Below are 1,153,433 nucleotides of genomic sequence, written 5' to 3'. Positions count from 1 at the left end.
TACTTCCTTTTATTCAGGACCCTCGGGGCAGGACTTGTGGAGTTTTTTCATTAGTTCATTTCCTTGCCAAATAGTAATAGTAAAGTGTTCACATTGTGACCATGACATCACATATCAAGCCTATAAAAGGTCCTGACTACAGCACACTGATCCTCTGTGCCATTTTTGTCTTGTTGAAGAATTTAAGAGGTTAAATCTGTACCAACACATAGAGTGTGTTTGAGCATACCATACGGGTGATGGTAATTCCTTTATTTGACGTATTACTTTTTTTGCGATGATTGATTGTGTCACTGAAGAAGTAACGTGGCTCATTGTTTGAGTTTGGTATGTAGCAATGTGGGTGCTGTGGACACAGTAATTAATCTTAGAATCCTAATTTTGTCAAATTTTACAACCTTTTGTGAACTTCAGGCTAAAATGAAACTGTTGGTTCTTCCAAGCATGGAAAAATGGACATGATAAGTGCCCAAACTGTTTGGGACATGAACATTTATGACAGGCACTTACAAAGCCTTGCCCTACCTGGAGCACAATGCTGCTGGCTATTCATCACCTTCTGCTGTTGAATGGCTTCAGTGAGGAGTGAAATGAGCAGCAGGTTTGGCATCAGAGCCTGCTGGGAAGAAAAAGGTAAGCTCCTTCACTGCATTTTAGCAACAGGAACAGAAACAGGCAGAGGAATCTGCTTTTCAGTCCAGTGGAAGAGGAGTGAGTGTCTTTACCATGTTGGAATGCAGAATACAGGAGATGGCAGCAGGTATGGGCCAAATGCAAGTGCAGAGCTCGAGGCGTAGCCTACAGCTGCCTCATATACAGAAACAGTTAACTTTCAGAGGTTCATCTCATTCTCTGAGCTTGAGGTCCACTTTGGGCGAGAGTACCAATAGATTGCCATTTGAGCATCTGGTGATCAGAATATAATGCTGGAGTGTGACTCAACAGCAGTGGCAATTGAGGCTGCACCAGTGAACCTAATGCCGGATCTTCCACTTGTCACAGCTACTCGAATACCTAACCTAACTCATGGTATAGATGTTGAAGTGAGTGACTGGGCTATCACACAATGTATTGACTGCATTAAAGTGCTCTTATGCACACTCAAGAGCACATTAAAGCTGTGACCTGAGGAAAGATCATGTATACTGGCTGCAATGGCAGATGTGGAAGTGCTATAGTTTAAATTAATGCCTCTAGTACAGAAACTAATGGTCTCTTTAGTAGTAGTATAGGCTGATGAAACCCTGCCTGTAAATGTGTGTTATGGAGCTGAATATAAAGGAGCAAACATTGATTATAACCCTAAAACAGGGTTCCTGCAAAGTTGGGTTTCAAAAACCCAATAGCATGGATGGAGTTAAGCAGCATACAGAGGTTAATATTGGTGCCACCATGCAACCCAGAACAATAATTTTAAAAAAAAGTATCAGATCAGAACATGACAATGCATACATGATTCCATTGCATGATTAATCAAATTAGAGTGCTGTGGCCTCGTAGCATCGTATCTGAAAATACTCACTTAGCCAATTAGTTCATTGCTGACCAACCACCCAATACAAGTGTCTGCCCACAAAGGTGCAAGACCCATGCCAGAAGTTCAGCTCAGGTTATTTTTAAAATAATTTTATTTTTAAAACAATCTACCCCATGGAATCCACAGCATCTGTATGCAAGACACCTAAATGTGTGCTTTCTGCCTACTATTGTATATCGTATATTGGTTGTAATGCAAGAGGTAAACAAACATGATAGTTTGTAACCATAGATCTGAAAGATAGATTTCCACATTTAGGGGAAATGGGATACAGGGCATTTCTCTGCTTTCACATCAGCAGAATGACATACCCTTCCCCTTGGTTAGCTTTGGCACATGTTATTCACAAAGGGATTGTGAGTCATAACAGAACCTGTACAACAACAGGGTCTGTGCATACTCCTTTATCTGGATCAGTGGCTGCTAGGCTATTACTATTAGCAGGTGTTTTGCCAGACAAATGTGCAGATAACACAAGTGGAAGTGCTAAAAGGCAATCATGAAAAGAGTCACTTGACTGTCGCAAATCACATGTCCTATGAATCTTCTTGGGAAAAAAAACAACACAGAGGCTTTGGACAAAGTAATGAAATTGTGAGTGGCCACACATCATATATGCTGACTTTCACATGTGTCTGGTTGGGATATTATCTGCAGTTCCAGTACTGAAACTGGATATGTTGCACATGCAGCTTAGAACCTGTCAGCCATATCACAAAGGCAGGTGTCACTAGTAGTGTGTGCACACCCTGAGGCGTTGGTCCAGCACACATTTTTCCTCAGCAAAGAAGGAAATTTTTAACGACAGATGCCTCCCAGCTAGGCTGGAGGAGTGTGTAAAAAAAACTTGGCAGTGAAAGAAATGAACTCTATGTAGCTAGTGTTGCAACATTTTTAGGAACTCCTAAGGGGGGTCACAAACATTGGTGCAGATAGACAACACCATGTTGGTTTACATCAACCACCAAACGGAAACAAAGTTGCAAACAATGTGAAGGTCAGGCAAATAGATTCTGGAAGTGGACACCTGTCTTAAAATATCCTATCCATCTGCAAATTTACAGTTAGTTATTTCAGCTAAGAAAATGCCTACAGAAGAGCAAATGTTGTTCTATTTGTAATGCGACAGACATCTCACTGTCCAGTGCGGCTCACGGACAAGTCAGGGGCAAATATTTTGGTGATGGCCAAGATTCGGTGGTGCTCAATTAGCCAAACCTACGGCTGAATGAATTTCTTCTGCTAGTGCTACTGTGGATGATGTTGCATTACATCCATCAGACTATGTAATCAATGTGCTGCGAGCTCCATTATGTCTTAATATAACTTTTCTTTTCTTTTTCTTTTTATTTTTTTATGAATAGACCTATCGAACCAGACCTGCAGTTCAAACTGTGGCACAATAGACCACGTACCTTGAAATAATGTGTCTGGCACTTGGGCACAACACCATTATGTGTCCAAAGAGTGTAACTCCAGCATATGCAGCATCTACATACCGGTTGTATGACGTCAAGTGGAAGGTTTTCCCAAATTTTGCACTATATGGAAGTGATAGTTAAATGATGGACCAATGATTGTGTGCTTCTGGGACCACCATAAAGTGGTTCTGCTGTCTAAAAACAGGTTCGCCTACTGGGTAAAGGAAGTGCACAAGCATACTTGAATGTAGGTCAAGAGGCATCTTGTTCTGGTAAATGCCATCCGATACACTTTATGGCTACCTCCAGAGTGGCACTAAGAGGAGTGTTACATTTGACTGACATTTGTGTTGCAACAACATGGTGTTCATGTCTACATTGTTCAGATTTTACAGAGATTGTTGATTCACTGCAACATATGTGCTCTATGGTGAATTCAAGTGATCCTTATCCTTAAGTCGTTCTTAAAATCAAAAGAGTACAATATCAGAGCTTGAATGATTTTTATCCTTACTATCTTAAGCTACATTATCGAAACATTGAGTGATTCTTATTCTCAAAAAAGTATGGTACAGCATTTTTTTCTATTTGAGTGCTGTCTGCTATTGTCTGCCAAGGTCATCAGGATGTGACGTGAAACCTTGTGACGATACACAGCCTACACTAGGCCTGAAAGAAACCACCCCAGTGATCAAGAACAAAAGAAAGGTTCCATATGTAACCTTGGTTCTATAAGTGAGCAGAGGACTCCAGGCCACCTGGGTCACTCAGGTTGACAAGAATGGCCAGAAGAGGAGTGTGACATAGTGGAAGCCTTTTCTAACCTTTTGTATGAAGTCATGGTCATGAAGTGACAACTTTGCTATTAGTACTCTTCAAGGAAATTAACAAATATGAAAACTTCAATGAGAGAACGTGAGTAACCTTGATTATGTGTTTTTGAATTGTTTTATATATATATATATATATATATATATATATATATATATATATATATATATATATATATATATATATATATATATATATATATTATATAGGACATTAAAATAATTAACCAGTAGCCATTTTTTATACTTTGTCTTCTGGAGGTTCACTTTTTTAACAGTTTAATCCTGTAAAATTTATGATTGATTCTGCAAAAACTACAGCATCTGCTCAATCAAGGAAAATTTTCTCATCTTGTCTAACATTGCAGCTCGTCTCTGTCTTTCCAGCTCAAAGTTTCCACAGCACCTGTTTTTCAGCCCATCAAGTATTTATGATCCTATCTAATTTTAGCCAGAACTCTTAACTGGCCATGTTTCACAATGCTAGAACGTTTGTTATGATGATGTTCTCTGTCTTAAACCTGTCTCTAAGATACATTTATTTATTTATTTACTTACTTATTTATCATTTGATTTACATCCTATTAAATTACTTCTTGACTGTGGTAACTTCAATCCACAATTAATCTCTCTGGATTTTGTCTCAGTCTTTGTTTGATTCAAATCAAACAATTAATAATCACATTTTTTTGCACATATTTTGCATACATTGTTTAAAGAATAGCCTGATTAGTCACTGAATGCCAGGGTGGTATTTTGAAAACGGTTTTCTCTGGAACAGGAAAAATGAAACCCTTGGAAATGCTGACATTTTTGCAAAATCACTAGGGAGACTAATGCTGGTGCCACACTGTTATTGTCATAATAGAATTTTTGATTAAGCAATATCATTATGTTCCCTTTCTTAAAGCTCAAACACTACAACACCCAAATAAACTTATCTTCCTTACCAGTCACACACCAGTCCCTTTCCTGACCCATGGTAGCATGGCATCATCTGTCCTTAGCCATACATCCCCATAAGAATTGCTTCCTCTGCGCTACAGTAGAGCAATAATTCAGCCAATGCTAATAAGCCAAGCCTGTGGGGACGATGGCAGATGAGCCTGGCATCCAGACAAATTCGCCACTTGACTTTTCTTTCTTGTCGACATGTGCTACACAAGGGATTTTCGGCGGCAAAGGCCCCTTCTCTCTATTTGAATACGATATCTGTTTGAGTGAACACTGCAAGAGTTGGCGTAGGTACAATATCACTTGTTTTTTGCTTGACTGCTCATTTAAGAAGTGTTGAAGTTGTGCAAGTTCCCCAGACAGCTGGGGTGTTAGACAGTGGAGTGCCACTCCATTTGGTCTCTTGCTTTTTCTCTTGCCTTCTTTTGCAGTGTTCCAGGCCAGTGCAATGCTCTGAATCCCAGGCAATGCTGTTCATATCCATAAATATGATGTACATGCATGAAGCCCGCTATACATAGTACGGAAACAATACAGAAGTATTTAACAGGAAAATATTATAAAACAGCATATGAAGATATATGACAGAAGTGCATTTAATAAGGTATATTGATAAGGGATTTTTTTTTCTTTTCTTTTTGACTTCAGTATCATAACAATGCAATTTTATTTATTTTATTTTTTTTAAAGATAGTCCAGCAAAATTTAAAAATCTTGTATTGCATTTAAAGGAAAAACAACTTCATTGTCCTAACCTGTATAGCATAACATTAATAATATGAAACTTTGTTTTAAATTGTTGGCAATACAGTTACAGGAGGGTCCAAATGCCCCACTGCTCCCATAAACCTTGTAGCTCTTTGCATAAACTGAGCTGAATGATATCAAATTATGATGCTATTAAGAAATTCTTCTCCCAACTAAAAGCAGTAATTTACCAAAATTCTCCTTCTAAACAAGTTCTTCGAAAAAGTTTTTTTTATCACCTTTGTAGCCTTTCTTTCAGAAGGGAAAAAAAAAATAAGACAAAATGGTGATGGATGGCTCTGAGACACTGAGCAAGCAGTGGACTCTATCACAGCTGTAAGTGAGGAAGGAGATCCATTTGACAAATACAGTGTCCTGCACATACAGTGTAAAAACTGTCTGACATCTTGACACACTCCTCTGTTGACAGGTTTGGCAGGATGTTGGAAGGTCCAGCAACAGAGCACAGACGAGGAATATCTGTGAGTTTTGATGACTATAAGTCTTACTTTCGCAAAGAAAGAAGAAATTCAAACCTGAGCATGACACTAAGATTAATCTTTATATTATTTCTCAGCAGTGAACACACGCTTATTGTACAATTGTCTCGCCTCAGCACCATCTCCTTCCTGCATGATGCATTTAATTCCACAGTATAACACGGCCATATTGATTATCACAAGTGTACAGCATGTTAGATATACTGCATCAGAGGTCTTTACAAGTGTGTGAGAAAAATAGGATTCAATATACACTTATCTAACCAAGGAGCTCATTTCCATTTCAGGTTAAACCCACCATCAATCTTGTGCCAAACTCTTGCAGCACACTCCTTGTGTATGACTGACATATGAGAGCATGTGAAGAGCAAGCAAATTGATTCAAGCACTTGTCTGAGTCATGACTGTAATTGCTGGCAATAAGCTGTCATTTTCATTGAAGGTTTTTAAAAAGTTTTTTATTTTTTAAATCCATTATTAACATGGTCTTAGCAAGTGTTTAGGCCGTAGTGGAAACAATGAATCTAGCATTCCACAAGCGAACCCTCTCCTGAGTCAGAGGATTTTATTTATTAAGTTTTTTTTTTTGTTGTTGTTAAGTTTTGAAAGTCTGACGTGTTATTTTTGCATGATGTTCCTCTCAGCCTGGGAAATTATTCCCATCAACCGGACTTTGTTTTTACACTTCAAAGGAAATGGTGAAATTTTCTGCTTTGTTTATTTGAAAGGCAGCACTTTTCTTTAACTGTGTTAATTGTCCTGGCCAAAGACGTGTCAATACAGCATGCTGTCGATTTAGAAGTTAACAGGAACTTTAGCATGCTGGCATGCTCTAAATGATTTAGAGGAGGATTTTCCTTCAACGTTTTACACATTACTCTTAATCACACACACTTCAACTTTTTTGGCCCATTTCCCTCCCTCATTTCCTCTGTCTTCAGGCTGACAGTGACGGATAGCAACATTGCTACTATATCTCCACCACTCCAGACAGGAATATTATCACAGGCCTGAAGAAAAGCCTGGAGACTTTTCTGGAGAGCCAGTTTATTTAAGAACAATGGAGCACCTGTCTGGAGCAGAAAAGCCTGTGTGAAAGCGTACGAGAGCAGCATGTGTGGTAGAAATAGGACTGAGAGTTATTCACTTAAAAAAAAAACTTTTAATCAGTTAATATACAAACTGACTGATTAAGGACTCCAGACGAACTAGACAAAAATCAAGCCGTCCAGGGGTGTTTAATAAAATTTTATTAAATAATAAACAGCAGTGTTAGAAAGTGTGTGAGATTTAGTGACATGTAATTAAGCTTCAAGACCAGTACAAAAATATAGTATACGATACCATAAATATAGCACAGTATACTGTTTTTAAAATTACACAACAAGTAATTAAGTACATTTATATCTACAGGTCTGTTGACCTCTCGAGTCTAATTGGCCAGAAGGTGCTGATTCATTTTGTTATACCAGCAGTTCTGACAATAGTGCTGTCTGTAATTCAAATCACACATTTATATTAATGCAGTCATTCTAATATGTTATAGTTTGTATAGTAAAAAACTTATTATGATGAACACTCCATATAATCTAAATCTAATCACAAATAAATTAAAAACCATGTTGTTATTCAACAACAACGACAAAAGACATATAATCATTGATATGGTCAATTTTGTAAGGAAATGTTTATTTAACATATTATGGAAGGAATCTCCAGTGTCAGTGCTTTGCACCATGGGAAAGTCTTCAGGACAGACTTCAGGACGGACTTTGCATTTTATAGTTTTTCTGTGTTTTTTATTTCATTATTTTATTTTATGTTATTTTAACACAAGGAAAGAGAATAAAAGAGAGGTGGAATAACTATTTATAGCTTCTATAATGTATCTGATCACAGGAACTTGTTTCACATACATTCCACAAAATGAAATATAACTATGAATTGATTTTTTTTAATGTAATCGTTGGCAAACACTTCAGGACATGCTGTTATAGAATAGTAATTAACAGTAGTGTTTTATTCATTACATATCCTATCATATCATCTTATTAATTACATGCACCTAAAGTTTCCTACTTTATATATTATTCATGCACTAGTTCTATACTTGTTTTGAAGAATATTGAAAATATTATTAGCAATACAAGGACAATAAAAAGCAATTATAAAAGGAACAATTGAAGCACAAATGAAAGGAAAATACAACATTGGTCTTAGTAAGGTGTTTGAGTACTATGAGCTTTGGTATATGTAGGACAAGTAGACCTTAACCACGGTAGCAAAATGCCTCCCACAGCCACCAGTTTTGCCTTTAATTTGTCATAAGTCTGTACCTATTAATGAAACTAAGCTGCACTTGAAAAATGTGCTTTTATTGAGTATTAAACAAGCTCTCTCCAAACACAAAACTCTACAAATCTGGGAGTCTAAATATGGTTCCATTGATATAATTTAAATTCTTGATAAAAAATATATTCTTACTGTACTGTGTACAGGATATAAACAGGATGTGCACACATAAAACATCAACGTGCACATAAAAACATCACCATAATCATCAACAACAACAACAACAACAACAACAATGTAATTCAATGTAAACATAATGACTATACATGCTATTATATATAAAAGTACAGTATGTCTAAACGTTAACCCATACTTTATGTGACACCTAGTATACTTTAAATCAAGTATACTTAAAATGCAAATATATCAAAATGAATCCGAAAGAACAGCATAGTTGAATATTTAAAATAAAATGTGAATAATATAAACACAAGGAACACTGCTTCCTGGTGGGGGCTTAGCCCTGCTTACCTATTTATACCAGCCAGCGCTGAAAAGTACAACCACTAAAAGACGTCACATTACCAGACAGGTTTTAACCACCAATCACAATAATACAAACTTTGCAGTGTACAACCAAAGTACATGGAAAGCTGCAAGGCATTGCACAGTTCATATCTATATTTTAGAGGTGAATTGATCAGAAAATTCGTGATGAGAATTCAAGAAAAGTGGAGTCAAAGTGTTTGCAGTATTGTGAGACTGAGATGTGTGTGAAGGCCATGAGGTGCAGTACATAACAAAATGATAATGCTGTCCTTTAAAGAGGAATAATGCCACTCATTTTCCTACCATTAGCCTAAATTGGACATTCCAACAGATACTTCAAAATGTCATAGATAATTGAATTTTTGTAAATGTAAAATATATTAATTGAATACATGAATAGGAATAACAGACTTAGCAATTCAATTAAAAAATATAAAAATGCCATACAAGCTTTATCCATATCCTTTTTTTTTTTTTTTTTTTTTTTTGGTAAATTGTACATTTTATATATAGATTCCACCAGAAGAAAATGTGCTGCATCTTTCCTCTGGGACTAGGCATTTGTCAAGTAGACTAGATGAGATAGGGCAGAGGGAGAATATATATTTTCTGCTCTTTTTTCCCCTAAGTGAGTACAAGCCTAAGCTAAAGTTTGATGGCTATGCTTCATTAGGTCATGGAAATGGAGGCCAGCGAGTTCAGTAGCCCTGTTCTGCTAGCATCTGACAGCTGGCCTTGTTTTACATTAACCACATTAATTCAGATGCTCCTGTCAGAGTCAAATGTCATTCTGTTAGAAGGGTCGAGTAGAACCTTGAAGCAAAAACAGCATTTTGGAATGATGGCAGTGAAAGCAGGTTAAATAAATTTAAATTTTCAGAGACAAATACAAAGCAATCAAAATTAAAGTTGACAAATGTAAAATTTTGCAAATGAGTACGATGTATTACAAATATTACTGTAAAGCATTAAAAAAAAAACTTCAATTGCAACTGCAAGAGTGTTGAATGATCAGAAGGGATTTTGAAGTATTTCTGGAAAAACTATACTCAAGTGAGGAATATTCCTCAAATCGATTGGGTTAAACCGACCCTGTGAAGTCAGTGTTAAGAGAATAAGTACAAGTTTAATCATAGGAATCAAAGAATGTTAAGAGAAATATAGATAAAAGTAATCAGTCTCACAAAAACACCATAAAGATAAGATCATATTAATCGGCCCACCAGTGGGCCGTCACGTTGTTATGTGCAAAACTTTAACATGCATTATACCGTTGGAAAGCTAAGATTCTTGTGATTCGAGTGATATAAACTGTTTCAAGATACAATCGCAACAGCAGCTACAATCAACATCTCTGTCAGACCACCAACATACAAATAAACACTTATAAAACTGAGGCAACTCACTTATGAAGCCTCATAGTAGCCCACTGATCCATAACATCCTGACAAAAACAGTCTTGTTACAAGGGAAATGGTCCAAGAAATCCAATTATGTAAAAAGATTTAGTCCAAAACACATTATTACATCAGTAAATACCCACGGACTGTTGCTGCATCATTTCAAATTACCGGCAGATGTGCCTAATCTTTCACATATTCTCCAATATAACTTCGGTTCGTTTGTGAATATCCTTTGTTACTTGAGTTCATAATGACCGCTGGACTCTGCCCTTGTGATTGACATCTCAGTTGAACAAATAGGAGCTTCCCTGTCCTGTCTGTAGCCTTCATTAGCCAATGAGTCCATGCTGAAGGGAAGTGCCTCCCCCCTTTCCTTACTGAAAAGTTTGAGCATGTTGCAACCGATGGTGTGGATGACTGGCTTATTGTATAGCCAATGAAATTCTGAAACATATGATATGCTACTTTAGGGGTGAGTTTCAACACAAAGCGTGCAAAAGTTTTAATTATGACTTTACATATAAATATACATTTTGTAGATTGCTAGAGATGCAGTATGAGAGCTCTTAGTGTCACGTTTCATTAGTGTCCAAAATTATTAGAAAAATCAAGAGTAAAGGTGACATACCCTTAGAAAAACATGTGTAAATTATTAATTTTCTTTGGTATTGTAATCAAATTTGAACTTGGACTAGGAAAGGCTTCATGCTGTGCTCCAATTGTGTTTTCCAGCTAATAGCTTCCAGATGTAGTCATCTGCAGGCATCTGCATGCAAAAAAAATAAATAATAATAATAATAATAATCAGGCAGAATATAACCCTTTTATTTCTGTATGTTCAAACGTATATTACTCAATACCAGTAGCACTTACAGTGAAACTTCAGAGTGACATCTTTCAAAAGAGACCAAAATCATGCATGTGCTCAATGGTTCAAGAACAGCTTTAATTTTACTTTGGCTATGCCGTAGATAGGCCTTTTAGGCTAATTTTATAGGCACTAATGAAAGACAGTTTAATATGATGCTCGTTCTACAATTTAGCTGTCTTTGTGCTGCAATGCTTTTAAAAAAAACCCAGAATCTAATCTAGGTTTCAGATTCATTTTATGTAATCTGAATATATGACTTATTGAGAATCTGAACTACTTCAACACTGTATTGCTGTTATTAGAATAAACTGGCCTTCATAGAAGAATGCATTATGCACTGAATGAATACTGCAATACTTTTGCACTCACGATTTCTTAAACTTAATAAAATGCTTCTTTAAAAATTCAAGTCCTTGAACAAAGAGCATATTGAGGATGTTGTTACACATGTCACCCTGAACTTTAAATGAAGTTTACATTTGAATTACATGACAGGTAAATGCTGGAAAATAATATTTGTGCTGAATATTCAGCAGTGGTTCAGGATGAAATTAATAATGACCTAGCCTCAAACAAAAGAGGTTATCACGCTTGACTTATGCCACAGGCTACCATCTAGGGAAATTTTAGCGTAACTGTGTTATAGGCAATAAAGAGTCGACAACATGCAGTTATTCAGCACACAGTCTGGTGGCTCATTTTGAGTGGTTTTAGATGTACCTTTGTTCCGCTGTGTTTGATACAGCAGGTGTGTTTCCTGTTGCGAGGTTCACACAGATGAGGTAATATCTTTAAGCAGGGTTGACAGGTTTCAGCAAAATTTCACAAAAACTCCAAAATCTCAACAACAACAACAACGAAAAAAAAACCCACAGAAGATCTGAACCTAGCCTAAAACAAATTGGCACTGGAAAAGGGAGAAACATTTTCCTTCTTTTTCTCAGCCTTTGCATAAGTGCATAAGAAACAAAGTCAACATGGTGCACATGCATTTCTGATGTACTATCATTATCCTCTCCATAATCCGCCCTTCCCTTTCTCAATCTTTTAAAATATATCTTACAATAGAAATAGTTCTGTATATTACAGACACACTGTCTGCACTTTTTTGTGGAAATGTATTAAATTTTATTGCCATTATTTCTTATAAAACAAGCTCTCTGTAGTCAGAGTATTTTTAAACAAGCCCAATTTGGTGTGAAGGTAACAGTAGGTAAAGTCAACATCTAATGTACTACGAGTTGTGACAGATGTAAATGTGGTAGAACATATTTTTTCAGAGGCAGGCAGACCAATCCAAAATGTGAATCAAACGGGAACCAAGCAGAGAACAGAAATGGCTCGGTAGCATCAGGTAGACAAACACTGAACAATGCTTCGCACAAGAACAAAGAAACTATACAAACTAATCAACTGGCCAACACAAAACAGGTGCAAGTAATCATGGCACATTAGGAACACAACCAATGATAATACAAGGGAGGATACAAGACATGAACCAAAACAAAACACATGTAGCAAAGTAAACAAACACGTGACAAAAGGAAGTGAACGCCAAGCAAAGCAAGGGGGTAATCTCAGACAGTCCGCTACTTCTGCTCCACTAAAAATGTTCATGGGTCAGTGTGATTCCTGCCCAATGAGCCTCTGTCAGTGCATGTTGCAGTTCCTATTTATGACCACTAGGCACAAATGAATCAGTGGAACATTGGCTTATACACACAGTATCTGTCAAATAACAACATAAAAAAAAATTGTTGGTCACTCAACTGAAATTAGTATTTCAATTGAATTGAAAATCTAAGGAGTAGGGAATGAAGATTTTATGAAGGATTAACATTTGTTGAATGGCTGATAAATAAATGATGGCGCAAGCTATCAATGTCTCTATGTCCTATACTGTTCTTCCAAAGTATTCCTTCAGTGGTGTTTTGATAATGGTGGTGGATTGCACTGTCTAACACATTGCTTCAAAATCTCCCATGTGTTCAGATTGAGATCTTGTGACTGTGAAGGTCAAAGCTTATGATTTACATCATTTTCATACGCATCAATATGCCTCTCGCAGTATAACAGAGCCACCATTTTTTTTCCTTGAACTCATTATCAATGGAAAGCTGCAGCTATATAACATGATACATATAACTTATCAAGAGTTAAAAGAATTTCTGTCACCTCCCATATTAGCCATGAAACCACAAAACTGACAGGCATATCCCCTCAGCACAGTATGCAAAACATGCTGTTTATCATGGTTTTGTCTCACAGGTTTTTTTGTTTTTGTTTTTTTTATGTTTACCCTCAATAAACTGTTTATATTTATCAGCTTTGTCATAAAGTTTTACATAACATTTGCCTATTCATGCATGCAGCATGATAAAATTAGCATTTCATTATTGCCATAATTAGTCAACGAAGAGCAGATCGTTCATCTCAGTGTTAGGACTGATTGCACCAGAGCATTTTTAGCCCTTGAGATGAATGCATATGAAAGTTTCCCTGGTGTTAACAAATGGTTTCCTTCATTAAAATTTAAAGAATGTGTGACAGAATAAAAGACGGTTTTGTACTCTCTGTTTGCGTATTCACTGTCATTATTAGGACACTGGCTTGTAGAGCTTCTATTGAAGATCATGAAAGAACCCATTCTGTATGAGCATATATTTATATCTTATTATTTCTGTACAGAAAATGATTGTAAAGCCCTAATGGTGGTGCACATGCAGTTGGATTTAAAGCTGATGCAGGGCAATTTATTTTGAAGTTGAAGTTCATCCAAATCTTTATTTCTATGACAATGTGTAACTAATTAAATATTGCACAATCATGTTTTCATTATTATGAGTGAGTGCAATTTCATGCATATGGAAAAAACAAAACAATGATTGCTAACTTTAAATGCGAATTCCTAAAAAGGTGCAATTATGAGACCATATTGGTGTGACTGCTGGAAAACGCATCTCAATTACAATTTCCTCTTGCCTGAATGGTCAAAATGATCCTCAACATAGAGAGCTGAATGCTATTTCCTTATGAATATTCTCCACAGTTTTGCCTACTGCCGATGGTAATGGCTCATCACCAGCTTCCTCACTGGCATGGTAACAACCTCCTACCCCCTTGGTGCAGACTGTTTGTAAAATATAAGAAGATTATAAGGGCTGCAGGGATGCAAAAACCCCCTCTGGTTGATATTTGAGGAGTTCATAAACCATTTGAATCAGTGATAAATTCTAGTCGAGCTGCCTGTGCACATATGTGACAACTTGAATTATGTCCCCCTCCTTACAAAGAAAGCTTTGCACTAAACTCAAACATATGGTGTGTTTTTCACTCCACCATCCCAGCCTACAAATGCTATTGGAGTCAAATCATTCCCAGAAGCAGTTACAACTGCAGTGCCCACAAGCTATATATGAAACTCGATTGCTTCCTCCCTGTTTCCAAAGACCACACACCAACGTAAAAACCTGCCATCCCAGGATCTCATCTAAATGTTAGCGTCTTATTCAATTATTAATCCACAGATTTTCTTGAACTTTTAGAAAGGGGTACAGTACTGTTTTTATTAGCTTTTGTAATGGCTGGTGGATAAGCTTGTCCAAGAGCATTGTGATTATTTCCATTTTTATCAAATCGGCTTATTTTCACATACGGATATACTGCGTTCAGGAAGTCACTTTGTACACCACAGAGCGGTAGTGCTTGTCAGCATGTATGAACAGACGTGCTTGCTTACAGAGATAAAGAACAGGAAGTCTCATTCAATGAAGAGTATCCGAAGATCCTTATCCGAGAACTTTAAGAAGACGATTTGAAATCTAATCTCTTTTGATTTTAGTATATACATATGGACAGAAAGTACCTGGGGACGCTATTCAGCTTCTGTGCCCTCAAGAAATCATTGGACTTTGCAGCTGAGGTAGAGTCTTATGAAAATCCTGCAGTAATCCAAGTTTGCTAAAAAAAAAAAAAAAAAAAGAATAAAAACACTCCTTTAACACTTGCAGTAGTCTTAAGGGAAAAATGAGAGAGAGACTGGAAGAATAAAGGTAGAGAGGAGAAAAAAAGGAGAAAATCACTGCAGGGCATGCTGGACAAACGGTTATACTTCCCCTCAGGCAAGGGCCTACATGACAATCCACTAGGTTGTAGATTTGTCATTTGTCATAACATTGAGATGGAAAGAGTCTAGAGCATTATAATGTATTATCATTTTTAAAGGGCATGTTTCAAGGTGCAAGGACACAGGACTTCTCTATTAACTGCGACTAGTCAAGAAGAACCTTGTTCTTATTCAATCATGCAGATTTGAAGAGCGAGCACTTGAGCCCTCAGTTGGCTTGGGATCTCTTGAACTCACAGCAAATCACAAAAAAAACATCTTCATCCTTTTTATAGATATGCATGCATTTTTAATCATTTACTTTTACAGCATTTAGCTGTAAAAGTAAGTTAGTCTTTATCCAACATAGAACAGCGTTTTGTATATAAATAGGCCAGGGTCAAACATGAAATATTATTAGGAGTTAGTAAAGCAATGAAAATAGGTTTGTTATTATTATTATTATTATTATTATTATTATTATTATTATTAGTAGTAGTAGTAGTAGTAGTAGTAGTAGTAGTAATAGTGATTGATTTTGTGACTAGAGAGGAGTTAGAATAGCAATATAAACAGAGTACAAGTTAAGAGTTGTTCTTCATATTATTAGTATTTATTCATTTTTATGAACAACACTGAGACAGAAATTCTTGAATACACTTGAAAACATTATACTTTTATGATTATTTCTGAAATAAATGATTACTATAAGGCACATAATACATTTTTAGATTATATGGAGTATTTAACTTAATTACACGTTCCTGTATAGTCAACAAAGAAAAAAACGTTGTTTTATTTTTAATGAAACCAAATTAACCATGGAGAATTATTTGTCACTTTTGTAATTATCCTTTTACAAACAAATAAACAGCACCAGTGCCAACATCTGGATCAGTCAGACTAAATTATATCAGGATGTTGACTTGCTTGCTAATTTTAACTGGCATTCTTGCTGCTATTAGCAGTTATTTTCTCTGCACCGAATTATCGAAACAGTGTTTAATCTATTCTAGGAATGTTGAAAGTATAACATCTTAACAGAAGGTGTGTTTTTAAGGCTATGTTGTTTTTCATTTCCTTTTTGGTATTAAGATAAAAAGGTCCAACTTTCGGAAACTTCCTGTTAAGATCACCGAATTCATATAAAGTAAATGTATTCGGACAGGTATCTTTACTATTGAAAACCTTTCAGCCTTTTATAGACGCAATCTGACAGGAAATCTTTGAGAGGCAACCAAAGCTAACTGCCCAGAGAGTTCAAGCGTCTGCCCTGGCTGCTGGAAATGCTGAGAACTGCCTTCCTATTAGTCAAACCACACAAGCGTCTATCCCCCTATCCTCCCACATCACCCCCATGACACACACACACACACACACACATACACACGCACACACATATGCACACACATACACACACACACACACACACACACACACACACACACACACACACACACACACACACACACACACACACACACACACACACACACACACACACACACACACACACACACACACACACACAGACCAGGAATGAGCTGCCTGTCAACTCTCAGCATCCCAAACTGTCAAGCAAAGCCTGTTATTTAGCACGCTCCTCCCGGGACACACACACACACACACACACACACACACACACACACACACACACACACACACACACACACACACACACACTCACTCACTCACTCACGACTTTTCAGGCTCTTTTTTGTAAATAGGCTGTAATCTACGATGTTATTGCCTTTTCAAGGATCATAAATCTAAGCATTTAAGTGCCCACTGTGCCCAGCTGATATGTATTATTACAAAGTGAGAGATAAAACACTGGTATTCTTTCCTGGCAAACGCAAGCTCCTTTCATAAAAGGAGTATGCTTAGATAATTTATAAATGATCTTTAATGCCAGTGGAGGCCGGGAAAAGGCTGGTAAAATGATCTAAATACAAGCGAAGAAGGACGCGCAGTCTCTCTAAACTGTCTACAGATGTACAGGATTTGGGGATTTAATAACTCAAATTACATGTTCGCTGAAAAGATCGTACTTTTTTTTTCTACAGAAATGATCATGTTACAGATAAGAGGCTCTATATAAGCGCAAGGAAGCTTAACATATCTCAAGACTGTCACACTGACAATGACATAAAACTGCTTCACAAGCACTTCCCCAGCTCTGCTGCTCTGAGGCACACAGTTCACAACCCCAAATTAGATTTTTTTCAAGGAGAAAATTTATACCAGAACCAGGAAAAGGAAAGGACATGTCTGCCTAAATCTAGCAAAAGTAGTTTTTCAGCTCTCACATATCGGAAGACTCGGACAAGTACGAATAACCGTCAGGTCACGGCATCCTCCCAGTATCTCAAAAGGCAGCATCGTTTGAAGTCTTTCCATCACAAGGTCTTAATGCTTGATGGCAAATATGAGAGAATTGCACTTAAGAAAACAAAATCCTTTGGCTTTCTACAGGAAAGTTAATGCACAAATATCTAGGAAGAAATATGCTGTCCATGAACCTATATTTCATTATAAATGTTTATATTTGAGTTTAAATTGAAACAATGCTAAAATATCTTTGTGATTGGGTTCAGGAACTGGAAAGCATGTGAAGAGGTTTTTGTGCAATATATATTATATGTATAGCTGATAAGTAAAATGTAATAAAATTTAAACATTATATATATATATATATATATATATATATATATATATATATATATATATATATATATATATATATATATATATATATATATAAAGAAAATATATTTTACTTTCCTTTACAAGCAATCAAATGCTGTAAAATGAATCAAGATGACATAGCGAACAGGACATGAGGGTTAAAATCCTCTTTAGGGATAAAAATAAATAAAAATCTGCATTAATTCACAACCAACAAGCTGTGCTTAATGAATAGAGGGAGGTTTAGTCCAAAACAAAATCCACATATGGTTGTGAAGGAGTATATTATTTGATCTGTAGATGGATGATTCCATGATTGAATGCCATTTCTGTCCCGCTGATATTACATTTCTAAATGTAAAATAAAATTTAAGAGACGTTTTAAACACAGGTAAAGTTTCTTTCACAACAACCTCTGGGCATATTTCAGATAAACAACATTAAAACATGACTAAAGCATCCCTACAGCATTTGTTCCTGTCTCATTCCACTATAACTACACTTCAGCCTGCAATATAATCATTAAAGTATTTCAAAAATTTTATTTATTTTGCCTTAATGTGTGATTCTGTTTAATATGTCATGCCTGAAACATCATTTTCCTTGAGTAATCTGTTATCGGTTATGAAAAATATACATTTTAGCGTGCCACAACATTCACTCAACATTCAGCAGTTGTCTGGACACATTCATCAGGATGATTTAAAATAGTCCACAAGTCACATGATCAACAGGAATTTGGATGGTCAGTTTCCTGAAGATCACGTGAAGAAGAAAATTTAGTTCTCGCATTCTTTATTTATGTTCACAGATAATGTGATATTTACTGATGAGGTTACTTTTAACATAGAGCAAGGTTGTGCAAATTGTACATGCATTACATTAAATTATATATATATATAATTTATACATAAATGCATTATGTGTATTTGCTAATTCTGTGTTTTAAAAAAAACTCATTTAATTTAAGAATAAAATGCAACCATTGTCAGCAATGAAACCTTGTAAAAAATGAGATACAGTATTGTTGCCTGAGATGGGTTATCATTTGAATAGTTAAATGCATTTTCTTAGATTCAGTGTTAATAATAACAACAACAACAACAACAACAACAACAATAATAATAATAATAATAATAATAATAATAATAATAATAATAATAATAATAAAGTTAAGGGCTAAATGGCAGCACAATCATGGAATCGCTCAGCTACTACACTGTCGAAACAATAAGAAATGGAACCTTTACACATCCACTTCCTATTGAAAAGTGTGTTGTTTCTGCATTTCAAGTAAACGTAGCAGAAAATTGAGAAAAGCAATTTCTCACATGTTTGCTTGGACCTCCCTCGGCGTGCCCATTTGCAGTCTGAATAATCACAGTATTAATGCTCCTTTAAAAAGACCACTTTGTCTACTAAATAAGGCATCCTGCAAATTTTTTCTCATATGATTGCCCTAATTGCTCAGCCGTTTAATGGCATGCTTTCTCAGCCACGATCACAGTGGAACATCACCATTTCTGCCCTTTAGCATATGACTAAGGAGCTTCTGCGCACTGAGCTTTTAAAGCACCGAATTGGCTGCTGTGGTTCTCCGAGAGGTGAAAAGTCGCATATGCGTGTTCTTTACTCTTGTTTTTCTGGCCTCAAGTGATGAAATACATGCTGTATCCAGCATTAGTGGCTTCCATGGTTGGTATTGACTTTTGGACTAAAAACAGGCAGCTGCAGTGTGATTTATGGTGATGCACCATATTGATCACTTAAGGAGATATTTAGGTATTGGGAAATAAATGTGATGTTCTCATTACGGTGATGGCACGAGGCGCCAGGCTGGTGGGAGGAAGCGGGAGCAGCTCGACTTTAATTAGCACGTCTGTGTACTTGTCTTTTTTCCTGTGCATTCCACCAGGCGCAGTGGGAGACTGTAGGGAAGTTTCAACCCCGAGCGCTGGACTTGGACTTGCATGGATTGTATAAATACTCTTTTTTTTTGTATTGGGGACAGAATAGAAATCTTGCCAGAGATCAGCAGAAAGCTCTTTCTGTGAAATGTGAGCCAGTGATTGAGTCTGAACGTCTGTGGATTGAAAAGCAAGCACAACATGATTCAAAGAATGACTCAATGGCATGAAATACGGCGACAGCAAGTAACAGATTTTGGTGATTGATTGTGTATAAAGCACAGATTTAGATAGGGAATGATTTTATGCTGAAATATGAACAAGCACATGGAGATATGGATAAGTACAGTTGCCAAGTTTGAAATTTTCCTGTCATCATTCACTTTACTTTGCTCTCTGCACATGAAAAGAAGCCAAAAGTGGCGTAGAGTGGCTTTTTCTCTGGCAGGAAGAGTCCTCTCAGAAGTTGTTAATTTATTACGGCATAATTCACAGGCGTGAGTGCGATGTGGCGAAGAATGTCTGGACAGGCTGGAACCTCCTTCATTAGCGCTAAAGTCTTATGTGTGGAAATTACTGACTCAATCAATAAACAAAGCCAACGCGTTGAAATATTTATCAGGGTGCAAATCCATCTTCGCCAATTATCTAAACATCCCTCGTCCCTGTTAAGAGTAATTCAAAGAGCCCTTTATGGATGTTAGTACACCTTATGACTGACAGCGTCCCTTTTCCGTACATAAGTGCTGGCCCATTAGTACCTAAAACTGTCAATAAAAAGGAAGCAAACTCAGACGGTCTCAGTAAGCGTCTCTACATACAGACATGCTCATCCGGACTTTGCTTTACCGAACCGAAATGAGCTTTAAGCATTTGAATGCCACTATAAAACAGAATCAGTTCCTTGTTAACACATGGATAAATACAAATTATGCTATCGGACTTAAAAACATAGAGTGTAATTGAGATTTTTGTGAGTATTGTTTATATTGCTATTAACTGAATTTAAGAAATATGCGTTTCTACTCATTTCTCAAACAGAAAGAATAGCATGTGTGTAGGATTTGGGGGGGGGGGGTTGCCCCCTAGATTAAAAAAAAAAAAAAAAAAAAAGAAGTGTAATTCCTGGTTAATACAAAGAAAACAAAATATAACAAATTTTCAAAAACAAATCCGAGAAATTCACATCTGTTTTCTAGAACTCAAATGAGCTTAAAAGTATTTTTTTTTAAAATAAATATTAGTTCTTGCTTATTTTATGATGAAAATGACATTTTACTAAGCAGTGGATAGAAAATGATGGTTAAAGGAATTTGTCTGGGATGAAACTGAATCATGCACTGTTCAGAAATTCAGCTACAAGATGCATGAATTTCTTTATTTTCTTGTATACCAATTTTTTGTATGCTAACATACTAATATAATCGATTATAAGTACAATACTACCACATAAAAAGAAGATACAGTTTTGTAATACATTTGTGAAGACTTTTGTGATTTAGTTAAACTCTTACAGAGGCCCAGAAGTTTACAGGCTCAGGAAGCGTTTCCGTGATGTATGGCGAAAGGTTGAAAACAGTGTTGAATGGGTTTGGCTGCTACTGTTAGAGATAAACGTAATAAATGTTGCGGTGAATTTCAATTCTGCTGAGAGTTCATCTCCAGCATCTGTTTCTCTGTCAGCACCTTCTGGGTTTAGGAGAGACTGAGTGACAGGAATGATTAGCAGTTCATAACTACTTGTGCTTTAAGAATAAGGAATGAATATGTATAACATTTGAGGTGAAGAAGAAATCAATGAGGAGAATTCCTTTTTTTTGAACACACCATGTACCGTGTTCATGTGTTCTATATATTATCCTGTTTTTTTTTTTTTGGTTTTTTTTTGAACCAGTGGTGAGTGAGTGGCACTAGCTTTTGAGATGCCTAGAAGACATTGTGCCCTGATGGTTGACCTGACATGTCTGACACTTCAGAGAACTGCAAGCTGACCCACTATGGCTGTATTTCCTCCTCATCTTTTTTATTTTATTCCCTTTTATGTATATATATATATATATATATATATATATATATATATATATATATATATATATATATATATATATATATATATATATATATATATATATATATATATATATACTTCCACATCTATTTTCTGAAGACATTTCTTTTACTTTTTTCTTTTTCTGGTTCTTCGAGTTCTCTCCTAAAAGGTCAAACATGAGGTCCTGAACAAGAAAGTGCTTGCATACCTGCCATGTAAAAGTCTATTTTAAAAGACACCTTATAAAATTTTGATGGTCTTATTAAAAGCATCCAGACTCACTCCTTATCTGGAATGCTTGATAATTACTTGTATCAAATATATATTGAGTTAATTACACCCTAAACGATTTTACACTTTTAGAAAGAAAAAAAAAAGGTTCGGTCAGATTTTTTCCTCATAAAGTTTCTATGTAGAACCCTCAGGCAATGAATTCCCCTTTCTAAAAAGATTCCAAGAATTCCAAATTAATTAAGGAAGATTTTATTATTATTATTATTATTATTATTATTATTATTATTAGTAGTAGTAGTAGTAGTAGTAGTAGTATAAGGAAAAGGTCATTATTCTACTATCCAAAGGCTCCTTGAGGATCCTTTATTTCTGTTCAGCGGTGGATTGTGTTATCTTTACTTGGATAATATTAGAAGCATTTTGCACTGAACGTTAAATGCAAATTTCAGCATCAAACTCTGATTTTCAGTCTGTGCATATTAGTAATATTGTCCATCTGATTGGTCCACAGCTGCAGCTGAAGCAGACCAAAGTAAATGAAATGGAGCGTGACATCAGGGCTTTCATCTTATTCTTTCCTTTCCACTGTCTCCTGGAACTAATTCCAGCTGCTATGCTTAAGATGAAATCTGGATGTTATCTAAATATATCAGCAACTCTAACAAGCCACACAATACAATTATCAAACACGAAGAAAAAAAAAAGCATGGATTGGACAGTATAAAGAACGCCTTATCACACACAAAGAGACAGTAATAATAAAAATTGTCCTACACAGTAGCTCTTATGTACAATATAATGTCACAGTAAAACAGACTTTAGACTCAACACTTCAGATTCAACTAATCAGCTAATTAATATAGGCTAAGTGTGAGTTGAAGTAGAGGATACTAGAGTAAAACACACTAATATGTGCAGAACAGTGTGGGGAAAAAGTGTGCAAAAATGTTTACATTAATAGCCAGTTGTAGGTAACTACAGAATGTAATAAATTCATTACGCAATTAACAGCAACTGTGTCTATCATGTCTACTGGTTTTCAGCTCTCAGTGCGTTAATATACTGATATTTGTGTTATATATCTGTTATGTGATTAGTGACTTGATAAAGACATAACTGAAATTAAGAGGCTCTCTTTTCAGCTGTTTTTAATTGTGGCACATTATACATTAGGATACCCTAACCTTATATGTATATATTTTTAGCATATATATTAGTGCTTTAATTTAAACTAGGTGGTACAATATTTCTGTATATTATACATTTCCTTCACATTTATTTGTTATTTTATTTAAGCTAAATTATTATTATCATTATTTTATTAATATATATTATAATGTTTGTGGTGTTGTTGTTTTGATGTTAGTGTTAATATTATTGCGGTTATTATTTTTAGTGTTGCTGTTATTTTTTATTGTTATTGATGTTATTATTATCATTATTCTGTTGTTGTGTTTGTTGTTATTTTGATTTTATTGTTATTATCGTTGTGGTAGCAGTAGTAGTGGTGGGAGTGGCGTAAGACAAGATCAGGGTGCAAACGAATAGAGAAATGGCAAGCAAGACACACGTCTTCTAAATTTGCAGTCGCTAGACAATGAGCCCATGTTGGTGTGATTTAAAGAGAGTCAAACCATTTCTGATGCTCTCTCTCTCTCTCTCTCCATTTCTCAGTGACAGTACTGTAGATTCCCTGTAGTACAATAACGTTCATTATATGACTGGCTCACTAACGTGAAATCTCCTCTGTCAAGCACATTACACATCATCAAATATTCTGATTTGCTAAAATGTCTGCTCATTACGATTGGGCACAAGTGAAAGACAAACACGTGCCTAGTTTCTGTCATGCGCCCCTCTGGGCAGGTGGCTGCTTAGGTACCAGAGTTTGAGGCAGCTTCAGCAGGATATGTGCTCATTACAGAACCTTCTCGTGTTAACATTAGTTTTAACTCACATGACAGTGCTGGACATTGCCTGGAGCAGCACTGAATAAAATATGCTGGTAAGGAATGAGAGCGTCATGAGATTTTAATGATTTTTCATTCACTGCATTCCAGTAAGGATATGCAAATTAAACGGTGGAAAATAATTGGGCCTGGATCTATCATAATCATTGGTTTCACCCTACCATTATCATTATCATCGCTGTAATTCTTACAGTTTATCATCCATTTTCAGACTGACCCCAAATAACTAATGTCACTAACACTAGGGAAAAATCTCTTCCTTCAAATTGGACGGAGCTGTGCAGCTGCATATTATGTTTTAAACAAATGACACTGGCTATTTAAGATAATTAACATATTAAGAGATAATTAAGGGGATAATTACGATAATGAAATAATTATCCATTTCATACAGAACATGTTCTGTGTTTACGTACACAACATGTCAGTTTTCAGCATTGACAAAGTGCCATCTGAGGAGTGTGTGACAGCTCAGTATCTCTGTCTGACAAGGGATCTGACACCCAGTATCTCTCATCTCTCATTATATCATTACTCTTCAGTTACAACGTTTTTGTGTTGCACAGATATTAAATTTAATCATCGTTATCAGTGTCATCGTAGTAATTTAACCTAATGTCACGTTCCATTGTTTGGGCCGCTCATTGTTTTCTCTGCTTCGTTGCTAAGCCAGTTTTTAATTAGTGGAGTGTGTCAAATCATGAACACAAAAACCCATGCCAACAGCTGCATCTGTAAAATCTCCTTTCAGATATAATGGTTCCATCCAGATAGAACGGCTTCATGCAGACTTTCTGACTTTCCAGCTGCCTCGTGTCAAATCAGCTCACATTATTCTACTTTCTGTTTCAAATTAATTCTACAGATACTGCCCGTGTTTAGTTTGATAAGCCCCCGTTCTCCCACTTTCGAGTTGTAGACAGACATGTTAAACGCTCTAGAGCTAGGGGAAATCTGTGATGGATTAGATCACATCAAATAAATGTTTGTTCACCTTAAGCCTAATCATGTTCTGATATACAGCTTTTATCTTCTCCTGCTAAATCTATTGTAGAGAGAGTGATGAGGTCGGACAAAGTTTCACAGACATGTACACTTTTAATATCACTGCCAAAACCAGAATATCTGAACCTAACTGAACTGTAATGCTGGTTTTATTACACTGTAAAACCGGACAAGTTCATTTAACTCAAAACATTTGAGGAAACTAATTACCTCAAAATTTTTAAGTTGATAAATCAATTTCTTTAAGCCAAATAGACTTATATATAACAAAAATGTATTTTAAATGACTAATTTTGAGTTAAGGGTACATGGCTTAAAGAAATTGATTTATCAACTTAAAAATTTTGAGATAATTAGTTTCCTCAAATGTTTTGAGTTGAATTAACTTCCGTTTTTACAGTGTACATATGACAAAATACCCCTTGAGGTAAAAAAAACAACAACATTTATTTAAAAAACAAAACAAAAACAACTTTGCTATGTAATGTTCTAGAGTCCATCAGCCAATCATGTGGCAGAAGTGTGATCTCTAAGCCTGTCACGTGACCCGAGATCCAAAATGGTCGTCATGGTGTTTTGATGAATAATACTTTTATGTTCGTTTCATTCTTTAAAGAAATCGGCTATAGAAGTGTGATCTCTGTGACTGGGCTGGTTTGAGTATTTCAGAAAATTATGATCTCCTGAGATTTTCACACACACAACAGTCTTTAGAGTTTACACAGAATGGAGCAGAATGGAGCAAAAACCATAAAACAGCCTGTGAGCAGAGGGTCTGCAGGCTGAAACAACCTGTTGATAAGAGAGGTCAGAGGGAAAATGACCAGACTGGTTTGAGCTGACAGGAAGTCTATAATATATTAAATAATCACTCTTTATAACGGTGCTGAGCAGAAAAGCATCTCAGAAAGCACAACACAGCAAACCTTGAGGTGCATGAATTACAACTGCAGAAGACCACGTCAGGTTCCATTCCTGTCAGCCAAGAACATGAATCTGAGGCTATCAGGGGCACAGACTCACCCAAATTGGACAGTTGAGGTGTCCAGTGTTTACGAGCCTGTGAAAAAAAATATTGATTAGTGAACATTTTTCTTAACTTTCATCGCAAACAATGTCAAGTTCTCTGGGTGTTCTGAGAACATTATTATTTTATGTTTAGAAACATTCTTACAGTATCACTGTAACATTTTAAGTTGTGGAAAAACGAACACAAATTTTTCCATAACGTTTTTTTTGTTTGTTTGTTTAACTGGGAACACTGTGAGCAACATCGAAACAATATTGTGTACAGATTTGACTTTTTGAAACCTGTTGAATACAAAATGGAACGTTCTGATAATGTTCTCTGTTGATTGAATACATTAGTTATTGCAACTAAGATACGCACACAGGAAATGAAACAAAATCCCAGTGGATACCGCATATATACATATATACATATATATCTTACAGAAGAACAAAAACATCTGTTTTTAATGCACTTTTTTTTTTCTTTTTTTTTACTTTACAAAATATAATTATTTAAAAGAAACATCATAAATAAAAACAGAGGGAAAACTAATTCAACTAGATACAAAGCAGCAGAAGAATTTCATTATGTTAATACGACTCTATAGAAGTAAAACTTACTTAATAGCAGTCGCCCCTTAATGACTGCCAGTGTAAGATATTCGTGAAGCACTGGCTCTTCTTCCAGACAGCATTATGCTCAGCGCCGTTTACCTTCAGGGACATGGAGGAAATGGATTAATAAACTGACCTTAATGTGCTGTTGCTTTCTTTCTTCAGGGGATTCTCCACGAACACAGGGAAGAGTAGGGAGACGAATCCAACAATGCTCAATATGTTGTTTGGCAAAAAAATGAATGTGTTGGATTTAAGCAGCTCAGTCATGGCTGTTTTATGTGGGGTAATTAGGCGTCAAAGTTACTAGTAAGCTGGAAATGTCTTCCCTTAAAAAATATACTGCAAGAACAAGTTTCATCCCATTATGCAATAACATATACGAGACAGCTGACGAGGGTTGAATCTGTGCTACATGTCATCCAGGGTCAGGTCTCTCCCACACGATTGAGTGCACTAAACCCACTGGGCTGGACTTCTATTTTCAAAGGGTTATAGTTTATTCACAGCAGCGCAGTTATGACAACATCATGAACATTACCAGCAAACTAAATTCGGGAGAGTGAGCCTGCATGATGTAATTTGACTGCTAAAGCTGCAGTACTTTATCCTTAAATGTCTGTGAACTCTGATGTCTTACATGTTGCTTAATGATGAAGGAATTATTTGGTGTTAAGACTTTAAATTGCATCTTGTTGCAGAGATCCATAGCTTAACTGGAAAATCATCACATTTGCAAACCCACTCCTAGCTTCACGGTATAGCATTAAAAAAATAAAAAAATAAAAAAATTTTTTAAAGCTACAAACAGCAGAACCACAGCCTTGAAACAAGACCTATTGTCCGGGTAGGTTTTGTTATTCAGTCCCCACACCAGTCATAAGTCTGTGGTGTAAAAAAACCCATAAAATACTAACTATCTATTTTAAATGCGTGGTATAAGATTAATAAAACACTTTGGGACATATTCAACTTCAGGATGTCAACTGCTTTGAGTCTGGCTGCATCACACCACTACATTGTTGATTATTTTCCTATAACAGCATTCCCTGTCATGTTTTATTCTTTCCTTATGTAACCTGATATCATCAAGTCATTGTGTCCTGTATATGTGTATAAATATAATCGCATATTAGCATTTAGGCTTTTGCTAAGTGTTATAAAGTATTACGTATACACAACAATGTGTGTTATAAATCAAATGAATCATATTTTGAAGAACTGGATTGCACACTTGATCTAATATATAAAAATCTATCATTCATAAAGCTTGTGATCCTTTAAGAGTTCATAAAATACAGTGATCTTTAAAATATTATAAAACGCATTGATTCAGACTGATTTCTTTTTGTATCTTCATTTACACACGATTTGCATCCTCAAGTATAAAAATCAAATCACACGTAGGAGCTTTGCGGTTACTGTGTAGCGGGTAGCAGAATGTTGTTATTTTTTTTAGTTGCTAAGTGACTTTTTTCTTCATCTTGGCGCTTAATTGGCTTAGTAGTGCAGTTAGGGTCATATGGTCAGACTGTCTGAACCATAATAAGCCAAAGGTTATAAATATATGTGTTGTTTAAATTTAAATTAGAAGTATGGCACTTTTTCTAGGAAGAAGAAAGTGGAGAGTCGCCACCCCACTGGTTCCCTGCTGCCTTTTGGGCTGCATTACTGTAGGTTTCATTAGGAATCTGGATTGGTGGCCAAAGCCTGTCCTTTGTTCTGTGCTTTCGATGCTGCAAGGCTTCTTATTGTAAGCCTGGGACTTATTAGAACGCCTTTGACCTCATTATCCAATATGGACGCAGCTGTATTTTCATTTTTAATAAAAGCATAACCAAGGGGGAAGGAAAAAGAAGGGGAAAAAAACCCATCTCACCAACAGAGACTATCCTCATACAGATGTGAACGTCTGCACGAGCTTGGAGAGGAAGCACAGTGAGACTCCAGGTGTTCCTGCAGCAGGTGTGTGGAGCATTCAAGGATCGCTTGCTTCCACTCAGCACTATCATCTCCACTTCAAAACAGAGGCTGGATTTCTACTGACCCCCTCCATTGATTACCTCATTAGTGTTATGAAAAGAAGGGAGGAGGGGAAAAAAGCAACACCTGCATTTTTCAGGAAGTGCTGATTTCTTCTCTGTGGAAAACACACGTTTTGCTTCACAGCAGGTGGCTGAATGCATTCAAAACCTGTGCTGAGCAAAAAAGAGATTAGTCAGATTAGTCATTAAGACTAGTAATTAAGAGTGGGTTTTTTTTTCATAAACTGGGGGATATTTGCAGGTGAGGATAGCTAGTTTAAAAATGTAAAAATTGTGTTACCTCTCATATACACAGCTATTTTAGTGGATTTCCTAAAGGTTAAACTGAATGGAAGTCTACAGATTTGTATCCTTCAGCTCATTTTAAGTTATAGAAACAGACATTTGATTAGTTAATCCTCTTCTTAACATTTAACATATGTTCCTATGTAATGTTCCTGTGTTAATCCATGCCAGCAGTCATCTCATCCTGGATAATCCATGTTTCGGATAAATTTGTTCATGCTACAGTGAACGGCTTAACTCGTGATTAAAAAGTCATTTTTATACAGTATGTCATCAATCTGTTTTGTGTTTTAGTCTATTCCGACGAAATTTAAAGCTTGCTTATGGTATGTGTCGTTAGTATAAAAAAATTATTAATGTTAATGAACAAGGCCAACAAACCAAATTTACCTTTATGGTACTTTATATATAATGTATTAGCATCTGATCCAATCAGTCTGTGTATTGTAACTGCCATTAACCAGAACGAATTCAAATAATTTGGTAGATAGTGTGTGTGTGTGTGCTGTGCATGGCAGAGGAAATCACAGCTAGCCTTTTAAAAATATGCAGTTGGTCTTCTTTAATTTTTTTAATTATAGGATTATAACAATTATCGTTCGACCGTGTGCCGAGTGCAGTATTTCACAGCAATCCTGAGTTTTTATTCATGTATAATTTTTTCATGTAATTGAGAGCATAAACACCTCTTTGCTATAAACAAAGAACATTTTACATGACATGATCCCTGAAAATATAGACTAGACCTATTTTTTAATTGTTCGGTTTTTAACAAATCCAAAAAGCAGGAATCAAAAAGGTTCTGTTTGAAAAAAGGCACAGAGTAACAGAATAACACTTTTGGACACAATGTGAAAGATGAAAATTGTGCACCTTTAGCAGTAAACAAACAAACAAACAAGCAAACAAATAAATTCTATGGACTCCTTGGAATATTCTGCCTATTTTTTCCACACTATAAAACTTTATTATTTATAGGCCTATTGTTTTTCGGTTATTCGGGATTGAACCCATTTTATTCAAGTGAGTAATCAAATATGTTCATAACTACATGAACCTAATAATAAATACAATACTTTGATGAAGGTAGTTGTGATTTCCACCATTGTAACAACACAACAACAACAACAAAAATAGTGAAACCCCTGGATATGCTTCATGTCATCTCTGAGGAACATCACTTTGAGAACCACTGCTTGAGTATCACATGGTTATTAATGTATTGTAGTATGAAGTTTCTGTCCATCAATTATGTAGCCTGTGTACATTGGCCTTAAGCCTGGTGTTCATTTGTGGATTTGTATGAATGTATTTAGCTAACTGTAGATACTACAATTCTCTTCCACATGTTTCTGGTCAGTTGGTGGAACCGTTAGGCACTTGACTCACTCAGCTCCTTTAAAACATTTACATTTACATTTATAGCATTTAGCAGACACCCTTATCCAGAGTGACTTACAGAAGCTCAATGGTTGGTTTATATTCTGTCTCACTTGAATAAACACATCTACCAACTGAATAAATGTAAATGTAAATGCAGTTGAAAATGTAACACATCTCAAATATAGTCATGGCAAAAAGTTCTGCTTGTAGATAATAGGATAGTGTTGGAGGTCTTTTGTTATTTCAAGTTTTTCACTGTCTCCTTCTTAAGAAGTTTAGTCTCTCTGGTTTGACAACTGATACAGCAGGAAGCAAAATAAATCCCCCCAATCAATTCATCCCAGTCATCCCGGGACAAACATCAAACACACTGATCGAACATGTCGCTTCAGCCAACGTTATGTGATCAACACTCGCTATTGTATATAGAGTCATCGATTTCTCAAATCACTCCAGGGCTAAGAGAAGACTCCAGTCTCTCCAGCAGCGAGTCTTTAGGAGCAAGCTTACTGTCACATCATATACACATAACCTGTGATTTTCTAAACCTCTTCTTCTGTAAAATAGAGAACGATTGTACATGAACAGCAATAATCAGAATAAGCAACAACAACAAAAAATCCATAGTTTACACAAAACATCAGAACTACGCTATGGGTCTATTGTGGTATTCTTGCTTTTCCCCCCTTTTTTATTACTTCTTATTGCCTTTTTCTCATTTACTTTTCTTGGTAAGACTTTTTATTTGGATAATCCAACACAGACACTGCAAACCATGAAGAAGCTAATCAACTGATTCTCAACTACATATCAAACGATGATGAATTACCTTTAATTAAGATGTAATAGTCAGAGTGAAGCAAATTTTAAATTGTGAATGGCGACAAGTTATTGAACATCAACAATCTGAACATCGACTATCATGAAGTACTGACATGTTGTTTAAAGTTCGTTGATTGGCTGGTTGATAATGGTCAATTGACAGATTTACGAAAGTCTATAGCTCAGGAATTCCCAAACCTTTTGGGCGAACAACCCAAAATGCACACTATAAATTTTCTGTGACCCCAAAGCTGAGCATTTTAATTTCCCTCATTATTTATTTTCATGTTTGGAAATCCATATTTGATGAATCTTTTTGCATATTTTGGCATAAGTTTGCTTTCTTAACTTCAGTTGTTCCATTGAGTCAGAGTCGGGGGATGTTGTTGATGAACTATCGGCGGTAGATGGGCAGAGAATTTTTTTCATTGCTGAACTCCTATATGTGATAACTCCTATGTATGAGTGATGTTTCTATTAAATTATTTTGCGAAACAAAATAATAAAACCAAACGTGAAAAAAGTGACCAAACATGGAGTTGTAACCTGTAGTTTGGGAAACCCTGATATAGATGGTTTGTTGGGTGTTTGTAGAGAGTAATTCCTAACATAAGCTTGAATTCCTTGTAAGTAGTTATAGTTACTGTTATAGTTCATTTACAAGAATTAATATACGACTTCATAATTTTAAGGCACATAATATCTGCATGCATTATATCTGTTTATAAGAACATTTCAGACACTATTGTTGAATCGCACTAGAATGCAGACTCTGCTGAACCATACGTTATAATGAATAATAATAAACTTGTTCTATTTCTACTTCATTGTTTATCAAAGTATGCAACACATTCTAGAGCATTATGGCAGGCCATAGGAGGATTACAATAAATTAAAGGACAGGATCCAAATCAACATATTGTGTTTTGCACTTCCCAGTTTCTTGGTGAGATGACAAGCTTTTATTTTCTTATAATCTTAAGAGAGAGAGAGAGAGAGAGAGAGAGAGAGAGAGAGAGAGAGAGAGAGAGAGAGAGGAATAGAAGGTGGGTGGGGGAATGTCTTACATTATTATAGCTGCCGTAATCTAAGTGATAACAGGATTTTTTTTTTTTTCTTAAACAAAAATCTAAGAAATTCATTCTTAAATTAAAAAAAAAATCCAATTACAAATTGCAATAGCATAAATTGGAATAAATCATTTAAAGATGTGCTGTTATTTAGAACTCTAGCATATGTACATGCACACGGATCTGTTTTATTGTTTCTATTATTTCTATTATTTCTATTGTATAGGTATTTATGGAAATTATTTTCTTTCTTTGATGTTACTCATCCTACTTGTGCTGCTGTGTGAATTTGAATTTCCCCTATGGGGGATCAATAAAGGTATATCTTATCTTATATTATCTTATCTTATCTTACTGGAAAATAATCAGCAGTAGGGTAGAATGGTAATTTTCCTACAACAGCATTCTTGGTTGCATTTGTATTCCTGTAATACAGGCTTTTGCAAGGCATTATAAAAAAAAAAAAAAGAATATTTAAATATGTTATAAATATACCTATAATGCATTAAGAATACAGGATTGAGCAGTGATGTTGCAGTACATCTTATTGGTCACTATGTCCTTGGAAAATGTATGGTACAAAATGTGCACTAGTTGCCTTGCGAGTTGACTATCCCTGCAGGAGAGAATTTACAGCAGGGAGTCATCATTCTTAAGCAGGTGAATGGGGACAAATGCAGTTACTGCCGCTGTTACACACATTATTGGCACAGACTCAGGGGCTTTGGTAGTGTGACACTCGCCAAAAATCAGGAGAGTCCCATAAACTCTGCTGGTGTGATATATATGACAGTAAAGATCTGGAAAGTCATTCACATTGATGATATATTGTGAACCACAGTGGTGCAGAGGAGCAATTGTTCATTGTGGGTTGAAATGACATAGATATCAAAAGCTTACTGTACAGTAAATTTAAGGGTTGTAAAAAAAAAAAAAGGACGTTTTTTTTTTGTGCTTTTTTGTATATGTATACTCAGCAAAAAAAGAAACGTCCCTTTTTCAGGAGACTGCATTTCAAAGATAATTTTGTAAAATCCAAATAAGCTTTACAGATCTTTATTTGAAAGGGTTTCAACAATGTTTTTCATGCTTGTTCAATGAACCATAAACAATTATTGCATATGCACCTGTGGAACAGTCTTTAAGACACGGACAGCTTACAGGCGGTAGGCAATTAATTTCACAGTTACAATAACTTAGGACTTTGTTATCTTTAGTACTTAGTAGAGCACCCTTTTGCTGTTATGACCTCCTGCGAATGAGAAGCAAAGCTTCTGGCAGTGTTCCTGAGGAATCTTAGCCCATTCCTCATGAGCAATGGCCTCCATTTCAGTAATATTCTTGGGTTTGTGTGCTGCAACCATTTTCTTCAAATCCCACCAGAGATTTTCTATGGGGTTCAAGTCAGGTGACTGTGATAGCCCCGTAGAATCTTCCAGAACTTCTTCTGCAACCAAGCATTTGTGGAATTTGAGGTATGCTTGAGATCATTGTCCTGTTGGAAGGTCCAGTGATGCCCAAGCTTCAGCTTCCTCACAGACAGCATGACGTTTTCTCCTAGGATTTCCTGATACTTCAGTGAATCCATCTCGCCTTCCACACGCTGCAGGTTTCCAGTGCCAGAGGATGCAAAGCAGCCCCAGAGCATCACCGAGCCCCCACCATGCTCGACTGTGGACAGAGTGTTCTTTCTTCATCCTTCTTCCTCCAGACATACTGCTCCATGATGCCGTAAAGTTCCAGTTTTGTTTCAGTGCTCCACAGAACAGAATCCCAAAACTTCTGTGGCTTATTTATATGATTTTGAGCAGACTTTTCTTGTGCTTTTGGGTCAGTAGTGGTGTACGCATTGGAGTTCTGGCATGGAAACCTTCTGCGTTTAGTACACCTTACTGTGCTCACTGAAACCTCAGTGCCTGTTGCTACCAAGTCTTGCTGCAGGTATTTTGCAGTCACTCGAGGGTTTTTTAACAACCTGCCTTCTCATGAATCTGCTTGCAGCCGTTGATAGCTTCCTTTTTCTGCCCTGTCCAGGTATTTCATATGTTTTCTACCTCCAGCCAGTTCATGTATTTCATGTGTTCTAGCTCAAGCACACCGGGTGCAACTAATGAAGCGCTTGATTAGTTGCATCAGGTGTAGCTTGAGACAACACCTGTTTTGCATATTTGTGCTGTTGTGAGGGATTCTATTCAGGGGGCTGAAAAACTTTGAAAGTGGAAAAATCATTATAAATTTCAGTTGAATTTGGGGAAACCACTTGAAGCATTTGTTGTGTTGAGCTATTGCAGTTGCTTTTGTTTGATTTGTTCATTACAAACAGCTGAAAGTCTGTAAATTTTGACAATAAACCTGATTTTTAATGAGGGTTGAATAATTTTGTTATAAATATATAGCTTTGATTGCAACTGTATATATATATATATATATATATATATATATATATATATATATATATATATATATATATATATATATATATATATATATACACATATGTATATATGGCTGTAAAGTGAACACAAAGCTCCTGTCCTTTCTCACATCCCAGTAAACAAAAATCTCTTGTGATCAGCATTATTAAAGTCTTACAAAGTTAAACAGCCTTACTATTATTGCCAAAGAATGCACATTTTGCATTTTTTTTTTTTTATAAGTGCACACTACTGACTATCAGGCACAAGCACGGATAATATTGTCAAACTTGCTGAGATGGTGGAATTACCTAACTTGGGAAAAAAAGGTTTCCCTGTCTTCCTCTTCCTCTAATTTCTACAGTGTTCTACAATGGAATATTCTGCAGTAGATTGATAGGACTGACAAACTGCCACCATCATTTTCAAGCGTAATATTACCATACAATCGGTTTTATACTACGCCAATAAATGCCTACATCTGTTTTCATACACGAGACGCCTGCCGTTACGTCATACAGATGGAAGCAGAACGCACCATCTGTTGTGAATGTTCTCCTCATCTACATGTCATATTTGGGCAATGAGAAACGAGTGTGCCTAGCGAGAGCCATCATTAGACCATAAATCTATAACTTCCTGACAGACTAGCCACAGGCCATTATCTCTGCTTTAATTCTTCTCATTGCTGCTACATGCAATGGAGATTTTTTTCCTCTTTAAATAAACACATCATCTTCCCCAATGACGATGAGTGAAGTCTCTAAAGGAGAACTAAAGTTATTCCTTTTCCATTTCTTCATACATTCCCTTTATGAAATGAGCCCGCTCTTGCTTTTTTGTGGCTTACTGTACACATGCTGAAACAATACTGTCCTGCATAAAGGACCATCTGGAAATCAGATCAGGATTTTCTACTTTATTTGAGGTAACAGCAGGCAAGATTCCAAACAAGCTCAACAGGAAGTGATGTTAATGATTCATCCATGAGTTTAACGATCTGGTCCCAAACTGGCACCGGTGAAAAGAGGAGAAAAGCTAGCTGAAAAGGCTTATCTGTAATTTGCTTTCATGAATAAATGTGAGAGTGAACAGGCATCCATGCTTCTTCATTAAAATTTTGGGAACCATTTATTTATTTATTTATTGGGGGGGGAATCATTAATGTGCTCTTTACCAGCGTTTGGCTTTGACATCTTTGCATTGCTCTTATCGTTATCAGGAACAAACTTACAACTGATTAAAGGTTGCATTGTTTGAATTTGTATGATAAAGCTCATTTTATACATCGCTCTATATATTAAGGTCTGCATTTTTTTAACAACTGGGAGCTGAAGTGTTTACTTTGTGGGTTTGTGGTCAGCAGTCATTTGGCAGAGATTAGAGTCTCTCAGAGACTAATAACGCCAAGTTCAGGACTCAGAGGCTATATGATTCACAGCACACAGTAAGATTAATATAAATGGTCCTGCAGCATGTTAGTTAGAATCAAGAGCATGGGTTTGTCTTGGAAGAAGGGGCAGCTGAGAGGAAGGTTTGCCTATATGGTTCATTTTGAAAAAACAACCAGCTTCAACACTGAGAAAAATTTATCTGTCAGAGCTAACTATAATTTGTTTTCATAAAATAAAATGGGGGGGGGGGGGGACCTAAATTGGCAAAAATATGAAGCTTTTAATGGTCTTAACAACAAATCATTGGTTAGAGATTTAGCAAGAATTAAACAAACGCACTCCTGAGACGTCGTGTGCCACCATTTGCTCGTTTACTTTTGCTGCAGTGAACTGTTCGGGCAAAAGCTAGAAACAGGGAAATTCACTTATATAGTCTTCCTGTATGCAAAGGAAAAATCACGATAATTATTAAAATGTTTGATTTAAAATTCAAACTTACTCATGTCTGGGTGTACAAAATTTAAATAAAATAAAAATAAAATGAATTAAAATTAAAAAGCTGTCTGCAAGTTTACCCACATGGCATGAATATTCGATTAAAGAAATAAATGGAAAAGCTATCCCATACTAAGTTACTTCATCTATTTGTTTAATTTTTTAATTTATTGTCCAATTATTTGTTGAGCTTAATATCTTGCCATTTTGGGCGTGGCCTATTGATTAATTTTTTTTTTATTATTTTGCCAAGAGTGTACACATAAACAGAAAGGTTTCAGGATGATAACCATATTACTGTTAGTAACAAATTTCATGACAACAAAGCAAAAATGTGCCTAAATCAATCAGTTTATAGCCAGCTAATATTACAGATAGCTAACTAAAAAGTAGGTTCATGAACACAATTATAGCTATACATTATCCTGGCCAATAAAGATGATCCGATCTATAAGAGAAATGTTTCTTTTTTGACAAAGCATTAAAGAGAAATGAATCATTTCAGAGTCTAATCAAGTTAGCTAGCTAGCTACGTACAGTCATTCCATAACTGTTTCCTTAATTGAACTTCTTTGTTCAAATCAACTTCTAACCTGTGAGAGGTTTGTGCTTGTCTGATTGAAGCATGCGCTGATGCCTAAGGTAGAGGTGTGAATTGGGACTGGGATCCCAAATGACCCAACGGATGTCATTTTTATTGTCATGTGGGAGGGAGCGGGCAGTCAAATAAAAAGCTTTCAGGACAAAAAAGGCCATGTTCATTAACCTTGGAGTGGATTGCTCATGCATGCTCGTTTACTACATTCATTCAGCCCTTCACTTTCAGTAAATGCTTTATCCTGCTCAGGTCACTTTAGTCGAAATTACTAATTGGGGTATATTTTGGGAAATAGAACCGACTAAGTTCATTAGAAAATATCCTTTGGGAGCAGGAGAGTGGGATTAACAAGACAGTCCTGTATATGCCTCTAACCAGTGTTTTCCAACGTAATGACTTCATCTGTAAATTTGGTGACTTTTTAGATCCCTTGAATGAGCCTTTGTTCCAGGACCAATCACTGACCACCACTGTTTGTCTCTGACTAACTCTCTTCTTGCTGATATCTATAAATAATAAAAGCAAATTATTCCATCTGTTTCCTTCATGTCTATTTTTCAATTACTCGCTTCCATTTTGTCTGTGTTTTTGAAGGAATAATATTACTGAAGGAATGATATCCATCCATCCATCCATCCATCCATCTTCTATACCGCTTATCCTTTTCAGGGTCACGGGGGAACCTGGAGCCTATCCCAGGGAGCATCGAGCACAAGGAGGGGTACACCCTGGACAGGGTGCCAATTCATCACAGGGCACAATCACATACACATTCACACACCCATTCATACACTACGGACACTTTAGACATGCCAATCAGCCTACCACGCATGTCTTTGGACTGGGGGAGGAAACCGGAACACCCGGAGGAAACCCCCGCAGCACGGGGAGCACATGCAAACTCTGTACACACAGGGCCACGGTGGGAATCGAACCCCCGACCCTGGAGGTGTGAGGCGAACGTGCTTGAAGGAATGATAGTATTTCATAAATACGAAAATAGTTTGTTTGTGGTGTCATGACCAAAGTTGTTTTTAAAAAAGAAAAGAAATAAGTTATAATCTTTTCTTAAATTCTATTCTGATAAAACTCTATTCCACTATTCTGTGTCTTCAGAAAATCCTCATTTGTCATGTGACATTTTCATTTTGATATGCTAATGATAATGACGAGTCAGTGAAGATGCAGATTAGTCTGTGACATCAAGTGGCGATTTCTAGCGACTTTTTGTGAACGCATTAGCTATTTTCCCCTGAAAAGCCTAAGGGATTAAAACAAACCTACAGGACTGAGGCAACAGTAAGCTCTGCTTTACCCTCCATTAAAAGCCCAAATTTATGTAGAGACATTTTTACCCATTGTGGAAGTTGCTACCATCTTTACCCAAATCTACACCAACACTGCAAAAAAATGACATTTTAGCAAGTGAAAATATCTTGAATATAGACAAATGTATCTAGTATTTCTTATTATAAGATTACAATAAATAAATATAAGATCATTAAACCTATTTCTGGACATTTTTACTAATTTCAAGCTTGTAGATTTCTTATTGTATTGGGAGATAATTTTGCTTCTTTTTAGAAATAAATCTTTAAAACGGGTAAAATTATCTGCTAATAGAACAAGATTACTTCAAGCTTGAAATGAATACAAATGGCATGAAATAGGTTTAATAATCTCATATTTGGTTGATTGTAATTTTATAATAAGAAATACTAGATCACTTTGACTATATTCAAGGTATATCCACTTGCTAAGATGTCGTTTTTGTTTGCAGTGTATCTGCTTAGAACACTTCCCTAGTTATAATGAGTTTATAATGCCTTATTTACATATTAAGCATCATCATTCTCATTGTATGTGAAGGTCAATACATTAATAACTCTAATGCTTATAAATAAAATGAAATCATTTCAGTATCATTAGTTTATAGTCCCTCATGACTTAATGACAAACTTTTCCGATTTATAGGTTTGCCAGTTTACATAATACTAAAAAACCTCAAGGCAGATTGACATGTGTAAACTGAGATACAAAAAAATTTTTTTTTAAATCTTAATTTAAAGGGATGAAGTTAATTTCAAGATAAGATCCCTTGAACAGGTGAAGCTCGTTGTGTGAAAATCTAACCGTCTGTGATAGTTATCAACCAGGATTTGAATATACATGGAAGGGCACGTGCTACACACACACACACACACACACACACACACACACACACACACACACACACACACACATACACTGCTGAAATATGTCTTCTGAGCTTACAGTGAGCTCGAGAATAATCTTCCCAACACAGGCCACCTGCTATGCCACCCCCATGCCTTTTTCATAAATTCATGTTGCCCCCTTCTTTTCTTTCATGGTTCAGCAGATTCCCCCTCTCCTCACAGCTCCGCTCATCGCCGAGGCCCAGATCACCCACACTGAGCGCAATCAAATACTAGAGCCACTATCCAGATGGCCCCGCTCATGTTGGTTTGCAAACTTCTTAGCATGGCTGTTGGCTTTCATCAGGAAGACGGTTCCTGATTAAAACTCAGACTGTCGGAATGCTGAGTTTATGAGAACTGATTAAAATCGCCGAAAAAGTACAATTCTGCCCTACAGCTCGGAATTGTGGGATTGGATATAGCTGCGTATGAAGGGCTGGAAAGAAGGCTTCATTGTATTTCCTTTCCTTTGAGCAGGATGTGTTTTTGTAGTAATTTAGCATACATTAATCCACAAATAATACACTATAATTGTTTGTTCTTTTTGATCATTGCTGTTGTAGTATAAGTACACTTATAGTATAAGGAACCCATGCTGAAAAAAGAAAACAAAACAAAACAAGCAAGACCAGCTTTATCAACTAACTGGGAACAAAATTCATGCTGGTCCACACTGTTGGTCTCTTCTTTTTTTTTTCTTTTTTTTAATTTAATTTTTATTTTCAGCGGGGACATCAGTGCCTACGTGGTTTTTACTTTTCATTTTATTCATTTTCAGCTGCACACCAGGGAATGCACATTCAATTCATTAGCCAAATTTGATTAATTTTTCTCCATATAATGAAACTGCTATTACAGAGGGACGTTAACGTCAGTCGAAGCGTCGGACCTGAGCTAAATTGGCTCAATGCATCCACTAAACGTTGCAAATATTCACTTGGTTTTCAAAGCAGCGCTTCTCATAAAATTATCCAGCAACAACAACAACAACAACAGGGAAAAAATAAAATAAAAATGAAAAGCTGTATTGTCTCAGACATTCAGAATAAATGTTTAGCTTGACCTTTTCTTTTGGACAAGCACACAAGCTCAGGTTTGTTTTTTGTTTTTTTTCTTTCATTCACATAAAGCAGATTAAATTACAAAGGTTTGCTCTGTCAGTACTCAAACGAAGCACAACACATAGACGTGTTTCACAATAAGGGAAAAACAGTGGCTCTGTTATGCTGAGCTGTTTTGCTGGCATGCTTCGGGTCCACATGTCCCCTTAGAGGGAGGAGCCGCAAATCAGTACAAAGTTCTTCTGACTGATCACCGTTATATTATAATGAAACATTTCTATGCTGATGGGAGTGACCTACTCCAGGATGACCCCACCCCCCATCCACAGGGTACGAGGGCTCACTGAAGGGTTTGATGAAGATGACAATTCTGTAAATCATATGCTATATGTGCGCTTCACTCTCAGCAAACCTCAACCCAAATGAACTCTTCTGGGAGATTTTCGAGTGACGTCACCAGCATCACTGTGTAGAATCTGTGCCAAGATATACTGAAGGCTTGTGCTGGCCCAACATGTTACTATGTAATTTAGATCATTTTTTCCTTTAATTTGTTCCCCATCTACAGTGTCCTCCACTAATATTGGCACCCTTGGTAAACATGAGCAAAGAAGGCTGTGAAGAATTGTCTTTATTGTTTAACCATTTGATATTTTGTTCAAAAACATTCACAACAATATTCTGCTCTCGTGGATATCAAACAACTGCAAACAAAACACAGGTTTATCGAAAATATATCTTTGTTAAATATAGTTTTGAAACAATTATTGGCACCCCTATGAATTCATATGAGAATAATATGTTTGAAGTATATACCTATTGATAGATTAAATTTTCTTAGTACACCTAGGTGACTAGGAAAAGGAAATTGTTCAACCATGACTTCCTGTTTCACAGGGGTATAAATATGAGGTAGCACATAGGCCAAATTCTCTTAGTCATTCATAACAGTGGGTAAGACCAAGGAATATAGCTGTGATGTGCAGCAAAAGGTTGTTGAGTTTCACAAAACGTGAAGTGTCTATAAGAAAATAGCACAAGCATTGAAAATGCTCATTTCCACCATCAGGGCAATAATTAAGAAGTTCCAGTCAACTGGAAATGTTATGAATCAACCTGGAATTGGACGTATTTTTATCTTCTCAACGCACTGTGAAGAGGATGGTTCGAGTGGCCAAAAAATCTCCAAGGATCACAGCTGGAGAATTGCAGAAGTTAGTTAGTCTTGGGGTCAGAAAGTCTCCAAAACTACAATCCCAAGTCACCTACATCACTACAAGTTGTTTGGAAGGTTTTAAGAAAAAAGCCTCTACTCGCATCCAAAAACAAACTCGAGCGTCTTCAGTTTGCCAGACACTACTGGAACTTCAAATGGGATCGGCTTCTATGTTCCGATGAAACCAAAATAGAGCTTTTTGGCAATAAACACCAGAGGTGGTTATGACGCACACAGAGAGGTAGCCATATGGAAAAGTACCTCATGCCCACGGTTAAATATGGTGGTGGCTCTTTAATGTTTTGGGGTGGTTTTTCTGCCAGAGGACCTGGACATTTTGTTAGGATACATGGCATCATGGACTCTATCAAATATCAACAGATATTAAATGAAAACCTGACTACCTCTGCCAGAAAGCTGAAAATAGTCTGTGGATAATGCAAAACAAATATCAAAATCAACACAAAAATGGTTTACTGACCACAAAATCAAGGTCCTGCCATGACCATCCCAGTCCCCTGACTTCAAACCCATAGAAAACCTGTGGGGTGAACTGAAGAGGAAAGTCCACCAGCATGGACCTCAAAATTTTAAGGATCTGGAGAGATTCTGTATGGAGGAATGGTCTCAGATCCCTTGCCATGTATTCTCCAACCTCATCAGGCATTATATATTATTATAGAGAAGACTCAGAGCTGTTATCTCGGCAAAGGGAGCTAGCACAAAGTATTGAGTAAAAGGGTGCCAATAATTGTTGCACACCTATATTTAACAAAGGTATATTTTTTGTGTTTGCAATTGTTTGATATCCCTGAGAGTGGAGTATTTTTGTGAATTTTTTAAACAAAAGTTCAAAAGGTTAAACAATAAACACAATTTTTCACAGCCACAATTTTTCTTTGCTCATATTTACCAAGGGTGCTGATATCAGTACAGGGTACTGTATATATAATATTCCTATTATAATGCCCATTCATGAAAGTATCCAATCAGTCAGTCATGTGGCAGCAGCACAAAGCACTAATCGAATAGCTCTGGTAACTCAAACAACCACTCTTTACAACCGTAGTGACCAGAAAAGCATCTCAGAATTCACAAAACATGATAACCCTTGAGGTGAAGGGGTAAGAAAAGTAGAAGACAACATCAGCTTGGAACAGGAATCTGAATGGGCAAAAGCTCACCCAAAATGAAAAGTTGAAGACCAGACAACCTTTTTTTCTTTTCCAGTCTTCTCCCAGTTTCAGTAAGCACTCTAGTCATTGTAGTAATTATTGTGGACATTGTAAAAGTTAAGTGAAGGACACAAAGTTACTAGAGCAACAGGACATTTTGAACAAAGATCCGTCATATCCATTGGTTTCACCTCCCACAGCTATAAAAGCACTTTCCTCGCACAGCAGATGGACTCTTGTTCAAATCTACTGTTTCCCTGGAAACTTTGTGTACTACGCATAACTTTGGCCCTCTCTATATGAATAAAATGTGAAAAAAGAACAAACAAGCAAACAAACTCCTATAATGGGGTACTGTAGAAATGACACTACACACACACACACACACACACACACACACACACACACACACACACACACACAAGATTAACATTTGCCAGAGGACTGATCAGATATGGTGTTTCAACTCAAACCAGATTTATTGGAATATTTTAGGCCAAATGTGTACGCTGAGAGAAAGCAGATGTCTGTGTGTGTTTTGCTTTTTTTTCTGCTGTGCAAATCAGCTTGGATTAACTCTCTTACACTGTTTGGATTCAACTGTTTTCTCCATCACAGTCCAGGCTGCATTTTTCTCTGGGTGCATCATCAGAGCGCAATAATCAGACAATTGTACTCTTATTTATTTATTTATTTATTTATTTTCCCCCAGTTTAACAAAAACTGTCTCTTCTAATTACACAACAAATCCCGAGGGATTTCCTCCAGAGATCGTAATCAGATAATGACGGTGGAAGAAGTTGTGTGTTTATTCACCACTGATTAATCAGGGACCTTTAATTGCTACATCTTCTTTTCAGCAGTGTGTATCCAGATCAGCAACCCCAAATGAAAAAAATGAAACGTTTTGAGATAAAAACATGACAGTGATGAGATAGGGACAGAAATGAGTGACAGGAACATGCTGAAGGATTAAGTGTAGCGGAGAATTTATTATCATTATTATTATTGTTATTATTATTATTATTTTTTTATTATTATTATTATCATTTTAAAACTCTGATCACCAATAAGCCTCGACTTTCAAACAATTGTTACGTCCTTTAGTAAAAAAAAATAAATAAATGGAAAGTAGCTGATATATTTATAATTTCTATTGACTAGAAATATCACATGACGTGTTTACAGATTGCAATACTGGAATACTTCACAAACAATACGTGCGATGATAAATAAAATATTAAGGTCTAGTGTGCATGTCAGAATTTCTGAAGCCAATGAAATGTATCGTGAATTCTGTAAACCGTTAATGACTGGAGTATATATTTGGCACACATTGGCTTCAATTACTGGAAATCACACATAGTTTATTTCTCTTCACATTCAAAAACAACAACAACAAAAAAAAAACAAATTGGTTGCAATATTTATAAAAGTTAGTAAGTAAGTAAGTAAGTACATTTTATTTATATAGCACGTTTAACACAGCAAAGCTGACCAAAGTGCTGAACAGAGTAAGAAAAGTAAACCAGTAAACAGAATAAAAGCAAATAAAGACAGACAATAGAAAAAATCTGATTAAAACGCCTATAAAAAAGGTAAAAAGTCACCTCAGTATGTACTCCGGTTTCCTCCCCCAGTCCAAAGACATGCATGCTAGGCTGATTGGCATGTCGAAGTGTCCGTAGTGTATGAATGGGTGTGTGAGTGTGTATGTGATTGTGCCCTGTGATGGATTGGCACCCTGTCCGGGGTGTACCCCGCCTTGTGCCCCGTGCTCCCTGGGATATTCCCCAGGCTCCCCACGACCCTGTAAGCTTAGAAGACTTCTATAAGCGGTATAGAAAACGGATGGATGGATGGACCTCAGTGTGTTTTGTACATTCAATGGAATATGAAGTGGTTTGACCCTTTATTTCATTTCTAAAATTTTATTTTGTCATCACTTGCAAGCTCAACTGGTACATCTATAAAGGTACGGCTGCGTCATGATGTAAAAAGCAATTCTTCAGATAGATTTATTTACAGTAGTAACTGTTGTAACACGCATCTTTAGTAACAAGGTTGATCCGGCGTCTATCCCTGGAACACTGGGTGCGAGGTGGGAACACACCCTGGATGGGACACCAGTCCATTGCAGGACAGCAGGTACAAACCCATTCTCAATTTAGCCTAACCAGTTCAACTACCAGCATGATTTTTGGAGGTGGGAGAAAGTGGAGAACCCAGAGGAAACGCACACAGACACAGAGACTCCACACCGAGCAGCAGTTCTGACAGCATTGCTTTCTGTAATACAAATCACAAGTTTCTATTATTGAGCTCGTTCTAATACACTGTTGTTTCTATAGAAACCACTCATTCACAAGGGCTTGTATGGCAAATAAATTAAGTATAATAATACATAACATGTCTGATAAACTGACTTTAATAATGTGTTGTTACAGAATTTAACAAAAAGAAAAGCATATACTTGATAAGATTCCTGTAAAGAGATGTTTACTTTTCATTTATGGAAGAAGACTACAGTGTCAGCACTTTTTTAACAGTTACTAAGTTACTTTCCACTTTTCACCAGGAGAAAGTCTTCAGAACTGAACAGTTTGTGTTTACTGGTTTCTCGGTGATATAACAGCTTATTATCTTTAACGCTGATGAGGGAACAATGTTTATAGCTGTTTTAACGTAAGCTATAACTGGAACTAACGTGTCTCATGGACGTTCCACAACATTAACTGTAACTATAAATGGTTAAAAAGCACAGCATGTTGTTCAATAATAAATGAACAATTGCAATTACTGGCAAACTATAATGGTATAAGGGGAATAAAACACTTTGGGACATGCTGTTTTTGGAAAATAATCCACTTTGTGGTGGTAACAGTAACTCCGCTCTGTGTTGGGATCACCCTGACGTTGATTATTTTCCTATAACTCATCCTTGTCATGCTTTATTCCTTACTTAAAGCGTACCTATTAGCCTAACGGTTTTGAAACGTGCCTAATTTTGTTTTAAAGGTCTCATACAATAGATTTACATGCATCCAAGGTCAAAATAACACGTTACTGTGCTCATAATGTAATCTACAGCATTAGCTTTTTTCCTTCCAGTGTCACAAACGACTCGTTCACTGATCCGTTCTAAAGGATTCACTCTAAACTCCTCCTTTCAGAGAGCATACTCTGCTCTGATTGGTCAGATGTCCCAGTCTGTTATGATTGGTTTACCGCTGTCAGCGTTTCAAAAAGGAAATGCCCACTACCATAACGAGCCTCAGCTCAGTCTGTTCGCGATCGGCGGATGAAGACCAGAGGCGGGACTTTCTGTTACAAAGCTACGTAGGTTAGTACAGGAAGTAAAGTCTGGAATCACTAACGAGTTGTTTCAGCTGTTCAGAATCGCTTCCTTCTTTCGGGGATGGCGATAACTCCGTTTGTCGTGCGCTTTGATTTATCAAACAGCTCTATAACACACTATATGAAAGGTAATACTTGAAAAACCATAATAGGTGCACTTTAATGCATCATGGGATCTGACGCAGCTTGTTTTTGTATAGAGATAAAACCGCTGAGCAGGTGGTCAAATGAGCATCAACTCTTTATTCTTCTTATTATTTAAAAACTAAACTATTGTATTTCATTTATTCTTTCTTTCTTTTTTAACAAAACGCAGGCTATCTCATTTTTAGAAATCTTATCACAATACAAGAGAAGAAAAAAAAATCGTAACACAATCATATATTATACCAGTTTGCCATAATGTCATCAGGAACTACTTCAGATGTTCATATCACTATATTATCACAACTTTGTTTGTAATAGAATGGTTTCAAATGACTTTGCTGTTATAAAAACTCTGCTACTGATAAAGAGGAATAGCTAAAGCTTTGCCAAAACACTGTGAGCCGCTCTTTTCATTAAAATGCAGTCCAGCTCGGCACCAGGACACAACGCGCAGGAAATAAACTAAAACAAGCTGCCACTCGGGGCCACTTTGTCCTATCACGCAGTACAGCATTTATTGAAATAAATTTGAATTAAGAACATTCATTCCCAACCTCCCCCCCGAGGATACAGCCGTTCCTTTTTGTTTGGGTTGAGGTGCTTGCTAATACTGCAGGAAGAGCAGCTCAGAAAGATGCAGTGCTACGTTTTATATCCATTGGGGGAATCATGTTTTAGTGAACAAACCTTTACTGGGAATTGGCTTCTAGTAAAGTGAGAGAGAAAAATAGAGGATTAATAAAAATGTCACAAACATTCACTTTCATGTTTGGAGATGTCAATCGGTCTAAATATTTGTGTACAGTTTATACAGAACAGATATATTTAGTTAAGAAATGATTGTGTATCTGTGTGGCTTGCTTTTAGATTATTTTTCTTAATTGCAAATTTGGGCTTCTAGTAACACTGACCATTTATCCATCCTCAGTGAAGATGTTCTAGTTTTTAACATAGCTCTCATACTCTCTCGAATACTGCTACCTTTGTTGTTGTTTTTTATGTGTTTTTTTCCTCTCATGTACACTGAGCTTCAGTTTGATCGAAGCAGACTTCCAAAGGTAAATAAAGTATCCGAGCTATAAATTGAACAAAGACAATTTGGCCTATCGGTTAAATAAAAACATGTACATCTGAGCTTCTTGCATTCAAGTTGTCACTTTGCAGTAATGAAGTCATTTCATCCAGCTCAAAGAAAAACACTGAACGCTTCTCTATGCTTTACGGTCAAATTATACACCACCATCACCAAGAAAATCTCTCTACCTGAGACTAATACAGCAAGCAGTCAGGTGATGACTCACAGCTAGGGCTGTACAGACTAACTGATGCGTCAAATTATACATTCACTAGTCACTGCTGTGGGAAAACTGATGCCAAGTTTGAGACCGTCACTAGGTGAGTTTGGTGAGTTTATAGACAAGTGATTGTCTTGCAGTCAACATGGCTCTCCTGCTCACATCACTGCTGCTGTTGTACAAGAGAACAGGTTCTGCCAATTCACCACCAGTTTGTAAATTCTGAGTTGCGCTTATCTGAGCCTATGTTCCCAAAGACCAATCACTGATCACCATTGTTTCCTCCACAACCAATCACTGATTACCATTGTTTCCCTAACAACCAGTTACTGTTCACCATTATTCTCAACAACCAATCACTGGTCACCATTATTCTCAACAACCAATCACTGATCACCACTGTTTCCCAACAGCTTCTGATTACCATTGTTCTCAACAACCAATCACTGATCACCATTGTTTACCCAACAGCCAAACACTAATCACTCTCATCTTGATGAAATTTCCTTCATGTCTATTGCCCAACTAATCACTACTGCTGCCTCATTTTGTCTGCATTCTTGATAGAAATCACAGTATTTTGTAAATAAATAAATATTTAGTTGTGGAATGGCCAAAGACGACTTCCTTCTTTTTTTTTCTTTCTTTCTTTTCTTTCTTTCTTTCTTTCTTTTTTTTTTTTTACAAGAAATACTTTAGAATCTATTATTTTCTATTCTGATAAAATTATTCTATTCTTCAGAAAAGCTTCATTCCTCATGTAACATGTTCTTTGATATGCAAATAATCATGACGATTCAATGAATATGCAAATTAGCCTTTTGACATAATCTGGTGGTTTCTATGAGTTTCAAGCATGCACTGGCTACCTTCTGCTGAAAAGAGTCTGCAACACTGGTGGGGAATGTCGATTAGTTGGGATGGTGGAAAAACAGTAGCGAGGCAGATCGTAAAGAATGCAGGAAATATTTCAGACTAGACAAAGCCAGTTCTACAGCTCTACTGCAAGTCACTTTTTTTTTTTTAATGGAATGTGATACTTTATAGTTAACTGAAGAGGTGTAGATGAAACTGTCATTTTTTTGCTTCCCTCTCACTCCCACTCCTGAAGGAAGTCTGACCCATTCCACCCAGTCCCAACGTTATTTTTCTTTGTACCTGCACATAATTTCTCATGAACATTGTATTTACAAAACTATAAAAAAAAAAAAGGCAATTTAAACCATAGTGGCCCTGACCAGAATAAAGCACTTACTAATGAGAAATAAATGAATGAAGAAATCCAGATTTACGCCAGATACTCAGAGACATACAAAACCCGTTAATCATTTAATGGCCTTTGTCTCACAAGCTTTACATCGAACCTCCTCTCCCATCCACATGTCACGCTCCCATGCCATATCCATCTTCTATACCGCTTTATCCTTTTCAGGGTCACGGGGAACCTGGAGCCTATCCCAGGGAGCATCGGGCACAAGGCGGGGTACACCCTGGACAGGCTGCCAATCCATCGCAAGGCACAATCACACACCCATTCATACGGACACTTTAGACATGCCAATCATGTCTACCATGCATGTCTTTGGACTGGGGGAGGAAACCCCTGCAGCACAGGGAGAACATGCAAACTCCACACACACAGAGCCACGGTGCGACTCGAACCCCCGACCCTGGAGGTGTGAGGCGAACGTGCTAACCGCTAAGCCACTGTACGCCTCTGCACTAATAGTACTATTAGAGTGGTATACTAAAAGTACAATTTCAAATAGAAACATGAACATATAAACCCTCCCATTTGGAATTTCTGCTAAAGAATAATTCAAGACTTAAAAAAGAAACATACAGTGCAATGCTTTGAGTAAATACTTGCAGTTTTTAATATGCATCCCATCGCCAATTACTTGTGAAAACCTGCGTTAGCCAGTACACATAAACAACAAAAAAATTAATTCCTTACAAGAACGGTTCTGTAGGACTAGTGCTTTATTAAAGCTGATCCTGTATCCAGAAGATATTACATTTTGAAAGAAGAGCTGCATCCTTATGATGACTTGCAGAGAAATAATATAGATGACACATGGAAGTATTAAACTCACATCACAAGATGACCTGTCATGAATGGAGATTTGTCGGAGGAGATATTGCTTATGTAAGATAAGACACTTTGTTATATTGCTGGTTATGACTGTAAGCAGTCGACTAGCAGGTTTTATTTATAAAAAAAAAAAAAAAAAAAAAAAAATTCACTGAAAAATAACTGAAGGAGAAATAAGTATGGTGTTTACATTGATTTTACCGGCACAAACATCTGCATTGGTAGGCAGATGAATATTTGAAACTGATCTAATATAACTTAAATCCCAATCCAAACGCAGCCAACAGCTCCTGAGGCATTATGGACCAGAGCTGTATGACAATTTCTGTCCGAGCATTCATCTGGAATCTTAATGAGAATCAACAACACATACGAGACATTTATTATATTTGTTGCTGCTTCTTTCCATCACGCAACATTCCTGTGCTCAGCAAGGCAAGACATAATCAATGCTCACTTGCATTCAAGGTTAAATCATGTGTCCCACACCTGATCAATTAAAGAAGTGCTGATTCTCTGAGATTTTCCACTCCTGTTCTGTTTTACGATAACGTGATGTATCCCGAATATAAGACGAAACAACACGGAAGAACATCACTGTACAGGATATGAGAGAAAGTGCTTTTTTTTTTTCTCTGCTCTGCTGTTTGATCTGTACCTGTCATACAAGCTTTAGAGTTTAGGGTTATAGGAGGACAGAGCACTGTGACAGACACGATACTGTGTGATGGAAGGAAAACCACAGATGGATCCGAGCAAGAGAGTTTCGGGTCATTGGACAGGAGACATGGATGGCACTAGGAGGTGGTGATTTTTTTTATTTTTTTAAATCAAACGTTTCACAAAGGTTTCCAGCTTTTGGAAAGGAAAGCGATACAGCCGAGTGTTGAGGGGATGTGAACAGTAGATTTCTCATCATTTCTCAATTAGCCTCTCTGATAAGTAAGGAATAAAACATGAAGGGGTGTGCTGTTATAGAAAAAGAATCAATGACAGAATGGTGTGTTGCGGCACATGTTACTATCACCACCTTGAAGTTGACTATTTTTCAATAAGAGCACATCTCGAAGTGCTTTATTCCTCTTATTCCACAGCAATTTGGCAAAGATAAGATTCATTTATTAAAGAAGGCATGGTGGCTTAGTGGTCAGCATGTTTGCCTCGCACCTCTTGGGTTGGGGGTTCGACTCCCACCTCTGCCCTGTGTGCATGGAGCTTGCATGTTCTCCCCGTGCTTCAGGGTTTACTCTGCTTAAGACATGTGTTGTAGGCATTTCCAAATGTGTGATTGTGCCTTGTGATGGGTTGTCCCCAGAGTCCCCTAGGATAGGCTCTAGGCTCCCTGTAACCCTATGTAGGATAAGCAGTACAGAAAATGGATTGATGGACATTGTACTCTTTACTCTAACAAATTAGTTCCTACTACTACTTTTGTTAAACCAGCCTCTGTTTCTTCCTCTCTTGAAATTAATAAGGCAACCCCGTCAAAAAATCCCCCACCAACAACAAGCAACTAAACAAGAAAGAACCACACATGTTAGTCATGTTACCAAGAAACAAACCGTTACCAAGCTCTGACACTGAAGAATCCTTCTAAAAATGCTAAATAGACTTCAGCAGATCAACGATTACATTAAAAAAAAAAGATCCGTTTATGAGGCGCATCCTAAGTTGTAAGTTCGAAATTGATTATAATTAATATAGAGGGTGTCCCAAAAGTCTCCATATATTGGGGAAATTAAGACCTTTTATCAAAATGTAGCTTTATGTACAAAACATCCTATACATGGTTGCCATTTCTTTGTAAACATATACAGAGTTTCCTCTCTCACTCGTGATGAACTTGTTAACATGTCCATTGCAACCTCGCAGCAGCTTCCTGCCCCAGCCATGAGAATGATTACAATATGTTTTAGGCATTGTGTATATATATATATATATATATATATATATATATATATATATATATATATATATATAAAAACTAAGTATGAAAAATTTTGGAAGATATCTTGCTAAAAAGAATTCATTTCCTTGCAAGTCATGCTGCTAGAAAATAAATAAATAAAATATCGACCTTTAATTCAAAAAACTTTAATTCAACAGCGCTGTTAAATAACGTGGTTTTAAACAGGAGTCAGTGTGAAGTGACTTAGTAAAGCTCTTCTTAAATGTTAAATGTGTTGCAAACAGCCTTGAAGACCACTTGAAAAGAGCTTGAAGATAAAAACTCAGTGATAGTTGTCAAAATAATGGAAACACTAATTCATTTTTCAAGCAACGCACTTCTTTTACCATAGACGCAGGCGCACACACACACAGCATTTGAAGTCATGGGAATAAAAAACATCCTATAATAGCCAAAAATTCACATTTATTTATTGTTAAACAAGTGTTGAACTTTACATTATTTGTATGGGCTCCTTACTAACATGTTAATGCAAAGAATGAACCAGTGCTGTAATGTATTCACAAAAGAGTTAAAAAGTATCATTGAGAATAATTTAATAAATAAATATCGGAAATCTATTTCGAAGGATGCGTCTGGAAATCCCGGTGTTTGGCTGTGGACTTGAGTGACTTTCATGCCTGTACAGATTCTCTGAGAATCTTTTAAACAAAGGCAAGAAAAATCCTAATTTCCTCCTAAAGCCCGATGCTTTGGTGCAGCAAACTAATTTTCCTGAATAAGATAGAATTTGATGTCAGCAACCTCTCTAAGCTCTGCGTCCACTCATTTCATCTTAATCCTCCTCCAAACACACCATGATGAATAAACGGTAAGAACAAATCATTTTCTTATAACATGTGCAATGTTTTTTTTCCCAACACAATAGCCTCTTCTGGATGTCTTAATTAAAAGTCTTAATTAAAAATGTTTCCTTCTTATAGTTAAGGTTGCTTTCTTATTATGCACCTGAAATACAACAAAATATAGATTTTTATGCCATTATCCTTGATGGTTTTACTGTACAACCAAGAAAAGATAAGGCCTGGGGTTTGATTGCTAGTGGTTATACAGCACAATCTGATCTTCATTGTAAAAATGGGGCCATATATCCAGACTACTGAATTTCCTAAATAAACAGTCCCATTAGGAATATCTTAGTACACACCTCTGCTTACTTTACGTGCTGGAAACTCCATTTTTGTATATAATACAAAACTGGATTTGACATATGTGACCCTATGTACAACCTCTAACAAACATTGTACGAGCTGAAACAGGAAATACTATTATTTGGTATATTTTTTTTCTCTTTTTTTATGTGAAATCATTCCATTGTTCTGAGTCCGTCGACGTCGGCAGCGCTAAGACTTCGCTTGTCCATCAAATCCCACGTCTGATTGTTCTTACAGTCAACATCGGCGCTGATTTAGACAAGCGGACTCACACTGCAATGCAGCCACACTGGTCTACACGTCTTTGGGGATGTCAGCGAAACAGTGGAGAGCTATGTTTCTGAGGGGAACGTAGTGAAAGACGAAGAGAGATGAAGTATGAACCATGTTCTAAACCCTCCCCTAGTACCGAGTGTCCTTGTGGTAACTGGTGTGGACTGTTTTGCGGGAAAAAAAAAAAAGAACATATTAAAGGCTCGTGATGAGCTGCATCTGTCCTTCCCGTACGTCCACCTCTGGCTCGCACTCCTCTTTAGGGGATTGGGGGATGGGGATTATATAACCGTCACTGCTTCCCCTGCTCATCTGATAGCAGGATTGTAGCTGTTGGCCAGCCCCTAAATCGGGCATGCTCTTGTAGTAGGCGTCCTCGTCCTCGCTGTGTTTGGAGGGCGAGAGTTGCTCTGTCTGGAGGCTGGTCTCGGTTAAGGGCGAGTCTCTCAGGTTCAGCTCTCTGGAGTACAGGGAGTCCGTAGTGGGTGGCTGCAGACTGTGTTTTGTAGCTGTAGGCTCGGTTCTCGCTCTCTCCTGAGTGTAATACAGGAGGGAGTGAGTCCGCTGGGGGATGAGAGGGGCATCCAGGTGGTGCTGGTGGTGGTGATGGTGCAAGCTCAGACTCCCCACCATTAAATGGCTGCTCTCGCTGTCCACAGGCACCAAGGATGTAGTTTCGGCTACAGTGGTTTCATCTTTGCTACTGGTCCCTCCCCTGGCTACATTTCTAGTGGAGATATGAGGCTCGTGCCGCTGTTTTTTGCCGCATGTCCTCAGGTTGCTGTGCACCAGGTCTGAGATAATCATCTTCTCGAAGGCGGCTTCATCTAGGCCGATGCCACCATTGCTGTAGTCCCCGTTCCGAAGCGAGTAGCTATTATTGAAGTTACCATTTAGCGGTAGAGTATCCATTGCACTTGTATCCCTGGCATTATTCATTGAGTGTCCTACAACAACAGAACATGTGAGGAGGGGTGTACATTAGTCACTATTGGCCCTGTAACGATAGAAAAGGTAAAAAAATATATATATATGTATATATAAATATATATATAATGAATGTTGTTTAGGACTGGCTTTAGATTTCAAGCATGACACTTAAATCTAAAGCATTTATTCATGATGTTAGATGCATGATAATTAAGACATCCTAAACAACATAAAATAAATAAATAAATAAAATAGCACAAACGTCACAGACACATTGTAAAGGACACTGCCAAAGTGGAGCCACAGATGGGCAAGTTAGAATATTAACATAATTCATTAGTCTTCCAGCTTGTTTTGGGAGGGGGAGTGAGAATGGTGTTGTGTGGGGAGGTGGGAGGAAATGAGAAAAAGGAAATGAAAAAAGCACATGGCCAAAAAAAGGGACTAAAAAGAAGAAAAACACAGACAGCCAAGTCTCTCACTATGAAGAAGCCAGCAAGCAACCATCCAACAGCACGACAGACGGGCAAGTGGAAATGACTAACTTGAGACAACTCACATCATGTCTGTCTGTTCAGGCTATCTGGCCTAAGAGTAGCTGATGGACAAAAGAAAGAAACAAAACAAAAAAAAAACAAAACAAAACAAAAAAAACCCAAATGATTTTATTGTAAAACATGATGTAATCACTGACAAAATCAACGTGAGCAAGGGTTCAGCAAATTAAATCTGATAGACAATTAAGAGCTTCTCTCCTCATTAAATGTCACCATTCAGTTTGTTTTTGCGAGCTGGACCGTTAAGTCTGCAGCTAATTGAGTGGGTATGTGAGCGTTGTTGCCTTGGGCAGGTAAAGGTCGATCTGAAAAATACAGCTCTGTGTTCTCCTCACAGCTTGCAGTGCCAGATTCAAATGTTTTTTTTCCCCCACCCCTTTTCTGTTTTATTTTTTTTTATTATTATTTTTTTTTATCACAAAGTCTACACTGGGTCAGCAGTTATTGGCATCTCCTCAAATGGAGGTCTTGGAAATCAAAAAGGGAATAAAAGGACAAAGCAGACTATGAGACGAACATTTGTAATGCTTAGAAGGGGTTTGGGATCGAGGGAAAGGGGAATAAAAGGAAACATTTTGGTAAACATTACAGATATGATGTGTGTAAAAACGAACAGAACTATCTAACCGTCTATGAACTACATAACATTCTACATAACAATCAGAAGTTCTACAGAACTGTGTGAAAAAATAAATACACCCCATTGAAATGGTTTATTTATTGCCATATTTGGACAAGCAAACATTTGATCATCTTTGAAACTGTGCCTGTTAAAAAAAACCCCAGTTGATATACTTGAACAAATCCACAAGGAAAATGAGCTTTTTCACCCATTTATTCAACAGAAATATCGATAGATGTGATATTCTTCTGAGGAAAAAGTAAGTGCACTATTGGCCTCAAAAGCTAGTATTGCTCCCTTAAACAGAAATAACTTCTTGTAGGCATTTTGAATAAATGTTGCTGGAATTTTTGACCACTCTGCCATGCAAGATTCTTTCAGTTACAAGATGCTTGAGGGTTTTCTTGCATGTATTGCCCGTTTCAAATCCCCCCACAACATTTCAATGGGATTCAAATCCGGGCTTTGACTAGGCCATTCCATAACCCTCCATTCCTTGGTGGATTTGCGAGTGTGCTAGTGAGCACATTGATCATTATCCTGCTGAAAGCTCCACTTTCGGTTCAACTTCAAATTTCGGACAGATGACCAAACATTATCCTCTTTGATATGATGCAGAATTCATAGTTGAATCAATGAATGCAATGAATGCAAGCTCTCTGGTCCCTGAGGCAGTGAAGCAACCCCAAACAATAACATTTCCACCAGCGTGCTTCACAGTAGGTATGAGGTGCTTCTCCTGAAAAGTTGTCTTTGATCTGCACCAAATATGTCTGCTGTTCCTGTGGCCAAACAACTCTATATTTGATTCGTCTGTTCAGAGCACATTATTCCAAAAGGCCTGGTCTTTGCCTATATGGTCTTGCAAATGCTTTTTCCTGGCACAACTCCCATGCAGGTCAAATTTGTGCAATCTCTTTCTGATTGTAGAAGCACGCACTTTCACACCAACAGTTGCAAGATCCTGTGATGAAATTTTGGGGTTCTTGGAGACTTGTTTTTGCATCAGATGGTCTGCTCTTGGGCTGATTACCTAGGACAACCAGTTCTGGACGAATTGGCAGTCGTTTGAAATCTGCGCCATTTGTAGATGGTGTTCCTTACAGTGGAATGATGTATCTCAAATAATTTGCAGATCTTTTTAAATCCCTTGCCAGGCTCATAGACATCCACAACCTTTTTTTTCTGAAGGCCTCACAGAACCCTTTAGATCTTAATAACAAAGAGAACACCAGACACTAGATATGAGAGGGGTATAAATAAGACCGGTTCCACCTGCACTCCCTAAGCAGGTTCTAATCACTGGCACCCGATCTTCAACACCTGATTCCAATTTTATGCATTTGAAGGTGTGATAAATGTAGGGGTATATTTACTTTTTCTGTTTTTGTATCTGTTTTTTAATTTTTCTTGTTACTTTAAATTGTGAAAATTACTACAAAATGTCCATTTTATGTGTCATTTGATAGAGCGTATCAACGTCATTAATAGGCACTGTTTCAATAAGGATCAAAAGTTTGCTTGTTCAAAACAAAAAAAAAAAGGAAAAAAAAACCCCCAACAATTTCCATGGGGTGTACTTATTTTTTGACATGACTCTATGTGTTTTATTGTGATAATGTTTTTATTATGATTGTCATTGGTAACGGGCAAAAATAATTTGCATGTAGAAAACCTGATTATACGTGGAAATACTATCCGGAATGAAGACATACACAAAGGGAAATTATAGCCGCTGCTAAAGAAAAGCAAAACCATTTTTACCACACAGCTATCCTGATTTAAATTATCTGCAGAAGTTAATAGGAGTGATCCAGATGATATCATCCATTTGTGATAACAATAATAATTTAATGAGGAGTGAAGATAGCATAATGCATCTCTATGACTTAATTCCAATTATGCACAGAAAAGTGCCAAACATTTACTGTAATGACTCTAAGACATTTATTTATAGTTCATTATTTGGATGGAGTGTGTTACAAGTGTCACTGGGGTTAAAAATGCTATTTTTGTAAATAAAGTTATATTTTTCTAATAAATAAATAAATAAATAAGTAAGTAAGTGTTCCTTTCCCTTATGTATGGAGACATTTGGGACACCCTGTGTATAACTGCTCTGACCATGTGACACAGGAATTACTTACATTTAATACAAGCTAATGAATGCGTCAAACATCTATTTAAGTGTTTGGATAAAAATTTTTTTTTAAAAAAGAAAAGAAGATAAATACAATAAATTAATATCATTTAAATCGTTTTAAACATTAAATATTCAAAATGATTTTTTACATTTAAAACATCTGACTGATATGGTTATTTATTTGAATCTATAAGAAACATCCTCTACATGACTGCTCTTTCCTTGCAAACATACACAGAGTCGTCTCTCCCACTCGGGATGAACTTGGTGTTATGCATGTAACTGCATGTCCATCGCAACCATGCGACAGCTTCCTGATCCTGATCCATGATTTCAATACGTTCTTACTTTCTCAAAGGCATTCTTAAAGGCTACTTGGAATAAATAGAACAAAAAATAAGTATGAACAATTTTAGAAGACATTTTGCTAAAAAGTGTAAATTTTTCCTATGTATGGAGACTGGTTACACAAATGACAAGACGTTCATATGTCCTCAATCAAATCTCAATCCTACAGACTTAATAAAACCTCTTGTATTATACGTGTCATCGACATGTGCTATGATTTTTTTTGGGGGGGCAATTTATTGTTTCCAATAACCATTATATGAAATATTTTTAAATATTTGTATTTATCCTATTGTACAGGTCATTAATCCTATCCTATTGTTTTAGTCACTGGTGTTATTAAAACACTTCTAATAGATGCTTGATGCATTAGCTCATGTTAAATTGAAGGATATTAAATGAATGATTATGGCATCCTGTGCCATACAGTCAGATGTGTTATAATCCTTCATCACTAATGTCATATGGTGTACATCTGTACCCTCAGTGACGCAGTGTTACACCAATATCTTTTTCAATTCTACTCCCTAAGGTTACACCTAATCTGCAGTGATGATATAACCAACATATCTTCCACATTTAGCATGTTAAAAATGTTTTCCAGTACCACAGGGACAGTTACAGAGTCATTTGTGGCACACAGTCAGATTTTTGCTAGAAAAAAAAAAATTGCTCCATCACTTGTTTTTCCTTCCTTTTCATGGTATATCTGATTCATAATCATTAGTTTTTAGCTTCTTATTGATATAGATTTATTATTATTATTATTATTATTATTATTATTATTATTATTATAGCTCGGTTCTTACTAAAAGTGTTAAAGATATTCAATTTTATTTGCATACTTCACTCAAATAATGATTCATTGTTTTTCTCCCTCACTCCCTATAAGAGTCAGTCCAGATAATGATCGTATTTCAACTTTTAAAGATTTCTGAACCACTTGCTCACTGAATATAGATGGTCTGAGGCTAAACCAGTGATTGTGCTTTTTTAGAAAAAAATCATGCTGAAAAAAAAAATTACATTTGATAGGCAAAGTTAAGTTTTACTCCCATACTTGTCTCTCTGTAGGTCGCTAGAGGCATGCAGCAAGAGGGAAAAAGCAGAGCAAACAGATATTAAGGTTTCACATCAATTTCCAAAATGTCACAGCACTTGAATGTCACACCCTGGGGCACGCTTGTAAATCACAGTCACATATGCTTTAATTGTGTTTTAGGCTGAAACTAGTGAAACGGACACCAATCAATTTTAACTTGTTTATGCATAATTGGCTTTAATTCCAACAGAATAAATGGGGGGGGGGGGGGGGGGGGGGGGGTGTTGGATAAGGCTTCAAGTTTCCACATCACATTTTTGATGATAAGCTTCAGCTTGCTTCATAATATTCACCTATTACGCACTGAAATGCAATACAATTTATCACACAATCAGAAATCAATATCAATAATTATAGAGGGATTAACTATACTGTGAAAGAAACATATAGAGTATTGCTCTCTATAATAAAATAAAAGGCTGAGTCTTAAAATGAGGAATTGTTCACAATACATCGAAGATGATAGTGAAATGTTTCCAGGGTAATAAACATTTCAGTTCTGTCTAAACAAAATTTTGGTATATGCCTTCCATCTGGAATTCATATATATGTATGTGTGTGTGTGCATATATATATATATATATATATATATATATATATATATATATATATATATATACACACACACACAGACACAATTTTATTTTCTTTAGCGCTTATTACAATGGACATTGTCTCAAAGCAGCCTTACAGAAACACAAACACACACACACACATACATACATATATATATATATATATATATATATATATATATATATATATATATATATATATATATATATATATTATAGAACAGAGAGAGAGAGAGAGAGAGAGAGAGATAGATGCATAAACAATGCACCAGCACAGGAATCAGAGGACAGTAGAGAAGTGCGGTGATTTAGTAAGCGCACCTGGAGAGTTAAAGACGGGAGCCGTAGGAGTGTTACATACGACCGTTTCGGCCAGTAAGGTATTGTACGGGTTGTTAGTGCCTTGGGGTCGTAGAAGAGGGTTTGTTAGTAGATAATTGGCCGTCATTCCTGGATCAGCAAGACAGAGGAGAAGATATAAGTTCAGAGCACATGTACAAGAATATAAGCTCTCGTACTATTTAAGGTTGAATAAAAGCTGGTACATTATCATTCATTTACTATGAAACATCTTATATAATATTTGCAGAATCAATGATTTATTTATTAACTCTTTTATTTGTTATGATGACAGGATAATTATTACTGAAACGCTTGGTTGCCATCATATTATCAATCTAACATGGCGGGACAGCGGTGGCTTGGCAGTTAACGGGTTACAGATCGGAAGGTCAGGGGTTCAAGCTGCCACTGTTGGGCCCTTGAGCAAGGCCCTTAACCCTCTCTGCTCCAGGGGCGCTGTATCATGGCTGACCCTGCGCTCTGACCCCAACTTCCTGACATGCTGGGATACGCGAAGAAAAGAATTTCACTGTGTGAATTTCAAATATGTATATATGACCAATAATCATTATCATTACTACCGCAAGCCAGTTCCATTGTACGAGGAAAAGGATCTACCCGCTTTCAAAATCTTGACATTTATCTGGACAGATGATACCAGTTGGTAAGCATCTCATTTCATGAGTAACTGTGTTCATTTTGGAATTTAATTTTCACTCATGAGACTGACAGTTTAAAAAAAAAAAAAACCTCCTTTCTGAAGTATTTGTTGTCTCAGTCAGTGCAGAGGAACAGAAGCATGAAGAGAGGAAAAGAATGTCAGCCTCTCCTGACTTATGCATGCATGAAGGACTGTTTTAGCATTTTAGAGCAAGCCAAAGCGATGACTGAGGAACACAACCTTACCACTCGGGTCAGCTAGAGTTGAACATCATCTTCTCATCATCATACATTTGTGCCCTGGCTAAATAATAAATGACATTTTTTCTAAGTCCTTCAAATAGCATCCACTAGGTGATTGTACATCTTGATTAATTGATGTGCCTGGGTGTGTGTTAGGAGCAAAGGAGCTTATGAACTTAAAATGTGCACTTCTTCTCTAGGATGTGGTTTTTAGTTTAAACACACACACCGCACAAGGCTACCTTCTTCTAGACCTTACAACATGCACAAATGGGTAACAAATTAAAGGGAAAAAAACTCCTCAGTGGCTCTGTTATGCTCTATGGTCATGCAGCCTTAAAGGGAAGGGTCCTTCCAAATCAACACAGACTTATTCTGACTGATCGTGTTTATCCTATCCTGATGGGAACGGTCTCTAACAGACCTATATGTTCTATCACACGTTAGATTGTTTTCCCTTTAGTTCGTCACCCATCTGTAGTTTAGTACTGATAAACAAAGTGTCCATTAACATTTACTGGCAAAGGAAACATCATAACCTAACATCCCTAGCTCTGAATTAATAAGGGACGTATTAGTTCACAAAAGAGCTTAAGCGACTAAAATGCTTCTAATGTAGCATCAATGGTTTCTGACTAACCTTGGTTGAGGGTTGATGTGCTGTTGATGTCCCCTGAGATAAAGGAGGATTCCGATTGCTTTCTTACAGTGTCGTTCCACATTCTTCTGATTCGGCTCTGTTAGATTAACAAAGACAGCAATTAAGAGTTGGCTCACTTTGTTGGCAGTAAGAGAAAGATATCTCTTTACTCTCTCTCTCTCTCTATAACAAAATCATTTTAACTGACATCCTACCAGTATCATAACCCTGAAATCCAAGAGGTGTTGTTTTACCAAAATCATTCCCCTTTTTCTATTACATATCTCCCAAATTATCTACAAAATATTTCAACTTCAGATACAGTTCGATATTCGGGAGCGTGTACAGAGAAAAAAAAAAAACAAAAAAAACATCATCCGTCAGAATGCTTTAAAAATCAATGCAATTCTTCGTTGCATGCCGTAGTAGAATCATCCTAGGTTACAGATGATATGCGTTTTATGTTATCGTTTCAGCCTGCAATTCACAATCTTGTTTTCTATTCACAATGCGCTTCGTCTCTTCCTGAAACCTAAAGGAAACTGGGTCAGCTTGGTTCTTGTAGGCGCCGTGTACTGAGCTTACCTGAGTGCCGGAGGAGTAGCGTGCACTTGTCCTTGTTGTTGCTGTCTTTGTGGAACTGTGGGAGCTCTCACTTGGCAAGCTGCTGCAACAAGATGTGTGGCGGAGGCATTTGCTGTACTCTCGACGAACCTGCAATTCAAAGTGTCCTTGGGGTTCCCGAATTTGAACTCAACAGCTCTTATACCCAATTTCATCAACCTGGGTCAGTGCATATTACACATGTGCTCTAGATATCATTTAGAGATGTTTTTTAACAGGCAACCTAAGATAATATACTAAATGTACCATTTTAATAAAAAAATAAAAAGCAGATTCTATAAGAAATGAGCAACACTCACTTTTCTCTGAAGCAGACAGTGGAAGATGAAGATAAACATTCCCTGGAAGGTGTTGAATATGGTAAAGAGATAGGCCAACACGACGGATTCGCTATTGATGAATAACAAACCGAAGGTCCAGGTAAGACACAGAAGACACAGCAAGGCAAACGCTCCTAGAACCCAGGACCTGCAAACACAGACACATAACACCAACTGTGAGTCTGCAAGGTGCCGAAAAACGCGAGGCTTTAAAATAGGCACTGATGATGGCTCGAAAGTAAGACATCTAGTAAAACATCAAAGAAAAAAAAAGGAGGGGGGATAAACATATATGGTGCAATAAAGTTTTTAAAAACAGGTCCATATTATTTGACCCGGGGCTGGGAGAAATGGGAAATGTGAGGGAACAAAACCGAGATTTGAATAAATAAGAAATGAATAAATATGCACAAGTATCAATCTGGTTCTCAGTCATATATTAAGATATTTAGAGTGTGGGAATTTGGTGTGTGCCACACTACTACGTGAAGGAACGTCACTTTGAGCTGCATTTAGAAGGAGGAGAGAAGGAATATTGCACTTGAGGACTGCAATCGTATGGCGTTGACAACACGTCTTGGCTAGCTAAGGAACCAAAGAGATAGAGTTAGAGGACAGAAAGGAACTGAAAAAGGAGAAAGGAGGCGTGGTGTGTGAAGATTCAAGGGAACCTTCAGACACCCTTGCTGGCGGATAAGAGCACTGACAAACATGGAGCATGGGCATTTTAAACTGAGGATGAGGGAGCTGGAAGGTCAGAGGCACACTGACGAGAGTGGCAGAGCGATGAAAGGGGAACTACGAGGCTGAGAAAGAAACGTCTAGCTGACGGTCTTACTTGATAAATGGTTTATTATCTTCATAGCTAGAGAGCGTGGTAAGCAGGGAAGAGAGACAAAATCGGGTCAGACAGATCACAGTCCAGTTTAAAAAAGAAAAAAAGATTACAAAATAATAATAATAAAAAAAAAGCAAACTGTGAAGCTGGAAATTGCAAAGACATGAAGCTGGCAGGGTCAGAGGAAAGATGATGATCATTATCGTTTTTTTTTTTTTTTTTTGTATGTTAAAATGATGAGGCTGGAAAGTGTACATTGTGCCAAGCCAATTCACTTACGTAGCATAAGATATTGTACAAATGTGGAACATATGCTTTGAAGTGAGTCAGACAATAGCAGTACTGTAATAAAGATTTACAGTCATAGTGGGCCTTCTTGTGTTACGCCTATACTCCCCTTTTCAACTAAACAGCAATCTAGAAACATTTGATTTATTCAACATGTAATATGTGAGCACAGCTATACAAACAATAACGGTTAAAACAGGTCCATGTGACAAGAGAGGGGTCTAGTGAAATTATATTGGAAACGGGCCCGTGTATATAAATATTCTGCCATGAAACATTTACAGTGGCGCTAACGTTTTATGAGTGGCCGTCGTAGGTTGTGATATATGGTAAGAGCTTACCCAGGCAAATCGGTATTATAGTAGCCATCACAAACGCGATAATTACTGGTATGGGTAAGAGCAGGGTGAGAGAGAGAGAGAGAGAGAGAGAGAGAGAGAGAGAGAGAGAGCAAGAGATATAGACAGAAAGATAAAGAGAGGGGGAGGGGGTAGATGTGGAAAAAACGGGAAGAGAAAAGAAAGGAGATGCCACAGATTAGCTCTCTCCACATGCAGCATGCAAATAGTGCTTCCAATGCCATGTAGGCTACGATCCTTGGCCCTGCAAGCTCAAAAAAAAAAAAAAAAAAGAGTTCTGACTGGGTACAAGCAAAATCAACAAAAACACCGTGTAACATATACGTCTGAGAAATCTGGACCGCATTCATTTTGTTTATTCCTTTGTTTGCTTCTTCTTTTTTTTTTTTTTTCATTATTCCATCACTGTAAAACCTTGTCAGTCACTTCTGATGAAACTCAGCATTTTTTTGTCTGAGCAAACTAGGACGGACCATTTGAAAATGCAGGTCTGTTTAAATGCTACTACTAAACATTAAACTAAATAATAAGCACACTTGCAGGACCAGAGAGTGAACTACGCAGACATATTCCCCTTCCTATTATTCAAACTGGTTCTGTTATTTTCCAAATGAAACACATGGGAATGCTGTTCATTCTCTCTGCTGCACAATGCTACACACACACACGCGCGCGCACACACACACACACATACACACTTTAAGGAGACTTATATAATCACTATCAAAGCACTGGAATCTAAAAATAACACAAAAAACAAAGTATTATTTTCCTTATATATTATTCTGTCAGTGATGTCATCTTTCAGAGATATTCTGGACATAGCTGACATTCCCAAAAAAGGCAGAGAGAATGAATTTCTTCTGTCCTTTCTACTACATACTCTTTCAGAACATGAACTACACAGAAAACAGTTTTGGACTGAGGAAATATCAAAACTCGGAACAGCTTCACTTACTTTATGTTTTCCAACCTGCTGGAGTCTGGTTTCAATGAAGTAGAGTGCTTCACCATTTTGTACATTGTGATGACCAGGAAGATGAGATTAAGCTGTTGGAAAAGATTTAATGCCTGTGTTAATAAATGGAGATAACACTCGGAAATGAAAAGACAGAAATGTTTCATCTGAGGCATTCGCGGAAAACAGCCGGCCCGAGTGAAACTGCTGGAGCCAACTGCTGGGTGATTCTATATTGATAAGGGTGTGAAAGATGAATCAAAATCCAGCACACTGCAAGATAAACAACAAGCACTGTTAAGAGGGAAGTGAAAACAACAGGAGACAAACATTATTTATGTAAATGGAGCCACATACGAAAACGCATGAATGAATGAATGAATGAATAGTATATCTCTGTATGACTCACGCTCTTGTGTTCTCACACTCATGTCCACATACATACACAAAAACGGCTGAGGTTGCACGATCCTTTTAGAATGTGGCATGGCATGCGCTGTGAACGCTGAAAAAACAGCATATCCGTAGCGCCGCTCATGAACACCACCGCTAGCTGGGGCGAAATAAGCTTCAACACGGCAACTTGCTTCTTCGATGCCACACAATTGATTTGTACACTGCGCTCGAACAGCAGCAGAGATAATCAATACACCTCCTCCCTCACTTCAGCAGCTGTTACACAGGAGTCAGTGACAGGACACAAATGCCAATGATAGAATGAAGGAAGGGATAAGATGAGAACAACAAAATAAAATAAAAAAAAACAATGTATGGGCCCCTTTGGCAGATTGCCGTGTTGCTGGTGTGACGTAGTCGTTGGTGGCACTGGCGTGACTCCAGTGTACTGAAATGCCCTTCATGCACTCTCACACTGCCTGGAGTGGTGACATGGATCTGATGAGACAGGTGAAGAGGGAGTGTGTGCATGGGGAGCAAGGCAAGCATACACTCTCGACCCTCTCGGCCAGCACACACCACCAAATCACTTTCCCTGCTGCCCTCCCTGGGGCTTCCGCTACCTTTGTGAGAGCTGTTCTCTCTCTTTCTTCTCTTTCTCCATATAGAAGGCCCTGAGCTGTGCTGTGGAGAAAGCTTTTTACCGCGCTGTGGGAGTCGGCGTGTGTGCCCAGTGAACTCTGCATGAACCGGATGAAATATTAAAGGTGCAGATGGAGCTGTCCGGATGATGCAAACAGCTCACGACGCGTCATGATCCGATGCCTCGAGACCACTCATTACTTCCATGTTCTTCTTTACATAGATCTAATGGCCCTTGGTGTCCCAGAGCAGGCCAACCTCTGGCTGCCTGCACGCTTCCAAAAGCTTCCAGGAACTACCGCTTTTAAAGAGCAATGAAGAAGGAGCACTGTTTTTCAAAGTTAAAAGACCACCCTAGGCCTTTCAAGCTTGATTCAGCAGAAGCGTTGTATTTTTTTCCTCTTTTTTTCCTTCTTCTCTAAAATCAGGCTGCTGCGAGTGTTGCCCGTTGAATAATGAGATTGTCTTTGTGTGCGTTTTCCTTCCCTCCTCCCAAACCGCTTTTCCTACTGACAAGGACAAAGCCAATTTGCTGAGAAACCCTATTTCTATTAGTATAAATGTGCACTGTGTTAATAGAAATAGGGTCATGGGTTTAGGGGGAAACCTTGGTCCCGGCGATTCCCTGGAGAACTCGCAGCCATTGTGCTTCATCTCACACTGTCAACTGGGAAAATGGGCTGCGACAACTCCTTGAGAACCGCGAGTCCTGCTGCTTGAGTCCTCAACAATAAATCAGCTTCGTAAGGGGCACGGGCCTTGTGTTGAAGATGACTGGAACACGGATTCTGGTAATCAGAGCTGTTGCCAACACATACATCAAACCGGCATATGGTTCCTGGCAGAGAAGTGGCTAAATGAGAGTCTCCCACATGCCTCGGCAAAGAGCCCTTTGTAGAGCTTTCAACTCAGGGGGACGTCTAATCTGCAACTTGTTAGTGGAGCGTATTCTTTAGTGGTCGCTGCTCTGCTTTTTTTCTTTTCAGTGCTTGATAACTTTCAGCACGTGTCCTGCCACATGAACCTGAGTTTCCCCCCGCTACTGTAAGACAAGCAGCACTTTCCATTACTGTAATCTCAGCGTTTGACAGCATTTGAGGAGGTCATGTCATCTGCGCATAATGAACCTGGCCTTGGTCAAACATTCCTCCACCTTTGCCACCTCCTGTCTTCATTTTCAGGATGACGAGGTTTGACCCAGGACAAAGATTAGAGAGAGAGAACCAGTAGATAGCAGAACTCTAAAGCCAAACAGCTCATGTAAATACCACCTGCTAGAATCTCGCTCTGCTTTTTCATGCTCTCTTTTTCTATATCCTTCTATTTCTCGGCTCCCCACAGGCCTTTTGCTACTTGTAGGCAGCGAAGTCATAACCAGTAAATAACTGCATGCTTGAACAGCAGCTGTGTCATTATGATACGTCATATATGCCCTTCGCCTGAACGTTCCTCAAAACCAACTATAGAAATGCTGCTGAGAGCGCTGTACCATCAGGGAAAGTTATCACCTACTTTTCGAAAAGGCATGCTAGAGAAAAAAGAAAGAATATCTCTGTGTGCCATTTAATGTTAGGAATTCACTAGCAGGCTGGGCATTTTTTGCAGATAAAATGATACCTTAATGCTCTGTTGTGAAAGTCTCTCTGCATCATGGTACAATTATTCCCACAAAAACATTACTCAGACCTTTCACACTAGCCTTTTACAGTGCTTCTCTCCGACACTGGGGTTACATTGACTGGGTGTGTTGAGACTGAACTGATCTGTGCAGAAATCGAAGCGCTACAATCGGCTGAATCAAGCCAGGGAAATAACAAAGGCGGCCTGGCTTGATGTTTTCACGCCGTGGTGCTTCTTGTCCCAGCATCTGTCACTGGCTTGGAGAAGTCAATTATTGTTTAAACTATGAGGTGTATAATTCTGGCCAGGTCCTTTCCTTTCTCTTATTCCCACTTGGTATGCACTCACATTCCAATGCAGATGCATATGCAAACAGAGGCAAGAATAAGACTGAACATACCATAATGATGAAGGTAACAGGTCCAATAAAACTCCAAATGAAGTGGTTGTCCAATCTCAGCCAGCATCTACACAGAGGAACAGACCATCAGACGTATTAAAAACCTAATTCGGGTTGTGATATATAGCATGTATATATATATATATATATATATATATATATATATATATATATATATATATATATATATATATCATTTATTTTGAAAGCAATGTCATCTCTTGATAAGGATTGATGGGAGGGAAAAAAAGAGAACACTATTCCTCACTAAGACAGCACATTGTCTGGTGTGGATCACATTACGATGTTGTAGGCTTGGCAAGCCAGTGTATACATTACTGTTAAATGCAGCTCAAAGATGGTAATTGTCTGTAAAAGTATCTAGGTGCTCTTGTCTGTGACCTCCGGAGGAAATATTGATTACCTAAATTAGTGCAAACTTACATTGTGCTAATAGAAACCACAGAAGACATTACACACACACACACACACACACACACACACACACACACACACACACATTTGTCTTACTATCCTCACTTGTGAGGACATCCCATTGACATTATTAATGCAGCTTCAAAAGCAGTTTTCCTCATGGGGACCAGCCAAATGTCCCCACAAGGATAGCTATATCTGACCATTTTGACACCCCCCCCCCCCCCCCCCCCCCCCCGGCTCAAGCATAAGCCCTCATTTTCCATATAATTCTCTGTAGAACTGTGTATGAGTTACATTACTACCTTTAGCCATGATTAAGAAATAGCTTAGACATGGCATTGTGACCTGTTTTAGGCACACATTAACACACACATATACAGGAGCCCTTAGTACCTCTAGCCTGAGCTAAAACACTATCATTAATCTGTGTAAAAGCCTTCCCATGCAGCACTTGTCTCTGTTAGAGAGTGTTTTACAAACAAGAGCTCGCTAGAGGCTTTTTGAGCCGATAAAAACCACAGTCACTTCAGGTGTCCTCTTAAAGATTTACTCTGTGTGTGTGTGTGTGTGTGTGTGTTTAAAAAACCATGCTGCAGACTGCGCTCCTTATGTACGAGAAAGCTTAAACACCGGGTTAAAAGCAAATCTCTGCGTTCACTCACGCTTTCTCTGTTCCATAGCTCCCATAATCCACAGCCGCGGACACGCCCACGATGATGGCGGGAAACAGGTAGCCCGAAACGTAGTAATATTTCTTCCGTGAGTATTCGCTCTCGAAGATGTCCACGAGCATAAGATAGAGATGAACTCCCTCCAAACACATCCAAGCAAAAGAGGACAAGAAGAAATAATGCAGGATCCCAGCGATGATCGCACAACCAATCTGTGACACGCACAGACATCACAGCATGAGAAACACGACCTCTACCGTTAAAAAGACACAAAACTTATATTCTGCACTGACATAAACAAGGGCTGAACGGGAAAAAAGTCATTATGTAGAGCTTGTCTCCCGTTCAAATGATTTAAAGGAATATAAATGGAGCTCTAAAACATCACATACGGGCCTATTAACAATACTGCACTAACAGTTTGAATACTTCTGATTCAGAAACCAAATCCATATAAAAAGTGCATACAGTCATGTTGAACAGGGGGGAAAAAAATAAGGACATGACGAAGCAAGTAATCAAACACGCTGACTATGTCTCACTGCTTTCCTGCACTGCCGCTGAAAAAAACGACATTGTTTAAATTTTCTCTTGGAGGAAGAGACATCCTGGTGTGACATGATGTAGGACAGAAATAACTGAGTCACAGAAATCAATGGTTCACCCTCAGAGCCTACCCTGAGTTCTGTCACACTGCGGCCAATTAGGAAGAGGAGCTCGGCAATGAAGAGGTTAATGCAAAGGTTCTTGTGGATGGTGTTTCTGTCACTCTGCAGGCCACGGAAGAAGCAGAATGTGAAGATGCACATGGCCAGGCAGACAAGTGAGACCACAATGCCCACGCGAGTGATGACCGTCAGCAGCAGCTTGTGCTCTCTGCCTGGGCCCTGGAGAAAGACAGGACGGAAGGAGTGGACATATAGGGAGGAGATGAATAAAATGTTTTGCCAAGGCAATGATACATCATGTGTGCCACAACCATCTGTTCTGGCTTCCTAAGAGCTACAAACACAGCCTGTATTGTATATCTGTTCGACAAATAAGAGGGTGAGGGGGTTACCGGACCGTCGATTCCTTCCGATATGATCTTACCAGCATTTCCTGATGAGCCATAAGGACGGCGAAATTTGTTAGATGGCTGCACGAGCATGTTGTGTGGGTTTTGTTCGACTTAACAAGCTTGCAGCCTTGTGTGGACCAGTATCCCATCATGCTCCTTTCCGAGTAATTCCAAAAGGAGCAGTTTGAGTTGAAATAGTGTTGCATCTGACGGGGAAGAAAAAAAAGAAGACAAATGATTGATGTTGTTGGACACATAAATTATAAAGCATTAATTCTCCTTAAGAATCGTCTGGGAAAAAAACAAAAACAAACAAACTGTAAAGCACTCAGTTTGCAGCGCCGTTGCGAAAGAAGTGAGAAATCGAGCGTGGGACCATTGATTATATGAGCTTCTAATAGAGAGTATAATGGTTTTAAGGCATGTCTGTGAAAATCACACAATTACTTTGATAGAGAGGAAAAAAATCAAGCAGAAGCTTCCTCTGGGAGCATTTCTGACCACTTTAAAAGACAAATGATAATTGGTCTTCTGGTAATTTCATCCCACACTGTCTGGCTAATCTGCGAGTTAATTTTCCAATCGGAAAAAAAAAAAAAAGCGGGGGAAATTGTATCATTTAGATCCTAATGTCGACAAACAAATTAGTATTCATTGGGAATTTCGTCAAGACCCCCTAATAATCAACAGTTCATTCTTAGTTAATTTCATGTTCAGTGGCTTTAACAAACTCCTCTCTGACCTCGCAGGGTATTTAAAAACGAGGAAAAGTTTACAATCTCCTTGTTTTATTTTCTTCTCTGTCTGCCTCGTGTGTTTGTTTAGTTCTGGGACTCACATCAATGTGTTCCAGGGTAAAAATCACTGGCTCGGTTATATAGACTCGACTGGATTCCTTGTTGATTGAGGCAGCGATGACATCTGAGTTTACGGCCACGGTGAGGTTGTGGCCGCTCGCCTCGCTGCCCAGTTTGATTGTCGCATTCTCGGTGCTCAGGAACTGGCCCAGGTTTTTATACAGAGCAAACACCAACTTGGCAACACCTGTACATTAAAGAAATGAAAACAACATGAAAGGGGTTAGTCACTGATTTATGAAGATTTAGGTTTCTGCAGCCCAGGTATGTATTATTATTATTATTGATATTATTATTATATGGAGAGCGTCTGCATGTGTACAGAATTCCACTTGGTGCTCTGTAGCCCTATAAATGAAGTGAGAAGCCGTCAGCAGCGAGAGACGCAGAGCTAAAGCTCAGGAACGTTATTTAAAAGAAAGGTGTTTACAGGAGAAGATGTGAGACGAACAGCTTCAGACAGGGCTGCAATATAGGAGCTAAAACTGCTGATATCCAGGAGCTCCCTAGATATGCCGAGTCATGCCCACCGTTCCAGCGTTATTAATACGACTAAAAGTCTTTAGACAGTCTCGCCTAAGGGATGGCGTCAGTGCTGTGTTATAAGTCTGAAATCAATAAGTTGGTGTGCTGTGCTCCTGAAGGAAAAGAAACATATTGCCCTGCGCACACACTACAGAAGCAATGGGTTCAACTGGCATCGGAAAGAAAAAAAAAAACAAACATAAAGTCCAACACCTCTCATAAAGACCAAGTCTCTCGCGCTCTTTTTTTTTTTTTTTTTTTTTAAATACATAACTGATATGTAATAACAAAATAATTAAAACTGACACAATGGAGAGAACACAGCTGTGTGAAATAAACAAACAGAACTGTCCATATGATATGGACATTCAATATGGTCATTCACTGTATAAATTCCACTCAACCCTGTTAAGATTGGCTTCCTGGCTGCGGTCAACATAATGTGACTGCTGAAATACAAGGTTACATCAAAGATTTACACGCACACACACACACACACCTTATCTAATGATAAATGTTTTGTCCAGGCATCTTTGCTTCTCCAGAAAACCCACTTAATTTTTCTGTGATAAGTTTTCTAGATACACATTTATTACACATTTATTTTCAGACCAGTCCGAAATAGGCGACGTTGAAATGGCATGCTTTTGAAGAAGTAATCTTCAAGCAGTAATCTGAACGAAGACACCTGAAACAAGTTACCTATGCCAGGACTGCAGCTGCACATTTGTAGACTGAAACACACTGAAAAATTGTAATAATAATAAAAATAATAATAAAACCCTGACACATGCAGTGGCATTTAACACTGCTCATGCTTTATAAGCATTTCTTTTACCAATGCTGCCTGTGTGTCTGTGTGGCTCTGTGTCTCTCTCTATGTGTGTGTGTGTGTGTATGTATTTTATTTATTTTTTTACCATTCCGGCTGTTCAGTTTAACTGTATTGGCTGTCAGCTGGATAGATATACCACCCTTGCTGCTTTGGGGAAACTTGAAGTCCTGCACCTGGCCATCTGTGCTCAGCACATACACATCCAGGACTAGGTAAAAAGAGAGAGAGAGAAAACAAACAAACAAACAAAAAAAACATTTTGTACTGAGGGTTTCTAATTTATTTGTATCTCACCATGCCTACATTGTACAAAATGTAGCTCAACATGCTTTCATACAAAAAGAGCAACTAAAAGTCACCTGCAAGATGAGTTCAATTAACTAACGAACTTTATTCGGCGCCATCGCCATCAAGGTCTGCCGTTAAAATGGACTAAACAAGCGCGAGGGAATTTTAGCGCATATAATAAAATCAAATATCAAAATTGTGATGATCTCTTTGTATACGCATGTTTGGGAAATTCACTCTCCGAGTGCAAAATACCAGGTACAAACAATTACCCTCTGATTGTAACCACCTACGTCCATTTATCAAGGCTGATAGTAATTACTGACTTCGTGACTGCAGGTGCATTTCATGCCCTTGAAAAGCTACAAAAGTCATTGCTCAAATCATGAGACAGCAACGAACATCAGGCTGCACTGTTTCTGAAAATGTATTCATTCGTTTCAGTGACAGACAAAAAGACTTTGGAAAACATATATTTTTTTAAATGTCTTTTGTGGTAGTCGTGCAATCCTACACCGTCAGAGCTTTGGCCTTGGGTATTTTTTTTTTAAAGTGTAAAGTGGCCTCAGTATCTTAAACACAACAGTACGCTTCACTGTCTGTCGTTCTAAGGTCACATCCCAAATGACCAACTAGCATTTGATTCAATGAAACATGGATTTTTCAGCGCTGCAACAGACACAAGTTGATCCAGATATGACTCGTATTTAGAAACACAAGAGCACGCGCTCCTGAAATGTCTAGACTCGAAATCCCATTGTGGCGAGCAAGCCATATTTTAGATTAGCCACGTTTATTGGCAGTACTCACTTATATTGCTAGCTGGCACTTTCACTATTGCGGGCTCCATTAGATTGTCAGCAAGGACGAAGGCTCCTTCCTCGAGAGTGTCCAGTAACATGGTGGCAGCGTGAGTCTGCTCTGTGATATTCATGCCTCTCCAAGACTTCAGCGCTTCTGGCCGGAGCAGGTTGTCCACGGTATCCACGATCGCCTGCAACCGAAAAAGGAAGCGCCATGTCAGCACTCATGACAATGCGGTTCAAAGCTTTTGCTTTATCCTAGTGCCAGGTAGCCAATGCCCAGAAAAACAAACATGCATGCCTTAACACCATGAACATATTGTTTTTTTTTACCAATTTTTTTTTATAATTGATCTGCATAAAAGCACATTCCTTCCACCATAAGCATAATCAGTAAAAGAAAAGAAAGAGGAGAAAAAAAAAATTGTATAAAATGCTGTTTGTGAGAAACTGGACAGTAATACAGTTTTGAGTGTTTTGGCCCTGTACTTCAGCACAGTCCTTTCAGCACAGTCCTTTCAGCACCATTTTTAAATAAAACGATGACACTGGGTAGTACGTGCTGAATGCCAGGGTTTATTTGGGAGGTATTTACACCCAGTACATACCTTTAATCAAAACATTCCAAAACACCAAAGGGTTCAATGAAGTCGCACACTGCACAAAAAGTGTTCCTGACCACCATGGTGCAGACCGGTCCCGGCCACAGCAATCCAATCCAGCAGCGCTATGTTTCCCGCATGGAAACAAACACTGTAGTTTAATAAATAAATCAGTCATGTATTGACAGAAACCAGCTTTCTGAACGAGCAGCACATCGCAATCTATCCGAATAAATGCTTGACTGCATCAGTAGCACATCTACCCAGCACACGGCATCTCCATCTCCACTAAACAATCAGTCAATCACAGTTTATTTACTATATACTTCTATGAACTTCTTTCCTCTGATGACAATAGTAGCTTTGCTACAAACACACCACCATATTACCTTTAACCCACAGATTATTCTCCAACAAGTCCTGCTCCCTCACCAGTGTATGATGTGTATGATACTGATTCTCGATAAACTACATACTCTGTTACCCTTGTGTCTTAAATTTATTACCACAAACGTTACATCAACATCAAAACTAAGTTTACTTATTTAAATCTACCCTGTAAGGTTGACCCTGCTCCCCTTCGCAGCCCGTCGACAATATGCTATACGCCGCTGTCCAATCTGCATTATTGCAAAAGTTTGGGGACCACTGATTTAATAGAAAATCAGGGAACCTAACTAATTCAGTGCCTAACATAAGATGCCAGTGTTCAATGCTGTGACATAGTCCTGCAGCATATAGTTTTAATATGCTTAAGGCTAGCAGTGATAAGATGTTTTAAGCAGGGGGTACTCACACAAACTGTGGGGGAGAGTCAGGGGATGTCGACCGCACAATACATCAGTAATTATTCAAAAACACCCCAAGCAGACTTATGCACTTCCAGCAAATCCTGGACCTTACAAAACATTAGAACTGCACAAATAACTCAATAGCGCAATGCAAAATAACTTGTTTATTTATCCAGACTGCTCCACAATGCAGGCACGTCTCCCGCGGTCTACTTGGGATTTTGCAATTTGCTATGTGGCTCCAAACTCCTGCTCTTCATCTATCTTTCTTACTCATACCTGCAGGCTCCTGCCGCTAGCTGTTGCTGACACTGGTGTCTGACTACCAACAGCTCGTTACTCCTAGTACCAGGGTTTACAGTTTCCTGCAGCTCTTCACCTCACAAGCGTTTTTTTTTTTGTTCTTTTAGCATCTTTAGTGCCATTATGTCTGCTTGCTTCTTTGGTAAATTTAGCTCTTTTTTATCACTCCAAAAACTCTGTGTTAGCACCACTGATGCGTGACCACGTACGACAGGTGACAAACTGATTAGGATGCGAGTGTGATTTACACCAAGCATCAACGAAATGACCCAATTGTATACACAAACCGTCATTGTATTATACATGAAACCTTATTTTTTAAATATACTCGGAAGTGAAAGATGTCGTAGGATATTTATCTGCACTCAGTCGCCTATTTGATTCTCACCAATCATATAGAAGTCATATGCGACATAACTACGGCATATGGTACAAATCAGTCTGATGCGTATGTCTTAGGGACGGGCGATATGGACTTAAATCTATATCACGATATTTTCCGGTATTTACTGTGATAACGATATCGGTGACGATATTAATATAGTACCGTTCAGCACTGTTTTTAGCTACAAGTGACAGCTGTGTGCAGTCTTGAGAGCCTCAGAAACACAAACATTGATCAAAATGTAAAACTGATTTTTCTGTAACCAAACCAGTTCCAGATTGTGGAGATAGCTCCTCGATTAGCGATGAACTCCTCCTCAGGTTCACGGCCGCTTTCCGCCATGGGTCGCACAGAACTACGTCATCGACTAGGCTTTATCGTTACGATCTCGGGAAGACGAATTCTTATTGTGGGGAGAATTTCTACCCATATAAGATACCGCCCATCCCTAGCATGTCTAGCATCAATTATTCTTCAGTTATGCATTGGAAGTGACCTTACTGACTATTAATGTCTAGTCAGTGTCTAATTCATTTTGCTCTCCCAAACAGCCGTCCTGAGCTTTTCACACAAAACCATTTCAGTGGATTATTAACAACGGAGTAAAAAAGAATAGTTCAGCAAGCGCTGTGCATGAAACCTGCTTGTCAAAGAGGTCAAAACACGATGGCGATAATTGTGCAAGAAAGCAGCCGGGCCACAACTAGGCTAATCACATCCGAGATTGAACACTGCTGTGCTAAATGCCATCTCAGAAGCACTTATGGGACACTGTCCCAAATGGGCCACTACATGGGAAATGGGAAACACGGGAAAGATGCCTGGGCTGAGGAAAATCAAGAGTTCTTTTGCATCATGCTGATGGAAGGATTAGACCAGGGGGTGTGACGAGGTATCACGATGGTACCAATGAGTTGAGAAATCAAGGCAAGATCCCACCAGTTCCTGGGTCATAGTTCCAGGAACCTTTTTATTTCCTGCACCAGAGCTGGTGCTCAGCTGCAGACCAGGAGTTACTGTGATGGAGCTCGCTGTGCTGAATGTCATACAAGCGTCTACTGAAATACCATCTGTGACCATGGCAAAAATAGACTTGAGGTGTGAAACTGAACCTTGTGACTCTGTGACTGCTGCTACAACACTTAAAAAGCTTTTAAAAATTACATTCATGTAAATGTTAGCAGGCTCAAAAAGCTCAACCTCCTGCATGTCTGCTTTTTTGTCTACCATTGTTACATGTTAAAATGAAAATCATTATACAATTTGTTTAATTCCTGTTATTTTACATAATGGCAATGCTCCCCGTAGTGTGGTGAAAAATGCAGAAAAGTAACTTGTCCGGGAAACTGCTCGGCTCTCGCTCTGAAACTCTTTATTTTCTCCAAAGGAGAACCAGCGCCTATGGGGTAGGAAATGTTTTCCTGGCACACATCCATCCCGCCATGCGTACAGTTTATCCACACTTGCACATAAACCATGATAATGCACCATATCTCAAGGCATGTATTGTCACTGAATGGTTGCAGGAGCATAACAGCTTTTTTCTTTCATAGCTTTAGTGGTCTGTTTAACCTCCACATCTCAACCCAATAAAGCATATCTGGGACAAAGTATAAAGGGCTGCTTACTGCAAGATTGCAAAGCCATCCAATTTGCATTAACTGCACAACGAGGTCATTTTTGTGTTTGTTCGAAAGCGTCCATCATCTCTTTATGTGATTCTGAATGCCAAAGAAGCCACAACACACCTATATTGGATGAACTAAATAGGAATTGTACTTCTTTTTTTATTCATAGTTGTCCCATTTCCACAGGATCATAAGTCACTGGATAAAGGGACAATCTTAAACAAAATGGTCAAGTTTACCGCTTGCTGAGAAACCCTGCCAGGCCTGTAATGCTCAATGAGGCTCAGGGCAGGTGCCTCAACGGCAGCCATACACGTTCCATGCCACCATGTTTCACTGCTTAGCTGGTAAGCATTGCACTTCTCTTTCCTAATACAAGGACTCAATACAGGTCAATATTCAGCCAATAAGACATTTTAGCACAACTTACACTGGCCTGGCCTCGGTGTGCATGGGATTAGTGTTATGCTAGTGTTAAATCAGCCCCTTTACTCCACCTTTACAGATGTTCCTTTCATCACAGAGACGCATTCAATTAATTTACGTTGTGAAACCAAGTACCGAATAGTAGGATATCACTGCCCTTTTCCTCCAACCAAGCCCTCCGCGCTTTATTTTTTACTCCCCACGCTGTAGAACGTCTTGAACAGCCTGAATATGATGAAATATTTAATGAAATGTCGTGAATGGAGAATTTGCATCATCCCACCCTGATGGAGAGATTCTGAAGATTGTGGTTTGAAATCTGGAATAACTTGATTTGAATTTGTAATCATTGCAGGAGCTATAATGAAACTTTAAGCCAGGTTAAGTCAATCTTATATCACAGCTAATGTTTTCCTTTAAAAGGCAATGTGCTGGAATAGAAAGCCCAACCAACAAGAACCGTGTCACTGTCCAGTTACATACTGCACTGTAATCATGCCTTAATTCTCTCCCGACACGCTGCTGTACGGTGCACGCTATCAATGTATATATATTGTACTTTGCAAAAAAAGTTCAACCAACCAAAATAATTTGCTGATTTAGCCCGTGTGCTCAGTGCATTTTCCCACTAAAGATCAGATTAGAAACAATGAACAGCCAAGCTGCAAATCAAATGCTGACACATACTGCCATGTACCATAGCAGGATACAAACTGCACTGATTAGTAAGAGCGAATGGTTCCAAGCCACAGTATAGCTGGCATGAGCTTGGAGGGCATTGCTAGATCAAAAATTCATCAAGTGATGGAGAGAATGAGAGGCTACATGGCAGGGAAACATGCCGCTGAGCAGTGGCAGGGAAGGAGGGAGGAGCGGGAGGAGGGACGTGTAAAGAAAAGAAAAAATATATAACTATACCTTCATATATGCCCTGCATGTCCTTTCTCGCTTTTGAACCTTTTTTTTTTTTTTAATTAGAAAGAAGACAAAAAGACCGATGAAAGAAAGAAAAGCGTTAGAAAAACACTGGCCCTCAGACACAAATAACTGTTCCACATGGACTTCAGCAACACTAATGAGCTGCTTCGATTGCTCATTCTCTTATGTGCATTAAGGCCAAATTTGAAAGGTGGTGTCTGGCCAAAAAATAAGAATCAATATACTGCAGACTATTACGCCAGTAGTATGCCAAATTTCTAATGCTTAATGAGGATTTAACCCTCTGAAGTCACAGTTATCGCTGGTAATACCAGAAATAATATTATATTCATTATCTTTCAGTAAAAGCTTGTAGAAACGAGCCGAGAACCAATAAAGAAAGAAAAAAAATCCTGCAGTGAATATGAATTCGGGGTAAAAACCCCGCACTAATGCAATCTGCACAACTTTTGATTTGTCTCGACATCAAGAGAATTGAGAATGGATTTTTAAAAAGAACTCCTCTGATCATTTCAATGACTTTTGAGTACAAACGATATACTGTTGTTTTTCAATTTCCGCACTGCTGTGTTTTCTACGTATCCAGTAATAAGTGCAACAACAGAGGGTAAATGACACGTAGTTGCTGAATCAGCTCCATGTGCCTAAATCTCAAATAGAAAGTACATAAGTTATAAGACAAAGATAAATCCATTTGTACCTTGTTGAAGCTCCGTCCGGTAGAGTCCTTTTCACTTGGCCTCAGCTCCTGCAGCTGGGCATCGAGGATGTCCACCAGCTGCTCCATAAGCCTCATGGTGGAGCTGATGTCGCCGGGGAAGATGGGCCCTTTGGTGTGCTTAGCTAGCTCGTTGGCCAGGTTGGCCGCGTTCTCCCCACTCCGGATCTGAAAGATTGTGCAAATTAGCCGCGCAGCAGGAGCCGAGAAATATCATTCTGCGTCTGCAGGCCTCTCGGCCCTAATTATGACATCTTCACGCTGTGAGGAAATATGCTTCGCTAACAGCACCCACGAGCCATCGCTTAGTAATTAAAAACTGATAACACATCCTGTGCGCATTAGACAGGGTTTATTTTTTTTTTCTTTCCTTTGGAAAAAAAAAAAAAAAAGTTCATTTTGCTGCCGCGTGAGGTGTGGGCAGTCCATTGTGTCTAATGGCAGCCCATTCGAACTTCAGCTTGCAGAGCACATTAGCCCTTTAAGAGCACACATTCAGAAGATGCGTTATCAGATCGAGCAGCGGGGCGCCCTATTGGGTAGCTTGAGGCTACGTTTCTCAATCTAAGCCAATGATAGTAAGAAGTGTGTGCTCAAAATTTGGCACTGGGGACTGTTTTATATTCATGACGGTGAGCTCAGCAAACTCTCTGAGCTATTAGGGATATTTGTATGTTTGGTGTCATGCAGTTGGACTAATACAAACCTTCTGAGCCACTTGATTGACCCAGTGAGAGGTGCAGTTGCTTAGATCAGGGCCTTTTGGGTGCCAGGCCCCGGTGGAGAGGACGCACAGGTAGGAGGCGGTGCCTGAAAATAAAACAATATTTAGACTCGATGTCTTACATACACGTATTCGTTTCTGTGGTATCGCATCTATGCATCGAATTTAGTACACTGCTATTTCATGTTTGTACGGTGCCCACAGTTTTTGTTATAAAACCTCTTTCGAAAACACACAATACTCCCAAATAAAAAAAATAAAAAAAAATTAAAAGAAACCCCATCTTCAAAAGTGTTCTGCTTAATGGTGCTTGTAAATACCTTTAAATTGCGTATGATGGAGCAAACACACTTACCTCTGGTTCCTTTGGGACATGGTCGTTCCACAAGCATGCCCCTCTGTGTCTGAGGCCACAGGATGTCCCTTCGCTCCACGCTGTCACAGAAGCGCTTGGGCAAAGGGAACGACTCCAGGGACGGAGGCGTTGTAGTTCGGGACGGTGCCACTGGGGGTTTAGGGGGCTTGTTGCCGACCCTGGTCCCTGTAGTGTTTATGGTTGTGGTTAGGCCTCTATGCTGTGCTGTTGTTGTTGTCATTGTGGTGGTTGTCATTCGGGGTGGCGCTGGCACAGAGGTGGCATCTGAGATAGGCGGGGCTGAAAGAAAGAAAATAAATTTAGTTCATGATGACCTGTCTTTTTTTTTTTTTTTTAAATACCTTTCAGGTAATGCAAGTTCAACTGCCAGAAAATATCTGATTCTGAATTTAGTTCTAGAAAAAGAGCGATATGGAGACATCAATTTTTTTCATGACCTACATTTTATTCCAGGCACATGGCAGAAGCATTAATGATGGAACAACAATGCTTGTGTCTGCTATTTTCAAGCATCCTCAATTAGCTTTCAACAAAGGAACATGTATTTTTACATCGCAAATCCATTTAGCAGACAAAAAACACTCACTGGGGTTTGAAATGCACACAAAAACACGCACTGGCTACAACTCGTCTTAAATGCTGCACTGGAAAATTAAGGTTTCTGTCACAAAATGAGTTCGGGATTTCTTGCAGTTAAATTTGCATCCTGTCAGGAAAGCGGAAACGTCAATAATGCCATCCCTGCTTTGATAAATGTCAGAGTCTCCTTTGCTGCTGCCAATTCATGAATCACTGTGAATCACTGCCCACATTTCGGAGTTATATAAAACGCAGTTCCTGGGGGGGACCAAAAAAAAAAAAAAAAAAAACGAAGCTAGTTGAAGTACATAAATAGTGTACAATGAGAAAAAAAAACCACAGACCTGTTGAATCGCACTATGTTTAAATCTAAATAAATACTGACCAATATCTCCTACTTCCAGCTGGATGGAAACAGATTAGTCTGGCAGCCTGCTGATAATAGCCCCAGAGAGTGTGAGAGATTCCGGTCCAGTGTGTGTGTGTGTGTGTGTGTGTGAAAGAGCTTTCTCTTTGAGATTGGTCATGACCTACTGTGAATTAGTCTCAACTGACCGGGTGGAGAGTTCTGGTTCGATTCAGACTGCAGAGAACTGCTCCAGACGCTCCACCCCGAAAAGCCTGATGTTTCCCCTGATCAGGTTTTTTTTTCTACGCTCTGCTTGACACACTCGAATGTTCATTACTCCTAATCCATTTTTTCTTCCCGACGCTCAACATGTGTACATTCTCTGCTTGTCGTGCTGGGGGAAATAACACAGTGCTGGATATTCTACTGCCAGTGAAATGTTTCTGCCAGACTCACAGTGCACATCCGCGGGCCGTTTACACGACGACGTTTTCAATCGAAAAGGGAAAACGGTTTATCGTCGACGTGTAAACGTGCCAAAATGAGAAACTGCTAAAACGATGACGTCATGAGTATTACGTGTTCAGTCTATAGGCGTGCGCGCGAGTACTTCAAAACTACGATGGTGGACTAGAGGACTGTGTTTATGCTGACTAAGGTTTTGAATGTAGATTTACTGCATCACTACTACGACCAGCGGAGACGCGTTCGTTACATACGGCAAATTATTAACCCACATCTACGCGGGCGAAAGGTATTCAAAGGTATATGTGTATCCTTACTGCTAATAAAATATAGAAAGCAGACTGACTGCCAGTGTCTCACTATTTGATCTGCATTTGCTTCTAAAAATGAACGAGCTCTGTTAACAGAATTCTGAGCAGGAGCACAAGAAAAACTAAAAGATGTACATTCAATTATATTACATTAGGGAGCCAAACCTACGCTTAACAAGCGTGAGTTTTCACAATTCTTTATGACAATGAATCATTTTCTAAGTCTAACTATTGAGATTCGTTTGAGAAATGTAAACATTATTGTGCTTTTCATCCAGAAAATCCACGTCTCCCCCGTTTACTTGTATTTGTTAATAGGACAGTCTTGCCCGGATCAATACGTCGGACACGGTGACACGTGAATGCTTGCGTGCAGGCGTGTAGCGTTTCTTTACGAAGTGACATCGCCACCTACAGGCCTGGCATGCATAATACAGCGTTTTTAGTCGTTTCCGCCGATCCGTGTGAACGGGGATCGTTTTGACGACGTCGTCGTCTTTTCGAAAGCGCAAAGGAAAAACGTTTCCGTTTTTAGTACATCGTTGTCGTGTAAACGTACCCTAGGCCCTGAGTGCGTGTTGAAAAGCAATGACTGTAAAGAGGACTAGACAGGTACGGATACAAACTCCAGTGCCTATTCTGCTGAACACTAACAACATGGTGACATTTTTTTTTCCCGTTGCCGTGTGCCTCTGATACGTCAAATCTGCAATACAGCATTAACGCAAGCTCTTTCCCAAGAATATGATCAGCCAATATGCACTAAATTCCATCTTTGTCTTTGGAAACAAAAGACTTTGCATCTTTGTGTTGTGTGAGACACGCTATGTTATAAAGAAATTTTAACTAGCTAACTAAAATAATTAACACATCAGCATATAACTGAATCGTCACGTGGCTTTCATTCACACTGACGAGTTCACAGTAGACACTGTTGCTACGTCAACGCATCTGCCATGGTACTCCATTGTGAATCACAAAAACAATTAAGTTCACATTTACTACGAAATAGTTACATTTAAGGCAAAAAGAACTGAACTGTAAACGTCCTTAGCCTTCAGCTCAGATAGCCCTTTTGTCTTCAATCAAATCAAGTGTGTCAGAAAATGAAAACACACGCTTTCCCATTGGGCAAGTAATTACTCGTTCCCTTGTTTTGAGTCGTCGGTAATATTTACACCAACATTAACACCCACACCCACTGTAACACTTGCCAACAGTCTTTGTAAAAGGAATCTTAGTTGAATTCAATTCAGCCAGCTTGGAAAAACAGCATAACCTCCTCCGATCCCCACTGATGGTTATTTAACGTTGTGGAAACGTTCGTAAGACAATAACTCAACTTGACGTCGAAAGACAAAAAGCACAGAAAGGATTAAAAGCAGAAATTTAAAAAAAAAAAAAGAACATTACCCATCTCATCGACTTACTGGAACCTTCACTCTCATATCCAATAAGCGTGCACGACTTACAACGTGAAACGTCTCATGGATGCAAGCTCCAGCTGTATAATATTGTTAAAAGTTTAACTGAATCCTGTGAAACACTGTACTGTAAATATCGCCAAAACATTTGAAAGGAGAGCTCAGGAAACAACACGGCGGTTTTCTAGCTCTCACGCGGCGATTAACAGCAGAACCGCAGTTTGAGGAGAGACTGCATCCGATGACGTTACCGCTATACATCGTGATATCACGTTTGTTTACAGGTAGTTATTTCTCCATCCAAACATTCCACGGCAGGAACACTACTTGAACCGGTATAACAATTCCACGCTGATCCTTGAGCTCATTACAATCCTGCTACGAGCTGAAGGGAAAAGAAAAATACAGCAGGGTCAATGTCACCTTGTCATGTCTGCGAATCTTTGATTATCTAAAAGGAAATGACTATATGATTAGAATTCGAACACGTATAGCGGGGCGGATTTCTTCGCCGTGCCGCCGCCGGTCGAGGTGGTGTTGTGGCCTAGCAATCGAGGCTGTTGTGGAAGGAAAATAACAACCTTTCGAGCTCGCGTTTGTGTGTCACGGCTAATTTCACATGCTGAGTGCGCGATGCAGAAATGACAGTGTTTCATAGGCACCTCCATATAGTTTCGAATTCTGTAATGCTGTTTGCAGACACAGAAACTACCTTAATAACCTCCAGCGTTGTGCAGGTGCTCTGTAATTTGGAACGGCTAAATAGTTTGTTTTCGAGTACACGGCGTTTATTTGTACGTTTCCTCATGCCGTGCCGGTTGTCAGAAACATTCGTTCAATTCAATTCAGTTTTATTTGTATAGCGCTTTCTACAGTGGACCTTGTCTCAAGGCAGCTTTACTGAAACATATAAACACAGGATACAGATTTTAAATGCGCGAGTTTAGCACTACTGAGAAAGCCGGTGGTGACGGTGGCGAGGAAAACCTCCCTAAGATGTTAAGAGGAAGAAACCTTGAGAGGAACCGGACTCATCTGGGTAACAACGGATAGTGTGAAAGTAAAGGGAAGTTCATTATGGTTTTAGTACGGAGACTAAAGGAGACTTGTACGTGCTAACTGCAGTCCTAAGGCCATTGCAGCAACCGTAGTTCCAGCACCACAGCGCGACTGTTCATGTGAACTCGGGGTCCAAAACCATTTCCGTGGTACTTCAAAAACATTATTACTGAACCAAGGTTTGGAATGAAAACGATGTTTTTGTCTTCCTAGATGAATCTGTGCAAAATTCAGAAACCTATTCTCTCTCTCTCGCTTGCTTTTTTAATGGACAGTTTTGAATCTGGAGCATGGTTACACTTCCCTTGACAGCAATCTGTTCAATTCATTTTTAACAAGGGATTTCAAACAGACTCAAATTGGTCCTAAGTGTTAATAAAATTAGTCTATTGGGTAACACTCTCTGCTTCTGACATGCAAGGCTTTTGCACCTCATAGATATCATTGTGCCTATTCGGCCTTTTAATAGGTTTAGGATTCTTGAAATAATATCGTATACGAGGCTATAATTTATTCATACAAATTGCGCAAACTTGGGATTGTCCGTGTCATAGCTGAGTGTGTGCGTGCGTGTGTGTGTGTGTGTGCGTCCGTGTGGTTTTTCCATCACATAACTCGTCACAGTTGGAGGAGTTTCTTTGAAGGGTTATCGGGTTGTGTTGGGTTTGTTAGGCACCGGTAGTGAACTGCTCAAAATTCAAAGAAGCGGATTTGAAATGAAGACCGAGCGTATCGCGTTTCATGTTAAAAATGCATGCCGCGTGTCTCTCCTGTGTTAAGTGAAAATAAAGAAAGGGAAACGCACTCAGAAGCTGCCCACGCGCCTAAACACAGCCGTGTCGAGTATTTTAATCCTCACTGAAAAATACGTATATTTTTAAATAGATGCAGACGATTTGGAGTGCAAACCTTTACCAGACGATTTGGAGTGCAAACCTTTACCAGACGATGTTAGAGCACACGCAGTCTTGTCTCCAATCACACGAAAGACCAAGGTACACAGTGAACTGTGCGAGCATATAAATAAATAAATAAATAAATAAATAAATAAATAAAAACTATGAAAGGTCAAATTGCTTTTTAAAAGTGCTTAACATGTTTAAATGGTCGGCTTCTTAAACGGGCAGAAAATGGACTTTTGGGAAGAGTGAGAAACCTTCGCAGACACTACACTATCCTACTGCTGAAGGTTTTTGTGCAATTCGAGACATTAATCAGGATGTCTGCGTGACTGGTTGATCAATCAATGGTCTGCGCTATTTTTAGCTCGGCTCACGTAGAACCTCGGTAAGAAGTGTAACCGAATTCAGCACGGTACGGATCTTACCTAGGTACTAGGTACAGTGAGTACAGCACGGCTAGCTCGGCAGTGGACGAGCCTTCCGGTGGTCCCAGCGGTCTCATAAATAAATAAATAAATAAATATAAAATGCTACTAATGATAATCAAGCCCACATTTTGGTATGAGATTTCTGTCAGTCTTTTAAACTAGCACTGGATGTTGTATGCTATGGCAGCAATTGTTCACTCGAACCACTGTTCACACAGTACCCTGGATATTAATTCACTCTCTGCTACGACAAGGACCATTTTTCTTAAGCGCAACAGACCAGCAAACCTGAAATTAATATGTCTGTCGAACAGCGAGCCCAAAGGGAGCCTTCAATTAGCTGTCAAGGAAGAGGACAGGAAAGAAATATTAAGGGAAGCAAGCGAAGAGTTATAACAGGTATATTCATAAGCTGCGGGATGACAGACCCTCACTCTGTACCCCTTAAACCCCCTAAAATACGTATAATAAATCCGGAATCGCCGCTGGGTATGGGAGATTCGTTGGGAATATAAAGCCAATAATCTATGACGTGAAAAAGGGGATGTTGTGATGTGTTGTCAGAGCAGAAAGGGAGAGGGATGACTCTGTGAGCTCGCACTGCTAGAGCTCTCAATGTCCGTGCGAGAAATGAAAAGTGACAGCCAGTATATATTCTATATTATGCTTAATGGCCGCGCTCGGATGTGCAGAGCTCGCTTGTTCACATGAGTAATGCGTGGCCTGTTAGCCGCGCCTCGTTGTGTTGAGTAACTGCAGCTAACGGCTGCACGGCTGAAGGAGGGGTGCGGCGAGATCAATGCCTGGACTAATTTGTGAAGAAGATGTACGAATCTGCGGGAATGGCACGGGGGTCCTTGGGCGCGCTGCTGAGTAGATTATGAAGCTCCGAGCCGAAGCCGAGGACGCCTGCTCTGATTAGTGCTTCTTCTACACTACGACGAGTGAGCGTGCTAAACACTGATCTTCATCACGACTGAACCATTGCTCCCAGGTGGTAATCAGCCACTAATGGGGAGTGCAACAGGAAACAAGGAGTCAAAAAAATCACAGCTCAAACAATTACAGGCGTTTCGGAAACGGGGGTGGACTGGGGTGTCAAAAATTAAAGTTCATACTCTGAGAAACTACTTAAAAATCACAGCAGGATGCGTATAATCCTTCAGCAATAATTAAAGGAGCTTAGTTTGTAGCTGTTTAATAGTGCTCCTAGAACTATAATAAACGAGCAATTTCAAACGCACTACACACAAAAAAAAAGGATACACAATATCACCACGTATTAAATCTAATTAGTTGTGTTTTGCGTACGTTTTTACAGCCCTCAAATTAGCTCCGCCCTTACTGTAACAGAGTTACTCAGATCCTCAGAGCTCTGTCCTTCTTTTCATAAACCCACTTTAAGTTCAAAGCTTGGCAGTAAATTTTCTGATACGCCACAGACGTCACTAATCAGATGTAAGGCAGTGTCGTTCTCAGTGGCTTTCCTTTGTAGGGTGTAAACTCTGAAGTTGACTAAGCTGTGTGCGTCTGCCCTCTGAAGGTCTCACGACAAGAACAGTGTTTCCTCTGAATTCTCTGTGCACGTGTCATTCACCCATTCACTCGACCCCCCACGCACCCACTTACCCACCCACTCACTCTCTCACACACCCACTCACTCACTTACCCACCCACCCACTCACTCACTCATACACCCACTCACTGACTCACCCACCCACCCACCCACCCTCCCACTCACTCACCCCCACGCACCCACTTACCCACCCACTCACTCACCCCCACGCACCCACTTACCCACCTACTCACTCTCTCACACACCCATTCATTCCACTGACTCACCCACCCACCCACTCACTCACTCATACACCCATTCACTGACTCACCCACCCACTCACTCACCCCCACGCACCCACTTACCCTCCCACTCACTCACTCACCCACTCACTCACTGACTCACCCACCCACTCACCCATTCATTCACTGACTCACACACCCACTCACTCACTTACCAACCCACCCACTCACTCACTGACTCACCCACCCACTCACTCACTGACTCACCCACCCACTCACTCACCCCCACTTACCCACCCACTCACTCACTCACCCACTCACTTACTGACTCACCCACCCACTCACCCATTCATTCACTGACTCACCCACCCATTCATTCACTGACTCACACACCCACTCACTCACTTACCAACCCACCCACTCACTCACTGACTCACCCACCCACTCACTCACTGACTCACCCACCCACTCACTCACTGACTCACCCACCCACTCACTCACCCCCACGCACCCACTTACCCACCCACTCACTCACTCACCCACTCACTCACTGACTCACCCACCCACTCACCCATTCATTCACTGCCTCACACACCCACTCACTCACTTACCAACCCACCCACTCATTCACTGCCTCACACACCCACTCACTCACTTACCAACCCACCCACTCATTCACTGACTCACCCACCCACTCACTCATTGACTCACCCTCCCACTCACCCATTCATTCACTGCCTCACACACCCACCCACTCACTCACTCACACACCCACTCACTCACTGACTCACCCACCCACTCACCCATTCATTCACTGCCTCACACACCCACTCACTCACTCACACACCCACTCACTCACTGACTCACCCACCCACTCACCTATTCACTCGACCCCCCACACACCCACTTACCCATCCACTCACTCACTTACTGACTCACCCACCCACTCACCTATTCACTCACTGACTCACACACCCACAGACTCACTCACCCATTCCCTCAGTGACTCACACACCCACTCACTTGCCCACCCACTCACTCAATCACCCACTCACTCAAGCACCACTCACTCGCCCACTCGAGCTTTCCTCCTAGTGAGTCACTCTGCCCTGTGACACAGCATGGGCACACGGCAGTTCAAACAGTTGCAGTTGGCTAGCTCAGAGGAAGCATGTGACTGCCTTCAACCTCTCAGGTTGGTAGTTGTGTATGATAAGGGAGCGTTGGCTGGTGGGTGGGAATTTGCCAAGAATAAATTAGGGAGAAAATGAACAAAAAAGGACATCGGCGACTCTTTTCCTAGGTTGACCAGAGGGTGTGTGTGTGTGTGTGTGTGTGTGTGTGTGTGTGTGTGTGTGTGTGTGGTATATGGCTCCCCAGTGTACAACTATTTGGTCATAATTAGAGCACTGGTCGTGCCTGACTGACCAAGCTTTTATTATAACCCAAGACAAGTACGTCTCATTTGGAAGTCAGTGACCTTAAATAAAGAAATTAATCTGCCATACCCACAAAATGCCACATTTCAATTAATTAAATATCCATAATTGTTAAGAAATCTATTAAATACATACTGACTGATAAGTGATTAGCTATATAACCCCAGTTACTACAAGGGCCTTATTTGTAAAAAAATAAATAAATAAATAAAAATAAAACAATAAAAATGAGGTGGGGTGTTCAGCTGACAAATCAGTGACAGGAAACTTCAAAATCAACCACATACAAACTAAACATACAGTGGTGCTTGAAAGTTTGTGAACCCTTTATAAGTTTCTATATTTCTGCATAAATATGACTTAAAACATCAGATTCACAAGTCCTAAAAGTAGACAAAGAGAGCCCAGTTAAAGAAATGAGACAAAAATATTATACTTGGTCATTTATTTATTAAGAAAAATGTTATTTATAAAAAAGATTTCTTAAAAATTTTACATACCTTTGAGTGACAAAAGTCTGATTATTATACAATGAACAAGTATAAATTTTTGTCTCGTTTAATTAAATTTCATTGGGGTTCTCTTTATCTACTTTTAGTACTATTGTGAAAATCTGATGTTTTAGTTCATATTCATGCAGAAATGTAGAAAATTCTAAAAGGTTCACAAACTTTCACACACCACTGTATACAGTACTGTGCAAACGTCTTAGGCGCCCTTCCTTTCGCACAAATTGTATTATAGATGCTTATTTTATGACTTTGGCATTATTAAGTAATTTTATATTTCTAAACATTACTTTTCCAACAACAACAACAACAATAAAACAAATTATTGTTACAGAAAACATTTTTGTATGTCAGTTAAGAAATCAGACAAAAAAAAAAACATAATGAAGGCTGCTAGGTTTTACATGAGAAAAAAAAAAAAGAACAACAAAAGAAGAAAATCTCCAGAAAACCTGTGGAAGATTCTCCAGGGTGCTCAGTAAAACTAATTTCCTTATAAAACTGCACAAAATATACCTGAGACTAATTTTTTTTTAAAGCAAAGTGTTGTCACATGAAATACTGATGTTGTTTAGTTTATTATTGTTTACTGGACTGCAGAGTCCATCCATCCATTTTCTGTACTGCTTATCCTACACAGGGTCATGGGGTGCCTGGAGCCTATCCCAGGGAACTCGGTGCACGAGATGGGGGACACCCTGGATGGGGTAGCAACCCATCACCGGGCACAATCACACACACGTCCACACACACCAGACAATTTGGAAATACCAATCAGCCTACAACACATGTCTTTGGACTGGGGGGAGGAAACCGGAGCACCCAGAGGAAACCCAGAGGTGCAAGGCAATCGTGCTAACCACTAATCCAATGGCCTCTGTAGTATTTTTTTTTAATGTAGAAACATTACATTTCAGTATCTGTGAAGGAATCTTTGCTTTACAGCATTTCTTTGCATGTGCCTAAGACTATATATATATATATATATAGATATATAGACAGTATTGACATTACTGGACTCGTATCATAATAATACGTAGTTGAAACACTGATTCTAGCCATGCACTACAGAAGCCTAACCATCCGTGAAATTGCAGCTCCACTCCGGCACATCAATTAGCAAAGGGTAATATATCAAACTAAAAGTTTGATCATACATTCAAAGATCGTTTTAGCTCTAGGAGAACAGTTAATGATTTAACTACCCCATAAATCACATGACACTGATCTAACCGTAAACCGCCCGCCCCCATCCCCCAGTCCATCTTATTTAGATATTTACCTGAACATAGTGAAGCAATAGTTTAAGGATCGATTCCTCTTTCTGATTCTTGACGTGTAACCAATAGCGTGCGGCAATATATCAGGTGAAAAGACATTAACAGAAACTATGGCTATCATCTCAATTAGGTGATTATCAAGGTTTATGAGCTAATTGCAGAGGCTGTGATAAATAAACACTCATTAGTAAACCTATAAAACTCACGGCAGGCTGGAGTCAAATAGTCTGAAAATTGCTTGTGCACAAATGTACCATAAAATAGACAATTTCTTACTTCACCAGCACTGACTGTAGAATAAATGAAAGGCCATATTTCTCTTGTAGAAAGGAAACGAATATTGTTGGACTCTATTTTAGAGCCTGGCTCAAAGAAATCCCGAACACTCTTCAGAGGAAATTTTCTGCGCTAAAACGCACCATAACTATATCAAAAGTAAGAGTGTGTATGCTCATATACGCAGTAGTAGTTTCATCAGATGGCGGTTTGATAGAACTGTACGGTGTGCTGATTTAAATCAATGTGAGTCTCAGACACAAATCTCCTCAGCCGTGTTTGTCTCCTGGCATGTGGGAGAGAGAGAGAGGAAGAGCTGTTTACTGCTGGTCATGCTGAGGTGAACTATCAGCGGCTGTAGAGACTGCCACCCACATGCTTCAGAGCCCAGTGTGAGCCGGGAGAGACACACACTGAAAACAAACTCGTGTCGGTTTAGTTTAAAGCATTTATTTGCATTCATAAAGCATTACTTCCACCTTAGCGATTTATAGAGATACTGGCATATCAAATGATGACGAGGGTAACGGTAAAGTTGAGGATCCATAACAATGTATACGATCATGTGGCACACACACACACACACACACACACACAAAAGGCGCTTGCTAACGTTTCAGCTAGGAGAGCCATCATATCTCATGTAACATATTATTGGGGTCTGGCTATTTTCTCGATCTGTTTAACTGCGAGATGGTTGCATGTTGTGTTAGTAGGAGAGTTGTACGGTCAGTGCTGGACCTTTTCATTCAGTTACACTTGAATATAGTAAAATGTATTTACTATTTATATATTATTAATTATTATTTATACAGTATATACATTTTCCTATTCTACTGGCAGATAAATTAGCTTTTTTTTATATATATAGAAATAAGCAAGCAAATATGATCTACAAAATGATCTGCCAATATAAGATTATTTCAAGCTTGAAATGAGTAAAAATGTGTGTAGAAATAGGTGTAATAAACTGGTAATAGATTCCCTGTAATCCTATAATAGAAAATGCTAGATATATTTTATATGCAAGATATTTTTACTTGCTGTCATTTTTTTTGCAGTGTATCTACCTAGAACAATCATTCTACCAACTATAGATGTGTGTAACGCAGCAGGCTTCAGGATCTGGAATGAGTAGCCTGTGGGTGAGTGGGTGGGTGGGTGACTGAGTGGGTGGGTGAGTGAGTGAGTGGGTGAGTGAGTGAGTGGGTGGGTGAGTGAGCAGGTGGGTGAGTTAGTGAGAGAGTGGGTGAGTGGTTGGGTGGGTGAGTGGGTGGGTGAGTGAGTGAGTGGGTGGGTGGGTGAGTGGGTGGGTGAGTGAGTGAGTGGGTGGGTGAGTGAGTGGGTGGGTGAGTGAGCAGGTGGGTGAGTTAGTGAGAGAGTGGGTGAGTGGTTGGGTGGGTGAGTGGGTGGGTGAGTGAGTGAGTGGGTGGGTGGGTGAGTGGGTGGGTGAGTGAGTGAGTGGGTGGGTGAGTGAGTGGGTGGGTGAGTGAGCAGGTGGGTGAGTTAGTGAGAGAGTGGGTGAGTGGTTGGGTGGGTGAGTGGGTGGGTGAGTGAGTGAGTGGGTGGGTGGGTGAGTGACTGCGTGGGTGAGTAGTTGGGTGGGTGAGTGGGTGGGTGACAGTGAATGGGTGAGTGAGTGAGTGGGTGACTGAGTGGATGGGTGAGTGAGTGGGTGGGTGGGTGAGTGACTGCGTGTTTGAGTGTGTGGGTGGTTGAGTGGGTGGGTGAGTGAGTGGGTGGGTGACAGTGAGTGGGTGAGTGAGTGAGTGGGTAGGTGAGAGAGTGGGTGGGTGAGTGAGTGGGTGACTGAGCGAGTGGGTGAGTGAGTGGGTGACTGAGCAAGTGGGTGAGTGAGTGGGTGGGTGGGTGGGTGAGTGAGTGAGTGGGTGAGTGGTTGGGTGGGTGGTTGAGTGTGTGGGTGGGTGAGTGAGTGAGTGAGTGGGTGGGTGAGTGAGTGAGTGGGTGGGTGAGTGAGCGGGTGGGTGGTTGGGTGGGTGAGTAAGTGGTTGGGTGGGTGAGTGAGTGGGTGGGTGGGTGAGTGACTGCGTGTTGGGTGGTTGAGTGGGTGGGTGAGTGAGTGGGTGGGTGACAGTGAGTGGGTGAGTGAGTGAGTGGGTAGGTGAGAGAGTGGGTAGGTGAGAGAGCGGGTGGGTGAGTGAGTGGGTGGGTGACTGAGCGAGTGGGTGAGTGGGTGACTGAGCGAGTGGGTGAGTGAGTGGGTGACTGAGTGGATGGGTGAGTGAGTGGGTGGGTGGGTGGGTGGGTGAGTGAGTGAGTGAGTGAGTGAGTGGGTGAGTGGTTGGGTGGGTGGTTGAGTGTGTGGGTGAGTGAGTGGGTGGCTGGGTGACTGAGTGGATGGGTGAGTGAGTGGGTGGGTGGGTGGGTGAGTGAGTGAGTGAGTGAGTGGGTGAGTGGTTGGGTGGGTGAGTGTGTGGGTGGGTGGGTGAGTGGGTGTGTGGGTGGTTGAGTGTGTGGGTGGGTGGTTGAGTGAGTGAGTGGGTGAGTGGGTGAGTGGTTGGGTGAGTGAGTGTGTGCGTGGTTGGGTGGGTGAGTGAGTGGTTGGGTGGGTGGTTGAGTGTGTGGGTGGGTGGGTGGGTGAGTGGTTGGGTGAGTGAGTGTGTGTGTGGGTGTGTGGATGGGTGGTTGAGTGGTTGGGTGAGTGAGTGTGTGGTGGGTGGTTGAGTGTGTGGGTGGGTGAGTGAGTGTGTGGTGGGTGGGTGAGTGAGTGGTTGGGTGGGTGGTTGAGTGTGTGGGTGAGTGAGTGTGTGGTGGGTGGTTGAGTGTGTGGGTGGGTGAGTGAGTGTGTGGTGGGTGGGTGAGTGAGTGGTTGGGTGGGTGGTTGAGTGAGTGTGTGGGTGGGTGGGTGAGTGAGTGGTTGGGTGGGTGGTTGGGTGTGTGGGTGGGTGGGTGGGTGAGTGTGTGTGTGGGTGAGTGGTTGGGTGAGTGAGTGTGTGTGTGGGTGTGTGGATGGGTGGTTGAGTGGTTGGGTGAGTGAGTGTGTGGTGGGTGGTTGAGTGTGTGGGTGGGTGAGTGAGTGTGTGGTGGGTGGGTGAGTGAGTGGGTGAGTGGGTGGTTGGGTGAGTGAGTGTGTGGGTGGGTGGTTGAGTGTGTGGGTGAGTGAGTCAGTTGAAACGTAGCTACATACCTAAAAACATCTGTTTGTTTCGCTAAAGTTAATAAGGATTATTATTTTCATTTTCTTTTTTTAGTTGAACGATGAATTAAATACGTATGAGCTGGACAAAGTGCGTTCAGTGTGATGCAGTAATTTCCAGTGAAACAGGAAATCGGGGTGGGACATATTAAGTGGCCCCTCCCCCTATTTAAATAGCCAATACGGCGATTATCTTACCTCACAGCCCGGGCTAAGCCGTACTTGGCAGTCAGTACCATGGATTTTTATAATGTTGGGGGCGGGACGCTTCAGATTCTAGACAGCATTTGATTGGGCGGAAAATCTGATGAGAAGCTGAAGTGCAGCGTGATGTCATCAAAATGGTTGATCCGTGTTAGTGGTAGCGAGAGACTGTACATTGTGAATGCGTGTATCTTCTCAAGGTGAATTTCTCATTGTTTTGGAGTGCACTAGCTTATAGATGACCTAAAGGCTAACATACTCATACTAAACGCCACAAAAACCTTCAGTCTGATTTCATGGGGACTTAAAAAATGTTTCCATCTTTTGGCATATCAATTCACAGTCACGCAAACATCAGCTACGCAAAAAGACCGCTCAAGACCCTCCCTCTCTCGTCAGTAATCTTTCATTCATTCAAACGATATGGATTCCAGAAACGCTTTATCTTCACGATCATTACCTCAAGTCATTCTAATAATAGCAGTGTGGCACCACTTCGGTTCCTACTCAACTGCAGAATAAAACATCTATAAATACCAAACTTTCTCCTTCGCATCACAACGCAGCAATTATATCTCGGCATGTCTCACACTGGCAAAGACGCAACTTGAAACAATTTGCTCATGAGTGAAGAAGAGGGGGGGGGGGTAGGCTACACAGAGAGTCATCCTTCCCTTCATTATTCAAATCTAACCTAACGTGCATACTGATCGTCGTCCATGGGGAACGAAACCCAGCTGCATGTGCGATTTAGTTACAGTAAACTCCAGCTGCACAGCACACTATAGTCCTCAGTTAAAGACTCCCGTCTGTCATTATGTGTATTGAGGACACGGAATACATTTTAAAAACCCTCGAGTCTGGGTAATCTGTGTAAAGTTGCTTGACCTGCAGATTTCTTTTTTGTAAATAAATCTATCCAGAGTCTCGCTCAGGCCTTAGCATGGACGGTGAGTCGGATCAGTACGCGTTCATCGGAAAAGTCTGTTTGACACGAGGCGTCGTTTCTGCTCTCGGCAGATAAATTACGAACACGCCTCGCTGGCGTGACCTCTGAGACTGAGCTCTTTCTTTCTTATCACTTGAGCAAGTGCACACTGTTTGTTTAAGGGCTGATAGTCAACCGGGACTTTGTGCCATTGGGAGAGATCTATTGTTGCTCCAAGGGTGCTTGTGTACCTGTCCAGACAAGTACGTCTCTACCGATGGCTCCGGCGAGGGCAGATCTTTTTCTCTCTGAGGGATAAGAGCCGGTTACATCGGTCCCTGGAGCCTAACCATGAGGGAAGGAGGGAGCATCGGAAGAAAATCCCCTGAGGCGGACGACTTATGATTTGCTAACGGATCCCGTGACGATGTTTACTGTCCAGCCCAGTAGCTTTACTTCTCCGTGTACGACTTCCAAAAACGCAGATTAGGTCTAAAATTAAAAATCCCTCGCCCACGACGAACGACGTTCAGACCGAGGGATATTAAAGAGATACGAACACACTCAGCTGACTGGTGTTTGTACACGTACATCGTCAGCAGGAAGTGCTTACCTGTGTATATGGATCTCGTTTGGTACACTGATCATGGTCTACACTTGTCGCACTGTTTATGTTTATGTCACACGTATTGTTGTGTATGCTATACAATGATATTCGTACTCGCTTTATCCTGGTCAGGTTCCCGGTGAATCTCAGGAATGATGCAGGATGGAATACTCTCATGATGGGATGCGAGTCCAGAGCAGGACACACACACACACACACACATACCTTGGGGTAATTTAGAGTAGCCAATCAAACTACTGGCATGTTTCGGGAGGAACGAGCCAGAAAAGCCAGCCACACGAACGCCGAGAGAACATGCGGAACAGGAAGCCGAGCTCAGGGTTGAACCCGGAACCCTGCAGCTGTGAGGCATCAGCATGCCACCCGTGTGATAATTCATCGCGCTGTATTTGTGGATTGGAATCGAAATCTGATCGGACTTACCGTGAGCTGGATCGGGTGGTCCGAAGGCCAGGTTGTAGCGCAGGACGTAAAAGTTATTCCACACGTAGAGCTGGTTGTCCCTGGGGTTGTACTCCACGGCGGCGATGTACTGGTACTGGTTGGGGAAGTGAATGTCCACGTACTCACCACGGCCCTGCTTGGTGTTGTACATGTAGTCGATGACGCCTTTGCTGACTTCGCTCTCGTTGTCCTCGTACGTGGACCTGACCACATAGAGCACGCCGCAGATCATAAAGGCGTTAGAGGCCGAGCGCTTGTCGTAGGTCGTTTCCCACGTCGCTTCGAAGCGCAGCGTGTACGGGTTCAGCTGGCTCAGCACCATCATGCCGTTGTTCTGCTCGGTGGCGTAAATCACCCACAGGCCGTTCTCGTCCACGGCCAGGTCGATGTCCGTCTTGCCGCCCCACTTGTACGGAGACGTGTCGTGGTAGTTGGCGTTGTTGATGATGGCCTCGCCGCTCTTGATGCGTGTGCGCAAGTCAAACTTCACAATGTTGCGTGTTCTCTCCTTGTTAAAGAACACCGCGCCGTCGTACACCACGAACCCGGTGCCGTCCACTCGATGGGGAAGTTTGTACGTCAGGGTTTGTCTGGCGTTCTGAATATCGTCAAACGACGAGTACTCGATCAGCGTGTCGGTGCGGTACGGCGTCCAGGGCATGAAATAAACTTTGTCGCCTGCTTGAAGAGGGTCTTTGCACCAGGCGCCAGCTTGCTGCTCCGCCTTGTACAGAAAGGAAGGATCTCCGACAGCTTTCAGAGTTCCAGGACAAACAAAAACTAGTGGCAGAGAAGAGCAGAACAGAGAACAGTCAAGCGTAAGCAAACGCAGGCCAGGTGTATTGCAATTAGAAGGCCAAGTTGCCAGTCTGGCACTACATCAGCTTGATAATTGGGTGGTCTGAGAGGACATGGACAAAAACGCACACACTGGAGTGGCTAAGAAGCTAAAGCTATTCAGCATTTAAATGAAATAAGAGGGAGTTTATTTTAGTGTGACGAATCTGGATCTGAAAGTAATTGAAACTAAGACAGAAAATAAAAGTAGTATTATGTGTCTGAAACCAAAGGCTCCCTGCCGCTCTGGACATACTGTACACCGAAGGGGAATGAGCGATATTACACAGCAACTGAAAGTCAAAGAAAAGAAAGCGACCAACCTGTCCTGTAAATAAACCAAGGTGACTTAAAGACACTTGGTTAAAACAAAAAAATAAATAAATAATAATTTAAAAAAATGACAGGGAGATTTTCAATAGCACCATACAAAATGTCTGCAAATGGGTATACTGAGACATTTGGCATTTCTGTGTCTTTTATGCTATACCTAAGAGAGGCTTTCTTTCTTACTAAATGGTGCAAATGTCACAACCATTAAGATGTAAAGCAGCATTATGTTTCTGAGGTGTTGCAATTTTAGTTCTTCCCTGAACACAGACACAATAATCAAATGTGAAGACAGCAGAAAGTGGCAGGGTTGAGAGAGAGAGAGAGAGAGAGAGAGAGAGAGAGAGAGAGAGAGAGAGAGAGATAAACACTGAGGGAGACAGATAGAGAAAGATGCAGACAGTGATAGTGAGAGACAGACAGACAGATTGACAGATAGACAAGGAGACAGATGGACAAACTGACAGCGAGACAAATTGTTTGAGAGAGACAGAGAGACAGAGGGAGAAAACCAGAGTGTCAGACAGAGAGAAAGCAGAGAGATTGAGACAGACAGACAGACAGACAGATAGTCAAAGAGAGCTAAACAGACTGAGAGACAGGCAGAAACAGACAGAGAGAGTAAGACAGACAAAACAGAAAACGAGAGAGGGAGACTGAGGTAGCGAGACAGAGAGAGAAACAGAGACAGGAAGATAGAGGGAAGAGAACGACAGTTAAGGCAGTGAATTTAATAGGCTAAGAGAAAACCTGTTACCATGGCATGCTATGGGGGGTTGGAAAGCCAGGCAATAAGAGACCGAGCCAAACAGAAAGACAGATAGAGCACCCAAGGGTAAAGGGGAGGAGGGAGGTGGAGGGGGGGGAAACCCCGACAGACTCCAGCCTCTCAGCTAACCCATCACAGCTAACATTTAAGTTGCAAGTGTCTTATCATATCTTTATAATGAGTCCTCCTCCCAATGCTGCAGTTTTACTGACCTTTACTGAATCAAGAGGAATTTTTTTTTTTCTTACAGCCTGCTAGGATCAGAAAGGCAAAAGTGGGGATAGGAAGGTTTTACAACCATATGCCACAAAGAAAAAAAGAAACGAAAAAGGAGCTACAGGGACTTTAGATTGTGTCAGTTATTTACCTTTTTGCTCCACTTCTATTTTAAGCGTGGGAAGAGAGAATGAAAGGGGTGCAAGGGGGGGAAAAAGAGATTAACATGAATTAACTATCATGTCCATGAACACATGCAGTTAACACGTTATGAGATAAAGGACATCATTTACAGACGTACACCTAGTCAGAAAGAGAAAGAGAGTTCATTTAGAGTCACTCACGCAAGATCCCCGACTCCCCTAATTCGAGAAAAAGACCGTGTTAGTAACCGAGTGGTAAAAAAGACGTGCGACGGCATTCGTTCTTATGTGGACAGGATCAGGTTTGTGACGGGAAAACCCATTTCCAAAAGAACTCAAGGAAATGTACAAGTACGAGCATACAGTACAAAGCTATAATGTTCTGTATCTACAATATTTTACCATTTTTTTCTAGTTTAAAATGCACAGATTTTGCTTGAACAAATTAAAAATAATTCAACTCAGTTCTAGGGCTGAGTGATATATCCATACAATACCGATATCGTGATAAAGGATTACACTTTTCTGAGATAACGTTGGAATGATGATGAATGATTTTTTTTTTTTTTTACAAATGAAATGGTTCTGAATGAATGGCATTGATTTGATTTTTTTAAAAAAATGAATCTTTGTCTTTGTACGCATTAAAGAAAAGGATCGTCAAACTCAGTTTAACGTTTTTTTTTTTTTTTAATGTTTATTTTACTGCTGTTTTGCGGACAGTTTGTTAGCTAAATTATATATCCTGATATGCATCGCGTATCGCAGAGATGTCCTCAAGTATCGTGATATGATATTTTTGTCATATCGCCCAGCCCTACTCAATTCTACACGACTTTAATTCATTTCAGAATATGGCACTAGATATTAATTTAGTGAAATTTACATCATAAATCTAACGTTGAAGCACGTCACATTGATTTATTTATTTATTTATTTTTAAATGATCCGTGTGAGTTGAGTTCTTGTGAAAAATCCCCCAATAAACATCAAATCAAACAGAAAAACACAAGCCTCTAAAACATCTAACGGGAAATCTCAAACTATCGGCTTCACACTGCAAAACGACGACATTTCAGCAAGTGAAGGACAAGTGATGTAATATTTCTTTTCATGGGATTATGTGAGATTATATAACAAAAATAGGGTTTAAATGGTCGTGTTCTTTGGGTAGATCATTTAGCTTCTTTCTGGAAATAAAAGCTGAAATCAGCTTTAAAAAATTATTTGCCAATAGAATAAGACAATTCCAAACTTTTTTTTTTTTTTTTATAATCTTTTATGGTTAAATAATGTTATATTTGTTTAAAAGAAATCGAATACAGTTAGAATGCTATTAGTTGAATGTTGAATTTACTTGCTAAGATATCGTTTTTGCAGTGCATTATTTAGTACAATACACTATTTAGTAGGCAATTATATATATCGTATATACTGTGTACACTGTATGTTCACATACACACACACACACACACACACACACACACACACACACACACACACACATATATATATATATATATATATATATATATATATATATATATATATATATACACACACACATACATACACACATCCATATTTGGGCACAGTGGTTGACAGAGTTTGGTCAAAACGTCTTTATTGTATTTTGCATAAGTGTAAAACATTTATCGGAGTAAACCTAAAAAGAAGTAGAAAAAGAATCAGTTCAACTATTCAGTAACGAAATCAAATACATTATTCCAGCTGATATTTTTGGGACAGGACTACTCGAGCTTCCTGTAAAGTCAAACAAACAGTCAAGTGAAATAAACGGACAGTGCTGTGGACTGCAAGTAAATAGAGAAATCTGGAGAAAGAAAAAAAAAAAATCATATTAATGCGTGTGTTACAAGGGGGAAGAAAACACGTGATCTCATCAGAAGATTCAAAGAAAATTGGCACATAAGCAGAAATGAGAAACAGATCATGTGATTTATCATTCATACTAGCACACGTCTAGTCAGTATCTGGCATAATTACAAACTTGGTGATATTTCCACTACATTCTGTTGTGGCTATATATCAAGAGGACAAAGTTGTCCTGATAATTATTAAATAAATAAATAAATACAGCTAGGAGAAATGGGGTTTACTGTCAGACTGGTTTTATTTTTTAGATGTGTTTTGCACTCCTCACTCGAGCTCTTGATGTGTAACAGGCAGTCAACTCCCGCAGACAGTCTCCCGGTAGATGGGACAAGTGAGTTGGATGATAATATAACCATCCAAATGCCTAATGGGCCAAAACAATCTGCACTGGTAATGTAATAGAAAATATCAAAACAGAGTGCGTTTGTTTAATTTGAATTTGCGTGCGTTTTACGCCGGCGCCAGTTCCTTTTCATGGTGCCCGGATTACAGACACCTGGTAGACTTATATGGAATGATATCATCGTCCCAACATGTTATTACTTTGCTACAACATCGAGTGACGTTTACTGTTATTATTATAATAATATTACCAGTTTTGCCAAACTCCATTCTAATCTCAACTCGCACGGGCTTCCTTGCTTTCCGTCAGGGTGAATACAGAATTATTTTATTTTTACTGCCGTTCTCCTGCTCGGCTTCATCACCAGGGACAATGTCGAGCATGCGGACGTTAGACGACTGATTTTTAAAAGGATTGTATTGAAAAAGTTACTGTTGTGTTTACTGCGCATTACTGCAGAAAAAAAAATCCAGCGTCCAGCTGAGTGTTTACGATTGCCGCAGCTCTCTACTGCACGGCTGCTAATATCATTATGCCTCCCCGTCTCTTCTGAAACCTGACATTGGTGGAAATGCTTGTCCTGTCTTTTTTTAGGCTAGCGGTTCTAGACGATTAAATAGTTTATCGCGATATTTTAAAATGGAAAAATGCGAGCAATCGATATCAAACAAGCCTAACACCTAGAGTACAGACACTGCTGGGAGTTCGGTAACCTGTGAATCCATAACAAGCATTAGATTTGATTTAATCATCAGACTGCACAGCTTTTTCGAGGTCATCTGATATTCTTTAGAGCAGTGGTTCTCAAAGCGGGGTCCGAGAAGCATAGCCGAGGGGTCGGGTTTTTTTTTTTTTTTTATATTTGTGTCAATGTTGTTGTAATTATTATTGAATTCTTGTAGCTATCCAAACCTTAATGGCACAGAAACATGTTAAATAAAGCCGACTTGGACTTAATGTGGTCTGCTGTTGGAACGTTTTAGGAGTAAAAACCTTCATACCTACGATAAACAGTCAAATTAGTATTGCTTAATGATAAACCGAATATCTCCATAGTTCATAAATCTGTTGCGAGGGGTCTGTGGAATTTATTTTACAGTTAAAAGAGTCCCTGTCTGCAAAGACTTTGAGAAGAGCGTGTGTATCTGTAAATTTGGATGTTTTTGTGCTGCTCGTCACTAGGCAAAGAATCAGTCTAATTTTACTTTCAAATATCAAGATGAATTAATAATGGTAAATATACTGCTAAAAATCATCTGACTGATGAAGAGCACATGCGACATCTAAAAAATAAAGAGACTGACAAAAAAGTCCTGGTGGTCACGTACACTATATGGACAAAAGTTTGTGGAAACCCGATCCTCACACCTGTACGTCGTTCTTCATCACTCTGTTGGCACAATGTTTGAGCACATGATTGTCTTGAATGTCTTTGTATGCTGTAGCGTTACAATCTCCCTTCACTGGAACTAAGAAGTCCAGACCTGTTCCAGCGTAACAACGCCTCCGCACAAAGCGAGCTCCATGAAGACATGGTCTGCCGAGATTGGAGTGGAAGAACTCGAATGTCCTTCCTGCACAGAGCCCCGACCTCAACCTCACCGGACACTTTTGGGATGAACTGGAAAGCTGACTAAACCCCAAACCTCCTCGCCCGACATCAGTGCCTGACCTCACTAATGCTCGTGGCTGAAAACACAAATCCCCACAGCTACGCTCCGGAATCTAGTGGAAAGCCTTCCCAGAAGAGTGGAGCTTATTATAAGAGCAAAACTGGGCCTCGATCTGAAATGGGATTTCCAGCAAGCACAATACGAGTGTGACGGTCAGGTGTCCACAAACATTTGGCTATGTAATATGTGCAAAGTATTCCTGCAAACTTACTCTACACCAAGACAATTCTGTTACAGTAACAAAAGCAAACATTTAATAAATCAAAGATCTCCCCAAAATGATTTACAAAAAATAATTACAGAAAATAACGGTACAAAACAGCTGCAATTCAATAGCATCTTGGGTACTGATAACATGAACTGAAGAATTACTCTTCCCTTATGAGGGATGTTTCACGTTCACCGTATACACATTTCTAAGCTCAGTTGGTTCTTAGGGAAATTATAAACGAGTAACATGTTAGTACACAAAAGGCTTACTTTCTGCATAAACAAAATGATGGTTCATACTTACTATAAGGGACACATTCATACTGGACCTCAAGGTACTTGTAAGTTCCTGGGCAAGGGTCAGGGAAGACATCCGTTCCCGTAATGACAATACACTGGGTTCGATTATTGCACCTAAGGGAGGAAGGGAAGGAGAGAGAGAGAGAGAGAGAGAGAGAGAGAGAAAGAGTGAGTGAGTTACAAAAAGAGGGGGGAAATATCAGCCAGGGATTTTAGTGTGTGCCTTTAGAGCGCACAGTGCTCGACTGCCAGTAATGCAATTGGTCTTGTTGTGCTCGGGTCAATATGAAACAAACAGCGTCATTCGAGTAAAAGGCCAGTGGATTCAGAAAAGAATGGCTTTGTTTGGGATAAAAAGAACAAGACTGAACATTAGCAGAGGGCAGCGACGCCACAGCAGCCGTCTCAGACCAAATGAACAATCCAATCTAAAAGTGTTCATGATTAAATTAGAAAGATTTTTGTGTGTGCATCACATGCTGATTCGTCCAAGAGAACAACTCTCATAAAGCGTTTTCCGTTCACTTTCGTACGGCGTGTTGTGCGTTTGCTCGCTTTGGTTTGTTAAACAACATTTCACAAAAAGGAAAAACAAAAACATTATAATTAGGGATCTGAGCAGCTTAGTTACAATGTAAATTATGATTGATTAATCTTAGTGCCTGCCGTTTTAAAAGTAGATCCCTCTCTAGAATATTAATGATACAGACTGAATCATGCTGTGTGCTCAGCGGGACTGTCTTGTTTATGATTTTTTTGTTGTTGTTGTTGGACTTGTGTTTAAAAAAAACAACAACAACAACAAAAAAACTTTCAGCATTCCTCTCACCACAGCCCCACTGATGTCTCAGACAGTTACCACAAACCTACACAACCACATTGGGCAGTTCACCGCCCTGATGTGGCTTAGCATTTTATCTGTCGTCTGTAGCCTTTAATCAATATCTCTGTCCATGTGCGAGTGCTTACTATGTCAATTGATCGCTGAAAATCTATCTACAGTACATCGGTTAATGCTGTAGAATTTCTGCACCTCCCTGAAAGTAGACAACATTTCATGAAAGAAAAAAAAAGAAGAAAAAAAAAGAGTGGTTGCTAAAAGGCAAATTGATTCCTAAATCTGAACATGCCTGCGGACTAAAAGGTCCTCAAGCTGTGATGGAAGAAAACGTACATTTCCACACAAAGCAAAAAGGTGGAAGGCAGCTGCTCTGATGTCTTGCTGACTAACTCAGTTGTCTTACAAAGCAGCACTTTGAAATCTACTAAGGTATGTGTAAAAAAAAGAAAAGAAATGGTTTTAGACAGGCGTCGAAGGCAGCGTGCCGGGATGCCGCCGTACGCTAACGATCGCTAACCCTAAAGTCACCAGGTGAGATTAAGAGTGGGCGATAGGATATAAACATCATTTCATGATTTCTATGATACACGTTTGCTCAAAAAAATGCCAGCAATTAAGCAGTGTTGCATAAAAAATGTTATCCTTGTTAATTATTAATTAACATTGTGATGTCATAAAGATTATTCTTTCATTGTGATGTTATAATAATTTTATTGTGATGTCATAATGATTATTCTTTTATTGTGATGTCATAATGATTATTCTTTTATTGTGATGTTATAATTATTATTTTATTGTGATGTCATAAAGATTATTCTTTTATTGTGATGTTATAATTATTATTTTATTGTGATGTCATAATAATTATTCTTTTATTGTGATGTCATAATAATTATTCTTTTATTGTGATGTCATAATAATTATTCTTTTATTGTGATGTTATAATTATTATTTTATTGTGATGTTATAATTATTATTTTATTGTGATGTCATAATGATTATTCTTTTATTGTGATGTCATAATAATTATTCTTTTATTGTGATGTCATAATAATTATTCTTTTATTGTGATGTTATAATTATTCTTTTATTGTGATGTCATAATGATTTTTAACAATTCATCAGATGGTTCCAATCATTTTGCAATGAATATATATATATATATATAAATGATATCTGAAAATATTCACATAATTTATTAGAATAGCGATATGATATTGTCATATCAGCCAGCCCTAGGCGAGCTGGAATAACACATGATGGAGAAAATAGAACGGATTTTCTGTAACTACATCAGGCATTTCTCTACGAATAAGAAATAAAATAAAAAAAACAACTTATAAACTTACAAATAACTTATTTGTCCACAACCTGCTCCGTGTCTCACCAGTGTTTTCTGCCACCGTCTTGAATTATGGGATGTGCAGTATGACGGTAAAGCATCGGCCAGATGACGGCACAGTGAAACACAGCACTCTGAGCGAGGCTCGATGCGTCCCTGACTCTGAATGCAGCCTCAGGAGGCAGGACGCTGTAGTGCTGCATGTCTGAATCACCCTGCTGGCATTTTCCTGACCATTGTTTTCTCTGCACTTGTCCCCCTTTACTCAGCAACTAGCCGGAAAAATAAAGCTTTCCTCGTTTTTTTTCCTTCTTTTTTTTAAACACAAACACGGAGACAACATTATCCGAGATGGATTACTGTACGCAACAGTGCAGTGCTGTTTACGCAGGGCCTCCTGATGCACAGCTGTGCGATTGTGTAGGTCATACTGAAAAGCCAGGACAGTACACAGACAGAAGCCATGGTGTGAAAACTGTCCCTCATATGGATTTTTACTTTATTAACACACCACATGTGTGATAACAGATGAGAGCGCGAGGCCTGTTGCTCATAAAAATGAATTATAGTGCTGCCAGAAGTTGTAACATACACCTTTAGCTGCTGCATTAATGAGCCAGTTGGCTCTTTTTATTTGTGGCACTGTTAATGAGCGTCGTAGAACACGGTGTGTGATATATTTCATTTACTAACACTGTCTATACATTTACATAATGGAATATGAGAACTAAATTATAGCTGTTTATGTTCAAAGGACAGTTTATGTTTCCGTGGAGGAAGGAATGACTTGTAGTGCGTTGCCTGAAACAACAACAACAAAAAAAAAAAGTTGAAAGGTTTTACAAGGACGTTTCTCGCAGTGTGATGTCTTTATAATGCACCGCGATCAAAACTGAAATGCGTCTCATTTGCCGAGTATATAATACGCACTGTATATAATAAACCCGCGCGTTGTGATATCGGCATCTGTTTCTGATTGGTCAGAAGGTGTTGATTAATTTTCTATGAAAGCAGCTCTACTATTCAGATAACAGGTTTATATTAACGTGCTCTTTCTAACACGTTATCGTTTCTATAGTAAAAACATTTAAAAAAAAGTCAAACATCATTGGTGATATGGTGAAGCTTTCTGTAACATTTGTGGAAGGAGTCTCCAGTGTCAGTGCTTTGTTAAAGTCGGAGGTAAAGCTGTTCCTTTAAATTTTTTTTTTTTTTTTTTTTTTTTTGGCTTATTGACTTTTAGAGAGAGGAAAAAGAGGCTGGTGAAGAAAAGATAACAGGAACTGGCTGCACAGTCCTTCCATAACACTAACCTTTAACACTAAGCTATAAACTGTTTAAAAAATCATGATGCGTCATTTTTAATAAATAAAACATTTTTAGCATCGGTAAATATATATATGGTATAAGATGAATAAAACACTCTGGAACTTGCTGCTATAGGAAAATGGTCAACTTCAGGGTGATAACCGTGTCACACCACCCCTCATTGGCCATGACACTGACAGAAATAAGTCGAACTCGACATCAACGGCATCAGCAGGGACACCTCGGTCATCAACAAGTCTAGTCCTGCTTGCTACTGATTTATATACCAGAAATACCCTTAAAATATACTTTAAACATAAAGGAAGCTATTGAAGAGCAAATATTTCAGACATTTAACCTTGATGTGACCTTGACCCTGTTTGGATCCAAAATCTAATCAATTCATCTGCTAGTTACGATGATAATTCCACATAAATCCTACAAACATTCAACCACTCCTGTTGGAGATATTGTGCTAACGAGAGTGTCACATGAACGGACAGATGGATGGACGGACAGATGGACGGGCAGCACGAAAAATGAGAAAAGACTATATAATATACAGTAACGGCAACTGATGGCGTCATTCCAATGAGGGAAGAACACATCTAATACTTCATGGAGTATTCAGAAGCTAATCTTCCTGTATTTGACCTTTAAGGAGAGCTAAGCAACAACTCTGCCTGAGCGTCGCATGAGCACAGCACACCACTGATTAAAATCTCCTTCCGAAACAGACCCATGGCTGACAGCAAAGGTGTTTACAGAGAAGATGAGACTGTCTGACAGATGACACATTTAACACATACACACACAAACTTCTTGTCACTGGGATTTAAAAATGTAAGCATTAAAGAACTGTAGAAATGTGCACTGAACGGTTTCTGCTCCAATCCCCCCCCCCAAATCGTGCTGTTTTATTTATTGTGAGGTTTAGGGAAGTGGCGTATGACAAAAAATAAGATATTACAATTCTCAAAGACATTTCTATGATACACGATGTATCACACTGTATAGCATTGCTCATAAACTGCCAGCACATATAGCAATATCGTAGTGGAGTTATGATACACACGATTCGACTCACAATGCTGACATCATGATTCCGGTTCGATTTCATTCTCAGAATATTTCGTACAAACTCTGAATGAAGAAAAAAATGTGACTGAAGAGTCTTTTTTTAATTTCTGAATCATAAACAAAGTGCATTTCTGTCTGTATAAAGCTGAATACGTCAAAAATGGCGTAATCTTTGTAAAAAATAAATAAATAAATAAATAAATGCACTACAGGCTCACCAAATCGTGAACATTTTGTAAAATTGTTAAATTAAATGTTCTCTCAAAAATGTCTGACTGAATAAACACAGTGTCTGACCTGGAGCAAAATGACTGCCTGAGACATAATGAAGTCCACAGCAGAAATAGAGCTCCAAAGCCGGCTAAAATGCCCGCTTCCACTGTGTTGTGCAAAAGCTACCGAAGAGCTCTTTTTAACCGATAGAGTGTGGTCATGACACCACCGCGTGCCGTGTGTTGGTCGTCGCTATCCGGAGCTATCGGGTTATCAGACGTCACAAGTGCAGATCCCGTAAGCTGGTCACGAAACAATGTGATCACGTGACCAGTGTGTGCTATATTTTATGGGTTGTGCAGATCGGGACCTCTGGGGTTCAAACACTGCAACTGCAATAGATGCATAATAGAAAGCTGATGTGCAGGATGTGAACTGCACACGCACTGTGTCACAATCTACTGTGTACAGTCCTATAATACTGCCTTAAAAAACCGTTCAATGATTTCTATAATGTGCACAGAAATACATTCTATTTTTCTCTATATTACATTAATACTGAAAGGGAGGGAAAACATATTTACGTTCATTTTAAATGTTAATAACTAACACTAAGTAACAAAACCGCAACAGCCAATCTGTTGCTTCCAGTCAGTTTAAAATTAGATTTATTGAATAAATAAATAAATAAATATATTTTTTTTAAATATATATATATATATATATATATATCATGAAATGTCAGAAAAGAAAACAGTGACATCATTTTTCACGTTATTTTCATACTGCCCAAGCATGTGGGCAGGGTTTGGATACAAGTATGTCTTTCATTCATTACGGCATCTGTCAGGGTCACTGTCATCTATCTATACACAAACTATCCATCTACACACACACACACACACACATTTCAGCATTTCGACTTGTCTAATGATCCTGTACACATCTATGCAGTTGTTTAGACGTCAGACAGCAGAGTCGTATAAAACCGCACTGAAAAGCAGTATAATAAGACTACTTTTACACAGTGCATCTCGGTAATGAAATGATTCCTCACTGCACTTCCACACAAGTCTTCAGTGGGCGATAAAAACAGAACACTGAGACACTGGATTGTCTGTACATATGATGATAAACGAAAGGGAAAACTTCCAGGCAGGTGTACTGGCATGATACTATTTGACGTCAACACTACACCATGCTTGGTAGCGTGTATGAGAATGCTGAGCAGACCTCCATTTTGTATGAACATGGTAAAAGGAAAAGATCTAAGTGACTTTGAAAGAGGGTTCATAGTAAATGCTTCAGCAGGAACCGTGACTAGTATGACATCTGCATTTAGACTGTCAGGAAAGGCATCAGTAAATAGGGTTTTGAAATCTTCTTCGGAGGCACAAATCCAGTGAGATGCTACTTTTTAGTGTGATGTATAAAGAGAAACAGAACGGCAGTTCTTCGGATGAATGAGAATGTCAGTGCAGGATGTGATCAGACCTTCAGCAAGAACAGTTTGTCCACAACTACAGCGAGAAGGATATTATAGTAGGGTTACATTGCATTAATTCATCATTAATTCAGTGGTGCAAGAAGCACAGAGATGTGGAAAATAGTCATTCGGAAAGTGATCTTTCACCCAAAAAGCGGACAAGTGCGTGTGTGCTGTACACAGTAAGGCTGCTACCGGTACGGCAAATCAATACACAGTTCTTCTGACTGATCACCTCTATCCTATGATGAAACATTTCTATCCTGATGAATGTGGTTTCTTCTAGCATGGCCCTGCCCCTATGCACAGGGTACGAGGGCTCACGGAATGGTTTGGCGAGGATGAAAATGATGTGAATAGCTTTTAGAGAAATGGTGTTCATCCTTCTAGTGCAGTTGCAGAGATTTGTAGAGACTTGCAGAGTAGTAGAATTTTCCCACAATTGTCAACCCTCTGTAAGCCTGAAGAGGAGAGAAGGTCACTCTAAATGCCACAGCGATTCTCGGTAGTTGAAGCAGTCTGTCTTAGAAAAGAGCCATTTTCTGTGCGACCAATTTTGTGGGTGTGGAAGGCAACAAATCGATGTCGTCGTTACACCTGCAGCTGCTAATTATTGTCATATGCCTGGGCTAATTACAATGAACCAAGATGAAACAACTACAGTTGCAATCAAAAGTATTCAACCCGCATTGCAAATCGGGATTATTGTCAATATTTACAGTCTTTCGGCTGTTTGAAATGAACGAATCAAACAAAAGCAATTCAACACAACGAATGCTTCAAGTGGTGTCCGCAAATTCTACTGAAAACGCAACTTATAACGACTTCTCACACTTTTTTAGTCATTGGCCGTGGTGGACATGGTCAGGGCAAGGAATAAAGCAGGTTATGGAGGAGAGCAATGGCACCTTTGGCAATATGGCATCAATCAGCCTTCCAAATATTGCCCGCCTTTTGAAGAAGCACCAGGTTTCTATGAAACAAATTGACCTGGTGCCTTTTGAGAGAGTTAATGCCCGGGTGAAACGACTGCATGCAGATTATGTTCAGGTACAGCGCTATGTGGTGTAATGTATGATCAGTTTTCACTTTGTGATACTCACAGCACTGTACTACAGACTAACAATGTCAACTTTTCTTTGTAAAACAGCTAAGCAAATGATCTTTTTTTAGAGGGTGATGGAGTTAGATGCTGCTACGGATCATCACAAGTATATTTTGTAGACGAGGCAGGCTTTAATCTGGCAAAAACCAGATGCCGTGGACGTGACCTTATTGGCCATCTAGCAACCATCCAAGTGTCTGGACAACGTGGCGGAAACATCTCGATGTGTGCGGCTGTGTGAAGATGGTGTGGTAGGCTGTAGACCAGCTCTTGGGTCATACAACACTGAACACCAGATAGCTTTTCTAAATGAACTTGAGCAGGCCTGTCAGGGTGAAGATATCAGTTATGTTATTGTGTGGGACAATGTCAGCTTCCATCATGCAGAGCTGGTTTGGGAATGGTTTAAGGCTCATACTCGGTTCACGACTCTATATTTCCCACGATACTCCCCTTTCCTCAACCCAGTTGAGGAATTCTTCTCTGCTTGGACGTGGAAGGTGTATGATCACCATCCCCATGCGCATGTCACCCTCCGTCAAGCCGTGGATAAAGCTTGCAATGACATAACTGCAGAGCAATGTCAAGCCTGGATTCGCCATGCCAGAAGGTTTTTCCCATGGTGCATGAACAACGAGGATCTTCACCGTGATGTTGATGGAAATTGATGACCAAATGTTGAAGACTGGCTTGATGTTGATTAATTTATTTTGTCTCACAATGCAGCCACAGTATTGTTGTAAAAATACTGTAAAATAAAATATTTTTTTCCTGCATAAATGACTTTTGATATTTTACTTGTATAAATGTTTTTATTATGGCGTTGTCAGTTGGGTGGGATAATGTAAAGCTAATATCTACTGTGAGGACTGTATACTGTATAACAGTATTACAGTAACATTCATTCAGAAGCAAGGGTGATTTGAAATGTGTATCTCGCATTGTTTTCTGTTGAATTACCTGATTGTTAAAAGTACTAAACTGAAAAAAGAAAAGCTAATTTGTCTCTCTTTTTTTGTTCTTTCCTCATTGCTATACATTTCACACTGAGTTGATGTTGGCTTATAGTTCTTCAGAGGTGCTTCTGAGAAAAGCCTTAAAACGATGCTCTAAAAACTTGGAACATGCCCCCCCTCCACACAAAAAAACTAAACTAAACAAAACAAAACAAAAACCAGGTGTTCCTAGCGGTTTGTAGGCTGTCTGTCAAACAAGGGCTTAGTTTATGAGAAATACTACGACGTGAAAGTGCACATCTGTCTGTTAAACTGAAACAGCAGCATACTGTATGTTCACTGAGGTTAGGGTGTATCCCTGTATTTTTTAGTAGTCAAGGCAAAAAAAGGCGCATATTTTCCACCGTTGTTCATCACATATGAGAAGTCTAAAACCGACTTGAGGACTTCAAGCTTTCCCTGCAGTAATCAACCACATCTAGTGATTAGAAATCAGGAAAGCATCTCAGTGTGCTTCTTGATTGATTTCACAAACAAGTGTAGGTTTGTTTGTTTTGTTTTGTTTCTTTTGCTTATTTGTTTGCATAAAGAGAGATATGGAACACTTTAAAGGGGCATTATGTAAGATTAGGTCTCTAACAGTTAAGTAGGTGGATTCGGCATTGAATGATTATTTTTTTTTACTCCCACCAATGTTCATGAAGCACAGCTCGCAGGCTCTACCATGGCCTGTAGAGCTGAATGTCTATAAAATGACTGACAGTAGGCACATCCAAACAAAAACAAGCATTCTGGGCCAGAATAAAATTTTCCAAAGCGGGTTTCTTAGCCACTTAATACGCGTGTGCTGAGGCCACAGCTTAAAACTTCATATTTTACCATGTTCTACATATCTTCAGGTTATCTGCACAAGTAAGAAATTGTAAATATTGACTATTGCACCTTTTTAATAGTCACTAAAGTTATAATACTGAAACAGCATTAGTGTGTGTGTGTGTGTGTGTGTGTGTGTGTGTGTGTGTGTACAAGCATTTCTGTCATGTGTTTTCCTGAACACTGCTTAATAGGAGGCAATGATAAAGAAAGGAGATTGATATATACTATATATACACTTAGCTTACTTAGATTTTTAGGTGCTGAGCCTACGTTCGGTCTCAGAGACCTCAATCTACGCTTGGCCGTTCCACCGGTGCTCCCACTGCGACTGCAAGTTTTATCTCCACTCAAATGAAGCATCGGGTTCTAAAAATTAGCCCACATCTTTTATTAATGTGCACTAATCAAGCGTCATGATGGATGATTACGATGTTGGTGGTGATTCATTACTTGGCCAAAAGATATAACAACATGAAAAGTGCAAAACAATGCAATTTCACATCTGGGCTTGTGCAAACCTAAGGAGGCACATCCCTTTGAAAAGTTTCCCCATGTAGATTAGCACCCACTTGAGACGGCTAATTGCCTGCAGCTGAAGGGCCTAATTGAGCCGCTGCAGTTTCAGGCCTATTTTCATACAAATCATGGCACATGTATAATAAGCCGAGCGGAAATACAAACAACCCACGCTGCCTAGACCTACAAAACACATCAAAGGCCATGTCACGCGCAACTTCCTGTTTGCCAGAGCAATGCTAGAAAAGAGGAATTGCAAGGCTCCAGATGTATGTTAGTCAATCTGTTAGTCAATCAATTGGCAAGCGGATACACGAGAAAACGGGATTTTTGTTTGGTTTTTTAAAAGCACGTTTGAAATGATTGTTGAGGATTTTAGAGAGGGAGGGTCTCCGTGCTTGGTTCTAAGAGCGCTTCTATGAGTCAATGCCATGCAGCTAGGAGGCCTGATTATCAATGGAGCAGATGAGAGAGAAAAAGCACGGCTTGTAGAATGCAACGATAGGAAGTTTGAGAGGTGTACTTCGGTCATTTCAACAGACCGAATATTCGACAGGGAAAATGACTGCGTAGTACTAAGATTCCAGAGGAAGGCGGGAGAGGGCTTTGATCTCGCACCGACACTAGCACTGGCTGTAGTAAATGTTTCTGGAGTCTGGTCATTATGTTTAAATGCAATGTGATGAACATAAGTCCATGGTGTGTTGTAAAGTACATTTATGTGAATGGTTTGTACTGCAGAACTTGCTTTGTGGTGTATTCTGCTCAGTTCTTTCCACGGTCACTGTGTGCTGGCAAAGCCATAGTATGTGAAATATATATATATATATATATATATATATATATATATATATATATATATATATATATATATATATAAAGGATATTTCTGGAGGTTTCTCTCGCTGTGTTGTTTGGCAATGATGATGAACTTCGTTTGATGTAAAATGTATGATGAAGAACATTCAATTACACATTTATTGTGTTGTCAGAGGCAACCACTGCTGTTACTTGTATATACTCATCCATCCCTAACATAACTAGCATTTTAGCTATTTGCCAGCAGTCTTAAATTGTTCTGAAACAATTTCCCCTCATTCTAGGGTTATATCTACTACCTGTTTGTGCTATCTCAAATCATATTTTAATATTAAAAACTGGTTTAGCGTCTGTAAATGCTCAGGAGTGTTCACTGCTGTTTTCTTCTTTTCTTTCATTTGAAAAATGTAATACTTTTTTACTGCATAAATGATTTAAATCTGGTGTTATTTTCAGATCATGGCTAAAACACAGAAGATGAGGAAACAATGTCCATTAAGACAGGCTTCACCTCAAACACATTAGTTTATCTTTAATGAATTTAATAAATTCTAATAAAACATAATATAGCCCTGAGAAAAAGAAAAAAAAAAAACTCTCCACCCTCCATTTTTGCCGTCAGGTGGTGGAATGGCAGTCAGCCTTGTCTAAAGTGCTAGAGTCACTTCAATGACGTGTTCAGAATAACATACAGTTACCAAAGTCCCAATTCCAGTTGCGTTTTTCAGCAGAGTTTTACGAATGCGTGATAGACGTAACTTACAATCTGTAATGCCAGCATCCAAACAGAAAGCATGTGCACTCCTTAAACATTCTAGCTGTGTGCAAATTTTATTTGCACTGGTAACAACAGACTTTGTCGCAACGCAGCTTTACAGAAATCCAGAAGCAGATTAGATCCTTATTGTGCAAGGCGGAGGCGACAGTGGCATGGAAAAACTACCTGAGATAAGGGTTTGCGAAATTTTGGGGGAGTTGCAGCTCGATACAAAGGGATGTGAAATACAGGAATAAGTAAGTAAGTAAATTTGTGTTAAAAAAAAAAAAAGATGAAGATGGGGGTGCATTTTTAACGGTATTTTACAGAAAACTGTCCAATCATACAGTGACAAATGAACCCTGTTAATGTAGCGAAGTATTGTTAATAATGAAACCATGCAAAATTAGGGCACAATATGCTTTTCTGTGATATCCTGGATACTGGCTGATATAAAGATTTTATATGTAATGTTTAAAATGATCAAATATTAACATTTTCACCTTATTTGTATTAAAGTAATAAATATCCATCCATCCATTTTCTGTACCGCTTATTGTTACTGGGTCGCAGGGAACCTGGAGCCTATCCCAGGGAGCATGGGGCACAGGGTGGAGCACACCCTGGACGGGCTGCCAATCCATCGCAGGGTACAATCACACACAGATGCACACACTATGAACATGCCAATTTGCCTACCATGCATGTCTTTGGACTGGGGAGGAAACCGGAGTACCCGGAGGAAACCCCCGCAGCAAGGAGAGAACATGCAAACTCCGCACACACACAGGGCGGTGGTGGGAATCGAGCCTATGTGGTGTGGAGGTGTGAGGCAAATGTGTTAACCACTAAGCAACCCTGCGCCCTTCTTTGAGACTCGTGATAATATTTGGCATGTCGCTCAACCCATATGATATACAATAGTAAACTATAGTATTAAAATAATAATAATATTCTAAAAAATAAAAAAAAACAACCTCTATGTGCTATCCATGGAATGATCTTCTCTCTGGAAACTCTGCTGTCATTCACTTTGCTTACTTCCAGAAGCTTGAGTAAGCTTGAAACTGTGATTATAGTTGCTATATATAGTATATATAGTATAGTTACTATAGTTTATAGTATTATAGTAATGTAGGATATCTATAACATAACATATTGTTGGATGTGATATAGTATTGTAGAGTGTGATACAGAACTGTAGAGTGTGATATAGTATTGTAGGTTGTGATATAGTATTGTAGGATGTGATACAGTATTGTAGGGTGTGATATAGTATTGTAGAGTGTGATATAGTATTGTAGAGTGTGATATAGTATTGTAGAGTGTGATATAGTATTGTAGGGTGTGATATAGAACTGTGGGGTGTGATATAGTATTGTAGGATGTGATATAGTATTGTAGAGTGTGATATAGTATTGTAGGATGTGATACAGAACTGTAGGATGTGATATAGTATTGTAGGATGTGATATAGTATTGTAGAGTGTGATATAGTATTGTAGGATGTGATATAGTATTGTAGGGTGTGATATAGTATTGTAGAGTGTGATATAGTATTGTAGGATGTGATATAGTATTGTAGGGTGTGATATAGTATTGTAGAGTGTGATATAGTATTGTAGGATGTGATATAGCATTGTAGGGTGTGATATAGTATTGTAGGGTGTGATATAGTATTGTAGAGTGTGATATAGTATTGTAGGATGTGATATAGCATTGTAGGGTGTGATATAGTATTGTAGGGTGTGATATAGTATTGTAGAGTGTGATATAGTATTGTAGGATGTGATATAGCATTGTAGGGTGTGATATAGTATTGTAGGGTGTGATATAGTATTGTAGAGTGTGATATAGTATTGTAGGATGTGATATAGTATTGTAGGATGTGATATAGTATTGTAGAGTGTGATATAGTATTGTAGGATGTGATATAGTATTGTAGGGTGTGATATAGTATTGTAGAGTGTGATATAGTATTGTAGGATGTGATATAGTATTGTAGGGTGTGATATAGTATTAAAGAGTGTGATATAGTATTGTAGGATGTGATATAGCATTGTAGGGTGTGATATAGTATTGTAGGGTGTGATATAGTATTGTAGAGTGTGATATAGTATTGTAGGATGTGATATAGCATTGTAGGGTGTGATATAGTATTGTAGGGTGTGATATAGTATTGTAGAGTGTGATATAGTATTGTAGGATGTGATATAGCATTGTAGGGTGTGATATAGTATTGTAGGGTGTGATATAGTATTGTAGAGTGTGATATAGTATTGTAGGATGTGATATAGCATTGTAGGGTGTGATATAGTATTGTAGAGTGTGATATAGTATTGTAGGATGTGATATAGCATTGTAGAGTGTGATATAGTATTGTAGGATGTGATATAGTATTGTAGGGTGTGATATAGTATTGTAGAGTGTGATATAGTATTGTAGAGTGTGATATAGTATTGTAGGATGTGATATAGTATTGTAGGGTGTGATATAGTATTGTAGAGTGTGATATAGTATTGTAGGATGTGATATAGCATTGTAGGGTGTGATATAGTATTGTAGAGTGTGATATAGTATTGTAGGATGTGATATAGCATTGTAGGGTGTGATATAGTATTGTAGGGTGTGATATAGTATTGTAGGGTGTGATATAGTATTGTAGGATGTGATATAGCATTGTAGGGTGTGATATAGTATTGTAGGATGTGATATAGTATTGTAGAGTGTGATATAGTATTGTAGGGTGTGATATAGAACTGTGGGGTGTGATATAGTATTGTAGGGTGTGATACAGAACTGTAGGGTGTGATATAGTATTGTAGGATGTGATATAGTATTGTAGGATGTGATATAGAACTGTAGGATGTGATACAGAACTGTAGGGTGTGATATAGTATTGTCGGGTGTGATATAGTATTGTCGGGTGTGATATAGTATTGTAGGATGTGATACAGAACTGTAGGGTGTGATATAGTATTGTAGGATGTGATATAGAACTGTAGGATGTGATACAGAACTGTAGGGTGTGATATAGTATTGTCGGGTGTGATATAGTATTGTAGGATGTGATACAGAACTGTAGGGTGTGATATAGTATTGTAGGGTGTGATATAGAACTGTAGGGTGTGATATAGTATTGTCGGGTGTGATATAGTATTGTAGGATGTGATACAGAACTGTAGGGTGTGATATAGTATTGTCGGGTGTGATATAGTATTGTAGGATGTGATATAGTATTGTAGGGTGTGATATAGTATTGTAGAGTGTGATACAGAACTGTAGGGTGTGATACAGAACTGTAGGGTGTGATATAGTATTGTCGGGTGTGATATAGTATTGTAGGATGTGATATAGTATTGTAGGGTGTGATATAGTATTGTAGAGTGTGATACAGAACTGTAGGGTGTGATACAGAACTGTAGGGTGTGATATAATATTGTAGGATGTGATATAGTATTGTAGAGTGTGATATAGTATTGTAGGGTGTGATATAGAACTGTAGGGTGTGATATAGTATTGTAGGGTGTGATACAGAACTGTAGGGTGTGATAGAGTATTGTCGGGTGTGATATAGTATTGTAGGATGTGATACAGAACTGTATGGTGTGATATAGTATTGTAGGATGTGATATAGAACTGTAGGATGTGATACAGAACTGTAGGGTGTGATATAGTATTGTCGGGTGTGATATAGTATTGTAGGATGTGATACAGAACTGTAGGGTGTGATATAGTATTGTAGGGTGTGATATAGAACTGTAGGGTGTGATATAGTATTGTCGGGTGTGATATAGTATTGTAGGATGTGATATAGTATTGTAGGGTGTGATATAGTATTGTCGGGTGTGATATAGTATTGTCGGGTGTGATATAGTATTGTAGGATGTGATACAGAACTGTCGGGTGTGATATAGTATTGTAGGATGTGATATAGTATTGTAGGGTGTGATATAGTATTGTAGAGTGTGATACAGAACTGTAGGGTGTGATACAGAACTGTAGGGTGTGATACAGTATTGTAGGGTGTGATATAGTATTGTAGAGTGTGATATAGTATTGTAGGGTGTGATACAGAACTGTAGGGTGTGATATAGTATTGTAGGATGTGATATAGTATTGTAGAGTGTGATATAGTATTGTAGGGTGTGATACAGAACTGTAGGGTGTGATACAGTATTGTAGGATGTGATATAGTATTGTAGGGTGTGATATAGTATTATAGGATGTGATATAGTATTGTAGGGTGTGATATAGTATTGTAGAGTGTGATACAGAACTGTAGGGTGTGATATAGTATTGTAGGATGTGATATAGTATTGTAGAGTGTGATATAGTATTGTAGGGTGTGATACAGAACTGTAGGGTGTGATATAGTATTGTCGGGTGTGATATAGTATTGTAGGATGTGATACAGAACTGTAGGGTGTGATATAGTATTGTAGGGTGTGATATAGAACTGTAGGGTGTGATATAGTATTGTCGGGTGTGATATAGTATTGTAGGGTGTGATACAGTATTGTAGGGTGTGATATAGTATTGTCGGGTGTGATATAGTATTGTCGGGTGTGATATAGTATTGTAGGATGTGATACAGAACTGTAGGGTGTGATATAGTATTGTCGGGTGTGATATAGTATTGTAGGATGTGATACAGAACTGTAGGGTGTGATACAGAACTGTAGGGTGTGATACAGTATTGTAGGATGTGATATAGTATTGTAGGGTGTGATATAGTATTATAGGATGTGATATAGTATTGTAGGGTGTGATATAGTATTGTAGAGTGTGATACAGAACTGTAGGGTGTGATATAGTATTGTAGGATGTGATATAGTATTGTAGAGTGTGATATAGTATTGTAGGGTGTGATACAGAACTGTAGGGTGTGATATAGTATTGTCGGGTGTGATATAGTATTGTAGGATGTGATACAGAACTGTAGGGTGTGATATAGTATTGTAGGGTGTGATATAGAACTGTAGGGTGTGATATAGTATTGTCGGGTGTGATATAGTATTGTAGGGTGTGATACAGTATTGTAGGGTGTGATATAGTATTGTCGGGTGTGATATAGTATTGTCGGGTGTGATATAGTATTGTAGGATGTGATACAGAACTGTAGGGTGTGATATAGTATTGTCGGTGTGATATAGTATTGTAGGATGTGATATAGTATTGTAGGGTGTGATACAGAACTGTAGGGTGTGATACAGAACTGTAGGGTGTGATATAGTATTGTAGGATGTGATATAGTATTGTAGGGTGTGATACAGAACTGTAGGGTGTGATACAGTATTGTAGGATGTGATACAGTATTATAGGATGTGATATAGTATTGTAGGGTGTGATATAGTATTATAGGATGTGATAAAGTATTGTAGGATGTGATATAGTATTGTAGGATGTGATATAGTATTGTAGGATGTGATACAGAACTGTAGGGTGTGATATAGTATTGTAGGGTGTGATATAGTATTGTAGGATGTGATACAGAACTGTAGGGTGTGATATAGTATTGTAGGATGTGATATAGTATTGTAGGATGTGATACAGAACTGTAGGGTGTGATATAGTATTGTAGGGTGTGATATAGTATTGTAGAGTGTGATATAGTATTGTAGGGTGTGATATAGTATTGTAGGGTGTGATATAGTATTGTAGAGTGTGATATAGTATTGTAGGATGTGATATAGTATTGTAGAGTGTGATACAGAACTGTAGGGTGTGATATAGTATTGTAGGATGTGATATAGTATTGTAGGATGTGATACAGAACTGTAGGGTGTGATATAGTATTGTAGGGTGTGATACAGAACTGTAGGATGTGATATAGTATTGTAGAGTGTGATATAGTATTGTAGGGTGTGATATAGTATTGTAGGGTGTGATATAGTATTGTAGGATGTGATATAGTATTGTAGAGTGTGATATAGTATTGTAGGATGTGATATAGTATTGTAGAGTGTGATATAGTATTGTAGGATGTGATATAGTATTGTAGAGTGTGATATAGTATTATAGGATGTGATATAGTATTGTAGGGTGTGATATAGTATTGTAGAATGTCATATAGTATTGTAGAATGGATACACAATTGTAGTATGTGATATAGTACTGTAGGATGTCATAATACTGTAGGGAGTGATACAGAATTGTAGGTTGTGATATAGGTATTGTAGGATGTCATAGTATTGTAGAATGTCATATGGTATTGTAGAATGTCATAAGTTATTATAGGAGGTCATATAATATTGTAGCATGTGATATAGTATTTTAGGATCACATAGAGTATTGTAGGATATCATATAGTTTTATAGGATGTCATATAGTGTTGTAGGCTGTGATTTGGTATTGTAGAATGTCATATGGTATTGTAGGAAATCATATAGTATTGTAGGATATCATATAGTACTGTAGGATGTCATATAGTACTGTAGGATGTCATATAGTATTGTAGGATATCATATAGTACTGTAGGATGTCATATAGTACTGTAGGATGTCATATGGTATTATAGGATGTCATATGTTATTGTAGGGTCACATATATTATTGTAGCATATCATATAGTATTGTAGGATGTCATATAGTATTGTAGGATGTCATATGGTATTGTAGGATGTCATACGGTATTGCATGTCAGTCTGTGCATTATGTCCAAAGCACAGAACAGCTTCTTTGCTCTACCCACCTTTGGGACATTATCTTGTAGGCATCAGGGAGGTAGCAGTTGATATTTTCCATCTGGAAGGGGTCAGCATCACAGATCTTGTCATCCGTGCGTCCATAATTAGCACTCTCAATCATGATGACATCACTTCCTGGACAGCGTAGGTCAATTGGGTAGCCCTCGCAGGACAGTTCCCGCCTGACCAAACCAAATGGCAGTGCTCCCCGACTGAAGCCTGGGGAAGAGAGGAAGAGAAGAAGCAGAAAGAATAAATCAAAGACAGAAATATAACTACCCTGACAAGAAGTATCAGGGGGAAATGTGAGGGGAGCAGTGTGTCTTGAGAAACACACTGGACATTATTTCAAAGGCTGCCAAGCTGACGTTAAGACGAATGAGACGTTCCGAGCTACATGAGACATAGTGTCAGTTTGTGGAAAAAAGATCACCGATGGGAAGTCAAAGTAAACAAATCAATATTTAATATCTATGGTAATTAATAAGTATGCTTGATAGTGTACATGCTATCACTATTCAAGCTCTGACATAGTCAATGTTAACTTAAATATATGATAAATATCGGCAATCTAATATATTTTACAATAATTTAGGGGTTTAAACAGATATAGCCAAACAAGCATCAACAATATGAATGGCTAATTCTGACAGCATGATAGTAGACATGTGCATGGCTGAAGAGGGAAAAAAAACATGAAGGCTGTCTGAGCATGGGGAGAAAAAATCAATACTCTGTGTTCTGCAAATGCAAGCAGTGCCAAATAACTGTGCTGAAGGGGGGGGGGTTTGTCCGTGTATGTGTGAGTGTGAGTGTGTGTGTGTGTGTGTGTGTGTGCGTGCGGGTGTGAATCAATCTACTCCCAACAAATCATTTAGAGGACATTTTGCTTTCAGCATTATTCCATGCTAAGTCTAATTTCTTATCTTGAAAAAGAACACTATATTTTGAATTGCACCTAAAACACAGATTCTTATTAATTTTGTGGCAAAAGAAAAGTAAGTCCAGTGAAAATAGTATTTGCTAGAGTTGTTATGTGAAGCAGACACTTTTGATGTTTTACGAAGAAAAAAATAAAAAATACAATTCCAGCGGGACCGTACGCAGAATTCTGGGCGTATCCCTGTGGGCAGCGGGGGACGAGGCGTCTTGAATTTGACAACAGAACTTTAAAAAAAAAAAAAAAGAAACACAGCACAGGAGAATGCCTACAAACAAGCTGCGAGGATCTATGAAGCACAGCGCTTTGCGCTAAACATGCTTCATGCTGTGATTCGTATCAATTCTATTTATAGAACGTTTCTATAGACCAAGAGGACAAAGTCAGTCAAAAAATATCCACAGGGATTTCCGTTCACAGAAACAACAGCCTATTGAATCTCCAGCCACCTCCATGAATATAAATTCAGTTCTTGTCCCTTGCTGAAGCTGACCTGGTAAAACATCTGGCTGCATAAATGCTAAATATACACGCTGCAGACTTTAACATTCAAATTAAGATCGTATTTATCACGGTCGAAACCTTTCGATTGAAGAAATAAAAAGCTGCAACAGTTCTCAAACTAAAAACACGTTCGACGTCAGAAAAATGGAAATTCTGCGTTTTTTTTTTTTTTTTAAATAAATTGCTAGATTTAAAATGAAAAGTCTATATAGGGCACCTATTGTATCAGTGCATTTCTTTTCATTTAGACATGTTGAAATGCACAGGAAATTTTACATTCTCAGTTCAGAAGTTACTGACAGGATGTTAATTATACAACAAAAAAGAGAAGTCGTAACTCCTAAGCACTTTTTTTTTTTTTTTTTCTATCAAGCCATTACCTGCATCACATTTTGACAAGCCAGGATGTTTTCTGCTGTATCAAAAGTGTACTGACAACAAAATGGGTTCAAATGACTTTAAAAAGTCTGCTCGATTGAAATGAGTTTCTGGCTGACTGAAGTCAACAATTAGAGAAGACAGAATGTGTATTGCTGCTCTGTTCTCTTTTTGACTTTGGGCATTCCTTGTGTGACGGTTACATGTTACAACACAGAAAGAGGTGAGAAATGATGGGTATTTACCTCACTTCCAAGCTGTCATGCTGAGATCATTTTTGGAATGAATTCTGGGCAGCGCTTTTGGGTGAAACGCAATTTATTAAAGGCTTTCGGCTTGCCAAAAAGAAAACCCAGGAAGGGATTTGGGACTCGGTATAGTGTTAGTGTTGGTTCGTTTTCAGTTCAAGGCTAAATTTAGACTGAGTAGCTCTCTTGAGGTATAAAAGGTCTATCCAAATCAATGGTAACTTTTAATTTCAGCGCAGTACACACTAGGATTGAAAGCAAAACTTGTTTTCGGTTGCCTCCGTCAGCATTTTTGAAAATGGCCTTTTTCCTCTGGCTTATATTTGAACTCGGCTCAGACTCAATAAAGAGATCACATGACCCATCCAGGAATCAATGGGATTGCAGTATAGTCCATCTGACTGGGCTGCATCAGCTTTGGCCTCGCTACACTGTGCTGGCAGAATGTACGTGGTCTTCCAAGGGGGGAAAAAACATCAGCATGATCAGGCATGCCTTGCCAAAACCACTCATATACTTCATCTGAAGAATCCTGCTAAAACACTTACAGTTTACAGCGCTGTGGTTTTGCTATATGGTACTGGACTTTATTGTCCTGCGCTCAGAGGAAACCAGAACATGTTGAGGGCGTGGGATGGAAAAGAACAGACTGAGTAACGAGTAACGATGCCATTGCTTGGTGACCTGAAATGACAGAGCTGTAATGCTCTTCCTGTTCGTGTGTCTGAAAATGAAACATGGCCTCGGCATGGCCACAAACATGGTCCATACATCATGACTGCAGGTTTTATTTCATAAACAAGTCGTCTTTCAGTTCCTCCTTAAAAACGGCTACTGACTTCATCAATAAGGGAATCCTAAAAAATATAACCAATATCCTGTTTTAACATATAAATATAATGGAATAAAATGTTGCAGCCACTCAAACAGGAGGAAAGGGCTAGTAACATTAACCTGCAGCTCTATGCTACTTATCTTACGTCTTGATTTGATTTTGTGGACCACACGTTTTCTGCGGCGTGTCTATATATATATATATATATATATATATATATATATATATATATATATATATATATATATATATATATATATATAAAAGGTGTCCTAACGTCTTGATTCCAGGCTGCTGTTGCTCTTATGAGATCTGTCTTAGGTTTATGACATGATTTGTCATGTTTTGACACTTTGATTTACTCTCGCAATTCCCTTCTTGGCCCAAAATATCATTTCAAGCTTTCTAGAGACACCTTTTTTTTTTTATGGATACAAGAGATCAAAATAACAAAACAAAATTAGCATATCAAAATTCAATAACCGAGTCAATTGTATATAAAACCAGATTTCTTTCCAGTGAGCCATTTTCCTGTCTGCTATAGTGTCACACAGCATTAGATGCAAACGGAAATGTAGACTGCGACCTGAGATTTACGTCGAAGATTCGTCCGTACGTTTAACCAACGTGTGCGTGGGATTCTATTTCTGAAATGGTGTGAATTGAAGCCAAAATCCTTAGTGTTTAATGTCACCCAATACTTCCTCAATTTGGAGGAATTTCCTTTACTAATAAGTAGCCTAGCATTTAAGAAAGGAACAACTGAGCCTTCGCTAAAAACCCCCAGGCTGCACGGTTACTTCCATTATATCAAACAAGCTGACACGTCAACTATGAAATGAACAATGGTAGTAGAAATTTGAACTGTGGGTAATTATCGGTGCTATACACCAAAAAAAAAAAAAAAGTACACAAAAACATCTCCAGTATGAGTTTAAAGGCTACAGCATAACAGCATAAGGATACAGACTGAGGCTGAAGAACACAGATGTCAGTTTAACAGAAACAGTAATGTTTCTGCATCACACTGTAAGTAAATATACAATTTTATACATTTTAAGGGCATGATGTTCATTGTAAAATCCTTTAAGGGGTAGCTAACAAACAGCGATTAAGCTGTAAGCATTCTTCATTTCTCAGTAATTAAGTCATTTCACTCTTTGTTTTAGCTACATATGGCGCTAAATACAATGCGTTAATGATAACAGAAAGGCTTTGTAAGCCACATCTTCTAGCGACTTGTTTCAAATCTTGAGAGTATTCCCGGGACTTTAGGGCTTATGTGTTGGATGGCTTGGAGTTAACAGAGCCAGCATCCCTGCACAAGTGGGCAGAACAAAATATAAACAAACCATGAATTGCATCACCCTGCCATGCTTACCCATCATCTCAGAGCTTTTGGATTTAAGAGTTTCACCCTATCTGCTTAAAAAAAATGCTATTGCGAGCTACTTGTGGAAGAACACTTCATGACATGGCTTGTGCTGCACTGTTCAGCACTGCAACTATTAATCTCACACAGATAGAATTTGTCCCAAGGCTGTGTCCCAAACTGCATAATGCACACTAAGTGTCAGTGGTGGAAGGGTATTATGCAGGTTCGGACGAAGCCCAAGTATTCACGATTGCTCGGTTTTACAAAAGTATTGTGAGAATAACTGTTTCATCCCCGTCTGCGTCCTCTGTGCATTTTGTAGCCAAACCTGTGTAAAGCTCGACACAATCCAGGAAGCTAAAACTCACATCAGAGGATAAAAGGCACCGCTCATGAGAGCGGAGTGCTCAAATCACACACTCTCATGTGGTACAACCTTATGTATTTTAAAATACAAAAATGATTGGATGACACGACTTTTCAACTGGGTGACAATCCACATTCTATCTGATTATCATAACTCACTCGGAAGCTTCCCACCAAATTACAGAACAAATACATGCCTTACCTGTTCAGTAATGGAGAAGACAAAAAAAACTCTTATCTTATGGTATATCAGAGTCTTTCAGGATGCCACTATCATTTGTTTACACGCTTATGCTCTCTCACTCTCACTCTCTCCTCTCTAATTGGATGTAGCTCCGGCCTGTCACTGTGGAGCTGGACTTCTTTTGTGCCTGAGCTGTGGAACCCAGCTGCTGTATCCACAGATTTCCAACCAGTTCTGACCCGATCCTGATCCTGACCCCCGGCCCTGACTTACTTTTACAGCATTACAATGACAGAATTTCAGGCTGACTCACCACTCAGGAACATCATATTAAACAGAGTTTTGACTCCCTTGACACAAAAATCTTTTCTATTCGTTTTAACAACAGAAATTCTAAGCACTGTAACTTAAATTCATGACCTTATTTTCCTCACAATCCCCAAATGTGTAACTTTCACATAGTAGGTTGCAAAATGTTAGTCATTCACTCCTCCTATTCTCATCAATGACTGACAGCAGCCTCTTCGTGGCAGGTTTTAAATTATACACATTGTTTCTAGGGGCATGAGGCTCACAGCAAGTGGTGGAAATAAGACTGTGGTTCGTGCGCACTTGATTGCTGCTGTGCCACTTTCAGATTGTTTAAAAACTTAAACTGATTAGCATAGGATTGTATTGCAAGCAGCGCTGCAGCAGTGGAAAGAGGCTTTCCTTGCATTTGACTCCTCACTACTATGCCGACAGAATCACCTGATGTCAGCCACTACAAACACAGACCTGTCCAACAACCATACAGAAAAGGTTATAGAAATATCTCAACCGAAAAGAATCTTCTTGTTTCTTTTTTGTGCAGTTGTAAGTAATTTATTTTAAATCCTGGTCGTAAAAATTAACAGATTACCAACATCGCATTATAAAATCCGCTGGCTGTAACTGTTTACCTGCAAACGAATCTATTTAGATAACTTCCATTTATAAATGGTCCTTTTGGATAGATAGCGCTATCATAGGGCTGGGTGATTATATTGATGTAACACCGATATCGTGATAAATGATTACACTTCTCTGAGATATCGTTGGTATGGTGGTGTTTTTTTTTTTTAAACGTTTTTAACAATTACAAATGAAATGGTACTGAATGGATGCTGCTGATATTCTTTGTCTTTGAGAATTAGAGAAACGTATTAAAGTATTATATAAAAGTATAATAAAAGTTATTATTTTTTTAAAAAAAGTTATTATTTTATTAATTTTTTTAAAAGTTTTTTTTAAAGTAATTACTTATTATAAAAAATGTATTTGAGAAATTTATTGTTAAACTGAGTTTTTTGTGGGGTTTTTTTGTTTTTGTTTATCTTACTACTGTTTTGCAGTAGTTTGTTTGTTAGCTAAATTATACATCATGATATGCACTGGGTATCGTAGAAATGTCCTGAAGTATCGTGAAGTAGAAGTATCGTGATGTGATATTTTTTCACATCAACCAGCCCTACTCTATCATCAAGCTTGGACATCATGCCATCTGTATAACTAGCTAGCTATATGAGATAAAACATTTTTTGTTTGTTTTAATTGGTTTGGGCAGGTTTTACTGTGACATACAGAAAGACAGTGATGTTGGGCTGTACTGTTTTCATGCCATGATAATTCCAAGCCCTAATCCAGAGCAAATGAATCTATTTATTTATTATGTGTGTCAGGGCCAACAGGCAGGTCTGGCGGGCGGGCAGGGGACAAAAAGCATTTTCTGAAATGCAAAAACAACCTGACAGCACAAGGCCAAGTGCTGACCACAGAACTGCAGCATTAACAAAAGGTCTGTGGACTTGAGATCCAGTCTTCACCCGTTCTACACTTTATGAGAGAAAAGAGGACAGCTACATAAATTGTTCTCTGTGTTCAGAAGCGATTTACAGTAGGAATTCACCTGGGTCAAACTGTTGGGGAGAAATTGGACTTTTAGTTTGAGCAAAACACAATTCATGCTGACAACTTGATGCGTTTTTCAGTGTATATACTGTATAAGCAAGACTTCTCAAAGTGGAGCCATCGTGTATGTTCCTGTGTGCGGAAAAGACTATAGAATTGCTGGGATCGGTCTGGCCATACTAACCCGACCATGCATTTTGCTCACATATGCCGATTCGAACCTGTTAAAACAAAGCGGCGTGGTGTGCTCACCAGGAGCCTATGAGAGCGTAAGTGAGTGAGCGAGTGAGTGAGCAGCCCTCCTTCTCTTTCCTCTCCTTCTAATTAATCAACAGCCATCAGGATCAGAAGCAGTAAATAATATATTAAAGGGAATGCTCAATTCCATTGCCATAGCAACGGGTACGGCTTTGTGATCTCTGCCCGCCGTCCTGGCCTTGTTGACACCGAGCATTATCAGGCATTCTGGTCAGTCACCACGAGGGTCGCTTTTCAATTCCTTTCAAGCAGATAGGCAGCCAACTCTGAACTCGGGCAAACAGGCCCCACACTGGTGCACAATGGGAGCCTTTCATAGTTGAGGTTTATCAGTCGCCACAATGTACACGACTCCATGAGTATGCTCAATGCCACTTATGGGGGAGAAGGGGGCCATTTTAATCAAGGTTCAAATGCACAAATGACTTCTTGGTCTCCACTTTACTCACAGTGCTCTGCTCTCATGTAAATATTTGTGTAAATACAGGGCACTATTGTGCTGTGGTAATTCAGCTCTGTAAAATGAGCCTTGTGATAACCTGTGTTTTTAATTACAAAGGATTAAAGTAAAGGAGGAAAGCGGTTTGGTTATCGTACTACATTATAGTGACATAAGACATTTTCCTACATCCCTTTGCCGCTACAAATACAGAGAATGTCAGGTTGTAGGCCGAGTTCCATACTAGTGGTTACAGTCCCATAATTCTACTCTAATTCACTTTTCACCTTTGGAGTGACATTGGCCCATTCAGAGCAGTAGCCAGGCAAAAATGCTAATTTGATGACAACGGAGCATGGTCTCTGTGGTGCGATAATATTTTAATCTCCTCAACGAGCCAAATCAATTGGAAAAGTGACCATCTGCCAGGACATAACCATGACTGGAGTGTAGGTAATGAACATACAGGGAGCGATTAAGATCGTCATCATCGGTAGCAGCATCCTGTCGTAATCTCCCCTCACAAGAAAACTGCTGAGGCACCAGATGACAAACGTATGAGAGTCACATCAGCATATGACCTAATAAAAAAATGGGTCTGTTTTGAGAAAGTAGGATACAGAGAAATGAAAGATATTTTTGAAGGAGGCATTTAAATAAATAAACATACAAACAAATATATGATTATTATTATTAGTAGTAGTAGTGGTAGTGGTAGTAGTAGTAGCATTGGAAGTATTAGTATTAGTAGAAGTAGTAGTTGTAGTAGTATTAGTAGTAGTACTAGTAGAAGTAGTAGTGGTGATAGTAGTAGTAGTAGAAGTAGTAGTAGTAGTGGTGGTAGTGGTAGTATTAGTAGTAGTAGTAGCAGCAGTGGTAGTAGTAGTAGTAGTAGTAGTAGTGGTAGTAGCTGTAGTAGTAGCAATGGTAGTAGTAGTACTAGTAGATGTTGTAGTAGTATTAGTAGTAGTGGTAGTATTAGTAGTAGTAGTGATATTGGTAGTAGTAGTAGTAGTAGTAGCATCAATGGAAGTAGTAGTATTAGTAGTAGTAGTAGTAGTAGTGGTGGTGGTGGTAGTAGTAGTAGTGGTATTATTATTAGCAGTAGTAGTAGTAGAAGTAGTAGTGGTATTATTATTATTATTATTAGTAGTAGTAGTAGTAGTAGAGGTAATAGTAGTAGTGGTAGTATTAGTAGTAGTAGTAGTACTGGTAGTGGAAGTATTAGTAGTAGTAGTGGTAGTAGTAGTAGTAGTAGTAGTAGTATTAGTAGTAGTAGTGGTAGTATTAGTAGTAGTAGTGGTAGTATTAGTAGTAGTAGTAGTAGTAGTGGTAGTAGTAGTAGTGGTAGTAGAGGTAGTAGTAGTAGTAGTAGTGGTAGTATTAGTAGTAGTAGTAGTAGTATTAGTAGTAGTAGTAGTAGTAGTATTAGTAGTAGTGGTAGTAGAGGTAGTAGTATTAGTAGTAGTGGTAGTATTAGTAGTATTAGTAGTAGTAGTGGTAGTATTAGTAGTAGTAGTGGTAGTATTAGTAGTAGTAGTGGTAGTATTAGTAGTAGTAGTAGTAGTAGTGGTAGTAGTAGTAGTAGTAGTAGTAGTAGTAGTATTAGTAGTAGTAGTGGTAGTATTAGTAGTAGTAGTAGTAGTAGTAGTAGTAGTATTAGTAGTAGTAGTGGTAGTATTAGTAGTAGTAGTAGTAGTAGTGGTAGTAGTAGTAGTGGTAGTAGAGGTAGTAGTAGTAGTAGTAGTAGTGGTAGTAGTAGTAGTAGTATTAGTAGTAGTAGTGGTAGTATTAGTAGTAGTAGTAGTAGTAGTGGTAGTAGTAGTAGTAGTAGTAGTAGTGGTAGTATTAGTAGTAGTAGTAGTAGTAGTGGTAGTAGTAGTAGTAGTAGTAGTAGTAGTAGTATTAGTAGTAGTAGTGGTAGTATTAGTAGTAGTAGTAGTAGTAGTGGTAGTAGTAGTAGTGGTAGTAGAGGTAGTAGTAGTAGTAGTAGTGGTAGTAGTAGTAGTGGTAGTATTAGTAGTAGTAGTAGTAGTAGTGGTAGTATTAGTAGTAGTAGTGGTAGTATTAGTAGTAGTAGTAGTAGTATTAGTAGTAGTAGTGGTAGTATTAGTAGTAGTAGTAGTGGTAGTAGTAGTAGTGGTAGTAGAGGTAGTAGTAGTAGTAGTAGTGGTAGTAGTAGTAGTGGTAGTAGAGGTAGTAGTAGTAGTAGTAGTGGTAGTAGTAGTAGTGGTAGTATTAGTAGTAGTAGTAGTAGTAGTAGTATTAGTAGTAGTAGTGGTAGTATTAGTAGTAGTAGTAGTGGTAGTAGTAGTAGTGGTAGTATTAGTAGTAGTAGTAGTGGTAGTAGTAGTAGTGGTAGTATTAGTAGTAGTAGTAGTAGTGGTAGTAGTAGTAGTGGTAGTATTAGTAGTAGTGATAGTAGTAGTAGTAAACAACTAACAAAATGCCATAGTATTAATCAAAATCACTGAGGAATGTTGTCTCTAAGCTTTGCTGTGTATTTTTGTATAGAGAGTATAGAGGGATAACTAGATTATTTAAGCATGACAGTGCATTCTTTCCCACTGATGCTCAACAGAAGATGCAGGACACTCATGACCATTGTCAAGCCTCATTAACACAGCTTGGATTGCGCTTTGTCCCGACAGTACAGCGTACAGCTGCTTAGAAATGATCCAGCGTTGCTAGCGCCACTATTATCCTGCTCGTACGGTTGACAAAGCTGCTTGCTGAGGGGATTTCGGAGGGGAGTAGGAAAGCATATCATACCGAATCGGGCCAAAGCAACAGGAAACACAGCTTGAGTCCTCCGTGTCTTTTTACGTTTACCGCTTGCGCTAAATGCTGTGGACGTCTGTGGAAAGCGAAGACGCCCCGAGTCACCTTTCCCCCTGCGGAGCTGATTCCATAATCCAGCAATATCCTTTACAATAGCCGTGTTGTCTTAAGAAGTCAAGGGGGGGGGGAAGAAAGCGATGAGAAAATATTGTGGGTATTAATGCAAATATTCGCTACTGGTGAGAAGGTTTTGCTCTGGTTCAAGTTCAAGTGTGGGTGTGGGGGGGTGCTCCATTAAAGCCTGGCAGTTTAACCTGAGGACACGACCTTCAGCAAAAACATCTGTGGAATTTCTGGGTCAAATCGTAGCATGAAGAATTTATTAAGCAGGAAAGTTGAAGCCATTAAATTTTTCTTCTGCGTGTTGAACCGCACGATCACGATTCAGACATGAACACAATGCAGAGCGCAGACGAAACCAATACATAGCCTGTCTTTTTTCCTTTTCATCTGATCTGGTTATGGACATGCTGCTGCGTATGGGTAACATCCTGTGAGAAGGCATATGCTCTCTGATATGCAGACAGAGGCTGGTGTGGTTCCTGGATTCAAGATTCATTGGTATTCATGGCCACGGTTTGCCCCAGTTCATTTACATCTCTCTCTTCCATAGCAACAGCGGGTGAACTATCAGGAGCATCTTTGATACAGGTGAACAAAAAAAAACCAACAACAATGTATGTCATTTAGCTTTGGACAGATGTTAATAAAAATATATATACCCTGACTTCTACCTCTTTACTGCTGAGGTGAGTTATTTTCTTTTAAAGCCAGCCTTAACCCATCAGAGGATGTTTAGATAGGATCTGCATGCTGTAGCAACCCCCTTCCCCCCCGCCCTCATGCTACGAGTTGCTCCCTTGTGTTCCACGGGAGATACGCCCGAACCCACAAAGACAAATTACTGTGTACATTACCAGCATAATGGGAACAATGTCTATCTACATGAGCATCAAAACAGCCTTATCAGTTTTGACGGAAAGGCATTCCAAAGCTCTGTGTAGGATAAAATTATCAGTGTAATGCAAATACAAAAGCTTGCACAACAACCTGTGCAAACCAAAACAAAGTCGGGGTTTTTTTCCCCAAAAAAAAAAAATAAAACGCACAGAGATCAGTGAAATAAGGACGCATGGTAAACATCAGAGAGGCACTCAGAGTAAACCAGGAGCCTGTGGGTTCTGTGACCTCAATTGATAGCAGGCACTCATACATGGAAATTAGCCTTTAAGCTTTAATTAAACACAATGCACCACATCAAGGTCATAAATTTGTCTTTTACGACGTTATTGACGAGGCATCATCCATCCACAGGCAGATGGTGGCTTTCTCATGCTGTCTCAAATCTGTAAACCCCAGAGGAAGCGTGTGGGGAGACTGCTAAAATACAGTGATAGGCCTGTATAACTGTGCAATGTAATGAAGCTTCTTGATGATGTACTAAAAATAGCGATTCCTGAGATATTCTGGGACTGTTAAGACACTAATAAATGAACGAATATTCACCGACTTCTCATTCGGTTTCTCTTTACCTTACGTGAAAGACCTGCATATTCATCTTTATAATTAGCATGTGATCTTCAGTGCTTCGACATGATCCGAATGCTTCAGTTTCACTTTGGTTAACGGTTTCCAAGGGCGCGTTAATCCATTAGTCTGTCCGACCCTCTCCTCTCCACGCCTGTGCACTCTCCTCAGACAGGTCAGGCTCCGAAGCTTCAACTTTCGTGCTAATACCTAGGGCTGGGGGATATGACAAAAATAATCATATCACGATCCTTCAGGATATCTCTACGATACGTGATGCGTATCACGATATATAATTTAGCTAACAGACTGTCTGCAAAACAGAAGTAAAATAAACATAAATCCGTTAAACTGAGTTTGACGATACTTTCTTTAATGCTTACAAAAATGACGTCAAATCCACGGCGTCCGTTTAGTAGCATTTAATTTGTAATTGTTAAAAACGTTTAAAAAAAAAAAAAATACATTACCATACCGACGATATCTTAGAAAGATGTTTCGTGTAATCATTTATCACGATATCGATATTATATCGATATACCACCCAGCCTTACTAATACCGCCATCGACAGCTTTGTGAGCCGAGTCTCTGCCGTAACACGTCGTGTACCTGCATTGCATTCTGGATCTTTGAGTCCATCGTTCGCTGTCTCCGCCGTATCCGCGTTGGATTTTTACACTGGATTCATAGGGAGAATGAGAAAAGAACTCTCTCCTCGTATGTTTTCTGGAACTAACAACAAAACCTGACCGTTATCATTTATGTTTGAGATTGTTGAGTTTTTGTCTCTGGTTAAATGCCACTGTATCTGTGCTAGCAATGCCCCCCTGTGACACCACCAACCAACAAATTAGCACCAGTATCTCTAATCACAAATATTTAATGTTTCAGAGCAGAATTTTCCTCTAAAAGGTCTCAATTAGGCTTTGTTGTTTTTGTGTTTTTTTTACAGTGACTCGTGTGTGTAAATCGATTACATTTAAAGAGATATCATTCTTTTCTTCCATCTGCATAATGACATCACCAGGGTAAGAATGCTAATGATTGGGAATCTACTATTAAACCATTTTATGCTCCTCCAATCAATAAGTAAGGATTCTACATATATCATCGTAGTTAAGCTTGTATGATTACAGTGTTCCTTCCCAAGCGCGCTCTCTCTCTGTCTCTCCGTCTCTCTCTCTCACTCCATCTTTCTCTTCTGTCACTAAGCACAATGTGCCCTTTCGTGTCAATGCCTCGACGGCACATTATTCAGACATCACTTTCCCTGACCTCCACCTGGCATTTAAACTCCCAGCCAGGCAAGTGTTTGCTCTGACTGGCGTAGTCGAACAAGCTCAATCATTTAAGCAAGCTTTTGACCCCTCTGCAAAGGTCTTGTGGGGGCTTCGTGTAAAAAAATCTGTTTAATTTAAACTATTAAGGAGATACTTCACCCAAACATGACCTCAACTTTGGTCTTTTCTCTTCGTATTAGGCTAGTCATTTGTCTAGATTGAAATATCCATGGCAAAAGGAGCAGCCGCATTATGCAGCAGGAGTAAAGCACTACATTGTGTGGCGCTAACACATTCGTGAGTTTGGGATATTACGGTGTAGCACAGAGTCTTTTTTAGGAACTAAATCTGTTTGACATCAAATTTTTTGCTAACGAGGATCTTGCACATTTCTAGGTGTCTGAACATCATCCGTCTTGGACACTTATCTTGTGTGGTGTTGAATGTTGCAAGGTTCTGTCACACTGAAATGAGCAAAGGTGCTTTTGTGGCACTGTCATGAAAGACATGTAAAAAGCTTTGAAAACTGCAGAACAATGATGGAGATTTGCATTGGAATAAAAGAGCACGCATGGGCCTTCTGAAGACGTTTCTACATGTTTTCAAGATGTCCGTCAGAACATGAATTTTCTAAGCTGAGGTACAAACGTAATAATTATACCGCGGCGCTGTCGGATTCTTGAATCTGATTGGCCAGATGGTGTAGACAGTGACGGGAATGAACTTGCCTCACAGATGTTCCACATTTAACTACAAACAGTTAAAAAACATAACATGTTTATCAATAAATCAGAAATATTAGCAGTCTAATAGAAATAAAACACGCAATCATTTTGAAAAGAATCAACTTCTGAGATGTAATGAGCCTCCTTTTCTCATCGGGGCCCCACCACAACATCCTGCTGGTGATCATTTTCCTGTGATATCGCACCACACCAAGTTTTATCCCTTTTACATATGAAAGAAACTGCATTCGAATCAAACTTCCTTTTTCCATCCTCCATTAATGGCTGACTATTGTGAAGTTTATTGAGTGCACACTGTCCCTGTAAATGCTGTACAATCTCGACCTCTTTTACTGGCATGTCAGAATCAAAGCTTTACAATCTCCAGCTCAGAGAGATAAAATGACTCACCAGGTCAAGCACTCATTCACAGTGTAAGGTCACTGTTTCTCTGCGCGATCAGCAACACACTTGGACAGTTCCAACCCAGAGAAATGTAAAGCCATAGCTCCCTTACATGGTGCACCCACAATCTGTTTTGGAATGTTATAAAATATATCATTTACAGTATGTTGCTGTGTCATTCAAGAGTTACAATACCTCTGGCTAAATATTAGCGGTAAATTGTCATTTTTTATGTTGGAATTGGGAGAAATAACTATAATCAAATGGAACTCCTATAACATAGATTACATAACGTGGCAGTTGAAAGGGAGGTGAGGAACGAAGTGTGGAACCGGCTACCTGCTATTATACCTCCGAGCAGTGTAACTAACTTGACCACGATAAAAATGGACACGTTGAATACGAGTCCTGTTTTTTGGCTGCTCTCGTTCAGGGTCGCCACAGCAGATCACCCGTCCCCATATTTCAATTCTGGTTTGCAAGTTTAACAAAAGATGCCCTTCCTGATGCAACCCTCGCCATTTTCTGGGCTTGGGGCCAGCACTGAGAGTGCACTGGCTGGTGCAACCAGTGGCTGGACGATTTTGGTTCCCTGACCAGGAATCAAACCCGGGCCATGGCGGGGAGAGTGTCACATGCTAGTCACTAGTCCACCGGGGAGCCACATGCATGTTTGTTCTGTACTGACAATCATAAAGCTAATTAATTAACCCCACCTTTCAATACTTAAGATCATTCAACGTAGTAGTGGCAGTAGTAATGATAGTGGTGGTAGTGGAAGTGATAGTAGTGATAGTGAAAGTGGGAGTGGTTGTAGTAGTGGCAGTAGTAATGATAGTGGTGGTAGTGGAAGTGATAGTAGTGATAGTGATAGTGAGAGTGGTTGTAGTAGTGGCAGTAGTAATGATAGTGGTGGTAGTGGAAGTGATAGTAGTGATAGTGAAAGTGGGAGTGGTTGTAGTAGTGGCAGTAGTAATGATAGTGGTGGTAGTGGAAGTGATCGTAGTGATAGTGAAAGTGGGAGTGGTTGTAGTAGTGGCAGTAGTAATGATAGTGGTGGTAGTGGAAGTGATAGTAGTGATAGTGATAGTGAGAGTGGTTGTAGTAGTGGCAGTAGTAATGATAGTGGTGGTAGTGGAAGTGATAGTAGTGATAGTGAAAGTGGGAGTGGTTGTAGTAGTGGCAGTAGTAATGATAGTGGTGGTAGTGGAAGTGATCGTAGTGATAGTGAAAGTGGGAGTGGTTGTAGTAGTGGCAGTAGTAATGATAGTGGTGGTAGTGGAAGTGATAGTAGTGATAGTGATAGTGAGAGTGGTTGTAGTAGTGGCAGTAGTAATGATAGTGGTGGTAGTGGAAGTGATAGTAGTGATAGTGAAAGTGGGAGTGGTTGTAGTAGTGGCAGTAGTAATGATAGTGGTGGTAGTGGAAGTGATAGTAGTGATAGTGAAAGTGGGAGTGGTTGTAGTAGTGGCAGTAGTAATGATAGTGGTGGTAGTGGAAGTGATAGTAGTGATAGTGAAAGTGGGAGTGGTTGTAGTAGTGGCAGTAGTAATGATGGTGGTGGTAGTGGAAGTGATAGTAGTGATAGTGAAAGTGGGAGTGGTTGTAGTAGTGGTAGTAGTAGTAGTAGTAGTAATAGTGATGATGACAGTAGTAGTAGTAGCAGTAGCGATAGTGGTAGTACTAGTAGTGATAGTGGTAATGGCTGTGGTAGTGAAGCTGCATTAATACAGGCATGAACGAGTATATGAATTCTCTGGGTGTTCTGATGTTGTATTAAGCACAGTATTAATTAACTGCATTGATAATTATGTCAAGGTAAAGTGAAAGGTATATATGTGCATATTATTTTTAATCAAGTATTTAAAAAATAACAATAATAATAATAATTCTGAACTTTTCTAAAAGCAGCATTAAGCTCTTGGCCAAATCTGTCACTTACCTATCACGGAAGCTTGTTTGTAAAAATGAAATACTTTAATAGTAGAAGTGAAATTCTAGTCACAGGCTTCCCAGAATCACAAGAAAACAGTAAAGAGGCTGATGTGACCCTAACGTTGCATTTCCTTAATTACTTTAAAACTCCACGATATTAACGCAGCGAACAGGAAACTGCCTCTACTTAACCTCTGACCCTCTAATACACAGCCTGTTTTTTCTCAGAGCACCCAAAGCACCTCCACCACAAACCCATACAGATTCAGACCCTTCCTGGAACCTGCTTTAGAAAAGGCCCACATCTGAGTTGTTTTCACTTGTTCGCCAAAACCTTTCACAATGGCTGGAAGAAATTATCAGATCTTTCGTTTTATTTTTTTTTAAATTGGCTGCATGTTGGGTCTTCAAATGAATCTGGGTTGAAATCGTTTCAGACAGAAACAAAAAACAAAAGCCGATTGAAGATCCTTGTCTTAATGAACAGTGCATCTTTTACATGCCACACTGTCTACCAACAAGGCCTTTTATGGCAATGTTACAGCCAGCCCACATGGTGTGTGAAAAAGTAAAACAAAACAATAAAGGTTTCATGGCTCGCTTCTGATGGGATCTTATCCACAGTAAAAAAATATATATATATACAAATAAAGGAGTGGGTTGCGATAAAACAAATCATCATGTTCTTTGTAGACTTTCTGACCATGTGGTCTTTCCCTATCTCGCATGGTTACGCTGATCACTCGGGGATATGCCTAGACAAGACAAAGACAGTAAAAGAAAAAGGCCAGGAGAGATAAGAGTGGGTATGTGGGTAAATGACTAAAATGGAAACTTGTGTTCTTATCCAGGACATGATTGTCTTCACTCTAATATACTCGAATGAAATCCTGTGTTTTTCTCCACCACCTTTTAAAATGGGTGATTTAATCCCTATCCCTTTCTGAAAGTTTCTTTCCTGTTATGCTAACTGTAAAGAGAAAATTCTCATGACTGTCATGTTGAAGCAGAAACTGATTGCTAGTTGTGGGTGGTATAGCAATACGTACAAGACCAGAATCAATTTTACACACTCTAACTCCACTGAATAAAACAAATTCCGATTTGTTAGGACTTTAGACTTTAACATTAACGTGGCAAACTCTGTGCTTCGGTTGATGGCTTGATGTGATGTCACACAGTACTAGGGTAAAATGGGACTCACGGGGGTAGAGACTAATATGAATGAAGACTCTAACTAAAGGGAAAATACATGGAGAAACTGTAGCTAGCTATGTTGGATAGACAAAAGTTTTTTCCATGCTACTGCTGCTATTTTAATACATTTTTAATTTTCTGCTTTAAACTATGTAGGTTACATAAATGTCAAATTAGCCACTTTGGGGACAGAGAATGTCCATATGGGACATTAGCAAGTTGTCTAACTTTTACTGACTGGCAATAATATGCAACAACCCAGTTACAGAATTTGTGAGGAAACCTCAGTGGCATCAGTTTTTAGGAACCGTAAAAGTAATATCAAACTACAACCCCAATTCCAAAAAAGTTGGGACGCGGCGTGAAATGTAAATAAGAACAGGTTGCAATGATGTGCAACTCTCATAAATCCACGTTATTCACAATAGAACATAAACATATAAAATGTTTACACTGAGGAAATGTACCATTTTAAGAAAGAAAGTAAGCTCGTTTTTGAATTTCATGGCCGCAACACGTGTCAGAAAAGTTGGGACGGGGACAACAAAAGGCTTGAAAAGTAGGTGTTACTAAAACGAAACAGCTGGAGGAACATTTTGCAACTAATTAGGTTAATTGGCAGCAGGTCAGTAACATGATTGGGAATAAAAAGAGCATCTTAGAGAGGCAGAGTCTCTCAGGAATAAAGATGGGATGGAATATGGATGGAAGTATATGTTGCTCTAAAACCTGAATATATCTTTCAGCACTGCTGGTGCTTTTCCAGACGTGCAAGCTGCCCTTTCCATAGGCACTAATGCACCCCATACCATCAGAGATGCAGGCTTTTGAACTGAGCACTTGTATTTTCTCATTTGTAAGTCGCTTTGGATAAAAGCGTCTGCTAAATGAATAAATGTAAATGTAAAAAGCCAGTTGGTCCCTCTCCTCTTTAGTTTAGAGGACTCCGCATCCATGGTTTCCAAAAAGAATTAAAAAATTTCAGTTCGTCTGACCACAGAAGAGTTTTGTATGCATTGCCGCCCGAGATCACGGGCATGCCATATTGACTTTCACCCTTGTCCCTTGCGCACAGAGATTTCTCCAGATTCTCAGAATCTTTTGATGATATTATGCACTGTAGATGATGAGACATTCATAGTCTTCGCAATTTTACGTTGTAGAACATTATTCTGAAACTGTTCCACAAATTGTAGACGCCATTATTATTCGCAGATTGGTGAACCTCTGCCCATCTTTACTTCTGAAAGACTCAGCCTCTCTAACGTTTTTACACCCAGTCATGTTACTGACCTGTTCACAATTAACCTCCAGCTGTTTCTTTTCAGTAACACTTTGTTGCCCCCATCCCAACTTTTTTAAGATGTGACGCTGCCATCAAAAATTACCTTATTTTTTTTCTTAAAATGGTACATTTCCTCAGTTTAATCATTTGATATGTTTTCCTATGTTCTGTTGTGAATAACACATGGGTTTGTGCGATCTGAAAATCCTTGCATTCTGTTCTTATTTACATTTAACACAGTGTCCCAACTTTTTTGCAGTCGGTGTTGTAAGTTCTTTCTTCTCTCAATCAAAAGTAGCAGGAACTTCTAGCAAAAACACGGAAGAGTAACTGTTCCGCCAATAAACTGACCAGAAAGTAAATGTGTTGTCCAGTTCGATGAAATTTTATTTGTATAGCGCTATGGACGTACATAAATACATACATTCAGGATATAAATGTTAAATCTGTCCACGATGAGCAAGCCGGAGGTGAAGTTAGCAAGCAAAAACTCCTTGAGACGTTAACTCCTTGAGAGGAACCCATCCTCATCTGGGTGACAACAGTGCGATTATAAATAATTCCCTTCTACAGCTGTGTACCACATGGTCACAAATTGCAATTGTGTAACCGGGCAATTTATTATAGCTTTCACAAGAAGTCTATTTTGTTGACGTTATCAACTGTTCACTGATGTAGACTTGAGTGCAAAACTGTTCGTGACAATTGCCGTCATGTCAATAAAGCGATCATATCAATCGCAGTCCAAAGCCATGGTTTTTAGGTGGTACCGTCCACAGTAATCTCATGCACCTTTAGGCTGTGCGTGTGGGGCCATCCTCACCGGCAGCCAGTTATTTCCAAGTGATGACAACACCAACCAGAAAGAGGGCATCAGGATGGATCAGGCAGGTCCAGCATGCAGAAGGGGTCATTCTTGGTCTGTGCAGCTGTGTATTTAGGAAGTGTTTATTACAATGATATGATTAGTAGGCTGCTGCATATTTAAGGCTGGCATCGTGAACCTGTTCCTCACTAATCTGCGAGGTCCTGTAATTATTTGGCCCATCTTCTTTGTTGCCTCCAGCACTTTTCACAAAAGTTACAACCATGCGTCCATTACCCCTTACATGGAATATTCTGAGTCGCCTTTAACACAAATGACGACAGAATCTTTCGTTTCAAAAAGTGTCAAGTTTATGTTTAATCGTCTAACGCACAGCGTTATCCGCCGCTGGTCGAGCTGCCAAGAAACCATAAAAGACTAATTACTCTTGGCTAGGTTGTGAGAGTTCGAGCCAGTTTACATTAATCCCCATTTGTTTCTATAACCATAAAACCTGTTTGGCCAACGCTTTCCAGTTCTGACTGCAAGTCCTATTCAGCACGACCTCAAAATAGACAAACCATTAATACAGACCGAATCGATCCAGGGTATCATCACAGCCTCTTGGGGGATACGATCTCAGACATTCCAAGTTATAAGTAGCATGTGTTGGGTCTTGCTTTTTGCTTCTTTTTTTTTTTTTTTTCTTTTTTTTTTTTGCATGACAAACACAAACCAAAAGCTAGACGTGATGGACCTTAATCCATTAAATCCCTCCAGCCCCACCCTTAACGGTAAATCCAATTGAGGTGTTCTGCTGGTTGGGGGATGTAGACGCAGTCGCACCTTTCTGAAGCCAGCTCTCTGTCCCATTGTCCTCTTATCAGCCTTATCAAGGAGGAGTGACTGTTGATGAAAGACCTCTGCTGCATCGAGAACTGATGGCATATTGACCCAGCGGCAGCTTAGCTCTATGGGAAGGCAGATCCCTAGGCCTGATACAAAATCCCTCTGTCACATGAAGGGGAAAGTCGAATGAACACCAAAAAAAAACATCTAATAGGAAAGAAAGAAGACTCACAGAGGCTGTTTACTGTGAAAGGCAGAACAAAAGGACTGCACTCAGAGTCTGTTTTAATAAAAGTGTGTTTACAACTAACTCTAACTAATGAGCAGAGGGAGCAGGACTCCAGACTATTTGCCTCAACTTCATTAAGGCCTTTAAGTCACCCAGATTAAATTTATGCTGATTGGGCTTAGAAAGAAGATTTTCCAGAAACACTGGCAAGCCGAGCGGTTTTACGAGTTGAAATACTTCAGTTGTGCATAGACGGAATTTTACGGTATGTCAGAGGTACAAGGCTTTTAAAGTTGTAAGCTTGCCTGTGCACATTCAGTTACACAGAATGATTTGTTTTCACAGTCAGGCCTAAATTGCAACTTGACTCCCACAAGTAATACAGCATGGCCTGTAACAAATCTACTAAATATGTAGTGGGAAGCAGGGATGGGTGGTGAAAAATCGAACCAGGGCTCAGGTTTTTTTTCTCTCTTGATTCGAGTCTCCAGCAGGAATATTCCCATGTTACATACAAAGCCCACGGGAACGACAAAAGCACATGACATAGTGACACTGTATTTGGCAGTGTGCCCCCCCACCATCACCACCACCATATTTTCATATTTGCCTGCCACCTGAGGAAATACAGGCACAGCCCTGTCAATCCTGGGACTGACACCGAGCCCAGGAAGACCTCCTCTAATTCCATCTGTGCACATACTCATGTATAAGGATATCCGGCACGGAGAGGAGGAGGGAGGGAGGGAGGTAGAAAAAGGAGAGAGACAGAGAGATAGAGGAATGCGACATATACGCTATCGGACATGTTCTACCATTAATCACCATGTATTCTATCACTACAAGGAAGGACAGCCACCTCATCTGCAGATGATCCGCAGCTCTCCTACAGAGAGGATCACGCTGAGGTACTACTGAGGAATATCAGTTTGCAAACTGAAGTCGCCAATACGTTTGGCGAAGCTAAATTATTAACTTGAAATGATATTTAAATACACACCCATCATTTGTTGTTAAGACGGAATAATTATGACGGTCCTAAACCTGTCATCTAAAACACTTCAATAATTCATGGTTGTAAAACTTGTCACTAGACCAGCGATGCTTACAAACCAGAGCTGTAATGCAGGACTGAATAAACAATGCTATAAAAAAAAAAAAAAGAATATATCTGGAAACTAGTGCTGATTTTACATCTTTCACCAAAAAAAAAAAGCGCAGAAATATAGACGACAAATATCTTATAACTACAACGAGTTATAAATCATTAACTGTCATGATTAGCCAATATATATACACTGAGGAAGTGTATTTGCTAAGAGAGACAGGATGCTGAAACAAGGTGAAAATCTTTGCTTAAAAAAAAATAAATAAAAAAAATAAAAAAATTCCATGAATACAAATAAATTACAGGCAAGTCTACAGATAGCAGTCAGCCCTGGAAAATTAAATAAGAAAGATGAGATGCAAAGTTTCTACGGATATGCTGGGGAGGGGGAAATAACCCTGAAGCAATTAATCTTTCAAACCTTCTGCAAAAAAATAAACCATAAACAAACAAACAACAAAAAAAAAACTTGCAGCCATTTATGGCTATGGCAGTAACCCATTTAATTCAATTATAAAATGCATTAAAAAGATATTACAGCTGGGGCGGAGTGTAATGAAGCATGTTTACTTGGGGATAGTGTTTATAATGAACAGTTGTAGAGCTTAGCCCTTTAGTTAGAACAGGACATATGAACAAATACAGAAACACGAGTTATCTCAAATAAGATGGAGCAGTCAGATATCTCACGTTTAATTTCACTGAGAGTAAAAAGCAGCGCTTTTACAATGTTCAATGATAATCAACTGCTGTTCATAAAGAATGTAGATTTCGAAGCTTTTGGAAAGTCCCCTAAAGTTTCGCTGAAAGTCGTTAAAGGCTGCGATGGCACAAGTTTTCTACAACCTGAACTAGATGCAAGTCTCAGGCTAAAAGATCGGCCTCGTATTATACCGGGAGTCCAAAAAGTCTCCGTACACAGGGTGAAATGAACACTTTGTAACAAGATGACTTCCAAAAATTTTCATACTTTGTATATATATATATATATATATATATATATATATATATATATATATATATATATATATATATATATATATATATGACTGTATAAAAAAAATTGTGTGTGTGTATATATATATATATATATATATATATATACACACACACAATTTTTTTTATACAGTCATATATATATATATATATATATATATATATATATATATACAAAGTATGAAAATATATATATATATATATATATATATATAACACAAGGAGAACGTATTGAAATCATTCTTATGGCCAGATCAGGAAGCTGTCGCTAGGTTGTGATGGACTTCAACAGGAAACATGGCGAGGACATCACACACACACACACACACACACACACACACACACACACACACACGACACTGCTGCCAAACTTAGTAACAAATTCAAAAAGACTGGAAGTGTTGTGGACCGACCATGAAGATGGATGTCCAGGAACGTCCACTGACGAAGACAGTGGATGACAGTTCTGGGAAACATACTCCCCTACGTATGGAGACTTTTGGGACACCCTGTATACTGATATTGTGTCGGATTCACTTCCATCCAAGTAATGCGGGCATGATACGGTGAAGGAGGTTCTTACCTTCAGTGCACTGTAGAGCAGCCAGAGCGAACATCAGGCAACGGAGGCTTGGGACACTCCACACTGAGCAGGCCATTGTGCTCGGCTTGGGTGCTCTCCTCATGCTTGCTCGAAACTCGGCGGAGTCACAACAGCGCGCGAAAATTCCTCCCAAAGACGCTCATCTTCAGGCTCTGCACCTGACAAGCATAACAATGTAGAAGAAACATTTCAGGGTGTCTGACAACACACACTCACACACACACACACACACACACATATATATATACAAACCCCTCTGCCATTCTGATCTAATGTCAAATTAAAATAAGGTTTCACTACAAAACCTATAAGTGTGTTCCTCTTCCCAATCTATCCCTCCGTACCGTTGCATGTGCCGGCATGCTGTCCTGTTGTCATTCACAGAAAAGGTAAACACGCCTAGCGAAAGCGCCGCTAAACAGTCAGGCCCAGACTACTCAGACATATATCTGTCTCTTCTTAACTGTTTTCATCCGTGTGCATGTTTACGGCACCTCTTTCGTGCCCTGGTGCTCACCCCTCACAGGGGAGCGCAGTCACTTCTGTAACAAGTCACTTAGGAGCCCATTAAAAGCCTGTGTACACCCCTCACACACTCTAGAGCATGTACCTCTGCATATGCCACTCGAATTATGTATTCACGCTGGCGGACAAAAAAAAAAAAAAAAAAAAAGACACCCTCCTGTTTTTAGCTGCAGTATATGTTATCGAGGATGCCTATTTTTCTTCAGCCCCTCTCAGAGACGACTTACTAACGTGATTTCGCACGTTACTGAAAGACACCGAAAGCACTGAATGGTCGTGCAGCAGGTTGCCGGGAAAGAAAATAAATACATCACCCAGGAGGGCTGATCCCGTAAACTGGCAGATGGGTGTTGGGCTAAATCGACGACAACAGCCCGCTACTTTCATATCTTTGTGTCATGCTGAGAGTGGTTAACATGCTGATCAGTCTGAGACACTGAAGGCGCACACTAAGGCGGTCTGTCTGACTCCCCGCTCTTCTCATTAAACACACTCAAGTCTCTCTTCTCAGCTGGAGGCCTTATCTTGCTAAGCTGTGGCAGAAGACCGCCGATCAACACCTGTTAAGTGCTTCACACAATCGGTGGTGATCGAACCCCAGCCGGAGCGTCACGGGGAGTCCTGCTGCTGCCGTTTGCACGCGTGTTGTCACTTCACAACAGATTACGTCGCGTTCGTACACGTATGGTTTGTGTGCTTTGAAGCGCTACGCTGGGGCATTCTTATACACTTTTCCCCAACGAGAATTCGTGCATCTGATATTAAATGACAGCTTGCACCATGTTGTGTTGACTACGTAGGAAACGAACGCACACAGATGTTTAAACGCTTCGAAAGATGGAAAGCCAGAGGGGCACCAACCCAGAGGCTGCAAACAGCTGTGCACACCATGCAGCTGTGCTATAAAAACCAGAAGACATCATCAGACCTTTAAAAAAGAGGAGGGAATTTCGAAAGGGCATTTGTCGCTCCTGTACAAGAGACTGGAAAGAAGGGCGGTGTTAAAATCCAGGCTGAAAGGACAGTTTGAAATGGTAACGCTTCAACGGGGAAACAAGGCACAGATGTGAAAGAATGCAGCGTTCTTTTGACCAAAACCTCCTTGTTGTCTCTCTCGGGCAAGCATGGGCCACTAGAGAATAAAGAAGGGGGCGGGCCATTCGGGGCAATCAGGCCTGCAATAATGGATTGGAGACATGAGTGTGTGGAGGGGCGCGGAGAGAAAGTGGGAGAAGTTACAATACAAGATTGACAGCTTGCAAGTCTTGCTTGACCTCTGAATTAACTCCCGAGCTTTCAATAAGCTAAAAGAAAGAGGCTTGGTGCTGATTGTCAAAGAATATGACAAGTCTATTAAAAAATATGGCAAAGTGCAAGTCATTCAAAAATGACACAATGCACAGCATAATAAAGCTGAAGATGTTCAATCTTCGCCATACGTAACATTCACTAATCCTAAAAGTTGGGGCAGCAATAATCAGGCTGGGTTTTTTTCCCCCTCACTAGCGGTGAGATATTGGGTCAGTGCTCAGATGACATTAGTGTCCCACTGAGCCAGATATCGGAGAGGAAAATCAATCGATGACCCCTCACAGCCCAGCAGATGTAGCTCAACACATGGTGCTACGGCTATCGGTCCATCTGACCACCGCTGTACCAGAGACCGTCAATTACCACAAAAAAAAAAAACAAAAAAAAAAGAGAAGCACAGCTACAGTGAAATTAACAAAAGAGAAAAAAGGAAAAATATCATGCACCTGGAGAAGGAGGAAACGGAAAACAAATATCTGCCATTTACTGGGTACATATCAACACTTTTCATGCGTCTCAAATCACACGAAATAAATAAATAAATAAATACAACTGCTAGATTTGAACAGACTAATTCATCTGGTGTTGTTCCAAATTTAACACGTGCTAATGAATCTTTCTGGTGTTTTACTAATGCGTCCTGCTGCATATATATCAATTTTACTGCCCAGTCCATTGATCGAATGCAGCGGTCCCTGCTGGTTGAAATGTAATGGGACAGAACAAAGCCCGAACGCCCTGATGGATTTCACACATTAAGTCATCTGCAGTATGTAATAAAAACGTGCACGGCTTGTTTTTCACCCTTGTGTTTCTCGGTGTTTTCAGGTGAGCGTACTGTTGACACGATTCAAACTGCCTTGAAAAATGTCTGGCTCCCTTTTTCACAAACAGACATGCACTTTACACATTTAGCAGAATAATCAAGCTGGCCTTTTCATCGCATCCGAGAACGGGTTGTATCATACTGCCGAGAGCCACAAATGCGTAAGTAACTGCACGGACTAAATGTTCCGTACAGTGGACAAGATCAGCTGAAATGTCTAGTAGACTTTCCTTATTTTTGATACACCTTTCTATTTTGAGATAGAAATGACATGCAAAGCCTAATAATCACCTGAGGAACACAGGGGGAAATCCTATTAAAAACGCTAAGGTACCTGTACCTGTTTCTCTCTGGGGATTAACGCCGACGTGATATGGGAAGGTAACTAAGTTTTAACGCTGCCTTGACATATTGTTAGCGGTAATTTTGATGTTTTAGTGGACGAGAAGTGGATTATCTCCAAATGAAATTTGGAAATGTCATTTCCATTAACTGATAGCGTCACATTCCTCCTTTCAGGTTGCAGACGATAAGGGGGTTCCTGCCACAGCCATTTAACGGTGGCTTTGCTGAGCACGTCTCGGCTGTGGCGTTAATGGGCTGACATTAATACGGCTAGATAAATAAGAAGGATCGGGGGGGGGATTCAGAGGACCACCATTATATAGGTATCTCGCACTGATAGCGGCTGTCACTCGGCATAAAAGGAGTCCTTGACGCTCTATATTTCTCCTTCAGTTGGTGAAGATAGCCAGGAATATATATTTACACAGGAAGAAACTTCCTTCCTTTTGTATCGCATTTGTAACACAATCAAAGAGCAGGCGAAAATAAAGCCTCCTGAAGACCTGCTGAAGCAAAATCTGAGAAACGTCCACCTTTCCAAAGCCGATCAACTCAATTTCAACGAAATACTTCCGTTTTCAATTCACTTTCAACTAGGGATGTCACGAGAACCGACGCTTCGGTACTAACGTTCTTAAAACGTGACGGTACTTATTTTTCTGCGGTAGCCTTCACACCGTTGGTAATAAAGGTACCGGGGTTGCGATTCTTCCAGAACTGAAGGGGGCAGCAAATACGCGTAAGTGTTTTAGTCGGTCCACAAGTGGTAAAGAAGAAGAAGAAGAACGCCTACAAGCGCACGGGAAAAACTACAGAAGATGGCGACGAGTTTAACTCCGCCCGACTCGTTGTGACCAAAGGTGGTAAGAGTCGAATATGGAAATACTTCGCATTCGAGGCGGATGACAACGAACATATAACTGATGCTCTGAAGCCGGTGTGTAACCGATGCTATCGTTCATTTCAAACGAAGCGAGGAAACACCTGGAATTTGGCGAAGCACCTGAAAGACGGTCCTATATTATATATGTTTGAGGCAGCTCCATTGTGGCCGTGAAACCAGCTAACGTTATGCTCCATGTAATGTTTGCGATAGCCGGTTATTTGTTAACGACGCTAACACATTGCAATGTTATAAACTACTTCCTAATGAGCCGCCGTGCATCTCCATTCAGCCCCGTGTCCTGTCAGCTAATGTAGCCTAATGTCACTAATCATTATTCGCATGTTCATGCTTTTAATAAATCTTTCTGGCCTGCCACCATATCAGTGAATTTAAACTAATGCTTGCATTCAGAGTATAGTGTGTGTGTGTGTGTGTGTGTGTGTGTGTGTGTGTTTAGGAGTGCACCGTAGCACTTAGCCTCCACTGTTTTATTAGTCATTATCAGACAGTGTTTGATAACTAAAATATCCCCCTCTCTCTCTCTCTCTCTCTCTCTCTCTCTCTCTCTCTCTCTCTTTGCCAGTATCACCCAGAGGAGGATGTTTTTAATTGAATTTATTTTATTTTCATTTTAAACCACACCGTGGTATCGACTTTAGTATCAAGTATCATGTACTTTTGGTGGTATCGGTACCGACTACTAGATTTTTGGTATCGTGACATCCCTACTCTCAAGCAGTGAAAGGACTGTTCCTGTCAAAACAACAATGCGAAGGGCTGAGGAGAGGAGGAAAAAAAAGTGTGTGCGTTTGTGTGTGTGTGTGTCCTCAGGTGTTCATCTGTCCTGAGACGTTTGCATTACTCCTCCAGCGTCACGCTTCACTGCCTGCCCTCTTACATGTTTATTCTGCCCCGCTCTTCCTCAGACAGTGAGCTAAAAAGTTCTTTAAAATATTCATACACACATAACCGTGTATGGGCGCGCTAACACACTTGATACACACACCTGGCGGTGTGCACATGTGTGATAAACACGTACAAGGTGCGCGTATTAACTGAGCAGAATAGGAAAGCCTTCAAATGAATTGCTCCGGTGGGCAGACGTGTAATGCGTCTCAGAATGCCACAGACGAGCGGCTGTACGAGAGAAAAGCCTTCTCTGTCCCTCTATTAAGCATCAGATAATCAATTATTCACACATCATCGTGAGGCATTATTCAACAGCATGATAAATTTTTTAAGATAGCAGGAGGCAACACAAAACGTAAGAAAGTGGAGCATTTACAATGCGTTGAAGAGATGACATTTTGGTCAGAGGTGTTAAATAAATAAATAAATAAACAAAAGAAAAGAAAAGGTGGTGGTGGTGGGGAAAGGGGGGGGGGGGGGGGGGGGGTTTGATGGCTGTTTAGGGAAACAGTGGTTGATGTGAGCGATGTGTAAACCCCAGACAGGGCATTAAAGTAGTAAGCGATATCCATAGTGCAAATCCTCTATACCCCGTGCTGAATGCAGATAAATTTTTTTTTTTTCTTCTTCCACACGCGAACAAAGAAACGGTGATGTCTTGCTATGCGATGGAGAGCACGCAGTAGACAGCAAATCATTTGAAAATCTGCAGACAAAGACGGAGGGTGTAGGGTGCTCCCTGAGAGAAATCAGTTGTCAGGTCTAAATCTCTCCTGACAACACAACCAGCAGTTAATGCTGCTTGCTAAATCTGACCGTATCGTATTGACCTTTTTCAAAGGCTCCTGAAAAACTCAGAGCCCATTAACTCCCGGGTTCAAACTCAGGACTGCTTCTGTATGCTAAGAAAACACGGCTACCGAGACGTCCCGGTGGGTTTGAATCGGCCGTAATTTAAAGTTAACGCCGCTGTTACTCAGAAGTAGGAACGGTGCTTGAATGTGTCAGGAATGAGTGCTCGGGTAATTCGGGATGGTTAAAAACTCAGATGGGGTTGTTGTTCGGGGAGGGGGGGGGGTTATCAGAGAGAGGGGTTGGCTTCTTTCACCGCAGACCACACATCCTGTACTACTTATCATCACAATGATGCCGAACAGTGACGTGAAGTAGGGGTCGCTTCCAAACAATACGATACAATTTGCAATTCATAAGGCCACAATTTGATATTTGATGGAAACGAATCGGCTACCTTTCTATCCGATTCAGTACCGTCCAATCTATACGTCACCAGCTTTGTTCCGAATCCGGGGTAGGGCCTAACATTAATTAATCGATTAACCATGACGACGTAGACGAGGACTATTCAGAAAGTATCAGAGTTACGGACATATCGCCTTGTTGGCCTGTTAAATTATTAACACATCGGCTGAAAAATACGAATTCTTTTAACACCGCAGTTGCTTGTGATTTTTTTCCCTTTAATAATGGATTCATGATTTATTAAATCGATTTATACGATACACAATATTCAGCACGGTATATACCACAGCTTCGCGAACAATTTCCCGGCAGTGTTGTGTTTTCTTTTTTTTTTTAAACTGTTTGATTATAACTGATTTAATGTCTACAAAAATAGCTTTCAAATGATATATTTATATTTATTTATTTTTTACTAAAAAGGTACTAAAAAATCTAGCCAAAAAAAAAAAAGGGAGCATTTGAAAATGGTAAATATTCCAAATAGTAAAAGAATAAAATGTAATAAAATGAAAATACTGTTCCATAATTCATCAGCGTATCGATATTACATTTACGATACATTACATTTACATTTATTCGTTGAGCGGACGCTTTTATCCAAAGCGACTTACAAATGAGGAAATACAAGCAAAGAGATATATCAAGAGGAGAACAATACAAGTAGTGCTACAGTACAAGATTTATAACTGAGCTCTAGAAAAGCAAAGAGCGCAGAGTAGAGGTGTGTGTTTACTGTTGTGTTTTTTTAAAGAAGGACGATGTGAGCTTGGCATTTTAGGGGTTAGTGACATGCTCACGGAAGAGGTGGGTCTTTACCTGATATGATATCGTCATATCGCCCAGTACTACTTCATACCCTCAGTGTGAAGTGTCTCTCAGACTCTGTTTTAGTCATTTATGTAGTTCAAAAAAAAAAAAAAAAAACAGACTGTTTTTGCTATAAAGAGTTTAAATATCATTCAGTCATGTCCTAAAAATCCTAAATCCTTATTCATCCCTCCTGGGTGCTGTGCTTCCTATGTACCTACACTTATTTACTTTTTAAAAAGGGCAGTAATCTGTACCATTCTCTGTTGCTGGGATTGTAATCTTATATCTTAACCTTTAACCCTGAAATGCTCACATTACAAAATAAAAAAAAAAAATATCGAAGGTACATAATGAACTTTTAAGCTTCCAACCTACGCTATATGTACGTTTCTAGGTACTACAGATACAAACCGTGTACGCTTGAGCATACCGATCCAGCTACGATGAATGGAACGGTTGTTCTCAGAGTGTGCGGCGTACAGTTTATAATTCACCGGCAGCCGAATTGTATCCGCTTGACTAGTGTGTACTATTTTGACAACGAAATCCATTTTAGAAGACTCATAATTCCCAGACTAACACAAACCCGTTCACCTTCTTAGGAGCAATTATACGTGCTGAGGCATGGAGCAGGTCTTAACTATCCTCCTAGGTTTTAAACTTAATCTTTAGGCAACAATGCCAAGAAAAGAGCTTTTAAGTGAGACTTCAGTATAGCGAAAGAATGTGGGTTAGAGGAGCAGACACTGATGGGTCACTCAGTCTTTCAGAGGAGATCCAGTTTCATTGTGTATGGTGATCTCTCTCTCCGAGGTCTTTAGGCTCAGGACGGGGGGAGAAGGAGCTGGAGCAGCATTTCTCCCTGGATCGTTAGCTTCATTAACATGTGTTAACCAACGCTGCCATCGGGGCAATTGAGATGCAAACGATCCCACGCTGGATTTGTGCATGGGCTGACCCAGCCTAGTTTTCCTGGTAACTGTTAGAGAGAAGGGACGGCTATTCATCGCTACTCCGCAGTATGCAATCTTCCGAAATACTACACTACACTGCCGCTTCTTTGTAGGCTAAAAATATCATTTCACGAGAGCCACTTCGCAGCCACCGAAGTCGTGAAATGAGGAAGGCGTTGTTTGCGTGGATGACGAATGATACCGTACGCGGTTTGTAATTCGGTCGTTCGATTTATTTCGGTTTGAACGATGCCCATGAACGCTGTTGATATTAATCAGGCGTGGTCGTTGTAGTGCAGTAAGCTTTATCGTATTTCAGATTCTGTAATACAATCGCCAAAGTGACACGCTTTATTGGGAACCACCCTGACATCTGGTAATACAAAAAAGCTGGGAAACCCGTCTGCTTTGAGAAGTGGAGTCACGCGAGTGACCTGCATTCCAGGGTAATGACCTCCATTCAGCAGACCATCAGTCTAGCCAGGAATTAAAGCGCAGGGACCGCTGAGGCATCGCTCTGAATGGAAATGGATTCCACTCGCAACGCCAACGTCCTTTGCCTCAACAACAACTGGGCCACATACACAATAATCACCCATCACTCTCTTCCCGTTTCTCTTCCCTCTGGCTCTCTGCGTGGCTCTGGTTGGATATTCATGATATTTTGCTTTTTTTTTCTTCTTTTTTTATTCAATGCAATTAAACCAAAGGCTGAACACACACACAGGGGATGAACCTGTCACTGTGTGAAAATTCAAAATTCAGGTAATATTATAATACGTAGAGCCACAATTAGACCCAGGAGCTCTTCCTGTAAAAATCCTATGAATCCTACGACAGGCGAGGATATCCAAATGGATGACAAATTAAACCGAGGGGGAAAAAAAACTATAAAACGTGTCTTACTAAAATGTTGGCCACCACGAGTCGCCATGTGCCTGCCCTGACACAGATTCGGCACCTCTCTCTGAGGAACTGTGTCAAACTGTTCCGAACAGTATTCCCCTCAGCTGGCATATCGAGGATGTTTCTGTCTAACACGTGGCTCAAATTCTCACACAGGCGTTCGGGTGGGTTGAGAGCTGGTCACTGCGAAGGCTTTAGCATATAATGTGCATCATTTTCATGCTCATGATCCGTTCAGGGAGCGCTCATGTCCTGTAGATGGGGGAATTGTCATCTGGAAACAAACCACTGCCGTCGGATAAAAATGTTTCTTTGTAGTCAGTAAAACTTGCTGTTGAATTGGAGTGACGCTTCCCTCTATGGGAACAAGTGGACTAACACCACGCCCAATGCAGGACGCCACAGCAGAACACAGCCACAACATGTCTGTATATTACAGCTTCAGTAACCGATCAGAAAAGTCGATACAATTAACGTAATGAAATAGATGCCAATCAATTATCCATTATCCATTGGCTGAACTGTGTTATGAAGCACGCGACATCACTTCCTTTAAACTACAGACACATTTGAATGAAAAGGTGAAGAATGATACGACAGAGGGAAGAGTACCACCACTTCTAAAATACAGGAACTCTTTACGTTAACACTTCGCATCTGGCCTCGTGATGTAACTTTTTTATGAAGGTTTTTCATGTGTGTAATTTTTTTGATTTGCAATAACATGTTTGAGAGGACGTGAGAAAGCGCGGTCATGATTATTAACTGTTGTGTATTGAGTGGTCTGGCCTTACACGGTATATATCATACATTTACGGTCATATTTATGAAAAGGCAGAACTATCTGTATCGGCCGATATCGCTCCGAATAATCGGTTATCGGTATCGGCCGACATCACTCCGAATAATCGGTTATCGGTATCGGCCGATATCACTCCGAATAATCGGTTATCAGTATCGGCCGATATCACTCTGAATAATCGGTTATCAGTATCGGCCGATATCACTCCCAATAATCGGTTATCGGTATCGCCCGATATCACTCTGAATAATCGGTTATCAGTATCGCCCGATATCACTCTGAATAATCGGTTATCAGTATCGGCCGATATCACTCCGAATAATCGGTTATCAGTATCGGCCGATATCACTCCGAATAATCGGTTATCGTTAACGGCCGATATCACTCCGAATAATCGTTTATCGGCATCAGCTGATATCACTCCGAATAATCGGTTATCGTTAACGGCCGATATCACTCCGGATAATCGGTTATCGGTATCGGCCGATATCACTCTGAATAATCGGTTATCGGCATCGGCCGATATCGCTCCGAATAATCGGTTATCGTTAGCGGCTGATATCGCTCCGGATAATCGGTTATCGTTATCGGCCGATATCACTCTGAATAATCGGTTATCGGCATCGGCTGATATCACTCCGAATAATCGGTTATCGTTAACGGCCGATATCGCGCCGAATAATCGGTTATCGGCATCGGCTGATATCACTCCGGATAATCGGTTATCGTTATCGGCCGATATCACGCCGGATAATCGGTCATCGGCATCGGCTGATATCACTCTGAATAATCGGTTATCGTTAACGGCCGATATCGCGCCGAATAATCGGTTATCGTTAACGGCCGATATCGCTCCGGATAATCGGTTATCGGTATCGGCCGATATCACTCCGAATAATCAGTTATCGTTAACGGCTGATATCGCTCCGGATAATCGGTTATCGTTATCGGCCGATATCACTCCGAATAATCGGTTATCAGTATCGGCTGATATCACTCCCAATAATCGGTTATCGGTATCGGCCGATATCACTCCGAATAATCGGTTATCGGTATCGGCTGATATCACTCCCAATAATCGGTTATCGGTATCGGCCGATATCACTCCGAATAATCGGTTATCAGTATCGGCTGATATCACTCCCAATAATCGGTTATCGGTATCGGCCGATATCACTCCGAATAATCGGTTATCAGTATCGGCTGATATCACTCCCAATAATCGGTTATCGGTATCGGCCGATATCACTCCGAATAATCGGTTATCGGTATCGACCGATATCACTCCGAATAATCGGTTATCGGTATCGACTGATATCACTCTGAATAATCGGTTATCGGTATCGGCCGACATCACTCCGAATAATCGGTTATCGGTATCGGCTGATATCACTCTGAATAATCGGTAATCGGTATCGGCTGATATCACTCTGAATAATCGGTTATCGGTATCGGCTGATATCACTCTGAATAATCGGTTATCAGTATCGGCTGATATCACTCCCAATAATCGGTTATCAGTATCGGCCGATATCACTCCGAATAATCGGTTATCAGTATCGGCCGATATCACTCTGAATAATCGGTTATCGGTATCGGCTGATATCACTCTGAATAATCGGTTCTCGGTATCGGCCGAGAAATTTAGTATCAGTCCATTTTTGAATTTTAATCGATATTTTGGCATTGATAAACAATACACTGTTTACTCTTTTTTAAATCATATACAATGTATATTTAGAAAATGATCACGTCATTATCCTCCCCTTTCGGTTCACATTGGAGTCTATCTGAAAAAGAGTTGATTCACTGATTGAAAACTAAGAGACATCCACAAAGCTTGGGAGTCAGTTCCGCACGCTGACAAAAATGAACTTAGCATTGGCGTGTTGCATTTAGCAAGACAGCCAGCAAATATATATTCTTCCTTTATTTTGAATCTGTCTGGTCTGAATCGAAAAAAAGCAAGGCTTGAAATGCAGATAAGACACACTGATTCAAAAAATAAAAATAAAAGAATAATAATTGTGCAGAACCGGTAGAAAAAATACATCACATCATCTTCCCATGTTAGTTCCGGTGTTGCATTTGGCTGACATAAAGCACTTCATAATATTCAAGCTGTGACAGATTTTCTAATAAATCTCCGTAATGATGTAGTGCAGTTAGTGACCTGTTATTTAAATAAGCCCACTTAACCGTTCTGTAGTAGTAGTAATTGAATAAAATGCTGCAAAGACATATTTTTTTAATTAAATATATTTTTCAAATAATCAACATTATTGATTAATTGAGCAATCAATTATCTACATAACTGTTCGATGCAGCTCTACTGTCCTTGTAGATAAATTATTAACGCGCGTTGTTCATATAAGTTTTTTATTTGTTCATGAAGCGTACTGTTTTCCCAGTCTTGTGTAATTATAATAAACAAAGCAGCGCCTGAGTGAAACTGTATGCTGCGGCATATAGAAGGAGAAGGTGATGCTTTTCCAAGGCTTTGTTTGTCCATGGTTTGTTTGTCCATGGTTGAAATCTAAGACATCAACATCTACTTATGTTATTGAGGACGAGAAGCCATTTTGGAGCAGCAGAATGCATTAAGCTCAGGCAATACAAGATTATCCAATTCTAAGACTAATATGGGTTTAGCTAAGGTAATTGCTTAGATGGAGCCTACAGTTCTTCCCATCTCGAGAAAAAAAAAAAAAAAGAAGAAGAAAGAAAATAAAGAAAAGAAAACACCAGTCGGTCGTGCGTCCAACTGTAAAAACAAACACGAAACATCATCTTACAAAAACACAGACAAGAAGAATCCCAGGTTAACTGTACATCCTGGGCACAATGTCAAAATGTTATTAGCTTCTATAAATAATTATAGACTACGTACGCTACGTACACACAAGGTTTGGGTACAAAGCGGTGTTTCTCTCAGATGCTATCGAACGTGTTTCCATCTCTCCCTTAATTGCACTAAAGTAACCAGACACACAACCGGGGGGACCTCGGGAGCAGGGAGAAACATTCCAGAGAGATCTTATCATGGCGCAACAGAAACAAGGCAGACGGAAATGCGGCTAAGTGGCTCGGCTCGGAGACTGGACTACATCGGCCAGCCCGAGGGCCTGCCGAGCTCGGATTTGGAGCTGTCTCCTGCCAACGCAGGCCAGGCTCGTTGCTAATCAGCTCCGGGTAATGACTGATGAAAACATCATCAGAAACTGGCACTCAGACGCAATGAGCAAAAATATGTCTGGCGCATGGACTTAGGAATGATTTAGGGATAGTATGCACTCCACAAAAAAAAAAAATTAAATAAAAAGAATATTTAAATTGATAAACGAACATTTGCTTATGTATGAACTAGTTTATTTATTTTTTTATATATCATAGTGGTTTACAGTAAACGAGTAAAATAAGGGCCACGTGTCGTTGAAATTTCATTAGACAGACGTGTTTTCAGACGAAGGATTTACATTTTAGCTGTACATGACACGTGAGGTTCAACAACACAAAAATAAATCAATAAAACGATATCTAAACTGTTTTATACTCCTTAAAAAAAAAGAGAAATATTTTTTGGAGGATGATGAAAGAGAGAAAAAAAATTTGGCTTCATCTAGAAAGCTCCTGCTTCAGGAGAGGGTCTTTGTACTGGAAAATGATTGTTCAGTTTATTGTGACAACATCAAAAAATGGTTGAAGCGTTGTGAGCAAAAATTATTTAAAAAAAAAAAAAAAAAAAAAAAACAGTATTCATTAGCCTGACACTACAACTACTTTACTGAAATTATGCAAATAATAGAATTATGGAAGAACATTTCATACCATTTTGTAATTCCGAGAAGAAAATAAATATTGGCTTGAATATTAGCATGAGGATTAAAGGTGGTACAGCAATTCATTTCCTTGCTTTATAAAATATCCAAATATCAAATTTAATAAGGAAACATTGACATAGTCAAATACTATTGTAGACAATTAGTAGTCCATTAAAGAAACATTTCGAATATTAGTTTTTGTTGTATGGGTTGTTATTTAACACATTATCCAGACTTCCTGTGTGCTGTTTCAGGTTGGTTTCATGGCGGTGTCTGAGCTTTACACACCAGCTCATCCCCCTCTTGGACCTACAATTTGGAGAAGCCTTGGATTCTCATCTCCCAAAAATCACTGGGTCGTTTTTTTTTTTTTGCTACTTCGGTAAAAAGCTACACTACACACTTTCTGTGAAATAAGAAAACGCCTTTACTCCTGTGCTGTGGAGGGATATGAATAAAGCAGGTCTACATCACATACCACTGAAAGACTTTGAGGAAACATTGTGAGGTCTTTCAGTGGTACATCGTGGTTAGGTGCTATCAATAACCCAAATTTCAATGGCAAAAATCCATTAGATATATTGAGAAACACAATACACCCCAAGTCGGAAGGCTTAAAGGATTTCAGGACTTACAGGCACCGAATGCTGATTGGAATTCAAAGAGGACGCGATCCCCTTCATCTTTCTCTGGACCGCTGCCGAGTGTCAGACACTCTCAACAGAAACATCACCATCACCAAAGAAAACCCGCCGGACTCTGGAGTAGGGATGTGACGGTGAGGAAATTTTCCCACCGGGTCGTCGACATGTGACAACACCGGTAATACTGGTATCACCGGGGGGCGGGGCCTGTGGGGGGTGTTCCCCCTTGCTTATGAATGAGTGTATCATTGCATATTTCGAATCAGTGGCAATTCGGGGGCAGCGATCACTTGAATGGTGGGTTCATTATTATTCTTAATGCAAAACACAACAACAACAAAACAGCACAATGACACACTCGCTTATATTAAACCCAGAACTTTTGAAACCAAATCTTCCGCCGTCGTCTCGTCAGTCAGCTCGCCTCACTCTCGTCACGTGATAAATGAAATCTGACCCGAGCTGCGACTCGGACCCGTTCGGCTCACGCTGAATTGAGCAGACGCGTTCGGTTTTTAATTGTAGCGTCGTTCTCTAACTGCACTACATGATTTCTCTTACTGTAACAGGGCAAAATGATGGTGAGGGCAGTGTCGCGGTGGGCAAATGATATAATCGGTGTGCAGCCCAAACACCGGGAACACAGACGATCGCAGCAAGCCTAGTCAGGAGTAATATAATTTTTCCCAAATTGATCAGACGCGATATGCTGAAACATTGACCGAAGAATATAAAGGACTAACTGATAGACCAATCACATCACGGAAACTGAGGAGATCCAGTGACAATACAGGGTTTGGTTAATCTCTAAAATGGCCTTGATGGCTTTTTCTCAAAGCTCTGTCCTGATTTACAATTTACCCTTACTTTATTTTTACACCAAATCCATCATGCTCTTTAATTCCACCTCCTAGACATGAGATTTGAGTTGAAACAGAAAACTCACGGTACACTCCGATGGATCGCCCGATAATCACGCTCTACGACTCGATGGGTAGTCTCTAAATTTGGCCGCTCTCACGAACCGATCGCAATTCGATGACGTAGGACGTTAAGCTTTAGCGCTGCGGTCATGTCATCGCCGGTGTGGAATTACGACGAGGTCTCAAGAAACAATGAAAAATTCCACAGTCGCCGCGTATTTGTAAAGGCCTATTAAAATGCTCATTGTAAAATGAATATTTGTCGTGCTTGTTTATTTATTTCTCAATTAAAACAACAATCTACAACATTACTGTAAATAATATCCCCGAGGCAACGTCTGGGGTATTACTTTATCTGAAAAAAAGCGTTAACAGACAGTTTACATATCACTTCCATAAAGCTTGAACGCTCGGGATCGGCCGATCGTGATGATAAGAAACCGATAATCTTTATCGGCTGATCGGAGCATCCCTAATACACATCTCAAATTTACACGATCTAAAATTCATCTAAAAGTAAATAATTCCAGCGTAGTTTCTGCTATGCGGCAAATCCGAGGTTAAAAATAGCTCGCGGCACTTTCGGGAGGGGTGCGAAGTTTTAGTCACCCAAACAAACAGCAGACGGTTTCAGCTGACTCGATCACGTTCGACAGAAGAATGTGACTGCTTTTTAAAGCCTTCAATTCGGCTTCTCTAAACGTCTGACGTTTTTAGTTTGTGCTGCCTCCGCTGTATATGTGCACCAATTAAAAGGCGCGTCTTGGATAAGAAACGCACCCGAGTTCTTGTAGTCGTCCTGTACAAGCTGTGAAACAGCCTGGCTGCTGCGATGGCTTGTCATCTCCTGCCATCATGGTCGCGAAGGTTAATCGCACCTCTCTCTTATTGGACCTCTTACGTTACGAGCAGGGAGGCTTGCGCCTTGGAGTCGACGATGGCCGTGTTAGGCCTACTCTTACTACGCTGGCGCTTGTCAGTTTATGATTAATCCCATACTTGGCAGCAGACGTTCCAGTGGAACTCGAACGGGAGTATGTTTCACGTCGCGGGCGGCAGGCTGATTTAAACGCCTCTGTCTGGAAGACCGCTCTGTCATCTGCGTCCTAGTGCTTTCCTCTTAGAAATTCCTACGAGTAGGCCGGAGTGCTTGGTGCCCTGCCCGGGTCATTCTGCCAGAAGGGCAGGATCTCTTGCCAGGAGAACAACAGCAGGTGCAGAAATGGCAGTTGTCCGGTTCGTGATCACTTACACCGTGGTCAAGATGAGAATCACAGAGAAAACCATTCACTGCAACCCATTTATAGCCTTGCCCTGGACAATGCAGCTTTGTCCGAGCCAGCTTTTTTCTCACGTCTGTGTATGCAAGTCGGGCCGCACGCAGTAAAATACACAAAAACAGAAATCTCATCCTTGCTGCAAATAAAGAGCGGTACACATTAAACGCTGTTTCTGCGGATGGCGAATGGCGGCGAACGCAGAGGTTAATTAGCGTGATAGCATGTGCAACACGTGGAACAGTTCCCTATCCAAACGATCAGGAATGACTTTTCTTTTTAACGTGATTAACTTGGAGAGACATAGTGTTATTGGCTGGAATTAAATTCCTCTATCTCGTGTAAAGTGGCAGTTGTACTGCCTGAGCTGATCGATGGAAATGCCCCTATGATGTTCGCTACAAACTCCTTATCATCTAATCAGAAAGTAACGTGTTATTACTGCGTCCCGTTAGTTCGTTTTAGGCCTTTCAGCTGCATAATAAAGAGGGAAAGAAACGCGTGCTGCCTGAAATTTAAAAGAGCCTTTGAACACATGCTTCGGTTCTCTAAGATCAGTGTCTCATGCACACACAATAAAAACATGCACTGCTTGCTTTGCTCAGGATTGCCCCGAGGCCTCGACAAAGAATGTTTCTTTCACCTAGTGATAGCAGCTTCTGTACTTATCAACACCACGAGAGGTGAATGAAGCCAAACAGAAGGCGCGGGTGTTGGCACAGGTGTCCTGTCCCTGCAGAGTCAAGTGTGTTCAGGGTTGGTAAGATCATCAACATGACTATTAGGGCTAACCGCGAACGCCAGGATCGCCACAAACACCAGATCTTCCACCAAAAGTCAACAGAGAACGGCTAATAAAATGACACATTATAATAACACCGTACAGAGATACTGCTTCCACACGTCACACAAATGTCTCTGAATCACTCAAACGTGCCCGGGTTTGAAATCGGTATTATCCTTTGCAATCTGATTCACAATATTTACGCTGAACAAAGGACTTTCAAGAGAAACGTATTTTTTTAAAGCGCATGACGAGGGTAATATAGACGACGGCGTGCTTGTTTAATGAAAGAAACAGCGCGTGCTCGTGTTCGTATATCTACTCTTTACCCAAGTTCGGTTTAAACCACAATCTGAATTACAGAATAAACTCAAGAACTCCATAAACAAAGGAAAACACAAGTATTCAACCAGCAGGACCGTCCAGACTTTAAGGATTAGATACCATCATTCACCCTGTACATTTTACAAATACTAATACCCCATCCACGGCAGGAAGTGGAGCGAAGCTTCAAAGAAAATGCATTTTTTTTCTGCTAGTAGTGTCCCTATGTATAATTAAATCATTAAAAGCTAAGCAGCGTCTCCTCTACACGTGTTAACTGCGTATAGTGGACTCTCTGCTGCGGTGGGACTAAACCGTTAGACCCAGCTTAGCATGTATTATTAATATCAAGCTCTTCTTTTATTTACATTCAAACGAAGCGTTCTTGCATATAAAACACAGCCTGTAATATATATGCTTCATAAAAGTAAAAATCTAGACAATATAAGCTGCTATTGAGCTGTCAGGGTCCTAAAGCCAAAGATGTAGAGGTTATCGCTACCTGATCTGTGACACGGCTCAGCCTGATTTGCACCGAGCGTACGCTTTTCACTCGGGGTTTGGCGCCACCGGCTTTGCTAGCATCTCGATGCGATCAGACGCGAAGCTAAAAGCGAGTGCGTCGTGTTCAACTGAAATAAAGACTGGGTTCTGACGCTGAGATCCGGATACACAGTATAACAGGCACAACCAAACAACCTGAAAACCGAAGGCGATACTACACGTTCTTCGTTCTTTCATTCGTTGCTTCGTTATATAATACAAACGCATCACATACGCTATACATACGTTTCGATTTGACACTGACGCGACCTTCGACCGTGCCTTATCAGCGCTGATATTAAAATACCGAGGTAAAGAGGCAAACACTCGCATCGTGGACACTTCCGCAAATTCAGATGCCCACACAGTGCGCTTTTTACAAGCAGGATGATTTACATTTTTATTTAGTATTCCCCGGAACTCTTATGTTTAATAAACGCTTGCCAAAAATTTGTCTAAACCCCGTTATTAATATTGGTGTTGCTTCCAAGAAAGTAAGGCCCGTGCCCAATGAGCAGCTCGAACCTTCTCCCACAGCTTGGATTACTCATTTGCAGGAGCCTTATCTACGGAGAGCATGAGCTTTCGGATAAACTGAGGATTAAGCGACGCTGTATGGCAAGGTGAATTTAAATGGACAGGGTCTGCATCGGCAGTGCAAATCAAAACAGTTCGAGACGAGCGCTAAAGAAACAAAGCAGGAGGATCAGCCGGAGCAGCCGTAATGAACAGTCACAGCAGCCACAGAGGGAAAAGTCTTTTTTCCCAGTAAAGCCAGCTCTTGAATGGTGCCAAGCAGAATTTTCTCCAATTACAACATGCGATTTTCTATTCTCTTAGAACTTTTTCCGGCTAGAAATTAATAGACCCGCTAGCAATAATATAAAACTTCAAACGCTGCATGGAGCCTACACTTTCTATCCATCCTAGCTTACTTTTTTCTCACAACTGTCAAGGACAGCGTTGCAGGGGGAAATTACGTTGCAGCCCATCTCACCTCACCGTCCTGAAATAACAGGTCTGTCTCGCTGAAAATGGGGCTTTTAAGTGTGGATGCGATGCGCTGTGGTGAAAGCCGGTAGAGACACAACCCCTTCTCCCTGGCAGCTGTCTGCAAATTCTCACTGCCACCCCAACCCCTCGCTCGCTCGCTCGCACTCTCTCTCTCTTGTTCTCTCTCTCTCATTCTCTCTCTCTCTCTCGCTCTCTCATTCTCTCTCTCTCTCTCTCTCGCTCTCTCATTCTCTCTCTCTTGATCTCTTTCGTCCTCTCTCCCTATCTCTCGTTCACTCTCTCTCTCTCATTCTCTCTCTCTCCCGTTCTCTGTCTCTCCTGTTTTCTCTTTCTCTCTCTCGTTCTCTCTCTCTCTATCATTCGTTCATTCATTCATTCTCTCTCTCTCTCTCTCTCTCTCTCTCTCTCTCTCTGCCTGAGCTGCTGTAGTCTGGCCACAGCCAGTGTTTACTTCAGTGTCTTGCTTCTCTTCTGTGACAGAGCAACTGATTTTTTTTTTTTTTTTTTCTCTCTCCAAATTTTGCTCAGAAGAGATGAGACAGAAAGTTGTCATGATGTCACTGCAAATTCACAGAAGAGAACGTCATGGTGTATTTCATTTGCATTTAAATAAAAATCAGCACGCGAGTCTGAAGATTAATGTGTTTAATCTCTGACTAAAGACAAACTAAAAACATCTATAATAATAATAATAATACTTGGTAGTAGTGGTGGTAGCTGTAGTACATGATATTAATATATATATATATTTTTTAATACATACATTTTGATGATATATTTAATTAAATTTCCCAGCCAGCCGCCTAAACAGAACAACCAGCTGACCGTGACATGGACGTATTTTCTCGAAACACGCTGCTGTTTTATTTCATATCCGTTCTCCACTGGTCTGCTCCTCAAGCTAATTAAAGCAGCAGGGCATCAGCCTCCATTTCTCCCCTGTTTGGGAAGCCACGAGACAAGCTGGCTGGCAAGACAGGAAATGCTTTAAAATACAGTAAAAAGGGCGCTGCCAGGTCCCGAGTGTTCAAACTTAAAATGACTGATTAGCACGTGTAAAAAAAAAAAAAAAAAAAAAAAACAACCCTGCTAAAGCCAACAAAGGCCCCAGTCTTAAGCATGTCCCATAAAATACAATATTTGTGCCTTGTTTATTCTCTTTAAAACCGCGAGTAGTCGTTAGCACAGCATGGATTCAGGACGGCGTGCAAACACATGGCACAGTAAAACTGGGGGAAGAAACGGCCCGATATGAGATTATTACATTGCGCCGTGCGTGGCTCAGCTGTAAGGAAACGCCATTGATTAGGTATAATCGCTTTTTTCTCCACTACTGCGTACAGGCTATTCCCTTTCCTGCTTGATCGCTTGCACCCTCTCTTTACTTGAGCAGTGAAAGGCCAGCGTTGTGGGAGAGTCCGGTGAAACACCACTCATACGCATATTTCATTTCACACGCTCGGACTTTCACCCGCTACTACGTTCACACGCCTACATATGAAGGACGAAGTGAGCTGACGGTGTCTGAATCGGCACCACACACCACACCACGTACAGCTCGTAATCGGCCTGCCAATGCGAATGACAGCGTGGAACGACGTTTTCGTGCCTCGTGAGTGAAGCCACGTCCTTACCGTCAGCCAAAAACACTACGGCTCCTCTTTATGCCTCTTCCTCTTTGTTAGCTTTAAACTGAATATTCGCTTTCAGTGTTCACTAAACGCTTTGGCTCTACATCATATTCGTATTACCGCACTGCTTCTTTTTCATTTATTTCCACCTATCCGTGTGCAGAGAGGGGGGAAAAAAAAAGAAAAAAACACTAGCTCCATGCCCTTGACAGATATAACAACGCAACATTGAAAGAAAACACGCTGTCACAAGTCACATCCAACAACTTCACTGATCTCCTAAAATTTTTCTGCTAGTGAAAACGGTGCAAAACGTTTTGGAAAGCGGTGACACGGGCCTTTCAGCCTTTCAGAAAGAGAAAACAGGCGTTTGTCTGTAGCAGATGGTCACAATGATGTAGTTATTAAACGCATGCAGATTTCGGTTTTGGATCGCTGCGTCCGAACGATATACTCAGACGTCCAAAACTTACAGAGCAGAAAACCTTTCGTTAAAATGGCAGGTGATTTTTCCAACAAATTATACTACTGGTCGGCGCATGTTGAAAGCCATATTTACACAAACTCCAAACCGAACGCGTGCGTACGACTGTGTGTGTGTGTGTGTGTGTGTGTGTTAAATGCCTGCATGACGATTATTTAAGCAACTCATAAATTATTTTAGCTTTCCTCCACACCGTGTGCAGAACATACTGACAGCTCAAAGGGAAAAGGAGAACGCCCGGGCGAGTTTCCCTCTGAAGCGAACAAGATGGGACAGTGTTTTTCACACAGAAACACAAAGAAAGAGAGAAAGTGTAGTGCACGCCTCCTAACCCACCCGCTCCACAGGGCCTGCTAAAACTAAAGGGCACGGGGCTGGAGCGTCTCCTATTGAAACGCGCAGGGGCCACTTTGAAATGCTAATGGTGTGGCTTCAAACAGGCCGCATTCACACGTGCATGAATTCAAAACATTTTTCGGGGAGGCCAGAGCGTGGCTACAAAATGCCAAGCGTAGTGAAATACGAGCGGCACGAAATCTCACATTAAAAAAACGCGAGCGTGGAGTGCCACGCGAGTAAGAACGTATTCGCCATGCTGCAGGAAATTCACTAGTCTATTACTGATTAATAATCGTGCACAGGTTGAATGAAATTAAGTTTGGTTGGGTCCCCCCCCCTTCCCCCAGTTCGCTTTTGCTTAAAAGAAAGTGCACCCGTCTGACTTCGGCTCTCTTCCTTTTACGTAGCAACGCTGAAAGAAAATTACATTTCCCACAAGACAAAAAGAAAAAACCTCAAAAGGTTTTAATGAGAAAAGTTTTGGCCCCCCTGTTTGCCACAGTGCTGAGTGAGAGACAGATATAGACATGCTCACTCAGTATGCTGTCTAGACTAGGGAGAATGAATTTTGGCTTGAAGTCATGCCATGTATCGAACCCTGAGGGTCAACACTGCCAACTTTTAATGCGTTTCACTGATAGTGCATAGTGTAGTGTGTGTGTGTGTGTGTATGAGAGAGAGAGAGAAAGAGAGAGAGAGAGAAAAATCCACAGTACACTGAAACAAGTTGGTCTATAATAATCAATATATTGAAGGGGGGTAAAAACGCGTTTTAATCTCGTGCGTGTGTGTATCTCCTATGATTTGACCCCAGACATGTTTCTCAGCTCAGTCATGTTGCTACTATTTGTAATCAAGTTGAGTAGTTCCGGTTCAGAGTTTAAACCGAAAATAATGCTAATAATAATAATAATAATAATAATAATAATAATAATAATAATAATATGACGTCGAGGCCCTGGGTTTCACAAATAAACTCCAAGCATACGTGTGAACGTTTTACCGAATCCGCCTTAGGGCAGACTTACATCTAATACCGTTACACAACAACAACAAGACGAAGAAGAAAACAAACTATAACAATTATTTAAAGCTAACGTTTTCGAACGAGCGGCTCCAGAAGGAACACGCGCCGCACGCGCACGCGCTAATAGTTTCCATTCATCCTCTCATTACGAGCGCGAGACGGAGCAAATCCATCCACATCTGCTTGTGTTGTGATTATCCGGTCCCCATTAACCACACGACCGTCCGACCCCCTCCTCATCCGGTCACTTTAATCACACCGTGCACAGCCGCACACTATCATTATTACTAGTGTTATATTATCGCTCCTTTTTCACATTTCAAATATTAATAGTTTGTGCTGTGACCCAAACTTCCAACCAGTGTGTGTGTGTGTGTGTGTGTGTGAGAGAGAGAGAGAGAGAGAGAGAGAGAGAGAGGCACAAACGTTCACTTGAACTAAAAAAGTTTGTTCTCAAGCCGAACTCGGAGCCGCAGAAACCGGACGAAGCCATCGCTTCCACCGGGATACAGAGTACACACACGCACGCACACACACACACACACACACACGGACTCTTACCTGTGGGTGAGTTTCAGAAGTGTGTGTCGGAGCGCACAGAGCAGGCAGAAGGAGTTTCTCCGGTAGGAAGAGCAGTGAGGCTGCGGTTCATGCTCCGCTAGCGCCAGTGGGATGAGAGTCTCGGCGTTAGCGGGAAGCCGCTCTCTGTCGGACTCTCCGGTAAAAAGTCTGACTCACTTCTGACTTCCCGCTTTCTCAAAGTCGAGAGAAGGATGCGGACAAGTAGAAGACCGGTTCAGAGGAGAGGAGAGGAAAGGGGAAACCTAACGGCAACCTGTCCTCTTCGGCAACTGTGCTTAAAGAAAACACACAGCAAACGGAAAAAAGACGTGTGTGTGTGTATATATATATATACGTGTGTGTGTGTGTGTGTGTTAAAAAACCACAAACAAAAACAAAAACATAAGCAAAGCCCGGTTTGTGGAGGGAAGCGGCTCCTCCGCGGTGTGAGCCGGAACGGCTTTTATTCGCGGTGAATTCCTGCCGTTCAGCTGCCGAGGTTTCGTCTCGGGAAGAGCAGCTTTCCGAAAAGGTGAGGAAGGCAGAGCTGGCGCGCACGCACACACACACGCGCGCGCACACACGCGCACGCACACACTCATTCACACACGCGCAGATTGGGGCGCGCGCCGGAATGGTGCGCGAGACAGACAAGTTGGCGCGAAAACCTGACGTGGAAACCGGACGGAACCGGATTTTTCTCTGGAGTTTTACACGGGTATAAGTGTACCCAAACACAGCGGAGTGAGACTTTATCCAGAAATGAAAAAACAAAAACAAAAACAAACAGACAATGAGTAGTTAAGGTGAAACAGATGATTTACACCACTGTTAGTGTAGAGTTTTCCAGTCCATTTGACCTGCTAGCATGGGCCTTCATGCTAACATGGTGGTGGTGGAGGTGGTGGTTTGGGGAGGAGGAGGGGGTCTCGATCCCTCTCACAGTAGGCAGTCCACGCTATTCAGCCAATGACCGCCGCCATTTTTCCTGTGTAACCCTAAATATGAGGCAGAAATCGTGTGGATTGCGTTTTCCCTTCTCCCTGTCTCCATTTCTTAACTTGACCTCAATCAGAAACAGAAAAGCCGAAGCCGTTCAGTGTTACGCCGAGCTAAACAGCGAGAGAGAAGCCTAGCTCTCAGTGCTCATCTCATTCAAAACGAACAAAACAGTCCGTTATTCGATTTGTCCGGCACCTCACAATGACCCGGTCTGCCTTAAATAAAAGAGGCCACAGCACAGTCAACTATACTTGCCAGGTCTTTCACTAGACCATCCATGTGCTCCAGACCTGGAGAAAATGGCACCCGAAATGCGGTTGCACCGAAGGCTTTTCTACACCTGGCTTTAATATAGCACGTCTGCTAACTGCTCAGGAGAAATATGAATTTGTGTCACACTTCCCAGGTAAAAGCTGGAGAATGAGACGGGGACGCTGGTGTTTTTCTAAGCATAATTTTACATAATAATCGATGGGTTTTCAGGGAACAAAAGAGAAAACAGATGGAACAAAGGTCACACCATGACAAATATTCATTCTTTCTCCAAGCAGGAGTGATGCATTAGCATTAGCTTAGAAACATATGTGGAGCGTTCTACGACAGATGACCCCAGGAAGGGTTAAATACTGTAAAAGAGATTTTTACTGGGGTCTCTAAGTGAGAATATGTTTGTTATATTATTATATATGTATAAATGTCATCATGTGCATAATGAATCTTCATTAAGTGAATGACAACCACTAGAATAATAAATTACTTTATTATTTAATTAGATATCTACCAAGGTACATAAGACTACAACTTTATAAGACTTTTTTTTAGAACTTATTGAATTATAACTGTTAAATACTCCTTCAGCGACACGGTTAGAAGAACGTTCAGGTGATTGTTTTACTTTGTTTTCCTTCTAATGCTGGTTTCCCAGGTTTATGCAGGATTTAGAGCAACTTTGATTGAATCCAGGTTTAAATCCTCTTGTGGAATATGGCCAGACAGTCAGGCAGTAAACATGGAATAAAAAAAAAGCAATGTCTAAACATTTTCATTACCGTTTACTGGCAACTCTGAAACACGAATGCCCAACATTGTAATCCAACGTTAAGATTATATGTTAATTTAATTTCACCTCCTTTGTTCAAAGTGTTGGTAAGACTGAAAAAAATAACTATTTATTCATTTAAATGTCTAAACACATGTATATGTACTGTATGTACACTTTATATATACAGCGGAGCTATTGTATGTGTGTAACTCTTTATATATGTATATATTTAATTTATATATTTAATAAGAATTTGCTACATCTAAGCCTAAACCTCGCCCTAATGTTAACCTCAGTAACCTAAAAGAAACAGTTTTACCCTTTTAGTACTGAAAGAAAGACTCACATAGCTTCCATATTAAAATGAGTATCCGTAACACCGTTAATCAATATGATTTTTGTAGTAAAATTAGAATGGGTATTTCTATTCTGTAGGGCCTTTTTTCAATAATATTTATAAGATAAAATACTCCTGAAACCTAAAAAGCCTTCTAATAATCCTGAAATATTAGGACTTAAGTGATGCAATATTAGGTGCTATCTGAGTCCATAGTTCTTTGGTGTTGAAAATGAGTGAAGCAGTGTGCTTAGTTAGACCCTCTGTTATAACAGGGTAATGAGGTTTCATATTGACATTTATATTCAAATTTACACTTTTTTTTTTTTTTTAAATAATCATGGCTGAATTTTTTTTATCAATCCTATAGTAATCAATCATTAGGGGGAAAAAAAACTCTAAAACTAAATTATCATAGAGTCAAAGTGAACAAAACAATCTGTCATACTGAATTTGTAAAATATTAAATACTATACTATCCATGTTCACATATAATATAAATACAACTGTTTGGGATCGTTGAGACAGAATCATTATCGCAGGCCTCAGAGGAACTTCACATTCAGCGGCCTTTATGACCACATTGGTTTCTGGATTACGCAAATGTCAAATATCTTGACCGTTAAGAGACAAGACTATGCAAACAAATGCCGTTCCAGAAAATGTCTTCTAGTGCGCCTTATTTTCTTTAACAGATCGTGTGTGTGTGTGTGTGTGTGTGTGTGTGTGTGCGTGCGTGCGTGCGTGTGTGTGTATGTCTCTCTCTCTCTCTCTCTCTCTCTCTCTCTCTCGCTCGCTCTCTAAGTCTCTCTCTTTCTGAAATCAGATATCTGCTAAAGCAAATATCTATGAAACAAATCCAAGCAGCGGTAAATGTTTTAGCAACTGTTATTAAAGTCACTGTAATTAAAACTGGATGTTAAGTCTGAACACGAAAGCTTGATGCAGTGACGGCGACAGCCAAGTGAAAACAGATGTGCTTTAGTTGTATTCAATCAAGAAGAATGATATATGGTGACCCATAATATAAGGCAGCAGCCTGCAACGCCAATTTGCTTTACTTCTAGCTAAGGTAAATCTAGCCTTTTAAAATTGAAACATGAGCATTATAATACTCTGTGACAATAAGAATTAATACAATTCGTTCCATAAGTACTTTTACTATTTAAGACCTTTTCAAATGTACCCACCGGATCTGGGGTATTTTGGAAGCATAATTGGTGTAAAATGAGTATGTGAAACACAAAATAAGAGTCGCAAATGGCTTGGTATATTTCGGGTCATGGGTTGAGAGCTCAAGGCATTGTTACTATTTACTTACACAAAATCAAACCTTGGCAGCTTCACTCAAACATCATGTATTTATGTTTAACATGAAACCACATGTGTGGACTCAACAATGAACTGCACAGACAAATTCAATTTATACGTGCAAACTTTCTATAACCACAATGTGTATTGCACCCATTAAGCCAGTTGCTCATCCTAACGTTTTGTCTAAACAACATAATAGAGCTGTTTAAACATCAAAATATCTTTGTTTAAAACCTTGTGATTTTCATACAACACACTAAAAACCAAAAACACAACTTACGTGAAAATGAGTTTATAAATCCGTCTTAGAAGGAACAAGTTAAACATGAGTATATTATTATGTTCTCATACCTACCCTTAATTATCAAGTGCATTACACATTAGCTTATACCACCTTTAGTGTTTTAATTTAAGATGATTATACAACACTTCCACACAATTTTTAGTTAGACCGATTAATCTTAGGGAGCTGTGAAGGAAAGTATTAGGCCTATAGTCCTTATGTTTCAACATAGGATACAGCATTAGATGATGCTAATAGTTAGCCAGTTCCTGGAATGTGTTAGTGTGGGTTTTGAGATTTCAAAGAGGTCACTCTTATTATCCAACACCTAAAATGGATTAGAATTGAGACAAAAATGGATTTATATTAAAAACTAATAGACTTCTTTAAATATACTGCTGCTAAAAAAAAAAAAAAAAAAAAAAAGGCGCTCCACTCTTGCCATAATGGAGGAGCTAATCAATAATTATATATTAATTAAGGCAAATGTTATAATAAGAGGACGGGAAAAAAAAGAACCACTCCTCAGAGGTCAATAATCTTAAGAAATACATAATTACCTGAATTTTTAATTGAACAGAAAAAAAAAAAAATTCTTTCCTACAGAAGCATAATTGTAATGTAATGTCTGTCCAGCGCTTCATTCTTATTAATTCATATTAATTCTTCTAATTTAAAAGCGACTTCTTTGGACTCGTATTAAAGAGTGCAATTATGAATTCCAAATACATATAACTTATTTCCATAAAGCATTATTGTTATAAATATATTCAGCGGGTGTTCAGCAATGCATAAAATGGCCAAAATGAACACCCAGCTTTAGTTTATTATGCTAATCTTAATTACAATTATTTGACTTTATAGAAATCTGAGTAAGTGGAGCAAAAACATTAATCTTGTGATTGCATTGTTACATTATTTTTCTATTTGCTTTAACAGTTACAGAAAAGGAGGAACATGCTGATTGTATGCTGAGTTTGGTGTATAATGTGTAATAATGTGTATGAATGCCTAATTTTGATTATTTTTTTATTTTTTTTGAAGAAACCTTTTTAACACCTGATGAAGTTTTTCTCCACATAACAAAAATGATCACTTACTGTGTTAACTCATAACTCATCCCCATAGATGAGTATATAATATACATTTGTAATACTGACAGAGCAATTTATGCAGTTAGTACATTTCCACAGCAATATTTGGCATTCAGTCATAGTGCTGATCCACGTTAAAGGCCTTAATCATGCAACACTATTAACCAGTTTTCAATCTATCGCACATGCACTTTTATTGCACTTGTGTTCAGTTTCACACACATTCGAAGAAATCAAAAGCTACCATACCTGATATATGATGTGCACAGATATCTTTTTTTTTTTGGTCAGTGTCTCGACATTATTCCTCCAGGAACCTACGCTTGGTTTAAAAGCAAAAGAATGACAAGTGCCAGAGAAACGTTTGCGTTTCCACAGCAAGAGCGATAACTGGCATTCGATTAATTTGAGATTTGCCCTGAAAAATACCACCTACCAGCAAGCAGTTGTAAACACAGCCAGAGGATATAACTCAAGCAAAAGAGGCTGACCTCTGTATGGTTCGGAGCCCGAAATTCATTTTTGCCACAAAAGACATCCCTGCTGCTCAGGCTTCACACTGACTCCATTAGGAAGATAGGATTATAGGAACAGCTCACTGTGCAGCGGAGCCTTCCTTCAACCGCTCTGATTTTAATGTTAATTCTGCTTTTGTAAAACCACAATGGACACAGTGCACAAGAGATACCCTTGTCAACAAAATCTCAAATGGCTACATGCAGTAACGGAGTCCTCTTTCGAATGGAAATAATCCTCATTTGAGATCGGTGCCCATTTCCCTGTCAAACTTTGTTAACCCGTAGAATCCGCATGAGAAAATAGAGTACGCTTAAGATTGTTTTTTTTTTTTTTTTTACTCTTTTCACGTAAGGTCTATTTCAAACTGCCATATATATTGTTGTTATATGACAGGACACAACATCAAAACCTGAGTATTTAAAAATCAGTGTTGTTTTACAACATAGTAAACGTGCATTCAGGATGTCTGGAAGCAATACAGTTTGCTTGTTCAGTGGCAGTACCTCAGTAAGCTGCCGTAAGGCTACAGTGTATGTTATTTGATTGAATTCGGCCCCTGGAGAGGGCCTGCTTGTTTAGGAGCTGATGCGTGAAACAGCGGGACTCCTGCAACAGAACAACCAGCAGGAACTAAATGTTAACCTGAATAAACAAACTAGGCATCTGGCATTTGGAGCAATTAGCATGCGTTTTTTTTTTTTCCTCCCCTCAAAGGTTGAGGATGTCATTTATAAATGTTAGGATGCAGGAAAAACCTCCTCAGACGCTAATGTGGCTCTCTTGTGTGCGCATAGCTCATGCCAATGCTACTTTGGCTCAAAATAAAAAGAAACCGAGAGGCACAAGTGTGTAGAATAAAGCTGATGATGTCATCAGTCACTTGTCATTCATTGGTTGGAATTCTTCCATATGTAGGGCACCAATCGAGAAGCAGAGCAGATGAACGATCCAATTGCATCACTCTGTAGCCCTTGAGAAATTTCTGAGCGAATCTTAATATTAATGCTCATAGTGCTGAAACCCCCCCCCATCACCACCACCACCACCACCAACCCCAACACACACACACACACACACACACACACACACACAAATGTGAAGTGAAGACAGCCTTTTTTTGAAATGTGCCTTGCCTGGAGTATATTATTCCTCTCTTCACCAAACAGCTTTCAAAATGAAACCACTCACCGAGTTTCACCCATAGATTTGATCGAGGGCACCCGCGCTCCATTATCCGTCAAGCAAATAAAATATTGAAATGAATTTGTAGAGATAATATAGGCAGTGGCACAAAAGCAATGCTGATGCTCTGATAATTTTTCTAGTCATATGTTAAGCATGGATATGAACATCATATCATAATAGTTCTTTTTTTTAACCAATAATTAGTTCAAATTAGCAATTTATCAATGCTTTCTGAGATTATATTCTGATTTGTTGAAAGCCTTGGTTGCATTTTGGAGGGACTGTTTTACAGTAAATAACCCGGTTATAAACAGAAGCCAAGCTCAAGTCATCTGGAAGTCTATATGATTTGAAAAGCTTCAGTCATTTTCCTCGTCATCATCCATCTAACGTAATGGTTCTCGGAGTCTATGAAGCATAGCCAGAGGGTCAGTGCTTTTTTTGTAGTTAGTTACAGTGGTGTAAATCACAACCCACTACTATCAAAGTTATATTTATTATTGAGTTCTGGTAGTTATTAGTCTGTTTGACTGGTCACTTGGATGGAATGGGCTTCCTTCGAACAACAATAACTCAAAAACAAGATGTGTACTAATAATGTCAGCTTGTGCTCAGTTGATGGAAAGTTCAGGAAGAAACAGCTCTATGATGACTCTACAATAAAAGTCTTTGGAATATATATATATATATATATATATATATATATATATATATATATATATATATATATATATATATATATATATAAATTCCAAGAAAAAGACATTTATTGTAGAATAATTTTATTCATTTATTTTTTTATTTAAATGGGACACTGGTTACAAAAACTTTGAGAATGCCTGATTTAGAGAAAGGTTCTGTCCTCTTTCAAATGGCTTCACTTGATATTCTTCAGGTAGTCGCTACATTATTCATCAATACACACAATTAGCTCCAGAGGATGCATCAGTGAATGTGTAGCGGTGAACTAATATGGTATTGCTCTACTGCTAAGATTCATTAATCAAACATTGTGATTACAAGGATGTGACACTGCAACTGATCAGTCATACAAATATATAAATAATAAAATAAAACATATAAATAATATTTGAGTGAGAAATTATTTCAATATCTGTGAGTCTGTGTGACATAAATATTTACTTCCATTCCTACATCCACACAAACTTCTAGAACCACATCTGAATTCTAGTCTTGTTTTGTTTTTTTGTCAAATTGCCCTCCATTTTGTTTCTAGTTCTTGTGTTCGTCTCTGATCCACAGCCGTCGTCGCTCTTTTCGAGGAATCCTTGGGCATGCACGGCAGTGGAACATTATTCTCAGTGGATGATTGTCATAGACACTCAGACAATTAGCGTTGCTTTTATAACAAGCAATGCAGAAAAAAGAACACAATTAAATGAAGGCATATTTTGCAAAGGGGGGGATGTTGAGAGGGACTGAGGCTGGAACATTTGGAGGAGTGTTGCTTTTGTTTTTTGAAAGATCAGGGAATCAAAGCACCCGAGAGTGCCGCACTGTGCTTCCAAGCAGACCAAAAAAAAAAAGCCTACCCAAAGTCATTCTTACAATAAAGTCAGCCCAGGCTAAAAAAAGGTACAGGGAAGATATTCTGCATAAATATGAGAAGTCATGGAAAGCTTGTGTTTTACAAAATAAAAGAGCTATTTTCTGCTTTTTATTTACTCTGGCATAGAGCACATTGCATGGCATCCATATAATTTCTTTTATTTCTTCTTCTTGGTTTTTTTTTTTTGTTTTTTTTTTTGTTTGGTTTTTTTTTTTTTTTTTTTTACAAAAGACACATGTATCAATGCTGTGTTGCTAAACCTACAATTACTTGCTTCTACCGTACACATATCCAGCACCTCCTACCTGCATTGCTCTGTTATATGGCCTCTACGTAAACAGCACTGCTCGTTTTATTTCTCTTTCAGCATGTCTATGGATAGCAAGATTATTTTCCATGCAACAGCAACAGACATGCATTTCTCACTTCTTATAAAGGTACAGTATATTGTCCACGCACTAATCTTCGAACATTGAATGTGGATTGACCCATGAGAAATAACAAGACAGCATGCAGGCAAAACAACAAAAGAGCATCGCCTAAAATACTCTAAAGCAAAAGCATGTGAAATATTTAAATGAAAAGCGTTTGCGTTTTTTTTTTTTTTTTTTCCTAGCGCATAAGCTGATAGAAAACCCTTTCTGTTGGCACCAGACTGTCTGACACAAACTCAAATTGATTCCTAATTGAGTTTGTATGGATTTTGTATCCGGCTTTTGTTGGTTACATTAAGACCTGACTAGTCTCATTTTACTACGGCCTGCGTGGATGAAAGGCAACTGATATAAATGTACGACAGTGACTTGCATTATGAGTATTGAAACCGTTGAAATAAAGGAGACTTTCTTACAATTTAATTGACTATGAAGCACCAATCATTTTTCAGGAAAATAAAATATATATTAGGAGAATATTACAAAACAGCAGCGACGTCATTTGGAGTTCTGCAAGGCAAAATCAGTGCATCTCAAATGCTTCTAAGATGTGTTAGTGTTTGCAAATGACATTTCTGTGCAGCGAGAAAATGGGGACTGGGATTGGAAAAGAAGGGCAAACACAGATGTGTTCTTATCCTAAGGGATGTTGTGAGCTGTAGTGGGAAAAGTGGATTTCTCTGAGGCTGGACTGGGACCAAACTGTGCCTGCACCTGGCAGCAGAGGAAGAATTGGCACCGCTACCCACATACACAGTGAAAGGTCTATGGAAAGGTCTGCCAGGAAGGTAGAGGGCACTGAGAGCTCAGACCACATACACGGCTAGTGTTTTGGAGTCCAACTGCAGTAAGAGCATTACTGCCAGAACGAAATTTAACCTAATGAGATGATGCTGATGTTGTGGCCGATTAACAGAATTGATCCCCAATCTTCTAAGTAATTTTCCTCAATCTCTAACATGTCATTAGGGGTGCACAGTGATATGTCCTTCTCTTAATCATAATCTGCTGTGTAGAGTTAGACTATCTGACTACTGTTGTACACTAAAGCTCCTCTAGCAGGGCATAATAAAGTTGCAGCTCGTTTTAATTTTGGAACATTGCGAAATTTGTGTAGCAAAATGAGTAGCAATGAAGTAGAGGGATAGGAGATCACAGCCAAAGATGATCAGTCAACAAATTGCTTCTTGGTTACATAGAGTATCCAAGAAGAGAACAATCTCAAAAGTAGCCAAGAAGTAAAGCCAGACAAATAACGAATGACTATTCCACCCATAATTTAGACATCTAAAGTTGGAGGAAAAGTGTATAAACGTGTATGAAGTTGAGATGCAATAATTAGAACAGGACTGTAGCATACAGACTGAGAAATGACTAGGCATCTTGTTTATGTAGAGGCGCTAAGGACAGAATAGTCCACAGTGCATGACAAATGATAAGTCTCTTTGATCCACATAAATCAGCTCACCAAGCTGGGAAAGGGTTTTGCACTTGGCATGTTTCACCATGTTCGTTGTGCCACCACTATATCATAGTATAATAATGGCCAGACTAGCAATGACTAATGGCTGCCTTGAGAGAAATGTGACATCATCCCAGTTTGGGAAACACTAAATGGAAAGAACCAGAACCAGACAACAGTTCTAGTAAAGTCAGTCGGACCAGAACACAGTTCAGACAACAACAACCTGCTAGAGTAACTTTTAAAAAGAAAGAGGTTAAATCTAAAATCCTAAAGGGAAGAGTTTTCACAGATTATCATAGACTGTTTATCATAGATAGCTTGTTCAAAAGATTTAAAAAAAGAAGAAGAATGTTTAAAGATTGGACAGACATGTACATATTTATTCTCCACTTCAGGTGCAAAACAGATGTCTCATCTGCTCAGAGTCCAAATCTGGTCTTATTTATAGCCATAAACCAATCACTAATGGTTAAGCATTAAAAGGGAATTGTTGTAGTCATTTAGACATGTAAGCTCTTTATCCGTATGTACCTGCACCTTTACAGATTTTAGTTAATTACCCATGTACTAGCAGAACCCTTAAAGCTAGAACCACCCCACTAGGAAGCCATAAGTTCTTTGAAGAGATAACATACATATATATATATATATATATATATATATATATATATATATATATATATATATATATATATATATATATATATATTTGTGTGTGTGTGTGTGTGTGTGTGTGTGTGTGTGTGTTATCCCTTCAAAGAACTTATGGCTTCCTAGTGGTGTAACAGAAAAGTGCTCACCCTATTGTTAGGATATTGTTGCAACTTCAAATTACAATGAGGCCACAGCCGTCCATGGCTGCTCCTGAGGGACAAGGAGCAGAATTGTTTCTCTTCATGTGAGGAGTGGTATACTCTCTCTACTCTGTCAATGAGAGCAACAGTAGCCAATTGCAGGCATCTGTGAACTCATGTACAGTATGTGGAAGAAGGTAGACAGCACTTTTCTCCGAGTGTGTTACGCTACCCTGTGACGCAGCATGAGTAGTGGCTTTGCATGTCTTGAAGTTAGCATGTGTTAGCTTTCAATGTCTCCTGTTGGTAGCTGTCATTGGTGAGAATTATACCAAGTGGGTGGTGGTGGTGGTGTGTGAGGGGGGTATGGGGGAGAAAGTGGGGAGGAGAAACTTATCTAAAGAACTCACAAGGAACCATTTAATTTGAAGTGATTGTGCTAGCAGCTCTGAGGATATCTTGTCAGGTGGTGGCATGAAAGCCAGCAGAGAAATGTTTGTGAAGGTTGGTGGAGAATGTGAACTTAACGTCACCATCAATGGTGATCCTATGCTTAATCTATGTCATAAAACCATTCTAGAGAGATTCCAGAGAGAATGGAAATCCAACATTGTGCTGCACTGAAAGCAGGACCATGCTGTAACAGGACAACAGAGCAATCAGTTAGTTCACACAACAGGGAGATGTCCAGCAGTTCTAATAATATTTTCAGGCATTTTGTTGCAGAGTAGCAAGTTTGGGAAGCAATAACTGTGAAGATGCAGGTTGGGTGAGTTGGTAATATTCTTGAGTGAGGTTGGGGCCTCCCCAGCTCCCAGCACTGTGGTCTAAACACTTGATTGAAAAGAACTCCAGCGAAGTACTTCCAGCAAGCAGGGTCCCTAAAGTGAGCTGTGTCAACTGAGTGGCAAAAAAGACCAACAGAACCATTAAACACTAGGAGAAACCTGGTCCTGGGATTTATGTGTTAGTTTTTAATCATTTGTTTATTTTAATTTCTGTTCATTAGTATTGATTTTTGAGTGGTTAATGTATACCAATTCAGAGTAAAACATATACCAATTCAGAGTACTTGGCATTTTAAAGTGGCCTTCAGTAAAATATACACAATACAATATAAAACACAGCCAAGGTCTACTGTAGAATTAATAAAATCTCCTTGGCTTATTAGAACGTCCAATTATTTGAATCAAAAAGGAAGGCGAGAGTCGTCAGTGTACTTAATTTAACTGTCTATTCAGAGGGTCAGCTAAGGGGGTGAAAGCAATTTAATACACTCTACAGAGACTTCACATTCATTTTAGAACAGACTGATGTCGTATTTTGTGTTTATTGGTCTCAGGCACTTAAGTGATAAAGCATACAATGCATGGTGGGGTTTTGTGACAAAGAGAAATCGCCGGAAAATTCCGGCCCTATTAATTTATTGAGGCTTAATTAGTTTTTTTTTTCCTCTTCACCACTTGAAAATGACTTGTAAAATAAGATGTTAATCCTGCTGATAAACTGCAAGTAAGAAATGTGGCATTTAGTGGTGAAATACCTAATGTACGGTAAAGTGAAAGCTCAGAACAATTGCGCATGATTGAATCATTTACGTAACGTTTTAACTTTTGATTATATGATAAACAAATGGGTTTTATGCACTATAAGACGTTTATGAGAAGCTAAATGTATACTAAATGAATGCCTGTGTTAAAAGAGCCAGTTGAGTTGAGCTTCCGTTTATAATTCCACTGCTAATGCAGTGTGAAGCAGTTACAGAATGAAATGCTATTGAATGGTTTTTAAATGGTATTACGTTTAAAAAAAACAACAACTTTTTTCCATTCGGACACACTATGATTTAGTATTGCTTTTCATTACAACAGTGAGAAAATGTCGTTATATACTTTAACCATAATTCATCATACACTAGTGTGTAGAATTCTTTTACACGAATGTTACAGCTGTTCCATAAAACAGCGATAGCTCGATATCTTTGTACTCCCATCCTTCAGGAGTGACAGTGACATAGACGGAATACACACCAGCTGCAGTCATAAAAAAAAGGACTTCACATGTCCCAGTGCCCAGTGAGCCCAGCCCAGAGATAAGAGACTGAACTCTACCACTCTAAAGAAGTGTCCTGTCTTTTTCTGGGAGTGAATCCACAAGCAATTCTGCCATTTTTGCTTCACCAACCATGTGACAAGAGGGAAAGATGAGAAAAGGAAGCGATTTGAGAGGCTCTGGAACAGGGCCAGGGTCTGCCATCATAGCTCTACCACTCTTATTTTTCTCACCACCGCTGCTCGGCTAGAGACACATCTGAGAGCAACAAGGCACTAATTACAACCCAATGATCAGAGGCTTGCTGTGACATCTTGTCAACTGACCTCCCTTCAGCTCCTGCTGTCACCGGCTGCATCCACAACGCTGGGGGAGTGGGGACCGTGCTCAGGTGCCAGTGTGTTAATAGTGTGAATATGAATGAACAGCATGCTTCTCTGCTTTTCTCTCTCTCTCTCGCTCTCTCTCTCTTTCTCACACACACACACACATATAATTATATATATATATATATATATATATATATATATATATATATATATATATATATATATATATATATATATATCTGTTCTGTGTGTGTGTGATGGAAGACTGGATCCAATGTTTATGGTGCAAGGTTGTAAACTTTCAAATTCATAACCGTCGACTCAGTTTGTATGAAAACTAGGGGTATACCACAATGCACAATCCGTATCTGTATTTGTATCTGTTTGGTATCTGTATTTGGATTTAAACTCAAAGTGGGTGTGGTCTAAACAGGAAGGAGAAAAAAAGCATAGTCTGTGAGTTCTAGCTCTGACAGTTCCTCAACCTCAGTTATATCATTCGAGTTCATAATTTATCTTAACAACAGATTTGTCTTAACAAAACCTCCCACTTGTGACTTTTTAGTTGCATCATGATGCCAGTCCTCATGCTTATCCTGAGTATCCTGTGAACCTTTTGGGCAAGCATTATTTAATAAATAAATAAATAAATAAACAAAACAATAGTGTACCTTCTATTATTATTTGTGTTGTGTCACAGCACACACTTCATTCCGAACAATGTGTTCGTTTTGGTTATATCCCTAATTGAAAACATTTGAAGGTGATGTTAAAGCTGGAGGAGGTGTTAGTTAGCACTCATATCATTTCTTACAACTTTATTCTTACAAAACTAAATCTAATCTAATCTGCATCCCCATCACATCACCATCTCATTTGGATGACTCTCTGAACATTTTAGTATACAGTCTAACCACTATATTGCTGTCTATACGCAGTGAAATATAATCTATCATTGTTCCCAGTGTGCTGCTTTTTAATAATGCTTCCAATTAGCCATTGCTATTCCAGACATTGCTATTCTTAGGCTGATTGGATTATCTAAACCTCAAGTAGCTTCCAATGGCAATGTAGAGAGCACCCATTAGGTGGCAAAATGTGTACATCATAGTGAACACTCTCTCTCCCATTTAAGATCTTCTTAACTTTGCGATGCTCAGTCCAGATCTCGTCAACATTTCGAGGAGTGTTTTGGTTGGATTTTGTTCTGTTTCATACAAACGAAGTCAAAAGAACACACTGAAAAAAATATATGGAATATGACATGAGTCGGATTTAAGAGAACATATTACGTATATATTTTACATAAAAATATTGAAAGTTTATAATCAAAATGTGATTTCGTTGCTTATACTAAACTTAATGTAAACAAGTTTCTAATGGCTAGATTTATTTATTTTGAGTGAGCGTGAGTAAGTCACATAGTATTAATGTAAACTTAAAGAGTTACATTATGAAATGTTGTGAGGATGCTGGCGCTAACAGGAACTAAAACTGTAGAATGAAATGAACATGCTTAAAATATGTGCAGTAGTATAGAATGTAGCGATAACGTGGCTGTCACAGGATGCCTATAACCTGGGTTTGATTTTCCTTGATTTTTTAAAAAATACATGATCAAATCATGTTGGATGCGCAAAACCAAATTGTGTTAATGTAACTCAGTTCAGTCATGTGGAACCGATGTACACATTTGAATTAAGTAAAGAAAATTTTTGAGCTTTTTTTTTCAGTGCAGATATGAACATTATCCCCTCCTCGAGCCCTAACAGTAATCTCTTTATAACCTTTATAAACTATATTAATTAAAGCATCAAGATCACACAGTTCTATGCTAAAATGTTGAGTCTAAAATCATATTATAGCCTGTATGACTAACCTGATTACAGTAACATTTTGGCGTAATTGTCCATTAAAATTCCAAAAAGACAAAAGTATTAAAAGGTATTTAAAGGTCTTTATAGGCATTCCTATAATAAATATGGCTGAGCAAATTAGTTACTTGATTTGTACTTACAGATTTACCATTAAGAGATCTTACTGCAACTTGGGCAAGTTAACCAAAAACATCACAGCACAAAGGTTGTTATATACCATTGTTATATGGTAGATTGGGCATCACTTTGAGAACTTTCTCTACAGTTAAAATGAACTTTATGGTGCTTTTGGGAAACTTTGCTTTTGGGGGACCATGACCTTTCAGACATACACTGAATTTGAAGATGGATGGTCACAAACATCGAGCACCATTCAGCAATATGTTGGGTAAAATCATAGCAGCCACCATCTTGTGAAAACACAAGTAAAAAGAATAAATGGAGCTATCAATAATACAGTGTATAGTTCTAGCTTATATATCGACTGCATACATACAGATGGGTGGAAGATTAAAGGAAAAGCAACATAAGTGAATTAGAAAGGTGCTGGGCTGTAACAGTCTGCCTTTCAATGCACCTTGGCATAGTCTGGAGCTGTACTGAGGGATGAACATCGTTCTTCCATTGTTCCCAATCCGACGTGATCACATATGCAGCATGCGTCAGGCATTTCTGTCTACACTGGCTACACAAAACGTTTTAATCAAGTAATACTCTGTCAGACTGTAACAAATATTTGTGCTTATTATTATTATTATTATTATTATTATTATTATTATTATTATTATTATTATTATTATTATATTTATTTTAAATAAGACATCCTTTAACTTCAGACCTAAAAATGAGTTGGAAAAAACAAACAAACAGCATTTTAGGCTCGAAATATTGCAAGTATTTTATTTATTTATTTATTTATTTATTTGCAGTAATACCATTTTACTTCTTTGATGTCCTTTGAATATTTTATTTTTTTTAAGAAAAAGTAAAAATAAAGAAAGAAAGAAATAATTTGAATTTGCATATAATGTTGAGTAATAAAACTATCTAAACATTTCAGAATTTATGCATGAGAGGGTTAGTTTGGCATCCATCTGTATATTTAACAACCTTATTGGTATTCTGGATATAAATTTGAAAATGTATTGTAAATTAAAAAAAAGAAAATGTCCATTTAGACTCAGGTGAGTTGTTCATTTTTGCTATAATAAAATCATGTCTAATGTGATTCTAGGCACAGCATATAACTATACAGCAATATATCCTTATATATACACACACACACACACACACACACACACACACACACACACACATGTATATATATATTACAATTAAGCATTTGTATGACTGAGGCCACTTCTGAAGTCATACTACAGAACATTGCAGCAGTGATATGATGCAAAAGGAGGTGACTGTCGATATCAGGGTTATATAAGGGTGGCATGAATGTCAATATTGGATGTTTCCTTTCTACAGAGGCCTGATCAAACATGCAGCATGCTTCCTGTGTTGTTGTTGTTGCAGAATGAGTCAGCAAGATGCAATTGACAAGTAAGTCTTTCTAAACCCTGCCACTTTCCACAACACTTAATCATTTGAAAGACAGGAAACATTGCATACCTTCATTTGTACACAGATAGAATGCATAACATTCATTATAGCCTCTGAGATAGCACTTTCTTTCTTTTCATCCAACCATGTTATTGTTTATTTATTATAGCCCTTACAATATACGTTGTTCCCCAAACCCATAAAATTACAGCATTGTTGAATGCTCAATTCTGATTGGTCAGAAAGTGTTGATTCTATAACATATGATTTTCTATAACCGCACAAGAAGGATAGTAGTTCCAGCAGCAACACATGTGTATACTGTAATTGTTGATGTGGTTAAGTTTTCTGAGGAGATGATTATTGAGCATTTGTGGAAGGAGTCTTTAGTGTCCGTGCTTTGAAACAATTACAGGTAATGCTGTAATTCTTTCGGGCACACGTAGATCTTCAGAAAAAGGACTTTAAGGTTTGCCAGTAACATGACAAGCTGCATTGTTTCGTCTTATTATCTTACTGTTTGGTCTTATTATCATGACCAGCTGCATTGTTTTGTTTTAAGTGAGAAAAAAAAGAGGAGGAGAAGCTGGTGAGGAAAAGACTTTTTATAGCTGTGATATTGTAAGTGATAACAGGATAAATAAATAAATAAGATATCTTATCAGGTAAGTACAGTATCAGCAAATTCAACACATATTTCATACACTGTCTTTTCATAAAGATAAGATTATTAAGCATATTTCTATGTATTCTCATTTAATACTTCATTACTCATTAATTCATTAACTGTCTTAATTTACTGGCAGATAATTGTGCTTATTTCATGTGAATAAGTATAGAAGTAGGTCTAAAGGTTTTACGTTTGTTTTATAGTAATCTCATAATTACTAATAATTACGAAAAATTTTAGATAATGTCTCTTCACTTGCTAAGATATAATTTTTGCATCTATACATAGCAATAAATAGATAAAACGTTACAATATGAGATGACATTTTTTAAAAATTGGCTAACATTGGCAAATTGCTGTGGTATAAGTGTAATAAAACAAACGGGCAAGTTAACCAAAAACATCACAGCACAAAGGTGATTGTTATATGGTAGATTGGGCATCACTTTGAGAACTTTCTCTACAGTTAAAATGAACTTTATGGTGCTTTTGGGAAACTTTGCTTTTGGGGGACCATGACCTTTCAGACATACACTGAATTTGAAGATGGATGGTCACAAACATCGAGCACCATTCAGCAATATGTTGGGTAAAATCATAGCAGCCACCATCTTGTGAAAACACAAGTGAAAAGAATAAATGGAGCTATCAATAATACAGTGTATAGTTCTAGCTTATATATCGACTGCATACATACAGATGGGTGGAAGATTAAAGGAAAAGCAACATAAGTGAATTAGAAAGGTGCTGGGCTGTAACAGTCTGCCTTTCAATGCACCTTGGCATAGTCTGGAGCTGTACTGAGGGATGAACATCGTTCTTCCATTGTTCCCAATCCGATGTGATCACATATGCAGCATGCGTCAGGCATTTCTGTCTACACTTGCTACACAAAACGTTTTAATCAAGTAATACTCTGCCAGACTGTAACAAATATTTGTACTTCTTCTTCTTCTTCTCCTTCTTCTTCTTATTATTATTATTAGTAGTAGCAGTAGTAGTAGTAGTAGTAGTAGCAGCAGCAGCAGCAGCAGTAGTAGTAGTAGCAGCAGCAGCAGCAGTAGTAGTAGTAGTAGTAGCAGCAGCAGTAGTAGTAGTATAAATTAATTACTATTAACTATTTTATTTTATATTTTAAATTAAATAAATAAACCAATGAATAAGATATCTTAGCAAGTAAGTACAGTATCAACAAATTCAAAACATATTTCATAGACTGCCTTTAAATAAAGATAAGATTATAAATCATATTTCTAGAAATTCCTGTTCATAACTAATTAATTAATTAACTGACTTGTTGGCAGATAATTGTGCTTATTTCATGTGAATAAATATGTCTAGAAATAAGCTTAATTATATTACATTTGTTATTTAATAATCTCATAATGAAAAATATTAAATAATGTCTCTTCACTTGTTAAAGTATAAATTTTTGCAACTGTAGGCTACATAACTTTTAAATGGACAAAAGTTTCAATATGTAAATCACCAAAAAGAAAATCCTAACATTGGCAAATTACTGTGGTATAAGAGGAATAGAACACTGCAGGACAGGCTGTTATTGGAATTCAATCAACTTTGTTGTGGTAACTCCATCAATGATTTATTCCTTACTTAGCAAGAAATCTAGTTTTCACAAGCATTGGCAGAAATACATCAGCAGCTGTGTTTATATTACAGTATATTTACACTCCAAATGCTGTGTTTTATCCCATGAGATGTGAATACTGGTACAAATGGTGGAGAGGAATACCAAAATATCACGTTGCAGGATTGATTTAAATTTAATTTATGCAGTAGATTAACATGTAATATGCTAAGTGTAAAAGGAAGTGCACAGCATGCATGGCTGAATGAGTCACAGAGAATTTTCTCAAGACAATGTGGTTAGCATCAGCACTATGTTTCTAGCTACAAAAATCAGAAAATCTTTGCATTTGTTACTCACACTCACGCTTGTTGTGGTACTGCAATAGTATTGCTTTTTGATCAGCAATTGCACTAGATAAATACGTTCATTACTGTCTCTGATACTAAACTGTTAGAAATTTCTATAGCCAATCCTAGGGGGTGCTCAATAACATATAGAAGGGTTTGCACATATACACAACACAAACTCAAACGTCAAGCAACCCCTAGGTTGATGCCATCTTGCTTTCTTTACAATGCAAAGTAGATAAAACACATCTCCTCATAAAGGCAGAATTATCAAGCCATTAACCTCCATTCCACTTCCAATATTATTTCCTGTTTTCGTATTTGCGGAGCACATGATGACACCAATGAACACACTCATTAACCGGCGTCTCTGAGATGTGCGCCTGTAATTATTAGGGGTGCGGATGATTGCGTTGGAATTGAAATGTTTATTCCAGCTGACTGGTCTGACAACATGCAAAGTTGTGCTATATTTCCGTAGTCTTTAAGAACAGAAGTGAGAAGACACCGAGGATAGAGAATGCAGCCATTTGGATCCACGTACTTGATACAACTGTGCTTCAAAGCAGTTTATCCTTCATTTTGAAAAAAAGAAGAAGAAAAAAAAAGCCAGGATGAAATGGGAACCAAGCCAGTGCTGAATGGCAGAAAGAGAGATACTGTATATTGCAATCCAGTGACAATGAGTGTCAGAATGACTTAGCTAAGAAAGGATATACAAGCTATTCAATATGAGGCAGACTTCTTTTCTCTCCCTAGCAACTGAGACAGCACGTGAGAGACAGAGAGAGAGAGACAGAGAGAGAGAGAGAGAGAGAGAGAGAGAGAGAGAGAGAGAGAGAGAGAGAGAGAGAGTAAGCAAATAAGGATTGGCCTTGGATTAGGAAAAAACATTTAAACCAAAGTCACATCTACGATAATGAAAACCAATTGAGTCTAGCCTATAAAAAGGTTTATCCTCCATACTCATACTAGCCTGCAGGGGCAAGAAAATTAACAATCTGGAAAATGGTGTTGGAAATCTATTAATCTGTACTTTTCCTTAAATACCTATCTTTATTTTTAACAAATATCCATTCAGTACATAATGTAAGTGAATTTTAAAGAGACCTCTGACTGGAAACACTGCAAGAAAGAAATCTGCAATCTGCAATCTTTGCTCGCTCTGGCAACCTAATTAGTTTGTGTGTGTTGTTTTTTTTTTGTTTTTTTTTTTTCCTTCCCTGAAAGTTTTTCACGAATTTAACAAAATAATCAAAGTAATCAAGCTTGGCTCAAACAGCAAATAAAACACTATGCCGGAAAGAAGATTGACTTTAAAAAAAAAATTACAAAATTGATTAAAATACAGAATTACATTATGACTATAGACCTAGTTATGTTTAATATTTAGTTGACCATATCATATAATTTACAACATCTTCAACAGACTGATGTGGTATTTATATAGAAAGACTAGTTGCCAAATAAATATGTGGCAGACGTACAAAGATCCCACATTTGCAACTTGGACCAGTTTAACGTTTTTACAATCCATGGAAAAAAGCTGCTATGAATTACATCCATGAAGCTCAACAACCGTGTTTCATCCTCAAAAGTGAGCAATGAATCTCAGTGTCCCTTTCTAAATCTATATTTCTCAGGATAGACTCCAGAAACGGGGGTAAGCGATAAACCTCAAGACATGGCAAATTATACCTTTCAACTTAATTCGACATGCCAAGAGATACACACTGGCACTGCTTTTTCTTATTCTGGATTTTTTTTGCCGTTTAATTTTTTCTAAACCCCTTTAGGCAGTGAAACAACCAGAAACAGCAATATTACAACATTAACAGATTGCTTTCTGAGCGCTGTGGTTTCTCTCCAGGGTGTCTCCATGAATGTCAGTATTAAAGCTACGCTAGAAACTCTAACGATGTGTTTAACTTGATTCTAGATGTACATTTATTGTTAACTGATTTTATACATCCCATTTCTATAAAAGCTCAGAGCAACTTTTAATAACGCTGTCTATGAAGCTTGGAAGCTTGGAATCTGACAAAAGTATTTGAATATGAATTTCATATATCGGAATTATATACATGTCATGCTTTTTTCTGTGGTTTATTTAATGAATGTACATTTTGCCAATGTGTGTGTGTGTGTTTTAACTTAAAATATATCATCATAACCCTAAATATACAATTCTCTAAAATTCAATCTCAAAAATACAGATTTGAAAGTCAATGAGGTAAGTCATCTTGGATTCCCAAGGAAAAGTAGATGCTTTCAGAGTGGACAATCTCATCATTTAGCCAATTTTGCCACAGTCACGGCCATCGAGGTCATGTGAAGCGATGTGGAGTAAAGTTAATTGGAGTCAAAATGGAAGATCCACTGAAATAGTTATATTCAGCTAATCTTGACTGATATCCAGGTAATGATAGCCAACAAGCTAACATTAGCATAGCCTGACTAGCAAGAATGTTACCCAAAAATCAACACACTAAGAACTGAGTGTGAAACATTACAATAGAAAACTAGCTATTTGAGTAGAACTTAAAACTTTTATTTATTGATTTATTTACTTTGTTAGTTTGACCCGAAACATCTACTTTTCCCTGGGAATCTTAGATGCACACCTTTGGCCTAATTTACATCAAATTTATATTTTTGAGATTTTTATTTCTGGTTTATATATATATATATATATATATATATATATATATATATATATATATATATATATATATATATATATAGCTTCATAGGCAAATAACCATTTATTTATCAAACACACCACAAAAAAATAATTGTAGATAATGTGGCGTGAATATGAAATTCATATTCAATTCTTTTGTCAGCTACAAAGCTCCATATTTTTCATTTTATGATCGTTCATGTCTCTTTTTAATATATGTATATATATATATATATATATATATATATATATATATATATATATAATTCAATAACTTTATTTCCATTTATAATCTACAGTAAATCTATATTTAAGTACTATGATTAATGACATAAAGTCCTATAAACATGTAACACAATTGTTATTAGTCATTATAATGTTACTTTACTGTATACAGTAGTAGTGCTGTAGTGCTATAACTGACGATCTGGGTGAAATTATAAAGCACTTTTAGCATTTATTAAGAATCATCAAATTTTGTAAACATGGGGAAAAAAATGTTACTGAACCTGTACATAAAAACAAAGTGATTAAAGTGAATTCAAATGAATGAATCTGTTCTGGAAAAGTAAGATTGCAATGAATGATTTGTTCTTATAAGTAACAAGAACACTTATGCAGCACATTCAGGATATTTCTTTAAAAAAAAAAGAAAAAGAAAAAAAACCCCTCTTTCATATATTTACCACGAATAGTCAAACACATCCACTAGGACTTAATTACAGCATTTTACCAGAGCTTATAAAAATCCATACGGTGCCTTGTTATCCAGTTTGGAAAATGATGAGCACTCAGAAAGCATTGTTTTGACCTTGAAGCCTTATTCTGGACTTCTATCTGAAGAATGAATGGGAGATAGAACCTTATAATACTAATGACATCTTAGGTAGAAAATGTTACCCAATGTTCCTGCCCCAACATGATCCAGGAAGTGTTCCAAGACGTTTTAATTTCACTGAAAGTAGAAACAGAAAAGAAGTAAGTGGATGCAGAGTTTTGCAATTGTCCATCAGTTTTAGACTGAATTTACATAGACAACATGCATGCTGTTTCAAAAGCCTATTTATGTAATTTCATTATTTCATTATTTATTTGCTTACTTACTCGCGTCTAGGTTTACCTTTTGAGAAAAGTGTCTTATGTGAATATACTCTCTCCCACCTTTTTTCAATAAAACAAAAATATAATGTAGAAAAGTAAGAAATAAATGAGTGTAGTGAGTTTTATGACCTGTTTTCAACTATTGATCTTGCACACTCATATCCTTTTTAATTGGATTTATGACCTGGTCTTGGAAATATTCACCTCAGAACTCACTGCCTTCTTGAATAATGTCTTCCTTCTGACAAATAATCAGTTCACTAAAACACACACACACACACACACACACGCACACACGCACACAAAAATGTTTTTTGACATGTGACTTTCAGTTCTGCATTAGTGTCCAGTACCGTGGTATAATCACAGTTACTCTGAGAACATGGCATGAGAATGAGGCAAAACAGAGCCACAGGAGCCTGTGAAGTGAACTGGCCTTTTGGTTTGCTGGAATAAATTGGTACCATATGGTGCGATGACAGGATCGCTCAATCTTCTGTGTACCCGAACAGCACATTAATCATTTTAGGGTGGATATTCTTTCCCTTTCATCGCACAGGAATTTCCAAATAGCCCCCCAAATTAATTCCTTCACACATGCACAAAATTTACATGTAAAATATGTATTCAGATGTGGAAAGCTATTCTAGTGAATAAGTCATTTTTTATGATCCACTTCAACCAAATGAATCCATTTTTTAAATTTATGACATTACAATCTAATTGTTTTTTTTTCTTTTTTTTTTCTTCTTTTCGCTTTTTCTTGCTACAAAAATGAGAACTTAGCAGTGCACTAGTTATGTGTGGTTAATAAAACCATGTGACTTTATGAAACACTGACCACAGAAATGAGACCATAGTGAGGACCAAAAAAAAAATGACCCTGCAGTACTTTGATAAATTAGTCATGTGTGATTTCTTGATAGTGATTTGCATTTATTATTTTTGGTCTGTACTAGCTACATTTTTTTTTGTGTGTGTCTCCACTGAATGAAGGGAATGTGAGGGAGAAAAACGGTAGAGGAGAACCAAGGAGTCGCAGCACCCCCTTCATGCCAGAGGTGTGATGTGTCAGCTTTTCACAATATCTGTACAGCAGAGGCCTGAACTTTTGTTTAAAAAAATAAATAAAATAAATAAATAAATAAATAAATATATATATAAATATGATGATGATGATAATGATTATTATTATTATTATTGACTAATATGTAATATGAATTAGAGATGGCACGATTCCACGTTTTTTCTTTTCTGATTCTGATACTGAAACCTTGAGTATCAGCCTGATACCCATACCATTTCTTTAAAAACTACTAAGCTTTAACTGTGAGGCATTTCACAGTTAAATCCTTTCACACAAAAATCACTTACATTGTAAATATAATAAATATAATGACGCTTAAAGTATAAATATAAAAAATTCAATCCTAACAATAGGGGAAAAAACAGACCCATAATATGTAAACATTTCCAGTTCCTAAAATAAATTCAATTTTCAACTCAAATTCTAATCTTCTTGGCTTTTTCTTATGGGATTTCAAATCCAATATGCTTTCTCCGATATCCGATCCACCATTTTTGGTATCGGCCCAATCCCAGTGCTGGATATCAGATCAATCCCATCTTTAATATAAATAAATCTATAAATATATATGAAACAGTTAAATAATACATTTTTAACAATGTTATATTGTTAGTTCGTATATTTGATCTAATAATTATAAAAGTGTTATATTAACACTGACAAATTCACCTGGATTCCTATGAACACTATGACTAATCCAAGTATATGAATACACATGCATAAAGCTGTAACAGAGGATTCATGCAACTGCTGCTCTGCCTCGTGTCTGAATGACACGGCAGCTGTAAGAATGCATTAGATTCTCTAGCCTGCAATAATAAACCTCTCAAGAGACACGGAGAAAAACTTTAAACTTGTGCTTCCGTCTTCACCACCCGGAAGACATATTGCTCCGATGGAGCTTTTTTAGATTGACAGCCGGCCTTTCTCATGAGAAAAACAGTGTTTGGTTGCAGTGAACTCCGTGCCGCTGAAATATGTTCTCATTATCACAATCAGGTTACACAGCTAGCTGAGCGCATAAGTAAGCTGCTTAGCCTCATTCAGAGCAATATAATCGTCCGTGTTAACTGATGAGCGGTGTTACAACAGTGGCATGCATAAGATATGTAAACTACGTTTGGGATGTCTCAGCCTGAGATATTACACAATGCACACAGAATAAGAATATTGTGGATTTACCCACATCATTGGTTTAGCCCGTCAAATTTCCACAGTCAGCGCTTTTGTTTTAAGCCTTGGTTTTATTTCAGTACCGGTGACTCAACCTACTTTGGTTGACGTGTTGGAAATTGTCTTTTCAGCCAGCTATAACTCAATTCACCAGGTAGTGGGATCGGTGTATGCTGGTGACATTTACCTATTTCAGATGTTTGTGCACAAAAAAACATCATTGATTCTACACGTCTGTGGAGATGAAGGATTATCTTCAGGTTAACAGTTAATCTTAGTGGAGAAAAATGATCACTCTAGGCAACTTCAGTCCTGAAAAAAAGAAATAAATGAATGTATCTCTTTATTCAGCTAATCAACCAAAAGTAGCTCCTAATGTAGAAGAGAGTTAAATAAAAAGCCTGCAACTGATGAATCCTTGATACAAATGAAACAGTTCATTGGTATAAAAGAGGCATTTTTATTTCAGTTTTTTTTTTTCCTCCAACCACAAATGTACAGGAGATTCATGGGCGCCCGGCTCGGGTTCTGAATAAAACATAACTCTTGATAATTGGCTGGGGCAATGTTTTCTTTTCCCCCTTGCCCTCATTGATAATTTTCTCTTGCAGCATCGGCCGGCGTTCGCCGTGAGATCAAAGTCACTGTCACACGCCTCCAGTGGAGAGACGCCAAGCCGTGTCTACCCTGCTAGATTTTATTCCTCAATGCATGATTAAAGAAGGCATACTGAGATGTAGAGAAGACCTAGAGAAATAAGAAGAAGGACTGAAATGTTGACTCGTTTAAATTTTTTTACCTGGTTTCAGTCAAATATCTATAGGCTTTAAAAAAGATTCATATCCAAGGCTAGAAAACCACAGGACAGCAACATGAAGACAAAAAAAAAAAAAAACCCACAGAAATTCTTTCCAAATTCTCCACAGTCTCTTGCCATAGGTGACATTTTGGATTCATGTGTAAGAGCCAATGTTTGAGCCAATTATTTGGACTCCAAAAAATTGTAATGTGAGTAACACACAATATTGATTAGGTCGTCTAACAGAATGCTTTGGTAAATAAGAGTAACATTCGAGATGACAAAACTATAGGGCAGTGAAATGTGAAAACAAACAAACAAACAAACAAATAAATAAATAATAATACTACGAATAAAAATAATAATAATAATACACATGCTAGTATTTATTTATTTACATATTTATTTATGTGTTTGTTTGTCTATTGTTAGTTACTTTGTTTATTATTATTATTATTATTATTATTATTATTATTATTATTATTATTAATTTGGGCTAATATTATTTAAGAATTTTTTTATAAAAGAAAAAACATCAAAAAAGTAAATTAATCTTATATCTTTTATTACATTTATTCACAAATTCATTGTTTTAGCTCAGATATCCAATATATGTTAAAATATTTTTTTAAATTCAGAAAAAGGTGATTCTCCATCCAATTCTCTCTCTCTCTCTCACTCTCTCTCTCTGTAGTTCAGCTTTTCAATTTGTAACCAGAGTGTTCTGAACCAGACAGGCCCATCTTATGGGCTCACTAAAGGGTACACTCTTTGCCTCCCTAGGGTGCAGCAGCACTGGTGCAGAAGAAGTGAACTGCTGAAGACCCCACTGTTTAACAAACATTCCTACTGCGAAGAGAAATTAATAATTCAAAGCCACGGACCAAGGCAGCCTCATTTTAGTGCACTACCAAAGCTTGGTCATCAGTGCGATGCTGATTTATACTGCCCAGTCTTTCTCAAGTTCAGTTCAGATTGATGAAATTAATCCAGTTTGCAGGACGCCTTTACTGCAGTGTGAATGTATTTCTATAATAAACTTGTAGGTGTTGTTCTCTTGTTCCTGTTCAGAATAGCTTTAAGCTAAATATTTAGCATATCCTGATTTTAAAAAAGCGAAAAATTCTTTACAAATGCAATTTCATGGCTTAGGTGCATTTCTGATTTTTTTGCTGTAGACCCATGGTTCTCAAAGTGGGGTCCAGGGAGCCCCAGTAGTCCCAGTAATCCATTAAGCATTGTCCTTTTTTTTTTTTTTTTTTTTTTTTTTTTTTTTAAAATTTGTTATAGTGGTGGAAACCATAGCCCACCATTTTCAAAGCTATTATATTATTGAATTGCTGCAATTATTAATCTCTTTTGAATGGTAACTTCAATTAAATGGATTTAATCCAAACCTCAATAACTTGGCAATTTTAATAAAAAATGTGCTCTGTGAGTGGAAAGTTCAGGAATAAAGAGCTCTATGGATCCAAGAAATTGGCAAAATATTATCAGGTGACATTTAAACTTCTTCAACTGTCCTATTTGGGTGAGCCTGTACCCACTGTAACCTCAAAGTCCTTTTCTTGGCTGACAGGAGTGGGCCTGATGAGCTCTTCTGCTGTTGTAGCCCATTCTCCTCAAGATTCGATGTATTGTGTAATCTGAAATGCTTTTCTGCTCACCACAGTTGTAAAGAGTCATTATTTAGTCATTATCCTCTGACTTTTCACATTAACCAGATGTTTGCACCTGAAAACCTCTCACTCACCGGATGTTTTTTTCCCCCCACACACCATTCTGTGTAATCTCTACAGACTGTTGTGCATGAAAATTCCCAACTTTCTCAGCCTTTCTGGCACCAACAACCATGCCACAGTTAAAGTCATCTGGATGGTTGATGTGAACGTTTACTGAAGCTCGTGACCTGGATCTGCATGATTTTATGCATTGTGCTGCTGAATGGTTGATTAGATAATTGCATGAATAAGCATTTTTTTTAGTTAAAAGGGTTCCTGGCTGCAAAAAAAAAAAAAGGCAAAAACCCCTGCTTTAGCCTATAATAATTTGGCACTCGGGTGACGAACACTCAATAATCACCCAATAATTTAGACTCCAGAGATACACACAATATTATTATGCTTAAAATTTTCACAAATATATTAAATAGCCTGATTATTCCCATGTAAAGAAACAAGTGATTAAGAAATGATGGAGTAAGCAGCATCTCCATCAGGTATGGAAAAATGTGTGAGCACCTTAGCGTGCTCAGTGACAGAGAACAGACAGGACTAGTGGCCCATTTTCCTCATGTCAGACAGCGCCATATGGCAACTGCTCACTTGCGCTTCTTAGTAGCATTCGAAACCGTATTTGTATGCAGGCATAATGGTGATCACCGTTAATTAAAAACACTGGGGGAGCAAGTTCATAGAGTGTACACTACAAAAACATAGTCCCAAAGGCCTTGATGCGTAATGTAAGGCAAGTCCTTGAAGGCATCCAAGTATCAAGGACGGCGAAACTTTCTGACTTGCTGTCAGATCGGACTTTAAATAGCACAAAAACCGAGTTATAGCACTCGCTTGCAAATTTAGCCAGGCTCTTGATAATACTTTGCAGCAAAGCCGCATGTAGATGACAAGAAAACATGTAAATTTGATATGCAAATAGAAAAGTGATCAATGATTGCTCTAGTTTGCAAATTGTTTTACCCCGTGGTAACATTGGCTTAGAAGTTTGATGTACAGGATCTCACAAAAACAATGTAGGAATACGATCAAGCAGTTTCAAAAAAAAAGTTTGAAAAAAAAAATCAATAATTGCTAATCCTTTATGCAGCTCAAATTTGAACCATTTTCTTAGTTTCTGAATTGTGACTCCGAGCAAATATCAAAAATGTATTTAAAAAATGAATGACTGAGACTTTATAGTTGAGAAACATCAATGTACAGATGCATGTCTCTGTTATAATATGCAATATATACATTGGAAAAATTATTTCATAGCAAGTTATAATATCTTGAATATGGGAAAACGTCAGATTATTTAACCTGTTTTAGATTTAGCTTTTACTCATTTCAAGATTTAAATTTACTTATTCTATTGGCTGATAGATTTGCATTCTAGAAATAAATGTTTAAAATGAGAAAATTATCTGCCAATAGAAGAGGACTATTTTAAGCTTGAATTTAAAAAAAAAATAAAAAAATGTTTTGTGTTCTGTTTTTGGTAAGCCTGAAGGGTATGATGGGAAATACTGCTTAAAACTGACTATATTCAAAATATTTTCACATGCTAATTTTGACAGTGTAGGCCAATAATCTTCATCCCATAGGAGCTGAGAAGATGACCTGTCATACCCATAAACAATGACAACTTTTTTTGCATCAGGAAGTTTGTAATCAGGAAGTTAGTATGCCTCCTTTTTGCTTTAATGACAGTGTACACTCGAGCTGGTATGGACTCCACAAGTTTGTACAAAACAGTATCATCCATTTAAAATTTTTTTTTATATTTATCAAATCCATCGGAGTGTCGTCTAAACACATACTTCACTAGAAGGGATTATCCATGAGCAAAATCTGATATTTTGTACAAAGCAATTAATATCACACATTTGCTTACCTATAAATAGGGACCCAGAAATAGTGCAGAATCTTCAATATTATATATTTAAGACATTGGGCGTTTACTTTATTTTTTACTTTTTCTAAAACCTTATGATTATTTCCCAGAAAATTCCCAGTTTTCAGTGTGGTCTCTGACTTTTGCACCCCACTATATTATATTGTAATTTAATAGTCACTACAGCATCATCATCATCATCATCATCATCATCATCATCATCATCATCACAATTCCCCACTGGATAATGTTGGCACTGTGTAGAACCTGCTCATACAAAACGCCATTAAAACTGTTGATGTATGAAATTTTAGGTTAACAGTTTACTATAAGGTTCACAAACACAGGTTCCACCCATTGTTTGAAATCAGTTGACACCCTTTACCATGGAGCATTAAAATTTATTCTAAACTGCAAAACTGTTACTCATCATTGCACTTAAAACTGTTGGCTGGCCTTATCTAGACACCCATAGGATCAGTCACTGGCATATATATATATATATATATATATATATATATATATATATATATATATATATATATATATATATATATATATAAAGCCATTCTGGGGTTTCTCCCATCTCATTCGTGCATTTTTATTATTTTTTAAAGTAGCTGGTATTCACTACGGTCACAGGATCTTATTTTACTAACTGTCCCTAATGCTAGAACTAATCTTGGCAAAAGGGCTTATATGTACTCTGCTCCACTGGCTTGGAATGCCTTACAAGGTCACCTAAAAATGGAAAAACTTGTCCCACAAAGTGTTTTTAAGTCATTGATGAAAGCTTTTGAGACTGATTCCTTGTCCTGTCAATGTTTTTAACTAGTGTTGTTAGGCTTTCGATTGTACATTTTGACTTTTTATTTGTTTTATTTGTCTGTTCGTAACTGAGAAATGACTTGCTGCTGCTTATATTGGCTAGAACGCTCTTGAAAAAGCTTTCCTGGTTAAATAAAGGTTAAATAAAAAAAATTAATAAGGATATATTTAATACTTAACTAATGCTTTCATAATGATGAATTAATATATGCACTAATCCTTAACACATTAGGAAATAATGACGCGTGTACACTAACACCCACCTGAGTGTTATATGACTAACCATTAATAATGCTAATAGTACGGTATTAACATCTTTTTAACTGGTTATGTTCATTAATATCATGGTTAATATCATGTAGTAAAGTGTTACCAATTTTAATATAAAAAGTATTGCTATGGCATGTTTATTGGTCAGCGTCATACATATAAAATCCTATTTACTGTATATTACTCAGAGTTTCATAATAATTCCTACAAAAATGATTATCACTACTAGACATACGTCATAGTTATAAGATTACAGCTGGTATTACGCAGCGATGTCGATGAAAAAATGCAAATAAAAGAAAAGAAAATGTGAAACATGCTAAATCATTGTACCTTGTACTATACTTAAGCATAATTTTACTCAGTAAAAACTTCAGTGCCATAACCCATTTGGTTTCTTCTGACATTTTTGTGCAATTGACCTATTTATATATAAATGATTTAAATAATGCAATAAAATGCACACTGATCTAGATAGATATCACACTCATCTTTGCACAAGAGCAGCCTATTAGCACATAAATTAAACCTACATTAAAATTCAATACTTTTTTTACATTTGCACTAATTGTTCAATTTCATATAAACAAAGTCATACAAAAATGTATAACCTTATAAACTTTAAATATAAATGTAAAAGTTTAAATATAAATGCGAAAAAAAACATACCCAGAAATCCAACTTCATCTCAGTTAAAATAATTTACTTGTGAATATCTGATTCTATTACATGTGAACACTATTAAAATATCACTTTGTCTATCTACTTCTTCTTTTAATTAAGCAAGATTTCATGCTCTTACTTAAGTAGAATTCTAAGTGTAAAGGAAATAAATAACATCCTCATCATCGTCACGAATGCACCAAAAGTCTAGAGTAGAAACACACCTAATTCGAGCTTGGTGATTATCTAGTGAGCTTCATTGGCTGTGTTTATTGAGACGGGTGAAGGTTTATAGTCGCTCATATTCAGGTTTCGTCATTTCTATTGAATACTTGGCTGTAACCCTTCATCCCTGGAGTCCGATACTCATATCTTATGTTCAAAGCATTTAAAAATATTTTAAAGCACAAGATCAACCCTAAACCCAAAACATTTTTTTTTCTATTAAGACCGATCACTCTTCACCGTCTGAATACCATGGACAGCCACGAGGCATCTAAATTTTTAACCAAACCCTTTTGTACTCAAACAAGTTAAATATTAACCACTGCTTCAGATGAGAAAGTTTTCTGTCCTCCTCTTTCTTTTCTACTATTAATTGAGGATTCGCTGTTGCTCGGGCAGCGTGAAATCCTTTTTGACTTCTTTTTCCATTTGCCTGGAGGTTGGATCGGTTTTAAAACATCTCTGCTCAGGAGGACCATGGCTAACAGGTAATCTGTCTAATTACAGCGTTGGAGGGGTGGCCTGGTTAAATATTTACGAACCTCTATAACCTCTATTTCACCCTCCCTGTGTAGGGTTTGCTCCAGAGACTGAGCGCTCTCTCGCTCTCTCTCTCTCTCTCTCTCTCTCTCTCTCTCTCTCGCTCTCTCTCTCTCTCTCTCTCTCTCTCGCTCTCCTTCCTTCCTCTGCCTCCATTAGCTCATGTCTTCATGCCCAGAGGAAGCTGAGCGTGGTGACAGGCAGCGCAGGATTGCTGCTGAGCTCAACGGCTCAATTCTACCTCCAATCTCCCAATATGGCTTCTGCCTCTAAATATTTGCAGCCATGTATAACATGGGGTGACAAAAAAAGGTTCTCCAAAAAAAAAAAGTTCTCCAAAAGTGATTGTAATTTTTAGACCATGTCCTTACAGGAGAATCACACGTACTTTTTTCCATGTGTGATTATGTAAATAATAACTCACATAAAAAATGTGTACAGACGCAATTAACAACAATGTGATCATGTGAAACATGAAATATAATGTCCTAGATGTGAAAAATTAAGCAGTGAAAAGAAATGATCATTTTGAAAGAATATATATATATATATATATATATATATATATATATATATATATATATATATATATATATATATATATATATATATATATATATATAATCACATTCACTTGGATCACATGTAAAATAGTAACGTAACATGTGAAGTTTCTAAACACCACGTGAAAAGTGAAGCTGTGTGAATAAACGAATCCTGTTAAAAAGAAAATTACATGTGAAAAATAATATCACATGCACCTCATGTGAAAAATGTACCAGTGAAAATAAAAGAATTGTGAAAAAAATTGCACGTGAAAGTAAATCCATGTGCACTACATCTGAAATATTAACCTGCATAAGTAACTCAAGTATGATGATGATGATAATAATAATAATAATAATAAGAAGAAGAAGAAGAAGAAGAAGAAGAAGAAGGAGGAGGAGGAGGAGGAGGAGGAGGAGGAGGAGGAGAAGAAGAAGTAGAAGAAGAAGAAGGAGAAGAAGAAGAAGAAGAAGAAGAATGTAAAAAAAAAATCACAGGCTCCATGGGTGAAAAATGTACCAGTGAAAATAAAAGAATCGTGTGAAAGAAATATGTAAATAGCTGAATCAAATGGAAAGCAAAAGCACATGGACTAAAAGCGAAACGCTCTAAAAAAAGTCATCTGTGAAAGTAAATGAACTATTGTAAAAAACAAAAAAATTATAAACAATTTCCAATATAAAAGCACAAGCTGTACAAGTGATTAATTAACCTGTGTAAATAAACAAATTGTGAAAAATAAATGAATCACGTAAAAAAAAAAAAATCACACGAAAATAATAACGTGAAAAACATGTAAAACATAACATGTGACTTTCCTCTGAGATTTGATCTTGGATGTCTGTTTGACCTTGAATTTTTTTGAACTGGTTAAATATAAAATTCATATGTATGAATATGATTATGAACATATCAATCTGAAGATGGTGAATAATAAATTTAAAGCTTAAAACAACATGATATGAAGTAAAAGTTTCAAACAGCAATGATATTCAAATCATGTGAATATAAGCTTGAAATTATTTATCCCCCCCTTTTTTTTTTCTAGTCCTCACTGTGGCTTTTATGTTCCATCCAGGAGAAATTTCATACCACCATGGATTATTCTACTTTTCTGCAATGCAGGACAGCTTACGGAAATATTCGTGCTTTTAATGCCACAGAGTCAGACTGCACAACTTTATCTCAGGGAGGCTGAAATGAGAGATGACCTCCTGCACATGTGGAAATCAATCACGCTGACAGACACACCACTTATTCTTTATTACCCTCGTATCGAAATTATTGCACGGTGCCCTTTATGATTTCCCTTTTAATGTTTACTTGAGGAATATTTTCATTACGATCTGTCTAATCACATTGCTCATCACCAAGGAAGGAAAAATTAGTAGCTAATGTCTTTGTGGCATACCTTGACAGCACTGCAAAGGGAAGCGAGGATGTGAAGACAGCCTTGGTGATGATTATAAGAAAGAATGGCTTTAAAACAAAAGGTGATTAGTTGTGTGAGTTGAAAGGCTGAGACATAATGGAAGTTCAGACATTTTGTCATGTTGCAAAAGATGATGTGACATTTGTTTTCGTGTCTTGTTGATAATTTGTGTTTGTATTTTAGTGCAAAGCTCTTTATGAAGTCTCCAGAAGAACTTTTGGACTCAAAATGTAATACAGTATAGCACGTTTCCTGCAGGTGCCACATCTGTATACGTGGGTTTCAGCTGAAATCCAATAGTTTGGACCTTGCATAGAGAACTAAAAAGAAGAGAAAAACGGTTTTCTGGGCTTGGTGGTGAAAGCCTGTCAGGAAAAATTCTCTCCAAGAGCATATCACCTCCCAAATCCGCTTAGACAAGGGTGCAACAAGCCGGCTGGGGACTCTGTCAATCAAACCCGTAACGTTACCTCTTCTGGGGGTTTGTATTATTTATTTATTTATTTTTTATGGTCACACTCGGGCTTCCACATGAAAACGCGCTCTTTACTGAAGGAGCACATTCACTGTCCTCTACGGTTGGAACGCAGATATTTGTGTTTCAAAGCATTAGTCTCTGCTTTTGTGGTGACTGCATTCTCCTGTGTGTAAAAGGAAAGAGGGGGAAAAATATATATATGAAGATTGGTACTCCTGAAGAATAAATATAGATTTCCTAAGCTTTTGGTGGCCATGATTTGATGAATTTCTATTACTGCAGGTAAATAAACTGAAACGTGGAGAAGGAATTGAAGAACTTTGAACGGATGCTCGTAAAACCCAAGTCATCAGATTCTTTGCTCAAGGTGTGTTATTTTTAATGGTTTCCTCAATTATTCAGAATCCCAATAATGTTCGGGATTAAAATCATTCCTGAACTGAATAAGATATTGGATTAATAATAGATTGCACAGTATAATAGAATTTGAACAATAAATCTGCTTCGATTCTCGCTCATGCCTAGAGCGTTAGAGTCGTACAAAAAATGTGATACTGTAAAATAAAATAAATAAAAAAACGGGTTTTCAACGCAATAAACAATTCACTGTGGTTCATTGTGAAACAAAGTGTGAACGCACGAAGGACACCACTCCACGTCAGGGCCGCTCACTCATAGTCCCTTCCTGCAAATTTCACCTGACCCTTTTGTACGTTTGAGGGCAAGCAGCAGATGGTCAGTTGAAAACTGTTGACAGATTTAAGGACTCATTAGTAATATTCTTTCCAGAAAGTAGAACTTGCTGAGCAGCGCAAAAGAAGCCGAGCATTTGCTTCGCTTGCGATCCTTGGGCACGAAATGAGTTACACAGGGCATCTTGCTGTTCTGGAGCCTCACTTATGCAATTGGGTGGAAGCTACTTCGACTTGACTTGGCATTGTTAACATCTGTAGTTTGATCAGCAACATTAGCCCCCTACAAATCACCACTTGCTCTCCATTACAAGGAGACAAAGCCTGGAGTGTGAGTTCAGAGACGCAAAGCGAAACTAGCTGACACGGGCAGAGTCGAGGCACTAAAGGAGCTGGAATTAAAGCAAGAGCTCTCAAGATTATGGGAGAGATTTGTAGGGTGACTAAGTGTGCTGAAGGGAGAAGGTCAGGTGAAGGGAGAGGACTGTATCCAGAATCAAAGAGGCAGGTTCTCAAAGTACAGCAAGCAGATGTGTACATGTACAATTCAGAAATATGCAGATTCAGAAATAATGGAATACATATATATATATATTTCCATTTACAGAAGTAGATGGAAATATAAATCACCCCATTTCCATTTACAGAAATGAATGGAAATGGGGCAAGAAAAATGGAAGCTGGTAGATTTGAGTACATGGCATGAGTTGTACACAAGTACAAATGTTCATTTTCTGGCCAGTTTTAGTTTTTTTCCCCACTGGATTTATTTCCATTTCATCCAAAACAATTAGCTGTGAACAGTAAAATAAGAGGGAATGACATTTGTAACTGTAGTATCAAGTATCACCACACACACACACTGAAATATTACTAATAACTATTATTATTGTTGTTGTTGTTGCTTTTGCTGCTGTTATTTATTTATTTATTTATTTATCTATCTATTTGTCACCGATGTTAACTGTCCCTCTATGCATCTTTCATGAACAACAACAACAACATGGAAAAAATACCTTTGGTCTCTGCGCAGCTTTACAAATAAATCTCATGAATAATTGATACCAAATTCTGCTTCGTATTATTATTATTTCTTTAACTACACATTGTCTCATTATAAATATTATGACATTTTAAATATTCACTTACACACATTCTAGTGTGTTGATTATGACATTAAAAAAAAAAAAAATTTAAATGATAAAGCTGATTGAAAAACACCCTAGCAAAAACATGCATATATGATTAATGTTTTGAAAAATTGTGTTTAATGGCAGATTAAGCATAGTGATGTGGGGGCTCATCTATTTTCTACATCTCATTATTTCTTCAATGATGGCTGAACAAGTTGTGACTTTATTTGCGCAATCTAAATGGGGTATTGATTCTTTTTTTATTATTTTTATATATTTTTTTTTTATGTGAATGTGTCCTTGCCACAATCCGCTGCACACAGCAAGGGATATGGGTTATCATGACCTCACTGTTATAATGACATTCGCTTGCTTTTAGGAAGCTTTCAAAGAATATGCACGCTGCCTAATGTTATTTCACTACGGTCCTGCCATAAATTCACAAGCAGGAGCATGAGTGGCCTATTCAGTTTCTCTGCAGTGCCATTTAGTAGTTAACATACAGGTATTTCCCTGGAGTGTTTTTTATCTCTGTAGGGCAATGAACACTGAGGGAAGTAACCCACTTCTCTCTGCAAGACTAATAAAAGTTATCAAATAAAACAAAACACAACAAGACGCTGGTCTCTGATGGTCTAGTGCCATCTACTGTTAATATTCACATTATCATGCAGATGCAGCTGCTGAATACAAGGGGCATTAAAACATTACAATTAAATCCTGATATAATTGAAATCGCACAACACTTGTAATTATTGTGGCCTGTCACGATGCTTTAAGCTTTGGTCATAGTCACTAGGTCCTACTAGTCTTTTTCTTCCCCTTTTTTTTGGTGTGTATGTGTGGAGGTGTACAGTGACCTTGAGTGTTAAAGCTTACCATGAGTAGACTTTCTTTCATGCAAAGCACAGTTTTACTTAACAATCTCTTCCTCTCTCCTTCTGTCGGGCCACACATGATTTTATGGAGATGCTGGAGATCCTGATACTTTCTTCTCTCCGGACCTGCCTGATCCGTTCGGATGCCCTAGCTCTGGATGGACCATTACAGAGAAACTGAATAGGCCACTCATGCTCCTGCTTGTAGATGTAGGTGCTCCTGCATCTACTCCAGTTCCAGATGGACACACTCACTGTGGTTGCTGGGGCTACGGTTGCTACTCAGGCCCTGGGACTGTAATTACAACATGCAGTTTTTCACTCAGGTCTCCTTTGAACAGTCGACTAGTTCAACAAACAGACTTCATATTAAACCATAATGAACTTTCTTTTACTTTCACACTCTCCGTTGTCACCCAGATGAGGACGGGTTCCCTTCTGAGTCTGCTTCCTCTCAAGGTTTCTTCCTCTTAACAACTCAGGGAGTTTTTCCTTGCTACCGTCGCCACCGGCTTGCTCAGTAGTGATGAATTCACACATTTAAAATCTGTATCCTGTGTTTATATGTTTCTGTAAAGCTGCCTTGAGACAAGGTCCATTGTAAAAAGCGCTATACAAATAAAATTGAATTGAATTGAATTATCATTCTTATTCGATAGATTACAGCACATTAAGATCCATAAACTTGTTCAGTCCATATACACACATCTTTGAACTCTTGTCCTTTGGGAATCTGAGAAGCATTTGTCTTTTGTCCATCACTCACTCATATCTTGTGTAAAAGAAGGATAAATATTTGGACAGTCTGGTGTCTTAGGATGAATTCATTCAAAGACACTTCCGAATGTCCAAACATGAACTTTTTACGTGTGAATACTCACATGATTCGTGTGTTTGTAGACACTTCACATGTTTATGTCTCACGTTGTTCTGTTTTCACATATGATTTTTATGTGTGATTAATTTATTTTTGCATAGGGCATATGGGGTTTTTCACTTGTGATTTTCTCGCATGACTAATTCTTTTTTTCACACGTCATCACATATTTTTCACACGATGTCACATGCCAGTTCATTTCCCACGTGCGATTTCATGTGCATAACATGTTGAAATGCACCTTCATGTTATTTGTATATTATGCATACGATCACATGGGAAATGCATATGATTTTTTCCGTAAAGGACATTTGCCTCTAAAAGTTCCTGCCTCTAAAAAAAAAGTTATATTCTGGACATGATACATAAAAAAATAAATTAATTAAAAGGTGCAGTGGTGACTCATTGGTATGGCCAGAAGTTTGTGAGTTCAAATCTCAGTACTGCTAGAGAGACACTGCTGGACCCTTGAGCAAACATCCTAAACTCCTTAGCTTTGATTGCAATCTACTTTACACTTAAGTCACTTTGGAAAAAGCAATCTACTAAATAAATAAATGTAAAAAAAATTTAAAAATCTCTTTAGAAAACCTTTTCACTCCTAAACTCCTGAATTCAGAATCTCATAACTTCACTCCTTTTCTATGAGTGTGATTGTACTAAATCTTTCATAGTAGTTTCTGAATAATATGATTTAAGATGAGTACATGAATAAGAAGCTGAGCGTTTAAGGGATTAATGATTAACATATGACCTGAAATTGCTTTATACATTTGAGTTCAAAATCTGAGACTGGTGAAAATACTAGTGAACATTTTTGCATTTTCCCCCTAAACTTAATACAGAATTTTCCATTACAATTGTTCTTATCAGCAACAGCTTGAGTGAAAAGTAAAATATTTACATGAATTTCAGAATTTGAGTATTTGAAATGTCCATTTCTTGGCTTTAATGACAGCACATGCATATCAAATCAGATACTTTTTTTTTAATCTGAACATTTGCTTCCATGGAAGGGATAAGTCTGGAGAAAAATCTGACCTTTTGTACAAATAATTAATGGTCAATACTAAGAATTTGCTTAAATTGAAATAGTGACCCATAAATAGTGCTGAAACTTGAATATAGACTATTCAAGGCATTCCCAGTTTTAAATGGAAAAAAAAACCTACTATCTTACAGTACCTTGACAGGTATCTTAGTATTTGGTGTTTGTCTCTGTTCTTATTACAATTCTAAGAATTAAGAATGAAAAAAATGAATAATTAATTATTTACATAATTTACATTATTACATAATTTTGACATCTCACTTCAGGAGGGTGATAATCAGTTTGATAGTTCAGGTCAGTCCAGTGTATCTGTATCTGTATTGATTAGTTTCTTACCGGCTAAGAGAGAGAGAGAGAGAGAGAAAAGAAAGGAGGAAGTAAGAAAGCTAAAATGGGCAGCCGGAACAAAAAAAAAGAGAGAGAGATTTAAGAAATATTTTTTTGCGTGTTCTGGAATTAATTAAATTACACGACCAATACTACAAAGCCATCTCACAGTTTCTGATCAGTAAGTGGAGGCTTATTTAACAGCTCTGAGCACGGTGTGTATTCTATCAAGTCACTTAGCGGGGGAAAACAGCCATTCATTACTGGCAAAAAACCCCCCCAAAACAAACAAAAAAAACCTTCCTTGTTCTTGAATCTCATAAATTCAGGTGTTGAAAAGTGTCCACTTGTCAATTCTCAAATGTTGAAGGTGTTTAAAAAATACTTCAAGCTTCAAAACAAGGAATCTGAAAGTGTACAATAATCATTAAAGTCAGCTCTGTATTATAGATACAGGAATTCCAGCATAGCAATTGCCATCATATTGTAGATCCATGTATTCATTTGCATGTCATTATCACAGATTAACATACATTAACATACATTTCGGTTTCAGTGGGCAGAACTGGGAAGGTCTTCAATTATTGCGTTCTTATGTCCCCCATTAATATTAGAGTCACTTTTGTGACTGTTGTACAGTTGTACTGTTGTGTCACTTCATAATAAATAAATAAATAAATAAATAAACAGTTTGTGCTGGCAGGACAATGATTCTGATGTTGGACTTGGATTAAAATGATTTGCCAGGAATAACATGGAGAGCTGTATGCCTTGGCAGTGTGCTCCATGCTGTAATGGAATAAACTCTACTTGCAGCAATTCATACCTTACTGCATTACAATAAATAATATTTATGGAGAAAAAACTGTAATAGATTAAAGTAAGTAATTAAACACAGTGGAGCATTATGATATAGGAAAATAGTCAATCAGTTCCTCTCATACCAGAGCAATTTGTCAATGATTACAATTTTTAATGAATTAACGAATGACACGTTGTACTTTGTTTCCATTTGTAGTTACATTTAATGTTACAGTTCCTGTTGTCACTTATCTTATAGTAGTTATATACAGCAGTTAGCTCCAGTCCATTAAGCGGCATTCCAGTAGTGCTGGGACATGTTATTCTTTGTATCACTCTGTGTTCACAACATAAATTCTCAATTCTAGCAAATAGTTTATTACACAGAAACCATTACTACACTTTCTATGGGCTGTGAGTCAGTCTGTGTGTTGGCATGGCAACACCAATGCTCTATCCAGCTGTGGTTTCTTTGGGAACTATTTTCATTGTCAGAGAAAAAATAAACAAAATATGTGGCCCTATTGTCTCTGATATGTCAGTTACTCGTCTTTATAGGAATGTTGTATAAAAGCATTATCACACTCTCAATCGTGCTGCTGTGCTGATTATTAGTCGATATTCGGTATAACAGCACTCTTGCTCATGCGGTCTTACTTAAATAAACAATTATTCCCTCACTAGCCTCTTACTGACACTTTTGACTCCTTCCATAAAGATGTTCAACAAACATCTTCTTATAGAAAGCATCACCATATCAGTGATTATACGTCTGTTAAATAACAAACCCGTTTTTAAATACATTTAGTATTAAGATTTGATTATTTGGCATTGTGTGCAAGTCCCTGTGAATTAGTTGTTGCTATTGAAACTTTAACGGCACTAATGTCATGCCTGCTGTTATAGAAAATTGAATCAACACTTCCAGACCAGTAAGATTTGAGAATTCAACAATTCTGTGATATGAAGTTAAAATGCTAATTTATAAAATCTTTTGACTTATTGATTGATCTAAATGTTTCTCTTTATTGTCATTTATAGGCGTACCTTGAGCAGTGTATTCAAAATTCATCTGCCAAACCGAGGACTCTTATACGCAGCCTTCACCCGTAATGTTCTGCTGGAGATTCCTCAAACCAGACTGGGCTCTTTGCCCTTAACGCCCCCAGACTCTGAAGGTCCATTTTACAATCTCTTTGAACTGTGCTTCTTTGTTGAACTAGCTGAAAACACCCTCTGAACACTATTTGCTCCTTTTTTGGAAAATTAATTCATAAAGACACTGCAAGTAGGAATTTAGAACCTTTAATGTTCTTTCAGATGTAAATTCCCCCACCCCCCATTTAGAAATGTACCGTTAAGTGTTTCTATATCTGTGAGTCGTTCAGTACATAGCTCAAAAGGACATTTTGATAAGGCTGGAAAAGTTTTTTTTGTTTGTTTGTTTGATTTATTTATTTATTTTTTGGCTCAGACTTTGTCATTGTCAAAACAATGCAGTAAAACACAGTACTGTTTTCTTTATATTTCTCTTTTTTTTTTCATCCATTATCTCTCATCTGGTATGTTCTTAAAAAGTAGACTACCAAAAGTATTTCAAGGTTTTTCTGTGGCTTGAAAAGTATTGTATGACATAAAATATTTATATACCAGTGTTATATAACATCAATGATTTCAGATCTTTTCAGCAATTTATTAGAGACTAAACTGTATTGGCTAAAGATGTGACTGACACGCATGTTGTCTGTGATTTTTTTTGTACATTTAAATAAAAATCAGGATTTCAAATTTTTATTTTATTTTTCACTGGAGCTCCCAGAGCTTACTTACCAGGTAAGTAACATCTTATTACACCATTTTACAGAGACCATTGTTTATTAATATTTCAAGTATCACATGTCTATATAAATTACAGTTGCCTTCTTTCTCAGGTATAAAGAGACAGAGTTCTCAAAATGAGAGTGCCAGAGGCATCTCACTTTTGTTTGGCGCCCTGCTATCTCCTCTGAACACTCAGCAGAAGATCAATCTTCATAGTGCAAGCCTCTGCCTGGGGCATAAACATACATGTATTGTATTTATGGAATTAGACATAAGCTTTCAGATGCACTCAGCTGGTTAAGATCGCCACTTTCGATATATTTTCAGCCTCACTGTGCTTTCCTGGTTATAACCCGCTATGTGTGTTATAGGCTATTTGAGTTCAACCGTATAAAGAATTGACAGGGTGACTGTGACTCCAGTGGCTCCAGTGACATGTCTGCTTCTAATCATCGAATCAATTCTGCAGTAAACGTGTCTACCTTGCCAGAAGTGAAAATACATCTTTATAATGAATGAATCTTGTCATAGGGCAGACAGATTTAGTTTTATAAAAGTATTGCCACTGGCTACAATTCATGCCATCCCAGTTCGTAACTATAAAAGATCTGACTAAATGAATGATGAGGTTTGATGCTATTTTGGCAGCTGTTGACAACCGTATTTAGGGTATGAGCTGTGTGGTGGTGAACATATTTCAAATACGTGACCTCACACTTCACCATGCACCAATTCAGTTCCATTTATTAATTTGAGAGATGTAATATTGCAAACATACAGTACATGCACCATACTCACTTTAATATGAAGACTTGTACCCTTTGTTTTACAGTAGACTTTCTCTCAGCTCAAACTAATCTGCCCAATTTTCTCTGACCACTCTCATTAACGTGATTTTCCCACCTGTTAAACTGTGCTCATTGAATAAATGTTTTTTTTTTTTTTTTGCACCATTCTGTGTAAAGTCTAAAGACAGCTGTGTGTGAAAATCTCAGGAGATTAGCAATTTCTGAAATATTCAAAACAGCCCATCTGGCACCAACAACCATGCCATGGTTAAAGTCATAGAGATCACACATTTTCCCCATTCTGATGTTTGATGTGAACAAGTATCTGAAACATTTGACCTGTATCTGCTTGATTTTATGCACTGATCTGCTGCCATGTGACTGGTGTACTCTACAGGTGATCCTCTTAAAGTTTCTGGTGAGTGTACATCTATAGCAATTACGATCAATTCTTTACCAACATATCTAATCATATGTTATACTGTATGTTTTCTGTGGTTATATATTTCATTGTAGATAAAACACAGCATGAGCTTTCCAGACGTGTAAGCATCCAGTCCATAAAAATGACTCATATTATGGATTCAGATGGGACTAAAGACCATTAACCCACCTCTACACGTAAAACTAGGAACACTCAGTTCCCAGGTTGTAGGAACACTCAGACAAGTCTGAAAGCATCTCAAGGTTTCGAAAAGCATATAAAAACCACTTAACTGTTCGGTTATGAATATCGCACTCATTTTGTGGAGAGGAATGATTAAAAAAAGGTTCATTATGCACACCATAATTGAGACCAACATAAGCCAAACAATAGCATTTGGTATAATGAGCCTAACGTTGCTGTGGCTGCTGATGAAATCCCTTGACATAACTGCAGACTCTATGAAAGAAATACTCTGCTATATTTCGGGGATAATACATTCTGTCTGGCTGACTTGATTAGCCTTGGTTTGAAACGCTTTTACCTGTGGGATAGAGGACGTGAAAAGCATAATATATGATCATGAATGCCTTTCGCTTCTTTCGTAGATGCTCTACACTTGTGAAAAAGTCACAGTGCTCAGCGTTTGCATTTGCAGTACTCAAACCTTAAGCACTTCTCTGTCTGTTGATGTTAGAGTCTGTATCAGTACCACAGAGTCTACTGGATATTAAATGTTACTCTTATAGTTACAGTGTAACAGTGATGATATGATGGTATAGATACAATGGTATTATATACAGTGGGGGAAATAAGCATTGAACGAGTCAACATTGTTTTCAGTAAATATATTTTGAATGAAGCTATTCACATGAAATTTTTACCGGACTTTGGTATTAACTCAAGAAATCCGTACATATAAAGAAATCCAAACATTAATGTCCATAAATGAAGTTATGTGTAATAAAGCGGAATGACACAATGAAAAAGTAACTATCTGAAACACCCTAACTGAAATTTATTTAATACTTAGTGGAGAAGCCTTTGTTTGTAATGACAGCTTCAAGACGCTTCCTGTATGAAGAAATTAATGGACCGCAGTATTCAGGTGTGATTTTGGCCCATTCTTCTAAACATATTGTCTTTAAATCTTGTTCAATTGGATTCAAGTCAGGTGATTGACCTTGCCATTCTAACAGCTTGATTTCGTTGTCCTGCTGGAAGGTCCACCTACGTCTCATCTTTATCATCCTTGTGGATGGCAGCAGATTCTTCTCAAGTATCTTCCGGTAAAGGGCTCCATTCAGCGTTCCTTTAATTATATGAAGTTGGCCAGTACCATGCGATGAAAAACAGCCCCACACCATGATGCTTCCACCTCCAAACTTCACTGTTGGTGTAGTGTTTTCAGGGTGATGTGCAGTGCCATTTCTTCTCCAAACATGGTGTGTAGTATGACAGCCAAAAAGTTACACTTTGCTCTCGTCTGACCAGACTACACTCTCCCAGTATTTCATAGGCTTGTCCAAATGAGTTGTAGCAAATTTAAACAAGCTTCATCATGCCTTTTCTTTAGTAGTGGAGTCTTGCGGGGTGATCGTGAGTGCATTGCCTATTGTTTTCTCTGTGACGATGGCACCTGCTGCCTCCAAGTGTTTCTGGAGCTCTTTCCGTGTGGTCCTTGGCTCTTGGGCTACTCTTCTGACTATTCTTCTGGCTCCCTGGTAAGAAATTGTGCGAGGAGCTCCTGAGTGTGGCCGGTTGGTGACAAAGTGATGTTGCTTCCACTTGCAGATAATGGCCCCAATGTTGCTTACAGGAGGATTCAGAAGTTTTGAAATACATCTGTATCTGATTCCATCAATATGTTTCGCAACAATAAGGTTGTGAAGGTCTTGGGAGAGCTCTTTGCTTTTACCCATCATGAGATGTTTATTGTGTGACACCTTGGTAACGAAAAGCCTTTTTATAGACCATCAGTTTACTAACCCAGCTGATATTAATTTGCACAGATAGGGGGTATAATTACTTACGGATTTCAGCTGGTTCCTTGTCTTACCTTGCCTTGGAGAACTGCTTTTTCTTAGTGTGTTCAATACCTTTTTCCTGTGTCATTCCACTTTATTACACATAACTTTATTTATGCACTTTAATGTTGTGAATTCTTTATATTTCCAGATTTCTTCAGTTAATACTGATGTCTGCTGAAAATTTCATGTGAATAACCTCATTGTAAATATATTTACTGAAAAAAATGTTGACGCATCCAATACTATATATATATATATATATATATATATATATATATATATATATATATGTATATATATATACATATATATACATATATATATATATATATATATATACACACACACACACATACACACACACACACACACACATATATATATATATATGTAAAATCTAATAAGTAATTAACTAATCAGCTAAATAAATAAACAAACAAATAAATAAATAATTATGCACTGTGAGCGACTGAGTTGAGCCCTGCGATGGGCTTGTACCCCGTCCATGGTATCCCCTGCTTTGTGCCCTGAGTCCCCCAGGATAGGCTCCAGGCTTCTCGTGACCCTGTGTAGGATAAGCAGTACAGAAAATGGATGGATGAATGGATGATAGTGCACTGTGTTGGCTTGCCAAAAATTATTTATCCATCGATCTATTAATTTTCTCTACCGCTTATCCTACACAGGATTGCGGGGGAGCCTGGAGCCTATCTCAGGGGACTTGGGGCACACAAGGTAGGGGACACCATGGATGGGGTACAAACCCATCGCAGGGCACAATTACACATCCATTCACACACTATGGACTTTCTGTAAATGCCAATCAGCCTACAACACATGTCTTTGGACTTGGGGAGGAAACCCTGAAGCAAAGGGAGAACACGCAAACTCCACGCACACTGGGGGAATCAACCCCTAACCCTGGAGGTGTGAAGAAACCCTGCTAACCATTAAGCCACCATGCCCCCCATATATTTGTAATATTTCTTACGTTTCTAAGAACCAAATAATCAGAATGCAGGCCTACTTATTTACATCTTTATTTAATTTCTTTATTTGCTTGTTTGTCCATATTTAAACTCCACATTCCTCCAGTGCATTCACTGTTTCCTTGCTCATTCCTACCCACATGCACTGAAGATAAGAGAAGAGAAGGTAACCTAGTTTTTACTTTTAAATAGTGTGCATGTTTCTGATAAGCTAAGAGCCATTCACTTAACACTGTAAACAAACAGTTTTACCAATTTCCCTAACAGAATAACTGAATAATTCAATATTTGCACTGCCACAGCGATATGATATTCTCTTTGAACATACAGAACATGGTGTTGGGTCATGTAGTCACCATTCCATGATTTTTATGCTGTAAAAATATACTGAAAAGGGTTAATGACAAATTGAATCCGTGCTCCTGACTGTGTTTTTGTGCCTTATAACTGGTTGTCATGATTGTTATGATTCATTTAACCAGTCATTATATACAGAAACCACATTAATGAAATGCTATTCACTGAACATTTTGCAGAAGAGAGCCCTCTTGCATAGACTGCCTACTTCAGTGAGGTAGAGCTAAATCACATATGCAACATTAACCTGTTCAGACTGTTCAGCTGTGTAATTAATGCTATGTGTGTATTTGTTTCATTAGTTATGGGGGTGATGAAATGGCATTTTAATGTGATTTATACACCATTTCTTCAGTAAGGAGTTATGTTTTAAAAAGCCGTCCTGTATGTTTCTCCTGATACAACAGTGTAACTGTCATCAAATGTGACTGTAGCTACAAAATTATACTGTGTGGTTTAAAGCTGCAATATTTTGTTTAGGGACACCAAAGGTCATATCGTGAATTAAAAATGTGCATTTAATTTAGTGACTCCTTAGCCAACAAAACCGTTAATGCATTTGTTGGCAAGATATGACTGGAATTAGGCTGTTCATAATTTTTCCTATATTCACAAGTGATCTTCAATAAGAGCCCATGTTCACCCCACTTGTCAATCCCTTTTTCTTTTTTCTTTTTCATTTCCATGTGTCTTAGATAAATAATGCATTTTTAAAAGGGGACATTGATTAATAGGGCCTTAAACACTCATTTAAAAGCTTGTTTTTTTGAATGCCAAGGCTAAATTGATCATAAACACTGGTGTAATTTGAGTCAGCAGTATGACATGTTATACGCAAAAAACAACAGCAGAGGGTCCAGACTATAAATGACTCCAATCCCAGAAGGCAATGCTGTATCATCAGCCAGTGGTTGAGGTTTCACCTTATCATTCTATCAAATGTAGTGGGCTTTGAGAGGACAGCAGGGACCTTGTACAAATGACTTCTATCAGCATTCTAAGTTGTTCCAGGCAACTGAGAAACTGAGGCTGGCTTCTGTCAGATATCTATTTACATTTATCATCATATTGTTATTATGAAAATGTCTTTCAATTTATTCTTTGCTTGATAAAAAAAAAAAAAGTTCTGCTGTTAAAATAACAAAATGGTCAGCAGCCATTCATAGCCGTCTGCATGCCTTTTGTTTTCACGTTCACGACCGCAAAGTATTCATGAGAGAACCCATTTAATCCCTCTCAGGTTACAATTACATAAGGCACAAGACATCCATTATGGCCACTATCCTGTCTGCACCGCAAAATGATCTCCATACAAGCAGTCTCTAATGGCGAGCTCTCAGAAGTATGTTTCAAACCATTTAGTGATTTAGAAAGAATCTGAGCAAACAGAAATGATTCACATTCACTACTTTAACTGGTCTGTCTGCTTCACAAGTCGCTCATTTGAAATAGTAAATGTCTTCACCTGGAGGAAAGACATAAAAAAGAAAGGTAGAGCTTCTTACAGCACGTACTGTACATAAATAAAAACTGTGAGAAGTGGCTAATAGAGTTCTATTTATTTCAGCATTTCAGTTGGAGAGCTTCGTCAGGCTTGAGTGTGTTCTTATTTTATTTGAATATTTTTGTAGCTGGTTTTAGACTGATTTCAGAATTTTCAGTCTTTTAAGATGATTACTTGACACACTGTAGAAGATGATAAAATCAACCAAGTAAAATCTTGGCTGAATTCTATATACGCTCCTGGGCAAACAAACAAACAAACAAATAAATAAATATGGGTGAAGCCTAAAATAGCAAAATATTAAGCTTTTAATGGTCTTAACTACAAATCCTTGGCCAGGAAATTAGCAAGAATCAAACAAATAGATAAAGGAATTTAATATTGGAGCGCTTTTCCCTTTGATTTCTTTAAATGTTTAATCCTTGTGGTCCTTGATGGGCTGCATCAGGTGTGGCAGATAACTAAATAATAACTAATCTTTTAAGAAAAAAAAAAAAAAAAAACATCCCAGAAAATATTTTTTGGAAAATTTTGTATACTCATGATTTTACCTTTGCGTACAAGAGGACTACATAAGTGAATTTCCCTGTTTCTATCGTTTGCCCAAACAGTTCAATACAGCAAAAGTAAACGAGCAAATGGTGGCACAGGACGTCTCAGGAGCGCACTTGTTTAATTCTTGCTCATTTCTGACCAATGATTTGTTGTTAAGACCATTAAAAGCTTCATATATTGCCGTTTTTTGTATACAACAGAATGTACAATAACATATTCTATTCATCAGATTATGCAAATTTGAAGATTCTCTATTGTTAGAACTACTTAAAACAATTCTTGTTTTCTGCTTATGCCATCAATCAGAACAATCTGTGCAGAAAACGGGCTTGCATAAATGGAAACACTTATGGAAACAAGTGAGCTTGACATATTAAGGATATTTTATTCTCTCGTTTAGTCTGTTTTCTTTACTTTTCACCATTGACACCAACATATTGGTAGCTGTTCTATGAGTTTTATCGAATCCTATGCCGTCCTCCTATTGGTGACTTTTAGACTTAAATATAAACTTTAGATTTTAATCAAAGATTTAGCCAGAAATTTCTCATCATCTGTCTGTGGTAGCATTGGCACTAAATCGGCTGCTGATGAACATGTCTTAATGTGTTTTCTAACACCGCCAATCTCAACTTTTGGCCCAAGAATTCTTTTAGGAAGTGTGAATGTTGTCTGTGACAGCAAAATCACGCTGAAAATCATGCAAATCCACATTAAACAAACTTATGAATCTTAAACTAAAATAATAAACTACAATAGAATGAATTCTTTTACTCTATAAATATACCATACAGTGGCCTCCACTAATATTGGCACCCTTGCTAAATATGAAGCAAAGAAGGCTGTAAAAATTTGTCTTTATTCTTTAATCTTTCGATCTTTTGTTCAAAAAGTCCACAGAAATACTCTGCTCTCATGGATATCAAGCAATTGCTAACAAAACGCAGGTTTATATTAAAAAAATCTTTGTTAAATATAAGTGTGCAATAATTATTGGTACCCTTTTAGTCAATACTTTGTGTTATCTCCCTTTGCCGAGATAACAGCTCTGAGTCTTCTCCTATAATGCCTGATGAGGTTGGAGAATACATGGCAAGGGATCTGAGAGCGTTCCTCCATACAGAATCTCTCCAGATCCTTCACATTTTGAGGTCCATGCTGGTGGACTTTCCTCTTCAGTTCACTCCACAGGTTTTCTTTGGGTTTGAAGTCAGGGGACTGGGACGGCCATGGCAGGACCTTGATTTTGTGGTCAGTAAACCATTTTTGTGTTGATTTTGATGTATGTTTTGGATCATTGTCCTGCTGGAAGATCCAACCACGGCTCATGTTAATCTTTCTGGCAGAGGCAGTCAGGTTTTCATTTAATATCTGTTGATATTTGATAGAGTCCATGATGCCATGTATCCTAACAAAATGTCCAGTTCCTCTGGCAGAAAAACAGCCACAAAACATTAAAGAGCCACCACCATATTTAACCGTGGGCATGAGGTACTTTTCCATATGGCTACCTCTCTGTGTGCGTCATAACCACCTCTGGTGTTTATTGCCAAAAAGCTCTATCTTGGTTTCATCTGACCATAGAAGCCGATCCCATTTGAAGTTCCAGTAGTGTCTGGCAAACTGAAGACGCTTGAGTTTGTTTTTGGATGAGAGTAGAAGATTTTTTCTTGAAACCTTCCAAACAACTTGTAGTGATGTAGGTGACTTGGGATTGTAGTTTTGGAGACTTTCTGACCCCAAGACTAACTTTTGCAATTCTCCAGCTGTGATCCTTGGAGACTTTTTGTCCAGTTGAACCATCCTCTTCACAGTGCGTTGAGACAGTATAGACACACGTCCTCTTCCAGGTTGATTCATAAAATTTCCAGTTGACTGGAACTTCTTAATTATTGCCCTGATGGTGGAAATGAGCATTTTCAATGCTTGTGCTATTTTCTTATAGACACTTCACGTTTTGTGAAGCTCAACAACCTTTTGCTGCACATCACAGCTATATTCCTTGGTCTTACCCATTGTTTCGAATTGAATGGTTGAACAATTTCCTTTTCCGAGTCACCTAGGTGTACTAAATAAAATGTAAAATATCAGTGTTTTGTTTGTAATTGTTTGATATCCATGAGAGCAGAGTATTTTCTAAATTAATTAAAAAAATTTTTTTTAGTAATTTTTAAAACTAAAGATCAAAAGGTTAAACAATAAAGACAAATTGTCAGAGATTTCTTTGCTCATATTTACCAAGGGCACTGTATTAACTAATGGTGGTGTTTTTTTCTGTTTTATTTGACTCCATATTCTCTTTAATTTTCTCAAATATTTTGTGATATTTTCAAGCATTTCGAATTCCCCAGTTTTTCGTAACATTGACAGAACAACATAGTGTCTCTAATATTTTAGTATGAGATTTTTTTTTTTTTAACATCACACATGTAGACATGCAACTGTGTGTGACACCATGTAATATAATCCACAAGCTTCCTCTGACATACAACTCATTCATGGCTGATCACCCTAATGTGCATTGCCCAAAATTCAGCAAAACAACTTCAGATATAGAAAGAGGTTTTGCTATGCAGGCAAAGCAGGATTTGAGAGAAGTGGAGCTAAAAGAATTTGTCCACTCCCCATGAGGCTGGATCTGTTCAATCGTGTCGCCCTCCAGAAGCAAAGTGGATTAGCTCCTATTCGGACAAGGCAGAATTTTAAAAGTTCCAGATAATTTGTTATAATGAGCATTACGTTTGTGTGGAGTGAAAGGCAGTTAAGGCAGGGGTAAAACAGAAAGGAGTGCATCGCTCGCAAGCATGATGAATAAATTCGATACGCAGCAGGCCTGCATTTTGTCTGAAACTGAACAACCACTCGAGGAGCTGCAGGGCCACCAAATCAGAAACGCAAGGGCTAATCAGAAATGGCATGCATGCTGTGGCTGAACTGCCACCCTGTATGTGTAAAACAGGACACATAGACGGGTGAGGCCGCGAGAGTTCACCTTCACATTCACACTTACACTAGGCTCATTCATTTACTGAATTCCTTTCACACATTTGTGTCACTATCATTAACAAATACACCCTTATTTTTTTGCAAATATTCTCATTTTTTATAATTCACACTTATAGAAGAGAGCATTCTTAATTACAATGGACTTCATAATGATTTACTCATTTCTATATGTAAGGAATAAAAATTGACTGGACATGCTGTTGTAGGGAAATAATCCACGACGGGGTGTGTCGAGCGACGTTACTCTGACCACCACAAAGTTGATTGTTTTTATATAATGCACATCCTTAAGTGTTTAATTCAGCAATTTTCCAACAGTTTATTAACCATTTATAGTTGCATTTAATGTTGTGGAATGTCTGTGAGGCAAGTTAGTTTTATAAGCAGTCATTGCCTCAACAGCCTCTTTTTTTGGTTGCTCTTGAAGTTATTAAAATAAACACACACAAAAACAGCTTCTCATGTTACTGAGAGACTGGAGCACAAAGTCCTCTGTTCTTTCCCATGGTGGAAAACACTGATCCGAAGATATTTGTGTTTCTTTGTTAAATCAAAACACATTTTCTAAATCCATTTATTATTATTATTAGACATAGATGATGTGGAGTATCCGCAATACAAGTCCCTGTGAACAAGCTGTTTCTATAAAAACAGTAATGTAGTAGAATAAGCAAATTCATATAAACCTATTGTTTATGTTACAGCTGGAACTATTGTCCGAGCTGCTGTCATGGAAAATTAAGCCACACCTTGAGATTCAAGAATTCAACAGCGCTGGGTTATAAGTACATATATATAGTATTTTTCACTCAACAGTGGCTCAAAATCAACACTAATATTCTAATAGTCTTAAGGGACCAATGACCAGTGCTAATGGGCCAGTGACCTCTCTTGAGTAAGTCAACAGATTAATTCATTATTACAAAGAAGCAGCTGACAAACGATGGCAACGACAGACGGTTTCTAAGCCAATCACACTCACTGTAGATCACAGATAAACCAAATAATTGCCCAAATGCCTTACCTGCACTGAAGTCCTGTGATTTTAAACTGCTCATGGCTGTCTACAGCATTTGTGGATGAGCACTCATTGGTTAGCATGTTTGTCAGCGGACTCTTTTGCTATGTGGCTACAACTGACACACTCTTAAGGGTCCTTTGTGAATACACAGGGCCAGCATAATAGACACTCCAACATAACAAAGACTGATAATCCTGTCTCTCCCAACTGCTCCCATGTTGCTGGCAGACATTTTAAGGGCAGTTAAGTTGCTGTGAGGCGACACTGAATGAACTGCGGGCGGAGAGAGATACCCAAAAAGCCATTATCTATGGCAAGCGGCGTCAATTCGCATCAATTAGGAGCCGTCCGAAGTGTCAGTGGTGCGGCTTCAAATTAATAATTAAATAAATAACGCCAACCACAAGTGGCTACTATACAGCCTTTTAGTCATCCGAGTCCCCCCTCAGAGCATTGGCACAAAAAGCCCTGAGCCTTCAGCAAGACAATGGAGAGCCATCTCACAAACCTCACACCACTAACTTGGGACAACTACACCACTGTAATAGCCTCTAATTCAGAATTTAACAGGAAAAGGAAGATTTATTACTCTCTCTGTCTCTTTTTTTTTTAGCTGAGAAGTGCAACGCTGGCCAGAAATTTGATCGTAGGCGCTTGTTCAAGGAGCTTGTTCATGGGCTCTTGTCGAATAGGTTCATTTGAGTCAATGTAACTCTTCGATGTTCAGGTTTCTGAATAAAAAAATGGCTCAGTGAATGCTTTACATTACCTAAAATAAAGGAAAACTACTACAACTAGAGGTTTTTTTTTTATTATTATTATTGTACACCACTGAGCCATGAAGCAAACGGAGAATATGACTGAATGGTGTAGACCAAAATTAGGAAGATTCATTGAGAGACATTTGCTTGGAGTAAACCTTTTAATTGAAGTAAAGCTTTTAATTGAAATTAAAGTCCTTTCGATCTTTTTCCAACCCACTTTGTGAGTGCCGTATATGACAAGCCAACAAAAAGACCATTACTGATGTGGAGCATCCACAGCAAATTCCCATCCCTTCACACTGTTTTAATAAAAAGCAGTATCCTCTATTGCCAGCTTAACCTCTCAGTGCCCTGTCTTCCAGTTCTCTACAGAATTATTCAACTAAAAACTGTAAAGGTCTAGTTATAAAGTGTAGTTACGTAAAACTCCTCGCTTAGAAAGGTTTGGATAAGCAACTACCATGACTGAATGGTCATTACCTTTTAAAACTTAACCATTACTGGCTATCAATAAGACAATTAGATGTTATGTTTTGTTTAGTAGTGATGCTTCATATTACTATTTCGGATTAATGCCATGTACTCTGAACAGATGAATTTGGTGCAAAGAGAATAAATGCATACTTCTCTCACTTTCTATTTATCATTCATTCTTTTTACCAGAGGCCAAATAATGGAATTTGCGCCTGTTTTGGGGTGCACGTGTTCAGCATTGAATTTATTTACGATGTTACACTCCACAGTAATGGTTAATGGCTTATATGAAAGTACTACCCCTGGCAAAAATTATGGATAGGCCACACTTGGAGGATGTTCATCCGGCTTTTTTTACTTCGTAGCAAATAAACAAATAACAGCTATGACACCAAACAATTTTTGTTTAATAGCTGAACATTCTGGCTACGTGAAACATACATCAAACAAATTTTAATTAATGGTGTATTTTTTTCCAAATCAACTAGAGGAAAAAAATTATGGAATCGCTCAATGTTGAGGAAAAAAATATGGAATCATGAACAAAAAACAAAATCAAAATCAGTACTTTGCTGCTCCTCCTCAGGCTTTTATGATGGCCTGAATTCTTTGAGGAATGGACTTCACTAATGAAAAACAATATTTTCCATCAAGCTGGGTACGACTTTCTTGAATAGCATTTGACAGATCAGCTTTGCAGGACGGAGCCTTGTCATGGACCAATTTTTTAAATTTCCACCATAAATTTTCAATCAGTTTAAGATCTGAACTGTTTGTTGGCCATGAAGAAAAGCTTCAACAATCTTTGCTCTGTGGCAAGATGCATTACCATCCTCAAAACTGACTTCATCATCACCAAACTTATTTTCTAACGCTGGGATGAGAAAAGTGTCCAAGATTTCAGTGTACACCTTGCATTAACTGCTGAGGTCTCCCCAAGTCCTTGGTGCTTTAACTGACATGCAACCCCATATCTTAAATGAGTGGGGACATTTTATTGTTTACTTCAGGCAGTCATCTTTATATGTTTCATTAGAACGTCACCAGACAAAACTTCCAGCATCATCTCCAATACAGATTCATAATAATAATAATAATAATAATAATAATAATAATAATAATACCTTAGATTTATATAGTGCTTTTCTAGACAGTCAAAGCACTTTACATTGTATGGGGGAATCTTCTCAACCACCACCATTGTGTAGCATCCGCCTGGATGGTGCAATGGCAGCCATAGTACGCCAGAACACCCACCACACACCAGCTTGGGGGAGAAGAGAGGAGAGTGATGTAGCCAATTCAGGAAAGGCAATTATTAGAAGGCCATGATAGATGGAATTTTGCCAGGATACTGGGGTTATACCCCTACACTTTACAAGAAGTGTCCTGGGATTTTTAATGACCAAAGAGAGTCAGGACCTCAAGGTAAAGTCTCAACCGAAAGACGCTGCTGATCTTAAAGTACAGTGTCCGTGTCACTATACTGGGGCATTAGGTCCCACACAGACCGCAGGGTGCGCACCACCTGCTGGCCTCACTAATACCACTTCCAGCAGCAACCTTAGTTTTCTCTAGGAGGTCTCTCATCCAGGTATTAGCCAGGATCAACCCTGCTTAGCTTCACTGGGAAACCAGGTGAGAGCTGCAGGGTGATATGGCTCTGAATGTGATGTTTATCACTGAATATCACTTTCATCCAATCATCCACACGCCATGATTTCGCCATGATCTCTTTAGCCCACTGTAACCTTGTTTTCTTGTGCTTAGGTGTTAGTGCTGATTTTGTTTGGCTTTTCTATACGTAAATCCCATTTCATTCAGCCAATTTCTTACAGTTCTGTCACAAACATTGAGTACAGTTTCCGCCCATTTGTTTTTCATTTGTTTTGTTGTGCATTTTCCATTTTCAAGGCATATTGCTTTTATTTTCTATCCTGACACCTTCCCATTTTGCTTATATTGCACCAAATTTTAGACACAGCTGATTGGGAACAACCAACATCTTTTGCCACACTCTATGTTGGATTTCCTTTCCATTGTTTCAATTGACTCTCTTGCTGGGGCCATGTTTCCTTTCAAATAGTCCAAGGTTAAGGTCTGTAAGCACTCTTTTAACTGCAGATTAATTTGCGTTTTAAGACATTTTGTTTTAGAAATACAAATTACAACGTGATTCCATAATTTGTTCCTCAACATTGAGTGTTTCAATCATTTTTTCCTCTACTTGATTTGGAAAAAAAAAAAAATGCCATTAATTAATATGGCATATTGTTTGAGGTATGTTTTATGAAGCCAGGATGTTCGGCTATTAAACAAAAATTGTTTTGCGTCATATCTGTGCGTTGTTTATTTGCTATGAAGTAAAAATGCGGGGTGAACATCCTCTAAGTGTGGTGATTCCATAATATTTGCCAGGGGTAGTAGACACTCAAGGCTTTAAACATTTGCAGTCTTTCATAAGTATTTCTTTTTTTCTACTTAGCATACTAGGTTTAAATTTTCTATTTTTATTGTGGCTGTTGTATAGTTTTACTATGTTTTGCTATCATAATAGCTTTAGTTTTGCCCAGCAGGGGGCTCACACCCCTCCCCTTTCCCATCACCCTGCTCACCAGCAGCTAAACACAGAGCCATGATACTCTACACACAGAAACCCAACAGTGTCTTGCCTAATCTTCTATCAGACTTGCAGCAATAAAATAATACATTTATTTATACTAATTGAAAATGTCTGATAAGTCTGATAAGTTGAATACACTGGAATACAATGTACTTCAAGGAAGGGTTCAGTATTCTGTTTGCTTTGTCAAGTTTTTTGTTATGTTGGGGTTTTAAAAAAAATATTTTTCAAGTTCAATGTTGAACATTATGTATACATAATATTAAATACAGCTTGTTTGCAATGACTTGATTGCTGGAACATTGCTGGATAATTTACATAACTCGACTGACAATTGTTTTTTGTCTTCCAATGTGTATAGAGACATTTTTTATTGGCAAAACCAATAAAAACCATGCCAGGTTGACATTTCCAGAGATGGTAAATAAAGAGACCAGAGATGGTAAATAAAATGAAAAATCTATGAAAGTCTGTGAAACGCTTCCCTTTCTGAACTAATGTTAACCGTGTAGCTAGTGTTTGGTCTGTTGAGCTGCCTTCAGTTAAATAATTTACATACATTTACAGAGGATCTGCTGCAGAAGGCGAGCTGGTTAATATTTAGAGTTGCTGAACTACAGCCAGTTTTTTCCCCCAGATGTTTACTGCAGTATTTTTTTTTTCCAAGTACACGTTTCAGTCTGCTGAAATATTTTGCTGGGTTTTCATCTGGACCATGGTAGACCAGTTGATAACAGCTTCTGACACTCTTCCTATTTAATTGCACCACATGGTACTATTAGTAATTTTGTTAGATTCCGGGACTTTTGGTCATATTATATCTTCTGCCAATATGGTCTCATGATAACATTTTATATTTACCTTTACTCATCTGACAGACAGTTTTTTTCCAAATAGACTTACAACTTAGCTGAACAGATCAGGGTTAATGGTCTTGCTCAAGGAACCAACACTGGCATCTTGGTGGTAATGAACCTTGTGATCAGTAGTCAAGAGCCCTAACCGTGGAGTCCCCACTGCCTCGTTGCAAACTGCATCAGCCAACTGGCATGAAAATTTACAAACGGTTAAAGTTGGGCGAAGTTAGCAGACATGGCGGTGCTTGCAATTTCATTCATAGGAAATCCAACAAAAGCACTCTTGTTCATTAGAAATCCTCTATGACCTTACCTTGTTCATATTGTCTGCATCACATAATTGTAAGGCGCTTCCTGAGTTCACTAGTCAATAAGGCTGCTAGCTTAGGCTGAGAGTTTGTCCATATCTACACCTGTCTCGTCTATTCTTCCCCTGTTGCTAATCCAAAGTCAGTGCTGAAAGGATAATTGATAGCATTATTTAAGCACTTGAAGAAAGATGACGCCTGCAGTGTGGTGTTTGGAATTGTATACAGAAACATTATAGCCACATGCACTTGCACATACAAAGCAACAACGACTGACACATTATTCTTCTATTTACTTTACTTTCTATATATTTTTAAAGCTGTTTGGAAATCTTATTATTATACTGAAATACTGTGGAAAAAGTCTAAGTCACTTTCCAAACATTAACTTTTCAATGAAAAGAAGAACCAGATGTTCTTTCACTAGATGCTAGGACCTGCGCAGAGCATTACCAAGGCTGTCTTGAATTGCACCTGCAAAGACAGATGCAAACGAGAGCCAAAGTCTTCAGAATAAATATGGCAAGTGTTCAGATTTTCTTAAAAGCTGCATGATAGTGTACACGAGGCTTTCTACACAAAGGGCACACATTCAGGGGTGAAAATGTGTGAAAAACTGTCCTTTAGCCGTTAAATCATTTCATAACATTATTCATTTAATTATATATCCTATTAGGATTTAATTTGTGTAACTAACACAGAAATCCATCACATTTTTCTTGATTTAATGACAAATGTTAAAGATATCAATATAATATTAATCAAGTGATACATATTATTTGAAAACACTTTAAATAACTAATTTTCCTCTGAAAATAAAAGCGTTTTGGTAGTGACCTGGTCAATGTTAGACAAGTCTTTGATATATTTAAATAGCAGGCATATATATATAAATGTGTTTTAAACACATAATTAATTAATATATACAGTATAAGTCATACTTGATCTGTGCTTAGGTTACAGAAGATGATTATTAGTATCTATGTATTTTAATCAATCAGTCTGTATTTGAGATGTACCCAGTGTTGAGTTTATCTGAGCCGTGGAAGGACGGCCGTAGTTTAAGGACAGAAAGATACTGAGAGAAAGTGGCTTCTTATTTAGACCTAACTGGCTGCCAGTACCATTTAGAAACATATGAAGTGGGGTGAACTCGGATAGGATTGTGGATGTTTACTAGAAATCTATTTTTTAATTTTAAGGAAGGTTCTGGGGACTTGAGGGCTTCAATCGTACTGTTTACTGTAAATAGCTAAAATCTTCCATGATAAACAGGCTATAAAACTGGGGGGAAAAAAAACTAATTACAATGGAAAATTTAATGAAAGCTTTAGTAGTTGTTGTTATTATTATTATTATTATTATTATTATTAGTAGTAGTAGTAGTAGTAGTATAAATATAGAGAATAAGGAAATGCATAGTGCATAGTTTTGTATGTAAATGAAAAAGCTCTGTTTTTTTAAACGAAGTCAAAACAGGAAGAGGCACTCGGAGCTTGTTATCTGTGACTCCCTTGTGGGATGCTCTCCTAGGGCACTAGAATCAGTGCAGAATACTAATATATAGTAGGACTTGAGCAGCCTCTACTGGATTCAAAAGGCTCTCAAAAGTTCCCCTTAACGTCTTAGGTTTAGGAGACATGTAGCCCAATATAAGCATCAGCATATGTTTAATCTGTGCACATGCATTCCACTCCAGCACTACTACACTACTTTGATGTCTTATTAACACAGCTGCAAACTAAATATAATGAATCTAACTGTGGACAAAGCTGAAATTCTGCCACCATTATCCCTGTTCTACATTATTTGATTTTTTTTTTTTTTCATCAAAGGAACTTAATTGAGTTCCACTGTACACATTCATTACAGCTGACTAAAAACAAATGAGGCATTTTATGAGGGAAGACACATCGTGGCAAATGTTTTTAGCCAGGCAGAAAAAAAAGTGTGAGAAATTGTTTTCTATTGCACAAATTGATCTAATTTTCAGCACTGGCATCTGCAAACTGCTGACCTGACCTATAAAAGGGCAGCGGAAATGGAATTACAGAAGCACCTCCAAATTCAAAGATTAGAAATTGCGCATGTAGGTGGATCTGATACGAAGGACTAATGGGTTCACCTTTAGGGCCACAGAAACAAATTACGGTAAAGGTCAAATGATGCCATGTTGGTGCTATTTTTATTTGTTTATTTATTTTTAAAAACCAAGATAAGGGTCTTGCTCAGCAAACCTGTCCATCCTGCAAATAATATGTCTATCTAATATAGGTGGGAAAAACTGGAATGTTGCTAGGATTCTCATGCTGCAAGAGACAAAGAAAAAAAAAATTGCAAAAGATGGCTGTGTTATGCAGTCTTCATATTTTGTAACCACTGGTGCAGGTGGTAATATGGCACATAGTGGCTTTGATTAGAATAAAATACATTAACAAGACGTGTGATTATTCAATCAAATCAAGTTCTCTCATTTCCTTTGAAATCTGAGTGTGCACGGTGCAGCACAGTGACATTTTTCTAAATGACATAAAATTTATTTTCATTAATGCATCTCATTAATTAGATTATTAGAGATAGTACCAGAAATGTGTTTTCTGTCTTTTTTGTCACTTTTTAAATTATATGGTGCTATTTTGTTGGCAGAAACGGAGACTTAAACATAAATTACATTGATTTTTATATATATATTATGAATATATATATATATATATATATATATATATATATATATATATATATATATATATATATATATATTAAAAGCCAATCATCTGAGATCCATGAGCTCAAACATACTGATATCAGGTATTTATGCTCTAAGCATAAGTGTCAAAAAGGTCAATGACTAGCAGAGACAGATTGACAGAAAGTAAAGGCCATCTCAGAACTGATCCACTGTCACCAGCATCATGTACATACAAAAGTGACCATATCTATCCTAATATGTATTTTTCAGCTCTGTATGGAGTGGAGACAGACCCCTGATTGAAAGATGGATGTGGGCCTGAGTAACGCTCAACATGGTGGCTATATTATGTAATAAAATAACTAATCACCTTGGTAAATTGATGATGTGAAAAATGCCAGGCTTATCAGATTCTACACTGGCACATTCTGAGATGTAGAACACCACTATATCTATCACAATCCTGACTAATATTTGATTAATATTATGAAATTTCTCATGCATACTAGAAGGACTTATAGTTACACAAACTCAATTTGGGTTGTGTTCCCAGACGGTGACTTAAGCTCAAAAGCTTTATCGATATTTACACAAAGCTTCTCCGGATTCAGACTCGGGTTATCCAGGTGTTTATGTTTATTTTCTTGCACTTGTAGGAGAGAAATACGATGTTGTTGTGTTTTGCTGTGCTGTTTACTGCAATAGGAAGTAACATAAATGCAAGAGACATTTAAGAATAAACAAATAAAAAGGAATAGTACTATTACAATGGTATATAAATGAAAAGACGGCACATATTCAAATAAAAAGTTGTGGTATCGTGTAAACATATTGCACAGTCCTATTTATTATAATTATCATTACTTGGTAGGTTATACAATAGCACTTGATCCAGGACATGCTATTATTTTGCCTGAACTAGAAGTACTGGGGCAGAATGCTGAAGCTTAGGCAGGTATTTTTTGCTTATGACCATTGGAGGTGCTATTCACCTTGGTTGCACAAAAGAAAAGTAATTTGTAGTGTGCAATGCTCAGTATTGTAGTTTGTATATCACAGTCACTGAAAAATGATGCTAACTTATGGAAATATGACAGGATGTAATGATAATTAAACCATGGTAACATGCTGCATACACACATACCATAATAAAGCGCAATACAAAAGAATCAAGCACATCAGAGAGAGATATATTGATCTGCATGCTTTTTCAATAAAGAAAGCTAGGTTAGAGTGATATGTTGGGATTAAGATGTCCATTGCAAAGCTAGGCATAATGTTTATCAATGGTAATGCTAAGAATGAATGGTATTGCCGAGTAGACGATTACACACACGCACATGGTATTTTACATAAAAAGGAACAAATTGAGTGCTTGTCTGCTGTCTGGACTGAGCATTCAGGTCTGAAACACTTCTCACATATTGTGTTTATTCATGTGGCAGACGCGTTTATCCAAAATGACTTGGAAGAGATCAATAAGACCAAACATAGGGGCGTTAAAGGAAATGACTAGTGCTCAAAGACTATTTCCACAATCTGGCAGGTGAAGCAAAAACAGAAAGACGAACAAAAAGAGCCACAGTTTGCATGCAGTCACACAGAAACACACACAGACACTGGGACTAGCACTAGCAATCAGGAGTGCTATAAACACTAATCATGACGTAATCACTCAAACTACAAATGAGACAAATCAAAGACCAACACAAAACAATAATATGTAGATCAATACTGAGGTGAGTGGTGGTGGCTTTGTGGTTAATGCTCTAGGTTGCTGATCGGAAGATCGGGGTTTCAAGCCCCTGCACTGCCAAGCTGCAACTTTTGGGCCCTTGAGCAAGGCCCTTAACCCTCTCTGTTCCAGGGGCATTGTGTCATGGCTGACCCTGCGCTCTGACCCCAACTTCCTGACATGCTGGGATATGTGAAGAAAAGAATTTCACTGTGCATATGTATAAGTGACCAGTAAAGACTCCTTATACTACTATTGCAGACTCACAAGCAAAAAGAGTGAAAATAAGAGGCACCTCTTCAAGCATTCTTAACATGCAAAGAACATGTGTCCTCTTGTTGATTAAAAATAACTCTTGTAATTAATGCTCTAAGATCAGCTCTTAATCTATATAGAAAAATAAGGGGAGGGAAATGTATGCTACTAGTATTGCAGTATATTCAGTGGAGTTTAGCAACACTGTGTGAGGGGCAGAAGTCTCCAAACAGCACTACCTTTCCATGTCAGTTTTTACTCACTGTAATGCTATTCACTTTTTATTCAATGAAAAAAAAAGCATCTTAAGGGCTTTAATATATCCTGAAGCTGCTTGCATTGCTCCTGAGACTGTTGATCCCTGAATCTTAGAGGAAGAGAGTGTAATTACTGCGGGCAAGCAGTGTGATACACTTTCAGGAAGTCTGGCGATCAAGTGTTCCTGTCTTATTGTTCTAAGGCCTGAGGAAGCTCGCCCCTCCCAGGCGTTCATTTTGCTCCCAGAAACCACGTAGGAATAAGCTGTGGGTTAAGAAGTTTCACAGCACTGTATGTCATATTTATTTGTCTACCAGGCATTTACCCAACACAACAGCTCTATTACACTTTCAATATATTTTTCCCCCATGAGTCAATTTTCCTCTGTTTTCATCTCATATATTTAAAAAAAAAAATTATTCCCTGACTATACCACACTGTCAAACTCCCCTTCAGACTTAAAATAATAAAATCATTTTACAGTGCTGAGATTTGCAGCATATATAACTAAACTGAATGGGCCTTTTGGGAGGCGCCTTTACACACTGTGTTACATCTATAATGACTTTATATCGCCTTTGTGTGAACTTTGAGATCTTCATCTTTTCACTTTCTCTGAACTTCACAGTATCAGTTTCTCTGAGAGATTTTTCTGCACAGTACAAAAAAAATGCACATTGTAAAAGAATGTATGCTCCTGAGATAAGATCAGCAGTCTTAGAACACGTAATTCGTACCTTTCTATACAATATACACTCACCGGCTACTTTAATAGGAACACCTCATTTGTAAGTCTGCTAAATGAATAAATGTAAATGTAAATACCTGTACATCAGCTCATTTATGCAATTATCCAGTCCGCCAATCATATGGCAGCAGTAAAATGCATAAAATCATGCAGATACAGGTCAAGAGCTCCAGTTAATGTTCATATCAAATATCCGAATGGGGGAAAGATGTGATCTCAGTGATTTTGACAGTGCCATGGTTGTCGGTCCCAGATTGTTCGAGTATTTCAGAAATTGCTGAGCTCTTTGGCTTTTCATGCACAGCTGTCTCTAGAGATTACGCAGGGTGATGCAAAAAAAAACAAAAACATCCAGTGAGCAGCAGTTCTACAGGAAGAAACTGGGATTCAAGTTAATAAAATAGATAGCTGGGTCAAAAAGATAGAGAAAAGGTAACTGGGTTTCAAGTTAAGAAAGTAGGCAGTGTTCAATAAATTATTCAGACCAAGCAATACTTATACAATGCTTTTTTTGTGTTGCCACTGCTGGCGTCATGGTCTCTGTATCAAGCTTCTCATGAGTGGTTGGCCTTCTACTGCTCGCTGCCTTTTATAGCTGCACACACATTTCTTCCAGAAACATGGATCACACATGCCCAGCATTTAGAAATACATCATTTATTGCTCTAACATTTACACTGTGTTGACCGACACATCCAGTAATTCAAATCTTTTGCTTGGCACCAGCCTGGGCCATTTTCACAAACAATCAAACTTCAACACCATGTAGATAAGGAGTAACTGTTTTAAGAGCTAATAAAAATCAATATATCCAGAGCATTTTGAATGAGCAAGGCAATCCAGATCATAACAGTTCAGTTTATAATTATTTTGTGGTTATTGCAAGCATGTGGTGCAGCAAAATTTCTAGTAGATACATAATTATTAGTATAATTATTAATGGTAGTAGTATAGTAGTAATAGTAGTAGTAGTAGTAGTAGTAGTAGTAGTAGTAGTAGTAGTATCATAAAATATTGCCAGAAGTGGAAAAAAAAGATCATTTTTTTAGTAATCTTTCCAAATCACTTTATAGCTACCAGTCTGATGCCCAGGCTAGACATATTTTTTAACTGTTGCTCAGGCGAAATCATACAGAAGCTGAATGCAATTGGAAGACCAACAAATGCCTATGTATAGCTAGTGTCGCTCTGAGTAACAATAAAGGGAAGAATGCTATCATTTCCACCCAGAGAGTATATCCAATTCTGGTGTTATGGACATCTGGCCATGGACGGCTATGGCATCATAAGGATTCAAATGTGCGATCTCACATTAAAAGATCTTTTTTTTAATGGTAGTACATTAAACCCTTTTATAACAAAGCACTGTTGTGTTCTGAAGTCTGATCGGTCAGACGTGTAGTTAAATCTTTGATAACATCGTGGCTCTGACTGTAGTGCTGGCTGCAAGCAAATCACTAAAATGTGCAAGACAGGGGTGCAGGGACCAGGGTTAGGAACCTGTGGACTGATCCATGTCTCTGTAAAAGTTGTATGAATTTATTTATTTAATGTAATGATAGCCACAGAAATGTTATTTCTTTTTTTTGAATGTTTTATGTAACCTCTGGTTTACCTTTGAGCTTAGTGGTTAGCACGTTTGATTTGCAGCTCTAGGGTTGGGGGTTTGATTCTCGCCTCTGCCCTGTGTGTGCACAGTTTGCATGTTCTCCCCGTGCTTTGGGAGTTTCCTCTGGGTACTCCTGGTTCCTCCACCAGTCCAAAGATGTGCTGTAGGCTGATTGGCATTTAAAAATTGTCCATAGTGTTTGAATGGGTGTGTGTTTGTGTGCGAGTGAGTCCTGCGATGGGTTGGCACCCCATCCAGGGTGTTCCTGGCCTCGTACCCCAAGTCCTTTGGTATAGGCTCCAGGCTCCTCAAAACCCTGTGTAGGATAAACAGTACAGAAAATGGAAGGATGGATGGATGGTTTGCCTTTGATTTTGCTACCTGATACCTTCTCCCTGTTTTTCTACAGCCCTAGCAACAGCAGACTCCTGGTCGTTCCTTCACCTTTGTTACTCTTGTGTTATTTGGTCTCAATTACAGTTTCTACTTGTTCCTTGACCTCCCCCAGTCATAGCCTCACTTCCTGCAACTATCCTAGTTGTAGCCTCTCTTCCTTCACCTGTCCTTATCCTATCTTCTTTTCTTTCACCTGTTGCAGTCATAGCCTGTCTTGCTTCACCAGTCCATGTTCTAGAATATTCTCCTTCACTTGTCTTCCTTCAACTGTCCCAGTCCTAGCCTCCCTTACTTATCCTCTCCCAGTTGTAGCCTGTCTTCCTTTACCTGTCCTGGTACTAGCTTATCTTACTTCACCTGTGCCAATCATAGCCTCACTTCCTTTACCTAGCCTCTTTTACTTAACCTGCCAAGTTGTATCTTTTCTGTCTTCATCTGTCCCAGTCCTAGGCTTTCTTTCTTCACCTGTCTCTTTTTTCACCTATCCAGATTGTAGCCTCTCTTCTTTCACCTATACTAGTCATAGTCAGAGTCAGTGTCCCTCTCAGGCACTCTGCCATCCTCAATGTCAATTTCAGCTGCTGATCATGTGCTAGACTCTGCACCATGCCCTTATTCTCTTCCTGCTCTGGCCCAGGGTCAGTTCCTGCCCATGATTCTGGCACTGCCCTTGGTTTTGTACTAGGCCCCATTCTAGACATTTCAATCAGGCCTCAATCTCAACCTTTTTTTTTGTCTTGGACCCACCTCTTGTTTCTCTTCTGCTTGTGCACATTGTTTGTGTTCTGTTTTACTTTTGGTCTGTCTTCTACTTCCTGTCTTCCTACTGCACCAGCTCCACCCTGACCATTGACAGCAACTGTCTTTTGTGATTTGTCTCAGTAGGTTTGTTTCTGTATAAATCCTTTTTCTGTTTTTGGTTTCTTGCAAGGCTTGTATGAATAAATACTGGAATTCTGACTTGCTTCATTGTAGTTTTCCTAGGTCATAGTTTTCCTAGTCTCTTCACTCTAGGTCTAAGTTGTATATTTGTTCTGGGGTTAAACTTAAAACTGTTTAAGTGCATTACAGCAGTGTCCCTTTACCATGTCTGTGGGAGCTGATTGAGGACTAGGACAGGAAGGGTCAGGTTTGGAGAAACAGGAAACTGATGAAAGGAAATGATGCACGTCACACAGGCACACAGTGCAGTTGGTAAAAAGTGAAGCAGTCTTGAGACACAAATGGAGTTCTTCCTCATCTCACCGCTGAAACTCTTACTTTTAGCAGGTAGGACGCTTTTTTTAAAAAACAGTTCTAAATGAATTTATGCTCTCACATCTCCACAAACATTTTTCAATCAATCAATTCTGTTTGTTTGGGTTTTTCCCCACAAAAGGCTGGCTTTCAACTGTGCTGGATCCATGCAAATCTTCAAAAACTTGTGAACGGTGTCACCAGAATGCAACTTGTACAGCTGACAGTTGTTTCTGCAAGAGAGGTTTTACTGGAGATGGAGCCAATCAGTGCATAGGTGAGTGATTTCATTTATTTCAAGTGCGACTGTATTATATTCCATTCGGTCCTTGGGATAAATTGGGAAAAAAATATATTTCTAGTTGTGAATAAATTATTTTACCCATCATTAAACTTATATGAAAATATAGTTTAAATAAATTATATTGAAGAAAAAGAACATGTAAGAAAATTTACTAAGGGAAAATGCTGGTCTAAGCTGGTTTATGGTAGAATAATGGAGATTTTCAGTGAAGTCTTTTTGTTCCTGGAATCTGACTTTCTAAATTCACAATGACAAATGATTTGTCACTGTGAATAATAAATGAGTTGTTAGGCTTGTCAGTGTCAGTATTACCAGATGTAATTTCTATTGTTTTGTAGCTGATTTTGTTATTTTCATATGCTAGGTTTATTATCAGTATGTAATTGGTTGTTTCCTTCATTTTGTTTAACACTTTGACAACAATTTTCAACAGATGGTGAAAACATATCGTCAAAAATTTACTTGATCCAAATTTATTATAAAATAATGAACTGCAGACGAGCAGACGAGCAGAAAAATGCAAGCTGTATTTTTATAACTTGGTGGTAGGAAAAACTATGCGGCAGTGCAACTTTTTTGTTTGCAAAAAAAGTTTTCTTCCCCAACATTATCATAACAGGCACAATAAATATGGAGTGCTACAGACAAATTTCCAAAGTCACTCATAACCTGGACACAGCTAAGAATATACATCTGGCTCAAAGTGAAAAGTAGAGGGCAAAAGTAAGTAGTGTATATATCACATGCTAGCGAATTAGCACTAAAGGGATTGGGAAAGGGAAACTAGACATACATTGAAAAGTAAAATTCACACTTGTTAACCAGAAAAACTGCCAGCTCTATGCTTGAATAAGCATGTCAAGCAAATGATCAATGGACTAAAATATGTTGCTCTTTGCATTTATCTCAACCAGAAGTGAAGTCCCAGCATTTAAATTATTATTATTATTATTATTATTATTATTATTATTATTATTATTATTATTATTATTGTACATTTTTCTACAGCATGTAACTGGGAAATCACAGTTATCTAGAAAGGATTTTAGCAATCTTCAGGTAGACTGACATCAAACATCAGAATTGGGCAAAAGTGTGACCTCTGTGACTTTTATTGTAGTATGGTTGTTGATGGGTTGTTTTGAGTATTTCAGTATTTCATGATCTCCTGGGAATTTGATCTCCTGGGTAAACCACAGTCTCTGGAATTTACCCAGAATGGTGCCACTGTTAGATAACTGCATGAATGTGTAGCGGTACAGGTGTTCCTAATAAAGTGGACAGTGTGTGTATCTATCTATCTATCTATCTATCTATCTATCTATATATATATATATATATATATATATATATATATATATATATATATATATATATATATATATATACATATATTCAACCCCTAATAAGGGGAGACTAATAAAACATGCATTTTCTATTTTCTACTGTTTTATACTCTATGTAGATGATGATGAGTGTGCAAATGTCACTCACATCTGTGGGGATAATGCCATCTGCACAAACACAATAGGAAGCTATTATTGTACCTGCTTGCCTGGATACATGTCATCAGGAATCGCCAAATTTCAACCTAATGATGGAACCTACTGTAAAGGTGAGACATCACATTCATAATGAATTACAAATTTTTAAATGATAAATATCATACATTCCAGATGTGTGACAACAAACGAGTATGATAAGCATTGTGCTATATGGTTAATATATATATATATATATATATATATATATATATATATATATATATATATATATATATATATATATATATATACACACACACACACATACATACATACATACATTCAATAAAATGTATACTGTATATTACATAAAAAAGGGCAAGGAGTGCAGTATGTATTTTGAAGTAGACTGCATGATTGTGAATTTCAGGGTAGCTTAGTTTTTGGTCTTGATCTGGTGAAAATTTGAGGAAAAAAGTTTCAAGAAGTCAATAAAAAATATTCTCAAAGCTCACTGAAACTGTAAATCTTTAGCCTAAAATAATGTGCTATTGGTTTGTACAGTTATGATACTATAATAGTGGTTCTGCGTATTGTTCATATTGGGCTGTATTCAGAGTTGGTGAGTTAAACTCAAAAGTTACGTCACTATTTTTATATAGGGAAAGAAATCTCATATTCAGACGGGGTTTATGCAGCCACTTAAGTTGACTTTCTGAGCAGTTTTTCAGATTATTAAAACGTAGTTGCAAGATTTTTCTTGAGTAGGAGCGTCCGACCTAGAGTTTCTTAATAGTGTCTAGACCACATCCTTTAAAAACAAGCATGTGCATTCAAGTCCCAAATTGTTAGGGATAAAGAATGTGGAATGGAGAAGCAGATCACATTTCTTTGTTGTCAAATGCAATATTATAAAAGAAAAAATACTTATATGATGATACTCAGAAGATGGCAAGCATTCAATTTAAAATGTGATTGGAGCCTGTTATAGTGCCAATATATTGATATGTGAATTGCCCTAGTTGTAATTAATCATTGGAGCAGTATTAAATCCAGCAGCATTCTTTTACAGTTTAATGCTGGATCAAGTGCTATTTTATAATAGCAATTAAACCAAATTTAACAATATGGCTTCCACCCACATTATTCAGCAGTTATAAAATAGCACCTGATCCAGCACTTCCTATTATTTTGCATATCTCACCATGTCCTCTATGCAGAAAAAATTTATATTGGCCTTCCATAGTTTTTCTAACTTGTGTATTTAAAGCCCTTAATATACATTGCAGAATGACATATTTTGGTTACATTAAACTGTCAGAGAGTGCTGCTGGATTTAATACTGCTCCATGCATGCACCAATATTATGCAAGAAAAATTGGCTAAGGTCCAAGATCAGAACTGAGACACATGTTTGTTTTACTCAAACACCACCCTGGCATGAGCAATTCCTGTGTAACTGTTTGAGTAGTGCGTAAGTCTCTGGATATGCCTGAGGTCTGAATAACAATGTGTAAAATGTGGTAATGAAATGTAATATTTCAGTATTCACGCTTCATGATGCACACATAACTCAACTCTGAATAAGGCCCATGAGGCTAAGTGTTTGTGTTTGTTCAAACATTACTCCTGTGTCTTGTAGATCTTGATGAGTGTATGTCCGGTCAGATTTGTGGGCAATTCTCCAAATGTCACAACACAAATGGCTCTTTCTACTGCTCATGCCAAAGAGATTATACAACATCATCAGGAAATATCCAGTTTCAGGGAGATAATACGACTGAGTGCAAAGGTGACTACAACAAGTATGCTACTGTTTTATTACTTTCATATTTGCTGTTCAAAAACTTACTAAAGGTGTGTTTGATTTCTCAGAGGACCCAAATAAGGACTGTCATCAGGACACAGGATGTATAACAAAGACTGTTAAAACCACAGTTAAAAATGTAAGTATGCCATGATACGTCAATGCACTGTTTAAAACATTCCACCATGATGTACCATAAAGACACAAGTATACAAAAAAAAAGTATTATATATATATATATATATATATATATATATATATATATATATATATATATATGTGTGTGTGTGTGTGTGTGTGTGTGTGTGTGTGTGTGTGTGTATATATATATATATATATATATATATATATATATATATATATATATATATAAACACTATAAAAATTATAAATAAACATTTAAAAAATGCATTAAAAATAAATATTTAAATATGCAGGATAAAGGTTTTTTTAATGCAGTGTAAATACTGAGTATATAACAATATGAAAAAAGTATGAATAAAAAGAAAATAAAAAAAAACATTGGAAATAAATATTGTAAATATGCAAGATAAAGAAAATGCTTAAATGCAGGAAACTGAACAATATGAAAAATTGCAATATTAGGTTTAGTTTGTCACAAGGATAAGAAGGATGAAGATTCCAGCATGTGACATATGAATATGTGTATGTGTGAATGCATACAGATTACCCTACGCATCAGATGTTTTCACACCACCTTTCTGGCTGTGGCTTTTTTTTTTCTTTACTCATTTTCCTCAGTCCTTGGTGGTCACGTTGTGCTCAGGAAATAGTTGCTCATGAAACAGTACAGTCATTATGATCACTGGCTTTCTGGGAAACAGGGCTTGTTTTTCTGGGCAGGAGTGAAGTAATGAGGATTTATTTATAAGCAGCCGTATGATCGTGAATCCTGTGCTAACCCTCCGGATGTTCTAATATCTGTGTATAACAGAGAATGGTGCTCTCTGGTGGCACGACTGAGACGATACCAGCAAAGTAGCACAGTTAAAATCTTGATTGAATCTAATCTAATTTGTTTTGTTGCTCTGTTTTTCCTCCCACCATTTCCCCTACACTCGGAATAATCAATCGTTCCAGCTTTACAGTGACAATATACAAAAGTTCTTCATAACAGACATTTATCCCCATAGTAAAGAACTGAGACGGGAAAAAAACATTATTTTATATGCTGATCTGAAGATATCTTATATCTTATCTGAAAATAATATCCGTATGATTATTCCAGTCTACATCCTACAGAGTTTATGTAATTCTATTTTTTTTTATGCTTAAAAATTTCATTGAGTTAGAGTGCAGTGAAAAATTGACAGTGAGATAATGGTACATCTTAATATCGGAGTTTTCCTTTTATCATAGTTTCTTCTTACAACTTAATATCTTCATGGAGGAGGAAGACAATAACTTATGTATAACACTACAGTGGCATTGATTGTAATGGACTATATTATTGATTGTATTATTTTTTTTATAAGAATTTGTATTAGAACTTGTAAAAAATAAAATAATAATAATAATAATAATAATAATAATAATAATAATAATAATAATAATAATAATAAAGGTAACATGGTTGCACAGTGTAAACAATGCACTGAAACTCTGGCTATGTTAAATTGAGTGATTGAGTGTGTGTATGTGTGTTAATGATGCTCTGAGGTGGAATGGTGTCCCAGTGGAGATGAATTCTCCCACCTTGTGCACAGTGTTACAGAGATAGGGCTCCAGAGCTTGCAATGCACTATGTATATATATATATATCGGAGTAGAAGAAAGTTATTGCTATAACTTACAATGGCATACTGCATTGTTACTAGAGTGATATGTCTGGACCCCCAGACACATTCTGGGAATTAAAGAGGTTAAATATTTAGAAATGTCCAGCACCCTGCTGTTCAATCAGACAATGAAAGCATGACATGCTTTTGTACACGAACACACACTACTGCCAGAATAGAATGACCTTGAAATCAGAAATCATGTCATCCCCTCTTGCTATTCTGTTTTTGCCGACCCTGTCTGTTTGGGCTTTCAGGAGAAAAAAAAAAAACTTCTATGTGGTTCACTTTCTAATTTAGGGGAGTCCCACTGTAATAATGAAATCCAACATTTGCCCTTGCTCTTATTTCACATTACTTAAAGTGTGATTAGACATCAGATGCAGTCAGTGAAGCAAAAATGTGCAATTGCTGTAATTTCGAGTAAATGTTGTCACTGATGAGTAATCGCACTGCCAAATGGTGTTTAAAGCCTCTTAATCTCTCATCTTTGTAGATCATTAACCTGCCAGATCCACAGCAGCAAATGGAGGAGATAAATAACCAAACATCAGGTGACCTTGCTCCAGTCACAATAATCTCTTACATTGATGCCATGGAAGCGTCTGTGTTGCATTTTGCAAATGAGTCTCAGACCGACAGTGCCATAAATGCCACCATCAGGGTAATTTCTACACATTCTCCCCTGAATAGTATTGAAAATGTGCTTAAATAAATATTTGGTGCTCTGTTGAGTCCTTACTAACACTAATAACTCAGCTTAAATATCAGGCTTTATGTATTTATGAAAGTTATTAAAAGTCTGTCTTAAGTAAGCCTAAATATGACCATTTCGTATGTGATCTTTTGTAGAATTTGATTCAAAGCGTGAATAATCTGGTGGAAAAGGAGGAAAAGGTGGCATGGAACAGAATGAAGGAAGATACTAAGGACCATTACATAACTAAGTTACTACATACAGCAGAGCAGGGAGCAGTGGCACTTTCTAAAGCCTACAAACATTCAGCTGAAATGCAAATCAAAACAGCTGACGTAGGTAAGGAAAGAGGCAGAATGTCTTCACCTTTTGGAAAAAAATTCACAGGGTTGAAATTCAAGTGTATGCTTGCCAAGCCAAGTGCACTTGCTCAGAAATATCCCTAGAAAATCCAATTCTCACATATTACATTTTTTCTACTCCTGTGTGATTTAAAAACAGAAATGTGGAGTGTCTACTTGCACCTGGCTGAAACTGTGCAATCACAGTGCACATCGGTTGTTGTTGTTGTTGTTTTAAACAATATTACCAAAGCTAGCTAGCTACCTAAACACATATTTGTGCTAATGTTCTACTAGTTAGGTTAGCTATATGTCACAGCTATTTGGCCTCAGTAGCTAGGGGAGTTCGCTAATTATATACTGTATTACAGCTATTTGGCTTTACTAGCTAAGCTAGCAAAGTTTGCTAACAATCTAGTTAATGTAACCATAATGTTATAATATCCTGTAATGATAACCAAGTACTAACAAGATAGATGACTCATAAACCAGCAAGTTTGAGGTTAACTATTATATTGTATATGTAGCCATGGTCACTAGCAAGCTAACTAACATTAGGCTAAATAGCCCTCATGCTCCCAGATTTCTATTTTTACCTGGGTGCAGTCAGTGGCAAATCATTTGCCAATCAACTGCTTGCTGTTAATTTGATCATCATGCATTTCTTTATTTTACAGAACTGAAACTCTACAAATTTGTCTCCCGGGAAAAACAGAAGTCCAGCATTTCAGCATCAATAGGCGGAGATTCTATTTCACTTAGTCTCAAATATATGAAAGAGGAAAATACAAACAGTAAGAATTCAGAATTTCATCTTTGTTTTTTTTGTTTTTTTTAAACAAAGCTATTGCTAATTCCAATGTTAATCGATATATGATGACAGATGTCAGTATGTGGTATGATATTTTGTGCATTAGGGAGTGTCTCTGTTATATTCCTGCACTACGACAGCATTGGGCCTCTGATGAAGCCCAAATCTGACCCCGGGGTGAACGACTATAGCCGATACGCCGAAGCAGGAGAGATCATAGTAAATTCTCCTGTAATAGCTGCTGCCATAAGTCCACCGGATATTTTCCCCTTGGATTATGTGACCTTCACTCTAAAACACCATGAGGTACTAGCCTATGTTCAGTATGAAGCATGCAAGCAGTAATATGCCTATATAAAATAGGTACACAAACACAATAGTCCTACTATATGATATCGCCATAAGATTTCTATACATGCACAGCTATTATATGTCTTCTTGTATAAAATGATATAAGGTACAAGACTAATATTCAGTATGAGGCATACCTCTATAATCTGTCATTTATAGTCTTAACCTCTACGATAATATACACAGTACTTATGATACTGCTTTTTCCCCTTAAATTAATCTCACTTTTATCTTCTCAATAAGCATATAGACCCTGAAACTGATGAGACCAAATGTGCTTTCTGGGACTATTCACTGAGCAACATGAAAGGTCACTGGTCCATCGAGGGCTGTACGCACTCTCATGTCAACAAGACCCACACAACCTGCTCCTGTAATCATCTGACACACTTTGTCATCCTCATGTCCTCTGGCCGGGCCAATGTGAGTTTGTCAATTGTCAACAAATAAATTCAAGCTGGAGTGTGATGAAATCCCTTTGATATTAATATATCTGTGTAAATAAAATGTATTCATGTGCCTTCACATGCAGCTTTTACCCTATTTTTTTTTATATATAGTATGCATATAAACAGATTTTATTTGTCACAATATATTTGTTACACTTTTAGATTATTTTTCAGTTATTTGTCTTAAGGAATAGCACAGTGACGGCTGATCCATAGGGGAAGGTGGGGCAGAGCCAACCCATACAGTATACTGCGTATCATCCCTTGAACAATTGTTCTGTAATCTTCATAAAGTCCATACAATTTTAATTAAATTTAATTTCTTATTGACTCTTTTGAGTGACCAAGGGTCAAAACATTTTCTATTTGTCACATATAAGCCGATGTCTCTTTTGAACACGTGGCAACACACGCTCTGCCCCATTTAGCTTGGTCGGGTTATTATTGCACCTAGTGGTCAAAATGGGAATTACAACAAGCACTAACTGCCCCAATAAGTGAAGAAGAATCAGTGGATAGGATGGTTAATTAGTGTTTGACCTCTTCTGCATTTCTCTCACACACTATGATAGTGGCGATGGAAACCACACCAGCTGTATCAATCACAGTAGAATTTCTTTAATAAAAAAAAAGCCCATTTGAGCTTACAGTGGGGGAAATAAGTATTGAACGTGTCAACATTTTTTTTCAGTAAATATATTTCCAATGAGGCTATTCACATGAAATTTTCACCAGACTTTAGTATTAACTCAAGAAATCTACACATATAAAGAGATCCAAACATTAAAGTCCATAAATAAAGTTATGTGTAATAAAGAGGAACAACACAGGAAAAAAGTATTGAACACGCTAACCAAAATTTATTTAATACTTCATAGAGAAGCTTTTGTTTGTAATGACAACTTCAAGATGCTTCCTGTATGAAGAAATTATATCTTCCAATAACTGCTATGTCTCCTCAGCTCGCTGCACACTACAACGTACTGAATCGCATCACTCAGCTGGGAATGGTGATCTCCATAATCTGCTTGTTCATGTGCATCTTCACCTTCTGGTTCTTCAGTGAGATTCAGAGCACCAGGACAACCATCCACAAGAACCTATGTTGCAGTCTTTTCATGGCCGAGTTTATCTTTCTAATCGGGATCAATATGTATGCACACAAGGTGAGCTCTCAGAATACTGTAGCTACATGTCTGTAACTTTATAACAGTTAAGATGTTAACACTTTACAACAACAGTACACGCGTAACCATGTGCTAATATCTGCATTAATAATTACTTAAATACGTACTCATTATGAGTTAAGGCATGTACTAATCATGAACTAATGAAAGGCTAACCTTAACTACAAAAATCACTAAACTACTAACTACTAAATGAAATATGCTCTATAAGAAAGAATATGAATTAAATGTGCGTAATTTCAAATTGTTTATATAATTTGCCATATACAGCTGCATACACAAACAATGGGAGGATCAATGTAAATTATGAAAGTAATCCAGTGCCATTCAGTGATGTTTGTGTCTGCAGCTGCATATGGCAAATTATCTAAACAATTTGAGTATGCATATACAAAGTATGCATATTTTATGGATATTCTTTCTTATAGAGTATATGTGATTTAGTTTACCCCTACGCGTTAGTTAATACATTAATTAAAAAAAACATGTACTAACATGTACTTAAGGTGGTTGTTATTCATGCATGAATTCATAAGACTCATGTTGTACTTAAGGTTGGCTCTTCATTAGTTTGTGATTAGTTCATGCCTTAACTCATCATTCATATATATTTTTCATAATTCAATTATTAGTGCATGATTATTCATGTACTTTTACCGTGAAGACTAATTAAATCATGTGGAGGACTGGCTTCAGAAGGTTAAGGTTATGTAGTCCAGATTTCCTATATTCCTTTATTTTGTTTTTTTTTATATTATTTCGTGATCTGGTGTACTGTATATTTCATTTCCAAAACATATTCCATATACTGTACATAACTTTGATGACACAGTGATGCTTTGCTTTTATTAGCACCTCAGTAATTATGTGACTATAGATTTGTAAACAACCTTTTATAAGCATTTATGGTACATTAGGCCCACCAAACTTTTAGAAAAAGTATTTTCTTATAAGCAAATGAAAGATATACAGTTGTGTAACAGACATGTAATGATCTTATTTAGGGCAGTACTAAATGAAAAAAAAGACCTTTAAACAAAATAATAACATTTTGTTACAGGATGATTATTTGTTAGTAATCATCCTGTTCAAAAGTTTACATCCCTGGCTCTTACTGTATCGTGTTACCTTCTTGAGAATCAGTGAACCTTTGCACCTTTTGTAATAGTCGTGTACGAGTCCCTCGGTTGTCGTCAGTCTGAAAAGATGGTTCTGAACATCATATAGCCGCTGTTGGAAACGGGTCAAATATGCAGAAGATGCTGTAAAAGCAAAGAATGTGCAGGACCTGGGGGATTTTTCTGAAGAACAGTGGGTAGTTTAACTGCTCAGGACAAACAAGGGACTCATGAACGACTCTCACAGAACATAAAAACAGTCGTTGATCATCCAGGTAACGACACACGGTATTAAGAATCAAGCTTATGTAAACTTTTGAACAGGATAATTTTGATAAATTCAGGTATTATCTTGTGTTGTGGACTATATGTAAACATCTGTTATGTGGAATAGTTTATTCAGGACAGTACTGAAATAAAAAAACAACATGGGATTTTTATGATCCTCTTATTTTCTTAACAGTATTAAGATTTAGCAGATTCTACACGGGGTATGCAAACTTTTGGGCACAACTGTAGATTTTCCCTCAAAACACCTCTTTGGACCACAGTTTTGTGGTTGAAAATTAACTTTAAAAACCCCACACTTATTGTTGTGATGTTATAAACATGTACATGGTGGTGATGTCAAAGGTGGGTGACCCACTCTGTATGAAATAAGGAAAGCAGGTTATAGGCTAAATAAAAGTAGTTGTTAAGATCTAAGTTGTGTGTAGAGGTAATTTTAGAATATTAGTATGAAAAATGTAACAATATGTACAATATATTTCCTTGTATTTATAGTATAGTATAAGTATAGTATAGTATATGTTTAAGGTTTAGTTTAGAATTGGGAGTGTTGCAAAACAAAAATTCAAAGGGGTCTCAAATTGCCTGAACATTATTGCCTAGGGTTATGCTACAGGATAATCCACATTGTTTCAAAGCAGACTCTTCGTAATGTAAATGATCTTTCCTGATTCAATTGGGATAATATATTATGTATTAATACTTCATTATGAAATCATTAAATAAGTATAACTATATATGTGTGTTTGTGGACCTTATAGCAAAGTATTACACATTAATTGTATATCAATAATGATTGTTGCTTCCATGTTTCAGTTGTTTTGTTCGGTTGTTGCTGGGTTGCTGCATTATTTCTTTCTGGCTGCTTTCGCATGGATGTGCATCGAGGGCATACACCTGTACCTGATTGTTGTCGGCGTCATCTACAACAAAGGCTTCCTACACCGCAACTTTTACATATTCGGTTATGGCAGTCCAGCAGTGGTTGTCACAATCTCTGTAACTCTTGGCTATAAATACTATGGCACAAATTCTGCGTAAGTATACTGCCTTAAACAGGAAATTGAAACACAATTGTAACTTTCATAAGCACAAAATTTATTCCATTCATGAGTATGTAAAGAGATATTTTATAAGATGTATTCATAATACTGTATGTATAACCAAAAAGGCAAACAAATATTTCTGCTTTTGCTTTTCAAAAGATGCTGGCTAAGCACGGAAAGAAATTTCATCTGGAGTTTCATTGGACCTGCATGTTTAATTATTCTGGTGAGTCTTTCTCATCACCTTGAAAAACTTTTTTTTTTTTTCAACAATCAAATAACTTGCAAAGGGAGTAAAATTGGCCGTGCTGTCTGGGTGGGAGGGATGGCATACTCTCTCTCCCCTGTCAATCACAGTGACACTAGCCAATCATGGGCATGTATGAGCTAATGTATAAGAAAGAGGGCAGATATAGCACTTTGCTCTGAGTGTGTTATGTTGATGTATGACACAGCATGAGCCGCAGTTCAAAAAGATGCACTTGGCTGGCTTTATGTGTCACAGAGGAAGCACATGTTAGCCTTCACCCTCCTTTGTTGGTAGATGTGGTATGATAGGCGAGAGCTGGCCGGTGGCTGAGAATTGTGCAGAAAATATAAATAAATAAATAAATAAATAAATAAATAAATAAATAAATAAATACTTGCTTGTTTTTTTTTATGTGCAGGCCTTAGATCAGCTCTTTAAACTCAAGTTGTATTTGTCTAAATTTTGATTTCATTGATGCACTGATCTAGGTGAATTTGTTGGCATTTGCTGTAATCATCTATAAAGTCTATCGTCATACAGCTGTGAAGAAGCCTGAAATCAGTCACTATGAAAATATCAGGTAAAGCATTTATGTCAATATTTGAGAGATTGTAGTTTAAATATTATTACGAACTAGGAATGATAACTTTGTCCGTTGAATTCATTCACTCGAACCCAGGTCTTGTGCTAGAGGAGCTCTTGCTCTCTTATTTGTACTTGGAGCTACATGGACATTTGGCGTGGTGCACATCCTCAATGAGACCACTCTCACAGCCTATCTCTTCACTTTTGCTAATGCCTTCCAAGGGATGTTTATTTTTATCTTCCTCTGTGTTTTGTCTAGAAAGGTAAAGTTTACCTCATTCTATTCAGTCCAAATACTTTACCATTCTTGTTTTAATGCTTGAAATAGTTTGTTGGAAATGCCTTCTTCTTCTTCTTCTTTTAACAGGTTCAAGAAGAGTACTACCGAATGTTCAAGAATGTGCCATGTTGTTTTGAGTGCCTGAGATAAGGAAATCAGATTTTTGGACACTCACCACCATGGAAGCAACTTAAAAAATATTTCATAACTCATAAGTATTTGAGGTTACAAAAATTTGAACCTTTTTGTCACCTACAAAAAAAAAAACAACTATTTTTTATATTTCTATGTAGCAAATGTGATAATCAAACCCATCCATCATACTGAAATTAGTAGTAAAAGTAGCATTATGTGTTAGTAAATAGTAGTTAATCTGTTATTTGTGTGGCAGCACAGGAAAACCCATCGGATGACAGTGACAGTGTGATTGAATTCTGGCAAAAATACTGCTTTTCTGCCTATAACGTCAACTTAACAATTTAATTGTGCCTAGGATATATTCTTGCAGAGAGCCTGTTGGGTAAGGAGCCAGTTTGGAAAAATGATGGTGTAAAAAAAAAAAATTCAGTATGAATAAAGATGTCTAAAGCAACTGTGCTGCAGTCGAAGTTAAATACTTTTTAAGACTTTAAAATGCCATAACTTTACTTGTGATTGAGATACACACAAATATACTTCATTTCAAGAAAAGCTGTAGTTCAGAACTATACATAGTAGAAAATTTCACCATATGAAGGGTTTTCCCAGGCTGCCACATATTTTGTTCACTGTGCACATTGCAAATGGATGTATTTGAATACAGCTTAAAATGTACTTTTGTAAATTTAACAGTAAAAGTACTGCACTCAAAATGTACAAAAACTATTATATACAGTAACTAGTTCATCTGCTCAGTTATTTACTACACAGAGTTTTGTTTACATAATATTTAAAGTTGCTTAAACTAAAGTTGTGTTTCTGCCTGTAAAAGAGTTGTATTCTTTATGTATTGTATAAATCGTTGTTAATGAGTTACTTTGTGAGGTTTGGATATATTTCAGATGTTTTTGTTTTTTAAAAAAGTTTTATTACAGTTTATTCACTATTATCACCACAGACCGAACAAAATGATGCAGAATAGCATTTAAATATGGAAATCTTTGTGGACTTTTTTAACTGGTCACTGTCAGAATTCTAATATGATGTTAAATGAGTGCTTTATTAAAGGCAGGGATTTCCTGGAAGGTAAAACTGTTTAGCCCATAGATGCAAGTGAAGTCAAGTCACTTTCATTTTTAAGCACGTTTAAAGATGTCTACTAAAGTGCCGTAAAATGAAATATTTAGTAATTTCAAACAGCGATGAAATAAAACATGAATAAAATTACATAAACGAATTAATTAATAAAACAATAAAAAGCATCAAGCAAAAGCATTAGTCAAAGCCACAGGAGGAAATGGAAGACTCAATACTACTGACTTTTATAATGACTCAAATGCCTGGGAGAGTAAACATATTTTTAAACTGGAAATGAAAGTTCAGTGCTAATATTAACTATAAATCATAAATGTGTGGTGTGATGCAACTGGCTAAGTGGAGTGATAAAGTTTTTGGACATTTATGATTGAGCTAGACATAAATTATTCCAATAAAATAAGCTAAAAACGTTTCTCCCTTCATTAAACGTTTGTCCATTCACTAATACATATTCTTTGGTTCAATTTTCCAATAATAGAATATTTATAATGGTCATTAAAACTAATTGCTAAAATATAGAGTGGTCAAACAATTTTGACTGGCAGTGCATGATAGCAAGTAAACTATATAACACTAAAGATAATATAGCATTCATGAAAAGTTATTGATAATTTCTTAACACTTGTTTATCCTGAATACGTTCTGGAATGTTCATGAAGTACATTTTGTTTCTTAATGATGGCCAAAAGCTAACTGACTGAGGGACAGCTGTGGTGGCGCAACAGTTAAGCTTCTGTGCTTATGAGTGAAAGATTGAGTTCAAATCTCAGAACAGCGACAAAGTCACTGTTGGGCTCTTGAGCGACTCCTTTAACTGTTCAGTTTTATGTTTATAATAGGTCTCACTAAATGAATAAATGTATATTTAAAAGCTGCATGGTTGTTTGACTTGATTTTTTTTATTATTGACACAATGCATGTTGTGCCTTCCGCTAATATTGGCACCCTTGGTAAATATGAGCAAAGAAGGCTGTGAAAAATTGTCTGTATTGTTTAACCTTTTGATCTTTTGTTTAAAAAATTCACAAAAATACTCTACTCTCAAGGATATCAAACAATTGCAAACAAAACACAGGTTTATCCCCGCCAAAATATCTTTGTTAAATATAGGTGTGCAACAATTATTGGCACTCCTATGAATTCATATGAGAAAAATTTATTTGCATTATATTCCCATTGATCACTTTTTTTTTAGTACACCTAGGTGACTAGGAACAGGAAATTGTTCAACCATGACTTTGTGTTTCACAGGGGTATAAATATGAGGTAACCCATAGGCCAAATTTCCTTAGTAATTCATAACAATGGGTAAGACAAAGGATTATAGCTGTGATGTGCGGCAAAAGGTTGTTGAGCTTCACAAAATGTTAAGTGGCTCTAAGAAAATAGCACAAGCATTGAAAATGCAAATTTTCCACCATCAGGGCAATAATTAAGAAGTTCCAGTCAACTGGAAATGTTATGAATCAACCTGGAATTGGATGGGTGTCTATATTGTCTCAACGCGTTTTGAAGAGGATGGCTCAAGTGACCAAAATATCTCCAAGGATTATAGCTGGAGAATTGCAGAAGTAAATTGCGTCTTTACATTTATGACATTTGGCAGGCGGCCTTATCCAGAGCGACTTACATTTATCTCATTTATGCAACTGAGAAGTTGAGCATTAAGGGCTTTGCTCAAGGGCCCAGTAGTGAAAGCTTGGCAGTGCTGGGATTTGAAATTACAACCTTCTGATCAGTCTTAACCACTGAGCTAATACTGCGTCTTGAGGTTAGAAAGCTTCCAAAACTACAATCCAAAGTCACCTACATCACCACAAATTTTCTGGAAGGGTTTCAAGAAAAAAGCCTCTACTCTCATCCAAAAACAAACTCAAGCGTCTTCAGTTTGCCAGACACTACTGGAACTTCAAATGGGATCGGGTTCAATGGGCAGATGGAACCAAAATAGAGGTTTTTGGCAATAAACACCAGAGGTGGTTTTGGCACACACAGAGAAGTAGCCATATGGAAAAGTACCTCATGCCCACAGTTAAATATGGTGGTGGCTCTTTTAATCAACCTCATCAGGCATTGTAGTAGAAGACTCAGAGCTGTTATCTTGGCAATGGGAGGTAGCCCGTTCATATATATATATACAGTATTTTGTAAATATTTGATTATAACTTTTCATGTGACAACACTGAAGAAATGACACTTTGCTACAATGTAAAGTAGTGAGTGTACAGCTTGTGTAACAGTGTAAATTTGCTGTCCCCTTAAAATAACTCAACACACAGCCATTAATGTCTAAACTGCTGGCAACAAAAGTGAGTAACTGTATTTGCAGGACTTAGTGACATTGTCATTGTGGGCTCACACACTCTGTCCTTTTCCCATTGCCACGGGTCCAGAAAATTGGTTTGCAGCAATTTCACCAACAGTACATTTCCCAACCACAAGCTACACTATGTTAGTCTTACTTCTTAAACCATGTTATGGCTTCAAATTAATTTTCAAGTTTTAAAAATTCAACCAGTCCAGGTGCATGCTTTAGCATGGGTAACATCAAGCAGAAGTTTAGCAGGTCATTTCATTCAAGTCAAGCAGATAAGAAAGGGAGGAGAGGGAGGATTATCGGCCATATATAAGGTTATGCCTAATCAGGTGATTTCACTCCTGGCACTCGCCATGCGGTGGCTTCTCTTCTGTCTCTTTGTGGCCTTGGCTGGTAAATATCTTATAAACATATATGCTTTAAGTTATATCTCTATAAATGGCAGATCACTGATGGCACATTTTAACACATTTGTACAAGAATATTTTAAGTAATGATGGCTGAGTGTGCCATCAAAACTTTACCTATTTGTGGTCCATGTTTCTATGCTGTGAATAGAATAGAATACAGATGTTAAATCGGACTGTTTTGTTTGTATTTGTTGTCAGCAAGTGAGAGCACGAATTATGGTAAGTAGCAATATTCACCATTATTCAAAAATGATTTAATATCTAATTATCTACAACAGAGTTAATTTTTGGCAAAGTTTAAAGCAATGGATTTTCATTCAAATATATTCTTCTTCTCCTTCTTCTTCTTCTTCTTCTTCTTCCTCTTATTATTATTATTATTATTATTATTATTATTATTATTATTATTATTGTTGTTGTTGTTGTTGTTGTTATTGTTATTGTTGTTGTTAATCATACACAATGATCTTATGCAATGTTCTTTGTATACTGTATGTAAGTGGTAAAACTAGGATGTGAGAAGTGAACATAGTGAGAGGTGAATTCTGGCCCATTGTGTGTGGACCATTTCTACAGAACAATGTGGTTGACATGGCCAGTTTGTCTAGCCAGTTTTGCAGCACTTGTTTAGCCATACCCACCACTGTGCTGTGACTGGTCAGTGAGTGAATGAATAACCACTAAAATAAGCATACACAGCAAGGAAGTCAATTCGTATTGACCAAATATAGCTTTAGTGCAGACCAGGGATTATTGTAACCACTTTTTTTTTTTTTTTTTTTTAAACAGACCAAACTAAATTTGATGCAAAAATATTACATTTGTCTGCTGCATACATAAACAATTTACATCTCCCTAAATTTATCCATGTAAATAATTCAGCCACAATGAGAGAACTGTTATAATACACCCCAAACCCTAGGTCAGTTCATGCCCAGTAACATGCTCTGGGTAACAATACGATTAAGAATATAGGAGTAGCATCTTCAGTCTAGTTAAATAACTACATTACATGCTTTGAAAACAGGAGAACAAGTGGTCTTTGGATGGTTAAGGGTTCTAGCTTCTTAAAATTATTCCACTTGACACAGTATTCATTAAAATGACACAGGACCTGTAAGGGTGGCCAGATCAGTGCTGTTCATTTGCAGAACGGCAGACCTGCTTTTATGAAACAATGTAGGACATCCACACAGCAAATGAGTGATGAGCCAATTCTGGCTCACATTTACCACTTTCATGTGCAAACATAATGCTGTAGAACAGCAGCATATCCACAGTATGGTTGTGTGCAGGAGTTACTTAGATGAGCACTGGTTAAATCTGATTGGTGAGCATAATAATGTCCGTCACATGGTGGGTCATACAAAGGTTGTCTGGAATTCTCAGTGAATTTTCTAGGAAGTTTCGTGAGATTAGATGCCTTAATGTGTGTGAAGAGTATGGATGTGTTCCGAATCCTACTCCTTGGTAGGGGAATATGTGAGTCAGTCATCCAAGTGCAACAGTTAGTGGCAGTTCAGTGGTGGTAAGTGGTAGCTCAGTGGTTAAGATGTTGTACTACTGATTAGCAGGTTGTGAGTTCAAATCCCAACCTCTGCTGGCCCCTTGAGCAAGCCATTTAAACCTTAAATGCTCAGTTGTATAAATAATATAAATGTAAGTCTTTCTGGATGAGGGTGTCTGATAACTGTACTTTTCCTTGTACCTGGGGTGTTACAATCAAGGGTAGAGCTTTTGTACCATTTGTGTATAACTTTTATCTGGTAAGGATCATGTGGTGTACCTTTAATTAGCTTTTAGAGTAATGGTCCAATTATGTACCTTAAATTATTTTTATGCTAGGATGAAGGCCACAATCTTTCTTTTCCAGAAAGAAGATGCCTGCTTCAGTGGATGAGGTGGAAGGGCAGATACTTTCAAGTGCCACTTTTATGTAACCCTCCATCTTAACCCAGATAACAATTGCTCAGAATGTACTCAAATGAATACAATAGGCAACGCTTTACACCTGGCACAAGTGTAAATGTGCTTTTTGTATGTTTTGGACAGCAAAATAGTGTAACCAATGGAAGATGGTGGTGAAATGTCCATGCTGGATGTGACAAGTTTCCTTATCAGAGATTATTACTTTTAGGACATTATAGCCATTAACTATTTGCAGAACCCTTGAGGACCCTTTAAAAAGTGTAGGACTTTGATCTTAATATACATGCAGAATGTGTCCTAACCTTCCAGCTGTAAGACAGCAGAGCCAAAATTCTATTGATCTAATATTATTGGTGTATTGGCTAGTTTGGATGAAAAAGCATATTCTGACTTATTAAAAATAGAAGAAAAAACAAACAAACCAACAAACAAACAAACATTATCTTAGTCTTCCTTCTATTTGCAATCATTTCAGAGCCCACCTTGAACCCCCGAAAGACATATGAATATAAATATGAAGGAGTGGTGAATATTGGGCGTGATACACCAGGCCTGGCTGAATCTGGAGTAAAACTACAGTGCAATTTTAAAATCACTGGAGTATCAATACAGACTTTTTTATTTAAGGTATGCTTAATATCATAATAATCTAATCACTTACTTTTTCTATGTAGATTAAATATAAAAATTGTAAATGTCTGGGTTTTTAAAAATTATAAGTTATATGGTATATTTGAACTTAAATATAAAAATATTAACAATTAGCACATTTAGCATAATTAATAAATGTTCTGAATGAGCACAATATTATTTATGCAAATAAAAAATAATATAATTAATTATAAGCAACCAGTCAATGAGAATTTCATTATTATTGCTTATCAGTTCATTTCCTCTGCAGGAGTTATTGTAGTTGATTTTTTTTGTATAAGATTCTTATCACTCTTATGACAGATCTCCAATGTAACTTTTGAAGAGTTTAATGGAATCCCAGGAGTGGACTCATTCAAAGTCTCACCTAATCTTACTAAACATTTGGCAGCTGTACTCACCAAACCCTTCACTTTTGAATACACGAAAGGACAAGTAATTAACATCAAAACAGCGCCTGACGTCTCCAACACTATTGTGAACATAGTGCGAGGTATTCTAAAGTTCCTGCATGTTACAGTTAAAACCACCCAGTGGATTTATGAGCTTGATGAGGTATGAAACATTTCGTATCGTCAGTATTACGTTATTTGACATGTTATTCAATATCACACAACTTTTTTTATGTTTTCTTATTATTTCTTCTCAGGTGGGAATTCATGGTTTCTGTCACAGTGCTTATGTTATTGAAGATAATGCAGCAGCTAAAGAATTATACGTGACTCAAAACATTGACATTAAAAACTGCCAACAAAAAGCAGAAATATATCAAGGAATGGCACTGGGTTACGAAAGTAAATCCAGCAGAGAGGTGTGTATAATTAGTTACCTTAAAGTGAGGCAAAAAATACCAATGAAGTACTTCAGTGAAATCATACACATCCACTTATTAGCTAAAGGAGACACTGCATTGAGTAATACTGTTTTATATATTATAACTATTAAACATATGTCACTTTTCAGAGAGGTGAAAATGTGGTTTCTACTGTGAAATATGAGTATACAGTAAAGTCTATGGGAAGTGGTGGTCTCATTACAAAGGCCTCTGCACTTGAAAGGCACTACTTCTCTCCATTCAATGTGAAGGGTGGAAATTCTAAACTGAAAGCCAAGTAAGTTATATTATGTAGAGTTTCACAACATCATTATCTGCAAAATTTCTGTGTCAACAAGTGTTAAAAATCCTCAATACATGTGAGTTTATCTAATATCATGAGAAGTCTATTATTATACTTATAGACTCACCGGTGAATTTAATAGAAACACTTGTACACCTGCTCATTCATGCATTTATGCAGCTGGCCAAGCATGTGGCAGAGCAATGCATTAAATCATGCAGATACAGGTCAAGAGCTTCTGTTAACACAGGCTCGCTGAAACTGAACAGGTTGGAAAAAGACCAGGCAACGTTCTTCTAGTTGTCAGCTGTCCAGTTTCCATGAGCCTGTGCCCACTTTAGCTTCATATTCTGCTGTTGTAGCCCATCAGTCTTGACATGCTGTGAATGCTGTGAATTCCGAGATGCTTTTCTGCTTTCCATGGTTGTAAAGAGTTTTTATTTGTCATTATGTTGATGCTATTTTCTGTAGCTGTCCTGTTAGCTTGAACCAGTACAAATACAGTACAAATAAACTTATTTCTAAGTATTTTTACTAATTTCAAGTTTTTCTTTTCCCTCGGCAGATTTCAACCGATGGAATAGAACATGCAAATAATAAACAAATAATTGAGAAAAAATGCCTGCAAATAGGGTTAATAGTCTTATAGTTATCATTTAATAATGTCATAATAATACATAGTTGATAAATTTGTCTATATTCAAGATCGTTGTACTTACTGTAATACTATATTCCCATTGATATTTTACTTTTTTTTAGTACACCTAGGTGACTAGGAACAGGAAATTGTTCAACCATGACTTCCTGTTTCACAGGGGTATAAATATGAGGTAGCACATAGGACAAATTTCCTTAGTCATTCATAACAGTGGGTAAGACCAAGGAATATAGCTGTGATGTGCAACAAAAGGTTGTTGAGCTTCACAAAACGTGAAGTGTCTATAAGAAAATAGCACAAGCATTGAAAATGCTCATTTCCACCATCAGGGCAATAATTAAGAAGTTCCAGTCAACTGGAAATGTTATGAATCAACCTGGAAGAGGACGTGTGGCTATATTGTCTCAACGCACTGTGAAGAGGATGGTTCGAGTGGCCAAAAAATCTCCAAGGATCACAGCTGGAGAATTGCAGAAGTTAGTTAGTCTTGGGGTCAGAAAGTCTCTAAAACTACAATCCCAAGTCTCCTACATCACTACAAGTTGTTTACAAGGGTTTCAAGAAAAAAGTCTCTATTCTCATCCAAAAACAAACTCAAGCGTCTTCAGTTTGCCAGACACTACTGGAACTTCAAATGGGATCGGGTTCAATGGGCAGATGAAACCAAAATAGAGCTTTTTGGCAATAAACACCAGAGGTGGTTATGACGCACACAGAGAAGTAGCCATATGGAAAAGTACCCCATGCCCACGGTTAAATATGGTGGTGGCTCTTTAATGTTTTGGGGCTGTTTTTCTGCCAGAGGACCTGGACATTTTGTTAGGATACATGGCATCATGGACTCTATCAAATATGAACAGATATTAAATGAAAACCTGACTGCCTCTGCCAGAAAGCTTAATATGGGACATGGTTGGATCTTCCAGCAGGACAATGATCCAAAACATACATCAAAATCAACACAAATATGGTTTACTGACCACAAAATCAAGGTCCTGCCATGACCATCCCAGTCCCCTGACTTCAAACCCAAAGAAAACCTGTGGAGTGAACTGAAGAGGAGAGTTCATCAGCATGGACGTCGAAATTTTTGAAGGATCTGGAGAGATTCTGTATGGAGGAACGGTCTCAGATCCCTTACCATGTATTCTCCAACCTCATCAGGCATTATAGGAGAAGACTCAGAGCTGTTATCTCGGCAAAGAGAGGTAGCGAAAAGTATTGTCTAAAAGGGTACCAATAATTGTTGCACATCTATATTTAAAAAGTTTATTTTTTATAAGCCTGTGTTTTGTTTGCAATTGTTTGATATCCATGAGAGCAGAATATTTTTGTGAATTTTTTTTTAACAAAAGATCAAAGGTTTAAACAATACAGACAATTTTTCACAGCCTTCTTTGCTCATATTTACCAAGGGTGCCGATATTAGTGGAGGGTATTGTATGTTACAGCAGCTATAAACAGTCATAATAAATTTGTAAAGAAAATAAATAAATAAATTTAATCAATCAATTATTGACTATTAAGTTCAATGATACTTTCTTACATATAAATTATTTAGCATGGAAAAGGGGGGAAATTTTATTTATATATATGCCCAATCAGCTGTTTGTTAGTCTGACCTACACTAGAGTCTGGTATTGTTATAAAATTAATGACACTACACACAATATCTCAAAAAATGTATTGTGGCATAATTGATCAAAATATGGATATTGCAGTCATATTGCTTAACCTTTTTATATATTTTACAACAAGCTTACAAATTTGCAAACTGTGTTTTTCATTTTACAGCTGGAACATTGAGCTACTCAAACAGACCGACATTGTTGGCAAACCTGTGACAGGTCAGGTGAATAGCAGAGGTAATCTGATGTACAAGGCAGAGAAAGGTCTGGGGCCAATGCCAATTCTGATGATCAGTCTAACTAACCCAGCTCCTAAGGTTAGTTTTGCCAATGAGACTTATAGCTCAAGTGTAGAAAATCAGCTCATTTGACTAATTTTAATTCCAATAGATTGCAGACTTGATAAAACGTTTGGCTCAGGCTAACATCTACCAAGTGAACGCTGCCACAAGTGCTGATGTTCTTGAGCTTATTCAACTGCTTCGTGCAACTAGTTATGATGATCTGGAGCTTTTATGGAAACAGCTATCAGGAAATGATGAACACAGGTATTTACTTGCTTTATGTGTAGACCAGGCATGTCAAATACTGGAGTGTCAAGTGGATTAATAACACATCAACAATTCCCCTTAAATATGTTCTTTTATCTCGTTTATATGTTCTTTTATCTTCTTTTATAAATATGTTCTTATATGTTAACTGTAAGAAAACATATATCACCTACAAAACAGATAAATAGACTGCAGTTCCCGACCAAAGAAACACAATTTCAAAAAATAAACTTCATTATAGTCCATGAAGTTATGTATAATAATAATAATAATAATAATAATAATAATAATAATAATAATAATAATAATAATAATACCAAATATAGATATTGTGATTCAGTTACTGCTGTGAAAGCCATAACTTTAGCTACTAATGAATAAATACACGTTATCAGCACATTTTGTTAGTAGCTGCTCTATTTTCCCCTAGTGGAATAAGAGAGACTGGTTATTCTTCAAATCTTTCAGTTCAGTTATGGTCCACAAGATGATTATAATTTATAAAAGAGATTCTACATTAATTTGGTGGACTGGATTAGGACTTTTATTGGACCAGTCATGGCCCACAGACCATATGTTTGACACGTCTGCTGTAGAGGAAGAACCTGAGATTTTTTAAACTGGAAGTTTCTTATGTTCTCCTGACATTCTCATGCTGGTAATTATTAGGAGGTGGTTTCTGGATACAGTTGTTGAGGTGACAGATGGAAGGGTACTCAAATTCCTGAAGAACAGATTCAAAGCTGGAGACATTTCTGCAAATGAGGCTGGCCAGGCAATTCTGGTGGCATTCAACCATCTATCTGCTGAATCTGAATTAGTAGAAATGGCAAAGGTAAAGACTGGATACTTTTATTTCTGATGTTTAATACTAAATAAAATAGAGAGTTTACTGACCTCCCTCATGTCCATCATTCTCCTACAGGAGTTTTTGACCATCCCGTTTAGTAAGTCCCATCTTATGCTATGGAACACCGTGATCCTTTCATACAGTTCTCTGGTATACAGAGTCTGTGATCGTGTGAATCCCTGCCCAGTCCTCACAGTGCAGGTTTGACACTAGCTACTCTATTAAGCCGATTCTTATCAGATTGTCTGCTGGCGTGTGCTAATTATGTTAGCTGTCATTCTCATTTTGCAGCCGCTGCTCGATATGGCCACTAATGGACTCACTAAAGGCATAGATGAAGACATGGTGATTGCTCTGAAGGCCTTGGGAAACGCCGGACATCCATTAAGCCTTAAGACCATAATGAAGTTCCTTCCCGGATTCTCTGTCAAAGCTGATAGCCTCCCCACTAGGGTTCAGAGTGTGGCTGTGCAGTCCCTCCGACACCTTGCTATTAGAGATCCACATAATGTAAGAATCATCACCCTTGTCATTGTTTTTTGATGCCCAGTATCATTACTCTCGATTAGACTCTGGAAGTAGCAGCACTGAAGTTTTACTTTGAAACTAAGTGAAGTCGAATCTGAATCTTACATCATGCAAATTGTAGAAATTTTAATCAGCAACGTTTGATGTGCGTTGCTGCCTTAGAGCTCCAGGGTTCCTCGGTTTGATCCTGAGCTCAGGTGTGTGTAGAGTACTGCCTCCCCATGTCCACTTAGGTTTCCTCAGGGTTCTGGGGTTTCTTCCCACTTCTCAAAAACATACCAGTACTGGCATATTATACAGGGTGTATTCCTGCTTTGTACCCAGCATTCCCAGGATAGGCTCTGGACCCCCATGACCGTGACCAGGATAAAATAGCTACTGAAGATGAATGAATGAATGAATGAATGTTGGATGTAATATAAAATATTTCAGTCCATACAGGATTTCGCTCAGTTTTTTTTTTTTTTTTTTTTTTTTGGTGATTGTTGTGGCCAAAAATGCTTGATTTTGCAGTGGCTTGTTTCAACATTTGTGATACAACTTGTGGAGTTTTTTTGTGCTTTTTTGCGGAAAACTACTTGAATTGGCGAAATTGCAATTGCGAGAAATTCTTTTGCATGGTCTTTTGCAGTGATGGTTGTTGGTAAATGAGACCTTTTATCTGTACTCAAGTTCGACGCATGTGAATCGAAGAAGGTTTTGGCTGAATGCACGCTGTGATGACGTCACATGATGCACCTTGGCCCAAATCTGTGTAAAATCGGTGTTAATTCAGAAAAATTGCAAGATCCTCTGAATATTGTGAAGTTTGCTTGATTTTGCATTCATTTCTGCGATCGCAAAATCCTGGAGGGACTGATACTTTTCATACAAGGAATGCTCTGCTCTCTGAGTGGTGGGGATAGCATTATTCCCATCAGAGCAATAAATAATTTTCACTTCGCAAATCAAACGTATATAATCTTATTAGCATATTTCTAACATGATTAACCCTCAGGTAGATCACCTCTGAAGCATCTCATGATCATGTCCTTTAACCTACAAGAATGAGTTCTGAACAGGGCCCAAGATGACAAGCTTACATTTCATATTCTCTTTTTCAGGTTCAGGACATTGCACTAACCTTAGTTGCACGACGGACTGTTCCTGCTGAAATAAGAATGTTAGCTTCTGTGATCCTCCTGGATACAAAGCCATCTCTAGCGCTGATCTCCACACTGACTGAGCTTTTGCTCCAGGAAACAGACCGCCAAGTCTCAAGCTTCATTTACTCACAACTCAGGGGCATTGCAAGTTCACGCATCCCTGATGATCATTACCTGTAAGATCACTATACTTTTTATTTAGTTTATTAGTAATGTCAATATATTTAGCATTCAGAGAGAAAAAGAAAATATTTCTGAATTCTTTTTTGTAACCATTTCTCACACAGATCAACTGTTTGTAATATCGCAGTAAAAATACTTTCTCGGAAGCTTGGTCGGCTAAGTTATCGATTTAGTAAGGCACTGCATTTCGATTGGTTCAGCGGTAAGTTGGATTAAAATTCAATTCAATTTCTACAATAGCATTTACATGGTTGTAATAGGTTTCCTCAAAATGTTCACCTTAATGTAAAGTTTGAATTGCATTATTGGCAATTTCACAAACTTTAACCTAAAACTAAAACATGCTTAACATGCATATTCCCTGATTTCAGCATGATTATCTATATCTACTGTATGTCTTATTATACCACAGCACTGTTGAATTCTCAGGTCTGATTGGTCAAATAGAAAAATGCTTTTAAAAAACACAATGCATTTTAATGTGTTTCCACTCTAGTAAGTTTTAGGCTTATTAAGGTTTATTAAGGAAATTGACGCGCTGTCACTGATCTGTATATAGAACTGGATAGCTCATAGAATTCTAAACTACCAGCAGTAGGTGAATCCACCGGAAGTGCTCTGGCGGCCATTTTACGATTCCCTACCGACAGAAGGCGCCGACCGTCAACCGACGAAAACTGTCAAGATGACCCGATGTGCTGCTTTTAACTGCAAAACAACGTTCGCTAAAGGATGTGGCAGAAGTGCCCACAGGTTGTAATTTATACAGACCATGTACCTGCACAAATGCGTAATCTTTAACAGTCAACAGTATAAATACAACATCAAAAGTGTATAAAATAACCCCATTTTAAAGCAAAAGGACCCAGTAGTGTTCTTATAGAGATTTCACTCCACGCTATTAGCAACAACCAGCAGCTAAACACTAAACACTAATACTTAAACACTTAAGCACTAAAACACTCACACTTAAACACCAACAGTTCAACACTACTGTAATCTACTGAGGGAAAAGATACAGAAAATAATGTGTGTGTGTGTGTGTGTGTGTGTGTGTGTGTGTGTGTGTGTGTGTGTGTGAGAGAGAGAGAGAGAGAGAGAGAGAGAAAGAGAGAGAGAATAGATTGAAATGGTCCTGGAAGACACATCATCCCCGTTTCAAATTAGTTTATATTTATGCAGTAGTGTGGAGTGGTTTGTGACTTTCTTTGGTTGGGCTGCTTTGGCTCTGAGGATCTGCCCACCCAGAATTCCACCCACCCCCAAAACACACACACACACACACACACACACACACACACACACACACACACACACACACACACAGCAAATATACATTATAACGCACAGCTGTACAAAATACATGATCATTTAACACCCATTGGTATACTAGTATAAATATAAACTTGTTCAAAACGGTGATAATGTGTCTTCCAGGACTGTTTCAATCTATTCTCTCTCTCACTCACACACACACACACACACACACACACACACACACACACACACACACACACACACACACACACACACACACACACACACATTATTTTCTGTATCTTTTCCCTTAGTAGATTACAGTACTGTTGAAGTGTTGGTGTTTTAGTGTTTAGCCACCGGTTGTTACTAAGCTCTCTTTTCTTACCTTTTTGACCTCAAAGCTGATATTCAAACTGTGCGGAGTGACATCTCTATTATAACACTAAAATGAAACACACATCATCCCCGTTGCGAATGAGTTTATACATGTGTGTGTGTGTGTGTGTGTGTGTGTGTGTGTGTGTGTGTGTGTGTGTGTGTGTGGTTAAATATTCTCTGTACACAAATATCCGCTGTATTTTTATATTTGTTTTATGCTTCAGAGCTCCGACCAATGATCTTATAGATCAGTGATTACATCCCATAGTGCGTTCAGAATGTTAGGGAATACAAAGATGGCGGTGTAGTAGCATCGCTGTTGATGACGTCATGAGCTATCCAGTTATATATATATATATATATATATATATATATATATATATATATATATATATATATATATATATATACAGAGAGAGAGAGAGAGAGAGAGAGAGAGAGAGAGAGAGAGAGAGAGAGAGATCAGTATGTGCTGTACATTATAATGACAAATAAATTGATGTGTATATAATGAAACAAGATTTTCAGGCATGTATAACAGGACATGATTGTGAGCTTAAGCCTTCCTCAAAGTTTCTACGTTTCAGATAAAGTGACGGTCTCAAGTGGACAAAACAGTGAAATGAACATATCTTGATATGTTTATTACTACAGTTTAATATATGTTATAGATGCTATTATCCAAAAATCTGAAAAATGATTGACCAGAATTTGCTGTGCCTGTAATGCCTTGCCTTAACTATAAAACCATTATAAAGTATGACGTGTTGCTCATTAATAGATAAAGGTGGTAAATAACTTCAGGATTTGCTGTTATAGGAAAATAACCACTCATAATAATCAGTACCACCACACTACCTGGTGTCGATTATTTTCCTATAACTGCATACCTCATCATGTTGTATTCCTTACTTTAAAAAATCCAGCAGAGTTTATATAAGAGTGTGTTGTGTTTACCTCATTAGATGATCTTTTGACGGGCACATCCAAAGCGCTGTATTTGCTGAAAAATGGTACAAGTGCCTTACCCACAGAAATCATTTCTAATGGAAAGCTTTACTTCATTGGAAGAGTATTTCAGCTTCTTGATGTAATTAATTTACACATTTCTGTGTCATTTAATGAGTCATTCTATTTCATATTGTAAAGGTTGTAATGACTTTATATCCATAATTCACCAGCTTGGTATTCGTGCAGAGGGTCTCACAGAGTTATTCTCACATAGACCTGGCATTTCCAAGGATTTTGGAGTTGCTGATTTTGCAGATATCATGAAAATTGTGAGTAAATTAGTTTGCTTCGTCTTTATGTATGACTGTTCTCAGTGATGTTTCAGAATAAACTGATTCATTTCTCCATTACCATTTAAAGCTTTCAGATTGGCAGTCCCTCCATAAAAAGAAACCTCTCTTATCAGTATTTGTGAGATTCTTTGGGCAAGAGGTCTCATTTTTTGATTTATATCAAGATGTTATTCAAAGAATCCTAAAGGTAAACAATCTACATTACTTATTTTTCATATTAGACTCTTCATATTGAAGAGTAGAAAGCAAGATGTCTTGTATTGCTTATATAAGATGTTTTTTGGTGGAGAATTAAAATGAAATGATTCTTTCTGTGTCTAAGTCTGTGGGCCTTACTGCAAATAAAGACAATAAACTGTGGGATTTGATTCAACAACTACAAAAAGGAATATCATGGCACTGGACAAAACCATTCCTTATGTTTGAAACCAGATTTGTTCAGCCAACTTGTCTTGGCCTCCCAGTTGAAATCAGCAAATATTATTCTATATTAGCAGCTGTTACGGTAAACGGTAATAACTATTCTTATTCTGTGAAGTTGAATATTTAATATTATAAAAGACAACATCAAATAATGACACAGATTGCAATATTGTTTTTATAATTTCAGCAAAAGCTAACATTGACCCACCTCTAAAAGAAAGCTTACAGGAAGTGAGAAATGCAGATATTTTGGTGGAAACAGATGGATTTGCTGGGTATTTTCTTTTTAACTCAATGTTCTTTAAACAATGATTCTACTGTGTGCATTAATTCACAATCATATAAAGACTTCATATCTCGTTTCAGAGTGGCAACGGATTATTTTGTTTTCCATGGGATCAATACAGATCTCTTTCAGTCTGGTGTCCAGCTGAATGGCAAGACAACCGTATCTTTGCCTTGGAAAGCTGGCTTGAAAAAGAATGTGAAAGAGAAGAATTATGAGGTCACTTTTCCCCCATGCAAAAACCACACAGAGTTCTTCACAATCAAGTACGTTTTCCAAGACGTCTTTCTCCAGGGTAGAACAGTGGCTCTCTAGAACAGCTGAGATTTGAATTCTCAACCTGTGGCCAATGTCACAAATCCTTAACCACTGCGGCTCTGTCTTAAACAGATACGACGTATATGCAGTGTCAAGAAATAATGACGATCCATCGATGGCTAAAATGACTCCTATGATACCAGAGCACAGAGATCCTGAGCAAAGTTTCAAGGATGACACAGAATGTTCCAAAGAGTATCAGGTACAGTTTTTATTACAAAACTGGAAAACATACAGGAAAGAAATATTTTCAGTATCAAGTGAATCTGTAACCTGTTTCTGTGGACCAGTTAGAACCATTGGAGATATACCAACCAAAACTGAAGTACTGTGCAGAATTAAGCTCTTATGGAGCTGCAGTGTGCACTGAACTGGAAGCTAAACGGGTCCAAAACCTTAAAGACCATCCTCTTTCCTACTTATTGGGATACACTCAGTTTACATGTCACCTTGAGCCAGGTATTTTATATCACAAAGTGCTTATTTATTTATTTATTTATTTATTTATTTATTTATTTATTTATTTATTTATTTATTACACGAAACGGTTTTTGTGCTTATAGTTAATGCAGTTTTTCTTCATCCAATGTATATTTCAAAAGTCAGGTCTGTTAAGCCTGTAGAAAAGATCAAAATCCAGATCAGTGCTGCGCCTCATAAACACATTTCACAGCAGGGTCAAATGATGACTGTCACTCAGGAAAAATTCAAGGTACTGTAACAATATTTGGTCTTATTTTTGATTCACACAGCATCATTCAACTATTACTAGACCTATTTCTTTGATGCATTTAGGAAACTCAAAACTATAGCTTCATACATGGAATAAGAAAACTTAGGTATGTTTATAAATCTAATCAAATCTAATTTGTAATTTACAAGCAAAGCGATATATCAAGCAGAGAACAATACAAGTAGCGCTACTATATAAGATCTTTTAATTGAGTTCTAGATAAGTAAAGTGCGCAGAGTAGAATTGTAAGAGCCAGAGTAAGGGTTTTTTTTTTATTTATTTTTTATGGGTTAGTTATATGCTCACGGAAGAGATGGGTCTTTAGCTGGTTTTTGAAGATAGTGACAGATTCTGTGGTCCGGATTGAGGTTAGAAGTTCTATGCACCACTGAGGGACAGTTAGTGTGAAGGTTCTGGATAAGGACCTTGAGCCACACTTCATAACACAAATACTTTTGCCCCTTTCACTAGTCACAATAGTAATAATAATAATAATAATAATAATAATAATAATAATAATAATAGATGATCATACTTCCATTTCAGATTTTAATGCATGTTTGTAATGTAGGATACTGATGCCACTCCTGAACCTGTGACCATCGTGAAAGTGCTGGCTCTCAGTCCTAATGTGAAGCCGCTGGGTTATGAGGCCGCTGTGTATTACACACCAGACACACAGAAGGATGATATAGAAGTCATTATATCTGAGGCTGCTGATGAGGCGAACTGGAAAATATGTGTAGATGCGAATATTGACAAGCTTCAAGCAGGGGCAAAGGTAAGAATATAGAAAGCAGTTTATTTTATATGTAGAAAATGTCAATGATGATCTCCACTGAAGTAAATAATCATTTTACCTACAACTAAGCTAAACTAAATCAAACTAAACTAAAAGAAAAGAAAAGAAAATATATTGCGAATATTTTTTTCTGACATACTGTCTCACACTGCCATTTTTACATCAAGTCCGGAGACTGAGAGGATCGTAGCAAAGAAAAACAACATTTCTTTCTGTTGCTTTTCTGTCTTTATGTTTAAGAGCATTGTCTTGTTGCAGAATGCACCCACATTCAATTCTTAAAATCATTTTTCATTATTTTCTAAAATAAAGGAATGTTTCATGTCAGCTTTTCATGTCTGGGAAAACCCATCAGATGTTGTTGTGGCTGAATTTTGGCATACATTATAGCAATGGAAACATGACAAGAAATCAGATTTTAACCAGAATTGGGGTTTTCAGCCTGGGGTTCCTGCTTCTACCATGCTTTAACAACATAAATACATGTCCCTAAAACAGTGCAGAAATGGTTCTTTACTTTATAAATGTGCTTAGGCTTTCTGAAACGATCCAGGATCCAGTTTAACAAACATAGCTGCAAAAATGGCTACAAAAAAAAAAAAAAAAAAAAAAACAGGCATTACAATATGTTAAACAAATTGCAAAATAAATATATAACAGCTGCTTTTAGACCATCAAAACACCGCAATTTTATTCGTGGTAGAGATATATGCATATAAGATGCCGATTTCAGTTCATGTAAGTACAGTTTTCAAAAATGTATATAGTATAAAATGACATTCTGTCATTCATATTAACGCCATACAATAAAATAACTATATAAGTCCTATGACGTGTTAACTAACTCTTTGGAAATTTAAGTATAATGGTAAATATATTTTTAGTAGACAAATCAACGGCAATTCACACTCTGTAATATTTTTTGTCCTATTTGTCCTAAAACTGTATATTTTAGACCCACTTCAGATGGGGAGCTGAGTGTCAGTCATATGAAGTAGCAGTAAAGGTTTCTGCCAAAGAACAATCAAAGCCCACTATAATTGCAGAAATTAACTGGGGAGATGTTCCTGCATTAATCCAAACATTCGGCCAAAGGTATTACTTTCTCTTGAAGTATTATGGATCAATTGCTCTGTAAAATTCTTCACTTCTTTACTATTATAGCACATTTCATGTTTCACTTTTAAATAGTTGCCATTACAAGACCTCTAAGTTCATTAAACTGCTCATACACATTACATGTTTTCACTGAACTCTTCATAGTGTTCGGGAGTACGTCCCAGGTGTGTCCTATGCCTGGGGGTTCAGCCAGAAACATGAGAAAAATTCTGAACGTGAAGTTTCAGCTACGCTTCAGACTTCTGCTCAAGGAGGATTTGATCTTGAAGTCAAAATTCCAGAGGTAAAAGCTTGTCTAGTATAAGCAGTGCTTCTCCCTTACAGTTTGGCCGAATGCTTTTTTGAAAGAATTTCTTCCTACACTAACTTCAGATTTGTTTCTGGTGAATTTCTGCATCTGGTACAAGTTTGATTTATGCCTCAGTTGAATGCCACATTGTCTATGTAGAATAAATGTAAATAGAAATCTATTATCTTTGATGATACATTGGTTTAAAATATTTCCAATCATATCTCATATTGCAGTATGTACAAACATTTACATTCATATTTATATTTAAAAAATTAACAAAATCTTTATATTGTCAAAACTAAAAGCTAACCTTTCTTTCCAATAGCTCACTGTGTCTCGCCAGGGAATCTCCTCTCCATTCGATAATGTAGGAATTGAAAGTGCAACATGTCCTGTATAACCACTATTTTACCTTCCCACTGTATCACACTACACTGATTACATTTCCCATCAAAGCCAGACGTTCCCACTGTCAAGTGGTACCAAATGAAGACTTCTAAGAGAGCTGTTATTGCTAGATCATCTATAAACCAAAATGCACTTATTTAATTTCACGTTATAATTTGAACGACATTTTTATGTAATGTATTAGATGTCTAAATTTTATTCAAATCATGTTCATGTTAAACATGTTTAAACATAAAGGTAATATTAATAGATCAATAGATTCAAATGCTGCACACCTTTTTGTGTATAATAATACAAAGTGTGAATACATTTACATTACAGATACTTTTCTCCCATATTTCTCAGCAATACTGGCAATTGTTTAAAAAAAAAAAAATTAAAAATCCTGAACATCAGGCCTCAAATATCTTCATTAATGGTTTCACAAGGATGCACCTGTTTGCTCAGTGCAGAAAATGTAATGATAAAATAAATCTGTGTGAACAAATCAGTCAGCGTTGGCTCTTCTTATTGAAGTTGAACAATCTCAAAACTGTTTTCATTTATTGTTATCCAGCCCAAAATTCTGTCATTTCCCACTAATGTATTTTTTACGTGACAACAGTCACACACACACACACACACACACACACACACACACACACACACACACACACACACACACACACACACACACACACACACACACACACACACACACACACACACACACACATCCAGGATTTCTTCTCTCACCTGAAGATGTCACTGTCCCCCTGTTTTTAAGTATCACTTGTTTTTAGTGACTAAACAACACATTTATAGCAAACAACTTTAGTTTGTTGCAATATCACTGCTTGTACCATTCAAAGGTGGAGCTAGTGGGGATTTTGCGTTTGAAGCCCCCTTGAAATATTTCATGACAGTGCCAGCTGCTTATATGTGGTTAACATAACATATACAGCACAACTGATTATATTGATTACATGTCATATCACATTGTTTCATATAGTAATGATGCTCATAAATGGCGAACAAAGTAAATCAAAATGTGTCACGTGGTTTGTTTGATCACATATCATTAGTCATCAGCTGCCATGGAGTGAAAAACATGATTAATCAAGCAGGATCATGATAGCTACAGCTAGCTACACGGAATGTAAAAACAAACAAACAAACAAACAAACAAACAATTAAATAAGTAAACTCGGTGTCTTGACACATTAAATGTAACACAATGGCTAATCCAATGTCTTCAAACTCCACACATTTCAATACAAACGCCAATGTTTACGAACTGCATAGCATCATGACAGAAAATTGATACAAGGGACTAGCACTGGACTCTGAGGCAGCTCTGATGGATATCGAGGTGACAGCTGGTGACGATGAGGCTTTAATGCAGGAAGAGGAAAAGAAAGGTCGTTCTGGTTTTGTAAAGTAACATGGAATTTTCCTCTATTACTAACATCTCATGTGTTACACAGATCATTGGTAAATGTCAAGGAATTCTGTAACGTTTTTTAATACTTACTTTTATTCAAACGCAGTTAATTACACCTAGCATGTATGCACCTAGCATGTATGCACCTAGGGGGCAGTGGTAGCTTGGCAGTTAAGGCTCTGGGTTACTAATCGGAAGGTTAGGTGTTCAAGCCCCAGTGCTGCCAAGCTGCCACTGTTGGGCCCCTGAGCAAGATCCTTGACCCTCTGCCCCAGGGGTGCTGTCTCATCTCTGACCCCAGCCTCTTGACATGCAGGGGTATGTGAAGAAAATATTTTCACTGTAGTGTATATGTGACCAATAAAGACTCATTATTGTACTTTTCATTTCCCAGCAGATATTTTATAAGTTCTTGCTGGGAGATAATAATGATATTGATTTTTATCAACTGTTTTCTTAATATTGTACATACATGTACAGTGTCAGGACTTGACAAGCCAGTGACATAATTATATGGTAAATGGTCTGTACATTTATAGTACTTTTTTAACCTTAGCCTTCCTACAAAGTGCTTTACATTGTGTCTCATTCACCCACCCAGACACTCACAGTAGTAGAACTGCCATGCAAGGCGCTGGCTTGCCATTGGGAGCAACTTGGGGTTCAGTATCTTGTCCAAGGACACTCTGGTATGTGGAGTCATGTGGGCCAGGAATAGAACCACCAACCCTATAATTAGTGGACAACCCGCTCTACCACCTGAGCCACAGCCACCCAACGTATAGTATACATATCATCAAAACACCAACTGCAGGAATATATTAAAAAGAATGGTGTTCGTTCCTCCAGTACAGATCCAGAGATCTGAAGCTGCTGCGACAGCTTGTGGTTGCCCAACACCTCACCGAGACATCTTATGGGATTTTTCCCCTTAATTTGTCGCCTGTTTGTGTGTGAGTATATAGTGTTTACCTGAGAATATAAAATGAAAACTGAGAATATAAAATGAGAAAATAATGAATATAAACGAAAATAAATTAATAAAATTTGTATTTCAATGTTTCATTTAATATTCTCAGGGATTTCAGGTGTTGATTGGCTGGACAGTCGAAGATTGGAAAAACATTGCTTGATCTTGCTTCAATCTTCAACTGTTCAGTTTGGGTGAGCCTGTACCTGCTGTAGCCTCATATTCCTGTTCTTAGCTGAAAGAAGTGGAACCCGACGTGCGTTTCTGCTGTTGTAGCCCATCTGCCTCAAGCGCTGACGTTTCGAGGTCTGAGATGCTTTTTTGCTCACCACGGTTGTAAAGTGTGGTTATTTGAGTTACCAAAGCCTTCCTGTTAGCTTGAACCAGTCTGGCCATTCTCCTCTGCTCTTTTCATCAACAAGGCAGTTCGGCCTGCAGAACTGCAGCGTACTAGGTGTATTTTTTCCCCCCACACTCTTCTGTGTAAACTCTAGAGACTATTGTGCATGAAAATACCAGGAGATCGGTAGAATCTGAAATGCTCAAACAAGCGTGGTAACCCCCCCCCCCCCCCCCCCCCCAAAAAAAGAAAATTTGCAACATAATGTCCATTTCTAAATCAGATTATGAGAACCAAAAAGGAATTCCTGTTGGTTTCTGGGTTTGTTTTCTGATGCCCAGTGCTTATGTTTCTTTGTCATTTTCACTGTGATGTTGTCTTGCTCAGCTGTGGCTCTCTACAGACTTTCATCAAAGGGAGGAGTTCCAAAGCACAACATTCACCAAAGTCATGCGTGTTCATCACAAGACATAGTCTAGAGAACTTCTGAATGCACCCAGAAACAAAGATGAACTGGTTATCGATCTATGCATTTCTTTTTTTCTTCTTTATTTTTGAGAAATGTCAGACTGACTCCCATTCCTGTGGGTATCCCCCATCCCTATGGTGTAGCAGTTTGGAAATCGCAGTGGAATGTGGGGTAAGTTATAAACTATTCAATATTTCTCAGTGTGTCCATATCAGATTTTAACTGTATTTACTACAGCTATAAAACTCTACCATATTAAATAACCTGTATTCTTACAGGAGATGGAAATGGAGATGTTTATTTATAATAATATTCCATAGGCATCTTACACTGATCGTACACTGCCATATAAGAGTACAACGTCTGCTCCCAGCTCCTTTTCAAAAAACCCCTTTGTGCTTGTAAATTAGTGTCATACTTTTGAAATGAAAAACAAGCAGCTTCTAATTTCACAGAAGCATGTGCTGACCTCTAAATCAGCAAGAACTCAGAGCATATGCACATCAGTTGTAAATTCTAACCCTTATAAAGGTTTGAACCAAACTGTGTGTAAAGAGGGAGGCAGTAATTCCACAAATCCTCAGTATATCCTGGCAAACATTATAATACCAGGATCAGTTTTCAGACTAAATGAGGTTAAGCAAACATTGTATACACTTCTACACAATCAATATTGCCTACATACACCTGGTTAATAAAGAAATCTAAATTGTAAATTCCAGCAGGCCATGAGAGTTATGCAGCTAAACTTCACTATGTTCTTAATGTGTCACACTTACTGTGTTTACTGGTTTAAAGGTTCTGAAACAGTGTATGGAGCTAAATGCCACCAGGCCTGTTCCATCTTCCCCTCCTGTAGAGGTATCTGTGTACTATGAAAGCTTCTGTCCAGGTTGTAGAACTTTCCTGACCGGTCAACTTTTCCCTACCTGGACAATGCTCGGAGATATCATGAGGGTACATCTAGTGCCCTATGGCAATGCAAAGGTATAATAGAATACATAATCTTCTAAAGGTGTTTCTTTAAACTAACTTTATGAAATGTTTTACTTAAAAAATGTAGCTAAACTGTTTGTTGTTTTGATTTTTTAATGTTGAAATGTCAGGATGTCAGACGTCATGTGACGTCATCACCACGCACATTCAGCCAAAACCCTCTTCAGTTCATGTGCCTAGAATTTGAGTACAGTTTAAAGGTCTCATTTATCAACAAACATCACTGTGAAAGACAACAATTTCATGCAATCGCAATTTCACCAATTCAAGTAGTTTTCTGCAAAAAAGCACAAAAAAGCCACAGCAAAATCAATCATTTTTTGCCACAACAATCACAAAAAAAAACTCTGTGAAATTCTGTATTATTGTATTATGGTATAAACAAGAAAGAATCCTCACTGGACACAGGCTGGCCTGGGCACATTCTCATCTGCAAGGGCAGATTGATTGGTTAATAATATTCTGCAGCACCAATACCTTACACAGAAATATTTGAACTCTCCAGCTTCTGGCTGTTTCTGATGAAAAAAAATAAAATAAAAACAAAACGTGTTTTGTTTCCTACAAAACACAAGGTCATGATGCAAAATACAGACTTGATGTCTAGTGTTTCACACCATGATGAGAACTTTCCATTTGCTTTCAAACAACCAGATCACAGAGTCTGTCTGGCCTATGGTGAATATTGCAATTTTTTGGGGTCACTCTCAGGGGCCAGACACGTCATTTCAAAATTTGTGGTTTGCTGTACCACAGTGACCTGTTAATTTGGAAGCACAGGTCGAGTCTGAAGCGAAGCTCCACGGATGACCAATCAGAATGATTAATAGGGCGAACTGTAGTTTGTTCAGTCGGAACTAGGCTAATATAGCCTACAGGACTGGCTACAATGGGTGTATAAGCTTTTAGGGCAGAGCATGTGCATCTGGCAGACTTCCCAGAGCTGGTATGCCTACCTGAAAATGTTGCAGCCTTAGCCACACAACTTTCACTTAATTTTCACTTTTTATGTTTTTTTTCACTTATTCTTGTTTTTTTTTTCTTTTTCTTTTTTTTTGCCTTTCAACAATTTATCATTCAATATCTTAAAATCGCATAATTATCACGTAGAAAATTCTATAGAACCGTATAATTCCCAGGTCTTGCTGTATTATGCTCCTTTTGTTTCTTAATGCCTGTTGAATTGTTTGATTTTAGGAATTTCCTGAACAGAATTTGTTTTCATGCCAGCACGGCAAGCTGGAATGCCAAGCTAACATGATTGAGGTAATCAGGCAACAAGTTTTCATTAGATAACAATTGCATGTCATGACATTAAGATGCTTATCATCTTGTCAAAACAGGCTTGCATTCTGAATGTCACTGGCCATGCAGCGTTTCCAGTTATTTACTGCATGGAGTCTTCATCAGATGTGATAAATGCAGCTCAGCCTGTGGGTTAAAAAATTATTTCATTATATGTCATTCATTATGCATAATAACATACAAAGCAGCTCAAAAATGATGCATCAACCTAAATGGCTGTAATTTTTCTCTAGTGTCTGCAGTTGTATGCCCCATCTGTGGAATGGGGGACTGTAGAATCGTGTATGAGAGGAGGTCTCGGACATCGTCTCATGCATGAGAACGCCCTGAAGACTCAAGCTCTCAGACCACAACACACCCATGTCCCTTGGGTCACATTCAATGGGGTAAGAGATATAAAACATGATGGAAAACTATTGATTTAACTGATGCCATTTGAATAGTACACCACAATATGGCATCATTCATGCATTTACTATGTATTTACAGTATATGTATAACAAATCATAATAACCAGGTAGACCAATTTTATTTAAATTTTTTCAAAAAAAAGAAAGAAAGAAAGAAAGAAAGAAAAAATCCGTAACCATTGACTTATTTAAAAAAAACATTTCAGTTATACAGGGATGACTGGGAAGATAAGGCAATGTCTACTCTCTTTAACCTCATCTGCAAGTTGTATAAAGTAAGTCAAAAAATTTCTTGCTTCATATGCAATGGGAAATAATGTGGAAATTTAAATGGAGTCGTCATTGACTTTTTTTTTTTTTAATTCTTTTTCTGCTTAAAGGGAATCAAGCCACCTACCTGCACTGGAGCTCCGACGAAACTGGATCAAAGCTTTTGTTACAGCTTTTTTTAATGTGTACCAATGCAGTTGGTTACTCCTTCTAAGCCTAGATAAAGGAAACCTAGGTTAATCTTTACATGTATGATATGAGTTATGTGCTTCTTAAAAAATGTTTACTTCATATTAGAAGTGTTATAGCTTAAAATAACTTAACACAACACTTCCTATTACTTTCTGTTCCATCACAATATTTTACTGAAACATAACTTAGTATAAATGCAACTAATATCCGCATAAGCACAATACATTAAAAAGGAGTGAACTCTATAGAGGCCTGGTTTTGCTTCATAGAAATAATTCTATACTAAACCAATTACGCAAGTCCTGTTATAGAGAAGATTATAATAATTATAACAAATATAATTACAGTAATCAAAAGCTTACTTATAATTATTTATGAAAAAAATGATATGTATACAGAACAAAATGCACTGTTTTTATGCCACTCTTTATATTGAAACCAATCGTCATACAAATGTGACCCCTTCAAGTGAATACTTTTATTAGCTGAAATGTTCGTAGATTGTTGTTAGACTGGACCATTACAGTTTATATTTCAGTCACACAAATGTTAACTCTTAAAAATGCATCAGGCAGGATTTGTCAAAATTGGTCAAGCTCATCTCTCTAAAGATTAAATAGGCAAGTAAGATTTGAATGGTGTTTTTATTTCTTGAACCTGCCCCCCATTCCTGACCATAAAGCTCCAAATCCAGAACCTATGGTGCCTCAAGTAGAGTTAGCATTAGCAATGACATAATTTTCAAGCACACTCTGCCATTTAACTGCTTGAAAGCCAAATTTAACTGCAAAATTCAGCTCTTACTGATTCATGAGAATGGTCACGAGTGGCTTCACTGTCCAGATTTTCTTTGTAATGAGCACTTATGAGCTTGTAGTTACACACTAGGCAATTCAACTGCATGAAAGCTAATTTGGCTCATATTTTATGAGAATGGTCAAGAGTGCTCTGGGGTGAAGGGGCATTGGGGAGTGTTGCTTTCCAGTTCACTGGTACTACTTTTTACCAAGATGGGTGCTGTGAAGTATTAAATTGTTTGGGCACAGCCAATTGCTGGGAGCAAATTAATCAAATACGTTTCTGTTGACCATTTCTCATGAAAAATTCAGTATTCAGAGTCCACCATTTTTTTGACAGATGTGTTGCACAATGTTAGTCTGTATGTATATATTAACCTGTATGTGCTACTGAGACTGGGAAAATGGTGACAAATAATGCCAAAAAAATTTCTAGCAGAAAAATTAGTAACGGAATCTGGCCATCAATTAAAACAAGAAGATAACAACTTGTAGATAAACCAGGAATGGTGGAGTCCCCCCCATATTTGACTCATCATCCTGTGGGCAGGACCAAACCATCAGACTGGCTGTACCCTGCACTAATACTTAATTCTAGACTAGTATGCAAATACGTTTGTACACTACACACTACATACTCAATCTAGTTATTGTACTGTTTTAGGATGGTATCATCTCAAATCAAACACTAAAGTGTGCCAAATGTGCCAAATGTAAATTATATGTGGTTCCTCATATTAGTGTACTGCTTACACTGTAACATTCATTCATTTATATTCTGTAATCGCTTTAACCTTGATCAGGGTTGTGCTGAATCTGGAGCCTATTGTCACGATTGGAAGTTGAGATGGATGCAAGTGCAGAATTTCAACAATTTAATAAAGAACAAAACAACTACAAAAAGACACTATGACATAGAGGCAAAACACTGTGGCAAAGACTAAACATAAACCAAAGAACAAAACACAGCAACAGAGAAAAAGGTCATGAAAGACAAACGTAAGACAAGGAATGCAATGCAAACAGTGGCTATATATATGAGTGCTCGTTAACAGAAACGTGATTCAGGTGTAGGTGGTCATGTGACTAAGATGCAGTGGCTGCTAGGAACTGTAGTTCAGAGTTCCTTCTCTGATACATGACACCTATCCCATTTCAAATTTTCCATGCATCATTGTGATGCCCAGAGTGATGCAAGCCAGCAGGTTAATAAACATCACAAGTCTCAGCTGACCCTCATCTTAATTGTCAGTGAGAGTAGCTGGTTCCAATCAGTTTCTTTCTACAGTGTCCTTCCACCAGATGCTGATGTAACTTTTGGCCAGTAGCAAAGCAGAGCACAATAGGTTAAAGACTCAGAAATTGTGTAATATACGTTACAGTCAACAGTTTGTGGACGCCTGACCAACACACACAATCTTGAATATCTCATTCTAAAACCATGGATATCAATATGGAGTTGCTCCCATCTTTGCTGCTATAAAAGCCTCCACTCTTCAAAGAAGGCTTGCAAATAGATTTTGGAACAGGTCTGTGGAGATTTGTGCACATTCAGACATAAGAGCTTTAGTGAGGTCAGGTGATGTTGGATCAGAAAGCCTGGCATGCAGTGTGTGTTCTTCAACACACACTGCAAAACGTGCAGTGTGCAGTGGCAAACCATGTCTTCATGGACCTCGCTTTGTGCTCAGGTGCATTGTCATGTTAAAACAGGTTTGATCCTCTTAGTTCCAGGGAAGGGAAAACTTAAAGTGAAAGCATACAAAGACATTCTAGACAATTGTGCATTTCCAAGTTTGTGGAAATGGTGTTGGAGAAAATGCACATATGGAAATCGTGGTCAGATGTTCACAAACCTTTGGCCATATAGTGCATGTAGGCTACACATATGCATACTTGTTGTTTTTACAAGCAAATAGGGGAAAATTGCTTCTCAGGGATTGGTCTTGATGTGTAATAATAATGTTACAAGAGCAACACAAAAAAAGTTAACTCAACATTTTAAGAATTTTGTGGACCAAGGAAGAGGGAATATTGAACAGCCATTCACACTATGCGGAAGGCTGTAGTTCACACAGACGTACAGCTTTCTAAAACACTCCAGAAACAATTTAACTAACATTTTATTACACACAAACACATTTATGAAGTTTGAAAGGTTTTGAAGAAAGACCTATTAAACATGAGTGTAATATAATATATAATAGTTTTTTTGTGTTGTTGTTGTTTTCCCCCCAAACTACTACTTAGTTTATACTATGGTGATACTAACTCTGTCACAAACCTGTTTCCTGGACCCTACTTTCATACTAGCAAGCGAGGCAAGTGTTCATTTTCTATGTACATGCATGAAACAGTGCCATCATTTTAGCGACAGCGTGAGAAGCGACAGTTGGATTGAGTTTTTCTAAATGCTATGCAAAATGTGTATTCAAATGTGGTCTGACATTGCTTCATTTCTCCTCTCACTACCTTAGCTCCTATCTGGGAATAGTTCCCATGTACTGTCTAATGAAGATGTATGTAAGATGTATGTATTTTAATCCTGTCATATATAACCTCATCATTAAATGAGACATTATGAAGAAAATTTCAGCGTTAAAGTTACCTCTGTTGAGTGTACGTCGCTAACACAGTTAGCTTACTTTGCTAATCTATGAAGCTTAGTGCGTAACGTAAATTATACAACCAATTTTCACGAATTTATTAGTGCATTATTTAATTGAAAGTGCTCTTCAAATCAAAGTGCTAATCAAAGTGCTCTTCAAATCAAAATAGGTGTTTCAGAGCTCTTTTTTTTATCTGTCTCTGAGGATTTAGGATACCAATACAACAGTATACAGTAAAAGACAATAGTTTGGGAGATATTCACATTAGTTTTATAGTTTTACGACTCATCCTGTACCTGTGTTTGTCTTAATTAAATGCTCCATGAAAACCTTTGAAAGACATTTATTTTAAAATCCTGATGACTGAAAACTGGTTCCCTTTCTGCAAAATGAGCCATTCAGTCATGAAAAATCAAAGCTTTTTTTTTGTTGGGGTAGAATATTTCTGCCTAAGAAAACCGTGTTTGGTTACACTGAATATCTTTAATTATCACACAGACATTACCTTCATATTGTTTTTACCCATAAAAAAAAAACTTTTAAAAGACATTTATTTTGAAATCCTGATCAAAGTTCAAAGAAGACTGCCTTTTGAGTTTGCAATATGAACCGTTCATTAACAAGTGTCAAGACATGTCGCCGTGTTTGTTAATACATAGTTCCTGTTTGTTTTAGTGGTTTAAGTTATTTGGACAGGTGTAGAGTTTTGATGTTTTAATCTTTTATTGTAAATGATTTTTACACTCCTCTTTTAACACAACAGGCTGACCTCAAAGTAAAGGTTTACTCGTGCAGATATCTTTCTATTGGAAGCTGCTTTTTTCAGGGAAATATCTGATGGTGACTAACATTATTAGTAATGGAGGCATGCTTGCTCTTGGTGACTGCATTCAGCAGACCAGAGAGAAGAGACGGACACTGACTAAGACCCATGATTGGCCGCGCAGAGTTATGAAAAATTTCCATATTCATTTATTCATTGTGACCATTTCCATATCGTACTACAAATTGTATGAAGAAGGAACATTTCCTGAAGACACTTAGAAGAAAATAAATATGATAGAATAGAGGGTTTTTTCAGAATAGAACATAATATATTATCATTTGTTTCTTACAGAAAGAAGTCGTCTTTGGTCACGGCACCACAAACTAACATTTTACGGGTTTATAAAACCTAATATCTTCTGTCAACAATAGAACAATAGAAATCAGTGATTGGTCGACTGGAACAATAGTAATCAGTGACTGGTTGACTGGAACAATAATAATCAGTGACTGGTCGACTGGAACAATAGTAATCAGTGATTGGTCGACTGGAACAATAATAATCAGTGACTGGTCGACTGGAACAATAGTAATCAGTGATTGGTCGACTGGAACAACAGTAATCAGTGACTGGTTGACTGGAACAATAGTAATCAGTGACTGGTTGACTGGAACAATAATAATCAGTGACTGGTCGACTGGAACAATAGTAATCAGTGATTGGTCGACTGGAACAATAGTAATCAGTGATTGGTCGACTGGAAGAATAGTAATCAGTGATTGGTCGATTGTTGCTAGGCTTTTTTTTTTAAATGAAGTCACTAAACAGGTTTAAAAAGACCAAATTTAGCAGCACAGTCTCTAAGTTGGCAACACTGGTGCTGTTCTCAGGGACAGAAAGTCGCCAAAAAACATATTTGATTTGCATTTTCAATTAACTTTCCTGATCTTTTGCATATCAAACACATTTACATGTGAAAAATGCAGGTATTTTATTTTTGTTTTTTTAGACTTTCCTGCGGCAGAAAATGTACTAACCGTTACTAAACACTGACATCCAAGACTCCTTCCATAACTGTTAAATAAAACATTTTGTACAGAAAACTTACCATATATACAATTATACCCTTTTTTTGGAGTTACAAGTCCAAGCTATTTGTTTTAACAATAAAAAACATTGACTTCATTAGTGTACTCAGTTTTAAATTACTTTTGTAATTGAATGAAATCTGTGGTTTTACCCCCAGTGGACACTGGGGGTCAAACACAAGACCGTCTGCGTGTAAAGCAGACATGATAACCACTACACTATAGAACCACTTGCTTAAAGCTACTGTTTGAATGTCTATACATTTTTCTGTTAATTAATGAGGGAAACTCTTAAAACATTACGAGGCTAAGTAGTTTATAAGGTTTTGTTGCTCAGCCTTACTGGCAATGAACACACAACCTTAAGCCAAGTTGACACTTTTCAATGTCTGCGGATCGCTGTGCGGGAGGCATGAAGTTGTTGTGGTGTTCACACATTGCTCGGTGACATGGGGTCACACATTACATGATCTGTCACCTGATGACTCAATCTGGTGTCTAAACTGCATTTTGTCACGAAAATGCATATTATTATTGTTGTTGTTGTTGTTGTTGTTGTTGTTTGTTTTTGTTTTTTTTATCTGTCCCTGAGAGTTAAGGACACCAATTTTTGTTGTTGTTGTTTTTGTTTTTTAGATATTCTCATTTGTTTTATAGTTTGTCACTTCTGGGAAAACATGTATTATTATTATTATTATTATTATTATTATTATTATTATTATTATTATTAATCCTGTACCTGTGTTCTTTAATTAAAACCTCTATCAACACCTTTACAAGACCATTTATTTTTGAAATCCTGATGAGTGAAAACTAGTTCCCTCTCTGTAAAATGAGCCATTCATTAACAAAACGTCGTCTTTTTGTTGGGGTAGAATATTTCTGCGTAAGAAAACCGCGTTTGGTTATTTTCAAACTACGATGAATATCTTTAATTGTCACACATGTTGCTTTTCAAAAAATAATTTAAAAAAAAATTATAATAAGAAACTTTGAAAAGACTTTTACTTTGAAATCCTGTCCAGAGTTCACGGAAGACTACCGTTTCCTGTCTGAAAAATGAACCATTCATTAACAAGTGTCAAGACATGTCGCCGGCTGTGTTTGTTAATACATAGTTCTTGTTTGTTTTTGTGGTTTAAGTTATTTGGACAGGTGAATTTGCTGTAGAGTTTTGGAGTTTTAATCTTTTATTGTAAATGATTTTTACACTCCTCTTTTAACACAACAGGCTAGCTAGTCATGATACCTCAAAGTAAAGGTTTACTCGTGCGGATATCTTTCTACTGGAAGCCGCTTTTTTCAGGGAAATATCTGATAGTGACTAACATTGTTAGTAGTGGAGGCATGCTTGCTCTTGGAGACTGCATTCAGCAGACCAGAGAGAAGAGACGGACACCGACTAAGACCCATGATTGGCCGCGCACAGGTATGAACTGACACCACTAATGTAATATTACACATGATTTCATCATCGTTTTTATTTCACTCCGCTGCGTGTGAACACAACGTCGGTGTTTAACAAAGATATCTCACACTTTAATTATCCGTCTTGGGTTAAATGTCCGTGCTGCACAGTGTTGCCAACTCTTTTCAGAGAAAAGTAGCTCGCGCACGCTGGAAGATGTCGCCCTAAGTCACCGGAGGCGTCACAAACTAATTAGCATCTTAATTTATTCGCCCTGCTCATTTGCATAACGCACTACAAATAATGACGCGGTCACGTGCGTGTTTTTGTCGGACGAGGCTGCGAATATGGGCGGAAACAGAATGTGACATCATCATACTTCAGAGCACTGAAGTTTTCATATGTAATTACGTTTGACAGCAGTAAAATGTTTGAAGCAATTAAAAAACAATTTGATGTTTCCATTTGTTAAATATACCGTCTGTTCCTGTTCTCAACGAAACCGCATCTAGTACTTACACAAACTTTGATAACATTTGGAATATAAAATAAACTATAGTCTAATGCAACCAAGTTGAGAAATAGAAATGATTAATTCATTGCTTGGCTGTGTCTTCATGCTTTGCAGTCTGTTAGTTCACCTCCTGATCCAAGTCGTTCTTTTGTCACGTTTTTTAGCCCCGGAAACAGAAACGATTCGTTCACCTTTCGAGTCTTCAGGATTCGAGTCGTTCATTCATCACTTCACAGCCCCGTTGCATTCAGCCTATGGAGCTGTGACTTGAAGAACGAACGACTCGAACCTGAAGACTCGAGAGATGAACTAATCATTTCTGTTTCCTGTACAGAACCTATGGGGATGTTGAAGCACATGCACGGTCAACACAAAATGAACGAATCACTCTCTGAGACATCTCGTTCCCGAGTCATATTAAAGATTCGTTCAAAATGAACCAATCGTTCATGAGCGTCACATCACTAACTCAGGGTAGTAGTCTCACCTACAAGTTCAGGGATTGACATCAAATCAACATGGCTGTGCACAGCATCAGCAGTTAACAAACTAGCACTTTTTACCTTTAAAGGGGTCATGACATGAGAAATCAAATTTTCCTTTATCGTTTTAACACATATGAGGTCATTGTACCATTAAAATATTCTAAAGTTTCATAGCTTAATACGTCCTCCTTGGTACAAAGAGTGCTTATTTAACCAGGCTCCAAAAACGGCTCGTTTGAATGTGATGGGATTTGTGACATCACACGGGCAAATACATTTTCATATGACTGCCCTTATAGCAAGACGTCGACACCTACTTTTACATCATTGCACCGTTGGCCCCGCACGTGTTATGGCAGGGCTTGTTGATAATTAATGATTTTGATTGAGCACATGATTAATGATTGAAAATTAAAGATGTTAGCCAATCATAGCAGTGGGTGGTTACATTGAAGTCTTAAAGGTAAAGGACACAAAAACTAAACATTACAATCAGACAGAGTTAGGAAAAGGTCAGAAATTGCCAAATTTTGTATGTTTTGTGGAAAAAAACAACCTTTTAATAATATTATAAATACATCTCAGATAATAAAATAAAAAAAACATGTCATGACCCCTTTAAATGTGTATACAAGTATTTGCTTTAGATCAATCAACATACAGACATATTTGCTTGTTAAATATATCAAATTGACTATGCAGTTTGCTGTTTTGAGGAGGAAAATATCTAGCACTCAACAAACAACTGTAGTCAGTGGTTAGTCAATGGGAAAACTGGTGATCAGTGATTGGTTGATGGGAACAACATTGATCATGTTATGGAATCTTCTTCAGCAAAAACAAAAACTTCAGAATCTCGAGGTTTTTGATGGCAAATTTTTTTTTAGACTTTTATTACCAGAATAACAAGAGCTGAGTCGTTTTGCAAAGCGACTGCCGGACTCCATCTTGATACACTATTTTGTACAGTTTCATAACAAAGACTCTCTACAGCTCATCCGTCTCTTATTTGATAAGAGTATAAAGGAAGTCTTTTAGCAAACTAACACACACACATTTCTTTGAACATTCGCACATCTTCTCTGACACCGGTGGATTTATCAGTACGAGCATATTCTGTATTTTTCAAACTGCTGCAGTTTGAACAATGGACCACTCCTAAAGATACAGAGGACAAGCTCAGTTGTATTAAAAAAGATACAAACTACGAGTGAGAAATGTGTGCTCAGTGATTTCCCACAAGCTGGAGTTACATCAGTTTGTCCTAGTTTCACCTACATGAATATTCACTTCTTATTTCCTGATTAATAAAATATTCCATGTATTATTACAAGGTAATCATGTTTAAATGCTGATTTAATATTAAGTCACTCTCTCTTCATGATTGAAAGTTATTATTAGGCCTTTGATGGATTAAAACATTTCTTATTACTCTGATTATTTTAACTTTTGATTGGACCTGATGGATTACATAATAGTCATATTTAAATCATAGTCTGATCAGTGAAATTCTTCTATAATCAGTGATTGGTTTTTGAGGGGCTTTTTTAAAATAAGTCATGGAACAGGTCTAAAAAGTTTCTAAGTTGGCAACACTGGTGCTGTTCTCAGGGACAGAAAGTCACCAAAAAAACTGTCATATTTAATTTGCATTTTCAATGAAATTTCCTGATCTTTTGCATACAAAACACATTTACATGTGAAAAATGCAGAAAAAAAAAATTTGTACAGAAAATTGCCATATAAACAATTATACCCTGTTTTTTTTGTTTTGTTTTAGGTGTAAGTCAGTTATTTATTTAATTTAACACTAAAATGCGGTGAATTCATTAGTGTACTCAGTTTTAAATTACTTTTGTAATTGAAAGGAATCTGTGGTTTTAGCCTGTGATCAAGCCTTCCTCTCTTCTCCAGGGCGCATGTTTGCAGTTTTGTTGCTAGGCTTTTTTTTTAAAATGAAGTCACTAAACAGGTTTAAAAGACCAAATTTAGCAGCACAGTCTCTAAGTTGGCAACACTGGTGCTGTTCTCAGGGACAGAAAGTCGCCAAAAAACATATTTGATTTGCATTTTCAATTAACTTTCCTGATCTTTTGCATATCAAACACATTTACATGTGAAAAATGCAGGTATTTTATTTTTGTTTTTTTAGACTTTCCTGCGGCAGAAAATGTACTAACCGTTACTAAACACTGATATCCAAGACTCCTTCCATAACTGTTAAATAAAACATTTTGTATAGAAAACTTACCATATATACAATTATACCCTTTTTTTGGAGTTACAAGTCCAAGCTATTTGTTTTAACAATAAAAAACATTGACTTCATTAGTGTACTCCGTTTTAAATTACTTTTGTAATTGAATGAAATCTGTGGTTTTAGCCTGTGATCAAGCCTTCCTCTGTTCTCCAGGGCGCATGTTTGCAGTTGGATGTACCATGGGACCGTTTCTGCACTACTGGTATCAGTGGTTGGACAGGGTTTATTCGGGGAAAATCGTAAAGACTGTTGCCAAGAAAGTCTTGATAGACCAGCTTGTTGCCTCACCCGTATTTGGCGCATGGTATTTCATAGGTATGGACCAGGCTTTGTGCAAAATCCTTCTATAATGCATGCTATTAATGTACGTTAACATAACCATATTGGTTTCATTCTCAGTCGGATGCACTGATACTCATTCTGCTATTGGGTAACGTTCAAAAAAATGATCCAGTACGAACATTCAATGCCATGTGTTCGTAGGAATGATAATGAGCAGAGGATATGAAATGACAGCAATCTGAATGTACTTCATGATTAATGATGGCAATCGAAGCAAACCAGAATGCAAACTGTTCTTTGTGTAAATATCAAGAGGAAGGACTGAGGCGTCTTTCTGCAATGCAAGTAACCTGATAAAACATCTTAAGGCATCTTTAATAGACCTGAGTGCACAGAGCAGTTAAAAATAAGCCCAAGCTGGTATGAATTGTGCTCACACAAAGGTATTTGTGAGCATGGAGCAGTGAAGTAATCACACTGAGAAACTGTCCAGTGTGAGAGCAGTTTAGTTCTGTGAGCACTCAGACACACACCAGTCCTTTTTCCTGTGTTTTACACTTTGCTCCTGTCTTAATGTGCAGTTCACGGAGCCTCGTGCTCATTTTTAATGACCACACTTACTGATACAAACGCTTTCTATTTAAGGAGACTGTTTAAACGCCATTATTTTGGAAAATATCAAATTCAGCATGAGGAGTTCATTGCTAGCAACCAACATAACTAGAGCTAAATAAAATGTTACATGTTCCTCCAGTTGCTTAATATTAAGTAGATATCAGTATCAAAGAATACCAAAATACATGTTCTCATAGTCTGAATAAATGGTATCAGTGCATCCCTACATGTAGTATCGTGGTCTCCACTGTATTGAAGTCAGTGGTGTTTATGTACCTGTGTATTTCAGGTATGGGCGTGATGGAGGGTCACGGGTGGCGCAAAGGCTGCACTGAGTTTAAAGAGAAATTCTGGGAGTTCTATAGGGTAAGATTAGTACGACTTACCATCTGCTTTCATTTTTATCGTCCAAATTTGATTTCTTTTAAATCTAATGATTGTTGAAAACTTGAAGGAAATGCGTAAACAAGAATGAATAGAGGGTAAATTAATAAATAATAAAGCAATAGAGTGTCAACTTTTGATATACCTAAGTCAGAGACAGACATGATTTAAAAAATACTGTATTGTATTGTACTGTATTAGGCGGACTGGTGTTTCTGGCCGACTGCACAGATTATCAACTTCTACTTCTTACCAGCGAAGTTTCGGGTGTTGTATGTAAATATAATTACACTGGGATGGGACACCTACCTCTCATATCTCAAGCACAGGGTAAGTGTTCTTAAGCCCAAATAAGATAAATTAGTTTTGTTTTTATGTTTATGTACATGCTTGATGCTTTTTGTGTTGTCATCACAAACGTCACATCAAAGTATCAACGTCGCACGAGCAACAGTGAGGTTATACTGAATATCAGCACGGCTGTGATTCGCTATCATATATTCATTATAACCGCACGGTTGCAATATTGCTTTTATACAACAGTTCAGTATAAACAAGAAATTAATATCGTGACATTTCGGACACAATATGGAAAGATGTTCTGTTTATTTTTGCTCCGCTTGCGGAAATAGATCTCGAGGAAGCCATGCTCACTTTATAGCACATCTGCTAGATGGCATTCCCGCTAAAAGTGCTTCCGGTAAAATTGGCATCTCTTCTTCCTTTTCCTTTTCATCTTCATCTGACCAGTTTCATATTTTAAGTCAAAAGTTATATTCCTGAAAAGTATTGTTTGCCATGTCTGCTGATGATGTTGCTAACACTACTGTAGTAACTGTTTCGAACCAGGAAGTGGAATTTTAAGTGGCGAACACAGATGAACGGAGTGATTACACACAGTGAAATGTCCCAGTGCGGTTATAGGAAATATAACTTGAGCGGTCTTGGAACACCGCTCGACCCGTCGAATTAATGGGCAGGAATTGTTGTGTAAAAAGACATTATATATGTTGTATGTGTTGATTTTGTCGTTAATGTATGGAAGCCTTGAAAGGTATAGTGGGGCAAAAAATTTAATTGTGTTCATTTAAGTTACGTTTCCAGTCTTAATTTGACCATTTAACCCACCAAAAAACAAAAGAAATATTTAAAGCTAATTAGCCAACAGTCAGAAGTTTGGACATGCTAGATAAGATATATATTTTTCATCGTCTTAAAAACATTTTTGATGAAGGCTTATGATTGAATCAAAATGTATTTTAATAATAGTTTCTGCTTTAAATGAAACTGTTTCTCTGAAGAATTTTAAATAGAAATAATTTTTTTGCTTTTTTTTTTTTTTAAATAAATTTGCAAAGATTTCAAACAAACTTCTTTCACGTTGTCATTATGGGGTATTGTTTGTAGAATTTTGAGGAAAATAATTAATTTGATCCATTTTGGAATAAGGCTGTAACATAACAAAATGTGGGAAAAGTGAAGTGCTGTGAATACTTTCCGGATGCACTGTAAGTGAATAATTCCATTCCACAGCCTTCATTATTATTCATAGATAATGGAAAATATTACAAAATGAAGAAAATCACGTATAAACATTGAATGGTAGTGTGCATGTACACTCTTTAGTGTTTGCAATTATTTCATCCAGCCACATTTGCCCAAGCAAGCTGCCAGAAACTGCTAATTACTAGCTCTTTGGTCCCATGATTGGTGAGGACCAGATATTAACTAGTCAGCTGCACCTGTTGTAAATCATTTTTCTAGCTGTTTTTGTTGTAAGAGAAAGTTTTTCTTTGAACATTTCAATTATTTTTTATTTTTTTACCATTCAGGGTTTCCATGTTCTTTTTTTCCCAGCATCAATTTTATCAAAATGTTGTCCTCTTTCATTTGGTATTTTTGGTATTTTTTAACAGGAAAGCCAACCAATGGATGAATTGGGGCCAGAGGACTCATCGATGTCTCCTACCTCAGCTACACCACTGGATGATAAACTATAGTCCCACACCAGTTATTACTTAACTCTTTCACTACTTAGACATATAACTGACTTAATCAGTTACTCAAATCAATAATTTGAATCAGTGTGGCAGCTAAATGAGGTCTTATACCTGTACTGAACCTTATCAGGTGTCCTAAAAACATGTCTAGACGTTCACATTCTCAATAGTGAAGGGAATTCTAGCTGTTTTCAGTGTCATTTGGCGCTACTCACCAATAATATACATTCACTGGCCACTTTATTAGGAACTTACTACTAGTGGGTAGAACTCCCTTTGCTGTAAGGTCTTCACTTTGCACAATATGTTGGAAACATTCCTTTGAGATTCTGGTCCATGTTGACATGATTGCATCATATAATTGGTGCAGATTTTTCAGGTGGACATTCATGCTAGGAATCTCCCATTCTACCACATCCAAAAAAGCTGTTTCATTGGACTCAGATCTGCTGACTGGGGAGTCCACTGAAGCACAACAATTTTATGGTCATGTTCCTGAAACCATTTTGAGGCTACTTTTGCTTTGTGATATGATGCATTATCATACTGGAAGCAGCCATTAAAAAATGGGTATATTGTATCCATGAAGGTATGCACATTGTCAGCAACAATACTCGGGCTGTGGCATTCAAATGATTGTTATTAAGGGGCCCGATGTGTTTTAAGAAAACATTCCCAACAACATTACACCACCAACAGCCTAAACTGTTAACAGAAGGCAGGTTGCATCCATAGATTCATGTTGTTGGCACCAAATTCTGACCCTACCATCTACATCTTGCATTAGAAATGAAGATTCTCAGTCCAGTTTCAGTGAGTCTGTACCCACTGTAAATTCATATTCCTGTTCTTGACTGACAGGAGTGGAAGCTGATGTGGTCTTCTGCATTTGTAGACCATCCACATCAAGGTTCAACATGTTATGCATTCTGAGATGCTTTTCATCACGGTTGTAAACAGTGATAATTTGACATACTGTAGCCTTCCTGTCAATTCGAACCAATGTCTGACCTTTCTCAGTAACAAGGTGTTCCATGCCCTGAGAACTGCCATTCCTTCGTTTTTGTACCATTAGGTGGAAACTCTAGAGACTGTTGTGTGTGAAAGCTCGAGAGGCTGTTAGGTTTCATTAGTAAAATAGATTTTAACTTTGTTAAATAAGCAGTACTGTCTTCCAGGCCCAGTGTGGGGCTGTGATGTCATGTATTGTTATATGTCTAAATTGTAACTTCGAATCAAACTGGATGTGGCTGAAGTGCCATTACTGCCAAATGTTTCAGTGATTTGTGCAAATCTTTGCTACTCTGCATTTCTGATAATTATACATTTATTACAAATGACAACAACAGTTGTACTGTTAGTGTTAAATACTATTTTTGAAAATTTGTGTGAAAATGACCCCGTTTACATGGACAGCAATAATCTAATTATTGACCTTAATCTAAGTAAGGTAATAATGTGATTAAGGTGTTTACATGAGTCGCTTTTAGAATACTCCTGTCATGTTCCCGTTTTACATGTTATAGATCATAATTAGATTAAGAGCCCACGTCATTACGTCGCCACGCCGTCCGACTCCCTCCAGAATTTCATGCATCAACATACACTTCGTCTTCTTTATGGTACCGTATACAGTTTTGGGTGTTTTTATTAAAATTTTTTACAAATGCTTCAAGTGCGGTTAATTATTAGTCATGCTATACGTGCAAATAGACGACTGCTTGAAGCCGTGGGCTTCGTCTCAAATCGCATACTTACCTACTGTATAGTAGCCGAGATACATGTATTTTTTCCCACTACCGGCCTACAGTAGGCAAGTATGCAGTTTGGGACACAGCCGAACTCTCTTGTTTGCCGTAAAACGTAAAACTGCCGTGTGTGATCGTGTCCTGTCGCAAAATGCGGTGAAAACTCTCACACGATGCTCAGAATGTGATTAAGGTGTTTACATGTCTGTAATGCACGTCCATAATACGATTAAAACAGGATTAATCCACCTGTCTTAATTCGATTAGAGCTTAATTAGATTATGACCATAATTAGATTAAGGTTGCTGTTTACATGGTAGTTTCTTAATCAAATTATGGTCTTAATTAGATCAAGAGTGGATTATTGTTGTCCATGTAAACGCAGTCAGTGATTTTTTTTTTTGTTTACTTTGATTTTACTCCTTTGCCTTAATTTCTTGCAGACCTACTGTTTTACAAACGTCTCTGCTGCTGTTGCAGTTGTTGTGAGAGGATATATACTGTCTGTCCAATTTATGAACACATTTACACCTCCACTTCATGCAATTATCCAATCAGCCAATCATGTGTCAGCAGCACAAGGCAGAAAATCCTGCCGATACAGATCATGAACTTCAGTTAACTTTCACATCATACATCAGAATGGGGGAAACATGAGATTAGGGTTTGGCGAGTTGTGCATTCTGAGACGCTTTTCTACTCACCCTGGTTGTAAAGAGTAGTTGTTTGAGTGAGTGTAGCCTTCTTGTCAGCTCGAACCAATCCAGCCATTCTCCTCAAACCTCTCTCATTATTAAGCTTATTCTGCCATTTGAACTGCTGCTCACTGGATCACCATTCTCAGTCAAATCTAGATACTGTTGTGCATGAAAATCCCAGGAGATCAGCTGTTAAAGAAATAATCATCTGGTACTAACAACTATGCCACGGTCAAAATCACAGAGATCACATTTTTCCCTCCATACTGATGGTTGATATGAACATGACTGAAGCTTTTGACTTGTATAAGCATGATTTTATGCAGTACAATGCTGCTACCACATGATTGGCTGATTAGATAACTGCATGAATGCGTGCAGGTGTTCCTAATAAAGTGGATGGTGTAAATGCTTTGTGTATTGATGATTTTTTTTTGCCACTGAAAGAATTTTTACACTCCTCTCTTTATCACATGTTGGGAATTAAGTTTATTATTATTATTATTATTATTATTATTATTATTATTATTATTATTACATTTTTCCCCCGCTTGTGATGGGTGGCTGGCTGCTGTTCTTGCTGTTTACTGTAATTGGTTCAGCTGAATAATGGAAACATGCTATGTATGTACAATATATAAACTGACAGATATCTGTCCTGTACTGTTATGTACAAAGTTATCCAAATAGTATTTACTAGAGATGCGCCAATACTAAATTTCTCAGCCAATACCGATAACCGATTATTCGGAGTGATATCGGCCGATACCGATAGTTCTGCCTTTTATACCTTCTTTTAAATTAGTAATAATTAATTCCACAATTCTGAAAAAAATGCAAATAAAAACTTTATTCTCTTTATTTCAACAAGTTGTTTCACAGTAACTGGTCTCATAAACAGAAAACACATTACTCTAATTAACATTAACACATGAACTCAATTCTGAAGATTAAAGTAAGATTTCTTCACTTATTGAATGATATTAATTCATATTAACATTGACTGAATTCTAAAAAAAAAAAAAAAAAACAAGCAAAAAAACCCCTCCAGTTAGTCTCACATTCACTCACCACATACAAAAGCATTTCTACTCCATCATTGACATCAAGCTGGTAATATATAATATCAACTTTTTATATACTAACATTAACTGAATTCTAAAAACCTGTTAGTCTCACATTCACTCTCCACAAACAAAAGCATTTTTACTTCTTCATTGAACATCAAACTGGAAATATAAAATATCAACTTTTTTTGATGATATTAACTCATTAACCTTAACTGGATATGAAATACACTACTCTACAAATATATATATTTTTGTACAATATATATATATATATATATATATATATATATATATATATATATATATATATATATATATATATATATATACTTTTTTTTCAACTCCTCTTCATATTTAAATCTTTCAGCGGTGTTCTGGTTCTGCAGCTTTAATTCAGCTCGTGCAGCGCGGAAGAAAAAAAATCATCTCGACGCCGAAACTCCCGCTTCACTGCTGCAGCATCCGGTGTAAAATTTTAGCAGTGCAGAGATTACAAACTACAGTTTTATCTTCATTCCACACAAGAAATATCATCTTTACACACAGCAGCAAATCAATGTGTTTTCCCGCCTTCTTTTGAGTGACAGGATATAATCGTCACTGATCATCAGATGTTTTTAAACTATTGGCTGATACATCGGTGCATCTCTAGTATTTACCATTACATTAGTTCAGCTCTGGTGTATCATACGTGTTTAAAGTGGTCTACAGTAATAATTTGTTTTTGTTTTTTTAAAAAAAAGGCACTTGATTGAAAAAATGTATTGCAATTTTTTTATTTCACAGAGTTTAAAGCTGAGCTTTAACAGATATTTTACAGATCTGTGTCACTGTAAATGTTTTTGAACAAATAAATCTCAATGTAAATGTGATTTTTAGAACTTGTGTAATTTCCTTAAAATAATTCTTCTGCCATTTATTGAAGTTGTCTAGAGATACATGATAATTTGTTAATTATGATATTGCTCACAACTGTGGAACATTTATAAATTTAGGCAGTTATTAGATTAAGGTTTGAATGATCAGAAATGTGTTTCAGAGATACCAGGTAAACCAAAACTGGTCATCTGAACTGTGTTTAATTACAGTATTTCTCAGGGCATGTTTGGTATCATTTTCATCCACACTTCATGGTGAACGATCTGGTGATATAAATATAATATAGGTTTAGGAAACAACATTTACAATATATGTTGCAATATGTGCTCTCCACACACACAGTCTCTCTCTCTGTCTCTCTCTATCTATATATACAGTATCTCACAAAAGTGAGTACACCCATGACATTTTTGTAAATATTTGATGATATCTTTTCATGTGACAACACTGAAGAAATGACACTTTGCTACAATGTAAAGTAGTGAGTGTGCAGCTTGTGTAACAGTGTCAATTTGCTGTTCCCTGAAAATAACTCAACACACAGCCATTAATGTCTAAACCACTGGCAACAAAAGTGAGTGCACCCCTAAGTGAAAATGTCCAAATTGGGCCCAAAGTGTCAATATTTTGTGTGGCCACCATTATTTTCCTGCCTTAACCCTCTTGATGACAATTGATGAGGTTTTGTTACTCACCATTACCACACAACCTTGATTGGTTTACACTGCAATTCACAGAAGTATGACTCCACTGGGGGCCAAATCCAGGACTTTCTGCATGTAAAGCAGACGTGATGACCACTACAGTATGGAAACAGATGCATCACGCTATTATCTATATTAGCATACATGTTGTAGGATACTGGTCATTAATGAGGAAAAATTGGGATAACCCCCCATTTGTGCTTAATTTAGGAGGTTTTGTTACCCAAGCTGAGTTGGTTTATATTACAATTCACGAAAGTATGGTTCCACTGGGGGTCGAACCCAGGACTTTCTGCGTGTAAAGCAGATGTGATGACCACTACACTATAGAACCAGTTGCGTCAAAGTTCAATCTGAATGTGCATACATGTTGTAGGGTACTGGTCATTAATGCGGAAAATTTGCGAAAACCCATCAGCATTAGACAATTATTGAGGTTTTGTTACTCACCATTACAACCTTATTTGGTTTTTATTGCAATTCACAAATGTGTGGTTCCACTGGGGGTCAAATCCAGGACTTTCTGCATGCAATGCAGATGTGATGACCATTACACTATAGAACCAGATGTTAGAAAGGGTTATCTGAATGTTATCTGCATGTAAAGCAGACTTGATGACCACTACACTGTGGAAACAGATGCATCACGCTATTATCTATATTAGCATACATGTTGTAGGATACTGGTCATTAATGAGGAAAAATTGGCACAACCCCAACTCTGTGGTTAGTTCATGAGGTTTTGTTACCCAAGCCTTCTGGTCATAAACACAAGCTGAGTTGGTTTATATTGCAATTCACAGAAGTGTGGTTCCACTGGGGGTCGAACCCAGGACTTTCTGCGTGTAAAGCAGATGTGATGACCACTACACTATAGAACCAACTGCTTCAAAGTGTTATCTGAATGTGCATACATGTTGTAGGGTACTGGTCATTTATGAGGAAAATTTGGGAAAACCCATCAGGGTGAGACAATTGATGAGGTTTTGTTACTCACCATTACCACACAACCTTGATTGGTTTACACTGCAATTCACAGAAGTATGACTCCACTGGGGGTCAAATCCAGGACTTTCTGCATGTAAAGCAGACGTGATGACCACTACAGTATGGAAACAGATGCATCACGCTATTATCTATATTAGCATACATGTTGTAGGATACTGGTCATTAATGAGGAAAAATTGGGATAACCCCACATTTGTGCTTAATTTAGGAGGTTTTGTTATCCAAGCTTACTGGCCATAAACACAAGCTGAGTTGGTTTATATTGCAATTCACAGAAGTGTGGTTCCACTGGGGGTCGAACCCAGGACTTTCTGCGTGTAGAACCCAGGACTTTCTGCGTGTAAAGCAGATGTGATGACCACTACACTATAGAACCAGTTGTTAGAAAGGGTTATCTGAATGTGCATACATGTTGTAGGGTACTGGACATTTATGAGGAAAATTTGGGAAAACCCATCAGGGTGAGACAATTGATGAGGTTTTGTTACTCACCATTACCACACAACCTTATTTGGTTTATATTGCAACTTACAAATGCATGGTCCCACTGGGGGTCAAATCCAGGACTTTCTGCATGTAAAGCAGACTTGATGACCACTACACTGTGGAAACAGATGCATCACGCTATTATCTATATTAGCATACATGTTGTAGGATACTGGTCATTAATGAGGAAAAATTGGCATAACCCCACATCTGTGGTTAGTTCATGAGGTTTTGTTACCCAAGCTTACTGGCCATAAACACAAGCTGAGTTGGTTTATATTGCAATTCACAGAAGTATGGTTCCACTGGGGGTCAAAACCAGGACTTTCTGCATGTAAAGCAGACTTGATGACCACTACACTGTGGAAACAGATGCATCACGCTATTATCTATATTAGCATACATGTTGTAGGATACTGGTCATTAATGAGGAAAAATTGGCATAACCCCACATCTGTGGTTAGTTCATGAGGTTTTGTTACCCAAGCCTACTGGCCATAAACACAAGCTGAGTTGGTTTCTATTGCAATTCACAGAAGTATGGTTCCACTGGGGGTCGAACCCAGGACTTTCTGCGTGTAAAGCAGATGTGATGACCACTACACTATAGAACCAACTGCTTCAAAGTGTTATCTGAATGTGCATACATGTTGTAGGGTACTGGTCATTTATGAGGAAAATTTGGGAAAACCCATCAGGGTGAGACAATTGATGAGGTTTTGTTACTCACCATTACCACACAACCTTGATTGGTTTACACTGCAATTCACAGAAGTATGACTCCACTGGGGGTCAAATCCAGGACTTTCTGCATGTAAAGCAGACGTGATGACCACTACAGTATGGAAACAGATGCATCACGCTATTATCTATATTAGCATACATGTTGTAGGATACTGGTCATTAATGAGGAAAAATTGGGATAACCCCACATTTGTGCTTAATTTAGGAGGTTTTGTTATCCAAGCTTACTGGCCATAAACACAAGCTGAGTTGGTTTATATTGCAATTCACAGAAGTGTGGTTCCACTGGGGGTCGAACCCAGGACTTTCTGCGTGTAAAGCAGATGTGATGACCACTACACTATAGAACCAGTTGTTAGAAAGGGTTATCTGAATGTGCATACATGTTGTAGGGTACTGGACATTTATGAGGAAAATTTGGGAAAACCCATCAGGGTGAGACAATTGATGAGGTTTTGTTACTCACCATTACCACACAACCTTATTTGGTTTATATTGCAACTTACAAATGCATGGTCCCACTGGGGGTCAAATCCAGGACTTTCTGCATGTAAAGCAGACTTGATGACCACTACACTGTGGAAACAGATGCATCACGCTATTATCTATATTAGCATACATGTTGTAGGATACTGGTCATTAATGAGGAAAAATTGGCATAACCCCACATCTGTGGTTAGTTCATGAGGTTTTGTTACCCAAGCTTACTGGCCATAAACACAAGCTGAGTTGGTTTATATTGCAATTCACAGAAGTATGGTTCCACTGGGGGTCGAAACCAGGACTTTCTGCATGTAAAGCAGAATTGATGACCACTACACTGTGGAAACAGATGCATCACGCTATTATCTATATTAGCATACATGTTGTAGGATACTGGTCATTAATGAGGAAAAATTGGCATAACCCCACATCTGTGGTTAGTTCATGAGGTTTTGTTACCCAAGCCTACTGGCCATAAACACAAGCTGAGTTGGTTTCTATTGCAATTCACAGAAGTGTGGTTCCACTGGGGGTCGAACCCAGGACTTTCTGCGTGTAAAGCAGATGTGATGACCACTACACTATAGAACCAACTGCATCAAAGTGTTATCTGAATGTGCATACATGTTGTAGGGTACTGGTCATTTATGAGGAAAATTTGGGAAAACCCATCAGGGTGAGACAATTGATGAGGTTTTGTTACTCACCATTACCACACAACCTTGATTGGTTTACACTGCAATTCACAGAAGTATGACTCCACTGGGGGTCAAATCCAGGACTTTCTGCATGTAAAGCAGACGTGATGACCACTACAGTATGGAAACAGATGCATCACGCTATTATCTATATTAGCATACATGTTGTAGGATACTGGTCATTAATGAGGAAAAATTGGGATAACCCCACATTTGTGCTTAATTTAGGAGGTTTTGTTATCCAAGCTTACTGGCCATAAACACAAGCTGAGTTGGTTTATATTGCAATTCACAGAAGTGTGGTTCCACTGGGGGTCGAACCCAGGACTTTCTGCGTGTAAAGCAGATGTGATGACCACTACACTATAGAACCAACTGCTTCAAAGTGTTATCTGAATGTGCATACATGTTGTAGGATACTGGTCATTAATGAGGACAAATTGGGATAACCCCACATTTGTGGTTAGTTCATGAGGTTTTGTTACCCAAGCTTACTGGCCATAAACACAAGCTGAGTTAGTTTATATTGCAATTCATGAAATTATGGTTCCACTGGGGGTCGAACCCAGGACTTTCTGCGTGTAAAGCAGATGTGATGACCACTACACTATAGAACCAGTTGCTTCAAAGTGTTATCTGAATGTGCATACATGTTGTAGGGTACTGCTCATTAATGAGGAAAATTTGGGAAAACCCATCTGCATTAGACAATTATTGAGGTTTTGTTACTCACCATTACAACCTTATTAGGTTTCTATTGCAATTCACAAATGTATGGTTCCACTGGGGGTCGAACCCAGGATTTTCTGCATGTAAAGCAGATGTGATGACCACTGCACTATAGAACTACACTAGCATCTCTATGTGCATACATGTTGTAGGATACTGGTCATTAAAGGAACATTTCGGATAAACCAACAGGTTTACACAATTCATGGGGTTTGGTTACTCACCATTACTTTTTTTTAAAAGAATTTTATTGAATTTATACAAAATTTACAATCTTACAAAAAGTCATTGTCAGAAAGGGGGGAGGGGGGAGTACTTACATAGTATGAGCATACATTAATGTGCTCAAGAGCGTCTGAATGCTGTGTTGTAACCGCCCTCACCTCAGGACACAGATGTCCACGGAATATTCGAGTCATCTCCAAATGAATCCATTTTCTGAAAAGCTGTACCAGGTTTTGCTTGTTACCTTGCAGTGACAGACGATTTGCTCTTGTCAAGCTTGGCAATAGGCAAACAGTTCAGTGGAATGATGTCATTTGGAGACTGTCCAACTCAGAAATCCTGGGAGACAGGCAGGCAATGCGAAATAAAATTTGACAGTAGGAAAAAGTGGAATGGACAAAACCTAGATTTTGAAATGTGGCTGGACATGTCCCCCCCATGTATAATGGCTCCTATGCCCATGTGTTATTTTACTAGCTGCTATGAGCAGCTACTGTATTGATGTCTAGGTGATTTGTTGGTACCTCGAATAGTGAAGGCCACAGCAGGGGTCTCAGTGTTTAAGTCCAGGCTGAAAATATGTTAGTTTACTCAAGCTTATCATGAATAGACTTTATTTTATGCAAAGACACGGGATAGTAAGCATACCTAACAATCTCACACTCTCTTTACCTCCCTCGCTCATTCTCCTTCTGTTGAGCCACACATGATTTTATGGAGATGCCAGTAATCCTGACCCTTTCTGCTCTCCGGAGCTGCCTGATCCATCCTGATGCCCTACCTCTGGTTGGAGCATTCATCAACTGGAGGCCACATTCTGCTAATAAGGACGACCAAGCAGTGCAGCCTGGAGATTGCTGAGGACGGTGCCACTTGAAGTACCATGGGAATGGGTTTGGACCTCATTTCCACATGGACATTCTCGCTGTGGTTGCTGGGACTATGGTTGCTGCAATGGTCTTAGGACTGCAATTACCACATACAATTTTGCACTCAAGTCTCCTTTGGTGAACATTGGAGTAGTTCAACATAACAGACTTCATATACAAACCATAATGAACTTTCCTTTACTTTTACACTATCCATTGTTACCCAGATGAGGATGGGTTCCCTTCTGAGTCTGGTTCCTCTCAAGGTTTCTTCCTCATATCATCTCAGGGAGTTTTTCCTCGCCACCGTCACCACCAGCTTTCTCAATAGGGATAAATTCACACACTTAAAATCTGTATCCTGTGTTTATATAAAAGCGATATACAAATAAAATTAATTGAATTGAAGTGAAGAGGCCAAACTCCCTGTAGACATGTGTAAAGTAGTTATTGAATAAAAATTTAAAAAATACTCTATGAGTTGAATAATACAGTAATATAATATAGCATAATATAAATAGGAAACAGTGCAAGTACATATTTTATATTTTACATGTCACATTTTCTGCATATACCAGACTTGGATTAGGTAAAATCACAAAAACTAGGTATGTATGTAACCTATTACGAGATAAGACAATATAATAAGGATACACCTTATGCTTTTAATGTTTTTATGTAATGTTCTTGTTCATACATGTTTGGTGGCTGTGTGTGTTTGTACTGTTCATTAATGAGGAAAATTTGTGAAAAATCCACAGGTTTAGTTACTCACAGTTACTGGCAATAAACACACAACCTTGCTTGGTTTATGTTGCACTTCAAAAATGTATGGTTCCACTGGGTCTCGAACCTCAGACCTTCTGTGTGTAAAGCAGACGTGATAACCTATACAATATGGAAACATTTACAGAAGTGTGAATGTGAAATTACTAGGATACATTTGACCAGCTAATAGGATCCTTTTGATCTTTGCTTTTTGTTTGTTTGTTTGTTTTAAAGAAAACTCTTGACAACTCTAAAATTTGAAGTAGGTCATAGGGTTTTGTTTTTACAACTTAATGAACTTTTATTTCACAGAAGTTAAAGCTGAGCTTTACCAGAGATCCGATCTGTGTCATTGTAAATGTATTTGAACAAATAAGCTCAGCTACATTACTCACCCTTACTGGTGATAAGTGTAAAGCCTTACTTGTTTTTTGTTGTACTTAAAATTCTATTTTTTAAATGTACACTTGTGAGTACTTGATTTGAATTAAGATGTGAGGATTTTATCAGCCTACCCATCATGACCAGTTTACATGACTGAACGTTTATATAAAGACTTAATGGCAGGTTGACAAAAATTAAAGATGTAAAAACTAGTTTCCATATAATTTCTCTGCCAATTAAGTGTTTCAGTTAAGATAATTTTTAAAGCCTTATATTGAAACTGAGTGATTCTTGTAGGGAATTCTATGCAGAAATACATTCAGTTAACACTGTCCATACTCTACAAGGTGGAATATCTGAGTACAGAGAAAGGGAAACCATTAGATTCATCCACATTCTTTAGAAACTTGGTTCACACCCATCACAATGACATGCTGACCTTTTGGAGGTTGGTAAACTGTAAGAAAATCAGTAGAGAGATGAGACCATGGAGTAGTTCCAATTTACCAGCTAGGAAATGTGCATGGAGCTTTGGTCTGAACATTTAACATTGCACACATTGTTTCCACTGAAAGCTTTTTAAACCCCATAAGCAACACATACATTTTTAAATTATTTTAACCAATTGAAACAGATTTTTTTTTAAATAATAATAAAAAAAACATATCCTAAAACAGTCTAATGAGGTTGTAGGATACTGCTCATTGATGAGAGAAATTCTTGAAAATGCTAAAAGGGCAGGTTACTGTAGTTCATCGAACCGGCGATGGAAACATATAAGTTGAATGTGCTTACATGTATTAGGATGCTGTTCATAATAAAAAAGTAAAATTAATTTAAAAACAAAACATTTAAATGAATAATTAAACAATCAATAATAAATAATGAATTATACTCACTACTCATTTCAATGTTGTCTAGAGTGACATGATCATTAGTTAATTATAATATTGCTCTAGACTGCAAGAAAAGTGTATTTTTAAAAAATGATTTCAACCAATTAACCAACAGATAAAAAACATATCCTAGAACAGTCTAATTAGCTATGAGAGTCACTATCCTGTATCATATGGAAGGATACGTGGAGCACGTGGTATGATTCCTGGATAAGATAGGCTCGCTGTTTAGCATATTTAAATAGATTTTTTTTTATGTGATCAGTTATAACTAAACAGTATTTTCATTCAGTGTGTGCAAATTTGCTCTGTGCACACCTCTGCTAATGTCCACATCCTGCTAAGATTGTGCTTGCTGTCCTGCTGACGTGCTGTTTCACTGCTGCAGCTGCAACAACATGGCTAAAATGTTCCGTACCCTTACAGTCTTAATCACTGCATTCAGCATATTACAAGGTAAGCCTGCTGAGCATTTTCATCATTTGGTGTGACTGCTGTACTGGTTTTGAACTAATGTAGAATAATGTATTTTTTTTAATGTAGAAGACTTTTTCAATGATTTTTACATTGTATGTTGGTATTTGTACATTGTACAGCTGTAATTTATGCAGTTTTTTTGTACTGATCATCAGTGATTGTTTTGGTTACACTTGAAAACAGAGGTCCATCTAATTATTCATTTACTGCTATTAAAAACTCTGTTATATAAATCAGATATCATTAGATTTGTCAGTTGCTTCCTAAAATTATGTCCACTGCTTCTTTTCTTTCTTTCTTTTTAAGACTCATGTACACCAAGACTAGCCTAGCATGACGGATAACAACTTAATCCCTCTTGCAATATAAAGTGTACCAATGCAAACAGTGAATAAACAGAGTGAGATCTTATTGATATGCCCCTGTTGTAGAAACCACACCTCTGCTATATAGCTACATCCTGTTAAGAGTGTGTTTTCAGCCAACAAGCTGTTTCATTGCTGCTGCTCTATATCGACTACGTCTGCTTAACAACATGGCTAAAGTGCTACAAGTCATTTCAGTTTTAATCATTGTTTTCAGCATATTTCAAGGTAAGCCTGCTGAGTAATTTTCATCAGTTCATGGGACTGTTATACTGCTTTGGAATTTCACAAACTACGAACCTCATGCCTGAATGGAAATATATCGTCAGTGTAAAAATGTGGAAATGGAAATGTTATATATACTGTCAAACCGCACTGTAAAACCGGACAAGTTCATTTAACTCAAAAAATTTGAGGAAACTAATTACCTCCAAAATTTTAAGTTGATAAATAAATTTCTTTAAGCCAAATACACTTAAATATAACAAGGTTGAGTTAAATTATTGTTATATTTGGCTTAAAGAAACTGATTCATCAACTTAAAAATTCTGAGGTAATTAGTTTCCTCAAATTTTTTGAGTTAAATGAACTTATCCAGTTTTACAGTGTAGTTAATTTGTCAGTATTTCACAATTTTGATTGAACTAAATTGGTTGTAGGTTTAAGAGTACTTTTCACATTAAAAAAAACTTTGCTATCATGTTGGATTGTCAATATTTAAAATTCCTTTCCTTGTAACTTTCCTTGTTGTAAGCAAATGGCATATTGTGGCATGCTGTTGTACAAGGGAAATATAGGAAAGGAATAAGGAATAAAACACAACAGGGTGTGCTGTTATAACAGGATGCAGTACAGGTTTAATGTTTAATGTTGTGGAACGCCCGCAAGACAAGTTAGTTTTTGCAGTCACTTACTTTAGAGTAACCATAAAAAGTCACCCTTCACCAACCTCCAAAATTTCTCTCTCCTGATGTTAATAATAATAAACGACAAAGCTTGTCATGTTAACAAGAAAAGGAAAGAACAGAAAACGCACTGATGCTGGGGACTCTTTCCAGACTTGTTAAATAAACACTTCCTCAGAAGAAAGCTTCACCATGTGAACGATTATACATTTTTCTTTGTTATAAATTACACCACCATTGTTAAATCAGTTATTATTTAGTCTTAGTTTATGTGGAACATTTGTCATACAGCTCCCTGTGAATGAGCTATTACTGTAGAAATGATGATTTGTTCAAATGAACACATTAATATAAACCCAAAAGCTGGCACTATTGTGCCATTATAGGAAATAAATGAACACTTTCTATCAAATATGAGAATTCAACAACACTGTGGTATAAAATTAGCATGTTTAAACGTTACTCACAAGCAATAACTGCTGCATCATTAACTCTAATTTCTGCTCAAGATAATGCTGAACAATGTCTCACAGGTACAGGTACGACTGCTCAACCAACAACAACAGTTCAACAAGGTACGACTGCTCTACGAACAACAACAACAACAACAACAGTTGGAAAAGATGTCACCACTGAAACGCACCATCCATCAAGCACAGCATCTTTGTCCACCCGTGCTACCATTGTGACTAATTCTCAAAGCACAGCTTTGAATGAAACACCTCCAACAAACAGCACATCTCCTCAAACAAGTATCCATCTAACAACCACATCTTCACAGTCACACACATTGTCACATGGCAAGATCACCACCACTGACCAAAACAATACGACTATAGCTGTCAGTAACAGCAGTGGAACCACTGCTTTAAGGACCACCAAACTCACTACTGAAGAACACAATGAGACAGCTGCTTCGACAGGAAAATTGAACACAACCCCAAGTTCAGGTAGTGTATTTAAGCAGGTTTGATAGTAAAACATATTGACTATTGTGGCTACAATACATAATCATGAACTTTATATTTTATATAGCTTCAAGTAATGACAGAGACGACAGCTTGGCAAGAAACCCAGGCCTTGTGGCTATCTTGTGCATTTTCTTCATCACTTTGGCCTTGGTGATTGTGGTTGTGATCGCTAAGATGATCCGCTGCAGTAAAACCTCGCAATTTGAAAGGCTGGATGACGTACCTATGGTGAGGTTCCAACTGCTTATACTCTTTAGTGTCATGTTTTGACTTTCCATTGTCATTGATTACTACCATATGGGCAAACTGATTTTATATATTCTTTCATGAATTCTCTTTTTCACTCCCATCAGAACAAGGTGAACGAGGAAGCACCATTTGCTCAATACCCTCCAAAATAGACAAGACTTTCAAGACTTTCATGGTGTGGGCAACAGGCATGACAGTGTAAATGCAGACTGGAAAATGGGTGGAGTTATGGATAGAGTCCAAAATGTCCTGCTTCATGGAAAACCTGTAGCGCATTGTTAATATGTAGCATAATTACATGTCACACATGTTTCAAGAACTAGAAATGATAAATACTTTAAAAATCTGAATGCTATTATGAATTATTTTAATGTCAGATTAAGTCTGTTTGGTTAATTCACATGATCAAAAGAGGGCGCCACTATTATATGTGGGCTTTGTGTGTCGGTGTGTGTGCGAGAGAGAGAGAGAGCATGGGTGTGTGCATGTGTAAGTGAGTGTGTGGGTTTATCAATTGAGTCATGCTATTTCATTTGGCTTGAATGTTTGCCCACTATACTGTACATTCACTAACTAGACTTTATTTGCTCTTAGAACTATTGTTGGACATGTGTGCAAGGGTTGGTGGAGTTTCAGCATAGCTTTGAGTGCTTTTAGGTACTTTGAGCTTAGTAAGAAGCAATTATTTTAATATAATCAATACAATAACTAGGGAGGAATTGCTGCTACATTTGCAGGGTTCCTGAATTCAGGTTACTGTCTGTGCAGAGTTTCTCATGCTCTCTCTGTGTCTACATGAGCTTCCTCCAGGGGGCTCTGGTTTCTTCCCACCTCTCAAAGACATACCAGTAAGTGGATTGGTGACTCTAAATTGCCCCTAATTGTGAATGTTTGTGTGTGTGCACGGTGCCCTGTGATAGCCTGGCATCCCAGTGTATTCCCAACTCACACATAGTGTTCCTGGAATAGACTCCAGCTCCAATGCAACCCTGATCAGGATAAAGTGCCTTCTGAAGATGAACGAATGAAAGGTTGGACACACTGAGCAATTAAGCATGACATGTACGTTTTGGGACTGATATTCATAATAAAAACACTTAATTTTCTTCTGGACACAATAACACCTTTTAATATATATTCTGATGCACAGAGTGGTGACATTATTTATACAGAAATGTAAACATTAAAAAAACAAAAAAATAATTAAATTAATAAATCAATAGACAACTAAGACTCAACTCAAAGATTGCTTTGCTTCTGTACGCACTCTCCGAAAAAGGGCATTAAACTGAAACTTTCTTTGTTGCTGGAGTGGTACCCTCAATAGTACACCTTTTGCAACTTTATTATGTATATTTTACCTAGAAAGGTGAATATGGAGTACATTTAATTATCTATTCTGAAAAAAAAAAAAAAAAACCTGTTAAATTTACACTATAGAGCACGTGTCCAATTGAAAAATACAATCTGGACTGGCCTGATCCATCCTGATGTCCTACTTCTGTTTGGAGTTCTCGTCACCTGCATATCAGTCGCTGCTAAAGATTACAGTGAGATTACTGTGGATGGTACCATATAGAAACCATAAAGATGGCTGTGGTTGTTCTTCCTTGGATAGACCTAGGAATACAATTGCTAAGAACAAGTCTCCATAATTGAACAGTTAATAACTTCAAATTTGATACAACAGAGTTCAAGTTAAAACTACTGTCTAATGAATTCAGAAATTACTGTGATGTTCATACTCGTGAGTTGCTCATAAGCTCATGCCACTGTTGCACTTTTTGACTATATAGTATATAGCATTGGTCACCAACTCTGTTCCTGGAGATCTACCTTCCTGAAGATTTTAACTCCAACCATAACCGTGCCTACCTGACCATCTAATCATTGGCTGCATCTGAAATCACGTACTACCCTACTACACACTGGGTGAAAAGACATCTACTGTCTCAAGCCAGAGGGCTGATTTAGCCCCCTCGGCCGGAACTATGGAAACTGTGGGTCAGGCCCCTGAGAGCTCATAGATTCTGTTCTCACAAGTGAGGTTGTAGATGCCATGTTGAACGCTAGAGCACCATCCACAAGGAAATTTTGGCCAGCTACTCACCTGTTGATGGAGAATCTGTGGGGCAACATCCTCTAACATTGAGGTTTATGCATGGTGTCAGGCAGCTGAGGCCCATATGCAGACCACGCATACCTTCCAGGAACCTTTCTGTGGTCCTGGCAGGTCTCTTAGGTACCTCGTTTGAGCTCTTAGAGTCAACCTCAGAGAAGCTTCTGACTCTAAAGGTACCTCTTCTGCTGGCCCTGACATCTCTCAAGCAAGTAGGAGATCTACAAGCTCTCCCTTTTGCCCGTTCCTGTCTTGACTTTGCCCCTGGATTAGCCGAGGCCTTCCAATATCCTAGGCCGGATTATATTCCTAAAGTGCCTACATCTGCTGCCCAGCTGGTAGTGTTGCAGGCTTTATGACCTCCTTCTTTCCTCACACCGGAACAAGAAAAATTGCACCTACTGTGTCTATAAGAGCTCTCTGTACTTACGTCCACTGCTCCGGCCTGTGGCATAAAACGGAGCAGCTGCTGGTCTTTTTTTATGCGCTTTTTTGATGCGCTTAATTGCCACATCACCTGATCACGGCAGGCCTATAAATAGGCATGATGTTACACAAGCTTCAGATGCCGGTGCCGCACGAGGGCTCTTCCCACAGCGTGAAGCTCACACAACATCTCATTCAAGGAACAGGGTTACATGCGTAAAGCAGACGTGTTGGATTATATCTACTTCCTTTTACTGCTAATAAAATATAGAACGCAGACTGACTGCCAGTGTCTCACTATTTGGTTTGTATTTGCTGATTTTGTTGCATTTTGGTACAATGATAGTCAATTATTAGTACTTCAAGATGCACTATTTCGACTTTTCTCAGTATTTAATATTTTTTTTAAATGACGAGTTTTGTTAACAGAATTCTGACCTTGAGCACAAGAAAAGCTAAAAGATACGGTTGAAGATAGAAAAATCTTTATGTACTTTTCATGTACATTAAATTATATTACATTAGGGATGTCTCACCATTTATTAATCAAGAAAAATAAGCCAAATCTATGCTGCACAAGCATGAGTTTTCACAATTCCTTATGACAATGAATAATTTTCCAAGTCTAACTATCGAGATAAGTAACTGATGAAAGAGCTTCTTTTGTACTCCACGTAGATTAAATCGTTTGAGAAATGTAAACGTCATTGTGCTTTTTATCCAGAAAAACCACAGCTCCACCGTTTATTTGTATTTGTTTACAAGACAGTCTTGCCCAGATCAATGTCAGACATGTTGACGTGAATGCTTATGTGCGCAGACGTGTAGTGTTTCTTTACAAAGTGACATCGCCAACTACTGGCCTGGCATGCATAATACAGTGTCTTTAGTCGTTTTCAGTGTGAATGGGGATCGTTTTGATAACGTTGTCGTCTGTACACGAATCTTTTCAAAAACGCAAAGGAAAAACTTTTAGTACATCGTTGTTGTGTAAACATACCCACAGTCACTGCTGCAGTCTGTCCCGCTTAAACACATTCAAACAGGTTGACAGTGCGGATTTTTTTGGAACTATTGAGAGCTACATGAACCAGGTGTCTGCGTTGCGGCGTGATCAAAGCGTGTCGCAACTCTCTTTTTCAGTGGCGCTAAGGCGGATGTAGTATGTCTGGGATTGTGTTCATTCTATACACACATACTGAAGAGTACGTACTGTTTCCACGGCCTGCCAAGGTACACGATTTCGGACAGTCATTGCCTTAAAAAGTTCTTGATTAACTAAAGCAGGTGTGCTAGAGTTTGGCTGGAGGTGAAACCTGCAGGAAGGTAGATCTCAAGGAAGAGAGTTTGTGACCACTGGAATACAGTTATAGAAAGAGAAATTATTTATAATCGTATTATGCAGTGTCACCCAGATAACGCTGGGTTTTGAGTCTGGTTCCACTCAAGGTTTCTTCTGGTTTTAAAAAATAAAAAAAAAACAGTGTATATCCATTATTCCTCACACTGACTGTGAGCTATCGTTTGGCAGAATTGAGAGCTGTTAGCCAATAAGACACGAGTATTTCCATGTATTTTCCTGTAAACCCTGTATGACTGATCTCGTCTCCATTCACTGAGGATATAAAATTGCAACACTGCTGTTGGGTCTACAGCCCCAAATACCCAGGCCAGGTTACTCCCGTGTGTACGCCTGTTCTTCCATGCAATTATCCGATCAGCCAATCATGTGGCTGCAGTGTAATTCATAATATCATGTATATACGGGTCAAGAGATTCAGGCAATGTTCACATCATACATTAGGGATCACAAAGTGATCTCAGTGACTTTAACCATGGCATGGTTGTTGTTGCCAGATGGGCTGGTTTGAGTATTTCAGAAACTGCTGATCTCCTGTGATTTTCATGCCCAAAAGCCTCTAAAGTTGACACAGAATGGTGGAAAAAACAAAACAACAACAAAAAAAAACCCCAGTGAGCAGCAGTTCTCCAGACAGAAACAACTTGTTGATGAGAGCTCAGAGGGAAATGGGCAAATTGGTTCGACCTGACAGGAAGGATATAGTAACTCAAGTAACCATTCATTAAAACCACGGTGAGCAGAAAAGCATCCCAGAATGTACAAGACGCCAGACATTGAGGTGGTTGAGTTACAAAGCAGAAGCACATCTGGTTTCAATCCAGTCAGGCAAATATTCTGACGCTACTGTGGGCACAGGCTCACCCTTGAAACTACACATTTGAAAGACTGGTGGAGGAGGAGGAGGAGGAGGATGATGGGGGGGCAGGCACTCTTATAAAACAGTACTGAACTCTACTTTCAAGGAGTGCTTCATTTCATATTATTATAAAGTACCTGATGTGAATACTGTAATGGTGAGCTAATGAGCATAATTTCAAGCTTTCTAAATGACGTAACGTCTAAAAAATAAATAAATAAATAAATAAATAAATAAATAATCAAAGCTACAGAAAATAAACCTGCAGCTGCCACGGAGCGCGTGCACTTTGTTTACATCTGGAGTTACTCATTTCCTGCCACGTGACCGCACCGCGTCATTTGCAGTGAACTTTTGCTTCGGAGTTTGAAGTTTGACAGCGAGGGATCCGCCGCGAATTAAAATGTAGCTCACTCCGTGTGCTTTCCAGCAGGTTAACTAGAAATTATTAACTCTACAAAGACAAAAAAAAAAAAGAAAGAAAATAAACGGACGAAAACAGACGAACTTGTTGCGCAGCTTTCATCAAGACTTTCAACACTGCAGAGAGTCTGAAGACTTAAGTTTTTAAAGTAAGTTTTTTTTTTTAAATTATTATTATTCTCTTGAATAGTTCGGTCTACAGCCCCGAAGAAATGTTACAGACAAATCTTCTTAATCTTACACGCATTTCCTTCCGATCTGAAGTGCCATCAAGCCTGGGGTTGGTGTTAGAAAGTAGCGTCTCATGCTCATTACATTACGACGGCCAACGCTCGTCTCCATTCATTTCTCTTTTAGAGGTTTTGTTATTTAAATCCAGCACCTTCTTTGGTTTGTTCATCTGGGGAACCTTTCAAATGTTCATTGTACAACCTTTCAAAGAAAGGTTCCATGCAGAAACCCTTTGAGAATGCAGGAGCCTATATACAAATTTGCAAAAATCTGTTCTAGTGCAACATCTGGAATGCACGTGGTTCACAACAATGCTGTTATGAAAACTGGGTCTGGGAAATTATGGAATGCTGGAATCGTTACCATCTGAAAACATTCTCATTTGCAAAACTAAATTCTAACACAACCTTTATTAATGCATCCTGCGCATAACATTATTGTTATAAACAAATGTAGTTTTAGCGTTTGGTGAACAGTTAGATACCCACGTGTTAATAGAAGGTATAATGGCAGGCTTTTCAATTACTTGCAAACTACAGCCTCTGTTTGGTGTTTGCGCCAAAATTGAAGCTTGTACCAGGAAAGATTAATTGAATGTTTTCTTCTTTCCCCAAGCCAAATATCAGCACCTTGCCATAATGGAAAAATAATGATGTGACTGTTTAATGGAGGACCATTAAGTGCTTCAGTGAAAGACACTATAAAAGGTTCCAAATCACTGCACTCAATTTAGAAGACTTTGTGAGTTGGGAGCCTGAAACAGGTCAAGCACTTATTCATTCGATGTCTTAATTGAGCCTTGATGAGTACGGCATTGTGTATTCAAGATCTTTCACATTGCGTTGTCAGTCTCACTGGAGTGCTCTGTCTTTCATTATTGTCTGTCTACTGAGGGAAGTGCCTGTCTGCTGCATACTTTTGCTCTTGAATTTCTTTATTTATTTTTTAAACCTGAGCGATTTGGACCCCTATAATCATGTTTGTACAAAACAACATCATCTAATTCACATCACATGTCAGCTTCTGAAGCAGTCATACTGTCTACTGTTATGTGTCAGCTCTCTTTAGTACTTCGTGCAATAGAAGTAGTCTGCGTCAGAGCATCGGACACTTCAAATGAACTCATGAGTGTACTTTGACACACAGAGATACGTGATAACAGTTCAAGGCACTGGTTCTTGCAAATGGTTGATATAATAAAGGATGTATTCATACACTTTTTCTTTGCATCCATAAAATTGTCTTTATTTAATTGTGCTGGGTGTGTTCGATTTGCCTGAATGCTTCTACTCAGAGGATGTTGAAATTTGACCTCTGTCAAGAGACTGAAGCATGGTTAATCCTGTAACCCGTACCCATGCATTTATTTTTCTTATTCCAGACAACATAGAGGGGGAATTCCATGTCAATGTCTTCTCGTCTGACGACAGAGGTAACCCACATCCTATAAGTCTGTAATCCATTTGTGAATCGTGTGAATCATTTCTAATCAAATTAGTCATATCACCCTGAAAGCACAATGATAAAGTGATGATTTAAATAAAATGATCGGCTTGTTTTTGTCGTTTTTTTTTTTTTATTTTTTTTTTTAGTGAAGCGTAAGCTTATTTTATTGTTCATCTAATGATGAACGATAACATAAAAAATAGTGATCATCAAAATTAAGAAATGATAATGATGATCATCATCATGATCATACCTTATGACCCATACAGTCATAAGTGACACAGTGGAATAGATATGCATATGAAGCACGTAGTAGAACTTTGCCCATATAAAAGAACTTTTTACTACCTAAAATCAAACGCCAACTATAAGTGAGGAATTTTTTTTATGGGTGCAAAGAGCTTTCAGGTAAGTATGCATATAGGTCGCTGTAAATGTGGCTGGAGGGAGTCATGCTGTTGTAACGGCTTATCTTACACACATTAAGTACGTACACACAATCACGTTCTCCATACAAACCCAGTACAGAGTACACACACTGATCTGTTAAATTTACTGGATTGTAGGAATTAATTAACCTAAAATTAACCCCATATAAGCAATATGCCACATTTTCAGGAAAGTCAACACTGAATAATTAGCTATTGGAGAAGTGGCAGCTGTTAACTGATGAATTATGCAGTGTAAATCCTTGAGCAGATTCTAAGGTCTGCCTTACAACTTTGTTTTTGTCTTAGTAGCATATTGGGAATATGTCAGCGTGTCAGTAAGCTTAACAGAGCAGATTGGTTCCTGGCCATTTTGAAAGAATATGGTGCCTCTGAAGTCTTGTGAGTAGTAATGAGTCATATGTACGTGATATGAACACGCAGATACAAAAACAGTCTCACTCGTTACACATTGAATATCATTATGTCAAAGGTCACAAGTAAGCAGCCAACACCTACTTGTACTTTATAGGTGTTACGTATTTGGAGTTTTAGATTACCAATTATTTGATTATACAGTTGCGTAAAGAAGTTGGGAAAATGAGGGCTGTGTCAGATGTTCTTTTATTATCACAAGAAACAAAAACAATCAAATAATGTGTGCAATGGCGTTAATATTGATAAATAGTGAAATGATGTTATATCCAAGTTTGGCATTTTTCCTTCCTAAATATTCTCTAATAACTTGTTTGATATTATAACTGCCTATCAGTCATATCCTCCAAACATATTTGGCATTCTATTCCACGCATTCTTTCTAACATATAAAGCCCTCCTGAATTATTGGGCCTCTTCATCAAAAATGAGCCAAAAAAGCTTATCTAGTCAAACAATAGGAAGAATTATTTATCTTGATTCTAACAAAACTAATTCACATTTAAGCTGTTTTTTTTTAAATAAATATAGTGCCAGTCATTTTTAAACCAGAGATTTGTGTCAAAATAAATTGCACTGCTTAAAAATGTGTTTGTTTAAAACATGTGCCTAAATGAAACTATATAGTTTAAAATATTACTTACAGCACGTGTTATTCTTTATATATATTGATTTTTGCTCACATTCATGAAAGCTGTAAATATTTTTGGAGGACATTATTACTGTTATAACTCAAGATGTCGTGCACTTCTTCTATGGTTCAGGTCTTTTTAAGATCTCAGTTTTATCTGGGTTTAAACCCATGTTTCATTTTTAATATTTCATTTCATTATTTCTGTAGATAACTTGCTCGATCGAGAAATTTACTCGTATGCCTTAATGGAGGCAGACTTTTGCCCTCAAATGTGTTTGGTCCTTTGTATATTATTATATAGTATTCATTTTACACTTACACTGTACTGTAACACTGTTGCAGCACGTGAAACATTTTTTCTTCTTCTTTTTGATCATTTTCTAACAAGGATCTCATTGTTATACAACTACAATCTCCGGACAGCGATATAACAGGAATTATAGCACAATACTGGTGAATTCTTGAATCTGAATTGTCTGAAGGTGTGATTCATGTGCTATGACAGTGGCTCTGACAGTAGTGACTGGCTGTAATTCAAATCACAGGTTTATATTAATGTGCTTGTTCTACAGTATTAATGCGATATTGTTTCTATAGTAACAGCTCATTCGCTGGTATTTCTTTGGTGGGCATTGCCCAGTCTGATCATTTTATTAGATTTATTTATTTAACATTTATCAGTGAAGTCTCCAGTGTCTGGGCTTTGTAATGGGAAGTAAGTTTTTTTTTGTCGTGGGAAATCCTGCAGATCAGATGACTTTGCGATTTTTTTTGTTTGTTTGTTTGTTTCTTGATAATGTGATAAGTCTTTTTTTTGTCCTTTTACGAGAAAGAAGAAGTGAGAATGGTGAGAGAACAACTATTTATGGCTGCTATAACAAAAGTGATAACAGGAATTAACATTTCAATCCACAACATTAATTTTAACTATAAACTTAACAACCATGACATTTTATTCATAAATTAAAATTTGTAGTCGTTGCCAAGTCAACGTGATATAAGAGGAACAAAACTTCAGGATGTGCTCTTATGTGAAAATCATTTGGTTACAATAACTCTGCTTTGTGATGGGCCACATCATACCTCTTGTTGTTGATTATTTTCCTACAACAGAAGACCCTGTTGTGTTTCGTTCCTTACATAACGAATCATGAAGGCAGTAGAAATGTGCAAGTGACAGACAGAATAATCAGCATCAGTAATCAGAACCTGAAAAATGTCACTGATGATAATGAATGTAATCACACACACAAGGTCGTAGTTGATAGCAGACGAACAAACAAAACAATCAGATTGATGTAGATTAATGAATTGTTACATTGCATATCTTGTTATTGAATATTTTGTTAATAATCATTACAACTCATCAAACACTGATAAACCCTGCTTGTAATGCATGCTAATTTACTTTGTAATGGCCTTCATTTAGTCTTTAATCAAATCTGATTTGACTGTGACATTTAATGAAGAGATTCCCTGCCGATGCTCCCTGAGGATTGGAGTTCATGACACGAACAGAAGACAGAGAGATGTACTGTAAATGTATCTTGTAATGTTCTTACTGTGTGGTTGAACTGATATGGAGATAGAGAGGTCATGTCAGAGTTATTTGACTTTTATAAATAATCAAACTGTGATTTATCGTCATCAGTGGACTGCTTATTCTGGCCGTGTCCGCTTACGTTGCGTCCATTCATTTTCGTTTAAGGAAAATACATACAAAATAGATTTTTAAAACAACGTGTGGGTTTAGAACAATTAAAAAAAAATTACCAAAAAAAAAAAAAAAAACCCCTCTTGTATTTCTCCTTTAAAGTTGAACGATCTTGAATGACCTGGATGTATATCAGCAATTACTGGGTCGCAAGAGGGTAGATTAAAGACGTCTGTTAGTGCCTGCTTGTTCTGCAAAGATGCATCACTACATGCTTTTTAATAAAAAACATCAACTGAGTGACAGGAAAGGAGGACGAAATGGCAGCTGAAAAAAGCAGCAGATTCTTTAGGTGCTCTAGGGGGAATATTTTAGTCACCCAAAAAATCTTTTATGAAAACAAATGTTGCCAGTGAATAGCATGTAAAATAGCTAGAAGGAATAAAACTGAACTGCTTGAATCCAAGGGTATTTGATTTCTTGAATTTGTGTGGAAAAACAAGCAGAAACAATTCAAAATTAGTCAATATTTTATTTTTAAATATAAGTTATGAAAAATGTATTAATTTCCTGTTTCAGTGTGTAAAAATATGTGTTTCCTGGTCAACATGAGAAATAAATTAATGCAATGTACATGTTTCCAGCCCACACAGTTAGTTATAATTCAAGCCAGCATTATGTCTGTATTTACATATGTACTTCTGTATGTCGGATATTCTGTAGTTTGGTGTCAACAAGATAACAAAACCGGTATAGCTGAGAGTATGTTCTTTATCTTTAGTATTCAGTGTTTAGCGGGGAAGACTAGGAAGGTTCTATCTATTTTAGTTTACTTTTCTTTGTTTGTTCTGTTTTTAATTGCTGAAATTTCTACAATGAATATTTACTGTACAGTCACCCCAAGAATTGTCATCAGAGATAGAAACCTTATGCACAATTACTCAATTTTTGCACACAAACTATGCCAAAATCTAATATTTTTATAATAGATATATCTTATTAGTTACTCTTACTGTTGAGTTTTTAATCGATAGATCATCTATAAGTGAACACAGCATCACAGTTATTGGTACCCTTAAAAACAACAGCTCAAATTAATAATATTAATTCTGATTTTTGGTCATGAAAAGCCAGCCTGCAAGGAAAATCACTCAAGCCTAGTGATTCAAGGTTTATTTGTCACATGAGCTTTTGGAGCATGGACAAAAGTACAACCCCAATTCCGAAAAAGTTGGGACAATATGGAAAATGCTACTTTGACTTGTATTTAAACAAAAAAACTTATAAAAACAAGGTATTTGATGTTCTACCTAATCAACTGCATAGATTTTTGAAGGTGAACGTTTATTTTTAAATTGATGCATGCAACATGTTCCAAAAAAGTTGGGACAGGGGCAATTTAGGACTAATAGCGATGTGACAAGTTGAAATAAGAAGGTGAAGAAGGTGAAACAGGTGAGGAAATCATCTAATCATAGTATATAAGGAGCCTCCAAAAAAGGCCTAGTCCTTCAAGAGCAAGGATGGGTCGAGGCTCACCAATCTGCCAACAGATGTGTCAGTGAATAATCCAACACTTTGAGAGCAACATTCCCCAAAGACAAATCAGTAGGATTTTGGGCATTTCACCTTCTACAGTACACAATATAATTAAAAGATTCAAGGAATCCGGTCAAATCTCGGTGCGTAAAGGGCAAAGCCGAAAACCACTTCTGAAAGCGCGTGATCTCCGATCCCTCAGACGTCACTGTCTTAAAAACCGTCATGAGTCTGTAACGGATATCCTGACATGGGCTCAGGAATACTTTGGTAAACCTTTGTCAGTCAACACCATTCGCCGCTGTATCCACGGATGCAAGTTAAGGCTTTACTACACAAAGCAGAAGCCATACATCAACATTGTCCAGAAACGAAGCCGACTTCTGGAATCGTGTTTCAAATAGTTTTTGGACAAAACAGCCGTCGTGTTCTCCGGGCCAAATAGATAAAGGACCATCCAAGCTGTTATCCGCGTCAGGTTCAAAAGCCAGTGTCTGTCATGCTATGTGGGTGTGTCAGTGTCCATGGCATGGGTAACTTACACATCTGTGAGGGCATCATTAATGCAGAAAGATATGTACACATTTTGCAGCAACATGTGCTGCCACCCAGAGCAGGACAACGCCAAACCACATTCTGCCCCCATTACAAGCACATGGTTGTATAAGCAGAGAGTGCGGGTGTTAGCATGGCCTGCCTGCAGTCCTGACCTGTCTCCGATTGAGAATGTGTGGCACATTATGAAGTGCAAATAAGGCAACGAAGGCCCCGTACAGTTGCACAGTTGAAGAAATTTCTCCATACAGGGTGAATTGAATTTTCAAATGACTCTCTTTGTTGTTGTTGTTGTTGTTGTTGTTTTTGCATTTTCCATACTGTCCCAACTTTTTCAGAATTGGGGTAGTATAGTGAAATGAGATGCAGCAAATAACAATGTGCTACATGTGACATTTATCATGTAACATGGATCTGGTGTTGTGTAGGACATTGAAGATGGCATCATCCATGGATCTGGGTTTAGTGTGCTGAATAGAGAGGAGCAGATAAGGGCTTTCATGAGTCTGTCAAAGCACTTCATCACCACAGAGGTCAGGGCCACTGGGCAGTAATCAATCAGCTCAGCTGGAGTGGATGACTTGGGCACAAGAATGATAAAGGATCACTTGAAACATGTAGGGACAATAGAAGACAAATTGAAAATTTACGCACTGGGACTAGTTGGTCAGCGCAGGTTTTCAGAACCCTTTAGGGGATTCAGCCTGGGCCCACTGCCTTCCTGCCTTTCACTGCACAAATCTCTCCAATAGATAAGCACAATTCTGTTGCATTAGCAGGAATGCTAGCATTAGCCATATTGCTGTAATATCAAAACATGCATAGTAATGGCTAAGTTCGTCAACGAAGGGAGTATGCTGTAGCATTAGAATTTCTCTTCACTGGAACTAAGAGTTCCAAACATGTTCTCGCATGACAATGCTCCTGTACACAAAGCGAGCTCCATTAAGACATAGTTTGCCAAGGCTGGAATGGAAGAACTTGAGTGTCCTTCACAGAGCACTCACCTCAACCATACTGAACGCTTTTGGGATAAACTGGAATGCCGACTGTGCCTCACTTAACATCAGAGCCTGACCTCACTAATGCTCTTGTGCCTGAATCCTACAAAATCCCCACAACCTTGCTTGAAAATATTCTAGCCTTCCCAGAAGAGTGGAGGTGTTTTATAACAGTAAAAGGGTCAATAAATCTGTAAAGGGATGTTCAAAAAGCACATATAGGTGTGATTGCTCATGCGTCCACATACTTTTGGCCAGATAATGTAGTTAAATGTTAACTTTAATTGTTGTGGTACCTTCACAACAGAACCTTCACATCTAACAAGTTAGTTTCTGTTATCACACGTTATATCAGCTATAAACATTAATTCCTTCACCAGTCTGTTCTATAAAAAAAAATAATAATAATAAAAAAATCTCTTTCATTCATTTACTATTAGGCTTAGATTATGCATAGAATATAAGTTCCTGTGAATGAAAAGATTCTAATGAAAAAATAACATACTAACGACTAACGAACAAGCACAGCCAGCAATATTGACTACTGTTGTAGAAAATGTATAAACACCTCCTGCCCAATCAGATTTCAGATTTCAACAGTATAAACATTTTAAGGATCACCATTCAGCAATAAAAATACAACTGATACGCTTTAATCATGGGCCACTCTTTATGACGGCTCTAGGTGTCCTCCCTGCCTCCAAATAAACTCAGTCATGGACGCATGCATGTTGCTTGTGCCTTATTGCTGAGCAGATGGAGGCACAGTCAGCCCTTATTCCCATTCTGTGGTGACTCTTACACAGCGGGCTAGTTTCATAAATTCATGTTGAAGAAAGGCATTAAAGTAGGTCAGACCTGAATATTTAATGCAAATACTGACTTCTTATTTACAAATACAGTGCAATACAGGGGAAACCGTAGCTATTTAACACGACTCTTCTAAGGAGGTGCAAATATTCAGTTGGCATGTACAGAGAATATACACTGAATTAAGGTCTTCCAAAAAGAGTTGCATCCACCAATAACAATGCCTTATTGCACAAGGCTAATACGTTGCAAAACTGGACAAATATGATTTAGCATAAAACTGAATCATCAGTTTTTTGCCAGACTCTGAGGCTGCCTGTTAGTCCTTCATGTCCAAGTGGAAAGCACGCACAAAGTACATAGAGGCAAATCTGTGTGTTCAAATCTGTGTGTGATGAACACTAGGACACTTTGAATGGTCTAAACAACCTGACTTTACCAGATTTTATTCATAGCAAACGTGGTGAAAAACTTATACACCAATGAACCCTAGCTGAATTGTGCATCCCGATAATTGACAGACCTCTGAAGACATGACTGGCATCCTTACCTGACAGGGTTAGTGCTATTATTAAGGCAAGGGGAAGCAAAACCAAATATTAGCGTAACCAAGTATCTGGCTAATCACTTGCTAGCAAAAGTGCTCAGACTTGGGCATAAAAATTGTGCTACTGATACAAATACAAATCACTTTATTAACATAACGGTGTTCAAAATAAACAAATGGTATGTAAATAGTTTTCATATAGTAATCTCTGTCAGTCGCTGCAAGTATTTACTACTGCCACTATAACTTTCGTTAATCTTTTCACTTAGTGTCTGTTAGTTTTGTGAATCAAATGGATATGGTACAGATTGTTTGTTATGAATTTGTTCAAGCTTACTAATCTTATCCATTGCTTGTGGGCTACAATTTGCAAGCTACGTGACAGATTCACAGTGGTGCTGTATAATATGTGAAGTCATATGAAGGTGTGTAACACAAGTACACTATCTATATCTGTATCTGTTTAGTACTCCAGTAAACCGTAGTGCCATGCATTTCACTAAAGCCTTCGATTAGAATCCAGCCCTATCTGTGCACTGCTATCTGTAACTGTTTAGTGCTCCAAATGTTCATATCTGTATGATTTAGATTTAAACCTGAAGTGGGTGTGGCCTAAATCAGACTATTGTGCTATTATTTTCTAACATATATAGTTGGTTCAGTTTCCCAAAATATAAACAAACTAGTAGCTTAATTCTAAGTCCCAGTGACCCTAACTAGGCAGTTACTAAGGATGAATGAATGAATGAATGTTGTAATTGCATGGCTGTAAGTGTATCTTTCACGTTAATAAATGTGAAAGATAATAATTAAATAACAAATAAATTCTTTGTCCCATGAGCTTCATATCTCCACTCACCTCGAAGAAAAAAAACAACCCCCTCAGTCTAGATGCACGCTGACACAACCTGGAAAGAAAGAAAGAAAGAAAGAAAGAAAGAAAGAAAGAAAGAAAGAAAGAAAGAAAGAAAGAAAGAAAGAAAGAAAGAAAGAAAGAAAGAAAGAAAGAAAGAAAGAAAGAAAGAAAGAAAGAAAGAAAGAAAGAAAGAAAGAAAGAAAGAAAGAAAGAAAGAAAGACCTTTCTGCATATTTTAAAAATTACCACATAATAATCTACAGTTAGATTAAAATCAGTGGTGAAATATTTTTGAAAAATGTCATAGAAGATTTTAATAGATTAAAGTGCCCTTCTTTCAGCCATGTTGGATGGGTGTATGAAAAGGTAGCCTAAGTAGACTTTATTGATATTTACAAATGAAAAATAGCCTGATGTAAATTTTCTGATCATGATATGAGATAAAGCAATGTTAATGTGTAATAAACCAGTTTTATGTTAATGTGTAATGAGTCATACATCTTTTAGTAATGTTTATGATGAATAAAGATGGATTATGTCTTAAAATATCATTCCAATATCATCATTTTATCAGTCACCCACGCTGGCTCTTAAAGTTGACCACTAATAATAACTTGTTCTATAATAGTATTATTTCTATTACAACTTTTGTTGTAATCTGATATTTGAAGGTATGGAAAGATCCTCGAGTTTCACGTATGTCCTTCAGGGCGAGTTCCCAGTACGCTTGAACTGAAATGACTGAGTAGCAGTTAATTTCTGTTCCAGTAAATGAAGCGCATGTATATGGCATTTATTCTCAGTCATTGATTAGCCCATTTGATCATACTGACTTGTAGTAAAGAACCTGTTTTGGAATATATCCTCATAAAGCTAACCTTAGTTTTGGTTGACAACAACCATAGTTTGTTCAGATCACTCCTGTAGGCTTACATGTCAACATAGCAGCTGTAACCAAAATATTGTCGCACAGCTTGCTTTGCACATTTGAAAGCTGCATTCTGGTTTCTGATTCAGATGACATAATCCATCAGCTCACTCACAGGGAAAGGAAGCGTGAAACTTACTTCATGATGTGTTACTTAGAAACTACTGCATCTGTAAGTAATGTAATATAAATTTAACACTTTTCTAGTAGTTTGACACCTTTCAGGCCTACAGAGGCGACACAATGTGTAAGAGTAGGTTAGATTGTGAGTGTGTGAGTGTGTGATCACACGTTTTTTGTGAAGGCAGGCTGGGCCTTGATTTTACCGCATAGTCGGTAGAATTGTACTGTTTATTTTGAGATTTGAGCAATACACATAAGATTGATTACAGAACTGTTTAATCATGCAAGTAAGATTCATTTTGTCTGCCTACTGTGTGTTTTAGTCATGCTTACTGATGAAGCTTTATCTTACATTGTCACACTTGATTATGATTATGATTATAATTATATAATAATTATGATAATAATCATGTTGCGTTCGATTATTTATTCGTTTATTTATTCTCATATTGAACCATCGCATTTGTCGCTGCACAGTTCCAGTCTTCTGTAAAGTCCTCATAGGTCAATCACCCAGTCTAAAAAGCTTGTGCCACAAAGCTAGAATTTTTACATAAAATGACCGTGTTATAGCAATTCTGTACAATTTAATTCATGCAAATTATTACAAAGTAGAACCCTTAATATGCTGTTAAGCAAACTATCTAAGGAAGCCGTGAGGAACTCTTTTTTTTTTTTGGCCTGAAGATTCTCCTGCGGCGGAAAACTAACTGACAAAGCGCCGACACTGGAGACTCCTTCCATAAATGTTAAATAAATGTCTCCTTAAATATATCTGCACAATATTAATGATTATATGTTGTTCTTTCTTAAACAGTTTTTATACTATTATTATTTGGCTTTGATTATATGGATATCTGTGAATTGCATATGGATATCTGTGAGTTGTTACTATAGAAACAATAATATATTAGAACGGCCACATTAATATAAACAAATCATTTTTTCAAAATATCATCACAAAGATATTTTGTCACAATTACGGTCAAGTCACCGTTAACACTACACCATACGATCACTCAAAAAAAAAAGATTGGCATTATAGGAAGAACAATAACTTGACGGGAATTTTGTGTTTGGGACAAAGTCCGAATTTCAAGTCCAGAAATCAAGATCTGGTCATCATTTCTGTTTGTATGTCTGTTGACATCCACAGAGGCGGCGTGACTCTCTGGCATTTTGTGAGTTAGTGCCCAAGCCAAGCTATGCCGTGCGCCGAAGGTTCTCGGGGCCGCTACTGCTGCCTCCGCTGTCACGTCGCCACTCCATACTGGACACCAAGAAGCTGCTGGACCTTGAGGCTCTGTACAAATCAGCCTTGGCCAACCTTGAGACACAAAATCTGGATGGTAGTGACCCCAGGTAAGTGATTATCCATGGTACTAGACATACAGTACCTTCTTATGGTTTCAACTTTGAATGGAGGTAAACACTGACATGCTGGCATGGTACGCTTTCTGAGTTTTTTTTTTTCTGCTGTGGCAGACCTTAATGGACATTTCTCTTCATACAATCTGTTTAAATGTAATGTCACGATTACACAAATATGAATACATGTCCAGTATTATTCTATATAGTTATTCCTCTCAGTACTGAGCTCAGTGCCGGAAAGTAGCTGATTGTGATATCAGCCAAGCAGCAGTTGGGTCACGTCCTGCTGCCATCTCTCTCACTGGCAGAGATTATGAGAAATCAGCTCCTTTACTGTGCTTTGGTGCATGCGTCCATATATCACATTACTCAGTGTGGCTGAAGCTTGCTGATACAAAGCAGCCATGCCGGAGTCAAAGGCCAGTGGCATATGCCTGATCAGAACCCACAACAGGAAGCCTGAATTGCTTCTTTTGCAGCTGCTCTCATAACTTCCCCCACTCAAATAAATGTTAATTGCTCGTCATATCAAATGGCAGGAAGATTAAGTGGGAGAAAGGTCAGCAATGTCAGCAAAGGGTAGCTATTCCTCTCAGGTGCTTTTCTTCCACTCACTTACTGTTTAGCTGTTCATGTTTAGTGTTTAATAGCATTAAAATCTATTGCAAGTGCATCAATCCAGACAATTGCAATGTTGCAATGTTTTTTTTTTTTAGTTTTTTTTTTTTTTAGTTGAGTATAAATCCTGACATATGCCTTGAAAGACAAACATTGTATTGTAGTATTGTATATGTAATGCTTTCCTTAATTCTTCATTCTGTTTGTTCTTTATTATTTAAAAACTTTATTACAAAATCATTCTTTTTAAACATTTATTTATTCTGTAATAGTTTTTACATTTATTTATTACATAATAATAATGGAACACTATGTACACACTCACGGTTTCAATTCTTATAGTGGAGCATTGCATCGTTATACTTCTGACACACTAGTGAGGACAGAAGGGTCTATGTAGAACCCTATTTCCTTGTCAGGAGAGTAGAACCTTATTTGGAGGCTAAGACCCATTAAATATCCAGTGAGCTTTTAAAGAAGCCTTAAATAAAACATTAAGTAGAACCATTTAGGGAGCCAAAACCCTTAAAGTCGCAAATAACCCTTAAAAAAAAAAAACACAGTGTAAATATTTTACTTTTAGCTCAAACTTGATCCATATCATTCTTAACTGAAAAAGTAAGGTGCCAGGAAAGGGTCCTTGCGATTCCATGGAAGAATTATTTTTGTTTTCATGAAGAACCTTTTGATTAATGGATCTTTAATCAATCCAGGATGATTATTCAGATTCTTGTGTCAACGAACAAAAAGTCAACCAAAAAAAAGCAAGATATTTATTGTAACTGCACAATGTACAGTAATGTATGTTAAAACGACGTCTATGATCTACATTATTAAGGGGAAAGGGGTCTTTGAATTATTTACACATCCATAAATCTATTTGATCTCTTTCATTTCCTTTATGTCTTCATAGCTGTTTATTTTGAGTTTTTTATTGTCTTTGTCTTTTTTGGGTTGTTTGGTTTTTTTTATTTACTTTTAGCTGGGCTATGTAAAGCACTTTGAATCAGATTTGTGAACAGAATGCGCTACGCAAATGAACTTGCCTTGCCTCGGCTTTTTTTTTAAAGGGTTCTTTAGGGTTTGGTTGAATATTTAATTGTTTGCATCTTCCAAAAAAAGGGTGGGGGGGGGGGGTTGTTCTTGGATAGAGAAAACACTGTGTAGGGTTCTACTGTACATAAAGCTAACTTTAAGGGTTCCTCCCAAACTATACGGATTTCAAATGTGCTGTGTTCTTGATCATAGTTACCACACTAACGTGAACTGAATGTGTCTGTTTTGCACTTTACTTGCTTTGTTTTTCATGAATGTCGAGGAGAGAGAGAGAGAGAGAGAGACAGAGAGAGAGAGGAGAGAGAGAGAGAGAGAGAGAGAGGGGAGAGAGAGAGGTGAGAGAGAGAGAGGAGAGAGAGAGAGAGAGAGAGAGAGAGAGAGAGAGAGAGAGAGAGAGAGAGAGGGGGGGGGGGAGACAGAGAGATAGGAGAGAGAGAGAGAGAGAGAGAGAGAGAGAGAGAGAGAGAGATGAAGAGAGACAGAGAGAGAGGGGGGGGACAGAGAGATAGGAGAGAGAGAGAGAGAGAGAGAGAGAGAGATGAGGAGAAACAGAGAGAGGGGGGGGGACAGAGAGATAGGAGAGAGAGAGAGGGGGGGGGACAGAGAGAGAGAGAGAGAGAGAGAGGGGGGGGGGGGAGACAGAGAGAGGGGGGGGGAGACAGAGAGAGAGGGAGAGAGAGACAGAGAGAGGAGAGAGAGAGATGAGGAGAGACAGAGAGAGAGGGGGGGGACAGAGAGATAGGAGAGAGAGAGAGAGAGAGAGAGAGAGAGAGAGAGTTGTGAGGTTAATACGTGTGCTGATGTAATGCAGGCTGGGCGTTAGTTTGATCAGACTGATTCAGTTTCTCCACTTCTTACTCAGCTGAGCAGATCGGACGTCGCCTTTCAGCTCTGAGCAGAACAGAAGCATGGACTGAGTCAGTTCGGTTAACACGCTGCGCTTTAAGGACATTATAGTACTATAGTAGCCTATCATATATATGAGTGACGATCAGATTCATCGGATCGCACGTAAGATTGAATCAGCGTGGCCTTGATCAACAGGGTGATCGGATTAGCTATTTATTTTTATTTATTTTTTTGGTGTTTTTTTTTTTTTTTTTAAATAGTCGCACTGTGTTTGCAGATCACTTTTGTTTTCGTGCAACTTTTCAGCACCAACGGCGTGTGAACAGCTCCGTCCGTGGCGATCGTCTAACTTCCGGTGTATCAGTAATCTGTAGTAGATCGGATAGTGTGTGTAGTGCAGTGAGGAGAGCATGGAGTGCGCGGCGCTTACTCGGGAAGGCGCCGGTTTCGCCAAACCACCCAAACATTTGTGGAGACAACCGCGGACTCACATTCGCATCAAGCAGCGCTATCACTCCGACAACGAGCGCTACCTGGGTCCCAACAGAACTGTGGACAGTCACCGGCCCGGACTGAAAAAGCCACGAATGTCCTGGCCATCATCTCTACACCAACGGTAAATTCTGCAGTGTCCCATGCTTTACAGTGCTTTACACCAACTCCTGAATGAACCCATGTGGTTTTGTTTCATGATGTCTTATTATAAACATGTAGGCTAGATAAGTCCATAAATCCACCTGCTATTACCCAGTGTAATATTCCTCCATTGCCTCAAATTGCCTGAGAGGTTTGTAGCTAGGTCTGTTCTGTTCTTCTTTCTCATCATGTGGTCATACCATACACCTAGATCCCCCTCAAGACTGAATTAGAACATGTTGAATTAGCAGTATTTTTATTTATTTATTTTAATTTAAAAAAAAAAAAAAAAAAAATTTCAATTCTAAATGGTTCCTTTCGTTGTTGGTCTGGTGTTACCTTCAAGATTCCATCTTCTACGTTTAATATAGATAAACGGACAGTTTTTAAAAATAAATAAATAAATAAATAAATAAAGCTTACTTGAATCTTTCTAGGTAAAACACTCGGTAATACACACAGCATGCCCTGTATTGATAAATGTTTACATAATATTGTTAGCTTTTTCATAACTACTTCGGCTCGATGCTGCGCCGCATGGTGTTGCACGTTATACCACACTTTTTGATATCGTTTATATATATTTTATGGTCGTAAAATGCATTGTACTGCATATCTTACTGTGTGTGGTTGTGTGCGCGTGTGTGTGAGAGCAATACGATTTTCTTTGATTTGAAAACATACAAATTAGCTGTTCAGATGGTGCAACAAAGGAAAGTGCCATTTACTAGGGTTTTTTGTTTGTTTGTTTTTTTGGACTCAAACACTGTGACTGATAACTCAACACTGGGGATTTGTCGGTGATCATAAGAGAGTGAGACAATATTTGAACATTACAAGACAATAGCGCAAAGGAGAGCGAGCATAATAGAAGAAACTCAGCCATTAAGCTTTGCCAGACATTTGATGTTTATCCCCTTGGTAACACTTGCGCCATACAATGTAAAGACAAATTTTCCTTACTTTTGCCATGAAAGAGTTCTGTTTATCTGCACTCCATTAGATGCAGGTTATGCAAATGTGCCTCTTTTGCAAGTATGTGAGGAAAGCTGGCAGTGCTGATTGTTTAGCATTGAGTTTTGAATAGCATTGAATCACAAAGAGCATAAAGGTAGGTGTATGAACATGACTCACAGTGCTCTGTCTTCATTTATTTCTGTACTTTTTGTATTTTTATTTATTAATGCTGAATTCCTATCGTCCCATGCCATTTATATCCCCCACACCAGCTGACTCAGTTCACATAGGCAAGGTATAGAAAATAATTTGAGGTCACTCGGCATATGTATGAGGCATCATCAGCTAGAGCTGGCGTTCTGGTGGCAGGAATATACGGTATACAATATTGGTCTTAGTTAATATTATGGGATGGCTGTATGTCACTGGACGTATATGTACGTGTTCTATTTATACAGCTTGTTTATTTAATTTAATTGATATATTGTTTTTATTCTTTAGTTTGTGAACACTATTCTGCCAGAAATCAAGCTGATAAACAGAGATCCTGGGAATTAGCGTTGCATTAGAGTCGGTCAGTCTCTCCCCACTGTTCCCCTGTCATGTTGGGCAACACAGATCTTTTTAGACCATACAAGTAGAAGCAGGAGCCTCCTGCTGTCATCCATGCTATTACATATTGAGCAGCAACGCCACATGAGGTCCACATGTGAGGCTACTTTTCCAGACAGGCAGGTTGCGCAGATCTCCTGCTATGCCGCAACCCTCTACTCATCCTATCTTGCATTTGTCCACTTTACTGCACTCTTACTGCCAAATATATTGAAGATTAGGTACAGATGATGTTGCTATGGAGCCCATCTGTTTACTAGGAACAGTCAGCGAAAATACAGTCGAGGATGGTCACTAATTATAGTTTGTATTAAGTTTATTGGACCCGAAATATCATCTCCAGGATGGAAATATTGTTCTGTTTATTGTTCTGTTTATAAGAAGCACATGCCTCTAGGCTGTTTCACTAAGCAATATTCAAAGAAAGACTGATAGGTTTTATTAAATCAAGCTGTTGTAACAACAGAAATAAATTAGATGATATGAGATTTATGTAAAAAAAATTATACCAATAATCAGTATTACCGTGCATTACATGGCATTATTCAAAGAATGATGATAACTCTGAAGGCAATAACCTTTTTTAAAAAAATTATATGACTAAAAGGCAATCACAAAAGAAAATTACAGATGTCTTGTTATGTTTTTTTTTTCTTTGTAAAGTGCAGGCAAATTGGATTTGAAAGCAAGTGGTAAACAAGTTTTATGAATTATTAAGGAAATCTGACAAATAATTTTTGATTTCCTGTAATAGGATAACTAGGCTCAAGAAAACTGAGAGCCTATAGTTTAACCTCATGGTCTTTAACCTCAATCTCCAATTTCCTGTCAACTGCACTGTACATATACACATGTCTGTGACGTGAAAATGAAAGAAGCCATAGAGTGATATGAACAATATGTTATTGGGGGGTTTTTTTGGTAATAATACAACATCGGTTATTGTCATCTGATTTTTAATGTGATCACATTTTAAAAGAAAACAGAAAGGGAAGTACAGTTTGGACCTTTAATTTCAAAATTATGCTGGTGCTTATTCGACGTTGTGTACGGCCAAATCTGATCACAAAACGAGCATACGCAAATTCTACCAACTTTTGTCTGTATGATCAGACATCTCCCCTCAGGTTGGAGTGTGTGGAAATTTGAGGATGACATTTTAACAGTCTGAATAATGCTTGATCTGCAGTCCTAAAATCAAAAATCAATATCAATTTCATCATGTAATAGGTAATACACCTTAGTGTCAACATGTAATTTGAGAATGTGATTCAGGTTGCATGGACATAAATCTTTATTAGATCATTTAGTGCTTCAAAGAGAGTATGAGATGTATTTGTGTATAAGAGCTTGGCTGAGGATGTAGATACAGAGCCCTTGGGCAAACAAACTACAAACTTAGGCCGGATATCATTGTGCCATTTTAAAGCACAAATTATAATGCAAAGCTATTCTTTTTTAGCTTCTCAACACAGGAACACAGTGTTCATGAAGCATTGTTGGTAACATGACAAGCTGCATTTTCTTTGTCTAATAAACTTTGATAGTGAGAATGAAGGAGAGGATGCTGAGGAAATACTCAGTTTATAGGGGACTAATAATTGTAATATATAATTATATTAATAATAATAATTGTTCCACAAATTGTAGACGCAGTTTTTCTCAGATTGGTGAACCTCTGCCCATCTTTACTTCTGAAAGACTCTGCCTTTCTAATGACTCTTTTTATACCCAGTCATGTTACAGACCTGTTCCCAATTAACCTCCAGCTGTTTCTTTTCAGTAACACTTAGTTTTCTAGCCTTTTTTCGCCCCGTCCCAACTTTTTTGCCATCAATTTCAAAATGATCCTCTTTTTTTCTTAAAATGGTACATTTCCTCAGTTTAAACATTTGTTATGTTTTCTATGTTCTATTGTGAATAACATATGGGTTTATGAGATTTGCAAATCATTGTATTCTATTCTTATTTACATTTTACACAGCGTCCCAACTTTTTTGGAATTGGGGCCGTATATTAATCTCAGTAAAAAGAAGAGGCAAGCCATCCTTTGAACCATCCTTTCCTACCTTGAAACAGTATAATTCTGTATAATTTCATATAGTCTTTTTGTCCACGTACCTTCTGTACTGCTTTTGAGGATATCAAAAAAGAACATCATGTTCAGCAACCTCGGACACAAGCACCTCTTTCACGACTTCACTATAATGTGTTTATTCCCTGTCGTGTTTACTTTTTCGTTGGATCTGACTTAGGGCTGCACGATTACGGCCAAAATGATAATCCCGATTATTTTTGATCAATATTGAGATCTCGATTATTTATCACAATTATTCATTCATTTTAGGGACAACATATTTTTATTGTACTTTCACATTTAAATAAACAGACCACTGCTTTCACCTCCATGTTGTGCTGCATTCCTGCTAATGTGCAAATCTTTACATCAAATTAGACTGATCCTTAAAGTGCTTCATTTCACAGAAGCAAAATATAAATAAATTTGTACCCAAAATATAAGATAAATAAAAATGCCATTAACCAAATGAAAATATGCATCAAATATAACAATATCCAACTAAATGAAAACAATTCAGGCGAATGCAGAAAAGACAATAACAGTGTTTACAGTAGGAGAGACGCAAGACAGTTTCTTTTAGGATATTACAAAAATTTAGGAGCACAGTTGAAGTTTAGTGGTTTTTTTTGTTTGTTTTTTTTTAAAGATGGTTGTGTTAATGTGCCACAATATAACACACAAGTAGGCATGAGAAAACTTGAGCTTGTCAATTATGACAGAATTTAGGAACATAGTGCGTGATCAATAAAAGATGGCAGTTGTGAGATCGGGAAGTTGAAGCAGATGATGTGCAGTGTTACTCGTCATCATAAAGGCTTCTCTGCAGTATTTCCACACTTGTTCGATTGACTGAGGAGATGAAAAGCAGTGTGAAAGTAACTGTTGCGTGGTGTAGATGCATTTTGGACTTCCTGTAGTTTTTATTCCGATTGTATTATACAACTCTGAACAGGTCACTCATACCGGTGCGAATAAATATTTATTCACAGACGCAAATGCGAGTGAAATGGTCGCACTGTAGAGCCCTGAGTTTATCTGCAAAGTTTTTTCCCGTTCGGCGTGATGAGGTTTAATGTCCCCGACAACCTCTGTAGTGCCATTTAGCATTGTGCTAGCTAGTGTCATGATTTCTCCTCGCGCAAGCACTGGAGCTCGCAGAGAAACTGGCAGTTCGAGGGCTAAATCGCCATCACCATTTTTGCATTACGAAATGACGTCATCCCTGCGCCGCTCTATGTGATTGGCTGTAAGTGTAGGAAGCGCGTGATTTGAGTGGAGAAAACAGCGGAGTTTTCTATGAGCGGAGGACGAACTTTAAACATCAGTATCGCAGTCGATCATGTTCATTTAATCGCGGGCAGTCAAAATCTTAATTGCGATCGAAATCCGATTAATTGTGCAGCCCTAATCTGACTGTATGTCTTTAAATTCTTTCCTGTTACTGGCTCACTTTCACAACATGTGCATAAATTAGGATGCGTTTCATGTAGATTAGATGTATATGAGAGTAATTTGGGGTGTGTAAGTAAGGGTGAATGGACGGGAGTTTGTTTTCACGCAGCTGAAGCGGATTCATCTTTTGCTCTCAAATGCTGCATGCTGTGATGTGCTCTCATTTCTACACAACTACAATGAATAAGGGTCAGTGTGAAGGTGGGCAGATGGACATATGTACAGGTTCCTTAAGCTTGCTGAGAGGAAATGGCTTGCTTGCAGAGCCTAGTCACACGTTTATTAATAGTCTGAGCATACATTATCATGTCTCTTTTAACCTTTAATGGTTAAACCTTTAATCTCACCTTCTTTTTTAATAACTTTAGATAACACTGGGCCAACTTTATTCATTTTAGATGTGGTTCACTCATTTAAAAGTTTATATAGCACGGTGTCAGAGATCTTTTCTAGGTCTTTGTGACTTGCTCAAGCAGGATTTGTTCTGATTTGAGCTTAATCATGCTTCTTATGGCATGAAACCTTTTGAATCATTACTGGCATGTGCTCCTCAAAATAAGTATCAGCTGTACACTATCCCGCCTTTCCGGCAATTTACAGAGCCACATAATGAGTGATATAAAAAAACTATTTTATTATGCAGTTTACATCGTACAATATATTCCACATGTGTGTGTCTATGTATGTGGAAAAAAAATCTCCAGTGTATTGCAGTATCCAGTATATGTAAAGTGAATGAACTCTTTTTATAGACATTTCCCGATTTAGTAAAGGCAACACACACTTGCCTCATTTTCTTTGGTGTATTCTTTAATGTTCCCCATGTTCCACATTTAACAGACTGAGAGAACATTTTGCTCTGTAAACAAGCACAGTCATCTTTAAAGCCCATTTTGATTTTATACATTTTCTACCCTGCTGTTTTTTATTCTATCTTTTTCATGATTTTGGTTGACTTGAGTATTTTCCATAGCTCATTTTAAAAAAGTTGTAAGCAAATAAACACCCCAGCTACACTCACCGGTCATTTTAATAGGAACACTTGTAACCCTGTCATTCGTGCAATTATCCAATCATGTGCCAGCAACTTGTAATGCATAAAATAGACATATAGCTAGATAGATAGATACATACATACATACATGCATACTAACCCCAGGGAAAACATTACAAAAACAGCAGGTATTGAACCACAGATGTGCAGCAAAGTATCTGTGATCAACAGCGCGACCACAGTTGTACAAGCTTCAGAGAGTCAGTTGATGTTGACATCAAACATCAGAATGTGGAAAATATGTGATCTCAGTGACTTTTAACAATGTATTGTGCATTCTGAGATGCTTTTCTGCTCGTCACTGTTGTAAAGAGTGGTTATTTGAGTTCCCACAACCTTAATGTCAACTCAAAACAGTCTGGCCGTTCTCCTCTGACGTCTCTCATCAACCAGGCATTTTCACCCCTAGAATTACCGCTCACTGAATGTTTTGAATGAATTTTGTTTGTTGCATTATTCCGTGCAAAATCAAGCTAAATCAAATCTGTTGTGCATAAAAATCCCAGGAGCTGTATGTGCAGCCTTATTATCCATGTATTCAAGTTTGTGATGTACTGTATTTTGTGTTATTTTAGGACATTGCATAGAGGTGATCACATGAATCCCTGACATCTTTCCTCCCATAAAAGTATTTTCTACGCCTGTAGTAGAGCCATAATAGTATAAGCGAAGGCCACTTTGTTGTAAATCAGAAAGATACACTATTATACTGGCTACTTGCAGACAGATAATACAGAAGAAGAATCTTTCTCTCCAGTGTATCAGATTTCTACTGATCTATGCTGCAATGAAGATAACCATCTGAACATTTTTACCACATCCTCCAGTACAGATAAACACTTCCTTTTCCTCTACTGCGTCTCCTAACATGCCAGCCATTGCCTTGTATTTGAAAAGATACTTCTCATCTATTTCTTTTGTAATGAGTCTTTGATACACGGCCAAGACTTGAATGGAAAAACCAGTGACATAGTCATCTATTACTGTTTGATTTGATAACCGATGAAGCATATTTGAATGAGCCAGCTGCACCCTGCCTTCGAAAGATCAGCTTGTCACTTCTCTCTTACAGCATACATCATGCGGCTTTTCCTATTATCTCATATTACCTTTTAAAATGTGATGGTCTGTCAGAAAATGTTTAAATCATGGTTAGAGTTAGGACATGAGATGACATTGACTGAATGCTGTTTTTAAATGCAGGGTATTTTTTCATGGTGTGATCTGACAGATGAATGTTACCCTATGTGGTTAAATAAGAGTTACCCAGATCATATCAGCTAAGCAGCTAGTTTTGTGGTGTTGTTTCTGTGTAGACTACTCTGGGCTCTGGTGTTGTTCTCTATTAACCATTGCTTGATACCAAGTGATACAAGTGCATTTTGTGCAATTTTTGTAACTCATTGAAGGCACATAGCAAGACCTTCAAGACCACAGTTTTTAATTTTTTTATTTTAATGAGCTTTAAAGATGCATAAGTTAGGTTTCTAATTACTAATTTAAGGTTGATTAACTTAGTTGACTACATTATAAAATTGGTTGACTTTAAGCTCATTTAAATCACGTTATTTGTCATAATTTTAACATACTAAAGGTACAGAATACATCTTGAGGGTTCCACCTGAGTGACAAGTAATGGTACAGTTTAGTATGAAAGTGTAACAGGTGTAGTCATATAGGGTCTTAACCGGTAGAACCCTAACATATTATTTAAGGTTTTTCATGTTTTATTAAAAGGCTTCCAGGAATAGAACCACAATAGTCATTTATACAGTTTTTCTTTTTATCGATCCCCTAATTTTCTGCTGAAAATGACCTATAGGCTAGCATTGTACTGTACTTATTTGCTGATGACTAATATGACTACTATGAATTCTTATTTGTATTTTTATTCTTATATTTAATTATAATAGGGCTGGGTATTGTGACCAATTTGGCTATTTGATTTTTATTTATATGGTTTCGATTCGATTCGATTGGGTTCAATATCCATTAGTTATCAACATTTCATCTAAAATGTTAGTTTTGCAGAGATGGAATCCATGTTTTAATATAAATGCTGGTAACTGAAACCCTCCTACTTGGCAATATTACTGAAATACACATTTACTTTAACAATAGGGCACACACAAATATATTTAATTAATTTTTACTTTTACTTTGAGTAACAAACAATGTAAAATGAAATCATAGATATGTGCATCAGTGCACACAAGGGAAGCACAAACTGCACATTATTGTAAAATAATAAAAACAGTGTAAATGTGCAACAGTGAAACTCATTAGCAACTTGAAATGTTTAAGAAATAAAACCATTTTCAAAATTCAAAACATGAAAGATGGCGACGTGCTCAGGACGAGAGGCGAAGTACAGATAATATCCACATCCTCTCAAGTAAAGCACGCGCATTAAGAATCGATTCAGGGATTTCCCAAATCAATATCATTTCATTATATTGAAGATAGATTAAAATTGGAGAATCGATTTTTTTACCCAGCCCTACATTATAAGTAACGGTAGTAGTAGTAGTCATAGTAGTAATAGTACTAGTACTCATAGTTGTAGTAGTTGTAGTTGTATCTAAAGTTGTATCTATCATTAGCTCAACAACTAAACTATTAGGGTTCAGCAATGCATAATTTCACAAGGTCTCATATATGCCCAAATAAGAATAACATGGGGCAAATTATTTTTAAAAATTCAGAAACAATGAGTTAGGACAGGGGTTCCCAAACTTTTCCAGGGTAAGGCCCCCCAAATAGCATTAACATTTGACCGAGGCCCACATTTTGCAAGATGTCTTTAAAACACATAAAAAAATACAGACTTCTGAATATATCCCCCCTTTTTTATTATTAATAGTTACATCTTACATCTTTACATTACATTACATTAGGAATTAATTGTGTGTGTGTGTGTGTGTGTGTGTGTGTGTGTGTGTGTGTGTGTGTGTGGTTGTGTGAGAGTGAGAAAGAAAAAATCATGTATTTTATTTATCTTTCACACCAAACTGTTGAGCCCCCCCCCCGGGTGCCACCTGGCGGCCCCCACTGTGAAAACCACTGAGTTATGATACAGGAGACCGGTGTTCATCTTCAAATCTGATGTTTATTACGTGCTTGAAGAATCTTCAAATCTTTTTTTTTCTCACAAAGGTTTCACCAGCTCATTCACACAGTGTAGATGCTATCTCATATACAGAAGTGAAGGGAGGGAGAGAGATAAGAAAGAAGCAGACCTAATGCTGGGAGTGCTTTCCCCTCTGACCTTGATGTGTTCAGTAACAGTGGCACATCGTATCAAAACACAAGAATAGAGAAATGCAAACCCCAGTTCCATAAAAGCTGGGATGTTTTCTAAAATGCAATAAAAACCAAAATCTGTGATTTGTTCATTCTTTTGAACCTTTATTTAACTGACAAAAGTACAAAGAAAAGATTTCGAATGTTTTGACCGACCAACTTAATTGTATTTTGTTAATGTAAACAAATTTAAAAAATTTAATGCCTGCAACATACTCCAAAAAAGTTGGGACAGAGATATGTTTACCACTGTGTTACATCACCCTTCCTTTTAATTACACTTTTTAATCATTCGGGAATTGAGAATACTAATTGTTGCAATTTTGCAAGTGGAATTTTTGTCCATTCTTTCTTGATACAAGACTTCAGCTGCTCAACACTCCGTGGTCTCCATCATCTGGTTCTCCTATTCATGATGCGCCATACATTTTCAATAGGAGACAGATCTGGACTGCTGGCAGACCAGTCAAGCACACACACTCTCTGTCTACAAAGCCATGCTGTTGTAGCACGTGCAGAATATGCCTGGCATTGTCCTGCTGAAATAACCATGGACTTCCTGTGAAAAGACGTTGCCTTGATGGCAGCATATGTCTCTCTAAAATCCCAATATTTGCCTCCGTGTCAATGGTACCTTCACACATATGCAAGACACCCATGCCGTGGGCACTGATGCACCCCCATACCATCACAGATGCTAGCTTTTGCACCTCTCGCTGATCTGGTTGGTCTTTTTCATCTTTGGCATGGAGAACTCGACATCCGTTTTTCCCGAAAACAAGCTGAAACATGGACTCATCTGATGTTTCCACTGCCTTTCAGTCCATCTGAGATGAGCTCGGCAGACTGTATTACGTGACAACGGCTTTCCAAAGTACTCCCGAGCCCATGTGGTTATATTTATCACAGTAGCACGATTTCTCGGGCAATGCCTTTCTCAGGAAGGCCGCAGAAAATTCAGCAGTGGTTTCCGGCCTTGTTTTTTACGCAGTGAGATTTTTCCGGATTCCCTGAATCTTTTCACAATATTATGCACTGTAGATGGTGAACCACTTAAATTCTTTTTTTTTTTTTTTTAACTAACTGACAATTCTCTAACAAAGTTTGGCATAGAGTGGTGACCCATCCTTGCTTGCAAAGACTGAGCTTTTAGTGGATGCTCCTTTTATGCCCAATCCTGAAACCCTCCACTGTTACCAACTAACCTTATTATTCTGTAAAAGGAATATTTGAATATTCCATTTAACTTTTATTTTGCCTCTCTCCCAACTTTTTTTGAGCGTGTTGCAGGCATCAAATTCTAAATTTGTTGATATTTACAAAGTAAGTTGGTCAGTGAAAACATTGACTATCTTTTCTTTGTACTTTTGTCAGTTAATTAAACTTCCAAGAGACTTGACAAATCACAGATTTTTGTTTTTATTGCATTTTAGAAAATATCCCAACTTTTCTGGAAATGGGGTTTGTACATCATCTGTCGAAACAGCCTAAGCATCATTAGCATAATATGAAATAGAATGTATGCAAATAATCACAAGATGAGACAAATAATTAAAGGCAAATATTTATTTCACTGTTACACACGCTTGAAGACAGATAGACGGCATTGGTGATTAAATGTTTCTGCAAGTCTGCAATTCTCTACAGAGTTCGAAAAGTAGAAACCCTTTTCGTTCAAAACAACAACAAACTAATCTGTGTCTATGATCAGTCCTTTTGTATAATTTGCAGTTTGATTACTTTTAGTTTAGGCAAGTTGGGGGGGAAAGGATGATTCACTTCATTTGCGTTCATTACACCAGTGACTATAATTCTCATGTGTTGTCTCAAGCACTGATGATGATGTGGCACGGATGTGTCATTGACATGGGTTGAAAACAAGTCTGATGTAGATGCAAAAAATTAAACCTTTATATTGATGCCTTTTATACCATTTATCCGAGCCAACCCTGGGTATAATAATACTAGCAGTAGTAGTAGTAGTAGTAATTGTAGTAGTAGTAATTGTAGTAGTAGCAATAATAGTAATAGTAGTAATGTTTATTTCTGTTTGAGAGCAGTTGGCTGACAAATAACTCTTCAACAAGGACTAAACATTTGACAAATTGTTCAAAAACAGAGGTTTCCTATTGGACACGTCCTACTGGGCAGGGTCTAACATTTTCTACCCCATGTAGTGCATTTCTATAGGACTAAGAAACCATTGAGGATCTGGCTAAAGGAATTAAAGCACGAGATCATTGCACTGGAAATCCTTCCCTCTATCAGGATCAAATAGTTGTAATAACAAGCATATTGGATTGTATGAGACAACGCTGAATATTTATGACATTTTTAACTAGATTGGGAAGCTGATGTCCTTCCTATTCTAATGACATGCGTATGCTTTAGGTCTGCAAATTTCAAGTTATAAGTGTTATGTAAAAGGTAAACCACTGTAAACACTTCCCGTATGCTGTTCGACTGTACTTTCTAATCAATCTAGATTGGTGAATAACACTGCAGTTAACGCAGTACAAGCCTGACCACATGGTGCAGACAGGAATGCTGAAAGCAATCTGTGCATCTCATAGCCTCTGGGAACAGGCAGTAATAATGAATCAACAGCATGCCAGACATCCTGCTTTGTGAAGGAATAGCCCAGGAGACTTATATAAAACACCGGTTTGTGGCAATCCAAATTTAAATTGGCCTTATTTGTCAATCTGATGGTGGGACTTTTAGCTAGCTGTGAGTTTGGATTTGCAAGGGCATGACATGGATGTTTTCTCAATACTGATATATAAAACAACATATTTTTTGCTCTCAGTCTTGCGGTCGAGAGATACAAGCCAGGTTAAGAATACTGGCGTTTCTCACCTTTTCATGGCTTGTAAATGAGCTTGAAATTCCCGTGGTGGGTTTGTCTTGAAGGTGTCGTGTTCTGGTATGATACTGATGATTTGACGCTTTCTCACTTTCTTTCACCTGAAGGTCAGTGCTGAGACACAGTAATATCTGCGTGCTTGGGTAACAAATGAAGAAATAAGGCATAACGTATATATTGAGAAATAAAGCGGTGTTGTAGTTTATATTGCTGGAAATATTCTGACTGTTTGTTCAGAATGATGGTATACCTGGTGTCATGTATATCAGAGAAGGAACTCTGAACTACAGAAGTACAGATACCTTACTGCATCACAGTCACATGACCACCTGAATCACGTCATGTTTATCTGTCTTTGCCGTTGTTTTTGTTGCTGTGTTTATGGTCTTTGTTTCACGGTTATTCTTTGCCTTAGTGTTTTGCTACCTATTCATAGTTCCTGTTTTGTTTTGGTATTAATTAAAATCTAATCTGCACTTGAATCTGTCTCCGCCTTGAAGTCGTGACACCTGGGTCATTATATAGCTAAGAAAATTGTGAATAATTATTTGACAAATGTTATGAGATCAAGCTGATTGGTTAAGACATAGTATATTTATTATGTGCACTTTTAAAAGGTTTAGGAGGTGGACCAAAAAGATTCTGCATTAACTACAAATTAAATATCAAATAATGCAAACACCAATATGAGTAATTTTAGCTCCTCCGATTTCCCCCCCATTTCCCCCCCCCGTAATTTTCTAGATTTTATGTAGCTGTGCACCTGTTCTTGATTAAATAAAACTCAGCCTGAGGAATAAATGTTTATGAATAAATTAAACATTTATCTTAATAAATACAAAAAAAATAAAATTTGTATATGTTATTTCATATAAACATGTTAAACAGAGAGTGTAGAGGGCGATATGTAAATTAGTACGGCTGGGTAAAAAAATATATTTTACAATAATGTGCAGTTTGTGCTTACCTTGTGTGCACTGATGCACATATCTATGATTTCATTTTACATTTTTTGTTATTCAAAGTAAAAGTAAAAAGTAATTAAACATAATTGTGTGCGCCCTATTGTTAAAGTAAATGTGTATTTCAGTAATATAGCCAAGTAGGAGGGTTTCAGTTACCAGCATTTATATTAAAACATGGATTCCATGTCTGCAAAACTAACATTTTAAATGAAATATTTATAACGAATCTATATTGAATCGAATCGACACCATATAAATAAGAATCGAATCGAATCGCCAAATTGGTCGCAATACCCAGCCCTATAAATTAGTTTCACATTCAAGTAGCAACATCACTCAAATAGATTTTAGAAATTATGTTGTTTTGCTCTCATTTTGATGCACTTGTGTTTTAAATTATTTATTTATTTTTTTTAATTAATGTATTTAAACTCATTTTAGATATACAGTGTTCTATTGAATCTTTTTTTTTCAGTGCAATGTAGCCTGTATTCTATATTAACTATAGATACTAAAATATTAAGTTACTCCTGAGGGACTTTTGCCCCATAAGATTATTAAACATTTTATTTTCAATTTACGAAATATTGTAATACTTGGGTTTCTTCAAAATAGTCTGTTATGTAAAAGAACTCCTAAAATAAATTGGATAGAAAATTTATACTATTTGCACTGATCTACACCAAAGCCCCAAACTACAATTCCCATGATCCTCAGCCTACTGACACACAGCACGATCTGTGAAATGACCAATCATGTTCTGTTCACAATATCTGCATATCTAATGGTGCATACCAGTTTCCAATTTGCATACTCCATTTAAATAACCCCGACATTCTTTGTGAAGTCTTGCTTCTGCATTCAGTCAGTGACTAAGCTTTTCTTTTGTTTTTGCTGAACAGCGTTTGCACCCAAACCTGTTTGACAAAGAAATGTAGATGTGGCTCTCATAACAGTCTGATCCATAAGAACAGCAACGTAAGCACTTTAGTATTTAAGTAATATCATGTCTAGCACTTTTCTTCAAACTGTGTCTTACAAACTGGTATATAAAATAATACTGGGCATCTATGTTGGTAGACGTTGGCAATTTGAAGTCAAAATATAATGCTTTACTTGTACTAGAAGCCTCCCTCTTATGTTTTGTTCTGTTCCACCCCTCTTAACTGCCAGAGGCATGTGAGAATCACCTGGATACCTTCTTGTGTGCATGTACATACATGTCAGTACCTTCCCCAAATTGAAGAAGTGACTGTATGGCAGTATCTGATATGAGTTCTGTTACACAGTAGGGTGCTCACCCACCTTCTCCATAACCATCTGTGACCCGCAGGCCTGTGAATACATGGCGAGTGATTCTTGAGAAGTGTACTAACATGCACAGAAGTGTTCTAACATGCAGAAAAGGAGCCAGAGTTCGGTTTCCCTTCATTTCCCGTTATCCCACTGCACTACCTTGCACTTACCTCTACTCTCTCTTTTCCCCACACTAAAGCCGGGAGCACACGGTGCGATTTTTAACAGTGTTTTGCGACTGTTGCTTGTGAGATTGTACGAACATGAGCCCCGCTGTAAGCCGTGTCACACTGTAGGATCTCAGTTGTCATTAATGTCAGACTGTATGCGAAAAACTGACGCACGCACGAAGACTCATACAGAGTATGAGAAGCCACACTACAGGACTGTGCCTCTAATCTTCCGACACGGGCAGAATTTAATCGGGGGGAAATTTGATCGCAACGGCTGTCGGGGAACATGCGATAAAAGACTACAGGTTTTGGCTTAGGATTATAGGAATCTTCTCAAAATTTGTCTCAGACGACCAAATCGTGTCCAAAATCGTACAGTGTGAACCCGGCTTTAGCCATCTATCCAACCAGGAGACCTGTGGCTAAGTTGGATGCACTGTATATCAACCCCGAGAAAACTACACTAGGTTCCAGGATCATTCTTTGCACAGGTCTCAGAAACTAGAAACTTGTATAGCTAAAAGGACCTGCTTTGTGGCATTCCCAAATCATGCACATCCCGGTTCATCAGCTAGACACCCGAATATATTCCTTTGATCACATGGCAGCTTCAGACCCCATCAAGTTTGCCGCTGTGTTCCAGAAAGTCTGTTTGAATTACCAGACTGTGACACGCTTTGTCACAAGCATATTCTCACGAAAGGGGTCTGTCTGTGAGCGGTGTCCCAACGGAGATCGATAGTCACCATGGACACCTGCCTCACAGGATGTTGGCCAGTGTGGTGCCACAAAGCCACGGGAGGCACGTGAAGTCCCAGTGTGAGAGCAGAACACATCAGCCAAAGCATTTAATGCTTATAACAAAGTGAAAAAAGTAGTTGGTCATCAATTGTGTTAAATATCACACTGCCTGTCAAAAGTTCGAAACATCGCTTTTATACCTTTTTGTTAGAGTTTAATCGCTGCAACACAGGTAGAGGATCACAATTAATTAAGGAAAGATTTCAATCTTTGTACCTTAAGGCCCTATTAATTAGTCATGCTCAGATCCTAATTGCATTTTATCCCTTAATTAAAGTCAAATTGTACTTGGAGCATGGATTAATTCAGCTTGTAGATATAGCACTCATCGAGAATCTAAATAGGTCTTTACTCTTCTAATGTTAGAGCAAAAGTTCTCAACTTTTTGTAACTAAAGCCCCCCAAGCCTCCCCTATCATGTGGCATGCCCCCCCCCCCCCCCCAATATATTGGAGGAGACCAGGTATAATGATTATCTATTCTATATAAAATCTATCTATATATAACCTAATCTATAATCTGTTTAGATAGATATATAGATAGATGTTTTGCTTTTGTGTATTTGTACTTTTTAAGAATTACTTTTTATAACCTTTATGACGTTTAAAACGATATAACGGACAGGTGTGGAACATGAATGATCAAAAATGTTTCTGAACACTAGAACTACTTTGAACAAGAGAACTAGGCTGTAATAACGTGGACTATTTTACATGGAAAACACTTTTTTTTTTTTTTGCAAAAATGTCGCTAAAGGGGTCTGAAAAGTCACTAAGTTGGCAACACTGGTCTGCTCTGACAGCTAGATAAAAGGCAGGCAGGCTCCTTTCTTTAAAAATAATAATTTTAAAAAATTGTCTAACATTTCTGCTTCTGAGAATAATTCCTCATATTATTCTTCCAATGTAAAATTACCATATAAGATTTTAACGCAATCCAATACTTGAGGCTGAAATTTTCTCTTATTTTAAACATAAACACTTTGTATTGTTAAGGTGCTTGGTTAGCTGGTAAAATAATCATATCAGACACGGGTAACCTTTTCTAAACATCTTTATTCAAAAAAAAAGACCAATCTTTCCTTGTATATGTCTTCCAAGGTGTTGTTGTTGTTTCTCCACAATGATGAGTGTTATGTCAGTTATCCCCTCACAGCGGCACTGTTTGACTTCAGTCAACACAATGTTCTTTATAGATACTGACATGCTGTTTGTTCAGCCATGGCTTGAGAGGAATTGATTAGAAATTTTGCTCTCAGCAGCAAATTTGTCATGGAACAGATTTAGGTCTGCCTTATTCCTCTGCCTCTGCCTACGGGGTGAGACGTGACTGGTGTAGTGGTACACAAGTCTTCTTGAAAACATTAAACGCTACGTGATTTGTCCTAAACCACACACAAGAGGGCAGTGTTTTCCAATGATTGCCCTAAATGTGTTTTTCATTCGTACATTGCCATAATATATTGAAAAGCGATTGCAAATAAGTCTCAGATCCTGCACCTGTATTCGCTTTTGTTAATTCAAAAGCTACAAAATCCTCAGTTCAAGAAGGCCAACCTTATGGATGAATACAGTAAGTCAGTCAAGTTGAAGTAGTCATAGAACAGTTTTCCTGTAGTTTTAGCAGACAGACTAATAAAAAGAGCCATTCTCATCATAGGTCTCTCATTATATGTCAACAGAGACCACTGAAGGTCACTGAGCATCATGGGCTCTCCTTTTTACCTTAAATAAATATCGTCTGGTTGCCACAGCAGTTTTATTGGCAGAAATACAGACTGTATTTCACAGCAGTCGGGGATGCTGTATCACTAGTTACATGATGAGACTCAATACACTCGTACGTTGATGCTCCTCTGAAAACACTTTAACATTTACATTTCCCTCTTCTTCCAGTTCACTGAAGTTGCATCGCTTCTACTGTTGCTGAAGAATGATTAGGATTATGTATTACTACCATGCACAGATTGACCCTGAGGAAATAGAAACAAATGCTGAAATATTTGGACCGGTGCAACGAACTGTAGCTCAGTTTTCCATTTAGTTTCTCGATCCGTCGCAGGTGAAACATTGCACGGTTACTGACTGAATCTCTGTCATTGTGATGTATAGTGAATAAGAGGCCATGTACAGAGAAAAGAATGTGTTTCTAGAGCAATGACCTTGAGAATCCTGGTTCAGGCTACTGAACTGTAGTACTCATTGCGCTAACCAATCAGCTCACAGAGTTTTCTGTTGCTTCACTAGTCTGTTCATAATACACATTTATTTTGGTCACATTCAGTGAAAAGGCAGTCGTGAGAGTCAAGAGCACATCGCTAATTATGTGGTTTGGAATTTATACAGAGCCCTGAAATTCAAAGTAAAATAGGCCTGGACCTCCTTAAAGGGCAGATCTATGTACATTTTTACAGAATAACTTACTATAGACATGAGAAGAAATTATTAGCATACATTGCACTGTTCCTTGTGTTTCTATATCAGATAGGGGTCCAAGTAGAACCCCCTTAGGAAGCTAATACCTATCCAACAAATATCATTTAAACAGTAATCGTGTATTAACACAATACCTAAGTGATGTGGTTTGTGATCAGAATGATTGTGAAACTCTGACATTGTTATCTAGCGAGTGTGGACATTGTTAATCGGATTAAAATGTTAAGTGGGGGGCTTTTAAATTATGTTACCCAAAAGCCTAAATATATGGCTGTTGTTTCTGATAAGAAATTCATTCGAATTATACTTTGTTCAAAACCAAGGCGTCAGTGAACCATGAAATTGAAATAGCTGAACTTCTTATCTCTTTAGACAGGACAGCATTTGTGTTAATATTCTCCCTCCACAAAATTTGTTCCCTAACGTAAAGTGTGTGTGTGTGTGTGTGCTGCCAAGCCTGAGAGCTGGTGTGTGTTTATGTAAGGCTAGTAATATTCTCTGGTAGCCCCATCTGCTGGTTGGATTTGGCAAGCATTCACCGGACAGCTGTGTCTGAATAGGTAAAGAGGTCAGAAATATGTTTTTGATCACCCCAGTATCCCTGGAGTAGCTTATGTTTATTAAAAACATTTTTTTTTTTTTTTTATGACAAGAAAACACATTATTGATTATCATGCATTACACATTCTGTATGGCTTTTGTATGTTTATTTAAAAAAAAGCATTCAGAGAATTCAAGTCCCAAGCCACATAATGCTCATCAAGCACTATGAATATTAATGACACTGATGGTGTATTAAATATTTAGTACAGTATTAACATGCAGTTTGGGATGCGACCCGAGTATTTGCAACTCTGAGGATATAATTATCTCCTTGTATATGTTTCCTCAATATTAGAGAAATCTTGATAATCAGAATTTTTTTTTTTATTGTGTCATAGTTACTGAGTACTAAATGAAGAGCAAAACATCTTGGTTGCTTTAGTTGGAATCTCACAGCATGCTGCTGTATTGCCTCATGTGTAACTGCAACCGTGCATATCCGGCACTGATAAATGCAAACTACACCTTTTAACCCTAACTAACACTGTAATATACAGCATCGAAAATAAAACTATCAATACCGTATTATCTGTGTTCTCCAGACCACGATAGCACACTACACTAAACATAACTAAATAAATATACACACCAAGCAGATTTTTGAAATAAAAAAAAGTACCTCCAGAAGTACACAAGTACCTCCAGGAGTTCTCTGTCTAAAACAACTGGGACACAATACAAAGTCCACAACAACTATCAATCTGTTTTTCATTCGCAGTATTTTATTCTATTTTTTATATTTTAATTTACTTCCTCCCTCTCTCTCTCTCTCTCTCTCTCTCTCTCTCTCTCTCTCTCTGTCTGTCTCTCTATGTCTTTCTCTCTCTGTGTCTCTGTCCCCTGATTGGCTGCTGGCTCCTGTCTCTCATTCTTTAGTCGCACTTCTTTTATGCCTAAAGCTTTTAATTTACTTCCTCAGACTCTCTCTCTCTCTCTCTCTCTCTCTCTCTCTCTCTCTCTCTCTCTCTCTCTATCTCTCTGTCTCTGTCCCCTGATTGGCTGCTGGCTCCTGCCTGTCACTCTTTAGTCTCACTTCTTTTATGCCTAAAGCTGGGTTGTGATGAAGTTTGACATATGTGATCTTGTATGTCAACATAAATTTTCCGTCGCTCCAAAATTCCAACCCGACTTTCCCGACACAGCTCTGAATTACTACTGTAGGATTGTCAGGGTGACTCACGACATCAGTACTTACATTTTTAACATTAAAAAATACAGTGGGATCCAGAATTATTGGCCCCCTTTATGAAAATGAGCAAAAATTAATTATTTTATTTATTTAAAGAAAGAAAGAAAAAACATGCACTGCGTGATATTCAGAGCTTAAACATATGGCCATCCTGTATAGATTAACTTAAGCTACGGTATTCTTTTCACACTTTCAAATGACAAAATCATCACAGTTAACATTCACTGAACGTTTCAAGCTGCTCTATATTGTTCGTTTTATATTCTTCAGTGAACTGTTCTCTTCTATTCAGATTATATATTTTGATTAAGGTTCAAATCCTGATATTAAAGATGGCTGTTGCAAAACATTGCTGGCAAAAATTCACATTCATGGGATCCACCATCTGTTTATTTTATGAGAATGCTCTTTGGCAGTGGATAAGAAAGGGCATGTATATGTTTGTAACCTTGTATTTATGCCAAAAGGAAACAGGAAATGTTCCAGGCTGAGAGAAATATATGATTGAATAATATACTTTTAACTGTTTTCTTTTTTTTTTTAAAGAAAATTCTGTACTTTAAAAGGTGTACTTTAAAATCAATCATTTTTATGAAGGGTGCCGCTATATAATGCAATGAGGTTGTCTTATTGGATTTGCTACTGACTGATATCATATTTGTAAAGTATATAACTTACTACATAAGGCTTACTATTGGGAAAAAATTGGTACTGGGTCAATAAAACTATACTGGACAAATAAATTACATAGGAGGTTAGAACACAACATCTCATTGTAGATGAGTAAAATGCGTAAATTGATGAAGGCCTCATACATCACTCCATTGTGACTCCACAGCTGCTCTTTTCTTTCCCTTTGTTTCCACTCTGAGTGGAAAAAAAAGACACTGAGTGTCTGTTGCTGGAAAGGCAGACCATAGTCTGGGAGAAAGTGTGTGTTGTGGCCTGAGACAGTCCAGCAGTTTGGAAAGTTCTGTGCTACAGGCCCTGAAGAAATGGGGGAGAGGGTAGTTAATGTTTATATACACACAGACTGAGAAAGGAAATGATTATGCCATGAACTTTTTTCCTTCCCTTTCCTCCAACCATGCAATCCTTTGTGGGCTTCCAGGCCACACCACCCCTTCGCCTTGTCCACCATCTCTCCTCCCAAATTTTCTCTAACCGCAGCCTCCCAACTCATGCAGCGTAAACCTGCAAGTAATTCATCCGGCCATATTTAGTCAAGGGGAGGGAGTGAACTCTTGTAATGTAAATAAAACCGGGAATGGATGGAAGCTGATGAGTTACACTTGTGTCTGTCAAATCTACTCAGCAGCTCCCTTGAGTTAGGTGACATGGCACCTCTGGAGAATGATTAAATCCCTCGTGCGAGCTTGTGCAGGCTTCCTGGGGTTTGTGGGGATAATATCAGGGAATACCAGATAACCATCGAGTTTAGTTCAGCCTGGAGATCAAAGAACCTCAGGACCATGAGCGAGACACAAGAAGAGGACAGCTCTGTAATCACAGCCCAAGCCATCAAGCTGAAGACGAGATCCTCAGGAGGTTCTCCATGTGAATCTCCGACCACAAAACAGTCTCCCCGCAACTCTCCACGCAACTCGCCGCTGCTGTTCAGGAAACTCCTGATGAATCGCAGCATTGTTCTCCAGAGGCGCTTCACTCTAGCCCATACACCCAGGTATTGCCTAACTTTTACTCTCTGAGCAGACAATCTTCACCTTATTCATTTGATTTGAAATATGTAGGGCCTTTGTTTTGATCAGCGTCACATTGCTGGTCTGCTTATGCATATCATGCAACTTTGAGCATCACGAGGAAGCTTGCAGACACAAGGCGCTGTGGTGTTGCTTAGGTAATCTGCTAGTAAAAGCAGAAGACGTGTTTCTGCAGTAAGCTGTTAAGTGGAGCAAAGAAAAGAGCCTTTTGTTTTGTCTTAGGTTCAGATCTTTTCTTCTGCCTTAAGTGATGGATTTCAGTGTTCAGTAAGGACAGAATATCACCAGGCACTGTTTTACCCCTCTTATCTGTATTTGAAAATCTGAAAAGAAAAGATCTACCTTTGTGGATTCCATGAAGCCTCACTGAACTTCTCAGATTAATATTAAGCCTTTTAATATACCAGTTATTTGGGATAGAGAGACTAAGCAGCACTAACCTGGATGTAAATATCATTTTTAGTTAATTAAACACATAATATGCTCAAGCACCTGGTTTTTTAAAAACCCTCAATTTAAAGGCATGCTTCTTTCTTTGAGGCAACTTTTTCCAATTAACAAAAATCATAAAGGTAGCAGCCTATCAATCTGTTTTTAGAGACAGTGTAAGTCTTCTTGGAGTTTACAGATGAGTACAATTGTACAGACGTCTCTCTGATCTTCATATAAACATTTCCATTGCTCGGATGCTCTTAAACTGTTTCCATGGAATCTTACATAAGAGATGTTTTTTTCTTTCACTGAGGTCATGACCGGCAGATTGTCCAGAATACTATATGGAAATTTATAATGCAGCTTGATGAGAAGATGAGAAATGTCTGTCTGCTTAATGCATACTGGGTATATACCACAGTAAGAAGTAACATGATCAGTCATCCTGCTGATATTTTTCCTCATTATGTTTTCCACCAACATCCGCTATCTTGACTCTGTATCTTGAGAGGCTCGTATCTGTTTCGGCCTAGTAGATCTAACTTCTATTGCTGTGGAATTGATGGCTTTAGATAAGACATCATCTTGGACTTGGACAGCCCTTGAATCGTTCTCACACAAATCAACTCCACACAGTTTACTATGCACAAGTGTCCTCATTAGTCAAGAGGGAGACATGGTCAAAAAACGTCTGAAATTAAGAAGAGCCCAAAAATTTAGAGCATTGAGTGTTCCAGCTCCTAGATCTCATTCGAAACTGGTCAGGGGAGCAAAAGAGCTTCAGATCAATCAGATTTTGGTTGTGAATTAACAGAACATAAGTGGATGATTAACATGCTCATTTGAAGGTGAACGAGATGGGCACACAGATTTTTTTTCCTGAGTGTTTGCTCACTCTCTCAGTCATGTGCTCAAAGAATGTCTAGATATCAGTCTGGCATCAAGGGGTGGGGGGGGTGGGGTGGGGGGGTGGGGTGTAAGATCAGATAGATAATTTGTGTTCTGATTCTCCTCTCGAGCACAAACGAAGCAGAAAGTAATGGAAAGATTTGTTTCAACAGGATGAGCAGTGTATCAATATTTTGCCATGCTTTTCTTTAGGTGTTACGAAGAGAAACACTTAGATTACTATACTTGAGTCAGGGTTGGTCGTGATATTACATGGCAGGACTAAAATCTAATACCTATCCATCGTTTAATGATCATAAGATGTTCATGGCAATAAAAAAGAAGCTTTTTTCTTTGAAGGTGAAGACAGATTTAGTTTATCTGGCTCATTTATATCAGCTAGTCCTGGCTCAACCCCTGTTTTTACACCAATGAACAATGATTATAACAATGGAGTAAAATGGAGCTGTGTTCATTTTCGGCGCTTGTTCTGATCAAATTGCAAACGCACCATATGACAAGCACATTTATAGAAATCACGCAACACACTATAGAAAACGTGCCGAACAAGATAAAGAACACAACTCCAGAGACGCACTTAAATAGAGGAAACATGCTAAGTACAGTGCCTCCATTATCAGTGATTAGCTCTAGTGTCAGAAAAGATAAAGAGAGCATTTGCTTCTGGTGCCAGCTAAAAATAAACATGCTTATAGGAACCATGCTCTATGTGTGTTTTAGCAGCTGGCTTATTTCTACTTTGGCCATATAGGAAAGTGTTGCTGTGAGATGAATTGGCGTCTCTATTCCGAGCAAATCGGCAAATCAGTTTCACTACCAGGACGTGACGTTTCTGGCTTGTGTCGCTTGATTTTGAAAAAGTATATGATTTGATATGAAGTGGAAAGAACTAACTTTGTTACTATTCTTACGTCTCCGTTTATGGCATTTGTAATTCGACTACATATAATTAGAAGTTAATACTTGTACTCTCGTGACACATACATGTCCATGAAAACATATATACGTTTTACTCCTTATATTTTCATTCATCCTTTCTAAATATTTAATAGTTTTTGGGTTGCCACTTCTATTAATTATGTGCATGTGCCTTTATAGTTATCTTTTTGGTAAGGAAGGAATACAATATGGCGTTCTGTTATAGGAAAATAATCGGACGGTGTGATGTGAAGCAACCATCTAAAAAGTGAATTATTTTCCTATAACAGAACTTCCCAAAGCTTCATTCATCTTTGCCAACACTCGCAATTTTTATATTTTAATGAATGACGCATTGTACGTTTAATCTTTCTGTTACATTTAATGTTGCCGAACATCTGTGAAACATACCGTATAAACATTTTCATGTGTCAGAAATGACAGCTTTACCTCTGACTGTTACAATGTGCTGACCCTGGAGACTCCTTCCATAAATGTAAAATAAACGTCTACATTACAGAAAGGTTCAGAAGATCACTGATTATATGTTTTTCTTTGTTAAATAACATCATGCTTTTTAATCTGTTTATCACTAGTCTTATTCAGTACGTTTACATGGACAACAATATTCCGATATTAACCAGATCAAGACGATACTCTGATTAAGAAACTACCATGTAAACATGGTACCTTAATCCGACAAAAGTCATACTCGAAGTAAACGCAAATGGAATTAAGACGTGTGGAGTATTCCTGTTTTAGTCGCATTATCGACGTGCGTTACAGACATGTACACACCTTAATCACACTATTAACGTCGTGTAGGAGTTTTCACCGCATTTTGTGACAGGACATGATCACACGCAGCAGTGCTCAACCGTTTGACAGCAAACAAGAGAGCACGGCTGCGTCCCAAACCGCGTACTTACCTGCTATAGAGTAGGTGGAATTCATATATTTTGGCTACTATATAGTAGGTAAGTATGCGGTTTTGGACACATCCCATGGCTTCGAGCAGTTGTCTATTTGCACATATAGCATGACTAATACTTAACTGCACTTGAAGCTTTCGTAAAATTAAAAATGAAACACCCAAAACTGTACACGGTGCCATAACGAAGACGAACTGTATGTCGATACGTGAAATTCTGGAGGGACGTCGGACGGCGTGGCGCGGTGACGTAATGCCGTGTGCCGTTAATCGATCTATGTTCTATAACATGTAAAACGGGAACATGAAATGAATATTCTGAAAGCAACTCATGTAAACACCTTAATCACAATATTGTCTTATTCAGAATAAGGTCAATAATTAGATTACTGCTGTCCATGTCAACGTAGTCAATGAGTCTCTGTGAATTAGGTGCTACTATAGAATCACTAATGTATTAGAATGAGCACATCACTATAACCTTGTGATCTGCCTTGTAGACAGCTCTATTTTCAGAACTGTGCTGTTATGGAAAATTAATCAACAATCTGATTAATCAGATTCGTGAATTTTATAGTGCTGTCTTCAAATACATACCAGTTTACATCGATAGCATGACCGGTCTCCTATGCGCAATTCTCATTTGCTCTTAATTGATTCAAATTACTTGGTTAATTGGAAAAAAAAAATCTGTGCTCAGGAAAATTCATACAAACTCAACTGAACGCTGAGGATGTGTTTGGATTAGTCACAAATTAGTCACCCTAACTGCAGCTTTAACCCTCTTAACTTTTCCTGTGAGCTGAATGAAGCAAAAACATATAACTACAGAACCATCCTGACTTCTTATATCTGTTAACTTTCACTTTGTACTATAGTTATGTACTTTCACTTTTAAATACAGGAGTACCCTTGAGGGTGAACATGTTGACACAAGACCAATTAACCCTACTTCGCCTTTGATATCATTTTCTTGTACTTTTTCCCACTGCTGATTTGGAATGGTGTTTTTTTTAATGTTCCCCTCCTAATGAGACGGTTTGATTTCTAACTGTACATGTGCATGTGTGTCTGGCTTAGTCACTAATTATGATGTATATATGACTCCTTTTCTCCTGAAGAGTTTTGGGAATACAGCTGGGCATCAGATAAAGAAAAAGGCTCGATCTTTTGAGCTCATCAGCAAACCTGTGTTTCTGACTAATAGACCTGCGGTTAGGTTAAACATAAAAACACGTGGCATTTTCCTTGAGAACAGGATGATGCATAGGGTTGAGAAATTCCACTGGAATGAGTAAGATGGAGGTTTATGAGGGTATGGAGATCTTTCCTCACTATGTCAGAGGAAAGCTCTTTGTGCATATCAAAACTGGACTACTGCACTACACTACTCTCAGGCTTCCCAGCCAACTCCATCAAACCCCTCCAGATGATTCAGAATGCAGCTGCACACCTCGTCTTCAACCAGCCCAAAAGGATCCATGTCACACCCCTCTTCATCTCCCTCCACTGCTCGTATCAAATTCAAGGCCTTGATGGTCATGTACAAGACCTTGTCTGGAACAGCACCCTCCTATCTCAACACTCTCCTGAAGGCTTACGTTCCCTCACGCAATCTACGATCCATTAATGACCGATGTTTAGTAGTGCCTACTCAGCGTGGCTCAGGGTCGCTTTCCAGAACCTTCACACTAACTGTCCCTCAGTGGTGGAATGAACTTCCAACCTCAATCTGGACCGCAGAATCTCTCACCATCTTCAAAAAACAGCTATAGACCCACCTCTTCCGTGAACACCTAACCAACCCCTAAAACTCCAACCCCACGTTATCCTAAAAAAATAAATAAATAAAACCTTACTTTGGCACTTACACCTCTACTCTGCACACTTTGCTTTTCTAGAACTCAGTTTAAAGATCTTGTACTGTAGCACTACTTGTATTGTTCTCCTCTTGATATATCGCTTTGCTTGTATTTCCTCATTTGTAAGTCACTTTGGATAAAAGCGTCTGCTCAATGAATAAATATAAACGTAAATGTAATGTTGATTATTTGTTTGGAACTGTAAGAGGGAATAGTCTAGGTTAGCTCACATGATTAATTTTTTTTTTGCACTATTCCTCCTTCAGGTCTCCATCTTTATTCTTTACAAAATGCTTTCAGATTTTTTTTTATCAGGTTTGCTGTTATTTAAAATTCTAAACGAGCCAAAATGTTTCCTGTTGGTTATTGATGTTAAGGTAAGGGTTAGGTGTAGGTTAGGTTGAAGTGTAGGACATGGGTGGAAAATGATGAAATGCATGTACTCTCCTTACAGTACTTGAGTGCATGGTTCATTTTAATGGTCATTTTTGAGTGTTATTAAATCATAGAATGTTTACTTTTACTTGAGGTTTTTTTTTTTTTAAATCACGTATTCAACTTTACGGCGCACGGTGGCTTAGTGGTTAGCACGTTTGCCTCACACCGCCAGGGTCGGGGTTTGATTCCCGCGGCTCTGTGTGTGTGGAGTTTGCATGTTCTCCCCGTGCTGCGGGGGTTTCCTCCCCTAGTCCAAAGACATGCATGGTAGGTTGATTGGCATGTCTAAAGTGTCCGTATGAATGGGTGTGTGATTGTATGCCCTGTGATGGATTTGCACCCTGTCCAGGGTGTACCCCGCCTTGTGCCCGATGTTCCCTGGGATAGGCTCCAGGTTCCCCCATGACCCTGAAAAGGAGTAAGTGGTTGAAGATGGATGGATATTCAACTTTATTACATTCATTTTTGATTACTGTTGAACAAAATGAACCTAGAACATAATGAAGCTTTAATGAAGTTTGTGCCTATTTTATATACTTTAAATATTTTTCAAGACTCAAACCATTTAAAGCAGATTCCTCTCAAAATAGGTGCCCAATGCTTAGTCAGTGGCAGCAATGATTGAGACAGCAGAGACAAATGAGCATCCCTCTTCCAATATATCAGCTATCTTTAGTTTTAAACGCTTCAAAGGAAACAGCACGATACAAGTTATGCCAGCCGAAACCCGTTGAGGTAGCACAGTTCAACATCCAGCCTGCGGAAACACGTACGGCTAAGCCATTAGCTAGTTGAGTGAGCTAGACTAGCTAGCCAGATCATTTTATGTTTTATAGAAGGAGCGCTCTGGATTAAACTTAAGATGTCATTTTTCCATGTCCATTAGCAATTGCTTGTTGTGTTAAATATATCTAAGTGCTGCTACAGACTATAGGTAACGCTCAGGATAATGTTTAAGGGGCGTCTTTGCTAGATGACTAACTATGTAGCTAGAACCATGCGTGAATTAGCATGACCCAGCAAGCTACTGAAACCCCAACAGTATTTTGGCTCACTAGCAAGCTAACGTTAACATTCATTATATGCTGTTCGAGGTGGTGTTCTCTTCAGCATAGCTGAGTGTTAGTTAGCATGGTTAGCTAGCAGAACTGTTTTACAAAAATGGATTCGTCAGATATAGAACAGTTTCCGATGTCAGCTGTGTCAGCTGTAGACATATAAAAAGAAGTCATTTGTAAAGTAATTACCTAGTCGAGTTTCACTAGATTACTTATTTATTCTTATTTGAGTAATTTTCTTGATGACTACATTTACAGTAGCATACTATTAATCATGTCAGTGGAAGGTCCTCATAAGGATTGTGTGGGTGTGTGTGTGTTTGTTTTACTTGTGCCTCGTGGGCATGCGGCGTGCTTCAGTGTGTTAGGCTGGGCCAGTGTAGGCAGGCAGAGAGGAGACACCCAGTGCTGGCTCCAACAAGTCAGAACACACACACACACACACACACACACAAACACAGACACAGTGCGACTGTGCACCATGCTTTAAGCTTACTGTGTTTCTTCAGTTTAGTGACTCTCAAAAATGTGCAACTGGTCCTGGATGAAAAAGAGATTGCCGCCTTTTCTCCTTCCTCTCCCTCCCATTATATAATCCAAAAGGCCTTTACTGTTACCCAACTTTGGATACACAGCCTGACCAAAACAAATATGGAAATTTAGCAGGACCTCGTACCCCTAGCAGACGTCTCCTGGGATCGCACAATTCCCTGCGCTGAGGAAAAAGGTCGACGCTCCGTAAAACTCGTTTTTCGTTTTCCATCCCATCTCTGTCACATGCTCGGGGAAACAAGGAAGAGGATTCTTGACAAGTTTGTGAAGCAAACGGCTCCGAGCTGGGAAAGTTCCATGTGACGGCTGCGAGGCGATGTAAACCTCTGCCTGGATTTGGAGTTAGAAGTATTCCCTAGAATACATAATGAAAAACTGGGAACACAACAGAAAGTGCAACTGAAGCAGTCATTCGGCTCGACTCGGACACGCTACCTGACTGAATCTTCACTTGACCTTATGCGTCTCTCGGGTCAGACGAGCTTTTTTGGGGAGCTTCACAAAATGTGTTTTGATCCATCGAGTGCTGCAAAGCGCACGCTTGTACTCCCTTGGTAATAAACCTCTCCGTGTGGCCATCTGAAAGTCGAAATGATGCACAAAGACCACCGCTCATTCCGCAAAGGTTCTCTGTTTAACTTCAGTTCTGGACGAAGAAGACACTCCTGCATTGGGTATGTTTTCATTTCATGCTTGTGTTCTTTCATTGCGCTGCTTTGTACATTTTTTTTTTTTATTGCTAAGAGCTTACACTCTTGACAAGTTCTCATCCGTTGCAGTTTTAAGTGTCTTCTGTGATTTCTGTCATATTACTCTTGTTAAAGTGGATATGAACGCTCATATGTGAAAACTCATGAGCAGATGCGCTGTTGTTATGGATCTGTTCTACTATTTGTGGAGGGAAAAGGAACGAATCATTCGCTTCTGTGTTGAGTGAACGAACGACTTTGTAACATGAATGAAGTGTGGCACACAATGAAAAGCTACTTTCTCCTTAGATTACTCGTAATTATATATTTAGGGTTTGAGTGAGACACGTGTGTGTACTTATATTGTTTTATATAAGTATAATCAGTTGAATTGTGTATCTGCCTGTTTCATTTGACCCACTTCAACACGGCTGTAAAAAGTGGATGATAATTGATATACAGTTTGTTTGCTTTGTCTGCATGTGTGCCTACTGCTTTATGGGCTGTGTGGAGATCGAGATCAATGCTTGGCTGCTGTCAGCGCCTGTAGTGTTTGTGGGTCTGGGGTTGTATTGGGGGAAGGGTTTGCTTAGGATAATGACATACACACCATGGTCCCACTGGCAGCCTGGCACAGCTGAAAAAAAGCAGTGATGTCAGATTCGGAGAGAATATCCAATGCGCTCATGCTATTTTGACACAAAGCGCCTATGGTGCTGCAGGAAAACGTAAATTTATGCAAAAATGATGCCGAAAAAAACATTTGTATAGGCACTAGAAGAAAAAGAGCTCTGTAGTGTTTTGTCAGATGCGCTATTTAGAGTTCTCTCAGCATCATGGTTACCTTGGTCTCAATCAGCTTATGAAGGGTCTGAGAATTTCCTCTTAAGTTGACTTGGTTACATTAGAAACATACAAAAATGTAACTTGCCCAGAACTGGGATTTCTTCACTACCTCCTGCACTGTTCTTCTGATAGCCAGATTTAGGGATTTGTTTTGTTTGTTTGAGTTCTTTTTCGGGTTATTTGTTATCTCATTGCAGTTCTTACAGGATTAAGACAGCGGAATGGAAATCGACTTATTAGACATTTTCAATCAGTATAAACAAATGAATTCTTCTATCGCTGCAAGTTTGTCATAAGATTAGCCAGGGCACTGTCGGGTTTCTGTTTGTAGAGTATATGTGGTTAGCTGGGTTTAGGGTCCATGGGAAAGGGGAGGGGTGTGAGCCCCCTGCTGGGCAAATAATTCACACCTCTCCAAAATAACACTGATACAGAGATAAAACAGACAACACAATTAAAGCTTTATATATATATATATATATATATATATATATATATATATATATATATATATATATATATATAGTAAAACATGGTATACAACTGCCACAATAAAATTATAATATATAAACCTAGTAAGCTAAGTAAAAAAAAAAAAATTAAATACTTATCACAAACTGCAAATTATTAGAGCCCTGAGTGTCTACTTTTATATGAGCCATTAACCACTAATGTAGAATGGGACATCACTAATAAAATCAATGCTGAATAAGGGCATCCCGAAAGCACTTAGAATGTAGAGTAGACAGCGTGGACACCCCATCTCTCTGTTACTCCTGAAGTAAAACAGGCAAATGTAATAATAAAACTGCCCACAGCCAGCTGGGTTATTCTTAGATGTGGCCTTTTTTAGAGAAAGGCCAACCCACTCTTCCTCTCCGGATCCCGTTTTCTTCTCTAATCTTTTCCAGATGTGCTGATGTCACAGACTTAAACGCATCGAAGCCGGAGTCTTCAAAGTGTATCGACTTGCGCACGACAAGCCTCTGACTTAATTACCCACCCCAGGAGAGAACAGCGATTCCTTCAGAGCTGCCACATTCAGGGTGTCAGTCTTCCACCAAAAAGTGTTCCATACCTAAAATAAACTTTTAACAACTATACAGGCATTCAGGCAGCAGAGAATAAGCTAATATGCGTCAATCATTATTATGGATCATACTTCACACTTAAAGGGATTGACGTTTATATGGCTTGGACATGAGTCAAGAGTTCATAAAGGTTCAGAAGTATTTCCGAACAAACTGTTCAGTGAATATTTTCAAGGTCTTGGTTTGAATTCCCACAGTGATTCACGTCATCCTTGTGGCCCAAGAGAATGAGAAAAAGAGAGAGCGAGACCAATCAAGTTGAGAGATAGCAGTCAGTTGAGAGATAGCAGCCTCTGTTTTCTACTGCACTGTTGTCTGAGTGCTTCGCTCTGTCCTTATAAAGATCTCTGCTGTGTGGTTACTGCTCCATCAGATAAAAACCATCCTGAACATTAGGTTCTACTTTATTTGGATTGTCCCCACTGGATGGTCTACAGATGCTCATATTGTTAACAAACTAAAAGGAGAATTTACAGTGCTTGACAAATATAAATGATGAGTTCTGAAATTTGATTAGGATCAGGTACAGCACTAACACTGGGGGGGGGCATGAAGATTCCTTGATGTCCTGCCTAGAAATTGTCAGTATGCAGTAAATAGTGATGTACTGATTGTTCTATGCTTTCAGACTATTTGAGGCTCGGGTCTTCTGACTAAAATCTATGTTTATGTACAAATTACTATAGTGCTATTCTGAACATACATCGAAAATATTTAGATTTATAATAGAATAAAAATTATCCACAGTTGAAGATTGGGAAAAGACCATGTGAGCCTGTGCCCACTGTAGCCTTAGATTTCTGTACTCTACCAGTAAGGGTGGAATTTGATGTGGTCTTCTTCTATTCAAGGTTCAGTGTGTTGTGTATTCTGACATGCTTTTCTGCTCACCATGGCTGCACACGGTGAGTGTATATTTGAGTTACTGTAGATGTTCTGTCAGCTTGAACCGCTGTGAATAATTGGGTTATTGCATGAATGAGCAGGGGGGAAAATATTGCCCCAAATATCCAAATCTGTATTCAGATTTAAACCTGAACTGGGTAGGGATTTAAATATGAACCCTACCAGAGACATTAGAAAACACTCAGGGGTTATTATTATTATTATTATTATTATTATTATTATTATTATTTTGTTTGCTTATACATGTATGCAATTTTCTATAACTTGGTTCTGTTTCCCACAAGCTAGTAGCCTAATTTAAACCCCTGCATCCCTGACCGGACAGTTACTATGGATGAATGAATGAATGCTGTATGTTCATGTTAATGAACATAGTCTTTCATTGTCCTGTGAGCTTCATATCTGATGCCTACCTGACCCACTGTACACTCTAGTCTCAACCAGATGCCCTGAGGACATACTCTAAGATTAGTGGCCCTTAAGTAATATAGCAGATTTCATAATGTTGTAAAGTATCATATATGTTAGCATACAAATGCATTCCCACATCTCCTCACACGGCAGTGATTGTTATGGATCATACATCATGCTTAAAGAAATTGAGGTTTATACGGGTTGAATCAAGAGCTCGCAAGATTTCAGAAGTGTTTCCAAATGTAGAGCTGACAGACGGAAGACGACACACCATCTGTCTGTTACTCCTGAAGTACAACAGTGCAACAGCAGTATGTGTTCAAGAGACTGAAATGTGTAACAGATAAGTAGACTGTATTCCCGCTTACATATCATTACTTACTATAAAACATGGTCTGATATCATCTGAGAGTTCATACACAAAGACAGATGCATTCTGCCTCGTACATAGTATGTACTGGGGGGGAGGGGGGGGGGGGTTTGGGGGTGCAAGCGAGGCAATTAATAAAACGATAACAGAGTGTGTGACTGGTCCCAAAATATCCTCCAGTGTCTGGAACCGTTCCCAGAGTGGAGGCAGCAGTGTGATTACAGTTGCCTGCGTCAATGCCCCATCCTGGCGCACCGCATGGTTGACCTCCCAATTGATCCCTAATGAGCAAATCCAATGTACATTATATTTATTCTGCTCTCTCTCCCTCTCTCTCTCTCTCTCTCTCTCTCTCGTACAGTTATTAGCATGAATGCTGTATCCATAAATATTTATGTAAAAAAAAAAAAAAAAAAGTCTAATGGAAAGAATTTGTATGTACGTGATATGTTTGTATGGAGTATGTAGTATTGGCTTTTATGACTGACCTCTTCTGGTTGACTTGTGAACTCTGAGATGAGTGGATCTTAATACCCACATTAGTAATGCTGCAGAATTCCTAATGCTGTAAATTATCAAATGTATTTTCATACAGTGTATTCACACGGACCCATGAATAGCCTTGAGACAGCTACTAAATGTCACCACATAAAGGCAGACTAAACTGCAGTACAGAATTTAACTTGCAAGTATTGTTTTCAGAAGATGAGAGAAAACATCTTGTATATATTTTGGCAAGTAACTGGCAGAACTGGATTTCATTTTCTTAAAACACAGAAAATATAGTAAGAAGTAAAAATGCTTTATTTTCAACTACTGGAAGTCTTAGCAGGATTAGCAGTTTCCAAATTCTGGTGTCTGTCCAAAAAACCTTCTCTTTGCAGATTTAATCTATATATCTATCTACAGTTGCTTGGAGAAGTATGCAGAACTGAAACTGATTCAATTTGGGATTATACTGTAGGTCATGAATCTACACAAAATAACCCATAATAGTGAATGTATAGACTGAAAAATTAATTAGAAAATAAAAATAATAAAAATTACGTAAGCATGTAGGGTATAAATAAAGCCAAACATTGCATTTTACCAGAAACGTGTATTGTGTGTGTTGTTGCTTGCAGAATTGTAGGGAAAATACTTTCTGCACTGATTTTCCTGCTGTCTTCAAAAGCCTGGCTATAGCTACAGTTGCAAAATCAAAATTATTTAACCCCCATTGCAGGTTTATTGTCAAAATTTGCAGAGTTTCAGCTGTTTGAAATGAACAAATCAAACAAAAGCAATGGAAATAGTTCAACACAACGAATCCTTCAAGTGGTTTCCCCAAATTCAATATTATTCAACCCCTTCATGGCGAGGGTCTTTAGTACTTAGTAGAGCACCTTTTTGCTGTTATGTCCTGCTACAAAGGAGATGAATAGCTTCTGGCAGCGTTTTTGAGGATTCTTATCCCATTCCTCATGAGCAATGGCCTCCAGTTCAGTAATATCCTTGGGTCTGTGTTCTGCAACCGCCTTCTTCAAATCCCACCAGAGATTTTCTATGGGATTCAAGTCAGGTGACTGTGACGGCCCTGTAGAATCTTTGCGAACTTCTTCTGCAACTAAGCCTTTGTGGAATTTGAGTTATGCTTGGGATTATTGTCCTGTTGGAAGCTCCAATGACGCCCAAGCTTCAGCTTCCTCACAGACGGCATGACGTTTTCTCCTAGGATTTCCTGATACTTCAATAAATCCATCTTGCCTTCCACACGCTGCAGGTTTCCAGTGCCAGTGGATGCAAAGCAGGGGGTTGAATAGTTTTGAAAGTGGAGAAATCATTATAGGTTGCATTTTCAGTTGAATTCGGGGAAACCACTTGAAGCATTCAACTATTTCAATTGATTTTGTTTTATTTGTTCATTGCAACCAGCTGAAATAAACCTTATTTGCAATGGGGGTTGAATCATTTTGATTGCAACTGTATGTAATCTCATACCTTCCTGTAGTCAGGTGTACAGGACGTGACAAATTCCGGACATGAAATTACACCTAGTGAGAAAATGTTTAGGTTTAGGCTATGTCTATGAAATCAAGAACGTAAGCGCTTTCTAAAACGTCTTTTTCAGTTGTTCAGAGATCTCCTGTGCTGTACCCCGATTGTGACTCGTTTAAACAGCACAGCTTTCTGAATCAGTGAAGTATCAGTATTTATGAGGGAGTTTTCAGTGCGATTTTAATTTAGTATTTCTGAAAGTCTACAAAAACATTTTAGCTTTTTAACAATATAACTCGACAATGTTGGGTTAATATTTTTTATTTTATACTAAGGAAGTTTTTATCATTTTTAACATTTATTTAATAGACAGCTTTTGTAATGGCTTTGGTCTGAGTCTGAATTGTTGAGGCTGGATGGATTGGTGATTTTACATTAAATTTAGATCTGCTTTTCCCTGCTACAGGCTGATCCATGCACCCACCCAGGTCTGAGAAAATGATGTTTATATGACACACTAGGTGGCACTATTCCCTTAGTCATGGAAGAGACTTTACAGCCCCATTAATCAGTACAGTCTTGCAGGCTGCTTTTAAATCATTTGTATTGTATATCCTCAGATAAAGCTGTATACGTTTATTTTCACCTTTTCACTCCCTCGGGTTAGTTCACTATTAAACCTAGTGAAGATGTGAAGTAATGTATTCATCTCTAGTGACTCCTGAAGCATCAGAAGTGAGATACAGAAGCATAAATAAGACAAGAACTGATGCACAAATATATGAAATATCTTTGGAAAGCTTAAACATTGCCTACCACTAGGCATAACAAAATTCCAGTTCAGATAAACTATCGGTTACTAAGTTACAGGGTGGCTCAAGTAGACTTTATCATCACATGTACAAGCTCATTGAAATGAAATTCTTTGTATGCAGTAGAAAATAAAGGATGATGAGTGACCAGTGATTAAAAAAAAACTGTACAATATATTGTGCAGGATAAAAATAAATCATATATATACGAAGTATAAAGACAAATAATGGTGGTGGTAGAGAGAGAGAGAGAGAGAGAGAGAGAGAGAGAGAGAGAGGAAAAAAGTTGTACAATAAATGTACTCTGGTCATGTTTACATGAAGTGGGTATTGTGCAATTTTAAGGTATTGCTTGTGTTTTTGTGTTGTCTATATGAATCTGCTCGTTGTCCTGTCTCCAGTGGGTGTTTGGCTTTGAGCCACAGAAGAGAAAAACACCCCTTCAAGTCCCCACTAACACTTCCGACTAAGCAAATATTTATTCTAATTTCAGCAGGGCTCCATTTCAGCCCCAGGGGAACTAAAATCCCATCATGTCATTAAACAGTCAGTCCTGTACACAACTCCTGCGCTCTTTGCCAGTCAATGATTTTGCATGAGCATGAAGGTGACCTGCCTTGGTGTTCGTTTTTTTAATTATTATTTTAATTAAGGTATTGATTTATGATTGATAAAAGTTAAGCAAGCCGGCCATGTCATAAACTAACTTTGTTGAAGCATGTTGTTTAGGCTTTGCGTAGTGTGTGTGTGTGTGTGTGTGTGTGTGTGTGTGTGTGTGTGTGTGTGTTCTCTCTTCTACCCAGTGGTACTTTTTCTTCAAAGAGTTAACACTGGAGACTTTCCAGGAAGGCTGGAGCCTCTCATCCTGTGGGTCCTCCCCCCTGTTTCAGTGCTGTGACCTCACTGTTCAATTGGCACTGTTTCAAGAACGCTAAAACACGTGCACACAGCCTCAAACAGACACACATACACGCTATATCAGGGAGGCAGAGACTCGCAAATGAGTTCAGCTGTCAGCCCGGGGTTGAGTCGCGAGAGGGAAAGACGGGGCCATGGGGGGGGAGAGGATGCTTTGGAATAAGAACTGCAGAAGAAAGCAAGAGATAAAGTGAGATGCAGGAAATAGTGGTAAAATGGCATGAAGATCAAGACCATTACGGATCTACACAATAACACAGGAAGAGTGGTGGCAAAGAGGAAAGCCGGTTCTTTTTTTTCCCCCCTTCTGTCTGGATGGTGTTAGATCTTTCTTTAAAGCTCTGCATATCACCGTGTATATGTAAACCAGTGGGCTGTGCTTTGAGCAAAATAGGCTTACCACAGGAATCATACAAAAAGCCTAATTTCAGGAAGAGAAGGAAAAAACATGTGACACACACAGCTCCGAGACAGCAAGCACAGCTGAAAGAGCTTGGGTGTATCAACCTGCTTTTCTAGAGAAGGGATGAACACTGAAACCAAGAGAGACTTTCAGCGTCAAGGCTTCTGAAGTGACTCAAAGGGAGTTGATTACTCATGCGACTTTGGCTTCTTCGTTTGTGACTTGTCGGAGATGGGAACCATGTGTGGCTTCAAGAGGGCATGGGCACACAAAAGGAAAAGCTAAAGAGTGCAGTCAGAGGACAAATACCCGGCAAGTGCTAGAAAGTGAAATAGAAGGAACTATGAGTTTGCCGACTAACTGTGTCTTTCTCGCTCCTGCTGACAGGGCTTTCAAAGTCCGAAATGGGAATATCTATGGATCCCCATGTGCAGTCAACCGTCCAATCGACATCTTGCAGAAACGCAGGCGGTAAATCTTTTCCCTCTTTTCTTTCAATGAAACCACAGGATAAAAAAAACGCATGTGCAGTTTAACACTGGTGTTAGGTAATATCCGTTCCCGGTTTGAAAGTAACGGTCGCACCACATGCTGTGCCAGTTATGCTTTCTGTGAATGGTGTAACATAGAAGCTGAGCATGTGTAGGACACCTCAGTGCTCCAGCACATAAATATCAGCACAGTATTTTACAGACTGTGCAGCAGGTGAACACAGAAGCCAGATCCCGTTATTTGGAATATTGTTTTGGCCTCTTGGGGTTTTTTTTCCCCCCACACCGGACACATTGTGTCTGTGCATTGATGTTAAAGTTAAATATGAGTGTAATGTGTAGAAAAGTCTGAATCTTGCTAACGGATCCTCCTGATGATGTTCTGCAAAGTATTGGAAGAAATGTCCTTCCTATTAATTACTGAAAAACGTTAAAGTGTTTCAAAGCAGTAGTTTTATTTTTATTTTTTTTGTGATTGGATATGTTATGAGGATTTACTGTATAAGGTAATAAAGACGCTAATAATTTAAGACCTCAGGGACAAGCAGGAAGTGAGACTTATCCTGCTGTTTCTAACCAGATTTTACAACCTTGTGTTGTGTCTTCCCCTCCACAGTTTTAAAGCCCATCTGGTGTGCTGTTTTGGGAATTTGGTCTGTTTTGTTTTCCTCAGACACAAGGTTAGCATGGTCTTGATGAATAGATTTATAGGTTCGATTTTAAACTCAAACCTGGCCAAGAATGTTTGACCATATCTGTGAAACAGAGCGTGGTGCTGGTGTTCTTTTCTCGCAGCATGCACACTATCTCTCCTTTCACTTTTATTAAAGCAGGTGTAAAACATAAGTTAAATGATACTTTTGTTGTCTAGCGCTCAGCTGTGACTCTTGAGATAGGGCTTTAGATTTGTGGCCCAAAGGACAGCCAGATAGGATTACTTCCTCTGAAATAAATAATACTAATACGTGCTGTTTATTACTACCTCGGTTCCCACAATTGATAATAATATATAGTCTGCATAAAGCATTATACAGCCATGAACTTTCACAACCAGCTGTTTGGATAGTATATTTTGTATGAAAAACCCATGTGTCTGTTCTTCTTAAATTACATGACAGGTTATACTTCATTTATGTGAAAGCTGTTTCACCAGGGGAAACAGTTGATTCAGCATAACATGTCTCATAAGGGGTTCTTATGAATACATTTGTGTCATTTCCTGTTGTTGAAGAAGCCTGTGCCCAAGTTGTACAAAAAAATGACACTGAGGGGAGCTGTTTGGGAGCGGATTCCTTAAGAAGCGATTGTATGTTTTCAATGGCAGGAAACGAATGGAACGAGCACCAGGAATTGTCTTTTCATTTGCAGTCTGCGTCCATCCTGATGGAATTTCTTCACGCATACATGCAGGTTTGCTGCAAGCCACTGAAACGAGGCCAAAGCTGTGTGCAAACTATTGTGTCACTACCTTTTGAAAAGAAGAGCTGTTGACTGAAACTGAGCAAGAATCATGGCTTCGATATCAGCTCAAATATTCCACCATAAATATCCAGATGGCTCGTTGGGAGTTGTTTTTAAGTAATCATGAAAACATTGTCTTTGATACTTAGACATTAGTCTCTTATCTTGAGCACATCCAACGCTGCTGTGCTCGTTTATCTCTGATAAGAGTGCAAACTGAGCCACAACTGACGTCAACCCAAGAGCTGTGCATGGTGACACAGGCGTTTGTGGTCACAGCTTCTCTTACCACTTTTCAAAAAAAAAAAAAAAAGTGTGTGTGTGTGTTCAGTGTGTGCGAAATGAGTGAGTGTTATAGGCATTTTTCTGAATCTATCATTTAATACAATCCACTGGTCACAGACTATGTTTGCCTTGAGTTTTACAGCTAAACTAACAAAAGGACGCTTGAGCAAGGTGCAGGATCCTGCAAAAGTTTTGCACACCTTTACTTAATGCGGTTCCTTAATGACAACCGATTTTAAACCTGCATAAAAACTTCTAAAGGCTTATTCCAACAGGCAACAGCAGTCATAAAAATACTCAGTAACACTTTCTACCATGGCTGTATGTAGAATAATATAACATTCATAACATGTTAATGCATTGTTAAGGCATTATACACTTGTTATAATTACTTGTGAAAATACAATACACTTTGCGCAGCCCTTATTATGCAGTATGAATTCTTAATATATGGAATAATATTTCTGACAAATTATTTCATATGTACAATGACCTGCACTTTCTAGAAAATCATCAGGAAAAAAAAATTGCATTGGTTTGATAAACATTTTTTTTGTCTCACTTTACGTATTCTGTAGCTATTTTAAAGGTATTATAAATAGGTGTCAATAAGCTACATTAATATATGAAAAGTATAATGCATTCAGTTGCTCGTTTAAAAAAATCAGGACAGATCTCACTTCAAATGCATTCTAACAATTCATAACACATTGTAACCATTGTTATAAAGTGTAATGCATTTGCATAAGTAATTGTAACGTGGAAAATGCATTAAATGCATTATAAATACTTTCAAATTGAGTCACTCAGCATCAATTTTTGTTGACATAAGGTTGTACAGTGGCACATTCCAGGCTAAGTTACATATAAGTGTTATAACTGTTTCATGTACCGTAATGTACTATTGGTATGTCAGAGTTACATAATGGTGATGCCGAGTGAGATCATATTTGACATAAAGCAAACCTTTTTGCTGTATTTCTGCTTATATGAATTTTATGAAAACCTATGACATTTTATGACAGGTATACGTATACACGTATTTCCTCTCACATTAAATTAGATTGAATTTAGTTTCGAGGTTTGATCTTTTACATCATCTTCATTATGTGTCAGAAATAAACTGAGCCACAAAGTCTGTTTTCATGACATTTAATTAGTAATCCGCCCAGAAAGGATCATAACTCAACCCTTGGTAAATATAAGCAAAGAAGGCTGTGAAAATTTGTCTCTACTATCTATCTATCTATATATATATATATATATATATATATATATATATATATATATATATATATATATATATATATATATATCTTTGTTAAATATATGTGTGCAACAATTATTGGTACCCCTATGAATTCATAAAAGAAACATATATTTGAGATATATTTCCATTGATATTTTACTTTTAATTTTTTAGTACACCTGGGTGACTAGGAAAAGGAAATTGTTCAACCATGACTTCCTGTTTCACAGGGGTATAAATATGAGGTAGCACATTGGCCAAATTTCCTTAGTCATTCATAACAGTGGGTAAGACCAAGGAATATAGCTGTGATGTGCAGCAAAAGGTTGTTGAGCTTCACAAAACGTGAAGTGTCTATAAGAAAATAGCACAAGCATTGAAAATGCTCATTTCCACCATCAGGGCAATAATTAAGAAGTTCCAGTCAACTGGAAATGTTATGAATCAACCTGGAAGAAGACGTGTGGCTATATTGTCTCAACGCACTGTGAAGAGGATGGTTCGAGTGGCCAAAAAATCTCCAAGTATCACAGCTGCAGAATTGCAGAAGTTAGTTAGTCTTGGGGTCAGAAAGTCTCCAAAACTACAATCCGAAGTCACCTACATCACTACAAGTTGTTTGGAAGGGTTTCAAGAAAAAAAAGCCTCTACTCTCATCCAAAAACAAATTCAAGCATCTTCAGTTTGCCAGACACTACTGGAACTTCAAATGGGATCGGGTTCAATGTTCAGATGAAATCAAAATAGAGCTTTTTGGCAATAAACACCAGAGGTGGTTTTGGTGCACACAGAGACGTAGCTATATGGAAAAGTACCTCATGCCCATGTTAAATATGGTGGTGGCTCCTTAATGTTTTGGGTTGTTTTTCTGCCAGAGGACATGGACATTTTGTTAGGATACATGGCATCATGGACTCTATCAAATATCAACAGATATTAAATGAAAACCTGACTGCCTCTGCCAGAAAGCTTAAAATGGGCTGTGGTTGGATCTTCCAGCAGGACAATAATCCAAAACATACATCAAAGTCAAAACAAATATGGTTTACTGACCACAGAATCAAGGTCCTGCCATGGCCATCCCAGTCCCCTGATTTGAAACCCAAAGAAAACCTGTGGGGTGAACTGAAGAAATTTGAAGGATATAGAGAGATTCTGTATGGAGGAACGGTATCAGATCCCTTGCCATGTATTCTCCATCCTCTTCAGGCATTATAGGAGAAGACTCAGAGTTGTTATCTTGGTAAAGATATATATAAATATATAAGACGTTGAAAAATAAAGTCACATACAGATAGGTCACAGTGGAAAAACCAACATAAAGTCGGTTAGTATGGTGTTGCGCCATCATGAGCCACCAAAATAGCTTCAATGCACCTTGCATTTTCAGTAATTCTGTAAAAATTTGATCATCTGTTAGCAGGTTAACATGAGCTTACCTGTCAGGATAACTGTGAGGATTTTTAAGTCATATTTTTAAAAGTTGATCATCTTGGTTCCTGCTTAATGCAGACCAGCTATCTAACATGAGCTAGCCTGACCGGATTACTGAGGGGATTTTAAAGTCATACTCAAAATATTTATCATCTTTACTGGTAATCCTAATTAGATGAGTAAAAGAAACTTGACAGCGTATTTCAGAAAGCCACTTTGATAAAATCATACACCTACTCCTACTCCTACATTTCCCATTTCTGAATGATAATCTTTACTGTTAGTAATGGTATCTCTAAACACGCTCTTTTTATACCATTCTCCTGCTCTGTGAACGGTAACTGTTGTGACTGCTGTATTTTCTGATCCAGTTGTTTCCGATTGTAACTTCTTGACTAGACCCTTAACATGACTGCTCCCTGTAAACTAAGCACTTTTCATGCCTTAAATAGGACTTTAAATAATGGAAAACACCATCAAATTATCATTACAATACACGGCTATGTAAGATGTTAAATTGTATTCTTTCCACTCAGACACCAGAAAACAATGTGCTCAACTATAACCACCTTTGCAGAGGCTTAAGATTACTTGCTAATACTTTCACCTTTCCTTGTAAGTGCTTAATTAAAGGGGGAAGTGGTAGAACCTGCTTCACCCCAGGTCCCAATCACTTGTTTATTGAAATGTGCCTATTAAACCCACATCTGTAGATCAAATCAAAGGCCAGCCCTCTTTGCCTCCCTTCTGCTCTTGACTCTCACCCCAGCCTGTGCATTAAGCCTTCATGGCCAGGCACTTCGCTACTTAATTGCTTTTGCTTGACAAGTGATGCACGTTGTCCAATTGGGATCAATACGGCGTTCCAAATAAAGCCTGGATCTGCTGAGAGCTTAATCGGGCCCAGCAGTGGGGATAGTGGATCCGGGAGAGAGGTTGAGCTCTGCACAAGTCCCTGTGTGTTTTTCATTTTGAAGAGCGCTACCCTCAATTATGCCACGCTCGGCGCAACAGTCTTCTCAGACCACCACTGAAGAGCATATTGATTGCACCATCTCATTACTCTTTTCTTTACCCATGTACCCAATACACAGAGGCTATTTGTGACTTATCCCTGGTAGTGCAATTTATTCTGCCATCCTCAGACTTTTCCCGTAGCACCTACTATATACTCCATTTGGGCTCCTTCTTCTAAACTGAATTCTCTAAATCTGATTCTCTTCCTGCATTTCTGTATTTCACTTTCAATTAGCTGGTAGATGGGTCACACAAAGTCAACAAATATAAATGTTTTGAGGAAACTACATTAGGATCACTAGGATGTCTTTGTATGCTGTAGCATTACAATTTGGAAAAAAAGAAGCGTGATGGCCACACACTGAATTTACAGCTCCAAATAACTTTTTATTGAAAGTGCAACGTTTCGACCGTCAGGTCTTCATCAGGCACAATTACAATTTACCATCACTGGAACTAAAAGGACCAAACGTGTTCCAGCATGACAGTGCCCCTGTGCACAAAGCAAGGTCCATGAAGACATGGTTTGCCAATACTGTAGTGGAAGAACTGAAGGGGCCTGCACAGAGCCCTGATTTCAACCCCACTTAACACCTTTGCCGCTAAATGGGAAAACTCCCACAGCCATGCTCCAAAATCTAGTGGAAAGCCTTCTCTTAAGAGTGTTGGATATTGTAACAGTAAAGGTGCACTCCATCTGCAGTGGGATGTTCAAAATGCACATATGGTGTGATGGTCAGGTGTATACAAACCTTTGGTCATATAGTGTACAGTATAGACTGGAGAATCAAGCAGCAAACGTCTTGGTCCTGACCTCATGTCATATCTGTAATTTGTGTATCTTTTTTGGCAGTGAGGATCAATGTATGAGATGACAGGGAATGCCCAAAGGCTAGTAATGACAGATTTTTGAGGAACACTTACTGACTATGTCCTGTTCCAGACCACCCAGCTGGTTACAGTCCATTACAGTGCCTCTCAATTGCACATGCATTGATGGTAAAACCTGGAATGTTCAGCCATGACACCCTGTTCCCATACATTGGATGCTTGTTGAGACTTGTGTGTTGGAGGGTTAGCTATGTGTTGATTATTAGGATGTAACATACCCATTTGGCCTTGTTCAGCCTCCATGCTTAAAACCAAAAAGAAAGAATGGTTTAAAATGTCTATCGGAATTGAGAGGTTAATATTTACACTTAGAATTGAGCAAATATGTTTGTTTATTTAGTATATTCAATACACATCCTAATAATACATTGATCAACCATAACTTGAAAACCTCTGACAGGTGAAGTGAATAACATTGATTATCTCATTACAATGGAACCTGGTAGGCAGCAGGTGAACAGTCAGTTCTCGAAGTTGATGAGTTGGAATCAGGAGAAATGAGCAAGCGTAAGGATCTGAGCAACTTTGACAAGGGAAAATTTGTTATGGCTAAACAACTGGGTCAGACCACCTCCAAAACAGCAGGTCTTGTGGGGTTTTCCTGGTATGCAGGGGTTAGTACCTACCAAAAGTGGTCTAACGAAGGACAACCAGTGAACCGGTGACGGGGTCATTGGTACCCAAGGTCCGATCCCACAGAAGAGCTACTGTAGCACAAATTGCTGAAAAAGTTCATGCTGGCTCTGATAGAAAGGTGTTAGAACGCACAGTGCATCACAGCTTGCTGTGTATGAGGCTGCCTAGCGGAAGATCGGTCAGAGTGCCCATGCTGACCCCTGTGCAACACTATGCCTACAAAGGGCACGTAAGTATCAGAACTGGACCGTGGAGCAATGGAAGAAGGTGGCTTGGTCTGAGGAATCACATTTTCTGTTACATCATGTGGATGACTGGGTGCGTTAGCATCACTTACCTGGGGAAGAGATGGCACCAGTGTGCACTATGGGGGGAAATGGTAAGCTGGTGGAGGAAGTGTGATACTCTGGGCAAAGTTCTGCTGGGAAACCTTGGGTCCTGGCATTCATGTGGATATTACTTTGACACGTATCACCTACCTAAACATTGTTGCAGACCAAGTTCACCCCTTAATGGCAGTAGTATTCCCTAATGGCAGTGACCAATTTCAGCAGGATAATGTGCCCTGCCACACTGCAAAAAGGGTTCAGGAATGGTTTGAGGAACATGACAAAGAGTTCAAGGTGTTGATTTGGCCTCCAAATTCCCCAGATCTCAATCTGATCGAGCATCTGTGGGATGTGCTGTACAAACAAGTCTGATCCATGGAGGACCCACCTCACAAGTTACAGGACTTAAAGGAGCTGCTGCTAATATCTTGGTGCCAGATACCTCAGCACACCTTCAGAGGTCTTGTGGAGTACATACCTTCATGGCTCAGAGCTTTTTTGGCTGCACATGGGGAACCTACACAATATTAGGCATGTGGTTTTAATGTTATGGCTGATCAGTGTATATTACAATTATACATAACACACCATATTTAAGTATGATTTGATCATAACTAAAAGTGATGTCTTCTCAGCTTGTATATAGTGCTGCTGCTAGAAATGCTTATTGTAAAGACAGAGCAGAGCTTTCACAATGCTTTTGTTTTTTAGATGCAAGTGCAAATTTTGGTGTCTTTTGCACATATTTCTTTGTACAGTGTTTACAGAAAGCAGCAAAGTAGTGCAGGAACTCTAATTCTCATTCTTTTCACCAGTTAAAAAAGATAGGTAGAACTCTTTTTTTTTTTAAGTTAAAAAAAAAAGTAGGTAGAACTATTACAATATGTAAGATACTAAACCACTAAAGTGGTGTATACAAAATGCCAAAAATTCTAACTTCACTCATGGTTGCTCAGGTGCAAAGAAGCTTACTTTAGTATTTCTGGCTGGTTTAAAAGGTAGCTGATGTAACCCGATTGCTAATTGTGGTACTTTGGTAGCATTTATGTTACCTCTACCAAAATATAGTCCAATTATCCAATTCAAATCTGCCAGAAGAAAACATCATAAAAAAAGAGATTCAGAAATGTCTTAACTGAAAACATAATTCTTTCTCGTTGCAGTTGGCAAATTCACCACAGAAGCTATAGCTAATTCTCAGAAGGTAATTATGGGACTGTATGGTACTGTATGGTACTGTATTATGTCTGTGCATGGTTCTTGGTCTACTAAGGCTCACTCACACAAACCACAACCATAAACCTGAGTCTGCACTTTACCCAACACTAATAATATTGGGAGACTGCTTGGGTTCTTGTACTTTTGTTTTTCTAATAACTTCTTTTATGCTAGTCTCTATGACATGTCAAAGCTAGAACACAGACCCCACAGGAAAAATTATACCGTATAGTATATTTGTCTATAGTATGCTGGAAAATGCTTTACACTAACATTTAGCACAGGAAATATGCCTTCAGTAGTGTGACTTCCTGTGATGTGAGGAAAAATTTAGGTTAGGGTTAGATTTAACTGTGTACATAATCCCCACTTAATAATGCTCAAAGTCTAATAGATAAAAGCATATTTGTGACATAGTATGCTTTGGAATATTAATCTCTATAAACTACAGTTATTATTGAAGCTAAAAGGCCTTATGGACTTTGCTACAGGCAAACTGTTTGTTTCCTACATACTGTCCCAAGTCAAGTCCCAAGTTCTACATTTTGAGAATGGACCTAAGGAATGGACCTAAGGAACTAACTTAGGGGTGTCACAGCAATGGGATGAACACAACTTTTATATTTTTTAATTTGTACATAATTTTGCATACTATATAGATATCCACACCCACTTCAGTATTATGGGCTATCTTATGTAGCTTCATGGCATATAATCCCAATTAAGTCCATTTCAGTTTCAGGTTGCAACACCTCAAAATGCTGAAAACTTCATGAGGGTGAATAGTTATGGAAAGACTTTGTATCTCTTTTTTGTCTTGTCAGTTTCTTATCTGACTGGCTGCTCCTGCCTGCATGAGTGAAAGATATTGTCTACTGTGAGACTTTTTTTTAGTTCAAATACATATCTGATTTGCACAACAGTGCTGATCCCTGTAAAAAAAAAAAAAAAAAAAAAAAGATTGCCAGACTTGTCTTCTCTTTTTCACATGTTCTCAGTGACTTCCTCTGGACATAGAACATAATTAATATCCAAATAGTGATTTCAGTAACCAGGTGTTATAATACTATAATCTATATAATTTGTGTTATAATACTTGTGCAATAATCTATGTAACTCAATGCTAATAAATGGATAATTATGGGAGATACATCAGTAGAAACAAATGAAAAAAATATGTAGTAACAAAAAAAAAAAACCTACACCTGAAATAAGAAGTAAACAATTTGCCACAGAACAAAACAATAAGTATTAACCAATTAATTTGTGACTTTACATAACAAAAATTGAGTGTATTATAAAGGCGCTCATTAATTTGCATTAATTTCACAGAATACAGAAACATACCAAGTAATAAATATGAATTAAATTTTGGGCAAAATCATTCCAGTAATAGTTTTTCTTCTTGACTGCCATCATACAGTTCCAAGTCATGAGATTCAAGTCCATGCCTCTGTTGAATTGTGTGGGAAAATAAATTGTTCAAAAAAAATGTAGAATTTCACACTTTAAAAAAAGCTTTCAAAGCAAGTAAGTATGTAAATTTTAATAATGTAACTGTAGCATGAATCAGAAACGAATAAAACTAAATAAGCAGTTAGCATGATCATATCCAAATGTTTACATACGCTACTAAATAAAGGCGTTTGTACTTTTTAAAAGGAAAAAAGAAGATATGTCAGTGGATAGGAAGTTTGTTGAGTCTTGGGGCAGCAACTGCAGAATCTCCATCACATTTTTCTGTTAAGAGAGGAACAGTGAAATGAAGCTGATCAGAAGACCTGAAGTGTCTAGTGATAAAGCAGATTGTCAAAATAAGGGCAAGGCGGAAACTGTAGTGGACTCTCAAATAAAGTAAAGCTAAAATTGGAGTAATATGATCCTGTTCTCTTGACACCATTGACTAATCACGCAGCAGTGTTTTAAAGTAGCTGCAAATGTGCCTGAGAGGACGAAGTGTAAAGCTGAAGAGGTTTCGACATCGGCCTGCTTTATAGTGATCTAAGCAAGATGACACAAACACATCGATCACCTTTTCCGAAAGAAGAAGGAAGAAACTAAAATATCATTTTGTGGGCAATTCTCCAATAAAATAGCTATTTGCTCCCCAAAGAGCTATAAAATTTCCCTTGTACAGCATAAAGTTACTGTGATATGGTGCATAAAGGTTGAGATCATGGCCTGAAAATTTGGACGCTATTATCTTAAAGATACAAAGAGCATTCATAATATTTTAGTGGGGTAAAGATACACTCAGAATGAAATAAATTAACTAGGATAAATACATTATAAATACATGATATTATATTATCAGTTGCAAAGGATATTATCAGTATGTAGTAAGATGCTAGCAAACACACCATGCTAGCACATATACAGTAATGTAGTTAAAGTGTTACAGTGGTGTTTTTTATATAGCTTGTTTCTTCAGGAATAAGGAGAACGATACCTTATTGCCAAATTTTGCACTTGTGTATATGATACTACGCCAAAAATATTTGGAATGATTTATTATATAATATGTACTGACACATTTTGGTTCATAATCATGGAAACTCAAAATAAAAATGAAAAATTTGCCATCCATTTTCTGAGATCCACGAGGCTTGAGTAAGGAGTTTTGTTTCAAGGGAAGATAAATCTGTGGAACTATACTCAACTGTGAGTGGACGGTAGTTTCACAGTGTACAAAGAACTGTGGAAATGCACTCAAGACAATTATCCAATAAGCCAATAAAGTGGCAGTAGCGCAAAGTATAAAATCATTCATATACAAGACAAGAGCTTCAGTTAATGTTCACATCACCAGAATGAGGAAAAAAATGTGATCCCAGCGACTTGGACAGTGGCATGGCTGTTGCTGCCAGAAGGGCTGGTTTGAGTATTTCAGAAACTGCTGATCTCCTGTTATTTTCACACACATCAGTCATTAGAATTTACACAGAATGGTGCAAAAACAAAAGACATCTAGTGAGTGGCAGTTCTGTGGACAGAAAGGCCTTGTTGATGAGAGAGGTCAGAGAAGAATGTCCAGACTGGTTTGAGCTGACAGGAAGTCTCAAATAACCACTCTTTATGACCATGCTGAGCAGCAAAGTATCTGAGAACATGCTTACATATTAAACCCTGAGGTGGTTGGAAGAAGGTTTGAAGATGGGTTGACCCACCTTGGGGAAAACCATGTGTTATAGTAGAACAATTTACGAATAGTTGGTAGTGAATTAAGTGTGAGATTGTTCTCACCTTCATAAGAATGGAATAGAAATCCCAATCGAAATAACAACTACTAGACAAGGCATGGTGGTTTTTGGTTTTGATAAAAAATAGAAGAGGTTATTTTGGATGCACCCGCATGCAGGGATGTATGTATGTGCGATGGGAAGACGTACTGCATTGCAAATAGGGTTATAACCTGCTTCACTTGAGTGACTATAAATAGCCTAAACTGCTGTATAGGTTATTTATAGCCCTCCTTTTAGCCCTCCATGTGACTTTCACTGTTACACCATGTGTCCTTTCACATCAAACCAGAAAGAATTCCTGTAGAAGCGAAAAGGAAATGGTCCTGGTCTGATTTCAGTCCGGCGGCCGCTCTGTCCTATTTCAGTCCCCTGCCACTTTCTCATTGGCTCCGCAGTTGCCATTCACTTTCTTCCTGAGTCAAGTTGCCTAATTCAGATGATCATTCTGATTATGCAATAACCTAAGGTACCACAGGTGGATCCTGCACGAGAGCTAAAGATTTATGTGTGATAGTTAGTTTTGTATTTACCGTCCCATCATTAACGGAAAACAAACACAAAGTGTTTGTGTAATACTTTATAGTATTCAAAGTACTTAATATACATAGAATCAGAATTAATGTCCATGACCCAGGCCTGGTTTGAAGAATGTTTTATATAACATACAGTTGCAATCAAAATTATTCAACCCGCATTGCAAATCAAATTTATTGTCAAAATTTACAGACTTTCAGCTGTTTGCAATGAACAAATCAAACAAAAGCAATTGAAATAGTTCAACACAACGAATGCTTCAAGTGGCTTCCCCAAATTCAACTGAAAATGCAACTTATAATGATTTCTCCCGTTTCAAAATTATTCAACCCCCTGAAGAGAATCCCTCACAACAGCACAAATATGCAAAACAGGTGTTGTCTCAAGCGCACCTGATGCAACTAATCAAGCGCTTCATTAGTTGCACCAGGTGTGCTTGAGCTAGAACACATGAAATACCTGAACTGGGTAGTGGCAGAAAATGGGTAAAATCCCCGGACAGGGCAGAAAAAGGAAGCTATCAACGGCTGCAAGCAGATTCATGAGAAGGCAGGTTGTTAAAAAACCCTCGAGTGACTGCAAAAGACCTGCGGCAAGACTTGGTAGCAACAGGCACTGAGGTTTCAGTGAGCACAGTAAGGCGTACTAAACGCAGAAGGTTTCCATGCCAGAACTCCAATGCGTACACCACTACTGACCCAAAAGCACAAGAAAAGTCTGCTCAAAATCATATAAATAAGCCACAGAAGTTTTGGGATTCTGTTCTGTGGAGCACTGAAACAAAACTGGAACTTTACGGCATGATGGATCAGCAGTATGTCTGGAGGAAGAAGAATGAAGAAAGAACAGTCTGTCCACAGTCGAGCATGGTGGTGGCTCAGTGATGCTCTGGGGCTGCTTTGCATCCTCTGGCACTGGAAACCTGCAGCGTGTGGAAGGCGAGATGGATTCACTGAAGTATCAGGAAATCCTAGGAGAAAACGTCATGCTGTCTGTGAGGAAGGTGAAGCATTGGACCTTCCAACAGGACAATGATCCCAAGCATACCTCAAATTCCACCAAGGCTTGTTTGCAGAAGAAGTCCTGGAAGATTCTACAGGGCCATCACAGTCACCTGACTTGAACCCCATAGAAAATCTCTGGTGGGATTTGAAGAAGGCGGTTGCTGCACACAAACCCGAGAATATTACTGAACTGGAGGTCATTGCTCATGATTGGCTAAGATTCAGGAACGCTGACAGAAGCTATGCTTCTCATTCGCAGGAGGTCATAACGCTCGCCATGAAGGGGTTGAATAATTTTTAAACTGGAGAAGTCATTATAAGTTGCATTTTCAGTTGAATTTGGGGAAACAACTTGAAGCATTTGTTGTGTTGAACTATTTCAATTGTTTTTGTTTGATTTGTTCATTGCAAACAGCTGAAAGTCTGTAAATTTTGACAATATACCTGATTTGCAGTGAAGGTTGAATCATTTGGATTGCAGTTGTAGATGTATCAGGAAGATTGGGCAAAATTTGACCAAGCAGAGGATGGTCATGCAAGTCATTTAGAGAATATTTATACCATGTACTGTATATAAAGCAATTCAAACTTTTGAGCTAATATTTGAACTAATATCTTAACATAGATATTAACATAGTTTCACCATTTTTGTTGCTAGTTATAATGAAAAAATGTGTTGCTATATTTAAAAAAAAAAAATCATTTCCTGTTCATGTTGCACTCAACTTTACAGTATGTGCAGTGCACAATTGTGTTCTAATAATATCTCTGTCTCTTTTTTCTCTGTTGCAGTTTTGATGTGGAGAATGGACCGTCAGTGGGACGAGCACTGGACTCTCAGGCCAGCCCGAGCTCGGGCCTGGTCCTGCAGGGCAATTTCCCCCACAGCCAGCGACGCGAGTCTTTCTTGTACCGGTCCGATTCAGACTTTGACATTTCACCAAAAGCCATGTCCCGAAATTCCTCCACTGCTAGTGAGCTGTGAGTATTATAACTCTGCTTAGTTCTTAGTTGATGCTTCATAGCATGATGAGTTCACATTAGGGAGATTACTATACTATGTATTGAAGTGTTTTTGATAATTGGCTGAAAACAGCTACCTTTAAGCTGAATATTCACATACAGCTATAACTATGTCCTTTAAGGTCATTCTGTTATCCTATTCGTCCTCGTTGTTGACATCATGTTTGACGTCCATGTCTTTTTTGCACAAACATCCAAGTGAGGTCATGAGACTCCTTTTGTTTTGTTTTGTTTTGTTTTGTTTTCTCAAGGGAAGAGGGCTTGAAACAGTGGGAAGTCAGTTGCCTGCCTCGGTGAGATAAGCGTGTGGCAACTCTATTTTCCATTAACAAACTGTTTTTAAAAACGTGCTTTCCCATCTACTGACATCCCCACCGATCACCAAGACCCACTCACACACTCGTTTTCCCAACCCCATGTGGTTCACCAGAAGTCGAGGATATGTAGCCTGATTTTATGTGATGCATGTGCCTTTATTCTGTCCTTATTGTTAAAAGATATTTCCATGTGCATGGATATGAGCTTCAGTTTACATGGCCGATATTTATATATACATAAGGGTTTTTTTTGTTTTTTTTTTAAATTGTTAACTATATAAATAATCACTCACTTACATTATAATATCTGACGAACTAACATTGCACTTTTATGGCCGATGTTATGTATACATAATACATAATATCTTGTAAACTGAAGTGGTTCAGATACCTTACCTGTCACTTCACAATTTGCTACCATACAATCATGCTACCTTAATACTGAATTACTGACTTACTCCGTGTATAGTACGGTTTAGACCATAAACTCACTCTGTCTACATGAACTCAGCAGGACACTATTGTGCATAAATTGTTACCCAAAACAGTATTAAGAACTACCGGCTCTATGAAACAACTGGAACATACTGAGAAATTGGCCTTTGTGCTTATTTACTTTCTCAGAAACCTATAAATGTAAAAACAAAAAAAAAATTCCTCTTATTTCAGACATGAAGACATGATTGTAACACCATTTGCACAGGTTAGTGAAATTGTTTTGTTCTGAATTCACCATTATGTCCAGTGTTTTGTTGGTTTTAGAGCACACAGTACATATACATGTTCCTCTACGTAGGTCCTGGCCAGTTTGCGAACAGTGCGGACCAACTTTGCAGCATTGACTCATCTGCAAGATCGGGGAAGTTGCAAGTAAGAGAGGTTGTCTGGTTTATATTTTTCTGGCATATTTTATTTAATTTTTATTTGATGGTTTTATCCCCTTTCAGCCACTTACAAAATAAAAGGATTTTCATACATTGCACTTACTGCCTTTTTCTTTCTATCTTTCTTTCTTTCTTTCTTTCTTTCTTTCTTTCTTTTTAGACGGCCATCAGGCAGTAATCCTCCCACTGTGTGCAAGCAGGGTGTGCCAGGTCAGTGGCAACGTATTTAGTATGTAGATAGATTGAGACGGAGCTTATATTGTAAACAAGCCTACTAAGTTTGAGTAAAAATATTGCACTGTAATGGACAGCAGTAAATCAATCCAGAGAGAAGAGTGAGCACCATCATGTTGATCAGTAGTTTCTCTTCATGCCTCTTTTCTGTATGTGAACCGAATCACAAACATAAAGAAGGATCAAATTCTAGGTTAGGGGCAGAACAACAGCGATAGGATTCATTATCCCAAAAAATAATAATAAATGACACCCTTTGGAACAATTTAGAAGCAATAAATTTGGATGGCACCTGTAGCTTGAGGATGGTCATACAAACTGACAGCAGTGTATGATTCTCAAATACACCACTTCAAATACAAAATAAATAAATAAATGAATTATGCTCTTACAGAAACATCTTGATTTTTGTATTAACGCTCAAACCACAAATGAATAGAAATAGCTTACTGAGTTATAACCACAGAGCTCAATATGATTCCCATGAACATGTTTAATTGGTATTCGGTTGGAATCCCATTGTGAACTCTAATAGGAATTTCTAGTGCATTATTGTCAACTCAAAATCAGACAAATTTATGGATTTGTTTATGGATTACCCATTGGAATATAGTCTGATTTGATTTCTATAAGGTTCCTGATGGAGTTTTATACAGACACATGCAATGTGAATTTCGTATGGACTTTATAATATAAGTTCAGGCTTTAGTTATGGTATGTTTTATGGTATATTTTATACATATTTTGATAAATTCAGTGATGATTGTGGACATTTCAAGGACAACTTATGCCATAAAATGGGCTTTGTTTCCCCTCATGTGAGTTCCAAATACGTTCTGAGGATTAAGGTGTCTTGCATGACAGGATAAGTTAGAGTACCATGATCTAATATTTTATATTGCCCCATATATGCCCTATGATTTCACATTGCATAACAGTGGTGATGCATGTATTCCCGTTTCCATTGGAAAACCCATGGGACTTTTCATTGGTTGAAGTCCATACTTAGGAATAGTGTTTTTTTTTTTTTTTTTAAATCCTTATGTTCCTAGCTCAATAACTATTCCATTGCAGATGAGGCATACCAGAAGTTGGCCATTGAGACACTGGAAGAACTTGATTGGTGTCTGGACCAATTGGAGACCCTGCAGACACGTCACTCAGTCAGCGAGATGGCCTCCAATAAGGTATCATTTGTCGGTCAATGTTCAACAATATATTCTGTTTTGGGGTTTTTTTTAACCATTGTCATACTAGCCAATTGTTGACATTTGTGAATTAATGTATGTGGAAGAGGGCAGTTAGCACTTTTCTCCTAGTGTGTTACGCTGCCCTGTGATGCTGAAGGAACAGCAGATCAAAAAGATGCGATCTGTAGATGTGTCTAGAAGGAAGCACATGCTAGTCTTCACCCTCCTCGGCTGGTAGCTGTTGTGTGACAGGGAAGTGTTGGCTGGTGGGTGGGAATTGGAAAATGACCTAATTGAGGAGAACATGGGGGAAAATAAAGATAAAAACACTGGAAACTGGAGTTGGAGGTGTATTTTTTGAATGTTGAGTGTAGACACACAGACCTGGTGTTTGGTTTGTTTGTCTTTGAAAAATGACAGTTGCATTGGCTGAAGCCTACACGTACTTGTGCCATATTCGACATGCATGCAAATTCACTCACACTCACTCACTCACTCACTCAATCACTGTCATATCACAGCAAACCACTGACTACATTTCCCATCCTGCACTGTGGCCTACAAATATGGCCGCCATGGACCACAATTCCCAGAACACTCACCTTCATTCTAATCACGCACACCTGCATCCAATTCACAGCACAATCACAACCACAGTTTAAAAAGGACCTTCCTATGCATTCACGCTTTGTGAAGTATATGCTCAGTTGCCTTGTCTCTGTCGTTACCAAGCCTTATATCGTGTCTGTTTATTCTGGAATCTTGACTTTTGCTTACGTTTACGACTTTGTCTCTTTGTCTTGCCTAGTTTGGACTGTTTGCCTGATTGATTGAACCTGGCCTGCCTATGTACCTTGATCTCTGTCTGATCCTTTGAACTTATTGCATTAAAGTAATTAATCTGCACTTGCTTCCGTCTCAGTCTCCATCACGTGACACTCACACACAGACGACCAAGTTGTGTGCCTGGAAATGTGGAGTTAATGTCATGGGAGACCACGAGTCTATGACGCTGCTGTGTGTAGTACTGAAAATGCTATAAATAGCTTGATGCTATAAATAGACAGCCAATATCGTGATCTCCTATTCCTGCATACAGAACAACAGTGCACATATTTCTGCAAATAAAAAAAAAGTGTGGAAATGAATATTATGTACTTGTGTCAAAATAATTATTTCGATTTATTAACTATATAGAATAATAAATAGACTTCTCCTGAGATCCATGGATATGTGTTAAATTCTCATCCACAGTTGAGCTCTATACAAATTCTATATATTTTTCCTTTTGTGTGTTCATCCTGAAATATTTCTCTGCCTAAATATATTAAATACATTATTTCCTGTCAAAAACACACACAAAAAACCCCTTTAGAATTTCACATGTAGCTTGCTGAAGCAGTTCAGGAGTTTTTACTCTTGCTAAACATACTTTATCTTCCAAAACTTCCATTCTCATCCTTTCTGCTTCTCCAGATTCCTTCTTTTTCTCTTATACACCGTCAGGAATAGAGTTACCCTTATATTTATCCTTCTGCCCATTTCATGCACATTACGTATGCAAAGCACACACTCCTCTAGCCCCATGTGCATGCACACACCTCCCTCCGTGCTCACCAGCCAATCAGATTGGCTCAACCTCTGTTGTCAGGAGTAGCTGATTGGAAGTTCTTAACGCATGCTGGAAACTGGGGAGGGGGGTGTAGCTTGTGGAAGCATCATACTCTCTCATCTTTCTGTATGTACACACACACTGAGAGAATACAGTGACCAGCATTGACATGTGTTGCCTCTACGCATATAAGTGGAATCTGTATCATCCTGTTCTGTTTTTTGCTGTGTGGAGCAGCCGGACTTATTCTGCTTGGATTACATGTGCTGGCAGACTACAGTGGAATTCTAAGCTGCGAAAGATATGAGACTGCATGCACTGTTCTATAGAGGACTGTGTCGGATAATGAAATAACACTTTTTTTTCTTTCCACAAGATTTGTTCAGTAGTACTATCTCAGTATGGCTTTATACATGTTCTCGTGCCAGAGCTGCGACTTTCACTCTGGTAAGTGCACTAATGCTCAACTCGGTGGTGCAACCTTTTCCAACGTGAACTGCGAGGTTAGAAATATAAAACGTGCACCACAGTGCTAAGAAGATTTTCATTCTGAGTTGGGATCTCAAAACCATCTGTAACCATATGTCAGGGGCATATGTCATGCATTTATCCAATCAGCCAATTCTGTGGCAGCAGTGCATAAAATCATGAAGATGCAGGTCAAGAGCTTCACTTAATGTTCACATCAAACATCAGAATGGGGGAAGTCATTTTTCTCAGGCGTTTTGGCATGTGGCACAGTGGCAGGACCATGACCTTGTTGGTGCCAGAAGGGCTTGTTTTGAGTAGTTCAGAAACGACTCATCTCCTGGGGTTTTGACACAATGGTCTTTTTACAGAATTTTGTGAAAAACAAAAAACATCCAGTGAGCGACAGTTCTGCAGGCTGAAATGCCTTGTCGATGAGAGACTTTAGAGGAAAAGGGCCAGACTGCTTTGGGCTGGTGGGAAGGCTGCAGTAACTTTTTACAACCATGGTGAGAAGAAAAGCATCTCAGAATGCAAAACACACCAAATCTTAAAGTGGATGGGCTACAACATCAGAAGACCACATCGGGTTCTCCTCATCTTAGAACAGGAATCCAAGGATACAGTGGGCACAGATTTGGATATAGAAATTCATGCTTGTGTGTGTGTGTGTGTGTGTGTGTGTGTGTGTGTGTGTGTGTGTGTTGTGGCCTCACTTGACTTTTCTTTCATAGCACACTTGCCTGATTACATAACCGCGTCTGCAGAGATGCAGAAGGCTCGTTGATTTCATTGAGCAGGTGCTGTCCTCTCAGACGCCCGTACTGTCTGAATGAAGGGTCCTGTCTCCACATAGAGCTGCTGCTATTGTGTACCCGAGTTGCCATGGCAACCACAAAACACTCATATGTGTGTTGTGTGTGTTATGCCTTTTTTTTTTTTTCCTACAGCACCACTGAGTAAGTCTTATCATATCATATCGTAACCACTACATAGTTAAACTGCTGCCAAGTTCAGACCTGAGGGTTGTAAATGTTCACATATATTAAGAATGCATGTCACAGATTCCTCATTCTGTACTGCTAAAATTGTGAGTCTTTTTATTATTATTATTTATTAACGCTTGAGCCATTTAGTCTACATTCAAGCCCAGGTAGTTCTAGGAGGACTGAACCTGGCATAAGTGGCTCTGTGATCAGAACATCAGTAGAATGTTGAAGAGTAAAGGAATGACTAGTTCATGTCTATTTTCTTGGGATCTTTTGGCTCTAGATGTTGCTAGATGGCTACCTACATCCTCTATGTCACACTCCAGCCCTGAGCGGCAGTAACAAAAGCAAAAGCCAGTCTTTTGTTCAAAAACTTCACAGAAATACTCTGCTCCAATGGATATCAAACAATTGCAAACACAACACAGGTTTATCAAAAAAAAAAAAAAACTCTTTGTTAAATATAAGTGTGCAACAATTATTGGCACCCCTGTGAATTCATATGAGAAAAATATATTTGAAGTATTGATCTTTTGCATTTTTTTAGTACACCTGGGTGACTAGGAACAGAAAATTGTTCAACCATGACTTCCTGTTTCACAGTGGTATAAATATGAGGTAACACATAGGCCAAATTTCCATAGCTGTGATGTGTGGCAAAAGGTTGTTGAGCTTCAGAAAATGGGAAGTGTCTATAAGAAAATAACACAAGCATTGAAAATGCTCATTTCCACCATCAGGGCAATAATTAAGAAGTTCCCGTCAACTGCAAATGTTATGAATCAACCTGGAAGAAGACGTGTGTCTATATCATCTCAACGCACTGTGAAGAGGATGGTTCAAGTGGCCAAAAAATCTCCAAGGATCACAGCTGGAGAATTGCAGAAGTTAGCTGCGTCTTGTGGTCAGAAAATCTCCAAAACTACAATCTGAAGTCACCGACATCACTACAAGTTGTTTGGAAGGGTTTCAAGAAAAAAAAGCCTTTACTCGCATCCAAAAACAAACTCAAGCTTCTTCAGTTTGCCAGACACTACTGGAACTTCAAATGGGATCGGGTTCTATGGTCAGATGAAACCAAAATAGAGCTTTTTGGCAATAAACACTAGAGGTGGTTTTTGTGCACACAGAGAGGTAGCCATATGGAAAAGTGCCTAATTCCCACAGTTCAATATGGTATTGGCTCTTTAATGTTTTGGGGCTGAAGTCTAGAAAGCTTAAAATGAGCCATGGTTGGATCTTCCAGCATATATCAAAATCAACACAAAAATGGTTTACTGCCCACAAAATCAAGGTCCTGCCATGGCTGTCCCAGTCCCCTGACTTATCCATAGAAAACCTGTGGAGTGAACTGAAGAGGAAAGTCCACCAGCATGGACCTCAAAATTTAAAGGATCTGGAGAGATTCTGTATGGAGGAACGGTCTCAGATCCCTTACCATGTATTCTCCAACCTCATCAGGCATTATAGGAGAAGACTCAGAGCTGTTATCTCGGCAAAGGGAGATAACACAAAGTATTGACTGAAAGGGTACCAATAGTAGTGGAACACATATATTTAACAAAATATATGTTTGATATCCATGAGAGCAGAGTACTTTTGTGAATTCTTTGAACAAAAAATCAATAGTTTAAACAATACAGACAATCTTTCACAGCCTTCTTTGCTAATATTTGCCCATATTAGTAGAGGGCACTGTACTGTTGTATGAATAGGATTGGTTGTGATCACCACATACAGTATAATCACTGCAAATTTGGTTTCAAAGTTTATCATTCATACAGCTTATAAAATAGCACTTGATCCAGTGCATCCTATTATTTTATATTTTGTTTTGTTTTTGTTATATCGAGAGAAAAGTTATTTGTGGACACAACTTATTGAAGCCATGAGATAATAATCAATGTCATGAAATTGTAACGTGTGCATGGAATGTAGGTTATTTTATCATGCTTTTAATTTGTGTTTTGAGTCATCAAATGAATACTGATGCAAATAATTTGGTTCATTTCACATGCTCTTTTGTAAAGAAAACTTGCCAATGGTTTAAAGGATGACATGCCTGAGTATTCATCTACTATGCTTACAGCTCATGCTAATGAATAATTTTATACATAAAAAATGCAGTCTTCCAGCTAAGCGGTGTCTCATTAACATTATATGTAAAAAATAAATGGATAAAAATTATTATATGTTGTTGTTTTTTTAAAAGGGGGGGGGTAATGGCAAGTTAGCTGATATAAATAGAATAAAGCTCTCAGAGGCATGAGATTATAGGAAAATAATCAACTGCATATGGGCTGTAATGCAGCACCCTGATGTTTATTATTTTCCTGTAACTTCACACCCTATCATATGCCTCACTGCCTTCGTTTGTATTTTGGTGGAATATGAGGACCATACATGTATTTCTTCCTATTTCCTATTAAGTAGTATTATTGCCTCTAGGTACTTCTTTGCTGGGGAGCTATCTTAATTACAGTAATTGTAACTGGGTAAATAATCGATTGTGTGTCCTGTGTGCAGTTTAAAAGAATGCTGAACCGTGAACTTACCCAGCTGTCAGAGACGAGTCGCTCAGGAAATCAAGTGTCAGAGTTCATAGCAAGCACATTTTTAGGTAAGTCTGAGCGTGTCACTGATACACTGATCATCATACATTGCAGTCATTTGTTTGAAAACCTGGGTTTCAAATAATCATCTTACACATTTTGAAAACCACCCAGTCGTTTCTTATTGATTATAGTAGGAATATAAAAGGAAGATTCAACTTAAATATTGGCTGTTGGTAAGACGCAATTCTCTTGAATGTAAATATACTTTTATTGTAATTGTCTTCGGTGTTATGCGTGAATGTTTTTGAATGCATCTATTGCATGAATTGCCTTCGGAATAATAAAACTGGCTGTTTAGATCGGTTCTTGCTATACGTGTAACAATAAGTACTGTAGTATGGAAATCATGTAGATGGGAAAACAAAGGAAAGGCTGGAAACAATCCTAAACACGTTGCCTGGTGTTGCTATGGGGATTGCAGTATTGCCTGTCGGGGTGTATTGTGCGTCAGTGTGGGTTTAAATAATATCGTGACGAACACGACCCACAGTGAAAAGGAAGCATCTGTAAATGATAAACACTAATATTTTGAAGGTACTTTACTGATATTAATATTACCTGCTTTTATGAGGAATCTATGGGACTGTGTTACAGGAAGAGTGAAATAAGTGTGGTGAAAGATGTTCAAAAGTGAATACGTTTTAGTTACTGCTGAATGACTATAAGGAAATATACTGTAGATGTTGATTAAGTACGTGTGCCAGTATAAACGTTATAATGTGTGTAGAGAAATCGCACGATGTGGAGATCCTGTCTCCGCCGCCGAAGGAAAAGGAGAAGAAGCGGCGTCCCATGTCTCAGATCAGTGGCGTGAAGAAGTTGACGCACGGCCCGAGCTTGGCTCCCAGCCGCATACCTCGCTTCGGGGTCAACACCGAGCACGAGAGCCTGCTGGCCAAGGTCAGTCTATTCACACGCACAAAGTTTATGGCCAAACAGTCTCATCTGGGAGACTCTTTTAAAGATAAAGCAATTTGTTTTGTTCAAAGAAAGTAGTACTAAACTGTTTATATATACATACATACATACATATATATATATATATATATATATATATATATATATATATATATATATATATATATATATATATATATATGTGTGTGTGTGTGTGTGTGTGTATATATATATAAATAGCTGTAATATGGTCAGATGTAAAATGCCACGATAGGCTTTCTTGACAGTTTGTTTCCAGTTATGGTTATCTGTAACTGGCATTGTTATTTGATGGTGTAATATTCTACTGTGTCATATGCACAAAAAAAAGGCTAGGTGAGAAATTTTACTATTAAAAAGCTATATTATTATAAATGCTATGACTTGCCAATGACACGTTATTGCCTGAGTCTATAACAGCATCATAAATATATTACATTTGTCATAACATTTGCCATAACATACATGATGACTAGTGTACTATCTTTAACATGTGTATCAAGTGATACAGCAATTATCATTGGGTAGATATAATAACTAGGGATTTATTCATGCCGATTCTAGCACTGGGTATTGGTACGACACCATGCTCATTTTGTTCAGTCTGGCACTCGTAAAAATGATTCGATACCAACATCTGATACCACATGATGCAACTTGCACTCTGCTAAAATATCAAGAGTATACAACACCCTAATACAATACAAGTAGCCAGTTTACTGCTAGCACAAACACAGCCGTAAGCAACACTCACGCTAGGAAATAAAATGTCTACAGACACTGCTAGATAAGTGAAAATAACACCTCATTATCAGTCCTTGACAATGAGGGATTCAGACACAATAATTCATTATTTATCAAATAAAATGTATAGCCATACGAAGACGTAGAAGTGAAGCTGCTCTGCTGTTGATACCCTACTTAGAACCCTACTCCAACCGTACACAGTAACTAATATAGCCAACTAATGCACCTCATTTAAAATCACCAAGATAATGTTATGTTGGTTACTCATTTCGGTATCTGTTTCAACGAAATCAACGAGTACCAAAAAACATGTACTCATATCCGTACTCAGTCTGGTATCGATGCATCCCTAGTAATAATTTTTGTCATCAAATATATGCTAAGTATAGTACGCCATTTACATGAATATATACACGTAACATGAGCTGTCATAATCAATCATTGTGACGGCTATCATGAATATCGGCACTAATATCAACATGACACTGCTTTATCATTGGACATAAACGTCATGGCACGTCACAACTCACAACTCTGCAATGAAACGTTCATGACAGGATTGTGTCATTCTTCTGATGTGTTACAGTTTCATCAAATGGACTTCTTGATCAAACTGATCGTAATAATTTTACCTTTGCTGAAAGAGCCATGAGAAGCTAGCACAAGGTGCATGCATATTGAGAGATTTCATATGAACACAAGCTTTATCATTCTAGGAAATCGAGGACATCAATCGCTGGGGCCTTGATATCTTTAAGATAGCAGAGCATTCAGGGAATCGGCCACTGACGGTGATAATGTACACGATTTTTCAGGTATAAAAACTTGAACCTACCCTGAGTTCCTTGTCTCTGTATATACTGTATACATAGTGACGTACTGTATATCACTGTATGTCATCTTTTTTTTCTAGGAACGAGACCTACTGAAGTGCTTTAAGATCCCAGCAGACACGTTCATCACCTTCATGATGACCCTAGAGGGCCACTACCACACTGATGTCGCCTATCACAATAACATCCATGCTGCTGACGTAGTGCAATCCACACACGTTCTCCTCTCCACACCTGCTTTAGAGGTTCCTTTCTGCTTATATTCTTAAGCAAACTAACGGAGCTGAGATTTTAGTCACGAATAATAATAAGCAATGACCTGTTCTTTATTCCAGGACGTCTTCACTGACCTCGAAATCATGGCTGCTTTGTTCGCTAGTGCCATACATGATGTTGATCATCCTGGAGTGTCAAACCAGTTCCTCATCAACACCAGTACGTTTACGCACAATTATTTCTAAATCCATTATCTATAATCAATTATCTAGCAAGGATCAATTAGAAAATAATCCAAGTAGCTGAATTATAGATAATTCAGTGTGTACCACCTTCATTTGCCGTTCAGTCAGCTTACTCTTTGTTTTCCTTTTCAGACTCTGAGCTGGCTCTGATGTACAACGATGCATCTGTACTGGAGAACCACCACCTGGCCGTGGGATTTAAACTACTACAGGAGGAAAACTGTGACATCTTCCGGAACCTGAGCAAGAAGCAGCGGCAGTCACTTCGCACGATGGTTATCGACATGGTGAGACTCTGATTTGAGATTGAACCTTCAGTGAGTCTAATCTACTGTACATAATGTTATCAAGAGCACAGCTGCATCCGAATATCCCGATTACCCTACTACAGTAGGCGAACAGCAGTACACCAAAGGAGAAGTATGTCCGAATTCTCAGTATTCAAAAAACATCCGTCGAGAAATACCCAGATGACCAACTACTTCTGCCGAGTCCTGCACTATGGATGCTGCGCTATCCCATAAGGCAATGAAGAAGAGCTGTCAGAATCAAAAATGCCAGAAAGCAAAAAATAGTCTGCTCTTTTTACGTTCTAGGTCACATGACAATGCCAACATAGTGGATGTAATGCGTCCATATTGTATTCACGCTACACACTTATACGAGATCAGTATGTACCGTATCGACAGCCGAGCAGTAGGTACTGAATCGAATGCAGTCGGTACTGTCACAGTATGTGATTTCGAACGCAGCCCATAAGTTTCTTTCTATTTGGTCCATCAGCATTTACACTTGATGGCAGAATCAAGTATGTGTGCACCCTTACGACAAAGAAATTTGACCCTTTCATTAGATTGATGTCTCTTCATTATCACGTATATATTATTATAACAAAAACTAGTCAGAGGATAGTGATTATAGTGGATAGTGTATGTTAAGATATAATAATAAAGGTAATTTTAAAAAATGTAAAAAAAGGTTACTAAAACGTATTTAACTTACACCTGGCATATACAAGCTTTTGCTCATTTGAATCAATATTATCAAATGAAATTGTTTATTTATTTCTCACAAGAAGATTAAATTATCTCCCAGTGTAGTAAGACTCGACTGAGTACAATGATCTTCATAACCAGTCATTTTATAGTAATCATACATGGAAAAATAATAAACACATTTGCAAATATTCAAGATGTTTTCACTTGCTAAGATATTATCTAACATATATCTCTCTTGAGTTGAGTGAATGTGATATACATGTGTTTTCCAGTTGGTTTTGCCATATGTTTTGGATTGGTGTTTTATGGCACAAACACCAAACCACATTTTATTATTAACTTCTTGATATTTTCTTGTATATAAGTAAAGTAAATATAAACGGTTTCTTTTTCCCACCTATAAACCATGGAGGGTGTGAACTTTTTTCCCTCCACCATACCTTTCCACTTATTTGAAGCTATGTACTTATTTTATGACTTACTTTAAAACAGGTATTAGCCACAGACATGTCCAAACACATGAATTTCCTAGCAGACCTGAAGACCATGGTTGAGACAAAGAAAGTGACCAGTCTCGGAGTATTGTTGCTGGACAACTACTCGGACAGAATACAGGTCTGAATTACGGTTCTGGTTTTGTAGATTGTTCTAGAGATTCCTTCCAGTGATTTGAATTGCAAGCTCATGTTTCTACCATCCTCTGGCTTTAGGTTCTCCAAAACATGGTCCACTGTGCCGACCTAAGCAACCCTACAAAGCCTCTGGAGATCTACAGGCAGTGGACAGATCGCATCATGGTGGAGTATTTCACCCAGGGTGACCGGGAGCGAGACAAAGGCATGGAGATTAGCCCCATGTGTGACAAACACACTGCTTCAGTGGAGAAGTCTCAGGTACCAAAGCAACATGAGCAGCCAAGTGGTTAATATGTAGGCTGGACTGCAGCTTTATTTTCCGAAACAATGTTTTCGTTTGACAATTTTTGTCAATGTTTTTTCGTCCTTTCGTAAATACTGTGACTGTTATAACAGACAAGAGAAATCTTTCATAAGGAGTGACCTATAGGCAGGTTGATCCACCTTTGATCCGTTCAGGTCAAACTGGTCTAGGCGTCAGACACCGTGGCCACAATTCATGTCTGGCCTTTTTTGTACACTTTTCTGTCCAATACTATTGACTTTTGAGAGCTGCAGTGTGATTGGCTCTCTGACCTTCTGTGTATATACACTTCCATGCATGGAAGCAAGAAATAGTAACTAAATTGAAAAACTAAGTTCATGGCATCGTGTTTTTAAAAGCTATTAGAGAGTTTTGTTTGAAACAGCACTGTGGCTAGTAAAGGGACTTAGCTGTTTGCATTGTCAGTCAGACAACCTCATCTTGTGAGTAGCTGGTTCTTGGCCTTGTTTAATGATGAAAAGTACTAGTGGTCTGAAGAATCAGGTCAGAGTAACCCCTTTAAAAAACATTTTTTGTACAAAAAGAAGGGAGGAATACTAGAAATGATTTCTAATATACAGCTCAGTCTCTCTAATGAATATGAACAGTCATTGTCAATCAAACCTTTATTTAGGTCTTACAGATTGTGACAATGTTGGAATTATGATGTTTAAATATTGAATGATTTTTGTAAATATGAAAAGATCTGGTGACTTAAGTACATGTCTCATTTCTTTTAACACTGCCATATACACATTCAGCTAAGGATCACTATGTGTGAGTTTTAATAATAATAATAATAATAATAATAATACTTAGTAGTAGTAGTAGTAGTGGTAGTTAGTAATACTAATAATTAACTAAGTCAGAAAATATTTTTTGGTATTGCACTGATATCAAAACAAATGTTTTAGACTGAGTGATCTAAAGTGTCTTTGCTAAATGTCTAATCACTGTTTGCCTCCATGTGAAGGTGGGCTTCATTGACTACATCGTGCACCCTCTCTGGGAGACATGGGCTGACCTCGTCCACCCGGACGCACAAGACATCCTGGACACTCTGGAGGACAACCGTGAGTGGTACCAGAGCATGATCCGCCACAGTCCCTCACCCCCGCCTGAGGAACAGGACTCGCATGGTGCCATTGGAGCCTCCACAAGCGAAAAGTTCCAGTTCGAGCTGACGTTGGAGGAGGAGGGGGAGTCAGACTCCGAGAGTCCGCAGGAAGCGGAGCACACCGACCCTGAGAGCTCCGTGACTCGGTGCCGCAGGACGTTGTCTCCTGACACAATGGACAAGGAGGCTGTGAGAGAGCGAGACTAAAGAGACAAAATGTGCATAGCTAGGTGCATGGCACTGCTGTCCTAATGACATGTCTCAGCGATAATTTGCTCCTAAACCTGTGATGAACTTAAGTTTGGCTGTAGCAGACTCCTATTGAGCGATGTGCCCCACACCACCTAATGAGATAACTCCTCATTTCACCTATTAGGCACACATTTCCTGTTTTTCCTGCCAGATAAGCCTTTTAGTCCTAGCTTCTTCAGATGCATTTGTGTCTAGCACACAGGTGGCTGTAATGATCACTCAGTGACTGAAGAGAGATCTGAGGATGGCTCGGCTTCTTCAGGGTCTATTAACAAAGCAAGGAGATCTTCTGAGAAAGAGAGTCTTCCTTCAAAATGATGTACATGTTGTCTATAGAGGAAGTTGTAATATTTATGGGAAGCTAACAGGGTCTAGGAACTTTTTTTTCTTTTCTTTTTTTTTTTGCACCCGTACCATTAGTTTCAGACAAGTAGAAGTTTAGTTTACCTTTTAAATAATTCATTTAGCATTCATTTGTATTTTCAGTATTTTTTTTGTCACTTTGAACAGACAAATTGATCGTGACAAAGTGACAGTCGTGCCAGATATTAGCCTAAGATAAATAATGATGACACTAATAACCTCAGGATATAAATAACGATTTCACTTTAATGTAGCATGGTACCCCTGTATATTACCCAGTGCATCTTTATTATAGACCACTAAAAACCCATTTACACAGATATTCACACTTACACCTCAATATTCACCTTTACATCTTTATGTATCATTAATAATGAATCCGATCTTGCTGTTTTGAAACAGACCATTCAGTGTTAAATCGGTCGAGATGTTAACATTCTGCACACTTGGATAAAGAGGTACTGCTTTGCTCTAACTCAGCATAAAAATAATCAGAGGATCGGTTTATTTTACATTTGTTTTGTGTGAAAATATCAACGGAATGCAAAGCATGTAGATCCCAGTCATGGTGCAAGGTTTTCCGATCTGAATCATTTCAATATGGCTTCAACTAGTTTACGTTATAGCAATGAGGAATCCAAATTGTAAATGTAGCTTTACAATACAGGATATCTGAAAAGTTTTATATGTATATTTCAATGTTTCCAAATGTTTCCTGTGCAAGTAGAAGTTATGGCCTCATTTTACTCTTTAATGCAACTAGTATTACATCAATGATAAATCCATAAATCCTGCATGATTTGCATATTAATCCTTATAATTAACATGCAAAGTCAACTTTTAGTTCTTTTTTTTTTTTTTTTTAGTTGAAACGTCTTTCGTTGACAGGTTAGTCTATTTTCACCTTGGTTCACTGTGTCCTACATGTCCCACAACGTTTTCTGAATGCACTACTTCAATGCTGGATTTCTCATTAATATGAACGTGAATGTCACTGAAAAATGGTGAGTGAAAAAAGAAGCTCTTACGTTTTTTTTTATTCTTAGGAGATAACAGTAAAACCTGATCATTATCCCTTATATTTGATGTCATTGAAAATTCTTTTTCATCCTTAAACTCCACTGTATCTGTGCTAGATGTGTTCTCCTGTGATACCTGAGCAGCAGGCGTCCACTAACTTCTCATGGGAATAACATAAATACAGCATCAACAAACCAATTAGTGTCAGAATCGCTAAGCACATCACAAATGTTTCCATCGAAATATATTTCATGTGTTTCAGGATGGATTTTTCTACAACCCCATTTCCGAAACAGTTGGGACAGTATGGAAAATGCAAAAAAAAATAAAATAAATAATAATAATAATAATCTGAAAATCAATTCACCCTGTACTATATTGAAAACAAATTATTAACACATTATTTGATGTTTGACTTTGTGAATTTAATTTATTTTTTTAAATATATACACTCATTTCAAAAACACTCCAAAAAAGTTGGGACAGTTGACTGTTTACCGCTGTGTAACATCACCTTTTCTTTTAATAACACTTATTAAGCGTTTGGGCGCTGAGTGAAGACACCAATTGGTTAAGTTTAACAAATGGAATTTTTCCCCATTCATCCATTATGCGTTTCTTCAGCTGAGAAACTGTACGGGGCCTTTGTTACCTGTTTTGCACTTCATAATGCGCCACACATTCTCAATCGGAGACAGGTCAGGACTGCAGGCTGGCCACGCTAACACCCGCACTCTCTGCTTATACAACCATGTGCTTGTAATGGGGGCAGAATGTGGTTTGGCGTTGTCCTGCTCTGGGTGGCAGCACATGTTGCTCCAAAATGTGTACATATCTTTCTGCATTAATGATGCCCTCACAGATGTGCAAGTTACCCATGCCATGGACACTGACACACCCACATACCATGACAGAAACTGGCTTTTGGACCTGACGCCGATAACAGCTTGGATGGTCCTTTACCTCTTTGGTCTGGAGAACACGACGGCTGTTTTGTCCAAAAACTATTTGAAATGTTGACTCGTCAGACCACAAAACACAATTCCTCTGTGCTACTGTTCATCTCAGATGAGACCGAGCCCAGAAAAGTCGGTAGTGCTTCTGGACAGTGTTGATGTACGGCTTCTGCTTTGTGTAGTAAAGCCTTAACTTGCATCTGAGGATGCAGCGGCGAATGGTGTTGACTGACAAAGGTTTACCAAAGTATTCCTGAGCCCATGTCAGGATATCCGTTACAGACTCATGACGGTTTTTAAGACATTGATGTCTGAGGGATCGGAGATCACATGCATTCAGAAGTGGTTTTCGGTCTTGCCCTTTACGCACAGAGACTTGACCAGATTCCTTGAATCTTTTAATTATATTGTGCACCATAGAAGGTGAAATGCCCAAAATCCTACAGATTTGTCTTTGGGGAATGTTGCTCTCAAAGTGTTGGATTATTAGCTGATGCATCTGTTGGCAGATTGGCGGACTTCGACCCATCCTTGCTCTTGAAGGACTAGGCCTTACATTTCCATTTCCATTTCCATTTATTCATTTAGCAGACACTTTTATCCAAAGCGACTTACAAATGAGGAAATACAAGCAAAGCGATATATCAAGCAGAGAACAATACAAGTAGTGCTACCATACAAGATCTATTTCTAGAAGAAGCAAAGTGCGCAGAGTAGAGGTGTAAGTGCCAGAATAAGGTTTTGGGGTTTTGTTGGAGCCTTTTTTGGAGGCTCCTTATATATTATGATTAAACGATTGCCTCACCTGTTTCACATCACCTTCTTATTTCAACCTGTCACATTGCTATTAGTCCTAAATTGCCCCTGTCCCAGCATTTTCAGAATTGGGGTTGTATTAATGTTGCTGTTATAAAGTTAATGGCTACATGAAAGATAAACTCTCAAGTCTGGGTGCATAAATATACGTTTCAGTTTCTCATAGAGTGTATATTCTGACCCCGTATAGAATGAACAAGTATAGCTGAGTAGAATATCCAGGGGTACCCATTTCTGATCTTAAATCACCACTTCCACTCACATTTGTGTCGTATGTATTCATTTGACCTAAAGTCCAGTTTTAACAACATTATCTCAAACTTATTACTGACAGCTTGCAAACTGCCACGATTTGCTGCCTCGATTAAGACATGTGAGATATTAGCCTATGATATTGATCTGAGAGTCCTGAGGGGTTTTTTTTTTTCCCTCCAGGAATTTGAACCAGAAATAATTCCAGGACATTTAAAGGGCTAGAGATAAACCAGGATCCAAGACAGCTGACTGAAAACCTTTCCCTGCTGTTCACTGACATAACTTCATTCATGTGACTTTAACAGTGTTTTCCATGAGGGTTTAATCCATATATTTTTGGAATAAACTATAGATGACTAGACATTAATTTAAAAAAAAAACAGACTTATTAAAATATGTAATTACATTATTAGTAGAATTAGTGTTTTGGTGTTTTTGGTCTCTCCTGTATTTCATCACATTAGGTGAATACAGAAATCCCACTTTTCTGTCCTAGAGGAAACACTAAAATTCGGTCAGATGATTTGTGTAGTCCATTTAATGCCACTAAACTGCACTAACATGTGCAGAAATTTCACACACACATGCACAATTGGAGAGCACTCCAATGCCATAATGATCCAGTTTGGTGAAGTTATATGTACAGTAAAAAGGAGCATACCATTTTCATTGTTGTTTATGTTGTTTCATGTCAAATCTTTACTGATACTGATCTGCCACATTTTCTCTTGATTCCCTTTACTGGCAAATCCTGAAATTGCCAAACTTATTTGTTGTGTTAATTTGTTTGATGGCATTGTGTCTTTGGTCTGAAGAATAAGAGTGTTACTTCATGTAAAACGTGTTTTGCCACTCCTGTACCTTTTTCTGTACCTTCATGTGCCACATTCAAAGCCAAAAACTTCAGGTTGTTCTCTAGAACCAACATCAATAAATTAACTTAAGCTGTCTACTTGTGTGTGTGTCTTGTAAGTAGTAAAGGAGGGACAGATTCACAGCAGGACCAGGGTTATTATTCCTATTAAAGGAAAAAGTATCTAAATCAATCAACATGTCAGTAGAACGGGACCACCATGGGACCATGGTGACACTGATATGGTTGTGCCATGCTTCAAGTGTATCAAGTGCAGCAGCATTGGTGGGGTTTTTGAACACCTCAGTGGCGTTGCTGAGGGAGGGGTCTACCAGCCAAAATATCCAGCCAATAGCAGTTCTGAAGTCAAAAACAGATATTGATGAAGGGCTAGGGCAGGGGTCATCAACTCATAGACTGTGTCCAGATGCAGACCCAGCGACGTGTTTCAGTGAATCAAATCGAGCCCTCTGAAAAACGCTGTAGCACAAGTGAATAACCTACGGAAGAAAATGGCCGTAGTTCAGAATTTCTAATGTTTTAAACATGAATCATCACAGCTTTGTAGCAGACCCTCATATGTGGCCAATCACATGCATTTACAGTATGTCAAGAGTTTTCGCAGATTTTAATAGCCTTTTTTTTTTTTTTTTTTTTCATTTACACTCTCTGGTCTGATTAGTGAAATGATGACATGGCTTCTTAGAAGAATAGGAATAGTCGATGACGAAAACAGTGTTTAAAGATGGTTGTGCAGAGAAGTAAAAATACAACCCTCGTCAGCTCAGAGTCCACAGTCAAATGTAGTAACAGGAAGTTTCATATCCGGACCTTTGTAAGCCAAACATTTGATGTAGCTGGACCTTCACAAATTTTAGTTGAATACCCCTGCTCTAGAGTACAATTATCACAAATGGTGAATGAAATATCGTCAGCTATAATCTCTAAATATACAGTGGTGCTTGAACCCTTTAGAATTTGTTTGTGAACCCTTTAGAATTTTCTAGATATCTGCATAAATATGATCTAAAACATCATCAGATTTTCACACGAGTCCTAAAAGTAGATAAAGAGAACCCAATTAAAAAGATGAGGCAGAAATATTATACTTGGTCATTTATTTATTGAGGAACATGATCCAATATTACATATCTGTGACTGACAAAAGTATGTGAACCTTTGTTTTCAGTATGTGGTGTGACCCCCTCGTGCAGCAATAAGTGTGATCAGTCCTGCACATCAGCTTGGAGGAATTTTAGCCCGTTCCACAGTACAGAACAGCTTCAACTCTGGGATGTTACCTAAAGCACTTTTAAGTAGCATTTAAGTGTAGACAGTGTTTAAAAACTTAAGCAACACTCCTGCATCTTGGTGCCAATTTATTGTCACTGAAGATGGTGCACCATCCAAATAATATCTGTCAAGTGGTGGTCCTGCAGGGTACCATTTCACTGATTGATGGGGTAGATGGCGGATGAGACCTCCATAGTTATTAGCCCATAATAGATGGGCTACTTACATACACTCTTAGAAAAAGATAGAGCTAAACTGTACCTTTGCTTGTCGCTGGGGGTGTTAAACACTTTCTCGCAATACACTGGCGAAATGGAAATCAACTTATCTGACATTTTCAATCAGTATAAACAAATAAATTATTTTATCATCGCAAATCTGTTATAAGTTTAGTCAGGATACTGTTGGGTTCCTGTGTGTAGAGTATCATGTCTCCGTGTTTAAATGCAGGGCGATGGGAAAGGCGAGGGGTGTGAGCCCCCTGCTGGACAAACAATTAACACCTCTCCACAATGACACTGCTACAATCAAACGGACAGCACAACTAAAGCTATAATAAAACAGCCGCCCAATAAAATTACAACATGTACACTTGGTAGGTTAGGTTAAATAATATATATACTTATGAAAAACTGCAAATTCAAAAAAAAGCCCTGAGTGTCTTCTTTCATATGAGCCATTAACCACTACTGAGGAGTGTAACATCACAAATAAATTCAGTGCTGAACATGGCATCCCCAAAACAGGCATGAATTCTTTTTTTTTTTTTTTTTTTTGGCCTCTGGTAAAATTAGGTAATATGGATATAGTACAGTGGGGCAAATAAGTACTGAACACGCCAGCATTGTTTTCAGTAAATATATTACTGAAAACAATATATAGAGGTTATTCACATGAAATTTTCAACATACTTTGGTATTAATTAAAGAAATCCGTACATATAAAGAAATCCAAACATTAAAGTCCATAAATGAAGTTATGTGTAATAAAGCAGAATGACACAAGAAAAAAGTGTTGAACACACTAACTGAAATTTATTTAATACTTAGTGGAGAAGCCTTTCTTTGTAATGACAGCTACAATTTCATGTGAATAGCCTCACAGGAAATATATTTACAATGTGGACATGTTCAGTATCCCCCCCCACCCACCCACCCACCCACCCCGGATATGTTTAAAAATGATTTTATAATAACGTACTATATATCAGCACCTATATCAGGACTTCCCAAACTAGGGGCTGTGAACCTATGTGGTCACCTGATTTACAAATGTGGTCATGAGAGAAACTCATAATCACCTCTTTTGTTTCATTCATTTATTTGACAAATGAATATTAAGAATATCGCTCTGTGTATGAAGACAGATTTTGTGCGCTACTATTTTGAAATGTTACTGAGAGTTACAGTCAACCAAGCCACATTTCAATGAAAAGTGTGTGTGCTATTTTAGTCTATTTATCTCTATACTGACACTATGCACTAGTGTAGGAGTTCAGCAATAGAAATTGACTAATTTTTCCCGTCTATTGACATCTTCAGGTTCCCTGAAAACAGTGACTCAGAAGTGAAGAAACCGAACAGAAAATATGCCAAAACATGTTTTGAATATGGATTGACCAGTCCTAAATTATAAAACTGGACTTAAAAAAACAATAAAACTTTAAGATGGTCAATTCTTGAGGTCACAAATAAAAAATGTATAATATCATATACATATTCAATATCATACAATATCATATTATATTGGGGCTCGTTTCTCCAAAAACTTACTTATATGAAAGGTTCACCTGATAACAGTTTAAAACAGATAACTTTTGAAAACAGATTAATTAGATCAGACTGACTATATTAGAGGGGCGCACGGTGGCTTAGTGGTTAGCACGTTCGCCTCACATGTCCCCGGGGTTCAAGTCCCACCGTGGCCGTGTGTGTGGAGTTTGCATGTTCTCCCCATGCTGCGGGGGTTTCCTCCGGTTACTCCGGGTTCCTCCCCCAGTCCAAAGACATGCATGGTAGGCTGATTGGCATGTCTAAAGTGTCCGTAGTGTATGAATGGGTGTATGAATGTGTGTGTGAGTGTGCCCTGCAATGGATTGGCACCAGGGTGTACCCCGCCTTGTGCCCGATGCTCCCTGGGATAGGCTCCAGGTTCCCCACGACCCTGAAAACGATAAGCGGTATAGAAGATGGATGGATGGTTGGATGGATGGATGTTGGATGGATGGATGACTATATTAGGAAACATATAGGTTCAAACATTTATATATATATATATATATATATATATATATATATATATATATATATATATATATATATATAAAATGTCCTGCTTTAAATTTGAATGAAAATATAGTGAAAGTGAAAAAAAAAAGCTGAAAAAAAAGCAATAGAAACCAGCATAGAACTTATAATGGTTTTAATGATCATAATGGGAATTGTATTGGTTTTAATGGAAGCTGTAATGGCCTCTGTGAGTCTTTACTGGTAATTTGTTGTTTTCTATTGGTGGCATGTTATGTCTAGTGGATACCATTAAGGACCGATAATGCTAATAGTTTTAATGGTTAGCTGATAGTTTGTAATGGTATTTGTATTTCAAACCATTAGCATTGCTGTGATGGTTTCTATTGGGGTTTTTTTTCATCAGTAGGAAAATTTTTCAAGAAAAACGCTACCAAATCTCTAAAGCCTCTCTGAAGGACTTTCTAGAAGTGTTTTATTTAATTGATGAATTATGGATTGGCTCGAGCCAGCATGCTACATTATGCATGACGGGCCTGTGAAAATGAAGGCCCAGCTCTTTATGAATATTTTACCGAGTAAGAGCGGTGTGCGCTGTCGCCATTGGTTCCCTGAGCCGTCACTCTCTCTCGCTCAGCGCCTGTAACACCCGCCTCCTGCGTGCGTCACACGCCCGTCAAGTGACGTCAGAGTTTCTGCAGGTGCTCAGAGAAGTGCAGCATTGGCGTAACTGGCGTTTCCAACATCTCTCGCGGTAAGACAACCGTATGATATTTACATGTTTGTGTTGTTTTATGGGCTGCGTCGGTGTACAGCTTTCAGCGTCGCTTTCTCTGACTATTGCTTTGCCTTAACAGCTGAGCAAATACACCGTTTAAAACACAAACAAAACAAAAAAAAGGGAAAGAAAAGAGAGAATAACCTTCATTTGACATGGACCTCGGAGACAAGCATCCTCTATTTATATTAGCATTGGTGGACACATCTGGACGTTAGAATTCATTCCATTGTGTTGCGGGTTTATTTCTCTTTATCATTTTGCATGCGCTTGAATATCCGTGGCATGTAAATAAAAAAGGTTTAAAAAAATAAATAAATAAAAAAGCAATAATGATGATAATAATAATCATCATAATAATAATAATAATAAGTGGCCTCCTTCCTTTTACAGTGTGCGTGTAGCCTAATGTTCAGTTACATAAGATCTGCAGATCACACTTCAGCCATGTTGAACATTTAAAGCCTACATGAATGAAATGATGCAGTGCTGTGGTGGGTTTCATTTTATATGTATCAGACCATGATGATGAGGATAAGGAGGATGAGGATGAGAGGGATGAGGATGAGAGGGATGAGGATGATCACTTGTAAGGGTGACGCGCACCGAGCCGCACTGTCATCATCCACCCAGAGAGCTCCATTTTCACACCTAGCTTTCACTATAAACCGCATTCTTCCTGATGATTATAAGCAATCCTTACGAACACAGCCTGTGTTTCTGCCTGGCAGGCCTCGGTGAGAAACCTCAAGGTGCCGTATAGGCGTCACTGCTTGTTGTACACGGATGTTGGATTGTTAAACGGCTGGGGCAAGATGGATGTTGCTTATGTGTGTCTGTGTCACTGGTTTAAGGAGCTTGGTGCACCATGTAATAATATTTCAAAAATGAGTCTATGACTATTACTTCTGAGCCATAACAATTGATTTCTTGCTTCAAAAACCTTTGTGATGATGATGATGATGATGATGATGATTACTATACAGTTCATTACAGGCTATACAGCATACACCAGTGGAATTTCATCTGTGGGGATTTAGGCTTAATGGCCTTCCCAATGGTCTGATGTGAGCACACCCTGACATTACCCAAAGCTGACCTTAAGCTCACTGTTTTGTCTATAAACCTTATCTGAGGCTTATTAAAGTGCACTGCAGCTTCGTCAAAACGGCTACGGCTCGGCACTGGGGTTTAGCGCTTTCGTGAGCTCCACTGTGACGTTCAGACATCTTCATTCCTAAATGAGGATGTTTTATCTGCAGCAGTTTTGTGGCGCTGATAAAGTATCAGGCTTCCACATCGTGTGCTTCTAAAAGTGAGATTCTATTTTTAGGGCTCTCGGGCTGTTTGTTATCTGCAGAAACGCCAAAGGCACTCGGGGATGCTCTGGTATTATGCAGAGCTCTCCAACTTCCCAACGTGTAGTATGCTGGCTATTTCTGAGTCATATGGGATTCATAAATAAAGGAGGTTTTATATGATGTACTGCATATTTTTGGCAGTTGTAATCAATCACAGGATTAATTAAAGGCATTTAAATAATTCACGACAGATGTCTAGATGTACACTGATCAAAGCAGCCTAAATCTTTAATATTGTGGAGCAATAGATCTTTCCTTATACATTGAATAACAAAGGTTTTGCTATGTCCTACTTAACTCGGGCATCACGTAGATATTCAGAATGAGCACACCTTCATGCTCCACTTTGCTCTCAGTGATCAGGTTTCAAGGAAATAACAGAGTTTAGGGTTGTTGTTTTTCTTCACAGATCCCCAACATGTACTATAGAATTCTCACTAGTGTTAGAAAATACATTAGGATAAACGCCAGGAAGCTGTTCATCAAATCCGTCAAGACAGCATCTACTTCAATTCCTACATTTTCTCCATATGGACTAATAATTAAAGGTAAATCCTACTGCCATAAGTAAAACAGAATTTCTCAGTCCATTAGAAATGTCATTCTCTAGCTCCAGTTTCTAGCATAAGGCTTGTTATTCTATTAAGACCTCATCAAACATTTGGAAGTTAAGGCTGAGTCAGAGCTTGCATCAGATGTCAACTAGTGCAGGAAGCTTTGCTGCAACCTGAATCCTCCTGATTAAAATCAAACACGCTGTGGTTGCACTTATTACACAACATCTAACTAACTAAATAATCGGCACATATTTGTCATTATGATTATTCCATGACTAACATTTTCAGATGAAAATACTTATTAGAAATGTTTACAGTATAATAAAAATATTCCTGCAGGTCGAATCAGGTTTAATGCATTTTCTTGTCTGACTTCACACTCTTGAAAGCTAAAGGAGTTCTATGCTTTGTCCCTCAGAGTGACCCTTAAAGAATCCTACACCAAAGTTCCTTATCCAAGTAAAGAACCCTTAAGCATAGGTGTATTGCGTTTGGAAATACCATTATCAGTTATGTTTATCTTATTACGGCCTACGCTCCGTCATGGGACATCAGTTAGAAACTGTCTCACAATCTCATGCAAACTCATGCTGGACATCCTGTGTGTGATAATGTTACGTAACAACCAACTACCTTAGACATGACTATGGGTGATTTAATATTTTCACACCTAATCTGCAACAGAGCCAGTTAAAGGCTGTTCATAGACTGTGGACAGTAGGCATCATTCAAACAGAGGTCAGTGAAAAGCTATCGCAGGTTCTGTTTTTAGAATTGCACTGGGCAGACAAATGGGGCCTTTGCCAATGGCACTGTTTCAAATATTGATCCAAGATGGCAGGACAAAATCTGACGGATGCCAAGCACTGGCATCTCTTTTAGTCAAGTCTCAAAGAGTAATGTTTCATTGCTTTGCTTGACTGATTTTTGATGGTGAATGACCTGATGACGTGTTGTCGTGCCATATTGGTTCGTTATTAGAGCTGAGGTAGATGATGGAGGTTTCCTTGTTGATCAATAGTATGACATTGTCTTACATTGTACTTGTGGTAAATATTAAAATAGCAGACTTACAGTGACACTGCTTGTGCTGTGTAGTGTGGCGTTAGTAAAATGCATTAAATGTGAATACACTTTTTCAGTGTAACTTGACTAGCTGATTCCATCTTATCAAGACACTTAGCCAAACAAGTCTTAAGGGTTGACTCTTGGACATGGTTTTTAGATTTAACATCTTATAGTACTGAGGAAAGTATTCATTCATACACCATGTACTGCTCTCCTGTTTATTGATGCATTCAGTCTAATGATAAAAGTCTATTTACTATTAAGAAAAGTCTTATAAGATAAACTTCCAACTGTAAGGAATTTTTACTCCAGCTCTACGATGGGCATTTATTTATTATACCCAATGATCATATAAGAATTTCTACAATCTTTAGAGATAGAATCGAAGAAAGTGAATGTTTCCATATCTCTCTTCCCCCCCCCCACAGATGGCCTCTGCTACAGATAACCGTTATGGACAAAAGGAGTCCGCTGACCAGAACTTTGATTATATGTTCAAGATCCTGATCATCGGCAACAGCAGTGTAGGAAAGACCAGCTTTCTGTTTCGCTATGCAGATGATTCCTTCACTCCGGCTTTCGTTAGCACAGTGGGCATTGACTTTAAGGTGAAGACCATCTATAGAAACGACAAGAGGATCAAGCTGCAGATTTGGGTGAGATCTGGTGTCCTTTTCAGAAATTATAATGCCAATGTTGGCGCAATATGATATTCAGTAAGACATAACAGCATGCTCCTTTGACCTGGTATTTAAAAGAGAACAGAATTATAAAATTTAAAAAAAAATACATTGGGTGTATATGTTGATGTATATTTCCATAGGAAAAAGCTATTAAACTGTGTGCATTAATAAGAAAGCAGTGTAGAGAGTGCATCATTAGCATCAGATGAACGGTTGATAGGCAATGTGTTATGTGATGGGTGACGGCCTGTAGCCTGGCAGCAGAGTGAAGGGAAGAGCGTATGATTGGGTGGACATTTATGCATTGAGCTCACAACCAATCAGAAATGCACACAACGCCACTGTCCTGCCTCCTCTGTGCTTCATGCTTCCCATTGTATTGCACTGAGTTTTTTTTTTTTTTAGAGCCCCCTCCCCCAGTGTAATACAGGGTAAACCCAGCAAGGGCCAGCAAAATGGCTCTAGGCATTACACACTACATGCTGCACAGAAATTCCTCTGTAGCTTTACTGCATGCTCTTTTCTACTAAGCATATATTTTTTAAAACCAACATTTGCATGATGCATTGATAAGCAAATAGGGTGTATACCAACAAAAGCTGAAGTATGCTTTTGAGACAGATGGGAAGTGTTTTCGGTTACCACGGCGCTTGTTTATGAGGCACTGAGCTGCAGTATGGTGCTCAGAGCGTCATGGAGACAAGAACCAGTCCTGCTTTTGTTCATTATAGGTCTTCTGGTAACCTAATAGGACCGTGTAGCAGTGTGGGAATTGCAACCCTGTATGGTACTGAATGAGATGCTCTGTAGATAGCCAACCCATTGAATGGTTTTAACCCAATAACTGTTGTTGTGACATACGTGATAACAGGAACTAACTTGTTCGTTGGACGTTACACAACATAAAATATAGCTATTAATTCGCCAGTTTCCTCCCACCACCCCAAAACCATGCATGGGTTAACCCTAACCCTAACCCTGCCATCCCATCGAGTATGTAATCCTACCACAACATGGGATCCAGATTCGCCACAACCTGACCTAGCTTATGATGAAATATTTCTGTTCTGATGGGAGTGGTCTCTTCCAGGATGACTCCGCCTAAATCAACAGGGCACGAGGGCTTGCTGAATGATTAGAGTTAGATGGTTAGAGTGTGATAGCTCAGCCAATGTTCCTATTATCATTAGTTAGCTAGCCATGTTAAGCAAGCATGTGGGCGAATATAGATTTTGAAAGTAGAAGCAAAGCAAGCTCAGTGTTCGTTTTCAGAATATCTCTAGAGCTGAAAGCCCACACTGATGTCCACTCTTGTTCTTCCGTTTGCTTGGTCCCTGATATATTTCCCCCTGTTTTCCCCCCGTTCCACTCTTTTGCAGTTTTTGGCAACAGGGGAACCAAAAACTTGGTTGGCCTTCTCTTTAATTTCATCCATGTCAACAATTCCATTTATTTATTTATTCGAGCTTATTTATAGCCTTACATTTTTTATAGTCTGCAAAATAATTAATAGGAAGGAAGAACCACCTCCTTACAAAAGATTTTCCTTACTGATTATTACAGTCAGACTATAAATTTTAGCTGCTGATTATAGTGTCCAGAACAGTCACATACATCCTTTCTCAGAGCTTGGATTTTAGTGTTATCTATCTGTTTAGCTTCTTAAATGCAGTTTAAGTTTAGAGGTTCTTAAAATCACTTTGAATCCGATTTCAAGTAAAATATAGCAGCATGCAGCGATTGTTGGACCCAAGCACCAAGGCTGCAGCAATGTCTGTTTCATCAGCCATTATGAATGTTATCAATCTTATGGATGTTATACATACATACATACATACATACATACTGGACATATTATAAATGTTGGGCCTCTTTGCACAACGTACCATGGAATTATGCCACACTTCCTGTTGGAACAGTGTGACGTTAATTGATCACCTCGTCATGGCAACTCCATTTAAGATATTGAAAATTCCTTAATAATTTTGCATCTTGCATATCTCTGGCATCATGCTGACCAAATTTGGTTTGAATCTGATGAACCCTGTAGGAGCAGGATACGTGTGGTACCTGACAAAATACCCAAAATTCAAAATGCCTCATTTCCTGTTGGGTGGAGATAATGGATGTGATTGTGAAATTTGTCTGTCTTAAGAAGACCCATATGCCTACCAAGTGCAGTGCATGTAGGTGAAACTGGATCCCCACAGTGAAGAAAATATATCAATCCTAGCATCAGATCATGTACCTATAATTATTTTTATCCAAGTTTTCTTAAACATGGTTTCCTGGATAGGACACAGCAGGGCAGGAGCGCTACAGGACCATCACTACAGCCTACTACAGGGGAGCCATGGGCTTTATCCTCATGTATGATATCACCAACGAAGAGTCTTTCGCTGCTGTACAGGACTGGTGAGTCATTCCCTAAACAAAGCTCTTCTGTTATCTGAAACGGGGAGTTGTAACATAAGTACAGTGGCAGTTCAGTGCTTAAGGTTCTGAGCTAGTGACCAGAAGGTTGAAAGTTCAAATCCCAAGACTGCCAGTGAATTGAGCAAAGCTCTTAAGTTGTACTTTTCTTTGAATAATCGATCTATTGAACCGTAAGTTATTTTTCAAAGACACTTTCCAGCTAATCATTTCAAATCCTTAATGTCAAATCCCTTAAATGTTCACTGTTTCCATATAACAGGTCCACACAGATAAAAACATACTCATGGGATAATGCCCAGGTGCTTTTGGTGGGCAACAAGTGTGACATGGATGATGAAAGGGTGGTGGCTTCTGAGAGGGGACGGCAACTTTCTGAACATCTTGGTGAGTTTATCTTTTCATGATTTAATGCTGCTTTTGAGGCGAAGTTGCAACTTGTAATTCCCTGCCTACAACCAGTCAAACAACCAGCCCCCTACACTAGAAATTTCAACTCAGCAACTTCAGGTTGCCTTCCTTAACTATCAGTTCTATCCTCATTTACAGAGAGGCTTCAAATCTACATGGCCGCGCACACTGTGAACAGTACCACGTCTCTACTTCTAAATGACTTCTAATTTACAGTAGTATTATACAGACACAGCACTTGCTTAAACTTATAACATTGACCACACCGTTTTGAGGAGGTAATTATCAACACTGGAGTTATCAATAATGTTTACTGGCTAGCTTGTTGCTAATGCTACTCACTGTTGTTGGCTGTTGTTTCTGTGCTGCAGTTTCAGTCCAAAATGTTGCATGAATGTTTGAAGTTTACTACAGTAGAACAGAACCAGTAGCCACTCAGGCCTGTAAATGTAAAAGTAGCTTTTTATCAGCTTTATCAGACATGCTTCCATGGAGGCATACATGTTTTTTTTTTTTTCTTTTATCACTTTGTACATCGAATGTGGCAAGTTGGGAAATGACGTTAACTTGCAAATTACCACTTACAGTGGTAATTTACAAAATTACCACTTAGAGTGGATCTAAAAAGTCTACACACCCCTGTTAAAATGGCAGGCTTTTGTGATATAAAAAAAAATTCAACCAAGATAAATAATGCCAGAACCTTTTCTAGCTTTATTGTAAAATTTAAGTGAAAAAAAATTGGGGGAAAATAACTTGGTTGCATAAGTGTGCACACCCTTAAACTAATACTTAGTCGAAGCACCTTTAGATTTTATCATAGCATTCAATCTTTTGTGGTAAGAATCAATCAGTTTGGCACGTCTTGACTTAGCATTGCCCCCAGTAAAAAAGTTATTAACTCTGTCCTCTATGCATGGCCATGCCCCTACATTAATCCAGATATATTTGAAAACGCATAATTTTCTGTACATTTTCGGCTTCCATCCAGACCACAAAAAAGGGAAATTTTGGAAAACTCTCTCCCAAGTGAATCAATTAGAAAACACAGTTTTCGTGTTGTAGTGTTTTTAGTCATGTGATGCAGTCATGTGTCCCTTTCAGCTCAAAACAAACAAGACAGTGGATGATGTTGTACTGCAGTTGTTGTGCCTGATATCCAGTCTGATAGCTTTGTTAAAGATTAATGTCACTTTGTACAACCTTCAGATTGCATTTTTAAATAAACACCTGACGGAAATGACGCAGACCAAAGCGTCTTACGTTTTTACACATGCGCAGTATAGAGATACAGTCAAAAGAAAAAATAAGTAATAACACCATGGAAATTGTTGGCTTTTTTGACATATTTGGACAAGCATTCATTTGATCCCTTTTGAAACAGTGCCTGTTAATAAAGTTGATAGACTCTATTAAATGACACATAAAATTTACATTTTGTAGTCATTTTCTCAATTTAAATTAAGAAAAAAAACAGATCAATCACATAAAATTAAGTACGCCCCTACATCTATCACACCTTCAAATGCATAAAATTAGAATCAGGTGTTGAAGATCGGGTGCCAGTGATGAGAACCTGCTTAGGGAGTGCAGGTGGAACCGGTCTTTATTTATACCCCTCTCATATCTAGTGTCTGGTGTTCCCTGGTGTTCCCAGGTGTGTAGTGTCATCATGCCAAGATCTAAAGAGTTCTGTAAGGCCTCCAGAAAAAAAGGTTGTGGATTCCTATAGGTCTGGCAAGGGATTTAAAAAGATCTCCAAATTATTTGAGATACATCATTCCACTGTAAGGAACACCATCTACAAATGGTGTGGTTTTCAAATGACTGCCAATTAGTCCAGGACTGGACGTTCCAGCAAATTCAGCACAACAGCAGATGGTCTGATGCAAAAAGAAATCTCCAAGAACCCCAAAATTTCATCACAGGATCTGCTAGTAAGTCTTGCAACTGTTGGTGTTGGAGTGCGTGCTTCTACAATCAGAAAGAGATTGCACAAATTTGACCTGCATGGGAGGCGTGTCAGGAAAAAGCCTTTGCAAGACTACAAGTTTATTAATGAGCATATAGACAAAGACCAGGCCTTTTGCAGTAATGTGCTCTGGACAGACGAATCAAAGATAGAGTTGTTTGGCAACAGTAACAGCAGACATGTCTGGTGCAGACCAAAGACAGCTTTTCAGGAGAAGCACCTCATACCAACTGTGAAGCACGCTGGTGGAAATGTTATGGTTTGGGGTTTCTTCACTGCTTCAGGGACTGGACATCTTGCATTCATTGATTCAACTATGAATTCTGCATCATATCAAAGAGTGCTTGAAGATAATGTGAGACCATCTGTCCATAAGTTGAAGTTGAACCGAAAGTGAAGCTTTCAACATTATAATGATGCTAAGCACACTAGCATATCTACCAAAGAATGGCTCAAAAAGAAGATATGGAGGATTATGGAATGGTCTGGTCAAAGCCTAGATTTGAATTCCATTGAAACTTTGTGGGGGGATTTTAAATGGGCAGCACATGCAAGAAAACCCTCAAACATCTTTCAACTGAAAGAATATTGCATGGAAGTGTGGTAAAAAAAAAAAATCCAGCAAGCCTGGTGGACAATCATGTAAAACGCCTACAAGAAGTTATTTCTCCTAAAGGGGTCGATACGGGCTTCTGAGGCCAAGGGTGTACTTACTTTTTCCACAGACGAATATCACATCTATTGATATTTCTGTTGAATAAATGATTGAAAATGATCATTTTCCTTGTGGATTTGTTCAAGTATATCAGCGTCATTAATAGACACTGTTTCAAAGATGATCAAATGTTTGCTCGTCCAAATATGTCAAAAAAGCCAACAATTTCCATGGGGTGTACATATTTTTTCACACGACCGCAAAAATGTTTTTCAGAGTGGATGAGCAATTTACAGAAAACCTTTGAAAACACCAGTGTAGAGCATTTTAAAACGAAAATGCAGTTCTCAGATCTATGCGGATTAACGTGGACCTAGCCCAAGGTACACCAGTTTGAGTAAACTAAGCTAGACCCCATTATGATTGGTTGTTGTCTTTGTTTCTGAGAAAATCATTTGCGTTACAAAGTAAATGTAAAATAAAAAAAATTGTAATCATGGCAATAAAACATTTTTTTTTAAAAGAAAATCAATCGTGCACACTCCATGGGCCTGGGTCAATGGGACATCCAACAGCAATTAATGAAAAAGAAAGGTTAATAAATAAATATTAAATATATCACAAAATAAATGAGTTCATTTGCATGTGTTTGCTACAGGGTTTGAGTTTTTTGAGGCCAGTGCCAAAGACAACATCAACGTAAAGCAGACCTTTGAGCGCCTGGTGGACATCATCTGCGAGAAGATGTCAGAGAGCCTTGATGCCGGAGACCCAGCCGTCACAGGAGCCAAACAGGGTCCACAGCTCACTGAGCAGCCGGCCGCTCCACACCAGGACTGCGCTTGCTAAAAAACAACACACGCAGCCTCTCCAATTACACTGCCCTGCACTACCATACACAGGATAACGGTAAAACAATAAGGGATAAAGGAAAAGAAAATTCAAACTTAGCTCCTTGTAGAATAATTGTGTTATCTTTTGTTTTCTACCCTGGTCCCAGGTCAGTTTGCAAGTGTATTTTTATTTATTTTTCATCTAATAACTCACGACACTATTTTTGATTTTGCTACACCACTGTTTTAGACTTGGAGAGGGAAAGCCACACTTTAATATTTTACGATAAGACTACGATAAGTTTGGCGAAGCACAAATCATTGCGTGTTAGCTTCTTTCCCCCTCTGTGTGAAACTTTTATCCGGCCTTCATGTGCCATCTATTACCTCCCTGTGCTTATTTTTCTTTCCTTCATATTCTGTACCGTCAGTTATTTGCTCTCATGCTCAACTTACGAACAAATACTAGAGGAGAACCTTCTGTATATTTATTCCAAACATGTATATAGACAATGTGCAGTATTTAATACAGGTATAGTAACATATTTAAAAAATATATATATATATATATAAATCTATCATTTTGAAAATGACAAATCAGAGAACTATGAAGAAAATAAGAGGAGTCATGTAATGTTTTTGTGGTAATCCTTTGCATTGCTTGTCACAAACCTCTCTTGCGTATTTGTAGTTCTTAATCATGGTACCTTTAGTCATTGAACTTCTGATATACATAGACATTCCTCAGTGTAAAATGCATGGAAGGAAATGAAGCCATTTAGGCAAATAGTTATAAGATTCCGCACTGTCCGTTGTAGATCCGATCAACCTCTAAATAAATCTTCTCCATGAAAGAAAGTTCACTTAGAAATCACTTTGTGTGCTTATACTCACATTGTTGTAGTGACAGAACTTCTGCTTCTGCCAGTGTGAAGAATCGTAACCACAACTTTAACTGCAGTTGCAAAAACCATACTTATTTCCAACTCGATGCAAGTTTCAGACACGGGAGTCCTTTTTCTGACCTTTTTCCCCCCCTAAAAGTTTCTGTAAACGGCTTGTCCTGGTGCAGGAAGTTTATTCTTACATGTTGTGCTGAAAAGAATATTGATGGAAGGAAGTACAAGAAGAAGAAGAAAAGAAAAAAAAATCTCATGTTGTAAATGTGTTGTTGTCATGTCACATGACTGATAGTCAGGACTGTTACTTATTATAAACGTCGTATTGGCATTACTGAGAATATAAGACGACGATGACGAACAAAACCAGAGCCCCTTATGACATTTTTGTGATTTAAATCAGTTTCCCTACATTCCTAAAATATATGTAATTCCCAGTTTTCTTTCCTTTGCTATGCTGTCTTCCTGACTGTAAATATATTTAAGTCTTTAGTTTTATGTGTGAATTGTGCTGTGACTCTGGGCTCAAAACAAACGACAAAAAAAAAAAAAAAAAAAAAAAAAAGAAGAGATCTGGAAAATTATTTAAAGTATGTGCTTTATCTGCTCTGTGTATGCTTGCTTGTGAATGAATGTGTCACTTTATTACAAAGCAATATGGGAGAAAAAAAATGTTTTGAAGTATTTATTGTTTCATTACACCCTTCTAGAGAGGAATATTAAAGGTTTGGTTAGAAAAAAACAACAACAACAACAACGTAGAGCTTAGTAAATCCTGTAACGTCACACAGATTGACAGGAAATGTGCTTACTATCCGAATTCTAACTCGAATACTTCAAATTCACTGATAGCAGGATGATTCCAATCGATCACATGCACACTAACCCTCAGAGACCAAACTGTGGAGAGGATTTCCATGCAGATGCTTTGTGTGTATATTAAGATAAATGAAGCTATTGAGATGTTGAGCGAATCGTCAGCATTCAGCCGCGCAGTAACGGATTCAGTGCTCCAAAAGACCTGCTTTTCTATTCCGTTTTTTTCGGGGTTGGGTTTGTTTTCAATTCTGCACCGTTTCATTTCAATGCATTGTTGTGTTTTTTCTACTTTTATTTATTTTTTTAAATCTTCCTTTTTTTTCTAATATGGGAATTCTGTGTAAATTTCAAGTATATAAAAAAAATCAACTATTATGCAGTAGAAAACTTAACTCTAAATACAAATAAGGGGCATGGTGTCAAATGTTCAGTGGTGAAGTTTACCAAACCTACTGTCTATGTTGTGGAAATTACTGAAATTAAAAAAATAAATAAATAAAGGTTTGTGCTGTTAAAATATCTCAAGGGCATCAAGTTGCAATGCTGTTTTTAGACTTTTTTCTTTTTTTTACTGCACTAATAAATAAGGACACGGTGTTATATTTACGACATTTGGCAGACGCCCTTCTCCAGAGAAACTTACATTTATCTCATTTATACATCTGAGCAGTTGAGTGTTAAGGGCCTTGATTAAGGGCCCAACAGTGGCAGCTTAGTGGTGCTGGGATTTGACCTCACGACCTTCTGAGCAGTAGTCCAACGAGCTACCCCTGCCCTGACCAGTGTTATAGTGATATGGGGCAGTTACCCAGCAAGCAAAAGGAAGTGCAAGGTGACAGAATACAGAAGGATGAAGTGAAAACAGTGAAGACGATGCAGAAAAGTATTATTTTAGTGTTGTATTGACCAGGTTCTTCTCCGGTGTCCAGGTGTATATATACCCCCTCTGTAAATGCACTGAATGACTACATTGTGTTTTTAATACACCAAGTAGTTAAAAAAAAAAAAAAAAAAAAAAAAACCTTATGCTTCCTATCATCTATTAATCTGGCATACTCTTTAGTAAATTAGTAAACAGTTTTAATCACAGCGAGTTAATCTCTCCAGTGAGTCTGCTTCACGTTTAAAAATATGAATGAAATTTCACTAGAGGGCATCAGAGGACAATGGTGTCCTGCCAAGGATTTAAAAATAGTACATTTCCTTTGGGCCAAAAATGACGTCAGAAGGCCGTCTGGGTCAGCCGTTACCATAGTAACAGATGTGTCCCGCAAGGTCACATGACTTACAAAGTAGGATAATGGGTCTTGGCTGTGAGATGGAATGAGGAAAGAATAACAATGTGTAATGGCCTGAATAAAATGTTCACCTGCAGGAATCAGTTCCCGACCTCTCGGTGCTGCAGTTATTTTCCTGAAGTCTTATATCGGCTAATGATTGACCTCAGTACAGCAGTGCACACCATTAAAGCTTTACTCTGAAGTCAAATCAGTAAAACTGAAACACTTCCATGAAACAGGTTATACATACTGTCAATTGTTGTTTGTTTTTGCTGAATTACAACACACTTTTTTTTCTCCTCTCTTCTTGAACCGAAACATGAGTTTAAAAAGCACAAGAGTATTGCACGCTCACTCCAAATAGCAGTAATATAAAATTAAGCAAACTTTTGTGCTGTGTTTACACCCGCACTGTTTGCCTGCCCCCTACAAGCTGAATTACAACTACAATTTAACATTCTCATCCTTCCTCTTCTCCACTCACAGCCTCACAAGCTGCCTTTTAGGGGAAAATAGAGCTGAGCAGCTATTCTAGCTGTCTTCATTTGCAGTAAAAGGTAAACAGACGGCCGATTCCACAATCAGTCACCTCCGATGTAGATGCCGTTTCTTTCCCACTCACATTACATTTATAAATTTAAACATAAAGTGTCCTTTACAACAACTGTAGCACCCAGCCTGCTCCAAGTACACTTTACCTTTAAATCTAATCATTGCAGTACGTTGTAAATCTCATTATTCCTGCATTCGTGTGAATTCATTTACACCTCATCCTTGAATCATTTTTGTTTCCACAATTCATCTGTTTTATGTTGTGAAACAACGTACATTCCCACAACCTTCACTCGGCGCTGTTACCCAAACACATTCACCCCAGGAATATTTTGTTGTGATGTTCCACAAGTCACATTTTCATCAAGAAGTTGCATCATCTGGATCTCATGGGGAAAAGATACTCAAGTACACTCATTATTTTTTGCTGTAATTTCGATGACAAGAGTGATACTGACTATATTGTGGGGTAATTTAACTTTGAAAGTACAACCATGTTACCCAAATCATTCATTTTTTAAGGTTTTCATGCCATTATCATGGATGTTAGTTAACCACAATTTGTGTATTTGCCAATTCTATGCAAATACAAGGCAAAAAGCAGCCAGTGATGGCCAAGAGACTTATATATATATATAAAAATTTACACACACACCCCCCCCCCCCCCCCCCCGCTTTATATTTCATTCAGTGTTTAATATACTTGAAACATTTTCAAACAATTATAAACTGCACCTCAAACTTCATTTGTAGCAATACTTATATTAACCAGAAGAGGGGGACTAAGCCACTGTTTCTAGATTTTAAAACAACCTGTAATCAAACCTAACTTATTTACTTGCTCAGTTAATTTCTCTGCTCACAGTGTAAACAAATCAGTATCAGTGGCTTAAAATACTCATTTATTTTTGCTTCAATATGCTGCGCCTTTAACTGTCTCTAAATGTCATTATTTTTTACATCATCATGCAGGCAGAGGGGGAAATACTGTTTGGCCTCCCTTCACTATCAAGCTGTTTCACACAAAAACATCAAAAGTACAACGTAGCTGCGGACAATCAAAAATAAAAGCTAACATTTTAGCTTTACGTCTGCTCTTAAACCGATAAAATGGCAAAAAAAAAAAAATTCTATTTCCATTGTCTTACAGTAGTGTTTATGGAGGAAGCGATCAATTTCAAATGACATGTCATCCAGTTCTTTTCTCTATTAACAAAGTAATAACAACAGGTTAACAGAAAAATATTTATTATGTCTACTGCACATAACTTACAGCACTTCTCAGTGTCTGCTGACAAAAAAAAAAAAAGACAAATCAGGAACAAACAAAACCAAAACAAAAGGTCTAAAGAAAAAAAAGTCTGATTTTTCTAACATTGAGGGAAAATGGACGCCATTTTATAGAACTGTTTAACTTGTGATTCCAGGGCATCCGATATTTAAACGATCAGAACATAAGTTTTTCTTGCCACTTGAATTATGAAATTGAGAAAGGAGATCAAAATAAGCTTCTTTGTTTTCACATCAAAGAAGGGGGGGGGGGTTGTTTTTTTTAACAGGATGGTCATTACATAGGATAGGTTTTCGTTTTATAGCAATCGGCACCAAAAAAGAAAATGGTGTGTTAAAATGTGATTCAGTGGATGGGGAAAACAGTTATATAAAGTGTCATGTTATACATCTGGTGAGAAGAAGAAAATGATGAAAGGAAGAAAGAAAGAAAAAAAAGAAAGAAAGGAGGTATTGTGTTTGTGTTCAGTGCTGGTTTTTGACGCCCTGTGGTTTTCCAGGCTTTTTGTCTTGTGGCTGTCCACGGCCAGCACCTTGCATGCCTCTACCCCGGCCACCAAACACACCTGAGAAAAGGGATTATTATTCACCAAAATGTTGGAATGTGAGGACTCCACTTGAACAACAATGTGTAGGCAGTGCTGTTAAAGGAAAATCAACATTTTCTAAATAATACCACATCCCGGAGTGTTTTGTTCGACTTACACCACAGAAAAGTTACAATGATTACAATGTATTCATTAAAGTGCACATATGGTTTTGAAACATGCCTAAGTTTGTTTTAAAGGTTTCATGCAATAGATTTACATGCATCCAAGGTCAAAAAACACTTTAATGTGCTCATAATTTAAACTGCAGCATTACCTGTTCCCCCCCACCAGTGTCACAAACGACTCGTTAAATGATCCGTTCTAAAGGATTCGTTTTAAAGGATTCATTCTAAAGGCTTCGTTCTAAAGGATTCACTCTAAACTCCTCCTTTCAGAGAGCATACTCTGCTCTGATTGGTCAGATGTCCCAGTCTGTTGTGATTGGTCTACCGATCTCAGCGTGTGTCGAAAAGGAAACGCCCACTACCATAACGAGTCTCAGCACAGACTGTATGCGAGCGGCCGATGAAGACCAGAGGCGGGACTTTCTGTTATAAACCTACGTAGGTTAGTACAGGAAGTAAGTCTGGAATCACTAACGAGTCGTTTGAGCTGTTCAGAATCGCTTCCTTCTTTCGGGAGTCAATAACTCCATTTGTCGTGCGCTTTGATTTTTTAAACTTTGCAGACTTTTTACATTCACAATCAGCTCTATAACACACTACATGAAAGGTAATACATGAAAAACCATAATAGGTGCACTTTAATGAATGACACGTCGTGCCTTTTAACCATTTACAGTTACATCTGTAAGACATTAGTTCCTGTTATCAGTTGCGTTACAGAAGCTATAAACAGCCGTTCCCTCACTAGTCTTTTCCAGCTCTCGCTTTTTTTTAAGATAATACGAAAAAAATAATGCAGCTTGTCGTATTACTGAGGATCGTGTGGCGCGTCCACTATGTAAGTCCCTGTGAAAGAGCTGTTGCTATAGAAACGATAACGTATTAAAACAAGTGCATTATTGTAAACCTGTGATTTGAATTTCCGACAGATCTACCGTCAGAGCTCTTACAGAAACCTAATCAACTCTTTTCTGAGCAGATTTGAGAATTTGACACCACTGTGGTATAAGCACAGATAACATCATTAAACGTCATTGCGTGTGACACACGAGCTGCATCTTACCTCGGCCAGCTCCTCCTCCTCTGCCTTTTCCCTGCTGTTTATTCTGCTGCATGCCGCCCCGGCCACGGCCCTTGGACACCACCTCCTCTTTCACCATGTCGATGATTTCGTCGGGGATCCGCAGGTATTTGATCGTGCTTCCTCGGATGTAGCATTCGGGCATCCTCCAGAACTTATCTCCATCCTGCACAAACACACGCGTGTCATTCTTAAAAGTCCAACATTACGCTTCGAGCGAATCGAGTGCATCTCTTATCCGATATTCCTGTACCACCATACTGAGCAGATTATTTACCCGGGAGGTGCAGATGACTTCTCTTAAATTGATGTTCATCCAGTTGTCACAGCTGACCAGATGACCGTTGTACGTCTCCCCGTTCTTCAGCTCCACCAGCTGGAAATGGTAACGGTCATTAGTCGCACAGTGTCTTACTGCCTCTCCTAATTTCCCTACTCTGAACAACTCCTACCAGTTGACAGCTTACCCTGTAAAGCGCAGTCATCTGAACTACAGATTAATTAACGCATGTTTGCATAATCTGTCCATCAGTGCAAAGAGATGACCTCTGACCGACAAGATAAACAGGCAGCACTTCACTGAGCTCGCAGCAAAAGGGTGCAAATATCACTTCTGAGATGTGGAATCGGTACAGGTTCGAAAACTCAGATGAGCAAGTTTATATAAAATATCATGCTGCGGTGCATCTAAGCGATACATCGCCGGTCATCGTTTTCGAAGTCAGCACAATGGGCGGCTGTCGCTCAGGTGGTAGAGCCGGTTGCCCACTAATCGTAGGGTTGGCGGTTCGATTCCCGGCCCACATGACTCCACATGCTGAAGTGTCCTTGGGAAAGACACTGAACGCCAAGTTGCTCCCGATGGCAAGTTAGCGCCTTGCATGGCAGCTCTGCTCCCATTGGTGTGTGAATGGGTGAATGAGACACAGTGTAAAGCGCTTTGGATAAAAGCGCTATATAAATGTGGACCATTTACCACATTCAAAAGACGAAGTGGAAAACTGGATGCCCCCGTGTTCGTACTTTATTAGCTACAAGCTAGGCAGCTAACTCGGATGAGTGATGTATATTTTCTCTCTCAAAAGGTGAACCGTTTGCTCCGTGCTTTAGATTTAACAAACGAACATGTCTGTATGCTGATTAATCGAAAGTTAATACCGTATAAGTTATATACAGTATAACTCATCGAAAGGTAAGAAGTTGACAATGAGTGTAGCTAAGATTATATTTTATTACCCGCTGAGAAATTACAACATTAAACCCGTCATTATATCATTAAACGACACAAAGGGTCTCAGAGTGGTGTCCAGGGACCTCCATGGGATCATGAAGCACATCTATGGAGCCAGTGAGTTTTTTATTTTGTACTTTAGTTAAAGGGATCACTGGCTTATTAAAAATAATAATAATAGCTTGAAAACCCCTGTATTAGACAATTTAAAGGATTGCTACAAGCAAGTTACACATAACTGTTATCTAAGGAATCCCTAAGCGGCCATGCATTCTTTTATTTTTTTATATGGGCATAATAAAAGTTGTTTTCTGGTGATCACAGCCAATTATTACATTTATGCCGCTTATGGCGAAGACGCCAATGTGCTTGCAACACCAGTCCCATTCACAAGGCACGAGATTTTCTCGTGATAAAATGACGTCGTGGGAAAACAACCTTTATGTCATGTCGAGATCACAAAAAAAATTACAATCATGAGCAAACAAGAAAAAAAAAATAAACAATGCATGGCCGCTTAGGGCTTCCGTAGTTATCTGTACACCAGCAGGAGAGACATTGTGTGGATTAAGTGACTGCTCAGAAATGATGATAAACACTGGAATTTTCAGACACATGACAATCCTCTCCGTCCTTACCATAGGGTGGTTCTGTGCTGTTTTCAGTAAAGACAGTGGAAGCTGTAAGAAAGAAAAAACAACAACAGTCTCAGCATGACATTCCTCTTTGATCCAGCTTTAATCACTAATGTCAATACTGCTTTAATCCTTGAGTGCTGTTCAGGTCAAAATGACCAGTTTTACATTTTAACTTAAAGGGGAATCAGACTAAAAGGTAAAGGGCACTTTATGTGCTTATATGCCTGTCTGTGAAAAAGGACAAATTTGTTGCAGTACATCTACCCCTGTATGAGGGATGTTACCAAATGGTAAGTCTTTCCCACACTTCCAGAAACGCCCATTTTACGTCACAGTACTGAAACCCCTGGAATTTATTGAATGCCGTTACCAAATATGAAACGTTATTTGGTATGAACAAATAGATGTGTGGATTGGAACAGCAGGCGCACCGTCAGGCATTTACAGCGTCCGAAGTAACTGCTTTATCAGGGCGTCGGTGGTTTAAGTTAGTTTGTTTACAGTTTGGAAAACAGAACCTGCTAAATTTGTTAGAAAATAGCATCAACTTTTACAAATCCTGTCTGGAAGTCCGGCGCACTTCTCCAATTCTGAACTCAAGTTGCGGTAGCCGGTGTTCTGTCGATTTGTCCTACCTTGTCAAATTTTCCTATTGCAGCACAAAATTATAGTTATATCTCTCTATCCATCCCACCAGATCGAAAAATCCTACTGTGGGCTTCTGTTTCAGAGCTGTGACGACGTAAAATAATTCATTGTAACTTTGACAAAGATTCTTATTAGGCAATGGTAGGATGATTTTACAGTGTAAAATACCCTATCAGACCGTCCTACTGATAAAATAAACAGGAAGGATGACTTTACAGTGTAAAATACCCTATCAGACCGTCCTGTTGATATAAAATAAACAGGAAGGGTGACTTTACAGTGTAAAATACCCTATCAGATTACATGTCCACGCACAAGTAGTAAAAAAAATGACGCCGTATTGACGTGCGCATGCGCAGTAAGCCCTGGTAGGACAGTGACGGGTGGATGAAATGTCAGGACACTGGGATTGAGGAACAGTCAGGGGCAGAATTCAGGTCATGAAAATCTCCACATCCTTGTGGTTTAGGCCACGCCCACCGCGGGTTTAAATGCGGAAACAAATACAGATAGGGATATTTGAAGCACTAAACAGAAAAACACAGCGCTATATCCCAAGAATAAAACATTACAATTGAAGAACTATTAATCGACTGCTTTTTGAAAGAGAAAAAAAAAAAAAAAACAACAACACTCTGTTCCATTAACCCCATCATGTCTTTTTTGCACTCACACCTGCAGCCACCAGACTGTTCCCCAATAACACACACTCAAGGATGCTCATTTTAGAAATGGATTTTGTCTCAGGTCAATATGACTCGTAAACAGTGCATCTTGTGTTAAACAGCGAACAGAATACGCAGGGTTTAATCGCAAAGCCCTCCGCGTTAGATTACTGCCACTAGTTCACTAGCGCTAACGTTAGCTTGCTAAGTATTTGCTAACTCCATGCAAACGTGGAGTTAAGCAGCAAGTTAGCGCACATCTCAGCCACTCCAACAGATTCACAGTTTTAGATTTTACTTAACCATCGGAATCACTTGTTCTGTTTTCGCCGTGCACACTGTAACCCATGATAACCACGTAGCTAGCTAGCTAATCGCGTGTTAGCGAAGCATCTCCGGTGGATCTTGTGAATTTCCCTGAACGTCGTAAATGAATATATTTACTTACCATAGTGGCTTACTGAGAGTATAACCTATTAGTTCTTTTTAGATATAAATGTATATTTATTCGTCCTAGCTGCTAACATCAGCTACTTGCCAAATCCTCGTTATAATATAACGCGGTTTAAACCACATACTGTTCTGCGCCGCTATTTTACTTCCGGGTTATTACCACACATACCGGAAGACAACGAAATAAAAGTCCTGTGTAATAAGAGTTCTTGCGACGCTTCCAAACTCACAGAAATTAATGATTTTTTATGATGCGTTGTTTACTTGAAATAATCTTGATTGCCAAATGCATGAAATTATATGTATTAGTTTATTATTATGATATATATATATATATAAAAGAGATTGTACAGTCAATTTATAAAACAAAAACTTATGAGGGTCCTGGAACAGTTTGGCTTGGAGCTGTTTTACACGTCGCTCTTTTTTTCAGCATCTTTCCTTTCTTCTTCTGGATGGCTTCCTGAATTCTTCCCTTGAATTTCGTTTTTTCTCTTTTTATTTTGGCAAGCTCATTCTTCCTCTTCTCTTCCAAATCAGGGTCCTGTGATTTAAAAACAACTTTATGATTCACAATACAGCCAAAAAAAAAAAATGACGTGTTCTTTCATCGCTAAGCAGTTATCCTGCCACTCCTACACTATTATGCATTAAAATGAGAATTGTCCGTCCATTTCAAATAGATACTTACTTTCCCTTCAAGAATCATTTGCTTCCTTTTGTTGATTTCCTTTTTCTCATCAAAATCTGTTGCTTCCAGTTTCTTCAACAAAAAAAAAGGAAAGAAAATACAACTTCTTATACCCCTGAATGGCTTGGTTTCCCAAAACAAATAATTTAAATCAATAATCAGTCTTACAATCTCACACTGTCGTCTCGTCACGTTGACTTGGGTAAGAATCTTCAGCACCTCTTTCTCTTGAACTGGATACTCCTTCAGCTTGGCCTCTAAACAACCAAAACATCTGTTTTAGTTTAAATTGCTACTAATTACACAGTAAAGAACTGTCCATAGAACACATAGCAGTGATAACAAGTGACCGTTATAAAGAATATAATGAACACGTGAAAGAGCCTTGTACCACTACAAAAGCATTATACTGCATTTCACTGAATTGTCGTTCTTGAACATAATGATGTGCTTTGGTTGTGAACTTACGGATCTGCTCCTCAATAGCACTGATCAAATGAATGTCGTACTGTGTGACCAGTGTAATGGAAACACCATTTCTTCCTGAAATACAATACCAGGAAATTAACCAGGTGTGAATGCAAACAGTTAGAGTAAAGCCATGGCATCAGTGTGAAGAAAGATACCTGCACGTGCAGTTCTGCCTACTCTGTGAATGTAGTTTTTTGGCAACCCGGGGGTATTATGATTGATGACAACCTGCACTGTAGGTATATCCAAGCCCCTTTAGAGAAATTATGAGGAAAAGATCATTTAACAAAAAAATAAATAAAATAAAAAAATAAAAAAATAAAAAATAAAAACACATTAGGAGTGCATACACAGTGTGGCTTGAGTCTAAGGACCTACAGAGAAATGTTCTTCTGTACAGCAGTGATCATACCTGGCAGCTACATCTGTAGCTATGAGGATCTTGAAGATATTGGATTTGAACTTGGCAAGGTTCGCAAAGCGTTGTTTCTATATTACACGAAAGTAATGGTGATAAACATACATGAGGAGAAGAATCCAGAAATTCTGAATATACGTGCACAGTTCGACTGGATAATGCACACGTACCTGTTTCATCATGGAATGCAAGGCGATGGTAGGAAATTTGAACTCCCGAAGCATCATTGTGAGTATTTGGCAATTTCTAAGCAGGAATACAAAAAAAACAAAACAAAATAAAAACGAACCATCAGTCTGTTAAAGGGGAATTAGGTAATATTTGTGAAAAAAGGTATCTAACTGTAAAATGAGAGGAAGTTGAATAAGTTTTGATTGATTTTATTTCCCCTCCTTGCACCCATGTACACAAAGCTCTGCCCACACAACTTATGATGATTAAAAAATGATAACTAAAATTACCATTAGCAAGGACCATCATGACATCAGGTTCACATGCACTCCAAAATTCAACTGCTTTGTAGCCAAGTTACAACATGCAACTTCTCCTCATAATGATTCATGAGGATGTAAATGGGTGTGTCTATAAAATGACTGACAAGAAGCCAATCCAAATACAAACATTCCAGATTGGAAATCAGGTTTAAAAAGTGGGGGGGGGTTGTTTCAGCCATGTAATACACTTGTTCTAAGACAATGGCTTAAAGCATTTTTTTAATCAGTTCTATGTAATTTCCCATATTTTTTTAAATAGTAAGAAATGAAAAATATTGATTACTGCACCTTTAATTACCCATGAGCAGACCCTTATCAGACTAAAAGCTGCTTTGTACTTTTCAAGTTTGTTGAGTGTCACTGTATGATGCTAATAAAGTTTTGGTCAAATTCTGTGAATTACTGTTCTCAATTCTGATTGGTCTGAAGGTGCTGATTCATTTTCCCTAACAGCAGCTCTGATATTAGTTTCAAATTGCAAGCTCCTCCGAATATTGCAGAGTTTATTTGAATTGAATGTGACTCTTAAAAGAAAAAAAAAAAAAAAAAAAATGCAGTGCAAGAGGAATAAAACACTTTAGGACATGCTGTTTTATGAAAACAAGTAATTTAGGTGTGATAAAAGTTACCGTACTTCACATCCAGCTGCATCGCACCACTCCATCACTGATTATTTTTCTATAACGGCATTGTGTTTTATTCCTTACTCACAAAGGACAGCATTCTGCTCGTGGCTTTATTTTTTTCTTTCCGATGCATGCTGTAGGACCATTTGCATCTTTGAGATTTAGGTCCAGAATTCCTGACACTGCCAGAACTCACTTGTCAGATGCTAAATCTCTGATGAACACACCATATTAAGTGATCTAAGACAAATCAATTTTGACTCACAACCAAGTCATTTGCAATATCCTTCTGCAAAAGCTCGATCAAGTTGAAAAATTATACAGCCTTAATTAAGATCATTAATACTACTTGAAGTCTTACTTGCATGTGTTGGTGAAAACCATGATAGACCAGTCATCGTGTTCATCTTGGAATTTTTGGATAAGATTCACCAGGTACGCATCTTTGACTTTCTCGGGCGTTAAGATGTATCGCTGGTCTAGCTCTTCCACTGTTCGCACTCTGGAGAGGAGGGAGGAAATTATCGAGTGTTACAAAAGTCTGTGAGCGGTGCGAGAACGAACGAAACGGCTTCACTAATCTTACATATTAAAGTAGGTTTTTGAATGAGAGATCGACTCAATACTTCAGCCTGTAGCCATAACATAAGAGAGTCTTTGTTTAAAATTCAAATCGTTCAAGTTCTAACTGGAACAGAGCTTAGGAGGGTAAATCTCGCTGCATTAACAAACCATCAGTGCAGTGTATGTTTGTAATAATCTGATGGTCAGTAAATATACACTATATGGCAAAAAGTTTGTGAACACATGACCAGTCACATGTGCTTTTTGAACATTCCATTCCAGATGCAGTGTTCATTCAGCCACAAGAGCATTACTGAGGTCAGGCATTAATAGGTGGAATTAATTATTATTCATTTAAAAGAAGGCATAAAAGACAGAACTATCGGTATCGGGTATCGTTATCAGCCGAGATCACTCTGAATAATTGGTTATCGGCTGAGAAATGTAGTATTGGTGCATCTCTAAAAAATAAAATAAAGTTTTCAACAAGTGCGTTGAGGTGATGCTTCCTTAATAATAATAATAATAAACTTTATTTTATAAAGCGCCTCTAAAAGCAGCTTCTCAAACCGCTGTACACAAGAAAAGCAGTACACAGAAAAATAAAACATAAAAGTTCATAAGAACAACATTAATAAGAAGAAGACGACATCAGCAGTCAAATGCAAGTTTATAAAAGTGTGTCTTAAGTTGAGCTTTAAAAATGCCAAAGGTCTGAGCTTCCCCGAATTCAGGAGGAAGAGAGTTCCAGTAAACAGTAAAGAGAGTTCCTTACTCGGATTTGTGCTCCCAGAAGAAAGGCTTGTTCATAGCAATGCTCTTGAGTTCCTGCAGCGTGTCTGTCAGCGTCGCACTGAAAAGCAGCGTTTGCCGTTTCGCCGGTACAATACTGAGAATAACTTCTAGGTCCTTAGTGAAATCTGTGCAGCCCTGCTCCAGCAAACGATCTGCCTCATCCAGGATCTATTGAGAAAACCACATCCATAGCAACATTTATATTTATTCATTTAGCAGAGTCTTTTATCTAAAGCGACTTACAAATGAGGAAATACAAGCAAAGCGATATATCAAGCGGAGAACAATACAAGTAGTGCTACAGTACAAGATTTATAACTGAGTTCTAGATATCAACATTTAAGTTCTTCTTGATTAGAGAAACCTTATAGATATTAATAAAAGTATCCGGATATGAATGTATGTGCGACAGCTGTTTTCTTACCAGGAATCGGAGTCTCTTCATATCAAACGTGTCCGAACTTCGAATGTGATCTGCTAATCTCCCAGGTGTAGCGACAACAACGTGGGGCTTTTTGGAAAGCTCCAAACCCTGAGTCACCATGTCTTTTAGAAACAGGAGCACAGAGTGATGTACAATTATTGATTGTGTCTGATTTTATTTATTTATTTATTTTTAAAGGGATGTACACAACTGTCTTGCTGTTTATTAAATGTCCAAATCTGGCTTTTCATATTCTTTACGTTAACTGTGTTTAGGTTTAGTTTTCAACCATACCCATTCCTCCAACAATGATACAGTCTCTCAGTCCCAGAGGCTTTCCCAAAGCTCTAAACTGTTCAGCTATCTGATAAGCCAGTTCCCTGAGGAGTCAAGAACGAAACATAAACACAAAGTGTGGCATATAGTGATTGTATTATTTTATACTAGGTTAACAACTTCTTGTGTGACTTTATAGCAAGGATTAATTTAAATGTTAACTGAATAAAGATAATCAACCTTGTAGGCGTTAACACCAAACAGAAGATGCCGTAGGGATCTTCAGATAACTTCTGCAGCACCGGAAGCACAAATGCTGCTGTTTTTCCGCTTCCAGTTTTTGCACAGCCCATACAGTCTCGACCTTTATTTCCAGCATAAAGACAGCAAATTAACACACATATTACTCACTTCACTCATTTTACTCTCATTCACTCACTCACGCACTTACTACTCTTTCACTCACTCCTCATTCACTCACTTTACTCATTTTACTCTCTCACTTTACTCATTCACTCACTCACTCAACTATTTCATTCACTCACTTTACTCTTTCTTTCACTCACTCACTCCTCATTCACTTTACTATTTCATTCACTCACTTACTCCTCACTACCTCACTTTACTCATTCACTCACTCACTACCTCACTTCACTCACTCACTCACTCACTCACTCACTCACTGTTGTGAAAAGCAAAAACACAGAACCCACCTTCCAAAATAGCTGGCATGCAATTTTCTTGCACCGGGGTCGGTCGGGTGATACCCATCTGTTTACACTGATCAACTAGCCACTCGGACAGGCCAAGAGACGCAAACGCTGCCATTCTGAATTAGTCGAAAATTATCACAATAACCTAAACTATTAGGGTGGTTGTTACCAAACGCAAACCCATGAACAGTATAGATATTTCTGCCTTATATTCAAGAGCGCTGTAATCCATATACCCTCGTGGAGCTATCAGTACGGCGCGTCCGTTCTACGTCATAAAACTGCGTCCCGACGCCTAGCGGCATACCACTCTACCGCAGAGAATAGAGAATGACAAAATAAAAGTTAACTTGTTATTAATTTAAGGATATATTCAAGAATTCAGTATTTAAATATATAATATTTGCCACTCTATCCCTTGTTCCCAACGATATTCCAATGTTGTGGTATCATTAACAGCTGTCGGGATGCGTTCCCTCTACTATGATTGATAAATTTAGGGATAGCAGGCTAAAATATACACAGGGCTTACTTGTTGTGAGTAAACAAATCAGCAGTATGAATTTGACAGATGTATGAGCTTTATTTCCCCCAACCTATCCCGATGAGGAAGCGGAGTTATACACAACACCTGTACATCCAGTCTCTTTCTGTTTTGAGATTTATAGGAGTTTATACTGACCAATCACCGGACGAGTTGGGTGCGCACGCTCAGCAAATCCTAAAGCAGGAGGCGGGACTTGTCAGAATAATAATTGGAAATTGTAACGTTAAAGAAGGAATTATAGAGCTAAAAAAAAAAAAAAAAATGTTGTCTATACTTTAACTACCGGCTATGTTTTCATCCAAAAATGTAAGGGAAAAAAAGTTTGTTTGTTGACATTTGGAAATAAATTTCATGGTGAGATATGTGTATCGGATTCTGCGCAGAGTCAAGGCGACTTGAACACTCCCAAAACTTCATAGCATTACGTAGTCATGCGGTTCTGTGTATAGAGAGAGAGAGAGAGAGAGAGAGAGAGAGAGAGAGAGAGAGACTCACACACACACACACACACACACACAGGTGGCTTGTATAAAGCAGGTGATCCGTTTGACTTTGTTTCGGTATTAATGCATAGTACATTTGTCTAATTTGATGATAGACTGATAGACACAGGACTGATAAAGCTCAAGTTTGCATCCATCGTGGACTGAGACACCCTGAAGTCTTGCATCTGATTGTATCTGAAGAGCATCTTCATCTAGAAATATGCGTGCACACTTGATTGGCACGATTTGCAGTCCATGTGCGCAGAGAGGTTGTTTAATCTCTGCATGATGTCCTTTACTGAGCACGGCGGGTTCAAACATGGCGGAGTTGGATGGTGGGGAACTCTCTGCGAGTCGTTCACAGAGCAGGTAACGATGCTTCCCACCAAGTTTACAACAACAAAACACTGACTTTCTCCAGCTAGGTGCCTGTTAAGAGTCTGTGCCCTGTAGCTGTAATGTTATTGCTCTAACACGTCCAATATATCACCTATTGTTTGTTAAGTAGGCTTGGAGCAAATCTAATTACTGACTACTTACACTGAGAATGTTTTTAACAACTAAATGTTTTTAACAAGTTAAACGATTGCTTTTGATTATTTTTTAACAGTTTTATTTTTAATTAAACCAGAATTATGCAGTGTCTTGAGGCGAAAAGGTGTCCTATGCTTATACTTATGCTGCCTTCAAGTGCAGTGGGAATAATTGTGAATACCAGTTCCTGACCTAAAAGTTCAAAAACAAACGTCCCTTCAACTGCTATCTTAGACAGTCATTTAACACCCGAGTTGTTACCATTTTATCATGACTAAATACTGGGTGTCTTACATCATATTCCATTGGTTTCATTATATACTTTATACAATGCATGGGAATATTAAGAAGACGCCAAAATGAATTAAGCTAGCTGTATGTATTGTCGAGTGGGAAACATAAGTAATCGGAAAGAACTTGAAGGAAGCATTAGTTCTGGATTCATCTACAGTTAAGTCTATAAAAAGAATGCTACAACTATACAAACAAGTATCCTGTTGTAATAAATGGTATGTCAAAATTAGGGATGTGACACCAATATTTAAAATAAAATAAAAAATAAGTGCTTATCAATACCAAAACTGATAGAGAAATGAATAATGTACTTTGTGTTAGTCAAAAAGGAGTGGCATGGAAGTTTTTGTTTAGCTCTTTTTTTTATTGGTTACTTCCGTGTGCTGCTAGCAATGAAATACCCGTGTTGAGTTTTACGTTTAAGATGTTATGGTGTTTAAACTGTACCTTTTAATAGAGAGAGTGAGGATGCCCTGAGGAGTGGGAAAAGGGAAAGGAAGCGTATGTGGCTCAGTGCTCGCAGAACTGAAGTACTCTCACGTGTGACCGATTCTCTGCTCCTTTGCTTCACTGTCTTCACATCTACGAATAGCTTTGTGTGATGGCAGTTCACATCACCTTGTGCTCATTTTAACAACCGTACTTGCTGACACTGTGCCACATACTCGGTGTAGCTGTCCTTGCTCTCTCTATTAAAGATGCCGGTTAAAATGCCATAAGACATCTTGCACTACAACAACATACACTAGACCACATAGTACTAGTTCACATAGTACTAGATCACATGGTTTGAAGCCTTTTTTTAATGAGTGTAAGGAAACAAGTAGGTTATGAGATTGATGCCTGATACCAGTATCGGTATTGATGAATCCCTAGTAGGGGTCGACAGAGAGTGGATATTACAGATACCTATAACTAAGGTGGGCAGTACCTGCTGATAACCGATTAATCAACCCATAGGTTTTTTTTTTTTTAAATTCATACTGACTGAAAACAACACTCAAAGTAAAATATTGCTGAAATTTATTACAAAAATAAACAGTACTGATTGTAGCAAGAAAATGTACTGTACCTTTAAATGAAAAATATCATATAAACAATATCATATAAAGATTAATACATATTAATAATATATGCAGCCAAACTGAACCAAAAAGTAACACTTCAAATAAAAAATAAAAATGGAGACCTCCAAAATGAATCCAAAAACACTTCAAATAACACAACAAAATTTGGCAGTGATGGTTTTATTTCGTCTTTATCGAGTGTGGATTTTTGACAATAACCAGTAGTTCCAACAATTGGGTACCGGTGGTGAATAATGGGCAAAAACTCTCCATTGGGCGACCTCCAATTCCAAGTCAAAATAGTAACTGCTGCTCTGGTTAGAATAGTGTTATTGTGTGCTACAGTGTGTCCCCAAGTTTCCATTCATAGGGGACCGTTTTCCAGCACCACATCAGTTGTTCCTTCGTCAGTGGATGTTCGTGGACGTCTCGGTTGGTCCACAACACTTCCGGTCTTTTTGAATTTGTTAATAAGTTTGGTATCAGTGTCGTGAGTGTCGTGAATGTGTGCTTGCCATGTTTCCTGTTAAAGTCCATTGCAATTTCCCGATCCAGCCTTGAGAATGATTTCAATACGTTCTGCTTTTGTCAGACACATTCTTAAAGGTTATCTGGGGGGGAAAAATAAAAAAATTATATATGTGTGTGTGTGTGTGTGTGTGTGTTAATTTCCCCCTATGTATCAAGACTTTTGGGACATTCTCTAGTTAGTTCTGTATTATAGAACTGGTTATTAATAGCACGTGACCATGATTTCATGCTGCATTTAGGAATATGGATTTATTCACTATTATACTACAAGTTTCAGACCTCCTTTTAAGGACTCCTGTTGGTTCTTGCTATGATTTGCTGTACTTTGGTTTCCATATCAAAAGAGGTTATATATTTGTTGCTGTGGGATTACTTCCTGTTTTCCATGATTATTTCCGGTTTGATAATATATTCTGATTTTATGGGTAATGGATACATCATTTATTCATTTTAAGATCAATTCAATTTAATGTGATTATGTAACTACCTTTGCTCACTTCTGATGTACATGTATCTGTTCCTTGGATCATAATGTCTTGTCCTTGCCCATGTCTTTCTTTTATCTTAGCCATGGACAGTAATTATGTGGTCTTATATCTATGTGTCTTCTTGCACGTCCACATCAGTATAAAAAGGTCTGCTGTGTCCAACTTTTTGTCTTGATTACTGAACGCCCATGTCTTTTCTTTTTTTTTTCTTTCTTTTTTTTTTTTTTTTTTGGGGGGGGGGGGGTGTATCCTGGCTCTTGGTCTCCTGATTCTTTAGTCATCTTACTTCTGATGGAACTGGAGCGTTTTGATGTTCATCCAGAAAGATTTCCAGCAATACGTAATATACTTTGGATGAATAATTAAAAAGAAAGCGCAGTTGCAGGTGTCACGTTGGTTGGCGCTTAGAAACTAGAGAGCCTGTTGCTGGGGAGTCGGCACAAACAGAGTAGCGAGAAGCTCTGTTCATGCACGTTCCTATAGAGTGGCTGGTGTCGTGTGTGTGTGTGTGTGTGTGTGTGTGTGTGTGTGTGTGTGTGTGTGTGTGTTCTTGAGTTTGATGGACTACCTTGCCAGAGACTGGGATTCGCGTGCGGTAAGAGATGAAAGACCTAAACTCTTTCTTCTTTTTTTTTGCAGCATGGCCAACAATAAGAACAGCACCCTTCGCTGCACATTCTCAGCTCCCAGTCACAGTAACTCACTTCTTAGGGGGCTTTCTGCACTGCGAGACCAAGGCCAGTTACTGGATGTAGAACTCACAGTCAACAACGAATGCTTCCAGGTGCACAAAGCAGTGCTGGCATCCTGCAGTGACTACTTTAGGTGAGGATTCTTTTGATAAGGAAATGTAAAATGCTAGATATTGTCTTGAGTCACAGTAACTCAACAAAAGGGAATTTGATCTACTTTCCTGGAATGTAATATGCTTCAATCAATAATTAAGGCAGTGAAGCACAAAGCCATGCTTTGCGGGGAAACAATCTGATAAATAAATGTTGACCAAGCAATTTTATGGTGCATGAACCTGTGTATTATAACGGCAGTTGTAATGTTTGTTTGTCATTTGGAGTTTGCTGAAACAGAATATGCTTCAATTATTAATTTAGGAACTTATCGAGCGCTTCCTCTGCTAATGGTTTGAGTCATCAAATTATATGGATACACTCACTTTATTGTGAAATGTTTTGAGTGAAAGTTTTCAGAGGAATACAACTTTGTATTTATTGTAAAACAATGGTGCCACATGATTCATGTTTTTCATTCATTCATTCATTCATTCATTCATTTATTTATTTATTTATTTTAGAGCCATGTTCACTGGTGGGATGAAAGAATCAAACCAAGCAACAATTGAGCTTAAGGGCTTGTCTGCACGTGGCTTAAAACACATCATCGATTTCGCCTATAGCTCGGAGGTCACGCTCGACCTCGACTGCATCCAGGATGTGCTTGGGGCAGCGGTCTTCCTTCAGATGGTGCCAGTTGTGGAGCTCTGTGAAGAGTTCCTGAAATCAGCCATGAGCGTCGAGACTTGTTTGAACATCGGTCAGATGGCTGCCGCCTTCAGCTTGTCCTCTCTGAAGGAATCCGTGGACGCGTTCACGTTCCGTCACTTCCTGCAGATTGCCGAAGAGGAGGATTTCCTGCATATCCCCATGGAACGGCTGGTGTTTTTCCTGCAGAGCAACAAGCTGAAGGGATGTACCGAGATTGATTTGTTCCACGCGGCCATCCGATGGCTTCGGCACGATGACTCGCGCCGTCCTGCAGCGAACGAGGTGCTGCGGCATGTGCGCTTCCCGCTCATGCGCTCCTCTGAGCTGGTGGACCGTGTGCAGACTGTGGACATCATGGTGGAGGATGTGTTGTGCAGGCAGTACCTACTTGAGGCCTTTAATTATCAGATACTTCCTTTTCGCCAGCACGAGATGCAGTCCCCTCGCACCGTCATTCGGTCAGATGTTGTCTCGCTTATTGCTTTCGGTGGCACACCGTACACTGACAATGACCGTACAGTGAGCTCAAAGGTGTACTGCCTGGCTGAAAGCACGGCGAGGCAGTTCAAGGAGCTGACCGACATGGAATCAGGCTGCAGCCACGCCTGTGTTTCCGTTCTCGACAATTTTGTTTACGTGGTGGGGGGCCAGCATCTGCAGTACCGTAGCGGTGAAGGCGCTGTGGACATCTGTTTCCGATACGATCCCCATCTCAACCAGTGGTTGCGCATCAGGCCGATGCAGGAGAGCCGCATTCAGTTCCAGCTCAACGTACTGCAAGGACAGCTGTATGCCACCGGGGGGCGCAACAGATCCGGCAGCCTTTCATCTGTTGAATGTTACTGCCCCAAGAAAAACGAATGGACGTACGTGGATTCGCTAAAGAGAAGGATATGGGGTCACGCAGGGGCAACATGCGGAGATAAACTTTATATCTCCGGGGGATATGGGGTTTCCGTGGAGGATAAGAAGTCTCTTCATTGCTATGATCCAGCCACAGACCAGTGGGATTTCAAATGCCCAATGAATGAGCCACGAGTGCTGCATGCCATGATCAGTGTAAATGAGCGTGTCTATGCTCTTGGAGGAAGAATGGACCACGTGGACCGCTGCTTCGACGTTCTTGCCGTGGAATATTACGTTCCGGAGACGGATCAGTGGACCACGGTTAGTCCGATGCGTGCAGGCCAGTCTGAGGCAGGCTGTTGCTTATTGGACAGAAAGATTTACGTTGTCGGAGGATACAACTGGCATCTGAATAACGTCACGAGCATCGTCCAAGTCTATAACACCGAAATGGACGAGTGGGAGAGGGATCTGCACTTCCCAGAATCCTTCGCTGGAATTGCTTGTACACCTATAATACTGCCACAAACTGCCACACAGAGGTGACTTCCTTAGCTGGAAAATGTGAGGTGATATTACACAAGGCTATTTTTGTTTGTTTGTTTATATATTTAAACCCCCGTTCCTTCAAATAGTTGCATTTTGGTTTGACATGTTCGAGTAGAAATCTGTTGAGTGACTGTAAACCTGCCGAGAGAGCCGAACTCATGATTATAGTTCTCTTTCTGCTGATGTAGGTGTCGAATACTTGGCATATGCACAATTCATCAGCTGTTGTTTTGAAAGCCTAAAGCCTACATGTATTAGCGCTCTAATATGTACATCCCCATCCGTCTCGGATGGGATGGGCAAAACGGGCAGTGTACTTCACAAAAAGAAAGACCTCAACAAAAAGAAGAACCCTTGCAGAACACGCAGTCATGGCTACATTAATGTTTTTCTAGAACTGTCTGAACCGCCAGGAGTACAGAATTTTTTTGAGAGGACTGAGAGCCAAAGACGACTCCCTGATGCTACAGGATTTACATTTAAGGCATTTGGCAGATGCACTTATCCAGAAGGACCTCCATACTGAGCAGTTGAGGGTCTTGCTCAAGGGCCCAGCAGTGGTTGACGGTGTTGGGATTTGAACACGCAACCTTTCAATCAGTAGTCCAGTGTTTTTAACCATTGAGCTACCACTGCCCCTGGTCTTCAACAATACACAATCCCTTGTTCCAGACCTCACTTTAGCGCTCTAGTATTATGTTGTGCATCAGTGAATTGGTCTCATAGTTAGTGTGTTTGGGCTTTTTTTAAAGAACTATTTACAGTAAGGTTTATATAAACACCACTTCCTTAAAATGTATTGTTACTTACTTTGAAATAATATAATACACTTTTGCAGTTGCATGGCAATGTAGTGCAGTGCGTAGTGTTGTCACCTCACAGCTCCAATTTCCCGATTTCAATTACTGTCTGTACGGGTTTCCTCTGGGTTCACCAGTTTCCTCCCAGCTCCTAAAAGCATGACCATGCTAAATTTCCCCGAAGTGTGAATGTGTGCATGGTGCCTTGTGATGGACTGGCATCCCTTCCAGAGTGTATTCTCACCTCATGCCTAGTGGCTCCAGATCCACTGCACTGTGGGTGTTTGCATGTTCTCCCCGTGCTGCGGGGGTTTCCTCCGGGTACTCCGGTTTCCTCCCCCAGTCCAAAGACATGCATGGTAGGCTGATTGGCATGTCTAAAGTGTCCGTAGTGTATGAATGGGTGTGTGAGTGTGTATGTGATTGTGCCCTGCGATGGATTGGCACCCTGTCCAAGGGTGTACCCCGCCTTGTGCCTGATGCTCCCTGGGATAGGCTCCAGGTTCCCCGTGACTCTGAAAAGGATAAAGCGGTAGAAGATGGATGGATGGATGGATGGATGGATGGTTTTGGGTTGCCTTTATAAAATAGACCTGGCAACCCTGTCAAACAGAGCATAAATAATCAAAGAACAGCAGTGGTGGTGAAAGATGCACAAATGCATCAGAGAGAGTGGTTTTCTTTGTGAAAGAAAGTGAAGCGACCTAGTAATTCATGCTGCTGTTTTCACAAATACAACACCCAATTCCAAAAAAGTTGGGACGCTGTGTAAAATGTAAATAATTTGCAAATTTCATAAACCCATATGTTATTCACAATAGAACACATAAAACATATTGAATGTTTAAACTGAGGAAATGTACCATTTTAATGAAACAGCCGTTTCTTTTTACGAACACTTTTCCAGCCTTTGGTTGCACCGTTTTTGCCCCAACTTTTTTGAGACGTGCTGCGGCCATCAAATTCAAAATGACCTTACTTTCTTTCTTAAAATGGCCCTTTTCCTCAGTTTAAACATTCGATATGTATTCTGTGTTCTATTGTGAATGACATACGGCTTTATGAGATTTGTATATCATTCCTTTCTGTTTTTATTTACATTTTACACAGCATCCCCACTTTTTTTGGAATCCGGGTTGTACAAACAGACGGATGAATTAGGAATCGAACAACGTCCTCTTGTGTCCACTGATGCACGCAGCTATCTAATATTTGGACCAATCCCAAAGTGATGTCTGAAACAAAAATCAGTGTTTGGTTCTGTTTCCCAGCTTGCGCCCGTTCAAACATTCTCACTCCGAATATTCCTTCTTGCTTTGACGCCTCTGTTTTTGTTTGAAACATACCGCCGGTTTAAAGGCTTGCAAGACTTCAGAGAGTTGCTTTATAATGATGGTTGATGTACACCATGCAGCGTCTCTGAAAACCTTCTTAATGAAGTGACTTAGTGACTGGTTTATCCTGATTCTCCTTTATAAAGAGAAGTGTTTACTGTTCTCCAAACCCTTTCTGCAAAGACATCGTTAACATAGAAAGCTCTGAAGTAGTTTCTCGACTCGTTAGCACTTCTGGGGATGTATGTACAAATGGAAAATGTGTCCCTTCAGGCTAAATGTGCATTTAATTTACTTAAATCATTTATGTAGATGGTTTATCTTTGATACTTAAATGTGCTAAGCACAATACGACTCCTATCCATCCTTCGAGAACATCCAGTTCCTAGGTGCGATTTACATAATTCTCCTTCGGTCTTTTTTGTAATCTCTTAGAAAGTCCGTAAGCACACCAGATTCATTTCATAATGCACTTTATACCTGACAAACTGAATACAGCACTGCAAAATCCAAGTGCCGACTGCGGTTAGTACTTTCACTGTGATATTATATCTTAATGGAGGAGCTTAATGGATTAACAGAATGTCTCGTCGTAATGCTAGTGCTGAGGGCACTGACCTACGAGATCACAAAGCAAAATCCTGTCATGATGTAAATAAGTGTGTGAGGACCGAGGAAGACCGAATCGGCATGTTTCTCTCTTTATTTGAATGTATAATGATCACCACGGTCTTAAGGACTGCAACAACACTGGCTGCTGCAGAGAAGTATTTTCTAGATTTTGTTTGTTCTGTACAGTTTGTATCGATTAAGGCACATGCTTACATTTGTACACAGTTTGTGGCTTCATGACTTGCTATCTACTGTTAAACACATGGCTCAGGATGTGTATAGGGCACAAGATCTTGGCTACACACACTGCACAAAGGTTTGAAGGCAATCCTAGTAGACTGATTTGAGTTCGAGAAAACATGTGAAGTGAATTTAATATAATGAGAGACTTTTATTTATTTAAGCACTCTTTTGATTTCTCTCTGCTAGTATGTTATTGCACGAGTATTATCTTTTTTGTTTATCACTAGCCATATTCCATTGAAGCACAATACCAGAACGAAGTAGCAAGTTTTCATTGTGAATCTTCTTCGTATTACCCGAACATCGCTCTAAATTAAGTTCGATGCTTCCTGGCTTTGCAGAAAAGTGGGTCCCATTTCCTGGATCTGATCAAGACATGAGTGAATTAGTTGAATTGGTTCTACAAGAATTTGTTTATTTTATTTATTTATTTATTTATTTTAAATGTAGCACCATTTCAGATTTGTTCCACTACTTTTGTTGTTCAGTCCCTCCAGGATTTCGCGATCGCAGAAACGAACGCAAAATCAAGTAAACTCGCCCAATTTTCAGAGGAGCTTGCAATTTTTCAAAACTACCACAGATTTTCCACAGGTTTGTGCCAAGACGCGCCACGTGACTTCATCACAACGCGCACTCAGCCAAAGCCCTCTTCAATTCACAATTTGTGATATTGCTATTTTGGTAATAGTAGTTTTACACACACACACAAAAAAAAAAACACACAAGCACAAAAACTGAACAAATTGCTTTGCAGATTTTGAAAAAAGTCGCCGCAAATTCAAGCATTTTTGGCCACAACCATAACAAAAAAAAAAACCTCTGAGAAATCCTGTATGGACTGAAGGTGCTGATGTTTTTGTTTAATGTAGCGACAAGGACTTGCTGCAAGGAGTTAAATATCAGCGGAAGACACTCCTGTTCATTATGTAAAATTTTCATATCCTGCATTTACTTTTCTTCTCTTGGGTCAATTAAATCCATGTCTTTGTCTCTGTAAATGTGTATGTGTGTTGTATCGTGTGTATATTGTGTACGTACTAAATCGTCACAATCACAATATGCATTCACTTTAAAAGGAACACCTGTACACGGGCCAGTTCATGAAGCAGCAGTGCAGTGCGTAAAATGCTTACAGATACAGGTCAAGAGTTTCAGTTAAGTTCATGTTCATGTCCTGCATCAGAAAAGGGGGGGTTGAATCTGATCTCATGACTTTGATCTGATGTGATCTGCTGCAATTGTAGTCCATCTGCATCGACGTTCAACATGTGCATATTGACCTGAGCATTTTTTTGCTCAGTATAGTAAAGAGTGGCTGTTTGAGTTACTGTAGCCTTTCTGTCAGCTTGAAACAGTCTGGCCATTCCCCTCTCACACGTTTCTCACCAACCAGGTGTTTCCACCCACAGAATTGATGCTCATTGGATGTTTGTTGTCCCCCCGCCCCGCCCCGCCCCCACCCCGCCTGCGCAACTGTAGAGACTGGTGTGGCTGAAAAACCCAGGAGATCAGCAGTTTCTGAAATATTCATCCCGTTTGGCGTCATACCAGCAACAATCCCACAAAAGTCACCTGATTACACCTCTTATTCAAAATCTAATGTTTGATGTGAACGTCACCAAAAGCTGCAACCTATATCTGCATGACTTTACGCATTACATTGCTGTCACGTAATTGCATAAAGGTACATGTGTTCCTAATAAATTGGTCGGTGAGTGCATCTCTCGATTTTGTGCTGCTGTAATCCATTTTAATGTTTGTCAAGAACATCGTCTCAGGCTTTCCTGTTCTTCCTCTGGATACTTCCCATATTGAGCAAGTATTACTCTTAATTAAACACAAAGAATGTAGTTAAAAGCCTCAAATATTATTCCTTTCCCCCATATTTCTGTGTGTACATACCGTATTGCGGTGTTCCATAACGATAGACGTTAGCATGATGTATAATGTGCTTTGTGGTCTGTATTAATGCCATGTCATTCGCAGTGAAAGATGAGCTATGCTTGTATAATGGTTTAAGCTGTTGAATGTACACTCCTCCGTAGAACTTTGATTCTGACTGCCGTCCTTTTTGTTTTAGTTTCTTTGTGAGATCATTTTTACGTTTGTTCCAATTTTGCTGTACCAATTTATAGTGACTTTTACTAATAACATTCTTCATTTAATAAACAAGAAATGGTGAGATTTGTGCCTTACCTCCCATGTCAGTGTGTATTACTTACCAGCCATAACAAGTTTCAAAATGCTGACCAGCAATCGTTCCTGGGTTTCTGAAACGTAGAGGAAACATCATTTTGCTGCTCCTCTATAGGTGCAGTTTGTAATATTTAAAAGTATTTCTAAACCTGTAATCATCCTACAATACATTTTTTTTTTTTAAAGATACCTTTTAGATTAACAGTTAAGTGGATTTGGCTTATTTCTCTTCAGAAATGAGCTCAGCACCAAGATGGACCAGAACGTCTCAGCTCAGCTGTTTTTCCTTAGAAGGTGATTCATGAGGCGTAAGTGATTTCAATAGAAGCCCCAGTCACAAGCAAGTTAATGCAATTTAACAGGAATTTAGAAGGAACAGGATTTTGTGTGAGCGCAAGCCAGAGTCGAAATCCTGGGAAGAAGGAGACGACAGCGTTCCAGCAGGACTTTAATTGGTTATTACTGTTTATTGTGTGAACGAAAGCCAGGAAGTTACTGGGTATGATGCACTGACTAAAATTTTCAGGCTGCTTATTTAAAACATTTGCAAAGTGAATCCGGTTCAAGCTCCTCCAAATATCACAGAGTTTGCTTGATTTTGTATTCATTTCTGCAACTGATGGAAGGAAAGCCTATGTTAATAAAGGACAAAATGTCTGGAGGGGGAAAAAAACAAACAATTAAGAAACGGTGGAGGAAATTCTTTGTCAGGATTGATCCTTTATCAGCACTACCTTTTATAAATCACTTGCACAGTCTGAGAGTGTGGTGTAGGAGGACGCAAAAGGATGAAATATAGACTGTAGACGAACATACTTTCTCCAAGCCAGCCTGCCTCATCTTTTTAAAGTGCTGCATAACGCACTCTGAGGAAGGCACTATCTGCCCTCTTCTGCATGCACAAGATCTTCGATGCCCATGATTGGCTAGTGATAATGTGATAGATAGGGGATACAGAGAGCATGGCCAATTTTGCTTTCTTGATTCCTGTGGCATCGTGATTTTAACGCGCAATCTCTCAATGACTGGGTAAACATTTTTCTGTTGTGCTGTTCAGAAACCCAGATTTCAATATATATTTATGGATTGGTATACCTCACTTCCTGTGCAACCTAGGGTTTTGTTACACAAATTATGGGCTTCCTTGAGGTTCTCCGGTTTTTTCCCCAAAACCATGCCAGTAAGCAGATTGGCTGAGATAAATTGGTCAAGCCGATGGTCAAGGCAACCACAGCAGAAAATGGAGTATGAGGTTTTATGGTAAACTTCAGATGTTTATGAAGCTGGCGCTCCTCTCATGTAGACACTGGAAGTAAGTATACATGCACTCTTATTAACTACTGTAATAATGTATTAGAAGAGAGTGTTTGTTCAATTAAAACCATCCATTTTTAAACATGTATTATGCAAAATAATGAGCATTTCAGTTCTATAATTTGTTATAAATAGATTAAGTTTTGATCCTGGTTTACAGCCCACCCTGCTGAAAAAAAAACCACAAACAATACAAACCATCACAGAAATTCTAATGGTTTTCACTACAAATACCATTACATACCATCAGCTGTTAACCATTACATCCATTACCAAATGGTTTCCATTACATAGTAGGATGTATTAAAGATACCTTAATGGTATCCACTAGACATAACATGCCACCAATAGAAAACAACAGATTACCAGTAGAGACCCAGAAGGACCATTACAGCTTCCATTAAAACCAATACAATTCCTATTAGAACCATTAAAACTAGAGATGCACCGATGTATCGGCCAATAATAGTTTAAAAATATCTGATGATCAGGGACGATTATATCCTGTCAATCAAAAGAGGGTGGGAAAACATATCGATTTTGGGCTGTGTGTAAAGATGATGTATCTTGTGTGGAATGATGACAAAACTGAGGTTTTGTTATCTCTGCACTGCTAAAATTTTACATTGGAAGTGAGCGGCAGTGAAGCGGGAGTTTCGGCATAGTGTCTAATTATTTATTTTTTTGCCTCGCTGCTCGCGCTGAATTAAAGCGGCAGTACACCGCTGAAAGATTTAAATGAAGATGAATTGACAAAGTATATATTGCACAGAAAAATATATTTGTAGAGTAGTATATTTCATATCCAGTTAATGTTAATATATAAAAAGTTGATATTATATATTACCAGTTTGATATTTAATGATGAAGTAGAAATGCTTGTGTTTGTGGAGAGTGAATGTGAGTCTAACAGGAGGTTTTTACAATTCAGCCAATGTTAATATGAATTAATAACATTCAATAAGAAATCTTACTTTAATCTTCAGAATTTAGTTCATGTGTTAATGTTAGAGTAATGCGTTTTCTGTTTATGAGACCAGTTACTGTGATACAACTTGTTGAAATGGAGAAAATAAAGTTTTTATTTGCATTTTTTTCAGAATTGTGGAATTAATTATTATTGATTTAATCACTCTGAATAATCGGCTATTGGTACCAGCCGACATCATTCTGAATAATCCGTATCGGCCAACATCACTCTGAATAATCGGTTATTGCTATCGGCCGACATCACTCTGAATAATCGGTTATTGGTATCGGCCAATATCACTCTGAATAATCGGTTATTGCTATCGGCCGACATCACTCTGAATAATCGGTTATTGCTATCGGCCGACATCACTCTGAATAATCGGTTATTGCTATCGGCCGACATCACTCTGAATAATCGGTTATTGCTATCGGCCGACATCACTCTGAGTAATTGGTTATTGGTATCGGCCGACATCACTCTGAATAATCGGCATCGCTATCGGCCGACATCATTCTGAATAGTCGGTATCGGCCAACAGCACTCTGAATAATTGGCATCGGCCGACATCACTCTGAAAAATCGGTTATTGGTATCGGCCGACAGCACTCTGAATAATCAGTTATTGGTATCGGCCAATATCACTCTGAATAATCGGTTATTGGTATCGGCCGATATCACTCTGAACAATCGGTTATCGGTATCGGCTAATATCACTCTGAATAATCGGTTATTGGTATCGGCCGACAGCACTCTGAATAATCGGTTATTGGTATCGGCCAATATCACTCTGAATAATCGGTTATTGGTATCGGCCAATATCACTCTGAATAATCGGTATCGGCCAATATCACTCTGAATAATCGGTATCGGCCGACATCACTCTGAATAATCGGCATCGGCCGACAGCACTCTGAATAATCGGTATCGGCCGACATCACTCTGAATAATCGGCATCGGCCGACAGCACTCTGAATAATCGGTTATTGGCATCGGCCGACATCACTCTGAATAATCGGCATCGGCCGACATCACTCTGAATAATCGGCATCGGCCGACATCACTCTGAATAATCGGCATCGGCCGACATCACTCTGAATAATCGGCATCGGTATCGGCCGACATCACTCTGAATAATCGGTTATCGGTATCGGCTGACATCACTCTGAATAATTGGCATCGGCCGACATCACTCTGAATAATCGGCATCGGCCGATATCACTCTGAATAATCGGTATCGGCCGACAGCACTCTGAATAATCGGTTATTGGCATCGGCCGATATCACTCTGAATAATCGGTATCGGCCGACATCACTCTGAATAATCGGCATCGGCCGACATCACTCTGAATAATCGGCATCGGCCGACAGCACTCTGAATAATCGGTTATCGTATCGGCCGACATCACTCTGAATAATCGGTTATCGGTATCGGCCGACATCACTCTGAATAATCGGTTATCGTATCGGCCGACATCACTCTGAATAATCGGTTATCGGTATCGGCCGACATCACTCTGAATAATCGGTTATCGGTATCGGCTGACATCACTCTGAATAATCGGCATCGGCCGATATCACTCTGAGTAATCGGTTATCGGCCGACAGCACTCTGAATAATCGGTTATCGTATCGGCCAATATCACTCTGAATAATCGGTTATTGGTATCGGCCAATATCACTCTGAATAATCGGTATCGGCCGACATCACTCTGAATAATCGGTTATCGGTATCGGCCAATATCACTCTGAATAATCGGTTATTGGTATCGGCCAATATCACTCTGAATAATCGGTATCGGCCAATATCACTCTGAATAATCGGTATCGGCCAATATCACTCTGAATAATCGGTATCGGCCAATATCACTCTGAATAATTGGTTATTGGTATTGGCCGACAGCACTCTGAATAATCGGTTATCGGTATCGGCCAATATCACTCTGAATAATGGGTTATCGGTATCGGCCGACAGCACTCTGAATAATCGGTTATCGGTATCGGCCAATATCACTCTGAATAATCGGCTTCGGCCGACAGCACTCTGAATAATCGGTTATTGGCATCGGCCGACATCACTCTGAATAATCGGTATCGGCCGATATCACTCTGAATAATTGGCATCGGCCGACATCACTCTGAATAATCGGCATCGGCCGACATCACTCTGAATAATCGGCATCGGCCGACATCACTCTGAATAATCGGCATCGGCCGACATCACTCTGAATAATCGGTTATCGGTATCGGCCGACAGCACTCTGAATAATCGGTTATCGGTATCGGCCGACATCACTCTGAACAATCGGTTATCGGTATCGGCCAATATCACTCTGAACAATCGGTTATCGGTATCGGCCAATATCACTCTGAACAATCGGTTATCGGTATCGGCCAATATCACTCTGAATAATCGGTATCGGCCGACATCACTCTGAATAATCGGCATCGGCCGACATCACTCTGAATAATCGGCATCGGCCGACAGCACTCTGAATAATCGGTTATCGGTATCGGCCGACATCACTCTGAATAATCGGCATCGGCCGACATCACTCTGAATAATCGGCATCGGCCAACAGCACTCTGAATAATCGGTTATCGGTATCGGCCGATATCACTCTGAACAATCGGTTATCGGTATCGGCCGATATCACTCTGAACAATCGGTTATCGGTATCGGCCAATATCACTCTGAATAATCGGTATCGGCCAATATCACTCTGAATAATCGGCATCGGCCGACAGCACTCTGAATAATCGGCATCGGCCGACAGCACTCTGAATAATCGGTTATCGGTATCGGCCGACATCACTCTGAATACTCGGCATCGACCGACATCACTCTGAATAATCGGTATCGGCCGATATCACTCTGAGTAATCGGTTATCGGTATCGGCCGACATCACTCTGAATAATCGGTATCGGCCAATATAACTCTGAATAATCGGCATCGGCCGATATCACTCTGAGTAATTGGATATCGGTATCGGCCGATATCACTCTGAATAATCGGTTATCGGTATCGGCCGACAGCACTCTGAATAATCGGTTATTGGTATCGGCCAATATCACTCTGAATAATCGGTATCGGCCAATATCACTCTGAATAATCGGCATCGGCCGACAGCACTCTGAATAATCGGTTATCGGTATCGGCCGACATCACTCTGAATAATCGGCATCGGCCGACATCACTCTGAATAATCGGCATCGGCCGACAGCACTCTGAATAATCGGTTATCGGTATCAGCCGATATCACTCTGAACAATCGGTTATCGGTATCGGCCGATATCACTCTGAACAATCGGTTATCGGTATCGGCCAATATCACTCTGAATAATCGGTATCGGCCAATATCACTCTGAATAATCGGCATCGGCCGACAGCACTCTGAATAATCGGCATCGGCCGACAGCACTCTGAATAATCGGTTATCGGTATCGGCCGACATCACTCTGAATACTCGGCATCGACCGACATCACTCTGAATAATCGGTATCGGCCGATATCACTCTGAGTAATCGGTTATCGGTATCGGCCGACATCACTCTGAATAATCGGTATCGGCCAATATAACTCTGAATAATCGGCATCGGCCGATATCACTCTGAGTAATTGGATATCGGTATCGGCCGATATCACTCTGAATAATCGGTTATCGGTATCGGCCGACAGCACTCTGAATAATCGGTTATTGGTATCGGCCAATATCACTCTGAATAATCGGTATCGGCCAATATCACTCTGAATAATCGGCATCGGCCGACATCACTCTGAATAATCGGTATCGGCCGATATCACTCTGAGTAATCGGTTATCGGTATCGGCCGACATCACTCTGAATAATCGGTATCGGCCGATATCACTCTGAATAATCGGCATCAGTATCGGCCGACAGCACTCTGAATAATCGGCATCGGTATCGGCCGACAGCACTCTGAATAATCGGTATCAGCTGAGAAATTTAGTATCGGTGTATCTCTAATTAAAACCATTAGGAAGTTCTTAGTAGAATGTATTAATGACATAGGTCCTTAATGGTATCCGCTAGGCATAACATGCCATCAATAGAAGGCAGCAAATGACCTGTAGAGACCCCCAGGGACCATTACAGTTTCCATTCAAACCAATACAATTCCCATTACAACCATTAAAACCATTATGAAATGGTTTCCATTAAATAGTAGGACGTATTAAAGAGATAGGTCCTTAATGGTATCCACTACACATAAGATCCCAGCAATAGAAGGCAACAAATTACCACTAGAGACCCACAGGAACCATTATAGTTTCCGTTAAAACCAATACGAATTCTATGAGGGTTTCAGTCCATGTTCCCTCTATAGGCCTCAAGGGATTTGTTTAAAATATCTTCAAATCGATGATTTCGGAATGTATATCGGTCTAGTGTCTAGACTCTTGGGCTGCCTACATTTCTGGCGCGTTTGAATGAGCGAGTGACTTCAAAGCCCAAAATCCTCCGCGCGGTGACGAGGCGACGGCGTCGCGCACGTCTGGCGCAAAGGTCTGTTTTGGAGAAGAACGGAAGATGGCGACCTCAAACAATCCGCGAAAATTCAGCGAGAAGATTGCGCTGCACAACCAAAAGCAGGCGGAGGAGACGGCGGCGTTTGAAGAAGTCATGAAGGACCTGAGCATCACTCGAGCCGCACGGGTACGTGCCGAGGTTTTCCTCGCGACGGGTCGTGATTTTTCAGGCGCATCTCCGGTTACACCGACTAGCTGCTGCGCTAACAGCTCTGGCCGTTACGGGGCTGGAAGCACAACACACGACTCCACGACCTTCCGCTCCATTCCGCGTCCACAATAAACCCCGACATTCCCCGCGAGCACGAGCGCTGTTGCGGTAATTGAACGCGTTGAAACGGGTGACACGCGTAGCGCGGACGCGGAGTTGTGCGCGGATGCGGACAAGCGAGTCAGCGCGAGAAAATGGGCTACAGATGTGCTGCACATCTGCACTGCTACTTCCAGCGTGCGCCCTCGCGCACTTCTCTGCAAATCTTCCACGTTTAAAATGCATGACATTTCATTCACATACAACTGATTATTATTTAGATTAGACCCGAGAATAGGTTCCGCTTGGTCTTTGCATAGAGAGATGTGTGTGTATATATATATATATATATATATATATATATATATATATATATATAACTGTTATTCTCACTGATCTTATCTTAATCTTTAGGGGAAAAAAACAAACAAACAATCCTGACTGGCTTTATTTCATGCACACCATAGAGATTGTAACAGCGCCAAAACATTGCCATAAATAGGCAAAACTCCACTGATCTGCTTTTCTCACTATGCATCTGATTCTTTTGACTCCTTGACCATGGATAGTATTTGCGTTCAGTTTTGTTTCATTCATGCTTTCATGCTGTCATTCACTCTGGCACTCATTCATGCGCTTTTATTTTGCACAGCTGCAGTTACAGAAGACCCAGTATTTGCAACTGGGCCAGAATCGTGCTCAGTGCTATGGAGGTTCACTGCCCAATGTCAATCAGATTGGAAATAGCAACACTGACCTGCCTTTTCAGGTGAGCTATTAGAAATTGTATCGGATGCAAAAGACTTTTTTTTATCTTCTCCTTTTTTTGTTCTTTTTTTTTTTTTTTTTTTTTGCTGTTGTAGTCGGTTCCTGCTGTAGTAGGGGTGGTACGGTTTGACATTTTCACAGTATGGGAACCTAATCTAAAAATATCACAATATTCACAGTGTCATTGTATGTGCTAATAACCATTTAAAAACACACAAAAGTGTCGAGTGGTGAAAGCAAATGCATATCTTTGTAAAAAAAATATATATATATATTATCTTTTTGCACATTCTTGTGTTTATACAACAGAATCCAAAATATCAAGTCCCCCTGATTGTTCCTCTTTCTGAGGGATTTCCAGACATATGTAAACACCTTTATATATAAGTAATGGGGTTGGGGGTTCGACTTCCGTCTCCGTCCTGTCTGCATGAAGTTTGCGTGTTCTCCTCGTATTTCAGGGTTTACTCCGGTTTCATCCTCCAGTCCTAAAGACATGTGTTGCAGGCTGATTGGCATCTCTAAATTGTCCGTAGTGTGTGAATGTGTGTGTCCAGGGTGTCTCCCGCCTTGTTCTCTGAGTCCCCTGGGATAGGCTCTAGGCTTCTAGGAAAAGCGGTTCAGATAATGGATGGATGAATGGATGTTTAATTAATGTTGGAGGATTTCTGTAGTACATAATGATCGATTCACATAGAATAAGTGATCTCTGATTAAATCACAGGTGAGTGTCGTCACAATGTACGCATGCTCGTCACACTAAAAGTTGGACTGTTATTCTAAGCACGTGATCATTAGTAGGTCACGTGACAATGACATGTTTATATGTAATATAATGGCTTTTCTTGTAATGTAATGGCTAGGGACTCAAGAACTTGCCTAAAATCCCCCGAACCATCACTTCTCCTTTTAAACATCTAGGCATATATTTTATTATTCTGCATGATAACAGATAAGAGTTCTCCGTGGAATATCCTTATACTGAAGAAAAAACACAAAAGCTCTAATACCTGGCTTGCACTCCGTAAAGCACTCGATGAAGATCATTTTGAGAGCGACTTTTAAAATCCTGTAGATTTTTTTTTTCCTCAATGTTTATCATGTTGTCATTATAAGATGAAAGCGAGAGAGGAAAAACAAGAAAATAAGCAATAAGATTAATGCATTTTAATCCATATTTTTTAAAAGTAAACAATGAGCTAACTGTTCAGTAACACTAAGTTGCGTGACACTGTAGCAACCCTAGCTTCCAGCTTTCACATAACTGGAAATATTCTGATAAGCACTGTTGATCTGTTCTGAGAATATATATATATATAAATGTGTGTGTGTGTGTGTACGTAATCTGTGATGTGCTATAATCTGGGAATCAGATTGTAAATCCAAACCGAATTGAGGCAAAAGTCTTATTTTCATCAGGTTCACACCACCATTTTCTAGTTTACGCACTTATTTTAAACATGTCGCACCCTCCGTAGTGCTTTCCTCATTCAAATATTAGGATCCTACGTTGCCTGCATCATCCATTTATTACTTTGTAATGGCAGCCACCCATTTAAAGACATAGTACACCACATGTAACTCACATCCTACCCTCCAATAATGCCATATAGCAGAGGATGAGAGTTTGAAATCCATCCCACCCTGGGAAGTCTGGCTCTGCGTGTCATTATTGTTCAGATGTGTGGGGGTGTCATCACCGCCTTTGACATTGCTTTTCATTTATGAAACATTAGCAAGACTACAGATGAAACTAACTGTGTTTATGGTGTCATTGCTTTTATGCTTTCATAATGCCGCTCCATCTTCAACTAAATCTCTGCACTGGGGTTTTTATTCACTGGAGCAACTGTATAACTGTATATGTGAATGTGTTGCTAATGTAGATAGATTTCTTCAACTTATCAGATTTCTTTTCAGACCACAGTTTTGGATACTAGTCGAACGACTCGGCACCACGGCTTGGTGGACCGCGTGTATCGGGACAGGAATCGGATCACGTCCCCTCATCGCAGGCCTCTCTCAGTGGATAAACACGGGCGTCAGATATCCTTTTCTTATTGTCTGGTTGGTGCAGTGAAATCCCAGGGCGTCTTTTTCTTTATTCCCTTAATGCCATAGCGCTCGATTTGTGAATATTAGAGGCCGTGTATTCACAATTTTAAGGGTCCTGGCTTAATCCTAAAATTTCAGGGTAGATCGGTGAACTCCTAAGTCATTCAGACCAAATCACAAACAATGCTGTGTCTGCTGCTGGAGATGAACGGGGCCGAGAAATTCATGTTAGATCTGTTTAAAGGGAACAAGCTGTAATGTATCTCACCTATTAATGCGGTACCACCAGAAATCAGAGTTAAGATCACACAACTCTCCTCTACTTGGTCACATGAGCATTGTAGTTACGCAGCAAAGGTGAACTGCAAATATTATCCACAAGTCATGTTTTACACTAAACAATAAATACCCTCTCTACTGCTACTACCAACTCCATCACTGCTACCGATGATGGCTTTTTTCAATATTGGCAATGATTGGTTAATGTAGAGGTCTTCACAATAAGATCGTAAATCAAAGCCCTTTGCGCAACGTCATATGAACTAGTGCATAGAAATAAATAAACAATAACAGTGATATTCTAAATATATGTTTTCTTTGAGATATTTACAAAACATTCTACTTCTTAACAAATATGTAAATCGATGCTTGGATTAAATACAAATCCTGTCATTAATACACACGCGTACAGGCGATGAAGATCAAATATACTTGATGTGGGCGTTCAGATGATTGGGTTTTTTTCGTTTGAGAATTCAGCTGCTTTTTCTTTTTTCCCCTCATCAGCCGATCAGTATTATTATTCATTCACAAAACGGGCCATCATCCTTAGCAGCGAGGACAAGTTGAGGAAATCCATAGTACAAGTTCTCTCAGCTGTTTTCTGAATAGGTTTTAAGGAGAAACTCTCAGTTAGGAACTGTGGAGAACTCTTTGAGGTAAGATCTCATTCTTTGTGAATACAGCCCCAGAGGATTTTTAGCACCACCGTGTCGTGATGTGCAGCGGTGTCACTTCACTGCTCCAGGTTCCTGGGTTTGATCCTGAGCTTAGGTTAGTGTTCGTGCAGAGTTTTGTATGTTCTCGTCATGCTTGCATGGGTTTCCTCCCACCTTCCAAAAACTTGTTTGGAGGTACATTGTCTACTCTAAATTGGCCCAGCTGTGAATAAATGTGTGAAGGTGTGTGTATTGGTGCCCTGTGATGGACTGGCATCCCATCCAGGTCTGAATTGTCCTGAGAGCCTGAGATAAAGCAGTTACTGAAGTCGGACACGTGACGTTTTCGCGGCAGCACGTCTTATTATAAACCACTGATTAAAGGAGCTTGGTCTGAAATGCCAAGTTGAGCCGATGAATCCAAAAACAAAATCCCAGGAGCATGATGAAGTTCTGTGTTTTATTTCTATCGCACTGGTCTTGAATAGTTCCAGCTTCTCAGATGGCCAGTAATCATTGGGAAGTTCAAAGTTATATGTACACTCCAAGGCAAAAATACATTCATGTATTTTTTTTTTTAACTTAGCAACGGATATGAGCACTGAACATATGTTAATACACAGTAGCTTTTATAAACCAACTTGTCATTGTTGTTCCGATCAGTTTGAATGGCCTGGTGCAGATGATAGACAGGTTGTCAGAAAACTGTGTTAAGTCTATTAACATGAAGTGGATCCTAACTTTGAATGATCCTCCCCAGTGTGTATGACTAAAGGAGCTGATTGAATATCATCAATGGAGCCAGTGGTAATTAGACGAGAGTAGTTCAGTACTGGAGATAAAGCCATAGAAACAATCAACAAAAAAAAAAAAAATGGAATAAGGGGGGTCCTTCACGTTAACATTTTCTGTATTTCTGAACTCACTGAAGTACTGATATTGCTAAACACTGATTATTTATTTATTTATTTATTTATTTTCAATGTCCCTTGGTTCTGAATCAAGCTCTTTATCTTTGATTGAAAAGAGACACAACGAAAAGCATAATTGGCCCTTCTATCTGAGTAGGAAATATGGCCTTCTTTACCCTGTCTCCTATCACTTAGTGTGATGCTAGCCAATCAGGGACATCTGTTCATGTAAACAGCATAAAACATTTACCACTCTCCACCACGCGTTTAAAAACAAAACAAAAAAAATCTGTCTGTTTTTTTCTGAGTAACTGTCTGAGTAATCAAGTGATAACCCTCACCTTCCAAGATTAGTAGCTGTCATGCCGACTTGTTTAAATACAAGCCAAAATTGTTGGGTGACGCGGAGAAACATTTTCCTTAACACAGAGACTTACATCGACAGCTGTCCTTACGGCTCAGTGTATCTGTCACCTCCCCCGGATACAAGCTGGAGGAGGTAAGCCACAGTTGGCCATTGAGAATGACAAATGATTATTCAACATACAACTTCTAACCATCCTCATACATTTTTTAATTGTATTTATTTTTTTATTTTTTTACTAATACAGGACCAATTCTGACTCTGCACTACATCAGAGCGCTATGAATCCTGCTCAGCAAGACACTTTTGTTGGAGGATCCCAAGAACTGCAGCCAAAACGAGGTGAAGGTGATGAAAGTTAAACGTAGGCTTGCTTCCTTTTGCTAGGTGAAGGAAACTCAATTCTGTCTTTGTGTCCGTTCTAGTCGTCTTGCTCACGCCCCCAGATACAGAGGAACCCGAAACAGAAATGGAAAAAGACGACCAGACGACATCACTACATCCCAAATCCCATGACGTTCCAGGGATTAAGTGAGCATATGCTATATTGTGTATTATTATCCTCCAGCCATTTTATAATTATTGCAAAGGATTATTTATGTTTAACCCCTGCTCGCTCCGAGCAACATACTGTATATGTTTACGTGTTCTTTATATATTTTGGTTAATGAGCTTAAATGATTTTAGGCCCTCAACAAATCAACAAGAAACATATGTATTAATTTGTGCTCGATTTTTCTAGCATATTCCCTTCCCCCGATCAAGAAGTGAACGCCACATTGATGCCAGCCACACACAGCACAGGTGGCTCCTTGCCCGACCTCACCAACATCCAGTTCCCCCCTCCGCTGCCCACTCCTCTGGATCCGGATGACCCCGTGACCTTCTCGGCCCCCAGCACTTCCAGCAGCACAGGCAATCTGAGTACCAACCTCACCCACCTGGGCATCAGCGCTGCCAGCCATGTTGCTGGCTCCACCTCTGCACCTACTGGTGCTGCCCTTACGCTCAACATTGATGCCCAGCAGCAGCAGCCATGCCCACAGCAGCTCTCACCAACTCTCTCTCCCACCCTCTCACCTCAGATGCCCATTTCTCAGGTAAATTTCAGAATAGATTTGGTTTGTTAAGGAAATTCTTATAAAGGCTGTGATGAATCTCTGTATCTGTATCTCACTTTTAATTAGGGCCGGACGATATGGCTATATAGTATCGATATTGTGATAAATTATGTCACTTTTATCACTGATATTCTCATGTCTTATTTTTATAAGACACTTATAAAACCAATATATCGTGATACATACTGTGTCTCGTATAAACGAGTTGTCTGGCAACCGTGATATGATATTTTTCTCAAATCGCCCACCCTTACTCTCAATATACATATTTGATAATAGCTTGTAAATACTTCCAGCATTGCAGGAATTAAGCAGGTGTCCATCTGTAATGTACTCAAGTCCCGATTAATTATGCTTTGTTAGCTTAAAGCAAATTGAGTGTTTCAGGACTGAAGAAGGTTCTTAGCTATTTGCATGCTGTCAGTCATAGAGAGTGGGTGGAGTAATAAACAGCAAGAAGTGATGGATAAAGGTGCATGTTTTGTTGATGCGAAAAACATTATTGTGGAGCATTAACAGTGAGTATGTTGTGGTTTTTAGTTGGGTTGGGCACCACTTTGTACATCACAGGGATGGACAAAGAATTAGCTAGCTCATTGGGCATGTAACAGCTCCAATGTGATGCCTATGACCTAAGTTACTCGAATCGGTGGGAGAGGCGACTTTACCTTTCACCATGGTTTTAATCTGCTCCTGATAATGTCTCAGGTGATAAAGATTGTTTGCACTTTATAATCGCAGAAAGTCTTTGATGAACATTATAGCTATGAGCTGGGGTGTTCTCTTATCACATGCAACGTTATTTGAGTCTCAATGTGATATTTGCTCGATGAAGTATTGAAAATTAATAGAAATAGTTCCTACATATTTGTGGCTGGGAGCCCAGGGAGCAAAATTGGGAGGGTGGGAGAGATGGCATACTAACTCTTCCCTGTCTATCACAGAGACACTAGCCAATCATGGGAATCTGTGAGCTCATGTATGTAGAAGACGGCAGATAAAAAGGCAGGTTATCATTATATCAACAACCCGCTTGCTCCCCGCCAACTGTGAATGAGAAACTGATAGCCCTATTATGTCATTTACTTGTCCCACGCGCCCGGGCCAGCGATTTGTCCACCCTTACAAAGCAAAAATGTGCCTTCTCAGAGATGCTTTTCCAACCTTTCAGTCTTCAGAAGCCAGTTTTTAAAGGAAACCAGCATTAATCTGACTTTGATAAACTTTTGATTTGATGACTTTCTAACAACTAATAATATAACATGTTGTGTGTAACATGTCAAATGTACAAATATGAAACGTATAAATCTGCCAAATCTGTAATGTTCTGCAGCCAATTGCGATGGACAGCATGTCTCTGGAGCAGCAGCTGTCCCAGTACTCGCTGCTCAGCCTGCTGAGCGATCTGCAGAAGCAGCAGCAGACGCTGCCGCAGAACATCCGCCTTATCCAGCTGCCACCGATCGCCATCAGCTCCGCCTCCAGTCCACCCCTGACCTCCTTGTCCAGCCAATCGCCAACAGCCACAGGCGCACCAGTCAGCTCGGTTAGTATAATCTGACCTTAACTCTTACTAGAAACGTAAACCTCATGTTTGTTCTTTGAGCATGACCATGAGCATGCAGTATTGGGAGGTTCTGATGGTTTATCAATGCATTTAATGTTCAGATGAAAAACTCCAGTAGAGCTAAGAGCACAGTTCAGGTTGTCTGCTGGCGTCAATCTGGAGCATCCTCATTTCTGAGGTGCTTACACATGTGAGCTCTTAGTAGACATGTGATGTCATTCTGAAAGGCCTCTTGCTTTCAGCAGTATCGCAATCAGACTGGCTCTCCGGCCAACCAGTCTCCAACCTCGCCAGTCTCCAACCAGGGCTTCTCGCCTGGAGGCTCGCCTCAAGTAAGGGTGGAATCCCCTCTCACCATGTTTGCTTGTTGTGCTTTTGGCCGCTCACCAATGTCGCAGCTCTCTGTTCTCCCTCCTACACTTCTCTCTGTCTGCATTTCAAACCCCATGCTCATTGCTCAGATGACGCGGTGATTTTTATCTGTGCTATTTATGTATCTTTTATTGTCACTGTTCTGGGCAAAAGGGATGGGTGGGAGATTGGCTTAATATACTGCTACGCTGCATGTCAGGATATATTTTTCTACGGGATATGGTGGCAGCATATTAGTCAGCTAGTCTGGGATATGAAGATGTTTCAGCTGTGTTGCTGTTTATAGATGCATTAACTGTAATGCCAAATTCAGGCTAACAGAATTATATTCCCAGGGGCAATGTACTGGCTATTAGTCTCTATATATAGTGCTGGCAAAGGTTCATACCCAGGCTGTTCATTCTACATTGTTCATTGCTCTGTATATATATTTATCCCCCCCCCTGGTGCAGTGTTTCTCAGCTTGGTCCTGGAGCTATGCAGCCTGCCTATTTTAGGGCACTTATTTGGTGTGAACCAATTTAATCATTTGGTTATTGTTTGTTTGAGTCTAGATGTAGTTAACAAAAAAACCAGCAATTTTAGACAGCTGAACTTTTCAGTTCCCCTCCCCTCCCCTCCCCAAGATTTCACAATGAGTCTGAGCTGATCCGATCTATCCAAAAATCTGAGGTCAAGGTTCTAAAACGAACATTAACCAAATGACTATAACGTATGTATTTTAATCAGAAGACAAAAGTTTGAAATCGAGATTAGTTGCTAAATCCAGATTCGCTGTTATTTTATTGACCAATATGCAGTACAAACGCTACATCATTCAATCTTCCTAATCTTCTAGTAAATGAAATGTAGTGTCTCTCTGCTACTCGTTCATTAAAACGGCTTAACAAGTTGGTCATTTGGAGCCACTTTTCTCTCTCCAGTCAGTGCAGTGGATCTTAAGTATTGTCTAGCTCCGAGCATGCTTTCAAATAAATGTTTCCCATTGGGCTACGTGATTCTGGGTTCTTCGGACGAGGCCGCAGCAAAAACGACAATATTCTTGTCTCGTTATATTCGTTTCATCACAACGAACAAGTTATAAAATGTTCGCTTTTACATTTCATGCCTTGCTTTTAACTGCGTGCTTCCTTGTTGAATGGACAGATAAGATCCTGTTTCAGAGGGCTCTCAGAAGCAGTTTTGACAAAGCATAAAGTTTCCTTTAGTGCTTTTCTTGCTTCAAGGGTGCTTTTACCTGCATTGGTCTGATCTTTTTTTTTTTTTTTTTTTTTGTCCAAATGACCTGCTGTTCAGTTTGTTACTCATCTGACCACAGAAAATGTTGCACTTTAACTGTTTTGCAGTGTTTGTGAAATTTAGGATATTGACTCATACATATTGGCGGGGGGGGGTTTACAGTAGTCCGGTAAATAGACATTCATCTTAAACTATATAATGTTGGTAAACTGTATTTTCTCTAATAGTATGTTCTGATTGTGAGCAGGTAAAACCCTAAAATATGTAAGGACAAGCATACTGCAGGACCAGGGTTGAGAACCACTACACTATAGCATGTTATCTATGTCTGCATTTGCCTGAATAAAACTGTAGTGAAAGAAGAAGTAAAGACAATCAGACTTACGACAATATAGCTTTAAATATCTCAGATCTCGGTTAGTTTATGACATCTGTTTGTAAGCTTTTAGGTTTAGATATGAGCACTGAGCTGTCCGAATCGCATTTCCTAGCATTTCAGTCACTGTCTCGGTCAACAAATTTCTGGCTTCGCCGCACGGCCTGAATGTAACTAGAGGTGAAAAATTATCCACCTTGCTTTGGAAGAGAATAAACACAACCTGATATAAGTTGATAAAATTGATGGTGATCCTTATGTACTCCACCCCCCCTCCCCCCCCCAAACCTATTAAAACTTATACATTGTGTTTTTCTGATATATAGCTGTTCTGAATAACTTAAGCCATCCGACCACTCTTTAACCCCAAACCCCCCCCCCGCCACCCCCCAAAGTCATGCAAAAGCACATTGTAGCGAGAGATAAACAGTAGTCCTGTTACATGTACAAAAGATAATGTTACTACTCATTGAGTAAGTTATAATCTTACAGTTTGGGAGTATCACAAAATGTTTTTTTTTTGTTGTTTGTTTGGGTTTCGTTTTTTTTTTTTTAGAGGAATACAAGTTAAGCATTAGTAAACTGAAGCAGAGCAATCAGGTTTTAAATCATTTGCATCTTTCTTGACTTTTGCTTATTCCTTTCTGACATCTTCCTTTTCTGCTCCATTCTTCATTTTCTTATGCTTTTTTTAATATATATATATATATAGAGTAAGCCAGAACCTTTGATCAAACGCCGGTCTTGTCCGTCATTACTATCATAAATTAAATGAGTTACTCGTAGCCCAAGACTACTGGCACATGCAAAATAGTTGTCTGGCAGGCAGGTTTCTTGATTGGCTAAAAACAGCTGTACTGGTTTGAAAATTTTATTGTGATTTACAGAGCCCAGGAAATTCACACAGGCATTTTAAACAAGTTACATGAGGTGTTCAAGTGCTTAAGAAATCACTTACAGCAGCTTTATCTGTTGACATTTAACTGTTGATGTCTCGTGTTGACCGAGGTGTATGTTTTATCGATGTTAAGCTATGGTTCTTGTATATCTCGGAAGATTGTTTACCATCCACAAATCAGTTCCATCTTCAAAGTCCAGTAACGACATTGGTATTGAAATTATAAACCTTATGTGAGTCGAAGAAGTTGATGTTATAAAGTCAAGGTTTACACAGTAAGAGCACTAGCATAGTCGTAGTCTACTTATATTTGTTAACGTTTTTTGGGGTTTTTTTGCTTTTTGTTTTAAAAAAAACACGCTCACAAAAAATGTGCTACATATGCTAGAGCTCTCATTGTGAAACGGAATTTATGACCTTTCTTTGCCCACATCTAGAGCGATCATTTCAATACCTGTTGCTGTAAATGGAATTACATGAGGTTTTATTTGTTTTGTTTTTTTCTGTGATGTTTACCAACTGTGGAGAGTAAACGATTTGCCAAGATCGTGCTGAGGATAAGTCACTGCTTTTTATCAGATGTCCTCAGCTCGTTTGTGTGGATGTCTTGAGCGAGACATCACGTGCGTCAGCATCTTGCACACTTGTCCTGCTGTGTACACAAACATTGTCATACTAACACACTAACACTGTCCCAGACTGTCTGAAGTAATCGAGTTGTCTCTTGCTATATTTGTAGCACATTCCAATTGTGGGGAGTATTTTTGGAGATTCGTTCTACGAGCACCAGATGGCGTCCAGACAGACCAACGCTCTTTCCCACCAGGTGCCAGATATTCATTCTCTTCCTTGAATTCTTATTTTCTTATTTTCACCTTTTTTGCTGTGCTTGCTAACGCAGAGATGTAATCCTTTTCCTTGACAGGTCATGTTTTTTTGTTTTGTTTGTGTTTTTTAGAACTGTACAGAAAGTATGATTGTGATTCATATATTTTACTGTAAATTCAATACCCTCTGTTACTTTGTAGCTCGAGCAGTTCAACATGAACATGATTGAGAACCCGAGCAGTTCTAACAGCTTGTACAATCCGTGCTCCACGCTCAACTACACACAGGCGGCCATGATGGGTTTAAGTGGGAGCCACGGCAACTTGCAGGACACCCAGCAACTAGGCTACAGTAACCATGGCAACATTCCCAACATTATCCTAACAGGTATATGCTTGCTTGTTTGTTTGTTTGTTTGTTTTCTCCCATTTTATTTTTGTGGAAGTCACAGGGATTGCTATTGGTGGCTATTACACACATCTCTGTTAGCAGCAGGATATTTAAAGTAGGCCAGCTAATGCATGGAAAAACAAACAAAAAAAAGCTACTGCTAGCTACCAAAAAAAAAAAACTACTGCTAGCTACCAAACTTCAAAGCAATCTATATATATATATATATATATATATATATATATATATATATATATATATATATATATATATATATATATATACACAACACAATGAATACACAATGAGTGGTTCCCAAAATTCAATTGAAAATGCAACTTATAATGACTTCTCCAGTCTCAGAATGATTCATCCCCCTGAATAGAATCGCTCACTACAGCACAAATATGCAGAACAGGTGTTCTCTCAAGTGCACCTGATGCAACTAATGAAGGGCTTCATTAGTTGCAGGTGTGCTTGTGCTGGAACACATGAAATACTTGAACCGACTAGGGGTAGAAAACGTATGAAATACCTGGACGGGGCAGAAAAAGGATGCTATCAACGGCTGCACCCAGATTTATGAGAAAGCAGACAAACTCGAAAAAAGCCGCAGCAAAATCAAGCATTTTTGGCTGCAACAATCACAAAAACAGTCCTATATCGTGTATGGACTGATTTACATGCTGACGCTAAACCCCTTCAGTATAAGGGTTCTCGCAGTTCTCCTTATCTATATGATTTGCCATGTTCATTGATATTATTCCTACAATACTACCTTCTATACTTTCCACTGAGGAGCCGTGAATGTTTTCTTGTATTGAGTATTTAATGACCTTTTTTTTAACAAATTCATCTTTAATTCTAATCCTTATTTGTAAATGCTTGTGCGTCATCAGTTTATATGGTGTTATATCGTCTGTTTACGTTTCAAATGACAGTCACAGGCGAGTCGCCACCAAGTCTCTCCAAGGAGCTGAGCAGCTCGCTGGCCGGCGTAGGCGATGTCAGCTTTGACGCGGACTCTCAGTTCCCGCTGGACGAGCTAAAGATCGATCCGCTGACCCTGGATGGGCTACACATGCTTAACGACCCAGACATAGTGCTGGCTGACCCAGCCACCGAGGATACGTTCCGCATGGACCGCCTGTAAAGCAAGCGAACTGAGGAAAAAAATTCAAAAGAAAAGAAATTCTCTGAACAGGAGGAGGCTAGAGACTTTCTCATTGTGCAGCTGCATGGCCACCCGGTTTTATCATTGTGCCCACGGCCCTCGCTGCCCCTCCCCCTCATGGCATCTACAATAGCATGCTGCCAACATCAATGCCAACGTCTGGGGAAAGGAGACACTCAAGCACATTGGTGGACGTGGCATTGCTATATCCATGCTGGCTAGTTTCGTGAGGCGGCTCGTTCTGAACCATGTCCATTGTGCAAGTGTCTCTATACCCCTCCTTAGGCCTACATGTTGATTTGCTTTCTATTTTGTTTCCTTCTTATTGTTGTTTTTGTTTGTTTGTTTGTTCTCATTGTTCTTTTATGTGGGTGATAGTTGCCTTTCTCATGTTTCTGTTTCTGTGTGTGTGTGTGTGTGTGTGTGTGTGTGTGTGTGTATACACAACCTTAATATTGAACTTCCTGACCAAGATAGCCCCCCCCCCCCCCCCCCAAAAAAAAATCATTATTTTTACATACCTTTCAAGATTCCTTTAGTACTTTGTGTTGGTTTGTTTATTTATGTATGTGTTTGTGTTCATGTTCGTATATTTTACAGATGAATTGTTTACGTAAAGATACCATGTGTCTTTTTTTGACTGTGTTTTGTGTGTTTGTGTTAAATCTATATATTTAAAGTTTTAAATTATTTATTATTATTATTATTATTTTCTTTTTTATTTTTATTTAATACTAAGGAGTACTACTCCCCCCATTCTACTTTTTATGGGTTTGGAAGGGCAGCGCCTTTGTGCTACTGTACGTACTTTATTATCGTTAAAACGCTTAACACTAAAACCTAACATCCTCAACAAACGTTTTTCTCTCCACAAACATTAAGGTGCCCGTGTGTGGGGGTGTGTGTATGGGTGTGTGTGTGTGTGTGTGTGTGTGCGCAGGCATTGTTATTTTTTTACACGTTTGCCGATTTATTTTTGCAGGTCTAATTGCGAGTGTCAAAACGGCAGCTTTGCCTCTATTTTTCATATCAGTATTGTAGTGTCTAAAAAGCTACTCACGTGCGTTTTCCTTGTCGCTTATTCAGCTGCGAATTGAAATCGTTAGTGGCGTCTTTGACTTGTGTTCTGCATTAAAAGGCCGTCGTCACGCAGGGCTTGAACGGTTTTAAAAAAAAAAATAAATAAAAAATAAAAATAAAACAACGAAAGCTTCAGAAAGCTACTGAACTCATCACTGTGACCCGACCTGATTTTGCCTTATGAACAAAACAAACAAAAAAAAAAAGCTGTTTTTAAGCCGTCACTGCAACGACGAGTTTTTTTAAATCGTCCCGTCAATGTTTTATTCTCGTATCCTAAATGAGATCTGATCATGCACAATCGGTGGCAGTATTGTGTTTTTATAAATGCAGTTTTTCACTTAAGTACTGTATGGCAAGTAGGTTAAGTGTCAAGCTTAATTGGCTGGTGTGTTTGGTCTGAGCTGCTGGTTGAAAGTAAGGGGAGGGTACTGCTCCTTATTCATTGTGGTGTTACAGCAATGTTGTTTGTGTATATACATATATGTGTATATATATATATTTGTATATTTGTTTCAGTTTTGTCTGACATTCGCGTGATATAAACACATGTTGTGTTCGAAATGAAAAGTTTTAAGGAATCACATCTTTATATTCATGCACACTACAGGAAAACTGTTATTCACTGTTTTATGTCACTTGAAGTGAACGGTTTCATTCCGTTTAAGTGTTATAAACCTGCTTTATGCAGCCTGGACATTAAAGCACTTGGGCTCTGCGCCACACTACTTTTGGTACCAAAATCCTGGTGAACGTAATGCCATTAATTGTTTGTGAACAATTTTATCGGCAGTATTATTTAAAAAAAAATAATAAATATATCTTAGCTTCTTGTATTCAGTAAGAGTTTATTAACAGATCACCAAATTCATTTTTGTTTCGCTATAGCAACAGTGTGGTTATATCTGTTAAATGAATCGAGCCACGAGGCTTGATCTATGTGATATATGCAATGCAGTCCAGAAGTCATTTAGACAGTGACGCATTGTTGTTTTGGTTCATCGTATTAGATTGAAATTGAAAAGAAAAAGACCTGTTACTGCAAAATATCTGCTTTGAATATCCTTACTTTGCTTCGATTCCCGCTTCTACCGCGTGTTACGTGGAGTTTGCATGTTCTCCCCGTGTTTCAGGGGTTTCCTCCAGTTTCCTCCCCCCAGTCCAAAGACATGCTTTGTAGGTTGATTGGTATTTCCAAATTGTCCCTAGTGTGTGAATGGGGGTGTGAGTATGTGCCCTGTGATGGGTTGGCACCCCATCCAGGATGTCCCCCGCCTCGTGCTTCGAGTCCTCTGGGATAGGCTCCCTGAGACCCTGAGTAGGATAAGCTACATGGATGGATGGATGGATGGATAATCTTTTTTAAATGATGGTCCTCATTTTGAAGGACGACTTCACTGCATATTTCTAAAGAAATCTGCACATATTCCTCCCGTTCTCCAGCAGCTACACTTGTTACCGGTTACAGCCTGCATCCAATTACACCTATAAAGCACTTCATGTACAAGTCTTATCTTCTATAAATCAAAATTCAAGACACATATGTTCACAAACAGTTTCTTTTCCCAACAGTAACTAATGTAATTTCTCCTTTCTTTGTGTCAATGTCTGTGATTTTCTGCACACTACTCCTTAAAGAATTACTATGACTTCTCTTTTCAACTGTCCGTTATTATTTATTTTATCATGTATACTTTTTTATGGTTTTACTGTTTGTTTTTTATTCCTTTGATTGCTCTGTAAAGTGACCTTGGGTTTGTGAAAGGGTTTGTGCTATTTATGGCAGGGGTTCGCAAACTTTTATATTCAGGGATGCATTTAACTGTAAATAATAATAACGATAATAATAATAATAATAATAAATTTAAATTTCATGTGCCCCCAGAGTACTGACGATACAATAATAATTTGGTTAGAGTTGTTTTTTTGTTTGTTTTGTTTGTTTGTTTTTATTTCGGAACTTTACACAAATGGAACCCTTTTGTTATTAAAATTGTCGTTTGATTCCAATCACTTGGAGAAAGGTGGGTTTCCAGGACTGTAACAAAATTGGAACACCATGGACCTGCTTTTCACAGACCCAACTTTGGGAACCAATGGTTCCCCGTATACAAATAGTACCGCCCAAAAGATTTCCCCACATACAATGTAAAACGCTTTGAGTGCATAGAAAAGCGCTATATAAATCTTAAGGAATTATTATTATTATTATTATTATTATTATTATTATTAAATGAGGACTAAAAGAACCATCATTTGTCTAGAAACTGGGAGACTTGCCTTCTGCACTCCCACATCAATTTCAGATCCAACATGCCGGGGGTACTGAACCAAAACAAAATGTGTGTCACTGTACATTTTTCTTCCGACTGTATTGTCTTTGGTCTTAGATGTGAACTTTGTAAGGGTTATGACTTTTGTTTTTGTTTTTTTTAAAGAAAAAAATGTGAAATGTACAGATGTGTGATTCCTATGCAAAATAGAGAAATTTATCAAAACTACAAATTGAAATATATCTTATGTGAAATGGTTTCTATAATGTAGGTGTAAAGCTTTTAAAATAAGAGTGCACAGTGTAGGCGAAATATTGGAACAGCTCTAGCAAGCAACAATTTACAGTATGCAGTTACACACAAGGCCACATTTACATTGAATTGCGATAAATTCGTGTTCAACCCCTCGAACCATACCACTCATAATAATTCTTTCCACATATCTCTCGAACAGGTTTTGCTTCGACTGAAGTTTGTTTTATTCCGATTGTTTTCTTTTTCTTCTCTTTTTGTAACACTTCTTGAAAGCGAAATACTGTACATAGAGCTTATCACTAGACTATGACTGCATGTCAAAAACAAGAAATGGATCTTAAGTGAGAGGCGTTTCTTAGCTTGGCTGACTTCATTATAAAATGTGCTGCACATGATAACACTATGGACTTTTTGGCAAGATGCAATGCATGCATTTATCAACAACAACAAACAAACAAACAAAAAAAAGTGTGGTTTCATTTCACATTTTACGTACATGTTGGTTGTTCACCTCTGATTTATGGGGCTCCATGTGAGATGTTGTACATCACACCAAATTACCAATTGCTTGACCAAAGCAGTTTTGTTCTTTCCATATTATAAATGCACTTTCATTTGTGTGCATTCTTCTTTGGCATGCTTGGCTTTTTTTTTTTAATTTAAATCATGATTGTAGCATTTTTTTCACAATTCACACTCTCATGATCACTGTTGCTTAGAGCTTAGCGTGTGCATCTTGACTCTTTCAACACGACGACTCGCTATCAATCACTGAGATATATATCACAACACTGGTCTCTGATATATATGGCAGATTTTGTGCAATCTTGTGTCTTTTTTTGGACCTTTTCTCGATGTGTTGCTTTGCACTTTAACTGTGGCTGTATGGCATTAAAATTGGACTGTTTTATTCTCTGAGAACACTGACTGTTTAGGTCTGTAGATTTAATGATAATATTTTTGGGGTTGTGTTTTTTTTTTTTTTCTTTTCCTTTCAGATGGCTAGCCCCCTTGTATTACTTCATGGCTGTAAAATTCTTTTGAGTGAATTCTCCGCTGCATTGCACGGATAACAGTGAAGGAGAACACTTTTTTGGGAGCAAATATGTAACTTCTCAATGCAAACTATACAAAAAGGGCTCAGTCTTTGTGCTCTGAGATGTGTAAAAATGGGAGATGCAACCAGAATGTATGTTTTATTGATTTATCTATCTTTTGTCTTACAGAGCTGCAGTAGTTTTCCCTCATATATGGTAATAGTAGTTTAACAGGCTGTTCTGGATTTTCTCTTGAACCGTATTTTAACATCAGTTTATTTTGGAAGTATTATTTTTTAAGAACGCAGAGCCCCTTTAAAGGAGCCTCTTTCGACCTCCCCCAATAAGCCTTAAGAGGACTGCTGGGCAGCTGCTATTGTTCTTGTGAATATATAGCCACCGATTTTCCACCGTTCTAGTAATCAAATGAGGAAGTGGTTCTCTAGAATATTAGTTGATCGATATTTTCGAGTAATAGTGTGGCCGATATAAAATAGAGGAATAGAGTAAACATGATCCGCCAAACGTAAGTGCCATCTGCATTTATTTACTCACTAAAGAGCTTTTTATTTAGTCAAATATAGTAGTGTCTGAGCAGATGTAAAAACTAAAGTCGCGACACTAAAACCGCTCATAAGAACGTTAAAGAATACACTTTTTTTTTTTTTAAAAAAGAAAAGAAATAAATCTGCAGTCAGAACAGAAACAGTGCTGTTGATATGCATTTTAAATCCATGTAATGAGAAACCATCATCGGCTGGAGCTTTTTAACCAGCTAGACGTGGAAAACGCTTTGACAGGTGTTTCCAAAAAAATGTCATTATTCATAGGTGTAGAACTCATGTAACTGTATAGACTTTCTGGCGTGGTCCATATTTTGACTCATGTTTGTGGAAAATGGTTGCAGAAGGCCACTTTCTCTCTGTACATAGTCTCAGTGATCGTTTCATGGATGTTTTTTGCGTTCTCAAAGTATGCTAACTATGGATGTGCATGATGTCTCAGCTACATATATCAGATCGTTCTTATTATATCATTTATATTTTGTAATCTGTATTTCTGTATGTGTTTTTAAAATATATACATTCAAACTGCCGTGGTTGTGATTTCAGTGCCACCGTACCATCAATAAGGGTGTGTCTATTTCACAGTTATAAGAGGTGTTATAACAGATAATAATAAGAGGTGAAGCTTTTTACTGTTTAAAAAAAAAAAAAAAACACCGTAAAGAAAATATACATTTACATTGACATTTATTCACTTAGCAGACGCTTTTATCCAAAGCGACTTACAAATGAGAAAAATACAAGCAAAGCGATATATATATGAGAGTGAAAATATCTCGGTATCAAAATTTAAATGTTTATTTCCATTACCGTAATACAGTGTAGATTCGCTGGTACAGTAATGATACACTTCACATTCTGCTTAAATGCAGTCGCTATTGAAGAGCTTCATCTTCATGATGATTAGGTATCGAGGCGTAAACAAAATGCACGACTGCAGATTATGACAGTATAGGCATATGGCTCTGTTTTATACAGCGTTTATGTTATTAGCGTATGTGCAGTTTGATCGAGTCGTCTATGGTATGGGTTCTTAAACGTTTTGTAACTACAGTTCCCTCTTACTGTAAATTCAATTCCATGGACCCGTTCAACACAGATTTATTTCATGAGCATAATTTACATAGGTACAATAATATCTTGTCTATTTATGTGACCTATAGAGCTTCTATTCAATGACCTTTCCTTTGACTGGATACATTAGGACATTATTTGACATTATTTATAGGCCTACTTGTTTTTGAGTTGTTGAGGTTCAGATTAAACTAATTCAATTCAAGGTACCAGTCAAACACTTTAATAACTACAGGAACATAATGTTAAGAATAATAACCTAATGGCAGGGTGTGATTTCCAATGCTGTAACTAAAATAAAAAATCAGGGATCTCCTGGAAATCCTTCACTGACCCATGTGGGTCTCCAAATCCCACTTTAAAAAGCACTGGCTTAGAGGAACCACTGGTCATTGTGAAGGCCTGGAGAAAATGGCTATGAGACTTGGGACGATGACTGAGGTTAAATCTGAAGCTGGATTTGTTGGGCTCTGAATGTGTCAAAATCCTCCGGAATGGTATCTGAAGAGCAAAACATGGATGTTAGAGCTGGAATGATTATTGAATAAAATGTTTGACTGGAGAATCTACTCATCTTTGCTCTAATATATTTCAGAGTGCTGTGAACAAGTATTTGCCCCAACTTTTTTGTGTACATCTCGTACTAAATAGTTTTAGATCTTCAAATGAAATACAGCATAATACAAAGGTAACCTGAGTAAACACACAATACAGGTTATTATTTATCTATTTATTTTTATTGATGCAAAAAAAAAGTTAGCCAACACCTATCACCAATGTGAAAAAGTAATTGCCCTCTTAAACTTAAAATCTGGTTGTGTCAATAACTGCAGCCGAACTCTTCTGATAACTGGAGATCAGTCACTTACATCTAGGACTAGGATTTACTCCTATGTTTTGGATCACTGTCTTGCTGCATAATCTAGTTGCGCTTAAGTTTCAACTTACAGACTGAAGACCGGACATTCTCCTTTAGGATTTTCTGGTAGAGAGCAGAATTCATGTTTCCCTCAATTGCTGCAAGTTGCCCAGGCCCTGAAGCAGCAAAGCATCCCCACACCATCACACTACCACCACCATGCTTGACCATAGGTATGATTTTCTTTTTGTGGTTTGAGGATCATCAAAGTGTGTTTTGGCAAAATTTAGATGAACCTTAACGTTCTTCTGGGTTAGCAGTGGTTTTCGCCTCACCACTCTTCCATGGATGCCGTTTTTGCCCAGTGTCTTTCTCATAGTGGAGTCATGAAGTGTAGCGTCTTTCTGATAGTGGAGTCACCTTTATTGCTGTAAGAGAGGCCTGTAGGTCCTTTGATGTTGTCCTTGGCTCTTTTGTGACTTCTTGGATGAGTCATTGCTGTGCTCTTGGAGGAATTTTGGAAGGTCGGACACTTTTGGGAAGGTTCACTACTGTGTTGAGTTTTTCCATTTGGAGATAATGGCTCTCACTGTGGTTCTTTGGAGTCCCAGAACCTCTGAAATAGCTTTGTAATGCTTCCCAGATTGATGTATTTCAGTTACCTTCTTCCTCATCATTTCTGGAATTTCTTTCAACTTTGGCACAGTGTGTTAGCAAATTCATGCTATTGACAAACTTCTATTTAAGTGTTGATTTGATGAACAGGGTTTGCAGTAATCAGGCCTGGTTGAGTCTAATCCAGCTGAACCCCATTATGAATAGTTTCATAGATTTGGGGAATTAGTAACTATTAACTAAATATAGCAGTCACTAAATACATTTTCACACAGACCCAGTTGGTATTGGATAACATTTTTGCTTCAGTAAATAACATTATCATTTATAATTTTGTCTATCTTAGATTTTGTTTTAATTTCTGAAACTATTTAGTATGAGATATACACAAAAGCATTCACACCACTGTGGGTGTGTGTGCACATATGTGCGTGTGTGTGTGTGTGTGTGTGTGGATGGATAGATGAATGTATACTGTATACTATATATTATTTTAATTTTTTAATTGCTTTCAATCTCCAGGATCTTTTGCCTTTCCTAAGGGTATAAATATAATGGTGCTGGAAAGTTTGTGATTTCCCCAGAGTGGAAGCGGTTCTGTATTGACAAATGGGCTAAAATTCCTCCAAGCTGATGCGCAGGACTGATCAACAGTTACCGGAAACGTTTAGTTGCAGTTACTGCTGTACAAGGGGGTCACACCACATACTGAAAACAAAGACTCAAATACTTTTTCTACTCACAGATATGTAATATTGGATCTTTTTCCTTAATAAATAAATTACCAAGTATAAGCTAATATTTCTGTCTCATTTGTTTAACTGGATTCTCTTTATCTACTTTTAGGACTTGTGTGAAAATCTGATGATGTTTTAGATTATATTTATGCAGATATCTAGAAAATTCTAAAGGGTTCACAAACTTTCAAGCACCACTGTATAGGTTTGAACATGTGAAAGCCTTTGTCATAAATCACAACAAAAAAAATCCAAAGAGGTTTCAACAGAGAATGTAGCTTTTGTACCATAGCAAGGCAGGGGTGGTTCAGTATCACCTGAACCGTGCTTGTTGTCCCCAGTTAATGTACTTAAACATAGTTAACATATTTATCATATTATTTTATGTGGTTAGTTCTATGTTCTTTGAGTTTCTGTATTTTATATAATAATAAGAACATAAACATATATAATCACCATTGCATCGGTAGCGCAGGTTGGCCCAGATGATGTTCTCCTGTGAGAAGCAGAACACTCCAAGTCTGCCTCCTCTCATGGTTGTGTCAATAATAATTCCTGTGTCTGCAACCATCTTTGGGCCTTCATAGAAACGAACCCTGAATGTTTGACACAGAACATACATATAGGATACAGTGGTCTAATTTCAGTTGTGACCATGAGTTAGCTAGAGAATTCGCTTTGTCACTGTTGGTGTACCTGATGTAACCATCATGGGGTCTGTGCTGCAGGAACCAACGATAAGAAGTCTTGTCCTTCCAGCCCACATTTCTTGGATCTTTCCACAGCAGCTTCACCTGGTTGGCAGTGTCACCTGTGTGCCACAGCGAGTTTCGCAGATTCTCTCCTGGCCCTGTGTCGGATTTCACAGCCTACCGACAATTTCATAGTGAAAATAAAGCAACACTAAAAATAAAGCAAGATCCTTGTGGATCCATTTAGACTTTTCATCTGTCTTGGAGATTGACAGGTTCAGCTGTAGTTCCTTGTGGATCTATTTAGACTTTTCTTCAGTCTTAGAGATTGACAGGTTCAGCTGGCATTGACCCTAGAGTACTCAGCTGCCACTATACTGCTAGGAAATATCCTTATTAGTGGTGTGACACAATTCCACGCTGTGTATCTGTATCTGTTGAGTGTTCAAATATTCGTATCAGTATCTGTAATCAGATTTATACCCGAAGTAGGCATGGCGTCAACCAGGTCGTTTTGTTTTATTTTTGTTTTGCTGTTTTAGTAGAGATGAAATTGGTTTCTCTTTTAATCCAGTTCACGTGATTATTATATTTGTTTGTACCTGCTTGTAATATTTTCTAATGAATTTATATGGTTCTAGTTCCCAAATTATAAACACACTACACTATAAAAAAAAAAACATTGGGTTGTTCCTTTAACCAAACCCCTAGGTTACACATACTGGGTAGTTTAATGGGGTTATTTGTTTCATTATTGGGTTAATTTGGTAACAACCCAACATATTCCGATATTCCGGTCTCGTGATTACACGTGGTTACATAAAGTTGACAGACATTAGTTTTGTAATCTTATTAGCTCTGTTGCTGTTGTGCATGTACCAGAATAACCCCACAGACATTACCCAATTATGCTAAAAGAACATCCTTTCAGTTAGGTGCCGTTAATAGCTGTTTAGACATGATGTTATTCACGATAGAGCACGTGTTAATGTTAGGCTAGCTACACTCTGTGGAGACAAACAGGTGATATAAGCTCACAGTTTGCTTTTAGATTAATGCTTTAAGACTACATAGGGAGTCCAGTCTCCTCAAAAATTTCCTTAAAATGCAGCAATAAAATGTTTCTATATTAAATATAGAAATGTGTCTGTATTATTCCTAACTCTTGGTGAAATTAAATATTTTAGCAAATAAAACTGCAATATCATGCTGTTCATTCATTTAATGCAAATTGTATTCAGTGGACAGCACAGCCCGTGTGAAAATCTCCTTGGAGCTTGGAGCTTGTAGACGCCAGTAGACGCTCCAGTATAAGAACTCCATTGACTTACATTTTCTGCAGGATCCTACTGTATGTCAGATTCGGTCCACTGATCTGTAGTGTCTGCCAAGTGGATATTTTGATTTTATATGGGTAAATCAATGTAACCCCATTGTACCTTGAGTTGGATTCCTGGTTCAGCCACGGCTCGGAAAGGATTCGCCTGCCAGTAGATCTGTTCCACCTGCTTCCACATGACTACGTAAAAACTGGAGCTGTCCTGATAGCCAAAGATGAACCCAGCATAGTCATCATCTGTTACTGTATTAACATGAAACGTCCCTTCAAAGTCCACGCCATTGAATGCTGTGTAACCTGCATGCGAGAACAATAGGAGGTTAAATTTGTCTAGAAATTAAGATCAGATTTTCATTGTGAAAGTTTTGTTTGTAGCTCTTTATAAGAATATTACCAACAGCCAGTCCAGGGTCACTGTTCATGGTTTGAATGATCTCTCTTCCCTTTTTGAAAGAAAAAATTTATTACTTGTATCATGATCCGCCCAAATTGAGTGTTTTTAAAGGGCAGAGGTAGCAAATCAAACCTGATTAAGCACCACCCAGTTTGGATCGATCTGTGCATCTCCTTCTGGGTCCAGCACCACAGTCTGGTAGGCTCGGAAGTCAGTAAGGGTGACCTCTGCATTCTCAGGGCACACGTCGATTGTGTCTATGATTGTGTCGTTGTCAAAGTCCTTTTCACAGACGTTTCCAATTCCGTCCCCTGTCATTTATATGGGAAGATATCTTCAGATTATAAAATAACATTTGACTTAAAAGTTAAGGTGTTATAACTGACCATCCCAATCTTCCTGTAACGGGTTGGGGATAAGTCTACAGTTATCTGGTCCTGGAGGAAGGAGGTCAGGAATGCCGTCATTGTCATCATCATCATCACACTCATCCCCTTTGCCATCTTTGTCCGTGTCCAACTGAGAACTGTTTATGACTGCAGGACAGTTGTCTCGTGAGTCCTGATGACCATCTCCATCACTGGGTAAAAAAGCAACAAGCTCTCAGCCAGAGACTGAAACAAATGTATCAGGAACAAAGCCAGAATTTTGTCCAAAACGTTCTTTGTCAGTGTCACAACGATCATCAATCAAATCAAGTCCAGCAATTTGTTCCTACCTGTCTTTGTTGGTGTCACAAGGATCACCAATCAAATCATTATCGACATCCATCTAAAAGTGCAAAAGATGGGATCGTGAGTTTGTCTCTGAGAGAATGTATGTACCAAATAGACTGAAGTAATGTATAGCATGAGAAAAAGACCTGGTCAGGATTGCGAATATAAGGACAGCTGTCACATGCGTCACCAACATTATCACCATCTCGATCAATCTGGTCAGCATTGGGAACCTTCACGCAGTTATCCTTGTCATTTTTTATGCCTGAAGAACACAACAGAATTTCAGCTAAATATCAGGAAAATATTATTTAGAATAATCAAACCCAAGGGATACACTCATGCCAAACTTACCATCACCATCAATGTCATCGTCGCACTCATCACCATTGCCATCACTGTCAGTGTCCTTTTGGTCATTGTTTTTAATTAAGCGACAGTTATCGCAAGCATCTCCATAATCATCTTGATCAGTGTTCTTCTGGTTTACATTTGGCACAAGTACGCAGTTGTCCTAGTGATGCAAAGAGCAGTGTGTTAGTAGAAAGTTTATTAGAAAGCCAGGCTTGTCATGATTTGAACAAAAGTAACTAAATTACCTCTGCATTCAGGATCCCATCTCCATCGGCGTCATCATCACATGCATCTCCAATGCCATCCTTATCAACGTCTTCTTGGCCAGAGTTGGGTACTGTGAGACAGTTATCCTGCAAATCCACTTGCATTGAGTTTGTTGGACTTGGAGTACACATTCAGATATTCTGTGAAACTCTTTATTCTCACCTTAGCACAGTTTCTGTCAGAGCACTGCAATTCTTCATCAGGGAAGCTATCGATATCTGTGTCAGTTCCACATAAGTATCCATTGCCAGCCATACCAACACCACACTAAATACAGAGATTTGGGTTTGTAGTCCAATTAGGACGTTTTTGACAAAGTACAAGACATAGGATTCACCTTCAATACAATTTATAGTGCTTTGTAAGTGCAACATCTTTTGAAGTCCTTACAACACACTCAATATTGCCATCCCGATGGGTGATACACTCAGCACTCGCATGGCAAGGGTTGGCCTGCCCATTCCCACATGCCCTCTCAGGCTTACAGCCCTGTGTCTGGTCTCCAATGAAGCCTAGCTTGCAGCGACTACACCGGAAAGACCCCTGTCACACACGTAGACACATATGAAAAAGGATTGAGAGGGTGGTTTTGGAAAATGCATACTAGAATTTTAAGTATGCATACTTAAAAAATAAATATGCATACTAGAATTTTAAGTATGCATATTTAAAAAATAAATATGCATACTAGAATTTTAAGTATGCATGCCAAAATTTAAATATACATACATAAAAATCAGTGTGCAAAATAAATACAGCATATCCTATAGGCAAAGATTCCATCTACAGTATCTCTTCTGTTTTTAATTAGGCTCCATGGACAACCCTATAAGAGAAGGGTTTACCTTTCAGAAAAGGTTCAGATAGCTAGCTTCAGATAGCTAGTCTATCCAAAGAACCTCGTGGACCCATCGTCTTTTAAAGCCAATATTACCATAAAATGTACTCATGATGATTTATGACTTCTTAAATTCTTTGCCGTTTACTCACCGCTGTGTTCAAGCAGATGGAATTCTCCACACAGCCTCCATTCAAGATTTCACACTCGTTTATGTCTTTGCAAACCTTTAAGGTATGAACAGACAGAAAATTGTGTATTCATCATGGATGTCCAATACATAAACTTAACACACAAAAAAACCTCCAACTTAGTGTGACAAAAATGTTTGGAATTCAAAGTTTGCATAAAGAATGTTCAGACGAAGTGCTAACCTGTTTGTTGGCGATAGCATAGTCAAGTCCAACTCCCTGAACCTGGGGACCTGCATAACCAACAGGACATTGACCACAGCGGAAACCAGGATACGTATTGATGCATCTCACACCCATATGGCATGGTTTCACAGTGCACTACAACCACAAAAAACAAGGTCTTTACAAAAAGTCACAAGCTGTAGCATAGGCATTCTGCTCACATTACGTTTCTTTCTTTATATACAATAAAAATAGTCACTATACGTAGAGCATCACTGTGAATTTTTTTTTTTTTTTTTTTCCTGCCAATTCCCATCCTCTAACCAGGTCTCCCCTATGACAGCTACCAACCAGGGAGGGTGAGGATTCCTCCAAGACACATGAAGCCAATCAGATAGACGTCTTTTCAAACGTCTTTTCAAACTCACACATCTACACTCTTCCACATACATGTGCTCACAGATGCATATGATGGATTAATATCACAATTTCATTGACAGTGGAGAGTATGCCATCCTGCCCACCCAGAGAGTTTTTGCGTCCCAACAAACAGGACCAATGCCCCACCACTATAAATTTCTGAGATGTCACAGAGGAAAAGCCTTGCTGTTGGCTTCCTGTGATGAGCTCTACCTCATCGATGTCTGTGCAATGGGTGCCGTTGCCCTCCATGCCTTGAGGACATGGCCCACATCTGATACCGTTTACCGTCTCGGTACAAGTAACTCCTGGGTGGCAGGGATTGGGATCACAGGATGTACCGCCTGTGCGCATGCCTACAAGAAAAGAAAAGATAATAACCGTGATGTCACATTACATCTGAACACTTTTGAGCTGAAGGAAAACTTTAGACAGTAAAACTATTTGAAAGAAGCAATCAAAAGATTCATAAAAAAGACTTCCCTCATTTGTATGTACAGCAAAAACAAACACAAGCAAAATGTTACTCACCACAGGCTTCACACTCCATAACAGTGTTCTTCAGAAACACAATTTCCTCTATCTACATGAGTAAATAGAGACGAATCAACAATGTATTACTGTAATGTAGCATACGCTATCAGCAGTCAGCATAGAGATATGAATAGCACACAAAGGTGTAACTGATAATGCATTCATTCAGTCATTCCACTTGAGTTGCTTTTTCCTGGTCAAAGTCGCATTAGATCTGAAGCCTAAACTGGGAACACTGGGAGCAAAGCAGGACTACATTTGGAATAGGACACCAGAATCACAGGGTACCATGAGCACATACATTAACACCTAAAGAAATTTGGCATATAAGCAAGTTTTTGGGAGGTGAGAGAAAACCAGAGAACCCAGATAAAACCCACATTGACACCAGGAGAACATGTGAAACTCCACACAGACAATAAACTGGGAATCAAACTGGGCGTCCTGGAGCTATGAGGTGGCAACATCATGCTCTGCACCACCGTTCCAACCTGAAATATGTTATAACAGTTCAAAATGCTTATTCAGGTTTGGTTATCATAGCATAAATACAGCACACATCATTATATAGATGTAAAATAACCGTGTTATTGTTTTTGCACACTAGTTGTGTTATAATAATGTTCATAAAACGTTAACAAAGTCATCATTACAATAGCTCCATATTTACCTTCCCAATCATCAAATGAAAGCGTCCTCGGTTTTAATCACACTTTAATGGCTACAAGCTGTCATGGTGGGAAACTGGATTAACCAATAGGGATCCTTTATTTTTTCATTTCTGTTTGAAAGCTACACTCTGAGGTGATTAAGTGCTGGAGGTTTACTGCAGGACAAGATAAAGAAGAGTAGATCTGGTTTTATAAACTAAGATATCATTTCCCCTGTTACTAGCATGTTTGTTGAATCGTTTGTAGCGAAACTGTCATTAATGTTATTAATATGGCATCATTGGTTGATCCGACTCTTTTACTATTGTTTGGAATCCACCCAAAATGCACGAGGGCATCACTTATTGATTTACTTGTACACCATGGTCTAGCTTATTTACCATATATCCTCAGTCCCATGCCCCTGAAATGAATTCTTGTCTATGTCTGTCACTCCGGAAGGCTTACGTTCCCTCACGCAATCACGACCGACGCTTAGAAGTGCCTTCTCAGTGTGGCTCAAGGTCTCTTTCCAGAACCTTCAAACTATCTGTCCCTCAGTGGTGGAGTGAACTTCCATTCTAAATCCAGACAGCAGAATCTGTCACTATTTTCAAAAAACAGAAAAAGACCCACGTCTTCCATGAGCACCTAACTAACCCCTAAAACTCCAACCCCACATTATCCTTCTTTAAAAAATAAAATAAACTTACTCTGGCTCTTACACCTCTACTCTGCACACTTTGCTTCTCTAGAATTCTATGATAAATCTTGCATGGTAGCACTACTTGTATTGTGTATATCGCTTTTGCTTGTGTTTCCTCATTTGTAAGTCGCTTTGGATAAAAGCATCTACTAAATGAATAAATGTAAATGTAAAAGTAAATGCCACTGATGCTGCACAATGTATTTTAATTGGCTTTTTACCTGTTGCTTAAGCAGTTCCTTAATTTCAGCCAGGGCCTGGTTTGTGCCCTTAATCTGGTTTATTATCTCTTCATCTGTGGGAAAAAAAACCCCCATCAAAACGGATGATTTATTGAAAAATATACTCGAACCTGCCAAAGGTGAAACACAGACTGTATCATAAATCAAAATATACATTGAATAATGAACAAAACAGATCCATAAGGTATTATACAGTATGCTGACTCCTGTTGCAATGAGTTGTCCACCAGGCTTCTGTGAGTATCTTGTGTCAGAAAGCTATCTGAAAGACGACGGTTTGTTGTTAACTTGAGAACGGCCAGATCTTGCTGGGATTCACAAGGATGGTTCATTTGTCATTTCCTGGAGCCAGTGTAACTTTCATTCTGACTGCCTTAAGTGTGTTTATAATGAAAAAAGTAACACTGAAGGACAGTAATGACGACTGCACTGGAATGAATTATGAAGATGGGGTGCAACAGCAAGGGTCATATTTCAGCCAGAAAGAGCATCAGTCAAGCATCGCCTTGACTTCTGCTCCTGCTGTCTGTCAGTACGAAGCTGATCTTGGAACAGAATTTCAGCATATTGCTTTTCCCCAGAGACTATTGTGCCTCTCCTCTGATGGGATGGACATGTGGTGTTTCCATTAACTGCATCGGTGTTTGCGATATGCATTCCTGTCAATAGTTCTGAAGATTGCAAAAGAACTGACTGCTGCTGTAAAATAGCTTAACCGGATGATATCTATGCTGCTATTTTATTTCTATTTTATAGATCTTAATATGACCATGAAAGAATAACAATACTAATATAAATACAGTTGAGTGAAAAGTTTGCACCCCCTGGTTACTGAGTGAAAAATGGTAAAGGAAAAAATTTACCTCTAGTTTATAACTGATCCACAAAGAAGAAATAATTCCAGGAAGTAAAAAATTTTAGGTTTTTTTGGTAAAAAAATAATGTGAAACAGCAGGCAAAAATAACAGAAAGTTCTTTAAACAAAAGTTTTTCCATGACCCTCCTGTCCTCCAAACATGATTTGAATACGACAGTGAACAGATATAGCAGGAAAAACAGGGGAGAATAATATAACTGAGAAATGATAAGATGATCGACGTTGGAGGCAGTTATAAATAAATGTAAACATGGGAATGATGCAAAAGTTTAAACATAATTTGTTTACTATTATTTTTATTAATACTAATATTTACCTATTTATTACTATCATATTACACTTTTTTTTTTTTTTCCAATTGTTGTTACACATCTATGAAAGCACTAAATGACTTATTGCTGGAAAATGATTTTGTCTGAAGGGTGTGCAAAATTTTGCACTCAACTCTACTTCATAAGCCACAATAAAATTATGACAGGTAAAGAAAATCTTTATTCACACAAATATTTAAGATTTTTTAAGATTCGACATAGATCATCTAAATTAAGCATCAAGGACTAAGGGGATCCATGTTCCACTTAGATGATCTGATTTAAGAGGAATGTGTGAATTGAAGCTGCTTACCTTTTGATGCTCCTTGGCTGGACACTACACTCCTTCCTATATTAATAAATCCAGATAATAACAGAATAAGAAATACAGATTTTAACATCTTTGGTCTTCTCATCTAGCAGGTTCAGGCTGTGTGAGTGTGTGCCTGCTTGTGGCTTGCTTCCAGTCCCCTCCTCTGCTTTTATATTTCTCTGGGCCTCTGACATCACTGAAGTCAGGAATATGTTGTTTTTTTCCCCTTCCGTACAGTAAATAGCGTTTATGCCGAGAAGCAATCAATTCCTTCCATATGAAATGGATCTTTTGCCAGGTGGAACGTTTTCCTTTTGGCAAATCATGTTGTGTTCCTCTTTCAGGTAAGTCATAAATGTAGCAGATGAAATTCCCAGATGTGACAAATTCAATGGTATTTTATAAGCAGTTATCCTATACGCTGAAAATATGAACGTTTAAACAAAGACATAGTCTTGCCTTTACTTCAACCCTTCAGCATCACACATGCAGTCCAGTAGTGCTGGTGTGCTTATACCGAGTGCCTTGGTGGTCAGTGATTGCATTCACAGATGTTGATTTGGTTCCAGTTCATCTGAACTTCTGTGTTGCATCCTGACACACTTAACCAGCTTAGAGCGCATTCAGCTCAACTCCCTTTTCCCAGAATAACTATTAGACATGGAAAAACAAATAAGTGACTTGGATTGATGGTGACATTTGTCATGGCATTTAACTGACCCTTTCTAGTTATTTCTCATGTCAGCCAAATTGTAAAATAATCTTTCAATTCACGCGTCTTTTAATTGCTTTTGTGAGACAGATTATAAGTTATAAAGACACTGCCTCTGGCTGTAGCTCAGGTCCCTGGGTGATGAAGAACTATAAATAAATATTTAGGTTTTCAGTCCAGCAATTGGGATATTTTCAAAGAAATCGTGCTGCTGCCTCATCCAAGTGCAATACTTTGTTCAATTATGTGCTTTGTACAGTATGTTATACAGTTTGTGTTTACTGGTTCATAGTTTTGCAAAGTGAGGGCTATGAAATCCATCTGTCCACTGATTTTCTATACTGTTTATCCTGCACATGATCGCAGGGAGCCTATTTCAGGTGACTTGGGGTACAGGGCAGGGGACACCCTGGAAGGGTTGTCAATCCATCACACAAACACACACTATGGACAATTTGGAATTGTCTTTGGACTGGAAGAGGAAACTGGAACACCTGGAGGAAACCCCTGAAGCGCAGGGAGAACATTCAAGCTCTGCACACACAGGGTGGAGGCAGGAATCAAACCGCGAACCCTGGAGGTGCAAGGCAGACATGCTAACCACTAAGTCATACGAACTCATACGAGGCTACGAACTCGTGCTTTTAATGTTAGTTATCATAATTAGTCAGTTAACAGAAAATATAATAGGGGGAAATTTTTCAGAAGGTGGACTGATAAAAGGTGAAGTTGTACCATTTTATTTTATTTGAAGGATTTCATTTAGAGTAGCTTTTTTGTGGCTTTCATTCAGTTGGCTGTTCACATTGCTGCATGTTGACAATCCATAGCGGAGTGTGTTAGGTGTGAGCTGCATGGAGGTTTGATTCGACTAAGCTGGTGGCATTGTGGGTTTTTTTTACTGCAGTAAAATATCATGTTTCATGTTCAGACATTCGACTATTTGTGGTCAGTAGCATACAAACAGCACACCAAAGTACTCAAAGACTACATGTTTTTAATGCGAGATCAAAAGGAGAACCAACAGCAACTATACTGCTGCATTAGTATAACAGTTTCTATCTCCAAGTATGTGTCTATGTGTGAAATGTCAGGGACCTTGGTGTTCTCTTGGTGTTCGTCAACAGCTACATTCACAGTAAGCTCAGAGCCAAAGTACAGCAAACAAGAGTATTGATGATAACTACTATATCGACTTCACGTGACTGGGAGTATGTCCTATACTTGCTTTCAGCTATAAAATATGCTTCCCACATGACAAACTTTGCTGGTAACAAGACCAGTTACTGTAGATTTCAGGATTAGACATTTAGTCCATAATAACACTGCACATAAGCAAAGTGACAGTAAAATTCTCATGTGTACATTCAAATGCAACATCAAGAAAAATGGCTCTGTAACTGATAACATACAATCCCATCCAGGACTACATGCTTCTTTTATGAATATGCCGAAAGACCACTTGTTTCTCAATAGCATGTAATAACACAGAAACAGATGTGATTGGAAAATATATTTACTTCTGAAAATGTTGTACTGTCAAATGCAATATGATATAAAGAGCATCCATGTACAGTGTGCACTCTGCTTCATTCAGAAGCCATGTGTTGATGTAAATGGGAAGGGACAGTTTCACATTTCACTGGGTTTAATAATCCTATGTCTATAAGATAGTTCACCACTGGCAGGAGAATGGAGCTCCACTGGCGGCCTACAATGTACATAATAAATAGAGATATACACTATATATTAACAGAAAGGATGGGAATTATTGGTGAACTATTTACAGAGCCCCTACATAGTATCTGTCATTTAAAAGCACCATTTAAAAACTCACTTTAATCAGTGAACATCAAATTACCTCCTTCAAATTACAATCTTTCCAATAAGGACTATAAACCCAGGTATCAAAAAATGGCCTGAAGGCAGACACTAGTTGTTGTTTTTGTTGTTTGGGGGTTTTTTTGTCTACTTTTATGTCTACTCTGCTTTCTTGGCTTTTCTCTTGCGAGTGCCTTCACTTAATTCCTCCTTGCTTTTGGCTGGAGAGGCAGGGGCAGAGGCTGCAGCCGGGGCAGTGTGGTGGTGATTATGAGCATCTTCAACAGCAAGTGGAGATCCGAAGAGCAGGTGGGACACCCATGACTCGACGAGAGTGAAGGGAGATCCGTGAGAGTGGCGAGCGGTCATAACCACCTACAAAAGAAACAGCGGTCTATGTTACAGTGATGTCTGTGAATCATCATCTCAGTGAAATCTATTAAGATCTATTCAAATAAACCCAGTCCAACTGGAATTTCTATACATGCAGTGAAGGTCACACCTTAGAAGTAGCCATGAAAAGAGTGAAGATACAGATAAGGGTGCTCTTAGACACAGGAAGCCAGTGCACCTCCTGCAGTGTAAACAGAATGGCTCCATACAGACTGGCTTTAGTTGGGCTGCAAATACATATAGAGAGGTATTATTAAGATTACTGACCTCACAAGGATGTGCAACAATGATGTATTGTTATAGTGCAATACATGAAAAGGGATCAGTCTATCTTAAGTGGTCCAAAAATTGTGGTCAAATTTGGTGTTTGACATTCCACTGGTTACAGAGCAAGGGCTAGCAGAAATCTGGGGAAAGGCCTATTTTACACGTGCATTTTGAGAAATGATGAACAGATGTAATATAAGCATAACAACTAATATAAATGAACAGTATTTTACAGTAATTATGTTTATGATTGACATACAATAAATTATGCTAAATTTTTAATACATATGATCTTGGAAACAGTGAAGGATGATCTATCACAGCGTTCTTCTATCTGCTGAGTTTAGCCCCAACCGCCAAATTCACCTAATCCTGAAGACCTTGGTTAGCTTATTCAGGCGTGTTTGATTAGGGTTGGAGTGAAACTCTGCAGGATAATGGACCGCGAGGGCCAGATTTGAAGAAGCAGTCTGATCTATCATGTTGGTACAGGTGTACAGTTGTTATGCGTTGAATAGATTTTATCCAAATATGGAATTATTCTGTTCAGTCTCTGTTTTTTTTTTTGTTGTTTGTTTTTTGTTTTCTTTTGTTTTTTTTCTGTTTTTTACAAATGAACAGTGTCACAGACACAAGTATGATGTTGTTTCTCCTGTGATAAAAGCAGTAAGTGACTACAGCTCAGACGTATCGGACCACTTGTGATGGAATGACCCAAAGACGTTGAAATGTTATAATCACTGTGTCATTTCTCGTCTCAGCGCATGCAATGGTTCTGAGCACGTGTGCTGCATTCATTTTGTTTTCAGCTCGTGACATACGACAGTCCAGGTCCTGTCTCCACCACTCTGCTGTCATCGGTGTGTTTCCCAATTGTGTCCATGTGTTCAATGTTAAGCATGTAATTAGTTTGTCTATTTAAACCCTGATGTCTCTGGCTTTTCAGTGAAAGTCTTATTGTGCAATCACCTAATTATATCCAAGCCTTCTTTTCTTAGTTTCCGTGCTTCCTGGTTTTTACCCTAGCCTATTTTTCCCCCATTTATTTTATAATGGCTATACTTTTTTAATGCTGCCTGCCTGTTCATTGCCTGACCATTGCACATCGAATGCAATGGCCAATAGTATTATCCACCAAATAAATATAGCGTTAACACCTCTTGCATGAGATAAACCTAATAATTAGAGATTTTTTAAATGTATTTAAATGACTTTATAACATAACGCTGTTGAAATCTTGATTCTTCAATTGATGTTTCTATGTTGATTTTCTATAACAGCAGCTCTGACAGTAGTCCCGTCTGCAAATCTCAGTTCATACTATTGCACACATTGTATCACAGCATAATTTCTATAGTACCCACTCATTCACAGGGACTTGTATGGCAGATATGAGGACGTCTGCTGTACGGAGGATATTTATTTAATGTTTATGGAAGGAATCTCGGGGAGAACCTTCAGGACAGGGGACTTTCTGGTTTCTATGTAAAATGTTTCTAGGTGCTATAACATAAGTGATATCAGGAACTCATGGACATTCCACAACTGCTGTGCTATAAGAGGAATAAAACGCTTTGGGAAATGCTGTTATAGGAAACTTCCACCACCATGCCATCGCTGATTATTTTTTATGTCCAGCCATGTTTTATTTCTTACTTAAAGGTCACGTAGCCTACAGAAACTGAGACACAGTACTGAAGAGGAAGCACTCACAATGACATGTTGAGAATTTCATTGGTCTCTGGCCTCCACACTCCACGCAACAGTTGCTCAAAATTTGACATGAGAGCTACTCCAGATCCTACAAGGACATAAACAGAATGAAAACCTGTCAGGTCAAAAGAGGTGCTCTTGCCTTCGACGCTGCTTTCAGAACATGGCCTTTAACTAGATCCCCTTAACTGCTGGAGAGAAAGAGATACTCCCTGTAACAGTGTTTGAGGAGTGTGCCAAGAAGGAAATGACTTCTTCTCGATATCAATATCATAACCATTGACATAAGAGTACATTCACAGTGCAGTGAAATGAATTGCTTTCGTTGATAATGGTTAGCTGCTTTATTGGCCAAGTGACATTTGCTTAAGTTAAGAAATTCTCATTCTCTTTTTTCCCCTACTTCACAACACACACACACACACACACACTCCCACAATTATGTGCAACAGATTTTCAGCTGTTTGCAAAGAAAATAAATAAAAGGCAGAATGGAAAGCACTTCACTTCACTGTGATGTAACTGCACAGGTAAATATTCTAAAATATATTCCCATATTCTAAGCATTTTTTTTTTATCAATAAATGTCAACACTATAACAGCAGTGAATTAATAACTTTCTTGCTTAAAGTCCTGAAATATATTGTGCATATTGCATCAAAATGTTTGATATCCAGCAAGTAAAATATCCCGGCAAATTTTTACAGCCAAATCAGTCTTACAGGTCAAATTAGTACATAAAGCAGCTCTTCTAATGTACTTATTTAAAACTTCACTTACTTACCCTTGACATAACCAGTGATGATCATGATGAAATAGCCATGGTGATAGGCATGATGAGCGTGGTGGACTCCTGCAGCGATTTTGTGAGTACGGACTACTTCCTTCATACCTACTAGCACGAGCTTAATGGGCAGGAATGCGACACATTTGTAGAACAAATTAAGCGGGCAGTAGAAGATAAGATACCTGTAGTATTGTTGGTAGAGAAACAGAAAAAAACAACATTTACATTAAAAAAAAGATTTCTGAGAGCAAATAGTGTAAATGTTTGCTCTAGTTAGATACATGCTTAAATTCATATAGGCAGCACTGTAGCCCGACCATGCAGAACATGCCCTCAACTGAGTCGTATGGCGAGGTAGTGATTGTGGAACTGGGAAAGGGTGTGGGGGGGGACGAGAGCATTGCACAAGACAGCCAGGATTGCCAGTGAAGATGCCTGGGTATAAGAAGTTGAAAACTAGCGAGAAGATGGTAGGGAGCAAAATAGAGAGATAGGAATTTATAAGAAGTTAACTATGAGGAAGGCAAAGCTTCGACCGTGGTCTTTCTCCCGAACTTCATGTATTTCGTAATCAATCCGTATCAATCCAGAGCATATCTCCCAAAAGCACATGGTCAACTGCAAGAACAAAAATCTTAATCTCAATTTTCTAAATAATACTCTGACGTTATTTTAGAAAATGGAGCTTCAGTAATGGGAAAATATAATGTAATACCCAAGTCCTGCACAAGGCCCAGAATATAGCACTTCTTTTAGATAGTTAGCTTGGTATGGTGGATATTACAAAGCGGATTAATTTTAAAGAACCTTGGTTTGTAGTGTTGTCTGGGCCGAGTCTAAGAAAAAAGACTTTTATACCTTTAAAGTTTGAGTGTGATATGTGGAGTCTGACATTTATGTAAAGTTTGTTCAATATAGGGTAGGTCCTGTGCTTCATTTCTGCCTGAACAGGATCTGGTACTTTTGAGCGAATGCATTTCAGAACAAATTTACATTGATCCGGGGCTTTTGCAGTTTTTAAATACAAATAATTCAAGTAATAATACTAAAATCATCTTAATGAAACGATCATTCCATGTCTTTTTTCACTGACAGAGGTATTCATGTTGTTATATTTGTATTATGCTGTTTAAAGGGCATTAGGAACTTGTGTAAGACCCAGTATTGTGAGAAAATTGTTGACTGTGACTTTGAGCACATAGTACAAAGCTGCACACACGGAAATGGGCAGCTGATTAATACTAATGCTATTGGCCTTAAATCTGAATGCTACTGTATTACGTAAAGCTCTCAGAGAACTGTTGTGTCTAAACATCCCCCTCCCTGTCCATTTGATGGATCACCTTTCCCTTGGTGTTCCGGTACCTCATGTTTTACAGATTAAGCACTTTATAGGTCTCTGCTTGGTATTATTCAAACAATAATCTAGGTTCTGGTGTCATACAGTGGTGGTGAAAAAATCTGTGTTGTTGAGCCCCCATGAAAATTGAATGGCATCCAGTTTATTCATGCTACAGTATAGTCCTACATTTAGCATACAGCAAGATGTACTATGCTAGGATGTATCTTAAGCAATCATTTTAATAAAAGACTTTCTTTGAATTTTCATTCAGGGTTCATTCAAGGCTGCATGAAATAGCTACATAGTATAGACAGTGTGGGCCTTTTTACAAGCTCGAAACCTGTGTAAATTTTATGCAAATCAGTCTGGCTAGTGTCTGCACGTGGGCTACAGTCCTACAGAGTATCTGCGTACTGAACCAAAGACTCTTACCATACAGCTGAGGCCAGGATGATGTGGCTGTTATTATGGAAATAGTCGATGGGGCTGTGTCCGAGCATGATGTCTGCTAGGATGTAGCTCCCAAAGCAGTAGAGCATTGCACAGAGCCAGGAGGCCACAGGGCTTCTGCGGGAAACCTCCACTGAGCCTGCAAAACAGAGACTAATATAATTACCCCCATACAGTGTCTTTCTGTTGGTTTAACGGTGGGCCGCAAACCAGACCGGTGGATTTTGGTATTTTCGTACTTGATCCACATACTCAGTGCTTTATCAGATTTACCTGGAATGGAGTTGTGCAATCTGGCCAGATGCAATACATGAACAAAGTATACGAGTAATAACGTCTCTAAATGTGGACACAGCCTTGCATTCTACTAGCATGCCAGTCAAATCAGGGCTTAGTAAATTCAGATAACTGTTTAATCAGTAGAAAGAATCATTAGTGGAATTAGAAATCTAAGTGTCCTTTCTTGCCTACAAAGCTCTATGGACAAACAGATCTTATGGAACAGGTGTGGCTACCAAGCATTTTGAAGGAGAAGTGATCCGATCAAATGGTGACTAAAAATAAACATCAGTCCACGGCAACTCATTCGTGGCAACTGGAAGGCTGGCTTTGACCTCCAGCATGCCCAAAGTGGTGGCATTTGTGCATGAGACTTATCAAACTGTATGAGTCATGTCAAAGCAACTCTTACAATGTAGCAGCACTACATACATTTTCCATTTTTCTTCTATAGACAAATGAACTGCAAACATATGCAGATTATTTCCAAACCTATCAAATGAATATTTTATCCACTGAAGTAGATAATGTCATTGGAGCTCAACTGGTTGCTTCTGTAACTGATTCTAATGCTCAGTTCACAAAAACCTTGGAAATTGCCTATAATACAGGTTGTTTTTATCAAATCTCACAAGCGGCCAAAGACAAGTTTCTGAAAATAGGCTTTCATTTTCAAACATCATCGTAAATGCAATTGTGATTGTACTGGAAACTCCGATAGAGAAAAACAAGGTCTAAAGTTGCTACCACAACGCTGTTGAATTATCGAATCTGATCGGTCAGAATCGATTTTCTATGACAGCACAGCTGTGACAGCAGTGCTGCCTGAAAGACAAATCACAGGTTTATGTTAAAGCACAACTAATTCACAAGGACTTGTACTTCGGACGCTCATAAACATACGATTATATGCATAAACATACTGAAAAAGAGTGTTGATATAGCGAAGCTTTCTGTGAAGAGACGTTTATTTAACATTTATGGAAGGAGTCTCCACTCTCAGCACTTTGTAAGCGGCACGGGTAACCCTGTTCTTTTACGTTTTCGAGGATGGACAGCTTTATGCTTTGTGGTATCTCTGTAACATGAGAAACAGCATTTCTCTTCTTAACTTCAAGAGTGAAAAAACAAGCGAGGCTGGTATGAGGGAATGATGTTTATACCTGCTACGCGATAGCAGGAACTAACATGCATCACAGGTGTTCCACAACGACAAATGCAACTGTAAACAAATAGAAAACGTGTCATTCTTTAATATATACAAAAAATTTACATGTTGGCAAACTGCTGCGATATACTCTAAGAGAGAAAACTCTTATGGATGTGCTTTAATCAGAAAACAATCAAACATTCATTTGGGCCACATCACAATACCCTGTTGTGCTTTATTCCTTACATAACAACACATGAACACAACTGACCACTAACCAAGCAGCAGTATGTTTCTGGGTCATTACTGGTGCACATTTTTTTTATTGACATTATGAGATTTGTTATCAAATGACCACTGTGTTGCAACCGTACATACTACTGTACATAAAAGTTGCGAAGACACATAAGACACATCTTGCATTCTTTCACTTATAATATGAGCACTCAGCTGCTAGGCTATAGAAACATTTTACTAACCGCTGCTTTAATATTTGTTGCTACAGAATAGTCGTCTCTATAGGCTACTCATTTAAACAGGGTAAAAGTTGTGGACTCTTGCTCTCTTGCTGTTGTCTATTTAGGGCAAGTCTATTTTTTCCACCTCTGGTATGTGTGCAGCATCTATCAGATTTCGAGCACGGGGTTGAATCGAGCAGAACTGCTTTGAGCATTAAAAAAGAGCGAAATGTGGAGAAAAGAATAAGTGTGAATGAGGCGCAAATCCGAAACATTATGACGCATGCTTGCTCTAATATTACCCATTAGTCTGGGACACACATGACGCAATAATAATAGGATAATTTAGCAAAACATTACAATCGCACAAGTGTCATGCGGACATAAGTTACATTCCGTTTCTGAACATGGAGAAATAGCCGCAGAAATAAAAGATGAATCTGTCACTTACCCGGCTCATACTTGAGGTAGAGTATGGAGACGATGTAATAGGCCAGATCAAACAGAGGAAACGTGGGAATTTTCGAGAAATATTGGGCAAATTCGCCCAGATTTAAGGCGTCCATTACCTCCATGGTTTCGGATATGGCTCTGATGACAGTATTAGCACATGTACAGAGAGCTGGTTAAAGGCCCGTGGACGGTGTGTCCGCGCAAAGCCTCTGAGAGTGAAAGAGATGTGAGCACATACAGCATCCTATTAATATACTGCAGCTCAACTGCACCCCCAAGCTTACATGAAGACTTCAGGGTGGCATGGAGAGGGAGACTTGAGATGGAGCACTGCGGTGTTCTACTGCCTCTTATGGGTGGCACTGGAAAAGTGTAGGCTGCATAGACTAGGTAAATAACTGAGGAAACTTGTCTAACAGGAACACTGATCTCCAGTTCACCTCCTACAGGATCTACCTTCCGCCAAAGTGAAGGCTACTGCCACACCTGCTCCAACAGATAGTGTTTTAGTGAGGGCCTTTTGCAGATGGACTTGGGATGAACTCAGGTTATATAGCCTAAACACACATACATACATACATACATACATACATACATACATACATACATACATGTATAGATGCATACATACATACATGCATGCAGGTATTCATACATACATACATACATACATACATACATACATGCATGCATGCATGCATTCATTCATTCATACATACATACATACAAATATACATACATACATATATGCATACATTAATAAAAATGCAACCGTGGAAATTTAAATGAATGCACCAAAACCGTTTTGAATATCGTTCTGTAGCATAATTGTGACATTTAAATATGTCAAAATGATTTTTTTTTTAATTCATAAAAAATGTATATACTACAAAATGACGTGCAATTGTAAGAAAATATTTATTTAGAACGAGAGGAGGCGCTATTCGCATTTCAGCTGTCGTTTTTAACATTATTTACGCGTAATATTCGTGCAGTTTGGTCAATTTAGTTGCATTTTCTTGCATTTTGAATTTACATAAAGCTACTCATAAAGCATCCAGTTCTATGTGTAAATGAAAGGTACATTCTACACCAGCCAAAAAATTGTATAGGCTATTTGAGTGAAACATTTGTTTATTTACGCATTGACTTCTGAAACAGAGTGACGGTATGTAGAAGGGCGTGACCGATTTACAGAACAGCCAACAGAGTTTGAGATACTCTACATCCTCAACCGAATCTAAACAAACTTGCAAGTAGCTTAGTGAACTAGCTAACAACTAAAATAGCAAAAACATCACAGATCCTTATGTTTGCCCATTTTTTCTGATTCCAACACATCAACTTCGAGAACTGACTGACTGTTGCTGCCTAATATAGCCCACCCTTTGACAGATGTCACTGTAATGAGATAATCAGTGTTATTCACTTCACCTGTTTTAATGTTATGGCTTATGTGTGTATATTCATCACAATATCCACCCTCACTGAAATGAATAAACTAAAAGGGTATGGTGTTGGGGAAGACACACAGCCACAGGCGAGCCATGTTTGCTACTAACCAGCCACTACTGTAGACCCTGCTGAAATAAAACAATAGAAACCATCACAGAAATTCTAATGGTTTCCACTACAAATAAAATTACAAACCATCATTAGTTTACCATTACAACCATTACCAAATGGTTTCCATTACATAGTAGGACGTATTAAGGATGTAGATCCTTAATGGTATCCACTAGACATAACATGCCACCAATAGAAGGCAACAAATTACACGTAGAGACCCACAGGGACCATAACAGTATCCATTAAAACCAATACAATTCCCATTATAACCATTCAAACCATTACCAAATGGTTTCCATTACATAGTAAGATGTATTAAAGACATAGATCCTTAATGGTATCCACTAGACATAACATACCACCAGTAGAAGGCAACAAATTACCCGGAGAGACCCACAGGGACCATTACAGTTTCCATTAAAACCAATACAATTCCTATTATAACCATTAAAACCATTACCAAATGGTTGCCATTTGTATTTCAGGTTTTTTTCAGCGGGGAAGTCATTAAAAATATATATATTTTTACCATTTTCCCTGAAGTGACAAACTATTAAATTAAAATAAAAATACCTCCCAAACTATTTCTGTAGATTTTTTTTCTACTATCATATTTACAATCATATTTACTATCATATTTACTAAGGGACAGGTGCAACAATCTCTTTTCATTGTTCATTGTTGTTGTTGTTGTTGTTGTTGTTGGAGAATGAAATCATTCCTGACCAGCAGGTGGCGACGGTGAGTTTACAGTCATTGTTCTACATTTTAATGCTGCCAGAAGAAGAAGAGGCTGTCGAGTGGCAAGATGATCGGCGATCTGTTAATTTTCGGGTAAAAAAAAAAAAAAAATTCCTCATACACATTTATCTATCTATGATTTTGAATTTTCAAGCAGGGTTTCTACTTTGTCTAGATTCATAATATAATCTCAGACAGTTTGCTGTAAAATAGCTAGACCGCTCAGCGGTGTTGTTGATTATCAGACTCCCCACGTCACACATCTGATTTGGTTTTCGTTGCTTTTCAGCACGTTGCTAATGAACGCAGGGGCGGTTTTAAACTTTAAACTGTAAGTACACCTGTTAGATGTTGTTTTAATCCTGTGTGTTCTAGTTACTTGATATTCCAGTTAGTGAAGCTTTCACATTCTCGTGTTGCGCTGTGTGTAATGATAGGAAAAGGAAACAGACCCAAACGCACGGATTCGGGGATGATCCGGGCCGATCAACTACAGGTACCAATACATATAGACCCATAACTACTATTTCAGTGGGAGTGAACTATAACCTGTTTATAATGTGCTGTTCCTCACCAGGTGAAAACATCCGGGAGTTTTTACTCAGTCTGCGCTACTTCCGCATTTTTATAGCGCTGTGGAACATCTTCATGATGTTCTGTATGATCCTGTGAGTATCCCCTGTGCTGTTGGGATTTACAAAATATCAGATGAAAAATTACTTATATCAGTACGGAAGCCCTAAGCGGTCATGCATTATTCATTTTTTTTTCTGTTGTTTTCTCGTGATCTCGACATAACAAAAAGGTTTTTTCTCACAATGTCATTTTATCCAGAGAAAATCTCCTGCTTTGTGAATGGGACTGGTGTTACATGCATGTTGGCATCTTCTCCATCATCACTGTAATAATTCCCCGCTGTAGAGATGGACTTTATCTCCGCATTAAGAGAGAGGGGTGTGTGTCCCCTTCTCAAGTGTGGGACACTAATGTGGAAGTCGTCAGTCCTGCAGGGATGAGGTGTTTTTGTAGACCACCACGGAAGTTAGCATCACCCTGATTCCCTCCACAAAAAGCCAATAGGATTTTTCCACTGGCTTTTGGATTATTGCAGAAAATAAATTCTGTGAGCAACAAAAGTTTATGATTCTTACATGTTTCGTTCATTAAGATAAGATTCATAAGATTTTGAAGCCTATACACTCGCCAGAAGGAAAAAGCTAATGTTAGGCTATAAACGATCTACATCACGGTCGCATGACTTCAACGTCACCACCGATACGCTTCCGACAACTCTTTCAATCTTTATTTTTTTTAAAAACAATACAATTGGAAAATATTATAAATTGATAAATCTACAAGTTGGGAAGTCTGAGTTCCGAGTGCAAACACAACGAGGCTGTAGTAGATGAGTTTTCCTGTTCGGCGTGATGACATTTATTGTCCCCAACAACCTCTGTAGTCCCATTTAGCCACGTGTTAGCAACCGTCTTTTTCCAGACATGTAAAAGCTTTTTAAAAAATTCTGAGTGGGGTATTAGTGATGTATTTTATGGCGTAGTATAAAACGTGAACATATCTTGAGCTTATTTCAGGCATTTAACCAAAAAACCCTTTCAAAAACCCCCATTGACTTCGGGACGATAGATGTCCAGTACACAGGAAAATCGAGATCATGAAAAAACAACTTTTGTTATATCGAGATCACGAGAAAATTAAGTCGGATTCTGTAATATGTCATTTTGATATTTGTCATTTTTACCCCCCCTTTCTCTGTTTTGTTCTTTTCGATTTTGTCCTCAGGTTATTCGGATCATAACCCACTACATTCCCAGTCTGGACATTAACATGAAGGACAATCCTCAACACTTTTTCTTTTTCGGTAGTGGGACGCTCAACTCTGGCTTAGCTTTCTCAAGAGTCGTCAGAGCAGGAAATCTGTCAGTCATTTCCTCCATTTTATCAACAAAGCCGGTGTCTTATGGGTCAGCTAAAGCTTATTTGGAAAGTCTTAAGGACTAATGATGACCCTGTTGTCTTTATTAATGTCAAACTGACATATTGCCTAAATTTGCATGTCAGTTGATATGCTTGTGATCGTCAGCAGATACGAAGTGGGGGTTTTTTTGTGAATATCAGCTGCACGTGCATTGGCTGATAAGAGCAGTGCCCTGAAATAAATCATCTGTTTTTCTCAACAAAAAATTTTGTTGAAAAATATTTTCTGTTGAATTAGGGAGCTTCCAGCAAGTTCAATACTACTCTGATTCTTTTATTAAATGAGAAATGATTTAGTACAAATTACTAAATGATATAATTCTATAACTGTTGAAAGAATGGCTGGTGGTTTTACTCAGTTAAGATGCAAAAGTTCTTTGCAAGAAAAACACTGACCTATTAAAAGTGGCTTGCATTACTTTGGCCTTTCTGATCATTTTAAGAAAATGGATAATGAAACTGGTCATGGCTGTGTGTGTGTGTGTGTGCGCGTGTGTGTGCGTACGCAGAGGTTTGAAACCGGACACATTTCATTTTCAGATAACTCCTAATGTAACCACTTTATCCTGGTCAGGGTCGCAGTGGATCCAGAGCCTATCCAGACAACACCAGGAATATAGTGGGAATGTACCATGGATGGGACAACAGTCCATCATAGGGCACCATGCACACAAACACACACACACACACACACACACACACACACATTCACACCTAGGGGAAATTTACCGTATACAGTCCACCACCCGGCACGTTTTTGGGAGGTGGAAGAAAACATGAGAACCTGGAGGAAACCCACATAGACACAGGGAGAACATGTCAAACTCTACAGACATTGATATGAAGAATCCACAGTGTAACCTGGTTATGTTCACTTTAAGGCTGTTTAGTTTAACATATTTTGATGTTATGCACATAAACTACACATATGTTCAAATTATTTCAGTTTAGGAAAATGATGCGTCAATGACAGCACAACTGTCAACAAATAGATGAAGGCAGTGAAGAAATAAATAAATTAATCAAAAATCGGAAGGTAATTTAAGCTTAATTCAGTGTAAACCAAGAAAAAGGGCATGCTTTCTCCAATTTTTTTTTTCTGAAGCCACGTGTCTCAGCATATAGATGTTGTAAAACTGCCTGAAATATATGCCATGTTGATAGTAATTCTGGCTTCATACAGTTATGTGGAAAAAATAAGTCTACTCCATGGAAATTGTTGTTTGAAATAATAATTATTTTCCTTTTTGCATGGCACAATGAACATGTGGTCTAAAGCAAAGTCTATTGGCTTTAATGTAGATTTATAAATATATCCATTCATGAGTTAAGCACAATTTACAACACATTTTCTACATATTCATCTTCTTGGATCCTGTTTGAAGCTCCTAGTAAGCAGGTTCTTGAGTCTGCTAAAAAAAAAGTACAAGATATTACTGACCAAAAAACAATTATATCTACAATATAATGCATGTGTATTATGGGACTGGAGAGGGTACAGTCCCCTCTGAAAGTATTGAAATATAGGTAAATTATTTTTGTTTTTATTATACACCGAACACATTTGGGTTTGAGGTCAAATGATGAGCATGGCATGATGGCTCACAATTTCATCTTACATTTCCTGACATTCACATCTAATGTAATGTGTTAGAACATGGCATTGGGTTTTGTCTGTGACGATTGCATTTATTGTTAAAACAGATAAAGGAACATGAAGATCAGAGAGCTGTCTATGGGAGAAAGGCAAGCCAGTTTGAATCTGAGAAAAGAAGGAAAATCAATCAGAGGCATTGCACAAACATTGGGAATAGCAAATACAACAATTTGGAATGTCCAGAAAAAGAAAGAAACCACTGGTGTACTAACAACCTGCCATCAAACCGGTCAGCCAAAGAAAACAACAGCAGTTGATGACAGAAACATTGTGAGAGCTGTGAAGAAACACAAGTCAGTGAAAAAAAACAACACTCAGTGACTTCACCAACAACCTCCACAGGACGGGGGTGAAGGTATCACAACCCACAATTCAAAGAAGACTTTGAGAGCAAAAATATAGAGGCCCTACCACAAGATGCAAACCAGTCGTCAGCAGTAAGAATCAGAAAGCCAGATTAGAATTCACAAGAAATACAGAGTTGAGCCACAAAGTGATGGAAAGGCCAAAGTGTTTAGAAAGAAAGGGATCTGCTCATGATCCAAACAATCATGCTCATCTGTGAAACATGGTGGAGGTAGTGTCATGGCTTGGGCTTGCATGGCTGCTTCTGGAACAGGATCACTAATCTTTATTGATGATGTAACTCATGATAGTAGCAGCAGAATGATTTCAGAAGTTTATTAAAATAAACTATTAAATCATATGTAAATATTGCCATGTATTTCACTACAGAATGGGCTCATACACAAAATATACCATTATTTAAAGCTCAATAGCATTTGAATGGAATGATGTACAATCACACAACCAACTGTGAAGTGTTCGACTAGGTGTCAGGTATGACGCACACCTTTTAGATTTTTGATATTCATATAAAAGGATAAGCGGTATAGAAGATATATATATATTATTTCATTAATAGGACATCTATTTTTTTAAGAAAACCATTCAACCCAATACGGGTCATTTTGACCCCCTGTACGCATTCGTGAAGGTTTTTTTGGTTCATGCATTAAATATCAAAAATCTAAAAGGTGCGCGTCATACCTGACACCTAGTCGAACACTTTACAGTTGGATGTGTGATTGTACATCATTCCCTTCAAATGCTATTGAGCTTTAAATAATGGTATATTTTGTGTATGAGCCCATTCTGTAGTGAAATACATGGCAATATTTACATATGATTTAATAGTTTATTTTAATAAATATCAGAAATCTAAAAGGTGTGTGTGATACCTGACATTTAGATGAACACTTTACAATTGGGTGCATGACTGTACATCATTCCCTTCAAATGCTATTGAAGTTAGAATCGTGTATAACAATGTCGTATGTAACTTTAGAGACGGTCCCTTAATTTCCGCATATCTGCCAATATCGAACGTCCAACATCAAACCAACTTTATTCCAGTTCTGACTGAAACAGTCATTTGCCTCTGTAGCCGAGGGACATTTCTATTTCTAGAGTCTTTCTTGGGCTGAATCTCAAATACATCTATACTCGGTGTATAAGTGCACTACACGTGGTATGAAATGCATAGTATAGGCAGCTTACCTAGTGCACTATGCGTCGAATTTGGGATTCAGCCTGAAATTTCCCATCAGGCCACGGGAGCTAGATTTATAGCCATTGGTTTAGCCGAGGCAGCTGACAGAGAGCGAGAGCGAGAGAGAGATTCATAGCGACAGGGTTGTGAGAGGTGAAATGTGCTCTTTTGTTAACTTGCGCAACTTTCCCCCAATTTAATTACTGGTGTTCGAGTAAACGGAGATTCAGTGATGGAGTGTACAGTGTTAAATCTCCCACAGCACCTGTAATCAGCGGTAGACTGTTAGACTTCAGTGCACTAGCCGCTGTGCCTAGTCTCACTGTATGACCATGACAACGGCGTCGGTAACGGTAACCGCACAGCAAATCAGAGACCGGCTGCTTCAGGCGACTGACGCTCACTGCAACGTAAGTACCATGAGCCTGTCTTCAGTAGTAAACAATGTCGGCTGTCGCTTTTCATGTTTTGCATGTTTTCAGTTAGATTGTTTTATTTATTTATTTATTTATTCATTTTTGCTGCCAATAAAATATTTGCAGCCTGTCCGGCTCCTGTACTGTAACTGTAGCTACAGCTCAGCTAGCACTTCCGGGTTAGCCACCGTTATGTGCCGAGCGCAACTTGCATCACTACTGTATAACTAACGGGTGAAAACAGTGGAAGTTCTCATCTTAACACATCATATAATAATCGGTATTATGGATGTCAGTCCCCATTTTTAATAATGTATCCATTTATAGCGTCTTACGTAAGTATTCACACCCCTTGAACTTTTCCACACGTTGTAGTGTTACAGCTTGGAACTGAAATAGCCTTAATTGGGATTTTATTTATAGCCCATAACACTGACGATCAATATAGTTTGCAACTATTATTAACAAATAATAATAAAAATAATAATAAAAAAAGTAAGTTACCATAAAAAAACAAATCTCAGAGTTAGTTGAATGGAGCAGCCCTATGTGTAATTGAGGCATCACGTGATCTGAGTATAAATACACCTGCTCCTGGAAGGCCACAGAGTTTGTTAAAGAGGTGGATGTCAGCCCTTTTTGGCCTTTCTGTATTATAAATTGCATGGACTTCCTCACTACAGAATTATTTTTACGAACGCAATCCTACTATTCAAATATTAGGCTTGTTGTTTATGTGTGCAATAATTTTCTGCGTAGTTATTGGTGCCATAGATCTTTTTGTTTCTGAACTTACATTTACATTTATGGCATTTGGCAGATGCCCTTATCCAGAGCGGCTTTATCTCATTTATACAACTGAGCAGTTGAGGGTTAAGGGCCTTGCTCGAGGGCCTAACAGTGACAGCATGGCTGTACTGCATGACTGATCTACCACTGCCCAACTTTTCACTATCTGAACTTGGTTTTTTTTTTTTTTTTTAACTACAGAAGTTTGGATTAGACCCATTAAATTCAAGTGACAGGTCAAACAGTCTGATAACTGTAAGAACTCAATCATAAATGAAAGAGTTTTGATTTGTGGTTTTTGCCAGTTTAATATTATAAAGAAATCACAGACATCCTGGATATATTTCACAGAACCCTGGGAGCTCACTTCGAGAACCAGTGTGTTGGAGAACATACCTAAATAAACAAGCAACAAAATGAATGAATCAGTATGTATAAATTGATGGGTTTGTTTGCACAGTATTAATATTCCACAGAAATATTTCTGTCAGGTTTCTAGGGAGGTCCAGTAGAGTACATATGCAGAAACAAATGCACAAATAACTAAACACTATATTATTAAGGAAAATGACACTAGTCAACATCCACTTGACATTTTAATAGCAAGTTTAATTAAAGACAAAGTAATGTGTATAACAGTGATGCTTAGTGTGGCGTAATAAAAGTCATTAAAAAAAAAAACACTTAATCATGTACAGCATGAAGAAGTAATGATCATCAGCATGTTGTGAGCAGTGCTGACATTTAAAGTAGATTCAAGATTAAGCTTTTGCATACATCACGCACAGATAGCTTAATTACTGGAATCTATGAATTTGCATTTTTGAACAGAAACTTGAAACTGTTTTTTAGACGCTCTTGCAGGTGCACATATGAATGAGTTCATTCAAATAGGGCGAGGTTGCCAGATATCCACAGACTCATTAAGTTCCCCATAAATCAGAAAATATATAACAGAAAAAACACCAAAACTTTTGTACACTTTTGTTAACTTTACGTTTAGCCTCTTGTATCTCCAAATAAAGCCAAAGCACGGAGAGCTACTTTAAAATTATGAAATAATTGCCAAATTTTTTTGTTTGTTTTTTACCTGAAGAACTGAATCTGGAAAAACAAAACCTCGAATAGGTTTGATATGTGGTTTCTGCCACTGCAACAATATGAAGAAATCACGGACCTCCTGGCTATATTGCACGGACCTCTGAGAACCGGTGTGTCAGAGAACATACCTAAACAAAAGCAAACACAAACAGGTCTACAAATAATTTGAATGTGTTCAGTGGAAATTTCAGGAATAAAAAGTCTATGGTTGCAATAAATAGCTCAAATATTATTGTACACATTTAAATATTGAGTATAATTTGTGAACAGTTGGATTGTGTTTGTTGGGGGTTTCAGGAAATTCATCTTGCATTTAACGGGGTCCCTTGCTCCAAACAGCTCCCAATGTGCAGATATACTCTATGGAAATAAAAAGGCTGAACTAGAAGCTTCTTTTTCATAACTTGAGTGGTTTTAACGCTCCATTAAAGTTGCAAATAGATTGTGCGTACCTAATTACAGTCAGAAGTAGGCTTGGTTATTGTTTACATGGTAATTGGTCGCTGTTATTCATGGAAGGCATGTTTTGTGTATATTCTCACAACTTGGCTCAAAATCAAATTCTGTAGATTTCAACATTACCATTTATACAGTTGCATGGTCCAAGGTTGTTTACTCTGCTTCTCAATGCCACTGAAAATTAGCCTGTGTAGCTTGGTGTAATAAATGTGCATGCTAAAAATGAATGTTTTAACGTGAATCCAGTGGTTTCCTTTAACAGATCAGCAACATGGTGGCTGTATTGGATGTGATATCCATCCTAGAGAAGTACCCCATCACAAAGGAAGCACTTGAGGTGAGGAGTGTTTGGGCCTAGGCGTGATATAAGTGCCTGACTTCACCAATGCTGTTGTGGCTGAGTGGAAAATCCCCACAGCCACACTCCTAAATCTAGGGGAAAGCCTTCAGAGAACCATGAAGGTTAATATAACAGCAAAAGTAAATCTGGAATTAGATGTTAAAAAAGCCATAATGTTTGCCGTAATTGTCTTGTCTCTTCATCAGATAAAATGTATTATCTACATGGCAGGTAGAGGTGGGCGATATGGCAAAAATATCATATCGCGATTTTTTTCAGGCAGGATCACAAGCCTCGGTCTTATCACGATTCTCTTTCATGTTGGTTTTTAAGACTATTTTGCACGTTGCTGAACAGTACAGATAAACAAATTCCCCGATTTAAAAAAGGTTTGGCGGTGGATGATGACGTAGAACAAGTTCGCAAGGACGCAAGATCGCATAAGAACACATCACATGAGAAACGGCCACTATGTCCAGATTGTATTCATACTACACATATACTGATCAGTACGTACTGTGTCAGTGGTCAAGCGGTAGGTACTGAATCGAATGCAGTAGGTACTGTCACGGTACGCAACGTCGATACTAACGATCTCTTTGTAAAGGCACCTCATGGAGAGATTTTAATCGTCCACGATTTAATATCATCATATCACACACCCCTAACGGCAGGTCTCCCTCATGTGAAAAAATAACCTCATAATTAATTAATTAATTAACTAACTAACTAACTAACTAACTAACTAATTAATTAATTAATTAATTGACTTTTACTTTTTATTTATTAATAAAAGTCAGTGTGGGTTATGAATGCAGTATTTAAAATTATATCACAGTGCTGTTGGATTTTCGAACCTGAAGGATTTGTGTAGTTCTGGCTGTAATTTAAATAACGGGGTTATATTAATGACCTCATTATAATACATTATCAGTTATTTATCATTTATGGAGCAAGCAGATGTTTGCACTTTGTAAAGAAAGAAAAAAAAACAGCACCTCTGCTTTTGAGTTTATAGCTGTTATAACGTACAGGAACTAACCTGTCTCTTGGACGTCCCACAACATTAAGCATAATGTCGTTCGTTAATAAATTGACAAATCACTGTGGTGCAAGAGTAACACTTCGGTCTGTATCGTTATAGGAAAACACTCTGGGGTGGTAAGCAGTTGCATTGCACCACCATGTTGTTGATTATTTTCCCACAACAGCACACCCCAATATGTTTTATTCCTCACTACATTGGTTTTGGAGAAACTGAGATTGTGTGATTTTTGTTTTTTATAGGAAACCCGGCTTGGGAAGTTGATAAATGACTTGAGGAAGAAGACCAGAGATGAGGATCTGGCAAAGCGTGCAAAGAAGCTTCTGCGTAACTGGCAGAAGCTGATTGACCCACATCAACCAGAAATACTGCCAAAGGAACTTTCAAGCACTTTAAACTCTGTTATGGGATCCAACCGGTCTCAGCCATTGCCTGGTTCTAGATCTCCTCAGAGTGCAACAGATAATGACAAGAAACCTGTTTTACACAGTGTCCGCTCTTCAAGCACTGAAAAGTTCTACCCTATGACACACACTGGTAAGCAAATAGTGGAAAAGAACTTGCCAACATTAAAGGGCACAAAGAGATCTGCACTGTCAACAGCCAGCGGAAGCAGTGGTGGTCCAGATGATCTTCAAATACACTCCAGTGCCATCAAACCTCACTTTAGTTCTCCTGAACTCAATAAAGAACCCACTGCGTCTGCAGTCCTCAGAAAATCAGTATTACAACAGCAGGGACAAAGGGACATAACTGCTGTTGAGAAAGTGAAGCACAAATCACACAGTCACTACACCAACCCGAGTCCTAGATCAGTAAAGCAGTTAGTACCAAGCAAGCAGCCAACATCAATTTCTGCCACTGACTCTGAGGCTCTTTCTGCACTGCCATTACACTCTTCCATCCAAGGTATGCACACTGAGTGTCATCAGTCAAAAGACCCGTCACAGCCGGAGAACGAATCACTCCTAAACAGTGAGAAGACACTCGAACAAACCAATAACCTGCAAAACAAGTCTAAAGCAAGGCCTCAGCCAGGCTTACTCAGCGAGGTTACCAATATGGAAACGGAAAAAGATATCAAACCCTCAGATGGCAAGAGGAGAAAGCCTCAGTTTAGAGACTACTCCATCAATGTGGAAGGACGGTCAACAGATGACATGTGTAAGCCTGCTCGAGTAAAAAATCGTAAATTAACCTTTGATCCCCTCACGCAACAAATCAGACCTTCAGCAGTGAATCAGAGTGAGGAGCAGCACAGTTCAGTGGTGGATGTTAATGAGCCAGCGAACCTGAAGCAAAGCCCTTCTGCATCTTCACCCAATGCTTTGCACAAGATGAACTGGAAAGATATGTCGCAAAATCAAATAGTCAAATATTACCTGAACCTCCAAAACAATTTGTTAAAAACGTCCGGAAGTCAAGTCCCAGGGGCGCACTTTTTTATGACCGAGCATGTGAAATGTGAGGAAGACAACATGAGGGAGGCCAGTAAAACCTATGTCCAGGTGCCAAATGTTTCGGAGTCTAATTTGCCAGGGATAGACCGAGATATCACAACAGATGACGTCCACAAAATAAACAATAAGCACTGGCCTGGGGTTAACGGCTGTTATGACAGCAAAGGCCATTGGTACGGCTGGACCGAATGCATATCTTTAGACACGTATGGAGATGGAAGTAAACTTAATATTTTGCCATATGTTTGCATGGACTAAAAACAGTTCTATAAATAAAATTGCGTCTCTGGATCTCGTATGGTCTTTTACGCCTGTTCCAGATATGTGTTCGTGTAATAACTGCTTTATAATATTTTGTATCTATTTATAACATTTTGTTCTGTTTGTTTTGGATGATAAGAGGAAAATAAAAAAGAGTATAGCAAGAAAGGGGTGTGTGTTTGTTTGTTTTATTTGCTTTATGACAAAGAACAATACCACGAAATATGGTATGCGTTTGGAATTTGTACTGAGCTTTTCTGCTGAAGAATATACAACACTCTAAAAAGATACAACTTGTCGAGAATGTCAAATAGCAACATAAAATTTATATATTTCAGTGTCTGAAGAGCTTCCAGTGTTGTTTGTCCTTATTCAGAATCATTACACTGTGCTTTGGCATTTCTTATACACCCATTATCCGCTTTGTTTGACAGTAGTATAATACGTGCACTTGTTTATCTTCATTCTTTGGAAGTGGCAGAGCAGGAAACACATCGAGACTGCAGTACAAGATTGCAACAAAAGCTGTTTCAGGTTACCAGTTTGTTTTAGGCCATCTTGTACTATACACACCTTTACCTTCACCTTTAATAGGTTCTAATATGAATATGAATTTTGCATTTCATTACATTAAAATGTAAATCTAAACTGAAAATATTAATAAGTTAGAGAATAAAGTCCTCTCTCCATTTAACATACAGGTTATTAGTATTTCCTGCTGGTGAAGTCTCACCTCTCTGGATTCAAACCCGAGCCATCATTTTAAGTGGCCCTGTGCTTTATTGTTGAAGCAGTATGTCTGATGTACATCGCTGAAGAATTCACGTGAAAGTCCTGACCACATCTTTTTCACCTGCTGTTATATCTGTCTAAAGTGACCCACAAAGCAGGCTGTATTTTTGTTCTAGTTCTCTGTGCAAACAGAGTGACAGGGGATCTGACCTGGAAAAAGCTGTGAAATGCAACAATGGATTTAAACAATCAACATGTGTGATTCTAATCCTGGCCTAGTTACACGAAGAAATGATTACTGCCTAGTTGTGATATTCACTGTCTCGATTCACTGTCTTGGTCGAATAAATGGTCACGAATCAAATTGTGATTAAGTTTGTGATTTGTCTCATTTTGGTGTTAATCACACTTTACTAATCATGACTTTACAGAACATACCTGGCAATGACCAGGATAAAGCGGATACTTAAAATGGCTGAGTGAATGGATGAAATAAGGCTAAAAATCTACTGCAGCATCCGTGAAAACGTGTAAAAAAATTCCTTTCATTGCGTGTATGACAGAAAAGTTCTTGAATGTGATGAACTAAATCTTCTGTCACCACTCTTGAATGAAATCACGAGTGGATGGAACCATGTGCAACAGATCGGCATCTTGAATGCGGCATTTTTCTCTCTTAATCAGTCATGCCAATTGGATAATTGTGGTAATATTTAATTTGCTTTTGGTCATAAAACTCGTGTCACCAGACAAAATGATGACTGGATAGTAGTGTTCATTTTGCCAGAGGCAAGAAGTAAACTACCTAAAACTATGTAGACCAAAAAATAAATAAAAAATAAAAGATTTAAGTTAATGTTTTAACACAACCAAGAGATGGGCGTGTCGAAGGCAGCGCTCTCTCTCTTTCTCTCGCCCTCCCTCCTCCCACATTAGGAAGTTGGAGCTCCACGTAAGAAGCTCGTCGCAGTCGCAGCAGCAGCGCCGACACTCGGGCAGGAAGATGGCGGCGGTGGAGCGTCCGCCTGTGAAGGAGGCGGTGCGGATCGCGCTGCTGTGTACATGCTGGTACACGGTCAGCTCCGGCGGCAACGTTATCAATAAAATCATCCTGAACGGATTCCCGTATCCTGTCACCGTTTCGCTTTTCCACATCTTCTCCATCGTGTTGTTTCTTCCGCCGCTGCTGCGCGCTTGGGGCGTCCCGAAATCTGAAGTCCCGGCCACTTATTACCGCTGGTACATTCTTCCCTTGGCGTTTGGTAAATATTTCTCTTCCGTGTCGGCTCACTTCAGTATATGGAAGGTTCCCGTGTCCTACGCTCACACGAGTAAGTATCACGGCCCCGTTTTTTTTCTTGATTGTACCATTGAGCCCACTGGCTAAGTTAGTTAGCATGTAGCTATCGTGACGTCAATTGGAGGCTGTAACTACATTAAGTAACCGTCTCAGATTTGTGCGCTGAATTTAAATTAAAACGAGATTTGGAGTGGATTCGCTTTTATTAGGACGCCATTAATAGCAGTTTTGACTGGGGGTTTCTTTTGGTTGTTTTTTTTTTCCATTTCATTTTATTTTATTTTTATAATTAAAGTGAATGTGTAGCTTTGTAGCTGAACCTCTGTCAGGACAACACGACCGGATCTACAGAGCTATAACGAGAGCACGAGCTAAACATGGAAGAGTTCCGGTACTGCTACGTAGCTTTTTTTTTTTTCTTTTTTTTTTCTTTTTTTTTTTTTTTAATAAAAAGGAAGTTGTTCAGGCCTTATTTTTATTTTTTTCTGAGCGTCAATGAAATTATACATTTAATAAGGAACAGGTTCTTATTATTATATTTATTTTTATTTTTTTGGTCCAGGTTTAAACACCGTGTAACTGCCCAGGTGAAGGAAGGGATTTAAAATAATGAAAGCCCATGTTCTTCAGGCACAAGCTGTTATTAATGAGTCTGCAAGAAAGTCCCACTGTGTTGTATTTATACACCTGTAAGATTTCTGGAGCTCTAAAGAAGGTTAAAATGTCTAGGTTTGGCTGTCAGGTGGCATAAGAAGACTGTTTAAAGTCTACAGTTGATGTGGAGCAGGTAATTTAGAAATAAGATCATGCTTTAAGTCCTCGTTTCTTTATTCCCACAGTAAAAGCCACCATGCCAATATGGGTCGTGCTGTTATCACGGATAATTATGAAGGAGAAGCAAACCACAAAGGCAAGATTTGTACAAAACTTCTCCCTCTCTCTCTCTATCCTCATGAGTAGCTCAAAAAAAGTCAAAGGACATGCATGAAAACAAAATGTCCACTACAGAGGACACAAGTCAATGGGCAGGGTCTCAGGAGGATATATAAGTAACTTTTACAGTCATTGTTTTACATCTAATTTGTTGGAATTTACTTCTCAAGAGGTGCTAAATAAAGCACGGCTTGTGCACCGTATACCAATCCTGTGACATTATGATGTTTTGCATTGTGTTATTTTGTTATTGTCACAAGTTTACACCCAGTTTGTCTTTCGTAGGTCTATGTTTCTCTTGTACCGATCATAGGCGGTGTCCTGTTGGCTACGGTGACTGAGCTCTCATTTGATCTGTCAGGATTAATCAGTGCTCTCGCAGCTACACTTTGCTTCTCTTTACAAAACATATTCTCTAAAAAGGTAAGTTATTCAGTCAACCTGTATGATCAGTCAGTGCACCGAACAGTGTTGCAAGCACTGCTAATATTTGTATGTTTCTTTGTTTATGAATGTTAAATGTTTGTCTAGCATGCAGGATTAATGGTTATCTTTTTTTGTGTTGGTTTTGTTTAAAGTATTCTAGAACTACAGTGAGAGATATGAATAAATACACACTGCATGGTTTATTTATTTTTTTAAAGTACACAAAAAAAATCTCACAAAGTCAACAACAGCCATCCTGCCGGAAAGATTATTCACATGTATATGTAATGTGTCTCAGTTTTGATGTTTGAAAGGAAAGCTTTAGATTTTAATGTTGCTTAAATGTATGCTGCATACTCTATACTACATGAAAATCTGCATAAGTAATCACGTACACCGTGCATGTCTTAGGTTTTGCGTGACACGAGGATACACCACCTCCATCTGCTCAACACTCTTGGCTTCAATGCAGTTTTGTTCATGCTGCCAACGTGGATTTTAGTTGACCTGTCTTCGTTTCTGGTCGATGGAGACTTTGTAAGTAAATGACATTATACGGCCACTTGCGACATTTGACCGCCATCATAAACCACACATTAAGAATAGTTACTACTCTTAAGTTACCACCCCGAAGTTTCCTTAAGCAAAGCAATTTGGCAACAATTATTTTATGTGTATGTTGTTGTTTTTTTTGTTTGTTTGTTTGTTTGTTTTTTTTAATTAAAGAATGACATCATGCTTTTTTGTTTTGTTTGGAAATTTCTAAAAATTCATTCACAAGACCGTATAAATTTACATTTATATTCTAGCGGCCTAACCACTGACCAGCCACTTTTCCATCTTTGTCTTGAAGGTTAATAAGACCTCTGAGCTATCAGAGCTGCTGTTATAGAAAGTTAATCAACAATCGAATTTGTGAATTCAACAGCCCTGTGGAATAAATATTATTACTGTTATTACCGAAATTATTTCATAATGGCAATGAATGCTGGTTATGGGAAAATGGCAAAACATTTGGGGCTCCAAGCATTTAATTTCCCTTCCTCAGTCTCCATCTAGACCTGCCTCTGTGAGTGGGACAAACCAGCAGGATGCACTGAGGGAAGAAAATTTACATTTGCATATTTAGCAGATGCTTTTATCCAAAGTGACTTACAAACGAGGATATACAAGCAAAGCACAATACACGTTGTGCTACCATAACAGATATTTAATTGAGTTCTAGAGGAGCAAAATGCACGATGGGGGGGACCAGGGGACAAGTTAGGGGTTAGTTAAGTGTTCACAGAAGATGTGGGTCTTTAGAAATGTTTTGAAGATAGTGACCGTTTCTGCGGTCCGGATTGAGGTTGGAAGTTCATTCCACCACTGAGGGACATTCAGGTTGAAGGTTCTGGAAAGGGACCTCATGCCTCGGCGTGTAGGCACTACCAGGTGTCGGTTGTTAACTGGTGGCAGGTTGCATGAAGGAACATAAACCTCAAGGAGAGTGTTTACGTAGGGGGGTGCTGTTCCAGACAAAGTGAGCATCAAGACTTGAGTTTGATGAAGGTGGATACAGGAAGCCGGTGCAGGGAGATGAAGTGGGGTGTGACATGGGAAAATTTGTATAACCCTGCAGTGTAATATTTGTGTTATTGTTACAATTCTTTCTTGTTTCTCTATTTTTACATAGACAGAGATTTCCAATTGGAGTGGAACATTGGTGCTGCTCATCATCAGTGGCTTCTGCAACTTTGCACAGAACATGATTGCCTTTAGTGTGTTAAACATAGTCAGTCCTCTCAGCTATGCGGTTGCTAATGCTACGAAGAGGATCATGGTAATCAGTATATCATTACTGATGCTGAGAAACCCTGTTAACTTGTCCAACATCTTGGGGATGATGACTGCCATCCTGGGTGTCTTTCTGTATAACAAGGTAAGAATCTCAGCTGTCAGGTTTTCATACCATGGCAGTGACTGTGAAATTGTGATTTCTTGTAAATTAGCAGACACATACAATCCCTTGCATAAGAATTCACCCCCTTGAACATTTCCCCCATATTGTACTGATACAACCTGAAACGGCAATTTTTTACTGTTGGAGAACAGTGCTTTTCAAGTCTTTGTAGTCTGTCCTTTGACCGAGCCATTCTACACTTTGGCAGTATGCTTATGTTCATTGTCCTGTTGGAAGTTGAGCCTACGCCCAGAAAAATAACAGTCGTTATTCGTCATGTTACAGTACAGTTACATTTTCTTCTTTGCATATCCCAGCTTGTTAGAACGCTAGGGTCAGAGTGCAGGGTCTAGAGCAGAGAGGGTTAACCCTCTCTGCCCCAGGGGCGCTTCAGGCTGACCCTGCACCCTGACCCCAGCTTCTTGACATGCTGGGGTATGCGAAGAAAAGAATTTCACTGTGCATATGTATATGTGACCAATAAAGACTCATTATCATTATCAGAATATGATCTGCAAAAACAAGATTCAGCAGCTGGGCATATGTGAGAGCGTAAGGCTGAACATGCAGTGCATATGCTGTAAATAATAAATACAAAATTAAGTATATGTAGTTTTGATCTAATTGGTTCTTGACTTTTCAGACACCCTGCATGTTTGGGGAGTGTGAATATTGTGCAAGCTGCTGTACTACTACTACTACTACTACTACTGTCTCATTTCCATGAGGCAAAGTTTTCAAGAGATTAGGATTATACTTTATAAAATGGAAATATTCTGAAATGCTCTTGGGGCCAAAATAATCCACTGTTAATCATCACATTTGTGTTTTTTCTTTCTGTTATCCAAACAGGCGAAATATGATGCAAACCAAGACGCAAAGAAGAAACTGCTGCCAGTCTCTTCACAGGACACGATTTCATTTGACAAGCCCCAGTCTAATGGCTCCCTGTCCTTGAAACAAGGCTCAGAATTTCAGTACGGCCGGACCAACGTGCTCAGCGACCACTTTCAGTACAGCAGGCAGGCCTACACAACGAACTATGCCTCCAACCAATATGTCGTCTAAGTGGAGAAACTGATGAATGAACCTGTTTACTGTAAAAGGACACTGTATTTAGTGTGGAACTTGCTTTTTCTGTGCCAGATCCTCCTATTTATTTCACTTTTTTTTTTTTTTTTTTTTTTTTTTTCCTCTCAGTAGTTTACAAAAATTCTCACAAATTGAGTTTGCAAATCGATATATTAGCCTTGGTGTAATACATTTTATAGGCTAAACATAATACTGTTCACCATTCTAGTACTGTCTATGAATTGAAGGTGTTAACGGTTGCTCTCAAAATTCTTTGAAACAGGAAAGGCCTTAGCCATAGGAACTGCTACACACTGGGAAAACATGCATTATCACTGTCCGTAAAGGACGATTTGCTAAATTCCGAAAATTGGAATACTGCTTCTATCTGTAAATATTTTCATGTATTTATTTTTGTAGAAGTTCTGAGTGAGGCATATCATGGAGTCTTTGAATGTGTAAAGCCTGTTAAAGGCATGCTCTTGTTATAGTCGGTACATTCTTGGTCATCAGTGTTTTGCGAGCCAGTTCTAATCATTATATGGACCCATAGTAATTAGTTTTATTTGTGTTTAAATTTTTATTCGGAATTTCATGGGTGATTTTTTTTTTTTTTTTTTTTTTAATGAGGTTTTTTGTTTTTAAATGGTGAGTTGAGCTTTGTAAGTTGAATATGTGCACTTATTTGGTAGAAAGTTGCAATACAATTTTACAATCTTCATTGTTTAAAACTGGTCAGAATTCGTTATTTTTGGAATGGGCAGATCAGTGGGTCTGATGCATAGATCAGTGATGCATAGATTAGGGGGTCTGATACACAAGTATTAAACTCATTCCCAGCATCAATTTTTTTATTTTTTTTATTTTGCATGTTCAAAACATAAGGAATGTTTCTCAGAAATGCGTTTTACATTTTCTCTTTTGGAAACCTTTCATAACATGCTCATCAGAAGCCATTCTTAAGATGTGTTAATTACAAAATATAATGTGTAGTTGAATGTTTTGGGCTCTGAGGTACTGCCTCAAGAGCTGATGCATAAGTGAATTGATTTACATTTTAAGTGGATTAAGTTTAAATCCATTTTAAGTAGCAAATAGTACGCGTATTGGGTAATAGAAATATGTATATTGTAATTGTTTTCTTTCAAAAACTGACTGCAGGATCTACTGTTTTTGTCAGTTGCTTGCCTCAGTCTGCTATGGCCTTGTAATGAAAGGTGTGATGCATAAACTATAGTCTATTAGCTTAATATTTGGGGGGGTTTTTTGTCAATATTTAATTTACAGCTATAATTTAGATTTTTTGCACAATTATTCAGTGTTGGTTTGTACTGTGTCTCCTCCTTAAAGCTTTCAGAATTCGTTTGATCATGTTTTGCAGATGTTTGTTTTTAATCTTAATCGTCAAGGGAAAAGACTCCATTGGGGAAAAAATTCTTGCGTCTGACTGCCGGGAAGTTAGACCCAATTTTAATAAAGAGCATGTAGAATCTTCTCTGCAGCTTAAGAGTAACTGGTCAATTTTCATACGCGAGTGTAGGGGTTTTTGTAATTATTTTTTAACGCAGTCCAAACTGAATAAGAAACTGCAAGAATTTAGCCATTTTAAAGATCTGTGCAACTGATGATTGAACGCTTCATAAAACATAGTGTCTGATGTGGGATTTTATTGTTTTTTTTTTTGGTTTTTTTTTTTAATTAAAGGCTGTAAGAATAATCAAAATGATCTTTCATTTGTTGCAATGCACAAATATTTGGCTTTATTTAGGCCCTTAGTGTTTTTACTTCAGTACTAGGTGCATTTAAAAGTTAGGAGAGTGATAATTTTGAAGGAGATACGGAAAGATGGTGTGCGACCCTAGTGCTAGACATTATTCAGGTGCAGCAAGGCCAGTGTTGCCAAGTCTGGTTTTCCTGGGAATTAGGCTATAATTTCAACATGCTGCAGTTTCATCTTTTTTTTTTTTTTTAATGTAGGCTAATTAGATTAATTGGCAAGAATCTAATTAATTAGCTTGACTAGCCTGTATCAATGTTTTGCAAGCTAAATAGGTCAACATTTGGTGATGTAATGAAATGTATAATGACTTAACAAGTGAAATGGAGTATCGAGAATAAAAAGATATTGTAACTACAGTAAATGCATATAAAATAGAATCTGATTGGTCTGTCTCCTATAGCAGGTCCGATGCTAGTTCCAGTCGTAATTCAAATCACAGGCTTATTAACACGCTTGTTCTAATCCGTTATACTTTCTATAGTAGTAAAAACAAATGTTAAGAAATGTGTATGGTGGATGCCTCACAACAATCCAAGGCTAAAAAGTCATTTCTTCTTTTGGAAGAGTTGTTCAGAACTCTCCAACATGTTTTCAGCAGAATATTTCAGTGCCCCTGAGACTTTTATAAATATAAAATTTGAAGCGGTAGTGTTGTCACATTAGGAGAAATTTCATGCATGCATAATAAGCTTATTATATTAAATAATCATTGAATTTTGACCACCTGGGGCACATTCTGGTTAAAAGAGAGAAAGCTGCGTTTTACTTTATTAACTCAGGATGTTTGAAAATCTGTGAAAAGTGCACTAACACTGAAAGAAAACCATGAAGTGTGTAAATGAGATCAAAACTCCATGGCTGAGTGGCTACTTGTCTAAAAGTTCATGAAGAAAGAGCAAGTGACATTAATGGAAAGTAAACACATTCATTCAGTATGTTATTACCGCAAAGGTAACATGAACCGTAAAGACCATTAAATACAACCACACTCACATTTTTGTTCAACCTACTTCTCGTGTGGGGAGAGGATCAGCTGTCCTATATCTGATATTCAAATACCACTAGAGCTCAGCATGTAATACAAACTCAGTAGCAAGTCCAACTCAGTGCTTTTTTAGCACCATGATTCTGAGATATGAAGTCATACTATCAGATAAAAAAGTCTACACACCCCTCTTAAAATGTCAAATTTCTGTGATGAATGTTTTGTTTTATAAAAATGTACATTTTAAGTAATAAAAAAAAGTAAGTGAAAAACAGCCAAGTTGTTTTTAAATAAGAAAAATAAAAGTTACAACAACCTGGTTACATAAATGTGCACACCCTTTTGTAATTGGGGGTGTGACTGTGTTCAGGATGAACCAATCACATTCAATCGCATGTTCAAAAGTAATTATCATACTGTACAGCTGTCATCAATGAAATTAATGAAGACCAGCTGTTTCTGTAGGATTTTCTTGGTTTCTTGGATCTTGGTTTAATCCGACTGCTGAAGCCCTGGTCCACACAGATCTGTTAGACTCTTACCTAAAAAGACTGAGGTGTGTAATAAAATCAAAAGATGCTTCAATAAAGTATTAGTAGGGGTGTGCACACTTAAGAAACTAGGATATTGTAAGTTGTTTTTATTATTTTTTCCTCTATAAAAGTTTCTGATTGTTTTTCCACTTTATTTGTTTACTTTGCAATTGCACATTAAAGGTGAAAAAAGATCTGAAATGATTGATCTTAGTGTCATTCTTTTAGTTCACAAAAACCTGCCGTTTTAACAGGGGTGTGTAGACTTTTTATATCCAATGTACACAGACAGAGCTGTCAAGACGTTAAACCGTGCAAAATCAAATGTTACTAGTGGAATAGAGGGGAAATGTAAAAATAAATAAATAAACTAAACTAAAATAAATAACTCGCAAGCCAAGTTCCTGTCCAAGGTCGAAAAGACGGCAAACCCAAGGTCTGCTTATGCCAAGTCCCTGTCCGAGGTCGAAGAGGCGACCTCGCAAGGCAAGTTCCTGCCCGAGTTCGAAAAGATGGAAAACCCAAGCTCTGCTCATGCCAAGTCCCTGTCCGAGGTCGAAGAGGCGACCTCCCACGCCAAGTTCCAGTCTGAGATCGAAGATGTGACCATCAACGCCACGTTCCAGTCTGAGACCGACATGACGACCAACCAAGTTATGCTCACGCCAGAGTCTGTTGATACGACCAACCAAGTTTTCCTTATGCCTGAAACCGATGTCAGGACCAACCAGGTTCTGCTCACGCCTGAAGCCGACGTCACGACCAACCAAGTTCTGCTCACGCCCGAGTCTGCTGACAAGGACGACCAAGTTCTGCTTACACCCAAGTCTGCTGACACGGACAGCCAAGTTCTGCTCACGTCTGAGTCTGGATGGCTAAGTTCTGCTCATGTCTGAAGCAGACGTCATGACCGACCAACTTCTCATGCCTGAGACGCTCTGCGTACACCTGAGTCTGCTCACATAGTCAACCAAGTTCAGCCTGCAAAGTTGATGAAGAATGATGCTCAGACTCTCTCAGCATCGCTATACAGCTGAAGATGCCACTCAGCCATCCAGTTCAACTGAGGAATTTTCTCCACCTCCCGTTGCAGCCAAGAGCTCCGTTTTGCTTCCCTACGCTGCCGTGGAAGCCACTACACCAAGGTTCTATGAGGACGTCACTCCGCCACTTTGCTCCGCTGAGGACGTTGCTCCGCCTCCCTGCTCCGCTGAGGACGTAGCTCCACTTCCCTGCTCCACTGACGACATCGCTCCACCTCCCTGCTCCGCTGAGGACGTTGCTCCGTCACCGTGGTCTGCTGAGAACATCGCTCCGCCTTCCTGCTCCGCTAAGGACGTTGCTCCGCCTTCCTACTCCGCTGAGGACGTCGCCCCGCCTCCCTGCTCCGCTGAGGACGTCGCCCCGCCTCCCTGCTCCGCTGAGGACGTCGCTCCGCCTGTTCAGCCGGCGCTGCAGTATTGCAGTGAGCTCGGAAAACCGAAGCACATGCACTTGCACGAGCCAGGTGCGCGAGCGCTTAGCGAAAGCAAGCTTTTCGGTCTTTCATGACAGTGACTTTGTTTAAATTGCATACGTGCTTTTGTTATGGTTATGTTCTGACTCCGCCCCTCTTATGTCATTGGTTGTTTTTGTCATTGGTTGTCTTTACTTCTCGTTTCGGTTCTTGTTATTTGACCTTGTTTCTCGTTTTTCGTTTTGGTTCTAACCTCGCCCCATTTGTGCCTGTTTGTACATCACCTGACCTTTTGCATGTTATTCAACCACGCTTTGGATTAGTGTTTTGGTTTTGTCTGCCCATCTCTCTAATGAAGTCTTTTGTTGCTATTGCATCCGTCCTCAACTCCATCATGTTCTGGAACGTGACAGTTATTATTATTATTATTATTATTATTATTATTATTATTATTATTATTATTATTATTAAACCCTGCTAAAACATTACTCTCCATTAAATGGAAATGGCCTTGCTGATTTCCATCAGATGGAAATTCTCTGGTTACTTTCCCTAATAAGATTTCCCTAATATCTTTAGTAGACAGTTGCCATCAGAATGAAATGAGATCAGAATTTGGTCTAGACATTAGACCGCCAGAAACATATTAAAAACATTAGGAACCAGCAGGGAAATAAAAAGAGAAAGTAAGAGGAAGTAGTTTCTTAGAAAACATTTTTAGGGCATTCTATTTTTATCCAGTTAAGCCCTAACATTAGCTCTGAGGTTAGAGTTTTTGTCTGTAACTGCAAGAGTCTGCAAAAAAAATTCTGCTAACACGAAATTCGTTTCACTATGGAGATTATCTTAGAGCAGCTGTGGGGAAAATAGCATGTGACCTTGGTGCGTAGACACTGAGATACACGAGTAGAGATGTGGCGTGGATGCATGCAGGGAGCTTCAATAAAAATGTAACCTCCATTACGTTTTCTGTGTATCCCTGTATGTAGTTATTTTACAATCTACAATCTAATGAGGCACACACACATGTAATAGAGTGGGAAGGAGATCCAATATGCTTGCTTATGTGATTCAACATGTTATTTTGGCCTCTCTACAAAACATCTGTTTTTATGAGGTTTTTGTTTAATCTACAATGAGCTGTCAGTCCCACAGATCTTCATTCTAAATCTTGAAAAGGGTTATAGAAATAACACAGTGTTTTAAAAGCTTTCACGTCACCGCAAACATTATGGTTCTAATAGTGAGGAACATCTACAAGGTTTTCCTACTTGCAGTTATTTTCAAGGTGGTGTAATTCACTTTTTGGATGGCAGAGGGAGACCAACACCTATATAATCCTTCTGCTGTCTTGTAAAGAGCCCTTGATAGTACATTACAGCTGAAGATATCTTGTTTGCACAAGAATAATGACGGCGTTATATATTGATTGAAATGTTCATATGTGGATGCAGGGTGGCTTAGAACCCTTAACCTCCAGAGCTGGGGGTTCGATTCCTGCCGTGACCCTGTGTGTACGGAGTTTGCATGTTGTCCCGGTGCTGCAGGGGTTTCCTCCGGGTACTTCGGTTTCCTCCTCCAGTCCAAAGACATGTATGGTAGGTTTATTGGCATGTCCAAAGTGTCCATAGTGTATGAATGGGTGTGTGAATGTGTATGTGATTGTGCCCTAGGATGGATTGGCACCCTGTCCAGGGTGTACCCTGTCTTGGGCCCCATGCTCCCTGGGATAGGCCCCAGGCTCCCCATAACCCAGAAGGATAAGCGGTATAGAAAATGTATGGATGGATGGATCTTCATATGTCCTACACTATTGGTACATGTTGGATCAGAAACCATTCCAACATTAGGTGCATTAGTTATGTTACGTTGTTTCATAGTGTAGCAGTCATCACATCTGCTTTTTTACCTGGGTTTGACCGCCAATGTATCCATATATTTGGTGAATTTCCCTCTGGGATGAAAAAGTGATTGATCAATCTAGACAAGATTATTTCGAAGACAATAACAGAATTAGAAAATCTCAAACATGTTTCGGTCAGTTTAATCCTTTCCTAAGGATGCTGGAAAATTAAGTGGATAAGATGATCTACCAGCATGACAAGGTATAAAATTACACCCCCCCCCCACCCCCCCCCCCCCCCCCCAACAGAAAAATAATAGCTTTATAGGAATTGATAAGTAAAGACAATCTGACAGCAAAACTGATGTATACATTACACTTAAAGTGAGGGCTAAACTTGTTGACATGACCAACATGACATGATAAGAATCCATATATTCTCATCTTGCTTTCCTTTTTTCTTTACTGTAAGCGACATTTCCTTTTCACTGAACTGGATGCTACTTTTAAACCTGAGCATTTTTTTTACCAGTGTGTGCGCAGTGAGCACAATATTTAACTAAGGAATTGAAGGAAATTGCTGTAGTGTCACTGTGTGACGTAGTACAGCTTATTGAGGTTAGATAAACCACAGCGTCTCATCTGAATGCGAGCTCAGAGGGCTGTTCCCGACGAGGTTTATTTCAGCATTTTATTTCTAATTTCCATCCTACTCTACATTAATATACTGTTGTCGGGTTTGTATCCTGTCATTTTCTTGAGGAAACCAGCGGCGCTTGTTTAGTGTTGTCTCTCTCTCCTATTTGTACTTTACCTCAGGTCGATACAAGAAATGCCATGGAACCTGTACGGAAATAAAACTCCACTCTAACATACATGGTAAGACAAAGGCATTTGTTGTGTTGCTAAAAGTCTGGATACTTGTATTTGTTTTTTTGTTTGTTGTTGTCGTTGTTGTTGTTGTTGTTTTTCTTCTTCTACATTTTAAGATGGTAATAAAATGAACCAGAGAGATAAATGCGTTTGTTTTGGCCAGAATGTTGAGTTGAGTTTAGCTCAGCTTTCCATTTTGAAATTGGGAAACAATACATTGATATGAAACGTTCATATTTATTTTATATGCTTCAGAGTCATGCATCTGACAAACCCTTTAATCCACAGTGATGTAAAAACTGATTTAAATGATTTAAATACAAGTATACAATTGCCATGTGTTACAAATGCCAATTCCTCCATTTAAGTGGGCATATAGTAGAACGTCAAGACAGCTGGACTTATATATATATATATACTTATAATTATACTATATTGTAATACATTCAATGTTATTATTATTATTATTATTATTATTATTATTATTATTATTATTATTGCTACTAAATGCAACACACATACTGTATATGCAGCAGTGCTTTGTGTAAAATGAGTATCATAGCTAAATTGGTTTCAGTAAATGTGAAAAGAAAAGAAAAAACCCACCATAACAGTTAATATGTTAATATATCATGTTAATATATCAGCTTTGTAATGAATTAGTAACTTGTGGAGTTTAACTGAGACGATAAGACTCGCATTGAGTGGAGACGTAAATAGCAAGAGACACTTTTAGACAAATAAACTGGTGAAGGTTTTGTGTAGAACCTTACATCAGAAAAGGTTAGAATGCTAGGAACCCTTAATTATCCACTGAACGCTTAAGGAATCAGTTAAAGAATCACATGACACAATATTCAACATTTAACATCGCAACACCATGTAAGTGAACTGAGGACGTTCTTTAGCTGAGTCGAATTTATCGTAAGTTCTTGGCTCACTACTGTTTCGCTGAGACTTATGGATTAAATAGTGTGTGCAAGAGCAAGCGAAAGATTACGCTCTACAGTGTTATTTCAAGTCATTACTACTGGTTTAATCTCAAGTGACAAAATAGTGGAAAGCCGTGTTTGCCTATGAGGTAACATGAAGTCAAAATGAAGCAGGATACGTATTTTTGCTACAAACGATAGCTCATATTTTAGAGCCCACATCATGTGGCTCTCCAGACAGTCAAATTGTCATTATATTCTTTTATTTTTCATTCATTCATAGCATTCTTGGCAGACGCCCTTATCCAGAGCAACTTACATTAATCTCATTTTCATACAACTGAGCAATTGAGGGTTAAGGGCCTTGCTCAAGGGCCCTGCGGTGGCAGCTTGGCAGTGCTGGGACTTGAACTCATGACCTTTTGATCAGAAGGCCAACGTATTAACCATTAAGTTACCACTCCTGAAGCAGTACCTTTTTTTTTTGGTATTTAGTAATGTACAGTAGGTAAATCTAGCAATACGAATGTTTATGAAAACGCAGGATTTCCTTTGTCTCTTCTCTTACAAAGAGTCCCTGTAGCAAGGCATGTTGCTGATTGGTTTAATCTCTGACTCCCACTTCTATGGCGAGAGTTGCAGAGAGATGCGTGCACCACTGTAGTTGTAAAGGTGTGTGGTTGGAGGCACATCCTGTCTCTCGCTATTGTTCTGAACCCACTTTCAATTCTTTCATCAACACCAGACTACAAGAGAATGCAAAACCTTGTAAATGCTTCTGACATTTGCGCAAAAAAAGAACAAAACAAAAAATCTCCCACTTAAAACTCAAGTGTTTAGTTTCATTTATTATAGATGGTTATCAGGAAAAGTCCCGGTGTGTTTTTTGTCGTGCATTCGGGGAAGGGAAGCAGTCATCACCCACACTTTGTGCTTTAAGTTTCAATTCTCCTGAGATAAGAGAAATTTGCGTGCAACTTCATCAGGGAATGTAGTTTCATTGATGGTTAAGGCTCTGGGTTACGGATCAGAAGTTCGGGGTTCAATCCTTGTAAGTGAAACACTGTGCCATGGTTTCCAACCATGGTTCTGTAGTGTCCTTAGCAAATCAGTAAATTAACAGTCCTTTCTTAAACCTATGTAGTTATTACTGTTTGTACCTGTACTTCAGGTTTGGGAACCACTTGCTAAATGTTTTCAAGAGGCTCTTACACATGGAAGGGCATCCAAAACATTTAAGTAGTGGTTCACAATCCTGGTACTGAGGCTTTCTTAGTGAATCAGATCATTTACAGTCCCGTCTTACTGTAAGTTGTTAGGAGGGGAAGCATTAATTGTGCGGTTATACTTCAGGAACAAGAACCACGGGAAAACCACTACCTAAATGTTTTGAAGAGGCTCTTCGACATGTTATGTATTTCAGTTAGAAGTTAAAATGTTAGAGTAAAGCAATACATGAAATAAATTAACCAAGTGAACTACTGTTGTTGACAACGATTCCATTTAAACCACATTTTAACCACTTGCTTACATGTTATACCAGGAATAGAAAGTCTGGAAGCATCACGATAAACGTGCAGCTTTGCATGTACAGATTTATAACGCTGCAAGATGGTGTGTTTTTAGTTTCTCAGCAAGAAGCTACAGAGTCACAGTAACAAGCTAGACTGCTAGAGCTAGAGCTGGTATATATATGACCCCTTTTTGAAGGGTTTCTCATCTGTTTCACATAACACCACACCGCACCACCAGCACTCTCAGACACACACCTGGTATGATCATGCCATATGTCTACTCAAATTCATATGGTTTAATGTTTAAAATGAAGTGAAAGTCCCAGATATTCTACATCTCATTTATATATAGTGCCTCCGGAAAGTATTCATTCCGAAGTGATTATTTCTGTTTTTGCCATATTGCAACATCAATTGAAATAAAGCAGTTTGAGGTCCTCAGAATTGTTTTAAAAAAGAAAAGAAAAGAAGCAGTACGGGACTCCCTTTGTTTTAGCCATCTCAATTAGGACTAGAATTGAATTTTTAAGAGCTCACATTAAATGTTAAACATGGCGCACTTGTGTTAATTATAATTCAGCTTGTGTCCTATTGTGTGCTTGCACGATAAATATTTCTGACTCGAAGGCTTCACAGCTAAAATGGCAGATCAGATCAGTCCTGCTGTCATGAAGACTCAGGAACTGCCCTTGAAACTTGGAGATTAAGTTGTTAGGAGGGGGGGATGGAGAAGATTATTCAAAAACCAGCACAGTTTTGAACAAAAAGAAAAAAATATAGCGCATGCCAGACACTACCAAGATCAGACCAAACTCAGTGCTTGGGCAGGAAGGGCAATTGTCAGATAGGTGTTCAAAAGTCCAGCTACAACACAAGGACTGAAATAGATCTATCTGTGAGCTCTGTAAATAAATCTCTCTATGTGAGAGTGACCAGAAAGAAACCTTTTGAGAAAAGCAGTGCTATAAAATCTGAGAACATTTGTACAAAGATGTTGTGGTCTGATGAGACCACAAGCATGTTGGTGGTCTGGAGAGGAATGGACAGCTTGTTGCCAAATATAAGCAAATTATTGAGGAGAACCTCTCCCAGTCAACCAGACATCTGTATTTAGGGGAAAATATATGTTCCAACAGAACAGTGAGCTCAAGCACAGGGCACAAACTACAAAGGAATCACTTGAAAAAGGTGGTATTTGTTTAGAAATTGGCGAGTCAAGCCCAGACTGAAATCCAATTGAAAGTCTGTGGCGTCACCTGAAATCTGCTGTCCTCCAACTCATTTGATTCACATTGAGGAAGGAAAAAAAATCAACATTTTCGAAATCAAAATGTGTAACAATCATAACTCAAATCTGGATCTGCTGCAAAAGGACAATTCACACACTGAGGGGGTGAATACTTTTCAATGAAGCAGTTTTTAGAATTTTTATTTTCAAGTAATTATTTTAAACATTTTATTTCAGTTTATTTCTGGAGAGAAAATCCTATTCTGATATGCTTAAACAGGATTTTTACAATACAGCAAAAAAGGGAAATAATCAATCGGGGGAGGGACGACGACAACGATGACTATCTGGTGCTGAGATCGCAGTTAGAATTTTTGATTACTTTCGTTTATTTGTTGGATCCTTTTTATCCAAAGCAAATTAAAACTGAGACAGGATAGAATCCAAGCATCCTGAGCTGTTAAAGGTTATGGACCTTGCACAAGGAAGCAACAGTGATTCTTTAGGATTTGAACTCACAAATCTTAATTAGTAATTCATCACTGAGCTACCAGTGCCACATAATACAGCGGTAATCTCATAGTGATTTGTCTCACAGCTCTGAATCTGTGTGCGTCAGCTTGCAACATGGTTCCAACCTCAAAGGCTGCTCAGGGGAAATATTTCATTATTGCAAAAGAGGGAAAAGACTTCTTCTAATAACTTATTTTTTATTGAAAAAAACATGGAAGAGAACAAGAAAATATCCAAAGAAAATACATTTTATATATCCTCCCCCCACCCACCTTCAGCATCCAAAAAATCAATTACACAGGTGAGGAAGTTATTGTACAAAGGCTAGGACAGACATATCCGCATATTTTCAAATAGATATATATATGTAAATGTATACACTGATTTTTATATATATATATATATATATATATATATATATATATATATATATATATATATATATATATATCAATCAGTGGAGTGAGAGGTATGAGAAAAGACGACTTAGTGCATTATGTCTCAGTGAATGTAAACCACAAGTGGTTAATTTTATATTCGTTTTTTTATTATATTGTAATTATTATGTTAATAACTAGTTTGATCTGTTCCTTAAATTTTTGCCTTTTTTAATAGGAGGACACTGTAGACTTCAAGGCCCTGAGGGCCAAGTTTCATTCTCAGACAGAAAGGGGCACCTCTAGTGGTGGAGCTTACGCCAGGCCTCACATGGCCGGTCATTTGCCAGCGACGTCAGACAATGGACTGGTCCGAAGCAAACTTCCACCTGCGGCTCCAAAGCCAGTGTTTCCAGTGAACCCCAGCACTGAACTCAAGAGACCTCAAGGAGTGTTTCCCAAACCTCCTCCCTCTCACCGCGTGGGAGCTAAACCACCTGAAGCTAAAGAGGATCCTAAACCGCCTGTCAATGACTCTGAGAACATAAGGAGAGTAAAACTGACAGGGGAACTTCTCCAGAACAAGATGCTGCAACATCTTGAGAAGAAGCCCCAGTCATTACCCAGATTACAACTGCCAAGCCAGAAGAGCGTGTCAGAGGTAGCACCCCTGAGAAAACCCATTCCCAATGTCGGACTACGACCTACAAAGCCAAAACGACCCCCGTCTGTCAGCCTGGATCGTTTCCGTGTAAAAGGTCTTGCCCTTCAACCCACAGTCCATCAAGATACTAAAACACTTGAGGGTAAGTACATTTGATTTGCACTAATCGCACACGGTGACGTGTGTTTGACGTGTCACTGGGGCGAGTGTGAGGGTCAGTATGCATTGATGTTTGTTATAATGATATACTGAGAATATATTGGGGATATGAACAACAGGATAAATAGGAGGTTGGGTGGAGACGCAGCAGGTTGTTTACTGTGTTGTCAATGGAAACACAGACTAGTGACAGGGGGTCTGTTATGCTGTGGGAGGCCATTTTGCTGACAGGGTTTGGGTCCTTTTATCCAACAGGGTACTCTTGAGCAACATGTTATACAGCGCTGTCCAGCACCATCAGCAAAATTAATCAAGGGTTTGTTTGTTTGTTTTTTGGGAGAATGCCATTCATTCCTCTAACATAGTTCCAGCAACTTGTAGAAGTTCCAAGGTTTTGGGAGTTTGTAGTGGCCCAACATTTTACTAAGACACACTGTTATTTTTTTCTTTTCATTTGTCAACTGTATGTATCTAACATCTTGCTGGTTTAACATTTATTTAGATTTTATAATAAATGCAATGCAAAGTATAATGTTACTATGTTAATTAGGAGAAAAGTAATATTTCATCCAACAGTTTTCGTGAAGGTGAAGACCACCCAGTTTGGCTGCTTTTGGGGGAATAAAAACTGGCATGGGGTTGTTTGGGAGTCTTAGAAAGAATTTTGTTGGCTGATGTGGCGACTGCTTTTACTCATTTAAAAGAGTCCTGTCGTGGTAGCGCGCTCATGTACTCATTTAACTATCGGGACAGTTTCTAGCGGTCTACAAACCAGAGTGCAATCCAAACATCTGAGAACACTAGAGAGAACGCTTCTATTTAGCATTCTTTTCTAATTTAATACAACAATTGTCATTACAAATGATATTATTGACAACAACTTGAGTGAAAAGTAGAATCTTTGAAATATTTACATAAATGTACAAAAATAAATTTGTATTTGGTACATCCCCTTTTTGATTTAACGACAGTGTGCACTCGATCTGGCAAGGACTCCACAAGTTTTTACAAAACATAATGATCCATTTGAGATACATTAGAGTGTCGTCAGAACACATTTTTCAATAGAAAAGATTAGACATGAGGAAAATCTGACCTTTTATACAAAGCAGTTAATGAGGTCAATATCACACATTTGCTTACATTTAAAATAAGGACCTAGAAATAGTGCAGAATCTTGAATATTTACTTTCTTTGTTTTAAACATTTCAAAATTCTAAAACCTTCTGTTTATTTCCAATTTTAAAAGAGAGAGAGAGAGAGAGAGAGAGAGAGAGAAAGAATGCCAGATTTTCAGTGTAGTAGTATGAATCAAATGCAAGTCATGAGATTAGCATACTTATTATGATTTTTTATTATTATTTATTTATTTATTTATTTTACATTTGTTTAAAAAAACAACCTTAAATTTTAAATAATAATAATAATAATAATAATAATAATAATAATAATGGCAATGCCATTTCCAATATACTACTATAAATGCAAACTGTAGAATAAATAATAGTAATTTACTGTAGCCATTAATGTAAATATTATGCTGTATGATACTGTAAACAACTAGTGACTGCCAGCAAAACTTACTGCAAATTTCACTGTTAAATCTGTGAAATCTTAATTGAAGTTAATGTAAAAAATGTAAATTAATTCAAAGTTAAACCTATATTGTCAATTTCATTCATGTTGATGTTCATTACTGCAAAATTCTATACAGTAAAATTCTATCTGATTTTAAATGACAAGAATTATACCTGCTTGCACCAACATTTTTTTTCATTATTAGGCCTATTTGTTATATTTTCAGCAGGAAAAACCACAGATGACACCATGAACATCTCCCTAACATAAAAATAAGCCACTAGAACTAGAAACCAAAATAAAGTAGCAGGATGTACCCTTGTGCCATCATACACCTTCTAGCTAACAGTTATTCAAGATACACTAGCAACTCTTTTAACATGTCAGCCGAGCTAGCTAACTGTTAACTTAGTGGACTTAGCTAAATGTTTTGGAAGTTCACTGAAGTAAACAGCACTTAAACAGTTAGCTGTATCTTGCTAATTAGGTTCTACAGCTATATTACTGATGATCACTTTGAGGTGAACGGAGAGTTTTAACACTTGTTTCTGACTGTAATGAAACAATAGATGTAGTTGACTAAGCAAACCAAGATACACAGTGTGTATATGTTTAAAAAAAAAACAAAAAAAAAACTGCTCCCTGTGAAATTACAGCAATTTCTAATTGTATAAGGGCACATGTAATACTGTTTGTTTAGGCAGTTGCTTTTCAATGTTACCATGTAATATATTATAATATATTATTCTAGTTTTTAAACCCCAAACTGCTTCTATGAGATATGATACATTTATGAATCTATTCCCAGAATCATTGGAGAAAACAAATCCCCAAGGACAGACTGAATTTCTATTTCCTATAATTATAAGCACCTAGCTGTTTAATTATTCATATTGTAAATGTATATGTGCAGTATGTATGTTTCTGGATGTTTCCTACATTGTATGTCTTGTATAGATTTTGGGAGAAAGAGAGTCAAGGTGTCTTATTGCATTGAATTTGTCTCAAAGCCTGTCTCATGAATGTCGGTGTTTTTAACAGGGCCACCTCGACCACCAAAAACAACCCTCCTGTCTGCAACACTGCCCATTCCACAGAGGTACGTGCAGTAATGTTCATGATTTTAACTGAACTTTATTTATTCACAAAATGGGGAATTTCAGCCGTGCTGTTTATTATAATAATAGCTATCATTATTGTTATTATTATTATTATTATTTGTAAAAGTACTAGTCGTAGTGTTTCTTTTAATACAAAGGGTAAAACATAATGCCATATGCAGATTATTGCATGATGAGAAACGTGGAAGGATCCTGGGTCCACCAGGAAGCAGATGATTACGAGTGACCATGAGGATTGCTATATCAGTTTGTCACTGTTTATTAAGGAATTAATTCATGCTCTGATCGACCATGAGCATTTCCATTTCTCAATGCTTCTAGAATGTGTGGGTGTGTAAATTCTAGTTACAATGCAAATTTCCTGCTAGTGCACTGGAATTTCCTGAGAATTGCCCAAATAAAAACTCCAGAATTAGAGAACTATTAGTGTGGTGTAATTTGTAAAAATGAAAATAAAAAATGACCAGTATCAAACATTAAAATGAATACCATAGCTTTATAAACAGTGTAAGATCTCAGTGAGATTTGTTAATATGTGATTTTGTTGATTTAGAAACATCGAACCCGAACAGGACACATACGATGACATCGATTTGCCCCCACCTCCACCTCCCCCTCCTAAACCATCTTCCACTGGTAAAAGCAGTTTTATCTCATGCAATCATTTCTCTTACTCCGGAAATGATCACGCTTGTAGAAATGTGCAGCCATTTTGATTATTTTGCGTCATTTTTTTTTTATAAAAGAATAAGGATTTTTGTTAGTGGTACTTGCAAGGTTTTGCTTCCTTACTATTCAGTTAATACATTGAATTACTTTTGGACTTTTTTTGGGGGGAAGTGTGATTAAAACCATCCTGATGACTATGAAAGGAAACAGGGATTCGCAATAAACCCTCTGTTAGCATATGCTGTTCAATAGCCTGTCCACTTTTACATATAAAATATCCTGAATCTATATACATCTTGTGCTGTTACAGAATCATGGACGAGCAGTTTCTCATCTCAGGCTGATGAGGTGGGTGTGTGGCAGAAGTCCCGTTCAGGAATGAATTGATTCATAATTATTAAATAAAATATACTCAGCAAAAATAAGAAGTGGCCCTTTTTCAGGAGACTGTATTTTAAAGATAATTTTGTAAAATCCAAATAAGCTTTACAGATCTTTATTGGAAAGGGTTTAAACTATGTCTTTCATGCTTCAGTGAAACATAAACAATTATTGCTCATGCACCTGTGTTACAGTCCTTAAGACACGAACAGTGTACAGGCGGTAGACAATTAAGGTCACAGTTACAATAACTTAAGGACACTAAAGAGAGCTTTCTACTGACTCTGAAAAACACCAGAAGAAAGATGTCTAGGGTTCCTGCTCACCTGCGTGAACATGCCATAGTCCTGCTGCAGGGAGGCATGAGGACTGCAGTTGTGTTCAGAGCAATAAATTGTAATGTCTGTAATGTATGATGCCTAAGACAGAGCTACAGGGAGACAGTAAGGACAGCTGATTGTCCTTGCAGTGGAAAATTACATGTAAGGTTGAGTCCTCCCAGACATGATCGAGAAGTTGTAAATTCCTCGGTGGAAGAGTGGAGGAACATCTCACAGCAAGAACTGACCAATCTGGTGCAGTCCATGAGGATGAGATGCACTGTAGTACTTAAAGCAGCTTGAGGACACCAGATACCGACTGTTACTTTTAATATTGACCCCCCCCCCCCCCCCCCCCCTTTGTTCAGGGACTCATTATTCCATTTCTGTTCGTGAAATGTCTGTGAAACTTGTTCAGTTGAATGTTTTTATGTTAATACAAATATTTACACATGTTAAGAAATCTGCTGGAAATAAAAGCAGTTGAATGTGAGAGGATGTTTCTTTTTTTTTTTGCTGAGTATATATTATTTTATTATTTTGCTTAACAAATTTCTGAATGTTGCATGTTACAAAACCTACTAAAAGTGTGTTTACTAACCGTGTTCATACTTGTTTTCTAGGAGAGTGATCATAGTGAAATCTATGAGTATATCGAGGAGTAAGTCTCTAATGTGTATTTATAAACAGCGTTAATATGTCAACCATTTTTACTAAGCCAGACAGATCTGTATGACCCCCCCCCCCCCCCCCCCCACACACACACACAAAAAAAAAAAACTGCCATTATACTATATAATACAATGGCTGTTTTGTACGCAGCAGATTTCCGGTCTCAGATTAAATAATCTGTTTCATGTGATCTGCTGTGCTGAATTGCAGTCAGGAGGAGACTGCACAGTCTGCGGTCTCAGAGAAGAAAAAACAAAAGGAACACAAACGACAGCAAGAAGTGGAAAAGAGAGAGCAAAAAGAGAGGCTGAAGAAAGAAAATGAGTACAGAAAAAGATTCAAAGTGAGTTGTTTTTTCAAAATGAGCATAAAATTGTACACTTTAAGCATTATGTTCTTACTGTCATGTGAAAAGTGCACTTTTTTAATATTTGTAGCTATGAGATACATCATTAAAATGTGAATTTTTTTTATTTCACAATAACTGAAACCCACTTTAATGTCGCCCAAACATGACTTGTTTTGAGAGCATTTATATATTTGTTGAGCCTACACATAAGTTATAGGTGTAATGCTAATGATTTCAAATATGAATTGAAACATATATTTATTGAATTCATTTTATTCATTAAAATGACGTATTATGTATATATAATATGATCATATTTGTGTGGCAGAAGAAATCCCTTCATATGCGTTTATTAGGTATTGGATAATGTATGTGAGTCTTACTTTACATAATTTCATCTACACTGAGTTGGCGGTTTATTAGGTATACCTATCAAGTACTTTTTAAATAGATTTTTTAAAAATAAATAAATAAATAACAGCAACAACATTTCAACATGTGAAGTTTTTTCTGAAGCTGCGACACATTTTACACGGATATATATATATATATTTTCTTCAAGCGTAAGATCTTTTTCCATATAACGCTTGCTTCATGTGGCTACTTTTGTTCTCTTACTTTAGCTGACTGGAGAAGTCGAGGTGCTCCACGTAGCTCGGGTGAGGGAGGACTGGCAAGGCGGGAAGAACGATCTGCGTGTGCGGCAGGGAGAGTCTGTGGAGATCGTACGTGTGAAGAACAACCCCGAGGGAAGATGGCTGGCCCGAAACATGAATGGGGAATGTAGGTTTTTATTTCAGTTGCATAATGTAGGCTACACATCAGCAGCTGTAATGGAGTGCCAAGCACTACATCATAAATGCACGCCATAACCTGTGCTCACCAATTCCATATACAGCTACAAAGAAATTGACGTCAGAAATATTCTAAGACTACTATAGCAAAATCAACACAGGAGTTAGTCAATCTCTTATACCACAGCGTGGCATATATTTATTAAGTCCCAAACACCTGCAATTAGATCGATTGCTATGGCTGTTTTCTATCTTAGGCAGTTATTACAAAACTATAATACAGTCCTGTTTACCATATTCTAAAGTGGAAACTCAGACAGAAATGTATCATAATGTATAAAAGCTAAGCATGATTTATGTCTTTTTTGCAGATGGATATGTCAGTAACATATGTGTTGATGTGGACTATGAAGAAATAAAGCGAAAGATTCGCAGTGCTGCTGCTCCTCCTCCCCTTCCTCTTCCTGTCGTTGAGGACGAGGATTTCTACGACGATGTCGGCAAAGACCCACTGAACAGGTAAACGAAGCAAGCGTTAAAAAATGATCTTATTGAAATTCATAGTGTCGAGAGCTTTACTAGAAGGTTGTTGATGCAGCAGAGATTTATGTTTCCCATCTTGTGTATTTTCTTTCTTTTGCAGCAGCCTAAATGTGAGCGGTGGTAAGTTAATTAGTGATTACTGTATATTTAGCCAGTATCATTTAAATACTTTGTGAAACTGATGTTTTTATATATATATATATATATATATATATATATTCTCCTCCCCTCACAGAGGTATATGATGATATTGATCATGGCATACCAGATGATTTCCCCCTGCCCCCTCCGGAGATATGGTACGCACAATAAGTGAAACGTTCAAGTGCTGTTGCTATCCATGTATAATCTTTACACCTTCAATTACCCTACTTTCCCTGTTGTCATTAACCTGCACAGTGTGTGAACAATCATAGAAGCCCATTATCAGTATCTTTTTCATCATTCTGAAGAAGTGAAGAAAATCAGCATTAGTTAATAAAGACTGCCCATGAACTCCCCGTGTATTGACTGTGTCCTGGTTTAATGATGGCTGAATATATTTTCTCATCTCACTTCTTGTTAATAAGTAACTTTATGACCACGGGTCAGAGAAAGACCCTTTGTTTCCTGCGTTGGCATCGTTATCTATGTAAAATCTCAGGTGCAAAATAACTGACTATATCAAATATCACATATTCAATATTGACTACAATATGTTCGAAATCAAAAAGTCAAACAATAAATGTGTTGCTTTGAATGTTTGGTTTTGTTCATAATGTTCTGTCTTGAATTCTTAGCCAAGACCCCAAAAAAAGCAAGAAGCTAGAGAAGGAGGAAAAGGAGTTCAGAAAAAAGTTTAAGGTAAACGTCATTTATTTGTGGTTCCAATCTAAGATCAAGAAGCCTGGCGTTTAAACCGCTTTTACCCCCATGACCCTCAGCAGGAAATAAATTCAGTAACAGATGGTTATGTGCTGTGTTTTGGCATTGACAGTTTGAAGGTCCCATCAAAGTTCTTTGCTGCATGATGGTGGATCCAAACGCCAACATCAAGAAGGGCAGTGGGAAGGACCTGACTGTTGTGCAGGGGGAAATTCTTGATGTCATTCAGCAGACTAATGAGAAGAAAGTACTCTGTCGCAATGAACAGGGCAAATGTACGTGTTGTGCGCCCTCTTGTGAGAAACACTGTAATACCAGAATAATATTATGGTTTTCGTTTATTTTTTTGACATATTCAAAAGATAATCAACATCTTACAATTAACATTAGGTATTCAAATGTATGAAAAGCATTTATACTGTATACACGATATATACTATGATATTACAATTTTTTTTTAATTATCTGTTTTCAGATGGATATGTTCCTAGACATTACCTCCTGCATGAGTATGTTTTATTCTATAATCATTATTATCATTATTACTACAATAAATTATATTATTCATTGTGTAATAATTCTAAATCAGTGTTGTTAAATGATGCTTTTTTTATTTCAGGGAAAATGACATATATGATGATATTGACAACATGACAGGTATGGGAGTGCAAAGAAATGGTTCCCTCAGTCAAAGATTCACGGCTGTAAATGTGATTGCTTCAGACAATTTTTTAAAAAGATGCTTCTATTCGGTCTAATATTATGGACCAGTGCATCCAATCTCCATGCTTTCACTGTAAGAATTACAGCTTGCATGTAATGTTTTTTTTTTTCTGAAAACCTCATGTTAATGCTATATCTTTCATTTTCCCATTTTTATCACAGACATTTATGATAATGATGTCACTGGACCAGCACCACTGTGGTCTTGACGGCCATTAGCTATGCTGTAATGGAGAAGATGGATATAAAAGAGGACCTGATGATACTCGTTCATGCATCTTGAGGACATGAGGACAGGATGGAGGATCAGGAGGCTCATTCAAGAAAATGTTGTACACTGAAGAAATAAATACGTGTTTGTTTGTTTGTTAGTAATCTGATATTTTTACATTCTTACATTTCGTATTACTAATAGAAATTAGCGACCACCTAATACCAGTTGGACTTCAGCTATTAATTGCAGATCATATATTCCCATAAACAAATTGCAAATGCCCTTCTGTTTTTGTTAGTATGTCCTTAGGAAAAACATCCTTTTTTTCACAAGTGATCTTATTAAACAGAAAACTATCACATAAGAACTGACTGTCTCCGTAAGGTTGCTAGGGGCCAACCATTTTTGAAGCAACACTATCTTGAATATAAAAATATACTTTTTTAGAAGAGATAGCAGACATTAATGTGTTAATGGAGGACAAAAGAATTTGACTAATTGTCTTAAGAAATAATACAATTACAATTACATTTAGCAATATTTTCAACCCCACGGATCACAATCAGAAGTTGCTGAAGGCTTTGAATAGTGTAAAAGTACATCAGTAAAATCCAATGCAGTATTTTGAAGAGAAAAAAAAACGGTTCATTTCCTTCTACTTCTTTCTGGATTGCTGGACAGGTGCCTTCTTCCATTAATTGCCATTCGATGTGAGCGATACTGTAGCTGCTTCCTGGGTGGCACTTGGACAAGTGTAAATTTTGGACATTTATCCTCAATAGAAGATAAAGCTCAAGCTTGAGCAATTTTTATCCTCAGTATAAAAAAGTATAAGCATTTTGAGTGATTCTCATCCTCAATAACGCATGACATCAGCACTATTTGCGAGTCTATTATTGTCTGGCAGGGTGCACTACCAGTATGTGGCCTCCACTAGTTCTGCAGTCTACACCAAGCATGGGTATAAATCCAATATGCTGATTCTTTACCACAAAAAAATAAAAAATAAAAAATCATTGTTGGTAATGATTATTCCAAATACCCAATAGACTTGATTTGTAGTTGGCAGTGACAAATCTGTAATAATGTAATGTTATACAGATGTGTACAACATATTCTTTCAAACCCCCACTTATTAGTTGAACCACAGTTACAATCTCCTCTGAAAGTATTGTAACAGCAAGGCCAATTATTTTTGTTTTTGATATATACTGAAGACATTTGGGTTTGAGCTCAAAAGATGATATGAGACAAAGGATCAGAATTTAAGCTTACATTTCCTGATATTTACATCTAGATGTGTTACATTTAGAGCATGGCACTTTGGTGGCAGACCACCCAATCTTTGGTGAGCAAATGTATTGGAACAGATACTCTTGAAGTAAATTAAATAGCACTTAATATTTGGTTGCATATCCCTTGCTTGCAATAACTGCATCAAGCCGGTCACCCACTGACATCACCAAACTGTTGCATTTTTCTTTTGTGATGTCTTGTTGTTTGTTTTTGGGGGGTTTCTCCAAATGCATGCTCAATTGGGTTATGTTCTGGTGCAGACAGACGCTGTAGAGTTCTGAATTCATTCTGCTGCTACCATCATGAGTTACATCATCAATAAAGATTAGTGAGCCTGTTCCAGAAGCAGCCATGCAAGCCCAAGCCATGACACTACCTCCACCGTGCTTGACCAATGAGCTTGTATGTTTTGGATTATGAGCAGATCCTTTCTTTCTCCACACTTTGGCCTTTCCATCACTTTGTTAGAAGTTAATCTTGGTTCCAAGGCCTTTGTGGCGCTGTATTTCTGCAAATTTCAATCTGGCTTTCCAATCTTACTGCTGATGACTGGTTTGCATTTTGTGGTACAGCCTCCATATTTTTTAGACTTATTTTATAAATCTTCGAATGGGGGATTGCGATACCTTCACCCGTGCCCTGTGTAGGTTGTTAGTGATGTCACTGACTGTTGTTTTGGGGTTTTTCTTCACAGCTCTCACAATGTTTCTTCCATCAGCTGCTGTTGTTGTCCTTGGCTGACCTGTTAAATGGCTGGTTGTTAGTTCACCAGTGGTGTCTTTCAGGACATTCCAAATTGTTGACTTGACTATGCCCAATGCATGTGCAATGGCTCTGCCTTTCTCCCATAGACAGCTCTCTGTTCTTCATGTTGGTATATCTGTTTTCATCACAAATGTAGTCTTCGTATGTGAAAACCGGGGCTCAAACCAAGAATATCCATTCAGAGCTATTAATTCTTTAAACAATCAATTTAATAGGGCACACCTGGGTAGCAGGAAACACCTGTCAGTCACATATTCCAGTATTTTTGCTCTCTTGAAAAAGGGGTGGGTTAAAATGAAAGGTGCCATGTCCTAAGTTAACACGTCTAGATGTAAATATCAGGAAATGATATTTACCGCCCCGGCGGTTTCCCTGCATTCATTTCCTGATATTTACATCTAGAGTCACGAAGTGTCACGAATGTTCATCTCATGATAATGCACCTAGCCAGACATTAAAGGACATCATGCACAAATAGCATTGTGCTTTATTGAGGATGGGAATCAGTCAAAACACTCCTTTATTTGCGTCAACGATTTGATTTTGTAAGAAATTACAGGCTGCCTCTCAGCAGATTCCACCCTGAACTGTGTTAGGATAGGTTGTTCCCCAAAAAGGCAGAATTATCAAAGGGACAATTTATCTCAGTCTCAGCAATATGTGTATAATACCACCTAAAGTGACATTCACACAGTTATAGCATGGGAGCAGCAGTGGGACATCAAGAACCATCTCTGAACAAAGGGCTATGTGACCGTAATTAGCATTCAGAAAAACATCTGTCTTGATAATCCTATCACTTGACCATTTGGGGTCACACCTGTAATAACATCCATACTGTGAGAACAGAAAGTGGTCACATCAAATGCTATCTTTAATTTACATGTAGAATGAAACTTCATTTACATTCCATACAGAAAACCTGGTTTGAAACACAGTATGAAATATCTGTGTTGATATCATTCGGGGTTCACTTTGACTCTGACGAACCCGAAGTGCTTCATGTACTTTGTCACTGCCACGTTGTAATAAAGTTATTCTTCTTTGAGTTCTTTGACATCCTCTTCCATTTTTCTTACAATTTGTATGTCTGTGTGAATGTAAATTTGATGCGTTAAATTCTTGACAGTAAACAAGGTTATATTAATTTTCATATTGTTACATACATTTAAGTCTTACATAAATAATATGCGTCATTAGATCTCAATTTGTACAATGTAGGTGATCACCTCTATGTATTGACATTGCAAAATCACCAGTTTTATTTTTAACTTGGTTTAACTACAATGGGCATCTTTGTGTCATGGCACACAACAAATTTTGGTTATACAGCTGGTTATGGAAACCTCAGTATCTCTGCCCAGGATGGTCCTAGCTCATTGGAACAAAAACTGATCTCTAGAGCAAATTACAAGGTACATGAACATATATAAACATTTTGCAGATTCTTGTTCCTTAGACTTAGAACTCCAGAAAGAATACCAGACTTAGAAAGTCCAAATGTAATGCTCAAGATTGCTCACAGTTCCATTTTTAGGGTCAATTTATAATGAGAACTCTTCGCGTCTAAGTCTTATTTTTAGGGGGTACCTAGGTAAGTATAGTGTGCATGCAAGACTTCTCTTTTCTTTTCTTTTTTTCAAACAGGGGCAAGAAAGTGCAAATGTTTAAAATTCCTCTCACATTCGGGTTGAATATCTCTGGTGGGGGACCAGATATGAGTCTGAAATTTTCACACAAATAAGTTCTCTATATAGCATTCTGCTGAAGTTACTTATTGCTTTTATCACAGGAGAAACAACACCACAGCTCTTTTTATTACACTGTTTGTAAAACAAACAGTATTTGTAAAACACCCAACTTAACGCTTTGTTTCCATATTTGGATCAAATGTATTCATGCATAAAAACTGTACACCTGCACCAACATGTTAGCTCAGGCTGTTTTTTTTTTTTTCAAATCTGGCTCTTGTCCTGCAGAGTTTACCTCCAATCCCAAAGTAACAATTTTTACACTAGAAAAGGACTTATTCTTCTGAAAATTTCAGGTTTATAGCTAGTCCCTCAGCAGAGATATTCAACCCAAATCTGAGCAATTTTTTTTTAATTATCACTTTCTCACCCTATAAAAAAAAAACATAAGAGAAGTCTCAAACTTGAAATGTTCTGCATGCACACTATACTTACCATGGTACTCCCTAAAATAATGAAGACTGGGACTCAAACCCTTACCATTATAAACTGACCCTAAAAGTGGAAACGTGAGCAAACCTGAGCAGTACATTTGGACTTTAGTTCTAAGTCTAAGGAACAAGAATGTGCAAAATATGCCCATTGTAGTTAAACTAAGTAAAATAATAAATAAAAAAATTGTGGTTTTTGCAATGCCAATACATGGAGGCAATCACTAAAAAAAAAGAGAGAGAAGAGAATGGTCAAGCAACAACTTTACAATTATTGGACCATTTGAGATCGGGAATTCCCATATAAAAATGACTTTGCAGCTCAGCCATCTCCCAAAATGACTGAAAACGTTGTTTGGTTATCTTTTTATTCCAGGCTGTTTGGGTTAGAGAGAATAATGATTTGAATTCTCTGTTTTTTTGTCCTTTCTCACTGGAGGCGCTGTTTGCTCTCTGATAGGTAATCCACTGTTCTGGTCTGAGGAAACAATTTCCTGTTCAAAGTTCACTATTCACTATATGCTGTGTACTGACTCTTAGCCACAATGGTGTAAAGGTTCAGTTTGATTTTCGATGAAGAACTAAAGCACACGGGAATGTGGCCTTTTTGAACATTTCTCTGTACAGTATATATTTTCCACAGCGACAATAATGAGGTAGTGATAGGTAGCTAGCTGTCACAGGAGCAGTCTGGTGGTTTTTGTTGCTGTATGACCATATAACTTGGTTATAATCATGGAGAATTCATTTGAGTCAGTGGTGAATTTGCTGGAGTCGTACAGAGGAAGAGACAGAGTGGTGAGTGTCTACTGTGCACTTTTAAATAAATCCTTTCTATGCGATGCACGTGCAATAATAATGATAATAATAGGTGCATGTTATAGTGAATGTACAGTGAAGGTGGAATGTACAGTGAAGGTGGAATGTACAGTGAAGGCAGAACATTGTGATCCTGTAATCAGATTAATCATTAATTAATTCAAGCAAAGGTTCTCAACTTTTTGTAACTAAAGCCCCCCCAAGCCTCCCCTATCATATGGCATGCCCCCCCACCCCATATTGGAGGAGACCAGGTATAATGATTATCTATTCTATATAAAATCTATCTATATATAACCTAATGTATAATCTGTTTAGATAGATAGGTTGATAGATTTTTTTTCTTTTGTGTTTTTGTACTTTTTAAATTACTTTTCATAAATTTTATTACTTTATTATTTTTTTAAAAATAACTTATGACTTTTATAAAATGATATAACAGACAGGTGTGGAACATGAATGATCAAAAATGTTTCTGAACACTATAAGTACTTTGAACAAGAGAACTAGGCTGTAATAACGTGCACTATTTTACATGGAAAACATGTTGCATTCCATTCGTCTTGCATTTTAAAAACATTCGCATAAGAATGATGTAAATTGAGACGAAGGGTGTGTCTCGTTATCCATGACATTGTTAAATCTCCAGCTCTCAGACAGTCACTGAACAGAGCAGACGCAGAGAGAGGCGTGAGTACAGCGGGAAAGCAAGACCTCGCGCTTGCAGGACAGTACTGCTGACATTTGGAAAGTCGCTACGGTTTGTCCAAAAAGTCACTAGATTTGTCGCTAGGCACTTTTTTTGGAAAAAAAAAAATAGTCGCTAAGTTGGCAACACTGGTCTGCACTGACAGCTAGATAAAAGGCAGGCTAAGCTCCGCCTCTCCCCAGCAAAAAGAAAATACAGAGGGAGAGGGAACGTGGGGTTTTTCATTTATGCACATCCTATTTGAAAAGCAAACCCAGTACCCAAATCATGCTCTGTCTGTGTTTTTTTTTTCTTTAAAACAATTTGCGCCCACCCTTCCAATCTCTCCGCGCCCCCCTAATTGAGAACCACTGAATTTAAGGTTAAATAAATCTCCATTGCTGCGAGTAGTCCAGGGGATGCACTGGTCTCATTTTCTATACCGTGTTAAACATCTGAGTATCAGTCAATATCCAAAACCGATATGTTATTAATAACTGTATTTCTGGGAAAGTCACAGGTGTGATGCTGACATGCAATAAAATTTGTGTCCTCTGTTCTCATGTAGGGTGGCACGGAGGTGCAGTGGTTAACGTTGCTTCTCACAGCTTCAGGGTTTGAAACTGAGCTCGGGTTATTGTCTCCCCCATCCTTGTGGATTTCCTCTCGGTTCTTCAATTTCCTCCCATTCCATAAAACATGCTAGTAGGTCTAAATTGCCCTTAGATGTGATGATGCCTTGCAATAAATGAATGTTCATGTGTATCATCTGTATTGTTTCGCATTACACGTCCACAAACTGAAAAGCATTATGTTCTCAGCATGTCCTGAGCTCAGGGCATGAGCATTCTTCAGCGAATCACTGAGAAAAAAAAACTGTCCCGTTTGGAGAACACCCAAGTTTTCACCGAGAGACAATTTACTATCTGGAAAATCGTTCAGCAATGGTTTCATTCTTTCTAAACACAAATCTCAGTGGCCTGGAAACCAATAAGTCTTTTTTTTTCCCAGGAAAAGTGTAACATTCTTCACTGGCCATGTCACCCTATCTAAATACACTTGTGTTGTTAATTGATGCATTGCTAATATCTTAGAAACTATACAAAATTGGAGAAGGCCATGAGCATCACCACTACAGCCATGCACATGCCAGTCCATACAGGCATGATGGACCATTTCACAGAGTTTTTTTGTGATTGTTGCGGACAAAAATTGCTTGATTTTGCGGCAACATTTTTCAAAATCTCCTATGCAATTGGGTGGAGACATACTTGAATTGAAATTTCAGTTGCATGAAATTGTTTTGGACAGTCTTTTGCAGTGATGTTTGATGGTAAATGAGATCTTTTAGCTGTACTTATGTTCTATGCACATGAATCGAAGGGGGCATACTACAAGGAAGTATTTAAAAAATGGTTTGCTCTGAAATTTAATTGACACTGTTTTCCCTCACACAAAGGTAGTTGATCAGTGGGCAGGGGTGGTTTGGTGGTTTGGCGGTTAAGGCTCTGGGTTACTGATCGGAAGGTCGGGGGTTCAAGCCCTAGCACTGCCAAGCTGCACTGCTGGGCTCTTGAGCAAGGCCCTTAACCCTCTCTGCTCCAGGGGCACTGTATCATGGCTGACCCTGCACTTCAACCCCAGCTTCCTGACATGCTGGGGTATGCGAAGAAAACATTTTTTCACTGTGCATATATATATGTGACCAATAAAGACTCATTATTATTATCAGTTAAGGCATGTTTGATGTCATGTTTGGTGAAGAGTAGAACACTAACCAGCAGAGCTTTCTGATCACACTACTGTTTTTCTTCATTTTGACCATTTTGTGGCTTAACTTTAATCACTGACTGTAGTCATGTTGGTCATTGAAACCCAAAGAGTTGGACCACGATGTTAAAACTCCAGATGACAACATGTTTTCCACTAACATCTTTGTCACGATTTCTCACCATGGCTTTAGATAAGGACACTTTGCTATGGATCACAGCTGGTTGGTGGCATCATTTCAAGAAAAACAGCCAACTCCTCACAGCTCGGCAAGAGTCTCCTGCTCTTCTCAGCTCAGCTCAGTCACTGCCGGACAGTGCTGCGCTTGTTTGATGACCTTTCTATGGCTGCTTTTTCACGGAGCTACGGTCTAGGATCCACGGTAAAGTTCCTATTCACTTACCAGGGCTTTGCGGGTGATACGGTCTACAATGTAGCTGTAGCGTACTGAAAGAATGGAGAACGTGTTTGAATATTATTTTACGTGCCATTTACAGGAGGAGGACAAGGTGCAGCGGTGCATGTCGGTGCTGATTAACGTTGCAGATCAGCTGTATTATCCGTGTGAACATGTAGCCTGGGCAGCTGATGCAGAGCTCATTAAAGTCAAGTCTGACAAATGGTGGACACTGAGCACCATTCTGTGGGGTCTGTCTTTACTTCTGGGCACTCTCAGGTAAAACAGGAGGAGTTCTGGCTCAAACAGTTGCTTGTGCTTCTTTTTGATATTTGTAGATATCACTGATACTCATAATGTATGTATAACATATAACACTCATTGACCACATCTTTTAATTGCATATATTACACTGTACATAGCAGCGATATTTATCATAACATCAATAATATTTAACATAACTGTAAAAGCCACTCTGCATGAAACTTTTACAAATAAGTTCAAACATTTGCATCCCTCATTGGTCCAGAGTGACAAAAAGACAATGTACTTACAATTTTTTTGTACACAAACGAAGAATTTAAGAAAGTCAAAAGCAGGACAAAAATCCAACACATAAGACAAAATGAACAGTAAAACAATGTGAAAAAATGGAAGGAAGAATGGGGGAGAATTTTACTACTTAAAGTATTCAAAAGCACAGACGTTTGCCTCGCACCTCCGGGGTTGGGGGTTTGATTCCCGGCTCCACCCTGTGTCCACGGAGCTTGCATGTTCTCCCTGTGCTTCGGGGGTTTCCTCTGGTTACTCCAGTGTCCTCCCCAAGTCCAAAGACATGTGTTGTAGGCTGATTGGTATTGTGATCAGGGCCTTGTGCCCCTGAGTTCCCTGGGAGGTTCGCTGAGATTCCCGCGAACCTGTACAGGAAAAGCGGTACAGAAAATGGATGGATGGATGGAAATGGTATGCAGGTTGGAGGCAGTGGTAAAGGCAAAGGGTGTGCATACAAATTATTAAAGAATAATTATACTTGGGGTGGGCAATATGATAATATAAATATCAATTTTTTTTTTTTAAACTATGTACTATTAAACGTTTCTGAGATACACTTTTCTGAAGCAGTTGACTAGATGCTACAATCTTGTACTGAATCTTTAAAATTTCTTTACTGTTAAATAGTTAATTTTTTTTTATAGACGTTAAATAAAAATATAATTTATGTCTTTCTTTTTTTAATGTAAATGCCGGTTTCGCTGGCAGTTTGTTAACACAGCTGTGTATCATGTATCATACAAATGTGAAGTATTGCGATCTGGTATTTTTGTCATTTTGCCCTCCCTTAACTTATCCCAAATTCAGAAAGGAAGATGGAAATATTCAAAGTAATATCATTTTTTTTAATTATAAAAATCATAACTTATGATAGGAAGTTGATATGATTTTATAAAACTCACACAAAACAACTTTTGAGTATTAAGTCATTGTTTTGCCTTCTAGTATTTTCGTTTTGGCCTAAGTGTATGCAAACGTCATCCATTATACTTTATCTTATTGGAATTTATGCTGATGCTTGCACTTGCATCATTGTTAGAAATGAACAGCACTTTGACTTGCTTTTAGATCGCTCAGAATAATCCGGAAATTAAGGAAGAAGGTGCAGAAATGCAGAGAAGCAGGACAAGGGGATAGCAGGTGCGTTTTCATCTTTATTTTTCATATAAACACATTTAAGTTGTTTTACAGTTACAGCATGAACTGCGTTGTGAATAATGACTGCACTTGAGACTGATCCAATTGTTCGATTGTCCTTTTTATTTATTTGTTTATTTATTTATTTTTTAATTAGGGAAAAAACTGCTACCACCACTGCTGAGATTCAAAAGCAGATTTGGGGAGAGTTTCTTAATATTCTTAGCAGCCTGGCAGATCTGAGCAACGCTATTCATTGGATGCCACCTGGATTTCTTTGGGCCGGTCGCTTCCCTGATTGGCTGGTGGGACTAATGGGGACCGCATCCTCCCTGCTTGGCATGCTGCACATGAGTTCCAGCGATTAAAGTGCCAGTGTCTGACATGATGAACTGTTGGGACCTGAATGAATGTCTTTTTTTATTTTTATTTTTTTCATAGAAGCTATATATTTCCATTCAGATTCTTGTTAGGGTTTACATGGAGATGAACGCTTCACAATGATTTCACATAACACACTATAACAGGTACATGACCTGTTCTTACATAATGTATACAGTATATAATTATGTAATTATATAATTAAGAGACAGATTGTACAGTAAAGGAAATATAGCACTTTAAGTAAAGGATGTACACTGAACAAATTGATCAGTTACAATTAAAAACAAACAAAACAAAACAAAAAAATCAATTTATACGTAAATAAAACTGAAATAATTGAGTACTTCTGTATTTTCTTATGGCCTTATTAATTTCTTTTCACAAATAATTGTGTATTTATTTCTATATTTATTTATTTGTTTGTTTATCACTGATTGCTCAATTAGATTGCTTTTCATATTTATTTATTCAGATTGGCTTCGCTGTCTTGCTATAGCTGAATGTGACCTTAACTGTACAGAAAACTGAACAAATACAACAACAACAACAAAATTTAAATAAGTAAATTTAAAAAATACATTTAGGGATTAATATATAAATACAGAACATTTAAGTGAAAATTAATACCGAAATAACATCTCAGTGAGAAGATAAATACAGAAAGGATTTGAGGAAACGCGTGACTACCGAAAAAGGGCAAAAATAACAATTTTTTTTAATGTTAAAACATTTTTAAGTTTAGTTTTTCCCCCCCTCAGTGGTGCAGGGATTGATTGTGCAGTGGATGATTAGTCAGGACTTCAAGGCTCGCGCATGCGCAGTGAGGATTCGTTTAAGACGAGAAGGTTTGGAAATGGAGTTGGACTGTGTTGAGAGTATTGATGGGTTATTTAAATGTCGTCACTTGTAATCCCGCTGTTATCCTGGCGCTGGGGTTACTGGGTTTTACTTCATGATTAAAGAATTGGGCGCAGACGGATAAAAACGGATTTTAAGATGACCCACGTCAACTTTGTTGTACCGGTTAAAAGTTCCAGCTCACTCGGTAAACAAGGTGAGCTTTGTATGATCAGCTGAGATTGTTCCTTAAAGTTATGGGATTTGGACAAAAAAAAAGTCGGTGTACACACACACACACACACACACACACACAGACGGACTGTAGGCGGATATGTTTTGTTTACTACTCTTAACTGAGTTAATATTGCGGGGGTTTCTTGTGAAAATGTAAATAGGAATTGAATTTGGGGAAGACAGAGCTGTGCACTTTGGCCCACACTAGTTAGTGTGTGTGTGTGTGTGTGTGTGTATATATATATATATATATATATATATATATATATATATATATATATATATATATATATATTAGTCTTCTGGGAGACATGTAACTATCTTATTTAAAATCTGAAGGGCAGTACTAAATGAAAAAACTAAATCTTTAATCAAAATGATAATTTTAGATCATCGTGTTCAAAAGTTTACATCCCCCCGGCTCTTAATGTGTCATGTTACCTTCTTGAGAATCGGTGAATGTTTGCACCTATTGTAATAGTTGTGTACGAGTCCCTCAGTTGTCCTCAGTGTGAAAAGTCACTGTTGGAAACTGGTCAAATATGCAGAATATTCTGGAAAATCAAAGAATGTGCAGGACCTGGGGGATTTTTCTGAAGAACAGTGGGCAGTCTAACTGCTCAGGACAAACAAGGGACTTGTGAACAACTATCACAAAATATAAACACAGTCGTTGATCATCCAGGTAACGACACACGGTATTAAGAATCAAGCGTGTGTAAACTTTTGAACAGGGTAATTTTTTAAAATAAACTCCGGTATTATCTTGTCTTGTGGACTATATGTAAACATCTGTTATGTGAAATAGTTTATTCAGGACAGTACTGAAATAAAAACAACATGGGATTTTTATGATCCTCTTATTTTCTTAACAGTATTAAGATTTAGCGGATTCTAAAAGGGGTATGCAAACTTTTGGGCAAAACTGTGTGTGTGTGTATATATATCTCTCAATTTAAGATATGTATTTGATTATTGTTATTATGCAGATGTGATTATAAAGTTAATGCATAACACTTGATTTCCATAAGATCAAAGTTTATATTGATAACATTTATAGGAGGATATTATTAGGGCCACACAGTATGAACAGTAATAGTATATTGATATTGGTACACATTGCAATATTTCTTCATTTATAAAAAAGCTAACTAAACTGGTTATTATATTTTGAGTAAAATGCTCATTTGCATATTGCAGGTTTCTGAGCCTGTGATCATGGCTCACGAACAAATTACTGTGCATCTCTAGGTGTTACTATCAATTCTTGAAGCAAGAACAAAGTTGTCAAAGGCAGGGACACATCTTTATAGCAGATGAAGTGAGTAAGGTCAATAGTTTGTTCTTACTGATAATCTTGAATGCATTTGAGCTAATTTCACCTGTGTATAACAGTATCTTAACGTTTTTTCCTCCCCTGCATCATGGATAAAGGAACCTTTTTCTGCAAAATGGGTGGCTTGTTAGCTGAACCGTGAGAAGCGGAAAACCTTTATCTTTCTCGTCAGTTGTGCTGACCAACCTGGCATGGAGAAGCAGGCAGACATCACACACAACAAGGGTGCATCAACATCATTTAAAGATGAGGTTCTGGAAAGCTCCACACAGGCTGAGGCCCGACCTAAACTGGAGGACCTGGATCTGTTTAACCCAATAGAGCCCCCTCCTCTGGACTGGAGGTCTGACTCTTCCAGTGAAGCATGTTCACTTAGAGATATCGAAGAACCTGGATCTTTCTCCATGGAGACACCTTTAGAAGAATTAAGTGACTATGGGGCTACCAACACAAGCTTTACACCAACAGAAGTTGAGAATCTCACCAGTCAGTTAGCTGAAGAACTCCCAAATCAGGAAGTTGAGGATCTGACAAATCAAAATCTTGAAGATCGCACAAGTAATATGCAGAGAATGAACAAATCCGACGTTCCTGAACCACTGGAGAAGAATTTACAGAAGGTGAGGCAAACTGCACCAGAGAATCTTCGACAACATGACCTAGACCACGCTCACATTCAGGATTTGCTTAATCAGCTTCAGCTCTTTCACCCAACACCCCCATCCAAAGACTCTACTCCAGAACCAGAAAAGTCAACCTTCAGTGCAGACCATGTGACTGAGAACTCTTCATGCTTGGTGCCTGACGTTAGTGCTCATCAAATATGCTCAGAGGGAAGCACAGCATCTGGCCTTCTTTTCACTGTGAGCAATCAGAGGGAGCTTCTACAGCTGCTGGAGGACCCAGAACCTCAAGAACCCCAAGAATTTCAGGAATCTCAGGAAGATCACCCCATTTATACAGAACAGACTACTGAGAGCAACATTTCACAGCTGCCTGCCTGCCAGACAAGGTATATAACAAGAAGTGGTGAGGCAGATGAAATGGTTTCTGTTTCATATGGCTCGGCTATCTGGCACAGCCCCTTTCAGGATGAGTTTATGATGTCCGTCTACTCAGAGGACGAGCTCACGGAAGAGTGGCAGCAGTCTAAATGTGTGTTCTCGGCTGAGCTGGCCTCTCATGGAGCTGATGTGGTAGGTAAAACTTTATTTATTGTACAAAAGCTAAAATCAATTCCATTTAGCCATTGTGTAAACTTTTAATTCTTTATTTATTTGTTTGTTTGTTTGTTTGTTTTTATTCATTAATTTTTTTTATTTAAAAGGATGCTGATGCTGAAGCTCAGGCTTCATATAAAGACGGTACGAGAATTTAATAAATGAATTATATAAGACTTAATTCACTGTAGAAAAATGTGTAGTAGAGAGAATATATATATAATATATATATATTATTTATTTATTTATTTTATTAGTGCCTGGTCCTTGTGATCCTGAGGATCTGCTGGATGGGATCATATTTGGAGCGAAATACCTTGGTTCCACGCAGTTGCAGACAGATAGGAACCCCTCCACTAATGCTCGAATGGCTCAGGCACAAGAAGCTGTAGATCGCATCAAGGTGAAAAATATAATCTGCCATTTAAATGGTATAAGTTCAGTGTTTGTGCTATTTTATGTCCGTTTTTTTTCCTTTGTAGTGCATTCATTGATTCATCTTCCATCCGCTTTTTCCTGGTGAGGGTCATTGTGGCAACTCACCATCAATTGAGGATCAGCTGATCACTCTGCCCCTTTCTTTACCCTGAGTGTTCAAAACATGTAAATATGGTAGTGGCTCTTTAATGCTTTTGGGGCTGATTTTCTGCCAGAGAACCTGGACATTTTGTTAGGATGAATGGCATCATGGTCTCAACAGATATTAAGTGAAAACCTGACTGCCTCTGCCAGAAAGCTTAATATGGGACATGGTTGGATCTTCCAGCAGGACATTGATCCAAAACATACATCAAAATCAACACAAAAATGGTTTACTGACCACAAAATCAAGGCCCTGCCCTGGCCATCCCAGTCCCCTGACTTCAAACCCAAAGAAAACCTGTGGGGGGAACTGAACAGGAGAGTCCACCAGCGTGGAACTTGAAATTTGAAGGATCTGGAGAGATTCTATATGGAGGAATGGACTCAGATCCCTTGCCATGTATTCTCCAACCTCATCAGGCATTATAGGAGAAGACTCAGAGCTGTTATCTTGGCAAAGGGAGGTAGCACACAATATTGACTAAAATAATTGTTGCACACCTATATTTAACAAAGATGGGTTTGTTTGGGGGTATTTTTTGTGAACTTTTTGAACAAAAGATCAAAAGTTTAAACAATAAAGACCATTTTTCACAGCCTTCTTTGCTCATATTTACCAAGGGTGCCAATATTAGTGGAGGGCACTGTACATGCTGCTTGATTGGCATGACACATGACCCCTACTCATATTCTTACAGGGGGTGAGCCTACATTCTGGCTTCATGTTGTCATTTCAGACTGAACCTGACTGCATTATGCATGGCTGACCAACAGGCCTGGCTCCAGGGATCCCAGTAACCCTACTTCTGGCAGAACACACTTTCTTTGTTTTGTCCCTTTAATGGGGGTCTTTAGCATTGCTTTTTGTGACTTGTGTGGCACTGTTCGGTGGAAACATCACTTTATGTGAACTCAATTGCAATTGTGTGTCTGAAACAGGCACCTGAAGGAGAATCTCAGCCAATGACAGAGGTGGACCTTTTTATCTCCACTCAAAGAATCAAAGTGTTGAGTGCAGATACCCAGGTTTGTGACAAAATTATTTTAAGTTAATATGAGGCCACTGTGTATTCTTTTATCATGATTTATCCCCATTGTCAGTCTGTGACATATTTTGAGACATTTATTTTTTTGTATTTGTCCTTAGGAGGCTATGATGGACCATCCTCTGCAGATGATCTCCTATATCGCTGACATTGGAAGTCTTGTGGTGTTGATGGTGCGGAGGAAGCCAGCAGATCATAAAACTGCAGATTCAGCTGTTTGCTCTTCGTCCCTGCCTAAGAAATGCTGGATGATTTGCCATGTGTTCTCCTCTGGCGATGTGGGTTTTCCCATTTCATATGTTAGGACTGTATCTACAAGTAACACTGTATCCTAATTTTCTACACTTAGATGCTCAGTCTAGTGTAAAGAACATTATTGAATTATGTCACTGCTTGTATTTATTTGGTTTAGGCACAGATTATAGCTCAGGCCATTGGCCAAGCATTTGGTGTGGCATATCAGCAGTTTTTGCAAGCAAATGGAATTAAAGCTGGCGAATTCCTACCAGGGGAGTACTGCCTCGGCACACAGGAACTCTATAATGGAGATCTGGTGCACTTTTCACAATCTGAAAATATCAGAGAGGTAAGACAGCTGAGTAAAATGAAACTCTTCTAGTCATCAAAATCTTATTGACATCATAGTCTACATTTCACCAAGAACCAGATAAAATGGCTAGAATCTCAAATGGGAATGGGCTATATTGTAATGACACTGTATTTATTTATTTATTTATTTTACATGTGGAACTTATTTAATTACACTAGAGTTGCCTAAGTCCCTGAATTTTGGTAGATCATCAGGACCAGACTTGGGCACCCCCTGCATTACACAGTCTTTCTTGTCGGTGTCAGTTTTCTTATGTTTGCTAATTGAATATCATTGCTGAATTTCAGTGGTTGAACCATATTGTTTTCTTCCCCTCATTGCTGCTAAGGTTTGCATAATAAAGAAGGTTGGGGAGATCCTGGGTATAGCTGTAGTAGAATCTGGTTGGGGCTCCATCCTGCCCACGGTGGTGGTGGCGAACCTGCTGCACGGCGGTGCAGCCGAGCGCTCGGGGGAGCTGAGCATCGGGGATCGCATCATGTCTGTGAATGGGGCCAGCCTGGTGGGCCTACCCATCACCACATGCCACAACATCATCCGAGTGAGTTCTGAACACAGCGATTTACTCTTTACTTTTGTTCAACTAAAGCAAGATGGCTGTTGCTGAGTCTCTGTATAGAACAGCAAAGATCTACGTACAGAAATGCTTAAGTGGGAGCAATAAAAGGAGTGGTAGATTAGTGGTTAAAATGTTGGCCTACCGATTGGACTCTTATGAAATATGAGAAAAAATTTTTTTTTTTTGATGTAATGTTTATGTTGGGTCCACAATTATAGTGGCGGTATGAGGGTTAATTTGTCTCCTTTACTCAACAGGACTTGAAAAACCAGTCCCAGGTGAAGCTCAGCATAGTCCACTGTCCACCTGTCACCATGGCCATTATTAAGCGACCCGACCCAAAATACCAGCTGGGGTTCAGTGTAGAGGATGGCATTGTATGTTGCATTATTGACAAAATTTACTGCTGTGTAATAAACCACTAAAATGTAACTGATGCCTTTTTTTAAAATATTGATTCTATATTAGATTTGCAGTTTAATGCGTGGAGGCATCGCTGAGAGGGGTGGCATTCGGGTTGGCCATCGCATTATTGAAATCAATGGGCAGAGTGTAGTAGCGACGCCTCATGAGAAAATCATCCACATCCTCACAAATGCAGTAGGAGAGGTGAGCGTACACACTTTTCGGGCTTTGAAAATTGCCATTGACTTAAAAAAAAAAAAAAGAACAACATCCAAACTCATTGGCAAGAAGTAATAATTGTTTGATCTTTTAATAGATTCATTTGAAGACAATGCCAACATCCACCTATCGTCTCTTAACCGGACAAGAGCAGCCTCTGTTCCTCTGAAAAAGATGAACCATGCACAACCTTATCATTGAAAGCAGTTTTTCAACGTAAACACCCTCACAAGTGACAAGACAAGCAATGACTGTTTGTTTGCTATTTACTATCATTCAGTGCATTTCATTTGTATCTTCCAAATCACTGCTGAAAACACAGAGCACTGTTTTACAATTTAAGCCAAGCTTAAAGCAGGATTTTCAGCTACTTAAGAAAGCAGACGAAACGTTTATGAATTGCACAGCATGCACATTTGTATTCCATTGTGCCTTTGTGGAGAAATTTGTGCGAGTGTGTTATTGTACATGAATGTGTTCCACCAAAATTGTTCATATATTTGAATAACTCTGCTTTAGTGAGCTGGTCCCAAGCATCTTCTTTGCTGTATGGGTTGTAGGCTTGCATGCTGTGTTCAGTACTTGTGCCTCAGTGCCTGTAAATATGAATTGAGTGACCTCAAGGTATCTGCTTTTAGCAATAGGATATATATACACATATATATTTTTAAAGCTGCTGTATTAGATTAAAAATGTCTTCTGACTCTGTGTGACTTTTATGAGATGATTTTTAATTTTTCTTAATGAAATAGCCATTACTGAGATTTATCATATGCCCAGCATCTATTTCAGGCGGCTTGCTACCTCAATTTTTAGTTGTAGATCATACATCATTTGTAAGACTACAGTGCTGTGAAAAAGTATTTTAACTGATTTCTTCTGTTTTTGTGTAAATCTCGTACTAAATAGTTTTAGATCTTCAAACGAAATACAACATAAAACAAAGACAACCTGAGTAAACACACAATACAGGGTTTTTTTTTTTTATTGAAGCGCACACAAAAAAACAAACCTATCACCAATGTGAAAAACTGATTGTCTCCTTAAACTTAAAATCTGGTTGTGCCACTTTTAGCCATAACTAAATAACTGCACTCAAACATCCTGATAACGAGATCAGTATGTTTAGTCTAGCTGAATCCATTATAAACGCAGTTTTATATATTTGGGGAATTAGTAACTATGGGGGCAAATGCATTTTCACACAGGCCCAATTGTTATTGGATAACTTTTTTGCTTCAGTAAATAACATTATCATTTAAAAACTGTATTTTGTGTTTACTCAGATTGCCTTTGTTTTATATTAGATTTTGTTTTAATGTCTGAAGCAATTTAGTATATGAGATACACAAAAACAGAAGAAATCAGAATGGGGCAAATACTTTTTCACAGCACTGTACATACATCTCACTAATCCTTCATTTCAATTTTTCAGTGCCACGAAAAATAGGAAGTTTTAATCTTCTCTGAGTGGCTGTGGGTTAGGAAGCGTCTGCTTTCAACATCCTCTTGTTTGAGACCTCTATTAAAGTAGGAGGTCTTTGTTAAATGAGTGCTTGTTGTTATTGTAAACCAGTTGGTGTATGAATAGAATCAGAATTATGTACATGTCACATCAACAAATCGTTTCCAGCTGCAGAACTGGCACTTCATTTCATTTCATTTCATTTATTTATTGCACAGTCCCACCCAATTCTCTCAAGTTTTTGCTAGAAGTTCAATTTTACTTATGGTTTATAATTGACCAGCACAAATAGAAATTACAAACAGTTGGTAAATCTGATCAAAGACAGACAAATTAATCAGAATAAAAATTGTTATAGATATTTTTTAAAAAATACAAATATATCAAAAATAAAAAAGATATTTGGCCTCAAATGAGCCAATTGAACAGCAGTTCTCAATGTACATACTGTATACCAGTGTTTCCCAACTGGTGTGCTGTCTGATGAGAGCAGGGGTACTGTGAAAAATGCTTCAAACATTGCTAAAATGTCTATAAAACATTTAATATATATGATAAAAAATCTGATGTCTGAAATAATAACAAACAGAAATAATAAGACACATACAAAAATAATATATAAAATATAATCATCATTATTATTATTATTATTATTATTATTATTATATAAAATATAATAATAATTGACCCGTCCGCAGCACGTGAACGACAGTGTGCGTAACATATGCGTGTGTTTTTTCCTAATAATTAGCGTGTGACGATGCGTGTGTAGTGAAAATGAATATGGACAGATTTCTTAAACGAAAAGCTCCAGATGCTTCTGGACCATCACCTTCATCCTCATGTAGATAAAGCCTTGTTTATACTTCCGCCTGACTCCGCAGCGCGAGCCTCCACTGACTGCGCGCGCACCTCCCTAACGCACGAGGCGTTTATACTTGACGCGTCCGCCGTTGTAATATTATTTTAAACGAAAGGGGGCGACTCTGAGTAATCGTCCTAAAAACCAACAGGAAGTAGCTGAGAGAAGTAGTAGTTGGTCGGAGCAACCATAGCAACGCTTACAAACATGGCGTCTCGAGTGGAGTTGCTGAATGCTGAGGAGAAATTGTGTGTTTTTTATGTTTGTTTTCAATACACTTCACTAAAACCCACAGCATGAAAAAGAGCTAAGAATCATATAAATCCCAGTAAACCTTGAGATTATCACTTGTCACATTACAACAAAATACAGCTATAAATATGAGAACATGAATGCGGTAGGTAACTTCATCATCATCATCATTATTATTGATGATAACGTCCACTCTGTGTGCGCTCGCATCCATGTTGCCTAGTAACGAACATGCTTGCAGCGGGATCACGTAATTTACCCGGAAACAACTAATTCTAATTTCTGATTGGCTGATAGATGACATTTAACTCTATAACTCGAGACAGACGTGAACTCGGCAGAAAACTTCTTTCTGTTTGCCTGCGCCACGTCTATTCATTGTATATAGCGGGACAAGTTTTCCCTTACTTCTCAGCGTGAGAAATACAAGGTGTAGCGTGTGAACTGGTTGAAATGCGTGTCTCACGGTGAATGCGTGAGACTTGAGAGCGCTGTAAATGTGTGCCAAAAAGTTGCTCAGTGTGTGTTTCAGTCCATATTTAATAGCGACACACTAACATTGTTTTTATTTAGCTTCTACACTGTGCTAAATTGCATTTCAGTTTACATAACGAGTTCGCTCATTCAAACGGAAACAGGAATAGCAACCTTCCTCATTCACTGCGTAGGCTGCCGTAAACTGCCGCTAGCTGTTGTAAACATTAACCAGGATGGGCGGGTATACACGCACAAGTGACATTATGATTGGCTGAAAGGTCAATGTGGTTGCAATGTTTTTCCTTCGAGCCCCTCCTACTCTCCTGTCTCTTCCTTCGGAATCGTTCGTACGAACCGACACCGGCTTCATGTCCCGATGGAGAACAGGAATGTTTCAATGTAATGCACTGTTGAAGCAAAAACAAGAAGGCATTAAGACACCAGAGGTAAATATTTAGCTATTTCTTTATAAGCGGCGGTGAAGGTGAAATACAGAGTACCGCAGACTAACCCGTTTAGCAGGTTCACTATAAAAGTGCACGATCACTTCTAGATTGAACAGACCATAATAATACGTCACTTCAACCTGGTTTATTGAGTTCTTTAATTTGAAGGGAATTAAGCATTAACGTACAAACTCCACTTCCTTCCTTCTTCCTGTTAATATACATGTAACTACATCACTGTGTCACTAAAAAGGTACAATACGATCTTTTAATCGATATATTGACAACATGGCTATATAACTACCACAACAATAGTAACTGTGCATCTATGTAGACTTTACCTGTGTACTAAACCTGTGCTTTTGTACGTGCTGATGAGAGGAGGTTTATTTGCCTTAATTCATTAAGCCAATTACTGTAATTAGGGTTTGTTGTGCTGGGGAGTCCACTGATTGCTTTTGTCTCCTTTGATTAGCTTTGAATTTGCGTTTTAATTGTGTGCTATTGGTTATCCTGGTCATCTAGATACCACCATGGCCATAGGAACCCAGCTCTTACTCCTGCTGTGGAAGAACCTTACCTACCGCAGGAGGAACAAGGTAACCACACATCATCATCATCACTCTTCAAGTTCTCATAATCTCATACGGTTAAATATCATGGTTATGATAAAACGAGCTTCTCCACAGATCCAGCTGATCATAGAGCTGCTTTGGCCACTCTTCCTGTTCTTCATCCTCATCGCTGTCCGTCACTCGCACCCTCCCTACATGCACAGCCAGTGTAAGTGCCACAGTTGTGTGTTTGTTTGAGCCCTGCTCTCCTCATGAAATCATGTAAGCTGATTAGCTGCAGCCGGAGTAGTACAGGGTCGCGTTTGCATTCTGACCTATTTGTTCCTTCATGGTGGTTTTTGGGGACCTTTCTAAAACGCTTAACGCGGCTTAACGTACTAAAACAACCACCAGGGAAAACCATATTTCTCACACATTTTTCTAACTACGGCTAAGACAACGGCAGTGTAATCCTAGCGGAAAGACAATCTTTTTATGTTAAACGTGTTCCTTTCGTAGAAACCGGGTATAATAAAAATGCTTAACGTTGCAAACCCAGATTCAGTGTACACTTTATTGATGATGCATTCTATGTACAGGCAAGCAGATTAACCCAGAAAGTTTCACGTTAAGCGTTTTCCCATAGAAAAGCGCTATAAAGAAAAAGCTTAACATGGTTTAATGGACTATGACAGATATTGGAGAACCAAATTTAGTACATACCGTATTAAGATATTGTATGCTTTTATTAATAAAGTGTGTACTGAATTTGGTCTTTTAATATCACTGTCTTAATATATTAAGCCACGTTAAGCGTTTTCTTTATACCAGGTTTCTATGGGAGGAACATGCTTAATGTAAAAATATTGTCTTTTCACTTGGATTTCGATGTCGTCGTCTTAGCAGTCTTAGAGAAATGTGTGAGAAAAATGGTTTTCCTTGGTCGTTGTTTAAGTACATATCCCATTTTTCGTCCGTTGATTAATATGCTGCCATTCTGCTCAGAGCCTCAGAGATATATTATGAGCCACAAAATGCACATTATTCACATGTTTATGATCTGTTATGATAGTTTGCACTTGGAGCTCATATTCATTATTTACTTACTTATTACCTCCTATATAATGTGCTAGACAGCTAATATAACAATAATTTTCTCTATGGACTAATATTTATGTACCTGATTGTAATAGTGGATTTACAGTCTGTAAAATAAGGAGTAACTCAGTGTCATTAATACTTTCTATGAAAGGAAATTTTTGTGTGTCTGGTTTCAGGTCACTTCCCCAACAAAGCTCTCCCGTCTGCCGGCACTCTAGCATGGGTTCAGGGCATAGTCTGCAACATCAACAATCCGTGCTTCCACTACCCGACTCCAGGGGAGACGCCGGGTGAAGTGGGAAATTTTAATAACTCACTGTCAGTGTATTCTTCTGTTTATATTCTTCAACAGAATTATTTCTTTGCCACTTTGCGTCATATCAAGGTGATTTTTGTATCCTGTCACTTTCAGACTTTCTCGACTATTCGTGGATGGCAGGACCATTCTCACCAACTTTGGCAATCAGACAACCCTCTCAGCCTTAGAGAACTTCTCGCTTGCTGTTCAGAGACTAGGCGAGAGGCAGGAAGCTTGGCCAAGTGGGACCTATTTTTAATATGCTTTAAAAGACACAAATAAATCAATACACTTTAAAGTAAAAGGGCAGAGTGGAGGAGAAATGCTGTTATCATAGGATAAGTTCTCCGGCACTCCGGTTGACTGCTTTTCAGTTAAGGGACTGTAGCAGTAGTCGCTGTGCAAATCTCTGCAAGTCCAGAGCAGAAATGCTTACTGTATTAGTCATTGTTGGTTATTATTAATCTGTGTTCCATGAGCTGTGATTAAAAATAAAAAATAAGCGAACTGACAGTATTATGCATTGCATGTGACTTTGGCGTGAGATTTATTCACTTTTACATGATTGCTCTCTTAAATTTTATGATAAAGATCTGCCAGTGGGAGAGTACCTAAGAGCCAATGAGACATTCTCTTCCTTTTTATGGACCAACTGCAGCCTTCCTGCTTCAGCCGTAGACCAGTTACTGAGAGCACAACTCAACCTCCAGGTGGTAAGACTGTATTCTCCATTCTCTGCTTCTGTTATACACTTCTGACAGCCTCTACAAATAGTATACCGTTCAGTGCGAAGGTTTACACCTCCATTTCCGTTTACTGATATTTTCCCATCAAAACCTGTTACAACATTCTAAGTCTAAGAAATATAGACACAAGTACATGACTATTGAAAAAAGGACTTAAAAAGCTGCAAAAATTTAAGGCAAACAGTAGTTTGAAACTGTAGAACGGCAAGTTGAATAAACATTTACCCCATTGTAAAAAATGTATAGAAACAATTAAATGTTTATTTGATTAGTTATTAACATACAGTAAGACAGTTTCTTTTACTTCTGACGATGAAAACAGAAATAATGAAGCTTGCGTTAAAAAGTCGTGTTGTTTCCATTATTTTGAAGTAAGGGTGTGCAAATATGGGCACGCATTTCTAGAAATGTCCTAAAAATGTAAAAGTATGAACCAAAAAGTGAATTATAAAGTAAGGAGTGTGGAGATGAAATCTTGAAATTGTCAGGCTGCTAAAGTTTCTTCTTCTTGTTCCCTAGGTGTCGCTGGCAGGTGCTGGGATGCGTCTGTCCGATATCGTCTGTAATGCCACGCTCCTGGAACGCTACCTCACAGTGCAAGGAGATTCCTCATTCACCGAGCTGCAGCAGTCCTTGTGTGCTGTTCCCTCGGATTTGCTGCAGCAGGCGGAGCAAATCTTCCTTTCACAACTGAACTTCAGCAGGATATTCACAGTTAGTGTTCTTTCACAAATTTGGCCTAAGAATAGATAAGGTGAAGCGCATTCATACAAAAAAAAAAAAACCAAAGATGTTGACATTCTCATTGCCCACATGTTGCAGAGGCAGAGATTGGATTTAGTGCTTTAAACTACTGCGCTTTGGTGTCTAACCAACTGATTTGCATCTGTCTCTGTCAGAGGGAGCGACTCCACTCCAATGCTGCTGAAGTGCGTCTGCTCAGCCAGGCTGTCTCCTCTGTGGCTCAGGAGTTCACCTCACTTTTGAATGATGTATGCAGCAATCTTTCAGTCTTATAGTTTCCTCCTTTCTATCCTTTCTGTTATTATTAAAGGTATGCTCACACACAAGTCACCAGTCACTGCACTATGAAGTTGCCAGTAGGCATTCCTACTACTGGTTGCCGTAGTAACATTTGTCAGTGGGTGGCACAACTAGCATTCCACTTTTGACACCAGCTCACTTTTCAACAAGCATTCTGGAGGGAGAGCGTTTTTCTATAAAAATTCACCAGTGTTTATAAGAATCGTATCCTACGAGATGAAGGCGAAGCTGTGTGCCATCTTTCTGCGACTGTCTGGGTCCAGAAAAACAATTCACCCGCAGACAGCGTGTCGTGTGCGCTCTACTGTCTTCTTCCATAGTCGCTGCACCGAGTCGCTCCAAATTTGTGTAAAGTTAAACTTTTCTCAACTTTGTCGTGTCGCTGGACACGCCCACATCTAGTCGCCAAGCGGACGTCGCCAGTTCTCATTGAAAATGAATGGTCTCTGGGCTCTTTGTTGCTCTGAGTCGCTGTATGTGTGAACGCACCTTAAGTGTCCGATGCCTAGACGAAACGTGCTTAACGACACCCAGTGAATGTCGATATTTACAGACCAGATGCCCTTTTAGCGCGATGCCATACTAAATGCCACTTTAATCATTGATAATTGTCATAATATTTTCCATTCTTTTGAATATCTCGCTCCAGGTATCTGCTTTATCCAGCTTCACGGAGCTGAATGCAGAACTGAGGCTGTTTTTTCCAGCGAATAGCTCAGTGCTACCTCGTGAGAGTTTCCGAGCTTTCTCCAAGATTATGTGCGGGCATCCCGAAGTGGGCGGTGAGAAGATTCCTTCCTTTAACTGGTATGAAGACCATGACATCAAGTCCTTCTTGGGTAAAGACGGGACAGAGGAAAATGACTTGGGAAATGACAACACTACCAGTGAGTAGGGTTTTAAATTCCTACATAGCATCACTAAATTCATATTCATGACAAAATTTCAGCCTGATTGGAATAATAAGAATGGGTCAAAAATAATCAGAGCATTATAGTCTTATAGTGCAAATAGGATTCTAATAAAATATGATTACCCCAGCTCTAATTGGCTGTGAGAATTTTATCAGTTTGTCTGATTATTTATTTATTTATTTTTTAGCTCCATTCTGTAAAAACGTGATTCAAACCCTTGAGTCGAATCCCCTCTCTCGCATTGTATGGAGAGGCATTAAACCACTTTTCATTGGGAAACTTCTCTACACGCCGGATACTCCTGCTACACAGAGCATCATGAAAGAGGTATTTTTATGTTTGAGCTATTTTCTGCTTTTTTCTTGTCCCCCCCCCCCGATATTTGTTTTGTTGGCTAGTGATTACTAAGGTCCACAAATCTGAGTGTACTACCCCTGTTTCTGTTTCATCATTCCTGGTGCATGTTTCTCAAATTATAAGGTTTCATCTCTCTTTTACCAATCAAAGTTGTCATAATTTACTAAAAAAAAAAGCAAGGATAATGCATAAGGCATTATCAATAAAAAATGTTACCTATTGGATAAACTACAGTATCTTCTGAAAGTATTGGAACAGCAAGGCCAATTATTTTGTTTTGGCTATGCACTGAAGACATTTGGGTTTAAGATTAAAAGATGAACATGGCACTTTGGTGGCAGACCGCCCAATTTTTAGGTAAGCAAAAGTATTGGAACAGATCGTCTCTAGCACATGAATGTCTATACCGATTGCTTTTAAGTTTAGGCACACTATAATGTATACCAGAAGGAAGCATTTTAAATTGATGGAACAGTGGATGAGTACAATGTGCAAGAATCGTTCCAGATTTCTGTAAGACAAACCATTCAAAGCTATCTGATAACCCAGTCTGCTTAATGCTGATAATCTTACTACCTTGGTTGACATTCTGTTGACTGTCAAATGTCATTGACTCATCGAATGACATTCGATGAGTTTCGATGTTTAACATTTACATAACCATACCAACAGCATATAGAGAAGCAAAGTACAGATTAAAGCTATTATTTTATAGTACATGGTCATAAGAGTCCTACTGATATTAAAAGTAGAGAGCTTTTTCGAAATGTGTAACTGTTGCTGGCCATTTCTGCATACTGCGTATGATACTGAGTATCGAAACGCAACTTATTAAGATGCTTGTAACTGCTAGCCCATTCCACCTTTCGCTCTAGTTGGTTGAGGAGCTGAAGGACTAGATCTAAAATCAATTACCGTATTTCTGGTCTGGCATATAAATGGATGCTTCTGTTTGGTATCTGTCTTCGTGTCTTAGTGTGCTGCATATCTAGCGCCCCCCAGTTTGAGAATCACTGATATACTGATATATATTTATATATTTTTTAAACCAGTAAAGGGGTTGAAACTGAAAGAGTAACATCCTGTGATGCTGAGCAGGAAAACAAGGTGTATAAATGTCTATGAGTTCCAGTTTGTGATATGAGTGATATGAGCAGAGCATAAGAAAAGATAAAGAAAGTCCCCTTGGCTAGAGACACCAAAATAGCCTAGTTAGAAAAGTTTAATATTTTATCAGTCTGGTAGTCCTACAAACAGTAACAACACCCGAGGCAAGTTTTTTGATAAATCCAACTTTTTCTGATCATGTCATACATTGACGTGTACATTACCTCAGTGTCCATAAAACAAAACTTAGGCTACGAGCTGAGCTGGAAAAATTGCATGGGTGCAGCCTCGGATAATTAACAGTCCAGCTTACGACCCTGGATGCACATCGATTGCTTGCAATAACTGCATCAAGCCTGCAACTACATCACCAAACATCACCAAACATCACCAAACTGTTTCATTCTTCTTTTGTGATACTTTTCCAGGCTTGCACCACAGCGTCTTTCAGTTGTTTTTTGTTTTGGGGGTTTCTCCCTTTAGTTCCCTCCCGATAATGTCCTTTGTTGAGTTGCCAGTGAGTTTTGGATCATTGTCTTGCTGCATGATAAAGTTCCTCTCAATTAGATTTGGGTGCATTTCTGTGTAAATTGGCAGACAGATTGTTTCTGTAGACTTATGAATTCATTCTGCTGCTACCATCATGAGTTGCGTCATCAGTGAAGATTAGTGATCCTGTTCCAGAAGCAGCCATGCAAGCCCAAGCCATGACACTACCTCCACCATGTTTCACAGATGAGCACGTATGTTTTGGATCATGAGCAGATCCTTTTCTTTCTCCACATTTTGGCCTTTCCATCAGTTTGGTAGAGGTTAATCTTTTGTGGCTCATCTCTGTATTTCTTTGCAAATTCTAATCTGGCTTTCTGATTCTTACTGCTGATGAGTGGTATGTATCTTGTGGTATGTCCTCTATATTTCTGCTCTTGAAATCTTCTTTGAATGGTGGATTGTGATACCATCACCCCTGCCCTGTGGAGGTTATAACTGATTACCGACTGTTGTTTTGGGGTTTTTCTTCACAGCTCTCACAATGTTCCTGTCATCAACTACTGTACACCAGTGGTTTCTTTCTTTTTCAGGACATTCCATATTGTTATATTGGCTATGCCCAATGCTTGCACAATGGCTCTGATTGATTTTCCCTGTGTTTTCAGCTTCAAAACGGCTTGCTTTTCTCCCACAGACAGCTCTCTGCTCTTCATGTTGTTTTATCATTTTTTAACAATAAATGCAGTCTTCACGGGCGAAATCCAGCGATCAAACCAAGAGTAGACATTCAGAGCTATTAATTGATTAAACAATCAATTTAACAGGGCACACCTGAGCAGCAAGAGAAACCCATCAGTCACATGTTCCAGTATTTTTGATCACTTCAAAACAAAAGGTGCCGTGTTTTGAGTTGTTGAACACATCTAGATGTAAATATCAGGAAATGAAATCTGAAATTTTGATCTACTGTTCATCTTTAGATTTCAAACCCGAACATTTTCAGTGTATGGCAAAAACAATAGAATTGGCCTTGCCATTCTAAATCTTTCTTTTATTTAAAAAATGCATCCGACAGCATGATTATATAAAAATATATTGCAGGGTAATTTTATTTTACTCCATAAAGTCCCAACACCAGACTTACACTTTTGCTCATAGTTTCCGTGTAGTTACTGAAGAATTCATAGAAGTTACTGAATAGCTTACTTTAAAATGAATAACTGTGTTAAGGCAATAGATCATTATGTTCATGAATAATATACATTTTTAGTAGTTGATTTGTGTTCCTTATTTATAAGCTCAATAAAGTATAACTACAATGTAACAACGTATACCTGACTTCCAAATCATGATACTGTTTCAAATACTCTTTAAGAATAATTAGTCTCTAAAAGTTGTGGCACATTTGTCAGGTGAACAGGACATTCCAGGACTTTGAGATTCTGGCCGAGGTGCACGCCGCATGGGAGGAAGTGGGACCCAGGCTGAAGCGCTTCATGGAAAGCAGTGTGGAGATCCGTATGCTGCAGGTTCTCTATCAGTATCTGAGCTTTCTTTAGTCTGTCTCAAGTCTGAGGTAGAAGTTCATCCCTACCTCGTACTCTGTTTTCTAAATCGCTCTATTTGTAGACTAGATGTAGAATATCTATTCATAATATCATAGTATCATATGCTGTGTCTGAATTCGTCCCCCCCCCCTCCTTTTTTTTTTCTTAATATAGTGCACTATTTAGGTAATCCATATTGTGGTCTGTCCAAATTTTCTGTGGAGAAAATTATTTTCTCTGGATAATTCACTGTAGAGCTGTGTGCATTACTGGGTTTTTAATCCGCATGCTCACATAGTTAGGATTTACTGTCTGTGATATTTTCTTACATACTTAGTTGATTATATATTTCAGTGCTATGCAAGCATCCAGTATGTTCCCAGGTTAATGCACATGGATTTCTTTGTCCCATTAGCTTCATATCTGATTCCCCTGCTCCCACCAACATGAAAATAAAAAAACGGCCCATTCCCATGACTGTTGTTTTGGGTGTCACAGGATCCCAGACTTAAGTCCACTGCATTAATACCAATTATACACCGAATACCTGCTAATATCCCTAATGCACTGTAACTTTCAAGATAGTGGGAACTTGTGCTGAAGGCTTCAACAACTCGCCATAGTAAGCCTCATAAATGGCAAACTGTACCAAGCTGTATTGCTCCTGATTTTATAATTAAGGATTGTCGAATAGGGTGCCGTTTTGAACATGGCATAGCTTTTCCTTTTCTAAGTGTTTTATTTAAATTTGCACAAAGGACATTGTGAAAGCACAGTCTTTCGTAGTTTAGCTTTATAACACAGCCAGATCTCATGTGTTGCAGGATTTGTTGAATCGACCCGAGGTGGCTGTTGTGGTGAATCTACAACTGAGGAACACTTCTTGGACAGCTTCTCGCATTGCCCAGTTCCTCTCCATGCCTAATCCAGACACTCCTGGGAAAGAAGGAGCGCCCGCCACATGGCTGGACGTGTATCAAGATTTCAATAGCACCATAAGCCTCTTGTCCCAACTCACAAAGGTAACGTGTGTGCAGTAATCACGTTCAGGATATGTGTCAGAATATAATGCTTTTTAAAGTCTTTCATGTGACCAATCTGTGTGGTGGCCTTTTGTAGTGTTTTTCACTGAATAAGCTGGAGGGAGTGGCCACAGAAGGGCAGCTGGTGGAGCGGGCGTTGGAGCTGCTGGAGGATCGGCAGTTCTGGGCTGGAATAGTCTTCCTCCTCCCAGAACCTTCCTCCTCAGATCTTCCTCCCCATGTCAAGTACAAGATCCGCATGGACATAGATGACGTCACACGCACCAGTAAGATCAAAGACAAGTAAGTATGACGCTTGCAGGCGAAACTATCCTTTGTAAACCACTAGTGAATTCAGTGTGGAGCATCCAAAAGTCAGCCACTCCAACAGAAGATAACAGAAAAGAATCTTTCTAATGTATTAAATCATTTGAATGACATTTCTCTCTACTGTCATTTGTTTTTTGATTTCACAATTGTGTTGCGTTGATAAACAATACTTACCGAGTATCACAAGATAACCATGTTTTTCTCAAAAATAAAATATCCTCAAGGTGCCCCAGAGTCAGTCACCACAGTATGATACCTCTTAATGCATGTCTGCTGCTTCAGTAAACAGTGACGATGGTTTGTGGAGTTAAAAATGGTCTTTTTGGGTTCCTGTAGCTGTATTAATGTAAAGCAATAAAACACAACGGGTGTGATATTACTGGAAAAATAATCTTCTTCGAGGTGGTGAGATGCAGCCCAATGTGAAGTGGACCGCACATTTTTATTCCTTTTATGCTACAGTATAAACACATATATTCCCTTTATGCTACAGTAATTTGCCAACGCTAGCGATTTTTCATACTGATTATCTGTGTATGGTAACATTTAATGTCATGGAACATAATGATAATGAGTCTTTATTAATCAAATATATATATGCACAGTGAAATTACTTTCTTCACATACCCCAGCATGTCGGGAAGTTGGGGTCAGAGTGCAGGGTCAGCCATGATACAGTGCCCCTGGAGCAGAGAGGGTTAAGGGTCTTGCTCAAGGGCCCAACAGTGGCAGCTTGGCAGTGCTGGGGCTTGAACCCCTGACCTTCCAATCAGTAACCCAGAGCCTGGGTCATATCTATACTGCCCCTACCTACAAAACAAATTAGTTCCTGTTAGCACTTATGTTCCCTCACCAGACTTTCTTTTGTCCAGAACTGACCCCTGTGGAACGCCAGATGTGAGTTGCTGAGTTTCAGAAATACCTCCCCTCCATGATACCTTGAAGGATCTGTCAGAGAGATAGGATTCCCCCCAGCGCAGAACCATTCCAGTTATGCCCAGGCTGGAGAGAGTTGACAGGAGGATCTGATGGTTCACAGTGTCGAAAGCAGCAGCTTGTCATGCCACTGAGAAACCTCAAAGCCCTCTGTCCTCAAGAGATTCCTATATCAAAAAACAGCTTTAACAGTCAAAAAGTGCTGACACTGCACATTCCTTCACAAACCTGTATGGTAACAGAAATGTGTGATGTGTGTGCTAATCTGAAAACTGTGTTCTGCAGGTTCTGGGATCCTGGTCCAGCGGCAGAACCCTTCAGCGATCTGCGCTACATATGGGGCGGCTTTGTCTATGTACAGGATTTAGTGGAGCAAGCAATAACACGTGTGCTGAGTGGCAAACAACCAACTACAGGAATATATATACAGCAGATGCCCTACCCATGCTTTGTTGATGATGTGTAAGTATCTAAGCAGCTTTATGGTATGTTTCACGATCATATACGTTGCCTACATTATTTTATGTGCACACCATGAGAGGACACACCTGATTAATGTCTGTAGGGCTTCGAGCACCACCAATTGCCCAGAGCATTTGAAGCCACTTTAAACAAATAGGCTAGGTTTATTGTATTGTTAGTCATTTGTCTATTGGTGTTGCGATTTCCAGGGCAACTTGTTAGCATAGCTATTAATTAATGCATAGTTGGCAAAAGAAATGTCTAAACCAAGAGAGCCTTACATAGGATAAACAACAAGAATGGAATTGCAAGGTTCGACAACAATTCACAAAGTGCTTTTGAACTTGAGTGCTCTGGAATGCCAGGCATCATGACCTCTGTTGGTGGGGAGGGGTAACATACAGAGCTGGGGTTTCTAAAAAAAGATGAGAAGCTTTCATAAAGGTGGATATACATAATATATTCATCTCTACTACCTGCTAAAAAGAGGCCAGTAGGTAGATTGGCTCATGGTGTGAATGAGTGTGTGGATGTGTGTGTGCATGGTGCCTACCCCTTCCAGAGGGTACTCCTGCCCCTTGCGCAGTGTTCCCAGGATAGGCTTCATCCCTGACTGGGATAAAGCAGTGACTGAAGATGAATGATTTAATGAACCTACACTCTTTGACCATTTTTGTTACTTGTGATAATGCCGGAGCATCTGTGTTGTTTCCATGCATTAAGTTTTGTTGTCTTTTTTCTAATGATATGCAAACTTTTGCACTCGTTTGCATAATGAAAGAGGTAAATAAAGAAAGAATAAAACATGATAGGGTGTGCTTTTATAGGAAAATAATCAATGACAGGATAGTGTGGTTTAACTCCCAACTGTTTAAAAAAAAAATTCTCTTAAAGTTAATGACAAAAAAAAATCAGCATGTCATGTTACCAAGAAACAGCAAAGCCCCTCCCCCCGTGTCGGAAAACCTAAAGGAACAGCTTTACCTCTGACTGTTACTCAATGCTAAATAAACATCTCCTCACAGAAAACGGAAAGCAACACATTCTGGACATACAAATCAAGAATTCGACAGTACTCCGGTGTAACCTTCCTTCCACTCTGTTTCTTTACAGCTTTCTGCGAGTCTTGAATCGTTCGCTCCCTCTCTTCATGACACTGGCGTGGATATACTCAGTGGCGATGATCATTAAAGGCGTGGTGTTTGAGAAGGAGGCACGACTGAAGGAGACTATGAAGATCATGGGCTTGGGCTCGGGAACACTCTGGCTCAGCTGGTTCATCAGCAGTTACCTGCCTTTTCTCTTCAGCTCTGGCCTTCTCATTATTGCACTCAAGGTGGGGTTGAGATATCAGCACTAGCCATTTAAAGGCATTCTAATCCTAAAACTATAGAAGAAAAAAAATAGGGTGGGTTAAAAAAAGTTTTTAAAAACATACCAAATCAAATTATATTACGAAAAATTGTCTTCATGTAATCAGCTATCAGAATGTAGGTCAAAATATTCAAAAGTTATTTTTATCAGATTATCACATCATTTAAAACTGAAACAAATGACACTTTTAACTCTTCTAGTTATCTTCCAAACAGGTATGAAGAAGTATGAAATTGAAATATAGTTGAATATTCTGGAGTCTTGGTTAAGAAATATAACTTGAAACAGTTGTATTTGATTTTGTTAATTCATGGGTCTCAATCCTGTTGACTGTGAAATAAATTTTAGCACATGTTTATTTTAAATCTGTGGACAGAAGTTCTACTTGTTTTTGAGTTACTGAGGTTTGGGTTTAGCCCATTCTATTTATGTGACCAGTCAAATGAGCTATTTATTATAAGAATTGGAAAAAGCAAAAAAAAAAAAGCTATGCTTCACGAACCCCTAGGGACCCTAGACCCCACTTTGAAAACCACTGGCATAATTGATTAAATAAAAACAGATGTTAGAAATGGACTTTTGGACTCTACTGTAATGGACTTTATGCACCTGTAGAACATGTAGAACATTCTAACATGGTTGTTGTGTCTCTTATGAAAAAGTAGATTGAGCGAATTGATTGTTTTCTTCCTTTCAGTTGGGCGATATCTTGCCCTACAGCGACCCTGCAGTGATCTTCTTCTTCCTGGTCGCCTTTGCTACAGCCACAATCATGTTGTGCTTCCTCATCAGCACGTTCTTCTCTCGTGCCAATCTGGCAGCAGCCTGCGGAGGCCTCATCTACTTCTCTCTCTACCTGCCCTATGTGCTCTGTGTGGCCTGGAGGGAATATCTGACCAGCACACACAGAATCCTAGCAGTGAGTTTAAACCGAGCTATCTCTGTCTTTTAGATATAGACGGACGACTTAAGAATCCATAAATTCATTCTGAAAATCTGTTTACTTTTACCAGAAAGAGATGGTTTTTATTTATTTATTTATTTATTTATTTATTTATTTATTTATTTAATAATATCAATACAGTCGGGTGAGAAATTCAATCAAATTTTGTATAAGTAATGGAGAAAAAGACCACACTGGCTGTGTTTCAATAGGAACAATAACTAAAATGACCTCTGCATTTAAATGCAGAGGAAATACACTCTCTGTACACATTATTAGGAACACATGTACACCTGTACATTCATGCAGTTGTCCAATCAACCAATCATGTGACTGTAGTACAGTGCATAAAATCCTGCTGATACAGGTCAAGTGCTTCAGTTATTGTTCAAATCAAACATCAAAATGGGGGGGGGGGGGGTGATCTCAGTGACTTTGACTTTGCCATAGTTTTTGGTGCTAGTTTGACTGGTTTCAGCTCCAGTGGGATTTTCCCAGACAACAGTCTCCAGAGAAAAACACTAACCATCCACTTGTTGATGAGAGGTCAGATGAGAATGACCAGACTGGTTTGAGCTGATTAAAATGGCTATGGGATCTCAAATAACCACTCTATACAACCATGTTGAGCAGAATAGCATCTCAGAATGCACAACATGCCAAGCTTTGAGGCAGATGGGCTACAACAGCAGAAGACCCCATCGGTTTCGGCTCACCTTAGCCAAGAACAGGAATCCGAGGATACATTGTGTACAGATTCACCGAAACTGGGTAACTGAAGATTGGGAAAAGGCGAAGTGATGTTTTTCCAAACTACATACAGCTATCCAGTTTCTGTGGCATTGTGCTGACTGTAGCTTTATATTCTTGTTCTTGGCTGACAGGAGTGTAATCTGATATGGTCTTCTGCTGGTACAGCCCATCCACTTGTAAAACTAGTCTGACTCATCCAAAATGACTGCTCCCATCCACAGGGCATGACAACACAAATCGCTGAATGATTTGAAGTGGCTCGTGAAAAAAAATCACTTAGTGTTGTGTTTTCCTTTCATTTGTCACCAGTCTGCATATAAAGCATAGCATTTATATTTGTTTTTTGTTGGGTTTTTTTTTTTTTGTGAGGTGGAAAAGGTCATTCTCTAGAATTGTTTTATTTGTCCTGTAGAGCTTCCTCTCTCCAGTAGCCTTTGGATTTGGCTGTGAGTACTTCTCTCAATATGAAGAGCAAGGAGTGGGTATTCAGTGGTTCAATCTTCTGTCCAGTCCTACTGAAGGAGACGAATACAACTTCACTACCTCAATCATAATGCTGTATGTGGATGCCTTCATCTATGGAGTGGCCACTTGGTACATTGAAGCTGTGTTTCCAGGTCAGGAGTAGGGATATTGTTGCGATGATGTATGTGTCAAAGACAAGACGTTGCATTCATAAATACAAATTTTATCTATGTATGTATGACCATTCTGTTGATTGGTTACTTCTTTTCAGGGCAGTATGGAATTCCCAGGCCTTGGTATTTCATCTTCCAGTTAAATTACTGGGGAGGAGTACCACTGGAGGCTGACATGCCCATTCCTCTAGTACCATGTGATCAACCAGACAGTACGAACACATTACAAGCATCATATGCTAAATTCAACTCCATTTAATTTGGGAAAGCTTGTTGATTCGAACTGTTCTTTTACAGATCACATTGAACAGGAACCTTCTCAGCTTGTCCTTGGAGTAGCCATACATGACTTGGTGAAAATTTATAAAAAAGGGGCCAAGCTTGCTGTCAATCATCTGAGCCTCAAGTTCTATGAGGGCCAGATCACGTCATTCCTGGGTCACAACGGAGCTGGCAAGACAACGACGATGTGAGAGGCAGAATTGTGAAGTTCATTCGATATTTTATTTGGAATGTTGTTCGCATCAGATTTCTTATATACAGCCTCTTATCACTAACTTCTCGTGACAGGTCTATTCTGACTGGGCTGTTCCCACCGACTGCTGGTACAGTTTACATAAAGGGCAGAGACATTCGCACGGACATGGACATCATCCGTAGAACTCTGGGAGTGTGTCCACAACACAATGTTCTTTTCCCAATGTAAGAATTAAAATGTGTTATTCGTGGAAGTAAAAATGATATATCCTGGTTTTAATGACTATGCCATACGGTTTATTCTCTAGGCTTACTGTTGAAGAGCACGTGTGGTTCTATGGCCGTCTTAAAGGCATGACCGATGTTGAGGTTAGAGAGGAGATGGCCACCCTGCTGGAGGATGTGGGACTGATGCACAAATGGCACGAGCAGACCAGGAACCTCTCAGGTGCTCTTGTCGATTGAATTCACACCCCGTGTCAGAGTGCAGCAGAAAGCCATGTTTTCGTTTACACAGTGACACTTGCGTTACTCACCTCCTTTTCTTTTTCCAGGCGGCATGCAGAGAAAGCTCTCAGTAGCTATAGCCTTCATAGGAGGTTCTAAAGTCGTTGTCTTGGATGAGCCCACTGCCGGAGTGGACCCTTATGCACGACGTGGGATCTGGGACCTACTACTCAAATACCGCAAAGGTTGTTCCACTCGAGTTCTGTTCCTTTCGCTTTGACTTACAGTATATATGGGAATAGATTGATAAGGAAATCTCGTTACGCTACGTGCTATACTGTATGCCTTGTTACTTTCAGACCGTACCATCATTTTGTCTACACATTACATGGATGAGGCTGATCTCCTGGGTGACCGCATCGCCATCATCTCTCAGGGGAAGCTGTGCTGCTGCGGCTCGCCACTTTTCCTAAAAGCTCGTCTGGGCACGGGATATTACCTCACCGTCGTGAAGAACGAGCGCCAGAGTCTCACACCAAGCAGTTCGAGTGCCGCCAATCTCTCAGCATCTACGCTAATGAAGGTTTGCAGATTTCAGCTCAGAAAATCAGAGCCCTGTGATGTAGGTTTAATCTTTGACTGACACGGTGTTGGTTGTCTGTGTTTTAGGAGAGTGATTCTTCCATGAGTGATGACACTGGACTTGGAAATGAGATCTATGACTCTGGTGGGAACATTGTTCTCTGTTTAGCATTCTGCTGGGACCCAGGACTTTGTAATGTTTGCCCTAGTAATTAGTCAACATGGAGTCGAATACCGATCCGAAAGTCGTTTTCTAGATTTTATTTGGGTTCAGACAAAGTTCAGACAAACGCTAGAATGTAAGCAAAAGCAGAGCAAGAGAATGAGAGAAGAATTGAAAGTCTTAAAATTTGTTGATGGCTAATCCACAAATTATCCATTAACAAATGAATGGCTAGTCAGTGAGCGTTAAGCAAAATTGCTCATTAGAATACAAATTTATAGATTTTTATGCCCTTGCCACTGACCGTCATCTCCACTGACGCTGTTCGAGTTCTACATTAAGATGCGTCTTATATTTTTTTTCTCTGCTCCAGATGTGAGTGGCCTTGTGGCTCTTGCCCAACACCACATTTCGAGGGCTCGGCTAGTGGAAAATGTGGGCAGAGAGGCAGTAATCAACTTCCCCCAAGCTGCCTCGGAGGATGGCACTCTCGCTCTTTTCTTGGCAGAGCTGGAGAAACGTCAGAGCGAGTTTGGCATCGTCAGTTATGGGCTCTCAGATACCACACTAGAGGAGGTGAGGAGCTTAATGCAAAGCACGGCTTGAGTGTTGAATTTATGATGAGATTGTGAAGGAAAGCTGATGCATACATACAGCATTAGTTCTCATCTTGTAACCCAGTGAACTGTTTCTCATAATTGAATTATGCTCCATTATCAGATTCTTTTTCAAAATGTATTTACTTACATGATGTTGGTCCAGCGGAATATAGAGGCAAAGGATTTTTGTGTTTAGTGTTCTAAAGATATGAAACAGGATTAGTAAAACAGAGGCGTAGCATTTACCTCCATATGCACATTTCAGATCTTTCTGAAGGTAGCTGACGAGACGGGAGTAGATGCTGACCCAGAAGGAGGTGAGAGAGAAGCACCTGAGGACAGAGACACAGGTAAACTGAAGCCCTTTCTGTTTGCTGAGATTCACCGTTGTATCAAGTAATGCAGCTCAGGCAAGGATTAGAGAGAAAAAAATCCCTCCTTAAGCAGCAACCAGTGTACAGCTAAGGCAGCTTGTTCTAGCTATGAGCAGAGATTGAACGCTATTTTTCATTTCTCTTTTCTCAATGCTGACAGACAGGAAACAACATTGTAAATCAGGTCCAGGTACAAGCCAGAAAACCTCATAGCTACAGCTGTACCTGTTGCCATAATTGTGCATAATTTGTCTGACGTGGTAATGAGTAGTGATTAACCCCAAGGATCCACTCTCGCACACAGATGCTAATGAAACGGACCCGCTGAGTAGTAATGTTCAGGGTGGCATGACTGTCACAGGCTGGAGGCTGACCTGGCAGCAGCTCCGTGCACTCTTTACCAAAAGGCTAAAGTACGCCCTCCGCAGCCGCCGAGGTTTCACAGCACAGGTACAGAGCTGTTTGGTGCCGCAATTACAAAAAGTTTCAGGAAGTAAGTCTGGAATTACTAACGACTCGTTTCAGCAGTTCAGAATCGGTTCCTTCTTTTGGGAGTCAATAACCCCGTTTGACGTGCGCTTTGACTTTAGAAACTTTGTAGACATTTTTACATTCACAAACAACTACATGAAAGGTAATATTTGAAAAACCATAACAGGTGCACTTTAATGCCCAGTGATGACCTTTAAGCTGAGAAAGACATTACTTTCTAGGTGTGTACATTACTTTACTTTATAGCTCATGCCAGTTCTCCACTTTCTCTTTGTCCGAAGAGCTCAGGGACACTATGTCTGTGATCACATCTGGGAGGCATTTCCTGTCTGACAGTGAACAGATGTTGAACTCAGGTTTCAGCAGTGTCTGGAAGTGAATCTGAATGGTCCTGTACCAGCTCAGACACACACCGCTGACAGGTTCCAAACACCCTCAAAATGGGGATCGGTTGATGATTGGTTTCCTAAAAGCCCTCACAAACAGATAACATGGAATGTCTCCCTATGGTCCACCCAACTCCACCCCCCACCACCCCAAGAAGTGGGGCACAGGTGGGGTTTAAACATGGGGGCATGACAAAAAGAAAGAACGGCTTTTAAAGAGTTGCTCTTTAAAATGTGTTCAATTAATTTGACTTAAGGAACATTGGACTCTTTCTTCTTTTTTCTTTTTTTTTTTGTTTGTTTACATGCTATGCAGCTGACAACTCTAATGTTTACTTGAATAGTTTTAAAATGAGGTACAACATTCTAAAATTGTTTGCGAAATGTGATCTTATGATTTCAGTTAGACATGTCAATTTATTTTATTTAAAGCACTGAAGATAACCACTTTGCTTGGTTATTAAACGTTTCTCAGATTGTGCTACCTGCAGTGTTTGTCCTGGTGGCTCTGCTGTTCAGCCTCATTGTCCCACCCTTTGGAAAGTATCCCCCTCTTGAGCTGCAGCCATGGATGTACGGCGAACAGTACACTTTCTTTAGGTACCCACAATTCCATAGTTAGACTTGCCTTCATTGATGTGCTTCCAGGTCTTTCTCACACTTTTTACTCCTCACAGCAATGATGCCCCAGAGAACCCTGAAATCCAGAATCTCCTTGATTCTCTTCTGGATCCGCCTGGATTCGGGACTAAATGCATGGAGTCAGACAGGTGGGACAGTTCCGTCTCTGCATGGATGAACATACAGTATATTATCTGATGATACGAAAAGGTTTGTGTAACACTCTGTGATCCTGAATGAACAGGGAGCCCCTGTGTGAGGTCAGTGAGGCGGCGACAGTGTTTCTGCGACCCCAGATTTCCTACACCACATGGCAGCTTTTTAACAACGGCAACTGGACAGTTGAGCACCCTTCTCCTGGGTGCGAATGCAGCACTGAGGATGTTCGCAGAATGCTACCTGAATGTCCAGAGGGAGCAGGAGGCTTGCCTCCTCCCCAGGTTATTACACTACTACTGGTCTTACATCTTCATCTGTCCCAGCTCAGACTAAAATTTATTTTAATTGCAAAATCATGTTTTTTTTTTGTTTGTTTTTTTTTAATTAAAAAACCCTTGTTCCTGCACTTGTTGGCCACAGATGAAAAGATTGACAGGTGACCTGCTGCAGAATCTGACTGGCCGTAATATTTCTGACTACCTCATCAAGACTTATCCACAGATTCTGAAAAAAAGGTCTTATCTAAATTCAGATTCAATTTTTTTTTTCTTACTGGAACTTTTTTTCACAGCCCTATATGTGCCTGTTTTTATTTTTTTTATTTTGAATCATCTAGCATGAAGACTAAAAAGTGGGTGAATGAGTTCAGGTGCGTCATTTCAGTGTTCGATTACACACGTAATACAGAATTCATGCATCGAGTAAATATCATCATTTTGAATGAACTGTGTGCAGGTATGGAGGATTCTCTCTGGGCAGTAAAAGGTCACAGGGTCAGACAGACATTCGTCAGCTAGAGCAGTCTGTACAGGCTATCAGAACACGCTATAAAATAGCACAGGTATGCACACTAAAGCACAAAAAGATCGTATGATTTATTATTTCTTCAGTCTTTCACCTAGACATATAATTGAAATGTACTTTGCACAGCATTAGCAGGAAACCAAGGCGATTATTACATTCCTGTGCTAGCAATATATATATATATATATATTTTTTTTTTTTTGCTATGCTTTCTTACAGAACAGCTCATTGGATCAACTTATGGACAGATTACCAGGCCTTCTTACTGGGCTTAGTAGCCAAAACAATGTTAAGGTGAGAGAAACAAAGTTGGAATCTTTGCTCCCAACTCCCAGTAACATCTAGTACAGCTAGCCATGAATCTTTGGTTCTGTTTCTTAGGTGTGGTTTAATAATAAAGGTTGGCATGCCATGGTATCATTTGTGAACATCATGAACAACGCCCTGCTCCGTGCCAGTCTTCCTCCAGGACCAGACAGAGGGAAACATGGAATAACAGCCTATAATCATCCACTTAACCTCACCAAGGAGCAGCTCACCGAGTTGGCCTTGTACGTAGTTCTCTCATAGACTCACTTCAGTTGATTCCTGCAAAGTGATCCTTACTTCCTGTTAATTAGTTACATCTTTACTTTTATTAGCCAGTTTTTTTTGTTTTTTTTCTCGTTTTTATTAGTATGTCTTTTTCTCTCTCCAGAATGACCACCTCAGTCGATGTCCTGGTGTCCATCTGTGTGATGTTCGCTATGTCCTTTGTACCGGCGAGTTTTGTACTGTTTCTGATCGAGGAGAGGGTCAGCAAGTCTAAGCACCTTCAGTTTGTTAGTGGGGTCAAACCCATTCTCTATTGGACTGCAAACTTTGCTTGGGACATGGTCAGTTTCTGTCGAGCTTATCCTACGGTGGTTAATACGATATAATAGAACCTGTTGAATGTATGTCAGCATAGCAAATGCATCCTTTGCATCTCACGTTTTCTTTTTTGAGCAGTTGAACTACACGGTTCCCGCTACCATGGTGGTCCTCATCTTCATAAGCTTCCAACAGCAGTCTTATGTCTCTGAAAAAAACCTTCCTGCACTAGTGCTGCTTCTCTTGCTCTATGGGTAATGCCTAATATAACCGAGCGGTTTGATTGTTTAGCAGTACTTGGTAGTAAATGCAATGGGGCTAGCCTTTAACAAGCACCGTGATGGGAAATTGTACCTATGTAATATTAACGTCAAGACAATGTCACAACTTTATATACATATATAAGTTTATATACTGCAGCACTATTGAAATTTCTATACCAACATGGCTCAGATATTAGTTTCAGCCACAAGATGTATAGTAACGTGATCCTTCTAATACGTTATCGTTTCTATAGTAGCAACTCCCACTCTACATAAATGTTTTATTTAGGATTTATGGAAGGAGTCTCCAGTGTAAAATTGTAACTTTACGTTGTTTGGCACAATAAACTCAACGGGATGGTGGGCTATGCGATTTCTTGCCTTTTAGTTCTTACATAATAAATCTAATAATATTGTAGTACTAATCTTGTGCATTTCTTGCCGTACACTGTAGTTGGTCCATCACTCCCCTGATGTACCCTGCCTCGTTCGTGTTCTCTGTGCCCAGCACAGCTTATGTGGTGCTCACCTCCATCAACCTTTTCATCGGCATCAATGGCAGCATAGCTACCTTCGTCCTTGAGCTCTTTGTTGATGAAGTAATGAAAGTCATGAATTAGTTGCCTTTTTTTTTTGTCCCACAGGTGTACATGGTAGAATTATAATTGATGAAAAGAAAGTAGCAGTTGTGTTTATTCCTGCAGTACAGATGTAAAGTGTCTTGTCCACCATTTCTTACTGATTTGTTCTATTTTCAGCATTTAAATGAGGTCAACAGGATCCTCAAGAAGGTCTTTTTGGTCTTTCCTCACTTCTGTCTGGGTCGAGGGCTTATTGACATGGCGAAAAACCAGGCGATGGCAGATGCTTTCCAGAGGCTTGGTAAATTCCCTATTACAGCAACACCAGAGAACCGAATGAAATTGTTTTGAAATAATTTCCTTGTATGCCCGCATAAGTGGCCTTGACCTCTTTCTGGCAATAAGAGGCAATATCTTTCAGTATGTCAACAATAGTTTTTGTTGTTCACAGGAAACAAGCAGACACTGGAGCCACTGGCATGGGATTTTGTAGGGAAGAACTTGTTTGCGATGGCAGTCGAGGGCATTGTGTTCTTCATTTTCACTGTACTGCTTCAGTACAAGTTCTTCATACACTTCAGGTACATGGGGCTTTTCATTATCTTTATTGAAATATGTCTATAAATTGTTAAGTCAAGGTCCTTTAAAAATACCTTCTTTTTTTTTTTTCCTCCTAGGCTGTGGTCTGAGCCTGACCTGCCACCACTGGGCCCAGAGGATGAGGACGTAGCAAATGAAAGAGAACGTGTGAAAAGCAACAAAACTCAGAAGGATATTCTGACTGTCAGAGACCTGAGCAAGGTTTGTCGGATCCAAATGCCAAAATCAATCGAATCTAATGAATCTTAATCTAGTCTAATTCGCTAAAGGATGACATGAAGTACTGATGTATTTCATATCTAAATGTAAATATTTAGAAAATACAACGTCTACTTTTCTCAGTCATGTAAACTAACTCCATTAAATCCAGAATTCTCTGTTCTCAAATCTCTACAGGTCTATAAGGCAGGCAAGAGGCCAGCAGTGAACCAGCTTTGTCTTAGCATTCCTCGGAAAGAGGTGCGAAGAAATTCAGTCAACATGTGCATAGTATACATTTACGGCATTTTTACCAGATACACTAGCACTCAAAGATTTGAGTATGCTTGCTGACTGACATATTAACTAACGAAAATAATTTTTTGCATTTCACCCATTACAATGATGAAAATATTCATTCTATGCTTATGCTTTCTTATTACAGTGCTTTGGGCTTCTCGGGGTTAACGGGGCTGGGAAGACTTCCACTTTTCGCATGCTGACAGGAGACACCACCATTACCTATGGAGATGCTTTTCTCGACGGTTACAGGTTTGTCACAGTTCCGCTGTCACTGATCATTATAACTGCTCCTAATGACGGTACAGCATTTTTAAAACTCTGTCAAACTGAACCCTCAGTGTACTGAAACACATGGACAGAGTACATCAGCTTATGGGCTACTGTCCTCAGTTTGATGCCATCAATGACCTTTTGACTGGAAGAGAGCACCTAGAGTTCTACGCTCGATTGAGAGGAGTCCCTGAGTCATATGTAGCAAAGGTACTAGAAGTTATAGGTCTTATATGACTGCTGAAATTGATAATCCTGTAGATACACAGTATTTTTAGGGTTTCAAATGAATAAAAGAAGCCTCCAGCCTTTTGATGTGTCAGCCAACATTAATAATTGATCTTTGACCAATAGGTCTCACAGTGGGGAGTGAAAAAACTGGGTTTGACCCAGTACGCTGAGCAAGAAGCAGGAGGATACAGTGGAGGCAATAAACGCAAACTCTCGACCGCCATTTCTCTTATTGGAGCTCCACCAGTTGTTTTTCTGGTCAGCATTTAACACAACAAAGAATCACTATTAAATAGTGATATATACACACAATACAACCCTGTCTTACCTGTCTACAGTTTTATTAAATGTTCGATTCATTCTTGTGCAGGAGTCAGTCGACTTTCTCTGTGAAACTTGCCTGTTTTTGATTCTCAGGATGAGCCCACAACAGGAATGGATCCAAAGGCTAAGCGCTTCTTGTGGAACTGTATCCTCAGCGTCATCAAAGAAGGCCGAGCTGTCGTTCTCACGTCCCACAGGTACAGGGCGTAATTAAAGCACTAACCTTTATGCCTATTAGCTTGATCAAGTTATTTCTTTTGTATAGCATTGATATGCATCCTTTCTCAGTTCTTTTTGTTTATATATACTCAGGGTAGTGATGCCTGTGCACAGTCAGTATCTAAACTTGAACCATCCTGCACTTTTCCCACCTCAAAAGACGCAGTTCTCTACTGGCAAAAGCAGTTCAGTTGCACAAGCAGCACCATGTTGCTTGTCTTGAATTAAGATCTGAGAATCTCAGGGTCCGTGAGGAAGGAGTAGACTTTTCGCTATTGCAGTTTAAGTAACTCAACTGTTTGGTGTTTTTTTTTGAGCAACATTAAAATTTTCTGGGAAAAGTCTAGTTTTGGGATGTATGTTTACATTTTGTTCACTGACAATAGTAAGGTGGACAAGTGGTCTCAGCAATATATGTAGAACCAAATCGATAGCTGTTCAGGCCTTTAATATGTCTACAGTATTTTTCAGATGAAGTGGGTAAAGTATTAAGTACCACGTTAACATCCTTTATTTAAAAAAAATTCCAAATTGAAACAGTCCAGTATTTTTATGCATGTATGTATATGTATGTGTTAATTAATGTATGCTGTATTGCTGTTGTTCTGTGCAGCATGGAGGAGTGTGAAGCTCTCTGCACTCGCATGGCCATCATGGTCAATGGGAGGTTCCAGTGCCTGGGTTCAGTGCAGCACCTCAAGAACAGGTATAAAAAAAAAAGCTACAACAAAAAACAATCATGTACACCTTATCAGGAACAGTTAGAAAAACATCAGATTGGGGCAATGTGCCATTGACCGTAGCATGGCTGTTGATGCCTGGTTTGAGTATTTAAGAAACGCCTGATCTCCTGGCATTTTCCCACACAACAGTCTCGTTTTCACACACAACAGATTTTACCCAGTTTACACACTTGGCGCAAAAAAACAAAGCGATAAACATTGCAAGCAGCAGCTCTGTAGGCCGAAATGCCTTTCTGATGAGAGAGTTCAGAGTAGAATGGTCAGACTGGTCTACATGGACAGCCATGGTAAGGAGAAAAGCGTCTCAGAACATAGCCTTACTATTTGAGTTACTATACCATTGTACCATTTCAGCTATAAAAGTCACCGAAATCACATTTTTTCCAATTCTGATGTTTGATGTGAAAATGACCTGAAGCTCTTAACCTGTATCTGCATGAGTTTATGCATTGCGCTGCTGCCACATGATTGGCTGATTGGATAATTGCACGAATAAGCAGTGTAGAGGTGTTCTTATTAAAGTGGCCAGTAAGTGTGTGTGTCATTGTTCTTGTTTGAACAGAATATATGGACAATAAGGGCTACATTTATGTTGTGTTTGTTGCATTTTTGGACTACTAAAGCCATTCCTAAGAGAGGGAGAGAACAAATAGGAATGGAATAAGGAGAAAGGAAAGTGTAGTGTAGTATAGTATAGTATGTTTGATAGAAACATTACAGTTTATTCTAGACAGTTGCCTTCAACTGGAAGCCAGTCCCTTTTATTTTTTTTACCATGGTCGTCTACAGCGTAATGTAACACACTATCAAGTTGGAGAAAATTCCCAAATGATGGTTATGAATCCAAAACATAGATGTGAACGCGTTTTACAAGAACGTTGAACACGATTCGGTTTTGATGAATAATAAAACGATGCATCATTAAGTGGCATGGTGGTGCAGCAGGTACCTTTACTGCCTCACGGCTCCATGGTCCCTGGTTCAGTCCTGAACTCGGGTTATTCTCGCTGCATGGGCTTTCTGTGCATGTTTTCCCCATGTCCCTTTGGGTTTTCTCTGGCTTCTCTGGTTTCCTCCCACCTCTACACTATATTGCTCCTAGGTTGGTATGAGTATGTGAATGTGTGTGCGTGTGTGTGTGTGCGCATGGAGACCTGTGATGGACTGAGGTCCCATCTAGGGGGTATTTTCACAACCCTGACCAGGATACAGCTGAATTAATGAATGAATGAATGAGTGAGTAATAACGGTGTTGAATTTTTCATGAATATTTGATGCTCTTCACTTTCCTACAGATTTGGCGACGGTTATACAGTTATTCTCCGCTTGCCTGCATCAGCTCCGGATCCCGGCGCCATGGATGCCTACATCAAGAGCTGCTTTCCTGGAATCGAGCTGAAGGAGAGACACCACAATGTCCTGCATTATCAGCTGCCAACTCGCGCCTGCTCCCTCGCTCATGTGTTCAGCGTTCTGTCAAACAGCAGAAAAGAGCTGAGAATAGCGGAATATTCGGTCTCGCAGACAACCCTGGACCAGGTTAGAACTCAGCAGAAATGATTGTATGGATAGATGCGATTACGATTATGATTCCGAACGAAACTAAAAGTGAGATGTTCCTCTCCCACAGGTGTTTGTCAACTTTGCCAAGGAGCAGGTGGACGACGATGACCGACTGAGAGAGGTGGCTATAAACAGAGGATCAGATGCAGCTCGATCCCACACACCTCGGTAATCCATTCTAACTGCCTATCCCTCGCTAACAGCTTTTTTTTAACCTGAAAGATCAGTGTCTCAAGTTACTGCTGCTCAGTCATGTCATGTGTTCTCATCCTCCAGATCCAGTCAGCCAGGAGCTGCAGGATCAACAACTAAAGAGAGCAAATGTAGCGAAACAAAACGGCCTCAGCAAATAGAAATGCAGCCTCTAGTGGATTTCTCAGCGAATGGATTAACATGCACTGAAGAAGAGAATTCTCCGAGTAAAGACCTCACCGAGCTTTTTGTCGTCAAGACATGAACGACCTCTCTGTCTCAGATCTTGATGTTTTGCTTGAGTTTAAAATGTATGTATAATCAGTATTTTGTTTCAGACTAAATTCCATGTACTGAAGATATTAACTACTCTCAGGACCACTCTGTTAAATGATCTGAAAAACTTCTGTATGATGTAATTGCACTTTACTTTGTGTGTGTCTTGTGCAAGTCGGTTTGTTGACAAATCTTATTTATTTGAAGTCTATTATATGATTTTTAGACATTGTTTTTCATAATGACGTGAACATCTGTCAATATTGTGTTATGATCAGAAACTGCTTTCATCACGTCAGCCTTTTTGTATTCATATGTTTCAGTTTTTAAAAGAGTTTAGACAAATTGCACACCTCCGATGCACGTTGGCATAAAAGGAGCTGTGAAACCAAACTGTAAGGTGCACTTACGAATACAGTGTCATTGGAATGTATGCATAAATCATTTTAAGTGGCGGAAAATTGTATATCGCACGTGTAAATGATCTACGCTGAAATGTGCCGTTTCGTCGAGTACATGTAGGGGGGGGAATGCAAACGCGTTAAAGTTCACAACTGTGTGATAATATATGTTAAATAAATGCGCAAGAATCTGTTAATCACTTAAATGACGTGTTTGTGCAAATGAATTTTGACGCAGACCTCATCGGCATCTTGCACATCTGCACATTTTTGCTTTTTGCATGCAGGAATTCAAATACAGCTGCACATTTCAGTATTTGTGTCATTTTACAAGTGCAAAACCATTTTAACGCCATGATATTGCACTTATTATTTATTCCTATATATTTTTAAGAACAATAATACATGTATACGGCATAATGTTTTGTGGGGTGTTTTTTTTTTAATAATATATATATTTCTAGTAAACGTAATTATGCTGATGTATATGCATTATAAGAAAAGAAAAAAGTGAAGAAGAAGAAATAGGGCTGCAGAATATAATGATATAATACTGATATGATAAATGATGTCACAATACACCTTTCTGAGATATTGTAGCTATTGCAAAATCTTTTTATAGTTTCCATTACCATGTACAGTGTTAATTTACTGAACACCGTTCCTGACAAACTTGTATACGTATATCGTGATACATACTGTGAACTGTAGAAAGGATATATTCGTTATATCACCCATCGTTATTTTGAAACCAAACAGAACATGAGATGGAAAATGAATGAGAAGCTCCATAGACAAAGTGGTAGTGTTTACTTTCTATACGCATGCTTTGTTTTGTTTTTCGGTTGTAAAGCCTCACAGGAAGCTTTTTTTTAAATATACCAAGTGGAATCAGATTACTAGTGTCAGCTTATAGTTATAAGCAGAGAAACACTAAAGCATATGATTCAATTCAATTCAGCTTTATTTGTATAGCGCTTTTAACAATAGACACTGTCCCATAGCAGCTTTACAGAAATCTATGTATTCAGGATATAGATTTTAAATGTATAAAATGATCCCTAATGATTAAGCCAGAGGCGACGGTGGCGAGGAAAAACTCGCTGAGATGATATGAGGAAGAAACCTTGAGAGGAACCAGACTCAACAGGGAACCCATCCTCATCTGGGTAACACCGGATTATAAACAATTAAATCCTTTCTATAACTGTGCTCATACTACATGCTCAAATAGTGCAGTTGTGTAACCAGGAAAATTCAGTACAGTTGTTACAAGAAGTCTGTTTTGTTGAACTTCTCCAGTGTTCACTGATGGAGATGAGTGCAAAACTGTTTGTGGCAATTGCAGTCCTAACCATCATAGCATAACTGTTCATATGAATTGAGGTCCAAAGCCTTCTTATGGTTTTCAAGCGGTGCCATCCTCAGCAATCTCAATGATCTGTAGGCTGCAGCATGTGGGGCCATGGGGCCATCCTCAGCAGCAGCACGTGCCTTCCAGTTGATGAGAACTCCAACCAGAAGTAGGGCATCAGGATGGATCCCGCAGGTCCGGAGAGCAGAAGGGGTCAGGATCGCTGGTTTCTCAGGAGTATCATGTGTAGCTCGACAGAAAGAGAGACGGAGAGATTATTAGGTTAGCACGTTCGCTTCACACCTCCAGGGTCGGGGGTTCGAGTCCCGCTGTTGCCCTGTGTGTGCAGAGTTTGCATGTTCTCCCCGTGCTGCGGGGGTTTCCTCCGGTTTCCTCCCTCAGTCCAAAGACATGCATGGTAGGCTGATTGGTGTGTCTAAAGTGTCCATAGTGTGTGAGTGTGTATGTGATTGTGCACTGTAATGGACTGGCACCCTGTCCAGGGTGTACCCTGCCTTGTGTCCAATGCTCCCTGGGATAGGCTCCAGGTTCCCCGTGACCCTGAAAAGGAGTAAGCAGTAGAAGATGGATGGATGGATGGTTAAAGACAATCTACTTTGAATGAGTACAACACTATATGCCTGTGAGCCTTCTAGATCTGCTCCTTTACCTAAGAAAAAACTATACACAAAAGACTTGAGTAAACAAATATGTTTTCAGCCTGGACTTAGATACTGAGACTGTGTCTGAGTCCCGAACAATAATTGAAAGGCTGTTCCATAACTGTTGTTTTTTTTGCAAAAGAAAGCTCTTCCCTCTGCTGTAGCCTGAGGATACTCCAGAAGCATGACTGGGAAATAGACTGGGTGGGTATGTAACATGTTTATTTCAGAGTGATTGTGTGGCTTTTCTGTTTTAAGTGTTCTAGGAAGAGCGGCGATGGAGTGAAGGTTGGGGCAGACTGACAACAGCAGTTATGCTCCGATCACTACGTGCCCAATTGTAATCACTGAGCAATTTTCCTGGCTATTGATGTGGTCACTGTGACCCTGTTAAAGTTTCTTCTTCTTCTCTGTGAGCCAGTAATTCAAGTTAATTGAATGTTTCTCATAAAAGCACTTCAGCACTGTGTGTCATTTGTGTGCTCTCTGCTGTACTAAAGAGACGAGGGAAAATGCTTCACTCTTTAATTGCGATGTTTCTCTGAACATTTTGCTTCGGTACAGAATGAGAATTGTTCTTTGTTTCAAATATGAAAGGTGAGTATTGTGTAGAAAAATATTTATTGCACAAGATATTCTGACTGTGACTGTTAGTGATTTTCAACATTAAGCCAGTTTGTTCAGTTTATGTTTTGGATACTATATATTATTCCTGATGGAGGTGAACTGTGTATGATGGACTCTTGATCACAAGTTTGTCTGCAAAATAAGTAGGTTTTGCTACGTTCTAATATCCGCCATGTCAAAAAAAAAGTTTCCTTTGTTTCCACAGTCAGCCTCCCAAAACTGCACTAATGACTTGCATCAGCTCTTCCAGAAAAGAAAAAAAAGATTTAAAAAGAAGAAACACGCATATATAACCATAACATTTCTACCATGTCAGTGTCAGTGCTGTGCTGAGAATAGACCACCACTCAAAATAAAATGATTGGTTGTGGTCCTATGCTTGTACTTTTTTACTGATGGATGGGCTGACAAAATTGTGCGTAGCACTTTATGGATTACAGTCAATAATTTTATACCTACAACGTAACAAGGTTTACCTGAAGAGCAAATGAGTGCAGGGACAAGACCGGGATACTTAATAAAGTGTATCAGTGAAAAGGAACAACCATAAATCCACCACTGAGCAGATATTATTAGAATGTTGGACTATTCTGAGTACAACACTAACACTGTAGCTTGTGTGTAGCACTATAGTGTGTCAGGCAGAGCAGTGTTGCTCAATGTCACTGTGTTACTGAGTTCAGAATAGTCTGCCATCCCTGCTGAAAAATCCAGCTTAGTGTGACTAAAACACAAGTCAAGCTGGTCAGGCTGGTAGACTAGATAGATCTAGATAATAGGTGCTGGTAGAAAGGAAACCTTCATCCATCTCATTCATCATACATCTTCAGTAACTGCTTTATCCTGGCAAGGGGTGCAAAAATCCCAGGGAAAAAACACTGGGCAAGAGGTGGGAATACACCCTCAGGTATTGTGGGATAGCTGTGGCTCAAGTGGCGGTTTAATTCCTGGCCCACGTACCTGTAAATGCCAAAGTGTTCTTGGGCACGACACTGAACCCCAAGTCCTAACGGCAGGTTAGTGCCTTGCATGTGTATGGTGTGTGAATAGGTGAATGAGAAACAGTGTAAAGCACTTTGTAGAACCGCTAAGGTTAAAAAGGGCTATATAAGTGCAGGCCATTTACCCTGGATGAGCCACCGGTCACACACTCTTAGTCTAGTCAGTCTACCTACTAGTATGTTTGTGTGAGGTCAAATGAAACTGAACAACCTTGAGGAAACTCATGTGGGCAAGGGGAGAACATGCCAAAGTCCTCATACCCTGCTGAAAACAAAACAAAACAATGGAAACCATCACAGAAATTCTACTAGTTTAAACTACAAATTGTATTACAATCCATCACCTAACCATCAAAACCATTACCATTATTAGTCTTTAATGCTATCCACCACACATAACAGGCCACCAACAGATGGCAACAAATTACCAGTAGAGACCAACAGTGACCGTTACAGTTTCCACTAAAATCAGTGCAATTCCCATTATAACCATTAAAACCACAAATCCTATGAAGGTTTCTATTGAGTTTTTTTTTTTTTTTTCCAGCAGGGTAAACAGTGAGCCGAGCTCGGGAGAAAGGAAACAAAGTCTACAAATGCCACACCGTAGACAAGTTACATTTAAGAAAATAACACAACAGCAAGAAAAGCAGAAAATCTCAAACATTCACTGAACAACTCAGTTAAGTGATCAGTAACCTGACCCTGTCCAGGGTGTACCCCGCCTTGTGCCCAATGCTCCCTGGGATAGGCTTCAGGTTCCCTGTGACCCTGAAAAGGATAAGCGGTATACAAGATGGATGGATGGATAAGTAAACTGGTATAAAACTACCAGCTGGTAAAGATGGTCTACCAACCCAGTCTGTGTTCTAGCACTTGGTAGCTGGGTTTTCCCACCAGGAAATGGGTTAAAAATAACAATTAACACAAATTCTGAATGAATAAAGAGCTATAGCATCTGTCTGTACCCAAACAATGTGTTTTAACCAAGTAGCTGGCTACAATAAAGTGGTCAGAAAGTATCAAATAGTTGATACTGTAGCTCTGAGTGAATTGACTGCATTCTGTTTGATCTGGCAACCCGCTTGGCTGGTTTTCTCAGCTAGTTAGCCTTCAAGGCGTCTTGTGAACATAGGATTCAGAATTGACTTCAGTTTAATTTTATTTAATCGTGTCGCTCGAGATGGTTGTGCTTAACAGTAACGCCAACAATGAAGAACACGATATAATGTGAGTAACTGGGTTTGTTATTAATATATCTTGGCCTTGTTGTTGTTGACAACAAGATAGCTAGCACCTAGCAGACGCTAGCTTGGCTAGTAATAAGCTTGGTAGGTAGGTCATCAAGGCGTTATAATGCATATTATTTGTGTAATTGAGGCTTGGGTTAAAAATGTATATATTTAAGAAAAAATAAATCGTGCAAAATATGTGTCTGCTGTTTAAATGACGCCACATTAGAAAGCAGGTAATTAATGAGCTAGTGCTTAGTTATGTTTTTATTGGTAACAATAGTATGAATGATAAATGTCATGCAACCCAGCCAGTTTATTTAATAAGCAAAAAAAAAAAAAACCTAATTAACCTTGTAATTAGAAATCTAAAGAGATCCCCCAGTCTACTGGATCAACTGCTGTTGTCTTTAAATGTGCTTTATAGACCAATTTGACGTGACTGCAGAAGAAAACAGGTCAAGGCGTTTCCTCTGATCTGGCTTGTTTATGACTGAGTGCTTGACTGATGTAACGTTCATTATCTCTAGATATTCTACACTCAGAGCTCATTGTATTGCATGGACGTTTTAATGTACGCTAAGATCATAAATCAAGGTCTATTCTAAGCCCTGGTAAAGAGCTAAAAATACACCCTGATGGCCATGGTCATTTATAAACAAACAAAACCAAGGCAGGTGGCTGTACAAAGCAGGGAGTCAGAAATGCTGCAGATTTCATTATATTATATTCCCACTTGCACGTAAAGTCTCCCCAAGAACATATTATTGTTTACCATATACTTTAATAAATTATTCATTCAGTGTCCTAGTAACTACCAAGACAGCACTGGAACATCTCTATGCATTAATTAAGACTTAAATTTAAAATTTTAATCTCTACACCCTGTTTATAAATCCATGGACCTTTTATATCATCCTTAGTAGAGAAGCACCAATACAAAATTTCTCAGCCAATTCCGATAGCCGATTATTCGGCGCGATATCGGCCGATACCGATGGCCGATTATTCGGTGCGATATCGGCCGATACCGATGGCCGATTATTCGGTGCGATATCGGCCGATACCGATGGCCGATTATTCGGCGCGATATCGGCTGATACCTATGGCCGATTATTCGGCGCGATATCGGCCGATACCGATGGCCGATTATTCGGAATTATATAGGCCGATGCCGATGGCTGATTATTCGGAGTGATATTGGCCAATGCCGATAGCCGATTATTCAGAGTGATATTGGCCGATAACGGTCATACAGAGTGATATCGGTAGATACTGATGACCGATTATTCGGAGTGATATCTGCCGATAGCCGATTATTCGGAGTGATATCGGCTGATACAATAGCCGATTATTCGGAGTGATATCGGCCGATGCCCATGGCCGATTATCCGGAGTGACATCGGCCGATGGCCGATTATTCGGAGCGACATTGGCCGATGGCCGATTATTCGGAGTGACATTGGCCGATGGCCGATTATTCGGAGTGACATTGGCCGATGGCCGATTATTCGGAGTGACATCGGCCGATGGCCGATTATTCGGAGTGACATTGGCTGATGGCCGATTATTCGGAGTGACATTGGCCGATGGCCGATTATTCGGAGTGATATCGGTCGATGCTGATAACCGATTATTCAGAGTGATCTCGGCCGATAGCGATGGCCGACCATTCGGAGTGATCTCGGCCGATAACGATGGCCGATTATTCGGAGTGATATCGGTCGATAACGATCATTCGGAGTGATATCGGTAGATACTGATAACCGATTATTCGGAGTGGTATCGGCCGATAACGATAACCGATTATTCAGGGTATCATAAACAGAAAACGCATTGCTCTAACATTAACACATGAACTGGAACTATATGGAACATGAACTGGAAATATATAATATCAACTTTTTATATATTAACATTAACTGGATATGAAATACACTACTCTACAAATATATTTTTCTGTGCAATATATACGCTTTTGTCGATTCATCTTCATTTAAATCTTTCAGCGGTGTACTGCCGCTTTAATTCAGCGCGAGTAGCGCGGCACAAAAAAATTTGACTCAACAACGAAACTCCCTCTTCACTGCTGCAGCATCTGGTGTACAATTTTATCAGTGCACAGATTACAGAAATTACAAACTGCAGTTTTGTCGTCATTCCACACAAGAGATCTCATCTTTACACACAGCACGAAATCGTGTTTTCCCACCCTCTTTTGATTGACAGGATATAATCGTCCCTGATCATCAGATGTTTTTCTCTGAGGTTTTGATTCTCAGGGAACCTGCTTCAAGAAGGCTGCATGCAAAGACTAGGCTGTGTACTACTTTTTGCACAGAGGTTTCAACAACATTTGTGTGTTTAATTAGTAAGTGATGTGATGCAGTGTTCAGAGAATCTAATCTCAGTTTTTCTACTAAATTTGTTCACTGTATGAGCCGTTATGCTGAGGCTTGATTTCTACTAGTTTGCAGACTATAGTGTACAAATTCTGTTTATTCGTTAAATAATAATGGTTACTTTGTTGCATAGCAACAAGCCACTTGTGGTGAATCTTTTCTGTGGCAATAGAAAAGGCCGATATTACACATAGGTATTGTAGATTTTTTTGTCATTTCTTTGCGTTAGTTCTTGTAAATTGTTGCATAAAATCAGTGGAACGCTTAAGATTACCTATGTTTTATTTGGGACAACCGTCTTGTACTATTGATTAACTTTACAGTACACTTACAGTACATGATAGCTTCACTCGATAAAAGGGCCTGTAATGTAGACTACCGGTCAAAAGTTTAGAGACACTCAACTGAAATGTTTCTCATGATCTTAAAAACCTTTTGATCTGATGGTGTATGATTAAATGTGTGAAATCGGTGTTGTAGACAAAAATATAATTGTGCCGACATATTCATTTCTTTCATTAGAAAACTAACATTTTATTTACGAGAAATATTTTTTTTAAATGGATGACTTTGAGCGAAATATTCCAAAAAGCATAGCTAATAATCTAGCACCTTGAGATATTAATTCTAGACTGATGAAGTCTCTTTTTTTCCTTTTTCTTAGCCTGATTGAAGAGCGCTGCTCCTCGTTGCCCAGCTCTCCTGCCAAACGGGTGTCTCCAGCCAAACGGAAGCAGTTCTTTATAAGCCAGGCCATAAGGAACTCTGACCTTACACCCAAAGCCAAGGGTAAAAAAAGCTTGAGAAGACTGGAGAACAGTAAGTGCTTTTTAAATTATTATTATTATTATTATTATTATTATTATTTTAAATCTCCTTTGGTTTGGCGTATCTTTGCAGTAGAGCAAGCATGTATTACATACATTGAATGTATTACATACATCACTGAATGGCTTCATGACAATACAAGCATACTCATCTGATTATTTGTTCTGAAATCTTTCAAATGATGAAACTATGAGATGTGCTGTGCTCAACTAGAGCCACGATCGATCTTTAAGATTGTACATAGTTTTTCTTTTCTTTTTCAATTTGTTTCAACGAATAAATAGCTCGCTACCTGGATAATCTCCTGGAGCGGGACGAGTGCTCCAAAGATGAGACCGAAGTACACGAGACTGCCTCGCCGTCTATTTTCACTGAAGCATGCACCAATGGACATTATGTGAAGGTACAGCATCCTGTTCCAGTGATTCAATTTCAGTATGTTCTAGTGTCTTTAAAATAGCCTTTCCCCATCTCTCTCAGTACTGGAGTGACTTCATGAACCGCTCAGGAGAGGAGCAGGAGAAACTGTTGGCCCTGCTGGATGAAGAGACAACAAGACAGAGTAACTCTAGCAAGGCCCCAAAAGACCAGAGAGAGTGTGAGGCTTCACTCACTCCTCACCTATTTACATGAATAAACTGTTATGTTGTGGCCAGAGGTAGCTCAGCCGTTGAGGATTTTCGCTAGACCAGCAGAGTTAACGTTTCATTTCTGTGACTGACAGAAAGCCATCGCTGGGCCCTTGAGCAAGGCCCTTAACTTTTTGTTTGGATAAGATCATCTAGCAATTGCATATGTATATGTGTATGTATGTACGTATGTATATTATGTGCTCATATTATTCTTTGCTAACCATTTATCATGGTAATCAGCAATTTTATTTTTTCTCCATCAGTGAACTCTGCCGCTCAGGAATGCTTCCAAAGAATTGATCGGAAGTTGCGTGCAACATTGAAACGCAAACACATTCCCAAAGTGAGTCCTAGTTTTTTCTGTAAATTACACTATACTGTGATTGTTATTAGACAAAAAACAATATCCAGTACACATGTTGTCTGTGCTCATATCATGTACGCTGTATAAACTGTCCCTTTAAAGACTACATTGGAACTTCTGGAGAGTGACCTGCTGACCTTTTTTGAAGCCCACCCGCAATCTATATATGTCGCCAAACTTAGCAACAGGTATGTTTGCCTAATAGCAATGATGGGGTCAGTAATAGTTTCTTGTATTTTATGTAGGAAAATGCAACATTTATTAAGCGTTCAATTCAGTGTTTCATTCATAACATGTTTATACCAGTTTTGAGAGACTGTTGCTTCATGCCATTTGCCAGTACATGGACCTCGCTTCAGCCAGTAAGTCGATCAAACATTTGTGTGTTTCTCCTGCTAGCCTTCTTTCCACTGAGGAACCTTATCTCAGGAACTTAAATCCTGGAACTTTGGAGCTCTAAGTCTTAGCTTACAACTAAGAGTTCTACTAAGACTACATTCTCCAGTCTTATCCAAAAAAGATCCAATGACAAATATGCTTAGAAGATTCTAAAATTTCCTAGGTAAAAGTGTCTTTATAAAATCGCCAACAACTTTATAAACTGGCATAATAAAATGACATGCAATATTTTGCATCGGGGAGTTACAGTCCTGTACGTTTAAGCCTCAGACCCACAACCATAGAAACAATATATGACATTTACTAGTTAATTGTAGTATTACTAAATCAGGAAGAGTAAAAAAAATGTAGCACAATTATACACTCACTGAGCACTTTATTAGGAACACTATGCTAATACTCAGTAGGGCTTCACTTTGCTCTCAAAACAGCCTCGATTCTTCATGGCACGGATTCCACAAGATGTTGGAAAATTTCCTTTGAGATTCTGGTCCATGTTGAAATTCCTGCAGATTTTTCAGCTGCACTTTCATGCTGTGAATCTCCCGCTCTCCCACATCCCAAAGGTGATCTACTGGATTCAGATCCGGTGACTGGGAAGACCACTGAAGAACACTGAACTCACTGTCATGTTCATGAAACCAGTTTGAGACAACATTTGCTTTGTGACGTGGTGCATTATCATGCAGGAAGTAGCCATTAGAAGATGGGAAATTGTGGGCATGAATGGATGCACATGCTCAGCAACAAAACTCAAATAGTTTGTGGTATTCAAGCGATTAACAGGCCCAAAGTGTGCCAAGAAGACATTCCCCACACCATTACACCACCTCCACCAGTCTGGACTGTTGACACAAGGCAGGTTGGGTTCATGGATTCATGCTGTTGGTGCCAAATTCTGACCCTCATGGATTCTATACAGAATTGTGTGTGAAAATCCCAGGAGATCAGCAGTTATAGAAATACTCAAACCAGCCCGTCTGATACCGGCAACCCATGCCACAGTCAAAATCACTGATATCACATTTTCCCCATTCTGATGGCTGATGTGAATGTTACCTGAAGCTTCTGGCCCGTATCTGCTTGATTTGATCCACTGCTGCTGCCAGATGATTGGCTGATTAGATAATTGCATGAAAGAGTAGGTGTACAGGTGTTCCTAATAAAGTTCTCAGTGGGTGTATGATCTGTATCTCTATTTGATTTTTTTTTCTTTCTTTCTTTTTTTTTTTTTTTTTTGGCTCTGACAGTTCCAGATCGCTCCAGTTCATAACTGGGGCTGTTTTTTGTAATCCTGTTGTTACAGGGTTTTTTGTTTTGTTCATGCTTGTGATATTTAGTTGGTTCTAGTTCCCAAAAATGTATATAGACTATGCATTATGTGAATGCATTACGCAGTTCCAAACTTCTTGTTAATGAACGTGGTCTTTCTTTGTCCCGCGAGCTTCATATTCCGTCCCCTCCGAAAGTATTGGAACAGCAAGGCCAATTCTATTTTTTTTTTCTCTATACATTTTGGTTTGAGATCAAAAGATGAATGAGACAGTAGATCAGAATTTCAGCTTTAATGTACTCATATGTACATCTAGATGGGTTAAACAATTTAAATCATGGCATCTTTGTTGGCAGACCCCACTGACATCACCAAACTGTTGCATTTTTCTTTAGCTTCTTTCAGTTGTATGTTTTGTTGTTTTTCTCCCTTCAGTCTCTCCTTCAGGAGGTGAAGAGCTGCTCAACTGGGTTAAGGTCTGGTGATTGACTCGGCCAGTGTAAAACCTTCCACTTTCCCCCTCGATAATGTCCTTTGTTGAGTTGGCAGTGACCCTAACCCTAACCCTTGCTGCATGATAAAGTTCCTCCCAATTAGATTGGGTGCATTTCTGTGTAAATTGGCAGACAGATTATTTCTGTAGAGTTCTGAATTCATTCTGCTGCTACCATCATGAGTTCCATCATCAATAAAGATTAGTGATCCTGTTCCAGAAGCAGCCATGCAAGCCCAAGCCATGATACTACCTCCACCATGTTTCGCAGATGAGCTTGAGTATGTTTTGGATCATGAGCAGATCCTTTCCTTTCTCCACACTTTGGCCTTTCCATCAGTTTGGTAGAGGTTAATCTTGTTTAAAGAAAATTTGTGACTCGTATTTCTTGTGAATTCTAATCTGGCTTTTTGATTCTTACTGCTGATGAGTGGTTTGTATCATGTGGTATGGCCTCTATATTTCTGCTCTTGAAATCTTCTTTGAATGATGGATTGTGATACCTTCACCCCTGCCCTGTGGAGGTTGTTGGTGTCACTAACTGTTGTTTTTGGGTTTTTCTTCACAGCTCTCACACTGACTACGTTTACATGGACAGCAACACACCCACCGCTTCAAGCAGTTGTCTATTAGCACGTATAGCATGACAAATAATTAACTGCACTTAAAGCGTTCGTAAAAAAACAAACAAAACAAAAACCACCCAAAACTGCATACGGTACCATAACGAAGACGAACTGTATGTTGATACGTGAAGTTCTGGAGGGACGTCGGACGGCGTGGCGCGGTGACGTAATGATGCAGGCTGTTAATCTAATTATGTTCTAAAACATTTAAAACGTGTACATGACAGGAGTATTCTAAAAGCGCCTCATGTAAACACCTTAATCACAATATTATCTTACTCAGATTAAGGTCAATAATTAGATTACTGCTGTCCTTGTAAACGTAGTCATAGACAACTGCTTGAAGCGGTGGGTGCGTCCCAAATCGCGTACTTACCGTCTATATAGTAGCCGAGATACATGTATTTTTCCCCACTACAGGCCTATAGTAGGAAAGTATGCGACTTGGGACACAGCCGAACTCTTTTGTTCGCCGTAAAACGTAAAACTGCTGTGTGTGACCATGTCCTGTCGCAAAATGCGGTGAAAACTCTCACACGACGTTCATAATGTGATTAAGGTGTTTACATGTCTGTAATGCACGTCCATAATGCGACTAAAACAGGAGTACTCCACCTGTCTTAATTAGATTATTGCTTACTTCAATTATGACCTTAATTAGATTAAGGTAAGTAAAAATTGCTCTTTACATGGTAGTTTCTTAATTAGAGTATGGTCTTAATCGGATTAAGAGTGGATTATTGTTGTCCATGTAAACGCAACTAGTGTTTCTGTCATCAGCTGCTGTTGTTTCCCTTGGCTGACCCATTCGGTGTCTGTTGCTCAGGACACCAGTGGTTTCTTTCTTTTTCAGGACATTCCAAATTGTTGTATTGGCTATGCCCAATGTTTGTGCAATGGCTCTGATAGATTTTCCCTGTGTTTTCAGCTTCAAAATGGCTTTTCTCCCATAGACAGCTCTCTGCTCTTCATGTTTGTTTAGCTTTTTTTCCTAACAAATGCAGTTTTCACAGGTGAAACCCAGGGCTCAAACCAAGAGTAGACATTCAGAGCTATTAAATCTTTAGACAGTCAATGTAACAGGGCACACCTGGGCAGCAAGAAACACCTATCAGTCATATGTTCATATGTTTTGATCGCTTGAAAAAAATGGGTGGGTTCAAACAAAAGGTGCCACGTTCTAAGTTGTTTAACACATCTAGATGTAAATATGAGGACATGAAAGCTGAAATTCTGATCTATCATCTCCTATTCAGATTTTGATCTCAAACCAAAATGTCTTCAATGTATGCCAGGAAAAATTGACCGAAAGTTAAAAACTTTAAAATTTAAAAACCTCATGCTCACACGACTTTTATTTCGCCCTGGTGCACACGTGTAGTCTCGACCAGCTTTCAAAAAAGAAAAGAAAAAAAACACTGATTAGTCAGCCGCCTGTATTTGTATCCATTTAGAACACATATTTGTTATACAGTAGGTTACGTCCTTACAAAGTAATGATGTATAACTGTCAATATGAGCCCAAAGAGTTGTGTTCTAGGGTTTGAGTTCCTGGTCAGGTTCTGGCACCAGATTTTGTCTTGAGTCGAAAGGCTATTCATGATTGACAATGCATGATTTAATAGACAGAATGATACATTACTAACATGTCTTATATCACAGGCACTGACTGTAATGGCGCACGACAGACAAAGGTTGTGAATAAGCAAGAGGAGTTCCTCCCTCCTTCACCATTGCTCTCAGCTTATTTGGAGCAGAGGAGCTGAGAGGAGGAGAGTATTCCTGCACTGCCACCCAAACTGGCCAATATGAATCGTAGAAGCAGCTTTAAATAAACAGTCTGTGTTCCTCGCCTCTACCAGTGACAAAAGAACGCCTTTGTTTTAGAGAGTGTGTCACTATGTTCTGTAATAGGCTCATGCACTTGCCATTTGGACTTTAAGTAGACTTTTAAACGACGCACAAAAATCCAGTATAAATTCAGAATATTGTCCTGACAGATGTACAGTTTTGTCATAAAGGGCTTTTATTGGTGCTATCATTAAATATTAATGATTGGTTTTTACTACAAAAACAAATCACACACAGTTCATAAAATGATCCTGGTTTTCATGATGCTTTTTAAAAATGTACTAAGCTTTATTTGGTAGTTGGTTCGTTTTTTTTTCTCTTTTTCTCAACCACACTGTTTTGTACATTCTGGCTTATGAAATCTTGTATAAATCTTGCATGAGTAGAAGGAAAAAAAATATTTGCAAATACCCTGCTGATGACATCTTGAAGTATCTCAGATGTATCTGCAGCAGCGACACAGCTGATAGATTTTAGTGTAGTCAAACTTGTCTTCTTACCATAGTGTTTCTGCTTTCTCACAACTATACTGAGGGTATTGTTGAAACTAATCTTGATTAATTTAGAGATTTTTCAGTTTCGAATGTAATGGTCTAGCATACGTACATGTGGCTCAGGCTGTCAAAGTGAAAGGTGTAGAAAAACACTTTTGGCCATGCTAATTGTTAGTGGATAAAAGAGTTGAAATGAACTCAGTAGTACTTGCAGTTTTATTTCATTACTCGCTGTCCATACATAATGTACCGATGGATAACTGCCATTTTTAATGCTTTAATAATTTAATCTTAATCTTATATTTATGCAGACATTCTCATGAAATTATGTATGGTAGAAATGGTGATGTTATCGTAGTCAAAAACTGTGCCATATGTTGTGCTTTATACTTTTGAAATTTTTGTTAAATTATAGTAAATTAGTATTTAAAGTAAATCCTAGAATCCAACAGTTTACAATGCAGAAATTCGAATATAAGTTCTTTGTTTGGTACTGATAATGGTGGACGTCATTGACGTTATAGTTCGAGTTAAGGAAGCCTCCAAGGCGTGTGACGTCAATAAACCCGCATTACTTGTTAATGTTGTTAATGTCCCTGTTGTCACTTGGTCATGAAACTGATAAAAAAAAAAGCCAAACCAATTTGCACTTACAACTATGCCTTACACGTGCATGCCGATTTGTCAGCGATGTGTTTTTTCATGTCATACGTATATAGAGCAAGAGTCGCTGTGGTTTACATTGCGAGGAGAAAGAATGTGGAGAGACCTGACCAATCAGGGCGTTGGTGTTGCAAACCAAATTGTATAGGTGTACGGTTGCTCATTTTCTCAGGCACCAAACCTCATGAATGTGGATTTCTGTACACATTGAACACATTTTTATTCACACAAAGCCAGGTGTTCCATATTTTTCTTTAGATGCAACAACAACAAAAAAAAACTGGGCTTTGGGGCCGTTGTAGAATATCTACACTTGTGTGCTATTGTTATTGTGTATATAATATACTGGATAAACAGTGGGGTTCAAAAGTCTGAGACCACATTGAAAATCTGTTTTTTTCACATTGAATTTTTTTTTTTTTAAATTGGAAATAAACAAAAGGTTTTTTAGAATTTTTTATTATTTAAAACAAAGAATGTAAATGTTCGATATCTTGAGTATTTAATATTCAAGATTCTGCACTATTTCTTGGTCCGTATTTAAATGTAAGTGAATTTATATTGATCATGATAACTTCTTTGTACAGAACATCAAAGATTTTCCTCATGCCTGATCTCTTCTATTAAACGTGTTCAAATGACACTGATGATGGATTTGACCTAAAATGGATCGTAAGGTTTTGCACACACTTGTGTGGAGTCCATGCCAGCTCGAGTGCACACTGTCATTAAAGCAAAAAGAGGACGTACTGAACACAAAGACATTTATGTAAATATTTCAGAGTCCACTTTTTCACTCAAGTTCTTGTCCATAATGTCATTTGTAATGGAAATTGTGGTGTTCAATTAGAAAAGAACACAACAGTAGAAGCATTTTCATTAGTGTTCTCAGATTTTTGGACCCCACTGTATGTATAGGTAGTTAGCATCATTCACTGTAAAACCAAGAATGCTTCAGTGTGCATCTTTAGATGTGTGACAAATAGGAAAATGACTCTTGTTAAGATGATTTCATATGTATATGGCCATTGTGTGATGGGTGCAAGCCATGAATGACTGTCTGTACCTACAGTTGAATAAATACTCGGTCACCTTAGTCTTGAATATTTGGTGTTCGTTGTTATTTACTCTCACAGTAGCCATGTAGTGCTGTCCAAGTTTTACTGATTTATTACAAACTGAAATATTTTAAAGGCCTGAAAGTTTTAATGTTTTTGTAACTACAAACACACACATAATTTCTTGAGCAGTGTCACAGAGGCGGTAGCCGTTACAAAGTAATATCCACTATGAGAAACAGCCGTGTACTGGATCTAGAAGATTTACGTATCCATATTTCTCCACTCCTTTGATGAATGTAGAATAATTAATTTGCTGTTTCATAAATGCTTTGATTTGACATTTTTATCTTTATATATTTAAAATTCCTGGAGATTTTGAGCTTTAAAAATTGTGATATAAATAACAGTCATTATACCACAGCACATTGTTGAACTCTCAAATCAGATTGGTCAGAAGATGTCGATTTATTTACTGTTACAGCAGGCTCTGATTGGTACCTGCTGCGAGGCAAATTAGAGGGTTTTTTTTAATTGAACAAATAGTATTAATATGTCCATGAAACCATCCATTTTCTATACCACTTATTCTACTGGGTCGTGGGGAACTTGGAGCCTATCCTAGGGAGCATCAGGCACATGGTGGGGTACACCCTGGACAGGGTGCCACTCACATACACATTCAAACACCCATTCATACACTACAGACACGCCAATCAGCCTACCATGCATATCTTTGGACTGGAGGAAAAACCCGGAGTACCTGGAGGAAACCCTGCATCATGGGGAGAACATGCAAACTCTGTACACACAGGACACGGCGGGAATCGATCCCCAAACCCTGGAGGTGTGAGGTGAACGTGCTAACCATTAAGCCACTGTCCGCCCGTCATTTTATTTGTATGATGGATGCTGCACAAGGATCTAAGACTAATAATAAATGGATTTTTTTAAACCTTTCCTTTATTGTTATTTGATAAAGTATAAATCCTGCAGTACGGTTCTTCGAAAATTTGATAGATTGAATAAACAATGTCTATGAACTGGGGACTTGTGATGTCCCAGAAAATGATCTGAAACATAATGAGCTCAGTGGCAGTGCCTAAGGTGTCACTTTAGTGGGAAGTAGAGCTCCAAAGCTGGCTAAAATACCTGACTTCCATGGCCTCTTTCTCGAATGCACTGTAGATCTCAGAGGAGCAGGTTGCTGTCATTTGAAAGCTACTGAAGATCTCAGATCTTTTTTTGCAGTTATAACGAGGTTGTTGTGATCTGCGGAAGGCTCTTCACAAGTGGAGATGATTCCTATTTTGGTAATGGCACAGGCTCTCCATGAACGAACACAATCATGTGACCAGTCCACTCTCTCTATATTTTAACTCTATAAATGTCAGTGTCCCCTTGTGACATCAGAGTAGCACACAGCCACTCTCATGGGAATGATGAAAATACAGTATCAACAAACTAGCAGCAGAAACAAACATTGCACACAAGCACTTTCTTTTAGTGCAAATTTTACTATGAAACGTATATCAGTAAAGAAAGTGACATATTAGGTAACAGACCTCTTTTCAGACATAAAAAACATAATGAAGGCTGCTGGGTTTTGCTGCAAGAAAAGAAGCAAAACGACAGAGTCTCCAGAAGAACTATGGCAGATTCTCCAAGACACTCAGCGAAACGTACCAGCTGATTTCCTTATAAAACTGCACAAATTGTAACTTCTTTTTTTTAAAGGCAAAGCTCTGACACACCAAATAATGACTTTCTTTAGTTTATTACTGTTTACTGCTCTTTATAGCATTTTTTAAATTTATTTGGAAACGTTTAATTTGATTCTTTTTGAAGGCATCTTTGCTTTACAGCATTTATTTGCATGTGCCTTTGTCTTTTGTACAGTACTGTATATAAATAGAAACATACAGTATAATGTGTTTCAGGACAGGTAAATATACACTCGCTGAGCACTTCATTATACTTTAGGTACACCTATTCATTCATGCAGTTATCCAATCAGCCAATCGTGTGGCAGCACTACAATACATGAAATCATGCAGATACGGACATACTTTTGACTGTGGCATGGGTTGCCGGTATCAGACGGGCTGGTTTGAGTATTTCTATAACTGCTGACCTCCTGTAATTTTCACATACAACAGTCTCTAGAGTTTACTCTGAATTGAACAAAAAAGAAAAAAGGTCCAGTGAGCGGCAGTTCTGTGGACGGAAACGCCTTTTTGATGAAAGAGGTCAGCGGAGAATGACCAGACTGGTTCTAGCTGACAGAAAGGCTACGGTAACTCAGATAAACATTCTGTATAATTTTGGTGAGCAGAAAAGCATCTCAGAACGCACAACACTTCCAACATTGATGTGGATGGGCTACAATAGCAGAAGACCAAGTCGGGTTCCACTTCTGTCAGACAAGAACAGAAAGCTGAGGCCGCAGTGGACTCAGACTCACCAACACTGGAAAAACATAGCCTGGTCTGATGAATCTCGATTTCTGCTGAGGCACACAGATGATAGGGTCAGAATGAATCCATGGACCCAACCTGCCTTATGTCAACAGTCCAGGCTGGTGGAGGTGGTGTAATGGTGTGGGGAATGTTTTCTTGGCACAGTTTAGGCCTGTTAATACTCAATCAATCATCGCTTGAATACCACAAACTATTTGAGTTTTGTTGCTGAGCATGTGCATCCATTCATGCCCACAATTTCCCATCTTCTAATGGCTACTTCCAGCATGATAATGCACCACGTCACATAGCAAAAGTCGTCTCAAACTGGTTTCATGAACATGACAGTGAGTTCAGTGTTCTTCAGTGGTCTTCCCAGTCACCGGATCTGAATCCAGTAGATCACCTTTGGGATGTGGGAGAGCGGGAGATTCACAGCATGAAAGTGCAGCTGAAAAATCTGCAGGAATGTCAACATGGACCAGAATCTCAAAGGAAAGTTTCCAACATCTTGTGGAATCCATGCCCTGAAGAATTGAGGCTGTTTTGAGAGCAAAGTGAAGCCCTACTGAGTATTAGCATAGTGTTCCTAATAAAGTGCTCAGTGAGTGTATTTTATAATGCTGAATTTTTCATAACACAGGAACGCGTAGGCTACAATCCGCCATCCAGAACGAATCGGTTAAGGAGGAAGAGTGAATCAAACTAAAAGATTCGAATCATTAAAAAGATTCGTTTTGTAACACCCCCCTGCTCTCGTGTCCTTCACAGCGGCTCAAATAAGCGCGCGCTTGGACTTCAGAAAAACACCTCAGAGACTCTAAGACCAGTGTCATGGCGGTACAGCAGTGGCACATCACTTTCCTCACAATATTGTGATTACAATTAGCACTGGTGCCAGTTAGGGATTTTAAAACTAATTCTACAATGAATGATTCAGTTAATTCTACCAATGAGTCTTGTCCTGTCGTGTCTGTGTGTGAGGAGGACATGCTCATCATTCCTGCGGTTCCTTACCTGCTGGACGCCTGGCTCGTGCCGCTGGTCTTCGCCCTCATCATGGTGGTGGGACTGTTTGGAAATTCACTGGTTCTCTTTGTGATTTCTAAACACAAGAAAATGTGGACAGCGACAAATATCTATATAGGTGAGAGTTCTTTATTTCTTTCTTTATAACCTTATTTAACTCTTTCATGCATACATTATTTTTAACACACACACACACACACACACCATTTTTTAAATATCACATATTAAAAAGTAAATGGACATGGTCCATGTGTATGAATGAAAAAAATAATAATTAAACATTATTTTAAAAAGAATGTTAACACTTGGGTCTAAAATAGGCTATTTAAGGTTGAGTACCAAACTTATGGAGAATTTCATATTTGAACAAAATGAAGCAGTATTCTTAGCATGTACAACATTCAAAATGAACATGTACAAAATTCAAAATGAACATGTACAAAATTAACGGGTACAAAATTAAATACATTTGTAAAAAAGTGAAGATGTTTTTTTGGAGTATGGTACAAACATAATTTGGGATTGTGTGTGGAAGGTTTGTGAAGATATGTAAGACATGCTACACTGAGAACAGCAAATAGTCTAGACACGAACAGACATCGGGATAACGGTTTATATTCAATTACGATAATGTTCAAAGAAGTGATTTGGAGGTGCTTTACATCTTACATTTAAAAAAAAGAAGAAGAAGAAAAAAGAACAGGCTTAGAATGACTACTTATACATTTGGATAACCACTGTGCATGAAAGGATTCATTTTTCTATTTAGGCTATTCACAGAGATTTAATGCAACGAGTGTAGATTGTTGTGCTGTTGCTTTTTCCCTTGAACTAAACCTTAGCCTGAATAATAAGATGAAGTTCAATATATTTCCTCTGCAGCGAACCTGGCGATGACCGACATCACCTTTCTGGTTTGCTGTGTGCCTTTCACTGCAGTGCTTTATCCTTTACCAAGCTGGATCTTTGGAAATTTCATGTGTAAATTTGTCAGCTACATCCAACAGGTCGGTTTCTGCCCTCATATGTGTAGTTCAGTTATCCCAAAATAAAATGTTTCGTAAACTGTTTCCTAAATATCCCGGACAGCGCATTGTTGTTGCAAATAATGAACCGGATTGCTTGTACTTACTTTGGGTCTCATGTTCTGCTCTATTTAGCAGTCACTATTCACTGACCCAGGTCATATATTTAAGAATTACTGCAATACAGTTTTAACTACTAAATACACTCACTGCAGAGGTGTTCCTAATAAAGTGACCAGCGAGTGTATTTAGTATTGCACTGCAGTAAATTGTAGTTTAGTAGTAAATGTATTTCATATGTTTATTTCTTGTTGTGTACATCTGTGATAGGTCTCTGCACAGGCCACTTGTGTAACCCTGACAGTGATGAGTGTGGATCGCTGGTATGTCACTGTGTATCCGCTACGCTCCTTGCAGTGTCGCACGCCGAGAGTTGCCACTGTGGTGAATCTGGGAATCTGGATAGGTCTGCAGTTTTCTCCTCACTCAGGACTATTTCACTTACTGCAATCAGTGTAACCCTGAAGGAAAAATCCACCCTGAATAACTTGCATGTTAATCTTTAATATTAACAGGATCTTCAGTGGCAAGATTTGTGTTGTATTGAAATTGTGAGTTTTTTTAGTTTAAACGTCTTTCATCGACATGTTGGTTGGCGGTTTCCTACGTCACTTACAATGTCCTTCGACTGATAGTGGTGCAATGGGATTTAGGCCTTGCTTCATCTCTAGATAAAGATGGCAATGCAGCAGTGCTTTAATCCTTTAGCGTGTCTACTTCTCTCGCCACCTCATCTGTACATTCTGCGCAAACACCTCAGTTTCAAAAGCTTCAACTTTCATGCCAATCCTGACGTCAACGCTATCGTACTTGTCACCACATAGATCGCGAACTAGCCAAGCCCCCCTATAGGAGATCCCACCCCCCGTACTATATAAATGTAACTGTATCTAACAAGCCGAGACTCTGCTGTAACTCGGTGTCATGTAGCTGCATTGCCTTCTGGAACGTTCTAGAGTCCAACATTTGCTGTTTCCACTGTTGTTAAAACATTGCTGAAAAATGGTGAGTAAAGGTACGTTCACACGTACAGTGACTCGCAGCGACAAAGCAACCAGAGACCATTCATTTTTCAATGAGAGCTGGCGACATGAGCGACAGCAACCGTTGGTGTCTAGATGTGGGCGTGTCAAGCGGTGAGACAAAGTAACATTTGCAGCAACTTGGTGCAGCGACTCTCAGTGGAAGTGAAGACAGTAGAGCGCACGAGAGCCGTGAGCTGCCATGTTGCCTGCGAGTTTGAATTGGTTCCTGGACCCAGACAGTCTGGCCCTTGTGCTTCCTCTGCAGATAGATGGCCTCAGTGGCTAAGTCCTCTTTACTTGACCTGTTACCAGTAGACATTTAAAATGACCTGATTGACTGATTTACATTTCTGCTTATCTAGCTGTAAAATCAGTGTGACCTGTGTTGTCTTGTTCAGGATCTTTCTTGGTGTCTCTGCCAGTGCCACTGTACACTAGGACTTTAGCTGGAGAATGGTTTGGTCCTCAGGTATTCTGCGCTGAGATTTTCCCCACAACAGCTCACAAGAAAGCCTTCATCCTGTACAACTTCCTGGCTGTGTATATGCTCCCACTGGTGACAATCTGTGTGTGTTATCTGGTCATGGTGTACCAGATGGGCCGGCCAGCTGTGGAGCCTGTCGACAATAATTATCAGGTAAGATCATTTGTCAAGCCATAATGTTGTGTACATTAAGTGTAGGGTTGCTGTATTACACGTTTTAATGGTATAGTTACATCATTCATCAGGAAGACATGTAGGATCGCATTGCAGATAAAAATCAAATTTAATCAGTGTGTATTATAATATATTTCAGTGTATAGATCTGTTATGCCCACATTTTGCATAGATTTCTATACATTTAGCATCTAGTAACTGAAATGCGCATGATGGCTTGATTAGATAGATTGCATTATGTATTGCTGATGTAATAATTATTCACTCAAGTTTATGTATTTAAAAACAAGCTGCACTGGATGTTTCTCACTTGTAGGCCAAGGGTGCGACACTTACTTTGTATTTTTAAAAAATATATATTTCTGATGTTCCTGAGATGAGTTGCAAAGCACCTGTAAGATTATACTGTAATGTCCTTCAAGACTGCTAATTTCTAAAAAATCTAGGTTTTAAAAGTCTGCCAAATATCTTTTTTTTTTCTGCATATCTGTGACTTATCAGCTCCAGGTTCAGACAGAGCGCAGCGCTGCTATGAGAGCCAAAGTGTCCCGTATGGTGCTGGTGATTGTACAGCTGTTTATTCTGTGCTGGGGTCCCATCCAGCTGTTCATCCTGGCACAGGCATTTAGCCCACACTTCCGTCAGGACTATTACACATACAAAGTGAAGATATGGGCACACTGCATGTCTTATAGCAACTCGTGCATTAATCCCATAGTCTACGCCTTCATGGGTGCCAACTTCCGCAAGGCCTTCAAGAAAGCTTGTCATTGCTGTTTCAAACAGCGGGTAACCGTCGCCCAACAGCCAAACGCAAACGGAAACACTGAGATGCACTATGTGTCATAGTGTATGTGTGGAGAAGGACATTTGACCTTGTGGGGACATTTGGCTGGTCTCCATGAGGGAAACCAACATTTATTTATTTATTTGTTTGTTTGTTTATTTATTTATTTTACAAAGACTGCAGCTTTTATCACAAAAACTAAAAGAGCCAAAAGGTTTAGGTTAAGGATATATTTTTTAGGTTTAAGTGCAGTAGTAATGGGACGTACATCAGATGCCCATTAATGCTGACTTTTTATTACACTAAATTTAAAGTTTAATTCGTAACTTAAAGTACGAATAGGTGCAAGTGAGTCTTTTACCAAGAGGCTACTTTGAAAACGGATGGGTGTATTGAAATTATTTGGCTGTGGAGGAAGAAGACAGCGAAATGCCATTAGACATAATGTATTCTACTTCTCTTGGGTTATTTCAAATAATATGGACTAGTATACAGATATCAACACTTTAAAAAAGTAACTTATTATGTACAGAAAAATAACTGGAAATTTGTGATTTCTGCAGTGATGATTTGCAAATATGGATGTCAAGAATTGGATGTGAAATAAATAATTTGAGACTGTTTATATGTTTTGGTCTGGCTTATTTTCAGAAATCCCTATCCCTAGTAATTAGACTATAGTGTTAACCAGTGAAAGCTGCTGTGTTGACTGTTTTATGCCCATCTTTAGTATGATTTCAGTGTGTATTTATTTTATTTCTGTGCGGAACTAGATCATTTTTATTCGTTTACACTTGTTCATGAACTCGACTGTTTAGATGTTTAGAAAACACGAGTAGCGCATGCTGGTCTTTTCTAATTGGCTTTAAATATACAGTTTATTAGTATTATAAAATCTATGATTTATTAGTCAAATAAATCTTGTCTGTTTCATTTCTCCAACTTTATCTGTTAGGGGTGTTTCTCCCAGCACAGTCCAGCACTGAAGTCTGGATGGTTTCACTCTCCAGTAGGTGGTGCCATAAAACCAACAACCTCTGATGGCAATGAAAAAGTACAATAACAGCACCGAATCACCAACTATAAGTAAAATGAAATAAAGCAATATTAAAGTTGAACTAAAACACACAGAAATAAGCAAACATGTATGAATAAGGAAAAAAATATATAAATAGTTTCTGTTGAATCAAATATATTTCTGTTAAAAAAATAAAAGCAAAACATTTATTTATTTATCCTGATTAAAATATTTGCATTTCTGTGTAAATTATCCCGAGCTTGGGTTACTGTCTGTGTGGAGTTTCTGTGCATGTTCTCTCCATGTCCATTTGGGTTTCCTCGTGCCATTAGGTGGATTGGCTAAGATGAATTGCCCCAAAGTGTGAATGAGAGTGAGAATGTGTGTACATAGTGCTGTGTGATGGACTGGATGTATTCCCTCGTCATGGACAGTATTCCTGGGATTGACATCAGATCCACCATAACCCTGACCAGGAAAACACGGTTACTGATAGTGAGTGAGTGATATCTGATAAACAGTTCTACTCAACACCACTTTTATGTTGTGGTAGTTCATTATTACTCTTCACACACATACATGCACTTTAGCCCTTTACTGCATGGTGTTGCCATATGGAAACAATTAATTTATCTCCAATTTCTACTATTTTCCATTGTAACTGGAAAAGGGGGGGGGGGGGGGGCTTTAACTTTGAGATAACAAAAAAAATGCCATGGCACATGACCAGCACTTCCTTTTCTGCAACCACATGGCATAGTGAAGGTCATCATCAATATTTAGGCAGCTACTTCAAGGAAAAAGGTAACATATATTTTTGTCATTTAAACAAGTTTATATATTTTGAGTATTTTGTAAAATGTTAAAATGTCATTGTTGCCATATGACATCATGTGATAATGGAACTGCGGTAGTCATGAATTGAAAAAGGCCTACACTGCAAAAAAGACACTCGGCTTCTCTAATAGTATATTTCTTTTTTTTTAACATTCAAAGTAAGAAAAACTGTTGTAGTTTCATTGCAACTTATTTTCTACATTTTATGCTCCCAGAAAGAGAATTAAGAATTCAAGAGAAATAATTAAACAGATACTTCACCCAAAACAGAAGATATAACTTTTACGTGCTTACTAGATGAGAACAAACTCTGCAACTTATAGTCTGGAAAATACAGTAAATTAATTTCATACATTTTATGTTATTTTTGACTATATGATACTTTCCACCACTGCACATTGTTGCCATAGGGCAACAATTTACTAACTACGCCTCCCTAAAACTAATTCAAGTAATAAAAATTCATTAGAACATTTTTTTATTTGAAAGTACTAATTCATGAGGGTTAGGGTAGAGGGTTAATGCATATTAATTGTGTTACAAAAAGCCTATACAGATCAGAATCAAGCATTTAGATTCTGCATTTGTTTGCAATATTTGTCAAATTGTGAAATTAATTATTTTTTTAATGAAATTAATGTTGACCTGCCATATATCTAAATGAGAATCAGTAAGCGCCAAAATCATATTGAGCCAAATTCCCATAATTTATCCTACTTTTTAGCAAATATTAAGTAAATGTAATAAAATATATTGATTATATCAGGATTACTTAACAAAATTGACAAGGTTCCTTTCCACTTCAGCACGAATGCTGCTGACAGCAGGAAACATTTAGGGAACGTCACTAAATTCCAGCTCTACTATAAAACGTTAATTATAACCGTGCCACACATCACAGAAAATCTCCAAGCCACTGGTTTGACCCGCAGCACTACGGGTTGCTGTTTTGTATGGGAGACAATTAAACCTTCTTAAATAGCAATTACGCAGACAGTCCTTTTTCCTTCCCGCATTCAACAAAACCTGTCATTCGCAGACGTTCCCTAAGTGATCAAGCTGACAAGGCCGGCCTCGTCTGATTCACAAGTTTGGAATTTGCATCTAAATGCTGTATGTCAACCAATGATTTGACGCAACGGCTGAGGACACACCTCAGATTAGTCAAAGATGCCTCAATACGACCAAATTACCTCGTATGTTCAAATCAAACCGAATTAACCTTGTGTTAGCGTGGTACGTAGAGGTGAAGACGTTAAACTGTAGATCTCAATCTAGTTGAAATATTGACTAGGCGCAAGCGCGTCACGAGCGCCTCGTTTTCACGGGGAAATCAGGAATGTCTCTTCCGGTTCCCAAGAGTGCGAAAAACAAAACGGAAGTTGAATTGGTAAGGGTTTTATTTCAGTTCCTAAATCCGTATACGTGTATTTGCTGGTTTAATAAGCCGTGCTTGTTGCTTTATATATTTATTTCAGTTGTTATATGGTTATTGTTTAACTACTGGTGTGGAACTCGTTTACCCCTAGTAGCATGATCGGTTGCGATGGTTACGTACAAAAAAAAAAAAAAAAAAAAAAAAAAAAAAAAAGGAGAAAAGATGTACACACACACCACGGCAGTGAATAGTGTCTGAACAGTAGTCGGGCTGTTTCGTGAGGTTGTATGGCTTGCTGGTGTACTATTTTAACACACAACGTCTTACTACGATAAGCGGTTTTGGACAGTATATTTATATAGCCCTGCCCTTTTGGCCAGCGCGAACCGGCTGACAAAGCTCTTACTCCGGCTGTATATTAAAATTAAGACCTCGTGTCAACCCTTTATGGAGGAATTCAGGGGCATTTCAGAGGTAAGATATCTTTTAGACTGGAAAAAAAGAACAGTTGAAAGGTGTTTGTTAGCGCAGTTGTAATGTCCGTAGTTAGTAAGTCGCTTATCATTGGTTATTCGGTTGGGGAAGTGGAGTATTGATTGTTGGTGTAGTTTGCACTCTTTTTCACAAAGATTAAAAAGATAAACTTTTCATCCGGTGGGGAGGGAGAAGAAAAGAAACCTAGTGTGAAGTTTTAGATGAGGGAAAAGCTTGACATGGGTAGCATAGACTACCTTGCGTATTTCTTAACATGTATATAGTTCGTGTGATATTAGCTTACAGGGATTACTATAGGCTATAAATGTGTAATATAGAGATAACTGGACGAGATGTCAAGCTGTCCTGTTTCTGTCGTCTATGTATACTTTATATATATATATATATATATATATATATATATATATATATATATATATATATATATATTACAGTCGTAACAATTTGACGTAAGCACAAGAGAATGTCAGGAAGCCCTAAGGTATGTGAGCTCCACGTGGTCTGTCTGCCTACTTCTGGCAATTTTACACACACACACACACTACTTATTGCATGAGTTATATATATATATATATATATATATATATATATATATATATATATATATATATATATGCACACACACACCAATTAGTAAATATATATACATGTACACACCAGTCATAAAATGTGCATTATGTAGTGCCTAAATCTGCGCCCTACCTTGTTTTTTCTTGTGCAATCTTTGCTGTAACTAACTAGGAATGCGTATATAGGAAATGTTTCTTGTTTTGTGTTCATCAGCACTTGTATTTGCCCACTTCCTGCTAAGTTTACACAGCACATCATGGCTTATGGTCTGGAGTAGGTTCAAGCCAGGGGTGGACTTTACCATTAGGCAAAGGTCGGTAATTGCAACGGGTTATGCAAACTAATGGCCCCAAAACGCTGCGTAAACCTTATGTTTAAGAAACGTGGTTTTTTTTTTTTTATTTTAATTTTTTTTTTAAACTTTTTGCTAGTACATTTCTGTTTTTTTTTTCTTCTTAAAATCCATACGCTAAAATGCCGTCAGAGTGCTTACTTCAGGAGAGGCGTGTTGTGGGCTGGGTGTGGTGGTCCGCTCTGGTCCAGAAAGTCCAGTGTCCCTGATTATTGCTATTAATGCTAAATAACATACTGAAAAATTTAATATCGACGTTAAGACTCTTAAATGAGGGCCCCATTCCCCATTTTATTTATTTATTTATTTGTTTGTTTGTCTAGGGCCCCCCAAATCGCTAAATCTGCCCCTGGGTCCAGCAGTGCCTTCCTCAATTCTTTCATAGTTTCAATCAGTATTATTGTTGTTGTTTGTTTTTGTTTCCTGATGAAAAGTCCTCGTCAGAGATATCAGATTTGCCCTGATGTACATCTTTTAGACTTGCTTTTATCATTTCTGATCGCGAATGCGTCACAAATCTCTTATGTGATAACTCCTGAAAATAATTGAGTCAAGATTTGGTGATCTGGTTCACTCAATTCGTCATTTCTACTGCTTTTGACCTAAGCTGCTTTAAATATAGCGATAGAGAGTACCGGTGCAGTGTTGGTGCTATTGTTTGAAAATATGTTTATATGTGCAGTCTTTTGTTCCTGACCAATTGCGAAACAAGGCTCATGTATGTGACTGGATCTCGGTGGATTAGGAGCATGTGGCTAGAGATCAAGTTGAGGTCTTTAAGAGCCAGGGTGCATAATGAAGGCTGTCTAATGAATGGCGTGCCTTGTTAAAAGTGCATACATCTCTCGACCAGGCTTGTTCATGCAGTGATGCGTGGAATGTATTCAGATGTCAGACGTGGCCTTTTTAATAATGGCGACGTGTTTGCCATAAGTCAAACATCAATGGTGCATTTTGTAGTAGCAAGCAAATCGGCATAAATTAATAAGAATGAAATCAAAGAGCGGTTACAACGAAACCTGCAGAATATACAGTACTGTGCGGAAGTCTTAGGCACACAAAAATAATGAAATTAAATGTTTCTCCGTTTTAAAAAAACACTATAAAGAACAGTAATAAATGAAACAAAGGCAATATTTGGTGTGATGACCCTTTGCTTTAAAAAAAAAAAAAAGAGTCTCAGGTAGAATTAGTGCAGTTTTATAAGGAAAATAACTGACGTTTTATTGAGCCTCTTGCAGAACCAGAGCCGGCTCTTCTGGAGACTTTGACTGTCGCACTCGCTTCTTATTTTTGCAACAAAATCCAGCAGACGTCATAATTTTTTTTATCTGAAAAATGTCTCCTAAAAAGTTTTTGTACTGACTCGATAATGTAGGAGTCATAAAATATAAAAATCTCTAACAAAGTTTGTACTAAAATAAAAAATATGGTGCCTAAGACTTTTGCACAGTACTGTAGATATCACAAGTTCCTGGGGTTAGCTTTGTATTTGTAACACGTCTCGTAAGCGGATTTGCAGTTTCTCTGCGTTCTGTCGTTTCATTCTGCCTACACCTGGGCTTTTACATTTTCGGTGGGACGAGCAACCGTCTTTCTCTATTCTTTTTTCTATATTCAAAAAAATTGTTCTTGGGTTTCGGTTTGACTTCGCAGTATCACACTGTACTCCTGATACTGATTTTGTATGTTTGGACATTCTGTCCTCATGCGATCATTTCCTGAGAAACCTGTGGGGATATGAACGTGATTCAAAACAAAAGTGAGAAGTCGATCTGTGAGAGATCCGAGCCGGAGGAAAAATGAGTATCTACAGGGCATTTGAGTGTATAAAAGGTTTTCTGTAATGCACAATAATAACTGAATTGTTATCAGTGTGAATAATTGACTGTCTGCAGCTGTGGGTTAGACTCTCGACAGGTCCAGTTGAGGGGAAACTCCGCAATGTATGAGAATTTTTCCAAATGAAGAATCTTGTTGATTCGCTGTCTGAAAAACTGGCTGAGGGACTTTTGCCTAATCTAACTTTGTTATTCAAATAAAGCCGACGTCTGGGGAAGAAAACTTGCCTACGTAGTATTTGTTTCTTAGCCAAGAGAGTGCCATCACCCCCCGCCCCCCACCCCACACACACACTCTGAAAGACAGGTGGTGTGTGTGTGTGGTTTTACAAAGTGATAAGAATTAGTACATGAGAACAGTAGGTGCTTGGCTTTTTGCCCTGAGGTTCTTTACATCATTCCATCTGTTACGTTCAAGGCCAACTACCTTCAAGCCAATCTGATTTCTGGGTTTTTTTTAAAGGATTGCAAATCCTCAATGAAGCTGGCTGAACAGGTTTCCACTTGGCATGTTACCGGGCATCAGATTTCTGGTCCAGCAGCTCTTGGAGGTGTCAGAGGCTGTGTTTAGACACAACTGTGTGTGTGTGTGTGTGTATATGCTTGCTTGCTTCTGATATATAGCTGATTAACTGAATAACCATTACGAGATGATCTATGTTTGAGACAGAAGGTTAATGCTGATTAAGGTGTGTGCATGATTTACTGCTGCGGTAGGAAGTCAAGTGGCTTGGCTGTGACGAAAATAATCCACACGTTTGAGGGTTTTGGCACGGTATCTCTCTCCTCCTGCCAACAAACAGCGAGGTGGTAAGCAGTGATTTTTTTTGCTCTTCGGGAGCAAAAAATTTCCTTAGGCAAATGCGGTTGCATTCTGCGCTTACAACGCTGTTGATGTATAAAGGAAAAGTCAGGCGGGCTGGAAATTTTATATATATAACATATCTATCTCTGTCTGTATCTCTCTCTCTCTCTCTGTCTATATCTTCCTCTGTCTGTCTCTCTCTCTCTCTCTCTCTCTCTCTCTCTATATATATATATATATATATATATATATATATATATATATATATATATATATATATATATATATATATTTCTTTCTGTCTGTCCCTCTGTATCTCTCGCTGTATCTCTCTCTGTATCTCTCTGTCTATCTCTCTCTCTCTCTTTATCTCTCTCTCTCTCTCTCTGTATCTCTCTCTCTGTGTGTATATGTATATATATATATATATATATATATATATATATATATATATATATATATATATATATATATATATATATATATATATATATAATCTGTCTCTCTCTCTCTCTTTATCTCTCTCTCTGTCTCTGTCTCTCTCTCTATCTCTCTGTATCTCTCTCTGTCTGTATATGTATATGTACATATATATATATATATATATATATATATATATATATATATATATATATATATATATATATATATATATATATATATATATATATATATATCTCTCTATCTCTCTCTCTCTTTATCTCTCTCTCTCACTCTCTCTCTCTGTATCTCTCTGTCTATATCTCTCTCTTTATCTCTCTCTCTCTCTCTCTTTCTCTCTCTCTCTGTATCTCTCTCTGTCTATATCACTCTCTCTCTATTTCTCTCTCTCTCTCTCTCTCTCTCTCTCTCTCTCTCTCTCTCTCTCTCTCTCTCTCTCTCTAGCAACAGTGTAGAACAGTGTCTTCTTTTACCTCATACGTGAAGGAAATGGATTGCTAAAGCATGTGCTTCCTCAATAAACATTCTGGGATATTAGTCTCCGAGCATACATCGTGAAATTATCTTTGAATGAAAAGCATTCATGAAGGATGGTTTTATATTCATATACCACAGCTTTATGCGTTTCCTAGCCTTTCAGACGTATATCAAATCTGCCGTTTTGAGCAGCAATAATTACACGCGACGTCTCCGCCCGCGCTGATGCTAATCTGTGTTTTAGCTGTCTTTCATTACTCTGATTGCAGCGTAGTCTCAGTTTGCAGCTTAAAGTCTGTCGCAAGAGGTTCATTTGCATTGCAACAAGCCGGCAGAACTGGAATTTGAAACGTCAGTATTGTATTGTTTTCACGTCAACCACAGTAACCGTACCTTCCCTCTCAATGAAAGAAGAAAAAAAAAGAGTGAAAACATTATTATTACCCCTCTAGGCTGTGAAAAATGGGTTTATTTCTCTCAGTGTCAAGTTCAATGTTTATAATAATAATACTGCATAATATCACTGTATTCAGATGGGGTTTTTAAATTCCAGTTGAATTGTGCATCTCAATATGCTGATTTGTCTCATTATTCAAACCTTTTTATGAAAGTATTTTGAATAATAAAAAAAGCTACATTTACATGCAGGTGCTTTAAAAAAAAAAACTGATCTTTAAGTGGTTTTCTAATGACTTGGTTGGTTAAGTGAAAGTTTATATTTAGAAAAGGAACTGTACGGGTGCGAGGTATCGCATCGAGAGAGGGGAAAAAACGCTGTAAAAAGATGTTTATATAGTATATTAGTATCTGTTTGATTTAAGCCCATTTCCTTGTAGTACGTGCCCTTACTAGTCGCACATGGAATTAAAATTTTTTTGGTGTGTGTAGTACATGTTTATAGCCAGAAGCTACAGTGTGAGAGATAGCAGCAGATAGATCCCCCCCTGTTTTGGTGCTGCAGATTTGACTTGGCTTTCTTTCTTGCTTTCTTTCATGGGTTTGTACCTTCTACCATCGACACCCATCAACTGAGCGCTTCAGGACAAACTCCAGGGTCCTCCAAAAATGGCCAAAGATGATATCTGTGTAAATTAGATTACTGAATGGATGCATGGCTGGCCACGTGAATCAGATTAGCCTTTATTTTTGCCAGGTTCTGGACTCTGGGGTTGACTCTAGTTATGTGGCGGTAATCCTCTGAATGACTAACTTTATGCTTTTTCACTGGTGGGAATTTCACTTTCCTCAGCGCTAGTGCTTGCGGGAATATGAAGAGCTACTGTGTGCTTTCTGCCACCCGAGCGAAGTGAATGAAAGGGGTTTTTAAATGTTGTTTGATTGTTTTTTTCTTTTTCCCCTTCACGCTTCTGTACTGCTTTGTACTGCTCTGCTGCGGCTGTGCTCGTCATTGTGTCGCTCACGGCTGAGCACGTCCCTCTGGTTAAGCGTGCAGCGAAAAGCCTGTGACGTAGCATCCTGTTCGTAAAAGGAGGGCTGAGTGACTGGTGTAAACAAAGAACAGTCAGCCTTTTGCAAACCAGCCAACACTGTAAACATTCAGTGACTAATTTAGCCCGTGCCACTCGCTCTTTATTTAATGTTCACATGCCATAATTAGAACTTCATTTACAAACTTATTTTTGTCGCCTCTCTGCGGCTTTTCTGAGAAAGGCCGTCTCTGTCCGGGCAAATAGTATTTCTCTGTGCAAGCCTGTGATATTAAATGTGTCCTGCATGCTGGTATTTTTCCATTAATGACATGTCTTGCTAAGTTGTGTGTGCGCGTACACTGTAGTGCAGCTCAGGGGCTGTGGATTTGGGTCTGTATATGTGTGGAATTAGACCCTTAGCACTTTGCTTATCACTTGTCCTGTTTGCTCGGATCTCACAATCTGTGTGTTTTGTGTTTTTCTCGTGTTATGGGAAGACACATTAGCACTATTTCTCAATAGATCCGTTGGCTTAAATTCTGTCCAACATGGCAGGATTACCAAAACAAACCCCCCCCCCCACACACACACACTCCTTCTGAAGAATAAAAATATAGTGCCAAAAAGAGCACTAGTTAGCTTGTGTATGAAGTGTTTAAAACATTCATTTAAATTTGAAGGTTTTTGTGGGTGCTAACTGTTAGCCATGACTGTTTTGGGTCTCAAACAGACTCCTGGAAAAGTAAACTTGCCACGCGTAATTGCACGTCAAGATTAACAAGGATAAAAGATAATAAGATGCTGTTTTTAAAGAACTGTTTTAGATGTACTATAATAGCAGTGTGTACAGGATTTTGCGGAGTGTTTTGTGGTCGTTGCGACTCTAAATGCTTGCTTTTGCTGCGTTTTTTTTGTTGTTGTTGTTGAGAACTACTTGAATTGGCGAAATCGCAGCCGCACGGTCTTTCACAGTGATGTTTGTTGATAAATGAGACCTTTTTAGCTGTACCCGCGTTCGACACGCATGAATTGAAGAGCGATTTGGCTGAACGTGCGCTATAACGTCACATGATGCATCTTGGCCCAAATCTGCGCTAATTTTGTAAAAGTGCAAGCTCCTCCGACTGTTGCTGCGTTTTTGCTTTGATTTTGTGTTCATTTCTACGGTCGCAAAATTTGCTAGATCTTGGCAGGATCGAATATGGATGTGAAACAAAAATAAATCGAACTGAGACATGTGGAGTATTCCTGTTTTAGTCGCATTACAGACATGTACACACCTTAATCACACTATTAACATCATGTGGGAGTTCAATCACCGCATTTTGCGACAGGACACGATCACACACGGCAGCGCTCAAGCGTTTGACGGCAAATGGCTGAGCAGGGCTGTGTCCCAAACTGCGTACTTACTTACTAAATACATGCATTTCGGCTACTATATAGTAGGTAAGTACGTTATTTGGGACGCAGCGCACGGCTTCAAGCAGTCGTCTATTTGCACGTACAGCACGACAAACGATTAACCGCACTCGAAGCTTCCGTAAAATTAAATATGAAAACCCCAAAACTGTATACGGTCCCATAACTGCATGTCGATACGTGAAATTCTGGAGGGACCGTCGGACGGCATGATGTGGGGACGTAATGACGTGTGCCGTTAATCGATCTATAACATGTAAAACGGGAACATGAAAGGAATATCCTAAAAGCGACTCATGTAAACACCTTAATCACAATATTGCCTTATTCAGAATAAGCTCAATAATTAGATTACAGCTGTCCATGTAAACGTAGTCAATAATGCCCAAACTTGGATGAATATTCTCATTATTAAGACATGACCAAAACACGGTTCTGAAAATTGAAGTGACTTTCAGGCTTCAGGTGCAAAATTAATGATTGCCACTGATTGTGTGCTATTGACCTATATATATATATATATATATATATATATATATATATATATATATATATATATATATATCTCACATTTGACATATTTCAGAAATGTAATTTAGCCAGAATGTATACAGTCACAGATATCCTAAAATTTCCTGCTTTTAAAATGATCTCAACAACTAATGTGCAGCAGATAAAACTTGTGTGGCATTGTTTATTTATCTATCCATCTATTTATTTATTTATTTGTTTGTTTGTTTATTTTTATATTCCCCGCCTTCTCGCTTGGAATTTACAATTTTGAAAAAATCGTGATAATTTTTGTTTATGGAAACAGTAAAGAACCTGCAGCATGATAAATACAGGAAAATGAACAATTACACCATTAGAGGTTTAAGTAGAGCATGGGAGGGTGTAATAATGTTACCGGTTGTGTATTCGGAAACTAAATGCCATAGTTTTCATGTGTAGTAAACAGTAAAAAATACAAATATATAAATAAACAAACACAACAGTACATCTTTGATATAAGTTCATCATTTTGCAAAAATTGATTGTGTAACGTCTACATGGCCGACTACATTTTCTTTGTTATTCTGCTGCTGCTTAAGTCCGTTTAATTATCATCACCATTGACATTATTAGTAACATGCTAGACTTTACACTTCACTGTTTACTATTTAATCATTTTAGGCAAAATGTTTATGTTTTTTTTTCTCTCTCTCTCTTTTGACCAAAAATTGGAGGTGTTTTTTTTGTTTCGAAACTATTTTGGTTTCAAAGCGTTCAAAACACTCACGCAAATCATTCCAGATTTATCTCTCTCGTCGTGTGTTCTGTTTTATTGGGTAGGAAACGGTCTGCTGAACCCGGTGTACTCGAGTACGAGTGATGACTCGTACGAGCATGCTCCGATGTCAAATTGCGGCGCTCCGCCGCAGAATGTGTAAAGATTGGGAGGACTGTGTAATACCTATAATTCTAGCGTTAATGAATATCATGGCAGTGTAATATCCAGTCCCTCCAGGATGCCGTGATTTTTGCGATCGCAGAAATTAACGCACAATCAAGCAAATCCCGCAATCTTCAGAAGAGCTTGCAATTTTTCTAAATTACCTCAGATTTTGCGCACATTCTGGCCAGGACGCGTCATGTGACGTCATCGCAAAGCGCTCTTCGATTCACGTGCGTCGAACATGAGTACAGCTGAAAGGTCTCGTTTACCGACGAACATCACTGCGAAGAAACTATTTTGTGGAATCGCAATTTCGCCAATTCAAGTAGTTTTCCGTTTAAAAAAAAAAAAAAAAAAAAAGTACAAAAACTTTTTGAAAGCGATCACCAAAAAAAAACACACCCCGGGACTGAATATTAACTAGAGATGAAATTATTATATCGTGCAAGCTTAGCACGTTGCAAATTTCAGCGATGATGCGATCGTTGCAGTAACGATGGTACAAGAGGATACTCAAGAGGAAAGTCAAGGTGGGAACAAGAACAGCATCAGGATGGATTTTGGAAATTTAAGGACAGGCTGAAGCGCTTCAGTTTAAAATACCTTGTGTTTACAGGCATAATTTGTTATTACAGTCAACAGCATCCATTCACGTCATAAAACACTGGATTCGGTGGACTTCATTCGGAAAACGTCATCCGTTTCAATGCCCTTCTCGTGTTTCAGACCAGTTCTGTCTCTTTATACTGGATTGGTACATATTGTACCTATAAATAATGATAATTTAAAAAAAAAAAAAAACAGACTACAGCGGGTACTTTTAATTTGACATGTGCTGGGGAAAATCAATCTTATTGTTTATTGTTCTTGTGACAGCTTGAACGTAATAGAGCAGATCTCTTAAGGAATGTCGTAACGCCTGTGTATGATGTCTGACCTCTATATAGTTCATGTAGAACTGTTATGATTAATCTATATGGTAGCTAGTATCTGTAGTGCCCTGGTGAAGTTGAATGATTTTATAAAGAGCTCGTTCCCCCTTATATGCCGTGTGGAAGAGGTGAAATAAAAGAGGACTGCGATTGGATGGAGGAGAATTTCTATAATCGTTTTTATTAATGCATGCTCTGTTTCTCTCTCTCTCTTTCTTTCTTTCTTTTCCAGGCTCTGATAGAGCTAGCCGCTCTGCATCAGCGGGAGCTTCTCGTCTCTAAAGCCTGCTTCCGCCTGTAGTGTAGTAGAGGTCCGTGTCTTAATCACCAATCCTCAGGTTTAAGTAGAAGCCGTTTTCTAGGAGTTCTTCGGTGAGGCTGCTTTTCTTTCGACGCGTTCACGTCCGTTCAAATCCAGCGTCTGGAAACCCGATTTTGCGGTGAAGTGGGGCAAAGGAGGCGATATTTCCGAGCGTCCTGTTTGCCTGGAGATGAAGCTGCAGGCAGTTATGGAGAACTTGCACAGGCAACAGAGGGCCAGGCTGCTTATGGAGATGGAGCAGCAACAGCAGGAGACGGGTTCGTTTCAGAGCTCCGCCCCCACAGGCGAGGAGCTGAAGCTAAGCTCCGCCTCAGACACAGAGCGCGCTCAGATAGCGGCTCTGGCTGCCATGAGAGCGGCGGCGGCTGGACTGCAGAGACGGTCGATGGCGGACAGTCCTAGGTCGGAGCACAGCACCGGCGGAGAGGAGGATGAAATCGAAGGAGATGAGGAAGAGGGAGAGGAGCATTACAAAGACATGATGGGGTCTGACGAGGAGGAGCAAATGTACGTATTGTCATAATTGCCGACAGTTACTAAGATGCCAAGCTAAATAAAAATTGGGTGTTTATTACGGGTGTTTTCAAATGTTATCCCCTCCCCACCGTTCCACTCTGGAGGAGGCTTTCAATCAGCAGCGTTCATTCTCCCAGGTTTAAAGGCTGTCCACTTTGGTAGGCATCATAAGGACTGGTGCCTTTTTAAGGTACATAATTCCGCGTAAGCGTTTAATATGGCCTTGGACTTTCAGCAAAAGCAGTCATTCACATAACTCTGTTTTTAAACCATGAAAACACCTTGAATTTATCCACCTATGGAAATTGAGTATTGGATTAGTCATGACCTTTATAAAGAGTACAGGACTCAGCTCGGCTCTTAGGATGTTTTGATTGCATGAGCTGACACATAAGTCTACATTTTTAAATTCATTTTTAGAAAGCAGAAGTGGGACGAGGATGACTTCGAGGGTGAGATGGAGGAAGACTACGATGAGGACATGGCCGAGGAAGGCCTGCAGATGAGCCGCGAGGCCGTCACCCCGGGCCGAGGCATCCTGCTGCTGCCTCATCGTCAGCTCCATCCTCACTCTCAGATGCTGAAGGCCCGATCAGCGCTTGAACCTGAACCGCGGGCCTTGGGTTTGCCAGCTCCGCCCTCTCAAGGCCAGCAACACGGCCAGGACCACACCGACTGGACCTACGAAGAGCAGTTCAGGCAGGTACGATGTGGCAATTTTCTTTTTGCTGAATTTTCAGAAATCTGCCTAAAATTTGAGGAAAATGTTGGAAAGAGATGACGTTTTTATCGTCCTACACAGCCACAATGTCAGCTGAAGTATATTTTAATTATATTACTAGACCCGCCAACTTTTACAGGTTTCATATAGGAGCTCCACAATTTTGCGTAGGTGTTTTGAATTCTCCAATATTAACTGGCACGTGCTCTTTAGTAGATTCATGAGGCAGACACCCTTGCTGTCAGTGGAGAATATTTTCAGTAATATAAAATAAAATGCATCGATGTATGATCGACTTGGCTAACATTAGTCCAGTATATATTTAATAACAGTTAACTATATGGATTACATTTACGGCATTTGCCAAACACCCTTATCCAGAGCGACTTACATTCATCTTGTTATACAGCTGAGCAGTTGAGGGTTAAGGGCCTTGCTTAACCACTGAGTTACCACTGCCCCTATTAGAGTATTACAGATGCCACCAAAAAAAACATATTTTGGGTTTTTGCCAGAAAGAGAAACGAGGCATATTTTCATGTCGGTCATGAACGTGTTTTCTACGTATTATTTTTAAATGTTATTTTGTAAAATGTAAAATATTGTAACTGTTTACTGCGGAATCACCTCAAAGCTGAATTTCTTTCTTTTTTCTTTTCTTTTTTTTTGTGTTTTTTTGCCGATGCCAGCAAGCCGTTTCCTACTGCACAGCTGGAAATATTATTACGCCCTACTGTTCTTTCCTTAAAACTGAAAAGGTGGAAATGCTTCTTTTCCTGTCGATTTTTTTATTTATTTATTTATTTATTTATTTATTTATTTATTTATTTTTAAAGACCATAGGTTCTGGATGATTAAATCATTAATGTAATTTTTTAAAACCGTATATTGCAAACAGGAAAAAAAAAATTCATAGTCTGCAGTGGATTTCACCATTAGAAATGAACAAGAGTACTAACAACCAAATACTAAACCCCGAAATTAAACGTGTCGCCTAGGTTAAGATATGTGGACATTAGTAGGCATGTTCCAGTAGGTCCTTATCCTGAGGCTGATAAAACATACAGTCCCACGTACACACCATGTGTTAAACTGAATATAGAACATGGGGAAACCTTGCACATAGAAAACCTTGCACTTCTGTAACTGCAATTATAATGTCTATAAATTGGCCAGAGAGTTTCATTCTTGGTTTTTATGCAGCTGTTGAAAGACCTCATGGTTCATTGCTTTTATTAGAGGAACTGAAAAGGATTTCTGTGCATTTGCATTCTTAGCATGCCTCAAACCCAGTTAGTGTTTTCTCTATAGCTTATTTACTAGATAGAGATAATCAAAAACGTATTTTGGGCTTACAGCAAGTGCTGAAATCACACGCGTTAAGTGCGTCATTTTAGGATCTGCACTCAGGGCTGGGGCGATATGACAAAAATATCATATCGCAATACCTGAGGACATTGCTGTGATGCACAATGCGTATCACAATATTTAATTTAGCTAATAAACTGTCTGCAAAACTGTAGTAAAATAAATCACTGGCTTCCATTCAGTACTATTTCATTTGTAATTATTAAAAGTGTGTCAAAATATTTTTAAAAATCAGCATACGGACGATATCGCAGAAAACTATATCATGTATTACGATATCGAGATTATATTGATCTATCCCCCAGCCCTAATCTGCACTAATTGTTTTGCCCTTGAATGTAATTTTTGGAGGGTAAAATTTAAGGACCACAAAAAGTTACCGTGTTGTGTTTTATATTAATGGAGGTATATTTGAGTGAATGAGTTTTTCAGGGAGGAACAGAAAAGGGGGGGAAATGCTTTCAGTTAATGCATAAGGAGTTGCTGGTTTTTTGTTTTGGTTTGTTTTCAGTGCTGAAGCGTTCTGTTGTTGTATGACGTGGATTAACTCTCAAAAGACTGGCAGTTGCCCAGTCTAGAGGAACTGCAGTTAAGCTTTTGGAGATAGCGCTCCATATCATGCTGCAACCAGAATGTATGAATCTTGGCGACCGTTAATAGAGTTGCGATGTTCTTGTCCATTACGTTAATGTTACATAATCACATCGGGCTGTTTGTGTAAGCATGTCTGATCGAGGTTACGTTGTGTCTGATGAAGGTTACACTGTTTAAAAAATATATATATTAATGTGTTTTAAATGTGCATTGAACTGTTGTGTGTGTTTGGAGAGGAAAGGGTTAATACACTGAAGGTTATTTTGGGCAGGAGGGTGGAAGCCGTTTGGAATGTGCCTGAGGGAAAGTGATAATCTGTCGCTCTGGACTCAGACTCTACCGCTACTCGCCAGCGGGTCTCTCAGCCCCTGTCAGTTGGAACCCCGCCCAAATGTTCTCTGGCTAGACGTGACAAAATTCAACTTCTCAGATGAGGAAACTTATATCGAGCATGCCCTTAAACAGTACAATCTACATCAGAGCGCTCTTGTCTTTGGCGATCCGGTGAAAGTGCAGATGGGGAAGCGTATCGGCTCTTCCAATGAGCAACTCCGTAATTCAGCAAATCAGACGTTTGCTTTCTGGTAGAACTATCAGGTCTGGCCATGTAGCTGAATGAATAAAAGAAACTGATTTATTAATTAGTAACAAATTTGACCAGCCTGCAGTCAACAAAGATCTGTTGCTGAAGCCTTTTGTGAGCCAAGTTTGGAGGGTCTTGCTCCCCCCCCCTTTCTCCCCAGATATTATGAAACTTCTTATTATATAGATTCTTGAAAGACCACATAAAATCTTCTCAAGTTAAAACTTATTTATGGATTGAAAAGGATTTTAAAAATCTCCAACCTTTTGTGACTGCAATCAGACTAGTGTTAAGTTTCTAGATGGCTGCTTTTTTTTTTGTTTTTTGTTTTTTAAATAAACAATCTACCCATCTTTAAAACAGCAAAGCATACAAAATAAGTAATATAAGGTTGTGCTGTTGTAGGTAAATAGTCCACGCCCCATGATGGTGTATGTGGAGGGCTGTTGCCAGCCTGAAGTGGACCATTTTTTCCTATAAAAGCACATCCCGAAGTGTGTTGTTTCGTTTATGCCGCAGTGACCTCACAACTATTAAAAAATTTTTCTTTTACATTTATCAGTGAATGACACGTTGTGCTTTTTAACAGTTTATAGTTCTGTTTTATGCATTGAATGTTGTGGAAAGCCTGCAAGACAAGTTAGTTCCTGTTATCATTTACTTTGCAGCAGCTACAAAAAAAAAAAAAAAAAGAGATTAAAAAAAAAACAGCTTGTCAAGTTGCAAAAACCAGTCTCTCCCATAGTGGAAATCATATAGACTATTAGCCATATATATATATATATATATATATGTGTGTGTGTGCGTGTGTGTATGTATGTATGTATGTATATATTACTTCTGCAATTCTCCAGCTGTGATCCTTGGAGATTTTTTGGCCACTCGAACCATCCTCTTCACAGTGCATTGAGACGATATAGACTCACGTCCAGTTCCATGTTGATTCATAACATTTCCAGTTGACTGGAACTTCTTAATTATTGCCCTGGTGGAAATGGGCATTTTCAATGCTTGTGCTATTTTCTTATAGACACTTCACGTTTTGTGAAGCTCAACAACCTTTTGCTGCACATCACAGCTATATTCCTTGGTCTTAGAATGACTGAAGGGGTGCTTCTCTATACTCAAACTGATGCTTCCTCGTTTCCTCGCTCCTCCATCCTCCAACCCGTGACCCAGAAATTGATCTACGTCAACCATCTTGAAGGACGTATCAATCCTCTAATTGCACTGCGAGGAATGAAGAGTGAGGAAGCTTCCAGAAGAGCGAGGATACACCGGTGTATCTTATGCGGAAGTGTTTCCTGTCGAAAAACCTGACGCGTATAAATTCCCCTCCTCCTTTACATCTGCCACAGTCTCAAACAAAAGTTTGATGTTGTTTTGGAATTTTGTGTGAAATATAATTAAATAATATGCTTAAAATGAGTATTGTATTTAACTGATCCTTGCATGTTTGGATAGGCAAAGCTGCACAAAAGGTGCACTAATTTATGTATTGTTCATTAATTCATTGTTGAATAACCCAGACATTTCACATACTATCAGTGCATTTTGCTTTATTAAGAATGTTGCTATTAACCAAGCTTCAACAACATAACGGCACATCAAAAACATAAGCATAACGGCAGATCCAGCCAGCGCAGTGAGGTCATCCAGCTGAGCACGGCTTTGAAGTGACGCTTGAAAGAGCGAGGATATTCTGTTTGACTTGCTTCAATTCTTCAATTCTTCTCTCCTCACATCTCATCCATGCATCCTTCTCTCACATCCCAATCGGGGAGGAGCTAAGGTGCAAGGAAAGGAAATGAGGATGCACAAATAAGAAATGAGAATCACACTGGGAATTTGGCCTATATATTTCCTCATTTATATCCCTGTGAAACAGGAAGTCATGGTTGAACAATTTCCTGTTCCTAGTCACCCAGGTGTACTAATCTATTTATTTATATGTGTATGTATGTATGTATGTGTGTGTGTGTGTGTGTGTATGTGTATATATATATATATATATATATATATATATAATTATATATATATATATATATATATATATATATATATATTATATTATATTATATAATATTATATTATATTATATTATATTAGAATATAATATTTATTAATGGGAATATACTTCAAATATATGTTTCTCATATGAATTCATAGGGGTGCCAATATTTATTTATTTATTTTGATAAGCCTGTGTTTTCAATTGGTTGATATCCACGAGAGCAAAGTATTTTTGTGATTTGTTTTATTTAATTTATTTATTTTAAAACAAAAGATCAAAAGGTTAAACAATAGACAATTTTTCACAGCTTTCTTTGCTCATATTTACCAAGGGTGCCAATATTAGTGGAGGACCCTGTATGTATGTGATATATTTAACAGACACACACATACCGTGTATATATGCTGTGTGTGTGTTTTTTTTTTTTTATATATATACACAACACACACACACACATATAATGAGCATATATCCTATAGTCCATTATTTGGTCCCAGTCTCATATTACACAAACTTCCTGAGGCAAAAGAGGAGGCAGAAATGGCCTTTGATGTCTCCTCTGTATTGTAAATATCCCCAGTAGGACAAATGGAGCCCAGATGGACAGTAAGGTAGACATGTCTTTAAAAATTCATCACATCCGTCCACGGTGAGCTCCCATTTAAAGGCTTTCGTATTAAAGATTGATGCTTGAGGTGGATAGGAGAAGGCAGCGCTGACCGACACCATTGCCCTGAATTAGAGATTACACTCTGTGTGTGTTTTCCGGTTCATCTTCATAATGTACTACCGAAAGTAGCGTTGTCGTTGATCTGGCATTTCTGTCTGGCTTGTAGAATATTTGATGGCGCGAATGTGACCAGTGTGAAGTTTTAGGTCTTTGTAAAGCGATAATTCTTCGATCACATTCAAAGTGCGTGTAATTTCAGATCACATTCGGTGATGTGAAAAAAGATGATCTACGCTCTTGTTCTTCACCCTCGTCACTGTGACTCATTCATCGCCATGTATTATTGAGTGCATTTCTCAGAATGAAGAGAAACACTCGGACTTGTGTACAGCATAGCTTTGGAGATGACGCACTACGTACGCAGCTAATGAAGAAATCAAACCCTAATATGTTCAACGTCTATGTTTTAACTGCCTATATACTGAACTTTTTTTAAAATCCTATTTTGACTTTATTTGTATTGTTATTCCTCTCATGGTCCTTTTTAAGGAAGCTGCTTTTACACTTGTGTTGACTGTGTCTAAACCTGTTAGGATTAATAGGCATTGTCGCGGCACAGAACAACCCGGGAAAAGTCCATTTAACTTTTTCCTGTAGTTGAAATCTGGCCAAATTGTACATGCTACCATGAGGAATTGCTCCTTGGCAGCGACTTCGTGTGAAGAATTTTGCAAGCAGCAGTCAGGCTGACGTCAGAGCCACATAACCTACGGCTTTGAAAAACTGCCAGGCTTTCAGTCTCGAGCAGGAGGGGGAAGAGCCGCTGAAACGTAAACAAAGAATGCGCAGAGGCATAGCACAGCAGTTTTCCAGGCTGGCTCTCCCTTTTTTTTCCCCCCTCTTTTTACCTTCACGTTTTTATGCATGACATCCTCTAGTGTAACATCTGTAAGCACAATTAGTAGATGTGGTATCACTAAATTTACACACACAAAAAGATTTGTTTCTTCATACTTTCATGTTGTCAGATTAGATTAGCTTTGTCGAAGTTGACATTTGTATAGAACAATAAGCCTTTTGTCCATTAGGCATGTACTAGTAATTGGTCCTAGAAAATGCTGTGCAAAGTATCTGACACACCTACAGCAGGTAATCAGGGATGGAGGTGAATTCTGTAGTAAGGCAGATCTCCTGTTGGAACTGTTAGTTAACACTTCTACCGTCACTCCGACTGTTTTTGTGGACTCTCCAAAATATTCTCAGTACTACTGTGTTTTATTTTGGAGTGGGGAATTTTGAGAACGACTTTCCCTTAAAATTTCATGTTTATACAAAGCCTTTTTGTATAAGCTGAAGTGTGAGTGACTGCGAGTAAAGGCAGCATGCTGGCCCCGGGGGTCGGGGGTGGGGGGGTGGGGTCTGAAGTATTGAAAGATTATGCTATGCGGCCAAAAATAGATCGCTGTGTCATTTAGTTCTGGTCAGCAGTGCCACGTGTGTACTTCTGATTATCATCGCGTATGATGAAGTTACGAACATGCTAGGAGCGGACGCAGACGTAGTGCAGGTTCTGGTACCGAGGTTGCTGTAACATGATTTTAGAGGGAGTCCAGAGGGAGAGGGTCGCAAACTCCAACCTACATATTTGGAGAGATGTAGGAATTTGAACCACTGGAGTGACGGAAGTCGAAAAAAGGGTAGTAGAAGGTACCTGATGCATTTTGAAAACGTCAGCGGTGTTGTAAGCATCTGATCCCACACCGCAACTAACAATGTCTGACGAAGCTGCCTTAGTACATGCCACTGTGAGATGCATTTGTGCCTCCTAAGGTAAAAAAAACCACACGCGCAAATACAGCTGTAAAGGGGATTATGAAAAGGGATAAATTGGGGGGCTGTCTGAGGTTAAACATTTGCCCATCATCTTGATTGTGCTGTAGAGGAAAGATTGTCATTAGATGTAAATGCGAGCTTTTGTGACATTTGGAGGGGGTTGAAAGGCCATGCCACAAGAGCCTTAGTAAGCCTCGTGTCATTGATTATTAACATGCGAGTTGCTTCTCGGCTTCTTCTTGCTCACCGGGATTCATTAAACTTGCACAGCGGTTAGTGTTTTTTTTCCGTCTAATATAATCTAGTATAATAAAGACTTTTTTGCCTCTGGCGATGAGGAGCCCTGTGAAAAGGGAACTGAAAATGCAGGAGTTTTACTTGGTCTCGGTCTGATTCTCAGCCTAAATGGTTGCATGCTCGCGCTTGCGAGACGTCTCTGTGATGAAATGTGTATGTTTATTTAGGGGTGAGGGGAAAAAAACCGAGCATTACCTTCTTGTTTTTCGGCTCAAATGTATGGAAGCTGTAGAAACTGTGGTCACAATCATCTGTAGGAAATGTAGCTTTCTCAGGCCATACGAATGAGTTCATTTTACACGAGGAAGGGAGTTGTTAGTTTACAAATTCGTTTGTATTTTGTTTGGCCCTTTTTTTGTCTCGTATCTGCTTATTAGGAATTTCATGGAGGTTAATGAGCCGGTCCTCCTCAGTCTGTCCGCCTTTTCTTTTTTTTTCTTTTCTTTTTTTGTGCTGTCTCATTCTCCACTCGGGGCTGCAGATGTACCTCTCTCGGGAAAAGACGCAAAACTGCCACTGTTTAAAACTTCATTTCCTGCCAAGCGGAGAGCTAAAACGGTCTTGTTTAATGTCTGATTTGCAAGATTGCTGAATTGAAAAGTCATTTGAATTATTAAAGGGTGCAGATCTTTGAGTTTCAGGTTTCACTCTGATGCAGCGATACACAAAGTAACATTCGCACCATGCAGGTGTTTGTTACAGCCCTGTCTGTGCTGCTGATTCAGTTGGAGAGAATAAGGCCATGGTTATGGAAGCCAGCACTATTGTTTTCACACAATGGCTCTCCATTTTATCAGCGACGTTTCACAGGGCCTGCCCGCCATTCACTGATAGAGCGCTCATGTTCTTTTATTATGATTCTGGGCCATGTTAAGCAAATTTGTTGTATAAGACTGAAACTGGCTCACCGGTTGACTTCTGCCCTTCCCCCTATGCTGCATATGGCAGATGTGAAATGCCGTTACAGGGTTTCGACATTGGTGTCTTGTATGTCATAAAAGCATGTTGGGGGCCTTCTCTGTGACCATGAAGGGGCGATAGATTCAGTGTTCACTGAATGGCTTTGATTGAAATACATACAGTAAAGTATTTCTATAATTTGTACAATAAAATGCTGTATTCAGACCATGTTCATACATTTTAAGCTATTGTATGCAGCAGTTTTCTGTTAAAACAAAAAAAGAAATAAATTATTGAGCAAGGGGACAAAAATACTCTATAGGATGATGGTGCTGAGCTGCTGTAGTAGTGTTTCACATTCGGTGCCGTGTTAGCGTGTTGGTTCAGATTGGAGAGAGAGATTTATTTGCCAGGTTAACGTCAGGCACAAAAAAGGACTGACTCTATGGTGACTGGCAGGAGCCAACAGCCAATCAGGGGAGAGATTGACACAGCTCGGGAGAGTGAGTTAGAGACAGCAAAGTCCGAATAATAATGTCATTTAAAAAGCCGTTTCGGGACTGATTGACGGATAGGGCATTTATTTTTTTCTGTATTGTTGTGTGTTTTTTTTTTTTTCTCTTGGTTTTTTAAATTTATTTATTTATTTATTTATATCACTACCTATAGTTAGTGCCCTAGTTATTTTGTGTCTATTGTTATCACACAGAGCCATTTCCAATGCAAAAGTGCGCCAACATAGCAAAACCATTTGAGACCACACACACGATTAAAATCACAGTAACAGAAACTCCACATGACATGAAAATTACAGGTGCGGGAAGTGCTAGTGAAGCTACTGCCATGGGGTGGGGAAAATGTTCTGCCTTTAATTAAACCTGCAGATGTTCTCTTCTCCCATAACCTAAAACGGGTCTGTGTATTGCATGGAACATTTTTTTTATACAGAGAAGATAACATAGCAGTATTCTAATACATGCCAAAGAATATTCAAATATAGTTCACCCAAAAATGAACATCGTCAATTACTGACCCTCACGTCGTTCCAAAATTATAAGACTTTCGCTCATCTTCAAAGCACAAAGAAGACATATTTAATGAAACCTAGATTTCTGTGCCTCCATTTACAGCCCAGTAACCAAAATTTTCAAGCTTCAAAAAGTTCTCAGATCTCCGACGTGCGTTCACGAGAGAACCACGACGCATGCGTGTTGATGATGCAAGAGCAGATAAATTTTAAAAAACGCTAGTCTTCCTTTATGTTGAAATCTGCAGACATCTTTGTTACAAAGATTGTTCTATGTGATTCAGTTTGTGTACAGCAAATCGCTTCCTCCGCTGTAAACAGTGCAGAGCGTCTGTGTCCCGTTGTATCGCTAGAACGTCCGCTGTCATGGCAACACAACACGCATGGGTTGTGGTTTTCTCGTGAGCGCACGTCGGAGATTTTTGAATATAGACTTAATTTTAGTCCCCCCCCCACACACACACACTCAAAGCATTCGTATCTTTACATAAAATTGGGATTAAACCACTGGAGTCACATGGGTTACTTTTATGATGCCTTGATGAATTTTTTTTGGAGCTTGAAAATTTTGGTTACTGGACTGTAAACAGAGGGGCAGAAATCTCCCAGGTTTCATGAAAACGATCTTCATTTGTGTTCTGAAGAAGAGCGAAAGTCTTACGGGTTTGGAACGACATGAGGGTGAATAACTGATGAGAGAATTTTCATTTTTGGGGGAACTATCCCTTTAATGCAGTCGGAATTGTGCAAAGAAATGTACCGTACATTTTATTTGGGCAATTCTTTAACACCTTTTAGTTCATATTCTCTGAGGCTACGTGTACATTACATTAATCCGGATAAATTAGAAAACCCGTCTTTTTCTCTACGGTTTGCCCTTCTGTCAACACCGAGACTGCGTTTGTCCAGCAAAAATGGAGCGTTTTTGGAAAAAAAACCCCTATTAATTGGATAAATCTGAGAACGGCGTTGTAGTGTGGACCGAGAAAACGGAGATATTCCAAAACGATGGTGTATTTTTAGTCATGTGACCCATGCAACTCAAAACAAACAAGATGGTGGACGATCTTGCACTGCAGTTGTTGTTGTGCCTTATGTTTTTACGCATGAGCGCTATAGGGATGCAAGTGTTTTTCAGACCTTTCAGCGTGGACGAGCAATTTTTGGGAAAACGTTTGAACGAAAACGCAGTTTTCAGATCTGCGTGGATTGATTGTCGCCTAAATCTGAATGTATTTTGGCTGATGGGTAGATTTACTGAAGCCCTACCAATCATCACAGCCTGAATTAAATTTAGTTACGTCAGGAAATGCAGGTGTAGAGGACATGATGGCGTTCTCTTACATTAATGTTAGTGTAATTAATAGCTAGCCCCTCGTCAATACAAAACATTCTAATACTTAGCTCGCAAAGTTAGCTAGCTAGCTATTGGGATCATCTACTGAACTCAAATGAGTGCTTTTAATAGACATGTTTTATTTGGTTCTTCCGTAGGGATTTATTTGGTTGTCTGAGTGAGAGCATAGAAGAGAGGAAAAATGATAGGCACTCACTCACACACACACACACACACACACACACACACGCACACTGTATAGAATTAGTTTGCTAGCAGATGAAGCGTATTTAAAGCTTTGTATAAAAAGTGTTCTTGCACTGAATGCTGCTCCGTGTGGTTGTCTGTTGACTGTTTTTTTTTTGTTTGTTTTTGTTTTTTTTATCCCCCAAGCATCTGTATTTATTTATTTATTCATTTATTTTTAGAAGCATTACAATATAAAATTTGAAAGCTCTTGTCAGCATATAATATTTTTGCTCTATTAGACTGACACGCTAACATCTGGTTTGCTCTGTGAATTTTTCCATCACGCTGCTGATCCAATTAACGAGAGCGCACATATAAAGACGTTTTCTCTTTTGTGTCCGAGACATGCATTTCCGCTGGGACGTTGGCAGGCCAAATATCCTGTCGTAAAAAACGAGCTCTGTGAAGGGAAGCGTGCAGAACAATGAAAGAGTTGATTGGTTTTCATTTTGCAGCTCTCCGTTAACGAGGCTTTGCTGCTTTGCCGTGGTGTAGATAACGCTGTTCAGGCTGGTCGGTGCATTTCTGCTGTGTTTCAGCTGTGTTTCTGCTCTTTTTACTGTTGAGGCATATATTCGGCATTGTGCAGCGATCGATCGCTGCTGTGTGTTTATCAGCAGCATGAAGGAGCATCAGCTGAAAGAACCTGAGCTACATTTTATTTTTGTTCTTAATCAACAGGCTCCTTTGAGTGTTGTTGTTCTTGAGAACATGGCAGGATGGGTTTATAAATGGTTTTGATGGTGACAACTGCCAAAGCTGATAAGGATCCACTGATGTGTTTTGGCATGCTGGGAAAAGGAAGAACTGTTTGTAAATGAGAAGAAGGAGGCACTGATGGAATTCTATTAGAAAACGAGAGAGTCAGTTAGTCTCTCTCTCGAATGGGAGCTCTTTGAGAAATTTATGATACAGTTCTCCTTAAAAGTGCATGCATCCTGTAATTAAGCCTGTGCTGCGTTAACAGCCCATCCCCCAACCACCACTCAGTCATCCGACTCCTCCTCTCCTCCCTTCCCCCACTTTCCAATAGTCCTCTGGGACTACTTCACCCCAGCCTCCGTCCCTTGAAGTCTTACTCTTCTCGTCTAGTTCCCAAGAGATGTAATAATTAACCTTTCCTATTGCTCCCCGTATAGAAAATAGTGGCCATGTGACTACGAGCACAGCCTGATGGGCACAGAAAGAGCTAACAATGTCTACCATCCTATCTGGCACCATTGATACGTCATTATCTCCACGAAACCGATGCAGAAAACACGTACACGGCTTCATGCAGTAATACCAGATTTTCAGGATATCTGACCTTTTTTTTTTTTTTAATCATCGCCTCATCATGGGTTCGGCGCCGACGTGCATTTTAGAATCAGAAATCTTCATGGATCGTTGCTAGTTTCGAGACGACTAAACTGTTCTCGTGTGCCATTAACGAATGCAGTGGGCCGAGTATAAACGCAACTTTTCATTTACAGATGTCCGTATCTTTCATAGAAAGTGTGGAAATCTTTCATAGAAAGTGTGGAATTGTGTAAACTACAGTGCTCTTTGTACCGTGTGTGTGTGTGTGTGTGTGTGTGTGTGTGTGTGTGTGTGCAGTTTTTTTGTTTGTTTTTTTTTTTCACTGCATAAAGTGAACAACCGTTTGAGAACTGGAGATCATTGGTGTTGTTTTTGCTCAGGAATTGTACCGAGAGCAACTAATGCTACTTGGGTGTGGTGCTGAAATTAATGTTCTGTATCACACAAAATACGATAAAAAAATATCTGACACGCACAAGCACTTAATGTCAACGCCGGAGCTCCACAAACCGGTTACAGGTTTAACTGCACTGAAAACAGCCTTACACTGAATACAAACAAATACAGTGCTCTACAAAAGAGATTCATCTAATCATATTTTCACCAACAATTACTTGAAATTCAAACATTTGTTCACATTTGATCATGGGACAGTTTTATTTATTTATTTATTTATTATTATTATTATTATTATTTTTGTTAATATCGACAGGCCGTTCATAAGAGCTTAATCACAGGTTATGTAGTGAAGTCTGTCTGCTGCACGGCCATCTTGAGAAAGTGTTCTCATCTGCTTGAATTGGAAGATCGAAATATAAGAACGCGGATTGAGAAAATGGCATGTAAAAATCTGATAAAAGTGGCATTTAATACAAAGTGAGATCTTTGGCTCTCGTCATGTGTGAACACCTAAAAAAAAAAAAAAAAAAAAAAAACTTTTCATTTGCTCAGGCTTTCTCTATAACTGCTGGAGCAAAGCAAGCTGTATCTGCGTGTGTGTACGAATCTGATAGGTCAGACATTTTCTGCTAATATCTTAAACTGGTTCTTTTTTACCAGCGTGGCAGAAATTCTGTAATCCAGCCAGCATGTTGAGTTTATGTGCCGGACTCGGTCTACTCGTACCGTCTCCGGCTTCATCTGAGCACGGCTTCGATGTTGAACGGGAGCAGGCACGCCAAGAAACCGAACCCCGAGTTTTGTTGGCTCTTGTTGAAAACATCTACTACTTTATTTATTTATTTATTTATTTATATATATATTTTTTTAAAAATGTAAATAACATTTCACAACCACAAGCCAGATATGCACGGAGGAAAAACTACACCCACCTCAGATTTTCAACCGGTGCGGACTTTAAAACCAAATGAGAGGAATTGGCAATTAGGACCGTCATGTTTCCCCACTGCAACCGTCAATTCCGGGCTCGGATTGGACTAATCAGCCATCTCCCAACCCACTCCCACTTAAACTGATGATACTGTGTGGTCCTCATGGACTTCGATGGACGAACTAGTTTAATGATTTAATTGTTGACGATTTTGTGCCACTTGTACATGTCTAATAAGCAAAGAAGTGTGACAATTATGTAATAAGTGTAACATTCCACCTGGTGGTTTGTTTCTGTGATCGAACATATATATATTTTTTTTATGATTGCAGTTTTATTTAAAAAATTTTTTGCCTTTATTCGTTAATACAGCATTATCAAATTTATAGTTGAAGCCTTAGCTCCTCATTCTTGTTTTGTTTTTTTTGTTTTTTTTTCTACACAGCTTTATGAACTGGACGGCGATCCCAAGAGGAAAGAGTTCCTGGATGATCTGTTCAGCTTCATGCAGAAGAGAGGTACACCATCACCCCTGAAATGAACATTTTAGCAGACACTTATTTAAAACTGATAACAGTATTACATTTCATTAAGATGACTCGAGTCCTGAAAGCTTGCTTTATAAATACGGCATAGCAGCAGTACATGGTCACAAAAAATAAACCGTCCATGAACACTTTCATTTGTTCACCACGTTCAGTCAGAAACATGTTTAAACGGATATTTTGTCTGCCGTGTTGAGGGCCATAGCTATTTGACCCAGCAAATTTTAGAAGTTACCTTTACAAGTTATAGTTACGTTTATACCCCTATATTTCTCTTCCTGTAATGAATGAGAACCCAGCTCAGGTTTCAACCTGATGAAGCAACATTTCTTAAATGACTGCTTTATCGCTGCAGACATTTTTACTGCTTATAGTATGCTGGAGATGATCTTTGGCCTTTGAATATATAGCAAACGGTGTGTGTGTGAACATGAGCTCATGCTCTGGCTTGGCCTTGGATCTATCACATTATCATCTGACCTTTCTAATAAATAGGCTCCAGGATAAAGTAATGTATACCGATATCTTTTCACCTCATATAAGCAGCACTGAAGTTCCCTGTGCATGTGAGTGAATGTTTTATTTGCAAAAAGAACAGGCTTTATTGCCTGTAATGTAACACAGAAAAAGGAACATACGTGCATACATCAGCCATAACATTAAAACCACAGATGGGTGAAGTGCACTGTCAGGAACATTGATTATCTTACTCTAGCACCTGTCAAAGGGTGGGATATATTAGGCAGCAAGTGAGCGACTCTGACAAGGTCCAAGTTGTTATGGCTTGACAACTGGTTCAGACGTTTCCAAAACAGCAGGTCTTGTGGGATGTTCTCCATGCGGTGGTTTGTGCCTACCAAAAGTTGTCCAAGGAAGGACAAGCGGTGAACCGGCGACAGGGTCACGGCTCACAGGGACAAGGCTCACTGATGCACGTCGGGAGCAAAGGCGAAGTTGTACGGTTCAATCCACACAGAATAGCTACTGTAGCGCAAATTCCTGAAAGAGTTCATAAGGTTATGATAGAAAGGTGTCAGAACACACAGTGCATCGCAGCTTGCTGTGTACGGGGCTGTGTAGCTGCAGACCGGTCAGAGAGCCCATGCTGACCCCTGTCCAACACAGAAAGTGTCTACAATGGGCACGTGAGCATCAGAACTGGACCATGGAGCAACGGAAGAAGGTGGCCTGGTCTGATAAATCATATTTTCTTTTACATCATGTGGATGACCGTGTGTGTGTGTGTGTGTGTGTGTGTGTGTGTGTGTGTGTGTGTGTGCGCGCACGTCGCTTACCTGGGGAAGAGATGCACCATGGGAAGATGGCAGAGAAAGTGTGAGGCTCTGGGCAATGTTCTGCTGGGAAACTTTGGGTCCTGGTGTTCTTGTGAATGTTACTTAGGTGACACGTACCACCGAACTAAACATTGCTGCAGTCCAAGTACACCATGGCAATGGTATTCCCTAACAGCAGTGGCCTCTTTCAGCAGGATAATACGTCCTGACACACCGCAAAAAATTTTCATGAATGGCCTCCAAATCTGATTGAACATCTGTGGGATGTCCTGGACAAACAAGTCCGATCCACGGAGGCCCCATCTCGCAACTTGCAGGACATAAAGTGGCTAGCTGCTAACATCTTGGTGCCAGATACCACAGCACACCTTCAGAGGTCTTGTCTAGTCTGTGCCTCGATGGATCAGAGTTTTCTTTTGTTTGTTAGCACAATGGGGACCTACAAAATATTAGGCAGGTAGTTTTAATGTTATGGTTATTGTTATGGGTGTATATACAGTCATTTAATCTAATACTGCCCCCTAGGGACAAGAGGGAAAATGACCCCTCCCCTTCCCCCCTCTTAATTCTCACCCTGTAGTGAGCACACATATTATGCATGTGAATTGGGGTCAAATACAGTTCATCTTAATGGAATTGCAATACTGCCAATACATTGTAAAAACCATGTTCATTATGTTTCTTTGCAGGAACTCCAGTGAACAGGATCCCCATCATGGCCAAGCAGGTGCTGGATCTGTATATGCTCTACCAGCTGGTGACTGAGAAGGGCGGCCTGGTGGAGGTAATCAATAAAAAGTTATGGAGGGAGATCACCAAAGGTCTGAACCTGCCCACCTCAATCACCAGCGCTGCCTTCACTCTCAGAACACAGTGAGTGTGTAATTCTCTGTAGAGGACAATGTTCTTTACGTCACTTCAACTTTGCATACATATTGCATACATTTTTTTTTTTTTTCGTAAGGAATAAAATACTATGGGGCATACTGTTATTGAAAATCAATCAATCAATCAATCAATCAATCAATCAAACATAAGGTTGTGTGGTGCGCCCTGAGGTGAAGTGGAGTTACTCCAAAGTTGACTGTTTTATTCCTCTTGTACCACAGCGTTTACTAATTCTAGCCATTTCTTATTTATTAAAGAATGACACATTGTTTGATTTATCAATTTATAATTGTGAGATGTAATGGAATATCTGCAAAACGCGTCCATTCCTGTTATAATGCCTTGTGATGTTACGAAGAACATCCTGAATTTCCTCTGTCAGAAAAGTTAAAGGAACCACTTCCCTTGACTGATATAAAGTGCTGACACTGGAAACTCCTTCTAAAAATGCTAAACAAACATCTCTTAACGGAAAACTTTACCACATCAACAATTACACACATTTTAGTCCTGTGTAAGCTGTTATTATAGAAACGGTAATGAATAAGAACAAACACATTCGTATAAGCCTGTGATTGAGCTACTGTCCGAGCGGTGCTGTTAGCAGTGTAATCAAAATGACCTTTCATTATATTTTATTACATCACGCCATTCGTCTGCTGCATGAACTGGTGGTGCATGTTGGACCTGAGGTTTATTAGCTGCTCTCTTGGACCTCATATTTCGAACCCTCTCTCTTTCCAGATACATGAAGTACCTTTATCCATATGAATGTGAAAAGCGGGGTCTCAGCAACCCCAACGAGCTCCAGGCTGCCATAGACAGTAACCGGCGGGAGGGGCGACGCCAGCCTTTTGGCGGTTCCCTTTTCACCTACTCGCCCAATGGAGCTCCCACAATGCTCTCCTCCCCAAAGATCTCTCTGCCCAGCATTGGTATGGCTGTGGGAACCAGCACTACCTCACTTTCCTCCGTTCAAAAGGTCAAGAAGGGTAAGAACGGTCTCAAACTCTCAAATTCAGGTGTACCTAATGCTGATGATGTTATGCTTTTGTGAAAAAGTGGCATTGCATTTCTCGAATTTACATCTCCCTAAAGTTTAGATCACTTTGAGACAACATTCAGACGTTGCATTTTGCTGTTTTTAACGTTGGTGAAGTTCAAAGAAATTGTGATTTTAAATACTTACTTACTTATAAACTGTGGTCTATAAATTTCTCAGATTTATTTCTAAAGACCACTGAAGAAATTCTAGCTCAGTACACAGTACATGCATAGACATTTAGTTTCAACCAAAATAAGAGTCTCAAAGCAAGCAGCTGATGAAAAGCCTCTTGGTTTTTAAATCTTTTAAATACATGTTCCTGATGTGCAAGTTCTTCTGACCACTCCCTGTCTGTTTGACCTCACTTGTTGTCCGTCTGCTTTCCCTAGAAGATGATGTCAGTCAGTCTCTGACTGCACAGGGCAGCAGACTACCTGGCAATCTGGCTGCTCAGTCAGTGGCAGCAGCTCAGGCAGTGGCGGTGCAGGCTGCCATGGCCGCTCAGGTCGCTGCACTCGAGCAGCTGAGGGAAAAGCTGGATTCCGGCGAGCCGCCCGAGAAGAAGATGGCGCTGCCCTCAGAGGACCACCAGCGGCTCCTGCAGAGGGCACTGCAGCAGAACCTGCTAGCTATGAGCACCCAGATGCCTATGAACATCCGCATCAACAGTCAAGGTAACAAGGCTTTAGACATTTCTCAAACGGTCACAAGCACCATTATCCTGGCGTCTGAAAAGAGCATGACAGAAGAGTGAACCTCAAGCAGTGCGTGTGAGAATCTGAATAATTCTGCTGTAATTAGCTGATAAATCTGTTCACATTTTCCCTCAAATTATTATTATTATTACAGGGTGTCCCAAATGTCTCCATATATTGGGGAAATTAACACTTTTTAGCAAAATGTAACTGTTTTATAAATAAAATTCTCTACATGATTGCCATTTCTTTGTAAACACGCATGGAATCGTCTGTCCCACTCATTATGAACACGTGTTAACGCATCTGGTGCTTCCCGATCATACCATGAGAATATCAATGCATTCTTGTCAAAGGCATTCTTAAAGGCTGTCTAAAAAAATATAACATAAACTAAATATGACAAAAGACATTTTGCTTAAAAGTGTTAATTTCTGTTATGCATGGAGACTTTTGGGACACTTTGTATATACAGTGAGAGGAAATAAGCTTTCTGACACTTTAAAAAAAAAAAAAAAAATTTTTAAACTTTTTTATTTAATACATTGCATATATTCACTTCAAATTTGCTCACATAGTGTCTGTTGCCGTTGTACGTATGAACAAAAAAATTATGGGAATATTAACAATGAACAAAGATGTGTTTTATTATATTGCTAGATATTGCAATGTAATAGATATTGGGTATCTGTGGCTCAGGTGGTAGAGCGGATTGTCGACTAATCGTAGGGTTAGCGGTTCGATTCCCGGCCCACGTGACTCCACATACCGAAGTGTCCTTGGGCAAGACACTGAATGCCGAGTTTATATATATATATAATATAATGACAGCAAGTCAACTCAAACCTATTTTAAGCAAATAAGGCTGGTTGTTCAATTATGATAATCAGCCATGTAAAAGGAGGATGGGCCGGTCTGTGGAGATGGTAGGCGTACGCTGAGGCGGTTCGAATGGGACAGTTGATATTGCTGGAAGAGTTAGCTAGATGCCCTTAGGAGTCTTGTCAAACCATTTTCTTTTGACCCGAGCTGGATGGATGACACCGAATTGATTTCTCTGTGATTTCTATCCATAGTTTGGCCTTTTCAAAATATGCCGCTTAAAATTCTTGTTTCATTTTCGTCGACATGTGAACTTCTACTTCAGAGAAGTTCTTCATCTTTTTTGCCAGTTTAGTAGCCATTTTGCACTTTTTGCTCTGTGAACTTTGCCGGATAGAAAGAAAATCAGCTTTTGTACATCCGGTGTAAAATGATTTGTTCTGTTTGGCTTACGGAAAGATTTACACACAACTTTACACACCTTTTTGATGAACGAGGCTGAATGTGAGTAGATATGACGTGAATATATGCACCGGGTGCATAAGTATCCAAGTAATTATTTCCCCCTCATTTCATGTTTCATTGTATAAAGGGGAAAATGTGAAGAAGTATCACATGAACCATTTGCTAGACAAAATGCCAGGCTTTCCCCGAATTGACGAGCTGTTACCCTCGAATGGTGTTGAAATTGATCATTTTGGGGGAAACCTTACTATGAATTTTCCAGCAATTATTTGTTGTGGTAAAGTCTTGCTGTAATCTCCAGCCTTTTCATTGAACATCATTTACTACTTCGCATCCTCTTGTAATGAAACAAATCCTTCCTTGACTTTCATTTACTAGTATCATAGTACTGAAATGAGTCATACGAGTCCTTTACTTTTCTCACTTTAGGCTATGACGCATGAGTGTGTTTCTATTCTTAATCTATGCAAATCTATGTAAAGTGCTTTCATGGTAACTGACCTGAAATTTCCCCAAACTGTACAAAGAAATGGATTGGGGGGGGGGGGGGGGGGGGGGACTATTCTCACACTAAACAAATTCCTACACCAAACAAATGTCTGAAATACTGAATAAAGAGTGTGACAAAGAATGAAGTCAAGGTCCTGACCTATTTTTCACCTGAATTCATGCAGCACCACTCTGCTTTGTGGTGGTGGGGAAATCCCCTCTGTGACGGATAGTAGACATAAATAGTATGTTGTAAACTAAAACTAAGTGTTTCAGTTACAGGTGGTTTTACCTGACAAAACTGATAGTAAACGTGAGCTCATATGAGTGTCCTACGCATGTTCTCCTCACATCTACATGGATGTTGTCTGGGTTCTCCGGGTTCCTCCTATGTTCAAAAACCTTCTAGTCGGTGGATTGGGTACATTTTTTATATTGCCTTTAGTTGAATGAGTGTGTGAATGGACTGGTGGCCAATCCAGGGTGTTTTCCCGCCTTGCACCCAGTGTTCCTGGGACAGACTCGCCACTACCCTGACCAGGATAGAGCTATTACTGTCTGACTGTTGATGTATATTGCAGTGTGTAATCAAGGTTCATTTTATTTAAGCCAAAACCGATAATGGATTGTTGATTTTGTCTTGTTTTCTTTCATTTCAGAAAGCAGACAGGATTCTGCAGTCAACCTCACCACGAATGGCCTGAATAGCATCAGTATGTCAGTGGAACTCAACGGGGTCGTCTACACTGGTGCGTGAGGCAGATGCAGCAAATGTTTTGTGTTGAAATTCAGTAGTCAGGCCTGTTTTCTAATTTTTGCACATGAATCTTTTCAAAGTTATATTTGTTGTATTTCAAAGTTATACATATTTATTTTGCAGCCTGGTTTTACTGGCCCTCTTGTAGAGTAAAAAATAGCTCTACTTTGTATTTATTTCCCCCTCAAACAGACCTATGAATACAAGAAGCCCGTTCATTCCTTCACTCGATATATGAGCGAAACGTTTGCTTTTATTTATTTTTAACTGTGTGTACAATGTTGTTGTGCTTGTTTTGTTGCAGGTGTTCTCTTTGCTCAAGCTACTGGTCTACACTCCTCAGGAGCAGCTAACAAAACGGCTGGAGAGCACAGTAACTCTCAGCAGCCTCCTTCCTCTCAGACACCTACCTCGTCCAGCTCCACCAATCCTTCACCCTAAACCCCTCAGAACATCCCCGTCTCAAAGCTAGCTAAAGCCAAAAATCAACCTCATTTTCTAGAGCCTATGCCAAAAAAAATCCCCCACAAACTATCAGGAATAAGTTTCCAGACCACTTGATGTACACTATCTCAGGTTCTCTCTTCTTTTATTCACTCTTTTGTTCAGTAGCCAAAAATGAACTAAAATATTAACGCAACAAAAGAGTTTATGGTTAAAACAGACCTAGAATGACTATATATCATTATATTATACACATACATGCAAAACCTGTGAATAATCTATCTTTTCTGAGTGCAAAATACTTGGAATTAGTAGAGCAGTAGAATCTAGAAATGGTAGCACACTGTTTACACACCTGACTGACAATGAAGCTTGTTGGAAAACAAGAAAAATATTTTATGAATGAAAATTTATTATATATGGTAAAATTGCATCATGTATGATAAAAAAAAACAAACAAACGCAAATAAGGTTCTAAACTATACATGCATGGTCCATGTATATCTAGAGTGCCTTGCCGAACACCTCTTCAACAGTCGTCGTCATCGTCGTACTCCATCCCCCTTGCCCCCCCTAGGTGGCGTGAACAAGAAAAGAGACTCCCTCAAACCCCAACAATGACGACAAATCCATGCAAATTCATGCCTGTTTTCTGATCCCGCATGCCGAGTACCTCACCACTTGGCATTTTGGAAAGAATGTTTGAAACCATTTTCCACTCTTCAGAAACGAAATGCCAATTATTTAAAATTATTAAAATAAGTCGTCTCATGGATTAGACACATTACTTAGCGGGGCGGAAGTTAGTACTGCATTATGAACATCATGGAGGATATATTTTTGCAAACCAGCGTATACATGTTTGAGATTTGAAAGGTGTTTATGTAGTGACCTAGACAAGTTAAGAAATAAATAAATCAATAAAAAGTTTTCAGTAATTCATATTAAATATAGGAAATGCAAATGAGTGTAAAGGATCCCGTCTGCTATTAATCGCTTTGTTTAGCTAATGAGTCAATATTCAGGAAACAGCTCTGTTAGAAGGAACTTATTTGTTCCTCTGAAATTAATATATTATATTTTAAGCAAAACCACAAAGTCCTTGAATACAATGGTGTGTTTCTACAAGATATTTGTTATTGAGACACTTAAGAAACTTGCCAAATTCACATAATATATTCGTTGTTATTATGCAGATTTGTTATGATGAAGAATTCTATATATTTCCATAATTTTCTCACTGAACACAGAAATTCTAAGCACACATCATTTGGCTCTCTTTATCTTGGCTGAAATCATCATAATTGAGAACATACTCCAGTTTGGGGATTATTTTTTTTTCTCATCTCACTTGCACAATAGATGTTAAAAATATCATCCTTAGGCCAGTTGGGTTCAGCGGTTCACTGTCAGTGTGTGACCAGGATGTGGTGTATTTCAATCTGTAGTGTATTTTGCATTCATTTGGCGGACAATTAAACGTCACTGGGCTAGCACTGAAATGAATGTTTTTATCCTATAACGAACAGCTTTGCCCTGAACCTTGGTTACAGCTAATCTTTTTATTGTTGTGAATTGTCGAGTGCATTATACAGACTGATGGAGGTGATGTGTCAATCAGAAAACAATACGTGTACACATTTTCTTCCAGGATTATGCATTATTCTGATTTAAGTGTTGTCATTTTTCACTGGACTTTGGGGGACGTTATCTAGTCATTTATGTGGTTGTGATGCTTTTTGTTGTACTAACTTTAGTGTTACACTATATTCAGGGTCAGGTTGCTTTTTTTTCTATTCAGGTATAAAATGGCATGGCTAGCTTTCTACCACAATGAAATAGGGAAATGTAACGGTTCCTATAAGTAGCGTTTAAGCTTTCAAGACATACTAAAGCTGGAAAAGTTCAGTGGTGGAGAAAATGCCATGTTATACGATGTCCAAAACCTCAAAACAGACAATTTTTTATTTATTTTTTGTCCTTGAGCTTTTGACGGTGTTTTCTCTCACTCTTTTTCAGCCTTAGCTCTGTCGTGTCTAAAACATCGGCTCGTTTCTTCTTTGATGGTAAGTCACTGGCATATAGGTTACTTCAGCATGTGTGCAGGACGAAGGTTTCTATTATTTATTATAAATAAAAAGTTATTCATTACCAGGAAGTCACAACATACCTCATAGCTTTCTAGGCATGTTATTATTAGACTCACTCTATCTACCTCAAACATTCATTTTACTCAGCTTGTGCCCTCGGGCAACACCATGAAATCACAAACCACTTTACACACACAAAAAAACAAACAGGTGTTATTGTATACAGAAGTTTTGTGGTTAGATTTCATTTGTAGCGCCGGTTTGAAATAAATAAAGGTTAAAATCACACTTGATGTACAATCTGTGCATAAATCTTGGAGAGCTTTATGAGGCTTTGTAATGTTTCATAACCACATGTAGATGTCTTGTCTAGGGCATATAGCTCTATAAATTCTAACTTGTGCTTTGTCCTTCCTCTGCTGTACTGTATCTCTGGTTAAGGTGGCAATTAACAGGTAACATGCTGCCTTCTAGTGGATAGAGTGCCCTCCATGCCATGTGATATCATTTATTCTTTTATCAACATAAAAAACTCCCTGTTTCTTGTGTTAATTTACTAAAGCGCTGGGATTTTTGGATTGAACGTGTTCCTGATCCTTTTGAGGGACACATGAGAAAATCTGTCTTGTATTTTGAGCTTGAAAATGTTGGCTATAGCACCATCAATATGTATTAGAGTAGTGTTTTGTTATGTATACTCAACCATTTAGGATCAAGGGTAGGAAGAAGAAGAAAAAAAAAAAGACAGCTATGGTTATTTTACCTTTGCTCCAGTCACCATCTAAAATGAGCTAAAGATAGTGTAACACATAGTGTGATTTAAAAAAAAAAAAAAAAAATTGTAAGAAGGTTTTTTGGGGGGTTTTTTTGTGTTGTTTTGTTTTTTTGGAACATCATTGAAATGTAGAAAAGTACCCAAAACTGAAAGATCACACTGGCAATTATGACTTCACTGTACTGTATATTGCAAAGACAACCAGAACAGCTCACGCTTATTATAGGATGCCTTATGCTTTGACAATTATTATTACTGTTAATTTTTTCTTTCCATAGAATTTAATGTTACACTAAGAGTGTTGTGGTTTTTACAGCTAGACATTGTTTAAAATTTTGGGGGTTTTAAGATTTAAAAAAAACATGGCCATGGTTATATTTTTAAGGTTCCAAGAGCTATGTCCAAAAGGCATAAGATTTTCTAATTGGCCACACTTGTGCAAGCGTGCAGTTTCTTTTCCGGAAAGCTTATCTTGCAACAAGTGCTTTATGTTCTAATGAGATGTGACCATTAGAAATGCTGGATCTGTACCAGCTGTGGAAGAGTTAAATGTATTTTCATACACGTACAACTATTTTTTGTTTTGTTTGTTTGTTTTAAACAAGGCATTTGACATCATCTCAGGAAATACACGTCTACCTCCACATCTATAGATATGTTCATTTTTAGGGATTTTGGTACATTTAGTACACAAAAATATAATTCTACCTTTTATAATGGTGTTACAGAATGTTGCTTGTATCACTGCTAGAGTGTGTGTGTGTGTGTGTGTGTGTGTGTGTGTGTGTGTGTGTGTGTGTGTGTGTGTGTGGAGATAGCTTTTCTTTACGGGAAGAACATTTCTTTTCGTTATTGTTTAATTTTTTTTTTTTAATAAAACCTTAACAATGAAACTTATTCCACTCAAATAAGTTACTCAATACTAGAAGTAGAAGTATGAGCATTGCTGGGAATTGCCTAAATTAATAATTTAAATATGTGTTTAATGTGTTCTTTGAAAATGAGTGGCTTTTTTGCTGTATCTTGAGGGATCGTGTACGACAGCTTCCTGACACCTTTGACTTATTTCTCTTATTTAATCCTAAATGTGTTTGTGTGAATTAATATTATTTGAAATATGAATATAATAAATATATCTTTTTTTTTTTTGCTTCAAAGAATGTCTACAGAAGAGCTGTTTATTTGCTTAACAGATGGAGTTTGAAATTATGCATACATTAGATGGCATCCTGACTGTTTTATTTATATATATATATATATATATATATATATATATATATATATATATATATATATATATATATATATATATATATATATTCATTCTGAATGTGAAAGATTAATATACTGCTTTAACAAAAAAGTTGTTTCAGGTTAAGGCAAAAATAATTTCACAAATGAAATGGATTATTTCTAATAACATCAGATATATGCAGTGCATGTTTGAAGGGTGTTTTTTTGTGCTAAGCTTTGTCTTGCTTGCTATACATTTGTTGCTTTCAGTTGTAAAAGAATTATTGTAGTTTTCCCCTCTTTTTTTGTTTTTGTTTTTAGACGTTTACATTTTTATAACTGTCTTTTGTGTAATAGTTATAACTTCAAAGTTCCAACTGTAAACATATGGAAAATTATAATAAATTCAAATCTGGTTTATCATGCTTCCTGCTGAAGATATTAATACTTTTTAATATCTAGATTTATTAGAAATTAAATTGTTTTTGAGAAATTAAAGTGTAAACACATGTATGCTGTATACCATTTAAAAAGTCACCTTTAGCATTACAGCAATAACTAGAAAACAAATCGTATGCTTCCTGGACCCTGGACAACACTTTGAGATCTATAAAGCTAAAAGTTCCTAACTGAAGGCTATTCCTGCTTTCCAGGCCTGTCTGCTGTAGAAACATGACCTTTTATAAATAAGCTGAGATTAATAATAATAATAATAATAATAATAATAATAATAATAATAATAATAATAATAATAATAATGCTGCATTGAGAGCGCCAGTCCCGTTGCATCATGGGATTGTTTACATCGGTTGCATACTGCAAAATCTCGCCGGAAGCAGTAGGCCCTCCGGGTATTTCTCGCCTACTAGGAAATGAACTACATAATTAAAATTCTTATATTATTTGAGAAATATCATATACATAAAGCAAAGTATATATTAACGGTACCAAATGGTAGACTATTTTCCACTGACTTAAAGATTTTTGTACGACTCTCTAATGTCAGTACAGAACAATCGTAAAGCTGTTAAGACTCGGCTATCTCAGCTGTTAAAAAGGATACTTAATGTATTAGATGTAGGATTGAATTTTGATACAAGATGCAGAAATGTGATTTGACTGTTTTGTAGAGAAGTGCGACTTTGTATTCCCCTATTGTTATTTCTTTAATATATGCGCACACCACGTGATCCGTTTTAAAATAAAGCTTTATTGAAAGATTTCACAACTCGTTACAAAGACTTATTTACATAACATTGTGATACATTATTTACATTTATATACTACATTATAAGTCATTGTCCATTTTTGTAAATATGCATATCAAAGCAATTCGATGCAATTAAATCACACACATGCATTCACATTAATTTACAACATATTTACACCTCACATCTCTACGGAAGCCATAAGCAGCCATGCATTATTACTTTTTTTCTGTTGTTTTCTCGTGATCTCGACATAACAAAAGTTGCTTTCTTGGGATCTCGACTTAATTTTCCTGTGTACTGGACATCAACCATGCAGAAGTCAATGGGGTTTTGAATGTTTTTTGTTGTTGTTAAATGCCTGAAATAAGGTCTGTGCTTAACACAAGCTCAATATATGTTCACGTTTTATACTATGCCATAAAATACATAAGTAATACAGCACTCAGAATTTTTTAAAAAGCTTTTACATGTCTGGGAAAACATGGTTGCTAACACGTAGCTAAATGGGACTACAGAGGTTGTCGCGGACATTAAACGTCATCACGCCGAAGAGGAAAACTCATCTACTACAGCTCGTTGTGTTTATACTCGCACTCGCAACTCAAACTTCCCAACTTGTAGATTTATTAATTTATAAATTCATATTATTTTCCAATTGTATTGTTTTTTAAAAATAAAGATTGAAAGAGTTGTCGGAAGCGTATCGGTGGTGACGGTGAAGTCATGCGTCCGTGATGTAGTTCGTTTATAGCTTAACATTAGCTTTTTACTTCTGCCGAGTGTATAGGCTTCAAAATCTTATGAATCTTATCTTAATGAACGAAACATGTAAGAATCATAAACTTTTGTTGCTCACAGTTTATTTTCTACAATAATCCAAAAGCCAGTGGAAAAATCCTATTGGCTTTTTGTGGAGGGAATCAGGGTGATGCTAACTTCCGTGGTGGTCTACAAAAACACCTCATCCCTGCAGGACTGACGACTTCCACATTAGTGTCCCACACTTGAGAAGGGGACACACCCCTCTCTCTTAATGCGGAGATAAAGTCCATCTCTACAGCGGGGAATTATTACAGTGATGATGGAGAAGATGCCAACATGCATGTAACACCAGTCCCATTCACAAAGCAGGAGATTTTCTCACAATAAAATTACATCGTGAGAATACAACTTTTGTTATGTCGAGATCACGAGAAAACAACAGAAAAAAAGTAAAATGTCTGCACTTATATAGCACTTTTACCCAAAGCGCTGGATCTACACTGTGTCTCATTCACCCATTCACACACACCAATGGTAGCGGAGCTGCCATGCAAGGCGCTAACTTCCCTTGGAAGCAACTCGACATTCAGTGTCTTGCCCAAGGACACTTCGGTATGTGGAGTCATGTGGGCCGGGAATCGAACCGACAACCCGCTCTACCACCTGAGCCACAGCCGCCCCGTACTAAGTACTAAAGCATAGCCGCTGAGGGATTCCGTACATCTCTTCAGAAACTCAATAAAGTGTTGGCGTGTGACGCGCTTCCTGGTTCCGCCCCTACCGGCAGTTTTAAATCGTTAAAGCGGACTGTTGACGCCATGATAATGGCGCCTGGGCCTACATAGACGGGAGAGGGGTTTTTAAGCTTTTCTCTTTAAGCTTCAGTCGGTCACCATTTGTCTGGAATTTAATTAGGTTGAAATACTTCGTTACGGTCCCGTTAAAATGAGACTTCGGTCGAGAATTATTTCTCTTGAGAGCCCGTCGTCTCAGCAGCCCAGCACCCCGCGCCGCCGCCGTCGGCCGGATTTGAGTCGAGCGTCGCGGATCGAGCAGAACCAGTCCCCGTCCCCGGTGAGCCTTACTGAAGAGAAAATAGAGTTTAAAATACTTGACCACTGTGAGGAACTATAGCTTTTTATTTACACATTGGCTTGAGCCTTTCTCCTGCCGTTTCTACAGACAGAGAGCTAGTTATTTTAACGGCACTGCTGTGTTTGTTATTATAGTTAGCTCGGGTAACTTGTTTGCTAATTAGCTAGCTAACAGCGTTTATATTACCCGTATTGGCTTACGAGATAATGCGATACTAAATCTAGGATGTAGCTAATGATTTATATATATATAATTACAGATTTACACTTTTTGTTTAGCGACTACCAAGCATCAGATAAAAGCTTTGCTAACAATGAAAGCCAGCTTCTTGTTAGCTGACCACTGATCTGGGCCTACAGGGCAATAGCGTCTCAACAGCTAATGTGAAATGTCTTGCAAATTGCATGTATTCATTTAGACTGAACTATAGATGGTAGGAGTGACTGTATAGTTAAATGTAGGCAGGTGGAAGAGTTCCCCAAATTGTCTTCCTGATACTTGGAGTAGTAGTATTTGCTACAAAATGGTGATGTTTTCAGTCAACAATATTATTTATACACTCCCTGAGCACTTTAATAGGAGCACCTGTATATCTACTCTTTCATGCAATTATTTAATCAGCCAACCATCTGGCAGCAGCAGTGGATCAAATCATGCAGATACGGGCCAGCAGCTTCAGGTAACGTTCACATCAACCATCAGAATGGGGGTGGGGGGGTGGGATGTAATGTCAGTGATTTTGACTGTGGCATGGGTTGTCAGTATCAGACGGGCTGGTTTGAGTATTTCTATAACTGTTGATCTCCTGGGATTTTTCACGGACAATTCTGTTTATTCCGAGTGGTGCAATAAAGAATCCAGTGAGAGGCAGTCCTGTGGACGGAAACGCCTTTTTGATGAAAGAGGTCAGTGGAGAATGGCCAGACTGGTTCTAGCTGACAGAAAGGCTACGTTACTGCAGATAATCACTCTATACAATTGTGGTGAGCAGAAAAGCATCTCAGAATGCACAACACCTCGGACATTGATGTGGAAGGGCTACAACAGCAGAAGACCAAGTCGGGTTCCACTTCTGTCGGCCAAGAACAGAAAGCTGAGGCTGCAGTGGACTCAGACTCGCCAACACTGGACAGTTGAAGACTGGAAAAACATAGCCTGGTCTGATGAATCTCGATTTCTGTTGAGGCACACTGATGATAGGGTCAGAATTTGGCACCAACAGCATGAATCCACGGACCCAACCTGCCTTGTGTCAACAGTCTAGGTTGGTGGAGGTGGTGTAATGGTGTGGGGAATGTTTTTTTGGCACACTTTGGGACTGTTAATACCAATCATCGCTTGAATACCACAAACTATTTGAGTTTTGTTGCTGACCATGTGCATCCATTCATGCCCACAATTTCCCATCTTCTAATGGCTACTTCCAGCACGATAATGCACCACGTCACAAAGCAAAAGGCGTCTCAAACTGGTTTCATGAACATGACAGTGAGTTCAGTGTTCTTCAGTGGTCTTCCCAGTCACTGGATCTGAATCCAGTAGATCACCTTTGGGATGTGGGAGAGCGGGAGATTCACAGCATGAAAGTGCAGCTGAAAAATCTGCAGGAATTTCAACATGGACCAGAATCTCAAAGGAAAGTTTCCAACATCTTGTGGAATCCATGCCCTGAAGAATTGAGGCTGTTTTGAGAGCAAAGTGAAGCCCTACTGAGTATTAGCATAGTGTTCCTAATAAAGTGCTCTGTGAGCGTATATCTGTCTTTCATAAACAGAATGATGTGTTCTTCTTTAAGTGTAAACATGGTCTTGGATTTGTATAACTTATGTCTGAAAATGACTTGTCATAATATTCTTTTCATCTGTGTGCATGTGATATTGTTTAGGATGTCCAGGTTTTAAAGGATTGCTCCAATTTGTTCTCTGATCCCGTCCCAACTGCAGTGAAGCGCCCACGCTTAAGACATGGAAGGAAAAGGGTTCTACCACTACAGGCGTGTAAAGGTAAAAATGTGTTTAAACATTCAATCACATCATTTGTTTGGAGCCGACTGTGTTATAACTGCCTTCACAGTGCTTTTATTTTTATTTCATTTACCATTATTATTTTTTCTTCTTTCTCTCCTTTTCTTTTTCTTTCTCTCATTCTTGTGGCTCCTTTTGTTGGGTAAAATTTCATCTATGTACACTGCTGTGACTTCTTCTGTTTTTGTGCATCTCATACTAAATAGTTTCAGAAATTATTTCAATCTAAGAAAATGTTTTTTTTTATTTATTTATTTTTCTTAAATGATAGTTATTTATTGAAGCAAAAAGTTATCCAATACCATCTGGGCCTGTATGAAAATGTGTTCACCCCATAGTTACTAATTCCCCAAATCTGTGAAATTGCATTCATAATGGGGTTCAGCTGGCAAGGTGAAAACCACTGCTAACCTAGAAGAACGTTAAGGTTCATCTGAATTTTGCCAAAACACACCTTGATGATCCTCAAACCTTTTGGGAGAATGTTCTGTAGATTGAGGAGTCGAAATTGGAACTGTTTAGAAGACTGGCCCGTTACATCTGGCATAAACCAAACACAGAATTTACTTGCTGTCAAGCATGGTGGTGGCAGTGTGATGGTGTGGGGATGCTTTGCTGCTTCAGGGTCTGGGCAACTTGCAATAATTGAGGGAAACATGAATTCTGCTCTCTACCAGAAAATCCTAAAGGAGAATGTCCGGTCTTCAGTCCGTAAATTGAAACAAGTGCAACTGGATTATGCAGCAGGACAATGATCCAAAACGTAGGAGTAAATCCTAGTCATAGGAGTAAGTGAAAGACTGATCTCCAATTATCAGAAGAGTTTTGTTGCAGTTATTGCTGCTAAAGGTGACACAACCTGATTTTACGTTTAAGGGGGCAATTAGTTTTTCACCTTGTTGATAGGTGTTGGATCACTTTTTTCCTCTCTCTCTCTCTCTCTCTCTCTCTCTCTCTCTCTCTCTCTCTCTCTCTCTCTCTTCAATACGAAAAAAACTATATAGTGTTTACTCAGGCTGCCTTTGTTTTATGTTGTATTTTCTTTGAAGATCTAAAACCATTTAGTACGAGATGTACACAAAAACAGAATAAATCAGGAGCAGTCTCACACCACTGTATATGTACACTGAAAGGAACATTTAGCTGTGGAGTTTGAAACGTGAATTTAATAGACTGTCTTTAATCAGCAGAATCTGACTTCAAGACACCAGTGCAGCATCTCCGAGAAACGCAGTACTCCTCAGTCAACCCTGCTGCACGTAGCCTTTACTCTCCTGTAGTGCGTTTCGTCACGCCTACGAAAGACAGTAAGTAACTAAGCTGTGGTCACGAGCACACATGGTGTTAAACCTTCTATTCACTGCTGACACTGCTTATTAATAGAGTGTAAGTCACTGTTTGCTGAAGGTTGTACCAGTCACTATATAATTTTTTTATTATTATTATTTATTTTTTTTAAAAGAACAGTTTTAGAAATATTTTCATCTGAAGGTATGCAATTAAGGGTAATGTTTTGTGAATAATTTTTTTTTTTGGGGGGGGGTGGATGCAGTTATGCATAAATGTAGTTTTGCTCGACTACAGAACATTTTAAAACTTGTGCTTTAATGTGCACATTTGTGCGCTTTTTGTCTTGGGATGCTGCTAACTGTAGAGATGGATATAATTTTTCAGAAACATACCAATCAAATAAGTCGAGAAAATATTATTCCGTAGTCTGTATCTTCAGATTTTGTTACCTGTATCAGACTGGAAATTCACGTAAATTCTGGGAAACATCTTGGGCACCGTTTTTGTTTTGTTTTTCCTGGAAATGGATGTAGGTGTAATATTTTTTGTATTACTTTTTAATTTTAAAAAGTCAACACTGCAACAAGGAGGGTTTGTTTTTTAAATAAATAAATAAAACGCTGCTAGTTAAGCTGCATTTTGGCCAGTGTCATTAATAAAGCATTTTATTTGCACTTTGTATATCCTGAAGAACTGCATCACACTTTGTCTATTAACAAACCACACCAAACATTCCATCTGTAGTGACTAAAAATCAGTGGAAAAAGACAATAATGCAGAATATCCGCCATCACCATTTCTTTTTCATAGATGAGCGGACAAGGAGAGGTGCAGTGTTCAGCCCTGAACAGTGTGTGTTCGGATACAGTGCCATCAGCTCCCTGTCAGAAGACGAGGAGAATGATGAGGTGTTCAGCCCGTGAGTCACTTTTCCAGCACCAAGGGTTTCATAGTACTCTAATTGTTTTTATGCTTTTCCTGCTTAACTGCTTTCTGATCAGTTTTCAGATGATTGCAAAAGCATTGTGAAATACAGCAGTATCTGCTTTCGTGGTTCATGCACTATTACCCCACAGATTCACATTCATCAAAAACATCCCAAACCAGTCACAACAGTCCAGAGCGGCGTCTACTCTCCGGGATATACCGCCCAAGACGAGAAGTACACCTGCAGCCACCATGGTGCTCGATCTGGTGAGCGTTTCAAATACGCAGTCTTTCACAGGCACCTGTTTATTTATGTGTAAAATCTTTAGGGTGAACATAGTTCTGATCGTGTAACTAGACACTTTTTGCTTTCCTTTCTTAGGATGAAACCCTTGTGTTCAGCTCCCTCAATAGACTCGAGGATGCAGAGTACACGTTTAACACAATCTTTCAGGATCAAGAATACACGGTTATTGAGGCTTTTCTTTTATAACAGCCATGCAGAAATTTCCATGCATGTGCCAGTGTGGTTAGGTGGAAAGGATGCTAAAAAGATTGAACCTTTTGTAGTGTATGCCATGCTTATTTCCAGATTTTCTTTTTCTTTTGCACACAGGTGTATATGGTTCTCAGGCCACATGTGAATGAGTTTCTGCAAGCCATGGTGAAGCATTTTGAGGTAACGTGACTTAATATACCTGCTACAAGCGTTTCAGTATTTCTGAAAGCTAGAAGTGTCTGTCTCCTGCTTGCCTGATATTTGATAGTTGAAATAAAAAACTAGAGAAAGACACCACACGCTTTTTCTGCGAAAAGGTGATGCGGTAACACTTCTACCCCACACTATGTGTTATCAGGTTTCTAACAAACATTTTACGGTGCTGTGAAAAAAGTATTTGCCTGATTTATTCTGTTTTTGTGGATGTCTTGTACTAAATAGTTTTAGATCTTCAAACGAAATACAACACAAAACAAAGGCAACCTGTATAAACACACACTACACTTTTTATTTATTATTTTTACTGAAGGGGAGAAAAGTTATCCCACACTTACTATTTGCCCCCTTAAACTTAAATTCTGGTTGTGCCACCTTTAGCAGCAAAAACTGCAACCGAACTCTTCCGATAACTGGAGATCAGTCTTTCACTTACTTCTACGACTAGGATTTACTCCTATGTTTTGGATCATTGTCTTGCTGCATAATCCAGTTGCACTTGTTTCAATTTACGGACTGAAGACCAGACATTCTCCTTTAGGATTTTCTGGTAGAGAGCAGAATTCATGTTTCCCTCAATTATTGCAAGTTGCCCAGACCCTGAAGCAGCAAAGCATCCCCACACCATCACACTGCCACCACCATGCTTGACCGTAGGCATGATCTTTTTTTTGGAATTCTGTGTTTTGGTTTATGCCAGATGTAACAGGACCCCTGTCTTCCATACCGTTTCACTTCTGACTCCTCAATCCACAGAACATTCTCCCAAAATGTTTGAGGATCATCAAGGTGTGTTTTGGCAAAATTCAGATGAGCCTTAATGATCTAGGTTAGCAGTGGTTTTCACCTTGCCACTTTTCCATGGATGCCATTTTTGCCCAGTGTCTTTCTGATAGTGGAGTCATGAACAGTGACCTTTTATTGATGCAAGAGAGGCCTGTAGGTCCTTTTGTGGTTTCCTGGATGAGTCATTGCTGTGCTCTTGGAGGAATTTTCGAAGGTCGACACTTCTGCTATGGTTCACTACTGTGCCGAGTTTTTCCATTTGGAGATAATGACTCTCACTGTGGTCCTTTGGAGTCTCGGAGCCTTTGAAATAGCTTTGTAACCCTTCCCAGACTGATGTATTTCAGTCACCTTCTTCCTCATCATTTCTGGAATTACTTTTAATTTTGCCACAGTTTGTTACTGGGTAAGACCTTTTAACCAACTTCATGCCGTTGAAAAAGTTCTATTTAAGTGTTGATTTGATGAACAGGGTTTGCAGTAATCAGGCCCGGTTGCGTCTAGTCCAGCTGAACCCCATTATGAATGCAGTTTCATGGGTTTTGGGGAATTATTAACTAGGTGGCAAATACTGTCACACAGGCCCAGTTGGTATTGGATGACTTTTTTGCTTCAATAAATAACATTTAAAATCTCTATTTTATGTTTACTCAGCTTGCCATTGTTTTATCTTTGATTTTGTTTTAATTTCTGAAAGTGTAGTATGAGAGAGACACAAAAATGGAGGAAATCAGCACTTTATGTCTGTTTGAAAGTGTTTCATGTTTCCCCTGTATCTTTTGTAGATGTTTGTTTACACTTCTGCTAAAAAGGAATATGCAGAAATGATGGTGGACATACTGGATCCAAGAAAAAAAATATTCAGGTAAGGTGCTTAATCTTTCTGTGTAAAATTGTATTACTACTGTTGTGGTGATGATGATGATTATTATTATTATTATTATTTAACATACCAAGGAAACAATCAAGTAATTTCCCATTTTTCCCCGGTAAAGACATCGTCTGTATCAGGACGACTGTGCATGCGTTCTTGGACACTATATTAAGGACTTGGAGGTTCTGGAAAGAGATCTTTCAAAAACAGTGATTCTGGACAACGCACCCCACACCTACCCATACCATGTATGAGTGTTTCCACAATCTTTCAATCCCTCCAGGATTTTGCGATTGCAGAATTGAACACAAAATCAAGTAAACTCTGCAATATTCAACAGAGCTTGCGATATTTCTTAAAAGCCAACTCAAAATCAAACATTTATGGTCAGAACAATCACAAAAGAAACTAGGTGAAATCCTCTATGGACTGATCTTTGGTGGTTGTTTTTTTTGAATGTCACAAAAGTGCATACCCCAACATCATTTCACAAAAAGTAATGTGTTTTTCCAGCTAACGAACGCAATACCCATAAAGAGCTGGTGTGGAGACAAAGAGGACAGAGAGCTGCAGAGGCTCATACCTTACTTGGGGAAACTCGCCCAAGCTGTAAGTTCTATCGTTTCGCACTCTTTTCAGAACTTTAGTTAAAAGTGTATAAACTGAACCCAATAAAAAGTATTATGTTTGTAAAACAGTTAAGTGTTTCAAATGGTGTTCATGAATAACCATGTGTACATCATTAATTATCCCAAGAGCAATTAAATTCTTTATTGAACATAAAGATGTATTCAATATCATTACCTTAATTAACTCTTAAATGTTTTTTTATTTTCAGAATGATTTCAGGACTGTGCTCAAGAGGAGGACCGATCATTTTCACAACCTGCTCACTGAAGACTGAAATCCTGTGCCATTTTTATTTGGTGTATATATTTTCATGTAAATAATCGTATAGTGCTCTGGGTGTAATATAGGCTGAATCATTAAAGAATGATAGCCAGTTTTACTATATGTGGCAATCTCACTGAGCCTCATTTGGGGTGATTGCTTATTAAATTATGAACATTTGAGTTTATTCAATTTATTATTAGCTAATTTATTGTTGCTGCTTTTTATGTGACACTTAAATATGGATAATGTATCATTTTCCCAGTTGTACACTGATGCATACATACTTAAAATGTCCTGGATTCTGCCACTTTGCTACATTTCTTCCAAAAAAATAAACTGTTTTTAGCAACTGGATGTTATGTGGTCAACCAATCATTCCAAAGCAGTTATATAACAAACAGACAGAATTATACATATTGCATTACTGCAAACAATATCTGATTCTGTTGGAGTCCAGTGCTTTAAAGGTACTTGCACAGTGAAATGAAGTGCAGCGTTGTGGATTGCTCTTGCCATCAAAACCTTCACTTCTGACACAAATTTATGAGGGTGGATTAAAGCAGCCGAAGGTAGACAAAGGCAAGGTATAGCTCATTAGGACGGACTAAAGTTGCCCCAGATGGACGAGAATCGCAGAAAAAAGGGGACAACAGCAAAGCAGTTGTGGACAAACGCAGAAAAAAGTAAGAATGAATTTTAAAAAAAAAAGGTGTACAAAATTAGAGAACAGTGGAAAGGGGGAGTGACAAGAAGGTGAAGGGCAAGCAAAAAAGCAGTGGCAGACAAGGGAGAACAAACGGTGGACAAAGGCAGAAAAACATCAGAGGGGGGGGGGGGGGGGGGGGTTGATGGACAAAGGTGAAAAAATGGAGGACAAATGACAGGTAAGCAGTAGACTTTGGACAGTGGTGGACAAAGGCAGATAAACTGCTAGACAGACAGCAGACAAAGGCCATTTTGCTGCCTCTGACGAATTTTTCTGACTTTGTCCACTGTTTTTCTGGCTTAGTGTCATTTTTCTACCATTTTGGGTTTGACTGGGCAAAGTGGACAAAGGCTATTTTTCTGCCTTTGCTGCTTGTTTGTGGGCTTTTGTTCATCATTTGCCTGCCATTTTTCTGCCCTTGTCTGCCTTTTTCTCTCTTTCGTCCACCATTCTTCTCTTTCGTTCATCATTTGTCCAATTTTTTTCTGCCCGTGTGTAATTTTTACTGTTTTTCTGCCGATTGTTGTTTGTCCACTCTTTGTCTGCCTTTTTCTGCCATTCTTCCACATCTGACAATCAATTTTTTGTTCTCCATTTGTCTGCAGTTTTTCCACCTTTGCCACTTGTCCATTGTTTTCCCACCTTTTTTCTGCTGTTGGTTCAATTTGTCCTGCATTTGTCCACCATTGCCGACCATTTTTCTACCCCTGTTCACTGTTTGTCTGGATTTGTTTGCCTTTTTTTTTCTTTTTTCTTTTTTTTGGGGGGGGTCTGCCTTTGTCCACTACTTATCAGCCTTTGTTTCACCTGTGTGTACTGTTTTTTTCTCCAGCTATTTGTCTGCCTTTTTTCTGCCATTGGTTCAATATTTGTACTACTTTTGTCTGCCTTTGACCGTCATTTTTCCGCTTTTGTCCACCATTCTTCCAACTGTGTCCACCGTTTTTCGGCGTTGTCTGCAATTTGTCCGTATTTATGCTGCTTTTGTCCACCTTTTGTCCGCTGTGTTTCCGCAGTTTTTCTGCTGTTTGTCCAGTTTTTTCCCACCTTTATCTGCCATTTTTACACCTTTTTGTCCAAGTTTTGACCAAATTCCACTTTGTCTGTTGGCTGTCCATGTTTGCTTGCTGTTTTTCCGCCGTTCTTCTGCCTTTGTCCAGCTTTGTCTGTCATTTTTCTGCCTTCTTTTTTTTTTTTTTTTTTGCCTTTGTCTGCTGTTTTACTTACTTTGTTGGCCATTTTTCCTCCTTTGTCCACTGTTTGTCCCATTTTTCTGCCTTAGTTTGTATTTTCTTGCCATTTTCCACCTTCATCTGCTGTTTTTCCACATCTGTCCGGTTTGCCCACCGTTATGAGAAAGTTTGTCATTATTACGAGCTGTTAAGTCATTATTATGAGAGTTTCTCATTATTATTATGATTATTATTATTATTATTATTATTATTATTATTATTATTATTATTATTAGGCCTTTGATGGATTAAAACATTTCTTATCACTCTGATCTGAACTTTTGATTGGACCTGATGAATCTAATTTAAATCAGTCTGATCAGTGAAATTCCTCTATAATGTTAACGATAATACACACAAGTAACTTCAGAAAATGGAGTGTTTTAAGTCGCATCCAGCAGGTGGACCCGTACATCCGCCTATCACCATTCCCACAACTAGAGAAGAAGCAGCACCGGAAGTTGTATTCTGTAAAGATGGCGGCGTTGGTAGGTGAGTATCGCAAAAGAAGAATCTTTCATGTTTTAGTTTTAATAACAGAGCTGCATTATTTACTCTCTATAGCATGACGAGTCATTAATCATTACCGCCTAATTATTGATTCAATTCGGCTGTTGTTTTGCTCATCTCGTCATTACCTTAGCATCGTGTTCCCTGACCTTGTTGTGTACCACAGCTACAAATGTGACATGTAACATTCCCAAACCTGTGGGTGATTCCCACATGCCTTCCTGCTTCTCATAGGGAATATTGAAATAATGTCATTTTACTATTTGTTTACTCCGGTCTCTCTTCAATAGCAAAACATTTGGGGTCAAAATAACTGAGCTACAAAGCTAAAAACAAGCCATTCCGCGGCATTAGTTCATAGTGGCATCCAGTAATAATGGTGCCTTCAAGGTCTTCTGGAAAGTTCCTACGAGTTCTGAGGTCGTGATTACGACTTGGTGTGTGTTGTTCAAGTGGACGGCGTGAGAACATGCAGAATTATTACGATGTACGCTCACCGTCCACTTTATTAGGAACATAACCGCTCGTTTATGCAGTTATCTAATCAGCCAATCAGGTGGCAGCAGCATGATGCATAAAATCGTGCAGATACAGGTGAAGAGCTTCAGTTAATGTTCACATCAGACATCGGCATGAAGAAAAAGTGTCATCTCTGTGACTTTAACCATGGCATGGTCTTCAGCTGTCCAGTTTGGGTGAATCTGTGCCATGATTTTCTCAGATTCTTGTTCTTGGCTGAGAGTGGAACCTGACGTAGTCTTCTGCTGTTGTAGCTCATTCACTTCAAAGTTTGATGTGTGTTCTGAGATGCTTTTCTGAAAGAGTTTTATTATTATTTGAGTTACTATAGATTTCCTGTCAGCTCAAACTGTTTTCCTCTGACCTCTCTCATCAACAAGGTGTTTCCACGCACAGAAGTGCCACAAACTCGGTGTTTTGTTTTGTTTTGTTTTTTGCAAGGTTCTGTGTAAACTCTGTTGCTTATGAAAATCCCATGAGATCAGCAGTTTCTGAAATACTCAAACCACTGCATCTGGTACCAACAAGCATGCCATGATCAAAATCCCAGAGATCACACTGTTTCCTCATTCTCATGTTTGATGCAAACATTACCTGAAGCTCTTGATCTGTATCTGCATAATTTTTTGCATCGTGATGCTAACACCTGATTGGCTGATTGGATAACTGCATGAATGTGCAGGTGTTCCTAATAAAGTGAATGGATAATTGCAAAATTTCTGACAGTACTTGAAGGCACTGTAATCTAATCTTGGTAAGTAAGAACTGACAAGGTCTGGGTATTTATAATACTGGGTATTATATTAGACTGACAACTGGGTATTTATAATACTCAGTACTTATTCAGTACTGATGTTCTTGCTGTAACTGAGCTGACTCTCTGCAGGCTCCCCCCAAGTTATACAAAAATTCAGATGCATTATGGTAGCCTCAATTTATGTCCTGTGTTTACATTGAAGATCTGTGTCATTTTAACCTTTAACATTTAACACATGCTCATGGCATATCAATAAATTCAGTACCAATTCAGAATGTAGGGTAAGTATGTGATCATTGTATGCATAGTTGTAAAACTGCAGGTGACGTTGTTAATAAGTTTAGTTACTTTGCACCCAAACAATTTAGCAAGATGTTACGGCACAGAGGGATTTTTAAAGTGCTGGCATCCATTTTACTGTTGTTAACAGGCATGTTGCTGTTTTTCAGTTCCTCGCCTTGCCACACTCGGCTCCTTTTCACTAAGGTGAGACATAACAAATGACTTTATTACCTCCATTCAGACTGCTTCGCTAGTTAATGCTCTTGATTTGGCATCATGTTGATATACCTGATAAATGATGTGATATATATTTTTAAAATTAATTTATAAAAATTCTAATTAAACATTGATCTGTTACAGACCCTTTTCTTCATTTGCTGCCCAGAAAACAGTTTTGCTCAAGAACACGAAGGATGCAGAAGCTAGCAGGTATAGGAACGTTGTGGAAATTGTGGATTTACGGACAGCTCCAGAATTATTGGCACCCTTGGTAAAGATGGGTAAAAAGCTTATGGGGGGGAATATCTGCTGATGATTAACTTCATCTCAAATGGAAAATATGAGTGGAAACTTTTTAATTGAAGCAAACTTGGTCTAGGTAAAAAACATATCAAAGATAGGTTGAGTTCATAACCCTTCTGTTTCACTGTGTGCGCTTTTAATGAGGTGACACAGAGGGTACATTTCTATATGGGGAAGATTAGAAAACACTCGTTTGGCATTAATTCAGTTTATTACCTGCTGGGGGAGCTGTGTGGACTGTAACCACCACTGATTTCTGTCCAATTTGCAGCCTGGTTCCATTCAGAGAGAAAAGCACTGCTGTTGCATTGAAACCCACTTCAGCAGTTAGCAGCAAAGGTGAATACGTCATCACCAAGCTCGATGACCTGGTGAACTGGGCACGCAGAGTAAGAATCGTTCGTCTTTGGCTCACTTTCTTGTTTGATTTAACAGGAATGATAGTTTATAATACTTTTATAATACTTTCCTTACCTAGAGTTCCTTGTGGCCCATGACCTTTGGCTTGGCTTGTTGTGCTGTGGAGATGATGCACATGGCAGCACCTCGCTATGACATGGATCGCTTTGGAGTTGTGTTCAGAGCCAGCCCTAGACAGGCTGACGTCATGATCGTCGCTGGAACTCTTACCAACAAGATGGCCCCTGCTTTACGCAAGGTATGATGTGGTGATAAGTACTGTTACATAAGGCTGTATGAACAAGTATACATGCACATTCTACTGTGTGAAAAGGGAAAAATGAAAAAGGGCAGTTTGGCAGAGATCAGCATACATTAAATGATTAGTTTTCCACTCTAATTAAAATTTGCTCCAGATGTTGGTGTATGTTTAGGAAGAGTAATCTAGGAAAATAATGAATTGAATTGAAATATTGAATATGCTGAAAAGGTTTTGCTACTGTGTAGTTATTAATCACTGTACACAATCATAGTAAACTGGTGCATGTCTTAGGTAATTATCAAAATGTAAAACCAGCATTGTAAAATATTTTTAGCTTACGATTTCATTTTATCACCTATCTTTGATGGAATAGAGGGGTGACATTCCTCACTATTATGTTTGTAATTAGTTCCAAGATGTTATCCCATCAGACTGACTGCCATTGCCAGAATGGAGCAATGAACAGCATTGTTGACAATGGCTCCTAGCTTTTTCTGTGCTGATGGATCATGCCAATCGTTCAGGCTCTTAATCCTGAGTAATTTGAAATATGGATATAAACAAATTTATTCATAAATCATTCACAGGAGTATTTACACAAGAAATGTAATTCATGGAAATGCAGTTATTTCAGAAAAAAGTTCATATCCTTAAAGAGCTCCTGAGTTTGTGCAAATTTACACTCACTGAGCGCTTTATTAGGAACACCTGTACACCTATTTATTCATGCAATTATCTAAACAGCCAATCAGTTGGCCGCAGTGCATAAAGTCATGCAGATACGGGCCAGCAGGTTCATATCAACCATCAGAATGGGGGAAAATGTGATGTCAGTGATTTTGACTGTGGCATGGTTAGTGCCAGATGGGCTTGTTTGAGTATTTCTATAACTGCTGATCTCCTTGGATTTTCATACATGTGTAGCGTTTACTCAGAATTGCGCAATAAATAAAAAGAATCCAGTGAGCTGCAGTCCTGTGGACGGAAACACATTGTTGTTGAAAGAGGTGAAAGGAGAATGGCCAGACTGGTTCTAGCTGACAGAAAGGCTACAGACACTCAGATGGTCACTCTGTACAATTGTGGTGAGCAGAAAAGTAACTCAGCAGTACAACAGCAGAAGACCAAGTCGGGTTCCACTTCTGTCGGCCAAGAACAGAAAGCTGAGGCTGCAGTGGACTCAGACTCGCCAACACTGGATGACAGGGAGGTCCTACTCAGTATCAGTATAGTGTTCCTAATAAAGTGGTCTGTGAGTGTACATACATGAGTACGTAGAAAATCAGCATGATTGAAACTTATGTAAATCTTGAGGAATTTTTTTGTTTGTTCTGGCTTGCAAAAATATAAGACCGATAAATGAGGCCCATTGTTCCTTGTTGCATTAAAATATTTCCAGGGACGGTTCTTTCTGAACACCATGTAAAACCTTTTTCATGATTTAACATCATAAATATAGTATTCTTGATTTCATTATTCAAAATGTCACATATGGAACAATCAAATGAGTGTAATACAATTGCCCATGCCACACCACTTACTGATTTGTGTAGGGATGCCACGAGACCATTTTTAATCACTTTTTGTTGCCGTAGGTGTACGATCAGATGCCTGAGCCCAGATATGTCATTTCTATGGGAAGGTAAGGATAAATATTTCTCCCTCAGCTCACCCAATACTAAAATGTAAGGAAAATCTGTTTATTTAACCAAAATATAGCAGCACAGGGTTAGTCTTCTAGTATAATTGGCTAAACTGTAACTTGCGTAAATTAAGGTAAATTATCATGTCTATACAAAACAACACATGCAGCAAATCCAACATGGTCTGAAATGATGTATGTTCATCTATTGATGCAGAAAACCAGCACCACAAATGTGAAGCATATTTTAAAGCTGGACCGGAGCAGAGCAGACTGAATTTTATTGAGCGCCGAGCAAGTTTTTCAGTGATGAGCGCAGTTACGTCATATGTCTTTGATTGCGTGCTTCTGTCCCATTTAAAGCCATTTGCGTGCACCTCCTGTCTAGTGCTGCATTAATTAGGATGCTTTAAAAAGTACAAGTTAGAATACCACCGTTTCCAAACTATGAAACCAGAAAGTTGGGTTCTTATAGATATAATTAATTCATTATCACGAATAAGAAGAAGGATAACAGTAGGAATAGTAGTATAACAACAACAACAACAACAAGAAAATATTTAAACGGTGCATGCTAAGTAATGAATAAAAGATAATGGGGCATGTAGTTATAGTAAAGTTAGCAGTGACATGCTGGTGTGATGTGGATGGCCGTTACTGCTCTGGCTGATTAATATTCTACAGCGGAAAGTTTTTCATTTCACTTACAACACAGCAGTTTGGCTGTGTTTATTTATTAAAGAACACCACATAATACTTTTTATCCATTTATGAGTACATTTAACGTCTACGAAAACATGTTAGTTCCATTATAGTATCTATAAACGGCTATACACCACTTCATTTTTTCATTTCCCTTTTTCTCTCTCTTGAACATAATACAATGGAAAATATTCCGCATAAGGTAACTTAGAAATTTCTAAACGACTGTCCCGTGGTGGAAACAAAGCTTAACCAGAGCAACACGTATACATTGCTTCATAGCAACATATTTCTTCATAAATATCACTTCTGTCTGCCATACAGGTCCGAGTAAATGAGTTGTTTCTATAGAAACAATAACACTATAAAATGAATGTATTCATGTCAACTTGGGATTTGCACACTACTGTCAGAGCAGCTGTAAAAAATTCAGTTTACACCTTCTGGCCAATCAGATTCAAGTATTTAGCACCACTGTGGTGTACAGTGTTTATAATTCTGATTGTTTCACTATACTTTTGTATGTGAAATGAATATAGACATTTTCTTGTCTCTGGGGTAAAAGCAGTCCTTTACACACTTTCTGCCCCACTTACACACACTGCTCCAGTTTACACCCAGTGCATCATCCAGAATAGCTAATGTCTCTGCGCTTATGCATATGAAAGGCGATGTGAAATAAACTTTCATATAATTTTGCAATGTGATATACATCCAGATAGAAGCATTTTTACTCCATAATCGCTGAGGAAGGGAGTGACGTTTATCACTATGGTATTTTAGTGATTGCTTCCAAAGTCAGTGGTAGAATTTTTCTAGGATATGATGCGAGTCTTTTTTATTATTATTATTTTTGCTGTTTCTAGTTGTGCTAATGGTGGAGGATACTATCACTATTCCTACTCGGTGGTCAGAGGCTGTGACAGAATTGTCCCTGTGGACATTTATGTTCCAGGTAAGAGTGTCAAATCATTTTAAGCCTTTTAAGTGAAACATTTCAGTAGAACATACTTTTTGAATTAAATTTTACATTCTTCTGCAATCATGTCTACTTGTATTAAAAATCAAAGTAAGTAATTAACAGTTTAAAACATAACCTGATATATATGTGTGTGTGTGTATCTTTTTTTTCGAAGGCTGTCCTCCAACTGCCGAGGCTCTGCTTTATGGAACTTTGCAGTTACAGAGGAAAATTAAGCGGGAAAAGAAAATAAGAATTTGGTATCGCAAATGAGATGTACTATCATGAGTGATCTGTTGTAAATGTTTTAAATTAACAGTGGTAATTTGTTGTACTTGGAAGGCTGTCAGGAGCTGCTTGTGGTTCAGCTCAATCTCCTCCTCTTTACGGTTACAATAAAGGACTCTCAGTTGTACGCTAATGACCTTCAATGCTTTTCTTAAAACGTGGGTGCAGTCTAAAATCCCAAACAACAGAAAGACATATGACAGCTTGGCCATTACACTCTGCCAAATTAGTTGCACCATCCATGTTGCATGCATTGCTTTCCTATCTCATAACCTGTGAAAGTTGGTGTTTTGCTGAAGGTTATCAGGTGGTGATTTGATATGCACATGTAGTAAAATACTACATGTTTTACACAATTCAGATAAATGATTTTGAAACAAAACTAGGTTCGATCTGATGCTTGTGGAGCATTCTGTCAGTGCACGACCCATAACACAAATGTGACTAATGTTAAATAAACATGAATTAACTTGTATTTTATGGCTGCCCACATAACCAAACACAGTATGTGAATTTTTTTTTTTTTTAAGTAACTTTTAAAATAAAGTCTTCTCCCAATTTGCCAATTCCTACCCAGTAGCCAGCTATCTCTCTCATCACATGCCAATATTTTTATCTTTATTGAAAATACAGAGGAGTTGGAGTACAAACTTTACTAGATGATGTTAAAACACCATCATGCATTTTCTGGGGCTGAATCTCAAATATCCTTCGGTACTATTTGTGAGGGCACTAGGTATTATGTTCAGTTCCATTATGTTATGTCCTATTCAATTCAATTTTATTTGTATAGTGCTTTTTACAATAGACATTGTCTCAAAGCAGCTTTACAGAAATATCAACATGGTATACAGATATTAAAGGTGCGAATTTATCCCAACTGAGCAAGCCACTGAGTGGCGACGGTGGCAAGGAAAAACTCCCTAAGATGTTTTAAGAGGAAGAAACCTTGAGAGGAACCCGACTCGGAAGGGAACCCGTCCTCATCTGGGTAACAACAGTTAGTGTGAAAAAGTTAATTATGGATTTATATGAAGTCTGGATGGCCTTAGGAGCACAAACAAAGTGAATATGAAGCATTTTAAATTTGCCCACACAAGTTCATGGCTTTTACTTGGATCAGAAAAAAAAAGTTAGATCGATCTAGATAGTGAGCAGAAAATGTTACTGAGAGTAAAATAAAAAAAAAAAAATGATGATGAAGCATTAAATTGCTGTTAATGACTGCTTACATTGTTTAAATGGCTGGTCTCTTTAAACGTGCCAGAAAAAGGACACTAATGAATCAGTGAACATTTTTGTACCAATTCCAGCCAGAGTCATTAATCAGTAAGTCTGTGTGACCGTTTGAACAATCAACTTAAATACAGCACGGCTCGCTTGGTGGTGGAAATAGAGGCAACCTGGAGCATGACTGAATCGGGTTGTGTCACTCCGTCCAGGGGAAAAACATTACATTACATTTACATTTATTCACTTAGCAGACGTTTTTTATCCAAATGAGAAAAACATTACATGGGTCTTCTTTGACGTTGCTGCTTTTCACCACCAGTTTCGATGTCCAAATGGGCATGTTTTTCTTCAATTGCTTAAAGGCACTCAGTACCTCAAAACACTGACCCCTTTTTTTTCTCCTCCTTATGAGAAGGAGTAACTGACTGCCTTCAAGATGCTCATTTAATCTGAAAGCCATTTTTGTGATTATAAAGTCAGATTTTAGAACCAGTTTCATGTTCCAGACTAATTGGCAATGACTATATGTAGCTCTGTTAATGTACAGCCTAGAGAGATTATGGACTTCGTGCCAGATTTGTAAACATGCTGCAGACCTATGTAAAATCATGGTATTATTATTATTCGAAGACATAGAATTTATTATTCAGAAATAATACTTTGATGATGATAATAATAATAGTCTTGTGCTTTTATTTGCATGAATATTTATAAACATTTCATGACTCCCACCATAGAATTTCAATTATGCAAAATAATTTGTTCCCCCTATAAAACAGGTAGCATTAAAACAAATTTTTATTAGACATAAAAAGCACAGTAGACAGGTATGTATGCAGGCAGCTTGGGCGTGTAGCTTATTCTTTAAGTATAGTTGGTGTAATCATCTTGTTGAAGGAATAGTATTTGCATTCACTTGGTGGATTGATGTCCATCAGCGTGGTGTTAATATTCTCCTTTTTGAATCCAGCCTCTAGCAGCTGAGGCACCTGCGTTTCCTGAAAAAGAAGCACGCACACTCTTGGTAATTCTCTTGTCCGTGTAGTGTGTAAGATTTAATATGAATTCCCCGGGTACAGAGTACACACCTGGAACATTTTGTCTATGTTGTCATATTTGGACTTGAGCAGCTCGCCCCAGGAGGTGAGATTGCAGTAGGTGAGGACACCACCCGACTTCAGAAGCCTCTTAGCATGGGCCTGGGACATGTTTAAACGAGGAGGGGGGAGAAAGGAAGAATGATAAAAGTGGGAAAATAGCAATATGTCGTCTCATTTGTGTAGTGATTGCTCGTCCATAGGGGGAAATGAAGCAGAGAATGTTAATCTTCGTAAAGTCCTTATTTACAACTCCATACATTTTAAATTCTGCTGAATTGCATCTTTCGAATGAATAATTTCAAGTGTTGCTATTTGACACGTAAGCCAATGTTTCTTCGATTTGCTCACGTTTCTAGAAGTTACCCAATCGTGCGGCCACACGCTCAGCGCCCCATTAAGAGCAATCAAGTTCACTACACCTAGTGGTCAAAAATAGGAACTGCAACGAGCGCTAATAGAGGACCACTGGGACAGAATTCACACTGCCCCATGCTCACTGTATGAACAATTTCAGTGGAGGACGATCAGCACATAGAACACTTAATGGTATGGTTGCTAAATTGAGCTACTTTAAAAACTATTTGCAGCTCCAGAGAATATAATTTTATAGCAAATATTTGGAAATAAAAACTAATACATTTCCACAAACAAGTGCAGACAGTGTGTATGATGTACAGAAGTATTTCTATTGTAAGATATATTGCAAGGATTAGGAGAATGAAAGAGGGATTATGGAGTAGATAATATCTGTACAACAAAAATGCAGGTATATCAATGTGATTTTGTTTCCACAGGTAAAGGAAACATGTCTCCCTTTTTTGGGATACTTTCCAGTTTGTTTGTTTTTGAGTTTTTGAGATGTAGTCGGGCTGTAAATTTTGCTGATACAAACTAGAGCTGCTAGACTGTATACTGAATGACAATGTTGTTAACTCTCAATTGGTACGGGGTTCTCCAAAAATGTACAAGATAGTAGATTATAGCAAATCAAATGTGATAACCTCTTGACTTTTTTTTTTTTGAGGCTGCGTCACTGCCCACCCAAACTCTATGGTAATGAGCCACTGCTGAACTTGTCCATCTTTATAGGTGTCTAGCATACTTTATCACCATACCTTAATGAAGTTAAACTGGTGAGTGTGCCAGGTTTCTTCTGACAAGGGATATGTGTCATAAAGGATTCCTGTAACAAAATGGCATATAAGCACTTCTTTTACTCCAACTATAATTTGATGGATTTCAGGTGGTACACTGTGATTGTCATTTCTCTAACCATCAAAGTGGCCATCAGGGAGGGTGGGAACCACGTCTTCCCACAGGCCTTTAAGAGGAACAATCTGTATGGGTGAACAAAATAAATAAAAAAAAATAATAAAAAAAAGTATTAAAACTATTGTCACTCTGTGATAAAATGAATTAAATGTGCAAAGAATGAATCTTTTGTTTTACCTTGTGTGGTTGAGACTTGGCCCATTCTTGCAACCTCTGGTACACACCATCGTTGCACTCAATGATCCAGTGTTCCTCGATAGGAAAAGATTCAATTTTAGTAGCAGCTATAGCCATGCCAAAGCCAATCTCAAGGACACGTCCACCTACACAGCAGAAAATAAGAAGGGTTACATTAATAGAATAACTTATCATAGGAAATGATCACAATCATTGTATAGCAGTGAAAATTTAATGAATGTTTTCATTGGTAGAGTTGAAAATATTAGATGTGAAATTCAGACTATCGATTTAAAACCAGACAGTTTTATAACACCCTGTAGATGATAATATAACAATATCTGATCAATGATTAGAATGTTTTACTCCCTTTAGAGCGACCGAACTAACTTCATTAATCTCTTCAGCAAAGTCCTACAAATTTACCTAAATGTTTTTTTAAACAGATTTGTCCTGGAGTAATTAAAAATAATCGATTCCTCCCTTAGCACTGGCTATGTACCTAAATCATTTAAACTAGCAGTTACCAAACCCCTGATTAAAAAACCTGACCTTGACCCCTGTCAATTGTCCAGCTATAGGCCAATATCAAATCTCTCCTTCATCTCCAAGATCTTAGAAAAAGTTGCAGCACAGCAGCTATGCTCGTACCTACATAGGAACAACATTCATGAGATGTATCAGTCGGGGTTCAGTCCTCATCACAGCACTGAGACCGCGTTAGTTAAAGTAGTAAACGACCTACTACTGACCTCTGATCAGGGTTGTGTCTCGTTGCTTGTGTTACTTGACCTTAGTGCAGCTTTTGATACTATAGATCACACTATTCTCCTTGACAGATTAGAAAATGTTGTTGGCATCAAGGGAACAGTCCTCTCCTGGCTCAGGTCTTATTTGACCTTTTGTTATCAGTTCATAGATGTAAATGGAGATTTCTCCATGCGTACTGAGGTTAAATCTGGTCTTCCACAAGATTCTGTTTTAGGCCCGCTACTTTTTATTTAATACATGCTACCTCTAGGTCAAATTATTTGTAAACATGGAATTAGCTTCCACTGTTATGCTGATGATACACAGCTGTATGTTTCAGCAAAACCAGAGGACAGACAGCAGCTTAGTGAAGTTGAGGAATATGTAAAGGACATTAGACATTGGATGTTTATTAACTTCATTTTACTTAATTCTGATAAGACAGAAGTACTTGTACTAGGAGAGCATGTAGCTAGAAGTAATCTTTCTGATCACACAGTAACTCTGGATGGACTTTGTTTCATCATGTGCAGAAGTAAAAGACCTTGGTGTGATTATCGACTCCAGTCTTTCATTTGACGCTCATGTAGATAATATTACTAGGATAGCCTTCTTTTATCTCAGAAATATTTCTAAGATAAGAAATATATTGTCACTACAAGATGCAGAAGCATTAGTTCATGCTTTTGTCATCTCTAGACTAGATTATTGTAATGCCTTACTGTCTGGATGTTCCAGTAGGAGCATAAACAAGCTCCAGTTAGTCAAGAATACAGCTGCAAGAGTCCTTACTAGAACCAGAAGTTATGGTTCAAATCACCCCGATCTTATCAACGCTGCATTGGCTCCCAGTAAAATTTCGCATTGATTATAACATATTACTACTAACCTATAAAGCACTAAACGGTCTCGTGCCACAGAACCTGAGCGAACTTTTGGTCTTCTATTATCTGCCACACCTACTTAGATCAAAAGGTGCAGGCTATTTGTTGGTACCTCGAATAGTGAAGGCCACAGCAGGGGGACGAGCTTTCTCTTATAGAGCCCCACAGTTATGGAACAGTCTTCCAATTAGTGTTCCGGACTCAGACACAGTCTCAGTGTTTAAGTCCAGGCTGAAAACATGTTTGTTTACTCAAGCTTACCATGAATTTCTTTTATGCAAAGTAAACAGTCTTATCCATTATGGGATAGTAAGGATACCTAACAATCTCACACTCTCTTTACCTCCCTCTCCTTCTGTCGAGCCACACATGATTTTATGGAGATGCCAGTGATCCTGACCCTTTCTGATCTCCGGACCTGCCTGATGCCCTACTTCTGGATAGAGCTCTCATAATCAGACTTCATGTACAAACCATAATGAACTTTCCTTTACTTTTACACTATCCATTGTTACCCAGATGAGGATGGGTTCCCTCCTGAGTCTGGTTCCTCTCAAGGTTTCTTCCTCATATCATCTCAGGGAGTTTTTCCTTGCCACCGGTGCCACCGGCTCGCTCAACAGGGATAAATTCACACACTTAAAATCTGTATCCTGTGTTTATATGTTTCTGTAAAGCTGTTTTGAAACAATGTCCATTGTTAAAAGTGCTATACAAATAAAATTGAATTGAATTGAATTACTGCTACTTATTGATCACGGGTACTGAATGATATGATTCTATATTGCTAGATTCTAGATTGCTTGACTGTAAGTCCTCAAACCAAGTTAGAAGTGGACATGAGAAACACTACACGAGGGGTAGTGTACCCATGGTATTTCAGAGAAGGATAAAAATAGACACATGAAACAGTAAGCAGCGACCCTACAGCCCCTCAGTCAGGGTTTGAATGTGATTATAGGGTCTGTACTGCAATACTTCACAAAGATGTTATAGAAAACAAAATAGATTACCATTTAATAGTGAAAGTATTTCTACATGTAAATGTTGAACTTTCTCTTTTAGGTTAATTGTGAAAAGTATGAGTATTCATTTGGTAGGTAGAAAACCATTTAAATGTGTGTGATTTTATTTCTTTGATTGCTGATAGGCCTTTTTTTTTTTTTTTTTTAATCGGTATATTGGGTGCCTGTCATTTCCAGCACAGAGTTCTGGGACACCTTAGGACCCCTGATTATTTTATTTATTCTTTGTTACAGTGCTGGAAATGACAACCTATCAAAGTTATTATATTTACAGATATTTTAATAAAATGTTTATACGTATTAGCCTGTTTGGCTGGGCACTTGAATTGAATGGGTTTAATCCAAACCTTAATCTCAAAAACAAGTTGCTTGTGTGTAGTGTAGTATAATATAATATAAGATAAGATAAATAGATAAATAGATAGATAGATAGATAGATAGATAGATAGATAGATAGATAATGTCAGCTTTGTAAGAATGTGTGCTGTCTGCGTAAAGTAATACGCAGAATAAAAACTTCTAAGGCTTCAGTAATATTGCCAAACTATTATTGTACACATGTGAATAAAAAACCTAATATTTGCACAGCTGGATGATGTTTGGAGGTTTGTGAAATGCTTCTGGTTTGAAAGTTTTCAGAGCTACTGTTGAACATATGGAAGCAACCTTTAACCTGTAGGATCGTTCATTTTGATTCAGGCGTTGTGTGTCTCACTGCATAAGTGTGCATGAGGGAAAATTAGGGACAATGTTAGTTCAAACTTGCTTTACATGTTACAGGTCTCATTATGCACAAGCATGTTGTTAGATTGCCAATTTCCAAACTGTATGTCAAGTTTTCAGTGTGTACATGTTATGTGCGTGTTGGTTAAAATAGAATTCCATTATGTGTGGGTTGCATTAACATAATTTTTTTTATTTTTTAATGCATTTACCTTTAGACGCTGCGACGGTTGCGAGAGAGTGCATGTATGGAGTCTCCCAGCGCTCCATGACAGGTTTCCCCAAAATCTCGAGGTGTGTGTCGGACTCATTGTAATCGGCGCTCGCGTCGTTCCAGCCTTGCTTGCAGTTCTCTCCTTTGGAGAAAATCGGCTGTGCGGTGGTCATTGCTACTATTTAATACTATTAGTTGTTGTTGTTTTTTTTGTGGTGGGGGGGAGGAGCAGACGTGATGTGTCCAGGCACGATGGCTGAAAAAGAGAAAGCTGTCTTTGCTTCCAGTCCTATATATTGAAAGAAGTGCTGATTCCGCAGGAGGCTGTACAATAATCTGCACTTTTAACTGGGCCACTGTGATAAGGAGCAAGAAGGAGGCGGTCACATTACTATGACAGCTGGAGCAGCACGTTCACAATGTCAAGAGAACAGCTGTAACTTTCACGTGGAGCCGTGTTACATCGCACTATACGTGATCACTCCAGTTTAGTATCCTTCCGCCGAGGAGTCACTCCGAGACTACGTCCAAACATAGTCTTCCTACAGTACTAAACGTCAGAAATAGACATTTGGCACACTAGAATGACCTCTGGACCTGAGAAAAAGCTGTCTACAAAGTGCAGGCCACAGAATGCTGGTCTTTGAGTGCATATTGAAATAAGGGCAGCGCTTATTGGAGAGTGCTTAAGACCATAAATGGAAATATGGGCGTGTCTTCTGTGGACGGAAGAAGGAAGTCATTGGCAATTTTAGCTAGATGGCTAATATGAACTAGCATGAACAGGAGCATTTCATAGATTGTAAATGATATTCGTAAACAGGGCTGTAACCTGGTTCAGAATTTGACTGAGGTTAACTTTGAGGAAATGTGTCATATTATTAACACAACATATCAAAATGCTACATGTCTAATACATACATTTTTATTGATTTTTTTTTTTCTGTTGTGTTATCCTGTTCTGCTAAGCAGTACAGAAAACAGATGGGTGGATGTTGTTATCTTTGAATATTCTTCCATAAACTGCTCTGACTTAAGTTTAATTTTACTGAGATCAATATCTTTGGTTTATTAGAGAGCCTAAGTTAGCCTACCTGTGGATTTTAGGCTCCAAAATTAGGCAACTTCACAATATCTTATAACTTCTTGCGAAGTTTGCTTTCATTAAATTTACACTGTGTAAAAACACATAGGTAGTGTAATATTCCTTTATAAGAATATAGCCTACTGTTTATTGGGTATATTGATTGAATCTTATGACTTTTGATATGTTTGCTTTGGAGCACAGTGACTTGCTCCTTGCAATCCCGCCATGCACACCATTGTTGTTCAGAGTTCTCCTGATGTTGGACTCATGATCATTAATATTAGCCAATGTGAGAGAAGCCTTTAGTTGCTTAGAAGTTACCCTGGATACTACAGGTTTTATAGCAACATATGCTTCTATCCAGATTCCATCCCATCTTTACTTCTGAGAGACTCTGCCTCTCTAAGATACTCTTTTTATACTTAATCATGTTACTGACCTGTTGCCAATTAACCTAATTAGTTACAAAATGTTCCTCCAGATGTTTCTTTTTACTAACACTTTTCCAGCCTTTTGTTGACCCGTCACAACTTTTTGGAGACGTGTTGCGGCCATCAAATTAAAAATTACTTAATTTTTTTCTTAAAATCGTACATTTCCTCAGTTTAAACATTTTATGTTTTCTATGTTCCATTGTGAATAACATATGGGTTTATGGGATTTGTAAATCATGGGATTCTGTTTTTAATTTACATTTTACACAGCATCCCAACTTTTTTGGAATTGGGGTTGTATGTATGTATGTATGTATGTATGTATGTATGTATGTCCGTGCGTGCCATAGCAGTAAAGGTGCGTCAGAAAACCTTTGTAACTGTGATCATAAAACTACCCAGAAATATTGCGAGAGCATGATCTGAATCCATATATGGGCTTAAAGACACCTTCCAGTCTGCAGACAGACCCTTCTTTAGGTAGCCTGAGATGGATTAAAGCCATTTCTCTTTCAGACATAAGATCTTCAGCCTTGCAGCAGATCAATAGTTTTGAGCAGACAGTTTGTTCTATCCTGTTCTATCCAATCCATCAATTGCTCAGTCTGCCTTGACTCAGAGAGGAACCTAGAAAAGTTGTAAATTATTTGGATAAATCAGAAATCCAGTGTACACTGCAGTGTGAAATACTGAAACCCAAGTGTTCAGCTCTAAAACCAATGCCATCTGTCAGCTGATGTTGAGATTAATTAACCTCTTCTCTTACCATCAGAGATATGAAGCAGAAACAGTTCCTAACCAAACACAGGAACTACTATGCTAAGAAACACTAACTGTGATTTACAGTGGCAGAAGCCACTTAAAAAACAAAAAACAAAACACCAATCAGCCATAACATTAAAACCATTGACAGGTGACGTGAATAACATTGATTATCTCGTTACAGTGGCATCTGTCAAGGTGTGGGAAATATTAGGCAACAAGTGAGCAGTCAGTTCTCGAAGATGATGTGTTGGATGCAGGAAAAATGGGCAAGCGTAAGGATCTGAACAACTTTGATAAGGGCCAAACTCTGATGGCTAGATAACTGGGTCAGAGCATCTCCAAAACAGCAGGTCTTGTGGGATGTTCCTAGTATGCAGTGGTTAGTACTTACCAAAAGTGGTCTAAGGAAGGACAATGGGTGAACGGTGGACAATGTCATGGCACCCAAGGCTTATGGATACATGTAGGGAGTGAAGGCTAGCTCATCTGGTTCAATCCCACAAAAGAGCTATTGTAACAAAAATTGAAAACGTTAATGCTGGCTATGATAGAAACTTGTCAGAACATACAGTGCATCGCAGCTTGCAGTGTATGGAGTTGCGTAGCTTCAGACTGTACAGAGAGCCCATGCTGAGCCCTGTCCACCACCGAAAGCACCTACAATGAGCATGTGAGCATCAGAACTGGACCATGGAGCAATGGAAGAAGGTGGCCTGGTCTGATGAATCACGTTTTCTTTTACATCATGTGGACGGATTTAATAACATAAAGTTATTACGTGATTATTGTGTGTGTCTCTTACCTGGGGAAGAGATGGCACCAGGATTCACTATGGGAAGAAGGCATTTATGTGGATGTTATTTTCACACATACCACCTACCTAAACATTGTTGTTGAAGACCAAGTACACCTACACAATACTGAATGAAACATCCAGATGGACATGCTGACACTAAGCCTATGGGTTTGTTTGTCTCTTCCTACCTCCACCAATGGCTGTCTCAATCCAAGAAAACCTTTATGGACCTCCCCTCCCAAAGGGTTGACTTCATCCTGCAGCAGAGTTGATGCTGTTGTCTCACTGTTTCCATCCAAATCTACACCTCTTATAAACAGTTAAGAGACATGATGTTTTCCCCAGCTTGTGCTGAATGCTATTTTCAAAGACCTTTACCACACTTTATGGAACCATGCATGCTTCCACATTGCTGTTCTAAATAAACTGAAGGTGTATCTTGCTGCCAGGCCCCATTGCTAGCTAACTCACCAACTCATAAATGAACATATGAGTACACGTTCAATTGCATTGTATATGCAATTTACAGTACTACGCACAAGGAACATGTAAAGAAATGCTGTAAAGGAAAGATGCTTTCAGACATAATAAATTGAATGTTTCTACATGAAAAGATATCTACTATGAAAGCAGTAAACTGTAATAAACTAAACCAAGGCAATATTTGGTGCCTTTAAAAATACATCCCAAGTCTCAGGGACACTTTGTGCCATTTTATGAGGAGCTGGCTGGTAAGGTTTTCTAAGCATCTTGGAGAATCTGCCACAGTTCTTCTGAAGACTTCTGAAGAGTGGTTTATTATATGATATATTACTTTCTTTGCTGACATACAAATGTTTTTTTCTGTGTTGTTTATTTTTTGTTGGAAAAGTAATGTTTGGATTTTTTTTTTAAATGAATCCTATAATGCAGAAGTTCTCAGAGACAAAATTTGTATTAAAAAATAGGGTTAAAAATAAATTGTCTGTACATGTGAATGTGTGTGTGATCATACCTTGTGATGGGTTAGTACCCCATCCAGGGTGTTCGCCGCATTGTGCCCCAAGTCCACTGGGATTGGCTCCAGGTTCCCCGGACCCTGTGTAGGATAAGCAATATAGAAAATGGATGGATGGTTGTTTGCAACGGTCTTTTCCTGTGAAAATAAGTAGGTCTTAACTACAACATTTGTTGCAAGATTACTTCTTCAACCACCACAGGGAGTACCATCAGAGTCCTTCTAATGAAGTCTGTCTACTCTGTAGCCATCTTGGCAACACTCCTGGAAAGTTATTTTCAGTCATGCATGGCCAGACCTCTATTTACTTGAATAAGTAGAGGCCCATATACCATAAACAGACCGACAAGATGTTTTTTCAAAAATGAATTTGAAATTGCTGTTGAAGTCTGATAAAGATGGCATAAATAATATGTGACCTGTAACTTAATTAACACGAAAAAAACCACATATTTTTTCAGGTTTGCTCAGACTATTGAGCATACATGTGTCTTCATAACTAATTGTGGAAATTGCCCTATAGCTGCTCATGCATCAATGTAAGAGTCTGATTGGCCAGGCTTTTTCTGTTAATGTCTTTACCAAGAAGGTTATTGTCTCTTTTTACTGGAAGGGTGAGACTCATGTCATACAGCAGCTATATTGAATGTTATGTGCTAGCCCATTCATATTTTAAATAGTGGCTTGTCTCTACTCATACCGTCTTGGTTACCATGCCCTCCTGGGAAATGCTGGAGTTTTAATTGGGAGGTTTAGGAGTGTTCCTCGTGGGCCTGCCATGTATCTTAATCAACACTACACTCTGTGACCAAAAGTTTGTCGACACTTGACTATAACACTCATATGTGCTTTTTGAACATCCCATTCCAGATTTAGTCCGACTTTGCTGTTATAATAACCTCCAATCTTTTCAGATGGTTTTCCACTAGATTTTGGAGCGTGGCTGTGGGGATTTGTGCTCATTCAGTCACAAGAGCATTAGTGAAGTCAGGCTCTGATGTTGGGCAAGGAGGTCTGGGGTGCATTCAGAGTTCCAGTTCATCCTAAAAGTGTTCAGTGGGGTTGAGGTCAGAGGTGTTTTTCAGTGTTATAGATTACAGTCTCACCAACGCTCCTTTCGGAGTTCAGATAAACTACATTATCACATTCCAGTGGTTGAAAACTGATATTGGTAATCTTGAAGTCAAAGTACATAGTGCCAGATAACTGACTTCCACTAATCTCATGTAGTTAAATTATGTAGTAATTTTCAGGCAGTGTAAAATCAGATTCAGTACTTTTTCTTACCGTTTTCTTAACAGTCAAACAAACAAACAACAACAACAACCCAAACCTGACCATTAGTGAGTACAGTAAAAGATAAATGCACTCAAGCTTTGATTCTGTAATGTTTTACTGAGCTTTTCCATCCTGAATTTGCCCTTTACTCTTTTGTATTGCTCTTTCCCCTTAGTTTATTTGTTCCACAGTCCATTATCTTACATCTGTTGTGTATATTAACTCTCACATTACTCTCAATTTTTCATTATAATCTGTGTTTGAATGTGTATACTTTCTTCTACTTTCAGGGCAAGAATTCCTCTAAAAATACTTTATACATTTTTTAAACATTTATTTTACATATATACATTATAATCACAACCATTTGTCTTTACTTTCAGTAGAACAAATCCAAATGATAGTCAATGTTAAATTATGTGTAATGACTAAATATATTTACTGTAGGCACTTAGGACAAGTATGTACAGTATGTACAGTCTTATTCAGACTACAGATTACAAACATTTTGTTTAAAAAAACAAAAAAAACAAAAAACATTGCCTTTCTGCTGGGCTATTATGCAAAGTTGGCATTTTTGGCAAATAAAACTGCAGTCCATTTACATTTTTTTCAAGTGCAAATTGTGAAGGGTGATATCCTAACAGCTCAGAGCCAATATAAATCTTCTTATGTCTGTTATATGGTATAGCACAGTGCACAGATGAACATAATGTGTCAGAAACACATTGAAGGCAAATGGTTTAAAATGGGGGAAAACAGTAAAGGTAGAACATTACAGATTGTAATATTTAAAGCTATCTCTTTAATAATAATAATAATAATAATAATAATAATAATAATAATAATAATAATAATATATTTTAAAGATTCCTAAGAAAACTGATTTAATAAATTGCTATGCCATGGATCTTGCGGGTTTCTTCATTTCAGAATACATTTTTTTCAGCCTGAGCTTTATATCTCTGCCTGTAATTAGAAGTGTCCAGCTTTACCCCTTCACCTTGAAACTCACAACACATACATAGTTTCAACAGGACTGAATAGGGTCAGTGAAAAGGAAAAGGCTTGTTAATATTTTTATTGGCATTGTAATTCACCTTGAACGCAGCAGAGGACTCTAACAATCACAACGTGCTTCTTTATATACAATATCAATGACAAATGATTTGTTTTTTCTTTCATTACTTTTTTTGTAAATGACAAACAAAACAATAGAAGAGAAAATTTTAAATGTTTTCCTTTAAGAATAAGATTAATGATTAAGATTATGCATTAAGATTACATTGATCATATTTGAACTTCATGTTGGTGCACTCTAGTTGTTTTTAAATTCAGATTAAAATGTACTTGTACTCTAGAAATGTTGTATTTTATTCCTTTTTTTTCTTCATTTTTCCTAAGTAATCTTTATATATTTAATTTGGATAATCACCATCATCATCATCATCATCATCATCATGGACTGATGCGACACAACGTGCAAGTGAATGTTATGAAACGTCCGAGAGACAAGAGATACACATACACACACACAAAAATGTAACTGAGACTCCTTCCATAAATGTTATATAAATAAATAAATGTCTCCTAACAAAAAAGCATTACCACATCACAACGATTATAGGAATTACTTTGTTAAACCGTGTTTAAAAAAATATTTTTAAAAATTCTATGTATTATTATCTTAGATTATGTGGAGCTTCTGCCATATAAGTCCATATAACTTAGTAGAATGAGCACATTAATAATAATATCATTCATATCTTTCACAGCTAGAACTACCTGTGGTGTTATATAAAAATGATGCACACCTTCTGACCAATCAGATTCGAGTATTCAACCATGCTATGGTAGTGTATAATGAAAAACTAATCGGCCCAACACAATGCAGAGGACTGTTACAACCATTCTTGTTAACACTTACCTTATAGCAGTTACAATAAACAGTCTCTCACCAGCGTCTTTCTTTTTTCTCTTGAAGTTAATCATGAGAAAAAAACACTTCATGTCATGTTACTGAGAAACCAGAAGGCACAAAGTCCTCTATCCTGAAGACTTTCCTGTGTTTGGAAACTTACTGAGTGTTAAGGCACTGACACTCCTTCAATAAATGTTAAATAAATGTCTCCTTCACCTTATCAACGTTTCCTATATTATACAGAGGCCTAAGAGGCCATGCATTATTATTTTAGTTTGTTTCTCGTGTTCTTGTGATCTCGACTTAATTTGCTCATGGTCTTGACATAACAAAAGTTGTTTTCTCATGATGTAATTTTATCACAAGAAAATCTCACGCCTTGTGAATGGGACTGGTGTCGCATGCACGTTAGCGTCTTCGCCATCGCCATCATAAATTTAATAAGTGGCCGCTGTAGAGATGGACTTACTGAGGTTGAAGACCTGACAGCCTCCTTCTCAAGTGTCGGACACTAACGTGGAAGTTGAAAACAACTTTTGTTATGTTGATATCACGAGAAAATTAAGTCCAGATAATGAGAAAACAAGAAAGAAAAAAATAATAATGCATGGGCTCTTTGAAATTCTGTAGTATTGAACAACACTTAAAAAAAATCCATTTATTATTAGTTTTAGATTAGGCCTGTGTCGAGCATCTGCCATACAAGTCCCTGTGTATGAGCTGTTACTACAGGTGCATCTCAAAAAATTAGAATAGTGTGGAAAAGTTCATTTATTTTACATAATTTAATTTTTAAAAATTGGGAACTTTCATATATTCTAGATTCATTACGAATACATTGAAATATTCAATATTTCAAGCCTTTTTTTGTTTGTTTTAATCTTGATAATTACGGTTTACAGCTCATAGAAATCAAAAATCTAGTATCTCAAAATATTAGAATAATAGACCTCTAAATTCTGTATTCTAATATTGTGAGATACTGGATTTTTGATTTCCATGAGCTGTAAGCCATATTCATTAAGATTAAAACAAAAAAAGGCTTGAAATATTTCATTTTATGTGTATTGAATCTAGAATATATGAAAGATCCACTTTTTTTTAATTAAATTATGGAGAAAAAATGAACTTTTACCACTATACGCAAATATTTTGAGATGCACCTGTAGAGAAACAAACTGAGCGCATGAATATAAACTTGAGATGCACCGATACTAAATTTCTCAGCCGATACCGATAACTGATTATTCGGAGTGATATCGGCCGATACCGATAACCGATTATTCAGAATGATATCGACCGAAACCGATCACCGATTATTCAGAGTGATATTGGCCGATACCGATAACCGATTATTCAGAATGATATCGACCGAAACCGATCACCGATTATTCAGAGTGATATCGGCCGATATGGATAACCGATTATTCAGAGTGATATCGGCTGATACTGATAACTGATTACTCAGAGTGATATCGGCCAATACCGATTATTCAGAGTGATATCGGCTGATACCGATAACCGATTATTCAGAGTGATATTGGCCGATACCGATTATTCCGAGTGATATTGGCCGATAACCGATTATTCGGAGTGATATCGGCCGATGCCGATTATTCGGAGTGATATCGGCCGATGCCGATTATTCAGAGTGATATCGGCCGATACGGATAACCGATTATTCAGAGTGATGTTGGCCGATACCGATTATTCAGAGTGATATCGGCCGATACCGATTATTCAGAGTGATATCGGCCTGTAGTGATACCGATAACCGATTATTCAGAGTGATATCGGTCGATACCAATAACCGATTATTCAGAGTGATGTCGGACGATACCGATAACCGATTATTCAGAGTGACATCGGCCGATACCGATAGCCGATTATTCAGAGTGATATCGGCCGATACCGATAGCCGATTATTCAGAGTGATATCGGTCGATACCGATAGCCGATTATTCAGAGTGATATCGGCCGATACCGATAGCCGATTATTCAGAGTGATATCGGCCGATACCGATAACCGATTATTCAGAGTGATATCGGCCGATACCGATAACCGATTATTCAGAGTGATATCGGCCGATACCAATAGTTCTTCCTTTTATACCTTCTTTTAACTTAATAATTAATTCCACAATTCTGAAGGAAATGCAAATAAAAACTTTATTCTCTTTATTTCAACAAGTTGTTTCACAGTAACTGGTCTCATAAACAGAAAACACATTTAACAATTAACATGAACACATTAACTAAATTCTGAAGTTAATTTCTTGAATGTTATTAATTCATATTAACACTGACTGAATTCTAAAAACCTCCTGTTAGACTCACATTCACTCTCCACAAACACAAGCATTTCTACTTCATCATTAAATATCAAACTGGTAATATATAGGCCTAATATAAACCTTTTTTTGACATTATTAACTCATATTAACATTAACCGCATATTAAACATACTACTCTACAAATATATTTTTCTGTGCAATATATACTACTTTTTTGTCACTCATCTTCACTGAAATCTTCTCAACGGTGTACTAGCCTCAGCGCGAGCAGTGCGGGAGCAGTGCAGGAGTTGTGCGAGTAGCGCCTGGGTGGGGTTCACTGCTGCTCACTTCCGGTGTAAAATTATAGCAGTGCATAAATTACAGAGTTTAGAAACTGTTTTGTCGTCATTCCACATAAGATACAACATCTTTGCACACAGCACGAAAGCGATGTGTTTTCCCGCCCACTTTTGATTGACAGGATATAATCGGCCCTGATCATTGTGTTTTTAAACTATCGTCCGATAGCCCATAGCGTGAAAAATAGCCTATAATATATAATATAAATAGATTTATATTAGAGATGCACCGATGTATCGGCTGATGATCGGGATCGGCCGATACATCGGTGCATCTCTAATATAAACCTAAAGGCTACTTTATGTTACAGCCGGAACTACTGTCAGAGCCGTGAATGAACGGTATGTTCAATGATGTTTCATTCATGAAATAATGAAGCCCACGACATGACCAGTGCGGTTTAACAGAACTGAATACGGTTCAGGTCGCCGTTACTAACGGTTCTGATGACTACAGTTCCCAGCAGCCTTTGCGTCAGCAGCGCTTCCCCTGCAGGGCGGCCCCGTGGCTTCGCGTCAGCGTTGCGCAGGTTGGGTTTGAACCGAAAGCGGAGTGACCTTCCCGGGGTAGGAGCAGAGAGAGGAGGCAGCTGTAGGAGACTGAAGCAGCAGACTAATGTCCGCACTCCAGTCCTCAACTCTCGCTACAGATATGAACAACCTACCTGGAGATGAAATTGGGTAAGACGCCATTTGCTGTTGTTTGTTTGTTGGAATAACATTAAAATATCACTCCTTCTCATCTCCTCGCTAGCAAGCGACCTGCGCAGTGTAGCTTCAGCGATGATACCGCTCGAGCTCGAGCTAGCTTACAGTTACCGTCAACTGTCAGTTCTAAGCTAGCTCAGTTTACCTGTCCGTAAAGCTGACTGACGCGGAGTCCAAATACAAGAGTTTCGACTCGAACTTGTTAAAAGTAGGAGTTTGTTCGGATTTAAGCCGAGTTTAATGCTTTAACGAAGAGCACCTCATTCATAAACTCGGTGTCTTACAAACTCTTTACTTACTAAGCTAATGACGTTAGCGGGTGCTAGCAGGTTAATTAGCGAGGTGGGTTAAATGAGCGAAATATCGACTCGCGTAAAGATCGTGTCAGACGAGTAAACACGGAGTGGTCTAGCACATTATTCTCAGTTAATCCGTGAACTGTGTTACACCAAGGAAGTTGATTTTGTTTGAGTGAAACCTGTAATAATAAAGGTGAGTTTAACGTGTGAGGCGGTGAGTCCGGTTTTGTTGATGGGCCGCAAGTCAAAGTGTGAATGACGAGCTGTTTCTCTGAAGGAGCTGCTGAAAGAGAGAGAGAGAGAGAGAGAGAGAGAGAAGCTGCAGCTCTGTGATAAACCCAGAACAAGTGGCAGCACAGGTCTCTCAAAGTGATATAGCCTCCTAGCTGAATGGAAACGACCTTCTTGCACTTGATGTTGTTTTTTCTTGCATAACTTCACTGAGTTCACTGTCACATCCACTCGTCTTGTAGGAAGCTGTTTGTGGGTGGATTAGACTGGAGTACAACTCAAGGTAAGACTGAGGGGATTTCTATACACATCTGAAACACTTTGAAGCCTTCTGAATTATTCTTACAGTATGATATTTCATCCACACTAGTTAAACTGCTTCTACTAATAGTGTTTTTTCCCCCTCCTTAAATAGTTATGTAGAAGCAGGAACATGGGACGCTTTCACTTTACAAGCTTCTTTGCACAATTCAGATTTATTTATTTATTTATTTATTTATTTTACTCAGATTGGATCCGCGTATCTAGACAGTTCATAACCTGAAGTGACCCGTATCTGTCTTTAACGAGAACTCGGCTGTCCGCTGAAACGCCCTGCATGCATACATCGACGTTTTGGCCAGGTTTTACTCCGATTCTGTCGTTTCCTTCCAGGTTTTTTTTTTTTTTTTTTGCTTGAATCGAATCTGCAAATATGAAACTAGTTTTTGAAACTAATTTTCCTATCTTGTCTGATTTTGCTGTCCTCCATTGTTGTGTCGCTGAGATTGGACGACAACCGTGTGCACGTCGGGGAAAAACCGTGTCGACTTTGCATCCGGGTGTTCTTGTTCGTGTCGCGTTGGCTACATATTTCGTACGAGCGTGATGTAGGTCCACGTTTTTGCATCTACGCAGTCCTGGATAAAAAAAAAAAAAATCTGTGTCACATTAGGGCAGAACCTGGGATTTGTTTCCTCTGCCTGGTAATGTGAGTGTAGCCATAGTGTAGCACGTAAGAACACAATAATGAAATTACGATAGGGTACATGTTTCTAACCGTAGGCTTGGAGTTCGTCGTGTTCGGCACGTTTTATTGTTTTCTCTGCTCCCAACAGTTGAATCATTTGTATTGGAGCAGGGAAAAATACTCAAAACTTGCAGGACAGAAGGTACTCTAGGACCAGGGTTAGAGACCCGCGTTATATTTTATATATATATGTATATATATGTATGTGCTAAGCCATGTAATTCTCCCTGTTCTCATTAAAACATGGGTAATGTGTAGAATAGTGTTCAGTCGTGGCACTGACGGCAAGCTGTGGGATGAGGGGGTCGAGAGAACGTGAATTGTTTGCGGTGTGGGTGTTATTAAAAAGCTACGGAGACCAACATTATCAGCGTGTGAATGATCGCATTGCAAGTAAAGCATTTCTTAAATATTTAAGGACTTGAATTGCCCTAACAGTATATTAAGTGATTCCTCGTATACATCAGTGTTATAAGACTCCCATGAGTGAGCGAGTAAGTGCACACCTGAGTTAACCTGTAGGTACGTGGTGTCTGCGCACCATTCAAAAGCTGTCTCATCTGACTCCTACACCAGCTCTTCTGCTCAGATTTAGTGACCAAAGCTGCATACATTTTGGCCAAATTAAAATTTACTCACACAGAGTAAATATGGATGCACCTCTATAAGGAAGTATGTAGGTATGAGTATGACATTTAATAGATATAGGAAATATATGACTCGCTTTGAGGACCCTAAACGGGCCAAATATTCCCACCAGTATTTCTATATCATTTAATAGTGTTAAATTTAAGCCCTGAAAAGGTCCTGCATGCTCTGACAGAGGTCAAGTTTTGTTTATAGTTCGGGCTTCCTGTTGCTAGCAGTAACGCATTCCTCTCGATTTAAGATGTACACGCCTCGACCATTATAGCCTCACACTAGCTGAAGCAAATGAAGCGAACGCCTCATTCTTTTATATCGTTGCCCGGCAAAACACAGTTTGAGAAACTTTAGTGCTTGTTCTGCAATAACTGAGAAGCGACGCGAGCCAGTGACCCGTTGAAAGTGTTAAAATAAATAAACATAAAACTTATCAGATTGTTATAAACTTAATTCAGCTATTGAAATATTAAGCATTCATTCTATATTATATATTTAATATACATCTATCCACTGTTGCAGTTTGTTATACTGGATATATTTCATTTGTCACACTTTGTAGAATTGTTTGAGTGCAATATTCATTATTTAAATATTTTAAATATTTACTGGCACGCAGTGTATGATGCTGCTGTACTTCTAACTGCTGTTTGTTTTCTTCATTCAACAAGTGCAATAACATACTTTCTGTTTTGTAATATACGTTCAAATTTGTATTTACTTTTGTTTTTTTATTTTGTACTTTCTTATATTATTTTGCACTTTTTCCTCTGGGTTTTTTGTGCTCCACACTTCACTATACATGCTGCTATAATAGAACAATTACATATCTCCTTAAGGATTAATAAAGAATATCTTAAATTATCTAATTGCTCCAATAAGATTTTAGATTTCTGAACTTGCACCCACAGAATCCAAACCGTTGACCTTGTGTTAAAATGGAAATTTAAATAACAAAAGAAGCAGTTTCCTAAAAGAAATACATCATTTGTTTGACACAATTTAATGAAAGTAGGCTTATATCTATAACTGTAGTTTTATATATATATATATATATATATATATATATATATATATATATATATATATATATATATATATATATATATATAAAAACTATAGATAGAATAACTATCAGCAATAGTTCATCTCCACCTTCATCACGTTGACGAAATGTGACTGTACATCACATCAGACCCAACTTTGATGCCCAGCTACAGTATATCGCTAGCTTATTTAGCCATGTACACAGTTTACAAATTGTGCTCAGATGTTTTCAGATAACAAAATGTCCTAGCAACAAAGAATATAATTTATTTGTTAAAGTCAAGGTTGCTGTATTAAACAGTGTGCAGTCTGCCATTACAGCCTATCCGCTTCCTCTTTTTAGAGACTTTACGAAATTACTTCTCCCAATATGGAGAGGTTGTGGACTGCGTCATCATGAAGGACAAAAGCACAAATCAGTCCAGGGGTTTTGGCTTTGTGAAGTTTAAAGATCCAAACTGTGTTCGGACTGTCCTGGATACCAAGCCTCATAACCTTGACGGTAGAAATGTAAGAACAAAGTAGCTTTCTGATGGTGTCTTGACTTCAGTCAAAAATCAGTGTTCATTTATTATAAGAATACATTTCCAATGATACCAAGTAATACTTAAGGCTGAACTAAGTACGTGAAAACTGAAGGGCAGTCGAGGTGTAATTCTCTGCTCCCACAGATTGACCCTAAGCCATGTACTCCAAGAGGAATGCAGCCGGAGAAGACGAGAGCAAAAGATGGCTGGGTAAGTACTGTGATGCTCTGTTGGAAACATGAATGTAATCATTCAGGCCTTTTGTAGTTCACATGTTATGCTGATATTGACAGAATTTAAGTGATGTACTGAAAAATAAACATGCTGTCCAGGATTCTGTAAATATATGCACTACATTTAAATGAAAGTCTCCTACTCCTAGATTCAGAGTATTCGTATTGCTCTGCATTTTAACTGTGGTTATTTTATATGTTTTAGAAAGGAGGTAAAAGTGACAGCAATAAATCCAAGAAGATATTTGTTGGTGGAATTCCACACAACTGCGGTGAACCTGAACTCAGGGACTATTTTAACAGATTTGGAGTGGTAAGATTTAGATTTAGGTGCTTGGATGTCTGTTTTGTGTCATCAGTTTTTTGACCGCAACACAGTCTAATGATAAGAAACAGAACGATCATGATTTTGGTTTTTAGGCCGCTTTTAACTGTAGAGATTAACTCTTGCAGTTGCAGTGCTGTTGAATTTAGATCAGCCTTTGAGCGGTCACTTTGTTCTACCTCTGACTCGCTTGTCATACATTTTCTCCTTGAAGGTCACAGAGGTGGTAATGATCTATGATGCAGAGAAACAGAGACCCCGAGGTAAAAGCTGATCTAGTTCTGTTCCCAATACATCTATCTTCATACTCATGACAAACTATTCTGACCCAAAGAGGGAAAAAAAAAAAAAAAAAGTCCTTCAGCAGAGCTCATTCTGATCTCATTTCTAACTCCCATGTCTCCCATGTCGACTTTGGCCTGTTGCACATCTCCTGCATTTAGAAAAGTCAAATCCCGAGCATATATATGTAGCAGACGTGCATTGTGGCATCATCATTGAATCAGCTTCTGATGCATTTGCTTGTTGTTTAGAACGTCAGTACAGTATTAACCTTCATTTTTTTTAAAAAAAAAAAAAACATTTTGTTCTCCTTGAAAAGCAGCAATTAGTCTTGAGTCTCCCAAATATCAGACACCTCTCTTCCTTAATGTAGGAGAAAGCTGATTATTTCAAATAGTCCAGTTGCTTGAAACCGAATGCAGGTGATATATAAGTGAAGCAGACTCACAGACAGGTGCAGAAAGTGTTTAATTTTCCACAGTGTAACACACTCGCTGGGGTGGTGAAAGGAAGCAGACTCTTCAGGAAACTTGTGAGGACCGTGTATTTCAATGTCAAATAAAATGACACCGAGCACAAGTAATTGGTGTTAAAGATTAAGGATCTTGAAACGAATGCACAATAATAGTTTTGAAGTCTTTCCTGTAATTCACCACCAGTGCAAATTATGTACAATTTAAATGTTTTCAGTGGATCACGTTTTTTTTTTTTTTTTTGCTTCCATGCACATTGTGTTTGGGTGTATTAAGAGTTGTTTCCTCATCTCTTGCTTAGTACAAATGAAAGGGGGGGAAAAACAACCTTGCTTAATCTCAAATCTCTTTGAGGATACATGAATAGTTTGTCATTGGATTTTATAGTTATTTTGAGCTTTGTTTTTATTAACCCTATACAATAAATAGTTGTTTTTTTATGATATGTATCAGATATTCTTATTAACAAGTTTATATATATATGTATATATACACCTATATATAGTAAAATAAGTTCTGTCTTTCTTTTATATACATTCTCCTTGTGAACTGTGATTGTAATTAACTGTGTTTCTTAAGATGTTTTTTTTTTTTCCTTCAGGGGATTGTGTTCACAGTGGCACCACACTGATAAAAGTCAGGAACGATGTGTATAATATGTGTTGCGGTGTCAGACTGGCAGGTGTAGCCAGAGTTCCTACCTAACATTTCGCTGTGAGATTGTAACCCTGCTAAATATATCATTACGCAATTATCTTAAGTCATTTATTTAGGTGTTTGTGTTTCGGCATATTAGGAAGATTTAAGACTCGTTTTTTCTGCATCAAGGCTGTTAACCAGCTGCCTGTTTGCAATGGAAAAACTGAGCGTTCATTTTAAAGGGAATATTTTCGTCGTATTTAAAACGAACTTGCTCCGTTTCGGATCAGGTTCTGTGATGCGTGTCAGAAAGCCTATACTTTCCAGGTGGATTCTACCGTGAAGGAACTCGACAGAAGCTTACAGAACGTGCTTTCCGTTTTAATATGTTCATGAATTTTGATCTTAAGTAGGTGAGTGGCAGGTCAGATGTATATTTAGTGCTCATTTAAACAAAGCTCTCTGTATGGAATCGGAAATCTCGAATTCCCCACCTGGGTCTCCGAGGCTGCTTAATTGGAATCGGGTTAGATCCCAAAGTGGAGGGATCCTCACAACCCCGTTCTGCTGCGCAGTTATTTGATCACTTTTTAAACTAGTTCACACAGTAGTGCTGGTGCTGCAGAAGAACAGCTCACCCGCTGTTTTATATGGTTCATCCTCTGCTTTATCATAAGAATGACCCTGAAAATGGGCTTGTCATTTTGTGCAGTAGTCTCAACTAGATTAATGTCGTTCTGAACTTTTTTTCCCTCGTGAGCAAACAGCGTGTGGCCGCTTTCGACTACATGGCTCATTTAAAAAAAAAAAAAAAAAAAAAAATCTGTAAACTGGTTCAGAAAAGAAAAAGGAACTGAGAAACTTTGGTTACACCTCGTGTAATTCTGGCCATGCACAGACTCGTAGCAGAACCTTACCTTTTTATCTCTGTGGTGCTTTTTATAGCTGTGTTGTAAATTGCTCTTCTCTTCTCTTTGCTTGCCCAAAATACTGTCATTTTGGGAAGGCTTTGAGAAACTATATTTATTCATCATTATTAAGTGTTAATGATTGTTGCTGTCAGCATTTGTTGTACATGTTATACAAGAATATAACAAGGGGACATTCAAGGGGTTTGGATGGAACTGTATGGGAAGTAGAAATGTATATTTTATTTTTTTTAAAAGTGAAAAGTAGAAAAATATCTTCATATTGGATTTTTATTTTAGCTTATTTTTAAAAAAAAAGATTTTAATGTATAAAACAGACTTATCTGGTAATACAGAATATGTCTTGAATCGGAATACATTATCAAATGACAATAGTGGTGAATAATTAAAGCGATTGGTTTGAACCTTTAATGCACATACAGAGAACAATATTAATTCTTTTGCGAGATGAGATTGCAGTTCTTGTTTGGCGACCTTTGCTCGTATCGCAGACTGCAACATAATCCAAACCCCCACAGTGTCACCTTGGTCAACTCCCCTTCCCCTGTTTTTCACCTTGTTCTGTCCCAACACCCTGCTACCTTGATTCACTTTTGGTCGTTGGCTAGGTTTTGGATTTATTACTTTCGAGGCCGAACAATCAGTGGACCAGGCTGTCAACATGCATTTTCACGACATCATGGGCAAAAAAGTGTGTAGTTGTAGTTTTATTTTACCCTAAGTAAGAAACTGAAGCTTGGGTGACCAATAGTGTTTTCTTCCAGAGCCATGAACTCAAATTTAATCCTGATGTAACAGACATACTCAGAAATTAATCTGTGATTTAATCTCCAAGATTTGATACTACAACTGTCATTACAACATTGGCTTAAATGATTAAAAAAAAAACCGAAGTGCTTTTGACCATGAATCACTGACAGTGAATCATACTGTGTACAGGCTCTGCAGTCGCCCAAGGTTTGGTTTACTTGGACCGCTCCTTTGGGTGTTTATGTGCTGGTGATACTGTGTAGAGTTAGTAGAGTTATCCAGGTTTTTTTTTTTGTTGTTGTTGCTTTTTTAACCTGAGAAGTTTTTTTTGTTTTTTTTTGTAGTTATATAGTGTTTAAAATGTAATCAGTTTTCACCTAAAGGACTGGTCAATGTCATTTTTCATCTTTTATTATTTATTTCATTTTTGCCAGGTCACTTACAGTTTGAGTTCTTGACATTATTGCAACAACAAAAAAACACAAAGCAAAATCTCAATTAAGTGACCTCAGTTAGAATCTCCATACTGTGTCAATTTTCTGTCCCCCCCCCCCCCCCCCAAAATATATATTTTTTCATTTTTAGGTTAGCATATGTATTGAGGTTAGATTACTGGATTTCCTGCACTATTATGTAGCACAATATGTGCAAAAATGATTTCACAATGATAAATCTTTAATTACAGTGATAAGTTGGAATCAAGAGTACTGGCTCAGCTTTAACTACATGACTTGTTCATTCAGTCTGCTTACTGGTGGATATGTATTACTCAATAGTCTGAAATTGCCAAGGGCATTTTTCTGACCTGCACTAGTGCCGTGTGCTGATTCAAAGTGACGAACCACTTTCATGAAGACTGCTGTACTTTCTATAAAGGCTCAGTGTTGCTGTCCTACATTTTTTTTTTCCACATGTATCTACTTTCCCCTTGACTCTGTCCTGTTTTCCTGAAGGAAGCAGGTTCTCTAGTATATAGACCGTTGTTCTTGACGTGACATTATTGAAATGGGATTTTGGGGATGTTGTAAAATTAGAAACTGGAACATATCAAACTGTTCTGCAAACCCCAGTTCTGGAGTCGGACGCCACAATTTCAAGTGCTTCCCCTCCCATCATGCTGAGCCCTGAAGCCCGCGGGAGAGGGCCTAGGTAGTTGTGCGGCGGGCCTCAGACTATTCGCTCAAACTGGCACCTAATTAGGTCGACAAAGAGGGAATAAGGAAGGCGGAAAAAGGAGGTCACTGTGTGTTGTACTGCAGAAAGCAACTAAAAAAAAAAAAAAGTCATGCCTTGCTCTTGATTCAAGGTGACCCCAATAACTCAACCCATTTTGGAGCCGGTCTATTTCAGTCTTACCCATTTTACACTAAGGCTGGCACACCTATGGTTGGGTACTGAAAATAAGGAGATAAATTTTCATCTCTGATAATACAGATTGGAAGCATTAGACCTATAAATACACACATAACTTCAGTCTTTTTCAGGTATACGTAGTTTTCAAATCAAAATACGGTACATTATATTTTTCCCCCATGTTTGACACAGTATGAAGATTCATTTCTTATTAGATCTATGACACCATTATTCTCTGCATGACTATTATTTTTTTACAGTTAGATCTAAAATTACTGTTCTCATATCTCTACTTCAAATTGATCTAAATTGAGGTTCTTAAATGCATTAGCAAGGTAAGTCTGGACTTTCTATCATAGTTTTTATCTACTTAAAAGGGATAAGATGCAGCAGAAATGCAAGGAAGGTGTTTCTCAGGTACACTTTATAAAGACTGTTTGGGCTGTATTTTTTTGCAGTTTTTAATTTTTAAAGAAAGTCCTGTGCTTTGTTCACGTGAATTTGTAAAAGCTCTCTTTAAGTCTGCTCCATTCAAACGTACCTTAGAAACATTGCTTCAGCATTATGTAGAATAAGAAGCCTAGGATTCATTTTTCTAACTAATGAACTATTTTGTTACATCTAAGTAAAACTATCTCAGCTGAATTACAGGATTAGTAATTGATGGGGTGAAGAAGGCACATTGGTTATTGATTTCTGCCCTTTCACACCCTTCTGGTCTTGTCCTTTGTCCAGGTTGAAGTGAAAAAGGCTGAGCCTCGGGACAACAAAGCTCCTGGCCCTGGGCAGCTGGGAGCCAATCAGTGGGGACCCAGAGCCATCTTAAGTGCGGCCAATGGCTGGGCCGCACAGCCTGCTCAGAGCTGGCAGCAGAGCTATGGCCCTCAGGGTGAGTGAGGCCGACTAACTTTCCCTCCAGAAACGACATTCTAGTGTGAAAAAAGACACCAGAGGTGCCAACTGCTATCTGAGCCTCAGTTTCCCTTCTTTTTGGCCGCACTGTCTGCCATCTGTTCGAAAACCAAATTGTGTTTGTCCAAAGTAGAAGTGTGACTATTTTCACATTTAAACTGTACAAAGTTTACACAGTTTAAACAGTACTTTTGTAAATGTTTGTCATGTAAAAATACTTCTTGTCTTTCTTCCAGGGGTTTGGGTGTCCACAGGGCAGCCGATAGGTAGGTTCTATTATTTGCTATGATTTATAGACCGGCCTTATTATTTGAGACACTTCCAGCTAACTAGGGAGGTGCTTTCTAATCTTTACATGTCCCTTTATGCTTCAGGGGGATATGGGCCTCCTTTGCCAGCAGGCCGAGGTGCTGCCCAACCTCCCTCGCCCTTTAATGCGTTCCTAGTTACAGCAACCCCACCAGGAGGATTTGGGGCACCTCAGGGATATCCACAACAGGGCTACAGCACACCTCCTCAATTTGGTAAGTCATAAAAACACCTCACTCCGTTTGTTTAAGGGGTCGGTATTGCATGAGAGTGCTTCATGTCTCTGCTGGCTCTGGTTTCCCAGTCATTCATCTTCAGTAAGTGCTTTATCCTGCTCAGGGTTAAGATGGATGTGGAGCCTATCCTGAGAACACTGGGCATGGAATATGCCAGAGGCAGAAATATGCCAGTTCATCGCAGGGCACCACATGCACGCACACACACACACATTTGTTTACAACTTGGAGTGACCAGTTCACCTACGAACTTGTTTTTTGGGATTTATGAGGTGGCAATGCTAGCCGCTGCGCACCACCATAACCCTGGTCCTCTGTTATCTTTTAAAATCTAAATTATTGCAAAGAGGAAATGATTGTAAGGTATTGCTAATGATTGCAAATTGCTAAGGGGGCTTAGTGTTTCTTGTTGCAGTTTGTGATTCCTATTTTGTAAGGTGAGAGTAGAAAGACTTTCTCTTCTCCGCTCTTACTCTTTCATTTAATTGAGCCTTGCGTTTCTTTATTTACATCTCGCGCTTACTTTTGATTCTTTGCAACCCTTTTTAACCTGACAGGGTACAGTTTTGGCACGCCACAAGGTGACCAGTTTGTACCCCAAGGAATGCCTCCGCCTCCTACTACTCCCGGAGCTGGGCCTCTGGGCTTTGCCCCTGCTACCACCCCTACTCAGGACATGAGCAAAGCCCCACCAGCACAGCCTGACTTCTCTTATAGCCAGTACGGTGAGTAAAAAGGGCTCACCTCGGCCTGGCCACCTGCTCTCCTGTTACTGCTGATTGGATCCATTTTCTAAACCACCATAGTTCTAGCCCATTACAATGATCCTCACACAAGCAAGAGCTTGCTCTCTATACCACATGGCTGAACTGGCATGATGGCATCACGCTCAAACAAGCCTGCATACCTGATGATCCTCTAGATGCCACCACAAATATTTATATTAAATAATATTATATATATATATATATACTGATATTAATTGATTAGTCTGTGTGAATTTTGCTGATGTGGAAAGATAATCAGTTTGGGTGTTTGAATTAGATCATCCTGTGTTGCATTGTTGCTTTTTTGGATAACATGAGACACCTCCTTTAATGTCAATAGGCTTAAGGAGGTGTCAATTACTGACACTTGACTTTGTGTATAAACAATTATCATTTTCTTACTGACTTTTCAATGTTGATATACACAGAGTTAAAAAAAAAAAAAAAAAAATGCCAGTCAGAATCTTCATGGAAGATATTTATCATATTTTAGATCATATTTTAAGGAAATTTATATATAACTGAAACAGGTGACCCTTTCTTGTGAGATGCTTTCCCTTTCCTCTTTTTTTTCTAGTGAATGATAATGAATCAGGTAATTATTTGGAGCATTGATTGTAGGAGATTATCATTATTAAATTTTTTTTTTTTTTTTGCACAACGTTTAAGCATCAGCTGCACACAGCTTGATGGTTAGATTGACACCGATTATACTTTATTAAACTTTCATTTTGTAAATTATTTAGCTACCTGTAGGTCAGAAAAGGTGGTTAGACCGCAGCTATAATGTTAACAATGATATACATCCCTCTGTACATAATTGAATTGTTTTTAATATACTGTACACGACTGAATGCTTTTCAGAATGAATCCTGTTTCTCAAAGGCTGACAAGAACATAGCAGAGACTACATTGTGGGATGTGTAGAAGCTCTACATATCACACAATCAAATCAGTGCACTGTGTCTGAGTACATGTGAAATCCCAGATATTAAGTGTTGTGCACCGGCACTGATCTGTACCTCGTTAGCTGCCTGTACCAGAGTCGGTCAGTGCAGCAGCGTTGACCTCACCTGGCTCAGTGTGTCATGCTTATGCTTTGCTTCCATCCATCATTACCATTAGAAGTGACTGCCTTTAAGACTTAACCATTTTAAGGCAGCAAAGGACCAATCCACTCACCTTCTCGATTTAATATCTTTAGCTCTTCAAGTGTCAGAGCAGCGTAATCGTTTTTTTTCCTGTAGAAAAGCAGTACAATTTGTATAAGAAGCTCTCCCCCAGAGCTAGTATCAAAGGTAGGCTCTCTCTGGGTTTAGTCAACCTGGTCTCCTCATCTCCCTGCTAGGCTTGGGTAACTATCCTCAGGACCCCTCTGCCTACGGACCAACGCGTCCTTCTCACAGTTATGGTCAGGATGAGCAGGGATATAGTGCAGGTAGGTGGGAGCTACTGCATTTTACAACCACCCAATAAAACAGCAGATAAATAAAACCGTATACAGACTCATGAGATTTCAGTGATAGTTTATTTATTTTTCTTTTCTTTTTCTACATGCATTTTTACATATGCAAGTTTGTGCACATACTGTATGCATATGTTGTATGTGTATTGTACATACAGTATACATACAGTCCTTTTCTCCATATGGTATACTAAATACAGCTACACGTCATTTGTACAAAAACACTGCACCTCTCTTGTATTTGTAACTTGTATTAAATTGGCTACAAATCTCAATTGGTCAACCTCTTCTTTACTTGTCTGATGTTTTGTGACATAGTAGCTGTAGTTTACTATACAACGACAATGTCCTTCAACTTATTTCTCTTTCTTTGTCTCTGCGTTGCTTTGCTGGCAAAAGGATGATCTAATTATAACAGAACTTGTATATCTGTACGTTTCTGCCTTTTGTGCTACCCTGTCTCGTAGCATTTGTAGCCCACTTGACAAATGTATTTTACAGATGACTGACTGTGTTGGAAGTTGAAAAGAAAATGCTAGCAATTCATAGCTGCTTATCCATTTTTTTCTAATTTGTGGCCCAAAAAAACCCCAAAAAACTGTTCCTGTCTGTCTGATCTGTTTTCATGAATGAACCATCATAAAATGTATCGGGGAAATGGGAAAATTTCTTTGTGCAAGCATTTCTTTTTAACTCTTGTCCCTGAATAGCTTTGCTCTGAATATATTTTCATTACTTTCTTTCCTCTTCTGTTTTCGTAGTGGCTTAGGTAGTTTAGTGTCTTGCTAATACAGTATTTATTTATTTATTTATTTATTTATTTATTTATTATTTTATTTTTTAATATCGGATGTTAAAAAGGGCAGTTCTTCTGAAGGCCAGTCTCTTCAGGAACCTCCATCCTTGTTTTGAATGACTTCTCTGATGTTGTTGATTTATTATTGTATTGTTGTATTTGTTGAAACAGGTTATGGGCAGGATCTGAGCGGCTTTGGACATAGCTTTGCCGACCCTAGCCAGCAGACTGCCTCATATGGTGCCCCTTCCGCACAGCCTACATCAGCGCCGCAGCCCACAGCGACTACTTTTGGTCGTGGGCAAAACCACAACGTCCAGGGCTTCCATCCTTATCGGCGCTGACCATTCCCTTTTGACTTCCTCAATGCAATACAAACCGTCAGGGAATCGATGTTCTGATCACAAATGCCACTGGATTGTGAGCTTGATGAACATTACAAATGTAACTGGAGGGTGTTTGTGTGTATGTGTGGTTGAGTGTGTGTAAGTTATGAACAGGGACTATACTCCTTTATGAGGAGGCCACATTTGTTGTGTGTTTTTTTTTTCTTCTTTCTTTTCTAGTAGGGCAGCGCTATTTAGCAATAGATTTTCTTGATTGGTGAAACATCAGCACAGAACCATGCCAGTCGGCGGAGTGACAGGGTCTCCCATTTCCTCAGCTTTAATTCTATTAGGGCAAAAATATTTTATTTTCAATTTTGTGGACTTTTTGTTTACTATCTGAGCCTTTGACCATTTTATTTAAAACATTGTTCGAAATAGAACGTACAAATATGTATTATAAACCTGAACTGTGCAATTTTTTAAAAGAATTTTGTACTATTAAATGTGCGCTTTTCTTGTTTTTATTTCAGGATGTAGTGGATTCCCTCAGGTGGCTGTTTTAGTGCACTTTGCACTTATGCAAAAAAAGAGAGAAATTTTATTTGAAATAAATGATTTAAAGATACATATCGTTGTCTTTTAATGTTTCAGAATGTATTTTAAAAAGTAATAATAAACAAACAACGGCTAAGTGGGGAAAATATGAAGGTATAATATACAGTCGTCTATGAAAGTATTGGAACAGCAAGGCCATATTAAAGCTGAGAAAAGAGGGAAAATTGATCAGAGCCATTGCACATGTGCTGGGCGTAGTCAGTACAATAATCTGGAATGTTCTGAAAAAGAAAAACCACTGGTGTCCCATAATCATCTTTTGATCTCAAACCCAAACAGCTTCAGTGTTTATAGCAAAACAGACTTGACCTTGCTGTTCCAATACTTTGGGAGGAGTTAATAGAAGGAAAGCTTTCGTATATGTTTAAGTATTAATATTGTTGCAATATCTAACAAATGCCTTACTATTTTAGACCTCTGCTGCCTATATCATAGTGCATTTAAGAAAATTAATTTAGCATGAGCATTGAAAGGCATAGGCATTCAACCATGAATGTTAATTTTAATATATAAATACAACGTGTGTTTATGAAGATCAAAAGGAAATCATTAAATTTTTTAAAATGATTCAAAGATTCTAATATTTTAGAAATGGGTGTCAGGTGCCTCTAACCAGTTCCTCTAGGTAGAGAACATTTATGAGGATTTTTTGGGCCCCAAAACAAACTCCTGCTTCAGCGTTTTACTCCAAGGCTGTGACAGATGTTGTATAAGTCGTCTTTAATGTTCTCCTCATTTTTGTCAGTTCTGTCATTATAACTTAGTGTTTGTGGAGAGCTACATTCACAGTGAGAATTAGACAATCGAAGAACAAGAATATTGATGATAACTTCTATATTGACATAAACACTCACTGAGCCCTTTATTAGGAACACCTTTACACCAATTCATCTAATCAGCCAATAGTGTGGCAGCAGTACAACACATAAAATCATGCAGGTGCGGGGCAGCAGTTTCAGGTAACATTCACATCGACCATCAGAATGAGGAAAAAATGTGATGTCAGTGATTTTGACCGTGGCTTGATTATTGGTGCCAGATGCGCTGGTTTGAGTATTTCTATAACTGCTGATCTCCTGGGATTTTCACGTGCAAGTTTACTCAAAATTGTGCAGTAAAGAAAGAATGAGTGAGCGGCAGTTCTGTGAATGGAAATGCCTTGTTGATGAGAGAGGTCAAAGGAGAATGGCCAGGCTGGTTCTAGGTGATAGAAAGGCTACAGGAACTCAGATAATCACTCTGTACAATTGTGGTGAGCAGAAAAGCATCTCAGAACGCACAACATCTCAAACATTGATGTGGAAGGGCTACAACAGCAGAAGACCAAGTCGGGTTCCACTTCTGTCGGCCAAGAACAGAAAGCTGAGGCTGCAGTGGACTCAGACTCACCAACACTGGACAGTTGAAGACTGGAAAAACATAGCCTGGTCTGATGAATCTCGATTTCTGCTGAGGCACACTGATGATAGGATCAGAATGAATCCATGGAACCAAGCTGTATTGTGTCAACAGTCTAGACTGGTGGAGGTGGTGTAATAGTGTGGGGAATGTTTTCTTGGTACACTTTGGGCCTGTTAACCATCAATCATCGCTTGAATACCACAGACTATTTGAATATTGTTGCTGGCCATGTGCATCACTTCATGCCCACAATTTCCCATGTTCTAATGGCTACTTCCAGCACGATAATGCACCACGTCACAAAGCAAAAGTCATCTCAAACTGGTTTCATGAACATGACAGTGAGTTCAGTGTTCTTCAGTGGTCTTCCCAGTCACCGGATCTGAATCCAGTAGATCACCTTTGGGATGTGGGAGAGCGGGAGATTCACAGCATGAAAGTGCAGCTGAAAAATCTGCAGGAATTGTGTGATGTCAACTTGCGAATCATGTCAACATGGTCCAGAATCTCAAATAAATGTTTTCAACATCTTGTGGAATCTACGGAAGCCCAAAGTGGCCATGCAGTATTAAATTTTTTTTCTGTTGTTTTCTCGTGATCATGACTAAATTTTCCTGTGTACTGGACATCCATCATCCCGAAGTCAATCGGGGTTTTGAATGTTTTTTGTTAAATGCCTGAAATAAGGTCTGTGGTTAACACAAGCTCAAGATATGTTCACGTTTTATACTACGTCATAAATACATCAGTAATACCCCACTCAGGATTTTCAAAAAGCTTTTACATGTCTGGAAAAAGACGGTGGCTAAATGGGAATACAGAGGTTGTCGCGAACATTAAATGTCATCACGCCGAACAGGAAAACTCATCTACTACAGCCTCGTTGTGTTTACACTAACAACTCAAATTTTCCAATAAAGTGGGTTTATCAATTTTTGTATTTTCCAAGTGTATTGCTTTAAAAATAAAAATAAAGATTGAAACAGTTGTCGGAAGCGTATCGGTGGTGACGTTGAAGTCATGCGACCGTGGTGTAGTTCGTTTATAGCTTAAGATTAGCTTTTTGCTTCTGGCGAGTGTAATTAGGCTTCAAAATCTTATGAATCTTATCTTAATGAACGAAACATGTAAGAATCATAAACTTTTGTTGCTCACAGAATTTATTTTCTACAATAATCCAAAAGCCAGTGGAAAAATCTTATTGGATTTTTCCAATATCCTAATCAGGGTGATGCTAACTTCCGTGGTGGTCTACAAAAACACCTCATCCCTGCAGGACTGACGACTTCCACATTAGTGTCCCACACTTGAGAAGGGGACACACCCCTCTCTCTTAATGCGGAGATAAAGTCCATCTCTACAGCGGGGAATTATTACAGTGATGATGGAGAAGATGCCAACATGCATGTAACACCAGTCCCATTCACAAAGCAGGAGATTTTCTCTGGATAAAATGACATTGTGAGAAAACAACTTTTGTTATGTCGAGATCACGAGAAAACAACAGAAAATAATTTAATAATGCATGGCCATGCAGGGCTTCCGTAGACATGTGAAAAAGCAATTTGTAAAGTAATTCTTCACTTAAGCAGTTCTTCACAAGGCTATTTGTTTACTCTTACTTGGGTCTTGACTACTTTTACTTTTAATCAAGTGAATTATTACTACAGTAGCAGCCCTTTTACTCAAATCAGTAGGCTTTGTGCTGATTATTTAATTATTAATTCAAAAATAATAAGCGAACCACATTTCAGTCTTGAAGAAAGTTTCATCTCCGCACCACAAGATGGCGAGCTAATGTTCTGACGTCACACCAAACCGTTTTTTCCCCTCTCTTCCTTTTAGCGCGAGCCAACGTCAACTACTTCCTTTTCCGGTTTCTCTCTCAAGATGGTAGGTGATGTTTTATTTCTGTTTTACTACAATCTAACAGAATCCATCTTAAATTCGGGCAAATTAAAGTCTCTTGTTGTGTTTTTAGTTTACGTGAGCCTCGCTATATTTGTTTTTGACATTATTTGTTGGCGCTGAAGGTTTGGATTTGGTTGATGTGAATAATTTTGCCAGCGCTTAGAGACGCTAATCGCTATATCGAATGTGCGCTAGTCACTCTCTTACTGATCCATCTAACTTTTATACTTTTAAATATGAACTACTTCACTTTCACACGTTACTGTGGCGCGTTTATGCCGTAAATGAGGAGTTTCAAGCCAAAGTTGACGTTAGCTTGTTAGGCCTGTCTTATGTAGCTAACACCTTGTTTAACTGAGGCTTGTATTAAACATGAGGCTTGTTGTGTTAAAGGTGTTGTGTGAATTGTATGTGTTTACAGGCAGACGTAGAGCAGAAGAAGAAGCGTACTTTCAGGAAGTTCACCTACAGAGGAGTGGACCTGGACCAGCTCCTGGACATGTCCTAGTGAGTAACAGGACTTGGACATATTCTGTCACGTTTAGAGAAGGAAAAATCAAGGGCTTCTCTCTCCTTCTGTGCCTGTGTCTATTGTATTAGCTCATACTTAGATTCTTGAGAAACTGTACACTGCTGACTAAATGTTGATGGCTCAAATCACGATTTGGACAAATCCAGAATAAAAAAAGCACTTTACAGGCTCTGTAGTATTCACAAATTAACACAATCATGCAAACCTTCAATATTCAGAGGAGCTTGCAGTTTTTCAACGTTACCGCAGAAGACGCATCATTGTCATGAAGACGTCATCAGCCAAAGCCCTCTTCTACTCACCTGCATATAACATGAGTATAGCTTAAAGGTCTCGTTTACTAACAAACATCACTGTGAAAACAGTTGCACTTTCTCCAAATTAAGTAGTTTTATGTAGAAGGAGGGAAAGAACATGTGAATGTCATTGCAATTTTTTCCAAAGTTGCAGGAAAATTAAGGTTTTTTGGCTAACAACAATACCAAAAAATTGTTGCAAAATCCTGTACAGACTGATTTTAAGTTTTATTACACTCTAAGTCACAATATAACTGCTGCTTAGTTCTGAAGTTTTACATGCGACGTTTAATTGAGGTAAGAACCAGCCACTGGTGTATAACCAAATGGACAGTTGAACAGTTCGTTTGGTCAGACGTTTTGTCTCTGGCTGTAATCACAGGAGGATTAACCGTTATAAGCTAATTGTATATCTGTATTTTATCTCAACTGCTATACACATGTGTAGCTGTGTATCTATATATGTAGTTATGTATGTAGCTACCAAACTCCAGTTAAGACTCCAGCTGTGTTGCTGCTAAACCAGAACATAAAGGTATAAATATAATTGTCTCGGGTTCCTGCCGCAGCTCTCTGCCAAATCTTATTTTTTTTCAATTTGGAACGACTTCTAGAAAAGTCACTCTTTGTTCAGTTTCTCACATTAAACCGTGCATGTGCCTTCTCGTTTAAGAATTCACCAATCCAGCTCCTCATTTTTATGATGCATCAGAGTTAATTGGCTTAAATGTATCTGTTAATTCAGCGAGCAGCTCATGCAGCTGTATGGTGCTCGTCAGAGGAGGAGGTTGAACCGTGGCCTGAGGAGGAAGCAGCAGTCTCTCCTTAAACGCCTGCGCAAGGCCAAGAAGGAGGCGCCACCTATGGAAAAGCCTGAAGTGGTGAAGACCCATCTGCGGGACATGGTCATCCTGCCTGAGATGGTGGGCTCCATGGTCGGCGTGTACAACGGCAAGACCTTCAACCAGGTTGAAATCAAGGTGAGGCTGTGGCAAAGATTGTGTTTTACGCTTAAGTGTAACGTGGATCGAGGCAACTAAACAAGACATGGATGTTTTTTTTTTTTTGTTGTTCTTTTTTAACAATTTGAGGGGAAAATACTTTGCTAAACCCTTCTGTTTCACAGGGGATTGGAGCAGTATTAATCCGTGGTAAATGTTTAGGATTTTAAAATAGCTTTTTTTGTTTTTTTGGTCCTGATTAATGTCTCTTTGTCTTGTTCAGTCGTATGATAATTGATTTTTGTAATGCACAGCTGAAATATGCTGTGTTATGTGGATATAATTGGTTTATTTACAGATCAAAACTTCACCCCTATTATGTTTCGCACCATGATTTATGCCCTTTATTGAAGGATATTCACTTCCAGATGTCCAAGTCTAGTTCTGTTTTGTGCCATTTGGGCAGGCTGTGATCAAACCACGAGGATGTTTTGGTAAAGGGGCACAATGAGTTGATACCAATGAAGAGAGCTAATATAAATGACTGATTTTAATGTCCATGTTTTTTTTCTTCTTCTTTTTTTCTTCTTCTTGCAGCCTGAGATGATTGGTCACTACCTTGGAGAATTCTCCATTACATACAAGCCTGTTAAGCATGGTCGCCCTGGTATTGGAGCCACCCACTCCTCCCGCTTCATTCCTCTGAAGTAAACCATAATTGATGTAAATAAAAGTGACATCCAACACATGGCCTTTGTCTCATTCTTAAGAACAGCTGCTACATATTGAAGCGCTAATTTTCTAAGTTATTTTCTGCTCAATTTAAGCACAGTGGATTTACAAAAGCCATTGGACATTAACATGTCCAGATGAATTTTTTATTTTTTTTTAAATCACAACATAAGAGAAAATGGAGCTTAAAAAAAACTGATATAATCTGGAAATGCTCCATGTCATACTTGGATGGTTGGTATTTGCTTATTACAACCGTAAGACTCCTTTTATTTTGCAATAATATTTGCCCTGGGTAAATATGAACAAAGTAGGCTGAACTTGCAAGCACAACACAGGTTTATCACAAAAACTCTTTGTTAAATATGTGTGCAACAATTATTGGCAACCCTTATGGACTCATGTTTGCTGTATATTCCTATTGATATTTAATTTTTTTTAGTACACCTGGGTGACTAGGAACAGGAAATTGTTCAACCATGACTTCCTGTTTGGCGGGTATAAATATGAGGTAACAAAGGCCAAATTCTCTTAGTCATTCATAACAATGGGTTAGACCAAGGAATATAGCTGTGATGTGTGGCAAAAGGCTGTTGAGCTTCACAAAATGGGAAGTGTCTAAGAAAATAACACAAGCATTGAAAATGCCCATTTCCACCATCAGGGCAATAATTAAGAAGTTCCAGTCAACTGGAAATGTTATGAATCAACCTGGAACAGGACGTGTGTCTATATCATCTCAATGCACTGAAGAGGATGGTTCGAGTGGCCAAAAAATCTCCAAGGATCACAGCTGGAGAATTGCAGAAGTTAGCTGCATCTTAGGGTCAGAAAGTCTCCAAAACTACAATCTGAAGTCATCTATATCACTACAAGTTGTTTGGAAGGGTTTCAAGAAAAAAACCCTCTACTCATCCAAAAACAAACTCGAGCGTCTTCAGTTTGCCAGACACTACTGGAACTTCAAATGGGATCGGCTTCTATGGTCAGATGAAACCAAAATAGAGCTGTTTAACAATAAACACCAGAGATGGTTTTGGCACACACAGAGAGGTAGCCGTATGGAAAAGTACCTCATGCCCACGGTTAAATATGGTGGTGGCTCATTAATGTTTTGGGGCTGAAGGCTAGAAAGCTTAAAATGGGCCGTGATTGGATCTTCCAGTAGGACAATGATCCAAAACATTCATCAAAATCAACACAAAAATGGTTTACTGACCACAAAATCAAGGTCCTGCCCTGGCCGTCCCAGTCCCCTGACCTGAACCCCATAGAAAACCTGTGGGGTGAACTGAAGAGGAGACTCCGCCAGCATGGACCTCGAAATTTGATTGATCTAGAGAGATTCTGTATGGAGGAACGGTCTCAGATCCCTTACCAGGCATTCTCCAACCTCATCAGGCATTATAGGAGACTCAGAGCTGTTATCTTGGCAAAGGGATGTAGCACAAAGTATTGACTAAAAGGGTGCCAGTAATTGTTGCACACCTATATTTAACAAAGATAAATTGTTTTGGATAAACCTGTTTTTTGTTTGCAGTTGTTTGATATCCATGAGAGCAGAGTATTTCTGTGAAAATTTTAGACAAAAGATTAAACAATAAATAAAAAAAATTCACAGCCTCCTTTGCTCATATTTACCAAGGGTGCCAATATTAGTGGAGGGGTTGGGAGCGTTACTTTAAAAAATGTATTCCATTACAATTGCAAATTGTTTAATACAAAATGTAATCAGTAACGTAATCCAAGTATCACAATATGAAAGTAATGTAATATGATTTATTTTTGGATTACTTCAAGGTCACATATGTAAATAAAGTCAAGAGAAAAGCAATATGGTCTAAAATACTTATTTAGAGCTTATTTTAGAGCTTAAAAACATGTTCAATGTTTGGATTTGTTTTAATAAAATAAATAAATTTGTTGCTCATGTGAGTCACAACAGGCAAGTGAGAACCAGAACTATAATTATGCAGCTGTCTATGTTGTGTTATGTCAAAAGCAGGGCTCCAGACTAGAGATCGACCGATATTGATTTTTTTATGACTGATACGATATGTAGAACCAATATTTATTTATTGTTTTATTTCTGTTTTTGACACAATGATAACAACACTGAACTGAACAAACTGTTTTATTTATCACAATGTTGTCAATTTCACTTCCTCCTTGCATACAAAACAACACAAAACAACTCTTATTTCTACAATAAGATATAATAAGGAATACAATAATATTCCTCCGGGTACTCCGGTTTCCTCCCCCAGTCCAAAGACATGCATGGTAGGCTGATTGGCATGTCTAAAGTGTCCGTAGTGTATGAATAAGTGTGTGAATGTGTGTGTGATTGTGCCCTGCGATGGATTGGCACACTGTCCAGGGTGTACCCCGCCTTGTGCTCGATGCTCCCTGGGATAGGCTCCAGGTTCCCCGTGACCCTGAAAAGGATAAAGCGGTAGAAGATGGATGGATGGATGGATGTTACTAAAGTGTCTTTTTTAAAATAAAAGCTTCGATGACTCTGTGAGTTCGTTTCTAATTCTTAGGGCCAAGCTGCTTAAACCACATATCACGCGTTTATGTAACACATCGCATTTGTTCATTAAGGGCAGTTATGTTAAATAAAGTTTATTAATTAAAGCAAAGCAAGTATACTTTGCCTGTGCACACCGTCATTTACTCGTCTCTCCTCGGGTCCTGCGCGCAATTCTCAAAACACCATTTATTGGATCCGATATTATGAAACCGATATCCGATTATGGGAAAATGTTTAAATATCGGGGGGAAATATCGGTAAAGCCGATTATCGGCCGATCTCTACTCCAAACAAAAAACCTATTAAATAATTAAAAAAAAAAAAAAAAAAAAAAAAAAAAAAAAAAAACAGGCACCGATTGCCACATAAGAATGAACCTACATTTAAAATGTTTTAAAACACTTACTTTCAGTCATCCTGTCGTATGTATACGTCTGGCCTCCTTTTACAGCGTCAGCATTTTCATCTACGTTCACTTATAGTGGTGTCTTTTGTGGAGCAGTCTGTGATGACATAGTCACAAGCTTTTTATGTTTTCGACTATCACCCTGTTTTCTCACAGTCTCTTTCCTGAAATGGTTCATTTTGGTAATGAAATCTGTGTTTCCTGCTATTTCTCTGCTCTCTTTGGATAAAAGTCACAAAGCATTTTCTGTGCAATGATCACACCTGAGCATGCAAACTCTTGAATCCAAGAAGTCTTAAAATGCCTTTCTGCACTTTTACTTGGGTGATCATTGATCTCTCTCTCTCATGCTGGAACAACTGGAACCTGCTTTTTAATTAGCAGGTGTGCCATTAGCATTGGCGCTCGACAGAGAAGAGGATCGTTTGAAAAATCTGATATGTTTCGTTTTGACATGTCTTTCTGACACAAAGCTGACCCTCTGCGTATTTTGGCGATCTGGATGAATTTTTCCCCCACTGAAACTTTCATATGTCTCGTTTTATTACTTCAATCGTAGGGTTGGCGGTTTGATTCCCGGCCCACATGACTCCACATGCCGAAGTGTCCTTGGGCAAGACACGGAACCCCACGTTACTCCCGATGGCAAGTTAAGCGCCTTGCATGGCAGCTCTGCTACCATTGGTGTGTGTGAGAGTGTGAATGGGTGAATGAGACACAATGTAAAGCGCTTTGGATAAAAGTGCTATATAAGTGCAGACCACTTACCATTTAGATACGTGTGAATCAAACTAATTTCAATTCAGGAAAGTCTGTAGTTTTCAGAACTATATATACACAGCCATGTGAAAAAATAAGTTGGCTTTTTTGATAAATTTGGACAAACATTTTTTGGACAAACATCCTTTTTGATGCAGTGCCTATTAATGAAGGTGTTACACTCTATCAAATGACATGAAATTGACATTTTGAAGTAATTTTCACAATTTAAATGAACAAAGTAAGAAAAAAGTAAGTGCACCCCGACATTTATCACACCTTCAAATCCATCAAATTAGACTCAGGTGTTGAAGATTGTGGTGTAAGTGGAACCAGTCTTATTTATATCCCTTCCATATCTAGTGTCTGGTGTTATCTTGAAGAATTTTGAAAAGAGGTCAAAAATTCCAGCAAGCCGATGTCAGAGACTGGTGGACAATTATGCAACACGCCTACAAGACGTAATTTCTGCTAAAGGGGGCAATACTGGCTTCTGAGGCCGAGCGTGTACTTACTTTTTCCACAGAAGAATATCAAATCTATTGATATTTCTGTTGAATAAATGATTTAAAAATCTCATTTTCCTTCTGGTTTTGTTCAAGTATATCAACTTTACTAATATGCATTGTTTCAAATGATGATCAAATGTTTGCTCGTCCAAATATGTCAAAAAAAGCCAATAATTTCCATGGGGTGTACTTATTTTTTCACACGACTGTATATCGTAGAAAATATCACATCCTTTCGCCTCACTATTGAATAGCTGTGATGTGCTCTCTTACAATGACAAATCTAGTAGATCTGTCTAAATAGACCATTTCCATTGTGTAATTATGCACATTTTGTGGTCTGTGGGTGAGTTATTAGCCTTATTGAGTCTTGCTGTAGGGTTGACGTCTTGGGTGCAGCTGTCAGCCTTGCTGTTTCTTTGGAGGCGCTGGTTTTGCTAGCGTTTGGTAGAAGTGTCGTTTCTGGTTTGGGTTTGGAGGCAGTGGCTGGCTGCCAAAGGAAAAATTCATGCAACAAAGTATTGACTGTATCAGGGCACTCCATCATCACCATGTGGCTTCCCTCTTCTATGACTTTCAGGAAGCCCAGAAGTAGTATCTGTCAAGACATTGAGTGTAATTATACTGTTATAGACGGTTCATAAATTTCAAGTACCATAGTTTGTTGGTGTGCAGTAGTGTTCTAGATTAAATTTACAATGATCACAGACCAGTAAAATGTTTACCTCTGCCATGCGCTGGTCCTCTTGTATTGACACAAACCTGTCATACACGCCGTGTACCAGGAGGATTGGTGCGGTGAGTTCAGCATGGTACACCTCATCCCCCTCTGGCCAGTACTGCCCATTCATCATCGACCGCAGCACAAAAGATGATACATTGAAGGCGTTTTTCTCCTTCAGAAGTTTCTTTTCCCTCGGGCCCTGATGAGCAAAACCAGCCCTAGAGGAACAAACCGTTAGTCCCGAGAATCTTCGTAGGAATGATGACATGCTTGTGGCTACTATAACAAACAGAAATTGCTTTAAAACATAATCTTACATGAGGAAGCTCCATGATAGGCACGGCGACAACCAGTGGAGTACACACGTTGGCAGATTGAAGACTGAACAGAGGCTGGGTTCCAGGGCTGTAGGCCCACCACCATTAATCATCACCACTTTGTGAACTTGTTCTGGATACTCATGGGCCAGAAAGGTGCAGAAAGACACACTGGAGGGAAAAGGCAAAGACAAATCACTTGCCATTTCCAATGCCAAAGTTAAAAGCAAGACTGAATGAATAAGACAGCACAGAAAGAATCGACCCCTTACCCATATGAATGCCCAATGAGAATATTCCGCCGTTTTGCATATCTCATGAATATGATTCTTACGTCATCAGCAAGAGCGTAAAATGTGTAGGCAGCTGTGATTTGAGGTGCAGAGCTGCCTCCATGGCCAGCTAGGTCTGGTGCGATCACTTCATAACCGAGCTGAGAGAAATAGTCCAGCTGGCCCTCCCATATATCCAAAGAGCCTCCTACTCCATGAATGAAGAACAGTGCCACGTCAGGGTGTGTCTCTTTGCACCGGGTAATCTTGCGTTCACAGTCGATCATCACGGTACGCTTAGGCTTGCACCATACACGCTGTGGCCTCTCATGTGCTACTGCTAAACTGGACTCTACAGCCTGTCCCGAGGCTGTGTTGTTACTGTCCACAACATCCACCTCCACAGCACTCTCGCCGTTTTGGCAGCGCACCAGCTCTGGGTGAGTCGCTTCACTCGTGTTCTCAATGAACAACTGTCCGCTGTGATACACTGTGATTTTCCTCTTACAGCTCACAGTACCCACCTCCCCTGTGTCTGGTTCCTCTATCACAGCTCGCTGAGGTCTAATATGACAAATACGCATCACTCTGCCAGGCTTTACCTCCACAAACTCGAAATGGTCTGCGGGCTCGGATGTTTTAATAGGGACCACGATGTTTGCAGACTTCCCCGATAAACAACAGAGAATTCCATTTATGAAGCCGCTCAGCATAGTGATCACCTGTGGCTGAGAGAATTTCACATGTTGGTATATATACATGTATATGTATATGCCCTTCACTTCTGAAATGAGAAATACATACTGTGTGTTATTTGTATCTATGAATATTCCCATCTAATTATATTCCCTGGTACTATCACAGCATTTTAGAGTTTGTCACTTTTGATCAGTTGCAGTCTGTCCACAGGGTCCCATGTGTTTATATTAGTTGATCAACAAAAGGTCATCTTCATTAAGTTGTCATTCACAACTCCATATAATTTCATTTGTGTTCACAGGATTTTGCAGAATTCTTTGGACTGTTGTGGCCAAAATTACTGGATTTTGCTGCGACTTTTTTCTAAATATGTGATGCAATTTGTGGAGTTTTTTTGTGCTTTTTTGCGGAAAACTACTTGAATTGGTGACATTGCAATTGCACGGCCTTTCTCAGTGATGTTTTTTTAGCTGTACCCATGTTCGACACATATGAATTGAAGAGGGCTTGGACAGAATGCGTGTTGTGATGATGTCACATGACAAATCTGCAGTAATATTGAAACATTGCAAGCTCCTCTGAATACAGCGGAGTTTCCTTGATTTTGCATTAATTTCTGCAACCGGAAAATCACAAAATCTTGGAGAGACTGACTGATTACCTCTTTTGAGTGACCAAGGATTTAAAAAAAAAAGTTAATTAATAGGTTGATCTACTTGTCTTTCTAGATGATGTATAATCATAGGGCAGCATGTGCACCAGGTGATTTTGCACTTAGCTTCCTTACATTTACAGCATTTCACCGAACTTACATTTATCTCATTTATACAACTGAGCAGTTGAGGGTTAAGGGCCTTGCTCAAGGGCCCAACAGTGGCAGCTTGGCAGTGCTGGGATTTGACCTCATGACCTTCAATCAGTAGTCCAAAGTCACAACCACTGAGCAACCACTGAGCTACCACTGCCTCCTTAACACCTAGTGGTCAAAAATGGGAACTAAGACAAGTGCCCATTGGGGAAAGAACCACACTGCCCCATGCTGGGACGTGAAGCTGATCGAGTTGCCAGATTGGGCTAGTTTAAAAAAATACTCAACAGCCATCAAGATATTGTTTTATAGCAAAAAATCAAATAATTCATCTTTTCTAGTGTAGACAGTGTGTCCATGACGTACAGAACTATTCCCATTGTGAGATATATTACAAAGATTCAGAGAGGACAAAGGGGAATTATGTGTGTACACCACTATGACCTTGTTCGTATGCAAAGACAATATGTCTCTTTCTCCGTGCAGAATTTTGGGCTGGTCTCAAGTCTTTTGTGTGCATTTTGAGACGTAGTTGACCTTGGAATTCTGCTGAAATCTGGCAAACCTGTTTAATGATTTTATCTGTCCTGCCTAACCCTGGCGATGTGAAGAACACCTGCTGTATCAAACACAGATGAACAGAGGTACATCTAAAACTGTTCAAAAGTTGCTGCTAGACTGTATGCTGAATGACTGCATGCTGAGTCTCAGCTGCCTGGTATAGGGTTATTCTAAATATTCACTTCAAGTCAAGTGTGATAGCCTCTCAACTGAATTTCACTTATATCTGTGGTCATGATATAAGTATATACTTATATCTGTACTGCTGCTGCTTACAATAATTTCATTATATACTCAAACACGAGTGCCACAACAGAAGAATCCGAGTTGATGATAAGTCACTGAATCTTACGGTTGTTATTTCTACTGTAGCTTTTAAAATGTTAAAATTTTACTTGGTATTTATGACTCTGAAAAATATTATTTATTTTCTAGGTGCTGCCCTTCTTTCTACTCCTGCCCCAGAACGGTTCTTGCACCCTTTTGTTCCAGAGGAATCAAAATACACACTAAAACAACACATAAATCGAGCACTTGGTTATTAATAGATGACTTTTTTAATGCCTATGATTTATAGTCTCTTTTCTCTCATGATAACGAGTCAGGAGCCACCAAAATACCTCTCTGGTTTAGTTTCACACCAAGTGAGGATTTATCATCCCTACATTCATCTAGTGCAAAACTGCATTATTACTTTGAGTGCTAATTAATATCTGAGCACTGCTGCTGCAATTACACAAAAACAAAAAACTGTTTTATATTGTAAGGCTTCTCGTGTGTAGACGAAATATTTATGGAGCTTGACATACACAAAGTATTACTTCTGAACGTCTAACCATTAAATAAACATTTACATAAGTTTTCTACAATTAGATTTGTGGAAGAAATTGGAGGGTTTTAATTACAAGACTACTCGTAAAAGAAAAATATTGCGATATACAAGCTACTTGCATTATTAGATAAATTATTAGATTTAACATGTTTATTTAAATAGCTCAAAACAGTAATTGGTATTAATGAAAGATTTTAAAATCTAAACCTTTATCATTTTCTGGATTTAGGGCCAGGAGCACTTATTCATGTAAGGCATTACATTTTAATGTTAAACTAGTCAGTTTACATACACTAAATACAAAATCTTAATTTGAAATCATAAGACTTTAACTGGAATTCATATTATTTATGAAGTTTCTTACCTAATAAATAACTAAAGCGATGCATAAACAAGTTGTAATAACTGCTCTTCCTCCAGCTGAAGTGTGTTGTGGAAAAACATGGTTGATAATCTGCTGCAGGTAATCCAACAGTGTAATCCAACCTGATGTTGTTCTGTGGAAAGTTGCAAAATTACAGGTGCTTTTCTTCCCTGTGTGAAATTTTTTAAACCATGTCTGTCTGTTGCTCGCTTTTAGCCCAAGTCTGTTTATTTCTTTTCGGGCTACTGATTGTAAATCTCCAGATTAGACAGGGATTACACCTGCAGGCCATCTGCTGCCACAACAAGAGGCATGGAGTTTCTCGCTTCTCTTATTCTACAATAACAATAGCGCCCTCTGCTGGTTGATTAACAGACTGGTCAAATTTACTGTTGGCGCTGCAGAGTGGGATTTGAAAAACAACAAAACAGACAAAAGAAACAGTCACGTACACAAGCGCCTGTACTAAACAAAACGTAACCACTTCGAATGGTCTTATTTATAGCCAAAAACTAATTACTAATGGTTAAGCATTAAAAGATAACTATTATCAATATTCAGGCATGTTAGCTTATATACAGTGTTTATACAATGTGTAAAATATTTCATACACTAACAGAGCACTTTATTAGGAACACTATGCTAATACTCAGTAGGGCTTCACTTTGCTCTAAAAACAGCCTCAATTCTTCATGGCATGGATTCCACAAGATGTTGGAAACTTTCCTTTGAGATTCTGGTCCATGTTGAAATTCCTGCAGATTTTTCAGCTGCACTTTCATGCTGTGAATCTCCCGCTCTCCCACATCCCAAAGGTGATCTACTGGATTCAGATCCGGTGACTGGGAAGACCACTGAAGAACACTGAACTCACTGCCATGTTCATGAAACCAGTTTGAGATGACGTTTGCTTTGTGACGTGGTGCATTATCGTGCTGGAAGTAGCCATTAGAAGATGGTGAATTGTGGGTATGATGCCTGATACATTACCCAGTATTAGTATAGTGTTCCTAATAAAGTGTTTGGTAAGTGTAAGTTTAAATAGCTAATATTTCTTAATAATATATTATTAATAGTAGTTAATAATACTTAAATAGTTTAATTTCAAAATTAGGCATACCCCACAATTAATACTTGACATAGCTTTTCCTGTACAGAGTGATCACGGAGCGTGTTTAACAGGTTTAGAGACACTTGTATATGAATCTTTGATCGCTCCCGCCTGCAGAACATTTCAGGCTCTTTCATATTCTTGATTTTGTGCACATGAACTGCTTCAAATCTAGCCACTTCAGTGTTGTTTGGGGTTATAATCTTGTTAAAAGATCCAACTATTGTCAAGTCTTAACCTCCTGGAAGACTCAATTAGGTTTATGACTAAAATATTCTGGCATTTAGTGACATTAATGACTCTGCTAGTCTTCCTGACAGGTTCTTTTCATTGTATGCATTTCTTTCTCTCTTTTTATCTCTAAACATGCCAGAGGTGTGAATGGCTGAAAAACATTTAGGCCTGATTGGACCACAACACATGAATCCAGCTCTCTGGGAGTGCCTCTTTTACCCAATGAGTTTGTTGCCTAATTGTTTCCAGAACCTTCACGCTATCTGTCTCTCAGTGGTGGAATGAACTTCCAACCTCAATCCGGACCGCAGAATGTCACTATCTTCTAAAAACAGCTAAAGACCCATCTCTTCTGTGAACATGTAACGAACCAATAAAAAAAAAATAAAAAAAAATAAAACACCTTACTCTAGCTCTTACACCTCTATGATATATCGCTTTGTTAGTATTTCCTCATTTTGTAAGTCGCTTTGGATAAAAGAGTCTGCTAACTGAATAAATGTAAACGGTCGAGGTGACTAATAATGGATTTAGAAAATTCATCTTTACAACCCCAGGAATAAACTAAACTGTGCACTTCTGTAACCATGACAACCACACCCTCCCCCCCTTACTTCCTCACCCACCCTATCTAACACAGCTAATAATCTGTGTAATTTTAGATGATGTCCTTAACTCTCACGACCACATGACATCAACCACTGACTAAACAAGCTGTTCAAATCTGCATACAAGTTATATTTACATACAGTGTTGACTACACAGTAGCTCTACTTGCTGGTCTGACTTCAAATGTAAGCTCTACTGCCAACACTCATTGGATTTTTCGAGTGGCAAGAATCACATTCAAACCTCTCAGCATCACATAAACACCTTGACTCCAAACTACACACCTGCACTCCGACTCAGGTGTTTCACCTCAGGCCTGGATCCTCAGTAGTGAAATGTGCCTTAACTTGTATGCATGTATTTCTAGTTGCTCCGAATATGGCTGTCCATCAGAGGACTGAAGGTAGTGTAATCACCATCACTTTTTAAATACTGTTAGAAATAGACGACAGAATACCACTTTTCCAATACTGATACTGAAACTTTGAGTATCAACCGATACTTATCTGATATTTTCTTTAAAAAAATTAAGCTTTAATTTTTTTTCAACTGAAGCACTTCACAGTTTTTTCCATCTGAAAATTACTCGCGTTGGCAAATATAATAAATAAAGTATAAATGTAATCAAATCCTAACAAAAGGAAAATGTTTCCTCTTATATACGATTCACTATTTGATCTAGTTATAATATCAGTTTTCCTTTAAATCATGCATGCCAGTAATTGGTGGAGGCTGTATATGTAAGGGTATATTATGGTCAGTACAGATCTGGTTACAGTCAGTTACATGTAATAAAACACTAGTCACTGTAACCATAAACACCCTTTAACTAATAATGGCTTAAGGTTAGATGCTTTCTCTTGCCAAACCCAAGTACCCTAGCAATACTAGAGTTTATTACACATGTTTTAGCCAACACTATTGGCTTGTTCTGCATTGAACAATCTTTTAATAATACAACAAACACACAACAAAACCTTGCAGTGAAGAGGGGGGAAAAAAGAAGACTTAAAGACAAACTACTGACACCTTAACCTTTCCTCACATGCAGAAATCTCTGAACAGGTGTTCCCTGTTGTATTATTACAAACATACCTTATCTGGGTGTTTTTTTTCATTCATGTTTATTCAAGCACATAAAAGGTAGTAGTGTAGCTCTGATTAGTGCTTGAAGACCAAGCATAGAACCAAAGCATAGAACCAAAGCATGGCACTGCACTCCAACCTATAACAAACCATCTTTACCATTATCTAATTATACCCATCATGTGCAGGGAAAAATACCTGCACTGGTCAAGCACAAAGGGCTTTCAATCATATTTTCAGTGGAACAATGGGTGGAAAAATCCAACTGCCTCAGTATCTGCATAGGGCCTAATCGGATCGATAATGTTAAATATCTGGCCTCACCACCAAATTTATACCTTCAAAAATAGACCTAAATTTGAATTCTTGATAAGTGAGTAATTTTTTTTTTAACATAACCAAGACAGTACTACTGGAACAATTATTTCCAAGCCGTGATCAGTGTGAACCATCAAAATCTTAACAGTGCGATCATGCACAATTAGGCACACGCTAGGAAGATACCACATCACTTACACCAGTACTCCTACAGCTAAATTTGTCCAAAAAAAAAGGGTTTTATTTTCACATGTCTATGAACTGACTTGCCTGTCAGTACAGGAAAAATAAATCCACAGCTGAGCTAGTGGGAATGATTCTTAAACTGGAGTTAAAATTTGCACACACAGACACATTCACGCACAACACTGTGTGATGCAGTCTAACTTTGCCCCACTCTGCCAAATTCCTGCACGTAGAGACTGATGTAACTTCGTGCCAGCACTCAAAGTCTCCCTACCCTACCTGAGCAAATTTCAGTGCAACAGGTCCACAGATTCTGGCAGTGGAAGCTAACAGCAACCCTAAGTGTTTATCACCAGGCTGCAAGGACGCACAATGGGACAGTTTGACAGGAAGCGCTGAATTTAAAAACAAACAAAAACAAAACAAAAATCCCACCATAAAACGGTCTCACTTTTTAAAGCCAGTCTCATGTGCAGACGTCTACAAGAAATGTAGACCATGTATTATTCTTTAATCTGAAAAGGCTGCCATGTTTGTGCCTGTCCCTGTGCTGTTTGGTAACAATCCGTTTTAGGAGTCTTCGTTCATTTCCTGACTGTCGGTCCGTGCAATTTTGCGTGAAGGTGCAGGACTGCCTCCTTCACCCTGTTCTTGCTCCCGTTCCCGCTTCTTGGCTGCGTTCTGCACACAAAAACAATGTATAAAAACAATAGACGGGTTACTTATAACTCATGTAATTGCCATCGCATCATTTGCATGCCACGATGCCAAAAATATTGAATCGAGCAGACTAAAGGGTTCTTTTCTGGGTTCTCTCTGTATAATTCTATACAGTTTCCCTGTCCACAATAGCTTCCAAATAGACCCCTTAAGAAAGTTAGAACCATTAGCGAAAAGAAACCCTGAGAAACCAAAATTGTGGTGCAAAAATCTGAAATGCAATATACAAATGCTATTGCTTTTCATTATCGACGAGCAAAAAACGAGCAGCACTAAAAATAAAACCTTCATTGCATTACTTTTACGCTGCTTGATCCCTTCGGTGGAAAATTAAAATCAACAGGGGATCGCTAAATGCGTATCAGGAAACAGCCCCATTGAACTGCATTTTACCAGGCGGCACTTTCGAGTGTACTTTCATCCGTGAGAGGGAGTTGTAATCAGATGAAGAGGAAAAGGATATGACGCCATCAATGTCCAGGGTGCTTTACCATCCACAGAAAGGGAATGCCTGATAGTTTCTTACAGTCTCATATCGCACCTACTTTCTGCATTAATTGTAATCGTCAAGCCTTTCAGAATTACTACCAAAACATAATACACGTTCATATGACTGAATCAGCAACCATGAGAATGGGGAAAAATGTGATCTCAGTGATTTTGACTTCTTCAGCCAAGAACAGAAAGCTGAGGCTGCAGTGGACTCAGACTCACCAACACTGGACAGTTGAAGACTGGAAAAACATAGCCTGGTCTGATGAATCTCGATTTCTGCTGAAGCACACAGATGATAGGGTCAGAATGAATCCATGAACCCAACCTTGTGTCAACAGTTCAGGCTGGTGGAGGTGGTGTAATGGTGTGGGGAATGTTTCCTTGGCACACTTTGGGCCTGTTAATACTCAATCATCGCTTGAATACCACAGACTATTTGAATATTGTTGATGACCATGAGCATCACTTCATGGCCACAATTCACCATCTTCTAATGGCTACTTCCTGCATGATAATGCACCACGTCACAAAGCAAAAGTCGTCTCAAACTGGTTTCATGAACATGACAGTGAGTTCAGTGTTCTTCAGTGGTCTTCCCAGTCACCGGATCTGAATCCAGTAGATCACATTTGGGATGTGGGAGAGCGGGAGATTCACAGCATGAAAGTGCAGCTGAAAAATCTGCAGGAATGTCAACATGGACCCCAATCTCAAAGGAAAGTTTCCAACATCTTGTGGAATCCATGCCCTGAAGAATCGAGGTTGTTTTGAGAGCAAAGTGAAGCCCTACTGAGTATTAGCATAGTGTTCCTAATAAAGTGCTCTGTGAGTGTATATATTTGCTTTTCTTTGTAGATTTCTAAATGTCACTAATAAAACGCATTACCATTTGTGAATTGCATTTCACATTTTTGCAGCACTGTGATTGCCTTTACTCAGATAGGTTACTTATTTATAAATAGGGATTTGTGGAGTCACACTGCTGGCTGCAAACAGGAAAAAAATATATGCAGAATTGCTCCCCATCCAGAATTAGGCTTTTATCTTTGTGAATTTCATAACAATAATGCTGGGATTAATTCATTAAATTGAATGAGGTGACAAATATCAGGGGGCTAATTATGTTGTGGGGCAGCCGTTCAAATTATGTGTTGCATAATACTGTGCAAAAGTAAAAACATTCTGCTTGTCTCATAATGAATAACAGGAACACCTACAACTTCTTCTGAAGGTTGAACACTGTTATTAAACTCATAGCTGCAGAACTGTGTGGGAAAGAGGACTGCTAACATATCAGTAATAAATGAATTATTATTATTGCTCAAACACAAACACACTAAGATGCACATACCTTTTTGTCCCACTGTTGGTGGAGGTAGCGCAAAAGAATGTTTGTTTTCTCTGTGACAATAACTGTGGAGAGAGGACACATACAGTCATCGATAGATGTTTATCCTCCTTATATGCAATAGCAGGTCATATGAACACTTACTCTGCTCTGATGGATATTCCCGTGTTGGCAAATAAACTGATGGTCTTCTATTCTGTAACAGATTATAAATAATTTCAAAAGGCAACTCACAATTATAAGCAACCCACAACACATCTACTGTGTACTGAGAGGCCTAAAACCACACCATCTGTCACAGTGTGATGCTCACAGTATCACAGCAGGCATTTCACATTTTGAAATGGTTAAAAAGACTACCGATGCTTTGCACACAGAGTCTGCGTGGAATCTACTGAAGTTGCTCTTGTTGTAGACGGGGAGACCTTTCAGGAAATCCGCCTGGGAATGACAGAATGGTTATATGTAGAAAAGGTTTACATTAGGACACACGACATGTGAGGGATTAACATGAACTTGAGAAAAATGGGACATATTTGACATAGTTGAGTCTAGGTTTACGAAATTAAAATTCCCATTAAATGGCTTGAAGAGGCAGAAGTTGCAGTAGGAAAGTCACCATGAAATTAAAACTAACACTTTGTGGCATTTAGTATGATCATGTTGGCCTTGAGGTTATCTATTAACTAGTGTGCTCCAAAACAACGACGAATTTCTCATTAAGAAGATATACGCGTTCAATATTTACAGTCTCGCTCTACCACCAATACGGATCAACAAATTTGATGACATCATTCTGCTTTTCATCAGATTTTCTGTCCAATCAAATGCTCTCTAGAATCTGGTGTCCAACCCCCAATGTTATAAAAAACCCCTTGCCGGAGTTGGCGTTATCGTAAATGTGGGTCGTAAATGTGTCTTTGGCTGTTGGAACTCGCATGTTTTATATTCAGATTTCCAACTGAAAGACGGTTAAGAAGGAAATGGCTTGAATTCATTCACTGACTGGCATTTTTTTTCCTATGATTCCTTCACCAATTTTGGAATGTTCGCTGCGTGGTTTGCGAGCTACCTCCAATTGGCAGACATAGCTGTTCCTACCTTTTACAGGTGAAGGAGGTGGGAAAAATCCTCCACAAGTGAATCCAACTCATCGTCATTGCTTGGGCTCACGTCTATGGTACTAACGGTCAAGCACGGCTTAGCCTGGGCTGTGAGATAAGCTGAACACTATTGACTAAGGGGGAGGAGCCACTCGACATGTCCCGTCCTGACTTCCTCTTTCAATGGAAGTGACATCAACACATCGAATAACGCTGTGCTGCTTCAAGGAACTTCACGGCACTTCACAGGGATTTTGATGTGCTTGACTGATTTATACAACAGCCAATAGCATTCAAGATATGCCACACCCCCTCTGATTCAAAACAAATTTGACAGCAGATTTGCAAACCAGCAAAATACGGAGAGGATTTCTCAGTGCCACCTTCACGCACACCTGTCAACTTTAACGAGGATGACATCGTGGACGAGGAGATGCCGTGCGTTTCTATAGTTCTGCCGTATATGTTTGACAGAAGGGATTTTCACACTGCGCTTAACCCCGGGTCATCGTCGTTCTAAACGCCGCTTTTAACCCCGGGTAGGGGAATGTTTCACACTTGTAATTTAGAATGGGGGTTAGCTCCACTTTTGTCCCGGAGTTATGGAACCCTGCTCTGCTTTTGCGGTGTTAACCTGCATTGCTGTTCCAAACATTTACCGTGTGAAACCATGCAGCGTTACAATGTTACGGCTGGACGATTAGCAGCAGACAACAAGCCAGAAACTGAACAGCGCTTGCCTCGTATCACGTTATTTATCCAATCGTGATTGTTGACGTTGCAAATATGCAAATAAGAACATTCACCCAGGGTTTAGGTATGTACACTGTGAAACATCAACTTACGAATACCAGGATTAATTGTTAACCCCGGGTAAATATGAGTATGAGCGGTGTGGAATGCGAAACAACATAACCCAGGATGCTGTTTACCCGGGGGGTTTACAACGAGCCAGGGTTAACCATTTCAAGTGTGAAAATCCCTAGCGTGTCGCAGGGTCATCACCGAGAGGCTTCTGGTGTGCATAGTATAGCCTATAGCTAAATGCCTCGACTTCAGACGGGTGCACATGGTGCGTTTCTTAACAGTGTTTTGCGACTGTTGCTTGTCAGACTGTACAAAAATGACCCCTGCTGTAAGCAGTGTTACACTGTAGGATCTCAGTTCTCATTAATGTCAGACTGTACGACAGTCAAGACGTGAAACACTGATGCACGCACGCACGAAGACTCGTACGGAGTAGGAGAAGCCACACTACAGGACTATGCCTCAAATCTTCAGTCATTGCCAGAATTTAATCAGAGGAGAAATTTGATCGCAACGGCCGTTAATCGGCTGTCGGGGAACATGCGATCAAAGACTACAGGTTTTGCCCTTGGATTATAGGAGTCTTTTAGGATTCTCAAAATTTGTTTCAGATGACCAAGTCCTGGCCAAAATCGAACAGTGTGAACATAGGCTTAACGTAAATATAACCAAGGGATGGATGCAAAAAAGGTAACAGTGTGTTAAAAAAGCAAACAAACAAACCGTGTTTGTTGAGAACACCTCAGGGGCGGGACACTGTCTTTCAGATGAGACATTAAACCAAGGTCCTGACTCTCTGTAGTCATATGGTGGCTTAGCGGTCAAGGCTTTGGGTTACTGATTGGGGGCTCAAGCCCCAGCACCGCCAAGCTGCCACTGTTGGGCCCTTGACCCTCTCTGCTCCAGGGGCGCTGTATTATGACCCTGCGCTCTGACAGGCTGGGGTATGCAGGGGTATGCTGGAGTATGCGAAGAAAACAATTTCACTGTGCTCTAAAGACTCGTTATTAAAAATCCCAGGACACATCATGTAGGGTATACCCCCAGTGCCCTGACAAAATTCCCCCATTGGCCCTTCTCTATCATGGCCCCCCTAATAATTTCCATCTCTGAAATGGAATTGGAAACTCCATTCCTGAATTGGAATCTCCATTCCTACATCACTCTCCTCTCCACTAATAGCTGGCGCACTATGGCTGCCTTCGCATCATCTATGGATGCACAATGGTAGTGGTTGAGGAGATTCCAACTATACTATGTAAAGCGCTGCGAGTGTCTAGAAAAGCACTACATAAATGTAACTGTAACATATACATCCTAGAGGGCATTTCATTGGACATGACGTATTAAATTACTAACAAGAATATTTCCCCTACAAATACTATTAGAGTGATGTCCATAACACCAAGGGACAGGTAACATTATACCTTGGTGAGATGGGTGCATAAATATAAATATATATATAAAAAAATCAGAGTAAAGCGATAAGTCAGATTCACATAGAGGCCATTTCAGAAATGCACAGATAAGCAATACACCAGAAAGTGGCATCTAATACAAGCAGCTGAATCTTGTTATTAATCGTGTTTTAAAATACTAATCACTCTGGTTCTGGCTTCTCGGATTTATGATTATGATATTTTGTGTCAAGGCCGGTGATGAAGCTGGTTTTGGGTGTTTTGGACCAGCCTGGGCGTTTCCAATCCAGATATCGAGCTGAGAAACTGAGAGCTAAGGCTGGTGATGGTGTACTGTAAACTAAACACCTGTCACCTTCTAACCAAACCTGCTTAACTTTTACTCAAAAGACGTTAAAGTGCACAGTGTTAATAAGACCAGCGGATTATTTAGACCTAATGTCTGACGGAAAACTATCGCTTTTGTTGATTTGCTCGAGTCACGAACAACAGAAACAGCTGAGAAGAGAAGCCCGAATGAGTCGACTTGACCGAAAGATAGCAGCCGGTTTAGCCACTAGGTTACTAGCTAGACTGCTAACCTAAACCTGCTATTTAAATATCGATAATAACTGATAAATATACATATTATTATCAGAATTTTTGACATACCGATACTAACGGTTCTACTTGGTGTAGACACGACTGAAGCTAATGACTCCGACCAGCAATAGCTTTAAAAACATGGCACAAAAAATGGCTAACACTAGCAATATTAGCCAGCTAGCGATAATATGTAGCACGTTAGCTAAATAAAATACAATACTTCTTGTAATGGTTAGCGAATATATGTTCTGATAAAACAAGTAAAAAATAAATTTGACTCCACTTACTTTGTCCATCGTGATATTGTAAATAAGATCCAAAAGTGTTGCCTTGGAAACCCCCCACTACTAGTCGCTATGCTAGCAAAGCAGGATTACACGGCTAGCTGATGAAGCTAGCTCAAACAACCACAGGGCCTAAACTAATTTTATGCCGACAAAGTGACCAACCGGCTACCATTCAGAAGTCCGAGTGTTTCTACCCTGTTTGTCAAACTCACAGTAAATCAGCAGTGCAAAATAAAATCCACGCTTTGAGAAAACAAGTCTAACAACAAACATTAAATGTACGTCTGACTAGCCGATGGACTGCACCTAATAACAGAGGGAGGTGGGTTGCCAGGTTTGGAAAATATACCGAGTGCTGCCGACTCTTTTCAGGGGTAAGTAGCAAAAATTCGCTAGGAGTCGCCAGATGACTTCATAGGCTAATTTATATATTCATTGATTCATAATCATTAAACAAAACGTTTTTGTTTTTTTAATAAACACGTTTATTATCAGTCTTATGTTATGTACAAGAAGTTCAAGTGCCTGTGTATGAGCTGTTACTACTGAAATATTAGAAGGAGTACATTTATTTTAACCTACGGTTCATGTTACAGCCGGAACTACTTTCCGAGCCTCACTGTTATGTAAGAAGTAAAACACTACAGGACGCACAATGGAGTGCATTATTCTGTGGAGTGTGTTATTCTGCTTATAATACAGCAAGTTGCCAATGATTACAATATTTAATTTATTAATTAACGACACATTGCACAATTAAATGGTTTACAGTTAATTTAATGTTATAAAACGTCCGAGAGACAAGTTAGTTCCGGTTTTCACCCACTGTATGTTACAGCTGTGGTAAACAGTCACACCCTCAGCAACCTCCCTGTCTCTCTCTTGCTCTCTTTCTTTCTGACAAATGTTAAATGAATGTCTCCTAACAAAAACTTCAACAACATCAATGATTATACATCTTACTTAGTTAAACAACACCACTTGTTTTGATCCATTTATTATTAGTCTTAGCTCATGTGGCGCTTCTCTTGTGAACGTCCCTGTGAATGTTGAGTCCGAGTCCACCTTTGTCGAGTTCGAGTCAAGACCAAGTCCTTAACCAATCGAGTCCGAGTTCAAAAGGGGCCGAGTTGGACTCAAGTCCGAGTCCTTAATAGCAGAGTCGAGTACGGCCGAGTCCAGAAAGTAATTCAACTGAAAAAAGATTTGAAATTGCAATTGTAAACTCACCACTGAGCTGTTAAATTAATATTTTAAGCTTCACAAACCAATAGTAACATAAATGTAACAAAAAATACCACTATTACATCTTGTCATTGGCATTCAATATTTTTATTTCAACTAGTTTCCTATAAAAAAAAAATAGTTTAAAAGAAAAAAATGTATATAGAGGTATATGTAGACCTTTTATTCTATTACAAGTGCATGAAAATACATATTGACCTGTTTTGTTATTGTATCACACTATATTGTGTCCTCCAGTTCGAGTGGACATTTAAATGATTTGATGCCTGAGAGAGAGAGAGAGAGTACAGAGTAGAGGTACATTTAGCAGGATGTCATAACAACAAGCTTCATGCTTTATTACTGCTTTTAATCTGTCTATGAATGACAACAAACTCATTTCGGAACACAGCTCGCTCCTTGTAACCTTTTTTATTATAATTCCTAAAATAAAAAAAATAAAAAAAATCCCTATCAACAGGGTTTATGATTTTTACTACATTAAGAAGTACATTTCAAATTTTACGTGAAATTCAAGACTGGGCAATATGACTACAATCTTATTTCACAGTAATTATATGTTTTCTCAGGTAGGTCTATCAGTCGTATTCAAGTAAGAAATACTACAGAAATTGAATAAATCAAATAAATTTAATTAAAGTCAAATGAGAGTGATTTTCTCTTTGTCTTTTGTTGTTTGATTGACAGTAATGACACAGACAGCAGCAGGTTTATTAGACTGCTGTCACTTTAAGACCTAATGCACAGATCCAATATACTGTATTGACACACCTCCGATTTCCCCCCCAACTGTTTACATTCACTTAAGACATAACCGATTGTGTTTGCATAAATACTCAGCCAGATCGGTGTTTTGACATGATGTGTGTGTATTTATCTGACTGTCCAAGCGTAATAAGCCGCGAAAGAGAACTTGACTCTGTACACGCATGATGAGGTGGCTGAATGTCTCCCTGCCTGACCAGGGGGCTGTGTACGCACTTGAATTTCTTAATTTCTTGCTATCTTAATTTTATGTTCTTATTTATTTATTTTTAAATCTTTCTTTTGTTACACGACTGGACTCAGAAAAATTTCAGAGTCCAAAATGTCAGCGTCCGTGTCAAGTTTGAGTACAAATTTACCCAAGTGCGTGAAAAGTCAGAGTTTGTTCATAATCAGACTCAAGTCTGGATTTGAATCTGGGATCGAGTACCCCAACTCTATTTATGCTACACCTGGAACTACTGCCAAAGCCATTCTGTCTCATATCTACAGTCCCCTTAGAAACTATTGGAATAGCAAGGCCGATTAATTGGTTTTGCTGTAGACCGAAGACATTTGAGTTTGAGATCAAAAGATGAATATGAGAAGATAGTTTATAGTTTCAGGTTTTTTTTTCCTGGTATTTAAATGTAGATCAGGAAGTGACATAGAACATAGTGCATTTTGTATCAGATCATCCAATTTGTTTCTTGTTAGCCAGGTGTGTCTTGTTAGTTTGATTGTTTAAACAATAAATAGCTCTGAACATCTACTTTTGGTTTTAGGCTTCAGTTTCACTTGTGAAGACTGCATTTGTTGCTAAAAAGGATAAACCAACATGAAGATTAGAGAGCTGTCTATGGGAGAAAAGCAAGCCCTTGTGAAGCTGAGAAAAGAGAAAAATTAATCAGAGGCATTGCGCAAACATTGGGTATAATACCAATACCACAATTTGAAATGCTCTAATGCACAATTTGAATTAAGCTCTAATCAAATTAAGACAGGTGGCGTACTCCTGTTTTAGTCACATTATGGACGTGTATTACAGACATGTAAACACAATCACATTATGAACGCCGTGTGAGAGTTTTCACCGCATTTTGCAACAGGACACGATCACACACGGCAGTGCATTTTATGGTGAACAAGAGAGTTCGGCTGCGTCCCAAACGTCCCTACTATAGGCCTGTAGAGGGGAAAAATACATGTATCTTGGCTACTATATAGACAGTAAGTACGCGGTTTGGGACGCAGCCCATGGCTTCAAGCAGTTGTCTATTAGCACGTAAAGCATGACAAATAATTAACTGAACTTAAAGCGTTCGTAAAAAAAATTAATAAAAACACCCAAAACTGTATACGGTACCATAACGAAGACGAACTGCATGTTGATACGTGAAATTCTGGAGGGACGTCGGACGGCGTGGCGCGGTGACGTAATGACGCGGGCTGTTAATCTAATTATGTTCTAAAACATGTAAAATGGGTACATGACAGGAGTATTCTAAAAGCGCCTCATGTAAACACCTTAATCACAATATTATCTTACTCAGAGTAAGGTCAATAATTAGAATACTGCTGTCCATGTAAACGTAGTCAATGAGTCACAGGCTTGATGCAGTTGTTACACGCAAGGAATATGCAACCAAATAAGTGTTATTTGCTTTCATTTACTTCAAGACTGATCTGTTCCTATAATTGTGCTCAACTAAAAATAGGATGATCTGATACAAAAGGTTCTATGTTTTATGCTGTTTAACACATCTAGATGCAAATACCTGGAGATAACAGCTGAAATCTTGTGTCTTTATATCTCAAACCCAAATGTCCTTGGTGTATAGCACAAACAAATGAATTGGCCTAGGCATTCTAATAGTTTCAGAGGGGACTATATATATATATATATATATATATTCTCATTATAGGATATTAAATAGCCTTTTTATTACTAAGGAATGTATCTCATGAGTGCCACGGACATGTGTCAGTGAAAACAACAGGCAAACTGTAAATTTAAAACTGTTTATTATTCCATTTCAGGTCTTACAAAAATATGACAAAAATAAATCAACAGAAATAAATAAGACCATTTCCTATGATCATTTTCTTTGAAAATGAAAGAAACTTTACAGTGGTGTATTGGAAGAGCATGTTAGTTTGTGAGGTTGCCTTCAGAGAAGGAATTCTACACACTTGGGTACTACTAGGCTCTCTTTTCCCACTGTCTGTGACCGCACGTATCCGCTTCTGAGTGGCAATTTCTTAAAAGTATAAATCAATAGCCCAGTTAATTATTCACAGTAGGGTTGAACATAAACCACAGTTCCTAAGTCACGTATAAGGTATTCTTATAGATTAGTAAAAAATAAATGTCTGATCTTATTAAATAACATTAACTGATGATTAACTGGATATGACATTAACTGCTGGACAGATATGACAGAAACCTTGCAGCATCCATGGTGCTCTTCAGTTAAACTAAGACATAAAACTCAGCATCTTTTCTATAAATACAGAGTAACACTCAATAGGGTATGAATTATAGCTTATTAGTTAATATTTATAGAACATAGACATCGTGCTTCAGTATAAGCCGCATCAGGCTGTGTTTCATCTCACTTTGCACAGAGTAAATTCTTTCTGCACAGTGGAGTAAGAGACTTTTTCTGTCTAGGAAAAATTGTCATTAATAAATAATGAAATTGAAATGAAAATCTATTTTAAACCACAGTTATATCTACCTGGTCAAAGAAATATCATGTGTGTTGCCCTAATACTCCAGAGGAATCTTTGTTATGTACATTTTCCGCATGATAACTTTGAGAATTATAATTTGATTTGAAGCAATGCTAAATAACACCTTTTTATTGAAATAGTTTAAAATACTTGGTTGATTATGAAATGCCATTTTATTATGCTATTACCATTGCTATGTTTTGAAATGTATGTTTGTTGTGTCTAAGTAGATATTATATATATATATATATATATATATATATATATATATATATATATATATATATATATATATATATATATATATATATATAATCGTTAGGGAATAGGTTGGTTGAGAATATTTAATTAACATGTAAATTCTATTATACTAGAACATAGAAATGCAATATTAGAAAACAGTCAAACAACTGCCATCTTGAATTGTGTAGAACTTAGTGGGATGAAATTATTCAAAAACCCTCTCTCGAAATGTTAATTTTCTATTCAAGACCCAATGGAAGCACAGGGCTGATTCAGGAAGTTTGTATTGGGCTAACAGATGGGCTGTATGAACAACATTAAACATGAAAGATAACATTGCAAATAACCAGTTACTATGTCTTGTTACAATTCTACTTTTTGACATTACTCAACATTCAGGATGTAAAACCTCAGATCTGGATGAGCAAGGATTATTGTTCAGGCTGACATATTATTGCAACAGTTATTTGAGCCAACTCTGTCAATGAAATGAGGAAATAAGTGCATAGTTCCTGTTACCTATCACATTACTGTAATACTAAATAAAACCGCGTATTGTTTTATTTTTCTGGCACCATTCATTCTTTTCACGTAAAAATGTAATCAAATCACTTCACTTATATTAAACAGAATTGCTTTAGTTCAAATCCATTGTTGGGCACATCAAGAGAATTGTTTAATAACTGGCTTATCGTTCCTCTCACATCATTTGTCTTTTGTTCAATCTTGTATTTTGGGTAATGCTTATAAATTATGAACAACAAAAAAAAAAACCTGTGCAAATTGTTTGCCTTTTCTAGGGGTCAATTCAATTTCAGTGATTTTAATTCATTTGCAGTTCAGCCAATGAGCAGATTGCTGAAACCCGACTATAGGCTACATTTTAAAGCTGATTGTATTAATGTGATTACAATAATGAATTGACACTCAATTAATGAAACCGTATGCACTTTCTGTGTCCCGCACTGAAACACTGCTGAAATTACATGGATTCTTCCATTCTCCTTCACCTGGTCCATCAGAGCTGCAAGGAGCTTTTTTGCAAACTAAATGTATCTTCTGGTAAAATATTCCAAGCAGTTATGGCTTTACAAAGAAACTTTATCACAATGCACAAAGTGTTTCTGCTAGTTTTGCTTTGGCAAGTAATGAAATCAGAACGATCAGAATAAACACGGTAGGAATGAATAGGCAAATAAAACAGGTTAGACCGAAGTTAGAGAAAGCACCGAGATGTACAGAAACCAGATGGGTTAATAATGCTTCTGTAGTGCATTGCAATGAAAACAATAATTAAGCACTTGCATACATTATGAGGCAAGCTGGTGTTCTCCTATTCTTAGCAAAGTCTTTCCCTCCCACCAGCAGTAGGATTTAGTGCAAAATGTTCTCTGAGGCTGCAACTAGTATGAACTGTGGAAATGGAAATGCTACGCATTACTACACTTCCTCACAGAATCCCTTTGCAAGGCAATGCCTGTATTTTACGATGGTCCAGCAGGCTTTTGAGTTGCAAGTCAAGGGAATGTCTTCTTCACAAATCAAGAAATCACTCCGTCATACCAGTGTAAGAACTGAAAAAAGTGAATGTTGAGGTCAAATGCTATCCTCTAGGTTAAATATATTAAGATGCACAGGAGGACTCGCGCACACACAAGTTTTTTTTTTTTTTGTTTTTTTTTTTGATTTTAGTATCAATGATAGTCTTGATCTCCAGCATTTTCTATGTTTTTAGGCTATAATAACAAAGGAGGGAAAAGCCTGTTCAAGCGGCTATTTGCACTTCTGCAATAAGAGATTGTATTTTGAAGTAGACGTTATTAATTCCTTTACGCCATCCATACGCTATACTCTCACTTTCACATTTTGCCCTTGCCACACTTGCCTCAAAGTTTTTATGCAGGCCTTCAAACTTTCAGAATGACTCCAGACAAACCTGTGTATCTGTCATTCAAAATAGTGATATTGCATTTTCTTCTGTTTGAAACTATATGTTCTAGTGATGCAGGAATTTCTATCACTTGCAGGTTTTACAGCACCTCCTTATTCAGGAAATACTGCTGCAATTGCTTAACTAAACCAGCTGCTTTAAGTATAAAAGTTTTCAGAATTAAAATCACTCACAGTTGAAACCGATAATGTTCAGATTATCAATCTGTGGTGTTTTTTTTTTCTTTTTTCTTTTTTCTGAAGGTCTCACTGTATGATATAAAACTGATGGTAAAATATTTTTAACACTACGAAGGGTGCTTAAAATGCTTACAATTTTCAGACCATGATAACTTAAAACTGCACTATTCTTTCAGGAATATCATTTTCAAAACGCATTAGAAATGCAGCTCATGCATTCCTGTATGTATTGTAGACAAAAGGCATTGTGTGTGTATGCAAGGGGAGTCATCTTTGAAAAGCCTATGTTCCTCAGCAAAAAACAACACTATTCCATTTTCCCCACAGTATTACTTAACAGCCTCCAGGCTCAGTCTGTCACTGTGCTGAAGGGCACTGAAAGGACTTTCTTTATCCCTTTGTTAGTAATTTTTCTACAGTAGGTGTTTTTTTATTGGATTTAGATTTTAGGGCCTGAGGACTCGGAGTCTAATGAGTGTCCGTTCTCCTGTTCCTCTTCCCCTGGTGATGGGATCTCGTCTGGCACATCGTTGAGATCAGACCTTGTTAGCGCCTTCTCCACTGGCTGTACCCCCTCCCCTGGTTTTGTGAGTTGAGCCCCATTCATACATGCCCCACCATCTGATTTCCCAAAATTAAACAGTTTCCCAGGATTGAAGGACTTGCTGGGGGACTGTGATCTCTCCTGTCCAAGCGCAGCAATGCTAGAATTGGCTGAAGCTGAACCTGCTGCTGCTTCCTTTTTGTTTTCTGGAGACTTGAGGAACTTGAAGCTAAGGAAGCCCGGGAGCTTCGGTTCGCTCCCCGTTGGTGACTGTGGTGAACGGGCCGTGCCAGAGGAAAACTTGCTCTGCAGAGGGATGATCTGTTTGAGTTTCATTACGTTATTGTTGGCCAGCAGTGAGCTGGGTCTCTTCGGTTTGTCACTTACAGAGCCTCCACCCCCCCCACCCGATCTGGATTTGCCTCCTTGGCTCTTTTCATGATGGTGGTCCCCTCCAGAGGTGTCAGGCCGCCCATCGTCTCTCTCACGCCGGGCCTGGTACTCAGCTTGCCGCTGCCGTTCTTCCTCTTCTCTTTTTCTCCTCTGCTGTTGCTGGAAGTGCTGCTGTGCTTGGCGCTCATGCTTCTGGCAGGGACCAAACACACATTCATTACATACCAGCAGGAGAAATGAAAAATATTGAAGATTGCTGACGACTGCTTATGAACAAGATCTACCTTGAATGCCTCCCTGCGCTGAAACTCCAGTTTGGCCATTTCTTCGCTTACCCAGCTGGGGATGTCAGGGATTGCCACATGAATGACATATTTCAGTAAGACAGCAAAGTGCTGTAAAGTGGAGAAAATATTGAATAAATAAGTACTGGAGTATTGGAGAAAATAAAATGCCTGTGGAACAGTTCCGCATGTGTATGTGTGTAGGAGTGTATGTACCTCTAAGATCACGATCGAGATGATGGCCATCTCAGGGCTCAGCCAAGGGAAGAGCCTCTGTAGCTGCCCACACTGACCAATCAAGTAACAGTTCACTATGATTGCTATGAGACCCATGGCCTCCATTAGTGTCTGTGTGACAAAAGATACAGTCATGCCATCATCTTTCAATACTCCTTAAAAGATCATTTATAATTCATGTCATTCATGGCATTCTCACCTGCCACTGTCCAATGCTTTCCACTCTCATGCCAAATGGCCTCTGGAGGCCTGTGCAGAGCTTGAAGGCATCACTGCGGATCTCGATGATATTGTTAATTAGGGCACACATAGCTGCCAGTGGGAAGGCAGAGGAAAAGAGAACCACGTAGCCAAACTGAATAAACATTTCCTGGTAATCCTGCAATGTGTCCTGGAAGTTCAAAGAGTTCATTTGATCAGACTCTTTTACTTATACACACCAAGGACATGGAAGCTACCGGAGATGTTATATGTAAGTCTATATTGTATAATAAAGTCATAAAGTCAACAGAACAGTCAAATCATTCATAAAAATTCTCTTTATGATAGCACTTTTACCTCATATGTTTGCATGCAGCTCTCGATTTCAGCTTGGGTGAGTGTAATGGTCTCCTGCTCTTCAGGGGGATCCATCCATGACTCTCTCCTGCTCTTACTGTCGGCCCTCTCCAGACTCCGGCCTCTCTTCCGCAGCTTCGGCGGCACACCGCTCTCAGGCCCTGCTGAATCTGCGGCCTGTTCCTTTGCCTCTGGGATGACGTTATCATCGTCATCGTCACACATCTCGAAGACCAAAGATGGGTCCATGCCCTTCTCGACCATGGTGGGGCTCCCCTCCTCCAGGAAGCTGTCCTCCATGGGACTGATGCAACCGACAGACTTGCGCTCTACCTTCTCGATGAAGCTGACTTTGCGCAGTTTGAGGCCACAATCGATGGCATTCTCCTCCTCTGTCTCCTCTGCACTGTTCCTAGCACCAGCCTCTTCCTCATGCTCCTCATCTGGGACACCACAGCCTCCATTCAAACACTTGCGCTCATGGCGATCTTGTTGGCCCAGAACACCTTGTTGGTTTCCCTGCAGGCCTTGCCCGGGGTTGCTGGGTTTGCTGGGAGACATATGCGCCCTTCCAACTGCCAGACGTCCATACTTTATTAATGCTGATACTAGCAGGTCCCATACAGCACGCAAAGTGAGTTCTCCCAGGCGGTGGCGCTCATACAAGTACGGCTGCAGCACTTCCTTTAAATTCTGCATGAACTGGCGGATTATCAGCAGTGTTGCAAGCATCTGTAGGTCATGCACAACACATAAAAAAAAAAAAAAAGATAAAATAGATGATCAAATACTCCCACAAAATATAATTACATTTTTCTAGGCTGTGAAGTGTCCTGAGAGAATGCCCAACTTTATCTTTATCTTATAGACATATTGCAAAACATATTCTCCAGTAAAAGTAGTGTCAAAACGAGGGGTCGCATACGAATCTAATCATCCGGACTGCAGTGTTTTTAACCAGTCGCTTGTTTACTTTGGGAAAACCCAAGAGTGAATTATAAGGTGAGAGAAAACTATTGAATGAGTCATCATATTACATCTTGCAGTCTGAGGTGTGGGCCTAGCTGGGAAAGCAGAGGAGGGTTAAAACACCTGTATTGTTTTTCACATGGCTCAAATGACTATAAATTATATCAAGAATGAAAGTGTTTGTCAGACTATTTTTATCTAACCTTATACAGACATACCCACCTTAAAAGTACAGAGCCATTGTATATGAAGCATTATAATCATTACCCCACATGCATACACCACATACTGTAACTCAAACAATGTGTGACAAGCAATTGTCCATAGGACAAATGATGATAGCTCTACTCATCATTACGCAAGTCCAGACTTTTTTTTTATGTGGACATGTCGAGCAAACATCAACCCACTGCCATACTAATACTAGGAGACATGTCGTATTGTTCCTGAGTTACAGCACCAGAAGAGGAAGAACTCCAGCAAATAGTTTTGGGGAATCAAAAGACAGATGGCAACATAGAGAGCGAGGCAGATGTACCGAGACGGAAAGCTGCGGGAAGATACTTGATGGAAGATTTCCCAACGAGAGACGCATATCACCCAGAGCAATACCAATACAAATGCTGTAAGCAGTCACAAATACACATCCATCCATCTATTCATACAACTGGTATAGCATCTTTTCAGAAATCGTTTCTATTTGCCTGGGAACTGAATTACTGCTTTCTCTTACCTCCTTTAGACGCTCCATGTCTTTGAGGTAGAATCCAATGTAGAAAAGGCTGAGATATGAATTTACAAACTGAAACTGCAAGACAGAGGTTAAAGGAAAATGCGGTAAATATAACAGATGAATTTGGTCACTTTTGTTAGTTTTTATATCTATGAGCATGTGTACACTACATATGTTCAATTACATTTTATATGTATTACTCAATTCCTTAAATGGCAAGAACTCATAAAGCTCAATGATCATGAAAATTTCTGGAACTGTGCTGTGCCTAAGATACAAAGTAAAAGCCGTAAAATTTCTTCATTTCCATTTTATATACTATACATATAGTATAGAAACAGATACAATATATTTTATCTTAGCATGCAAGGAATCTGGTGCCCTAGAGAAGGGTTAAGGCCTACAACGGTAGCTGGGATTTGACCTCTTTTTCTCTTGATCAATAGAACCTTAACTGCTGAGATACTACTGCTCACATCTTTGGCATCACAGCAGCATGATATACTCACTATCCACGTTATTAGGAACACCTGCAGCTATCTAATGAGCCAATCATGTTGCAGCACGGCAAAAAAAAAAAATCATGCAGATACAGGTCAAGAGCTTCAGTTAATGTTCACATCAAACATGTGGTCTCTGTCACTTTAACCGCGCCATGGTTGTTGGTGCCAGATGGCCCGGTTTGAGTATTTCAGAAACTGTTGATCTCCTGGGATTTTCACACACAACAGTCTCTAGAGTTTACACAGAATGGTGCAAAAAAACAAAAAACAAAAACCCAACCATCCTGCTTCAGGATCCTGCGTTTCTGTTCTGCAGGCTGAAACACCTTGTTGATGAGAGAGCTCAGAGGAGAATGACCAGACTGGTTTGAGATGACTGGAAGTCTACAATAACTCAAATAAGCACTCTTTACAACCGTGGTGAGCGGAAAAGCATCTCAGAACACACAACACATCAACCCTTGAGGTGGATGGGCTACAACAACAGAAGTCCATATCAGGTTCCACTCAAGAATCTAAGGTTATCATGGCCACAGGCTCACTGAAACTTGGACAGCTGAAGAATAGAAAAAAAAAAAATCACCTGGTCTTTTTTTCAGTCTTCAAGTGTGGAACCCAATGTGGTCTTCTACTGTTGTAGCCCATCCACATCAAGGTTCAATATTTTGTGCATGCTGACTTAAATCTAGACTTAAGACACATTTTTACTCTTTGGTCTTCCATTGCTATTAACTTGTCGATTAGTAGCCTAACTATTATCTTTTATTATTTTTACATTTTATTTCATTGTATATTTGATTGTATTTTATGATTGTAAAGCATTATTATTTGAGTTATTATATCCTTCCTGGCAGCTTGAACCAATCTGCCCATTTTACTCTGTCTTGTCTTATCAACAAGGCATTTCCACCCACAGAACTGTCACTCACTGGATGTTTTTGTTTCTGTGTAAACTCTAGTGACTGTTATGTGTGACAATCTCAAGAGATCAGCAGTTTCTGAAACACTCAAACCAGCCCTTACCACGATACCAACAACCATGCCATGATCAAAGTCACAGACATCACACTTTTTCTTCATTCTGATGTTTGACGTGAACTGAATTTTGTGCATTTTACTGCTGCCACATGATTGGCTGATTAGTTAACTGCATGAATGTGCAGATGTAAATGTGTTCCTAATAAAGTAGACAGTGAGTGTATATATATATATATATATATATATATATATATATATATATATATATATATATATATATATATATATATACACAGTATATTATATTACAGTAACAAACATATCATATCTGCCTCTTTAAACATGACAATTCTAATATATCACTATTGCCATTTCCACAGACACATATGCATATATCAGACCAAATATTCATATCTTAACATCATTATAATATGCTTTTGTTCCACATTGCATAAAAGAGACTACTTACAAGAACCATTTTGATGATGAGATTTTTTTCATAGGCACTCTGGAGTCTGTAGTTCTCTGTTGTAAATATAGACAATCATTTACATTCGAAATGTCCAACACAAACACAGCAAAGACTCCAGAGTGAAATGAACTCTTATAATGTTAATTTGTCTAACTATTGTATAAGTGTTCATGTAAATGAAACGTACTGTTCAAAAAAGTAAAAGGCCTTACATATACATATTTAAGCGCTTCACTACCTGAAGTTCTGTTTATTACATAAGCAATCAAACACGACATGCTGCTATAGGACAGTAATCAATGACAGGGTGGTTTATTCCTCTTACACCACAGCAATTTGTCAATGATTAAATTTTTTTTTCATTCATTAAAGAATAACATTATAACAGAATACAGTTTAATCACAGTTTAATTTCATGTTGTGGAGCATCCCTAAAAAAAGCTTTTCTCTCATCACTTATGTTATAAAGGCTATAAACAGTTGTTTCCTCACCAGCCTTGTAGACTAGAAACATTTCCATGTTAGAAACCTTATCTTACAGCTTTACCTCTGACTGTTACAAAGCATGGATACTGTAGACTCCGTCCAAGAATGTTAAATAAACGTCTTCTCACAGAACACTTATTAACCACATCAACACCATATAAACGATTACACACGTTTTTTTATTTTTTATTTCTTCATGTGGAGCATCCACTAAACGTGTCCCTATCCATGTGTTTTTTTCTATAGAAATGATTAGATAAACGGCACTCTGGTATAATCTGTTATAACTGCTATTTTCATGTAAGCAAGCAATATAAATAACAACAAATAATAATAATAATAATAATAATCACTGCAGAGAATAAATCATTTTCTCCTTTTAAAAGCACTGAAGACTCACCCATGTCATTAAGCCAACAGGCTATCTTTCTGTACACCTCGTCACATGCAGTCACAGTGATGGCCAGTATGATTTCAGGGATAAACCTCACCACCCGTGGCAGCTCTTTAATCCCCATCACAAATTCCTGTCAACCAGAAACGCAAGTCAATTCAGAAGTCTTCATATTTGTAACGCTTTATTCAATGTCTTTTCCCTATACACAGTTTAACCAGACAGCATACCATTACAATATGCCATTTATGAAATAATACACTGCATATCTGCACAACACAATGTCAATCGACGATTGAATTTGGGTAACCTTTATGAGCACAAGAATGATATAAGAAGCAAAAATTGTGATAGCACTAACCTGAAGCTCAAAGCAGATGAGCATGGCCAGGAAGACAAAGCAAAGGCAGAAAATACAGACAGGAAAGCTAACCAACCATCGGAACACCCTCCTCCTCCAAGGTGGGTAATAAAACTCCTCACAGCCCGTCACTGGACTGCACCGCTTCACACCCTGGGTGAGAAAAAGATAGATCCAGGAAGGAGACGTATTAAGGAGTGGCTTAAACTGCAACTATACCTACATAATTTTACACTGTCCTAGAAAAAGGGTCACAATTAGGGGTGTGATGGTAAGACGGGGGTTAGACAGCACACTGTGATAAGGAATTTTCAAATAATGATATCTTTATGCTATGCTGATAAAGATAATGAGACAATTGATGCCATCAAACTCAGTTATAACAGAAGAAGCAGAAGAAATAGACAAGCTATTTAACAACGAGCACAGCTTCCAAGTGTAAAACTAAGGCTAAGAGGAATCCTCTTGAAGTCACCCTATACTTTATAAACAAATTGGTAAACAAAATGGTTTCCTATCAAATAGTTCAATACTGCCACTTCAGATGGCACTGTAGAGCTATTTCAAGACAAACGCAATTTTTCTGATATACCAAAATCATAGTCATGCCATGATGTTTTAAAATGTAATCCCCCTAAAGCCATATCAAACTGCCGAATTACCCTAAACTGTGGCCGCGGCTCTTCGAGCGATTCAGCTGGTGTGTCCAACGTGCCCCATTTGTAAGCCAGTTCTGCTCCTCTTCGTTTCCACCTCTCCAGGAACAGCGTGGCCCACACCACGTTAAAGAGGGCAAATACTACACAGCATATATCTCTGCTGGTCTGTGTGAGAAATAGCACCGGCATCATCAATTAGGCGAACAGGAACGGAAGAAATAGAAGGAGACAAAATGTACACTCATCGTCCACTTTATTAGGAACAAATGCGCACCACTTTCATGCAATCATCCAGTCAGTCCATCCTGTGGCAGGAGTGCAATTCAAATCATGCCAGAGCTTCAATTGCACAGTTTTCAACAAGGCATTTCTGCCTGCAGAACTGCTGCTCACTAGATGTTTTTTTTTTGGTTGTTTTTTTTTTTGCACTACTCTGCGTAAACTCTAGAGCATGAAAAACCCAGGAGATCTGCAGTTTCAAAAATAGTCAAACCAGCCCATCTGGAACCAACAACCATGCCGCAGTCGAAGTCACCAAGATCACATCTTTTCTCCATTCTGATGTCTGATGTGAACGCTGTCTGAAGCTCTTTACCTCTATCTGCACGATTGTGCTGCTGCTACATGACTGAATGACTGGATAATTGCATAAATGTGCAGGTGTTCCTAATAAAGTGGATGGTAAGTGTATATAAGCACATACCAGTAGCATGTGCACTAAAAAGCAGATGTGGTTTCAGTAGAGAGTCCATTTTGAACAACAGTAATGGTTTACTCAGGCCATTATTTATGACTGCATGATTTTTATCACTGAAACAGTGGATTCGGATTGGAATCCTTCTGAATTGTTACCTGATCAGTTTCAGTCAGCATCCACAGTACAAATCCTATCACAGCAGGATACAGCATAGAGGTTGTGTAAAAACCCAGCCAGGCAAAGTACATGGCAATCTTCACTCCAAAATAATCACATATATCATCTAACAGAGGCAGAGATAGAAATAAAAACAGAGAATATGTATGAGAATAATAGTTCAAATGGGCACTACACCATCATCACCAGCTTAGATGTGTGTGTGTGTGTGTGTGTGTGTGTGTGTGTGAATATTACTAGACATGTAGTAAAAAATGACAAACCTAGGGGCTGCTTCTCACACACAGCTTGCACCCACGATTTCATTAGCTGGCCCAGAATTCTCTGCTCATGGAGGGGGAAGACTTGTTGGATCACACCTCGTGCTTTTAGCTCTGGGACTGTAAACAACACACAGTTTTGAGTTACACATATCACACACACACACACACCTCAGGAACAGTGTGCAGCTATTTAGACTACAGTACAATTGCTTTATTTCCTTCTTTGATTGATGAAGGACTTTATTGCAGGAGAAATAACATGCACAGATAAGACTATGTATTTCAGTCACTGTGGATCTATTTGAGGCAACACAAATACATCAAAGCACAGAGTGGACACGCACTTATGGGCTGCCCTTCAAGAAAGTGGATGTTGTGAAGGACCTCCCCTGGTTTGGCTCTGAGATTATCCAGCCAGTATTTGATTATGTTCTGGCGTTCCTGTGAAGGTCCAGAGACAGAAATCGTTTATAGAGTATCCTGTAGTGGTACATCCTTTTGAGCTGATGGTTATGATTATGACTTTGATAACACTAGCCAGCTACAATAATAAGTTGATATTCAACAATGCCTCCCATTATTTATGTTAAGGGTATTTTAAAAGCATACAACAAAAGAGTACACAGAGAACGCTAGAAGGATTTGGTTAGTGTAAACCACCTGTGATGTGAAGAAGCACAATTCACTCTCAATGTTCTCATAAATGTAGTCCTCCTCACAAGAGAAGCTGCGAGATCCACCTCCAAACTCTGGCTTCACTGCTTTCCGTAAACCCATCTCCTCTGCACCTCGCAACAGACTAAACAAAACACATGTATTAAGCAGTGCACAGATAACACTTAGACCTGATCATCATGAAATACTGTTCTTTTTGAGCAACCTGGATTAAACTGACATGATGATGAAAACGATGACATACACACTGGCACACAATGGCACAGAATAAATGTCGAGGGCACCAAATTTAAAATACTACGAGTTTCCCAATGGAGACACAATCCATCCCTATATAATCTTAGCTAAACACTAGATAAAGATCGTGCTTTGAGATGAACATAAAGTGCTTCTGTTTCAATGTGCAGCTTTATTTGGTAAGGCACTGCAGCACGCCTGATGTTCTGTGAAGAATTTATTCTGTACCAAAGCATCATCAATCTGCTCAGCCATCCTCTTGCTGTCGGCACTGCACGGAAATAAAATATGACTGCCACAACTTCTATTATCACACAGACTGGCCTTGCAGACTTCATATCTCCCTCAATTCCAGTATGGGTTACAGAAAAATGGTATAAATGGCTTCCAGATGGTTTGGCTACTTAACTGACTTATATATACAGTGGATATGAAAAGTTTACAGACCCAAAGCATGTACGGGATCTCACTATGAAAAGGTATCCATTGGGACACGAGTACAAAAGAATTTCTAAAGACATTAGCTGGAAAACTCTGAAGGCCATCATCAACAAGTGGAGAAAACGGTGACATTACCAAGAATGGGACATATCCCCCAAATTGATGAAAGGACAAGAAGAAAACTTATCAGGGAGGCTTTCAAGAGATCAATGGTTCTGGTCACTCCCTACATGTGACAACAATCTCTCGTATTCTTCACATGTCTGGGCTATGGGGTAGTGTAACTAGATGGAAGCCCTTTCTCGTAAATGACCCCAGAATTTTTTCTGAATTCTAAAAGACAGTTTTGGTGCAAAAACAAGACAGCTTAACACATATAGATCACCATACTGCATACATGGTGAAGCATGGTGGTGGCAGCACCATGTCATGGGGCTGCTTTTCTTCAGCTGGGACTGCGGCTCTAGTGAAGATAGAGCGAATCACAGATAGCTCCAAATGCCAATCTACTTTGGCAAAAAAAGTGCAGGCCTCTATTAGATAGATGAAGATGAATAACAAGTTCACCTTTCCAGCACAATAATGACCCAAAGCACAAATATAAGTCAACAAAAGAATGGCTGTAGAAGAAGATGATCGACGATTTGGAACGGCCCACCCAGTCAGAGCCCAGATCTAAATCTTATCGGAAACCTGTGGAATTTGATAGATCTGGAGTGTGGAATAAAATGACCAAATCAAGATGTGCTAAGATGGTAGACTTTTGCCCAAAAAGAGTGCTTTGGTATTCACTTAAATTTTGTTGGAAACATTTCTAACCTAATAGAAAGGACTCTTCCAGGATGCCCCCACCCACCAAATTCTGGGTCTGCTCTTATTTCCTGAGACATAAGGACACAGTTCCAGGTTTAGTATATGTCCAACGTGATCTTGAGATTCTAAATCATATTGTCTATTAGATCAAATAAGTTATCTCACGTGACCTCCCACTACTGAGGTCATTATATTTGCTTCCTGTTGCAGGAATCAAATTCAAGAACCTTGTGTTGAGTTCTGCACCACATTATCTATACCCCTGCATGCCAACTCTGGCCACCTTCAGGGTCTTTGGTATGTTCTTCTGTTAATGTTAAAACATGCTCATAATGCAAAATCTCACTGTTTTAGCATCCTGGCTCCTGAGTGGTGGAATGAACCTCCCTTTTCACAGCTTACAACTATTCCTAACACAAAGGTTTAAAAAACTCTCTCTTCTGGCAGTTTCTTACTTAAACACCTTAGTTTCTTTGCATTCGCACTGCATTGTATTATTTATTAATTTGTAAGGTATTGCATTATTATTTATGTATTTACCATCCCATTCAGGTCAGGGGACTGGGATGGCCATGACAGGACCTTGATTTTGTGGGCAGTAAACCATTTTTATGATGATTTTGATGTATGTTTTGGATCACTGTCCTGCTGGAAGATCCAACCACAATCCATTTTAGGCTTTCTGGCAGAGGCAGTCAGGTTTTCATTTAATATCTGTCGATATTTGATAGAGTCCATGATGCCATGTATCCTAACAAAATGTCCAGGTCCTCTGGCAGAAAAACCACCCCAAAACATTAAAGAGCCACCACCATATTTAACCGTGGGCATGAGATACTTTTCCATATGGTTACCTCTCTGTGTGCACCAAAACCACCTCTGGTGTTTATTGCTAAACAGCTCTATTTTGGTTTCATCTGACCATCGAACCCGATCCCATTTGAAGTTCCAGTAGTGTCTGGCAAACTGAAGACACTTGAGTTTGTTTTTGGATGAAAGTAGAGACTTTTTTCTTGAAACCCTTCCAAACAACTTGTGGTGATGTAGGTGACTTCGGACTGTAGTTTTGGAGACTTTCTGACCCCAAGACACAGCTAACTTCTGCAATTCTCCAGCTGTGATCCTTGGAGATTTTTTGGCCACTCGAACCATCCTCTTCACAGTGCGTTGAGACGATATAGACACACGTCCTCTTCCAGGTTGATTCATAACATTTCCAGTTGACTGAAATTTCTTAATTATTGCCGTGATGGTGGAAATGGGCATTTTCAATGCTTGTGCTATTTTCTTATAGACACTTCCCATTTTGTGAAGCTCAACAACATTTTTCAGCACATCACAGATATATTCCTTGGTCTAACCCATTGTAATGAATGAATAACACTCAAATTGATGCTTCCTCGTTTCCTTCCAAGAAATTGATTTAAATCAAGCATCTTGAAGAACGTATCAATTCTCTAATTGCACTGCGAAGAACGAGGAGTGAGGAAGCTTCCAGAGATGCTAGGAGCGAGGATACACTGGTGTACCCTATGCGGAAGTGTTTCTTGTCAAAAACTTGACACACGTATAAATTCCCCTCCTCCTTTACATCTGCCACAGTCTCAAACAAAAGTTTGATGTTGTTTTGGAATTTTGTGTGAAATATAATTAAATAATATGCTTAAAATGAGTATTGTATTTAACTGATCCTTGCATGTTTGGATAGGCAAAGTTGCACAAAAGGTGCACTAATTTATGTATTGTTCATAAATTCATTGTTGAATAACCCAGACATTTCACATACTATCAGTGCATTTTGCTTTATTAAGAATGTTGCTATTAACCAAGCTTCAACAACATAACGGCACATCAAAAACATAAGCATAACGGCAGATCCAGGCAGCGCAGTGAGGTCATCCAGCTGAGCACGGCTTTGAAGTGACGCTTGAAAGAGCGAGGATATTCTGTTTGACTTGCTTCAATTCTTCAATTCTTCTCTCCTCACATCTCATCCTTGCATCCTTCTCTCACATCCCAAATGGGGGGTGGAGCTAAGATGCAAGGAGAGTAAATGAGGGTGCACAAATAAGAAATGAGAATCACCCTGGGAATTTGGCCTATATGTTTCCTCATATTTATACCCCTGTGAAACAGGAAGTCATGGTTGAACAATTTCTTTTTCCTAGTCACCCAGGTGTACTATTTTATTTATTTATTTTTTTTTATATCAATGGGAATATACATCAAATACATTTTTCTCATATGAATTCATAGGGGTGCCAATAATTGTTGCACACCTATACTTAACAAATTTTGTTTTTTACAAACCCATTTTTTGTGTTTGCAATTGTTTGATATCCACGAGAGCAGAGTATTTTTGTGACTTTTTTAAAACAAAAGATCAAAAGGTTAAACAATAAAAACAATTTTATTGCTCATATTTACCAAGGGTGCCAATATTAGTGGAGGGCACTGTACATGACTTGACTTGTTTTGTCTTTCAGATTATGAATCCTTGCAACGTCGCACGATGCTTTGTATCAGTGCACCTTAAATTGTTTGAACTTTTTGTAAGTCACTTTGAATAAGAGTGTCAACTGTCTCTTTAATGGCCCTAGCAGTCATAATCACCGCTTTCGTCAGTTTTGCTGTTGACCTGCTATAACACCCAAGTCAAGTGACAGATTTTTGTTGACATAAGGTTGGGCTGACTTACCTGAGAACATCATGACAACTGACTTTGTAGCTCTGTGTGATTCTGATATGTGAGAGTAACATACTGTAGCGGCAATGATAGAACCTGCCAAGCATCAAAGCCACACTTAAGGACAGATGAAGAAAGCTATAAAGGTCATGTGTAAAGGAAGTGTTACAGATTTTTAAAAAAATAAAAAATCATTCATTCATTCATTTATTCCACATGACCACCAGTCTGAAATGCCAACACACATCTTCCCTGATAAAGATGTAGCCTTGCTCCATATTGTTTAAAACTAGACACCATGCCGTTATTTAGCACACTGTTCAGAAAATAACACTCATTTCAAATCTGATGACTGCAACACACTCCAAACAAGTTGGGACAGTCGACTGTTTACCACTGTGTAACATCACCTTTTCTTTTAATAATACTTATTAAGTGTTCGGGCGCTGAAGACACCAGTTGGTTAAATTTACCAAGTGGAATTTTCCCCCATTTATCCATTATGCATTTCTTCAGCTGTGCAACTGACATTCTCAATCGGAGACAGGTCAGGACTGCAGGCAGGCCATGCTAGCACCCGCACTCTCTGCTTATGCAACCATGCACTTGTAATGCAGAATGTGGTTTGGCGTTGTCCTGCTCTGGCTGGCAGCACATGCTGGTCCAAAATGTGTACATATCTTTCTGCATTAATGGTGCCCTCATGCCATGGACACTGACACACCCCATACCATGACAGATGCTGGCTTTTGGACCTGATGCTGATAACAGCTTAGATGGTCCTTTTCCTCTTCGGCCCGGAGAACACGACGGCTGTTTTGTCCAAAAACTATTTGAAATGTTCTCTCGTTGGACCACAAAACACAATTCCTCTGTGCTACTGTTCATCTCAGATGAGACCGAGCCCAGAGAAGTCGGCGGTGCTTCTGGACAGTGTTGATGTATGGCTTCTGCTTTGCGTAGTAAAGCCTTAACTTGCATCTGTGCATGCAGCGGCGAATGGTGTTGACTGACAAAGGTTTACCAAAGTATTCCTGAGCCCATGTCAGGATATCCGTTACAGACTCATGACGGTTTTTAAGACAGTGACGTCTGAGTGATCGGAGATCACGCGCTTTCAGAAGTGGTTTTCGGCTTTGCCCTTTACGCACCAAGATTTGACCAGATTCCTTGAATCTTTTAATTATATTGTGCACCATAGAAGGTGAAATGCCCCAAATCCTACAGATTTGTCTGTGGGGAATGTTGCTCTCAAAGTGTTGGATTATTCACTGACACATGTGTTGGCAGATTGGCGAGCCTCGACCCATCCTTGCTCTTGAAGGACTAGGCCTTTTTTGGAGGCTCCTTATATACTATGATTAGATGATTTCCTCACCTGTTTCACATCACCTTCTTATTTCAACATGTCACATCGCTATTAGTCCTAAATTGCCCCTGTCCCAACTTTTTGGAACGTGCTGCATGCATCATTTGAAAAATAAACATTTATCTTCAAAAATCTATGCAGTTGATTAGGTAAAACATCAAATACCTTGTCTTTATACGTTTTTTATTTAAATACAAATCAAACTACATTTGCAAATCACTCCTCTTTGTTTTTATTACCCTTTTCCATACTGTACCAACTTTTTCGGAATTGGAGTTGTAGTTCAAATAAGAAAATAATTAGTTTCTCTGAGACACCTAACTGTCAATCATAAGTCACCGCTGTCACGAAAACCCGAGTTGCCAGAATACACCCGAGTCGCCAGAGTGCATACCTCTGCACTGCTGAATTCTTGTAGGGAAGACTGCCATTAAACATTTGTTTAACAACACACACACACACACACGTAAGTGAATCCAGCCTTACTTTTCATATGTTGCTGTGACGAAGAACGCATAGACTCTTGTGTGTTTGTGGTGTCGTATCTGGATGATAAGTTCTGGGATGCCGAGGCGTATATGATTCAGCAGCCACAGTAATGTGTGGTCATCTGTGGTGTCTGCAAAACAATAAATAAATAAATAAATAAATACATACATACATGCATACATAAAACCCAGGATTACTATTTATTATGATACACCTGATAATGTAGATTCAATAAATCAGTGAGGAGAGAGAGAGAGAGAGAGAGAGAGAGAGAGAGAGAGAGAGAGAGAGAGGAGGATGAGGAGGACCTGCAAAAGTCATGAGTACGTCACAGTTCTCTGTGGGCACCGTCTTCATCCAGGATTTATGGGACATGATGTATCTCCCAGCCTGCAGCAGCCTCTTTCCAAACAGTTTATCTATGAGCCAGAGAGAGAGAGAGAGAGAGTGAGAGAGAGAGAGAGAGAATGTCAGTGACCTTGCCATGTTGCCATGGACAGAAACACACACTGTGAGGCACACACCGTCTCTCCCATTTCTCTTTGTCAAGTTTAAATGTCACCCGTGTTTCCCCTGCAACATGAGAAGACTAGACATGGCTTAACTTCTCTGTTCACAGAATCATGGCTACACTTTATTCTGTATGTGTATAAGACCTGCCTTGTGAGAGACAGAAAATCTATTTGCACTTGTTATTTGGGACATTAGTATTATATCATATATAGGACATTTTAGCACGTATGCCTCACTGTTAACACTGCAATGTGGTAGGTGGATGAGTAAACTGTTACAGATTAGCACGTAGCAGAGAAGTGTGAAAAGCACCTTTTGCATTGAGCAACTCCATGCTGGAAAAAAAATAAAAATAGTTGAGCAGCGTGAGCAAAAATTCTGAATTGGAATAGTCTCAGAAATACACTCACTGCTCACTTTATTAGGTACAGCTGTACACCTACTCATTCATGCAACTATCCAATCAAGGTCAGGAGCTTCTTTGAGAGGTGCAACAGAAAAAAGTGTTGTTGGGAAATTGCAAGTTCAAATCCTGACGATGCCACAGCCATCTGGCTGGGAGTCAAGAGAGCAAAACTAGCTGCGGTCTCTGGATGGGAGGGATGGCTTACTCTCTCTCTCTTCCAATCAGTGCGACACGAGCCAATCGTGGACGTCTGTAAGCTCGTGTATGCAGAACAGGGCAGATACACCACCCTGTGATGCTGCATGAGTAGCAGAGCAGCAAAGATGTCTTGGAGGACCCAGATGCTTGCCCCACCTTCCCCAGATGGTAGTTGTTGTGTGATGGGGCGAGTTAGCTAGTGGGTGACAAAACTATTTTGGGCAAGAAAAACAAACGTGTTTATTGACTCCTAAAAGAAGGAACTGATTCTGAACAGCTGAAACGAGCCGTTATTAATTCCAGACTTACTTCCTGTACAAACCAAAAAGCCCTGGCTCTGGTCTTCGGCTGCTCGTGAACAGACTGAGCTGAAACTCGTTATGGTAGTGGGCGTTTCCTTTTTGAAACGCTGTCAGTGGTAGATCAATCACAACAGAGTGGGACAACTGACCAGTCAGAGCAGAGTATGCTCTCTGAAAGGAGGAGTTTAGAATGAATCCTTTAAAACGGATCATTGAACGAGTCGTTTTTGACACTGAGGGGAAAACAGGTAATGCTGCAGTTTAAATTATGAGCACGTTAAAGTGTTTTTTGACCTTGGATGCATGTAAATCTATTGTATGAGACCTTTAAAACAAAATTAGGCACGTTTCAAAACCATAATAGGTCCGCTTCAAACGTTAGAATGAAGGGAGAATGTGCTCGCAGTGATTTTGACTATAGCATAGTTGCTGGTGCCAGATGAGCTGGTTTGAGCGTTTCAGAAAATGCTGATCTCCTGAGATTTCCACGCACAACAATATCAAGAAAAAAAGAATAAATCCAGCTCTGTGGGCGGAAAAAACCTTGTTGATGAGAGAGGTCAGAGCAGAATGGTCAGACTGATTCCAGCTGATGAGAAAGTTTTAGTAAGCCAAATAACCACTCTTATGTGAAACCTTGAGGATGCAATACAACTGTATCACACTGGGTTCCACTGCTGTCAGCCAAGAACAGGAATCTGAGGCTACATTGGGCACAGACTCATCCAAACCTGGCAATTAAAGGTTGTAAATGTTGTTGTTTGGTCTTTTCCGCTCTTCAACTACACAATTTCACATCATATTCCCAGGAGGCATAAAAGAAACAATGTCCTTAACAGGAAGCGAGTCCATATCTCGTTCATCTCATGTGTGTTTTGATACTTGGTATATCAGTCCTGCTCTCTACCCAACACATTTCATGTCATTGTATCCCTAAGGGCCATGTAACCAGAAGCTGGATGGAAGTTGGTTGGATCTATGCAATGCTTTTTTGTCTTCAGTTGATGTCCACTAAAGAATTTGTGCATTATTTTGCTGATTGCATTACATCGAAGCATTCGTGACACTGTGTCAGTTTCATAAAATAGTAATAACTTTTACTTAGTTTAAAACAATGAAGCAATAATGATGTCAAAATCACAGATACTTAGGCAGACTAGAGGTATTTAAAAAAAATATTATACCTCTATATATACACCAGGTATTTTAGGCACATCAGCAGGAACTCTGGAACGTTTTGATCATGACAAAATATAACTCACATACACAATGCAGTTGGCAGAGACTGGTAAACACATCTAAACTTCCCAATTGTTGCAAAAAAAAAAAAAAGGGTCCGCTTCATCGCTTGGACCCCATAATTGCTGCATATAGCTTTATCTCATTATCACACAGTAGCACAAACAGCAGGGAAGAAAGTGGTTTTGTCAAAGCTTAGTGCACTATGACTCTAATAAAACTACCTGCAGGACTGCAGTGGCTTTCTGCTCACTCACTCAGATGCAGGCTCCTACAGATGCTCATTCTCACGCTACAGAGACCACCGGATTTCATAAACAGCCATCTGGTGCAGAAATGATGTTATTATTTAATTCCCAAAAGAAGTAAGCACAAAAAGCATGATTCATAATCTTCACACAGGTTTCATGACCAACACCGCATTGGAGATGAATATCATCTTATAGCTATTGCAATGGATATTGACATTTTCTACTAACATGCAGAAAGATTGACTATTTTGCTGGGCAAGAACTTTGACATTTTCCTCTAAAGGAATTTGGAGATTGAGCTTATAAATGAATCAGCTCAGGAGAGAGCCGTGGATCTGTAACGTTTCTAATATTGAACGATTTTTTTGTGAAAGGGAAGCCCTCGATTATTGGGTTCTAGAAAGAAGCAGTAAGGGTAAAAGAGGTAAAAAAAACGCAGTAAAAGAGGTACAAATCAAACGGCCATTTAGGATGCTCAATGTATTGTTTGTGTTTTTCTTTTAGACGTTTTCTGAATCTTTGCGTGACACAAACTGCCCATCTGTCTTAGGTAAGGACAAAATAACTCTGCAGGCCATATAATATCATCATCTCTCCCATAACTCACTGCTGTAGGTATCTTCTGTCAAATTAAACTGTCATCACTTAGTTCTCCCTTGGTTTGTTTCCTGGGAGGTACTAGTATTAGATGTTCATTGCATTCTATTTATAAATCGAGGGGTAACATTTGGTGCTGCAGGGGTGGTATTTTATTATGCCACTGACTATCTAATACAACTTACAGCCCTCTGTAATGTTTGCCCACCAGATGCTTTCTCCAAAAAAAATTTTAATTGCACATTGTTTTGTTTCTTCCCTAGAGCTGTAACCCTGCTTTCACAGCAAGATATGTCTGCCATTTCTGCCAGTGCTGACTCATCAACACATCAGTTCATCAGTTCTCTCTGCAAATTTGGCTATTTTGTTCTTCCCTATACTGTATTGTTCACTTGGTTGGGTAAGCCATGACATGGGGGCTGCAAAATAACATAGGCCATTTTTTATTTTTGACTTTTTTTTTTTTTTGCTTTTACACTGCCATGGTTTCTTATGATTTTACAGTTTAATCAACAATGCCACAGACATTTAAAAAAAGGTTGATTGACAAGTAAATCAGGAAAGTTTCAATTCAAAAACCCATGTCTTTGTTTAAAAGGGCCTGTTACCAGGCAAGCTCCCGAGATCCTAAAGGGACTCTAAATGAGTGCTTTATTAAAAGCAAGGGCATTTAGAGGGTAAACCAGTTAAGCCTATAGATAAAAGACTCATGCTGTGCTAATATCAGTTATAAGGCAAATAAAATGTTACAGTACGTGCTATAAGTGCCTCATGTTACTAATCCATATCTGTAAACTTTTCCAATTAGATCTAGACTGTTTCCAAGTCCTACACTTCTCCATTCATTTACATAGACATTCAATTCTTTTAGCATATTTGAAATATTTTGGTGCTAAATTTTGCAATCCATAAATGAATGTAAACCGCAACTTCAGAAGGCAACCTTACAACAAATAATAGCAACTTTCCAGCGAACATGTAAATACATGGCTGTTGTGAACACAGCATGGGTGAAGTGGCAAAAAAACAACAACAACCAACAACACAAAACTACAGAAATGAGAAAGTAATATAGCGACATCTGTTCCAGAGTGTGTCACACTTGCTTTACACAATTATGTCTAATGTTTGGCCAATAAATAGTCTACACTATTATTTTCTGATGATGATATAAATGCAGTTGCATTGTCATGTACAAAAACTGAATAACTGGTTAAGTGCTACATATGTAAAGTAGCACAAATTGGTATTCAGACCTCAGATATATGTGACCGCAGACTTGTGTGCTACTCAGAAGTGCAGTTCTACAGAAAGGGGGTTTATGGGTTAGTGGTGTGCATTGGTGTACTGACGTCCTAATGTGTCGTCCTCACAAAAGCTAAAAGTGTTTTGGTGGATGAGGTTTGAAGGTGTATCCAAAATCGGCTGTGCACGCAGAAACACTGTGACCCTTCTTCAGCAGATTTGTTAAAGGGTTGCAGAATAATAACATCTCAAGTGTAAATAAAATTTGAAACGAGAAAGTGAAAAACAATAAAACTGTTCCCTAATTACATCCAGTACTTTCCGTCTTCCGTAGGCCGGGGACACTGGGCACGTACCCGCCCCTTTTTGAAAGTGATATCAGTTTAACTTTGTTAATGCTGTTAGTCTCTTATGGTGTCTGTAATCAAATTACTCCTCTATGATAAACTTTTTGCATAGGACAGCTATAAATGAACAGCATGAGCGAGCATCCATCAGATTTTTTCCCCCCTGTATTTCATATTTGGGTCACAAGGCAATCACTGGATGCTGGAAGTATTTACAGGAAACTACGATCATAATATTGTGGCATATGTGAATATAAAACGAGAGGCTTCCTACCAGCTGTAGCTGTCATAATAATAGCCAATTAAATCCTGCAGGATCGCACACTTTACTTTCTTTTTTTCTTCTAATGGATTCACAGTAAATAATACTCACAGTGTAGGTGATGTAAACCACAGCAACTCCATTTAAAAAACTAAAGCATCCATCATTCTGTGATTGCTACGACTGTGGATTTAAACATAAGTTAAAGTGAAGTCCTTGAGTACATGAACTGCTTTATTCTGCTTAATACAGATAAGTAAAAAAAAAAAAAAAAAAGCTTCAGAAATGTTTTCTTGGTTTATAAGTGATCATGCAAGATTTCTATTTTCCCCACAGCACTTTTTGAAGAGAGATAGAAAAAAAAAGTTACTTCAAGTGCTTTGCAGTTTCTCAGTAACAATGCCAAGCTGCATATTTGTCTTATTGCCTTCAAGATAGAGCAAAAACGAGAAGCAGGTGCTATTATAACATGATTGGTGACAAGAACTAACTCACAGAAGTTCCACAGCATATATGTAATGTAGCTCTAAACAGATAAAAAATGTGATATGCTGTTCTTTAATAAATAAAAATTGGCACTGACAAATTGCTATGGTGTTTCAGAGAAATAAAATCCATTGGGACTGTTCTAGGAAAATACCCAATAACTTCGTCTTGGGATGCATCACGTGGCCCTGTAGTGTATTATTGTTTACTTAGTGGGGTATTAGTGGTTTAGAACCTGGAAGTAAGTAGTATTCATTCTGAAGTAAAACGAGACTTATATGTGACGTATTACATGAAGACAGACACCTATGTGGACGTCCATATACAGCACCCTCACACATTTACATGGAAACACAAGTATTCTATAAACCTCAACAGTCAAGGACCTGTTTATAACTCACAAGACATCATCATTTACAGCATGCAAATGCAGTATGCCAAAGCACTCTGGGTGGCTTCAGTGTCATAAGTGGGTGGAAGCTGATGTGCCTAGGATACTATAGTATTGGAAAAATATGAAAAACAAAGAAGCTGAGAGACTGTTAAAACGTATTCTTCAAAATCAAACCTCATCATTACACCCCAGATCTAAAGAGTGGCATCAGATACATATTCAACACCAGAGCTTTCTCACCAAAACGTACCACCTCTCACAACTCATCAGTCAGTTACATTGTACCTTCAATATGGAATTCATTAATCTGATGAAGGCATTTAAACCTTAGCAGATGTTAATTTTCGTAAGATAGTAGAGCTACTTGAATTTCAGTACCAGAAGTAGTCTAAATTTGTGCAGTCATGCCAGAACTGGCATTTCCTTTTCCACTAACAGGAAGGTATTCTCATTCAAAGCAGTTTACTTTCAAGCCAAGGCTAAGGACTGCCAGGATCTCCACAGGGAACATTTTGCCAACAAATTTCTTACCTAGTTTTCCATTCTAAAGACCAGCATCGGTAACGGATTAGCATTTTTAAATCAGAAAACCCCCTCGAAATTCTCCGTTTTGGCTATAAAATAAGGAGAAAATGTTACGAAACCCTTCCCCTCCCCCAGAAATTGGGTTATTGGTCTGCAAGTACTATCCCTGTGTTCTTCCCCTACAACTTTCACAAGTTACTCGCAAACACAGTCAAATACAGTAAAAATGCTGAAATATCAACAAAGCCTTTTCACTAGCCAGCAAATTTGACTACTCGGATAACACATTGGTTTCAACCTACATGCTGAAATAAAGGCTGAGTAAAACCACAACAGAAGTGTTGGTCAGTTTTTATCACATTTGCAGTCAGCAACTGTTTTACACACTATGTATTGTTACTGGCCACTTTATTAGGCACAACAACCTTGTTGGTCCATGTTTTAGGTATATAGCTGGAAACTATGCCATTTGTGGTAATTGCTTTTTTTTTTTTTTTTTTTTTTTAAGAATATCTGAACCCAGCAGTGACACTGAAGTGCTATAAAAAGCACTGGGACCAACATGACCCCATTAGCATCTCAATGTCACTGCTGAGAATTTTAAACCACCTAAATGATTTTTGGTCAGCAATGGTTCTATCATGGTCCCTTCTCCACTGATAGAAAAGAGTCGGCAAACTGCACATTACAACAGACAGCCTGCTTTCAGTAATTGTATACCTATGAAACCACCTGTACCTGTAAGTGCTCCTGCTAAAATGACCAATAAGTGTTTTAAATCCAATGTGCTGAAGTCCATCCATCCATCCATCCATCCATCTTCTATACCGCTTATTCTTCCTTCAGGGTCACGGGGAACCTGGAGCCTATCCCAGGGAGCATCGGGCACAAGGCGGGGTACACCCTGGACAGTGTGCCAATCCATCGCAGGGCACAATCACACACACATTCACACACCTATTCATACACTACGGACACTTTGGACACGCCAATCAGCCTACCATGCATGTCTTTGGACTGGGGGAGGAAACCGGAGTACCTGTAGGAAACCCCGGCAGCACGGGGAAAACATGCAAACTCCGCACACACAGGGCGGAATCTAACCCCCGACCCTGGAGGTGTGAGGCGAACGTGCTAACCACTAAGCCACCGTGCGCCCCATGTGCTGTAAAGTATAGAATAAAAAAAACAACTTTTCATTTGTCAGTTTCCAGCTGCTCTGTTCTCTATTGTAACATCTATTGTAACAAAGCTTTTTATTCGCTATTATTAATAGAGTACTACATTTTTAAATTTCCCAAAAGTCCCCTGTCCCCCGAGACACATCATAACCAGCTGCCACTAGAAATCAACAAGAAGACGATCGGCCTCGTTCACAGTGAGTGTGCAGGATAGCTTAGCCCCTCTCTGCCTGTCTATTCAGTGTGATCCTAGCCAATTGTGGACATTTGTTAGCACTACTATACTGAATGTATGACAATGTATGAGTCATAGCTTGAAGAGATATGGTGCTTCGCCATGGAAGCGTTCCAGGAAAGACTTAGGATAATACTAATACTGCTAATAATACTACTAATAATACTATCAACAGCAACAACAACAACAACAACTACAATGAATAAAAAAATTGAAGGCTACTGCATCAACAAGGCACAATACAAAGAAGTAAATAACAGATGGCACACCGACAGCAGATGCTGTGAGATAGCAGGATGATTAATTTTTTTATTTATTTAGAAATGCTAAAAGTTTTTAGCTTTGTTTGAAGAACTCTGGCCATACTCTGATAATAAATTATAATGTTTTGGGGATATTTAAAAAGTCTGTGGTACACCATCGTTTAGCTTATGCATTTTGTTTAGCAAAAAAACAAACCTAAATATAAAATCTAGAGCAGCAATGACTTCAGGCACTACATAGTCAACTCATTTAAACCCATGTACCACTTATGGAGAGCCTTCTGCCACTGTGTTTGTTTTTTGTACGTACCTGCTTTAACCCATTTTAACCACACATTCAACAAAGGCGTGTGTTTGGGAACACATCCAAGTGTTTATTCTGCCTAAACAGGCCATTTTCTAGTTAAAAATCCGAAAACAAATGCACTTGACCTCTGTTGTACTGTTGAGAGGAAGTCTTTTGTGTTATGTAGAAAAAGAACTGAAATGACAGGTGAGCATGATGAGCTAATGCGCCAAGAACAGCCTACAGTAATAGGACACGTCACATTGCGGGCAGCCAGAGCGGCTCATTCGTTTGGCCAGCTGGAGCTGGAAATTTGTTTAAAAAGCAGAAAGGTGAGGGGTTATTCAGCGTTCACCGAATTACCTACTCAGAAAGACTTTTTCCTTCAAAGAAAATGATAAAAACTTTTGAACTTATGAATCAATTGTACACACATTACTCTCAAGACAAAAACATCTAGACACATAGCAGGAATAAATGTCCGAGAAAAAGTGTTGCTACAGTGGTGTGTCTAAGAGTCCTTAAAATTAGCACATGATCACTATTCAAGTATATGGATGAGTAAGCAACATGTAAACAGACTCCAAATATGTCATGTTACTACTCAAGTTAGCCTAGTCATTGTTTCCTTATCTGTTTTTTTAAAACAACCCCAAAAAGTTGGGACGCTGTGTAAATAAATGTAAATAAAAACAGAATGCAATGATTTGCAAAATCTCGTAAACCCATATGTTATTCACAATAGCACATAGAAAACATATCAAATGTTTAAACTGAGGAAATTGGCCATTTCAAGGAAAAAAAAAGAAGGTAATTTTGAATTTGATGGCCACAGCACGTCTCATCAAAAAATTTGGGATGGGGCAACAAAAGGCTGGAAAAGTAAGTGTTACTAAAAAGAAATAGCTGGAGGTTAATTGGCAACAGGTCAGTAACATGATTGGGTATAAAAAGAGTTGTTAGAGAGGCAGAGTCTTTCAGAAGTAAAGATGGGCAGAGGTTCACCAATCTGATAAAAACTGCGTCTACAATTTGTGGAACAATTTCAGAATAATGTTCCTCAAGGTAAAATTGTGAACACTATGAATATCTCATCATCTACAATACATAATATCATCAAAAGATTCTGAGAATCCGGAGAAATCTCTGTGCAATCAATACTGAGAATCAATATTGCATGCCTGTGATCTTCGGGTCCTCAGGCAGCACTGCATTAAAAACAGGCATGATTCTGTAATGGAAATCACTGCATGGGCTCAGAAACATCTCCAGAACTCATTGTCTGAACACAGTTCGCCGTGCCATCCACACATGCTGGTTAAAGCTCTATCATGCAAAGAAGAAGCCATATGTGAACATGATCCAGAAACGCTGCCATCTTCTCTGGGCCAAAGCTCATTTAAAATGGACCGAGGCAAAGTGGAAAATTGTTGTGTGGTCAGACCAGCTTTTTATCAGCACTCAGTTCAAAAGCCTGCATCTCTGATGGTATGGGGTGCATTAGTGCCTATGGAATGGGCAGCTTGCACATCTGGGAAGGCACCATCAATGCTGAAAGGTGTATACAGGTTTTAGTGCAACATATGCTTCCATCCAGATTCCATCCCATCTTTACTTCTGAGAGACTCTGCCTCTCTAAGATACTCTTTTTATACCCAATCATGTTACTGATCTGCTGCCAATTAACCTAATTAGTTGTAAAATGTTCCTCTAGCTATTTCTTTTTACTAACACTTACTTTTCCAGTCTTTTGTTGCCCCGTCCCAACTTTTTTGGGATGTGCTGCGGCCATTAAATTCAAAATTACTTAATTTTTTTCTTAAAATGGTACATTTCCTCAGTTTAAACATTTGATATGATTTCTATGTTCTATTGTGAATAACATATGGGTTTACGAGATTTGCAAATCATTGCATTGTGTTTTTATTTACATTTTACACAGTGTCCCAACTTTTTTTTGAATTAGGGTTGTATATAGCCTTATTGATCCCATAAGTAACATTGCTTATACATGCCATTTCTGAATCATATAAAATGTACTATATACACTACACAACCATGAGTTAAGAATGTTATCCTCAGTAAAAGTCAATATGACATTCTCTGAAGAAATTCAGTTTCTCGGTATCCAAGAGGCTGAATACAGCATTGTGAGTGTGCACTTAAATTATAAATGAGCAAGTGAGCCTGAATCTATAAACACATTTTAATATATGATATATGAATGGCATGAAAATATATACAGTGTCCTCTACTAATATTGTCACCCTTGGTAAATATGTGAAAATTTATCTTTATTGTTGAACCTTTTGATCTTTTGTTAAAAGAAAATTCACAAAAATACTCTGCTCTCATAGATATAATGCCTGATGAGGTTGGAGAATACATGGCAAGGGACTTGAGACCATTCCTCCATACAGAATCTCTCCAGATCCTTCAAATTTCAAGGTCCACGCTGGTGGACTCTCCTCTTCAGTTCACCCCACAGGTTTTCTATGGGGTTCAGGTCAGGGGACTGGGACGGCCATGACAGGACCTTGATTTTGTGGGCAGTAAACCATTTTTGTGTTGATTTTGATGTATGTTTTGGATTATTGTCCTGCTGGAAGATCCAACCACAATCCATTTTAAGCTTTCTGGCAGAGGCAGTCAGGTTTTCACTTAATATCTGATATTTGATAGGATACATGGCATCATGGACTCTAACAAAATGTTCAGGTCCTCTGGCAGAAAAACAGCCTCAAAACATTAAACAGCCACCACCATATTTAACCGTGGGCATGAGGTACTTTTCCATATGGCTATCTCTCTGTGTGCACCAAAACCACCTCTGGTGTTTATAATCAAAAAGCTCTATTTTGGTTTCATCTGACCATAGAACCCGATCCCATTTGAAGTTCCAGTAGTGTCTGGCAAACTGAAGACGCTTGAGTTTGTTTTTGGATGCGAGTAGAGGTTTTTTTCTTGAAACCCTTCCAAACAACTTGTGGTGTTGTAGGTGAGTTCGGATTATAGTTTTGGAGACTTTCTGACCCCAAGATGCAGCTAACTCCTGCAATTCTGCAGCTGTGATCCTTGGAGACTTTTTGGCCACTCGAACCATCCTCTTCACAGTGCGTTGAGACAATATAGACACACGTCCTGTTCCAGGTTGATTCATAACATTTCCAGTGGACTGGAACTTCTTAATTATTGCCCTGATGGTGGAAATGGGCATTTTCAATGCTTGTGCTATTTTCTTATAACCACTTCCCATTTTGTGAAGCTCAACAACCTTTTGCTGCACATCACAGCTATATTCCTTGATCTTACCCACTGTTATGAATGACTATGGAAATTTGGCCTTTGTTACCTCATATTTATAATTTTTTATATAAGTCATGGTTGAACAATTTTCTGTTCGTAGTCACCCAGGTGTACTAATTGTTTTTTTTTTCAATATCAATAGGAATATACTTCAAACATATTTTTCTCATATGAATTCACAGGGGTGCCAATACTTGTGGCACACATATATTTAACAAAAAGATTTTTTTTTATAAACCTGTGTTGTGTTTGCAATTGTTTGATATCCATGAGAGCAGAGTATTTCTGTGACTTTTTGAACAAAAGATCAAAAGGTTAAACAATAAAGACAATTTATCACAGCCTTCTTTGCTCATATTTACCAAGTGTGCTAATATTAGTGGAGGGCACTGTATATACAGTATCTCAGAAAAGTGAGTACACCCCTCACATGTTTGTAAATATTTGATTATATCTTTTAACGTGACAACACTGAAGAAATGACACTTTGCTACAATGTAAAGTAGTGAGTGTACAGCTTATGTAACAATAGAAATTTGCTGTCCCCTCAAAATAACTCAACACACAGCCATTAATGTCTAAACCGCTGGCAACAAAAGTCAGTACACCCTAAGTGAAATATCCAAATTAGGCCCAATTAGCCATTTTCCCTCCCCGGTGTCATGTGACTTGTTAGTGGTACAAGGTCTCAGGTGTGAGTGGGGAGCAGGTGTGTTAAATTTGGTGTCATCGCTCTCGCACTCCCTCATACTGGTCATTGGAAGTTCAACATGGCACATCTTGGCAAAGAACTCTCTGAGGATCTGAAAAAAAGAATTGTTGCTCTACATAAAGATGGCCTAGGCTATAAGAAGATTGCCAAGACCCTGACAATGAGCTGCAGCACGGTGGCCAAGACCATACAGCTGTGTAACAGGACAGGTTCCACTCAGAACAGGCCTCGCCATGGTCGACCAAAGAAGTTGAGTGCACGTGCTCAGCGTCATATCCAGAGGTTGTCTTTGGGAAATAGACGTATGAGTGCTGCCAGCATTGCTGCAGAGGTTGAAGGGGTTGGGGGTTAGCCCGTCAGTGCCAATCAAATTGTTCGGTATGGCTGTTGTCCCAGAAGGAAGCCTCTTCTAAAGATGATGCACAAGAAAGCCTGCAAACAGTTTGCTGAAGACAAGCAGACTAAGGACATGGATTACTGGAACCATGTCCTGTGGTCTGATGAGACCAAGATAAACTTATTTGGTTCAGATGGTGTCAAGCGTGTGTGGCGGCAACCAGGTGAGGAGTACAAAGACAAGTGTGTCTTGCCTACAGTCGAGCATGGTGGTAGGAGTGTCATGGTCTGGGGCTGCATGAGTGCTGCTGGCACTGGGGAGCTACAGTTCATTGAGGGAACCATGAATGCCAACATGTACTGTGACATACTGAAGCAGAGCATGATCCCAGCATGTATTTCAACATGACAACGACCCCAAACACACCTCCAAGAGGACCACTGCCTTGCTAAAGAAGCTGAGGGTGAAGGTGATGGACTGGCCAAGCATCTCTCCAGACCTAAACCCTATTGAGCATCTGTCAGGCATCCTCAAACAGAAGGTGGAGGAGCACAAGGTCTCTAACATCCACCAGCTCCGTGATGTCATCATGGAGGAGTGGAAGAGGACTCCAGTGGCAACCTGTGAAGCTCTGGTGAACTCCATGCCCAAGAGGGTTAAGGCAGTGCTGGAAAATAATTGTGGCCACACAAAATATTGACACTTTGGGCCCAATTTGAACATTTTCACTTAGGGGTGTGCTCACTTTTGTTGCCAGAGGTTTAGACATTAACGGCTGTGTGTTGAGTTATTTTGAGGGGACGGCAAATTTACACTGTTACACAAGCTGTACACTCACTACTTTACATTGTAGCAAAGTGTCATTTCTTCAGTGTTGTCACATGAAAAGATATAATCAAATATTTACAAAAATGTGAGGGGTGTACTCACTTTTGTGAGATACGGTATATATTTAAATAAAAAAGATACTGCATGCAGGAACGATCAGAAACAGATTGTACTCAGGAAGTGAGAGTAGGTTTGATTTTACACTTTTCTGCCAATAACATTTATAAAAAAAACAATTTGGTTTTAAGAAAAAAACAAAATAAAAGTTTTAACCATATATTCATGTAACACAGTAACTATCTGTTTTATTTTATGAATGTAAACAAGACATTATTTACCTACCAATGAATATACGTGAGAGGGTTTACAACAAAATAGAAATTAAAATAGAATTTTTTAAAGTCAAAAAGCCGTATGTGCTTTGATATTATTATGGGTCAAATCTTTATGGCTTAATATCTTCAAATTACAGAATTAACTGATTAAACCCTCACAATTTAAAGGTCATTTTCTCCCCAATTTTGTCACCTGCCAATTCTCACCCATCAGCCAGCTCTCCTCTCGCGTATGGGAGGGTGAAGGCAAAGACACGTAAAGCCAGCTACTCAGATCTTTTATAACTGTTCATCATGCTGCATCACAGGACAGAGCAACCCACGCAGAAGAAAGCACTATCTGCCCTCTTCCTCATACATTAGATCTCAAATGCCCACGATTGACAGGGGAGACAGTATGTCATCCCTCCCAACCAGTAGCATGGCAACCAAGTAGCAGTGGGAATTGGAGTATGCCTAAGTCATAATGCCACTGATTTCCCTCTCAAACCAAGTAGGTCAGGTATGATTTGTTATATGCACCTTTCCTGAAGATGCTGAAAAGTTTGACCGTGTCACGTCTTTGTTTGTAAAGGATTCACCAGAAAAAAAATGAGGGATGTGTACTTGAAATCAGCTTCCCTCTCAGAAAAGGGCAATTAAGGCACGTAATTACATACCATTTTGGTGAGGGAAAAAACTTAGTTAATGTTTCTTTAACATTTTTATTCGTTCCAGTGTCCTCTCACTTAGCGCTATCTAAATGGTGTCAAATACTAGGAACTGGTGTAATTGTGCTTCATATATGACCTTGAGTGTAGTACCAAGAGAGATGAGGATAGAAACTGTGTTTCAGCACACTTTCTCTAAATGCTTGACATATATCTAGCCAGATAACTATCATCTAGGCAGTGAAGCAGTTAACAACAAAAATGTGCATATGTCAAATGTGCATTTGGCAGAGCTTCTAAAAACTTCAACTTTACAACTATGATTTTTATTTTACTCTTAAAGGTCTAGACATCCAGCCATGGATATGTTTAAATCAAGAGAATACTGAAAACAAATATTATAATAAGTAAATAACCTAAAGTTTTGTTACTGTGAGTGTGTAAGAAATGTGTACTCAAGGTTTCCAGACTAAACTGCATTGGGGAGTCTCTATGGAAACGTTTTTCAGTCTTAAGTTTCAGAAAACCAAGCTAAACTAATAGCAGGTGGTGAATATGACTGACAGAACACAAACTGGAAATGGACACGGTGTCTCATAAGCAAAGCAAATATGTAAAAAAGAAAGAATAATCTAACTGAATCCAAGCTTATTTGATAACAGCACAACACCCATATCTATCCCCATATTCGGAATTATTGAGTTATACAGAAATCCTAAAGGGAAAATGGAAGAAAGGGAAAATATGGTGTAATGATTTCACATTGCTGAGACGAAGAAAAATGAGATTCAGTGTGTGAAGGCGCATTTATTTTCTGCACCTACAAACTGGAAAAATGAGTTTACATCAGCACAGACAGGTAAGAGGGGAAAATGATTATAACTGAAGTTTAACATAGCGAAAAAGTAACATGGCATATGCAGGGGTATTTTCAATGCTTTCTTTAGATTTAGAATTAAATTGCGATTTTCAGAATACACCTTTAGTTATCATTCCAAATGGTGGTGGGAGAAAACTGTCCCCTGTGCTGTCCACTGTCCTGCACTCCCTCCAGGATTTTGCGATCGCAGAAATGAATGCAAAATCAAGCAAACTCTGTAATGTTCGGAGGAGCTTGCAATTTTTCTAAATTACCACAGATTTTCTGCAGGTTTGGCCCTGGGACGCGTCATGTGACATCATCACAACACGAATTCAGCCAAAGCCCTCTTCGATTCCCGTGCGTCAAGCAGCTAAAAAGGTCTCAATTACCAACAACCATCACGTCGAAAGACCATGCAAAAAATTTTGTGCGACTGCAATTTCGCAAATTCAAGTAGTTTACGCAAAAAAATGACAAAAAACTCTGCAAGATGCATCGCTAAAGCATTTTTGGCTGCAACAATCACACACACACAAAAAAAAAACTCAGTGAAATCCTGCATGGACTGAATAAAACAACCCTGTATATGCTGAGTTTTTGTCTCAGGCCCTGACCTTTGTCAGCACAGACCAAATACAACTTCCCTGTACCTATACATATATATTATATGTTTATAAATGATTACACTAATTCTGCTCATTAAAAGTGGTCTGTGGAGACCTTTTCCTTAAATCCAGGAACATCGGTCAACACAGAGGCTGTGAATAAGACACTGCAAAGGATTTAAACATGGCTTTTTTCAACGCTGTGCCAAGTCAGCCATGGTAGATTTAACCCCAGAGAACTTAATATTGCCAATAAATACTTATGTAAATAAGGAGAGTATACGGAAAAACCGAGGTGTGACAAAGTACCTAAGTACTCAGTCTTGTTTCAGCGATTTATATGAAGCAACGGTCTGGTGAATGAATGAAAGAATACAAGAAAGAAAGTAATAAAATGTTGAACAGTTTCACTTCATTAGCTAATTTAGCTCATATATTAGCCAATTTATACCTTTTCTGTTTTTTAGTAATACTCATACCTATACACACTTAGGGAAAAAAATAACGTTTTGATGAGTTCTTGCGCTTAGTGGTTAGCACGTTCGCCTCACACCTCCAGGGTCGGGGGTTCGAGTCCCACCGTGACCCTGTGTGTGCGGAGTTTGCATGTTCTCCCCGTGCTGCGGGGGTTTCCTCCGGGTGTTCTGGTTTCCTCCCCCAGTCCAAAGACATGTATGCTAGGCTGATTGGCGTGTCCAAAGTGTCCGTAGTGTATGAATGGGTGTGTGAATGTGTATGTGATTGTGCCCTGTGATGGATCGGCACCCTGTCCAGGGTGTACCCCACCTTGTGCTCGATGCTCCCTGGGATAGGCTCCAATTTTCCCTGTGACCCTGAAAAGGATAAAGCGGTATAGAAAATGGATGGATGGATGAGTTCTTGGCTTCCTAAATGAAAGGAAACCCCACCCTTAAAGGATTCCACATCGAAGCTTTAAGGGTTTCCATGCACGGACAAACCAAAGAATGCTGAGTGGATCCAGATTAAACCTAAGAGAGTATGTTGTGAGATGAAGTGGCTGTATATGAATAAATGTAAATTAGAAATGAAAACCATCTATACAATTAACAAACAAACAAAAATGTGTTTTTTTTTACTCTTGAGGATATAATGCATGTAGCTTATACCCTTCGGAAAACCATTTCTCAAGATATGGGTGAGTAGGACAACATTTTAAATCCTGGTTCATTGCTGTAATGCCAAGAAAACTGTTGTGTAATTTGACAGTCTAGCTAACATCAGGTGTTGACATAGACCATGCCACTGCTGTATCAAAACCCAAACTAAACTCAAACTTTAGCAGTGATGGAAGATTATTTCATACCACAAAACACTGATGACATCAAATGCAGCCAGAGTTGCTTACAGACCCTTTAATGTGGTGCACTGTTTGTCTGCTGTGTACAATGTCTATACAAGGTACCTTCTGTAAACTGTATATAACATACACATTTTATGTCTTATAGTTGACTGCATCACACTGCGCCGCATTGGAAGGGGTGAAGGATGCGGCCCGAACAGAGGAACAAAACCGCTGAAGTAACACGTTTCAGAGGCAGAGCTGTGGCTGTAGACCAGAAACATATAAGTGATGAAGCTGAAAAACAGACCCGAGCGTGACATCACCACCACATCAAGAAAGCAAGAGTAGCTTCATGCACGAGCCCGCACGAGCCAACATCCTGCATGTGGCTAAAGAACTGCACGGCAACTGGATAGTAAAAACACAACCCCGAACTACCGGAACAGCACAAAGCCTGACAGAGAGCCAGCAATATCGCTCCGCGGGGAATGTGGGCGATCTCGTGGCCCGCTGGCCGGAGCGCTGCCTCCCCTTCTCTATCAGAACGCTGAATTTAGCGTAATGTTGACATACAATACAGCGTATGACCTTCCAGGCCCGAGCCGCCTGCAGTCGCTGATTCTCCTGCGATTCAAACACCGAAACAAAAGCACACGCGCATTGTTCCGGGCGGCTCATGACGTCCTCCCGTCACATCCACCTGTCCCAAGCGCTCGCCTTTCGCCTCCATTTGCGCTGTCTCTTCAAGTTTGTTCGTCTCGTACGTGCGAAAAGGAAGGCGGAAAAAAAAACTCACCTAAAACGCCAGAAGACGTTGGCTGGCACGAGGCGCTTTGCTCCGGCTTTTCCGCTTCTGCTTGCGCGCGGTGGCGGTGGCGCGAGCCGTCGGGATCGGCGCCGTTACTGGCGGACGCAGCGTCGGGCATGCTGCTGACGCGGGGACTGACTGCTGGGGCTTTTATTCCAGAGGAGAGGGGAGGGGGTGCAGTGTCCTAGTCTGCAGAAACATGCAGCGAGTGCCGGTTCGGATCGGTTACCGGGGGTTAAGTGAAAAGGAGCGTGAAGGGACGGTTGTGGGTCATCCTGCTTTGTAGGGGTTATGAGTGCAGATCCGCCGCTTTCTGATCAGCACAGGCTTTACTATGGAGGAGGGACAAAGGAGCGAAGTGACACATCGTCTCTCTCTCTCTCTCTCTCTCTCTCTCTCTCTCTCACACACACACACACACACCTTTGTCTTCCTCTCCTTTTGAGGACCTTCCACTCACGTAGTTATTAACGCAGCTAATTCATTTTATGCCTATATCTAAATCTAACCCTAACCTCACCCACCAAAAGGACACAAATAAAGGCTTTCTGTAAACGAACAAACAAACAGATAACAACAACAAAATACTACTACTAATAACAACAACAATAACAAACAACAAAAAATAGTACTACTAATAACAACAAAAAATACTACTAATAAAAACAACAACAAAATACTACTAATAAGAACAATAACAATACTACTACTAATAATAACAACAACAAAAAAATACTACTAATAACAACAACAATAAAAACAACAAAAATACTACTAATAACAACAATAACAATAGCCTACTACTAATAATAATAACAACAACAACAATAACAATACTACTACTAATAATAACAACAATAAAAATACTACTACTACTACTAAAAACAACAACAACAACAACAACAACAATAATAATAATAATAGCATTTTTTTTGTCTTGTGGAAACAGTAAAATGTCCACACAAGGCCAAAACTGTCAGACATTCTCATCCGTGTGGCAGACACTTGGTCAGCACCAAGATATAGAAACACACACATACAAACACACACACACACACACACACCGAACAAAGGAGCTAAAGCCAAGTCTCTCAAGTTTCCCCTAACTTACTCCCACACAGGAGCATTAAATAATGCAATTCAGTAAAGTATTTTGATATACAACCCCAATTCCAAAAACGTTGGGACACTGTGTAAAATGTAAATAAAAACAATGCAATGATTTGCAAATCTCATAAACCCATGTTATTCACAATAGAACACAGAAAACATATCAAATGTTTAAACTGAGGAAATGTACCATTTTAAGAAAAAAAAAAGTCATTTTGAATTTGGTGGCAGTAACAGGTCTCAAAAAAGTTGGGATGGGGCAACAAAAGGCTGAAAACAGCTGGAGGAATATTTTGTAACTAATTAGGTTAATTGGCAGCAGGTCAATAACATGATCTAGAGAGGCAGAGTCTCTCAGGAGTAAAGATGGGATGGAATCTGGATGGAAGCAGATGTTGCTATAAAACCTGTACATACCTTTCCAGATGTGCAAGCTGCCCATACCGTAGGCACCAATGCACCCCATACCATCAGAGATGCAGGCTTTTGAACTGAGTGCTGATAAAAAGCTGGATGATCCCTCTCTTTGCCTCAGTCCATTTTAAATGAGCTTTGGCTCAGAGAAGACAGTGGTGTTTCTGGATCATGTTCACATATGGCTTCTTCTTTGCATGATAGAGCTGCTAGAGTCCTAACTAGAACTAGAAGATACGACCATATCACACCAATATTATCAATACTGCATTGGCTCCCAGTGGAATCTCGCATTAACTATAAAATACTTGTATTAGCCTATAAAGCACTAAACGGTCTCGCGCCACAATATCTAAGCAACCTTTTGGTTTTCTATGATCCACCACGCCTACTTAGATCAAAAGATGCAGGCTATTTGACGGTACCTCGAATAATGAAGGCTACAGCAGGGGGAAGAGCTTTCTCTTATAGAGCCCCACAGTTATGGAACAGTCTTCCTATTAGTGTTCGGGACTCAGACACAGTCTCAGTGTTTAAGTCTAGGCTTAAAACGTATTTGTTTACTCAAGCCTACCCTGACTAGACTTTCTATTATACTAATTCCCAGTCCTAATAATCTTTTCTCTCCCTCTGCCGAGCCACACACGATTTTATGGAGATACTAGAGATCCAGATCCTTTCTGCCTCTGGATGGAGCTCAAATCTTCTCCAATTCCAGACTGCTGGGACTACGGCTGCTCCTAAGGCCATACAGACTTCATATAAATCCATAATTAACTTTTTCACACTATCTGTTGTTACCCAGATGAGGATGGGTTCCCTTCTGAGTCGGGTTCCTCTCAAGGTTTCTTCCTCTTAAACATCTTAGGGAGTTTTTCCTTGCCACAGTCGCCACTCAGTGACTTGCTCAGTTGAGATAAATTCACATCTTTAATATCTGTATACCATGTTGATATTTCTGTAAAGCTGCTTTGAGACAATGTCTATTGTAAAAAGCGCTATACAAATAAAATTGAATTGAATTGAATTGAATTAACCAGCATGTGTGGATGGCACGGTGAACTGTGTTCACAGACAATGAGTTCTGGAGGTGTTTCTGAGCCCATGCAGTGATTTCCATTACAGAATCATGCCTGTTTTTAATGCAGTGCTGCCTGAGGACCCGAAGATCACGGGCATGCATTATTGATTTTCACCCTTGTGATTTTTCCAGATTCTTGGAACGTTTTGATGATATTATGTATTGTAGATGATGAGATATTCATAGTCTCCGCAATTTTACCTTGAGGAACATTATTCTGAAATTGTTCCACAAATTGTAGACGCAGTTTTTATCAGATTGGTGTACCTCTGCCCATCTTTACTTCTGAAAGTCTCTGCCTCTCTAAGATACTCTTTTTATACCCAATCATGTTACTGACCTGTTCACAATTAACCTCCAGCTGTTTCTTTTTAGTAGCACTTACTTTTCCAGCCTTTTCTTGCCCCGTCCCAACTTTTTTGAGACGTGCTGCAGCCAAAATTACAAAATTACATTATTTTTTTCTTAAAATGGTACATTTCCTCAGTTTAAACATTTGATGTTTTCCATGTTCTAGTGTGAATAACATATGGGTTTATGAGATTTGCAAATCATTGCATTCTGTTTATTTACATTTATTTACATTTTAGACAGAGTCCCAACTTTTTTGGAATTGGGGTTGTATATAGCCAAGTCATATTGATCCCACAGGTAACATTGCTCATACATGCCATTTCTGAATCATATAAAATGTACTATATACACTACACAACCATGAGTTAAGAATGTTATCCTCAGTAAAAGTCAATATGACATTCTCTGAAGAAATTCAGTTTCTCGGTATCCAAGAGGCTGAATACAGCATTGTGAGTGTGCACTTAAATTATAAATGAGCAAGTGAGCCTGAATCTATAAACACATTTTAACATATGACATATGAATGGCATGAAAATATATACAGTGTCCTCTACTAATATTGTCACCCTTGGTAAATATGAGCGAAGAAGGCTGTGAAAAATTGTCTTTATTGTTTAACCTTTTGATCTTTTGTTTAAAAAATTTCACAAAAATACTATGCTCACATAGAGATCATTGCATTCTGTTTTTATTTACATTTTACACAGCATCTCAACTTTTTTGGAACTGGGGTTGTAGACTATAAATATAAAGCCAATCATGTTACCACTGCCTGCGGTATCGCATAGCAGTGGTTTGGGTTGTGTTTTTCCCCCGACCACTTTCAGGTCATTTAATCAAATCAGAAAGCACTGGCATAATTTCATAGCAAAACACTAAAACTTGTGTGACTCATTACTCTCAGCAGGAGCATTCAGTAAAATGGTGGTGCTAATGAAAGGCAGACTGAGACAAAGAGCTGTATGGTTTATTTATCAGCGCAAAAAATATCCTCAGAGATTAATATTTTGTCTATGATTCGAATGTAAATCATGTTGTCTGAGATCCTAAGGTAGCAGAGTTTCATGATCAGTTACAGAATATACGCTTTAAAAAATAATGGATATTACAGTGCTACGAAAAAGTATTTGCCCCCATCCTGATTTCTTCTGTTTTTGCGTATATCCCATAAGAAATAGTTTTAGATCTTCAAATGAAATACAACATGAATCAAGGGCAACCTGAGTAAACACAATACAATTTATATTTTTTTTATTGAAGCAAATAAAGTGATCGAACACCTATCACTTGTGAAAAAAGAATTGCCCCCTTAAACTTAAAATCTGGTTGTGCCACCTTTAGTAGAAATAACTGCAACCAAATTCTTCCGATAACTGGAGATCAGTCTTTCACTTACTTCTAGGACTAGGACTTATTCCTGTGCTTTGGATCATTGTCTTGCTGCATAATCCAGTTGCGCTTGAGTTTCAATTTATGGACTAAAGATCAGACATTCTCCTTTAGGATTTTCATTGTAGGGAGCAGATGTTTCATGCAAGAGCGGCCTGTAGATCCTTTGATGTTGTCCTTGGCTCTTTTGCGATTTCCTGGATGAGTTGTCACTGTGCTCTTGGAGGAATTTTGGAAGGTCAGACACTTCTGGGAAGTTTCACTACTGTGCCGAGTTTTTCTATTTGGAGATAATGATTCTCACTGTGGTTCTTTGGAGTCCCAGAGCCTCTGAAATAGCTTTGTAACCCTTCCCAGACTGATGTATTTCAGTCACCTACTTCCTCATCATTTCTGGAATTTCTTTCAACTTTGGCACAGTGTGTTACTGGGTAAGACCTTTTAACCAACTTCATGCTGTTGAAAAAGTTCCATTTAACTTGATTTGATTGAACAGGGTTCTCAGTAATCAGGTCCGGTTGCGTCTAGTCCAGCTGAACCCCATTATGAATGCAGTTTCATAGATTTGGGAAATTAGTAACTAGGGGGCGAATACATTTTCACACAGGCCCAGTTGGTATTGGATAAGTTTTTGTTTGCTTCAATAAATAGCATTATCATTTTGAAATTTGTATTTGGTGTCTACTCAGGTTGCCATTGTTTTTTATCTTAGACTGTGTTTTAATTTCTGAAACAATATAGTATGAGATATACACAAAAACAGAAGACATCAGGATGGGGGCAAATACTTTTTCACAGCACTGTATGAAGAAAAGAGCTATCAGCCTGCTGTACAGCAGCACTATGGCAAGAGACTGCACGTGCAGTGTAATGCTACTGTAAGGCTAAAATAACACCAGGAGCTTTATGTGGCAATAGTCATGCAGTAGACTGGATATCTAAAATCATGCTCAAAACTGCTAGCTATTGACAGGACCATACATATTTCTGTCCCTATTGCTGTGTAGATACTAAGCAACCCTCCCCTCACTGCTGAGAGGAAGACAAGCCACATAATTTCTGCTTACTCACCATCCTCATGCCTTACCACCTCTGCAGAGAATGCACCATGCTGAATGAGCTCTGGGATCCTGCTGTTCTCCCACCTCATCCTTCATGTGTTTTATTGCCCAGGTGCTTGGTATAGGCTATTATTTCCTGTAGCCCGTTCATAATATTTTATTTTGCCAATAAATCCTCATGATATTAATGTAAGCAAACCCATGGGATGAAAAACGAGATAAAATGTTTCTCTCTTTAAAAAAAAAAAAAAAAAAAAATTCTTACTTTTAAAAATTTTGATAATTTTTTTTGTAAAGTCATTTTGTACATGTTGGGTTACAACTTTTTAGCTTATTTCCAAGTAACAATAATAAAAGAAATAATTTGTACCGGAATCACGATGTCATTAGATATTTGTATGAATTTATCAGACAGTAACACTAATAAATTGATGAATTGTTAAAAAATAAACGAGACGACACGCCCTCGTTATTAAGTATTTTTAAAAAGAGACTTCGCAAAGCCATAGATACTATCTGTAGGGTTTTTTTTTTCTTTTTTTTATATTCTTTTTCTAATGAACCGGATCTGTCCATATTTACATTTGAAGTGTCAATACGGATACTTTATGAGGACGCACAGAGGCGGGAATTGAATTTGATTGACGGCATTAACAACGAATTAGAGCTGTCTAGAAATTCACGTCATGGCGACGCGGACCAATGAAATTCACAAAAAACAAAATAACAGCGACCTCATTGGATTTTAAACAGGAAGACGGGTTTTCACGTGCACGTGTTGGATGTTTTTTTTTTTTTTTTTTTTTTTTTTTTTTGTAGTTTCTGGTACATGTATTTAGAGTTGTAATTCAGTCTAAAAAGTGACAGTGTTAAATCTATCTATGAGTGCTCCAACTAGAATAACATTCATATATTGTATTTTTTTAATCTTAAGCAAATAGCATCTTTAACAGAAATACCAGACGCCTACCATGGCGCTTGCCGGCTGCTGGAGGATTGCCCTGTATAAAAATGTCACAAGGTTTGTGAGATCCGTCGATCGGATTTATAGTAGCCTATGCATTTTTAAAAGTCCGATCGCTATTACGTTAAAACCCCCGGATGATGAGCACCTTCATAAACCTTATGGAGAATGTACATGTTTAATTCCCTAGGCCACGAGTGTACCTCAGGTGTCCTGTCGTCTTTGGTCGGGCTTGCCCTGTTAGACCCGTGTGCAGTAGACCTGCCCCTGGCTTTGAGGACACGATCTTCGCGTTGTCTTCTGGTAGAGGTCGGTGTGGAGTAGCAGTGGTGCGTGTGAGCGGACCAGATGCAACCGGAGCTGTGCGCGCTCTGACCGGCCTGAAGCGCGCGCTGATTCCCCGCACTGCGCTCCTCCGCAACATCACACACCCCGCATCTAAGGAGCTGCTGGACCGGGGCCTTGTCCTGTGGTTCCCAGGTGCGTGATCAGGATCGTGATGTGTGGGGATAAGACTTCATCCTCTGGGATGTTGTATTGCTGCAGGTTATGGACAAAATATAATGTTACTTTGCTTCATGCTTATGAGAATCTTTGTCACCTTAAATAGTTGAGGTCTTTAAAAAAAAAAAAAAAAAAAAAAAAATTAAATTAAATTTACACCATCCAGAATCTGCAAAATGATTATAATTAATGATAAAAAATTTATAATAAAAAAATAGGGCTCATAAAAATTGCATTTTTAAAATTTAGTTCTGCCCTCAATAAGCAATTTCACATAACAGTTGTTTACACATAGTCCACAAAACACAATAATAACAATAATGAATTTACACAAATGAAACAGTTCAAAAGTTTACATACGCTCGATTCTTAATACCGTGTGTCGTTTTGTGAGAGTTGTTCATGAGTCCCTTGTTTGTCCTGAGCAGTTAAACTGTTCTTCTGAAAAATCCTCCAGGTCCTGCACATTCTTTGCTTTTCCAGCATCTTCTGTATGTTTGACCCATTTCCAACAGTCTCTATATGATGATGAGATCCATCTTTTCACACTGAGGATGACTGAGGGACTCGTACACGACTATTACAAAAGCTGCAAACATTCACTGATGCTCAAGAAGGCAACACGATACATTAAGAGCCTGGGGGGTGTAAACTTTCAAGCAGGATGATTGGTGTAATTTATTATTTTATTGGTGTAATTTATTATTTTTTATATTAAAGATCTTTTTTTTTTTTTTTTTTTAAATTTAGTACTGCCCTTCAGAAGCTACATAGGATATTTACATGTTTCCCAGAAGACAAAATAATAACAATTTACACCGATCATCCTGCTTAAAATTTTACACCCCCTTGGAATACCAGTACCATACACACACATTCACACCTAGGGGCAATTTATAGATGCCATTTCACCTATTGGTATATTTTTATGAAATAGAACTCCACACTGACAGTAACCCAAGCTAAGGATTGAACCAGGGATCCTGGAGCTGTGATCTGGCAACACTGTACCACCGTGCTGTCCTAAAAGTCCACGCTTAGTTTTTCTTCAATAGCTTCCTTCCTGTTTGAAGTATATTTTGAGGTTATTTGATGCATACAAATTAATAACAAGAAGGACTGGACTTGGTGGTGGTGGTGGCATCTCTGTCAACACTTGGCTTCGAGTTCTACTTGTTGGTTATTATAATAAAGGAACATAAAAACTCACATTAAATGGCAGTTTTGCAGCAAGGCTATGCAAACTTTTGCACTTAACCGTATGAATGAATTATTATATATTAGCCAGTGTTACTTGACATTTTAGCTCCGTTCTTGATTTAACATGCACCTCATAGTAGGGCTGCATGATTTGAACAAAAATCATAACATAAATTATGCAGTTAAAATATGCATTTAAAACACTGGTGAGTGCTTGTTGTGACATGGGTTAATGTTGGTCAAAAATTATTTGCTGCATGACGTGAATGTCATTAAAACCTTTTTCTCATCTGGGCCAATTGACCAACTATGTACTTTGTGGTTTCCTTCAGGCCCTCACAGTTTCACTGGAGAGGACAGTGCTGAGTTTCACATACATGGAGGACCTGCTGTCATTAATGGTGTTCTACAAGCCCTGGGTATGACTCTCATCTTTCATGAAACGTTCATAGGATTTAATGCAGTGTGATGAATGAAATGCTGCTGGAACCAGAAGTGTGGGCTTTTCTGTGGACTGAGTGCTGTGAACCTTTTTATCCACAAGATGGCAATAACAGGTAATTAACGTTTATCTTTAAACTCCATTTTTTTGTATTTGCATTTTAGGTAGCCTGCCTGGACTGAGGCCTGCCGAGGCAGGTGAGTTTACCCGACGCGCGTTCCATGCTGGAAAGTTGGATTTGACTGAAGTAGAGGGCTTGGGGGATTTGATCCATGCAGAGACGGAAGCTCAGAGGAGACAAGCTCTCCGGCAGATGGCAGGGGACCTCGGTCGCCTCTACAATGACTGGAGTCAGCATCTTAAGCATGTATGTAATGTTTCTAAAGACGACAACAGAGTCAGGTGTGTTCAAACATACAGACCGTGTGTCTGTGGTTTAGTATATTATTTTTTGACGCACATTATGCTTGGAATTTTTTCAAGAATAAAGGTTTATTTTTCCATGGGGGTAGAAACTTTTGCACTTCTCTGGAACCTCAGTATCAGTAACATCTCAGTGGCCCAGTCTGAATACTGCTAACACTACTGGCACCTCTTTAAAGACAACCTGAATTCAGAACTGACCTCTTTCCCTTGTTAGCACTTGTCCTGTGTTAGATTGTACAGAAGACATCAGTAATAATCACATTTATTTGTCCCTAATGTGCAGCAACTTTTTTGCATCCTGTGACAGGTAGGATTAAAATGATAACAGCAAAGGTATGTCCACGACCACATTTCATAAGCCCTGGGTCAGGTTCTGATCCAGTCACATTCACCTAAATATTTTATTTGCCTTGGAAATTCAGTATATCATGTTGGGGAAGAAAAAAATTGCACATGTATTTCTGTTTCACGTTGTCTTGTGCAGCAATGAGCCGCAAGAGACTGATTTTTTTAATCATGGGTAAGGGAGTGCTTAGACACAGTGCACAGCAGAATGCTTAAAACTGCCTTACCTTTGATAACGGCATCATTTTTTAATTATATATATATAAAATCCAGTGTTCAATAAATATTTAGATTCATTTTTTAATAAAGTTTGCAATGAACATTTTGTCCCCATATGCAAGTTTAATGTAGTTTGTTAACTTTGGTTGCAACATAATGGGCAAGGATTAGCGCACTCCATTTGACGAAAGAGTGGCCCTAGTGTAACAGCTTTTTTGGCTTAAAACCTTGTGCATTTACACAGAATTCAATTTCTGTGATGTTCACAAGTGTGCCTATATTGAGGATTTTACACCAGCTTTGAATGAAGATCAGCCAATCAGATTTTAAAATCAGAACTACCGGGTCTCCCAAAAGTCTCCATAGATAGGGGGGAAATGAGCATATTTTAGCAAAATGTCTTCCAAAATTTTTCATACTTGGTTTATATTATATATATGTATTTTCAAGATAGCCTTTAAGCAAGCCTTTGACAAAAGAAGAATGTATTGAAATCATTCTCATGGCTGGACCGGGAAGCTGCACAGGAAACATGACACTGTTACCAAACTTATTAACAAATTCGAAAAGACTGGAAGTGTTGTGGACCGACCGAGAAGCGGATGCCCACGAACATCCACTGACGAAGACACAACCAACATGGTGCTGGGAAACATCGTCTTCTATGTATGGAGACTTTTGGGACACCCTGTATTTTATGTTTTATAAAAATGCATTTTGCAGTTCATGATCTGATATTTTAATACACCAACAACAGGTGGCGGTGTCGGACTAAAACCATCAGTGTTTCTAATAACATATCAAACAGCAGTAAGAATGAAAGTGTGCTTGTATGTTTGTAGGAGCACACATTAAAATGTCTTTGTATAATATATATTTAAAAAGAAAAGTAAAAGTAGTTTTAAAATAATGTAATACGGAAGCCCTAAGCGGCCGTGCATGATTAATTTTTTTTCTGTTGTTTTCTCGTGATCTCGACTTAATTTTCCTGTGTACTGGATGTGGATGTGCACAGGAAATGTTCCTGTGTATCTATCATCCCGAAGTCAATGGGTTTTTTGGTTAAATGCCTGAAATAAGGTCTGCAGTTAAGACAAGCTCAATATATGTTCACTTTTTATACTACGCCATAAAATACATCAGTAATACCCCACTCAGGATTTTTTAAAAAGCTTTTACATGTCTGGAAAAAGACGGTTGCTAACACGTAGCTAAATGGGACTACAGAGGTTGTTGCGGACATTAAACGTCATCACGCCGAAGAGGAAAACTCATCTACTACAGCCTCGTTGTGTTTATACTCGCACTCGCAACTCAAACTTCCCAACTTGTAGATTTATCAATTTATAGTATTTTCCAATTGTATTGTTTTTTTAAAAATAAAGATTGAAATAGTTGTCGGAAGCGTATCGGTGGTGACGTTGAAGTCATGCGACCGTGGTGTAGATCGTTTATAGCTTAACATTAGCTTTTTACTTCTGGCGAGTGTAATTAGGCTTTAAAATCTTATGAATCTTATCTTAATGAACGAAACATGTAAGAATCATAAACTTTTGTTGCTCACAGTTTATTTTCTACAATAATCCAAAAGCCAGTGGAAAAATCCTATTGGCTTTTTGTGGAGGGAATCAGGGTGATGCTAACTTCCGTGGTGGTCTACAAAAACACCTCATCCCTGCAGGACTGACGACTTCCACATTAGTGTCCCACACTTGAGAAGGGGACACACCCCTCTCTCTTAATGCGGAGATAAAGTCCATCTCTACAGCGGGGAATTATTACAGTGATGATGGAGAAGATGCCAACATGCATGTAACACCAGTCCCATTCACAAAGCAGGAGATTTTCTCTGGATAAAATGACATCGTTGTGAGAAAAAAACTTTTTGTTATGTCGAGATCACGAGACAATTAAGTCGAGATCATGAGAAAACAACAACAAAAAAATTAATAATGCATGACCGCTTAGGGCTTCCGTAATGTAAAGCTGTTACTATTTCAGGGTCCCCCCCCCCCAAAAGTAGCTGGTTTTGTATATATATGTGTGTGTGTGTGTGTTCTGCTTGTCTCCTGCCTGTTTGTGTTTGTGTTTTGGATCTTACCCAGAACTATTCAGTAGGTGAAGAGCACAGCTCGGCAGGCAGGAAATCCTGCCATGGGTGTACACCAGACTCTCTTATGTTCCTGAGGGACTTGAGTGACAGGGTGGCTCACTGGTCTCGTACAGAAGAATTGTGTAACTCCAAAACACACATGTTGAATGGTCCAACAGAACTCCTGCAGGAACTTTACTGCCTGGTGCCTTTGCAGATTACATAGTGGCCTGGGGACACTTTGGAATAAGAACGTGGATACTTTTCTTAAGCCTTTTAGATGTGTCTATATTTGAGCACTGTTTGACTACTAAGTAGTTTCCTTTTAGTTATCAACCCAACAAATGCAAAAGAAATGAAGAATGCCTTACTGAATGAAGTCACATTTTTATTTATTTATATATTATTCATTTTATTTTATTATTTATCTAGGTGACTCAAAATATTATCGCATTATCTTTGAGAAGTTGGTTTACTCATTGAGACTTGACACCTAAAGGGCTTTTAAAAAAATTATATATATATATATATATATATATATATATATATATATATATATATATATATATATATATATATATAATTTTTTTAAATTATATAATTATAATTATATATATAATATATATATATATATATATAATATATATATATATATATATATATATATATATATATATATATATATATATATATATATATATATTAGGTGATATATATGAGATGATTGAAGTTTAATGTTGTAAAGCTTTGGAGAGTTTTGATAATCAATTCAGTGTCCTGATAAGAAGTGCCAAAGTTTTCTTGGTTGGTATGAAGGTAAAATAATTACAATTTTGGATTGTGTACCCACTTCGGAGGGGGTGCGGGGGGGGGCTTGGAGTCTTTAATAGGTAGTAGTGCATGTCATAATTAATTAAGCTATGTAGACTAGTTTGTAATGAATAAATGATTTGCAATATACTGGGTGATGTGGAAAATAATCAGAAAAAGCAGTAGTTACAGTGCTGTTGTTGGCAGCGGTTGTGTTTTAGGGTTGTGTAATCTTTTTTTGTTTGTGTTTCCCAACCTTTCCTGGGAGGTCTGCAAAAACATCCCACCATTTGGATATAGTCCAGCTCTTTAGCTTGTGATACTTAAAGCCAGTATGTTAGTTTTCTCTGCTCTCACAATGACCACGGCATAGAAACAGAAGTGTTCATGTGGGGTAAATTCTACCTAAAGAAAAGTCAAAGTGAAATTTATAAAAAAGTGAACACTTATTTGCAGGGAAAAGGGTCTTAATTGGTTTTATGAGTTGGTGGATTTTTACAAATTTGGAGTGTGAGGATAAGGAAACCACGCGCGGCTTTTTATTTTGGACCATAACGAGATGTTTTTCGTTCAATTGCAGTGTTTAGCGCACGTGGAGGCTTTCATTGACTTCAGTGAGGGTGAGCTCATAGAGGATGGAGTCTTAAATCAAGGTGCGTCTCCAAATCTTGAAAAACCCCCAAAACAAAACACTTAAGGCTTATTTTCCTAGTACAAAATGGAGAAACTTCCTGTTTGCACCAGGGAGTCTGCTCCACATCCACTGCATGGAAATAGTATTGGAGTCCAAGTGCTGAAATGTTAGTTTCCTCATGGAGAAATTGACAAATGAAAGTCTCAAAGCAGCTTTGTAATACAAAATAACTATCATATCCATGTGCTCAGTGTACCTGTTATCATTTCCCTTGCATCTGTATTAGGCAGGGACACATTGTATTTGTGTTGTGAGCTGTTTCTCAAGAGAATTTTGGGACTTTGTAGTGCGTCAAGGAACAAGGCTGTCACAGTCCATCTCCTTCCTCTGAGTGACATCAGCTTGGCTGGCAGTGGCTAGAAGCTGAAGTGCAAAAGGAAACTGGCTTTAAATTGAAGTTTAAAAGATTTTGCTTGCTACAGCACTGGCATATAAGAATTGGCATAAAAACAGCAGTTGATAGTCTAGGTATTATTTATGCTACACACATTATAATTTAATTTGCACTGCTATCCAAAAGGGGTTGAACGACTCAAATGATATTTGGCTTAAAGTTTCATTTCCGTTCAATATTTAAAAAAAAACGTGTGAAATAATACCTGAAGTTCACAACAGATCCAAAAATCACCCCAAAGTAATTAATATTACGAATCTGCACTGAATCACTAGTATGTTGTGTAGTTCTAGGAAAATTAACCGTGCCGTGGTGGTGTGATGAAAAGCAGAGAAACCTGGTTGATACTTGACACATGATTTTGCAGAAGAAGTAGTAATGCAAGAAGCATTGTTCACACACCTGTCTGCGAATCTTATATACACCTGGACGATTTAAAAGCCTCATTCGCTAGACGCCACGCTCCGTCAAACTTTCTCTCGAAGGTTTTCCAGACGAACTGTAAACTTTCATGATTTCATGCACAGTAATGTTCAACAGACCGACAAGCTCTGTTTCTCTTTAAAGCTTTCCGCCATCATCATGATTAACGTCACGAGCTGCCTCTCAAATCGAAAACTCTGACCTTAACATTCAAAAGTATTTCATAATCCGGAAGACCGGTAGACAAAACGGACCTTTCGGTAGGTTTGAAGGCTACGTGAGAGGTTTTTAAAATTCAAACACATGAAAGTAGTGTTAGCACTCAGTGACAGTCTAGAATAATACATAAGTATGCCGTTTTGAGACACAATACAAGAAGGCCCAAGATCAAGATAAGTAACACGTACCCTAGTCATTTAAATGTGAATGTGACTCCCGAAAACATTTGAAAATATTACCGCACACACACAATCTGCCTTCAGTGTTTCTAATAGGAATTTGTAAAATAAATGCATGAAACAAAAGAGGAGATTGAGGTTCTCCTATGACCCCCATTTGTAAATCAAGCGACCCCACGTGGGATTGCGACCCCTAGTTTGAGAACACCTGCCACAATTCTGACTCATTAAAACTGTCATAGTTGGATGTTTAATCTTCTCATGCAGCGCTTTTATTTCTATCCATGCAGTGGACACGGCAGTATCCAAGCTGCAAGTGGAAATACAGACGCATCTCTCTGATGAGCGGAGAGGCGAGCGACTGCGCAGCGGTGTACATGTGGTGATCGCAGGATCCACCAATGCGGGCAAGAGCAGCCTTTTCAATCTACTGTGTAAGAAGCAGTTTGTGGTATTGATGTACATAAATGCCTGGTTTCCTGAGTTGCAATGTGATGCTTTTATACTTTGCTAGAGTATTATTGAAATTGAATGCTCGTACTCTTTCTTAATTACATTTCCAACATTTTTTAGACGTTTATTATTATTATTTCTTTTTTTTGGACCTTCAGTGTAATCTTTACAAATACAAAGCTAATGACCGTATGCTATATATCAATCCAGTGGATTAAGTTTAGCATCCAATCATTTCAGTTTAACATCCAATCAAGTCCATCAGTGTAGAAAAAAACTCATACCAAATCGTCATCTGCTGTAGCAGAATGTAGTTAGCGCTGTAGCTAACAATGTGTCTGAGTTAACATGTTGTCTAACTTAACCGGCTAGAGAGGAAGTCAAATTCTAGCTAATGGTAAAATTTGGTTATTTACACGATGTTTTACTTTTGATTAATTCATGGGAAAGACTAAATAGCATTGGTCTTTGCATATGAGTATATGCATATGACAAATATGATAAAGCGGGGTTGTTTTAAAATGGTTTTAAATACATTAGTAAAAGTTAGTGTTTACATGAAAAGATCACATTACTTAAACATTAGTTAAAAACACTGAGTAAATTTAAAAGCAACTTTTTTTTAAAACTTTCACTTGAGTACATTTTTTGGCAAGATACTTCCACTTTTAATTGCGACAAATTTCGGCATATTATCTACGCTTTCGCTTTTTCAACTCCAGGTACATTTGCTTAATTTGGTTAAATGGCCACAATGTGGTTCATTTAAATGGTACCGTGCTTACGCTCCGAACATAGTCCATCCATTTGTCCATTTTCTGTAACGTTTATCTTACACAAGGTCACGGGGAGCCTGGAGCCTATCCCAGGGAACTTGGGGCACAAGGCGGGGAAACACCCTGGACAGATAGGCACAATCACACACACATTCTCACACCATAGACTATTTAGAGATGCCAATCACACTACATCGCATGTCATGCACTGAGGTAGGAACACACAGGGCGGAGGTGGGAATCGAACCCTGGAGGTGCGAGACAAACGTGCTAACCACCGTGCCCCGCATAGTCATTACAAGACTTAACACATCATACCAATTCAAATACCACAGAGCTTTATGAGTTATGAATTATAGTCACTACTATCACAACTTTTGGAGTTTATAATTTCACAAAATGTAATTATATTGAAGACCTGTGAAATACAAAGTTCTGCTTCTGCTATGCATATTTTCCAACCCGCCAGTTAAAACTGATTTAGATCAGAAGGCCAACCACATGGAAACATCTCTTATTACGTAGCATAAGATGGTGCAGCACATTTCAGATTGCAACTAAAGTCTGGGGGAATTTGAGAATTGTAGATTTAGATCAATTGAGTTGAAATAGAAATGAATATTATTCATGTTCCTGTCTGTGAAGTTTTAAACAATAAGCTGCTCTGGCTGAGACGAGAGCCGGATGGTAATTATGCAGAGATTCCCTCCAAACTATTTAGAAGACCACCATCTTCATCCTATTTTTCCATGTTTCCGCTTCGGAGATATTTGCGGCTGAACAATGAGTTATTCCATGAATGAAGAACAAGTTCTACTGTTCTCACACTACTCTGTCTAAAGGCTAACCTTAGAGATGTCTTTAACCCATTAGTCATTTGGCAGAAATGTCACAAGGTGGCCTGTGAAATATACAAATGAGTCACTGTCTGTACTTGAGATGAACGTCCTGTTGTGACGTGTTGGAGAAATGTTAAGCATCATCGGTTTGTAAACGTGTTTCCTTACAAATCAGACGAGCGATTCTCAGTCTAGAGGTGAAATCCTGCAATTGTTTTATGAAGTAGGTCGAAGTTTCCTTTTCGGGATTATTTGGATAAATCTGTGTCTGAAATATCGCTAGACATAACAACTCTAGGCAGCAGTTACTCGGGCCACATCTCCTTCCTCTGCCTCTGTAACACTGTAAACGAGCAGGAGAGTTTCGAAAAATGCATAGGCAGCTCAAAAACAGCTTATCCATGCAGGATAAAATGGACTGCAATGTGAGGTTCTATCTGCTGTTCCAGTTGCCTCTTCTTTTCTAGTATATCATATTTATATATGGATGCTTATAAAAAAATATATAAATACTTTTGAGCATTTTAAGGTTTTTACCTTTCTAAAATATTCTGCTTTTATGATATACTATGTAAATAGTATAGTGTAAATTTACTAAGTTACTGGAAGTAAACTGAGGAATAAAAAGAAAAACAAATGATGCTGTTCAAGTTTTTGTTTTTATTTTTAGCATTAATTGAAAACTTTGAAGGAAGTGAATAAATGATGATGATGATGATGATGATAATAATATAGGGTCTTGAAGCTTATCTAATCAGTGTAGATAGTGTTTTCCATCTCTGGCACATAGATCAGTAATGACAGGAGCAAGGGTGCAGGACAGGGTGTGTGGATATCGCTGGGTTTCCTGCCCTGAGTGACCTGCATTCATTAGTTCCCAGTTTTATTCCTGTTATTGTTTCCAGTCCGGCTCAGACTTGTAGAGCTTGTTCTTTTTATTTTTGTCATTAATACTGGGATATAGTGTTTAAGAAAACAAACAAAAACATTAAGATATGTACATGTAAAAATCTCACACTCACATATACATATATGAGAACAGTATGAGTATTCTCCTTATGTGTTTCTCTCTCTCTCTCTCTCTCTCTCTCTCTCTCTCTCTCTCTCTCTCTCTCTCTCTCTCTCTCTCTCTCTCTCTCTCTCTCTGTGTGTGTGTGTGTTTTACCACAGGCCAACGTCCTGCAGCTATTGTGTCTCCTATAGCAGGGACCACCAGAGACGTTGTGGAGACGCCACTGGACATCGGAGGTTTTCCGGTCCTGTTGAGTGACACGGCAGGTTTGAGGGAGACAGATGACAGCGTGGAGCGAGAGGGCGTCCAGCGTGCCCTGAAAAGGTAAGAACAGCTTGTGGGAAAATGGTGAGTAATATAAACAACACTGTGTCAAATTTAAACACACTGACATTTTATAAATATGGCACATTTTTTAAAATGGCCGGTGGAAGGAAGCAAACTCTTTGGCTTTTCCTTAGTGTGAGTGGAAACAATGATTTTGAAATTTCACCTCAGGTATATTTCCTGCGCTCTGCTTTGTTAAATTGTTATGTAATGGAAGTATAGGTTATGCAGTGTTTATGTAATAGATATCCAGCTTTAATAATTAAAAAAAAAAGAAAGCAAAGATGAGAGTACAGGTGTACTAGGCGTATATTTTGTAGCGTTGACAGAGGGGAAACCATAAATGCACATTTATCTAAAAACATTGCATAGAATCTTTCATACAGGGAGTGGTTAGGGTGCGACACAGGGTTAGAGGTTGTAGCTTTATTTGACTGTAATCTAATGAAATCACGTTCATGCAGTGCGTTTACCTGTACATATTATGATGCACATATTTTGTGACTACCTGATAAAATCAGTTGATTTTGAGATTCCACTCACTTAGTGGTATTAGTGGAATTCACACCATGAAAGCACTGGTACGGTCTGATGAGGTCTCTTTCAATATTCTGTAGAGGAATAGTCTTCACTGCTGTTGTGAACAACCAACAAACTATTTATTGGGACATATTGAAGCACACACACTGAGGGGGTCATGTAGGGGTTAACAGAATTACACACATTGGTACTCAGACATCAAGATGAAAGGAAAAATCTACTTGTAATGACTTATAATGAATATATCTTCAATGGTGTCCAAGATTTATTTTACATTTCCATTTATTCATTTAGCGGACGCTTTTATCCAAAGCGACTTACAAATGAGGAAATACAAGCAAAGTGATGTATCAAGCAGAGAACAAAGTAGTGCTACAGTACAAGATCTTTAAATTGAGTTCTAGAAAAGCAAAGTGCACAGAGTAGAGGTGTAAGAGCCAGAGTAAGGTGTTTGTTTCGTTTGTTTGTTTTTTATTGGGTTAGTTAAGTGTTCACGGAAGAGGTGCGTCTTGAGCTGTTTTTTGAAGATGGTGAGAGATTCTGTGGTCCGGATTGAGGTTGGAAGTTCATTCCACCACTGAGGGACAGTTAGTGTGAAGGTTCTGGAAAGGGATCTTGAGCCACGCTGAGAAGGCACTACTAAGCATCGGTCATTAATCGATCGCAGATTGCGTGAGGGAACGTAAGCCTTGAGGAGGGAGTTGAGGTAGGAGGGTGCTGTTCCAGACAAGGTCTTGTAGGTGAGCATCAAGGCCTTGAATTTGATACGGGCGGCTACAGGAAGCCAGTGGAGGGAGATGAAGAGGGGATTTTATAACAAAATTGAAAATTAATAGACTTTTTTTGCCTTAAACTTTCGTCTGCATGTTGGTCTATTTTCCCTTTGGTAAATGCTTTTCTACAATATCTAAAATGCCATTCAACTACACGGTGATGATGGGAATTAGCTCTCGCCTCTACACTCAAACAGATCAGCTTCCAAAGTTTCAACTTCCATGATACTGCCGTCCTCCAACAAAGCCATTGTGATTATCATCTGGTAAATAATGGAATTACATTTGTGCCAGAAGTATCGAACGTAACTTTCCAAGAAACGGACAAACCTATACAATGAGAGAAGAAAAACACACCGAAACTGAAAACAGTGGAATTTTACATAGTCTTCAAATTCTTTCTTTTCGCTCTTCATGATTTATGAATGCACTGCCAGAGTTTTTGTTCACGCTTTCAAAGGTTTCGTTTACACTCCACAATTTTACGTTCATTCTGGCACAAACCTCTTGTGTGGGTGGGGTTTAACAGCGATTTACTCTCATTGGCCAGTGAGATTTGTTCGTCAGCTCCCTGACCAGGAAGTAGAGACTTCAGTGATGTAAATTTTGGAGAGCGTTCTTTATGCAGTTCTCTGTATAGTTAGTGTTTGTACTTCGTGGTGGAAATGACTTAAACTACAGTTTTTAAATGAAAATGTTATTTATTGAAGCAAAAAAGTTATCTAATACCAACTGGGCCTGTGTGAAAATATATTTGCCCCTGTAGTTACTAATTCCCCAAATCTATGAAACTGCATTCATAATGGGGTTCAGCTGGACTCGACACAACCGGGCCTGATTACTGCAAACTCTGTACAATAAAATCAACACTTAAATAGAACTTTTTCAACAGCATGAAGTTGGTTAAAAGATCTTATCCAGTAACACACTATGCCAAAGTTGAAAGAAATTCCAGAAACGATGAGGAAGAAGGTGATTGAAATGCATCAATCTGGGAAACGTTACAAAGCTATTTCAAAGGCTCTGGGACTCCAAAGAACCACAGTGAGAGTCATTATCTCCAAATGGAAAAACTCGGCACAGTAGTGAACCATAGCAGAAGTGTCGACCTTCCAAAATTCCTCCAAGAGCACAGCAACGACTCATCCAGGAAATCACAAAAGAGCCAAGGACAACATCAAAGGACCTACAGGCCGCTCTTGCATCAATTAAGGCCACTGTTCATGACTCCACTATCAGAAAGACACTGGGCAAAAATGTCATCCATAGAAGAGTGGTGATATGAAAACCACTGCTAACCCAGAAGAACATTAATGTTCATCTGAATTTTTACAAACTACACCTTGATGATCCTCAGACCTTTTGGGAGAATATTCTGTGGATTGATGAGTCGAATTTTAGTCGTTTACTTGACTTTGAACATTGCTGGAAAATCTTTGTTTATAGGAGCTAACAGCAAAAACCTAATCGTTATCCCTTTATCTTTGGTATAACTGATTTTTTTCTCCTCTCTATCAAACGACATTATAACTTTGCTAGCACTGTTCCCCTGTGACGTCAGTCTGGCACACAGCCATTAAGTTCTCACAGCAATAACACATACACCATCAACCATCAAGTTAGTATCATGCTTGCTAAGCACATCACAAATATTTTATTATAAACACGTTTAATGTGTTCCAGGGTGGAGTTTTCCTTTAAGCTCTACACAGACACTGTGCACAACAAATATGCTTACGGACCGGAAGAATAACGTTCTCTCTCAGTCATCCAAGGTTAAAACGCTACAATCATTGTTGTAGTATTTTAACCTTGAATTAATGTTTAAGGCAATGTAAGTACACACAAGAAATATGGAAGTCCATTAGAAGGTAATATGAGAAATATCAATAAAATAAATTTTCCCAGCATCTGTTGCAACTCTTAATAGCAGCCATAAAACTTCCTCCCTAAGTGTCTAGCTTTTTGTGGGAAAATGTAAACATGATAAACATATGTAGAGTCTGACACAATATGCAAATTTAAATGGTACCTTTTATAGAGAGCATGAACCAGTACAAAGAGCATAAATAGTTTCCTAAAATAAAGAATGCTCCCTGAAGATCTCAGTGCTGAGTAGGAGAGGAAGGAGGGGGGAAAATGAAAAATAAAAGGAGCAGCGGGATGAGATAAGAGCAGTGTGGTTATAATCAAAATTCCAGTATTACACAATGAATACAATGACATTCAATGGTACACAGTAAACTTGCAGGCTATGCCAAGACCTTTCAGGGGATCTGCCCACAGTTTACGAAATAAATCAGATTGACCTTTTAATACATATATACCTAGTTTTTCCAGAGGTATGACTTCCTTAATCAAAATCAGCTGATCCTTAATTAAAGGTGGTTCAGGGCCAACCCATTTCATCATGATCTCTTTGCTGATCTGCCCAGCATCAACAAGGTTTTATTAACATCTGAACATTTCAGCAGCGAAGGGGAAAATATTCCCAATAGACATGTTGATGGGGAAGCTGTGACCTTCTGCTTGCATATAATAGATCATTTCTCACAGATACGGTCATGTGAAGAAATATGTACACCCCATGGAAATTGTTGGCTTTTTTGACATATTTGGATGAGCAAACATTTGATCATTTTTGAAACAGTGTCTATTAATAAAGTTGATATACTTGAACAAAACCACAAGGAAAATGATCGTTTTCAATTATTTATTCAACATATATTCAACATGTATCAACAATATTCTGACATCAGCTTGTTGGAATTTTTGACCACTCTTCCATGCAATATTCTTTCAGTTTCAATTTGTTTGAGGGTTTTCTTGCATGTCCTGCCTGTTTCAAATCCCCCCACAACATTTCAATGGGTTTCAAATCTGGGCTTTGACTAGGCCATTCCATAATCCTCCATTTCTTCTTTTAGAGCCATTCCTTGGTGGATTTGCTAGTGTGCTTAGGATCATTGTCCTGTTGAAAGGTCCACTTTCAATTCAACTTCAACTTAGTCAGATGGCTTCACATTATCTTCAAACACTCTTTGATAGATGAATCAATGAATGCAAGCTGTCCAGTCCCTGAGGCAGCGAAGCAACCCCAAACCATAACATTTCCACCACCATGCTCTACAGTTGGTATGAGGTGTTTCTCCTGAAAAGCTGTCTTTGGTCTGTGCCAAACATGTCTGCTGTTACTGTGGCCAAACAGCTTCTTTAATTCATCTGTCTAAAGCATATTATTCCAAAAGACCTACTCTTAGCCTATATACTCACTGGCAAACTGTAGTCTTGCTCTAATGTTCTTTTTAGACAGCAAAGGCTTTTTCCAGGCACACCTGCCATGTAGGTAAAATTTGCACACTCTGTTTCTGATTGTAGAAGCACGCACTTTGACACCAACAGTTACAAGACTTACTGCAGATCATGTGATGAAATTTTGGGGTTCTTGGAGACTTCTTTTTGCATCAGACAGTCTGCTCTTGGGCTGAATTTGCTGGGACGGCCAGTTTTGGACGAATTAGCAGTCATTTGAAAACTACGCCATTTGTAGACAATTTTCCTTACAGTGGAATGATGTATTTTTTAGATCTTCTTAGATCCGTTGCCAAACCCATAGGCATCCACAACCTTTTTTATGAAGGCCTTACAGAACTCTTTAGATCTTGGTATGATGAAACCACACACCTCAATAACAAAGGGAACACCAGACACTAGATATGAGAGGGGTATAAATAAGACCGGTTCCACCTGCACTCCCTAAGCAGGTTCTCATCACTGGCACCCGATCTTCAACACCCGATTCTGATTTTATGCATTTGAAGGTGTGATAAATGTAGGGGTGTGCTTACTTTTTCCATGTGACCGATCTGTTCTTTTGTTCATTTAAATTGTGAAAATTACTACAAAATGTCAGTCTTGTGTGTCATTTGATAAAGTGTATACTTCATTAATATGCACTGTTTAAAAGATGATCAAATGTTTGCTTGTCCCAATATGAAAAAAAGCCAACTATTTAAAAAAAAAAATATTATTCATGTTCAGCCTTCTTAAGAAAAAAGTTGTCCAAAAAGTCAGAAGTCTTCAAACTGAGACTACCATGTCTAATCTGAGCAAGGTGTCTTATCTAAAAGTATTTAAAGAAGTCTGTTTTAGGAATATGCTACTTTTCCTGTAACACCTCAAACAACATCTGTGTGAAATGGATCATATTGGATCTAGGATCTTTAAGTTATTAAAAGTAGTATCTTATTGGGGATAAAGTTGTCATACTGGTCAGGTCGCAAGTAGAAGCCATAATCGACAAGGCAGAAGTGTTTTAGAAAGAATAAGCATTTTTTTAAATCTCCTGTCTATAGGGTGGAAGTGGCAGATCTGACACTGGTGGTCGTCGACTCGACACAGCTTCCTCAGGAGCCTCGGATGGTGCCAGGTTTCCTGAACGACTACCTCAACAATGTGCTGCCAAAAAAGATGGAGCAGGGTCACGTGCAGCAGTGTCTCCTGATCATTAACAAAAGTGACCTCTTGCCTAATGAACACATGAGCATCATCCAGAGAGCCCTCAGTGACGCGTTCACTGCGGCTGCAGTCAGTATTCTGTCGTGCAGTACCGGAGCAGGACTGACTGATTTCTTGAAAATGTTGCAGGAGAGAGTTAAGACAATGTAAGTGAAGCAATGTGAGGTTTCTGTTCCTGTGTTTTATGCAGATTTGGATCTGCACATGAGATAACCTGAATGGAAATATTTCAAAAATATTATTTTATATCAGGTTAACCTTGCTTATGGTGGAAACTTCTGTATATTCATAATGACATCATGCAACAAAGGGGTAAAATGAAAAATTCAAGTTTTTCAAGTTCAGTTTTTCATATTTTCAAAACACTAGATCTGAACACGGAGTTGATCTTCATCATTTCAGTTATTGATGAAATGTTTTGTGTTTTCTATACTGGATTAATATCGTTGAACTTAAAGCCTTGTGCACATGCCATGTTTATAAAATTTTAGCTCAACGTAATCCAACTACAAGCCTTCACTTACACATAATACCATCCCTTTTCTCCCTTTTCTCCCTTTTCTCCCTTTATTCCAAGGTGTGCGGATCCGCTGGTCGGCAGCCCGAGTCTAACTCAGACCCGCCATCGGACTAACCTGCAAAAGAGCATTGAGGCCTTGAGTCAATATCATAAGTACAGAGATGTGGACCTGGCGCTGGCCGCAGAGGGACTGCGATTAGGCCTTACCTGCCTGGGTAGAATCACTGGCAAGGTTGGCACTGAAGAGATCTTGGATGTGATCTTTAGAGATTTTTGCATTGGGAAATAAATACAGCACTGTTCACAGTCCTTATGTCTGATTTCATGTTAACGGACCATTTTAAACCACTTTAAATACACCAAATGAAGTTATGTGGTTCAGATTCTTTAAAGCAGTAGCTGTGGTCCTATTTGCTGTTTAAAATATGTATCCAGCCTTTTTGGTAAGATTTCACTAGTAAGAGCAAATTAAACCATTTAAAACTAATCCAAAAATAAGCAGTACTATTATGGTGTATTCAAGCAGAACTTGTGAATTTGTATTTGTTAGAGGGGACCGTGACCTTATTATATGCTGCTCAAGTGATTGAGAAAGTCGAAAGAATACTTTTGCTACACCGTTGCTAAGCAACTGAGTAATATGGATGCTACGCTTGTGATTTAGTTAGCACGCGTTTCATACAAACAATTAGAGCAAATATTTGTGAAAAATGTGCCTCAAATGTGCTGGTGAAGTACTAATAAAAGACTCCATATGACCAAAACGTCATTGTAATTGCGCTTAGCATCGCGTACAAATCCAACTTTGAGGGGTACTGCCATAGTGAGCAATATCAACACTAGCTACGTTTACATGCACATCACGCTCCGTTTCAGGTCTATATTCGGGTTGCAGCCATATTCTGAATACGATGTTTATAGGCGTACAGGCATTAGAGTATTCCTGTATACGTGGTTGTTGTAAGTATGCCCGGGTTGCCATTAGCCTACAGCTAAGCATCTGTTAGCACCCACAATTCTTAGTGGGCTGAGCATGCGCATAGATCTCCTTTCAGTGGATTTTCTGAATAAGGTGATTACATGCAACAAATTTCAGATTAAAACAGGCATATTCAAGGGGTGGGAATCAGAATTTTGGGGGTCGATGACTCGATACTAATCAGAATATTGCCAAATTCCGATTAATATCGGAATATTGATGTGCATGTAAACGTAGATATTGCCGCAACTCATGAACTGGGAGTTATTAAACACATTTAGACATTTGAAGTGGTGAATACCACAAAAACAGGCCCTTGATGTGTAATAATTTTGTAAACAGGATGTATTTATTGATAAAGACTTCCAAGCACTTGTGTAACTCGCTCTGGATTATGCCAACCATGAAAATGTAAACATGATAAACATATGTAGTGTCAGACACAATATGCAAAATAGGCTAAATATGAAGCAGATTTGTACACAAGACTCAGATGTTTATGAGAATTATGGCAAAGGGGATTTAAAAAGTGCATAATAATAATATCCAATTTAACAATGAAAACGATCTAACGGTTACAGCATTCCAAGTTATAGGTATTTATCATAATAGTTTATTTTTTCACCTTAGGATAGGAAGTATTTTTTTTTTGGTATTTTAGGGGTTAAATGAAAATGCTACGTATGCCTTTTTGATTCAACGAACATTTTGGATGATCTTTCGACTGTAGAGGAAGCAAACAACTTAATGGGGGCTCCCACAGGCCTTTGTTCTCCTGTCAATCCGACCTTCATTTAAATATTTATGCTCCTTTGTTGAACTCTTCACCGCTCTGATGGCATTGCCTTGTGCACGATGGAAAGGCGCTTAAGGCAGCACGCTGTACCCTCACCTTTTCCTACTATTCATCGCAATGACGTCATGCTGTGCTCAGCCCTCTGCAGGACTTAACAGAGGTTAGAAGGTCTCACAAATCACACCACACAGTTTCTGCAAGCAAAGTATGTACTGTACTTCAATTCATAAAACAGATGGTCCTCGGTCCTAGGATGAAGAATGAACTGACATCCGTCTTCCTTAAGAATGATGTTTAAGGTTATACAAATATAGTTACTAAAAACAAAAGTTAAGAGAGTAACTGTGGTGTACTGCACTTGAATAAAGGCTGGTGTTCATCTTTAGCGAAGTAAAAATGCAAACAAGAAATAATGTAGCAAAATTAAATTAAAACTTTCACTTAAAAATGATTCAGATATTGTCTATTAATCATGCTGAGCAATTTACTGTTAAAGTGACTAACGGGAGTATTATGCAAAATTGTGGTTTCATGACTCTGGTTTAGATACAGTGCATCCAGAAAGTTTTCACCCCCCAGTGATTATTTCTTTATTTGCTTGCTTGTTTATTTTTAAACTGTATTACAAAAACAAATGTAAGTATATTAGAACTGGATTTTTATCTATTCCTTTTGGAAGTCCAAAGTGAGCGTCAAAGCCCAGACTTAAATCCAATTGAAAATCTGTGGCATGACCTGAAAATTGCTGTCCACCAACATTCTCCATCTAATTTAGGAGAGTTGTAATAAATTTGCATTGGGGAATGAAAGAAAATGCCAAAATCAAACTGTGCAAATCTCAGAGAGACACATGCAAGACAACGAAAAGCTGTAATTGCTGCAAAAGGACAATGAAGTTGACTCTGGGGCTGTGAATACTTCTCAATCAAGCGTATAGATTCAATTTTTTTCAATAATTCTGAGGACATCTAAGTAGTGGATTTAATTTGATTTATGTAGAGAGTCGCTTTAAAACAAGCTGAAAATCCCATTCTTATGTACTTAATGTGCAACACAGCAAAAAGAGAAATAACTCGAGAGTGAATATGTTCTGTATGCACATATAACTGCTGCATAGAATTCTGGTTTTGGATGCTTGTATTTTCTGGTGAGATATGAGACACAGTTATGAGCACATCATGATTTCAAAATACAAAATACAAACTGTTTTAGATAAAGTAAACATCCTGGAAAATGACACCATGTATCAATTATGAATTATGAAGTGATTATATGGCAAGTATAAGAAGAATATCTAAAATTCTGTAATATTTTATTTATGTGCAGGTCACTGACAAATCAAGTGTAGACAAATATTTTTATGATTCTGTAATGAAATAATTGTGATTTATTATTTTATCAACTGTATTCAATAGTATTTACAAAGTCACATGATTTAGAAAATAAACAAGGACTGAAGATGAATATGCTTTAAACAAATACAGGAACATACATATTTAAATATTTTAATATCAAGAAAATATGTACAATACAACATGTGTAATTGGCTCTTGTTCGGATTGCTTTTACCCCAGCCTTTGCAGGATATTTAAGGCTAAATGGTAAGCTTGCATTGTTAACAACAGTATAACTTTATAATTTATAATTTTACATTCTATTGTAAAGTTCACAGTGAAGTTTATTCGGCCAGCTCTGAAAAGTAGTCTTGGCCATTTTCACACTTCCCTGAGACACTTTATACTTTAAAAAAAAATATATATATATATATATTTTTTTATTATTTTTCACAAAATAGTTACCGTCATGTTCGACGTACAACTGTTGAAGAACTGAAAATACATTCATGTACAATGGAGTATTCATACATTCAACTGATTCATACTGTCACAGTAGTATTAATGTCTACACATCAAATACTTTTACAATTCACCTTCAGCTCATGAAAGTTAGAACCTCAAAATCCCAAATTTTGAGCTGTTCTTCTGAGACTGGACTGGAGTAGAAATATACTGTGTGTCACTCGCGCCTTGCTCCTTACTCCTCACCTGGTCTGTTCAAGAGATAAAAAGGTTGAGGACAAATCACAAACCACATGTACATTTTTGATTATTTTGTAGACTTCGAACCCTTAAATCTCAATAATCTCAATGAATTGCCATGCTATTACAGTATGTTTCATTTTGTATAGCAGAACAGCTCTGTAACTCAAACTCAAATGATACGTTTCTGTAGTAACAACTAGGGATGCACTGAATGTTCGGCACCCGAAAATATTCGGCCGAAAATAGCAAAAAAAATAAGTGAAAAGGCCGAATAAATTTGACCGAACAATGACGTGTTTAATGAAATAGCCTAGCAACCAGAGTGAGACGCGCGAATGTCACAACCTCGATGAGGGGTCTCGCACATGCAAGAGCTACGTGTACCAGCTACGTGCTCTTCGGATGTTTACTGTGCATTTGTTTTGTTTCTGTCACGTCGCGAGACGTAAGGGGGTAGAGTACGGAAGCAGGTAAAGACGCATTTATTTAAGGGCAGGCAGACAAATCCTATATCTACTATAATACTCCGCGAGGTGTACAGGGACGCGAGCGGTACATATCCCCAATATAATTAGCTGTATAGAACCCAATAGAACCATTTTTTGCACTCTTGTCAATGCACTTTTTAATGCACTTTTTAGTTGTAGGCTACAGAGTGTTACATTCTTTCAGCAGTCAGTTACAGGCCTAACATCGGCTATTCAAGGGGGGCTCAAAGATGACCACATCAAAATATTTTACTAATTTATTTATTTAAAGTTATATTGTGCCTTGTTGGTAGCCTATGCCTGCTGGAATGAACAAAACAAAAGATCAGTGTTAAATAAATATTTTGAAATTGTAGTTTTTGTAATTGATTTTTTTCTTTGAAAAGCAAGACAAAATAGTAAAAAGCACATTTTGACTATTTAATTTATGCAGTGGTGAAAAAAATGGCAAAATAAATGGAAAAAACGCGAAAAAACGTGTTCGTATTCGGCCTTCGGCTTTCGGCCAAGTTTTTCATTATATTCGGCTTCGGCCAAGAATTTTCATTTCAGTGCATCCCTAGTGACAACTCATTCACAGGCACTTGTACAGCAGATATTTAACATAATCCAATGTCTAATAATAAGAAAAAATGTTTTTTTTTTAACAAAGAAATACATTTAATTGCTGATCGATGTTTATTTAGCATTACTGGCGTCTCAGGTGTCACAACATTCTAAAGATTGGACATTTTTCTGCCATGGGTGAGTCTTCAAGACCGACGGGGCCATTTAGTGCTTTATGGCAGTTGAAAAAAATTTAGACAATAACAATAAGAAGAAAACCTGTAGCTATGTACCTTTGGTGGTTGACTGCTGCCTGGTTTGCTTTGGACTGCAGTGTGTAATCCAGGGACACCCATCTGTCCCAGCCGATTCCCGGCCGACTGTCCGTATATCATGTAAGGATCCATTCCATTCGGTTTTGGTACAGGGGGCTGCAAGACAAATGATGATAATTTGCTAAGCTTTGGATGAACATGACGTGCTATCTTGGTGAGATGAGTAAAAAACGAAATAGGCCTGAGAAGGTTGTTAGTCATCCAGCTCATCTGAAAAGTCTAATAAGGTTATGACAGCTGAACTTGTGGTGTAGTCGTAGACATTTTGCTTTGTGTCTAAAGTCTACTACAGCTAAACGACAGAGGAAAAACCTGCAAACATTTGCTAGCAGACGAACTGATACTACTGTTGCATCTTTTCTTCAGTGCTCAAGGCTTTCTTACCTTTGTTATACATGTAGTGTCCAGCCTCTGCTTTTCCTGGAGCAGTTGTTTATATCTGTTCAGTTGTGACTCCATCAGATTGTCGTGGCTTTCCTGGGCCTCCTGAAGACGTTTTAAGCACTTCTCGGCATCCTGAGCACGACTCTGGCTGCAGTTCTGATTGTCAGACGTTAGGCGTTTGTTTTCAACTTCCAGTCGGCTGCTCCGTGCCTGAAGGGCTGAGACTTTATCGCCTACTGAGTTCAGGTAGTTCTGGAACTTGTCTTCTACTTGCCGGGAAAGGTTTGTGCAGTTTGCATGGATCTTCTGCATTTGTTCTTGCTGCTTTGAACAAGTGAGGTGGAAGGTAAAGGTGTCAGGGAAGAGGTTGTCAATCTTGGTGAGGAAGGCAGTTGTGACATCCTGGATGCCTCGCAGCGACATCACAAAATCCTCTTTGCACTTCTTTTTGTAAAGTTGAAGCTCAGAAGTCAGGTCATCCTTCTCTTGTTTCAGTTTGATCATGGCCATCTCGTGCTTATTTTTATCTTTTACTGCATTGTCCAAATCGAACCTGAGGTTCTGCACCGTTTGACTGAAATTGGCCTGGAGAATTGCATACAGAGATTTCTGCTGGTCCAAGAGAATCTGTAAGGTTCTCACGTGTTCTGAAAAGTGAAGGGTTAGGATTTCAGATACTTTTAAGTTGAGCCCACAATATATTCTTAATGCAGTGGAATTGTAATGAGCAGTCAAAACTTACCATTTGTAACACTGCTTGGTATAAGTGTGCCTGGACACCGAACTATAGGTGGTTTATTACAAATAGCCTGTGGTAAAAAAAAAAACAACAACTGATTTTAATGATCACGCAACTACACTTAATTCTATCTCATCCTTCTGCTTCTGCAATGGTAATAGAACATTCTCAAAATGTAAGAAACTTGCAGTATGTCAAGACATTTTTGCTGTAAGCCAAAATGAATGAAGACTTACTAGTGCTTGCAAACATTTTGTGTTATTAACTTTGGCAGCATCCAAATCTGCTGTAATTTTCACCACTTTTTTATCAGCTGCGTCTTTCTCTGCCGTCTTTGTCTTAAGCATGGCAATGAGGTCGGCTTTCTCTTTCCTCAGGTTAGTGTTGTCCGACGAAAGCTTGCTGAAGCTCAGCTCCAGCTCCTCCACCCTCTTCTCATCAGCACTCTTTGCTGGCTGTCCATACACCAAGAAGAGCACCAGGCTCACGATGATCAGAGACTGTATCAGTGAAGAGAAGAAGAAGATGATGCGTAAGTAATACCCACAGCTTTTTCCCTTCGATCTGCGAATGTCCTGAGCCTTCAATGCCACCTTGGGCCGGGTGTAATTGTTGTTGTACATCTCTGCCAAAAAATGTTCGTCGGCCAAGATGAATCGTTGACGTCTCCAAAACTATGAAGTTGAAGCCTTAGCAAATGCTTCCCAATTACATTTGTGCCATGTAAACACTACCAGGTTTTGCATCGCTGCAGTGCTTATATACATGCTGCCGTCCACATCCTGCAAGGCAGCTCTTTCCTGACCCTCCTCTAAGTGGTTATCTCTACTTCACACTGTGCTGTGGAGATATGCAGAGCAGCACACCTCATCAATTCCCCATGTCTCTCACAGAATATGACTGTTAACTAGTTAGGCTACTCAGTGTGGACATATTCACAACATTCAGTCAGGTTCATACAGTGGATATAAAAAGTCTACACAACCCTGTTAAAGTGGCAGGTTTATGTTATGTAAAAAAAAGAAAAAAAAGAAACTAAGATAAACCATGTCAGAGCTTTTTCCACCCTCAATGTGAAATGACAGCGTATAAAAAAATAAAGTGGAAAAACAACCAGAGATATTTAGGGAAAAAGGTTTCAATAACCTGTTTGCATAAGTGTGCACACTCCTTTAACATTGGGGATGTGGCTGTGTTCAGAATGAACCAATCACATTCAGTCTCATGTTCAAAAGTAATTATCATACAGCTGTCATCAATGAAATTATTCTGATTAACCCTAAATAAACAACAGAGCTTACAAAGCTTGCATGGTATCTCACTGTCGAAAGGATGTAAATGTACCATGGAACACATTAAAGGCCATCATTAACTAATAAAGAAAATGGAGCACCACAGTGACATCACTAAGAACAGAACGTCCCTCCAAAATGTATAAAAGACAAAAAAAAAAAAAAGCTTACCAGGGAGGCTGCCAAGAGACCTACGGCAACATTAAAAGAGCTGTAGGAAGATCTGACCAGTACTGATCACTCTCTGCATGTGACAACACTCTCTCATATTCTTCACATGTCTGGGCTTTGGGGTAGGGTGGCTAGAGGGAAGCCCTTTCTCACAAAAAACATCCAAGCCCAAATAAACCAGCCCAAACTATGTGGCAAAATGTGTTATGGCTTGATGAGATCAATTAAAAAAAGGTATAATAATTCCATAATTCCAAATATGCAGGTATGTTTGATGCAAAAAAAAGCACATCACCAAAAGAACACCATACGCATGATGAAGCATGATGGTGGCAGCATCATGCTTTACGGCTGCTTTTCTTCAGTCAGGACTGGGGTTTTTATCAAGGCGGAGGGAATCTTGAGTAGCTACAAATAACAGTTGATTTTAGTGCAAAACCTTCAGGTGTCTGCTAGTAAGCTGAAGATGAAAAAGAATTTCACCTTTCAGCGTGACTGTGACCGAAAGCATACATCCAAATCAACAAAGGAATAGCTTAACCAAAAGTAGATCAATGTTTTAGAATGATCTATCCAGACCCAGACCTGAATCCAACTAAAAATCTGTGTGCTGACCTGAAGCAGGCGGTGCACAGGAGATACCCTTACAATTTGATGGATCTGGAATGTTTTTGTAAGAAACAGTGGGAAAATATTGCCAAGTCAAGATGTGCCACACTGATAGACTCTTGCCCAAAAAGACTGAATGGTGTAATAAAATCAATTGGTGTGTCAATATAGTATTAGTTTAGGGGTGTGCACACTTATGCAACAAGGTTACTGTAAGTTTTTTTTTTTCCCCCTAAAATGTTTGATTGTTTTCACTTAATTTTTTGATTAACTTTGTTGTGTAAGCGTTCTGTCTTCCGATGACAGCACACCCCATCGTGTTTTATTCCTTAAAAAGGGTATATCACAAAGATGTTGGTATATTCTTGTTGTAATTTAGAATTTTCTATATTTGTGCATAAATATGAAATAAACCATCATCAGATTTTCACACGAGTCCTAAAAGTAGAGAAAGAGAACCCAATTAAACAAATCAGACAAAAACATTATACCCGGTCATTTATTTATTGAGGAAAAGTATCCAATATTACATATCTATGAGTGGCAAAAGTATGTGCACCTCTAGGATTAGCAGTTTAATTTGAAGGTGAAATTAGAGTCAGGTGTTTTCAATCAATGCCATGACAATCAGGTGTGAGTGAGCGCCCAGATTTATTTAAAGAACAGGAATCTATCAAAGTCTGATCTTCACAACACCTGTTTGTGGAAGTGTATCATGGCAGGAACAGATTTCTGAAGACCTCAGAAAAAGAGGTGTTGATGCTCATCAGGAAGGAAACGATTACAAAACCATCTCTAAAGAGTTTGACTCCACCAATCCACAGTCAGACAGATTGTGTACGAATGGAGGAAATCCGAGATCATTGTTACCCTCACTAGGAATGGTCGACCAACTCCAAGATCACGCCAAGAGCAAGACGTGTAATAGTCCACAAGGTCACAGTGTAACCCAGGGTAACTTCTAAGCAACTCTCACATTGGCTAATATCAATGGTCATGAGTCCACCATCAGGAGAACGCTGAAGAACAATGTTGTGCATGGCAGGGTTACAAGGAGAAAACCACGGCTCTCCAAAAAGAACATTGCTGCCCATCTGCAGTTTGCTAAAGATCACATGGACAAGCCAGAAGACTATTAGGAAAATGTTTGGTGGACAGATGAGACCAAAATAGAATTTTTGGTTTAAATGAGAAAGGAAAACACTGCATTCCAGCATAAGAACCTTATCTCATCTGTGAAACATGCTGGTGGTAGTATCATAGTTTGGGCCTGTTTTGGAGGACATCTGTCCATGATCTGAATCTCAAGAGAAAGTCGGTCCTACAGCAAGACATATATTATACTTTATCTTAACTTTTGTCTTATTTGTGTAATTGGGTTCTCTTGATCTACTTTTAGGACTTGTGTGATGTTTTACATCATATTTATACAGATATATAGAAAATTCTACAATTTTCACAAACTTTTCAAGCACCACTGTATTGAGTGATTGGGTCACTGAAAACAAGACTGGAAACGCTGTTTCCCAGAATGATCGAAGCAGACAGTGAAAAACAGGATTTGTTATAAGTTATATTCTCATAGTACCAGATCAGTATTGTAAAGAGCAATATTCTAATAATGACATACGTTCTCAGTTATGGAGTGTTGGTGTTCTTAGTTACTTTTGGTGTTTATCCCTGGTTCATGGCCAACCTACCAGGAAGGGGATTCCTCCTTGAATTGCCCCGCCCAAGTTTTTTCAGTTTATTTCTTCAGTTCAGCAAAGTCTTTCCGGTTTATTCATTGAACGTTGAGAGTGAAGCTTGTTATTTTGCACTTTTAGCTAGGCCTGGCTTGTATGAAAATGAAGCAAGATAACAATCTCGACAGCACTAATATTGATGCGATTGTGTACATGTTCAACAAGTACATTTTTCTTTTTCTGTCAGCAAACGTCGCGATCCATCCCGACCATCTCTAACAAAAAGCTTCTTGCGTTGTTTTCTGTTTCAAACTGTAAATCAGCATCTGCAATCAAACCTTCACCTTCATCTTATGCCCGCGTATGCTGTAGCTTTTAAACCTCACATCAAGATTCAAGTGCTAGCTAAAAGAAACTCTACGAATTTTACCTAAAAGAAAGAAAAACAAACAAACAGGTGTGTGTGTGTGTGTTTTTTTTAAGTTTGTGTATATGTGGTCACTGTGTTTACTCATTCTTCCGATTTATTTCCATCTCCTGACCTTTTCCTCCCAAAGCGTAAACTTTGACCAGTCGTCATTATGTCGCACAGGAAAAGTAAACGACAGCATCCAAGCCTCACTCTATCTCTTCCTTGATCAAAAGCCACACATAAACACGAGCGTTCAAAATAAGCCATCGAAAATTCAGCTTCCCGTGCTGCTGCTGCAACTGTCGGTGGGACAAGAAGGACAACAATAGTGACCTGTCAGCTCTTTTTTTTTTTTTTTTGATGGAACGAATAACAAATATTCCCAGCCATGCAGGAGGTGGTAGTAAGCACGTTTGATCCTCTGCATTCTTGTTTGCAGCGATGACGTTCAGAGCCCAATATCCTGTCCAGGACGGGTGTGAAAAGGGAAAATTATGAAAGCCAGGGGTTTTCCTGCAGTCTATTGTCTTCACTCCAATGTGTCCTCAGAGGAAAGCATAATTTATGGGGAACCTTTTTAAAAAGGGCAGAAGTAATAAAGGTTCCGAACAGATACCATATCAATTTTAAGACATAAACAGGATGATTGACCTAAGAGCGATTTATGTTCATTGAAGTTGTTCATTTCTGGTATTAGTTTGGCTTTGAAGGTCTGCATGAACTCTTTTCAAATTGGAGCAAAAAATTTTTTCTATGGTTTTAGGATTACTTTTTTTTTTTTTTTTTTTTTAAACATCAGGTTGGCTTATGCAACATTATTATTATTATTTTTAAAATAGTTAATTAATCTAATGTATACTGAGTGGTGGTAACATTAATGCTACTAAAGGTACATTCTCTTTTGTTTTAAATTCAAGAGACATTTTATTTTTGCATTGAGAAGGTAATGCGTAATTGACACACGCTTTAAATTTCACAAAACGAACGTCGCTTTTGCTAAAAAAAATAACAAGGTACATTAATAGGTACAACAGCTGGGTTAGATGGCATTGTTGGCTTGTTGACATTGTTTGAGTATAACAACACAAACACACCATTGTGTACTAAGCGTTGGTGGGGAGAGGTCACGTTAGAACACAGTAGGGCAAATGCGCAGCTCCCTTTCTGGGAACGTGTGCAAAAGCCGGGACTTGAATTTGGGCTGGTGAACCGCGTTTCTGAGAAACGAGGAGGTTCCAGATGTTTGAGGTTCCTAATTATCGGTTTAAAGAAAGGAAATTATAGCAGAGATTAACGCAAGCATTAAAACTCTTCCGACAATTATTTAGTGAACTGTGTACGTGTCAAGCTTAAATGGCAGGATGCAACTTCAAAGCTGAGTTGGCGTTTACATACAAGCAAACTCAGAAAGTTCAAAACAGTTTGTTCAGGACAAATGCAGCAAACAATAACGTGAAAGACAATTCGATTACTGACAGACATGGACTCCTTGTGTGTGTTGGATGTCGAATGGGAATAAATAAGTACAACAAATGAACTAGAAGTATCGTTATGACGTCTTTGATTCAAGCGCAATAAGGCTGAAGGATAATTGTTGAAATAAAGTTGCTCATATCTATATATTTTGTGTTGTGTAAATATAAAGATCATAAGAACTGTTACCAAATACACCAAAACAAATAATGCACGATAGAATATTTCCGTTCAGATGCAGGGAAATAAAGCTGTGTTTAACATTGTTGTAGGCTGTGATTTTCAAGAGTCATTCAACAGGGTTAGAATGAGGAAAAATATGATCTCAGTGACTGATTGTGATGTGGATGTTGAGCTGGTTTGAGTATTTTAGAAACTGCTGATCTTCTGGGATTTTCACCCGCATCAATCTCTAGAGTTTACAAAGAATTGTGAGATAGATTAAAAAACAAAACACAACCATCCAGAAGTTTCAGCTATAGGCAGAAACACATTGTTGACGTGAGAGGTTAGAGGAGGATGGCCAGACTGGTTTGAACTGACAGGAAGTCTGTAGTAACTCAAATACGCACTCTTTATAACCGTGCTGAGCAGAAAAGCATCTCAGAATGCACAACTCATCAAACCTTGAGTTGGACGGGCTACAACAGCAGAACATATCAGGTTCCACTCCTGTCAGCCAAGAACATGAATCTGTGGCTACAGTAGGCACACACTGAAGACTGGGGAAAAAAAATGTCACATGGTCTTTTTCCATTCTTCACCTATACTCTGCAAATGGCATTTTTGTTTGTGCAATGCTGGTACAGGTACTCTACGCATATGTTACGTTTATAAGTTACACACGCAAATGTTGAAAAGGTTAACGATAATCCTTACACATCGTTGTTAGCAATATTCCTACTGTGCTTTCGCAATTTTTATTAAAAATACATATATGGGTCAGTGTAGTCGTCATGTGATAAATGAAAATCCCTGCAATGTTACTAATGAATAGTAACATTGTGAGTTAAGATTTATACCAGATTGACGTCTCTTCATTTGGGGCGGCTGTGGCTCAGGTGGTAGAGCGGGTTGTCCACTAATCGCAGGGTTGGCGGTTCGATTCCCGGCCCACGTGACTCCACATGCTGAAGTGTCCTTAGGCAAGACAAGAACCCGATGGCAAGTTAGCGCCTTGCATGGCAGCTCTGCTACCATTGGTGTGAGAGTACGAGTGTGTGGGTGAATGAGACACAGTGTAATGTGCTATTTAAGTGCAAACCATTTACCAAAACTAAAATAGAACTATTCAGTATGAGAAGGCAGATCTTGACTTAGAGCTATGGTCATGTGTTAGTCATGTTTCACAGAAAACAAACTAATTTCACTGCACCATGTTCTTGACTTTTATCATTTATTTAACCACATCCTTACTCGACAATCATCTTTCCACATTCACCAAGCTAGCCTGAAGGGTTTATGCTGAATGGATCCAGTGAATAAAAGGCAATCTCCCTCCCCCTGAACATCTCAAATCTAAAGAAAATCCACAAACAGTCCACATGTGAAGACATTTTGCTCTCTTCTTCTTTCCCCCAGCACAGAAAGTGTCCATCATTAATAGACAATCTTAAGGGAAGACGCTTCGTCAGTGATGCTAGTCCTTCATTAATCCTGTTCATGGAGATCTACTGCATCTTCTTACAGAACTCAAGACGCTCCAACCCAAATCCAACACTGCTGATCTGGTATATCATGGACACTGATTATCCAGACGAAGCAGTGTTACAGCAGTATTGGAACTAAGTTCTACAGTGTGATTTCCAGGAGCAGGGTTAGTGAGCAGTGATCTACACCGTGGCCTCGATCTCTGGTGGCTCGTCGCCCTCTAGCAGGCTGTAGGAGGCATGGCTCTGGAAGGGCCTCTGCAGCGGGTGACACAGCAGCTTAGCCATGCAGTTATGCAGCTCGATGGCCGGGCCGCACAGCGACACCTCGAAACGGTAGCACATCCCCTTAGAGTCCAACTTCGAGAAGGATTCATACGTGTCCTGCAGAGAGGAGAGATGGATTTATGAAAACTCTTACAGGATGCACTGAAATAGTTCAACACAACGAATGCTTCAAGTGGTTTCCCCAAATTCAACTGAAAATGCAACTTATAATGATTTCTCTAATTGGAGAAATCTTGATTTCTCAAAGTGGATGACATTGGAGACTCCTTCCAAGAATACTACAAAAACAACTGCAAAATAAACATCATATTTTCATCTTTTCCATTAAAAAAAAAAAAACAATAGTGGATACAAACTTTGGTGCTTAACTGTAACAAGATTGGGTATTGTATTATAATGGTCACTATTTTAAGCTAAGCCTTTAGAACAGAGGGACAGTGAAAATAAAATTACCCTCCAGCTGTTATCATCCATTTGCTCGTCAGCGCCATTATGAAGGTAAATGACGTCAAAGAAGAAGTACGGAGAGCGTAGCATTTTCTGTAACACGACATTTCAAGATTTCATTTGAAAAGCAAATTAGTGGAGCAAAAAGCATACCATGTCAGTACTGAAGGCTTTAAAAATGACAAGTTTGGCATAAGACATGTGTTGACTTACACTGACAGCATCTGATGGGTTAAACTGCAGCTGGCCTGCGTGCCGACTGTAAATGAGGAGAGTACGAACCACAAAGGGTGGTGGGATTGTCTGAACATTGTCCATCATTGGAAGATCAATCTTCTGGAGACTATAAAAAAAAAGTAGAGGTTTTATACCATGTAGTTATACTGTTAATGTAATATTATTGTACATATACTGTACTTTCCCAGAGACAGGAATTAATGGATGCAGATCTGTCAGTACTTAACAGTAACTTAACAGTACACCACATAACATAAGGAGTAGACTTGTGAAGTTCTAAATAATTAGACTTTTTGAGCCTCAAAAAGTCATATACATATAGCCAGGCCTCAACGTACTGGGAAATGGTCTGCACTTAGATAGTGCTTTTTTAACCATGGCCTTTCCAAAGCGCTTTACACTGTGTCTCATTCACACATTCACACATTCACACGCACACACCAATGGTAGCAGAGCTACCCCCTTATTGCCATCGGGAACAACTTGGCGTTCAGTGTCTTGCCCAAGGACACTTCAGCATGTGGAGTCATGTGGGCCGGGAATCGAACCGCCAACCCTACGATTAGTGGGCAACCGGCTCTACCACCTGAGCCACAGCCGCCCATACTGGTTACACGATGGCGAATTTGTTGCACTATTGGGGGGGGGTGTCAGTCACTGTTTTTTCGCTTTTGCACTCTCAATTCTTTCTGTACTTTTCCACACTTCTCATATGTAGCATTCCTGGAATACTCGCCAACATATTTCTGGCTCAAAAATAAACAATGGTCATTCAAATCAATTAGACCCTTATTGTGTGTACATGTAGTTTCTATAGTATAAAACATGTACAGGAAACTACAATTGCGTCCAAACGTTTACATACGCCTAGGCTAAAGTTCACACAGTCCATGTTGCCATACCAATCAGGTCCTGTGTTAAGTCAGTCCTTTTACTTTGTTGTCTTTAAGCCATTTTGTTATAACTTTGCAGGCATGCTTAGGATCACTGTCCTGCTGGAAGGCCCAGCTGCAAACCAAGTTCTAACTTTCTGGCTTATGTCTTGAGGTTTTTCTTGAGTATTTCTAGATAATCCCCCTGCCTCATGATGCAATTCAGTCCCTTTTCCAGCAAAACTCCCTCACGACACAATGCTACCACCCCCACTCTTCACAGTTGGAATGGTGTTCTTTGGATTAAAATCCTCAGACTTTTTCCACCATACACACCACAGATCATTATGACCAAACAAACAGTTACATTTTTATAACACCTGACCGGAGAACACTCCTCCAAAGGCTTGTAATCGCTTTTTTGTTCTGGTCTTGGAGTAGGGGCTTCTTCTTGTGTGTTAGTCTTTCAGGCCATGGTGATGTACATACTTTGCTACTGGTGCTACTTTGGCCAACTCCTTTACCAGTTCCTTTGTTGTGGACCAAAGATTGTTCATCCATGGGAGTTCATTTGTGCTTCTTTCCTACAGTGTCTGTGTGGTCCCAAAAATGTTATATTTGCATACAATTGTTTGTGCAGATGCTTGTGGATACTTCACTTGCTGGGAAATTGGTCCTAAGGAGGAACCAGACTTGTGGAGGTCTTTTCTTCTAAGACCTTGGATGAGTTGCTTGGATTTTGCAATGGTATCAAGGGCAAAAAGCTAATGTTTCTAAAGCTAGGCCCTTAAGTACAGCCACAGCTGCACTCCTATTAACTCCTAATTATGACAATTGGCCAATCAGAAGCTTTTACAAGTCATTCTTTAAACAGTCTGGAAGATTCCAGAAATGGATGTAGACGGTCAACTTGTGTGTATGTAACCTTTCAACCCACTGGAATTCTGATACAGTGAATTAAAGCTGGAATAAATTTCGAATCGATTGTTTTGAATTGACCGCTGATGTGAACAAAGTAGATCGCTAATCGACTTACCAATAGAAAAGAAGGTTAATATGAAATGTGATTAGTTATAAAAAACTGAGATTAAATATCTTTGGCCTAGGTGTTTGTAAACGTTTGGCTTCAACTGGATCACAAGATTGCAACAACACACTTACATTACATTGAGAAGATCCTCCAGGTCTAGATTAAAATGTTAAGAAAGAATCTTTTTTTTTTTTTACAGCAATCATGCAATACCATCTTGTAACATGGCAGTTAACCCAATAATTGATTATTATGGATGTGAAAAGGATACTGAAAGATTCGCAGATGTTTGTTTCAAGATCATACAAACAGCTACACAGCTCCCGTGGGTCAGAGGTGAAGCCTGATAACTAGGTACAAGAAAGAAGTCAAGAACAACGAGTTTTAATTCCCTGATTAGGATTTACAACAACTGACACTTTTTTGTTGGACTGGATCAACACAAACTTTTAAACACTGTAAGCACACATGTGTACATTTATACCACAGCACTGTTGAATTCTCGATGCTGATTGGTCAGAAGGTGGTGATCAATCGTTTTTTTAACAGCTAGCACATAGTTACAGAAAACAGTTCTGAAACGGCTATTTACGGTCCAACTGCTTGTGGACATAATTGGATATGTGGATGTGTTGTTCTTAAATAAATACATTTTTAAATAAATAACTTTTTGCGTTGGCAAATTGCTGTGGTATAAGATAAGTAAAGTGATTTGAGATGTGTGTTATTGGAAATTAAGAAACAAAATGTTCATGTGTGTGTCAAGAACCTGCCAGTAACCAGTCCTGTCTAATCCAGTTTAACCTATAGATCAGAGGTTGACCGTTAGAGGATTCTACCGATAACTAAGTTCCTGCCGATAACCAAGTTAATCAATCGAACATAACATTCAAAGTAAATTATTGCTGAACTTTATTACAAAAATAATGAAATAAATATTAATATATACTAAAGTAAATAAAAAGATATACATCCAAACAGAACCAAAAAGTAACACTTCAAATAACAAATAAAAACAGATACATCCAAAATGAATAATAATAAATAAATTAAAAACACTTCAAATAACACAACAAAATTTGTCAGTCGGTACGTTTACCTGGACAACAATAATCCAATATTAAGATGATACTCTGATTAAGACGCTATCATGTAAACAGTGATTATTGATGACCTTAATCCAATTAAAGTCATACTCGAAGTAAACACAAATCGAATTGAGACGTGTGGAGTATTCCTGTTTTAGTCGCATTACAGACATGTACACACCTTAATCACACTATTAACGTCGTGTGGGAGTTTTCACCGCATTGTGCGACAGGACACGATCACACAGGGCAGAGCTCAACCGTTTGAGGACAAACAAGAGAACACGGCTGCGTCCCAAACCACGTACTTACTTACTAAATACATGTATTTCTGCTAATATATAGTAGATAAGTACGTGGTTTGGGATGCAGCCTGTGGCTTCAAGCAGTTGTCTATTTGCACGTATAGCATGGCAAATAATTAACTGCACTTGAAGCTTTCGTAAAATTAAAACTGAAACACCCAAAACTGTATACGGTCCCATAACGAAGACGAACTGTATGTGAAATTCTGAGGGAACGTCGGACAGCGTGGTGTGGGACGTAATGACGTGTGCCGTTAATCGATCTATGTTCTATAACGTAACACGGGAACATGAAAGGAGTATTCTAAAAGCTACTCATGTAAACACCTTAATCACAATATTGTCTTATTCGGAATAAGGTCAATAATTAGATTACAGCTGTCCACGTAAACGTAGTGAGAGTGAGTTTTTATTTTACTCCTCGAGGCCGCTCTCGCACTGTATAATGACAGCGGACTCTTTCTTCAAAACTGGGATAAACTCGGTCTGGATTTTTGCTTGGTCAACCTCTACTATAGATTGGTCTACTATAATTGATGGTGACCACTATGACCACTATGCATTTCATAAACAACTCTTTAATAACTTTTAAAGATGTGATGCTGTTAACAGTTTTTAAATCTCACTCCAGAAAGCCCACTGTGTCACACTGTTCGAACACAAACATCTGGACAGCCGATCAGTCAAGATGCTGAAGCTTGTGGCCGGATGATGATAGTACTTTATTTACTATCGTAGGTTACGATCAGTTACTTGTTTACGACTCACCCACAAGGCATCGTCATTGACCACCACCAAGGCGAACTCGTGCCTCTTGTCTATTTTGTGCTTTGTTCTCACAAACATTTCAATCATCTTCTGGGAGATATTGAGAGCGTTCGTCTTGGATCTGAAATGGAGAACTCATTTCAAACATAAAGATTTCTATGAGTCGTAAATCTGGTCGAAGGTAAAGTGGACTGAAGAATATTACCCGTTGAAGGACTCCAGCTTCTGTAGGGACATCTCCTCTGACAAATCCAAACAGATGATCTATTTTGGAGACGTAATACACACCATCACCGCAATGACTTAACAAGTAAGCAAAATTTAGGTCTTCGTTTATCTAAATGTCTCGACTCACCACTTTTTCAGGGCAGTTGACTCTTGGTGCTCGTAGATGGAGTTCTGAAGCTGGAGGAATCTGCGATGCCAATGAGGGCTGACTTGGTTTGGGCCTTTCTTTGGCAGCAGCCATTGAAGCAGGCACTGAATTGGACATGACGCTTGCTGCGGTAGTGGCTGCAGCAGCGATGGGGGCGGAAATAGTAGTCGTGATGGTGGACGTGGAACCTGTAGGACTGTCAGTGCTGGCCGCTTCTCCTTCTCCCTCCACTCGACTTCCCACAGTAGGTTGTGAGGGTGGAGGACTGTTCAGACCACCATTACTGCTCCGTCTGTCCTCCGCTCCCTCTGGATTGGAGCGTGTCCTCGGTCGCAGTTCGGCCATTCGCTCCTCTCCATCTGCTGGGCTTGGATCTGTGCTCTCCATCACGCCTGCTCACTAGTCGGCACCAAGAATCAGCAAATGTCGCTAATTTCACTTTGAAAATACCATCACAACAATTTACACTGCATTCGGGAGAATGTTTCTTTTGAAGCTTAACCTTATCTTAAAATCCATCTCCAGATTATATTGAAAATCTACTGTTATATCTTTCTTGTTTGTTTACTGCTCACTGTATGTTACACCTAAACACTTCGACTTTGGTAAGCAGTTCCCGCCTGCACAGCTGGGAATATTATTACACCCGCATGTACTCTTTTTAAACCTGAACTGGTATAAATGCGCATTGTCCTGTGGTTTTCCCCCAGGATGATCAGTTCTGGTGGCACGGTGGCGCAGTGGTCAGCTCCGGAGCTGGGGGTTCGAGTCCCGTCTCTGCCCTGTGTGTACAGAGCGTGCGTGTTCTCCACGTGCTTCGAACGTTTCCTCCGAGTACTCCGGTTTCCTCTGTGCCAGGTCTGCTTGCAAAAAGGACTGGATTTTAAAGGGATTTCCCTGATTAACCGCAATTCTTGCGTTAACTATTCCAGCGAATAAAGATTTTGCCAGGAAACTTGTACATATAGACAGAACCATAATCATGAACAACAGTCGATGGGCATTTGTTCCAAAAGGTGATGCTTTTCTGAAATGTGATAAAGTAAGCTATGAACCACTCGAGGGCGTGCTTTACACTGATGATATCACAGATAATGTGCTTATGGCAACTCTTTACCCCTGATTAAAATCACTGTAGATCACCTGCTCGAGTGATTTATTGCTTTATTTGACGTCACTAAATAATCAATTTACAACTCACAAACAGCATACTTGTTGTTATCTGATATTCAGAATGTTCCTCTTTTTGTTGTTGTTGTTGTTGTACATGACAAGTACTCTTCGTGTAGTAACAATAAACGTCTAATAGATTACTTTAACTGCCATTTTTCAGGTCAATATCTCAACCAGAGCGGTATTCCCTTTATCCGCTCACTACATAGGGTTAAAAAGCGTTAGTTTCTGACTCACATGTAGCGCACTACATATACTATATAGAGCCGTTTGACATACAGCCTTGCTAACTGCGACATAAATATCTATTCTCTAGCCGTGTAGGATTCAATTGACAAGCTTTTTAACCGGCCGCAACAGTGTCAAAAAATGCTAGCTAATGTGCAATAAGAACAGTTGACTTAGCCGAAACGTAATCCGAAGGAAATCGTTGATATAGCTTACCAAAATCTATCAAAAGGTAGCAACAAATACGTGAAATAAATTTCCTCAACACTTCCTCATGCAACTCTACTTCGTTGATAGACGAAGACGACCGTTAAGAGCGCCACCGCCACCTAGTGCCCAAATTCTCGCGTTACATCAAAGCAACATTTCTTTCTTTCTTTTTTTCTTCTCTTTTTTCTTTACTTTTTTTTTCTTTTCTATTTAAGTGATCTCATCAAGTACAAGAAGAAGTATAAAGAAGTGAACATATCATCATGCTAGGGAGAGTATATATACTCAGCAAAAAAAAAGAAAAAGAAACTTCCTCTCACATTCCAACAGATTTCTTAACGTGTGTAAATATTTGTATTAACATAAAAAGATTCAACAACTGAACAAGTTTCACAGGTATTTGAGGAACAGAAATGGGGGGGGGGGGGGGGGGCAATATTAAAAGTAACAGTCAGTATCTGATGTGCTCCAGTTGCTTTAAGTACTACAGTGCATCTCATCCTCATGGACTGCATCAGATTGGTCAGTTCTTGCTGTGAGATGTTCCTCCACTCTTCCACCGAGGCATTTACAAGTTCTCCATCATGCCTGGGGGGACACACGGTTACATGTAATGTTCCACTGCAAGGGCAGTCACCTGTCCTTCCTGTCTCCCTGTAGCTCTGTCTTAGGCGTCTTACATTACAGACATTGCAGTTTATTGCTCTGGACACATCTGCAGTCCTCATGCCTCCCTGCAGCAGGACTATGGCATGTTCATGCAGGTGAGCAGGAACAACATCTTTCTTCTGGTGTTTTTCAGAGTCAGTAGAAAGGTCTCTTTAGTGTCCTTAAGTTATTGTAACTGTGACATTAATTGCCTAACGCCTGTACACTGTTCGTGTCTTGAGGACTGTAACACAGATGCATGTGCAATAATTGTTTATGGTTCAATAAACAAGCATGAAAAGCATTGTTTAAACCCTTTCCAATAAAGATCTTTAAAGTTTATTTGGATTTGACAAAATTATCTTTGAAATACAGTCTCCTGAAAAAGGGACCTTTCTTTTTTTGGTGAGTATATTTCATATAAAAACGTTACAGCTTTACAGCTTTAATTACAGCACTTCTATTGTCTCATCTACCTCTTAGAAGAAATAAAGCATGGTACCTTACCTAAGAATTTACACTTATGGACATGATATTTAGTTGTAATTACTATAAGATTTGCCATATATGCTTGTGTGTACATATCATTATGAAATTTTAGCAGACCAAACTACAAACTATGTTTCTATAATAAACTAAAATGCTCATCAATATTTTCAGAGAAAAGGTTTTGGAAGAAAAGTTTTATCTCAAAAAATATGTTGCTGTTTAGATGGAATTTTATATAAAAAAAAACTAAATCAATATTTTCTTTTAGAACTACATTTTAAATGGGTATATTCTACAAAAAAAGTTTGAATGTAACGTTTTTTTCCCCATGAATCAACATCAACAAATCAATTCACAACAGTGCCACATTTGGAATTTATAAATGTCTTTTTGGGAAAGAGCCCTTATTGACAATTTATTGTTATGAGAATGATCTGAGAAGCAAATCTGAAACACAGCAAAATGTACCAACAATAACTGTTGGTCATAAATGCCATACAGATTCCAGAAGGCACTGCACCAAAGACTATTGTATCTTTCGGCGCTACAGGGATATTATACTGAGTCATAAATTGTTCAGAAGTGAAAAGCTATCCACTCTATGGTCGATGTGGCATGACTCACCTTTTTATTTATCAAAACCAAGACAGATACTGAAACCTTAAGTATAATCTGATATCGATATTAAGCTGATATCTTTTTCTTTAAAACCTACTAAGCTTTAAAATGATTTTTAAACCAAATTACTTAAAAAACTACAGGAAAATACATATACACAATTTCTGATCAATCCTGGGTATCAGATTGGTGGCATCTCTAATTGGTTCTTATTAAATAATTGATCCATTAATATAATATTAATATAAAACCAATATTCCAGAAACATAGACTTATGATCATTGCCTGACCCTAACCCAAACCCCTTTTCCATATGAAATACCTATGAGGTGAAAAGGTTTGCTTGTATTTATATCACTTGTATTTCATGACATGAAGGCCTGACGATGAAATGCTGACAATTTGACAGTTTTTTTTTTCAATCAACATAAGAAATTAAAAAAAAAAAAAAAAAAAAAACACCAATGAAATATGGCAAAAGATGGAAGACATTAGAAAATGAGGTTAGGGTTTCTAAAACAAAGCCAATTCCTCTTAAAGGTGTTATTCAGTGTAGAGTCCATTATTTTCATAAGAATTCATTCATTCATTGTTTTTCTAATGTGGTGATGTAGTGAAGTTTCCCCCCATATAAAACTGAACAGCGTTCGGTCAGTCTTTTTCCTTGACCTTTTTCTTTACTTGAAAAGATGTAGAGTCAACACTACATATGTAAACTGAGAGATTCCTCCCAAAACCCATTATGCTCCTGGATGTAGCTTATATGTAAGCCCTTTTATATGTTAAACATACCACAGATTTACTAAGCTAAATCTGAAAATGTTTCTTCAAAATAAAGGAAGAGGAATCTTCATTTACTAGAATGCTACAATAATTCATATACCCCCCCCCCCCCCCCCCCCCCCCCCGTAGCCTAAGGACAGTAATCCTTCAATTCATCCTGGACCATACTGTAAAAAGAATAGGTTTTTCTCAGCACACTCTTTTACTGGGTTTTCAACACTACCTTTCAACAGAGGCAAACAAGTCTAAACGAAAACAGGAAAAGATCACACAAGAGCATGGGTGGGGGCTGTGATCATGGCTTCCATTAGTTACCAGATGTCTTTATCACAATGTAGAGGAAAAAATGAACCTCTTTGAATAGAGTCAGAGCAACAACAGGCTAGCAAAGAGGTGGGATGAGGGAAAAAAAAACACCTCTTCCTGATCCGACAGAGCTGCGTGCCACGAGACGGGCACTGTGTGGATCTACTCAAGCCTATAATCACACCCCGAGCAAAAGGACGGCAGCTCCTGTCCAGAAGCCTACAGCTCTGGTGTGTGCTTTTATTGTGTTTTTAAGCAAGGGGACGGACGTGAAAGTGTAGCAAGAGAACCAAAATGACAGAGGTTAGTTCCTTTCTTTTGCATGTTGACTTATGGATGAGTAATGTGTCTCTTTTTATTGTCTGGTTTCAGTAGAGTGAGGCCTGTGTTTAGGGAAACCATTTTATAGACATAGATGACATTCATATAATGAATATTAATATCAGGATGTTTGCAATTATGTGAATAAACTGCATGACTAGTGCATTTCTGTTTAACTTTACAACCCATGGGGGAAGAAAAGAGATAAACTGCTTTCTTTCAGAAATGAATTTGAAACCTCATGTGTCTAACACATGTTTATACATTAATAAGGACAACAAGAAGTAAGAATTTAATATTTTTTCAAGAATCTGGGGCCAACACAACAGATGCAGGAAGTATCCTTACAGGATGTGCGTTTCCTCTGTTTCCTTTGCTCAAAACAAAAGGCTTTACACTAACAGTAATGTTTTCATCCATGGATGTTTTTCATCCACAGCAATATTTGTGTGCAAAAGTTTGCACACCCACTGACACAGCAAAGACATTTAGTGTGTTAGATGTCATAGATGTTCCTTCATAAGGATAAGTAACTTAGAATGTCAAATCTCAAGGTGAAAATTATAGCTGATAACTTTGCATCTCTTTTACAAATATGTCCCATCTGATATGCTCACCTTTTATTCCTCCCATCTCCTTTATATCATCGGAAAAGATCAGTTGTAAAATTAAACCCCCATAATATCTTCTCAGGTCTGCTGATGTAGAGGGTCATTGAAAAAAAATACGGTGTCCTTTTTTAAGTATACACTTGAAATGATTTTACTTTTTGTGTTGGAATGTAAATGTAAATGGTCTGCACTTATATAGCGCTTTTTTAACCTTAGCGGTTCTACAAAGTGCTTTACACTGGTTCTCATTCACCCATTCACACACACACCAATGGTAGCAAAGCTGCCATGCAAGCCGCTAGCTTAGCATTGGGAGCAACTTGGATTTCAGTGTCTTGCCCAAGGACACTTTGGCATGTGGGCCAGGAATTGAACCGCCAACCCTACGATTAGTAGACAACCTGCTCCATCACCAGAGTGCCCATGCTGACCCCTCTCCAATACAGAAAGTGTCTACAAAGGGCAAGTGAGCATCAGAACTGGACTATGGAGCAATTGAAGAAGGTGGCTTGGTCTGATGAATCACATTTTCTTTAACATCATGTGGATGGTCGTGTGTGTGTGTGTGTTGCTTACCTGTGGAAGAGATGGCACCAAGATGCACTATGCAAAGAAGGCAAGCTGGTGGAGGCAGTGTGATGCTCTGGGCAAAGTTCTGCTGGGAAACCTTGAGTCCTGGCTTTCTTGTGAATTCACCACCTACCTTAAAGGACTTAAAGGTTGCTAAGGTCTTGGTGCCAGATCCCAAAGCACACCTTCAAAGCTCGAAGGCCTCGACAGGTCAGAGCTGTTTAAACAGCACAAGGGGCACCTAAACAATGATATTATTTAATGTTTAATGTTTAATGTTATGGCTGATCGCTGTGTATCCTGAACAAACTGTTGGCAAACTTCAAATCCTGAGGGTTAGGGTTAGGGTTAGTACTGTGTATGAGTAGTTCATTTTAACTGAAAGGAATTGTTCAATGTTTAATATTGATTTAACTGAGACGTATGTGAATTGTGTCTCGTAGATGACCGACAGCCCGGCGTGTGCTGACTCAGAGCTGGCACAGTGCGAGGCCGAGGTGGGCAATTTGCTCCAAATCATATCTGAGCTTAACGTGAAGATGGGCGCCCTGAAAATACCACGGTAAACACACAAACACACAGTCACACCTGTGTTTATAAGAAAATAGCTTTATACTGGGTACACACCTAAAACCTATCAGGATTATCCCTTATTATTATTATTATTTTTGCATATCAGGGGTCGAAAGGACTGTGAGACACAGAATCAAGCCTGCAAGCCAGTTTCAGACCTGAACTCCAGTCCCCCAGCACCACAGAGTAGCCGAGTGGCTCATGTTGGAACAGCATCGGTGGAGTCTGTCACTAAGCAATACTCAGGGGAATATGAAGGCATGTTTTATTTAAACAACATCCCAGCATCAGTCACGCTAAAATGGGTGCTACTTAAGTCATTTTGTGTATTTCAAGCGCTGCCATATGTTTGGTCCTGATGGAGAGTTTTCATTTTTTCCCTCTATTAAACTGTGTAGATAGTGAGTGAACACAGCACTGTTGAATTCTCAGTCAGATAATAGGAGTTGGTAATTCTGACAGTAGTTCCAGCTGTAATTCAAAAGTAAACAAAAAAGAAACATTTGCAATCGCAGATATAGAAATGTTTTCTGTAGGAGATGTTTATTTAGTATTTTTGCAAGGAGTCTCCAGTATTATCCTTTTGTAACCGTCAGACTTAAAGCTGTTCATTTATTGATATGAGATAGTCTTTAGGATGATGGACTTTGCACTTCCTTGTTAACATGACAGGCTGCTATAACATGCAATAACAGGAACTTGTTTGGTGGACGTTCTACAACATTAAAACACGACTCTAAACAGATTAAAAAATACAATGTGTCATTCCTAAACCCTCCTATTATGTTATGGGTCAATTTGACCTATTTTCACATTTGAGTTGAAGTCTGAAATACTGGTTAATCTCTCTTTTTCTCTTTGAAATATTTTGACTTTCCTCATTTAGACTTACAAACTTGTATGCATTTTTTCCCCTTATGGCCTGTCTTGGACAAGCTATAATAAAGGTTTACTGTTTTAAGCTGTTCTTTGTTGTTTTCGAGTGTATTTAAACTGTGGAAGTCATTTTGACCCATAACATAATGGATGTAACTTTTTTTTACCGCAACATAATAGGAGGGTTTAATAAAAACCTTTGCAGCGTTCTGTGTTCTGCTTTGCATCGGGCCGCATCGCCCTTTTGTTATCTAAGATTTCTTACATATTAGACACATGCAAAAGACATAATCATACCTGTAGTTATGTACATTGCTCTTGACATACACGTCTCACACAGCGAGCCCCTGAATATGTTTTGTATTTTTGGTCACCATTCTGGATTATCGTTAATCCCTCTATGTACTGTTGATCCACATGGTTTCTGTGAGAAAAGTAGAAAAATTTGATTTCTACTTTAGAATTTATCTACAAAAGATATATAATAAGATGTTAAAAGTCAAATTTGAGTAAATCCAGCATGCAACAATCCAAAAACTAGGCAAAAACAGCAGAATTGTTTTTTTTTCAAAATAGGTTTAGACACCAATGACGAAAGAAAAGTTGAGGTTTGGAGGCTTATTAAGTTATTAGAGAATGTTTAAAAAGGGAAATGCAAAGTGATATAATTTTGAATTTTTTACTTTTAATATTTTTACATAGACTATTTGGTAATTTTTGTGTTTTTTAACAATGAAGAGACATCTGTGAAATCCAACACAGTAAAAAGTTTTAGAAATTAAATGCATCACCTTCATTTTGTCTTAAAGGTATACAAACCTATTTTATTATTTTGCACTGAACTGGACGTACATAAATATGTATGAGGTGACAATAAAAATAAACTTGACTCAATATCCATATTCCATAATCTTCATATTGCACTTATCATGTTTGTCCACAGGGGGCAGTGGAGAGCTATGGACGAAGCTCCAGCAGGTTTTGTCTACTCTGGAGTCATCTGCCAGCAGAGGGAGAAAGTTGGTCGCCCCTCACATTCATGATGATGAAAAAACCCAGGAAGAGCATATTACTGCAGCGCGTGATACCTGGGTTCAGGCCACACAAGTAAGGTTCTCCCATTCCACATTCTCAGGAGATAATAAACACCAAGCCCCAGTTTAAGAAATGGTTCACCCCAATAATGCTACCAATGTTAACAAGATGACAAATACTAATGACACTATAATGACACTACTTAGATACTAATGACAAATGACATACCATTTTGTCCCCAATTGCTTTTTGTGCTCTTATTTGCAAGATATAATTTTTCCCCCTACATTTAACTGCTATCTAAGGTATTAGAGGAAATGGAGAGGGAGCTCGGAATCTCTTACCTATCTGCATTACCCACTGAAGAGCGTCAAAAGTATCAAAAAGAGGTTGTGTCACTGGGTAAACTCAACCGGGATCTGAGCAGCAGCCTGCAGAAACGTCAAGAAGAACAGAAGAAAATGGAAGGAGCCATTTTGGAGATGGAGGAAGAGAAGAGAAGACTTCGAGAGAAGGTTACACAGCATGCTATAATCAATCAAACCTTACAAAGTACTTTAGTTTGGCCAAAGATTTATTTACTTTTTTTGCCCAAATGTAGTAAAATAGCCAGGACTTGTTTTGTGTGCAACATTTGCTGGATTAGTTTTGCTCTGGAGCTACAGGCAACTTTGTTAGCTACACTGGCCTGGTAGCTCTAGACTTCAGACTCAAAACATGTTTTGTTGAGCAATTTGACAAATGTCTAATGGCCTCTAAAATGCACCTTTTGGAAATAGTTGGACGAGCTGAAAAACAAATGGCTGATTACGGCTAGTTGTTCCCCTCCCAGAAGTCCATCCTTGTCCTTTAGCAGGATCCCAAGCCCCTGTTGGGCATCTCCTACGATCCCTGCGTCTCCTCTTTTCTCACGTAGAATGCCCATCTCACCGCCCGGCTCTCCGTCCACGCCACCAAGACTCAGTTCTGCCAGCTCAGTTCTGGAAACTGAGACGGAGCGTCTCCAGAGGTGAGGCATGGATTTGCCATTCCAGTTAATGCAGTAATATGTATTTTAATATATGTGTAAAATAGGACATCTATTAGGACACCAGCATCTTTTGTACTTACATATGGTTTGGTGTGTAGGTCCTTGGAGAGATTGAAAGCAAGAAATGAGCGGCTGACAGCAGCTCTAGAGAGACGGAAGAGCGAGTCAGAGCAGGTCAGCATGGCTCTGAGCCGCCACGAGGCTGACTGCTCAGCTCTGCACATGGCCCTCACATACTGGTGAGCTGTTGTTGTCTACTCCAGCACTGTGTATGTTGTAGCAAGCACTGATTTCACAAACGGTGTGTTGATGTGAGATAAAATTCTCACTAAAAATCTTTAGCAGTGACAAAGTTTTTTAGTGTTTGTATGAGAGAGTAACTAACAGATTTTTTTTGACTGACAGTGAAGAATGTGAAGAGGCATACTGTGATCTTTTGTCCCTGTATGAAGCCAGGAAACGACAGAATGCTGCGTTAGCAGGTACCTTACACACACATTTGTTATGTGTCATGTGTCTCTCTCACGCACGCACGCACATACACACACACACACACACACACACACACACACACACACACACACACACATTTTTTGTCATTGTCTGTTAGTCTCTCTCTCTTTTTCAGTTTGAATCCAGAAATATGAAAATATGTCAAATTGTATACAGTAATTTGTATTTGAATAAATACTGTAATAGATTTTGTAAGAGTGATGAGATGTGAATGTTTGAATGAATCTGTGAAGCCTGCTCTTATATTTTTTTTATCTCATGTACTGGGAAGAGGCACAAGATAAGATAAGATAATACTTTATTAATCCCCAGATGGAGAAATTAGGGATCATAGCAGTTTGTCTGCTAGCAAGCAACCATCTCCTTCGCTAAATCCAGTCAGGCATTTGGAAATAAATACGGAACACAAAAGCATTAATAATAATAATAATAATAATAATAATACATCCTCAGTGTATTTCTTACATTGCTCCTACAAATATGGAATCGTGTTCCAGAGATCATTAGGAATGATTCAATAACTCAAAGAAAAAGAAAATCCTGATTAAATACATACTTGTTTAATTAGCGGGACAAGCACCGAAGTTGCATAGGCACCCTACTGTTATTCTACTTTTCTTCTTCTTCTTCTGGCTAAGGTGTCTATGGCAGCCCATAGAACTGTCTGGTAAAAACTGATGAAATTTGGCACACTGATTGGGGCGGGTCTAAGGAACATTCTAACCAAATTTGGGCCAAGTGCTGATAACGCTGTAGCACCAATGATGTCAATTTCTGCCAAATTTTCCACCATCTTGGATTTGGTCAAAAATCTTTTTTTTTTTTGCTACTCCTCCTACAAATTCCCGGCACTGACTGACTGACTGACTGACTGACTGACTGACTGACTCTCTCTCTCTCTCTCTCTCTCTCTCTCTCTCTCTCTCTCTCTCTCTCTCTCTCTCTCTCTCTCTCACACACACACACACACACACACACACACACACAGAGACAAAATGTATCTGGTAATCCTCTCTGGCTCGCTCTCACTTTTTTCCCCTAATTCCTCTTTCTAATCTCGCTCCAATTTCTCATTACAGAGCCGTCTACCCCAGAACACACTGGCAATGTGAATCCTGCTAATGAGGAGTCATCCTGCACAACAGTGGCCACCCAGAACAGGTCACAAAGAGCATCTTAGCCTTCATTCTTAATGACTAATTTGCAAAATAAAGATGAATACGTTACAATACATAGGTTAATAGGAAAAATAGGAAAATAGGTTTCATCTCTAAAATGCAAACAGTTTGTGTATGCTTTATTTGAGGCTAGACTGGAATATCCATGTCTTTACTGGGGAATGTCTTCAGTTTACATAAAAAAATGACTGTGCCGTTTGCATAGAATATAACAAAAGCAATTATTTGTTGTTCTTAGTTTGTCTTCAGAGGAGTTTGAAGATAAGTCTGGAGTCATTCGGCAGAGGATCACCCGTCTGAAGCAGGACAGGATGGCAGTGTGTATTCCACAGCAGACCAGGACAGGAGAAGGGAAGCTCAGCCCTGATACGGGCACGCTGGCCGGAGCAAGGAGGCTAAGCTTTCTGTCCTCAAACAATCCCAAAGAAGAGAAAACAGCACTAATGTATGAGCTAGTCAACGTCAAGGTGAGCTAGCATCATAAAATTTGGCTCAGGACCCCAAGATCCCGATGATAAGTGGAATTTACATTTCAGATGACTGAAGAACACTGAAAGAAATCTTCCTTTTCTCACACTTTTTCTTATGTTAATTGCTTATTATTTAGTCAAACCCATCCAAATTACTTGCATGCTTTCAGTTGCTTTTTTTTCTTGTATAGTTGTTCATTTAGGACATAACATACAACCAATTTAATAGGAACATCTGTACACCTGCTCATTCAATTCTCCAATCAGCCAATCGGGTGGCAGGAATTCAGTGCATAAAATCATGCAGATACAGGCGAAGTGCTTCGGTTAATATTAATGTAAATGTACAACATGATCTTGTCTTTTAATTAGGTTGCTCGTGCTAGTTGGCATGTGAGTGCTGTCTATGTAAACTGTATTCTGAGTCCATTAACAATGTGTAACTGTACACACGGGCAGACAGATCAAGCTAGCTGGTTAATTTTAGATAGATTAATTAAAACACATGCTCTTGTTGATGGGAAAGGCCTTTTCTGTTATGATCACTCAGCTCAAACAAAAGCAGAGTTTGCTTTATACTGGGCTTTGTGTAGCTCTGAGGCTGTTGGTATTGAGCTAGTGGGGTAAGATTATCTAGCTAGTATGGAGAACAAAACACACATGCCTGGTGACCTTCAGTGGGTGTATTTGCATTACCTGATATGTGTCCTCTGTCTATTTGATTTTAATTCTCTGGCCTTTTAGGTAGTTAACATTGGTTGCGTAGCCACCATTAGATCTCTGTGAAGCTTCTAGGATTTCTACATTGTTCTGTGAACTTCAAAGTGGCTCCATGATTTCTCTCTAAGGATGGAAATATTTGTGATGCCCAGCAACCTCCCCCAACCCACAGATGAGAAACACTCTCTACTGGAAAACCCCCCCAATAGAAACCATTCTACCATTCAGTAATTCTAATGGTTTCCACTACAAATACCATCAGCTAACCATTAACACCATTACCATTACTAGTCCTTAATGGTATCCACTAGACATAACATACCACCAATAGAAGGTAACAATTTACCAGTAGTGACCCACAGGGACCATTACAGTTATCATTAAAACCAATACAAATCCCATTATAACCAGTAAAACCATTACAAATTCTATGAGGGTTTCTTTTGTTTTTTTTCAGCAGGGCCTAAGGGACAAAGAATTGCTATTATTTCGTTTTCAACAACAACAGCAACCAAAAATCTTACACAGCAGCAATAAACACCTGAACTCAATACCCATATATTATATTTTGTGTTATGTTATAGTCATAATGTTGTTTTTCTGGGCAATTTGTTAGGAGGAGATATCTGAGCTGCGGGGACTCAACAGGCTGAAGGAGAAGGAGCGGCGCTCTTTGGAGTTTTCTCTGGTGGCCCATAGGTGTCAGGACTCAGCTGCGGCTGCCATGGCACATAGCCTGCGAGCGGAGCTGGAGGACAGGAGAGCAGAACAACAGGTGTTTTGTTTTCTTCCACGTGGGCTAATTAGCATTTGGGCATGACATGATACTGCTCAAAACCTGTTCGGACCCATGCTACCTACACAATTTTAACTGAATACCTTTAAGGCTGTGTCGCTGTGATATACATTATGCAGTATCAATTCACACCTCGGTGTAAATGCCACGTTAACTTATCCAGACTGATGACATCATAGGTGTGAGTCACACACAGTGTTTTAAATGCCAGGTTTTTTCCCAATCATACAACAGAACTGAAGAAGCCCCTTGTATGAGGGTTACATCATTTGCGACTGATATGAACGAGCAAACACGGATATCATTCAAAGCCAAGAATGCTGCAGTTTATCAGTGTTGACAAATGCTTTTAGGCAGCCATACACCTTGACAGAGTTATTTTTTGATCACTAAAATGTTTGCACAATGACGACTGATGTGTTTAAAGACCCGAGTTGTCTAAAAGTCTCGCATTTATGCACAGTTGAGGGACTGAAACTGGACCGTTGAAGGTTAGAAAATTACCAGGTGATGTTTTTCCAGTCTTCCACTTGAACCTGTGCCAACTGTAGCCTCAGATTCCTATTCTTGGCTGACAGGGCTGGAACCTGATGTTGTCTTCTGCTGCTGTAGCACATCCACCTCTGAGATGCTTTTCTGCTCAACACGGTTGTAAAGAGTGGTGAATTGAATTACCATAACTTTACTGTCAGCTCGAACTAGTTTGGTTCTCCTCTGACCTCTCTCATGAACAAACCACCCCAATGGATGTTTTTTTTGTATCATTCGTGCTTGGCTGATTAGGGAATTGCATGAATGAGCAAGGGAACATGTGGCCAGTAAGTGTATATTGGAGCGGTAGGGATGGTCAACTTGAGATGCCAAAGTTGTGCTGACTTGGATGACGCTTTGATGTATGTCTTTTCCAAAAATGTTCCAAAAATGCCTGTTTTATGTTTCAGAATCTAAAATGTTTGTCGAAAATTGTTTTAAAATACTTTCTCAGGATTTCTTTTCTAAACATGCCCATGAATAAGGTTTTGAAATTGCATTTGTCGCAGTCTGATGTAAGAAACACTCAATGCAGAACTGGAAAAGTGTTCTTGGGTCAGTTTGTGAAATGGAATTGAATCTTTCCATTGGATATCTTCATGTAAAATGGAAAACTCACTCTTTGCCTCATGATGATATCAGGCTTGAAGAATGTTGAACGCACATGAACGCCAGCACAAAGTCATATTTCGCAGTGGGAAATTTCCTTTAAGCTCCGAGTTGGGGTGTGTAAGAAAACGTGGCCGTATCAATAGATGCAACATCTGTAGTTGATGGTAGATTTGTTGAAATTGAATGGTTACTCGCCTCAGAAGCTGATTTCAGTTATTATGTGTTTGGTATATGCAGCAAGTTATTGAAATACAACCAAATTGCGTGTTTACAATAGCTTACAATAAAACAAGCTAATTTCCTGCACAAAATACGATAGCGTTATACAATTATGATATAATATGTAACGATGACGTTTACAGTAGCTGCATAAATTGATCAAAAACATAAAAAAGCTAAACACACCTTAATTCTTCATTTTCTTGAAGTAGAGTTAAAAACCTTGCTGTATTTTTTTTGTAGTTAATTAAGAGAAGGTACACCGCGATCTAGCTCCGACCAAAGTGACTTGAACGCACCTGACGTCCTAGTTATAACTTCCCAACTCATAAATATGGTGCAGTGGTGACTCAGTGGTTAAAGGCTCTGGGTTACTGATCAGGAGTTCAAGCCCCAGCACTGCCAAGCTACCAATGGTGGGCCCTTGGACAAGGCCCTTAACCTTCAATTGCTCTGTTGTATACATGTAAGTCACTCTGGATAAGGGCGTCTGCCAAATGCCGTAAATGTAAAAGTAAATATGAATGTCCCAGAAGGACTTGAACGCATCATAAGTCCTGGACATACTTGTGCAAGGCAACATTGTTAGAGAGAAGTTTGTTGTTATTCATATTCATTGAAAATTAATGTGCGAACAGAAGGGCATTTAAAATTATGATTACATTATGCTCCATCAGCCGGTGTGCTGGTCACTGCAATTTATATCGAGACTTTTCTTCTGTTTCTTTCAGAGGATAGATGAGATTCGGGCCAAGCTGGAGAGTGGAGCGGGAATTCCTGGGCCACGGAATCACGCCATCATGAGAGAACTTCAGGCAATACTACAAAGGTGCAAATTTTTTTTCAAAAGTCACGCTCAACCAAGCTGTGATTTAAAATGTATAACTGTTGATTTAATAATACTTTTGTCATAAAGGCTGATTAACTAAAGTTTCTTTCCTGTTTTCTTCTGCAGTGAGCAGACATTAAAGAGGAGAGTGACATCCTTACGAGAATTGTTGGACACAGCGATGTCAGACGGCGCCACACAGAGAAGAGTTAATAAGGAAGAAGTGGCCCGCTTCTTGTTCTGTCACAAGTACAGCACCATTATTTATTTTTGTCTGGTGAACTCTTATGGTCTGGGTGATGCTGAGGGATTAGGGCTACTTTTAGGTTTAGGTTTAGGATTAGAGGACAGAAAGCATCATGGGTAATGCTTAATGCTTCACAGAAAAGATTGTAATCTGATTAAAGTTTTGGATTTAGAAAACCTACACGTTATGCTACAACGGAAGTTGTTAAGTTAGCGGAAATATGAAAGAGATGAAAATGCAGCAAGGTGCACTAAATACCTTTTTGTCTATTTGACCTAGCATGAAATGAGAATCATTCATGACACAAAATCCTTGCTCTCAGATTATTTTAATTATAATAGGTAATAATAATAATAATAATAATAATAGGTATAATAAGATTAACCCACAGGTTTGATGTAACCTGTAACTTTTTAACCATTTTGTGATGAAAGAATAAATCAAGGTGGAATATTTAACGCTTCTAGAATATGCAGCGTAGATAATGATAACTATATAGTCTATGTATTAGCCTTAATAAACATTATTCTAAATGATTCTAAACCCAGTATGCAGAAAGCAGCTTCATACACTACACTTTGAGCGTTTACAGTGGTAACGCATTTTTATATCAAGCTGATGCAGCACAAACAGGTTTCAAGACATAATTACTGACTCATAGTGAGAAAGCATTGTATTGAGGCTCCAAGTGAATAAATGAGTCATGGCCAGAGAAGTTTAAAGACTAGACGACACAATCACTGTAGAGTACAACTCATTTTTGTTGTGTGGAGCTGGACTTCGGTTGATGTTAAAGTTATTTGAAGGAATTTACTCGACACTCAGTTTAAAAGGTTCTGTATGCTGCATTCAGGGAAACTAATAAACCTGTTAAAATCTGAAAGTGCAACATTGTGAACGCAAAAATTTAATAATATCAATAAAAAAAAAAATACAACAGACAGGGTTGGGGGTTCGAATCGCACCACTGCCCAGTGTGCACGGAGTTTGCATGTTGTCCCTGTGCTTTGGGGGTTTCCGTCAGATACTCCGGTTTCCTCTCCCAGTCCAAAGACATGCATTGTAGGCTGATTGGCATTTCCAAATTGTCCGTAGTGTGTGAACGTGTGTGTGATTGTGCCCTGTGATGGGTTGGCACCCTGTCCAGGGGGTCCCCTGCCTTGTGCCCCGAGTTCTCTGGGATAGGCTCCAGGTTCCCTGGCAATGCTGTATAGGATAATCAGTATGGAAAATGGCTGTCCATTGGCTGGGTGTGTAACTGACGTTTTGTTTTAAGACAAAAACATTTGTTGCATTTGTAGTCTTTTATTACAGTGGTACTGTAGAAAGAATATTTTAAGAAAATCTTTTAAAAATGGCCTTTTTTCGGTTTCTCATTCATAGCTTACCTGTAAAACTACAGCCACCACCTGGCCTGTTAAACTATACATTTACAAGATAGCATAGCATAGCTATTTATCACTATCAAGTGTAGGAATGATGTATTTATGTTAGTTAGATTAGAAAAAAAGATGAATTTTGACATGCATTTTGAGAAAAAAATAAGCTTGGTGCCAACGTAGACATCATGGTCCTTGAAAAATGTCTAATGCTAACCCATAACATTGTTCTTAAATATTTTCTTAAATTCATTCTTCTTTTTTTTTTCTACACAGAACATTACTTGTATTTACATTTACAAGTAAATGTAAGACAAGATGCAATATTTGATTTTTATTCTTCATGATATTTACCGTAAATGAATGAAAGTGTAGTGGATCAGTATAGGCCATATGCCTCCGTTACTTGTTAGCTATATTAGCCTTGTAACTTGTAGATTATTAAAAAAAATTACGTTTCGATTTTCCACCCAACTCTTGCTTTAAAGCCTGTACTGATGAATAGGGCGATTACGAATGGTCGGATTAATCTGAGGCTTTCCTTTTCGCAGTAAAGCCATGAGTGCATGCAGGAGCGCTCGCAAAAAGCACCACGAGCAGCTGTGGAGGATCGAGCGACAAATGACAGCCATGCAGGAACGTCACGAGTCTCAACTGGCTGAACTAAAAACCACGCTGGAGGCGCTGGAGTGGAAGAAGGAGGAGACAGTGCTCTAAAACACATTTTATAAACTAACTTATAACTGCAATAAAAAATATTTTAGCATTCTATGTAACTTAAGCTCAAGAGAGCATATAAAGAAGGGGACACTGAGGGAAATTTGACTTTTTTTTCACAATGAAAAGTTTCATTTAGGTGTTTGAATGAAAATACTTTAAGTTATTTGCAAACCAATGGCTTTAGTGTCCTTTAAAGTTCTTTGTATAAACAACCCTAGGGCTAATGAGTGTGTGTTTTTTTTTTACAAGCCATTCTGTGATATTATTAGGTGCATATAAGCTTGCTCGTGTAAGGGGGTCTTTGTGGGAACACTGGGATGAACAGATCGCGAGAAAATGGGAGCAGTGTTTACCAAAGGTCATGTATTTATTCTGCGTGCAAAAAAACCACGCTCCCTGCAAAGATCTGGCCCTTCGCTCGAGTCAAACAATAGATGAAAGACAAAAGAGGCTGAACATAGAGGATCTCGGCTTGGCCATTTGTCTCCTTTTACTGAGTCCACCTTTCTCAAGACTGCACGCTCCCAACCCCCAATGTTCGGACGCAGCTGTGAATGCCACTCAGTAGGTTGAGGCAAAGGTTGAGTGTCACACCCCCAGGGGTCAAAGGGCGGCCTGTACTGTTGTTGAAGCCTGTGAATGTAGGGGTGACGAGGCCATGCTTAACTGAGACACTAGCCTGAGCTAGAGATAAAGAAGATCAGAGGAACGGATGACCGAGTCAGCTGCACATGCTGCGCTGATCATCGTAATGATAATGAATCCTGAGTGCAGCAATTATACTCAATTTTATTTAATAATGTTTTGTAACGATATAAGGCTGGGCAATATGATGATATAATATCAAGATAAATTATGTTACAATACACTTTTCTGCCGTATTGTGATATCTTTAAATATATCATTTTAATCATTACAAACTGATTGGAAGCATGGAAGCAGCTGAGTTGATTCATGCATTATGATGTTAAATTAATTTTTGTAGACATTAGGTAAAAGTATCATGAGACTCTTCAGCGTCTCGTTAAGTGCTACAAACATTACAGTTTTTCTGGAGGTTTCCTCTCTCTCTCTCTCTCTCTCTCTCTCTCTCTCTCTGTATATATATATATACACACACACACACACATACATACACACACATACAGTTGTGCCCAAAAGTGCATACCCCTTGTAGAATCTGCTAAATCTTAATACTGTTAACAAAATAAGAGGATCATAAAAATCCCATGTTGTTTTTTTTTTTTCAGTACTGTGCTGAATAAACTATTTCACATTACAGATGTTTACAAGACAAGATAATAGCTGAATTTATATAAATTACCCAGTTCAAAAGTTTACACACGCTTGATTAATACCGTGTCCCGTTACCTGGATGATCAGCGACTTTTTTTTTTAAGTTTTGTAATAGTTGTTCACAAGTCCCTTGTTTGTCCTGAGCAGTTAAACTGCCCACTGTTCTTCAGAAAAATCCTCCAGGTCCTGCACATTCTTTGCTTTTCCAGCATCTTCTGCATATTTGACCCGTTTCCAACAGTCTCTATATGATGTTGAGATCTGTCTTTTCACACTGAGGACAACTGAGGGACTCGTACACGACTATTACAAAAAGCGCAAACATTCACTGATGCTCAAGAAGGTAACATGATACATTAAGAGCCGGGGTGGGGGGGAGCATCATCCTGTTTTGAACAGGATGATTGGTGTAAATTGTTAGCATTTTATCTTCTGGGAGACATGTAACTATCTTATTTAGCATCTGAAGGGCAGTACTAAATGAAAAAAAAAAAGATCTTTAAACAAAATGCTAACAATTATAATAACACCGATCATCCTATTGTCTTGTGTACTATATCTAAACATCTGTTATGTGAAATAGTTTATTCAAAGCAGGACTAAATAAACATCAACATGGGATTTTATTGAACCCCCTTATTTTGTTAGCAGTATTAAGATATAGGGGTATGCAAACTTTTGGGCACAACTGTGTGTATGTATGTATGTATGTATATATATATATATATATATATATATATATATATATATATATATATATATATATATCAGGATGCATATTGTGTGTTCTAGTAATGTCTTTGAGAATCGTGATATATTTTTATCATTTCGCCTATAAAGATGTTACACCGAATGTCAATAATGCAAATTTCATATCAAATGTAACCTCACATACTGTGAACTGTGTTTGATATAACGAGCAGTCATGCAAATGTGGTACAGGTTAGACTTTTTAGTTTTTCTACACTCAAGTGTCATTGTATCCAGTTAGTTTTTAATTTTCCCAAAACTAATATACGTTTTATACTACATGCTACAGCATTTTTTTTTTTAGCTAAGAAATGCGTCTGGCATAAAACAGCGAACAAGTGAGTGAAATGAAACGCAGTGGTGGGAAAACAAGGTGCCATAAAGCTCCAGCATCTGTTGAATGTGAGGACGTTGGTGACGCTCTGATGCCTGGGAAAAACACTCAGTGTCGGAAAACAGTGACAGGGCCTGTCAATCACAGGCTGCAGAATGGATTAATATCCCCCACCCTACCCTTCTTCTAAAGCATACTTTCTTTCTATCTCACTCACTCACACACACTCAAACACACAGAGGGCACTGACCCACAGGGTGAAGGTCAACTAATTTACTCCAAACATCCGCTTCTCATTTGAATACGTTGTCCCCATGAGTGGTATAAAGAGATCACGGGCTGGCCTTCCTTTTTTTTCCTCTCTCACAGATGTCAATACAGCTTTTCTCTGCTCCTTTTCTCTCGTCTCTCGTCTCCCTCCCTCCGTTTTCTTCTGCACTCACCCTCTTCATTCACCTCTGTGCTGCTCACAGTCTCATCGAGGACGAAAATGCTGTTACTTAGATAAAAAGAGGTTTGACCTCAATCAAGCGACCAAACATGCATTGTCATCTTGTAAACACACACACACACACACACACACACACACACACACACACACATGCACACACACACACACGCAGTTAACCCTACTTATCAATGCAACGGTCTAAAACACAGCATGAGAAACCGAATCCTCATTTGTGCCCCCAATTAGCTCAAGCTTCAATGCAGGTAACCTCACACAACCTTTGCTACGTCAGCGAGGCAGATTAGCAGGCTGAAGGCTTTAAAAGTAAAGGACAGGAGGGGTCAGGTTTCTGCATCGGAAACAGATTTCTAATCCATTTATCCAATGAGATCTCTTCATTGAACCCATTAGAGGTCAATTTAAAAACTCAGTTGACCCTTGAAAGGTCTCACAAAATGTCACAGCTTCTTTGCAGCACTCGGAGTGCTGCACATGATGTACTGACTCTGAATGGACTTTTTGCTTTACAGAAAACGAAGGCTCGTACATGTAAGCTGTACTTGCACACTTATTCGGGGTTGCCTAAATGAGCCAAGCTGACTGAAATGAGAATTTTTTTAAAAACATTAAAATAAAAATATATAAATATAAGTTTAAACAGTATATATATACAGGTGCATCTCAAAAAAAAAATTCATATCGTGGAAAAAGTTTTTTTTTTCTCCATAGTTTAGCTCATAAAGTGGAACTTTCATATATTCTAGATTCATTACACATAAAGTGAAATATTTCAAGCCTTTTTTGTTTTAATCTTGATGATTACGGCTTACAGGTCATAGAAATTAAAATTCCAGTATCTGAAAATATTATAATAAAGAATTTATAATACAGTAATGTTGACCTAAGAAGAGCTCTAAACAGATAATTAACTCAAAACACCTACAAAGGTTTCCTGAGGCTTTAATCTCTCAGTCTGGTTCAGTACACAACCACAATCATGGGGAAGACGAAAGTAAATGTTGCATTTCATTTGGAAATCAAGGTCCCAGAGTCTGGAGGACGAGTGGAGAGGCACAGAGTCCAAGTTGCTTGAAGTCCAGTGTGAAGTTTCCACAGTCAGTGATGATTTGGGTTGCCAGGTCATCTGCTGGTGTTGGTCCACTGTGTTTTCTCAAGTCGAGAGTCAGTGCAGCGTCTACCAGGAGATTTTGGAGCACTTCATGCTTCCATCTGCTGACGAGCTTTATGGAGATGTTGATTTCCTTTTCCAGCAGGACTCTGCACCTGCCCACAGTGCCAAAACTGCTAGTAACTGGTTTGCTGACCGTGGTATTACTGTGCTCGACTGGCCAGCCGACTCGCCTGACCCGAACCCCATAGAGAATCTCTGAGAGACACCAGACCCAACAATACAGACGAGCTGAAGGCCGCTATCAAAACAACCTGGGCTTCCAGAACACCTCAGCAGTGCCACAGGCTGATTGCCTCCATGCCACGCTGCATTCATGCAGTAATCCGAGCAAAAGGTATCGAGTGCATAAATTAACATACTTTTCAGAAGGTCGACATTTCTGTATTATAAATTCTTTATTCTAATATTTTGAGATACTGGATTTTTTATTTCCATGAGCTGTGAGTTGTAATTATCAAGATTAAAACACAAAAAGGCTTGAAATATTTCACTTTATGTGTAATGAACCTAGAATATATGAAAGTTCCACTTTTTGAATTTAATTATGGAAAAAGTTAACTTTTAGGGAAGTGGTAGCTCAGTGGTTAGGATGTTGGACTTCTGATTGGAAGGTCATGAGTTCAAATACCAGTAACACCAAGCGGACACTGCTGAGCCTTTGAGCAAGCCTCTAAACTCACTGTTGTACCCTCATGGGAGAATTATAAGTTGTGCTGGATAAGGGTGTCTGCCAAAATGCCAAATCCTGTGCTTCGGGAGTTTTCTCCCAGTACTCCAGTTTCCTCCTCCCATGTGTTGATGGCTGATTGGCATTTCCAAACTGTCCATTGTGTGTGTTGGAAATTTTAAATCCCTCCAGTTCCCCAAAGTTTTACACTGAAGGCAAAGGCGATATACGTCGCCTTGTCTCCGTAGCAGATGTTTGGCTTCACCCTGTTGCAAGTACCTTGTTTACTTTCTGTTCCTTGTCCATTCTTTTAAGGTCAGAGGCCGTCCAGACTCAAGAGAATGGCTTTCATGTGTTTCAAAGAGGTAGATGATGCATGGTTGCTGACGGCAAATTGCACGTAGCCCCCATGAAATTGTTAAAGTTTAAACACACTGAGTGCATTCTTCCACACCTGAAGCAGGAGCGATGGTACTGGTATTGCGCTCTGTTAACTTTTACTGTGTGCAGCTTCCTCTCCAGGGTAAAACGTTGACCTGTGGAGAGCAGCATTAAATGCTTCATCTTATAGACAATATGTTGTTATGTTTCAGTGGAACATATTATGAATGGAGTGTAAATGTTACTATAAATAGTACAAAATTATATTAGAGGTGTGGTTTCATACAACATGCTGAGCATGCTGAGATATTTTTGGTGTGTTGTACCAAAGGGATCAACTCAATACCGCATGTGTGTGTGTGTGTGTGTGTGTGTGTGTGTGTGTGTGTGTGTGTGTGTGTGTGGGTCGTTTACCAGTGATGGTCTACTCACAGTGCAAGAATGCAAGAATGTGCAAATCCAAACTTACCAGACTCCAGCAGAGCGCAGCTGCATTCTTGCTCTGCAGTTCAAAGACCAGGAGCCCAAGAACACACACACACACACACACACACACACACACACACACACACACACACACACACACAGAGAGAGAAACCAAAAACAAAAAAAAAACAAAGAGGATTGAAACCATAGAAGGCACAAAGCAAAGCATCATCCATTTAAATGATCTGATAAATAAATATATTTTTGCCCTAATTTTTGTTTCATATTATTCATAGGTTGCATATACCTACTGAAAAATATCTATCTATCTATCTATCTATCTATCCATCTATCTATCTACCTATCTATCTATCTATCTATCTATCTATTTATCTATCTATCTATCTATCTATCTATCTATCTATCTATCTATCTATCTATCTATCTATCTATCTATTTGGCTATGTAGGTACATTTTACAATAAATAAATAAATAAATAAATAAATAAATAAACAAACAAAAACAATTACATTTTTACATCTTTTTAGGAAACAAATAATGTTGAACTGGGATTAGAAGTGTTTTTTTTCCTTCTAATTTCAGTAAACAGGTCAGAAATCCAGCACTTTGAGCTTTTCTCTCCCCCTCCTCCACACACGCTCGAGTCAAAGAGCTGTAATTCAGATTAACACTACTGAAGGTCCGCTGATAACCTTCCTACACACAAAACACACCACACACAGGCAAGATCCTGCAGTTCTGCACCACACAATGAGGCTTAGCTGCTCAAAACCCAGAGAGAATTTTAGCTTTCGCGTGATGTAATCTGTCATGCCTTTACGTGCACGTGTGAATGCAGCAGTTCGAAGTGATCAGAAAGGAGATATTCGACATTATGAATAAGAAATGAAACAATGAAATGGAAAACTATAATAAAGTGCAAAACACTGCACTTCACAGGGTTTCAGGTCATATCTGTATGATCGAAAAAGAAACATGCAGAAGCTTTCAGAATGAGTGTGACTGGAGAGTTCATAAAGTTACAATATGATATATATATGCGTTGTTTTTTGTGTTGTGAGTGTGCTGGGTATAATTAGCTGTCTGTGTGAGCATGTGTGAGCATGTGTGTGTGTGTGTGTGTGTGTGTGTGTGTGTGTGTGTCTATGTTTACATGAGCATGAGTAAATGGTGCTTAAAGACTATAAGCCCTGTTGTGCTGCAGCAGTGCTTGGGTTATCTGCCTTCTGCCTCTGTGTGTGTGTGTGTGTGTGTGTGTGTGTGTGTGTGTGTGTGTATGTGTGTGAGTGTGGGAGTGCAGTGCTCATATAGCAGTATATGATACAGATACAGTGTGCTTAATAGCCATTAGCTCTGCTGTTCTTTGGCAGAGGCAAGGGTTAACTGCCCGTGTGTATGTGTGTGTGTGTGTGTGTGTGTGTGTGTGTGTGTGTGTTTGAGAGAGTGGGGGGAGGCAGGTTCGGGGGTCAGCAGCAGCAGCACATTCCTCTCTGGTTGTGATCGAGCCCTCGGCAGCCCACTCGCTGCTCTTTGACTCCTCTGGCCATATAAGGCAGGCGTCACCATGGCAACCATGGGGCTTGAATAGCAATGTCAAATCCCTGAGCAGACACACACACACACACACACACACACACACACACACACTCCTGCACTCAGAGAGAGAGAGAGAGAGAGAGAGAGAGAGAGAGAGAGAGAGAGAGAGAGAGAGAGAAGGGTGGGGGGAAGTGAGAAAGAGAAGGAGGGAGGGAAAGAGAAAGAGAGAGAGAGAAACAGAGCAGGGTCTGTTGACCACAGAGGCTGGTTGATCTTTCCTCTGTCCTTCATCCATGGCCAAACGGCGCTGACTTCCTCCATTCGCTTGTACCAAAGGGACAGATAGACGGAAGGAGAAAGAAGAAAAGCGGAAACGGTTTCACAGTGGCTTCCGGGAACGCAGGGGCGAGCTCAAGCCCTGGAGCTGTTACTGCTGGATGGGCAAGTGCTGACAAAACAAGGCGAGGGAGGGACACTCGAGAGACACGGACGCTTGCAGATCTAAGATTCCTCCTTTTTTCCAGAAACCTTGCCCTCTTAATCGACGCTTGAATCCCACGCTCTTCTTTGAAACTGACGCGAGAGTGTATTTGGAAGCGAGAAGATCCGAGCCTGGGTTTCCCAACAGGACAGAAAGGGTGTGTGCGTGTGTGTGTTTGTATCTGAGCGAGATAAAGGGGACTTCCTTGAACTTTGATCCTTCATAGTGAGGGCTGAAAGAGAACTCTGTTTATCATTAGCAGGCTTTGTCTCTTTCTCTTCTCGGTAGCTTTGAACGGGAAGATTTATTGGAACTTGTGTTCTGAACATGTGAACTTTGAGATATTGCTGTAACCAAAAACTAATTTTCTGCTTCTATATTTTTTGTTTTTACTGTGTGTTTTTTTTAAATAGTGGGGACAGGGTTTAAGAGCTCTGGAAAACACACACCAAGAACAGGTTTGACTTGTTAGTGACCTGTGGGCAGGGCAACTGTCTCATTCTCGGCTCCTAAAGCGGCACACGGTTTTGAATGCTCACTGGCTGAGATGAGGCATTTCAGTTCTTCTTAAGAGGCGCTTTACTTCTGCCCCAGTTTCGGAGTCGCGGGGACGTGCATGTTTATGTGTAATTTATAGTTTCCTGTAAAAAGGGCAGGCTGTATGTTACTCACTCTTGACTGAACTCTGAACTACTTGGCGAAGCAGACGTTCTTCGAGAGCCCTTGAGGATTACTTTGAAGTTAAACCGAGTTTTAAGATCAGTAGGAATACTGAAGACTACAAAACAGGAGAACATTTGCTGATCGACCGTCGACTCTCTGAAAGGTCTGTTTTCGAAAGAGCCCCCAGATTTAGGCTGCGTAAACGTTTGCGGACCTCGCGTCACTGTTTACTTTTTTTTTTTTTTTCCTTCCACATTCAAGAAGCTTGAGGTTAATGTCTACAGTGTGAACTCTCACACACAGTCTCAGGCAAGTCTGAATACTCACTGTTGGGAGAGGATTTTGTAAAAACAACACACACAAAAAAGCTCTGGTGGTGCACACAGCGATGGCCATGGTGGGTGGGGGATGGGGTAACCCTAATGGGAGCACCAATGGCCTGGGGGAGAAGGGCTACCTACGGGGGGAGGAGGACGAGAGCTCTCCGCAGGCAGGGAACAGCGATGCCGAGGGCGGAGAGGATGACAAGGCCTGCGTGGTGGACTGTGTGGTGTGCGGCGACAAGTCCAGCGGCAAGCACTACGGCGTCTTCACCTGTGAGGGCTGCAAGAGCTTCTTCAAGAGGAGCATCCGTCGCAACCTGAGCTACACATGCAGGTAAGAGAATCTCAAAGACTTGCAGCGATACACTGCTAAGCAAATCTGAAATATAATCCAGGATAAGCTATCTGCCAGCACGTGGACAGTAAAGAGCCTTGTTCATGACATATGTGAATGACGTCACCCGTTGCAGCCTCAGGGATTGGCGATTAAATGTCACACGGTGCAATCTAAAACCAGATCAGCCTCTACGATAGTGTGCTTGGGTTGAGTCAAATTTTACTTTACACTGCCTTGTGTCAGATTATACAACAACATCTTATACATATTACAACTGTGCACTATAATACTAAATAATATCTAGTCCCTAAAAAGGCAACATACTCATTTACTATATTGAATGTGGCTACAATGACAAATGTAAATCCAAAGAAAGTAATGCAAACTTCCCTGACCTTTCAATGAACTGTAGATAGCCTGATGTTTGGGTGTGAATTGTGCTTTTCATATGGTAATACATGGCTAAATTGACTCCAGGTAAGGTGTTAAAAGGTCTTAATGGGTAAGAATCACAGAGGATCAACACTATTTAAATGCTCTTGAAGCGTTGTTGAATCAACATTGCTGTAAAGAACAATGTTTTTCGTGTGAATCTAAAAAAACAACAACAACAAATGATTTGCTATTTTGATGTAGAAAGGGGCAGTATTTTATAATGCAATATACAGCGATATGAGCAATATGAGTGGCTGCTTAGTAAGGAACACTTACCCAGAAATGTGGTGAAATGATCAGATGCTACTAATTTATCTGCTTCCAGTGTTTTACAGAAAGTTCGTGGATTTTTCCCATATGGTTGCAATTTGTGCAAATGTTTATATTAATATACAGCTTAGGATACACAAAATAATAGTTTCCTGAAGATATATATATATATATATATATATATATATATATATATATATATATATATATATATATATATATATATATAGAGAGAGAGAGAGAGAGAGAGAGAGAGAGATAGATATAGATAGATATATATATTGAAGCTGAAATTGACTTAACTGATATATTGATCATTCACTAGCCCAATTTACCTCCCCTCTCTCTCTCTCTCTCTCTCTCTCTCTCTAACCAAAAAATAAAGCACACTGGCTGCTACAGAAATGTGCAAATTGAACTGCGTTCTTTCAATTGTGTCTAGGTTGCGTGGGCTGATGATTTACCAAGGCCAGTTTTTTTTGATAAGGTTTAAAACATGGCACACCACCAAGGCCAGACATCTCTGGCATTCTGTTTAAAGAATTAAAGCCAATGTTAAATATTCATTCTTCAACTGCTTGTCTCACAGTTGCTCTGACTGAATTTATTTACTGGCAGTAAACAGTCTTAGCAACTGTGCACAGCGCTTTATGGATGTTGGAGCGAATGTTACTACCATGGAATACATTGTTAATATTCAGCTGCTTTAGTGGCAGCTTTTCTATTTAAACAACAACCATGCCTTTATGGTTAATTCAGGAAAAAGAAAACAGATTTTGAAACTTTGCCAAGCAATATCAGATATGTTGGACAAAAAAGAAGCAAAATCTCAGCTCTTCTTGTTTATAATCAAGAACTTAACAGCATAAAGGAGGTATTTTAGGACCGAAGCTTAATGAGAACCATCATAATAAAATGCATGGTATAGAAATTCCTATCCAAATAACTCTAATGACTGCCAGGGTCAGGGGTTCGATTCCCACCATGGCCCTGTGTGTGCGGTGTTCTCCCCGTGCTGCGGGGGTTTCCTCCGGGTACTCCGGTTTCCTCCCCCAGTCCAAAGACATGTATGCTAGGCTGATTAGCATGTCCAAAGTGTCCGTAGTGTATGAATGGGTGTATGAATGTGTATGTGATTGTGCCCTGCGATGGATTGGCACACTGTCCAGGGTGTACCCCGCCTTGCGCCCGATGCTCCCTGGGATAGGCTCCAGGTTCCCCGTGACCCTGAAAAGGATAAAGCGGTATAGAAGATGGATGGATGGATGGATAACTCTAGTGGTTGAAATACTAGTATTGTCCATGAAATGCACGAAACAATCACATTCATTCATGCCTTTATTGTGTTTTTCAGATCAAATCGAGAATGTCAGATTGATCAACATCATCGCAACCAGTGTCAATACTGCCGTCTGAAGAAATGCTTTCGTGTGGGCATGAGAAAAGAAGGTAGCAGTCCCAGCGTTCCCTGCACTTTTACAAAAATAGACATAGCGCTTATAGTGCATGATCACAGATGTTTAACGGTGTTAAATCTGTTTTGACCTCAGAATGGCCGGGATTTTGTGTTATTAAAATGTATATTGACTGTCTATCTTATTTGGAGTTATAGATGTTAAACATGTTATAGAACATGTTTTCCCCCTCAAATTTTAAATCAGATCTCAAAAGAATCCAAAAAGAATTAGGGGTGAGAGCAAAAGGAACAGGCTTATATACAGTACAAGTGCAATTAGGATGCATTCAAGATATTAAAGATCAGTGCAACACAGTCTAAATAAAATGCACATGTTAATTATATGGCATGTAGACATAGTTGCAATGTATTTTTGCAGTAAGCAAAAAAAAATAAAAAATAGAGCAATCAAAGCTATTTAATTACTAGTGTAATTAATATCCAATTGTGAGTTCAATCTGGCTTTCAACCAAAAGGCCAAAGCCTGCAGTGCTGATGTCCCTATGTGACCTTGGCAGGCACAGTGCCAGAGGCAGTTTTGCTCTCCAAGCTGTGCTGCTCAACACCGAGCTGCCAACTATAAATCCACATGACACGAGAATAATGCCTTGGTGAGAGCATGCAAAAATGGCAGAATTGTCACCTTTTTGTCTGGAGGTTACAGTGTTCCTTTTACAGCGTTATTGAAAACAGTAAGGCTTATTATAAGCTTATTGTAAGACAAGTCCTGCATTCCAATTTCTGTTTTACATACAGATCTCCCCTTGTCCTTTTCCCTTAGTTGAGTATGTGTTGTCATTTCTTGTATCTCAGGAATGTAGTTAGGGATGGTTTGCATGATGCAGCATCATAAGACCCCTTAGGGCTGGTAAATGTGGCTTTATGGGTAAGCATGGTGTGCAGTGGTATATTGATGGACTTTAATGGATGCTGTCTTCCCAGAAGCTTACAGTGTGTCGTGTGTATCTGTGGTGCTGTGTGTCAACCAGCCATCAGGTGAACGCTGATTGGTTGACGTGGGGAGATCCAGTTGCATACCGGGAAACAGTGCAATGAGACGTTGTGACCTTTCTGCTGTGGGTTTAATCAAGAGTTTCGGAATAATATTCCTACAAAGGCACATCAAATGTAAACAATAAAAATGTAAAGTCTTATAAAGTGATAAAGTAAACCGTAAAACCAGATAGTTCATTTAGCTCAAAAAATTTGAGGAAACTTATTACCTCAAAATTTCTTTGAGCCAAATTACACTTAAATGACAAAGTTTGAGTAAACATTTTGTCATATTTAAGTGTATTTGGCTTAAAGAAACTGATTTATCAACTTAAAAATTTTGAGGTAATTAGTTTCCTCAATTTTTTTGAGTTAAATGAACTCTCTGGTTTTACAGCATGTTAACATACAAAAAAAAAACTCCTTAGCAAATTCAGTAGTTTATGTCTTCTAGGCTGTGAGACGTGTAGTCCATTAAAAATCATATACATAACAAAAACTGATGACAAACGCTTTCTAAAATTTCAGTTTAGCCTTGTACATGCTGTTAGTTTCTAACCCTACATTCAAACCAACAAGTGCCAACGCAACAAAGCAAACATACTATAACAGCAAATGCAGGATAACCCTAGCTAGTGAGAAGTCACTTGTAGTTGCTTGTAGTTTGTCACTTGGTCATGTAGTGACTGATACTGTGGGAATGTACTGTCCTGTGGATTAGCAGATTAGCAAAGCAAGCTAATTGTACTAGCTACGTACACTCACAGGAGGCAACAGTGGTCTCTGAAACTTCCTTCCAAGGTTTCTTTTCAATATTCATGCCTGCGTCCATAGGCGTTGGAGGCATTATGTTGGTCAGGTTATCTGTATGTCCAACTGTACATCTGTCCAAGATTCTCCACTATTGCTATTGTTATAGTGCGATATCTCAAGAACGAGTGGTTGAATATTTGTAGGATTTATATGGAATTATCATTGTATCTAGCAAGGTTACAGCAAGGTCAGATGTCTGAAATTGTTTTCCTTCAATCACGTCTTTCCTGTTCTTTGTTAAAAGGGTGTTTGTGGTATACAAATTAGTAACAAGAAGGACTAGATATGTTGGCGGTGGACGTTGATGCTGTTGGTGTCGGGTTTACTTACAAGTTCTTCATAATGTCTCTCTACACATTTAATGAGAGGTTGCATATGACTGGATTTTGTGTCGAACAGGAAGACTAACTAATGGAGAACAATAGAACTAATAGGTAGGAGCTAAAGTTGGACTGGTTGGAGGAATTGTTCAAGACTTGTCATTTTACAATGTCATGCCTGCTTTGCATAGAATTAAGTAAAACACTCATTTACATAGAATTAAGAAATTTAAATAGAATTAAGAAAATCTCATTTGTTTTGACTAAGCGACTGCCCATTTCTACTTTCACTTTTCTGAACATTCTAGGTTAGTTCATGCGACACTGCCACCTAGTGTTCACGCTCATGTTACATACAAGTATGTAGGCAGACATCTATGTGAGCATCTATGTATGAAAGCCTCACACGCTTGCAAATATGCAGTAGGAATATTCCAGGCCATAAAGTCTTTGTGATAGAGGTTTCTTTCAGAGGAGGAAGTTGCCCAGAATGCACATTACGCATATTACTTTTTGAAACTGCTGAAAATATGGAATGATCAATAAACTGCTTGATATTTGTAATGTTTACTGTCTTAAATTCACAGGACCAATCAGCAGGCTCAGGCTCTCATTCCTCACTGTTGTACTGTAACGACACACATTTTCTATTAGTTTAATTAAAGCTGCTAAGTAATTAAAAGTAGTTACTGAATGGAAAACTGTATGATGGATAGCAGAATAATACATTGTAACTTTATGGAGTTAAATTTGTTCTTTCTTTATTTCTTTTCTTTCTTTTTTTTTGTTTTTTTAGAAGGAAATTATTCTGTCTATACTTGACCTTTTGCAACACTTATTACTTTATTTTGATACCTAGGTTTGTTAGCAAACCTAGCAAGCTGATATGATTCAGATTTAAAAGAAAAATAAACATACATATTTCTAAGGAAATCATTTCAGTTGCATTGTTCTTGCTATCAAAGGTAAATCGTCCTGCTATGTGTGGCATGGTTGAAATGCACTATAGAGTTGTAAATGGGAAGTAAAACAAGGGTGTTAAAAACTGTACTGGAATGCAGGGTCAAGATTATTTTGTTTGTTTGAATGTACCACGATTCCTTTCTTTTCTCAGCAAATCTATTACATTTTTGTACTATTGAAACAAATAGTAGAAGTGTATTCTTGTATTTTGTACTGGAAGCATAATATTTACATATTGCTCTACATGATAACATTAAAAACGGAATTCCCATTTTTCTGTAGCAGTCCAGCGTGGACGCATTCCTCCATCACACTCAGGTATCAGCCCAACCACTATGGTGTCGGCTGGTGGAGGTGGACCAGGAGGACCAGGCATGGCCGGTGACTTTTTCAATGGTCAGCCGGCACCCGAGCTTATCTCACAGCTCCTGAGAGCCGAACCGTACCCCAGCAGCCGCTACGGAGCTCAGTGTGGTCAACAGTTGCCTGGAGGCCACGGCTCCGTCATGGGAATCGACAGTATTTGTGAGTTGGCTGCCCGACTCCTCTTCAGCACCATTGAGTGGGCTCGGAACATTCCTTTCTTCCCTGACTTACCTGTCTCGGAGCAAGTGGCCCTGCTGCGCCTCAGCTGGAGCGAACTGTTCATCCTGAATGCAGCACAATCAGCCCTGCCTCTACACATGGCCCCCCTGCTGGCTGCTGCTGGCTTCCACGCTTCCCCGATGTCTGCTGAGCGTGTGGTATCCTTCATGGACCAGGTGCGAGTCTTCCAGGACCAGGTGGATAAGCTCACACGACTACAGGTGGACTCTGCTGAATATAGCTGCCTCAAAGCCATAGCCCTCTTTTCACCTGGTAAGTAATGCGATTTTATGTCCAAGTTAACCATACATCTTAGGAATAGGCACGTCTAGGTAAAAAAGAATTTTGCAAACTGCATGAGCTACACTTGTTCATATTTACACAACATGAATGTCTATTCTTCTCAGTTTTACTGATTTGAATGGAATGTAACTAACCTTGATTTTTGTACTGAATATGAAGCAGAACTTTAACATGAACATGTAATTAATGAAGGCCAAGACACATTAGTTTTCTGAAGAAATTTGGCACTGAAGCTCACTTTGTATCTCTAATAGATGCATGTGGACTGACAGACCCAGCCCACGTGGAGAGTCTGCAGGAGAAGGCTCAGGTGGCGCTGACTGAATACGAACGCATGCAGTATCCGACTCAACCACAGCGTTTCGGTCGCCTCCTTCTCCGTCTGCCCTCACTGAGAGCTGTCCCCGCAAACCTCATATCTCAGCTCTTCTTCATGCGACTGGTCGGCAAGACACCCATCGAGACACTCATTCGAGACATGCAGCTCTCTGGTAGCTCCATTAGCTGGCCTTACGTGCCTGGACAGTAGCTGGGTCGGGCACCCTGTGAGCAGACGACAGTCAGCCACTCAAACTTTGACTTTCATGTTCTGTGTGGGCTTATAGGATTGTGATATGTAATTTCCTTTTAGTTGCTGCGAGGATATTCATGTTGTGTACAGCATGCCATTGCTCATTAGTGTACATGGAGAAGGATGGCCAAAGGTCAATATGCTGTCACATGTCCTTGGGCAGATGAATAGTGTCACTAGATTTTGGGATACCTCAGGTTTTTTACGTAAATAGCAGATCTTATAGCGGTGACTCTATTGTAAATGCATAAGCACAGTGACAGATGATTGACAAGAAACTATGACTAGTAAAGGAAAAGACAATACATTTAAGGCATTGCATTCAGAGATGAATATCTCAACGCTGTGGTATATGACTGATCCAGGTCCAGCTTTAATCAATTACAGGAACATTCCTGCTATACCTAAGAATAATTACTGTTTCAATTATAACAATTGATTATGTAGTTTAGACAAATTAACACACTCATGAAGGTATTGCCATGGACTGCAGTGCTACTTACTTGAGAATCAGTGGTGAATATGTATTGTAAAATGTGATGGTCACATTGTTTAAAAAAAAAAAAGAAGCTCTGTGTACTCTTACTTAATTGGGTCCAAAAAATTTTTCATATCGTTGGCCATTAAAAATATCCAATATTTTTGCATACGAATAATTAAAAAGAATACATCCAAACATTTTGTCCTGAAATTTTGACTAGACTGGAATTTATTCTTTGATCTCTGGATTTCAAGAAAGCCACATTTGTCATTTGTTACTGAGGGAAATATGGTTTTCTTTTACAGTCAGAGAACTAGTTCAAGCTCATATGATGTTTTAAAGTGCACCTATTATGGTTTTTTCAAATATTACCTTTTATGTAGTGTGTTATAGAGCTGTTTGTGAATGTAAAAACGTCTGCAAAGTTTCACAAATCAAAGCGCACGACAAACTGAGTTATTGATTCCCGAAAGAAGGAACCGATTCTGAACAGCTCAAACGAGTCGTTAGGGATTCCAGACTTACTTCCTGTACAAATCTACTTAGGTTTGTAACACAAATCTCCTCTGGTCTTCATCGGCTGCTTGCTCACAGTGGTAGACCAATCACAACAGACTGGGACATCCGACCAATCAGAGCAGAGTATGCTCTCTGAAAGGAGGAGTTTAGAATGAATCCTTTAGAACGAATCATTTAACAAGTCGTTTGTGACACTGAGGGGAAAAAAGGTAATGCTGCAGTTTAAATTATGAGCACATTAAAGTGTTTTTTGACCTTGGATAGATGTTAATCTATTGTATGAAACCTCTAAAAGAAAATTAGGCACGTTTCAAAACCATAATTGGTGTGCTTTAGAGTTACACTTGAATTACTTATCAGTAAGGGCAGACATTTAATATACAGCATTTTATTTGTCAGTCCACTTATTTGAGGTATATATCATTCATACAAAGTGATGAGATATTTATTTGCTAATTTAAAGTATTTAAATGTTTCAATTTATGACAATGTACTGGTCAGATTGCAAAGAGCGAATAAGATTTCATAGTCGCATTTCTTTTATATTTTATTATAACTTTGTTTTAGATTAATATCCAAAATAAGTCTGTGTGTGACTGCAGCATCAAGTAGAGTCCATGCGTTCCAATACTGTTGGAACCCTTGTTGACTTAACCTTACCATTTCAATTAATATCGCTGTCACCTTTAGGGTCGTTCCACCTAAATAAGTTCAGTTAAGTTAGGCTCGTTAGCAGAACCATTTGTGTCACATGTCTATAACATTCAGAAGCAGAATTAGATAACAAGGTGTTATAATCTCATGCAATTTTGCTTTCAATACAGTGACAAAACGGTGGAACAAACAGTTTATAAGTGTAGTCAGGGCCAATAAAATTCTTCACATTTCAGACATAGTTGTCTTGCCACACTAAAATCAGATATTATGCAGTAAGCCCAGGGTTAACCCTTGCCTTAACCCTAACCCTGATCTCAAACCCTTGAGATCAAAACAACATGGCAACACACAGCCTCAGCAATAAACAAAGCAGCATTTCTTACCTTTACATGAGATAAGCTGCATATCCAAGTATTTGCTTACGCCAAGTATTTTTAACCCTTAAGCAAATACATGCAGCCTAACGCATTTAAAAGGTAAGAAATGCTACTTTGTTTACTTCTGGGGCTGTGTGCTGCCATGTTGTTTTCATGTCACTTGCTGAACTTGGAGATGAAGAGACCATCATTAGAGCCATTATCTCTAACACCTAACACCATTAGGAGTTGAGGGGTCATTTTCTTTGTAGCATAATATATACCCCTGAGTGTATCGAGGGTACAAATGCTCTTAGTCTCATACTTGCCACTGTTTTTTTAGGCAATACAATTTCTGGTATTAATTGTCCACTTATATGGACTGAGCCCCTTTAAAAAAATAATTAATAAAGTGGAATTGAATGTGTGGGCAACCTGTATCTTCTCAAATCCAGTGTGAAACCAAATACTTGACTACTGAATCATCATAACAGAACTTGAAGCTTTGACTAATTGCACCTTTGACCTATGATGGAGCACTGGCCTCTTAAATATGTCTTTAATCTCCATATCATAGGTAATGAACAGTCTTGTTATTGGGTTTTGATATGGTTCGCACATCAACAGCCACAGTTTTGCTACCTCACGTACTTTAATGTACACAACACTATTTTAAGACAACTCCAGAGCACAGCTAGTTATTACGGAACTAGTTATGGTTAGTCTATTACGGAACCATTATAGGTGTTTTCACAGATTTCAAAAACAGCAGCCGATTAAATTTAAACCAACACTGGCACTCCACAGATTTTTATGCCACTGTGGAACCTTTTTCTGATAATTCATGCGTCACAGCTATTGCACTGCTCATCGCAATGCTCATACCCAGGAACACGATCTGGAATCACTGAACGAAATGAGCAGGCAGCCTAATTTATAACTGTTTCCTACTATATTCATCTCAATGGTAACATCTCACATATCTTCCTTGCTATTACCACATTCCACTCTTGCAGTATTGTTTCCTTTTGCAGCAAGAGATGTGTTTTAGCCGATTTAAGAGTGAATTTCTGGATTTTCTATCTGCTATGCTTTCTGGCAGAAATCTTCATTCTTACATGATGAGACATGGTGGCAAACAGGAAGCTCCAGTTTCACATACAATTAGCTAGCTACTAATTTTTAGAAGATTGACTAGCGTTCGATGTCATCACTTTTTGTTTTAAATAAAAAAAATTACATGTAGACTGATGGCATACATGGGACTGCACTTTACTGGTCCTAGAGTCTGACTTTGTTCCCTTTTCATGAAGGTGCAAAAAGCATTAACTCTGGGGTTGGGAACCTATGGCTCTTTCAGTGATTGCCTATGGCTCAATGACAGGAAAAATGAATAGGAATCACAAAAGCTAGAGTGTCAATTTAATTAAAACTATACATATTTTGAAATATAATTCATAATCGATGCACATGTATACACCAGCCTGTGGCACAATAAGCTCAAATTTCACTGGACAATGTGGAATGGAGCATTAATTTCCCAGTCTAATTCATTAATTGGTTGAAAACTACATAGCCAGTCAGTTTTCTTTCTTTTTTTTCTTTTAACAAAGCTGAAATGGAAAGAAAACAAAAGACGAATATAGTTTTTACCAGTCGAATGGTCATGGACAGACAAATTAACATATTTGGAAGTCGCTTTAATGCTAAGTAGTGTTCAATTTACTATCACCTACTTACAGCATCTTGTACTGATTTACCATTTGATGAAAATATCATAAATGGATAAATTAAGTCCAAGTGCCACCTACAGGCCTAATAGGTGAAGTGCAGGCTATTAGGTCTAACATGCAAAACGTCAAATGACCTTTAGTACATTACCACTTTTTATAATTATGCAATAATAGTAAAGATAATAGCTATAATAATAAGAAGACATATATAAAAACATTTTTTAAAAAGTTAACTTGAGTGCCATTTTTGCTCTTCCTCCTCAAAATTTTTTGTCCAATCTTCACCAAATTTGGCTCACATCATCTTGACACCTGTCTAAACAAATGCCATCAAAGGAACTCTGATGTTCAAAACTGGACTGGCAAATGTGTGAAACTACAAATCCCCTTGAATCCCCTTGCCTATACTGTAATTATTTTGAAAACTGATTTTTAATTATGTATATTTTTATTTTGGCACGAATTCTTAAAATTCTAGTATGCATACTTAAATAAGTGTGTATACTTGGAATTCTAGTATGAATACTTATATTTCAAGTATGCATATAAACTTTGTATCTATACTTAATTTGTGTACAACTTTTAAAAAAAAAGCATACATATTTAGCATACTTATTGTTTAGTATTTGTACATATTCTTAATGATTTGTACTGTTATATTTCTTTGCATAAAGACTTCTAGGTATCAGTAAATTAGGTAAACGGTGCTTTGTTAATTAATCCATAAGGTAAGCTTGTTAAGCTTTAGCAGGCTTGTGCATTTCTGACCAGAATGAATGAACTGGATAGAGTAAGTGTTTCAGCACGATTCAGATGCTCACATTTATATATAAGGAATAGTTAAAACCTAAAGGTTTGATCAGTCACTGCAGTCGTAATTTGGCGTAATTAGTAGTGTTAATATTTCATGTTCCAAGCGTTGCAGGTTCAATGCTGAACTGTGGTCACTTCTGTACTGTTTCACGATTCCTCTTGGCCGGTGTGGGTTTCCTACAGTTCTTTAGTTTTCTCCTACCTCTTGAAAACATGCCAATTAATGATTAATTAAAAGTCTAATCACACGTGATGAATTGCGTAATTCTTAACACGCATTCTTAAAGGCCACATCTGTAGTGTTATAAGATGTCATAAATTCGATGACCATGGTATCCATGTATGTATTAATAAAAATTTTATTCAGTTCAGTTTAACTCGCAGAATTGCCACTCATACACACTTTAGTGTGAGTACTAGAGTAGAAAGTTATTTATGATTATGCATATTAACATATCATCACAATAGCTGGGTACAGATATGAGATGCTGACCGCTTTTGTACAAGGTCAAAATACTCAAAATGTACATATTTGCCATATTTACGTGAAAGAAGAAGAACAACAACAACAACAAATCACACCTGTCGAGCCACGCATGATTTTATGGAGATGCCAGTGATCCTGACCCTTTCTGCTCTCTGGACCTGCCTGCTCCATCCTGATACCCTACCTCTGGAGCTACAGCCTGGAGATTGCTTAGGATGGTACCACTTGAAGTACCATGGAAATGGTTTTGGACCTTGATTCCACATGGACAATCTCGCTGTGGTTGCTGGGACTACGGTTGCTGCAATGGCCTTAGGACTGAAATTACCACATGCAATTTTGCACTCAGGTCTCCTTTAGTGAACAGTGGACTAGTTCAACAAACAGACTTCATGTTAAAACCATAATGAACTTTCCTTTACTTTCACGCTATCTGTTGTTACCCACATGAGGATGGGTTCCCTTCTGAGTCTGGTTCCTCTCAAGGTTTCTACCTCATATCCTCTTAGGGAGTTTTTCCTTGCCACCGTCGCCACCGGCTCGCTCAAGAGATAAATTCACACACTTAAAATGCGTATCCTGTGTTTATATGTTTCTGTAAAGCTGCTTTGAGACAATGGCCATTGTAAAAAGCACTATACAAATAAAATTGAATTTAATCACACTTTTGTCCTCCATACTTCAATTAGTAAATTATGGTGTATGAAACATGAGTGCACCTTGCTCCAATTCTGACTTTAATAAATATTTATTATATGCGTCATTAGCGTGGAAAGAAAAGCAAAGTACAGTCGGAGTGTCAAAACATACGAGGATGAAGTTACCTTTTTATTCGTACATTTCTTCTGAGTATTTTCTTTTCCACCTTAAACGGTCCACCAGTTACGATCTCCCGCCTGTAGATGGCGCCATGAAGCGTTAACATCACTGTATATTTCCTACACCATTCTCCCATTATACTCAAAACGTCTAAAAATATTTACTCGACAAATTTCTGACAATTGCATATGAAATTAACTGTAATATTCACTTGCAGGCAAATTGCACTGTCAGCTTATTTTCTACAACACTTCCGCTTTCCCAAAACGCCCCCCCTACCAAAAAAACAAAACAAAAACAAACAAAAAAAAAACAAACAAAAAAAACAAAACAACAATTGCATATGAAATTCTGTGCAAAATACTTTCAAAAATATTGAATAGGAATATTTTTTTTCTGTAGAATTTAAAAATTATGACCTTGTAAACTTGGCATTTGAGACTTTCGGATGCGGGAAAATGGCATTTTCTGTATTATTCCTGTAGCCTTGTTGCTTTATTCTCAAATATGAAATGATTGCAGATACAACATTGAGCCTGTAGAGGGCACTCATTAGTCTTTTAAAAAGTGTTGTGAGTTGTAAAACATTGTAACACTATTACTACTACTGCTACTATTACTACTACTACTATTGCTATTACTATTACTACTACTGCTAATACTATTACTACTACTGTTGCTACTATTACTATTACTACTACTATTACTACTACTACTACTACTATTACTACTAATAACAATAATACTAATAATAATTTTTACTTGATTTCTTTTTGTTGTTGGTACAAATTGGGATTTATTAAAACACTTTATCACCCTTAAAATGACAATATTATATTGGATAAAAGGCCTACTTTTCATATATATGTCTGAGTTAATGTACTGTTTAATGGGTTAAACGTCTTGGGCCACTAAAATCATCACAATCTGAAAGAAATTGTCTTCATGAAATATATTTGGAGCCAGTTCCCAAGACCATGTTATCCCACACACTCACTCACTTCCAGTAACTGGTTATCCTGGTCAGGGCCGTGGTGGATTTGAACTGGGGACCCTGGGTGTGAGGTGACTAGTACTATAGAAGGATTTCTTTGATCAGACTATGATTTAAATATGATTATTATATAATCCATCAGCTATAATCAAAAGTTAAAATAATCAGAGTGATAAGAGAGGTTTTTAATCCATCAAAGGTCTAATAATGACTTTGAAATGTATTTCAATCATGAAGAGCGAGTGACAATGTTAAATCAGCATTTAAACATGATTGTGTTGTAATAGTACATGGAATATTTTATTAATCAGAAAATAAGAAGTGAATATTCATGTAGGTGAAACTAACTAACTCCAGCTAGTGGGAAATCACTGAGCACACAGTTCTCACTCACAGTTTGTATCTTTTTCTTCCTAGCTTGCTAATTTGTTATGTCATTTCTTAGTGTGTATCCACTATTATTGTCAAGCTTTATGAGTGGGCTATTGTTCAGAAGAACTGAAGAAGTTACATAAATACAGAATGTCGTACGCAAAGGCCTGTGTGCGCAAATGTCCAAGTACTGATAAGGCCACCTGTGTTAGAGAAGATGTACAAATGTTCAAGGATATGTGTGTGTGTGTGTGTGTGTTAGTATGGTATATATTCATAAGCAAATGTTACATGCAAGAAATCAATTGCTATATGTTAAGAAATCAAAATGAGATCTAATCATGTGTGACCAATGTATGAGATATTACAAGAGAATCGATTTATTATTCAGAGAAACTAAAATCAAAGTAGGTCAAGCTGGTGTGACTATTGTGTGAAATCATGTGAGTGCACATGAGTCCATTGGAAAGTGTATCTTTTTCTTCTGGGCTTGCTCTGTCATCTCTCAGAACAATCTCACTCTCTGAAACTGCTTAGAGATATTGAGTCTGTATGCAAATCAGTAAAATAGAAACTTAAAAAAAAAAAAAAAACAGAGCTTGCACCTCAGTTATAGATAAGAAAACTGAAAGAAACATAATTGTGTCGAGATGACAGAAATGCGATTGGAACATGGAAAACCCCCACTCAACAAGGTCATTGTTTTAAGATGGTATATATACATGAGCTATGATTGTACCAAGACAGTCGCTTTGCAAACCGACTCGGCTCCTGTTACTGTGGTAATAAAAGTCTAATCTCTTATTGCCATCAAAAACATCGAGTCTCAGAAGTTTTTATTTTTGCAGAAGAAGATTTCAGGACAATACCTGCTGTGCCAAGACCATGATTAAAAGGACAAACTTCTCTATAACAACTTATATATATATATATATATATATATATATATATATATATATATATATATATATATATATATATATATATATATATATATATATATATATATATATATATATATATACATACACCTTGTAACACTAACAAGTCATAGGGACACCAGGGAGGGAAAATGGCTAATTGGGCCCAATTTGAACATTTTCACTTAGGGGTGTACTGACTTTTGTTACCAGCGGTTTAGACATTAATCGCCGTGTGTTGAGTTATTTTGAGGGGACAGCAAATTTACACTGTTACACAAGCTGTACACTCACAACTTTACATTGTAGCAAAGTGTCATTTCTTCAGTGTTGTCACATGAAAAGATATAATCAAATATTTACAAAAATGTCAGGGGTGTACTCACTTTTGTGAGATACTGTATATATATATAAATTCAGAGTACTGTTTAAAGGATTTAAACTGCTTGAGACACCAAAACTGTACCATATTCCGAAAGAAAGGGACTTCGTCAACAAATTCACCCTGGCCCAAGGTCATCTTTACCTTTAAAAGTATACTAGTATGTTGCATAAATGGCTACTTTTCCTTAATGAATAAATTATCTTATCAGAGCACTAAAAACGTCTTGGACCACAAAAAACAACAACAACAACAAACCCTCAGGAAAACAAAACAAAACAAAAAAAACCCCCTCCTCATTCTGAAAAAGGGAAAGAGCAAAATTTTTATCCAGACTGACCCCAAACTAGCTTTTATACATAAAATGACCATATTGATTGTTTAAAACGTTAAACACTCACACACACACACTAACTAACTGTCTCCCTCTCTCTCTCTCTCTCTCTCTCTCACACACACACACACACACACTCACATTCATTCATCATTCTCTCTCTCTCTCTCTCTCTCTCTCTCTCTCTCTCTCTCTCACACACACACACTCTCTCTCTCTCTCACTCTCACACACACTCACATTCATTCATCATTCTCTCTCTCTCTCTCTCTCTCTCTCTCACACACACACACACACACACACTCTCTCTCTCTCACACACACACACACTCACATTCATTCATCATTCTCTCTCTCTCTCTCTCTCTCTCTCTCTCTCTCTCTCTCACACACCCCTCCCCCACATTGGCTCCGCCCACAGCGTGGTATCTGCATGCTGTCATTTATGGGTGGAACCACAGATCCGTGTCTCAAATCCTTGTAAGAGGCGCGTTTTATTGTTCTCGGATTCAGGAAAAACACCGCATTAACTTTTAAACATGTCGTACATACCGGGACAACCTGTCACTGCTGTCGTGGTAAGTCATGTTTCATCCTGAGCTCCCGAAACTTTCCAGCTCCACACCAGTCCAGAACACCAGGTTAGAGAGGTAGCCAGCTAACTTCTTTTACTGCCAATAGTCGTGTAAAAAAAATAAATAAAAATAATGAAACTTCCCTTAATATGAATCTAGTTAACGGGCAATTTAGTCTTCTAGTTGATGTCTTGGTAGATGTTCGTGGAACTGCGTAAGATAGCTAGCTAAGTTTAATTTATTCACGTTATCAACCATAACTAGCTGTGTTGCCTGAATTGTACAAACATAACAAATGAACAGTTATACTTAATATCATAATTGAGTATAATTAATGTGTTTAGTTTGTTAAATGTCACCAGTCATTTGTCTGACTAATTAGCAAGCAACCAAACGCTTAGCTTAGCTTACTCTCCTTGATATCTGCAGCTAGCACATAGCTAACGGAAGTTAAATGGGAGATAGTAACGATATTAGTAACTCTGTAGGTCGGACTAGCGGCTCCATTTTTTCCCCCAAAGAGCCTCAAGTGAGAATGAATAAGTTGACTTTATATGCAAGATTTATTATTATTATTATTATTATTTCTGAAAGGACTGTTTTGGACCCGCAGGTAAATTCTAGGCGTGGCTTGTCTCTAAATGACTTGCAGGTAACGTTAGTGTATGTCCATATATGGGCAAGCCGAGTTTGTGTGACTGTGCTGTAGGTAAGCTGAAAAAGCTTTGATTTCTGTGTCTTTCAGCAACGGATTGAAATTCATAAACTACGTGATGGGGATAATTTAATATTGGGCTTTAGCATTGGAGGGGGAATTGACCAAGATCCAAGTCAGAATCCATTCTCGGAGGACAAGACAGACAAGGTGAGTTTTTTCTATTTGCCTTGGCTTGAACATAGTGTTTGAATGATGACTGCGAACAGCATGCATGCATACGCTTGTTTAGATTTGTTTTAAATGCTGCTACTGTCTGCTTTTCAATTAGGGCATTTATGTCACAAGGGTAACAAAAGGAGGACCAGCAGAAGTTGCAGGTCTCATGATGGGGGATAAAATAATGCAGGTAAGGATATCAGATTTATGTGTCATGGTGGTAAATGTTACAAAACGGACAAGCAAGAGAATTTCAAAATCATTTCGTCCACCAAAGGCTCTTCTCTCCTGCTGATGTTTGCATTTAATGATGATCTTTATTTGTCTCATATACATTACAGCAGAGTGTATTTCTTTTCTTTGCATATCCCAGCATGTTAGGAAGTTGGGGTAAGAGCGCAGGGTCCCGTGGGGGGCGGGGGGTAGAGCTTTTTCAGCCGCCGCCCCTCGTTTATGGAATCAATTGTCACCGGACATCTGCCTTGCACCTTCCATTATCATCTTTAAAATGAGGCTGAAAGCGTAGCGTATCTCTTCTCCCAGGCCTTTTAATCTGATTTTCACTATTGCTTATTGTCTGTTTGTATTTGGTTTTATTGTTTTCTATTGAACTTTTTCTTACTCTGTTCCGTACTTTAGTCAGGTTTACTGTTTAAATGTGTGCTATATAAATAACATTTTACTTACTTACTTGAAGAGAATGTGTGAGAATGTTAGCATGATCGAAAACATGGGAGTTTAGAGATCTTGGTCTTAGCATATCAAATGCAAACTCATGAATGTCGAGCAGATAGTTCTGATTACTATCGGTCATAACACCTGACGCATGAAAAGTTCATATTCTGTCTGTAAAATGGAAAAAAAAAGAGCAAAGTAAATGTATCCAAAGGCATCCAACACGGTTTGCGAATCCAGAATAACATGACAAGCAAATAACATTCAAAATGCACAAAAGCAGATGTGAGTGTTTGTATCTACATTGGCAGCCAACATAAAATGTTAGTCCAACATGAATTGAATTACTGTCAGATTAACTGAGATGGGTAATTTGCATTATTAATCCGTTAAAATGGAGCTTTCACAGATTTTCTGCAAATGTGCGTTTGAGTTAATATCCAGACAGGCATTCAGCCAAGACTGTCTTGTCGTTAAAAATACCAGAAAATGCTCTTGGGATTAAAATTTTGTTTTTTAAAAATAAAACAGCAGCAAAAAAGCTTTCTTGTACAGGTATTTCCAGCTAATGGGCCTCATTTATCAGACTTTATTAAAAGTTGTGTATAAATGTTTGTGTTAACCAAACTAAAAAGTTTTGCTGGATTCTGAAAAAAGTTTAGGAAATGCTGATATTCTTTGTACGTGTGTGTATGTTGATGAATGCCAATCACCTGTAAATGTCCAAGCGTGAGCATGGCACAGCTGATTGGGATGTTCTGTAATGACGCCCACAAAACTCCATAAAAGTTCAAGTGCCCAGGCAGCTGTGAGCAGGAAACGATCACTCAGGGTAAAGCCTGAAAAACACAGACGGGGGGGGGGGGGGGGAATGGAGATTATATTAACTCATGCAGTGCCAATTAAAATAATCCATGCTGCTATCTAATCAGCCAATCATGTGGCAGTCTTTCAAAAAAACATGCCGTTACAGTTCAAGAGTCAAACATCAGAATGAAGAAAGCGTGATCTCTGACTTTGATTGTGGCATGGTTGTTGGTGCCAGATGAGTTGGTTTACACAGCATCTCAGAACACACAGCACATCAACCTTGAGATGGATGAGCTGTCCAGTTTGTGGTGAGTCAGTGCTCATGATCGCCTCAGCTTCCTGTTTTTGGCTGACAGGAGTGGAACCTGATGTGGTCTTCTGCTATTGTAGAACATCCATCTCAAGGTTCGATGTTTTTGTTCCTGGTGAGATGCTTTTCTGCTCACCATGGTTGTGAAGAGTGATGACTTGAGTTACATGTGTGTATATATAGGAATTATGTATTACTACATACACCCTCACACTAGTCCACAGAAACAACCACTGTTTTTAAGCAGAATGTGGGGTCTAAACGTTTGTTCCTCATTTGTGTCAGTACTGCATCAGTGTTTTCACCCAAAGTTCAAGTTGTGATGTCCTCTGGTTGCTCCTTGCCTTCCCCTGCATAGATTAGGCTGTAACTATCGAGTGTGAAAAGTATCCAGTGTTCCACAATTCATTTAGTACATCATCTCTGTAGTAATAGTACATTGTATTAATAGTACCAGTATCCAAAGTGTGTAATTTGTGGGGTAGCTTCAAGCTAAGCTGTGCAAACAAACCAATAATTAACTAAAATGAAATGCATAGAGTTGTTTGAATAGGTTGCCAGTTTGGTTTACCAGTAGGTCGAATAGGGTTAATTTGCTTCAGTCTGATCTTAAAACCACATTAATACTTCCATGTGTAAAATTTAAAATATCTACATAGTTATGTTAATGTAATTTGTTGATCTGTGTGTGTGTGTGTGTGCGTGTGTGTGTGTTTATGTACATAAAACAGGTGAATGGCTGGGATATGACCATGGTGACCCATGACCAAGCACGGAAAAGACTAACTAAAAAGAACGAAGACATCGTCCGGCTACTGGTAAACAGAAAATCTCTGGAGGAGGTAGTCAGACAGTCCATGATGCAACACTAAGAGAGCTCTTTATGAATGTCATGTGTCAATCATTCTTACACAGTATGTAACTTTTCATATATACATTGCAATCAATCCAAGGATAATGTCATTCCCATTTAGCATCTCATTGGGTGGTTTTTACTGTTTGGTGTTTGTTTGTTTTTTTTTTTTTTTTCTTTTCAGACAGATCTTCAAATCTACACTGACAGCATGATTTAGTAATGTTTGTAATACACTGGTGTCACTTTTTGTACACCTCACTCTTGTATTCCATAGGGTTGACCTTGAAGTGCATTATTCCCAGTGTTGCAATGAAAATCCAATATTTTTCTCATCGATGACAAGGGCTACAAGTAGGTTTATACCAATTATTGCCTTCAGTTGTATTTTATAATAAAATATCCTCTAGATTGATTCCAGATAAATCCAAGTAACATGTTTACCAACTACCCTTAAAAGACCACTAGTATTTCCTTTCATTTGTTGTAGGATGTTGTATACATCTATACCCGTCTATGTTCAAGACTTGTTTTGTCTCTGGAATCTAAATTTTTTTATATGTTCTTTCAATTATGCTGAATTATATTGTAGTACACAACACTAATACCTTTTTTGTAATTTCTTGTAATCGTCCGTATTTGAAATAAGACCATGAAAGCCTTATCGTCGCCACACAATCAAACCTTGTATTTAGGGACCTTTACTGATCTGCCATTCCCAGGAATTACTACAGTCTTGTAAATTGTCTTTACTGTATAATTGTTTTCCACTTTGAATAAATAAGTGAATCCTATGAGCTTGTTTGTTACTCATTTCATTAATCACATGTAGAATTGCGTGTTGCTTATGTTTGTAGTAATGTAATACAGTCAAGAGAATTTTAGAAATGTGAAAATAAGCTTACTGTCATTGTCAGGAGATTTGTGTGTGTGAGAGAGAGCAATCAGGTGACATTTCAAAGCATAAAATCTATTGCCTGACCTTTCGCTGTTTGCTCAGTCGTTTCAGTACAGTGATGATTTCACTTTCATCTCTTAATTTAGCCTATAGGCATTTTCCTTTTATCTTATGGATGTAAGTACACTGCTTTTAGTGCTGCTTTTATGTAATTAATCAAAAATAAAATGTTACAAATGTATGTCTGCAGGATGTTTTAAGTTATATGAATTTCTAATCTAATATTTCACAAAATGCTTTGCGGATTAGCTAGTCTTACAGAGCAGTGAAAATAGAATGTAGGTGAGTGTTTATGCGTTTTTGCAACAGTTTGTTTGTTTGTTAGGCCATCAATTCATAAACTGTGGAATTAAGGACAAACACTGTATTAATGTAAATTTTTGTATTTATACATTTCATGGGTTCATGAATTCAGACTGGGAAGGCCATTGGAGGGTAGTGAATTCTGTCATGTTCATGCAACCAGTTTGAGAGGACTTGCTTGGTGACATGGTGCATTATCCTGCTGGAAGTAGCCATTAGAAGATGGGGAATTGTGGCCATGAAGGGATGCACGTGGTCGGCAACTATACTTGAATAGTCTATGGCGTTCAAACAATGCTGGACTGGTATTAACAGGCCTTAAGTATGCCAAGATAACACCATCACACCACCTCCACCAGCCCGGATTGCTAACACTAAGCAGGTTGGATCAATGGATTCATGTAGCACCAAATTCTGACCCAAACTTCTGCAGCAGGAATTAAGATTCACCAGACCTGATTCCCAATCTTCAACTGTGCAGTTTTAAAGAGTCTGCTCACTGTACTTTCAGATTTCTGTTTTATGGCTGACAGGAGTGGAATTCAGTGTTCATAGCCTTCCTGTTCGCTCAAACCAGTCTGGTCGTTCTCCTCTGACCTCTCTTTTCAACAAGGCGTTTCTGCCTACAGAACTGCAGCTCACTGGATGTTTTGTTTGCACCACTCTGTATAAACTCTAGAGAATGTGTGTGAAAATCCAAGAGCAGCAGTTTCTGCAATACTCAAACCAGCCCAACTGATAACCCATGCCATGGTTGAAGTCACTGAGATCACTTTAAATAAATAAATAAAATAAAATAAAATAAAATATTATATTATATTATATTATATTATATAATATAATTATCCTGCATATCTTTTTCAGGGTCACGGGGAACCTGGAGCCTATCCCATGGAGCATCGGGCACAAGGCGGGGTACACCCTGGACAGGTTGCCAATCCATCGCAGGGCACAATCACACACACACTCTCTCACCCATACACTACGAACACTTTGGACATGCCAGTCAGCCTACCATGCATGTCTTTGGACTGGGGGAGGAAACCGGAGTACCCGGAGGAAACCCCCGCAGCACGGGGAGAACATGCAAACTCCGCACACACAGGGTGATGGTGGGAATCGAGCCCCCGACCCTGGAAGTGTGAGGCGAACGTGCTAATCTATCTCTCTCTCTCTCTCTCTCTCTCTCGATATATATATATATATATATATATATATATATATATATATATATATATATATATATATATATATATATATATATATATATATATAAAATATAAAATTAAATAAGTGGTCCAAGATGATGTGGGAGGCTCTACACTGTCACTTAATGTGCCTATTGTCCTGTGTTGTTAGCACACGTCTGCACGTGCACTTTCTGTAAAAATGTGTAGCTCTTATTTAGTTCTATGTCGTCTCATGTGGTTAGTGTGTTGTTTTATGTAGCACCATGGTCCTAGAGGAACGTTGTTTCATTTCGCTGTGTACTGTGAAGCAAATTTATTGAACATAAACCTGTGAAAGTGTGAGAATTTCACTTGTATCTGCAATTAGCTGCACGCTTCTTAACGCATATTCCACAAGCCGCACTTCATTCGCTCTGCATGCTGCAGCAGACCCGCCTCCTCCTCCTATATTAACTGACGGTGCTGCAGCAACCTGTTGCTCTTTTCGCCTGGAGGATGCTTAAGCGTCTGTTCCCACGCAAACCACACATTTCTCCTTCTTCCCCACTCTGAATCAGAATCAGATGTCAATCAGAATTATTAATTGTTGTAGGAAGAGCAAGCTGATATAGCAAGACTTTCTGAAGCATCTTTGCCTCTTGTTACTCCTGCCTACTTCTCAGGACTTGCCATCACTCAACAGCGCTTCGATCAGTTTAAACAGGGTAAGTGTTACTTTTTATAGTCTACTTTTTTCTTTTTCTTTTAAAGTACAGTATTAATGAATTATAATTATTCTTACTCACTTGCTTCATTTTAGGCATATATCAGTTTAGTATAGCTCCAGGAAGAGCTTGAGCAACTGGGTTTTCTTTCTGCACACAGCATGAAATCACCAAGCTGGATGAAATGTGCTGAGGAAATGTGTGTGTGTGTGTGTGTGTGTGTGTAAGTGACAGATGGAGCAGATAGGGCATGCAAGGCAATCCTTTGTACTAGTAGTGCGATATTGTGGTATTTAACTTTTACACAGATCTCAGAGCAGTTTTTCTTTTCCCTGTTCATTACAGGTAAAGTCCTCCAAGTGTTCCACTCATGTGGTGATTGGAAGGTCACGGTGCCACCACTGGTATCTAAAGTCATTGCTACATGAAGAAAATGTAACATTTTCTCAGTGTGTGGGGAATTATCATATGATGATAACTATCAAAATGATACTTGATATGCAACATAGTTACAGCAGACTATTAGAAATAATCATATATAACCTTCACTTGTTTCACCATGCAGTGCCATACAGAAAATGTCTGGAGCCGAGGTCAAGATGTGCAAGTCGTGCCTGCGCCGCAACACCTTTGTGCTCTTCACTGTGGCAGCAGTTGTAGTCGGTAAGCGTGGACGATAAAATGTGTGATTAACCTCGAACATGCCAAGTTCTCAGATGTTAAACAGCTGCTTAGTGAAATTTATTTGCATTTATAAGCCCTGGACCCTGTAATGTTCAGGAATCGTGTTGGGATTTGCTCTGCGACCTCAAAACTTATCCATGAGGGAAATCAAATATTTCTCTTTCCCTGGGGAGCTACTGATGAGGATGTTACAGATGCTAGTCCTTCCACTCATCGTGTCCAGTCTTGTTACAGGTACGTGGATACAACAGATACAGATTTGCTCAGTGTGGCAAAACAACTGGAAGCTGGTTATAAACGGGTGTGAACTGACTGTATTCAGTTTGTATTTAGAAAAGAGTTCTTCCCATGTGTTAAAGTTTATGCCATTTTGCCCTTTTCCCAGGTATTTCTTCCTTGGATAGTAGAGCTTCTGGAAAGATGGGAGCATGGGCTATCACTTACTATACGGTGACCACGATCATTGCTGTGTTCATTGGTATTGTCTTGGTGGTCATCATAAAACCTGGAAAAGGCAACAGAAATAGTCCAATGTCCTCTAATGCCAGTATTGAATCAGTGCAAGCCACTGATGCCTTTCTTGATCTTATCAGGTGAAGAGAGACATCCATGTGAATGTATTTGATATTTTGATGGCAAATTGTTTTAATAGTTTACATTTTCACTTCTCTTACAGAAATATGTTTCCGCCTAATTTAGTGGAAGCCTGTTTCAAACAGGTATGGCATATATGATGCTTTGATTCGCTGTTGCTGAGGAAAAGAGAAACAAATGCAATTAAAATAAGTAAGATAAGTAGAACTGAACTTACCTGTAAATTTCTTCTGTTTTTTTCTTGTACAGTACAAAACTTTTTACAAGAAAACTGTTTTCACCAAGGACATCACTGTTTTAGTCAATGCAAGTCATGACACCAATGCCACTAAGTTCAGCCAGGTGGGGAATTACAGTGCAGTCCTGCAGACCTTCCAGGAGACAGTGGAGGAGATGATTCCAGTCTCAGGCTCCTCTAATGGAGTGAATGCTCTGGGTCTGGTAGTGTTTTCTATGTTATTTGGCTTAGTGATTGGGAATATGAAGCAGAAGGGCCAGCCACTGAAGGAATTCTTTGATTGCCTCAATGATGCCATAATGCGCTTGGTAGCTATTATAATCTGGTAAGTGCCCGTGTACAGCGACCCATACATTCATTTCAAGTGAAACTTTATGTAATGTCGGAATAAGTAATATGTGAGAGATTTTTTTTTGCCTACCACTTTGTAATGAACACTTGATTTGGCCTATTCAAACATCCTTTAGGTACGCACCAATTGGGATCCTCTTTCTAATTGCTGGAAAGATCATTGAGATGAAAGACCTGGCACAGATTGGAGGACAGTTGGGCATGTACACAGTCTGTGTGATCGTTGGTTTACTCGTCCATGGTCTCTTCATTCTGCCCTTGCTCTTCTTCCTGATCACTTGGAGGAACCCCTACACATTTATTGGTGGTCTAATCCAAGCTTTGGTTACTGCCTTAGGAACATCTTCCAGGTGATTAGAACATTCTTTACATTATTCGCAACACAGAAGTTTAACGATTGAGCTCCTTTCTTAATGCACTTCTCATATGAAAAACAGCATACGGGGAGACATCTGGACTACAGATAAGGCAGTGAGTGATACTGCACTCTCTGGAGCACCAGGTGGCACTGTTAGAACAAGGATCAAAAGGGATTAGTCCATAGAGACAGGACTAATTCCAGTGACTGAGATGGAGACTGGGACTGAGGCAGAGGTTGGCACAGGGGTATGATCCGAGGCTCACATGAAGGCTGGAAATAGCACAGAGACAGGGTCCAGGATCCAGGGTGCAAGGAAGGGACCATAGCCACGGGCAGCAGCAGAAACTGGAATATGGGCAAAAGTAGAGGCCAGAGTTGCAAGCCTGATTAATGAGGAGGTAAGATGTGAGGTGTTCTGAAAATTGGGGTTCAGGACCAGTTTGACTCTGGACACAGAATTGAAGCCACCCAGGAAACAGAGAAACCATCACAGACACTGGGGACACTGGAATTTGGAATTTGACCAGGATAGGAGAGACCATGGAGTACACTGGTGGTTATTTGGGATGGCTTGGTGGAGTTTCTGACAGGAGATGCTGTGGACAGGCAGCAAAGTATGTTGAGCGGGAGTGACCGGGCTGGAGATTTCTTTAAAGAATTCCTTGACAGTAGACTTATTCCCCATTCTTGGTGATGGATCATATAGTGTACAGAGCAGGGCTGAGTTAAGTAACCTGACCATTGCAAACTCTTCACATAAGATGATGGCAATTTTAATTGATTAAATATTGGTTAAAGATGGAGTGTTCTTACTGCCACCACTATCACTATCTCACTGGAGAAGTCTCATTACAATTGGCAAAGAATGGTGTTAGGTTCTCTACAATTTGGGTTCAAGAGGCATTCTCAATTACTGGGGCAGCTGAGGCTGGGCAAGAAAGTAGTTTATTGACAGCTTGAATGGAAATGGTAGTGACTGCAAAAGAGAACAAGATCTTCCTTTCATTAAGCTTTCTACCTAGAACTCAAACCTCTGTCCCTTATCAAACATCTGAGCAATGCATGACTGGTGAACCTTGTATTACACGTGAGCCAGATATTGTGGGACATTAACACAATCATTTTAAAGAGGCTTTTCTAGAAATTGTTATCAGAATCCATAAAATTGGTTGAAGAGATGAGCAGAAATGGCATGACTTCACAAGACATGAAAGCACAAGAATGACTTCACGAGGCATACAACAAACAAAAGAGCTTATAGATTGACGAGCAATATTACAACAAAACACAGGTACATACAAAAAGCAGAGAGCTATAAAGTAATGATTATACAGTAATGAGCTCTAAGCAAATAAGGACATTTAGTAGTTTGATTTGTAAATGTTCTTGTTTAGCACAGTGTGCAGGGAGTGTTGTGAAAAAGAAATGCTGTAAAGCAATGCAATAAAAAATCTCTTTCTTTTCTGCAGTTCAGCCACCCTTCCCATCACCTTCCGTTGCTTAGAGGAAAACAACCATGTGGACAAACGTGTAACGCGGTTTGTTTTGCCTGTGGGAGCCACCATAAACATGGATGGTACAGCTCTTTATGAAGCAGTGGCTGCCATTTTCATAGCCCAGGTTAATGACATGGACCTGAACTTTGGACAAATACTTACCATCAGGTAATAATGAATGCTACACTCTTACCCTAAATAAGAATGATTAAAGTCCTGTTTTTCCAATGGTCATTGTGTTAAAGTGCTACATCTCAGTATATATTTTGAATTCTTCAAGAACTACGAGACCCTTTGTGGTGTGCCACCTAAAACACTTCTTGGGAGTTCCTATCATATTCTTTCTTATTAAAATGTCCTTTTCCAGTATCACAGCAACTGCTGCCAGCATTGGAGCAGCAGGTATTCCTCAGGCTGGTCTGGTAACCATGGTGATTGTATTGACATCCGTGGGACTGCCCACCGAGGACATAACACTCATCATTGCTGTGGATTGGTTCTTGTAAGTCTTGACTAAATGTCACATTGAAGCATGCAGCTCCAGCAGAGAGCACTCTTGCAAAAGGTTATTTATACATAATGCAGACACATAATCTGAGGGAATATGAAATGATTTAAAGCCAGTACTGTTGCCACGGTACAGAATATAGGATGCAACTCGTTATAGATCCAAATCTCAAATTAAATTCCAAAATGCCTTGGAAGCAAGTCATGTGTTGTTTCACTGAGAAGATTTGTTTGTTTGTTTGTGTTCAGGGATCGCCTCAGAACCACTACCAATGTGCTGGGAGACTGCTTGGGAGCTGGCATTGTGGAACATCTGTCACAACAGGAGCTGCAGAACCTGGACTGCAGAACCGATATTGACAATTCTGAGATTGAGGAGCACGAAAAGCCTTATCAGCTCATCTGCCAGGAATGACTGCCTCGGGCACCAAAACAGTGAAAGTACAATGTAAAAAAAATCATAATCATATTGTTGCTAGAGAGAACACCTGGAAACATATTATTGGATGTTATACCATATTAGCATGTTTGAAAATAAGTAATCATACCACACTGTTCAGCCTTATAATGAGAGGTCAAATCAGAGTATCCAAGCATTTTTTTTTTTTTTTTTTTTTTGCAAATTACAGTATGTACTATTACATACCACAATTCACCACTAGTAGAAAAGGATTCGTTGCATAGTGGAGTATTCTTAGTTGCTTAAAAGGTCAAATGCTAAGACTAAACTATGAACAATATTTACTTCCCTAAAAAACCCCATTTCAGTCTATAAGTTCTTGCCGTCGTTTTCCACCACAAAGATCCTTCAGCATAATGTTAACATTTATGGTCTTATTTTTATCTGTTTATTTTTTACTCTGGGACCAACAAAAATGGTCCATCCATCAATCAAAAGGTGTTTTTTAAGAAAACAAAAATTTTATGACATCACTCTACTTTACTCTACTGGCACGTTCATTTTTTAAGAGTATAGAACGTTAAAGGCTTCCCCAGAGGAACAAACATTAGATTTAGCTTTTTTTCTAATAGAGTAGTAAGCATGTAGTTTTGATTACACAAAGTACATGGCATCTCTTATAAGCAATATTTTATAAAATGTTTTGTATTCATAAATCATCAACGTGATTCTGTATCATGAATATTTGCATTGGTGGAATCTCCATTTAATGGGAGAAGTAAAAGGCACAGTGCTATCTACAATGTAAATGTTATACAAAACAGTAACTGTGGTTGCATTAACTATTTGCTCTGGATCCACGGTGACCCTTACCATAATAACGTGGCTATTATGGTGAATGAAAATCTTACCTTACATTGCAGCATGGCACCGCCATTCATTTTCACTTACACTGTTGATTCATTTTAAATAATGTTTAAAATAACACTGATTGTGGTTTTGTTAATTCATGTTTTAAGTTTGCATTTATTCCAGTTTGATGTTAATATATTGTTTTATTTTGAATCAAACATTTTTTTTTTTTTTTTTTGACATTTAATATACAACTGATTTCACAATGGTGGATGAATGATAAAAACTCTCATGTACAGTTGCGTATGCAGTGGTAAGCCTGTTGGTGACTGCCTCTGTGCTCAGCTCTTATTCATTTTACAGTATTGTTTCCACTTTTAGGTCGGCCTAATTATATGTAGTATATAGCACGTTAAATATGATGATTTTAAAATTCAGGGTTAATCTTTGAAGTGATTATCCATCATTTCAAAGATAAAGGTGTATGGTATATATGCAGTGCCTCCTGAAAATATCCATCTCCAGTATCTTGACAATAATAATAAGTTGAATAGAATAAACCATCCTGTAAGTACACACTGTATGTATGTGTGTGCCTTGATAAACAAAATGGAAGGTAACACAAAGGCATTTTTATAAGACATTATTCATGGTTGATAGTCAATGTTCATGGTTTCTTGTCAGGGTTTCCAAAACAAGAAGATAATACCTCATTGTAAACAATCTGACTTGTTTTTTCTTCAAACCATAAATGTAATTGGAGCTTACCAACTGTCACTGAAACATTGAGTAGAACCTGGACCCTCTTTTATAAATGATGTGTGTAAATTGTGTGTATAAACCTTTCAGGGCATGTGGGATTTATCAAAACAAACATTTGCTTAAGTTCTACCCCCTGTGTCACCACTCCGCCCTCAAAGCAGATATTTCCTAACAATTGTGTCGGAATGTGCACAGTGTTACATTCTCTTGGCCCGACCTAACCACTTCCCCTACACTGAACAGATGTGACACAAGACTCTTTTTCCTGACAAAAATAGCTTGACTACATTCTTGTTGCAGGTAAAGCACCATCAAAAAATCTATTTGCTTATATAATGTATATCCCAAAGGTTTTCACTCCGTAATAATTATTAGTAAATTTGATTTCGCTCATAAGCTTGGTAAAACACCAGTTACTGTTCTACTTGTATAAGTATTCAAAATTTGATAAGAAGTTTGTTGTAGAAACCTGCAGGAGTGTCGCTTGTTAGTGTGGCTGTTACAGAAGATGAGATTACTGCATGCCAAAACACCATGAATTTAATAATTGGCTCCTGCTTCTGATGTGAACCATGCAGCCAAGCAACCAAGTCCGCCCTTTATGATGACCATTCATCATATACACAAGAACCAAGAGTACCTTAAACAACGCCTTACACCATGATAAGCCAGATAGGCCTTGCTCTTCTTGAAGGTTTAATTTCACCCGAATTCCAAAAATCATAATGGTGATGCGTTATCACATATTTACCCACCAAGACTCACATCTACAGACACAATATTACCCAAATCTTGTTTTATCACTACCATTAGTTGGGACATTGACAGCCAAAGGCCCACTGCCCACTGCTTTTGAAATTGTGCAATTGTTATTACATTTCACACATCACATTTTTATTTTTTTGTTTTTTCCTGCATCACCTGAGGACATTTTTTGGCGAACTTATGAGTTTCTGTCAGTTAAATATCCGGATATCCCCAAGTGGAGAGGGGAAAACAAAACAAAAAACTAGAAGGTATCCCAGGACCTTCTTCACTGACCAACCTGATGAATGGTCATGTTTTCTGCCTTCATCAAACATTCCAACGTGTACACAGATAATAAACCCCTTTCTTTCCTTGAAACGTCACACCCAGCACAGTGGAAGACTGGTTTCAAAAGAGTGAAGATGACATGAGAACAGGTGCACAAACCTCTTAAATAATTGGACCAGCAGCACAAGGATTTTGCTGTTAGAGACTGTTGGAAACAACCATCTACAAAACCAGAGATCTGGTTTGGCTGTCTACTAAGGACTTCTGTTTAGTCAGTGGGGGTTGAAAGCTAATGCTTTGGTATATTGTTCTGTTCAGATTCATCCAATGTATTAATGAGGTAACATACAAGCTTCAGTTACATCTTGAGTGTTATTTATCATCCAGTTTCCAGGTCTCTCTCTTTAAACCTGTGGTACCCAGCCCATTGAATAAAGCATCACACAGTCAAATGTCACCATCATTTCTAGACATTGGAGGGGTCTCCTTCACACAAAGAGAGGACCATCCATGCCTCATCTTTACAGGGAATACCTTAAGTACCTTAATGACTGGGACGACTACAGCCCTAAAGAAAATTACTGGGTCCCGGCTCAAGATGTCTTGGACCCAGCACTCCTTAGGTATCACTATGTGACTGGACAGCCCCATTGTGCTTGTGCCAGAAAATGGTTCACCTCTTCTGGCTTAGGGAAAAGCCTAGATGGCTACCGAATATCTCATATTGACAAGCACCTGGATTGGCTGAGCGTGGCCCATGCATAGACTATACATAAGAACTTTGTGTATACAATTTATGCTCGTAACAGCACACTGTAATTCCCCAACACCCACGCTGTAAACCAGAAGGCTCAGTTTCCTGCATTCTAGTTAGTTTCCATAATTACTCAACATGCGCATCTGTTTACTCTATGTCTAGGCAAGTGCCTTGGCGTTCTCTTCAGTACTCATTGCAAAGTCTTGCTGTTTATACATTTATATATATAATATATATATATATATATATATATATATATATATATATATATATATATATATATATACACACACAGTTATGTAACATTCATCTGCAATCCAAATACTAGGTCAGGATGATAATTTTTTTTTATTTACTTAAAAGTTATATGTAAATGTATAAATGAATAACAATTTACAAAGACTTCAAAGTTTAAAGTTGAAAAAACATGTACTAAATGTACTATTATAACATCATTCTTCTATACCAACTTTATCAAAATGGCAAGAGTTCACATCAGCTGATGCCACAGAATAACTACTAATTTGCACTGACGGACAGTTACAGTATGGTGATTAATACTCTGCGTCAGTCACTTGCTCTAAGCCTCTAGTATAACACTTTAAGTAGTATTAGCTTTATCTTTATACCTGTTCCACTAAGTGCAACCACTAAGTGACATTCAAGTTAATCTTGTGGACATTTCATTAAGTAACTTGGATGAGCTCTGTATACCCTGCAAAAAAAAAGTCACCTTAGCAAGTGAAAATATCTTGAATATTGTTAAATATATCTAGTATTTCTTATTATAAGATGACAATAAACCAAATATAAGATCATTAAACCTACTTCTGGACATTATTACTCATTTCAAGCTTTAAGTTTTCTTATTTTATCGGCAAATAATTTTGCTTCTTTCGAGAAATAAATGCTTAAAATGAGCGAGAACAGTAGCAAGCTTGGAATGAGTACAAATGTTTGAAATAGATTTAATAATCTTATATTTGGTAGGTTAATACATCTTATATTTTTATAATAAGAAATACTAGATAAATTAAAAGAAATACTAGATAAATACTAGATAAATTTGACTATATTCAAGGTATATCCACTTGCTAAGTTGTCGTGTTTTGTAGTGTATTTCCTGTTATGGGGTTGTATTAGAAAACTCTGGGACACATAGACTATTTAATGTTTTATATCTCTATGACTTCATATGAAAAGAGCTCAGTTACGACTACCAAATGCCTTGGGAAGGGTTTTAATCTTTTGTTTACCGATGTACTGTATAATACCAAGTCACTTGCAGGCCTATTAATGAATTCCAGTATTTAATTATTTAAACACTGCACTGTAATTTATTAGTGGTAAGTGTGCATTAATATAAAGGTATCAATGTTTTTTATACTGTATGTTTACATAATCTTACATGTAAAAAGTAGTCACTGCAAGTAAAGTTTCTATGCACAATATAAAAAAATGTATGAAATACATATGAATACAGTAAATCTCAGAATAGCATGTTTTCATATAAGCATATAAGTTATAAAATGCATTTCTTTAACATTACTCTTTAATGCATTAGCTCATACTGGCCTAGAGAGACAGAAAATGTATTGTTTACTTTCTTTAAACATGGAAACATCAACGGGATTTAGCTCTAATTTAGCACCTTCAAATAGCAAAATATGCTTTTGGAGTTCAATACAATTCCCATATGTCCCCTGTGTGCAATACAGGTATCTTCTATTTGGTGCAGTGTTTCTTTACAGCACAGTACAGACAGTGGAAGGGTCATATTTGCTGTTCCATTGCTTTCTGTCACATAAATCATCAGGGTCCAGTGCTGAATATCCCACAGCCTCCACCAATCTCCTTTTCTGAATGCCGTGCAGCAAAATACGATATGTCCCTGTGATGGGACTGCACAAGTCTATGCAGGTGTTATTCTGCAGGTGCATGTTGCTAATTCCCAAGTTCTTCAGCGCTAACTTAACTTCCTCCTCCTCTGCACACAGGCCCTGAGAGGGCTCCACCAGGTGACTGGGTGTCAGCCTGAGGCAAGGAAAAGGCTTTGGGTAGTCAATGCCACTCATCCAGGAACAGGTCATGATCTGGGAAATGCTGCTGCGGTCTGCAGGAACAGCCCTTAGCATACCTTTAACAGTCTGCTGGCAGGGCTCAGGCACGTACTGCGGGATGGTGTAGACACCCTGCAAGATGCAACGCTTTAGACGGCCCAGGTTTTCAGCGTTGAATGGCATGGTAGCAGTCACCATGAAGTACAGCAAAACACCCAGTGCCCAGATGTCTACGTAACGGCCCACGTAGCCTTTATCCTTAAACAGCTCTGGCGCAGCGTAAGGAGGAGAGCCACAAAATGTAGTCAGATTGTCACTTGGGCCACTTACAGTGCTGAAACCAAAATCACCTATCTTGATGCAGTAGCTGGTAGTGTAGAAAATGTTTTCAGCCTTTAGGTCACGATGAACTATATTGCTCTCATGCTGTAATGGTAGAAAAGAAAAAGAAAAAAATGAGTTCCTCTGATCATGGTGTCTAATGTTTCTGAGGATAGCCTACTATAATAGGTAAAGTATGGTCATAACATTTACACAAGTCATGCATAAAAACTTTTAAACCAGCATAAACATTTATAAAGGCTTGAAACTTGGATGTCACAACCATTGAGTTGACACAGCGCTCATGTCAAGTGACAAATTCTTTGTTGAAATAAAATGACACTTTCTGGGCTGACGCCTGTTGTATGCTTTCCTAAAATTCTTACAAGCAGTAATATTATGTCACATCATCATCATCATCATATGACTCTGCCCAGAAGCACACTCAATTACAAAGACTTTCTAGTGAAGATCAACCTGAAAGTGTTATCACACAATAATGTCAATAATCAGGACTTTGACAGCTGACGCCTGTTGGAATAAGCCTTAACAAATGTTTATATAGGCTTACATAAGTTGTCATGAAATGCTTTATTAGCACCACCGTCAAGTGAAGTGTTGCATACTCATTGAATTATATGCATAATAATTTCAGTACCTAATTTTAGTGCATAATTATTTTGATATGGCAAGACTTCTGGTCAACTTCTACTGAAGAGCTAATTTAGGACTACTTTTACCATTCGAATTCTCAGATCAGCTTTTATGTTGGAACCACATTTTTCTCACCATGTATTTAACAGCAGAAATGATCTGTGCAAAGATGAGCTTGCTCTCCAAGTCCGACAGGCGTCCCCTTGTGCTGATGCGTGAAAAGAGGTCTCCTCCACTGCCGTACTCCATAACCAAGTACAGGTGCTTACTTGTTTCTACCACCTCATAAAGACGCACAATGTTTGGATGGGACAATCTTTCCAGACAAGAGATTTCAGAAGCAAATAACATTTGTGTCTTCTTGTCCAAGCGCCGTTTATTGAGAATCTTGACTGCAACACGCTCTGGACAGAGTGAGAAACAGCAGAGGACACGTCGACAAAGAGTACAAGTGAAACATTGTATGAAATGGAAAGTGTATTATATACAGGATGGTTATAGTGGGTAATGGAAGAGGAATATGGTTAAATATACTTGGTGTCTATGTCACTCAAATCTTTATATAAACTTCACCTATGGTCCTAAGAAAGACATGCGGTCAAATACACATCTACCTCACCCTAGATTACCTTCAGGCATCCGTACGTCTGATAAATAAATGTTGTTTAGTGGTCTTGTGAGATTACATAATGCTTATGTGAATAGATCAGCTTTGGTTACTGGCGTGTACAGTCATGGATAAATGGACTGTACGAGGGTCTTTATGTGGTGCTCCGCGTTTTGTCCTTTATAGTGCTTTTTCCCCATCTAGATCTAGTATTTTTCTGCTCTAACACATCGATTTTTTCTCTATACATGGCCTGTTAATTAGTTTATGAATTGTTAAGACTGCTGGGAACAGGAAAACAACAGTGTTTCAATGTTTTGATAAATAACAGTAAGACTATATGATTAATAATTTACAAGAGTTTCACCTTTAGTTAATTCATGAACACCAAGTCTGACTTGTGAGAAATTTCCAATGCCGATTTCCCCTCTGAGCTCGTAAAAGGCTATCCTTTTGCCCAGAATAATGTCGCTGATGATTGTTTCATTGTGGGACATGTCGTACACAACCCTCTCAAATGCTGTTTGCTTCATTTGTTGCTCTGCTGTTACAGCTGGTGCTCTAGACCCCAGCAGTGGAGGTCTGGTGGGTTTGATCAGAGTTTGGTTTTTTGTTTTTTTATCCTCATATCGCTTTGGACATGCCTTTTGGAAGTTATAACCTGGGTAAAGATCAGAAGAACAGGAATGAATTCAATCCAGTGATTAAATCCATTTAGCTTTCATTTTAAAATCCAAGAATAGCTCAATAATATACATCTGCACCTACTTAGAGCAAAGAATATACAGTTAAACCTACAAACATATTATTCACAGATTAGCACAAAGGGACTAGCAAAACATGGGTCAATGTTTGGTCAAGAACATTAATATAGACTGGATGTGCTAAGACTCTCATTCAGATGAGCTGTAATGAAGAAAAGACAGAAGAATGACCTTGCTTATCAGTGTGTCTGAATCCCTTACAGGTCATAATGTGCATGCTAATCATCCGTCTGCATGTGTGAGCAGTTTAAATGTCTATTGAGAATAAATCTGTGATATATTTCAAGAGTTTCAGGTCACAACAGCTAAAAGCAATGCTTAGCAATTTTTGAGGAAACCAATGCTATAATATTCACATTACAATCATGTAATGTAATGTATTCTTGGTGATATTCTCTTTTAATCACTATTTGTTCAAAGGTGTAAAATGGTTATTATACAATAACTGTGCTATGTTTGATTATAGTTTTGTAATGCGATCACAAAATCTCACAGCACAGAATGAATGCTGAATACTTCGTTCGATTGATCTTCTATTAGAGACAGTCTGGGTCAAAATGGATGACCGTGACCATGTCGATGTAGCAGACACCACATGTTAAATCTCCCAGACAAATACACAGCAAGGTCAGGACCGACCAGCAACGCACATTGTAATCAGTCCTTGACACAGTGCTAGTAATGATGGAACAGTTTTAAAGCGGTAATTCATTATATAAAGGATTCTTCTACACTGTAAGGCATTTCAGGTGGTTAAACTTAGATACAAAAGTTCACCTGCTGCCTTAAAAACGCGAGTGAACTCAACTTGAAGACAACCTTTGTTTCGACTCAAAAAGTTACATCTTACAAGTTTTACAAGTCACGACAATAGATTACTTTACATTTAATTGTTGAGATGTATAACCTTGAGTTCAAACTGTCATGGTAATTGGAGTGAAAGAGAACAACCTAATAGGGCTATCATGTTTTACAGTGTATTAAGAAAGAACAATTTTGAATTCTGATTAAAATAAAATGAACATCACTACATGAATATGAACCCCCATTGCTAAAGTTGCATTTTTAGGAGTTATTTATATAGTCCACAATGTTCCATCCCTTCCACTTTAATCCCTTTATCTTTCACAAGCATGGACAGATTAAGGCAGTACCATTGACGCGGAAAAGATGTAACAGTTTGAGATTAGAAGCCAGATATAGAATCACGCTTTATTATAAGGACTAGCTTGATTTCTAAAAATAGATTTCAGCAAACGTGTTACTTTTATTTTCGTCTGGTGATGATCCGTGAGAACCTACTTATCGTTATCCTAAATTATATAAGCAAATTACATTTATAGAACAAAGAGACTGTAAGTTTTGAGCTGAGACTTTGTGAATTGCTTAATAGTGCATATATGTTGGGAATAATGTGTGTTACACTATTTATGTAGCTACCGTGTTCTGTTCAATTGTGATTTAGAAAGTAAAATTAGATTTAGAGAGTAAATAAACAGAGCCCGTAAATGTGACCAATAAAAAAAAATCATAGATGCCAAATATCACAATTTCAGAACAAATATATATTACTTATTATAAATATTAAATATATACAATGTGTGTGTGTGAATAATATAAAAATTAGAAATAAAAACTTACAGAGAATAAAACAACCAACAATCAGAAAAGAAATTCACCCACATTGCATTTAGATTTAGATTGTATTCTTCATTGGTCTATAGAATATGAATGTATTTAACACTTACCTGGTAGCTGGGGGTCCTTCATCTTACTGTCTGTAGCAGAGAACCGTCTATACTGAGAAAGACAACACTCTGCCTCTTTAAACCAGTGCAGATCATTAAGGGCCAATCCAATTAGGAGGACGTATTAATATCTGAGCTGTTGCTGTCTGTGAAAACACCAGACGTGCCTTATCCATGTGCTGCTCTAACACCTCAACTGTGAATCCTGGGAGAAAGAAATGCAGTTGATAATATAAAACAACCTAAGCATATAAAAATACAATGGGCCAATTGCATACAAATTAAAGTTGCAAGCACAGGAAAACAAACAGAACTCGATGCCAACAGGATTGAAGGGGGCCTCCACCACCAACTAGTCCTTCTGGATACTAATTTGTATGCCTATAATACCCTTAAATAATATATAACAGGAAAGAACCTTACTGTGACATTTGTATAACTATTAGACACTTAAAATAGACCTCAAACAGGAAGGAAACTATAGACCTTACTGTGACCTTGATCCTGTTTGAATCAATTGCAAAATCTAATAAGTTCTTCTGCTGGTTAGAATGATAATTCCATATAAATCCTACAAACATTCAAGCACTCATTCTTTTTGATATTGTACTAATGAGAATTTTGGATTTAAGGACAAAGGACAAATGGGTGATTAGCCAGAAAATGGGTCTTGAGTTTCTGAACATTAATGTGAACTTGAACATGTTCTGTATGACAAACAGGAACGAAGCTATTGAAGGAAAACTATTTCAGACATTTGACCTTGTTGTGACCTTGACTTCATTTGGATAAATTCTAAAACTTAATCAGATCATCTGCTGGATAGAACGATAACTCCACAAACATGCAATTACTCGTTCTTGAGATATTGCGCTAACGATAATCTCCGACAGACAGAGTGTGACAGACAAAACAAAACAAAACATTAAACAGGTCTTTAGTTCTGTATTTAACTGCTCTGTGTCATTTATCCATCAAATATGAGGAGCTGTCTCGACAACACATCATCTCTCATCCAGCTATGCAGAAACAGTTTTAGCTGTAAAACAGTAAAAAAAATCTTAAACATGCCACAGGTTGGAAAATCATTCTTGTTCTATATATATTTTTTTTATTATTATTTCTATTTGAGTTGTTTGAAACAACAATTAACCAAGCAACTGTGTGATTTATAGATCTACATTTTAGACTTATGCTAAATTAATATTAGCAGTACGTTTATTTTCAGATGTGCCATCTGTACACTGTGCTAGGTAGCAAAAAAAAGTCAACATTACATAAAAACAGTCACTTTTAAAAATAATGAAATCAACTAAATAAAACGGGTCGACTTTATAAAAAAAAAAAGTCTACTTTAAATAAAAAGAGCCAACTTTAAACATAATGAAGTCAACTTTAAATACCAAGTACATCTGTCATCAACCATAATGTTTGTTCACAAATTATTTCTATGCTTAATGACAAACTCCAGATTTCTGTTAAATTGGCTCAAATGGAGGACACAGGACTAGAAACTGCTTTACTTTTGGGGTTTACATGTTCTGAAGCCATCCTGTAATTAATTTATCGAAACAAATATAATCTAAATATGCCCATTCAAATTACATCATGTAAGAAATATAAACTTTATCTAAGTATGATTGGTTTTTAGCAAGTAACAACAAGGCAAACTTTATTGGGGCTGACACAGTGGCACAGTGGGTAGACAACCAGGGTGTCTGTTTCCTTTCTGAGCTCTGGCTACTCTCTGTGTAATATCTTTCCTCTGGGGTCTGGTTTTACTCTCCGTGACAGAGTAAGGAGCTTGATAATCGTGGAGAGTATCCTGTATAGACCGTGCTCTTCTGAATCGAGAGGAGGTGGTTTAGGTACATTACAACAATACTCCCCTGGTCAATTCCTGCTAGAGCTGTATCAAGCACATCAGTGGATGAAGGCCCTGAGACAGACTCAGGACATCTCACAGTTGGCTTGGGGACATCTGGGAATCCCACAGGACGAGCCGGAATCTGTGGCCTGGGATAGAGAGGTCTGGACGGCCATCTTATATACCAACCCCCATTGCAAATCAGGTTTACTGTCAAAATTTACAGACATTCAGCTGTTTGCAATGAACAAATCCAACAAAAGCAATTGAAATAGCTCAACACACTGGATGCTTCAAGTGGTTTCCCCAAATTCAACTCAAAATGCAACATAATGTTAAATAATGATTTCTCCAGTTTCATATATCTCCAGCTTATATATTATTTATTTATCTTTCTACCTATATATATATATATATATATATATATATATATATATATATATATATATATATACACACACACACATATTTACATATGTATACACACACACACACACACACACACACACACACACACACACATATATATATATATATATATATATATATATATATATATATATATAGATAGATATATATAGATAGATAGATAGATAGATAGATAGATAGATATAAAAACAAACGTAAGGCTGAACAAAGCAAACGTAGGTTTAAATAAGCTTCCAGATGAAATAAAATCTGCTCTCCAGTGAGGTAACCTATAACCTTTACGTCACCACGTTACGTAGCTCCGGCGCCCCGCCCCTTCCCCTCTGTAGTGTGATTTGGTGGGAGAGAAATAGCGCGCTTTCAATACACATTTCAAACCGCATGTTTACTGTTGTGATTATCAGAGTAAGTATTCAACGCTATGGCCACAGGAGTAGCGGTGAGTGTATCTGCCTCAGAGCCGGAGTTTGAGCGGAGTGAAGAGGAAGTGCGGGGAAATGATCCCGAGGAGGACCACTCACAGCACACCCGGCCTGCCTCAGGCCCTCAGCATCGCCTTGCTAAATTACCTCTGTCCCGGATTAAAGCTCTCATGAAGGCTGACCCGGACGTTAGCTTGGCGAGTCAGGAGTCTGTGTTCATCATAGCTAAAGCCACGGTGAGTATCTGACCTGCATGTAGTACTATTTAACTAGCTAATGTAACCCAGTAATTAATCAAGCGCCAGTGTTAACGTTAGACGTAACGTTAGTTTGCCAGACCAGCAGGATGCTTTTAATAACAACAACAATATCAATGATAATAATAATAATAATAATAATAATAATAATAATTAATGTGAGGAGTAGCTAACTTTAGCCTACAGTACTATATCAGCAGCCTCAAGTTATCTGTCTTATGCTAGTAAGCTAGCTTGGTTACACGAGTTAGAAACTCAGAGCAGCTACACTTGCCACGTCTGTGATAACATATTAGCTGGTTAGGCGCTTAAGTAGTATTTAAGTTATATTATTAGTATCCAGAAAGTAAGTTCGGCCAATTCTTTTACGGGGAAAGTTGCTAATGCACGCGGTAAAAAGTTTCTAGAAGTCCCACAAGTGACGTCGTGGACTATTTTGCATATTCATTAGATCGTCATTGTTATTTGCATATCAAAACGTGTTACATGGAGAAGGAAGATTTATTTATTTATTTATTTATTTATTTTTGAAGATACCTCGAATAGACCATAAATATAAGAGTAGTAGATGTACTTTGTAGATGTGTTTGTTCAAATACAGGCACATTTGTTCATGACACCATGGCAACGAAGTGTTTCGTATTTACTTATTTGCAAAATAGAATCTAACCTATAGTAGAATTTCTGTCAAGAATGCAGACAAAAACTTGCAGTGTTAGTAATTCATTTGGAAATGGACATGAAGGAGTTGGTTAAAGGTGGAATAACTCTATTTTATTACTTGTAAGTATAGCCAATAAGAGAGTGAGACAGTCAGTACGTTTACATGGACAACAATAATCCGATATTAACCCGATTCAAACGATACTCTGATTAAGAAACTAGCATGTAAGCAGCGATTACTGATGACCTTAATCCGACTAAAGTCATACTCGAAGTAAACACAAATGGAATTAAGACGTGTGGAGTATTCCTGTTTTAGTCGCATTATGGACGTGCGTTACAGACATGTACACACCTTAATCACACCATTAACGTCATGTGGGAGTTTTCAAAGCATTTTGTGACGGGACACGTACACACGGCAGCGCTCAACCGTTTACGGCTGCGTCGTAAACCACGTACTTACTATGTAGTAGGCAAAATACACGTATATAGTAGGCGAGATACATGTATTTCAGCTACTATATGGTAGGTAAGTATGCGGTTTGGGACGCAGCCTATGGCTTTAAGCAGTCATCTATTTGCACGTATAACACGACAAATAATTATGTGGGGAAGTAATGCCGTGTGCCGTTAATTGATCTATGTTCTATAACATGTAAAAGGGGAACATGAAAGGAATAGTCTAAAAGCTACTCATGTAAACACCTTAATCACAATATTGTCTTATTCAGAATAAGGCCAATAATTAGATTATTGCTGTCCATATAAACATAGTGAGTGATGAATGGTGATTAGTTGTTGGGAACAATGGTGATTAATAGGGCTGGGTAAAAAAAAAAAAATCGATTTGAATCCATCTTCAGTATAATGAAACGATATGGATTTGGGAAATCCCTGAATCGATTCTTAATGAGCGTGCTTTACTTGAGAGGATGTGGATATTTTCTGTAGTTCGCCTCTCGTGCTGAGCACGTCGCCATCTTTCATGTTTTGAATTTTGAAAATCGGTTTCATTTCTTAAACGTTTCAAGTTGTTAATGAATTTCACTGTTGCACATTTACAACGTTTACATTTTTTTTACAGTAATGTGCAGTTTGTGCTTATCTTGTATGCACTTATGCACATTTATGATTTCATTTTACAATGTTTGTTACTCAAAGTAAAAGTAACAATTAACTAAACATAATTGTGTGTGCCCTATTGTTAAAGTAAATGTGTATTTCAGTAATATAGCCAAGTAGGAGGGTTTCAGTTACCAGCATTTATATTAAAACATGGATTCCATGTCTGCATTGAATCGAAACCATATAAATAAGAATCAAATTGAATTGCCAAATTGGTTGCAATATCCAGCCCTTGTGATTAGGGATTGGATTTTGGGAACATAAGCAATACATACTGGTGATGAGTCAATCGAACGTGCTTTCTCAACTCGTACAACCAGCAGCTGTGATGTTGTTCTATGTAGCTTAACGTAGATTTATAATCTCAGTTGTTTCTTTCTGGCTTCATTGCTGCACATATTGAAATAGGGGATGTGCGATCTAGTTAGTTAGGTGCAATAACACTGACACGGGTTCTTAACATTATTATCAATCTGCAAGTTCTGTGTAGACCAACCAGTCCTGATGAAGAATATCCCAATTTTTATGTTAATCTTAAAGGAGCTGTTTGTGGAAATGATAGCCAAGGATGCGCTTGTTTATGCACAGCAAGGAAAAAGGAAAACGCTACAGAGGAAAGATCTAGGTACGTTACAGTTTTAAGATTAGTTACGTTTAGTGTGATTCTGAACCCTGCTCATATCAGTAGTAATTTGTGCATCTCTTTTCGACAGACAATGCTATTGAGGCAGCAGACGAGTTTGCATTTCTAGAGGGTAAGTAAATGAAATACACAGGGTTGAAATCAGTTCTTGGGTATTTGAAATACACATCACTTCCCAAAAATGTAAACATTTAATTTACAAAACAGTCACATTACTACATTTTTGGCTGTAATGCTACTTTATTTAAGAGAAATGGTATTGCATTATTTTGAAGTATTAAAATTCATTTCACAATGATTTTGATGTTGGGCTTTAGTTTGGATTTGTATATTCAGCTTTCGGACAGCACTGTTAAAGGAAATTGTTGTTATATGGATGGATAGTATTCCCTATATTAACACCATCAAGCCTACGAATGTTCAGAAATGTCACGCTACTAAAAACAATAAGAAACCATGTTATTACATTGTCCTCCACATTTATTGAGCATTTAATTAAAATGATCAACAATTACTGTATGCAGTAAACACAATAAAACACAAAATCATCCAAAATTACTAAGATAAACGGTTATATTTTTTATTTGCGTGCGGGGGGGGAAACGTGGACAAACAGTGTTTGAAAGCTGTGGATTTTAAAATGACCCAAATGCATGCTTGTTCTGAGAAGGAATAAATTTGACCTCAGCAAATGTTTAATATCATGTACTGAACATTAAGTTTACAACAGTTAAACAAACGATTAAATGTATGAAATGAATGAATTCAAGTGAGTGAAAAAAGCTAGCTTATATTGCTGTACAGTTGGAGATAACCTTTTCTGTGTGACCTGGTGATTATCTTGCTGGAAGTAGCCATTATAAAATGGTAGAATTGTGGCCTTAAATGGATGCATGTGGTCAGAAACAGTACTCGCGTAGGCTGTGGCATTCATACTTGGGCTGGTCGATATGAACAAAAACTTGTATCACGATATGGATAATTTCATACCCTGAAATGATATACACTTGCTGAAAACTTTTTAGGAACACTATACTAATACTGGGTAGGTCTCTCAAAACAGCCTCAATTCTTCATGGCATGGATTCCACAAGATGTTGGAAACATTCCTTTGAGGTTCGGGTTCATGTTGACATGATTTTGCATCACACAATTCCTGCAGATTTTTCAGGTGCACTTTCATGCTGTGAATCTCCCGCTCTCCCACATCCCAAAGGTGATCTACTGGATCAGATCCGGTGACTGGGAAGACCACTGAAGAACACTGAACTAACTGTCATGTTCATGAAACCAGTTTGAGATGACTTTTGCTTTGTGACGTGGTGCATTATCATGCTGGAAGTAGCCATTAGAAGATGGGAAATTGTGGGCATGAATGGATGCACATGGTCAGCAACAAAACTCAAATAGTCTGTGGTATTCAAGCGATGATTTGATGGGTATTAACAGGCCTAAACTGTGCCAAGAAAACATTCCCCACACCATTACACCACCTCCACCAACCTAGACTGTTGACACAAGGCAGGTTGGGTCCATGGATTCATGCTGTTGGTGCCAAATTCTGACCCTATCATCGGTGTGCTTCAGCAGAAATCGGGATTCATCAGACCAGGCTATGTTTTTCCAGTCTTCAACTGTCCAGTGTTGGTAAGTCTGAGTCCACTGCAGCCTCAGCTTTCTGTTCTTGGCCGACAGAAGTGGAACCCGACTTGGTCTCCTTCTGTTGTAACCCATCCACGTCAATGTCCGATGTGTTGTGCGTTCTGAGATGCTTTTCAGCTCACCACAATCGTACAGAGTGATTATCTGAGTTACTGTAGCTTTTCTGTCAGCTAGAACCAGCCTGGTAATTCTCCGCTGACCTCTTTCATCAAAAAGGTGTCTCCATCCACCAAACCGCCGCTCGCTGGAGGTTTTTTATTGCACCATTCGGAGTAAACTCTGGAGACGTTTGTGTGTGGAAAATCCCAGGAGATCATCAGTTCTAGAAATACTCAAACCAGCATGTCTGGCACCTACAACCATGCTATGGTTAAAGTCATTGAGATCACTTCCCCCCCACCCCATTCTAATATTTGATGTGAAGGTTTACTGTAGCTCTTTGCCTGTATCTGCATGATGCTATGCATGGCACAGCTTCCACATGATTGGCTGATTGGATAATGGCATGAATGAGCAAGTGTACAGGTATTCCTATTAAAGTAAAATATTGGACAACTGCAAAGTACCACTTTGCAGTACATTCACAGTGTAGCGATTGAAAACCTTTTTTCGTCCCACCTCCCCTTCATTTTCTATGGAGACAGGCAAAAATCCTCAGAAGACTGTGGGAGCGGAAGTCATGCAAAGCAGCTGAGAAGAGCAGAAAAAAACTGTTAGTGCATTACAAAATGAAAGAGATGGACAGCAGTGTAGTAGCAACTAAAGCAGTATTATAACAGTACAGTGATAGGAAGTCATTTTTTATTGCTCAGCATACCAAACAAAAGACCTCCATAATAAGCAGGAAATAAATACTGCAGGGTAAAATGACATTTTATTGAATGCTCCAGTGCACATCCAGCACTCATTGGGACGAACGTACATTTAAGAAACACGAACAAAGATGTCTGAAAGCATATGCATAAATAGCCTGCTTTAACCTTTGTTTCAGTGGAACTACAACTGTGCACTTTACTCCTGATAGCTAGTGCTTGTTTTTTAATGGTATTCCAAGTGGCCAACGGCAGGAGAAGGGCATTTGTTGTTTCACTGCAGTGTGAATGTGTGCAGCGTACTGTTAATAGTGTTAAAATCCAAGGGCTCCAAAGGCCACTGAAGAACATGAACACTCCTTTTTAAATTCAATAGCCTGTATTAGTCCAATTTTGATGTTCCTGTGCCAACTTGTGTGACAATTATGTGACATGTTATGTGACATGTTTCTTATATTTTGTCTTATTTTGTTCCCCCCCCCAGGTACCTTGGACTAACTTGCACCTGCCTTCCTGTAATAAGGACAATATTGTTTATAAACTTTTGTTTATTTTTGTACAGTTTTGGGCTGGGGAACTCTATGTTCAGGAGAAGTGAAGTTGTTTTTTCTCATTTTTAAAATATAAACATGTACAGCTTAGAATATATTGACAAATCTGTGTGTGAAATTTGTCTGTGAAGTGACAGTTTTATTTGTGAATACTACTATGCTCTTGCAAAATATTTTAATGTTGAAATAAAATACTATTATTATTATTATTATTATTATTATTATTATTATTATTATTATTTTAGTTTGCTGTTTGTCCAGTGAGGTTGATGAGTGGCTGAACAAGACAAATTACTGAATTTAAAGGAACATTCCGGCATAAAACTTTATTCTGTTGTATGGTATTTTATTGCTCAGTGTCAGTGTTTTAACAGAATTGTAGTGAAACTACAATACCTGGCATGTAATGTGCAAATTATTAATTATATTTAAATTAAAAATTAATTAAAAACGTAATCTTATCACAGAATTCAAGATCTAACATAATTAAAATTAACCATTATTTTTATAATTTCAGTCAAATTATGCAACATCAATGACAGCTTTAACTTTAACTGCTGGTAAGTGACCATGGTATAAGTTTGATATCTCCACATCGTGGATTAAAATTGTGTAATGCACGTCTAGCTGTGAATTATAGCTTACTTAAGACATCTTATACCAGACAACAATCCCTAAAAATTTCATGCATCTAGCCTGAATAGTTCAAAAGTAACAACTTATGAAACATTGTAACTTTTTCTGTAGCGCTTGTTTATACAGGGCCACACCCTCTTATTAAAGCCTCCATATCTCCGAATCTAATGCAGATACAAGCCTAAAATTTTGCACGCTATGAATTGGGAATAGTGACATTATTTCCAGAAAGTACGATGCAAATCTGAAGTAGTCAGGGGGCATTTAAAACAAAAATAAACAGCAAAACTGATATCCAGCACTTCAAACTGGAGTTCTATAAAAGAGATTTGAAAGCAGAGTTACTGAGTCTTCTACAGAAGAAGATCCTAAAGAAAACTTTGATTCTGCGAGTTCCGAACCTGTTCAGGTTCAGCTGAGAGAGGACAACTAGTGAAGGTTCACTTGTCCATTAAGATAGCCACTTGTATTGCTTCTAATTTCCATCATTTGTCTCAGTGTAATTTTGAAAGACCTACAGTTTAGAAGCTAGAACCATGGTTTTATGTCACTGTGCAAAAGTAGTCCAATCTGTTGAGTCATGTCTGGTGCTTGAGTAATCCATTAGCTCTATTGCAATTATTTACTTTCAAAGCAAAATGATTACTAGCAGTATCTATCTGGATTCCCTGAACATACCACTAATCAGCACTGCACCCCATTCTCTTCTTCTACCCTTGTTCACCCTTTCACCCAAATATCCAATCCTAACCATTGTATTCTTTCAAATTTCGCAAACCACATCCATAATCTGGAGGGGGTTTCCCCAGTGCTTAAACCGGGAAATAGAGCTCACTGCATCACTGTTTTGAAGACAAAAGCATGCATGTATACAACGGATGTATCGATGATTAAATGTTTTATTTTGCCCAGGGTGTCCCTTTAATTACAAATTTTCACTCTGAAATATACATGTGGGATTTCAGAAATACTCTGTGCAGATCTCCCTCAGTGCCTTGAGCAAGTTGGGAATTTTCTTTTGGTTCTTTGCAAATGTGTACAGATTAGTTTGAGTCAAAAGCTTGAGGACCACATTTATCATGCCATTATGACCAGATTGTTCTGCTACTGGCTCAGAGAGAACTGAGCAGAATTTTCATTACACCGACTGCATAACAAGGGTCTTGTTTGAAATGACAGCAAAACCTGGTGTGTGAGATGTGGCCTGTCCTATTAGGATGGCAGTGTTGGAGATACCAACAGTTCATGAGGAATAAGGCCTGCCAAAATGATGCTTGGTCAGCTTCTGTGCAAGATCCTGCATGACCTGCAAACCTTTGCACGTTTTATGTAGGAACTCAAAGCTACATCACGCAAATCTTTCATCACTCAAAGCTACACAAAAAGAGCCGTCGTCTTTTTTTTTCTCCAGTAAAAATACCTGATAAGCTGACGTGCGATTCTAGAAAGATTGACAGGTGTTTTGAACAGGTGCCCTGTTCCGACGGCAGATTGGAAATCGACTTATCAGACATTTTCAACATTTCAAGATTAGTCAGGACGCTGTTGGGTTTCTGTGTGTAGAGTGTCATGACTGTGTTTATCTGCTGGTGAGCACACTCTAACAAATCATTCAGTGGCTTTGTAAATATCACAATGATAAAAAGCTCTACTACCGTAATAACATCTCTGAATATCAATTCTTTGAGTTGGACATACCAAAATAAATGCCTAAAAATCCAACAGTTCATTTTCTCTAAAATTTGCATGTATTGTTTAAGTTTATTTCACGAAAAGAAATTTAGCATTTGACTAACAAATTATACATTTTTAAGATATCCTTAATATTTTTTGATAAATTTCAATCAGAATATTTGAGAGTGGAGTAATTATACTGATCGGTTTCAAGAACTAAAATTATTACTCATTCCATATCAATCTTCTTCATCTTTAACAACTACTTAAGAAATTGCGAAAGTGGACACAATTAACCACCATGGCGAGAACCACCTGGAAAACTCCTGGTAAATCCTGGTAACTAGCCAGCTAGCAAAAGTTAATGAAATATTGACCGTGTCAAAATACACAGCTATAGGGTGTAATTTTCTGAATACTGTCGCAGCCATGCTGTCATATCCTCGTAGCAAAGAGACGTCTGGCCAACTGTCACTTCACGCCGAGGTAAAGGTAAGCAAAAAAGTATGATTTGTTCGTCGCTTTAATATAGTGGTTCCCATGTTTAATGTTAAATATCATTTTAGAGTTGTAATGTTTTGTATTTTGAAGCTTTTATAATGTTCCTGCTTCATAATTTTATAATTTATACAAATTTAAATGTGAGCTAAAGTAGCAGGTAAGTCTGAGGTAAATTTTGGAACCATTTTAATGATTTAAATTGTCAACTTCAACACCACTTCAACTTTACAACTTTATTATTTTCTAAACTTTAGGATAGTAAGGTCATTTCAAGTGGAAATGAGCCACAAAACTTCGTAAATACCTTTCTTAAAAGCTCAGTGACACTCGTACAAGGCTGCGATGGTGTATGGCTAGAGGTGTAGCAACCTTTATAACTGGGGGGAGGCATTTCCTGCTCACATTTAGAGAAATAATTACATTTGAATAAGTTTATTTTGATTAAGCACAATATAGCGGGAATTAATGCACAAGCACCAATCCCATTGGCTAGCGCTCACCGTCTGCGTTTTGATTTGAGCAAATCAGTGCAAGCGAATGAATACAATGTGATTAATATTTATGAGCCCAATGCCCTACCAGGTATTAGCATGACAGACACTGGCCTGCTGACTATATGTTATCTACCTGAGGGAAGACATGAGCCAAAAGAGAAAGTAAGTTAATGTTGATAAATTCGCTCACCGTCCACTTTATTAGGAAGACCTGTAAAACTGCACATTCATGCAGTTATCCAATCAGCCAATCATGTGGCAGCAACATAATGCATAAAATCATGCAGATACATGTCAAGAGCTTAATGTTCACATCGATCATCGGAATGGGGAAAAGTGTCACTTTAACTGTGACCGTGGTTGTTGGTACCAGATGGGCTGGTTTGAGTACTTCAGAAACTGCTGATGTCCTAGATTTTTCATACACAACAGTCTCTAGGGTTTACACAGAATTGTGCAACAGTTCTGAGGGTGAATATGCCTTGTTGATGAGAGAGGTCAGAGGAAAATGGCCAGTTTGGTTTGAGCTGGCAGGAAGTATAGAGCAACTGAAGATTAGAATAAAAGTCTGTGCCCATGATCTCCTCAGATTCTTGATCTTGGATGACAGGAGTGGAAGCTGATGTGGTCTTCCAATGTTGTAGTTATTTGAATGACTACAGACTTCCTGTCAGTTCAGACCAGTCTGGTCATTCTCCTCTGATCTCTCTCATCAACAAGGTGTTTCAGCCTGTAGAGCCACAGGATGTTTTTGCTTTTCACACCATTCTATGTAAACTCTAGAGACTGTTGTGTGTGAAAATCCTAGGAGATCAGCAGTTTCTGAAATACTCAAACCAGCCCATCAGGTACCAACATCCATGTCACGATTAAAGTCACAGAGATCACACTGCATCCTCATTCTGATGTTTGATGTTTGAACATTAATTGAAACTCTTGTTCTGTATCTGCATGATTGTTATGCATTACGCTGCTGCCACATGATTGGCTGATTAGATAACTGCATGAATGTGCAGGTGTACAAGTATTCCTAATAAAGTGGGCGGTGAGTGTAGATGAATATATTTTACATTGTAGTAACTTTGGTTTGTTAAATCTCAAACCACATTATTGTTGTCTTACTTTTCTAACTTCATACCAGTGAATTAAGGAGGCTTTTTTAAAACATTGTTTGGTATGTTTATGTCTGCACAATGTTCAGCGATCCCAAAATGACTGAAAGGTATGCAGGAAATGTGGAAATGTGCATACCTTTGTGACTTGGACACTGGCTTAAATGAGAAAGAATGTTTATACAGCTCAATTATTCCAGCCTGAAATCCATCCCCTGTCCATACAGACTTTTTCTCATGACCTCAGGTATGTGTTACCTTCCTCATATGAATTGAATAACTTGTACAAATCTTCACATCAAAAAACAAATTTAATTTTATTATTATTATTATTATTATTATTATTATTATTATTATTATTATTATTATTATTATTATTAATAATAACATTCATGTGTTTTACAATTTTCTGGGGTTTTCAACCAGTACAATTGAAATATCCACATTTATGTGCCTTTATTTATTAATAAGCGCATGTGATCAACTTTGTACCTACACCATATGGTTTGTTTCATTTAATGGAAACCAAACAGGTATCTTTCCAGAAGAAAAAAGCATTTATTTGTCACATATGAAATATTTTTTTTGCATATCCCAGCTTGTTAGGAGGCTCGGCACACCTGGCCATGATATGGCACCCCTTGCTTGAGGGCCCAAGAGTGGCAGCTTGAACCCCTGACCTTCTGATCAGTAACCCAGAGCCTTAACCATTGAGCAAGTGCTGAATAATATAAACAATATAAATAAAGCACAAAACACATCCATGCTATAATTCTATCACAATCAGTGTTTACTAAATTCCTGTTTATTAATGTGTACTTGTAATTCATAGTACACTCTTGGGTCCCTCAATGGTTCTTTGGATGTTTAGGGCCTTGCTTCCTAAATGGGTTCTACTTGGAACTTTTTTTTCTTAAGATTATACTTGATTGATAACCTCTTGGAACATCTGAAATCTTGGGCCTTGATTCTTATAACAAAAGTCCCTGAAGTACTGTTCGTATTTACAAATTGTTCCTCTTGGAAACATTGGTTGCCCAACAATTCCTACCAACCAGCCAGCTGTCCCCCATCATATGACATTTACTGACCTGGGAGGATGAAGGCTGAGACTTGCTTCCTAGAAAACATGAACTGCTACTCATGCTGTGTCACAGGGCAGTGTAACATACTCAAAGAAAAGTGCTCTCAACCCTCTTCCGCATACATGTCCACACAGACACCCATGATTGGCTACTTTCACGGTGACAGGTGAGAGACAGCACAGACAGATTTTGCTTACATTATTTTTAGCTCGTGGTCAAGGATTGCATCGCATTGTTCACACGTGAACTGCTGATTGTCTATAGTTCACAGAAAAGTCATCCTCAGATATTCATAAAATACCTCTTGGATGTCATAAATAATGAATACTGAATAAATATTGATGCTCATGTTGAGTGGATTTTTCCTAAATCAGTTTGTCTGTCCATGAGGAATCCCTTAAAGGGTCTACGTAGTGTCCTCCTACAACTAATTTCAAGTGCAACCCCTTTAGAAAGCCGTTGAACGACTCTTTTACTTAATAATGTATGGCACTCTTGGTTTGATATCAAGAGCAGTTTCAGTGTATGAAACTTACATTATAAGAAATGCAGGAGTCATTACAGATGCTGAAACTGTTAATTGATATAAATAAAGAACACTTTTAGTGCATCTATGATGTACCATCTAGTCATATGAAACCTCTGACATACTAGATTTACCCTCATTAAGACTCATTAATTATCCAAACGTGTCATTTCATGTTTCTTGTGAACATGAAAACACTTTCTGCACTCATTAGTGGTAAACCTTCAAAAATGGCCTAAACATCTCATATGCTGAACTAGTAACAAATCATATATGTACAGTACATGCCATATATACCCGAACAGCTGATTATCATTAGACATCTGTTGTTGTTGTTGTTTTTTTTTTTTTTAAAGTAAGTTAATCTTCCACCTCAGATCCTGCTGTAAATCCTCATCATCTTGGAGTGAAGCACTTGTGAGAGTCTTTTTTTTCTGCATAGAGAGAGGAGACACAGAGCGAGGATCACACACAAGCAAGAACAGTGAGGAGGAGGTGGGAGTGTTAGCATGTGAGAAAACGACAGCAGGCAAAGGGAGGGAGTCAGTGAGTGGAGAGATATAAAAAAAAAAATCCCTCCAGAAGATAGCAGATAACACAGTCGTTTTATTTTAAACGGAAGATTGACCATGTTGCTGCAGACCATCTTCATCCTCTCTGCAACTGTTTTCTTCGGTTATCTGGAAGGTAAGAGGAAAGAAATGGCACTGCTGTTTTGAGATGCTCTGGAGTTTTGCATTAGTGGGATGTCGATAATTGGCACAAGGAACAGATCATGGTGGAAGGACTAGAGTCTTATCTATTTGCTGTAATAAGCTTTTGATGCTAATCAGCCATGTGTGCTGATATGAAAGAGGCTGTTCTGTGTTACTATGCCAGCTACAGGAAAAATCTAGCACATTAGCTTGTTTTTGTTTGCTCTGCATTTCTAATCATTACAATATCTGTAGTGTGTCATAATCCTCATCTATAATGAAGGATGCATAAACATGATATGTGAAGGTCATTTGTGTCAGCCATGTTATGTCATGCTTAAGCATTAACAAAACACGTGGATATAGAACACCATGCATGTACTAGATGTATGTATTTTCAGTGTGCATTCCAACGGTCTTTTTTAAATTTTTTATTATTATTTTTATACATCTTAGAAGTACCTACAATGATGGGCTTATTGATCGAGAATGGCAAAGTTAGATTTCAAAAAGATTTGTGTCTGAAAGTTTGTTGTCTGTTTGTAAATTGTAATTAAATGGGATCTCTTTGGCAGGGAAGGGTGTTCAGATGCAGCGGGACGTTCAGTGTTGTATGCAGTACTCGCAGCAGAATGTGCGGACCAAAGACGTTCTTAAGTTTGAGGTGCAGACAGAGGGGCCAGACTGCAGCATAAAAGCCATCATGCAAGTATTTCAGACATCTTGAAGCACTCAAATACCTGGAAAACTATGCTTTTTAAAAAAAAATATATATATATATCGTTCAATCCTTGCAGGTCATAGTTTTATTATGAAATGTGGTGTTGTCAGTCAAGAATGCACTCTAGGCTGGATGAAAAATAGCAAAGCAGATTTCTTAATGGACCAATTTTTCTGGTGCTGATTTAAAACTCCATTATATATAAAAAGGAATCTAAGAAGGAGGCAACTTTGCCTTACTTGTCCTGGCTTTGTGTAAATCTGGACAGATTGTACACTAAGAAAATGGTGAAGTGTGCAGACCCCAGGGACAGGAAAGTGAAGAGGTTACTGAAGAAACTGAGGCAGAGAGCCAAAGCCCACAAGTCCATAAAGGTTCTGCCGCAAAGACACTTGCCTGTCATGTCAAAGGTAAGTGTTTTGAATCATTGTAAGAAGTCTGTTTTTATTTTTATGATTGTATAGTGCAGGGGTCTTGAATCTTATCCGGAAATGGCCGGTGTGGCTGCAGACTTTCATTCCAACCAAGTAGTTGGCTGATTTCACTTGTTTAATCTGTTCATCTTAATCTCCAGTCAACTATCAAGTGTGCCTCACCTCCAGTTTGGCTGTAATAAACCTATAGCCACACTATAGGCCTTTTGCGGGATAAGATTGAAGACCCCTGATATACAGTAGTGGATGAAAGCGTATAACTCCAGAATCATGGTGCAACTTCCAAGACAATAGAGGGGCATTCTATACACAATACTACATACTGTAGACTGCAACAAGTGCAATTAAATTATAGTATGGCTAATATTATTGTGTACCGACCAGCAGTGGCTTGTGACCATACATTGTGGTGGGGTAGGATGACAGTATCAATGGTATAACCTCAAATAAGATTAAGTTTGGAGGCTATCACACTTGACTTTTGATAGGCTACAATCTATAGATTTTTAGAATAACCCTGTAACCGGTATGGAGTCCACAGCATATAGTCTTTGAGCAGTTTGTGTTCAGTACAACAGGTATGTTTCACATCACCAGTGAGGCATACACAGAAGAGCTAATATCATAAACCAGGTTTGCCAGATTTCGCCAAAATCTCCAGGCAAAATATATCATAAAGACCCTAACATTGGAAAAATAAGAGATATTTTTATTCTTTTTCTCAGCCATTGTGTGGGAAACAAGGTCACTGATTAACAGATATTAATATATCTTACAATAGAAATGGTTCTGTATATTATAGCCATAATGTCTGTTTAGAAAACCGAGAAGGTCAATGGGTCCCCAGGACTGGAGCTGAGAAACCATGAAGTAGACAGCATAATTCTATGAGCAACTTTTGAGATGAGAAAATAACACAAGATGGTAAACTATTATGAACATTAACATGAGTATAGCAGAAAAAAACCCTTCACATTGCTAATTGTGAAATATAAAAAATGTTTAGGTTTGCATGTATCTCAACCACAAGCTATACCATTTTAAGCAATAAAAGTGAAATTGCATTTAAAGATTCCAGTCCTATTCCACTGAAAGGCACCCTGCCTACATCTAGATTTAGGTATAATTATATAAATACATTTATACCCAAATCTATTTATGGGAAATGAGTTCTCACTTTGATTATCAATATCGTCCATGTCAGTCTTTGTCTCAAGTTTCTTGCGGTCTCATCGTCATCTCTTCACTCGAATGATCTCTGTTCATATTAGCATAGATGAGCAAATGACTGCTGATTACTTCACTTCCGCTCTGCTCACCAAATTTCTTTTAATGAATGTCTTTATCATTTATTTTAAACATTTTTAAATGGAAAATGTTAACGGAATTGATTAGACTTATGTCTGTTTTGCTACAGCACATAGCTATCCACCAACATTACCCAAGTGTGACATTTATTGTGTGAGAAAAGTACACATTTACTGTCACCTTTTATCACTGAGTTTGTTAAACTGGCTCCTTAGCCTGTGTGATCTTTGCAGGAACATAGCCAAAACAAGGGTAGAATGTAGCCTAAATAAAAACATTTCCATGTCATTTGTTTTCTTCATGAAGAAATGTCAAAGTATATTGTTGCCTGTTTTACAGAATTTAGCCACAGCAACATATTTGAACTGTTCGATCCTGATCTCAGGTTACCTTCTGTGTGGAGTTTTCCCATGAGCGGATGGGTTTTCTTTGCATTCTCTGGTTTTCTCCTACCTCCCAGAAACATGTCAGTAGGTGGACTGGCAACGGTAAATTGCCCCTAGGATAGAACATGTATGTTAATGTGCATGGCGTCCTTTGATGGACTAGAATCCCGTACAGGGTGTATTCCCAGGATAGGCTCCAGATTCACCACAACCCTGACCAGGATAAAGCAGTTATTGAGTATGAATGGATGGATTCATATCAATAGTTAGAATACGGTAACTTGAGGAACCATATTGTTTCTGCTGATGACCACATGGTTATGCCTCAGGAAAATAGTGCTTTAAGTAACTTGGGGATTCAAAAAGGATCCGTTAGAGCTTTTTTTTTTGCTGGGGGTCTTGTCTACAAAGGGGTATACAGTGACTGTAATTACTTATTAATGATTATTATTACTGTTTTTTGTCTCCATCAGATCCAGTAAATAATGGAATGAATTTGACTGACCACTTTAGCCTTTTCATCCATCACTGTCTTCTTGAACGTATGTAGATCACTGACTTTCAACTTTTACAGAACAGTATGCTGTCCCTCTAAGATATGTAATATTTTAGATCTCTTTCTAAACTGACTGTTAATCTATATATGCCAAAGCATTATTTTTAACTCTGTACTTCAAGCTTGTTCATTCTCTATATACATTATATGTGTATCTTATAAGCTATACAAGCTGTTATATAGAGTTAAAGTGACATGACTGTTCCTGGCTCAAACATAGTGCAAATACATATTCTATTATGTATGGTAATGCAATCAATTTTTATATATATATTAATATATACATACAGAAATATTGGAAAATGCAGTGTGCATTGGTTTTTATTGGGGGGAAAAAAGAAAGGTGGAGTTCTTTGTCCTTCCAAAAGGACAAATTAAGCACACAAAATGTTTTTAACAAATTAAAAAAAAAAAATGGAGTGTTGGTGCTGTAGTGGTTTTACTTTGGAAGGATAAAAAAGACCTCTGAGGATTACTTTTACTAAAAGTGTAGCATTAGTCAGGTTTTGCTGAAACAGTGGCCATGGACTGATTAACAATTCTGATTGTTACTGACAAATAATGAGTAAAAGTGCAGTACTGTGATGTTTCTGGGAGCAGTAACAAAACTCGCTTGACACCGACACAACCTCATGACTTAAATAATAGACTTAAATATATGTATTATGCAAAATAAGAACTAATCTGGCAAAGGGTCAGAAATGTTAGTTTCTACAACTGGCTGAAAACCTGATAACTATTCAAGTTAGTTGAAAAACATTTTCATAATTTACACCTGATGTTGTCTAGTGGCTGACTTTCTAGTGAGTACGCCTAGTATGTAATTACTTTAACGTGGACCCAGTGCATTAAACGCAGAGGTAAAAACATGTCCTATTGTCAAACGCTACTTTGCATGGGTCATTTTTAAAATCATTTATGCTACACTGCTACATATTTATATGCTGGATTGTTTTGACACAAAAAAGAAAAGCCTTCACAGCCTTTCAAAATAAAAGTGTCAGAAACAGAATATCCATCTATTAACCATCAGCATACAAGTACATGTACAAGGCCACATAAAAAAAAAAATACTAAAGTTGCCATAGATTTATGAGCTTTTGAAAACAAATAACACACCAGTATGTGCTTAAAAATACTAGTTAAATAAAAAACCCATTATTTTATATATTTCATATAAAGATGTACCCCTTTAGACTCTCTATAGTCAACAAACCATATGTAGACTGCCATGAATCAGTTTCTCAATTGATTCTGAACAATGTCAACAGCTGTTTGTCTGTCTTTTAATAATATATGATAATGTATTTTGACACAGTACACGTTTCCAATTAAATGTATTGAGATAATCAAACAATGTTTGAGACATCAAATGGACTATCCAGTATAAAGTGCAAAAGTGAGAGTGTGATGGTGAATAGATGAGCTACTAAACATAAAATGTCAACTTATATCAAGGCTCTGTTGAATTCCGAAATCTTATTGGTCAGAAGGTGTTGATTAATTTTTTATAACAGCGTACCTATAAAATATCACGGTTTACATTTGTGACTAATGTTTTTTTTAAATTATTTATTATTATTATTATTTTTTTTTTTTATCTTTGTTGTAAATTCATGGCCGTGAAGGCAAATTTCCAAAACCAGGTAGATACCTGACAAAATTTCAGTCTGACTGCATAAAGAAGTCAAACCTGGGGGGAACACAATGCATTTTATAAAGTGTGTAGGCGTGATGAAAAGATCACAGAGTCAGGGGTATTCGACATTAAAATGAAGATCAAGGAACAGTATAAGGACTGAAAGACTCACTGCTCTACTGAAATGAAAGAGCAGCTGTTGCAGTGTTAGGATTTCAGTAGTACAATTGGGAAAAAATGCTCAAGAGTGGAAAGCAAATTACACCATTGTACAATACAGAGCACAGCACTCAAGAGCAATTGACACACACACACACACACACACACACACACACACACACACACACACACACACACACACACACACACACACACACACACAGCTTTCTGGTTGTTCAGGTTTTTTATGCTTTATGTCAATGTATCAGTCTGAAAAATGGTAATTCCTATTTACAAAGACAACAATGACAATAAAACAAGAAAAGGAAAAGTGTGGAAAGCCTTTTCTTTGGGGTTTGCACCGACTTTAGGTTTTTACTAAATTCTACAGGTTTTCCATCACCTGTCTCCATATTTCTTTACAGTTAGGTTGACATGCATGATAATAGCAGCTCTCACAGTAGTACCAGATGTAAGGCAAAAAACACATGGTAGTATTAATGCATTCATTCTAATACATTATCATTTACATTTACAGCATTTGGCAGACACAAAGCCCAGCAGTGGGAGCTTGCTGGTGCTGGCATTTGAACTCACCTTAACTTTCTGATCAGTTACTACCACTACCCCAGCATTTCTATAGGAACAGCTCATTCATAGGGTCTTGTATGGCAGAGACTGCATAATAATCTAAGCCTAATAATAAAGAGGTTAAAATAATGTTCTGTAAAAACAAAACAAAAAGAAAACATCAAATTGCTGATATGCTTAAGTTTTCTATAAGGAGACATTTATTTAATACTTTTGGAAGGAGCCTCCAGTGTATCAGTTTCTATCAGTCAGAGGTAAAGCTGTTCCATTACTTTTTCCACTTAGGAAAGTCTTCATTAAAACAATAGTAACTATGAATGATTCAAAAGAAGTGTTGTACTTTAATTCATTAAAACATTATAATCATTGGCAACATTGCTGTGGTATAAGAGGAGTAAAACACTTCGGGATGTGTTGATCTAGGCAAATAATAAAATAAAAGATCCACGATGGACGTGTCAGGCCATATTACAGCTTTTTCTATAGCACCAAGCTACGGCGTGTTTTATTCTTTAATAACTGCACTATTTGGTGTAAAATGTGTAGGATATATTAGGTCTCACAGGCAGCTCAACCACACGGTTACACACCATTGTAATTCCATTATACAGTGTTCATAAATTCCTCTCCAACTTTTCCCTTTATCTCAAGGGATTACAAAGAGTGTTTTTTTTTTTCTCTAAATAATATATCCACAACAGGGTCATTTCCGTTTTTGAAATATAGCTTTGAAATTGGAATGAAAACCAGACGGTGATATCATTAGCGCTACTCTTCATTCATCAAGTTACAGAGCTAAAATGTCAAAAATTAGTCAAAGTTGTTTTTGACTTTCCACTCTTGACACAATGCAGGTATTAAATTGTAGTCATGCCCTCGTATTTACATATGAGTTGTGTTACTAAGTTGCTAAACTGATTTTAATTAGCAGTTGTCAGTCAGCTGTGACCTAGATTTATCAGCAGTTTCACAAGTATGTTTTTATCAACTTGTTTTACAGTGATTATCAAAAAGAAAAATAATAAATCAATAAAAGAGACCGCACTCATGATACACAGTCCTCAGGGTTTACTGGGTTAAAAGCTTAACCCATAAACTGAGTGGCTATGGGTTAAGCTTTTGTGAGCTTTTTACTAAAATACGTAGAATAAAGTTTCCAACTGTGCGTGTAGGATATGTAATATAATTTATGTTGTTGTATTTATTTGTTTGTTTATTATAGAAGGTTATAGTCATGGTCTTGTCCTGTCTAATGTGTGTGGGAGACTAAATACCAAAAAAATATTTGATTGTAATTTCATATCGAAGCACTTGGAAAAGTTTACAATGAAAATTCGTTAAATTTATAGCTGCAAAAGTTAAGCTATAATACTGGTCCATTGTGCACAATAAGCGCTTCTACTGTTCCATAAACAGGCAGCTTAACCGGACGGTAGACTTTTATGACTCCTAATCAAATGGGTGAATTAAAAGAAAAATCAGTGTCATTCTGTTGAATGTGAGCCAATTTGTAAGAATTAAGGTAAAACTATTTTTTCCACAAGTATTTTGTTGTGTGCCTGTTAAAGGGTTAATGGCTATTATGGTTTTAATGTACTTGGTAAGAACATGCTGATTAAAAGTTTTTGTCTTGAAATATTTGTGTTTTCCATCATTGACAGATGCTCTTGTTTGCAACACTCAAAACATTACCACTGTACTGTTCTAGATGCCATTTAGTATAATGGTTATTACATTATCGTTTCACTGTTTTGATGTCTGAGACAGTCATCCTCCTGGCAGATGAGCTGGTAAGGTTTTTCATTGACCTCAATCACAGAGCTGCTGATCCCAACATCCAGGTTCTGCAGTTCCTCTCTTGATAGATGTCCCACAATACCAGCTCCTAATGAGTCTCCCAGCACATTGGTGGTGGTTCTGAGGCGATCCCTGTCTCAGTGAAAATAGGAACAGATGTTATAGACATCTAAAAGTCTTTCTAGTAAACTTTGATTTTTATAAAGAGAATGTGTGGAAGCGGTTTTGACAGAATAATTCTGAAAACGGCTAAATACACAATAATTCTCCAGTCAGTTTGGTGGCTGTTGTATAGCTATTAGACCATTTCATATTCTCTTACGTTGTGCCTGCATTATGTATCAATAACCTTTTTGCAAGAGTGCTCTCTGCTGGAGATGTGACAAATGTGACATTTAGTCAAGACTTACAGGAACCAATCCACAGCAACGATGAGTGTTATGTCCTCGGTGGGCAGTCCCACGGATGTCAATACAATCACCATGGTTACCAGACCAGCCTGAGGAATAGCTGCTGCTCCAATGCTGGCAGCAGTTGCTGTGATGCTGGAAAATGACATTTTAAAAGTAAGAAAATACAGCACACTGTAAAAAAAATAAATAAAAATACTGTAGATTTTTCAGTAATTTACTTGCAACCTGGGTTGCCAATTAAATACTGTAAAATTGACAGTAAACAACTGTAACATAAAACATACAGTATTTACAAAAAAAGAACTATAATAGCTTTCTTAGAATAAAAGTAACACATAACCAATACATTTGCTCATTTGGTTGATGCAGGAAACAATTGAGCTCAAGGACCCACTCAAGGCAGGTTGGTGGTGCTGGGATTTGAACACATGACCTTCTTTGGTGTGAGCCACTGAGCCACCACAACTAGCTCGACTAGCTTGCATTGCTTCAATGCGATCTTTAAGTGGCGTTAGGTCAGTGGTAAAGTAGTTGAATCAGTGTAAGCTAGTTGTGGTGTAGTTGTGATGTAGTTGTTGTTAAGGCTTTGAGTCACAGAGCGGAAGGTTTTGTGTTCAAATCCCAGCACCGCCATGCTGGCATGGTTGGGCAAGACCATTAATCTTTATCACAGTTGTATCCTGTGTTATTTTATACAACTTTAAGATATTACAGTACTTTATTGTAATTTATTTATTGTAAAAGTTTATTTTACAGGTGTTTATTGTAGAATTGGCAATAAATTACTGTAAAATATACAGCATTAAAAAAAAAAAAATATTATTATTATTTATTTTTTTTACAGTGCAGGAATGTGTCCTGAGAAGTGATGTATGAAGTATGAAACATACTGAAAATTCTAAATAAAATATGCACTGAGGGACAGACTAGATTACGCATTATTGGTTTATAGTTTTGGTCATGTCTTGGGCTATAAGCCCTTTAACTCTATGGATCCACTTTATATAGTAATATATTGTTATTTTTAGTGGCTTTGTTATTGTTACCTGATGGTAAGTATTTGTCCAAAGTTCAGGTCCATGTCATTAACTTGGGCTATGAAAATGGCAGCCACTGCTTCATAAAGAGCTGTACCATCCATGTTTATGGTGGCTCCCACAGGCAAAACAAGGCGTGTTACACGTTTGTCCACATGGTTGTTCTCTTCCAAACAACGGAAGGTGATGGGAAGGGTTGCTGAACTGCAGAAAAGAAATCAAACATCTAATACCTTTCCTGCTTAAAAGTCTAGCTGAAAAAGCACAACCGATAGACTGTCTTTGTTAGTTGGTTAGTGCTGGTAGAAAAGAAAGAGTTTCTGAATGACTGATACCAATGCAACAAAATAGACGTTATTTTAGAAAATAATACTCCAATGATAAGATAGAAAATCTAAAAGATTTATTTAGCAATTAATTCAAATAATTCAGAAGCTGGAAAATAACTTACCAGCTGGCAAAGATGGTCTACCAGCTTGACCAGCTCTGCCCGTGTTTTGGTAGCTGGTCAGATCAAGCTGGATTTTTCAGCAGGGATATTTCCCTTAATATATTATGTTATAGTAATTCTCTATAATGTCCTTTCTGAAACTCCATACACACTACAATTAAACAAAAACTCTAAACAATAAAATATCATATTTTCTCTATGAATATAGAGCTCCATTGCATGTTAAGATTGTTTTACTACCTTGAGGATGTTCCAAAGGCCGTAATTAAAGCCTGGAGCAGACCAGAGATGAAGGTGTAGGGGTTCTTCCGTGTTGCCAAATAGAAAAGCAGAGGCAGAGCAATGAGGCTGTGGATGAGCAGACCGACGATGACACACAACATGTACATTCCCAGCTGTCCTCCAACTTGTAACAGGTCTTTCATTTCAATAATCTTCCCAGCAATTAGAAAGAGGATTCCAACTGGAGCATACCTAAGAGATAATGTTTGAAGAGAAATAACAGAATGGCAATTCATCCATCCATTTTTTTACCGCTTATCCTACACAGGGTCAGAGGGAGGCTGGAGCCTTTCCCAGGGTACTCGGGGCACAAGGCGGGGGACAGCCTGGACGGGGTGCCAACCCATCACATGGCACAATCTCACACACACTTTCCACACCCATTCACACAGTACAGACAATTTGGAATTGCCAGTCAGCACACCACATGTCTTTGGACTGGGGGAGGAAACCGGAGTACCTGGAGGAAACCCCCGAAGCACGGTGAGAACATGCAAACTCAGTGCACACAGGGTGGAGACGGGAATCGAACTCCCACCCCTGGAGGTGCGAGGCAAATGTGGTAACCACTATATACAGTATGGATATAAAAAGTCTACACACCCCTGCTAAAGTGGCAGATTTTTGTGAAGTAAAAAAATGTAATTAAAATAATCATGCCAGAACTTTTCCCACCTTTAATGTGAAATTGCAAAGTATACAAATAAAGTGAAAAACAATCAGAAGCGTTTTTATGGGGAAAAAAAACTTACAGTAACCTGGTTGCATAAGTATGCACACCCCTAAATTAATACTATATTGATTATTATTAATATTCTTACCCAAAAAGACTGAATGGTGTAATAATATCAATGTGGCACATCTTGACTTGGTTATATTTCCCCACTGTTTCTTGCAAAAACATTCCAGATCCATCAAATTGTAAGGGTATCTCCTGTGCACCGCCTGCTTCAGGTCACCACAGATTTTTAGTTGGATTCAGGTCTGGGTCTGGATAGATCATTCTAAAACATTGATCTACTTTTGGTTAAGCTATTCCTTTGTTGATTTGGATGTATGCTTTTGGTCACTGTCTTGCAGAAAGGTGAAATTCCTTTTTCATCTTCAGCTTACTAGCAGACACCTGAAAGTACTAAAATCAACTGGTATTTGAAGCTATTCAAGATTCCCTCCACCTTGATAAAAAATAAATAAATAATAAAAAAAACAAACACAAAAAACAGTTCTGCCTGAAGAAAAGCAGCCGTAAAGCATGATGTTGCCACCACCATGCTTCATCATGGGTATGGTGTTTTTGGTCAGTTTGCTTTATTTTTTTGCACCAAACATACCTTTTGAAATTATGGAATTTATTATACTTTTTGAAATTGGTCTCATCGGGCCATAACACATTTTACCACATGGGTTGGGGGTAAATCAGTTGAGCTTGGATGTTTTTTGTGAGAAAGGGCTTTCATCTAGCCACCCTACCCCAAAGCCCAGACAATATGAAAAATATAAGTGTTCTCACATGCAGAGAGAAATCAGTACTTCTCAGATATTCCTACAGCTCCTTTAATGTTACCGATGGTCTCTTGGCAGCCTCCCTGGTGAGTTTTTGTCTTGTTCTTTTATAAATTTTGGAGGGACGTTCTGTTCTTAGTGATGTTAGTGTGGTGCTCTATTTTTATTATTCATTGATGATGGCCTTCACTGTGTTCCATGGTACATATAATGTTTTGGAAAATCTTTTACACCCCTCTCCCTATTGATACCTTTGAGCAAATGAGATACCATGCATGCTTTGTAAGCTCTTTGCGGACCAGGGCTTCTGCAGTTGAATGAAACCAGTAAGATTTGAAGAAAATCCTACAGAAACAGCTGATCTTTATTTGGGGTTAATTAGAATAATTTCATTGATGACAGCTGTATGATAATTACAATTGTAAAAGGGTATGTACACTCATGCAGCCAGGTTATTGTATATATAATATACTATATATATATATATATATATATATATATATATATATATATATATATATATATATATATATAAACGGGGGTGTGTGGGGGAAATAAGTATTGAATGCGTCAAAATTATTTTCAGTAAATATATTTCCTATGAGGCTATTCAATCAAGAATTCCAGATATTTCACAACATTAAAGTCCATAAACGAAGTTATGTGTGATAAAGCGGAATGACACAGGAAAAAAGTATTGATCACGCTAACTGAAATGTATTTAATACTTAGTGGAGAAGCCTTTGTTTGTAATGACAGCTTCAAGACGCTTCCTGTATGAAGAAATTAATGGGCCGCAGTATTCAGGTGTGATTTTGGCCCGTTCTTCTAAATATATTGTCTTTAAATCTTGTTCAGTTGGATTCAAGTCAGGTGATTGACTGGGCCATTCTAACCCCTTGATTCTTTTTCTTTTTTTCTCTGAAACCAATTGAGAGTTTCCTTTGCTGTATGCTTTGGACCGTTGTCCTGCTGGAAGGTCCACCCACGTCTCATCTTCATCATCCTGGTGGATGGCAGCAGATTCTTCTCAAGAATCTCGCGGTAAAGGGCTCCATTCATCGTTCCTTTAATTATATGAAGTCTGCCAATACCATGTGATGAAAAACAGCCCCACACCATGATGATTCCACCTCCAAACTTCACTGTTGGTATAGTGTTTTTAGGGTGGAGTGCATTGCCTATTGTTTTCTCTGTGACGATGGCACCTGCTGCCTCCAAGTTCTGGAGCTCTTTCCGAGTGGTCCTTGGCTCTTGGGATACTCTTCTGACTATTCTTCTGATTCCCTGGTCAGAAATCTTGTGAGGAGCTCCTGTGTGTGGCTGGTTGACGATGGAGTGATGTTGTTTCCACTTGCGGATAATGGCCCCAATGGTGCTTACTGGAGGATTCCGAAGTTTTGAAATAAGTCTGTATCTGATTCCATCAATATGTTTCAAAACAATTAGGTTGCCTTTCTGACAGAGGCAGTCAGGTTTTCATTTAATATCTGTTGATATTTGATAGAGTCCATGACGACGTGTATCCTAGCAAAATGTCCAGGTCCTCTGGCAGAAAAACCACCCCAAAACATTAAAGAGCCACCACCATAATTAACCGTGGGCATGAGGTACTTTTCCATATGGCTACCTCTCTGTGTGCACCAAAACCACCTCTGGTGTTTATTGCTAAACAGCTCTATTTTGCTTTCATCTGACCATAGAACCCGATCCCATTTGAAGTTCCAGTAGTGTCGGCAAACTGAAGACGCTTGAGTTTGTTTTTGGATGAGAGTAGAGGCTTTTTTCTTGAAACCCTTCCAAACAACTTATGGTGATGTAGGAGACTTCGGATTGTAGTTTTGGAGACTTTCTGAATCCAAGATGCAGCTAACTTCTGCAATTCTGCAGCTGTGATCCTTGGAGATTTTTTGGCCACTCGAACCATCCTCTTCACAGTGTATTGAGACAATATAGACATGCGTCCTGTTCCAGGTTGATTCATAACATTTCCAGTTGACTGGAACTTCTTAATTATTGCCCTGATGGTGGAAATGAGCATTTTCAATGCTTGTGCTATTTTCTTATAACCACTTCCCATTTTGTGAAGCTCAACAACCTTTTGCCGCACATCACAGCTATATTCCTTGGTATTACTCATTGTTTTGAATGACTAAGTGGATTTGGTGAATGTGTTACCTCATATTTATACCCCTGTGAAACATGAAGTCATGGTTGAACAATTATCTCATCCTAGTCACCCAGTTGTACTAAAAATGTAAAATATCAACGGGAATATGCTTCAGATATACTTCATATGAATTAACAGGGGTGCCAATAATTGTTGGACACCTTTATTTAACAAAGATTTCTTTATCGACCTGTGATGTGTTTGCAATTATTTGATATCAAATGAGAGCAGAGTATTTTTGTGAATTAAAAAAAGATCAAAAGGTTAAACAATAAAGACGATTTTTCACAGCCTTCTTTGCTCATATTTACCAAGGGTGCCAATATTAGCGGAGGCTATATATACTGTTATATATATATATATATATATATATATATATATATATATATATATATATATATATATATATTCAAAATTTCCTGTTCCTTGGGTATGTGTGTATTCACAGACTTTATCCTCCTTTAACACACCAAATTGAACAGCTTAAATAGGGAACTGATTAATAGTTAATGACTGAAACAAGTTCTGATGGAACATGAGCTGAACGAAGACGGAATAGACAAAACCGATCCACACAGAATTAGTTAATAACAGAACATAGGCTGGTACTCACCACATAATGATTGCTACTAAGCGCATTATGGCATCATTGAGGCAGTCGAAGAAATCCTTCAATGGCTGGCCCTGCTGCTTCATATTTCCAATCACAAAGCCGAAGAACATGGAGAATACCACTAGACCCAGAGCATTCACTCCATAAGAGGAGCCAGAGACTGGAACAATCTCCTCCACTGTCTCCTGGATGGTCTGCAGGACTGTGCTGTAATTTTCCATTTGGCTGGACTCAGTGGCATTAATAAGAATACCACTTCCATTCACCATAACAGTGATGTTCTTTGTCAAAACCGTTTTCTTGTAAAGTGTTTTGTACTGGAACAGATAAATAAGGATTAATTTTTAAGGTAAAGGCAAACTAGATACTGCCATATTGTAGAGAAGCAACATTTATCTACCTGTTTAAAGCAGGCTTCCACTAAATTAGAAGGGAACATATTTCTGTAAGAAAAATAAAAAACATGCTTGCATAATGTCACAATAATAAATCTTCAAACAACGTACCAAATAGAATCATGTGTTTCTTTTTACCTAATGAGATCAAGAAATGCATCAGCAGCTGTCACCGATTCAACCATACCACTAGTAGACATTGGAGTGTCTCTTTGGCCTTTTCCAGGTCTTATGATGGTCACCATGAGAATACCAATGATCACAGCAATAAAAGTAGTCACAATATAGTAAATGATAGCGCGCACTCCCATCTTTCCAGTGGCTTTACTGTCCAAATATGAAATACCTGGTAAAATTAAAAAGAAAAATTTCCCCACATACTTATTGTAATATAACAGAAGCAACAGACTCTCAAAGTGAACCAAGCCAGTGTAACTTATGATTGCGATAAGATGCTTTTGAGACTGAAGAGATCCATTTGAAACATGCACTACTATATACTAAAAGTATATGGACACCTTACAAATCACACCCATATGTCCTTTTTGAACATATCATTCCAGATTTTGTCTCCCTTTGCTGTTATAATAACCTACACTCTTCTGGGAAGGCTTTCCTCTAGATGCTGGAGCATGGCTGTGGGGATTTTGCAGTAGGTGTTCCAGTTCATCCCAAAGGTGTTCAGGTCAGGTTGAGGTCAGGGCTCTTTGTAGGTCACACGAGTTCTGCAACATTAACCTTAACAAATCATGTCTTCATGGAGCTTACTTTGTGTACAGGTGCATTGTCATGCTGGAACAGGTTTGGGCCTCTTAGTTCCAGTGTAGGAAATTCTTAAAGCTACAGCATACAAAGACATTCTAGACAACTGTGTGCTTCCAACTTTGTAACAACAGGCTGGGGAAGACCCATATGGGTGTGATGGTCAGGTGTCTACCTACTTTTGGACATATGGTGTAAATATATTATTACACTAAAAGGGGCCATATATGGTTTTCTACTTGACTTTGTCCACGTACCTGTAACAAGACTGGATACAATGAGTGGAAGGACCATCATCTGTAACATCCTCATCAGTATCTCCCCAGGGAAGGATATATACTTTATTTCTCTCAATGATAAGTTTTGAGGTCGCAGAGCAAATCCCAAAATGATTCCTGAACAACAACAAATAATAAGTCTTAAGATGAAATTTAACTTCACCAAAGCTGCCACTTGATATTTACTGCCCAGTGACTTCCTAAAACACTAGAACAAATACATACTGTATGTGTTAGTGTGTCTTAATTTAAAAAATGGGCATCTATGTATAATACTGATTTGGTAAACATTACCTATTACAACTGCTCCCACAGTGAAGAGCACAAAGGAGTTGCGATGCAGGAACGCCTTGATGGCATTTCGGTTGATGGAGCACATCCTGACTTTGGTTCCAGACACTTGTTTCTGCATGGCTCTGTGCAACCAGTGAAGGTCCTTCTCAGGGTGATGGGGCTTCTCAGAGTCTTCGTCAAGAAAGAGGCTGTTGCTGTTTGGGGGCTTCTCGTTTATAATCAACTCAAAGACTTGGTCAAGGAGGCAGGTTTCATGAGAAACTGATCAAGAGTAAAGGTGAAAGATAGAGAAGAACTTTAAAGAATATTCAGTTTTAAACTGTTCACTCAACATTACACCTACCCATATGCCTACACCGAGTGCTGTTGTTGCCTGAATATACTATAAATGTTTCACTTCCTCATTGGGGTTGGTGTCATCACAAGTTCCTATAATGATTTAACAGCTTCATTGTTCCAGATAACTACCTAAACGCTACCATTAACGTCTGGCATTTTGTATGTGCTCTTGTTTCACTCTTCTCCGATTTCTACCAGCTTATTTTCCATTAGCATGACTGGCATTATCACTTAAATGTTAAATAATTTAAAATTGTAAAACCTTATAGTAATTGCATTACATCTAAAAACAGCAGGGTATTTGCTTTGTTTATATTGACTTTTAAAAAAAAAATTGTATTAAAAATACATTTTTACTCAATTTTGTCGAACTCAATGCGACAAAAGCCAGTGCACCGTTCTTTACTGAGATTCAAATCTTTTATTTTTTCAATACTTTGCATGTCCACCTTTATTTTTGATGACAGACTCAATCATCCTCAGCATGGAAGATACCAGTGTTGCACAAATGTCTAGAGAGATGCTTTGCAATTCTTCAGAGACAATTTTTTTCATCATCTGCTCTACCTTTCTCGTTAAAATATCCCAAAGGTGTTCTATTGGATTCGAGTCAGGCGACATACTTGGCCAGGTCATAGTTTTCAGTTTTTTCTTCTTTAGAAACTCTGGCATGATTTCGTCAGTTACCCTGCTGGATTATTCCTCTGCTGCAGAGCTTCTGGAGCCTGCGAGTCATCTTGTCAGCCAGTATTTTGGCATATCCACAAATATTCATGGTGCTGTATATAAATATCATCTCCCCAACACATTTTGCACTCATGCAGCCCCATATCACACTCCCACCACCATGCTTCACTGTCGGGACTATGCATTCACTGTGGTAGTCCTGGCCAGGTTCATGCCAAACATCTTAGCCAAACAAATTTATCTCTGTCTCATCTGACCAAAGAATGTGCTCCCAATATTCATCAGGCTTATATTCATGTTCTTTAGCAAAGTTTAATCTTGCAGATTTGTGCCGAAGAGCGTAGAACACTGTCTGTGGCGTCGTTTTAGGAGGACGGCAACTACAGCTCTGATTAGGGGTACTATGGCTCGTTCTATACCTCCTGATTACTTTTGCAACTGTGGTTCAACTGGTTTTTAGTTGGTCATGATCTTCCTGTATAATTTTCTATCTTTGTGGAAGATTCAGGAACAATCAGATTTTTCAATTCCTCTGGCAATTCTGTGCAGATAGACACAGCCCATAGGCCCAAAATTGAGAAAGTTCTGGTTTCACAGCTGAATGTATAACCATGTTCATGCAATTAGGCTAAATGGAAATCAATTTTGTTTCAATGATCACAGGTTTTCTAACTTGTGTGTCAGTGATCACAGGTGTATTCACTTATTTTCTACTTTGGAGCCTGTATTTTCAATACAGTCTATCTAAATTATTTGTTTTAGATTGTTCATAAGAGGAAATACTCTATGTGTCAATTTAGAAATGCTGCAATTACAGAGGGGTGATACAATTTTGAATCATTTGACATTTAAGTGATATTGCACAGAGGTGTACTCACTTTGGTTGTATACAGTATGCGGTAACTTGTTTTGCAGACATTCCACAACATTGAATGTAACTATAAAATGATCAAACATACATGTTGTTCTTTAATTAATATATTTTTTTAATTGTTGGCAAATTACTGTAGTGTAAAAGGCATAACACTTTAGGATGTGCTGAAAATAATCGGCTTTGGGGTTGTAATAAGTGCTGGGCCACATCGTACCATGCTGTTGTTGATTATTTTTCTAGAACAACACTCGGTTGTTTGATTCCTTACAAATGTTTTTTAAAAATTTTTTTTAATATTGCTCTGCATATTTCAACAAAGAATGTGAAAGGAGAGTGCTTGGCATTAGGACCTGGGCCATAGGAATTTTAACATCCTTTTATGCAGTGTTATTAGGAGAACTTTGCCATTTCCACAGCTGTATGTAGTACTTATGTTCTCTTGCGATATTCCATTGGAAAGCTAAGAGTCTTGTGATTCGAGTGATATAAACCATTTAAAGATACAGTCACAAAAGCAGCTACAATCACTGTCTTGGTCAGACCACCAGCAATACAAAAAAAAGAACACCAAACGGAGCCAACTCATCTATGAAGCCAGATAGCAGTCCACTGAACCATAACATCCCGACAAAAACAGTCTTGTTACACTGCCAAAGATCCAAAGAATCCAATTATGTAAAAATATTTAGTCCAAAACACATTTTACATCAACAAATCCAAAAGAACTGCTGCTGCGTCGTTCCAAATCATCTCAGAAAACTGCATTGTTCTCCATATCTCCTCAGTGCACGAGTGAACACACCTAACGCAGAGCTTAAAATGGCCCTCGGGCTGAGACCTATCGGATGACACATCATTTGACCCAATATGAGTCTCCAAAAGTTTTTGGTAGAAAAACATGTGTAAAATATTCATTTTCTTTGCTATTGTTATCAAATTGGAACTTGGACTAGGAAAGGCTTTATGCTGTGGTCCAACTGTGTTTTCCAGCTAATAGCTCCCAGCTGTAGGCATCTGCAGGCCTCTGTATGCAAAAAAGATAAACAAATCAGACAGAAAAAAACCCCCTTCTGTTTCAGTATGTTCAAACCTCTATTACTCAACACCAATAGCACTTACAATGATTCTTCTGGGAACAAAACCTTACAGTGTCCCCTTTCAAAAGAAACCAAAACCATTCATGTACACCAAGTGGTTCAAGTACAGCTTTAATTTATCTTTGGGTATGCCTTGGATAGGCATTTTAGGTTAATTTTACTGAAACTTCATTAACAGTCTCTACCCCACAAGCATAGATAATGACGTAAGAGTGTCACAGTGAGGGAATAGTGGAACTAAGTGCTCCTTGGTATCGGGGGCCTAGATTAATAGCTTTACAGTTTTGAGAAGATTCCGTCATATTCTCCATTATATTCAACACGCTCAAGTGTAGGTAAATCTTCTACCAATAGAAGCATTTGCTCTTCCCAGAAGAGTGTATAGTAATTTGGTATTCGACTTGTCTTTCATCAACACCCAAGTTTTAACTTCCAGATATAATTTAACTTGTTGCATCTCGTCTTTGGCAACCATGGATGTTTATCTGCGTAATACCTCAATCCACCAATGGTTACACTTGTTTCAGGAACATTTGGTACATTTGGTTCAGGCCAGCATATCTACTCATTCCTCCTTTTTGTTTTTTGATTTAAAAGAATGATATGTTGTTGTGTGTCTATGCCCTGGATTCTGCTTTCCTACAATATTGCATTTCTCATGAGTGTGGAAGATGGGTTGCAAGTTATTTCTCACTGTCAACCTCTGGCAATATCTTACTTGCCAAACATGTGATCTTGGAACAAGACTTTGTTTGCACAAGTGATGATTTGCATATTCAGGTTAAAGCAAGAGTTCTGTGTTACTTATTGAAATTATTACAACACTCAACAGTTATTAGCAAAAACCACATTTGCTCTAGAACCTGCAAGTTAATAAACGCATATTAAACTATCTCTTTGACTAGACCCTGGCTCTTTTTCTCCTGATTCTCCAAACGTCTTACTTCTGGTGAAGCTGAAGCATTTTAATCATCCAGAAAAGATTTATATCAGAGACCAACATGAATTGATTAAACCGTGAAAGCAGGTGTGTCTCCTTATGAAGGTATTATTGGAGCAAAACAACTGAGCTCTCGTGACAGTGGAGTTTGTACTTGTCGAATTTTTCTCTCTCTCCCACAAACACAACACAACAGTTACACCTTCTCAAATTCTCCATTGCATCCTATTCTGCAAATCACATATCCTAACAAAAACAAAAGTATAATAGTGGGTGATATCAGAAAAAAACAAAACAAAACAAAAAAACCATACCGTAAACATCAGGTGCAAGCTCAAGACAAGAAGACAAGGCTACCTTGAATTTGTTTTTCTCCCAAAGGGACAGGCATCAAAACAAGTTCCTTTCCTTGGCCAAAAGTTATCTGGTCTCTGAACAATTCAATTCAATTCAATTTTATTTGTATAGCGCTTTTTACAATAGACATTGTCTCAAAGCAGCTTTACAGAAATATCAACATGGTATACAGATATTAAAGGTGTGAATTTATCTCAACTGAGCAAGCCACTGAGTGGCGACTGTGGCAAGGAAAAACTCCCTAAGATGTTTTAAGAGGAAGAAACCTTGAGAGGAACCCGACTCAGAAGGAACCCATCCTCATCTGGGTAACAACAGATAATGTGAAAAAGTTCATTATTGACTTATATGAATTCTGTATGGCCATAGAAGCAGCCGTAGTCCCATCAGTCTGGAATTGGAGTAGATTAGAGCTCCATCCAGAGGCAGGACATCCGAAACGGATCAGAACAGTGCCCGCCCCTATAGGTGCATAAATTACTTTTGCTCCACATTTCACAGCTATGTATCAGCATTTGAGACTTGTATCGGCAGATTCAAGCTGTTGTAGTTATTGACTACATCCAAGGGGAAAAATGCACTTGTGCAAAATTTGTCCTTGACTTCACATTTTTTTGATATGGGTGTGTGAATGTGCTTTGCACCATATTCAATGTCAGCATATGAGTTTCTTAATTTGTAATTTGTAGAATAAAATTTGTGCACATATAGTGAAGAATTTTAGTCGGTGTGAACTATGTAAAAATTCTACAAGTACAAATTCCACTGTCACAGGTGCTCAGTTATTTTTTTTGCTCCAATAATACCTTCATAGCTCCTGCTCAGTTGGAATGAAAGCCTGACCACACCAGCCCTTTGTGGATAATATTGAAGACTGCTGTTGTAAGATATTTATGCTGGCTGTGCAAACTCCTCTGTGTCAGATTGTGAAAAAATTGCTTTAATCCATGAGAGTGTGGTTGTCTGTCCTCAAACAGGTTCATTTCTTCTATGCATGATCATACCTCAAGCTACTTGGTTTTCAAATGACTAATGAGTCAATTCAGGTTAACTTCTGCTTGGCTGGAATGAATACCTAAAACTACACTAGCACTTTGTGGACATGATTGGACAAGTCTAACATATTACACTATGGGTTTTCTACATTGCACTATAATCTCTTCGATATTAATATTATATATATATCCATCCATCCATCCATTTTCCATCCGGCTTATCCTACACAGGGTTGCGGGGAGTCCGGAGCCTTTCCCAGGGAACTTGGGGCATGAGTTGGGGGACACCCTGGACAGGGTGCCAATTCATTGAAAGGCACAGTCGCATACACATTCACACAACCATTCACACACTACGGACAATTTAGAGATGCCAATCAGCCTACAGCATTTTCTTTGGACTGAGGGAGGAAACTGGTGTACCCAGTGAAAACCCCAAAACATGGGGAGAATATGCAAATTCTGCGCACACAGGGTAGAAGCGGGATTCGAACCCCCAACCCCGGAGGTGCGAGGCAACCCCATACATGGTAACTGACTGAGACATTACATTACATTATATTAGTAATATGTATGTGGGTTTTAAATAAACAAACAAACAAACAAACAAATAAATAAATTAATAATAATAATAATAATAATAATAATAATAATAATAGGATAAAACATTAAAAGAAACCACCACTCATTCAGATCTTAAATTAGTTTACTTTATTTCTGTGTAAATACTTTGTTCACTTCCAGGTTAGAGGACTGCTTTTTGTTTTTATTTGTGTGTTAATCTAAATTTACCTTTCTATAAATTTCTAACCATTGTTATGGTTAAAATAGAAAACAAAACAAAACAAAACAAAAAAACTAATGTTGCATTATGCATAATTGCTTATTTTTTATTTTCTAAGTCATACTTAACAATATGCTCATTATCTCCACTTGTTCTGTACCCTAGGTTTAGTACAGAGAGCTTAGTATCTATACTTATCAAGTCCAGTATAGAAAGTTCACCTTTATGTCATAAGGAAGTTATTTAGAGCAAGACTACCACCAAATCAGTGTATGCATCAATTCCTGTAGTACTATAGCTGTTGCATCATCATCGGGAGCTCTTATCTTACTACAATTTAAATATTCAACTGTTAAATAAGTCTTTCAAATGACAGGATCATCATCATGAGCAATTAAAACACATCCTTTAAAAAACAACGGTAATGATTTTGCTGTCAGTCTCTACTTCACAGTTTTTCTACTAGAGTGATTCTAGTTCATCTTGACCAGCTGGGTCAAATGAAAGGTGTTTGAGCCGCAGGCTGCAAGTCAGCATTCTGACTCTACAAATGGTAGAGTCATATACAAGCAAACAACCTGTGCACAAAGATTCTAATGGTTAGTAAATACAATTTCATTTCATGGTTTCCTACAAACTACACAGTCCACATTGAAGACATGCATGTTAAAGCTAAGTTCAACAAGCTGAATTTGTTTTCAAGTGCTATAGATTCATCTACAGTGCACAATGTGTTGTGTTCAGTGTGATTGCTTAGAGAGGTGGTATATCTCAGATACCTGAGCATCTTCAATCACCAAAATTCCATGGGCAACTGAAGATCACACTGACAGTACATTACTTAGTTGTATGTAAGTAAAATAGAATATCCCAGTTAGATTATTTAAAAAATCATCATATCAGAATCACCATATCATATTATAAGGTAGCACAGAATTAGCCTAAAATTAATTATTTAAACATGTAACAATTAATCCAACATATTGCAAAAATCCATATTTAAACCTTACCTCTACATTTTTATCTTTAAATGTTTTATTTTCAGATTAAGTAGCTACTGCCCAGCATAAACCAACTTCACTATGTCCACTTACCACTCATGATTTTAAGATGTTGCGGATACTTGCTGTCTATGGAGCAATAGAACTGTAATTCATAGAGGAGTTCACGTTTATGACTAGTGGCACATTGCTATACTCATGTGCTGATAAACATGAAACAGTCTGTCATCTCCCCTGACCTGACCATCAGAAGCTCCATTCTCCCTCCCCTCGACCACACGCTGGGCAATACTGGGTAAAGGTTGCCCTTTAGCACTGACCAAAGAACAACAAAGCCCTATAGTGTTAAATATAAGTAGCAAACCCAAAACCAGTCTCAAATCAGCATATAAAAACAGATTGTATTATTGGCCCTGGTCCCAGTGCTGGATCTATATAGTTGGGCTGTAACCCAATACAAAAACATTATTCGGAATGAACAAATAATGCATGTCTAAATAGATACAAACACAAATATGTTTTATTTATTTTTCTTTTTTTTTTTTAGAAAGATTCACAGGGCGAGACTAAAGTTGTGCATCGGGACTGAGATCCTTCGAGATGCAACAAAAAGTTGCATAAACAGGAGGTTTTTACTTTGATGCAGACTTGATATGAAGCTCGGGGGAAAATAAAGACCACATTCATTAACCTGGACGTATCTGTATGCTGCATTTGACTTACATTAAAAGTGTTACGTCAGAGATTGAGATTGTATAGATAATGTTATAGCTTTAACAAGGAAAGTTCATGAGTAGGAATTTTGAGTTGAGGGGGTGTTTTCTTTGACTTTTCCTGGTTGGAAGTTGGGAATTACAAGTTATGACCTCTAGTGAAACACAGCATTAGTAACTACCTGCTAAGAGTCCCAGTTTAGATTAGGATACTGGTTGTTTATATTTTGGGAATTACAATCATATAAATTTGTTAGAAAATATTGCGGCATAAATGCAACAAAAAAAAAGCAAAAAAAAAAACAAAAACAAAAACAAAACCCTAAGTCCTGCGCAAAACTCATGTTGAGACCAATGATGAACTGTAGTGATGTAGCTGAGGTCGATGAACTGTGAGAGCCAGAATTCATTGTCCACGCTGACAGTGCTGGCATTTCTATCTCAGTTTTATCCTCAGACAAACAAACAAACAAACAAACAAACAAACAAACATCCTTTCACTTTTAGGCCATGCCAATTTCAGATTTAAATATGAAAACAGTTACAGATGCTGATATTTGGAGTTCTAAACAGATTCAGATACAGACCTATTCAGGGTCAACTTTCCAGACATCAATTACATTCTTGCTTCCATCTTGCTACTTTTCCACTCCAAATATAACAGGTCCTCAGCACACCTTGATTCTTATTGGTATTTTTGCTGTTGTTGTTTTATTATAGTAATGATACTAACTACTACATCTGCATCCTGTCAGAGTAGTTTTAAATAGATATACTAAATTTATCTAGCTCTGGATGGGAATAAAATTACATGAATTATATAACCTAATTAAATAATTATGTAATAGGAGATACATATCTAGTTTTCATCATAATTGAGCTTACAATCATGCCTGATTTTCCATACATTTGAAAATATTTATATGGTTGTCTATGGCTGATGTGATGACATGATGACTTGCCAAATGGACAACCATTTGTTTTGACCGTCGTTATTTTGTGATGTGTCTAAAACTGAAGGCCCTATGTGCTTGCTATCTGGTGCTGTCTAATGTGAGGGAAAATACTCATTTTTACTTTGTAATAAGATTGTTCTTGTTCTATTTCATTCTCATCAGCGGATAACGCCTAAGAAGGCCATGTCATGTCACTGAGATCAGTACAGAATGTGTATCTGCTTACAGAGACACAAACATGTTCTTCTGTTCAAGGTTTGTCTAAACATCTTCCAAGACCCTAAAACAAAGCCTGTTTAAACTGCCTCAAACTGCTTCTTATCGGTGCACAGAATTATGTCATGCTCTGCCTTTCATATATGTAGTAGTGATTTAGTACAGGTGCTTTAGAGTGCTCTCATTACTCTATCCTGCTTTATTCTATCCTGTATTAACCATCTTTCTGTAATAAACCTTTTTACCTTCAGAGGACGAGTCTGCGAGTGTTGTCTAATTGCCACGACAATTTGGCGTCTCCTGGCTGGGCCGTGCAAGTCTTTCAGTTTTTCTGGACAACAAGCAAACCAGAAGATGCTCCTGGAAAAGTTTTCACTCTTAAGTCCGTGTTGATACAGGCGGTTTGCCCTTTGTTGTGCAGAGCGAAAGACTGATGTAGCCTTACCACTGACTGATAGGAATCATAAAAAGAAAAACAGCCTTATGGTAAATGAGAATTTTATGTAGTCATAGTGTATTGCTGTCTGTATGGAAGGGACTCAATGATATAGAATTAGAATTTGAATTTTATGTAGTCATAGTGTATTGCTGTCTGTATGGAAGGGACTCAGTGATATAGAATTAGAATTTGAATTTTATGTAGTCATAGTGTATTGCTGTCTGTATGGAAGCGAGTCAGTGATATAAGAAATATTACAAGGAGGCGATTTCTTATAAGAAGTTCGGGGAACTTCACCTCTGCGACGGCAGAGAGATTGCTGTTTCTTAGATCACAGCTTCAAAACTAAGATATATACTGGCGGGTATATATATATAGAGAGATAATAACGGTAAAATAAACGGAAAGATTCAGTTTCGAGGAATAAATAAGTAAAGAGAGTGCTTTTTAAGAAGCGCGGATTATTATCAAGTGGCATGCCCCATTGACTCATTCCATCATATCAAATACATGATATATTTGGCAAATTTAATGCACAAGTAAATTTCACTGAGATTAATAATAATAATAATAATAATAATAATAATAATATTTAAAAAAAGAAGGGAAGAGAAAAGTGTAAGTCCTACCAAATTGCTGTATGTGGACTCGCCCTCACAGGTAAACTCTTTTACATTCTTAAGGTTTGCTCTATTGAACCTATAGGTTATATGATTAATTGAATGTCTAGAGATTTGGCACGCATTTAGAACCTTTTCTCTCTGTGCACGAGAACGCATATTCACTTGATTTTCATGGCATGTTAAATTGATTAAAACTTTGAAAGTTATAGGAGGGGTAAAAAGAAAAAAATAATATGAGAAAAACATGTAGCAAAGCATATCCTGTGACACATGCTATGGTATGTACAGGGTGCTCATATGCTGGTCCTAATATCACATTTATGCGTGTGAATTATGGGGAAGGATGTTTGAACCAATATGATTTATGGGTTAAAGAATGTGCTTTCCCTGAAAAGGGTAGTTTTAGCCTCAGACAGTTAGAACAACTGAAACTTAATTTAGAGACAAAGGAGAGAGAGAGAGAGAGAGAGAGAGAGAGAGAGAGAGAGAGAGAGAGAGAGACCCCTAAAACAAAGAGCGAAGTGCAGTTTTTAGCTGACTGGAAGGCATTTGCTGAGTGGCAGAGCGAGGCACATAAAAGAGAGAAAAAATGTCAGGCAGGGCCCTCGTCTGTTTCTCAGTGTGCTAAATTGCAGAAAGCCGATCCCAACCTGGACTCCACCCCACCACGACGCCCACAGCCAGTAAGGAGGGAGGAACCTGCAGTTTCAGAGGCACCTCCTCACGATGAAGTGGCCCAGCCTACGCCACTCCATCAGAACCTGTCAGAACTGAGCCACCAACCCCCACTGAACTATGCGCCAGCTGTCCAATCCTCACCGGTTGCGTTACACACGAGATCCCAAGTGAAGGGACCAACAACATTGTTGCCTGAGGGCTTCAGACCAACAAAATCAGACAGAGAAGGGACAGTGCACGCCATGGTAAATGCCCCAATGCTGGAAGTGGCCAGAGAAGGAGGCCCTATGCTAGTTCACAGACCCTGGACATTGGAGGACATCAGGAGCAGCATGACGCATCTGCCGGCTCTACGCGAAGTAGGAGGACGAAAGTTTGGGGATGAACTTCATAAGAATAAGAATCATTTCCAACAGTGCTACCCACACAACATCACACGTCCCCTCGTCACACAGACACATAACGATTATTCTATCATTGAACACATGTGGTCTGCGAGACGCAACCCTCCACAGACTAGCAAGATGGGGTTTGATTGGCTGAACTCAGTACTCGGGGAATGGGGCTCGTGAGTATTAACCGTCTGTCTACCAATAGGTGCAATAATTCTTGTCTTGCTCATTTTGCCTTGTATTGTTTCTCTCGTTTGGAGCAGTCTCTCACGCTCGTTGAAACGCTGATGTTGACAAAGACTGAGTGAGATCCCTATGATGACCAACCTGACTTGTATCCTAAACCTGACTGGGTATCAGATTCTCTCAGCGACACTGACAATGACGACCCATTGACATCCATTTCACACCTATTGTAAATATTCCTTTGACCATGACGACTCTCATTTCACCCTAAATGAGCTTGCTTGATGACAGGATACTTTATATCTACAAAAAAAACAACAACCCTTAGCGCCGTCATTATTTCTGTTTTATGATGAATTCAGTTGAACCGTGAAAGGATTCTGAAGTTCTGATGTATTCACAGCATTGTAATTTCTCTGTTAATTTTAGTTATCATATTTTGGAATGATAAAATGGGGGAAATGTGAGGGAAAATACTCATTTTTACTTTGTAATAAGATTGTTCTTGTTCTATTTCATTCTCATCAGCGGATAACGCCTAGGAAGGCCATGTCATGTCACTGAGATCAGTACAGAATGTGTATCTGCTTACAGAGACACAAACATGTTCTTCTGTTCAAGGTTTGTCTAAACATCTTCCAAGACCCTAAAACAAAGCCTGTTTAAACTGCCTCAAACTGCTTCTTATCGGTGCACAGAATTATGTCATGCTCTGCCTTTCATATATGTAGTAGTGATTTAGTACAGGTGCTTTAGAGTGCTCTCATTATTCTATCCTGCTTTATTCTATCCTGTAATAAACCTTTTTACCTTCAGAGGACGAGTCTGCGAGTGTTGTCTAATTTCCACAACATCAGAGTCTCAGCAGGCAACAGAGTTTTGTATGAAATTTCTCTGCCAAAACCCAGACAGTTGTAACTACTGCCACCTGGTGCTCATTTGGACTGGATCGTGAGCCGCGTTTAACTTCATGTAAATGAACATTATGATACATACTTCACTCTGTTGCAACCACTTCCTTCATTTTTTTGACCTGACTGCACATGTACACAGAATTGCACAAAACCTACCCCAATGAAGACAGGCAGCTTCTAAAACAAACTTTAGGCATGCCAGAATCACGTCATCGGTCCTTGGTGGCCACATGGATCGGTTGGCTGCACGGTTGCTTTCCAAATCTAAGTTGTTTAGATTAGATGGTTTGGCATCTTCGTGCAGGTTGCCCTGGTGTGATACAGTCTCCTTTTCACCTTTTTCCCTCTACTAAGATCATTTTTGAAGTGGAATTGTAATAAGACACATAACAGCAACACATGCTGCATTGCACAAAAAGACACCTTAAAATGTGGCATCACGTCTGTGAAATGCTCTCTGTTGCTCTTGAAACAGACTAAACCTGTGCAATTTAAGGTTAAAATTCATTTATAATACTGGCCATAGTACTCTAGTAGTAACTCTTTAAGTGGATATGACTATGGTGCTATTCATGCTCAGATCAGGAAAAAATTGACATGTTTGGTGGCTACCAAATTTACTGGTGTTAACAAATAGCCCTACAACTGTACCAGCTGGAATGGTATTATGCATCTTTTCCTAAAGTCAATCGCTTGCTATTCCACATGTAAGTACCTGCATTCAGTACATCCATATTTCCGTATGCCATGTGTTTACAAGATACATGATATGATACGTGTCTGTTTTACCCACTTTAAAACCAAGTTACCTCTTGTCCTAAATACAAGTACTTTAGGGTCCAATAGCCAATAAAGCGCTACTAGCTACAAATCATTGTTATATCACAGTACAAATGTAATATGCAGGAAACTGTAACTTATATGATACAGTTGGATGTGTGTATGCTACTTCCTACTGTATCATATAACAAGTTATGAAGCTCCTTTAGTACTTTTCCACAAAGTTTGCAACGAAATCCATGCCAACATCAACATTTTAGGGTATATTTCATCAGAAAGTAAGACTTACCCAAATGAAATTGGTCAACACTCTGTCCTCACCCTGCTGTAAAAAGTTAGAATGTAAAGAAACGTCAGCGAATCTTCCTGCATGACTTCCTGAAGCCCGAGGTGAAATTTCTAGAAAAAAAGAGGCCTTACTGAGGCATCTGCTCATACAAGTGCCACGAGGAAGCATTTGCCTGTTCATGATATATTCAGATTTTTTGCATATTTGACACTCTTGTATGTTTCAGATCTTCAAATAAAATGTGAAGACAAAAACAACCTGAAAAACTACAAAATACACCGCTTTTGAAAGATCATTTTATTTGTTGAAGGTAAAAAGGAAAACAGCAACTGACCCTGTGTGAAAAAGTAACTGACTCCTTAGTTACTCAAACAATCTATTAGCCAAATGTAATTAATAATTGAGTACAATTAGGCTAGACACACCCAGAAGTAATTACTGCCAACCCTGCTGAATATAAACATCACTTAAATGGAACCTTTCCAACAATGCAGGGCCGGTTCTAGACATTTAGAGGCCCTAAGCAAAATTTATGTTGGAGGCCCAGATATAGTCATATTATGTGCTGTAGTGCAATACGTTAAACATGCACTATATACACAAATCAACTGCTAGTGGAAGTGAAAGAGACAAACTACTAAGCAGAATGAATAGTTCATTTCTTCATAAAATTGTATGCTTATTTTAGTGCATGTGGCTGTGGCTCAGGTAGTAGAGCGGATTGTCCACTAATCGTAGGGTTGGCGGTTCAATTCCCGGCCCACGTGACTCCACATACCGAAGTGTCCTTGGGCAAGACACCGAACCCCAAGTTGCTCTCGATAGCAAGTTAGCGTCTTGCATGGCAGCTCTGCTACCGTGTGTGTGTGACTGGGTGAATGAGACACAGTGTAATGTGCTTTGGATAAAAGCGCTATATAAGTGCAAACCATTTACTGGAATTTAGAAGATATACAGACAGTTGAGGCACTTTTTTTTAATGCTCTAGTGTGTTTGGTCTTTGACTTTGAATACAAACTTTAGTATTTTGCTAGTCGGCTCCCGACGCAATGTCATTGTGAATCTAAAGTGTCTGACAGTCTCGACGTGTGGACGGCGCTCACGTTCTTTTGAACTCAGAATAAAATGGCAAATGATCTATCCGGAAATGACGCTGATCAACAGAACAAGGCCCAGTTTATTATTAGAATACATTACGATCACTCCAAATAACTCACATACCTGCATCACGAGTTGAACTTTCTTTGCGTGCCTGTTTAGTCTTTCGCTCAGCAGCCCCCAAAGGATGTGGTTGTATCTGCGCAATAATAAGTCACTGACACAAAGTCAGAAAGTCACTCACATAAAGTCAGACATAAAGTCAGCTGCAGAAAAGTTGCATTTTTGCATTTTGTTCATCGTACCATATGTCTTCATACATTCAGAGGGTGGGACCCAGTTTGAAACGGTGACATTAATTGGTGTCACTACAGGTGAGTGGCATTTCATCTATATCTAATTGACAAAGAGCCTAGTCTTTTGCTGCCTGTCTTGATTGGTGGAAAAACATATAGGGATGTTACGGTTATGGAGGAACCGCCTCCACGCCCAAAACCCTAGGCAATTGCCTACTCTGCCTATAGGTAGTGCCGGTCCTGCAACGATGTGAAGTATGCTAAAAGGTCTCAACATGGAGCACACTATGCTCTGATCAAAAGAAATTCCAGCAGTGATGACAAAGAAAGTTATTCAAACACACTGAGAGCCATTATCTACAAATGGAGAAAACAAACAAATGGGTAAAATTCCTCCCAAGAGTGCAAAACCTACATGAACATCTAAGGAATCGGAGGCCTCCTTCATTAGCCTCATGAGGTCAGCATTCATAATTCCATGATTAGAGAGAGACTGGGCAAAAATTGTATCCATGGGAGAGTTTCAAGGTGAAAATCCCTGCTAACCAAGAGGAACATAAAGGCTCATCTAGCCAAAAAAAACAACCCTGATGACTCCCAAGCCTTTTGGGATAATGGTCTGTGGACTGCTGAGTCAAAAGTGGAACTTTTTTGGAAGACTTGGCTCCAGTACATCTGGCTTAAAGCTAATGCAGCATTCCACAATAACAACATCATACAAACAGTGTAAGACTGGTGTTAGTGTGATGGTGTGGGAATGCTTTGCTGCTTCTGAGAAACCATGAATTCTGCTCTCTGCCTGAAAATCCTGATGGAGAACGTCTGGAGAAAGTCCATGATCTGCTGCTCAAGCACAATTAAGTTATACAGCAGGTACAAGAACACCTCTGAAGGGCTCAAAACTCGAACCCCATTGAGTTTAATTCAAAAAGTGGAGCTTTCATATATTCAGTACACATAAAGTGAAATATTTCCAGCCTTTTTTTTTGTTTTAATCTCAATGATTATGACTTACAGGTCATGGAGATCAAAAATCCAAAATATCAGAGTAAAGAATTTATAATACAGAAATGTCGACCTTCTGAAAAGTATGTTAATTTATGCACTCGATACTCGGTCAGGGCTTTAATTCTTTTGCATGAATTACTGCGTCAATGCGGCGTGGCATGGAGGCAATCAGCCTGTGGCACTTCTGAGGTGTTCTGGAAGCCCAGGTTGTTTTGATAGCGGCCTTCAGCTCGTCTGTATTGTTGGGTCTGGTGTCTCTCATAGATTCTCTATGGGGTTCAGTGAAGGTGCTATAGTGTTGTTATTGGTTTATGACAACGTCACAGAGAACCAAGACGTTGCTGAGTCCATGGACAACTTATTAATTTCCAGAGACAGGCTTCAGGCTGTACAACCTTTCAGCCTTGTCTTTTGACAGATGCAGGATATACAAATGTTTCTTGAACAGGTAAGGGATATGATGAATGTTGATCTTCTGACACACAGAATCAGACCGTCCCATAGCTGGCCATGTGCACCTTTGTATTACATTTTAGTTTTCTTTACAAATTGTTTTGGGATATTTTCTTTCAGAAAAAAAAAAAGAAAGATCAAACTGTTAGAGATACTATAAATGTGTTGTTATATTAAGTGTTGTTACACTTAAATATAACAAAAAATAATTTTAAATTACAAAGTTTGAGTTAAATTTTTGTTATATTTAAGTGAATCTGGCTTAAAGAAATTGATTTATCAACTTAAAAATTTTGAGGTAATTAGTTTCCTCAAGTTTTTTTGAGTTAAATGAACTTATCCGGTTTTACAGTGATGAAAAAAGTGAACTCCGCACTCTCACCTGAGCCAACATGCCACAGCTGCCACGTTACCACCGCACCAATCTACCACACACATTTTAATCATATTAATTTAAACAGCATAGCTATAGTACCTGTCAGTGGCAACATCCCCGCAAGATTTCATAATGTAATTGGTTTATGTTAATTCCATGTGAATTGATCATTCTCACTTTACATATTTCAATCTAATGAATTAGAAAGTTGTTTAAATTAAGTTTAGCGTAAGCAATGAAATCACGTTTTGATGAGAAATTTAATACGACCACATATTCCATTTTTTTCAGCGCTCCTTGGTATGGGCTATATATTATTACCTTTGCTATTATAAATTTAATATTATTTTTAAATTTAAAATTATTATAAACTTTATTGTAAATAAAGTATACAATTTATTATAATCGCACAATAAGCATAAACTCTTGCAACAACAAAAATCTTTAAAAAATAGATTTCACTCTCAGTCTTTGTAGAAAATGTGTAGAAAACGTGAACAGAATGAGGAAATGTTTCTTTGCATCGATTGTAAGTGACGTCACTGCAGGTGGCTATTGCACGTGCCGTCATTTGCAGAGGAAATGCAGGTGAGTGAGTGCGCAACCCGGAGAGTGAAAGTCTGCAGCCAGAGCCTTCTCAAAAAAAGTCCATTGATATTTTACTGTGTTTGAGTTTTTGCTTGTTACTTTTATGAATTCCAGTGGCAAAGCTTTTGCAATACTCACATGCACAGACACGCACACAGCACACACACATCTGTCAATATCTGCTGAAACATTTTCTGGAGAGAGTAGCAAGAAGCAATAGTACACACTGGCAAGTCTTTGCTAGCCTGAGATTTTTTTTTTATGTTCCCTCAAGTTACCTTCACACAAGCTGTATTATTAGTGTTTTATACTTTTTACTTTCATGACTAAGTAATGCAGTTTTCACAAAAACAAGGTTTTATTGCTGTTTTGTGGGAGCCTACAGCATTCTAGAAAGGCACTTCGTTCCAGTCCACTAATTTCATTGGTCACGAGACGTTTTACTGTGTGTATCAGTCTGCTCGTCTGTGTTCGCCACGTAAAATTCCACTTTCTAGTTCGAAACCGTTACTACGGCAGTATTAGCAGCAGCATCATCAGCGGACATGCCAAACAATCATTTTCAGGAAAATAACTTTTGGTTTAATATATATGAAAGCTCATCATCTGAAGATGAAAAGGAAGCAGGGACGCTAATTTTCTGGAACCTTTAAGCTATAAAGTGGGTGTGGCTTCGTCATGGTTAGGTCTGCAGTATTGGATTACTTACACCCCTCGTCCTGCGGGATCATGTCTGTGCCAAATCACAGCCATGATGATATACAAGATAACCACACTATTGCTACTGCATAACAGCCTATGTTTGACCTAATGGCATAATTTCAGACAACCCAGAATGCTAGTGGTTTTTTAACTGTTTTAAAAATGACAGGTCTACATTTCAGCACAAGAGTTAAAGTGTATGCAGTGCTTGTGCTGAAATAGTTGGCATTCAGCTGACTAGACATGTCTCTACATTGTATTGGTTCCCCCCATAAAAGTGAGAGTGGTTTATCTGAATGATATTAGTCAGAACATATTGCTTAACCACAATTATTCATACCTAACATGATTCATCACAGGATATCAAGTCTTTCATTTACAGTAAATGCGATCACAATAAATCAGAACTAACATTTATAAGGTGTAAGAAAAAAAAACCATTCATTGTTTGTACCAAATATTAAAATTCCTTCATGTAAAGCCTGTGGGATTTGATGATAGATTTAGAGTAGCGTTAAGCTCAAAGAGAAGAGAGAGAAAAAAACAATCTTTTTTGTAATCCTATCCCCTCAAGGGAGTACAGGCTTCTTTATCCCACGCTGATGAAGCTGAGGATTGATGACTGAGGAAAAGATAAACCAGTTTGGGTACTCTCCCCATAAGGATGTCACAGCATGAACTAACTTGCAGAACAGCTTGAAATCAATGCCAGTATTATGTATCACAGATTGAACATTACGACAGATGAGTCTGATTTGTCTATCATTGATGAGGGAAGTTAATGAGGCATAAAGAACTGGCTGACAGTTAACACAGTAGTACAACGAAGTACTGAAATTTCCTAATTAAGGTTCCAATCAAATGCAGGAACTTGGCAACACTACGCTGTACTTTTGTCAGTGAAAAACACAACATATCACATCTTGTCACGTTGAATCGTATTTATAACAGGCATACTGACAGAACTTATCCACATTAGATTAGTGACTTTTTCCTGTGAAAAATAATCTCATAAAAGAATGTTCTTATTGTGCAACCTTCCATATTGTGCAACTTTTAAATGTACATGATGTATTAGACATTTAAATATGTCTTAAGCGTATTACACACAAATCCAGCAAATGCGCTTTAAAATAAAGCATGTTCGCCTCACACCTCTAGGGTTGATGGTTCAGTTCCCGTGCTGCGGGGGTTTCCTCTCCTACACCCGGTCCTATGACCCCCCAACCCCGCCCCCGCCCCTGTCCGAAGACATGCATGGTAGGCTGATTGGCATGTCCAAAGTGTCCGTAGTGTGTGTGAATGTGTATGTGATTGTGCCCTGTGATGAATTCGCACCCAGTCAAGGGTGTACCCCGCCTTGTCCCCCATGCTCCCTGGGATAGGCTCCAGGTTCCTCGCGACCCAGTAGGATAAGCGGTATAGAAAATGGATGGATGATTTGTATTTCTGGAACCTCCTTCCAATGTTGTCAATGTGTTGTTCCACTTGGCTTCTCAGGTTTTACAACTAATGATTACAATTTACAATCAACTCAGGAGTCATTCAAATTGATCAAGAGAATAGGCAAAATTGATTGTTCAAATCAGCAGGGACAGAATAGTAAGCAGGGCTCTCCTCCTCACCTTGAATGAACCAATGCATGGATCCCTGACTGCCCTGCAACCCATACATACAGCAACCTACAAACATTACTACATTACACATCCGTTATGAGTATTTGAGTAGCCTCTGTGCTGTGAAGAAGGCAGTCTTACCTTAGGCGACTTTAGATTTTTTTCTTATTTTCTCCTTGCAAAAGTCATCCACCAAAATGTCCAGCTTTCACAAGCTCAGATGCAATGTGATCTCATGTTCAGTCTTCCTTGGCCCATTTTACTTCAAATTATGTTTTTCATTTTTTAAGCTTTCAGTTTGGGCCTAACTGACTTCTCACTCGTTCCAAATTCAGTCACCAATAAGATCTTTTAAGAATTTAAATGACAGCATGACTGACATAATTTTTCTAGAAAAATTATGGTGTTGATGTTGCACCCATAATAAACTCTCCTTGTCATCGATCATTACCACCAGTGAGCTTTCGACAAAGACACAGATGGTTGTGGACCTGCACAGGTCAGTTAAAGGATATATGTATATATATAGTATATTAAAGGCATAATAAAAAGTTTCAATGCTCTGGAACAACAGAAAATTCACCAAAAGGAGGATGCATGGTAATGTGATAAGGATGGCGTGTGGGAGTTAAAGAAGAATCCAAAGATCACTGTATTAGAATTACACAATTGAACAAGTTCCTGATGGTTTTGAGTTTCAAAATGGACTATTAAACACCACTTCAATAAAAACAAGTTGTTGTAAAATTTGCATGAATGGAGCTCTTTTTGAAACAAACAAACAAACAAACAACCCCCCCCCCCTCCCCAAAATGCATCCCATGAACTCCAAGCATGATCAAGCATCAGTTGAATGAAAGTGAGATGTAGTCAGATAAGATCTTTCATATCACACCTTCTGTTTTTGTGCGTATCTCACTCTAAATAGTTTTAGATCTTCAAACGAAATGATCATAAAACAAAGGCAAGCTGAGTAAACACACAGTACAGTTTTAAAAAAATTTTTAAATTATTTTTATTGAAGCAAAAAAAAAAAAAAAAAATCAGCACCTATCACCTATGTGAAAAACTATTTGCTCTCTTAAACTTAAATTCTGCTTGTGTCACCTTTAGCAGCAATAACTGCAACCAAACTCTTCAGATAACTGGAGATCAGTCTTTCACTTACTTCTAGGATTAGGATTTACTCCTATGTTTTGGATTATTGTTTTGCTGCATAATCCAGTTGTGCTTGAGTTTCAATTTATGGACTTAAGGCAGGACATCCTCCTTTACGATTTTCTGGTAGAGAGCAGAATTCATGTTTCCCTCAATTATTGCAAGTTGCCCAGACCCTGATGCAGCAAAGCATCCCCACACCATCACACTTCCACCACCATGCTTGACTGTAGGTATGATGTTCTTTTTGTGGAATTCTGTGTTTGGTTTACACCAGATGTAAGGACACCCCTGTGTTCCAAACAGTTCCACTTTCGATTCATCAATCCACAGAACATTCTTCCAAAACTTTTGAGAATCATCAAGATGTGTTTTGACAAAATTCAGACTAGCCTTAATGTTCTTCTGGGTTAGCAGGGGTTTTCTCCTCACCAATCTTCTATGAATGCCATTTTTTCCCAGTGTCTTTCTGATAGTGGAGCCATGAACAGTGACCTTTATTGGTGCAAGAGAGGCCTGTAGGTTCTTTGATGTTGTCCTTGGCTCTTTTGTGACTTGCTGGATGTGTCGTTGCTGTGCTCTTGGAAGAATTTTGGAAGGTCGGGAAGGTTCACTACTGTGCTGAGTTTTTCAATTTGGAGATAATGACTCTCACTGTGGTTCTCTGGAGTACCAGAGCCTTTGAAATAGCTTTGTAACCCTTCCCAGACTGATGTATTTCAATCACCTTCTTCCTCATCATTTCTGGAATTTCTTTCAATTTTGGCATAGTGTGTACAACAGAAGAAATCAGAATGAGGGCAAATACTTTTTCACAGCATTGGTACACTGCCAATCCAGGAACTACCACTCAGGATCCATCTGGATCCTAATCCAGCTTGAACCTTTTGCATTACCTTTGTTTTTGATCTGGTTTATCTGTATCACCGAATCGTTTGTGATGTGATGGAAGCGTAGACTTAATTCAAGGGGTTTAACAAAAAATATTGCATTAACCATTCAAAAGTAATTGGCTCAAAAGTAATTGGACACTTGATTGATAAGCCGTTTCATGAACAGGTGTGGCCTGTTTCCTCATTATTTCATGACAAACTAAGGAGATAAAAGGTCTGGAGTTGATTCCATGTGATGAATTTGCATTTGGTAGCTGTTCAGGGGAACTCTCAATATGCGGTCCAATGAGGTGTCAATGCAAGTGAAGTTTGCCATCATTAGGCTGGAAAAACAAAACAGACCTATCAGAGAGATAGTAGAAACTTTAGGAGTTGTCAAATCAACAATTTGGTAATTGACATTTTTCATTCTTAAAAAGAAGGAATGCACCGGTGAGTTCAGCAACACCAAAAGGCCTGGAAGACGACTGAAAATGATCAAAGTGGACAAGTCAAGAACACTCTCGAGGAAGTAGACATATCATTGTCAAAGTCTACAATTAAGAGATGCCTTCATGAATGTAAATACAAAGAGTTTACCTAAAGATGCAAACCATTAGTAACACTCAAGAACAGAAAGGCCAGATTAGACTTTGCTTGAAAGCATCTAAAAAGTCTGTCCAGTTCTGTAGAAAGATTCTTTGGACATATGAAACCAGGATTAACTTGTACCAGAATGATGGGAAGAGAAGAGTATTAAAAAGGAAAGGAAGGGCTCATGATCCAAAGCATACCACATCATCTGTCAAACATGGTGGAGGAATGGGCATGTATGATTGTCAGTGGAACTGGGTCACTTGTGTTTATTGATGATGTGACTGCTGATAGAAGTAGCAGGATGAATTCTGAGGTGTTTAGCGATACAGTGCCCTTTATTAATATTGGCACCCTTGGTAAATACGTGCAAAGAATGCTGTCAAAAATTGTCTTTAATGTTTAACCTTTTGATATTTTAACACATCATTCTGTCAGAGGCAAAGATTTTTTTAATATACCTGTGTTGTGTTTGCAATTGTTTGATATCCATGAGCGCAGAGTATTTTTGGGAATTGTTTGAACAAAAGTTCAAAAGTTTAAACAATAAAGACAATTTTTCACAACATTCTGTTCTCTGAAGACGGGTGCTTCACAGTACAAATAGATAATGACTCAAAACATACTGTGAAAGCAACCCTTAAGTCAAAGATACAGAATGTTCTTAAATGGCTGAGTCAGTGACCTGATCTCAACCCAGTTGAGCCTGCTTTCACTTTCACATGCAAAGGCAGAAAGACCAACAAACAAGCAGCAACTGAAGGCGGCTGTGGTAAAGACCCGGCAAAGCATCTCAAGAGAGGAAACTCAGCATTTGGTGATGTCCATGAGTTCCAGATTTCAGGCAGTCATTGATTGCAAAGGATTTGCATACAAGTATTAAAAATAATCCTTATATTTATAATTAAAGGGGTAAGGTGGCTTATTGCTAGGCCTGTTTGCCTCACACTGGCACTGTGTGTGCGGAGTTTGCATGTTCTCCACGTGCTTTGGGGGTTTCTTCCAGGTACTCCGGTTTCCTCCCTGAACCCAAAGAGATTGGCATGTCCAAAAAAGTGTCCGTAGAGTATGAATGGGTGTATGTGATTGTGCCCTGCGATGGACTGATGGATGGATGGATGGATGGTTGGAGGAATAGATATTTATAATTACAGTATGTGAGTTTGTCAAATTACTTTTGGACCTGTGAAAATGGAGGACTAGGTAAAAATGGCTGTAATGTCTATGTCAAAAAATACAAATATAAAGGACTGTGTTTCACAGAGCAATCCTGAACAAAGAGCATCATTAAATGGTGGAGCAAGCATCACATTGAACGTTCTCTCTCCCTGTTCAAATGAACCTTGCAGCGCTTTTGGGGAACCTAGCCCAGATCATTCTTTAGTTTGGATATTCATTTTGTGCTCAGTTTTATGAATTCTGGAGATGGATTGATTATCACCATAAACTTGACTTTTGGTGCTAAAATGCATTTATTTATTTATTTATTATTTACTTGAATTTATTCAAAGGCATTGTCCATGCTGATGCTCGTATGGTACTTCTAAAGGAGTATAAGGATTTTAGCCAGCATTTTTCGTCATTTCTCCAGTTAAGAATTGTGCTCTAAGTGGAGTAAAAACACTGAACTGCTTCATTTTCAAAGTAATATTACACACATTATTATAAGTTGTTTCAAGGCCTAAAAATGTTAAAATTAAAATGTTGATTTTGGGGCCAATTTTGGCCTGGGAGCTCAGGGTTGGCGTGCTGTTTCTATGGGGAATATGTGGGACATAATACTTTTGGAACTAAGGGGTAAGAGGGATAACGTTGCACTGGTGTGCTCTTTTTCTGTAGTGCTTTTTAAACACCACAAAATAAATGTGATCTTATCACTGAAAAAATAATCATTAATATCACAGACAAATTTTAAGGAAATATTTTCAGTGTTTTATTATGAAGAACAATACATAAATGCCCCCCCCCCCCCCCCCCCCCCCCACACACACACACACATATTCACATTTAATGCAACGTGATGTATTGCAATGGAATGTCTATGAACAAAATTACATTGATATAAAATATAAAAAATTACAAAATATATATCATGAAACAAAACAAACAAAACCTAATAGGTTCAATCGATGCCTTGAAACCAGAAAGGACTGAGCACTTGATTAAAAGTGTAACAGCACAGCGTATACAGGAAACACAGAAAATAGAGCAAGTACGTCTAATATTTACAATCTATTCATTTGCAAACACTGAACTGCAGAAGAATACAATCAAATACATAAAACATTCATTGTGAAGCTTAAATAAAAATCTGTGCACTTAAAATGATCTGTGATTTAAAAAAAAACCTTTAAACATAATTTCTTAGAAAGAGTAATACATTTAGGTTATTAAGGTTACGAGCTGCTAACACTCAGCTTAAAACGTTTTTTTATTAACTGCTTCTTTAAAAAAAAAAAAAATCATAATCAGCACACAAATAGATGAAAACAGTTGGAATGATTTCAGTAAATTGTTTCCCACCTTGGCTTCCAGAGTGCTTTCAATTAAAACAAATCACTTTAGTCTTTTCATCAGTTTTTGCACCCAGGCTTTTTTGGGGTCAGCACAGAGTGTTTTCTTTGGAAATTTGAATCTTTTGGGAAACATAGAGAAGAAAATATTGATCAATGAATATATCAATAACATAACAGTCTCACTAAAATATCATGGAATAACATGTTGACTGTTATTAAAAGAAAGAGAATACACTCTCACTCTCCATTTGGAGATCTAGTCTAGATGTTGAGAAGTTTATTAATCTCTCCGAGTCAGATTGGAAAATAACCAGGACTTACACAACAGCAGGGATGTTGCATCCTCCATCAGTCTCCTGAATCCTAAAGCTCACAGCTTTGTATTTGACTTTTATGTTAGGCTCTATACCATACTTTAGGCAACAATTTTCATAAGAACCTGTTAAAAAATGGAGATAATATTAATCTTCATAAAATGGATCAAATATGAGCTGCATAATATTCGCAGCATTTCATAATATCTTCAATATTTTCAGCTGAATGTACATGAGGCATTGAAAATTTATTCCGAATAACAAATTTAGTTTAAAAGAATTTTTTTTTTATAATACTATAAATCATCTGCGTTTTCATGGCTTTTGGAATGGTGCAATTAAACCCCGAAAAACATGTCAGTCATTACAAAAGGATGGTGCAGATGCAGAAAGTGGTTACTGACCTTGTGCCAAACTTGGGTACATGCATGCCAGAAGCAGGAGCAAACAGATGACATGAAACTTCATTGCTGCTCAATCTGATTTGACCTGAGGCAGAATAAAACATACGCTTTCAGCTCTAGCATTAAATGAATCTAATACTTCTGTATGTAATCATTTTCTGAGCTGGGATCAAATCGGTGTGGGCTTAAAACACATACCTTGGCAGTCTGAAGAATAGAGAATGTTGCTCAATCGCTGAAAGTCCACTGCTCGTATGCACCCTTTGGGGGAGCTTCTGCCATTTATGGCTTTCAGCAATTACACGAACACGCCTCTTCCTCTCATTTTACAAAGGATCCTACCAATGATGAAAAAGACATTAACTTGAAACCAGATTTTCTTCTTCGTTTTTTTTCTGGTTGGTAGAACAAAACTATAACTACATTACAACAGTACAATCCTTAAACAGTCATCTTCATGGCTACTTCAAGAAGTAGCCTTCCAAAAGTTCACTGGTTACTGTTTCAATACGAAAGAAGGATTGTTCATAAACTTTTAAAGACTTGTTCTGATAAACTAACCAAGTCAATGCTGTGCAATACGGAATTGCTTGCATATTGTCCCCCAACTCTTGACCATGCACATCTGGAACACATAAAAGCCAATAAAAACAAAAATCTGAGAAGTGAGATTGTGCAATGATTTGCATGAACTTTGTACATCCACAACTTGAAACATGTTCATGTGCTCTTTTTTGAAAACACTGTCGAAAACAAAAGTAACTTGAGCCTCAGGTGTCCTGTAGTGTACGTTTTTAGTGTCTAGTGAAACAAAATACAAGTTTAAAAAATCTTTCCAGATTTTATGATGCACATTTTTAATATATTTTGTCTTTGTGAATATATTTCAGGACTTAATGACACTTAGCGTTGCATTACATAAATATCCTTCCAGTATATCACCTTGAACATAGCATCTACCTGTGAACCAGAACTGTTTATTTTATTGTTAAATATTTTGACACCCCCTTTTTTTCTACAACCCAACCAAGGAGTAAACAAAATTCCACACTGCCTAAAGTACAGATTTATTACTATTGATCAAATAAGTACAAATACATTTTTAAATTTATAAAAGTAAAGGGATGGAGGCGTGAGGACATTTTGTTAATCAATTCCAAACTTTTTGATTTGATTGCAAACTTGGAGGGAAAAAAGATCAATTTCCTGGACACATGGTTGTCCTCACTTATAAGCCTCACTAATGTCCTGACTCATAGTATAATATTTCATGAATTATGAGTGATTTCATGAGTGAATAGATATCACTTCTATTCTTTATTAGGATTATCTGTAGATATTATGATGTCTTGATATTCAGAATATCTCCACATTCTCATCCTCTGTGGATCTCACACATTTTCAGTGGGATTTGGGTTTTCCGTAAGTTGGATGGGGGGAGGACCTTGGTCTAGGTTCAAGGACTCAGTTTTGGGTATATCTTGAGAGCATTCTTGGATCATTATCCTGCTGAAAGATCCAACAAGCAGCCTAAAACAACATAACCTAAAATAATCAATGTTGCATATTTAGTGATGGCTGCCAGATTTTGTTCCGCAAGTTCATGATCCTATTTACTGTAAAATGATTTCAAAAGCAAGTTTCCCATGAATCTTTGGAAGAAGAAGAAAAAAACATCTTACTTGAAAATCATGATTTTTTTTCAGCGTTCACATTTACTGCAATGTTTCACATTTACATTGAAATTAGTTTCATGTAGTTTTCTTATATACAACAAATCCGTGGTGTTTGTTGACATACAAATGTTTTCATACAACCTGGTCCCAAATAAAATTTAACAGCATTTAACTGAAAACTTAAGAGCTTTCATAAGGCTATAACAAGACACAGCAAACAATGTGGAATGTTTTCTTTTCTTTTCACAGCAAGAAGTAATTATCCTTACTGTGCATGGGGGCAAAATACACATGCAGTGCATTCAGACTGCTTCATCGCATTTGTTGAAACTTCTTCAGATGTCTGTGTTTCTGTGTTTGAAGACTTATTATGCAATCATTCATTACAGCATCTCTCTCTCTCTCTCTCTCTCTCTCTCTCTCTCTCTCTCTATATATATATATATATATATATATATATATATATATATATATATATATATATATATATGTATTACTGTGCAAATGTTTTAAAGTTTTGCTGTAGAGCAAAGATGCCTTCAAAATAATGCAATTAAATGTTTCTACATGAAAAAGAAAATACCGTAAAGAGCAGTAAACAGTAGTAAATTAAATCAAATTTTGGTGTGACAAAAAAAAAATAATAGTAGTCTCTGGTACAGTTTGTGCAATTTTATAAGGAAATTACTTGGTAAGTTTCAGATAGATATAATGTTGCTAAGTTGCAAAGGCTTCAATAATAATAATAATAATAATAATAATAATAATAATAATAATAATAATAATAATAATAATACACCAGATTTTAGTACAGTATCTTCACTGATGAGGTCAAACATTAATATTACTAGATACATTAGAGATTATTAATTGTTAATAGACTAGATATTATTAATTCAAGAGAAGGCAAGAAGATGAAATGACCATGACCATTTTTTTTTAAGATTTTCAATCTTTGCTTCCAAATGTCAGTGAGAAATTTGCATTTCCTACTGGTGAAGTACTATGTAATTACTAGATCCTTATCTTGCATACAGCTGTATGCAAAACGACTGCCAGTATTTGATCACTTGCAAACACTTTTTATAACTCTTTGACCTTACCTTGTGTCAATGTGTCAACAGTCTAGGTTGGTGGAGGTGGTGTAATGGTGTGGGGAATGTTTTCTTGGCACACTTTGGGCCTGTTAATACCAATCAATCATCACTTGAATACCACAGACTATTGCTGAGTATTGTTGCTGACCATGTGCTTCATTTCATGCCCACAATTCACCATCTTCTATTGGCGACGTCTAGCATTATAATGCACCTCGTCTCAAACTGGTTTCATGAACATAACAATGAGTTCAGTGTTCCTCAGTGGCCATCATATATATATATATATATATATATATATATATATATATATATATATATATATATATATATATATATATATATATATATATATATATATATATACATATTTGGGCAGGCAAATATTAATTAATATTAATATGCCTATTAATAAAGTCAATACACTTTATCAAATGACACGTAAAATTGACATTTTGTAGTAATTTTCACAATTTAAATGAACAAAAAAACCAATCAGTCACATGGAAAAAGTAAGTACACCCCTACATTTATCACACATTCAAATCCATAAAATTAAATTCAGGTGTTCAAGCCAGTGATTAGAACTTGCTTAGGGAGTGCAGGTGGAACCGGTCTTATTTATTCTCCGCTCATATCTAGTGTCTGGTGTTCCCTTCGCTATTGAGGTGTGTGGTGTCATCATGCCAAGATCTAAAGAGTTCTGTTTCCAGTTTCATTTTTATTGAAAATTTCTGCTGAACATTTCTGCTGAACTAAACATTTCTGCTGAACTAAACATTTCTGCTGAACATTTCTGCTGAACTAAACATTTCTGCTGAACTAAACATTTCTGCTGAACATTTCTGCTGAACTAAACATTTCTGCTGAACTAAACATTTCTGCTGAACATTTCTGCTGAACTAAACATTTCTGCTGAACTACATATTTCTGCTGGACATTTCTGCTGGACATTTCTGCTGAACATTTCTGCTAAACATTTCTGTTGAACATTTCTGCTGAACTAAACTTTTCTGCTGAACATTTCTGCTGGACATTTCTGCTGAACTAAACTTTTCTGCTGAACATTTATGCTGAACACGTCTACCAAACATGTCTGCTGAACATCACCTTTTTTCTTCTCTCCTCCCCTCCCTTTCCCAAATATTCCATTGAGAAGAAAAAAACAAACAAACAAACAAACAAAAAAACCAAATTGAGCAACACACAGCAGTAAACATTCACAGTTTTTTCTTTCTTTTTATACTAACATCGGAAAACAAAATTAAAAGTAAACCCGCCCCCTGCCCCCCGGCTCATCATGGCTACCCAATAACTATCGCTGGTTATATAGATATTATAAGACCCAACAACAGGCACAAAAATTTAAGTGGGAAGTGTCTGTAACTCCATAAAGTATACGATAAAGGGATGCCATTTATAAAAAAAACTTGTCCGTACAACCCTTCATCGTATACCTTATTTTCTCGAGTTTTAGAAAAAACATCACATCCTTTAGCCACTGGGAGATAGATGGGTATTTAGTAGACTTCCAATGCAACAGTAGAGTTCTAAAGAGTTCTGTAAGGCCTTCAGAAAAAAGGTTGTGGATGTCTGGCAAGGGATTTAAAAGGATCCCCAAATTATTTAAAATACATCATTCCACTGTAAGGAACAAAATCTACAAGTGGAACAGATTTTAAATGATTGTCAATTCATCCAGAACTGGCAATTCCTGCAAATTCAGCCCAAGAGCAGACCGTCTGATGCAAAAAGAAATTTCCAAGAACCGCAAAATTTCATCTCAGGATCTGCGAGTAAGTCTTGCAACTGTTGGTATCAAAGTGGATGCTTCTACAATCAGAAACAGATTGCACAAATTTATAGGAGGTGTGCCAGGATAAATCCTTTGCAAGACTACAGTCTGCAAATGAGCATACAGTGGGGGAAATAACTATTGAACGCGTCAACATTTTTTTCAATGACACTATTCACATGAAATTTTCACAAGACTTTAGTATTAACTCAAGAAATCCACACATATAAAGAAAACCAAACATTAAAGTCCATAAATTAAGTTATGTGTAAAAAGAGGAATGATACAAGAAAAACTTATTGAACATGCTAGCTGAAATTTATTTAATACTTAGTGGAGAAGTATTAAGTATCTTTCCGAGTGGTCCTTGGCTCTTGGGCTACTCTTCTGACTATTCTTCTGACTCCCTGGTCAGAAATCTTGTGATTAGCTCCTGTGTGTGGTCGGATGATGACGGAGTGATGTTGCTTCCACTTGCAGATAATGGCCCCAATGGTGCTTACTGGAAGATTAAGAAGTTTTGAAATGCGTCTGTATCCGATTCCATCAATATGTTTCACAACAATAAGGTTGTGAAGGTCTTGGGAGAGCTCTTTGCTTTTACCCATCATGAGATGTTTCTTGTGTGACATCTTGGTAATGAAAAGCCTTTTTATAGACCATCAGTTTACTAACCCAGCTGATATTAATTTGCACACATAGGAGGTATAATTACTTACGGATTTCAGCTGGTTCCTTGTCTTACCTTGCCTCGGAGAACTGCTTTTTCTTAGCGTGTTCAATACGTTTTTCCGGTGTCATTCTACTTTATTACACATAACTTTATTTATGGACTTAAAAGTTGTGAATTCTATATATTTCTGGATTTCTTGAGTTAGTACTGATGTCTGTTGAAAATTTCATGTGAATAGCCTCATTGGAAATATATTTACTGAAAAAAATGTTGATGTGTTCAATACTTATTTCCCCCACTGTATAAGCAAAGACATACCTTTTGGAATAATGTGCTCTGGACAGATGAATCATAGATAGAGCTGTTTGACCACAGTAATAACAGACACGTTTGGCACAGACCAAAAACAGCGTTTCAGGAGAAGCAGCTCATACCAAAAGCAAGGTGGTGGAAATGTTATGGTTTGGTGTTGCTTCACAGCCTCAGGGACTGGACAGCTTGCATTCATTGATTCAACTATGAATTCTGCATCATATCAAAGAGTGCTTGAACATAATGTGAGGCTGAAAGTTGAAGTTGAAGCGAAAGTGAACCTTTCAACAGGATAATGATGCTAAGCACACTAGCAAATCCACCAAGGAATGGCTCAAAAAGAAGAAACTGAGGGTTATGGAATGGTCTAGAAAAAGCCCGGATTTGAATCCCATTGAAATGTTGTGGGGGGATATAAAACAGGTGGTACATGCAAGAAAACCCTCGAACATCTTGTAACTGAAAGAATAGTGCATGGAAGAGTGGTCAAAAATTCCAGCAAGCGGATGTCAGAGACTGGTGGACAATTACGCAAAACGCCTACAAGAAGTTATTTCTGCTAAAGGGGGCAATACTAGCTTCTGAGGCCAAGGGTGTACATTCTTTTTCCACAGAAGATATCGCATCTATTGATATTTCTGTTGAATAAATGATTGAAAAAGCTAATTTTCCATGTGGATTTGTTCAGGTATATCAACTTTATTAATAGGCACTGTTTCAAATAGGATCAAATGTTTGCTTGTCCAAATATGTCCAAGAAAATGTAATCACTAACGTAATCCGAGTATCACAAAATGAAAGTAATGTAATCTGATTACTTTTGGATTGCTTCAAGGTCACATATGTAAATAAAGTCAAGAGAAAAGCAATATGATCTAAAGTATTTTTATTTAGAGCTTATTTTAAAGCTTAAAAACAGGTTCAATGTTTGGATTTGTTTTATTAACTTAAATAAGCAAACAAACAAACAAACAAACAAATAAAAGCCCACTGTCCCTGATGCGGGTAACATTACATCACAAAAGTGGTTTTCCAAAAAGAGGACACCTTTTTTTTTTTTTTGGGGGGTGTGTGTGTGTGTGTGTGTGTGTGTGTGTGTGTGTGTGTGTTGGGGGGGGGGGGGGGGTGTCTTAGTGTTCAAAACAGTGTTACTATGAATGCAGACTTTAATACACTGAAAAAGACACATTATTAGCATCACATAAATATATATCTATACCTATATATATATATATATATATATATATATATATATATATATATATATATATATATATATATATATATATATATATATGAAGTGATTTCATTCTGTCCACATTTGACATTTCTTCCTACGTTCTTTTGACTGTCCATGGAATAAAATTAAATATCAGATGCCATGAATGTACCTTCTGCCAACATTTACACATTTGAATGACCATGTAACACGAAGCAGTGTTTCCACTCAGGACTGCTGTCATTTGCTGCTATTGTCAAGCAGCTGTTTGACACCATACACAACAGCACTTCACCTTCGCGTGTTCGCTGAGAGTAAGCTAATGGTTGACTCTGCACTGCTAAAATTTTACACCGGACGCTGCAGCAGTGAAGCGGGATTTTCGGGTCAAGTCAAAAAATTTTTTTTACCACTGCTCACGCTGAATTAAAGCACCAGTACACTGTTGAAATATTTAAATGAGGATGAATTGACAAAAAAGTATATATTGCACAGAAAAATATATTTGAAGAGTAGTGTAGTTCATATGCAGTTAATGTTACTATATATAAAAAGTTGACATTATATATGACCAGTTTGATATTTAATGATGAAGTAGAAATGCTTGTGTTTGTGGAGAGTGAATGTGAGACTAACAGGAGGTTTTTCAGTATTCAGTCAATGTTAATATGAATTAATAACATTCAATAAGTTAAGAAATCTTACTTTAATCTTCAGAATTGAGTTCATGTGTTAATGTTAATTAGAGTCATGTGTTTTGTGTTTATAAGACCAGTTACTGTGAAACAACTTGTTGAAATGGAGAGAATAAAGCTTTTATTTGCATTTCCTTCAGAATTGTGGAATTAATTATTATTCATTTAAAAGAAGGCATAAAAGGCAGAACTATCGGTATTGGTTATCGGCCGATATCACTCCGAATAATCGGTTATCGTATCTGCTGAGAAATTTAATATCAGCGCATCTCTAATATCTACTGTGTCACTGCATCCAGATAATAATTTAAACTAGATATAAACTACAGATGGAGTTTAGGGGAGCCATGAGCAGTGTGGTTTATCAGAAAAAGACATCAAAGACAAACATCCAAGACAAACATCCAAGACAAATATCATAATTCAAAAGACGGGGTAAATAAACCTTATAATATCCAAAAACAAGTAGTTGGGCCAAACAGGCACTAGGGATAATCCAAGACGGTAAACATCCCAGGGTTAAAAATACAAAGTAATCTGGTGGGGTTTCACAGTTCAGACTCACTGTGCAATAAAGCACGTGAAAAAGTGACTGAATGCTAGGATTGTTTTTTAATAGTCCAGAGACAATGGCAGAAGTAACTAGTAATCGAATGAATTCTGGTGACTGTGCCCTCTGGTGGACATGTGGGCCTTTGTTCCTATTGTAGAGTGATGCAATGTACACTTTTTATAAGCAGTTTAGTGCATTAATTATATATTTCCACATATATAATATAACACATTTTTGTGTGATATCAACAAATGAAAACAATTGAACAAAAAAAAAACAAAACAAAACAAAAAAAAAAACAATAGAAACCCTAATAGAATTTTAATGGGTTTAGTGGTTAGAGTGCAGATTGGACTAGTTTTAATGGAAACTGTAATGGTCCCTGTAGGTCTCAGATAATTTGTTGCCTTCGGTATGTCATATCTAGTGGATATCATCAAGGACCAATAATGGTAATGGTAATTGTTACCCTGTGTGTGCGCAGAGTTTACATGTTCTCTGGGTACTCTGGTTTCCTTCCCCAGTCCAATGTATGGTAGGCTGATTGGCATTTCCAAAGTGTCTCTAGTGTGTGAATGTGTATGTGATTGTGCCCTGCGATGGATTAGCACCCTGTCCAGGGTGTACCCCGCCTTGTGCCCCATGCTCCCTGGGATAGGCTTCCTGTGACCCTGAAGGATAAGCGGTATAGAAAATGGATGGATGGACCATTAGTGTTCTGTGATGGTATAATAGTCTCATATGATAATGATATAATAAACTCATATCGTGTCAGTTTACAATTAATAGAATCAGATCTCTTCAATTCATAAGTAATAGTCTCATATCTCTTCATTTATTCTATCTTATATCGGGTCAGCTCCAAATGGGAGGGTCAGCTCCAAATGGGTGGGACTTTAGCTCCAGGTGGGCTGTTCAAACCTCCAGAGGACTTTGATTGGTTACTGTAGTGTCTGTCATGTTGGGTTAAACTGTTGTTGTTTTTCCCCCCAGAGGAAATAAGGCGGCTTGGCCGAGTTAAACAGGTAAACTTGCAGGTATTACATTTGAAATATTAATTTGTTAAAAGACTTTTTTAAAATCCGTTTTATAATGTGCTTGTGTATGCACCAGGTTACGCTTGTAAGGGTATGTACTGTAAATATATGTACAATGTAGTTTTTATTTCTGAGTAACTTGTACATATTTTGTAGTAGATTTTGTTGTGAAGGAATAGTTCACCTAGAAACAAACTCAGTGAGCAATAAAAAATTGTTGGTTGTAATGTTGTTACACATTCACCTCACTGAGTACAGTTAGATCTCATTTTAAGTTTGCTTCCATCGTGATACTGTTGAATTTTAAAATTAATATTTAATATTAGACAATTATCATATAAACTTCAGCCATGGCTTTGGACATGCATACAATAACGACAAAGCTGTAAGAAATTAAATTAAACCTATAAGAAAAAGTGTTAATATTTAGTTTTAAATCTGTGTTTTTTCACTAGTGTCGCTACTTCCCGTCATTTATCACCGCGCACTCGGGGCGATTGGCGACTTCCGCATCCATGCAATCACTTCTGGATTTTCGCCTAAATCCCGCCCACCACAAGTCCACTTGCGGCGTAAGTACCTCCCACCTGGCGGTAAGTCTCTCCCACCTGGTGTTAAGTACCTCCCATCTGGAGTTCAGTACCTCCCACTTGGCGTTAGCTCCTTAGGTAAGTATCTCCCTCTTGTGGCATAAGTACCTCCCACTTTGCGTTAAGTACCTCCCACTTGGCGGTAGGTATCTCTCACTTAGGTAAGTACCTCCCACTTGGCGTTAAGAACCTCCCACTTGGAAGTCTCCGGGCTGCAGCGACACACCAGGCTCTGTTATGAACACGTGACTGCGCGTCATCTCCAAGTCAGCTGGTTTGTGTCATATGATCAAGAAATGGCTGTACAGTGAGCCACACAATATTATGTAGACGCTGGTAATTGTTTTCATTTCTTGTTTTTTCATTGAACGCATTTATTCAAAGTATGGTAGCCTTTCGTGTAGTTACAGACACGGTTTATTAATGACGAGAGAGAGAGAAAAAGAAAGAGAAAGGGCTGGGGAGATGTAGTTCGGCAGCGCTGAAAGGGATACCTTACCCCATACTGTATGTTAGCTTAGCTATCTGTATGGCAGCGTCATTGTACCTTAGCTGGGTGTTATTTGTCTATTTGAGGAAGTAGTTGTGTTAATAATAGCAGTCTGTCCGCTTCCTTCCACGTAGGCTGAGCTGAAGAAGATGCCGACACGAGAAGTAGCACTGCTGTTTCTGTCTGTGTGGGCCTCCACGGCATTTTGTGGTGAGTCTTAACTTTTTATTATTAAACCTAATTCATAGTGCAGGTGGTATGGTATGATCCTAACATATCATTGTATTCTCTGATCTCTATACAGACGACAGAGTGTACCTGAGAGCTCCAGAAGTTGTTGATTTGGAGGAGAACGTCTCTAAAAATATCACCATTACAGCAAGGTGTGACAAGCACTCAAATACTGCATGTGTTGTCAGTCTGTCTGATTATTTATGATCTTAATGCAAATATATATTTCGGTTAAACCGCCTTTGAGTGTAGTGCTGAAAACATTCGAATTCATTTACTTTCATTTCTTTTTATTATTATTTTTTGTTGCAGTTCTCCTCTGAATGTTACCGTGTACATCTTCTTCAATATTACATATCACTCAACAAACACCTCTTCAATAATTCATCTTCCAGGAGAGGTAAGCTAAGCCGGGCGTTATGGCACATACAATGCCTCGTTACTTTTACTTTGAACCGAAACTTCATACTGCGTTTGTTTGAAACTGCGCTTTCACTCGGTTTGACTCCGCAGGTTGTTTTGACAGCAGAAAATGTATCGACCTATTTTGAAGTGCAAGCGAAACATGTCGGACAGGTCACCGCTTATCTGTACAGCAACAGCACTGAAATCCAAAGGTATGCAGCATATCATTAATCCGTGTCTTTGGGTTGCACTTCAGTTAGATCAAAGCTTCACATGATCACTACTGACAGATTTTTTTTCTGGTTCTTTTCTGAAGGAAAGCATTAAACATGCTTATATTGTAATATTTATGTGCGTAGAGTGCATGGTGATAATTTTGTTGGTTGATGGTACAATTTTGTTATTCCTGGAAGAAGTTAGGGGACGTCTGCGGTGCTGACGTGACAGGGGGACGTTGCTAGGTCAGTTCTAATGATGTTTAATAAAAGAAAAAAAAATCAATAAACTTAAAAATGGTATAATTGTGAGGCTTAGCAGTTATCTCATAAAAACACAAAAAGCAAGTGCTCCTTTTCTTCCTCGCAAAAAGGAACGCCAAAATCAGATTCAGACTTCCAGAAGTAAAGGTTGACCGATATTGGATTTTACCGATACTGTTGGGCGGTACCTGCTGTTAACCGATTAATCAATCGATAGTTTTAAAAATTGATACGGAATGAAAACACAACGCTCAAAGTGAAATATCGCTGAACTTTATTACAAGAATAAACAGTACAGACTCTACCATGAAATTGTACTGTACTTTATAAAAAATGAAATAAATATTCATGTATATATGTATATGGTGTGCAGTTATATAGCCCTTTTATCCAAAGTGCTTTACACCGTGTCTCATTCACCCATACTCTCACACACACTCGCACACCAATGGGAGCAGATGAGATAAATGGTAGCAGAGCAGGTAAATATCACATTACGATATTTATCAAATTCAGTCACAGTATCTGGTTACAGTACATTTCCTCAGCATGGCTTTACCAGTATGTTGTGGTATCCTGATATATGGTCATGTTCAATTCTTCAGCTGATGACAAGGATTCTAACCTCCATGTTCTATAACTACTTTTCATCCGTAGCCTACAAACTCGAATCAGATTTTTGGTAGTCAGAAGCAATATTCTCGACATCATCAACCAAATCATCGGCTGGATCTACTTTCTGGCCTGGTCTATTTCCTTCTATCCGCAGGCGTTTGACAACTGGAAAAGACGGAGGTAGAAATGGTTACTAGTATTATGATTTGGCCACATGTTCCACTTTATCTGAATCAATACTGTAATATTATTTTACAGCGTGGTGGGCCTGAGCTTTGATTTTCTCGCCCTCAACCTCACCGGATTCATTGCCTACAGTGTCTTCAATATTGGCCTCTTTTGGATACCTTACATAAAGGTAAACACAGAATCGACCTTGTTTTTGATTCATTAGACACCAAATAATCTTTCATCATGTGCAGTACATCATTGCATTATTTGTACTGCAACAAACTTTTGTTGATGAAGTTTCTTTACAAACATGAAAAGTTATCAGGTGACATTTTCCCAGGAGTTATTTAATAATTCTTTATGAATAACTATATCAACAGGAAGAATTCTTGAAGGGAAATCCAAATGGGGTCAATCCAGTGGATGCCAATGATGTGTTTTTCAGTCTGCATGCAGTGGTCCTTACTCTGATCTACGTCTGCCAGTGTGCAATATACGAGGTCAGACCAGGCCTGTTTTTGTTTCATGTTCATGTATCGAATAAAATAACGCCTACATAAGTGTGTACAATTTGTACATTTTAGAAGAAATCAATATGTATATGTAACACTACTTAAGCACCCATTATGCATTTGGACCCTTAGCATCAATATCTGAAATCTGAAAACTTTTTTGTTTGTTTTGTTTAGAGAGGAGGCCAAAAGGTGTCCAAGGTGGCCATTTTTTTCCTGGTGGTCTCTTGGACGTTCGCTTTCGTCACATTTTTTGTTGCTGTTGCTCAGAAGATCTCGTGGCTCACTTACCTGTACTACTTCTCCTACATTAAACTTGGCATAACACTGATTAAGTATGTCCCTCAGGTATGGCTTTTTTTTGTACTCTTACATGGAAGCCTTTGAGAGTTTATTACTTGAAATACAATCAGGTCTTATTTTGTTGAAGTTAAGATTTCCATAAGAGTGTGCAAAGCTTTTTAAAATGTTACATGTTAAAAGTTAAGGCAGCTTTGGCTATTGGTCTTTCATAGCCCAATAGATTACTATGTTTTAAAGAAGCTTGAATTAAGAATTTAGCACATGTATTTGGTTATTGGGGTCCAATCACCAAAGGTAGAAAGGACCCTATTGTTTTTTGGCAAGATTCTTTTTCTTATTATTGTACCAAACTTATGCATACTCCTCCTAGAGGGTTCATCCAGTTCATACCAGGTTTGGTCAGGATGACATCAAGATATCCATGCTAATTAATTTTAGGATGAATTTTAGATATCTCAAATGGTGTGACCATGACGAAACAATCAATCGTTGTGCCACGCAATTGTGCATTGTGGCCTAAAGTTCACATTTATGTTATATTAATGGGGCATAGACACAATCGCATATCAATAGTGATTCACTGTCATGGCGCCACTAACTGGCAGCAGGAAGTGACGCTAAACTTCACTAGACTAAACTTTTAAATACTCTTTCTGGAGTGGATTCATCCAGTTCGTATCCTTTACCACCAGTTGTCTTCACTGATACCTCATTGGGGTTACCTCAATGACCCGCTAGTCACTGCTTGTAGCTATGTTTATGAATTATAATTGTCTCACATTAACCATTTTTAGGCTTACATGAACTATCTCAGACAAAGCACAGAAGGGTGGAGCATTGGCAATGTGTTACTGGATTTAACAGGAGGCAGTTTCAGCCTGCTTCAGATGTTCCTGCAGTCCTACAACAACGGTGAGAATAAACACACACAGTTTAATACTTTTATTTGGATCAACACCGAATAGATTAATCATAACTGCACAGGAATTTGTTACATTTTGTGTTTTTAAAGTGTTTATTTTATTTGGACATGACCTTTTAGACATCCCTGCTGCAGCACTTTCTACTCCAATCCCTACACCACAATATATTAAATATACTGAATCTAATTGAACAAGATTTAAAGACAATATGTTTAGAAGAATGGGCCAAAATCATTCCTGAATACTGCGGCCAATTAATTTCTTCATACAGGAATCGTCTTGAAGCTGTCATTACAAACAAAGGCTTCTCCACTAAGTATTAAATACATTTCAGTTAGCGTGTTCAATACTTTTTTCCTGCGTCATTCCTCTTTATTACACATAACTTCATTGATGGACTTTAATGATATGTGTGGATTTCTTGAGTTAATACCAAAGTCTTGTGAAAATTTCATGTGAATAGCCTCATTGGAAATATGTTTACTGAAAAAAATTTTGACGCGTTCAATACTTATTCCCCCCACTGTAAATGTTTTAGAAATCTCTTAAAGAGTGAAATTCGCACACATTTAAATACACTGTATAGCCAAAAGTATGTGAACACCTGACCATCACACCCCTATGTGCTTTTTGGACATCCCATTCTAGATTTAGTCCCTCTTTGCTGTTATAATAACCACCACTCTCCTGGGAAGGCTTTCCACTAGATTTTGGAGTGTGGCTGTGGGGAATTGTGCTCATTCCGTGCTCAAACTCGGTTTGCCATGGTTGGAGTGGAAAAACTCGCGTCTTCATGGACCACACTTTGTGGTGGGTGTGATGGCCATGTGTCCACATACTTTTGGCCATATTGTCTATATCATGAACTTTAAATAGCGCTCATATGGCCAAGGTTAACCGGCTAGCTTGTTTCCATCCAAGCTTTCATGGAAGCATTGATTTTTAAACAAAAAAAAAGTATTTAAAATTTTTTTTTTTTTTAGATTGAATGAAGAAAATGATGTAATTCTGAATTTAAGTTAAGCTGAATACAGCATTGTGCCATGTTCCAGACTATGGAGTTAGAATCCTGATCAGTTACCTGTTAAAACGTACCCTGGAAATGTACAGAGTTTTATTAAAGCTGGGAGACATAATGGGTTCAGATGTGCTGCTGGCATTCTCCTTTTTATTATTCAATTTCAATTCAATTCAATTTTATTTGTATAGCGCTTTTTACAATAGACATTGTCTCAAAGCAGCTTTACAGAAATATCAACATGGTATACAGATATTAAAGGTGTGAATTCATCCCAACTGAGCAAGCCACTGAGTGGCAACGGTGGCGAGGAAAAACTCCCTAAGATGTTTTAAGAGGAAGAAACCTTGAGAGGAACCCGACTCAGAAGGAACCCATCCTCATCTGGGTAACAACAGATAATGTGAAAAAGTTCATTATGGATTTATATGAAGTCTGTATGGCGTTAGGAGCAGCCGTAGTCCCAGCAGTCTGGAATTAAAGAAGATTTGAGCTCCATCCAGAGGCAGAAAGGATCTGGATCTCTAGTATCTCCATAAATTCGTGTGGGGCTCGGCGAAAGGAGAGAGGGAGAAAAAAGATAATTATGACTGCAAAGTAGTAGAACAGAATCTAGTCAGGGTAGGCTTGAGTAAACAAATATGTTTTAAGCTTAGACTTAAACACTGAGACTGTGTCTGAGTCCCGAACACTAATAGGAAGACTGTTCCATAACTGTGGGGCTCTATAAGAGAAAGCTCTTCCCCCTGCTGTAGCCTTCACTATTCGAGGTACCGTATTATCCTGTGATGAAGTTTCCTATGTGCAAATCCCAGTGTCACGTCATCTGGCTTTCTCCTGGGGTATACAGTTCAGAAATAGATATGGATGGAGAGACAGCAAATGCACACAAACATCAAAACTGAACTTAGGAACAGTACATATAAATATAGCTAATATAAAAAAAATATAAATAGCTAAATATAGCTTCTATATACTTTGTAACTCTTTCTGTATTTCTGTTCCTTTTGCAGATCAGTGGAAACTCATATTTGGAGACCCAACAAAATTCGGATTGGGCATCTTCTCAATATTTTTCGACATCATATTTATGATACAGCACTACTGCCTTTATCGCAGTAAAGATCCTGTATATCAGGTACTGAGCGGTGACTAATAGGAAGGACTTCTGATTGTGTGCAGTTGAGCTGTGGTTCAGGTAAAGGTGCCTTAAAGTAGTAGGACATGGGACATGCCTCACAAGAGAATAATTATTTTTATAATGATTTATAATATAGGTTTTCTATGCATTGCATTTTGGAGCAAATCCTTTAAACACAAATTACTGTCAGTAGGTATCTGGACAAAAAGAATTTGATATTTTATTTTCTCTAAATAATTATTAAAAAGGATAATTGCACATTCTGTTATACTTTAAAAATGTTGGGGTTTTTGTTCCATTTAAATATTTAAAGTACAGCTTAATTCAAAGATATGATGTTTTATGTTTAACTACTAGTAGATTTATTACTTTAAATTTTATATACATTGGTGTTCAGGTCAAATTTGAAAATGCACTGACATTTAAAAATCCATTTTTTCCCAATATACTTGTATGTAACAAGACAGTATTACATACACAGTTAATGACTACGTTTCCATGGACAGCAGTAATCTAATTCGTGACCTTATTCTGAATAAGACAATATTGTGATTAAGGTGTTCACATTAGTCACTTTTGGAATATTCCTTTCATGTTCCCGTGTTACATGTTATAGAACACAGATCGATTAACAGCCCGCGTCATTACGTCCCCACGCCACGCCGTCCGACGTCCCTCCAGAATTTCACGTATCGACATACAGTTTGTCTTCGTTATGGAACCGTATACAGTTTTGGGTGTTTCATTTATATTTTTACGAACACTTCAAGCGCAGTTAATCATTTGTCATGCTGTACGTGCAAATAGACGACTGCTTGAAGCCGTGGGCTGCCTCCGAAACTGCGTACTTACCGTCTATATAGTAGCCGAGATACATGTATTTAGTAAATAAGTACGCGATTTCGGACGCAGCCGTGCTCTCTTGTTTGCCGTCAAACAGTTGAGCGCTGCCGTGTGTGTACGTGTCCTGTCGCAAAAAGGAGTGAAAACTCCCACATGATGTTAATAGTGTGATTAAGGTGTGTACATGTCTGTAATACACTTAAACAGGAATACTCCACATGTCTTTTATTCATTTTGTATTTACTACAAGTATGACTTTAGTCGGATTAAGGTCATCAGTAATCACTGTTTACATGCTAGCTTCTTAATCAGAGTATTGTCTTAATCGGGTTAATATCGGATTATTGTCCATGTAAACTGAATGATGTCATAAAATAAGCTCCACTGCTTTGGAGCAATCACGACCTAGATTCAAGGATGTGCCTGGAAACTTTTAGCTGTTTGACTGAGGATAGTGAAATAGTAACAAATGAGTTTTGAGTGTATATTGTGACAGGTTCTGCCTACTGATAAAATCTATCCTCCTCAGGTCTACTAGGTTAGCCTGCAGCTTGGCTAAATTACCTAATGTTACCGACGATACTGATGACAAGAGAACATTGAGCGGCTTCCAAATTGTATTTTATATAGGAATTATTTTTATGCTTTCCGCATTCAGGAGTACTTTAATAATGAAATGTGAAACCTTTAATTCCATTCAAGCCTGCCTGCCTATTGATATATTTCATTAAACAGTTATTGTATTCATTTATCTCTTTATTTGTGCAAAATAAAAAAGAGCAGTCTGAATTGTGGAGATTTCTGATATTTTTGGTTTGTTACTAACTGGATTGGGGGGGGGTTTGAAGTTGGATTACAGGTACAATCTTAGAGGATTTTATTCTTTCCCAGTAGGGGATGCAAGCAGCAGAGAAAGGGAGACTTTCAAACAGGTTTACAAATCTTTTTTTTTATGCCGAGGGTTTATAGGGTTTCAAACATTAATTAATTTAAGATTTTTAAATCGACTACTTTACAAACTTTCTAGTTTTAGTTGTGTTTTGTTTTAAGGAACGCTGAATTGTCAGTACAATACATCATCAGACAAAAAAAAAGACTTATTTATGGAACCTATAAACATCAGAACTGCCAGATTTGATTATTACTAGCTATAGAGAATGCTATCATCGCTTTAGCAGGATTAGATACACTAAGTTAATCTGCAACTGCTCCAAATATCACAATAATAGCAGTGGACTAAATGATCACTCCCAAAAGCTCTGGAAAATTAATTGCCAAAACAACCATGACTAGATCGTGTGAGAGAGAGTACTTGGCTCCACCTCACACTTATCACACACAGAATATGGGAATAATTTCTACATAATAACGGTGTAGTGTAGACAGATTGAATAAGAATATAAATTGATCAGCCATAACATTAACACCACCTACCTAATAATGTGTAGGTCCCCCTTGTGCCGCCAAAACAGCTCTGACCCGTTGACTCCTGGACTCCACAAGACCTCTGAAGGTGTGCTGTGGTATCTGGCAGCAAAACATTAGCAGCAGATTCTTTAAGTCTTGTAATTTGCTAGGTGGGGCCTGCATGGATTGCACTTGTTTGTCCAGCACATCCCATAGATGCCCAACTGGATTGAGATCTGGGGAACTTGGAGGCCAATTCAACACCTTGAACTCTGTCCTGTTCCTCAAACCGTTCCTGAACATTTTTTGCAGTGTGGCAGGTCACATTATCCTCCTGAAAGAGCCCACTGCCGTTAGGCAATACCGTTGCCATGGTGTATTTGGTCTGCAGCAGTGTTTAGGTCGGTGGTACGTGTCAAAGTAACATCCACATGAATGCCAGGACCCAAGGTTTCCAAGCAGAACATTGCCCAGAGCATCACACTTCCTCCGCTGGCTTGCCTTCTTGCCATAGTGCATCCTGGTGCCAACTCTTCCCCAGGTAAGCGACACACACACACACGGCCGTCCATGTGATGTAAAAGAAAACGTGATCCATCAGACCAGGCCACCTTCTTCCGTTGCTCCATGGTCCAGTTCTGATGCTCACGTGCCCGTTGTAGACCCTTTCTATGTTGGACAGGGGTCAGCATGGGCACTCTGACCGGTCTGCAGCTACACAGCCCAATACAGAGCAAGCTGTGATGCACTGTGTGTTCAGACATTTTTCTATCATATCCATCATTAACTTTTTCAGCTATTATTGCTACAGTAGCTGTTCTGTGGGATTGGACCAGACGGACTAGCCTTCACTCCCCACACGCAGCAGTGATCTTTGGGCGCCCATGACCCTGTCACCGGTTCACTGTTTGTCCTTCCTTGGACCTCTTTTGGGTACTAACCACTGCATACCGGGGACACTCCACATAACCTGTTGTTTTGGAGATGCTCTGACCCAGTCGTCTAGCCATCACAATTTGGCCTTTGTCAGAGACCCGGAAGAACAAGCGAAACCAAGGGCTTCCAAATTTTTCTTGTTGAGGGCCAAAATGCAGTCAAGGGGCACAGTCTGTTTTAGTAAAATTATCACCACTGTATTTTTGTTTAACTGAATAGAGGGTTTTAAACACTTTATTCTGAATGCTTGAGTTGTGTAAATAAAGATTGCTCTCAGTGGTTATTAATAAGTCTTATTGTGGAGATTCGAAGCACATTGCAAAAGTGACTCGGTTATCCTGGAACTCATTCGGCATTTGTTTAGCTTCATTAAAAAAAAATGTTTGCTCATGTATAAGTACATGTTGAGCCATCATAAATGACTGAATAAAAATCTAATTCACATGTCCAGTATCAGGTAAAGATACTTCCTGCTTTTGGTTTGGTGATGGATCTTTGATTCATTGGGCCACTGTGTTTCTTGAAAGGTTAATGTTAAATTCTTGCATCTTTTCTGGGTATGTTAGTTAGTTAGTTACAGTTACATTTATATAGTGCTTTTGTAGACTCTCAAAGTGCTTTACATAGTGGGGGGGGGGGGGGGGGGGTGTTCTACTAAACCACCACTAGTGTGTAGCATCCACTGTGAGCCATAATGTGTCAGAACGCCCACCACACACCAGCTATTAGTGGAGAGAAGAGAGTGATGTAGCCAATTCAGGAATGGCGATTATTAGGGGACCATGATCGAGAAGGGCCAATGGGGGAATTTCGCCAGGACACCGAGGTTATACCCCTTCTCTTTTACGACAGGTCCTGGGGTTTGTAATGACCACAGAGAGTCAGGACCTTGGTTTAACAGCTCATCCGAAAGACTGAACTGTTTTTACATTATAGTATCTGTGTCACTCGACTGGGGCATTAAGCCCCAAACAGACCACAGGGTGAGCGCCCCCTGCTGGCCTCACTAGTACCACTTCCAGCAGAAACCTTCGTTTTCCCCAGGAGGTCTCCCATCCAGGTACTGGCCAGGCTCAACCCTGCTTAGCTTCAGTTGGGAAACCAGGCCAGAACTGCAGGGAGATATGGCTCTGGCATAGTTATGTTATAGAAATGACTTTCATCAGCACTGCTTTATACAGTCTCCCTCTGCAAACGGTTTTCCACGCTGGGCTATAAGTTGAGCACAAAACAAAATACTGTTTTTTATTGAGGAGGATAAAAAACAGGAGCTGCCAGTTGTTTTATGTTCAATTCTCGTTCAGCACCAGCATACGACTTGAAAGAGTGTTTCGTTTCATAACGTCTCTTAACATTTACCCCTTACCCCAAACTAAACAGAACATTTGTCAACATGACTGAAATTTTCTGCATTTACTGCAAACTTCTATTTTTTTGTGTATTTGGTGCCGATAGCTGGCCATCATTAACATCGGCATGTAAAATTAACGTCATTAACAATGTGGGCTCGTTTTACACTACAGGGACACCCAGTGTTCTGAATTGGGAAGGACTTCTGATTGTGTGCAGTTGCTTTGCGGTTCAGGTAAAGGTGCCTTAAAGTAGTAGGACATTGGACACACTGCACAAGAGAATAATGATTTTTATAATGATTTATAATATAGGTTTTCTATGCATAACATTTTGGACCAAATCCTTTAAACACAAATTACTGTCAGTAGGTAGCTCGACAAAAAGAATTTGATATTTTATTTTCTCTAAATGATTCTTAAGAAGGATAATTGCACATTCTGTTATGCTTTAAAATTTTTTTAAATATATATTTAAAGTACGCCTAAATTCAAAGATTTGATGTTTTATGTTTAACTACTAGTAGATGTATTACTTTAATTATATACATTGGTGTTTAGGTCAAATCTGTAAGCACACTGACATTTAAAAATCAATTTTTTCCTATGTACTTGTATTGTACTTGTATGTGACAAGACAGTATTACATTATACAGTATTACAAATTAGGAACCTTGTTTTGTTTTTTTTTGTTTTTTTGTACTTTCTTAATAATGAGATAACTTTAATTTCGTTTCTAAAGTACATCACGGGTTGTTTTAGAAACTGTGATGGGCCGTAATTTGGATAATGGTGCATAATTAGCCAAAGCCCAATTCCATCAAAATGAATATTAAAATATTTTATATAACATATTAATATATTATAAAATAATATTAAAATGTCTCCTCACTTCAAAATCTGTGCTGTTGTTAATAAATAAAGTCATGGATGGCACTGTTTGTTACTGGTTAGCCAAGTTTTATCAGTTAAAAATGAATGCATGTGGCAATCTTACAATACTTTTTGAAATCTTAGACGTTTTGCACTTAATGCAGTTCACCAAATGTATCCCTATATTGCAGATAAACCTGCTACAACTGTTCCAGGTTGTATTTAAGAAATATATCAGTCAGAATGTCTGCTTTACAGTCTTTACTAAATTGGGTCCCATGTTTCCCAGATTATAACAGCTACAGCCATCCCACTAAATGAGACACACCATCATACACACACCTTCCACCCTCTGTGGCTACAATTTTACTTCTCCTGTTACTCACAGTAAGGCATATTTGTTTCGTTTCGGAACTTTGTCGAGTTATCTGATCGTTCCGTATTTATTTGTGGGTTTTTTTGATTGATACTTGTTCTTTTCACTTTTCCAGTGTCTAAGAATAATATTTCCTTGCCATCTAGTCTCTGCCTTCACCATCTGGAATTGTTGATTCATAGCCTGGTGAGTTCATACTGTACATCACACATTTTCTCTTACATTCTATTGCACAATATTTTTCTACTGTGTTCTTGCACAATGTGGTGAATTTAGATAGGTAAACCACTCAAAAGAGTGTCTCTGTCTGCTGTCCATTGATCATTCATCAGCACCATTCATCAACACTGCTCACATGAGCATCTCTGATGGTTCTATTATAATCGTGGCTTGTGTGCAGTAAACCTTGTGCTGTCAGAACGTATTTTGTGTGTATGGCGTTTTCTGTGCTGCAGACATCTCTCACCAGACCTTTCACTATTTGCATTCATGATGAAATTAGTAAGGAATTTGACTTAAGCTCAGAATATCCCAATCCTAGTACATGCCAATCTCTGCATTAGTTTTAAGTTTAGGAAAAGGTGGAAAATTATCTGCAGACTATCCATTTTCACACTCTGATCCAAATACTAGATTATAACAGCATGCAGGATGAATGATGAACGGTATGCAGCCAAGAGTCAAACTGTGTTTCACAACCACACTGCAAAAATTGACATCTTAGCAAGTGAAAATATCTTGAAAATAGTCGAATGTACAGTGCCCTCCGTGAATATTTGGCACCCTCGGTAAATATTAGCAAAGAAAGTGGTGAAAAATTGGCCCGACGATCTTTTGTTCAGAAAATTCACAAAAATACTCTGCTCTCATAGATATCAAACAACTGCAAACACAACACAGAATTATCCAAAAAGGACTATCAAATATCAACAGAGATTAAATTTAAACCTGACTGCCTCTGCCAGAACGCTTAAAATGGGCCGTGGATGGATCTTCCAGCAGGACGATGATCCAAAATATACATCAAAATCAACACAAAAATGGTTGAAGAAAAAGAAAACCTGTGGGGTGAACTGAACCAGAGAGTCCACCAGCATGGACCTCAAAATGTGAAGAATCTGGAGAGATTCTGGTCTCAGATCCCTTGCCATGTATTCTCCAACCTCATCAGGCATTATAGGAGAGGACTCTGAGCTGTTATCTTGGCAAAGAGAGGTACCACAAAGAATTGACTAAAAGGGTGCCAATAATTGTTGCCACCTATATTTAACAATTTTTTTTTTTTGGATAAAACACGTGTTGTGTTTGCAGTTGTTTGATATCCGTGAAAGCAGAGTATTTTTGAACCAAGAACAGGAATCTGAGGCTACATGGGCACAAGCTCACCCAAACTGTGACAGTGCTCTTACAGCTCATCCACATCAAGGTTCGATGTGTTCTGCATTCTTAGATGCTTTTCCACTCACCGTGGTTGTAAAGAGTAGTTATTTGACTTACTAATGCTTTCCTGTCAGTTCAAACCAGTCTAGCCATTCTTCTATGAACTGGTTCTGAACTGGTTCTGAAATGCTTAAACCAGCCCATCTAGCACCAGCAACCATGCCACAGCGACTGAGCTCTGTATCTACATCATATTATACATTATTCATGTCAGAATAAAAAAAAAAAAGATGTCAGAGAAGCACAGCAGTGTTTGCTGAGGCATGATGTTGAGCAGTGTGCTGTGGTTTTCAGAAGCTTGGGAAAAGCAGCAAAGTAACAGCAGAGAGCAGTGTGGAGTCAAAATCATCCAGCGGCCAAGCCAGAGAACCTGCTCATCACCAGCTGTCAATTCAGAGGAAAGTATGCTGTCCAAACATAAACGTAACTGGAGAGGGAAAAGTGCACTCATTATCCTTAATTTTCTATGAATTTGACACGTGGACTAATGACACTTGACCTGTTTTTTGCTGTTTCAGTCAAAAACCAAAATGATTTCCATTTTTTAACCTGCCAGTAAGCTTAGTTAAACATGCAGCTAATTTAAATTTTTCATATATTCATTCTGTTTAAATGCAGTTGTGTTTGGAAACTGGAAGGTCAGGATATGCATGCCAAAATAAATTATGGTACCTGTCATCAGCGTGGTAAACTGACAGGCAGACTGTGTGAATTATGATTTCAAAACAGCCTGTGCATGTGCGTGTGCATGTGTGGTGCAGGCTTTGAGCCTTTTATTAGGCTGAAATGGCCCCATAATGAAATTGCGAGGACGTTTGGCTGGTATTCACAAAACGAACTGCTTTTACTATTTTCCTTTTTTCTATCAGTGTGTGTCTGATAGATAGCGACAGTAGAGTCAGCAGCCGCAAACAACAAAGCTGCAGCTAAGAATTGCTTGCTGGAGGAATGGAAGTGATGACTAGAGACGAGCTGGAAAGCGATTTTTACAGGTTAAAACAAGTCGGATGTAAAAACATTTTCAATCAGTTCATGTCAAATCACTGGACCATAACCGGAGCCTTGACAGATCTTGGAGCTTACTGCTAACATGCTCTCTTTTGTGTTTGAATTTAAATATGTTCACACCAGTGGAAAATGCGTCTTCACCTTCAGGAACACAGGAGTAGACGATCTCTGAGGGGGGGAAAAACTCATTTCTAATGATGTTACTAATTTGTAGATACACGTTGTAACAGTTAGGATAACAAGGAAATGTCATGGTTTGCTGTGTGTTTTCTGTAAATCATGTTAGTTGTAAGCAGTAGTATATCAAAGCAATGTTGATGTACACATTTCTCAGGAAAAGAAATTAATGACGCTCCTAGTGGATAACCTAAAAACATTTTTGCGACATTGCCATCCATAAACTATCCATGCATGAAGCAGAGCACATCATCACTATGTACTATACCATAAATCATCACAATCCCACACTGGGTTGCCAGTTCAATAAGTAAACATACCATACAGTTGCACTTTTGCAGATGTAATTACAGTAATTACAATTACAGACTATAGTCCATCTGCTGAATTTTGTCAGATATTCTGTAAACCCTCCATCAGTGACCACCACTGACCAGATACATTCTCATCCCAACGCTAGCATGCCCTAGAACAAGCTATAGGTATTCATTATATGAATACCCCGTGATGCTGCTTTCTACATAATGCTTTGGATATTTCACGATGATTTTCAGGAAGATTAGATTCTCTGTTTGAAGCCAGAAATTGAGAGCAATTTGATGCAATGCCAGCTTACTAAACAGAGAACTGCATTTAGACGTGATATTTTTTACTGACCTCCCTGAATATTAAGCAAAGTGCAAAGTTCAGGAGATGTATTTGTATCAGCACAGCATCCGTTCTACGTGTTTTCTGCGTCCGTTTCTCTCTGAATGTTTTTGTGATGGCTGTAATTAATTTGCTCAATTGTTAAATTCCTCCTGCAAGATCCAGGAAAGAGAAGAGTGATTAGGAGACAGTATAAACAAGACTAAAAACAAGAATTCAAGCTGCAGAATGATCTTGGAGTAATAATATATTATGATGATGTTTTTCCTCCTAAAAGTACTGAAAAAAGGACCCATATGAAATGTAGGCTACTTGAGACAGCTGTTAATATATCAAATTGTGAACTGGTTTGTGGCTCCTTTCAACAAGTCTTGGATAATTGGCAAGATGCTGAAATATGCTTGTAATTTTCTTTCTTTCTTTCAGCACAGTCTTCCAAATAAATTAGTGAGGGTTTGAAAGGCAGCTTGATCCAGGTTCTGTTGTTTTGCCAACATGGAGTCAAACTGTGATTAGTAGAAGTGAGAAATTATGTCTGTAGGGTAAACACACATCAATAATGCTGTAGTATAAATATTAATGAAATATCAAATTGAAATATTTTACAGACTGTAACTGGGTTATGGCAGGTTTATGTACATTTCACGCACTATATCACATCTCTAAGACGTCTTACTCACAATGCAGGAGTCAACTTTCCACTTATTGGAAAAAATATTTCGATATATGGTCCATTATGAGTATTGAAAATTGCTTTCATGTGTCTGGAAGGGCCAGAAGTGTATTTTTTTTTTTTTTTTTTTTTTTTTTTTTTAGGAAATATAAGACCAACATGGAATTTCCATTAAGGTTTTAGACAGAATGTCAGTTTTGACAGCTCTGTCAGTTCGAGACAGGTTATTTTACCTTGAAATGTTTGGGATTTGATACTGATTTTATTTGGGAATATATATGTAGATCTTTGCAACAGCATGATTTCAGTTTCTTAATGTGATCAATTGGATTTTGAATTATTTACAATTGTTCACTCAACTAAATTATGAGAAGTGCTGTGTCTGGGTCGTCAATAATATGTCCATCTTTCGCTTCCCTCTGAAAGAAAGCTAGATTTAATCAATTAGCTGTTTTTAATACAAGATAACCGACTACTGAAGCAGAAACCAATCCTACCACTGCACAGTTAGCAGCTGGAGGACAATAGCGAAGCATGAGAGAATTTGTTATGCTCTGTAAATATGAAGTCTATTTGAAATTGGTTTAAAGGCGCTGAAAATATGAATCGTTGTCTTTCAAACAGTAAAACAATGTCAAGTAAACTTAGCATGTTTTTCCTTTGTAGATAACTCCTTATGCTCGGACGTGTGAATTATTTTTTTTATCGTTTTAAATATAAGCGTTCATATGTTCACAGCCTTAAGTGTGTTACCGTTTACTTTATAACTTGGACAAAATGAAAACATTTAAGGAAAAAAAATAATAATCTAAAACTAGCCTTTTAATGTACATCATATTCAAAAGTAGTTCTAATTTAGCTGCTATGTTGTTTTTCTTCCCTGAGGAATTGTGTGCCGATTACATTTCTTTAACCAGGAGACTCTCATGATACTTGTATATTCCATAAGCAGGCATTACTCGGCGCTCTCTTTTATTTCAGGAGTGACCACATGGTCAGAAGCACCATAATTTGTGTTAGTGTGGGAATATTTTGAGATCATATACCTGCTGTAAGCAGAAATAGACTTCAAATAGTGAAATAAAATGAGAATGAGGAAACCGGGAAAAACATTTAACAACAGTCGGGTTTCCATAAAAAGAGACAAATGGCGTAGAAACCGATTATCACGGCTCTGTAAAACATGACGATTTACTGTGATCGAATTACAAAATCGGAGTGTTTTACCGTACATATCATGTAACGTTGTATTTCACAGTTTTCCAAACGGTGCTATTCCAAGCACAATGGATATGTCAGAAAACACACTCTTATGTTTTGGCGTTTTCCAAATGTTTATGAATTCCGATAGCTAAAATGAACCTTGTGTACCCAAAGGTAACCATGATTTAAAAGCATAATAATCACATTTGCGAGCGACAGCCGTGGCCCGACCACACTTTTGGTTTTCCACTCCACCTCAAAGTAAGCAAAGATGGTGAGCAGCGAAAACAGAGTTGCACATGAGTCACCTAAGTGTCCAAAGTGGTAACTCCAATTACCGACTCCATCATTATGTTTGCAGTATAACCATGGCACTGATTCAAGTTCTGCAGCAGCCTTTTAAAACCTGGAGCCTTTGTGACTAAACTGTGACTCATTAAAGGAACCAATCCTGTTGAGTAACATATGGATTTTTGAACAGGGAGGGCATTTCTTCGCCAGCTATACATAATAAAATCTTTTCATGTGTTCTAGGGCTGCCAGGCTTGTCCATGTGTATCACATGTGACAAAACGTCCTCTGAGTTTAGACTCTTATTGATGTTTTAAGAGCTCAAACAAAAAAAAAAAAACAAAAAAAATAAGTTGGAAGGCTTTCCGAACATTAGAAGCCGACTTTCTATGTCTGCCTGCAGGATAGAACCACAAACATGGCTCCTATTTAAAACTATGGAGAGGGTCATCTCTGGTGGGTGGCTCTACTGAGACTCCAATCTTTTTTACAAGAGCTGAAAAGGCAAAAATTGATTCCGTCAGCTCAAAAGCTAGAGTACGACAATCTTATCAAATAACAAAATCAACTCTTTGACATCCCATTTTATTTAAAAAATGACTTTTAATTACGCTCCAACAGGCTGTTCCAAAATGAGCAGCGAATATAAATGCAGAACTTTCCAAACAGTTGCAAACAATGCCCTGAGATGTTAACTCACATATGTAACTCACAAGTGCTGTGTTTTCAAGATATATGTAAGCGGTGATTTGTTCATATTTTACAATTAAGTCAATTAGACAATAACCCACAGCACACATTTAGTTTATATTCTCGTAGACTTCAGCTTCTTTAATGTATTATACGGGGGATATGTTCTAATACAGTCTGTCTACTGATAACAGCCTCTCTTGAATTACATCTTGACCATTTAAAAAAAAAAATCATGGAAAGATGTCTAATTTAACACACCTAATTCAGTTACTCGAGCATTCAGGATCCAGCATTCAAGATTCGATAAGTGTGTATGATCAGAGTTTCAATCAAACTGCAGAAACAAATGAAGAATGTTATTTGTATGCCGTTACTGCAAACAGCTAGTCAAACTTGATGACCTTAAATGCTTGATTCTGATTGGTCAAAAGGTGTTTATTGATTTTCTGTTATAGCACACCTCAGACAGTGGTTTCAGCGGCATGGTTTATATTAATGCGCTTGTTCTAATACATTATATTTTCTGTAGTAACATCTAACACAGGGACTTATATGTTGGATGTGCCGTATAAAAATGTTTAATCATTGTTTTAGTTTCGTTTTCTGCGGGGAAACATTTATTTAGCGTTTTTACGAGTCTTCATTGTCAGCTCTTTGTAACAGTCAGAGGTCAAGCTGTAACTCAGGATGGAGAGCTTTTCTTTTTCTCAGTAACACAAGTTACATTTGTTTTGTCTGAAGAAAGAAAGAAAGAAAGAAAGGTTGGTGGGGTTGGTGAGGGGAAACGACTAATTTGTTTTATAGATGTTCCACACCATAACTATAAATGAATAAAACAATTATGCTGTTCTTTAATCAATAATAAAATGGCAATCTTTGGCAAATTGCTGTTGTTTAAAAAGAGTAATACATTTTGTGGTGGTATTCTTTTGCATTTGATTTATTTATTTATTTATATTATTAAAGAATACTACTACATGGATTATGATCTTAGCGATTTCACAGCACTTGTAAAATAAATCAACGCTCTAAAGTGAGTCACACTGTTTTTAATGAACTAAAGTCATATACGTTTAGTCTTTCTGAGTTTTCTGAAGCATTTCTCTGTTATTCCTAGATCCCTGTGATATTCACACGTAATGGCTGAATGCAGTGAAAATAAACAAATGAAGACAGTGGGAGACTGTGATGGATGGTGTTTGTGTAGTGGAGATAAAATGATATATACAAGTCGAAGTAGCTTTTTTTTTTTTTTGGACTGATTTGGATCTCTGTCCTAGAAGGTAGAATGGGGAGGGGTTTGGACCTGGCGCTAAAGGCGTGCAGGCTAATGTTTGTGCTGAATGATCACATGAATTATTCTAATTTCAGTGTCAAAGAGCAGTCATTTATAAACATTTAAGCAGATGGTGCAACACTGTTGCAAATAGTTTAATATTTTATTTATTATATGAGTGAAAAATGGCGCCTGTCAGATGTATTATCCAGCAAGTGACCATTCAGTTCTCGAAGTTTGACCAAGGCCAAATTGTGATGGCTATACAACTGGGTCAGAGCATTTCCAAAACAGCAGGTCTTCTTGGGTGTTCCTGGTATGCAGTGGTTGGTATTTACCAGAAGTGATCCAAGGAAGGACAACCACTGACAGGGTCATGGGTTCCCAAGGCTCATTGATGCACATGGGGAGCGAAGGCTAAGGTGTGTGGTCAAATCCCACAGAAGAGCTACTGTAGCACAAATAGCTGAAACAGTTAATGCTGGCTATGATAGAAAGGCGTCAGAACGCACAGCTGTGTACAGAGCTGTGTAGCTGCAGACCGGTCAGAGTGCCCATGCTGACCCCTGTCCAACACCGAAAGTGCCTACATAGGGCACTGGACCATGGAGCAATGGAAAAAAGTGGCCTGGTCTGATAAATCATGTTGTCTTTTACATCATGTGGATGACCGTGTGTGTGTGTGTGTGTGTGTGTGTGTGCGCACACGTCGCTTACCTGGGGAAGAGATGGCACCAGGATGCACTGTGGGAAGAAGGCAAGATGGCGGAGGAAGTGTGATGCTCTGGGAAATGTTCTGCTGGGAAACCTTGGGTCCTGGCATTCATGTCTGTTACTTTGACACGTACCACGTACCTAAACATTGTGGCAGATGAAGTACACCTCTTCATAGTAACGGTATTCGCTAATGGCAGTGGCCTCTTTCAGCAGGATAATGCACCCTGCGACACTCCAAACATTGTTCAGGAACGGTTTGAGAAACAGGACACCGGCCCCACCACTCAAGTTAAAGGATCTGTTAGGAACATCTTGGTGCCAGATACCAGAGCACACCTTCAGAGATCTTGTAGAGTCTATGTCTGTTTTAGTCTGAATCCCAAATATGAATCCCATCCTAACCTCCTATGTAAACACAATATCCAGTTTCACAACACAGAGTACCAGTAGGACATTTTCTGTACCTGCATTTGGGAACAGATTTAATGCATCATACTGCTGATGATAGATTACAGTCATGGGAAAAAGAAAGTAAATCAACAATCAGAAACCAGATTGGAAAAAATAAGTACGCCCTATAATCCAGTAACATGTAGACTCTACTAGAATCTCCTTTAGCAACAATAACTTGAAGTGAATGTTTTCTGTAAGAATTTATCAGTCTCAATTTTTTGGACAAATTTTCCCCCACTCTTCTTTACCACATTACTTCAGTTCATTGATGTTTGAGGGCATTCGTCTATGCACAGCTTAAGATCCTGCCACAGCATTTCTTTGGGGTTGAGGTCTGGACCTTTGACTTGGCCATTCCAACACCTTGATTTTTTTTCTTCTTTAGCCATTTGGATGTCGATTTGCTGGTGAATAAAAACATAGACTTGAACGAGGGTGTACTTTCTTTTTCCCATGATTGTATATCAAATTAACTGATCTTAATAACAAGCTAGAGAAAAGGCGCATTGTTCTTGACATACATTTATACATCACACATAGGGAGGAAAAAAGAAGATGAAAACAAAACCCTGCTGCCTTATGGTGATGGGGATACCATGGATATTGAAACTCCAAAAGTTACAGTATTTGTGCGCTTGAAAGTGATCTAAGAATAGAGAAGTCACAGCATTGGAAAATTGTAAATGTAACTGAAATCGTTCGAGGGGTGTGAAGGAAACCCAGCGCTCAGAAATCCATCAAACATCAACGTCAAGTGTTTAAGTAAAAACAAACATTATATAGATTATTTAATTGTAGACATTAGGTATTATGTACGGTATGTTGTAATGTGAATCAAATTTCAAGTTGAATTTGCATGCAAGAGGCACTGGAGCTCAAATGAATAATTTGTACGTGTTTAAAAAACACTCAAACAATTACACAGATATACTGACATAAAAATGAAGTTCGTGATTAGGTGGTTTTCATTAGCAAGTCACTCAGACATCAAAACATTCCGTTTAAACAATGTAATGAGGTGTTCGATGAATGCAGCGGAGTTGAAAAGTAGTGCTACGATAAATCTCCTTTAAAGGCGAAGGAGTAAATGTTCAAAGTCTTTAGAAGTGTAAATAATGAAAGAAAGTATAAATACTCAAGAGGTAGGTAAGTAGACTTAACTTTTTAAAGGTGGTTATAGACTTTTCCGAGAGCACAAAAGGGCAATACCAAGGAATCCTGAGCAATCTTGTACCACAGCACTCTTGAATCACCCTGTGTACGCTTTCTAGTCCAGGTTTTCTGGTAGATTTGGTGTGCTGTTATGTGTTCAGACACAAGATGACCTGTTTTTCTCATGATTACATGGATTACGTAAGGAATAATATACAATTAGGCTTACATTTATAGAGAAATAATAAATGACGGAGTGGTGCGTTACCAGCTCAAACGTGATTATTTTCCTTTAACACCATGCTCCTCTCAGAAAACTTCACCATATCAACAATTATTTAAAAAAGAACATTCAAAAGGTGTTTTTGTTATGACCTGTGCAGTGTGTGTTTGAGTGCATGTGCTAATGATTGTGCAAAAGTTGATTAATCATAGTTTCACCTGAAGAACAATCCCTTTGAAGACAGATTAGATTTATTAGCTCTGAGGAAATCTTATTGATGTCTTACACCAGTTTTTCCCAATCAGGGTGGTGTGTAAAAATCCTTCAAACATTTCTAAAATGCTAACATGTTTATAAAACATTTAATATATATGATAAATATCTGATGTCTGAAATAATAAGACAGACACACACACGTTAACCTTGTGTAGAACTTTTGGCCTCGACATTACTGAGCTAGCTAAGTGCTGTTAGCCACTGACAGTCTGCACCTGTTGACCAGCATGAACATTCACCGAATACATGAAGAAACACTGCCCTAACCCATCCTCCTAATGCTAATTACTACAGCTTGCCTTGTCCAAAACACCTGCTAAATGTAACCCACTCTCTGTATTACATCATGGTAAACAGCCGTAATGCTATGTTATCATTAACTCTCAAAAAGGTAATGGGAATGTCTAATATTACCGTGAGCTGTATACTAAAGTAATGTTATTACCTCAGTTGAGGGTCTAGGTTAGCATCACTCATCCCTACTGGTGACAGCATCCAGCTAGATAACCCTCACTCAGAGCCTCAGATAAGATGCAGACCTGGAGAATTCTATAATAACCTCAGTCCATATTTCACAGCCAACATAAACATGACACTAGTAGTGTAACTCCAACACTGAGGAAGCAGTACATGATATTTACTTTTGAAGACGTAGCGATAGGTAAAGTGAATTATCACTCGCGGAGTTACTGTTTTACAGTGAATACATCTTCGAGAGCTCCCTGCCTAAATATCACAAACTCGGCCAGGCTTTAACGCTAAATGGTGATGAATGCTAACTTGCATGTGGTCGTTTTTTTCCTTTCCTCAGAAACCGCTATCTCCACCTGAGGTGAATACAAACAGTCTGCGCTGAGTTGACATGACCCAAGTAGTTGGGCTGAGGTGTCAGCCTTGGGGAAGGGTTGCATTGATTCAACTGTCAGTGACAATGACCCAGCCATTAACCCCAACGGGTGGGTTACACAAAACTACCCAAGACTGAGAAATTAACCCAATTCACTGACCCAAAAGGTTCAACACACCATTTTGTAGAGTGTATTAATGTATACAGTATCAGAGTATGAATGGTTTTATCTTTGAAAATGTTCACACTGCTATTGTAAAGCGTATATTGCTCATGTGTGCAGCTTTGTAGGATACTGTGTGACATGAAGGGCGCATGATATTTAAACTAAGCATTAAAAAAAGAATGTTGCGCTAACAATGAACTTTACTATATATATATATATATAAATTTCGAAAGGAATATTAGGCAACAGAAGACACAATAATAAAAAACAACAGGCACGTTTTAAAGCTTGTACAGTTTATTAAACTGTGATAAGAACATAATGCATGAGACTTTGGCACCAATACATTCAAATAAATAAATGCTCCTGTTTTGTCTGTGATGATATGTAAATAAATAAACCATAATTTACTCTGTAATAAATATAGATAAACCTTTTTATACAGATGCATTGCATCAATGTTTATTGTCGTTGGTTGACAGGGTCCAACAAAGCCCCGGCAAAGTGTCTGTATCGGTGTATTTTTGCTTTCTTTTTATAATACGTTCATAATAACTGTTTAAAATTCATACATTTTGGAATTTTGAAAGACAAGTAGTGTTCCAATCGGTACATCCAGTGAATAACAACAACAATACGAATATTATAATATTTACTGTGCCGTAGTTATAGTTTATCATGCTGCAATGTGGCTTAACTGCATGCACAAAATCCTCCAACATCCTGACGTCTGTTTTATTAAATGCACAGGTTTGGGAATAAGCTATAAATATCAGTGTTATATCCTGGAGGTTTTTTGGCTTTTTTTTTTTTTTTTTTTTTTTAGCACAATGTCTTGCCTGCTGAGAGTCTAATTAAATAGTTGGACTCTGGATTTTTCTTTCTTTCTTTCTTTCCTTGATTATCTGAAATGTTCCATTAAATACAGAGCAGATATGTGAAAAGCACTTGTACTCCGAGCTCCTTTTTGATCTGCCTGACGTTGTGACATTTCTGGATGGAATTATTTTGTATTACAAACCCAGGGATAGGAGTTCGAGGGATTGCACAGAGGTATCTTGTCATAATAAAGCAGGGGTGTCCAATCTTATCCGCAAAGGAAAAGCCGGTGTGGGTGCAGGATTTCATTCCAATCAAGCAGCTGATTTCACCTGTTTAATCAGTTTATCTTGGCTTTCAATAGACTGTTCAAGGTGTGCTTGTTTAGAATGAGCACTTGCATCCTTTCCGGAAAAGATCGTCCGGACACCTCTGTTCTAATGCATTGTTTTAATGATTTTACTATAGAAGGAACTACGCATTTTACTCAAATGAATATGAAGTACTAATGAATAACTCCTTTTACGTATGTAGAATATTGATTTAATAATGTACAGTAAAGCCCTACTGTTCTGTCCACTTCAGCATTCAGTGTTTGTGTGAGTCTCTACAAAAGGCACTAAGTGGATTAGAGTAGTCTGTTATAGGATTTACAAAAATGGAATGGATTTGGTGAGGCTATCTCAGGCACAATCCTCCTGTCACAGTCTTAACAGGACACCTGCTCCTCGACTGATTTTGCAGTCGAATACGACAATCGGATCTAATTCTACGTGCGAATCGGTTATTGAAACCTTTACTGTTTCTACAATAGTGCCTATATCTTATCCCATATTGTATCTATGCATCAGGAAGATTTTCTCAAGCTTTTCTCAAATCATGCATTGGGTATGAAAGAAATATTTCTAACCATCTGCTGGGTCTTTATCCATATATGTAAAGTAGTTGGTTCTATTTCACAAGAAAAGGAGATTTTGTGTTATGTTATGACCTGTGCAGTGCATGTGAATTAATGTTCGTGCAAAAGTTGATGAGTCATAGTTTCCCCCCAGGGAACATTTCCTCTGAAGACTGATGAGATCAGTCTGATAAAAACAGCTTGACTGTGGCGTGGATTGCTAAAATTGAATCTGATATGATGACATGGATGACAACTTTGAGAATGCTTACTGATTTCCCATAGATAGACACAGATAGGTCATGCAGATACACGGTACATTCATGTAAGTTTGTGTTCCAGTTAAACAGACCACTAATAAATTATGGATGTACTTTCTCTTTCTTTTTTGATCAAGTGAACTGATCAGGCTGCCAGAACAGTAACACATATTACCATCCACTGCCAACAATTAAATGACAGGTTGCAAAACACCAAGAGATGGATTGGTTTGTCTTGAGGTATACAGGCTTTTACAAATTTTCATGGGGCAGACTTTGTCCTTTCTTATGTTGCCTACAATCTCTCTGCATTTCAGTCTTTTTCTGTTTTTTTTTTTCTTTTTCTCTAATGGCCACTCTGTGCAAAAGGTCAAGCTGTCTTGACCTTGTAGCGTATTTCAAAGACGAAATGTTATACATTGTTCCTTAATAGTGGAGCTACTCTTTTTTATAGAGTATATCTGTCTATATTTATCTCTACCCCTACTTTCATTACCAGTGTCTACAGTATCGATGTTCATTTCATCTTTTCATGCAATTTGTTGCTGCTTTTGTGTCATAGTCTTGTTAAGTGTGTGGTCTGGGGGATGTGGGATTACACTTGCTTGTAAGGGAAACAAGTATGCGTATATTTTAAGTACGTCTTTGAGTTATAGAGTAGGACTTTTCAGGCTGAGCAGATTCTTCTGACTGCTCGAGAAGTTTAGTGGAGAAGAAAATGATTGATTGATTATTTAAAATCCTGTTTAGTCTTGCAGTTTATTTGCTGACTGACTATATATAAATAAAAACAACAACCTTATCCCAGAAAGGCAAATAAAAACATAAAAACAGCTTCTTCTGTTTTTAAGACCAGCAATATAAGGCTATACTGTTCATTTCAATTGCAGCCTCTGTATTCTTAACCTGGCCTCTTTCCATTTCAGTTTCCCTAGAGCTGTCATGACATGTTCACCATGTTATTAATTTTGTTGTAATTCATACGAACTATGCCTTTACTTGAAAAAGAAGAATCCTCATTTGCCATGTGACTGATGTCATACACAAGCACACTTCAGTGCAGAAACCTCATGGATGGTGTGGTAGTGGCTGTGGTTGTCCAGGAAGGTAATCTCTTCGTAGGCCGTGGGCCGGCAGCATGGGCTGTGCCGAGCCCTGTCCACGTTCTCTCTAGTCAACAAACGCTGACCTTTCAGCTTCGCCAGCGCCAGGTCGTAGTTGCGGCGACTGGCCACGCATTTGCCACTGCAGTACCGGAAAAGGATAACTTCGTCGCTGACGTAGCCCAAGCCCAATTGGCTTACCGTGACCTCCTTGTCTGTCAGTGAACATGGCTTGGTACCCTTCTTGGCCCGCTTAGTTCTTTTACCCAGTTTAGCATCCCTTTGAGCTTTCCTCTGCACCAGCGTGCGGATGACCTGTTTCAACTCACCCTCCGTGAAACTCTGGAATAGGTGCATGACTAGAGATAGGATAGAAGAAGGAGATACAGTGAACTCCAATGTTTTACTTAGGTCAGAATAAATATACAGTTTTTCTTCCAAAATGAAATTCCAAAATGTTTCCCTGCTAGAAAAAAAATAAAACAAAAAAACAGCCTGGGACATTTAGCTAGTCTTAGCTGTTTACGCTAGTCAGATTTAATTGTTTTAGAGGGGTAGGTTCTCTAATAAACACTAACAAGTGTAACTAAGATTAAAATAACTATATACTATATAAATAACTACCTTCATCTCTGGCATTTATACCTTTGCCATTGGTTGCTAGCATCTTCAAGTATGTGTCGTAGTTTTGCACATTTATTTTCACATGTACTATAAATGTACCTAATATGGGATGAACAATAAGGCTTATTTGGGTATTTTAACAAAATTTACATTTGTATTTCTATAAAAATCTGAATAGGAGACCTGGCTCAAACCCACAACCATTGCTAACTAGCAAACAGAATAAGAGGGTTAAAGGTTCATAAAAATAAGCTAATAGTAACATGATATGCTAATACTAATGTGTTCCATTCATGCTTCGCCTAAACTGGTAACACTTTACTATAGTAAGCGCTTGCTTGAACTGCATACAAAGCCAGATCTAGTGGGGTGAAAGGAGACAATCATTCCAGGGGCACACAGCCACAAAAATTCCAGTAGTATGTCAGAATATATGGCTAATATATCCAAAATGCAATATAAACTTAAAACGAGTTTGGGGCCCAGAGCAGTATTCTTCCAGGGGGTCCAGAATTCTTTGCTAAGCTCTTACTGCATTTATGAATGGAAAATCGTTCAAAAAAATCCATCTGATTGTCATTAAAAAACAGTATGTGTATAGCCTGAACATGAATATTTCCATAAATATATTGCATTGCAAAAAAAAAAAGCTTTTATTACATTTAACTAATTATTCAGCCCTTTCACTGAGTCAGAAGATGAAACGGGACAAATGTCTTGCTAGCCTCATGATATCCTGCATGTATATACCTGATATTGTACTTATGTTAAGTTTTACACAGTATGGAACACATTTTTCAGAATCTTAATGTTATTTCAGATCACTTTATACATTATCCTTAGTGTTGTGCTAAGCACTACAGTTTAAGGACAGGTGGCCAAAGAGTACACTGAGCCCTCGCTGACCTGCTTAGCACGAGTAATTCTCTGATCCGTCCTCTAATCAGACGACTCGGTAGTCAATTGGATTCTCGAGAATTCATCTCTGCTGAAAGTGTGTGCTTGTGTCTGTTTGCATCATTCTGCATTAATTATTATGTTACCTTATTGTATGTCAAAGCAATTGGATCAGGAGATCCATTAGAGTTAGTTCCTGTAGCCATAACTATTCATATGAAAATACAAAAAAATAAAAAATCAATTTGTACTTCATATTCTGTATAAGAGGAATCCAGATTAAACAATGCTTTCTCTCTGACTTCATGACCTCTTGCATTATTGCATTACTGCATTGTTATGTTATTGTATTGACTGGACCAATATAGGGTATGCTTTTTAAAGAATCGCAAACAATGCTTTTCATTCTGATACAGCCACTGAGCCTTGAAATACATCGATTCATTGCTATATAAAGGCTTTTTCATTAAGCCAGTAAATATATTACATACTTCCCAGATTACTGAGAGATAAAAGACTGTAGCTTACAATCTGAGATGGCCGAGTTGTCCCCATTTGCTGATCTGACCCTCCGAAACTTCCCCCTAGTCCCAGATGAGGAGATGTTTGAAGACATTGATGCTGCAGATGCTGATGCTGATGATGTTAATAAGGAAGATGAATGCTCAAAGTGAGGAAGAACATGTGCTTTGGAGGAAAGCAGAATTCTAGAGAGGAAGACGGAGAGTGCAGCACCGCAGAGCATCAAGACGATGGCAACACACTTCCATAACTTCATCTTAAAATGATTAAGAGCATTGGCACTCTGCAAGGGATAAAAAAAGGGTTTCATATCAATGCATCCAACTATTATTTTTTAAATAAACATGACATGTAAAGAAAGCTCTACATATTATTCATTATTACCCTAATACCATCGTCTATTACTATTCGCTAATCCTTCTGCCAGTGACCCTTTATACTGTGAAATAAAGTCAATACAAATTTATTTCATGTGTATTATTTAAATGTGTATAAAAAACTTTGATAATGGTTGGACTGTAATTGTAATTCCCCGGACTCCTCTCTGAGAGCAGCTGCTCTTACTCATAAACAAACCCTTGGAAACATGAAAAATTGCTTCGTCATCTTACACTCAGAAATTTTTCAATGAAATGCTGCGATATTGTGCCGTACCAAATGACGCATACCAAACAAATTGCATGTGCACTGGAGTATTTTCCCTGCTGTGAAAAGGGTTTCCTGCAGAAAGCTTCACCCTTCAGCAATTTCCTTCACAGATGTTATCACAAGTGGTAAGATATTTTAGCTTTCTTTTGAACTTTCCTCATCATTTAATACTCACTGCTGTGGAGTGTTTGAAGGGATGCGATGTCCCTCGATTGATGGTTTGTGTTCAGAGAACCACCTTGAACATTCAATCCCTACATGCTCTTATTTATTGTTTTATTATTTTGAATCTCTTGTTGCACTTGAAACTGGAAATCCAGCACAGGTTCTGGATAAACTATTATGGTGTTACATTAGTCACAGGATCCTCTTTTGGGGGTTTGCCAAGACACACACGAAAAGCAGATTAGTGCGGTTCTTTCATTGATCTACCCGGTTAGTGCAATCTGTGGGTTCCTGGGTATCTAGCCTTATGGGGTTATTTTCGTTCATAGATTTCTAGGCATTTTTCTATATATCCATGTTGTGTAATGTAACTATTTCTCATATATGCTTCAAATAACTTTAACAGAAAATATTATGCTATTTTTGTTACCTCATTCCTTATTTTCTAGTTTTTTACGATGTATTTGGAGGAGACTAGAGACACTTGGATGCAAAACAGTTCTGTAAATCAGGAAAAATAATCTCACAGTGGAGGATTTCTCCAGACCAACAACTTCTCAAAGTACATTTCCAGACTTTTTTTCCCTTTTTTTTTAAAAAGTATACCTTGACTTCAATTATCATTTGGTTCTTAACCAGAAGAACTTAGAAAGAGTCAAATATGGAACAGACAAAGAAAGTGACCAAGATTTTGAATTCCATGCTTGGAAAAATGAATGGCTTTGAAGATACTGATATTTTACAGTCCTATGAAGATAGACTTCCAATCTGAGGTGTTTACGATCTCCTTCTAAGCTCATTTCATTCCGCATATACAATTAAAGATTTAAACAACCCCTCTTGACATCTAAAAATGTTGCCTGGGTTTAATTTTAAGAATTTAAACCTGCGCTGGAAATTTGGGGGTCGTAAAAGTTTCTTTAAAATGTTTTAAGTGCACTTTGGAGCTTAGTGCGCTTGATGTCTTGAAAGAAGTGTCAGCGGAAAAGAACTTCATGCACTGTGAAGTAAATTAGTCATTACACAGCATTTGAAGGATGAGGGTCATTTGAATGGAAAAATTATCAAGTGTCTCTTAAATATCCGACTAGCTCCTGCCTCTAGTGTGCTACATATCATTTACTTATAAAGAGACTACAATAAAAAAAAAATCATTCATTGATGATGACAACAAACTGAAAAAGTCAGCCCAGACTTCACTAGCCATGGCTACAGATTCCAGCTCCTCCTGGGGGATTCCCAGATTTTCCCGAGCCAACTGTGGAATCTAATCTCTCTAGCAGGTTCAGTAGGATGTGCTTGATACAGCTCTAGTGGGAGTCAACCAGGGGGAATCCTTGTTTTTTTGTCCAAAAACTGAGCTCCTGCTTCACCACCAGTACAGTGACTTACACTTACCCAATCTGTTGTGTCCCAATCTTACACTATCTTTTCCCAGCACTTGTGAATATATGCTTAAATTCCTCCACCAGAAGCAAGGTCTCTCCCCTCTCCTGAAACGAGCATCCCAGTCTTTTCCAGCAGAGAACCATGGTCTCTGACTTGGAGGTGCTGATATTCATTCCAGCGTCTTAACACTCACGTAAAAACAAGCCCTGTTTACTACCATTTTTTTTTTATTAAGCTTTAACATGGATATGTATCTTAATTCCTCTATCAAGTTAATGGTCACAAATCCTCCACTACTGTATTCAATAAAGCATTTTAAATCATTCAATAAAGCAGATCTCATTATGGGATGGAGGTGATGACAAAGAAAGTATTTCAATACTATGAAATCTTTCCAAGCATCATGGATGCACATAAAGTACCAAATGAAAAGAAATATAGAAATAGGAATAAGAAATGAAGGACTTCTTTAGCACCATCCCATCGCAGGGTATAATCCCACAAACATTCACACACTACAGACAATTTAGAAATGCCAATCAGCCTACAACACATGTCTTTGGACTGGAGGAGGAAATAACAACTGCCTAGTTGTACGATATGATAGAGGCTGAGAGCTACCGCACATCCTGAGAGACAAACAGCACTGCCACCGCATCTTTCTGAACTGCTGGTCATGCAGTGTCACTTGTTAAATGTCAGGGGCAGACAAACACCCTTGGAGGGAATCGCTATCTGACATTTTACGCTCATAGATGACGATGAGTGGCCAATGTTGCTGTCTTTGACTCCTGGCCACAGACAGCTTTGCTGCTGTCGGGAGACAAACATCTGTACCACCCCCCCACCCCCAACCATGCATGACTTGTGAGCCCTAAGATGATGATTATTATTATTACCTTGATTAGGTCCAGACATACAGATCATGATAATATAGTTTCATTTGATTAAAGTAGTCCTGAAGTAATGGAAAATATCTACTTCTAATAGGACAGATAGAAAAATATGATCAGGTGTTTAAACTCGAATATTAATTAAGCATTTAACGTTTTTTAAATGTTTGTCCTCAAATGTATTTTCCATTTAAAATCAGTATTTCATACTGTCATTGTTGAAATATCCACTTGACCATGGCGTCTCTCTGTGTATAATTTTTTATGTGTGAGTCTTTGCGACTTCAGTCTTGTCTAAACACTTACCTGACTAATAGGCCTGGTTCTTCATTCGCAGAGAAGTTTCTTTGTTTCAATAGCTACACCGGAAGTGGGGTCCAGGTTATTCTCTCTCCATGAATCTGACACTTAACTGCCTTTTTCCTTTATTAGGAAACATGCAATTGTTTACAGAATGCTTTTGAAAAGTTGCCCACTTCCAACTAACCTATACCTGCATTTCCATTACAAAAGAAACTGGAATGTTATATGTATTTATGGAATACAGAAAACAAGACTAAAAATAAAACAGATTCTTTAGTCGAGTGGGTTCTTAACAATACAAAGACGGACAAAATAAGACCTTCAGGACTACCTTTCCTTAATGCGAGGTTCTCATGCTAGAGAAACAATTGGAAATGAACTCTCATATCACAGCACTCTATCACAGTATAATCATATACTTGTTGATTTCATACACCTCAGAAAACAGCTTTGACCCTGAGCAAGTAATCTGACACAAAATCGATTTCAGTTTGAAATATTTCAGGTTATCAACACACACAAAAAAATTCTGTGTCTCACAAGCATACACATTAACTCAGATGCATGAACGAACACAACGAAGGGAGGGAAAAGCTATTTAAAGCTTTATTGGATTAGTGTTAAGACCATCCTATTTACTTTGTCAATCATGTGGAGGCTAACATCCTGGGAACTAATATCAAAACGGTCATTCCTAGAACTCAGAGTGGCTCATCAGGCATGGACAGACACACACGCACACAAAACACGTCTATATACACATGCATAAATACAATATACAATTGTTCTCCTATTATCTTTGATGTTTTCTCTTTCGGTCATCCTGAATGCATGCGTATACTTGTATGAGCATATGTGCGGCTTCCTTGGAAAACCATTCAAATGGTGACATGTTGATGTTTTCTAATGTAGTTCTACAAACTAACTGCTTTCCTGAAATGAAGTATGTTTCTCTTTTTTTGAAGTATGCTTGTGGACATCTGACCATCCAATCATACGTGCTTGTTGAACATTCCATTCCAGATTTAGTCCCCATTTGCTGGTATAATAACCTCCACTCTTCTGGGAAGGCTTTCCACTAGAGTTTGGAGCGCGGCTGTGGGGATTTGTGTTCATCCAACCACAAGAGCAGTCGGTGTATCAGTTCATCCCAAAGGTGTTCAGTGGGGTTGAGGTCAGGTATTGGTGTTGGGTGAGGAGGTCTGGGGTGCAGTCAGTGTTCCAGTTCATCCCAAAGGTGTTCAGTGGGGTTTAGGTCAGGGCTCTGTGTAGGACACTCGAGTTCTTCCACTCCAACCTTCTCAAACCATGTCTTCATGGACCTCACCTTGTGCACAGGAGCATTGTTATGCTGGAAAAGGTTTGGGCCACTTAGTTCCAGTGAAGGGAAATTGTAATGCTACAGCATACAAACACATTGTAGACAATGTTTTGCTTCCAATTTTGTGGCAACAGTTTGGAGAACACTCAAGGTCAGGTGTCCACATACGTTTGGCCATATAGTCATATAGTATATCAACCAGAAGTAAAGTTATAACATTTTAAAAATCTGTGGTGCAGGTGTATCTTGGACGATTTGACAGCTAGTATTGATTAGGCGTATGTTGATTTTGCCAATGCATTTCTTAAACTAGCTCCCTTTTCAGAAACAATGAACTAGCATGACTGTTGAACATTTAACTAACACGGTGAAAAAAATATATGCTGTTTTAGCTAAGTGTGGTAGAAATATCATCAAATGAATCCCGAGACAACAGGATGTGTCTGTATTCACAACGATTTTACAAGTGTGACATGGTGTAGTCCTTAAGAAATTATAATACATCTGACATTCTGTCAGTTTTGGTAACTATTTATTCTATCCCAGAGGCCTCTTGTTACTTGGATACAAACAATGATCCACAAAACATTCTTCTACTACGACCTCATCATTCATCAACATTAATAAACATCAAAGTGGACCAAACATTAAAGTAAGTTTTCAGATTTGTTTCTACTCAAAAGAACATGTTGAAATGCTTTGGTTGAGTGACAGCATTATCCCTTTAACCTGACAGCAGACTGCCCTGTTCAACCCCATACTGTGTAATCAGTGTAAAATATATGAATAATAGTCTACATGATAGTCCCTCGTTCTCCCTCTTTCTTGCTGATTGTACTGAAGATATTTATGCCTTCTGATGTCATGGTCCTCTTTTTACGTCCCACCAGGGTTTGTTCAATAAGCACACCTTGATTTGTTTTTTATCGTGTAACTTCCATTAAATGCTGAACTGGGAATAGATAATGATTTCCTCACATACAAAGTTGGCAAGAATAGGGAAGAAAGTGCTAATCTCAGGGTAACACTTGAGTATTCCAGGTGTCTTCATAAGCATAGGCGAGACTAATGTCGATCATACTGAGACGGTCCAAAACACTAAACACCGAGTTTATTATATTTTCCAACAATAATGTTCATTTTATGCATGGTGTAAGTCTGGAATTTTAGCCAACATTGGACTTGCGTTCTATATTCATCGTCAAGTTTATGCTAGTTAATCACACCCTCTATGGAAGTGAATGAAACTAGACAGATGTCTGCCAAATGAAGGGAACTTCTCCAGTGTTTATAGGCCATATGATGAATGTTTAGTTCAAAACCCTTGTTTGTTTTTTTCCCTGCCTGCTGCTGCTATATTGCATGTTTATATCTAGTTGTATTTAGTCTGTCATAGTAACTGCTTTTACCCAGGAAAGTTCGCTGAAGAGTGAATGTAAATAATGTATTATTTATGAACTGCAGTATATTCAATGTTGATAGGACAAGCATGAGACAGAAATACCTTTATGTAACCTTCTATCCTTATTTTCATTTCCATACCTTGAGGCTTTTTATCTAGCAACTGCATAGAACACAAGCTATTATTATTCTGTATGAGTGAGAAGTATCCTTTTGTGTTTGCTGCTCTTTTTTTCTTGATTGGCATATTTAATAATATGGCTCAGTTTTTTTTTTAGTACTCTACAAATAGATAATATGAAAACCACTTATTGTACAACCCCTGGCAAAAATGATGGAATCACTACACTTAGAGGATGCTCACTCAGCATTTTTTTTTTATTTCGTAGCAACTAAACAAATCACAGATATGACACAAACAATGTTTGTTTAATAGCTGAACATTCTGGCATACCTCAAACATATTAAATGAAATTGTTTTAACTAATGGCATATTTATTTTCAGATCAAGTAGAGGGAAAAAAAAATGGAATCACTCAATGTTGGGAGAAAAAAAAAAGATGGAATCACCTTGTAATTTGTATTTTTCTAAAATAAATACCAGCAAGTCTAAAAATGCAAATTAGTCTGCAGTTAAAAGAAAGTGCTTACAGACCTTAAAAGAGTGCTTACAGACCTTAACCTTGGACTTTTTTGAAAGGAAACCTAGCCCCAACACAATTTGGTGCAGGTATAAACAAAACGGGAAGGTTATAAAAGGAAAACATACAGGTCGACCAAGAAAGACATCAAAGCCTCAGGATAGCAAACACAAAGCGATATGCCTTGGAAATAGAACAAATGAAAAACAAATGAGCGGAAATTGTAGTCAATGTTTGTGATAGAACTGTAAGAAATCGGCGGAATGAAATGGGATTTACGTATAGAAAAGCCAAACGAAAACCAGCACTAACACCAAAACAGAAGAAAACAAGGTTACAGTGGGCTGAAGAGAAGCAATCATGGCGTGTGGAGGAAAGTGATATTCAGTGATGAATCATGAATTTGCATTGGCCAAGGAGATGATGCTGGAACTTTTGTCTGGTGCCGTTCTAATGAAACATATAAAGATGCCTAAAGAAAACAATAAAACATCCCCACTCATTTATGATGTGGGGTTGCATGTCAGGACCAGGAGAGACATGAACAGTCAATGCACAGGTGTATACTGAAATCTGGGACACTTTTCTCATCCCAATAGAAAAAAGGTTTGGTGAAGATGAAGTAATTTTTGAGGATGATAATGCATCTTGCCACAGAGCAAAGAGTGTTAAAGCTTTTCTTCAGGAAAGGCAGATCAACTCAATGACATGGCCATCCAGATCTCAATCCAGAAATTTAAAAAATTGGTCCATGACAAGGCTCCATCCTGCAAAGCTGATCTTTCAAACGCTATTCGAGAAGGTTGCAACCAGCTTTATGGAGAATATTGTTTTTCATTAGTGAAATCCATGCCTCAGAGAATTCATAAAAGCCTGAGGAAGAGCAGCAAAGTACTAATTGTGATTTTTTGTTGTTGTTGTTGTTGTTGATGATGATGATGATCCCATATTTTTTTTCGTCTAACTGATATGGAAATGAATATGCCATTAATTAAATCAATTTAATTTAAGTTGTTTGAGGTGTGTTTCACGACGCCAGAATGCTCAGCTATTAAACAAAAATTGTTCAGTGTCATATCTGTGCTTTGTTTATTTGCTACAAAGTAAAAAAGCCAGGTGAGCATCGTCTTAGTGTGGTGATTCCATCATTTTTGCCAGGGGTTGTACCTGTAGATACCATATGATCTAACATCATACCTCAAACATAACTAGAAAACTCCTGTTACTCCATGATATATATATATATAACAGCAATCATCATTATAACCCATAGTATATATGTAATTTGATTACTTAAATATACTTTATGGATTAGATAAAAATAAACACACAAAATTGGGCCGCTACGACACGTTCTATTTAACAGACTGACATCATGCTGTAGACACACATCAGGTCAAAGTACAGAAAAGTGAACACTATCAGTGATCTCATCTCTCAATCCTTTGTCTTTGTTCTGCCAGGAGCAATTGCTCAGAGTTTAGCCATAATGGCTGTGTAGTCTGTATTTATTTCTACACCTCAATAGGACCATAACTCTTCCTTTCTGATTCAACAAAGCTGGCTTTTAAACTTTCTGATGACAATTTCATGCTGAATATTCTCAGTACAATCAGTCATTATTATACATTAAATATACACTCACTGACCACTTTATTAGGAACACCGGTACACCCGCTCATTAATGCAGTTACCCAATCAATCCGGTTGTGTGGCAGCAGCACAATGCATAAATGCTACAATCGTGCAGATACAGCTCAAGAGCTTCAGTTCATGCTCACGTTAAACATTAAAACGGGTTAAAAATGGGATCTCAGTGACTTTGATGGTGACCGTGGATGGATGTAGGTGCTCCTGGGATTTTCACACACAAGAGTCTCTAAGGCTTACACAGAACGATGAGGAAAAAAAACTAAAAAAAAAAAAAATATGTGGAAATGCTGTGTTTGTTGAGAAACTTCAGATGAGAACGGGCAGACTGGTCCAAGCTGACAAGAAAGATACGGTAGCTCAAATAACCGCTTGTTACAACCGCTCGTTACAACGGTGGTGAGCAGAATGGTATCTCAGGAAGCACAATATGACGAACCGTAAGGTGGATTGGCTACAACACCAGAAGACCACGCTGAGCTCCACTCCTGCCATTCTGATGCTTGATGTGAACATTAACTGAAGCTCTTGACCTGTAGCTGTATAATTGTATGCGTTGCTCTGCTGCCACATGATGGGCTGATTAGTTAATTGATAAATGAGCAAGTGTACATGTGTTCCTAATACAGTGGTGAGTGTGTTTGTATTTGAATTTAAAACATATACATAATATTTAAATATGTGTCCTGATCCATCAACATTATCTGTTCTGGGAACCAGACGAAGGCCATGTTGGGCCGTTGTAGCAAGACCCTAAAACTTAAGTTTTTTAGGTTTATGCTTGGATTGTATTCTGCCTAATGTACAAGTGCGTGCCTAATAAATAAAGCTCACTACACAGTGTTAACAATGCCAGCTGGTTTTGCATGAGTGGCTTTCTTTCTGCTCCTGTGCTACATTACACATCATGTGTGCTTTCACAGAAATACATAAGGTCACGTGTTTTACGCCTGAGGCTGTCCTTGGATATCTACATGTGAGAGTGAGCATGAGAGTTCCACGTTTCAGTCACTAAGAAAACACCGTTTTGAGTGTTTTATGATCTACATTTGGACTAATACATTTTTATCTGTAGATATCAAAGTACATTTAATATTGAAGTGCACTTCTTTCACGACGCACCGTGGGAAAAGACTCAATGAACGAGTAAATAAAATGACAAAACACAGATCCAGCAGGTTTGACGCCTAGCACCATTACAATTCAAGTTTAAGTGGAAAGGTTTTTGTGAAAGAAAAATAAGGAAGTCTAAGCTACTTTAGAGAAGTTCTTACAGATTACACAGCTTTGTTTACATGAACTTCACAAGAACTTTCTGTTGGAGTTGACTTAAACAGCAGTATTTATTTATTAAAAAAAATTGAATTTGACATTATAATAATTAATATTAATATTCAAATTCGAACGACATCTTAAGCACCAGCTTCGGTGGGGAATAGAGGATGTATTCTTACCGTTTGCCCGGCTTATCCAGACATGTCAGAGTGCTAATGCTTGCAGTTGACCTCTGGGTAAAAATGGCATTAATCAATATTCCAGCTCTTACACTTGAGAGCGGTGAAAGACAGTGTAGTTATTTTGTCTCCTGTTTATTGCTGTCTTGCACAGGTTTCATTCAGGAGTTTAGAGCATTAGCCCCCCAAAGTGCAGCATTCTTTCAGCTTCAAGGGATCATCAGACATCCAGGAGTTCAGGGTGTGTAAAAAACATCTCCAAATCCACATCTTGTTGTCAGGGTCTTGTTATGCATTCAGAGTCAGAAACATAAATTTCAGAACGTTGATGTGATGCTAAGAAAAAAAAAAAGAAAAAAAAAAAACACTGTAAGACTGACCAAAATAGTAATAAATATATTCTGACAAAACACAAAAGTAATTTAAAAAGCACGTGCTTTTTCAAAAAAAAAAAAAAAAAAGCTCTGCAAGCAATTTACTAGTTCTCACCAGGCTTGTCATGAAATACAACGCTGAAAGATAAAACGCCTTGAGAAAGTTGTTTATTCTGCAGAATTCCTTCGCAGTGATTCACTAAAATGAAGGAATAGCTGGTGGCGGCACATTTGTTTTGCTCCGACAAATCCCATATGTTAAGCTTATAAAATGTTCTCCAAGTAATTAAAAAAAAGTCACCCAAATCTGCTGCTACTAGATGTCTAACAACCACAGCATGACCAGACCAGTTTCTTGTGTAGTGAACAGACTGGTGTGTGAAGATGATTCTCACGCTGGTTTAATGCTGAAGCGCTGCTGCAGAGGGATGGTTCAGGAGAAGAGATGGGAGGGAGAAAGGGGGGACACTATGGGGAGTGTTGTTAGAGACACACATGCAGGATAAATAAGCTCCTCCTCTGGGATAGTGAGGGGGGGGGGGAAGTTAATTATAGATTTGTCACTAAAAAATTCCTGTACACTGACCAGTAGCAATGTCTAATTGTGTATATTTCCATTATGTATATTTGTACGGTACACAATATCACAACGTCTTGTGTTTTATAGTCATTTTCACATATTCCCTTCAGTTAAAACTTTCCAAATGTTTATGGAGAACACTGTTTTATGTGTATTGTTTATAATTATAATTATAATTCAGAATATATGACTTGTGGCTTGTATATCAATAAGTGGTTCATTATGACAGGTGTGACATGCTTTTATGGAAGTAGGCAGTTTAGCGTTCCACCCCCCGGCCCTTCATTTTCTACTTTTTTTAACAACAGGAGCCAGGATGAGGTCACTTCAGTCATTTGGTTTCAGGATCTCATCCATTAATCCATTTTCTGTACCGCTGATCCTACACAGGGTCGTGGGAAGCACGGAGCCTATCCCAGGGAACACGGGGCAGGAGGTGGGGGACACCCTGGATGAGGTGCCAACCCATCACAAGGAACAATCGCACACACACACGCACTCACTCACCCATTCACACACTACAGACCATTTGGAAATCAGTCAACAGTGCATGTCTTTGGACTGGAGGAGGAAACTGGAGGACCCGGAGGAAGCCCCTGAACTTGGGGAGAACATGCAAACTCCACGCAAGCAGGGCAGAGGCAGGAATCAAACCCCCAACCCTGGAGGTGCAAGAGAAACATGCCCAGTTTCGGGGTGATGTGTTGTGGTTTTTTCCTTTATTATTATTATTATTAATAATATAGTTGTTATTGTTGTTGGAGTTGTTGTTGTTGTTCTTCTTCTTCTTCTTCTTCTGCTTCTTCTTCTTATTATTATTATTATTATTATTGTTGTTGTTCTTCTTCTTCTACTTCTTGTTCTTCTTCTTCTGCTTCTTCTTATTATTATTGTTGTTGTTGTTGTTCTTCTTCTGCTTCTTATTATTATTATTGTTGTTCTTCTTCTTCTTCTTCTTCTTATTATTATTATTGTTGTTGTTGTTGTTGTTATTATTACTACTACTACTATTATTATTGCTGTTGTTATTATTATTAATTGTTATTATTATTGTTGTTATTAGTGTTATTATTATTATTGTTATTGTTGTTATTATGATTATTATTATTATCATCATCATCATCATCATAACTAGTGATTTCGGTCTCAGGCGTGGTTCCTGCTTGGCTGGAATTGATAAGATGGTGGGTAAGATTGCATCATTACAATATCAAGAAGATATTTGGGAATAAAATGTACAAATTTGTCGCTCTATAGTTTCTGTGCATGTAAATGATCTGTTTCCCATTACATTGAGCTAGAAATGGTGCTGGAGGTTTGCCTTGTTTTGTCCTGCATGACCAATTCAATTCAATTCAATTTTATTTGTATAGCGCTTTTTACAATAGACATTGTCTCAAAGCAGCTTTACAGAAATATCAACACGGTATACAGATATTAAAGGTGTGAATTTATCCCAACTGAGCAAGCCACTGAGTGGCGACGGTGGCAAGGAAAAACTCCCTAAGATGTTTTAAGAGGAAGAAACCTTGAGAGGAACCCGACTCAGAAGGGAACCCATCCTCATCTGGGTAACAACAGATATTGTGAAAAAGTTCATTATGGATTTATATGAAGTCTGTATGGCGTTAAGAGCAGCCGTAGTCCCAGCAGTCTGGAACTTTTTCACCAACACTGTGAAAAAGTGTTCGCTCCTTAATTTGATATATTTGTAGTATATATTGTTGAAAATATCATTCCATTTTAGAAATTCACTGTGTGATTTCAGAGAATCTGAGTGATAATCTAAGTAGCCCACCAACTGTCCAAACTCCAAACAGTGACTATGAGCACAGAGGTAATGAGTTTACATTTCAAGGGAGAGATTGTGTACAGTTTAGGAATTACATTTCCTATGTTAGTCTCAGATTACTATGCTACTATATACAGTTTCAGAATTACGCTTCCCAACAATCTGCCCGTTTAACATACTTTGAGGACTTTTAAAATGAAATATTTTAAGATCTAATGTAAAGTCTAAAGACATTTTATGCTTTTTATTTTTGGTGACGAAAACATACAGTAAATTATTTATAGAACACTTTCATACATGGGTGTTTGAGTGTAAAAAAACAAACAAACAAAAAAAGATATATGTGTCTAAATTGAAATATCGCTTCAAGCTAGTAGTTTCACAGTAACTAGGATTGTTTTTTAAGTCAGTAAATTAAATTTAAATACCACACCCAACCTCCATCATTAACATCCTTTTTTTTTCCGAACTCAAACAGGTTTAGACTGAATTTTTAAATTCTCTTTTGATGAAGGCTGTGTTTAAGTCAATGGAACTGAGTGCAATTATGACTGATGATCCAGTCAGGGTTATAGATGTGTCACTTAGATGTGGATCAACACATTTGTTTGGTTTCCATAGAGCGATGGAAAAACACATGGGTTTAAGTCATGTATCGGCAGCAATGTTGATTTTTTTTCCCACCTCAGAATAATGACCTTGAGAGTAACTTGTAATAATAATGCCTGACAGCTGTGAGAAAGACTGTGTTACACCTTAGCATATAATACGCACATGTATGTATTTAAATAGAATTTCATAACAGGATTAAATGTTAAACGCTGTGTTCATTTAAATAATTGGAGCTAGACTTTTTATTTCATGCTCATGCAAAAAGATCATCTCAAGACCCAACAGGGGTTTTACAAATACCTCTGTCTGCAAGTGTGCGTTTATAAAAATCCACTAGGGTGCTGAGAAAATTTCTGTTTTGTGTGGTCTAAATGTAATCCCAGCACCCGGGCTGAGATTTCTCTCCTGGCATGGCATCCATCGCTAAAGGCTTCCCCTTGCTTTCTGCTAATGAGAGAGGTTTGTGACATGACGAATGAAAACCGCAGTCCAAACATACCGTCTGGGGCAAGAAAATCCCAGTAAAAATGGCAGCTGTATGCGGAAAATAGTGATTTCCAAGCAATCACACCCTAAAGTCATTCAATCCCTTTTTCGGTTTATACTTTGGTTATTAAGGTCAAGAGACCGTGTGGGGACAGACTGTTCACTGTGAATACTGATTAGGTCTTGGCCAAAGACTGAGGATCAGGTAAGTGGGTTGTGAAACACACTGCTGAATTCAGATCATGGTGACTATAAACATCTCTGAGAGGAAGGAAAAGCCTGCAGCTGTGCTTCACTGAGAAACTGAGGCCTTACATCTGCTGTGTGTAAGAGGAGCTTGGCTGGCCATGCTCGCACTCACCGTGTAATATGGCCTAACTGTTTGAAATGTGTAAGATTTTGCGAAGAGGTATGGAAGGCTAAGGTTTGGAGTTGTGATGGGGTTAGTAGTCCTATCTTTTTAATTTTTCATTTTTAAAGAATTAGTCTCACTGATTAGATTTTTTCTGGGATTTTCTAGGATTATGGGTATGAGGTGGGATTTCGAATTGATGGGGTTTGGTCCACTAACAATGGTGAATAATACTCTTGAATGACATCTAAAGGACAATAAAGAGGAAAACTCACTGATAAGCACACACAGCAACAATGTTTTAAAATTTGACTGGAAGGAGCAACATTTTCTAGGTCTTTCTAGGTTGAAACCAAATAAAAATTTATACTGTACTTGTGATTTTTTTTTTAAATGTTTAGAACACACATTAAAATCTACTTTTATTTTCTTGCAAAACACAATGTCCATAACAACACTATCAAAAGCACTGCACAGTGATCAGTGCTTTCAATTGTGAAATTTCAACCTAAACCATGGCCTTTATCTATTTACCATAATGATAAAACACTAGAAGTATACCCACAATGCACTGTTTTTGGTGTGAAAAGGAAACACAGTGGTGATTGAAAGTTTGTAGAATTTTCTATATTTCTGCATAAATATGATGTAAAACATGATCACATTCCGTGACCCTGAAGGAAAGGATAAGCAGTATAGAAGATGGATGGATGGATGGACATGATCACATTTTCACACAAGTCCTAAAAGTAGAACCCAATTAAAAATATGAGACAAAAATCTAATATCTGGTCATTTATTTATTGAGGAAAATGATCCAATAGTACATAACTGTGAGTGTCAAAAGTATTTGAACCTTTGCTTGCTTTGTAAAAGAGCAAATTCTAAAGAAAATCTGTTCATGAACTCAATCTCACGAGAGAATGGGTCATGCAGCAAGACAATGACCCTAAGCACACAAGTCGTTCTAGGAAAGAATGGTTAAAGAAGACTAAAATTAATGTTTTGGAATGACCAAGTCAAAGTCCTGACCTTAATCCTATGGAATTGTTGTGGAAGGACATGTGATGAAACCCACCAACATGCCAGAGTTGAAGTAGTTCTGTACTGAGGAATGGGCTAGATATGTAATATTGGATCATTTTTCTCAACAAAAAATGTCCAAGTATAATATTTCTATTATAATTTCATGTGTTGAATAGATTTCTATTTGTCTACTTTTAGGACTCGTGTGAAAATCTAAGGGCTTCACAAACGTCCAAGCGCCCTGTCCATCGTGTCCCCCCTTGTGCCTTGTGTCCTGAGTCTACTGGGATTGGCTCCAGGCTCTCCGCGACCCTGTGTAGGATAAGACGTACAGAAAATAAATAGATGGACTTGTAATCATGCCTCTTGAATGTTTTCACAGCAACAGGGCTGAATACTTCACAATGTTCTATTGATATTGTAATTATTCTATTGATTTTTTTTTCTCCCCGGTTGAGTATTATTATTTTGCGTAGAATCTTTACATATAACCCCGATTGATGAACAGCAGTCGGTTCATCTGTTTTGCACGTTATATATACGTTTGTGTGTTCAGAATGTAGCTTTTAGATAAATGCTGATAAATGAACACCCTTAAGAGGAGCTGTTTTCTAAACTGATTTTCTTTTGGTTCAGCCTGCTTGACTCTGGACTAAGTATAATGTGGGCCATGACCTAAAATGAGTTTGACACCCGTGCAGATCTTTTGTCTGCCAGTACAGTAATTCCCACAATACCAAACAGGCTGAACTGTAAAACACATTTAAAGTATTATTCTGGACTGAACACTGTTTGTTATTATAGAAATTTAGAAATATAGAAATAGTCTGGATTTTTCTAAAGTATCTAGCCTGGATTTTGTTCAAGTAACTAGCCTGGATTTTGTTCAGTAACAAGCCTGGATTTTGTTCAGTAACTAGCCCGATTTTGTTCAGTAACTAGCCTGGATTTTGTTCAGTAACTAGCCCGATTTTGTTCAGTAACAAGCCTGGATTTTGTTCAGTAACTAGTCTGGATTTTGTTCAGTAACTAGCCTGGATTTTGTTCAGTAACAAGCCTGGATTTTGTTCAGTAACTAGCCTGGATTTTGTTCAGTAACTAGCCTGGATTTTGTTCAGTAACAAGCCTGGATTTTGTTCATGTAACTAGCCTTGATTTTGTTCAAGTAACTATCCTGGATTTTGTTCAGTAACTAGCCTGGATTTTGTTCAGTAACTAGCCTGGATTTTGTTCAGTAACTAGCCTGGATTTTGTTCAGTAACTAGCCTGGATTTTGTTCAGTAACTAGCCTGGATTTTGTTCAGTAACTAGCCTGGATTTTGTTCAGTAACTAGCCTGGATTTTTCTAAAGTAACTAGCCTGGATTTTGTTCAGTAACAAGCCTGGATTTTGTTCAGTAACTAGCCTGGATTTTGTTCAAGTAACTAGCCTGGATTTTGTTCAGTAACTAGCCTGGATTTTTCTAAAGTAACTAGCCTGGATTTTGTTCAAGTAACTAGCCTGGATTTTGTTCAGTAACTAGCCTGGATTTTGTTCAGTAACAAGCCTGGATTTTGTTCAGTAACTAGCCTGGATTTTGTTCAGTAACTAGCCTGGATTTTGTTCAGTAACTAGCCTGGATTTTGCTAAAGTATCTAGCCTGGATTTTGCTAAAGTAACTAGCCTGGATTTTGTTCAGTAACTAGCCTGGATTTTGTTCAGTAACTAGCCTGGATTTTTCTAAAGTAACTAGCCTGGATTTTGTTCAGTAACTAGCCTGGATTTTTCTAAAGTAACTAGCCTGGATTTTGTTCAAGTAACTAGCCTGGATTTTGTTCAGTAACAAGCCTGGATTTTGTTCAGTAACTAGCCTGGATTTTGTTCAGTAACTAGCCTGGATTTTGTTCAGTAACTAGCCTGGATTTTGTTCAGTAACTAGCCTGGATTTTTCTAAAGTAACTAGCCTGGATTTTGTTCAAGTAACTAGCCTGGATTTTGTTCAGTAACTAGCCTGGATTTTGTTCAGTAACTAGCCTGGATTTTGTTCAGTAACAAGCCTGGATTTTTTTCAGTAACTAGCCTGGATTTTGTTCAGTAACTAGCCTGGATTTTGTTCAGTAACTAGCCCGATTTTGTTCAGTAACTAGCCTGGATTTTGTTCAGTAACTAGCCTGGATTTTGTTCAGTAACTAGCCTGGATTTTGCTAAAGTATCTAGCCTGGATTTTGCTAAAGTAACTAGCCTGGATTTTGTTCAGTAACTAGCCCGGATTTTGTTCAAGTACCTAGCCTGGATTTTGTTCAGTAACTAGCCTGGATTTTGTTAAAGTAAACACTATATGAACTTACATGTAATTTTTTTCCCCACAACATAGTAGATAGATAGATAGATAGATAGATAGATAGATAGATAGATAGATACTTTATTGATCCCCAAGAGGAAATTCAAACACGTTTCTCAGCTCTGTTGCAATATTCTGACCTTAGATTTAGTCTACACTCTTTTTACACTCTTTATGCTCATATAGATCAATCAGAAGAAAAGTCTGTGTAAAGAATGTGTAAAGCATAAAGTATGTGTCTGTCATCATCTCTCCTCAGATGGCACCAAGGCACGTGGCTGAAGAGAGAGTTTCCTCTGGGACAGCTTATGGGCTACTGCAGAATGTTCCTTCCATCTTGTCTGTCAAAGGCAAGCCTTTCAAACAACATATTATCACTCATGAAGGTCTGCACACTGCCCCGTTTAAGTTTTTTTTTTTTTTTTTTTTTGTGTGTGTCAAGTTGTGTGTTTGACTGATACTGCAAGCAGCCAAATCCCAGTGTGTGAGAAGTTTGGCTGCAGTGTATTGGATTCCCGTGGCTCAGCACTGTGTAAATTATTCAGTGGTGGGATTCTCGTGGTTTGGAAGTTTATTCATTTAAGCTCCATCGTGTGCCTCAATTTTCACTTGCCACTGGTTGTATAAGAGATGCTTCCCAGCCAAAGATTCACTTAGAACAATGGGAATAATTATTTAACATTTATATCATGATTGGTATGAATATGTATTATAAATATAATTTACTATGAATATCTATAAATATCTATATTACACCTCATATACGTAGTACTAGTGTAGTCTATTGTTTGGAGAAATTGTGTGACTCTCATTAGGTGTCTACATGCCAACACTTACATTTACATACAGAAAGTTCTTTTTTGTTTTACAAATTGTTTACATTTTTGGAAGACTTTAATAAATGCAACATAAACACTGAGCTTATCTCATCCATTACTTTATAGCAACCAATGCATCTGTATGCTAAACAATACTAAAAGGTTACGTTATCCTGCAGATCTGTTGTTGTGATATGTAATGAGAAAAGGTTCAAGACAGAGATTCTAACAGGTTCTGCTGAGTGGATTACCAGCGTGCTGTCCATTACCCAGAAAACCTTTCAACAAACAGTGATATCAAAGATATTCATAGAAGCATTTGTTCAATTCGGGGCGCATACAATTAAGAGAGAGCAGAGGTGTACTCACAGACTCTCAAGGGGCCTGTGAAGATGAAAATGAAATCAGTTTTTTGCCCACCCTCATATCGAATGTGATTTAATGTTCAAAAAAAAAAGAAAAGAAAACAACATTCATGAATCAGAATACGCAATGGGGATCAATGCTAACTATATTTTGGTTTCCATACCCTCTTTAGATTAAAAGGTTTCCTTGAATTAACCAGGCTTGCTGATCCCCAACCATAAGATAAGTGACAATCTGGGTTGTTTTTTTTTTACTCCACACACACGTTACAATCTGAAATTACAACTACAGGCTAATCAAAGACTAGCACAATGTTTACCACTAGTCATAATAAACAATGGTACACAGCAACTAGCACTATGGGCTGCTAATGCTTACTCGTGAAAGCAAAGCGAAACAGCTAATCAATTAAGGCTGTAAGTCAAGGAGAAAGTCCACATCAGCTGCTTTACACATGCTGACTCATTAGAATGGGAGAAGTCAGGAGTCACGCTACTGGATCGATATGTTATACGAAAGTCAGCTGATTATTTTATACAAAAGCCAATACTTTAAGACTCTTTAGCAAAATGGAGATTCAGAGACTGAAAGAAAACTCACCAGAGGCTGGGTGTAGCAAACCTTCCTGTCAGATTTATCCAAGAGTCTTATTTATTAAGGAAACATATTACTTGATAACTATTTTCTACAAAGAAAAAAAAAAAAGGTTAAATCGGTCTCCTAAAGGTTCGATGCAGAAATCTACAATTATCAAAGAGGGTTCCAAGTAGAACCCCTTAAGGAGGCTCTTAACTTTCAAAGAGCCCCTTTTCTAAACATGTAGCTCACAAAGTGATTACATTTTTTTTATATACAGTACACTCGTTGAATAATCAGGGTTAAGAATTTGAAGCTTTGGGCAGTATGGTGGTGCACTGGGTAGCACTGCTGCCTAATGGGTTCAATCCAGAGCTCAGGTTTCTGTCTGTGCTGAGTTCTGCGTGTTCTTCCCATGTTCACATTCCTGCAACTGTCCAAAAAAAACATGCGACTAAGTGGATTGTTTACGATTAATTACACATAGGTGTGAATGTTTGTGTGTGCATGGTGCCCAGTGATGGCATGGTAATTAAGTGTCATTTAATTGTTTAAGTTATAAGGTTATAGATAAAAAATGTAACAGGAGATCCATCCATAGGGACAATAAGACACTTCAGGGTTCTAGATTTAACCCGTATTTCTAAGCGTGCACAAATTTCGAGACGGAATTATGAGGCCTTACACTTTCGTGTGTGGCGGAACCAATCAGATATGCTCAGAATACGGTTTCATTGAGACTATGAGGATTTGACAGGATGGCTACAGTCAGCCAGATAGAACATTTAAGACAGCCATGCACAGCTCAGAGTCCAACAAAGTTCGGAGATGTTTTCCAGCTCAAACACACCTGTTTCGACTCATCTTTTAATAAATGAGGCTTCAGTGGAAAAATGGAAAACAGATTCATATCATGGGCAATATTTCATCATAAACATCCAGTTGCTCCCCAAAAGAGGCCAAAACAATATAAATCCCTGATTTGGGGTAATAACTCCAATAAATGTCAACATTTAAAATCTTATAAACAAGGACAGACTTCACTTATTCTCTTGTATCTTGACACATTTTTTATAGCCTATGACATGAAATACTTTAACACTGGTTAAAGATGTCATACTTTAGACCAACCAATGATTGCCTTCTCATTCTAAATGGACCGAAAGCATCATATTATAATAAATTAAACTTGAATAATAGATTTGGTAGGCAGTTTATTAGAAGTGAGTGATACACTCAACAAGTACTTTATTAGGAACACTATACTAATACCGGGTAGGGCCTCATTTTACTGTCAAAGCCTCAATTCCATTGAGATTCTGGTCCATGTTGATATGACTGCATCCCGCAAATTTCCCATTCTCCCTCATCCCAAAGGTGATCTACTGGATTCAGATGCGGTGACTGGGAAGACCACTGAAGAACACTGAACTCACTGTCATGTTCATGAAACCAGTTTGAGACGACTTTTGCTTTGTGATGTGTGCATCATCATGCTGGAAGCAGCCATTAGAAGATGGTGAATTGTGGGCATGAATGGATGCACATGCTCAGCAACAATACTCAAATAGTCTGTGGTATTCAAACGATGAGTGATGGGTATTAACAGGCCCAAAGCATGCCAAGGAAACATTCCCCACACCATTACACCACCTCCACCAGCCTGGACTGCAGACACAAGGCAGGTTTGGCTCATGGATTCATGCTGTTGGCATCAAATTGTGACCCTATCATCTGTGTGTTTTCAACTGTCCAGTTTTGTCTGTCCACTGTAGCCTCCACCGTTCTTGGCTGACAGAAGAGTAACATGTTGTAGCCCATGCTGCTGCATGATTGGCTGATTAGATAATTGCATGAATGAGTAGTTGTGCAGGTGTCCCGATTAAAGTGCTCAGGTGTGCTCTAGGAATGAAAGTTACTAAGTTAACCATCTCTTTAACAATCAATTTCTGCATTACTCCAAGTACTCACATTTTCCCATCTCAAAACCTAAACTGTAGGTTGTTCTACACTCAACACCATAAGAGACAAGTCATCTCTACAAATTGGCCCTCCTTCTGCATCTGATGAAGCAATGTAAACAGCTAGCAGCTGGTTCGTGCATTCATTAAATTAGTTTTAACAGCCTCTGTAAATGTTGCAGTAATTGCCTGTAAATATGGTCTAGTGAGTTCAATGGCAAGGCAATAAAAATCTAGCACCTTGGCAATTTTTCTAACCTACTGATAACCGAGCTCTGAGGCTCTGCTCTCAGTTGAGATCTGAAGAGAGCTACTTGGAGGCAGAAGAGCAGTCCAAGTTCTCAGTGAACACAAGACCAAGTGCATGCCAGACCACCCTGAAATGAATGTGTGCATATGAATGGAATGACTGCAATTAGATTAGAATCAGGCGTTAAGATGTAAATAACTTCAAAACATAAAGTTCACAAAATCATTGAGATTTACTTTGGAATTTGAGATTTGGCCGAGGCGTACAAGACGGGCAGAATACACGGCAAGCACAGAGTCTTGGGATTTAAAGTCACATTTAACCTTCCAATCCACTGTCCCTGTAACACAACATGCTAACAGAAAGAGACTGGATTTATACTAATATACTTTAATGCAAAGCTGTTCTTTAACAAATTGTTGAAAATGTTTATACTGTATTTATTGTTTGTACTCTGCAGGATTTGAAGGAGCATGCTTCAGTGTTGATGCACATCTCCACCTTGTGGCCAAGACCAGGAATAATCACACAGTTAAACGAACAGATTCCCAGCCCTGGTCCAGGAGTTCCCCTTGTCCTGGCCATTTTACTGGTTTCTCTTCTCCCAACCTATCAGATTCAACTAAGCAGCTAATTAACAACCTCTCAATTAAGTTTGGTCAGGTGTGTTTGGAACAGAGAAAGGGCTGGGGGTTCCCAGACCAGGGATGGGAACTTGTGTTCAAGGCCAAGACACAGAAAGTGGTCACAGGGTGCCACAGGTGTTGTGTTAAACTATATCACCAACACACACATATACATATATATATATATATATACACATACATACATACATACATACATACATACATACATATCCCTGCCATTCCATTAGGGATCACAGCACACTCACATTGCTTTTTGTCCAAAGTTATTTTTAAGGCAGCGGTAGCTCAGTGGTTAAGGCATTGAACTTCTGACCAGAAATCATGAGTTCAAGTCCCAAAGAAGTCAGAAGGTTGTGAGTTCAAGTGGCCACTGTTGGGCCCATGAGCAAGCCCCTTAACCATCAACTGCTCAGTTGTGTAAATGAGATATGTGTCTGTTGCTCTGGATTAAGGTGTCTGCCAAATACTGTAAGTGTTTTTCATTTTATTTTTAAAAACCCAACGAAAACCACTGTAATATTTTTAACAATGTTAAAATGTGTACCCTCTTTTCTGGGTTAAAACAATACAACATTATAAAACTATACAATATTACAGCAATTAAGTCTAAATCAGCAGTTACCTTTCTGGTGTGTGTGTGTAATCCCTGTTGATATCACTCGATCGCTCGCTCGCTCTCAGATTAGCCACAAATATAAGGGTGAATAACACGCAAAGAAATGTCTCAAAAGTCTCATTATTTAACATTATTAAACAGCACTCAAGCATGAAAACACCATTCAACACACTTTTCCCCCTTTCATAAAGATTTATTTAAGCAATATACAATATGAACACAACAGTAGTTAAGGTTTTACAGTCTGGGTTCACCAGATAACCTCCAGCCTTCCTTCTTCCCAACTTTAGTAAGCATGGCAACGATCCCCAGCCCTAGACAAGTGGTTGTGCCCGTTACAACGCTGCGAGCTATACAGAAACAGGCATAAAGAAATAAAAACAGCACATTAGACACATTTATTCCTTAGTCTTACTGGACATCGTTAACAAAGACCACGTCTTCTTAATTAACACACCTATTTGACATATTTGAAAAAGTTCTTTGATACACTCACTTCGAGCCCCAAGAAAGGCTCCTGATGCACATCCTCCGAGGAAGTAGTTGGTGGGATCATCAGGAGCGTCCCTAACATGTGCACTCAGACACGTGGTGACTCCAAATATCGCCCCCAGAGAAGCTGAAAATATCACACACACACACACACACACACACACACACACACACACACATCACAACAGTTATCTTTAGTTTAGCACAACCGAAACGTTTTGCTTAGCATGCACATTCTTTTCCGCTGCTTATAGAGATGTCCAGACAAGAAGAACTATAAGATGATGTAATCCAAATGAGAGGGGTTTTCAGGCAGATTAGCAGATAATTACTGTGTCTCAAATGTTGCACGTCATGTAGTTACTGTGAGTAGTGTGTTGACACTGGGAAACTTTGTAAACAAATTTGTTCATGTCAACCACCAGAATGGGGACCTGACAGGGAGTTCAGTGTTCTTCAGTGGTCTTCCCAGTCAGCAGATCTGAATCCAGTAGATCACATTTGGGATGTGGGAGAACGGGAGATTCACAGCATGAAAGTGCACCTGCAGGAATTGCGTGGTAGTCATGTCATCATGGACCAGAATCTCAAATGAATGTTTCCAACATCTTGTGGAATCCATGTGATGAAGAATTGAGGATGTTTTGAGAGAAAAGTGAAGCCCTACTCAGTATTAGTATAGTGTTCCTAATAAAGTGCTCAGTAAGTGTATACTCTAGGGATGTCACGATACCAAAAATCTAGTAGTCAGTACCGATACCACCAAAAGTACATGATACCAAAGTTGATACCACAGTGCGGTTATAAAAAAAAATAATAATAATAATTAAAAACTCTCCTGGAGGACATCCTCCTCTGGCTGATACTTGCGGGGGGGTATTTTCGTTATCAAACTCTGTCTGACAATGAGTGGAGGCTACAGTGGAGGTGCACTCCTAAACACACACACAGACACACACAGACACACACACAGACACACACAGACACACACAGACACACACAGACACACACAGACACACACAGACACACACAGACACACACAGACACACACAGACACACACAGACACACACAGACACACTCCTTATACTCCGAATGCAAGCATTAGTTTAAATTTACTGATATGGTGGCAGGATAAAAAGATTTATAAAAAGCATGAACATTTGAATAATGGTTAGTGACATTAGGCTACATTTTGCTGACAGGACACGGGCTGAATGGCGATGCATGGTGGACCATTAGGAGGTAGTTTATTACATTGCAATGCGTTAGCGTCATTAACAAATAACTGGCTATCGCAAACATTACATGGAGCATAACGTTAGCTGGTTTCACAGCAACAATGCCCGCTGCCTCAAACAAATATAATATAGGAACGTCTTTCAGGTGCTTCGCCAAATTCCAGGTGTTTCCTCACTTTGTTTGAAATGAATGATAGCATCAGTTGCACACCGGCTTCAGAGCATCAATTATGTTTGTTGTCATCTGCCTCGAACATGAAGTATTTCCATATTCCATACCACATTTCCTCTCAACGAGTCAGAGCTAAATTTCTGTAGTTTTTCCCGTGTGCTTGTTGTTGTTGTTCCTTTTTACTACTTGTGGACCGACTAAAACACTTACGCGTATTTGCTGCCACCTTCAGGTGACCGGAACAATTGCAACCTCAGTACCTTCATTACAATCGGTTACTATACTATTCCAGAAAAACAAGTACCGTGACATTTTAAGATTGTTGGTACCGACTTGGTACTGAAGTATCGGTTCTCGTGACATCCCTAATATACTCAAAGAGTTATATTATTTACAGACAGAGAAGTGAAGTATTACTGATGATCACTGGCTTATTTTTCATAAAATACCCCACATGTTCAATCCATCATATTTTATTTTATACAGGTTACTGGCTTTCAACAAGATCTACATTCATGTGAAGAAATATGTACACCCCATGGCTTTGTTGGCTTTTTTTTTTTTTTTTTTGACCTATATGTGGACAAGCAAACATTTGATCCTCTTTGAAAAAGTGTCTATTAACAAAGTTGATATAATTGAAACAAAAATCACAAGGAAAATGAACTTTTTCATCATTTTTATTCAACAGAAATATCAATAGATGCGATATCTTCTGTGGAAAAAGTAAGTACACCCTTGGCCTCAAAAGCTAGTATTGCCCCTTTTAGCAGAAATTATGTCTTGTAGGCGTTTTGCGTAATTGTCCACCAGTCTCTGACATCAGCTTGCAGGAATTTTTGACCACTCTTCCATGCAATATTCTTTCAGTTACAAGATGTTTGAGGGTTTTCTTGCATGTACTGCCCATTTTATATCCCCCCCACAACATTTCAGTAGGATTAAAATCGAGGCTTTGATTAGACCATTCCATAATCCTCCATTTCTTCTTTTTGAGCCACTCCTTGGTGGATTTGCTAGTGTGCTTAGCATCACTATCCTGTTGAAAGGTTCACTTTCGCTTCAACTTCAGGACAGATGTCCTCACATCATCTTCAAGCACATGGAATGGAATTATATATTTAAAATAATTTGGAGATCTTCTTAAACCCCTTTCCAGACCCATAGGCATCCACAACCTTATTTATGAAGGCCTTACAGAACTCTTTAGATCTTGGTATGATTAAACCACACACCTCAATAACAAAGAGAACACCAGACACTAGATATGAGAGGGGTATAAATAAAAGTGGTTCCACCTGTACTCCCTAAGCAGGTTCTAATCACTGTCACCCAATCTTCAACACCCGATCCTAATTTTATGCATTTGAAGGTGTGATAAATGTAGGGGTGCACTTACATTTTCCACATGCCTGATCTGTCCAAGTGTTTTTGTTAATTTAAATGAAATGACTACAAAATGTCAATTTTATGTGTCATTTGATAAAGTGCATCACCTTCATTAAGATGCACTGTTTCAAAGAGGATCAAATGGAAAAAAGCAACAATTTCCATGGGATGCACTTTCTTCCCCCCCCCCCCCCGACTGTATTTGTGTACATGAACAAAAGTCTTTTTATTTGCAGTTCCAGTGTAGTTATGCAATTTCCCCCTTGCAGCGTGTAACATAACTTGAACTAACTGCATTATTTATCTCCATCGTCAAGTCCTCCTATTTAAACTACTGTGATTGCTGCTTGGAAATATATTGTGTTTAAAGAAATGCACTGCTAAATACTTTCCACAGGGTAGCACTTCTTCTCCGGTCTCATAAATACTACGTTTCACGTGCAAACCATGGGGCGTGTCAGTTTGGGTTTTAAAACTTCTTACAACGGCAAATATTTCTGCCGCGTCCGATTGTGCGCTTGAAAATAACGCGCCTGTGAATGTTGTTTAGATACAGTTCAACGACGCGAGGCGCCGCATGACAATGTCGGTTCTGTTTATTGCGAAACTTTACGTGTTCGATTTGAGTCATTTTACACGCTACTACAAACTCAGAAGCTAATGTATAGTAAACAGTACGTAGTGCACAGTTTCAGATGCAACTCTTTGACTGTTTTGAAATATTGAAAATCAGTCACTCTAATGCAATAGAAAAATAGATCTTTTATAAATCGATATTTCCATATCCTAGGAAATGCCCATTCCTGTTTTTAGGTTTATTACACAAATACTAGGTGAAACTGGGCTTTAAGAAAATATGAAAACCAACAGGAAGAGACACTCTGTGCAGAGTAATAAGCGCATCTACTCATATAAACCTGGGCTAAATGAATCAAACGTTCATATTTACTATATTCCTAAACATCGATCTAATATTCCAGTTTTGTAATGTTCTGACATATTGTAAAAACCTCTCAGTTTCACTGGTTAAACCTGAAAGGAGAAAGTTTATCCATCATGCAGGAGATAAAAATGCAAAAAAAATGTTTTGATAAATTACCCATCGTGACCGTGCCATTCACTGCCCTTGTCAATGCTTCAAGTGAAGTTTCGGGCTGGATTAACACAAGATGATACGCCGAGCCAACCAGCCCTGAAGAGAAAAGTATTTTACAATCATATAGTAAAGCAAGCATTTTTACAGAACTGCAGTCAAACACAGGTTGTTCAGAGCATCATAAAAATCAAGTCAGATGCTTACGGTATTAACCTTTTAGATTATTATTTGCTGATACGGATTTGCTGGAAGAAGCCTTTGGGCAGAACAGGAAGCCAGTTTACTCTGTTATTACGCTATATGTAGCTGATTTTTTACAAGACCCACTTTCACTAATTTTTTATTGAAGGTTATCTGGTGTTTTTATTTATGAATTAAACAGAATTTCTGAAAGGGCGTCTTTTTAAAATACAAGCTAGACGTTTTCCCCTAGGCCACCTAATCAGAGAAATTCAGAGTTTAAAGACAGGAGGAAGAGAGAGAGGAGAAAGCTGGGGTTTAAAGACAGGAGGATGAGAGAGAGGAGAAAGCTGGGGTTTAAAGATACACACACACACACACACACACACACACACACACACACACGGGGGGGGGGGGGGGGGGGGGGGGGGGGGGGGGGGGGGGGGGGGGGGGGGGGGGGGGTTAAAAGACAGGATTCCAATAAGTATTTATTATATTTAGCTTTTCTAATAACAGAGGCTTTACCAATAACAGCACTCAGTGAAATGCGTTATCTAATTCCCATGTTCATACGCTAAATCAGTGAACATTTCAACAACGGTATTTGACTCAAATATAAAGTTAGTTGTGATGATTTTCTGTGAAGAGTAAGCTAGCTAGTTATGTGGTTAGCTAGCTGTGTTAGCAGCATGTTAACGTTAGCTAGCGTTCTTCGCTGCACTATACCACGTCTCCCGTCCTGAAAAGGAAAACAACTGAAATACAGCAACAAAAATTCCCAAGGTGCTCACCAATGGCAGTGCCCAATTTGGTGGTAATCCATGTTTTCCCAACACAATCTTTCCCCTCTTCGAGGTCCCAATAACCCATTATGGACGTAACAAGGACACACAGAACTCTCGCGAGACTACAGCGGTAGGACAGGACAGCGCGAGACTGAGTAACACTTCTTTTGAGGGGTTTCCCCCGGCGCTTAACATGCAGCTCCGTGTACTAGCGCCCTCTTCATGACAATTTGGTTAAAACGGGAGTCTGCACCTACTACAGTAGAGAATGGGGCAGAGTTCCTTATCTTCTTCTCCTATTATAAAAAAATATTTTTATATATAATAATAAATAGATTTGGAAGCTATTCTCTTTTTTTTGCATGACTTTGTATACTTCCTCTGAGTGTTTATTGCATGCATGTATAACATGGTACTCATGTAGACTCGAAGTCCAACACACATTCATTTGCATTTCCCCACGGAACCTAAACATCCTATCCACCTAAAATGTGAATTATTTGACCAAACTGGTCAATTAATAGTTGTAATAAAACAGGGGGGAGAATGACATTATTAATTTCATGAACCCATCATGAACTTGAGAGAAAAAAAAATCATTGCTGTATATTTCCTGCAACAACAACATGCCTACCAAACACAAGGACAAATTCTAAAAGATAAATGAGCTTTATTAGCCCAGTATACTACAGATCCCTGAGGACCACATGCACATTTTTTTTAAGGAACCATTTAATCCTGTGGTGCTGTGAGTTATACCGAATATCTTTAATTATCTTTAATCATCGTCTAAACCAGTGCTTCTCAAACCTGTCCTGGAGGACCTCCAGCACTGCACATTGTGTATGTCTCCTTCATCTAACTTCATTCAACTCATCAGTTCATTAGTACAGATCTGGATTGGGTGTGTCAGATAAGAGATACATACAAAATGTACAGTGCTGGGGGTCCTCCAGGACAGGTTTGAGAACCCCTGGCTTAGACGATGAAAAGTATCATTTTCACATGTTCTAATAAGTGACTTGCTCTTTCCTCTGTGTTCCTCATTCCACGTGTTTATAACAATAGTGTCACTTTCACCCACTGGGTCAGGGAATAAATAACACTGCTTAGTCAGCGTTAATTAATTTATTTTTTTTCTTAAATCAACACTCAAATGAAAAAAAAATCAGGTGTTGTAGACCAATAAACATCCAGAATATTAGGTGAAATTGTGTATAAATACCCCAAACTACAGATACATACAGTCTACTGATTGAATGCTATGTAAATCCTTAGTAATAACTTAACAATCCAAAAAACATTTTGTCCCCCCAAAAAACAGCTATTGTCCAAAGCTACAGTGATCTATTTCAAAGAAGGGAAACTGTTTCTTAAAAAGGAACAGGGTTTGAAGATTGTGGACTAAAATTGAAATGAATAAATAATGAATGAAATCCTGGTATGTGGACACAAGTCAAATGGTAGCGTTTATAATAGCACAGATTCCCAGTTGTAACTACCATATTAAACTAGAAATGTGCATAATTACAGTCATGATGATATACCTGATAAAAAGTACAGAAAAAATTGGACCTTGGGACACTGATGAAAGTTTTATTAGATGAGTTATATGGACCCCCCCCCCCCCCCCCCCCCCCCCCCCCCCCCTCTCTCTCTCTGTGTGTGTTTTATTGCTACAACTAGATTATGGTGCAGTTTTAAAATTGTCATATAATCCTCTTAGTATTATCTGAACTAATGCCACAACAGAAATGTCAATTCTAATAAAATACAGATTTGAAATAGACAGAAGTACAGATTTGATTAAAGCATGTAAGATTCGTGTATACAAACGAGAGTAAACACTTAATATTAGTTTTTAAAATACTAATAATTGTAAACATATTAGATATTTAATTAAGAATTTGGAAGACCAAGACCCTTATTGTAGATAAGTCCATGTTAAATTCACTTAAATAAGAACTGGCCAAATTAAAATAAGCTTCATTTTGTACATATAGTGCTCTAAACAGGGCCTTTTAAGCCATTATGTTATATGCTAAATAGTGCGCTTGTTAGGTGAGTAGGGAGCATTTTGGTACTCAATCACGGCTGGCCCTCCTTTGGCGCTGTACTTCCGGGGCGGAGAAGCCACAGGTTGCTTGGCTTGTAGTGAATTGAATCAGTGAGTCAGATCATTCAGTTCACCAATAAGAGTCGACACTTTCGGCTCCCTCCAAATCCCGACAAAGATATATTGACCAGTGTTTATTTATTTATTTTTACTTTTTTGTAAATGACGAAACAGGGGCCTTAAGTCACATGTTTTAGTTCTTTATCTATTCATAAACATGGCCGCAGAGGACGCTCACGTGCTGTTTGGACATAGGAAGAAACGGAAAAATTAACTAGATTTAATTACCGAAAGCATGTCACAACGGCCACAGCAGTTACTAAAGATGAAATGATTCATGCTAACGAACACCTCAAATGTTGACCCGGGGTTTCCAAACATGTATGATTAAATTACAATAACGTACTCATATGTACGAGTCGACTATACACGCTCGCCTAAAAGAGCCGGTTCATAGAGCCGACTCGTTGTCGAACGACACATCACTAGCTTGTTGCGAAGTTGCTGACGCTAACGAGAGCGATATAGTGAAAAATAGGAGCTGCTTAATAGCGTATTGTGTTACTGTAGTTATATTGAACGACTGTAGAGTAATATTTAATACTTGTAGAATAGTCTGCTCGTCGCCAAGACGTTGTGGGTATACAGGAAGTGATGCTGTAACGTCGATTAGGAGCATCAATGCTTCAAGACGAGGCTGCAAGGCTGAAATCCAGCTAGCTAGCTATTAGTTAGCTAGCTTGCTACGCTAAAGTCACCGCTTAGTGCCAATGAAGCTGAAGTAATAGCTTGGACAGTCCTCGTGCATGTGACTCAGCTAATAGCAGGCTGCTAATCGGGGAGGACTGAAAGGGTAAGTATGTAGGTTGAAGGATGGACAGCTAACTACCAGCTGTCAACACTGAGATCAGCATCACTCATGATGTGTATGCTCCTTCCTGCCAATCACGTGAATGATCCTGATCTCAACGCTGTTAATACTTCCGGACAGGTTCGTTGACATGTCGTCTCCATCACCGGTGCAAATAAGGGAGGCAAACGCGCATCTGGCTGCTCTGCACAGGAGAGTCGCAGATCTGGAGCAGAAACTCGAGGCAGCCGAGAACACGCTGAGGGAGCAGGCAGAGAGTCTGATCCGAAAGGACGAACAACTCAGGGCAGCAACACAGGAAATAACCGAGAACAAGGACAGGTAAACAACACATATCCTGTGCGGATTAGTGGATCTTTGGAGATCTACTAAACCAGGGGAGTTTTGACTACCATATATTGTTTACACCTTGATGTACTGTTCACAGGTCATCTTGACTTTGGGCAGCGGAGGCAGGTAATAATATCTGAAATAACCAGCCTGTCTGTTTTTGGGGAACAAGCAATACACAAAATTCACCAAATGTGAGTTCGCATTTGGTTGGTGTCGGTTGATATTTCACCGTTGTAATCTGTTTTACAGAAATATAAAAGGAGGTATAGCAGATGCACCGAATATGTTCCGCTTTGAGAAAAACAGAACAAGAGTAAACATGCTTAGTGTCCAGTGCACGTTCGTCTGGTCTACAGCAGAGGTTCTCAGCCTTTTGTAACTAAACCCCCACCCCCATGCCTCCCATATAATGTGGCACCCCCCCCCCCCCCCCCCCCCCCCCCATAAAAGTCTATCTATATATAACTTAATCTATAATCTGTTTTTGATGGATAGATAGATTTTTTGTGTGTGTTTTTGTACTTTTTTTAATTACTTTTTATGATTTTTAAAAATAACTTTTATAAAACTATATAATGGACAGATGTGGAACATGTTTGTGAACACTGGAACTACATTGAACAAGAGAACTAGGCTGTAATAACGTGCACTATTTTACATGTAAAGCATGTCTTGCTTTACATGTCATTCGTCTTGCGTTCTATAAACATCCGCATAAGAGTGATGTGGGACGAAGGGCGCATTTCGTTATCCATGATGTCACGTGAGGCGCCTTGGCCCAAATCTGAGGAAAATCTGTGGTAATTTTGAAAAATTGCAAGCTCCTCCAGAGTTTGCTTTGATTTTGCAGAGTTTGCTTTGATTTCTATGATCAAACAAATTGGCAAAATTCTGGAGGGACTGATTATAGGTGTGTGGTTAAAGACTTGTTCATCAGTGCCAGTTTCTGACCACAGGATCAGCAGTGGTTGTATATTCGTGTCATCCATTTGTACCAACAAAACACACATTCTCGCCCCCAGTATAGTATCTGCTCCTTTCCGGTGAGATAGAGGGGGGCTGACAAACAACGAATTGCAACAGATGTGCTATCATATACCATGAACATGCAAAGAGTCAATTAATGTAGCAGTGTTCTAGGTATACCCTCATAAAAATGGTCACTGTGTGTAAAATTAAGTTATGAATTTTCAAGATATGTTAATTCAAAGTGACAATTTAAAAATCTGTTTATTCAGCATCTGGTTTGATAAAGTAACTCTTTTTGTCTGCTCTATTTTCAAGGGAGATTTCCTACCTCCATGAGAAGCTTTGTCAGTCAGAAGAATCCATTCAGAAACTCCAGCACATGGTGAAGGAGAAGGATTCCCTGATTGGGCAATTGCAGCACCGCTGCCAGCTGTTGGACAACATCTGCAAAAGCCGTCCTCTGTTAGACAGCATGTTGGCCCAGATGGCTGAGGTGGAGAGAATGGGGCCTGTTATTGACTTGGTAAATATCACAGCAGACACTTCACTCACGGATGGAGAGTCCAACTGCAGCCCCTGTGGCCTCTCCAATCACAAAGACTTTTCCCTCAGCGAGGATGACATGGACGATCCAGAGCTAGAGGGTGTAATGTTTGGAACGACAGTATGAAAATAACTGTGGAATGATCATGTTTCCATATTTTCTGTCTTTGGTAGAGCAGATGTGGAACTTTGAGAAGCATGGGCCAGCTTTTGATTGATTGATTCTTTTCATTCAAATGTGTATCCAGTCCAGTTTATTTCTTGTTTTTAACACTACCATGGGTATGACTCAGCAAGATGCTCCCATGACATTATCTCAGTAAAGATGGTTTAACTATCATGGCCTAAGACCATAATTCAAGAAGTTTTAACCCCATATCTAAATTATTTAGGAACCGTCGTTCAGCAAAATAAGAACATGAGAAGCCTCAACCATATTGTACATGACCTACATCCCTTGGTGTCTCATCAGATTTGATTCTGTGCCACAAACATTTTTATACAAATGCAAATGTTACTGAGTAAACACAAACATTACTCATATGTTGAGATGGGTCAAGTCAAACCGAAGTTGATGTCCGGTTTGGTTGCCAATATTCTTCACACAACTTGTAAATGCTTTATTCTTAATTGAGTTGCAATTCCTTTGTAGCATTAATTTTAGGTCACAAAAATCCATTTTATTTCAAGTTACATGTTGAATTTAATCTGAACACATGCAAGTTTTAACATTATTTGAGGGGGGGGGGAATGGTTCGTTTCCTGATCAACTTGTTTGATGGTTTGTTTCATTCGTCCCTCAAAATGATTTATGCGAGTGGGTAACCATTGCACAGATTCTAGCTATCAACTGTCCAATTTGGAACATTACAGCTAGAAAAAAAAAACCTGTTAAATATCTTACTGTTTTATGCAAAGGTGAAGTGTGCTACTGCATCATGGCACAGTGCTTGTGTTATCAGGGCATGTGTGTTACATTTTATTTTCTACAGAGTTAATTGGTGCCTCAAATGTGATCACTTGGTCTATGGAATTATTTATTCTACATTAATAAACTATTTTGCTATTCTATATTGGCTCATTTTAGTGCTATTTTGATTTTTTTTAAAAAGCTGCATGGTGTTAAGAAACTTGTTTCTGGTGATGTTCAATCTTAGTGTACATTTAAGAAAATGGATGTAGGAATACTTCCATTGACATTCCTAATAATAAATAATTTCACACCAAGTGCTGCTTATAGTACAACCTTTATTTATTATTCAATACAAAGTTACCATAGGAATACATTTTTTTTAGCCACAAACAATTACTGACAATAGCATTCACTGAACACTGCTTTAAAAAATAATTTGCACTGCAGATCAACCCACAAATCTACTTCAGAGATCCTCCAGGTCATCACTGTGGCAGCAGTACCTTTCCTCTTCCAATGCAGTTGTGGAAACCTTTAGTGCCATCAGGGCCCAATGGCTGGCGCACGACTAGCACACCGATAGCTCCCATAATCTGATCTGGGGACAAGGGGCAGCTTTTCTCTGGATAAAAAGCCTGTGCAGCATTTTTGCGCCGTTGGACCCATGGACTTGCTCCATAGCCTGCACTGTCCTGTGAGAAATCCCCCGAGTATTTGCTCCTATTGTATGACGCTGAACTCGGAGTGCTGCTTAATGGAGAAGTGGCTAGAGGTGAGGCAGCATGACCTCCAGGAAAAAGCTTGTGTGGCAGGAGAGGACTTCCTACCGGGCTGCCAAGAGGGTTTCGATAAGGGTCGGAATGGAAAGTGGAAACTCGTGGGATGGCCAAGGGGCTACCATACTGAGCCTGAGGACGAGAGACTCTACGGTTAGGACGCGGTGAGGCTGGAGTGAAGTCCGACTCTGAGGAACTGTACAAAACTGAATCTTCCAGACAGTAAATGTGCTTCTTGGACTTGCGGTTTTGCTTTGTTGAGAAGTCATTATCCATGCCCTCTTCCGACTCCTCCTCTGCTTGGCCCTGGCTACTGCCTTGTTTCCGTGTTCCCCGGCTCCCAAGGAGTACCACGTGGATACCTTTCCCACCTTGTGCCTGTTCCTGGGCTTTCAGAATATCATATGCCTTGCGCACTCCATCCAAGTACTCGTACTCGACCACAGCACACAGTTTTCGCCCAAGCTCGGCATGTTTTTTGACATAGCGTTTGAGCTCAACAGGGATCTCTTTTCCTGGGCGGAGGATACGAAGAGAATTGATTGTGCCATGTGAACCAAACATGTGCATGGCGGTCTCCATGATGCCTTGCTGCTCAGTTGCAGATGGCCCGCTGTCCTCAAACTTGGTAGAACTGGCCAGGAAGTTCCAAACCAGCAGTAGCTTAGTGGTGGGGATGGAGAGCAAGCGGTCAGGGATCGGTGTTCTCCGTCGTACCTTGGTTCTGATCTCATTCACCTCCAGGTGCGGAGAAGTTTGAGCAGAAGCCAGAGTAGTGCGCCAATCACGTGTCAGATCTCGTACCTGCCAAAATAGGAAGGTGAATCAAACTGGCTGTGAAGGTTATCAATAACTGTCATTTCAATGACAGGGAAAGTCCAGTCACCATGATTTTCTACATCTACATTCTTAGGGGAAAAAAAACAAAAACAAAAAAGGTTCCTCATGGGTTCTTCTCTCACTTTTCCACTGCACAGCTTGACTCACTTTTTGGGGCTTTTCCACTGTAGCTAGATACCTGGTACAGTGTTTTTAGTACCACCACAGTAGAGGTTCCAAGCCAGCATTGCCGATACTAAATGTGAGCCACAAGCTGAGGGAGTAGGGAATTCTCCTTAAAGAGTGGTTCTGTATTGTGCCTGAATGTGTCATTTAATATGGTAATATTCTATTAATTTAAAATTATATAGAATTTCTCTCATTACAGATAAAATGAGAACAAAAGGTTTCTGTCTTAGATTTTTACATCACACTTGTTACTGATTTCCAAACAGGAAGTTTATCGAAGTCACTCCTGTCACAGTGAATCTAACTTAGCTTCAACAATACATTATTCCTGCGTGAAGGCAAGTGGAAGATGGCACCCACAGTTCTAGAACACCGTTATTTTACATCCTTAATAGGGTCCATGTTCAATAAACAGGAAAAGCATTTGGAATATGGCCTGACTATTTGTACAGGGCTTCGATAATATAACATTATACCTGCGTGAACGTGAGTGCAAGATGGCACCCACATTGAGGCAGCACTAAAACTCAGTGGAAAAGCAAGCTCAGAAAAGTAAAGCGAGCGGCATCTTACTGTGCAGTGGAAAAGAGGTTTTAGCTTCCTTGAAGAGGTTCAACTTGGACCCCTGTCTAATGAGTTCTACCTAAAAGCTTTGACAGTACTAGCAATTATTGTTATCCAACTGGCCTTAAGTATACAGACACACCTTTTTGAAGGAGGTCAACAACTTCAGGCTGACGTAACCCATCTTGTTCCTCTGGACATGTTTTAACAGGAAGGCATCTGCCTCAAGATTCTCATCAGAGAGGTAGTACTCAAGCTGGGCAGCTATTTTGCATCTCAGTTCACTCGGTGGTGGAGACCAAGCTTCATCCTCACACCCTTCCTCTTCAAACACATCAGTCAGTTCTGCTGAGCTCCTGCAAACCAGTGGCCATTTGTTGGCTTGAATACATACTAATTGGTAGCTAGGTTTATTATTTAAAACAAACAAACAAACAAACAAACAAACAAACCCATCACCACTGCAAAGATACTTACACTCTGAGCATCCCAAGTATTGGACATGAATAAATTTAAGTCTTACCCATACAAACTATCATTTAAACCATCATCAGTGCAGCTGGATAAACTTCTCACGAGCACACTCTCTTTACACTGAAAGATGTCGGTGAAGATGGGGGAAGACATACTGAAGACACAGTGCGTCTACCTTTTCATTCATAATACACGTTTTCAACACAAAAACTCGAGCAACCTGTAAAATAAAATTGACAACTTGGTTACAACTGGCTGACATATAACCGCTGTTGAAATAAACACAGTTGAGATTTCCAGCTTGCCTCCTCTGTCTACTTCTCCTGTCTCTCAGCAGGAAACCTGAGGCCAGGTGAAACATATTAGAACACTGATTTTTTTTTTTAAACGTGCCTACGTCAGAATTGATAGAAAGCGACTATTGGGCGATGCACAGAGCGACATTGAATAGTGATGGGAGTTCGGCTCTTTTCAGTGACTCGAATCATTTGCCATAAGAACCGACTCTTTCATTTTTTTATTTTTTTTTTAAATTTACTCTAAAACAGGCAAACTTTAATTGCGATAATATGACGGTTATGGTTTCTTTGTATCTTTGCCTATCTACGGCTGAAATTATTAATTGAACTTTTATTATTTTTTCAAATGAGCAAAATAACATTATACATTTTATTTTCGATATTTAAATTTAAATCAGCAATGCACTACAAATTACAGCAAGCATCCCTGCATTAATGTTAGGAGCACAGTGTTTGTGGTTCATTAAAAATATTTTCTTCCATCTCTTCTGATAACCGATCGCCTCCATAAATACCCTGCCATGCTGCTTCAAACAACCTCAAAGAACCGACTCAAAGAGCTGATTCGTTTGCGAACACGCTAAAAGCAAAACGTGCCGTTTTCAGGTTCGTCATCGCGCACAGCTACATAATAAGTATAGGGCTAAATGTAAATGCAGTGTGTTGTCTTTTGCATGTTTCAGTCAGACCTAAAATGGGTATAAGTGTTTTAGTCAGTGATTATTGGAGGTGTTTGAGGCCATGGCTGCTTTCTAGCTGTGAGTCGTGGTGCGTATTCCAGCTGCAGGGGTTCTTCCACAGAGGACAATGGTGGTAGCACGACCACCGTCTTAAACGTCGAGCCTATTTAACCATCTGGTTTTCATGCAAAGTGCTTCCTGTATATTAGGTTTTTAAAGGGGTGTCAAATAAGCGTTGCTCATTAATGTAATCCCATCGAGGAAAGAGGCAGTCTGCTGTTCTTTGTAGACCACACACACACACACAAATATGTAAAAATGTATTTATAATCAATTAAAGATCTACATAATCTATTAAAGGTTTTTATTTATTTATTTATAAATCTAGTTATTATTCACACGTCCAAAACCATTACATGGATGATTGTGATTTTCAATTCTTCTCTTGATAACATTTCTTCCCCGCCAGATGGCACTAGCTGACTAAAATGTCAACCCCTAAAAAAATTTAGTCTCTTAATTAATACATTAATTGTAAATGTAAGACAGTCGCCTTACCACAAATATTGCATTATTTTATTATAAGACATATTATATTACGTTTTATTCTATAGTTTTAAGTTGGAGTTTTTTTCTTAGCAAAATACAAATGGTTAGTGTATGGAAGGATGCAGTTACGCTTTATAACCGACAGGTGGGAGTAGCTGACCATAGACTGCACTTGTTGTGCATGGTCATTATATAAACAGGCCTGAGCGACCTGAAACCCATTTACTCATCCACTAAGGGGCGTCATGGGTCTAGAAAATTTATTCAACCAATCCAGCTTTAGCCATGGCTAAAGGCTAAGGTTAAAGGCATTTGTTTCACCACAGTGGTAAAGCATAGACTATGCATGAATCATTTGCCCCCTTAGATTAGTAGTAGTAGAGCAAACAGTCAGTGACTGGTACTAAGAAGAAGTTCCTTTTTGCATATGTAGTGACCTTGTTTTAAAAAGAAAGAAAGAAATGCCCCCTATTAATTGACCTTATAAATAGAGTTTGGGGAGGCCAGTCCTGCAATAGTAAAAGCACACCAAGAAGCACTCAGTAACATCACCATGCTGTACTAAAGCAGCTCCCTATAATTAGACCGACTGGAACGGGAACAGCGAGTGAGGAAAGTTCCAGGTAACGTGGATAAACCCGACCACTTTCTAGAAAACAGTGCGTTACGCAAAATGAAAACCTGAAAGAAACAATATGAGTTTAAGCAAAAAAACAAAACAAAAAGAATTTGATGAACAACTGAAATGGGACCTCTCTGAACTGCTAGCTAATTGGAGAAAGCACCTTCATAAAACTTGATATTATCCTTAAAAGGCAAATTTGCAGTGCCAAAGTGCAAGAAGTCTTAAATGCATTAATTAAAGATTTCCTATATATAAGAATATATATAGATAGATAGTCTATTCACCTGTAAAAACCCATAGATATATACGCCTACAAATTATTTTCTAATTAAATAGTTGGCATTCTGCAAGTTGTTCATGTTTCAAAGCAATGCGAAAGTACAAGGGAAACTTAGGAAATTCCAGCACACTCAATCGTGACATAAACAACTACATAACAGCAATAGGTGAGGAGGGGGGGGGATTCAGTCTGCCCACGTGGGCTCTAAGTTTGACGATCCGTAAACCACCAATGACGAGAAATGCAAAGAAGATTCCCGGTTGCTTCTAGACCAATAGGAAGGGCGTGCGTTGGATGAGGCCACGCCCTCATACGAGAGCAAATATAACCCTTCGGTTTCGCTCAGAACCGGCAGACGAAACTTTCTTTACAATCGACACGGTTGAAGCAAGAAACAGGACTAAACCACTCGGAGACGCATTTGGATTACTTTCAGCGACGCTTCCCTTCCAGGAATCTATCATTTGCAGTTTCACTTTGATGCGTTTGGATTTGCTTACTATTGATTATTCTGACAACATCATGACTCTGGAAGAAGTCGTTGGAAGCAATATTACTGATCAGAAGTAAGTACTTTTGCAAAAAAGAAAAAAAAAATCCTAAATGATCTTGCATGCATAGACAATAAAACGGATGAAGCTCCTCCAGGAAAAGTGCATGACAAATAAAACTGCAAAAGTTTGCACTAGTTGCTTAGCAAATTGTCCTTTTTGTTTTCCAGGATGGATGCTGTAAGTCAAGCCTTAGAAGAGCTGCTGGTAGCAGCGCAGAGACAAGACTGCCTTACAGTCGGCGTTTACGAATCTGCAAAGCTAATGAATGTGTAAGTATCTTGCCTTCTATGAACAATCCTGTTTGCCAACCTGTTTGTTCTTCAAAAATGTATCCCTGACAACGAACTTAACCGAATCTCTCCACCACAGTGATCCAGACAGCGTGGTACTGTGCGTCCTGGCCACTGACGAGGAGGACGAGGACGACATCGCTCTTCAGATCCATTTCACTCTGCTGCAAGCTTTCTGCTGCGAGAACGACATCAACATCCTGCGTGTGTCTGGGCTGAGGCGCCTGGCACAGGTTATCGGAGAGCCAAGCTCCAAGGAGAACAATAATAACGGCGAACCCAGAGATTTCCACTGCATCCTAGTCACTGTAAGTGTCAGATCGAGTGCAATCGCGTGCATTATTGTGATATCTCTGATGTGCAGCTTGAACAACGAGATCATATAATTTTAACTCTTCTTTCTTTCATTTTCGTGCAGAATCCTCAGTGCCAGCCACTAAAATGCCAAGCGCTGAAGGAAGTGGGCAACTACTGCGATGAGAGCCGCTGCAGGAACCAGTGGGTGCCCTGCCTGTCACTGCGCGAGCGCTGAAGCACTGCGAGCTTCGATCGCGCGGAAAATCATAACAAAACCGTCTGGTTCTGTGAGCAGCGGAAGGAAAGAAAGAGGCGAGGGGGGCTTTTTTTCTTTTTGCCACTCTGCGTCAGCTACCGTTCAGCGAAGACGCTGGAGGAAACCTAAAGGAAAGTTCCTCGGGGCTGACGCGACCCAGTTTCGTCCTCCACTGTGAGGGAGCGTTGTTTTGCGGTGGTGGTGGTGGAGAAGAAGGAGGAGGAGGACGCGGAGGAAAGAGAGAGAGAGAGACCCGTAGGACCACGCGCCGTGGGGGGTGGGGTGGGGGGGACTAAGTGCCCGCATGCGCGCTGCGTAGGAGCGCGCGCACTCGGTTTCCCATGAGCCATGGACAGAAATCGAGAGCGAGAGAGAACAAGAGAGATTGACCGGCATCTGTAGAAACCTCTCTGTAGGACACTTGCTGCTGGACTTCATTGCTTAACATTGCAATTTCTCATTTGTTGGACTAACTTCTTTATGCTACTATATAGACATGTGGAATGCAGCTGCTTTTCAATGACTGCAAAGAGGCCAGTGTTAAACATGTAGATGACTGAGTCACTGTGGATATGCATACTATGAAATGTTTTGTAACTTATTTCCCATAACTTAAAAAAAGAGTAATATATGTGTTTGAATATCATGTGAATGTCAATTCTGTTGTCAATAAATTATTTTGTTGAAGATAATCATTTGACTAATGTTTTGAATTGAGGTTTAAAGTGGGGTGGTGTGTGTGTGTGTGTGTGTGTGTGTGTGTGTGTGTGTGTGTGTGTGTGTTTTGTGGGGTGGTTAACAGTTCTGATGCAACACACAACCAAACCAGGAACTTCACACAGGTAGTCAAATACTCAAATTGGGAAAGTGACATTTTTACGCAAACAGAACAAATGGACATCATATACTTTGTTTGCTATGGGAGAGTGTTCACATCCTCATCTACGAGTATCTGCATCATATCCGTCACAGTTGCATCACTACAGTTCAGGGAACAGGCGTTTTATGAGGTAGGCTACTTCAAGACTGTTTACTTTGGCATACTCTCCAGTCTGGAAAATGATAGAGAATACACATTCCCAAGCTCACATTCACAATTCCCATTCATGCCTATGATCGAGAATTCTCCACAGTTTCTTGGATCACATAGTTTGGAATCTGGATAGGTCATTTTGAGAGTTCTAGGAAGAAACTTGCTTTTATTATTCTCTGGAAGTCTTTACACTATTGGGTAATAGAAGATCACCATATAAGCAGTATAGGCCACATCAGTGTCTGATGCAGTCAACATATAGGAGTGCAGGTTAACAGGTCATGTTCAACATACAATAAACAAAGTTCCCCTTACCAAGTTTTATTTGAAAATAAGTAATAGGGCTGTAAATACACTGTTCAGATTGGTACTGTGGCACAAAAGGTAGTGTTGGTGGCTCACAATTCCAAAGTTCAGTCATAAGATCTGAATGTCCTCTGTGTGTGGGGGTGGAGGAGTGTAGGTGGAGATGAATCCAAGGACAGTAGGTAGTTACAGTACATGATTTTCCAGTAGAACAAAAAATGTGCAGGGTGAGATCCCTGGCATGAACTTATCAGACGCCACCGTTAAAAGAAACCCCCCAAAAAACTGGTGGCCCACATTTCTCTCTCTGCAACAGTATGAGCAAACATTGTATCAATTTATCATAGCATTGCTTAATATTACATATTACAAAAGAAGAACGATGAAATACTTGTCTCATAATCTCTACACCACATGAGATAGCACATATAGGTGTACAGTAGGTGATAAGATGTTCTTGTCCAGTGGTGTTTGAGTCATATTTGCACAATACAAGTTATTTACATTTATGGTGTCAAAAAAATAAATCCCAAATTAGGAATATTCACGCTATATTCCATTATTTTTACCCCGTGTGGTCACAGCAGGTCTATTTCTAGGCATTCCCTGAGCTAAATATGTATTTCTTTCGCCTCTTACGTAGCTCTATTACCGATTACGCATCGGTATCTCCGGGAACGTCACTGACCATATATGGGCAATTTTCAGTGCTAGGTGGAGAATCCCCCCGCACATACTGAAGTCCAAAAAACAACCTGTGGTCGTGTTTCAAAACGCACAAGGAGAAGAAATAAAACCCAAATTTCCAATCACAGATCTTAAGATGCAGCTATGTAAGCCTGGCAGGGGTGTGCATAACTATAGGATAAATGCTTTGTAAAACGCTTTCGGGCTGCTTTTATTATTATTATTATTATTATTATTATTATTATTATTATTATTATTATTATTAAAAAATAAAAATACTCAGCTACAAATGTCGGATCTGACAAGTACCACCGTGCTCATAGCTATAATCCATCTATAAAGCAAAAATGTTAATTTGAAAATAAATAACACACGTTCAACAGTGAATGGAATGTTTCTGTTAGGATGTGCGGGCGGAAATAGCTCGGCTTGTCAGTTACGCAGAGACTATGACTGGAATGCGGAAAAGAAAAGAAAAGAAAAAAAAAAACCCTTTCCTCTGAAGTGCTGCGTGCCTCAGCGAGAGATGCTTCGAAACACACGAGGCTGCCTTATACAGTCGTCGTGATTAAGAACAGAATCATTTGTGTTGCAGCACAACAAGAATGTATCCTTCTAAGCTCATGCCTTAGTGTTGTTCCTGAACCTTGGACACAACACTTCTGCGTGAAAGGCCATGCATACAAACGAAACATCAGCAGTTATGTTTGTTATTACACCCACCTCCTCCAAAGCAGATTGGAAAGAGGGGTATTTTCTTATTGGAAAATAAAATATTTGCAAGTATAGGCTCATTGCACTAAAAAGGCAAGGCACTGCAGTTCTGTACTACATGGGTTACTTATTTGGCTACATTCGGGTGGATGAATAAGATCACTGCAGAGATTTCCCAGTAGGCTGCAATTCCAACTAATTCACTGCACTCTTCCAAAAAGGAGTTTCCCAAGGGGTTTTTTTTTCTCCTTGCAGGTCAAGGTGATCAAGCTGGTAGAGCAATCTTTGCCAGCTGGTAAGTGCTGGCAGAAAGTAAACAATTTCTTAAACCAGCTGTTATAATCGAACAGCAAACTGCATTATGTGCATTACACACATGGATACTACCTATTGTACAGTGGTGCTTGAAAGTTTGTGAACCCTTTAGAATCGTCTATATATCTGCACAAATATGACCTAAACAGCATCCGATTTTCACACAAGTCCTAAAAGTAGATACGTACAACCCAATTAAACAAATGAGACTTGGTCATTTAATTTATTAAGGAAAATGATCCAATATTACATATTGATGAGTGGCAAAAGTATGTAAACCTCTAGGATTGGCAGTTCATTTGAGTAAAATTAGAGTCAGGTGTTTTCTATGACAATCAGGTGTGAGTGAGCACCTTTTTATTAAAGTACAGGAATCTATCAGCATAATCCACCAATCCACAGTCAGACAGATTGTGTATAAATGGAGGAAATACAAGATCATTGTTACCCTCCCCAGGAGTGGCCGACCAACAAAGATCACTCCAAGAGCAAGATGTGTAATAGTCTGCAAGGTCACACAGGAATCCAAGGTAATTTCTAAGCAACTAAAGGCCTCTCTCACACTGGCTAATGATGTTAATGTTCATGAGTCCACCATCAGGAGAACACTGAACAACAATGGTGTGCATGGCAAGGTTACAAGGAGAAAGCCACTACTCTCCAAAAAAGAACATTTCCTCAATAAATAAGTGGCAGCAGTGGTAGTTGTAGCAGTAGCAGGGGCAGTGGTAAGATGTTGGGCTACTGGTCGGAAGGTCATGAGTTTGAACCGCCAAGCCGCTACTGTTGGGCCCTTGTGCAAGGCCCTTAACCCTCAACTGCTCAGATCTATAAAATGTAAGTCACTCTGGATAAGAGTATCCAAGTATAATATTTTTGTCTCACTTGTTTAATTGGGTTCTCTTTATCTACTTTTAGGACTTGTGTGAAAATCTGATGATGTTTTAGGTCATATTTATGCCGAAATATAGAAAATTCTAAAGGGTTCACAAGCTTTCATGCACTATTGTATATGTGTGGACACCTATCATGCTGCTTTCTGGATATTCTCCACTATGCTCTCAGGCATGATTTTCAAAACTGTGCTCTATTTACAGGATAGGGTGTCGTTTCAGACATAGCCTTGGAATATCTAGGTAAGCAGGCACAGAGAGAAGGGTGGAGGGTAGGAGGGAGCACTGGCCCTTCCCAGAAAAACCAACCAGCTTATGCTTTCTTTACAAAGAGGCACAGACATAGAGACATTCTGCCTGGCTCCAGATGATTTTTTTTCCCCACCTCGTTCCTGCTCATAAAGCCTTGATCTGTGGGTGATCTGTAATGAGCATGTGCCACCCAGCCCGCTTCTATTTTTGTGCTCCAGTCTGACTCCCACCCTGAGGTCGGCAGGTACGAGAAGTCTGGCTCATATGCATAGAGCCCGGTTCCTTGTTCCCACCCATAGAACGGGCTCTTTTACAGCCCAAGCTCTCTTACAAATTTTGAGGTTGTGCTGGAGGCACGAGTGCAGATTGGGCTGCTTTTATAGAACTGGTGCCACGCTTCTGCACGCTCAACTGAATTGAACAGGCTGTAAAGAATGCTCCCACTTTCAATGCACCATGTGATGCCTTTAATCAAGGGATCTTTGGAGCTTTATCTCTCCTCCATAAACCAGTAATTCATGCCTAATTAAACATACCAGTTACTAGTTTTCAGCAGATGTTGAAGCCAGAACAAGGGCATGGCTGAAAACACATTCGGGAAATTAATGCTTGGTGTATGTTATCAATTTCTTTTGAATAACGTATTCAGATGTAGCAGGATTTCTTGTTAAATGTGATTTCATGAATGTTTTTTTTGACAAGCAGTCATACAAATATTGTGTGTTTGTCATGACACCGGTTAAGGAAGCCCTTTAAAGAATTCTAAGCAGTTCAAAGATACTTTATTGGAATTTCTCAGTAAACACAATATGCACAGACTCATTTATAACAGTTTATTGACTCTAGATAAATCTTTAGTTTGTTTTTGTTTTTTTGCTAGAAAAAATACATTAACTCATGTTTACCTACTCTGATTTTCACACTCATTGGATTGCGCCACAATATAATTGACAAAGTGATCCTTTTGAAGATTTTGTCTATTGTGCACTAATACGAGGCCTTTGCGAACTTTTAGGACTTATATGCACCCGTGACAAAAAAGCCATCACTGAACTGGTTAGGGGGTTATGAGCTCATGCTGTGTTTATTTTAAGGTGTGACGTTCACGTTGACATTGGAGTGGATTATATGGCCTATACGGGGTGGGCAAAGTTTGATAATAATAAGTGCTCTTGTACACCAAACCCATCATGTTTTAAAGGTAGACAATGGCTTGCAGTGTGTTTCAGCAGTCTCTCCAAAGTGGTGGAAAGAGAGTGTACCCAGACTCTGCCCCTGAGGCGTCATACTGAAGCACAATAGAAGGCTTCATGAGCAGCTAAATTCACAGAATGAAACTGAACTGGAAGACTGCATACTGGAGCCTCTCACACTGAGCTGGGGCGGGGGGGGGGGGGGGGGGGGGGGGGTTCAAAGCGAGAGAGAGAGAGAGAGAGAGAGTGTGTGTGTGTGTGTCTGTGTGTGTGTGTGTGTGTGTGTGTGTGTGTGTGTGTGTGTGTGTGTGTGTGTGTGTGTGAGAGAGAGAGAGAGAGAGAGAGAGAGAGAGAGAGAGAGAGAGAGAGAGAGAGAAGGGGGGGACAGTGAAACATTTCTTTCCCCAGTAACGATTACTCATGCCTCATGCCTGAAACCTTCTAACAGTCTAAAGTTCGAAGGACTTAGGAGCTATTAATAGCCTCCTATGAGTGGCTATTTTTAGTCCAGCATGACTATATTTATACGTAAGGGAGTGGTGGCCTTGTGGAATAAATATAGGAGAGCTGCAGTAAGAGGCTTACCAGAGTTATCAACTGATTTTCTTTCCCCTCAAGTGGTTTCCCAAAATCAGCCTGTGTCTCTATGCCTCAACTCATCATTGCACACAAGCTCTTTAGTTGCATCTGTGCTGTCCAAGGCTGCTAGAGTAGTGGTTGGGAAGAAGGCAGAATGCAAAGTGTGCAGAAGTAGGCCAAATTACAGGCTGGTTTGGCCCCCACCTCTCTCATCCCAAAGCCTTGGCCTTCTTTTTTTATGCCAAGAATGCTCCTCCACCCCTTCCACTAATCACAGGCCATTCTGTTTGATATATGCCAACCTGTAGAATCTAAAGGAGCATCTCCACAAATCTGGATTTAAAGTGAAAAGCGTTCAAAACACACTTGAATTGTACAGTTTGTTTAGTGTGATAGTATTCGTAAGCCTTGACCTATTTGTACTAGCAAGGGGATGTTTTTGATGGACACAACAAAGCACTTTAAGTCTGTAAGTCGCTCAGGATAATGGCATCGGCACTAAAATGCTGTTAAAGCAACAGTGATTTCATTCAGGCTGATTTTGAGCACAGTGCTAAAACTAGAACCGAACAAAGAGCAATGCATTTACAGGTTCACAATTATATATGGGTTGGAATGTACTGTATACACATACACTCACCGTCCACTTTATTAGGAACACTTGTACACCAGCACGTTCATGCAGTTATATAATTAGCCAATCATGTGGTGGCAGCAGCATGATGCAAAAAAAAAGAGAAAAGAAATAAATCATACAGATACAGTTCAAGAGCTTCACTTAATGTTTACATCAAACATTAGAATGAAGAACAATGTGATCTCTGTGGCTTTAACCTTGGTATGGTTGTTGGTGACAGATGGGCTGGTTTGAGTATTTTAGAAACTGCTGATCTCCTGGGATTTGCACACACAACAGTCTATAGAGTTTACACAGAATGGTGCGAGTGAGGGACAGTTCTGTGGGTGGGTGTTGATCAGAAAGGTCAGAGGAAAATGGTAGTAACTCAAATAATCACTCTTGACAATCATAGGTGGATGGCTTACAACAACAGAAGACCACATCAGGTTTCAATCCTGCCAGCTAAAAATAGTAATCTGAGGTTATCATGGGCACAGGCTCAGCCAAACTGGACAGTTGAAGTGTTGTGTATTCGGAGATGCTTTTCTGCTTACCGTGGTTGTAAAGAATGATTATTTGAATTACTATATACTTCATGTCAGCTCAAACCAGTCTGGTCATTCTCCTCTGATCGCTCTCATCTACAAGGTGCTTCAGCCTGCAGACCCTCTGCACAAAGGATTTTTTTTTGCACTGTTGTGTGTGAAAATCCCAGGAGATCAGCAGTTTCTGAAATTCTCAATCAAACCCATCTGGTACGAACAACCATGCCACGATCAAAGTCACAGAGATCACACTTTTTCCCCATTCTGGGGAAACAACATTCTTGGATACTATCCAATCAGCTGAGGGTTTACAGCGGTAGTCTGGCAGTCCTAGTTTATCTAGTTTATCCACTAGTGTAAAATAGACATGGAGGAAAAGAAAGGTGTTACCTTACCAAATACCTAAATCTCTGTATCGAATGACTTATACATTGTCCACTCCCAGATTCCAATGGGACTCTAAATTAGTGCTTTATTAAAGGAACTTCTTGTTGAACCAGTTACTGTTAGTTACTGTAAGTGCAGATTTGTTTTCAGCTGAACGCAGATAGTATTAGTATTAACCGTAAGACAATTATATGTTTTGTGCCTAATGAGAGCAGTGCACACATACCTTTCCCAATTAGATCTAGACCCCCCAAATAAAACGTCACCGACATGTCTTAGTTCCCTTATAACCATTTCTTACTTTGATTTTCTAATTCTAGAATATTTAACTTGAACCCATTTCCTGATGTTTAACCAAAAATGTTAATACAGGGTGCACAAAAACCTTTGACTGGAAGTGTATGAACGGTATATAATTTGAACTCACGGTTTTCTGATTACTAGCTCTGTTTTAATCACTGAGCCACTACCGCCTCAGGTGTTACTGCCTTCATTTTTATGAGTACATATTTTACTCTACACTCTGGACTATATTCTGACAGTTTACTAAAATATTGGCTTGTTTGCACCAAGTGCAATTACTGACACACTTTATGCACATTCTTTATGCTTCCATAATTTGCTTTCGATTATTACTTTCTAGAGCACTGGGAGTTTTTCTCTTGCTTATATTATATGCACGTAGTGGCTGCTTGACCACTAGGTAGGCCATTGGTGCTGCTTCTATCTGCTCGTAAAATCCATTATCTCTAATTAGATTGAGCTATTAGAGGCATTTCAAGTTCTCTGAACATGGCACATTGATTAGCCAACTGGAATACAATATTGCATGAGACACCCAATGCACTTTTAATGGTGGAACAACCATACAATAAATGGCTGCTCGTTTTGGAGATCAGATATGCAACCACAGAGCATAATTTGTTCTAGCAGTGTGTGTTTCGGAACAGATACCGATATTAACAGATATGAATCATGCACAGTGGCTCATCACTGTGCAATTCAGACCATCTACACTCCCATTCGGACAACGTGCTTTTCTTGTTTGTGAGATTTTTTTTTTTTGCGTAGCATGTATGTCATTTCTCCTTTTCAGGTAAAATGAGATGTTGCTTTTTTTTTTTTTTAAAGGGAAATTGATGGTTTGGAACCAAATATCTAAAGTTAGAGCTGTTACTATTTGTCTATAACTATGGCAGATAAAAACTGCATGAGTATAATGAGAGTAAGATTTACTGTATACACATGTACATGCATAAAGAGGGGAAGTGAGAGAGAACAGAGAAGAGAATGGTAGCAATTAAACTTAGCACAAATCCTGGGTGGTCTCATTACGTGTTAAAAGCAATTACCACCCTGGAAAAATGATTGTGCTACATTTGAACTCAGCCTTCAAACATCATTTATAGCAGAGAGATCAAGGGCAAACGCTCTCTCTTGGCTCCAGTGGGACAGGCTTTGGCAGAACTTTGGATCTCAAAAGTAGCAAGCACAGCATGATAAAAAAAAATATTATTGATTTATTTAAATTACAGTTGTATCTATATTTAAATATCCAAAGTGGTTACTTGTATCTTGTTTACATATGGTACTGTAGGTTATGCACTTTGGCAACAAATAGAACAATTAATTTGTTTTCCTGTCATTTAAAACACCAAACAACCATTTCTGCTGGAGCTTAGTGAACTTTGCTGAACCTGTGGCCAAGACTATTGTTTGGCCCTCTGTGCATTTGCCTTTGTTTGGGGCTACATGTAATTAAAAGGTATGTGTAAAACCAGTGGGAGTGCTTGCATAGGACTGGTTTCAGTAAGAGACAGGGGGTTTGCATTAACTCCAACTCGTTCGACAGACCCAGAGTTGAAAGGAAACCTCAAGTGCAGCCAATCTTAACCTCGACCATCCCTACGCCCAGCCACAATCAAGAGGCAATGAGATAAACCGTGACAGCATTATGGGGTCAAAGTGAGACAGTGGGCTTAACAGGGTGTGGTGATACGCTGTGATTATAGATGAGCAACAAAGAGACATTGTTTTGTTGAAGCTTGCAACCAGGGTGCACGTTGGGTGCCATGTCAGGTTTGCATAAATACCAAATGAATTACCTTCAATAATACAAACCCAATAGCTTATATACTGTAATTTACGGTGTCAAAAGGGTATATTTCAAAAAATGTACGGATGAGTTAATAAAAAACATACTGGCAGTATACGTTTCAGTTGCTTCGGTCCATAATTCAATTACTTTGGGTTTGAGTATTAAATGAAAACTCCAGTAGAAGAATTCCTACACAGGGACAGCTGTTAATACAACAGCATTCAAACTGTGTTCTATGTTCAGTGTTAGTAAACTGAGGTCTAGTGCGGGGATTATTATGGTACTTATCTGGCTGGAGCATAAAAGCCCAGAAAGTAAACACTTCTTCAAAAATTAGGACCTTCCTCGAAAGCTTATTTAGGTTGCAAAGTATACAGGACCCAGTATATAGGCAGAACCTTTGAGTCATTTCCATACATTACTCACAACTTCCAGTTCAGAAGTCATAAATACCGTAAGTTATTGGCTCTTGTTTTCTTACGCAAGGAAATGATTAACATGTCATGAAAAGTGTCTTAGAAAAGGGATCTTTGAAGGCCAAGTTTCCATTTTCAAACCTTCTAGTGTTTTGGAAATGCACAAATATTTGCATTCATTATTTACCCATCACACGTGATAACACTGTTGTTTATGAATTAATCACTACAACCCCGACAAAGAAGAAAAGGTTATTGAAAGTGAGTGGGTGAATATTATTAATAAGTGCACTCTTCCCACTGAAAAACTGAAACATAACTGTTCGTATTTTCCTAGTAAAAAAAAGATGATATATAAAACCCTCAAAATCATGAAGTGATGTATTATAAAAGCAATGAAGTGTGCTATAATTTAGACAAGTGTGCAGTCAACACAATATATCCACATCGATTACTCCTACACACATTATGCTGATGTCCTTCCCCCCTCCCCCTCCCCTTTTTTTACTCCACTTATTCCCTGTGAATCAACCCTTCACTGTCAACCTGACAAAAAACACAGACATGTCCCATTGTCTTATTTGGAATTGGTGTCCAACCTCCCCAGCTGTACCGACATCTGTTTTTCCCTTCAGGACGCGTGCTACTCCACGCTCTCTGAATGAAGCGCTCCGAAATCTTATTCAAAGGCGTGTTTCCAAAATCACACACTCATTACTGGCTTTGTGTCCAGCTAACACTCCAGCTACCAACTAGTCAGTTGCAGGTAAGTCCAGACAATGGTGCATCTAAACATGGTGGTATGTCTCTATACCTCATGAGATGTCTCTACGATTTTATTTGATATCGTTAGCAAGAGTCATGACAAGAGCAAGACACGGGGACAGCCATTTCTATTACATGCTACTGGCTTAATATGCAGCCTCCACAGGAGAAATTAGGCCAAAACCTAACACACAATATGCAGAAAAAAAAGTGTCATTTCCAAACATATAATCACAATTCTAGTTTCTTTGACGTCAAACAGCAACGTCTAGTATGCATGTGCCACTATTAGCATCACAAAGCCTGAACTAAATCACCCCTCTGAAACCCGCCACATGGCTGACTCACCTCAGTACTCAGTATCCCTAAAATACAGTCTCACCCACAGTGCCCCCCTCCCCGTCCCCCAGCTCGTCTCTCTCACCAGTCTGTTAACACCCTCCTGTTTCTCATCATGCTGTCCTTATTTTCTGCCCGACAAAGAAAAAAAAAAGAAGGGGTGGGTTATGGCACTGGAAAGGCAACACATGGCAGTGCCCTCAAACTGTCGTTAGTGAGCAAAAGTGTGACGTTGAGGGGCGAAAGAGACATTCTGCGCTTTTTTTTAAAAGATGCATTTAGCAGTTTCCCAGAGACTTGACAAAAATAGATGCCATTCCTGTTACGTCTGTTTGTTCTTACTAAAATAAGAGGGAGAAAACAAGAAAAACCCAAAACTGTGGGAGTGAAAAAGAGTTGGCCCAGACAGGGCAGAGCTATGAGTAGCTGGCTGGAGAGAATGATCATTGGTTTATTTACAGATGGATGCACAGACGCATACACGCACAACTCCCACACTCCCACAAACGTGCGTACAATATCTGTGTGACTCACACACCCCAGAGGCTGGAAAAAGCATCTGGACCGAGGGGAAGCATCCCCACGAAACCTATCATAAGAGTAATAACTCTTCTGATGGAGCAGGGAGCAGGAACTACACAACTGCCCAAAGTGTGACTGTCTGATCCCGAACACACACACACGCCCAGTGACCCTTTAAGAGCATCATTCATGTGTTTGCACACCCACAAATCTCAGAAGGGTGGAAAAGGCGAAACTAGCATTCCAGGGAAACAACCACAACAGTGCAAGTTCTGCTGTTGGAGTCCTTTCAGCTCCGAGACGAGGGCCGTGGTCTTAAACTGAAAGGTTTACTTATCACTCTCAATCACACGGAAGCCAAGCCAGACCCTCCAGAAACTCTACTCCAAACAAAACAAGGGTAGATGGTTATAAATAAAGCATGCATTTATATGTCAAAAGCCAGTGTTTCAGTAAGAATAGAGACCTACTCTTTCATTATCCATATCAAAATATATATTTGGTCAGACTCTGGTTTCATTGAAATGTCAACGCATTCAAAGTGCACACTGAAACAATCATTTTTTTTGGCATTAGATTCACTGATTCCCTTTGCAAGAGTAAAGTCCCTGGATTTGTGGAGAATCTGAAATAGATTCTTCAGGAATTTAAATACATAACGGCCAAGTTCTTGAGAACTCTGTCAATGGTCTCTTTGCGAACATAGCCATCTGCCTGATGCTGATGTAACCTGGGTGTATTCCATACAAATGGGCCAAGCGAAACCTGTGGGGATCTCTGACAGGCCAGTTACGTTTACATATAAATGAGAAGTGGTGAAAATGGTTTCACCTTAAAATAGAGTGAGATTGAGACGCACTTATTTTGATGCTGACCAGACTTTTTTTTAATGCAGCTTTTCAATGAAGCAGAAGTGACACCAATGCTTACGCTTCAAATTCTGCAAGACAATCCTTAAACAGCTGGTGTGGCCTGGTGGTGTGGCCTTAAACAGAGTGGCCGTTGTGTCTCTAGTGACCATCTTTCCCAAAGCTTTGACACGCTTTTGACCTGAAGCTTTTACATATATAAGCATAACATAAGCGTTATATCTATATAAAATGTATTTCCATGCAAATCATTTGATTTTTAAAACTAATTTCCCTCATTAACAAACAAACAAACAGGATGCTATTCCTATATTGTTTTTTCTTTAATACCAAACTGACAAAACGACAAACTTATTATGACCTTGTTTTAAAAAATTTTTTTTAATGATTTATGCAGGATTTATTACACTGATACACAGGTACTAATGCCATAGATATTTTAACAATGTAGTGACATTTAATCCTGCTAACAATGCACAATCAGAAGAGCACAAAAATGTCATTTTAACGTCCAATAAATAGTTTTCTTTTTCTGTGAGTCACACAAACAGCATAACAGCACTGACACGTCATGATATAATGCATTAAGGAAATCAGTGCCGTATGCCATCGCTAGATGAATAGTCATCATATTCTGATAGTTTTACACAATCCGGTGGGACATTTATAATTATGGAGAGGGAGAGAGAGAGAGACAGAGAGAGAGAGAGAGAGAGAGAGAGAGAGAGAGAGAGAGAGAGAGAGAGAGAGAGAGATTTTGCCCCAGCGCAGCCAGGTCAAGAAGGAGTCTGGAGCCTTCCCCTTATGAAGGGATATAGCCACTTAATGTCATTTACCACCATCATTCTACAAACACACCTGCTGCTTTCTAACAGCAGCTAAACCTCATGTTGCTCACTCACTTCATTGTAGAGACGCTTCTAAGTTTCATGGCCAGTAGGCCTGTCCTGACATGATCATGCAGGCAGTTAGTGCACTTCAAACAAATGCTGCCCCATTGGTTTCAACTACATTCAGTGTATTGTGCAGTTTATAACCCATAAGGTACAGTCATTCATGGGCAAAAAAAAAAGTTCTTTTTTTTATAGCACAAAAGACTGACTATTTTGAAGGGAATAAGCAATGGTGGGTTTATGTCTTTAAGCAAATGGCTTTGTAGATGAAGAAATCTATTGATGCCTTGTGTAATTATTGTTTTTGCATTAGGCCTGTTGCAGTCTGAAATGGATCATTGTCGACAAAAAGATCACGTATAACATCAAAGACTTAAGACAACCTTGTCTTTCTGATAAATGATCAGTGTTTTATGGTAGCCTGAAACAAGACAAGAGACTAGACCAAAGATTCATAGTGTGCAGGTGTGATGTAAGGAATAACATACAATGGGCCATGCTGTCATAGGAAAGTATTGGTGTGATACAGCCTGGTGGGAAGCAGAGGATTGTTTTCCTATAAGAGCATGGCCAAAAAGATGCTATTCCTTTCAGTCCACAGTGATTTGTCAATTGATTTTAATTGTTCTATTTATTATCGAATGATGCATGGTTCTTGTTTTATATTTAACATATTCGGATGTCTGCAAAACAACTTTGTTCCTATTATCACTTACATTTTAGCAGCTGTAAACAGTTAGTACATCACCAGTCTCTCTGTTTTATTCTCGCTCTTGAGTTATGCTGCATTCGACTAAAGGTCGTAACTTGTGGTTTCCAAGCAGTGACTAGGAATAGCCGAAGAAAACGTGTCCTCATGTAGGATTTCCTAGTCTCCTCAAGTCCGAGTTCAAGAAGTGACGTCAGAATCAGTTCTTGGCGCTACTTGCTTAACCCTGTTCCTGGAGATCTACCTTCCCGAAGACTTTAGCTCCAACCATAATTGTGCCCATCTGACCATTTCATCATTGCCTTAAGAAGTTCTTGATCAATTAAAACAGATGTGTTAGATTTTGTTTGGAGATGAAACCTGCAAGGTAGATCTCCAGTAACAGGGATAGTGACCACTGCTGTACGTAGTAGTATTACTGTAGCTTTCGATCAATCGACATTAGGGCTGCACAGTTAATCGGAATTCGATCTCGTTTATGATTTTGACTGCCCACGATTACATGAACATGATCGACTGCGATATTGACGTTTAAAGTTCGTCCTCCGCTCACAGAAAACTCTGCTGCAAAAGTCAAGCACTTCCTAAACTTACAGCCAGTCACCATAGAGTGGTGCAGGGATGACATCAATTTGTAATGCCAAAACCCGGAAACGAGTTAGCATTTTAGCGCTCACGTTGCGAGCTTCGCCTTGCGTTTCAGAGCGTGCTGCGAGCTCCGGCGCTTTCACGATCGGACGTCATGACACTAACAACTTGCTAAATGAGACAACAGACGTTGTCGGGGACATTAAACGTCATCATGCCATACAGGAAAAGTCTTTGCAGATAAACTGGTTTAGGTATGCTGTGCACAATTTCCAAAAAAAAAAAAAAAACGTCCATGAAGATTCATCCACAGAGTAAATCTGTATTATGGAAAATGTTTTAAATCAAGTTTGGAAAAGTTGTCGGAAGCTCTGTGATGGTGACGTTGAAGTTGAGAGACGTGGTGTAGTTAGTTTGTAGCGTACGGTTTGCTGTTTATTTCTGGCGACTGTATTTACGCTTAAAACTTCATAAAAGTTGTGTTCATTTGTAAAAATGTTGATGGACAAAACGTGTTAGTATTGTAAACTTTTGTTGGTTACAGAGCTTATTTTTTTGTTGTTAATAATCCTATTGTCGTCGAGGGATCTGGTGTGATACTAACTTCCGGATTCCGGTACAAAATGACGTCATTTCTGCACCTCTCTATTGGGTGAATGGCTGCGTCTCTCCTCCTTTAAACACTGTTATTGCCTTTTCTACTTACACCTGAATTGTTTTCATTTGGTTGCATATTGTTATATTTGATTGCATATTTTCATTTGGTTGAGGCTATTTTTATTTTGTACTTATCCTATATTTTGGGTACAATTTTATTTATATTTTGCTTTTATGAGATGATACACTTTAAGGATCAATCTAATTTGATGCAAAAATTTGTACATTAGCAGGAATGTAGCACAACATGGAGGTAAAAGTGACGGTTTATTGAATTAAATAAAAATACTGTTTATTTAAATCTGAAAGTGCAATAAAAATATGTTGTCCCTATAAATCAATGAATAATCGTGATAAATAATCGTGATCTCAATATTGATAAAAAATAATTGTGATTATCGTTTTGGCCACAATCGTGCAGCCCTAATCGACATACAGACATATTAGCTGCTTGAATGCATCGTTCATTGCAGTTACCTGGCTAGTTTGTCTTTAACAAATGATGAACCACTTTGTAGCTTGAGCTCATGCAGGTTGAAAATGCTGTAATTATGAGCTCCAATGCAACATTAATAAGCCAAAAAGCCCACAGCTTTTCGTGTTAGAGAGAAAAGTGCGTAGTCCCCTGTCCTGAAGACTTCAGTTACTGTTTACGAAGTACTGAAACCCAAGACTAAAAGAAAGCTTCACCATATCAAAGAGTTCTTTGCAAAATAACAGCACATTTATTATTATATAATAAGCAAATTGTATAAAACAAATAAATTATGTTACAGCCAGAAGTACTGTCAGAGCCGTGATGTAATAGAAAATGAATCCACAACTTCTGGCGTGAGAATCAACAGTGCTGTGGTATAACTGTATAGCAACAACCCAAAAGAGTAGTCAGCTTGCTGCGTGCCTCAGAGGCAGAGCAGAGTCACAGCTGGTGAGTGATTCACCCCTGACTGAACAAATGTTCCTCCTGTTTTGCACCCCTACACACCCCTGCATGCACACCCCCAAACCAACAGCTGCTAGGTAGTTAGCTGTGACCTGCTTTCTGTATGACATTTCTTATACGTTCATGTGAATAGATAAGTACACCCCATGGAAACTGTTGGCTTTTTTTTGACATATTTGGACAAGCAAACATTTGAGCATCTTTGAAACAGTGTCTATTAATAAAGTTGATATACTTGAAATAACAACAGAAATATCAATAAATGTGATATTCTATTCTTCTGTGCAAAAAGTAAGTACACCCTTGGCCTCAGAAGCTAGTATTGCCCCCTTTAGCGGAAAGAACTTCTTGTAGGTGTTTTGCGTAATTGTCCACCAGTCTCTGACATCGGCTTGCTGGAATTTTTGACCACTCTTCCATGCAATATTCTTTCAGTTGCAATATGTTTGAGGGTTTTCTTGCATGTACTGTCCGTTTCATATCCCCCCAAAACATTTCAATGGGATTCAAATCCGGGCTTTGACTAGGCCATTCCATAACCCTCCTTTTCTCATTATCTTTAAGCACTCTTTGATATGATGCAGAATTCATAGTTGAATCAATGAATGCAAGCTGTCCAGTCATGCAAACATGTCTGCTGTTACTGTGGCCAAGCAACTGTATCTTTGATTCGTCTGTCCAGAGCAGATTTTTTTTAAAGGCCTGGTCTTTGCCTATATGCTCATTGGTAAACTGTAGTCTTGCAAAGACTTTTTCCTGACACGCCTCCCATGCAGGTCAAATTTGTGCAATCTCTTTCTGATTGTAGAAGCACGCACTTTGACACCACCAGTTGCAAGATTTACTGGCAGCTCCTGTGATGAAATTCTGGGGTTCTTGGAGACTTCTTTTTGCATCAGACGGTCTGCTCTTGGGCTGAATTTGTTGGGACAGCCAGTCCTGGACAAAATGGCATTTGAAATCTATGCCACTTGTAGATAATTTTTCTTTACAGTGGAAGGATGTATTTCAAATCATTTGGAGATCTTTTTAAATCCCTTGCCAGACTCATAGGCATCCACAACCTATTTTATGAAGGCCTTACAGAACTCTTTAGATCTTGGCATGACGATATCACACACCTCAATAAAAAGGGAACACCAGACACTAGATATGAGATGGGTATAAATAAGACCGGTTCCACCTGCACTCCCTAAGCAAGTTCTCATCACTGGCACCCGATCTTCAACACCCGATTCTAATTTTAAGGATTTGAAGGTGTGATAAATGTAGGGGTGCACATACTTTTTCCATGTGACTGATCTGTTGTCAATTCTATCAATTCCCTCTATATGCACTGTCTCAAGGAGGATCAAATGTTTGCCCAAATATGTAAAAAAAAAAAAAAAATTTCCATGGGGTGTACTTATTTATTTTAACATAGCTGTACCTTTTTCTTTTTCATTTATTGTGGCATCACATATTGCTTTGGAAATATATATTTATATATTAGATAATTAGATTACTATTCCCAGTGGGAGTGGCTTACTATGTGTTCTTAGTTTATTTCTTTTTTGGGGGGATTTTTGTACTCCTGTTTTTCTAAAGTGGTGTAGTTAGGCAAGAACTTTTTGCAGATGATTATCTGAGGCAAACCCTCCCAGAAATAATCAAATACTATAATTCTAGCAAAGCAGATTAAAATCAGGGACAAAACATTCCCAGATGAATCACAACCAGTTTTTATTTTTTTGTCTAGTCTGATGCTGGTACACTAAACAAAAATATGTCCCGATCTATTCTGAGCCAGGGAACCCTTTAACTTGAAAATTAATTTACAGATAAAATCCAGGCACTATGTGCACATAATCAAATTATTCAAAGATTAGATTCATTACTTATACAATTATATTTGGTTATTTATGGGAGCTAATGTGCACTATTTACTTACTTCTTTCAAGTTATAGAGGGTTGTATTAAGCCCATTACATTCAGGTGACCTGCCAAACAGTCTAATAACTAAAAGAATTCAATAATAAAAATAAAACTTTCGAAATAGTGGGTTGTAATTTCCACCTCTGTAACAATATTTTAAAAATCCAGACCTTCTGGCTATGCTTCACAGACCAGTCTGCTCTTTGAGAACCGAGGTTTTGGACAGCCACAATTTAAAGCTGCATATAGAAATTTGCCTTTACAGACATGCAGTCATATTAAAATGTACTGAGCTTATGTCAATCATGTGAACACATGGATGTCCACTGAAAAGTCAAGTTAAGAGAGTTAATAAAGTCTTGGGTGTGTACGTAGAGACGACAGGATGTACAGGGGACGGTGACAAATAGTAAGAAAGATTTTCAGGTGTGGGAAACGCATGAATGAGTAGTAACAAAAAATACACTGTGACAGAGAGATTGACGGAGAGAGAGAGAGAGAGAGAGAGAGGAAAATTGATCAGAATCTGTCAAACCTTTGACTAATTTGACAGAAATAACTCATGGCTCAAGGGAAAACACTCAAAGAAAAACGCTGCACAAAGAAATGATTTGCAAAATATTTGCATGGATTTGCATGAGTTTGCATGGCTCGGGCCAGATGGCATGTAGCCCCGCCTTGGCTTTCGTTCCTGTCTGCTATGCTCTGTCTCTGTTCCCACCCAGTCTGAGACTCAACCGTGAGCAGGGGCTGTTACTGTCTCGGTTTGTGCAGTCAAGAATTGCGGCACACCCGGGCCTGTCTGTGTCTGGAGTGAGAAAGAGAGAGAGAGAGAGAGAGAGAGAGAGAGAGAGAGAGAGAGGGGAAGGGGTAGGGTGGCTGTTACTGGATGTCCTACAGAAGAGATATACGGCACACCCGGACCCAACAGTCTGTTTCTGCACACAGAGAAAAAGAATAAGAGAGAGAAAGAGAGAGAGAGAGAGAGAGAGAGAGAGAGAGAGAGAGAGAAAGAGAGAGAGAGAGAGAGAGAGAGAGGAAGGGGTAGGGGAGTTGTTACTGGATGTCATACAGAAGTGATATACGGCACACCCAGACCCAACAGTCTGTGCCTGCACACAGAGAAAAAGAATAAGAGAGAGTGAGAGAGAGAGAGAGAGAGAGAGAGAGAGAGAGAGAGAGAGAGAGAGAGAGAGAGAAGAAAGTGAGAAAGTTCATCAGTCAGCATTGACTCACAGGGAAAAACCCAGACATGTGTGGCAAGACAGCCAAGAGGGGAAAGACTTTCTACACAGGGTAAACAGGACTCAGACCTCCTTATTAAAAAGAAATCTGTGTTTTACACAAATGCTGGCTGTCTACATTTTTCCCCAGTCCCACCATCTCAGACAGATTGCTCATGCCTTCTAGACAATGTGACATTCCTTTCTCCAAACAGATCAGTATGCATTCTGGGTTCTCCCTAAATTTCCTTTCTGTTCAGGTATAATCGTTCAGTGCTTAGGCAAAACTCCCTTGCAGAAACACGTGGCAAACCCCCACCGATTCTATTTTAAGAGCATTAAATCAGAGGATGATGCCTCTGTGTTCAGCATTTCTCTTATGAGCCATAAGCTTTAATGTGCGAGATAGCTGCAGCTGGAGAACAGAGCATAAGGAGACTCTGTCAAGGAGAGTTGAATCACACTCGTCAACATCATGATAGGGTTCGTGTGGACTGTCTCATCCACGTCCACAGACGTGAGGAGCATCTTATGTAATTCCCAACTGACTCATGTGTATTTCCGTCAAGGCAATAAAGCTAAAGTGAACACTATCACTCAAAATAGATGTAGTGCACATGTCTGGGCTGACACATCATGATGGAAGTGTATGCCAAAACACGCGTTACTGCTGACCCACAATTATCCCATTACAAAGCCGTTTGAAAAATAATGCAGTGAATCAAATTGAATCAAAAACTGTGAAAACCCCCAGAACATCAAAGTTGCTGTTTTTTTTCTTCAAAGGTCAACATTTGAGTCAACAAATTTCCAGCAATTTGAATGCATCTTTTAAAATCAGTGTTTAGAAGAAACAGAAAACTATATTCTTCAGAAACAAGGCCAAGTTTGCAAAAAAAAAAAAAAAAAGCCAGCATTTGTTTCCTTGAAAAATGAGCCGTTTATGAACAGAAAAAAACTCGAAAGAGATGTTTACTAAAAAGGATAAGGCATCTTTTGTATGCTTGGTATTTTGATGATGTAAAAGCAATCTCTTCAGATGTACATGTTGCCTGAAGTAGAATAAAAGATATGGAAGAACCTGTGGTCTCAATTACTACGTTTACATTGACAGCAGTAATCTAATTATTGACCTTATTCTGAATAAGACAATATTCTGATTAAGGTGTTTACATTAGTTGTGTTTAGAATATTCCTTTCATGTTCCCGTTTTACATGTTATAGAACATAGATGGATTAACGTCACACGTCATTACGTCCCCACGCCGAAAACTCCCACACGACATTAATAATGTGATTAAGGTGTGTACATGTCTGTAACGCACTTCCATAATGCGACTAAAACAGGAATGCTCCACACGTCTTAATTCGATTTGTGTTTACTTCGAGTATGACTTTAATCGGATTAAGGTCATCAGTAATCGCTGTTTACATGCGAGTTTCTTAATTAGAGTATCGTCTTAATATTGGATTATTGTTGTGCATGTAAACGTACTGAATGATTCTTCAGTAAAAGGTGGGTTTTCTTTAAAGAAGAACAGAGTGGAACATAAAGGAGGAACAGAAAGTACTCTAGTAAAAACTTTTAAATGATACAGTTTTCACTTTTCAAGCGTTGGCATTTACTTTGAGGAGACAGAGAGAACTAACTGATAGCAGACGTTTGCAAATGCTAATAAGATAATAACATGGAAATCAGCCTTCAAATAAGTGTGAGTAATCCATGATGCACTGCAAAATTGTCCGAGGCTTGGGTGGGGGGAAGTGAGCTCAACAGTCATCATTTTCTTTCTTTTTTTTTTAATAAAAGGAACTGACTCATTACTGGGGACACAGAGACCCCCAAAGGCTTTTTCTTATCTGACACAGTCAGAAATTTTACATATTCAAGCCAAATGCTTCCCAAAGGCAAATGGATTAAAGTGCTTATATGGCAGAATAGATCACACAGATACCAAGGAAAGGAATCATACAGGACAGGAGCCCAGAATTAGCTGTCAGGGTCACTGTGTTCATCATCCATGACTGACTTATGACTAAATAATACATTTTTAAAAAAGGGAAAGGTACAAAATTGTGACTGAATAACTGGATATCTATTGAATTTCACGTTTCAAATCGACTGATGGCAAACTTGCCTTTTGTTTGAACAAGCCCTCTGAGTGTCCAAATTTATCCTAGCTTCTTTTTTTCCCCCACACAAAGAGCTATTTTAGTTCCAAAAAAACTGTTTATAACCTATTTCTGACGCACTCAACTTTGCAGCTAGTTACACCACACCTCCTTGGAATCTAGGTGTATTCACAAAAGTATCATTTAGGACTAAAAGTATTCAGGTGTGGCTTGTGTGCATCCAGAAACCCAAGGCTTGCTTTGTGTGTCGAGGCGTGCCACCACTCCACCGCACACCCACACATGCAGAAGTCTATAGTATCCAACAAACAGAGATGATGAATCAGATGTACAAGGTATGCACTGCTTATGGAGGAGCATTGTCTGCATATTTGTCTAGAGTGTGGGCATGAATTGTTCTCTATTGTAACAGTAAGCACTCCTTCTTAGAGCCCTCAAATGCTAATGTTGAAAGAACAGCCGTACAGTCAGCTGAACAAAAAAAAAAGAACTGGGGTCAGAGGTCAAAGATTCGTTTCTTCACCTATACAATAGACAGTTGCGTCCTCTGTACTCACCCTTGCATTTCCTTGTGGCTCTCTTCAAGTATATCGCACTTATTTCTCATCCATTAGTGGACACCTAATCATATAATGTCTGTCAGCTCAACTTTAACAGCTATATGCTTTGAATATAAGAAATATATTATAATTGAATTAGAATATAATATAATTTGCCGTATGGCAATGCAAAGTTTTACTGAACAGCAGTGCAACTACTAATAGAACTGCGCAGATAATATCCAGATGCTCCGGGTTAACTCTAACTGACTAGATGACCTCGTTCAAAAATAGCAGCACAAACATTTTAAAGTTCACCTTTTGGGCTGAGAAGGACTTTATGGAATGCTTAATACTTGCATGCAATTAAATAATTCTACAAACTTGCTATGACTAATTGTTCGCTAGTAATACTATGACTAATAACACACCTGTAAACAGAATGAGCGTCTGCCTGCCTAAGAAAATCTTCTGAGTCATTGCATATCTGCAGTGTAGTAAAAACTTCTTTCTGCAGCAAATCACAGTTGTAGGGGCATCCCCTTTTCATAGTCTCCAGTCAACAACATGCTAGTTCCTAAAAAAAAAGAGCATTTTTGTTCTTATAAATGGTTTTGGTGTGACCCTTACAAACACACTGTTATTTCTTTGCAGGGTAAAAGGTTATAATGTGAGTCAGACAGGTGACAATGTATGAGAATACCATTAGGATGGGGGGGGGGGGGGGGACGACAGGATGAAGGGTTTGACCTCTTTGAGACCCCTGTTAAACTGCAATCCCCCCCACTCATTTCCTTTGGGGACACTTACAAACTGATTATGCATTACTATATTTGTAAGGTCTTATCTTGACTTCACAGTGATCCTGGAACTAATCTAACCCCAGGGCTGCACAATTACTATCTAAATTATGATCATGAGTTTAATGAAACATAATCGACTGCAATACTGGCAAGCATTGCTAAAGTTAAAGTAAAAACGCTGAAGTAAAGCATTTTGCTAGATGTTAAATGTGTGTGCTTGAAATAATGAGCTTCAATAATATATTATTAATAGTCGGTTAATTTGGTTACATACTGTGGTGGCATATTTCTTTAAGAGAAATTTGTTTCAAATGTTAAACCATACTCAAATATACAGTATAACCCTTATGTATATAATGTACACAACCTACTGTATCTATCATACATAAAAAAAAGTACTATTTGAAGGAAAAGGCTGCTTTCTATGCAGAAATTTCCACGCCAGAGTGAAAAGCAATCACACCGGGGGGCGGGGAGCAAGACGAGACGAGACATGAAATACAATAAATAATAGCTTTTCATTTATTAAATGCAGAAAAATATTCTACACTGCAAAGCGAAGAATTACTGCATTGCTTTTAGATCACTTGATCTCTTCAGTGAAAAGCAATCAGCAGGGGTTTGCCTTTTAAGAATTAAATGCTGACTTCGTGTCAGAAGTGAATGTAATTCCCCATTGCACATTGAGTTTCACTTTTATTCATGCTTGCAGTCGTATCACACTGAAATATATCCACTCTCCCAATGACAGCCCTATGGCACAGTTCATGGCATGGTTGTAATCGTCGACGGAGGCGTTGATGGTCATAGAAAGAAGCACTGTGTATAGTTTCATTTTGGCTCACTGCTTCTTCATTCTTACTGCCTTGATTGTCAAAACCCTTAATCATCAAGCTTTTCAGAATTACTACTAAAACATAATAAGTTATGAGTTATGTTATTAAATTTCGCAGTCAGGGTAGCATTGTGTGGCGGCTATTGTAATGGCTAATGCACATTACTATTGTAATGTGTACAGGGTGATGCATGTAACACATGAAAGTGTATATTCTGCCACAGTGTATATTTGCAAACCCTGAAAAGGAAGTGTATGTAGTATTGCAGGAAGACATACTTCTGAGGTGTGTCCATTTGACAAGAACTTAGTATTATTAATATTTTTCAGTTCTAAAGTGCAAAACTTTAGAACTTAATAATAAGATGGAGGAATGGGATTAATCAGGGCCTAAAAATGTCACCGACACACATTTTGCCTTTGTACTGTACATTTATTTAAATTTTTGCTAAAGTGTTCATGGTCTAGCGGCATGCTAATTCAATTTCAGCTGGGTTTTTTTTCTGCATGCTATACTGGGGCCCTCCCACCACAGAGGGCCCTCCCACAGTGCATGCCTTGCATACCCCTCCCCTACACCACTGGCTCTATTCTGGTCAGGGTCACGATTTTCACTCCAGTGATTTCTTTTAGCTCTGTGATGGAACCTTCAACATAGCTTTTGTAGATTTATAAGGATTATGTGCAAAAAACAAACAAACAAAACATTGCTCATACACTAGCTGAATAATTGAGACAAATGATAATGCATTTAATGCTGAATAGAATAATCGCGGTTATCGTTTTTAGCCTGTTTTATTCTGCCACTGTCTCTTTATAGAAAACTCAATTTAATCATCTCATGTACAGCAGTACAAATACACACCCAAACAAATAATAACGTCCATGGTTTAATGAGGACAGAAATATAGATGGGCGTCTGAGGTCTGAGACCAGTGCTAGTCAACTATTCATAATGATCAGACTTACAGTACACACACAGATAGCTAGTAACATTCCTGACAAGAGGTAGACTAAGCCATGCCCATAAAGTGTCTCTGTGGCAGAGAGGACAGTGTCTAGATTGGTTTGCCCTTTCACCTCAATACGATTCAGATCGGTACTGCGCACGGAAACGCAATCCAAGATCAACAGACTGGCACGCTCCCTGCGCTACAGTATGAATCCGAGCCATTGTTGTAGTGAACACTGAGTGTGTTGAGCATGCCCTGTATGAAGTGGCTCTGGGTAACCAAAGAGAACCCTCATGGTTTCCTTAATGTACATGTAAATCAATGAGCACTGTTCAAACATGTGAATTGCGCCTTGTTGCTGTGGCTATGCTTGAATTATAGAGTAGAGGGATCTTTTTTTTGCTTTTTATACTGTGAGAACAACAAGCATTTAACTTCCCAATGCACATGTCTTGTTTAAGAAGACACACCCAGAACCCACACACACACACACACACACACACACACACACACACACACACACACTTCTCCTGCTGCTGCAGCAGGAGCACTGGAGAGGAACACTCCTAGAGAAGGTTTCCCAGCGCTGTCAGCAGTTGTTCCTGATTCAATTCAAATAAATCATCCTCCCAGCTTTCCCAAGGCCTTGTAGAGACAACATGTGGGAAAGTAGTCTCCAGCTTGGAGGCGAGGGCACTCTGGGATACCCTGTGTTGCCAGCACAAGTTTATAAAGCTGAACCTTAAATGAAGGGTAATACAATGCCAAAGCTTTGGGTTATATTATATGTATAATCTAAGCTCTGTTTGTCTTAAAAGTGTTTTAGGTTGTTATGGGCATGTGCTAAAAACAAGAAGAAGAGATTCCCTATATCTGTGAAAAGCTGGATAATCTGCTGCCTAGTTCCACCTACAGCTTTGGTGAACTGCACTTAAATATACACTTTAACACAGTCGGCAGCCACATTCAGGGCAAGTAACTGTCATTAGTGTCGCCTTTAGGCAAACAGTTCACGATGCTAAACTGCAGGCAGACAGCAATGGAGACTTGTTGCCGTGAAGAATGCTCACTAATGAGAATGTTGGCGAATGATGACAAACTCAAAGCGTGACACAACTGTACAGCTCCCGGGCCATTTAATCTTCCATAACTGAAGGAGAGTTTTATTGCTATTTTTGGAATTGCATAACAGTTTGTAACACACTGTGCTCATTTTTGACTCTATTGAACCAGCTACTCAACTAAACTTCGGATTTGTTAATGTTCTCCTTCAGATTTTGACAAGTTAAGCTTGAAACACGGGATTGTGTGTATAGTAAACCCTTTTCTTTTGCCCTGCTGCACCCTTCACCCCTTTCCCAATATATTTCTCTTTCCCTTGTAGTTATTTTGCCATCCTGTCCTTAAGGTGTGGGGACATCAGTCTATCCACTCATCCCTTGATTTTCCCACCCAAAACTGACTAAACCTTGAGTGCTCCCTTTACATAATGAGTTAAGCAAAGGCCAGGAGACTGTGAGGATATGCAAGACTGGTTTCCTGAGGAATTGGTTAAATAAATAAATAAATAAATAAATAAAATCCCACAGGCGCTGACCACCTTCTCTCCCACTTGTTAAACATCTGTTGTTCAAAAACTTGTTACCTAAACATCAGCAAAAGATGTTTCTAAAGAACATATCCACATACACACCCATGCACAAAGAAATATGGAAATGCATTTTAAGTTAACCACGCTTATGTATGACACAATTTCTGTGAGTTGATCATTAGTAGTCTGGAAGAAAACAAATGCAGCACTAATACATGATGAAATGTTCTTTCAGTACATGAGGTGTTCATATAAGTTGGGTCATGTGAGTTTGTCTTGTGTCATTCATCCCTGCATGCCTTCATCCACTGACCAACACATGACTGACAGCACAGTCCGAGTAGAACAGAGTTCACATGCCATGAGAAAAAGTGAGTACAAATGGCTGCAGGAATGAATGACACTCTCAGGCAATGAACCTCTTTAAAACAAAACATCAACTTGAACACAGACTGCGAGGAACCACCGCACTGATTAACCTGACAGATCCTGCCAAAGATTTAACCCAGTGCATACTTCTCCAGCTGGGACCTTGCCCGCTCCTGGCACATGCTATTGTGCCAGATCAGGACAACAGGAAATCATTGCAGCTCCATTTCTTAGAAATTGGCAAAAGAGTGACCTTTGCTCCAGAACAGTGTGAAACTCCAGCTTGCACAGATTACAGGAGTTGATAGCATCTTTAAATATACCTGATAGGACACATGCCATGTTCATGTCAATGTGATCACACGATGTGCATTGAACACCCTGGAGCAACTTGGCTCTGGATGAAATAAACAGTTATGACCTCTGAACATGAAACATGAAGTCAGCCCTGTGGGTTTACACAATAGCTGACAGCACAAAAGAAAAGGTTCTTAATGATGACATTTGCTCATTTACAAATGGAGGCACTGAGAGACTGAAATCCTTTATCCTTTCTGCTGAGGCACATTTATATTTCGTAATGCTCTCATGCATGCCTTTACAGTATATCTCGAATCGCTTTCGCGTGAGCCATTTATCAGTGACGTCACGCTATAGCAAGGCTGCATGACACAGCTGTGAGCGGAAGTCACAACGGCTCTAATGACAAAGGGGTATTGTCCAGGCCGTGTCCCAAAATCAGCGGGCGATACTTGAGAATCAACCTCACAAGGAGAGCCCAGCATTGAACTTCATGACAATAAAACGGACAGCGCCAGGATAGAGTAATAGAAGGACAAAGCTCTGAAAATGGATAGCCAAGGTTATCCTGTCCAAAAGGCGACTCTTTCTCATTTTTCTGTTGTATTGTATTGTTCTCACAGTCCCATGCAGACCCTCTGCAACAAAGGGAGGAAGAAATAAAACAAAGGGAGCTCACTTATGAGCAGCAGAAAGCTTCTCATAAAACAATTATAACTCATTGCAATGTTGTTTCTCTGGCTACTATGTTATACTGTCTGTACACAAGGACTGGCTGCAATCATAAAGTGCACAGATATATTAGGATAAGATACTGTCAGGGATAGAATGTACTGGAGGGTGGGAGGAAATATCCTGGGGTAGGGCTTACATAACTTTGCATGTGTATCTCCAGCACTGGATTTGGCTACTGAGCCTAATTAAGAAAGTGGCTGACTGCTATACTGGAAAAGGACAGTCTGAACCTGGCCACAGTTCCTGCTATTAAAACTGTATCTACCATGTAGAACTGGTATTTCCCTAATAACCCAACCCTGCGTATTTAAGTACACTTTGTGTGGCTGTGTTTTGTATTATATGTTGCCTTTAACCATTTGAACTCGAGGTAGCGAAGAAAACACGTTGGCTTTGCTTGCTTGAACCATTCGTTAATCATTGCAAAAGCAATGTTGTGTCAGTTGCTCACGTCTTTTTAACTTGTAAAGTGATGCAAAGCAAATCTGTTTGTGCTCAGACACAAAAAGTACCGCTTCTCAAATGCCAGTCTTATGCGCTTAACTGTGGTGTCATATTACCGCTATGGCTTGTGATGACAGGAAGTCAGGCGACCGGAAGTCACGACTGGCAGGAAACGTCACGCTGCGGTCGAGAAGGTGAACTGATCCCTGAGATCAACCTCTAGCATCGTGACAGACATAACAAAACAAACAGCACGGGGTCACTCCCGCTTTCTAAACTAATAATAAAATAAAACAAAACAGAATTAAATAAAATAAAAAAACAACATCAATAATAATAATAATAATAATAATAATAATAAATAACAAAACGAACAACACGGGGTCACTCCCGCTTTCTAAAATAATAATAAAATAACAACAACAACAACAACAACAACAACAATAATAATAATAATAATAATAATAATAATAATAAAAAATAACTAATCAAACAGCATGGGGTCACTCCCGCTTTCTAAAATAATAATAAAATAAAATAAAATAAAACAAAATTAAATTAAAAAACAACAATAATAATAATAATAATAATAATAATAATAATAATAATAATAATAATAATAATAATAATAAATAACAAAACAAACATTAACATTAACATTAAACAAAAATTAAATTAAATAAAAACAACAACAACAACAACAACAATAATAAATAACAAAACAAACAGCACGGGATCGCTCCCACTTTCTAAAATAGTAATAAAATAAAATTAAATTAAACTAAATTAAATTAAAATAACAACAACAACAACAACAACAATAATAATAATAATAATAATAATAATAATAATAATAATAAAAAATAACAAAACAAACAGCACGGGGTCACTCCCGCTTTCTAAAATAGTAATAAAATTAAATTAAATTAAATTAAATTAAATTAAATTAAAATAAAATAAAATAACAACAACAATAATAATAATAATAATAATAATAATAATAATAATAATAATAATAATGATAATGATAATAATAAATAACAAAACAGGCACTAGCCTGTTGGGGGAAAAAACAATAGAAACCATCACAGAAATTCTAATGGCCTCCACTACAAATTACATCAGCTATTAACACCATTACCATTATAGGTCCTTAAAGGTATCCACTAGACATAACATGCCACCAATAGAAAGCAACAAATTACCAGTAGAGACCCACAGGGACCATCACAATTATCATTAAAACCAATACAATTATAACCATTATATATAAACATTATATCCATTAAAACCATTACAAATTCTATAATGGTTGCTATTATATATATATATATATATATATATATATATATATATATATATATATATATATATATATATATAAATAAATAAAATTTATTTATGTATTTTTTGAGCAGGGTATAACTTTGTATTTGCAAAACTTCTCGTCTGAATTTTCTATGTAAGTTCAAGGTTCAAGGTTCATTTTTGTTGTCACGTACATATTACATACATGTGATGTAGTGAAATATTTTTTTCTTAGTTCCTCGTCCTCGTTCATATAGGATTTCAAGGAGGGTTTTTTTTGTGATTGGTGCAGCCAAAAATGCTTGATCTTGCTGCAGCTCTATTCAAAATTTGTGATGCAACTTGATTTTTTTGCAGAAAACGTCTTTGTTACGCATGTAATCCTGTTCCCTGAGAAGGGAACGAGACATTGAGTGAGCTCAACACTGTGGGCACTTCCCACAGCGTTGAGCTCACGCAACGTGGAGTTCCCATTGAAAAGGAACTACTTGAACTGGCAGAACTGCAATTGCACAAAATTGTTGCACGGTCTTTCACAGTGATGTTTGTTGGTAAATGAGACCTTTTAGCTGTACTCATGTTTGACGCACGTGAACTGAAGAGGACTTTGACTGAACGCGCATTATGATGACATCACATGATGCGTCTTGGCCCAAACCTGCAGAAAATCTGTGGTAATTTTGAAAAATTGCGAGCTCCTCCGAATATTGCAGAGTTTGCCTGATTTTGCATGAATTTCTGCAATTGCAAAATCCCAAAATCCTAGATGGACTGAACATGCAGACTTTCTCAATTGTCCCCATTCAGTAGTTGGAGTGCCTGAGGGGAGAAACTCCTCCTGAGTCTTTCTGTGTTGGTACTCAGGGATCCAGTATTGCTTCCCTGATAGGAGCACTGTGAAGAGTCTGTGTCCGGGGTGGTGAAAGTCTTTGACAATTCTCCTGGCCCTGGTTCTGCAACGCTGGGTGTAGATACTGATGGCCTTCTCCCCTGTCCTCACCACTCTGGACAATCTCAGAGCAGAATTTTTGAACCAAGCTGTATTTTTGCAATAAATTATAGTAGCTACTACTACTATTTTTTTAATTTATGAAAATGAGAGATTTTGCATGTAAAGATATGAGTATATCATAATTTGTTTTATGGATTCATAGATTTATCAGTTCATTATGTGTCAATTCCATTTTATACAACTTGTTTGATAATAATTATAACGTATATTTAAAGTTTTCTTCATTAAGTCATTCATCTTCACTTTATCTTGGTCCAGTGTAACCATTGGAGTCTATGCCAGAGACACTGGGAGTGAGGCAGGAATACACAAAATTTGCATAGGTCATCCATCTACATGTATGTTTTTGAGAGGTGAGAGGAAACCAGAGAACCTGGATGAAACCCATACAGATATGAATTCTGAACCCTGGAGCAGTCAGGCGGCAATATTTCCCATTGCACCATCGGGCCACCTCTAAAGTTTTAAATATACTTTATATTCCACTCAGAGACCCCAAAGGAAACCCACTGAGTTGCTCGTGTAGCTGCTGCTTTGGTTGGTATGTGTGACAGATGTATGAATTTTGCTTGTCCCAAAAGGAATCCCTCAGGTGATTGTCTGACTCCTCATTGTTAAAAGGCACAATTACCCAACAAAGTAATATTGCACTGCACAATCCACAGTAATTCCACAAGAGACCGTGATTTCTGTAATGTATGTCGAAGGTCTAATGTAGGATCAGAATTATATCAGCTTTTCAACATTGTCTGTTAGACCAAGGAGACATTCAGCAATTCCAAGTTGTTTATAGTCTGGCAATTTTGAATTCCCTTTATAGGTAAGGTTTAGTCTTTGGCAGGGTGCTGGGGGCGTGTGTGGTGGTGGTGGTGGTGGAGGAGGGGGGCGGGTGTCGTCCTTATTCAGTAATCCAGTCTGTTGCCGGGAGCTATGCCTGAAATGTAGTGACGGTGCTACACAGGAATGCTAAAGCATGCATTCCTCATCTAATGTTTGGGAGTATGAGCGAAGCTTACCCATTATGACTGGTCACTCACTGTTCATGGGTTAGTCTGTACTAACCTGGCTCCTGTATTCAGTCACACTGATCCTATGATCATGTCAGCAAGCACATTTGGCAGGTTGACTGAAGCCATCATTTAAATGAATGATGAATCATGAATCATTAAATAAAGAAAGGTCACCGTGACCACTTTCTTGTGCTAGTTTATTGAGCCACCTCTGTAGGGCTAGAAGAAGCTGTCAATATGTCAACATGCACATTTTATGGCAACACTTTACTATATATTTTCATCATTAGTCTCCAATATCCAACCAGTCAGAACATTTAGAGCAGCTCTAGCTGTTTGTCAATCAGGTTGAACGCTCTCCTTCTTGCACCAGGCATTGTAATCTAGGAGGTGCATGTGCTTTGGGTATCTGTGTTGGATAGACATTAGATGGATGTTTGGATTTAAAATTTTGAAACAGCTAGCTTCTGCTAAAATCACTCACTGCACTTTTAAAGCCTTTCCAGAATCAAAGGCATTTCTGTATAGTTTACGACCAGCTTTAGTCATAAGTGTCACTAATTTCTAGTCAAGAGTTGGAAGCAGGCAGTGCAACACTGTCCTTTATAGGGGTCATGTCATTTAACCATCCTTCAGCACTTAACCATAACAACATTGATGTCTAGCAACATGATGCCTGTGTCCTCCAAACAATCGTACACAGTTGTTTAGGCCATCCAGGCTTCTGGGGTTCATTTGGACTATGCAATATTACTGATTCTGCAACAAGATGGCAGTTAAAGTCTCAATATTATTTGATTATAGTGGAATATGCCTGGCATATGAATAAAATACTGAAAAAAAAGAAGAAGAACAGAAAATTAGTCAACAGAACTGTGCCTAAAATTGTTACTATTTCACATTGTGCACTTTCCTGTAATTGCTGTGGTGAGATAATCGGCTTCCTTTAAGCAGAAATGCTGCAGGGCTTAGAAGGCCCGTCGAGTCTGCGTGGCAAGAAGCCATGACAAAGAACAGCATGCTCTTTTATTATAATGTTTAGTAGAACTTGATGTACACTCACACACCATGTGGAAATGAAAGTCCATGTGCAGATTAGTGCATTCTTAGGTGCACACACAGCAGGTTGCCTTGCAGAGTATTCGTTCTTCTAATGCTGCACAGTGCATGGTCTCCTGCACAAGTGAAAAATAGATATATCATTACGATGTGCTACTTAACATAGAATTTATTGAGATCATTTGCAGAATGTAAAGGGCATCGGATCGTCCTTCCTGCTCATGCACATGATCGTGCTTTTTCCTAGTCTTTCCACTCTGCCACTTGCACATAAAGTTCAGAATATGCTGGAACATTCTGTTTCATTTGTACTCCCAGCTCAGTTATCCAATCACAAGGGCAGGTGTGTGCCAAAACAACAGAGCAGGGAGGATCTTTTTCCTGCTCCAATCCACGCACATGTTCCTTTCTATTGCACAATATATTAGGCATGTTTATGTCAAATGTGTATCTGAGAGTAACAGACTGCTGCTTTCAAGTTAATTACGTTAAAGGTGCATGAGTTCTGTTTATGGTTCTGAGACAAGCATCATACCAAAAACCGATAGGAGTGTCTTTTTTTTTTTTATTAAAAATTATTAATAAAACGCTTAATTGAGGTTTTCAGCTTAGTGCACAATTAGGTATAGAAAATGTTGTCCTTAAAGAGAACACATGGAAGGAGTCAGTACAAACTCCTAAAATCACATACTGTACCTTACAAGAAATTTTAACAATCCTCCACCCTAAAGTCAGGAACAGAAACTTCTGCATCCACACATAAACTGATGTGATCTTAAGAACTGAATGGAGCAGCTTGCACTTGTCTGTCAGCTCTCATTAAACCTGCCACAAACACATTTTTTCCTCTGAGTGGAGGGCATATGCATTAGGCAGAAAGGAACATGGAGCAACAGTGACAATACCAGTGTTGTGGCAAGTACGTAGCTGATGGCATGACTGCAGTTTTTCCAAAGAAAGACAGAGAGCTGAAGGGGAAAAAGGAGAGGGGATGGGGGGAAGGGGGGTGCAGATGGAAAGGAGGGTCTGGAAACTGCTGTTATTTTTCTCTCTTGGGCTCTTTTTTTTTTTTTTTTAAAGATATGGTTCATATGTTCCCTTGCTTTTGATGTTTGCGTGTGGAAAATAATAAAGAGAGGCATGTTTGTGCCTGTGGCACAGTATCAGTTGAGCCAGCAACACACACACACACACACACACACACACACACACACACACACACACACACACACACACACACACACACACACACACACACACACACACACACACACACAATGTCCAGAAACCCAGAAACCCAGCCTTTTTTCCTGTAAAAAAGACAACAACAAAAAACCCCCCTCTTTCCAGCCTCTATCATGTGATTAACACTTCCAAATAAATTTGCTGTGTAAGGCATGAAGTCTGCACATGCATCGCTGTGTAAGGGCTTTACAAAAAAAATGCAACGGATTGAGTGTCTCAAGCCTTAAGAGATCCTTAGCCTTAAATTAACACTTGCCTTTAAGAGGACAGGCATGTTTTTGCTTGGTGTCCAGGGCCATCATTGCAACACTGTCTACTTGAATAACGCAGCTGAGCTGGCAACAAGACTGTGAATCAATACCTCAGACGCAGAGGCTGAAAACATGCTTTGCACTACAGCCTACAAAAACAAAACAAGAAAAAAAAAGTGCAAGAGCAAGAAGAGGAAAACATCACTGGGTTAATGAAATGGCAGCATAACATGTTGTGATGGTGTTTTCATTCTGGATGGAGAGGGGCGACAATAAATGACTCATCACATTTAAATGATGCATCATGCTCAGGAGGTTCTGTGAATGTGTGTATGGAGGTGAGGTGGGAAGGTGTATCGGTACACAACACAGTACCAGAAAAGACTGGTTGTGCGGAATATCAACAAGCAGGTGCGAGAGCCTGGGTATCAGTTTTCAGCTGTCAGTTTGTGTTTTTTTTTCTTCTTTCCATCCACTCTGTGGATCCAGTCCAACATCTATCACGGGTCCACCTAGAAAGATGGCGTGAAAACATATCAAAATACTGTCTGCTGAGATCTGTTTATGATGTTAGGTTACATGACCGAGCGACCGGGGTGCTGCAGGAGGTGATTGAGTCCATTTGTTTTTAAAATTAGCACTACTGAGAGCTTTGTCAGGTCAGAACAGACACATTTGAGTTTTCTAAGAACTAGTCAACACCATTTTGCATTCTAACAGCAATCAGCTGTTAAGTTAGAAAAAAAAAAAAGTAATCTATATATAGGCTAAAATCTATAGAAGTAATTAAGCGTTCAAACAAATGAAGTGTTCCTAAAATACACAGTGGTTGCAGAATCACCCTTATTCTCTTCAAATGCGTTTGTATTTGTCCTTTTTAGCAACCTTTGATATTTTTAGCTCTCTGTTTCCTGGCTTTCATTAGGAGACTTGTCGTACTGTACAGTATGACCTCCTGGCTCCAGTCAGTGTCTGCTACACCCTCCCTCATACAAAAGGTACTTTAAATAGATACTCATGTAAATATGTCAGTGTGATCTGCAGCTTTTACACAGAATGTGGGTGTGTTGTTCTCAGAGAACCGCAGTGCAATTTCGGGTCAAAGCAGTTCAGTTGTAAGATCCACTAATTACATGCAAGGTATAGGGATTATCACAGGACTAGAATAGCACTCATTTAAGTGCTATTCATCTTTAATGTTTCTCTGTGTGAAAAGAACTACCTCTGAAAAAAATTAATGAATAAGAGAATTTCCCGTTTCTACACATTCCAGAAAATCTTTGCATTTATTCAGTTTCCTCGGTAGTCACCTCTCCTGCAGAAATTTCTGACGAATTTGTGCATTTCCTGTTAAAGAGGCCTTGCGGGACATTTATTTCTCAGAAGCACGTGAACAACCACATGAACAGACAGTTCTTCGCAAATAGCATGCATACACACTCATGTGCTTGTACTCATCACACGCAGGCTGTGGGCATCGAATACTTCATTCTTTCATAGAAAGCAAGACAGAGTGCAGATAGAGTGCCGAGATCCTCTCCAAAATAAAAAAATACACCTATCAGCACATTACCTTATTAGGGAGGTCTCCAGTTGCAGCTGCCTTAGTGGAAATCCACATATGACAGAGAAAAGAAGGAGAATTATTGGAACTGTCGAGGGAAAAACATGCTGCTTACAGCTGGAGTTTGGTAAGTTTTTTTTGGTAAGGAGTAACCCACCCTACTTATACTAAATGTAACTGACAGATAGGTACAGATAGTAAAGGGATACTGTGGGATATTTGCATGTTTTCGCCACACATTTGGTCAGTAAAAACCCAAACGCTGCTACAGCACAAGGGATACAATCAAATACAAATATTTTCTTTGGCTTGAACAGACAAAGTGTCCTGAACAGATACAAATACAGACATGAATAGGAAGAATACTATTGGTTTTTGTTTTGAAAGCTTCCTAGAAAGGTTCACTGGGCATCTAGTTGAGACTACAGACAACAAAAAAGAAGTCACGCAAGTGCAAGGTTTTTACTTTCATGTGTATGCAAGTGAACTTTGTGATATGAAGCTTAAATAAAAGCCATGTTTATGGCAATCCTTAGTAACTGCCTGGTTAGGGTTGCAATGGTTTAAACTAGGCTACTATCCATCCATCCATCCATCCATCCATCCATTTAATGCACCGATTATCCGACACAGGGTTGTGGGGAGCCTGGAGCCTATCCCAGGGAACATGGGGCACAAGGCAAGTGACACCTTGTACGGGGTTCCAACCCATCACAGGGCACAATCACACACATATTCACGAACCATGGCCAATTTGGAAATACCAGTCAGCCTACAATGCATGTCGGCTGGAAACCGGAGTACCTGGAGGAAACCCCCGAAGCACAGGGAGAACATGCAAACTCAGTGCACACAGGGCGGAGGCAGGACTCGAACCCTCAACCCCGATGGTGTAATGCAAACGAGCTAAACACTAAGCCACCATGCCCCCAATTAGGCTACTAGTTTGTTTATATTTTGGGAAATAGAGTTAGCTAAATTCATTACAAAACATTGTGGGTGCTCCAGAGTGGTGCAACAGAAAACCGTTTGCCCTACTGTCAGGAGATCACAAGTTCAAATCATATTGATGCTACAGCCATCAACCAGGAGCAAAAACTGGGATCAACTCTCTCTTCCCTGTCAGTCAGAGCAACACTAGCCAATTGTGGACATCTGTGAGTTCATATATGCAGAAGAGGGTAGATAGCAATTTCCTCCAAGTGTGTTACTCTGCCCTGTGATGCAGAATGAGCAGCAATTTAAAAAATGCAGTTGTCTGGGTTCTCATAGGAAGCTCGTCCCTAGTTTGTAGCTTCCATATGAAGCCACACCCACTTTGGATTTAAAGCCAAATACAGATAAGGACATTTATTATTATAAGGACATTCATTTTACAGATAAGGCACTAATCAGATACAATGGCATTGGGTTACACCTGTAAGCAGCACTGCACTAAATCTCCAGGTAACAGATAATGCTATCAAAATGCTGAGCAAGTATTTAAGGGGTTCTAATCAGGTTATACTTGTTACATTCCAAAAATAACATTCATGCAATGTTTTTTTTTTTAAAACATCAGCTGCATAGTAGTTTGCTTCACAAAACTTTTGAACATTGCCCCCATCATGGCCCCAACTTACATTTACATTTACTCACTTAGCAGACGCTTTTATCCAAAGCAACTTACAAATGAGAAAATACAAGCAAAGCGATATATCAAGCAGAGAACAATACAAATAGTGCTACCGTACAAGATCCATTAATTGAGTCCAGGAGAAGCAAAGTGCACAGAGTAGAGGTGTAAGTGCATTTTTTAAATTAATTAATTTATTTTTATGAGTTGGTTAGGTGTTCATATAAGAGGTGGGTCTTTAGCTGTTTTTTGAAGAGGGTGAGAGATTCACTTAGACATAAACATTTTCAGAAATCAGATATTTTGATAATATAATACAATCAGATATGAATATTCTTAAGCCAAAGGTCCCAAGAATTTCAATGTTCACAAACATTCCGCTAACCCAAAACTGTAATCTGGGAACAACCTTAAATTATTTATTTTATATATACAGGTGCATCTCAAAAAATCTGAATATCGTGGAAAAGTTTTTTTTTCCGTAATTTAATTAAAAAAGTGGAACATTCATATATTCTAGATTCATTACACATAAAGTGAAATATTTCAAGCCTTTTTTTTGTTTTAATCTTGATGATTACTGTTTACAGCTCATGGAAAATAAAATTCAATTTCTCAAATATTAGAATAAAGAATTTATAATACAGAAATGTCGACCTGAGAAGAGTGCTAATCGGCTAATTAACTCAAAACACCTGCAAATGTTTCCTAAGCCTTTAATCTCTCAGTCTGGTTCAGTACACAACCACAATCATGGGGAAGACGAAAAGAAATGTTGCATTTCATTAGGAAATCAAGGTCCCAGAGTCTGGAGGAAGAGTGGAGAGGAACAGAATCCAAGCTGCTTGAAGTCCAGTGTGAAGTTTCCACAGTCAGTGATGATTTGAGGTGCCATGTCATCTGCTGGTGTTGGTCCACTGTGTTTTCTCAAGTCGAGAGTCAGTGCAGCGTCTACCAGGAGATTTTAGAGCACTTCATGCTTCCATCTGCTGACGAGCTTTATGGAGATGCTGATTTCCTTTTCCAGCAGGACTCGGCACCTGCCCACAGTGACAAAACTGCTAGTAACTGGTTTGCTGACCGTGGTATTACTGTGCTCGATTGGCCAGCCAACTCGCCTGACCCGAACCCCATAGAGAATCTATGAGAGACACCAGACCCAACAATACAGACGAGCTGAAGGCCGCTATCAAAGCAACCTGGACTTCCAGAACACCTCAGCAGTACCACAGGCTGATTGCCTCCATGCTACGCTGCACTGATGCAGTAATTCATGCAAAAGGATTAAAGCCCTGACCGAGTATCGAGTGCATAAATTAACATACTTTTCAGAAGGTCGACATTTCTGTATTATAAATTCTATTATATTAAAATGTTCTCATATTTTGAGATACTGGGCCATCTAACTTATCTTAGCCGAGATTTTTTTTCACCACCTTTTATGGATCATGGCCACAGCAGTCATTAGACAGTCATGGAGTGCCTTGAGATTGCTGGTGGACTGTTATTGCAGTAGTGGAAATATTTTTACTGAATAAGACCCTTTGAAGGTTGGGAAATTTAGTCAGTGCAGACAATTATTACATGCTTTTCCCTCAGTGCTGCAGGCCCCACCCCACCACAGCCACTGTTGACCAGCTCAGAATCCATAGAAACCATACATGGCAACATCGAGTCACGTGACAACAGCATCAACATAGACAGAATTACTATGGAGATTGCCAAAACACTGTTACCAACTGTTGCACAATCTATCAGTTCTGCAACTTAATAAGTTTGTTTTATGTTATGATTTCCATTTTTAGCCATTTATGGACAGGGGGGAAAGCATATGAAAAACATATGACTTGAATGCTGGTGGATGAATGATCATCACCCACTGATGTTCAGAATAGAAGATCAGATGTGCCATGTGACTGTTTTTCACAGTCACATGGCATATTCATGAACAATCTAATGTGAATGATGTCTGCTTTTGACATTTACTAAGAGCCTATTTTTCTTCTTGTTTTTGGGTTTTCCTCTGAAGAACCCAAACAGCCTGTGATAAGTTGAAAAGCACATGAGTAAGGCACATGTCATATTTATGGGATCAGCTGTATGCTCTTCTTAATCATGACCAAAGGGCAATGTGGGCTGCCTCTTGGGTCAGACCATACATCAAAGCCACAATTGGTTGTCTTTGTTCCTCAATCAGCCTATTTGGGTTTTTTTTTTTTCAAGTGTTTGGAGCTATTTCTGGAGCCAAGACAAATATAGTAAGGGGATGCTGCTTATAATACTCATTTGGCAGAGTGGGCTTGTGTCCAAAAACCTCACGCGATGCTCAAGCAAATAAATTGTCACATGCCTCTTGCATAATCCTGACTAAGTCTGACTGGCTCTTGCACACAATATACCATTTGTTCTCATTATAGCATCCACACATCATATCCAGACCTCTGTGAAGCTACTTGGCCATAACAGTGCATCAGTTCTGTACACTGTGTGCAGATTGTTGTAAAGAAGCAGTGGCTTCATTTGGTTCCCTCTTGAGTGCCCACTTCCTTTATAAACAATTTCAAATCCAGTTGCAGAATATAATAGGAACAGCAAACAAACATGCAACAAGTCATATCTCATGGAAGAAATGTGTTCCCATAGGGACCACACTCACCCAAACAATGACACACATGGAACACCAAGCATTGAATCTGGCACTTGTCATGCAACAGTACCTGTGAATTGCATGGTGCCAAGCAGCCAGGACAAAGAAATCACCTCACGACTGGAACATAGTTACCCAGGATGAAGGACAACACCAAAACACACAGCACAGATACACCAAACATAGAGCTGCTTTGCTCCATGGAGAGCTGCAATACATAACAAAATTCTAAGGAAATATTCACAGACCATTCTGCTTTCAAAATGGGCAAACACGTTGAACAGAATATAATAATGATATCATACCATTAGCACTCTCCCTGAGTGTGTGTGCATGTGAATGTCTATCTACATGAACATACACTCAGTATGTTTAGTAGTTTAAAGCTCATACTGATGCTTGTACACACAGATACAAATGGCTCTGTCCGTTCATCTTTAAACATTCTCTTTTCATTGTCGACTTTTTTTTTTTAAACAAGCCATGTGGTCAGTTTATGAAAAATCTGTGATACTCATTGAAAACACTCCCTTTTTGGACTTAATTTTTAGATCTGTAGCTAGTCTCTAGTGGTGTATGTGGAGCCGTACGCATGAATTTACTTTTTCCCCAGGGCTGTTTGCGTATAACAATTTTTATGCATCGTATAAAAATGAGCGTATACCCTCTGTATACCCACTTGTTTTGCTGCTCCAGAAGTCCCTAATCTACTCTTGTGTTTAACAATATCTGTGGGGGTTTTTTTTGGTAAAATACATTGTTGTAACTGGTGCGTTGTTAATGAATTCCCCCTGTTCCTGAATTCCCCTGACCACTGCAATCAACCGCCGTCACTGTCGTCATCTACTGAAGACAGTATCCCACTGAAGCAGTCAGGTACAATGAATAAAAGGTAACAGTAAATAACTTTATATTAGGACTATACCACTGGTTAGGAGGAACATTTAAATATAACGTTTATGTTCCTACAATGTTGGTGCAACATATTTTGCAGGAATGTTCATTACTACCCTTTTCTAACCTTTTTAGAATCTGTAGAATACTTCTTATACAGTTCTCTGATAGCTATATGGATAAAAGTAGACTCATGTCGAAGCCTGTACACATAGGTTAAAGCTGCTATCGAGGGAAAGTTGCAACTTGTAATTCTCCTCCTACGACTAGTAAACTCCCCCTCAAATTTCAACCATCAATCTGTTGGTAGTATCTCAAATTCCCATTTACGAAATGATGTCACATCAACATGGCTGCTCCCACTGTAAGCGGAGTGTAAGTGTAAAATTTCCCCTTCTCTACTTTTAAATTAGTTTATAGCTGTATTGGCTTTAGATCAAAACAACATCACAATACAGACACAGTTCTTGGTGAAATCTATAACACTGACCATACAAATCCCTGTTTTGAGAAGGTAGTCCTTAACATTATGGTTATCACTAACATTTGCCTGCTTGTTGCTAACGCTACTCTCTGTATGTTTCTGTACAGCAATTTCAGTCCAAAATGTTGCATGAATGTTTAAAGTTCACTATAGTAGTACAGTATCAATAGAAATTCAGGCTTGTAACTGTAAAATTGATAATGATAATGAGTCTTTATTGGTCACGTATACATTACAGCACAGTCACGAATTACATTTTCATACCCCAGCATGCTAGGAAGTTGGGGTCAGAGCCATGATGCAGTACCACTGGAGCAGAGAGGGTTAAGAGCCCAACAGTTCAAGCTGGAGCTTCAACCCCCGACCTTCCGATCAGTAACCCAGAGCCTGGCAGTGCTGGGGCTTTAACCTCCGACCTTCCGATCAGTAACCCAGAGCCTTAACCACTAAGCCACCACTGCCCCAAATTGTGATTACAGTAGGTTTTGTACAGTAGGTTACAGTAGGTTTCTTAAAGTGGGAAATAACATCACTACAAATTGCAAATTACCACTTACAAGGCATCACGAATGCAGCATAACTTTCCAGCGTGTCATGATAGGGGATGAGTTTTTACTAGTGGGATGGTGACTGTCGAGTGGCAGTAAAAGAAAATTATTTTTAAAATTAGGGCTATTAGCTATTTGAAGCATATGCTCTTTGCAGCATCGTTGAGGCTTTGTCCATTACTAAAGTCCACGTAAATGAAGTTAATCCATGGATAATGTTCTCAGATTGGCATCCGTTACCAGTATCTGTTTCTACAAGGGCTTCAAGTTTGGCTTGCTTGCCCTCTAGTTTGACCTCTGCTTGCTTGGATTTGTGTTCTGCTTAGATTTGTATATCTGCCCAATCGATATACAGCACCTGTAAAGATTCCGAGAAATATGAAATTTTCCTTCTAAGTTGATGAAGGTTAATGTCAAGGAGGTATAGTTTTTAAATGAGGTATAATATTTAAATGAATTATGGTGACAAGACCCCACATTTAGTCGTGCCCCCCCCTACATCAGAGATACATGATGGGAAAGTCAGTAAGAGTAGAGCTCACATCTGGATCGTGGGGAGAAAGTGAGTCAAAGGTATTGCTATATCTTTGTCACAAGCATCATTTGAAAACAGCTGTGCTTACATATAGGTCACTGAGAAGAGAATCCCTGGCACTAGTCTTGAAGGAGACTAAGTGTGTGTGTGTGTGTGTGTGTGTGTGTGTGTGTGTGTGTGTGTGTGTGTGTGTGAGGTTATGGAGGTGAGTATGATGCCTTAGGCGAATGCCTTTCCTGTTCCTGTTCCTGTTGTTTACATGGTAACTCTGTCTGTCTGAGCATGCTTTTACCTAGGATACAATCCTTTTACCTGCAAGTTTACCTTTCTAAGTTTGGCTTCCAGGTCCAGTATGTTGTCAGAAAACAAGAATCCTGTTTTACTGTTATAATTTAGCAGAATGAAATCTTTAGTACCTTCTAGGCTTTCAGATAAGATCTAAACATTTCTTGGAACTAAAAAAAAAAAAGAACCTGTTACTTGTATTTAATATCTGCAAAATGTCATCATACCAGTGTTGAGGCTTGTTTGGAAATAAAAGGGTCAAATCCAAATCAAATCCAATCAGGATTTTTCTTGTGTTGGTTTACGAGGCGCCATGTGAGCTCACTATTTGTTTAGGACTAACATAATTAGAAAGTGACACCATAAAATGAACTAAATGACTAGATGAACAGAGCACGGCTCTGTCGTGTATGGTCGAATGAAATGAAATGCGTATGTGTGCAAATGCATGACGGTGTGCCTATTGTTAAGAAGGGACTTGGCGCTACCCTCTAGACCTCTGTCCTTTGCACTCTGTTTTGATGTGACACAATGTTCCAGAAAGAACACCCCATGCAGTCCCTAGTAAAAAAAAAAGAAAAGAAAAGAAAAGAAGCCTTTTTCTCCTTTGCATCTTTGTTTACTTGTGTGCAAGAAAACAGAGAACATACGGGACAAAACTAAGCAAAAGGACAGCTAGAGGAATACAGTGTCCAAGGTCGTCACAGAGGAGTCTCATGATTAAATTACTGTGTGTGTGTGTGTGTGTGTGTATGTGTGCATGTGTGTGTGTGTGTGTGTGTGTGTGTGAGAACAAATTAAAGGGAGTTTTTATGCAGAGCAAGACTGCACTGTGCGTGGAGCCTGGCTCTGTCATTTGTCACATAAAACATCATGCCTGAAATGAAAGTAGTTTGAAAGTACTTTTTGTTTTGATTCTTTCTTGGAAACAGGAGCAGAAAGGGTAGCAATGAAAGGAAATAGCCGTGACTGAATTTCACACTTTGGTGTAACAAATACATCAGTGCAGCAATGTTTTTCTCTATGCTGATAATCATGGATGCTGGAGATGCTAATAAATGTCCGAGTCTGTTTATGTGTGCATGTGTTCCAGAGATGAATACGGCCTGTGTTTGCATGTTTTGCATGGGTGTCTGCATTCAGGCTGACTGAACTGATTGAACTGGGGATTTGGTCTGTCTGGGATGGCCTCTGTGTAATTGGGCCAATGCTGGCCTGGCCTTGTTTACAGTCTGCAGACAAAGGCACTTAGCAGGGACTGTCGAACTGTGGCCGGGATGCCACACTCCACACATGTCTGACACTCTGGGCAGACATTAACCTTAAGATCACATGGTATTGTGAGGCATGTTTTTATTTTTTAAAGATTTAGTATTTGGGGGATGTGTTATATTGTACACCGTCTTACTTCTATGCACTGGACAGTTTCCAGTGCAGGAGTGTGGACAAAGTTGAGGCTGGGATTCATTGATTCTCACATACTATTTTGAATGAGGAAAAACATTTGTGTATATATTTTAACTCACAGCTAAATGATGTTAAGTTTAAAATGTATATAGCTGGATTGCTCATTTTCAGCTTGAAAGTGCAAGCAAGTGCACGTCTTCAACTGATAGTGGTGTTGGGAGTGATTATGGGACTGTACAGAGGGGAAAACCTCTGAAACTCTGCAATTAGACATGGGCATTGGACATTGGTTGATTTTATTTTGAGGGGGCAGAGGCGCGAACAACCCTGGGCCCACCTCTAGGGGGGGCCCTACTCATCACGAAGATTGGGACAACTGACCAATCAAAGCAGAGTATGCTCTCTGAAAGGAGGAGTTTAGAATGAATCCTTTAGAACGGATCATTTAACGAGTCGTTTGTGACACAGGGGGAAAACAGGTAATGCTGCAGTTTAAATTATGAGCACATTAAAGTGTTTTTTGACCTTGGATGCATGTATATCTATTGTATGAGACCTTTAAAACAAAATTAGGCACGTTTCCAAACCATAATAGATACGCTTTAAAGCTTTATCTTCCTTGCCTTTTCTTTGGCAAATCTGGCGGCTACCTTGTCCTTGTCAATTTCCCTTTCAATGCAGAGCAGTGCTAAAAAAAAAAAATATCATACAACAAGATATTAATAATAAGGGGGCCTTGAATAAACCTTTGTTCTGCCCCTGCCATTGGAGTCATGAGGCCGTAGGGGCCTCGGGTGCCAAGGGGTGGTTCAGGAAAAAACTTTGGCTGTAGCATGCATACATGTGTCCTGTGTACTGCACCACTATCTACTGTATATTACACACTCAAATTAGTGCACAATATGTGAGAATCATTATTTTCTATACTACCCAAATAAGCACCTATCTGACAAATCTAAATGTGTATACACAAGGCAAGTAAAAATAAAAACAAGCAACCGAAAAAAAGAGAAAGAAACGCATTTAGACATTGGAACAGGAGTAAATTGTGCGAATCGAGAATATAGTAACGAAACAGTGAACATAAATGTTGACACCAGTTAAGAACAAATGCAGAGACTTTAAAAACAATGGAAATATAATTATAGATATTAATTGTATTAATCATTTCCAGAAACAGTTTGCTTTATATAGTAATAAATTCATACATAAAGGTATACACTGAATTGATCAAAAAAATACATCTTCAGTATGGTCAGGATTGTGATGATCTGGAACCAATCTACTGGGAACAAGGCAGGAATACACCCAGGACAGGATGCCAGTCCATAGCTGGGCATCATGCACTGCTATTAACAATGTAGAGTAGGTAATCCCCTTACCATCATGTTTTTGGGAAGTATGAGGAAACAGGAGAACCCAGAGGAACTTGACATTGGGAGAATATGCAAAACTCCACACAGACAGTACCCTTAGCTCAGCTGGGTAAGGGTCAAAAGCTTGTTAACTGAGTTAGTCACCTGGCTATGATGTGCAAAAGCTAGCTAGCTAACTAACAGTTACTGACAACATACTTTGCATACATTTTACAAAACGCTTTTGATTATGATGATCAACTTTAAATTGAATTTTCTTACTTTAGTGACATGAGAATATCACAGTATTACACAAGAGTAAACGTGGTAGGGGTAGTTGGGACTTTAAAAAATAGGCTAATTAATAAAATATGAACGTGAACATAGCTCCCACAAACTTATTCCACATAGTCAGCTATCAGAAATACTTTTTATTTGGCTTGCTAGTTCATTGTTGTGCTATGCTAACACCAGCAACAACAAAATCAGTTGTTGTATCAGTTTATTTATTTGCAAAAATTGGTAGTTTATCTAAGCTGATTTGTAGGTTAGCATAGTAGTTTATTGGAATTAGTAGCAACTTGTTTAGTGGCTTAGTGTCATCGTGTGATTGCAGCAGAACTGTTAAAAACAGACAGATATAAAATAAAATGCAATTAGACAGCAAAGAACTCACCAAACGTCACATGATTTCATGATTGAGACTGAGATTGAGACACTGTAATATTCTAGACCTTGAGTAGACAATGTTCTTTTTTATTTTGTGCAGGTCCTGTTAATACGACACTCTCAAGTCCCAGCCTTAATCACTATAAGGCTAGACCAGTGAGTGATAGTTATGATAGCAGCCTCTGATAACCTTCCTCTGGAGAGTTCCCCTGAGAAAGTCTGGAGTCAGTAGCATCAGGAGATTAACATGACTGGCCTAATTACTCAGACCTCCTGCTGGGGTAACGCTCTGACAGCTGTGAGTAACTGTACCCATGAAGATAAACCATTATTAGAACTTGGACAGCTGGTCTAGAGTCAACTAGCCGTAAGGAATATTAGCCATTTGCAGAAAAACATGAAGCCCAATGCAATATATTTGCTAGATTTTTACATGATACCATGACTAACATAACAAACACAAACAAATGCAGTGCATGTGCACACACAGGCTGGATCACTAGGGTGCATTTGTCAGTTTGCATGAATAAAATGTTCTATTTGGTGTGTAAAATTAAAAAAAAAAAAACCCCGAACACAGGTCTACAGTGTGCAGAAGGAGAGTGTGGCTACAAATCGTACTAAGCAGGGTGTTTCCCAGTATGACAGCTCAGTCTTAGAAAGCCTCTGTTCCTGCCCTTTATCTACAATGTTTTCCTTTCCTGGTACACGGGTTACTAAGAAATGGTCCTATTGCACTTAAGCTCACATGTCCTGAGCTTAGTATAATTTATTATACACACTGTAGTCACATGGCTGCATTCTTCTGCAGATTACATGAGCAAAGTTAACATTTGCATGCAAATCAAAAGCATTTCTCATTTCTAGTCATAATATTAGTAAAATGTAAAGTCTTATAGTCCTATTATATTTGTATATGCAATTTGTACATATTATCTGTGCAAATATGTATTGTTTCTGTTTTCCTGGCCTTACTGTAGTAAATATAGCTCTTCTAAATGTGTTCTGCTTGAACTATGCATCAGAGAAAGATCATTCCTTTTTCAAATATTTTTTCTACTAAGCTTAGTATGTTTGATCTTGTGGTTTAATTAACTTTAAGGCACATACAGTTCTGGTTAACCAACAGTGGAAGTCATGTGCCAGCACTGCTTTAGACTCACGTGCATGTCTCAAAGCTGAAGTGCTGAAATGTGAGCAGGCTGCTGCCTGACTCCATGTGGCCAGTGGAGGGAAAAAAAAAAAAAAACCTGCGTAGTAGCTCAGGAATGAGGCCTAAAGCACAGCCTCCACCTTTGTCAAGAGGAAGGGAGTGCAATGAAGGAGGGAGGGGAGAGAGAGACCCTGGGGTATGAGAAAGGACCACCAGCTTCAGAGAAGACACTGACCCAAGGTTCACAGCTCGATGTTAACCCCACCTGTTTGTTAATACGGTTTGACAAACCCTTCCTAATGTGTGCCTCTGACTTACAGCAGACTTTCTGCAGGCAGGGAAAGCTGCCACCTGGGACCTGGAAACAGGAAGAAAAAAAAAAAAAAAAAGAAGATTGCATTCCACCACAGAAAACGTAGATAAGATAAGACTTCTATTCTAGGTAGTACTGTGCACAGAAGCTGCGGGGTAAACGGTAAGTGTATGTATCAGGGTGTGAGTGTGTTTAAAATGGGTGGAGGTTAAAGAGGAGTCTCAGCTGAAACAACTCCTGTCCAGACCTCAATAATCCACCAACGTGGATATTCCTTTCAGCTGGAAACACAAATGACATGACTCATGGAAAAGGGTGGTGGAAATAGCAGGCATGTTTGATTAAGTATGAAAGCTGATAAAGGAAAGTTTTCCATACTGCATGGTAATAAAGAAGGAAAACAGGAACAAGTCTTCTCAAAGGGTCAACAGTCACTAACTAGGGTGAAACAGTAGGACAGGCACGGTGAGGTCATGTTAATGAGGTTTCACATGTTAGTAAAGAAGCTGCGAGCGTGATTCTTGTAAATTTCTGTAATGTTCCCAGGGGAAGTACTTAAACCACAAGCCTAACCTCATACCTCTTAAGCACCTGTGAGACTCAGCACAATGTTCAGGGGAACATGCCAGCAAGATGCTGATTTCATGAATTTTATGGAAAAAAAAAACTAAAGGAAAGCTATTCTAAACGCAGACGTGTACTTACATAAGCAAGTTTTTTTTTTAGATCATGCTTTGATAAGCAGCAAAATACCCAAAGCGAGTGCAAAATGTTTACCCTTTGAACCGCTCGTGTTAGGCTAGATGATTGGAAAAGATCAACAAATGAGTAATCAAAGGCGTCTGAACATTTCATCTAAAATGTTTTCCACTGATGAATAATTCAACTAATGCTAAATTGACTGATTCACCTTTAGGGAGCTCGTGTACAATTGACGGTGAAAACGATCTGTAGTATTTGTAGAGGTGTGTTTTCCGTGTCAAAATGAATGTGTGCGTGTGTGTGCATGCACACGTGTTCTGATGTGCCGTATCAGAGAGGCTCCTTTCTTGTGACAGTCCACTCGTGCTTCCTGTCACACACAGGAAACAGCATGCGTGTGGCAGTTTTCTTAGAACAGAACAAGTTTTTCACATGGTTTTTGCTGAGATCCTCTGTCTTGATCGTTGGGATAATTCTGCATGAATATAATTCACACAACAGAAAGACCATCCTGTAGAACAACACATAAACAAAAGCTTCATGTAATAGAGCCATGCTTGTTATTGTCAGTTGAGGTTTCCCAAGAAATTTTTATTTAAAGTGAAAACTATTTAAATCAAGAGAATCAATAAAAGATTATAAGTATTAATGCTGATATAGCTTGTATTGCACGTTGACACTGTTTCCTGAGGACAAGAAGAACAAACTGATGAAAGACTTATGAAAAGTGTGATTGCAGAGGGATTACCCCATCAGCTGTAAGCATAATTCTTGTAAATGCCTGTCACAATCTCAGGGGAAGTACTCTTGCTACTAATGCACTGAGGTGTGTATGTATGTTTTCATCTTTCCTGCTGATTTTGCATCAGTCTACAGTACAGGACAGCCAGTTTCAAGAGAATGGGCAAAAAAAAAGATTGTATAAAATGAATATTATAAGTCATAATTCCCACTCAAACAAATGGAGAAAGAACTTTTTTGCCTCATACATTTTTCACATTCATCTTTACTATGGAAATTGCTGTCGTACTCCTGAAATTATTTTATTTCCTTTTTTTATTTGCTTTTGCCCAAATTTGAGGTTGCACACATGTAATAGTAAGTAAGGCTGCTGTTGAGCGAGCCAAAGAAAAAAGTTTCATAAATGCAAATGTTTAGCTGTGTTGTTTCATTTTCTTTTCATTTTTTTTTAAACAACTCTAAATAGCATCATTTAAAGTCAATACACCGTTCGTTCTTTTATACAAATGTTTTATAAATTAGAAAAAACAATATAATAATATAATAATAATAATCACAATGCTGACACATCACTTTATGAGTATACTGTAAATGTAGTGAAATACACAAAAGCCAGCAGATGAAGCAATGTGAGACCCTCTCTATTCAAGTTCTACAGTGTTACAGCAGAGGAGGGAAATTTAAAGGAACAGTACACCAAATACCAGATGGCAATTCATTCTCATGTTTATCCTTTTGCACAGACTAGTTAGCGACACCTCTATGGAACTTTGGACACCACTACGGCTTTTCCGTTCCATACATTATCTCACAGACCAAATCACTCAATAGTTAACATTCAATAGTTTTAGCACTGTGGAAAGAATGAAAGTGAATAAGAAATGGCTTATTATTACTCTTTAAAAACAAAACAAAACAAAAAATAGAAGTGTGTCTCAGTGTGTTCTCAGTCTGACATCTTTGTATCCAAAGGCACTCCTTGGCAAGATTTCGAAGTCAAAAATGAAATAATAAATGATAACATTTGTGAGTTAGTTAGTTACACACACTGTAAAATACGGTTATGGATTATTGATGCTTAGGTTTTCAAGGATTCTTGTTGTTGACCTCATGGATTCCACTAAATACTAGCATCTTTTAGCCTGTAGTTTAGTACACACTACATGATTTCAGCCCCAATTTCTCAGTTCCTGACTAATTTTGGGGCTCTGCAACTAAAAACCGTCCCCCCTCCCCAAAACTACTACTTGTGTGTCTGGTTTACCAAAACATGATTTTCTCATTCTGAACTGGTTGCTGAGGCACTGATATTTTCAAATACTTTTCATTTCCTCAACTATGGACCCTGTTGCAACTAGTTGCAAGTAGTTCGGATCATTTTACTGACTCGTATCTTTGAATCTTGTTCAGCAAAATGAACAAATCTTTTTCCGAGTCATTTCGTTCATTTCAGCAGAATATAATTCAAATGTTACAATTCCACAACACATCTAGTACTCACGCAAACGTACGCAAATCACATTTGGAATAAAAAATAAACTATAGTCTAATGCAGCCAAGGCCGAATTATGAGAAACAGAAATGATTAATTAATAGCTTAGCAGGGTCTTCAGGCTATGTAGTCTGTTAGTTCACCTCACCTCCTGATCAATGCATTGCTTATGCGGCGGTCACCGGCAGAAAGAACGGCTCGAACCCTAAGACTCAAGAGGTGATCATTTCATAATCATTTCTCTTTCCTGTACAGAACCTATGCGGATGTTGCAGCACATGCATGGTCAAAAAATTAACGAATCACTCTCTGAGACAGCTCGTTGTTAATGAGTCATATTAAAGATTCGTTCCAAATGAATGAATTGTTCATGAACAACACATCACTAGTTGCAAGTACAGCGATGAGAAAAACCCATCGACAGCCTGAGAAGAAATGTAATTCAACTGCTGTCACGCACAGCAGATCCCTGAATCCGCCAGCATCACCTCACTCAAAATTTCCCCAGAGTATTTCACATGTTTGATTAGGTATGCTTTGGCAGGGATCTCTCCAGGTGAAAGGTCGTGTACTGCGTGAGCCTCCTCTGTGAGCGCTCGTCTAGTGTGCACACCGCTACAACGCCAAACAGCTGATTGCAAGCAATTAAAGTCATGTAGTGTGAAAGGGCCAGCGATTCTGAGATTTTGAAAGGTGTGTAGGAGGATTAAAAACTCGGATGATTAAAACCTGAGTGATTGTTCGACACAAGTGTTGTTGTATTTTTTGCCTGAAGACATGGTCCAAGTTTTTTTAAACACATAATCCCCAACTTTATTAGAAATCACAAAAAAATGTGTTTATAATCTATAAATAAGTGAAACTATGCAGTATCTATATAGTACTATACTATACAGTACCCTCTTCATTTAAATCAACACATATTTCATTGCAAGTATTATTTATTTTGTTTATTCATTATTCATCATAATCGTGGAGACTATATATATATATGCGATATATATATATATATGCGATATATATATATATATATATATATATATATATATATATATATATATATATATATATATATATGCGAAATTAGGCTTGATTAATTGCAGCCTGGCTAAAAGCCAGCAAGTGTCCAGAAAATGAAGGCAATTGGAGGAGCACAAACAACCATGTCAAGGGCCTCTCTTTTTCATTAGGTCAACCTATTACTCAGCCGCTTGTGACCAGTAACACCCTGACCTTGCTAATGACATTTGTCAGTGATGACAAGGCTAGATTGGAGCAGTTCTTCCCTCACATGGCTGCTGGAATCACAACAGAGGCGTTCAGAGTCAGAAGGAAACCCCCTATATGAGGTGGTCCAAGGGGTCATAGTTCTAGAAAGCTCTGTGAAGGCAATAGCCATATAAGGAAGAGGGAAGCACAATAGCAGACTGAACTAAAGCCACCCAAGTGAAGACAATGAAGTCAGTTTAGACACTGGGCTGAAGTCATGTGTCTCTACGCAAAGCGCTTAATTACTGTAATCCCCTCCCAAAGCTGGCATGTCGCCGATGCCTTTTTCCAGCACTGAGATCAGCTGCACAAAATGCAGTCTGTCATCAGTGAGGAAACCGAGAAGGAGCATGGTCTTACAAACACATACACACAAACACACACTCATACACTTCCTGCTCAACTCCTGACTTCCTGGAAAAGCCCGGCCCTGGTTGCTGGAAATGAAGACTACAGAGGGAGCAAAGCAAAACACAAGCAGTGTGTGTGTGTGTGTGTGTGTGTGTGTGTGTGTGAGGAAGAGAGACTGATGAGCTCATGTGATTGGTGAGTAAGCGCATGAGCTCACTATAAGACAAGCGCTGACTGTGATTGGAGGACAGCAATATGCCGAGTGGCCACATCAGCTAATCAGATGGAAGGACAGAGATAGACTGATCGAGAGTAAGATGTGTGTGCACTTTACTTATACACGGGTCACTCAGGTTGCTCGAGATGCCTGCGAAGCTATAGTTTCTTCCTGGGCTTGTCAATCATGACAAACCCTTTTTCGACCACTCTCACACATGAATGTTTACACAACAGTATTGCATGTCTGTCCTTAACCTGGGCACATCAAAAAGAAAACAGAGACAACCATCTCAACCGCCTCCCTCAACTGTGGGAGTAAGATTATAAACAAAAGTCTCTCAAGGAAAATTACCAGAGTCATCTATATTATGGTGTTTGTATCACAACAATGTTGCTAGTGTGTAACCTATATAAGGTTTGCTTATTAAGGACTTCTGTATGAAATATGTTTGCAGACCGGATTTGGCTTGATTGTTGCAATTTGCAGTGTTTGTTTATTCCCAACTGGATATGAGGATAGTGTGTTTATCATGATTCAAATATAACACTACATGCAGGAATTACATGTATATATTCTGATTGTTAAGGGAAGGCACTACAGGTGTCACCAAATTTGGTCATGTCAATTAATTTTTCAGATTTTTGGATAAGTTGCATCTATAAGATGTCTTCTCTACAACTGTAATAGTAAAAATATCAAAAGTCAGCATAAAAATATTACCTGGGAGGCTCCGCCCACATGTCCTGTCATGTCATTGTCACATATCCCTGATGTCAATGTACTGTATGCATCTTTGTGATATATGTGTCACATTCCTTTATAAACCTTATGAATCCCACTGATGGATTTTTTTCTATTGTCAGAACCAAAGATCTCCGTTTCTTGATGCCCTGGATTCAAGAACTTTTACATGTTCATTCCTATTCCTAATTAGACGGATATTAGAAAGGAATTCCTCAAAATTGTTGTTTTCTCAAGATTCGTGTTTAATTTCATAGTGAAAAATGGCAGAAAATATAGGTTTTTTATGAGTGCATGGTATTTTCTTGATTAAACAATAAAGACATTATAGTGAGAATTATAATGAAGTAAGCGTTTTAATTCTATAAACATTAAAAGACTAGATTCATGGTTTTTTAATAAGTATGCAAAGTTATGCATATTTAATTAGATGAAGCTTTATTCGCATAAATAAACATACATGTTTCAGTTCCAATTTTGTTAAAATAAAACAAAACAAAAAATACTAAGAATATCAGCAAACATCTGCCAAGGATTGACTGTGATACTGTATCTATTGTAGAGCTGCAACAACTAATCGATAAAATTGATTATCAACGAATATCATTATCGATTAGTTGGTCTGTGCGCAGCACGAGGTGTTTACTCACTCCATTACTTCCGTTCCAAAAACATGCTTCAGGGAGTAAATACTAAAGTTGTGTCCCAAATGACTTACTATACACTTACACTATGCATTATATACCGTATAGTGTATGAATTTTAGAAAGGTAATACGTATACGTATATAATGCCATAATGCCACTAGCTTTAGCAGATACCCAGAGTCTCCGACAATGACTTTCTTCAGTTTACTGTTTATGTCAGCGTTAACTTTTATCAAACATAACGCATAAATACTATTATACAATATAAACTTATATATTAGTTTATATTATATATAAGTATTTATGTATTACTTTTATGGATGAACAAAAAGCACTGAATTAAACTACAGTCCTAAATGAATAATATATTCTGGTGTGTGTCTGTGTGTATGGATTCTTTTCAGTCTTATATAATTGGACAAACATTTGTGTAAAGTTTTAGTCTGAAGTTTATATTTGTAACATTCAGTTTGTGGATTTTATTTTTTATTTTTTAAAAGAAAAAGTGGTACTGAACTTTGCCCCCTCATCTGATTAATCGAAAAAATAATCAGCCAACTAATCGACTATGAAAATAATCGTTAGTTGCAGCCCTAATTACAACCCCTAGTTGCAACCCTATTGTTTTAAAAAATTTAAGGTAGTTGTTAAGATAGTGTTTTACCATAATAATTGCAATCCTATGAACACATATCCAATGTTTTATGGTCTGCAAAATATACATTTACATGACCAGCATGAGATCCTCACATGACCATGAAGGATATATTAGTCATGTGATCATAACCATAATCCAATATACAGGATGAGCTCATATTGACACTGCAGTTCTGCGAATGTACTGTTTTTTCTCCCTGTGCACATCTGTATTGATATTTGAATGACTAAGATTCTTGACTGACAGTGTTGCATTGTTTTTACAAGGCCACTCCATACATCTACATGTGGGTGGTGGTAGTTCAGTGGCTGAAGTTCTGCACCAGGGATGGGATAACTCCAAATCCCACGACTGTTTGAAACCCACTGTTGGCCTTTAAGCAAAGTCTTCTCTCAATTGTAAGTCGGTTTGGATCAAAGCATCTGCTAATTGAATAAATGTAACGCAATGCTTTAGGAGCAAACTTAAGATGTTTAAGCCACATGAAGGCTGAACGTGAATAACAAATGACAGAGGCTATTTTTGATGCAGGGCATGTCTATTATGTGGTGGAGCTTATTGAGAGATTAATAGCCTAAGAGCAGGGCTGCTTGTGGTGAGCTTTGCTAAGTTGAGCCAGGACACATGGACACACACTTATATAGTGGAGATGTGGATTGAGAGAGTGAATTTATGCTGGCAGTGAGAAGTCTGAAAGCTTCAGGGTTAATTTGGGGGTGGGGGTGTGAAGTGAAGAGTAACTGGAAAGAAAGTGGTAGCTGTCTTGGGCCTGTCACTACAAAACGTTTAAACTCTCTCAGAAGTTGCCCAGATACATCTAACATACAGCTGAATAAAGTGTACGAGTATAAGAATATAAGTATAAATACGGTAAGCAAATTGGTCTGCCATAAATCATGAACAGACAAATGACTTGTTACTAAAGTAAGAGTAAATAGTGGTCGAAGTGATGCCAGATAACTGCTCTTCTTCTTGTAGCAGTGTAAGAACAGTGTCTATGACCTTTTAACGTAGACATAATCCTTGCTAATTCCCTTTTGCAAGGGGATAAAGTGAAAAGTGAGATTAATCATAATGAGTCAATATTCCTTCCTTGAGGAGTTAGAAGAAATAAATCAGTATCGCTTTTTTAAAAAAACGGTACAAATGATTTTTATTTTCAAGATGTCTCCTTTTTAATTATACTTCTCATTGTTTGAATCTCATTGTATGAGCACACAAAGGCAAGGAAAGAACAGTTCATGCTGGAATGACAAAATGAAAAGTCTTTGAAAAGCGTCTTTGCGAACTGGAATACGTAGGTCTACATTTTGTTGAACGGAATAAGACAGAGTAAGACAGCCTGTGCCGAGAGATATGGTCGCAACAGTATCTGTCTATTCATCATATTTGCACAGACCTCCTCATGGACTGATACAGCATCTATCGTTATATGATTAAATATAAATATGTTTGAATGATTAAAGCTGCAGTGCATAGCATGTTCTTTGTTAACATGAAAAATATGATGGCATTTATAATAAAGTGTTCCTGGGCTGCCATCTAATTGGTAATGCATGTAAATCAGTGCTTTGTCATTTACAGCTCAGATACATCCAACATCACAAACCAACTTCAGGCATGACAGAAGTCTGACTACATGGTAAGTGGCAGGAGCTGCAACCAATTAGGAGAGAGAAAGAAATGCACGAGGGTGTGAAAAACAGAACCATGGGGGTGAAAGAGTCTGATATTAGACAATAAGAGGACAATTTATTTGGGTCTGAAGGTAATTTGTTTGTTCTTACTGAACAGGTAAGACATCTATTACTAAACAAAAGACACGGATAAGGTAACAAAATACACTGAGAACACATTGAAAAACACGTCAAGTCAATGACTGGAAATTATTTTGTTTTTGTTGTCTATGCTATATTTAAGCAAGGGATCTAGAGTTAGTGTCAATGCTGCATCTAACATTCCCAGAGATGTGTAGAGCCTTCGAGGAAAGCCTTTACAATGAGCCTGTACTCTGGTACAGTGAGCTGTAAGATTACAGAATAGCAGCTTTTCTTCTCCTTCAAATAACGGTTCTATTGTAGCTAGCTAGTTTAGATGATGTTAGGTGAGTAGCTCATTCTGTAGGTTATGTGTGTAGGTTATGATATTGCAGAATGAACACAGTTACACCACAGCATGGATGATACACAAGCACTGATGCTCAATCAGGCACTCACAGTAAGAGTTATGAGCTAAGAGAGAGTAAGAGCTGACTAGCTAAAAGACATGCTCTTGTTGTCTTTTCCATCAGGTGCTCAGTTACACTGAGCTGTGAAATAATGTGGATTGAATTCTCACAACTCTTCTGTAATATTGAGGATCATGAATATTTGGGATGTATTCCAAATTGCAGTAGGATGTCACTACACCCTTGGTGTCATACTATTTAGGTATACTGCTCGGTGTGCATTATGTGGTTCGGAGCACAGCCTTGAATTCCATTCAAATCTATGCTCTCACAGCCATGAGATTAATACGCACAGTGAGGGAACAGAACTGCACAAACCACATTATGAAATGCTCTTCCACAAGTACTTTGCAATAACATTTTTCTACAAGAGAGGGCGAAATTCAACAACATCATTTAGCTGTCATCATTCCCTGTCTAATAGTAGGCAAATTAAATTCAAAGTGCACTGTTGGTATAAAGCACGTGAGATAAACCAACTCAAATAAATCAAAGAGTGTAAGTCGCTTTGGATAAAAGCGTCTGCTAAATGAATAAATATAAATGTAAAGAGTGTCTGGGATGGGTCAGTGATTGAATGCAGTATTTACACAAGCTCGTACAATGAAAGCAACCTGCCCGTGCTTGCAAATTCGTGAGAATCTGAATAACTCGGTTGATATGAAAAGATACAAAGTTGAAAGCAAAGGTGTTAGGGGCTGAGGTGAGTTTCTAACAATTTTATTCCTATCACATTGTCTATGTCAACTAAATTGTCTTACCATTGCTTGTTTGACTTCTCACAGACATTGCATGAGATAAGATCTCATGAACTATTCTAATACGATTCTGGGGGTAGTATATAACACAGCTAATCAGGTTTGAAATCCTCCATACAAAAGCATTAAAACATAATGAGGCAGAATTACAAGTTTCAGTTTGCATTTATTTTGACCACAAGCCTTGGGATCCAATGTTGTTAGATGAGCTGGGAAACAGACACCTAAACAGTATTTAGGAAACCATTTTTCCATATCCTTCCAAAAAAACAAAGAAAAAAACTTCGAAATCTCACGGAAATAAGATCTCATGGACAACGTTTCTGATCTGGAAGCAGATGTGCTTATTAAAAGGTGTCAGCTGAGGCTGATAAACCTGATCTGGGAACAGCTCTTAGGGAACAGAAGAAGCTCAAACTGCTTGCATTCTCAGCAATCTGTCTTTCTCAGCTTGCTGGTCATGTGATACTGGGCGTCCAGCCAGCTCCCACACACTTCACACACAAATCAACCTCAACCATCCAGAGGCTGTGCAGAGATCTGGGAAAGGAACACAGAAAAGAGCTGAGAGGCATGTCTTTTGCACAAACAGACAAGGGAAGGGCTTAGCAATCCATGAGACAGTGTATGTTTTGCTCAGGGCTCTGAACTTTCATTCTCCCACAGTCAACGGCTAACGTTCCCACAATTTTGCAGCTTTTCCTCAGCAAACGCAGAAGGTGGTTCAGGAAATGTGAGGGTGGTGCAGAGATCGGAGTGAGATTTCGCACTATTAGAGGCTGCAGATGCACATCATGGGAAATGATGACAGAAGCAGAAAGTGGATGAATAATGTTAGTTGACTGTTCTAAATGATAGTGCCACACTTTTTCTGGGGAGCACGGTGGCTTAGTGGTTAGCACGTTTGCCTTACACCTCCAGGGTTAGAGGTTCAATTCCCATCTCCACCCTGTGTGCATGGAGTTTGCATGTTTTCCCTGTGCTTCTAGGGGTTTTCCTTTGGGTTCTCTGGCTTCCTCACCCAGTCCAAAAACATGTGCTGTGGACTGATTGACATTTCCAAATTGTCCAGTTTGTGTGATTGTGCCCTGTGATGGTTTGGTGTCCCACGCCTGGTGCCCCGAGTCCCCTGGAATAGGGTCCCCATGACCCTGTGTAGGATAAGCAGTACAGGAAATGGAAACCCAGAGAATTAACCATACCTTTAATCTTATACATTTTTCTCAGTATATTTTATACACTACAGTTGCTTCCTACAAAACAGAATGCCATTTCACCCATACTTCCCTTCCCTCATAGTGAATGCATGTCAACCATCCCTTTTCCTTCCCTTCGTTCTCTGAGTGTTTAGCATACTTCACGCCCCACTGAGCCTTGTTTGTTCGCTTCAGTTTAAGCACATGTTGCATGCACAAATGCATAGCTTTCTCAATACCAGTGCAACCAAAACCATTTGAGTCAGAAATGTTAATCTAATGAGGGGCTTTGCTATTTTTGATGTGGTATAGACTGTACACAGACATGGAGGGCTACTTACAATACCTGCACCGTGCATACTTAATTCATTGGGTTTTGTACCATGTTCTATGAAAATACACAACAGAGTCTTTTATAATAGCAGTACAAAAACTGTGTGACCCAAAACCACAACAACAACAACAACAAACAACAACAAAAAACGAGTTTTGACTGAATAGTCTTTCTTCTAGCTACCACAGGAGGAATGCGGATGCCTCCCACCCCTTGAACCATGAAGCTTGTCTCTGGGCGTGACAGCCGGCTCTCCCATGGAAAGAAGTTTGGGAACCAGTTCCTCTGGGAAAAGAGCAGGAGAGACAAGTCAAGCAGGTTCAGCAGAGAACACCGACTTTCACCTGCAGGCAGAAACTGCACATTCAAAGGAAAAGAAAAAAGCACACACAGACACACAAGTGAAGCTGTTCTTTATTGAAATATAATAAGAGTATGAAAAGGTGAACACCTTGGGCAGTGGCACTGAACTGGGTACTGAACTGAATACTTGTTCTTCTCAGGACAGAATGTAATTAGATCAGGTCCTCCAAATTATGTTCTTTCCATGCAATCAAAACACACTGTGCCTGTATAATATGAGGAGGACACACACACAATAGTAGCAATTGTTAACAGTTTAGATTTGAGGACAGGCCTGAAATCATAATGAGACTTTATTGGTCACATATACATTGCAGCACAGTGAAATTCTTTTCTTCGCATACCCCAGAACGTTAGGAAGTTGGGGTCAGAGTGCAGGGTCAGCCATGATACAGCACCCCTGGAGCAGAGAGGGTTAAGGGCCTTGCCCAACAGCAGCAACTTGAACCCCTGATTTTCTGATCAGTAACCCCAAGCCTTAACCGCTAAGCCATGACTACTCCAGACTATGTTGGACATGTAATCTGGATAACAGACAAAATTTTCATTGTGAAGTCCATCTAGTATCTGAATGGTTTAAGATTCTGACCTTCCAAGGAAATGCCAAAGAAAATGCCCCCTCAACTCGGAATTCCCACTTAGGAACTCGGGTTGGTCTCCTCACCTCCAAGTTCAGCAACTGACATCAAATCAGCATGGTTGCTCACACCGTCAACAATAAACAAAGTAGCCCTTCTTACCTTTCAATGAGTTATACTGTATATACAAGTATTTGCTTTAGATCGATGAATGTGTTTTGCTGTTTTGAGGAAGAAAAGACAAACATGAAGGAATCCATGATTTGTGCATTTCATCTTACTTTGTGGATGAGATGCACAAATGTAAAAAAAAAAAAAAAAAAAAAAATTTAAATGACGTACTTCTGAGTTCCAACTTAGTCAAATGAAGCATACAGCCTGACCATAAGACAATATAATCTCACATTTTAAATATGAAGGAATTTGCCAAAGCCGGCTCATACGACAAAGTGTGAACAGCTGAGAATTTCTTAAAGTAGCAGTCAAATAAACAAAATTGCTTTCACTTGTTGGAAATCCTAACGTGTTGCACACAAGATGAGTTTTCTGAAGCAGTGATATACTATGAAGGCACTATGGCCCAGTCAGAGAGCGTCATATGAATTTTTAGATAATATTCAACAGGTTGTATTTAACAGTTATTTAATAATCTAGTTAGCCGAATAATATTAGAATTAATACAACACTTTCTGTTTGGAGAAAAATAAATGTTGGGGAAATCTTATGAAAATCTTTTGATCTTTTCTGAAATGTTATATAGAAAATCTGAGAGATTGGAGGTTTTTTTTACTACCAAAAGTCCGTAAAATTCTAATGTTAAGAAAACTTTCTAAACCTTAGCCTAAACCAGTTTACTGCCCTTTGTCAAATGCACACAGCAGTTATGGCTCATTCTGGTTTTCTTAAGTCTTCTCCAGTTTTCACTTTGTAAATGTTAAATTGCTAATCTTTTACCTTGTTAATATTTCACCTCCTTCTAACCCGTTTTTGAGCAATCCCTAGGGCAGTAGTCTTTTCGTTGATATTTTTGACAAAAACCCAGTAAACAATTTTAGGTTACCAGAGCTTTTTCTAAACATACATTTGACCTTTAATACCTTTTCATCCGGAACCACCGGTGTTAAAGGTACGGCCCCTAATTTGCTTAAGCGGGGAGTTTGTTTTCTCTGGAAGCAGTTACACAAATTATTTCCTTGAGGGATGACTATTGGGGAATCCTGTCCACAAATCCTATCCCTGAGGACGTCGATTTGCATGCAAGTGTAGGCACACCTGCACACACAGACACCTACGCTTCTAATAAGCCTCTGCTTACTCTGTACACTAGTGAAACTGTTGAAACTACCATGTGGGTTATCAAGGCGTTAGAAATTTACTAAAAATTTCCTAGCATCAGCTGACCACAGATCAGTATCTTTCTCTCTGTATCTTGCTGTGTGCTTAAATGCCACATATAATCCACTGAGCAGCTCTTTCATCTCTGAGCCATTTATCTATGCACTTCCTGTTAGAGTAATGTGCATGTCCAGGAGTCACGTCCAAGCTTTCGGGCCGTTTCTAAAGCAGAGAGGCTGTACGAGTGGCATGGAGTGTGTGGGAGAAGAAAAACCAGCAGGCACAGGCCAGCTCATTCTCACTCTGCGGCTCTGCAGGTGCTACACATTTGTGCTTCCTGGCAGCTTTCTTCTAGTACTCTCTGTCTCGTTCTTCATAACCAGCCCCCTGCTTCTTTTTCAGCTCAGCGCAAGCCTGTAGCCTGAATAATCCTGCAGCTCTATTTTAGCTTTCGGATAAGATTACAAAACCCATGACCGTTTTCTGTGAAAAACACAGCGTTGAGAGACTTAAGGCTGAAAATAGACCACCACTTGCAGCTGATTGGGAAACTGCATTCATTTGTTTACCATTAAGGTTATGTGCTCCCTCTTATTTTTGTGTTCATTATCTGAATCAGTCGGGTGAAAGAATGTTGATGTTTATACGAGTGTGCAGGGACTTTTTTTTTTTTTGCCAGGGTCTGAAAATATAATGCCCTTTAATCAGGAAGTTATTACACTGTTTTCAAAAATGTGCTATTTGTTGCACATGTCAGAACAATAATAATTAAAAAAAGATCGTTAAGCTTTTCTAGTAAACCATGTTTTCTAGTTCTGATGAACAATAAAAGAAACAGACAAGGAGTGTCTGGGTAAAGGTTGAGTCTTCAGTGGGAAAAAGAAAATGCACAGGAAGCAAGTGAATTGCAATCAATGAATCAATGCATCATCGAACAGTTTCAGAACAAAACAGCACTTCAGTTCTAAATATTTCCCTGGAAAACATGATTCGTATAAATGAGGGTGTTATTGGACAAGACACTGAGTCAGAGCACAAAAGCAAGCAGGGCACGAGAGAGCGGGAGAGAGAGTGTGTGTGTGAGAGAGAGACAAAAAGCGCATGATGCTAGCAGTGACAGAGCACATGCTCCCCTCTGCATGACCATATTAGGCCACAGGAGGAGCTTAAGGAAGAACCAGGAAGTGGTGGGTCACTTGAAATATCACGTGACTTCCAGTACAATTCGGAAAGCTCTTCCTCAGTAAGCCCCCCTCCTACCTTGGTTTGTGGCTTCAGCTCGTGCATGCGCTTTCCTACAAACACACACACACACACACACACACACACACACACACACATATGTGTATTTGTGCACCTCTGTGTCATCAGAACAATTTATTGATTAGCTGAAGAGGTGGAAGAAAAGAAAGCGAAGCAGCTTTCAAAGCACTTGCAATCAGATCACTAATATATGGGGGTATCAGGTTACTGGCAGCTCAAACTGCAGTGTTAAGCAATGTAATGCAATAAAGTGGAGGCCTGTAACTCTTAGGAATACCAGTAAATGACATCACGTACAGATTGACCGTCAGTGAGAGCATGAGGATTGCACCAGTGGATTACGTTTAGCCTGTAAGATCGGCTGTCGATCAAAACTAAAGTATCAGAACAAGAAACACGGACCTAAATCATCATCAATATTTGATTTATCTGACATTAACCCTAGCAGATGTACCATTCTGTCAGTAAAATGATAGTTCTCATTGTCTTTAGAGTGTCAACAGGGCTGTTAGCTGGACTGTTAATCCTCTGGGACTGAGCTCAGATTTTTCTCCGTCAAAAAAACTTTTTAAAATGTACTTTTTTTTCTTGCACGTGAGGGGTAATTGCTTAAAAATGTGAAAATTGGACAAAAAGTTGGATTTTTATAAAACTTGCCTCGGGTGTTGTTACTGTTTGTAGGACTACCAGACCGATAAAATATAAAACTTTTATAACTAGGCTAGTTCGGTGTCGCTAGCCAAGGAGGGGCGGTGGCACAGGTAAGCTATCAGTGTATGGGTTTAGCCGCTACAGTGCCATGCAGAGTACATTATCTTTCCTTATGCTCTGCTCATATCATGTTCACATAAACTAGAACTCATATAAACGTTTACACACCTTGTTTCCCTGCTCAGCATCGGAGGATGTTAGTGTTTCAGTTTCAACACCTTTACTGGTAATAAATAAATAAATAAATAAATTGGAGAAAAAATTTTTTTATCTATGTATATCCATTTTTCCCTCACACTGACCGTGTGAGCTAGAGTTTGGCAGAATTGAGAGCTGTCACAAGTATTTCCACGTGTTTTCCTGTAAACACTGTCTGATTGGTCTTGCTTCCATTCACTGAAGATAAAATGCAACACTATGTCCACTGAACATACAAAATTACATCACTGCCATCTTCTTTTACTGGCATTCAGTTTAAAAAAAAGTTCTTGTTTCTATATTAACAACTTACACAGAGACTTCTATAGCGATGTTGTGCACTCGAGTCACATGACTTGGGTTCGACTTGGACTGAACATATTTGCTGACTTTTGACTAGAAAATTCAATAAGACATGTGACTCGACTTTGACTTTGCTCAGACTTGAGCTCTTTGATTTGGAAAGACTTGATACATTCTCAAAACCAAAAACGAATAATGATAGACAAGACTTTTTCAGCCAATCAGCTTCAGTCTTCATTTCCGAGGTCAATGTTCAACCAGTCAGACAGCCAATCAGCTTGCACTAGACAATGACAAAGCTGAAAGAGTGCTCATTCCCAGAGGCAGCCATGCTCATAGAGATAGTAGCCTTTACCTACAAAGATTTTGTTGTTTAACAACAAAAGGGCTGAAACATGTCAAACCTGTGGTTCTCAAATATCAGAAACAACTTTTGTTTGCCATTTGAAGTTTAACACAGCAAATCCCAAAGCAAAGCAAAATTGAACTGAGCTAGATGGGTACACTTGGTGAAAATAGTCTACACCCCAGCAAACAGGGAACGTCCCCCAGACGTCGCAAACGTCCACTTAGGTCCGCATTTGGTCCGGTTTATAACGTTCGTTGGCGGACGTTCCGAGGACGTCAAAGGATATCAAATCATAACACTACTGTATGTGTTCATTTCAACAAAAGTCCCCTAAGCATCTCGAATGGCCGCTGGACGTCCTGTGAACGTCCCCTTCAACATCCATACGACGTCAAGGGAACCCTACACATGAACATTCGGGGGACATTCATAGAGGCCATTTAGGGGACGTCCTGGGGACCTTTTTTGTCAGCTCATGTGAAATTGGACTGAAATATTCAGCTTTTATTTTTCCATTTAGTTATAAAGTTTGTCTAGGAAGTGATGAATACCCATTCTAAAAAGCCTGCATGATTTACTATACTAAATATTACTCTGGCTTTAAATTTTGTAAAGAGTATATCATGACTTGTTTAGGGCTCAAAACATCAAGATAATGACTTGGACTTGACTGATCAGTCTTGACATAGGACTTGACTCGAATGCCAAGACTTACTTATGGTTTGAAAACAATGACTTGGTCCCACCTCTGTCGTATTGTGAATGCTCCACATAGATTCAAAACGTGTAACTGTTGACATGGTGACGTTTTCTGTGAGGAAATGTTTATTCAGGATTTTTTAAAAAAGGAGTCTCCAGTGTCAGTCTTTACGTTATGCATCTTGCGGAAAGTCTTCAAGACGGCAGTCTTCAGCATTTTCTGATTTCTCGGTAATGTGCCAAGCTGCACTTTTTGTCTTATTAACTTCAAGAGAGTGCAAAAAAAGACCAGACATTTTTCCTGCAGACATTGTGATGTATTGTCACGGTTTCCCCTTTAAGCAACGCGCTGTGGAGCATGTGGGCGCGCGTGCATGGGCAAGGTGCGTGAGCACCTGCTTTTCCTTTGTTGACAACCGTGACATTTGGACGCGTGCTTTTGTTATGTTTCTGTTATGTCTCCTCCCTGTTCTGTCATTGGCTGTCATTTCACGTGTGTCTGAAGTGCTGTCAGCCGTCAGCAATTAAGATGCTGATTATGTATGTATATATACGGCGCGCCTCCCAGCACACGGCGCGGAATATTAGATATAGATTACAATAGTTAAGATACTTAGTTTAGATTCCTTACGATAGTTTACCTCAGTCATAGTCATAATCCTAGTCACAGTCTTTGTCCATGTTACGTTCCATGTTAGTTTAGTTCATTGTTGGTTTTTCTGCTCCCAGTTCCTAGCCATTGTTTATGTTTCTTGTTTTGTTTCTCGACACTGTTTTCCGTGACCGCGACCTTGATTCCTGCTTTGCCCGTTTATGCCTGTTTGCCGATCGCCTGACCTTTTGCATGTTTTGGATTACGTTTATGGATTACGATTTGGATTTATCTACCTGTGTCTCTCTTTAATCAAACGGTTGAACTGCACTTGCATCCGTCCCAATCTTCGTTACATCTCGAGACGTGACATGTATCGTCTTTAATAAATCTAAAATATTAGTGTAGCGTTGTGGTATAAGAGGAATAAAAGTCATGCTGCTATCGGAAATGAATCAAATTTGCACCATACAACCCTGTCATTGATTATTTTCCTATAACAGTGAGCCCTATTATGGTTTATTCCCTATTTAACAAACCATAAACTTCTGCATGAATGCTTACTCCAGCTATACATCCCTAGTGATGTGCATGAATTGCACTGTGGTATGTTTTAAAATCTGAACTGCGGTCTCTGTGTGTACATATAATCAGCATTCAGCTTTAATTGATAAATTACATGTTAATTAAGGCACTGGTTCATTTTCATTGTCGTCATTGTTGTTATCGTTATGTGTATTTATGGTCGATTAAGGTAGATTGGCTGGTTTAATTGCCCCTACATGTAAACGAGTGCGTATATGCATGCGCGCGTGTGTGTGAGTGTGAGATATGTCAGTAGCTCAATATGAGAAATTATTATTTGTTCGAAATTCAAAGGTATGCAAAGGTGAAAAGGCTCTTATTATATTCCTGCAACATTTAAGTACTTTATCTGTTCATACAGTAAGAGTGTGACGGAGAAAGGGTCAGTAAAGGTCAGTTTCTGATGCAAAGTTGTGATGGCAAGCACACCGACCTCAGGCACAAGGCCGGAGTAAAGCACTCAACACGCTGTTCCAGAGCACATATCAACAAGTCATTGTGTCCTGGAGTAACATCTGATACAAGGAACAGACCATTCTGAAGTCATAACAGTCAGAACAGCAGTTGATATGCTTATTGGAGTCGATTTATGTCCTTATTATGGTGTCTGCAGCTGATACTTCAGCAAGAAGCCAGTTTACACAAGAACCTACAGAGTGGTCAAAGTGCTAAAATGACAACAATGCTGACATTTCCAGTCTTTCTCATGGTAAATAAAAGAGTCTACCATCTCAACCACAGAAAGATAAAAACCTCTGGAATCCCTCTCCTTTACCTCAACCAAAAACCAGCTGTGAGGTCAGTGGTGTGGCGCCAGGCAGTTAGCGCCCACTCGCAGCGTCACTGTAACCACAGAAGAGTTCTCCTCTACGACGGTTTGACTCTCGTTTCGATGCCGCTTTCTTTCTTCCACCCACTCACAAGGCAATCCCCCTCAGTGGTGAGAGCGTAAACGTCAGCGTCAGAGAGACTCCCCCACAACACCACCCCCTGCCACCTTTAATGGTTTGTTCCACAGCGCAGTTCGATCATGAGTGTCTCTACGCAGGCAGTGTGAGCCATCAGCTGTGAAAAAAAAAACTACGACAAGCACAACCGCAAGCTCTTGTTCGGGTTTCACACAAAGGGCAGTGCAGGTGCTAATATGAAAAATGAAAATGAATACAATGCACGATTAAAGCACATAACATCTATCTCATATACTTAGCAAAATTTGCATACATTTTTCTATGCATGCAGGTTTGTAAGTCTACAATAACCCTGCAGGGTGCAGAGTGCAGTTAAAAATAAATACAAATGCATGTTTATAGACCTGCAGGAAATCTGAGCAAGCAGAGAACTCTGGTGATGACCTTGATATTTTTTTTTTTTTTTTCTGATAATATAATAAAACTTTGACAAAAATTTGAAACTATTGTGAGAAGCTGTATTGGTATAATTCGATAACACCTAGTAATAATAATTTCACCCTTAAATATGAGGTTTATGTAAAAGCATCTATAAAAAGATTTAATGTGTAGTCTACAATTGGCAAATCAGTATCACTTTAGTGCCACCTTTTTTCCTGACTCATTTGAGTTTCGCCGCTTTTGACACTCCTACATAACATTTCTTAGTGATTTCTCACCATCTGATTTTTTTAATATAGGCCTACATACTGAATTATGTGCAGGCGTAAGCTATTCATGCACCAGTTGAAAGCTAAGCTCCATTTTAATATGTATGCACATTGGGGCTCTTTAATGAATGATGCCCATACTGTCAGAGAATATATTGAAGGCCTATATTTAAATTACACAGCCCTGTTGTCCCTGTTTGAGTCTGCATATGTTAGTGTGTGTGTGTGTGTGTGTGTGTGGTCCTCATAGTGTGCAGGACCAAGAAGTCTGGTTGTCATCTAACATGCCTGCTGAAATAAACAATAGAAACCATGGTTTAAACTACAAGTACCATTAAACCATCAGCTAACCATGAAAACCGTTACCATTATTGGTCCTTAATGGTATTCACGAGACATAACATGCCACCAATAGAAGGCAACAAATTAACAGAGACCCACAGGGACCATTACAGTTTCCATTAAAACCAGTACAATTCTCATTATAACCAGTGAGTGTATTTAAGCTTCAGCCACATTGATGCCTTGTATGGTTATGCCATCATAGTACTATACTAATTCATACTGTTAGAAGAAAAAAACAAAGAGACTAGAGGCGAAGTGCTACCATGGCAACAAATCCTGTCTGGGTCATCTGTTGTGTTGAGCATTTTTTCAAAGCCGCAGAGAAAATTGAAATTCAGCAAAAACAGCTAGTAGCACATTCAAGTGCCATGCTCTTAATAGTGTAAATACACCTATGGTTAAAATTCATGGCTAGTCAAGTAGTTTTTGGCTCAGCAATATCTCAATCTAACTGAACTCGATCTCAACCTAACACGTATGGGAGCCTATGCACTGCTGTGTTAGATAGCACTCTGCACCAGAGATTTGCTGAATCTATGCTACGGTGCATTGAAGCTGGAATTGGTGGCTTGTGCTGGCTTTTATTAAGAAACTTTATTATAGTTTTTTTTTAGGAACACCTGTACACTTGTTTATTTATGTATCCTGTATGCAGCAGTTTCTCTTTTTTAATTAGAGAGGTCAGAGGAGAATGGCCAGACTGGTTTGAGCTGACAGGAAGGCTATTGTAACTCAAATACCCAGTCTTTACAGCCATGCTGAACAGAAAAGCATCTCAGAATGCAAAACACGCTACAAGGTGAAGTGGTCGGGCTACAAAAGCAGATTACTAAATCGGGTTCCAGTCCGGTCAGCCAAGAACATGCACCTGAGGCTACAGTGGGTTCATGGTGGTTTCTTTGTTGTTGTTGTTTGTTTTTTTCTGAAATGTTACTCCACTAATCAAATCATTTACTGTATTACTTGAACTCATAGTTAGGCTATTTGTTTTTGAGGACATCTTGCTAATTTCATATCACAGCCACTTGTTCATCATGCACCATCTTCTGTCTTGGTTTGTGTGGCTCCGTGATACCTTTTTGAATTCTTGTACACTATCTGAAAATGCAATTGTTATTGCATTTTCTAAGTATGAATGTTGTGACAGTTGTAACCTGGCAAATAGCACAATAACTCTCTCTCTCTCTCTCTCTCTCTCTCTCTCTCTCTCTCTCTCTATATATATATATATATATATATATATATATATATATATATATATATATATATATATATAATTTCGCGATATATAAAATTACAAAACTTTATTTGGCTTAATATCTTAAAATCACAGAATTGTTCAATGAAACTTTAAACACAGTGTGCAACTGTTTATTTACATTTACACAAAGCTAAGGAACGCATGGGATTAATATTCATATCTTTTGTTACCTTACACTTAAGTGTGTATGATGTGTATGAGATCCAACAAAATCAAAACACTGTTTGTTTGAATTCTTAAATGTTTTGCATTACGTGTGGTTTGTCAATCCCATTTTCTCAAAGCTGTCACATTCTGCCCAACCAAGAAGAATTCACATTTATTTCTGCATTTATCGTGGTTTAACTGGCATTGTTCTGAACAGCACGTTTTATGATAATGAAACTCCAAAATGATACAGCACGCCAGTGCACGATCCAGTCCCAGCAGACTGCTTTCTGCCAGACTTTATAAGTCATAGAGAGCCTGGGGCTTTTCTGAGTAACCTTTCAGTGAATGCTCAGGGCTGCCATTACTCCCACCAGATGAGTCCTCTGTGGCCTCTGAACTTATATCAACTTGGCTTTTACATACTTCAGTCTACCTCCTCACTCAGCCCTGGGCACGACACAGTCACAGTCCTCCTCGTCAAGCTAACCGGGATGAGGTCAGCAAACCGGCTTTGATGTCATCATCACAATGATCAAAATCAAAATGTGCTAGTCTGAGCTAGTGGGTGTGGTGTTTTGGCCCTAAGCAGTAATGGCTCAATCTTAAAAATCTTCAGTTCACTTCTTAAAAACATCAGGGTTGTGAGAGAAAGGGGGAAGCGGTGGGAAAAGAAAGAATGAGTAAATGAATGAGTACATGAATGAATAAATACCCCAAACTACAGAGTGACTCATGTCAGTTATCATTACACTGACCACCAGCCAACATGTGGAGACCTTGGAATTATACGGTTGTTGTCTTGTCTCTTTTTTCTTTAAAAAAAAAAAAAAAGAGTCAAAGTTGTATACCCAAAACCTTGCTTCAGACTAACAAACCTACAAAGAACACAATGCAAAACACATTCACTTTTGACTCTTTTTCAAATAAGGACATAAATGCAGTCTCTGTTCACTGTAAAAATGGTTCAGTAAGGCAATTAAAAAATATCACAAAATTATTACAAGCAATATCTCTGGAATATCAGTTTAATTCTGGATAGTCTGTGGAAATATGTGTTGATTAATGTTTCTTGTTTTTTTTTAGAAGCAATGATTTTGTAATTTTAAAACAATAATTTAAACACTTATTTATTTAAAGGTGCATTAGCTAAGATTAGATCTCTAACGGTTAGTTCGACTCAATATGTTCATGAAGCTCTGCCCCAGGATCTACAGTGGCCCATAGAGTATAGACTACAAAATGACTGACAGGAGGTGAATCCAAACACGAAGACTTCTGGACCAGAAGTCAAATTTCGGAACAGGTTTTGTAAAAACAACAATTGAAAACACTTTTGCTAAGGCCACAGCTTTAAGCCCAAAGTATGCTTCACTTTTTACATGTACACTAGGAACAGCGTACAGTACGCATGACATCAATTTCATCAGCAGTTGAGTACGTGCGTAATGTACGCACGCCGCCAGATTTTTCTAACCGCGCGTATGTGGAGGTTGCACATGCGCATTTAATTGTTTTGTACTATTCAGTTGTTCCACAAGGTGGCAACAGTGACCCAGGGCCATTGATTCTCAAGGTAGTCGAAGAAAAAACCGGAATAACTGGAAGAGACATAAACGAGTGCAAACTCTTTTCTGGTTGAGTGGTCGCACAGACAGATGTTGTCTTTCTCTTTTTTTGTTATTCCTTCTTCCTCTAGTAACAAACAAGTGAATCAGCATGTCTTTCCCCTCCATTGTTCTGTGTGTTGTGATTCTTCTTCGTTATCGTCCTTCACACCATAAGACCTGCTCTGTACTGACTCTTGTAGGCCAGGAGGGGTAGTGCAAGTTGTCGTAATGCGCATGCGCCGATGCCTGTGTACGACTGTGCTAGCGTACGCGTGCCAGTGACTGTGTTGTAGCATACGCATAGGCTTAATGCATTGTTTTTTGTCATGCTCTACATATCTTCCAGGTTATTTGTACAAGTAAAGAATTTTTTTTTTAATCCACTACTGCACCTTTAAATGAAACAAACATAAAGGTTTTTCAAAAAAACATATACAAAAACAGTTTCATTCAGCCGCCTGTAACAACTGATTTACAAATGGATATGGAGCTTTTTGCATTTCTGAAAAGTTTCTGTCCTGTTGTGATAAATTTCTGTTTTGATTAAATGTTAGCACGGTGTTGCAGCCGATACCAATACCACCTCACAGCCCCAGTTTTTGTCCGTGGTGTGAAACTGAGCACTGACTGAATAAGGTAGTTATTAGTAAGTCACACAGTCACCAAACCATCTATAGTCAGAGTGGCAGGTTTGCTCCAGCCACCCTGTGCGTAATGCAAAATTTCAGAAGTTATAGAAAAGTAATAATGCTTATTATAAAACAATAACCCTTATTAACATTTACAAAGTTCTTGCCGATTCTGAATCACTGCACAACACTAACTAAACAGACGTCAGAGAAGTTTTATGAAACATATTATGGATATGAATCACAAATATAATACTCTCTTTGTGCACCTGCTCCCTGAAGACCAATTTGGCTCTGACATATTGTAGAGAAGACACAGTTATGTTTGTAATCCAATCTTAAGTAAAGGGAGGGAAAAAAACAAAGAAAGAGAGGGAGAGATTCGGATGGAGGGAGGGCCGTGCACACAGGCTCGGTCTACAATGAGTGAGCAGGAAGAGGGAAAAAGAGAGGGAAAATACAAACGAGTGGGAACGTGCAAAATTAACAGGTACACTCATGCCCACAACAATGGCTCATCTAGGACTTTAAACATTGAAAGCTTCTCTCATTTCCTACTGCTTAGCAACCGGTGATAAAACACTGCTAAAACTACCAAATCTATCAACAGTTTTGTTCAAGCACTGCAAGACACATCCTCATATACTCTGTGTGCACAGGTGTGTGGGTTTTTTTTTTTTTTTTTTTTTTATTTTATCTTTGCATGATTTTTATTATGCCTACATAGGAATCAGTACATAAAAGTTCATTTAACAGATAAAAAGGAACGTGAGATTAGAGTCACAGCTGCGTGTTTGCTTTATCTGACACAAATCTGTAACTATTGGAAGTATTGGTTTCTTATTTAGTAACGTCTGCTATAATTTTCATAATCAGAAGTCAACTTAGTAAATGAGAGAATGAGGTGGTCTAAAGGACACATTTCTGAGAAGGGGCCTTTGAAGGGGGCCTTTGAAAATTTGGCAGAAAAGAAAAGAAAGAAAAGTTTCATGAAGAGAGCCCTTTCAAATCAGGTTTCCCGCTTTACATAAAGGGACGTCCCCTTGGAAAGCAAATTAAGTGGTCTTACATTTCTCTTTTTCACTCAGTTCATAGGCATTGTATGAGCAATAAAGTAAGAAAATACCCAGCTAACACAGAATGTTTAACTGCAGAACACTCAGTATTCAACATGTTCTCAGAAGGTTAGACTGTAACATTTCTCAAACATTATCGTTACATATTCAGTAATATTGATTAGCTTCACAATATTATTAGAACTTTTTCTCACACAACTTTCCCAGTGTGACGAAAGCAAGCATTAGGAAAACGTTACTAAACATGTTGCAGCAACATTGTAGGAATGTTTACAAATGTTATATACAAAAAGAAAATCTCAAAAACCTGAGAGATCGCACCTTCTTTGAACAAAAAGCTTACAAGATTGCTTTAGATTTACTCAGTGTACTGAGGTGTAAAGGGGAAATGACTTTCACTATTTGTTTGCAGCTTTCGTATGGTATTTGCAAATTTCTTAACGTGTGTAAATATTTGTATTAAGATAAAAACATTCAACAACTGAGACATAAACTGAACAAGTTTCACAGACATTTGAGGAACAGAAATGGAATAATGAGTCCCTGAACAAAGGAGGGGGGAATATTAAAAGTAACAGTCGGTATCTGGTGTCCTCAAGCTGCTTTAAGTACCACAGTGCATCTCATCCTCATGGACTGCATCAGATTGGTCAGTTCTTGCTGTGAGATGTTCCTCCACTCTTCCACCAAGGCATTCGCAAGTTCTCCATCATGTCTGGGAGGACACATGCTTACATGTAATTTTCCACTGCAAGGGCAGTCAGCTGTCCTTCCTGTCTCCCTGTAGCACCGTCTTAGGCGTCCTACATTACAGACATTACAGTTTATTGCTCTGAACACATCTGCAGTCCTCATGCCTCCCTGCAGCAGGACTATGGCATGTTCACGCAGGTGAGCAGGAACATCTTTCTTCTGGTGTTTTTCAGAGTCAGTAGAAAGGTCTCTTTAGTGTCCTTAAGTTATTGTCACTGTGACCGTAATTGTCTACCGCCTGTACACTGTTCGTGTCTTCAGGACTGTTCCACAGGTGCATGTGCAATGATTGTTTATGGTTCATTGAACAAGCATGAAAAACATCGTTTAAACCCTTTCCAATAAAGATCTGTAAAGATTATTTGGATTTTACAAAATTATCTTTAAAATACAGTCTCCTGAAAAAGGGACCTTTCTTTTTTTGCTGAGTGTGTATATATATATATATATATATATATATATATATATATATATATATATATATATATATATATATATATATATATATATCCCAGTCATTTAATCTTATAACATTATATTTTTTTGGATAAAATAATAAAATATTATTAAATGTTTCGTTAAACTCACGGGTAGTCCTGGTACTTTCCCCCTGTTTCTTACTGATTGGTTTAAATATTAGCTGGCTAATGATGTAAATAAATTAATGGTATTTGTGTAATGATGCAAAATGAGAGGAGTAATGAGAAAAGGGGCAGAGGGCAAAGACATCATGTACCACTGTGTGGGTGATGAACAGAAGGGTATCAGTGACATTGTGAGCTTTGAGTGAGCGGCTCAGGGCTGTGTGTGAGTGTGTGTCATTCTGGCTCAGTGAAAGAGCAAATGAGTCACTGCCAGCCCTACAGATGAGTGTTCAGTCCACGGAGCAGTGTTTTTACACCCCATTGTTGTACAGTACGCATTTCTCCCTGATGCTTTCTGTCTATCATAATTTCACTATCTGTATCTGCATCTTTCTCACACCGCATGCTGCTGTGCTCTAAAACTGAGCGGTTTCAAGACACGTCGAATTCAAAACATGCAGGGTAATATGACTTGGACATTTTCCCCTTGTTGTGAGAGTTACTTGCTCATAAAACAAAAAACAAAAAGTGTTTCTAGTTGGCACGGCGGTTTAGTGGTTAGCACTTCAGGGTTGGGGGTTTGAATCCTGCCTCCATGCTGTGGATGTGGAGTTTGCATGTTCTCCCTGTGCTTCGGTGGTTTCCTCCTGCAGTCCAAAGAAATGCTTTTTAGGCTGACTGGCATTTCCAAATTATCTGTAGTGTGCGATTGTGCCCTGTGATGGGTTTGCACCCTGTCCAGGGTATCCCCTGCCTTGTTCCCTGGGATAGAATCCAGGCTCCCACATGACCCTGTGTAGGATAAGCGGCATGGAAAATGGATGGATTGAAAAGTATTTCCACTGTAATTTCCACACACCCAGTTAACCTAAGCATCAACCATGCTGGGACCTTCAACAAAAAAGTTTTTTTTTTTTTTTAAATAATAGATTAGTAATTACTTATAACTGTAAGCTTATCCATATTATTACACTTCAAGAGATACATGGAGGACTTGCACGATTGTGCATTTGCTAGGTTAGGTTTCCTGAATGTTCTCATAACAATTTTAAACTAACAAGTGTCAGGTTTTCTCAGTGTTCTGAGAATGTTTTCTCACATAAGGTCTATAAACATTGCTGCAACACTTTTAGCTGTAGTTATTTTTGGATTATTAAGAAGTCTAACATTTCCATACATGCTCTAATAATGTTCTGTTAGCTTGAATAATGATCAGATTATTTCTATAGGATATACATTTAGCCATATCATATAGCATCTGGAATGAAAAAGACACAAAGCATGTAATGAGTATTATTTCCCTGCAGTCTTTTACAATCTCTGATTTGCAATCAGCCAACGCTTGGAAATGCAGGACTCAAAGGTCCAAACACACAGTAGGGCACAGCAGGCCGCTCCATCTAAAGCGGTTAAGAGCTGCAGTTAAGAGCAGACGTTTATTTCACTGCACCATCTTTAGTGTCTGAGTATTTGAGTGGGGGTGGCCTTTTCACACCTTCGCTCCAGAGAGAACACACACACACACACACACACACACACACACACACACACACACACACACAGAACCCATACCCTCCCCCTAAAACAAGAGCCCTTAATTATCTCCCCTGACCCCAAATTCAACCTCTTGCCCCCTGCTAGTAACTCAGCTGTGCAGGTGTGAAAGCTTCATCTCAGAAGCTCTGAGTCTGAGCATCAAACTATCTTCCCACCAGCCTTAGACATACAGCCTGGATAAACCAGGGGGGAAAGCAACATCTGCTTAGTTACTTGCTTTAAAAAGCTCTATAGCTTGTATGGACATTTTTTGGAAAGAAAAAGCACTGTAAATATTTCTCATGCAAATTGCTAAGAAATCCCGATGGAAATTTAAAGAACAGTTAAGCTTAGGAATTGGGGTTGTTCGTAAACATCAGTGTTTTGCTTTTCTTTTCTTTTTCTTATCCCTTTAAAGTTCCAGCTTATTCATCTTAGAGCATATTGTTCATTAAATGCTACAGATTATAGAGTAGCTACAGAGAAATTAACAGCAAAGCTATGTAATTGTCACAGTTTTAAGTAGTTCTCACATCATTGTGCAATACAATCACTGCAAAAAAAAAAAAAATTATAAAAGGAATGTTATCTAATATTTCTCATTATGGTATTCCAGCAAAAATAAGCGCATTAAGCCAATTTCTTGGAAGAATAATTTCAAGCTTAAAATTGTCTTATTGTATTGACAGCTAATTTTGCTTCGTTCTTGAAATATATGCTAGGAATGAACAAACTGATGTGCCAATTTCAAGCTTGTAATGACTACATGATCTGGAAGAAGGCGTAATAATCTTGAAAGACTAATAAAGAGAAATGCTAGTTGTAATTTATCTATATTCAAGATCAATTTATTTATTTCTTTTGCAGTGCACGTATTAGGAATTTGTAAATGTTTATGGAGAATAAATAAATGCTTAGTGTGTTATGTGTGTCTGGATCCATCAGCATGTACTGGGAGTTTAAGGTGTTAAATATTTTCTTAAACTGTCAGAGCTGCAGGTAAATTAGGCTAAGACATGTAATTAGGTTCCAAACTTTAGCCTACATTAAGCTCCAAACATGTGTGCAAATTATGCACCAAATTACCAAATAGAAAACGTGTGTATTTCGATCAAACACCCCTGACTATATCCCTAACTGTCCATAATAATATAAATATTTTTATAAGACTTATTAGCCTTTTCCTTGCTTATAAACTACCAGCGCAGGGTTATATTACAGACCTCGGTGGCTGTACTCTTCGGCCTTCTTCTGAAAGCATGATATGTGTACTGGAGATGTTGATTAGCATGGAGGAAATAATCCATTAGCATTATCTAATTGCTGTTAGTGACCAAACAGAGACTGCTTTAACACCTTGAGTCCATCATCATTTAATGGGAGCCGTGATAAGCGAACAAGCACGCAAACAATGAACAAGATAGGAGGTGAGAGAACAGCCGTGAGAAATCAAAGGCTATTTTTCTCACTTCTGACTTCAGAAACAGTAGTTCTATCAGTCGCACCTTCTCACAGCGACGGATTACAGGTATGCATGCTATATAAAATAGCATGTTAAATAATACGGATGGCTCTGATTCAGACAGTTTCCTCTCCTCTGGGTAATGACACACATTTTGCACTGCTGTTAAATTAAGGAGACTCACAGATTCTTGTAAATGTGTGAAATCCTTCTCAAATTGCTTAAAGTGTGCCAAATTTAAAAGGGGGAAAATAACACTAAATGAGTGTGCTGTTTAAATCCCACCACATGGTACTGATTTATCTGGGGGGAAAAAACAATACAAAATAAATCTCACACTTAAACCACTTAAACCAAGAGCTTAAAAATGACTGATTTGGTGTTGGGCGGGCATTTCATTTTTCCAGAAAATTTAGATTTCCCAAATTCCGTGGTAAACATTCTGTGGTGAATAAAGCAGCGGTAGCATACCAGTCAAAGGTTCATTAACAAAACAACAACATAACATTACATAACGTTTTCTTCTTCTTTTTCTTCTATACTGCTTATCCTTTTCAGGGTCACAGGGACTGGAGTCTATCCCAGGGAGCATCGGGCACAAGGCAGGGTACACTGTGGACAGGGTGCCAATCCATTGCAGGGCACAACATAACATTTTCATTTATTTAAAAAAATGAATTCAGTGTAAGCATTTCAGCTTATTATTTTTTTTAAAAAATCATTTTGAATCATGTTGTAATTCTTGATTGCTACTTTTTTTTTCCCCAGAAACTGTTGATTTCCTGGGGTTTTCACCCAGGGAAAATGCCAGGCAAATTTTTCCCAATTTTCATCTGTCCGCTTTGTGTGAGTCCACTGCTGCCTCAGATTTTTGTTCTTGATAGACAGGAGTGCAACCCGATCTTCTGCTATTCTGCTATACTCCGTCCTCCTCAAGGTTCGACGTATTGTGCGTTCTGACATGCTTATCTGCTCATCACAGTTGTAAAGACTGCTTATTGTAGACTTCCTGTCAGCGTGAACCAGTCCAGCAATTCTCCTTAGTCCTCTCTCACTACTGAATGTTTTTTGTTTATCGCACCACTCTGTGTAAACTCAAGAGACTCTTGTGTGTGAAAATGCCAGTAGTTTCTGAAATACTCAAATCAGCCAATCTGGCACCAACAACCAGAGATCACAGAGATCACTGAGATTTTTTCCATTCTGATGTTTGATGTGGACATTGACCGAAGCTCTTCATTTCATGCATTGCACTGCTGCCAAAAGATTGGATAATTGCATCAATGAGCAGCTGTACAGGTGTTCCTAATAAAATGATAATAGTATCTGATGTGTTAAATTGTGTTATGGCTTTCTAAGAATTCCACATTTTAATCAGTAGCAGTCATAAAAATGTCACGTGAGCTCTAGTAGGTGGTGAGTGTGCGTTGGTTAAACTTACAGGAATAGAGCATAGGTAAATAAATGAAGAGAACACTCTGTGAGTCTGAAAGTCATGACCTGGGTTAGTGCAAAAGGAAAAATTCCCCGCTGTATTGTTTTGGGAAGGAGGTTGGCAGGATGCCTTCTAAAGAGGCAAACAGCAGAACACGACCACATATTGAGCCTCAAAAGGTCAAATAGACCAGAAAAGCATGACTAATGAACACATGTGGAAATGGATAGTCAATAGAACATATACACCTGCTCTACAGCGTAGGAGGTGTACAAACAGAATTAAAAAAAAAAGGTGCTGTATCTTTCTATTCATATAATATGCAGTAAGAAGCCATAAACTTACCAGAGCTATTACATAAAGAACAACTCTGTTTGAAGTCTTTCACTGAGGCTTATCTGGTGCACATGCAAGGACCTTTAGATTTTACTTGCACTCGTACAAAACAGTCTACAAACAGTTACAGAACAATGAGACATGAAAAGCCTGCTCCTGTAATGCAGTGCAGTTCAGTTTTCATAAGCAATTGTGCAAAGTGTGTGAAATGACCGAGCAAACAAAGATATTAAACTTGCTCAGCATGTACAATCTCGGCCTTCTCAGAATCACAGGGTGGACCGTGAGCTGCTGGGAGGGAAAAAAAAAAAACTCACACCATGGACGAGGTGTCAAATCTAGCAGTCGGTTTGAGACGCCAACTCCAGCTACTAGGGGAGTCCTGACCCCTCAGGGTTAACACTTCGACTGCAGGTCATGGGAGAGGCATGAGCATGCACGGCATTGTGAAGTGAAAACTAAGAATCGTAACATGTAGAAACTCAGAACCCGATCAAAGAAAATGTTCTACATATTTTACTTTTTTTACATTCTTTTGCCTGTAAGCAGTCATGGTGTAGGTTACTATATGCGATTATAGTTGAATCATTTAAGCCTGATATATCAGTTATCCTGCTCACAAGCTGCAAGTTGCAGGAAAGACACCACATGATGGCAAGGTGAAACCATGATTTAAAGAAAACCTGAAACCGTATAGCTATAGGAATGTGATAGGACAGAAGTGATGAAAGATAGAGGGAGGGTGAGTGAAGGAGTATGGGGGAAGCAGAGCAGAGTGTGGGAACACACACTCCTGTAAGTGCTAGAGAGTAACACGCCAACCTGAGAATAGACACAACTCCTTGTTGATTTAAATGATAGAGGCCGGTACAGGTTTATGGTGGCTGATTACCGTCTCACTACTGCTCCCCGGGGCCATACAGGGGTCACAGCCAGCTACACTTCTCGAGAGAACAGCAAAACAGGGTTTTTCCCAAATTAGAATTTTTTTTTTGAAGTCACATTTTAGGAATCTTTCCATGCATGCTTAGAATTATTTAGTAGAACAAAAATGTATTATGTATTAATGTATTTATGTAATGCAATGCAATGATACACATTGTATATCACACATATACATATACATACACAGCATTTAGGCAGGTGTAAAAAGTTTCTAGATATCCAAAAATGACTGTAAGAAGCAGTAAACATTTTTTTTAAATAGTTCTTTTAGGTACAGTGTCATACAGGTTTGTAAAGAAATCATCTAACAGTTTGGTTCAGGATTCTCCATCTTGAAGAATCCTCCACAATTCTTTTGCAGACTTTCTCTCATTCATTTCTGCATGTCTTTTTGTCTGAATAGTGGCTACTATGTTGCTCACTGTTGCTTTAATGACAAAAAAAAAAGTACATAACATTTAAGTTTATGGGGGAAAATGTTTGATGATGTTTTGAACAAATTTTTTTTTTTTGGCTCCTGTCTACTGACACGGACATAATATCAATATCTTAGACCAAATACTTAAGTGCCTAATTCTTCTGCACTGCACTGTGTAAACTGTTTAATGACGTATTAACCTCTCGATGAGATACATCTAGTTCTGAACATCGTCCCGTCACGCTGTCAAACAAACATGCAACGAACGACACATCGAATGTCAGCTTTTGATATGAATGCTGTGATTTAAGGCACGTAATCACAAACTGTTTCTTTGTGTTATACAGCCACATGAAACCTTGATGAGAGCAAAGGGTTGATTAAGCTACATCACTGTCAGCAGCTAAGAGAGAATGAATGGGTCACAGATCAGCATTGGCACAGTGTGTTCCCTGGACAGATCGCAGATAGCGCAGCAGCTGATTAAAGCATGTGGCCAACAGAAGGCATGTGGCCTTCATGTGTCTGATAGATGCAGTACATACAGTGGTTTTAAACTGCATATTCTGGCTGAGGACCACACATACTGCCATATCAGGATTGGAGTACAAACAAAAGATGGTGGTCTAGCCTGATAGATTGTCCTTTTACTGTGTGCTTCTGCAGCACCTTCTGTCCGACAGCTGCACAAGCATGACTGCGGGCTCACCTCAAGGAGATTCTTCAAAGGACAAGACATTCCCAGGACAAATTCCGACACTGGGACTCTTTTATCAAGCTAGATATGAACGGACTTATTCATCACCTGTTCGTAGGAGCATTTAGACAAGAAATCTGGTATTCATGAAAATCCAGTCAGTTTGGGAAAATGTCCGAAAGATCAGTAATCAAGTCAGTAATGTAAACCTTGATTAATAGGCTCGAATAATCGTATCATTGACATTTATACTACATGGATTATGCTGTAAATATTCAAATAGCATATTTATTTCAATTACACGCAGAAATTTAGTGCAAATTTTGTGAAACTCAGTTTCATATCAATGACTCGAAAGAAGGCAATGCAAAACAAATCCAGAAATGAGGACAATCAAGATGAGCCACGCAATTAGGACAAAAGAAATGGCACCCAATAAAAGCAATCAGACTTAGTCAGGGCTTATGGTGAAGATCTGGTCAATGGTCAATGGGCTGGAGGCTGAAAGGACACTAAGATAAATGCACAATGGTCTTGAGACCGGCCTCAAAAACTACACTTGTTGTTACCCTTGTACATTGTATCAAATTTCATTCGTTTGTGAAAACCGGATGAACCGAAGAAGGCATTCCAAACAAAAACAGGGCAGGTTAAACGGTAACGGCATCCACATTCCTCAGATAGAGAGCCAGACTAGATGGCTGGTGGGAATGATGCACGTCCTGTCTGCATGTGCACGTCCACTGTCCTCATATAGGGACAGATTCTGAACGTTAACATACAATACATCTGATGAGGACTCTTCACCTTTATTTTGTAGATCAGAGTACATTCTTTTCATTATTATGTGTTTCTTCACACCCCAACAAAAAATGTCACCAAAGTGTCACCTAATCAAATTCCAGGAATTCTTTCCATAAATACCTCTCAGATCTTCTAGTATCATGCTCGGGGAGGATGCAGCATGACTGGGAGGAATCCACTGCATTCCAAACCTGTTACTGGTTAATTCCCAGTGCTTACAACACAAGATGTGTTGAGATTGTAACTATGCATGAAGTAAAACAATTGAGTGGGTTATTGTTGTCTAGCACACACATCGTGTGCATGAATGCAGTCTCAGGTGGACAGGAAGGAACTAAGCGTTCTGTAACTTTGAGGTATTGTACAGTGCTGTTGTCCTGCAGTCTTTGTTGGTTGTTTGTTGTTGTTGTTGTTTTTGTAAATGATTCTGTCTTTGCAGACAAAGTATGCAATGCAAGTTAAAGTATGCAAAGCAACGGTTGTCGAAGAATGACCTCACTAAAGCAAAAATGTGAGGAATGAAAGTTATTTTAAGCAAATGTGTAAGCATCAGTATGGAATGACGACATGCTGTATTGAAATATGGTTACTATATACACAAATAATGCCTGTGGAAAAACATTGCTACTGCTGCGACACGTTTTTACTCTAAGGTCTAAAAAAAAAAACGGATCAAACTAACTTTACTTATTTTATGTGTTTTCTACCCAGAAAGGGAGGCAAGATCAAGCTGTTTTAGTATGAATGAAATAATGTGAAATATAATACAATAATACCACAGTAGTGGGACAAAACCCGAGTTTAATGGCCAAGACCAGCCCACTTTTTTTTTTCCTAGTGGAAGAACTTTGATAAATGAAGTGACAGTTCAGTTCTTACTATCCCCTTATATTTATTACTGACATGTTTCAACAAGAATATAAAGCGCTCGATGTGAATAGCTCCATAGGAATCTATGGCCCTTAACACTAGATTGTTAATGAATTACTCAGAACTAAAATATCGTCTAAATATCCAATATTTATCCTTTGACTTGCTGCCCAGACAGAGGTATGGCTGCAATGGCATTACGGAACTGAAAATATCTAGGTATGCAGGTCGTAAATATGCTGTGTATGCAAAACAGCCCAAGAACTAGAAACATTGTGCAAAGAAAAATGCATTTGCATGCTGGAGCTGTGGTATGGTGTCCAAACTTTTACACATGCCACATTTACTTTCTCTCTCTCTCTCTCTCTCTCTCTCTCTCTCTCTCTCTCTCTCTCTCTCTCTGTCATATCTTTTATATGAGATATTACTTATCTTTTTTTTTTTTTGCTACAGCGGTTGTGTTTACTTCCTTTCATTTCCAAACCCCACAAAATATGTGGCCAGGGTTGCACAAATATTTTGCATACAGCTGTATGTCTATTTTGCATACAGCTGTATGTCCCCTGTGTGCATGCATGGAATGTGAAATGTCAGGCCATATAATGAAGATGCATATCACTTATGCTCAACATTAAGGTCAATTTAGATGTTCAGTAGTGATACCGTGTGCTTACTATTCCTGTAATTTAAGTAAGAAACGGTGAGTAAAGGAAATGGTGGTGGTTTCATCAGTTTATCAATCATTTATCTTTAGTAAACCGCTTTATCCTGAGTTAAAGAACGCAGGAACCCTGGACACAAGGGTACTCATACATGTCCCTATGAAATGTGCAAATATTAATGTTTTAAAAATGATTAGGGAAAACTGCTCATCATTACATGTCTGACAAGAATAGTTTTTTGAGTTTCTATTAAATATACCTTCAAAAAGGGTAGCTGCATATTCATTTTGGAGAAATAGGGTTTTGAATAATCAACGTGAAAGTGAACTCATGTTGTGTCAGGGTATTTCGATTCCCATTTCACTGAAATGGTATAAGTAGTCTATAAAGTGTAATACTGATACAGTGTGTTTGGTAATATGTAGTCATTACCAGAATGGACTTCACCCAGCAGATCTGATCTTTCCTGAGCAATGATACAGCGCATGCAGTCTTTTTTTTTTTCTTTTTTTTTTTTAACCAAGCTTGATTTTCAATGCTATAATCGTGACAGCATTGCAGGAGAAAGTTGATGAACGGTTAATGTTAACATGAAATGCAGAGGCTTGTCAGTACAGTCCCCCTCATCAACCTCATCAACCACAAAGATGAGTAAAATGAAAAAGATTTCAGAAAAGAGAAAAGATGAGTAATGCACTCTTACAGTACTGCAGAAGAGCATGATGCTTCTCAAGCAGCCGGGCACTTATCTAATCCATGACTCGCACACGCTCAATAAAATAAAGGTCAGGCGAGTAAGCATACTCATATTTTTCTCTCTGAGTGAGAATAGGGTGGGAGTGGGGGGAGTACAAGCTTTCTGAATCTAAAGGTTACATGGCACACACACAAGCACACAGGCGCACACACTGGTGGGTGGCGTGTGTGGGCGGGTGAGTAGAAAGAACTCCTCCACGTCGACGGGAGAGATGCTGCCATGGTAGGAGTGTGAATTGTTGTGCAGTCTGCTTCTGCAGCGCTCGCAACAGGCTTGCAGAAAGGGATGAAAGGAGAACTCGAACTTAGACAACGAGCAAGAGAGGAGTGCAGAGTGTGCATGCTCATCTTCAGATAAACGTGCACCGTGATAAACCCTGCATTTCTGTGTCCTGTCTCATTAACTCATCGAAGGAAGAGATTAGAGTAAAGAAAGAATGTGAGGTATTAGAGGCATTCGAGTTATATCTCAGGCAACAAAATCTTTTGCATGCATTTGGCTTTTGAAATGAGAAACACGGTTGACTGTAACAGGGTTGAGGTTTTTAGCACAGAGTTAGAGTTAAATAAATAAATAAGCAGTCGATCTCACAATATCGCTGGAAATCAATACAAAAAGAATCTTGACGATCCTGAGAAGAAGAACGTTCTTCTTCTTCAAGAATCTTCAAGAAATTTGAATCATGCAACTGCTGGTTGAAAAAATATGTAGTAGCTGTGAAGGTGTGAATGTTCTGGAACGTCAACAAAATGGACATGGTTCATAACCTACAATGGATGACTTAAGGAAAAGGATGTTTTGTTTTGTTTTTTTCCAGTATGAGATGGGAATTGATTCATGCATGAATGCAGAGACAATAAGATTTAATTCAAGTTCAAGTTCACTTTAGAGTCAAATGTTTCCAGAATACTAAGTACATGAGAAACAATGAATGAAACTGTGCTCCAGGGACACGCCATACAAGACGACATACAAGACGACAGGGTAGGCAGAGAGTTCACATGAGTGGGAGAAAAGGCATTGTGCAATTCAGACTGCATGTGGAGTGAATGGTGCGAAGTAAGTGATACGGTTTAAAAGTTAATAGCGAATATTGTAAATAGTGGAATACTGAGTAATACTAAGTAGCACTCCTAATACGAGTGTAGTGAAAGGCATGATACAACAGGATGAGGATGACAAACACTAAACTGTGCAAAAAAAGATGCATATGAGGTACGTTTAAAATGAGGACGTGCAAACTTTATATGTATTGAGGGAAGAGGATGTTGTATGTGAGATGAGTCTGGTGAGGTATGAAAAGCCAGCTGCTGTTGAAGATCCTGATCGCCTGAGGGAAGAAGCTGTGTGGGTGGTGTGTGCTGAGATGCTACAGAGGTATTGCCGTAGAAGAGAGGGGTAGAACAATGCATGAACTGGATGAGAGGAGTCCGTGATTATAGACTGGGCTCTTATCCTGCATCTGTCTAAGTAGAACTTCTGGAGTTGTAAAACATCAATGGCGATTATTTTTGATGCAGTCGTCTGATCAAGTTGTTGGGCCTGTGTGCTCAGATTGCCAAACCGCACTGTAATGCACCAAGTCAGGACACTTTCTATTGTGCGCCAGTAAAAGTTGAGTACGGTTGCTGGATTTTTCCAAAAGTTTATGTTTTCATTTATTTATCTGTTGCATGCGCATAGGTTACTGTGAAGGACACCTTGCCTATGTTTAAAATGTCACTTACCTTACCTTTACTTTACATACATATTTGTAAATGACACCCCAATTGAACACCATTTAATGTTGATGTCCGTGAAGGTCAGGAAATACAACTGCGCAATTTGTTAATCATTTAATCACTTGATATTTGTAGCATGACATGACATATCCCCCATTCTCGTGGAAATAAATAAAGTTGCAGGTGGTCGCTTGTTGTTGACATCAGGAACGGAAAGCACAGTATGAGACAAATGGCCTGCAATGTTATTTATCAGCAGTGAAAAACATCTACCCAGAAAACAACTCAGGCATTTCCCTGAACAGCCCCCACAGATTTCACCCTTCCTCAGCTGCTGCCCAGTGGTGTGTTCAAGCAGAGGACATGTATAATAGAGGGGGAAACCCAGCCACAGCACCCACCGAAAAAAACAGGAACAGCTCACCTCTACAGCCTTATCTATAGTTCAGTTTAGCCTCACCATGCTCTTCTAACTGAAACAACCAAAACATGACCTAATTCTGAAAACGCCTCTGCAGAAACTGTGGCGAGGTATGGAACAAGACATTCTGAGTTAGGAATGCTTTTGGGCATGTCAGTTTCTGATAATGGGAAGAATTTGCTGCTTAAAGAAAACAATGTGATCCAGAGGTTCCTGAGTAAAATAGAGGGAATGGGAGGAGCTGGCGAAGAAGCGCTGACTCACAGAGTAGAGATGTATGCTATGTTTTGCAGTGACTCAGCACTGGCTCCCTTAGGTGATGAAACATGTTTGCAACAGGCCTTCCAGCACAGCAGTGTTGAGCTGAAACTTTTGATCATTGCACTAAAAACACAAATCAATGTGCAAATGAAAAAAAAAGAAAAGAAAAAAGTCTTCAGATTAAAATGACATGCACTATATAAGAACTGAAGTTGATTTGGTTCTGCTTTGCATTTTTAAATAAATAAATAATGCATCATGACATGCTCTTGCCATCGATATTTAGTCTAAACCTACATTTGCTTCCCTTGTGAGTATCTGTTGCTTGCATCCCGCTATTATCTGTCTGATATAAAAATAGTATCCTGGTCATATCACTCTCACTCCCAGACACATTTTCCAGACACCATGAGGAAAACAACACACATCAGTATGTTGGGAATCCAGACAAGTTGCAAGACGTCTAGCCTGCCTGGCCCATTGGTTTCCTGCAGAGGGTGTTTCAGACAGGACCCCAAAACATGTCTGGCCACCTCATGAGTCAAAGTCTACTGGTTAAATTGATGTAACAGCTCAGGAATTTACCTCAGCCTGTCCTGGCTGGCTGCCCCTGCACCACAAAGACTAAACAACAGTGAAGAGATAAGCAGGGCAAAGGAACAATAATAGTATCATACTGACACCTGCTGGTTTATCCGGATTGAAGAAAATGCACTTAAATTACCTTTTAAAACTAAGCATTTTGGTTATTTATGATTTATGATGCACATGCTAAACTTCTTAGATATTGCACTTCCTAATAGAAAGTACTGGTTAAAATGGCTTTAATATATTGCATTGATTTGATATAAATATATGTAATAAATCAGATCAATAGGTGTAGCTCACCTTGATAAGCAAATCATTATACATGCCAAAATTTCCCTTAATGGGGGAGAATAGTTGGGATGGCATGCTGAGTTTGTTCAGCCAAGAGAAATCTAATGACGATCAGTATGGCTTCATAAGATGGTGTACATCCTGAAGTACTACCAGTTTCCAGCATACCATGTAAACATGAAAACAAACAGGGTGATTTAAGAGCAGTGTTTCCCGGCAGGGTACAGGGAGTCCTGTAAGGGAGGGTGTAGGTGGTTTTCGATTCCCATCAGTACAAGAGCCAACAGAGTAAACACACACACACACAAAGAGTATGCAAACATGTATGCAGCCTGACCAATTGGTTTGTCGATGATGCATTCTGTGTAGTCAATCAGATTGTTGAAACCGTCCCTCATAACCAATCAGTGGGCTTGTTTTACCAGATGTGGGTGTGAAGTTTCAGTAAAGTTTTAGACTTGCAAGTGGTGTTGTAGTTCATGATATCACTGCAAGCTATATTAAGAGTTGTGCAATTGTGCTGCGTGTCCAGCACAAGAGCAAATGATGTTTATCCAGTGTGGGCAGGTAGTGTGAGAGGACAGAGCATGTGTGGTTATCTGAGCAAGAAGTGCATTGACCTGTTAGTTGGTGGATAAAAGCTTAAAGGCGGTGTACCCAGTGTACCTTGTGCAACCCAAAAAGAGTGCAGAAAATATTAGCTGTACTCCTGAGTCATCAGGTGCATTGGACAAAGCTGTACCCTGCAAAGTGTTTGATGTAAATGCCCTGTACAGAAGAAGAAATTTACAAAAGTCTAATGTGGGTAGCATGGGTCTTCCTGGAATATGAACATTTACAGATACTTCAGCAAATCCAGCCAGATCCAATATGTAGTTGATTTTCTCTGTCTATACATATTTGGATTTTGTCCACATACTTTGACTGTGGGAATTATATATTAAATTCAAGTTAGATTTGATCTGTTTACCTTCAACCATCACACTAGACTGTTATTAAGTCCTCAGAACCAGTGACTGCAAGGTATCAGATATACAGAGAGGCTAATGAGGCTTGTTGAGGCTCGGTTTCCAGGAGGGGCTCCCTTGTGACCAGGGAGTGTGGTGCTTATTTGTTTTCTGTTTCCTCGAAACCCGCCAGCACGCCTCACATTGGAGGGAAAAAAGATTAACAGGACCGCCTGACACCAATCAACAGGCATGGAATAGGTTTTCCTTCTTCAAAATCCCTTTGAGGGGGAAAATCACAGAGTAAATGAGATTTTCCAGACCTATTCCGCTGTTTTGTGGGGCCCAGTCAGCCCTGTGTGTTTTTGTGTCCCCCTCCCACCCGCTGCCCAAAATACCATTTAAAACTTTTTTTTTTTATTTTTTATTTTTTTATAAATATGTCCAACATAGATAATGAGTGATAATGGCACAGGTCAGAGCTTGTCCTATTATGAAAAGATTGCTGTTGAAATGAATATCAGGAAAGGACCAGACAAGTTAACTTTTTTGTCAGTGGCATGAGATAATGTTGATGAGTGATTTTACAACACAATAGAACTGACATTACCTTCAATTTCCCTGGCTGAAAGCCAAAATATTGTTACACTGTCAACACTCCAAGTGGTTTGTGTGGCAATGCCCAAAACAACTGCTTTTTAAAACAGTAAAAACGTCTGAAAATAATATACCCTTACACTTTGCTGACAAGCACACTACACGACCAAAAGTATGTTGGTACCTGACCATGACCCCCATTTGCAACAAGGTTGGAGGCACATGATTGTCTAGAATGTTTTTGTATGTTGTATCGTTACAGTTTCCTTTCACTGGAACTAAGTGGCCCAAACATGTTCCAGCATGACAATGCGTCTGTACACAAAGTGAGGTCAAATAAAGACATGGTGTGCCAAGGTTGGAGTGGAAGCATTTGAGTGTGCTGCACAAAGCCCTGACCTCAACCCCACTGAACACCTTTGGACACAAACTCAATATTAGTTCCATGCCTTTGGAATACGATGTTCAACAAACACATAAAGTATTCAACAAACACATAAACTAACTGTTATGGTTAGGCGTCCTAGTACTTTTGGCTGTGTAGTGTATGTGCTCATAAACCTTAGGCATACACTTCCACATTATGGGGGTGATGTAAAATTGGTAACAATCTACTTGAGGCAGTGATCATAAAGCTACATGACACCTAAGCTCTTCATGATCATTTGACATAAACATATATAGACATTTATAAATGCTTATTCCATCAGGTGTCAGCTTTCATGAATACTACATTTGTCAAATTTGGTGTCAAGTGACAGATTTTGGCAGCACAATGAGTAGGTTTGCCATTTCACAGCTCCAGTTTGGTTCAGTCCTAAGCTGTGCATTGTTTCTGTGCATGCTCCATCTGTGTCCATGTGGATTTCCTGGTTTTCTGGTTTCCTCCCATGTCCCAAACATGCTAGTAGGTGGATTGGCAAAGGTAAATCGCCCCTAGTGTGTGTGCATGGTGCCCTGTGATAAAATAGCATCCCATCCAGGGTGTATTCTCTCCTTACGCCCAGTGTTCCTGGGATCGGCTCCACCGCAATGCTGACCAAGATAAAGTGCTTACTGAAATTCACTGAGTGAGTAAGTCAGTCCATACAGGATTGCACCGAGATGTTTTCTGATTGTTGCGGCCAAAAATGCTTGATTTTGCTGCGGCTTTAAAAAAAAATTCAAAATTTGAGAAAGTACTTGAATTGGCGAAATTGCAGGTTTAACGAAATTGTCTTTCACAGTGATGTTTGTTGGTTAATGAGACCTTTCAGTTGTACTCATGTATGAGGCATGTGAATCGAAGCTGGCTTTGGCTGAATGCGCGTTGTGATGACGTCACATGATGCATCTTGGCTCAACTCCGCAGAAAAGTAATTTTAATTCATTTTCCCAACTTTTTTGAGATGTGTTGCAGCCATCAAATTCAAAATTACCTTATTTTTTTCTTAAAATGGTCCATTTACTCAGTTTAAACATTCGATATGTTTTCTATGTTCTGTTGTGAATAACGTATGGGTTTATGAGATTTGCAAATCATTGTATTCTCTTTTTATTTACGTTCATTTACATTTTACACGCCGTCCCAACTTTTTTGGAATTGGGGATTGTAGAACGAGTGCATTAATTCAAATATAATTATTTAAATTACAGATGGAACTACTGTCAGAGAGATGCTGTTATGGAAAATTAATCCATGCCTTCAGACTCGAGAATTCAACGTCACTTAAATGTAATTTAAGTCAGGCCAAACATCAAACATCAAAATTGACCAAACTTTATTAGAAATGATGTCTTTGGCCTGATCCTTTGCAAAGGTTTAACAGGTTTTTGTCAGTATTTCAGATTCATATGCAAGTGTCATGTAACATTATTAACACAGCCGACAAATAAGCTGTTAACAAAAAATATTAACATTTACAAATAATCTCATTTAAACAAAAGAGAGTAATTTCTTCAATAACAAAATAGTTGACATCTCACCAGACCTGTTCAAAGAAAAACATCAGCATTGTAAGCTGGTAAAATGTTTCTAAATGCCCCCCAGATAGTGAGCTGTTTTTTTCCCCTCATGTAGTCATAGCATTCCAGCTCAGAGCTAATGCATTCTGCGAAAGTGAGCTCTCTCAACATGCATGCCAGAGGATGTGAGGCCATGACTTATCTCCTGGACCAGAGGCTACCTCTATGACGTCCATTGGCGTCTCCAGGGACGCAGAAAAGCACATGACTGCTGGGCAATGTTACTGACCTGCAGCAGCAATATATAAACTCAACATGGCAATTCCACAACAGTTAATGATGAAGCATATCGAGCTTCATGTCGTAGCTATCAGTATGCAGGGTGAGTTCTCTTGTCATTTTTGTTGCAGATTATTTACAGCCTGACTTAAGTGACCATTCAAAGCCCCTGTAATAGCCTAGAAACTCATAGTTTCTTGTCAGTCACATGGGAAGCCTTTACCAGACGTCCCCACATGGGAAATAGGGCAAGGGATTACTGTCAGGCTAGAACACCCTGATTCACCTCTAAGCTAGCACAGTCTGGAATAACATGCTGTTCATGACCCCTACTCACCCACAAACATCCAAACTCATACACACACACACATATCCACACAAATGCACATAAACACCACCACAAAAACATGTCTATATATTCACAGGATACTCATCACTCCTGCAGTGATTGCACAATGTTTCCCTGTCATGAGTAGTGTTGCCAGTGTTTTCAGATTAATGCATGCTCAAAAAATCACTAGAGTTGGCCAAATGACACCACAGACAAATTTGCATATTAATTCACTTATGATCATTCGCATATCGAACCATATTACATGAAAAAGAGGATTTTCTGAAGACGTTTTGCCTTTGATTAAGCACAGTTCACTCCCTTTTTAAAGGAAGGAAAACGTCCCAGAAGCTGCTGTAATCTCAGCAAAACTAGACAGTTGAAGACTGGAAAAACGTAACCTGGTCTGATGAATCTCGATTTCTGCTGAGGCACACAGATTTTAGGGTCAGAATTTGGCACCAACAGCATGAACCCATGGACACAACCTGCCTTGTGTCAACAGTCCAGGCTGGTGGAGGTAGTGTAATGGTGTGGGGAATGTTTTCTTGGCACATTTTGGGCCTGTTCATACCAATCAATCATCGCTTGAATACCACAGACTATTTGAGTTTTGTTGCTGACCATGTGCTTCACTTCATGCCCACAATTTTCCATCTTCTAATGGCTACTTCCAGCACGATAATGCACCACGTCACAAAGCAAAAGTCGTCTCAAACTGGTTTCATGAACATGACAGTGAGTTCAGTGTTCTTCAGTGGTCTTCCCAGTCACCGGATCTGAATCCAGTAGATCACCTTTGGGATGTGGGAAAACGGGAGATTCACAGCATGAAAGTGCACCAGAAAAATCTGCAGGAATTTCAACATGGACCAGAACCTCTAAGGAAAGTTTCCAACATCTTGTTGAATCCATGCCATGAAGAATTGAGACTGTTTTGAGAGCAAAGCGAGACCCTACCCAGTATTAGTATAGTGATCTTAGTAAAGTGCTCAGTGAGTGTATTTATTCATTTTCATCATTAATAGCGTAAAAAGCATTCAAGCTGGAATTTATTAATTTATTTCTTTTGCTTTAACTCCACTACTAGGCTATTCAACTTCTTCTCTTTAAAAAAAAAAAAAAAAAAGTCCTGATGGCTAGCAAAAATGTGCAGTTGTGCAACCCCTAACACCCATACAGAACACAGACATGTTCCATGGTCTATATAATACAGATATAATATCAAATTCATCATCAGGTTTCAACACTACTTCTCAAAAAGAGGATTGTTTAGCATTAAATGCATATGCATTTCAGAATGTTGAATAAGTGATGATTGCTACTGGCATTACTGGCATTACTCTGTAAACAATATTACCGCCAAGGATGCTAAAACTTAAAGCATTAGCCAAAAAAACAGAAATCTCTAGCAATGGCACACATTGTACATGCTAAGGATGCAGCAGCTGGTATTCATAAGCATTCTCATTAGTTGCCTCATACAAACCCACTCGGGCTTCTTGTGTATCCCACACACCACTACTCCATGGCTGCGAATGATCAACGATGGGAAAAACACAATAGTGAGAGTATACAGATGACGCAAAAGGCCATCTCCACTGTTGTAAGTGGAGAGAGCAAGAGAACAACGCTGAGAGGAGGAGTGATATACATGAGCCCACTCCATCTGTGGAGAACACAAGTAACGCTTTTAAAGGCAACAAAGCTGCTATTGTACATTCGACGCAATCAGTCTAACAGTGACCATGCGCGCTCAGCAGGCAAAGCTGTCACACACGGCAACACTGAATGTGACGCGTTACGCTATGCAAGCCATGTGGGGTACTGACTGGTCTCGTTCCAATATCATTGAAATGACAGTAATGTCTAAATAAATCTGGGACAACCATCCAGTTCTGTTTTTACTGCATCGTTTATCATATATTACTACAGCATTTTAGTCAGTTATTACAGAATGCATCATTTAAAACTGAAACAGGATTTTTAAATCTTTGAGAAATCCATCTATAACAACATTTTCCAGGTCTGTATAGCATAAATGGCTCCATAATGATTATTCATAACTAGCCCAAAACCAGCCTAATAACAAAAAAAAAAATCCCCCAAATGCTTTTACACTGATTTTACGGGCAGCACTGTGGGTGGAGCTCAGGATACTACATTTGTGAACCATTGTAATTTACAAAGTAGCCTCATACAATACATTTTCACACAGCTACACTAAAACCACTTAAATACTCACCAAAGTTCTAAAACTGTCTAGTGTTGTTACATACGCTCAGTGGCCACTATAATAGGAACACCTGTACACCAGCCAATTCATGCAATTATCTAATCAGCCAAATTGTGTGGCAGCAGCTCAGTAAAAAAAAATTACAATGGACTCTGACCGTATATTGTAATAAATATTTGTACTTCATGTGCATTTGAAGTACACTATGCCATTTCAAATGGGAAGTCAACTTGCACATGCAATAAACTATGCACTTATAGCCTATTGTTTGCATTGATAAAGTTCAGCTTTCTTATTGATATGTAGAATATACTATATATGATTACCTCAATATATGCAAAATTCTGAACCTATGGATAAAAAAAAAATTAAGTCAGGACAGCAAGTCAAAAGGAGCTCACTTCTTCAGGAAAACTACAGGCAACACTGTATATAAATAAATATACCTGTACAGTTCTCCTTTAAGCTCCTTATAGGTTATAATGTAAGTTCTGGCAACTTGACACCACTTTTGTGTTATGGGTTTCCAACACCTCCAATACTACACAAAGGAATATACCGAATAATACAAATGAAATATGTATATATATAACGTTAAAATTGTCTCATGTGGTATGAAACAACAATTTAAAACACAAAATTTTTGGCATCCATCGTTAAATTATATTGATTTTTTGGAGTGAAATGAAGTAAATACAACATCTGTGGCAAACCATTTGAAATAAAAACAGCTGCAAATTTTAATGTACATTTACTTAATATTGTGGCTTGTGCAGAAGTTTGGACACCCTATTCAGTCAGTACTGCTTAGTAACACCCAGTTAGGAGTCTTTCTATTCTTGTTTAATGAATTTATACCCACTCTTCCTTAAAGAACATTACAGAATGTAATGCTTACAGAATTATATATATATAATGATAAATAATTGAATTAACGCACTCGTTCTACAACCCCAATTCCAAAAATGTTGGGACGCTGTGTAAAATGTAAACAAATGTAAATAAAAACAGAATGCAATGATTTGCAAATCTCGTAAGCCCATATGTTATTCACAGTAGAACATAGAAAACATGTCAAATGTTTAAATTGAGTAAATGTACCATTTTAATGAAAAAATAAGGTAATTATTTACCTTTAACACGTCTCAAAAAAGTTGAGACGGGTGCAACAAAAGGCTGGAAAAGTAAGTGTTACTAAAAAGAAACAGCTGGAGGTTAATTGGCAACAGGTCAGTAAGATGATTGGGTATAGAAAGAGTATCTTAGAGAGTCTTTCAGAAGTAAAGATGGGATGGAAGCATGTGTTGCTGTAAAACCTGTATATACCTTACAGCACTGATGATGCCTTTCCAGATGTGCAAGCTGCCCTTTCCATAGGCACTAATGTACCCCATACCATCAGAGATGCAGGCTTTTGAACTGAGTGATGATAAAAAGCCGGATGGTCCCTCTCCTCTTTAGTCCTCTTTAGTTTAAAGGATGTGGCATCCATGCACACCAAAAAAATGTAAAATTTTGATTCCTCTGACCACAGGATAGTTTTACACTTTGTCTCAGTCCATTTTAAATGAGCATTGTGGCACCCCGATTGACCACGCCCAGTGTGAACAGCTTCATAGGGAGCTATTGTTTCGATTCATCGTGTCATACATTCGAGTTGCTTAATTGTGTTCGGTATGAAAGGCCCTTTAGAGTTGTTTTGGTCTTCCAGATCTTGCCTTGACTTCCACAGTTCCACAGCATATGAAATACTTTCTTTCCATAGGTTATGGTTTTAACATATATGTCTACTTTAGTTGTATTTATACCACTGCACTGCTGAAGTCCCAAACCTGATAGGTCAGTAGTTGCTACTTATATCTAATGTGCTTGTTCAAATAAATGACAGATGATTGTGAAGTTTTCTGTGAGGAGACATTTATTTGGCATTTTTTGGAAGGAGTCCCAGTGTCACTGCTGTAACAGGTAAAGCTTTAGCTTTAAGGTTTCTGCTCCAGGAAAGTCTTCAGGACAGAGGGATTTGCAGGTCCTCATGACATGACAAGCTGCAACTTTTTGTTTTATTAACGTCATGACAGTGGGGTAAAGACTGGCTGGTGAAGGGATGACTGTTTTATAATTAAGTGATAACAGGAACTAACTTGTACTACAACATTTAACATAACCATTAATAGATATTTAAAAAAAAAATTCTTATAAAGTGTCATTCTTTTTTTTTTAAACAAATGTTAGAATTGGAAAATTGCTGTGGCATAAGAGGAATAAAACATTCTACCATAGACTATTTCCCATATCAGCTTGCCCCATCATGTTTTATTTATTCCTAAAAATGTATTGTGTTAAGCTTTAGTTTGGGTTTCATGTCAAATTAAAAACAGTCCCAAGTTGCTCACATGGCCTACTACTTGGATTACCCTACTGTACATTGTTGATTCAGACCCTTCATAATTCAAGTGATCATTATTAATGATGCAAGTCATGGTATTATTTATCAAAATCAGTTAACTAGTGGCAATACATAACAATTACCATTATTAATGGTGATCCACATATGATTCAATTGCTTGTTAATGTATATGCTTTAATATTTCCTGAAACATATGTGTGGACCTTATTGTAAAATGTTAATATCCATCCATTTTCTGTACCGCTTATCCTACACAAGTTCGTGGGGAGCCTGGAGCCTCGGGGCACAAGGTGGGAGACACCATGGATTGGGGGCCAATCTAGCGCAAGGCACAATCATGCACACATTCACACACTACGGACAATTTAGAGATGCCAATCAGCCTACAGCGCATGTCTTTGGACTGGGGGAGGAAACCAGAGTACCTGGAGGAACCCTCTGAAGAACATGGAGAGCATGCAAACTCAACACACAGACGAATCAAACCCCCAACCCTGGAGGTACGAGGCAAACGTACTAACCACTAAGTCACCTTCCCCCAAAAATGTTAATATAGGTAAGTAAAATAAAAGTAAATGTAAAATGTAAGAGTAAAATGTAGTGCAGACTACAATTTGATTTTTTTTTTTATAACTATTAAATTAAAAAAGCATTCATAGTTGTTGGCCAAGCATTTTAGACCATAAATCCAGCTGTCTATATCATTTCCAAGTGAATAAAATGCAGCTCTCATGCTTTTGTTTGTGTTTGCATGTCCTTAACTGAGTAAGTACTTGAAAGAAAAGGGGTTTTACACATTTTGTTTTTGTGCCCTTGCAGGGGTTTCGTACACAGCCTTGTTCATATGACGTTCTGCTTGTGTCATCAGACCATGTGCCTGGACCAGAGTGCACTGTGAGAACAAACAGAATGAAGCAGGCCTCTTATGACCTTCACCATTTATTTTTATGTTCTGTTATGGATGGGTGATGGCAGAATTTACACAGCCCAGCGTTCTTCCCAGTGTATACCAACAACATTCACTGCAGATGTTTCAATTGTTTCCAGCATTTACAAACCACAATGGTTTGCTGTTCTAAACTGCAGCTAACTGTGTGGAGTACACCGTGTGAGTACACAGAGACCATTTATTTCATGGGTGGAGCATTATTCCAAAATAACAGATGTGCAGTACAACGACCAAAAGAATTTGTTTTATATTCAGGCCGTTATCAAAATACTCCACTCCACACTCTTACAAAGCATGTGGTATAGATCATTTACACATGATGCAATTATTATTTCTGGAAATCCTTCTTGAAGTTAGAGAAGTGTTCTTACTGTACTTTAATGCTTCAAAGTCACAACCACAGTGTTTATTAGTCATACTACATTGTTTGCAGTGAAAACACAAAGGGGATTGCAAAGGTATTTTATTTGTGGTCAAGATGGGCATGTAAGGATAAGATAAGTGCAATATCACATAGAGGGACTGCTATTACATTCTCTGTACAGCAAATCCGTACATGTTAAAGGTGCAATTGTTGATTTTTTTTATTCCTTATTTGTACAAATAACCTGGAAGGTATGTAGAAAGGGATTTTTAAAGGATTAAGCTGTGGCCTTAGCAAAATTGTATAAAGTCGCTGAGAAATCAGTTATTTTATAGACACTCCTGGGGGCAGAACCCACCTACTTGTTCCTGGCCTAATCTGGAAACCATTATACAATGCCATAGCAATTGTACTTAGTTACTATACTTATATATTATTGTGCTGTATTTATACTTTATATGAGTATTTTGAAATCGAATACTCTTTACAGTTTATTCCTTGTATTTTTATCTAGATATTCAAAGTACTGATTACAAATAACAAAGTTCTCTTCTTCTCTCATCCAGCCAATCACGGTACACTACAAATCAGTTCAATAGGCCCAGTTTAGCACCCAATCATTTTAATTTAGAATCCAGTCAAGTTTATAAATGTAGCCTCTTTTTTTTTTTGCTTTTATTATAACATACTCTTCTGCGAAGGCATTCCACTAGATTTTGGAGTGTGGCTGTTGGGATTTGTACTCATTCATCCACAACAGCATTAGTTGAGGTCATGTACTGATGTTAGACAAGGAGGTCTTCTAGTTCATCCCAAAGGTGTTCAGTGGGGTTGAGGTCAGGGCTCTGTGCAGGACACTCAATTTCTTCCATTCCAACCTTGACAAACTATGACTGCATGGAGCTTGCTTTGTGTGCAGGAGAACTGTCATGCAGGAACTGGTTTGGGCTTCTTAGTTCCTTTGAAGGGAAATTGTAATACTACAGCATGCAAAAGCATTCTGTACATTTGTGTGCTTCGAACTTTGTGGCAGCAGTTCTGCAATCTGGAATATACACACACACACACACACACACACTCACACACACACACATATATATATATATATATATATATATATATATATATATATATATATATATATATATATATATATATATATATATATATAATTATTTTATTTATTTATTTTTTTAAATTTTTTTACACACGACAATGTATCAAGAAAACAGTACCATATTAATTTGGAGATTTTTTATACTGGATAAAGAACATTTCTTTTTGTTTATCTGGGGGAAATAGCTACAGAAGAGTGGTTTTGTCAAAATAAAATGCTGGATTCTCCAAATGGGAGTTCATAAGGCACAGGGGTCATCTGGGATTTTGTCTGCACTAAAGCAGAAGGTGATGTAAATGATTGACTTATTCATGTGAGAGGTACTGCTTTCAACTAGTGACTGGTAGAAAAAACAAGCTTACATCATCTTTAATTACTAACAGACCAGCAATGTGCTGATGCATGCTGATTACGCAGAGCTATGGAGTGAAATCCAAGTCTTTCTTCGTGTAACATTGTATAACATTTAGTTGTTATGTGCAGACCCCTAAGATGCACTTCATGGCCCATGCAGGTTTGCAGTCAGAAATGGTTTATAACCAGACAAAGTGAAGAAATGCTTAGACAGTAACTGGATGCAATTAAGTCATTATGACAGTGAGTGAATGCTGGAAGCCATAAATATGGTTCTTCACATCAAAAGAAGCTCTTTCATTAACAGGAAATACAGGGCCATGCTAGGCATAATGAAAGCTCTCAGCTAAACAACACTTCTCTAGCTCTTATACTCCATAATGCCTGGTATCCAGTAACAACATGACAAACAAGTAAAATGATTACGCTGTGAAAGGAGTGAAAGTGTGGAACCATCTGTGGACGTTGGGGTTTAGGAGAATAAAACTCCAGTCCTGGGGAGTTAAATTAAATTAGATGTGATGGAAAAATCTGTACAGGGGTCATGAACAGGGAGAATATCGAAAGTGCTCTGGCTGGTAGGAGAACTCTTATCCTGTCTGTCTCTTAGCCTAAGACTGTTTATTATAGGTCATTTTTGCTTTAAAGCCATCGAAGCTTAATCCAATTACAGGTTCAGGGAGCTGCTGTGTCACTTGTTTGCAATGAGATACCATCTGTTATATTTCAAATAATCCTATAGAGTTCATATACAGGTAAGAGCTGCAACTCTGTTATTCCCACAACTCACGTTAAGTGCCGCTGTGATGCTATTAAGGATTTTAATTACTTCATCTCCTTTAGCAGGCCAAGTGTCAATGGTTCATGAATGTTTTATTGCCTATGGTTCCGTTCCTGGGAGTAGTCATGCTTTTTAGCCATGCATCATCCCATAGACATATATATATAAACACTGAGCAAGCATGCTTGGTGAATTTACCTGAGACTTAAATGTCATGTGGCACCTATTTTCAGTGAAAGCGCTTAATACAATAAGCATAGGGTTCCACTAGGTAAGTTCAAAGTTTCCTTAAAATCTCTAAGAATAATCTTTTAATTGGCTTCCAGTGTCCTGCTACTGACCAAAACAGTGAGCTATCTCTCAGATATTACAATTTTCTTTATGCAGTGTGTAGAAATGGAATAAAAAACACATCTGTTACATGCTATCAACAGTTATAGCAGGGCAATAATGGAACGTGTTATGCAAAATGGAAAAACACTACATCTATCTGCTCTCACTGGAATACAGTTTTTTTGTCTCTACTGGCAAGCAAGAGCATGATTTAAAGATGTCCTTAGTGTATAATTGAGGTACATATGCACAAACATTAGATCACTGCCAATTTGTTGTGCAAGTCAAAGGTTTCAAGATTCAGGATAATCTACATGTGAAGGGCATGAATAGACTTGAAAAGGCATGTGAAAAAAACAGAGCACATGATCGTGGCAACTTTACACATGCAAGATTTATACTGATTAACGTTTATTCTTATTGCTGAGAATTCATGAAGCGATAGTGCCACCTAGTGCTCATGAAGAGGTACACAGGCTATGTGGGCCTCGACGATTAACGTGTTGGTGATTAATATGTTAACGGTTGATTTTGTTTATTTATTTATTTTTCAATATTCATATTCTGAATATTCTGTCTCTACTCTTATTCAAATAAATGTCACATCCCTATTGCCAATTCCCTGGTTATAAATGAAAAGTGATTACATTACCTAAAATTACATTAGTTATTACAATAAATGACATTCATAGGTTGGTGTTTCTCTTAGACATTGTATTTGTTTATTTAAATGCACTGAACATTTAATGTACTTACAATTTCTGTGTTATTTCATGGAATTTCACATCCATGCATGTAATGACAATGTATTGTTGTTATTATTATTATTATTATTATTATTATTATTATTGTTGTTGTTGTTGTTGTTGTGGTGGTGGTAGTGGTGGTAGTGGTGGTCGTAGTGGAAGTGGTGGTGGTAGTATTGGTAGTGGTGGTGGTAGTGGGGGTGGTGGTGATAGTGGTGGTGGTAGTGGTGCTGTCTCACACCTCCAGGATCCTAGGTTTAATCCTGAGCTGTCTGTGTGGCATTTCGCATCTTCTACCCAGTGTTTGCATGAGTTTCCTTCAAGTTCTCCAGTTTCCTCCCAATGTCCAAAAAGATGCACATTGAGAATGCTAACTTGTACCTATGGTGTGAAAATGTGTGTACATGGTTCCCTGTGATGGACTGCCATCCCATGTGGGTTGAATTCTCTCACCTCAAACCTGAGAAAACTCTGCATCCAGCTTAACCCTGACCAGGATAAAGCTGTTTAGGTGAACGAATTATGATGATGATTATTATTAATAGTAGTAGTAGTAGTAGTAGTAGTAGTAGTAGTAGTAGTAGTAGTACTTTCCTGCTTTAAAAAAATTTAAGATCTTTAATATTTCATGCAAACATTATTTCTCCACTAGATGGCGACTAAAACTAAACTCGCTCATTTTTGAGGTAAAGAAAAAGGACAGTTTCCTGAACTGTTGTAGAAAATCCGTTTCAACTCATTTCTGCGTGGTTACAATGATAATAGGAATGTTCATGCAAATTCATATTGATATTACTGTCATTATTCTATGTAACAGAGCTGTTTTGGGGTGGAATGTACAATTAACAAGAGCACTACAACTGTGATTATCTGTTGCAAAAGTTATTTGGCACAAACGTTATAATTCAGGAGCTTTACTTTAAATTTAGAGTAAAATTGTTTCATTCATTCTGACTATTATGGTAGTCAATGTCAAACTGCAGGTGCACAACTGATTATATAAGGGTTTGACTGTTCAAACCCCCAGTAAGAATGTCAAAATATGACCTGAAATATGTCAGATGTGTAAACTGGGAAGTATTGCCGATTCACATCTCCTGAGTACTCTATTCAATCCTGAGTGCTAGTTTCTGTCTGTGCAGAGTTTCTTTGCATGTTCTCCACATGTCCGCAAGGGTTTCCTCTTGGTTCTCTAGTTTCCTTTAAAAAAAAATGGATGTATCCCAACCTTACATCCAGTGTTACCCAGGGATAGGCTATGGATTCACCATAACCCTGACCAGGATAAAGCAGTTACTGAAGATGAATGAATGAATGATTCAGTAACAAAGGAAGGGAGTATCATTTTGATTTGTTATTAGAGTGGCGAATTTATTTAGGTTAGAGCCATGTAGCTCAGGCTCTCACTTGCATTTATTCATCTGGCAGATGCTTTTAATCAAAGCAATGCTTGAGGAAATGTTGAATCCAAACATAACTCCGAGGCCCAGCAGTGTCTGTATGGCAGGTCTGGGGTCTGAACTCACAACCATGTGGTCATCAGCACAGAACCTTTTCCTAAGAGCTTCCTCTGCCTCCTACGTTATGACCCTGCAAACAGTCTTGAAACAAACTCTTTAAGGTCTGCAGTGTTTGGTGTTTGTTTTGCACTTGGAGCACTTGGAGAATGTTTCTTAAAAACACTTCAGTGTATATATATATATATATATATATATATATATATATATATATATATATATATATATATATATATATATATATATAATTTTATTTTTTTTAAATAAAAAAAATTTAAAAACACATAAAATGCCAACCAGGTTTAATGCATTTTCATTTAGCATATCATGAAACATAACGACATCAAAAAGGTGATGCAAATAGTTACAGCTGATCCTAATATATCTCTTATTGCCTTTCTAAATTGATGCAAAGTTATTAAGTTACTCATACTCACATGACAAGCTTTTTTTTTTTTTAACCTATTGTGATATTAATAATATGTACATCACAGTTTATGTTGCATTTGTCATTTCAAAACCACAGAACAAGACAAATAGTCCGATATTTATTTTACACCATATGTTTGTGCTTCTTTATTTTTTATTTCTGGTCCTTCACATAATATTATTAGATAAACACTGTACCTGCTTTAAAATTGTAAACGCAGAGTGTCTGACAAAATGCTTCTTGTAAAGGTTCATTTTTAATGTTTTGAATGTGCTCAAGATTCTAAAAGTGCTTTTATATAATGTATTGCTAAAGCAATGGCATTAAATAGTCAGAGGATATATACACACTAAATAAAGAAAAGAAAACGTTAACTATACAAGGGTATTCAATACAAATGAGATTAATACACATTTAGATTTCACGCACAGGTTAAATGTTTCAGTTAGATTAATGATTAATGCATATTTCAGGTTTTCGCGTGCCACCAATGTTGGGAAAGAATGCTTTCGATATTTAAATCTGCTTTGCTGTGCATTGTTTCAGTAAAGCTCTGTATCTGATGACAACTCTATTATCACAATGAACGTAGTTTTACATGATCAAATGTGCATCACTCACTATTCATGTTTTCTTGTTCGAACCTGTTTGTACTATTACAAACCCAACAAAGAAAAGTCTGTGAACCCAAATCTTTTAATGTCTAACATGCTTTTGTGCTGTTGTAATGTCTAATTTGGAAGAGCTGGATAATGCGGTCACCTTGTTGCGCTTGTGATCTCATTCGCCCATTGAGAACATGATAAAGTGCATAACCGGTTCAAGACATTTTTTTCTATTTGAGTTTTGAACGAAATCCTTTACAAGACACAAAGCCCTATAAATGCTCATGATAATGATTAGGGGTTTTTGTTGTTGTTGTTGTTGTTGTTGTTGTTGTTGTTACAGCCTGAAAACAAACCTGGTTGAGGAAAGCAGTGCATGAGCAGGTGGAGAGGGAAGAAGGACAAGTTAATACTGAAGATGTCCAAGTCAACTCAATAAGATGGTTAGAGGGATTGGGTGAAGTCAACTTTAAGACTTCCCTTGATTCTAGTGATCATTACAGGAGCCAAATAAATCACCGAAGAGAACAAATGAAAAGAGAAAAGAGTCTGGTTGGTCAACCGTGCACCGAAGAATACCTGATTCAGATCTAAAGAAATGGAACTAATGTGATGAGTGACTTTTGTACATTTTCATCCAGTCAAGTCATTGCTGACTGTAGACTCTGCTCCTTCGTTCTCCACCACTCGAACCATCTCTACATGATGCTGCACTTGGCCTTCAGCTTATCGGCCCTGCGTTGCTTGCTGGAACGCATGTTGAGGCTCATGTCGCGCTTCTTGTCCAGGTTGAGCAGCTCCTGGAAGAGCTCAGTGACATTGTGGTTGGTCTTGGCCGACGTCTCCATGAAGGCACACTTCCAGCTGTTGGCCTGCGCTTCGCCTTCCTTGGTCTCAACTTCACGTTGGCTCTCGTCACTCTTGTTGCCCACCAGCATGATTGGTATGCCCTCCACATTGCCCTTGATGGCCAGCACCTGCTGGTAGATGGGTTTGAGCTCCTCCAGCGACTGGCGGCTGGTAATGGAGTACACCAGGATGAATGCATGACCCTTGGAGATGGACAGGCGCTGCATTGCTGGGAACTGGTGGCTGCCTGTCGTGTCGGTGATCTCAAGCGTGCACACACTTTTGTCACAGCTGATCACCTGCCGGTATGTATCCTCCACCGTGGGGATGTACGTGTCCCTGAACGTGCCCTTCACAAAACGAAGGACCAGGGAGCTCTTGCCAACACCTCCAGCCCCGAACACCACCACACGGTAGTCATTGCTTTGCTCTGGCATGCTGGTATGGTCCTCTCAGGGCGTAGTCAGTGCTAACTCGATGTATTCCCTGAGATCTGGAAAAATACAAATTGGGAAAAAAAGCATGTTTGATAACTATCATTTTGCCATGATCATGTGAAGCACATTATTAATATTTGATGCATATTTTGTTGCGTGCACACAACCACACTTGGCCACAAATCCCTAGTGTTGAAAGTCTCACAATGTCTAGCTGAACTTCAATGAACAACATAGGTGTGCCTTCATCCTTTGAACTCATTTTAAGAAGAATTTTGCTGTATATAAACAATGAGTGATGAAGCAAAACTCAATAGGTATGTAGAACCAACATATACTATATACCCCTATGCACAAAGTGAGGTCCATGAAGACATTTTGCCAAGATTGGAGTGTAAGAACTCGAGTGTCCTGCACAGAGCCCCGACCTCATCCCCACTGAAAACCTTTGGGATGAACTGGAATGCCTACTGAACCCCAGACCTCCTCACCCAACAACAGTGCCTAACCTCACTAAGGCTCCTGTGGCTGAATGAACACAAATCCCCATAGCCACACTCCAAAATCTAGTGGAAAGCCTTCCCAGAAGAGTGGAGGTCATTATAACAGCAACGGGAGGGAATAAATCTGGAATGGGATGTTCAACAAGCACATATGAGCGTGATTGGTCAGGTGTCCATATACTTTTGGCCATATAATGTATCTAACATTATGTCCGTGCTCTTAAACAAACTCAGTAGACATAGGATTATGATTGTGCTGTGCAAGCATAGGCAAGACATTATTTAACTGTATGAGAAGGGTGAGTCAGTATACTTGAATAGAAATGCCGCTGTCAGCTGTTTTGTGTCAAATCGGTTTGAAGGCAAAATCATTTTTAATTGGACTGTGTTTCGCCCAGCTGAATAGAACAAGACATCTAAATGTTTCACTATTATACCATACCACTGTTGAATTCTCAATTTTGTTTGGACAAGTGTTGATTAATTTCCTATAACTGCAAGACTCTGACAATAATCCCAGCTGTAATTCATGAAACTGATTGCTCTTAAATGGCAAAGAAAATTATATAATCATTGACACGGGGAAGCTTTCTGTAAGGCGACATTTATTTATTCAACATTCATGAAAGGATTCTCCGGCATCGCCACGTTGTAACGGTAAGTTTTCCGCAATGAACATTGTGCTTTCTCGTTCCTTGGTAACATGACACGCTGCAATTTTTGTTGTTGTTGTTGTTGGTGTTGTTGTTTTCTTTTAAAGAGACTGCAATGGACTGGCTTCTCATCTAAGGTGTATTCCTGCAAATTGCGATCTTTACTCAATTCATGTGGTATAAAAGGCATAAAACACTGACATGAAGCATCGATGACTGTTTTCGTATAGCTATTTTCCTATAACAGCAATCCACACTGTATTGTATTAGTTACATAAAAAAATTACAACTTGTCATTCAAGTGTGACACAAGATAACCTGACTATATCTAAACTAGCTCAAAGTTTTTGAATAGGTACAGAGCATTTTAGAATAATACGCCTTAATTGAATAATTCCTACGGCCTTGGCTTATTGCACCGTACATTTTACATTGACTGTTTAGCCTCTGCTTGTGATTGAATGTGCAAATAGACAGTGCGTTCTCTGCTACCATCAGCACCAAGGTCAGTATATATTAATGACTCACTCGTCACACTCTGGATCAGATGTAGCCATTGGTCTCCTGTGTATAACAAGATCAAACTGGCTATTTCCAGCACTTCGAATACATTTCTCTTCAGCGTACGATCTTATCCTATCTCCCTCACTTCATGAGCTCCATGTGCATTATGGTTACTTTGCTCATGCATCTGATTTTCATAAACAGTGCGATTAACTGCGCAAGTCCCTCCGCTCTAAAGACCTGACAGTGCAAAGTAGGTCACATGTTCACTTCAGCCAAGATAAGTGTGGAATTAGAATAATTAGGACTGGGACAGAGTCAATGCTAATAAATTCAATTAAAACCTATTAGGCTGCTGAGATAACAAACAAAAATACAAAGATACACAATTCTGAAATCTCATGATTTTGCTAATTCAAATCATACTTCAAATCTACAGTATAATGCTGAATTTGAGGAAATTATGATACATTTGAACAACTGCTTATGTGTAGCCAAATCAACGGATTACATATAATAATGTGTCTTTATCGGTCACATATACATTAGACCACAGTGAAATTATTTTCTTCACATACCCCAGCACAGGGTCAGCCATGATACAGCGCCCCTGGAGAAGAGAGGGTTAAGGGCCTTACTCAGGTGTCCAACAGTGGCAGCTTAGCAGTGCTGAAGCTTGAAACCCTGGACTTTCCGATCAGTAACCCAAAGCCTTAACCGCCAAGCCACCACTACCCCCTAATCCAGGGGTTCCCAAACTTTTCCAAGGCAAGGCCCCCCAAGCGGCATTAACATTTGACCGAGGCCCCCCTTTTACAAGATGTCTTTAAAACACATTAAAAATACAGACTTCTGAATATATCCCCCTTTTTTTTAAATTAATAATTACATCTTACATCTTTACATTACATTAGGAATTGATTGTGTGTGTGTGGTTGTCTGAGAGTGAGAATTTATTTTTCACACCAAATTGTTGAGGCCCCCCGGGTGCCCCCAAGGGAGGCCCCCACTTTGAAAACCACTGCCATAATCTATTGCATATGACTTCTATGTGTACTGTATGAATTCTCATATTTTTTCATTAAATTCTATTACTCAGCATTTGGTAGGCCTAATATTTCATTTAAACTCAGACCTCAAGATGGTAAATAGATGCTCATAATTGGTACATGTGTCAAAAACACTGCAAGCGACATGATCTTTGGGGAATCGCTATTCATGTCCCAGTCGTCCCATGCGTCCATGCTCAGGGACCCTTGAAAAAATAGGAGGGGAAGAATGACATAATTGTGTTTTTTCCCATCACTAAGCAACATATCAACAGAGAGTAGAGGCTTTTTTTGTTATCTCATGATTAAGCCTGTTAGTGTTGCAGCTTGAGGTGGCAACTCAAAAAGACGCCAAAGTTGCATGCAATTAACCAGTTATATAAAATATGAACAGGTATGGAAAGAGGTCGAAGGGAAGCAGGGAGACTAGAACAGCATTAGAAACAATTGGGCCATGGCTATGAATTCCCACTCGGGAGAATAAGAATATACAGTACATATGTATAAAGCATAGTGTTCTTTGCTGCTGTGAGCGCAGGCGAATACGTATCATATGAGAAGGGAGGGAAAGAGAAACGCTGCAGTGCAGAATCACCAGAGGAGACGGAAGAACAGGGTGGGCCTCTGGTGTCATATGGATGCCTGTAGCATCTCTGCTGCAGTACTTGACTAAAAACTTTTTTTTTTATTATCGTTTGGCAACTTTAACCCGAACACGTTACATACATAAACATTTGCCAGAGAGATTTCTTCTTTCTCTTTATATTCTTGATGAAATATACGTCTATCCTTAACAGTGAATAACGGCACCATGTGGACCACTGTGCCAACGAGTGCATTCAAGAATCAGCTATTCTTCCTTCGTCCGCATCCTTGTGACGTCTCAGGTGTGCTTCTTTTTTCGTAACTCTGGGAGTTCTCCGGTTACTGTGGAAACACACCCCAAGGGCAGGCGTGATATAGAAGAAAGGCCATGTGTGAGAGAGGATGTAAGCTGGTATACTGCAGCTTAGAGGATAATGAGTAAAAGAGTAAACTCCTCACATTAGTTATATGGGGGGAGGGAAAGGACGGGGACATACCATACTTCTTTCTTACTGCAGTTATCCCTGGTAGTTAGCCAACAAACGGTTGGTTTATGTCACAGGAGCTTTATATAAGCTTATATAAGTAGCCCATTTCAGCTACTATATATCATGGTCATGATTCATCCCAAATTACCGATCCTTATAAAATTCTCTCCTCCGCTGAGAGACTTGCAATCATTTCAGAAACGGCAAAAATAGCACTGCGTTACATCCTAACCAGGATTAAACCATAATGCCAGGCAATTTTCTATGATAATCAGCTCAGTGTCACGTCCTAAAACATGCAATCAAAGAAAGCCACTCAGTTCAATACACCTCGTTCGGAGCCTGTCATCTCACTTTACGTTAATAAGCCCAAGAAAGTATATACTGATGATACGTAACAAAATAAATCCTCAGTAGATTCTAATTCAGCTGTAGCAGCATGCATATGGCATACCACTAGTCCTACAAGATGGTCCTGCTGTGCTTCCAAAACAAACCTCCGTTTCATAATCCTTACCAGCAGCCCCACGACCATTCCTCTAATCAGCACTTAATAATTGATGCTAAACCGTCTGAATGAAAATCAGTCAATGTCACCTACAAAATATGCACAGACGATCGCATTTCATTCCGCAAAAACCAATCGTGTTTATTTTTAACAGCACATGCCTAGCCAATGAGCAGCTGGACATGCAGAAAAGCAATGCACAAGCAGCAAATCTCTTCAAAGCTCTCTTTAATTCATTCATTCATTCATTCATTCATTCATTCATTTTTTAAACTACTCCATTTTATTGTCTAGTTTTTGATCATTTCCGACTCGATCCTAAATAAAATAGCAGAGGTTTAGCCTATAAACCATGTAAATGATTTGCATGTTAGGTTGTGTTTATGTTATCGATTTTGAGTTTGAGTTTGAGTGAACACACACACACACACACACACACACACAAATCCTAAACATGTTTTAACACCACGACCCCAACCTTCATTCATACTCCTTCCCAGTTGTAATGCCACAACAGCCAATTTGGTGTTATCCCTAACCAGAGCTAATCATAACATGTGATTCAGCCCTCCAGCAAATGAATTTTATTACATTCAGTGGGCATGATGTTCCTGCTGATATTTCTCAGTTGCTAATGTGGGTGTTTCTGTGGGGGTGGGTTTTTTTTCTTTCTTTCTTTCTTTCTTTCTTTCTTTCTTTTTTTTTTTTTTTTTTTTTGATGAATCACAGCTTCCAGGAAACACAATAAAAGCCAGCCATATCGCATCACGGGGTTCACCAGGACATTTTTAGACTATGTGCTGAACTGTATATCGCAACGGCAATACGTAGAAGAGGATTTTCTTTATTTATTTATTTATTTATTTACTGTCCGTATCGTGTTGCCTCTAATTTAATGCAACACACGGACTACACTGACGATGCTCGTAAAAACGCGGATGATTGATGATTCACTTCTCATTCGATATCATGGGCAGCTTCAAGAAGGCATTAAATAATGCAGATTATAAACAAGATCCTGTCAATTTAAAAAAAAAAAAAAAAAACATATAAATATAGCCTATATAAATATATACGCTGTGTTAGCGCACGGCTTAATTATTGCACCAGGGATACTGTCGTGTTTAGATGCAGGGCCGGTATAGAAATCGATCAATAAGGCCATGTCGGCTTGAATGATTAACAAACATCACCTCTCGCATGCCTGCACCGTGCAGTTCTTTTGTTAAGCTACGTGACCGTCGCGCTCCATCACACCAAATAAGGCTCAAGGCTCAAGGGCGCGCAGAAGATGCTCGCGACCGACCGCGCGAATGCGCATCCTGTTACAAATATACAATCCTCCTCTTACCTCAACGCTGTTCTGCAGTGTCCCGAAGACGTCAGCAGGAGATTATAGGAAGAAGCAGGAAAACAAACACGCGACGGATGTCTTAGATTCTACGCCATGCCAATCACGTAGCATTTTGCCTTCTGGTTTGCATGGCGTTAAACGGAGAGATGCCGTGGAGAGCGAAGGTTGCCGTTATTGCTGTTGGAAGGCGCGCGCGCGGCTACGCTCCAGTGTCGCTGTGACGCACGCGGACACCCCCGCTTCCTACGCGCGCAGTGTGACGGTGCGGCTCGCTCGCGCAGCTCAGCACTGCCGCTATCAGGACTAGGAGTGATGCAAACACACACACACACACACACACACACACACGCATACACACCTTTGTTTCATTCATTTTATTCGTTTTATTTTATCCTAAGAAGATGAGGGCGTGGATGCATACGGTCCATGAAAACAACAGCAACGTCAGCTCCATAATAAGGTTGATCTGTAGGTTTACAATGATGCATAGACACACAACACAGCAGTCAGCCTTTAAGGTCTGCAGTGGTCGAGCGAGCCAAATGTTGTTGGTTTTATTTATTTATTTTTATTTTTTTTATTTTTGGGGGGGCGGGGGGGGGGGGGGGTGTTCAACCCTGAACAGCCGTGATGTTAAGACTATTACATAACATCACATACAAAATATAATAGAATTTCATCTTCTTCGTCTTCTTCTTCTTCTTAGTCTTCTTCTTATTATTATTATTATTAGGATTGGCACCCTGTCCAGGATTTACCCTGCCTTGTGCCTCATGCTTCATGGGATAGGCTCCAGGTTACCCTGAAGGATAAGCAGTATAGAACATGGATTGATGGATGGATGGATTGATGGATTGATGGGTGGATTATTGTTATTAGGGGCGCACGGTGGCTTAGTGGTTAGCATGTTCATCTCACACCTCCAGGGTTGGGGATTTGATTCCTGCCACTGCCCTATGTGTGCAGAGCTTGCATGTTCTCCCTGTGCTGTAGGGGTTTCCTCTGGGTATTCTGGTTTCCTCCCCCAACATAATTGGCATGATTGTGCCCTGTGATGGATTGGCACCCTGTCCAGGGTGTCCCCTGCCTTGTGCCACATGCCTCCTGAAATAGGCTACAGGTTCCCTGTGACCCTGAAGGATAAGCAGTATGGATTATTATTATTATTATTATTATTATTATTATTATTATTATTATTATTATTATTATTATCACTACTATGACTACAGTTATTATTAGTCTAATTTGTTAATTATTTTTCATTGCCATGTTTGCAGTCTTTTCAGTAGGCCTACTGTTTTGTATAGACTCAGATACAGCTTATATGCACAATGCTACCCTGAATTAGAGCTCAGTCTGAATCAATGACTCAGTGATGAATGTGTTTTTCCTCTGAACGTTGCTGGGAGTCTATTTTAATGTCACCTATTTACTAAGTTCTAGGGTACATTCAGACTAGAGCTAATCTAGGACAGTTTTTGATTTTATCAAATCTTTCTTGCCATTAATAAAACCAAAAACCAAATATCACATAAATCATATTTATGTGATAAATTTGAAAACTTCCAGGTGTTGACTGTTTACACATGAAGGAAAATTGTTTATATCATGTTCTAAAGAAGCATACACGTGTATCAAGACTGTCTGCATTTTTAATGCCACGTTTGGGAATTTGAGACATGTTTTTGCTAGTTTGGTCATTTTCAATGATTTAATGATTTTATCTTTAATGGCACGTTTAAATTGCTGTTTGTCTGTAGCATGCTTATTTCTGACAAATTTAAAGTTTCTGTAGCACGAATTGTAGAAATCTTCTTCAAATTCACCATGAACATATTCTAATTATATTTGGATGAAGACAGTAGATATTAAGCTCGGCCTATGACTACATATTAAGATTGGCCTATGAACTGTTCTTTAATTCATTTCCTACAGCAATAACAACAGTAACGAGGTTGAGAATATCTACAATTGTTTCCACGTTTATAAACCATCCTTTCTAAAATCTTCTTATGTCACATGAATTAAGTCTATCAAGCAAGGGATTATTAACATTAGTTTTGATTTTCACTTATCAGGTCAAAAGATAAATGCTGCTAAGTTATACTGTCCCAGTTTACCTGATGTCCCAATATAGGTCAATTCACTATATAATTGTGAGTTAACCCACCAGTCAGAAACCAAGCAGAAACGGAAATTTAATTTAATGTTATTCTATTTTCTATTTAAAGCAAGTGTTGTGAAAGAACTTCCGGTTCGTTCCGCTCAAACTGCTGTAATGTTTGCATTGACTATACTTTATCACTACTGATTCTGATGGTATTAATGTATAATCATTACTGTTGCACATCTACTTCATGAACTACTGTTGCTGCAGTTGCTGCTGCCGCTGGTTTCAGTCATATTACAACATCATATTGCAACATTTGCACACACACTCTTCTAAACTTCTATATTTGCACCCTCCGACTCAGTATTAATGCATGTTTCTTTCACGTGTTGTCTTGTGCTGCACTTTATTGTTTAGTTTATTGTTTATTACTGATTGCCGAGTTGCACCAGACTATAACACAATCTTGAATCTTGATTAACATGGAACATTAGTTTTCATAGGAGACTCTTGTTCCTCTTGTCTCTGATCACATACAGAGATTCAGGCCGTGGCCAAAACCGTGGACTAGGCTACTAAATGGTATCTTTGACAAATTATATGGTTCCATTACTATAATGACACTATTTACCGCGATAATGTGTGGTTTTGGGTGTAATCTAACTTTAGCTCTAGTTATAGTCTTTTGTTTCCCAGAAAAGCTTGACTTTGTCTCCTCCTGGTGGTTGAGGCAAGTAACTTTAATAAAGATAGACTCCATTACATTCAAAGATCTGGACATCTATTTATCCACATTGCTTAGTTAACTAATCCATATGGTAAGCTAGTTCAACTTTAGCTGGTTGCAGTGGTGAGTTGGCATAATGGGTAGTGTTATGTTCATGTTCCAAGGGTTGTTGGTTCAATGCTGAACTGTGGTCAGTGTTGCATGGTTCCTCCTGGGGCTGTGAGGATTTCCTGCAACACACACAACTATTATCACCTCTCAGCAGCACGTCTCTTTCAGTAAAATGCTTTTGTCGCCAATGCGATGGCATAGACTGCAAATACATATAAATTACTTGACCTGTATACAATTTATGTGACTCTCCAAGTTTTATGCTTCTGCTCCTTCCCTTCAATTTGATGAGGCAAAAGATAAGATTACGTAAAGATGATAATTGCTTTAATAATCACCCAGTACATTTGCATGTGAATCCAAAGCTATTGAAGCTACAGCATATGCATTTCACTCCCTGGATTGTCCAATTAAACAAACGGCATTCCTTTTCTTAAAAAAAGCTTTTAAAAAGTTAATGGTACTTTCACTGACTATAAAATAAAACTCACTAAAAATAATTCTTGGTCACAATTGTACCTGGTGGGACAGTGAAATAGGTCAGTAAGAAATTATCAGTTGCTCAATAAGACTCATTAGAAAATTGCAAACATTATAGAAATATAATATTTTTAGAAATAATTATTATATTATACATTATAGAAAGAATATTTTTCCCCTAGCATGAACAATATTCGTTCAATGTTCTGAAGATGGAACAAGTCAAACTGCATTTGGAATAGGCAGTGATTTCTGTCATTGTAAAATAATGTTACAAAGCATGCATTTATTTTTTGATCTACAGTTAAATAAAAGTTAAACTGGAAAATTAAGTGGTAGGTTATAAAAATGCACCTATTTCTGGACATTGCTTGATTGAAATATTGAATAAAATAAAAATCGAATAGAATAAAAATCACAAACATGACACTTTTGAATAAAACTATTTTATATATTAAATTAGAGATTATATAATATAGTCTTGAATATCTCTGCAGCTCATCAAAAATATAAATGGAGCGTCCATCAACTGAAAGCACGCTGTGTCTGTTTTGATTTGATTCTCAGAAGCTGTACTAAATGATGAATAACCTAAAAATCACAAACATTACACTTTTATACATGCAATTTATTAGATCCTTAAAATAAAAAGACAGCTAAATAGTGAAAAAAAAACTTAATGATTGTTGGAATTACACGAATGAATGACAACAACCTGTTAATAGTCCATCACCTGAATCTTTCTAATTGGCATGGGCCCTCCAGTCAGTATTGTTCACGCAGAATTCATTCAATGTTTCCTCGATGAACTCAATAGTTAGTTGACCTGACAGGCGGATGGTGGCTTAGTGGTTAGCACGTTCACCTCCAGGGTTGGGGGTTTGATTCCCACCGTGGCCCTGTGTGTGCTCCCAGTCCAAAGACATGCATGGTAGGTGGATTGGCGTTTCCAATGTGTATGTGATTGTGCCCTTGATGGATTTGCACCCTGTCCAGGGTGTACCCTGCCTTGTGCCCGATGCTCCTTGGGATAGGCTCCAGGATTCCCTGTGACCCTGAGAAGGATAAGATGGATGGATAGTTGTGTGACCCTGAGAAGGATAAGATGGATGGATAGTTGTGTGACCCTGAGAAAGATAAGATGGATGGATAGTTGAACTGAGGCAGTAGTCACCTTAAGTGACTACAAGACTTGATCATGCTCACTTTATATTTTACATAATCTTGTAATTAGAAACTTGTTTAAATTAGTTTTATCATAAGTTTTGATGAGAAACGCAATATTTTTTATGTGAACCATTCGAACACACATTCCATTTTCATTGTACTGTGTTCAGCTACAGTATGTTGTTCCATGCTCTACCTGGTGGTTATTGTGTGAAGCACAACAAATCAATTAAAATGATTAGAGCTGCGCCTGCAGTATGCCAAGTGATCACACGTGACGAATCGCGTGATACCGCGTGAAAAAACTCGCATTCTTACAGGCCACATCTGTACATACCCATTACTGATTAATATACTTTTAGGATCGTATGCAGTGCCTTGTGAAAGCATTCAAACCAGTGGAAAGGTATCAACATTTTCTGTAGGCTATTAGAAGAACAACTCAGATTTTTTCTTTAACTAGTATTTGATTGTACACGCATATTGAAGGTGAAATGTTATTTTATTTTAGTAGACTACCAAAAACAATTCTTAAAAACATTTGTTCTATAAAAAAAAAAAAAAAAAAAAAAGTTGTTGCCCATATCTGACCCTTACATGAGTGGATAATCTCACTTGAATACTGTAGATTTGTACTTTCTAAGAACTGTTTTAATCATAAAGACCATCCTGTGTTCATTCAACGACCATTTATTTACCATAACCTCACACTGCACAGCCTTTCAACAAACAGTATGTAGTTGCAGAAGAATAATTATTTATAATCTCACTATCAGTTGTCACCCAGAAGGAATAAATTCTCTTTTAAATCTGGTTCCTCTCATGGTTTTTACCTGATGTCGCCTCAGTGAGATTTTCTTTGCCAGTGTCGCCTCTGGCTTGTTTATTATGGCTCTAAATCTGCATCGGGATTTCTGCAAAACTGCTTTGTGACAATGTCTATTATTATTACTTGTTTTTTTCATTTCTTTAATGCTCCACTTTTTCCTGGGTTATTACACTATCACACTTGAGTCAGTGACAGTTTTATGTAACACACTGCAGGCAATATGTGTAATATTTCAGACAATAGTGAATTTTGTGTGTGCATCCCCAACCCCCTCATTGACACCCATCCACATCCACATCTAGTAACAGAAAGGAGAAAATATGCATGAGAAGTAAAGAAGAGGGAAAAGAAAAAATGGAAAAGAGAAAAAATACATTGATAAAAATGGAAAGACAATGATAAATAAATAAACAATTTTATTTATTTATAAATAAACGAGTTTCCTCCAGGTACTCCAGTTTCCTCCCTTAGTCCAAAGATATGCATTGTAGGCTGATTGGCATTTCCAAATTTTCTGTAGTGTGTGAAAGGGTTTGTGATTGTGCCCTGTGATGGGTTGTCACCCCATCCAGGGTGTCCTCGCCTTGTGCGAGTTCCCTGGGATAGGCTCCAGGATCCCCTGTGACACTGTGTAGAATAAGCGGTATGGAAAATAGATGGATATTGGAAAATACAAATAATATTTAATTGAATTTAATTTTTATTATTCTGAAGCTTTCAAGTGCTAGAGATTCTGAGTGGGATTAAAGCCACTGGGCCACTGCAGGACATTTACCTTTTAGTTACTGAACCACTACAATGTTGTTTTGGCTTTGTAGTTCATATTTCATGTGCACCCAATCGCAATGTTTTTTTTTTTAAGGCATACTCTGTAATGGTTTTGCATGTAGGCCATTCATGATAGAAATAATGATATTTAGCATGACATGTGAGTTGCATTCGGATTTGAGCATCAGTGTAAGGGCTAGAACGGCATTTGTAGGCCCATGTCCATTTATGGTGTCAGGTTTTTTTGGTTGGGAATTACATTTTTCTGTAGTATGTGTGGTGAGCCTGTACTTTAGCTACAAGTTCATCTAAATCTATGGTATTTCTATTTTTTTTTTTTTATTTATTTTTACATGTATAGTGGGAGGAGGGGGGCACTTCAAAATGTGCAGTGCTGGGGATCCTCCAGGACAGGTTTGAGAACCCCTGCCCTGGGGTGACCACACTTGAAGTGCACACTGTGTTAATCTGGGCCTGATTTAATTTTTTTATTTTATTTTTTAATCTTTTAAAATTTATTTAATTTGTTATGCATTGTGCTGCTGCCGCATGATTGGCTGGTTAGATAACTGCACAAATGTGCAGGGGCAAAAGTGTTCCTAATAAAGTGGACGTCGAGTGTATATTTTTTAATGTATTGTAGAGAGCGAGACATAGAGAGTGAGAGAGATTGAGAAAGAGAGAGAAAAATATTGACACCAGAGTATTTATTGTATTTATAATTATGAAGTCTTTATTATTATTATTATTATTATTATTATTATTATTATTATTATTATTATTATTATTATTATTATTATAGTCTTCCATAATAATTGAATAATTATTAAGGCCATTGTATATTGTCCTAAACATGTTTCCACACATGAAAGAGAGAGAGAGAGAGAGAGCGAGAGAGAGAGAGAGCGAGCGAGCAGCATCGCGCGCACAGCAGCGTTCCTCTCACAAACCACGCTCGCGCCGAGTCCACACCCGACATCACTAAGTGCTCAAAAATGAGGTAAGATTCGCCTGATATGGTATTTTATTCGTATATTATTGCTGAACAGGGTGCTAAATACCAATGCTTGTGGTCAGAGAAAGGGTTTTGTCGAGCATGAATGGCCTGTTTTGTGTCGATGGAAAGGAGCGCGGTCCTGAGGAGAATATTTATGAGGATGGAAGCGCGTGAGGCTCTCGTGAGCTTTGTGCATTCCATGCTTTATCCACATTGAATATACACCAAACGTATATTAGCATAAAAAAAGCATCAAATAAATGAGCTGGACTGGTGTGTGTAGTGTAGCTACATTGCATGATTTAGTGAGCTAGGATATAAAAGCGAAAGCAAGGGATGCGTTGATATCTTTTTTTTTTCTTGACGACTGACGTCGCAAGGTCGACAGGGAAGTCAGGAAGCTTCTCTACCTGATCATTTCCATGCATAAGAAATGGGTCTGCCAAGGGTAAATGTAACATCTCGGAAATTATGATAAGCATTCTTTTTTAAAAATGGCTGAGCAGTAACCACTGGTACACTCATGGACTGTTGTTGATAGCCGTGTGGAGAAAATAAATAAATAAATAAATAAATATCCTCCCTCCATTGCCACCCCCACTATAGCGAGCTATCAGGAAACTAAAAGACAAAAGGATGAGGCAGAAAATGATTGCTTGTGATTAACAATTTAAACGGTTTTTTCCCCCTTTGGGAGACAATGTGGCCATAAAATCATCTCCAAATACCCTTTAAATTAGCCTGACCTAGAGAGAATCAATAAATTAGGTTGTGAAGAGAAGGGCTGGTTCTCTGGAGCAAGAAGGCATTTTGATAGTTTGTCAGAATGCATGTGAATTTTGGACCTGTTTCTGTAAATAGATAATTATATCTTAAGTACTTTATCACTGAATTACAGTCATCCGATGATTTTTCTATCATCCAATGGGAGGCCTATTTCTAGGAGCCATTGAAGATCTCAGGTGGGTCTTGTCTCAGAACATAAGGCTTGAGCACCATTGCTTTGAAGAATAATTTGACACCGTTGACGGACATTTTTGTTTGTTCTTGTTATAAAGCAGTTGATCGTGTTCATCTGTTTTGTTTTTAGCACCTGATTTTTCACCCTCGTTGATTCTTTGTGGTCTGCTTTGCTGACCGAATAATGATGGGCTGAGGGGTAAAATAGTGCCACAGACAATAAAATCTGTGCGTTGTTTTCCTCGAAAATCAGAATTGCATCAATAGCCGTTACAATAAGCCGGATAACACCCATCTTTGAAAAGATATAACCTGCCAGTGACTTGACTTTAGAATAGATTTATCATGCAGAACATCAGATTATGGGGAAATCAATAACCAGTTTTCACTTTTTTCTAAGTTTTTTTTTTTTTTTTTTTACTCATTAAGAATTTTATAAAAGGGATAAAAAGAACAACAGCAAAAGCAAAAAACAAAAACATAACTCATCGACATTGACAGTAAGACCAAGGCATTGTACAGTGAGAAGGTCACAATAGATGTCAGAATCAACCTAAAGCTGATATGAACATTTTACACATATTATACAATGCAGTGTACATATTTATTGGAATGGATATAGCCTCATAAATATAAATATTTCTCTTTTATTTGCTTTCATGGTCTTGTGATCAATGCTGTCATGGTCCCGTAATCCTCTCTCCAGGTGCAATATATTTAAAATATATACTGAATAATGGATGAAAGGCTATCGGTATCAGAGATAGAGACAGAAAAAGGAGAAGAAAAAAAAAGACAAGGGGCGTTCAATACACAGCATTCATGCTTCTGCATGTCAGTGCAAATGAAATTGTAAGCCAGAGCACAGAGGGCAGATCAGCATGCTCGAGTCAAACACACACTGTAGGTCTCGAAAAGGCTACAATCACGCATTCTCTTTTATGTAATGTCATGGGTGGTCAAATCAGTTTCGTAGCAACCCTGGACAAGTAGAATCGATTTTTTTTTGTTGTAGTTATCTGAGAGACAAGTAAATGATATGGCCAAAGATTTGTGGACACCTGACATCAGACCTAGATGTGGTTCTTCCTCAAACTGTTCCCTCAAAGTGTGGGAACGGGTCTGCGTATGTCGTAGCATTACACTTTGCCTTCACTGGAAATAAGGAGTCCAAACATATTCCAGCATGACAATGCTCCTGTGCACAAATCGAGGTCAAAAAACATGAATAATCATCACAGAACCCTGACCTCAACCCCACTGTACACTTTTTGGCATGATCTGGAACAACAACTGTGCCCCAGGCCTTCTCGCTTGACATCAGTGCCTGATTTCACTAATGCTCTTGTGGCTGAATGAGCACAAATCCCCACAGCCACGCTCCAAAATCTATTGGACTGCCTTCTCAGAAGAGTGGCAGTGATTTTAAGAGCAAAATGGGGATTAAATCTGAAATGGGATGATTTGGCTATAAGGGGGGGAAAAAAACCTCCTAATTGACTTTCACAGTGTGTTTTTTGCATGATGAGAACACCATAGCTTATAGCTAAAACACTGTTCAATGACTTGCTAAATAAATAATTAATGAATTTAATAAATTCCTGATTTCATGAATGTTACTGCGCAGACGTTGCTCATTAATTTAAAATGTAATTGCACATAGTATCTTAATCTAATAACATTCTTCATTGATTCATGGACGCATGATTATTCATTGTGTTTTATGGCAGACTTTGGCCTTTCTTAACGTGGGGGTTTTGGTGACTGGTTTGTATGATGCACTTTATTGCTAATATGTGACAGAAACACTACTGATAAACCAATTGATGGTTTACACACAGAGTGGGTCAACAGACAAGATTGCATCCGATAGGAACACATTTGGTTATTTTCATTCCCTGTGTAATGAGTACCCCCCCTACACACACACACACACACACACACACCTACCCCCGTCCTCCTATTTGCGGGTATGAAATGGGCCGAATTTAAGCTGATTTTGGTCTGTTTCAAATCAAACCTGGAAATTCAAGATCTATATTTGTGTATTTCACACACAAATACAAACAATTAAAAAGGCGTACATGTATTTATAGTTGATAGGTTTGATTTTTTTTCTTAAATAGAGTTTGTTGTAATAGGCTCATCTGGTCGGCTTAAATAAAGGGAAAATTAAATAACCGCATGCCTTTCTTTTAGCACTACTTAATGATGACTCAGCCTCCTTATTTATCACGTCAGTGTCATGATTATGCTTATCTGTATCGTGGTGCATTACTCTACATTAGCTGGATTCTGCTGCTTTTCTGACATACTGGATTCGACTGACTCATATCAAGCTGGGGTGTTTACAGAACAAAGCTGATCATTCCTAATGAAGGTGAATGTCAAATTCACCCTCAGAAAAGAAATCAGTGCAAGATAACAGCCCAATTTTCTGTACGTCATGGCATCAGCTATTCAAATAGGATGGCATTGTAACACTGTAGTAGCACTTAAATTGTTTGAACACGTGTGTCCTCTGAGATTCATGAAGCCAGCCAGATGCATTTTTTTCAAAGTGCTATCTACCCTCTTCCGCATACAAGAACTCACACACACCCATGATTGGCTAGTGTTGCTGTGATTGACAGTGGAGAAATAATACTGCAGTCCCTCCCACCTAGAGAGACAATTATGCTTCCTTGACTCCAGTCCACAGTCAGCTGTTGCATTGCACAATGCAGAAATAATAATAATTTTTTTTAAAAATCTAGTATCTTTCAAATTCAAATTGTAATAATGTTAATGTACCCTTGTTCGAGATGTTGACAGTTTCTTGTGTCCCTGTGGATATTATTCATTTAACCCTCACTTCCTAAAAATTCGGAGGTATTGATGAGGGAAAGTCATTGAGCGCTGTTCAGTCTGTACATATTCTGTGATTGTGATTGTTGCGGCCAAAATTGCGATGCAAACTCCTTGAATCGGCGAAAATGCACTTGCAGGAAATTGCTTTGCACGGTCTTTCACAGTGATGTTTGTTGGTAAGTAAGACCTTTTAGCTGTACTGATGTTCCAGACACATGAACTGAAGAGGGCTTTGGCTGAACGCATGTTGTGATGATGTCAAATGAGGCGTCTTGGCCCGACTCTGTGGAAAACCTGCGCTAATTTTGAAAAATTGCAAGCCCCTCCGAATATTGAGGGTTTTTTTTTTTTCATTTTGCGTTAATTTCTGCGATCGCAAAATCATGAAATCCTGCAGAGACCGACTGTTGTGAGTTGGTCAGAACCGGATTATATCCGAAGATGGAATTCATAAATGAAATAACTGAAATTTGGGAGAAAAACACCATCATAAAAAAAACACAATCTCCCGGTCTCCTAACTATTCAGCAACTCCTACTCAAAAGTCTTTAGTGTAAAACTGAAGCCACCAAGGACTCTAGCTCAAGTTCTCAGAGCCAAAGCCTAACTTTTATTAAATCTTTTTTTTGTCATAAATGTTAAGTATTAGGAATACGACCCTGCATATTTAATGAGAAACCCTTCGTGTTTTCTCTGTGCAGCATGCATCGGAGATGAAATTTTGATGACTCATAGCCGTGTAACTCAGGGCTCTAGGTCCACTGAATAATTGAATGACCATAACCAAGCTTCAGATGAAAATGCAGTCTCTTCTAAGCTCTCAACTAGCAAATCTTTCACCATAAAGGCCGGTCAGAGTCAGGACATGTATCAGTAATGTTCCAAAATGTTCCAAGAGAGCTGTTAGGAAAAACCTTGTACTGCTGTGGAAAAGTGCAGAGTATTTTTCTCTTCTGAATATTTTTCACGTATAGAACATACTATCACGGATTCATATTTTTGATGATCAGTATCACTTATTTGCCAAAGCAAACGATATTGTCCCATTACTCCATTTTATTGCAACAGTAATCGATGTGGTGCATATCTTAATAATGTGTGAATATTTTCTGCGTTTATTTCAAATATTGGAGCAATGACGACAGATTGGCACAGGAACTGGACTCGTATATTGAGCACAGAAACACATTATATAGATTTAAATGAACAAATCGTTATTAGTGGATTGGTGATTTAAAAATATTTATCAGCTCCTCTGTCTCATTAAAAAAGCCCACTATAAAAACAAGCATTGGCAGAATTGAAAGTAATCATTGCTTTAACCTTGAGACTTTTCTCATAAATACAGTAGTGCAAGTGCTATTGTCGGTGTTAAATTATTGTTGGTGTTTGAATTGAAATTCTCAGGCTCGCCGCCGCCCCATCGTAGGTGCCGTTTCCTTGGTAACCAGACAGTCTCAGAGTAAGAGGGTGGAGGGAGATGCAGAAGGGGAGGGAGGGAGGGGGCGATGGAGGGATCATCCTCCACTCCATCTTCTTTGTTCTCCCTCCTGCTGCTTGTGGCCTAGTTAAGCAGCCAATATCAGAAAATTAGGCCCTTAACAACACCACAGCGCTCGGTTTTGATTACATTCCTGCTTTGGCATGTGAGAAACGGTTGTTCTGTGTCAATCCTTTGGATTCAATCATTGTCTAAATTTTTAATAAATCTTCATTACTGCTCCAGGCAAGGTTGATTCATGTTGTTCAGGAGATTAAGCTTCTTGGTTCCTTGGCCTTTCTGAGTGGTTGTTTCATTCAGTGTGTCCTGGACTTTTAGGTGTTTGTGTTTGTGCCATACACACAATAGAACATGATATACTAGACACTCTTTAACATTGTCTGACAGCATAGCTGACTTAAACCAATGGCAATGTTTACTTTTCTTTTAAATATGCAAAATATTCTTAACTGGATTTACACTGCCAGCTTTGTTTGTGAAGACTGGAGTTTCTTATTATATTTTACTACAGTTTAATCAACATTAATGCTGCAGACCAAAGCAAATAAAAATAATAATAATAAGCAATTGAATAAGGAAAGCTAAATACTTGTGGAACTTATTAACCACATATTCTCAAATCCTAATGGGAATCTAAATGAGTGTTTTATTAGAGTTAGGCTCACTTGGAAGGTAAACCTATTAAGCCTATAGAGAAAGACTCATTGATGCTGATGATGATGATGATGATGAAGAACAGTGCTAGTATCAATTTACTAGTATTTGCCAATAAAATATGCAAACTTATACTTATTGCTTGTTTATGAGGTCATTTAAACACAATGGTGAAATATTCACCCTGTATATGTATACAACCTATATACAGTATATGTGTGCAAATTTGATTATTTCACAGAAAATTATTTCACAGCTTGAAGATGTTGTGAAACATGCAGTATTTTTATTTCTCGAAAAATCCTTAATAAATATTTTCGTCTGCATTAAGTTTTTCATGTGTCTTCACAGTATCCAGACCATAATACTACGCTAAATCAAGTCAGCCGGAATGTCCTATATGGACGTCAGTGGAAACATTAACAGCGCCTGTTGTGTAACACACATCAACCGAGTAGAGCCCGAAGGGCAAACGTTGTATAATCAGCGTGCATGCTGTGTGGATATGCAGACTGGTATAGTCTTAAATATCGACTTTATCTCATTTGAAATGTTGTATTTTGTTTGCATAATTCCTGTCTTAGTGAAACGCAAAAGAGTGATAGACCATGGGTAACTACTGTATACTCATGGTGTGTTTAACAAAACATGTCATTAATACATACTAGAAAGAACATAATAGAAATGATATAAATAGAATAGAAATTACTGTTATTTTATTAAATGTAGCCAAGGTCTAGCTTAGTGTACAGTACACCTCATAGGTGTCACTCAAGAATCTGTAGCTCACAGATGGAAAACCGCATCAGCTGCTTTTTTGGCAAATCAGAGCAAGGATTTGGTGTTACTATGGAAACACTGTGAATGGCAACACCTCATTGGCAGCTCACCAATGCTGGGCTCCATCTGAATTATTTCCCTTAAGGGACAAGATCTTGGGATAGATTATTCAGGCCGCTTTGGTGCAGATAAAACACAGTCAGAAGAGCAGCAGAGAAGAAAGCGAAGGACGCAAGAGAAACACCCATTTCCAGTCTGTGCAGTATGGCATAATAGAAATTCAGACATAGAGAAGAGCTAATTAAGATGCAAAATGAGGAATGGCACAGCCCGGTGTCCAACCAGTCACAAATTCAGTCTTTTAGATCAGAGAAAAGAACCAGCTGTGTTTAAATCCCTGTGGAGAGCTCCATGTGTCACATCCTCATCAATCTGCTGTTTGAATCCGTCTCACACATACCCGCTTTCATTTCCTTCTTTCCAGTTCTGTCTAATTGATGTGCTCTAGAGTTTGCCACGAAATGCCAAATGACTTGATCGACTTATTGATTCGGAGCAATTATCACGACGTGTCAAAAGGCCATGTTGAATCGCATGCATATTAACATGTGCTCAACTCTGATAAATTCACGCTGTGAGGTGTTGATAGAGGCCACATTTCACTGAATGCCATTTGGATAACATGAAGTGAGAGCATGCAGTAGAACAAAGTCCCCCAGCTTTACCATTCACACCCATCTGGAATGATTGGTATTGATCAGCGTGCCTGAGCTACTCATCGATTCATAGTCATGAACTGTCTTTACATAACCGAGCTTGTTCTTAAAGACAGATGGCTGGTTCTGCTCAGATATTGGGTAACTACTAACTGGGGGTGGGTTTTTTGATAAATAGAAGAACGCTCAGTTTACGGAATATATGAGAAAATATCGATTGAACTGTTATTAAACTGGATGAAATTATTTGGCTCTTTCCGCTTTTAAAGTGCTGTATAACCATGTAGAAATATTATATTGAAACGCGTATTGCACTACAGTAAAATATCAATTTAAAAAGTACTATTTTCACTGTGCTGTGATTGTAAACATCCCAAACACTGGGTTCATTTTCTAGCCTCTATGGTGCTGTTTAGTTGAAGATGCTTCCCCCGGATGATTTGTGCAAGCCTTAACAGAAATCTCCTAGATGCGTGAGGCTGAAACCCACCTCCCCCATCCGCGGCAGTGCCGAGAGAGCACTGCACAACAAAGCCCGATTCACCAATATGGAGCTCTGCATCGAGAGAAGAGCATGCGCTGCAATAATAGAGAGAATAATAGAAAGACAAAAACCAGGGAATGCATGTGATAAAAGGATCAATTGGTGGGGAAATTAATTATTAATCTTCATCCCCTGATTTGTTCACTGGCATTACCTTGAAACATCAGAGATGAAAAGTAAAAATGATGGACAACCGCATTATTCTGTCTCCATTTTTTTTTCTTTTGCAGCTTCTAAAACAATACTTAGCTGACTTTATGACTGAGAAGTGTCCATATCAAAAATGGAAAAGGAGTAGGGAATAGTTTTGATAATTTTTCCACACTATTCAGGAAGAATAATCTGCCTGCAATAACGTAAATATTATATTAAATGAGTAGAGAACATGCCAGCATGAACAGACGGTGTATTCGTATTTGAATTAACACTAGAAATTTATTTTATTTAGGCCTATTTTTATTTTAAATTTGCCACAGTCCACGCTCTAATTCTCTTACTGTTTGAACTAGGGTTGTCAAAAGTACCGGTACTTCGGTACCAAGTCGGTACTAAAAAGAAAAAAAGTTGATGGTACCAGATTTTCATAAGTAGTACCGGGTCAATCCGGTACTGACGCGCTGTTTGACAGGTGGTCAGTCGGGAACTTTTCATGTGTGCACCGTGCAACAAAAAGACATTGGAGCCAAAGTAGCAGGAGCTCCGCCGGTCACCATGGCTGCGTCCGAAATCGCATACTTACCCACTATATAGTAGGCAAAATACATGAATTTCTCTCAGACGCTCGTTTTCCGCTTTCGATGCTATTACCGCTTAGTGTGTAAAAGCCACGTCCTTGAAAATTTCAGTGCGGATAGATTAACCGTGCTTTCAGGAAGAGCGGCTGCTTACCTGCAGTATTTATTCAAGCAGGTGAGTTTAAAATGATGGCAGCGGTTGCATTATGAATGTTGTAGCATAATTTATTTCCGGTGTATTATTGCAGTAAATCATCCTCATTTTTGCTTACTTAACGGTTAGCATATGCGCTTTTAACGCTAATACGGTCAAGAGTCCTTATTAACCATTTAATGCTTAAACTTTTATTGTAGTAAAATAAATGTGAGCACATGATGGGGTTTACTAATTTTACACACCAGATGCTTTTTGATGAAATTTATGTGTTAGAAAATATTAGATGTGTGGCTAGCACTGTTTATGTCTTTAATATCAGTCAGGAAAACCATTTCTACTCTTGTCTGGATAACTCTAGTAGCTTTAATAATGATATACTTGAAGTATACAGAATGGCATTTTAAAAAAATAAATATTATGTTGATATTTAACAAAATATTCATAAAATAGTGTATTGTTCAATTAAAATGTTTTTGTGTTTTGCTTTGGTACCGAGTACCGTGGAATTTTACTGGTATTGGTACCGACCACTGAAATGTTGGCACCGTGACCACCCTAGTTTGAACCATTAGAAAGACTGAGAGAATAACAGGATTTATAGTCATTCTAGTCATATACACATATACAGTAGCGCTAAATTGTGTACTCAGATGTCTTGATGCAAAGTGAGAACACTGAATCACCAGAGGATCTGTAATAAAAACTGGGAAAATTGCGATGCAAATGGACAACAATGTACAAGACAATAACTAGATGCAATAAACTCAGTACAATGAGGAAAAGGCAACACGTACAATGCAACACAACTAGTCTAACCGTGTAGAACATACAGTACATACAATAAACACATGGACTGGACTAGTGTGTGATGAGTAAAGCCTTATCACCAATACAATATGCTGTTCGGCACTGCTTAGTTGTTTAGGCTGCACACAGTTTTTAAAATATTGTGTGGCCAAAGCACGAGAGACAAGGAAGAATAAATTGGTCAGCTTATTAAGTGTTCTTTTTGTTGGTGGCATACAACAAAGTCACAAATGACAATAGAGTGCAGAAAACAGCAGTATGTACCAATATGGTGAAGTGTATTAAGTGTATTTTTCCTGTACTAAACTTCAATCTGACCAAAATAGAAAGTCTGTCACTGTGAATTGGACTTTATACACCTTTTTAGTAAATACAGCTCTAAAACGCACCATGAGCAAAGGGTTGAATGTCCTAAATTGTTTTTGTGATGGCTTGTGCCACTATTAAACACTGGCCTTTAATCTGTTCCAGGAACCCCATTTTGTGATGATGTCCAACTCTGTGGCCTCCTATGACCAGCTGGTGCGGCAGGTGGAGGATCTCCGCAAGGAGAACTCGCACCTGCGCCGCGAGCTGGAGGACAACTCGCACCACTTGTCCAAACTGGAAAATGAAACCTCTGATATGAAGGTGAGCGTCGACTTTAGAGGGGTCCATCCACCAAATAAATACACAGATCAGCCATAACATTAAAACCACTGACAGGAGAAGTGAATAACATTGATTATCTCGTTACAATGTCACCTGTCAAGGGGTGAGATATATTAGGCAACAAGTGAACAGTCAGTTCTGTTGGAGGCAGGAAAAATGGGCAAGCGTAAGGATCTGAGTGACTTTCACAAGGGCCAAATTGTGATGGCTTCACAAATGGGTCACAGCATCTCCAAAATGGCAGGTCTTGTAGGGTGTGCTACAGTAGCTCGTAGTAAATATACATAATTATATATGTGTATGTCCAAAATAAAAAACACATTAAAATATACAAACTTGGCAACATGGAAAGATGGAAAAACAAATTAGACCTAAATGAATTTTGTGTCACTTAAGTATCATAGCTTAGAGCTTATTGAAGGGTGGAAAGTCACCATTGCCTGTATTTGCTTTAGCAGTGACCTACTTTCCATAAAATAACTGGAGACACTAATGGGTCATAGCCAGCTTTCACAACCTGAGCATAGAAATACCCTTAACTCACAGAACAGTTTACATCAAAATGTTCCTGTACTGAATATACGCTGGCAGCGAAGGATGGAAACCATTAGACGATCCAACTTAACCACACTATTGATCCTGGGTCTTGGATATGTGGTGCATATCTGAGTTATCCTCATTACTCTAAATCGTCATGTTGGATTCCAGTAAGAGTCCCGTTTCGAGTTTACTTATTATTTAGTCTTACTTCCTCATGTTGTGTTTAGCAATTACCCTGCTTCGATTTAATAAATCATTTTAAAATACCCTTTACCCAATACCCTGTCATCATTTCAGTGATTCAATTTACATAACATTTAAAGAACTAGACACACGAAAGCCTGGTTGGGGATCCTCCTGATGGCGCGTGTGTTAAGATTTCAATTATTTCGTTTATTTCATTTTGTTAACCTCAGGACAGTCTGAACATGATCTATGTGATGGCTGAAATGTATTTGACGGTTATTAGAGAAATTAAGGCAAGTGCATAAAGCTCACATAAAAATCGTATTATAGTATTGGTCAGCTTTTAGTAAAAACATCACATAACATCACACAAGAATTAATGCCGCTTAGCTCTCTCTGCCTTTAGCTCTCCCAAGTTAGTGTTCAGAAATCCATTAAAAAGTCTACTCCAAAGCATTAATCAGGTGGATCCTTCTTATCCCAGTCAGCCCTCCCATTCAGAGTTGTGCTGGGAGACATAAATTCTTCGCAATTAATACCTCTAAAGAGCTCATTATGATTCTAAGCCCAGGCCTCCAGTTCACTTAGCATTTAGAGCTCATTGCAAAGTTAGTGTTAGATACAAATTCTGAGGCCCAGAGGAAGTTAAGGACAAAATGCAGACATAAATGTTGAAACCACAAAGCGTGCATAGACCCCTGGATGATTCGTCACTCACAAGCTCAAAACATCTACCCTTCAGTATACTAGGACACAATTATGACTTAATTTACCATGGGAATTAAACGGAGGTTAATTTAAAATTGACCGGCCTCATGTAGACTATGGAATTAGATTGTGAATTAGAAAGAATATACTGATTTTAGCAGTATAGTGCCATTCAAGTTAAGCCACAAAGTCTCAGTGGCTGCTGATTTTGAAGCCATAGTACCATCCTAGTGTGACTAGCCAGTGTGAAATGTCCTTGGGTAACCGGTGGGTCGGTTGCTGAAAATACCATGAAAAAAGAGTAAATAAATAACATCTACAGCATGTAAAAATGGGTTACAGCCATTAGTGTATTCAGAATATAGCAGGTGTATTTTGCATCACAAAAAGACCTAAAACTAGCCCCCCCAAAAATCCATGCACTGGAAAAGGGAGACACATTCTTTTTCTCAGCCTTTGTGTGGGAAACAAGGTTATAAACCCCATAATCCCCATTTCCCACTGCCAATCTTTATCATATATCTTATAATAGAAATGGTTCTTTACATCATAGACATACTTCCTGCACTCATGCTTTGCCTTTTTATGGATATTTACCGGATTTAATTCTGGTAACTTATTTCCTATAAAACATGAACTTGGCAACCATGGAGTATATTTTTTTTAACGAAATTGTTATTACACTTCTCGGACTATGAAAAGATATCCAGACCTGTTTTTGATCTCTTATTTGAAAAGAAACCATTAGTTAAACCGTAAATAGCTGACCTTAAATCAAGAGCTACCACTATAATGGGCTTACATGATATTTTGCTTGGGCATCCAATCCCATGATTCCTTCCATGGCACATGCCCAGATGCTGAGCACAGCTGGATAATCCCTGCCAAGCTTTTATCATGAAGGTCAGTTGATTCAGTCTTTAGATAAATCAGGAAGCCAAGCGAATATCACACACAGAGGTTACAGAGAAGAAAGTATGTTGTTCAACGGCTATTTTAATTATTGTCTTTTTTTGATGATCAAAAGGATTCTTAAACTACAGTAGAGCTACATTATGTTGGGCTTTATTTTTTTATAAGCACTTTGGACGATTGAATGCAGATAATAACTGAACATCTTTCTTGCCATTTTAGGAGGTTTTGAAGCATCTGCAAGGTAAACTGGATCAGGAAGCCTGCACTCTCGCCTCTTCAGGGAGAGCAGATGTGCTTGACCAGCTCAAAGGTAGCGGAAACCATCATTTTCTTCTTCATTATATGACAACATTTAATATATTTCAGTATTTCATTCATTAGTTTTGAACTGCGATGATTCAACAAACCTTTCACAATATGAATGTAGAACAGAGATCCGTTGCAGAATCAGTGCCCTAAAATAACAGAAGATTAAGTAGAAAAATCTTTTATTTGAAATCTGTTCACAGAGCTGCATATGGACTTGACCAACTATTATGAGCTCAAGTACCAGCCACACAACCTGCGTGCATTCTCAGAGACCATGGCCAACCAAACGAATGACAGTGAGGACAGAATGCAACTCCCATCATCCAGCATCAGCAGATCAAGGAGTTCTGTCTGCTCATCATCCCACCAGTGCTCCACTGTGTCTGGTGAGGGCACGGCCGTGCACCCCACACACCTCCACCAAGCTGTGACAGGAGAGGGCCGTGTCACTGCCCAGCATCTAGAGGAGCTCCGCAAAGAGAGGTGAGATTTGCACAATAACACTTAGTCTGCTTATCTCCTACTCAAATGGTTTAAACATAAAACTTACACAGTCAGTCTGTACAGCTTTATTTCTTTCACCATCTCATGGTGCTTCTCTTAATCTAGTGTAGTGTAGTGAATGATAATGATAATGAGTCTTTATTGGTCACATATACATATGCACAGTGAAATTCTTTTCTTCACATACCCCAGCATGTCAGGAAGCTGGGGTGTTAGAAAGTAGTTACTGTGTGATGTATACATGGAAAGAGCTTCAGTTAATGTTCACATCAAATATTAGAAAAGGGAAAAATGCAAAACCTTGAGCTGTGAGCCTGTTCCCATTGTAGCCTTAGATTGGAGCGGAACCCGATGTCGCCTTCTGCCGTTGTAGCTCACCCACCTCAGTGTTTGATGTGTTGTGCATTCTGAGATGCTTTTCTACTCACCATGGTTGTAAAGAGTGCAGGTGTTTCTGCCTGCAGAATTGATTGGCACTGGAAGTTTATTTACTGGGAAATAATCAAACCAGCCTGTCTGGCTTCAACAAGCATACCACAGTCAAAGTCACTGAATTTTTTTTTCCCCATTTGATGTGAACATTAACTGAGGCTCTGGATCTGTATTTGCCTGATTTTACGTACTGTGCTGCTGCCACATAATTGGCATAATTGAGATAATTTCATGAATGAGCATTTGAATGAATGAGTAATGTTCCTATTAAAGTGGCGATGGAGTATACAGAGGCTGTTTAAAATAATTAGAATATTTACTTTGGCTCAAATTGATATTTGGATAACTGGATGGTATATTTATAGGACCATGCTGCTGAATGAAATTGAGAAAGAGGAGAAAGAGCGCCATTGGTATTATTCTCAGCTGCAGGGGCTTTCACAGAGGCTGGCAGAGCTGCCTCGAATTGACACAGTAAGAGTTCCAGATGTGTTCTACATCATTGTTTTTATGGATATGTTTATCTGTATCTGTGTTTTGATGAAATCACTGTTCATTTAGATTTATAGCTACAGTGCCCTACACTAATATTGGCACCCTTGGTAAATATGAGCAAAGAAGGCTGTCAAAAATTTTCTTTATTGCTTAACCTTTTGATCTTTTGTTTTAAAAAAAATCACAAAAATACTCTGCTCTCATGGAGATCAAACAATTGCAAACAAAACAAAGGTTTATATATATATATATATATATATATATATATATATATATATATATATATACCTTTGTCAGGGGACAAAGTAAGAGGACTGGGATGGCCATGGCAGGGCCTTGATTTTGTGGTCGGTAAACCATTTTTGTGTTGATTTTGATGTATGTTTTGGATCATTGTCCTGCTGGAAGATCCAACCACGGCCCATGTTAATCTTTCTGGCAGAGGCAGTCAGGTTTTCATTTAATATCTGTTGATATTTCATAGAGTCCATGATGCCATGTATCCTAACAAAATGTCCAGGTCCTCTGGCAGAAAAACCACCCCAAAACATTAAAGAGCCACCACCATAATTAACCGTGGGCATGAGGTACTTTTCCATATGGCTATCTCTCTGTGTGCACCAAAACCACCTCTGGTGTTTATTGCCCAAAAGCTCTATTTTGGTTTTATCTGCCCATAGAACCCGATCCCCTTTGAAGTTCCAGTAGTGTCTGACAAACTGAAGACGCTTGAGTTTGTTTTTGGATGAGAGTAGAGGCTTTTTTCTTGAAACCCTTCAACTTGTGGTGATGTAGGAGACTTCGGATTGTAGTTTTGGAGACTTTCTGACTCCAAGACGCAGCTAACTTCTGCAATTCTCCATCTGTGCTCATTGGAGATTTTTTGACCACTCGAACCATCATCTTCACAGTGCGTTGAGACGATATAGACTCACGTCCAGTTCCAGGTTGATTCATAACATTTCCAGTTGACTGGAACTTCTTAATTATTGCCCTGATGGTGGAAATGGGCATTTTTAATGCTTGTGCTATTTTCTTATAGCCCCTTCCCATTTTGTGAAGCTCAACAACCTTTTGCCACACATCACAGCTATATTCCTTGGTCTTACTCATTGTTATGAATGACTAAGAGAATTTGGCCAATGTGTTACCTCATATTTATACCCCTATGCAACAGGAAGTCATGGTTGAACAATTTCCTGTATAATAATAATTTTATATAATTTTGTAAATAAACCTGTGTGGTGTTTGCAGTCATTTGATATCCATGAGAGCAAAGTAGTTTTGTGATTTTTTTTTTTTTTTAACAAAAGATCAAAAGGTTAAACAATAAACACCAATTTTCACAGCCTTCTTTGCCCATATTTACCAAGGGTGCCAATATTAGTGGTGGGCACTGTATATAATATACATGAATATACAATATGTATGTGTTTATTGTAACATAAATTTCCTTTCTGTGTCTCAGTTCTCCATACAAATGGACCTTATTCGCCAGCAGCTAGAATTTGAGGTCCAGCAACTGCGCTCAGTCATGGAGGAACGTTTTGGGACCAGTGATGAAATGGTCCAGAGGACACAGGTGAATAATATTTCAAAATATTGATTTCATTTCATTTATATCCAATGAGGCATCTGAGAGTTTTAAACGTTCTTCTGTGTATGACATATTAGTCTACAAAACATTTCATGAGCTCCCCTGTAGTAGAACTGACAAAGTAGAGCATAACTTGTGTAAAAAAGTCCACTCACAGAATCTTGCTATTGCTAATAAACATCAACGGTATTTCACAATATGTATAAAATATGTATAATGTTTCACTTAAAAAATTCTTTAAAAATTATTATTATTAATAATAATAATAATAATAATAATAATAATAATAATAATAATAATAATAATAATTTTATGAAAAAATAAATTGTATTTCAGTTCAATTTGTGAACAGTAAGCCTATATGTACCTGCAGATCCGTGTGACCCGTCTGGAGCAGCTGGATAAGGAGCTACAGGAGGCACAAGGCTCACGTTGTCCACAGGAGAAGATTGGCCAGTCAGAGAACCAAGTAAGTCCATGACCCTTCCTAACACAAACATCCAACCCAAACATATAACACCCCAGCACCTGTATCATATTTCATTTAAAACCTGGCTAAGTATGGCATATAATATAAAACTACTTCTTTTTTTAACTGGTATTTGTTGCAATATTTGGTAAAATTATATTTTATTCACAAGTATACATAATGTATTTTTAACCTTCTATTAAATCAGAGAACAATTACATATAGAATATATACAGTAATTACTGAATATGAATGAATGAATGAATTTTCTTATTGCAGGAAACTGAACCAGATATAAAGGATACTACTAAAGCTTTGTCAGATAAATTACCAAAAGCATTCTATAACCAATATTAAAAGCCTAGTGATGTAGCTTTGCTTTTACCATAGTGAGTTTTCTGTTAAATATTGATAGTTCAATCTCGTTTCTGAATAGACGCATGTTCATATGTTCAGGTGCATCGCAAATACAGAGAAGATGAACAAGTCCAGCTGTAGAAAAAGTCACTCCATGCATAAAGAAGTAACTGAATAATTCTATAATTGCAGGACCAAATGCATATCCCAGCATTAATTAAAATGAACTCAATAAAACAATTAATAGATCACATATTATTAAATAGATTTATATCAAATACAAATCTAGTCAAATAAAATGATATTTTATCTTTCCGTACTGTGAGGATGGCATTTGTGATCACAGAAGCTGGTGTTTCTGAGACGGGGCTCTGCTAGCTCTCTGTCTATTTTATATGTCATAACTTACTACAGTGGTTATATATTTGTTTGTATGTTTATTAAATGTACACGTTTCTTAATTTGTACTTTAAAAAGTACATTTGGTCATTTATTTATTTAATTTCATTTATTATTGAGGAAAATGATCAAATATTACATATCTGTGAGTGGCAAAAGTATGTGCACCTCTAGGACTAGCAGTTAATTTGAAGGTGAAATTAGAGTCAGGTGTTTTCAATCAGTGGGATGACAATCAGGTGTGAGTGAGCACCCTGTTTTATTTAAAGAACAGGGATCAAAGGCTGGACTTCACAACACATGTTTGTGGAAGTGTATCATGGCACGAACAAAGGAGATTTCTGAGGACCTCAGTGTTGTTGATGCTCATCAGGCTAAAAGAGTTTTAAAGAGTTTTAAAGAGTTTTAGAGATGCACTGCATTCCAGTATAAGAATCATATCGCATCTGTGGAACATGGTGGTGGTAGTATCATGGTTTGGGCCTGTTTTGCTTCATCTGGGCCTGGACGGCTTGCCATCATTGATGGAACAATTAATTCTGAATTATTTCAGCGAAATCTAAAGGAAAACCAAACCAAAGAATGGTTAAAGAAGAATAAAGTTAATGTTTTGGAATGGCCAAGTGAAAATCCTGACCTTAATGTAATAGAAATATTGTGGAAAGACTTGAAGCAAGCAGGTCATGTGAGGAAACCCACCAACATCCCAGAGTTGAAGCTGTCCTGTACGAGGAACGGGATAAAATTCCTCCAAGCCGATGTGCAGGACTGATCACAGTTAATGGAAATGTTTAGTTGCAGTTATTGCTGCACAAGGGGATCACACCAGATACTGAAATCAAAGGTCTAAATACTTTTGCCACTCACAGATATGTAATATTGGATCATTTTCCTCAATAAATAAATAACCAAGTATAATATTTTTGTCTCATTTGTTTAAATGAGTTCTCGTTTTAAATGAGTTCTACTTTTAGGACTTGTGTGAAAATCTGATGATGTTTTAGGTCATATTTATGCAGAAATGTAGAAGAATCTAAAGGGTTATTACTACTATTGATATAACTTATCATAAGGACCCGAATAATGTATAGCAGTGTATAAAAACAGATTAATTATGCCACATGTGACAATAGGAAATATATGTAAAATGATCAACAGTTGTAACAGACTTATGGATAAACAAAGGATCTTCTCAAGACAAGAAGACTACCTAATACAGTACATACTTAATTTTCTCATTTCCATTACATGTAAACCTGATTATTTTGAGGATATTCAGTGCAGAATGCACATTAGTCTGGTTAGCCCTGAAAGGATCACATGCTTCCCCATCCTCCCCACCCCATGCAACATCAAAGGTTGCCATAGTGATTGGCTCAAGGATGAAAGGGTGGATTTGCCATGGTTGCCATATGCAAATATTACAATTGAAACCTTTTAATGTACAGAAGCTGCATAATGCAGCTTTTTTTGTATCTTGTATTCTAGTATTTTATATCTCTCTTTGTAATAACATTACACAAAGAATAGTATGACTTCAAACCGTATTCAATACAACTGTAACAAACGCATCTTTTTTTTCTTTTTGCAGAATGTTGACAGCCTTTCCAAAGCATCAGTACCTGAAATGGAAAATGGAGCAAGCACTAGCACTATGGAGGCACCTGGAGAAGCCGGGAACAAAGTATGACACTAATGTGTTTTACTTTGTATCAGTCATACAAGTCCTACTGATTTAACAACCACTATACAGATGTATATGTATCAAGTGTATTCTCAAAACCCATAGCATTAATCGCTTTAACAGAGAGTGTATAAAGTGGAACAGAGATGTTTGAGAAATATGAGTATATATAAATGCTTTATGGGAAAGCATTTGCTCAACAATTTTTGATAAATAGTTCAAGATTGTGATTTACAGCTCCATCAGTCACAATATGGCATTGTAGCACTGAATATGCTGTTCTGCACACTTTAGGTGGAGATGATGTTCTGGCTGTTGTCTATGCTAGCCTCTAGAGATCGAGAGGAGATGTCCCGTGTCTTGTTAGCCATGTCCAGCTCACAGGAAAGCTGCATTGCCATGCGCAAGTCTGGCTGTGTCCCCTTGCTTGTGCAAATACTGCATGATGTAAGTACCGGAAAGACTCCTGATGCCACAGGCTGCAGCCGAGAGGCTCGATCTCGGGCTAGTGCTGCTCTGCACAACATTGTGTACTCACAGCCTGATGAGGGCCAAGCACGGCGTGAGATGAGGGTACTGCATGTACTGGAGCAGATACGCTCACACTGTGAGAATGGCTGGGATTGGACTGAGAACCACCTAGGAACCCCATCACCTAGTGGTACAAAGACCACAGGTAAGTACAGAGAATTAAACTAACCTCATTTAGTCATAATGTTCAGTCAAACTGTTATGCTGTCTGTTACGCTGACAAATGCATGTCTTAATTTGAACTATGCAGACATCCCAGAGCCCCTAGATCCCCAGATTTGCCAGGCAATATGTGCCATAATGAAACTTTCCTTTGAGGAGGACTATCGAAGAGCCATGAACGAACTTGGTAACTAGAAAATTTTATCGTCTAGATTTACAATCTATCAATATTCATCAATATCAATTTATCAATAAATATAAATTTATAATCGCATACTTGATCGCATCTTGATTGCTTTGTCGACTAACTATGAAATATTGCATATGACCGTAGAATAAACCTGAACACATTGTTAATTACTCAAAAATGTATAGCATGCAAGAATATGGTCTGCTATAGTCTATCTATAGATTAGCATTTGTGTTGGATTTTCAAATTTGTGTTCTGGAAGCACACAGGTACTGAGACTGTGTAAAGAATTTACTGTAGCGCTGCAGAAAGTTCATTGCGAGTCTGTCTGTTTCAGGTGGACTTCAGGCTATTGCAGAGCTTATGCAGTTGGAACACGAACTGTATGGTATGCAAAATGAGCCTTTGAATATGGCCCTGCGAAGATATGCTGGCATGGCACTCACTAACCTTACATATGGAGATGTTGTAAATAAGGTAAACTAAACCAGTACAGAGATTTAATACCATTTAATGTAGAGCAAAAGAATTTCATGGCGTTTTATATTGATGTCATGTTTTTGTTTTTTATTTTAGGCCACACTTTGCTCTAAGAAAAGCTGTCTTCAAGCTATTGTTTCTCAACTGGCATCTGATAGTGAGGAATTACATCAGGTAAATCAAATGGTCCATTTTCACTTTAAGGGCATGTTTTATTAATTTGGCCTTAAGAAATTTGCTCTATTTTGTTTCCTATAGGTGGTCTCAAGTATTCTTAGGAACCTTTCATGGCGTGCTGATATCACCAGTAAGAGAGCCCTTCGGGATGTTGGCAGTGTATCGGCGCTAATGAGCTGTGCACTTCAGGCTACAAAGGTAAAATACAAGTATTTAATGGATAACAGTTAGAATCAGTACATTTACATGGACAATAATAATCTGATATTAACCTGATTAAGACGATACTCTGACTAAGAAACTAGCATGTAAACAGCGATTATTGATGACCTTAATCCGATTAAAATAAACACAAATGGAATTAAGACATGTGGAGTATTCCTGTTTTAGTCGCATTATGGACGTGCGTTACAGACATGTACACACCTTAATCACACTATTAACGTCGTATGAGAGTTTTCACCGCATTTTGCGACAGGACACGTACACACATGGCAGCGCTCAACCGTTTAACGGCAAACAAGAGAGCACGGCCGCGTCCCAAACCGCGTACTTACCTACTATAAAGTAGGCGAAATACATGTATATAGCAGGTGTAATACATGTATTTCAGCTACTATATTGAAGATAAGTACGCGGTTTCAGACGCCGCCCACAGCTTCAAGCAGTCATCTATTTTCACGTATAGCACGACAAATAATTAACTGCACTTTAAACTGTATACGGTACCATAACGAAGACGAACTGTATGTCGATACATGAAATTCTGGAGGGGACTTCGGACGGTGTGCCGTTAATCGATCTATTTTCTATAACACGTAAAACAGGAATATGAAAGGAATATTCTAAACACAACTCATGTAAACACCTTAATCACAATATTGTCTTATTCAGAATAAGGTCAATAATTAGATTGCTGCTGTCCATAAAACATAGTAAATATTTGCATGGTACTCCGTATTAAAGCTTCTGCTTCATTTCTCCATACAGGAATCCACCCTAAAAAGTGTGTTAAGTGCTTTATGGAATTTATCAGCACATAGCACTGAAAATAAGATGGCAATTTGCTCCGTTGATGGTGCTCTAGGATTTCTGGTAGGTACCCTTACCTACCAGTGTCAGACCAACTCCCTGGCAATCATTGAAAGTGGCGGAGGTATCCTGCGTAATGTATCCAGTCTTATTGCTACCCGTGATGATTACAGGTACTACTCAGAACTCTTGTTGGACTAATGTTTTCATCGGGTCTTTGTTTCAATTGCTTCACTAATATTTTCCCTTTTCCTGCTCTCTAGACAAGTCCTCAGGGATCACAACTGCCTGCAGACTTTGTTACAACACCTGCGATCACACAGTTTAACAATTGTGAGCAATGCATGTGGAACCCTGTGGAATCTGTCTGCTCGAAGTCCAAAGGACCAAGAACTACTGTGGGACCTAGGAGCTGTTAGCATGCTACGAAATCTCATTCATTCCAAGCACAAGATGATAGCCATGGGAAGTGCTGCTGCTCTGAGAAACCTCCTCACCAACCGTCCACTCAAATATAAAGATACTGCTGTTATATCACCAGGCTCCTGCATGCCCTCACTCTATATGAGAAAGCAGAAAGCACTGGAGGCTGAGCTAGATGCAAAGCACCTGGCAGAAACATTTGATTCAATCGAGAAGCAAAGCCCTAGGCATATGAACATTAACAAGCCCCTACGACACATTGAAAGCTTGGCCAAGGACTATGCCTCAGATTCTGGATGTTTCGATGATGATGAGGCCCCAAATGTTTCGAGTAGCATAGAAACAGGAACATTTTCCATGCTCTCTATGTTTCTGAATAACTCAAACTTCCTTCAGAATCAACCCCGCAGGAGGGAGGGAGAACTTGAGAGAGATATGGAGCCATTACAAACAGAGAATAAAAAGACACAATCTCCTGATGATGAAGTCACCATGGCAGCTGAAAAATTAGCAAAAAAGATCACCAATACTGTGGCTAAAATTGATAAGCTAGTGGAAAATATTACCATGCACACATCCTCAGAGGATAGCTTTAGTCTCAATTCTGAGGACCATTTTGCAGATTGGAATTATGGGCCTGATGATCTCCATGAGGCACGAGCAAAGCTGTGTTCTCCCTGCCATCTTTCTGATAATTCATTCTCACACAAAGACCATCTCAACAAAGCCCATGCTCTGTTACGGCTAAAAACAGTGAACTCAAGTATATCCAATGACAGCCTTAACAGTGGTAGCAATGGTGATGGCTGCTGTGGTAGTAATGATCAGATTCAAAGTTCCATTCGGCCAGCAGAGCAAAGACGTCCAAACAAGCTTGAACTCAAGGTGGCTCACAAGGAATTGCTAAATAGTGGTGCCAGTTTATCCAAATTAATATGTCAGAATGAGATACCTGAGAGAGATTCTGACATGGCAAAAGATTTCAAATTGCCTGACTGTAGCAGAGAAGAAGAAAAAGGCCAAGAACCTCTTATAGTGACACCAGCCACTGTATCAACCAGGGTATCTTCTGATGCCAGTATACCTACCATTAAGCTCTCCCCCTCCTATCAACATGTTCCACTAACCCAGAATGCCATGTTTGGTACAGTCAATGTTCAGGCATCCCAGGCAGTGAAAAAACAAGCATGGGTCCCCACTGTAACATCTGGAGAAAGTATTAGCAAGTTCTCTCCTATATGCTCTTCAAGAAGCCCAATAGGTCAACTAGAGACCCCACAGAAGTACTCGGTGGAGAATACACCAATCTGCTTCTCACGCTGTAGCTCTCTGTCCTCTCTTTCTTCTGGAGATGGAGACCTTGATGGACAAAGTGAAAATGATTTAGAGAGTGACTCATCTCTTGAAATTATTGAGGTGGAAGATGATGATATAATTAAGAAGGAAGAAGAAGATGAAACACTAGAGGATCTCAGTGATAGTCAACTGCTTATGACTGACCAGAAAACTTGCCCCACTACTAGCAGTATTTCTGATCCCATTGAGATTCCAATGAGACATGAAAAGACATTTCTTAGGGAAGCAGCAGCAGTCATACTTGAGGACAGGACTCCATCCAGTTCCTCTGAGAATTATCTTCATGAGACGCCGCTTGTGATGAGTCGTTGTAGCTCTGTAAGTTCACTGGGTAGCTTTGAGTCTCCATCAATTGCCAGTTCTATCCAAAGTGATCCTTGTAGTGAAATGATAAGTGGAACTGTGAGTCCAAGTGATCTCCCAGACAGCCCAGGACAAACCATGCCACCCAGTCGCAGTAAGACTCCATGCTGTGCTGAAGCAAGTGCACCAGAGCAGCAAAATATTGGTGGTATTGGAGGCCAGTGGGAAAATGGCTTGCGTAAGTTCATGGAAATTGCTGATTTGAAGGAAAGGTTTAACTTGCCACAAGACCTAGACACGATGATCTACTTCACTGTTGAAAAACCGTTAGAGAACTTTTCCTGTGCATCTAGTCTTAGTGCCCTTCCTCTGCATGAGCACTATGTCCAAAAAGATGTAGAGCTCAAACTTACTCCTTTGTTAAATCAACAAGACAATGAACCAGTATACTCTGGTAAGAGAAATCCTGCTAATTATCCATCATGTGTGGATCAAGATCAGTACAGTGAGGGCAACTCAGATGATGACATTGAAATTCTCAAAGAGTGCATTAATTCAGCCATGCCCTCAAGGTTTAAGAAAGTAAGACCCACTTTAATGTCTACACTCTCAAACCAAGTACTTAACACCCAAGCTCGAAGATCTGTGCAGTTACCAGTCTACATGGTGCTCCAGAATAATAACAATCAGATGTGTTCTGGGAGGAAGGCTGGAATGTCTGCGAAAGATATTCATCACGATGATTCTTCATACACTGATTCCGCTGAAGGTACTCCTGTTTATTTTTCAAGCACCACTTCCTTAAGTGATGAGACTCTTCAATATCCCCTCAAAGTGAAGGGTTCAAGAGATTGGCGTTCCAGAAATAAAGAGACACAGGAGCTTATTGATACAGAGGCAAAAAGAATCGAAGAGTTGCGTCTATTTTCTCGTTTCCATAAATCATCTAAAATGGCATGTCAATCTGAAATAGTAACAAACCAAATGAACAAAACCATTAAACATATGACTCCTACCCAAAGATTACTTATACAAAGTAAGGAAATGGCAGCAAAGATGACTCAGCAAAGAGTCCAAAGCCAATCCCCAATCAGACAAATACAAAAGCAGGGACAGGGGCTGTCACAAAGTATGCCCCATATAGCCCCTCCAATCATAAAGCCAAGTAAAGAGGCGTACCCAAGTCAGAAATCATACTCTAGAAGTAAAGCACAAGAAAATGCAGCTTTTCACTCCATGCGTCATCCAGCAGCAACAGAGGAAGCCATGTACTCCTTTCACGATACTGATATGGCTAACAGTGATGGGGTGATGACAAGAGGTAGACAGAAACAGTTTAATAATTTAAACAAAAATAATGTAGGTCTGCACTATGCTAATTCAAAAGGTCGTGCGGACAATTTCCAGAGACATGGGTTTCACAGAATCAAGCAAAATCTAATTATGGAAGAAGCACCCCCATGTTACTCTCTCAGCTCATCTCTCAGCTCCTTGAGTGATGTAGAGATGTTTGAGGAACAGGGGAAAGGTCAGCATGTAAAGTTGAGAAATAAATACAATATAACATCCAACACAAGTCAGTGTACCCTAAAAACCCAGCAAGGCCAAAATAAATATGAAGACAACACTTCACCAAGTTCTGTCAGCCTGGACTCAGAAGATGATCTTTTGTTAAAATGCATAACATCCGCTATGCCAAAGCAAAAGAAAAAGCAAGCCACCAGAAAAAGGAAAGGAGAGACTAAACAAAAACAGAAAACTACTCAAAAGGAAACAGGGCATTGGGATCCTGAAGATGATCTGGACAGTGAAGAAATGGCATCTGATAAAGATTCAGATCTCAACAGTGTTGAATGGAGGGCAATACAGGAGGGTGCAAATACAATAATCACAAAGTTACAAGCTTCAAAGTCCCAGGAACCATCATCAGAATCAGACTCTGTTCTTTCATTTATATCTGGATCCAGCTTTACCCCAAAGCCTGACACCAATGACAAGAAGAAGCTGGTCAAAGAAAACAAAAAGGCAAATAAGCCACTTGATTTTGCCCCACGTAAACCAGTACCGAACTTCCCTGTAGTTTTCAGAGGCAGAACAGTGATATACACTCCCAAGAAAGAGAAAATGCTTTCACAGCGGCCACCACCTAAGAAGGTGATGCCTAAACCCGATGGCCCAAAAAATCCTTCCTTAGCTCAACACCGGTCCAGAAGTCTTCATAGGTTGGGGCACCTTAGTGACTCTACTCAGTTTTCATTACCCAAGAGAAGTTCAACTCCTCCTGCCAGGATTCCAAAGAGTTCCTCATCTGGATCATCTCAAAGTTCAACTCCCTCAAGGCAACCTCCGAAAAAAGTAGCCCCCTCGACCCAAACAGTTAAACAAAATCAGAAAACGGTGACCTCAGATCCAGACAGTCCACCAGACAAAAAAAGAGGCACCTCCATGTCCAATCAAAACCCAAGATCTGCTGACAACAAAACACAGAAATCTCCTGTCCGAATACCATTCATGCAGAATTCATCAAAGCAGTCAAAAGCAGTTTCACCATTAGTAACCAACCAGCTTGCAAGCATTAGTAGACAAAATAGTCAGTTATCAGGAAAGAGAATTTCACCAGCCAATCGACTGGACTTAGTTCGCATGACCTCTGCTCATTCAAGCAGTGGTGAATCAGATCACAATGGGTTCCTTAGACAACTTACTTTTATCAAAGAATCAAGACAGAATGTTCCTTGCTCACGATCTGTTCCTACATCCCAACATGTATCTCCGCGAAGAACATGTCCAGGAGCCCCAGCAGTTTTCCTATGTTCTTCTCGCTGTCAAGAACTGAAGCCAGCAGCACAAGGTCCAAGAAGAGTGCAGGGACCCCAAGGGCCAAGGTATAGTCATGAACAAGGCATCCTCAAGCAGAGTGAGGCTCTACCAAGGGCAAACTCCAGTGACAGGAACTTTACAGTGAAACGTCCAGCCAGGAGAACAAGTTCAGAAAGTCCCTGCAGGATGCCTCAGAGAACTTTACCCGAGTCAAATCTAAGGGAGACAAGAGAGGATACGTTCAAAAGGTATTCTTCGTCCCCCAGTATAAATATCTTAAGTCGTGTTACCAGTCGCTCCTCATTGCGCTCATCTTCTTCAGACTCAAGTGTCAAGGCCAAGAGTGAGAAGGACACAAAACAGAGGCAGAATAGAGCTGGATCACGGAATAATAACAATAAAGTCACCTGGAGGAGAATCCGTGATGAAGATGTTCCCCAGATATTAAAGAGCACTCTCCCACCAACTGCACTTCCACTGGTGCCTTCCCCTGAAGGGCACAAACCAATGCCACCACCACTGCCAGGAAAATTGCCAACAATTACACTAATATCACGCAAGACGAGTGATGCAACGGTTCAAACCGAGGACTTATCGACTAATAAAACCAACTCAAGCACATCACCTACAATTGAAAATGGTTCTATGATTTCAGAAGAGGTAGCTAGGATGGCCTTTCTCAGAAGAATTGGCCTGGCCTCTGGGAATAACCTGCAAGATGGAGATTCTGATGGATCCCTCAAAAACTACAGCACAGCTTCGACCTCAACCTTTCAATCTGTGGAGAGCGGTCATAGTGGGGTCATAGGTCCCTTCCGTCAGAGCGCTCCCAGCAAGGCTGTCAGAGTAACTCCATTCAACTATGTCCCCAGCCCTATGACCTATTGCTCTCAAGAAACACAGAGCCAAGCAGCAACAATCCCTGAGAAGTCTGGTGAAAAACTTGAATCGTAGTGCCATTGTTGAAAGGTTGACTTGTTCCTGATTCTATAAAAACTCAGGTGGTTTAATGAGCAACATTATCTGTATACCTCGGATGTTGCTTTTGACAGACATTGTATTCATGGGTTTTGTATTTTTATCACAGGAAGCTGGGTGTAGACAAATTAGCATGAACAGTGGAATCTTTCATCAAACCACAATGGTTTTAAGCTACGTATGGAACTTGACATAAACATGAAGCTGAACTTTTTTTGACAGTTTTGTAAAGTTACATTTATGAACCATTGCTTGTTCTGTTGGAAATCCTAATCACACAAAATACATACTCTACTTTATGGACCACAGTAGACAGTTCTGCATTCATGAAGAATAATATGCAAATCATCCAATGTAAGAGACTCGTTCATTTAAAAAAAAAAAAAAAAAAAGTTCCACCTCCAACCTGAAAAGACTGTTACATTGCAAGAGACAAAACACAAACATGTATGCATTACAAGTATACCATTATTTCTTGTATGCCATTATTCCACACTGTCAATTATTCTAAAAGCCCTTAGCCTTCACTTTTATTATTGCAGATAGATATATTTGTGGTAGATCAGCCCAACTTAGCAGCGCAAAAGCATAATGTAATGTTGGAATTTAGTGATGCTGTTGTATATAACTGCAGACAAAGTCTCTCTAATGCTTCCCAGTAAGCAAAAAGTATCCTGCGGCACTACTGCATGCATGCTTAATAGTCACTTAGTGCACATATGTATGTATGTTATTAATGTTGAACAATCTTTCCTCTGAGAATAAGTATCGAGGAAATTATGGGGGGAAATAATCACACATCAGTATTACTTGTTAAACTGTTCGACAATTATATGTAAAACACTTAGGTGGTTGTACAGTGTTTCTGCTTGTTGAATGCTTTGGTAATGTCAGTTTGTGTATGATCAGGTATGCTTGTGTCATCAAAAGCAAGAAAAATCAAATGTGATTTGGGGGAAATACTCAAGAAGAACAATGTAAAACCTCTCTGATCAACTTTCACTATACAGTGCCCTCCACTAATATTGGTACCCTTGGTAAATATGAGCAAAGAAGGCTGTAAAAAAATTGTCATTATTGTTTAACCTTTTGATCTTTTGTTCATAAGATTCACAAAAATACTCTTGTGGATATCAAACAATTGCAAACACAACAGGTTTATCACCAAAAAAATCTTTGTAAAATATTGGTGTGCAACAATTATTGACACCCTTTAAGTCAATACTTTGTGCTACCTCTCTTTGCCAAGATAACAGCTCTGAGTCTTCTCCTATAACGCCTGATGAGGTTGGAGACTATATGGCAAGAGATATGAGACCTTTCCTCCATACAGAATCTCTCCAGATCCTTCAGATTTTGAGGTCCACACTGGTGGACTCTCCTCTTCAGTTCACCCCACAGGTTTTCTATGGGGTTCAGGTCAGGGGACTGGGATGGCCATGGCAGGGCCTTGATTTTGTGGTCAGTAAACCATTTTTGTGTTGATTTTGATGTATGTTTTGGATTATTGTCCTGCTGGAAGATCCAACCATGGCCCATTGCAAGCTTTCTGGCAGAGGCAGTCAGGTTTTCATTTAATATCTGTTGATGTTTGATAGAGTCCATGATGCCATGTATCCTAACAAAATGTCCAGGTCCTCTGACAGAAAACAGCCACAAAACATTAAAGAGCCACCTCCATATTTAACCGTGGGCATGAGGTACTTTTCCATATGGCTATCTCTCTGTGTGCTCCAAAACCACCTCTGGTGTTTATTGCTAAACAGCTCTATTTTGGTTTCATCTGCCCATAGAACCCGATCCCATTTGAAGTTCCAGTAGTGTCTGGCAAACTGAAGATGCTTGAGTTTGTTTTTGGATGAGTAGAGGGTTTTTTTCTTGAAACCTTTCCAAACACCTTGTAGTGATATAGATGACTTCGGATTGTAGTTTTGGAGACTTTCTGACCCTAAGATGCAGCTAACTTCTGCAATTCTCCAGCTGTGATCCTTGGAGATTTTTTGGCCACTCGAACCATCCTCTTCAATGCATTGAGATGATATAGACACACGTCCTGTTCCAGGTTGCTTCATAACATTTCCAGTTGACTGGAACTTCTTAATTATTGCCCTGATGGTGGAAATGGGTATTTTCAATGCTTGTCCTATTTTCTTATACCTACTTTCCATTTTCTGAAGCTCAACAACCTTTATGTGCACATCACAGCTATATCCCTTGGTCTTACCCATTGTTACGAATGACTAAGGGAATGTGGCCTATGTGTTACAGGAAGTCATGGTTGAACAATTTCCTGTTCCTAGTCACCCAGGTGTACTAAAATAAGTAAAATATCAATAGGAATAAACTTGTTATATTTTTCTCATATGAATTCATAGGGGTGCCAATAATTGTTGCACACCTATATTTAACAAAGATTTTATTTTTATAAACCTGTGTTGTGTTTGCAATTGTTTGAGATCCATGAGACCGGAATAGTTTTGTGAATTTTTTGAACAAACGGTTAAACAATAAAGACACTTTTTCACAGCCTTCTTTGCTCATATTTACCAAGGATGCCAATATTAGTGCAGGACACAATAACTGATGTTACTTTTAAATTCAAAGGCAATTTCTGAAATCACCACAAAACAAGTACATGGACAGCAGAACGCTACCAGTTAAATCTTCTTTTCAGATAGCTATATGATGAACTGATCAACTAAAAATGGGCTTTGAAGAATTAAACAGAAATATCTAATGCGCTCTCTCTACATATAAATGTATCAGTATAATGAATTAATATTGCAGCCCTAAACCTATTAAAGTCATTTGTATCCATTTAAGCCTTGCTAGCGATCGCTGCAACAGCTTGGCCAGGTTTTCATACTAACAGATGCTTTCAAACAAGAAACACAAGTGATTCCGAGTGTTGTTTAGATTGCAGTCATTCACACAAATAATGCTTTGAGTGTTAGAGCCCAATATACTCAAGTCAGCAGAAAAAGCTCAACCCAAATTGTAATTCTTGCAAAAATTTGAATAAATCAGAGTAAAATATTCCTTGAATTCTCATTTATTAGGGGTATAGAAATGAGGCACAGGTCCATAAGTGAAAAATGTTCAAGTGTTAATGTATTTAAATAAGCAGGTAGGTAACGATTGGTGTTCTTGAGTATAGTTGTTGGAGCAAAATCTTTAAACCCATCTCCCAGCACTGTTATACACTGAAATGTTACGGCTACTTTGCCAAACACTAAACTCTGAATGTATTTGAGACCAACGGTATTATACATTGATGGTCAACGTTTGCTTTCCATAATAAATGTTCACATTAAGCTTCAGTGTGAATTTCCTGTTTAAGATTCTCATTTCCTTTCAGTTATTCAGTGTCCATTCAGTTCAACTGCCCATGTATGCAAATGTATTTAATGTAAAGCATTTAAACAGAACTTGATTTGATATTTAGCCTCGCTACTGTAGATCTTCAACGTGTTCTGTATGTATTACAGAACTATGTTATGAACTCTTCTATACTATGAGTCACAGAGTGGAAATAATGAATGCACATTATGCAATTTGAGTTCATTACAACTGATTGATAAAGTGTGACAGTTGACATTAAAGTGCACCTATTATGGTTTTGAAACGTGCCTAATTTTGTTTTAAAGGTCTCGTACAATAGATCTACATGTATATAAGATAAAAAAAACACTTTAATGTGCTCATAATTGAAACTGCAGCATTCCCTTTTTTTCCCCAGCGTCTAAAACGACTCGTTAAATGATCCGTTCTAAAGGATTCATTCTTAACTCCTCCTTTCAGAGAGCATACTCTGCTCTGATTGGTCAGATGTCCCAGTCTGTTGTGATTGGTCTACCACTGTCAGCGAGCAGCTAATGAAAACCAGAGGCGGGGCTTTTTGTTACAAACCCACATAGATTAGTACAGGAAGTAAGTCTGGGATTAATAACGACTCGTTTCAGCTGTTCAGAATCGGTTCCTTCTTTTAGGAGTCAATAACTCAGTTTGTCGTGCACTATGATTTTTAAAATTTTGCAGACTTTTTACATTCACAAACAGCTCTGTAACACACTACATAAAAGGTCATATCTAAAAAACCATAATAGGTGCACTTTAAAGGTTGCAATATTCCAGGTCAAGAAGAGGCAGTCTTTATACTGTACCAGGCACAAAGAATGCAATAAGGTAGACAGTAATTTAGCCATGTTTTAGACTGTTCAAGGTATCTGCAAACAAAATAATGATAATTACATTGTATTGTTAATACACAACATTAATAAGCAGTAATGGCAAAAGAAATTACAAGGAATTTTTGGGGTAATGATAGTTTTTGTTGGTGTAGTGTGGTGTAGTTATGAGCAAAGAGCACCCTGTCTGTTCTCACACACAATCGCTGATCTATATCAATTCCTCACAACATGAAGATGAACAACTTTTTTTTGTTTTTTTTCCAAAGCTGCCTTTGGGCCTGGTATATTTGCTGGAAATGTCTTACAGTTCATGGTGGACTTCAAAATGTCTTTACATGCAACAGGATATCGTCAGTGCACTGACTCAGGCTCCGAAGTATTTCCAAAGACAATCAAGTCCCCATATAAACCATTTCATGTGGTAAGTCAATACCAAGAAGTAAGAAGTCCCCAGGAGCACATGATCAGTCAGAGAGCTCTGCCCTTCACTGCTGCCACACTTTGTTCTAAAGACTCCCCCACCATCCTGAGCTCATCTCTTCTCCTTGTTAGGTCAATGCGAGCCTCCTGTAGCCTCTCGTTCAGCTCCAGGTAGTGCCGGCTTTGCACGTAGCGGGCCTCCGCTTCATTGGTGGGTAATCCTGCTTTCAAACATTGAAGATTACATTAGCGAACCTTTTTCTTTCCACGTACAATACAAACACATTCAAAATTAAGATTGAAACTACTGCTATGCCATGTGTATGACTGCATAAAACACTTCAACGCAATGACAGCTATACATAAATTATTATGGTTTTGAAACGTGCCTAATTTTGTTTTAGAGATCTCATACAAAAGATTTACATGAATCCAAGGGTAAAAAAAACACTTTAATGTGCTCATAATTTAAACTGCAGCATTACCTTCCACCCCCCCACCCTCATCCCCCCACCCCCAATTGGTTAAATGAATAGTTCTAAACTCCTCCTTTCAGAAAGCATACTCTGCTCTGATAGGTCAGATGTCACAGTCTGTTGTGATTGGTCTACCTCTGTGAGCAAGAAGCCAATGAAGACCAGAGGCAGGGTTTTGTGTTACAAACCTACATAGATTTGTACAGGAAGCAAGTCTGGAATTACTAACGACTCGTTTCAGTTGTTCAGAATCGGTTCCTTCATTTTGGGAGTCAATAACTCCGTCTGTCGTGCGCTTTGATTTTTGAAACTTTGCAGACTTTTTACATTCACAAACAGCTCTATAACACACTACATGAACGGTAATATCTGAAAAACCACAATAGGTGCACTTTAAGACGTATCCCAGGAGGCCTAGTAAGTCTGAGCAAAACAATCATGTTATTAAAACAATGCATCCCCCATCATTAAAATTCTAACCATTTAGGTGTATACGACTTTCTTCGATAAACAATCACAGGACATGGTCCTTCACACTGCTGTGCATAGTATATTCAGTGTGGTCATAAACTAAGTATTGGGGTTCATGCTGTATATCATGTGAACATCTTCAAGTGTCATGATACAAAGGAGTCTCTAGTGTCAAACACTTTTAACAGTCTGGATGTATGCTTTCTCTCTAACATGACAAACTACATTTTCTTTTTGTCTCATTAACTTTAACAGTGCAAAAAAGAATCTGGTGAGGGAATGGCTGTTTATAGTTGCTAGTACATGATAGGAGCTAAATTACTTCTTGAGGTTCCACAACATTAAATGTAACTATAAATGGTTAAAAAGTACAACCTGCTCTTTAGTTAAGAGAAAATTGGAATCAGGCTGCACCAGACCAAGCTATGAGTTATTATTTTCCAATTACAGCACAGTATTAATGTTTACATATCGCCCAGGCTGTTGGGGAAATGGCAACCAAACATCACTTCACTGTTTCTTAAGTTCTTATGGAGCATTCTTTAAACCAGAGTTTCCCAACCCTGGTCCTGGAGAACCACATTTCCCCTGCTCACACACACCTGCTCCAACTCAGGACATTTTTATTTCAGGTGTGTTGGGAGCAGGGAAAACACTCAAATGAGCAGGACAGGGGGTTCTCCAGGATCACAGTTGGGAACCTGTGCTTTAGACTTTAACAGAGCGTCACCTTCATTGGGGATTTGTAAAAACTTGAAGACCGGATCATTGGACTCGGCTCGGTTTATGTCCTCGATGATCTGGTCCACTGAAGGCAGGTCAGGTCGAGTTGGTAGAACCATTTTCTTCTTTCCTTTGGATGCCATGTTCATATCGCGCTCCTGCAGTAATGTCAGCTAGCTCTGCAGTGGCTTCAATACAGGCAACATAATTTCATTTTAAACAGCGACTACACGAGAATGCACACCACTTATGATACTTAATTATCGACAGGACCTGTTCACAAACCATCTGACGCGTCACTGCTGTACACAACTCCTTCTTCTTCTTCTTCTTCTGACTTCCCATGATCGCGCCATCTAGTGACTCGGAGCGGAGCTGTCCTCCAGCATAGACACGCCCTCCGTCGAGCTGTGATTGGTCAGTGATGTGTGTAGTTGTTCAGGGCTACGCTGTGATTGGTCAGTGCTGGTCTGTGATTGGTCATTGGTCATGTGTGCTCATGGACACGAAGATACATAAAAAGTCCTTTTTGTCACATAAAGCAAATTTATTGTTAACGTTGTGGAGTTTAAAAACCCCCATATGTTCTCAAATTAATATGAAATAACATATGAAGCGTTGAGATAAATGAAACGGATAATAAATAACGTTTCCAACTATTGAAAAGGATAATTATTCTGACAGTATAGTTTAGAGACCATGTAAATAAACTGACATATCAATCTATTAAAAATGAACAGTGTGAATAAACCGGGGGGTGGGGGTGGGGGTGTATTGAGCATGGCTTATAACAATTAAAGTCCTGTTTTTCTAGAAACTTCTACTATTACTGAAGAACACTGCAGTTACTTCCTGGATTCATTCGTTCATTTATTCATCCATTCATAACCGTATAATCCTGGTCATGGTCGATCCAGAGCCTATCCCAGGAACTGGGTATGAGGTGGGAATATCATGCAGGAGCAGTTTACCGTAGCCAATCCACCTACTGGCAGGTTTCTGGGAGCTAGGAGAAATATAGTTAAATTTGTGCCAAAACTAAACAAATAAATATACCATTTCACAAACAAACACAATCTGCTTTGCAAAGGAAAACTCGACTCTCAAACAAACAGAAAACAATTTTCTCACAAATGCAGCTAAGCAACTTCGTCTTCCAAACCAACAGATGGCGCTATCGGCCAATTTACACTTGTCTCCCAGGAGCAGCATTACAACACGCATTACATTACAGCACAATAGAAAATAGTTAATAGTATTTATTTATTTATTTATTTTGAAATTTTTAGGCGAATAAATAACAATAATGTGTACATACAGCTTTCAATCATACACATACAACACATAGGCTATATATGCGTATACAATGCAATTGTATATATGTAAAAACAGTAAGTGGTTAGCATGTTTGCCTCACACCTCCAGGGTTAGAGGTTCGATTCCCGTGTCTGCCCTGTGTGTGCGGAGTTTCCATGTTCTCCCCATGCTGCGGGGGTTTTCTCCGGGTACGCCGGTTTTCTCCCCTCAGTATAAGCCCCAGGTTCCCCTCCTTCCCTGAAGGATAAACTAAGCAGTATAGAAAATGGATGGATGGAAGATAAGGAAAAAAACACATATAGGCCTATTACTCATGGCACATGAAGGATCTGATTATAGTATAGTAGAAAAGAAATTTTTTTAAAAATTGTTATCAAGTAACCTCAAGGATTTAATAAAATACTCCATTTCAGGTAATTTTTAAGAAACCTATGCTTATGGCGGTAAAATTTTGCCAAAAGAATAAAGAATTTCAACCTAGCTTCTAGCACCTTGTTTTTATTTTCAAAATAACAAATAAACTTCCTTTATGCTTGAATCATAACTTAAATTAACTTTAGACAAACAGTAATTACTCAATTCACTCCAAAAAATATATCTCAGGTTTTCACTCTCATCATTAAAAAGGTACATGTATCGGTTACATCACAATATCTTGATAATAGTGTGTTGCATGGGTAGGATTCTAAAATTAACTTCTGCAATTTTATTTGATATGCAATACTTATACAGCAACAACCAAAGTTTTTTTAATCTACCAATAAGAGACATCCAATAAAAATGTCCTCTTGGGGCAATTGAGGTTCTAGCTTAGGAAAACTGGCATATAAACTTGTTAATGTCATAGAATAAAACGTGAAAGTATCTTGAGCTTATGTTAAACGCAGACCTTATTTTAGGATTTAATAAAAACACTATTTACTGCACTCTATTGTGGTGTAATGTAATGCGTGTTGTAATGCTAGTGTAAATTGGCTGATAGAGAAAATCTGCACTGAGACTTTTGTGAGAATAATCAACCGACGCATTTGTGAGAAAATCGCTTTCTGTTTGTTTGAGAGTCGAGTTTTCCTTTGCAAAGCAGATTGTGTTTATTTGCGAAATGGTATATTTATTTGTTTAGTTAAACCTGAGGACCCCACAGGAAACCCACATGGACATGGTGCAATCAGTGACCTGAGAATCGAACTAGTGACCCAGGAGCAATGCTATCCACTGTGCTTAATAAATAAACAATTCTAGCAGAGCAATACAGACTAACAGGTAAGACTATATTAACACTACTTCAAGTAACACATGATTGAAATATGTGCAAACCAGTGCTAAAATTACATCACTCTCTTTGTGTTTTCCTTATGTAAGGCTGGTGACAAGATGTCTGAACCCAGAGAGAACTACTCTCTGAGAACAAAGAACTGCTACGAGAACAAACACTCAACCGCTCTCTCACAAAATTAGCATATCCATCTGAATTAGTACATCAAGCTCTGTGGAGACTAGGAAATGTCTGAACCAGGAGAGAACCACTCTCTGAGGACGGGAACGAACAGCAGACCTCTCTCTCGCAGAATTAGCATCTCCGCTTGAATTAACACATCATGCTGAGTAGAGCCTAGGAAATCGTCACTACACTGTTTCCTCCTTCCTCTCCTCACACCCTTCTCTCTCTGTGTGTCGAGATCACTCTCAAACACACCCAAAGTCTATATACATTACATAACATGTTTTAATGAGAATAAGATGTCAACTATACATGTTTACTGTATGATACAAAAGGTCTCAGTGCGCCTGGAAAATATGGTCTCATTCCCTCAACAGCAGTTTAAATAAAATGGTAATGGTGTAAGTTTTGGATTTGATTGGAATGCAATGTTGCATGTAATTCTTTCTTATTATTATCAATAGTAGTGTTGGATTTGGATGTTTTCATACTTGGTTAAATAAATTAATAGACTTGATTATATTCTGAATTATTCTGAAATGACTGTCTCTAGTAAATCATGATAAGTCCTTAGTTAGTACAGGCTAACAATTTGGCATTAAGTTAAGTATACTTAGAGAGTGTACAGCCTCAATAGGAAATATCCGTTTAGGACAACATAAAGTCTAAATAGGATGAAGTCTAAACCTCTGATTACTGTAATATTCTTCTAGCTAACGTGTACATAGGAAACTATGGCATGATTATATAAAGCTAAGTCTACTCAAATATTATTGGTCTGTCTTTGTAGATTTAGTGGAAATGACCTCTGGCTAGAAATAACATTATTGTAATTAAGTGTTACTAACTAAGGGAACTAAGAGGCCAGACTAATGACTTGGCTCTATTTAAGTGTACTTAGTGGGTACACGCTCGATATGAAATACCCGTTTAGGACAACATAAAGTTGATCGACCAAGTCTAAATAAGGGGAAGTCTAAACCTCTGGTTATTGTAATCTTACTCTAGTTAATGTGTACATAGGAAACTATGGCATGATTATATAAAGCTAATTTGACTTAGATATTATTGGTCTGTCTCTGTAGATTTTACTGGTCATGACCTCTGTCTAGAGATAACGTTACTATAACTAAGTGTTAATATCTAAGAGTAATAAAGTACTATTTAGGAAAGGGTAAGCATGGGGCGGTCGTCTAAATAGTATTAGTCAATTACCTGGCTAATGACCAAGACTGGCGAGTTTGTGACCATGAGGTCCACGTACACGGCCGGCGCGAGACTCAACACGGAATCCGAATGAACAAGCACAACTTAAAGTATAGAATAAATTTGAATTAATCAAGTATAAAAGATCAAACGTATCGAAATATGAATAACTAAGAAATAAATACAACATCGAGGTTTTTACAATTGGAGTCAGATTTAATTTAAGAGAGAGTCAAGCAGAATTGTAATGACAAATTTAAATATATTCACATCGCTTTAAAAAGACAGGAACACGTGGGAATCCTTCTACCACGTCATTGGATACCGTCGTTGGACCAGTGTGTGGACCCTTACACTTAGCTGGTATTAGATAACATACTTCAAGTAAACTGCACAGGCTCATTATACCATTGTCTACTGATGTCCAGGTGATTTCATTCCTTGCCGTCCTGTGACTTTGGAAGTGGAACCCTGTGTGACTGTAAAAACAGATGTGAGATGATTTATTTTTATTAGTCAGTCAAAATCATCCGAGAAGTGCTGAGAGACCATAAAATACTCGAGCACTTACAGTTCAGTCTACCTTGGGTTCATTCTGTACAGGCATGCAAATGGAGAGATAAATTAATGATGGAAAAGGAGAAACGTGAAAAGAAAAATGAAAAGAACATGTGCAGCATTACCCTAGACTTAGGATTGGATTTATACAAGAAAGAACTAATAATATGATATCGGCGCATGGAGCTGTTTACATACAGATGGACCAGGAAGCTCTTTGGCAGCTGGCTCAGCTGGGTGAATCCTGTTTCTCACCAGAGTCTGAAGAACTGATACAAGCATGGGATAGTATAGAATAAGGGGGAAGAGAATAGCAAGGTTATTTTGATAGTAAACATATTATTATTATGGGTGTTCATATTCACATATGTGAGAAATGCTTTATTTTCTAAGTAGAAAAGTATTAGGTACCTTAAAGTGCAACTATTATGTGTTACAGAGCTGTTTGTGAATGTAAAAAGTCTGCAAAGTTTCAAAAATCAAATCGCACAACAAACAGAGTTAATGAGTACCAAAAGAAAGAACCGCTTCTGAACAGCTGAAACGAGTCTTTAGTAATTCCAGACTTTAGCCGCGTTCACACTAGCCTTTAGTGCTCCACTGACTTCGATCTGAAAACGGCAGACCGGAAATGCAAGCTCATGCATAGAATTTTCATACTACGTTGCATAATGAAAGTTCAAATCTGGTGAACTCTGACCTGCATAATCGTATCACGTGAAAACGTGTGACCAATAGATGATCGCGACGTCACTGTGTGACCTTTTTAGTAAAAAAAAAAAAAAAGAAAAAGAAAAAAAAAATTTTTTTTAATGGAAGCGTTAATTTTAGCGATATCGAACTATCCTGTACTTTACAACACAGATTTGAAAATTTTGACGGATGATGTCATGTCCTGTTCCCGCCTGTATTTGCAGCGGCGTCCCACAAAAATACGCATGCTTAAAGCCTAGTGTGACCACGCCATTACTTCCTGTACAAACCTATGTAGGTTTGTAATAAAAAACCCCGTTTCTAGTCTTCATTGGCTGCTCGCGGACAACGTGAACTTTGACCCGCCCTTAAACACTACAGTTCCTGTTGTCGCCATGAGTAGCAGACGTTGTTTTCTGTGCTGCAAAAGCAAAACCACTTCGCATAGACTCCCAAAGGATTAGGATGTAAAGCATCGGTGGTTATAATTCATTTTAAAACGATACCACACCAGTTCAACTCCGACTTTCGTTCGCCTTCCCGTCATTTCACCGACAACTGCTTCTCAAATCTAGCTGAAGTCAATGTGGGATTTGTGAAATGATTATTCATTAAAGACAGGGCTGTACCCACTTTATTTGGACCGTACTGCGCCTCTGGATCATAACCTGTAAGTATGATGAATTATTTATGTATATATTTTCTACCGAGTGTTCCAAATGCATGGTTTTGTGTTGTATACGCATACAGTCAGTGCACAGCTGTTAGTCTGTTAGCTGCTAACCTCTGCATACCGGCTAACTCACAATATTGGCAAACTACATACAAACTTACCACTGACAAACGTCCTGTTCTCGTCGTGCTTGCGATTGTGGTTCGGGTTGATCTTCAGATGTATCGCTATCGGACTCGGCTCAAATCGATAAGATAAAACTGACATTATTACTAAGCTGAAATTTAGATATGGTAGTAGGCGTTTCCTTTCCGACACGCGCCATAAGCAGTAGACCAGTCACAACAGACTGGGACATCTGACCAATCAGAGCAGAGTAGGCTCTCTGAAAGGAGGAGTTCAAAGTGAACGGATCCTTGAGCGAGTCGTTTGTGACCCTGACAAAAACAGGTGATGCTGCAATATAAATTATGAGAAAAGTAAAGCGTTTTTTGACCTTGGATGCATATAAACCTATTATATGAGACCTCTAAAAAAAAAATTAGGTACTTTTATGTAGCATAGTAGGTGCACTTTAAAAAGGTAGTCATTAAAAATATGTACATATCGATCCATTGAATACTTCAAAACCTTGGATTTATAGGATTTTGGCTTTATAGGCAAAAATAAGTTAATGGTATAAACGTTATGTTTCACAGATTATATATGTGTATATGTGTAATCAAAAACCTTTAGTGTATGCGAATGAACATAAACCATTCGCTAAGATTCAATACTATACCACTCCATGATGAACAGAGGAAAAATCATCACCATACCCTCTCTTGTAACAGTTTCTGCAGCTGTTATAGCCTTCCCGCTCAGATTGCAAACCATGTTGTCCATAGTGGCCTCGTGTTTGAGGAAGAGTGGTTGCACCAGACGCTTATACAACAGCTGCGAGCCATTCCAGGGTACTGGAGCCATGCACCATAACAAGAACAGGCACTAACAACACCCAGGGACAGGATAAATGGATGGTTTTAATATTGCAAGCAGTTAGTGCAAAAACTACATTAAGTAATCCATCGGTTTAAATTCTCTCATTATTGAATGAAACCATGTAGCAGTGCATGTATAATACACCTACTTTGCACAAATAGTAGAAAGGAAACCAGGACAGGAAGATGTCTGAGAAGAATTCCCCCACGCCAAAGAATCCATACACCACCCAGTAAGTTAGCCACTGTGTGTCATCGTCTTTGTTTGGACTCTCAATAGCCTTGATGCTGAAATCAGTCCAAAGCAAAAAGAATCAGAAAACCATGACACTGTCAGTTCCAAGTCAGCTATTAATGATTTTCATCATTTCATCATTAACTAACATGAATCTGTAGAAACCTTAAAAGTTTTAAACACCTACGAATAGTATGCAGGATAAACAAAGCCAATCAAGTTGCAGATCAGGGAGGCTCCATATCCAACCAATAAATAAAGTCCTGTTGCAGAAGCAGCTCCTATGAACACACAGGATATGCAGCATAATAAGCAAATTAATATTTCATCATGGAATTAATATACAGGTGCATCCTCAAAAATTTTAATATCGTGGAAAAGTTATTTTTGGAACTTTCATATATTCTAGATTCCTTACACATAAAGTGAAATATTGCAAACCTTTTTTTGTTTTAATTTTGATGATTACGGCTTACAGGTCATGGAAATAAAAAATCCAGTATCTCTAAATATTAGAATAAAGAATTTATAATACAGAAATTTAAAGCGGAGGAGAGCTCTAATCAGATAATTAACTCAAAACACCTGCAAAGGTTTCCTGAGGCTTTAATCTCTCAGTCTGGTTCAGTACACAACCATCATGGGGAAGACGAATGTTGCATTTCATTTGGAAATCAAGGTCCCAGAGTCTGGAGGAAGAGTGGAGAGGCACAGAATCCAAGTTGCTTGAAGTCCAGTGTGAAGTTTCCACAGTCAGTGATGATTTGGGTTGCCAGGTCATCTGCTGGTGTTGGTCCACTGTGTTTTCTCAAGTCGAGAGTCAGTGCAGCGTCTACCAGGAGATTTTAGAGCACTTCATGCTTCCATCTGCTGACGAGCTTTATGGAGATGCTGATTTCCTTTTCCAGCAGGACTCTGCACCTGCCCACAGTGCCAAAACTGCTAGTAACTGGTTTGCTGACCGTGGTATTACTGTGCTCGATTGGCCAGCCGACTCGCCTGACCCGAACCCCATAGAGAATCTATGAGAGACACCAGACCCAACAATACAGACGAGCTGAAGGCCGCTATCAAAACAACCTGGGCTTCCAGAACACCTCAGCAGTGCCACAGGCTGATTGCCTCCATGCCACGCCGCATTCATGCAGTAATCCGAGCAAAAGGATTAAAGCCACGACCGAGTATCGAGTGCATAAATTAACATACTTTTCTGAAGGTCGACATTTCTGTATTATAAATTCTCTCTCTTCCCCTCTCTCTTAAACATTTATTTATTTATTTATTTATTGATACACCCTGATTGTGTGTGTAATGCAACTTCTGCAAAATAAAGGATTGTTGATGCTATTCCCCCCCTTATTCCTCCATTTGAATGGGAAATCTTGTAGGGGGATATCATGCACAATCCAAGTTTGTGACTTGAAATAAACCACCATCTTACCTATTACAAGTAAACGCTTCTTAATTCCAGTCTTTTCTTCGATTTTGTTGAGGAAATCGGTTACAAAGTTCTTCTGGTTCAGAAAAGTATCGACGCGCTCTTTTAGCTTTGAAAGAAACGAAAACATGGTGACCTATGTCATGTAAAGGTGTCTTCGAATACCATGAATAATACCTAGTCTTTTTAAGTTAAACAATTGATTGTATGTACATGAATTTAATGTAAACATGCTACAGGTAACGAAGAGGAGATCTGCTGACGGGACAAGCTGCGACTTCATCCACTCAATCCGCTTTATGCAACAGAGATGACACCTAGGTTGCCAGATTGGTGCGGAAGGTGTTCTATTTCAGTCATCACTAATGCTTCACTGTACTATGACGTCACTAATCACTATGAACGACACATCACTAGTTCCTACTACTGGTTGCCATAGTAACATGGGTGGCGCATCTAGCATTCCACTTTTGACAACAAACCAGTTTTTTTGCTGCTAAAATAAAACATTCTGGAGGGAGATTGCAACAAAAAGTGAGTATG

The 1,153,433-nt window shown here is 38.5% G+C and overlaps 54 protein-coding genes, 2 long non-coding RNA genes and 9 other non-coding genes across 114 annotated transcripts; 36 read left to right on the top strand and 29 right to left on the bottom strand.

Moving 5' to 3' along the window:
- Positions 1-52,112: 52,112 nt before the first annotated feature.
- adgrl2a (adhesion G protein-coupled receptor L2a) lies at positions 52,113-167,768 on the bottom strand. Of its 9 annotated transcripts, XM_053683224.1 has the most exons (23): positions 167,163-167,767; positions 144,237-144,415; positions 121,020-121,233; positions 103,033-103,142; positions 96,291-97,091; positions 80,112-80,411; positions 79,739-79,842; positions 79,015-79,200; positions 78,294-78,332; positions 73,248-73,431; positions 72,235-72,357; positions 70,771-70,976; positions 69,965-70,138; positions 69,550-69,759; positions 68,864-69,084; positions 67,764-67,830; positions 64,706-64,797; positions 62,242-62,410; positions 61,904-62,032; positions 61,319-61,415; positions 60,682-60,739; positions 54,646-54,684; positions 54,027-54,103 (listed from the first exon to the last, which is right to left on the bottom strand). In XM_053683224.1, exons 2-21 carry the CDS (start codon positions 144,337-144,339, stop codon positions 60,690-60,692), a joined length of 3,579 nt encoding a protein of 1,192 aa, XP_053539199.1. In that variant the 5' UTR covers positions 144,340-144,415; positions 167,163-167,767; the 3' UTR covers positions 54,027-54,103; positions 54,646-54,684; positions 60,682-60,689. The 9 variants fall into 9 exon arrangements, with proteins under 9 accessions (XP_017333036.1, XP_017333037.1, XP_053539196.1 ...); XM_017477547.3 differs by lacking the exons at positions 54,646-54,684; positions 60,682-60,739 and adding an exon at positions 59,755-59,883 and having other exon boundaries at positions 52,113-54,103; positions 167,163-167,766; XM_053683223.1 differs by lacking the exon at positions 54,646-54,684 and having other exon boundaries at positions 53,964-54,103.
- A 66,414-nt stretch (positions 167,769-234,182) lies between these two features.
- Positions 234,183-249,169, top strand: adgrl4 (adhesion G protein-coupled receptor L4). The gene is made up of 16 exons (XM_017477560.3): positions 234,183-234,294; positions 234,404-234,538; positions 236,031-236,180; positions 237,692-237,841; positions 237,925-237,995; positions 240,152-240,319; positions 240,508-240,691; positions 241,371-241,487; positions 241,611-241,810; positions 242,099-242,278; positions 243,267-243,470; positions 245,714-245,934; positions 246,103-246,169; positions 246,682-246,773; positions 246,873-247,041; positions 247,146-249,169. Exons 1-16 carry the CDS (start codon positions 234,249-234,251, stop codon positions 247,206-247,208), a joined length of 2,217 nt encoding a protein of 738 aa, XP_017333049.1. The 5' UTR covers positions 234,183-234,248; the 3' UTR covers positions 247,209-249,169.
- A 1,648-nt stretch (positions 249,170-250,817) lies between these two features.
- vtg3 (vitellogenin 3, phosvitinless) lies at positions 250,818-268,198 on the top strand. The gene is made up of 26 exons (XM_017477557.3): positions 250,818-251,004; positions 251,220-251,240; positions 253,426-253,577; positions 253,905-254,156; positions 254,251-254,412; positions 254,565-254,713; positions 257,172-257,322; positions 257,396-257,553; positions 258,226-258,391; positions 258,482-258,607; positions 258,698-258,916; positions 260,038-260,255; positions 260,367-260,464; positions 262,866-262,990; positions 263,082-263,180; positions 263,272-263,391; positions 263,527-263,716; positions 263,815-263,902; positions 263,994-264,179; positions 264,304-264,433; positions 264,522-264,690; positions 264,834-264,943; positions 265,536-265,745; positions 266,722-266,861; positions 267,030-267,168; positions 267,503-268,198. Exons 1-26 carry the CDS (start codon positions 250,929-250,931, stop codon positions 267,575-267,577), a joined length of 3,729 nt encoding a protein of 1,242 aa, XP_017333046.3. The 5' UTR covers positions 250,818-250,928; the 3' UTR covers positions 267,578-268,198.
- Positions 268,199-270,749: 2,551 nt separating this feature from the next.
- On the top strand, positions 270,750-274,590 carry ifi30b (IFI30 lysosomal thiol reductase b). The gene is made up of 7 exons (XM_017477475.3): positions 270,750-270,958; positions 271,586-271,774; positions 272,981-273,049; positions 273,127-273,216; positions 273,322-273,474; positions 273,705-273,773; positions 273,879-274,590. Exons 1-7 carry the CDS (start codon positions 270,809-270,811, stop codon positions 273,948-273,950), a joined length of 792 nt encoding a protein of 263 aa, XP_017332964.1. The 5' UTR covers positions 270,750-270,808; the 3' UTR covers positions 273,951-274,590.
- A 5,669-nt stretch (positions 274,591-280,259) lies between these two features.
- mpv17l2 (MPV17 mitochondrial inner membrane protein like 2) lies at positions 280,260-290,954 on the top strand. Its single transcript, XM_017479030.3, has 5 exons — positions 280,260-280,649; positions 284,041-284,202; positions 285,074-285,150; positions 285,370-285,498; positions 287,085-290,954. Exons 1-5 carry the CDS (start codon positions 280,463-280,465, stop codon positions 287,166-287,168), a joined length of 639 nt encoding a protein of 212 aa, XP_017334519.1. The 5' UTR covers positions 280,260-280,462; the 3' UTR covers positions 287,169-290,954.
- Positions 290,955-292,528: 1,574 nt separating this feature from the next.
- On the bottom strand, positions 292,529-292,601 carry trnav-uac (transfer RNA valine (anticodon UAC)). Its single transcript has one exon. It is a non-coding gene; the product is annotated as a tRNA-Val (tRNA).
- A 474-nt stretch (positions 292,602-293,075) lies between these two features.
- On the bottom strand, positions 293,076-293,148 carry trnav-uac (transfer RNA valine (anticodon UAC)). Its single transcript has one exon. It is a non-coding gene; the product is annotated as a tRNA-Val (tRNA).
- Positions 293,149-293,555: 407 nt separating this feature from the next.
- On the bottom strand, positions 293,556-293,651 carry trnav-uac (transfer RNA valine (anticodon UAC)). Its single transcript has 2 exons — positions 293,615-293,651; positions 293,556-293,591 (listed from the first exon to the last, which is right to left on the bottom strand). It is a non-coding gene; the product is annotated as a tRNA-Val (tRNA).
- Positions 293,652-294,302: 651 nt separating this feature from the next.
- Positions 294,303-294,375, bottom strand: trnav-uac (transfer RNA valine (anticodon UAC)). Its single transcript has one exon. It is a non-coding gene; the product is annotated as a tRNA-Val (tRNA).
- Positions 294,376-294,782: 407 nt separating this feature from the next.
- Positions 294,783-294,855, bottom strand: trnav-uac (transfer RNA valine (anticodon UAC)). The gene has a single exon. It is a non-coding gene; the product is annotated as a tRNA-Val (tRNA).
- Positions 294,856-295,506: 651 nt separating this feature from the next.
- On the bottom strand, positions 295,507-295,579 carry trnav-uac (transfer RNA valine (anticodon UAC)). Its single transcript has one exon. It is a non-coding gene; the product is annotated as a tRNA-Val (tRNA).
- A 407-nt stretch (positions 295,580-295,986) lies between these two features.
- On the bottom strand, positions 295,987-296,059 carry trnav-uac (transfer RNA valine (anticodon UAC)). Its single transcript has one exon. It is a non-coding gene; the product is annotated as a tRNA-Val (tRNA).
- A 171-nt stretch (positions 296,060-296,230) lies between these two features.
- Positions 296,231-296,303, bottom strand: trnav-uac (transfer RNA valine (anticodon UAC)). Its single transcript has one exon. It is a non-coding gene; the product is annotated as a tRNA-Val (tRNA).
- A 158-nt stretch (positions 296,304-296,461) lies between these two features.
- On the bottom strand, positions 296,462-296,534 carry trnav-uac (transfer RNA valine (anticodon UAC)). Its single transcript has one exon. It is a non-coding gene; the product is annotated as a tRNA-Val (tRNA).
- A 3,330-nt stretch (positions 296,535-299,864) lies between these two features.
- LOC108270530 (uncharacterized) lies at positions 299,865-302,874 on the top strand. Of its 2 annotated transcripts, none has more exons than XM_017477327.3 (4): positions 299,865-300,013; positions 301,838-302,254; positions 302,340-302,503; positions 302,629-302,874. In XM_017477327.3, the coding sequence occupies exons 1-4, from the start codon at positions 299,956-299,958 to the stop codon at positions 302,674-302,676; spliced, it is 687 nt and encodes a 228-aa protein (XP_017332816.1). In that variant the 5' UTR covers positions 299,865-299,955; the 3' UTR covers positions 302,677-302,874. The 2 variants fall into 2 exon arrangements, with proteins under 2 accessions (XP_017332816.1, XP_017332815.1); XM_017477326.3 differs by lacking the exon at positions 299,865-300,013 and adding an exon at positions 300,485-300,627.
- Positions 302,875-307,616: 4,742 nt separating this feature from the next.
- Positions 307,617-394,227, top strand: LOC108271088 (cAMP-specific 3',5'-cyclic phosphodiesterase 4D). 8 transcript variants are annotated; one of them, XM_017478343.3, is made up of 18 exons: positions 307,617-307,860; positions 309,324-309,374; positions 320,055-320,260; positions 375,045-375,233; positions 375,527-375,568; positions 376,262-376,295; positions 376,389-376,462; positions 376,637-376,686; positions 377,785-377,897; positions 383,496-383,589; positions 384,312-384,484; positions 385,984-386,082; positions 386,181-386,345; positions 386,436-386,535; positions 386,694-386,848; positions 388,052-388,174; positions 388,270-388,452; positions 389,472-394,227. In XM_017478343.3, the coding sequence occupies exons 2-18, from the start codon at positions 309,345-309,347 to the stop codon at positions 389,820-389,822; spliced, it is 2,181 nt and encodes a 726-aa protein (XP_017333832.1). In that variant the 5' UTR covers positions 307,617-307,860; positions 309,324-309,344; the 3' UTR covers positions 389,823-394,227. The 8 variants fall into 8 exon arrangements, with proteins under 8 accessions (XP_017333832.1, XP_017333836.1, XP_053539404.1 ...); XM_017478347.3 differs by lacking the exon at positions 375,527-375,568; XM_053683429.1 differs by lacking the exons at positions 307,617-307,860; positions 309,324-309,374 and adding an exon at positions 318,873-318,947.
- Positions 394,228-398,330: 4,103 nt separating this feature from the next.
- On the top strand, positions 398,331-410,659 carry rab3ab (RAB3A, member RAS oncogene family, b). Of its 2 annotated transcripts, none has more exons than XM_017478353.3 (5): positions 398,331-398,423; positions 401,862-402,089; positions 404,413-404,531; positions 404,812-404,936; positions 408,246-410,659. In XM_017478353.3, the coding sequence occupies exons 2-5, from the start codon at positions 401,862-401,864 to the stop codon at positions 408,434-408,436; spliced, it is 663 nt and encodes a 220-aa protein (XP_017333842.1). In that variant the 5' UTR covers positions 398,331-398,423; the 3' UTR covers positions 408,437-410,659. The 2 variants fall into 2 exon arrangements, with proteins under 2 accessions (XP_017333842.1, XP_017333843.1); XM_017478354.3 differs by lacking the exon at positions 398,331-398,423 and adding an exon at positions 401,041-401,103.
- A 2,542-nt stretch (positions 410,660-413,201) lies between these two features.
- On the bottom strand, positions 413,202-418,861 carry lsm4 (LSM4 homolog, U6 small nuclear RNA and mRNA degradation associated). Its single transcript, XM_017478603.3, has 5 exons — positions 418,687-418,861; positions 416,926-416,967; positions 415,334-415,432; positions 415,039-415,222; positions 413,202-413,826 (listed from the first exon to the last, which is right to left on the bottom strand). Exons 1-5 carry the CDS (start codon positions 418,687-418,689, stop codon positions 413,726-413,728), a joined length of 429 nt encoding a protein of 142 aa, XP_017334092.1. The 5' UTR covers positions 418,690-418,861; the 3' UTR covers positions 413,202-413,725.
- A 121-nt stretch (positions 418,862-418,982) lies between these two features.
- ddx49 (DEAD (Asp-Glu-Ala-Asp) box polypeptide 49) lies at positions 418,983-424,798 on the bottom strand. The gene is made up of 13 exons (XM_017478601.3): positions 424,164-424,798; positions 423,691-423,814; positions 423,469-423,554; positions 423,175-423,296; positions 422,731-422,918; positions 421,753-421,893; positions 420,442-420,517; positions 420,266-420,342; positions 420,009-420,106; positions 419,851-419,925; positions 419,551-419,639; positions 419,383-419,454; positions 418,983-419,235 (listed from the first exon to the last, which is right to left on the bottom strand). Exons 1-13 carry the CDS (start codon positions 424,276-424,278, stop codon positions 419,065-419,067), a joined length of 1,434 nt encoding a protein of 477 aa, XP_017334090.1. The 5' UTR covers positions 424,279-424,798; the 3' UTR covers positions 418,983-419,064.
- Positions 424,799-425,062: 264 nt separating this feature from the next.
- On the top strand, positions 425,063-436,190 carry klhl26 (kelch-like family member 26). The gene is made up of 3 exons (XM_017478604.3): positions 425,063-425,564; positions 428,749-428,934; positions 429,419-436,190. Exons 1-3 carry the CDS (start codon positions 425,515-425,517, stop codon positions 430,998-431,000), a joined length of 1,818 nt encoding a protein of 605 aa, XP_017334093.1. The 5' UTR covers positions 425,063-425,514; the 3' UTR covers positions 431,001-436,190.
- Positions 436,191-442,465: 6,275 nt separating this feature from the next.
- Positions 442,466-462,030, top strand: crtc1b (CREB regulated transcription coactivator 1b). Of its 3 annotated transcripts, none has more exons than XM_053683255.1 (12): positions 442,466-443,155; positions 443,931-444,047; positions 445,967-446,094; positions 448,390-448,449; positions 448,562-448,662; positions 448,740-448,845; positions 449,057-449,414; positions 450,769-450,981; positions 451,248-451,334; positions 454,627-454,713; positions 454,916-455,102; positions 456,047-462,030. In XM_053683255.1, exons 1-12 carry the CDS (start codon positions 443,030-443,032, stop codon positions 456,256-456,258), a joined length of 1,782 nt encoding a protein of 593 aa, XP_053539230.1. In that variant the 5' UTR covers positions 442,466-443,029; the 3' UTR covers positions 456,259-462,030. The 3 variants fall into 3 exon arrangements, with proteins under 3 accessions (XP_053539230.1, XP_053539231.1, XP_053539232.1); XM_053683256.1 differs by having other exon boundaries at positions 442,468-443,155; positions 448,562-448,656; XM_053683257.1 differs by lacking the exon at positions 451,248-451,334 and having other exon boundaries at positions 442,468-443,155.
- Positions 462,031-462,160: 130 nt separating this feature from the next.
- comp (cartilage oligomeric matrix protein) lies at positions 462,161-473,943 on the bottom strand. The gene is made up of 19 exons (XM_017477388.3): positions 473,785-473,943; positions 472,263-472,336; positions 470,683-470,734; positions 470,365-470,507; positions 469,750-469,887; positions 469,528-469,602; positions 468,928-469,080; positions 468,700-468,804; positions 468,516-468,623; positions 468,271-468,430; positions 468,063-468,181; positions 467,919-467,971; positions 467,587-467,780; positions 467,333-467,511; positions 467,201-467,249; positions 466,907-467,103; positions 465,472-465,644; positions 465,232-465,371; positions 462,161-463,065 (listed from the first exon to the last, which is right to left on the bottom strand). Exons 1-19 carry the CDS (start codon positions 473,885-473,887, stop codon positions 463,007-463,009), a joined length of 2,274 nt encoding a protein of 757 aa, XP_017332877.1. The 5' UTR covers positions 473,888-473,943; the 3' UTR covers positions 462,161-463,006.
- A 2,512-nt stretch (positions 473,944-476,455) lies between these two features.
- Positions 476,456-483,757, bottom strand: tmem38a (transmembrane protein 38A; the record flags this gene model as incomplete). Its single annotated transcript, NM_001201010.1, is given in 6 exon segments — positions 476,456-476,692; positions 476,820-476,937; positions 478,691-478,778; positions 479,475-479,659; positions 481,252-481,408; positions 483,608-483,757. Coding segments are annotated over 6 exon segments (888 nt in total). The 3' UTR covers positions 476,456-476,476.
- A 2,200-nt stretch (positions 483,758-485,957) lies between these two features.
- On the top strand, positions 485,958-488,114 carry smim7 (small integral membrane protein 7). Its single transcript, NM_001200573.1, is given in 5 exon segments — positions 485,958-486,012; positions 486,209-486,250; positions 486,357-486,415; positions 486,497-486,587; positions 487,720-488,114. Coding segments are annotated over 5 exon segments (234 nt in total). The 5' UTR covers positions 485,958-485,986; the 3' UTR covers positions 487,736-488,114.
- Positions 488,115-491,149: 3,035 nt separating this feature from the next.
- LOC108271268 (mediator of RNA polymerase II transcription subunit 26) lies at positions 491,150-497,160 on the top strand. Of its 2 annotated transcripts, XM_017478725.3 has the most exons (3): positions 491,153-491,533; positions 494,151-494,225; positions 495,516-497,160. In XM_017478725.3, exons 1-3 carry the CDS (start codon positions 491,450-491,452, stop codon positions 496,989-496,991), a joined length of 1,635 nt encoding a protein of 544 aa, XP_017334214.1. In that variant the 5' UTR covers positions 491,153-491,449; the 3' UTR covers positions 496,992-497,160. The 2 variants fall into 2 exon arrangements, with proteins under 2 accessions (XP_017334215.1, XP_017334214.1); XM_017478726.3 differs by lacking the exon at positions 494,151-494,225 and having other exon boundaries at positions 491,150-491,533.
- Positions 497,161-498,658: 1,498 nt separating this feature from the next.
- On the top strand, positions 498,659-505,131 carry slc35e1 (solute carrier family 35 member E1). Its single transcript, XM_017478727.3, has 6 exons — positions 498,659-499,057; positions 499,866-499,936; positions 500,245-500,382; positions 500,797-500,922; positions 502,061-502,306; positions 503,180-505,131. The coding sequence occupies exons 1-6, from the start codon at positions 498,730-498,732 to the stop codon at positions 503,393-503,395; spliced, it is 1,125 nt and encodes a 374-aa protein (XP_017334216.1). The 5' UTR covers positions 498,659-498,729; the 3' UTR covers positions 503,396-505,131.
- A 5,452-nt stretch (positions 505,132-510,583) lies between these two features.
- si:ch73-40i7.2 (FYN-binding protein 1) lies at positions 510,584-527,592 on the top strand. The gene is made up of 17 exons (XM_017478996.3): positions 510,584-510,671; positions 510,815-510,874; positions 515,671-516,238; positions 518,875-518,932; positions 519,508-519,590; positions 519,934-519,971; positions 520,948-520,985; positions 521,207-521,339; positions 521,969-522,128; positions 522,511-522,658; positions 522,783-522,802; positions 522,918-522,981; positions 523,462-523,525; positions 523,659-523,821; positions 524,022-524,055; positions 524,166-524,203; positions 524,432-527,592. The coding sequence occupies exons 2-17, from the start codon at positions 510,872-510,874 to the stop codon at positions 524,476-524,478; spliced, it is 1,659 nt and encodes a 552-aa protein (XP_017334485.1). The 5' UTR covers positions 510,584-510,671; positions 510,815-510,871; the 3' UTR covers positions 524,479-527,592.
- A 1,636-nt stretch (positions 527,593-529,228) lies between these two features.
- Positions 529,229-534,816, top strand: pex11g (peroxisomal biogenesis factor 11 gamma). Of its 2 annotated transcripts, XM_017477298.3 has the most exons (6): positions 529,229-529,524; positions 530,802-530,938; positions 532,197-532,385; positions 532,501-532,679; positions 534,021-534,092; positions 534,247-534,816. In XM_017477298.3, the coding sequence occupies exons 2-6, from the start codon at positions 530,933-530,935 to the stop codon at positions 534,455-534,457; spliced, it is 657 nt and encodes a 218-aa protein (XP_017332787.1). In that variant the 5' UTR covers positions 529,229-529,524; positions 530,802-530,932; the 3' UTR covers positions 534,458-534,816. The 2 variants fall into 2 exon arrangements, with proteins under 2 accessions (XP_017332787.1, XP_017332786.1); XM_017477297.3 differs by lacking the exon at positions 530,802-530,938.
- A 460-nt stretch (positions 534,817-535,276) lies between these two features.
- Positions 535,277-542,243, top strand: si:ch73-40i7.5 (amyloid-beta A4 precursor protein-binding family A member 3). Of its 3 annotated transcripts, none has more exons than XM_017478763.3 (12): positions 535,277-535,527; positions 536,799-536,868; positions 536,982-538,079; positions 538,211-538,247; positions 538,361-538,506; positions 539,625-539,711; positions 539,833-540,009; positions 540,144-540,317; positions 540,670-540,882; positions 541,158-541,277; positions 541,369-541,509; positions 541,622-542,243. In XM_017478763.3, exons 3-12 carry the CDS (start codon positions 537,075-537,077, stop codon positions 541,691-541,693), a joined length of 2,172 nt encoding a protein of 723 aa, XP_017334252.1. In that variant the 5' UTR covers positions 535,277-535,527; positions 536,799-536,868; positions 536,982-537,074; the 3' UTR covers positions 541,694-542,243. The 3 variants fall into 3 exon arrangements, with proteins under 3 accessions (XP_017334252.1, XP_017334251.1, XP_047014121.1); XM_017478762.3 differs by having other exon boundaries at positions 536,748-536,868; XM_047158165.2 differs by lacking the exon at positions 536,799-536,868.
- A 2,586-nt stretch (positions 542,244-544,829) lies between these two features.
- On the top strand, positions 544,830-572,546 carry abca7 (ATP-binding cassette, sub-family A (ABC1), member 7). Of its 2 annotated transcripts, none has more exons than XM_017478716.3 (50): positions 544,830-545,026; positions 545,552-545,625; positions 545,716-545,809; positions 546,858-546,999; positions 547,094-547,221; positions 547,571-547,689; positions 548,245-548,439; positions 548,625-548,717; positions 549,419-549,656; positions 549,871-550,010; positions 553,052-553,168; positions 554,011-554,208; positions 554,306-554,511; positions 555,760-555,936; positions 557,050-557,272; positions 558,008-558,229; positions 559,419-559,623; positions 559,743-559,856; positions 559,942-560,113; positions 560,215-560,346; positions 560,430-560,569; positions 560,676-560,813; positions 560,928-561,151; positions 561,238-561,295; positions 561,687-561,889; positions 562,178-562,262; positions 562,591-562,736; positions 563,640-563,764; positions 563,842-563,934; positions 564,030-564,225; positions 564,365-564,459; positions 564,561-564,593; positions 564,680-564,785; positions 564,968-565,042; positions 565,130-565,299; positions 565,446-565,623; positions 565,739-565,854; positions 566,318-566,462; positions 566,622-566,745; positions 566,896-567,025; positions 567,122-567,245; positions 567,441-567,503; positions 567,688-567,794; positions 567,884-568,025; positions 568,170-568,304; positions 568,464-568,567; positions 569,203-569,295; positions 570,628-570,871; positions 570,963-571,063; positions 571,172-572,546. In XM_017478716.3, the coding sequence occupies exons 2-50, from the start codon at positions 545,560-545,562 to the stop codon at positions 571,350-571,352; spliced, it is 6,855 nt and encodes a 2,284-aa protein (XP_017334205.1). In that variant the 5' UTR covers positions 544,830-545,026; positions 545,552-545,559; the 3' UTR covers positions 571,353-572,546. The 2 variants fall into 2 exon arrangements, with proteins under 2 accessions (XP_017334205.1, XP_017334204.1); XM_017478715.3 differs by having other exon boundaries at positions 544,831-545,026; positions 547,571-547,692.
- Positions 572,547-576,445: 3,899 nt separating this feature from the next.
- Positions 576,446-587,769, top strand: r3hdm4 (R3H domain containing 4). Its single transcript, XM_017478758.1, has 8 exons — positions 576,446-576,638; positions 579,707-579,861; positions 580,155-580,273; positions 580,351-580,468; positions 580,766-580,845; positions 580,969-581,054; positions 581,173-581,228; positions 585,320-587,769. Exons 1-8 carry the CDS (start codon positions 576,592-576,594, stop codon positions 585,421-585,423), a joined length of 765 nt encoding a protein of 254 aa, XP_017334247.1. The 5' UTR covers positions 576,446-576,591; the 3' UTR covers positions 585,424-587,769.
- A 2,587-nt stretch (positions 587,770-590,356) lies between these two features.
- On the top strand, positions 590,357-595,384 carry LOC108271284 (G-protein coupled receptor 54). Its single transcript, XM_017478757.3, has 5 exons — positions 590,357-591,329; positions 592,094-592,218; positions 592,567-592,702; positions 593,720-593,958; positions 594,481-595,384. Exons 1-5 carry the CDS (start codon positions 591,110-591,112, stop codon positions 594,826-594,828), a joined length of 1,068 nt encoding a protein of 355 aa, XP_017334246.1. The 5' UTR covers positions 590,357-591,109; the 3' UTR covers positions 594,829-595,384.
- A 2,347-nt stretch (positions 595,385-597,731) lies between these two features.
- arid3a (AT rich interactive domain 3A (BRIGHT-like)) lies at positions 597,732-635,221 on the top strand. 3 transcript variants are annotated; one of them, XM_017478325.3, is made up of 9 exons: positions 597,732-598,011; positions 608,432-609,028; positions 609,458-609,740; positions 623,704-623,776; positions 625,788-625,971; positions 626,731-626,978; positions 627,424-627,705; positions 630,162-630,251; positions 630,564-635,221. In XM_017478325.3, the coding sequence occupies exons 2-9, from the start codon at positions 608,691-608,693 to the stop codon at positions 630,698-630,700; spliced, it is 1,635 nt and encodes a 544-aa protein (XP_017333814.2). In that variant the 5' UTR covers positions 597,732-598,011; positions 608,432-608,690; the 3' UTR covers positions 630,701-635,221. The 3 variants fall into 3 exon arrangements, with proteins under 3 accessions (XP_017333814.2, XP_017333811.2, XP_017333812.2); XM_017478322.3 differs by having other exon boundaries at positions 597,735-598,011; positions 627,421-627,705; XM_017478323.3 differs by having other exon boundaries at positions 597,735-598,473; positions 627,421-627,705.
- Positions 635,222-637,534: 2,313 nt separating this feature from the next.
- ctdspl3 (CTD (carboxy-terminal domain, RNA polymerase II, polypeptide A) small phosphatase like 3) lies at positions 637,535-645,733 on the top strand. 2 transcript variants are annotated; one of them, XM_017477336.3, is made up of 11 exons: positions 637,535-637,848; positions 639,755-639,872; positions 641,081-641,200; positions 641,994-642,102; positions 642,260-642,377; positions 642,493-642,579; positions 642,727-642,789; positions 644,397-644,476; positions 644,607-644,733; positions 644,999-645,094; positions 645,324-645,733. In XM_017477336.3, the coding sequence occupies exons 1-11, from the start codon at positions 637,720-637,722 to the stop codon at positions 645,387-645,389; spliced, it is 1,113 nt and encodes a 370-aa protein (XP_017332825.1). In that variant the 5' UTR covers positions 637,535-637,719; the 3' UTR covers positions 645,390-645,733. The 2 variants fall into 2 exon arrangements, with proteins under 2 accessions (XP_017332825.1, XP_017332826.1); XM_017477337.3 differs by having other exon boundaries at positions 637,536-637,848; positions 641,084-641,200.
- Positions 645,734-647,786: 2,053 nt separating this feature from the next.
- On the top strand, positions 647,787-654,285 carry ndufs7 (NADH:ubiquinone oxidoreductase core subunit S7). Its single transcript, NM_001200814.1, is given in 8 exon segments — positions 647,787-647,809; positions 649,553-649,589; positions 649,746-649,814; positions 650,179-650,296; positions 650,386-650,565; positions 652,164-652,210; positions 653,779-653,867; positions 654,049-654,285. Coding segments are annotated over 8 exon segments (654 nt in total). The 5' UTR covers positions 647,787-647,793; the 3' UTR covers positions 654,147-654,285.
- Positions 654,286-656,070: 1,785 nt separating this feature from the next.
- Positions 656,071-661,826, bottom strand: gamt (guanidinoacetate N-methyltransferase; the record flags this gene model as incomplete). The annotated part of the gene is given in 6 exon segments (NM_001200612.1): positions 656,071-656,392; positions 656,483-656,593; positions 657,610-657,677; positions 657,768-657,831; positions 657,944-658,089; positions 661,538-661,826. Coding segments are annotated over 6 exon segments (705 nt in total). The 3' UTR covers positions 656,071-656,251.
- Positions 661,827-671,975: 10,149 nt separating this feature from the next.
- Positions 671,976-686,338, top strand: dazap1 (DAZ associated protein 1). 3 transcript variants are annotated; one of them, XM_017478491.3, is made up of 13 exons: positions 671,976-672,133; positions 672,933-672,973; positions 675,732-675,898; positions 676,060-676,125; positions 676,354-676,461; positions 676,688-676,736; positions 679,405-679,487; positions 681,635-681,788; positions 682,048-682,077; positions 682,186-682,335; positions 682,914-683,081; positions 684,472-684,561; positions 685,556-686,338. In XM_017478491.3, exons 1-13 carry the CDS (start codon positions 672,069-672,071, stop codon positions 685,726-685,728), a joined length of 1,344 nt encoding a protein of 447 aa, XP_017333980.1. In that variant the 5' UTR covers positions 671,976-672,068; the 3' UTR covers positions 685,729-686,338. The 3 variants fall into 3 exon arrangements, with proteins under 3 accessions (XP_017333980.1, XP_017333981.1, XP_053539190.1); XM_017478492.3 differs by lacking the exon at positions 684,472-684,561; XM_053683215.1 differs by lacking the exons at positions 671,976-672,133; positions 672,933-672,973; positions 675,732-675,898; ... (1 more) ...; positions 679,405-679,487; positions 684,472-684,561 and having other exon boundaries at positions 676,349-676,461.
- Positions 686,339-689,579: 3,241 nt separating this feature from the next.
- Positions 689,580-692,155, top strand: rps15 (ribosomal protein S15). Its single transcript, NM_001200149.1, is given in 4 exon segments — positions 689,580-689,622; positions 690,062-690,147; positions 691,214-691,448; positions 692,007-692,155. Coding segments are annotated over 4 exon segments (438 nt in total). The 5' UTR covers positions 689,580-689,619; the 3' UTR covers positions 692,121-692,155.
- Positions 692,156-694,172: 2,017 nt separating this feature from the next.
- abhd8b (abhydrolase domain containing 8b) lies at positions 694,173-703,409 on the bottom strand. 2 transcript variants are annotated; one of them, XM_017478415.3, is made up of 5 exons: positions 700,929-703,409; positions 697,665-698,392; positions 697,393-697,563; positions 697,077-697,293; positions 694,173-696,949 (listed from the first exon to the last, which is right to left on the bottom strand). In XM_017478415.3, the coding sequence occupies exons 2-5, from the start codon at positions 698,375-698,377 to the stop codon at positions 696,674-696,676; spliced, it is 1,377 nt and encodes a 458-aa protein (XP_017333904.1). In that variant the 5' UTR covers positions 698,378-698,392; positions 700,929-703,409; the 3' UTR covers positions 694,173-696,673. The 2 variants fall into 2 exon arrangements, with proteins under 2 accessions (XP_017333904.1, XP_053539157.1); XM_053683182.1 differs by lacking the exon at positions 700,929-703,409 and having other exon boundaries at positions 697,665-698,623.
- Positions 703,410-703,617: 208 nt separating this feature from the next.
- On the bottom strand, positions 703,618-711,597 carry dda1 (DET1 and DDB1 associated 1). Of its 2 annotated transcripts, XM_053683032.1 has the most exons (6): positions 711,236-711,597; positions 707,396-707,476; positions 707,180-707,231; positions 707,039-707,100; positions 705,907-705,963; positions 703,618-705,153 (listed from the first exon to the last, which is right to left on the bottom strand). In XM_053683032.1, exons 1-6 carry the CDS (start codon positions 711,242-711,244, stop codon positions 705,043-705,045), a joined length of 372 nt encoding a protein of 123 aa, XP_053539007.1. In that variant the 5' UTR covers positions 711,245-711,597; the 3' UTR covers positions 703,618-705,042.
- A 7,144-nt stretch (positions 711,598-718,741) lies between these two features.
- Positions 718,742-758,945, bottom strand: ano8b (anoctamin 8b). Of its 3 annotated transcripts, none has more exons than XM_047158168.2 (17): positions 758,807-758,945; positions 734,060-734,170; positions 733,749-733,881; positions 727,702-727,840; positions 727,386-727,482; positions 727,042-727,158; positions 726,757-726,884; positions 725,908-726,069; positions 725,246-725,398; positions 724,891-725,017; positions 724,002-724,057; positions 722,052-722,126; positions 720,350-721,081; positions 719,991-720,182; positions 719,771-719,902; positions 719,555-719,665; positions 718,742-719,462 (listed from the first exon to the last, which is right to left on the bottom strand). In XM_047158168.2, exons 2-17 carry the CDS (start codon positions 734,124-734,126, stop codon positions 718,773-718,775), a joined length of 3,111 nt encoding a protein of 1,036 aa, XP_047014124.1. In that variant the 5' UTR covers positions 734,127-734,170; positions 758,807-758,945; the 3' UTR covers positions 718,742-718,772. The 3 variants fall into 3 exon arrangements, with proteins under 3 accessions (XP_047014124.1, XP_017333907.1, XP_017333905.1); XM_017478418.3 differs by lacking the exon at positions 758,807-758,945 and adding an exon at positions 752,216-752,801 and having other exon boundaries at positions 718,742-719,459; XM_017478416.3 differs by lacking the exon at positions 758,807-758,945 and adding an exon at positions 752,216-752,799.
- Positions 721,467-723,747, top strand: LOC128633698 (uncharacterized). Its single transcript, XR_008397077.1, has 4 exons — positions 721,467-721,943; positions 722,061-722,155; positions 722,871-722,974; positions 723,514-723,747. It is a non-coding gene; the product is annotated as an uncharacterized LOC128633698 (long non-coding RNA).
- Positions 758,431-776,617, top strand: gtpbp3 (GTP binding protein 3, mitochondrial). Of its 2 annotated transcripts, none has more exons than XM_017478582.3 (9): positions 758,431-758,660; positions 758,794-759,083; positions 760,640-760,726; positions 760,914-761,116; positions 765,222-765,294; positions 766,841-766,957; positions 769,789-769,954; positions 775,626-775,934; positions 776,366-776,617. In XM_017478582.3, the coding sequence occupies exons 1-9, from the start codon at positions 758,611-758,613 to the stop codon at positions 776,595-776,597; spliced, it is 1,527 nt and encodes a 508-aa protein (XP_017334071.1). In that variant the 5' UTR covers positions 758,431-758,610; the 3' UTR covers positions 776,598-776,617. The 2 variants fall into 2 exon arrangements, with proteins under 2 accessions (XP_017334071.1, XP_017334070.1); XM_017478581.3 differs by having other exon boundaries at positions 766,841-766,984.
- A 2,761-nt stretch (positions 776,618-779,378) lies between these two features.
- Positions 779,379-783,369, bottom strand: plvapb (plasmalemma vesicle associated protein b). Of its 2 annotated transcripts, XM_047158169.2 has the most exons (6): positions 783,211-783,368; positions 782,854-783,117; positions 782,621-782,687; positions 781,879-782,525; positions 781,453-781,590; positions 779,379-780,133 (listed from the first exon to the last, which is right to left on the bottom strand). In XM_047158169.2, exons 1-6 carry the CDS (start codon positions 783,238-783,240, stop codon positions 780,125-780,127), a joined length of 1,155 nt encoding a protein of 384 aa, XP_047014125.1. In that variant the 5' UTR covers positions 783,241-783,368; the 3' UTR covers positions 779,379-780,124. The 2 variants fall into 2 exon arrangements, with proteins under 2 accessions (XP_047014125.1, XP_017334072.1); XM_017478583.3 differs by having other exon boundaries at positions 782,854-783,369.
- A 6,267-nt stretch (positions 783,370-789,636) lies between these two features.
- On the bottom strand, positions 789,637-797,046 carry babam1 (BRISC and BRCA1 A complex member 1). 3 transcript variants are annotated; one of them, XM_053683274.1, is made up of 10 exons: positions 796,937-797,033; positions 795,987-796,179; positions 795,299-795,718; positions 795,149-795,207; positions 794,944-795,064; positions 793,054-793,132; positions 792,914-792,938; positions 790,857-790,986; positions 790,650-790,736; positions 789,637-790,292 (listed from the first exon to the last, which is right to left on the bottom strand). In XM_053683274.1, the coding sequence occupies exons 3-10, from the start codon at positions 795,704-795,706 to the stop codon at positions 790,092-790,094; spliced, it is 1,110 nt and encodes a 369-aa protein (XP_053539249.1). In that variant the 5' UTR covers positions 795,707-795,718; positions 795,987-796,179; positions 796,937-797,033; the 3' UTR covers positions 789,637-790,091. The 3 variants fall into 3 exon arrangements, with proteins under 3 accessions (XP_053539249.1, XP_017334275.1, XP_017334276.1); XM_017478786.3 differs by lacking the exon at positions 795,987-796,179 and having other exon boundaries at positions 796,937-797,046; XM_017478787.3 differs by lacking the exon at positions 795,987-796,179 and having other exon boundaries at positions 795,299-795,757; positions 796,937-797,010.
- Positions 797,047-799,785: 2,739 nt separating this feature from the next.
- On the top strand, positions 799,786-813,870 carry ushbp1 (Usher syndrome 1C binding protein 1). Its single transcript, XM_017478947.3, has 14 exons — positions 799,786-800,077; positions 801,720-801,838; positions 801,956-802,107; positions 803,669-803,832; positions 804,066-804,275; positions 804,540-804,769; positions 804,889-805,029; positions 805,196-805,272; positions 806,383-806,464; positions 806,720-806,948; positions 808,288-808,446; positions 810,561-810,658; positions 810,785-810,907; positions 812,836-813,870. The coding sequence occupies exons 1-14, from the start codon at positions 800,069-800,071 to the stop codon at positions 812,999-813,001; spliced, it is 1,959 nt and encodes a 652-aa protein (XP_017334436.2). The 5' UTR covers positions 799,786-800,068; the 3' UTR covers positions 813,002-813,870.
- A 6,365-nt stretch (positions 813,871-820,235) lies between these two features.
- On the top strand, positions 820,236-829,141 carry nr2f6b (nuclear receptor subfamily 2, group F, member 6b). Of its 2 annotated transcripts, none has more exons than XM_017478654.3 (4): positions 820,236-821,860; positions 823,923-824,017; positions 827,399-827,971; positions 828,256-829,141. In XM_017478654.3, the coding sequence occupies exons 1-4, from the start codon at positions 821,592-821,594 to the stop codon at positions 828,528-828,530; spliced, it is 1,212 nt and encodes a 403-aa protein (XP_017334143.1). In that variant the 5' UTR covers positions 820,236-821,591; the 3' UTR covers positions 828,531-829,141. The 2 variants fall into 2 exon arrangements, with proteins under 2 accessions (XP_017334143.1, XP_017334142.1); XM_017478653.3 differs by having other exon boundaries at positions 820,237-821,860; positions 827,396-827,971.
- An 8,714-nt stretch (positions 829,142-837,855) lies between these two features.
- On the top strand, positions 837,856-842,329 carry tax1bp3 (Tax1 (human T-cell leukemia virus type I) binding protein 3). 2 transcript variants are annotated; one of them, XM_017479024.3, is made up of 5 exons: positions 837,876-838,016; positions 838,627-838,665; positions 838,759-838,878; positions 839,000-839,077; positions 841,414-842,329. In XM_017479024.3, the coding sequence occupies exons 1-5, from the start codon at positions 837,978-837,980 to the stop codon at positions 841,552-841,554; spliced, it is 417 nt and encodes a 138-aa protein (XP_017334513.1). In that variant the 5' UTR covers positions 837,876-837,977; the 3' UTR covers positions 841,555-842,329. The 2 variants fall into 2 exon arrangements, with proteins under 2 accessions (XP_017334514.1, XP_017334513.1); XM_017479025.3 differs by lacking the exon at positions 838,627-838,665 and having other exon boundaries at positions 837,856-838,016.
- A 1,791-nt stretch (positions 842,330-844,120) lies between these two features.
- On the top strand, positions 844,121-850,825 carry LOC108270573 (excitatory amino acid transporter 1). Its single transcript, XM_047158170.2, has 11 exons — positions 844,121-844,690; positions 845,036-845,094; positions 845,256-845,353; positions 845,471-845,608; positions 845,760-845,967; positions 846,051-846,093; positions 846,218-846,531; positions 846,674-846,907; positions 848,388-848,582; positions 848,782-848,916; positions 849,171-850,825. The coding sequence occupies exons 3-11, from the start codon at positions 845,269-845,271 to the stop codon at positions 849,334-849,336; spliced, it is 1,518 nt and encodes a 505-aa protein (XP_047014126.2). The 5' UTR covers positions 844,121-844,690; positions 845,036-845,094; positions 845,256-845,268; the 3' UTR covers positions 849,337-850,825.
- A 2,950-nt stretch (positions 850,826-853,775) lies between these two features.
- On the bottom strand, positions 853,776-859,146 carry LOC108270655 (serine/threonine-protein kinase NIM1). The gene is made up of 4 exons (XM_047158171.2): positions 858,882-859,146; positions 856,737-857,030; positions 855,898-856,166; positions 853,776-855,213 (listed from the first exon to the last, which is right to left on the bottom strand). The coding sequence occupies exons 1-4, from the start codon at positions 858,901-858,903 to the stop codon at positions 854,473-854,475; spliced, it is 1,326 nt and encodes a 441-aa protein (XP_047014127.1). The 5' UTR covers positions 858,904-859,146; the 3' UTR covers positions 853,776-854,472.
- Positions 859,147-861,465: 2,319 nt separating this feature from the next.
- On the top strand, positions 861,466-867,524 carry pole4 (polymerase (DNA-directed), epsilon 4, accessory subunit). The gene is made up of 4 exons (XM_017478610.3): positions 861,466-861,835; positions 864,188-864,272; positions 864,361-864,402; positions 867,249-867,524. The coding sequence occupies exons 1-4, from the start codon at positions 861,599-861,601 to the stop codon at positions 867,260-867,262; spliced, it is 378 nt and encodes a 125-aa protein (XP_017334099.1). The 5' UTR covers positions 861,466-861,598; the 3' UTR covers positions 867,263-867,524.
- A 6,281-nt stretch (positions 867,525-873,805) lies between these two features.
- Positions 873,806-877,693, top strand: ccl44 (chemokine (C-C motif) ligand 44). The gene is made up of 4 exons (XM_017478611.3): positions 873,806-874,030; positions 874,614-874,743; positions 875,028-875,169; positions 877,361-877,693. Exons 1-4 carry the CDS (start codon positions 873,973-873,975, stop codon positions 877,367-877,369), a joined length of 339 nt encoding a protein of 112 aa, XP_017334100.1. The 5' UTR covers positions 873,806-873,972; the 3' UTR covers positions 877,370-877,693.
- Positions 877,694-878,630: 937 nt separating this feature from the next.
- On the bottom strand, positions 878,631-903,239 carry LOC108271210 (excitatory amino acid transporter 1). Of its 2 annotated transcripts, XM_017478606.3 has the most exons (11): positions 903,088-903,205; positions 899,032-899,237; positions 889,828-890,088; positions 889,513-889,650; positions 888,632-888,839; positions 888,499-888,541; positions 888,099-888,415; positions 883,771-884,004; positions 883,089-883,283; positions 882,040-882,174; positions 878,631-881,761 (listed from the first exon to the last, which is right to left on the bottom strand). In XM_017478606.3, exons 3-11 carry the CDS (start codon positions 889,943-889,945, stop codon positions 881,563-881,565), a joined length of 1,587 nt encoding a protein of 528 aa, XP_017334095.1. In that variant the 5' UTR covers positions 889,946-890,088; positions 899,032-899,237; positions 903,088-903,205; the 3' UTR covers positions 878,631-881,562. The 2 variants fall into 2 exon arrangements, with proteins under 2 accessions (XP_017334095.1, XP_017334094.1); XM_017478605.3 differs by lacking the exon at positions 899,032-899,237 and having other exon boundaries at positions 903,088-903,239.
- Positions 903,240-913,848: 10,609 nt separating this feature from the next.
- On the bottom strand, positions 913,849-915,431 carry ccl25b (chemokine (C-C motif) ligand 25b). The gene is made up of 4 exons (XM_017477309.2): positions 915,281-915,431; positions 915,083-915,167; positions 914,686-914,803; positions 913,849-914,483 (listed from the first exon to the last, which is right to left on the bottom strand). The coding sequence occupies exons 2-4, from the start codon at positions 915,144-915,146 to the stop codon at positions 914,405-914,407; spliced, it is 261 nt and encodes an 86-aa protein (XP_017332798.1). The 5' UTR covers positions 915,147-915,167; positions 915,281-915,431; the 3' UTR covers positions 913,849-914,404.
- Positions 915,432-924,061: 8,630 nt separating this feature from the next.
- Positions 924,062-932,649, top strand: ctns (cystinosin, lysosomal cystine transporter). Of its 3 annotated transcripts, XM_017478816.3 has the most exons (13): positions 924,062-924,127; positions 924,595-924,711; positions 925,354-925,429; positions 925,524-925,602; positions 925,763-925,850; positions 925,964-926,067; positions 926,992-927,129; positions 927,208-927,307; positions 927,501-927,620; positions 927,810-927,980; positions 928,730-928,847; positions 930,890-931,074; positions 932,390-932,649. In XM_017478816.3, the coding sequence occupies exons 2-12, from the start codon at positions 924,655-924,657 to the stop codon at positions 931,030-931,032; spliced, it is 1,194 nt and encodes a 397-aa protein (XP_017334305.1). In that variant the 5' UTR covers positions 924,062-924,127; positions 924,595-924,654; the 3' UTR covers positions 931,033-931,074; positions 932,390-932,649. The 3 variants fall into 3 exon arrangements, with proteins under 3 accessions (XP_017334305.1, XP_017334306.1, XP_017334307.1); XM_017478817.3 differs by lacking the exons at positions 924,062-924,127; positions 924,595-924,711 and adding an exon at positions 924,920-925,065 and having other exon boundaries at positions 930,890-932,649; XM_017478818.3 differs by lacking the exons at positions 924,062-924,127; positions 924,595-924,711 and adding an exon at positions 925,088-925,236 and having other exon boundaries at positions 930,890-932,649.
- Positions 932,650-936,362: 3,713 nt separating this feature from the next.
- LOC108270588 (uncharacterized) lies at positions 936,363-941,476 on the top strand. Its single transcript, XR_001813707.3, has 3 exons — positions 936,363-936,812; positions 936,917-936,987; positions 938,536-941,476. It is a non-coding gene; the product is annotated as an uncharacterized LOC108270588 (long non-coding RNA).
- Positions 941,477-948,323: 6,847 nt separating this feature from the next.
- Positions 948,324-963,832, bottom strand: nrtn (neurturin). Of its 2 annotated transcripts, XM_017477313.3 has the most exons (4): positions 963,522-963,832; positions 963,033-963,316; positions 953,174-953,450; positions 948,324-951,483 (listed from the first exon to the last, which is right to left on the bottom strand). In XM_017477313.3, the coding sequence occupies exons 3-4, from the start codon at positions 953,421-953,423 to the stop codon at positions 951,059-951,061; spliced, it is 675 nt and encodes a 224-aa protein (XP_017332802.1). In that variant the 5' UTR covers positions 953,424-953,450; positions 963,033-963,316; positions 963,522-963,832; the 3' UTR covers positions 948,324-951,058. The 2 variants fall into 2 exon arrangements, with proteins under 2 accessions (XP_017332802.1, XP_047014129.1); XM_047158173.2 differs by having other exon boundaries at positions 963,033-963,832.
- A 12,153-nt stretch (positions 963,833-975,985) lies between these two features.
- ndufa11 (NADH:ubiquinone oxidoreductase subunit A11) lies at positions 975,986-981,284 on the bottom strand. Its single transcript, NM_001201293.1, is given in 4 exon segments — positions 975,986-976,158; positions 976,305-976,427; positions 980,200-980,292; positions 981,168-981,284. Coding segments are annotated over 4 exon segments (408 nt in total). The 5' UTR covers positions 981,247-981,284; the 3' UTR covers positions 975,986-976,045.
- Positions 981,285-983,720: 2,436 nt separating this feature from the next.
- Positions 983,721-987,064, top strand: vmac (vimentin type intermediate filament associated coiled-coil protein). Its single transcript, XM_017478746.2, has 3 exons — positions 983,721-984,130; positions 984,269-984,469; positions 985,766-987,064. Exons 2-3 carry the CDS (start codon positions 984,279-984,281, stop codon positions 986,118-986,120), a joined length of 546 nt encoding a protein of 181 aa, XP_017334235.1. The 5' UTR covers positions 983,721-984,130; positions 984,269-984,278; the 3' UTR covers positions 986,121-987,064.
- A 160-nt stretch (positions 987,065-987,224) lies between these two features.
- larp6b (La ribonucleoprotein 6, translational regulator b) lies at positions 987,225-990,104 on the bottom strand. Its single transcript, XM_017478745.2, has 4 exons — positions 990,034-990,104; positions 989,778-989,948; positions 989,397-989,610; positions 987,225-988,486 (listed from the first exon to the last, which is right to left on the bottom strand). The coding sequence occupies exons 2-4, from the start codon at positions 989,879-989,881 to the stop codon at positions 987,392-987,394; spliced, it is 1,413 nt and encodes a 470-aa protein (XP_017334234.1). The 5' UTR covers positions 989,882-989,948; positions 990,034-990,104; the 3' UTR covers positions 987,225-987,391.
- A 2,416-nt stretch (positions 990,105-992,520) lies between these two features.
- Positions 992,521-993,688, top strand: gadd45ba (growth arrest and DNA-damage-inducible, beta a). Its single transcript, NM_001201197.1, is given in 4 exon segments — positions 992,521-992,727; positions 992,883-992,984; positions 993,085-993,313; positions 993,424-993,688. Coding segments are annotated over 4 exon segments (531 nt in total). The 5' UTR covers positions 992,521-992,641; the 3' UTR covers positions 993,538-993,688.
- A 102,361-nt stretch (positions 993,689-1,096,049) lies between these two features.
- diras1a (DIRAS family, GTP-binding RAS-like 1a) lies at positions 1,096,050-1,103,735 on the bottom strand. The gene is made up of 2 exons (XM_017477386.3): positions 1,103,477-1,103,735; positions 1,096,050-1,097,891 (listed from the first exon to the last, which is right to left on the bottom strand). Exon 2 carries the CDS (start codon positions 1,097,833-1,097,835, stop codon positions 1,097,248-1,097,250), a length of 588 nt encoding a protein of 195 aa, XP_017332875.1. The 5' UTR covers positions 1,097,836-1,097,891; positions 1,103,477-1,103,735; the 3' UTR covers positions 1,096,050-1,097,247.
- Positions 1,103,736-1,110,582: 6,847 nt separating this feature from the next.
- On the top strand, positions 1,110,583-1,140,660 carry apc2 (APC regulator of WNT signaling pathway 2). The gene is made up of 15 exons (XM_017477397.3): positions 1,110,583-1,110,671; positions 1,120,843-1,121,001; positions 1,123,591-1,123,681; positions 1,123,881-1,124,163; positions 1,124,982-1,125,090; positions 1,126,580-1,126,693; positions 1,127,082-1,127,177; positions 1,129,525-1,129,617; positions 1,129,912-1,130,293; positions 1,130,399-1,130,497; positions 1,130,838-1,130,977; positions 1,131,077-1,131,154; positions 1,131,239-1,131,355; positions 1,132,148-1,132,362; positions 1,132,453-1,140,660. Exons 2-15 carry the CDS (start codon positions 1,120,858-1,120,860, stop codon positions 1,138,043-1,138,045), a joined length of 7,554 nt encoding a protein of 2,517 aa, XP_017332886.1. The 5' UTR covers positions 1,110,583-1,110,671; positions 1,120,843-1,120,857; the 3' UTR covers positions 1,138,046-1,140,660.
- Positions 1,140,661-1,141,109: 449 nt separating this feature from the next.
- c10h19orf25 (chromosome 10 C19orf25 homolog) lies at positions 1,141,110-1,144,735 on the bottom strand. 4 transcript variants are annotated; one of them, XM_017477286.3, is made up of 3 exons: positions 1,144,635-1,144,735; positions 1,144,357-1,144,537; positions 1,141,110-1,142,903 (listed from the first exon to the last, which is right to left on the bottom strand). In XM_017477286.3, exons 2-3 carry the CDS (start codon positions 1,144,496-1,144,498, stop codon positions 1,142,728-1,142,730), a joined length of 318 nt encoding a protein of 105 aa, XP_017332775.1. In that variant the 5' UTR covers positions 1,144,499-1,144,537; positions 1,144,635-1,144,735; the 3' UTR covers positions 1,141,110-1,142,727. The 4 variants fall into 4 exon arrangements, with proteins under 4 accessions (XP_017332775.1, XP_017332774.1, XP_053539005.1 ...); XM_017477285.3 differs by having other exon boundaries at positions 1,144,623-1,144,699; NM_001201226.2 differs by having other exon boundaries at positions 1,142,521-1,142,900; positions 1,144,623-1,144,674.
- Positions 1,144,736-1,148,514: 3,779 nt separating this feature from the next.
- On the bottom strand, positions 1,148,515-1,153,230 carry reep6 (receptor accessory protein 6). 4 transcript variants are annotated; one of them, XM_053683284.1, is made up of 8 exons: positions 1,152,894-1,152,981; positions 1,152,038-1,152,474; positions 1,151,640-1,151,733; positions 1,151,367-1,151,505; positions 1,151,056-1,151,224; positions 1,149,070-1,149,140; positions 1,148,885-1,148,908; positions 1,148,515-1,148,792 (listed from the first exon to the last, which is right to left on the bottom strand). In XM_053683284.1, exons 2-7 carry the CDS (start codon positions 1,152,231-1,152,233, stop codon positions 1,148,888-1,148,890), a joined length of 690 nt encoding a protein of 229 aa, XP_053539259.1. In that variant the 5' UTR covers positions 1,152,234-1,152,474; positions 1,152,894-1,152,981; the 3' UTR covers positions 1,148,515-1,148,792; positions 1,148,885-1,148,887. The 4 variants fall into 4 exon arrangements, 3 of the variants coding, with proteins under 3 accessions (XP_053539259.1, XP_053539258.1, XP_017334494.1); XR_008397103.1 differs by having other exon boundaries at positions 1,148,885-1,149,140; XM_053683283.1 differs by having other exon boundaries at positions 1,148,515-1,149,140.
- Between the last annotated feature and the right edge of the window lie 203 nt (positions 1,153,231-1,153,433).

This window comes from Ictalurus punctatus, chromosome 10, assembly GCF_001660625.3.
Source record: "Ictalurus punctatus breed USDA103 chromosome 10, Coco_2.0, whole genome shotgun sequence".
Taxonomy (NCBI): Eukaryota; Metazoa; Chordata; class Actinopteri; order Siluriformes; family Ictaluridae; genus Ictalurus; species Ictalurus punctatus.
Note: the sequence above shows the minus strand (reverse complement) of the source record. Positions and strands in the feature narration are given on the sequence as shown.

What these genes read in the sequence shown, in the direction of transcription:
- adgrl2a (XM_017477547.3), bottom strand. Translation starts at nt 144,339, where the DNA reads ATGAGGAGAGCACCCAAGCCGAGCACAATGGCCTGCTCAGTGTGGAGT. An exon ending in ACCACCCGATCCAGCTCACG is followed by an intron (nt 80,412 to 96,290) that starts GTAAGTCCGATC and finishes TCTTTCTTTCAG; the next exon opens with CCCCGCCTATCTCAGATGCC. An exon ending in CCGGACGGAGCTTCAACAAG is followed by an intron (nt 78,333 to 79,014) that starts GTACAAATGGAT and finishes AAAAAAAAAAAG; the next exon opens with GTTCAAAAGCGAGAAAGGAC.
- adgrl4 (XM_017477560.3), top strand. Translation starts at nt 234,249, where the DNA reads ATGGAGTTCTTCCTCATCTCACCGCTGAAACTCTTACTTTTAGCAG. An exon ending in GAAACTCTTACTTTTAGCAG is followed by an intron (nt 234,295 to 234,403) that starts GTAGGACGCTTT and finishes TCCCCACAAAAG; the next exon opens with GCTGGCTTTCAACTGTGCTG. An exon ending in TTAAAACCACAGTTAAAAAT is followed by an intron (nt 237,996 to 240,151) that starts GTAAGTATGCCA and finishes TCATCTTTGTAG; the next exon opens with ATCATTAACCTGCCAGATCC.
- vtg3 (XM_017477557.3), top strand. Translation starts at nt 250,929, where the DNA reads ATGCCTAATCAGGTGATTTCACTCCTGGCACTCGCCATGCGGTGGCTT. An exon ending in AAGTGAGAGCACGAATTATG is followed by an intron (nt 251,241 to 253,425) that starts GTAAGTAGCAAT and finishes CAATCATTTCAG; the next exon opens with AGCCCACCTTGAACCCCCGA. An exon ending in TTGAAGTCAAAATTCCAGAG is followed by an intron (nt 267,169 to 267,502) that starts GTAAAAGCTTGT and finishes TCTTTCCAATAG; the next exon opens with CTCACTGTGTCTCGCCAGGG.
- ifi30b (XM_017477475.3), top strand. Translation starts at nt 270,809, where the DNA reads ATGCACCCAGAAACAAAGATGAACTGGTTATCGATCTATGCATTTCTT. An exon ending in CTTGGGTCACATTCAATGGG is followed by an intron (nt 273,475 to 273,704) that starts GTAAGAGATATA and finishes AAAACATTTCAG; the next exon opens with TTATACAGGGATGACTGGGA. An exon ending in TCATCTGCAAGTTGTATAAA is followed by an intron (nt 273,774 to 273,878) that starts GTAAGTCAAAAA and finishes TTCTGCTTAAAG; the next exon opens with GGAATCAAGCCACCTACCTG.
- mpv17l2 (XM_017479030.3), top strand. Translation starts at nt 280,463, where the DNA reads ATGATACCTCAAAGTAAAGGTTTACTCGTGCGGATATCTTTCTACTGG. An exon ending in CCATGATTGGCCGCGCACAG is followed by an intron (nt 280,650 to 284,040) that starts GTATGAACTGAC and finishes TCTGTTCTCCAG; the next exon opens with GGCGCATGTTTGCAGTTGGA. An exon ending in TGGCGCATGGTATTTCATAG is followed by an intron (nt 284,203 to 285,073) that starts GTATGGACCAGG and finishes TGTGTATTTCAG; the next exon opens with GTATGGGCGTGATGGAGGGT.
- LOC108270530 (XM_017477327.3), top strand. Translation starts at nt 299,956, where the DNA reads ATGGCTAAAATGTTCCGTACCCTTACAGTCTTAATCACTGCATTCAGC. An exon ending in TGCATTCAGCATATTACAAG is followed by an intron (nt 300,014 to 301,837) that starts GTAAGCCTGCTG and finishes AATGTCTCACAG; the next exon opens with GTACAGGTACGACTGCTCAA. An exon ending in GGCTGGATGACGTACCTATG is followed by an intron (nt 302,504 to 302,628) that starts GTGAGGTTCCAA and finishes CACTCCCATCAG; the next exon opens with AACAAGGTGAACGAGGAAGC.
- LOC108271088 (XM_017478343.3), top strand. Translation starts at nt 309,345, where the DNA reads ATGTCAATGTCTTCTCGTCTGACGACAGAG. An exon ending in GCGAGATGGCCTCCAATAAG is followed by an intron (nt 377,898 to 383,495) that starts GTATCATTTGTC and finishes TCCTGTGTGCAG; the next exon opens with TTTAAAAGAATGCTGAACCG. An exon ending in CATAGCAAGCACATTTTTAG is followed by an intron (nt 383,590 to 384,311) that starts GTAAGTCTGAGC and finishes TAATGTGTGTAG; the next exon opens with AGAAATCGCACGATGTGGAG.
- rab3ab (XM_017478353.3), top strand. Translation starts at nt 401,862, where the DNA reads ATGGCCTCTGCTACAGATAACCGTTATGGACAAAAGGAGTCCGCTGAC. An exon ending in TTCGCTGCTGTACAGGACTG is followed by an intron (nt 404,532 to 404,811) that starts GTGAGTCATTCC and finishes TCCATATAACAG; the next exon opens with GTCCACACAGATAAAAACAT. An exon ending in GCAACTTTCTGAACATCTTG is followed by an intron (nt 404,937 to 408,245) that starts GTGAGTTTATCT and finishes TGTTTGCTACAG; the next exon opens with GGTTTGAGTTTTTTGAGGCC.
- lsm4 (XM_017478603.3), bottom strand. An exon ending in CAGCACAGAACCACCCTATG is followed by an intron (nt 415,433 to 416,925) that starts GTAAGGACGGAG and finishes TACCATTTCCAG; the next exon opens with CTGGTGGAGCTGAAGAACGG. An exon ending in AAGTCATCTGCACCTCCCGG is followed by an intron (nt 415,223 to 415,333) that starts GTAAATAATCTG and finishes GTGTTTGTGCAG; the next exon opens with GATGGAGATAAGTTCTGGAG.
- ddx49 (XM_017478601.3), bottom strand. Translation starts at nt 424,278, where the DNA reads ATGGCAGCGTTTGCGTCTCTTGGCCTGTCCGAGTGGCTAGTTGATCAG. An exon ending in GTTTTCACCAACACATGCAA is followed by an intron (nt 420,518 to 421,752) that starts GTAAGACTTCAA and finishes ATTCCTGCTTAG; the next exon opens with AAATTGCCAAATACTCACAA. An exon ending in GCTACAGATGTAGCTGCCAG is followed by an intron (nt 420,107 to 420,265) that starts GTATGATCACTG and finishes ATTTCTCTAAAG; the next exon opens with GGGCTTGGATATACCTACAG.
- klhl26 (XM_017478604.3), top strand. Translation starts at nt 425,515, where the DNA reads ATGGCGGAGTTGGATGGTGGGGAACTCTCTGCGAGTCGTTCACAGAGC. An exon ending in GCGAGTCGTTCACAGAGCAG is followed by an intron (nt 425,565 to 428,748) that starts GTAACGATGCTT and finishes TTTTTTTTGCAG; the next exon opens with CATGGCCAACAATAAGAACA. An exon ending in TCCTGCAGTGACTACTTTAG is followed by an intron (nt 428,935 to 429,418) that starts GTGAGGATTCTT and finishes TATTTATTTTAG; the next exon opens with AGCCATGTTCACTGGTGGGA.
- crtc1b (XM_053683255.1), top strand. Translation starts at nt 443,030, where the DNA reads ATGGCGACCTCAAACAATCCGCGAAAATTCAGCGAGAAGATTGCGCTG. An exon ending in GATAAACACGGGCGTCAGAT is followed by an intron (nt 446,095 to 448,389) that starts ATCCTTTTCTTA and finishes AGAGACTTACAT; the next exon opens with CGACAGCTGTCCTTACGGCT. An exon ending in CGCCTGGAGGCTCGCCTCAA is followed by an intron (nt 451,335 to 454,626) that starts GTAAGGGTGGAA and finishes CTATATTTGTAG; the next exon opens with CACATTCCAATTGTGGGGAG.
- comp (XM_017477388.3), bottom strand. Translation starts at nt 473,887, where the DNA reads ATGAGAAGACCAAAGATGTTAAAATCTGTATTTCTTATTCTGTTATTA. An exon ending in CTGACAGAAACTGTGCTAAG is followed by an intron (nt 468,624 to 468,699) that starts GTGAGAATAAAG and finishes GTGGATTTGCAG; the next exon opens with GATAACTGTCTCACAGTACC. An exon ending in TGTGACACCAACAAAGACAG is followed by an intron (nt 467,781 to 467,918) that starts GTAGGAACAAAT and finishes TTTTTTACCCAG; the next exon opens with TGATGGAGATGGTCATCAGG.
- LOC108271268 (XM_017478725.3), top strand. Translation starts at nt 491,450, where the DNA reads ATGACCATGACAACGGCGTCGGTAACGGTAACCGCACAGCAAATCAGA. An exon ending in CGACTGACGCTCACTGCAAC is followed by an intron (nt 491,534 to 494,150) that starts GTAAGTACCATG and finishes TTCCTTTAACAG; the next exon opens with ATCAGCAACATGGTGGCTGT. An exon ending in TCACAAAGGAAGCACTTGAG is followed by an intron (nt 494,226 to 495,515) that starts GTGAGGAGTGTT and finishes TGTTTTTTATAG; the next exon opens with GAAACCCGGCTTGGGAAGTT.
- slc35e1 (XM_017478727.3), top strand. Translation starts at nt 498,730, where the DNA reads ATGGCGGCGGTGGAGCGTCCGCCTGTGAAGGAGGCGGTGCGGATCGCG. An exon ending in CGTGTCCTACGCTCACACGA is followed by an intron (nt 499,058 to 499,865) that starts GTAAGTATCACG and finishes TTATTCCCACAG; the next exon opens with TAAAAGCCACCATGCCAATA. An exon ending in AAAACATATTCTCTAAAAAG is followed by an intron (nt 500,383 to 500,796) that starts GTAAGTTATTCA and finishes TGCATGTCTTAG; the next exon opens with GTTTTGCGTGACACGAGGAT.
- si:ch73-40i7.2 (XM_017478996.3), top strand. An exon ending in AGATACTAAAACACTTGAGG is followed by an intron (nt 516,239 to 518,874) that starts GTAAGTACATTT and finishes TGTTTTTAACAG; the next exon opens with GGCCACCTCGACCACCAAAA. An exon ending in AGTTCAGAAAAAAGTTTAAG is followed by an intron (nt 523,526 to 523,658) that starts GTAAACGTCATT and finishes TGGCATTGACAG; the next exon opens with TTTGAAGGTCCCATCAAAGT.
- pex11g (XM_017477297.3), top strand. Translation starts at nt 529,462, where the DNA reads ATGGAGAATTCATTTGAGTCAGTGGTGAATTTGCTGGAGTCGTACAGA. An exon ending in ACAGAGGAAGAGACAGAGTG is followed by an intron (nt 529,525 to 532,196) that starts GTGAGTGTCTAC and finishes CCATGGCTTTAG; the next exon opens with ATAAGGACACTTTGCTATGG. An exon ending in TTACTTCTGGGCACTCTCAG is followed by an intron (nt 532,680 to 534,020) that starts GTAAAACAGGAG and finishes ACTTGCTTTTAG; the next exon opens with ATCGCTCAGAATAATCCGGA.
- si:ch73-40i7.5 (XM_047158165.2), top strand. Translation starts at nt 537,075, where the DNA reads ATGGAGAAGCAGGCAGACATCACACACAACAAGGGTGCATCAACATCA. An exon ending in AAGCTGTAGATCGCATCAAG is followed by an intron (nt 538,507 to 539,624) that starts GTGAAAAATATA and finishes TGTCTGAAACAG; the next exon opens with GCACCTGAAGGAGAATCTCA. An exon ending in ATGTGTTCTCCTCTGGCGAT is followed by an intron (nt 540,010 to 540,143) that starts GTGGGTTTTCCC and finishes TATTTGGTTTAG; the next exon opens with GCACAGATTATAGCTCAGGC.
- abca7 (XM_017478715.3), top strand. Translation starts at nt 545,560, where the DNA reads ATGGCCATAGGAACCCAGCTCTTACTCCTGCTGTGGAAGAACCTTACC. An exon ending in CACGCTATAAAATAGCACAG is followed by an intron (nt 564,786 to 564,967) that starts GTATGCACACTA and finishes GCTTTCTTACAG; the next exon opens with AACAGCTCATTGGATCAACT. An exon ending in GTGCAGCACCTCAAGAACAG is followed by an intron (nt 569,296 to 570,627) that starts GTATAAAAAAAA and finishes ACTTTCCTACAG; the next exon opens with ATTTGGCGACGGTTATACAG.
- r3hdm4 (XM_017478758.1), top strand. Translation starts at nt 576,592, where the DNA reads ATGGTTGTGCTTAACAGTAACGCCAACAATGAAGAACACGATATAAT. An exon ending in CCCAAAAGACCAGAGAGAGT is followed by an intron (nt 580,469 to 580,765) that starts GTGAGGCTTCAC and finishes TTTCTCCATCAG; the next exon opens with TGAACTCTGCCGCTCAGGAA. An exon ending in AACGCAAACACATTCCCAAA is followed by an intron (nt 580,846 to 580,968) that starts GTGAGTCCTAGT and finishes GTCCCTTTAAAG; the next exon opens with ACTACATTGGAACTTCTGGA.
- LOC108271284 (XM_017478757.3), top strand. Translation starts at nt 591,110, where the DNA reads ATGAATGATTCAGTTAATTCTACCAATGAGTCTTGTCCTGTCGTGTCT. An exon ending in TTGTCAGCTACATCCAACAG is followed by an intron (nt 592,219 to 592,566) that starts GTCGGTTTCTGC and finishes CATCTGTGATAG; the next exon opens with GTCTCTGCACAGGCCACTTG. An exon ending in GAATCTGGGAATCTGGATAG is followed by an intron (nt 592,703 to 593,719) that starts GTCTGCAGTTTT and finishes TGTCTTGTTCAG; the next exon opens with GATCTTTCTTGGTGTCTCTG.
- arid3a (XM_017478322.3), top strand. Translation starts at nt 608,691, where the DNA reads ATGAAGCTGCAGGCAGTTATGGAGAACTTGCACAGGCAACAGAGGGCC. An exon ending in TCTGACGAGGAGGAGCAAAT is followed by an intron (nt 609,029 to 609,457) that starts GTACGTATTGTC and finishes ATTCATTTTTAG; the next exon opens with AAAGCAGAAGTGGGACGAGG. An exon ending in CGTTCAAAAGGTCAAGAAGG is followed by an intron (nt 626,979 to 627,420) that starts GTAAGAACGGTC and finishes TGCTTTCCCTAG; the next exon opens with AAGATGATGTCAGTCAGTCT.
- ctdspl3 (XM_017477336.3), top strand. Translation starts at nt 637,720, where the DNA reads ATGAGACTTCGGTCGAGAATTATTTCTCTTGAGAGCCCGTCGTCTCAG. An exon ending in AGAACCAGTCCCCGTCCCCG is followed by an intron (nt 637,849 to 639,754) that starts GTGAGCCTTACT and finishes GATATTGTTTAG; the next exon opens with GATGTCCAGGTTTTAAAGGA. An exon ending in CCCACACCTACCCATACCAT is followed by an intron (nt 644,734 to 644,998) that starts GTATGAGTGTTT and finishes GTGTTTTTCCAG; the next exon opens with CTAACGAACGCAATACCCAT.
- dazap1 (XM_017478491.3), top strand. Translation starts at nt 672,069, where the DNA reads ATGTCCGCACTCCAGTCCTCAACTCTCGCTACAGATATGAACAACCTA. An exon ending in ATAACCTTGACGGTAGAAAT is followed by an intron (nt 675,899 to 676,059) that starts GTAAGAACAAAG and finishes CTGCTCCCACAG; the next exon opens with ATTGACCCTAAGCCATGTAC. An exon ending in GTCCACAGGGCAGCCGATAG is followed by an intron (nt 682,078 to 682,185) that starts GTAGGTTCTATT and finishes TTTATGCTTCAG; the next exon opens with GGGGATATGGGCCTCCTTTG.
- abhd8b (XM_053683182.1), bottom strand. Translation starts at nt 698,500, where the DNA reads ATGGGAATATTCATAGATACAAATAACACACAGTATGTATTTCTCATT. An exon ending in CTCATTGGGCATTCATATGG is followed by an intron (nt 697,564 to 697,664) that starts GTAAGGGGTCGA and finishes TTTTCCCTCCAG; the next exon opens with TGTGTCTTTCTGCACCTTTC. An exon ending in AGGACCAGCGCATGGCAGAG is followed by an intron (nt 696,950 to 697,076) that starts GTAAACATTTTA and finishes ATGTCTTGACAG; the next exon opens with ATACTACTTCTGGGCTTCCT.
- dda1 (XM_053683032.1), bottom strand. An exon ending in ACTCTGTGTGCAAAGCATCG is followed by an intron (nt 707,232 to 707,395) that starts GTAGTCTTTTTA and finishes AATCTGTTACAG; the next exon opens with AATAGAAGACCATCAGTTTA. An exon ending in ACCAACAGTGGGACAAAAAG is followed by an intron (nt 705,964 to 707,038) that starts GTATGTGCATCT and finishes GTGCTTCAGCAG; the next exon opens with AAATCGAGATTCATCAGACC.
- ano8b (XM_017478416.3), bottom strand. Translation starts at nt 752,345, where the DNA reads ATGCCCGACGCTGCGTCCGCCAGTAACGGCGCCGATCCCGACGGCTCG. An exon ending in TCATCTGCTTTGAGCTTCAG is followed by an intron (nt 725,018 to 725,245) that starts GTTAGTGCTATC and finishes TCTGGTTGACAG; the next exon opens with GAATTTGTGATGGGGATTAA. An exon ending in ACATGGAGCGTCTAAAGGAG is followed by an intron (nt 721,082 to 722,051) that starts GTAAGAGAAAGC and finishes CATGACCTACAG; the next exon opens with ATGCTTGCAACACTGCTGAT.
- gtpbp3 (XM_017478581.3), top strand. Translation starts at nt 758,611, where the DNA reads ATGGCGCTTGCCGGCTGCTGGAGGATTGCCCTGTATAAAAATGTCACA. An exon ending in CTGTATAAAAATGTCACAAG is followed by an intron (nt 758,661 to 758,793) that starts GTTTGTGAGATC and finishes TTAATTCCCTAG; the next exon opens with GCCACGAGTGTACCTCAGGT. An exon ending in CAGCCTTTTCAATCTACTGT is followed by an intron (nt 766,985 to 769,788) that starts GTAAGAAGCAGT and finishes GTTTTACCACAG; the next exon opens with GCCAACGTCCTGCAGCTATT.
- plvapb (XM_017478583.3), bottom strand. Translation starts at nt 783,240, where the DNA reads ATGTACAACAACAATTACACCCGGCCCAAGGTGGCATTGAAGGCTCAG. An exon ending in ACCAAGCAGTGTTACAAATG is followed by an intron (nt 782,526 to 782,620) that starts GTAAGTTTTGAC and finishes TTCACTTTTCAG; the next exon opens with AACACGTGAGAACCTTACAG. An exon ending in ACACTACATGTATAACAAAG is followed by an intron (nt 781,591 to 781,878) that starts GTAAGAAAGCCT and finishes TTTGTCTTGCAG; the next exon opens with CCCCCTGTACCAAAACCGAA.
- babam1 (XM_017478786.3), bottom strand. Translation starts at nt 795,706, where the DNA reads ATGGAGAGCACAGATCCAAGCCCAGCAGATGGAGAGGAGCGAATGGCC. An exon ending in TCAACTGCCCTGAAAAAGTG is followed by an intron (nt 795,208 to 795,298) that starts GTGAGTCGAGAC and finishes TCTCCAAAATAG; the next exon opens with ATCATCTGTTTGGATTTGTC. An exon ending in TGGATGATAACAGCTGGAGG is followed by an intron (nt 790,293 to 790,649) that starts GTAATTTTATTT and finishes TCCTCTCTGCAG; the next exon opens with GACACGTATGAATCCTTCTC.
- ushbp1 (XM_017478947.3), top strand. An exon ending in AGAGAAGACTTCGAGAGAAG is followed by an intron (nt 804,276 to 804,539) that starts GTTACACAGCAT and finishes TTTTGGAAATAG; the next exon opens with TTGGACGAGCTGAAAAACAA. An exon ending in ACAGGAGAGCAGAACAACAG is followed by an intron (nt 808,447 to 810,560) that starts GTGTTTTGTTTT and finishes TGTTTCTTTCAG; the next exon opens with AGGATAGATGAGATTCGGGC.
- nr2f6b (XM_017478653.3), top strand. Translation starts at nt 821,592, where the DNA reads ATGGCCATGGTGGGTGGGGGATGGGGTAACCCTAATGGGAGCACCAAT. An exon ending in AACCTGAGCTACACATGCAG is followed by an intron (nt 821,861 to 823,922) that starts GTAAGAGAATCT and finishes TGTGTTTTTCAG; the next exon opens with ATCAAATCGAGAATGTCAGA. An exon ending in CATAGCCCTCTTTTCACCTG is followed by an intron (nt 827,972 to 828,255) that starts GTAAGTAATGCG and finishes TATCTCTAATAG; the next exon opens with ATGCATGTGGACTGACAGAC.
- tax1bp3 (XM_017479024.3), top strand. Translation starts at nt 837,978, where the DNA reads ATGTCGTACATACCGGGACAACCTGTCACTGCTGTCGTG. An exon ending in TGTCTCTAAATGACTTGCAG is followed by an intron (nt 838,666 to 838,758) that starts GTAACGTTAGTG and finishes TGTGTCTTTCAG; the next exon opens with CAACGGATTGAAATTCATAA. An exon ending in CGGAGGACAAGACAGACAAG is followed by an intron (nt 838,879 to 838,999) that starts GTGAGTTTTTTC and finishes CTTTTCAATTAG; the next exon opens with GGCATTTATGTCACAAGGGT.
- LOC108270573 (XM_047158170.2), top strand. Translation starts at nt 845,269, where the DNA reads ATGTCTGGAGCCGAGGTCAAGATGTGCAAGTCGTGCCTGCGCCGCAAC. An exon ending in CGTGTCCAGTCTTGTTACAG is followed by an intron (nt 845,609 to 845,759) that starts GTACGTGGATAC and finishes CCCTTTTCCCAG; the next exon opens with GTATTTCTTCCTTGGATAGT. An exon ending in GCCTTTCTTGATCTTATCAG is followed by an intron (nt 845,968 to 846,050) that starts GTGAAGAGAGAC and finishes CTTCTCTTACAG; the next exon opens with AAATATGTTTCCGCCTAATT.
- LOC108270655 (XM_047158171.2), bottom strand. Translation starts at nt 858,903, where the DNA reads ATGAAGGACCCCCAGCTACCAG. An exon ending in GAAGGACCCCCAGCTACCAG is followed by an intron (nt 857,031 to 858,881) that starts GTAAGTGTTAAA and finishes ATCTTTACCCAG; the next exon opens with GTTATAACTTCCAAAAGGCA. An exon ending in TGTTCATGAATTAACTAAAG is followed by an intron (nt 856,167 to 856,736) that starts GTGAAACTCTTG and finishes CACTCTGTCCAG; the next exon opens with AGCGTGTTGCAGTCAAGATT.
- pole4 (XM_017478610.3), top strand. Translation starts at nt 861,599, where the DNA reads ATGGCCACAGGAGTAGCGGTGAGTGTATCTGCCTCAGAGCCGGAGTTT. An exon ending in TCATCATAGCTAAAGCCACG is followed by an intron (nt 861,836 to 864,187) that starts GTGAGTATCTGA and finishes TTAATCTTAAAG; the next exon opens with GAGCTGTTTGTGGAAATGAT. An exon ending in GCTACAGAGGAAAGATCTAG is followed by an intron (nt 864,273 to 864,360) that starts GTACGTTACAGT and finishes TCTTTTCGACAG; the next exon opens with ACAATGCTATTGAGGCAGCA.
- ccl44 (XM_017478611.3), top strand. Translation starts at nt 873,973, where the DNA reads ATGTTGCTGCAGACCATCTTCATCCTCTCTGCAACTGTTTTCTTCGGT. An exon ending in TTTCTTCGGTTATCTGGAAG is followed by an intron (nt 874,031 to 874,613) that starts GTAAGAGGAAAG and finishes TCTCTTTGGCAG; the next exon opens with GGAAGGGTGTTCAGATGCAG. An exon ending in TGCAGCATAAAAGCCATCAT is followed by an intron (nt 874,744 to 875,027) that starts GCAAGTATTTCA and finishes AAATCTGGACAG; the next exon opens with ATTGTACACTAAGAAAATGG.
- LOC108271210 (XM_017478605.3), bottom strand. Translation starts at nt 889,945, where the DNA reads ATGCAGAAACAAGTGTCTGGAACCAAAGTCAGGATGTGCTCCATCAAC. An exon ending in GCCTTTGGAACATCCTCAAG is followed by an intron (nt 883,284 to 883,770) that starts GTAGTAAAACAA and finishes TCTTTTCTGCAG; the next exon opens with TTCAGCAACCCTTCCCATCA. An exon ending in GGACAAATACTTACCATCAG is followed by an intron (nt 882,175 to 883,088) that starts GTAACAATAACA and finishes GTCATTTTCCAG; the next exon opens with CATCACAGCAACTGCTGCCA.
- ccl25b (XM_017477309.2), bottom strand. Translation starts at nt 915,146, where the DNA reads ATGAAGTTTCATGTCATCTGTTTGCTCCTGCTTCTGGCATGCATGTAC. An exon ending in GTACCCAAGTTTGGCACAAG is followed by an intron (nt 914,804 to 915,082) that starts GTCAGTAACCAC and finishes ATTTTTTAACAG; the next exon opens with GTTCTTATGAAAATTGTTGC. An exon ending in TGCAACATCCCTGCTGTTGT is followed by an intron (nt 914,484 to 914,685) that starts GTAAGTCCTGGT and finishes GTTTCCCAAAAG; the next exon opens with ATTCAAATTTCCAAAGAAAA.
- ctns (XM_017478816.3), top strand. Translation starts at nt 924,655, where the DNA reads ATGCAATCACTTCTGGATTTTCGCCTAAATCCCGCCCACCACAAGTCC. An exon ending in AATATCACCATTACAGCAAG is followed by an intron (nt 925,603 to 925,762) that starts GTGTGACAAGCA and finishes TTTTTGTTGCAG; the next exon opens with TTCTCCTCTGAATGTTACCG. An exon ending in AACAGCACTGAAATCCAAAG is followed by an intron (nt 926,068 to 926,991) that starts GTATGCAGCATA and finishes TTTCATCCGTAG; the next exon opens with CCTACAAACTCGAATCAGAT.
- nrtn (XM_047158173.2), bottom strand. Translation starts at nt 953,423, where the DNA reads ATGAAGTTATGGAAGTGTGTTGCCATCGTCTTGATGCTCTGCGGTGCT. An exon ending in CAACTCGGCCATCTCAGATT is followed by an intron (nt 951,484 to 953,173) that starts GTAAGCTACAGT and finishes TCCTATCTCTAG; the next exon opens with TCATGCACCTATTCCAGAGT.
- vmac (XM_017478746.2), top strand. Translation starts at nt 984,279, where the DNA reads ATGTCGTCTCCATCACCGGTGCAAATAAGGGAGGCAAACGCGCATCTG. An exon ending in ATAACCGAGAACAAGGACAG is followed by an intron (nt 984,470 to 985,765) that starts GTAAACAACACA and finishes TCTATTTTCAAG; the next exon opens with GGAGATTTCCTACCTCCATG.
- larp6b (XM_017478745.2), bottom strand. Translation starts at nt 989,881, where the DNA reads ATGTCTTCCCCCATCTTCACCGACATCTTTCAGTGTAAAGAGAGTGTG. An exon ending in TTAAATGATAGTTTGTATGG is followed by an intron (nt 989,611 to 989,777) that starts GTAAGACTTAAA and finishes ACTGGTTTGCAG; the next exon opens with GAGCTCAGCAGAACTGACTG. An exon ending in TGTTGACCTCCTTCAAAAAG is followed by an intron (nt 988,487 to 989,396) that starts GTGTGTCTGTAT and finishes CTATTTTGGCAG; the next exon opens with GTACGAGATCTGACACGTGA.
- diras1a (XM_017477386.3), bottom strand. Translation starts at nt 1,097,835, where the DNA reads ATGCCAGAGCAAAGCAATGACTACCGTGTGGTGGTGTTCGGGGCTGGA.
- apc2 (XM_017477397.3), top strand. Translation starts at nt 1,120,858, where the DNA reads ATGATGTCCAACTCTGTGGCCTCCTATGACCAGCTGGTGCGGCAGGTG. An exon ending in TGTGCTTGACCAGCTCAAAG is followed by an intron (nt 1,123,682 to 1,123,880) that starts GTAGCGGAAACC and finishes ATCTGTTCACAG; the next exon opens with AGCTGCATATGGACTTGACC. An exon ending in CTGGAGAAGCCGGGAACAAA is followed by an intron (nt 1,129,618 to 1,129,911) that starts GTATGACACTAA and finishes TGCACACTTTAG; the next exon opens with GTGGAGATGATGTTCTGGCT.
- c10h19orf25 (XM_017477286.3), bottom strand. Translation starts at nt 1,144,498, where the DNA reads ATGAACATGGCATCCAAAGGAAAGAAGAAAATGGTTCTACCAACTCGA. An exon ending in TTTACAAATCCCCAATGAAG is followed by an intron (nt 1,142,904 to 1,144,356) that starts GTGACGCTCTGT and finishes AATGTTTGAAAG; the next exon opens with CAGGATTACCCACCAATGAA.
- reep6 (XM_053683283.1), bottom strand. Translation starts at nt 1,152,233, where the DNA reads ATGACCTGGCAACCCAAATCATCACTGACTGTGGAAACTTCACACTGG. An exon ending in CTTTCTACTATTTGTGCAAA is followed by an intron (nt 1,151,225 to 1,151,366) that starts GTAGGTGTATTA and finishes GGGTGTTGTTAG; the next exon opens with TGCCTGTTCTTGTTATGGTG. An exon ending in AGAAACTGTTACAAGAGAGG is followed by an intron (nt 1,149,141 to 1,151,055) that starts GTATGGTGATGA and finishes TGCTTGTATCAG; the next exon opens with TTCTTCAGACTCTGGTGAGA.